The sequence below is a fragment of the Eulemur rufifrons genome, chromosome 16, assembly GCF_041146395.1.
Source record: "Eulemur rufifrons isolate Redbay chromosome 16, OSU_ERuf_1, whole genome shotgun sequence".
Classification (NCBI taxonomy): Eukaryota; Metazoa; Chordata; class Mammalia; order Primates; family Lemuridae; genus Eulemur; species Eulemur rufifrons.
In genome coordinates this window covers 62,574,184-63,727,616 of record NC_090998.1, presented here as the reverse complement: position 1 = coordinate 63,727,616, position 1,153,433 = coordinate 62,574,184, and the positions used below count along the sequence as shown (strand labels likewise).

The window sequence follows — 1,153,433 nt, the reverse complement described above, 5'->3', positions numbered from 1 at the left end:
GAGTCTCTTTACTGTGTCTTGGTTATTTCCAAAATGAAAGCACTAAGAGAAGGAATTTTTCCTAATGATTGGCCATGGTCTGGTTCTTATTTTCATCTTAGCTACGGATTCACTTATGGCTTTATCATTTTCCTATTTTTAGGTGAATTCTTCCTATGTGAATTTTATCACATACTAATTCAAGTATATGAGGTATGTATGTATACTAAGGTAATATCAGTGAGAACAGGAAAAAAAGAGACCTGTATGAAAAGCATTAAAAAAATCAGCAGTTAAAAAATCTAAGAGAAGATGGTCAGATATTTATATAAAAAAAGGAACAAGGTATATTGTGTTCTCTCTCAATATCTTTATTTAGAAATGTCAACAGGAATTTGCTGGTATTGTTCAGTCACCAGTAGTGGCTAACATTTATAAACCTGGCTGTATTAGGTTACTAGGGCTACCATAACAAAATGCCATAGATTAGATGGCTTAAACAACAGAATTTTTTTTTAAAAAGATACCTATTATGAAGACTGCTAAACTTTAAAAAAGAAAAAAGTTAAATGAATCAAATCAGTTGTAAAACTACCTTATTCAAAGCATAAAAACAATGAAAATTGATTTATTTCACCAATCTATAGGAAATTTCTAATGAGAAAAATAGCAAGAAAAATAGAATAAATTAACAAAAATGATGCAAATTCAAGGTAAATTGGCAGCAAACACACACACACACACACGCACACACACACAAACATAGCAGAAATTTATTTTTTCACAGTTCGAGAGCCTAGATGTCTGAGATCAAGTGCTGGTAGGGTTGGTTTCATTCTGAGATCTCTCTCCTTGGCTTGCAGATGGCTGTCTTCTCACTGTGTCCTCACTTGGTCATCCATCTGTCTGTGTTGTCTACATCCTAATTTTCCTTTCTTATAAGGATATCAGTCATATTGGATGAGAGTTCAACTGAAAGACCCCATTTAAACTTAATTATCATTTTAAAGGCCCTCTCTCTCTAAATACAGTCACATTCTGAGATTATAGGGGTTAGGACTTCACGATATGAATTTTGAAGGGACACAATTCCCTGATAACAGTAGGTAACATTTAATAAATGCTCTGAGTCTGCACTGTCCTGAGCATTTTTCAAGTGCTGACTTGTTTAATCTGTGAAACAAACCTATGAGTTAGATACTATTATAAATTCCATTTTACAGATGTGAAAACTGAGGCACAGAGAGGTGAAACAACTTTCTAAAAGTAACAAAGGTGGCAGAGTAGGGTACAAATGGAGATAGCCTGGTCCCAGACCTGCTTTCTTAGCCACCAGGGTGTTATGTTAGTTGAACAAATTGAAGGATATTAGCTGAACAAGTCAAAGGGTGAATATATTAAGAGTGGACTCTTAGTTTAGAAGGTGACTTCATGTTTTGGCTCCACCACTCTCTGCCTTTTGGAAAGCCGTCTGATCTCTTTGGGTCATTCATAGCTTTTTTTTTTTTTTTTTTTCATGTTAGGAAAAACTGACAAGATGATGTAAAGCTCTTATGTAAATAAGGGCAATATAAATGTCAATTGTTGTGGTAATTTAATCAGTAGGAGTATGTTTGTCACTTATATTTATGGCAACTTAGCTACTCAGCTGAGACAAGACTGTGTTGAGAAAATAGATCCTTGACAACACGGATGAAAGAAGATCATACTGTATGTGGCAGTAAACCTTTTTGGCTCCTTTAGTAGATTACACATGGTACCAAACAATCTCCAGCCTAGTCTGTGTGTACATTCTAATTTCACAATTTAGCAAAAGAGTTGTCATTCCAAAACCATTCAATGGTACAAAGAAAGAACCAGGAACTGGTGTGTCTCAGCACCAGGCTTCAGTGTCATTTGAAGCCAGCCTCGCATTCAGAGCTAGTTGTTTTCTTACTGGACATAAAAAATTTCAACGAAGACCAACATCAGATAAAGCCACTATGAAACTGTGACAGAGTGAGACAAAACAAGGCCACTTCGTTGTTTTTTTAAAAACAGACAAAAACAAGGTCACTATGCCTTCCACAAATAGCAAACACCCCCCTCTCCCCGCTAACATGAATGACCATTACTTTTTTACTAATTACAGATTGAGCCTCACTCTAGGCTACCTTCTGTGTAGGTAAGATTTATTGGGATATCCAAACAAAGAATTGTCCACTCTGCTCCAGTGTACCTAATCAAAGCCTAAATCTTGTAATAGATTCTTTATGACACCTTTTATATTAGTTTTCTAGAGTTGCATAACTACAGACTGGGTGATTTAAATGACAGAAATTTATTTTCTCACAATTCTAGAGGCTAGAAGTCCAAGAAAAAATCATCAGTGCATTTGGTTTCTTCTAAGACCTCTCTCCTTGGCTTGCAGATGGTTGCCTTCTTGTTGTGTTCACACATGGTCTTTTCTCTGTGCAAACACATCAGTTTTTCTGTGTGTCCAAATTTCTTCTTATAAAAAAACCAGTCAGATTGGAATAGGGCCCATCCTAATGGTCTCATTTTAACACAATAACCTCTTTAAGGGCTTATCTCTAAATACAGTCACATTCTGAGATACTGGGGGTCAAGGCTTCAACATATGAATTTTGGGAGGACATGATTTAGCCCATAAAACCCTCTTACTGAGATGGCCCACAGTTTCTCATGTATATTCTTCCTCAATGCAATGAATAATAAGCCCAACTTGTTCAACTGTATTTCTGGTGGTCTTTAGCTGGTGGGCATTGATAAAGATAATGCAATTAGCTCAACAGGATTTTAAGGATTTATGCTACTATTTTCATAAGTAATAAAGACTGAAAAAGACCTTTTTTTTCATAAAGCTTAGGGTGAAAGGCTACCCAAGATTGAAACAAATTCATTAACAGACGATTTGAACATTTCCATTTTGCCTTTGGCTTTACAGATCACATAGGCTGAGGTAATGCTCCATTCACATATATTTCTAGTGTATCCTTAATTTTTGCTTGCATAAAAGTGGAAAGTTCTAAATATCATGTATTTCATCTTGTCACAGTGTCACACATGGTTCAGTACAAAGCTCTAGTTCTATATATTCTTATGTTCGTCCTACCCACATGGAAGAAAAAAAACCAGTTTATACTGGTGTGAGCTGCCTGCCCAATTTAGTTACGAACTGTCCACCCACTGTTCTTTTCTTTGCACCTTATGCATATGCTGCAGTTTGAATGATCAAATTAAATGATAGACCTAATTAAGTATAAGAACTTTGTAAGCTTCCAACTAAACATTTCGCTTCTATTGACTCATTTTTTTTCCTCATAGAAAAACTGCTTTATGCTTAAAGCATATTACTGTCTGATAATTTATACAGAATTTGCCTACACACACATACACATTCAACTAATTTTATTCTAACACGTTAATTCATGTCCTCATATTCTGTGGCTTGAAATCTCCCTCTCTCTCTCAATATGGTTGCATAGCAACCTCTGCAAGTTGTGAACAACAAAAGCTCTTGTTATTGGGTACTGGGAGAGAGCTTTTCATGTAACATTGAGCCAGGAATTCCATAAGTAAATGTTTTTCTCTTACACTTTGATGGGAGTATATTTTAAGTGGTAGCATTGGAATCTGTGATTAATCAGAGAAAAATAGAATGATTAGACATCAAAGAGAAATGTTTGGACAGGTTGATAAATCGACTGGCTTGATTGGTTCAAATGTTTTTGTCCTTTGTTGAAAGGTGAATTTCAATCTTTGACTTGAATTTTAAATGGAGTAATTATGGTGGTTTATTTGTAACACAATTAGACTAATTCACTAATACATTGAAGCAACAATCCTACTACAAATGATGCTAGGTGCTTGAGGTAAGTATGTATCAGACAGGAACACTATTGCAAGTACAATTCATAAAATGATTAAACTTTATTTTCCATGACAGTCGACAATCTTCCCCAATTTTTGGCTTATGCCTTTGAACAGCTTGAGAATATAGAGGTCAAAACTCTCAGTGCCTGAGTACCCTCCTCTTTCATTGCAGGGACAGTTTATTCTTTCAAAATAAAATCTGTGGCCTTGCTCTGGGAGGTTCAAACTGGAGGAATCCAGATTGAAAAGATATATACTTTTCTCTTCTTATTTCAGCAGGTTGCTATTTGTAGAATTTATAGTGTTGACAGCCCCACCTTTTATACCCACTGTCTGCCTAATGCATCTAATTGAAGTATATGCACACAGAGAAAATTCCCCATTTCTGATTTAGCACACTAAGGAATGTTTTCTAATACTATATTTTTCATCTGATTGCCTATACTATGCCTTTTAAGGCCATTCTCTAGTATCTTATTCTTCCCATATTTTTTAAAGCACTTGTTTTCTGTCTGAGTTGCCTATTATTGTGTAAGTAGTTTCAGTGTGCCAAAAAGTAGTGGCCACAATAACTATTTTCATCCATTCTGAATTTAGGTCCTGTTAGGTAAAGATGTAATTCAGAAACTCATTTTAGTGGTAATGGACTATTACTGGTATTCTGAGACTGTACTCTTGATGAGATCTGCATTTTGCATTTCATACACAGAAAGATTCAAGAGTAATACTTTTGTTGACTCTGGATCTGATGTCTATAGTAAACTCTAAGATCAAGACCATACAAAATCAACCATTTAATGAAAGGGAAGCATAACAAATATTTATTGCACACCGACTATCTGTCAGCATCTATTTACATACTCTTCTCATTTAATACATGTAGCAATAAGGTGGATATTATCATATGACTCTTAACTAATGAGATAAACAAGTCTCAAAGAAGTTAAGAAAATTGACCCATGTCACATAGCTAAGCAATAACAGGGAGCATTCATTCAAACCTGTCTACCTGACCCCTAAACCCTTTCCTACCATCCCATGCTGAGGTTCAGGGAGCTAACATTTATTGACCCATACCATTTGTCAAGCACTGGTTGGAAGATTTATATATATTTTATGTATACTATATTCCATAAGGTGCTTTGGATACTACAAAGAATTCTAAGCCATGGCTTCTGAACTCAAAGACCTTGTAATATATTTAAGGAGATTAACTTTATGAGGCAACATTACAGTAGCAGAAAAGAAGCAGTGATAATTGCCATGGGAGCTGAGATGATGGACTGCACTAAACCTCAAGTTGCAGCTTGACATCCAGGAAACATATGTTCATTTTCTACTTTGCTGCTTTTGTCATAAATTGCAGAAGCTGCTTTCAAATTATTTTATGACTTGTTGAATCTTGAGTGACTGTGATACAAATGGGCATTTCCCAGCTCTACCATTTAACTATGGAGTGATTCTGGGCAAACTATTTACTTTTTTGTGTCTAAGTTTCTCCATCTATAAAATGTACACAATAATCACAGCTAGTTTATGGGATTGCTGTGATGATTAAAGGACAATTTGAAATGATGATTAAATAAGAACTTAGAACATTTTAATATTATTTGTTATATAAATGTAGTTTTAAAAATAGACTTTATGATTTTAAAAGAAGTTAAAGTTTAGGTTGGTTGGTTAATATGATTAGAACTCTAATAAAAGAATTTGTGCCTGCATGGGAAGTGTTTACAAATGTGCTCACAAAAATCAATGAAATTAACTTCAGTGAGTATTTATTATTTACTATGTATGGGCAATGATTCATGTTCTTGGGAAAAATGAATGAATAAAAAAGACAAAAATCCCTGTCATTGTGAAGATTATAGTCGGAGGGGATAAGACAAATAATTAGCAACAAACATATTGAATAGGTAAATATATATACCTCACATCAAAGTGAAAAGATTGCTCAATCTTAAAGACTTCTGAGCAGAAGGGAGTTATTGTATTAATACTTTAAAAAGTGGTTACAAAAGTAGTTAATAACCTCATGATTGTCCTAATTTTAAGCTATCTTTTCATAAGTGCTTACTCTAATGTTAATTACTGGTTAAGCACTTTTATACTTTGTTTTTAAATTCTTATAACAACTTTTTTAAAGAAGTATTTTTAGCTCTGCTTTGTAGATGAGAAAAAAGAGGCTCATGGAAGTTAAGAAACTTGCCTATGGTGAAATATCTGGAAATGGTAGAGTTTGGATATAAATACAGCTCCATCTGATTCTACAGGTATGTTCTTAACTACCAGGGAATCATGCCTACAATTATGTCTATTAACTCTCTGTGAGAGTCATTTTTTTTTTCCCTTGGCAGCAAAGTTAAGATTGTTAGCGTCAAGTTACTGGTATGTGATTTTATACAATACTCCTTTCTTTTTACCATTAATTATCATTAATTCTAGGCAGTGTTGAAACTGATGGCAAGAAATGTTAGTAAAGAAAATTAAAAGAGGACACATGATTCAGTCCATAATTTCATAAGCAGAGCCATATTAGAAAAGCCAATTGTAAAAAAGACTCCAGGAAATAGGGCATGGTTGGACATTATAATTAAGGAATCAAGAATCCAGAACCACGGAAATGGCCAAAAGTAATAGGAAATTAAAATGAAGAGAACAATATTTGGCTTGATCCAACAAATTCTGACAGACATATTTTTCAATAAGAGCCAGTTTTAACACGTGTTACATATGGTATTGCACATCAGAGTTTCGTCAGGCATGTACCATTTTCAATCCATTAATTATTGTAATCTTCTCATTCAATTGTGTGAAAAAAACCTGAAGAGGTGCAGACAGGGAATAAGCTGGGCCAGTAATAAAAAATTAAAATAATTTTTCTGTGTGTTTTCTTGGTAATAATTTTCATTATTTAAAAATATTTTTACATGCAAAAAGTGTAGCTAATCATAAAGTAAACATCCACACACCCACCATCTATCTTAAAAAGAAAACATTACAGATAACTTTGAAATCCCTGTGTTTTCTCCCCAAACCCATTTCCTTCCCTTCCTCTCTCTACGACGTCCCCCCTCCCCTGAGCTAACTCCTGTCTTCATGTGGGTGATCATCATCACCACGAATGTTTTTACATTTTACAATATATGTAGGTTTCCACAGACCAGGGGTGCAGAACATTTTCATGTTGGAAGGCCGCATTAATTTAGCTGTAACCAAATAAGGCCGCATTCAAGATATACATAAAAACATACATTATTTTGTAAAAATCTAACTACTATGTAATAATTTCAGAATGAAAACTGTTTGTTAATTTTAAAGTTAATTAAACTTTTAATGACTTTGTTGTGTCTGCTTTTTGTTAGAAAGCATTTGAATATTTGCCTGCATCTTGGAGGTCCACAGTTTCAGTTGATCCTATAGATGGGTATCAGTCATTTGTGACCTTAAGGGCATCTTGATTTGGGTTAGGTAGGAGAATGTAGATTCACAGCAATAAATGGTTGAAAAGCAAGAAAGCATCTTTTGGGCATGTTGCCAAAGGCATGGGTATTCTGTTGCATTGTTCCGTATTTCAATTAGATCTTTCTTAGCAGCAAACAATGACTAAGATGTCATCTACTGAGAGCTCAATCGATTCCATCTGTAGTTCTTTAGGTGACTTGGTGGTATTAACTAGGTGAGGCTGAAATGCTAATTTGAGTGTGATGCCATGATTCTCAAAGTCAGTGAACCTTTCATTGTATTCTCTAATTAATAGGCCCGTAACAGCTGTGTATTCTTCAGATGATTCATGTATGTCATCCTGCTCATCGGTGACCTTTCCTAACTGGGGAAAATGTTCATCTGAAATTTTCTTTTGAAGAAGAAATGTTTTGAAAAAAGATAGCTTTTTTTGAAATGCTTGGATTTTCTGCCACATATCCTATATAAACTTACTTTGTTTTACCTTGGGAAAAAATATTCAAGTCCTTTTGACTTGACATGATGTCAAACAGAAATGCTACATTCCCATAGAAATCTTCTTTCAATAATTCACTTTGCTGATTCTGTTCTTCATAAAACCTAACTATCTGTTCTCACAGAGATAAGATTTTGACTAACACCTGTCTCTGTGATAGTCAATGCATTTTGGAAAGACATAGCAAACTGATACCAAATACCTCATTGTTCAACTTTAGCAGGTCAGGCAACTGAGATGCCATGTTGCATTTGCACAAATATAGTTAACAATACTTATAATTTATTTCAATGTGTCACTTAAAATAGTAGCTTTAGTGCAGAGATTTTGCTGATGCAAGATACAATGAAATGAGAGCATCTGGATCTGTTAATACTTTCTTTTTTCTATCTGTACAATAAACCCTTCATGTTTTCCTGTCATGGAAGGTGCACCTTCTGTACATACACTCACTAAATTTACCCAATTCAGTCCAATTTGACAACATTTATCTTGAAAGTTGTTGAATATATCTATTCCCCATGTTCTCTTCACAAGAGTGCCCAAAGCTAGTAACTCTTCGTAGCAAAGAAAATCTTGTTATGACCTGAATGAAGTATAAAACCTGTGCTGAGTCAGTAGTATCAGTTGATTCATCCAATGCAATTAACTAATATATATTTTCCTTTTGAAGTATCGCATGAAGTTGTTCTGTTAAGTTGAAGGCTAATTCATGCTGGTGCTCTTTTATGGCTTTCCTTAAAAGAGGCAGTTGTTTGTACTTTGAAACGTTATCAGGGTCTAAGCATTCTCTGACTTCGACAATGCATTCTTTCACAATTTCTATATCGCTGAATGGCTTCCCTTTTTTCCTGAGAATATAAGCTACTTTATAAGTTGCTTCAGTGCCATTATTTCCAGGTCTTATTGCTCCTTGAAAGCATTGTCTTTGCTTTGCTTTTCATCTTTTAATTTCTGCAATACAACTTTGATGCCTCTCCCTCTAATTTAAAATATTTTCAGTCCTTACAAGTGTTATAATGCTGATAAGCATTGAATTTCTTTCATGTTGATATAGCAGTAAAACAAAGCAAGCAAATCATCTTATCTTTAGCAGAAACAGGATAATATTGCAATTCCCAATCCTCATTAAAAAATCTGTTTTCTTCCTTCAGCATTCTTTTGGTCTTCTTTGACATGATGGACTGTTAAGAAGACAGAATTAAAAAATACTGTTGAGCTGTGCAACTATTCACAAATTCCACTTCAAACAGAAACTCAGTGCACCATTGTCAAAAGCTGACAGCAGTCTGGCACACTCGACCCCCATAAACTCTCACCAAACAACCTTGTGCTGTAGTGGCACCAGTCAGGTGGGGGAAGTTAGAACTAAATCACGAGCGTAGCAGCCATCAATTTAGCCCTTAATGGCTTACTAATGTTCTAATTGTGCCAGTCAATCTGGGATGATTATTTCATTAAAACTTATTTTATTCTTTGGTATTTTAATCTGTTCATTTTAAAAATAAGATAAAAATATGAAACATGAACAAAAATGTATTAATAAAAATAAAAGGATTTGTTTTATAAAATTTGGATTCAGTCAAAAGGACACACTTAAGGACCTAGAAGGCCACATGTGGCTTTAAGGCCACAGGTTCTCCACCCCTGCCACAGACCAGAAATTAAGTTCCTATTTGGTCATATAGAGGAATTGGTATCCTGAACATTATCATAGTGAAATATCTGGAGAGGCTGATTAAAATATAAGAAATGTTTTACGAACACAAAGCTGAACTGCTGAGAAAGGAAATCAGTGGGACACAAAATGAAGAGGGAATTGAAGCCAAAAATGATAAGAGGCCCTGAAGTTGTAGCTCTCCTACTATTGCTTTATGTGTATTAAAGTTATATTATTAGGTACATGTACACTTTTAACTATAAAATCTTACTGGTGAATCTTTCCTTTAATCATTGAATAACTCTTTTTGCCTGATAATACTTTCATATATTTTTCTTTTGTTCATAAATTTTATTTTGTCTTATGTCAACTTTTTTGGGTAATATTTTCTGTTAGTATTTGACAGTATTTTCTGTCTTTTAAAAAATGTCCCTTAACCTGAAATTGTTTGGGGTCTATATGTTTTAGTTATTTAAAAACCATTTATTGTAATTATTGTTAATTTTAAATTATTTCCACCATTTTATGCTATGCTATTTTTCCTATGCTTGCTTTTTCCTTCTTATGTATTCTATTAGACTGATATAGTTTACTTTATATATTTTATTCTCTCTGCTCATTTGTCAATTATGTATTCTAATATTCCTTTGAGTGTTATCCTTAAAACTTCAAACATATATATTTAACAAAAGTTTAAAGAAATTAGAATTTCTGCTTTCTTCTGAAATAATATAATTGAATTAGAATGTTTTCTCTGTAATAACCCCCATCATGTTTTCCATGTTATTGTGATCAAATGTTTTCAGTTCCACCTTGATTTATCTACCCCAAATAATCATCATACTTGTTTATAGTCATTGCTTGTTTTCCTGGTAATTTTCTCAGCACTATCTAACAATTTACTAATCATCTTTTGAGCTTCATTTGATTTTCTGTTTTTACTCTCTATTAAATATTTATCTGCTAGAAATTATATTTGGTTTTTCTAAAACGTGCCTGGATTTTTTTTTTATTGAACTTGTTTTTATATTCAGAGTTTCCATTCCTCCCATTATATACTTGGTAATTTAAATATACTTAGTATTTTATATAAGATTTTTCTGTTATCTGAAGTCTTATGGGTCTTACCTGCTGATTATAGTATCTAGTGATTCTTGCTCTTGGCTAATGGTTTCCCTATGTGCTTTCTAATTTTGGACTGCTCATTTTCAGCAGGCAATCCTCTGTTGCCTGGATTTAGGGTGCATTTTTTAAGAATGATTTTTGCGTTTAATTCTACCAAGAATCTTAAAGATTTACCAGTCTGCAGGCAACATTTTATATTAATTTCTAAGCTTTGGAGATTTGAACCAAGCAGGTGGTGGGAGTTAAAAGACCAAAGCTGACTAAAATCAGGCCTGTTGGTCACATTCTTGGCAGATTTCTTTTCCCCTCTATCACAGAGCCAGATCACAAAGAACAGATAAGCTAGTTTTTAAAGAAGGTAACATTTGTTATAGCTCATCATTTCACGGGAAGGTGCCCCCTTGAGGGTCCTAGTTTCATGGGGGGTGGGGAATGGTAAAATTTTGTTATTTTCTTTTGACCTACTGTTTATTTCAAAAATGTTTCTTATGTTATCCAACGTGCTTAGGGATTTTGTAGTTTGAAGACTTTTAGATTTTGTAGTTTTCCCTATTGCACAAAATGGATCTACATTCATGGGCAACAGAAAGAGCATTCAAAAAGCAGTAGACTTTGTTAAGGTGGTGATAAGGAAAACCCTGTGGTCTTATGGTACGTTTTTCACACTATGTCCATGATATTCTTTCTAAATCACAAATCTAGTTATATCACTGCATACTCTTCAGTGATTTCCCATGCTCTTAGGGATAAATTCCAATTTTCTTAGCATATCTTTCACTGATTTTCATGTTCTTGCCTCTGCTTCCCATCCAGTTCTACCCTTCTCCCCATGTGATTTGTGTGTAGCTAGAGTAAATTTCCTTAAGTTCTCCAAGTTTATCATGTTTTTCACCACCAGTCTTTTTAATGCACTGATCCCTTTTCTTGGAACACAAATTGCTTCCTACTTCTCATCTTCACCATGACTCCTTTGATAACTGTCTACTTTTTAGGTTTCAATTTAAGTGTCACTTCCTTTAGAGAGTTTTTCTTGACATGATCCCTCTACCCACCAACTCATCCTTCTTCACATGCTCCTATAGCATCCCATACTTCCTATTTCTTCTATCATGTCACTAAAATCACATTTCTTTATCCTGCTAATTTATTGGTTGTTTTTACTCATCTCTAAATTCCATGAAAATAGACACTAAAATGATTCCCTCATGATGGATTCTCTGCATTCTGGCATGATGGCATATTATTAGGAAATCAGTAAATATTTGCTGAATATTTCAAATTATAATTCCTATGGTTGTTATTATTAATAATACCTATCTTTTAGGTGACTTAGTACCACTTAGAAATTACAGGTATTATGGTGTTATAGGGTTATCTTGGCTATTGTGAATAGTGCTGCAATAAACATGAGGGTTGCAGGTATCTCTTTAATATAATGATGCCCTCTCTTGTGGATAAACATCCAGCAGTGGAATTACTGGATCATATGACATTGCTATTTTTAGTTTTTTAAGGAACCTCCATACTGTTTTCCATAGTAGCTGCAGTAATTTACATTCTCACCAAAGGTGTACAAGTATGTTGCTACCTCTGCATCCTTGCCAGCATTTGTTATTTTCTGACTTTTTGATAATACCACTTAACCAGAGTGAAATAATATGTCATTGTGATTTTGATTTGCACTTCCCTGATGATTAGTGATGCTGAGCATTTTTTTTTATATACCTGTTGGTCATTTGAATTTTTTTTTTTCTGAGAAATGTCTATTCAGATCTTTTGCTCATTTTTAAATCAGATTATTTGCTTTTTAGCTAGAGTTGTTTGCATTGCTTATATATTATAGTTATTAATCCCTTGTCAGCTGGATAATTTACAAATATTTTGTCCCATTCTGTAGGTTGTCTCTTCATTTTGTTAATTGTTCTTTGCTGCATAAAAGCTTTTTAGCTTGATGTAATTCCATTTGTAAATTTTTGATTTAGTTACCTGTACTTTTGAGGTTTTATTAAAGAAATCTATGTCCACACCAATGTCATGAAGCATTACCCCAATGTTTTCTTCTAATATTTTCTGTTTCAGATCTTACATTTAATACTTTAGTCCACTTCCAGTTCATTTTTGTATCAGGTGAGATGTGGTGGGGTCTAGTTTTATTCTTTTGCATATGAATCTCCACTTTTCACAGCACCATTTTTGAAGAGGGTGTCCTTTCCCCAATGTATGTTCTTGGAGACTGTCAAGAATGAGTTGGCTGTAAATGCAGAGATTTATTTCTGGGTTCTCTATTCTATTGTCTATGTGTCTGTTTTTATGCCAGTGCCATGCTATTTTGGTTACCATAGCTTTGTAGGTGTTTTTTCTTTTTCTTTGTAGTTCCACAAGCATTTTAGGATTGTTTTTCCTATTTCTGTGAAGAATGTCATTAGTAATTTGATACATGTTGCATTGAATCTGTAGATCACTTTGGGTAGTATTGATATTGTAGCAATATTAATTCTTCCAATTCATGAACATGGGATATATTTTCATTTTTTGGTGTCCTCTTCAATGTCTTTCATCAGTGGTTATAGAGATTGTAGAGATCTCTCATTTCTTTGTAGAGATCTTTCATTTCTTTAGTTAAGTTTATTCCAGTTTTTTTGGTAGATATTATAAATGGTGTTATTTTCTTGTTTTCTTTTTCAGACTGTTTGCCATTGACATAGGGAAAAGTTTCTGATTTGTGTATGTTGATTTTATATCCTGCAACTTTATTGAATTCATTTATTAGTTATAACAGTTTTTTAGTGGAGTCTTTGGGTTTTTCTAAATAAAAGATCACATCATCTGGAAACAATGATAATTTGACTTCTTACTTTCCAGTTTGGATGCCCTTCATTTATCACTTGTATAATTTCTCTGGCTAGGACTTCTAGTACTATGCTGAATAAAAGTGGTGAAAGTGAACATCCTTGTCTTGTTTCAGATCTTAGAGGAATGCTTTTCAATTTTTTCTCATTTATTATGATTCTAGCTGTGGGTTTGTGATACATGGTCTCCAGTTTTTTGAGATATATTCCTTATATACCCAGCTTGTTGAAAGTTTTTATCATGAAAGAATGTTGAATTTTATTGAATGCTTTTTTGGCATCTATTAAAATTATCTTATGGTTCTTGTGCTTGATTCTACTAATGTAATGTGTTGGGAAATAGGGCTAAGAGGCATGGAAAGTTTCAGGAGTTTTGTAGGGCTTTGCCTTGAAGGAATCTGTGGGCATATTAGTTCACAGACCAGAAGCTGCTTAACAACAAGGGAATCATTCCACTGACCAGGGGCGACTGCAAGGCAGCACCTATCTCAAGGCCTGCAGGCCAGCACCTGGAGCTTGTGCAAGCAGAGCTCAGCATAAGGCCACAGGTTAAGAAAATGATCAAAGGATGTCAGCCCAGCAGACATCTGCAGCTAAAACAAATTAGCCTCTAGGACAGCTCCTCTTTCACTCCTGACTACATGTCTCAGTTAATGAGAAACTAGATAAAGAAATATATGGTCTCTATGTTTCTGTTTTAGTTTTACTGCTAATTGACAATTTTATCTTTAACTTGTATGCTCAGCTAAGTCTATTCTTAGGGCTTAAGAAGTTTATCTTACAAAAATTTGGTAACCATTTACTCATGTAGATAAAATTAATTAAGGGATCTCTTGAAACCTTTGGGGAGCCTTGAAACCTAAACAAATGATCTGTACGCATAAATCTATAACCGCTTACAACTAATTGCTGTTCCAATAAATACTGATACGGGATTTCACTTAGTGCCTCCTGGCTCACAGGAATGCTGGAGGACCCCTGAATTCCTCACCACTTTGAACTACAATTTGTCTGTGTCTCTATTATTTCCAAATCTCTTGTGATTATCCTGCTTGGGACCCATTTTGTTTGGAACATTGCAAACTCCCGGGTGTAATGTATCACATTGATTCATTTATGTATGTTGAACCATCCTTGCATCCTGCAATTAATCATATTTGATTATGGTGAATGAGCTTTTAAATTTGTTGTTGAATCATTTTTGCTAGAATTTTGTTGATAATTTTGCATTTATGTTCATCAGGGATATTGGCCTATAATTTTCTTTTTCTGTTGTCTTTGTCTGGTTTTGGTATCAGGTTAATATTAGCCTCATAGAATGAATTTGAAAGCATTCCCTCTGTCAATTTTTTTGCATAGTAAGTAAAATTGGTATTCTTTAAATTTTTTGTAGAATTCAGTAATGAAGCCATCAGATCCTGGGCTTTTCTTTGGTGGCAGAATTTTCATTACTGCCTCTATCTCATTACTTATGATAGGGGCTATCCAGGTTTTCTATTTATTCACGATTTAAACTTGGTAGATTGTATGTGTCTAGGAATTTGTCCATTTCTTTTAGGTTTTCCAATTTATTGGCATATAGTTACTCATAATAATTTCTAATGATCTTTTGAATTTCTGTGGTGCCAATTGTAATGTCTCCTTTTTCATTTTTGATTTTATTTATTTGAGTCTTCTCTCTTTTTTTCTTAGTCTTTCTAAAGGTTTGTTGATTTTGTTTATTTTTTCAAAAAACCAACTTTTCAGTTTGTTTTGATCTTTTGTATTTTTTTAGTCTCAATTTCATTTATTTCTGTGCTGATCTTTATTATGTTTTTCCTTCTACTAATTGTGGTTTTGGTTTCTTCTTGCTTTTCTGGTTTTTTTAAGGTACACAATTGGGTTGTTTTTTTGAAGCCTTTCTACTTTTATGATGTAGGTGTTTATTGCTACAAACGTCCACCTTAGTACTGATTTTACTGCATCCCATAGGTTTTCATATATTGTGTTTCGATTTTCACTTGTTTAAAATTTTTTAATTTCCCTCTTAACTTTCTCAGTGACTCATTTGTTGTTCAGGAACATGTTTAATTTTCATGTGTTTGTATAGTTTCCAAAGTTTCCTCTGTTACTGATTAATGGTTTTATTACATTGTGGTCAGAAAAGATGCTTAATATGATTTGGGATTTTTTTTAATTTGTTAAGACTTGTTTTGCGGCCTAATGTATGTTCTATCCTGGAGAATGTTCCATGTGCTGATGAGAACAATGTGTATTCTGTCACAGTTAAATGAATTGCTCTGTAAATGTCAGTTAGATTTATTAGGTCTAAAGTATAGTTTAACTCTAATGTTCCTTTATTGATTTTCTTTTATGGTGGCTACTTTCAAGCAAGAGATAAGATGGACCATTTATTGGAGAGAGTTCATGATGATAAGACTGGCAAAAAGGCAATTAAGGCCACTAGTATGTTTCCCTATGGTTGAGCCATGGATAGTAGCATGAAGAACAGAAAAGCCTTGTTGTTTTTCAGAGTAGTTTTTCTTCCAGGTGTGGACATCACACCTGAAACATATTGAGTTACCAGCTGACAAATATGGATGAAGAGAAGTCCAGACAGACATTGTGGAATGTGTTATAGCACCAGATAAGGCTGTGACACAGCCAGAATAAGTGTCCATGGGCCTTCAGGGACATACATACAGAAGTGCACATACAGACAAATCCTGATAATGGAATCTGTTTATGGGTACAAATAGGAGTTAATGTGAATATTAGCAAATCAGTTGGGCAAATAGACCAGTTCATGGTAGGTGAGTAAGATGAGATTCAAGGTAGGCTGAGTGATGGTAAATTCCTCATTTAAAAATAGGGCAGAGGCCATTTTTAGGCATTAACAGCTCCAGCACAGTTAGATATTCTTGCTTTTAGGTTAGATAGCTGTATCATAGTTCAGCCTTTCAGGCTTATTTATAATCTTGGAGTTGAGATATACAAAAGAACAGCAAGTACCATCCTTGTCACCACTAAATTTCACAATTATATGGAGTTGTTTTAAACTATGGTGATTTGTTGCCATTGTTACATTGTGACATATCTCCACCCTCCTAGTAAAGACATCCCATCTTAAATGTGGTTCTTGAGGTTTTATTATCCATATGGAATGAGTAGTTGTGTTTTGATGGACTCAGCTCCTTTAAGAATTGCACACAGGAACGGGAGCCAGAATTTTGATTCCTTCTGGGCCTCCATGGTAGCCATGATCTTTTCAATCTCAGTTGTAAGTGGCTGAGAAAGTTTTCAAAATGAATTTAAATGATAGATTCTGGAGAATATATTATGCTAACAGGAATCTCTGAAATGATGGATTCTTCTTTAGGAGGTATCTGAAAAAGACTGGATAGTGTCAAAGATTGGTAAATAGACCCAAGAGAAACCAGAGATTTTTGGAATCATTGTATGGCCTTATTGGTAGTGTATTACAGTAACACTAATTGTTTTTTTCTAGGAATATTTGGACTCTTTTAAAGGAGCAGATATGACACAACACTATGGCAATAAAATTCATCTTGTTTAAGTATTATATGCAAAGGGCACTAACACAAATGGCTCAGGATAGACAGGCTTAAATGGTCTTTTGAGTTGGGAGAGTATGTGAGTATTTTCAGTTGTCATTCAGGGACCAGAAAATTCCTTGGCCAGGAAGCCTGTGTGTGTGTGCATATGTGTGTGAGAGAGAGTGTGTGAGTGTGTCCGTGGTTGAGTGGGGACAATCCTTGGAAAATTGTGGGTACATTTTATAAACCAAAGTTCACCAATAGCCATTCAATTATTCCACTGCATTTTTGTAAGGTGTATTATTTTATTTGCATATAGTGAACCCCAATCCATACAAGCTTATGGAAAAAAAATACTGGAAGAATTCACAAAAGTCCAGCCTACTGCTGTGCTGTTATTTGAATACATGCTTATCTCACAGCCTTTCTCATCATGTGACTTCCTCATCCTGGAATGTTCTTCAACAGGATCTTCCTCCTCTAGGTCATTCAGTTCCCTGTTCAAATATTACCTCCTCAGATAGACATGCCCTGGCTAGTTTATTTATCATATTCCACTTAACATGCTTTTTCTTCAACTAGTTATCATTCTCTGACATTATATTCTATATTTATTTGTATGCTTACTGATTGTTGTCTCTTCATGAGAAAGAAAACTCTATGATGGCAGGACATTCTTTTAATCATCTTTTTAGTTCCCATTCCCAATATCTGATAGATGCTCAATAAATATTTGTTGAATTAATCAATAGTATTTAAAGATTTACTAATTCTCAAAATTCATTTAAATTGCTTTCTTATAGGGGAAATTATTCAAATTATTTTTCTTTATATGTCTCTTTATTTAAAATGCTTTTGTGTCCTTTTAAAATAATGCCTCTGAAAGGAATTTTATAATAAAAAGGCACTCATATGGCCTCATTCCAAATATATTTTCAAGCAGTATTAAATTGGAGCTTCAAACATATGTTTTTCTAGATTTATGAATTAGAATAAAATACTATCAAATACAGTATCAAACTTATAATGTTGGAATTACAATATTATCCAATACAATATTGGACAATAGTGTTAATCATGCATCTGTATTACTGTGCTTCATTTCCCTAGCAAGAACACATTTTGTTAAACGGAGGTGAGACACTTGAGCATAGCTCAGCAGTGGATATCCTTGGACAAATGGCACTGGCATCAATGGTTAAGTAAGACACATTTCTACTGATGGAATTTGAAAGGCAAGAGTCCTTTTCTTCTTCATCTCCATTCTCTTCCTTTCCCCTCCTCCTACTAGCCCCTCCCCTCCTCTTCCTCTTCCTCTTCCTTCTTCTCATCCCTTCCTCCTCTTCTTTCTTTAATGTTTTTGTGAAGAAACCCCACTGGGTGGAAGTATGGAGCTAGTTTTATCGAAAAGAACAATAAAAAACAACACTTAAAAATAGTGTTGCTGTTTCAAGATATCAATGCTACTATTCTTAGAAAACCTTTTTGTATTTTTAGAACTTCTACAAATTGAGAGGAGATATGACAAATGGCATCAGGGGGTGTAGATATGTGACAGATTGGCAAAGCTTGTCCAGACAGGACAGTTAGTACTTTATTTTACTTTAAGTGTCTTCAGCTTTCAGAAAGAGAACTGGTGAAAAAAGAGCTCTAGAATTAACTGTGTTTTGATGGCATATTTCCTTAGCTTCTTTACTAATTTCCTAGTCACATAAATTATAAAGTTTCAGCTTTTCCTTTATCAAGATTTGTGAAAAAAGTGATAACGGATTAGTGAAATGATATAGCTTAGAGGAGTTAGAAACTGGATAATGCTCATATTAAAATCATGATATATTGCTTTAAGTTTGTGCCTTAAGCAGGCAATCATGTTTATCTCAGGGAAAAGATCTTAAGTGTGTTATAGAGAATGTCATTTAGTCATTTCCTATTTTCACCTATTAAAACACATCTCTACAGTACAAATGACATAACAATAAAATAGAAAATTATTATACATATAAATGTCTGTCTATTGACTGAGCACTTGCATATAATTAAATGAAATAATCAGGAAGGTGTCAGAATGAATATATGGGTTTGCATTATTTTTTTAAGAAATAAAATGTAGATTTCATTTAATAAATTTTAGAGTCAGGTACCACCAAGAGAGCCTTGCCAGTTGAGATTAGTTACTGTGATGGTATGAAAGTAGACAAACCATCTCCATGGTAATTTAAACAGCTTTGGGCTTCAGAGGTGGGAATGAATACCTTAAATTCAATATAGACATGAAAAACAAGACACCATGTACTTTGATTTATTCAGTGTTAAGGAAGAGTAATTTTCTTTAATCCTTTGAAACAACAGCTCTAGGCTCCAAAAAGGGAGATGGGAACTCACAGATGAGAAGTATATAGAAAAGAGCTCCAAACTGCAGCCAAATGATCTTTGAAAATAAAAATTTGGTAATGCCACCATTTTGAATAAACCCTTTATCTCTTCCTATTGCTTTCAGGTTCAAGACTAAAGTTTTTACCATGATCTAGAAGGCTTCTTGGTCTCACCACCTCTCCCCTTTCCTTTCTAGGCTCTGTATTAATCACTCTCTTTGTTCCCTGCTCCAGTAATGCTGAACTGCTTTCATTTTCCCAATTGAGCTGTGTGTCTACCAGCTATAAACTCTTCCTGCTCCCCAAAACAAAGGAAGACCCCTGTTTACTTGTGCACTTAACACCTACTCATTCATCAGATATTAAGTCTCACTTCCTCAGGGAAGTCTTCTCTGCCTGGACTCTCAGGCCATTTCAGGTTCCCAGTTTCTCAAGGCATCATGTACGTTTTCTTTAATATATGATCATCTGGCCAGGCACAGTGGCTCATACCTGTAATCCTAACACTTTGGGAAACTGAGGTGGGAGGATTGCCGACGCCAGCCTGGGCAACATAACATGACACTGTCTCTACAAAATAAAAAAATGAGCTGGGCATGGTGGTGTGTGCCTGTACTCCTATCTACTTGGGAGGCTGAGCTGAGGGGATCACTTGAGCTCAGGAGTTTGACGCTGCAGTAGTGAGCTATGATGGCACCACTGAACTCCAGCCTGGGTGACAGAGCAAGACCCAGTCTCCCCCCCAAAAAAGGTATACATTATATATATATATATACACACACACACCCCACACACACATATGTATGATTACTTGATTAATGTGTTATTATCCACTTGACTGCAAGCTTCACAAGGGCAGGGACTGGGTCAGATCTTGATCACCATTATGTTCACAGCTCTAGTATTTTGTATGTGACACAGTTCCCTCCCTCACTCCTTCTCTATATTCTGCCTGTTTTTGGATAATGACATTTGAGGTTCTCTTTGTACTGTCAACCTCTAGCCACACCAGTTCCTCCCCTTTTACATGGAATCAGAGACCAAAAGTATGCATCAGATCCTAAGAGGTATTGTACCACTAAAAAAATTGAGATGGCATTTGAAAGGAACTTGGTAGCAATGCATGGAAAAGGCTGTAGTTTTTCATACACTTTCTTAGTTCAACTCATCAGAGAACAAGGAAATAAATGTAGGAGAAGATCCCACTCCAAATCAACAACACCAGAGCAGTTGAAAGCTTGCTGGACTGAATGTGTGACATTGACATCCATGCTGAATTTACTGTATATGTTGATTTTTAAATAAACGTTAAGACTGGTCCACAAAAAGAGAAAATATTTTCTCCATCATTAATATTTAGTATTTTTTTCTTGGTTTAATAATAAGACCACCATCTGAGATCAAAGTGACACCCATGATAGAGTAATTGCACCTTCATTGCGGGGGTGGGGGGGGCGAAGAGTGAGAAAAGGAAAATAAAACCTTATGGCTTGATTACTAGGGCCTTCAATTATTATTCCCTCAGATAAAATTACTTACTTTCCTCATCAATTTCCTCAAAGTCTCTAATAAAAAGATTTGATTACAAAATCTTCTTACTTCCAAATGTAGGTAACTTATGCAATGAGAAGTTATTTCCTTTTCCTTTTAATAGTTTGCCTGACTAGAGGTCATCTAATTCAAAATTCTTATTAGCAGGTCAGAAAATAATACTTGTATTGTGAGCTCATGGTATTAAGATACATAGGTGATTGGTTCCATTTGGGTTGCCTATTTGTGTGTGTGTGTATGTGTGTCTGTGTAGATACATATGTACATATGAGCATTTTTCCTAATGAGATGGTGCATAGCTTACCAGATTTCAAAGATGTCTGTAACATGATCTCCCTCTTTTCTACCATATTAAGAACCAGATGCCATAAAACTGGTACTAATTGATCAACACTAAGGTGCTCACAGGGTAGTAATACTCACTGGGTGCTGGTCAGGTAGAGAGGGTAGGGTAGTAGGGCATGTAGGGTGGGTAAACCCACAGATAATGGAGACAGGGGGCATGGTGTATGTGGGGGAAGGACACACTTGTGGCCCTGGCTTGAGCAAGGCAAATGCATTTCTTTGTAACCAAAATGTTTGTACCCCCACAATATCCTGAATTAAAAAAAAAAAAGAACCAGACGTGGCCTTATCAAAATAGTCAGGGACCAAAACTAAGGGGAAGATAAAGAGAGGGAGTAATTAGAAAAGTTGAGAATGCTGTGTGGTATATTCTATATCCTCTCCGAAAGGCATTTTCATTACTGCCTGTGAAATCTGAGGCTTAGTCTATATTTGCTAACATTGCTATATTTGGATATTGATACAGTACATTTTAGTAGGATGAACCAAGAAGCAGTTACATAAACTGAGAAAATAAAAAGGAAGTACAGCTGTGTACTGACATCAGGGGGGAATAGAAAAATGCTCTGGACTTAGAAAAAGCTACAGATGGAATGCCAGTGATGGCTTGGACATGTGATATAGCTCACTGACTACCAATTTATGATGAAAACCACAGCTGTACTGAAAAGTTACTATAATGATGCAATATATTATATATGGACAGCATTTTAAATTTTAGAAAAAAGTCATAGGATAATTTCACTTAATTGTTTAGGGCTATATTTATATTTCCTAAAATATTCGAATTCTATGAAAAAATGTGTTAATTTTACAGAAAATTTTATTTGTTGATATTAATTTTTTTTTCTTAAAGCCAGTAAAGATCTAGATTTTATTTAGGGAGAGGTAATTAAATAGTTCCTGTTTTGCATATAGATTTAAATATATGCTCTAAAAATAAGATTTAAAATGTTCACTTTGGTTCCTGTAATTTTATGGTTACTTGTAGTATAGTTATTTTAAGCCTTCAGACATATTTTGCTGACACTTGTCAGTATTTCTTGAAGTGAAGATTTTATAAATTATTTTTAAAATAATTTTATATTTTAAATATTTTAAAAATAAGTTCAAATAAACCTGTTTAGGATTAGGAAGCAGTGGGGGTAATATAAGTTAGAGCTCTAATGAAATATCAAGTAAGAAATTATGGCATTAATAAGAGCAAATGATACAAATAAAATATTGATTGAGAATTCATTTATCAATCTAAGTAAGATTGTGATGCTAAGCAGGTGCAAACAAAGTAAGCAAAAAATAATTCAACTTCATATGGTGGAAACCTGGTATGATCTTGATGATAATTCACACTAAAATTACCATATATTGATAATTCCTTAAAGGACTTGAGTTTAGCCAAAGGACTCAATAATATTACATTATTGCACAGTAGTTCAGAGTGTGGGCTCCTAATTCTAGATGCTTTTATTTTGGGCAAGAAACTTGTCTTCTCTGTGTTACACTTTCAAATTTACAGGGTTGCCAGGGTGATTAAATGATTTGATATATTTAAAGATCCAAACACAAAGCCTAGCACATAGTAAATTGCTGCAAAATAGTATTTGTACTTTTACTACTCCCACCATTATTAATATATATAATTTATGAGGAATTGTTGATAGGGTGTAGAAGGCTGGAGCTGAAGGAAATTATAATACTATTTGAAGAAATAAAGGAATTGGAATCCATAACGATAGCTTTGACATCTTGGTGCCTGATGTTGATTCTTGAGAAAAAAAAAAAAAAAAAGGAAGGAATTATTTAAATGGCAGTTTGTGAGCAGTTATAAAAGGAGAAAATGGCCATCAGGAGCCAAGACAGATTCATTTCAATCATTCATTCATTTCAATGTCAGTCTAAGGAAATACCTTTGGATAGAAGTACTAGACTGATAAAAAGCCTCATCCCCCAAACATCCTCAGGCATGGTGTTTCTGAACTTTGGTAAGTCAGTAGACAAGCTTTTTCCTCTAATATTTATGAAAAAGATAGAAAAAAAGATAGATGCTTGAATAGTTGATTAGAAAAATAATCGATCTAGTAACTCTACCTAAAGGGTCATGATTAATGAATAAATGTAAACATGTAAGAAAATTTCTAACTATACATTTCAGTGTCTAGATTTCACTGTGCCCTGTGGAATACATTTTATCAATTACCCAGTAAAAAAGAATACTGTAAACTTTAGAAGACACTATTTATTTCTACGTCATCAAATCCTCTCCTTCTCCTGCTAACAAAACATAAATTTTATTTAGCTATCAACTGTCGTTTGTGTAGCCATGTGTTCAAGGGGAAAACATCATCCCTAGGTCTGGAATCATGACCAATTTAAGACAATCATTATGCTCCTCTAACATTTTGCCAATGATTGATGTAGAAATGGGCATGAGAATGTTCAGACCTGTCAGGAGAGTTAGCTAGGATGGGAAAGTTTCTAAAAATCAGAAGAAAAAGTTTCTTAAGGTCTTTAGATTTTGCCATGAGGAAAAAAATGGTTGAAGATGCTAATGTCATCTAGAGACCACAAAGAAAACAACATCAACATGCTAAGTATACCAGGAAGTCACACAGAAAGAAAGAATCTGGAGCTTCCCTACCTTCAGAAGTATGTATAACGTAAAACTTCTTACTGTGACAGTTGAGGCAGGGTTTTCTTTAACTTGCAACCTAAAACATTTAACTAATGTGTCTTGAGTACTACATGTCTTATGCCCACTCTTCCGTTTAATTATCTCAATTATATTTATCTATACTTTACTGAGAAGTAAATTGAGGCTCAGTGATTTGCCCAAATTATACTGCTAGCAAACTGTAGAATTGAGGTATATGCATTTAGCATTTGCATTCTTAGCTATTATGATATGCAACCTTTCGAGTTAAAATATAAAAAGAATGATTATAAAGTTTTTAGAGAGACAGCAAATGTGTTTAATAGCAAATTAAAATGCCAAGAATTTGGAAAGGTAGGCTGAGACTGCAGGCATTTTGCTGAACAGACCAACTTGAGTTTCATATCTGATGGGCTGGTGACAAACTGTGTGTGGAAGTCAAAGCCTAGGAAACAATAAAAAGTGGGGATGGTGGCACTGATGCAGGAACTCTGATGTCCAGATATAAATCCGAGACCCCAAAGGGCTACCACCTTAGGATAAGTATGAAAAAAAAAGCTAAACCTGTCCCCATCCACCCCCTCATCCCTAGGATCTTACAAGAAAAGTTTCTCTGGACTTAGCAGAGCAGGAAAAAAGAAAAAACGTCCTTGAAAAATTATCACCATGTGTGGGATTTTGAATTGAATTGAAGTAAAAATTCTCATCACTTGGGTAGTAAAATCAACAGAACAACCCACAAGCCATAAATAGTTTACCATGAAAATACTAATGACAAACAACAACAACAAAACATATGCAGCTATATTACTGCCAGTCAAAACTGACTTTAGTATATAAAAGAACTATCAGAGATAGCGACAGTCACTTTACAGAGATGAAAGGTTCAATGTCTAAGAAAGATAGATAAGTTACACATATACGGATATCTACCAGTATAGCCTCAAAATATATGAAGGAAGAACATTTAGAATTACCAGAATAAATAATCTTCAGTCATGGTGGTAGATTTCAGCATACATATCTCATTTAGTTGATAGAACAAACAGACCAAAAAATAAGTATAATATGAACAATACAATTAGCACTCCTGACCTAGCGGACTCAAACTTTCAAGAAAAAAAAGTAGATGTATATAGACACACACACGCATATATGTAAAGCACATATGGAAAACTTCTTGATTATGTTCCACAAAGAAAGCTTCAAAAATTTTATGAACGGTGAAATTATATAAATCATATTCTGTTATTGAAGTGCATTTAAATTTGAGAAGTTAGAAAGCAACAAAAAAGTTAACTAGAAAATCTCCATAAGATGGAAACTCAGTAGACACAGGTTTTTTTTTTTTTTTTTTTGAGACAAGGTCTTATTCTGTTGCCTGGGCTAGAGTGTAGTGGCGTCTTCATAGCTCACTGCAACTTCAAACTCCTGGGCTCAAGCCATCCTCCTGCCTCAGACTCTCTAGTAGCTGAGACTACAGGTACATGCCACCACGCTTGGCTAATTTTTTCTATTTTTAGTAGAGATGGGTCTGACTCTTACTCTCCAACTCCTGAGCTCAAGTGATCCTCCAGCTTCAGCCTCCCAGAGTGCTAGAATTACAGGCGTGAGCCACTACACCTGGCCTGTAAACACAGTTTTATAAAAATCCATGGTTAAGGCCGGGCGCGGTGGCTCACGCCTGTAATCCTAGCACTCTGGGAGGCAGAGGCGGGTGGATCGCTCGAGGTCAGGAGTTCGAGACCAGCCTGAGCAAGAGCGACACCCCGTCTCTACTAAAAATAGAAAGAAATTATATGGACAACTAAAATATATATATAGAAAAAATTAGCCGGGCATGGTGGCACATGTCTGTAGTCCCAGCTACTTGGGAGGCTGAGGCAGTAGGATCGCTTAAGCCCAGGAGTTTGAGGTTGCTGTGAGCTAGGCTGACGCCACGGCACTCACTCTAGCCCGGGCAACAGAGTGAGACTCTGTCTCAAAAAAAAAAAAAAAAATCCATGGTTAAAAGAAGAAATCTTACTGGAAATTAGAAGATATTTTTAACTTCATAGTAGTGAAAAGACTAAATAGATTTTTCAGGGACATATACCTAAAGCAATGATTAGAAATTTGTGGCCTTAAAGACATTACAAAATAATGCTGAAAATCAATGCCAGCTATCTGTATTTATGCTCAAACTAAAGGGACACAATTTCCACTCTTTCTCCTCACCCATCTCTGTTTCCTTAGAAAAGAAATAAATCTTAAACGTCAATGGGAAAAATGTTTATCTTTGGAAGAAAAGAAATGCCTCAATATATGCTTCAGTGATCCTTCTAACTTAATTATTCTGGGAAAAAATAGTTTCAACTAAAGCCTCTGTGTTCTAGCTTTGTGAACTTCTGCAAGTCATTTAGCTCTTTAAATCTCAATTTTTTAATTAGTTAAATGGAGATAATGATAGTGCCAACTTCACTAGGTGTTTGGAAGAATTAAATGAGCTAATCCATGTAAACCATTTAGCAGTGTCTAGCATATGGTAAAGGCTCTGTAAATGTTTATTAAAAAGCCTAAACAAAAATATATGACTTCTTTTATCAGAATGGATAGCATTTAACCAAAGTTTTAGAAATGCAATGAAGATTTAGGAAAGAAAACTGGATTTAATCAGGAGAACTGTTATGAGATTTATTTATATTTTATCTCAGTATACTGCTTTCCTCCTTCAGTAGTACAACTTGTCCTCTGGCTAGGAGATATAGAGGATGGATTGGTAAGTGGGGACTTTTATTCCTACATAAACATGTCACCTCACACAACCCCTAGGGACCAGGATGCATTTGCTCAGTGGACGGGCAGAAGACAATAGGGAATCATATGCAATATATATTTATCAGAACATTTTACTGTCTTTCTATGGGCATATGTGGAAACTCTCAGGACATTTTATAGATTAAAGTCTTGATATAACTGATGGGATCTATCACTTCATTCTTGATGCTTAAAATACATTAAAGATAAATTCAACATAAAATAGTGAAAATTTCAGCTTCAATGCTGACACTAAAAATATAAAAGCATGACTAAGTCATATTTTGGGTACCTGTATACCTTAAATTTTATTTCAGATTTTTCCAACAGTTTTTTGCCTTGGGCTGATAGGGCAGTCACAATCTGAGTTTTGAATTTATAGTTTTGGTGAAGGTGTAATGTTTTATATTAAGATGTTAGATCAATAATACTTTCAATGATTTTAATTTGAAACAAAACTAAGAGTTTTAGAGACTAAGATAATGCTTACCTCACTACATAGTTGTGATATCTAAATGTTACTTTTCCATTTTCTAAAATTTTGACATATTTCTAAAAATGAGAACAGGACATAAAAGAATTCTAGAATAGCAATAAGTCTATTTCTTTCTGATTGTTTTATTTTGGCTTTCATTTCCCACTTCTTTGGGTGTTATAGATCTAGCTAATAAAAGAAACATTGAAATGCATTACATAATTTCAGTCTAGAAGAAACCACCAAGATTTATAAATGTCTGAATAGATCTCTTTTTTGTTATATCTTGGTGTAAAAGCATCTATCCTCTCCCACGATTAAAACTGAGTTGTGTGAAAGAAGGAAATTCCTATCTATGGAATTTTCTCTCTTCTTCTCAGTCTCCACATTCAATACTCAAGTTCAGGTTTTCCGAATTGCTCATCAGCTTCCTACTTGATTATTTGGATTCTCATTTTTTTCTTCTGTCTCCCATCCTTTAAGTTAATTAAAATCACTTTCCCCCAAGACTTCCCACCAATATATATACACCCATTCTCAGAATGGAATATATTTGGTAAAATTCTAATTCTGTAAGAAAAAGATGAGAGATAATTTTCTCATGGTTAATTTCTCTTACTACCAAAACCAAAATTAATTTATTTCTTATGTGTGTCCCTTAACACTAAAATACTTTCCTTAAATTTAGCATGCATCATGTGATCTTACCATTTTAGTGACACATGTTTTAGTCCATGTTGTTAAATTGAGAGGTCTTTGAGGATTGGAAATGCATTTTTTAAATATAGCCTCAAAACTTCCCATGATTCTGGTTCTTTGTAGATGATTTGAGGTGGAGGTAGTAGAGATAAAGAGAAGTAAACAATTTCAAATGATACCAAGGGCAAAATTGTTGGAAAGCGACAATGGATTAAATGTAACAGATGAGAAAAATAAGTCATCAAGGTAAATCCTGTGTATTTGGTGTGGACAACTGGAACTATTTAGTAAGATATGGAAGCACAAGGGATTCCTTGTGCATGTATATGTGGGGGTGGGGGTGTCGTGAATCAAGAGTTCTGTCCTGAGTATCTCAAGGGAGTACTTGATTGGGGATAAAACGTACATTTGGGAATCATTAAAAAACAGTTAATATTTAAAAGTCATTGGAATGGTTGAGATAAAGTAGTAAGAGAATAAACATAAAAGAAGAAAAGATTGCCAAGGAATAATCTTCAGAATCCTCCAACATTAAAAATGTGGAGGAGGAGGAACTAAAACAGGCAACCAAGAAGAAGGAGACGATGAAATGGGAACAAAACCAGAATGTGGTATCTCAGAAACTGTGGTAGATTATATTATTGTGTACAACTATCCATCCCTGTCTTGTAAGAGTATTCATCCCTGCCTGTTGCCAAGTAAGTCTCAGAGAAGGATATTTTCATGCCCCACAGGCTTTGGGTTCAGTCATGTGACTTGCATTGGCTAATGTAATATATGGAGACATAATATATGCCATGTCAGAGCAGGTTTAGAAGCATTGCAAGTTTCTACCAGGCTTTTTGATCTTAAGCACTCTGCCAAAAGAAGGATATGTCTCAAAGAGAAGCTTCTCCTTTTACCTGGATCCCAGAAGCTATGAACCCAATATATAACGTGGAGTACAGCTATGTCAGGCAAAGCATGAAAAATTAGGAAATAGCCATGAAGCACAGAAAACATGTAATTAGAGTCAGAAATTATTATTTGCTTTCTTAAGCCAATGAGATTTTGCAGTTATTTGTTATACAGCACAACCCAGCAAAAGTAGAACTAATACAGAAGCAAAGAGAGAAGAATTTCAAGGAGGGAAAGTGGTCAATTAATCCACTCACAGTTGTGTGTGACATAGGCATAGAAAAGTGTCCATGAGATTTATAACCCTGAGGTTGTTGTAACCTTGCAGTTTAAAGCTAAGGGGTTTAAGAGTGAATAGAAAGTGAGGAAGTTGGCACAGTAAATGTAAACATATTTTCAGACATTATTTTATGGCAGTGATTCTAGGAAATAAAGTGGTAGCTGGAGGTGGATATATGTCAAGAAATGTTTATTTGAAGACAGGAGATAATGCAGTATGTCTGCAGAAAGCAATGATTTATGTAGAGAGATACTGGCAACATAGGAGGAGGAGAGAAAATAATGTGTAAAGTGAAATCTTGACAAAGTTAGAGGTTATGTACTTCAAAGTCTAGGTTGAAGATTTAGCTTTGATAAAAAAAGATACCATTTTGATAAACGAAGGTAAATGAGGAAAGAAAGTCAAAGTAATGCTGCAGGTAGAAGTGTAGATTGGTGATAGGAAGATGGGGGAGTTCTTGTCTGAAGACTCTTTCTTCTGAAAGAGGTATGAAATGAGTTAGATGAGAGTAAAGGAATATAGAGGATCTGAGGAGACCAGGAAAATTTGCTGTTTCCAGAGTGAAGAAGCAAACCCACTAGGAAAAACAGTAGAATAGATTGGCAGCTTTGAAAGTTTATTTCAGGATTAGGTTCATGAGATTTAAGTGAAATCAGTCAGCCTAGGTATGTGTCATTTGCAAGCAACATTCAACTTCTTAAGTGTAGGCTTGGAGAAGGCAGATACCTGGCCTCAATCAGGCTTGGAGATTTGTTAGATATGTATGTCAGTGGGAAAGAAGGATGAGGAGTAGAGGATGTCTTCAAGGAGAAATTATAATCATGGAACACGAAATGTTAAGTTTAGTGAGGAATGAATGGAAGAGAGAATGAGACAATAGAAAACAGAATTGAAGAGAAGTGAATGCATTGAGGGTCTTGATGAATAATTAATGCCTGGGCATGTAGATCTATGCTGTTGTACATTAAAAGAATAATTAATAATGAAGGGGAGCTACTTCTACCACTGGAGGTTAATAATGTTAGGAAGTATCATAGGGCCAGATAATGTTTGGAGACTAAATAGGATGTGACTCACAGTGATAAAATATTATGTTTTTCTTTAAATCTCTCTTCCTTTGCCAAAATATGCAAAATGCTGGTAATAGCAGGGGGAATTCAACTTCCAGAAAATATGCAGGCACTGAATATTTCAGATTAAAGAATGAGTGTACCATAGCTTTACAAAAGAAGCCAGATGTGATTTTGGAGACCATAATGAAGGGAAACAAGACCTTTGTTTGAACTCAACTGAAAAAAGTTTTAGTACATAAAGTCTGTATTCTAAGCACATGTGTAATTATATTCTAAGGACAAATCTATAGAAGAGACATGACTGGTTTGCTACAACTTTATAAAGAGGGATACAGAGACCTTCAATAAAGGTACTTAGCTAAAATACTTAGCTCAAATTTTATGATTAATCAAAAATAAGAGAGTATGGATGAGAGAGTGAAATGTAGGGAAATACCTCACGAATAACTTGAACCATTATATATTAATTTTAAAAAGCCAATAGCCAGAAACCTGCTAAATCCACAAACACAAAAATGGACTTTTGGAATCTAATTTATATGATACTTTTCTCTGTTTCTCTCCTGTTAATATGATTAGCATGGCTTCCTCTTTTCATGCAATCTCAAGATCAAAGATGAGTAAAAAGCAATATCCCATGATGCATTAATTACAGTTATTTAACATTCCATTAATATTTTCTTAATTTATTTTTGTACTTTTTTGTTTTAGTAAATGTAAGATTAGTTCATGTCTTTTATAAGTTTAATTTTCCTTTTAACATTATTTTTCTTCATATGCCTCAGGTTCCTCAACCATGCTCTCTCCTATTAAACTTGAAAAATTAACACTAGTATGTTTTCAAAAGTAACTTGTCATTTGAACTACAGTTACAATTCATAACTGTGTAGGGGGTGAGAGTATGTTCCTAGGTAGAATACAGGACACTCGCTTAAATTTAAATTTCAGATGAAAAACAAATAATTTTTTGTTTAAGTATATTCCAGGCAATATCTGAAATTCAAATTTTACCTGAAATCCAAATTAAACTGGGTGTCTGTATTATGTACTAACTCTGGCAACCTTAAATGGGAGGGTTGTCCCCTCTTTGTCATTATCCCAGTGTTGCCTCAGATTACATGACAAATATATCCTAGGACATTCCAAAGCTACTAAATATCAAAATATGAGCATTGTGATCATTTTAGGACTAGACGGACATACCACTAAAATGCCAACAAAAGAAAAATTTCAGAGAGGAGACTAGCCCAATAGGTTGTAGCATGTGGTGAAGAGCCCAGATTCTGGAATCAATCAGATGTGGATTAGAATCACTGCTCAGAATCCTACTCTCTGTGCATCCTTAGGCATGTCCCTGTCCCTCTGAGATTCAGTTTCATCACCATGTAAAATGGGGATGATAATAATTACTTTTAGTTTTTTATTAGGATTAAATATAGTAATGTATTTAAAACACTTAGGACAGCACCCAGTGCAGTGTGTATCATTGGCTGTTTCCCAATGACTACAAGTCAAGTAACAACTTGAAATAAACTCCTTGTGAGACAAAGACTTAGAACAATATGGTCTCAGGAAACCAAAAAGTCTCAATGCTTCTTATATAGTAGATCTCTGCTTTATATATAGTATATTTCAAATTTACAATCACAGCTATATGTCATTGTTGTCTTTAATAATTTTCTCTCAGATACAAAGGACAGTGAATATGTATATATAATTTATATGTATATGTGTATCATATATTTATCACAGGTGTATCTAGATACTATACAGTCAAAAAGCTATATTTAGAAAATTAAATTCAGTGATTTGTAGAATTATCTATATTAATTTCTTATATTTATATTCTAATAGTATTTTTCTGACACTGATAAACTATAACTGATAGCTATTAACTTGATAAGAAACTATTAGTATATCTATATGATGTTAATTGGATATGGAAAGGCAATAAATCGGGCTCAACTTAATTTTTCCTTTAAGAGTTCATTATTGTTGATGTTTGTATAATTTCAAAAAAAGATTATAAAGACTTGATTATGTAAACCCTAAGCATAGACTGGGTTTATTCTGCTAAAATAACATAGAGGCTAGTGTATTTAATTAGATAAATGTCACATAAATGTCTACAATATTATTTTGCTCAATATTCTCTTTAAATTGTCAGGATTTGATTGACCTTTACATTTTCTTTTGTTGTCAAGGATACAAATGAATGGGCTAAAATGTATTATATTTTAAGCTATATCAATATTTTTTTAACATTGTTGGATTGAAGAATGATCTTGTTGTTGAAGCAATATTGATGGAAGAACTCCGAAACCAGCAGCTGCATTAGCATTTTTAATGAAAAATAATTATTTGGATTCCTAAAATAGTGTATAATATTAGAACCACCTAATTAATAAGGAAAGAATGTCACTTCTCTATCCTGTAATATTTTGGCTGCATCCCAAATAGTATTGGGCTTTTGCGTTGTCATTCAAAATGCTAATTCATGGCTAATTGTTCTCACTTCACCCTGAGTCCTATTTGGCATTGTCAGAGAAATTATTTAAAGTATTAAAATTCAAGATGGCTAGGGATTAAGTAAAGGAACTAATAATTTCAAGACTAAGTAGGATTCTGAAATTTCTGGCAGATGTTATTTCTAAAAGATGCATTGCTTTAATTGAAAATTTTTATTTTAACTGATTTTATAGCAGATTTTGCCCTGCACATTATAAATTCTTGAAAGAGAACAAAATCTTCTGTTTTCTTGGTGGAAAAAACCTAATTGAAATAATGAGCTGTGGGATTCATCAGGTTACTTTGTTGCCATGGTAACTTAAGTTTTTAAAAATAAAGAAAATAAGATATGTTGTATGTTTTGAGTTTACTTTTATTATTAGAATTTTATCTCCCACAGTGCTTAGGAATGAATGTGCTTGTCTTTAATATAACATCTAATTCCATAGTATTTCTGGTAGACACTTTGATGAGATTCTTGTTTGCAGACAAGAAACCAGAAAAAAAGAAGAATATTTGCCAAGACTTGACTAAAAATATCAAAGCAGTAGGAGACAAAAAATTGTTTTCTTATATTTCCCCAAAATTATAAGACTGTCCTAGTTGGTTCATGAACAGATCATCCTTTATTTCAATAATAATCACCAAATTTTGTCTGATGTTGAAAGCTACAGTTTTCTCAATCTCGGCATTTGCTTATCTAGGGTTCCTGCATAACTAATGGAACATCAGGACAGATTATTAAAAGATATTTGGTAAAGTTAACCTAAAAATTAATTTTGGTGACATCAAATTTTTATCAGGAATTCTTTCATCCCTTTCAATTGGAAATTTTAACTTTTTTTCTGAATTAACTAAAATGTCACTTCTTCATTAAGATACATCTCCAAAAATATTCTGCACAATGCCTAACACTTACAAAGCATTCCAAAATGTATAATTTATGAAAATCTCTTACATATCCAAAATTCTATAGTTCAAATATTTAGTGAGAATGAACAATAGGTCAAACTCTGGGTTAAATTTCTAGGAGCACATTGTTGAATAAATTAGCTTTTGTTCTCAAGAAGTTTTATGGCTTAAAGGGGAAATAAACAATTAAATGGGCCATTAAAACGCAGTGTAATTTGTGATACAGTTAGAATATATTCAGGACTCTGTAGAAATAAGCGGCACCTATCTTAACCTCAAGGGATCACGGAAGGTTTCCCAGAGGAGGCAGTTTATGGATTGAGTTCTAATATGTAATGAGGAGAAAGGCAAATGGTGTTGGTGGAGGGGTGTTGGAAAAGGAAAGAAAGCTCCTTTGTGACAAGCTCTCAAGATGCATTGGTACTTTATTTCCACATGTATTTGGAATTAATGTCAAGACTGTGTCTGTAGAGAAACAATTTTCCATGGGCCTTTCACATTTCTGCATTATCTTCTGAGCAGAAGCATTGACTACCATTTTCCAGACTATCTTTTCAAGAATGTATATATAATCAGCAGCTTTGCTGGATAGAGACAGTGTCTTCCTCTGGAGCAAAGGACAGGTTTATTTTCCTGTATAATCATGTCTCCCTCTGGAGAACAGTCAGACAGACGGCCCAATATAAAGAATTCAAGGTCTCTAAGCTTAGGGTTTCTTCTGCTAGTGATGTATAGGCATTGGCTAACCCTCTTCACATCAGTCTGTGGAAACTGGGTCTTAGAGAACTGGCTCAATAATTGTTACATTCACTTTTGACATTTCTGTGAGTAATAAAGTCCTTTGCCTCTGACCAGGAGTCTTGTGTCTTGTTTCAGCATCTATGAATCTGAGGGGCAAACTTGTTAGCTTGCAAATAGGATAAATCTCAGGCCCTTCGCAATCACAACCTCAGACTCTTTAAAATAATTAGAAAATAATTTCTCTTTATTGTTATATTCACAGATAGATGGAAAATAATAAAAAAGATTCTGTGACCCTGCCTGGAGGAGAATGTTTGCCAATTAATTATATGGTGATTTATTTTATTTTAAATTGACAAATAAAATATCATGTATTTATTATGAACATAATGTTTTGAAATATATATACATTGTAGAATGGCTAAATATAGCTAATTAATATATGCATTACCTAATAAAGTTATATTTGTGGTGAGAACACTTAAAATCTACTCTTTAACGTTTTTTAAGAATACAGTATTTTCTTATTAACTATAGTCACCATGTCATACAATAGATCTTTTGAACTTTTTCCTCCTAGTATCTAACTGAAATTTTCTATCCTTGACCAATACTTTCCTGACCACTGTCCCCTCAAACTACCCAGCAAACAGGAACAATTTAGCCTCCTTCCCAGTTTGGATGCTTTTTATTTCTTCTTTCCAGCTCTGGCTAGGGCTTCCAGTATGATGTCCAATAGAAGTGGCAAGAGTGAGCATTCTTGTCTTCTTCCTAATCTTAGAGGAAAAGCTTTCTCCTTTTCCCTGTTGAGTTTATATCAGCTGTAGATTTCTCATATACGGTCCTTATTGTGTTGAGGTACATTCCTTCTATACCTACATTGTTGAGAGTTTTTATCTTGAAATCATGTCGAATTTTGTCAAATGCTTTTTCTGCATCTTTTGAGATGATCATATAGTTTTTGTCCTTCATTTTGTTAATGCGTATCATATTAATATTTATGGGTCTGCATTTGTTGAACCATATTCCTGGGATAAATCCCTCGGATGAATCCCCCAGATCATGGTGAGTAACCTTTTTAATGTGCTGTAGGTTTGCTAATGTTTTGTTGAGGATTTTTGCATCAGTGTTCATCAGAGATATTGGCCTGTTTTCTTTTTTGTAATATTCTTGTCTGGCTTTGATATCAGGGTAAAACTGGCCTTGTAATATTAGTTTCAAAGTATTCTCTCCTCTTTAATTTTTTGGAAGCATTTGAGAAGGATTGGTATAAGTTCTTAAATGTTTGATAGAATTCAGTGGTGGGGTAATTAGGTCCCAGGCTTTTCTCTGATGGGAGATTTTTTATTGCTGATTCAATTTCCTTGCTTATTATTGGTCTATTCAGGTTTTGGATTTCTTTATGGTTTAACCTTGGTAGGTTGTATGTGTTTAAGAATTTATCTGTTTCTTCTAGGTTATCCAATTTATTGGCATATAGTTGCTAAAAATAGTGCTAAAAACAGAGAAAACCCAGAAATAAATCCACACATCTGTAGTGAACTTATCTTTGACAACAGTGCCAAGAACATACAGTAGGGAAAGGACAGTCTCTTTAATAAATGGTGCTGGGAAAACTGGATATACATATGCAAAAGAATGAAACTAGACCCTTATCTCTTGCCATATACAAAAATCAAATCAAAATGGATTAAAGACATAAATCTAAGACCTGAAACCATGAAACTACTAAAAGGAAACATTGAGGAAATGCTTCAGGATATTGGTTGGGACAAAAACTTCTTGAATTATATCCTGAAAGCATAGGCAACCAAAGCAAAATTGGACATTTTGTCTAGAATGTAATTTAAATTTGATGTTTCTCTATTGATTTTCTGTATGGATGATTTGTTAATTAATGAAAGTAGGGTATAGAAGTGCCCTACTCTTTTTGTATGGCAATCTATTTCTCCCTTCAGATCTATTAACATTTGCTTTGTCTATTTAGGTGCTTTGATATTAGGTGTACATATATTCGTAATTGTTATACCCTCTTGCTGAATCGACTCCTTTATCATATATAGTTATCTTCTTTGTCTAATTTTACAGTTTTTGACTCACAAAGTATATTTTTGCTTTGTGGATATCATGAAGCTTATAAAAATATTGTATAGTTGTAATAATTAATCTTAAGCTGATAACTATGCAAAAAATCAAAAACCTCTATACTTTACATATTTTAAATTTTTGAGGTCACAATTTATATCTTTTTATAATGTGTATCTGTTAACAAATTATTGCAGCTAGTATTATTTTGAATAGTTTTGTCTTTAACCTTCATGCTAATGATATAAGTGATTTACAAATCACCATTACTGTATTAAACTATTCTAAATTTGACTGTATTTACTTTTACCAGTAAGATATTTGTCTTTCAGATGTTTTCTTTTTACTCATTGGCATACTTTTCTTTCAGCCTGAAGGACTCTATTTAACATTTCTTTTAAGACAGGTCTGGTTATAATGAACAGCCTTAGCTATTATTTTGTCTGGAAAAGTATCTCTCCTTCATTTCTGAAAGACGTTTTTTTCTGAGAGTTTTTTTTTTTTCTTCATAACTTTACATATATCATCCTCTTTTCTCCTGTCCCTTAAGGTTTCTGCTGAGAAATCTGATACTAGTTATATTGGAACTTCCATATGTGTTATATTTTTTATTTTCTCTCATTGCTTTCAGAATGCTTTTTGTCTTTGATTTTTGATAGTTTGATTATAATATGTCTTGGGGTAGTCTTGTTTGGATTAAATCTGATTAGAGACCTTTGCTCTTCCTATATCTGAATATTTATTCCTTTTCCTGGTTTGGAAAATTTTATGCCATTATTTCTTTAAATAAGCCTCTTATCCCTTTATCTTTATCTTCTCCTTCTAAAACACCTATGATTAGTACAGTTACTCTTTTTTTGATATCTCATAAATCCTGTAAGCTTTCTTCAATTCCTTTTCATTCTTTTTTCTTTTTTCTCCTCTGACTCTATATTTTCAAATAACCTGTCTTCAAGTTCAGAGATTTTTTTCTTCTGCTTGATCTATTCTACTATTGAATCAGTACTCTCTATTGCATTTTTTATTTTTCTTATTGCATTTTTTACCTCCAGAATTTCTATTTATTATTATTTCAATATCTCTTTTAAATTTCTTCTTCTAGTCATTTATTGTTTCTCTCCTTTCATTGAATTGTTCTTTGTATTTTCTTGAAGTTCACTGAGCTTCCTTAAAGCAGTTATTTTGAATTGATTGTCAGGCATTTCATACCAGTCACTGGCACTTTATTTTGTCCCTTTGGTGATGTTATGTTTCCCTGTTTGTTCTTGATCCTTGTGGCTGTGTGTTGGTGTCCACACATTTGAAGAAGTAGGTACTTATTTAAGTCTTTGCAGAATGGCTTTGTCTAGAAAAGCCCTTAAACAATCAGCCCATCAAGAGATTCTGAGCAGGCTGTCTGTCATGGTCCATGGATGAGCTTGCTGCTGCAATTTTTGGGCTGGCTGACCTGGTCAGCAGTTGGATTAGGCTTTTTATTCCCCTCACAAATTCAGTAACAATCAAAGATGTGGTCTTGACTAAATTATCCTTATGGAATAACTCAATTTTATTGTATGGTTTCATCCCTATTCAGAAGTAGTTAACTGCTAGGTAGGGGACTATAAAGTGAAGACATTATTAAATAGATTAATGATTAGATCTAATAAAGAGTAAGATTTTTGATTTACATTGTAAGCCTTCCATGTAAGGTCTGAAAATGTGAGACAGGTAAAATATAAGCCATATATTTCCTGTTTTATTTATTTATTTATTTATTTTTTGTCTGACCCTTAACCGTGTGAAAGTTTGTTTATGTAGTCTATTTACTATTAATACAAATGGATCTTAGCTGCTATTTTGGTGGAAGCAGACACTTCCCTTTGTAGCTATTATAATAGGGGATTTTACATTTTTGGTTACCTGAACTATTATGTTATCTGCCAGATAAAAGTCTTATCATGATTGAGTCTAATCATTAGTGAAAAGAAATGCGTTTTTAAAGGAACTGATTGGAACTCAGAGGTAAATGTGTACAAATCTAATAGGTTGGTGCAAAAGTAATTGTAGTTTTAGTATTGTTGACATTTGCTGTTTGATATTGGAATACATTTTTAAATAAATATAATTATGTTATACATCATTTTAATGCACATTTCTCGCTTTGTTTTTTGCTAATTACTTTTACTTGCTATTTATTTTATATTTATTTTAAACTATGGAAATGATGTTAGACAAAAAGCAAATTCGAGCGATTTTCACATTAGAGTTCAAAATGGTTCGTAAAACAGTGGAGACAACTCACAACATCAACAACACATTTGGCCCAGGAACTACTGGAGAACATACAGTGCAGTGGTGGTTCAAGAAGTTTTGCAAAGGAGACAAGAGCCTTGAAGATGAGGATTGCAGTGGCTGGCCATTGAAAGCTGACAATGACCAATTGAGAGCAATCATCAAAGCTGATCCTCTTACAACTACAAGAGAAGTTGTCATTCGGCATTTGAAGCAAACTGGGAAGGTGAAAAAGCTTGATAAGTGGATGCCTCACAAGCTGATTGAAAATCACAAATTGTTTTAAAGTGTTGTTTTCTCTTCTTGTATGCAACAACAGCGAACCATTTCTCCATCGAATTGTGATATGTGATGAAAAGTAGATTGTATACAACAACTGGCAGTGACCAGCTCAGTGGTTGGACTAAGAAGAAGCTCCAAAGCACTTCCCCAAGCCAAACTTGCACCAAGAAAAGGTCAAGGTCACTGTTTGGTGGTCTGCTGCAGGTCTGATCCACTACAGCTTTCTGAATCCCAGTGAAACTTTTACATCTGAGAAGTGTGCTTAGCAAATCCATAAGATGCGCTGAAAACTGCAATGCCTGCAGCCAGCATTGGTCAACAGAAAGGGCCCAATTCTTCTCCATGACAATGCCTGACTGCACAATGCCATGTGCACAACTGATGCTTCAAAAGTTGAATGAATTGGGCTGCAAAATTTTGTCTCATCTGTCATATTCACCTGACCTCTCGCCAACCAAATACCACTTCTTCAAGCATCTTGACAACTTTTTGCAGGGAAAATGCTTCCACAACCAGCAGGATGCAGAAAATGCTTTCCGAGTTCGAAGCATGGCTTTTTACACTAAACGAATAAGCAAACTTACTTCTCATTGGCAAAAATGTGTTGATTGTAATGGTTCCTATTTTGATTAATAGAGATGCATTTAAGCCTAGTTATAATGATTTAAAATTCATGGTCCAAAACCGCAATTACTTTTGCACCAACGTTAATATAATTGAATAGTCAGTTTGATTATAAATTTGTCCAAATCATGAAGAATTTGCAGCTAGGGGTTGGACTTATAGCAAGGAGCAAATAAAGATGCAGAAAGCAATATTAAGTATAAAATTTTGTAAGTATTATATTTAAGAAAAACAAATGCTAAAAATCCAAAACTGTAAACCAGCAAAAAAGGAAAGAAAACACCTAGGAAAATAAAGAACAAAGGCATACAGGACAATCTGTATCCCCAATGAGCTGGATCTTGTTTTTTAGGTTTTAGGTGAATGCTGTCTACAACATGCAGTCATCTTCTTGATCTGAAGCTCTTGGTTTGAAGATACTTCCTGATGATGATCTGCTTCTGAAGGATTCTTAAGAGTCCTTTATTTTAAATCTTCCAGTGGAATGGTAGCCTAGGTGTTGGAGTGTGAAGCTTTGTGTTTTCTTTAGCCAGGACACATGAATCCAAGGGTTTACACCATGGAGTTATACTATTATGCTAGTGATTAGAAGTACGTGATGCAGTTGTTCCCAACATAGTTCCAAGACATTTTCCATCTTATTTCTTTCTCAGAAGATAAAAGTCTCTGGGTTTTGTCATGTAGAATTTGTTTATAAGGTTGTGAGGGAAAGGCAACTTGTGCATGTTGATGGTAAGACTAAGTATATCGCATGAGTTTTTAGAAGTGCTTTGCCATGTCTCAATGTCTGACTGAAGTAAGTTAGAATCCAAAATCAGGAGAGAAATACCCAACCTCATTTGGTAACATGATAATTTTATATAATGATAATTAATGGGTCTCAGAGGGTGAGGATCTTATGGTATGAGGACATTCTTAGCCAAAAAGCCAAAGAGTGGACACTTTTGCTCATTTGAATTTAAATATGATATTGCCTCTTCCTATTTTTCCAAGGATTGAAGATGATATAGATAAAAAGAACTTTTTTAAAGATTACATGGCAAAGATTTAAAGTTTTATAACAACAGACCCAGGAAAATGAATATATTTATCACTGGTGAGATAGTTTGGAATTCCCTGTGCTGGAAACATAAAATTCCCCGTGCTAGTGTCTGAGCCATAACTCTTTGCAAGGAACAGCTTCATTTCATCCCAAGAATAATCATTAATCTGGACATATTAAAAACTTGCAGCATGTATGAAATATGTCTGGAGGTGATCAAAGGGACTAGGAGACTTGGGTTCTTGACCTTGTCTCATGAAACCATGAGATAGACAGGCACCAGAGATGCACTATAAATGTTAGTAAAATTCTCCTCCTGCCCCCCAACCGAGCATTGACAGAGTACAAAGGCCAATCTGTTTTTGATGTTGTGGATAGTTTTGTTTAAAATTTTGCAAGGTTCCACTTGAAAGTCTCTGGTACCACTAAGGAGTAATCTTGAAAGCACTCAAAAGTATCCTCATGTACTTTGCAAACAGATTTGTTTCAATAATCCTTTGTCATTAAGCATATGATATCTAACTGTTTTTTTGTTTGGTGAGGAATTTTTACTTTGGAATAAATCTTACAAGCAGCAATGAACTAAAAAAGTGCATGTATAATGAAAACTTATGATTTGATGGTCTCTTTTTCAAAAAAAGTTGAGAAAGAATATTTAAACTATATAAAATATTTGCTGACATTTTTCATGGAGGCTATATTACATCTCTTACTACATGGAAACCAGAAAATCTAAATATGCTAAAAAACATAAATCATTACATGTTTCAAATTTTATCAGATACTTGAAGCTGCAGAATGCAAATTTAGATTAAAAAATTGTTCTTTTAAATTAATTTTGCTCATCTTTAATCCCAAGTTTTCTTTTTCATATACAGAAACGGAAACTTTAGATGTTAATGTATTGGATCCATTAACAGAAGAATTTTGCAAACAGTTAAACAGTGTTAGTTTCACATAAACCTCATTAGATGCTTAAAATAGAAAGTCAGTTAAATTAATTTCCATAAAGATTCATTTAAAGAAAAAACTTTATGGAATAAAAGTACATCATTTGGAAGCTCATTTTGTCAAAATTGATGTTTAACATTATTATATTTCTATTGTAAATTTAATTTAAAATCTGAAAACTAAATTTAAAATTGTTTTTGCAGTGATAGTATAACTAAAATCTTTTATTTAGAATACAGTATTATCATAGTAAGACTGCTATAATCAAATTAAAAAATCATCAAGTGTAAGTGTACTTGAGATTTGTTATAGTACAGATTAATTGGCCAAAATTTGGCGAGTATTTTTATATATACACACAGACTAAAAAATTACAAAATTTCTGTGAAAAAATTGATATTGAGTACAACTAGATACTTTAGCATGACAATGAGTTATTTTTTTCTCCTTGCTGTTCAGCATTGTTCAGACTTTAGAAATGTTTGAGTCTTTGAAAAACTACCTTGTCATTCAACCTAAGTATCCTATCATGGTATCAAATATTTAAATAAGTGACATTCCTAAACCTTAGTTGCATGTCAATGAAAAGACCTGAACCAAATATTCAACAAATGGAATGCCCAGAGTCTCTATCTTTTGGAGAATTGCAATTATTGAAAACAAAGCTTATAAGTAGGAAGGCTTAGAGATATATCAATATAAAAGTAAAAGACATTGGAAACTAAGAAGGGGGAGAGAGGGAGGGGAGTGAAGGATACAAATTTACCTTTCTGGTACAATGTGTACACTACTGGTGACAGATACACTAAAAGCCTTGACTTCAGCATTGTGCAATTCATCCATGTAACAAAAAATGCTTGTGCCAAATAAATCTATTGAAATAAAAAAAATTTTAAAGACAATAAAAAGCAAAAGAATAAGTGAACAGGTTAATTGGTAGAAGTTCAAACAGTATATAAAAATTAGTTTGAAATTCTAGAATTGCTTTTGGAATAAGTTGATTTTGATGGAACTCCCATTTTTCATTGATGAATTTAGATTCTGTACAAGAATAGAATGAAGTTTGAGAAGGCCTATAATTTTGCAAGATCTAAATTTGGCAAAACATCTAAAATAATTATAAATAGAGAAGACTTGATCAGGTTTTCATGTCAAATATTTGTCAAAGACAAATTCTCTGACTGTAGGTGAAAAGGTTGTGCTTGTGAGAATATTTATGATGAACTGTGTACTAATTAAAATACAAAATATTAGAAGAAGGAATACCCTCTATTTGGCAGAATTTTCAATGAGCTTATTAATTGCTCCAGCCCCGTAGAAGGAATATTTTCTTAATGAAAAGTATTGTGATTACAGAAAAGATTATATTGAAGATATCAACAATTTCCAATTTATTCATACTATATTTGGTTTTGAAGAAGACTGAAGACAATTTAATGAAAAAAGTTAAATAAGATAATTAAAATACAGTATTGAGAAAATGCCAGTGACTTCGTTTGGGGACAGATACAACTAAGAAATTGATTAAAAGTACATGTATATATACCAATATTATTACATTGATTGTGTTATCATTTAATATTCTGATAGTCAAGATAAAGAAGTTTTCCCTTGTATTATACACATGTATATGTTATCTTTACTCTCTAAATATCATTTTATTTTGAAAGTAGTTTTTAAAGAGAATATTTTGTAGGTCTACTAGTATAATAAAACCAAACTTTCAGCACATAAATATTATTTCAAATATTTATATTAGTTTAATTATTTTAGAGACCTATGTTTACTCTTAGACTTGTTTCTGTTTGGGTAATAAACCATGTGATCTCTCCAACAAATGGTGGCTAATAAGAGGGAAATGAAGTTAAAGAGAGAGGCAGGAGCCAAATTATGAAGGTCGATGAAGGAGTTTGGATTCTATGGGAGAGACAGACAAGGGAAGGGTTTCCTCTCTCATAATTTGAGGTGTAGGAAATTGAGCTAAAACTGAGATTACTTTATGCCCTAAATATTCTATTAACACAATAAGGTTCTATTTTGAACACGAAAATAACAACAATAATCATGATCTTCTAAATTCTTCTAATACTTTTAATTAATGAGAATTTTATTAAGAATAAACTTTATCTCAGGCAAAAACATACTCTGGGGACAAGAATTCCTATTCAATAAATGGTGCTGGGAAAATTGGATAGCCACATGTAGAAGACTGAAACAGGACCCACAGCTTTCACCTCTCACAAAAATCAAATCACGGTGGATAACAGACTTAAACCTTAGGTGTGAAACGATTAGAATTCTAGAAGAAAATGTAGGAAAGACTCTTACAGACATTGGCCTAGGCAAAGATTTATGAAGAAGACCCCTAAGGCAATCACAGCAACCACAAAAATAAATGAATGGGACCTGATTAAATTACAAAGCTTCTGCACAGCCAAGGAAATAGTCACGAGAATAAACAGACCACCTACAGAATGGGAAAAAATTTTCGCATACTACACATCAGTTAAAGGACTGATAACAAGAATCTATTTAGAACTTAGGAAAATCAGCAAGAAAAAATCAAACAACCCTATCAAAAAGTGGGTAAAGGACATGAATAGAAATTTCTCAAAAGAAGATATAAGAATGGCTAACAAACATATGAAAAAATGCTCAACATCCCTAATCATCAGAGAAATGCAAATCAAAACCACAATGAGATATCACTTAACTCCAATGAGAATGGCCTTTATCAAAAAGTCCCAAAACAACACATGTTGGCGTGGATGTGGAGAGACAGGAACACTCATACACTGCTGGTGGGACTGCAAACTAGTGCAACACCTGTGGAAAGCATTATGGAGGTATCTTAAACAGATTCAAGTAGACCTGCCATTCGATCCAGCAATCCCATTATTGGGCATATACCCAAAGGAACAAAGGTCAGTCTGTAACAAAGACACATGTACCCGAATGTTTATAGCAGCACAATTCACAATTGCAAAGATGTGGACACAACCCAAATGCCCATCAATTCATGAATGGATTAGTAAACTGTGGTATATGTATACCATGGAGTACTACTCAGCTATAAGAAATAACGGAGATACGACATCTCTATGGTTCTCCTGGAGAGAGTTGGAGCCCATTATATTAAGTGAAGTATCCCAAGAATGGAAAAACAAGCATCACATGTACTCACCAGAAAATTGGTTTCCCTGATCATCACCTAAATTCACATCTGGGAATGATACCAATCCGATATCAGACTGAGGTGGGGGGTGGGGGGAGGGGATGGGTATATACCTACATGATGAGTGCAATGCGCACTGTCTGGGGAACGAACACGCCTGGAGCTTTGACTTGGGGGGACAGGTGGTACATGGGCAACATATGTAACCTGAACTTTTGTATCCCCCATAATAAGCTGAAATAAAAAAAAAATTAATTAAAAAAAAAAGCTTTATCTGAAAGCTTACAGTGTATTATAATCTTAGTTCATCACAATGTTGAACTACCAGTACCTCATCAGTGAAGTAATTATAATCTTATACAATGGTTTTGCAGTCTGGCAAAAGAACTTTGATATGCTTACCCAAAGCGTATGAATTCAGTTCATCATTCTCCCTTCTTTCACTATTTGTTTCATTGGACTTAAAGTGTTTTGAAAATTCTTTTTCCTTGTACTTTCTTAGTATAATCCATCTTAGTCATGTGTTTATCTCTTCATCTCTATTCAGTTTTGGTATGTCCTGAACATACATGTGATGTTCATTCTTATCCAGTAATCATTCAGCCAGACTTTTGGCTTAATTTTGGCTTTATTGATTCATAAGAAATTATCAATTTTTGAGCTGCAAAACAGCAATTTAAAATAGGTGAATTTCAACCTATTGCTTCTTGTCCCACTTCTTACCTTCCTTGCCACTGATACCTGCATTGCCAATCTCTTTTCCCCTTCCTTATTCACCCAAATATAGGCAGTGCCATAGCATCCTTTAGAACAAACAATTCTTATGACTTTAATATACTATATTTTTCTTAATTGGCTTCATGTTATATTAAGTTATTAATGTATAATATTATTGAGCACCCTCTGTATGCCAGATTATTTTTCATGAGCTTTGCAGTTATTAACTCATTTACTCCTGTAAATAGCACTATGAAGTAGATGCTATTACTATCTTTATTTTACAGATGAGGAAACAATTACCAATTGTTTAACCAATTTCCCCATAGTCACAAAAATAGTAAAGTTCCAAGTCACAATTTGAGCCCATGCACTACTCATTCCTATGCCATGCTTCTTTTTTTAACAAAAGTAAAGAAAGGCTGAGACAAAAGGGAATGGGGATTAACACAATATGGGATAAAATAGACCAGAAACATCAATCCTATTAAAGGGGCTAATAAACAGTTATTTGATTTACATAGGGATGTGTCAAATTTAGAACACTTTCTGGCAAATACAGATGTCTAAGAAGGTTTCTAAATGGCGTAAAACTTTGGGGACCAAGTTTCTGAAGTATACTGTGCAGGTTTTTGAAGTATAATACTGGAAAGAACCCCAACCCGAGATAGATATTTTGAAAACTAGGAGGAGGGGATAATTGGGACAGGTCCAGTCCCTAACCAATAGGACTAAGAGAAAGAAGGAAAGAAAATATGTACCATTCAGTAATTTGACCTGCCTGTCAGGGGCCTCCTTGCTCAACGTACCCATGATCTGGGCAATAAGAGTTGGGGAAGCTCTGAAATAAAAAAAGGTTCATGCACAAGGGGCTCATAGATGGCCTGACTTCCTCACAAAGACATTCTTGAAAAAAACTGCTACTTATTACCTATGTTCAGTATTTGTTGGTAGAGCAGGCAATTTCTACACCATTGTTGCTGATTGTGTGCTCATCATAATCAGCTGGGATAAGGTTCTGATTGTGATAATTATGACAATACTAAGAAAGTTTTATCACACATCCAAAATGATCATATTCCAAACATCTCAAATTTATGCCATATTTTGTTAATATAAGATTGCAAAATTCTAAGAAAACAGCAAATGTCTCTAATAGATAATTTTGTATACATATATATACTCATATGAATATACACAATTATCTATGCTAGAAAACAGATTTGATACAAATGCTGACTCTTTGAATATAGAGATTTCAGTAGGGTAAATTGAATATGTATGGTAACTGTGTAAAAATTTCATTCCTGGCCTTATAGAATATAAATCAATTATAATCTCTTTGAATATATTTTCAGCTCATATATAATAGAATAAATGAAAGAAAAGTAAGATTAAAGGATCCTCAAAATAAAAAAATTCCTTATGATCCAATTACATAAAAAGGATTTGCTTTGCAACAGGAAATTCCACTTTTAACCTGTTAAGAGCTTAAAATCTTGGCAATAATAGCTGTGGTGCATCAAATAATACCAACCTAGGCATTTTTGCTATTTGAGCAAGATCAAGAGAGGGTGTATCAAGTTATGTAGGCTTCTAAGTTCTTTGGAAATTTTGGATGCTTTTATAGGCAAAGTTTATTCATGGATTTTAAGTCACATATTTTTCCATTGTCTAAGACAAGTAATATTCACAATATTTGTGTTAAAATGGGCTGCTTTGGTACTTTTATATATATTGTATATACGTATATATTATCTATTACAAAAAGATAGATATTTAATAGGAAGAATGCCCATTATTAGGTTATAAACATTATTAGTATCATTACAGCTTGTAAATACATATCATTAAAAATTAAGATCTTTTGAAAAACATTTTTTACTAATGATATGTTCTGGCCAGCTTTGGAACAAAGTATATGTAGACAGGAATATTTTCCTTCAGGTGAAATGAGCTAATAAAAAAATAAATCTCTGTCCTTGGAGATTAAAAGAATGTGAGATACCATTTTTCACCTATCTGATTGCAGACTAAAACTTTTAGTGATGTCCAGTATTGGATACCTGGGTGAAAATTCACTGATATAGTCTTGTTGTGGACAAAATTAGATTGGTGCAATTTGTTGAAGAGGCATTTGGCAATGGATTAATCATTTACAAATGTTTTGGCTGCAAGTAAGAGGGAATTTGACTCAGAGTGTTTTGAACACATAAAGTTTATTTTACTTACATTTCAAGCAATATGAAGTTAATTGCTGGCTCAGCAAATTGATAAGAATCACCACCAGATCTTCTGTGATTCCATTAGCCTGCTCCTCATGCATGTCACCTTATAGGCCCCAAATGACTGTTGTTGATTCTGACACCTTCTCTGTTGCCAAAGCAGATAAAAGGATAAAGGGAGAGGGCTATGCCAGCTTTGATGAAAACAAAGGGATCTCTAGATATTTTCCCCAGAAGACTTTTGCTTATGCTTTGAAGGCCTGTTAGGACTCTATAGCCATTCCTAAATCCAAGGGAGCTTGAGAAAGTATTTGATTTCCTTTTGCTTTAATGGAATTTGCCTGAGAGGAAGTAGGTTGAGGATGGCTTTGCAATGGCCAATTAACAATATCTATCAAATTATAAAGACTATTTTAAGATGCATATTTCCTTTGATGCAGCAATTTCATATTCATGAATGTATCCTTCAGATATATATTCCAAGGATATAGTACAAAATTTTCAATGAACATATTTCTCATGGTTTGGAATTTTATAAAGTTACAAATTTGAAGACAATAAGCAATAACTTCTTGAAGGACTACCATTCCTTCCCCAACAGACATACTCAACAGTGCTTAAAATGTTAAGTTGTTCCTTGGACCTTTCTGTAGACGCATTTTCCTTCCCATCCAAGGGAAGAGGACTCAAAAAGATCTGCTTGTAGTGATAGGGATGACAGTCAAATTATAGCCAATCAAGATCATACTTCACAGCAGGATGTTTGATGAACTGCAGAATTTGTGGACCCCTGCTAGTTCTTGTAGAAAAAATAATTGGGGGATTGGTAACTATTGACTTGTAGTGTTTGGGGCTAAGGGTGGTGGTGAACGTTGTCATAATAGAAACTACAGTCTCCCTTATGCATAGAGAATTCTGAAACCTGGAATTTGGCAGACTATATAGAGAGATTATAATCCTTTCTTCTTATGTTTCAATGTAGAAAGCATTAATCTAAATCTTCACTGTCCAATACAGTAGCCAGTAGACACATACCTCTAGCGAGCATTTGAAAAGTGGCCAGTCCTAACTGAAATGTGCTATACATATTTATGGTGCACACAATATGTAATGACCAAATCAGGACAATTGGGATATCCATCCCCTCAAGCATTTATCATTCCTTTGTATTAGGAACTTTTGGATCTCTCTTTCTTCTCTGAAATGCTAAGACCTAGAAGAGGAGTTGGGAAAAAGGAAAATCCATATCTTAGGTGATTTGTGCTGTTGTAATCCAGCCACCAGGGTCCTTTATGAGGCAGGCATCCACATGTGGATTGTTTGGAAGATGCCCACAGGCATCTCTAATTTGCACAGTTCAGTGACAGGGGTAGTTCACGCTCTGGCTGACCTTTTATGACTCCTCCCTCCCCACTGCCACCATCTCCTGGCTGTATAGCCTCTTCTCTTGGCAGTCCATTGCAAAGCTTCTTGTTACTGGAATCCTCTTGCCCCCAAAATTTATCCTTTTGATCAATATTAAGTTGAAATGGCTTAAACTGAGTTACCTTCCACAGCAATAAATTGACAGTAAACTCATGCATCTGTGACATGCTGATTGTGGAGAATGCAGACTGTTTCTCTGCTCTTATTCTTTGCTAGCTGTTAGGGTTTAAGAGTTCCTGATTTCCTTATCTGAAATCAAATCAAACGGAGATAGATATAGGAGTCAAAAAGATGAAGATGGAGATTAAGTATTAGTATTATTATTATTGAGAAAATCTTGTTTTCAGGAAATAGCTTAGAGCTGTGCCAATAGCACTTACAAACACAAGTGTATCACCTGCAAATTAGAAAGAATTACCTACCTACTCCTAGGCATAGCTGGAAAATTGTAGTACAACCATTGTGTAGCCATTAAAGTAAAGTAAAATAAATAAAATAAAATAAAAAGAAGGCCTTGAATAGATTGTGAAATTGAATTTTCTATTTAAACTCTATGTGATGTTTTAATGCAAGAAAGCAAGTAGTGAAATTGAATGAGACATGAAAGCTAAGGGATTTGCCTGAGGTATCCTCAAGGAGTAGGAATGAGAGGGGTGTTAGACCAATGATTATTAAACATAAGTATTCAGCAGAAGCACTTGGAAGGCTTGTTAAAACAAAGATTGCTGGTCCCACCCAGAGTTTCTGATTCAAGTCTTGGGGGAGGGTTTCTGGGGTCTAAGAATTTGAATTCCTAAATTTCAAGGTGATACTGATGTTGATGTTGCTAATCCAGGGACCATACTTTGGGAACCACTGTTAAAGGAAGTAGTAAAACAATGACAAAACAATCTTCAATTTGCATTCATTAAGTTCAGTTCATTCAATAAATCAGTTTCAAAGATAAAGATATGTGTATAAGAAATGTTTATTGTGGCTTTTTTTTGTAAAAGCAAAACATACCCATAAATATGGGATTGGATAAATTATGGTATACTCATAAAATACTATACAGTTATTATAATGATATAGAAATATATCTAATGCATATTTTCAAGTTATAAAAAGAAAGTAGCTAAGCAATGGTGCATAGTATGATCACATCTTTGTAAAAAACACACTTGTATGTGAATTAAAATAAAATAGAATACATAAAATTGGTTAACAGTAGTTACATCTTGGTCTGAAGTCAGATGATAGACAGTAGAGGGAGTTTGATTTTGAAATTTATATTATTCTTATATTTGATCAAATATTTATATCAAAGAAAAAGGAGTATTTTTAAGAACTCTGTGCCTTTGCATATGCTAGTCCATCCAAGCTTGATACTCTTCCACCTCTTCTTTGTTTGAAAAATAATGCCTGCTTAAGTATCTCATCTCCTTTTTGAAATGTTCTCCAAGTTATTCCTTACTCAGTAACCTCACAGTTACAAAGTGAATTGTGTCCTCTCCAATTCTTATGCTGAAGTCCTAGCCCCCAGTAACTCAGAATGTTGCTGTATTTGGAGATAGAGTCTTGAAAGAGGCAAATAAGGTAGAATGAGATTATATGGGTGGGCCCTAATCCTACATGACTGGTGTCCTTTCAAGAAGAGAAGATTAGGACACCGACATGTGTATGCTCAGAAGAAAGACCTTGTGAAGACACTGAAAAGGTGACCATCTGAAAGACAAAAAGAGAAACCAAGCCTGCTCACACCTTGATCTTGGACTTTGGACTTCTTGGACTTTATGTGGAAATAAATTTCTGTTATTTAAGCCATCCAGTTTGTGGTATTTTGTTATGGCAGCCCTAAGAAACTAAAAAGTACCCACAGTACTTTGCTCATATCCTCTTAAACACTTGACACATTACATTTTAATGTGTTTATATTTATTATTATCTACTAGAGTATAGCCCCATTGTATTAGTTTTCTATTGCTATAACAACAAATTACTACAAAGTTGGTGCCTTAAAACAACACTAATATATTATCTTGGAGGTGTTCTATAGATCAGAAGTCTGGTACTGGTCTCACTGAGCTAAAATTGAGGTGTTGGTATATATCTGGAGGCCCTAGGGGAGAATCCATTTCCTTGCTCATTCAGGTGCTGGCAGAATTCAGTTCTGTGTGGTTATAGGACTGAGGTCTCTCTTTCTTTGCTGGCTGTCAGCTGGAAGCTGCCCTTAGCTCCTAGAGACTCCTACATCTCAGAAAGGACACCAGAGCAGTGAATCCTTTTGCTGCCATTTTTCGGATCCTTTGTCATCACATTTCTCTCCAACTGCAGCCCAAAGGTTTTCCACATTTGAGAATTCACAAGATTAGACTGGGTCCACCAGATAATCTGGGATAACCTCTTCATCTCATGATTCCTTTCTTTAAATCACATTTGCAAGTCTCTTTTCCCAGGTATGATTATGTATTTACAGGCTACAAGTATTGGGACATGGGAACCCCTAAATTTAAGAACAAATTTTATTCATTTTTTGTATCCTTAACCTTTATTAGGGCCTGATGAATAGATTTTTAACCTTTAACCACATTTTTTAACTGAAACTTGTAGGTAAAAGCCAGTTTAAAGAAAGAGAGGATGGGAGTGGAGGGAGGGAAAAAGGAAGGAAAGAAAGAAAGCAAGGGAGGAGGAAGATAATAATAAATTCCCAATAAAATTTCACATTATCAGGTAGAACACCTCACAATGTCCAGTACATAAAAGTTGGCTACCTAAGTATTAGACAGACACATAAAAGGTACTGAATAAATTTTTTAATAGATTTGAATCATAATGGTTTTGAATTTAGCTATCAATCAGCTCACCAATGACTAGAGAGGTAATTATAATCAATTTCCATAAATTGTGTTCTTTAGCATAGTTGGAAATAAAATGCTTTGGCTAGTATTTTTTTTTTTTTTTTTTGGTTAGGTTATAGTCCCCATGAGCCTTCCTAATTTTTAATGCACTAGAATAAAATAGACTATATTTTGATGATTAAGAAAACCCTGACAATTTTGAAATCAGTCATATTATCGTTATATATATCTTACAGGATAATGTCACCAACTAGAGGGACTCTTTACACAATATGCCAGATAGATCAAACTCTACTGGATGCTTTCTGGAAAAACTGGCTGTCTATTCTACAAATGTCATTTGACCTTGAAGATACCGCAATCACTTCTAGATTTAGATATAATCTCCCTACCAAAAATTTTAGGGGTAAATGGAATTTGTTATGCATTACTTTCAGGACATATCAATAAGAAGATAATCTCTTTTAGCCATCTTCGGTTTTATGGGGATATCCTTGAATAAAATGCAAAAGACATACTCAGAAGCAGATAATTACCAGAGTGGGATAGTTCACAGAACATCACAGTACACATCATATCCTTGATGAAAACACTGCAAGATTTCTCAGCAAGTCAGGGATTATGGTCATAAAGTGGCTTTCTTGGCAGTTTTAGACTTTCTTCAACTATCTTAATGCTCGTAGATCTCTTAGCAGGGTTGTTGTAAGTGCATAGGTTTTTCTGTCAATTGTTTTTTTCATGACAGACAATCTAAAAACTTTCACTAAAGCTAAACTCTGGGGCTATATATTTATTGGTAAGCTCTTTTTTTTTTTCAATCTGAGAGAAACAGTGTTAGGTTCTTTCAGTTAATATTTCAATTCCAAACACACTGCATCAGTACACCTGAAGTGCTTTGCTGCTATGGTAACCCACAATTCTGAAGTGCATAGATGATATTTATCATGCTCTATTTCTCACTTTGTGTACAGGGGTGCGCTCTGTACAGCCTCCTAAGAGAAAAGGCAGTGGGGCTGGACCAGAGGTGACAACAGGAGGACTGGGGATACATTGTCCGATTTTCAATTTCTTTAGTTCTCACCCCTTCTACAAATTGTCTATGTCTGATTTGAAGTGTTTTTCTTAATACTATGAAGATGAATCTCAATTATCAATGATAATTGATTTCAGTGTAAGAAAAAATGAAATCCACTGGTAATAAAAAATACTAATTTAATTACATGTTCCAATTTCCCCTCCCAACAATATTTAACAAATTGGTTGCAAAGAAACTGAATGGAATTTTAATTTTAATCTCACTGTCACCCCTTCCCTTATTATGCTTTTTGATAAATGTGCCAAAAAATAATAAGAAAAAGGGAGGGACTTTCAGGATAATTTCCAAATTGGATAATCAGCTTCTGAACTGCCTAGATTGAGAGCAAGATAAATAAATTCTCCACAACAAAAGAAATATGCATCACATGGTAATTTATTTTAATAATATACCTTCCTGTCATAAACAGTGTTCTTTGTATTATGCATTTTGTTCTCATCAGTTTTGGGAGGAGGCAGGTGTGTGAGTCAGTGGGGCATTAATGGTGATTAGTACATAATATGACATGACATGGTGTGACTCTTCATGACTTAATACTCATACCATTTTGCTCTTAAATTTTTTATGTGGATGAAATACCTTGATGTTTTTATATTAACAAAGAATGAAAAGAATTGTGATTTTCCATTGTAGTTTTGTTGCTGATTTCATGTATCATGTTCTGTTATGGCTCCAATATTTAGTCTGGTTTCTCTGTGATTTGTGGGCCTAGCATTAAATTATTTTCTTCTGTATCTTTCTGATTCTATATTTAATACAAGATATAACAAACAGGCAATAAGCTCCATGTCATATATATATATGTTGGATGAGAAAATTTATTTTATTTTCTCAATTCTTTTTAAAACCATAAGAGATTTATTATCATTTCTAGAAGTGTCATTTTTATAATTGCAAAATAAAAGCAAATACATAAACTCTATATTTCTTAGAGAAATCTAGATAACCTGCTTATCAAAACATCTCTGGAGAGTTAAATTGTTACTTTAGAACTTATTTGTCCTTAGGAAGTAGTGTTTCATTTTTAAAGCTTTCCCTTATAACAATGGTCTGTCTGTACTTTGAAGAGAGTGTCACATGGGTGGAAAATTCTCCTCCTTGCAATGTTTTCAGTATGTACCAGAATTTGAAAACAAAACAAAACTTTGGTCATATTTTTCATATGCTCATTTTTTACAAGTATTTATTGATTGGTGTGAGAAAATTAATCATATATAAACCCTGTTCCAAAATAAATTATACATGAGGGCCATATGTGATGCACATAAATAACTAACATATTATCACATAGAAAGTGATAGAAACAGAAGAGGATGTAGACATACTGCCATGAAAATTTAGAGAAATAAGAACTTATTTCAACATAGAGATTAGAAGAGATTTTTAGGAAGCAGATTTGTTAATCAAATATTTGCTAAGCACCTACTGTGTCTCACAGAAGACAGATACAATTATTTTTCTTGCAATTTGATGGGAATTGCCAGTTGAGTTGGGCTTTGAATATAAAGTGGGATCCAGAAGTGTAAAGACAGAGAAAATAAGTTACTTGACCTGTGGTTCATTCTTATCTACCTATCACTTCTAAATTTTGGACTGCCTCCACTGGGAATTTCAGTTTAATTTTTTGAATATTTTAAAAAATACCAACTCAAATGACAAGTAGAAAAGTCCCTCGTGACTCTTCTTACACATATGGATTTGTGACTCATCTTTGCCAGAGTCATAGTGATGTCAGGAAATCCTTTTCCCACCAAGAATTTGTTGTTTAATTTCTAACCCCTGGGGGAAGGCTTGATCTGTAGGGTTTCCTTCTGTCCTGCATATGTGGAGAAGTCATATGTTTTGGAGCCCAGGACCATCTGCTTGCCACCTTGTCTTCCTTGACATTAACTACCGCTAGTATTTTAGTAGGGGAAAATATATTTCTGTCACCTGACCCTTAACCTGAATGTATGCTAACATAAAATAAAATATAAATGGGAGCTTCATGAAACTGAAGCAATGCTATCAGTGTTGCTTTAGCCACATTGTGGTGAAATCGACTTTTGTCAAGTAGACACAAACTTGAAGTATTACTTCTCTGGGAATTGAAATAAAGGGCATCCAAATTGAAAAGGAAGAAGTCAAATTGTCCTTGTTTGCAGATGATATGATTTTGTATTTAGAAAAACTTAATGATTTGGCCAAAAAACCCCCAAAAACTTTTACAACTGATAAATGAATTCAGTAAATTTGCAGGATACAAAGTCAGCATACAAAAATCAGTAGCCAACAATGAACAATCTGAAAAAGAAATCAAGAAATTAATCCTATTCACAATAGCTACAAAAATTAAGTACCTAGGAATAAACTTAATCAAATAAGTGAAATATCTCTACAGTGAAAACTATAAAACACTGATAAAAGAAATTGAAGAGGACACAAACAAATGGAAAAATATCTCATGTTCCTAGTTTGGAAGAATTAATATTGCTCAAATGACCATACTAATCAAAACAATCTATAGATTCAATGTGGTCCCTACCAAAATGCCAATGACATACTTCACAGAAATGAAAAAAAAAAAAATCCTAAAATTTATATGGAACCATAAAAGATCCCAGATAGCTACAGCAATACTAAGCAAAAAGAACAAAGCTGGAAGCATCATATTACCTGACTTCAAAATATAATACAAAGCTGTAGTAACCAAAACAACACGGTACTGGAAAAACAAACAAACAAACACAAAACCCAGATAGAGCAATGGATCTGAATAGAGAACCCAGAGATAAATCCATACACTTACAGTGCATTCATTTTTGTCAAGGCATCAAGAACATACATTGGGGAAAGACAGTCTCTTCAAAAATAGTGCTGGGAAAACTACATGTCCACATGCAGAAAAATGAAACTAGACCTCTATCTCTTACTATAAAATCAAATTCAAAATGGATTTAAGACTTAAATGTAAAAACTGAAACCATGAAACTGCTAGAAGAAAATACTGGAGAAATGCTTCAGGACATTGGTTTGGGCAAAGATTGCTTGAGTAAGACCTCAAAAGTACAAGCAACTACAGCAAATATTGACAAATGGGATTTCATCAAGTTAAAATGTTTCTGCTCAGCAAAGGAAACAAACAAAGTGAAGAGATAGCCTAGAGACTGGGACAAAATATTTGCAAACTATTTATCCCACAAGGGATTAAGAACCACAATATATAAGGAAGACAAAAATCTAAATAATCTGATTATAAAATGGGCAGATATCTGAATAGACTTTACTCAAAAGAGTAAAAGTCTTTTATACAAATGGCTGATACATTATGAAAAAACATGCTCAACATCACTAATCATAAGGGAAGTCCAGAGATATCATCTTACCCGAGTTAAGGGGTAAGCTATTACAAAGAAAAAACCTGATGAACAATAAAAAATGCTGGCAAGGATGTGGAGAAAAGGGAACATGCATACACTGTTTGTAGGACTGTAATTAGTACAGCCACTATGGAAAACAGTATGAAGCCTTCTCACAAAACTAAAAATAGAACTAGCATACAATCCAGCAATCCCACTGCTGCTTATATATCTAAAAGAAAGGAAATCAGTATATTAAATTGGTATCTGTATTCTCATGTTTATTGCAGCACCATTCACAATAGCCCAGTTATGGAATTAACCTAAGTGTCCATCATTGGATGAATGGATATAGAAAATGTGGTATATATACATAATAGAATATTATTCAGCCATAAGAGAAAATGAAATCCTCTTATTTGCAGCAACATGGATGGAACTGGAGGACATTATGTTAAGTGAAATAAGGCAGGCACAGAAAGACAAATATCACATGTTCTCACTCACATGTGGGAGCTAAAAAAATTGATCTCCTGGGGATATTGAATCGAATGGTGGCTACCAGTATTTAGGAAGGGTTTTGAGGTGGGATGAAGAGAGGTTGGTTAATGGGTACAAAATACAGTTCGACTGAAGAAATAACATCTAGTGTTTAATAGCACAAACAGTGACTGTAGTTAACAATAATTTACTGTATATTTCAAAATAACTAAAAAAGAAGATTTGGAATCCCAATACAGAGTAATGGGAAATGTTTGAGGTGATGGATGTCTCAATTACTCAGACTTGATAATTATACATTTTATGTTTATATCAAAATATCACATGTACTCCATAAATATATACAACTATTATATATTCATAAATTAAAATACATTTTAAAAAATAAAAAAATAAAATTCCAAATAATTATGCACAAACTTCTAGAAAATACTTATAGTAATAAATGTTGGGCTGCACATATTTGTCAAGAAAATATTATGCTTTGGTAAACTTACTTTATGGTATTTTGCTCAGAATAAAAACTAAACTTTGAACAACAGTAAAATGTCTAAATATAAACCATGAGCATCTTCTATCAGCCATGAAAAAGATTTATATTCAATAGGTAAGGAAGACAATGTCAGTTATTTGTTGTGATAGTTATTTTAGCAGCATCAAGGTTGATGTAGCAGTTTTTAAAATTCCTGCTATGTATGATTCAATATATTTCTATTTATTGAGGCTCACACAGAACTATAAAGAATGCATAATATGTGCAGAATGTGTTTATAATTTCTTCCTTTAGGATGATTATTTTCATCAATTATTAAAAGCTTATAATGAATGTTGAAAATGAACTAAGAAACCTAGGAACTTGGTAGATAAATATGCATTTTATGTATGGAGGGAGATTATTATAAATTAAGAAGGAATTTAAAAGATTTTAAAAAGTCTTTGAGGCTTACCTGTCTTCAAGTTTATAAATTCTTCTTTCTGCTTGATTTTAGTCTATTGTTGAAGCTCTCACTTATATTTTTTATCTCCTTCATTGAATTCTTCATTTCTAGAATTTCAGTTTGGGTCCCTTTTATGATATTTTTGTCTTTGTTGAATTTATCATTTAAATTATTGTTTTCCTGATTTCTTTGTATTTTTATATGTATTCCCTAGTATTTCACTGGGTTTCTTTAAATAATTATTTTGAATTATTTTTCAAGTATTTAATAAATTTTCTTTTTTATCATCTGTTATTGGAGAATTACTGTGTTCATTTGAAGGTATAATTTTTTTTTCCTTTTTCATATGTCATGTGTCCTTACTTTGATATTAATATCTGCACATCTGATATAATAGTCACTTCTTCCAATTTCATGGATTGGCTTTTGTAAGGAAGGTTTTTTCTATAGATGTATCTGTAGTGTTGGTTGTATGGGGTGCTTTGGTTTTTATTCTGTGTGGGCACAGTAGTGTAGTCCCCATATGATTTCTTCAGCTGTAATCAGTGGTATCACTGAAGTTCCTCAGTGGCTTACACTGCAGTTGTTAGTGGAGGCTGTGATGAGACTTTGCTGGAGATGGAGGCACCACGTGGGCAGGTCCTCAGGCACCAATGGTGACAGTGCCCCAAATGGTGTGTATTACGTATGGGTGCTGGCAGTGGTGGGGAGTGCAGACTGATCCCTGGCCCCCCGGTGGCACTCAGGCATTGGCAGTAGCGGGTGGGGCATCTGTTGCTCTCTTCTTAAGCTAATTCTTTTTATAGTTTCCAAAGTCTACTTTAAATAATGCTATATGTGTTGAGAATCACATTCTCTTAAAACAGATGTATTGAACCATTGATTGATTGATTCACTTATTCAGCATTTATTAAGTGTCTTTTAAGTGTCATTATAAAACTTGTCTCTGTCTGGACTTGTTTACAGAGAGGGTGACTCATAAACAAATAACTGACAGTATACTCTGAGAGCTATGGAAGCATGGAAGAAGCAACTAACCATCTTTTGAAGAGATATTGCACACATATATTGGAATTTGCCAGGTAAAGATCTTGGAGGAAGAACCTTCCAGAACACAAGAGGATTAGTTTACAAGAGAAACGGAGATATAAAAGAGTCTGATGTGCTTGAGGAAAAGGTAAGAAAAAAAATGGTGTGTTGGGAGCGCAGCCGCTGTGAAAACAAGATTCATTCATATCAGATGGTGAAGCCCCTGAGTGGTTATGCTAAGAAGTTTGGGTCAAATTCTTTACTATCTGTCAAACCAACAGATGTTTTGAAAGATAAAGGTGACTTGGTCTGAATTGTGCTCTAAAATGTTAACTTTAGCAGCAGCTAGAAGATGGATTGGTAGGAGGAAAGACTAGATATAGGCGGGAGAAAACAGTGATAGTTATTGCAATTTTCCAAGAATAAGTGCTTGAATGTACAGGCAATGAGGATGGAAAAGAGAAGCTAGATTCAAAGGTATTTCTTAAGTAAAATTGATGAAATTTTTTTGTCTGGTCAGACATGGGAGGTGAGGGAGAAGAGGTAATTGAGAATGGTTTGGAAATAGCTACTCTGAGAAACTAATTCAATGGTAATATAAACAAAGATTAAGCACAGAAGAGATTGCCCAAAGTGGGAGGGAAATAACACTCTGGATTGGCCATGTTAGGCCACTAATTAAGTAGAAAAACATTTTTATTCAGCTAGCATCCAAACGGGGATCAACATTCACAGGGTATTATTGCTTGGTAACACAGACTTAAACATAAAACAAAAATCACACATAAGAGATATGTTAAACTGCTTGTGCTTTGGCACCAGTGACAAGCAATTTTCTTATGCAGTGGTATGAGCAATGGCAGCATCTCTTGTTTCTACATTTTTTCTTTAATGTTTTCCCATGCATGGCAAGTTTTCCATATGCTATGCTGGTTAGATTCTTGTTGCCATATGGCAGCATATAATATGAGAAAAAAATCATGAAGAAAATGTTTCGAATTGCCTAAAGGAATTGCTCCTGGAAAATCATTATTCAATGCTGAATTGCAGAACTATTTATATTAGGCAGAATGTCTGGATTAAGAAGTTGGCCAATGCAGGAGCCACTAAGGTATGGATGCTGAGAATCTGGCAAGTTTCCTATTTTTCTTAAAAGACAGACAAATTGAAAACAATATCCAAACAAAATTGATCACCTTGATGCTCTTTGAGGGAATAATTTTACTCTTACCACAGAGGAAATGTAGTAAAGGAGGTAAAGTGGCTACTTTTGCTAACTTATCTCATGGAAAATTAAGTATCTGTCTACTCTAAATTCAATTCAGCAAACATTTTAATGAATATGTGGTTATCTGGAAATATTAAAAGAGGAATGGCCTTAGAACACTGTGTGAGTGGCACTGTAGTTATGGTGCCAGACAAGTCATTTTACTGAAGCCCTGGCTTAGTGGCTTTGTGTTATCAGGGAGATATCATTTCACGCTTTCTCCAGCTGCAGTATCTTAAATTCTAAAATGGAAATAATGTCTGCTCTGCAGAGCTTTTGAGAACATTAGAAATATACACAAAGAAGTATAGGGATACCTCAAGGAACTAAAAGTAGAACTACCATTTAATCTAGCAATGCTACTGCTGAGTATTTGAGTATTAACCGAAGGGGAAAAAAGACATTCTATAAAAAAGACACCTGCACTCGAATGTTTATAGCAGCACAATTCACAACTGCAAAGATGTGGAAACAACCCAAGTGACCATCAATACATGAGTGGATTAATAAAATGTGGTATATGTATACCATAGAGTGCTACTCAGCCATAAAAGATTGGTGATAGTATATATATTTAGATAGTATATATATTTCGTATTAACCTGGATGTAAATGGAGAGCATTCTTCTAAGTGAAGTATCACAGGAATAGAAAAATAAACACCACATGTACTCACCATTAAATTGGAATTAATTGATCAATACTTGTGTGGACATATGGAAATAACATTCATTGGAAATCAAGCAGGTGGGAGGGGAGAAGAGGAGATGGGTAAATTCACACCAAACAGGTACAATGCACACTACCTGGGGGAAGGACACACTTATAACTTTGACTCACACAGTACAAAAGCAATTTATGTAAACAAAACGTTTATACCCCCCATAAGATTCTGAAATTAAAAAAATAAATTCCAATGTTATAATATTTTTCATACTAAATAAAAAGAATACAACATAAAAAAGGAAATACATACAAATGTCTTGTGAATCTGCCTGTCACAGAAAATGGAAGCCACTGTTATTTAGCTTAAACTCTATACACACACCAAGCATGATAATTAACTTATATGATAAACAACTCCCATACTTTGATTTTATTCTTTTGTTTTGTATGTATTTAACAAATACATTTAATGTAAATTAAGAAAGTTCCAAGGTGCTGTTTTCATTATGTGATATTTATTTACTCACTGATGTTTACTATAAAACTAAGTAGTTTAAAATGTGAACATTCTGTGATCATTCAAAATATATTTCTTATCTTTCAAAATGATATTATTTGGAATAATTGTATAGTGGTAAATGAGTTTTATATATTGAAGGCAGAACAAATGAAGGGTTTATAAAGGAGACACTGACTTGCTTTTAAAAATTAATGTGCAGATTCCAAAAAAATATTAACACACCAAAATTAAAGATGACTGTTCAACTGTTTAATACTACTGATAGCATTGGCAGAAAGCATGAATATTTTAATTATTTTTAGTACTTTTAAAACATACATTGTCATTCCTCGTTTTTTTCTTCACTGAGATAATGCTGGTAATAAACCACCGCAAGCACTTCAATAGCTTCCAACAGTAAACATTTATTTTTCTCATTCGTCAGTCTCTGGGTCAACTGCTGTTTGACTCATGTTGGCTGTGTTCTTTTCTGCATTCAGGCTGAAGGGGAAATGGCTACATGGGGCATATTTTTCTCATGGGAAAGGCTGAAAATGCTGGGAGGCTAAGACAAATTAATAATCACCTTTGTAGTCAATCTTTCACAGCATGTGATATGTCTATGTACACTTATATCCCACTTGCCCAGGCAGGTCAAACAGCTGAGCCAAACTTTAGTGGGGGGGAACATACACATCACATCAAAGGGAGGTACTGCAAAATCACATTCTCAAAAATATGAACATAATTCTGTTAATACTACAAGGTAGTACTGAAGAATTGGGAACAATGACCCGATATACCACAATATTATACTGATTGAAAAGAAATAATGTTGACTTAAATATACATTAAATCAAATAAGCTTTATAGTATTCTGTATAGAAAAAAAGCTAGCATAAAAGTTTTAATAATTTCTGACATTTTATATGATGATCATGTTGTTTTTATTTAATTTAATAGATATTTACTGAAGACATACTCTTAGAACTGCTTCATATGTGGGTGCAAGTTGTGCTCTCAGTTGCTATGTGAATGGAACCCCCTGAGGTTATGCCACACAAATGCTCTGACTATGATGTTAGATAGAATACAAAGAATTAAATAAAAACACAACACAGAATCCTGTGGAGGTCCACATGGAACTAGCATTAGAATCCAGGTGTCACCAATCAAATGTCTGGAGACCACCTGATGGTAACATAAATGGAAAAGCAGATCGGGTATTATGCAATTGTTTATATTAAGATTAAGAACATTTACATCTGCCTAGTATTTGCCTTTTAAAGCATTGAATTTAGCCAAACATTCCTATCAAAGACCAGTTCATCAAACTTGTCCAAGAGGATAGAGACACATTAAAATAATTATGTGAATTACCATGTAATGAATTATGATATCTACTACCAAGTGAAAGTGAATAATGGATTCTCATCTAACCTGGAAAAACTTATTCAGGTAGAAGCAAAACAGAAGCAAAACTCATAAGGTGGAAAGGAATGTGGAGCTGTGATAGAACTGTGGCAAGAAAGAACAGTGGCAAGAGCATTTTCTTCTCATGGTGAACCATGATTTCAATGTTAAAAGCAATACCTATAGTTGTTGGCTAATTGTCATTACAAATTTTAATGTATTGATGGGATATAAAGCATTCTGTAAATGCAGTGCCTATAGGGAAATGAACTAGGTGGTAGAGACACAAAGTAGAAGGGAAAGTTATTTTTTAAATTAATAAGCTTTCTTTTATGGAGCAGTTTTGGTTTACAGAAAAATAGATTAGATAGTATACATGGATCCCACATGCCACTCATTGCCCAGTAGTTTCCCCTATTACTAACATCTTGCATTAGTGTGGTACATTTGTTACAATTGATGAGCCAATATTGGTAAATTATTATTAACTACAGTCCATAATTTACACAGTGTTCACTCTTAGTGTTATACATTCTATGGGTTTTGACAGATATATAATGACATGTATCTACTATTATTGCATCATACAGAATAATTATACTACTCTAAATATTCCCTGTTCATCTCTCCCTCCTTGTCCCCAAATATGAAGTTACTTTTTATCATATATTTTTTGGTCCATTTTAAACTTTGTAGCCTGGGCATATGAAACTTAATTAAAATAATAACTAAAAATTTTTATTACTAAGTCTTCTGATAATAATAGTGTAGAGATTTCACAAATGGGTACCAGAGAATTATACTTCAGATCAAGAGAGGTGCTGGAAAAGGTAAAGGGTCAGATATATGATATCATGAAAGAGCACACATAGGCCATTGATCAGACTTAGAGATGGTAGGTAAGAAGTCGGAATGCAAAAGCAGTGTATCAATTTTACAAAAGGATGGAAACTGGAGAGTTAAAAGTATGGGTCCAGAGTGTAGACATGAGCCAGTTAGGGCAATGACAAAGCTTGTTGAACACTGTGTGTCAGAGAAGCTGCATTTCATCTTATAGGATCCGTGATTCCTGCACTCAAGGAAAGAGTGAATTAAACCAATACTATCATGCCCTATGCAAGTGTGTGTTAGAGTTGTATCTGGGGTGCTATAGGACCACAGAAGAAGACATATGGTTAGCTAAAATAGGTCCCAGTAACAGAACATCATGAAGCATTGGACTCTTTTGACAATTAGAAATACCCAATGAACCAGGAGATGGTGAGTTCTGCAGCATTATAAATAGAAGACAATGAAAGAGCTTTCAACTATTAGAACATTTTATTCATTTTTACTTGATAGTATAAGTAATTTCTAATCTTCTATTATTAATATTTGGATTTTATTTTGTTTAGAGACACAAGTATCAACCAAACTGATTCTCAACCTTTCTATTTGTATAGCATGTCCATATTTTCTGGTACATTTGTAGCAAAAATTGATGTTTTTAGTTATTTTCCAAATGCATGAAAAAAGGGCTAAGTTATAAAGAGATAATATTATAAATTACCAAAGAAAGATGACATAAAATGAAGAGAAACTTAATCTATTCATTTTGGGATAATAGACCAGTAGAAATATAAGCATGTGTACTAACTATGTGCTTCCCCTCACTATATTTGGCTTAGTAGAACATATGCAAATTACACCAGCCAAAAAATGCATGTAGATTGAAATTACTCCATCTGTCATCCACTTTTGTGGAACAAGTAACAAGTTGTCGTGTAAGTAAAATGTTCTACTCTTACACATCTGACCCCTTGCCAAAGACTATTTATTGTACTTCACAGCATTTTGAAAATCCAGCTTTTGATCTCCATTTCGATGGTTTATTCTTTGTCTAACTCTAGTAATTTCAAGCATAGAGTATCCCATCATTGAGTGACCTTTAAAAATGCAAATATTCTTTTGAAACGTTTATGTTCATGTCTTTTGCCCACTTTTTAATGGGTTGTTTGATTTTATCTTGCTGATATTCCTAAGTTCTTTATAGATTCTAGTTATCAGCCCTTTATCAGATGTATAGCATGCAAATATTTTCTCCCATTATATAGGTTGTCTATTCACTGTAATGATAGTGTCTTTGTCTATGCAGAAGCTTTTTAATTTGATTAGGTTCCATTTATTTATTTTTGTTGATGCTGTGATTGCTTTTGGGGTCCTCTTCTTCATGAATTTTTCGCCTAGGCTAATGCCCATAAGAGTTTTTCCAACATTTTCTTATAGAATTATTATGGTTTAATACCTTAGGTCTGTTATCCATCATGAGTTTATTTTTGTGAGAGGTGAGAGGTACGGATCCTGTTTCAGTCTTCTACATGTGGCTATCCAATTTTCCCAGCACCATGTATTGAATAAGGATTCTTTTCCCCAGTGTGTGTTTTTGTCTGCTTTGTCAAAGATTAGATGGCTAGATGAGGATGGCTTTATATCTGGGTTCTCAGTTCTTTTCCATTGGTCTATGACTCTGTTCTTGTGCCAGTACCACACTGTTTTGATTACTATAGCCTAGTAGTATAGCTTGATATCTGGTAAATTGATGCCTCCCAATTTGTTCTTTTTGCTTAAGGTTGCTTTAGCTGTACCGGGTCTTCTCTGGTTCCATACAAAGCATAGAATTTTTTTTTTTTTTAGATCTGCAAAAAATGATGTTGGCATTTTAATAGGTATTGCATTGAATCTGTACTACCACTTTCGGTAGCATAGACATTTTAACAATGTTGATTCTGCTGATCCATGAGCATGGTATAGGTTTCCATTTGTTTATGTCCTCTGCTATTTCCTTCCTCAGTGTTTCATGGTTCTCCCTGTAGAGGTCATTCACCTCCTTAGTTAAATATATTCCTAGATATTTTATTTTCTTTGTTGCTATTGTGAAAGGTATTGAGTCATTGATTTGGTTCTCAGTTTGACTGTTGTTGTCATATGAATGCTACTGATTTGTGTACCTTGATTTTGAAACCTGAGACTTTACTGAACTTACTTATCAATTCCAGTAGTACTTGGAAGAATCTTTGGAGTTTTCTAGGTATAAGATTGTATTGTCAAAAAGGAGCGATAGTTTGACCTCTTCTACTATCCTTTGGATGCCCTTGATTTCCTTCTCTTGTCTGATTGCTCTGGCTAGGACTTCTAGCACTATGTTGAACAGAAGCAGTGATAGAAGGCAACCTTGTCTTGTCCCAGTTCTAAGCGGGAATGCTTTCAGTTTTTCCCTGTTGAGCATGATGTTGGCTATGAGTTCCTCATATATGGCTTTTATCATTTTGAGATAAGTCCTGTCTATGCCTATTTTGTTAAGCATTCTTATCATAAAAGGGTGGTGAGTTTTGTCAAATGCTTTTGCTGCATCTGCTGGTGGGACTGTAAAGTAGTACAACCTCTATGGAAAGTAGTATGGAGATACCTCAAAGAACTAAAAGTAGAACTGCCATTCAATCCAGCAATCCCACTACTGGGTATCTCCCCAAAGGAAAAAAAGACATTCTATAAAAAAGACTTCTGCACTAGAATGTTTTTTAGCAGCACAATTCACAATTTCAAGGATGCAGAAACAACCCAAGTGCCCATCAATACATTAGTGGATTAACAAAATTTGATATAATGCAGTACTACTTAGCCATAAAAAATGAACTACCTATTGTATCATCCTGATGGAGCTGGAGCCCATTCTTCTAAGTGAAGTATCACAAGAATGGAAAAACAAACATCATGTGTACTTACTATTAAATTGGTACTAATTGATCAACACTAGTGTGCACATATGGGAAGCAACATTCATAGGGTGGTCAGGCAGGTAGGAGTTAGGAGGCAGAGATGGGTAAATGCAATCCTAAATGGATGTGGTGCATGCTGTCTGGGAGATGGGTATGCTTGTTGGGTGGTACAAAGGCACTTTATGTAAAGCAAAGCATTTGTACTCCCTTAATACTCTGAAATAAAAATTAAAAATTAAAAAAATGCAAATGTTATCATGTCTTCTGCTTGCTTAAAATCCTTTACTGATTTCTCATTGCTCTTAGAATAAAGAATCCTTTCCATGGCCTCAAGTCCCCTTGTTCTCTGACCCCAGTCCACCTCACTTGATTCATCTGTCCTACTTTCTCTCTCACCTACCCAGGCTGCTCAAGCTGCAGTACACGCTCTTACCCCCATCAGAAATCTCCTGTCCCTCTTTCCTCCTCCTTTACCTGGTTGTAAACAACAAAGTCCAACTCTGACTAAGTTAAGGAGAAAAAAATATTTAAAGATTTTAGGAGGCTCATAGAATTATTAGATCTCTAGAGAACAAAGCTTGTGGCCGTAAGTCCAGGAATCATGTCCTCACTCACCCCAGACTTGGCGCAACACAGACAACATTGTCCTCAACACTGAGCCCTCTAGGTGACTGTTTATCCTGCCAAGCCTGTTGTTCAAGAAACTCATTATTGCCGTGTCAGCTAATGCTTATAGAAAACTTTCCAACCAGTCCCTATTCATTTTGTGGCACTTCCTCCCAATTCATTCTTTTATGGTTATACCTTGATGGCAGAGCCTCTGTAGATGTGGCCACATTCTAACTGTAAGAAATATTGGGGAAATGAGTATCTAGCATTTTTAGCTTCTGTTGTCTGGGATAGAATGTGACTGCTATAAAAATTTATCAAATAAATAAAAGGATTTAAATGATGTCTGGCCAAATGACAATATTAATTAATTCCTACTCACTCTTCAGGAGGGTGACTTAACTGAAATATAACTCTGTCAAGGATAACTCTATGAATCACCTCCTTCTTCCAGTTCAGGTCAGGTCTCTTTGTCATACATTTTCACAATACTCTCTACTTATCTTCCATAGCATTGACACTATTGTTGTGAAATGACTAATTTTGTAATTATTTGTTTAATATCTGCCTCTCACTGCTAGAATATAAGATTTATGAAGACAACTGTGTCTATCTTAGTCAAACCTTTATAGGTATACATTAGGTACATAATAGATGTCTAATAAATACATTTTCAATAAATAAATGATGTTTTAAATGCCACATCCTATATGTAATACTTTCCAAATAATATTTTCTACAATATAAGGGAATATCCTACTTGATGGCAACTTACAAGATGCCGATTTCTCTTGGTGAAAAGTTCAAGATGTGAGGAAAAATGCCGAATGTATTAAATTTGCACTGACAGTGTAGGTTAAGAAGATTCTAACTCAGCATGCATATAAAGGAACTTAATGCTTTCGTCAGGCTGGTTTCTTACTTCTACCTTTATTATTCTAAAGTTTTCAATCTAGACCTAATTTGTACAGCTTTCTCAACCCACATTTTCAAGCTATGTTACCCAAGTTTCATACCCCTTCCTTAAGTCCCCAAATTACCTTCCCTCCCTGTCCTTTTCCTGGTCATCCCTTTGTCTAGGCTTCTGAAGAGTTTTACACTACTTTATGGTTGATAACATGCATTCTTATCCATAGGCAAAGTCTTGAATTCTTCCCAGAGAATATATGGACGGACTGTGTTTTAATATAAATTATAGTTATCTAGATCACAGGTCATGATTTTTATAGAAGCAGTGTCATAATTGTAGGTTTCATTTGTGACCAAGGACTAAACAATATAGATAATAGGTAAACCTAATAATATATGGCACTTATAAACCTTTGTAATCATACAAGTAGAAAAATTATGCCCCAAGTCCTATAAAATAATTTGAATTAAATAAGGGGCTCCAGTATATAGTAAAAAGGGTAAAAGTTTTACTATTAAACTTTTTGAGATTTAAAACCATCTACTAGCCATTGGATTGACAGTTTTAAAAGTATGAATGGGTCAATGAATATGGTTTTATTGTTCATCCTGTTTGCTCTTATCTCTCTTTCACACCCCAATTCGTCTCTCAACTAGAGAACTATCCTTGGAGAAGGCTCAATTATTCAACAAGTATTTATTGATCCACTCTGTGCAAGGTGCTGAAATACAGTGTTAGGCAAAATATACCCTTCATTTTCCCTCATGGAGTTTACAGTCTAAAAAGCTCAGGACTATTAAACTATTGGCAGATCTTTATTAAAAAATAACACTGGCATACAATTATTACCTCCAGTCATACAATTATGTAATGACTATTTGCTATGGAAGACAAATATGTCCATATGATGAAAGCATTTATCAGGGGTTTTTTATCTAGTCTGGGGGGGTTAGGGAAGGCTCCCTTGGACAGTGTTAAAGCAGGCAAAAATGGACACAGCAATTGTGGTGTGATGGGGTACAGTGAATGTGACAAGATGGAGGTATTGGCACTTGCTGCCATTGAAAGGTGACTGAACTGAATGAATATGGCCTGGCATGTGTGTGTATGTGTATGTGTGAGTGTGTTTATGTACTTCCTTTTGCACCACTTCTCCAATTGTCTACCTTTTCTGTGGCTCATCTCCAATAGCTTATAACTGTGAGGCAAAAATTGCCAAACAGTGAGTAAAGTTGGCACTGTGTAAAAGATAGGCATGGCATAGAACATGAATAAGGGGACGAGTGAAATATGAAGTAGCTAACTGTACTCCAGAGCTGTACATCAGTGTTCTGGTGTCTCCCATTTGCCTGGTCATTATTTAGGTTTCTCTTAACAAGATAGGTGCAGGTTTTGAGTAAACTATGCTCCTCGATCTGTTAATCCCACATCTGCCTCTAATCCATTTCCCACACCATGTTCTGTGTGTAGAATGCCCTCCTGGCCTGATTATCAAGCTTTTTCCTTTCTACCAAATAGTATTTGAAATCTTTCAGATTCAGGTCTTTTTGCTTCAAAGCTCATAATTTTTCAACTTTAGCAGGAGGTTGAGTCTCCTGATTATTGTCTGATGTACTATACACTCTAAACTGCTTGTGCTCCTTTACATAAATTATAACCACTTACATTTCTATTTAAATTGTTTGGAGTCCACAATCCCTTTGTCATTGGTACTGTAAGCTCTTAGAGGAAACAACTGTTAATGATTTAATTTGCTTGTGTGGGTTTGCTTGCCTCAGGCTGCTGCCAAATGTGACCAGGAACATTAGCAATTTGCATCAAAATTAGAACAATCAATAGACATAGTGTTTCCCTCCATATTACATATTACATATAAAATAGCATGTTAGTGCACAGCTTTGTATTTTTATTATTCTTTATTTTCTGTTAACATAATCATGAGTTACGACAAAGTATGGTGAAGAGAGAACTGAGTAATGAATCTAGTCCTTGTTCTATATAAGTCCAGTGTTCTGACCTGGATCAAGACACCCACTTACTATGAATACCAGGTTTCCCAGATGTAAAACAGGATAATCATAGCTGCCCTGACAGAGTTATTAAGCAAATGTGAAAATTCTTTGGAAATACAAAATATAAGGTGTGATAATAGTTACTGATATCAGTACCATAGCCACAGACATGCATAGGAGAATATGTTTAAAATGGTTTTGATGTCACATACATTTCCAGCAAGTGGATGAAATCATCTTTACAAGAGGGAAAAAACTGAAGCTGGCTGTGTAGTTTTCTTTTTGGCAGGTGTTGTTATGTGATATGCATTGTTCCATTGGGAAAGCCTCAGAAAGTTGCACGTTCATTTTAGTTTTAGCTGTGTGAGATACAAGGGAAAAGATTAGCCTTCTGCAAGAAATACGGTGAACAAGACATCAAACCTGTGAATGTACTGAATCTATCAGATCTAATTTCCAGAACCTTTGATTTATAATTGCTAAAATTTACATGATATTGTAATAAAAACAAACATTTAAGTAAATATATTGTTTGTGGAAATTAGCATTGATTTCATTATGTTGAATTCAAGATTTCCTTTCAGAAGTTTTTTTTACCAATAAAAATAAAAGAAATTAAATAATTTTTTTACAACTATTTAAAAAACAACTGATTGTCAAAGATGGAAAGGCTGGTTCTTGTCAAAATTTCAAAATAACTTTTACAAAATGTATTATTATGGATGAATAAATTAATTTATCCTCTTACCACTCTAGTGAACTCAAAGTTATAAAATATATAATCCCAATTTTCTTCATAAGAATATTAAAGTAGAAAGGCTATTATATGCTGCAGGCCATTCTGAAAATCAATGTCTGAACAGGAAAAAAAATAACTTAGGCATTTTGGCTCCTGAAAATTAAATAGTCATTTATACTTATTTTTTTTCTACTTAGGTGGTCTAGTGATCTATCTTAGATTTACTTCAGGTGTTATCTGCATTCTCATCTTCTCAAACCACTTAATTTCCTCCCAGATAATATTTAACATAGGAAAACATCTTCATCTATATGTGGCATCATGCCCATAGGTTACTTAATACATAGTATTTGAATGAGTTACAAATAGTGTAATAAAAAAGAATAGGCAGATTCTTTCCTGCAAAATGAGGACGTTTTAAATTTGCTATTTCTCTTTACTTGGTAGGCCATCAGAATACTGACTTCCTAAAATATATCTGATGCCCATTTCTGTTTTGCTTGTTGAACACTATTTTCCTGACACAGGCAGCTATTTCATTCGGTTTTAGGCGATGATGTCTGTGTTTTAGTGCAGTGAGTAGGTGGAACTCATGTTGCATCTGTTAGATTATCACCTGGTGTGCCTGGTTTCAGAGTTGGCTTTATTCCCAAAAGGCAGTTGGGAAGTTGATCACACAGCTGCTCTACATGGATAACAATAGAGTCTGCTACATTCTATGCCATCTCGCTCAGCTTTTTCAGGATTATTACACGTTTTATATGCTGTTGTATGTTTCTATCAGAAAATGTGCTTCAGTGAAATGTGAAGATCTATTTATTCCATTTTTATATGACAATTGGTTCTTAATTGAACATAGTTTGTAATAGTGTTCCTCATCCTTACCCTGATTATGTATATATTTTATCATTCAAACATTTAATTTTATAAATTAAGCAATAACACATAACATTGGGTAAATGTTCCCTACTGGTTTAATTATCTGAAAACATAGGTTATGAGAGGGAATGGTTTATTTTCTTAACAGGATTGGACACACCAGCTAGTTTCTAGATTTATACTATTACAAGCAAGACAAAAAAGGCAATAAAAATAAGTGAAAGCTGAAAATGAAAGCTTACTTATAGGTCAAATGAGGTGAGAAGAAAAATTTTTATGTTTCAGTCCATTAAGTAAACAATCTCTCTATTAGTGCATGGTGAGCTGAATCTGGGCCATCAAAACTGGCTTTAGAGAGAAACAGATTGATTCATAAAGGAAGGATATAAGGGAATGTTCATGACCACACTCACCAGTTCATTTAGATCTCAAGAAACGGCATTTCATATATGAGAAGGGATGTGGAAGGAATAAAGAGGAGCAAGAAACTATTAAAAGGACTAAAAAATGAAAGCTTAGAGCAAATGGATTTAGACTTGAAAAAGAAAATGGAATGTAAACAGGGAATAACTTCGAGTTCTTCAAGAACTGTTGGGGAAGAATATTGTCAATAGCTGTTTGTGAACCTGAACCCAAACAATACATAATGGTACTAACTTCAGTAGGTGATTTTGATCATATAAAAGGGTTAACTTACACTTTGGACCCTTGAACATGTCTTAAGAAGACTCATTAAAAAGAGCTTAATCCTTTGATTTGGTTGATTATTGGTTATTATAGATGCTTAAGTAATGGTGCTATGATAATGAGGCCATATTGGTGTTGTTACATTTAGTCCTGAGGTGGACTAAGCATCTCTGTAGCATGTATTTTTTAAAAACAGTTTACAAAATTTTATTGTGCTTATTATACAAATTATGTTTATTGTTGAAAATTAGAATAAGCAGAGAAATAAAGAGAAAAATTTTTCTGGTTTCCATTCCATTCTGAGATATTCAATATTAATATTTTATTTATATATATTATATATATAAGTATATATATTATATACTTCTAAACTTTCATCTTTCATATGCAAATACGTATTCACACATATACTTTGGACAATATTATACATGATTTAATAGCAATTATTTTCAGTTACATTAAACATCTTTCAGCATCTGAACATATTTCTGTTCTAAGTATTCATCTTGAGGAATTAATTTAACCTCTCTCTAACTTAATTTTGTCAACCTCATTCATTGTGCAAAGTTTACTAGCACCTACTGTGCTCCAGGTAATAAATAACACGGACTAGGTCTCTGTTTCATAAAGGTTACATTGTATACAGACAGCAAACAAGTAAAAAACCATTTCCAACAAAAAGATAATATCAACTCAGAGATTTTGCTAAGAAGGAAATAAAAGAAGATAATATGGTAAAAAGTCACTAGTATAAGAGGGTAGTTGAAATAGTATTTATTAATATCTAGAGCTGTTATGGAAATTATGTATGTAAAATAATTAGTATGATGCCTCGTATATGGCAAGTACTCAATAAATATTTAAAATATTAATAATGATAGTAAGAGTGATACACTATGGTAGTACCTACAATGGAATATTATGTAGTTATTGTCTCAATCCATGCTTCAGCAACTTGCTGTCCCTGCCCCAGTTAGCCATATGCCAATTGATTCTTTCCCTTTTTATAGCCACTGTAGAGGCATCAGCAGGCAGCAGCAGTAGAGATTCCTGCAGTTTTGACAGTGAGAGGAGACATCACCACAGTATGTCAGAGCAGAAAGGGAGAAAAATATAAAATGCCTCAGGCTTGCTAAGAAGACTAGTCCATAAAACACAGCAGAGCTATCCTGTGAGGATTCCAAAATCTATTTGGGAAGCATATTAATGCTGGTGGTAATAGCAGTGTTGGTAGACATGGTAGGAGAGTTATTAGGCTCCAGAAGGTAGGTTTGGAAACACTGTGGTTTTTTGTGACTATTATTGTGGTCCATTCTTATTTTACTCCTAGGATGAGATGATTTGGTTATAAGGATTGTAATTAAAAAAGATAATTGCGATTTCAATGTTGAATATTAAATATATTTAAGGCAGGATTTGGAAGATATTTTTCATTTTGGTGTTCAACAATGTAATGGATTATACTGGCTTTTTTAGGCCTCATCACTAGAAAGAAAAACCTCTGGTGACATTTCACTTGTATAATTTGTCTAAAGCATTGTTAATACTTGAAGTCTCTTGGGGTGGGATTCTTTTACCTCATTTGCCTGATTATGATTTGAAAATCACCCCATGGTAGAGGGGTGCAGGAAAGTGTACCTTGTGTTATTTTGTCTAAGAGGTCCAGGACCTTGATTTCTGGCCCAGTAGATATCCCCACTTGGGGATATCTACCTTCCTGTAAATTGCTCTATTTGTATTAATACGTTCTTGCTGGCTGAAAAACAGCTGTATAGTCAGTATTTACTTTTTTTTCTTTAGTGAAATTGAATAGAACTATTTCATAAGAGAATTTTGATGATATAACATTGTCATAAAATCTAAGAGTCATCTTCAACTCTCACTTTTCCATCTCCTTCCATCTAACCACTTACTACCACTCACTATAAATTAGTTGTCTATTATTACTCATTCTAATTTTACAACAGAGTTCAATTTTCTTCCTGCTACCACAGTCTCTGCTGTAGGGTACAGTCCCTTGTCATCTCTTATTTGTGTTATTGCAATAAACTCCTAAACTATCTCTCAACTTCCAATGTCTCGTCTCTTCAGTTTATAACATAGAATCATCAAATTGTGTTCCTATGAAAAATATTTATAATTTATAATATTTAATATTTATAATTTATAATATTTAATATTTATAATTTCATGCAGGATATAGTCCAAATTCCTCAATGTGGTAGTTAAAACCTGTAATAATTGGACCCAATTAAAATTTTTAATATTATTTTTCACACTTTCCTTCCTTTCATTCCCCTCTAACCACTACAACTTTTTATAGTTACCTTTGTCTTCCCCACATACAGTGAAAATAATCTTCTCTTTTGAATTACAGGACTTTTGATACATATGTTAATGACCTATGTATCTTTTAAGGGCCAGCCTAAATGATCTGCCACATAGGAATTGCTCCCTCTGGTAGCTATTATTATCTTCTTTTATACCACAGGACACCTTGTTTTAGATGCTAAGGGTTAGAATTATGCAGACTGATTCTCCTGTCTGTCTCACTGGATGGTGACTCCCTAGAGGTAGAAACAATCTCTTATGTATTTCGTATACACCCACCATGCCTAAAATGGTTCTCAGTAAATACTTATGGAGTTAAATTAATTGTTTTGATTTAAATCACATTTCCATTTTAGGTTTCTCAAAAGACATGATAAAATTTTAAGTCTTTAAGTATTATAATCTGTAAAGGCAATTCACCCTTGTTTGAATTTCCACAGAGGAAGCTCTGCAAAACAAGATGCAATTCTAAAGTCATAGATTAGCCACTTAATAGGTTTAATAAATTTTTTTTTTTTTTGAGACAGAGTCTTTCTCTCTCACCCGGGCTAGAGTACATTGGCATCATCATAGCTCACTGCAACTTCAAACTCCTGGGCTCCAGTGATCCTCCTGCCTCATTCTTCTAGTTAGCTGGGACTACAGGCATGTGCCACCACGCCTGACCTAATTCAATAATTTTGCAATTTAAAAATTTGAAATGGTATAGACTTAATCATGCAACAAACATGTATTGAGAAACCCAATGTGTCAGACATTGGGACAGATGCCAGAGATTTGATAATGAATAATCTAATTCCTTTGCTCAATAGCTCACAATATAGTAGATGAGAGAGTTAAGTTTAGTCTAACAAAAATATGTTGAACACCTGCTGTTAGGTGACATAAAGATAGAAAGGTTTTTCTGCCCTCACAAAACAAAACAAAACAAAACAAAAATATATACTGCATGAGAAGAAGACAAATGCACAAATAAATGGCTACAGTACAGTACCTAAGTGTTATGAGGAAAGAATCCACAAAGGGGCTTTGAGAGACAAAAGGGGATTGATGGCTCAACCCAACTTGCAGTGTTAATGATGGCTTCTTATATAGATGTGTAAACTCATAAATGATTTAAATATCATCTTATTTATGGAAGACTCAGGTACAATATGCTATGTACAGAGTCAGGCTAAGTTTCAAAGAGTCAAGGCGGAAGTCAAGCTGGGAGCTCAAAATGAGTAGTATTCAGCAAGAGAAGGGAAAACGGCATCTAAGAAGAGGGAACAGAATGTACAAATGTATGGAGATATGAAAGTATACGATTTGTTTTAGAGAATAGTACTTAAAAGTCTGTGATGGTAAGGTGAGAGAAATGGCAGAATGTGAGGCTAGGAATAAAAATGGAGTGGGGTGATACTGAGTTTTGCCCTGTATGTCAAGCTAAATAATTTACATAATGTTTGAGGGGGGAACAGGAGGCTCCTAAAGAATTTTTTTTCACTTTTCATTAAAGTATGATATACCACAGTAAATAGCATATATGGTAAGTGCATCGCATGATGAATTTTTACAAACTCAATGTAAAACCAGCAACCAGATCAAAAGAGCATTCCAGCACCTCAGAAATCCCCCACTTCCCTCCTTCCAATCAGTACTCCAAGGAAACCACTATCAGAACTTCTAATAGCATTGATTAATTTGATTTGATTATATATTCTAGATATGGAATAATATAGTATTTTTTGTGTGTCTGGCTTCTTTTGCTGTGTTTGAAAGACTCCTTTATGTTTCTGTAGGTGGTTGCAGATTATTTTAATCTCTGTAGAGTATTCCATTGTTTGAAAATGTCACACTTTATTAATTCTTTTGGTGATGGACATTTGGAATGTTTGCAGTTTGGGGCTGTTTTGAATAGTGTTGCTCTGAGCATTCTGGTACATGTATTTCTGGTGAACATATGTGTGCATTTCTGTTGGGTATGTGCCTATGAGTGGAATGGTTGATGTTTGGAAATACTGTCACACAGTTTTTCAAAGTGGTTGTACTAATTTAGACTTGATGAGTGTTCTGAGTGTTCTTGTTTCTGCACTCCCTCAACAACACACAATAAAGATGTTTAAGGCAGCAAAAAATATATATATTTACTAATCAATTATTATAATCTTTTTACACCATGATTGGGATGCTAGGGTAGATGTCATTACATCTTTATTTTCATGTTACTAACAGGGAAACTAATGAAAATTATGAAAGTAGGCTAAAGTATCATAATGTAAATAATAATTAACATTTATTGGAACTTATTATGAGCTAGGGTCCTATGGTAGACTGAATAATGTCCCCCAAAGATGTTCATGCCTAATCCCTAGAACTTGTGACTATATCATATGGAAAATAATTTGGTAATGTAATTAATTTAAGGATCTTGAGATGGGTAGATTATCTTGGATCATTCAGAAAGAGAGGCGTTAAATGCAATCAATCACAAACGTTCTTGTAAGAAAGAGGCAGAGGGGGATTTCAGAGGAAAAAAAGGCTATATGACCCTGCAGGGAGAAATTGGAATGATGCAGGCACAAGCCAAGGAATGCAAGCAGCCGCCAGAAGCTGGAAGAAGGAAGGAATACATTCTCTCCTAGAGCCTCCAGAGGGAACGTGGTCCACCCGACAACTTGATTTTGGCCCAGAGTTTGGATTTCTGGCCTCCAGATTTGTGAGATAACAAAATTATGTTGTTTTAAGACACCAAGTCTGTGGTAATTTGTTACAGAAACCAAAGGTAACTCCAACAGGTGCTTAGCAATGAGCCCAGAACTTTTCATACTTTATGACACTTAATACTATGAGGTAGGTATGATTAGTGTCATTTTACAGAGAAGGGAAGTAAGCTTTAAATAACTTTCTTAAGGACACAGAGCTAGCAAGAATCAGGGACAGGATTTAGAAAACAGAGACTATATGACTCCAAAGAGAGCACTGATGACCAATACACTAATTAGAAGAATTAGCCCCTCTGATCTAGGTTTCTCTGATGTCCAAAGTGATAATTTCCCTATAACATGCCATGTAATAGATTTGTGGTTTAAAAAAAATCTTCAGGGAACACAATAAAGGATATATTAGAATGAGAGAGTCAGGAGACCAGGAGAACAGTGAGGAGACCAGTTGAATTATTTAGGCCAGAAATGTTGAAAACCTGGACCAAGTATACATGAAAACCTGAACCAGTGATGGAATGGAATAGTTTTTCAGCCATCAGTATTAAGGACTGAAGGTAGATTATTTTAAGTCCATAAATCAATGATTAAATAAGTGAATGAATGAATGCTTTCCCAGAACTATTGCTCTTTAAATTACATCAAACCATGTAGGAGAAGTTTTCTTGCCTGATAGTAGAATTGTATAAAAAATAGATTCAAAGCTTTGGAATTCAAGTGTTTTTAGTATGAGTTCAGAACTATGGTTGGGGGAAAGAAAATTCAATGCAAAATAGGTTGCTTACCCCATCCTATAAAATCTAATAGTTTCAACATATGTGTATATTGTGAAATGATCACTACAATCAAGCTAATTAACATATCTGTTAGCTCTACATAGTTACCACTGCGTGTGTGTGTGTGTGTGTGTTGGTGTGTATGCTGAGAAGATTAAATTTAAGATCTTTCCTCTAAGCAAATTTCAGGTGTATAACACAGTACTGATAACTGTTTTCCCCATACTGTATATTAGGTCTCCATTTTCAGCATTTATTCAACTTATGTGATTGAAACTTTGTACCCCTTACCAACATCACCCCATTTCCCCCTACCCTTAGCCTTGGCAACTATCATCCTGTGCTCTGCATATACGTATATCAAAATATCAAGTTTTATATATTTTATATATATATATATACACACACACACACACACAATTTTTGTATGTCAATATCTCAAAGCTGTTCTTTAAAAAATCGAGTGGTCTCCAGTTCCTTATGCAGAAAATGTGCTGAAAATCACTTTAGAATGGAAAATCCAAAATTCATAATATAAGTGATTCTAAGGAAACGACATATGTTTCTTGTGAGGTAATTTCTTTTTAACCCATATGGCTTGAAAAATTCTGGTTATAATTATGCTCATTTTCAAGATTTTGGAAATCAAAGTATAAAAGAGACAATACATAATATTCACCAACCCACCACTCAGAAATATTGCAGCTAACATTTTGAGTTTTTCTTTCTAAGTCTCTTCGGTATATATGTGTGTTAACATATTTGGGATCATAGAGTATCTCAATCCTGATTTTTTTCACCTATTATTTTCCTGAAAAAATTTTTCAATGTCTCTAAATATTTTTCAAATTTTTAAAAAACAATTAATTACTTTATGTTTTCAATGAACATTGATTGAACATCTATTACATGCCAAGTATTGTATGTTTGACGCTCAAGATTCACTGGAAAATAGTGCATGAGATCACTCCTCTCAAGATTATTCGTCTAGTGGAAGATATGGGAATTTAACAGCTAATTAATTCATGCTAAGTCTCTCACAGTTTTCGTGTATAGATATCTGGATCATAGACTGCCTGAATTTTACAGACTAAAATCTGGGAACCATTTTATAATTTTCTCCTGTAGTTCTTTCTGGGGGATTTTCTTTGAGTAGCTGAGAGGGCAATGCCTCAGGAATTATTTTATTCTTCAAATAGTGTCTTTTACTTAAATGCTCTAACTTCAAGAGAGATAAATTGAGGGAGAGAGAGAGAGAGAGAGAGAGATCTCTGCTTTATCATCATTCATCATATTTATTTTAAAAAACCCTTAATATGCCAGGTATGTAGTTGATCTTCAATAGATGTGACTGATTCAAATACAAAAGTGTTACTTCATCACTGTGGTTGTGCCCCATAATAAACAAGATTGCATTTCACTTTCTCTGTAATATATATGAGTAATCTTTAACTCACTGTGGATATGTATGGCCATGGGCCAGGCTGCTGCAATGCTGCTTCTCCTGCTTTTAGTTTTCTAAGGACTTCTGTGATCTAGATTTGTGTCATGTGTGCATGTACCTATATGCTTTGAATTAGCAATATTGTGAAATGTAATGTTTGTCTAAGACCCATAAAATGTATGCTTTAAAATTACAGAAAGTCAACTACTATCCCTAATGGAAAATTAAAATGTCAAACCAAATCCTAGTTGTCCATATTTAACTGAATGAAAAGAAAAACGTATGTTTTATTCTTTTACTACTGTAAACATTTTCCACTGTTGGGCTCCAATATCTTGCCATACTTTGCCATTATCACTCAAGAAATGATCCCAAAAAGAAGGAAATATGATTTCTTAAGTCTTCTGGCTCTGGCTCTGGCCTCCCTGCTTGTTCTTAAATGTGTAACAATCCAACAAGGACTTGCATAAGATAGTTTTGACATTTTGAAGACCAAGAGAAGGAAAATTTAAAACCCCGATCTTTATTGTATGCTTTTCTGGAGTACTCACTTTTTTGGCCCCAGCTAAGATCTCCTCTCTGGTCTCCTTTAGTGTTATATGAGATTCCTCTGTTTCAGCATTTTTCATTGATATATTAGTTTCTCATTGCTGCTCTAACAAATCACCACGCATTTAGTGGCTTGAACAATCCAAATTTATTGTGTTACAGTTGTGTAGGATAGAAGTCCAACCCTGATCTCAATGGGCTAAAATCAAGTTGTCAGCAGGGCTGTTTGGGATTCTGGAGGCTCTAAGGGAAAATCTGTTTCCTTGTCCTTTTCAGCTTCTAGAGGTCATCCAAACCCTTAGATTCAGGCCCCTTTCCTCCATCTTCGCATCTTTCCGTGCCTCACATCTTCCCCTGACCAATTCTTGTCTTTGGCCTCCTTCCCTCACTTTTAAGGGCCCCTGTGATTACATTGGGCCCACCTGTGTAATCCAGGCTACTCTTCCTATTTTAAAGTCAGTTTATCAGCAAACTTAATCCCATTTGCAACTTTAATTTTTCTTTGGCATGTAACTTAATATATTCACACATTCCAGATACTAAGATGTAGATGTCTTTGGGGAGCCTTTATTCTGCTTGCCACAGTTGGGTAATATAATCATCCTTTAACTTTTCTTTATCTTCTGTGAGAATATGAAGTCTTTGGAAGCAGGGCCTGTGTTCTCATTTTCTCATCTCAGCCCCAATCACTGTACTAGTATTTGTCAGTGAATGGTTGTTGAGTAACATGAATTGCTATCTCCTAAAGAAAAAAAAAGATGTTAATATGTAAAGGGCAGCACAGGATTTGACAATGGAGGTGTTAGATATATGTAATCTTGTAATAAGTGTGACATTATTCTAGTTTCATTTCAACTTTTTTTTATGTTTAGATTTATAAAATAGATGAGTGTAAATTAAATGTTACAAACTCTGGGAAATATTCCACAATATATCATTTCAGAAAGAAAATCAATATATGCTTAGCTTATTATAACTACTAAATAGGTAATCCAACAAAAGCAATTTCCTAACCTTTAAAGAGGAGAAAAAATGATTAAGGAAATAGATTTTATATTTAAAAGTTACTTGCTGTGGCCTTTAAGGTTATTCTCCTTTGTCACTCTGCCAGCTTCAGCAATCTTATCCCTGCAGATTTCAGGGAATGGGAAAAGATTTCCGCGTGTTTATATTAAGATTTCAAAATGTATGAGGTGGGAGAAATTAAAACAGTGACTCTAGCTCTTAGAATAGTTAAATCTTGAGTTTGTCAAATATATGAATGTACTCTAGAATATTCAAAAAGGAAAGGTGAAAAAGGAGAAAAAAAACTCTAAGAAATTCAAACAATGCAAACCTGGCTACACTTAAAATTATTTACAAGAAAAAGAAGGAGGTATTTTACATTTCAATCTCTGCTTCCCCCGTAATAGTAGTATTTATGGTATCCACAAATTTTAACATTTTTCTTCCCATTATAAACGGAGGAGCCAGCCATATTTGGATATCCAAAATGGGTTTCATCAAGTGCTATCCTCTGGGTTAGATCCTGTTTGCTCAGGCAGAGGAGGATTGAGAATGTGGCTCTAGAGAGAGACTACCTGTGATCTACTTTTTATTCTGCCATTTTTAATTTGTGTGACCTTGGGCAAGCCTATTTTAATTTCTTTGTCTGAACTTTCTTATCTATAAAACGAGAATAATAGCACCTTCCTGATGGTGTTATTTTGAGGACTAAATGTGCTAATACATGTAAAGCATAGAAGAATGCCTCATTCAAGACATGCTGTCTGTTATTATCTGAAAGATTAGCTAGTAGAGTCAAGGGACAAATATGAATGTGTCAACTCTGTACCCTGCATACAGACAAAATATCACTATACCTGAATACTATAGCTTAGGCTGCTTGCTAACCGTCCATAATCCTGTATTACACCATAGTAGGATCACTCAATCACTTATATTCTTCATGTAAAGGAGTTTAACAGACTAACACTTTATTTACCTTAGAAATATTTATTTTAATGATACAATTGATTTATACCAAATAATTCTAGGAATGCACATTCTAAACTCACTAATGGCAAATATGAACCTAAATTAAAATCCAATATGCTTGCCTTATTCAAAAATTTTCCTTAACATTAAAAGAGATGCAAAAAGACTTGCAATTTGTATGACATTTGAAATGGCACTTGGCCAGAAGATCCCAATGCAGCTTCTTCCTTCTTCTTAATAAAAACCTATAAAGAGAGAAATAAAAAATGAAAATCTGTAATACTGTAAACAAAAACTATAGCCAAGTGACAATCTACAGATATCCCGAGGTAGATGAAATTGGTTTAGCAAAAGCTATTAGTTTTATTTCTAGGCACACATAGGAAAAAGGGAAGAAAAGAATAATATGTACTTTGAATAAATATGTATGAATAAATATTTCAAGTATATATTTACTACATAGTGCACAAATACACACATACAGTAAGATGTATACAAGAGGTAGTTTTTTAAAGCATTTGAAAAGGCAGTACAATTGATTTTACCCTATTCCAAATAACATTGGAAAAATTCAATAGTGTGTTTGCCATTCATAGTTTTTCACCTACAACTTTTTTAGTTGCACTGGAGTGCAGTGACATCATCATAGTTCACTGCAACCTCAAACGCTTGGGCTCAAGAGATCCTCCTACCTCAGCCTTCCGAGTAGCTTGGACTATAGACGTGCACGATCACACCCAGCTAATTTTTCTATTTTTTGTAGAGATGGAGTCTTGCTATGTTGCTCAGCCTGGTTTCTGTTTAAGGTGAGGTTATGTCCTAATAGACCTACTAAAAGTTGAAGATATCTTAAGTTGAAAATGTATCTAATGCACCTAACTTACCAAACCTCATGGCTTAGTCTAGCCTACCTTAAACATGCTCAGAACATTTAATATTAGCTTACAGATAGGAAAAACCATTGAACACAAAGCCTAATAAAGTGTTGACTACTATACACAGATGAGTGTTTTGTAGACATGATGGAATGCAAAAACACAAAACACAATGTCCAAAAAATACTGGAAACACCACACACTATATATTGTCCATTAACCATCCTCATGATTGCATGGCTAACTGGAAGCTGTGCCTCATTGCTACTGCCCATCCCAGAAAAAGATCAAAATTCAAAATTTGGAGTATAGTTTTCTACTGAAGCTATCACTTTCGGACCATTGTAAAGTTGAAAAATCTCAAGTCAGGGACCATCTGTAGTTGGTTCCAGCTATTCAGTGTGCTTAAATCTTTAACAGCAAGCTCTCCAATAAATAAATATTAATAAATAGCCCTGATTTGTGAGGCTTGCTGATTTCCATACTCTCATCATGGTAAATTTCAAGTCACCAAAGTGACATCACTGAACTTTAACCACCATGATTTGGAGAATGAAGTCTTCAGATGTTTCAACTTCCAATCTTTGAGCCACCCCAGCTGATGTCAAGTGGAACCAGACTTTAGCAAATTCTTCCAAGTTTACAAATGTATGAGTCAAATAAATATCATTGTTTTGAGCCAGTAAGTTTTGCGGTACATTTGTTTTATAGCTTTGAGTAACCAGAATATTTGCTATCACCCTGCTTAAGTCTAAATGGTCATCGTGGGACCATTTCTTACTCATATTTGTAACCCCAGAACTTGGCATAAAGGTTGATATTTAATTAATATTTCTTGATATAATAGAAAGGAGAGACAAAGTTCTCCTAATTTATAAAGAAATAAATATAAAGGGTTTTATAATCTTATCTAAGAATTTCAATATATTTTGACTAAAAATGTAAGACACATCTCAGGAGTCAATAGTAGGAATATATATACTCAAAGCAAAAAGGAAGAAATAAATATAGAAAAATATTTTAGAAACAACTTTGTTAATCTTTATGTCATGATTGTGCTTTATCAGAGTTATGTACTTAGAATTAATAACATCCCAATGATATGGGGATGGAAAATCTGTTTTTGGTTTTTGTCTCTGGTGGCTAAGAAAGAAATTGATACAGCATTCCTTTCAGGGTCAGAACTTTTTAGTTGGTTGATGTTTCATGGTAATTTTTGGCCTCAATGAAAGAGTTTAAAGAAAAATGGGTAAATTAGGGTGAAAAGTATGTATCATTTTGAATTTTCGTAGATACTGCTGGATTTTCATCTACTAGATTTTTACACATATACACTGCTACCAGCAGTGCATCAATATATTGTGTTACCCAAATTTTTAGTATTTGCCAATCTGTTAAATTAAAAATGATATATCCAAGGAGATTTAATTTGCATTGACGTTACTGGGAGTAAAGTTGAATATGTTTTCATATGTTTAAGAGTAAATTATACTTTTTTTATGCACTATATGTTCACTTCCTTTGTCAATCTTTTCTATTGATATTTTAAGATTGATTTCTTGGTGCTCTTTAGCACTTTGTCTGTGACATTAGATGAAGTCTCTCCGCCACCAAGTAAGTTGTCATCATCTCCTTGCTCTGGTTACTGTGATTTTGACAGACAGAAGTATTTTATTTTCAATGCAGTCAAACGTTCCAATTTTAAATGACTTTTAGATTTTTAGTCATAATTAGAAACATTTTACGCAAACTAAGTCATTAAAGGAATCATCCCATATTTTCACTTATTGATCCATTTGGAATTTATTTTGATGTAGATTGTGAAGTCTTAATCAGTGCTATCTTCCACTTGTCCTATATCTAACATCATTCCTTTTACCCCCTTCTCAAATCTAGGAAACAGACTATGGGAACATCATTTGCTTCCTGGTTTCCACTTGGATTGGCCAATTGAGATCAGTGGCAGGGGATCAATCAGGAGAGAGGAGAGCTCTCTTGCTATGGGGTCTTTGTGGCCTGCCTGGTGTTTCTCAACCTAAGGTCACAGCTCTTGTCAGATGTACCTTTCCACCCTGCTCTCTCTGTCTCTCAGTGTTAACCACTCTCTCCCCATACATACGGTAAGAGGGTCCTGCTAACACTAGCTCAGTGAGATTTCTCAACACTATATCCAAACTTTTGTAAATAGTCCCTTTATTAAATTCCTCATATTATTGAATGTGAATGTGCTATCAGTCCTTCAGTAACAATGTCTGATAGATCCAGTATTATTTTCTTTCCAGATGGCTACTTAGTTGTCCCATTAGACTTTATGGAATAGTCCATCTTTCCTAACTGATTTGAAATACTAAATTTTATCATACACAAAATGTTTGTATGAATTTGCCTACTTCCAAAATTTCTACTTTTCCCACTGACATTTTTATCTCTGTGTGCCAGTACCAAACTACTTTTACTACTTATGTATTGCAGTGTGTTGTAGTATCTGGTAGGATGGTGCATCCTCATTGCTCTTTGTTCTCAGGCTGTTCAAGGTTCTTCATTTGCCTATGTGAAATGTAGGATCAGATTGTTTAGCTACTACCACAAAAAAAAGGAGGAAAGAAAGAGAATGAAAGAGACAAAAAAAAAAAAAAGGAGAAAAATAAAGAAAGAAGCAAAAAGAAGAGAGAAAAGAAAAAAAAGAAAAGAGAAAAAAGCTTGCTGGTGTTTTTATTGGGCTCATGTTGAATTCATATTCTTTTAACATTATACTTAAAGGTATATACTTTTGCTCATCAATCTCACTTCTAAGAATTTATTCTATAACTTCATTCACATATATGCAAAATGAATACTATCCAACAACTAAAATTGTACAAAATGAAAATAATATAATTTATGGAACATTATTCATTTGTACAATTTGAGGTAATTCTATATGTATTAATATGTAAATATTTCTAAACATTCACTATTAAGTAAAAAGCAGAGTGCAGATCAGTGTGAATGGAATGCTATCAAGAGCACATATTCATATTTACTTATAGATGAGGACATATATAATACTAATAGCAATGGGTATGTATGGCAGGGGTGGAAAAACCTGAGTTAAGGGAGGACTGGGATGTGAAAGGCATGTTTCCTCCAGACCTTCAATTTTATTTTTGACTTTTAAATGATGTGTATGTATTAATTATTTAAATAACTACTTTAAAATGCGTATTTGTTTCCCACTTATAAAACATGACCCTCTCCAGATTTGTGCCTGACTTTTAAAAGAAATAGCACAAATAAAGTTTGTAAAACAAAAATAAACATTGACCCCCTTTTTGTAGCATGGTTTTGTTTAGTTCCAAAAGGGAGGGTAAGGCATGAGTTACTTTTAGGATCTTCTTACTGACTTGTCTGTTAAAGTAACTCATCAAATTTCTTTCACCAGCCCTCTGATACGGGTGTTCTCATTTCCTGGCTTACAATGTGTTAAGCATTAGTTTTAGTTCTGTTAACTCAAATCACCTGATGACAAGTGACTCCCTTCTGGATTACATATTTATGGAATCTCCATAACTGTCTTTTGACCGTGGGCTTCTTGTCCTAGAGAACTGGTTCAGTTTCAGTTCAATGGGAAATTTTACTTGTTGCCCAGACTTGCCATCTTTAACGATGCCTCTGTACCCTGTGTACGTACAGCTATTTAAGTGCCTTCTGGGATCCACTGCACTTCCTCTGCCACTCTCTTGTGCTGTCATTTGGTGAAAACATTTGGGTGTCAGATCCCGTTTCTTAGTTTTTGGCAAAAATTTATGTTAACAAAGATTCATAAAAACCCCACATTTCAAATTTTTGAAATGATATCAGAACCAGTTTGTACAAGTTTGGTAAAATTTCTAAAAAATATCAAATGTAAATGTTAAGTTGAAATTTAGGAGTAATTTAAGAAAGTGCAATTGCCATGACGTACCGATGTGAATTCTGGCAACCTTGGGCTCCTCCTTCTTTCCTGTTCTTCGTGTATATAATCCATTATGTCTTATATAGCTTTTTGTTGTTTTCCAGCACCCTAATCCAGGCTCCTCAAGTGAATTGTAATATCATTTGATCAGCACTTCAAGATCACAATATTCCATCTTTTCCTACTTATAGATGACAAGTTAATCTTTATGTTATACTGTTTCTTCATATTTTTCTTGTAAAAAAAAATATTCTAGTGTCTCAATTGTTTGCAGAACAAAGTCCAAAGTCCTCAGTGAAACTTAAGACCCCTGTGATATGGAAAAATGGATCTTTAAATCTCATTTCTCACAATCTTCTACTCCATTGGGTTTGGTTTTCTCTCTAATAAACTAAATATGTCTTGCTTGTAGTATGTCTCTTGTTTTCTTCTTCTTTCTGTTTATCTGCATTTTCATTTTTCAATGAGACTCAAGTTAATAGCTAACTTCAACTTCAACTTTTAACTCCTCCATTTTATTAACATTTTTAGTAGACACCGTTGATGCCTTATCTATATCTCCTTTGCACTTATTATTCCAGTATATGCCTACTGCCTTTTAGTTCAAGTACCTTTGACTCTGTTCCTGAGGCCTCTCTGTCAGTCCTGGGGCAGGAAAGGAGTCTTGGGAGAGGTGATTAATATTCTCAGCACCCTTAGCCAATGACAGATGGAAGTTGGAGGGTAGACATTTCATCTTTTTTACCTTTCAGATGGAATAATTCCGAGTTATACTATAGCCCCTCTCAGAGCTCCCCAGTTGCTCACAGTGGTAACCTGCTATGGGAACATGGTAGACAACATACCCTATTGGCTTCCCTCTTTTCCCCATCTCATTTCTCTGCCGCCTTATCGGTGATTCTTGTGACCATTGCCCAAAGAAACTTGCACTCAAATCCTTCTCTATATTAGGAGAAAGCATAGAAGGATCTTCTTTTCTTCCAAACGGCTACATAATTTACTCTTGGTATCAATCTTTTAATTGTTTCCGTGAAGATTTATCAACTATGTGTCTGGTGCTGCTCTAAGCACTAGGGATACTTGCTCACTAGGGTGAGCAAGACTGGGAAAAATACTCTCTTTACATTTCTAGCAGTGGAAGATGGGGATATAAGCTAATAAACTACAATGAATATCAATATACACTGTCATACATAAGCATATTGCATCATGTGCTGCCTGGTACTGAGATGATTTGTTTTAACCCTAATCAAAGCACTGTGTGGCAGAGTAAACACTAGTCTTTCTGTTTTCTTCCTCATTGAGAGCCAATGTCTCATGTTATGCTTTCCACAGTTTGGCCCTTCTAATCCATTTGGTTTGTTTATTCTGCTATGTTCTTTCAAACAAGCTTTTAATTCAATACACATTTATGAAGCTAGTGTTCTAGGCCTAACTGATTCTATTATTAGAACAATTCTAAAACATACTGAAAAGATAAAGACATAAGCCAGTAAAACCCTTATATGTTGATTGGAGGATCAGTTACATTGCCAGGTATGTATCTCTATGAGGACAAGATAATAATCGCCCCATATAGAGCTGATTGAATTAATGCTCCCATTCCTGGAACACTTGAACCTTTTGCTGGTAGTTGTGTACTCTAGTGTTACTTAAATTTTAGATTGCTGTCTGTTCAACTAGATTTTAGTTTAAGGGATTACATAGTATCTTTATACTTTATTTTTCCACCACAATATCTGGCATAGTCTTTTTCACATAGGCCTGATGTAGGTACTCATTAAATATTTTAGGAAAAATGGATAGATGAGTAATATTTATATAAAGATGTGAGTTGTACAGTTGAATTACATTAGGAAAATTTTAATTGATAGATCACATTCTCTCTGTTTATGGAAAGATACAATGCTTAATATAGTTCCTTAAAAATGTGTATTGTTTATTTTTTATTTCAACTCATGTACTTTCAATTGATTTAGACATGGAAAGCACAGTTTTAAATGATGTTAAGTTCAATAACAGAATAACAAAAAGAAGAGACAAGCTTTGAAAAACATAAGGAGTTTATGTCACCAGATTTCTTATATGACCTCACTACTACTGCTGGGCATATAATTTGGCTTAGTTTTCTGGCAGCTAAGGCAAAAAAAAACCCATAACGAGCTAAGTAATATTCCCATCTAATATAAGAAGCATAAAAATTCCTGTGCAGGGGAAAATTATTTCTTAAAAATAAATTTTGTAAGACATATGTTGTGGAGATCTATGTATAAGGGGGCAGCCTGTACAGTTGATAATGTCTTCATTTTTGTTTGTACAAAGGAAAAAAACACTGTTCAAATAGAGAATTTTTTTGATCTCTTATAAAAGTTGTTGGCAGAGCATTGAATCTTAGCATTAAATTACACTCAATCAAAGCATTTCTGTGGGGCCTTGAATAATATGGGCTGTTGTGGATAACTTCCCATGACCCATGTTTAAATTATTATAAAAATAGAATTTACCAAATATAGATGAGTAGATACTTACTACCTCATGAAACTGTAATTTTCATATATCCATATTTAAGGTAGTCTTTGACAAGTGTCCTTAACAACTTTAGCCATCAGATGTGACAGTTATCATTCTTCTATAACTCTAAAACCTGACTTCTTATTCCTATTTGAACAAAGGGCCAACTTGCTTTGTCATGGATGTGGGTTGCAGGCATATCTATAAAGCCAATTTTCCTCTACAAAAGAACTTTGCACATTCTCATTGACTCTCAAGAGCTCTGAATCTTATAACATGAAAGAAAGAATGTAGGTTGTAAACATGTTGAGAGAGTATATTATTGACTGACTTCAATAGTTCCATGAACTTAAGGATGACTCCTATAGAACAATTTGATTTTCAAAACAGTTGCCTCTAGACTCAAATCTCCCAACTTTCTAGCAGGCAGCTAATAATAATGTACCTTTGGGTTATTGAATAAATTAATTTTTTCCTTTGCTCATTTAATCCTACACTGGTTTAAAATTTTCCTCGCTTATTTTTCATTTCATTTTTTTTGTCTAGATATATCTGACCAATAAAATAAATCCAACTAATTTGACAACTGTTTATTCATCAAATATTTACTGAGCTTCCAGTGTCTAGTGCTGAGTGTGTAGCAGTGAACCAGAGAGCCCAATTGCTGTGCTCATGGAGCTACAACCAAACAAGGAAAGTACAGACTTAATAGTAACTACACTTTCATTTCCAGCAAAATGATATATCAGATGCTTGGGGAAATCATCTTCATGCATAAGCTAAAATTTATGAATAAAATATTTTTAAAAATGTAAACCAGAGGGAGATTTACACTAAAGTTAATTAAAGCTTACGTTTCAGGGCCCCTTCTAAAGCCCTAGTAAATTTCTATTTATGATTTTATATTCTTTTTCTCAAAGAGTCTCCCTCAATGTACATAGATTTAGGTCCTACAAAGTGATTCTTCCTTGCATAAATTCATAAATCAATGAAGGAGAAAGTAAAAGAAAAAGTCTCAGAGATTATATATAAGGATAAGATGTGAAATTGGAAAGTAAGATATCACTTAAATAGAATTCATCCTGGAAACGTCTATCTTCTGTAGCCTGAGTGTGGAGAGAGACACAGGCAAGCCTTAGGAAGGAGTTAGACAGGAAGAGCCTTTCATAAAGCCAGGATACCCAAAGGTGAGCCTTTCCTTGGGTGAACCACAAAAAACAAAGAACGCACCACAAAAAGGTGCACCTACAATAGTTGCCTGTCTCGGATTTGTTCTGGTGGAGTCTAAAAAACTGCGTCTTAAGAATTCCTAACCACACACTTGGCATTAGGAGGATGTAGGGACAGAATTCATTCTATTTGTGTAGCTTTCAAAATCCCTTGCTTAAAATGTAGTTAAAACGGTACACTACATTCTGCTTGTACTATCAACCTAAGTCCTCAAGTTTATTAGGACCATTTTATGTATTAGAGTTATTGTAGGCAATGGTTTTGCCAATTGTTATGCTTGGTACTGCAGAATGCAGGTCACCATGCTTTCAGTCTCTAGCATTGGTTCCTTTTGCCTCTTTCAACTACCACAGTCATCTTCTTGACTTTGCAGTGTCTGCCCACTGCCCAGTCTCAAAACTAATGTCACATGTTCTAAGTTTTGTCCCCATTTCCAGTACCAAATTTTGTATCAGTAATCTATTGCTTCATACAAAAAAGTTCAAAACTTGGTGGCTTAAAATAGCAATTTAGCATTTTTGATTATCCTGTGGTTTGGTTGGATGGTTCTGCTGGCTTCTTGTTGACTCATTTCAATTTTTTAGAATCAAGTTGTAAAAATTCCGTTTTCTACTGTGGTTATGAAAGTTTTTTCAGACACTAGATTTTAAATACAGTCTTACATTTTCCTTTTAATACTTTTTATTATTTTTATATTTAAGTCTTTAATCCACCTGGGATTTTAAATTTTTTTTTACTTTTTAAATGCTATGATTTGGGTTTCCAGAGCAATAAACCAATTGTGCCAGCATCACTGATCAAATAACCTGTTGTTGTTTTCACTGAATTATGATACTATATATGCTGGTATAGTGTTTTGGGGTCTTTGTTTTGTTTCACTGATTTACTTGCATATTCTCATGAAAGTAGCACACAGTTTTGATTACATTTATTTTTAACATCTGTTCAGACATTTTAATCATTTTAAAATGGTCAGAATAAACTCCTTTTATTCTTACTATTTAATCATTCTTTGCTTTTTTAGCATTTATTATTCCATGTTATCTTTAAGCTGCTTTTGTCAAATTTTGGGGAAAAACTAGTTGAATGTTTTCTTTTATTAATTTTAGTTTTCATACTTATTATCTCTTCTTTTGTTTTGCTTTGCTTTCAATTTCTCAAATATATAAATATATAAATGTATAAATTTTTGCTTGAATATGATTTTTGATGTGTCCCATAGATTTTGATAGTGAGTTTTCTACATTCGCACGCTCTCTCTCCCTGCATATTTGTATATATGTACATAAACATAAAATGTGTACAGTAATATATAATATATACATGTAAATATATAGTATCATTAAAATATTAAAATAACATTATAAATAAGTCTATGATCAAATTTTAAAATATTCTACATGTATGCACACATTATGTCAAATTTTATTTATTGTATTATTTAATTTTCTATTCTTATATTTTTATCTACATCACATCTCTGAGTCCTAAAAATTTTGAACTCTTTAATTATTATTGCACTTGTCAAATAAACACGTTTTTGAAGCAAAACAGAAAGATGCACAAATAAAGTATGTGCAGCTTATTGAATATTCACACATGAATACACTCATTTCCTATCACTCAAGTCAAGAAATAGAACATTACCAGAATCCCAGAAGCCCATATGTTGTTCTTCCTCACTCAATAACTACATTTTTATCTAGAAATGAGACTACTATTCTGGCTTTTCAAATAATGAATTACTTCTACCTGTCCTTGAAATGTATGCAATTGTAATTGTTATAAACATATACAGTTATATTGTACAAGAATAGATAATATCATATACACTATACAATATATATGTAATTAGATATTTTAAATTCAATCATATATTATAAAGCATATTTCATTGTTTTTAAATTCTTTTAAAATTATTTTAAATAAATTTCTTCTCTTAGCTTAATTTTATTGCTCTCTGGTATTCCATTGAATACATTTATTAAACTTTATCCATTCTACTGTTGGTGACTATTTACACTGTTTTGAAATTGGGGCTGTTAAAAATAGTGCTATCATTAACATACTTATACATGTCTCTTGATGTACATAAATGTGAATTTCTTTTTGATATATATTTAGCAGTGGAATACCAGGATCAGAGGGTACGTCCATGTTCAACTTTAGTACATACTGCCAAATAGTTTTCCAACACGGTTGCACCAAAATATACCAGCAGGGTGCAAAAGTTCCTCTTGCTTTATGACTTTGCCAATACATGTTATTGTTAGTCTTTACAATTTTACTCTTACCAGCATTTGTGTAGTTGTATCTCATTTAGTTTTTGATTTACATGGACCTGATGACTACTTTATTGGTTTTTAAAAGTTCATTATGTATTTTAGATGCAAAACCTTTAGTCATTTGTGACACATATCTTTTTTTTTCATAGTTAATGCTCCCCCATTTAAAAAGACTTTTCCTACCTGTCTTTAAAGGTATTCATTTTTATTTTTTTCTTGAGAATTTATTGTTTGACCTTTCACAAGTACACTTCACTTGAAATTAATTTTTGTGTATCTGAGAGGTAGGGAAGGATTATTATCTTTTATTTATTCAATTGGACTGGCATGATTTTATAAATTTAATTTTTCAATAGAATTTATTTTTTAGAGCAGTTTTAGGTTCATAGAAACATTGAGCAGAAAGTACAGAGAGCGCCTATGTACCTCTTATCCCTACACAGGCAAAGCCTCTCCCACTATTAATGTTTCACCAGAGTGATACATTTGTTATAATCAATAAATCTACACTGACACATCATCACCCAAACTCCATAATTTACGTGAAGGTTCAATTTTGTTGTTGTACATTCTATGGGTATGTTTGATTTTTGATGCCTATGTAAGTAGTATTATTAAAAAAATTATTTTGCAAAGTTTGATGATGGCACAAAGAAACACAATTACTTCTTTAATGATCTTATTTCCTTCATCTTGCTTAATTTACCTACTAATTTAAAAATTCTTCTGTAGATTCTGATGGAATTTCCAAAACTGCAATCACATTATCTGTACACATTAGGTTCCTTTTTTCACTTTTCAGATTTCTTTTTTTCTTTTTGTTTTTTTCGTATTCCTTACATCTTGCATTTACTTTTCTTACCTTGGTGGACTGGCTATGTCTGCTCATATAATGTTGAATAAAAATCATCATATGTTTTGTTTTTCCAAAAATTATTTGTGAGTAAACTTTAATTTCTAAAAATTATTTTCTGAAGGGTGAAGGGAGAGGTCACTAAGATGGTATTCTTCCTCTAGCAATTTGATTTATTTAAGCAACAGTTTGTTTTGTCTCTCTGGATCCAGAGTCACTTTCTAGTTTCTTGGTCTTAGGTCAAATAACCACAGTACTTTCAACATCACTGATTGTTGTAATGAGAGGCATAGGGGTTTCTTCCTTCATGAGCTAGTGGTTCACTAGCAAGCAATTTATTTGTTTTCTGTCTGTTTCCTTATTTTCTCAAAAGCTAATACTCTCTCAGATTCAATAATAAAGAGAATTCAACATGTCTATCATGGTTATCCTCAGTTCTCTGGAAAAACAAGCTTGCCCTCCAAGGAACAAACATTGCCATGACTAGGTGAAGCCCTCTTCAGTCCAGACTCTCTTTGGATTCACGTGTTGGCTTTGACTCTCAGTTCATTCTCTCCTGCTCTGTACTTGGCTCTTGTCCTTACTTTCTCCTTCAGGATCCCATCAGTGTCCAAGGCTTTACTCACCTTCTCCAGGCCCTAGAATCTGCTGGGGTGAAGTAGAGTGTTTATAGTTGGTGGATAGGGCCTATAAAGATTTTAACAGACATCCTGTCTTTCATTTAGAAAGAACCATGACTATTTTCAGTTTCTTCGTGTAAATGGATAGTGAGTATTCTCTATTAAGCCGTCTACCTGCTTTATCTTACTTTCAGATGTTCTGAAAGAAAGGAAATTTTACACATTGTAATAGACGAGGGAAAAAAAAAAAACTATTTTAAGTAATGTCCTTTTCAGAAAGTTAAGTGTTGCAATTCTTTGAAAGAGGATATTAAAAACATCTCATTAGAATGCTGAATAGTGGACATGAATGATTATTTATAATGAAGGCCATGTCTAGTTACTTCCTTGAATTTTTTTGAAAGGCAATGTTGGTAGAATTCTTATTAGGAATGTGTTTTCTATGAGAGTTTAATAGTCATTCTATTTTTATCTGGAAAGAAATGAATCTCACAATACTAATTTTCTTGTTTTATGGGGTTTCTTCCCTTAAATAAGCCCAATTCTCTAATTTGGGATGGGTAGAAGCTTACTTTAGCCTGTGTAGGAAAGTGCATTATATATAGGAAAAAACTAAAGTAAGACATGATTTTAACCTCTCTTTAGGAATTGAGAAAATCTATTCCTAATTTTTTCAATGCCTCATTTTGAATGTTGTCTTTGCAAAATCAAGACTTTTAAATTATGCATGAAGTAGCTTCTAAGATCTGTAACTTGATGGGAAAGAACATAGATTTTAAAAAGCACATTAGAAAACACAAACAAGGGATATGTTTTCGTTGATTCAATAAGTACTTCCTCATATGCTTACTGTGTGCTAGACACTTGTCTAATCACCAGAAAAACTGTGGAGAGAAAGACAGATGAAGTACCAGCCTTCAGTCAGCTCAAATTTGCATATATGGGAAAACAATGAATACATTAATATATACATAGTTTAATATGAGATAATGACAATTATAATGAAGGAAAAAATGCAGGGAAAAGGGATAGAAATAAGTCCTATTTTATACAGGATCTTGTCATCTTGAGTAAAGATTTTATATATAGATATAGATAGTTTTTTACAAGGAAATCATCAATTTAAATTTGAAATTTCTTGTCATATATTTACATGAAGTATTGAGTCATAATTTTATCTCTTTATCTGTGATTGTGTGTTTCCTTTGTTATTCCTGTACTTGTCTATTTTTGCTCTCTCTCATTTTTTAATAATTGATCTATTTTATTGGACTTCTCAAAAACAAAAACAGGAAACTCTTCATTTTAACTTATCCTCTCTATATTTTTTTTTCTATTTTCTTAATTTCAGCCTTTATCCTCATTATCTCATATATTTTCTTTTACATTTCTTCAAATTTTTCAAAATGAATATTAAGTTTCTCTATTCTAGACTTTATTCTTGATAATTAGTTCACTGACGTCTGTACATTTCCCTTTGAACAGTGTGATGGACATACTCCCCTAGGCCCATTTCAGAAGTGGACATGGAAGATAATAAACAAGGAAGAACCCCCTGGTACTAGGCAAAATGCCACGGAGGACAATGTTGAGGAAATTTTTTTTCAAAGAGTAGAGCCAGGGAATGCCAAATTACCTTTCCAAGGAATTATTCCATAGCTAAGTGTGAAGTCTGCAATTTTTGAAGAGCAGGAGTTGATAACTACCATGGACCAAAAACTGTTGGTATTTTCCGTGCTCTCTTTTTCAAATGGGAGCTTGCATTATTGTTATCTTGTTCCAACTCCACTATTGTATATTAATTATCTAGAAGGGAAAGGTGGATAGATAACCTTGACAGATATAGTTCATTGGGCCATGCGTTGTGGTGTAGAAGACTAACCATGAAACAGACAGTGTGGACTTTGTGATAGGTCCACTAAATGTGTTTAATTTTAGGAGTTACCTTGCTTGGAATGAGCCAAGTGTGTTTGTTGTGTGCTGAAATCAGGATTCACAGACATTTTGCTTACTAAAGGAGTGGACTATTAAAGAGAGTACTCAATATTTTTTAATCACATAACTGCTGAGTAGTAGAATTTTCAGCTATACAAATCCTTCATCACCCCACGAGGAAGATTTTATTTGTTGACATTTTTGTGCTAAGTGTGCCATGTGACAAAGGGTTGGTCAATGATTGGATGTGAATATAAATAGTCTAATTATCATATCATGTGCTAAAATGGAAGTGTGTCTTCCCTATGTTCTTGTTTCCTTTCTGCTGGTAGAAGCATATATAATGGTTTGATCTAGAGCTCCACTTTGGGCAGGTAGATGGAAACTAAGAACAGCAGGGCAACACGAGAAAAGGCGCGTAGGTCCCTGTTGATATTGGAGAAATATACTAACCATGGACTCTCTACCTGGACATTTATGTGAAAGAGAATTTAAATACCTATTTTGCTTAAGACATTGTTAATTTGAGGTCTTTATTGCAGTAGTTGAAACTGTATCCTTAGTAAAACATTACTGGGGAGAAGCATTTCTAGGGAAAGGAACAAAAGTACTAAGGCGTTGGGACAGAAATATGCTTTGTGTTTTGAGGAAGAGTTATAAGTTCTGTTTGGTTGGAGCACATTGTTCCAGATGTCTCTGTCTAGAAGATAACACCCTGGCCACTCAAGAACTGACTGAATTCAAACCACCAATGTTACCCTTAGCACTGATGTTGCCATTCTCAGGTTAAATCTCAGACAATTTAGAAAGCTTTCAAGTTAGTACAGCTAGTAAATGGCAAAGTCTGGATCTGAAGTCTTGTCACTAGGATATAACTAATACTATGGCCAGAACCAATGGAGATAAGGTACAGTTATTATCTCAGTAATAGGAACATCTCTGATTGCCATCATTCAGTCCAGTGAATTTTAAAATTGACTGCACAACAGAATCAACCAGAAAACTTCCTAAACCCCAGCCTTTCAGATTCTGATTCAGAATATATGGAGTGGGTCTTTTGTCTGAATTTTAATTAAAATTTCCAGTTGATTCTTTTAAAGCAAGTTGGTAACAGGACTGTATCTAGGCCTTTGGGAACCATTAATTTAAATATCTACATTTAGAGGTGAGAAAATTGAGACCTCAAAAGATGAAGTGACTCAATGACCATTGACCATTTTGACTAGGGACAGTTATGCTGCCTTTTTAAAAATTTTAGGATTCTCGAAAATAATATGTTTTGATGTAGTGTAGCCTAAAATGGCTAATGCCCATGCAATATCTTATGTTTTAATAGAAAATATTGAAAGGATAGCTTGAAATTATGAGTATTATCTTTCATATTTTCACCTTGGAAAATACAAATAAAAGTAGATTTCTAACAAAATTAATAGTATTACTCTGTAGCTTAATAGGATTTTAATGTAGAACCTTGTTGGATTCTTAAAATTAGTGAAGAAAATTAAGACAACTAGTATTGAGTACTTTATATGTACTAGACATTATTATGAACATTTAAATCTATTATCTCATCTCATGACCATAGCAATTCTGTGAAGGAAGTACTATGATTCTTCTCATTTTATAGATGAAATAAATGAATCTCAGAGAAGGAAATAGCTTACCTTAGGCCCCATGGCTAATAGGTGGCAGATCTGGGATTGGAATTCCATGTCTTTCCTTCTAGTCTTTCTATTGTAGTTTACTTTCAATGAAGGTGATTCATAAGAATCTGTGAAAACATTATAAAGGCTTATTCTACCACCAAGTTTAACTTTTATGAATTTTTCCATAAGTTATGAGGCATTTACATTATATACAGGTAAACCTATGTTTATACTCTATATAGAATTTACCTGGAGGTTAATTATATCTAGTTAGCAAATATTTACTGAGCAGCTATGATTAAGTTAGTAGATTATTGTGCTAATGCTAAGTTAATAAGCTAAGGGAGGTGGGGAGAGAGAGAGAGAGAAATAAAAACTGCCAGATTTCTAGCCTTCCTTTAGACCCTAAACTCATTGCTTATGTGAATTCAATCTTTTCTAACATAATTGAGTTTGGTCCCAACATATTGTATATGTAGAGATAGACTAAATTTTTACCTTGCAGTAAATATGAAAACTAATTCTCTAAGATAGAGATTTAGAATTACTGAATGGTAGAGCTGTGAGAGAGGCCTTAAAACTCATTTAGTCCAGTAATTTTCAAACTTGACTGTACAATAGAATCAACCAGAAAACTTCCTAAACCCTAGCCTTTGAGATTCTGATTGAGCGTGTCTTGGAGGAGGTCTTTGAGTCTGAATTTTTAATCAAAATTTCCAGTTTGTTCTTTTAAAGCAAGTCAGTAACAGGCATGCATCTAAGCCTTTGGCAACCATCAACTTCAACATCTACATTTAAGGGTGAAAAAATTGAGACGCTGAGAGAAGTAACTCAACTAGGTGCAGCATATATTAATATTTCAGGCAGTTGGAAGTAACTTAATGTTTTGTCAAATATTCTGTGATGAGGCCTTCTCAAGTAACTGCATATAACTGTCAACTCTGTGGAATTTAAATGAAAGATGTAGCAATTTGTTTGATTTTTGCATCATTATAATGAGAAGAATGTAAAAACATTTCAAAATATTAGGTCCAATGCTTGATAGTTCTTAGCTAAGAGAAAGGTTATTTAATGTTCACATTTTATCAAACAGCACTGATCAATTTCAGATATATGCAAAGTTCGTAGACAAAAGGGTATCCTTTTACAGGAAATCTGAATTTATCTTGGAATAGTAACTTTTAAAAGATTGATAATTTTATTACTTTGATTAATTTCTATGTAAGCCATTGCATGTGATAAATCAGATATTCATACTATGATTCTAATATTTTATCACTAAATTTAAGGGCAATGAAATTAAAAAATATCAATGTTATTGTCTTCAAAGTATACTGTTTCACTTCAACCCTTTCCTGTTCTATTCTAAGATAAAAATATCATGTCATATTTAGTATTTTGATGTGTTTGTGTTTGTAGTGAATATTTACAGTGGTTAAAATCAATATTGATAGATAATTGTATATATATTCTAATGAGTATTATTTTTATTCTTTAACTATTATGATCCCTTACTGAAGTGTGTGTTTGTTTCATGGTAGAAGAGGCTTGTGCCTTTAGATTTAGTAAGGGCTAAGCAGGGGTTATTCTAAAAATGAATATCCCCAGAGAAAATTGTTACAGTTACTGCAATTCATATGCACACACATACACATGCATATGTATATGCACACACAGACACATTTCAAACCACTTGTTATTCTTTTTGGTCAGTGATGCTTATCAACTACAGTTATCAATATTGGTACTTCAGTATCCATCATTCACTTACTCATAAATTCACTCATTTAACAAATGTAGATTGAGTATATACTATGTGTGGGGCATTAAAGGTATTTACTGGAGCTTTTAGCAGCTTTATAGAGATATAAAGACAGATATTGGAGTCCCAGACATACTAACACACACATTAGAAATTCTTAGAGCTGCACTGTAGATGTAAGGATCAAGTAGAAGCAGAGAAGTCCTATCAGGGAACTTCAGCTTAGCTTTTAATTATCTTAATCTCTGAAGTTGGGTTAAAGTAATGCCCCTGGGCCAAAGTGTCCTGGAAGACAAGAAGTAGTACACTTAAATCCTCTCTGAAGAAAGGTAACATAATTTTAGGATCCAAATTATACTGGCAATTTTTAAAATACAATGTCAAGCACAACAAAACCTAAACAAGAGGAACCAATGTGTAAAAATAATACAGTAAGAACAATTATAATAGTCAGGCTGTGTAATATTAAGAGTACAGATATTGGGGAAAAAAATGTCCTGTTGAATCTATGGGAAGCCTCAGTTGGAGAATCCCAATATGGGTTCCTAGAGTTATGGAAGAAGGTCATGCAACCTGCATTTGATAATTATGTGCCTTTTTTAAGATAATTTCTGGAATATGTTTGAGCCCTGATAAGAGTAGTGTATCTGACCATAAGACATCAAGTAATCATTTATCTAGACCTGTCCAAGAGACATATGAGATATACTAAATCACAAAGTCAGGCAAGACCAGTCCCAAAATAGCAGAAGATGGAAAGGCCATATCCAGATTGAGCATGAGCAGGACCAGATGGCACAAGCAAGCTGCATGAGCAAGTAGCCGATACTTCCACATTATCCGCCATTCTTGTCTAATCCTCTTCCTCAGCTCACACCTATGGCTTTTGGGGGATACGTTACAAGCAGCTACTAGAGAAGAATAATTCCTGAGAATGGTTTAAATATGGTTTGGCTTGGTATCAGGGGGCAAGTAAAAATTAGATGGATATACAATAGTCTCATTCAGGGGTACATTTGATAGGCAGTGACAAGGGAAAATCCTCCTAACTGGTCAAGCTTTGCATGGCACACGTTTGTGGCCCAGGACAAAAATATCTATAAACTCATGAGAAGTGGCTAATGACCTGGCCAGCTGATCAGGGGCCTGAAAGGAGTCAGATAGGAAGATCAGGGACACAAAAGGACTGGATTAGAGGCATAACCATGGATATATGGGAGTTGTGGGAAAAAAGCACAAAGACATTTATATCACGTTATCCCTGTAAGAGAGCATCTGTTATGGATGAGACACTAAACAAGTAGGCCAAACCAAAGTAGACAAAATGACTTGGCCAGTTGGCATAAGCCAACCTCTGTTACTGGTTAACTCTGGTGTTGTACCATAGACACATTAATATAAAAGTATGAATGAGTATGATTTGCAGAGCCTTAACCAATATCTGAGGGTTTATTAAGCATTTGATTTCTGACATGGGATTCCACATAACATTGCATCAGACAACAGGCCATACTTCATTGCAAAAGAGGACCATAACCATGGGGCCCACTAGTTGTTTCATGTGCTGCACAAATAAGGACCTTTCAGAGCATGTGAATGGACTGAGGGAAACATACCTAAAACATTAGGTCAGAGTTGATACCTTTTGAGGATAGGATACTATCCTCTAGGGAGGTACATACCATGAATCAAAGATCTTTATGTGCCACTAACTTTACTTAACCCTAACTCCCAGTGGCCTATTTGGGAAATATGTGCTGCTTATATACACAACTATGAGCTCTGCATGAATCCTGCTCTCTAAGGAGGGGATAACTTCACTAGGGGCCATGGCAAGAGAGGCACTGAACTCTAAGCTAAGGTTACCATTTGGCACTGCAGGATTTTTGTGTCTAAGGACCAGTAGGCAAGAAGAGAAGCTATTAATACCATCTTTCATGGGTTATTGACTCTGACTACCAAAAAGAAATAGGGCTGCTGTTAGTAGTGGCAGAGAAGAACATGTTTGGCACCCAGGTAATCCAGTTGGGTGCCTCTTGTTACTCTCTTGCCTCTTATGATGGTAAATGAACAAGTTCAGCATCCCCAACCTGAGAAAGCCTTGATGATTAGGGGCCCAGACCTCTAACTATGACAGTCAGATCTGGATTGTGGCATCACATAAACCAATCAGACCTGCAGAGGTAGTAAATAAAGGTAAGGGGAATCTAGAATGGTTATTGGAGGCAGGTAAGTAGCAGGTGCTGTAATGAGACCAGCTTCAGTGGTGTAATCTGTAGTTCCTCTCGCTACCTTCCCCTTCTATAATCCCCTCAGGAAGAGAGCCTTCCCATAATCCTGGAAGATTTGCTCTCAAACGTTTATAAGTTGATACAAGAACACAAGAGTTTACTGTATCTAGGGTTTACAGTAGAAAACAGAATGCAGAAGCAACTCTTCATCCATTCAAGTCTTATCATGAGATTGCAGAAATTAAGTCACATCTTCAGCCTCCACTTCTAAGTCTAGTTTTCTTGTTATTTCTAACACATCTGCAGGTACTTCCTCCACCAAAATCTTGAATCCCCTCAAAGTCAACCATGGGGTTTGGAATCAACTTCTTCCAAACTTCTGTTAATGTTGATATTTTGACCTCCTCCTATGAATCACAAATGTTCTTAATAGCAACTAAAATGGTGAATCCTTTCCAAAAGGTTTTCAATTTATTTTGCCCAGACTCATCAGACAAATCAATATTTATGGCACCTACAGCTTTATGAAATATATTTCTTAAGTAAGAAGACCTGAAAGTTGAAATGACTCCTTGATCTATGGGCTACAGAATGGATGTTGTGTTAGCAGTCATGGAAACATTAATCTACGTGTTCATCTCCATCAGAGCTCTCAGGTGACCACGAGATCTGGTCAATGAACAGTAATATTTTGAAAGGAATCTTTTTTTCTGAGCAGTAGGTCTCAACAGTGGGCATAAAATATTCAGTAAACCATGCTGTAAATCATGTGCTGCCATCTAGGTTTTGTTGTTCCATTTATAGGAAACAGGTGGACATAATTCTTTGGGGCCCTAAGATTTTTGGATGGTAAATGAGCATTGGCTTGAACTTAAAGTCAACCACTGAATTTATCCCTAAAAAGAGAGTCAGCCTCTCTTTTGAACATTTGAAGTCAGATACTTACTTCTCCTCTCTATCTATGAAAGTCCTAAATGGCATCATCTGCCAATATAAGGCTGTTTCATCTACATTGAACATTTGTTGTTTAGTGTAGCTATCTTCAAAAATTATCTTAGCTGAATCTTTTGAATAATTTGCTGCAGCTTCTATATCACACTTGCTGCCTCACCTTGTATTTTTACATTATGGTTTCCTTAAATCTCATGAACTAATCTCTGACAGCTTCAAACTTTTCTTCTGAAGCTTCACCTCTCTCTCTTAGCCTTCATAGAATTGAAGAGAGTTAGGGCATTGCTCTGGATTAGGCTTTGGCTTAGGGGGTGTTGTGGCTGGTTTGATCTCAGACTGCATTATACCACTGGCTTTGCTGGTTTTCCAGCATGCAAATGGCAGATTGTGAGATTTGTCAGCTTCCATAATCATATGAGCCATTTCTTATGTTTCTCATATACATTAATATATGCGTACATTATATATTATACATATATTATATGTATGTATGGCCTATTGTTTCTGTTTATCTGGAAAAAGAGAAATTAATCAGGATTAATATACCATCTATGCCTGTAGGGCACAAGATCTACTCCTAGACCACTTAGTGGGCCAATTAATACTCTTGTCTCTCTTCCTTTCTTCTTCTCTTCTTTTCTCCCTCTCTGCCTGCATCGCTTCCTCTCTCACTTTCTTTCTTCCTTTTTTCTTACTTTCTTTTTGCTCTCTTCCTTTCTTTTATTTATGCTAGTTTGCATTGGTTTTCCATCACTTGCCATTTGACCAATATGCGGGCTTTCTCTAATGAAGTTAGAATAATAATGGTTTTAAGATAGATTTAAAAGATTTGAATGCAAAATAGTACAGACATAGCATTCAAATCTAAGGTAATTGTATTTTTTAAATGTGATATTGAGTCAGTCCTTTGAAACAGTAGCACATGTTGTATATATTTAACCTTAGTGCAAATTATTTAGAGGACAAAAATCACCCTAAAATTATCTGCTTATATAAAAAATTTATGTTGCTTCTTTAACTTATTTGTGTTTATTATGAAGGAAATCATTATGTAATGAACGTTTAGTCAAGCAGTTCACTTTTTTGTATAATACACATTGAAGTTTAATGTCATTAATTGAATTTCAGTACTTTATAGCTTCTTGCTTAGAAGAGAATCAATCACTACAGAAAAAAAAGTCATTGATTTTTTTTCTCCATACGTATCAGATTAATGTTTACAAAGATAAATGAATACGAACTTTGGAATCTTGTAGGCTTGGACTTGTAATTAAAAATACTTGGCATGCTTATAGACTTAAACAGCCAAATGGAGTGAGACAATTATTTGATAACAGTTTTCAGAGAAGAAACCTTGGCATTTACCAAGTTTCATGGAAAAACCTACTATAATGATCATTACTATGGCAGTGAATGCAGAACATGACATTCAAAGTAACTTCTGTTTTCTTTTTATACTTCCAAGTAAAGCTACTTAGAGGAAGAAGACTTACAGTGGATCAGATTATCTTAGAATGGTGTCAGTAAATAATGGCATGTTGGATTTCACTCAAGGCCTCTTCACTTTCACATTGTCCAGTGAAATATGTCTGTATTTGCATAAATCTGTCACTTAATCAACACAACGTATTTAAGCCACCATGAAAAGTAATGGTTTTGTATTACATGAAACCCAAGAAACTTACATTTGAGGAACTGCATTTCAAGACTCTGGATTAAATCATTGATGTTTCCATGTGTCTTTTGTCTTTGTTTCATTAATAAGGAATAGTTTCATGTAAATTATTTGTTGATTATTCTTAGGGGAATAGAGATACACTAAAAATAATTATAATTGTATTTAAAACTCTAAATTTCATTTATCTTTCAAATCGCAGGTTAAGACTTACCAAATATTTATATGAATGGCAGTAGTCTTACTTTGTTCTGAGATCCTGTATTGTCTCCATTAATCATATAAGTCACTGTTAATTATTTAGTACTCATTGTTGGAGTTAGTGCAGATGGCAAAAATTTACACACCAAATTAAAGCAATTAAAAAACAAGACAAATGAGGAAGACGGGGACAAAATAATATCATCTTCTTTACTCATAAACTTGATATAGGTAAATGTGGTTTACATGTTATGTGCAAGAGGGTTGCCTAATAGGGCTCACCAGAACATTATAAATACACTGTGGCAAAGATATCAGCTGCTCACCAAATCTCCATGTACTCTTCGTTATTTTCTAGCCCCCTTGGAGTTAAGCTGAACCATGTGACTAGTTCCAGCTAATGGGCAATGGCACATATAGTATGTCACTTCCAGTTCAAAGATTGAAAAGCTACAGTGCAGTTTTTCCTTCACCTTAGTAACATCATCAGAAAGCCACATATTCAAATGGTACAAGGCAAGGTGTAAGTTGACTGGATCCCTGAGTCATTGCTTGGAAAGGCGTAGTCCTGGAGAGCTACTGATCAAAAGCAGACTTTGCAGAAAAAAAAAAAAAAAAAAAGCAGACTTTGGCATGGAAAACCACTGAGACTTTGTTACCTCATTATCGCCTTACTTAACATAATTAAAACACATTCCCACCTAGTCCTTTGGTAGAGGAAGAGTCTCCTGTATACAATTTATAGAATAGGGCATCAGAGTGGGACGTTCTCTTTCAAGAATGTAGAGAAAATGGCTGAGCTAAATGTCTCCAACTACTTTTCACAGGTTCATAGAGAGATGCAATGATAGTGGAACTGCCACATATTAATAAGCATTAGGAAAGTAAAGAAGAGTCCTAACATTTTAGCTGTTCTTGTTCTCATAGCTGGCTGAGTTTAAGTAATGATCCATGGATTACAGATGTTGTGGTTGTACCCCACGAGGGAAAACAAGCAGCTACCAAGACAGTCCTGCTTCTACCTTTATGAGGCCATTACTCCTATACAAATCACTGTTCTCTTGGATATTTTTCTGGGACCACCAATGAACAGTATAATTTTGTTGCCATAAGTCTCTGAAATTGGGCAAAAAAAAATCCAATATTAAATTAACATTTAGGTCACCATTTGTACAAACACTGAAAATTCATTTCCATGTCTATTTACCTTTTCAGATTGTTTCCAGCCATGTTGTTACAACATAGTTTATCAGAAGCTCATGATAACATCAAATGACAAAATTAAAATATGCAAATAATGGAGTGTCAACATAGAGATGTCCCAAATTTCAACATAAACTCCTCTCACATTATCAATCACTGGGGAGAAATTGACATTCAAAGAAGTTAAATCCTCTTGCAGGTTAAAGTACCAAACATAAAAATATAAAGAAATTGTAGTCTACTGTCAAATACTCTTGTTTCTGGTTGTTCAATATCAAAGAATTAAAATCCAAAGTATATTCTTCTCTCTTTCTCTTTTGCCTCTCAGCTAGCGGGATTTCCCATGTTTGAAGTGATTTAGGATTTCTTCAGGAGCTGTAACATTGGGGGAACTGAGAAGTTGAACTGATTGAATGCCAAGCCTCTAATGTGACTACTTTTCAAAAGTCCAAATGTCTTTTGTAACATACGTAAGTGTAGCTGTGCTCCCAAGCCCACTGAATTTAGAAAACCAGCCATTCCCCATTAAACAGAAATTATTCCATGTAAAATTATATTGCCAAAACCATTAGGAACAACTCGGTTATTTGAGTGAAGGGGGGGTAGAATAGAGAATTCGTCTATCCTCAAGGTTTAGTCTCATTAGAATGCTAGTTAGTTTATACCCTTGGTCTGGAATTTATGACTGAATCTGAACACAATAAGGAGAATCCCCACATTAGAAAGTGAATTTTGACACAATATGATTATCATACTTGGGGAAATATACTCATGCTTTCTATTTATATATGATGAGAGACGTGTCAGACAGGGGGCCTATGCTGTATCAAACTACCCAACCATCTCAGTGGCTTAAAAAATTATTTCTCTCTCTCTCTTTTTTTTTTGAAAGCTGCTGGTCACTTTAGATCACTGATGGGTCTGTTCCATACTTCTTTATTCTAGGATCCAAGCTGAAGAATCTTTGCTTACTCAGGACATGCTGTTCTCATAGTGGAGGTGAAAGAGCAAGAAAACTGGCAAAAATAAGCAGTGGCTGTTAAACTTTCAGCATGGGCATAGTAAATGTCACATTTGCTCACATGCCGTTGGCTAAAGCAAGTGATATACCAAACCCAACATCAATGGGACAGATATGTATACTCCTCCACTGGAGGCACTGCACATTTTATGATAAGGAAGAGATACATAATTCACTTACAGGAAGTGGGAATAAATATTTTGGAACAGTAACACAAGCTGTTACTACTTTCTCAAAAAAAAAAAAAATCTAGATTTTATAAAATAGGTCACTCAACCACCAGGTCTTTCTCATCCATAATATTAAAAATACATTTAATATTAATTTCCATTTCTTCTTTGAGCCCTACACTTCAAGCTCCTTGGTAATCAGTAAAATTTGGCTTGGTCTAGCTTAATAGCATCCAAAATCTCTTGTAACAAGGCATTTTTACGCATTTTCAATTCCTCTTGCATGGATTTACTTAGGCCCCAAAGAAACTTGCCTCCTAGGATTTATGTTATAAATTCTCCTTTGAATCATGTAGTTTTAAAAGGCATATTTTTAATAATGCAAATGTATCTTTTTAATATTAACTTGAAATGTAATAGCATTGTATTCAGGTAATGCATAATTAAGAGAGTGATTTTTTGAAATTTATGGAGTGGTTTTATAACTTGGTATGTGGTGGATTGTGTAACTATACCATGTATGCTTTAGAAGAATATGTCTCTAATTTGTGGATGTAGAGCTCTGTACGTCTGTACCACATCAGACCAACCTGGTTCACTTTTATGAAATAAAATCATGAGTTATTTTTCAGTTGCCTTGGACCTCTAGGTTAAAAATCACCTAACCTGAGCGTGCCCAGATGAACAAAGTGTTCAATCATGAGTGGAACCAAAGTGCTCAGACTGAGGAGCAGAGACTGAATTAAGTAAGAAGAGGACACTGCATGGCAGGATCCGGGATCCAATCATGTGGAGCTCTGGCATCACCCCATGGCAGGATCCAGTCAGAGCATATCTCATTACCTTCTGACTATAAAACCTGCCCCAACCTCCAGCTCAGGGAGATTTGAGTCTGACTCCTGTCTCCTTGTTTTGGCCACCTGACAATAAACCTTTTTCACTGCAAAAACTCAGTGTGCTTCAGTGTTTGGTTTTCGATTGCACGTTGGCAAAGAAACTCAATTTGGTTCAGTTACAGATCCATTAAATAAAGATTGTTAGTTGTATTTTTCAAACTTACTATATATCTTTATTAACTTTTTTTCCTACATGACTCATCAACCAGTGAGAAAGGCATGTTGAAATATTTCATTGTAATACTCAATTTGTCAGATTCATCCTATGACTCTATATTTGCCTTATATATGTTGAAGCTATTTTATTGAGGGCTTTCAGTTTAATAATTGTTATATATTTCTGTTCAATAGGATTAGATAGCACACAGCCTCTTAGCTGAAGACTTCATTTCCTAACCTCCTTTGCAACCAGTTCAAACCTAACATCCTTCGCAACCAGTTGCAACCAGTTCTAACCAGTTGTAAGTTCTAACTAATGAGATGGGAGCAAAAATGAAATAACTTCAAGAAGAAAGACAATTGCCCTCTCTTTCCTTGTTTTCTCTTTCTGTTGGTGGAAACATAGACATGTTGGTGACCTACTTTATGCATAAAAATAAAAACACTCCAGCGGCAGTGGATCACAAGGTTGAAGGAATATGAATCTTTTAATGACCTTATGCCTTCCTTGCACTGCCCTGATCTTTTGCCGCTGGACTATCATATGATAGAACAGTTGTATTTGGGGTCTCACTTGTTACTGCAACTTAGGCTGTTCCCTAACCAACTTCACTGGCTTAAAGTAAACTTGGTCTGATAGTAAGGGAATCACTCCAGCCTTCTTTTTTTGTTAGTATTTACCTGGTATATCTTTTTCCAGTTTTTTCCATCAAACTTTACATTTCATTATATTTTAGGTGTGTCTATTATGAAGAGCATATAGGTAGATTTTTTTCCCCTTCAGCAAGTTTAGTCCATTTAATTTTATTGTTATTGTTGATGATTTTTAACTTGTTTCCACCATTTTATTTTTTGCTTTCTATTCTGCCACATTTGTGTGCTGCTTATTCTCATATCTGATCTTTTCTAAAGAGATTTTTTTTAAATTATTTCCCCCTTACCTTTTTCATTATTGTTGTAATATAGGTTTTAAAATGCTGTCTCGACCCAATTTTGAGGCTGTGACTGGTGATCAGTCCAGTTCTCTTTCTTGAGCAGCCAGTTAAGTCCAAACCCACAACCACTGTCCTTGTCAGGTCTTCACACTCTGAACCACTATACACACCACCCTAATCACCCGAGTACCAGATAACTGGGGAGAGCCCTGATGCCCCAGACATCAATAACATTATTCAAATTTCCCAATCCCAATCCTAATCCTTCTTCTCAGAACCGCAATGGAGGCACTTACCCACAGTTCTCCTTTCTTCCTCCACCTCATGACTGACCCTGATGGTACTTCTCCTGAATGGCCCCGTATGGTATAAAACTGTAAAATTCTTTTTAGTTTGTCTCCTTGTTCTGCATCTGGCTTCACCATACCTCACCCAAAGTAATATGATTAAAACTGTTAAATACTCTACTTCTATGCTTTTAGTTGTTGCACTTTGAAATTTTATTATGCATACATAACAGACTTTAAAGTGAGTCAATATATTAAGTCACCCACTCTCCTGCCCACAGAACCCCACCTCTACCAATATTACATAGGACTTAGAAAACATTAACACACCAATCTTTCCTTCTGGTATACATACTAATATCTAGTAAGTAAATTCTATTACTTTTCAGACTTCTAAGTTAGGCTAAAGAAAAAAAAGACCCTAAACTGTCTCTTTTTTTTTGGCTCAGAATTCCTTCTTATATCTCAGTTCTGTATTCTGAGGTCATTTTCTTTTTCCCCAGACTATGTATGTCCTTAGAAGTTATTTTAGTGGAAATTTGTTGGTGGCAAGCAGTCTCAGATTTATTTATGTGAAAATGTTTTATTTATTCTCATTCTTGGGAGATAATTTTACTGGATATGAATTTTCTGAATGGCAATTCTTGCTTCTTAAAACTTTAAAGCTACTTGTGTATAGGAATCTCTGTAAGTTATTCATGTCTATCTTCTAGTATACTAATTTCCTGTTTAGCTGTGTTTAATCTGCTGTTCTGTCTATACATTAAAGATTTTTAAAAATTTAATTGTTATAATTTTTATTTCTGGAAGTTCTGGTTCTTTTTGGTAGTATTACTTTATTCATTTTTTATAATACTATATTTTATTTTATTAATCTTTTCTTGCATATTTATTTTTATTCTTGTGGTAGACTACATTTTCCAAAGATGGCCACCACAATCAATATATTCCATTCTACATGCCCTTTGCAGTATGACCTTGCCACTTGCTCCCTGAGAATTGAGTCAGTCTCTCTATTCCTTAAATCTTGGTGGGCATTGTGGCTGCTTGACGGATATTCTACAGTAGAAATGACACTATTTCAAATGCGATCAATGACCTTACCTAGCCCAAAAGTGTTCAACTTGCTACATTTTTAAAGTACTGTTGCTAATAATTTTTTAGTGTAAGTCAGTCCTGTGCAATATTTGAAACATTTTATACTAAAAAAATTATTTATTTCCTGCAATTCAAATTTAAGTTAGTGTCCTGCATTTTTATTTGCTTACTCCAGCAACCCTACTTGAAAGCCAACTGATATAATAGAAGTGTGATTACCCTGAAACTGTCATGCTATCAGAAGCTCATGCTTAGTGGGATGGCCTTAGAGGGTGAGACACCATGTGAAGAAAGAGAAAAGCCAAGGAGTACTGAGGCACCAGCCACAGGGGTGAAAAAGTCATCTTGGAAGTAGCTCCTCCAGCCCAGCAGTACCCCTGGTCTCAAGTGGACCAGAGAGGAGCCAATTAGCTGACATTTTCCCAAATTCCTAAACCACAAAAGTTCTGAACAAATTAAAATGGTTTATTAATATTTTTAAGCCAACAAATTGTAGGGTGGTTTGTTATACAACAATTGATAATTAAAATAAATCTATATTTGAAAAAACAAAAACATCATTGATGTCTTATTAGGTCTAAATTTTCTTTCATAGTTTTTTTGTTGGTATTCCTGCTAATTTCTTCTGATTTTGGTCATCTTGGTTATAAGCTCATATCTGATGGATTTTAATGTTTGGGAATCTCAATTACCAGAACTGAAGATACTTTCCTTAGGAAAAAGAGAAATTGCATTTTGTTCTGCTGGAACCAGGTCACAGACTTAATGCAGGAATCTCAATTTCAGCTCCCTCATCTCACCAGAGACCCAAAGTACTCTGGCCTGGGTAATTACATAGGCAATCTCACCTTTCACCTTCACTTACCATCCATCACTCCCTAGTCAGGTTTCAGCTCATGAGTTGTTTTCATTTTGGACAGAGGAGCGGTGACTTGGAGATTTTTCTCAGTTTCTACAAATTTAACAATGTATTAAAAAGTATGTTTTATTTAAAAGTGTTTGTTTTTTACTGGAGAGCCTGTAACATATCTATCAGCCATACTGTACAATTTTCTTGTTATTTCTTTGGAAATTTTAAAGTGGGTTCATATAAGAGATAAAAGTTCTTGCTCTGAGGTCCTAAAGGAGCTACACTATTTCCTTTGAAGACCTCCAATCTGTGGCTGTGGAGGAACCCCAATTCCATAGAACCAAAGAATCCTCTCTAAGACCAAACATGATAAGATGTTTGGAAAAAATTATATTTCTTTAGGCCTTTTACTTACAAAAAGGACAAGAAAGTTTAATTTGAAGCATTAATTCATTTGGATCTTGAGGTCTTTAATTTGTAACAGGATTTAATCTTTGTATTTTAATTCCTTCCATGTAATGTAAAAATGAGAAGAAATTTATTTCAGATTTGAAAATCCTCTGCTGACATATTATTATTGGACTATCCTAATTTGATGTTTGATCTTACTTGCAGAATCTTAGATAGCTTATGTTGGACAACATTAGTGGATATAATTTGAGATGGGAAGTAGAAGTGAGAATGCCCTGTTGGCTTTAGGGACAGAAAGGCCTTGGAGTTATTTTCCATTGGACCAGGAAATGACCAAACCTTCATGGTAATTAGTTTGTAAATATAGAGAAAATAATCAGATGCAACTTGTGATGGTCCTTTGCCTTTAGTTTGGACAGTATACAGTTTTATACAGTTACGTAAACAACTCAAGGTTTTACAATTTCATTTGTCACATGAATTATTGGACTGTTAAAAGTATTTTGCAACATAGATCATTTTTCTCTGATTAAGTTAAAAAAAGAGTAGTTTAAGTAGCTCATGAGCTGAAATTCTGCAAGTATATCTTTTGAACTCTAACTTGATTTGGATGTTTGGCTATAGAACACTTAGAGAAATCCTCTAAGTTAAGTTTAAAAAAATTCTGGCACTAAGAATAAAGATTTTTTTCTTGTCATGAAAAGCAATTTGTAATAGCCCTGTATATTTTATAATTATTAATGTTAGCCCTAAACTTTTCCTTTTGGAAAGATCAGTCATAATTCTGAAAATTTTCTTAACCAATTTAATTACTTGGCAATCTAAAACTTTTTAGAAACTTAAAAAAACCCAAAATCTATGCTGTCCACCAATGGTCTCAGGAAGGTACTAAAACAAGGAAAGGTTGGTAAGGGGTGGGTGGCCTCGTGAAAGAGGGAACCAAACTGTCATGATTCTCTGGTAATTTACATCAAAGGGCACAGATGAACCCTTATTTAACCATAGACTTAATGTTTAAAGTCAATGGATTAATAGAATCAATAGTTAAAAAGATTACTAGAGAGATACTTCTTCCCTGTTCTTAATATTTCCTTTAATCTGGAGGAGGTTCCAATTGTGTAACCCTCCTAATTTCTCTCCTATTCTCCCTCCCTCACTTCTCCCTACAAATACGGAGTGAGTTATTTTATTGAGGAGTTTGAAAAGAGAAAATGTGCAGGCATAGTTTAGCTCCTTTTTCTCTCTCTCTCTCTCTTTCCCGGTGCACCTAAAAATGCAGGTGATTTTTAAACTTCAGTGTCAGTCCAAATTCCTTTGAGATACTCTTAAAACAGATTGCTAGGCCCCCTCCCCAGAGATTTGATTCAGTAGGTCTAGAGTAGGCCCATAAATTTGCATTGTTAACACATTCTTAGGTGATGCTGCTGCTGCTGCTGCTCAGATGTCACACTCTGAGAACCACTGCTGCAGTCCAATTCTGCCCAAAGAGAGCACAGTTCTGCTCTGCTTCCCCATACTCATAGCTCTGCAGTGGCAGCTTCTGCCCCTGTGGTGGGGCTGGCATGAAGGCTACCTTCAATGAGGTTCATAAGTCTGTCTAATTCCAGGTCAACATAAGGATGCCTAGTTGCTCACAAATAGCTTTTGTTTGAGCAAAACAAATTTGTTTTTGTTTTGGTTTTCTATCTGCCTTACATCTTGCATGTGTTTTAATTGATCAGAATTTGAGTGGGGAAGAGGGGTGCTAAAAACTCTTAAAACCTCTAAATGAACATATATGCTCTCATGTTGTCAATTAACATGTATGTCAGCTTACCTGCCTAGACTGTAGGGAATTTAGAGAGAAGGACCGTACGTTCACTAACACTATAAAGTCAGTATGCGGTCTAGTGCTGCGTTTTGTGCACTTGAACCCATTGCTGATTAAATTAAAAATAGCTTATATTAAGATATTATTGGTACCTCCTAGCCAATACGATATTTCGTTGTTAGCTAGAATTTTAGAAGTTACTTCAAATAAACAAAATTCCTGCTCTGTAGGGTTGGAGTATCAGCAGTCTGTTTTAAAGGGTTGATGCTGCTGAAATCGTTATGGGATTCTCAGGAATGATGTCCAGTGCTCAGTGAGTAAGCTGTCTGGATATATGCTATCCCAGGAAGTTAATGTTTCAAGTTTGATTAATCATCCACTTTATTCCTTCAAGGTTTTCTCTCTCATGCTGGGTGGATTACAGTCTGGTGACTACTAGCAGCTAGCCAGCTGGTGATAATTGCTGTTAATTTCCTGGTATTTGGCAACCAATTGTTCCTTGACAACTGGAGGGGATAACATAAAAAAGTGTCAGAAGGGAATTGCAAAAAGAACATTTACTGTTTTTGCTTGATTATGAAAAGTGATACATGTTTATTTTTGAAAATTTCAAAAATACAAAAAATATAAAGTTAAAAGTAAGAATTTAAACATAATCCTTTTATTCAGAGAAATCATTGCATAATTTTAGTGAATTTCAGATCATCTATCTATCCTTGTCTTAGTCCGTTTGTGGTGCTATAACAAAAGACTTGAGGGAAACTTATAAAGAAAAGAAATTTATTTTCTCACTGTTCTGGAGACAGGAAGTTCAAGATCAAGGTGCCAGCAGGTTTGATGTTTGGTGAGATCCTGGTCTCTCTGCTTCCAAGATAGTGCCTATGTTGCTGTGTCCTCCCAAGGTGGAAGGTGAAGAGGAACTTAGCTAGTTTCCTCTTGCCCTTTTATGAAAGCACTAATCCATTCATGAGGGCTCCGTCCTCATGACCTAATCACCTCCCAAAGGCCACACCTCTCAATACTTTTGTATTGTGATTAAATTTTAATATTTACATTGGAGGGGACATAAGGCATATCAGCCTTTATATGTCCTATATCCTGATACACACACACACACACACACACACACACACCATCACCACCACTACCACCACTTCCACTAACAAAAACTTGGTATCATTCTATTTATCTAGTTTTGTATTCTATTTTTTTCTATTTAAAAATCTGTTTTTGGCATTTCCCATCTTCAAATAGTTTTCAAAAGGATTATTTTTCATGACACTACAGTATTCTGTCACATGGTTGTGGAGTGTACTGGTTTAATAATTAAACAGGAACAAAAAGTCCACCAAATTGGAAATTTATCCTGAAATTCATTGTAGAATCTAGGAGGAGTGATTCTCAAGAGCAGTGAGATGATGTCATTTCACTTGATATCCCTAGCTCAATGAAGGCCTAGGTAGCCAAAAAAACAAGTCTAGTGTTGTAGGACATGAGCTATGTTTGTATTATATATATTAATGAGTCAAAAGTTCAGAAACGAGGAAATGAAGATTTCTATATTTTTTTATTTTTAATAACTAAATCTAAGTCTTACTCCTATCTTTCTGGGTTATGAATAAACTCTTTCCCAGTCATTACTGGGACATCCTCTTTTCCCAGGTATACAATGTTTTCATAGTCCACTGCAGCATCAAGCTTTGTCTACCTGTAAATGCTGATTAAGATGCAATGCTCATTGTTCCAGCCTACAAGGGCTCCTCTAATGCTTAAAAAGTAATCTTAAAGATTGGAATTCCTTGGTAATGCTGAAAGTTCATTGGTACCAAATTTTTGTAGGTTATTAAGTATGAAATATCTTATTTCCTTAAGTACTAAGTTTGAGAGTTGATATCTCTGACACTTTGAGATTTCTTTTATTTTTATTGCAAAGGTACATTCTCAGTCTTTCAAACACATGTTGTGGCTTGTGATTAGCTTTCAAAATTTTTTAGAACAATTTTTGTGAAACCATGGATAAGTCAAAAATTTGTGTTATTTTCGAATATGAGTTCCGTCATGGAACCAATGCAGTGAAGACAGCTTGATATCAACAAAGTGTTTGGAAGGATGTGGCTAATAAACGCACATTATGTCAATGGTTTGAGAAGTTCGGTTCTGGTGATTCTAGTCTTGAAAATGAGCCACGTGGGTGACTCAGGTGAGACCAAGGTGGATAATGATGAGGTGAAAGCTCTAATGGAAGCAAATCCATCTCAACCTACGTGTGAATTAGCAGCAAGTTTGACGTTACTATTCCAACAATATCAAACCATTTCAAACAAATCAGGAAGGTAAAGAAGCTGGATAGGTGCATTCCACATGAATTAAATGAGCATCAGAGCTGATATCATCTGGAAGCTTGCCTTTGTTTTCTGTCATGACATAAAGGCAAACCATTTTTATACCGTCTTGTTATGTGTGATGAAAATGAATTCTTTTTGACAAATGCAAGCATTCAGCACAATGGTTGGATAAAGATGAAGTGATGAAACACAGTCCAAAACCAAATATTCATCAAAAAAAGCTAATGGTGTCTGTTTGGTGGTCCAGCACTGGTATTATCCACTACAGCTTCATGAAACCTGGTTAGTTGATTACATCAGATGTGTACTGCAACCAGTTGGGCAAAATGACGAGGATGCTTGTGATTAAGTAGCCCAGATTAGTCAATAGAGACAGGCCAATCCTCTTGCAAGACAACGTTAGACTTCCACATATCACACAAACAGTGCTGCTCAAACTACAGAAGCTGGACTTGGAAACTCTCTGTCATCCACTGTATTCACCAGACCTTGCACCAAGTGACTACCACTTCTTCCAGGCTTTGGACCACTCCTTGCTAGGAAAAATATTCAATTCTCAACAAGCTGTGGAAACCACTTTTTGTGATTTCGTCACCACTTGCTCTCCAGGATTTTTCACTGCTGGCATAAACAAGCTACCATTAAGATGGCAAAATTGTATTGATAGTTTAGGTGCATATTTTGATTAAATCATGCTGCTTCTTGTTTGAGATAGAATAAACTATACTCTTGATTTGAAATTGGACATTTCCTATTTAATGACCTATAAGTATTTCTTCAGAGTTTTACCAACCTCCCCCGCCTCCTGCTCTGAGATACATAGGGTTAGAATTCACCCTCTGGTCTCCAATTTTATTTTAATCTGTGGGAAATACCTTCTGTTATTTTTATACTATTTCAGAACATAATAGTTTTAATGAAATGAGCTACCAAAATAAGAAAAACACTGTTTTCCAATAGTTTATGTTTCAATAAACAAAAATTTCTAAGAGAAGGAAGTATCAAGATCCTGAATACCTGCTTAGACTGGAGTGAAAAAAATTGTGTAAATTATATATATATATTTTGAATACATAAATGGATGAATGAATGAAGAATTACTAAATTATAAATACCAAGGATTTCTATAGTATCACATACATTGTCTTATTTCACCTCACAAAAACTCTGAGATACAGAAATCATTATTTCTATTTTATAGAGGAGAAATAGATGCTCAAAAATCAGTGTGACCTACCCAGGGCTACATTTATAGAAAATATCAGGTCTATGTATTTTTGATCCAAGGGTAAATGTTCATTCTGCCAAACATGACTGCTCTCATACAATGAGGTAACCACTAGAGAAAGAGGAGATAGTATAAGAGTCTAAGGGTATTTAATATATAAAAATCTGTATCAAGCATTCAGAGAATGGAGATGGATGACTCAGGAATGAAAAGGAGAAACACTGTAGCTTTTGCATATGAGGCTCATTGCATCAATGGTGTCATGCAAGGGAAATGATCAATGAAGTAAGGGTGAGAAATATTTGGAATTCAAAACAAACACACAGAGTTTAGAAAAGTGGTATGAGTAGAAAGTAGAGGGATATACTACTCTAACGAGCTCTGAAATCAATAAGCATGTCCTATTATAGAATTCTAGATTTCTGGGAAAAACAATGACATAGTGTAATAAATTCCCTGAATTCTAAAGCTTCCAGGAATCTAGTATTAGTCCTAAAAAGAAATGAAGGTTGGTTGCTGACTCCCTACTGAGGGCTGTAGACCTAATCCGATCCACTGGACGACATAGTCATTTAATATGGGATGTAACAATGTGCTGCTCTCCAATGTAGTCTGCTGGATGCTATTTGTTGCTGCCAATTTGTAAATAAATAACTGATATTTCTAGGAGAGGACTTCCCAAAATCTTAGAGAACTGTGCAATATAGTTTTGAACAAAAAACTAAAGTGCTGCAAGGGAACAGCAAGAGATCAAGTAAATTCAAGCATCCCAGGTGGCAATAAAAAAGGACATTTGGGATCTGAATCATACTATCATCAGCCCAAATATTTGACTAAGACATTAGCTCACCTTACAGGAACCAAGAAGAATGTGTTTGCTATTTGCCTGAAGACTTCATGACTTGTCCAAGAATACATTAAAATCAATATGGAGGAGATATCTAAATTCTGACAAAAAAATAACAAAATCGAATACTTGAGGAATTTCATGAAGAATAGAAATATTGACTATTAACAAACATTATTTAGGAGAGGCTAACAAATAAAACATATGGTCCCAGATGTCTATCATATACCAATTTTTCAGCATATGGGTAATAATCTAAACATGAGATTATTGCATAAGACGGTAAAACAACATCATTGATGTTCTGAAGTGTTGCTGGAATGAATTCAAAGTGTAAATAATAATCAGAATTAGTAAAAAAGTAGTAACCAACATCAGGAAAACATATGCTAACATATTCTGGATTCCTGAATACACAGAAGCTATAATTAATACATAGATGTGAGTACACCCTTCTCCTAATACCAGTATATTTTTTATATCCATTAATCTTCCATTAATCTTCATAGCGTTAAGAGCTTCTTGTGGAAAACAACATCAACAAAACAAAGACAAATCATAGCAAAATAAGTCCTGACTTGCTTAGTACTTAGTCTGTAGATTTGGCTAGACAGGTATCATAGGTAAATTGAGACAGTGGGAAGCATCAGAGGCCAAATTGTAATGGGACAGGGGATGGGGTGGACTGTTTGGCACTGGAAAATGAATCCTTTTAAAAGAAAGAAACATTCTGAGCTTCATAGGAAACTTTGACTGTAATTGGAAGCTGGAAGAAGAGTGAGTCTGTAACTCAGTTTCTCCTGTCTCCCACAGGGCAGGCAATTTTGAGTAGCACACAACTCCTTGTGACTATACTGATAGAATTTACCAGCTGGAAAGTAAATGAACATCTTCCCCAAGCTACTCTATACTGACAAGGTATTCTTTTATCAGAGAAATTCTATTTTGTTAGGAATTATAAATAAACCTACAATTTTATGGATTTATGAGATACAGCTGTGCTAGAGAATAGAAGAAGCTACATGATTAGTAAAGTATAAAACCTGATACAACCCCACACTAAATAGCTTCCCTATAAAATTTGTAACAGACATAGTGCTGGTCTCTCTAACTCAAAAGGCATTCAAGAGTGAAAGAGCTTTCAGAAAAATGAATCTGATCAGGTCAGTACATCCCAGATTTTGATTTCGTATTGATCGTGGTTCTTTTGTTGTGTCCTTTGTGAGTTAGTAGTAAAGCTTGGTGCTGAGTAAGACTTGCTTTGTGTGAGTCTGATTGAAAATTAAGGACTTCGGAAGAAGGCAGTAGCTATTACTTGAACTAAACTGACCTGTGCACTCTGGTTGGGACAGAGATGGTGTAGAAGTAATGACATTATCTCCTATATTAATTTTTCTGTTGCTGTGCAACAAATTACCACAAACTTAGTAGTTTAAAGCAACATCCATTTATTAATTCACAGTTCTGTGGGTCAGAAGTGCAGCATGTCCTGACCGGGTTTGCAGTTCTGGGTTTCACAGGCTGAAATCGGGTTGAGTTCTTGTCTGAAGGCTCTGGAAAAAAATGGGCTTTCAAGGTCATCCTTGTCTCAATTCTTTTCAATTCTTTGTGGTTAAAGGACTGAGGTTCCTATTTCTTGCTAGCTCTTAGCCAGGGGCCACTCTCAGTTCCATGAGACCTGCCCCACTGACTTCTTTGGCACATTGCCAAAGAACAAAATTTCTCTTGCATTGAATCCTTGTCTCTTGAAATTTCTTTGACTTTTTCTTCTCCAGTGAGCTAAAGGAAACTCTGCCTTTATAGGGTTCATGCAAGTAGGCCATGCCCACCTAGACCTAATCTGCTTCTTTTAAGATTAGAGTTCTTAATTATTTCTACAAAATCCCTTCTTAGTGGTACCTAAATTACTCCCTGAAGCAGTATGTCTTCTGTGGGTTAATGTCAATATCTTGAAATCTGTATTACCAGCTCACTCACTTTACTGAACTAGGTGAAGCATTTTCAAGTAGACAAAATTTAAACAAACATTTTGGAAAAGTGTGGACAAATAGAACAGGCAGAAATGGCACCAAGAACCCAGCTTCCCATTTCTCACTCTTGCTTCTTAGGTGGATGGGAGGCTATCACAAATCCAGGCATACTTCTCCTTTGGAATAAATGTAGCTCCAAGAACACGACATAAATGGCTCCTTCTAAATTGTAGCTCAGCTGATTGAGACCCCATTTTTTCTATTGTGAGGAGAGCCAGAGAAATATGGTTTGTTTTTGAGAAGGGATTTGAGTGGGATGGATACAATGCAGGATGTAGTTTCCCTATTCCATAACAAAGGCTTAGTCCTTTTTTGCATATTTCTCTACTCTTCCTCAGCAGAATGGATCCAAATTTTACCTGCCACATTCCCTGAAGCTGTTATATCAGGAGAGATATGGGAAGGGGTGTAGTGTTGGTAGGTACTACCATATTTTTTTCTAATACCTAGACAGAGGAAAGATCTAACTGCTATTGTCCAGCAATTATATTTTACTTAGTTTAATAAGTAAACAATTATATTTTACTTAGTTTCATTAAACAAAAGTTTAATGAAAAAGAATATTCTTGGCCAGATACTAATGAAAGTTGACTTTTGATTCATGATATATTTTGAGCTGGTGTATACTCACACTGTGAACACTGGTCATTAGTATGGCTTGATTTTTATATTTTCAGCAAGGATAAAAAACTATCTCTATAGAAGAATTCCCCCACATAGGCTAAAATCTTATTCTCTTTTTCAGTTGCAATACTTAAGGTTAGCAATCATAAGGAAATATATAAGCCCTTCTATACTCTCTAACCCGTGTAATCACTTTTTTTGTGGATTCCTGTAATGGAGCAGAATATAGAGGAGGAGGATATTTCTCTGTAGACTAATACTGTCCAACAGAACTCACTGCAATTAAATGGAAGTGCTCCTCTGTCCAATATGTTAACTACTGGCCATGTGTGAGGTGAGTAATTGAAATGTTGTTAGTACAACTGAGGAAGTGAATTTTTAATTTTAATTGAAAATTAATACTACAAGTGTCCATTGGCTACTATATTAGACTATAGACCATTCTATACTATATACTACTACGTTAGCTATAGATTTTGCAGAAAAGGTGGTCAAGCTGGGGAGAGCCTTGTGCAGTGCTCTGGGAAAAGTGGCCAGCAAGTGAGCAGAGTGGCAGAGAATCAGGTAGTCTGAATGTAGAGTCCATAGTGCTAATTGAAAGTAAAGTCCAAAGCATCATGATCAGTTGTAATTAGGACAGATTTCTGAATGGGTTAGAGATATCCTTGAAGGAAAACAAAGTTAGTCCTATAAGAGGAACTGAGGTTCTACAGCCATGCATGTGAGGTTAGCAAATGCTAAGACTCTATAACAAAATTAAAATACTTTGGATTCTCAAAATACTAGCAAACTGAATTTTACAGCACATTAAAAGGTTCATTCATCATGTTCCAGTAGGGTTTATCCTTGGGGTACAAGGATGGTTGTAACACACACAAATCAATAAATGCGATACGTCAAAAAAACAGAATGAAGGACAAACACCATATAATAATCTCAATAAATGCATAAGAAGCATGTAATAAAATTCAACATCCTTTCATGATAAAAATTTTCAAATAATTAGGCATGGAAGGAATATATCTTAATATAATAAAAGCCATATATGAAAATCCCATAGCTAACATCATACTCAAGGATGGAAAGTTTAAGAAAAATGAACAAGAAAGAAAGAAAGAAAAAAAATACCAGAATTACAGAAACCAGGTAATTTATAAATAAGAGAAATTTATTTCTCACAGTTCTGAAGGCTATAAAGTCCAAGATCAAGGGACCAGCAGGTTTGGTGTCTAGTAAGGACCTGGTCTCTGCTTCCAAGATAGTGCCTTGACAGCAGAAAGACAAAGGAGGCCTTTCTAATTACCCCAAGTCCTTTTATAAGGTTCTAATCCCATTTAATAGAATAGAGCCCTCATGCCCTAATCACTGCCCAAAGGCCTAATCTCTTAATACTGTTGTATTGGGGATATAAGTTTCAACATGAATTTTAGAGAGAATACAAACATTCAAACCATAGCAATGTACATATAAATATGAGTAGGGAATTTAAATGATGCATGAATCTCTAGAACTCCAGTGATTAAAATAGAGTTAAGCAGTTCCTGATAGAATAAAGCCCAACCATAGAAAATTATAAAGGCATTACCTGACAATCCTCATGAAAGAATCTGCCCTCCCCACACTAAACAATGCACAGCCAATGCATTGAAGTCTCTGAAAGAAGTTGCAGTCAAGGACTCTGGCCCCCTGTCACCCATGCTTTTATGCATATCTATATTCCTAGCCTAGGAGGCCTCATTCAAAGTTCTCTTTATTTGGAGACTTCTGCTGGCTGAGGCCTTCCTCAGGAGCCTCAGTGGAGACCTCCTTATTTGAAGAAAGATGTAACGTTGAAGACACTTTCCTCTGCACTAACTAGAAGCATGCCTTGTTTTTTTATTGTGCTTCACTTTATTACATTTTGCAGATAATTGTGTTTTTCAACAAATTGAAGCTTCGTGACAACCCTGCATGCTATTGACACAATTTTTTCAACAGCATCTGCTCTCTTCCATGTCTTTTTGTCAACAATTTTTAGCAATAAAATATTTTTTAATTACAGTATGTACATTTTTAGACATAATGCTATTGCACACTTAATATTTGACTACAGTATTGTGTAAATATAATTTTTACATGCACTGGGAAATAAAAAAAAAAGAAAGAAAAGTTTAAGGCTTTTTCTCTAAGATCAGAAGCAAGACAAGAATGTCCATTCTAGCCACTTCTATTTAACATATTACTGAAAGTCCTAGCAGAGCAATTAGGCAAGAGAAAGAAATAAAATACATCCAAATCAGAAAGGAAGCTAAATTGTCTCTGTTTGCAGACACAATCTTACATATAGAAAACTCTAAATACTCCACTAAAAAATTGTTAGAATAAACAAATTAGTAATATTACAGTATACAAAATCAACATACACAAATAAGTAGCATTTATATATAACAAAAATAAACTATCTGAAGAAGAAATCCAGAAAAGAATCTCATTTTCAATCACCACAAAAAAATACTTAGGAATAAATTTAACCAAGGAGGTGAAATATCTGTACATTTAAAACTACAAAACCTTGATAAAAAAATTGAAGAAAGCACAATGTTCAAGGATTAGAAGAATTAATATTTTCAAAATGTCCATACTACCCCAGGCAATCTGCAGATTCAGTACAATTCCTATAGAAATTCTAATGACATTTTTCTAGAAATAGAAAAAGTAATCCTAAAATTCATATGGAACAACAAAAAAACCCTGAATAGCATAGAAATCTTGAGCAAAAAGAACAAAGCTGAAGGTATACTACCTGATTTCAAAATCTACTGCAAAGCTATTATAATCAAAACAAACACATTGGCCAATGGAACAAATCCACACATTTAGTGTAAATTGATTTTCGAAGAAGGGGCCAAGAATATACAATGGGAAAAGAACAATTTCTTCAATAAAGGGTGTTGGGAAAACTGGATAGTTGCATGCTAAAGAATGTTTTAATCTCATATCATATACAAAAATCAACTCAAAATGGATTAAAAATTTAAATGTTAAACACGAAAATGTAAAATTACTCTAAGAAAACACATGGTAAAAAATTATAGATAATTTTTTTGAATGTGACTTCAAAAGCACAGCTAGCGAAAGCAAAAATAGACACATGGGAATATATCAAAGTATAAAGCTTCTGCACGGCAAAGGAAATAACAGTAAAGAGACAACATATGGAATGAGAGAAAATATTTACAAACCATACATCTGATAAGGGGTTAATATCCAAAATATCTGAAGAACTGGAATAAATCAATAGCAAGAAAACAAATAAAATCTGATTTAAAAATGGGCGAAGGACCTGAATAGACATTTCTCAAAAGAAAACATACAAATGACCAATAGGTTTATGAAAAAACGCTCAATATTCCTAATCATCAGGGAAATGTGAATTAAACCATAATGAGATATTAACACATACCTGTTAGAATGTCTATTATCAAAAAAATAATAATAAATGTTGGTAAGGATGTGGAGAAAAGGGAACCCTTGTACACTGTTGATCAGAATGTAAATTAGTACAGCCGTTATGGAAAACAGTATAAAGGTTGCTCAAACAACTAAAAATAGAGCTATAATATGATCCAGCAATCATCCTATTTCTGGATATACAGCCAAAGGAAATAAAGAGTATCTTAAAGAGATACCTGTACTCTGATGTCCAATGCAACATTATTCATAATAACCAAGATATGGAATCAAGCTAAGTGTCCATCCACAGATGAATGGATAAAGAAAATGTGGTATATATACATAATGGAATACTATTATATTTGCCCTTAAAGAAGAAGGAATCCTGTCATTTGCAACAACATGGATGAACCTGAGGGCGTTATGTTAAATGAAATAAGCCAGACACAGAAAGACAAATAGCATATTATGACATTTATATGTGGAATCTAAAAAAATTGAACTCATAAAACAGAGAGTAGAATGGTGGTTACCCCAGAAGCTGGGCAATGGTGGGACTGGGGAGATGTTGGTCAATGGTTGCAAAACTGTATTTAGACAGGAAGAATAATTTCAACAGATCTATTGTTCATCATGATGATTATAGTTAATAACAATGTCTAATATATATATGGTACTGAAAAATTGCTGAGAGTAGATTTTAAGTGTTCTTACCACAAAAAAAATAACTTTCTGAGGTGATACATATGTTAATTAGTTTGATTTAGCCATTCCACAATGCACACTTATATCAAAACATTATGTTGTACACCATAAACGAATATATATATTTAAAAATGACTTCAAAGGGAACATTTATGAGAGTGTAAAAAGAGGCACTGAAGTAACATTACTACCATCTCAGAGACAAATACATAAATGCTGCTTATTTATAATTTTTAAATTTGAAGGTGACAGACTAACAGATGGAGGGAATGGATGATGTGTTCCTGACACCAACTACAGAACTGGCACGGAGGCAAAACGAGAGGCTTTCTGGACATCTGCTAGAAGTCTCGGTTGGCTAAAATCAAGAGCATTCGACAAGTTCTGGACTTGCCTTGCTGATTACTTCATCCCACAAGAGACAGAAAGAACAAATACAGAAACTGCTGTTCTAATTTTGACCCTCTCTTCAAAGGAATTGGTATATAGAAGAGATGGAAAGCTTTGAAGAAAGGAAACAATGCCGTTTTGGAAGTCATAGTAGCTATGAGGCGTAGGCTGGGCAGGTTGGACATAAAATTTAGGTATTATGAAGGCCAACTTCATAAAAGTAAGAGAAAAGATAGACTCACTTCCATGAGATAGGGCTCTACAAGGGAAGACAGTTGTGAGTGTATTAATTTTATATCACTGCTATAACAAATTACTACATAATTGGTGGCTTAAAACAATTCCCATTGATTATCTCATAATTTTGTGGATCAGAATTCTGGGCACAGTGTGGTTAAGCTAGATTCTCTGCTCAAGGCCTCACAAGGCCAACATTAATGTTTTATCTGGGCTGAGATATTATCTGGTTCTCATTCAGGTTGTTGACCAAATTCATTTCCTTGAGGTTGTAGAACTAAGGCCCTGATTTTCTTTGCTGGCTGTGTGCCCGGGCAGGTCTTTGCTCCTAGATGTTGCCTTTGTTCTTTCTCATGCTTTCCATGTGGCTTCCTCCAGTAACAGCAGATCAAGTCCCTTTCCTAATTTGAAATCTGACTTCTTTTTCTGATGCTTCTCTGTCTGGGGGAAAGTCCTCTTCTTTTAAGGGTAGCACTCATGGATCATCCAGGGTAATTGCCTATTTTAGGTCTGTAACTTTAATTATGCCTATAAAGTCCCTTTTGCCATGTAAAAGGGCAGGGATTAGTGCATGAACATCTTTAGAGGACCATTCTGCAACCAAGTGAGGATTTTCTTGATAAGATTTGAACTATACAAAAAACCCAAGTAAGTCATGAAAGGACATATGAAATTTCTCTTGAGCTCAAATTTTTAAAGAATATGTATAAAAAGTTTTAACAACTTAAATTTTAAGAACAGCATCAGGAAAACTAACACCTTAAATGAGCTGATGCTTCCAAAAATGTTAAGAAAAACTGAAAGGGCCATTATATTTATATTTGTAGTAAGAAGATAAAGAGAATTTTAGGGCTGGGGCTGGCTGAGAAAAGAGTATGAATGAATATCACAGAGAAAAGGGAACTTTTCCCTTAAGATAACTGATCTTCAGGCCGGAAAAAAAATACAACCAGAAAATGTGAGAACTGATTCTTTTAGCTGCTCAAATGAATTGTGTCTTAGCCTTCACAAGCTGAATTTTATGTTAGGGCAATGAGAGGATTTAAGGAGGAAGGCACCAGATATGATCTTGGAGGAATCATGTTGAATAGGAAAGACTGAAGAAATAGAAAACATAAAGGCATCGACTCTGTGCTTATTGACTCTATGGTTTTTTTTTTTTGTAATTTAGACAATGAATTTGACAAAAAGTAGAAATTCATGCCCTAAACTTGTATGACAGTAGGTCTTTGAGAGTTTTTAGTGGGAGCCTTTATGTTGCTTTTATTAAGTTTCTAGCCTAGATACCTTTTTGTTAGGAATATAGGAATCTTTCAGTTGTAAATGTAAGAAGATGAGCTAGCTTATGCAGGAAAGTAGGGTTTAGTGATAGGATACAACATTGTTTCATTGAAAACAAGAAATATAGGTTACAGAAAAGCCATAGAATCAGATACTGGCAGAGAGTTATCACTTGGGCCATCTCTTTGTCTCTCCCCTAGCCCCTCTCTTTTTCATCCATTAAAAATTATTGGAAAAGAGTCATATTGGATCAATTTATTTAATCTAGGGTCTATTCACATTATACAAAATGGATTCTAAAAGATCTTCTGTTTAAGTTGGTAGAAAATTAAGGGAGAGTTAATTATAATTTTGAGAGATTTAGAATTAATTTTAGGTTCCATCTAAGCTGATTAACCAGTCTCAATTCCCAAGTGCTGGGCTTATTTAACAAGTCATATTTGGTTATAGATGTTGACAGACAGTAAACAGACCTACCCAGAGAACATAGAAGTTAGAAACTAGAAACATATTTTAAGTTATGAGGCATGAAACCTAAGAGAAGAATGGCTAATCTGAGATCATAAATTTCATTGTAAAAACCAGATACTATAAATCAATAATGCTATTTCATCCTATAGGTTATTGTGGTGGAGTGGTACCAGTATTTTCTATATTTAAAAAATTTACCTTGATGTTCAGGCTCCCTAAGGCTCTGCCTCCTAATACCATCACATTGGGGGGGTTAGGATTTTAATATATGAATTTGGGGGAGACACAAACATTCAGTCCATAAGAATGATTAAAAGGATTAAATGATTAATTTTATACTGGATGGGATTTTGGAGGAGAAAAAGGATATTAGGTAATAACCAAGAAAATCTGAATAAAGTATAGAATTTAGTTAATAATAATGTATCATTATTGGTTCATTAATTATAACAATTGTACCATACTGGATTCAGAGTATATGAGAACTCTCTGTACTACTTTTATAATTTTTTTGTAAATCTAAAACTATTCTAAGAAAAAGCACCATCTTCTTTAAAAATGGTGGATTCCAGAATACATTTTTTGTGCATACATATGCATATAAAACTAGATAATACTGTATTATATAGATTATATTATATATTATAATCTAAAGCTGGATAATGGAGAGTTTATTAATAGAAAGGAATTATCATATTACTTAGGATTCAACTTCTTAGGAAAAGTACCTGTAGTCTATCTTACTATGATGCTAGGATAGATCTTGGAAGCTTGGGGAAAATGATGGGGCATATGAGGTGGAAATGCTATATCTACCTTATTAGAGGATTAAGGAAAGCTCATAGAAGTGAGTACTATAAGATCTCAGTACCCACAAAATGATATACTTTTTAGGAAAGCTCAGAAGACACTTAACAATTGACTAAAGAATGAATGTGCCATAGAGGAGAACACCAGCAACATTGAGGAGCTCTGAGGAGGCTGTCCTGTGTTGCACAGGGTTGATTGTAGGAAATATCGTTGAAAAGTAGATTTCTCATGTCAGTAACATAGTATCATTCCAGAAGAACAGGAACCAGGGACAGCCTCTAAACATTAGAAACAAGGTAGATAATATTAACATAATGGACAGTAGACCAAATTAGCCCCAAGGAGACATAGACATGCAGGGATCTATGAGAATGGCTGAACCACCTGGTGTGCCTAGGGTCTAGATAGATTAAAAGCGGATGAGCAGGAGGCTAACATCACCCAATGCAATGGGAAGTTATAATCATTCATTCGATTTCCAAATATGAGCCATTTCTCACCCTGAGAGCCCATCAGCTAAAGAACATGCCAAGTCCTCCTAAAGAAGGACTTCACCACAAGACAAACGTGTATGGTTATGATTCCCTCAGTACTTCTCCCCTACCCCAAATTCTACTGTCATTTACTAGAGTAACTGAACACTAGAGAAAGATAATTTCCAAACCTTTTGGAAGCTAAAGTGTTCTAATTTACATTGATATCGGAAGTTCGAAATTACCATCATGAAGCCTTATTAGATTGGGGGCTTATGGCAGCCAGATCATAGCTTGAATATCTGTCTCTCTGGGGCTTTAAGGGGTCCCAGGCTCACTTGTGGTAGTTATTTCAAAATTTCCTGAGTGTATAATAAGAATATATTTAGCATCTGGAAGCACACTACTTCTGTATGAAGGAGAGCTAGGTGCCCTTAAAACTATACCACCCTGGCAAGGTAATAAATCAGAAGCCAATCTGCATCTGAGATCCAATAATGGCAGACTTTAATTCCATCCTCAAAGATCAGTGAGTATAGGAGGAGTGATCATCATTTTAAATTTTTATAACTTATTAAGCTGGCCCCTTCAAAGTTGGTAGATTGTGGGGAATACTGCAAACTTGCTCAAATGGTAATACCAATAGCAGCTGATGTGCCAGATGCGGTATCTTTGCTAGAATATATCAACAAAGACTTTGGTACTTGGTTTTGAGATATAACTTTGGCAAATGCATACTTTCCAATACTCTTTAATAAGAATAATTAAAAATAATTTGCTTTTATGAGGTGCTCCTATAATGATAAATATTGCTTATGAAAGAGTATTTTATATGTGGATGGTACAAAGGCATTCAAGAACCATGACGTTGGAGGAAGATGATCAAGACTGAAATTAGTAAATTTAGGCAAGCTCTGGGATCCAGAGGGTTCTGGTACTAAGGATTAATGTTAACTGTCTAGGCGTCCCTACTGCCATTAGAGTAGACCAGCAGTCCAATCCACTAACTTTTTCCGTAAAGGGCCAGAGAGGTAGAAATATGTTAGTCTTTACAGGCCACAGGTGGTCTCTGTCACATACTCTTCTTTGTTAAAAAGCAATATTTCTCATTATAGGAGCACCTCATAATGGGGAGAAGGGGAACCCCAACACCCTTCAAGGATCACTGCCACCATGTTCAACAGTTTAAAATATTTTAAATGTGAATTTGGAATCGTCCATGAACATTTCAATGATAAGGAACTTTCCCCCTCGGTTTTCAAGTTAAAAAGCAAACTAATCGTGTCCTTTAAAAATATTTGTCTTTGGCATGTTATCAATCAGTGTTAATGTTGGTACTAGAGGGACATATTATAACTCTGTCAGAAATGGTGAAATCTGGCCTTGGCCCGGTTATGCCTGCTGTTAAGTTTCTGAGTGAGATACATTAAATGAGCCAATGGTAAATGGAAAAAAAAAAAAAATAATTTGCTTTTACATGATCTGGACAACCCTGCAGGTTCTCAGTTAACCTAGTTCAGAGCTACTTTATCTCTCCTTCCCTCTTTCACAATGTAGTTTGAAAAGACCTTGGTCATCTAGATATTCCACAGTATATCATGAGCCCATTTGTCTACTATATTGATAACTTCTAGTTAATTGGACTTGTGAACAGGATGCCCCTGTAAGACATATGCTTTCCAAAGGTTGAGATATAAATATTACTAAAACTCAGGCACCTGCCAGGTGGGTGAAGTTTTTAGGAGTTCAGTGATTTGGGGAATGCATAGACATCCCCTTCAAAAATAAGGGCAACTTGCAACCTTGCATTTTTCACTACAAAAAAAAAAGAGGCTTTAAAAGATATTTTTGGATTTTAGGCACAGTATATGCCACACTTGGAAATATTGTTCTAATCCTGTTACTAAGTGACTCAGAAAGCCTACAGTTCTGAATGGGACCTAGAGCTAGAGAGGTCTCTGCAGTCAGCCTAGGCAAGTGGCCCTGCCATTTAGTTTATATGACTGTGGCATGAACGTGGAACCATTCAATGGCTCTGGTGGTCTATGTAGTACAGAAAGACACTGAGTAGAGTCTCTGGCAAGTCATATGGGAGAATAAAAGCACAGACCCCGGCTGGGCGCGGTGGCTCACACCTGTAATCCTAGCACTCTGGGAGGCCGAGGTGGGCAGATCGTTTGAGCTCAGGAGTTCGAGACCAGCCTGAGCAAGAGCGAGACCCCACCTCTACTAAAAATAGAAAGAAATTATATGGACAGCTAAAAATATATATAGAAAAAATTAGCCGGGCATGGTGGTGCATGCCTGTAGTCCCAGCTACTCGGGAGGCTGAGACAGGAGGATCGCTTGAGCTCAGGAGTTTGAGGTTGCTGTGAGCTAGGCTGACGTCACGGCACTCACTCTAGCCTGGGCAACAGAGTGAGACTCTGTCTCAAAAAAAAAAAAAAAAGCACAGACCCCTAGGAGCGAAACAGGGAGTAGAGAATTACACACCATCCAGATACCAGCTCATTGTATGTGTTTAGGCCTTGGTATTTACTGCTGTCTCTACTATCCTTCCCCAGATATTTGAAGAACTTTCATGCTCATTTTCTTTAGGTCTTATTTGATGCCACTTTCTTAGACCTTAACCTTGAGTCATACACTAACCCGTATGTCCTTTTCCTGTTTCATTAATTCTCCTTATCACTTGCCACTCTTTAACATATTGTATATTTAACTCATCACGTGTATCTGATCCCCCCCCATCTTAGTCTATGTTCTTTTGAAAAAGTTCTGTTTATATCTTTTGCCTACTTTTGTATGGGGCTGTTTGATTTTTCTTGCTAATTTGAGTTTTTTATAGATCCTGATTATTAGCTCTTTATCAGATGTATGGCATGCAAATATTTTCTCCCATTCTGTAGGTTGTCTAGAGAACCCAGATATAAAACCAAGCTCATATTGCCATCTGATCTTTGACAAAGCAGACAAAAATATACACTGGGGAAAAGAATCCCTATTCAATAAATGATGCTGGAAAAATGGGATAGCCACATACAGAAGACTGAAACAGGATCTGTACCTCTCACTAGTCACAAAAATTAATTCACCATTAATAACAGACTTAAGCCGAAGACATGAAATTATAAGAATTCTAGAAGAAAATGTTGGAAAAACTCTTCTAGATACTGGCCTACACAAAGAATTTATGATGAAGACTGTAAAGGCAATCAGAGCAATAACAAAAATTAACAAAATTAACAAATGGGACTTGATTCACCTAAAAAGCTTCTGTACATCCAAGGAAACACTTTAAACATACTTCCAAAATAGCATTTAAAATGGACAACAAACACATAAAAAAATACTCAACATCACTAATAATCAGGTAAATGCAAATTAAAACCACAATGGGATAGCACCTTACCCCTGTTAGAATGGCTTTTATTAAAAAAAAATCTAAAAATAATAGATACTGGGGTGGATGCACAGAGAAAGGAACACTTGTACACTGTTGGTGGGACTGAAAACTATAATAGTACAACCTCTATAGAAAATAGTATGGAGACTCCTCAAAGAAATAAATGTAGTCCCACCATTAAATGCAGCAATCCCACTACTAGGTATTTACCCAAAGGAAAAAAAAAGAAATTTTATCCAAAAGACACCTTCATTCTAATGTTTATTGTAGCACAATTCACAATTGCAAAGATGTGGAATCAACTCAAATGCTCATCAATTCATAAGTAGATTAACAAAATGTGGTTTATGTATACCGTGGAGTACTATCCAGCCATAAAAAATGATGAATTAAGTGCCTCTTGCAGCAATTTGGATGGGACTTAAGAGTATTATCTATCCTAAGTGAAGTATCACAAGAATGGAAAAACAAACACTACATGTACTCTCTAATGAATTAGAAGTAACTGAGGGGCACACAAGTGCACAGAGGGAAGCAAAAGTCTTTGGAAATCAAGAAGGGGAAATGAGAGTTAAGGGGAGGTGCAAAAATCTACCTAACAAGTACAATGAACACTATTCGAGTGATGGGCACACTTATAGCCCTGACTGAAGCATTACAAAAGCTATCCATGTAACAAAAATATTTGTACCCCCTTAATATTTTGAAATAAAAAATAATTAAAAAATAAAATAGTTTAGAACAACAGTTGGTTAATATGTCCATTGCCCCATTGATTGTGAAATTGTTAACGATAAGATTTGTCTCCTGCACATAGATGTGTGAAATTGTCTTTCAGTGAAAGACAATTCATTTTCAAGCCAGATATGCTAGGGTTTGGAATCCTACAGGGCCATATATACCGCTGCCCGTTTGATATCTTCATTTAGATATCTTAAAGCCCCTCAAATTTAAACTGCAGCATACTTAACTGATGATCTCCTCCTAAAAAACTGATCCTCCCCGTGTTCATATCTAAATGAATAATATCACAATCCAACCAAATACGCAAACCATAAATCTAGGAATTTCCCTAACACATTCCTTTCATCCCCATCTCCCACATAGTACATTAACAAATCTTGCCCAAATATATCTCAGTTCTATTCTTTTTCTCTCTATATCTATTATGACAGCTCTACTCTGAGCATCATTCATCTGTTACCTGAGTTACTGCCAATAGCCTTTTAATCATCCTCCCTGAAGACACTGTTTCCTGTGTACAATCTGCTTTGTAATCTGAAGACAGAGTAATCTTTTAAAAACACAAATCTGATCATGTCATTTCTTGCTGAAGTACCTCCAATGGCCTCCCATTGATCTCAGGATAAAGTCTCAACTATTTAATATGACCCCCAAGTCCTCGTCTGCCCTTGCCACTGTTCAGCTGCCAAAGTCACTCTCCCTCTCACCCATTGCCTTTGAAGCACACTGGCCTTTCCACTGCTGTTTCTTGGATATTACATATATGGTTTCCTTTTTTCTCCTCTTTCCTGAGTAAAGTCCAACTGTCTTGTTATCTTTCAGCTCAAATATCATTCAGGGACCCACACCCCAGCAGATATCAGAAAATTCTAATGCCTCGATTCTTTTCCTTCTTATCACATATAACAGGTTACAATTCTACTTTGAGGAGAATATATGTCTCCATCCAGACCATACCTGGATGTACAGATCTCTGGAGAAATGTTTTAGTTTGTAAGTCCTGTGTCTATATAAGGAATTTGGTTAAAAATGTGTTATAAAATTCTTGGGCATATTTGAGGTATAAAGATTTATCAGTGAAGATTAAGAATAATGGATGGAAAAAAGGTACTTATTCATTATCATCAAATCTCAGTACAAGTGGGGATTTCTCTGTGGTGGTTAGGCGGTATCTTTTCCTGTTCTTAATTTTTGCCATGTGAATAAGGTAGCAACACTGTCATAACTCACAATGCAATGGCTGGACAGAATCTGAAACAACATAGATCTCCTTGCCTCTGCAATTTCCTAATGCCATTTATTTAATGCTAGATACATCGTTACTTAACACTTTGTATGTATTGCACTCCCGTGAATATTGGCTTTCAATGACTCCTTCAGGAGTTGTTACTGCACTCTGTTAATGATTCTATAAACAGAAGTCTTACCTAGAGTGTGTACAAAAATGGAAATGATAATTTGTTCTCTGGTAACGTTAAATTAGGAATCTTAGACCGTAAAGGTATGACAACACATCTTCTAACCATGTCTTTTCTTAAACTCTTTAGGTTTCTTTTAAGACTGGAACATGATGTTCTTTCAGTGTTGAGTATAGTCCTGCCTTTCATAAGAAAGTGACATGATCAGATTTGTGTTTTTAAAAGATTACTCTGTCTTCAGATTATAAAGCAGATTGTACACAGGAAAGAGTGTGTTCAGTTGCCAAAAACAGGAAGACTAGAAGAGGGGCCAGAGACAGACTGAGAACGGTGGTCCCATTCAAGCAAAGAATGGCTTTGGCTGTCCTTTGTTCAGCATGGTTAAGACTGACCTGGGAGAGCATGACATCACCCATTACCACATGTGTTGGTGGCAAAAGAGGGTATTGATCAGAAGGGCTCTAAGGTTTTGTGGATCGATAGTCTAAAAAGCCTTTGGATGTTACAGGTACAAATACTCTACAGCACTCCCTCACACATGCCATTGAGCCTACATGGGTTGCTGGTACTAGGGGACTCACAGAGGAAAGCATGTCTGTCACCACCCTCAGATGCTACAGATTAGAGGCAGTACTGTGGTCAGAACATGGATATAGGAAAATCTGACATGATTTCAACACGAGAGCCAACACATGAGCTCCAGCCAGATGGTAGGCAGTGCACCAATGGTAGCCCCAAGCCCTGAACTCACCTTGCACCTGATGAGAGTGAGCGTCAAAAATGATCAGCTTGTCCTGCCTATTTTGGAAGCCGGATTTCAGGTAATTATGAAAGAAACAAGACACTGGCTTGAAGGGAGCAATTTTCTCTCCAGATCAGCCTCCAAGAAGCAAGGCCCAGCACAGAGGCCCTGGGATGACATCAGAGTCATGAATCTTGGATTTCTGTGGAGCCTCTGGACTCATGTCGATGACTGAAATTCAGAAAGTGCCTGAAAAGGAAACACAGAGAACAGGGGCCACAGGGTCCTAGTCTGGGCCTGAGACTTGTCCCCAGACAGTACTACTGGCTTCAGTTAAGCCCATGCAAAGGAGGGAGACTTGCACAATTTTGAGGCGGACTCTTCACTGCCTAGGGCACTTTGAAGAGCAGAGATTGCATGAATCTAAGGGAGTAACTGTTCTCCACTATGAGCTCCAAGAGGGCAGGAATGGGTCTGTTTTCCTCATTCTTTTCTCACTACCAAATGCTTAATAAATACTTGAAGCATGAATGGATTGGAACTTGACTGCCATGCACATAGAAAATTAGTTAATTAAGACCAAAACTTAACTTTTGGGGGTCCCTATTCCTTAAATGTAAAGTACACTGATGGTCCGCAACTTACAATGGTTCCACTTAAGGTTTTTAGACTTTACAAGAGCGCGAGAGGGATATACATTCAGTAGAAACCACACTTTGCATTTTGAATTTTGATCTTTTCCCAGGCTAGTGATATGTAGTACAACACTCTCACAATGTTGGCAACAGGGAGCTGCAGCTCCCAGTCAGCCATGCAACCCTGAGGGCTAGCAAACAATAACCTGCAGAGACGTGATTTTGCCAAGCTGCAGGCTCAGGTAAGTGTTCTGAGTATGTTAAAGGCAGGCTGGGGCTAAGCTATGATATGCCACAGGTTAGGTTCATTAAATGCATTTTTGACCTACAACATTTTCAACTAATTACTAATTATGATACTTTCCTCATAAGTCAAGGAGCATCTGTATACCATATTTTCTCATAAGATTTTTTAAAGCATTAATGTGATAAATTGTATTAAGTACTTAGAAGAGTGTCTGGCACAGAGATGCACTGAATATGTATTTATTGAGGAAGTGAATTAATAACTTAATGGACCCATGAGTGAAAAAATCTTTTTTAGTTTTTCCACTTGTACAACTTCAGTTTATTATTTAATTTCATGGTTTCTGACACTATCGTGACTTAAAAAGCTAATTTTAGAAATGTAGATCCTAGCCCTGATTTAGCCTACTTGATCTGCTGGAGAATATATAGATTTTTTTTCTTGCACTTTTTTCTTTTTTTCTTTCCTTCTTTCTTCCCGATAGAGTGGCACCCCTGGGCTTCCAGGCACCAGCACTTAGCTTAGTGTCTATACACAGTAGGTACTTAATAAACTTGTATAGAACTTGATTGGTTTTACTGAAATAGTAAAACTGATTGATTATATTGGTGGTACCCTGGCCTTAGAGCTTGCCAAGTTCTGCACAGGAGTTTTTAGGATTTTCTATGTGCCCTAAGTATGTAGAGGCCTTGAATTCTGACAAAAATCTGGGTTCTCACTAAAATACCTAAGCAGTTAATTTAGAAAGGTTAATTTCTTTGTAGTTGATTCTATTTCTTTCATTTACTTAAAAAATCACTCTCTCAGGCTCAAAGATTAAAGAAAGCATAACAAATGTTTTAAAACATGTAGATAAATGGATATTTTTATTTTATTCTGAAGTTATATACATTGTATAACAAGCAGAAAAATGTTAGATATTTAATTCATTTGTAGGACTCTAATTCATATTAATAAAAAATATGCTGAGACTCTTATTCATACTATAGCTTCCCTTGGAAAACCTTTGAGGGCTAAGATTATTCTTTTATACATACATAAAATTCTCAGTTTCTGGCATATTTTATCTCATAATAACCACTACTATTTGAGGGAAAAATATATAATTCCCTGGTAGCTAAAAGCTAGAAATATCTCTACAGAGGTTTGGCATATTCCAAAGGAGAATAAAAGCAAGCCCATATAGCCTTATTTTAACTTGAGGTTAAAATGATCAATATGTGTACTTTTAAATTTTCTTCTGGTTTTTTTTGGTATTTAAAATGTCATGCATATGTAAAAGCACACCACTGAGATCTCAAAACTCCGGATACATGCTTCTCATCTGGCATATGACTGCATTAGGATGGCAGCTGTCAGTATGATTTGAAATAAATTGAGGAGTCTCATCATCTCCACTGTAGTCCCAGCTACCCATGAAGATAGTGTCAACTTCAATAACATGTACAAAACTTCCTCTTTCCGGCTGAATGTCTTCTCCAGAGGAGGTCATGATTTTTTTTAATGTATCAACACGATTCAACCCGAAAATTAACATCATGCTAATGGACATAGTATGGTGGTTATTAGAACATCTATTTTGTTTCTTTCTCTAAGAAAAAAGGCAAAATAAATAGATGTGTTGTAGCATGAAGGATGCATAACTGGACAACAGCTATCATTTTCTTGATTGCTGATGACTAATAGTATAGCAATTCCTGATCTACTAATTTAAAACCACTATTTAAACAATAAAGTTTTTTAAAAAATAGAAGTCTCCTAAAGCTTTCATTACTTAGATATCTTGAAGCAGTTACAGTGCCCTGTATTGGCTGTTTGATCTTGGGCAAACAACTAACCTCATTATAATTCAGTTTTTTCATCTGTGCAAATGGGGATAATAATACTACCTGTGGAATTGTCCATGATGATTAAATAAGTTACTCTAAGCAAAGCTCTCGGAGTTTTGGTGGGTAAATGATTAGCACAGTGAAACATTGAGATAATGGATGCTGCAATAGTGCAAATTGGGAAAGAATGTGATTAGCAGTTGGCTCCCATCCTCTGCAGCAGCCTTACCCCAGTCCTTTAGTTAATGTCATATATCGTAACTTCACATACTACAGGTTATTCATCTATTTATTTTGGATCTAATATAACATTGTGGTGGAGTTTCACTGTATTTGCTGTATTTGAACTCTTTCTACTATTTCATTTCTCCTGCCACCAGGCTTCCAGCTTTTGTTTCTATACTTGCCTTTGAGGACATCTGTTCTTACCTCTTCTGTAGGCATCACCTGCCTGAATTGCCACCAAATTGTTACGGTTGGACTACTATACCAGCCGGACTATGCTTCCGACTGCTGCTTATAATAGGTTTGCCCTGCTCCACTGAATATTTCTAATTCCTTTCCTGGTTTTGGCATCTAAGTTCCTACATTCCATACCTGGAATAAAACATGAGTCCTTAAGAATCACCATCTGCTGCAAAGAATTTTAGACCATTATGTTCACTGGAGTGATAAAATTAGTTTACTCTAGTTACTCAGCAATGTATGTCTTCAAAGTCTGTGTGTCATTCAATGTCTAATCCAATAGTTAGCTGTCAATAAAACTCTTTGTTGCCATGTACAAGAAATTATAGGCATGGGTGTAGTAAATATGGAAAGTGTTACAGTACATTAGTTAAGTCTATTGCCTCTGGAGTCATATTGATGAGCCTGAATATCAACCCCACCATTTACCAGGTCTGTGATTTTGACCTCAGTTCTCTCATCTGTAAAATTGGAATAAGTAAATCTATGGGGAAAATTCAGTGAAATAATTTACTGAATAATTATGTGAGCCAAATGCTCTACAAACTTTCTTATTTGATACCTACAACAACCATGTATGTCAGGTATTATTATTCTCATTTTATAGAGATGTTATGTATCAACCAGAGTAGTCTCTGCCATTTTGCTATGCTTGCTTTCTATTTTATTTTAAAATATCTTGTATAATATGGACATTCAGATATTATTTATGAACCTTCTTGACAGGGAGAGTGTGTTATGTTTTGGCTCATGCTTAAAACTAGTTCTTACTCTTACTAATTTAGTAAAATAATACATGTTTTCTGAATAAGTAAATTAATATAGCTACCCAAAGTGATTTTATAATAAAGCTATATCATATGACAACCTGTCATGGCAATTAGACATAATTACATTTTCTCACTTTTCTAATAGAACAATCAAATTTGGGAAAGTGTAAGAATCCTATAAATGAGAAATATGATAGCAAAAGACACTGCCAAAGATCATTGTTTCCAATAGGTAATTTTGAGCTTTTTTGTTTTTTGGAAAGAAATTTGCATAGTTTTTTTAAAAAGGTCATTAGTGGGTTGGCACATCTAATATTGAATTTTGTCTTATTTTAAAAAATGATTTAATAGAAGTCCTTTATAAAAACACAACCATAGTACAAATGCTACACGTTAGAAAAAAGCAACAATCTAATTGGCATCAAAACCATAAGCTATTTGGACTGAGAAAAAACTTGAGAAATCATTCAGTCAAAACCCCTCAATGAATAGGTAAGGAAATCGAATTCTGGCTACATCATATGCCTTGCTCAAAGCATAGAGCATCAGGGCTAGGGTTAGAACCTTGGTCCCGTGTCTTTAAAAAATATGAACTATTGGTGGATGTTGAAAACAATGCTCTTAAAATTTATACATTTTGTATAGAAATATTCTGTTGTAACAATGATGTCACGATTGCTTCATCTAACTTCCCCCACCATAAACGTAACAACTTCCCCCACCATAAACGTAACTAAGTTCATCTACTAACTGTGTCACAGTCACTCTTAGGTCAGTTCTACACTGCAGCTGCTTCACTGAAATACTCATGCCATGAGAAGACTTTCAGTTTGCTATTGGTTGTATTCATTGAATGCATGAATGAATAATGTTATATAAAGATAATTTCACTTTGAATTTGTTTAGAATAAAACCTAATCCCAAGGGAACCTGCCATGACAAGTAGAAGCTGTAACTCCTGTCTATCTTTTCTCTTGAGACAATGATGTTACTCTATCTAAGAATTGGTAGTCAGGGTACATGTAGGGAAGACGGTATTTTCTATTAATACTTACTTTCTTTATTAATTTCAAAATATTAAGAGAGTACAAGTGTTTTCGTTACATGGATACCTTGTATAATGCTTAAGTCAGGCTTTTTGGTGTGCCTATTACCAGAATAGTGTTCATTGTATCCAACAGACAAGATTTTATCCTTCACTACCCTCCCAACCTCCCCCCCTTGTTGATATTTCACGTCCTGTATATCACTTTGTGCCTGTATGTATCCATTGTTTAGCTCCCACTTGTTAGTGAGAACATATGGTGTTTGATTTTCCACTTTTGAGATACCTTATATAGGATAATAGTCTCCAGTTCTATCCAAGTTGCTAAAATGACATTATTTCATTCCTTTGTATGACTGAGTAGTACTCCATGGTGTGTTTGTGTGTGTCTGTGTGTTTTTCTTTATCCACTTGTGAATTGATGGGCACTTAGGTTGATTCCAGATCTTTGTGATTGTGAATTGTGCTCTGATAAACATTTGAGTGCAGGTGTCTTTTGGATAAAATGATCTCTTTTCCTTTGGTAGATACCCCAAGGTGGTATTGCTGGATTGAATGAAAAGTCTACTTTAATTTCTTTGAGAAATCTCCATACTATTTTCCATAGAGGTTGTATTAATTTGCAGCACCAACAGTGTATAAGTGTTCCTTTCTCTCTGCATTCACACCAACTACTGTTTTCTGAATTTTTAATTATTAAAAATAATAAAATGGCCATTCTGGTAGGGGTAGGGTGGTATCTCATTGTAGTTTTAATTTGCATTTCCCTGATGATTAGTGACATTGAGCATTTTTTCATGTTTGTTGATCATTTGTCTGTCTTCTTTTGAAAAAAAAACTTCTGTTTATGTCTTTTGCCCACTTTTTGACAAAATTATTTGTTTTTTTCTTGCTGATTTGTTTGAGTTCTTTGTAGATTCTGTATGTTAGTCCTTTGTCAATATATAGTTTGTGAATATTTTATCCCATTCTGCCTGCTGGCAGAGGCCTGGGAGAAACTGTGGAATAGGGGAGGGTGTAAAGGAGCGAGGCCTACTCCAGACTTCAGGTCTCAGACAGCTCCACCCCCCCATACAGACTTTTTGGCTGAGTGGGGCCATTTCAGCCCCTCCCTGACAGCTTTGCCCAGAAGCAGAGAACAGACCTTTGACCCCTGCTAAGGGGTCACACATTCATTTTTCCTTTTCTCATTACTGGGAGTCCCTGGTAATGTTGGCTCTCATGGTTTCAAGGAAACTGATTCCACCTGGGCTGTAGGGGTTGAGCAGGAGACCAATCCCCTTCCTGGCTTTCATGTGATCTGAGTTGAGCCAATCAAAATAAATCTCAGTATTTTTGCTATAAATAGAAGTCATCTTCCGTTTTTTTTTATGCTGAATATGAAGGTGAAGGAAGTAAGTCTAGAAGCTTCTGACAGTTGCTTTGAGCCTACCAATGTGGAGATTGGGGTACCAGATATGAAATCAGCAGCAAGGAAATGGATCTGAGAAAAGGAAAAAATACACTGGGTCTGTCCTGGTCTGATGGTTTACAAAGCCAGCTCAGGATTTAGAGGTGATTTTTCTCTTACTTGGTACTGAAAGCATCTTCTGAAAACATCTTAACTAATACCCCTCACCTCATTTTTAATTCTGCAGTAGAATTATATAGAATTTCTTTCACGCCATTCTTTCTCTCATCCCTGGGCCTTTGCACTTAAAGTTTCCCTGATGTTGAACAGTTTCCACTCCTTTCTGCCCACCTCTAAAAAACTTGGCTAATCTCCAAACATCTTTCAGGTCTGAGTTTCAATTTCAGAAAACTTTCCTTCAATTCCAGAATTAGTCACAGCTGCTTTTTTCTTCCCTCTCACAGTATTTAGGATATTGGTCTTATAATTTTCTGTTTACCTGTCTATACCTTTAGTTAGCTATAGGCTCTATCATGATAGAGACCCATTCTATATTGTTCATTACTGCATCTTTAACACTTAGTTCATGGCACATGAAAACCATTCACTTATTCATTCAGGAAATATTTATAATGTACCTAGTATGGAACTGAGATTCTTCTAAGATCTGGGTATAAAACAGTGTATACTACAGAGAGAGAGAGTCCTCTTGTGGAGTTTATATTCTAGTGGGTGACTATAGACAATACACCAACAAAACATAAAATATGTAATAGGTTAGGTCCTGGTAACTGCTACGAAGATAAATAAATTGGGGGAAAGCAAAGTGAATGAATCAATTTCAAGAACTTGGGCTTTTGTTTTAGGTTTATACTACCATAAATGAGACTTAATTGTTCTGGTGATTTAAACTGTTTCTAGCACATTATTTTCTAAAGACACTGCTTTAGTTTTTTTAAAATAAATTGTCCGCAGTTGCAAGGGCTTTGTTTAACCATCACCTATGAATGTTTCTCTTAAATCTCCCTTTACTCTACTGTTTTTAATACAATAAGATCACAAAGTAATATTTCTGAAAATCAGTTAACCACCTTCTTAGCTTTCTATTCATTGTGTTTGAATAGTTCAGATTATTATTAAAGTGTAGGTTATTATAACTTAAAATAATAAAGCATGGAGAAAATTTATGAATATTTAAACTCCTCAATCATATCTTTGAACAATTGTCAGTTTGAAATTGCCTTTAAAATGATTTCTCAAAGTCACTTTCTCATTTTCTTGCCAGAATCATGAATTATAAATTATAGTATAGAAGTACCTATGAGACAAGACTGAAAAAGAGGTAGTTCATGACATATTTGAAGTGGTTTTAAATTACTCTAATTTCAGTTTTTGAGTCCCGATGTAATTTTCATTGAAACTAGATACATATACTATAATAAAAGCAAGAGGTTTTTGTTGTTATACATACTAACTGACCTTTAAAAAAGATGCAAAAACTCTCATTTCTTCTTCAAATTGTAGTTATTTGGAAATCCAAGTTTCCAGTCTGGCAGAAACATTTTACTTCTCTTGTATGTGCTTATTTTAAAATTATGTATATATTTATGGATTTTTAGTTTTCTTTAACATATGCTGACCTTTGAAATATTAACACAATATCTATTATATCACAGTATTTTCTCTTCTCCTTTTACATACAAAGTGGTAGAAAATAAGTATATTTAATCAGTAAATGTTTATAATACTATGTACCAATCACTGTATGGATATTACTTTCAATTATTTGAACCAGAATATAATATGATATTATGTGAAAATATCAACTAGAGTTACGTCAGATTGTGTCATTGAAATGAAATTCCATGAGTTGTTTTGGAAATCTCTCTGTACAACTGAGATGAATTCTGTAGCTCAGAGACATTAAAAGGTAGGGAGGGGAAAGATGTTTCTTCTAGAAGATAACTTTGACTAAACTGGAAAATCCCCAAGAATATCTAGACTTAAAAAGACTTGAGACAATATAAGGAGTTTGCCTATTTCAGATTATTAGGTGCCATCTTGGAGGCTGGCTACCAAACAAGTACAGGCATTTTACACCTTGTGAAACTGAACCCTGCTGGTCCCAGTGGCTCACACAAGGCATGCTGAGCAAGAAGGAAATTTTAGAGGCATAGATTTTATGCTAACCTAAGATTATAAAGCAAGAAATATTTGAAAACTTCACTGTTGCAAGGTTGAAAGAGTGGAACACCACAAAATGGCAATTTAGTACCAAGCTCCTCACATGTTACCAATTGAGTAAATATTTAAGCTAAATTCTTATACTGTGTCATGTCTGTCTGAGTCCAGATACTCTTGGGGGTTCCCCAGTTTGGTCATATTCATACCCTGGTGTAGTCCCCTCTCATGTTCTGCCAGGATTGCCTGTGTCATCCATGCCAAATGGCAGAAGTGATGGTATGTCACTTCTAAGAGTAGGTTGTAAAAGACTGCAGCTTCTGTGTTGGGATCTCTCTCTCTCTTGAATCACTTGCTTTAGTGAAAGTCATCATAGTGTGTGGGTAGCTCTGGAGAGAGGCCCAGGAGGTAAAGAATTGAAGCGTCCATCAGCAGTCACTTCAGTGAACTTGGAAGTGTATTCTCAGCCCCTTCAGACTACTGCAGCCCCGAAGGGCTTGACTGCAACTCATGTGAGATCTTGAGCTAGAATCACACAGCTAAGCCCCTCCTGAATGCTTGACCCTCATAAATTGTGTTGTGAGATAATGAATGTTTGTTAATTTAAGGTGCTAAATTTGGGGTTATTTTGCTATAAGCCACAGATAACTAAAACACCTACAAATGATTCAATTTTGTCCTTTGGTTTTGCAGACTAGGCCAGGGGTTCAGCACAATGAATTTTCAATAACTGACATCTATTCTTAGGGTGAACTCAGGCAAACTAACATTGACTTGCCATTTTTCCATGAAGTAGATGATACTTGTCATCGTGTTTCTTCAGCCTTGCCTTCTATTAAACCCATAGATATGTTTTTAAGGAAGAAAGGGAAGAAGAGAGGAAATGAAAGAAGAATTGTGAGGGAATGTATTGGATGTTTGCTATGTTACAGGCCTTGGACTAGGCAGTTTAAATATAGTGACTGACCCATTTAATCTTGTTAACAATGTCAACAAATCTTGGCAAACCCTTTTTTGCTTAGAGAAGTTAGGTGACATTATGCAACTAAAACATTTTACAGCCAGAATTCAAATTTGGGTCTGCTAGACTCCAATGACTGTGATATTATATTATACAAAGCTGCTAAATGAAAATATCAGACTTAAGTCCATAATGTAGGGACACTAATTTTTTCCAGTTCAATTGGAGCCTCTGATAAATGTTTGTGGAATCCATTCTAAATTGATAAAAATATCTGTATTGACAGATTTGATGTGAGAATAAAATGAGAAAGCAAGAGCAAACAAAGCTTTCCAACTGTAAAGCACCATGTAAATACAATACTTGATCTGATTTTTATAGATCTTGTGGTGGATGCTTAATACATATTTGTTCAAAAATAAGGCTGCTGAACAGCAGTGGAGTATGTACTTGTGTATGCAAAATGAGTTTTAAGAGTTTTAATACACATTTGTTTAATAGTCTGCATGCTTCTACAAGATAGCATGGATTTAAACACAATTCTACACAGTATATCTGATCATTGTGGACTGCATGTTTGTGTTCCTCTCAAATTCATATGTCAAAGCCCTAATTCCCAGTGGGATGATATTAGGAAGTGAGACCTTCGGGAGATAATATGATATTGTGTGTTGAGCTCCCCTGATGAAATTAGTGTCCACATAAAAAGAGGAAGAGAGCTAGCTCTTGATCTACTCTCCTCCATGTAAGTGTACAAGGAGAAGACAGCCATTTGCTGTATCTGCTGGGCTTCCCAGCCTCTAGAACTATGAGAAATATATGTTTGTTGTTTAATCCATTCAGGGTATGGTATATTTGTTACACCATCCCAAACTGACTAAGACACTGATACATACTTATTTTTTGTGTTGAGAATCTATTTTTGAAAAGATTTCTATATAAATTTTGTGAGAGAAAAATAACCAAGTCATATTGTGTTACCACTGTGCATCATTTGAAGTACAAAGAATGTGGGTGAAGTAGTTATTTTAAAATGTTGAAAACGTATGTGTTAATGTTAATTTTGATTATTTTATCTTATGTACCAACTTATTTTAAATGTGCATATCATTTTGTGAATGCTCAATGTTAGCTGAGGCATCACTAATGTGCATTTCTGTGAATGGTTTGCGTCAATTAATATTACAATTATTTTGCTTCAATTGATATCAGAGTGGATTTGTAATTGTTTCTTTTAACTGATTATGTTGGTGGTGGCATGTTTACACTTTTGCCCTACTGCTCTAAAATGTCAGCTCTAAAAGCAGCTAAATTTACTGACAAAATTTTGTAACTTATGTTTATAGTTAAGTGAGTGAACAACTGAATAATTCTACTTACAACCTATTGGTTACTCACAGGGAAATGGAGTCAAATAAAAAGCCTGAGAGTAGAGGTTTGGAGACTGGCCCTCAATACTAACATGTGAAATTTTAATCAGCCACAGATTAAATCTCAGTAACCTTATATGTAATAGAAATATTTACAAAACAAGAATAAATATTTTTGAAATTATTTTGAGTTACCTGATATAGCAGATAAGAAACATATTAATTTTTGTTGTTTTCTATGCATAATTTAAATTTTCTTTTTATTTCAAAATATTATGGGGGTACAAATGTTTAGGTTACATATATTGCCTTTGCCCCACTCAAGTCAGAGCTTCAAGCATGTCCATCCCCCAGACGGTGCGCACCGCACCCATTAGGTGTGCATATACTCATCCTGTACTCCCCCTCCCATCTGCCCAACACCTGATGAATGTTATTACTACTATATGTGCACTTAAGTGTTGATCAGTTAATACCAATTTGATGGTGAGTACATGTGGTGCTTGTTTTTCCATTCTTGTGATACTTCACTTAGTAAAATGGGGACCAGCTCTATCCAGGATAATATAAGATGTGCTAGATCACCATTGTTTTTGTGGCTGAGTAGAACTCCATGGTATACATATACCACATTTTGTTAATCCACTCACATATTGATGGGCACTTGGGTTGTTTCCACATTTTCGCAATTGTGAATTGTGCTGCTATAAACATTCGGGTGCAGATATCTTTGTTATAGAATGTCTTTTGTTCTTTTGGGTAGGTGCTCAATAATGGGATTGCTGGATCAAATGGTAGTTCTACTTATAGCTCTTTGAGATATCTCTATAGTACTTTCCACAGAGGTTGTACTGGTTTGCAGCCCTATCAACAGTGTATGAGTGTTCCTATCTCTCTGCATCCACGCCAGCGGGTTAGGATTAGAGCCTGATCAGGTGACTGCTTGAGGTTTCTAACATGGGATCAAGAGCAAGGTTCATACTTGTGGCCATTCAAAGAACGGAAAATTGTGATAAAAAGAAAACTACATAGAGACAGAATTATGCTGGCCCATATTTACCAAATCCTTAATAAATGTATAATGAATGAATAGATAATCTTTAAAATAATACATGAATTAATGAATCTAGAGAGACAATCACTGTGCTTATTATCCAGATCATAATAAAACTTTTGAACTTTATCATAACAGAATTGGGCAACCTCTGAAAGATTTTAAGGAGGACATGAATTGATGAGTTTCAAATTACAGAAAGATAGTCTGATGGCAAATGGATTAAACTGGAGGCAATAAGTGATCAGATAGCAATGCAGGCAAGAGATGTTGGTTTGTTATCAAGAATGGTTAGACTGGGATGCAATTCTGAACAGTTGGCATATTAATTAGGAAGGCATTTGGCTGCAAGTGGTAGAAAATCCAACTTGCAGTGGTAAATTAATAGAGTTTTTTTCTTTTTCACATAACAAAAATTCTGGAAGTAGATGGTAGCTGAAGTTGGTTCTACTAAGTTGTAAGGACTAGTGTCTTTGAAGTCCTTTGGGAAGTCTCTTGCTTGTTCCCTATTGATAAATGGCTGAAAGGAAAAGGATCGCTAGGTACTTATATCCTTTTTTCTTAGGAAAGCAAAATCTTTCCCAGAAACCCCTTCAGCAGACTTCCCCTTAAGTCTTTTTGGCCAGAGCCAGTTCCCATAGACACTGAAGCTTCAAAGGAATTTGGGTTATCAGGGAAAGGAATGGTCGTGATTGATTATCATAATCTATCAATAGGATGTCACATTGTTTCCCTAATTAAAACCCTGGTTCTGTTAGCATAGAACAAGGGGCGAGTGAATATTGGAAGGGAATTAACAGTATCTTCTAGTGTTGGCCATTTTAGCCCAAATGGCACAATGTAATAGGTTGCTATAACTCTCTGTACATAAGTATAAATATGCTGTCTCATTGCTTACTCGTGTCCATGATTATTTCTGATAATCTTAATTAATGAATATGTAACCTAAAGGGATGTGAAAGTTAAATTAAAAAATAAAATGGTTCAAGCAATTTAATTTTCTTTATCTTCCCTTTTTATATATTAATATCCACAGATGCAACCTGCAGCAACCAAATCATGTCTCCTCTTCAGCCTGGCTGCTATAGAGTTTTTTGTTCCATGACAATAAAATGCATGGAAAGGAATTGAAATAGAGGCTTTAGACTAGAATGTCAAGAAATATCATACCACTGAGGTACATTTAAAATTTTTCACTATCTAGATATTTTATAATAATAAACTTTTTTTAAATCAAGGCAGTTGATTGTTATTGTAGCAGTAGTTCCTCGATAGGAGTGAAATCATATGATTATACAGTCTTGCACAATCTGCTTCAGCTCTTTGGCAACAACTGCTGAAAGGACATTAACTCCAGGGAGCCTTCATCAGGTTTGAAGAGCTCTGGCATCTGGCACAATAATCAGGGATTTTTATAAAGTCAGTGAAAACAAAATATCTCCTATGTGGTTTTAATTAGTTTAAGAAAATTGAATACCATGGACCTTTAAATGTTATCAATTTAGCAATTTAATGACAGTAGTTAAGCTCTTTGTCTATAGAAATGAGTGTATTATCTATCCAATTCCCTAAAATCTATAGAAAAGACCTTGATTCCTGCTACTGTGCAATAAATGCCACTTAATTCATCTTTAAGGTAAAACTGAATACCTTGAGCAGTTTTGGTATGGAACAGTATTTTAGATAGAAACTATAAAATATACACCTAAAATATGTAATCAGAAAAAAAGGAAAATTATCTTAGTCGATGCAACTCAATTTATGGCATGTTTTCTACTATTTTCTACTATTGTATGTTCTACTTTTTATATTTACATATTTTATATTTTATTGTTATATGCCATAAATAAAACTAAAGTGCAAATAAATATGTCCTACTTCATAAAGTGCTTATATGTTGATTATAGGATAAATGAAAATATCCCACTCTTCTGAAAAAAAAAAAAATTCAACAATCTAATTCTTAAGAGTCACTGAAGTTTAGTTTACAGAGGTGGTCTGAGAGATCAATTTTCTAAACCTACTTATTTTGCAGATGGAGAAATATAAAACCCAGCTCATTGAGTTACCTGCTCAAGATTTCACAGCTTACTTGGGACAGTCAGTACTAGGATCATAATCCTCTACTATTCAGTGTTTTTTTTATCAATCCCAGATTCATTTTCCTTAAAATCTAGATATAGTCATTACTCAAAACAGGAAGTCCTTCGACTGTATCTAACAACAGATAGATGAGATTGGTCTAATAAGCACTAAAGAGCACCTTAAAGAGTTACTCTTTGAACCTCAATTTGTTGAAGGGTGGGATCTATGGAAAAGTGGGAGGTAGTCGACTAGACACCACTAGGGTTACATTTCATTCATTCATTCATATGATAGATATTTATGGAGTATTTTCCAAGTACAGTGTACTATTTGAGGAACTGAAGGTTCAATAGTGAACAAGGTAAATAAAATTCTTGTTCTCTTGACACACATTTAGCAAAGACATGTAGAGAGTAAGCAAAGGAATAAAGAAGAAATGTGTTTACTTGAAAATGTTCATTCTAAACAATCTGTTACAGTACAATTTTTCTACTTGGAGAGAATCTAAACAATATCTGAAGTAGATGAAAATTCTGTTATACTTTAGAATGTTTTAAATGTTTGTAGAAATTTTTTCAGTAAGGAGATTATTGAATCTTCTTCTACCATTACACACTAGAAAGTCATGGGCTTTGGAATAATACACACATGAACTCCAATCTGCATTCAAGCATATATTATCTCTGTTACTTAAACTTCCATGAGCCTGTTTCCTCACCTGTAAGATAGACATAATTCTATGCCTAGCACATATTAGATAATAAATGCTATTTTCCTTTACTCTCATTATTCTTAATATTAGAACTAAATTGAGGAATATAGCTTCTGTATCTGAATAAGTTTCCTATCTAAGGAGTCTCTATCCAGGATCTAATTCTATTAGAAGTATAGAGTGAGTAGTCACTAAGAGTTGGTACGAGCAGCACACTCTTGACATAGTCTTCTAGCTAGGGACATAATTGAGTCTTAACTAAGGACATAATTGAGTCTTTGCTAGGTCTTTCCACTGTTTTATGGGTAGTAAGATCAATAAATCTCATGGGCTTTAGCTCTTTGACTATGTTTTTGCCATTTTTTTGATAGAAGTAGTATTGTATGGGATAAAATATTGGTGAATTAGGCATTTAGTAGTCCACAGATGGTGGTTCTGATAGAAGCAGGATAAGTAAGGAAAGCAAATTCAAAAGCATAGCAAGTGTCTATATCCCTGAGGATGTTTTATTGCCTTCTTCATGATGAAAGGTGTCTAATGTAGTCAGTCTGCCATCATCTATCTGGCTGATTTCATTGAAGCACGATAGCATGTTGAGAGGCTGAAGTTACTCAACACTTCTGAAAAATCGGGTGACAGAGGTACTAGGCAAATCAGTCTTAATGAAGGCAAATCCATGGCATTATACCCACGCATATTCTCTGTCCATGCCACCACAGCTGCTCACCTTGCTTATGAACCCAGTGAGCAAGCACTAATTTCTGGGAAAAAGGCTAACCTACATCCAGAGTGGGTGCATGTATCCATCAGATTACTAATGATCTATTCCACTGTGGAAGTATTTTGTTGAGTATTTCTTCCCCAATGTTCTTAGTCACAAGCCTTTAATCTTACTTATTCTGAGTCCCTCTTCATTAATCATAGCCCAATCATTGGCATAGCTCCTTACCTCAGGCTGTCTATCTTTTTAGGCAAAGTGCACAATGAGATATAGAGTTACTATTCTGCCTGCTAAAGAATTTTCTTTAGTCCCTGACCTTCAGAGTCTTCCAGAATAGGGCTAAAATGTCCACTTTTGAATTTGTGTCTGGGTTTTAGACTATTCTATTTGTCTATATCATATGGTTTTGATTATATTTACTTCATGGCAAAGGCAAATTTAAATATCTGATTGTATATATCAACATTTTTCTTTTCAAAAAGTTACTGGTATTCCTTGCATATTTCTTCTTCCGTGTGATCTTTAAAGTAATTATCCTATTTCATGCAGAAATCTTGTTGGGTTCTGTTTAGAATTTCTTTAAATTTATATATTAAATTGGGAATATTTAATATTTTTATTTTGTAAATCACCCATATCTCAGGACCTATTTTTAGATTTTTAATAAAACTGCATATAAATATTTTGCCTGGTTTTAAAAGCCTTCCATAGTAAAACCTCACCCAAACTATTTAACTTTTCCTCAATTATTAGTCAGTTTTTTTCTTTAAAGTTACTCAGACAGATATTTAAATCTAATACCAACAAAACATTGTGGGCCTACTTAATGTGCTAGCTGCCAAGTAATTAGCAGAGTTGGTCAAAATGTGGTTCTTTTCTCCTAGAAATTTATAATGTAGTAGAGGGAATTTGTAATTCTCAAAGAACAATGTTGTAAGGTAGTCTGTAATAAATGTTCCATAATAAATGTGTGAACGAAGTATAAATTCAACCTGCTCATCCCATCTCTATCACTTTTCCAATGTTTACCCACCTTCAAAGCCCAGATAAAATACTACTTCCAACATGAGGCCTTTTCTCATGACCATAATTGAGAGTGATCCTGTCCATTCCACTATCTCACAATATTAATTACCATTCAATGAAATTTCCACTTTGTGACAGATATTGTATTATATGTTTAAAAATTATTCCTCAAATTTTCCATAAGAGAATGTGTTGCTATCATGTCCCTTTTCTTGATGAGAGAACAGAGTCAAAGAAGTTCCTTCCTCTAAAGTAATGCAGTCACTAACTGATAGAATTTGAATTTTATCCTAGATTTGTTTTGCTTCAATGTTCAAGCTTTTCCCAACATACTACCTCTTCACTCAGATGAACACTAATTTATATGCCACACTTTTTAGTGTTCCATTGAACCTTGTACATTATTTTATTTCCTCAATGTCCATTTGACACTAAAATTCTGTTAACATATTGGCTGCACTAACTCAGTATCATAAACAGTTCTTTCTATATTTAACAAACGTTGTGGCTCATTTTTCCCATAAAAGAAAGCCTCCCCTTTAACCTCAAGAAGTTTTCAATATATATCTTTTCATTTTATTATTAGGAAGTTATTAATAAATTTTCTAGTTTAAAATCTAATGAGGATCACATTTTTCACTAACTATACACATCACTTAATCTTGGCTAAAATATTTATTTCTTCACTTCCCTGTGTGTGTGTGTCTTTATCTATTTGTTAACTGCCTATTTTACTGTCTCTCCACCAGGCTGGGAATAAAGTGGCAGGTGGGGATGAGATGAGAGCTCACAGGCAGGAATCTATCCTAGTTTTCAGTATACCTGAAAAATGTGACACTTAAGCTGAGATCTGATGGGTAAGGAGTTAGACAAAATAGAGGAAGAGCATTTTAAACAATGGAAAAAGTATATGTAGAAGCTCAGGAGTTCAAAGAGCATGAATTACTGAAGAATAGAATATATGTATTGGTGTGGAGTGGGACTTTCAGAGTATGTGAGAGGAGATGGAAGAAGAAAAGAGGAGTGGGTACACAGCTTTAGAAAAAGTCTGAAGTCTGCTTTAAAGTCAGTGGGCATTTTTTCTTGATGATTTTCCTAAGTTCTATATAGATTCTAGTTATCAGCACTTTGTCAGATATATAGCATGTAAATGTTTCCTCTCATTCTGTAGGTTGTCTATTCACTCTAATGATAGTTTCTTAGGCTGTGCGGAAGTTTATTAATTTGACCAAGTCCCATTTATTTATTTTTATTGATGCTGTGATTGCTTTTGGGGTCCTCTTCATAAATTCTTTGCTTAGTCCGATGTCTATATGAGTTTTTCCAACATTTTCTTCTAGAATTCTTATGGTTTCATGCCTTGGGTTTAAGTCTGTTATTCATTGTGAGTTGATTTTTGTGAGATGCGAAAGGTGTGGATCCTGTTTCAGTCTTCCACCTGTGCCTATCCAATTTTCCTAGCACCATTTATTAATAGGGATTCTTTTCCCCAGTGTATGTTTTTGACTGCTTTGCCAAAGATCAAATGGCTTTATGAGGATGGCTTTATGTCTGGATTCTCAGTCCTGTTCCATTGATCTATGTCCCTATTCTTGTACCAGTACCATGCTATTTTGGTTATTATAACCTTGTAGTATAGCTTGAAGTCTGATAAAGTGATGCCTCCCAATTTATTCTTTTTGCTTCAGGTTGTTTTGTCTATACAGGGTCTTCTCTGGTTCCACATGAAGCATAGAATTATTTTTTCTAGATCTGTGAAAAATTGTGGTGGTATTTTAATAGAGATTGCATTGAATCTGTAGCTCATTTTGGGTAGTATAGACATTTTAACAATGTTGATTCTGCCAATCCATAAATGAGAATGGCTTTTATCAAAAAGTCCCCAAATAACAAATGTTGGTGTGGATGTGGAGAGATAGGAATCCTCATACACTGCTGGTGGGACTGCAAACTAGTACAACCTCTGTGGAAAGTAATATGGAGATACCTCAAATAAGTAAAAGTAGAACTACGATTGGATCCCGCAATCCCACTATTGGGCATCTACCCAAAGGAAAGACATTCTATAATAAAGACATCTGCACTTGGATGTTTATAGCAGCACAATTCACAATTGCAAAGACGTGGATACAACTCAAGTGCCCATCAGTACATGAGCAGACTAACAAAATGTGGTACATGTATACTGTGGAGTACCACTCAGACATAAGAAACAATAGTGAACTAGCACCTCCTGTATTATCCTGGATGGAGCTGGAGCCCATTCTTATAAGTGAAGTAACACAAGATAAGAAAAACAAGCACCACCTGTACTCATCATCAAATTGGTACTAATTCATCAACACTTATGTGCACATATCATTCATTGGGTGTCGAGCAGGCAGGAAGTGGGAGGAGGGAATGGGTATATTCACACCTAATGGGAGTGGTGTGCAGTGCCTGGATCATGGGCATGTTTGTAGCTCTGACTCAGGTGGTGCAAAGGCAATATATACAACCTAAACATTTGTACCCCTGTAATATTCTGAGAAAAAAATATAAAACAAAGTCAGTGGGCAGCTGCTAGGAAACTGTAATGTGGAATGAGATACTCAGATATGAGTAGCTGAAAGATTATTTTGCTCTAGCCATATTTTGGAGGATGCATTGGGTTGGGGGAGGTGATAAAATGAGAAGCAGAGAGCCCAGTTAAGTGGATGGACAGAAAAATACAGGAGGTGAAGCTAGCAAGACCTTGTGACTAAATGAATGCAGAGGTTCGGGAGTGCAGCATACTAAAAACAGGGGATCAGCCACATGGAATCTGAAGCTACATTTTTTTGAAGAAAATATTGAAGCATAATAAATGCAAAGATGATTATAATTATAGTTGTTATTTCCTAATGCTATATAGTGGAAATGAAATATTTTATAAACGGTATTTAAGGATAATTTCTAGACAACCACATCAAACATTAAGGTAGTCTTCAGATATGATCAACATGTAAAGGTTGTTTGAGAGTTTTGAAGTACCATAATTTGCTCCATGCTTTGTTTTATTTATAAGCAATATTTACTTAGGCAAAGATTCTCAGGAAAACAGCAGTCTTCCATGCCACACAGTGAGCTAGGCTAGTTCAAACCTAATTAAATGCTTATATTAATACTTACCTGAGTAGAATGTGATGCAATATTTTTAAAAATACGTATTTCATTGCTATTACGTGTTCTTACTGCTACAAGACATTAGTACTACCCGTAATCCCTTTGTCTTATTTTTCACTTCTTCATTGCTACCAAACCTTGGATTTTACCAAATTGTTGCACTAATGTTTTCTTTTTCTCTCAGATTCTTCTGCCATCCTCATAGGTAAAATGTATAAGAGCAACACAAGAATAAATTACACATAACATAATCAAAACATGATTTCACTGTAATGCTATACATACTCACTAATGAATGGAAATCTTTTATCTTGTATACACTAATTCCTAACAAATGAAAGTAAAGACAGAAGAATCTCCAATAAGAAAAAGGGGAAATGAATGAACTAATTGCAGTGAGTGGATGAATGACTAATTTAGGACTATTTCTGTTATTTAATTGTAGTACACTCTTGTGGCAACAATATTACTCAGTTATTTAAACTAAGTTGGGTTATTTGAAGTAATGCTTATCCCAGGGTACAATAGAAGGTAAACATCAGTGATACAGTACCATTAATTAGAATTTTTGTATCATCTTATTGGGTTAATATTTTGATGTTTTATTTCTATTTTACCTAGCTCCAAGAGTATCTGGATGTTGTATTTTATAAAAAACACCTTTATATTCTTTATCTTTTCTAATTATCCTAAAATTTTTCCTAGAAATACATTTTTATATTCCTTTTACATAAAAGAAAATTGAGACTTAGTGAGGTCAAGTGACTTTTCTGACAATATCATACTGATAAATATCAGATCTTGCACTCAAACTTGGACATTCTGACTCTAAGTCTCATCATTTTTCCTGTTTCATGATCTTGCTTAAAAAATGTAATAAGATGGGGTGTAGTTGATCAATTTCACTAACATTCATTGAATGCTACTTATGTGCAGCACTGCACACGGTGCTGAGGCTAAGAGAAGAATCTCATTGTCTCAGATATGGATAACTTCAATATATTATGGAATATGCTAACTAATATGTATTTTTGGAATTAATATATCCTTCCTTGAAAATTTTTCTCTTTATATTAAGTTTATAAAAGCAAAATAAATGTCATTTACTGTGAAAAGTGGGCAGAATCAAATTCCAATCCAGATTATTTCTCTGTATACCTCTGGTGGGATAGGAGATAACAGTCTAAATTGGTAAGTAGTCTGTACACACAGTTTCTCTACCCCACCCGTGGTACTGAACAGAAGAGTATAATTAATTTAAAAAGCATTAATACCCAATATAGCCTGCTACCATTTGTCTGATCTTGTCCAGATTTCTTTAGCCAAACAAACAACATGGTACATCTCATTGACATATACCACATGAACTAATGGGATATTACTACTATAGTAGTAACCTCTATTTAAATGAAGGCAACCTATCTTCTTGGGTGGTTTGAGAGATGAAATGCCAGTAGCAAATAAGAAAAAACAAATAAATATATTTATAACTGATTTCTGTATAGTTAGGGGATGAGGTGATTTCTTAACCAGGAGTGGCACTTACTTTTTCTGTCCTCCAAAAATAGTCCTAAAAGAAACAATGACTTTAAAACTACCTTTTGTATTTTTTTTATTGGGGATTAGCTTTATATTTAAATTTCTTACACATAAAAAATTTTGAGGCTGGGTGTGGTGGCTCACACCTCTAATCCTAGCACTTTGGGAGGCCAATGCAGGAGGATCACTTGAGCCCAGGAGTTCAAGACTAGTGTGGGCAACATAGTGAGACACCCTCTGCATAAAAAATTTAAAAATTGGCCAGGCATGCTGATGCACGCCTGTAGCCCTAGCTGAACAGGATACTGAGGCAGGAAGATTGCTTAAACCCAGGAGTTCAAGGCTGCAGTGAGCTATGATCTTGTCATTGTACTCCAGCCTGGGCAACAAAGTGAGACTCTTGTCTCTGTCAATCTATCAGTCAATCAATCAATAAAAATAATAAATAAATAAATAAATAAAATAAAAAAATAAAAGAGGAGGATTGGCATTAATTTTTCTTTAAATGTGTTTGGTAGAATTCACCACCTAAGTTATCTGGTTATCTGGTCCTGGGCTTTTCATTGTTGGGAAGTTTTTGATTACTGATTTAATCACTTTAGTCATTATTGGTTTGTTCCTATTTCTGTTTCTTCATGATACTGTCTTGATGAATGATACATTTCTAGAATTTATCCATTTCTCCTAGGTTATCAAATTTACTGATGAGTAAATGTTTATAGTATTTTTTATAAGCTTTGTAATTCTCTGGTATCAGTAGTAATGTCTCCTCTTTCATTTCTAATTTCATTTATTTGAAATTTCATTATTTGAATTTCATTTTCTAAAAAAAAGGTTGTCAATTTTGTTTATCTTTTCAAAAAAGCAACTTAGTTTTATTGATCTTTTCTGTTGCTTTTCTATTCTCTATTTCATTTATTTCTACTCCAATCTTTATTATTTCCTTCTTTTTTACCAACTTTGGACTTTGTTGTTCTTTTTCTATTTCCTTAAAGTATATAGTTAAATTGTTTATTTGAGATCTTTTCTTCTTTCTTAATATAGGCATTTATGGCTATAAAGTTCCCTACTAGTACGCTGTCACTGCATCCTATAAATGTTGTTATTTTGTGTTTTCATTTTAATTTGTCTCAAGATATTTTTTAAAATTTTCCTTTTGATTTCTTCTTGACTCCTTGGTTGCTCAGAAGTGTGTTAATTTCCACATATTTGTGAATTTTTAAATTTTCCTCCTGTTACTGATTTCTAGTTTCATACCATGTGGCCAGACCCAAAAAATTGAAATCAGGATATTAAAGAGATATCCACACCACCTTGTTCATTGGAGCAATATTCACAATAGCCATATTCATTTATGAATGTCCATTTACAGATGAATGGGCAAAAATGTGTTATATACTGACAATGGAATTTTATTCAGCTTTATAAAAGAAAAAAATTCTGTCATTTGTGACAGCATGAATGAATCTGGAGGATATTGTGCTAAGTAAAATAAGCCAGTCACGGAAGGACAAATACTGCATAACTCCACTTATAGGAGGCATCTAAAATAGTCAAATTCATAGAAGACTAGAATAGAATGGTGGTTGCTATGGGGAAGTAAAAGGAGAAAGGGAGAATTTTTTTCAATTAGTATACAGTTTATGTTATGCAAATGAATAAGTTCTAGAGATCTGGTAGACAGCATTGTGTATTTCAAAATATTTTTAATTTAATTTAATTTATTTATTTATTTATTTTTTTGAGACAGAGTTTCACTCTGTTGCCCTGGCTAGAGTGAGTGCCGTGGCATCAGCCTAGCTCACAGCAACCTCAAACTCCTGGGCTCAAGCGATCCTACTGCCTCAGCCTCCCGAGTAGCTGGGACTACAGGCATGCGCCACCATGCCCGGCTAATTTTTTCTGTATATATTTTTTAGTTGGCCAGATAATTTCTTTCTATTTTTAGTAGAGACGGGGTCTCACTCTTGCTCAGGCTGGTCTCGAACTCCTGACCTCGAGCGATCCACCCGCCTCAGCCTCCCAGAGTGCTAGGATTACAGATGTGAGCCACCGCGCCCGGCCTTTATTTTAAAATATTTTAAGAGTGTAGATCTCATGTTGTGTTCTTACCAAAAACAAAAACAAAAACGAAAAACGGAAAAGAACACAAGAAAATTTTTGGATGTGATGGATATTATGGTTTCATGGCTGCATATATAGGTCCAAATTCATCAATATGTATACATTAAATGTGTGCAATATTTATAGATCAATTATACCTCAATAGATAAAAGAAATATGAAAAAATTTTCCCATTTTATAAGCTTGAGTCTTGGGTGAGTTTAGATAATGTTTTCAGTTACAGAAAATGATTTATTAGGGATTTGTTAGTAATTAAATGATTGCCAATAACCTCAGCTTGCTGCAAGTTGATTATTAGATTAATAAGCTATAAGTAGAAATCCTCAGAGGTAGATGGTCAAATAAAAATTATAATTTCTAATGAAATTATCTTGGGAAAATGTGAATAATTTTATATGCTTATAATTTTTATTTATAGCATTTTTTAAGACTGCTTTTGTTCATAGCCAGAGAGAGAGAAAAAAAAATTGTGCTTGTTGATCTTTGGACCTTAGCTATTGCTGTCCTTTGCTGAGGTTCTGCTAGAACCAATTCAAAGCTTAAAGAATACTGAAGACCTTTACTTTTTGTGTGAGCATGAGTTTTTGAAGCATAAACAACCTTCAAGAAATGAATACATAAATTCCAAATTATTGTTCTAAAGCAGGAAACTGCCATTTTAATATCTTGAGTATATTGTCTGTATTTTTATAAGGAATTTTTAAAGAATCTAATCCTGCTAAGTTCCATCGTGTTTAGTTTTCTTTTAGATATCTACAAATGCCCTGTATTAGGCTGATGGAAGATTTGGAAGCTTTAACAAGTTGGGAACAACTTGCTATATGCTTGTAATTTTTATTCATAGCATTTTTTAGCCTACTTTTGTTCATAGCTAGAGGGAGAGAAAAAATGTGCTTGTTGATCTTTGGACCTTAGTTATTGCTGTCCTTTTTTGAGATTCTGCTAGAACCAATTCAAAGCTTAAAGAATACTGAAGACCTTTACTTCAATAAAAGAGATCTTGTGTTCCTGGTGATAACTGAGTGGAATGTGGTCACAAAGGAGACTATGTCTGAGAAAATATGAATACATGAATCATAATCATCTTTATTTTTCTGGTAAAAAAATACAAAAATAGAGTGACTATTGATCGAGGATTAATAGAGCAATTCTGTTATGACTATTGTGCAATTGTATAGTTCTGTAAAAAGAGGCCTCATGGAAGTACTTCATGAAATTGGCCAAAAAGTCTTTTCTTTTATAATTTATTAGTCATCTAATGCCTAAGTGACTGTGAGGAAAACTAAAGACTAGCAAAATTTTCCATGGAAATATGCTTTTAAATTTACATGGAATATATATTTTAGAAAAGTATTGTGTTCCACTCTTTCTTGCCTCAAATTTTTCTGTTGTCTTTGCATTTTGATATAAATAATAGGAAGTTATTATGCTTATCATTGGACCTGAAAATAAATTATCAATACATTTTATTTTTATTCTTATGGTAGGTAAAAGGATATCATTTGTATTGATTACTCTTTTGCTCTATAATAGTGTTCAAATGCAACCATTTTATTATGAATTATTTGAAGCTAGAAAAATATAACTACAATAATATAAAAGCATGTTTTTCAAATGAACAAAATTTATAAGATTATCAAAAGATTTAAGCATACCTAAAATTGACTTTAAATGGTTTATGGTGAGACAGGCATGAGTTTTAGGATTAGAAAATCCTGTGTTTGAATAATAAATCCCTTGCTTACAAACGGTGTTACGTTTTATAGGTAACAACTCCTCTCATTTCATTTTCCTTCCACATAACATTGGGTGATAACAGCAACTCCAAGGCAAGACATGTCAGAGGGTGAGAGACGCCAGAGTATCTTTGATTTTCTGAGGGTTCTAAGATATTATAAAGTGAACCAAAAAATCAATATATGATTACAAAAATTATAATGTATTTTAAATATTTATTTTTAAACCATGGATATTGGGGACCTTTCTGTATAAGCATAAGTTCTTTGGAGCATAAACAAACTGCAAGAAATGACATATGAGAGATATTATACTATTTATAATCTCATATGGAGGTACTATCAAAGTTTAAATTTTGAGACTCTTCATCAAAGCAAGTTCCTGGCTAAAGACGCATCCTGGTTCCTGCTGGCCATTCCAGGGCCTCAAATGCCCAAGTGATAGTAGAGTATATGTGAGGACTAAATACATATTTTGAAAAGTTCCCAGGAAATGTTTATTACATCCTTTCTTTTCCTTTCCCTGCCTCTGGAAAAAAAAAAAAAAAAAACACATGTAACTTTTGGATAAAATGCATTATGGAATCATGGATGCAATTTGGATTAGCCCTTCTCCTCTCTTTCAGAGCCTTCATTGTTCACATGTTAATATATACCTCTTCTGTTGATGCTTAATTAAAGATGACATTAGCAGGTTCTAAACTTTTTTGACAGTGACCAACACAGTCAAATACATACACACAAACAAACATACAGAGAGGCATCTGTTATTACTTGGATCTAGTCTGTTCTTGAAACATGCTTAAGATAAAAATTTTTATATAGCAGGGACTTAGTGTTAGACATATTAAAAAATTATAGTTATTTCTCAGTTCACAGAAAAATCCCCTCAAATTTTTCCAAATGTTCTTAAAACAACTCAAATATGTAAAAATCTACTGAGTTTCTATATAATATAAAGCATTTAAAACATCAATTAAGTCATTATTTAACATTTAATGAAGTCATATGTAGGTATATTTTGGGGAAAAATCAATGATACTCTATAGTAGTAGGTATAAATTACATTATCCTCTTTCACTGCAAGGGATATATAATGTGATATAAATAAAAATTAATGAAATAATACTTTAAAGATTCATAGTGAAGATAAATCCATTTAGCAAAATAAGATTTTTAGAAGACTAGTTAAAATTATAGCTAATTAATTGAGGAGAGGTATTAATTGATGGTGAGAGGATGGACATAGAGGTTACAGTCACTGCTGCTGGTGAGTGGTGGACAAGAATGAGCCAGTAAAGGAGCTAGTAGGTAGTAAATGCCTAAGGTTTACCCATGACTGAATTCAGAGATCTGGTGGACAGTCTTCTTCCTGGATCTCAAGATTCTATTAAGAGAATGTTTATGAATCAGCCATCATCTTAAGCCTTAGACAAAGCATGTAATGAAAACCAATTTAAGTGAAGTATCACAAGAATGGACAAACAAGCACCATATCTAGTCACCATCAAATTGGTATTGATTGATCAATTCATTGGGTGTCAGGCAGGTGGGAGGAGGGGGAGTTGGGTATATTCACACCAAATGGATGTGGTGCACACTGCCTGGCAGATGGACACACTTGTAGCTTGGACTCAGGCAGGGCAAAGGCAATATATGTAACCTAAACATTTGTACCCCCATAATATTCTGAAATGAAAAAAATAAACAAGATGAAATAAAATAAATGTCTTTTTTAAGACCTGTTAGATGCAGGTCCTGGTAAACAGAATATATTTATAATTGCATTTTCAAAAATAAACTTTCAGCTTATGTCATGATTGCATTTTAAATGATTTTGTCTTTATAATTTTTTCCCTTAAGGTTTGATGTCAAATATTCCTGGGTCTTCTTTAGATCAACAGTGAAAATTAAGATGACTGCATATCTTAGTAACAAGCATTAAAATTTGCTTTACCCTGTAACTACTTTATCAAAGGATTGTTGCAATCCCTCGGGGAAAATTGCTCCTGCCTCACTATCTGTGGAAGACATTTCACCTGTGGTATTCAAATTAAGCAGATTTGCACATTGATTGGGTCATTTGATAAATCCAGATTCAGTATTTCCTTTGAAACCTAACTCCTTCATCAACTCAACTCCCTTCCCCATTTCCTTGTTCGTCAGATTTTTAAAACATGTTCAACAAATTCTGTTGTATCAAAATGATGCTTACTGGCAGTCTTTGTTAATCGTAGCCATTAGTCTATGAGACAAAGTATTCTCCAGCTATTTAAAAAAGATTATCTTGTACCTTGGTAATATGGCAAAGCTTTCCAGAATCAGATGCACTTCCATTATTTTTGTTTATTGTCTTACACATGTATGTCCAGGCTTACACTTTCATGTGCTTATCTCTCTATATATGTTTATAGCTTCTAACTTTCCTTCTAGCACCAAGCTTTTCCAGGGCTTTTAGGTTCAATTACCTTCTTCAAAACATTTTACCCTTTTTGGAAGACATTTTTTACTTAATAATGTGAGGGAGATAATAACTACAACACACAATATACTTAAATGATATGAGCACAAACCATGACGCTGTTGAAAGAAAGGCTGATACATGACGACAAGTTAATTTTACATTTTCCTCCCAGAATCACAGGCATTTTAAATGGTTTCGTTTCCACACACGTATGGATTCATTGTCATGCTTTTTGATTGGGATACTGTCTTTTGAGTACACGATTGCATTCAAATGAAGTATATCTTCAGAGAGAAAGACTTTAGCTATGGAAGATATGGCAGACCACGTTATTATTCCAATTATTCACTCCCTGTCCAGTAATGGAATTATACATCCACACTCACTGCCAGGTATCTTTGCAGTATCCTCCTACTATTGGGAGGACTGTACCCCTCCATCCCTGGCTTTGGGTTTAAGTATCACCTTGCTTTGGCTAGATATTAGCAAGTGTAATATAAACAGAGGTTTGAAAAGCAATTGTGTGATTGGGCCTTCTTTCTTGTGCCTCAACATTGACATGAGAAGAACATAGCAGGGAAGCACTTTGGTCTGGTCCCAGGAGGAGGATAACAGATGTGTGGAGCAGACCCAACCTAGCAGGGTTGACTACAGATCAGCCAACTCTCCATCCAGTAAATAAGGCCAGTTGAGATCATCAGAGGCAAAAAGCCTAGGTGAGACTCAGCTAAGTGTAGAATACACAAATACTAGTCTATTCACCAATGCATGAGCTAATTAAAATCTTATCATGTTATGTTGCTGAGATTCAGTGTTTCATTGTTTTCTCTTTTCTTTTTTTTAAGGCAGCATTATTGTGGCTATACATACATATAAATACATATTGTGGCCATACATATATATACCCCTCTGATAACTGAAATGTTAATATGTTTCACAAAATAGATATTTTTGTGTTAGCTTTATTAAATATTATGAACTCTGATTTTTTTCTGTAATTATACTATTCTAATTTTCCCTCTTTTTGCTTTCCATTTCAATATTTAAGAGTGAGGGCCGGGCGCGGTGGCTCACGCCTATAATCCTAGCACTCTGGGAGGCCGAGGCGGGTGGATCGCTCGAGGTCAGGAGTTCGAGACCAGCCTGAGCAAGAGTGAGACCCCGTCTCTACTAAAAATAGAAAGAAATTATGTGGACAACTAAAATATATATATACAAAAAAATTAGCCGGGCATGGTGGCGCATGCCTGTAGTCCCAGCTACTCGGGAGGCTGAGGCAGGTGGATCGCTTAAGCCCAGGAGTTTGAGGTTGCTGTGAGCTAGGCTGACGCCATGGCACTCACTCTAGCCTGGGCAACAGAGTGAGACTCTGTCTCAAAAAAAAAAAAAAAAAAAAAAAAAGAGTGAGGATTGTAATCAATTGAAAGAGAGTACATAACCACTAAAGGATTTCCATACGACCCATCTTAATTTTTTTGTTTTTTTAGTTTTCCTGGACTCCTCCATGTGCTCCATGATATCTCAAGTAACATATTCAGTGTGCAGACCCTGTTACTGTCAAGCAAACATACAAGATAGACAAACTCAAACCCCAGGCCTGACTTACTTGGTAAAGATACAAGGAGTCACTTTCAAATTTGGATGGTTTGTTATTTATATAATCAGTGAAAAGAAGATTAAGACAATGGAACCAGTTCCTTGTCCCACACATTGAAGAGGATAATATTAAAACAGGAGCCACATGACTACAATGCAGTCTGTGAGATACAGCACTGCTAAGGAATCAAATATAGACCGCACCTAAGTGGTTTTATATTCTGACACTCTAAGGGGAGTGGAGCAGAAAGCTTCATAACTCCTCAAAACACAGAAATGGTGAGAAACCGTCTCCTGAGAGCCTCCCAAGAGAGAAAGGGAGATAAGTCTCATTTTAGCTCTTTTGGGGCATCCCATGTCCTCCCATTGGAAGATTATCATAAGATGTTCTGCCAAAACTCAAATGAGTTGTGATTTAAGCCTTTGCCTATAGGGATATGTGCAAGATAACCAGGGCATCATGGAGGAGCTATTTCCTACAGTTAGCACCTTCTCTGTGTTTGTTACATCAAATACTCAAAGTTCACAGACTTTATAGAAGTGTGACATGCCTCCAATAGTCTATGCAAAAATAGTAATTGCTTTACTTATCTCAAATGGCTGAGCAATACATCAGCATCTTTCTTATAAGAGCACTTAGTAACTATTTTTCCCCCTCTGACATAATTATTTTCTCCCCAGTGGTCAGCATTATGCAGACACTGATGATTAAAGGGCTATTTAAACCTTTTTTGGTAGGAAAAGTAATTTTCTGCTTGCAGTTGGAGCTAAATATGAACATATATTGCACAGTGCCATGAGATTTCTTGTGTAACACTAATAATTTTCATCTAGAAGCAATTGCTCAGAAACCTTAACATATAATCATTTTATGCTTCAAATCTTATAATCTACAAAAGAGCATATAACCTGCAAAATGCTATTATGATTTTAAAGATGCTTAATTCCTTTTCCTAGAAATAATGCATTGCAATAAGTAATACAAATTCCATAACTGGTATAAAGAAAATTTTGGTTTTTCTTTGGATTAAAAAAAAATTTAGGGATATTTATGGTCTTGTGTTATGCATCATAATTTTCAAACAATAATCAATATTTTGTCATCTGTAAGTACTATTGAAAAGTTATTACAATTCAAGTTCAAGAAGTTACACTGAGCAACATATTTAATTACATTAGATTTGAATGATTTTTTTAAGTATAAATAAGTCGACACCAACTTTCTCAGTGAAATTAGAAATTCTAGACAAAACTAAACAAGGAAATCTACTTTACCGATGTGGAAACAGAGACACAGACAAGTACACTGATTTAAAGACATTGGAGAGGAACTGAGGCATTTGACAACTCAAAATCAGAGGCTGAGATGCTTATCACTAAGCAGCAGCTAGGAGCATGAGAAACTATTAACAAGTGCAATATAGGGTTAGGTTATTAAGTATGAAATGTTCAATTTCCTTAAGTACTAAGTTTGACAGTTGATATCTCTGACACTTCACTTTGACACTTCTTGTTTTATTTTTATTGTGAAGGTACATTCTCAATCTTTCAAACACATGTTGTAGCTTGTGATTATCTTTCAAATTTTTTTTAGAGCAATTTTTGTGAAACCATGGGTAAGTAAAAATTCATGTTATTTTTTAAAATGTGTTCTGTCATGGAACAAATGAAGTGCAGACAGCTTGAAATATCAATGAAGCATTTGGGAAGGATGTGGCTAATGAACACATCATATGCTGATGGTTTGAGAAATTCCCATCTGGTGATTTTAATCTTAAAAATGAGCCATGTGGGCAACCTGAGACCAAGGTGGACAATGACGAGCTGAAAGCTCTGGTGGAATCAAATACATTTCAACCTACACAACAAGATTTGATGTTACTATTCCAACAATATTGGACCATTTGAAATAAATCGGCAAGGTAAAGAAGCTGGATAGATGGGTTCCACATGAATTAGAGTGTCAGCAGAGAAATCGTCTCGAAGCTTGGCTTTCTTTGCTGTCACAACATAAATGTGAACCATTTTGACACTGTATTGTTACATGTGATGAAAAATGAAATCTTTTTGGCAATCACAAGTGTTCAGCACAATGGTTGGATAAAGATGAAGTGCCAAAACACAGTCCAAAACTGAATATTCATCAAAAAAAGCTAATGGTGTCTGTTTGGTGGTCCAAGGTTCTTATTATCCACTACAGCCTCATAAAACCTGATTGGTGCATTACAGCGGATGTCTACTGCAGCCAGTTGGATGAAATGATAAGGATGCTTGCAATTAAGCAGCCGAGATTGGTCAGTAGAGACAAGCCAATCCTTTTGCAAGACAACACTAGATGACATGTTGCTCAAACAATGCTGCTCAAAATACAACAGCTGGACTTGGAAACTCTCTGTCATCCACCATATTCATCAGACCTTGCACCAACCGACTACTACTTCTTCCAGGCTTTGGACCACTCCTTGCAAGGAAAAATATTCAATTCTCAATAAGCTGTGGAAAACGCCTTTCGTGATTTCATTGCCACTCACTCTCCAAGCTGCTTCACTGCTGGCATAAACAAGATTTCATTAAGATGGCAAAACTCTGTTGATAGTTTAAGTGAAAACTTTGATTAATTGTTCTGCTTCTTGTTTGAGATATAATAAACTATGCTTTTGATTCAAAATCAGACATTTCATATTTAATGATCTAAAGTTTAGATTTTTTTTTTTTTTTGTCTTCCAAAGGCCTTCAGTCTAGGGGAAAATGTGAACTGGAAATTGACAAGCCCTGCAAAGATTAAAGTCTAATTTTAAATCTACTCAATTCATGATTGGTTTAGGATGATCCACCTTATCTTAGTCTAGTTATAAAAACAGAGATTGATACAAAAACTTAGATGCAAATAGCTTATTTGGGACATTATTCTGGAAGTAGAGAGAGAGAGAATGGGGAGAAAATATCAGAAGAGGAGGGAAAAATAAATGATCTGATTGCTACTAAAGGCAATGGGGTCTCAAACCAACAGTCACTGTTCTGAAGAACCATGCAGAAATTACTTTAGAATTATCTCCAACTATTGTTTTTGTGGCTGAGTAGTACTCCATGGTATGCATGTACCACATTTTATTAATCCACTCATGTATTGATGGGCACTTGGGTTGTTTCCACATCTTTGCAATTGTGAATTGTGCTGCTATAAATATTCAAGTGCAGATGTCTTTGTTACAGGATGTCTTTTGTTCTTTTGGGTAGATGCCCAGTAATGGGATTGCTGGATCAAATGGTAGGGCTACTTGTATCTGTTTAAGGTATCTCCATATTGCTTTCCACAGAGGTTGCACTAGTTTGCAGTTCCACCAGCAGTGTATGAGTGTTCCTGTCTCTCCTCATCCACGCCAACCTTTATTGTTTTGGGACTTTTTGATAAAGTCCATTCTCACTGGAGTTAAGTGATATCTCATTGTGGTTTTGATTTGCATTTTCCTGATGATTAGTTGTTGAGCTTTTTTCTTATATTTGTTGGCCATTAGTCTGTCTTCTTTGGAAAAGTTTCTGTTCATGTCCTTTGCTCACTTTTTAATGGGGTTGTTTAATTTTTTCTTGTTAATTTTCCTGAGTTCTATATGATCTAGCACCTCTTATATTATCCTGGATAGAGCTAGAGCCCATTCTACTAAGTGAAGTATCACAAAAATGGAAAAACAAGCACCACATGTACTCATCATCAAATTGTTATTAATTAATTAACACTTATGTGCACCTATAGTAGTAACATTCACTGGGTGTTGGGCAGTTGGTAGGGGGAGGAGGAGATGAGTATATTCATACCTAACGGGTATGGTGTGCACTGTCTGAGGGATGGACATGCTTTAAGCTCTGACTTGGGTGGGACAAGGGTAATATATGTAACCTAAACATTTGTACCCCCATGATATGCTGAAATAAAAAGAAAAATCACTATCCCCAACTGAAGGATATGCAAGCTGAGGATTTATTTACTACCTCCTATCCATTGTTGGTTGAATGTTGTTCCCAAAGCATTTACCTCCCCTACAATTCAAGACTAGGCCTCAGCATTGTTCTGGAACAGGTATCTAGGGTATTGGAGAAAGATTTTAGGCAAAGAGGCTCTGAAGTGCTAATGTTCATACTTGACGTGAATTCTGGCATCATATATGTAATTGTACACCTCAGTGGTGCTGAAATCAAGTGGTCCAAGGGAATGTGGCACAAGGCACCTCAAATATCTGCTATGCTAAGTGCCTGCCAAAACCAAAGATAAAACTTCTCTGAAAGAAGATAACATCATCAAGAATTTGAAATTATTTCTACAATTTTAATATCAGAATTTAGTCAAATATAACTTATTATAAGGCAATAAAATTTGAATGAAAATCAAGAGAAGAATAGGTAAAAAACAGATACAGAGAAGAATTAGATATTGGCTTTAACCAACATGGAGTTTAATATAACTATGTTTAGATGACAGTATGTCAATTTAATCAGATGAGGGAAAAATATATAAAAATTGTAGAAATAAAAATATAATAATTGAAATTTGGAAGTTAATGGATAGATTTAACAGAAGTTTAGACATAGCCGAAGAGTAAGTTAATGAACTGTAATGTATAAGAATATATTTAAAGCACCGACACAAAAAGATGTAAGTACAGAAGTTAAGATATCTAAGAAATATATAAAAAGTGCTTGAATGTAGAGTGCCAGAATGATAGAAGTGACAGAATGAAAGTAGATACAATATTTAAAGAGGCAATTAAAAAATGTTTCCAGACATTTGGGATCATTTGTTATCTTGATGAAAGATATCAAGCTGTAGATTCAAAAAACACTATTAACCAACCAGAAACACAGTATATAAAAATAAAACCACAACCAGGCATATTGTGGTAAAATTTCTGAAAAACATATACAAAGAAATAATTTTTAAATGAGCCAATGGAAAAGATTGCTTTTAACACATTGCCATGTAAGTTGTATTTAATTCAGGTTATTTTTGAGCCTTGTGACACAAAACCCTGCAGTTGGTTTGTGAAAATCTTACTTGTTAATGTTCTGGTTACAATTAATATTGACAATATAATTCTAAAAACATGGATTGCATTGCATAAAATTTACAGAAAATAATAAAAAATAACAAATTAGAGAGGATTGTTTTACTTTAATAAAACACCATGGCCCCAGGGAAAAATTTTTTTTTTTCTAGTGTGGCAGTCAATGTGTTAAATGAGAAACAAATAGAAATTCAGCTGATTTTTCAGCAGTAACATTGGAGGCCAAATGACATTTGGATCATATTTTTAAAGTGCTTAAAGCAAATAACCACCAACCTAGAATGGTATACCAGCAAGAATATCCTTACAAAAAAAGATGAAATAAAGATGTTACAAATAAATAAATCCTGAAGAAATTCACCAGTACCTTGCAAGTAATGTCTTTGAGATTAAAAACATGTAGAGAATTAAAATAGATGTCATGGAAAAATAGGAGGGGTAAGTGGAGTTAAGAAATTCTAAGGTTCTAATATTTCTTACCCAACCTCCCTATATCTGATTGATTATAATTTAGGCCACATGTTGGGAATTGTAGTCTGTATTCTGAGTGATCATGTGTTTAATTACCAATGAAGAAGAAAAGCTCTTGTTGCCATTGCAATTGTATTTACTTGAGTTTTAAAACTATGTACCTATATTAATTGATTTTTAAATTCTCTATTAAACTAAAAAGAATAATCAGCTGTTCTTACTTTGATTCCTTGAAAAGAGAATTCTTTAAAAATCTAGCTAAAATGAAAAGATATGAACTTTTCTCATTTTATATTATTTTACCATTACTATGCTAGAGAAAGATACTGTTTAAATAAATAAGAGTTTGGAAATTGTATTTCAAATAGTATTGTCAGATGTATTATTCATGACCAAACTTTTTAGAAGATGTAATAAAAATTACAGCTAAACCATTTTTTTATGTTCTACCTATTAGAAAACAGTTTGTTTCAATGTAAATTTCATTTCTTTACTAGTTTAGAAAAATATGAATTATATCATTCCATTTTCTTTATGATCAGAAGATAATATATTTTTCCAACATTGGCATAATTATAAAATTACTATTAATAAAATGATTTCATCAAGTTTTTCATGAGCATACATAGTTTGAATGTTCTGAGAGAGACAAAGCAATTAATTTTGCACACAGCTTTTGCAAAATGCTTATGCTATTTATCAAAATAGCAATTTATATCTAAGTTGCTTTTTATAGAACATAGGTGAAAGTGAAAATATCCCCCAATATTAGTGCTAACTCTAATGGTTTAAAATAGCTATCCTTGAAGAAACTTTGCATGACAAGGTTAAAATTAGGTTAATGGTTGATGCAAATATGTTAAAAATAAAAGACAAGGAAAAGTATGTTCTTTTTAATATACATATTCAACAGTTTTCACACTTTATAAAAAGAAGGCTATTTCACAACTTTCCTGGAAATTGCACTGGAAACCACTGCTATTTTTTTGTTTTGTTTCTCCTCTGAATAAAACTGTATTCTGCATCTGAGATCTCCTGCTGCCTTGAACCACAAACTTCCATTATAACCTTGTGATATGTCACTTGCATTTGTACTTAACATACTTTGACTCATTCATGTCACAGGAAAAAAAATGATATTGGGATCCTAATATAGCTTTCTGCTTTGGAAAACTATATACTTAAAAATAATCTAGAACAGAGAATACTCATTTTGGCAAAATGCACTAGTGCTAATCTTGTTCTGGCAGGTCATCAATGAACAGGGTGTTTTCCAGCCCTACCTCAGTACAAAGTGCTGCTAATGCCAAAATCAGAAAGTTCCCTTAACGTTCATACATAATTCAACACGTCTTCTGATTCCTGATTGTGCCTTCTGTAGCTAAAGAAAAAAATTTCATTGAAACAGAAAATACCCGTGATGAGCCAAAATAAATAGCTCTGTATGGGAAAAGAAATATTTTTGTATCCATCAATTTACTGAATTGCTATTAGAAGCTTGAATAAAAAATTCTAACATAAAGAATGATACAATAAAAATTAAGCCATTACATAACCACAACGTCCCCTTTCTCAGGTAATGATGAACAGATTTTTTTATCCTTCCTGAAATGTTCTATGTGTTTACAAGTGTGTGTGTGTGTGTGTGTGTATACACATATACACATATCTCTAAAGGAAAATATTTTAAAGTAAAGTATGGGTCTATTTTGAGATTTATTTATGTATGTATGTATGTATGCATGTATGTATATATGTGTGTATGTATTTATTTATTTTATTTTATTTTTTTATTTTTTGTTTGGTTTTCAGCTCATTATGGGGGTACAAAAGATCAGGCTATATACATTGCCCATGCCTCCCCATCCCCCTGAGTCTGAGCTTCAGTTGTGTCCATTCCCTAGACAGTGCACATCATACTCATCATGTAGGTGTGCACCCCTCCCCTCCCCCACTCCTCACCCCATCCCCCCCAGGCTTGAGTGTAGTGTACCTCACCACAGCCTTGAACCCCTGGGCTCAAGCAATTCTCACACTTCAGCCTCATGAGTAGCTGGGGCTACACGCACATGCCAATACATCCAGCAAATCTTTTTTTTTTTTTTTCCAGAGATGGAGCCTCACTATGTTGTTCAGGCTGGTCTCGAACTCCTGGTCTCAAATGACCCTCCCACTTTGGCCTCTGAAAGTGCTGGGATTATAGGCATGAGTCACAGGACCTAACTGAGAATTATTTTTAAAATAATATCCTATATATAGGTATTAATTTAAGTTGTACTAGTTGACATATTTCCTATGGATACATTTAAAATATTTTACTGTTATTAGCTAGTTTCTCCCTATAATCAATTTACTAAGAATAGTTTAACATTGACTGTAATTTATTTTAATATTTTACCAGATTCCTACAGGGGACATATTAGTCAAATAAAATATTCTTAATGTGAGTCATAACAATAATGAATAAAGTTAATTGAGTTCTTACTGTATACAATATACCCTCTTCTAAATGAATTGTATATATTAACTTATTTAATAATTACAAAAATTATAAAAGTTATAACCTCCTAATTTTATCCCGCTTTATAAAGAAACTAAAATTGCAGAAAGATAAGTAACCTGTGAAATTTCACAGAGCATATTAGTAGCAAAGGCTGGATTTGATTCCAGATAGTATGACTCTAGAGTTCATGCTCTTCATATTCTGCTATATTGGCTATCAAGATTTAATAAAAACTACTTTTATGCTATTAATTTGAAAATATTATCTTTAAATACATCATATAGTTTCTAAAGAAGGTTCATGTTGTGACATAATATTCCCTTTACTTTTTGTGTGTGTTCCAATCGCAATTGACAGAGAAGTCTCTTTTTTCCCCACATTATAATATACCCTATCAATTACTCTCCACATTCTACATTGCAGTCATTCCTAACTCTTCCAGGAGAACTCTCAGAAATATAGTTTCTATGGATCCATCTTGACAGCTGCAGAGTGCCGGATTCATCTTACACATCTAAGGTTATGGCATCAAGCTTCCTGCCTCATGCAGATCCTTATGGAAATTGACTTCCTGTCTCTCTTGGCATTGTGTGCCTCAGCTGTGTGACAGTTATTGGGCTCTTCTTCCTGGCTTCTCTCCTATCCTGCCTGTCACTTCCATCCAAACAAAAATCCTTTAGTAAGACGTTAATTCTTCTTGGACTAAACCTTCTTTTAAAGGAGTAATCATGTTTTTACAAAAATGTCTACATAAATGTTGTGGAAGTGTTGACCCACATTATCTTCCTCAATAACAACAGTCAACTAACCTTGTCTGAGTGCAGCTGTGCATGACTGAAATACTTCCATATACAGTTTTCATTTGTCCTTACATAGCAAAAGCTAAGCAGTGTTGCTGAAAGAAAAAATAACTAAGACTTTGAAAGTTTTGCAGGAAGATCGCAGCTTCTTCCTGAAATCAGCTCTTATCACTGTGACTAGACATTTCTTTTTAAGTCCTATATCTCAAATTATGAAGCCATTATATTATTTCTAATAAGGAATTTTAAGCATCATCTGAGAGCAAAAGAAAAAAAAATATGGGTGCTAGGTAAGGGAGAATGTTTCTAAAATTTTTCTAAGAAAAATATTTGCCTAAATACCTAATTTAGTCTTTCTCACCTGACTGGGAAGACCCTGTATATTGCATTTTACATTCAGCTTTATATAAGGATCAATATTCATCCTTTGAGAATAATGAGCTCTGGGGTAGGCCTATATGATACTAATTTCCAGATTTTTCATAGGTTTTAAGCCATGAGACAGTGTTATAGATTTTTAACTGCTTAGCTGAATTAAGCCTTTTCCATTCTCGAAGAGTTATATATATATGTATATTTATTTTTGAAATTTTTTTTCTTATTTAATTGGCTTATTTTATTGTCATTTTGTTGTGAGCATTAGGGCTATTCAGAAACATTTTTTTTTCTCCTTCAATGCTTTGGCTGACAAATTGTGAACAGATGTGTTATGCATTATATAAGTTCCAAGTGTTATCATGCAGAATGGAGACTCTACCAGCCTGGGTCCTTGAGTGACTTCAGTGAATACCCACTCTGATGACCTGCAATGGACATCTATTGTGAAGGACCACTGAAATTTGAAGACTGTTACCACAGCATAATCTAGCCAATCTTGACTGTCCTAACACACATTATTTCTCTCTTCAGAATGTATTTCTATGGACCTTGTCTTAGTCTGTTTAGGTTGTTATAATAGAATGAGACTGGGTGGTTTATACGCAACAGATATGTTCTGCAGCCTCATGGTTCTGGAGGCTGAGCAGTTCAAAATCAAAGCACCAGATTCTGTGTCTGGTGAGGGCCTGCTTCCTAGACAGCAATCCTTTCACTGTAAGCTCACATGGTGAAGAAGTGAGGGATCTCTCTGAGTTCTCTTTTATAAAGGCATTAATCCCATTTATGAGATTTCTGTCCTCATGACCTGATTACCTCTCAAAGGCCCCAACTCCTAATATCATAATACCATCACTTTTGGTGTTAGGGTTTCAACATATGGATATTGGGAGGACACAAACATTCAGGTGAGGCAACCCTGAATGATTTATAATTTATTAAAATTTCTATCAATATATATTATTGGAGCATATTAATTTTGTTATTGCAGTTGATATATATTGTTATATCAGTATATCAGCAGTAAATTACATCCTGACAATTCTCTTTTTCTGCTCCTAGGAGAAATCATACCTATACCTAATTCTTAATGCCACTATTTTCCTCTTTCAGATCACATTCAAGTCTTCTCTGACTTTATTGTGTTAGCTGTAACGCTCTCATACAACCTTATGAATTAACATTGAAGGGAACCTCCATATGTTGAAGACGCTTAAAATAATAAGCATCTTGCATATATCAGTGGATCTGATACCCAGTTATATCACTGCCTGTGATGCATGGATGTATCAGTCTTTTGAGAAGCTACTCTGATCTCACATCCTGGGAAAAAGAGTTTTTCCCTCTTAGTCTTTTTTGTGCTGCTATAACAGAATACCACAGACTGGATAATTTGTAAATAATGTAACATTTTTTTTCTTGTAGTTCTGGAGGCTGTGAAGTACAAGATCAAGGTGCTGATATCTGGCAAGGAACAAAGGCATCACATGGCAGAAGTGCAGAGGGAGAGAGAGAGAGCTAGCACAAGAGGGTGGGAAGCCACTGCCACAATATGAACACACTCCCTTAATAATGGCATTAGTCCATTCATCAAGGTAGAGCCCTCATGACCTAAACACCTCTTAAAGATCTCAACTTTTAATGTTGTTACAATGGCAATGAAATTTCAACATGAGTTTTGGAGTGGATAAACATTGAAACCACATCACCCTCTCTCCATATGTATGGAAGAAGACTTTCTATTTCATTTCAGTTGGCAACACTGACTAGAAATTTAATATATTATTTGGGGGCCGTGTTAAACCACAAAGTCACATAGAGTTTTAACACCACTTAAAAATAACGTCCAGAAATAATCTAACTGTGAGTTAGTTTTTAAGTCAACAATAAAGCTTTAAATTAAGATAAAATTGGGGAACACAACTTTTATGTCAATCATCTTCTTCATTAGAATCTATAATATTATAGATGGCATTCATTTCTCAAGAATTTTAACTCCCCTTTTCAGTCCCTCTCTTGTGACTTAATATTGAGCATTTTAAATACACATGTAGAACATGCTTCCAAACCCCTAGTGTCTCTAGCTTTGACTTTCTCTCCTCCATTGATCTTGCCCTCCATCCTACCGTAGCCACTCATTTCCATGGGAATACCCTAGAGATTATCATTACTGTGATTACAACCCCTCCAAATTTCAATGCAACATGTCTCACTTTAAATTCATGATTTTGAATACTTCATGGGAAATGTAATCATTAGCAAGCTTTCATAGAAAACCACTACTATATCTAACCATCTATCAATATTAGCACATTTATACCAAACTTTCTGTTTATTACCATATATGAATTATTAGTGTTTTTATTTAAAGTCAGCCTGTCTACTCAAGAACTAAATTCCATCTCCTGTCACTTATTCCATTTCATTTTTCTAGGAACCTCCTCTCTCCAACTTCATCCTTTTTTGTTTACTTGATACTGAATCAATATACAAATATTTTGTTATTTCTTCCATCAGAGAGCATTTCTTTTCCCATTAGCTCCCATGCCATGTTTTTCCTCCTTTGCAGGAAAACTCATCAAAGCATTTGTCTATATTTGCTGTTTCCAGTTTACTTGTTCTCTTTAAACCACTCCAGTCAAGTTGCCCCCAAACATTCCACTCTTTTCTAGTTGACTAATGACCACATTGAAAGTCCAGTAGTCTGTTCTCATTCCTTATTTTGTTTGGCCTATCATCAGCATTTAACACAATTTATTACTCTTTTCTCATTATACTTTCTTCTGTTGGCTTTCCAACAGCACACTTTATTGGTTTTCCTCTTATTCCACTAATCTCCTTCTCATCCCCTTTGCCATTTCTACTCTGCTTCAACTCTTCATATTGCAGAGTTCAGTTCTAATTCTCTTCTCTCTTCTATCTGCACACATTCCAATGTATATCACAGTCAGTCCCATGGCTTTAAATATCATCTTTCATTCAGGTTTTTCTCTTCATTTTCCTTCTATTGTATTTGATGTAGTCACTCTTCCCCCCCCCCACTTTTTTTAAAAATTTAAATAGATTTAGGGTGTTATGAGTGGTTTTTTCTTTTCTTTCCTTCTTTTTTTTTCTTTTCTTTTCTATTTTTTTTTATGTGGCTGGGTTGCATAGTAGAGAAGTCAAGTCTTTTAATATGCCCATCACCTAAAGAGAGTACATTGTACCCAGTAGGTAATTTTTCATCCTGCACCTTCATCCCACCTTCCCCCTTCTGAGTCTCAATGTCCATTAAGTCACTCTATATGACTATGCATACTCATTGCTTAACTCCCACTTATAAGTGAGAACATGTGGTTTTTGGTTCTTTGTTTCTGGGTTACTTTACTTAGAATAATGGCCTCCAGTTCCATCCAAGTTGCTGCAAAATACATTATTTCATTCTTTCAGATGGCTGAATAGTATTCTATGGTGTACATGCCACATTTTCTTTATCTACTTATTGGTTGGTGGGCACTTAGTTTGGTTCCATGTTTTAGCAATTGTGAATTGTGCTGCAATAAACATGAGTGCAAGTGTCTTTTTTATACAGTAGTTTCTTTTTCTTCAGGTAGGTCATCAGTAGTAGAATTGTTGGACTGAATGGTAGGTCTACTTTTAGTTCTTTGAGAAATCTCTGTACTGTTTTCCATAGAGGTTGTATTCATGTACATTCCCAGAAACAGTGTATAAGCATTCCCTGTTCACCGCATCCCATCTGCACCAGGATCTCCTTTTTTTTTTTTTTTGGCTTTGTAGCAATGGTCATTCTAAAAGGGGTAAGGTGTTATCTCTTTGTGATTTAATTTGCCTGATAATTAGTGATGTTGAGAAATTTTTCATATTTTATTTTTGGAAATTTCTTTATCTTCTTTTGAAGAATGTCTGTTCATGTCTTTTGTCAACTTTTTAGTGAGGTTATTTGTTTTTTACATGTTGACTTGTTTGAGTTCCGTATTAAACTCTGGATATTAGGCATTTTTCAGATATATAGTTTCAGAAAGTTTTCTCCCATTCTGTAAGTTGTCTATTTAGTCTGTTGATTATATCTTTTGCTGTGCAGAAGCTTTTTAGTTTAATTAAGTCCCATTTATTTATTTTTGTCATTGCTGTATTTGCTTGTGGGGTCTTAGTCATGAATCCTCTACTAGGCCAATGTTGAGGATAGTTTTCTCTAGGTTTTCTTCTAATATTTGTATGGTTTCAGGTCTGAAATTTAAGTCTCTAATCCATCCTGAGTTAATTTTTGTATAGAGGGAGAAATAGGGATCTAGTTTCATTGTTCTGTATGAGGCTAACCAGTTTCCCCAGCACCATTTATTGAATAGGGTATCCTTTTCCCCAGTGCATGCTTTTGCCTGCTTTGTTGAAGATCATTTGGTTGTCGGTATTTGGCTTTGTTTATGGGTTCTCTATTCGGTTCCTTTGGTCTATGTGTCTGCTTTTATATCAGTACCATGCTATTTTGATTACTATTGCATTGTAGTATAATTTGAAGTTGGGTAATGTAATGTCTCCAGATTTGCTCTTTTTACTTATGACTGTTTTGGCTATTCAAGCTCTTTTTTTTTTTTTTTTTTTTGGTTCCTTATGCATTTCAAGGTTGTTTTTTTCCTAAATCTGTGAAAAATGACTTTGGGATTGCATTGACTTTACAGATTACTTTGGGCAATATGGACATTTTAACAATATTGATTCTTCCAATCCATGAGCATGAGACACTTTTCCATTTGAGTGTCATGTACAATTTTTTTCATCAGCACTTTATAGTTCTCTTTATAGAGGTCTTTCACCTCCTTGGTTAAGTATATTCTGAATGTTTTTTTTTACTTTTACAGCTAGTGTAAATGGGATTGAGTTCTTGATTTGATTCATAGCTTGTTGTTATTAATATATAGAAACGCTACTAATTTTTTATGTTAATTTTGTAACCTGAGACTTTACTGAATTTATTTATCAATTCTAGGAGTCTTTTGGAAGAGTCTTCACAGTTTTTTAGATATATGATAATATCACTGGCAAACAGGGATAGTCTGACCTCCTCTTTCCTGATTTGGCTGCCCTTTATTTCTTTCTCTTGCCTGATTGCTCTGGCTAGTACGTCCAGTATGATAGTGAATAGAAGTGATGAAAGTGGGGATTTTTGTTTAGTTTCAGTTTTTAGGGAGAATGCTTTAGACTTTACACCATTCAGTGTGATGTTGGCTGTGTGTATTAGAAGTACTCATTCCATCTTTATTTTTTAGAATTTTTAACAGGCATCTTTATCTTCAAAAATTTTAATTTAATGAACATCGTTATCCTCCTTCCAAACAAGAAAATGATTTTAGAGTGCTTTAACTCTGACATGTCATTCTAAACTTATTATGCTATTTTTTATTTAATTTCATTTTAACTCTTAAAATTAGATATTATGATTATTATTTCTTGCAGAATGTCCAAATTGTATCTGCCACTATGCTTTACAAATGCTACTTACTCAGACTGTTTTCTTTCTTCCTGAAGTTTACTCTCTGCAAATTACTCAAGTGAAAGATTATTAGTGGTGATTTCTCTCAGTTTTGTTTTTTTGCTTGTCTAGAAGTATGTTTTGTTTTTTATATTATGTTACCTTGAAAAATGTGACATTAATATCAGAAGTGATATTTAGATCAGTTTAAGTCCTACAAAATGTCATGTACTCTACAGAATATTAGGTATGTGAGTAAAACCGACCTAGTTCCTGCTCTCATTAGGTTTAAAATAGCTTTATATTTACTATTTCAAATTAATTATTTTTATAATATAATATAATCTGTCCCAGAAATAGCAACAAAGAAAATAAAATATCTAAGTATATACATAACTAAAAAGGTAAAGGATCTCTATAAGGAAAACTATGAAACACTGAGAAAAGAAATATCAGAACTTGCCAATAGATGGAAAAATATACCATGCTTGTGGATCGGAAGAATCAACATTGTTAAAATGTCTATACTACCCAAAGTGATCTACAAATTCAATGCAATCCCTATTAAATTACCAACATCATTCTTCACAGACGTAGAGAAAATAATTATACACTTTGTATGGAACCAGAGAAGACCCCGTATAGCAAAAGCAATTTTAAGCAACAAAAACAAAATGGGAGGTATTAATTTGCCAGACCTCAAACTATGCTACAAGGCCGTGGTTCTTAAAACAGCCTGGTACTGGCACAAGTACAGGGACACAGACCAGTGGAACACAACAGAAAATCCAAATATAGAACCATCCTCATATAGTCACCTAATTTTCGACAAAGCAGGAAAGAATATACTCTGGGGACAAGAATCCCTATTCAATAAATGGTGCTGGGAGAATTGGTTAGCCACTTGTAGAAGACTGAAACAGGACCCACAGCTTTCACCTCTCACAAAAATCAAATCACGGTGGATAACAGACTTAAACCTTAGGCGTGATACAATCAGAATTCTAGAAGAAAATGTAGAAAAGACTCTTACAGACATTGGCCTAGGCAAAGAATTTATGAAGAAGACCCCCAAGGCAATCACAGCAGCAACAAAAATAAATGAATGGGACATGATTAAATTAAAAAGCTTCTGCACAGCCAAAGAAACAGTCACAAGAATAAACAGACCACCTACAGAATGGGAAAAAATATTTGCATGCTACACATCAGATAAAGGACTGATAACAAGAATCTATTTAGAACTCAGGAAAATCAGCAAGAAAAAATCAAACAACCCTATCAAAAAGTGGGCAAATGACATGAATAGAAACTTCTCAAAAGAAGATATAAGAATGGCTAACATACACTTACATATTTTTAATTTCTAGCTATTTTTTTAAAAGTTATATATAGTTTTCTTAAAAAATCCCTATTTTATACTTTAATTTCATATTGAAAAACTAATTACTATTTTGTAAGGTTTGGTACACCTGATGTTGCAAATGTACCTAGTAAAAAAAATTTTACTCTTCAAGGAGTACATTTGTTAAAACACCATAAATATATTTTATTCTAATTGTTATTTCTGTCCTCACATGTCCTTTTTTATATGCTATAATGTGCTCTAGATTCATCTGTATATTTGTTCAAGAATTTTGTTAAATACAAAAAAAGTTGATCTTAAAAAGTACTATAAATGGTACAGACTATTCTATAGAGAGGAAATATCTCATTTAAGTCACATGCCTGCTTATTCCATATATACTTCAAAGATATCTTTGCGCAGCTCAAAAATAGAGTCCTGCTAACTCACAAACTAAAAGTAGAAATGGTAAGAAAATAACAGAATGGGCAATTCCTGCAAAATGATAATGGTAGGTTATAGAAAAGTTTATTTGAAATTTTTGTCTGATTTTCTCTATGGATTACATTCTACATATGTTAGATGTGCTTTTTGCAACATTTAGTTTACAAAACTGATACCAGGATTATAGTTGCCCTTGCTTCTAATTATTAGAAATATATGTATTTACCAAGAAAATGCTCTAAGATGCTTTGGTTTTATTCAGTTATAATTTATAAAATTGTAAATTATGTTCTATGTATTTATGCAAGTGATGATAATTTAAAATATATTTGAGCACATTTTTAATAGTGTTTTTAGATTCTAGCTTATGAGCCATAAAATAATTAGCCTGATAAAACTGAACTATAATTCACTCCATTTCATTTCTTTCACAGTGTTTTGTAATTCTCCTTACAGTGATCTTTTACCTCCTTAGTTAAGTATATTCCTAGATAACCTACAGAATGGGAGAAAATATTCACAAACTATATATCCAACAAAGAACTAATATCCAGAATGTACAAAGAACTCAAATCAACAAAAAACAAAAACAAATAACTCCATTAAAACATGGACAAAAGACATGAACAAAGTTGTTTTCAAAAGAAGATAGAGAAATAGCCAATAAATATATAAAAAATTGCTCAACTTCACTAATCATCAGGGAAAAGCAAATTAAAAGTACAATGAGATAACACCTGACCCTGTCAGAATGGCCATTATTAAACAATAGATGTTGGCATGGCTATGGTGAAAAAGGAACACTTTATACACCATTAGTGGGACAATAAATTAGTATAATCTCTATGGAAAACAACATGGAGTTAACCTCAAAGATCTAAAAGTAGACCTACCATTAGATCCAGCAATCCCACTACTGGGTATCTACCCAAAGGGAAAGAAGTCATTATATCACAAAGATACCTGCATCTGAATGTTTATTTCAGCACAATTCACAATTGCAAGGATATGGAATCAACCTAATAGCTTATCATTTGATGATTGGATAATGAAAATGTTGTGCGTGTGAATATATATATATATACACACACACACATATATATACACACATACACACCATGGAGTACTACTCAGTCATAAAGGGATGAAATAATGTCTTTTGCAGCAACTTGGATGGAACTAGAGAACATTATCCTAAATGAAGTATCTCAACAATGAGTAAAAAGACACTACATGTTCTCACTAATAAGTCGGAGCTAAAGAATGGGTATGCACAGTCATATAGTGGTATAAAGGACATTGGAAACTAATAATGGGGAAGGTGGAAGAGGAGTGAGGGATAAAATCTTACCTATCGAGTACCATGTATACTATTCTGGTGATGGGCACACTAAAAGCCCTGACTTCAGCATTATACAATTCATCCATGTAACAAAAACATTTGTACTCCCTTAATATTTTGAAATAAAAAAATTTAGAACATCTTTTTGAAACTGTTTTTAATGGCTAAATTTATGCGTGATTAAAGAATTATCTTATTGTTAGACTTTATATATAATGAACATGTAATTCAAATGGTGACCACATTTTTAGAGTCAAAATAGCACTATGAAATATTAGTCTGGTGACTTTGGGCTGCATATCAACTTAAACTGAACAAAACTTCTAATACGAAAAATTAAAAAAGAAAAAGAAGAAAGAAAAAAGTTTCATTTCATGTATTACATTTCCCACAAATTTCTCCTAATTTGTGCCATACATTGCTTGGGGAAAACTTATTAGGGAACACTGTCACACATGTATAAATTACCTGACATAATATAAATAAAACCCAGATCAGAATCCACCAGTCATTTGTACCTTTGGTTTTTTACAATCAACCATAGGTCTGAAAGACATAAATTAGCTATAGGCATTATCTATTGATTTCCATTGTCTAGAAAGAAAGTAAAACATTTCAATGGAGCCATATCACCAATCCTGAAGCTTTTTTTTTTTTTTTTTGACAACTGGATGATATTCATTCTGATTTGTTTAGAAAACCAATTAAAGTAAGATATCAAATCAGTTGCTGATCTCTTTCTTTTATAGTACAGTCAATACCATAACATGCTCCCTTTTGTTTTTTTCTGATATTTTTATTTTGTTTCTGTGAGAGAGTACTATAGAATATACTGTTTTTTCTATATTTTATCTCCATCCTAGATTCACTAGATCTGGTAAACAGGAAATAAGGAGTGCCCAAATGATTAGTAAAACATATGAGTATCAGAGAATGAGAGAGAAACTCCTCCATGAAATTTAGAAGGCTGCCACATCTGTCTTGATCCAACGGGCTGAGAAATCTAGGGCATGCCAGGGTACAGATTACTATGTCGTGTACAACTCATTCATGAACAAAGAGGCACAACAACTGTTGAGCCTCTTTGGATTTTGGTTGTAATATAGGTCACATTTCAGGTTGCTGTTCTGACCTATTTGCTGAGTAATGCATAAGCTTTGAAGGGGCCCTGCAGGAGCAGGCTCTGTGGCAGGTGTATGCTGTGGTGCCCACTGTCTGGCCCCTCGGGCCTTATGACTCAAAAGATCCAATCATATAATTGAATATCTGTGGCAGATATTACCTCATTAATAAAATTTTTATATCTTGCATTTGCATAACTATGTGAGTTAAAGTAAAAATAAAAAACAAAAATGTTGATTGAGAACAGAATAAAAATAAGAAATTGAAACCCTTCTACACTGTTAATGGGAATGTAAAATAGTGCAACCACTATGGAAAATGGTACGAAGGTATGTATCTGAAAGAAACGAAATCAGGATCTTAAAGAAATATCTGCACTCCCTGGTTTATTATAGCATTAGTCACAATAACCAAGATATGAGGACAACCCAAATGTTCATCCACAGATTGAGTAAAGAAAATGTGATACACATACACACAAACACACACACACACACACACACACAATGGAATATTGTTCAGCCTTAAAAAAGAAGGAAATCTTACCATTTGCAACAACATGAATGAACCTGGAGAGCATTATGCTAAGTTCAATAAGCCAGAGAAGGATAGAGTCTGCATAATTCCACTTATAGTATGTATCTAAAATGTTCAAACTTAGAAGCAGAGAATAGACTGGTGGTTTTAGGAGCTGTGGGGAGGGTGAAATGGGGAGCTGTTGCTCAACGGGTATAAATATCAGTTATGCAAGATGAGTAAGTTCTGGAGATCTGCTGTATAACATAGTACTATTTTTGTGGACTTAAAGGTCTATTTAGAGGGTAGATCTCATATTAAGTATTCTTAGTCCCCCCAAAAGACCACACACAAAAATCCTCACAAAAGGATGCAGGGATACTCTTGTAGGTGTTAATACTTTGAAATGTTTAATACTTTGATTGTGGTGATGGTATCTCAGGTATATACATATGTCCAAATTCATGTGCAGTTTTTTTGAATATCAGTTGTGCCTCAATAAACCTGTTACAAGTTTTTATAAAATTAAAAAATAGACTAAAACTAGAAATGGATTTGCTTTTTTAAAATGAGACTATCATGAGGAATCAGAGACAGATCCATGAAGAATAAAATTCATAACTTCCGATTACAGTCATGCACTGCATAATGATTTCTCAGTCAATGACGGTGGTTCCATAAGATTATAAAGGAACTGAAAATTTCTATTGCATAGTGGTATCATAGCCATTGTAACATCATAGCGTAATTGCTTTATTTTTTATAATTTAATGTAGTGTAAATGTACAGTGTTTATAAAGTCTATAGTAGAGTATAGTGATGTCCTAGGCCTTCAAATTCACTCATCAATTACTCACTGACTCATCTAGAGCAACTTTTTGTCCTGCAAGCTTCATTCATGACAAGTACCATATACAAGTGTGCCAATTTTTAAATATTTCACAGCATATTTTCACTATACGTTTTCTCTGTTTAGGTATGTTTAGATATACAAATACTTACCATTGTGCTACAGTTGCTGACGGTATTCAGTACAATAACGTGCTGTACATGTTTGTAGCCTAGGAATAATAGGCTATACCATACAGCCTAGGTGTGTAGTAACCATCTAGGTTTGTGTAAGTACACTCTACATTCTCTAATGTTCTCATAGTGACAAAATCAACTAAAAGATACATTTCTCAGAATATATCCCTGTTGTTAAGTGATGCATGACTGTAGTTTTTTAGTTCATAGGATCACTAAACAAATGGTTTAATATTAGTCAATTTCAAGTAAAAACTCATTCATAAGTTGTTTCAGCAGCACATGTTAATGAAGATGAAAAATTCTTTGTGTCAGAGATTTCAAATATTGACATTTTTTATACTTTTTCTCATGCTAGTGAACTCTTTTTGTTGTAATTTTCATTGTGAGCTTTGAGGTATGGTATAACAGTTAAAAATTTAGGCTTTTTAGTTAAAGTATGTAAATTCAAATGCTAAGTGAACATTAATGTTAAAACTTGGCTAATGTTAAGTTTTGTAGCCTTTGGTAGGTTTCTTAAGTTCTCTGAACCTTGGTTTCCCTCAATGTAAAGTGGGGATAATAATGGCATTAGATCACAAGTTGGTGTGAAGCTTAAATGAGATAGAACATGTTACGTACTAGCCACAGAGAAAGCCTTCAGTAAATATTAAGTATTAATATTCAGAATATTACATGTCAGTATTCTCAATTGTAAAATCATAACTCCTTCCAACCTCATAACAGCAAATTTCTGTTATTGTAGGCCATATCTATATAAAGTGGAGATTTAATCAGTTATTTGGTTAACAGGGAAAGAGCCACTATATAATCAAGGTTTATGAACAAATCGTAAGAACTGGTTGTATATTAATAGCCCAATAAGTAAATACTTTTTAAATGCTATCTTAAAAGCATTTAATCATGCCACAGGTCTAGTTATATTGTGCTAAATTGTGCACAATTGTGTCTTAGCTACCAGCTACCTCATCCTTTTTTTCAAATTACATTTTTCATTTCATGTGTTTCCCTAACACTAAAAATTTTGCAGTTTAAACAAATAATTTATGCAATTAACAACTTAATTTAGGTTGAAATATTTTCATCTGTATATGATGAAAACATACAACATTTTCTTTTTAAAAACACCTTAATTTTCTCCTTATTAATGCTGTCAAAGTAAATATTTGTTAAATGTAGTAATACTAATGGAAGTATGGATTCACTTTCTCTTCCAACAGAAGAGAAAAAAGCAAAACAAAATAAAAACCAAAAAACGTTTTTGCCATTTGCAATTACAGATGATCTCACAGCAGAAAATGACTGGGTAATTGTTTTGTCAGCTTGGAGATCACACACAGAATTATAGTACTTGGTTCATTTCACTCTATGTCTTGAATTGATAGAATAAGCTATTTGGGGAAGATTTTGGTTTCAAAATACACTGCAAAATTCCATCAAAATCAATATTTTCAAAAAATCCATATCTCCAAAAATATGTGTATGATGAATGGAATTCTGTGCCTTTAATGATAACCTCCACAGTTCTCAACTATTTTTCACTGTGAAAGACAAAGTAGTTATCATAAAATAAACTTATATCAGGCTTTTCATTGTTTTCTTCAAATTGTGGATTGATTTCTCCCATTTAGATTTCACTGACTGCTTGACCTGAAATTGGCTCATTGATTATGATATATCTTTTTGTGCTTCTTTTAGTAATTGTTTGCCAGAGAATGTGACTTAAAAGTTAAGTGCTAAATAATTTGTTTGGTATCAGGAGACATCATAATAAGCCCAAGAATCAAATACATATTAATAGTATATAGTGAAATACTGATACGCTTCAAGAAATAAATAACACTGTGACTAGCAAAATCCATTAAAACCCTTATAATTAAAAAGGGCCTTATTGTCACAGAAATTCATAATTCTATTGTTTTTTTCAAAATTATTATCCAAACTATGGAGAACATGAATGTGCTTGTTAATGATGCAAAAAAGTATCCTAAATACTCTGTTGTTGAAAGATCAGCTTTAACTGAGACAACAAAAGGAAGACTTGTGACTTCTCTCCAACTTTTCTGCCACTCCTAAATTTAAATCTAAAGCTCACAAACTTAAATGCCTGAAAAAATTCTACTGTTATTACCATATATGGGTAAACAGAGAAGGCTATTAGGCAGTAAATATGTTAATGAATACCATGCATGACATCTGCCTACTTTCACTGTTGTTTATAACGAACAACCTAAACAGATCACAACTTGGCTTAGAATAGTTTGCACAACTTAGTTTAGACCAGATCTTCTTTTTGTCTAACATGTAGCATGTACAGTCTCTACCTTCCATTTCCAATAATGGCAGTACATACTGCATACCTCCATATTGATCTTTTAAATAATTAAACGGATTACATTATTTTTCCTGTTTAAAATGTTCTTTGTCTTCCCTTTGTTACTTGATGCAAACGCATCATTTTCCAACACCGTCTTCTATCTCTTGTTTCGCATCAACAGCCTGTGCTTTGTCCATGCTGAATGTCTCACTGTGACTTTTTCATGTATCAAAATTTCTCAAGACCCACATCTATCTTGTAATAGTCTTCACTCCCCCAAATTTACATAGTTTGTGAGTCCTTCCTTTAAAATTAGCTATTTTTCATGCAGGATTTTTTCTCTCTATACTCATACCACTTCTCATATTGTACTGCAATTTGCAACGTATGTGTGTTTCTGCTAATTGACTTTCAGGGCAAAGAAAAATGCTTATTTATCTCTGCATCAAAACCTAATAATATCTAGCACTCAATTGTGTGTATATGTGTGTTTTGTGCGTGTGTATATTTAATTGTAGAAATAAATGAATAAGCTAGCTATGTGGTAAAATTCTAACATGTGCATTTTAAAGCAGATAAATGTTTGCTACAATTTTTCACATAGTGAAAAGTTTTTCAACAAATGTGAAAATATAGATGAAAATAACAAATGCACTGGATATTTTCAAAAGAAATGTTTCCTCTAATTTTATACTTACTGAGATTATTCTGTACACAATCCATATATTTACCATTGTTTCTTAGCCTTGACATAAGTGCCTTCAATATCTGTGGTTCTCTTATGATTTGCTGTCTTTCTGTTTAGCTTTCGTCTGCTTTTCATTCAAACAACAGAGTAGCTGTCCTTGAAATTTGAATGTTTTTAAAGCAGCTGAGAGTGTTTAGCTGTCTGCTTCTGAGATAACATATTTTCTATGACATGGTGCACCTGGGTCTCAATTAGACCTCATAAGACAAAATGAAAAAATCATAGTATACTTACATTTGGTGTGTGCACATTTGTGTGTGTGCGTGCATGTGTGTGTGTGTGTGTTTAAATAGCAGGGGCTGCAGCTAGTGATTTGAAAATTCAAGATGTGTTCTATTCTAGAGCATATATTATTATTTGTGTCTCCATAAAAATCTGTATTTTTCTTTACTAGACTTAGAATATTGCTAGTGCCAGTGTTTGTGATGATTCTGTCCTATTCTATTAATATTCTTTTAATTAGGCTTCCATTAAAATTGATTTAAAAAAACTATTGAAAAAGCATATAGTCATTGCCTACTTTTTTGAATAAAGGTAATTATAGGTATGTAGGGTGTAGTTGAAGGCTTTATTTTTTATGGATTTTGGTATGTCTTGTTTCTTTAAAAGTGTTACCTGTACGTTTGTTAAACCACACTTTTTTACTAAGAAATATTTGCAATTCTTATTATTTAATTAGTTCAATATTTCTCTGTCCTCTTCCATTTTTTTTTTTTTTTTGGTATATTACAAAGTTCTAAAACTGTTCTCTTATTTCAGTGTTCATCTGAGAGTTCAGGTTATGAATTCAGGCCTTATTCAGATATAGTTTGAATAAGACTTCCGCCAATTATATCTATATTGATTAAGATACTTAACCTTTCTAAGCCACAGAGAAAATAGGAATAATACTAAGATCTGTGTAATAGAGTTGGAAAGTTGAAATAGGATAATGCATGTAAAACAAGTTACACATTTTCCAGAACATAATAAGCATTCAATAAATATTAGATGTGATGATGACGATGCTGCTATTTCTCGGTGTCCACTTACACTGTAATCTTTTCAATCTAGCTTCCCTCTTTGTTGTTTCACACTGTAACAATTGCTCTCTGTAATGATACTCATTCATTAATCCATTCAATAAGATCTTCTGGAATGTACCAGGCACTGTTCTAATGGATGGAGATACAGTAATGTATAAACAAAAATCCCAGTCCTTCTGAAGCCTACATTTGAATTTGGCGGGGAGGATAATACACAAAGAAATATGTGAATTATGTTGTACATTAGGTGATAATCAGTACCATGGAGAAAAATAAAGCAGACATGAAGTATAGATAACTGCGAAGCAATGGTGTTTTAAATAGAATGGCCAGGGAAGCTCTTACTAAGAAGGTGATATCTGATTAAAGACAAGAAGAGGTGATAAGACACTTATGCCAGTATCTTAGGAAAGAGATTTCAGGTTTAGGACAAATTCTTATTAAGTGTGGCAATTAGAATAAAGACGGCACATTGCGGGGGTTAGAGTGTGGCTAGAGATCAGTTCCACTATAATGATATAGGCCATTATCGTATTTTGCTTTTCCTAAAGTCAGTGGAGGTCTTGAGCCTTTCTATAATCATATTCTTTCCAGTTTAGAATTGCCGTGTATGTCTGTTCATAGTAACAATGGGACAAATGTGCAGCAGAAGACACCCAAGTGGAACACCTGACTTACACACATATTGCCTGTTCTCATTGTGTAAAAGCAGCTCTGCCTCCTGCTGATTGGAGTCATCACTCTTATCAGGATAGTGAACTCCTCTGCTTCCTGGTTGGTCCCTTGAGGGGTCTCCTAACAAGAATGTTTTCCCTTTGGGCATTAGAATCTCCAGCAATAAAGGGCCCAGAGTGATGAGGCCAGGAAGCACAGGATCCTCCAGTGGGCCTTTGGAAGGCTTGATAACTGGGGTCACTCCTGCTTTCACCCTTTAATGGAAGGGCCTGTGTATCTTTCCTACTGTGGATACAGCACTATACCATGGTCTCTGATTTAATGAAGACACTGTGTCCTGAAGGATAATACATAGTCTTTTCAGAGTGCTTCTTTCAGTTATACCTTTAAAAGACATACACATATGCTTTAAAAGACAGCACTGTATGACGCTAGCTGCTTCTGGATGGTGTGGTGTAAGATTTGACCAGTGGATCCTATGGACATGGGCTCATTCTCATACCTCCTTCACTGTAAAGTGAGCCCCTGTCCAGATGTTACGCTGTGTGGGATTCTATGCCCATGCGTTAGGCACTTCATAAGCCCTTCTGTGGTGGTGTTGGCTGATGCTCTGAAAAGAGGAAAGGAAAACCCACCCCATAAGAAGTATCTTTCCCTGTGAGGACAAACCACTGGCCCTTTCAAGACTGAAGGGGGCCAACCTGGAGCTCAGCGTTGCTCTGTTGTTCACAATTTGGACAATCAGAGGTATAAGTAAGTAGATATACCTTGGTAAGTAGAGTCCATAATCTTGGTGTTCCTATGTACTCTTTGTCTGCCACTGTGGCCCAGCCTGGACTTGATCTCAGATGTGTTATTTCCATCTTGTGATAGGCATGTCTAATAACTTTATGACCTGTCAGGTCTGAAAATAGCCAACTTATAATGAGTAGTTCTGGACATATATTCACTTGGAGCCACATTATTGAAACATTTCATTTCTATCAGTTCCCAATAGCATACCAAGAGTAGCTTCTCAATTGATCAAGACATATAATTATCTCCTTTAGATACTTGGCTTTGCTCCAGCACTCCAGTGACCTGCATCTGATTCTTATGAGCTTGCTATAAGCTCCACATTGCATCTTTCCCCATCACTGACATCTCTGATACCATAATATCTGCCAGATCATATAATGCAAGCTACAAGGCTGATTCCACCAAGACATGCACCTATTACAGCATTCTTTCCTGCTCCAGGCCTTACTCAGTGTTGGAAGCCTTATTTTCACCCAGTATATGTGGGCCAGACCAAAATTCCTAGCTGTGAATTATGTTGGCTCCAGAACCTAAAGAAACCTACCAGATACTATGCCTCATTCTTTGTGGTAAGGAATGCAATGTCTTTTTATTTGTGGGGAAACTCAGCATGCCTCTGACTGCTAGATTCCTGAAAATTTCACTGGAGTAAAGCTTCCCTGAAACTTCCTAGGGTTTTTTTTTTTTTCTTATACTCCAGAGTACATGTGTCTTGCGACAGCTTCTGTCATACTAGCCATCTCTTGCTCATCCTGTCCAATCACCATGATGTCCATCAATGTAATAGACGAGTGAGATATTTTGAAGAATGTTCAAGTGACATAGGTCTCTTCAGTCTATATTATGACAGAGAGTGGGAAAGTTAACATAGCCCTGAGGCAAAAGCATAAATGAAAATTGTTTTCCCTTCTATATGAATGTCAACTATTTCTTATCCTTTTTCCTAATTCAAATGATAAGAACATGTTTACCAAGTTAATGGCCACAAATCATATACCTGAGGCTTTAATAATTTGCTCTAGCAATGACACCATGTCCAGAACAGCAGCTGCTATCAGTGCTGTGACTTTATTAAATCTGATTTAGTCTGAAAGCATCCCATTCCTTCAGGGGCCAGACTGGCGAATTAAATAGAGATATAAGATATAACACAGAGCATCACCCTTGTATCCTTGTTCTCTAATAGTAACAGTAATTTCTGCCATAACATCCCTGTAATATGATGTTGGTTTTTATTTACTATCTTGGTTTAAGGTGAATGAGTGGAAAATAGACAGTTTCAGAGGTTTCCATTTGGTCTTTCCTGATATAGTAGCTCTTACTCTACAAACTAGAAAATCATATGACTCAAGTATACCAAATACAAATATTCCCTCAGGGACTGGGGAAGTTACCACTGGGTTAGGTTCTTGGTACCAGTAGCCACACTGTGAGTAGGAATTTAGCCAGGAGTCCATTCTTTACTTGCTTTACCATAGATTCCTACTCTAACAAGGGGGTGGTGATAAAACTCTGGGCTTTCAGGTATCAATATAAGTTCAGAACTTTTATCTAATAGTCATCAAAAAGTTTGGATATTTCATTTAACCAGGATACCTGAGCAAATGGTCATAGGTTGGTCCCTTTGGAGAGTTTATGGAAAATGCCTTTGTGACAGAAATGGACAGGATCTGGGGAAATCTGAGACATGTAAAGGAAGGTTGGAAGGAAAGATCACAGTTTGCCCTGAAATATCAGAGGGCTCAGCGAGATCATCAGGGAGTCCCGGAACCAAAGCTGGCTGCCAGAAGAGCCTTACATCCTTCAGGAATAAGCCCATTTCAGGATCCCTGTGTGCTCAGTCATGGGCTAAGAGCAGCCAGTGAGAATGACCGTGGTGAAGACATGGTAGATTCAGAGTACAGCAACTGATGCCTTTGGCCAGTTAAGATCCCTAGAGTTGGAGGTCTCTTAGGAACATCCCCATGTCTGCCACATTAGGTGAATAAAAATTAGCACATTGGTCCCAGGGTTGGAGAGGGCCAGGTTATAAACTCAAATAACTATAGGAGTGAGGCAGGTAATATCAATGAACAGAAGAGGAAGCCTGGCTAATGGAAAAAAGCACTGCTCAAGCTTGAAAATAACTTGGCCTCAGTGTTGGAAAAATAACAGGGCTTGGTGCTATGAGTGAATGATTTTACATAAAAAATCAAAGTCTAGCATTGCCAGATCTTCCGATTTTTTTAAGAAGCCACAAATGTAGATGTTTACATCATGTAAAATTTTAAATAATGAACTAATTTTTAAAAACCTACTGAATTAACACAATAGAATGCATCAAGTCAATTTGGACCTGAAGAATTGAGTTTGTACATCTCCATTTAACTATCTTGGTAGAAGATCCACTCTTCTCAGCTTTCTCTCTGCCTACATATCACAAGGAGAATGCTAGGACCCAGAAAATTCACTGTGTATTTCCGAATGTGAGATCTGACAACTCCATCCCCTATACTTTCTTGTCTGTGCCTCCTACTAGTTGAATTCTTAGCATTGCTGCACAAAGGCAAAGAATTAAGATAGCCAGTTGAGGAAAATTCTTTTTCCTTGTGCTGTTCCAATGTCATGGTCATTGCTAAGGATGCCTCAAACCCTTCTCTACTAGATGCCTTTGATACACTTTCCAATATCCTTACCAGACCTATTGCTGGGTGGCAAACTAAGAAAATAAAAGTTCCTGGAATTATTTTTTTCTTGCTATAGAACCTCAGCATCAACATTTTTCTAAAACCAGGGTGGGATGAGAGCTGAGGTTTGCTGCACTTTCCCAGTGAAAGGGTACATAGTTTTCATCTGAATCTGAAAGGAGTCCTTGACCCAGGATAACATATATTCAAATTTGTGTTCTTTTTTTTTTTTTTTGTCTGATTCAGAACCTCTTCTATGAAGGGAGTGTAGTTGGCTCCAAGCACCCTTAGAGCACTTTTCTATGCTATTTCTGAGCCGAAACTTTCCCATGCACTAATAATAGAAACTTAAGGAAGTACATTTTCTCTCCCACACACCCCATCCACACTGTGACCATTCCTCCCTTAGAATTAGTCCGGCTAAATATGTTATTACATCATCCCACCACTTTGCTAAAGTGTTCATCCTAGTAAAAAGCATTTCGAGATTGGGGCCCATTCATGGACATTATTTTCAACCTTTTGCATCCTCAATCTATACTATTTATTCATTCTTAATGCTAAAAGCAGTTTAAAGTAAGAAATAAGAAAAGTTATTTTTGCAGCATGTGTAGCTATGGAAGACTTATTCATTCATTTCCCTTTAAAACCAATGCCATGAAGCCTACACTTACCATAAGAATCTTATTGAGGATGTCATTCAGTGCATTAAAGAGGGTCTTTTATGAAGGTCACAAGATAAATTTTGCTCTGGTCTCAGAACCAAGAAGAATTATTGCTCCCTTTGAGAAAGTAGTTGTTTTTTATCATAAGATACCAAGAATTATGTAACTGAATAAATGCCATTCTTCTGGAAAGCCTGGAGTCGATCTATGAACCCTCTACAGAGGTTAATGGTATTTGTTTTGTGTTAAGCTCATACTGGCTCCATTTTACTTCCCCATCTTTATTTTCTCTTTACCTTTTTTTTTTCCTTCTTTTTAAGAAATCTAGTCTTACCTTGCTATATGGCATATGTCTTTTACTATATATCTTCTTAAAGGTCCTTTCTGGACCAAAGGAACATATAAACAAATTATACAAAAAGTCAGCACTCTTCCAACCAACAAGTTCCAAATTTCATGGAATGGCCACATCTGAGACTTAAATATTGTGTGAGATTTCATGGGCACCTTTAGTCTGTTTGACTCAAAGACATATAACCACAGGTGGGATTAATTTTCGAGTTGTTTCCTGAGTGTGCGGTGACATTTATTGAAAGCATATTGCAGAATGAATGTCTGATTGTGTCTATCAGCTGAAAACTTGGGAAGTGTGGCTGCAGGTGTTGATATTCTCAAACCCCTGTGTCTCAACCCCACCAACATAGCCCTGTGATATGTGACTTCCTAAAAAAAATAACTTGACCTTTTTCCAAATCTCGATATTTCTAAAGTAAACAATAATTTGCTGCTCTTCCATCCAGGGAGAGGTAAAGAGAAGAATGTCATGAGTAGGGAAAGACTGCATTTTACTGTGAGGCTTACAGCCTTTCTCGATCAGTAATTTCTCAAAAGTAAATCCAAAATCCTACTTTAGTTGATATTGTCTTTAAAATTTTTTATGTACAATATAATGATTATTGAATTCTTCATTCTATCTTCTGCAAACTCTATGCTACTTTATTTCAGTGATGTAGAAATTTATTGTTGCTGTTTGTGTACTGTAATTTTTTTTTTTTTTTTATTTCATCTTGTTATGGGGGATACAGAATTTCAGGTTACATACGTTGCTCCTGTTCTGCCTTTCCCCCCAAGCCAGAGCTCCAGACGTGTCTGTTCCCCAGGTCGTGCACATTGCACCCATCATGTAGGTATATATCCCTCCTTTCCCCACCCCCCTTCCCGAGTCAGCACCTTCAAGTGTTACCACTCCCCAAACGGTGCACAATGCACTCATTGTGTAGGCATACCCCTATCCCCTCCCCCGCCCCCCACCTCAGTCTGACATCCAATTGGTGTTGTTCCCAGATGTGTATTTAGGTGATGATCAGGGGAACCAATTTTCTGGTGAGTACATGTGATGCTTGTTTTTCCATTCTTGGGATACTTCACTTAATAGAATGGGTTCCAATTCTCTCCAGGAGAACCATAGAGATGTCGTATCTTCATCATTCCTTATAGCTGAGTAATATTCCATGGTATACATATACCACAGCTTACTAATCCAATCATGTATTGATGGGCATTTGGGTTGCTTCCACATCTTTGCTATTGTGAATTGTGCTGCTATAAACATTCGGGTACATGTGTCTTTGTTACAGAATGACCTTTTTTCCTTTGGGTATATGGCCAGTAATGGGATTGCTGGGTCAAATGGCAGGTCTACTTGAATCTGTTTAAGATACCTCCATAATGCTTTCCACAGGGGTTGCACTAGTTTGCAGTCCCACCAGCAGTGTATGAGTGTTCCTGTCTCTCCGCACCCACGCCAACATGTGTTGTTTTGGGTTTTTTTGATAAAGGTCATTCTCACTGGGGTTAAGTGATATCTCATTGTGGTTTTGATTTGCATTTCTCTGATGATTAGGGATGTTGAGCATTTTTTCATATGTTTGTTAGCCATTCTTATATCTTCTTTTGAGAAGTTTCTATTCATGTCATTTGCCCACTTTTTGATAGGGTTACTTGATTTTTTCTTGCTGATTTTCCTGAGTTCTAAATAGATTCTTGTTATCAGTCCTTTATCTGATGTGTAGTATGCAAAAATTTTTTCCCATTCTGTAGGTGGTCTGTTTATTCTCTGGACTGTTTCTTTGGCTGTGCAGAAGCTTTTTAATTTAATCATGTCCCATTCATTAATTTTTGTTGCTGCTGTGATTGCCTTGGGGGTCTTCTTCATAAATTCTTTGCCTAGGCCAATGTCTGTAAGAGTCTTTCCTACATTTTCTTCTAGAATTCTGATTGTATCACGCCTAAGGTTTAAGTCTGTTATCCACCGTGATTTGATTTTTGTGAGAGGTGAAAGCTGTGGGTCCTGTTTCAGTCTTCTACAAGTGGCTAACCAATTCTCCCAGCACCATTTATTGAATAGGGATTCTTGTCCCCAGAGTATATTCTTTCCTGCTTTAATTTAAAATACTGTTCATGTAACTTAAGTTTAGTCAGACTCCTAAAGGGTTAAACTGCCATGGGGAGATTCCCTCTTTCAAAATGGTGAATATATCATCTTCATTGCCTAGTACCTGCAATAGCTTCCCACTGAACTTAGAATAATTTCAAACTCTGTATCATGACTTGTAATTCTTCCCTAGTGTAATGCCTCTTATTCCTCTGACCTCACCTCTAACCACTCTCCCCTGGATTATCAAGGTCCAATAATATGGTTCTTCTTTCCATTGTTCTAATAATCAGTATTGGTTCCCTCTTAGACATTTGCTCTTATGCCTCCCTTTCATGGAACATTGCCCCTGAGTCTTCCAATGACTAGTTCCTTCTCTATTCAAGTTTGGCTTTAATACACCTCTTTAGAGGCCTCCCCTGGATATTTAGTCTGTACTAGACTACTTTCCTGTGCCCCTATCCAGTCACTCCCCATCACAGCATTCTTTTATTTATTTATATAGCTGATTACACTAACTAGTTTGTTTATTTCTTACTTCACTTACTGACTGTTTCCTCTGATTGAATGTAAGCTCCTTGAAGGAATGAATTAATTTGTCTTGCTAATTGCCTTCTATCCTATTTCTATGACAGATCTGGTACAGTGTAGGCTCCTAACACATTTTATTTTAACGAATGAAATAAGAAGCAAAGGGCACTGACTTATAGAAACAGTGTTGGATATTAACCTCAGTGGTGCTTTACCATGTTGGTGAGTGGCCACCCCAGGAAGGTCTTCTTCCTCTGCTCTCCAGCGGCTGGCACGAGAAGGCCTGAGAGCACCAAAGCTTCTTTCCTCAGTGACGGTGTTTTCTTCCACGGAAAATTTGGATCCTGGAAATATCTCTATTAGCTTAAGAAGGCTCAAATATGTAGCACAATAGAGCATTTTATAAGGTTTATTTTTCAATATGCCTAATCTCAGTGGTTACACTTGAAAATCCTGTGTACTTTCTACTTCAGTCTCTTACTTGAAAATTATACAGATTTTGGTTGTCTGCATTATTTTAATGTTAGTCTCAAAACCATCAAACCCTGAAACTTGGGTTAATGATGTTATTATATAAACTAGAAAATCATTAGAATGAAATTGTCTTCCAAGTTCAATATTATTCAGTCTTTTTTCCTTTTTTGCCACATATTTGATTGTTAAAACTGCCTCATGATTTAATCTCATATTTTATTCAAAATATGTGAGATATAGTTTGTGAAAAACCACGATGAGAAAAATAATAATGTGAATTGAGTACATATCATGTGTCAGACACTTTTCTAAGCACATGCATGCATTATCTGATTTAATCCTAAAATAAACTTCTATGGCAGTACTGTTATAGGTTCATTTTACAAATGAGGGGACTGATGCAAAGAGCTCAGAGACAGTGTGAAAGGAGGATTTGGGTCCAGGTAATACAATGAATGGCCTTTGTGGCTTTTAGAAGGGGGAAAGAAGAATGTTTTCTAATCTTTCAATAGAGGAACCATGTGGACACTGCTGTACCTGCTGTTTGCCTGGGTCACAGTCTGGAGTATGACCTCTTTTGCTCTGGGGGTGTCCTCTAAGATCTTCCTTCCCTTCACCTAAAATTCTCTTGCCTATACTGTCTTTGGACATGCCATTTAATCTTTCTCAAAACATTTCCATTTTGCATGAATAATTGTTTCTTTTCATCCAGTCTCTTATTATATCTTCCTTTTATAATTAGACACTTTGTGTTGACATTTCCTTATGTGTTTTTTCAGGTTTTCCTAGAAGCAGATGCCAAAATGGGATGAGATATGCAGGAGATTTATTGATGGTAATGTCTGTGCTGGGACAAGGGGAGAAAGCTAGAGGGAATACAGAGAATCTGGAGATCATGTGCAGGTCTGATTCCAGTAAAGGAGAGCAGGAAGGAAAAAGGATTGGATAGGAATAGTCTCAAGCTGTAAGGCAGTTCTAAAAGTTTCAGTGCAGTGAGGGATCAAGACACAGAAGCTGGGTCTAGCCATCAGTTATGCTCTGTGTGGCTTATTATCAAGGTCACCAAGATCCACTCATTGTGTAATACACATCTCTGTTTCTCCATGCACATCCCAGGAGCAGCTCTTCTGTAGTTCTTATAGACTTTTCGTCCTGAGGAGAAATTTAACAGAGGGAAATTAGTAGTATGAACTATATAGCCTGTGTTCCTGCTGTTGATCTAGAGGTGATGATTGGTCATCTTCTCCCCCTTCCACTGTCCATTCTTCATTCCCTTCACCCTCAGCTATCACCTGCTCAGGCCTTGGTAGCTTACTAGATTGTTTGTCTCAAACTTTCATTTCTGAGGGCTCTGAACCCTAGATAATTGTACCCTCTCCAGGAGGGGGCTGCTGCACATGTTGGTTCACAGTTTCAGTGGGGCTAGGGATTACCAGAGACGCCTAAATGGATAATCTAGGTTCCATACGTATTTCTCCCTGTCTCCACTGTGTAACAGCCAGCATCCCTACCTCCTCCTACTGAACACAGTAAATAGTCCTTGCCACAGCAACGCCTTTTCTTATTTGCTTGTTCCTGGACCAAGAAATTCAGAGTTCCTTGGTAGCAGGCATAAATTATAGTTCAATGAGACCCTTGCTGTGTCCTTTGGTAAGAATATGCCCCCTTTGTGGACCAGAACAGCCAACACTACAGATTTCAGAGTTGATTTGGATAGGAATAAAAATTATTCTCCAATGGGTCATTGGGAGTAATAGTTAAGAGTGATAGTAAGATGGGCCACTCATGTTTTTACCCTTTGGTTCCCATACCCATGCAATCTTCCTATTAGTGACACAGCATTATATAGAGTTCTCTGATTTTCTGCATATACTACATTATGAAGGATGGTCCCCTATCTTCTTCAAGTGTTGCCTGCATGCTAGATCTTCAGTCCTCTCATTGTTCTCTGAGGCTGGTTATTTCCAGATGATGAGGTATATGGTGTTATGACTAGTAAATCCCATGGGCATGGTCTCACTTCCATACCTCTTTGCTGTGAAGCTGTGAAGTGGGGCTGCTGGTTGGATGCTGTGTTGTAGGGGTTGCATGTCTGTGGGCCAGGCATTCTGGAGGCCTCAGGATTGTGGTGGCCACTGAGTTTCAGCAAGCAGAAAAGGCAAACCCATATCCTGAGTAGGTGTTTATCTCTATGAGGATGAACCACTGCCCCTCTCAGGATAGAAAGGACCCAATGTAGTTGATTTCCACCAAGTGGTCAGTTGGTCTCTCAAGAAATAGTGCCCCATTGGGGGTGTCTGGAACTGTTATAGATTTAATTTTTCCTTTCCAAAATTCATATATTGAAGCCCTAGCCCTCGACGTGACTGTATTTGGAGACAGAGCCTTTAAGGAGGTAATTAAGAAGTTCATAAGGGTGAGGCCCTAATATAAAAGGACTGGTGTCCTTATAAGCAGAGGAGGAGACACCAGAGTTCTCATTCATATTCCCTCTTCCTCTCTGCCCACCCCCCACCCCACATGTGCCACAGAGAAAAGGCCATGTGAGGACATGGTAAGAAGGTGCTGTCTGCAAATGGATGAGAGAGGCGTCACTAGAAACAAACCCTGCTGACCCCTTGATTCTGGACTTCCAAGCTCTAGAATTGTTAGAAAATAAATTTCTGCTGTTTAAACTACCCAGTCTGCTGTATGTTGTTATGGCAGCACAAGCAGACTAATATGGCTACTGAAAGGGTAGAAATTCAGAGACGCAGAAGCTAGGTGTGTGCATTAATCATACTCTCTGCAGCAGACGATTTGAGTAAGTGATACATTTTCAAAATGCCACACCTTACTCTATTATTCAATTGGTAGGCAATTTTGAGAGAGTTGTAATTGTTTTAAATATAAGAATTAACTATAAAATTTTAATAAAACACGTTCTCCATTCAAATTGTTATTGAGCACCTGAATATTTAAGACTGTTAGGGAAGTGATGACTAATACAATATTTCAGCCCTTAGAGCTTCCAGTAAACTGTGATAAATGCAAATAATATGGTATTTTTCAAGAAGATAATCTTTTGCCTTCCAAGGGGCATTTTATTGAGATTGCCAAAAATAGAACATAGACTTGTCTTGAATAGCCTTTTATGGTCCATTCATTAAATCTTTAGTATGAATAAATGTGAATCTGATTTTTTTAAATCTCAAAATAAATACATAAAAATATTTTCTACTTCTTTGGGGTTGACATCTCTGAACCAGTACATGCATTACATATGCTGCATTATTTAGCAATGTATGTACTGGTTCAGAGATGTCAACTCCAAAGAAGTAGAAAATAATTTTTTATGTATCAGAGCTTCACTTAAGATGTTAAGATCAAAGTTTTGTTACATCTTTTGATGCAGCTTTTGAGGCCTGTGTATCTCCCTTAACTCCATTACCATCTGTATGGTCAAGAAGTATAGCATAGTGAGAGAAAAACTGGGCAGAATATCTGTCATCTTATTCAGCTGATACACACTGTGATAATAAATGTTTCTAATACAGTAAACAAGAATGAGCATTGTCATGCAGTGTATAGCAGGCTGGAAGTAAAATTGTAAAAGCAAACAAAGGAAACCCAGTCCACATAACAAACCTGGTCCAAACCAAATTCATGCTCTGCAGAAATGGGACCTGGATAATTTTTCTAATTATTTTATATTATTATTGCTATTTTTTTAAGTTAATATGTTACAGACCATTTCTATGATATGTTTTAATGTTAGATATAATCTATAAAATAATAAATAATTCCCAGTGATGAAATTATTTCCTTCATTAGTTATCAAAGTTTTATTTTGTTTTGTTTTGTGTTAGAGGTGGGATCTCACTCCCAGGTTGGAGTGCAGCGGCACCATGATAGCTCACTGCAGCCTTGAACTCCTGCCCTCAAACAATCCTCCCACCTCAACTTTCTGAGTAGCTGAGACTACAAGATGTGATACCATGCCCAGCTAATTTTTTTCATTTATTTAGAGACAGGAGTCTCACTATGTTGCCTGGGTTGGTCTCGAATTCCTGGTCTCAAGCTATCTTCCATCTCAGCCTCAGATTTTTTTTTTTTTTTTTTTGGTAATCTTTTAAGGCATTGCTATTATTTTTGCACTCACCAAAATTCTTTTAGTGGAAAACTACCAATGTATTATGCATGTGTCTGTGTGTGTGTGTCTGCATGTGTATGTATCTATGTATGCACTGTTGGGTATAACCCTTATATTTCTCCCTATATAATTTAGTTCCTTTTTTAACACTATACACATTCTGGGGTTTATGTTAAATTATTATTCTATATTAAATTATGAATCCTCATGAGGAAATGTCTTTACATTCCCTAAATAAATTTAATATACTCATATTAAAGTTTGTTCTCAAGACTTTTAGCTATGTGTAATAAATATGTCCAAGTAAGAACATGAATTATTTTTCATATCATCAAAGTCAAGGACAATATCAACGGGGAAACTTTACAGCACTCTATAAAATTAAATGCATATAACTCTTTTGTTGCAGTTGCCTAGGAACACATTGTGTTTGAAAATGTTTCCAAGAAACACAGTAAGTTTGTAAGAGTAGAATTGAGCCAAGCAGAAGATTTTGCTTTATGAGTACAATTTATACTAGACTCCTTTCAAGAAATATACCCTGAGATATAGTGGTAAACTTGTGTTGGAGTTAAATAGAAAAAAGACTATCTCATAATTAGTCATATTTGCTAAAAATACTGAAAATTGTTAGATTTTTTTCTCACATGATTTGGTTGTTAGACTACATGGTTAATGGTGTGTAATTTATGAAGGTGTAACTACTCCCTTAGTAACCTGATGAGAACTTTCAGTCTCCTTATTCCTCCTTACAATTTAGCTTCAATTTTGAATGTGATTCCAGGACTAAAGGTTCATGCATAAAAGTAATCTTTTCTGTATCATTTTGCTTTCTGAGTGAGGAAATATTTGGGTCTAGAAACAGCAAAAGCAAAAGAATACCTAATGTTAGGGGATCCTATTAACTAGTATTCAGATTACTGGTATAAAAAGAAATCTGCATGTGATTCTTAACATAGTTAAAGAATTACATTATTATGTAATTAGAGTTCTTATTGGTTCTGTTTGATTTGAACAGGCAGTGATCCACATCTCAAAGATGTGGGAAGCAAAACTCATTCCTGCAGCAAACATATTATTGCCTGAGTTTTATATCTGTAATAGATAATACATGACAACTTATATTTGTTCTATATAATTATCTAAAGTGGCAGTTCAACAAATTCTGCAGATGAAATAACCCAAAACATCAATCTTATTTATATTACAAATTGAGCATTCTTAATCCACAAATCCAAAATCTGAAATGCTCCAAAATCCAAAACTGTTTGAACACTGACATGATACCATAAGTAGAAAATTCCACACCTGACCTCATGTGGTGGGTCACAGTTAAAGCTTTGTTTCATGTACAAAATTATTTAAAATATTGCATAATATCACTTTCAGGCTATGTATTATATATAAAATGTATATGAAATATAAATGAATTTTAAGTTTAGAGTTGGATCCCATCATCAAGATCTCTTATTATGTATATTCAAATATTCCAAATCTCAAAAAAATCTGAAATCCTAAACACTTCTCAAGCATTTTAGATAAAGCACATTCATCCTATATGTCAATAAGCCAGACATTTTCTTTTTCTAGGTAGAGTTTCTTGCTCCTTTGAAACTACTTAAGATAGGTACAAACCTCCAATTCCATGATCTGTGGAAACCTGTCCTTTCTCCAAGAGTTGCAGGAATTTACTGGGGTAACTGTGGTTGTGATTACTGTATGCCTTTGGACTCACGCTTTTGTACTTGCTGTGTTTCACCCCCTACAACTCAGAACTAAAACTTATCCCTGTTCACAAGATTTAGGGGAGAAATATCCTATAAGAAAACACTCACAACTGAGGTAGTTCCATGGAAGATTGATTGGTAAGGATATTATAATGAGGTGCTGGAGCTGGGAGAGATGAGTCTGTATATTGAAACAAATAACTAGAAAGGAGATGATTTCTACTGGCTGTGTAGTACAGGTATTTCTGTTGCACACTATCATTCTGGTTCTTCTGACTCTCACTATTCTTTCTTTGTGTCCACACGCTTCTCTCTCAAGAGTAGAACAAATTCCTGTTCTTGTCTGTCTGAGAAAAGTTTAGTCACAATTTTTTGTACCTTGATTTTTCCTGATTCTAATGTCCACAAGACTCAACTTCTCCAGGAAGTAGCTTAGCAGAATAATTACCCCAAGACATTTTCTTTTCTAAGATAATACTTATTCTGTCTTGTCCGTACGACTTTTGTGAAGGAAATTGTCCTATGTGAATGAAGCAGAAACGCAATCGCTGAATTTAACATCCTCGCCTTAGAACTGTAGGGGTGTCTTGAGGTTGGTAGGTTGACCTGGCTCCTCACAGGGTGATGGTCACATCAGTTGCCACGTTCACCTTGTGATACAGCTACGTCTGCAAGAGCAGAGCAGCATTTTCATAGGCAAATAATTGAAGAACCTTTGGTTTCAAAGGGCCAGACTTACTACTTACAATTCTCTATGGAAAGTGCGTCTTTTCCTTTGATTTAAGAAGTGATAAATACATTCCTGTCCTTTGCAGTATTAGCAAAAGCCTACTTTTATTATGTAATAAATTACTAGATTTTTAGTGCTGTACCTTCATAACAAAATTACATTAATGATGCAATAATTTCTAAATTGGAATATATGTTATCAAGTCCATTGATAGCTTCTTGTCATATTTTTCCAAAAATATTATCTGTAAAATACCCTATTTCTAGAGCAGAGTTATTGACCATAACATCTGAATTGTCATCTGTTTAGAAGTGCTTCAAGAGTTACAGCAAAGAAACCAAAAATATTTAGAAAAACTGTTATGTCTTGGCAGACTAACAGGGCTAGAGCAGAACTGAGAAATTAAAATTAACCCAGTGCTAGTTGAAATTTTGCTTTCTATTAAATATGCAATCATCCACTTTATCTGAAAACACTGGCTAGTATACATATATAATCATTTTTGAAAGAGAATATAGAAAATAATTATTTTGTAATTATATGGACTGAGTCAACAAAAATGCCAGACATATTACCATAGGCTTATACTTTAGACATGTCTCTATATATAAGAATTGTTTTACAGTGTTGCTTAGCAACAATCTGGTCATTTTCTTCAAAAGCTATTTCTGAACTACAAAGCCTTTTGTGAAAAATAAATCAAATAATCTGATATTTTTTCATGTACAGGAAAAAAGGCAGAGGTCTTCTGTTTTGCATAAAGGAACTATAGTATGAAAATCTGGAAAAATAACATTTTTATTACATTATTTGCTATAATATTTATTTCAAGTCTTTTTATTTAAGACAATAATAATGAAGTCAATTGTTCTTTACTCTGTTTATTCAGTTATTGGTTAACGTGGCATCCAATTTACATCCAAGAGCTTAAGTGCCTATGGAAAATGAATCTTTTGAGAAAAGCCAGATACAAATGTTATCCTTTGTTTTTGTTTTTATATTACCTTAAGAAGAAAGTATTAAACAGGGAGTTAATATTTTAAATATAAAAACATATATTATAACCATAGTACTTATAAGTCTGTTATAGAAACTTGATACGTTCTACCTGGCATTGGAGTTTTATACATATTTCATCCCTCATACTTCTTATAATCAAATATTTTTTCTTATTCCCCTTTTAGTTTCCTATAACCTGATAGTGACTTATATATAACAGATACTTCATAAATATGTGTCAGGTTGAATATATCAATAATAGTAATAACAATGACATTTTTGAGTATTGTTTATGTGTCATGTATTTTACCAAATACTCTATTTTAATAGTAGGAACCATTAAATCATAATTATGATTATTTTTTTCTGTTTCTATCAAGGACAGAGTAGAAGGAAATCTTAAATTACAGCAACTGTAAGAATTGAGAAACACTAAAATAGGCAACCAAGAATTTGCAGTCATTTACATTGGGATAAGCTAAAACTAAATGTTTATATTTTTAGGTATTGATGGGTTTAACAACTGTTTTTTTTCACAAACTTAGATATCATAGTATATTAAGAATAATTGGTTATATCTTAATGTAGTTGATATCTGTTGACTTGTGCAGCATCTATTGTCCATTCTGGTAACAACACTCTGTTTTTAGTGTGTGTTTGTGTATATGTGTGTGTGTGTGTTTACCTTGGAAATCGCCTCTCCTCTATTTTCAGTTCATGTGGCTACAGTGGCACATCCCCTTACTCCAAGGATGGGAATATAATCGAGCCCTGGTCTATGACAGTGGCCTTCCCATTGGCTATGGTAAGCAATATAGCAATAAATACGTTACCCAAGAAAAGGAAATAATTGGTAGCACAAAGTGTTTTACTGCAACTAGGGAAAGAGATATGCTCTTTTTATTGAGCTGGTTGAACTTAAGTCTAGAGCTACTTGTGGTCAGTATTTCTTCAGCAGTGTTTTTTGAAAATTAATCTAATGCAGAAAAAACTGTTGCCAACGCAAACATCATAGAATAATTGTAGTCAATATCCACCAATAGATGCTAAAATCACTGGGTGAAATTTTGAAGAGAAAAATATTATTAGCATAGTCTCAAAGTGTCTCCCCCAAGTTATTTGTCAATTACAAAGGAAAACGTGTTAACTTTACAATGGAGAACACCAGTAGGAAAACCTCAACCAAGTGATAAAGATTAACATCACCAGAAATAAGATATATTGGCATTATTTTCCCTCAATATTATATCCTTAGAAAGGAATAAAAAATCATTACATCTGTTATTCCTGCCCAAAGTGCAACACTTCAATATAACTATGAAGAAACTTCAAAATCAAATAGAGACATATCTACAAAATAAAAAATCAGTAGTTATCAAAACCATCAAGATAAGCAAAGGCAAGGAAAGACTATGGAATTGTTGCAAATAGAAAGTGACTGAAGAGACAAAATAACTAAATGTAAGGTGGCAGCCTGATTGGATCTTAGAAAAGAAAAAAAACTGGAGAAAAACAAAACCCTGGTAAAATTCTAATAAAATCTATAGTTTATTTAGTAGTATCATACCAATGTTAATTTCCTAGTTTAGAAAATTTTATTTTGGCTATCAATTGTTAATGTGAGGGAAAGCAGATTAGGGGATATATGTGAACTGTTTGTAATATTTTCCCAACATGTAAGTTTAAAATGATTTCAAAATAAAAAAGTTAAAAAAAAAAACAAGGAAGAAACTGATATTAACAAAAACAGATTCCTGGCAATTCTGTGTACTTCTGTCCAGCCATTTTGAACACAAACCTACTACTGGACTTTTTAGGTCCCTGAGTCAGAAAGTTCTTTAATCATTTTGGTTGGGTATCTCCTACTTATAAGCAAAACAGTTATGGCATATATATGTTTTTTTTCCCCAATGAATTTATTGCGGCCTATCTAGAATATGCCTCATTACCAATGAGGTGTTTCACATATGGGAATTTTCCAGATAACTTCTATATTCAAGGCAATACTTTTTTTCATTTTAATAATTTTGCTTGGAGGCTTTTCTATAATGTACTTTACACTTTCCTGTCTTTGCTGTGAAGTATATGGAAGATGATTTTTCATTCTCTCTATGACTTTAGTCATCACTCTGAACATAAATCATCTTATATAACAGCATGTGATGGCATCATAATCATTTGAGATATAGAAATGTATGATTTTACATTCATTGACCTCTGTTTAATAAGATTTATTTTTGTCTATTCTCATAGTTTTTATGAATCCCTCTTAGCTTGTATGGTTTTATATACATTTTCCACTGTTAGACTGTTTATAGCAGCTCCTCCCCTGTAGAACTTGCTATCTATATATCTGCTATTGGAGAACACAATCTTATTGAAATCACATCTAAAATAAAAGCCATACTCTGAATTAAGATCTCTCATATGATGAAAATTCCTGAATTTTATGATATTTATTTTGGCCAAATAGTGTTGATATTATTTTCTTCATTCTAATAAATATGAACTATGATCTATAATGGGTGAATTTATTGAATGTAATAAATTGGGATACGATAGCATGACTCTATTAGAAATTAAAGTTTTCAGCTTACATTTTTAGTAATATTTTCTAGCATTTCTTTTCTTAATAAGTTAGCAGTATCCTGTTCACTAGGATACTTTCCCAAAATGGCCTATGAAAAATGAACATCACATATGACAAGAACTAAGGATAACTCCCTTGGGCAGATTAAACGTTTCTCCATGTGCCAGGGCCTGTGATTACTTTGATTACTTCTTCCTGCTTATATAACTATTCATGACATTTCTCTCATGACAGGTCTTTTGTCCTTGTGTTGTGAATGTAAAGGCTTTTCTTTCTTCTTCTTCTTCTTCTTTTTTAAATTTTTTTTGTTTTGCTTAAATGTGTTGTCAATTCCCTCCAGCCACCTTAAATGCCAATCCCCTTTATCTTGGTCTCCTTCAAAATTTGTCGCTTGCACACATATTGGACTTATAATTAATCTTAGCTGATTGCACATTTCTTCACTGCCTATATGCATCTATTATTATCCATTCTTTTTTTTTTCTTTCTTTCTTCAAGTCAGTAGCAGCTATACTGTGCTGTCATTTCCTTGGCTTGGAATCAATTCTCTTTTCCTGCCAAGTGCCACAGATCCTATAAAGTGTTTCTGTTGCAGTAGTAATTTTGTTACCTAATATAAATGAACAGTACAGCTTCAAAGTCTTTACTATAAATAGCATGGAGCTTCTCAAAAGTCTCCCACTGATGGTTCAGCAGACTGATTTAATCTCTACTAATAGTCTTAATTCATAAATTGACATTTTAGCAGTCCTCTCTGAATTTTTTCCCACCACAGTGACAATTAATTTTTCTTATTATATATATATATAGAATTGGCTCTTATTTTTTTGTTCATTTTAGAACACTTATACGTAAATATGTCTAATCTTAGAGAAAGGGGGAAAAAAGAAATTAGTAAGGAGATTCAGAATTTTCCATTACTTCTTTCCATTGATTCTTGTAAACTATTTTTCCCTCAATCCTGTGAACAGAATATAATTTGGAGGGCCTCTTTGGGTACATTTTGTCAATTAGGATCATCAGTTGGTAAGCAAATATATCACTGCCCGACTGTGCTCAGAATATAGTGTTCAGTGAGAGGGAAATGATGTAATGATGTAATGGAGAAAACCCTGGGCAGAGAGCCAGAAGAGGGGGGTTTTAGTCCCAACTATGTCAATATACTTCTGTGTGATATTATGACTTTATTGTGACCTGTCTAGAAAATTCCATCTTCTGAAAATAATTAGGTATGAACACGTAAACTTAAATTGCTTTCATCTCTAACAGTTTGAGTCTAGAGTACTGTGTTCCTTTAGGAATTCACAATTTAACTGAGATGGAGAATAATAGTGTCATTGTCTGCATTCCTATGAGAGTTTTGAAGCTCAGGGACCATGTCTTATCCTCTCAACTGTCCCAACTCCACACATAGTCTGAAACAGAGGTTCCGGTTTTCTCCCACTAACACACAAATGACAGATGGCATTCACATTCACAACATATGCTCACAGGTCTACGTGATATTATGAGCTGTTCCATGACCAAATGGTATTATAACTTTTACCTTTTTTCTGTCATATTAAAATCCAGTGATACTATTGAATCTGCTTTTATTTGTTTATGTATTTAAAAATCTTTTTCTAGGTATACTGGATATACAATAAACTGCACACATTTAAAGTGTAGAATTTAATAAGTGTTAGCTTATGTATAATATATACATGTAAAATTATCACCACAATCAAAATAATTAATACATCTATCATTTCCTCCTGCTTTTTTATAATCCCTCTCATCTGCTCCTCCATCATCTTCCTCCATCCATAAGCAACTACTTATCTTATTTCTGTCACTAGAGATTATTTTGTGGTTTCTAGAATTTTAAACAAATTGAATCAGGGAACAATAAGATAGTATTAGAAGAGGAAGTCTGGCTTTTTGCACTAAATAATTATTTTGATTTTCATTCACCTTTGTGCAAATACCAAGGAGTGCAATTGCTGGATTATATGGTAAGACTACGTTTTGTAGAAAAACCACCAAACTCTCTTTTGTGAATATAAATAGTTTATTACATTTTTTAAAAAGTAGACTTTATTTTTTAGAGCAATTTTAGGTTCACAGCAGTATTGAGCAGAAGATACAATGATTTTTTTGTATCCCTTTGTCCCCATACATACATACCCTTGCCTGTTGTTAATATCCCCTACCAGAGTGGCACACCTGTTACAACGGATGAACCTACATTGATACATTATTATCACCCCGAGTTCATCGTCTACACTAGAGTTTACCTTTGGTGTTTTATGGTATCACTGGATGTTGTTGGATGGTATCAATAGTATCACTGGATTTTAATATGACAGAAAAGGGGTAAAAGTTACCATTTGGTCATGGAACAGCTCACAATATCATTAGACCTATGAGCATATGTTGTGAATGTGAATGCCATCTGCCATTTGTGTGTTAGTGGGAAAAAATAGGAAACTCTGTTTCATTCTATGGACTTGGACAAATGTGCAATGACAGGTATTCATCATTATGATACAGAGTAGTTTCACTGGCCTGAAAATCCTCTCTGCTCTGTCTATTCATCCAACCCTCCCCACCAACCCCTGGCAACCAATGTTCTTTTTTAAGGTCTCCATAGTTTTTCCTTTTCCAGAATATCAACTAGGTGGAATTACACAGTATGTAGCCTTTTCATATTCAATACTTTCATTTAGTTATATTCATTTAAGTTACACCATGTCTTTTCGTGACTTGGTAGCTCATTTCTTTGGAGCACTAAATAATATGCCATTATCTGGATATAGCAGTTTGCTTATCCATTCACCTACTAAAGAATATTTTGATTGCTTCCATGTGTTGGCAGCTATGAATAAAGTTGCTATAAACATTCGTGTGCAGGTTTTTGTATGGAAAAGTTTTCAATTCCTTTGGGAAAATACAAAGGAGTGCCATTGCTAGATCATATAGTAAGACTATGTTTAGTTCTGTAGGGAAACCACAAAACCATCTTCCAAAGTGGCTGTACCATTTTACATTCCACCAGCAATGAATGAGAGTTCCTATTGCTTACATCTTTGCCAGCATTTGGTGTTGTCAATGTTTTGGATTTGGGCCACTCTAATAGGTATATTGTGGTATTTCATTGTTGTTTTAATTTGCATTTTTCTGATGATGTGTGATGTAGAGCATCATTTCATGTGATTATTTGTCATGACATATCTTCTTCAGTGAGGTGCCTGTTAAGGTCTTTGGCCCATATTTTAATCTCATTGTTTGTTTTCTTACTGTTAAGTTTTAAGTTTATCATATATTTTGGATAAGAGTATTTTATCAGCTATGTCTTTTACAAATATGTTCTCCCAGTCTGTGGCTTGTCTTTTCATTCTCTTGAAATTATCTTTAGCAGAGCAGAAATTTTTAATTTTAATGAAATCCAGCTTATAAGTACTTTCTTTCACAGATTGTATCTTTGATGCCTTATCTAAAAAGTCATTGCCAAACCCAAGGTCATCTAGATTTTCTATGGTATCTTCTAGGAGTTTTTGCATTTTCCATTTAGCTCTTGATCCACTTGAGTTAATTTTGTGAAGAATATGAGGTCTATGTATAGATTCATTTTTTTTTGCCTACGTACGTCCAGTTGTTCCAACACCATTTGTTGAAAAGACTGTATTTTCTTCATCATAAAGCATTTGCTCCTTTGTCAAAGATCAGTTGACTATGTTTATGTGGGTCTGTTTCTGGGCTCTCTGTTGTGTTCCATTGATCTATGCTTTTGCCAATACCACACTGTCTTGATTACTATAGTTTTATAATAGGTCTTAATGTGAGGTAATGTCAGTCCTCCAACTTTGTTCTTTTCCTTCAATATTATGTGGGCTATTCTGGGTCTTTTGTCTTTCCATATGAACTTTAGAATTAGTTTGTTATTATCCACAAAATAATTTTCTGGGGATTTATTGGGGTGGCATTGAATCTATGTAGCAAATTGAGAAAAACAGACATCTTGAAAATATCAAGTCTTTTAATCCATGAATATGGAATATCTCTCCATTTATATAGTTCTTCTCTGATTTCTTTCATCAGAGTTTTGTGATTTTTCCTCAAATAGATCTTGTATATATTTTGTCAGATTTATACTTAAGCATTACATTTTTGGGGGGTGCCAATATAAATGATATTGTATTTTTAATTTCAAGTTCCACTTGTTCATTGCTAGTATAGTTGTCCCCCAGTATGCCTGGGGTATTGGTCCCACTACCCTTCACAGACAGCAAAGTTCTCAAATGCTTAAGTCCCTCATAAAAAATGCTATACTATTTGCATGTAATCTACACACACCCTTTTGTACACTTCACATCATCTCTAGTTTACTTATAATACCTAATATAATGAAAATGTTATATAAATAGTTGTTATATTATTTAGGAAATAATGATAAGGAAAAAAGTCTGTACATATTCAGTACAGACACAACCATTCATTTTTTTCCAAATATTTTTGATCTACGATTGGTTAAATCCATGGATGTGGAACCCACAAATATGAAAGGCCAACTGTATATAAGAAAGTGATTGACTTTTATATATTAATATTAACCTTGTACTTTTAACCTTGCTATAATCTATTATTGGTTCCAGTAGGGTTTTTTTTTTTTTTTAATTTTTGGGGGGTTTCTACATGTACTATCATGTCATCTGCAAACACAGAAAATTTTATTTCTTCCTTCCCAATACATATATGTTTTATTTCCTTTTATTGCCTTATTGTGTTAGCTAGGACTTACAGTACAATGTTGAAAAGCAGTGGCAAGAGGGAATATCCTTGTCTTGTTCCTGATTTTAGTGGGAAAGCTTTGAGTTTCTTAACATTAGATATGATGTAGGTCTTTTGTTGATATTCTTTATCAAGTTGACAAATAAAAATTGTGTATATTTATGTTCTACAAGGTGATGTTTTGATATGTATATACATTGTGAAGTAATTAAATCAAGCTAATTAATATAGCCATCGCCTCACCTAGTTATCAGTTTTTTGTGACAAGAATATTTAAGATCTATGTTCACTGTGGTGCATAATAGATCTCCAGAATTTATTGATCCTATTTCACTGAAACTTTATATACTTTTACTGACATCTCTGTATTCCCCTCTAATCTTCAGCTCTTGACAACCACCATTCTTCTCTCTGATTTTATGAGTTCAAGTTATTTAGACTTCACATACAAGTGAAATCATTTATCTTTCTGTATGTAGCTTATTTCACTTAGCATAATGTCCTCCATCCATGTGTCACAACCAACAGGATTTCCTTCTTTTCAAGGCTGAATGGTATTCCATCGTGTGTGTGTGTGTGTGTGTGTGTGTATACATATACATATATATACACACCACACTTTCTTCGTCCATTCATCCATCAATGGATACTTAGGTTGACTCTATGTATTGTCTATTGTGAACAATGCTACAATTAACATGAGAGTGCAGATAACTCTTTGACATACTCATTTCATTTCCTTTGAATATATACCCAAAAGTGGAATGGCTGGATCATCATATGGCCATTCTACTTTTAATTGATTGAGGATCATACTGTTTTCCATAATGGCTGTAGTAATTCACATCTCCACCAACAGTGTACAAGGGTTCCTTTTTCTCCATACCCTTGCCAACACTTGTTATCTTTTCTATATTTGATAACAGGAATTCTAACGGGTGTGGGGTGATATTTCATTGTGGTTTTAATTTCGATTTCTCTACTAATTAGTGATGTTGAGCATTGTTTCATATACCTATTGGCCATTTGTATGTCTTTTTTTGAGAAATGTCTATTTAGGTCCTTTGTCAATTTTTAAATCAGGTTTTATTTGTTATCTAACTATTGAATTGCTTGAGTTCCTTGTATATTTTGGATATCAACCACTTATCAGATGGATGGTTTTCAGATATTTTCTCCCATTCCATAGATTGTCTCTTCACTCTGTTGATTGTTTCCTTTGCTGTGCAGAAGCTTTTCAGTTTGATGAAATCCCATTTGTCTATTTTTGCTTTTGTTGTCTGTTCTTTTGAGGTCACAGCCAAAATAATTATTGCCCATACCAATGTCAAGAAGCTTTTCCTCTATTTTTTTCTATCATTTTTATAGTTTCCAGTTTGAATGTTTATGTCTTTAATCCATTTTGAGTTGATTTTTGCATATGGTATGAGATAAGGGTCTAATTTTATTCTTCTGTATAGGGATATCCAGTTTTTACAGATCCATTTATTGAAAAGACTATACTTTCTCCATTGTGTGTTCTTAGCACCTTTGCCAAAGATCAGTTAACTCTAAATACTTTTTGTAAAATGATTTCTATATAGCAATTATTATGTTCCCCACTTCTATCTTTATTATTCACAAAGGTTAGATGCTGGTTTCCAAGAGATGATTTATTCCACAATAACAGCCCATTCCAGACTGCAAAAGACAGAGATATAACAAGTTATGACATATAGATTCTTTTCATTCTATATACTTGTGAATCTAGGGATTCACAAGTAGAATCCCTAACTGTGTTAATGTGAAGCATGGATTTGGAAAATTAAATTAAATTCCTTTATGACTGATTTATATCTTTTTATCTATTCCCCCTCCTTTGGTCTTAGAATCCTCAGTATGCCCCAATAAAATAGGGTTTAAAATGAAAGTACCCTAGAAAATGTAATATGGTACGTAATCTTGGAATATGTAATATGAAATAACACCTTTACATTTTATAATTAAAGTTAATTCGATATAAATGTTTTCTAATACCTATATCAGAACTGACTATTAAGGTAATGGTAAGTTGGATTTGGTGTGAGAAAGGAAAGAAAAGTAATTTTGAAATATAACACATTGAAAATAAGAGGAGACAAGCACAATAGGTTATTATGTAGGAAGATATTGGAGAGATCTTGGAGAGATGACAAATACTAGAAGTCCAAAAACATCTGTCCTTTATCTCTGTGGTCCCCAACCCTGGGCCACATCAAAGCACTACTCCATGGCCTGTTAGGAACCGGGCATCACTGCCTGAGCCTCACCTCTGCCTCCTACCCCTCCCCAGCCCTCCGCACCCCCGTCTGTGGAAAAATTGTCTTCCATGAAACCAGTCCCTGGTGCCAAAAAGTTTAGAGACTGCTGCTTTATCTCATTCTTTAATATTAGAGCTTCCATGTTTTAGCTGGACATATGGTTATCATATATAGGCTACATTCCCAGCTTTCTTTGCAGTTGGTATAGCTATGTGACTAAGTTCTGGCCTATAATGCATAGTTAGAAATAAAAAGTGCCATTTGTAGTCACATCCATGAAAAGAAATGTACTTATACACCCCTTGCCTTTTTCTTATTCCCTGCTTGTGGGCTTGTACTGAAATAGCACCCTTAAACCCCAGGATGGAAGCCACATGTTCAGGACTGAGGAATTTCCTTCTAATCCCAGGCTTCTTACTTCTAAAGAGATATGGATTTATGGGAGAGATAATAAACACCTCTTTCTTTAAGTTTTTGGATTTTTGGATTTCTTTGTTATAGTAGTTTTAGCTTGTGCTTTAATTAATAAATTCAGGATTACTAAGGAAGAGAAGACATCACAAATCTCTAAAGAGATACAAAAGATAAGTGTAAATGTTTCTTATATTTTAATTTTTTCTGAGTTTCATATTGTATGGACAACTTTTTACTAAACAAATTTGGACCATTTCCTCAGAACAAACTGCATATATTTTGACATTACAGGAGTATTCAAAGGAGTCATCCACCACACGACTGTCTATATGTAAACTGTGTAAAGTTGGGTCTACCTGATCTGCCTTAGGACAGCACTTGATATGGTAACCCATCCAAAATAGATACATTAATTCCAAAAGCTTTGGAAAGTGAATTAAGTCTTCACTTACTTGTGTAGAAACAGGGTTAAAGTAGTCACTATACTAAATACCAGAAAAAAAAATTTCTAGGCATACCCCCATCCCCTCCCCCACCCCCCACCTCAGTCTGATATGCCTACACAATGAGTGCATTGCACACTGTTTGGGGAATGGTAACACTTGAAGGTGCTGACTCAGAAGGGGGGGTGGGGAAGGGAGGGATATATACCTACATGATGGGTGCAACGCGCACTACCTGGGGAACGGACACGCCTGGAGCTCTGACTTGGGGGGAAAGGCGGTACATGGGCAACGTATGTAACCTGCAATTCTGTATCCCCCATAACAATAAGATGAAATAAAAAAAAAAATTTCTAATAACTTTCTCACCCAACTGTTCCACCAAGTATCCCTTTTATGAGCACACTCAGACAACAGACCACTTCTCTCTTTTCTTATCTATTGCCTTCAGAAGCTTTCGTTTCTTACCTGAGTTAATCTGTGACCTATAAAATGTATACTATCTTACTGCTTTCTCTCAGTTACTTGGTTTCTAGGAGTCTATCCATTGTCCCAATCAGCACAACAAAAGCCTAAGTTTAAGTTTTGGAGTTTACAAAATAGGCAAATAAAAGGAAATTCCAGATAAAGAGACTAGTATGTGAAAGGTATAGAAGCGAGAAATGTCATAAGACATTTGGGGTACTTCCATGTTTGTGCCTTGAACTGGAAAGTGGAATATAGAGATGAGAGACTGGCAGGAGATGAAGGTAGAAAAAAGGTATGGTAAAATTATTCAGGACTCTAGATGGAGAAATAAATGAAGGAAGGAATTACCTAACATGGAGTTTCACAGTGTATAATATATTAAGGAGAATATTGAAAGGTTATTAGCAAGGAGGGTTAGAAATTGTATTTTCATATTAGAAAAATAATTCAGATTAAAGTATACAGGTTGGATAGAAAAATTGAAGGCTGGAGTATAGAAGAATAATTGGCATCCATCTGCAATAACTAAGGGGGGGAAGTATTAAAGGTTTTAAGTAACTAAGCAGCAAAAAGGAGAAGGAAATGGGATATATTCAAGAAATACATAGTGTGAAGATAAAATTAATAGAGTTTGATGATCAGTTAGACAAGGAGAATGAGGGAGAGAGAAAATAGAGGATGACATTTTTCTTTCTAACATGGATGAATGCAATTGTGGATATAAAAGAAAAGATGATTTGGTAAAATTGACAGATTTTTTAAAATTGTAATTTCAATTTGGGTATAGGCAGTCCCAAGGTTACAGATAACCTGACTTGTGACCTTCCGTACTTACGAATAGACTCCCACGGTTCCCATAAGGATAAGGATAATTTATAATTAGATAATTAAATTAATAATTCAGGAACTACTTTCTTTTGCATATGTAAACAAGCCTGCATGGCATAAGCGGTTAATTGGTGCAGCATCTTTACGCTAGCAGCTGATCTCATTGTTTATAGGGTTGCTTACTCACAGTATCACCTTCATCTTAACATTTTCATTCAATTTTGTGGGTCTATGTTTATCCTCATGACTAAACCTCCAAAGCAAAAGTCCACTGCAAGTCCAGGTGAGCCTGCATGGAAGACAAAAGTGATTACAATGGAAACAAAAGTAGAAATAATTAAGCATTTGGAGAAAGGTCAGGCACCATCATTCATTGGAAAAGCATTAAGTTTTAGTAGCTCAACTATTGGAAAAATTATAAAGGATAAAGTGAGAATAATGGATCATGCGAAAGGCAGTGCTCCAATGAAAGCATCAGTTATTACTAAGCAACATAGTGGGTTAATTATTGAAATGGAAAGGTTATTATTGATTTAGTTAGAAGATCAAAATAAGCATAACATTCCTACTAGCCTAGAAACATTAGGTGAGTGTTAGTTAACCTTTAATATAATTTTTTTAAATTTCTCCTACCTAAACTTTTTGTATGCAATTGTTTTTAATGTTCTGTTTGTTTGAATTAAAAGAAAGAGCACAATAGTTTCTGTAACTTATTATTACAGTAGAGGGGTATTATTATTGTTATAGTATTTCACTATATTATTGTTATTAGCACATATGAGCCATTATAGTATTGCTATTATTATAATTACTATATATGCACTGTTAATCAGGGATCCGAATTACATACAAATCCCACCCTAAAGACATTTTCAGAAATGTATTTCATCTATAATGTGGGGACTGCCTGTACTTTTATTTTATAAGAAAATGTCTGCTTAGTGTAAGCAGACAAATAAAGAATGTCTTAATTTAAATCACATTAATCTCTCCCTCTGTCTCTCTCTCTTTCTCTCTCTGTCCCTAAATATGGTAATTTCATAATGGTTCAAAATGGTATATGATTATTACTATTTTGGTAATAAGTGATTACATTTTATTGAGTGATTATAATTTTTTATAACCAATCTAATTATTTCATTTAATCCTTAATGCAAACTGTTGATCAAAAATAATTATATTTATTTTACCAAAAAGAATATCAAGGTAGAGAATTTAAGTAATGTAACTAAAAATACACAGCCAGTGTCTTAATCAGTTCAGGCTGATATAACAAATTACCATAGAGTCAAACAACAGAAATTTATTTCTCATAGTTCTGGAGGCTGAAAAGTCCAAGATCAAGGCACCAGCATATTCAGCCAACTGTGCAAACTGCATGTGTTTGGTTTCCAGGTGCCCATCTTTTCTTGTAGCCTCACATGGTGAAGAGCAGAAAGAGGAAGGGAACTCTGTGTCTCTTCTCACAAAGGCACCACCCTCAGGACCTAATTACCTCCCAAGGTCCCCACCTCCTGATACCATCACATTACGGGTTAGAATTTCAACATCCACATTTTAGGGGGACACAAGCATTCAGTACATGGCAGCCATAATTGGCAGAGCTTGGAAGTAATCCTATAAGATATGAATGCCTAAAATTACTATTCCTGAGCCCACCTTCCTCTTTAATTAATTTAGCAAACATTTATTAATTATCTAATTCATTCTACATACCTACTCAAGTCACAAGTTCACGGACGGGAATGTTTATAGCTCTAGTGGAAAGAGCAAATGAAGAATGTTTGGAAACAAAAGGGGATTTAGCTTTGTTCCAGCCACAGAGGTAAAATCTCTGGATTTTTTTTTTTTTTTTTTTAATCTGTGATGAGAAGACATTGCAGAACTTGAGCAAGGAAGTGTCATGGTCTGATTCATGTTTTTTAGGAATTGTTCAGAATGCCATGTAGAATAGATTCAAGAGGGGAGCAAGAGTAGAAGCATGTGAAACTATTAAAAGGCTACCGTAATAGGGCTGTTTAGAGATCATGATGGCTGCATTTGGGTGGTAAAGGTAGAGGTGGACAGTAGTGGTAAGATTTGTGATATATTTCAAGAAGAGTTTGGTAAAACCTTCTAATGGATTGAATTTAGGGTTTATTCAAAAGTGAAAACTGAGTATTACTCCTAGGTTTTTGACTCAACCAATTTAGTGAATGATGCCATCATTTACTGAGATGGGAAATACTGGGGCAGGTGCAGGATTCTATGGGGAATCAAGAGTGCTGTTTGAGATAAGTTACATTTGACATGCCTTGTGGGCACCCAAGTGGGGTTCTCCAGCAGGTATATAGATTTGTGCAAGAGATTGGGGCTACAGATTTAAATTTTGAAGTCATCAGCATTATAGATAGTATTTACTCCTATCTCATATACTTTCTCACCTCTGACCATTATTAAATATTTTCCTTTTTTGAGTAGGTTAACTCTTAGCTTGCTTTGTGCAATCCAACTGTGGTTGCCTATGTTGCTCTTATTAGTGGTCTATTTTGGTAACATACTTTGGTACGTCAGTCTTGCAATGTTGTGGTAACCCCAGCTGAGGTTCATGAGTTTGCAGTACTATTGTGTGTCACATAGTTCAAATACATTGTTTGTGAAGCAGAAGAGAATTTGTTGTGAAATCTCTTTATAAATACTGCACACAAGGTATATGGTTAGGCACTAGTTGGTTAGTAAATAGAGTATGCGCCCCTCTTATACTGGCTGATTGTAAGGACCATGAATTGAGAAATAGTGAAGTTCTTATCCTGGTTGCTCTGAAATTGTTGTAATTGTAGCAGCCTGCTTCTTAGATAGATTTTGCTGATGTTGAATTCCAATTGTGCCCAACAGGAGAAGGTAGTGGGAATAGAATTAGGAGTCAATACCGTTTAATTCCAGCACTCTTGCTTCCTCATTTTTGACCCTTCAATTATTCCTCTGTTTCTTCTCAAAGTGTTTTGGTTACATCTACCTTTGGCACCTAATTATTTTTTTATCTGTATAATAACTTGTGGAATATACTTTGTTTTTACTAGATTTTAAACTCTTTGTATAAGTTGGGTCATGATTTTATTTTTCTCTTTCAAATGTGGTTCTTTTCCAATGTTATTGGCAATGAGCTTTGGTACAGAGATGGGGAAAGGAGAAGGCAAGTGTGAAAAAAGGAAAAGAAAAAAAAACCCAGACAATTGCACAAAGCCTTTCCCTGCAAAAGCCTAGGTTCTAGTGTGGTCAGGACACATGGCTGCCCACCTCTCACCCTGGAGCTCCGGCTTTGACTCTCAAGGCACAGATAGGAAGATGTGAAAGAGCATCTGGGAGAGGAAGAATGGCTGCATGTGTGTGTATATATATGTATATGTATGCATATATATAAAAATAGACTATATTAGAAAATTCTTTCCATGTATAAATATAAAACACTGGTATCCAAACATGACACCAATCGCTAACTAACGTGCTTGATGGTAGTTGGGCCTGTGTGTATGCAGGTAAAATTATTCATCCTGAGTGCCCATATGGGGAGGGGTTCTGGGGAAACAAAACAATGGCATGGTGGGCCTCCTCGGGGGCAGTAGAGGAACATGTGCACTGGCCAAGCTGGGCCACCAAGGGCAGTCACACCACCTAGGTTTTCTTCGCCCATGGCTATTTGGTCACTGTTCCCATCAACACCATGCCCAATCATTACCCTACATTCTCCACTGCACTCTGTCTATGAGGAGCACAGTGTTGCAGAGCTGCACATTGGGAAAAGAGTTGTTCCCACAGTTTCCTCCATCCAGGGGCTGAGGGTAAGGGGAGGAGGGGAGGAGAGGAGGAAGGCTGTCATCATAATTATATGATCTTCTTTTTTAATTCAGTGTGTCTATAGCAATGGTTTATGTATAATGAACAGTAAAAGTAGATATTCCTCAAATAAATATCAGATGAATTGATTAATGATATTTGTTGTTATGTTCTTTGTTGTTATAGTCAATCTCAATCAAAATGATATAAATCTAAATAACATGCTATTGTCTTCTGCAAAGTGACATTCAGGATCAAATGAAGACATAAAATCTTGATATTAGTATAGGAAGAATTAATACTAATTTATAATACCATAATTTTAATGGATTTTAAAAATGAGTTCCAGAACAATTGAGGATATAATGTGTTTTAACTCCTTTAACATTACTGTAATTGCTTTCTAATTGGGTTGTCAATATTTTTTCCCTAAATTTAATTTATTTTTAGTTCCTTGGTATTGAATTCAAAATGAATATTTTAAAAATCCTTATTCCTGAAATAATAAATTCAATAATCAAATAACAAAATAATGATTCAAATAAAGATTTTTCTTTGTTTTACACAAGTTCTAGCCAAAGCTGCAAAAATTTGAGCACCAAAAATAAATAAAGTAGTATTAGATTATAATCCAAAGTATAAAATAAATATACATGAGTCTATATTGACATAAACAAATGATTAATAAATTTGTAAATGGGGAAGAAAAGATGTATCACACACGCAGAAGAATTCCAAGTTGATTATGTAAATACTTCAGTCTAAAGGTGGGGGAACATAACTCCCTACTCCTTAAATATAAACTGCACATAAATATTTAATTCCAAAAAGTAAGTTATGAAAAAAAGGGGGAAAAGACTAAATATATGGTGGAAAAACCTAACAAACATGACCTCAGCCATGTGATCAAGGTTAACATGAACAGTCATGAATCAAGTTGATAGTATATATTCTTGATATGATGTAATGAAAATGACACTTTACCACTGTGGTACTCCTCCTCAAAACCACATTTAACACCCGTATAATCATGAGAAAAACATCAAATTGTGATAGAACAGCTTCTTACAATATACCTGACCAATAATCTTCAAAACCATTAAGGTTGTCAAAAATCAGGAATGTCTGAGAAGCTGTCACAGCCAATAGTAGCTTCAAAAGACAAGACAATTAAAACTATTGTGATATCCTGGATAGAATTCTAGAACAGACAATATAAGGAGATCTGAAGGAGCTATGGACTTTGGTTAATAATGATATATCATTTTTTAACCATTCGTTGTAAAAAAATGGAGCATACTAATATAAGATGTTCACAATAAGGGAAACTGTGTCAGGGGATGTAGGGGCAGAACATATAGGAACTCTCTGTGCTATTTGTTCAATTTATCTATAATCTAAAATTAGCCTAAAAAATAAAGCTTATTAATAATGGTAACTTAAAACAGCAAAAGAGGAAGGCAGGGAGTGAGCCAAAGCAATAAGAGCATGAGAATGATTGATTCAATGTCCTGTTACTGGTATTAGGTTGTTGATGTCCATGTGCAAGGACCCAAGAGAGGCCTTTAGGAGCTAGAAGCAGTCCCCATCTGAAAGTCAGCAAGGAAATGGAAACTTCAGCCTTACAGTCATGTGGAACTGAATTCGCCAACATCTGAATGAAAAAGGAAATGGATTCACTGCAAGAGTCCACAGCAGAGCAAGGAATGCAGTTCTGCTGACACCTTGATTTTAGCCCAATAATACTTCTATCAGACTTCTGCCCTACAAAACTATTAGACAATAAGTTTGCGTTGTATTAATCTACAAGTCTGTGGTAATTTGTTACAGCAGTAGTGGTTCCAAATGAACAGAATCTTAATCATGAGTTTTTTAAATTGGTTCTTTAATCTAATTAGGCTTAAAACAATTGATGATCCAGCTTTCAGTGTTAAAGAGGACACCAGCATTCCATGGCATATTGTGGTAAAAGAGATATGCAATATGTTGCTATCCCTAATAAAATACTTACATAAGGTGAGGTTCTGCATGACCAAGTATTTATTTACTATCTTAGAACATTTTAGTCAAATAAATTCTGCCTATGCACATTAGTTTTAGCCCATATCCATGAGTTCTAGCCTGCCATTTCTGATAGCTTGGACAATGGATTTTGAACTAGTTTAGCTAACTTCTTCAATTGTGTAAACCAATCATTTGTAATACATCTATCTCTTGAACCCTGATTGAAGCAATAATGATTAGGATTCTTTTTCATTTGGTATTTACTTAAAAATGTCATAAAAATTTTAGAAATGAATTTAACAACCTGTACTATATCTATTTTCATTGAAAAGTTTATAGGTTTAAACATTGTTTCTAATTATTTTCAGGTTAAGCTAGATTAGAATTGGTTCACCTAAGAATAAGTATACTTTGGGAGGGGAGGTAAGGTGGTTGACTAGAGACATCAGTCACTAGATTGTCTCAGAAAGAAGAAAAAGTATTAGGTGAAGAAAACATAGCACAGGTGTAATTATGTGAGAAGAGTGCCAGAATGTACCAGAGATTCCATGGGAAGAGGCTGCAGAACAAAACAAGAAGGTGCAAGATTTAAGCAAAGACTGACTTGAGGAATTTGAGATCCTACTGACATTGAGCATTTTTTTCATGTTTATTGTCCATTTGTCTATCTTTTTTTTAGAAGCTTCTGTTGATGTCTTTTGCCTCCTTTTAATGGGGTTTTTTTATTTTTTCTTGCTGATTGTCTCTAGTTCTTCATAGATTCCCATTAAAACATCCAAAAACAATAGGTGCTGGCATGGATGCAGAGAGAAAGTAATGCTTATATACTGTTTGTGGGACTGTAAATTACTACAACCTCTATGGAAAACAGTGTGGAGATTCCTCAAAGAATTAAAAGTTAACCTACCATTCGATCCAGCAATCTCACTACTGGGTATTTACCCAAAGGAAAAGAAGTCATTTTATCAAAAAAAAAAAACAGCTGTATTTGAATGTTTACTATAGCACAATTAACAATTGCAAGGATGTGGAATCAACCCAAATGCCCATCAATTTATGAGTGGATTAATAAACTGTGGTATATGTATACCATGGAAGAATATTACTCAGCCATGAGGAAGGATGACTCAATGCCTTTTACAACAATCTTGAAGGAACTGGAGACCATATTAAGTGAAGTATCCAAAGAACGGAAAAACAAACACTACGTGTACTCACTATTAATTTGGAAATAGTTGATGAGCACACATGTGCATAGAGGGAAGTAAAACTCAATGGAAATCAAGCAGGGGGATGGTAAGGAGGGAAGACAGGATGGTAGAAAACTACCTAACGGGTACAAGGAACACTGTCAAGGTGACAGGCACACTTATAACCATGATTCAAGCATTATAAAAGTGATCCATATAACCAGAAAGATTTGTATTTCCATAATGCTGTGAAATAAAAAAAGAACATATCAGTTGTTTTCAGTCAATTTTCAGATATTATAAATAAAACTGCTGTGAATATTAAAAAATAGATAAATTTTTTGGAACACACAACCTCCCAAGTTTGAATCAGCAAGGAATAGAAATCCTGAACAGACCAACAATGAGTAGTGAGATTGAAACAATAATGCCAAATCACCCCCCATAAAAAGCCAGGGACCAAATGGATTCTTAGCTGAATTCTATGAGACACACAAAGAAGAACTTGCACCTATCCCAAGGAAACTGTTTCTTAATATTGAGAAGGAGGGAATCCTCCCTAACTCATTCTACAAAGCCAGTATAACTCTGATACCAAAGCCAGGGAAAGACACAACAAAAAAGAAAACTACAGTCCCTCATGAGCATAGATATAAAAATCATCAACAAAATGCTAGCAAACTAAATCCAATAGTGCATCAGAAAGATAATACACCACAATCAATTGGGTTTCATCCAGGGATTTAAGGATGGTTCAATGTACACAAATCAATATATATGATTTATCACATAAACCAATTTAAAACCAAAAACCATATGATAATCTTAACAAATGCAGAAAAAGCATTCAATATCCCTGCACCCCTGTATGATAAAAACCCTCAAAAAACTAGGTATAGAAGGAACATACCAAAAAATCATAAAAGCCATATATTACAAACTCACAGCCAACATCATACTGAATAGGAGAAAGTTGAAAGCATTTCCCCTAAGAACTGAACAAGACAACGATGCTCACTATCACCACTTCTATTCAACATAATATGAAAAGTCCTAGACAAAGCAATCAGGCAAGAGAAATTAATAAAGGAAATCCAAATTAGGAAAGAGAATATCAAACTATTCCTGTTTGCCAACGGTATGATCTTATATCTAAGAAACTGTAAACATTCTTCCAACAGATACCTAGAATTGATAAATGAATTCAGTAAAGTCTCACATTACAAAATTAATGTACATAAATCAGTAGCATTTTTATACACTAATAACAGTTGAGAGTCAAATCAAGAACTCAGTACCATTTACAATAGCTGTAAAGAAAAAATACCTAGGAATACACTTAATTAAGGAGGTGAAAGATCTTTATAAGGAGAACTACAAAACAATGCTTAAAGAAATCATAGATGATACAGACAAATGGAAAACCCTCTCATGCTCATGGATTGGAAGAATCAATATCTTAAAATGTCTATACTCCTTGAAGTGATTTACATATTCAATCCAATTCCCATCAAAATATCAATGTCATTTTTACAAAAATTAGAAAAAAGAATCCTAAATTTCATATGGAATCAAAAAGAGCCCAAATATCCTAAGAAATCTTAAGCAAAAAGAATAAACTTGGAGGCATCATGTTGACTGACTTCAAATTACACTACAAGGATATAGTAACCAAAATAGCATAAAAACAGACACATAGATCAATGGAACAAAAAAGAGAACAGAGGAAAAAATCCATATACCTACAGCCAACAGAACTTTGACAAAACAGACAGATACATACACAGGGGCATGAACAGTTTTTCAAAAGAAGATAGAGAAATATCCTACAAACATATGAAAAAATGCTCAACATCACTAAACATCAGGGAAATGCAAATTAAATTCACAGTGAGATACCACGCCACCCCTATCTGAATGGCCATTATTAAAAAGTCAAAATCAATAGATATTGGTGTGGATGCAGTCAAAAGGAAACACTTATACACTGTTGATGGGAATGTAAATTAGTAGTACAATCTCTATGGAAAACAGTTATGGAGATTCCTCAAAGAAGTAAAAGTAGATGTACCATTTGATTCAACAATCCCACTACTGCGTATCTACTCAAAGGAAAAGAAGTCATTATATTAAAAAGACACCTGTACCTGAATATTTATTGTAGCATAATTTACAATTGCAAAGATATGAAATCAACCTAAGTGCCCATCATCTGATGAGTGGATAAAGAAAATATGGCATAAATATACCATGGACTCCTACTCATCCATAAAAAGGAATGAAATAATGTTTTTTGCAGCAACTTGCATGGAATTGGAGACCATAATCCTAAGTGAAATATCTCAGGAATGTAAAAATAAATACCACATGTTCTCACTTTTAAATGGGAGCTAAACAGTGGGTATGTATGGTTATCCAAAGTGATATAATGGACACTGGAAGCTAAGAAGAGGGGAGGGTGGAAGAGGAGTGAGGGATCAAAATTACCTACTGGGTACAATGTACACTATTCAGGTGATGGATGCACTGAGGGCTCTGATTTTACCACTATATAATTCATCTATGTAATACTTGTACCCCCTAAATCTATTGGAATAAATTTTCAAAAATAAAAAATAATAGATCAATCATAAAAAGGTTCAAGTATAATTTAACTAAAGTAAGAAACACAAATTGAAGGTAACATGCAGCAGAAACCATATTTGGCAGTGGAGGAAATAATAATGTTATTTAGCCTAACAATGATTTTCTTTAGAAGTCAATTTAAAATCTAATGGATACTCTGCTGGAATGGTAAATAAGATACTTGGTCTTATGATTACAAACTATTGCCTAATTACATATATTGTGGTTACTCCCTTCCTAAAGAATTTGATGACACATCCTAATATACATATATGCGTGGACACACACAAACACACACACCACACACGTGTAAATGAAAATAGTTATGGTTAAAACTGAAACCTCAATCTTTAGGAATTTTATAAATCTCTCTTCTGATTATATTAATAGACCTAGGACTTTGTATGTTTCCCAAAGTCTGGGAATCTTCTGATTGGGCTCTGATGGCAAATTTAAGCCTTAAGGTATTAATAGCAAGTGGGAGCTGTGGTAGCTTTTGACATTGATGGTTTTCAGCAGCCTATGTATTTGCTGAAGTTAGAATTTCCTGTTTTGTAGTTCACTTTTTACCATGAAGCCTGGGGAGGTCATTTCAAACTTTGACTTTTATAAGGGTTAGCCAAATGGCTTATGAAATTGCCAGGTTACCACACTTTACGAAGGTTTTATTTACAGGCTTGTGGCAATTTTTATTTAGGTGAGTGAATTTTATGCAGGAAAGTGGCTATTTTTATTTGTGTAGAACTATAACAGCCACCTTAGCAAATGCAGGTGGACAATATTGCCCTTAGCAATCTGGCACCACAGAAGCCAGGAATCAATTATAGAGAAGAAGAGAGTGTATCAGTTTTATATTTTTGTGTAACACATTTCCACAACCTTAGTAGCTTAAAACAATATAAATTTACTGTCTTACAGTTTCCATGGGTCAATAGTCTGGGCATGGATTGGCTGGATTTTCTGCTCAGTTTTCACAAAGCTGAAATCAAAGTGTTAGCAATAAAAGTGTTAGCTGGGGCTGCATTCTAAACGAAATGAACCTCTTCCAATTCATTTAGTTTGTTGGCAGAATTCATTTCTTTTTAGCTTTACAACTCAGGACAGCATCCATTTTCTTCTAGGCTAACAGAAGAACACATCTCTCAGACTTTACCTTATTTGTTTTAAAATAAATTTTATTACGTATATTTGTTAACATGATATTATACAATACATATAGGTAGGAAGATGGTTACTGTAGTGAAATAGATTATCATATCTATCACCTCACATAGCTACATTTTAATGACAAGAGCAGCTAAAAATATATTTATTGAACAAAAATCCCTAATGCAATACAATTTTATTAATTTTAGTCTTCATATGGTTAGATCTCTAGATTTGTTCATCCTACATACTTCTATTTTATATCCTTTGATCTACATCTCCCCATTTCCTTCTCCATGCCCTGCCCATGGCAATCCCTACTCCATTTTCCGTTTCTGTATCCCTGTGTATTTGAGCTCTTTTTAAAAAAATATTCCAAATATAAGTGAGATCATACAATATTTTTCTTTCTGGACCTGGCTTATTTCATTTAGTGTAATATCCTCAAGTTCCACCCATTTTGTGGAAAATGATAGGATCTCCTTTTTTAAGGCTGAATAACATCCCACTTTGTGTGTGTGTGTGTGTGTGTATCACATTATCCATTCATCCATCAATGGGCATTTAGGTTATTTCCATATCTGGGCTATTGTGAGTAATGCTGCAATGAACATGGGAGTACAGATATCTTTTCAAGGCAGTAATTTCATCTCTTTTGGGGATATACCTAAAAAGAAGGGGGAATTGCTGGGTCATATATAGTTCTATTTTTAATTTCTTTAGGAATATCCATACTGTTGTACCTAATGACTGTACTTCACTTCACCTTATTTTATTGTATTTGTTTATGTTTTTATTTATTTAATTGTGGTAAGAACATTTAACATGAGATATACCCACATAAAACATGTTTAAGTGTACAATACAATATTATTAACTATAGGTACGATGTTTAACGGCAGATTTCCAGACTTTATGCATCTTTCATATCTTAAACTATATATTCATTGAATGGCAATTCCCTATTTCCCCCTTCCTTATCCCCTGGAAATTGCCATTCTACTCTCTGTCTCTATGAGTTTGACTATGTTAGGTACTTCATATAAGTGGAAACATACAGTATTTTTCATTCTGTGACTGACTTATTTCACTTAGGATGTTCTCCAAGTTTGTCCATGTTGTCACATGGTGTTGGAAAAACTGGATATGTACATGCAAAAGAATGAAATTGGACCCTTACCTTACACTATACCCCCAAATGAATTCAAAGTGGGTTAAAGACTTGAAACTATAAAACTCCTGACAAAAAACATATGGGAAATTTTCATGACGTTGATCTTGGCAATGAATTCTTGGATATAAACACAAAGGCACAACCAACAAAAGTAAAATTAGACAAGTGGAAATACATCAGACTAAAAACCTTCTGTACAATAAAGGACACAATAAATAGAGTAAAAAGAGAGCCTATGGAATAGGGAAAATATCTGCAAACTACATGTCTGGAAAGGGGTTAATATCCAAAATAGATAAGAAACTACTATAACTCAATTTCAAGAACAAAACAACCAACCAAATGAACAAACAAACCAAAAAAAAACCCCTCACTTAATTAAAAAAATAAACAAAGGACTTGAATAGACAGTTTATCAAAGAAGATATACAAATGGCAAATAGCTATATGACAAGATGCTCAACATAACTAATTATCAGGAATATACAAATAAAACCACAATGAAATATGACTTCATTTGTTAAAGTGGTTATTAGCAAAAAACAAGATAACAAGTGTTGGGGAGGATATGGAGAAGTTGGAAGCCTTATATACAGCATATATAAGAATGAATGCTTTCTCTCCAAGGTCAGGAACCAAAGATGTCCAACCTCATCACTTTGATTTAACACTGTACTAGAGGTTCCAGCCCAGACAATTAGGCAAGACAAAGGATTAAAAGGCATCTAACTTAGAAAGGAAGAAGTAAAACTATCTCTATTTGCAAATTACATTGATCCTGTATGTAGAAAATCCTAGGGATTACACTAAAAGTCTATTAAAACTAATAAACCAGTTGAGCAAAGTTGCAAGATACAAGATCAATTTATAAAATTCAATTTTTTTCTGTAAGTTAGCAATGCAAATATGCATATGAAATTAAAAAAACAGGCCGGGCACGGTGGCTCACGCCTGTAATCCTAGCACTCTGGGAGGCCGAGGCGGGTGGATCGCTCGAGGTCAGGAGTTCGAGACCAGCCTGAGCAAGAGCGAGACCCCGTCTCTACTAAAAATAGAAAGAAATTATATGGACAACTAAAATATATATATACAAAAAATTAGCTGGGCATGGTGGCGCATGCCTGTAGTCCCAGCTACTCGGGAGGCTGAGGCAGTAGGATCGCTTAAGCCCAGGAGTTTGAGGTTGCTGTGAGCTAGACTGACGCCATGGCACTCACTCTAGCCCGGGCAACAAAGCGACACTCTGTCTCAAAAAAAAAAAAAAAAAACATTTTCACTCATAATAGAATTAAAATAACAAAATAATTAAGTTTAAATTTAACAAAAAGGAGTGTAAGACTTGTGCCCTAACAATTATAAAATATTCCTGAAAGATATTTGAAAACACTTAAATAAGTAAATAGAAAAGCATCTCATTTTCATGATTGGAAGACCATATTGTCAAGATGACAATATTTCCTATATAGATCTAAAGATGCAATGCAATCCCTACCAAAATCCTTGCTGGCTTTTTGGAAGAAATTGACAAGTTTAAGTTAAAATTCATAAGGAAATGCAAAAAACCCAGAATAGCCAAATGCAGCTCATACCACATTTGAATCATCCCTGATTTCAACCCTTACTGCAAATCTACAGTAATCAAGACTGTGTGGTGCTGGCATAATTACAAACATATGGTCAATTTATTTTTGACAAATGTACCAAGAAAATTTAATGGTGAAAAAATAGTCATTTCAACAAATGCTGCTGGGGAAACTGAATGACCACATGCAAACGAATAAAGTTGGAACCTTACCTCAAATCATATGCAAATCATAAAACAAACAAATAAAAACAAGGAAACAAATAAAAAAATCAAAAACCCCCACAAAAATCCAAAATGGATCATAGACCTAAATATAAAGGCTAAAAGTCTAATATTCCTGGAAGAAAATATAGAAGTAAATCTTAATGGTCATGGGTTAGGAAATAGTTTCTTAGGTACTACATCAAAAGCACAAAAGAAACAAAAAAAGAAATAAACTGGACTACAACATTTAAAAACTTTTGTGCAGCAAATTATATCATCAAAACAACAAAAACACGGAATGAGAGAGAAAATATTTGTAAATCATATATCTGAAAAAGAACTTGTATCCAGATATTGATAGTCTTATCATTAAATAATAAAAAGATAATAACTCAATTTAAAAATGGTCAAAGGATTTGGATGGGCATTTTCTCTAAGATATACATGTGACCAATAAGCACATGAAAAGTTCGTCAACATTATTTGTGAAAATCAAAATCACAATGAGATGTCACTATGCACTTACTTCGATGGCTGTAATAAAAAGGGAAGACAATTATAAATTTAGCAAAGATATGGAGAAATTGAAACTCTCATACATTTCTGATAGGAATATAAAATGGCACAGCACTTTGGAATATAGCTTGGCAGTTCCTCCAAAGTTAAACATAGTGTTACCATATGACCCACAATTCCATTCCAATGTATATATCCAAATGAAATAAAAATATATGTCCATACAAAAACTTGTTTATGAACATTCATAACAGCATTATTCATAATAGCCCAAGAGTGGAAATAACCCAAATGTCTGTCAAATGATGACTGCATAAATAAAATTTAGTATATCCATACAATGGAATATTACCTGGCAATAAAAAGAAATGAAGTATTGATTCATGCTATTACACAGATGACCCCTGAAAACATTATGCTAAGTTAAAGAGGCCATCATAAAAGAACACATATTAGATTATTCCATCTATAGTAAATGACCAGAATAATAAAATGTAATGAGACAGAAAGTATTTTAGTAGTTGCCTACTACCAGAGTAAAATGCAGGCAAATAGAGATTGACTGTTAATAACAAGAGGGTTCTTTTACGGGAGTTGAAAACTTGATTGTGGTAATGCTTGTATAACTCAGTGAATAGAAAAGTGTTGAATTGTACACTTTAAATGGATGAATTGTATGGTATATGAATTATATCTTAAAACTATTTGAAACAAACAAAAACAGCAACAAAAAGGGAAGACCTGGGACTTTTAAAAGCTAAGCAAGACAATGTATTGAGATATATGTGATAAAAGTTGGTCCATTTTAGGGTTCCAGAATCACAAGTTAGAAAAAACCAAAGCAGTTTTACCTTAGAAATATGTTGAGGGTGATTCTCCAGTTGAAATAAATGAGAGAATTAGGGGGAATCTTTCCTATGCCAGAGATTTAAAAAATTTCTAATCTTACCCTTACTAAATGACTAAACTAAAGCAAGAACTAAAATGCTTGCTCACAAGAAAGTGTGAAAGCTCAGAGCTCAAAAGATAAATAAAATGAGGAAGGATTAAATTAAACTTAGAGGCTAAGTAGAGAGGGAGTAAAATAGCATATGGTGACTGGAGCTGCTAACAGTGTAAATTTCTAGACTTTGCAAGAAGGTAGCAATAGCTCAAATGGCAGCATAAGTGAATAGGTGATTTCCCCCCAAAATGAAGAGCACTTATTGAAAAATATTAAACCCTCCATGAGAACTTTCTCCCAGTTGTGTTTCACATAAGTGTTTAAAGGTATACTGTCATTGAATCCCTGACAAACCACTATGGCTAAACTAAATGTTTTCCCCAATTCTTTTTCCTTTAAATACCATTGAGTTTATGCTATGGCCTATGGTAGAGATTTTTAACTCTGCCTGGACATAAAAATACCCTGGGCCAGGATGCCCCTAAATAGGTGAATGGATAAACACACTGTGGTTCCTCCATACATTAGAATATTATTTAGTAGTAAAAAGAAATGAGGTCTCAAGCTATGAAAATACCTGGAGGAACCTGAAATGCATAGTGCTAAGTGAAAGAAGCCAATCTGAAAAGGATATACACTGTATGATTCCAACTAAGGAATTCATCTGGAAAAGGCAAAACTATGGACACCCCCCCCACACACACAAAATCAGTGGTTGCCAGGCATTCTAGTGGAGGGGAAAAAGGATGAATACTTGGAGCACAGAGGATTTTTAGATCAGTGAAACTCTTCTGTATAATTCTATAATAGTGGATACATGTCATTATACATTTAATGACCCATAAAATGGGTCATTAAAACCCATAGAATGTACAATACAAAGAGTCAACTCTAATGTAAACTATGGACTGTACTTAATAATTATGTATATCATATTATGAAAATCATGTCATCAGTGTAGCAGATGTGCCACACTAATGTATGATGTTAATAACAGGGAGAAATGGTGCATGTGAAAAGGGAGTGATGAGAAAGTACGTGGGAACTCCCAGTACTTTCCAGTCAATTGTTCCGTAAACTTAAAACACTCAAAAACAAAGTCTATATAAAAACAAAACAAGGGATGGGGGTGGGTGTATACCTACATGATGAGTGTGATGCGCACTGTCTGGGGAATGGACACGCTTGAAGCTCAGACTCAGGTGGATGGGGGGCATGGGCAATATATATAACCTGAACTTTTGTACCCCCATAATAAGCTGAAATTAAAAATAAAAAAAAACTCTTAGGAGCTTTTAAAAATGCATCGGCACAATTTCCTCATTTAGACATGCTAATTTAATTATTCCTGTGTGAGGTATTGTATTTTTTAAGACGTACACATGATAATTATAATATATATCCAGGAATGGGAACTACTGGTTAATGCCAACACTAAGCATGTTATTGTAACAAAATTTTATCAGGAAATGTCTAGATGTTGGTATTTGGATGATTATCTAAATTTGTCAGGAATGGTCCAGTGCTGTGATAATATGGTATGTCCTGTTAATTCTTTGATTTTTTTTTTACATTAAAGCCTTTGGCTGGATAACTTTCTTGGTGCTTTGAGATTTATAACTTTACAACAGACTAAAACTGATACTATATCTGCAAGTATCAAGACTTCATAAATGTGGTGGCTCACATCTGTAATCCCAACACTTTGCGGAGGCTGAGGTGGAATGATCTCTTGGCCAGGAGTTTGAGCATAGCCTAAGCAACATAGCAAGATCCCATCTCTACAAAAATGTTTTTGAAAAATTGGCCGGTGTGCTGGTGCACCACTGTAATCCACCACTGTAGTCCTAGTTACTCAAGAGGCTCAGACAGGAAGATCATAGCTCACCTGATCTTGGCCTAAGAGTTCTAGGTTACAGTGAGCTATGATCATGCATTGCACTCCAGTGCCCTGGTGACAGAGTGAAATCCTCTCTCTTAAAAAAAAAAAGAAAAAAAAATTGGGAAGAACTTAAAATTTGTTAGGCTTTAAATTCTTTTACTTGAATAAAATATTTTATTTTAAATGTAAAATTTCTTTGATCATTTTTATTATATCTTCTTGTAAAATTCATAAAGAATGGGGATTCATATTCAAATATAGAGCATAACTTAGATGTTATTTTATCATTGGTATATCGTAAAGTTATTTAATCTTATTGTAGAAACTTTGGTGAGCTATAATGAATATAGGTTGACATAATTTTAGCTGGGAAATAGTAAGGGGTAGAATCTGGATTGGGGAAACCTCGGAATTAATTTGTTTCTTTTGATGGGTTGTAGAGCTTTTTGTGGGGTATACCTAACCAATCACAGGATCACAGGTGGTCCAAAAGAAGACGTTGATACTTTGGTTGGGGACTCTTGAGTATGGAAGCAGGATAGTCCTGACAAAAATGCTGATATGCTTACTTGAGAGGGACAATCACAACCCAGGGTGACCATAAGTCAAATGATTAAGTCCAGTAGGCAAGAGTGCAAAAGGCTTGGAAGTTTGATGATAGCCACTCGGTTCTCTAGCAAGTCTTCCCTAGGGAGAAGATTCTCATGAATGACTGCACGTTAGAATTACTTTGGGAACTTTGAGAAGTCCCAATGCCCAGGTGACACCCCAACTGAGTAAATAAGAATGTCTGGGATGAGACCTAGCATCACAAAGGAGGCATAACTTACTGTTTGCTGATTTGGAAGAAGGCGCTGCATGTGTGTAGATCACCCATTCCTTTCTGCTCTCACTTTGAAATTTACCTGACTGCAGAGACATGCATTATCTTTGCCTCTATGCTGTGATTTTTATGGGGACAGGCCCTCATGGGTGAGAACTGCAGTATTCCTTCTGGGTTTGTGACTGGGTAGTTAAATCTGACAATGTTAAGGTGAGTTATTAGAAGCTTGCCCTTCTCCAACTTAGCTTTCATCGCAAATTAAAGCTGACAATTTGATCTATTTCATGCTTCCAAATATGTCTCTCAATTGGTTCCAAAATAAGGACCTAATTTACTAGCCATGTACAATCCTTAACAGATATTATGTCCGTGAAGTACTTACAAAGCAGAGAAATCTCAAGTCAGGTGTTGGAAATATAGCTGAATTCATGTGTATTGGAAGGTTAACAAGCAGCCTCTGTACTGTTCTCTTTATCCTTGTTCTTTCTTACTCTCTAGTTCTCTCTCACTCTAGCTCTTTCTCTGGGGTTGTATGTTGTACATTCAGCTTCATTCTCTTTTCCTTCAGATAGCCCTGTCTTGAGTCTCTTGATGATTCATAGTGACTCTAGGTTTCTATGAAACTGGTTCTAAGAGCAATTGAACAATACCTTGTAACTCTAAGAATCAATGCCAAGAAGCTTAGTCCCTCAATCTCAATACATACATTTTCAAGAGAGCAAAATAAGATTATCTTATCCTGAAATATATGTGCTCACTTCTATTCTCATCAACTGTGCTTGCAGGTAAGTCACAAGTTGCACAGAGGGCTGCCCACCCTCTTATCAGAGTCTGGGTCTGAGGATGCTTCTCAGAGAGGTGTTGGCTGGAAGGGCATCCCACAATGTATCTACTAAATCACCAGCTTTCTTCTGATTTTATATATATTCCATGTCTCCTATGTTACCATCAATAATCCCTCGAAACCTCTTATCCCTTAATTGTAAAGTCACCAAAACTACCATTGTGAGAATATAAGAAGTAATTGTATGCACCATTTCAAGAATTTTGGAAAAAGTTGAATTCATGGTATTTTTAGGTAGTTCAAATGTATTTATTAAAATTCAGGTGAAAGAAAAGCAGTTTACACTTCAAAAGTTGTTACTATTTTTTTAAACATAAAATGATTATTAGAGTTTATACTACCTTGGGAAAGAGAATAATTGCATTCATTTTATTTCTATAATGTTTCTCTTTTAGACACTAATTATGGGTCTACAACATTTGTTTTTTAAAGAAAAACCTCTTCAAAGTATTTTAAGCCTACTCTTGAATATTTAATTTTGTTTGAAAATAGTCTCAACTGAATTTTACGTCTTTAGTGAACTATCTAAAAATTGATTTTTGCTTTTTAAGAAAAGTGTTGAAAATGTAGCTTGTTAAGGAAATATTCTGTTTCATTTTGTTTTTTGCTTTATGTTCTCTTGTATTTTAGTTGTTTAGATTCCTTTTATTTATTTTTACTTTAATGTTGTAGGATTTGGAAATTTCCTAGGCAGACAGAAGTGCTCATTTTTGTTTCCCCTTCTATTAATCAATTATTCATTGGAGGTAGCACTATTTTTAAGATGGAATAACATGAGTCAGAGTTTTAGAAGACTTGTATTTGATTCCATCTCTCTAACTAATGAATTATATCATGTTGGGCTGGTGGCAATATTTCTGCACTTCAGTTTTCTTATCAGTGAAAGAAGGAAAATAGAATATTTTTTTAAAAATTCGCCTTCTAGCTCTGATGTATTATTCTATGATTGGCTTTGTGGCATGATTCTTGGTTCATGCTCATTATGGTAAACTATTACATCACCACACAATTATATTTAAAAATTTCTACAAAACACTATCAGATGGTCACTTCTTGCACCACAAGAACAAGGAATGCTAAAAAGGTGCTGATATAACTTGATTTATTCACATACATAGCATTTTCTCCTGTCCAAATGGTCACTCAGTTTGCCTGAAGAATGAGGGTGCCGTGACAAAGACGGGGAGTGATGTCTACCCAGAAATAAAGGATATGAGATTTGAAACTTGTGCCAACAGTAAGGCCTTTTCTGAGGAACCTGAAAATAAGTCCCACAAAATTTATGAAAGCTTCATGCTTGAAGACCATTCCAGGCTTTGTTTTTTGGTCTTGTTTGTTATCTCGTACACTTGCTTTGAGTGGTGGGGATACGGTAGAAGGAGGGCACACAAGACAGAGGCCTGGGGTCAAACTGGCAGGGTGTCATTCCACGTATGATCTATTGGTCAAAGTAAGCCACAAGACCAAGCCTTGTGAGGAAATAGCTTCTATTTCTAGATAGGAAGAGCTGCAAAGTGCTGAGGTCATTTTTGAAATCTATCACGTCCTCACCTGACAAATAATATACACATTACAGAGTTTTCATGAATATTGAGTAAAATTCAGTGTTTGTTTCAGTACCTGGTATAGAGTAGCCACTTAATAGGTGATATTTTTTTATTACCTGGATAGTTACTGTTATAAAATCATACCTGGGTTTAGGTCACCAGGTTGACTAAATCTTGTTACTTCAATTCCTATTTTAAAAAATGTATTCCTTCTTCTCTGCTTCCGCTGCTACTGCTTTAATTGTGACCTTCATGCACTTCATGTCATGATTATTGACATAGACTCCCAATTGGTTTCCTTAATTAATAAGCAATTGATTATCTCTCTTTATTGAGAAACTGTAAACTTCATGAGGGCAGGAACCCTGACTTTATTATTTATTGTTGCATTTTCATTTCCTGCACATTTCTTAAAGTAGAAGGTCCATAAGTATTTGTTCAATGTAGAAATAGATTAAACTCTGCATGTAAAGAAAATTTTAGAAAATGCAAATCTTTTTGCTCTACTTCCTTACATTCCTCCAGTGGCTTCCCATAATGTGAAAATTAAATGTAAACTTCTTAGTTTAATCTACAAGGCTCTCCATGATCTGCCCCCTGCCTCTGTAACTTCCTCTCTCACTCTTCCTGTACATGTAACCTATTTTCCAGCAGTTTCCTGAATCTATTATGCCTTACTTGAAGGTATCCTCTTCCCTAGAATGGCCTGAGCTCCCTTCTTCATCTGGCCTAACTCCTACATGTTTTAAGACTTTGGTCAATAATTTCCTCCTCTGAGATTATTATTATTATTCCTGGATTTGGCTAGATGTTATTCATCTTGTCTCTTTGTACTCTGTACATAACTTTGCCACAATTCTCAACCTTACAGAACAGGTGCTACATGTTTCATCTGCACATAACCAGCAAGCACCTGGCACATAGTAGATGCTTATTAATTATGTGAATGAATGGAGGCAGGATAGCAGGAGTGGAGAAAGGTAGCTTTAAAATTCATTGCCTGGAGTTTGATGGAGTACCCCACTTAAGCCTAAGGACATTTATTTCTTCCATTATTAAAGGCTCATTAGAGTGTTCTTACACTAAATGGTCTAAATTGCGTTTCTTTGTTCTTAAAATAATTCTCAGTAGTGAGCTTGGTGTTGCTCTATTTCCAAACGACTATTGTCCTAACCTTTATTTGCACTGAAGCTTGACTTCATTTCTCTTTGATTGCTTTTGTTGATTGAGCAGGTGGCTTATATTTTATTTCAGAACAATCTTGAAAGGCTCAGACTAGTCCTAGTAAAAGCTATGTTTTTAAAATGCTAAACTATTCATTTGATGGTGACTAAATTATTTTGGCATCTTGAGCACAGAACCAGTCTCAGCTCCTTCCACAATAATAATGATATTGTGCTAGTATAATTGCCTTCAGGAAAGAAGAGAAATCCAGCATCGATTTGACAAGAGTAATGTTTAAGTGGATCCTGCTGCATCTGCTTTTGAGTAGAAAAAGAAAAGTGATAGTGTTACAAAGCACCATGTGAATCCTGTGTATGCCATTGATGCATAAGCTAAAGTAGCCCCAGGTAACTTTTTTAGTTACCCTTCTTTGATTTACTATCTTTCTTAAAATAGAACACAAATGCATTCTAAACAATTTTAGGTCACCTAATGCTTTGCTTTATTTCCCAACTATAGCCCAATTCTCTAAATTCTTAACTATTTAGAGAAAAGTAACAAAAAGGCACATAATTTAGTAAAGGAAAATACAGCAGAAAGAACATCACAAGTTACAATCTATGAATAACCATAATTTCCTGTTTGTTAAGAATAAACTGGAGTAACCCTTCCATAAATATATAAGATAATTTTGGAGAATGAATAGACTTCTTTTTGGAAAAAAAATGAATCCTTCATTTTTCATCGTAATATTGCCTAAGGTTGGGCATGTTCTTTCATTATGTATCAAGTAATTCCTCTCCTGACTGCACTGAATAATAACTAACACTCTCAAAATGCAATTTAGGGTGAATTGGAGTTTGCTTAATGAAAGCCAACATCCTTTTTATACAGGTGAGAAAACTGAGGCCCAGGGAAGGCGGGTTACTAGGACAAGGTTATACAGCTATCTAATACAAAAACTAAACCAGGGACTAAGACTTTAGTTTCTTCCCTTTATACTCTTTCTATTGCATTTCTATAATTTTCATACTATTTGTTCTTTTGGTGTTATCCTTCTGAATGAATGCTTATTTGTAATAAATTGTTTTAAAGGTAGTTATACAAAACAACAGTTTCTCAAATAACATTGATTCACTGAATGCTGGTTTTTTATAACATTGATGAAAAAAAAAAATGATGGCGAGGGAGCCACTGTCTGTGTGGAGTTTGCATGTTCTACCCAGGTCTGTGTGGGTTTCCTCGTTATTCCTGTTTCCCCCACATCCCAAAGATGTGCACATTCAGTTAATTGGTGTGTCTAAATTGTCCCAGTCTGAGTAAGTGTGAGTGTGTGTGTGTGTGTGTGTGTGTGTGTGTGCGCGCGCGCGCCCTGCAATGGAACGGCATTCTGTCCAGGGTGGGTTCCTGCCTTGTACCCTGAGCTTCGGGGATAGGCTCCGTGACTAGAAATATGCCATGGGAATCTAACTCTTGTTTACATCAATTAACCTATGGAAAAATTGGTTTTGTTATATGGCTTTTCCCTTACAGTTGTGGTTTCCGAGAACCTATTGGCAATGTTAAATGAGGACTTACTGTACATTTAAAAAGGATTGAGATTTTTAGCTTAATGAAATTGGTTGTAAGAAAAATTTGTTTACAGATGGCAAGACAATTATTATTCTCCTCTAATTTCATAATGCTCTCTTTTTTCTATAGTGTTTTGCATAAACAAAAAAGAAATTCATATTTAATCAATATTGCTATGAAGATTGCAAGTCTTATCTAGGTTATTTTGGGATACATGCTAAAGGCAAGATATATGTAGAGGTAAAATGTATCATCTATATTTAATCTGTATTGAATTTTAATCTTTAATTGATGCCCTAGGAATTGCTTGTGGGTATTCTAAAACATTGTTCTGGACCTGCCTACATCTTATTGGAACCCATTCTATTAAGTGAAGTATCCCAAGAATGGAAAAATAAGCACCACGCGTACTCACCAGCAAATTGGTTTCCCTGATCATCACCTAAGTGCACATTTGGGAATAACACCAATTGGGTATCTGACATAGGTGGGGGGTGGGGGCAGGGGATGGGTGTATACCTACATGATGAGTGTGATGCGCACTGTCTGGGGAATGGACACGCTTGAAGCTCAGACTCGGGGGAATGGGGGGGCATGGGCAATATATATAACCTGAACTTTTGTACCCCCATAATAAGCTGAAATAAAAAAAGAAAAGAAAAAAAAGAAATATAGGTATATTTATGAGCAGTCCAACTTTATATTTCAGGCTAGATTAATACTTATGTACTCAAGATACAAATAATGTCTGGATAGTATTGAAGAAATGGGTAGGTTCATTTTTTCTTTAAACTAAATCTTTTGTACACATGTCAAGGTGCTATAATGTATATGAATTCCATGTAGTTTGCTCTGCTGGTAAGCATACAAAAAGAATTTGCAAAGTTTTATTTACAAACTTATGGTCTGTATGAACAAGAACACAAGTATTCCCATCTGTATATGCCAAGATAAAAATGGCATGTATGTATTTAAGATATTTCAGATCTTTTTCATTTAATATTGCCTAATTTTCCTTCACTTTATATCATGTATCTCTCTCTTCTAAAATCTTACTGTCAAAAAGCGGTTTCTCATTTTCAAAGTGCTTCACAGCTCTTACTAATTAGACTTCTGTAACAACACTATGAGGAACATATATCATAGTTTTTATTAAGGAAGAAATATAAAGACAGCAATATATATATATTTTAAAATGGGTTTTCCCGGATGGGTTTTTTTGTTTTTGTTTTTTTTTTTTCAGGTTTTTGGAGTTCTTGTTTTACTAGAGGTCATGCTGAAAGTTTGTCTTTCTCTAGTGAAAACAGAGGACTGTGTTTGGATTAACTCTGATAGCTACACACTCTAAAGTTAACAGTTCATTAAGATTGAAATGATTATTAACACTTTGCATTCATTTTGGGTGGGATGTGTATGTGTCAATTTTGGAAAGGAGGAGGATGACATGGGGATGATGAGAATTTCTTTGAAGGAGGATAAGAGTGTTTTGTGAGGTTAATATTAGACTGACTTTGGGAGAAAAGGCGAGAGGTGACCAAGAAAAGAATTGTGAACAAATGGGAAGAGAAAACACTGTGGAAGAAACCCACTTGAAAAAAAAAATCCCTTTATCAGTCAAACATGCTTTTGGTTGCAGGTCACAGAAATTCAGCTCAACCTGGCTCAAGCAAGAATTCTTATTACAAATCATCCCAAGCAAGAATCCTTACTACAAATCATCTCAGAGCAGATATAGTTTCAGGCCAGCTAAACCTAGGGCTTTGACACTTCTGATGTCATCAAGATTTTTTTCTCTCTCCATCTCTCAGCTCCCTTTTCTGTAGTATTTTACAAACCTACAACTTAGGAGTGAGATATGTAAAAGAGGTATAGATTTAGGAGCCATCATCAGCTAACCCTTAATTGTATATCTTAGGAAAGGGTGGAATCACCCAGGGAGGGTTCAAGGGTGAGAAGAGAAGAGGACCTGGAGGAGAATCTTGACAAACACTAGCAGTTAAGGTAAAGGAGGAAGAGCCCAAAAGAGACTGAGAAGGACCCACCTGAAAATGAAAAGTACCAGAAACACAGAGCACATGAGAAAGCTTGAGTGTACCAAAGATATACATTTGTCTGGCTATCTGATTTATAACAAATTCCTCTTTTCCAGAAATGGTCTCTATACTCAGGAGTAGCCACCTGGATCATAGGACTCCTGGCCATAGCCACGTGTTTCAGGTGGATCCAGTCAAGCCAAGCTGCCCACCTCCCCCATCATATTCTCATTTCTAAGAAATTGAAATTTAGAGCAGAGAGACACAGAAACCAGATATGGCAGTCAAAGAAAACAAATAAAATATGCCAAATAAAAAGTAGAGCCATGGACAAGTCAGGAAGTAGAGAAGTTTAAATATTCTCAGCAACAGAAGGAAGGGAATGACAGTATCTGTGGGGGAGTGGGAAGGAGAGGGACTGGGAATAATTTTGCTTTGTTTTGTTTTGTTTTTAACGTCTCAAAGATTTGAGTATTTGCCTCCCCATTGTCATCAGATGAGCTTGCTTTCTAATTCACACAGAAAATAGAACTCATTAGAGAGAAAATTTCTCAATTCCTTGCTACTAAAGCTACAAATTATCGGCATGTATGTTCATTCCTTTTCCTTCTTTGCATTGTGTCGCAATGGAAAAAGATGCCTGTCTGGTACAATGCCCTATTGTGATGTTATAAATAGGATGCAAAAATTAAATAACCTAATATGTGGGGTTACTTTATTGCAATGTTAATGAAATGAGGTGTGATCTTGCACAGGTACCCATCTTGAATTCTAGGGGTCTGTCTGCAATGTTTGACTCCAGCTCATTCTGGCTGCATTTTGGTACCATCTAATAGTGGCTCTCCATTCTGGTGTAAACATGTATAGAGATGATTCCAGGACTTAATGCTGGCTGTAACTTCCAGGACAGCATTTGTAATTCCAGGACTATTCCTGGTTATTTTGTCCTTCTGATACTGGGACTGGAACATATCCATAACACAAAAACTCTTCCAGTGCCTGCAGTTTTCCTGCCTGAATCCAGCTCTGACTCCAGCTCTCTTCTATATCGTCCATTCTCCCAGAAAATAAAAGCTTTAATCTGTTCCAGTTTGAGAATGGGAGCTAAAACAGAGGCCAGGGGACTATTGCCCTGAATGTTACACTGTATGCCAAGTTTCTCCTATCATCTCAAACATGTTCTCTCAGCAATGCCTAGCATATTGCTGAGTACATAGTAGGATCTCAATACAATTTCATAGACTGTGTAAATGGATAGATAAATAAATGAACAGATGGATAATTTGTACAAGTTGGAAGAGGCCAGGATCCAGAGTACAAGAGGAAGGATATATTTTAGGAAAGAGGAATTTATTTTTCTATTAATACCTCTCTATTCTTCAGGAAAGGGAACAATATGCATTAACATGTATTGGTGTATACTTCACATGCTACCATGAAAAGAGAAAATCAGATAATAGGTTCTTTAATGTTCTTTTTTTAAAAGTAGATTTTATTTTTTATGGCGTTTTAGGTACACAGCAATATTGAACGTAAGGTACAGAGATTTCCCACATACTCCTTCCCCTACATGTGCATCATCTCCATTATCAACATCCTCCACCAGTGTGATTTCTTTGTTACAACTGATCAAGTTACATTGTTGATGTTCTTTTGAATTTTCAGAATGGTGTCCTGTGTGAATAAAGAATTATAATAATTGAAAATATGTTTAAGTGTTTACTTCCAATTTTCATTTCCATGTGAATTAATTGAAGTAGTTTGATATAATTTTCTTATTTTGGAACAACCAACATTATTAAAGTAAGTTATCATGGATTGAACAGCTGCAAGTTTTAAACTAAGCATGACTATTAAAGCAATGTATCTTGGACTTAAAAACACAGTGCTATATTTACAGTGTTATTATTAAAAAATATAGTTCTGATTAAAACTTTTGGTTTTTCATTTTGTTGTTTTTGTTTGTTTGTTTGTTTGTTTAAGAGAAGGCATGTATATACATGCTTTTATAATGTCAGTCTTTGACTTTCTGCATCTTTCTTTTTTAAAACAGGCAGAGAACAATTCATATTCCTCAATTCTTTTGGAAACCCAGAAGCAACTATCCGGAATGGGCTTTTATTATATTGCATGCCTGGTAGGTCACCTTGGTCCTAAATTGTTTTATGCCGTCTGGTTTTCTTCCCTATCATTTAAAAAATGCCCTGGAATTCTGTTACTGTTTCATAGGTCCTTTATGAGAATGAAAAAAAATCATATCTCCTTGAAATTTATTTTCAGATTACAAAGGGTTGGAGATACTTTAATATATGGACAAGTTGATAAATATAAATATAGCTTTGTTACTTTAATTGCACTAGACCTCCATACTTCAAGCCCAAGCCAAAATTATCCTAGGTAACATAGTTTTTGTAGGGCATCTGTCATGGGTAGTTTATCTTTATCTTTCTTAGAGAAAAAAGATGGAGATAAGGAAAGAAGCTTGCAATAACAAATATTAATAGTATTTCATATGATTTTGTGGGTCTTTATTGTTCCAAAATGGGTTAGGATACTATGATGACATTTACCAATATTTATGGTTCACCTGTTTCTTGACACAGCATAGGGTTACATCTCTCAGCCTTTTTGAAGATAGGCATGGCCATGTACATTCTTTGGCAAAGAAAGTGTGAGCAGAAATGACATATGTCACCTGAGAGTGAAAGCCTTTGAGGGCTGATACGTAACTTTTCATGTTTTTTTATTCCTGTCGTGGCAAACCATACCATTTCAGGAGGTGGAATCTCTAACAGCCTACAACCCTAAAAGAGCATAAAGTAGAGAAAAATGCCCTGTTGACCCAAGATGGACATGTAACACAAGTGAAAAATAAACTTTTGCTTTAAATTACTCTGATATGGGCTTCATAAAAAAAAAGAAACTATCTCATTTTTACAAATAGAGGAATTGGTAAGCAGAAGCAGGGGGCTTCCACACGAACTAAAAAAGTAGTATGTGACATTCGCTTAGGAGCTGGTGGATGGATAGAAGGTAATCCACATTATGTGGTAACAGTCCATGTTACACTGCAGCAAAGTATTTGGCAAATCTGTCTCCAGTGGTAACAAGAGGCTCATCACATACGCGGTGACCTCTTAGCTTTAGGGGAAGAAGTTGGAAAACAGATTGCTAATGTGTATAATGTTTGTTGTTAGTTGCATTTGTCCAGAAATTACAGAAAGCAATGAAATCAGAAAAGAACCTACTAGGTTTGCAAGCAAGAATTAACAGGACTAGATACTCCAGACAGTCAGGGCCATGAAATGTTCGCAGAGACAACTAATTTTTGAACCTAAGCGGTGGAGATAACATTGAGAAACGTGCTCGCCTGGAGCTTTGACTTGGGGGGACAGGTGGTACATGGGCAACGTATGTAACCTGAACTTTTGTATCCCCCGTAATAAGCTGAAATAAAAAAAAAACTAATTAAGACTCAGTCTTACCATTACGTTTCTATTTGAATAGCTAAATTCCAACACCAAATGCTGGTGAGGTTGTGAAGCAATAGGAGCTCTTATTCATTGCTGGTGGAAAGCAAAATGTACAGCCACTTTGGAATACCGTTTGGCAGTTTTTTACAAAGCTAAATACAGTCTTACCATATGATTCAGCAATCCTGCTTCTATGTATTTACTCAAATGAGTTGAAAATTTACATCCACACGATAACCTGCACATGAATGTTTATGGCAGTTTTATTCATAATTGCCAAAGATTGGAAGCAATGAAGATATCCTCACTAGATAACTGGATAAACAAACTGTGGTACATCCATACTATTCAATATTATTCAGTCATGAAAATAAATGAATTATCAAGCCATGAAAAGACATGGAGAAACACTTAAATGTATTATTATCTTGCTAAGTGAAAGAAGCCAAGGTAAAATGGCTAAAATATAGTACATTTCAGTTACATGATATACTGGAAAATGTAAAACTATAGAGACAGTAAAAAGATCAGTGGTGGCCGGGGTTCAGCAAACACACACACACCTGAAAACATCTAGATACTGAGATTTTGAACCAGTATAAGCAATAAATTCAGTTTTGACTGGAATTTTCTGTTGCTATTTGAGTAGCCTTACAGAGGGGTAAGGCTCAGCAATTGGCTTATTCCTTATTCTCAGCAAGATAAAAAAAAAAAAAAACCTAGTTGAAATAAGAATGAGAATCTAAGACTGTTGTACAAATAATTTGTATAATTATGATTACTAATTCCATATAAACCTTGGGGATCTTTAGGTAAATATTTCCCTTCTTATTACTGTATTATTTTTGAAAACAAATATTTACCCTTTGGAGTGTTTGTGTGAGTATGTGAGTATATGTGTTGGGAGGTAGATATTTATGCATATTTGGTCCAGAGTGCACAATTGTAAAAACAAAGAGAAGTCTGTGCAAATCACACCAGAGGGAGACCTGGAAAAAAAACAGGCTTTGATTGCCTAAGTATAAGTAGACTTTGTACTATGGTGGAAAAAACCTGGGCTTTGAAATCAGGCAGACTTGGGTCTAATTCAAGTTTTGCTACTATGAACCCCTGAAGAAATTTTGTTAACCCCTATGAGTCTTGATTTACTCAACTGCAAAGTGGGATTAATAATTTATAATTTATAGGATTACTGCGATGATTAAATGAGATGATGTAGGCAAAGGTCAATAAATATAGGAAAGCTCAATAAGTATAGAAAAGCTCAATAAATGTTATCTAGTTTTATCCTGCTATTTAGCAACCATTGAAATTGCTGGAATAAACAGTGGGACAAGTAAGAAAGTAGACTGAGAGAAACACTACTTTGCTCAGGGTACCATATAGGTATTTGTCCAAGGTCCATATGAATTCTTAGGTATAAATAAATATCATTTTCTTTATATTTAGTCTTCATTGGTAAATATTTACTAAACAGATATTTAATGTTCAATACTAGACTATGGCACACACATTCAAAACTTACAATTTTTTTCTTTAAGATATTTAGAAGGGAATTAGAGTGATTATTCATATATCTAATAGATATATATGATATGTAACCAACAGTGCCAAAAAAGAGTACTAATTGGCAAGTGAGGCCAGATTGCTATGATGTGGGAATGTTGGCAAAATCCAAGTGGAAAATGAAATACTTGATCTAGGTTTTAAAAGAGGAAAATTACTTAGATAAATGAGAATGTGGAATCAGGACACAGCAGAGGAGTAGGTGAGTGATATTTGTTGAGTGACTGCCATGTTTCAGGCACTATCTGCAAATATTAACATACATAAATAAGGCCTGATATGGTGTTTGCATCCAAACAGATGGATGGGTGGATTGTATTGCTTTATCAAAAATAGAATCTGGAAATTTTTCATTTTAACAAGTTTAAATTTATTTAGATTATGAGAATTTTCTTTTTCTTCTGGATATCATATGTTGTATAACATTTACAATACAATTTTATCACTGTATAATGTATAATATTGAGGAATACCAGTTTGTATAGGAATCCTTAGTAATGAGCAATTTCTGTTTTTTCTGTCATATATCTATTGGAATATTACTAAGGTCAGGAAAAATATTCTTACAGTGCTTAATACACTGTATGGGACTTTCATTTCTGTATTCTTTAATGAGGCATCTTTGAAAGGTGAGTATATATAGATTAAGAAAATAGTTTTTGATGCTGTACATCATGAGTGAGTTATTTTGTTAATTTTATATGCATAGTTTGCTTCTACACAGTTATTTAACACTGCCTATAAACACTATCATAAAAAATACTGTTGGAATCTCCTTCATTCTCTTGAAGGTAGTTTTTTGCAACAGTCAAATTAATTTTCTGCAAGATGCTGTGTGACATATTCATTGTTTTTCACACAAGGCTAACACGAAATTTTCTTAGGTCATCAGTAGATTTTTCTCTAATTGGCATATTATTTTTTATGTGAGGTTATTTATTTGGTTAAGTTTGTAGTTAAAAAAATGTATCTGTTTATTATTAGATTTTCCTAGCAGTTGGCCAACAATCTGATGTCATATGTATTAAAATTTTAAACTAGTCACAATATTTACTGTCTGTTGGTGTTTTATGTGAAAATTATAAAACATCTCCACTGTATATATTTATAATATGGGAACATATAAAGAAGAAAATAAGTTACTCACAATTACACGACTCAGGGATAACAACCATTACTTTTTAGATGCATTTTGAGAAAGAGAAAGAGAGAGAAAAAATAGATTTATGGATGCAAAAATTATACTAAGAAGTTTAATTTTCTTGGCGAAGTTACATTCAGAAACTCTTACTGGAGTAGACATTAAAAGTTTAGCCTTGTAGTAGGATATACCATTGTCAACTGAAAAATGACATAACAGGCACTAGAAGAATCCAAATTGAAAAAAAAATTACTTAAATCTCAGTTTATCTCTAATATGGGAATAATAAAAAAACCCTATCATAGAGGTTTTTTTTTTTTTATATTGGGCAAAGAGATTTTTATTAAGGTTTTCTTTTATTATTTTTTTAATTTTCATTTTTTTAATTTCAGAAGATTATGAGGGTACAAATGTTTAGGTTAATATATTGCCTTTGCCTCACCTGAGTCACAGCTTCAAGTGTGTCCATCCCCCAGATAGTTCACACCGCACCCATTAGGTGTGAATATACCCATCCCCTCCCCCACTACCTGCCCAACACCCGATGAATGTTATTATTATATGTGCACATAAGTGTTGATCAATTAGTACCAATTTGATGACCAATTCTTGTGATACTTCACTTAATAGAATGGGCTCCAGTTCCATCCAGGATAATATAAGAGGTGCTAGTTCACCATTGTTTTTTTGTGGCTGAGTAGCATTCCATGGTATACATATACCATATTTTATTAATCCACTCATGTATTGATGGGCACTTCGGTTGTTTCCACATCTTTGCAATTGTGAATTATACCTAGGGACAGGGACAACTAGGACTGATTGCCTTTGGCTGTGGGCCAGGTTGGTGGGGAGCGAGCAGGGATTTCCTGGACCACACTGGGGGACTGCCCCATTTAACTCAGATTGTGCTTTTGTTATTATATCTGAAATCTTGCTGGGGGGCAAGATGGCAGAAGAGAAACATTCCATAGAGTTATGAGTGTAAAATGAGACGGTGTAATTAAATCACTTAGAAAATATCAGACATTTTAAAGTATACCCTAACTTATAATTGATTATAGTTAGACAAATCATAAGTACTTTTAAATATTAATCTCTATTATTTTTGTACTATAACAATTTTGATAAAGTATCACTTATAATTTTTTATCTCTATATCTCAATCTATCTTAATGTATAATAATTTCACTAAGCTTTGCCCCCAGGATGGCCCATAAAATGGTTAAATTTTCCAGATATTGAAAAACCAGTTTTTCTCTGGAAGACATTCATTGGATAACTCAACTCCCTAGGTAGACTGAGCACACTAAGTCTTCGAAACTACTATGTAACTGTGATTATTGTTTAGATAATGTCCCAAAAAAATCTATAATCAAGAAAATGATAAGGGACTCATATCCTCCCCCAGTAAACTTTTGGTCATTTTAGTCAAAATTTTGGTTTATTGATAAAAAATATTTAATGAATACCTACTGTGTTTCAGGAACTGTTCTACAGGCTGATTAGCAGTAAAAGGAAAGCAAATAAAATCCCTATTTTCATAGAGGCTGCATTCCATAAGGCCTTACAGGCCATTGTAAGGACTTTGGCTTCTCCACAGGAGGAGAGATGTGTGCGGAAGCAGAATTGACAGCGTGCCTTGCTTCCATAATGAATAAATGTGCACATCATGTATCTCTGTTATAAATAAAATAAACTGCACTCTGGGATAAACAGAGAAACAATGAAACAAAAATTGGGTCACGCTTTCTGGTTCTAATCCTCCAAATAAATGAAATATTGTGTTTTTCCCATAAGTTACAGACTCCTTAGCAAAAACAATTTTATCCCTGACTTGCATTGCTAATGTTCGAACATATGTGATCATTTTGTTATATAATCCCCACATGTTTAAAAACTGTTTTACTATCTTGAACAGATTAATATAAACTTGGTAAACTTAGTTAACTTTCATTTTTCATTAAATCCTTTTTGTTTGTTTGTTTCTATTTAATTAAAATTGGATGATGAAGAGAAATAAAAATTGATGTAACAACGTCCTTGAGTAAGTGGCAGAGTATTAGGATATGTGCTGGTACGTAAGAACAACCAGCTCTCTGAGGAAAAGCCGTGATTTGTAGCACTTGCCAATTTTTGTGGTGTAAATACTCCCTCCAAATTGGTACTATTGTGTTCAATTTAACAGTGATCACAGCTGGGAGATGTAAATGCATCTACATAAAAGTTGTCATTTACTCAGAATTAATTCTTTCTCAGCATTTTTTAGGAACATGTAAACATGTCTATCATCAAATTCCTGGAACAGTACACATGGAAGTAATACACATGCTCTGATTTTTTTTTAAAGTTACAGTAACTCTCTTCTTCCTCCATTCAAGTATGAATAATAGAAATAAAATAACAAAGCCATTTTATTCATAATAAAGGCACTAAGAGAATTGAATGAAATAGTGTCATTAAATTCAGACCAGCAGACCAGAATCTAAATTGATTGAAACAAAGCATCACAAGCTAATTTGGGAAATCTTGTCTATAAGATATTGGTCATTTCTAATGTGGTCAAAAATTCATTCAATAGTCTTCCCTCAGCTTAAAATGAACATCATGCTTAATGTTTTATAAAACAATAGTACAATTATAAATTTAGATGCTGATCAAAACAATTTCTGATTTCTATTGTATAAATAGAGATTTTAACTATTGGTGGTAACCAACTCTATTGCCTTACATTCATTTACTTATATTAATTTATTGAACACATTATATCCTTGATGCTTCTGTGTCCTTGAGATAAAATTGTAAACCACATAGATATAGTCTCAGCATTAGAATACACTGGGGAGTTAAAGTATTACTGTTTCATAATAGGTTTTAAAATAATACACATAAAGTATTGTTCATGTGTGCTTTAGGAAGATAAGTAAAGAGAATGTGGGGCACATCACAGCTCCGCAAAAGGGAGATTTGAGGAGGAGGGATCCACATGCAAAGTTTATTAAGGAGTATTTCCATACCTGTGGAAGGAAGACAAGAAAGGAGGATTGGTGAAAATAAGATTTGCAGTCTCAAGAAAGGCTTCAGCAAACCCCGGAAGAAATTCTAAAGTTGATAATCCTTCAGAATTTTCCTGAGTTGGAACAAGAGTGTCAGGCTTTACTAGACCCTCATGAACATTAAATGCACAGTGCTCTGAGAAGCGGCTGTGACCACAGGTTAGAGGATTCTCTTCATCTGTGGCAATTCTCAAAGAAGGCTATGTGATGGACAGTTTTATGTAGCAACTTGTCTATGTTACAGTCCCCAGTTATACAAACACTATAGAAAGGTTGCTGTGAAGGTAAATCCAGTTGTATTTAAGTGAGAGTGATTATCCTGGATAATCTGTTTGAGCCTAATTCAATAAGCTGAAAGGCCTTGAGAACAGAACTGAGGCTTTCCAGAAGACTAAGAAATTCCACCTGTGGATAGCAGCTTCAGCTTGTGCCCAGAATGTCTGGGCACTTCTTGGTGGCCTGCCCTACAGATTTCAGACTTGCCTTGTCATCCAACACCTTGCAATAAATCTCTTCATATACATCTCCTACTAATTCTGTTTCTCTGATTGAATCCTGACTGCTACTGAGAATTGTCAGTAGCAGACAGCTGAGAATTGTCTACTAACAGAATGCCCAGTGGCATCACAGTGCTCACTAAGGGGAGTTAAATGTTGTCTTGTTTTCTACCTTTTGAATTCAAATTTACACTTCCTACCACTTGCCATACAAAGATGGAGGAAGACTGGGAATAGCTATTATTTTAGATATGACTCTTGTATTCAGGTTGCAGAAACTCAATTCAAGCAGACTTTAACTCACATAAATTGAAAATCTGAGGGCAATTCAGGTGCTGCTGAACCTGAGGACTCAAAGAAAATGATGGGCTTTTAGATTCCCATCCTTTATCTTTCTTCTCTGCTTTCATCTGGGTTAACAATACGCTCACCATGTGTTGGCTCCTCCACTGCTCAGGCCTTCAACAGCCTCACACTAGCAAGTCTGATGCAGACAAAGAAAAAAAAAAAAAATCAGTATATCAGTTATCCTGATTTTGGAACTAGAATTAAGTTTTATTCCTCATGTCTAGAGGACAAGATTACTCTAAACCAATCACTATAAGCAAAGAAGACAGGCTGTACTGATTGGCTAACAAAGTCGGCCATTTGCCCACCATTGAAGATAGAGGTTTGAAATTTCACGTAAGGGAAGTAGCTGGAACCTCGATGGGCAGGTGATAGTAAGATACCTGTTGACAACTGGGAACAGTCATTACAAACTACAACATCCACTCCAGCAGAAGAAGCTGTCAGAGAAATTTTTCTGTCTCAGTCTGGATTCTGGGAAGAAAAATTATCTCTGCTGAGGTCCTCTATTTACAATAAGTATTATTCGAATTAAGCCTATTCAAATCATCCTGGGTGAAGCTAGGAAATTAATATTAAGAGTGGTCTCAGGGCACCCACGCAAAGCAAAAACAACATCTATCAATGGCATATTTCAAGTTGCTCAAGATTTCAAATATGAAGCCCAAAGGAATGAGAATTCACTATTCAAAATTACAAAACCCAAGAAGAAACAATTACATATGAGTGAAAGTCAGTCAACCCAACAAATAACAGAATTACATATGGGAAATTCAGAGAACAGAATTATCAGATATTTATTATTAAATAAGTATGTTTAAAATAAAGACAAAATTAAAGCCAAATGATAAGTTGTGATAATATTATACAAAAAATAGGTGGATTTTAAAAAGAACAAAACAAAACTGTAGAATTAAACTATATAGTCATTGAAATTAAAAGCCCAGTAGATGGGTTAGTCACAAAATAAGGTAGAATTAGTAAAATGAAAAATGGGTTGGAGGAAATTACCTAAAATATGGCACTGAGAATTAAAGAGAATATCTGAGAAATTAATATAGAGGGAGGTTTCAACACATATTGAGTAGAAATTACATAAATAGAAACTAAAAAGAATGAAAAGCCATACTATTTGGAAGGATAAAGGCTAATATGTCCTAGTATTTATAAAGGATATATTCAAGACTCAAAATGGGTTCCTGAGGAGGAAAAACAAAAAAAATGAGTCACACCTAGACACATTGTAGTAAAAATGAAGAGCACCAAAAACAAAGAGAAGAACTTAAAATCAGATAGAGGCAAGTTGGATCACTTATAAATGAATAGTAATTTCTGGATAATAGACTTTTCTTTTCAAAATCAAAAATCAAAAGAATGTCTAAAAATTAGCATTAATGTGCAGAAAAATATCTACGTAGAAGTCTGTTGAGTGGTGTGCTGGAGCCAGCTCCTACTGGCTTAAAAAGTTGTTAAATATCCAAGAATTTTACAAGTTAATTGTAAAACCAGCTTCAAATCTGAGCCACGAGATAGCAAAGGAAATTCCCAGGGGCAAAAAAAAAACCCCCAAATTTATTTCCTGTAGTATTATCTAAGAATTTTCCTAAATTGACAAAAGACTATTTCAGATTCCAGAAACTCAACATAACTTAAACAGGAAAAACAAAAATAAACATACTTGCAGACACATTTGAGTGAAAATTCAGAACATCAAAATCAAAGACAAGATCATAAACACAGCTAGAGAAAAAAATAGAAAAAGTAATGTTGCTCAGTTTAACAGACTGTTTAACATCACTAACAGAAGCTATGGGACAGTGAAATATCTTAAAAGCAATACAATTTAGAAGTGTATGGAAGTTATATATTTGTACTTCAGATAATATTTGAAAAATACTATGTTTTAATTTGAATTAAGAGCTAAGCATTGGGCTGGGCATGGTGGCTCATGCTTGTAATCCTAGTACTCTGGGAGGCTGAAGTGGGACGATCAATTGAGTTCAGGAGTTGGAGACCAGCCTGAGCAAGGGCGAGACTCAGTCTCTACTAAAAATAGAAAAAACTAGTTGGGCAACCAAAAATAGAAAAACAATCAGCCAGAGGTGGTGGCATGTGCCTGTAGTCCCCGCTACTCAAGAGGCTGAGGCAGGAGAATTGCTTGAGCCCAGGAGTTTGAGGTTGCTGTGAGCTAGGCTTACGCCAGGGCACTCTACTTACCCTGGGTGACAAAGTGAGACTCTGTCTTGGAAACAAAAACAAAAACAAAAAACAGCTAAGCATTTTATGCTTTTCTTTAAAAATAGGGATACATTATATATGATTATCTTTTGATGTTACAGTAAGCCTAGGGTGGAGCTTGCATTGCAAAAATAATTTCTCCCTTTATAAAATATGTTGTGGCTTATTTTTTCATTTCCCTTTAAATTTTATTTTATAAAAATATATAAAAGTATATATGGCATATATAAATATATATCATATTAATATAATGTATAAGCATATATTATATACGTATAATATATATATTTAAGAGTTTTACCTCTAAAAAAAATCATTGGGTAAGAAACCTGCAGTTATGTTCTCAGTTTTCTTTGTGTAAACTTTTTATATTTTGCCCTGATGTCATATAAATGACCACAATATAATTAGACTTTCAACAGAAGGAAGTAAAGGAGGTGCAAAGGGAATGATAAAAAGCTCAGTTCATCTTTTTTGTCAAATCCTTGGATCATCTGGAAAGACAAAAAAAAGCAATCTGAGGTTGCTGGTTAGAAAACATTTATTGTTCGAAGGAATTTGGCCTATTTGAATTCCTAACTCTTTCTGGAAGTCTTTCTATTTCTACAGCCTTTGATCAAACTTGGTCAACCTGGTAATTGGACTGATTCATTCCAAAGAGTAAATTCTGATGGGTATTAAAAACAACTTTGAGCTGTCTTCTCTCCATATCCCATTTCTTTCTTTGGTTCTAAACTTCACTTTTCATTATTAACTCCTTTTGTAAAGAGATTACTCATGTGTATTTTATGATTGGCTTCCACCAATCCTTTAGGTAAATTTTTATATAAAAGGAATTCCAATGAGCATAAGACCATTGTACTAGATTCATATTTCTATTCCTCTTACTTTGCAAAATCTAGAATATGAAATCTGTCTTTGGTGTTTATGTAACCTTAGTTATTTAAACATTTCAAAATCAGTTTTTATGAGGAAAGATAAGTTGAATTCTAGCTATTAAAACTTTAGGATTTTGTCCTACCCTAGGCTTAGCATAACATGAAAAATAATAATAGCATATAATTTATTGATATCTTTAAAGAAAATTATAAAATGCTTAATTTTTAATTAAATTTAAAACACTATTTGATAAATAGGCCCAGCTGAAATACAAACTTTGATTAGAAGCATTGACAAATGTCAATGAATATATAAAAGTTGTATTAGGATAAGGAACATTTCAGAGGCTTTATTTTACATGAAAAATGTTCAAAAGAAGTGAAGATATTTAGCCTAGAGAAGAAATAATTAAAAATAGACATAATAGCTGTCTTCAAAGATTTGAGAACTTTCATATGAAAAAGAAATTAGTATGGATTATGAGAAGACAAATTTTAAATTACTTTATGGAAGAATCTTTTTAATAACCAGTCATTCAACATTGGAATCGGCTACCTCAAAATGAATAGTTTACGTGATGGCTGGATGTTGAAGGCTTGATATAAAAAAGATTAGATGAGGTCTAGAATTAGAGTGTAGCAAGGATAGCAAGTGTTTACAGCTTTTGCTCTACCAGAGAAAAATAGAAATGATGAAGAAAGATAATGTGGAGTAAAAGAAATTTGTTTTTTAATATCTAAGAAAACAGCATGATTGTATGTTACGAAAGAAGATAATCTAGGAGAAAAGGGAAATAAATATGAGAGAGAGAGTATGTGTGTCTGAAAGAGAGAGAGAGGCTATGAAAAAGCAGATGGGATGCAGGGCACAGGTGGCAGATAAATCTTTAATAGAAGTGCAAGTAGTTCATTTTTTGTAATAGAAGGTAAGGCAGAGACTATGTTAGTGCAGTAGATGGGGAGGCATACCACAGTGAGAGAAGAAGGCTTTCTAATGGTACCCGTATATGCCTATCTACTTCCTCTTCCCTGAAAATTATGAATAAGTCTGATTTTTGAACTTTCTTTGTTTTATGAGAGAGGAATAAAAAAAGACCAGAAAGGATGTCAATATTTACAGAATGTGTATTATTTTCCAGGCACTCATAAGAAACTTTACTTATGTTATCACGTTTTATCCTCATAAAACCTCTGAAATAAAGGCAATATTGTATTGTCTATATACTAAACTAAGAATCATAGGGATTAAACTCTTTGCCTAAAATAATACACTGCCAGAAGCGACAAAGTAAGGATTTAAAATGAAGGTCTGGCTGACTTTAGATTCGATGTTCTTTCCACAACTCATCACTGCCTGGGTAAGTGAAAACCAGACGCAAGTAACATCATTCAAATTCATTTTAAGAAAAACCTAATACCAATATATTTTAAAATTTTTTCCTAGAGTATAAGTTTTATGATAATGGCTTGAAGAAATTATTATAAATTCTCCTTATTTTTAGTTTTCAAGAATTTTAGACCACATTGGCATTCTGGTAGTACGTAGCAGAAAATTCCTAAGAGAAGGAATATAGAAGTTAATGCGCAGTCCCCAATCTTTTTGGCACCAGGGACCATTTTCATGGAAGACAATATTTCCATGGACTGGGGAGGAGAGGGGATGGTGTGGGGATGATTCAAGCACATTACGTTTAATTGTGCCCTTTATTTCTATTATTATTACATTGTAATATATAATGAAATAATTATACTACTCACCATAGGTTCGGGACCCCTGAGTTAATGTGTATTTTTATAGTTCAAAATTTGTCTTAATTTAGTAACTCCATCATTTTGTTGGAAAATTTTGATGCTTAGTGTTTAATAGTTATTTATGATCTTTGAAATTGTCAATACATGTTTAATGTCAAATACTCAGCATTAACTCCACAAAATTTTTTTTTAAAAATTATTTTGGGTACATAATAGTTGCATGTCTTTATAGGATATATGTGATGTTTTGATACAAAGTTTTGAATTTCAGGTAAAATATCTTGCATTCTAAAACAGTGAAGTGTGAAGCCATTCCGTCCTGAGCTTTTCTTTAGTGGGAATATTTTTATTATTAATTCAATCTCTTTACTGCTTATTGGTGTGTTGAAATTTTTTATTTCTTCATGATTCAGTATTTTAAAGCTAACTCATTTCATGAATTGCAAGAGTTAAGATTGTTATGTTATCCATACTACCCAAAGCAATCCACAATTTCAACACAATCCCTGTTAAAATTCCAATGTCATTTTTCACAAACATAGAAAAAAAAAGCTCTAAAGTTCATATGCAACCAAAAAGCTCTCTGAACATCCAAGGTAATCAAGCAAAAAGAATAAAGATGTAGGCGTAATACCACCTGAGTTTAACTATATTACATAGGTATAGTACTTAAAAAAGCATAGTATTGGCATATAAAGAGACACATAGGCCAGTGGAAAAGAATAGACAATCTAGAAAAAAATCCAATCATTTGAAGCCAACTGATTTTTGACAAAGATACCATGAACACACAATGGGGAAAGGTCAGTCTCTTAAATAAATGGTGTTGGAGCAATTGACTATCCACATGAAAAAGGATAAAATTGGAGCCTTATCTCATACTATATACAAAATGTTGGCAAGGATATGGAGAAAAGTGAGCCCTTGTATGTTGTAGGTGGGGATGTAAATTAGTACAGCCATTAGGGCAAACAGTATGAAGCATCCTCAAAAAATTAAAAATAGAGCTATTACATGATCTAGAAATTCCACTTCTGGCTATATATCCAAAGGAAAAGTCATCAGTGTGTGGAAGAGATATCTGCATCCCCATGTTTACTGCAATATTATTCACAATAGCCAATGGAATCAACCTATGTGACCATCAATTGATAAATAAGAACAATGTTGTATATATGCACAATGGAATACTATGTAGCCTTATAAAAGAGGGAAATCCTGTCATCTGTGACAACATGGATGAATCTGGAGGACATTGCACTAAGTGAAATAAACCAGGCACAGAAAGACAAATATTGCATGTTCTCATTTATATATGGAATCTAAAATAATAAAACTCATAGAAGCAGAAAGCAGAATGGTGGTTATGGGAGGCCAGGGGTTAGAGGAAGATATTGGTCAAAGGGCATGATGTTTCAGTTAGACAGGAAGGAAAAATGATTAGTATATGAGGTGACAGATATGTTAATCAAATTGATTCAATCATTCCACATTGTACACACATATTATGGCAATACTTAGCACCTTATAAATATATACAACTATAATTTGTCAATATCCAATACAAAATTTAAAAAATACTACATATCCTTTTTATCTCTACCACCAATTTTTTTTTTTAAGTCAAGAAAAATAGATTGAAACAAGTACAGCAAAATATTGGTTATTGTTGAAGCTGAGTGATCGAGGTCATGGAATTTGTTTTACCCTGCTATTGTGTATGTTTGGAAATTTTATTAATGCAAATTTATAAAAAGACAATGAAGATACTGGTAAAGCTATATTTCACAATCTTTGAAGAGAAAAGATCAAAACAGGCCTTATTTTAAAATGTAATGTAAATTCCCCCAATTGTCCAAGACAGGAACTTGAACTCAGTTCATATGTAACATTGATATGACACATACTGTGCCAGGTAGGAAATAGATGGCATGCTTAAAACAGTTATCTGATGAAAGTTTAATGACTGGACTATTTACAGATGTGAGTGAAGGGTGAAGAAAACCAAGGATGGTGAAGCCTAAGGAGCTTGTGGGGGCCATTATCACCCCACCTGAAGGGACAAGGGCAGGAAATGGAACAGTGTTACTGGAACCTATGACAGCTAGAGCCCTGGGAATGGGCCACTGGTGAGGAGCCAGGGCTGTGGAGACAATGCACATGCAGGAGAGACATCATCTTTTCATTGCCTGCTGGGGTCCTCCATTAGTGTGGCCCACCTGGAAGTTAGAGTCAAAAGAGTCTGCAGTGTACAGACTCCAGTCTGCAGGAACATAAAGCTGAGCACAGGCAGGCAGAGAACAGAGAAATCGAGGGTGAAGAGGTGTGCAAGGGAGAAAATTATTAACCTAAATGTTTATTCCACTAAAAAATTTGGTTCTGATTTGGAAAAAATTCAGGTAAAATAAATGGAAATTTTATAAGGTTCCTAGGGGGTTCATAGTATGGACAATATCTATCAAGTTTCTGGTTTTGGAACTTAGAAATTGTCCATTGCATCAAGTGAAATTACTCATGTTATAACAATATTCAATCACAATCATCTTTGTATTTTAGGGAATATTAACATGTCTTTATGTTGTGCCTTCACTTTTATTTGTGAAAATTTTAATAGCATTTTTACATATGTTTTTCATAGTTGTAGTCACTTGAAAGACAAACTGCCTGAAGTTAAAATCATTTTTAAATTTTTAATTCGGTGGATAATTTATAGAATTCTGTGATCAAGGTATCCATAAAAAATTGCACCTAATTTTTAAAAATATTTCATGTATGCTTTGAGGGCTCTGTCTCAGGGTGAATAAGCAGCCAATCTGTTGTCACAGATGATGATGTACAATGAGCAGCCTAAACGTTGAAAAAAGTAACACACTTATCTATGGCCGAGAAAGGGACTCTATATATCAGGGATTCTTCGTGGGAGGGTTGGTATAGCCATAAATTATTGTAAACTAAGGCATAAGCAACGATTTCATGACAAAAACTTCTTTCAGGCAATTCAGTAAAGAAAATCTACCAGTAAAATTTTCTTTCTCTTCCTTCATTTCTGATTGATATGCAATTTACATTCCAAAAGACTCTAGCCTTTTTTTTTTTTTTTTTTGGCTTAAAACTTTATTCCTGCTGCTTCTTGAACTGACTAGTTTTTGATGCTGGGTGGGATACATGGGGGAATTTCTTGGTAGAATGCTTTGAAGAGAATTATGTCTGTAAAATCCCTTGGAAAAGATAAGCAGAGAAAAATGAGTGATATTTTTGAAGAACGAAAGGACAAAATCTAAAATGATCTTTTCTTGGATATGACCAAAATACTGGAATTGAAGACATTTGGCATAAATATGCTTTTATAAAACAAAAAAAAATGGCTATTTAGATATAGAAAGCATGTCTGCAAATGTCTGAGGAAAAAAAGAAGAAAATCAACAAAGGATTATGATGAAAAGTTGTGGAAATGGAAGAAAAAGCTATTTTCTGAAAATACTGAAAACATATTTACTGAAAATCCACATGTCATGGCCAGCCTTAAAATTTCACTTGATAAAATTAAAGAGCAAAATGTGACCTAAAATATACATCTCAATGAGGAGAAATGGGACTTTAATACTAGAAATAGTCTATAGGCATAGCCTCATATTATTTAGAGTTTTTGTAGCAATTCATGGTTATGATAATTAGAACATTAATTATAGTTTATTCTAGTATGAGTTCACAAATTTAAAAAAGTGTGTGTGTGTGCACACATGCATGCTCATATACATATGAACCTTTTCAAGCTCATTATTCTCTGTCTGCTACTAAATTTGAAGCTATTTAAAGCAAATGTCTTCAAAGCTTGATCCTATTCCACTCCTCTCTTCTCACTCCCAACCCAAATACACCTATGATTGTGGTCTATTTATCACACGAAGGAACATTACTACATGACCCACAGATTTATATATATGATCCAGGCCTGTTCTCTAAGCACCAAAGGAAATATCTACAGTGTTTACCTGGTTTCTTCTCCTGAGTGTCTGGAAAGCACCTCAACATATTAAAAGCTGAATAAAAGGCAAACACGACCCTTTGCTAGTGGCACCTCTGTATCCAGTGCTTTACCACAATATTCCTGTCACTTCTTGCTACAGCAAGAGTGATCTTTCTGGATGCAGATCACATTGACCTCCTCTTTCAACTTTTCAATGGTTTCCCTTTGCCTTTGAAATAAAACAGAATTCCTTCACTAGACCTGTAAGGCACTGCCTTGTCTGGCTCCCACCTGTCTCATCCCTTTCCAGGCTCCCCCTTATTCTATCTTAACAGTTCTATTGGCTTTCTTTACTCCTCACTGCCTCACTAACATACTATCGATCACGTTCCCACCTAGAGATTTATGATTGCTAGGTCTTCAGCTCAAAACATTTTTCTCCCTAGATTGTTATATAGCCTCCTCCAGTTCTTTGCTAACTGCTTCAGTGAGACCTTTCCTGATCACTCTATTTAAAACTATAGTCCCCCTTCTGTACTCCCTAGTCTCTCCCCTATTCTTTTGGTTTCTTAGTTTTTCTCCATAACCCTTAACATCTTCTTGCATGCTATGTGTCTTACTTATTTTGTTTATTTTCTTCACCGCCCTGTTAGAATGTAAACCTCCCGCCTGCAGGGAATTTTTCCCTGTTTACTGGTTAAAACTGCAGAGCCTAAAAAAGTACCAGGAACATAGTGTTAGATGTTCTTCCCTTGGTGTACCAGCTCTGCTCCAAGCTCTCTCCCTGCTGGCCCTGTGCTATGGCAGCTTGTGCCGATGGGGCATCTGAACTCTCCTGCACTCTGGCTTTCCACGTCCTGAAGTTTGCCAGTGGGAGGCACTTTCAGAGGATCAAGGAGAAAGGAAATTTGAGTTGGATATTGTTTCCCTTTGTACACCTCCATAGTGGCTGTGTTTGTCTATTTAGGGCCACAGCTGTCCCATAACACCTTTTCAAAAGTTGTGGGATCTCCAGGCTCTGGAACTGTTCCCTTGATTCCTGCTCTGGCGCTTTATGAGTAAGTCTTTCATTTTGATGCCTAGGCTCTCATCCTCTTGCTTTGATTCTTTCAATCCTTCCTATGCCCTTTATTTTGTTCTTCACAAAAATCTCCTCATTTACTCATTTGAGTATGTGATCGATTTCCTGCTGGGACCCCGATATAGTCCGTAATCAATAGTAAAACAAAAAAAATAGTGTTTATAATACTTTCTTCTAGGAAAATCTAGTATGTAAAACTCAGTATATTTTTGAGCACTTTGCAAGTGCTTGATAAATTCTACTAATTATTATTATTTAGCCAATATTTATTCTCAATATTGACATCTTAATAGAATTCCATATGGCATTTTATATATAGTATAGCATTTTGCCAAATAACCATAGCACATAATATGGCATTTTACTACAACCATCTGCTCTTTTCCAGGTTTAACTATTTCAGTAACTAGGAAGTAGCGTAGTAATAACTTTGTTAAGATGTGGTTCTTTATGATTAATTTATTGTCATTTCATAAAAATTCAAGTGCATCCTCAAAAACTGCTGCAGTAGCAGAAATACCTTTACTTCGTTTTATGTTAACTGGGTGACTCCTCTGTGTGCAATAGTGTAGTTCAAATACAGCTTAATTTATGATGCAAGCAAGAAGAAGATAAATCATAGAATAAGGATTCTAAAAATAGCCAGTAATTACTCATCAGCTCCTTGAGTTTCAGACTGCTAGAGTAAATGGCTCGCTTCTACTTAATGCCGACAATGTCCACAAAATCCAAATGGCCAAATAAAGGTATAGGGTGTTCAACAACTAATTTAAAGGTAGGCTTTAAACTCTGTGTTGTTCTAATTAATGCTTTTGAATATAGTTTTAGGAGGGTAAATATAAATGATGCTACTAATGACTTTTAAAAATTTCTCTGCTGGTAAAGAAACCAGCATTGCAGACTTCTGTTTGGGATTCCTCTTAAACTTACACCTGAGCATAATGTGGCCTTTATGATGAGCACATGGGATCTCAGCAGATCCTTAATGAGCTGAAGCAAAATTATTGGGAAAGAATTATGCTAATGTCTACAGGGAGTCTTACAAGGTCTTCATTGCCAAGAAGATAAAATTCAAAAGAGTAAAGAACATAGCCTTTGTACAAGACGTAAACTTGAAAAGAAAACTAAGAATTTTTATTTATTTATTTATTTTGTTTGTTTGTTTTTCAGCTCATTAAGGGGGTACAAAAGATCAGGCTATATACATTGCCCATGCTTCCTCATCCCCCCGAGTCTGAGCTTTAGTTGTGTCCATTCCCTAGACAGTGCACATCACTCTCATCATGTAGGTGTGCACTCCTCCCCTCCCCCCACCCCATCCCCCCCAGTCAGAACTTCAAGCGTGTCCATTCCCCAGGCAGTGCGCATTGCACTCATCAAGTAGGTATACACCCATCCCTTCCATCCAGCCCCGACCTCTGTCCGATACCCAATTGGTGTTATTCCCAAATGTGCACTCAGGGAAACCAGTTTGCTGGTGAGTACATGTGGTGCTTGTTTTTCCATTCTTAGGATACTTCACTTAATAGAATGGGTTCCAGCTCTCTCCAGGAGAACCAAAGAGATGCCATATCGCCATCATTTCTAATAGCTGAGTAATATTCCATGGTATACATATACCACATTTTGCTAATCCATTCATGAATCGATGGGCATTTGGGTTGTTTCCACATCTTTGCGATTGTGAATTGTGCTGCTATAAACATTAGGGTGCAGGTGTCTTTTTTATAGAATGACTTTTGTTCTTCTGGTCAGATGCCCAGTAATGGGATTGCTGAATCGAATGGTAGGTCTACTTGAATCTGTTTAAGGTATCTCCACATTGCTTTCACAGGGGCTGCACTAGTTTACAGTCCCACCAGCAGTGTATGAGTGTACCTATCTCTCCACACCCATGCCAACATGTATAGTTTTGGGATTTTTTGATAAAGGCCGTTCTCAGTGGAGTTAAGTGATATCTCATTGTGGTTTTGATTTGCATTTCCTGATGATTAGAGATGTTGAACACTTTTTCATATGTTTGTTAGCCATTTTTATATCTTCTTTTGAAAAATTTCTATTCATGTCCTTTGCCCACTTTTTGATAGGGTTGTTCAATTTTTTCTTACTAATTTTCCTGAGTTCTAAATAGATTCTTGTTATCAGTCCTTTATCTGATGTGTAGTATGCAAAAATTTTTTCCCATTCTGTAGGTTGTCTGTTTACTCTCGTGACTGTTTCTTTGGCTGTGCAGAAGGTTTTTAATTTAATCACGTCCCATTTATTTATTTTTGTTGCTGCTGTGATTGCCTTAGGGGTCTTCTTCATAAATTCTTTGCCTAGGCCACATTACTATTCAACATAGTATTGGAAGTCCTTGCAAGAGCTATCAGGCAAGAGAGCATAATCAAGGGAGTCCAAATAGGGACAGAAGAGATCAAACTCTCACTCTTTGCTGATGATATGATGTTATATCTAGAAAACCCCAAGGTTTCAACCAAGAGAATCCTGGAATTGATCAATGAATTCAGCAAAGTCTCAAGATACAAAATCAATACACACAAATCAGAGGCATTCATATACGCCAATAACAGTCAAACGGAGAACCAAATTAAGGACTCAACACCCTTCAAAATAGCAACAAAGAAAATAAAATACCTAGGAATATATTTAACTAAGGAGGTAAAGGACCTCTATAGGGAGAACTATGAAACTCTGAGGAAGGAAATCGCAGAACATGTAAATGGGTGGAAAACCATACCATGCTCATGGATCAGTAGAATCAACATTGTTAAAATGTCTATACTGCCCAAAGTTATCTACAGATTCAATGCAATCCCTATTAAATTACCAACATCTTTTTTCACAGACATAGAAAAAATAATTTTACGCTTTGTATGGAACCAGAGAAGACCCCGTTTAGCAAAAGCAATCTTAAACAACAGAAACAAAATGGGAGGTATTAATTTGCCAGACTTCAAACTTTACTACAAGGCTGTGGTTCTTAAAACAGCCTGGTACTGGCACAAGTGCAGGGACACAGACCAGTGGAACAGAACAGAAAATCCAAATATAAAACCTTCCTCATATAGCCATCTAATCTTTGACAAAGCAGACAAAAACATACTCTAGGGACAAGATTCCTTATTTAATAAATGGTGCTGGGAAAACTGGATATCCACATGTAGAAGACTAAAACAGGACATACAGCTCTCACCCCTCACAAAAATCAAATCACGGTGGTTAACAGACTTAAACCTTAGGTCAGAAACTATTAGAATTCTAGAAGAAAACGTAGGAAAGACTCTTAAAGAATTTTTATTTTTATAGGCACCTTATATAATTTACCTCATACCATAATTATAATTTTTATTACTATTTTTATTACTGTGTAATTAGTAAGTTTAATAGCTTAGTGTAGTCATTTGCTTTATTAGCAGTACAAAATACATGATACCAAATGAAGCTGATGTTGTTAAAGGCCAAATGTCATTTGGGACGTATCAAATAAATTCATGTAGAATCTATTTTCCTGTCATTCATACCCACCCACGACTATGAAAGGTGAAAAAGCTTACATATTGCATGAATTCCCTTAATTCAAATTTTTCTGGGTCAACTACCTATGATATCTGTCTTCCAGATTTATATTTAAATACTTTGTCAGACATCTCTTCACTGCTGGCATACAGTATCTAATCAGCTGTTTTCAGTTTTTGTACCTTCCAAGTTTTTTGGCTCAGTGACAATATCTGACCTCGAAAGATCTGTAAACCCATATCCACACTGCACAATACCAGGGCCTGTTTAATGTTCCCCTAGAATTGTGTAGTGCAGAAGTAGGATGTCCATGTGAACAGGAAAAAAACATAACTTTAAAACCCTACATAAAAGGTTTGCTAAGAACACGTCTGATGCCAATGTGAAATTAATATATCTTACAACTACAAAGATGACCAAATGGACATCCATAATATCACACCACAAAAGAACACTTCTGAGAATGAAAGCCTATTATAGTTCCCAGTCCAATGATAAAAATGACCAAAAGTACAATTTCTTTGCAGATCATTTAGGATAAGGAAATGCCTCATTATGCTTCAGTGAGTCCAATTAAGAACATTTTCCACTCTAAAGTAAAATAAAGAATGCTATACTATTGTATGTGTTCGTATTAATTTGTCTAATCTAGCTGCATTTTTAAAGACCTAAATATTATGTCTTTAAAATCTAAGTTCAATGAAAATCTATGGAAGATTTTAAATTGAAGTTATTTAAATTTGTTGATATTTAAAATAGTGGTTGTAAAAATGTAGTAAGCATTTCAATAAGAAAATATAACTTTTTTATTAATTCAATAACACTTTATTAATCAGATCATTTGTGGGTCTTTTTTTCCTTATAGAATTAAGATTCCCTACTTTTGCTATTCCTACCTTCCAAATGATAGATGAGTCCATGAGATGGCAGTTAGGCATATATCCTTTCTGTTGTGCTGTAACATCTTCATGCCTCTGCCTTTTTGTGCTCTAAAGGGAATGAAAGGGATTGGAAAGAGCAAATAAAAATGAATAAATGATCTCTACGGTGCGTTCCAGCTGAAAGAGTCCATGGCCTGAGATTACAAACTAAATTACTAATTTAAATCCATTTTTACCTAGGCAGTACTCATATATATATATATATATATCCATTATAAAATTAAGTGTTGGGATGATTGCTGCGTCAGGCATATTGTAACATTTCATTCCAGATATTTTTACTGGATTCATAAACTGTTCCATTTTTCTCTCTTGTAATTAGTCCATGCCCCCCATTTCTGCTTTTATATAAAAATATTTATCAAGGTCATATGGACACACAGTTTAAAAAATACATATTGAAAATCCCACTCTTAGGCCGGGCGCGGTGGCTCACGCCTGTAATCCTAGCACTCTGGGAGGCCGAGGCGGATGGATCGCTCGAGGTCAGGAGTTCGAGACCAGCCTGAGCAAGAGGGAGACCCTGTCTCTACTAAAAATAGAAAGAAATTATGTGACCAACTATAATATATACATATAGAAAAAATTACCCGGGCATGGTGGTGCATGCCTGTAATCCCAGCTACTTGGGAGGCTGAGGCAGTAGGATCGCTTAAGCCCAGGAGTTTGAGGTTGCTGTGAGCTAGGCTGACGCCACGGCACTCACTCTAGCCAGGGCAACAAAGCGACACTCTGTCTCAAAAAAAAAAAAAAAAAAAAAGAAATTCCCACTCTTTACTGCTAATTCCCTGTGTCAACAACTTCTTGCTCTTTCAGTTGTCTGTTATTATATTTACCTACATATTTTTATGTAATATGCTAATGTCATTATTTAATTTATAACTTTGTGTAATATGTTGTAACAGATAAGGACATTCCTATTCTTCTACTCAATGTGGAAATCATAATTGTTATTTACTAATCAGTGTTTAGATTATCATGGCTATGTAAATGTTATTTGTTGTTGAGTACAATATGATTTATATTTCTTTTTAAAACTATCTTTTCAAGAAGTTAACATTTTTTTATTTTTGCATACAAAATTTTTTGTTAACTTTGCTGGCAAAGTTTATACTTACCAAGATGATAGGGGACTAGGAAGAGAAACACTGAGGAAGACACACTCCTGGAAAATTTAAAATGTGGAAAGTCCATGATTTTATAAGGTACTAGTATTAGATTTAATCACATATCCCCACTCAATCAGATATTCTCCCAATATACGTAGCCTAGGAAAATTTTGAGAAGAAAAATTGGCTACTATCTATATTATTACTTATTTTAAATATAAATTCACTTTACAAACAAAGGTTTCTCTAAGTTAAATATTATTTTTTTATATCAAGGAATACAAGAGGTCAAATATAAAGAGAGTATGAACTTTCAATGACTGGAATGGAAGCAAAGGGAAAGAAATTAGTTGTAATTTTTTTATCCTTATCCTGCTGCCTCTCACTCATCAGAGTTCCCTTTGTAAAAATATTTCTACCTTATACATCCCTAGACCTGTGATGTGCAATGTGGGAGCCACTAGCTACTTATGGCTCTTTAAATTTAAATTAGTTAAAATAATATACAATTAAAAATTCAATTTCTTGGTTACACCGGCTATACTTCTAGTGCTCATTGAGCACATGTGGTTATTCTTTTGCACAGTACAAATATAGAACATTTGTATTGTCACAGAATGTTCAATTGAACACCACTGCCCTAGACAAATAATATAGAATTATTAGTCATGAACAAATATATTGCTCCTGTCTTGTGAGAAGATTAAAGCATGAGTTTGATTTACAAAGGCTGCCTGATTCTTTTCCATTAATAAAAGCTATTTGAGCTCTAAAACAAAACTTGAAAGAAAGCTTACCTTTAAAACACTTTATTAGGACTTCGTGGTTTTTATAACTTAACCTATGATTCAACCTATAATAAAGGCCAAGACATAAGAGAAACATAGAACATTAGAGAAAGAGCAATGTGTTTCACATTTGAGAATTTGACACATAAACAGAGAATGTTAACATATCAGGGGCAGATGGAGGATTAGGATCTGAAGGCATATATAAAACATGTTTAGAAATTAATATTAATCCCAAGGATAGTAGAAAAGACATTCAAAAATTTTAAACAGGGAGAGAGAATAAACATATTAGAAGCAGCTCTTGGTTTTATAAAGAAGGAAAGCTAGAAAGATGATAGACTTTAGAGTCACTCTTACCTATATTCGTGTTATATTCCATCTGTCACAGTCTGCATGGCATCGTGCAAGTCCCTTTAATTCTGTGTATCTCAGCTTTTATTTACAAAATGGAACTAATAATACTTCATAGAATTGCTAAGATAAATGGATGCTTGGCATTTAATAGGAATTTTGTAATTTGCTAGCCCATAGGCTTTTCCTTATTCATATATGTTTATATTGAAACTATCAAGAGACAGGAAATAGAAATTGTTCAAGTTTATGTTGCATTTGATCCCATAGTTCAAGATAACTTTTGCATGATTTAATTGTTGCGAAGTACAAGAAGTTTGAGATCTGGAAATAGCTTGTCAATCACCCAGTGACAGCTCTGAGTACAGCAACATCAGAATAGAAATGAATACCTAGTAATCAACAGGGAGCAGACATAGCACAGACGTATTGATCACCTAACTTATCAGCTACTCTGACACCCATCAATATAACATTAGGTGTGACCATAATAAATGCAATGGAGAAAGTTAGTTTTCATCAGATTGAAAACATTTTTCAGTTAGTGTCATGGGTCACTGGGATACCACAAATGTTCACAGTGGTGCTGCCCATCTTCAAGAGATGTGTATAATTTATATTTTCTACAACCGAGTATAGCTATTACAAAGACACTTATTTGAACACTTGTATGGCTGGAAACCTTTCCTCTCAGAGAGTCAGATAACTTGATTTTTTACTTTATTCAGGTATCTCCTCAAATGCCACCTCTTCCAACAGGGCCTCCTTGACCATGCCATTTAAATAGCTGTTTTCCAAAGTTCTCAGTTTTACTTGAAGGATGAAATTTAATCTTTGGCAGAAAATGCTGTCAGATGTTTTCTTGAAGTGACAGGCTCACTCCATTCATTTTTCAAGTAAATGTTTGCCAAGTACCTAAGTTGTATAATCATAGTTTATCTGCCAGTTGTTCCTTCAAGTGAAAATGTTGTTTTATGAAAAGGGCAACTAGTTCAGTTCTCAACTCAAATTAATCGTACAAGTTCTTTTCCTTGAGAAAAACATTGTACTTTAGGTATGTGGCAAAAAATACTTTATGCATACTTCCCATTACATCACGTAGACTATTAGGAAGATGGACACTCAGTGATTGAGATTTAATAAAAATCAATCATCTTTACTGCTTCATTAAATATATTCTTAAGTGAAACTCATTTTTTTTTTCTACAAGTACATGGCAATAAAAAATGCAGAGATTAGTAGTACAGTTTGGTGCCACTGCCTTGATTTCATACTAAGGCAGCAGTCCCCAACCTTTTTGGCACCAGGGACCGTTTTCATGGAAGACAATTTTCCATGGACCAGGGCAGGGGGGATCGTTTGGGGGTGATTCAAGCACATTACATTTATGGTGCACTTTATTTCTATTATATTACATTGTAATATATGATGAAATAATTATACAACTTGCCTTAATGCAGAGTCAGTGGGAGCCCTGAGCTTGTTTTCCTGCAAGTAGATGGTCCCATCTGGGCTGATGGGAGACAGTGATTGATCTAACAGGAGGTAGAACTCAGGTGGTTATGCAAGCAATGGGGAGTGGCTATAAATATAGATGAAGTTTTGCTCACCTGCATGCTGCTCACCTCCTGCTGTGTGGCCTTGTTCCTAACAGGCCACAGACAGGTACCAGTCCACATCCCGGGGGTTAGGGACCATAGTACTAGGGCACCAATAATTTTGCCTATCATTACTTTTTCACTATCTAAATTTCCCACAATATTTAATTAGCATACAAAATAATGTTAAAATAAATTATAAAATGAATAATTTCAATTGTAAGTCATAAAAGATGCTGGCGTAGATGCAGAGTGAAAGGAATGCTTATACACTGTTGGTGAGACTGCAAATTAGTACAACCTATATGGAAAACAGTATGAAGATGCCTCAAAGAAGTAAATGCAGACTTACCATTCAACCCAGCAATTCCACTACCGGGTAACTTCTCAAAGGAAAAGAAGTTATTTTATCAAAAAGACATCTGCACTCAAGTGTTTATTGCAGCACAATTGATAATCACAAAGAGGTGGAATCAACCTAAGTGCCCATCAATTCATGAATGGATTAAGAAAATGTGATATATGTCTTTTGCAGCAACTTGGATGGAACTGGAGACCATTACCCTAAATGAAATATCTCAGGAATGGATAAACAAACACCACATGTACTTTCTAATAACGGAGAGCTAATAGATGGGCACACACACAGCAAAAAAAGATGTAAATAAAAGTCACAGAAAATCAAGAAGAGGGGAGGGGAAAGTTGGGAAGGGGTAAAAACCTACCTATCAGGTACAATGAACACTATTAGGGTGATGGGAACACTAAAAGCCCCAACTTAAGCATTATAAAAGGTATTCATGCAACAAAAACATTTTTACTCCCTTAATACTTTGAAATTAAAACAATAAAAACAACATAAAAGAAATGATAAAATCTGAGCTTTCACTCTACTCTGAATATTAAATGAAAATATTTAATGAATAAAAATGCATATTAAAGAGAGAAAACACAGATGCATAGACTTTAGAATCAGAAGAAAATATAATCACTTAAGGTATTTTTAAGTTATAAGAGATTACCATGTCCAATAGAATTTTCATGAATTATAAATACTTTATGTAATGAATAATATTCTAGAAAAATGTGAGTTACCAACATGTTCTCAATACAAAATATGGAAAACTTGAAGAAATCACTAACCATGTAACTTAACACAATTATCTTTAATTTCTTCTGGATAAATAGAGGGGTAAGAAAAAGCAAAAAATGTAGGTTGATATTAACAGCAATTTTTGACTTCATTGGTCAGATATTAAACTGCACGTGAATAGAGAGATTAATGGAATGGAATATGTAGTGCAAAAATAGACATGTTTTTGATTATCATCACTATAGAGAGAGTAATGGAATGGAATATATAGTGTAGAAATAGACATGTCCCTTTGATTATCATCACCACAGCTGACATTTGTTGAGCACTTACTATGTGTCAGATACTGTCCAAAGCAGTTAACACGCTTTAACTCAAGAATCCTCACAACAATCCTGTAAGAGATTCTGCCAAAAAAGAATTGAGCCACAGTCATACAACATGGATATGTTTTGATCACTGTGTAAAGATATTTTCTATGACAAAGTATTTTAAAGAGTAGGAAGTGGATACATTCATTTATAATAATGACACAAAAATGATTATATGTTTAAAAATCACTTAAGTTCCAATTTGATAAAAATAATTTAATGTAAAATTAAAAAATTTAAATTAAAAAGCAAATGAAATTTATTAACAGAAAATTTAAATAATATATAAATTAAGTGTGCAAAAATATAAAGTTGCAACCATACCTCACAATTTCCAAGAAAATTAATTATAGAGAAACTAAATATTTAACTGCAAATATAATGAAAACCTTAATAGTGAATATATAGCCAAATAGTTTTCTATTTTAGGGATGGAAGAATCCTTTCTAATTATTCTACAAAGTCTATACTTAAATGATAAGTTTGATTCATTTGACTACACACGTATGACAAAAAAACCCCACATAGATAATAAAAAACAAATTATAATCTTAGGAAAATATTTGCAACGTATATGACGTATGCAGAATGAATAATCTAAATATATATAAAGAACTCCTATAAACCAATAAAAAGACAAACTAGGAAGACACAAAAATGAGAAGAGGAGATTTACAAAAGGTAAGAGAAAATGGACAATAGACATCAGGAAAAATTTTGGTGTTACAAAATAACAAACGTGCTCACTAAAACAACATTAAGATCTTATTTTTTAAACATCAAATACCAAATGATTAAAACTGCAAACTAGTACAACTTCTGTGGAAAGGAGTATGGAAATACTTCAAAGAACTAAAAGTAGAACTACCATTTGATTCAGCAATCTCAGTATTGGGTATTTACCTAAAGGAAAAAAAGACATTCTATAAAAAAGATACATGCACTCAAATGTTTATAGCAGTACAATTCACAATTTCAAAGATGTGGAAACAACCCAAGTGCCCATCAATACATTAGTAGATTAATGAAATGTGATATATATATATATATATATATACACACACACCATGGAGTACTACTCAGCCATAAAAAATGGTGAACTAATACCTCTTGTATTAACCTGGATGGAACTGGAAACTGTTCTTCTAATGAAGTACGACAAGAATGGAAAAACAAACACCACATGTACTCACCATTAAATGGGAACTAATTGATCAACACTTATGTGCACATATGGAAATAACATTCATCAGAAATCAAGCAGGAGGGAAGGAGGAGGAGGGGATGGGTAATCTCCCACCTAATGGGTAGAATGCACACTATCTGATGAATGGGCACACTTAAAACTTTGACTCAAATGGTACAAAAGTAATTTATGTAACCAAAATGTTTGTACCTCCATAACATTCTGAAATAAAAATAAAAACATAAAAAATAATAAATAAATAAATAAATAAATTTAAAACAATAAAAAGAGGAGTCAGGAACAAAAGACAAAAAAAAAAAAGAGAGAATAATGTCAACATGGGGAAATAAGTACTTCTAGTATACTACTGTTGGGGAATTTAAATTGGCAGAAATTTCCATACAGAAATTTTTTGTGTATCAAAAAGTTTTCAATATGCCCATACAAATGCCCAGAAATTCAGTTTACCATATTTTATCCTTAAGCAATAATGAAACACATTGTATAATACATACAAGTTTATATGTATTGAAGTACTATTCGTGATAATAAAATTTCAGAATGTCAATGTATATAAATTAGAAGCTTTGTTTAAAAATGTTACATCTAGATATTCTGCACTTTCCAAAAATAATGTATATTCTTATTTACTGACCTAAAACAATGTCAATATATGTGTGTATATCTCTAAGGATTAATCTGAAAGTTTCTACATATGAGGTATTCATCATTACCTTTAAAATTTTCTTCATTATTTCCGTATTTTTATCATGTGATTTTATTCATTTTTATACAGAAAAAATTAAATGGTATTTAAAAATGCTAAAAGAGAAAGGTTAATTTGTGAGGATTACACCTGTGTTTATTACTGACAAGAGACATTGTCAGTGATAATTAAACTGGTGTAGACTCATAAGAATATTACATAACACTTATTAAACATTTTTCATTTCCAATTAAAATATAGATATATAATTTGAGAACGGTGAACATAACCTATAACCATTCAAACAGGTGCTGGGAGAACTGATAATTCAGATCTTTGTCAAATGTGCCTCATTAAGCTTTTTTTTTAATGTTTCTCGCCTACTGTTTTAAAATTTCTGTAGCATAGCCTCCTTTCCTTAGTTTTTTCCATTTCAAACTAACTTTGAATATTTCTATTCTCCTTTAAGTTCTTATGGCAACTCAAATTTCTTATCCTAAAATAGCTACAAATAATTGGTTATGGTGCTAGATCAGGTTCCTAACTTGAGTGATTCAACTGACAATATTTTGAACCCCAAGACACATTGGATTAGGACTTAGAGCGTGTCCTCTCAGAAGCAAGATATGTTTGACACAATTTATGCCATAGAAGTAAAATGGATGCCCACTTGTAACATCCTCCCTGGAAGCATGTTTTCTTTGGCCCACACAAAGTTCCAAAAGTACTGAATTATTTACGAATGATTTAGAAATGTTTGAATTTGTACAAAACTCTGAAAGCTGGGATTCCAGGATTTATGCTTGCTATCCTGCATGGCACAATATTCAGGGATAGAGCAGCTGCAGGGTCCCCAAAATGAGGCCTTCACACTCAATTTTGCAACACAAGATCTGCATTGCTCACATAGATTACTTGCCCAACTCGTTTAAAAAATTTACTTGCCATCAAATTGGTAGTAACTGATCAACACTACGGGGCTCACATGGAAGTAATACTGATTGGGTGCTGGTCAGGTGGGAGGAAGGTGGTGGGGGTAGACAAACTCACAACTAATGGGGACGGAGCACACTTTATGGGGGAAGGGCATGCTTATAGCTCTGGCTTGGGTCAGGCAAAGGCATTCTATGTAACCAAAATGTTTGTACCCCCATAATATTCTGAAATTTAAAAAAATACAATAAAAAACAAAATTTAAAAAATTAAAAATTAAAAACTACAAATAGAACTACTATATAATCTATCAATCCCATTACTGGAAATTTATCTGAAGGAAAAGAAATCAGTATATTGAAAAGACATTTAGACATCTGCACTGCCATGTTTATTGCAGCACTATTCACAATAGACAAAATATAGAATCAACCTTGGCGTCTAATGACAGATGAATGGATAAAGAAAATGTGGTATTAATACACAATGGAATACTATTCAGCATTAAAAGAATGAAATCCTGTCAGTCACAGAAACATGGATGGAATTGGAGGACGTTATGTTACATGAAATAAGCCAGCCATAGAAAGTTACTACACTGCATATTCTCATTCATATGTAGAAGCTAAAAAAAATGTTGATCTCATTGAAAAGTACAACAGAGGATACTAGAGGCTGGGAAGGGCAAGGAGAAAGGAGGGATAGGCAGAGATTTGTTGAAGGATACAAGATTACAACTAGACAGGAGGAATAATTTCTAGTGTTCTATAGCACTGTAGGATGACTATTGCTAACAATAATGTATACAACAATTTCAAATAGCTGGAAGGAGGATATTGAATGTTTCCAACATAAACAAATGATAAATGTTTTAGATGATGGGATGCTAATTATATGTATCACTATATATTATATGTATCAAACATCACTATGTATTCCATGAATATGTACGATTATTATTTTCAATTTAAAAAAACAAATTAAAAATACTCTGGTGATTCACTAACTGGTTCACCTTAAAACATAAATCAATCTGAATTTGGAATCACTTTTTTAGGCTATGTCCAAAGTCTTACCTGACATGGAATGATTTCTCAATATGCCTGCTATATTATGAAATTCCTATAAATAAAAACTTTTTTTTGGTTTATAGAATTCTACAGTATTTCCAGGTAGAGAGCAGATGTATATCATGGGAGAGATTAATGATTTCATTCTCACATTAACAAAGATTGGGTAGGGAATAGGGTTCTGAGTAAAGGTGATACATGGGATATATAAGTGTTCATGGAGGATGCAATCAGAAGCAATGGGTACCAAACTTTTATGAAATGATGACGTTGTGGAGAGGAAAGTAAAAATGGACAGTCCATAGAAGCAACAGAGTCAATTTACTTCTGAAGTTAATGTGTAAAATTTCACCTGCCTGAAATAAACACATAACAGCAGTTTAAAGAGCTACTGACATTGGCTTTTGAACAATTCTCAGTCTGTTGTAGATTTTCAATATATACATAGATGTTGCCTCTGACATATCTTGGCCAAAAGGGGGGAATTGTGAACTATAATAAAATTTTAAGACTCACTCCCTCCACCAGCTGACTAAATGGAGCCCTCATGGCCAAAGGAATATCCTAAAACTAAATTGTCTGCCAGGAGGAAGGAGGTCAGACATGCCTTATCATGCCCCCCTCCCTTCTTGGGGACATCCTTTGTAACCCATTAACAGGCCTACGGCTATGCAAGACAAACCTACAGGTCCTCAATTTACACAACAAATATATATCTGGTGGCTTATCCCTGATAAACAGCTCCTATGTTAAAACATTCTAAGCCTTTAGACAAAGCTTCATATCTTTAACCAATTACAAGCCAAAGCGTCTTTAAACCCATCTATAATCTGTAAACTCCTGCTTCAAGATGGCCCACCTTTTCAGGCCAAACCAATGTATGCTTCCCATGTATTGATTTATGACTTTACCTGTAACCCCTGTCTCCTTGAAATGTATAAAACCAAACTATAACACAATCAAAGTGAGTCCACTTGCTCAAGGCTTCCTGGGTGTGGCTCCGGGTCATGGCCTCAAATTTGGCTCAGAGTAAATCTCTTTAAAATTAAAATATGTATATATATATATATATATATACACACACACACACACACACACACATACTTACATATGCATCTTCTTTTAAAGAAAGAGATAAACATGTACTATGTTTAATATTCTATCATAGCTTAATCTCAGAAATGCTTTTTAAGTCTCATGCTTTTCTTGCTTTTAATCAAAAATAATTTTGAAATCTGTTGTTATCACTTCAAGACACATGTAATTAGTCTATTTTTGGCATTGTTCCAAGGACAAACATGACTAAACTTGTAATGGAACCATTCATTCACCCTTTAACAAAATGTGAATTAAACCCATATTTTAAAACTCCACACAATCCTTTCTATAAATCTATTCAACTTCTTGAATTTTGTCTAGATTTTGGAGTTGAGATTTACCACAATCAGTACTTAGCTGAATGGTTTGCTGCCCAAAGGGATGACATTAAATAAAAACTGGGTCAGAGAATTTAGGACTCTTTTGGGGAAAGAGAATATATCTCCTTTTAGTTATCCAAAAACATTTATTATGATTGGCTTATATGTTATTTACACTAGTCATTGCTGGGGAAATACATTGGAGGAGACTTGATTAATGCTTATAAGGAGCTGGCAGCTTAGCCAGGCAGAAAGGCAGCTAACTAGTACAATGTCATATCTGTACAAGTGGTCTGAGGCAACTGCAAAGGGAACACAGTGGAAGGGTCAATTAATATTGCTGTGAGAATCAGACAGCTTTCAAAGAAAAAAAAAGAGGTAACAGTGAACTGGACTTTGAAAGATGAAAATAAATTTATCACGTAGCAAACAGATATACGAAAGCACGTGGCAGGTTCAGAGAGTTATAAAGAAACTCACAATATTGAAAAATAACTTTGATGAGAGATAAAGCTGCCAAAGGGTATTAGGACCAGATGGTGAAAGGTTTTACATGGAGACATTGTCCAAAGAAAGTCAAAGGCAGTTGAGAAATGTATACCAAGAGTCCTGGAAGTTACATACACTTTGAACAATCTCATGTCTAGGCCCTTTCTCTAAGAAAATAATGTTAACAGACAATATACTGTGGCAGCAAGGATGTTCCTCACAGCATCATCCAGAATACAAAAAATTGGAAACATCTGAAATGAGGAAGGATAAGGGACTGAAATAAAAGTACACAGATCTTTACAACTACCTACATTTTGATCTGTAAAGATAAGCTTTTATTGTTAAAAAAAAAATGATTTAGACAAAGACCAACTTCTAACATCTCTAATTCTCTCAAGACTAATGATATTTTTATATCCTCATCTATGATCTTCCAATCAACTTTAATGACTTGAGAAGAAATTAGTAGGTTCTGGGAGGGCCAGAGGATAATGGACAGTTGGCAAAGTGAGTCTTCCAGAGAGCCAAGTTTCAGCATTTGAATACATCTCTTCATCTTCATCCCTCGTACCCACTGTTCACATGCTTTGCTTATACTTCTAAAAGCCAAATTTATCACCTTTTTCTAAAGTGGAAGCAATCTCATCATGTCTAGTGCACACTGAATAAGACAACCTCCTATCAAAGGCAGTTCTTTTATTCACCCTAACCTCAAAATAACCTCAAAATACAGCACGGCATATGAAGTCAGACTGCCTGAATGCAAATTTTGACTCCATCACTTTCTATCTGGGTGAACTTGGGCAACTGATTTAGCCCTTTCCTTCCTTAGTTTATTCACATGTACAAATTGGGCTTAAAAATTATACTTACCTGTGTGGGTTGAATTATGTCCACTAAATATTTATAAATTGAAGTACTAAATCACAGTACCTCAGAATGCTCCCTTAATTGGAAATAGAGTCATTGCAGATGCAATTAGTTAAGGTAGGTCATACTGGAGTAGGGTGAACCCTTATCTAATATGACTGGTGTCCTCATAAAAAGGATAAATTGGGGCACAAGCATGAATACACGGAGAATGCCATGGGAAGGTAAAGGCAGAGATCCACAAGAAAAGGAACATAAAAGATTGCCAACAAACAAGATGTTAGTGAGGGAGGCACTGGACAGATTCTTCCTCACAGCCATGAGAAGGAATCAACTGTACCACCATCTTGATCTCAGACTTACAGCCTCAAGAACTGTGAGACAATAAATTTTTGTTGTTTAAGCTACCTGGAGTGTACTACTTTGATAACAGCAGCCCTAACAAACTGATACACTACTTCATTGGATAATTGAAAGAATCAAATGTAAGGCTTAAAGAATGATCCTTGTCACATAATAAACTAACATTTTCAGCCATCAACTAAAAAAGAAATATAGATGATTTGCTTAATGCACATTGTATGCCTATATCAAAATGTCACATGTTCCCTATAAATATATATAATTATGTACACATAATAATGAAAAATTTTAAAAAATATAAAAGAACTACAGGTGTGGGTAAAATGGGGTTTTCTTGATAATACTCCTAAGTTATGATACCTACCTAGGTTTATTCTGTTCTTTGTAAGTCACATAAATTCAAACTCAACACTTAATATAACCAACTCAACTTTTAAAAAAAAATAATTCTGATGTGAACTCTTTTTTTCCTAGACTACTTCCTGTACAGGAAATGCTAATCATAATGCCTTTCAGCAAAGTTTAAGATTTTTCTACTTTTTTTGATACATCCGTAGAGAGTCTTTCCCTATATAGTAACTTTTGTAAATAATATTTATAAATTATATTTTCTAATTGTTTATGGTTGGGAATGGATTTATTTATTTATATATTTGTTTATTTTTGAGATCTAAGTCAGAGATTGGCAAATGTTTTCTATAGAGCCAGATATTTTAGGTTCTGTAGACCAAAAAGAAAAATCCAGGCCGGCGCGGTGGCTCACGCCTGTAATCCTAGCACTCTGGGAGGCTGAGGTGGGTGGATCGCTAGAGGTCAGGAGTTCGAGACCAGCCTGAGCAAGAGCGAGACCCCGTCTCTACTAAAAACAGAAAGAAATTATCTGGCCAACTAAAATATATATAGAAAAAATTAGCCGGGCATGGTGGCGCATGCCTGTAATCCCAGCTACTTGGGAGGCTGAGGCAGTAGGATCGCTTAAGCCCAGGAGTTTGAGGTTGCTGTGAGCTAGGCTGATGCCACGGCACTCACTCTAGCCAGGACAACAAAGCGACACTCTGTCTCAAAAAAAAAAAAAAAAAAAAAAAAAACAGAGAAGAAAAGAAAAATCCAGCAATTGTTCTCAACAAAAGGCTAAGAACCTTTCTACATTTAAAATAATTTTTTAGCTCATAGATCTTAGAAAAACAGGCAGAAAATTGGATTTGGTCTGCAGGCCAGTTTGCTGATCACTAAATTATAGCAGTTTCCAAATTCTATTCTTAAGTGTAATTTATAGCTTTGTGTGAGTTTCCTAAGTAGGCAGTTTTATCATTTATGATATGGGACAGACATAATGTTATTTTTCTCATTTTACTGCATTTGGTTAAAATGCCAGAAAAATGTTGAATAAAAGTGTTGATCGTGGGCTGACTTGTTTTTTCTAATAAGGAGTAAATTTGATAGCTCACTATTGAGTATGATGTTTGCTATAGGCTTGTATTAAAACCTTTGACACTTAAGCAGTTGTCTCCTATTCCTAGTTTCTGAAGTTTATTATTTATTTACTTATTACTATAAATTCATATTTAATCATGTCTAATGGTTTTTCTTCATTTATTTATCAATATTATTATATTTTTCCTTTTACTGTGACTAAAATAAAGCATATGAAGAGATTTTTCTGATGTTGAACTATTTTGCATTACTTGTATTAATGGCTAATATTAATTAATTATTAAATAAGATTTGCTTCTGTTTTCTTGAGAAGTTTTCATATATGACCACATATAAGACTGATCTGTAAATTTTCCTTCTCATGCTGTTTTTTCTGGTTTTGGTTTAATGCTATATCAGCTTCTTAAAATGAGTTGAACTCACCCAATTTATCATTCTTTGAAAGAATTTGCATGTAATTGAAATGATCTGTTTCCTGAATATATTATAGGACTTGTCTTTAAAAATACCAAACGTCAGTAAGTTTAGATGTGTGTTTATATATGTAGATTTTTAACTATTCATTCAATTTGTAATGATTATATATCCATTAAGATTTTTATTTCTTAAAAATGAGGTCTGAGAAGATATGTTATAGAAAATTGTCCTTTTTGCCTAAAATTTTCAAGTTCATTGGCATATATTTGTACTACTTTGAATTGTAAAACATTTTATTATGGAAAATTTCCAAACATACATCACATAGAGTAATTTAAATAATCTCCATGAACCCATAACCCAAGTTCAATTATATAAACATTCTGCCATCTTATTTCATTTATCTTTCTGTTATATATTTTTTGACATAAACATTTTAAAGTACATACAATAAATCATATAATTTTACCTGTAGATAATTCACTATGTAGTAATTCACATATTGATAATAATCTATAAATGTATTCTAATGTCCCATCTACATTTAATTTTCTCCTATATTTTGGGAATGTATCCCTTTGAAGACAATATTAAGTTTCTAAGCTCAGTTTGATTTTCTTTATCGTTTCTCACTTAGAATTAATGAATTTGAATGCTCATATAACCTTGTTAGTCATTTCACGTTCTTGGTTAAAAACTATCATGCAATTACCAGATAATGTAACATAGAAAAAAATATTCAACTTGGATGTCTAGAACCTGAATTTCAGTTCCCACTTATTTATGTGAGATTTGGCAAGTTATTTAGGTCTTCTGTATCTCTGTTTTCTTAATTGGATAAACAGAGCAAAGAACCTTAGCTCCTACTGAGAATGAGAGAATTTAAGTATGTATTAACATACTTGTAAAGTTTTAAATGCTATAGATAATGTCATGTGCAAAAAATGATATGGAATGTTGTGATTAATCAGTGCAAATTTCTCTCCACTTCTGAAGAAATAACTCAATGTGCATGATTTATTAATTACATATAAGTAGCCTTATTTCTATATATGGGATCATGTTTTAAGTTTGGCCTGCGATATTCAACATCAGCAGATTTTTGCAAAAAACTAAATTAATAAAAATCTTACTGCTGCTATTGGAGTTGAGTAGGGAAGGTGATGTTATTTTCAGCTATTCTTTTAAAGGTGTGTGTTCTAACCAATAACAAAGTAAGAATTCCTTACCGTCCTTGTACTTGGATAATTATGACAGAGGTGCTAGGGGTGTATGTATCTATACATCTTCCATTTACAACTTATTATTTATTTCATTTATACTCATATTTTTCTTAACCATTATGATAAAATTTTATATTGGCTTTTAAGCTTAAATAACAGCCAATTCTTGGTTGCTAAGATATAAATGAGCAAGAAATGCAAACAGAAAATGTGTTATGTTGTCTTTTTCTACATGCTTGTTTAATCATGGAACTGGATACGTTTGTATGATGCTGGAGTTAATTTATCTTAACTAAGGGAAAAAATAGAATGAAGAGTAGCTTGGTATTTTAACTGAGGCTAAACTAGGATTTGAAATGCCGTCATATAAGCAACTTGTTCTTATTCTCTGCCTCTCTTCTAATCAATTTGTATTAAGTGATGTGCAGAAATGTTTAGTTCCCAAAGACTGTTTATGTACATTTGTATACACACACACACATATACACACAGACATCCTGATATTTACAATTTTGTCTTTGTAACAAGAGACATAGTTTTCAGTCCAAAGAGATGTGAGAAAATTGTTTTAGCAAAATATAAATGACATGGATGTATCATTCTTCTACTCTTCTTCTCTTTTGGGTGATATTTGAATCTTAAATGCATACTTCCCACAACTACTTGTAACACCACTCAATGTGACAATGGCAATAGCCCATGTCAGACTTTTCATGCCAGCTGATGTCGAGACAATATATAACTTTATCATTCTCCATGATTGCCAGTAATGGAAAAGTTACTTTATCATACATTGGACTGACAATAAGAGATCAGTGACCATTTTGAGTGTTGGCCTTTTGTTTCTGCAAAAAGCATAAAGTTATCAATTTGACCTAATTATAAAAGGCTTTCACTTCTGAAGATGCTATAAAACTGTAACTTTTTTTACTAGGATTATAAATCATTTTATCATCAAGGTATCAAAAAGTTCTGAGTTCTCATTTTTGATAGCACACTGGAGGATACATATTGAACTATCAACAATGGCAAGAAGAAAACTACGCAGAAGACATTCAGAACCTGATCTAGCCACCACAAGATGAAACCTAACTTTGTTAATACTGGCAGTATTGCTGTTTATGACTCAGCTGGTATACACCAGTAAAGAATATCACCTGGGTGTCCTGATTATCCAGGCATTTATTCTGATTGGTCAGTTCTCATGACACACCAATTACAAACACATTGAACATTATTATTTAAAATTACTGATAATTTTCTTGTTTTTCAGTGATATGTGGTTAAGAACCAGGGATGTGATGTAGGAGAGAAGGAGATTTTGTGAGAAGTGTGTGGAGGCAGTGAAAAATTGATGGGGAAGAGGAACACATGATGGTTTATGTTCAGACTTGCTTCCATTTACTAGTTTAGAAATCTCTAGAAAGAATACTGTAATTAAAAAATGAAGGTAAATGTTTTCAAAGGGACTTAAGAAAAACAGATAATAGATGGTGCTGCCTCAGGACTGAGAAGCCAAAGTGTGATCTTGAGTGGTAAAAAGTCTTATTTCAATTTCTGTGAGGAACACACTGGAACCCTGACACCCTGTGAATGGAAATATCTTTAGTGTCCAAGAAAGCTTCACATCAAGATAGAAATGAGCAAAACTTTAAAGGATGCTTTGAGGTCATATAAATACACATTGGTGACCTCCAGAAATAATTGGAGATTGTGGGAAGGATAGAGTGGTCGCTGTGGTCCTGAAGCCATTTTCCTAAGTCTAGAAGACAGCAAAATTTAGGTAATAATAGTAACTTAATTTTTGTAAATATGAGTTACATAAATATGAAAGGATGATGCCTCACGATTTGGTTTTAATAGCAGATTATGTAGAAGGAAAGAGTATTTTACATATTTCATCAGGTTAAGGAATTATCTCATATTCATAATTCACTCAGTACTAAAACAAAACAGTAAAAAACTACAGATAAGACCTAATCTCAATAGGGAATTTAACCAAGTTACATTCATCATAATAGGTAAAGTTTTTGTCTCTGGTCAGGTTATTTATTTTATGCTTAATACATTTTCTATTTTTAACTTTTGATTTATGTTTAAAATCACCCTGACTTCATACTTTTAAAGATAGTATTGCTGGTTATATATTCTATGTCAATAATATTTTACTCTGTATAGTTTGAAATTTCTTTTTTTCTCTGCCTTCTGGCTTTTATTCTTAATTATGTTGACAAAATTGCTTTGATTTGAGCTGTTGTTTCTTTGTAAGTCATATTTTCTTGGTTTTGGATAATATGTGCTTCCTAGATATGTATTTTGTTATGTTTTTAATCAGTTCAGGAAACTCACAACCATTATCTCCTGAAATATTGCCTTCTGATTAGTTTGTCTTGGATATATTCTTGGAATTTTTTTTTACTTTTCCTACTCCCCTTTTTAATTCTGTGCTTCTGAGATGCCAATTAGAAGCTCACTAGATCTCCCATTCTGCCCTCCATATTTGTTGATGCCTTTCAACACAGCCACCACTTTATCTGCATGATACATTTTAGTCATTTCTTGGGATATAATTCCAGTTTATTAATTCTCTTCTTTGCTTTTTCTAATCTACTATTTAAGCTATCCAATTGCTCTTTTTATTTTGAAAAATTATATATGGTTATTTCTAGAATTTCTTATTGTTTTATTGCAGACTAAAGTAAAAATTTTTCGTATATATTATAGGTGTTCTAATATATGCAATTTCATATCTTCAAATTTTGGTGTCTAAATCTTTTTTTTCATTATTTCATCAGACTATGACTTATCAGTAGGTTGATGTCGTTTGTTGAGCTTTGATATATTTTATGTTTTTCATCTTATCCATTGAGAATCTAGCACAACACACATTGGAAAATCCTTCCTCTAGAGAGGATTTGCTTTTTCATTTGCTGATATCCAAACTGAGGTCATTTCAGCCTCCTGAGAATCATAGTCAATGGGGAAATAACAGACTTTGTTATTCCATCTTCTACTTCTTTCTACCTAAAACTGAATACCCATACAGCAGTGTTAGCACTGGCAAATGTCCTCAGAGAAACCCATTTCACTGGGACTACAATACTCTTCCAGTGCCAGATCACACTCTTTGTTTTCACAGTGAGGAGAATAATTAGAGACGTCATGACCTCCACTAGGTCTGAGATCCACTAAGCCTTGCGGAAAGATTCTATTTAGGATATGCTATAGTTGAATTGTAGTGAGAGTAGTTCATCAACATACTTAGTCACTGATAATTGGGAAACAGAAGCCCACATTAATTGTATATAGACATTTGTCATTATTTTCTACTGGAATCTTTATGGTAGAATCTATAAAATCATTGGGAGTACTGGTGTTCTATGTTTCCTCCTTTACCAGACATTGAGCTTTGCCCTTTTTAAAAATCTTGGAAGTCACCAGTTAGAGAATTTTTAAATATGGTAAAGAATTTTATTTTCAGGGGTTTTTTTTTTGTTAATTTGAAAGATTATATTTTTCTCATTGTGAAAAGATTTCATGCTTCAGTAACTATTTGAAAATATACAAAAAAGGAAAATATAAAACTTATAATCCTTGAAGTTATATAGGGAAATACTACTATCATTTTTAATTATTCAATTCCATTAATTATATGAATATTTATGAATATATTTCCTTTTTTTTTCAAACTAACAATGTATCAGGCACAAGACTAGTGTAATGGAGAAATATTTTTGAACCATTAACTTATTTTATATATATATAATATGTATATATTTTATTTCAGCATATTATGGGGGTACAAACGTTTGCGTTACATATATTGCCTTTGCCCCACCCAATTCAGAGCTTCAAGTGTTTCCATCCCCCAGACGGTGCACAGCACACCCATTAGGTGTGAATATATTCATCTCCTCCCCCTCCCACATGCCCAACACCCGATGAATGTTACTACTATATGTGCACATAAGTGTTGATCAGTTAATACCAATTTGATGGTGAGTACATGTGGTGCTTGTTTTTCCATTCTTGTGACACTTCACTTAGTAGAAAGGGCTCCAGCTCTATCCAGGATAATACAAGAGGTGCTCTATCACCTTTGTTTTTTGTGGCTGAGTAGAACTCCATGGTATACATATACCACATTTTATTAATCCACCCATAAATATTTATATTTGCTAATATATTTTTATTTAGGAAATATATTTTTAAAAATAAATTTATATGGTCAACCTAGAAGTTAAAATAAATTTAAAAATTGGAAATAAGAATGGAAGAAACAAATGACATAAAATTTTAATATACCATGATCAAGTGGATTTTATTCCTGGGATGCAAAGATGGTTTGAATATGCAAATCAATAAATATTATTCATACCATAAACAGAATTAAGGACAAAAAACATATGATCATCTGATCATCTCAATAGGTGCAGAAAAAGCATTGCATATAATTCAGCATCCCTTCATGATAAAAAACCCTTAACAAACTAGGGAAAGAAGGAACATATCACAAAATAATAAAGACCATGTATGACAAACCCATATCCCACATCATACTAAATGGGGAAAAGTTTAAAGTATTCCCCATAAGAATTGCAATAGGACAAGAATGCACACATTCACTACTTGTATTCAACATAATACTGGAATTGCTAGCCAGAGCAATCAGGTAAGAGGAAGAGATAAATGGTATCCAAATTAAAAAAGCCGAAGTCAAATTATCTCTCTTTGCCAATGATATATTCCTATACCAAGAAATCCCTAAAGACTCCTCAAAAAAACTCTCACATTGGATAAATAAATTTAGTAAAGTTTCAGGATATAAAACCAAAGTACAAAAATCAGCAGCATTTCTTTACACCTATAATGATCAAACTGATAACCAAATCAAGAAGTCAGTCTCATTTACAATAGCTACAACAAAATAAAATAAAATACCTAGGAATATATTTAACCAAGGAGGTGAAAGATCCCTACAAGAAAAACTACAAAATGCTGATGAAAGAAATTGTAGATGACACAAATAAATGGAAAAACACCCATGCTCATGGATTGGAAGAATTAATATCATTAAAAAGACCATACTTCTCAAAGCTATCTAAAGATTCAATTTAAACCCTATCAAAACTCCAACATCATTTTTCACAGAATTAGAAAAAAACAATCCTACAATTCATATGGAATTAAAAAAATAGCCCAAATAGCTAAAGCAATCCTAAGCAAAAGAACAAAACTGGAGGCATCAAATTACTTGACCTCAAATTATACTACAAGGCTCTGGTAACCAAAACAACATGGTACTGGTATAAAAATAGACACACAGATCAATAGAACAGAATAGAGAACTCAGAAATAAAGATAAATATCTACAGATAATTGATCTTTGTTAAAGTTGATAAAGACATACAGGCCGGGCACGGTGGCTCACGCCTGTAATCCTAGCACTCTGGGAGGCCGAGGTGGGCGGATCCTTTGAGCTCAGGAGTTCAAGACCAGCCTGAGCAAGAGCGAGACCCCATCTCTACTAAAAATAGAAAGAAATTATATGGACAGCTAAAAATATATATAGAAAAAATTAGCCGGGCATGGTGGTGCATGCCTGTAGTTCCAGCTACTCGGGAGGCTGAGACAGGAGGATCGCTTGAGCTCAGGAGTTTGAGGTTGCTGTGAGCTAGGCTAACGCCACGGCACTCACTCTAGCCTGGGCAACAGAGTGAGACTCTGTCTCAAAAAAAAAAAAAAAAAAAAAAAGACATACATACACTGGGGAAAAGATACCTTTTCCAATAAATATCGCTGGGAAAATTGGATAGTAATATGCAGAAGATTGAAACTGGATCCCTCTCTTTCATCATATATAAAAATCAACCTAAGATGAACTGAAAGTTTAAATGCAGTAATTACAGAGATAACGGGACAGTTTTTTATACTGTTTGTGGGAATGTAAATTAGTACAACCACTGTGGAATACAGTATGGAAATTTCTCTGATAACTAAAAATAGAGCTACCATTCCCTCCAGCAGTCCTTCTACTGTTCCACTGGGTATTTACCCAAAGAACAATAAATCATTATATCAAAAAGATACCTACATCTGCATGTTTATCATAGCACTATTCACAATAGCAAAGATATGGAATCAACCTAAGTATCCACCAACAGATAGTTTGATTAAAAATGTGATATATACACAGACACAGGATTGCTATTCAGCAATAAAAAGAATTAAATCATGTCTGTTTTAGCAACATGGGTAGAACTGGAGGTCATTATCGTAAGTGAAATTTCAGAGGCAGTCAAATACTGCATGTTCTCTCTTATAAGTGGGAGCTAAGTAACATGTATACATGGACATAGAGTGTGGAATGATACACATTGGAGACTTGGAGTGATGAAAGGGTGGGAGAGGTGTGAGGGATGAGAAATTACTTAATGGATGCAATCTACATTATTTTGGTGATGGCTACTCTGAAAGCCCAGGCTTCAGAACTATGCAATATATCCATGGAACAGACCCACATGTGTACTCCTTAAATTTATTACAAGTAAAGAAAAAAATATGTAACACCCTGATGTAACCACTACTAATACTTTGGTGTACTTTGTTTAAGATCTCTAAGTGCATACAAATAGGCATACAACATACACTATTTTCACATAGTGTATATTGTGTAATATCATGTTACAACGTTGTTCTATAACTACCTTTTTCCACTCCAAAATGCATTATAAACTACAAAGCAAATAAGCTTTTTAAATAGTAGCTTAAAAATTGAAATAAAGATAAATCTCAAGAGAACAGGTAAGACAAAGTGAAAACTTAGATATACAAATAGAGAACGAATGTTCTCATCCTTTCATGAGCTCTTTCAAGTTTATGCCTTTATAAATTATTACTTTTCATTATTTGGTTCATTCTCATTTATTCTTGCTTACATGTATACATTAGGTATTAGCTCTGCTATTGAGAATCCATTATTTTGTGTGCTAGAACTAGATGCTGGCAAATAACTGCAGCCTTGCCCTGGAGGCATATCAACCCAGTTAAGGGGAAACAGAATTAAACATATCAGTGACCTATATAAAAAACGTCAGGGCTACAAAGAGGAGTGGGCAATTCTTCCTGAGAGGAAAACAGTCAAAATTCTTAAAGAAGAATATCTGAGTTAAGTCTCAATGATGGAAGATTTTCTTTTACTTACTAGACTTGTATTACTCAAGATGAGAAAGAAAAAATATGAAATAGAATCTGGTAGTGAAATAATAAGTTCTGTAAATTCAATAAATCAAGGATAGAAGAGTATTAAATCAGAGATAATGGTGGTAGAACTAAGTTAACCTAATTACTTAAACAGTTAAGCGGCTAAAAAAGACATTTTTCTAAATTCAATTCATTTTCAGTGATATGTACTCCTTATATTATCAGACATAGCTATATCATATGCCCTCCTGCTATGATGGTTAGATCAGATATTCATTTCAGTAAACACAAGTATGTTTTAATTAAAATGCCTTCTGAGAAAATGGAATGTCACATTTTTAAACAGAATTTCAGGTTGCTATAGTAACTAATAAAACTGTCACTTTATTTTAAATAACATAAGCATCTTTAAAGATGGTAAATCATTTTCAAAATAGCTTGATATCATTTAATATTATTAGTTACTGATATTAAATTGAATTACATTAACAATTAGATGAATGTTTCATGTGTAAGAAACTGCAGAAAATGTATTGGAAAAGAGAAAATAGTGATACCTTTAAAAAAAAGCTTGATGTGTTAGTTGGAGATACATGTTCAATACATCTTCTACAAAACAGGAGACAATTTCTCTTCACTGATAAGATCATCTGTTAAATTGAAATTTCCAATAGAAATCTCTTTTTTTTTTTGTTCCCATGAATGTGTGCAACCCACTCAAGCATAAGGATGGCTAAGTGAGGATAGCAGTGAGTACCAGAAGGGAGTAACACATCCTAGAACTATGGAGCTCTTAGGGTCAAATCCCTGCAGGAAATCTTGTCTCTGTTGCAGACCTTGTGACACTGGAAACAAAAGTTCAACTGTAAAATAGTGTAAATATTTAAAAAATGTTGTATACAACATAATTAATGCAATGTAGAATCTCAAAGGCTTCCTGATATCTTTTGAAACCTAGTATAGTAAAAACTGAAAAATATGTAATCATGTCCTACTTACCTGATAGAGGCAGAGACCCCTAAAAGATTAAAAGAAGCAATCAGTAGTTAATGATCAAGAACCCAAGTTTATTTTATTTTATTTTTCTTAATTTCATAATATTATGGGGCAACAAACATTTTGATTATATATAATGCCTTTGTGTCTCCCAAGCCAGGGCCACAAGTTTGCCTTTCCCCCACTCAATGTGCTCTGCATCCATTAGTTGTGGAATTTACCCACCCTCACCACCCCTCTCCCACCTGAATGGCACCCAGTGAATATTACTTCCATGTGAGCACCTTAGTGTTGATCAGATAGTACCAATTTGATGGTGAGTAAAGGTAATGCTTGTTTTTCCATTCTTGTGATATCTCACTTCGAAGGATGGGCTCAAGCTCTATCCAGGATAACATAAGAGGTGCTAGTTCACCATTGTTTTTTGTAGCTGAGTAGTATTCCATAGTATACATATACCACATTTTATTAATCCACTTATGTATTGATGGGCATTTGGCTTGTTTCCACGTCTTTGCAATTGTGAATTATGCTGCCCTAAACATTCGAGTGCAGATGTCTTTATTATAGAATGTCTTTTTTCCCTTTGGGTAGATGCCTGGTAGTGCTATTGCTGGATCAAACAGTATTTCTATTTTTAGCTCTTTGAGATATCTCCAAATTACTTTCCACAGGGGTTGTACTTATTTGCAGTCCCACCAGCAGTGTAAGAGTGTTCCTATCTCTCCACATCCACACCAGCATTTGTTGTTTTGGAACTTTTTGATAAAAGCCATTCTCACTGGAGTTAGGTGATATCTCATTGTGGATCAAAACCACAATGGGAATGAGATATCATTCCCTAATGATAGATATGTTGAGCACTTTTTTATATGTTCGCCGGCCATTATTCTGTCTTCTTTTGAAAAGTTCAAGTCCTTTGCCCACTTTTTGATGGGTTGTTTGATTTTTTTCTTGTTAATTTTCTTAAGTTGTATATAGACTCTTGTTATCAGCCCTTTATCAGGTATGTAGCACCCAAATATTTTCTCCTATTCTGTAGGTTGTGTAGTCACTCTAAAGATAGTTTCTTTGGCTGTGTAGAAACATTTTAATTTGATCAGGTCCCATTTATTTATTTTTGTTGCTGCTGTAATTGCTTTGGGGATCTTCTTCATAAATTCTTTGCCTAGGCCAATGTGTATGAGTTTTTCCAACATTTTCTTCTAGAATTATTAAGATTTCATGGCTTAGGTTGAAGTCTGTTATCCATGGTGAGTTGATTTTTGTGAGAGGTGAGGGGGGGGATCCAGTTTCAATCTTCTGCATGTGGTTATCCAGTTTTCCCAGCACCATTTATTGAATAGGGATTCTTTCCCCCAGGGTATATTTTTGTCTTCTTTGTCAAAGATTAGATTATAATATGAGGATGGAGAAACACACCACCTCCCTAGGCTCAATAAGGAAGAAATAGAATTCCTGAACATGCCAATATCAAGCACAGAAATTGGAGCAGCAATTAAAATTCTCCCAACAAAAAGAAGTCCTGGACCGGATGGGTTCACACCTGAATTTTACCAAATTTACAAAGAAGAACTCATACCTATACTGCAGAAATTATTCCACAACATTGAGAAGGATGGTATCCTCTCCAACTGATTCTGTCAAGCCATTATCACCTTGATACCAAAGCCAGGAAAGGACACAACAAAAAAAGAAAATTACAGACCAATATCCCTCATGGATATAGATGCAAAAATCCTCAACAAAATCTTAGCAAACCGAATCCAACAGCACATCAAAAAAATAATTCATTATGACCAAGTTGGCTTTCTCCCGGAGATGCAAGGATGGTTCAACATACACAAATCTATAAATGTAATTCACCACATAAATAAAAGCAAGACCAAAGACTCTCTGATTCTCTCAATAGATGCAGAGAAAGCATTTGACAAAATCCAGCACACTTTTTATGATAAAAACTCTTAACAAAATAGGCATAGATGGGACATTCCTTAAAATTATTAAAGCCATAGATGATAAACCCACAACCAATATCGTACTGAATGGGGATAAACTGAAAGCATTCCCACTTAGAACTGGAACCAGATAAGGTTGCTCACTATCTCCACTTGTATTCAACATAGTGCCAGAGCAATCAGACAAGAGAGAGAAATTAAAGTGTGTCCAAATGGGACTGAAGAGGTCAAACTCTCACTCTTTGCTGATGATGTAATATTATATCTAGAAAACCCCAAGGATCCAACCAAGAAACTCCTGGAATTGATAAATGAATTTGGTAAAGTCTCAGGATAAAAAATCAATGCACAAAAATCAGTGGCATTCCTATACACCAATAACAGTCAAGCCAAAAATCAAATCAAAGATACAACACCTTCCACAATAGCATCAAAGAAAATTAAATATTTAGAAATGTATTTAATGATGGAGGTGAGAGGGCTATATAGGGAGAACTATGAAACACTGAGAAAAGAAATTGTAGAAGATATAAACAGATGGAAAACCCTACCACACTCATGAATTGGTAGAATCAATATTGTTAAAATGTCCATACTACCTAAAGGGATCTACAGAAGTAATGCAATCCTTATCAAAATACCATCATCATTCTTTACAGATCTAGAAAAAAATAATTCTGTGCTTCGTAAGGAACCAGAGAAGACCTATAGCCAAAGCAACCTTAAGCAAAAAGAACAAATTGGGAGGCATCAGTCTTCCCGACTTTAAGCTTTACTACAAAGCTATAGTAACCAAAACAGCATGGTACTGGCAGAAGAACAGAGATATAGACCTTTGGAACAGGACCGGGAACCCAGATATAAGAACCCAAGTTTAAAGATTAAGAAGAATGATAGCTAAAGACTTCCAGGACAAATTCAAGGCCTAAAAGCAAATTCCAAAATTTAGAAGTATGTATATCACTAATGGACACCCTGGTGCTCTTTCTTCTTTTGAGGCAGCATCATACTTCCTATAGTATTCTGGTTAATCTTTCTCTGGCCTCATTTTCCTCACCTTTAGAACCGGAAAATAACATCTACTGCAAATGATTTTAAGGATTCTAACACAGTGCCTAATAAAGCTTGGTTCTCTTCTTTTTCTGTTTTCAAACTTAATAATTTAGCAAGTCCCACCCTGCCATAGAAATGTACAAAAGAGTATTTTCACTTAAGGTTAAAGTTCTGGAATAAAAGAAGAGTTAAAAAGTTCTACTCTGGTTGGGTGCAGTGGCTCATTCCTGTAAATTCAGGAAGTCCTAGGTGGGAGGGTCGCTTGAGGCCAGGTGTTCAAGATCAACCTGGGTGAATTAGAAAAACCCATCTCCACAAAAAATAATAAAAAAAAAATGTACCTGGATATCATGTCACCCACCTTTAGTCTTAGCTACTGGGGAGGCTGAGGTTGGAGGATAGCTTGAGCCCTGGAGTTCAAGGTTACAGTGAGCTATGATAATGCAACTGCACTCTAGCCTGGGCAACAGAATGAGACCATGTCTCTAAAATAAATTAAATAAATAAATGCCTCACTTTTTTTCTTTTCCCAAAGAAGAAGACCATCATGGCAAAGTAAAATAATTGGTTTCATCGGTAAAACAATGCAAAAAAGATTCTATGAGATCCTTGTCCTATTAGTGCTTGCATGATTCTTTATGTATATTTAAGAATTGCCATCCATATAGTTTTGTTTTATCTATTTTATATTTCTTAGAATAGTAAAAATTGTTAATTTTCTTTCTTTATTATGTTTTTTTGTAATACTTAAAGGATTTGAAAAATTTATCTGAAAATTCTTCTTACATCCTAATGTCTTTCAGGGTTAGTTATTTACCTGTGAAGATTCCTAGAATCTTTACAGCAAAATGGCATAGAGATATTTATTTCTTGTTAAATATATCTCTAAAAAATATTTTATATGATAACTTGGAATAGGAAGAAAAGTTTTAAATATAAATTTCCTGAATGATTTATTTTTCTCATTAATTCTGGAAATACATGCTGGATAACAAGTGTTTTCTTAGGGAAAATAAAGTTGGAAAGTGTGACCAAAACACAAACTTAACTTAAATCCAGCCAGACACTGGAAAGAATTGCTATGAATTAATATTAAAATTTTATTTTTAAACTAGGACTGGACATTTTATTAATATTATTTCATACTTCTACCTCGTTTGTAGGGTTAACTACTACTGATAGAGATAGAGGCAGAGATTACAATTTCCTTGAGTATTTTAGTTTTAAAAATATTTGTACATCCCGAGTGCACATATATTGAAGACAAGGCACTTTATATTTTTGTCATTAATGCTTCAAAGAGCATAGTAACTGATATTCAATGCTTTAAATATTAATATCAAAGGAAATTTCACCACACTATAGAGATATTTCTAAATACCATGTACAGATGGTCCCCAACTTACAACGGTTGGACTTACAATTTTTCTACTTTACAATGGTGCAAAGTGATAGGCATTTAGTACACTCCTAGACTTAAGAAGAGGTTATGTCCAGATATGCCCATGTATATTAAAAAATTGCAAGTTGAAAATGTACTTTCAATATAGGATATTTTTTATTTACGATGGGTTTATGAAGACGTAGCCGCATCATAAGTTGAACCACACCTATAATTTGCAATTAAATACTAACACCAAGTAAAATGAATAATTATATGCTTCTTCTCTAGAGTCATATAATAACCATTTTCTTCTATGCATTTATATGACCTAGCATATCAGAGGAAGTGCTTACAAGTAGTGTTTTAATTCCTGTTTTATAAATTATTTGGGAAAAGGCTTGATTAGAAATCACAGAAAACTTTTTTAGAAATGGTTTACTACATGCTGTTTACTGAATGTGATCTCTATCAGTACACATTCATCACAGAGGTCTACCTTTGTTTCTATGTAGTATTGTATATTTTTGAAACATTTTCAATTCTCAGAAGGAGTTTATGAGTTATCTTATTAAATTTGTAGATTTCTTTTCTCAAATCACATTATAAATTCCCAAAGGATAAAATTTATTTTCACCTAACTTTGAAAATTAGTATCTGATATTCATAGCTACTTGATTGGATTAAATTGAATTGTCTAAAAGACTCCTGGTGTCTGATTTCAGGAGGCTTAGATTAGCTCTATTATTAATGGTCTGTGGGACACTCAGCCAGTTGCAAATGTCCTAAGTCTCTGATTCCTCAGTTGTAAAGTAGGGATCATAATATGCTTTGCCCTGCTGACCTCAAATGTCTATTTAGTGCAGTAATATGAATTAAAGCATGTTGGTTGCCATAAATGCCTTGCTTCCTTTCTAATCACATACTCTCCACTTTAGGAGCTTTCTTTTACCAGATAATACTAAATTATAGGGCCCAGATTTTAGAAGGTCAATCTTCGGTACCAAAATAAACAGTAATTTTCCTACTACTTTTCTCATTAAAAAGAAAAGAAACTTATGTCCACAAATATCAACTTACATTCTTTTCTATAAAACTAATTATCTAGCAAAATTAGGGAGAGGAAAGGTTTCCAAGGACAGGAATATGTTCATTAGTGTTTTGAGCATAATTTATAGATACAAATAATTTTCTTAATTTTATTTTTCATTTCATATTGCACTGTGCTTTAGCAGGCCTGATCTCTTGCATTCAAATTGGATATTTATGCCTTGCCCTGAATTGGATTTGTGTCTCAATTGGGCAGTTTGTGTACATGTGTGTGTGTGTGTGTGTGTGTGTATGTGTTTAACATAAGAAATCTCATAAATGAACTACAAACTTTTATTAATATTTTTATGATACTGTTTTGAGCAATTATTATCCCGAATTATTTTTGTTGTACTATGATACCTAAAGAGCATTTGACACTTTTATTAAACTCTCTACAATTACCCAATGTGAGTGTACTATTTGTTTCCTGATGGACCCTGTCCAACACAGAATATTAGGGATAGTAGCTAAAAAGGAAGAGAAACTACTGATTGTGAAGTGTTTCCATTTTACCAAAGGAGTAGTGACTTTATTCTATAATCATGGAGGCCACTGAAGGCTTTTAAATAGGAAAATAGCCTTTTCAAATTTTTGTGCTTATCCTGGTAGTAATATTCCCAAGTATTGTGGCAACTTAATACAACAAGAGATTCTGAAATTTCAGAATTGAGCTTATTTGGGTCCAGTGATTTAGTTAAAAGAAAAATAGCTTGCCTATACTAGTTTATTGACTGCTTACAGCCTATATTAATCTCAATGGGGCATAATATATAAAAGAAACCTTATCAATCTTAGTCTTCTCTCAAAAACATCTTCAGATTTCTCAGACAAAGATTCATGAACCTCCATTCTTAGATCACTTTGTCATTATTATTATCCTTTCCTTGTCCTGCTGTCTCAAAAGTATTATCTGACATGCCTTAAACATCTTATCTTTGCCAAATGTGTAATATTGTTCTTTTTTCTGAGAAGTCTCAGGGAGCTTTCTATTCTCTCTAACGTGTTATGCAAATTTTCTTACTCCCATTTGTCAATATCAGAGACTTCTAGAACTTATTCTTAGAAAAGCTCTTGCTATCTATTCTTTTCAAGGCTGCTGGCAACTTTCCACAGAACCTAAGTCACTCAATTGTAAGCAAGTTCAATGAAAGGAGACAAAGAGGAGACAAGATTTCCATTTAAAATTGTCTGTCTGTGGTATGTGGAGGCTGAATAATATATTAAAACATCAGATTTGTTTTAGAAAAAGCACAAGTAGGTAAGTGGAGGAAAGGCAAGTAAAAGGGAGGCAGAAACAAGGAAATCTATGAAGGAGAATATTTCAATAGCATAAATAAGAGAAGTGAGTAAGGATGGTGTGTAGGAAAAAGATTTAAAATTGGTCACAAAGGAGGACTTGGATAGATACACACGATGACATCAATAGAAGAGTTGAGGGTAGTCTACACTTGAGTCAATGTGTGAGTGGTAATATTAACTAAGAGAAAATACTGAAAGTGGAGTAAATTTTGGGAAAATTGGTTTCAGTTTTCATTTTCAGTTTTCTTAATTTGATGTGACTGATAAATATCCGTGTAGAGTTGTTCAATAGACAGTTGGGAGTATTGATCTGGAGTTCAGGCGAGATATAAATCCTAGCATTATGAATCAGGTAGTTAGAGCCATTTGAATAGATGACATTGACCAGAAAGAAGACATTTAATGAAAACAGTGCTGAGAACAGAGCGCTGGGAATCAAAGTGGTTCTTTGCCTTAATTAATTTCAGTGAAGACTGAAAAGAACAATCAAAGAAATAAGAGAGGAACCAGAAGAATGTGCTGTAGTGGACAGAGACATTCTGTATAAGGTAGGTATGCCACCACACAGAGGTCAAGGAGAATGAGTTCTTTTGCAGGGTGAGTTCTTAGGAGGCAGACATTGCAATGGAATTTAGTATGGACCATATTTATTAAGGATTTCCTTTAGCTAAATAACCTATGGCATTATCCTGAATTGGATGAAATGGCCAGGTCTTATTCTTCCACATTGATCAGCCATTGCACACGCACAATCTTAGACTCATGGCTGATGAGATAGTCACTGAACAGGCTGATCACTGAAGGCTGTGTACAACCACACTCACAGAGTTGGAGTAGCAAGTCAAATCCTTCATTGAAGTGAGACTGGTAGTGTACAGTGTTACCACAGAGATAAAAATATGAAGCCACTGATATTGGTGATTATCCTTTGAATCATGGCATAAGAAATGAAGCTGCTGTTTGTCCACTCCCAAGATAAATGCAGAGAAAAAGTGAAGAGAACAATTGAGAGGATATATTTGAAGGAGTGAAAAGTCATGGGCATTAAGGATGGAAATAGAGAAATAAATCTTAGAGAAAACGAGGGATTTCTACTTTTCTGCAAACTGAGCTGATTTTAGGATTGTATAAAATTGTATTCATGTTAAAAGGCAAAGGTAGAGGAAAATGAGGATCAGAGACTAAATGAAGATCTATGAACCTGAGATCATAGAGTTAGTAAGAGAAATAACTAGGGTTTAAAACTTGGTTGTCTGTCCACTGCTGCCTTGCCAAAGGCACTGTTCCCATTATGATTTTTTTTCTGCCTGTTAGGACTTGCAATCTCTCCTGGTTCTCATGCAATACTTTCAAATTTCAATGACATATGTTGCAACTCCAAGAATCCTTTTGCCCATTTATATGTTTTTTTTTTTTCTGTTTTATTTTATTTTTTGTTTGTTTTTCAGCTCATTAAGGGAGTACAAAAGATCAGGCTATATACATTGCCCATGCCTCCCCATCCCCCCGAGTCTGAGCTTTAGTTGTGTCCATTCCCTAGACAGTGCACATCACTCTCATCATGTAGGTGTGCACTCCTCCCCTCCTCCCACCCCATCCCCCCCAGTCAGAACTTCAAGCGTGTCCATTCCCCAGGCAGTGCGCATTGCACTCATCAAGTAGGTATACACCCATCCCTTCCACCCAGCCCCGACCTCTGTCCAATACCCAATTGGTGTTAATCCCAAATGTGCACTCAGGGAAACCAGTTTGCTGGTGAGTACATGTGGTGCTTATTTTTCCATTCTTGGGATACTTCACTTAATAGAATGGGTTCCAGCTCTCTCCAGGAGAACCAAAGAGATGCCATATCGCCATCATTTCTAATAGCTGAGTAATATTCCATGGTATACATATACCACATTTTGCTAATCCATTCATGAATCGATGGGCATTTGGGTTGTTTCCACATCTTTGCGATTGTGAATTGTGCTGCTATAAACATTAGGGTGCAGGTGTCTTTTTTATAGAATGACTTTTATCCCAGTCCCCATTGCTCTAGCCCGTATTTCTACATGGTTGTGAACAACCATCCTGCTCATCTAGTTCCACATTCAGAATTTCAGTTTGAACATCAGCTCCCAGGCTTTGTCTTGTTTCACTCACACCTGCTCCCATCCCTTTCCCCACAGTATGATACGATATGGTTGGGGCTCTTCTAATTGTTCCTTGGAAAGGAAGAAAGAAAATAAATATTTATCAAACATCTACTTTGTGCCTACTAGAGTAGTGGAGGTTCTATATTAGTTTTGCCTTGCTATTTTTCTTTTTTATAATTCATAAAAACCATTAGAATTATTCATTATTCCCTATTTTACAGATGAGAAACCTGAGGTACCAAATACCAAGTAACTTGGCCCATACTATGAACTTCCTGTAACTGTCATATCTCAGATTAAAATAATGAATGGCATGACTATTTCCATTATACTCTGCACTGTATCTCGTAATTTCTTGGTAAAATTATAAACTGGTATTTCTTTGCTCCCATTCTTACTAGTACCATTCCAGTTAGGAGTTCATTTTCACTACTCAAGTAAAAGTGCTCTTGTCAAGGTCACCAATGACTTATATATTGCTAAACTCTAATGGTAAAAGCTCTGTCTGTAGCATTTCACAAAGTTAATCATTATGTGCTCCTTAATATACCTTTATTATTATTTTCTGGATACTACACTCGATTTTTTTCTTATCTCTTTGATAATTCTTTCTTTTTCTTTGTTACTCTCTTCTACTCCTTAACATTTTAATCTTTGAATGCCCCAAGTCCTTGATTCTATTTTCTTCTCTACCTACAATCACTGCTGTATGGTGTTATCCTAGATACTCATAATTCTTCCAGATTTATATTTCCAGCCAAGCACTCTCTCTTTCTCTCTCAAACTCAAGACATAAGTATAAATTGTATTCTTGTCATTTTTACTTGGATTCCAAATAGATATTTTAAACTTGGACAAACATGTCCAAAACTATGTTCTTCATCTTATTTCAACAGATTGTTTTCCTTATTAACTTGTCATTTCAGGTGATGGCAACTCAAATTTCTGTTGCTCAGTCCAGAAATCTTGGAGTTATCTTTTATTTTATTTTTTTTTTATTGTTGCACACCATATACATTCTCTCAGAAAATCCTTTTGTATCTATCTTTCAGATGTTCCAAAATACTACCATTTCCTACCAAGTCCAATGCTAAAACCTTGACCCAAACCACCATTAACTCTCACCTGAATTATTGCAAGAGCCTCCTTACATGTCTTCCGGCCTCTATCCTTTCCCCTCCATGGTATATTATCAACATAACATCAGGGGTGTTTTTTTAAAACATTAGTTGTATCATGTCTCTTATCTGCTCCAAACCTTATTTCATTTGCAGTAAGAACTCAAAGTCCTTATGATGACCTACATGTTTCTATATGATCTATGCCACTACAAACTTTGTTATTTTTCTGACTTCATCTCCTACATAATCAATCCCTCAGCTTCAGTGGCATTCTTTGCACAACCACACTTTGCACTGACTGTTCCTTCTACTCAAAAAGTTCTTCCACTAAATATCTACGTGGACAAGATTTTCATCTCCTTCTCAAATAAATTTTCAATGAAATTTTAATTATAACCTGCCCTGTTTAATAGTCCTCACAATCCTTCTAAACTTATTATACCTTTCCTTTCTCTCATAGTGCTTATCACCTTCTAACATACTACACAATTTACCTATTATGTGATTGTCTGTGTTCTTCACTAAAATGCAGACTCCAAGAAGGCAGTATTGTGTTTTCATTCATTGATGTATTCCAAGGGTATAAAATAATACTTGGTATAATATTTTAATACATAATTTCTGAATGAATAAATCATTTCACAAATCAATTTGGCCTTGTATTGTGGCATCACATTCCCATACTCACAAGTAATTCCATTTCAACGTACATATATCCAAAAGGAACATTGACACATTTGTACCAGGATACATGCACAATTCACAATATCTAGGGAACTACCACAATTCAATAGCAAAAAAACAAAACAAAACAAAACAAAACAAATTAAGCTAATTAAAAAATGGGTAAAGGAATCCAATAGACATTTCTCTAAGGAAAAAAAATACAAATGGCCAACAGATGCTCAACGTCATGGAAAGGTGCTCAACATCATTAATCATCAGGGAAATGAAAATCAAAATCACAATGAGATATCACCTCACACCTGTTAGGATGCCTATTATCTAAAAACAAAAGATGATAATCATTAGTAAGGATGTTGAGAAATTGGAAACCATGTACACTGTTGGTGGGAATATAAAATGGTGCAGCTGCTATGGAAAATAGTGTGGAGATTCCTCAAAAAATTAAAAATAGAACTACCATATGAGCCAGCAATCCCACAATAATTTTTATATCACTTTCAAATAAGCTCAGTTTATTCTCAGAGGATATTGTAAAAATAACACCAGATTCTCTGCTCTGAAATAATTTTGAAAAAGAAGAAACATGAGTAATCAACTACATGGATGAATTAAAATAAAAATAGCTAGCAACATGGTTGAATAATGCTTAAAATCAATTTCTTTGAAATATGATCAAATTTCAGTTGGCATATTTTGGCCACTAAGAGCTCTCACTTGGTTCTCCAAATGGAAATGTTCAGTTTCCTGCTTTTAAAATATTTATGTGAATTTTACATATCAGCAGTACCTTGGTTTATGAATCTTATTTTACCTTGTAGACATAATAAAATAAATGTGATGGTATTGATAATTTACTATTTTAGCTAGGAAAATAAGAATTTTTAAAAAATATTATCATGAAAGTGAGCACTAGAACACCAATGAAAAATAAAATCTGAATCAAATAATAGGCAGAGTCTAGAGTTAGGGTCTAGAGAATAGGAAAGAGTCCAGAGTTTATTATGAACGTTAGTAAATATACATCTAATATTCAAAAGAGTCTCAGGAGAGAGGTAGGAATTTTGCATTTACAAACATGTTAAGCAATACATGAATAATATGCTGTAAATTGTATAATAGCAATGATCATTATTTTGTAATCAAAGGGTGGATGATAAATGTGAAAAATCAAGTTTTTTGGCTAGGAAATATTTAGTATTTCCATAATGACATAGAAAGTTTACCCTATCAATTTCCTGGTTCTTTACCTTGTAAAAGGATTAGATAAAATGAAGAACATAAAACAATTGTCTCTACTGTAATGATATAAATGCCATTATCATAGACTTAGTAAAATTTCAAATAAGGATGTAGTAGAATTTTATTAAGTATATTAATTTTTTATGTGAGAATTTCCATCTTGATTTTAGACCATTAGTTAAGTAAAAATGGGCTTATATTTAAAATTTAAAAAAAATTAACAGTCTTACATTTCACATAGCCAATGCCAAAAATAAAACATATTCCTTTGTTCATTGTTCTTTCCTAGAGATGTTAGGCACAATTGACCTTGATGTTTATTATAATGTAATTAATTTAGATGACAGAAGTAAGCAAATGAGCATTAAAATCATGTATCATGTAAGAAAAGTACTATACTGTGTTTAAGTTAAATATACCAAACTCAAATTGTTATAATATACTATAAGTTCTGATTTTATTAGCTCAAAATCACCCATATCTTTTTAGAGTATGTAATCCACTTGTTATTGATAAACAATCTGCTGATTCTTTCCCATATGCCATTTTAGATCAATAAGAAGGCTGTGGTTCACTTGAATAGAGAGAAGAAAACCTAATCATACTGGGTTAACTGATTTGCATGCTCTGAGATGTTACCAGCTGCTGCTCTTAATAATAAATGAAGTCATCACTTTTAGCAATCTGGAAAATAAACTGAAATAATTATGTTTTCAATTTTGATTTAACTGAAAAACAGTTAATGGGAGGGGGACATTCTCCCAACTGAAACAAGCTACAATTCACTGACAATGAGGTCAAGTATGTATTTTTCACAGTGGCCTGATTTATTATATGTATGTCCACTGAAGTGAAGAAGACCTTAGAGGGCTTGAACACAGAGGCACAAGAATAAAACTCAAAAATCTCTATATTCAAAGCAACTAGATATCATGTAAAGGCACTGTTTTGAGATTACTACTGGTTTATAACCATATTTTATATTAATAACTAACATTTTATTGAACATTAATCTATAACTTGATGTCTTATATTAACTATCACATTTAATCTTCAAAATATACCTAAGATAAGGTTGATGCTATTATTATCCCTATTTTAAACATAAGGAAACTGAAATGTGTTCATTTGCCCAAGGCCACACAGTTAGTAAGGGACAGATCATGGATTTCTACAGTCTTTCTGATTCAAAACCCTAGTTTTTTTTCAGTCTCTGTGATCTTGACTTCCTATGTGGTTATTATTAAATTCGCTGTTTATATAGAGGAATTAATATTTACATTGCACATTTAGCTTAAGAAATATTATTTAAGAGAAAACATTTTTTGTATCTTCATATAGCATAGCATCTACATTCCAGGACTGTGCATATTTAAAATCTCAATATCTCACGAGATATCACTAAAAGTACATCCTAGATAAGCTAAAACATTTATTTTATCTGATCTCATAAGGTAGTGGTTGGATACAAAATTACAGTAACTCGGGACCACAGTACACAACTGTGGGATTGGACATGTCAAACCCTAGTTGTGCAAGATTCATGTTGCAGACTATGTAACTAATATGACACACTATTAAATGATAATTGACTCCTGCATACATGCTTTCAGAATTTGGTAGGGTTTAGATATCAAAAAGCTATAATTGGAACATATTTCTATTCTATACATTTTGCAAAGTAGAAAATGATGACAAAGTAGTGGTTTCCCTTTTCTAATCAAGGGACAGAAATGAAAATTAAGCACAATGGAATTCTGCATTGTCAGAGCATCAAATATCTACATTCAAAGATAGACCAAAAGCAATATATCAATTTTGAGGTGTTAGATCCAGGAATGCCAGTACTATGGATCTTATCAAATGATATAACCCCAATATAAAAACATGCACACAAATAGGCTCTAATAAAGGAATTCTTACATAAATAATAGTTTATTTATATAAGGATATTGTATACCATTAAAAGTAAACACTGAAGAATTTACATCAAAAGGAAAATTCATAGAGCTTTAAGTAAAAAAGGGGGTAGAATTCTAAGCATATAAAAAAAACCCAAAAAACTCCTAGATTGGGGGACATCACATCACAGCACTTGCATTAAATTAGCAGCACTTTAAGTAACTTTGTTTCTTATTCTTTCTCTATTCTGTATTGTTGTTATAATACTTTTATAATTTCAAAATTAGTTTAAAATACACATTATGCAATAAAAAATTATAATTATGTACATGGGTTTACATTGGAAAGTTACATTGGAAAACCACTATGGCAGACCAGAGAAGAAATACAATTAGAATTGTCTGAGAATTAATTCTTTAAGGCTCAAAAACAACCACGAATTAAAATCAGTGTTCTTATCCTATATTAGGTATAAATAGTTATAAACTAAAATTATTAAGAAGAATACAGGATCTTCACATGAGGTGAAAGTAGAGAAATTGGACAAGAACAGCAAGGCATATATATTAAGCATTTCATAGATGAACGATAAATAATGTAAAATAATATTTTATTGTTTAGGAACTCTGCAACTAAAAACAATAGCTACCTTCATCTAGAGTACAACACAAATCAGGCATTATGTTCCATAAAGGAGAAACAAATTTAAAAGGTTTAAAACAGAGAGAATCCTTTCAATAAGCTTTGGGGACATATAAGGGAAAAGTTAGCTCAGTTTTAAGTTTAAATGATACTTTTTGGAGGAGTTGCTATCTTAGTTAAATCTTGAAGGATGAGAAAAGTTTGCAAAACCAAAATGCATGTATAACATGAGTAGAGACATTGAAGAAAGAAATATCACGTTGTATCTAAATCGAGATGTTCAGTATTATTAAAACGTACATTACCAGGCAGGGGTAAAAAGAGAAGGCAGAGAAGATAACCAGGTCATGAGAGTGTATATATGAAATATCTAGAAAAATAAACTCAATAGTTCCTTCCTTGCTTTGGCCTTAGACCTCTCTGATCACCTGATGAAAGCAATTAACTCCCTTTCCCCAAAAATTGTATACACAGATAAATGCAATTACTGGCCTGGCACTGTGGTTCATGCCTGTAATCCTAGCACTCTGGGAGGCTGAGGTGGGAGGATCGCTTGAGGTCAGGAGTTGGAGACCAGCCTGAGCAAGAGTGAGACCCCGTCTTTGCTAAAAATAGAAAAAATGACTGGGCGTGGTGGTGTCTGCATGTAGTCCCAGCTACTCCAGAGTCTGGGGCAGGAGGATTGCTTTAACCCAGGAGTTTAAGATTGTTGTGAGCTAGGTTGATGTCACGGCACTCTATCCACAGCAACAGAGCAACACTGTGCCAAAAAAAAAAAAAAAAAAAAAAAAATCAATTATTTTTTCATATAACTGTGGAGAATTCACTGAGCACCTGAAATCTATGAATTTAGTCCCTGAAAAAAATTAAAAAAAAACTGACCTGATTAATAAGGCCAAAATTATGGTAGAAAAAAGGAGTTATGATTTCTTTACTAGAAAGACTATCAGTAAATCTTTCTTGTTCCAATTCCAAAATACATTCCAAACTAATCCACCACTTCTGACTTCCAGTTTCCCCACCCAAACAGAAGCCATTTTTGGCTACATAGAAGACTTCTCATTCTTACCTCTCTGTTTCCATTCTGCTCTTCTGTAATCTGTTATATTTATTAGAGCCAGGGTGATGCATTTAAAAAGGATATCAAATGATGTTACCCATGATTAAGACTTCAGTGGCATTTTTTTTTTTTTGCACTTAGATTAAACTCACAATTAGTACCAGAGTCCACAAGACTGTGGTGCTCTGGCCAAAGTCAACTCCCCCAACCTCACTCAGGACCATACTCTTGGTGTGTCTATGGTCTCAATTGGCTTCTTCCTCCCCTCTCCTCCACCTGCCCAAATTTGTTCCCAACTCAGGCTTTTGCACCTGCTCTTTCATCTGCGTCAAATACTGCCCCCAACAGTCTCATTATCAATTCCGCCCTATCATTAAAATATCAGCTCAAATGTTTACTCCTGTGATAGGAATTCCTTGACAACCCAGTCAAAACCCTGCTACCCTCCACTCACTATTTCAATATTTTATTTTTATAACAATTATAAATAGCTCGTATGTAGTGATTATTTGATTATTTACATTGTTATTATTTTGCTCTCTTTCTCTACACACACCCCCTTAAGTAGAATTTGACTATTCTCAACATTTCTAAATGCCTGGCACATAGTAGGTAGTCAATAAATGTCAGGTAAGTTGATTTCTCTGAATAATTGAGACTATATATTATGCAGTATTTAGATCTAAGTCTAAAATATTAGATTGCATAAGTGTCCTGAACAAATGTGTCAAATGATGAATATATTTTAATAATTGCTTTCTGTCGACATTTGTGAGAACAGTAAAATTTTGCAAATGGATGTAGGCTAATATACAGACAAGCAATTTTACCTCAGAGTTTATCATTTCTGTAAATCTAAAAGGAACGTAAAATTCTCTGTATTTTTCCTATCTGGCTCATCCGCCAAGTTGTTTTCCTGCTTATAAATATTGGTGAAAATTGTATCGACACTACTACTTAGGCCCCATACAGTAAGTCCAGAGTATTAGAAACTAGTAAAATAAAAATTCAAAATTGCACCAATTTTTAAGTGTCAAAAGAACAATGATGATTATATAGTATAAATTCTATTTTCTTAAAACCATTATGTAATATGGTTAGGATGACCGTATGTTTTGGGTTGTGTAGGACAGTCCTAGTTTATGCCTACTGTCCCAGCTTAATTATTCATATTGTCACTCTCAATGTGTTCCAAAATAGACAACAAATTTTATGCTCACTATAAATATGGACAATATTAACTTTGGTAACATTATCTGCTAAGGGTGAAAAAGGATACTAATAAAGTAGTATTTACTTCTACAGATTGATGCAAGGATTAAATAAATAGTGTATGTAATGTGCTTCGAAAGGTACCTGGCATATGATGTATGTGAAACAAATGTTAGCTATCATTATCTAGGTCAGATGGAAAGAACAGACCAGGAAAAACAGCCAAATTAAGAAGAAGAGCAAGCATTTAATGAATCCAGAATCACTGACCCATCAAAGGTATCTTTTCCTGTTTAGTTGCATTTGATTTTTACCTGTATTTTTATGTTTCCTGGTTTTCATCTGTAAATGGAAGCCAAATGATGAGCCAGAACACCTGTAGTCCTTTAAAATGATTGCTTCCTTGTATGTATACTTTTCTTGCATTTGACTTACCTAGCAACAGATTATGCTGAATAAAAAATATAGCAAAATGTACAGACATTATTTGGTTAGGAGCACAATTTTTTTTTTTTTTTTGGCCAGTATCCAAGACACATTTCTTTTTTTTTTTATTTCTGCATATTATGGGGGTACAAATGTTTAGGTTATGTCTGTTGCCCTTACCCCCTCTCTCTAACCCCAAGTCAGAGCTTCAAGCATGTCCATCCCCCATACGGTGTGCATCGGACTAATTAGGTGTGAATATATTCATCCCTTCCACCCCCCTCCCATCTGCCCGACGCCCAATAAATGTCATTCCTGTATGTGCACTTACGTGTTGATCAGTGAAACCAATTTGATGGTGAGTACATGTGGTGCTTATTTTTCCATTCTTGGGATACTTCACTTAGTAGAATGGGTTCCAGCTCTATCCAGGAAAGTACAAGAGGTGCTAAATTTTTTTTCATATTGACAAAGCATTGGATTTTGGATTAAGACGACTGAGATGATCTGATTGGTTAGAGGTATTGTGCTTTATCCCAACTCTTCTAGGCCTCTAGTTTTATAATAGAAAAGTTAGTTGCAGATGTAGTGGATTCACACTGAAACACCAAAAGACTATACTATTCATGCATTCATGAACATTGTCTTGTATTTTATGATAAGGAGTGTTTTGGGATTCCTTTCTTTGTAATCTTCAAGATATTAAGCAATATTCCAGAAATACAACTCTTTTGTTGTTGTTTAATGGAATCATGATTTTATCTCTTTGCAATTTATGTATTAAAATTTAAATCATATTAAATTTAAGCTGTTTACTTAAATTTCACAGAAAATATCTCTAGTAAAAACAAAATTGGTCAGGAGATCCTCAGTCACAAATACGTTTGTGTGGAAGTTCATATTTTATTCCGAATGTTAAATTACCACAGCATTTGTAATCATTTTTGATTTATAAATTAATTACAAAGGACTTTTGGAAACTATTTTGTCTTTTTATCAAGCTACCCTAATATTCATTAACCTTGGTTTATGTAGTCATGTATGTCTAAATATATTCTTAGACGAATGTCATTTTAAGAAATCTACAGAACCATTGTAATCATTAATAGAGAGCATAGTAATCTCCTCTACTCCCAAATTTTGTCTCAAGAAAAAGGATTTTAGGTGCTTATTTTTAGTCCATGTTTCCTCAGACTATTGTCTTCCATGATTATATTTGTGAGAAATGTTTTAATATTAATTTTTAACCATTATTAAGCGCCAAGGTGGAAAATACGGTTCACTTAAATTGTTCACTATTGTGCAAAAATAGATTCTTATTTAAGTTGTATTCACCATCAGTTTCACTTGCTTAGATTTGTAATACTTCCTGTAGAAAACAGAAAGTAATGATCATTTACCATTTAATTGGTTGTGAAATATTCTAAACCAGTGGAAAGATATCTGGTTTGTGGATGACAGAGATCCTATGTGATTGGAAGGAGCTGGAGGATGATGGCTTGTGGTAGGAGGGTGCTACTGTGTAAAACAAGAATATGATGACCAATATTGTGGAAATAACTAAGAAAATGATAGCCAAGGCAAAAAAGAATTCCTAAGAAATAACATTTCTGATACAGTCTGTCAAATAGTAATTTCTACATGAGATTGAATTTATACATCCAACAAAATTGAGAGCTTGTTGATTATTGAATGGATTCCTGAAGATTTGGTTAGACTCTATTAAAAAGGCAATCAGAAAAAAATGTAATATTATCACTCTACCAAATTCACCATTAGGTTATTTTAGATATTGACCCCCTTCAACATTAAAGGAGGCTGAAAAACAATTGCCAAGTCTCTATCCAGTCATTTTTAGTGCATTTTTTGCAGCCAATACATAGAATTGCTGTATATATTTTCTGTAAGTTGGTTTTAAAGAGGAATACTATTTTGGATCATTCATTTATTTATGCATCAAATAAATACTGTTATAAATATAAAAGACGCAGGCATTGTGCAAAAGTCTGGAAGTTCATTTTTAACAAAATAACAATTTTTTTAGACAATATAAAATACCTCATGAATCAAATGGCATACTTAATACTATGGGCTTAAAAAATTGGATTGTTTACACTCAAGTTAAAGTTGATTGACATTTCTTTCTGCTATCTTACAGAAATAACTGATTGTTAAAACTAAGCAAACATCAAGAAATAGTTCACAGAAAAAAACATTACTGATAAATTTTTGACATACACAAAACTTTTACTATGAGTGAGGCTATATGATAAATCGTTTCTCACAACAATCCTAGGTCAATTGTATTAGTTAGAGTAGGTTAAACTGCTGTAGGAAATGGCTCAAGCACAACAGCTCAGTTAAATAGTCAAAGAGGGCTTTAGTCTTGCTAGGTACACAGCTGTCCTTCATCCAGCAATTAGTCTGCCTCTGACCAGGGGAATGAGAAGGCATAGAGGGAAAACACCCTCTTCTTAACAGTCTTGGCTTAAAAAAGACAGGCATTACTTCTGTTCAGATTCTATCAACGTAAACTAGATGTAGGACTACACCTCACTGTAGTGGGAGCTGTAAAAGGGAGTCCATTGGTGGACAAACACTTCCTAATAAAACTTGATTAACATAGAATGGGAGAGCAGATTTTTGTCAAACAGCTAACTTGCCCTGTCTAATGTGTGTTAACATTATCCACATTTTACTGATGAGGAAACTGAGATATAGAATTGTTATGAAATTTGCTCAAGAGAACACAGCTAATAAGTGGCATCTTTGGGATTTTCACTGAGAATATATTTCCTTTTAATTTCCCCTCACTTAGTTCTCAACTGCTATTTTAATTGATTTATATTAAATTGCAAGTTGCTTGTTAAATTCCCTAAAGGTTTTCCCATATCTATATTTTGTGTTTCTTTACCATTTAAACTCTTAATGATAGAGAATCTGCCTCTTTCTGTTTTTGTAATAATTCCATATTTTTTGTGTGACTCTGAGACCACTTTAACTCGTGATTAATGTTCAATAAATTTTATCCAAATGTCTGGTTACAGGTTAATGTCCAACCCAATTTAGAAGCATAAGATATGATGTAGGAATTGATGTATGAAAGGAATGAGCTCAGTGTTTAGCAAATTTTCATAAATAAATTACAGTGCACTGTACCAAGTATTAAACTGTTAGCACAATCTCCATTCTAATCCTGCAAATGATGTACATGACATAAAATATAACTGAGCTTTTTTAAAAGTGTAATTTGAAAACATCCTTTATATGTAAGCTGTTGGTATTGTATGAAAAAGGGAAATTGTTGCTGCAGAATGGTTAAGCTTATTTTTGAATGCTTCAAGGTCTGAAGTACACGAATAATAGCTGTATATTTGTGTCTTTTTTTCACAAAACTATAGAAAATATTTTTCCAACTCAAAGAAATCAAATTTATTATGGCATGTATTAATAAAAACACACTATGTTTAAAAGTACCCTAATAGCTGGATATAGTTGTTAACTTACTGATTGTTCTCGAAAAGTATTATATACATTTCCTTCTAATTTCTGTAGCATATTTTAACAGTAAATCCAAATAGGAAAATGTGTAGAGTATGTTTTACACATTGGGATGTATCAAGAAAATATGCGGAATATTTGTTATGTTATGAAAAGCATCAGTGTTTCTTGGGGCATTTGGCTATATCTTGAGCTTTTGTATTACTGTCACAGAAAGCAAGAAAACTGGTTTATTGTTGACAGTATTATGGATTGTGAATTTTTCCTACATCCATTCTCTCTGCTTGAAGTGTCTTCACTTCCATTTCTTCCTGCTAAACACCTCTTCATCTCTAAGACCACCCATCCACCCATAATACTTAAAAATTAATAAAAAAGTGGAAGGTCAAAATATAGTGCTTCCTCTTCTAAGAATTATTTCATGATCTCAGCAAAACACACCTCTTCTTGATTTACGATTGTGGTCCTGGAATCTCATGTGATTTAGTGTATTATCTCAGAATTTTCTCTTTTTAATAAAATTTTATTACTAATAATTGTATTAGAATAAGCTGAAATGCAATTAGTTAACTGCACTCTTTCCATTTTGACCATATTTTCTAGTAGTATCTGAAATATGCATAAAGTATACACAGCTCTCACTTTAAAATTTGTATAAAACTGAAAGACAACCAGCAATTATCTACCTTTTTCTTCTACCCTTTCCAAGAGCAAGATAACAAATACCTTCCTTCTATGGGCATCATGAAATATGACAACTAAGAAATATTGCGAGACCTTTGGGGCCCCTGCTAGGCACTGATGTGACAGTTATGCCATGACCTATTCCACAGCCCATGAGATACTCTAAGCTGCATGGAAGCAGTTAGCAGCATCAGTAGGAAATTACAGGTTAGCTATACAAAATAGAGCAAAAATAGAGGCCAATCTCTGTTTTAGAGAGTATAGAGGTTCTGAATATTCTTGCTACAGTGATTTTGCATTTTTTTTGTTTGATGTAAGCACATAACTGTTAAAATATGCATTTATTTTATGTTTGTTAACATTTTAAAATTTTTTAATTATGAACATGGGTCAAAAATAGAATGGCTTATTTAATAAAATATTAAATGCTGAGGACCCATTTCTCAAGGAAATTGATGATGAATATGTAACTTGGCCAAAATGTTTATTTACATTTAACTTCTACCATGGGGCTTATGGTGGTATCAATGGCCTAAGAAAATCAAAAGTCTCAAATTTGCTGAAAAGGCATTAGCATGTACTTTAAATGTTAGTATTAATTTTAAGAAGATGGTGTCCCAGAAAATGAATAATTAACTCATGTTTATGGATCACTCTCTGAAGCATGACTTTTTATTTAGAGCAATAAACTCTTCATCTAAATTAATTACATTCATTTTTTTATTCCAAGTTTCTTTTATGTGTGTAAAAAATGAAATCCTCACTGTTAATGTGTTGGTTCATTAGTATAAGAATAATTTTGAAAATGGGTAAAGGACAATTGTTTTATATCAATGATATATGATTGCTGTATGTAAGTGACTGGCTGTAACAATGACTGCTTTATGTAAGTGTTATCAGATGCTTCAGAGTGAAAATCTATTTTCATCCATGTCATAAAATCAAAGTAAAGCCTTTGAAAGTTCATCCTGCACAAGGTGAAATAACTATTATTATTTAACATGAATGCTACTGTTAATTCAGTTTGAAAATCCAGTGTTGAACATAAAATTAGCTGTTTTGTGGTGAAAATTTAAACACAAATTTTGATACAGCATAATGTCATGAAAAACCTGTTTTACCAAATTTAGGAACTTTTATAGCAGTAATATACTTGGATTTGATTGTAGTGCACACAAAATTTATAATTGTGTACACATTGTGATATTCTACCAAGCAAAATAGAAGAATAATTGTCATTATTTGGAAGTAATTTTAATTATACATGGTTAACTAATGGAACTAAAACATTTTACAAGAAAGCCAACATTAAATACAAAAAGAACCCTTTAGCATGACTTTATGGCCTTTCTTTGGTGTCCATCATCAGTAGGATTGTAAGTCTTTGAGCCTTAGATAAATTGCTTCATAAATTAATTTGTGTCCCACAATAATATTGAATTTTGTGAGTGTGAATTATTGTTCTAAATTTGGTTGCATTTAGCTAAAATCAGTTGAAAACCTATAGGCAATAAACGTTATACTAAGTCTTCGGCTTTTGGAACTTCTAGCAAGTTTCAATGATTGACAATGACCTTGCAAACAGAAAATCATTTGCTTCCTACCAAAGCAGGAAAAGTGACCTGATTAAATAATGGGGAAACAAATAGTATATAAGATGTAGTTTTGAAATAGAGTAATTATACTTATATACTGCTTAATTATAAAACACTTTTGAAGGAGCTCACATATTTAATTAAATACATTAATAATCTATACCAAAATTGAATTAACTTGAGAAACTCTATGTTTTTACAGTATCTAAATTTATTGAAATTTTTTAAAATGCAGAGAGTTTATTTATTTTGTCTTGTAAAATATATAAAAAATTATCTGAATGAAGGCAAGACTACAGGTACATTTGAAAATATATGGATTGTAATAATTATTATAGGATAAAAATACAAGTGAGAATATCTTCTGTTTACAAGAATATTATCTAAGTTTCCTTCAGTGGCTGTGAAAAGATTATTTTCTCAAATAAGAATATTATGGTTGCTAGAAGAGGTTCAATTAAATATGTGAACCTTTTCAAATTTATTACTATAAATGCAATTTTGAAGATGATTGCAGACTTTATAGAAGTTAAAATAATGAGACCAGTTCTTTTAGAAAAAAGCAAATATGTCATTAGAATGATATGTCTACGAAACTCATTAAAATTTATGAATATATACTAAGAATAATTATTTTGTTTTTGAACTTATTAGCAATTTTTAAAAACTATAATTGAAGTATATGTATAAAAGTGCACAAATAATATGCACTAGTAAAACTTGCTAGAATTTTGGTAATTGAACTCACTGATGTACCAGGAACCACATCAAAAAACAGATCATTACCAGAACAAATAAGCTTTCCTTATGACACCTTCTATTCAATAGTCCCCTATTGATTCATTTTACCAAATTTTTTCTGTATTTGGACTCACTTATTTTTTAGAATCATTTATATGTGCAGCTGTGATTAATTTATTCTCCTTATTCTCTAGTATCTCATTGTGTGAATATACCAAAATTTATTTACCCATTTTAATTTTGATGGATGTCTTTATAGTTTTTAGCTTGTGCTATTAGAAATAGTGCTGTTATGAATATTTTAGTGCTTTTTGAGAACATATGTGTGCATTTTTGTTAGATACATTAAATTATCTGACGTGTTGAACCAATCCTATGTTTCTTAATCTCCCTTAGTCTAATAAATTTTGTTGATTTAGGCCTTTTTTGAGGTCCAAATCTCTGAATTTAGTATGTGGGCCATCAAATTAAAAAGGAGAAATGTTCTAGGATTCAGAGTGAAATTTGTTCATAGTGATGTGTATCTACATACCTTATACATGTGAATGTATGTGTTTATTGAGCCAAGCACTGAACAAATTCTATTCATTTACAATGTCTATAAAATTCTGGTTTATACGAAGTATACTTGTCATGATTTTATGGTCCATAGATCAGAAAGAATCACTATTTAGAATTCAAGTTAAAAGGAAGTTTCTAAAATTAACAAATAAAGCAGTCATTTGACAAATAGTATTTAACTCCTTTATTTTAGTTTTAATGAGTATTAATAAGTATCATAGAGAAAAAAATAAAATTCTAAACCATGTGTTTTAAAAACATTCATTCAAATACTTGGGATAAAAACAATCATCAGCCCGGTTTCCTCAAGGCAGCCTGAGCACACTCTGCCCTCCATTTCTGCGGGTTCTGTGTCCGAAGACTCACCCAAGTGTGGATTCAACCAACCACAGATTGAAAATATTGGGAGAAAAATCAATAAAAAACAGCAGCACAACAATAAAAATAAGACAAATAAAAAATAATACTGTGGAATAACCATTTATATAGCATTTACATTGTATTAGGTATTTAGTAATCTAGAGATGACTTAAAGTATATAGGAGGATGTGTGTAGGTCGTATGTAAATATTACACCATGTTATATTAGGAACTTGAGCATCTGTGGATTTTGGTATCCACGAGGGTCCTGAAACCAATCCCCTGTGTATACCAACGGATGAGTGAATATGCCTGCCATCCTGACCTAATTAATAAGATGCCTCTTTTATTATCAAAGGTAGCCTTATTAGGTCAACAACTTATATGGTCACCCTAGAGATAATGGAAATAAACCAATACCTAAAATAGAAATTGGTAAGTAATTATCATCAGGAAATAAGTACAAAGCAAGTACTATTGGAATTCATAATCGGATAAGTTCAAATTTCCCTGGTGATCATGACAAAAGTTTCTTCAGTATTGAGGCAATAATTCTTAGTGACTAAGAATCATAATAAGCTGATAATATTTTCAATTATAATGTAAAGCTATAGTGTGCATTTATTAATTTTCCCTAGAAAACAATTTAATGTATTATCATATTTCTGATTATGTACTCTAACGTTGCAGGATGAGGAGTTTGATGATGCAGGTCAGTTTGCATTATATTGAATTTTTGTTAAACAGTTTGCAATGAAGAATGCCTGGTATGTGTTTAATAAATGAGGAAATAAATTTATGTGACTCAGGATTATATGCAATTCATATAATTTCTATGGCAAAGTCTGAATGAAATACATCTTTTTCTGAGAAAATAAATATACCAAGCTAAGACTTATTATGGACAGTTTTGAGAAATTTTACCTAAATATACAGAAATTATTCATTCAGGAAATGTTTATAGAACATCTACTTGTGCGCAGTTCTAGGTGATGAGAATATGGTAGTAAACAAGAGAGATGTTAAAATGTTAACCATATTCTAAATAGTTAAGTCTAGAGAAGATGACATTGTTATGAACAGTTTAGTATAAAGGCCAATAACTAGGGGCCATTAGCTGCCATAATCTAGAATGCACAGCCTGGAGTGGTCAGTTCACATTATTTAAGAAGGCCTCTAACCTAGTGGTAGTTACAGTTAGGGTTCAGATGTCTGTGCTTTGATCAACTAATGCTTTCCTAATTGGCATACTGGACATCAGAAATGGATTTATGTCAATGAAAGGTAGTGTTAATTGACCATTATGATGAATATTACATTTGGACTCTGAGTGGAGAACCTAATGACAATCAAAAATATCTGCTAGTTTAAACGTTTTAAAGATACTCCCTGCCTTTGCATAATGGGGCATAGGAGTCTAGCAAATCTTGTGTCTTTTAACCTACAGTAAGCCTCTGGCAGGGTGATGACTGGTTGCCTGAAGATAACCATGGTAGATAACACAGTTAAACCTATGACATGAAACCATAAGAATTCTAGAAGAAAATGTTGGAAAAACTCTTTTGGACATCGGCCTAGGCAAAGACTTAATGAAGAAGACACCCCAAAACTCACAGCAAAAACAAAAATAAATAAATAGGACCTTATTAAATTAAAAAGCTTCTGCACAGTCAAGGATATAATCATTAGTGCAAACAGACAACCTATAGGATGGGAGAAAATATTTGCATGCTATACATCCAATAAAGGGCTGATAACTAGAATCTATAAAGAACTGAAGCAAATCAGCAAGAAAAAAAATCAAACAACCCCATTAAGACATGGGCAAAAAGACATGAACAGAAACTTTTGAAAAGAAAATAGATTAATGGCCAAAGAAAATACAAAAAAAAAAAAAAAAGCTCAGTGTTTCTAATCATCAGGGAAATGCAAATGAAAACCACAATCAGATAACACTTAACTGCAATGAGAATGGCTTTTATCAAAAAGTCCCAAAACAACAAATGTTGGTATGGATGGGGAGAGATAGGAACACTCATACACTGCTGCTGGGACTGCAAGCTAGTACAACCTCTATGGAAAATAGTGTGGAGATACCTCAAAAAACTAAAAGTAGAACTACCATTTGATCCAGCAAACACACTACTAGGTATTTACCCAGAGGAAAAAAAGGTAAATTTTCTTCTTCTTCTATTAAAAAGACACCTGCACTCGATTGTTTATAGCAGCACAATTCACAATTGCGAAGATGTGGAAACAACCCAAGTGCCCTTCTGTACATGAGTGGATTAATAAAATGTGGTTTATGTATACCATGGAGTTCTACTCAGCCATAAAAAAGAAAGGCGAACTAATACCTCTTGTATTATCCTGGATGGAGCTGGAGCCCATTCTTCTAAGCGAGGTATCACAAGAATAGAAAAGCAAACACCACATGTGCTCACCTTTAAATTGGTACTAATCCATCAACAACCGTGTACAAATATGGAAATAACAGTCATAGGAAATCAAGCAGGTGGGAGGGGGGAAGGGATAGGTAAACTCACACCTAACCTAACAGGTACAATGCACACTATGTGGGGGATGGACACACTTACAACTTTGACTCAAATGGTCCAAAAGCAGTTTATGTAATCAAGCGCTTGTACCTCTGTAATATTCTGAAATAATAAATAAACAAACAAATAAATAAGAGATAACCATAAGTAGAACATTGTTTTATCTGTCCGTTGGGCAAGGCATTGTTGGAGCCCCTACAAGGATAGGTAGCTGGGGCATTTTGATTTAAAGAATAGTTTGTGTGAACTCTTTTGTGCCTATTTGCTAATGATTGTGTATTTAATAATACCTGGAAGGTAACACAATTGGTCTGAACTAACTTTAATTCAGATCTAGCAGTAAAACAGTGGAGCAAAGGCAGACTGTGGAGGAAAGTCATACTACTTCAGACCTCTTTGGCAGCTGCTCTAACCTACAAACATAAAACTTTAAAAAGAATAAAAGCTTAAAAATGCTTCATGACCATATTAACCTAAGTCAGATTACCAAAAAAAAAAAAAAAAAAAAAATTCCCTACCCTATTGGAGTTTGCATTCTGGTAAGAGAGATGGACAATAGACAAATAAATAATGCCATATGTGAAACAACATTATTGCTTTTTTAGGGAATGGCCCTGAGTAGATGATGGTAGAACCAACACTTGAATAAAATGGACTGAAGCTAGTTAAAAAAAACTAGATCATATCAATGTAGGGTTTGTCAGGTATCATCAGGATTTGAGAGCCCCTACATCCTAAAGTGCATGTAAACCAAGCTCGTGGGAACTAAGTGGCTGCTAACAATGGGAAATGAGTGCACAGTGGGAAGGAATAGTCCTAGGTTGTAAAGAACAGTTTGATCGTCATGTTGTGTGACCTGGTGAGAGATAGTGACCTTTTTGTCCTTTGTGATGTATAAGCCAAGGCTGAAAAGAAAATATCTAATTTCCCTTTCAACTCTAAAATTTAAGTGGTTCCTATTCTATGCACCTAGGAATAGTTGCCCTTGTAGGCTTTGATGTAAATGAAAGTTAAGGTAAGCATTTTTATATGAGCTTTATTGAGATATAATCTACATGACTTACAATTCATCCATTTATAAGTGTACAATTCAATCATTTTTAGTATATTCACAAAGTTGTGCAACCATCACCACAATCAACTTTATAACATTTTAGTCACCCCTAAAAGAAACCCTATACCCATTAGCAGTCTTTTCCTACTTCTTCCCAACCCCTCCTCTACCAGCCCTAGGCAACCACTGATTAATCTTCTGTTTTTTATAGGTTTGTCTATTCTGGACATTTAAAGAAATGGAATCATACAATATGTGATACTTTGTGACTAGCTTCTTTCACTTAGCATAATGCTTTCAAGGTTTATCCATGTTGTAACATTTACCAGTACTTCATTTAATTTTAATGCCACTTAATATTTCATTGTATGGATATTCAACATTTTATTTAACTATTCATCAGTTGATTGACATTTGGCTTATTTTAACTCTTGTTTATTATGAATCAGATGTGCTATGAGTATTTGTGTGTATGTTTTTGGCTCTTTTATTTTATTTTTTATTTCAAAATATTAATTAAGGGCTACATGTGTTTTTATTACATGGATATCTTGTATAATGCTTAAGAAAAGGCTTTTGGTGTACTCATCACCAGAATAGTGTTAATTGTACCAAGAGGTAAGTTTTTATCCCACTCCCACCCTCCCATCCTCTCTCTCCCTTTCTTGGTTTCTCATGTCCTTTATATCATTTTGTGCCCATGTATATGCATCTATTAGCTCCCACTTATTAGTGAGAACATATGGTGTTTGGTTTTCCAACCCTGAGATACTTCACTTAGAATAATAGCCTCCATTTCCATCCACATTACTGCAAATTACATTATTTCATTCATTTTTATGGCTGAGTAGTACTCCATGGTATACATATACCACATTTTCTTTATCCACTCATGAATTGAAGGGCACTTAGGTTGATTTCACATCTTTGCAATTGTGAATTGTGCTGCGATAAACATTTGAGTGTGTCTTTTTTTAATTTATATATTTTTATTTCAGCATATTACAGGGGTCCAGTTGTTTAGGTTACATATATTGCCTCTGCCCCACCCAAGTCAGAGCTTCAAGCGTGTCCATCCTCCAGACAGTGCTCACCACACCATTAGGTGTGAATATACCCATCTCCTCCTCCGCCTCCCACCTGCCCAAAACCTGATGAATGTTACTACTGTATGTCTTTTTGATAAGTTTATTTCATTTCCTTTGGGCAGATACCCAGCAGTGGGATTGCAGGATCAAATGATAGATCTACATTTATTTCTCGGAGGAATCCCCATACTGTTTTCCATAGAGTTTGTACTAATTTACAATCCCACCAACAGTGTATAAGTGTTCCTTTCTCTCTGTATGCATGGCAACCTCTAATGTATTATGACTTTTTAATAATGGCCATTCTGATAGTATTAGGATGGTATCTCATTATAGTTTTAATTTACAATAATGTCAAGAAATTTTTTGTGTGTTTTGGCCATTTGTCTACCTTCTTTTGAAAAACTTCTGTTCATGTCTTTTGCCCACTTTTTGACAGGGTTGGTTTTTTTCTTGCTAATTTGTTTGAGTTCTTTGTAGATTCTGGGGATCAGTCCTTTCTCGGATGTATAGTTTGATAACTCTTGCCTGTTATAAATCAGGTGCTGCAGTGAGCTTTGTGTATATGTTTTTGTGTGGACATGTGTTTTGGTTTAGTTTCTCCTGAGCATATATCTAGAAGAAGAAGTACTGGGTCACATGGTAACTCTATGTTTAATCATTTGAGGAAATGTCAGGCTGCTTTTTAAAGCCGCTGTAACATTTTATAATCTACAAGCAGTGTCTGAGGTTCAAATTTTCCATAAAGTAAACATTTAAAGTTAAGCTTTTCAAATTCAGAAGGTAATCTTAAAGACAGTATAGAAGTTCATAGCTTTCAAAACTTCTCCTTAACCTTAAAACTCTGTTGTTTGTGACACTTTGAACTGACATAAGCAGTTTTATCACCCATTATAACTCTAAATAGTATGCATTATTCTGTCTCACATATTCTGAGTCATTTAGTTTATTCACTACCTGCTATTACAAAAGTAATCACATTTCTGAGATTTGGTAGGCTGGATAATGGTCCCCAAAGATAACCAAGTAATAATTCCCGGGAACTTTGTAACTTTGTGTGGCAAAATGAACTTTGCAGATGTAATTAAATTAAGGATCTTGAGGGGAAAGATTAACCTGGATTATCCAGATGGACCCTACATAAAATCCCAAATTGGGATACAGAGGGAGATGTGATACAGAAGAAGGCAAAGTGAATACTGAAGGAAGATGGTATAGTAATAGTTTTAAAAATGGAGGAAGGGGCCATGGGCCAAGAAATACAAAGAATATAGCTCTCAATGTTGGAAAAGGCAAAGAAAAGTTTTGTCTTCTATAGCCTCTGAAGGGAGCATGGCAATGCCAACACCTTGATTTTGACGCAGTGCAACTGATTTAAAACTTCTGACCTGCAGAACTGTAAGACAATAAAATGTGTGCAGTGTTAGGCCACTGAATGTGTGGTAATTTGTTACAGCATCAAAAGAAACTACTACATCAGGTAATATATTTGAATTTTAATAAAATTCTTGGGGAAACTGTATTGCCTCACCTCATAGGAATAATTCCAATGGTAATATCATATATGATATAGGTAATTGAAGGAGATATTTGTGAGTAAGCATGCTTTTTTATTAAATCACACATTCTATGTGGCAGTTCATTCTCAAAATTCTGCAATTAGGAAAGTACATAAAGATCTTTAACCTTTGTATGAATGATAGGAATTCAGGGGGAAAAAACCTGCATTCCGTGAACTCAATGTGTAGGTAAGTATGCTTATTTATCTTCAATTTTTTTTCTATACCAGAGGGTCTAAAGTCACTAGGGGTATGCTCTTGATCTTCTTTGTTCCAGTGGAAGTAAATATAGCCAAACGGTTTGTAAATTCAGACTTTGATATCAGGTAGTCATCCAATTATGCTAGAAAGTACAGGATGAACATTTCTAATTTGAAAATCTAAAATCTGAAATGCTCCAAAATCTGAAAGTTTTTGAGTGCTGACATGATGCCACAGTGGGAAATTCCACACCTGACCTAATGTGATGGGTTGCTGTCAAAATGTAGCTGTACAACACACAGTTTATTCAGCACACCCAAAGGAAAAAGGACCCTTTAGTTATGTCTTATCCAAGCATGCCAAGATTTCCTCCACTAAAGCACACCCACAAAGGGAAATAAAATTGCACATATGCAGGTCAGATGCACCAATGGAAGGTTTCTCATGATGCCTGTTATGAGAGCAGGACCTACATGTATTACTGTGGTGTTTTTTTTTTTTTTTTTTTGCTTATTCTCTGTTCTGTGCTATAAAGATATTATTAAAAACATCAAAAAGGCCTGCAGACACTGTGGGGATAACAAAAATAAGAAAAAGAGGAAACATTTATGTTTAGACAGTACAGAAAGTTAAGCTGTTGGAGAAACTGGGTAGCAATCTAAGTGCAAAACGTCTTACAAAAGAGCATAATGTTGGAATGACCACCATATATGACCTGAAGTAGCAAAAAAATAAACAGTTGAGGTCCTATGCTGAGAGTGACGAACAGAAGTTAATGAAAAATAGGAAAACACTTCACAAAGCCAAAAATGAAGCTCTCAATAGTATATTAAAGTATGGTTCATCAGCATTGCAGAGAAAGATGCATTTAACTATATGCTGATCATGAAACAAATAAAGATCTGTCACAATGAACTGAAAATTGAAGAAAACTTCAGAAATTCAGAAGCCTGCTTGCAGAAATTTAGAAAAGGGATAAAATTATTTTTTTAAAGATTTGTGGTGATAAAGGATCTGTTGTTAACAAAGCAGAGAAATTCATTGATGAGTTTGCCAAGGTTACTGCTGATGAAAATCTGACACCAGAACAAGTTTATAATGCTGATGAAACATCACGGATTTGGCGTTAGTGCTCCAGAAAGACAGTGACTGCAGCTAATGAGCTAGCCTCTACAGGAATTAAGGATGCCAATGACAGAATAACTGCTAGAAGGTGATAAAGTGTAAACTTGTTATGATAGGAAAAAGTTTGGATTCTCACTATTTTCAAGGATGGAATTTCTTATGTTTATTATTATGCTAACAAAAAGTCATGAATCACCAGGGATATCTTTTCCAATTAGTTTCACAAATACTTTGTAGCAGAAGCTCATGCTCAGTGTGGAGAAGCTGGACCAGATGATGTCTACAAGATTTTATCATTCCATAATTGTTTAACTATGTAACTGTTAACTTTGTTTAACTGTTCTACTTATCCTTCAGTTAAAATTATCATCAAAAATAATATTTATTCCATGTATTTTTCTCCAAATCTGACTTCATTAATTCAATCATGTTACCAGGGTGTCCTTGTATCAATGAACAGTAAATATAAAAACACTTTCTTGAACAGCATGGTAGCAGCAGAGAACAGAGGTGTGGGTGTGGAACGTTTTCAAAAGGAGTTTAGTGTGAAGGACATCACATATGCTGTTGCCAGTGTTTGGAACACAGTGACAAAAGACACAGCTGTCCATGCCTGACAATCTCTGGCCTGTGCTTAAGTTCAGTGATGATGATGAATAAAGTGGTGACTTTGAAAGATGATGTCTGACATTTTTATGTATGAAAAAAAGATACCTTCAGAGTCTATCAGTAAGCTTGAAGGAGTAGATATTGAAGAAGTTTTTAACATCAGTAATTGGGCTTCAGTTGTTCATTCATTGACCAATGGCGAAATAGCCAAATAGTTCTGCATCAGGGTAACTATGATAATAGTGATGATGAAGATGATGTTGTTAACACAGCAGATAAAGTGCTATAGACATGATGAAAATGTTTGATAGCTATTGAAGGATTAGAGCAGTGAACATTCACAACAGAAGAAGAAACCGTGTCAGTTTATGAAATCAAAGAAGAAATTCTAAGATAAAATCTGTTGTTAATGAGGCAGATGAATTTGAAGGAAATATTTTAAAAGCCATCCAGCAGAATGACATCTGATCCCTAGAAGACCCACTTTCTGGTCCCTCAACTGCCTCTAATGTTTCTTCTCACCTCAGAGAAACAAAATACAGTGTACAGTAAGTACCTTTTTAATCAAAACACCACGTCATACATGGCACTTAAAGCCTGTTGTTGATTGTTGTTGTTGTTGTTTAACACCTGATACAGGTACCCTGGTGATGCTACTGTGCTGCTTAGTTACCTTGAACACATTATTTTCTTCACTGTGTTAATAGTATGTCATATTTTTTTGTTAAGTGCTTATGTGTGAATAAATATAAAAAAAAAAATCATTGCTTGTCAGTAGCGGAAAAGTTCAGAATCAGGAATCATGGTGATGTCAAACAACCACAGATTATCCACATGGGTGGCTGAGATGGTGATACTTTTGCTTTCTGGTGGTTCAGTGTACACAAACTTTGTTTCACACACAAAATTATTTAAAATATTGCATATAATTACCTTCAGGCTATGTGTAGAAGGTGTATATGTAACGTACATGAATATCGTGTTTAAATATAGGTCCCCTCCCCAAGATATCTAACTAAGTATAAGCAAATATTCCCAAATTCCCCCCCCCCCAATAAAACTAAATCCAAAACACTTCCAGTCCTGATCATTTTGACTAAGGGATACTCAATCTGTACAATGTACATATATCAGAGTTTGGTATATGAGAATTGAAGAAGGTAAACTTTATAAAGGAATCAGTACAGGGCCTAGTGCATAGTAAACAGTCAAAAAGTGGCTACTAGGTATAGTTATTATTATTATCCATGAGGCCTTGACTCAGCCAAATGGTAGGTGTATGACCCTGGATAAGTCATTTATCATCTCTGTGTCTCAGTGTCCTCCTTTATAAAATGGTGTTAATGACAGAAGCAACTCATAGGAATGTTGTTAACTGCTTGATAAGTTATGAATGAAAGCTTGAAGAGTCATGCCTTGCACCTACAGGCTCCATAAACATTAATTCTTTATATTACTTATTGAAGAATTTCTTCCAATAGCCTACTTTACCACATTTGCAAGTCTCACGCTTTCAGTTTGTAGAATCTTGTTTGTTTATACGTGGGTAGAGAGAATTTGACTAAGTTGATGTGTTTCTGTGTCTTTCAGCTTGTCACGTCCCTTTTATCACAACACTATTCATACCAAGCTGTGATGCCTAGCTCCCATAAACCAAGGGAAAAACTCCCAATTAGATGGCCCATTCACTCAACCCACTCAAATAATGCTAAGTAATAAAGAGGCTTCTGTCATTTTCCATGCTTCCCAGGAGGCAAGGTACCCACTGCCACTTGTGTGCAAGTTTGTTTCCACATTTCAGAAAGTCGCTTTGTTTGTGATGACAACTTCCAGGCAAACACCTAATGGGGCTCAGCTTAGAGAATTCAGGTTCCAAATTCAGGTTAGATCCAGGGAAGGAACAAAGCACCCTGCAAAATCATGCAGAATCAAGACCAGAAGGAAACAAATAAAATATTCTGAACTTTATGTACAAATTTTTGTTGGAAATGTTCAGACCAATTCATAGAATTTGATTCACACAAACATTATTTTGATAACTTTTTTCTTATTTTTTGATAATTTTTCTTAAGCATATTTCAGTGTCCCATATGTACAGGGCACTTTAAAAGTATCGTCATATTTGCACTTGACAAAAATACCCTGGGATGGATGTTATTAACCCCATTGTGCATTTGAGGAAACAAAAACTAAGATAAGTTAAATAATTTAGAAAAAGAGACAAGAGAATCAGAACTTAAATCTATGCCTAATTTCAACTCCCGAACAGCCGGTTTGCATTTAATCACTTTCCAAATGTTATACATGTAAGTTTTTCTAATATCTTGTTATTAAAAGTAATGCCACGATGAATGTATCTGTGCATTAATCTCTGTCAGAACCTTTATTGCCTCTAGATAGAATAGGAGGAAGGAATACACTAGGTCAAAAGGGCATGAAATATTTTTAAAGATTTCTTTTTAATATATGAGATGAAATTGCTTCCCAGAAAGGTAGTTCTTCTGGACGTTATTCCCAGCAAGAGCAAGAGTGCCAAATTTGTGTTCATTCTAATTTTTGAGAATTTGATAGGTAGTATAAAATATTAATTTATACAATAAATATAACAGTGAAGTTGGTAATTATTGTTTTTAGCCATTCATATTTCCTCTATGAATTATCTACTAACATCTTTTTTTAAAAAACTAGAGATATTATTGGGCTTTTAGAAATTGATTTATGGGAACTCTTCATATATTAAAATGCCCTTTTGATTCTGCAGTATCATAATATTTCCCCTGGTTAATTTTTACTTTTAATATGGTTGATGGTGGTTGTATGTATTTTTTTACAGGGAATTATGTCCAATAATAATAAGCTAAAATTTACATTTTTCTATCATGAATTATTTCATGATTTTTAGCTTATCCCCTTCTCCTTGATCATGCACATACATGTTCACCTTTATGCCCATCTAGTCCTCTGGCAGTTATGTGCTTTACACATAATTCTTTAAGCTGCTTGGCATTATTATGGAATATTGTGTAAGGTTAGGATGCAACTTTATTTTTTCTTGAAAAGCTAAAAATTTTTAATTGTGTCACATATTGATCTTCTCTTTGTAGTTTTAGAGCTTTAAACCTATAATAGGTATCATCCTGTCTTTTTCTTTTCGTATTTTTGTACACTTTCTGAATATTTTAGCATCATTTTATTTTCATGTATTATCTATGAGGAAAGTGATGATTCCATAAAGCTAAACAATGAACTGAAATCATGGAGCTGACTATGCGGTCAGTGGAGCTTGGAACCCAGGTTTTCAAGCTCTAAATGCCATTTAGTTATCATAATGCTGGTCTGTCTCCATTTTATTTCTCCTCCTTTTTTTTGTCCTCTTTTTTCAAATAGGATTTTTTCTTATATTTTAATGATAGCACATAGTAAATGCTGTCTAACATTTCTTCACATTTCTTGTGGTACTACATTTCAATAGTAAACTTTTGGCTATATTTTTAAGGCAATGTTCTCATTATGTTTGTGCAGATTTTCCTTAGCCCAAGGCCACTTCCACTCCTCAATACTCCTGCCAGTTTTCTTATTCTGGAATAATGAGAACTCTATTCCAGTAGTTTGCTGTTCAGAACAGATAAGATATTTGGTTTCTTCCTGGAATCCTCAGAGTATACCTGGATGCAGCCAGCACAATCCTCTCAGATCTTCAGCTTGAGGATAGTTCAATGTGCAAAGCCGTTGCCAAATTTCCACTCTCTGGCAGCCTTTAGCCAGTGTGGTTCTGCAAGATTAAGGAATGATCTTGTCCTTCTCATTTTTCCTGTTCTTTAACTCTGAAAGGTGGAATGCTTTTTCTTTGAACACTTAGAAATGAATGGTAGTTCACTTGTCTGCCTCGGAATGACTGCCCCCAACTTACAGTGGCATTCACATCCCAGGGCTGGCTTTCCCATTTGGAAATGTTCTCACCTGGTCAAGCTATGTTACTGGGTGCTTAGTCTCCAGTTCAAATGCTTAAAGTGTAGAGGGGGACTGGTAATGACCTGGAACTGAAGAAAATGGGTTCACGGTTATGATGGACATCCTGTTTCTCTAAGGCAGTTGGGTATTGTGACTGTCCCTGAAACTCATGACTTTCCTATGTGTTCATGTTTGTTCCACTCATCAAAATATGGACCAGCTCTGAGTATTTGTAGAATCTGGTACATATATTGCGTAGCAGAGAGAATCACTCCCATAATGTGTCAAACAGAATCAGTACTCTTTCTTCTACAGCATGGAGACTCCAGCACTTGTGATTTCATGGGTAATTTGAGGAGAAAGCACTGGCGGCGGATGAGCGTATCGTTGAGAAATGTCAATCACCAATGTAAGACAAAAGCCATAAACTTGTTTAAGAATTCTAATATCACAAAAACTTTGAAGATTTGCACACTTGCAACACATCATATCCACCCATCTTCCTGAGAATGCCTGTCTTTTGTAGCACGTGATTTCAGGCATGCTAATGCAAAAGGTCTTTCCATTTCCTTGTCCTCATGCTTTGTCCTTGTGAGACACATTGTTAGTAGTTGTTAAGTTGATTCTAACTAGGTTTTCTTTTCTTACCGTTTTGCTCCATAGTTTCCATCCACTCCTACTTTGTTGCTATCCTTTTTTTCATGAAAATGCAAATAAAAAGTCCACTGGCTCGGGAAAACTTCTGAATCATTTTCCATTTCTTCTTCTATTTCATTTATCTTTAAGAACTACACATAATGAATTCCTGTTTCTCTTATCTTGGATCAACAGCTTTCTGTTCAAGAGTATCTTCTTCTACTTGTTTCTTCCTTCTCACTCAAATATTATTTTGCAATTACTACTTAAGAAAATTTCTCAAAATATACAGGACAAATTGTTACAGGGTGTTTCAAAAGCCTGCCCATATCTATATTCTCGATAAATCAGTGTAAGAGCCCAAAGTGGATATAAGGATACTAATCTTATGGGTTTACAGTTTAAAATTCTTTTTAATATGCTTATCATCTCATTGGGAGGTTATTATTCATTATAGATAATATTTACAAACTAATATGAAGTACATTTTTAATGAACTGTAACCCAATATGAATCTTTCATAAAGCTAATAAGATGTTACCTTGATTATATTCACTTTTATAACAATTGATTAAGAGGAGTAAATGAGACAATAAATATAAAGTGGTTAGCAGTGTTTGAAACATAGTAAGTGCTCAATAAGACTTCACTGCCATTATTTATTAAGTGTCTCATAGATGCCAAGTGAGCGGCTCTTCAGTTTATAGCTAAGGAAACCTTTACTTCAAATCATGTATCCAAACTTCTTTTTCAGCTTTGATATGTTACTTGGGTCTATTATATCTATCCACCATCATTTCATTTCTGGTATAGTTTAAATTTCAGTACATCATTAAGAAATTTAGAGTTTACATTGGTCAGGTCCAAGATTGTATTTGGTAGGGGAAAAAGAACTCACATAAGTCTGCCTGTGACTGTTTGCCATAGTTTCTTCTTGAAAAAAACTTAAAAACAAATAAAAATACTTTAAAAATGTTTTTATGCTCTAATATTTCTTACATAGTGAGTATGTAGACAGTAACCCTGTGATTAAAAATAAGCAATTCCAACTTCATAAACATGGCTTCAGTTAACATTAGATACACATTAAAACCATGTTGGGTAAGAGGACCTTCTAAATCCTCTAATGTTCATTTAATTATTTTTATATTTTTATTTTTTACAGGAAGAACAGGTTTGTTTAATGACACAGCTGCATTTGCTTACAAACATCAGAAACTATTAATACAATAGGAGACAGGCAGTTATGCAGATGATTGTAGGATGATGGGACAGAAGGGGAGACAGACACAGTAGCCACAGTAGCAAAATATCCTTGAGTCTGATACATGTGACCAAGAGGCACATAGGGGGTGTCTAATGTTTAAAATGAAAGACAGTAATGATCCATTTCATAGGTATAGTAAGGCTTTTTAATTCTTTTATGACGGATGCCTAACAAGTTCTCTGTAGAAAATTCTATTGGGCTGTCCCTCCTTCAGCAGCCTAGGGCAAAAGTGATCACCAGAGTGATGTCCTTTATACTTTGTCTTCACAGAAGTCATATTTATGGCTATTATTGGGATTACCAGGTGAAGATCATTCTCTTTTCATAATATTTAAAGTCAAGACTTTATTCTGCTTCTTGCTTACAGGATGGCAGCAGTAGCTAGTCCTCTCATTTGTCCAAAGTTAGCCCTCTGCTCCTTCTGAATGGTAGCCACATTGGTACCTATTCCTCCTCTGTTCCGTGTGAATGATCAGGAAACAAAAAGAAACTGAACATATGTCTATTACTTACCATCGTTCAGGGCTTTCTGCCCACTCATTATCCTCTTCTACCTCAATATAAAGCAAACCCCAAGTCAGAAGAGGTATCATATGTGCATAGGAAGTGAGAGAAATCAGAGCAGTATAACATGTAGGATATGACATGTCCCTTTAGGGGAAAAAGAGCCCCATTTTCTTTGAGAAGGAAAGGCTGCACTGGCCAGGAACACACACATTTCTGCATTGTTTGATTGCCTGCACTGTGAAATGCAGATGGAGAAGCTTAATTATGTTTAGAAAGAGGCAACTCTTCCCTAGGTACTGAAGCTTCACTGTGATATATATTTTTTTTTTATTTCGGCTTATTATGGGGGTACAAAAGTTCAGGTTGTATATATTGCCCATGTACCGCCCATCCCCCCGAGTCAGAACTTCAAGCGTGTCCATTCCCCAGACAGTGCGCATTGCACTCATCATGTAGTTATACCCCCCATCCCCTCCCCCCACCCCATCCCTCCGAGTCAGAACACTGTGGTAAATTAATCTCTCTTCAGTACTTCATGTTTCCGTTTTTTGGCTGCATCCTATGTCCCACTGTAAAAAGATTCTCAGTTATCTATAGGTCAATCCCCACTAAGGTGTGATCTCATAGTTTTTTTAAGGGAAAGGTTTACAGAGTGGGTGTGTGTGTGTGACAAGAGGTAAAGAGAGAACTTGAAGCCCTATATAAACATAGTGTTATATATTTAGATAGGAGTGCAATCAATTGCTTGTTAAAGAAACTTGCCTATATAGTTTAACCAAATATGGTATAAGTCTACTTGTGCTATCGAATATAGTGGCTGCTAAAATTTAAATTTTAAAATACATTAAATTAAAAATTTATTTCTCCATCCCACTAGCTGCATTTTAAGTGCTCTATATGTGGCTGGTGGCAACTGTATTGGGCAGCACAGAACACTGCAGGAAGTGGTATTGAACAGCACTGGAGAAGTAGGCAGTCACAGTGCTGGTGACAATCATGCTGCTTCTAGAATCTTACCAGGTTATTCATTATGCACAGCTGTCCATGTGTCCTCAGCTCAAAGTGACTGTGCCACCTCCAGGCCTCCCATCGGTGCTCTAGGCAGGAAAGAGGGAGAGAGCAAGAAAGAGCTTATTACAGTTCAGTCTATTCTCACTTTTTGTTTTTCAGGAAAATAACAGCTTATTCAGAATTCCCAACTATAAGATTCCTTCTCATAGTTCATAAAACTGAAATTGGTTGCATGGCCTCGCCTGATTGGGTAGTGAATATTTTAAATTGGAGCATTGCTACTACAAACAAAATCAGAGTTGTGTTGTAAGACAGAAGGGAAGAATCAAAATTGAGTAGGCAACATGAGAGTCTGAAACACATGGGGTAACTTTTTTATAGCATCAATTTTACTCAATTTAAAATATGTGCTTTGAATTTTGGGTAAGTAAATTTTAAGTAATTTAAAACATTAAAGTGCATATGTAAAGAAACATGGATATGTCATGCTGTGCAGTATAATATAAAAATATCGCAAATTTTTATATAAACCATGATAATACAAAGAAATTTTGTCTTTTGGCAGGACTACTTTAATACATACTTTCACATTTTGTTGGGGTACTTAATCTTTCTTTTCTGCCATTAGAGAGATTTTTGTTTTGTAGTATAAAAAAACATACATTAGGTGCTTCTTTTATTAGTATAATTTTTATTTTCACTGGAGACTCTAGACAACTTATAAGTTTTCAAGATCTCAAGAAGTGAGATACCTACCACATACAAAAATCAATTAATGATGGATAAAAGACTTAGATGTAAGGCATGAAACAATAAAAATTCCAAAAGAAAATGTAGGAAAAACTCTTTTAACCATTGGCCTAGGCAAAGAATTTGTGACTAAGACCCCAAAGGCAAATACAACAATAACAAAAATGAATAAATGAGGATTGATTAAATTAAAAAGCTTCACAGCAAAGGAAATAGTTAACAGAGTGAATAAACAGCCTACAGAATAGAAAAAAATATTAAAACACTATACATCTCACAAAGAAAAAATATCCAGAATCCACAAAGAAAAAATATCCAGGATCTACAAAGAATTCATAAGAAATCAGCAAGAAAAAAAACAAACAACCCCATCAAAAAGTGGACAAAAGGCATGAACACAAGTTTTTCAAAAGAAGATAGAGAAATGGTCTACAAACATGAAAAAATGCTCAACATTACTAATTATCAGTGAAATGCAAATTAAAACTGGAACGACTGCCCCTATCAGAATTACCATTATTAAAAAGTCAATAAACAATAGATGCTGGCATTGATGCAGATAGGAACGCTTATATACTGTTGGTGAGACTGTAAATTAGTACAACTTTTATGGAAAACAGTATGGAGATTCCTCCAAGGAGTAAATATAGACCTAAGATTCAATCCAGCAATCTCATTGCTTGGTAGCTACCCAAAGTTAAATAAGTCATTTTTATCAAAAAGACACTTACAACTAAATGTTTATTGCAGCACAATTCGTAACAACAAAGATGTGGAACCAACCTAAGTGCCTATCAATTCATGTATGAATAAAGAAAATGTGGCATAGAAATACCCTGGAGTACTTCTCAGCCATAAAAAGGAATGAAATAATGTCATTTGCAGCAACATGGATGGAACTGGGGACCATTATTCTAAGTGAAGTATCTTGGGAATGGAAAACCAAACACCATATGTTCTCACTAATACATGGGAGCTAAACAATGGATACACATGGACACCAAGAAATATGAAAGACAATAGAAACCAAGAAAGGGAGGGTGGGAATGGAGGTGTGTGATACCTACTGGGTACAATGAACACTATTTTGGTGATGGACACACCAAAAGCCCTGACTTCAGCATTATACAATGTATCTGTATATCAAAAACATTTGTACCCCCTTAATGTTTTGAAATAGAAAAGAAGTGTTTTAGTGGAGAGGAACTATGATTTTGTGCAAGTGACCAATAATAGTACATCAATTTTCCATAATTTTCCTGACCCCCTCTCCCACATCCTAGTATTTTCAGTAAAACAAAATAGGATTGTGATACATCTTCATCCTTGATGCCTGAATCCTAAAAGTTGCACATTAGCCACAAATATTGAAGACAAAAGTGGTCCCTCACTTATGGGTACATGGTTTTTCATCTTTAATTTAGTTATTTAAATTATATAATATTTAATGTTTCTCAAGAGTAGCTGGAATATATTCCTACATGTTATTATGCTTGGTACTCTTGTAAGCAAAAAAATAAATATGTTCTTTCTCTTACAATTACTTGCAATGTCAAATGAATATCAGTGTGCAGATAAAAGCAGCCAATAAATTTTCACATACTACTAATAGCAACAAGTGAATAAATTGGTGTATCTACATCTGTAACGTACAAAAATAAGGCAATAGAGTTTGTCTGCTTTTGTTGAAATGACAAGATTGGAAAGAAATTCAAAAGGTTATTAAATTCATTATTAAACTTTTCAAACCAAACAATATTATATACATATATATAAATACAAGTCATAACTGTACTTCCTGATTAACTATTAAAAAGCAAATACACTTACATAACCATTACCTTTATCAAAATATAATAAAGATTCAGCAACTTATCACCTTGAGGAGTCTCCCTCATCATGCTTCCTCCCTGTGATGCCTCCACAGATAATCACTATTCTTAATTGTGTGATCTTAAACCAGGTTAATCAATTTTTTTTGCATTGTGTAAGAATGGACTCATATAATGTACTGTGTGTGTGTGTGTGTGTGTGTGCGCGTGCCTGGATTCTTTTGATCAACATAGTGTATCTGAGATTTATTCAAGTTGTGGTGTGTAGCAGTGATTTGTTCTTTTTCATTGGTGTACAATATTCCATTTTAATAATGTAACACTATTTGGTTGTTATTTGGTTGGTTATTTGCGTTGTTTCCAGTTTGGAGTTATAAAGAACGCTGCCATGAATATGGAACATTAGGCTTATATTATACATTTCTGGTCACTTTTCTATTTTATATATACCTGGGAGTGGAACTAAAGAGATGCAGGGTATGAGTATAGTCAGCTGTGTTAGATCCTGCCAAACAGTTTTCCAAGGAGATTGTGCGAATTTATGCCCCACTGTCAGTGTTTGAGAGTTCAAGCTGCTCCTTGTCCTCACCAACACTTTGTATTGTTGGCTATTTTTGTTTTTTAGCTCATTCTTTTGGTTGTAAAATAGTATCTCATTGTTGGTCTTAAATTTGCTTTTCCCTGATGACTCATAATGTGCAACAGGTCTTCATATGCTTATAGACTATTTGGGATTTACTCTTCTGTAGAGAGCTTAAGTCATTTGCCTGTTTTTTTAAGGGTCACCTATCATTTTCCTATTGAAATTTTTTGAATTTTAAAATATTCTGAATGAAAATTCTCTTTTAGATATAAGTATTACAAGTATCATCTCTCTGAAGCTTGGCTTTGCACTCTTTAAATAATCTTTTTTGAGAAATAAATTGTATTAAACTTTTATTGAAAATGGGGACATTGCTACTATGCAGCAGAACTTAATAAAAATTTCTATAAGAGCTTTTTTGTCTCATTTGTCAGTATTTCGAGTTTTTTGTTCTGCTTTTGTTTTTACTTTTTTTTTTTTTGTGGCCTATTTAACCAATCTCTGCTCATAAATTTCTATAAATTCTTTTCACTTTCCTGTTCAAATCCTTAATCAGCTTTTGTTTTCAGATAATCATTTCATTTGTAAATAAAACCACTTTATTTGCAACAAGAAAAAATATTTACTATTTCAAGCCCCAACACCTTGTAAGGAATATGCTTTGCTTGCTGAACTGGGTGATAGCAATGAGGAAATGTGCAAGACTCAGAAGGTTGAGGGATAACTACATTATCCTGTATAAAAAAACCATGAAATAAGGAGACCTTGAGGGCAGATTTCAGAGGTTGAAAAGTTGTACCTTTGGATGCTGCAGATGCCTGTGTGAAAAGAGAAAGTTGGGGGAGAAGGATAAAACAGAAGGTGCTTAGAAAGATTTTTATTAATTTATGCTGTATGGTTGCAATAAATATCCATTTTCAGTAAAGTCTACATTATATGTTGTTGATTCCTAGAACTGTATCTACTCTAGGGGTGAATGTGCAAAAAGTTCTGGGAATGATTCCTGACGGGCACAAAAGTGAGATACTGATCACGAGTACCCCATCACACCTGTGTTATCTACAGTTCTAACTTATACCTGTACAGAGTAATTTACACTGTGTTTTTTAGTTGCATTTTTAGTTAATGATAGAAAAATCCTTTATTATTCTTTGTGATATTGTACTTCAGAAAGAAAAGTTATCCTAGTCCCTTTAACTGTTTCTTCTAACTTTGATAAAATTTTATCTAAATTTTCTATGTGCTTTTTAATTCATAAGTTGACATAGTCTTACAGTAATATATTTATTAGAATAACTAAAATTATATCACGTTTTAAATATGCCAGTTTTCTAAATTGTGGACATGTAAGAATTATACCAGAATATCCAAAATGGGCCAGTCTTATTTTTTATTTTTGCTGCAACATATTCATGTTGTTATTTAAATTTACATTGATAATATAGATGGTCACTTGCCATCTCATACTTACAAAGTAGGTTTTGTTTTATTTGACATATTTTTGCCATGCCCCTAGTTTTTCTTCTAAATAAAATAATTTTTTTGGTGGGGGAGAATGTAGTTTTTATTGTTTCCAGCAAAATGAATACTAGTAAGAATTAATAGTAATGATGCTAATTGTCTGTCTTTAATATTGACATTCCTTTAAAAAAAAAAAAAAGGAATACTTCATCCTCAGAGAGGTACTACTAGTGCTATTACTCACATTCAAAAACTATATTTATTACAGTCTACCACTAGGCTTTCTTCTCTTGAATGATTTTCTAATGTCCTTTTCTATAGTATCAGAAATTAATAAAATTCACTGAACTACTAGACCTGACAGAAGAATCCTGCCTTAATAAAAGAGCAAACTTAACATAAAATTTCTAACAAAAGATTTTCAAGACTTACACAACTTTGTATGCATGCAAAATTCATGCAACATGTACATTCACAAAGGCCTTCCATGATGTTAAAATTATCATAGGTGAGAACTGATCCAATGGGGAGGAATGCCAATACCCCTGCACTTAGAAATAGGGTAAGGTGATTTCCACACAGAACTTGAGTGTCTGAACTAGAGTCCTGATAGAATACTTTGTTTAGACTTTCAACAAAGGTTTGAAAGTCAAGAACTTTAGATGTTGTTAATCAGATATTTTATAAAATGACAGATAACTCATTTTGTGTGGGATCTTCTACCAAAAAAAATTAGTTTTTGTCTTTGGCTGGCTGTCAAGGTCTGATTAGGTAGCACAGAGCTGAATACTAAAAGAGTCCTTCTTAAAATAAAGGAATGTATGTCTTCCACCTTCCAGAATAATAATAATAATAATAATAATAAAAAACTTCTACTCTGTTACTAGTGAGATGAAGGAATTTTCTTCTAATGGATTACACAAGAAATCAGGCAAAATGCTCAATAAACATGTAAGAAATATTTACTGAGTGCTTTCATTGTACAATATGGACCTAAAACTTCAGGGAAATTCTTTCTACATGCTGCCTTATGCCTGTCTATGAAAAAAGACTACCTAAAATTCCCAAACAGAAAGTGGTACTTACTGGAAAAGCTATTCTGCATGAGTTTCAACACTGAAAGTAGGTGGCATGAAGATTTCATTCCTTCTTTCATTTGCCTGGAGAGAATGTCAATGACAAAGTTAGAATACTCTTTGTTCTTTTTTCTCCTCAATTACCTTATAAATTGGTGTCTAAATTCTGTGGGCTTTATTATTGCTATTATTATTATTATTTTTGTTTCTGTATATTTTACTGAATCAGATAAGAGCAATGTGCTTAGTTCTCCTGAATGTTTTTCCTGCTATCTACTTTATGATTCTTCTCTTTGCTTCTCCTACCTGGCTCTAATAAACAAACAAATCAAGCAAACAGAAAGCAGCAGCAATCACTGCCTCCTGTGATTTGAAGGCCATTGTGAAGGAAAACAATGCAGTGAAAGAAAGTTCTTCATATTAGGACAGTTATCATTGCATCACATTTATTTACCTTTCTGGATATTTTTATAGCCCTTAATAAAAAATTTAAAATAGCCTAAAAAATGAATAAATAAATAAAGCAGCAGCAAACACAGTAGTTTTTCTTTCATCGTCTTGTTGATAATTTTGTTTTCTAAGGCCAAATACCATCCAAACTAGTACAAGATACTAGGAGAGAGTTTGATGTAGTGTAGGGAGAGAGGTCTTGGGTCTTCCATTTGGAGCCTGGCTTTGTCACTTACTCAGGAATATGGACCTAGATAAGTCATACATCTCTCTGTGGCTTACTTTCCCTTACATAAGATGGTGCTAATGATATCTAGCATGAGGTGCTGTGTAATTACAGAAAGGAAATATATAACTGTTCTTAGAACATAGAAGGCATGATTTATGATAGTGAGAAATCAAACAAAAATCCAAGGTCTCTGCCCTTAAGCAGCTTGGAATATAATTGAAGATGTATGGAGCAGAGAAAAACATGTACTATCACAATGCAAAAAATGATTTTGCCAGAAAATTGATTGGGATAATCCATGTTAGAGAATTTTAGAAGACCTAAATGAAACCTAGAACAAAAGAACTATACAGAACATTAATGAAACGAAAATTTCTTTGAAAAGATAAAAGTGACAGGCCTATTGCTAGATTGACCTGAAGCAGAAAGGAAAGGACTTTAATAAGCTCAATTAGAAATGAAAAAGAAGAAGTCACAACTGATATCATGAAAATACAAAACATCATCTTTGAATATTATAAAAATCTCTGTGCCCCAAAACTTGAAAATGTACATAGAGGAAATGGACAAATTCTTAGAAACACACAAACTCCCTAGGCTCAATCAGAGAGAAATAGAATTCCTGAGCAGACCAATATCAAGCACCAAAATTGAAGAAGCAATAAAAAATCTTCCAATAAAACAGCCCTGGACCAGATAGGTTCACGCCCAAATTTTACCAAACCTACAAAGAAGAACTGGTACCTATACTGCAGAATTTATTCCACAATATTGAGAAACATGGGAATCCTCCCCCACTCATTCTAAAGGCCAATATCACCTTGATACCAAAGCCAGGAAAGGGTACAACAAAAAAAGAAAACTGCAGACCAATATCCCTCATGAATATAGATGCAAAAATTATCAGTAAAATCTTAGCAAACCTAATTCAACTGCACATCAAAAAAAAAAAATTCATCATCACCAGGTGGGCTTCATCCCAGAGAGGCAAGGATGGTTCAACATACACCAATCTATGAAAGGAATTCACCATATAGATAAAAGCAAAAACAAAGATCATACGATACTCTCAATTGATGCAGAAAAGGCATTTGACAAAATTCAGTACCTTTTTGTGATAACAACTCTTAACAAAACAGGCATAGATTGGACTGAGAACCCAGATATAAAACTATCCTCATATAGCTGTCTGATCTTCAACAAAGTAGGCAAAAACATACACTGGGGGTATAAATCCTTATTCAGTAAATGGAGCTGGGAAAATTGGATAGCCACATGTAGAAGATTGAAACAGGATTCACACCTTTCATCTCTCATAAAAATCAACTCATGGTGCATAACAGACTTAAACCTAAGGAATGAAACCATAAGAATTCTGAAAGAAAATGTTGGAAAAACTCTAATTGGCATCAGCCTAGGCAGAGAATTTATGAAGAAGATGCCAAGAGCAATCACAGCAACAACAAAAATAAATAAATGCGACCTGATCAAATTAAAAAGCTTCTACACAGCCAAGGAAACTATCACTAGAGCAAGCAGACAACCAACAGAATGGGAGAAAATATTTCCATGCTATACATTCAATAAAGGGCTGATAACTAGAATCTATATAGAACTCAGGAAAATTAACAAGAAAAATATCAAACAATGGGGAGGTGGGGGTGGGAGGAGGGGATGGGGTATAATTACATGATGAGTGTGATGCGCACTGTCTGGGGAATGGGCACGCTTGGAGCTCTGATTCGGGGGGATGGGCGGTACATGGGCAATGTATGTAACCTGAACTTTTGTACCACCATAATAAGCTGAAAAAAAAAGTGGGCAAAGAACATGAACAGAAACTTTCAAAAGAAGACAGACTAATGGCCAAAAAACATATGAAAAATTGCTCAACATCTCTAATCATCAAGGAAATGCAAATCAAAACCACAATGAGATATCACTTAACTCCAGTGAGAATGGCTTTTATCAAAAAGTCCCCAAACAACAAATGTTGGCGTGGATGCTGAGAGATAGGAACACTGCTGGTGGGACTGCAAATTAGTACATCCTCTATGGAAATTAATATGGAAATACTACAAAGAACTAAAAGTAGAACTACCATTTGATCCAACAATCCCACTACTGGCTATTTACCCAAAGGAAAAAAAGACATTCTATAATAAAGACATCTGCACTAGAATGCTTGTAGCAGCACAATTCACAATTGCAAAGATGTGAAAATAACCCAAGTGCCCATCAATACATGAGTGGATTAATAAAATGTGGTATATGTATACCATGGAGTACTACTCAGCCATAAAAACCATGGTGATCTAATACCCCTTGTATAATCCTGGATGGAGCTGGAGCCCATTCTTCAAAGTGAAGTATCACAAGAATGGAAAAACAAGCACCACATGTACTCACCATTAAATTGGCACTAACTGATCAACGCTTACATGTACATACGGAAGTAATACTCATCGGGTGTCAGGCAGGTGGGAGGGAAGAGTAGGGGATGGGTAAATTAACACCTATTGGGTGTAGTGCACAATTTCTAGGGGAAGGGCATGCTTGTAGCTCTGACTCAGGTGGTGCAAAGGCAATATATGTAACCAAAGTGTTTGCACTCCCGTAATATTCTGAAATAAAAAAAAAAGAAGCTCAAGTGAAAGATTCAATAACATTCATAAGCTAGTGACCTTTTCTGAGCACCACAGTGAAATCATTTTCTTAGGCAGGTCTTCTCTCAACAGCAGTTGCTGCAATACACTGGGAGTGGCTATTGGAGGTTAGAAAGCTATTGCAAAAATTTAACGTTAAAGGCTAGAATTGTACAGACAGATAATGCTGTTCACTTTGGAGTTAAAAGCATTTAAGGATTGAAGGGAGCAAGTAGCACAAATAGGTAATTTGCTCACCAAATGTTAAACAGAGATAAGCATAATTTTCTTCCATAGATAAATTGGTAGCATCATTGATTTGAAATGAATTAAATTGCATTGAGCTACTTATTAATCCAGAGAAAACCAATTGGGGCTATGAATAAGGATCTTTCCAAATTATTTCTCTAGCAACTGTACACCGTGGTGCTACTGCTGAATTTAATAAAACAAAACCAAAGAAGCTGTGGCAATTGAAGCATGTAGCTTAACTGCTGAGCTGAGGGAGGTAACACATGGCTTTATCCAGGCTGTTTCACAAGGATATGTAATAACCACAGAAAGCTCCTCAGGATTTGCTCCTTTCCAAAACCCTAGTGCTCCCCCCACTTTTGGCACATTCAAATATAGAAAAGATATAAATTCTAATGCTCAATAGAATAAAAATAATAACTGTATTATTCTATATTTGCTTAGTACTTTAGAGTTGCCAAGTACAATTATGTATGTATATTTGTAGTCATTTTATTAGCAATATTTTCTTAATTTCTAAATATATATGCAATTTTTATTTTCTAAAAAATTTAGAGTAGTCACATTATTCAGGAACACTTTGTGTATTACATTTTAAAAATCTTTTAAAATTTCCCTATTGTTGGATCACTTTAGAGACATTAGACGAATGGAAATATAAAGAGTTTGGTCAGAATAATTACATCTCTTGGTGATAGAAAAATGAAAGTGTTTAAAATCTGGATTTTGTTTATGGAACCAAAATGAAGTGTTTGAGATACAGCCTTAAAGATTCTGGGCAATAAAATAAAACAGATAAGTTTTCCTCTACATCCTAACCTAGACTTTTGAATGCATTGGTTTAACACTACTATATTTGTGTCTTTAAAGAAAGGGATTGGAGCTTCCAGAACCATAAACTCAAACATTGAGAATTGCAAACATTATCTGAGTATTAAAAGTGACTCTTACACATTGCTCAAGGACATATGCCCAAGTTGGCAAACTTGTACTGCTCATCATCAACTTTAATAAATACGAGCCCTGCAAATCACAATCTATTCACCATTGGTTCTGGCAAGGAAATGAATATTTGTAAAAAGTATGTGTGTAGGAAATCAGTGGCAAAGCATAATAAGCCAAAAAGAAGTTAAATAGTAGGAGAGCCGTGTGTGTGTGTGCCTGTGTGTGTGTGTGTGTGTGTGTATGTAAGAGAAAGAACAGCATCAAGCATCTAGTATAGATAGAAAACTCAGATTAAAAAAAGCTTTGGAAATGATTTTATAAGTCCTCTAAAAGCATGTATATGACAAAGCAATGTTTCTGAACATTCATTCAATATGAATTTATTATGTTTTCTGAGAGTTTAAACATCCTATTTGGGGAGGGCACAGGAATAATAATTAATTAGAGATTAGTCATACTATCTCCATCTTTTGCTCTGCTCAAATATATTGTGAGCATAAATTTAATCTAAAATCTCTATGAGACTATGTATAAGGATATATTAATATGACAATATCATAATAATGATAATATATTATTAAAATGAGAATTCTAATGTTTTTCACATGCCAGGCAAGATCATAGAAGAATCTAGAAACTTGAAAGTAGCAATTTACTAAATAAATCTTTCCATATTTAATGCAAGAGTTAAATAAATAATTATTTTATTTAAAAAAATGAGAAATCAGGGACAAATATAAAACTGGATGTGACATCACAACAATAAGTGTAATTCAAGACTCTGCTGAGCAAACCAAGAAGTCTAGTTATTCTGGTTGGGTGAAGCCAGAGAATATGGTTTCAGGAAAGCCACAGGAAGAGAGAGTTCTGAGAAACAGGGTTTGTCAACAGTGCCAAATGTGTCTGGGAGCTCAGGAAGCCTGTTAAGTGCCCATTTGGTTTAGCAACATGAAGTTCAAAGGTGACCTTAATGAGAGAATGTTGGTGTGAGTTACAGAATGAGTAGGAGCTAATGAAGTGGAGATATTACAGATAATATTTCAAGAAGATTGGCCATAAATGGGAAGAGATATAAAGTAGTAACTGGTAGGGTATAAGGATGCTAGAAGGGGTTTGAAAAGATGGATGAGACTTTAGCGGGTTTACACATTTGTAATAATGAGTCAAAAGAAATGGAAAGGTTGATAAAGAGGGAGAGAAAATCAACAGAACAAAACATAGAGGGAGATCCAGAGCACGGGCATATATTTGAAACCAACGTAATACTCAATTTTGAATCTTCTATAAAGAGTTCATTGATGCTTCTGTGAAGCAAACTAAAGTGAATTAGAAGCAACAGAAATAACAGGAAAAAACCTTAAATTTATTAAAAGGGGGATTCAATAATAAGTTGTGAAGACAAGCCTTCAGTAATTTGAAATGAATTTCATTATAAAATGCTTTAAATAAATGGAAAAATATTAAGAAGGTTGATCATGACAGCATGGGTTTTAAGTTTTATGAAATGCTGCTATAATTAGGTCAGAATTTTTAAGTAGAAATTGAATGATCATCCTTGGAAATACAAATTCATGGAATCTATTACCAGGATTTTATTAAAGTGTTCAGATAAATATAATTCTGGCACAAAATAATAAGCTTTCATTTATAATTCTGAATCTCTATAAAATTTTTACCCAAATGTTTTTATAGAAACTAAGAATCTTTTTTTTTTTTTTTTTTGGTAGGGAAAAAATGGTCTTTATTTAGATAATGTAAACCATTTTCTTTATTCATGTAAATCACTCTTTTCACCTGTGAATATAAGCCAAGCCATACAGATTTCCAATCAGAGAAAGAAGTACAAAATATGCTTCATCATATGATATTTTTTTATTTTCAGTTCATTTCTGCAGTCTATTCCATTGTTTACCATATTTGGCTGTCTCTCATTTGACCAGCCAGACATTGAAAGTAGCACAATTGCTTGCCTCACATATCTGAAGACTCAAAGCCAAACACAATCCAGGCATGTCTCTGATAACTGATAATTTAACATGATCTAGAATCTTTATAATAACTTTTATGGTTTCTGGATGAGAACTTCCAGAAGTCGGCTAGGCTTAATTTTTTTTTTAATGTTTGAAAACTCATGAAACTGCTGTATAGATTATAGATATAATTAAATAATTCATCTGTTTAAAAAGTTTGGTTCCCATCTATCATTACTTCATTTTTTACACAACAATATAACTGTGTAAAGGCTTAGTTTATTGCCTACATTTGGCTGTGTCATTCCATCCATCCCTTATGTAAACCACTACTGGAAGGAAATCGGTACCTGTTCATATACCATAGCTAATAATAATGTTCCTTCATTATTAAGGTACATGATATAGTGACTCCAGTGAAAACCTAAAAATGATAAACTTTATATTCTATTATAATAATGTGACTTTCTCATTGTGTAACAAAACAAACATCAGTCCATGTCTTTTTATATTCATTACTTCAAGTGAAACTGAATGAGATACAACTTTCAGCATACTCACAAGAGAACAAATTTCATAGACCTAGCCATCCCATTCTCTATAGCACTTTAGCAATACTATGACTATTGATGATATAGTCTATTTAATTTTACTATCTATCCAATATGTCCAAACATTTTTGTGAAACAGTTCATTTCCAAAAGATTGAGTAAAAGTAACTTAACTTATTTTTATGCTTATATAGATATAACTATAGTGAAAAACTTACAATGTGGCTCATTTTGTTGTTGTGATAAACTTATAAAGTGGAACAGAAGCTAATTTTTCTCATGTAGTGAAAGAATGGACCTGAAAAATACCGTATCTGCATACGTATTATTAAGAATAAGCAGGATTTCCAGAATTATGCGTATTTTTTAATTAAGCTCAAATACTTTTTATGTGTGATTTCAGTTTAATGACTAAAAATAATTTCAAGCAAATATACAATAATATAAACTAAAGGACCATAATTTTTCCTTGGTTTAGTCTTTCTTTTTTAAAATACTAATTATTCATATGTTTAAGCTCTTTGTAAACTTTAAAGCCCTATACAATTTTTTTAATATTTTCCTGTTCTAGTAGTTAGAGTGATTTATTTATCAAAATTTGTGATTGGGAAAGCAAACATATGAAATGTGTTTCACAAAACTGAAAAATTTTAGTTTGATTTGTCTTATTAAAGTTTGATAATGATGTGCCTACATATCCTGGGCCCAAATGATTTTTGTGACTAAATATTTCTTTAAAATTTATATAGCATGTTCTAATAAAAATTGTTAATGAACTAACTTGATGCTTTTATTATCCTTATTATAGACTAAGTGCTATATAAAATATGAATTGTAGCTCATCCCTTTTTAGTTCAAATGCATTTAATTTGGTTTTGAAAACCCTAATTAAAAAATGACTCAGTGACTTAGCATAGAATTAAATAAATGTTTGGTAATTTAATGAAACAAATTTTCTTATTAAAGCATCTTGTTTGTCATTGTTGGCTTGTCATACTATGTGATGGTAAAAGCAAACAAAATAACTTGAAAGACATTTCAGTATGACATATGATACAGAATAACTAATTCTGCCATTCTACATCATATTAAGAGAAATGTCCTGTCTCAGGTGAATTTCAGCATGAAGAATGCAGAGAAATTAATTGGTATAGAGAGGAGGCATCTATCCTAAAGTGAGGATGCAGAGTGAGAGTGATTGTGAACAGGAAGTGACTGGGAATAGTGATGACATCCAGAGGGCACAAACTTATCAATAGAACTCCTGGTCCATAGCAGTGCGACACGCCAGGCAAGAATCATTTTATAGCTCCCAGAATGATCTAGTTCCCTGCAGCACAAGAAGAGCAGCTGATGTCAGGGAGCAGGACACTCCTGGAGAGTGGAAATTGAAAATATTGGACAGAGTGTCTGGGCAGCAGCCATGTGGATAGAGTTTCAGGGGAGAATTCCATCTATAAAAGGAATTGGAGGGTGAACAAAAGAACTAGAGTAGAAATTTTCAGACTATGTCAGTATGACAGGATTGAGGAAGAAGGATGCAGCTCAGAGGCTCCACAGTATTCAGAAATCTCTTCAAAGCAGTAGCTCCAAAATATGTCTTGATAAGGCAGATTTCAGAATCCACACTGCTGATTTCCACCCATTTCACTGAAATAAGTAAAACATATAGTGCCTACAGCTCAGTCATGAAAAGTTCTCAAAAAAGTTCAAAAAACTAGGAATAATTGTACCAAGCCAAATTTTGTGACTAGATTGTGTGGTTTCATACATATTGCATATATCATAAAATATATAAAAGATTAATACAAATGTAATCATGTAAAGTAAGATATAAAAAATAACCAGCAACATGGGGAGTTGAGATCTGTTGGTTCACAGAGGAAATTAGCATCAAAATTGCTGAATGTCTAGAAAATAATGATAACCATAGTCAGAAATCTATGTATAGATTTCTGTTTCTGGTCAAGATGCAGTTACCACCTTAACCACTAAAAAATAAATGTACAGAATCTATAAAACAATGGATTCCAAACATTGGACATCAAACAAAGAAGGACAATGATTCCTAAGAGACATGAAATCCATGACATGAGTCTTTCCCCGCTTATTGCCTTGAGAGTGTTTTCATGCTGTGTGGCACAGGGAAGGCGGTACCAAGGTGGGGCCTGACGTGTTCCCCGAGTTGAAGAGTCAGAGTTGAGATCTGGGGAAACCCATGTGGATGGAGTCTTGCAGGTCAGGATATCAGAAAAGAGAGAGCTGTATAGAGAGTTCTACAGGGGATTTTCCTTGAGTATTCAAGAGAATACTTGTCAGTGCATGTCTATGAGAAAACTACCCAAAGCTGGGAAAAGAACCACGCTAAAGGATGAGGATGCTCTTGAAAAGCACGGCATAAAATACAGGATCCCTAAAGTAGTATCTACTTAGTTCTCTCAGATCTCTGTATTCTGGCAACGTCCCAGGTCTGGGGAAAGGGGAAGGAGTCCTTACATTCTTTATTAGTTCTCACAGTTACTGGCTTCATAATACAGTATTATCCTTTGTGGTTTTCCATCACCTGAACCATAACTTCATAAAGAGTCACTTTATCCTAGATTGCCAGCTGGCACCTTGGTTGATAAATATTACTTTGTTGCTTGGTATGACAAAAACAAGCTGATAAATGCTAAGTTGAGTATGGGAAGAAGTAATCATAGTGGCTGAACTTACAGAATAGCCTGGACTTGAGTCTCAGCTATACCACTAACTAGAGTGGCCTTGGGGAAATTACTTGATTTCTTTAAACCTCAATTTTCTCCTTTCTAAATAAGGAGGATAATATTTGCTCCATTGGGCTATCATGAGGATTAAATGGGATGAATGTGATATACCAGCCAAAGACTTGGATCATTCTTAATGTCCTCAGTGCTCACAATGTATCTAATAGTCTTAGCCCTCTACATGAACTGACTACCTTATTCTTTACAATTACTCTATGAATACAGACCACTAAATAAATTGATACATGTAAATTATTTAAGATAGTGTCTAAAACATAGAAAATTCTATATAAATGTTTCTATTATTGTCACCATTATTCTATTTTTAAAGATGTTAAAATTCTAGAATATGCCTTAAATGAAGGACATAACACAAATTAATAGAATCTCTGACTAATGCGTAAAGAACTTCTTCTAATGTAACCATGGTTTCATCATTGAACATTTCTATTGTTAGTTCCCTATTCTAGTGGGGAAAGGCAAAACAGCAGGACTTTTTGATACCGGAATAATTTGAATATAAAATGATACAATATAATACAAAAGGAAGATAGCTGAACTTTATGTGAGTATGGATTTAAATACACATTTTGATTTCAAAGGTAATATAGATTCCTATGCCAAAGCAATGCCTCTAATTCAAACTATGATTTATTATGAAGAATGAAGTGCTTGATGAAACATTAAGGAAAACTGTCAGTACGGATGCTTCAATGTTGTGATTACAACTATAATTGCTATTTTAAGGGCAGAGATCATTTTGCTTGAATTCCTTGCTAGTAATTTATTGTCCAAATAATGCGGTCCCTCAAATGTGTTATAAAATAGATACCTGCAATTGATAGACTTGTGATTTATAAATATGTTGTAGATATTTTCATTGTTAGGTTGCTGTGTACAAAGAAAATAAAGAAGGCAAACCAGTGGGGAAAATGTCAAAGATACAAATTCACTCACTAGCAGAGAAATTTTAAGACATTCACCAGCTTCACATGCAGTTGCCTTTCTTGTAGTTGGAAGAAAGTAAATGTTCTAAAAAGGCATAAAATAACAAGAAACACTGGCTTTATTGGTAAAAAAAAACATTAAACAATATTATGTGATGATGAAGTTAAATTTTACGTTATTTATGTTGATGAATATAAATGTGACATAATTAAGTTAATGGTTATAATATGAAGTCTAGATTGAAAATCTCCCGGAGTAAAACCTTCAAAGATAGTAAGTTAATCTTCCTTTAATCTGTCAACCAAACAGGGATGCACACAACAGAAGATACTCTTTGTTTCAATAATTTTGACCTTAGCCTCAAAATTATGTTCAAATAACCAAAAAAAAAAAAAAAAAAAATCTCACCTCACCCTCAAGACTGCTACATCAGGGCTCCCAGTTTGGTTTTGTTAGCTTTTTAAAAATATATATATTCTATAAGCTGAAATATCATAATGATGATCTAATAATCCATCCCAATAAATAACTTCTTAAAATAGATCCCAGAATGACATTTTTTTCAAATTCCATATTTTTTTTTTTTTTTTGAGACAGAGTCTCACTCTGTTGCCCGGGCTAGAGCACCGTGGCATCAACCTAGCTCACAGCAACCTCAAACTCCTGTACTCAAGTAATTCTCATGCCTCAGCCTCCCAAGTAGCTGGGACTGTAGGAGCACACCACCATGCCTGGCTAATTTTTTCTATTTTTAGTAGAGACAGGGCCTCTACTTGCTCAGGATGGTCTCCAACTCTTGACCTCAAGCTATCCTCCTGCTTTGGCCTCCCACTTAAGCCACCACGTGAAATGAAAAAAGTAATTTAGTACTATGGCCTTATTATTGATAAGGATTGACTTTTTGTTTTTAATTTCATAATGGCATTTTCAAATATTGTCATATATCATGGCCAGCAAGAATTGGTCTTACTATGGTAATCACATATTATTCCCATGCTCCTTACATGTGAGTAATTATTTACCCATGAAGGAACTGCAAACTTACAGCAGTATTTCTACCTCCACCCACCATAACTTCTATTACCATTTATCTGATCATTCTTGAAATTCTTTGAAGAAAGACAATATATTTAGTTTTATTTTCTTCCACAAAAACAGATATGCATATCTATATAAATATATATATATATTTTTTTCCATCTAAGATATAAGAATAAGCAAACGATTTTTAAACTTCTGTGGGGTTTTTGAATTTTTAAGTTAATATTTTTAAAAGTCACTTTATTCTTTACTTTCAAAGCTCTAAATGCAAGAATGTAGTGCTAGCACTCAGTTTAAAGGTGTCATTTAATATGACGATATTTTAATGCATTTTCCTTTTATGATAATTAAATTGTGAGATGCATGTCCAGAATGGCTCCTGATGTGAAAAATTTGCACTTCAGTGATATCATTTAAGAATTGATTTATCTTAGAAAACTGACAGCATAATGGATATAACGTCATTAACCTTGAAACCAAGACTTACAAACAGCCACAGTTGACTGTGGAACAAAGGTCACCATCTGAAGGTTAACCTCAATATCTTGATCCAATTTCTAAAGGACAAACTACTTCATCTAACACTCACTTTCTCATTATTACAAAATAATAATTGTAAATTAGTCCAAACTAAATCACCTTGTCCATCTGTAGAGCACTTTTGTCCTTTTATAGGTAAGTGACAAACAAAGAAAGAGAATATTGGATTGCTCTTGCTGATACATATCCACATGGTGTCTGACCCATAAGCATTTGCAGTGTATTAACCTAGTGGTATTTTGTTAATCTTAGCCAAATTGGCCAATGAGGTTAGTCCTTCCTAAAGTGTGCCCTTCCTTCACTAAATATAGGTTTTTATTAAGGTTTCTCAGGTAGATGACATCATTGCAACCCTAGAGCCTTGAAATAGTTTTCCCACTTGAAAAACTTAGTGTCTCCTGGTGACAGCAAAGTAATTAATTGAGTTCTTTGAAGGACTTTTAGGCAGAGGTACAGATTGCAATTTACATGACAAATACCTTATTCTAGTAAAACACAAGAAAATAAATAAGTGCAAATATTACTTGGGAAGCTTTTCTGGTAATATGAGTTTGTAAGATAATATATAGCAAGATTTAAACTTACCAAATATAAATGTACAGTTAGGAAATAACAACTCTTACTCATATAAATATAAGATAGAAGGATAGATAGGAAGATATTGTATTAAAACAGCAATTGTTTAAATATCAAGTGATTGAGTGTGAAACATTTTATGGAGATGGTAACTGACAAATAAGAGCTATCATTTTTAAGCTGTAATTTTACAATGTTATGAAAGTGCCCATTTTTTTAGTTATATATTCAATTATTTGGCCATTTTTTAAATTTGAATTCATATTTAAAGTATATTCATATAGAATATTATAATTTATTTGATAAAATTAGAACACTTGATATAATATCAGAACATTTGATTTGATTTCTTATATTCTAATTGGTGAAAAAATTAGAAACCAATTAGAACATATGATAGAATGTTTGCTATATGACATTTGCATTTTTGAAATGAATCTGAACATAAATTACACTTTTAAATTTTTTAAATACCTATAAACATTATAGGACATAATGATATTCTTAAATACTGACCGATAGGAGTATTGAGTTTATTCTTGAGGTAAGAAGGCTAAATTAAGTTTATTTTCCTATTAGAAAAAGAAACTTCTAGTTTGAATCCTAGTATAGTTTCAATATTCAATTTTTGATTATATGAGCCTTAATATTCAAATTATCTTAGAGAACTTAGCTTATCTTCCTGTAATATGCCTTCTATATAAAAATTTTGTTCACAGTTAATATAAAATAGTATTTTGTGAAGTAGTTGTTTTTAGTAGCCATTTTTTTATTATTTAAGATTCTGAAAATGGTCCTTCCATTGGTTTTTTTTTTTTTGAGACAAAGCCTCACTCTGTTGCCCACCCTGGCTAGAGTGCAGTAGTATCATCACAGCTCACTATAAGCTCAAACTCCTGGACTCAAGCAATCCTCCTGCCTCAGCCACCGAGTAGCTGGGATTACAGGCATGTGCCACTTATTTCCGGCTAATTTTTATTTTTTTAATTTTTTTTAGTAGAGAGGGGCTCTCACTCTTGCTCAGGCTGGTCTCAAACACCTGAGCTCAACCGATCCCCCCTCCTGGGCTTCCCAGAGTACGAGCATTACAGGTGTGAGCCACTGCGCCCAGCTGAAATGGTCCTTCTGAAGAAATTTAAAATCTCAGTACCAGGAGATGAAACCATTTTCTCATAACTGCTATCCTTGATGATCTCAGAAGTTGGCCTAAGGCTAGTTACAATACTCATCAAATGCATGACAGCTTGCTTGGCAAGGTAGGATAAACAAATAGTGCTTAGTTTGATGTAGACAAAAGTAGTAATGAAAAGTTATTCAAATGAACAATTTATCTTTGCATATATCTTTTTAATATCAAAAATATGTTAGTGCTTTTTTCTTTCCTTGAGTAAGTCCGTTTTGTCACTCTGTATGGCACTATTAGAGTGCTATTCCAGCACATACATGTTCTTCCTTTTTAAAGTAAAAATAATACTTTAGAACACTTTAAGTAGATATTGCTTTTTTTTGATAAATTGCTCATCTTAATTAAACAATTATTATGGTAACTGCTCAGAAAGAATATATGATACTCAGTGCTACATCTGCTATGGCTGGCACAATAAATTTTGTTGAATGAATTAATGTTTTAAATAGGATATTTTCCATAGATCTAAAATATACATATTCCTAAAATAATTATATTAGTAATATTTGCCATGTGTTTTATACTTTTTAAAAGAGTTATCATATAGCTTTGTGGGAGAATCAATACCTATTATCTGAGGAAATGATTTAAGCTAGTGCTGCCTTCTTACAAATTGTTTTAGCTTCATGCCATGAAGCTAGGAATCCAACGGGAAGTTCAAAAAGGATAATTCTAATGCATTTCCCCCCAAAATAAACATATAAAGCATTATCATGCTTTAATAGTCTACTCTAACCAAGCATTTATATCCTGATGAAGAAGCAGTGAAGGTAACTCTATTAGAAAGCATTTTATAAATTTATTAATGAACTAAATGATACCTTGGAAGCTTAAATGTTAACATAAATTCTATATAATTTAGTTATGTATTTTCTATTTAAAACTTCAGAATTGAGAGCATAGAGCAAGATATGTTTATCTAGCAAGACCATCCCTGACTTTCATCTGCTAATACAAATTAGCATTACAGTGACCTCTAATTTTTATCTCAACTGCAAATATGAGTTTTTGCCTGGTTTCTCAGGTCTGGAATTACTGATGCTAATAATAGTTGGCATTTATTGAGCCTTGTACATGAATGATCTCCTTTAATCCAATGATGTAGATATTATTTTAGCCCTATTTTACACATAACGGAAGGGGAGACACAAAAAGTTTAAATAATTTGCCCACAGTCAGCTATCCTGTGGCAGAGAGAGAGTTTGAAACCAGGCAGTCTGCTTTAATGATGTTTTCCGTACTACATTTTATTCTTTCAAGACCCTGTCCAGGACTTAGTAAGGCGGGTATCCTGCCTTGCTCTGGTGCTCTCTCATGGGATGTAATCCTGTTTCTGTCCATATGTCAGTAAACCTCACATGCTGCCAGGAAACGCTATCTACCTGCCTGCCTCTACTTGCCTGCTGGATTCTCACCCCTTACTTGTGATCATAAGGATTCAAATGCTCTGCCTGCAGACATATTTATGTACAATTTACCATTACACCTCACTGGTGCATCTTTCTACCTGTTTCCTGTCTCAGGTGCCTCTTTATATCTTGACTTTCTCCTACACTTGCTATACTCTTCGTGCTTAGTAAAGAAGGTTAAATGACTTTTACATTATGGCATGAGATATTGAATCACAGTAGAATAAAAAGGGAGATGAAAACTGAGAAATATTTTGAGTTAAAACTCAACAAATCTTACTATCGCACTAGTTACAGGGTCAAAATTTAGAATTAATTAAATGGGATTCTAAAATAATGAACCTTACTTACTGGGAGGGTGGATGTGTCATACTGAAGGGACACCTGAGAAGAGTTAGGGATAAAAGGAAAAGACATTGGCCTTGAGACAAAGGAGAAACACTCAAAGAGAGATATGCTGATAGCACTATGTCTATAGGTTTATTTGTTCATTATACATGATATTATAAATTTTTTGTTTTGAACATCTCATAGTGAGACAGTAGGAGTTCAGTAAATTGCATTAATAGGTAGATAATAGGTGTTCAGGAAGCTCATTGTAAATTGAATTATAGTGGTCAGACTAAGGCATAGATTGATATTCAATTTTGCTAATTTCAAGGCCAATTCATTTTGACTTGAACGTTTTATACTCAATTATTAATAAATTAAAAAAACTTAACTGTTGTCGCTAAGGCAAAATCTGCTTTGCAGATATATTCAATTAATCTCAAAACACATTCAGTACTAATTAAAAAAAGACTCTTAACAATTTTTATTTGTGCCCTTAATAACTTTGAAGTGAAATTAAAAATCAGTCCAAAAGTTTCTGATTGATGATGCTTAAGTTTTAATTGCAAGTCATTTTTAAGGTGTTTTAATGAGGTATCTTATCACAGAATTCTACTGTACAAGGAAACAGAGATTTGAAGAAAGAGATTAAGATATTTATTCCTGATAACTTGCTTAGGAAAATTTATATAATTAATACTTAAAACATTTAAAATATTTTATGAATTAATGCATTTATATTTTTAGAAAGCAAAGGATATTTTTCTCTTTTCTTCTCTTCCTGTATTTTTTGTCTCTTTTTAAAGTTATTTAATTAGAATGCTGAGATCCAATTGGACAGACATTAATCTTTAAAATTGACTACCTTCAGGTTCTGAAGAGGTTTAGAAATGACTGATAAAATTTTATGTGTTTTTAATTTCAAAATAATTATTCCAAATTGTTTTCTTGTTAACCATTAAAATGTAGTAGCATCTTAATATAAAAACCACACATGGTAATAAACAAATGCAATGAAAGCATAAAGAACAGTTTTGTAAAGAACATTTTGTATTTAAACTTCTCTGTGAATTAATCTGAACAGAGACAGAAGTGAAGTGAGTTTTAAAAGTAGAATATTTGTAACATGCTTCCAGAGTCAAAATTCTCTCTCTCGCTCTCTCTTCCCCCCTCCACGCACGCGCGCGCGCACACACACACACACACACACACAAACACACACACAGTCTGAGTCCATGGTTTTTAACTTATTATGTAATAACTGATATTTATTATATAAATGGTCACCTTTAATACTTATTATGGATTATCTGATGAAAAGAAGGTCTATAATAAATATTTCAGAATGAATGAACACTAGAATGTAAGCTTCTTGAGGACAGGAATTTTTTTTTAGTCTGTTATTCATCACTGCATCTTAAGCATCTATTATATTGCCTGGCACATCATAGATGCTTCATGAAGTATATAGGATGAAAGAAATGAAATTCATAGATAAGACACTAGTAAGATCAGGGAAGAATTGATCTGAGCAAAGAAATGTATTTCCAGTTACTTGGACATGACACTGCTCCTTAAAGCTCCATATGTCCAAATCCCAAGTATCATCTTGAATTTCTAATTTAATTCCATGTCCCTCCTCTACTCATTATTTATTTTCATATATAATTAACATAATGTTTTTGTTCCTTACTCCAAATGTGCTTTGATTTCTTTATTTCACTAAAAATTTTTTCTCATCTATTTGAGTAAGTTAATCATCTCATGTCTGATAATTTAGATGTTTTACTCCTTGGTACCCAGGACATCTCTCCTGTCAGATTATATTTCTCATCAATTAACCCTTTTGCCACTTCACCCATTCCTCAAATAAATTCTGTATATTTGCTCAAGCTATTTACTCGTACTTTTCCTCTTAATGTAATTCTTAAAGAACATTTCAAACCAAATTCATATCTACTTCTTTGAGAACATTGTTGGTTTGATTTGCACAAAATTTCACTGGGTTATATATACATTTACTTTTTATGTTGAAGTTCATTGTGATTTTGTTTTATTTCTTCCTTACAGCCCCAAGGAGTGCAGTCTCAGTTTTTTTAATATGGTTCATATTAATTAGTCTATTGTCATCATTCAATATACTTTGTGAAAAAAATAAAACTCTTGATACGTTCTTTCTTTACACTGCTTACATAGAATAGAAAAGAAACAAATTCCTGAAAACAGCATTTATACCCAAAGAACAGCAATGTGTGAACAGACTAGGCCAGGTATGCTTTGGAAGACTATATTCATGTTTTATTCAGGCTTCTGGAATAGCAACTATCTTGAATCTGTAGCATAGAGAAAGGAGACATAGGAAAACTGTGATGATGTTTCACATTTTTGCTAGGACATGGCATAGTCACTTCTGCTTACATTAAGTAGAGACAAATAACAAGACCAGGCCTATGTCAATATAGAAAGGAAGCATAATCTCCCCACAGAAGGCAGTACCATGAGCATGGCAACAGGTGGGGATTTATAATCTTTGGGGAGGATTGTGAATAATAGGAAATAGTAAAATATACCAAAATATACATTATAGTAAATTAACAAAATTTGTTTTCTTGTCCTAAACAAATCTAGTTACAATAATTCATTATCATTGTTTGTAAATTCAGATCTATACACGTTTTAACATTATAAATATAGTGTTTAATACTAATGAGTCTCTAGTGTGTTCTGTTATTAATTATTTTGATCTCTGATTACCTTAAAATCTCATACTATGTATATGCATCTCAAAGAAATGCACTTATTCACATACATGCACAAACTTGCATATAATTTCAGGGGACTCTGGAACTTTCTATAGCTTACCCTATAGGCCACTAACACTCTACTGACCTCCAAGACAAAAAAACCTATTATCTCTTTTCAGCTTGCCTCCATCTCTTTCACACCATTATCAGCCACATTTATGGGACAGCCACTAATTCCACTTGGATATTTCCTATAGTCTCCTCAAGCCATGATGATTTGTCTTCTGCAATCATCATTTCACTGAAACTTTCCTTGCTAAATATAATACGTTGTTACTAAATCCAAAGGATGATTCCCAATTTTTATCTTATTTGATTCCTTGGAAACATCTGCCACAGGTTACTATTCCCTTGTTCTTGCAATGATAACTCCCTTTCCTTGCTTCCTTCCTTTGTCTCTGCCTATTTTGTGTTAGAACCATTTCCTAAATATTACTGTTCATTGAGGTTCTGTCATTCTGCCCTCCTCTTGTCTAATTCTACATTCTTTTCATTATCAATGTTACTTCTATTGTTTCAAATGCCACTAATGATTTCCAAACGTTTATTATCAGCCCAGATTTCTCTTTGATAGATTGGCATTTTCAACTCCTTTTGAATATCTCTAATTGGATGGCCATAGTCAGTAATAAAATTCAACATGATCAAAGCTAAATTCGTTTTGCTTCAACCCAAATATACTTCTCCCTGTTTCATATCCCATTGAAGTGTAGTTCAATATTCACATCACCTACAGTTTTTCTTATCTCTCAAATTGCCTCTTCCAAAATATACTCTACATGCCCTTGATTTAAAACTTTAATAGGCTCCCTATGGCCCACAGGATAAAATTTAAAACTCTTTAACAATATTTGCATGTTCTTTCATGTATGATCCCTGCTTTTATTTTTACTTTCTTCTCTCTGTCTAAGCCTTCTTCACATATGTGCTATAGCCACCTTGGCATAGATGTTCCCTATGCAAGCTATAGTTTACCTGCCTCTGATAGTTTGTCCTTGCTGTTATTCTTTCATGCCATTCATCCGTAGATTTATGTGCTAACTTCTTTCTATCCTCATCTCTGATTTCCCACAAATATATTAAATGGTTCTATTCTATCACCTTTCTATTCTGTCACCCATATCACCTTTATCACAATGTATGACTCCTGACTTTCTACATAACTGGTTCCCACATTATGCATGGAAACCAAGAATTATGAATGAAAACCTTATTTATAAATGCATGATATTAAAAAATAAGTTTCAATGCCCAAAATTCATTTTATAACCCCAAAGCTCTAAAAATTTATTGGGATAGTAAATGAAAAGAAAATAAAACATAAATGTAAACTGTAACAAATATTTACAAGCTATAGTAAAATGATCACTAAAATCAATTTAATTAGATAAAATGTAGATTTCCATACTTTCAAGATTTTCAAAAGACCATAATGAGCTTTTATTGCCAGCTTGCCAGGAGTTTCAAGTTCTGGTCCCTCTGTCCAAATCTCTCCTGGACCCAGTTACAGTTAGATACTATTTTGTGATAGTTGTCTGCCACAACCTACTTATCTGTGAGATGATTTGGCGTTCTTTGGCTAAATCGGACTTCAGAGATTACAAGAAACATTCAATTGGCTGGCACTTAGTTGATGAGTACCTATCTTCCTTTTTTTATGTTTATTTGTTTAATTTTGTTTTTGGAGATCAAGGGAGATCACACTGAGAAAATATTTGAGGTTATAAGAACCCAAGCTTTGCCTTCCTGGTTCCCAAGATAAAGTGTCAAGTGGAACATTACCTTGATACCTTGATACTGTAACTTGATATAGTGAAAGCCTCCAAGTACATTACTGACAAGTATGCCCCAGACGTCACAGAATAGAAAAGTTCACAGAACAAGTTAAAATGTTCAAATCACACATTTTATTGAGTCTATTAAAAAACATAGAAGCAAGGGAAAAGAGATGGGGTAGGCAGGTTATCACGCATTGGATAAGGTACAAACAGTGTGAAAGAACCACAGTATCTGAATCCTGGGATCTGCAATGTGCATATTATCCCTCTCTCTGTCACTTTAACCTTCCACATCAGTGGTGTGGTTACAAGGGCCAGAGTTAAGGTTTAAGCTGAGATCAAAAGGGAAAAGATACCCTGGGTCCGTGACACACAGGGTACTGGAGAGACATAGGGACAAATACACCTGGCAATATAGAACTCTCTAATCAGCCTGATGAACAGTCATGGGTTTTATTTGTGTTAACTGAGCAGAGGATACATAGGGTCATAATTGTTGTCACCAATAGGTAGCCAAATAAAGATCTCATGAATATTAATTTTTCATGTATACCTATTGTATCATGAATACTTAGAGCTTCTTATGTATTTGTTCCCAGGTATATTTATAAATAGGTAGTTCCCAGGTATCTCATGAACATTACATATCTCTGTTCTTTTCATCCCATGCATGCTCTGCTTACTATTTGTCTTATACTTAACAATTTCTATGAATTCTGCCTATGTCTAATAAACATTTTGCTTAGTAGCTACTTATCCGCTTTTGAAATATTTTCAAATACAGCCATATTTTACAAACTATAAACCTATTCATCTAATATAGTTGAATATTTATTTCAACAGCAAATGCCCATTTCACAAAGGTAGCCTGCTGTGACTGATTGTATTTTCTAAAAATGACAGAAATAATACTCATTTTACAATGTGATTGGATGCTCCCCTCTCATTGATAGAAGGGGATCTATGTTTCTCCCCCTTGAAACCAGGTGGGTTGTGGCTGTTATCCAATATAGAATATTGCAAAAGTGACACTATGTGACTTCTTCAGCTAGATCATAAAAAATGAATCAGCTTCTGCCTTGTTCACTACTTGCTCTTGAAGACTCCTGGCATTCTAACTGCCTTTTGTCCACCATACTATGAGGAAGCCCAAACTATCCAATTTAACAACGCCACATGGAGAAGCTGTAAAACCACATACACACAGAGAAAGAGAGGAGAGATCCCCGGATAGCCTGAGCTGCTTTCACTTCCTCCTACCCCTACTCTTCCAAATCTGGCCACTGTCTGACTACAACTGCATGACAGATTCCAAGCCAAAACTGCCCAGGTGAACCCTGCCCCACTTATACCATGACAAATAAAAAATTGACTGTTTCAAATTACTACATTTTGGCATTATTTTTTACTCAGTAATAGTTATTAGAATGCCTGCCATTTTGCTACTTAATCTTAACCTACATTCTCTATGTCACTTCTCTGTATTCATGATATATGAACTTAAAACCACCCCATTTACGACTGAGCAGAAGACAAGAGCCAATTGCTCAACGAATTATATACAGCTGTTACTTTCAAAAAAATTTTCTATATTATTTCAACTATCTAGCACTGCTTAAAATTAATCTTATTAATTTGGAATTGAAGATGCTGACTTTTCTTCACAGTCTTATTAAAGCATACGCTTGCATCCTACATTGTTCTATGAGTCTTTAAACTATATCTAAAATGAGGATCACTCACATCAGTTATTTTCATGGTTTAATTTATTATCCATGGGTGCTCGCACATGTCTTTGACTGGTTAACACTAAGGAAAATGTCATTTTCATGTTAGTGATTTTCTTTCTGACTTCTCATCTATAGATCAGTAGTAATCACTGATCTCAACTTCATACAGTTTATTTGTGCTCTTAATTAGTTAATTAAAATGTTCAATTGGTACCAGTATATTCAATGATCAAAGTAACCAGATAATCATAAATATGTTTGAATCATATTCTGGGTGATTTGTATTTGATAGAACTTTAAAAGTAAGTTTTATAAGTCAGGCAGTACCTACTAGCTTCTTCAGGTACTCAAGCTGGAAAACTGATAAATTAATATTAATGAGTTTTGTTAATCTTTAAGATTAGAGTTAGACTAGGACTCTCAGTGTAAAATTTTATTACTCTTCAATTAAAAAGTCAGGGTCTGTAAATTGTAGCAGAGTGAAAAATGAAAATCCTTCCTATGAAGCTTCCTGTTAAAATAAATATCCTTTCTAGTTAAAAACAACTGTTATACACACACACACACACACACACACACACACACAGTTTCTCTTCTCTTAATATCAGACCCCTTAGTGGTCTAGAGGCGAACATGAAAGATACTTTCCTATGAAATATTATTTTCCATTAAAAGCAAGAAAAATATTTTAAAAACATCACTGTTCTTATTTATTTGTTTTAACTTTCCTCTTATTGCTCTTATATTTGATATCAGATAGTATTGAATGATGCAAAATAAAACTCTATGAAACTTGTCTTCTCTTATCATACTTTGACTTCAAAAAATAACTAACAGTTTTTGCTCTTCGAAAACACTAAGATATCCTTAGTTATGAGTTGAAATGTCAGTAAATAATTGTCTAATTACTATATATATATTACAGTAATCCCATAGAAATGCGTAGATAAAAGTTGATTAATGTAGCCTTTCACAACAGTTTATCTTGTGAGAATTGATGTTTACAAATTTGTATGGAGGCACAAGAGTCAGTAATGATGTTCTTAGAATAGCCTTAATATTCTGCAGTTTGTTTTTTTAGATATGTAGGAAGAGTACTATGTAGCATGAACATAACAAGAAACATTAAACCTACATAATGAAAAATGCTTACTATTTGTGATAAATAGAATTGGATATTTATTTTATTATCATTGGTTCCAGTTAATTGTATTTAATTTATTTTTTAAGTTTATGCATCACAGAAAGTTCAAACGTAACATTTTCTAACGTACCTTTTATTTTCATTATCATTTTCACAAACAATATATGGGAGAAATTGGCTAAGATTTTACCAGAAACCTACTCATTTTTTCCTGGCGTCAAGGCTAGACTATTTTCCCAGCCTTTCTTGTAATTAGATATTGCCATGTGAGTTGTTCTTACCAGTGAAATGCGAGAAAAGTGTGTGTCGCTTCTGCACCAAGGTTTTTAGGAAGTGAGGAAACTTCCTCCACCATCACTTTCCCCTCCCACTATCTGGATGCAAAACCCAAGGGGATGACAAGGAATAGACTAGAAAGGAGCTTGAATTACTATGTGGAAGAAAGTAGCCCACTGATCAATTATCACTTTGGGATATTTAGGAAATGAAAAATAAACTTAAATTGGGATTGATTTATTATATATTTGGGTTGTTTTGTTGCCTATTATAAGAATACAATGTGATGATATTGCATGACTTTATTTTTTAATGAAAATAAAATAAAAGTCATGTTCCCACAAGACTATAGGTAAAATATATAATGGGAATTTCTGCTATTTTCTGTACATAAATCCATCTTAAATTTTAAATTCAACTATAAGCGTAAGTGTGAAAAATGTTATTGAACTGTTTTTATTTATTTATTTTTTTTTTTGAGACAGAGTCTCACTCTATTGCCCAGGCTAGAGTGAGTGCTGTGGCGTTAGCCTAGCTCACAGCAACCTCAAACTCCTGAGCTCAAGCGATCCTCCTGTCTCAGCCTCCCGAGTAGCTGGGACTACAGGCATGCACCACCATGCCCGGCTAATTTTTTCTATATATATTTTTAGCTGTGCATATAATTTCTTTCTATTTTTAGTAGAGATGGGGTCTCACTCTTGCTCAGGCTGGTCTCGAACTCCTGAGCTCAAACGATCCGCCCACCTCGGCCCCCCAGAGTGCTAGGATTACAGGCGTGAGCCACCGCGCCCGGCCTGAACTGTTTTTAAAAATGTTAACATAATCTATTTTGAATATTGGCAAAATATTTTTATAAATAGGTAACTATATAATTGAAATAAGGTGATAGTAAGATACATATTTCTGTAACAACTAATATTACTGGCATTCTATTTGCATCAAAATTACCCAGGTATCTAAAAACCAAATTATGGCCATTTAATAAATCTTTGTTATTTTCATGGCCTATATTTACCCATTTTCTTCAGTACTTGATTTCACTAAATTTTGTCTTTACAGATAGATCCATCTTTGATTTAAATAAAACAAGTGCTTATTATTATATATTACTATTTTACAAACATACCATATGATTTTCAGATTATATAAAGAAATGGAAGGACTGGTTACCACAGTAAAAATGAGTCTTACAACACATTCCATTTAATGGAGCATATAGGCAAAAAGCTAATATCTGAAATAAAATGTTCAGAAGAAGCACTATTAAGTGTGGCCACTAATATTACACGCATCCATGGAGTAAATACATTCATTGATGTTATGCACTAAGCCTAATAATGAAAAGAGGTGGTTTCCACTACCTTCTCTAAATCTGGTCGACTATTTAGGAGATGGGCATATTTTGTCTTAATCATTGATTTATTGGTCATCAAAACCAATAAAATTAGATTTATATATGTATAAGAGACTTTTTTCTTTGAGTGCAAAATATATATCAGCTCTTTCTCTTGCACTGTGCTTCTTTTTCCCAAATTTCTCCAGATTTACCTAAGCAGTGGTTCTCGGAGTGGGATCCCTGATTTGGTAGTATGAGCATCACCTGGCAACTTATTAGAAATGGAACTCTTCGGGACACACGACAGACCTGACAGACCTAATGAATCTCTGGGGAAAGGCCTAGCAATCTGTACTGTAACATGCCTTTCTGGAGATTCTCTTGAATACTAAATTTGAGGGCCACTTAGTTAGAGAAACTAGGGTAGGTGGTGACTCTTCTTGTCTCATGTAAATTGTTTCACCTAATGCCCTCTGCAAAATTGCTTCTTAAAAATGACTTTTTCAGTTTTGATAGGAAATGTTATTTGCAACCATTGCAGTGGTGTTGGGGGTAAAAACCTATTGTTTCTAAGCTGAAAGTGACTATGAAGACAATATCTTCTCTCCAATTTTATTCCATTTTTTTTCTGCCTCCCATTATCAAAGTTTTTCTTCCTGTGATATCAACTATGGGGTAGCCTTTAACTATGTTGTGTCAGCTGTATGTGGGGATTATACTTACAGTTAAAACTTTAATTTAATATACGAATGAGAGTCAGGCAAATCAAAACTTTTCTTGGAAATGGCAAGAACATCTGAGCCAGTACTTGACAAATGTGGATTGCCAGAGATACTAGAACTAAGGTTTAACAAGGAAGGCATGCTTATACAGATAAGTATAATTGCTGTCTTTATAAGTAATAATGTCTCTCATGTATAAGGAACATTTTAAGACTTCTGTGGAATTCCAGAGAGTGAGAGTTATGAGTACTGACACCTGATTAATACGATGAAGCCATTACAATATCAGGTGGCCTAAAAATAGACTGGGCTGCCCTGTGAAATAAAGTTTCTGGTAGTTAAGGGTATTTAAGCCACCTCAAATGGTGGATTGGTTGGGTGGTCTAGACTCTTGCTATTCATAGTGTGGTACCATCTGGGAGTTGTTAGAAAGGCAGAATCTCAAGGTTCATCACCCCAGTCCTAGTAAATCATCATCTACAATTTAATACTCATGGGGATCCCTATGACATTATGTTTGACAAGTAATACTCCATTTAACATCTAATGAATTTTCATATGTTTATACTTAATTCTTCTAGGATTATGTTGTGATGCGGAATTTGAATAACAGTCTAAAAAAGAAGGGAGTAAACACACGACCTTGACCTCACATTCCAGGGTAAGGTCACTGTGTTAAATACCACCTCCAGAAAGATTCTGTTGCTCAAATATTGTACTTAATTTAAGTGAACTGGTATTTAAGTATTATTTCTTTGTTAACTTTGGACTCTACTTTACACAAAAGTAAATTACACTTTTTGGATTTCTTGCACTACACTAAGCATACCTGCGCTAACCCCTAAATTGTACTCAATATTTAATCCTCCTTCAATTCCCTCATGCATAGCCTCTTCATTTTTACTAAGCCCACGATTGGTGACTCTCCTTAGCTGAAACGTTCCCTTTCTGCTTAGGTTTTGTGTCCTGCTTCCTCCTTCATCCCTGATGGGTCTGCATGAATGGACAGCAGCATCAGAAAGAAAAGAGAATAGGTAAAGGGGTGTACAAGCATAGGGGGAACCGGAATGCGATGGAGAGACCAGACTCTGCTCAAGCTAAAATTTACTCGGGCAGGGGCAGGGAACACCTAACATACAATCCTTATCACCAAAACAATATGAATGGAGAAGAGCTGGAGAGGTAATGGGAAGTGACAGATGCCGCCACACCCTAGATTGGCTCAGGTCCCTACAACCATGACTACCGTGCCCTCGCCCAGTGGGAAGAAAGATGTTTAAAGAAAAGACCAGCACAGAAAACCAGGAAACTAAAAGGTGTCCAAGTGCATTCCTATGCTGAACAGCACGGGCCGACACAAGCAAAAGCTGTAGGACCATTGTACGGAGGAAGCCCAGGCAGGAGAGCGTGTACCCCCTTCCCACTTCTGCCCATCCCTGGCCTTTGCCTTCGCAGGGGGCACGGGGACCCGCGAGCGACTCGGCAGCCCCGGAGCGGCTTTGGGGGAGACAAGTGTATCCGCGAGCGTGTGTGCGTGAGGAGGAGAGCAAAGACGTGATTACTTCAGAATTTATTTAAGGGCCGGTGGAAACCACTGCAGCAGCTTCCAGGGGAAGCCCTTGTTCCAGAGGAAGAGGAGGTGGCAGCTGCCTAGGAGGAGGAGGGGTGGAGGAGACGGAGGAGGAGTAGGAGCAGCAACCGCACGAGGCAAGTGAGGAAAGAAGATGCTGTAGCATCCTCACCGGCTCCCAGCAGGTTGGTTCTCCCGGCCAACTGATGCAAGCAAGGAGGCTTGCAAACAGGCTGGGAGGAGAAAATGGGTGTGGGTTTGGGGGTTCGGGGTGGGGGCTGACTCCTTGCCTTTCCGGAGAAGAAGCGCCTCCTTTAAGTGAAATGAAATGCCCGAGCGCGGAAATAATCGGGGGCCAGGAGACCTGTCCTGTTTATTGCATCCCCGGGGATTCCTTTCCCTTTAGCTTTCCAACTCCCGGTGTTGCCTTAAACTCCAGAGGGGCTCCGGGCGGGGGACTGGGTGGAGAACTTCCCTTCCAGAGACTTCTCACGCCTTTTCCCAAAGCTCAGGTTTAAAAGGACACCTCCACATACCCCAGGTGGCCCGGGCGCGGAGGGGGAGCGGTGCCGCTCGGTTAAGTTTCTGAAAGTCAAACCTGGTCCCCTGTCCCCGGTTCTCCGCCCTGGGGGCTCCAGCGGCAAGCGGGGAGCTGTGGCTGCTCTGGCAAAGGGGTTGCTGCTGCTTTAAGAGCCGCCTCCCCCTCTCCTCCTTTGACAATGGTCTGAACCGAGCTCTGCTTCCCAAAGCAAAATTTGCAATATGCCATTTTTCCGATGGATGCTTCTCCTTTTGGCTGCTGACGGAGCCGTGGGAAGATGCGGAGTAGCTGCCTCGCCACCGAGCCGGGACACGTTCCGGGAGGGCGCCGGGGCACGCGGGTGTCTAAGCTGCCTTTCTCCTCCCGTTGCTAGGGAAATGGTCCAGGAGTACTGGGTGTGAGCCTCGCTTCTCGTCAAGCCGGAGACTGCGGTTGTCATTGATCAATTGAAGAAGCAGGACCCGATATTACAGACATTAGGTACAGAAACTGTATTTGAGTTACACGGTTTCCTTTCCGCTTTTTTTATTTTTTAAAACACCTCCTCGGCCCCACCCCGCCCCCAGGGAAGAAGAGATGCAAATTCCTCCTTGTTGATTACTGTTAGGTACCTTTTGCTTTCCACCTCGTCCTCTCCGTCTCCTGTTTCTTTGCCTCCCGCCTACTTGGCTCTCTCCTGTTGGGCAGGTTGAACAATTTTAGCGTGGAAATCATGAAGTCAACTTCTTCAGGGTGGTGGGGGGTGTGGCTGAGAGATAACTGTCCAGCACTGTAGGGTGAGCTGGCTCTTTGGCCATCTGTAAATGCACTAGGGTAAAGAAAGTGTAAATTGCTTCCATTGAAGGTTATAATAATATTTCCTGAGGACAGGGTATTTCAAAGAGTTAAATAGGAGGAGGAATATTCATGTAATGTAATCAGACAATGGCTAGGATTTCTCTCACCGAATTACTCCTTGTGGGTTAGCTGAGGTGGAACTGAGATGGTTAAGACTAAATCTTTTCGGAAGAAACTCACAATAGAGAATAACTGCATTCTTGCTTCTAGTAGGGCCTATGTCCTAGTAATATGATTAAATAAAGTTATTCATTGACAGAAAAAAAGCCTATTATAGCACTCTGATATCTAAATAGGTACTACTTCTATGGCATATATTGCTAAGGAACCCACTAGATCTTAGAAGCCCTTAAGTCATGACTCCAGTGAGCATTCAAAACTTTTATTTTGAAATCTGAGAGATTTAAAAGACATTCAAGGTTATGTGCTAAGAATATGGGACTTGGTTTTAGTGGTATAAAATTCTTTGAGCTAAATTTAAGCACTGGGATAATTAAAGCAATTAGGTTTATTATTATTTTTTCCATTCTCATCAAAATTAACAATGTCTCTAATGAGGCCTTGAAACCTTCAATAATTTACTGAGCAAGGCATCAACATCTAGATGAAGATAACAATTTATATATCCACTTGACTTTAAGGAGAGAGTGATTTTTGAAAAGGCAAGTATCAAAGTAAATTGTTAGTATGCTCTTTCTGATTTTTCAGAAATTATGTGAGGAATGGAGTTTCTAATATTAAAAATGACTTTAAAAGTTAAAAGTGGTATATCTGGGTGAAATATACTAGACATTGAATTACTATAGCTCTCTGGATCATGCAAGTTGCTTCAGATGTCATCCATTCTAGAAAAGGATGTTTAACTCTTACACTGAATGTAGACCTTTAATTGCTTTTGATACATAAAATGTGTATTTAAGAAATTTTATACTGTGTTTTAAGAATTATTCATATATTTTGTAATTTATATTAGACAGAATCTGAATTCTAATGAAAGAAACTAAGCTAACTCATAAAAGTGGCATTTTTTGTAGACATATTTTTTCTCCTAATTTTGATGAGAAGACTTTGGATCTACTCATTTGGGTTCACTGTGAAGAAAAAGCAGCATGTATTATTCACTCTTATTTCCTAAGAACTTTTACATAGTCTGATTTTTATAAATGGGATTTATAGAGTTCAAAGCATCTACTAGAATTAAACCTTTAGGCATAGAAACAGAATGAGTCATAAGGGTAAAATATTGTTTCTGCAAAGATGAATGTTGGTCACTTTATAATAGAAATGAATACTTGATTTAGTAATAGCGGTTTATATTTTTTACTGTGTGTTCTCAGTCAGGTAACCTATTGGATCCTTATAATAGGCTTTTAGATTATTATCCCTACTTCGTAGAAAAGAAAACTAAAGTTTTGACAGGTGAAGTGACTTGCCCTGGTTCACATGCCTCAAGAGTGGAATAGAATCAAGTTCTTTTGAGTTTAGATTTAATAGACTCTAAGTCCCAAAGCTGCTTCTCATTATAGCATCTTTTTGACTGATTAAATCAAAGACCACCTTTTATACCGACTTAAGAGACTAAAGTTTGTGAATGTCTAACATCCCATGGTGATGACAAGTGGAAATTGTGCATGGGGTAATTGCTACAGTTGCGCTTTTCCTTGGAATTTAAAGTTCTTCTAAGTAATTCAGAACAGAGAGGAACTAATAGCTTTCTTTCAAGAAGAATATGATTTAAAATACAGATTTAAGAATATTTAGGTAACACTAAAATTTAAACATTGTGAGTGTTTTGGCACAAATTGACACAGTGCTATTATTTCCTTTTCCAGTACTTTGTTTTAACCTTAAATGTCAAAAATAAACACATTGGCTCCTGGTAGTGATTTCTCAGAATGACACAGCTGTTCAGTGTGTGGATTTCATTCATGGCACACAAACTAATAGTTTCAAATAATCAAATGTGTTGGAACATTTTTTTTTGTTTTCCAATTCTTTTTCAATTAATGTAAAGAAAATGTACAGCAGGTAAAAAGGAGTCTGTTATTTTCCATCTATGTGATAGTCTTTGAATGAAAATCAAATTCAGAAAAATGCAAAAAATATGTTTATCCATAGTAATAGTACCAAGTGTGTATGGGGTATGTGTGTGTGCGTGTGTGTGTGTGTGTTTCAATAGTCTATATGTCTACTCCAGTATTTATCTTAGGGAGAATACAAAATTGAACAAGTTAAGTTCCTGCCTTCAGGTAGCTCAATGTTTTGAGTGATAACCAAAACTTCAAAGCAGTTTGAATTATCCTAAAATTCACTGATCTCTTAATTTTTTTTACAAAGGTTATCAGTCACAAATACTTTTTAAAAGTTTTTTTTTTTCAAGTTTCCCCTAGTTTCCAGTGGGCCTTGACCAAATCATTCATGGATAATTGAATTTCTCTCCTCAGTAACCCAATTTATATGAAGAATCACATAAAAAGTAATTAACTATTGAGCTGTTAAGTCTTGACATTTTATTTGAAAATATCATCAGAAATATTTTCCCCAAGGACAAGAATATGTAGGCAGACAAATTAATTGACCTTGCATTATAAAACCAAAGAATGCTCTAGGATCAACAGCCAAACCAGCCTTTCTTCACATCAGCCTTTTGCAAAACCAAGCCCTCTAATTAATAGCTCCTGGACATAGTACAACAACTGAAATTGATATGAGTTTGGTTTCAAACATAAAATAGAGAGTGAAATAGAAAATTAGATAATTTCTGATTTTTAAGGTGCCACATAATAGGTCAATCTTGCATCTCAATATCTGTGTTGTCTATTTTAAATCAAATTAATAAATGATTTAAAAATATTCTGAACAGTTCATTTATTTCATGACTGAAATCTTGTGATTAGCCCCTGAGATGTGAAGTTACAACATTAGCTAATATAATTTATGGCATCTGTTTTGTGGAATATTTGAAAGAGTGTTAGTTTGTATTGTTTGGATGAAAACCAGACAATGCAGCTAACAGGAAACAAAGGAATATTATGTATAATTAGGAACATAATAACCTAAACAAATTGATGTACCTTAGTCTATTTCATAAAGTTTATGTCTAATTCAGTCAGTATCACTTATCTACTCTGTGTAGACCACTGCAGGAATTCAGGAAGAGAGCATATTAAAGTAATAAAGTGTAATTTGCAATGTCAAAAAGCTTTAAACGAATTGGTGTGAAAAAAAAATCTGTTGATAAAATAAGAAAGTAAAAGCTAGTTATTATATAAAATGATACTCAATTATTTTCTAAATGAAAGTGTAAATACTAATTCATTCAATTCCCTAAGTCATTAAAAAAAGATACTTCCTACCCATTAAGTGCCAGACACTGTGCTTGCTGTTAACAGTGTAGTTATTACAAATGAGGGTGACATACAGGTATTAGCTGTAAGAGATTTGTAAACTTTCAGGGAAAAAAGGTTATGACATAAGAATTGAAATAACATGTGAAATGAATTAGATGGGATTTAAAAAACTTTGAGAAGCAGGTGAAACCAAGTTGCATCCGTTTTGTAGATGGGAGAAACGTGGATTGTCATGAAAAGAGAAAGCATGCAGGTTGAAGGAAGTGAATGGATCATATTTCATTAAGGTCAAAACATTTAGCTTGATTGGAGTTGGGGCAATGGGTAGGGAAAATAGGGACAATTAGGCTAATGAGCTGCAAAACATTTAGTGAGTTGATGACCAGGTGGCATTATTGGAGATCATTTCCTTACTAAGACTCCTCCTCCCTATTTTTTTCTATTTAAGCAATGATGTGTGAAGTGATGCCCACGATTAACGAGGACACCCCAATGAGCCAAAGGGGGTCCCAAAGCAGTGGCTCGGACTCAGACTCCCATTTTGAGCAACTGATGGTGAATATGCTAGATGAAAGGGATCGTCTTCTAGACACCCTTCGAGAGACCCAGGAAAGCCTCTCACTTGCCCAGCAAAGACTTCAGGATGTCATCTATGACAGAGATTCACTCCAGAGACAGCTCAATTCAGCCCTGCCACAGGTATGCTTTTGGGTAGCATTTGTCCTTCCTATTGTAATTGAAAATGTGATAATATTTAAATAAGATTCACATTATTTCCATTCTTAAAATTGCTTTTCCAGTTAACATATATGATAGGTATGTTTTGGTGTGAAAAATTGAAGAATAGAAAATTAGTTCACATGAAACCTTGCCTCAAACAAAATCATATATTAATATCTTGCTGGTGGGCAGGATTGCGTGTGTGTGAAGCATGAATACCCATCTGGTCTCTTTCTCAAAAGTTTACCTGTATGTTTTGGTGGGAGTAGAAACCACTTGTTGATCAGCTTTTAATCACCAGAATGTAGGGATAATCTTTTACTTTTAAACACAATTATGACATTTGGAAATATCTGTTTTCTATTTTCAGTTGTTTGGTCTATCTTTGGAAACCATAGGAATTTGGAAGTCTACTCTCTAAGCCTGCCGCCTAATATCTGCTTAAAAATTCTTGGAATTATTGATATATCACCCTCTCCCTTCAAAAAATACTTCAACTAGATTTTTTTTTTATTTTTTAAATATTTTGGAAATTTGAGAAGATTCAAAAGTTCAGCCTTATCCTCTCAAACTTAAAATTGTTAGTTATCTTAAAATACATTTCTGTGAATCTTCTCATTTTATAGAAAAAACTAGAAAATTCTAAGGATTTCCAGCCTATTTATATAGAAAATAATCTGAGAGTCAGTTTACTTAGGAATAGCATAATTGTGCTGCTTTTAGGTATGAGAAAAACCATAATATATGACTAAGATTTTTAATAATCACCCCCAATAAACCACAGTTTTCTTTTAAATAGGTTGTTGGCCCTTTTAAATAGGTTGATTGGCTTTACTTAGAAGACACTATAGCATGTGTTCAAGAGTTGAAGTCTCTTTATACTGTTATGGCTTATAGCAAATATATTTTCATAAATATTAAAAACTATATAATCAAAGTTGATAAAATTCTAAACCTAGCTATAATATTAACTCACAGAGACATTTATGACTCTCAAAATGGAAAGAATCACTGAGAACCCTCTGTTACATCCTCATTAGTTAATCCCATAACCCTATACGAATAACTTCTGTCCCAGTCCATTGTATTTTCAGTCAGTTTGCCTGGTGTTGGCATGAAATAATGTTTCCAATAACTCTCACCTGTTGCTATGATGGTTTGTTTAATCACACAAAATGTGTTGGCTCATTTCAAAGGCATCTATCATATTTTCACATGTTTTAAGGTAGATATTTCAGTCTTTGCAATTGCTCTCCATAAGGTGATCTCTAGAACTATCACCGTATGCTCATTCTCCTCTAGGATTATTTACATTGGTTAATTCTGTTAAAGCAGGGTCCCAGAACTAGTTACACTATTCTTCATCTCTGTGACAAGCATAAAACAGGGCAGTAATTTTTTTTCTGGATACAGTGTTTCATTAAAGAAGACTAGGATTGTATCATATTTGGGGACAAGTTCAACCGTACTTTCAGTATATACTGGGGCAGCAGTAAACTAAAGTGTCTAATTGAGTTGCATAAATGTTACATTGTGTTCTTATTTTCCCCACACTCTTTTTGGGAAGTTGACTCTTCGATCATACCTGTTAAGATTCTGCATGTATCCCTCCTAAATTTGTCTTTCTATATTCAAGTCTGGTATTTTCATTTTAAATCCTAACTTTATCAAAATTACTCTGAAAATAATTTGAGTTTTAAATGTTTTCTTCTTTAAAATACTAGGTTACTATTTCGTAAGAATGTTGTGAAAATAAAGTACTAGAATAAGATACTTTGGGGGAAAAGGGGAAAACTAGAAAATATTTTCAGAAATAACTATATTGGGCAGATAAATCTCTTTTCAAGGGTACAAGCATGAAAATGTTTTAATTCTAGCAACTCAATTGTATTGAGCATTTAGATTATGATGTCATATAAAATTTTAACTCTTAACTTTTAGTTATACTGCATAACCTCTTATCTAAATATTCTGGTTATATTTTAGCCAGTTGTGTTTTAGAGTTCAGAATTTTCTTCATTTTCTGTATGTATAGAATGCATATTAAGGAACACTCCTCTAGAAGGATTATGGGTAGCATCCCATAATTACATGCACATATTTAGAAGAGGGCCCTATGGATATTTCTACTGCATGGAAAAAATAGACTATAAATAGTCTCATGATAGTACAGGTCTTGTTTTAGACCCATCATGTCTGGTACCCATTTACAAATAAAATAAAATTTTCAGAGTGAATGGATTTTAGTATTATAGACTAGAGATTATGAGCCTGTACATTTAGATGGCTATAGGTCCAATCAGTTTTACAAATATTTTGACATCTTTTTATATTAATTTGTATGTTACTATTGTAAATATGTGAGTACCCCTAGAAATCCAAATGTCCTTAAGGACAGTGATGATCCTGTCATTTTTTTAAAGCAAGCATTTAATAACCTAATCTGTACCTTCAGGACTATGTGTTTTCTGCATGTAATAGAGGAGTATGCTTCATTAAGTGGTATCTTTGAATCTTTTTCAATGATTTGTAAGCAATGTACCTGCACTGTATGATGGCATCACATTTGACACTTAGCTGAAAGGAGAAAATTACTACCATAAATGTGAGTTTTAAATACCTGGGTGGGACTGAAATTCAGCCTATGCTCTACTTCCCAGGCTAGGCTCAGGGTCCCTACTTTGCATAAAGGAGACAGATGAGCTAGCAGCAGCCCTGTTTTTTGTTTCTTTGTTTTGTTTTTGAAGAATAAGTAGGAATTAAATATTTAGAATAGCCAAACAATATGTATGATGAAAGATTTTGGGGTAAGAATGAAGTTTTGTGTAGTGGCAGTGGAGTGTGGGCTATTAATATGTGTAGCAAAAGCTAAGAACAGGAGTTTGTATACAGGATAATCTGTAGGATTTTGAGTTAACTGCTGACCAGATAAGGTAGTCATGAATCAAAATTATTCTGCCATTTTGATTTTAAATGGATTACATTATATCCGTGCACCAGTTGACTGTGGCTTCCATAATGCTATGTAACAAGTAACACAAAACTTCAGTGGCATACAAAAATATAGGTTTGTGGGATTCAGCTGATCTGGACTTGGATTGGCTGATCTTGGCTGAGATAACTTATGCCACTGGTTAGCTGAAGGTTGGCTCAATCAGCTGTACATCAGCTGGCTATCGTCTGATACAGAATGGCATTGGTGAGGCCAACGGGGCCCACTCAGCTCTACGCCATGTGTCTAACCCTGCAGTAGATTGACCCTGGCAGGTTCTCATGGTCATGGCAGAGAAGTAGGAGAAAAGCAGAAATAAGCAAGTGCTTTTTAAACTTCTGCTTGAGTCATTTTTTGGTAATGTCCTTTGGCCAAACCGAGTTAGAGTGGAAAGCAGTACAAAATTACATGGCAAGGGGTGTAGGTGCAGGAAGGGGTGAAGCATTGGGACCATCTGTGCAATTGATTTACCACAAATGTAACTAAGAGTCATTTGGGCCATTGCCATGTTAGGGAAAGTTTACAGTGATAATGTTCCAGTGAAGTTCGGGGATTTGTAATAGGAATATGAACCAGAAAACTAGGAAAGAAAATAGAAATATCAAATATTTATATGAATAAAGAATATTGAAGATAAAGAACGGTATATACTGAATGGCCAAGGATTTGGACTTGAGTCAGATCTGAATTTGAATTGGGGCTTCTTTATTTGTTAGCTGAGGGATCATTGGAAAGTCACTTGAGTTTTCTGAAACTCTAATTCTTTAATTGGAAAGAGAAGATGATATCTGTCCTTTAGGAATGGTTAAAAGGAGGTATGCATATGTGCTTCAGAAACCCTGAGCATTATAAAATGACAGGTATTTTTCATAAATTGGGATAGGCTTAATTCCTTGATAAGAAATTAAGTTAAGGGAGGCTGCTTGAGAAAGAGAGAAATATGTTTATCTTTTGACATTCTAAAATGCAAACTATTTAGGTGAAACTTACTGAGAGTGACAGATTCTGCACTGAAGGCACTTTTATTCAGCAGGCAGACTGCCTAGGTATAATTGGATTTGCTACTTAACTAGCTCAATAACCTCAGTCAAAGTACTTAATTCAAATAATGATAGAAACTGCCTCACAGGATCATTATGAGAAACAAATGAGTTGGAACATGTCAAATGATCAAGTCAATGCCTCACAGATAGTACATGCTCAATAAATGTTAAATATGGCTATTGTTGCTGTTATTATTACTGTAGATATCATCATCATTATCTTTAGCCAACCTTAACTGCACAATTTTACTGAGTAATAATGAACACTAGCACAAATTGAGAGCGCTAAAAATCCTTACTCTCCTCAATCTTTATCAAATTTTAAAAGTCCTTTGACTTACCTTTTTTTTAAACAAAATTAACTCCATTTTCCTAAATAATTTTCCCAAATTCTTCACTTCCACAATGGCTAGTCTCACATGTCCCTTGATTACATTAAACAACATTCCTTCCTACTGTGCTGAGATTTTAATGTCTGGATTGAGCTCCTTCATTTTCGGTGAAACCTAATGCCAGCACACTAAGTGTTTTTTCCCTTGCTTTGTCAAAAGGAAAGATGCTATATCTTTTACCTCCTATTGTTGCCATCCTATTTTCTTAATTCATTTTTCTTTCTTCCAGTTATTTTTTTTTTCTGCTGGCCAAATGAAATGGTATGCACTTGCAGCTTTTATTTCTCATTACTTCTTTTTCTTTTTTAAACCCTTACAATCTGGCTTGTATCATCACAGTTTTCCTAAAAATACAGTATACTCACATATGCCACCAATGTATACGTGTTTTCCAAATCTAGTCTTCATCTTTCATTCTCCATGCCCCTTGAATTCTCTGTATCAAGCAATGCTATCAATTATTTCATTTTGAAATTCCCATCCCCTTAATTCTCCATAACCATTCCTTTTCTAGGTCAGTACGTATGTTGTCCTTTAATGTTCATTCTTTTCCTACATACCCGCATACATTTATCTAGACCCATACTTGTTTTTATTTACTTACATTATTCAATATTAAGCATTGTGCTTCCTGTTTAAGAATAATGCTTCCCTCTAAATCCTTGAACCCTCCTTTTCATCTCCTCTTTTGACTATTTTTTCCTCTGTCTCTAGTATCTTCAATTACTCTACCTCTCAATTTGCTACTTTTTAAGATATTGAAATACATTCCTTAAATTTAAAATGATTGCACATACAAGAACAAGAAAGCCTCTTAACTCTGTTTCCCCTTAACCTCTAATCTTTCCTTCCTTTTCCTGTAAACTTATCTCCCAACTTATCCTTTCTCACTGTCTCAATTTCTTCATCTTCTGTACAAAACTCTGTTTTTTTCCTTTAATTCCCTATTCAAAATATTCGCTGTCACCAATAACCAATTGATCATTGCAGTAGGTTTGTTTTATTTGACACTGTGATTACTCCTTTCGCAAAAAAAAAAAAAAAAAAAAAAAAAAATCCTACACTCTTAACTTTAATGATATCATAAAATCTTCGTTCTTAAAATCTTTTTGGCTTTTTCCTTTCAATTTCTTTTCTGTGGGCAACTCCTCATCTAGCTACTCCTTCAATGTTAAATAAGAAAGATAAGATTAATTGTAATAGCTAACATTTCTGAATGCTCCCACTATGCCAATCAATATTTTATTTAGATAAACATCCAGATATTAAAATGGTAGCATTTCTCTTTCTCTCTCCCTCTCTCCCTCTCTCTCTCTCTCTCTGAGGTAAAGTTAAATACGTGAGAGCCAAGATTTTATTTGCAGGAGATACTAAGATATAATCCAACCAGTAAGTTTAGCATTAGCTCAAACTCCATGTTCAGACTCTGCAAAGATTGAAGTAGAAAAGCTAGAAGAGAGAGAGAATTGTTTTGGAGAGTTGTTTGCTGTACATAATCTACCACTCCTTGTATGAGGGATGGGGTGATTCCTGTTCGACTTCACCAAGTAAGAGGGACTTCAGGGAAAACCTTCAGAGAGCTTAATGTGTTTCCTCCAGAGGCTGAAGGACATAGAGTCTGAAGTCTTAAAAGCTGCCATGGTGGCTGGAGATGTCCTTTCTCTATAGCAGATGGAAGAGTCACATGGCAGGCAAGCTTCAAGTCCTCCAAAGTCAAGACAAAGTTCGGTGATTTTTGAAAAGCGCAAGGGGAGCTTACTTAGGATTAGCCTAAACCCTAAACCCTATGTCAGAAGCCTGGGTTCCTAAGTGGTGAATCATGAGTGACAAATTGGAGGTTTGATTCCAGAGAAGAGACAGAACAAGTAAAAAAAACTGAGAAAGAATAGAAAGAAGTGTACTTTGAGATTGCCACAAAGGTACTCCAAGAGAAAAAGGGTCATTGATTGTACATTTGCCATCACAAAGCTCAGGTTGTGGGTGACAGGTGGGTCAGCTCATGCCCCTGTGGTCTTTCCCCAAGTTTCCCCTTCTCAGGCCCCAACTCTGGAGTGATCAGAAACAGCTGCTGAGAGAGGGGAGGTGTCAGAGTAGAAAGAGACCACCCTGCCCCCATCCTCCAATGCAGACTTCAAAGCTTGAAGCAAGCCTGCACTGCATGTAGGGGGAAACTTTAGGTTGGATAGGAGCTCAGGGCTTTGCATATTTTACAATTCTATATTGAACTAGAACTATGAAATCATTACTCTAAACTAAACATTTTAGTTCCAAAACAAAAGATAATAAATAATGCATTGTCCCTATCATAGCAGAAAAGCAAAAACATGTGCCTGGAATTACATTTGGTATTTATTTCTTCACCTGAGATAATCAAAGGAGATATAATGTTGGTTACTGAATCCAGCTCATTCATTAAACTGGCTAGATGTATCATCTCAATTAATACTCAAGACATTCCAATGAGGTCATTTTTATTATCATTCCCATTTTAAAGATAATAAAACCAAGACACAGAGAGGTTAAGTAACTTGTTCAATATCACACAGTTTGTAAGTGATATTCACTAGTATTCCATTAATGGCATACTTTTGTTTTTACTCTGAGCCACCTCTTTCATCTCATTATGTCCATTTAGGTTCAAAGAAGTATTAAAGTTCTCTGGAAAACTTCTTTAAGAGACATGGGCCATTAAAAGAATTTCTTTTGATTATTCCTAAGTTTTAATAAGGCAAGCATAATTATTAACAAAATGTGAAATGATTATTAGAGTTAGTCTAATACATTGAATATAATTATTCAAGGATTCCAAATCCTGATATTTATGACATGGCGAATTTGTCTTTTTTATGTACTGAGCATATTTTATAGTCCATTAGGTCCTTTATATAAGAAAGAGAGTATGGGTTGGATGAAAAAGTATTTAACTAGAAAGTAGAATATCTGGATTTTGTTTTCCCCTTTGCTAAACCCTGTGCCTCTGGAAAACCATTGAACTTCTGAGGTTTCTGTTTACTTACCATAAAAGAGGGAATTTTAGTTCCCTCTAATCTGTTGCTTATTTTAAATGATTGCAAAGGGCATACATTTTAGCTTTATTAGTTTATCATAATCCTTTAATAAACAATTACTATTTATTTATTCAACAAATATTTTAGGACCTACTCTGTGGCAGGTTCTGTGCTTGTGGCTGATATCTATGTTTTATTTTATCTTAAGGTTTTGGTCAGTTATGGTTCCTAGGAATACACAGTGGCAGTAAGAAAGCATTGTCTAAATTCTGCTGAATATCACATTTATTTGTAAATGCTTTGAAACTGGTATCATTTTGGGTGATGTCATTGCTTCTTATCTTCTATTGTGATGAACTGTCTATGTTTCTAGAAAGGTCAACTCTTTCCCTTGTGTTCTAGATCCCATCCCCTCCTGCTATTATAGGACAAAACTTTTGCCTTCTTTTTCCTATACTATATATGTTTCCACCTCGAATGAATTATAACCAACAGCATTAAAATATGTACTTATATTTCTCCTATCTATCTATCTATCTATAAACCAAGCTACCACCCATTTAAGTTTCCCTTTATAGCATAAGGTTTTTTTTTTTTTTTTCTTGGCAACGAGAGAGAGAAAGAGAGAGAGAATGCAATAAGTTTTTTTTTTTTTTTTTAAGTTGCCTTCATTTGTTCTTTCTAATTTCTCTGCCCTCATTTTCTCTAGAATCCACTCATGTCAGGCATTCACTCTGAATGGAGTGGATTCAAGAGAAAATGAAGGTAGATCAACTTCATCTAAACTGCTCTTGAGAACATTAGCAATTAACCTTTACACTGCTAAGTGCAATGGTCAATTCTCAGTCTTCATTCCTCCTTAATTATCAGCAGCATTAGGCACAGTGGATCTCTCTTTTTTTTGAAAGACTTTTTTCATTTGGCTCTAGGACAGCTCACTTGCCTGGTTTTCTTCTTACTTTAATGGTCACCCCTTAGTCTTTATTATTGTTCACTCCTCATCTTCCCGACCCATCAGTGCTTGAGCACTCCAGGGCCAAGTTCCTATACCTTTTATCTTTCTATCTCTACTGATACTATTGATAATCTCATACATCTACTGGATTTAAATATCATCTACATATTGATGAATCCAGAATTTTCATCTGCAATGCATACATTTCCTTTGAACTTCAGACTTTTATTGTCAAATGCAGAAACTTCACATTTAAAACTGAGTTCACGATCATCACTTAGTCTTCTGCTTCTCAATTAATATCAACGTTGATCTTCTACTGCATTAGGTCAAAAACCTCAGTGTTTTATTTCTTTCACATTCTGTATTCAACCTAGCAGCAAAATCTCTCAGTTTTATCTTCAAAGCATATGTAGTATCGAACTTCTATAAGCACTCCTACATGTCCATCCTAGTCGTAGTCACCATCTCTTACCTGAATTAGATGAGATTTTCCTATCTATTCTGCTTGCTTCTGTTTTTGTACCCCATCAGTATAATTCAGGGCAATAAGAAATATCCTGATTCTGATAAAAAGTAAGGCAGACTTTGTTTCATATCTGCTCAAATCTCTGAAATGACTTCCCTCTTCAGTGTAAAAGTCCAGGTCTTTAAATGAGCCTATGACGTTATTTGTCCCCTCCCCCTTACCTATTTGATATCATATCCTATTATTTTCCAAGTCTCTCATTCTATCCCACCATCCTTGTGTTCTCACTGTTCAACATGTCAGACTCTCAACTACCTTAGAGACGTTACACTGGCTCTTACCTAAGCTTAGAAAAGTTGTCCCCTAAATAACTACATGGCTTGATCTCTTAACTCCTTCAGGTCTTCAGTCAAGTATCAACTTCTCAGTGAGGCCATGCCTGATAACCCTATTTAAAATGATAAAAATGGTAACAGCCCCCTTCCTAATCCTGCTTCTCTACTTTTTCTCCAGAACACTTATAACCATCTAGTGCAGTGTCTATTTTATTTCCTTGCCTTCTCTTTCTCTCTCCACTGGACTCTGTGCTCTGTGAAGTCAGGGGATTATTTTCTATTTGGTTCACAGCTGTGTATTTTGCCCACAATATCTAGCATTTAGTTGATATTTGAAAAGTATTAAATAAATGAAAACAAAGAGCCTTCTTTTGCCTGAACACAATCTCCATGATACCTACCCTATGCTTATTTAGCGAGTCATAAAATCATAAAATAATCAGACAGCATATATTGAAGATCTTGATAAAACAAGAAAACAAATACAATTCATGGAGCTTTATGGTGTCTACAACTCTGAAGTCATTATACATATACACACATATATATATATACACACACACACACATATATATATGCACACATGTATATATATGAGACTGGCATTGACATTGCACCTCAAATCCCCTTCTAGAATGAAGTGGGTTTATATCAAGAGGTGGTGGTGGCATTTTGAATATTTTACAATCACAGCACTGAAGATCAGAATATAAATGACTCTCTCTGAAAGTATTAAGAAGCAATATTAACTCAATTTTTTTTACTTGAAATTCTATTTCTTTTCACATTTTTCATGTTATTTCCCTAAATTAAGCCAGTTTTCATAAAAGAAATGATATGCATAGTTACGTGACAGTATACTTCTACTACCACTATTTACCATCTTTATCTGACTTTCATTTTGTGGAAGGACAGAAAGAAAGGTAAAATGTTTTGATTAGTTTTTTTCTTTAAAACAGTTTATGTCTTAATTATTCATTTTGTTTTTTGCTGCTCTCATTTTCATTCTTTCAGAGGGAAAGGTATCCACAGAAACACAGCCATTAGTGTTATCAAGATGAATTTCTAACCTGTTTTTCCGCTAACATTCATAGTCTGGTGTGGTATACTTAATATCAGCTCGTGTGTGATTCATTTATTTTTGTTAATCTTTGAAGAGAAAATCTATATAACATAACATAAACATTGAAATTCACACTATTTGCTTTCCCTGGATTGTTGTCTTCAGAGCTTTTTGGCTCAAGGCCGGGCAGCAAGCAGTATGATGCCCCAGTTTGTGGAGAAGAGAGAGAGTTTAGAACTATGGTTGTAGAATTCTTCTCTTAAAATATGACTGTCACACTCTAATTAATTATATCACACATCTTTGGATTGATCTTAGAAATTTAATTAGTTTACAAAATAGCAGCCCTCTACTAGCTTATGCTGCATGGACCTTAGTAGACCCTTAATATTTGTTGTCTGATTACTTAATGGTCATTAAAATTAAGTTATTTAAGCCAAGGTAAGCAGGCCAAAGGTTCATAGGGTTTGAATTCTAAATTACAATTTGTATTGCAATGAGAGTTTTATTTGTGACACTGATGATTTTTTTTTTAAATAAAGATCTATTCAGTGGCTCACGCCTGTAATCCTAGCACTCTGGGAGGCCGAGGTGGGCGGATCGTTTGAGCTCAGGAGTTCGAGACCAGCCTGAGCAAGAGCGAGACCCCATCTCTCCTAAAAATAGAAAGAAATTATATGGACAACTAAAATATATATATAGAAAAAATTAGCCGGGCATGGTGGCACATGCCTGTAGTCCCAGCTACTCGGGAGGCTGAGACAGGAGGATCGCTTGAGCTCAGGAGTTTGAGGTTGCTGTGAGCTAGGCTGACGCCACGGCACTCATTCTAGCCTGGGCAACAGAGTGAGACTCTGTCTCAAAAAAAAAAAAAAAAAGATCTATTCATTTCCCTCAAATGTGACAGAATTTATTGAATACGATTCTGAACGACTGGTAATTTCTTCCCTGGGCCTTGAATTTGGATGGATTTCCCCAATAATGAACATTTTAAATCCTTTTGCCTGTCAAAAAGTAAGATTCTTGACCTTGGAACTTGGAATGTGTGCTGTGGCAAGAAGATAAATCTTACTCTTCTTGGCTGCTGGCTCCACCCATCCTCCCAGCTCAGGAGGCTTCAGGTTGCTTTGAAAAGCAGATATAAAGATGGGAAGTTAGTTATTCCTAAGTATTATTCCTAAATATTCAAACAGAAAATTTCTGTTTTGAAGAGTTCCTTTGCCTTATAAGCCCAGGTTAATCTCGATGTTAATTAGGGAAAAGTGTCCAGAATGAATGTGATTAGAATTTAACACTACATTGTTCTACAGTAAACTAATTTTCATGGATTATTCTTACCTATCATTTTCTCTTTTATGTCAACTTTTAGGATAATCTGCTTCAATTAAGATATGTAATATTGTGGCTTAAAGTTTTTTTGTCTGTATGTGTGAGAGTTTATAAGATGTATTTATATTTTGGCAACTTACAATCTATTACTAACTGAACATACTTTGAAAATATATATTGGTAATTAATTTAAAAGTTTTTCATGATAAAAATCTTAACTAATGATCTATTTCTAAGATAAAGGAGATTAAATTCTGAATAATAGCAAGGTTATTTTATTTTTGATAATTTTGTATATGGAAAACATTACTTAACAATACTTTAAAAAATACCATTTAAAAAATTATGTTAGCCAGTTATCTGATTCATCCTGCCATCAGATTAGAGTCCTATGAACTATATTCAATCTGGACTAATAATCTGTGGAGTTGACATAGCTTGAGTTAGAAAAACCTTATCTATTAGTATATTTTTATAGAAAAGATGTGATTTCTGAAATCTCATATTTAGTAAACTTGTTAAATAAATTTAATTTTTTAAAATGTAACTTAATTTTGCAGTTCCATGTCTAAATTTCTATGTTGGAATAATCACAAGTTTTAGTGTCTCCCATTATGATCATAGATTTTCTGTTTCTTCTTGAAATTATTTTATTTTTTGCATATATTTCAAGGCTACTTAGTTTTATTCAATTATATTGTTATAACTTCATGGCCAATTGAACCTTTTATCATCATGAAGTATCCACATTTATTTTTAGACAAGTATTATTCCTTAAACTCTACTTTGTCTGATTTTATTATTATATTTTATTATTAGCAGTATTAGTAATAGTATAGTAGATTTCTTCTTTGCTAGTATTTGCATTCTGTACCATTTCTATACTTTTACTTTCAATGTGTCTGTGTCTTTGTATATATTTTTCAAAAATAGCAAATAGTTTCTGGAATTTATCTTTATTTTTATGCAGTATGATAGTCTTTCTCTTTTAATTATGTTTTATATTTACTTTAATTACTTACAGATTTGTGTTTAATCTAATGTCTTACTAAGGGTTTTTTATTTTTCCTATCTGTTTTGTGTTCTATTTATTAACCTTTCATGCCTCATTTTGAATTACTTTTTTATTATTCAATTTTTCCCACTATTACTCTAAAGCTTTATACTCTTGTTGTTCCTTTAATAATTAACCTATGAATTGCAATGTGCATCCTCAACAAAGTATGATGTTAATGTATACTTTTCCTGCCTTATATTTGTATGTGTGTAATGTGAAATATACTTTTATTGTTGTTTGACACATGCAATATTCCTTTAGATTCATTCACACATTTAAATTTGTGTTACTATTCATTCTTTCTGGATCTCAAAGCTTCCATCTGGGATCACTTTTTCTTCTACTTGAATAACAACCTTCAATAATTCCTTTAGTGTAGGTTTGTAGATGAGTAATTTTCTCAGCTTAAGATTTTTGGAGGACATTTTTATTTTACCTTTATTCCTACGGGATATTTGTACTGGATATGGAATTTTAGATTAGCAGTTATTTTCTCTTGATATTCAACATATCTTTTAAATCTAACTTTCACTGTTGGTATTGAGAAGACAGTTACCAATTTAATTGTTGCCTCATCAGGGGTAAACTGTCTTTTTTGTTTTCTTTTTGGTTGCTTTAAAAAATATTTTAGAGGTTTTACTATGATGTGCTTAAAATGTATTTCTTTTTATATTCCCCACTTAGGATTCATAGGGATTATTGACATTGTTACTTAGTGCCTTTTATTAGTTTGGGAAAATGTTTACTCATTTCTTTAAATATTGCTTCTGTCACATTCTGTCTCTCCCCTTATTCTGGAATTCCACTTCCCACATGCTAGCTCTTCTCACTTTATTTTCCATGCCTCATACCCTTTTTTCTGCATTTTCTATCCCTTCATCTCTTTCTATATTTCATTTGGAATTTTATTTTCATACCTACTGTTTGGTTCATTAATTTTCTATATTTTATCTAATTTGCTGTTAAACCCGTTTATTTGGTTCTTTTTTGTGATTAGTGTCCTTTTAAATTCTACGATTCTCAGTTGTTTTATTTTATAATTTTGTTCAGCATTGTAAGCACAGTTATTTTAAGTCTTTCAGATAATTTCAATATCTGGAGCTCCTATAATCTGTTTTTTCTTTTTGTCTTTTGGTGAATTATTGTTCATTCTTACTAACTTGTCATTTCATGTGCATGGTTATTTTTTACTGTGTGGCAGTCATCTTATTTGAAAAATTGTTGGTAGAAGTCATTTTAGTTCTAAGACAATCATATCTTCCTCCAGAGGGAATATTTATTTGTTTTGGCCAGGTGCCTTGAAAAATAGAGATGCTATTCACCTCAATCTGGATAATCCCTGCGAACATCTATCATCTAGGCATTATTTTTTCTAGGGTACAGTTTTTAGGAATCTCAGCTCTACATGAGGAGGATTTACAAGGGCCACTGCATCTTATCAGAACTTGACATCAATTCCTATCCCTTTAGGCCCATGAAGCTATGCTGAGCTAGCTGCTCCAAAGCTAGGGGAAAAGCAGGCCTAAATGTTTGAGGGCTTACTTTTCCTTAGACCCCCAAACTCTCAGCTCTTCATATTTATTGCTATCTTTGTTCACAATTGAATTAAAATTTTTTTTTAAATTTCCAACCTTTCTATTTTTCCTTATAAACAGAGCTGGTCAAAGTTACACAGTCTGCCATTACTTGAAGCAGAAGTCCACAGCTTTAATAAGTACAACAAATGTAATTAATCAAAAAGACAAAACAATTTTTTAAAAATAAACATTCCCATTTATATGCAAAATATTAGCAATTATCTTTCTTAATTTTTTTCTGATGTACTCCTAGTCTTGTTATACAGACCTGCTAGCATTCTGGATATCAGAAACTGTATCAACAGTGTGGAAAAATAATCTCCTTTCCTCCAGCATTTCCTCTTTCAAATACATCCTTTTCACAGCTGCAGAATTGTCTATTTAAAATGCAAATCTGACTATGCTACTTCCTTTCTTAAGATGCTTCTATGTCTACAGAGAAACCCCATCAGAACTAATAAACAAATTCAGCAAGGTCACAGGATAAAAGATAGATATGCAAAAGTTTATTGTATGTCTATACAGTATCAAAGAATAATAAAAAAATGAAATTAAAGCAATTTCTTCCACAATAGCATCAAAATAATAAAATAGTTAAGAATAAATTTAATAAGATACATGCAAGGCTTGCATACTGAAAACTAAAAAACAATATTAAGAGAAATTAAGGAAGACCTAAACAAATAGAGAGACAGTTCATATTTATATTTTGAAAGACTCAATATTATTAAGATGTCACATATGCCCAAATTGATCTCTAAGTACAAAAAAATTCCATCAAAATATCAGCAGGCTTTTTGCAGACAAGGATAAGTTTATTCTAAAATATATACAGAAAGGCAAAATACCTAGGATAAACAAAACAATCTTGAAAAAGATTAACAAAGTTGGAGAATATACACTTTCTGATTTCACAACTTAATCTTAAAGTGTAGTAATCATGATAGCTTAAGGATACACATATAGTTCAATGGAGAACACAAAAATAAACTCTTAGATTTATGGTCAACTAATTTTCAACAAATATACCAAGACAGTTCATTGTGGAAAAGATAGTGTTTTCAACAAATTATGCTGGGATGATTGGATATTCACATGCAAAAAGATCCTTACCACATACCTTAAACAAAAATGAACTTGAAATGCTCCATGGACCTAAATGTAAGAGCAAAACTGTATACACATTAGAAGAAAAAAATGGGAAAAATCCTTGAGAATTTGAATTAGACAAAGATTTCTTAGACATGGACTTCATCAAAATGAAATATTTTATACTTCAAAAGATATTATTAAGAATATGAAAATGCCAGAACAACTAGGGTAAAATATTTTCAAATCATATGTTTGATACAGGACTTATATTCAGAATATATTAATATAAAGAACTCTCACAAGTCAATAAGAAGATAGCCCAATTAAAAAACGGGTAAACAATTTAAATAGATATTTCACCAACAATGGTAACTGGATGTCCAGAAACATGTGAAAATATGCTCAACACCTGTAGTCATTAGGAATTTCAAATTAAACCACGCTTCCCAACCACCAGAATGTTTTTAATCAAAAGACAATATCAAGCATTAGTGATGTTGTGGAGAACCTACAAGTTTCATACATTACTAATCAGTATGTAATATGGTACAATCACCATCAAAAACAATTTGGCAGTTTATTTTTAAAAAGACATAAATTCCACTTTTAGAAATCTAACCAAGGGAAATAAAAACATATGTTCCCATGCAACCTGTTCACAAATGTTTGTAGCAGCATTATTCATAATAGCCAACATATGGAAGCAGCACAAATATTCCTCAAGTGATAAATGAATAAAGAAAATATTGTATATCCATGTGATTAAATGCTATTCAGTGATAACAATTAACAAACTACTGGCCGGGCGTGGTGGCTCACGCCTGTAATCCTAGCACTCTGGGAGGCCGAGGTGGGCGGATCGTTTGAGCTCAGGAGTTCGAGACCAGCCTGAGCAAGAGCGAGACCCCATCTCTACTAAAAATAGAAAGAAATTATATGGACAGCTAAAAATATATATAGAAAAAATTAGCCGGGCATGGTGGCTCATGCCTGTAGTCCCAGCTACTCGGGAGGCTGAGACAGGAGGATCGCTTGAGCTCAGGAGTTTGAGGTTGCTGTGAGCTAGGCTGACGCCACGGCACTCACTCTAGCCTGGGCAACAGAGTGAGACTCTGTCTCAAAAAAAAAACAAACTACTAGTACTAGAACAGCAATGAAACTTAAAAGCATCATGCTAAGTAGATCACATGTCAATGATTCCATGTTCAAAGAATGTCTGGAAAAGACAGAGGTATAAATCAGAAAGTAGCTTAATGGTTGTCTGGGGCGGGAGTGGGCACATGAAGTGACTGCAAATGGGCATGAGGAATCTTTTGAGGAGTGATAGAAATGTTTTAAAATTGGATCGTGATGATGATTACACAGCTCTATAAATTTACTCAAATCATGATACCGTGTATTTGAAGCAGATGAATTTTATGGTATGCAAATTATTTCTCAAGCTATTAAAAATTACTTGTCCATGGCTCCCAATCACCTAGAGCAGTTTTCACAAACTTGACTGAAAATGATAATTACTCACAGTGCTTGTTGACAATGACATTATCTTCTCTGGAAATTATGATTTCATATTTTTAACAATCACCATGGATAACCATGTAATTATATTTGTAAAATACTAATACGGAAAATAAATTATAAAGCTTCTTTTTATGTCTTAAAGCTTGATATCTAATCTGCCTCTCTTCCCCTTTATATTCTTCTACTCTATGCCTGATAACTGAAATACAAATCTAAACTTCTTATGAATGCTGTCTTGTTCAGTGCCATTATATGTATGGTTTTTCTCTCCAAATGCAATGTAATTTCTCAGAGCATAGAAATTTTATCTTATATGTCCATATCTCCCCAACTATAAATACTCATGCAGTCCAGAGCATCAGTTAACACTTGTTAGCTGTATGAAGAGGTTCACATGAGGTTAAACAGGAAATCAAATCTTGAGTTTCACAGGCATAGGGAGCGCACCTATCACTTTCACCACAACATTCTCAGTGCATTGTGCATTCACAGTACACCCTGAAACAGGAAATAGTGGTGTGAGGAGACCGTGATTATTTGAGATATGTACTGATCTTCTACCTAGCAGATACTGTGTCCCTGAGCTCAATGACCTTACGTATTTCCAGAAGACACAGACCTCTAATCAGAATATTTTAATAAAATATGCATGTAATAACATGTATCTGATTTATGGGAACACAAATGATGGACATGTAGGTTATCCTGGTGGAAGTGTACTTGGCTTGCAGAAATGAAAAAGACAAATGAAAAAAATGCCTCTTCCTTCATGGAATGCTTAGCTTATTTGAAGTGATGGATGATTAAACCAATATTTACACTAATATTTGATGAAAATATCACAATGATAGAAGTGACAAATAATGAATAAGGGAAAAAGCTCAGTCTAGTAGAATAGGAAGAAGCATCTGTTGATTAATACATTAATTGCCATGTTCAAATATTTTATTTTATCTTAAGAGTAGTAAAAGCAATCCCTTTAATTCCATTTTATGTATAGTGAGATGACATCTCAGAAAAGTGTTTCCTATTCTCACATTACTGGTAAGTGTCAGAGGCAAAATTTAAATTCAGGTTTCCCTCATTTTATTTTATCTTATTTTATTTTTATTGTGGTAAGAAAACTTAACAGAAGATCTACCCTCTTAACAAAATTTTAAGTGCACAATACAGTGTTAACTATAGGCACAATGTTGTACAGCAGATACCTAGAACTTATTCATATTAGAGAACTGAAAATTTATATCCATGCACTTTTAAAATGCACCCTATCTTAAAGTATTTATAATTTTAGAGTCAAAGAACAAGTATTAAACACTTGATCCTTCATACCGTTTTATATTTTTGAAGGAATTATTTAACCTGAAACTTTATTAAAGTTAAAAAAAAGTATTTTTAACAATGAGGAATCACATTTTAAAACCAGAATTTTATGTACTTTTTTCACCATCACAAACTTAAACATAATATATAAAATTTTACTAATATATAGAGATCACAAGGGATTTCCATATTAATTTATAAAATCTTCTCAGGAAGAAATTTGTCAAAAACAGAAGACCAGACATAACAGGAGTTGTTTTTATTCTCTAGTCTGCTCTGAGTTGATTGTCACCACAGTTTATGACATATATTTTGCTGATTTTCTACTTTGAGCCACATACTGACCTTGTTCAATTTTGGATTTGTTCTTTTTGGTTTCTTGTATTGCTTTTTTTGGAGTTTGCAGAAAATGTTCACCTTTGTACATCTACAAATACTTTAAGTCTAAGTTAAGTAGATGGTCCTTATCATCCTTTACAATAGAAGAAAAATATTTTTCTCAAGACTAGAATCACATTATATGTAATTTTATATGCTGTTTTACTTAACATATTGCAAGCAATATTTATGCCATTAAATTTTTTTCTTCTTTTTCCTTCCTTGATGTTGCTTTGCTGGGTTTCATTGGCTTTTCACTTCTGCAATATATATAATAAATATATATTTTTATAACTAAACTAGTGGATTCTATTGTGGTTTTTAAAAAAATTATTGTCCATATTTCTTTATTTAGTAAAATCAGGAAAGTAATTGTACCATTTTTTTGGTCCTATCTATAAAGAAAATAATTCAACATTTCTCTATCCTTGTTCCTTACCCTACACTGAAATTCCCCATTTGCATTAACTTCCTTGGTATTTATTGTTAGAACGTTCTATACAGTATTTTTAATCTAAGATATATTTTCCATACTTGCATTCAGGTTTGGAATTAAGTTTTCAGCAATTGTTTAAATGCCGCTTGGTATTCAATTTGTTTGAATGGTTGTATTATTCCTGTATATCATGTTTGCCCCTTTTTATGTTTTTACTTTTGATTTCATTGCTTCATCTGTTGGAATGTAATTTTAAGTAGGTTTTTAAAGAAAGCTGTTTGAGTGGTTGTATATTTTCTGAGCCCTTACATATATGGCAGTTTCTATTGATTTTACAAATGGTCAAATTCCATGTTATATTCACCTGTGTTTCTCATATCATGTTGTGATATTGGCTTTAATAATTGACTTTCATCTTTTCATTATATTTTCTTTACTACAATTTTTTAAACCTACCCTGCATCACTAAATTCAGAATGGTGACTAGGCTCAGAACTAGAAGTGATGGCTCATGTTTGAGACGGTTTTGGACTCCAGGAGGCACAGCTCTAAGGACTTTACATGTATAACAAACCAATCTGAACCATCACCCTATAGACCAGAGGTACTATTATTATTCCCTTTTACAGGTGAGGACACTGACATGAAGAAGGATTAACTCACCTCCTCTTCTTGCAAAGATAGTATATGGCGGAGTTCCAAATCCAACTAGGGTAGTCTGATTTCTGAACTCTCACCACTCTAAATCGATATACTCGTATACTGATATGCAACTTTTAATACTATTTCAAACTTACTTATTTTTAATTAAATGTCTTTAAAAGCAAAGATTACAGGTTTTTTTCTGATAAAATATAAGCAAAATAGAGCCCTTTTGTGAAACTAGAGACATTGACGTCTGCAGACTCTAGACCTCGAGGTACAAAGGAAAAGCAATTCTTGTGATGTTTGAAGTTTAGATATCAAGTTGTGTCAGCCTACTGAACCTCTCTGTGCCTCAGATCTTCATTTTTGAAGAGTAAATGCTGTCTACATGCCTGACCAAGAAAAATCAGCAAAAAGCGCTGAACCTTCAGATCTCAGTCTTTCACAGTGTCATGTGGAGAAATGGAAAGACACACTAGAAATTTACAGTTCCTGTCTCAGTCCTCCCAGATATCCCAGAGGCAGCTTTCCTCAAACTTCTGGGTACAGACAAGAAAAGAAGAAAATGGAATGAAAGAGAAGAAAGCACATTTCAGCTGCCAGGATTAGGCCAACAGAACAGCATAGAAAACAGGTCTTCTGAAAGCAAAGGCTGAATTTAAACTGAACCTTATAGTAGTCAACGGTGGCAGTGACATCAGCGTGTGGAAGCGGTGGCAGTTGCCCACAGAGCAGCAGTACCAGGATGGCAGCACCACAGAGAGGCAATGGTTTAAGGCAAATGTTGACTCTTAGTTCATGATAAAGAGTATCACTCATGTGCCCATCAATTTCACTTGTGAAGACTCAGAAATTTTGGGGTTGTCTTATCACTAAAGGGAGTCATTTATACCTCCCTTTTTATACTTTCCAGACTAATTTCCCTGGAAAGAGCTGTTTTCTCATAGTTAGATTAACTCAGGCTTTGTGGTAATAACATTTACTCGAAACATTGTGACATTCACATAAAATATTGTCTATAAATCTCCTAATTTAGTATCTGTCATATCATGGACATATAAAGTTTAGTTATTTTTCCATTTGAGGGCATGAAATAAATTCTGGCCCAAGGGTATGCTTTGTGAAACCAGAAATAATATCCTTACTTGGATTTCAATAATTCTTAATATTCATTTAATTATCCAGATTCAAAGTGGAGAATGAGTATATTCAAAGAAGCATAATATATAAAACAATTTCCCTATGCAAAGGAGGAAATAAACATGTTGTTCCCTTTAGGTGCTGTAACAAATGATCATAAATTTAGTGGCTTAAAACAATGCTTATTTATTATCTCGCAATTCTGTGGGTCAGAAGTCCAGGTACAGCTTGAGTCAACTGGGTCCTCTGATCAGCGTCTCACAAAGCCTAAATCAAGGTGTCATCAGGGCTACATTTTTTTTTTTGACAGTTCTGGGGATCCATCCCCTTCCAAGCTCATTCAGGCTGGTTGAATTCAATCCTTGTAGTTTTAGGGCTGAGGTCCCTGTTTCCTTGCTGAATATGGGGGATGGGACCTGTCTCAGCTCCTTAAGTGGTCTACATTCTTCCACATGTTGCTCCATCTATCTTCAGCCAGCAGTGGTCTGTCGAGTCTTCCCCTTGCTTCTAATCTCCATGACTTTTCTTTCTGCTGCAGCTTTCTGACTCCGGCTGGAGAAATGCTGCTACTTTTATTGGCTCATGTGATTAGACCCATAATCCAGGATACTTTTTCATATTTTAAGGTCCATAAACTTAATTATATCTGCAAAGTCCCATTTGTCATGTGTGTAGCATATGCACAGGTTACATAGATTAAGATGTATATATCTTTGGAGGGGCTGTTCTATCTACCACACATGGGGATGTTTTTTAAAAACTATCTCCAATAATAAATGCTGTGATGCATATCTGAAACTATTCACAATATCAGTTCACTACAAAGTACAATGTAGGATACAGAAAGATAATTGTTTATGATATATCACCCATGTCACTAGTGCTTCACAGCTCCTCATTAAGCATGCCTTGATGCATTTAAAAAAACATCCACAGATCTTGTTTAAACGAATAAATCTGGATTTCTTGAATTTTTTATAATTTATGATATTTTCCTGTAAGACCACAGATAATATGCCTTCTACATGCTAATTATGTTAAAGGAGTCCATTTATTCAAGTTCAGTGATGAAACTGCTAATGTAGTCATTCTAAAAATGTAGATATAACACTATTTGGACTATGTGGTAAATAACTGATTCTGTAAAAGGTTATATTTTCTTTGTTTCTGTTTCTAATTATTTTATTATAATACATATTTAAATCAATATTATTATTATTAGACAGGGTCTTGCTCTGTCACCCTTAATAAAATTATTGATAGTGTTTTTGATTGAGTCAATTCATTCATTTCTAAAATAATTTTGATATTCTAACTAAGGTGTCTTTTGATGTTTACATATTTATAGTCCGTATTTGTATGTTCTTTTGGTATAAATACAGTGCGGTTTTATTAACTTGTCAGAGTTGAATAGAAATAGATGCACTTGAGAATCTAAAAAATGTCCTTTCTTCCTCCCTCCCATCTGTCCACCTATTTCTCTATATCATCTATCTCTAGCACACTGCTGATTTTTGTTAAATAGGTCAGAATGTTTTGAAATAAGTTTACTCTTACTCTGGTAATTACCTTAGGATTCTTTTGGGTTATCAAACCCAACCGTTCTACTAAAAAGCAGATTTAATGGCAAGGAAATTTATCCTCTGTGTTTGTTCAAACATTTTTTTTAGTTCTACAAAAAGTAATAATTATATAGCACTTTAAATGTTCTCTTTTTTCAATGTTAAATTTAATCTATAGGAAATGCAATAGAAGTTGAGATAAGGAGAGGAGGAGGACAGGTAGATGGAAGTACAGTTGCACTAATTTTCTCATCTTGCATTGTTTAAAATTATACTGTAGTAGAAAATAACAGAAGACCTGAAAACAAAAATGATTAAAACTGGGGAGTGGGACTGAGCCTATAGATGCTTGGGGAAAGAAGATTTTTACTTTTGATTTATACTGTATTCTTTTGTACCATTGAAATTTCTTATGTTTATCATGATTGAAAGCCATGATTATTTTAAATAGCCCTATAAGAAAAGATAATCTGAATTCATTCTTAGCCTTTTTGTTCTTGGACTTGTCGGGGGAAGGGAGGACAAAATACCAAAATATAAAATATAAACACCTAAAGTTAAGGCAGCAGTCCAATCCAACCAAGAGCTATGTTAGCCTTTAGCAATTTTTTTCCATTACCTGAAGTGATCCTTTTGTGCTATTTCTCCCTATTGCATTAGATTTGAATGGTATTCATTCACACATCCATCACATTATTAAACAACAAAGTTTTATTGAGCTTTTAATATGTTTCAGGCTTTGCATTTTTCAGTATGCTTTCCAATTAACAGTGAGATATTTTGTACACTCTCATACAACCCCATAAACCTGTCAAATAGGTTGTATCCTTATTGTGGATGGAGAAATTGAGGTTTGGAGTAGTTTTCACAGGGCCACACAACTAGTACTAAGTGGGAGAACTAGAGATTCAGACGCAATCAGCTAAACCTAAATTGCTTTTTCTCAAAGTGTGTCCTATAAATCTCTTATATCAGTATCACTTAAAAGGCTCATTTTGAAGACCAAAAAAAAGGATTCTGGCTCCAACTCCCCCAAATCTATCAAACAAAATGTATAGTAAAAAACCACAGCCTCTGAAGCTTCAGTGTGCATATGAATCATCTGGAGACCTTACTAAAATGAAGATTCTGATTCAGGCTGGGGTGAGGCCTCAGTCTTCATGTTTGAAGCTCCCGGACGCTTCCAATGAACTATTCTTTGAGTAGCAAAGGTAGAGATCACCAAAGCAGCAGCATAGAAACAAGGAGGGGAGGGAATGCTTGTTACATGTTTATAGGACTGAACTTCAATGAAATTAGATTACTCTTCTTTCATTCTAAGATTTCTTCTTTCTTGGTCAGTAAAAAAGTCTTTTGTACATTAAGTTTCAACACATCCAAGAGGTAGAAAATAGAAGAGCTAAATAAGCTTATAGAAAGTTAAATTGAGAAGATTTTGACTCTAGTACCATTAATTCAGTAGGTGCTCATGGGCCTTTGGTTATATAAACAAGGCTGTGTCAAGGAAAAATATCATTGCTTTTACTCAATATAACATAGACTAAAATGCATGGAAGAAACCCAGAATTCTTTGGCCTAATGCTTTTCAGGCTCCATCAAATTGGACTGCATCAATTAGCTTTTGCTAGCTTATGTGGCCATGACAACAACAAAAGCCAAATCTCAGTGGTTTGCAACAACAAAGATATGTTTTTCTTTTTTGTGCCATATTGACCACCTTGGCTGTTTCTCTGCTCCACATGCCTTCTTTATTCTAAGATTGAACTAAAATAGGACCTCCTATCAGAGACACACTATTCTTGAAGCAGTGGGAAGGAATAAGAACAATTGGCAATCATACAATGGTTCTGAAAGATTCTGTTGGATCACAGCAGTACTTTTACATTGTGTTGGCCAAAGCTAAGCTTAAAGGCAATGATGTGGGAACTTCACTGTGCCCACAAACAGATATTACAATTCACACAATAAGAGGCGGGCTATAAAATCCTTTTTGAGGAATAGCAATTTGTGGGCCATCTGCGGGTTGGTTTTTCTTGTTGGTGTTGTTTTTGTTTGTTTGTTTGTTGGTAGTTAGTGGTGATATCTTTATTTCTTCTTTGAATGTTTTGTAATCCTAGAGAAAGTGATGACATCTACATTAGAAATTTCTCAGAAGCAAGGCTTGTATCTAATTCAACTTCGAGTATTCCCAAGACTTCTACAATGTCTAGCATATCATAACTTCCCTGCAAATTTTCAGTGAAGCAGCATGGGAAAAATCTAAGTTTCAGTGAGTTTAAGAGAAAATGAATTGAGTAGAAGTAGAGATTTCAAGTATAAAGATTTGTTCCAAGGAATTCTGCTAAAAGTGGGAAGAGATAAAGAGGTTGTAGCTAATGAGTAAAATGGAGTCAAGGAAAGGAAAGCTTTTTGTTTTCCTCCAGGCAGAATAACAGGATGTTTTTAAAGTTGACAGATGGCTGATGGAAATGACTATCAGAGAGCCATAAATCTGTAATATATGAGAGAGGAACAAGACTTCCTGGAGTAATGTCTTCGAGTAGGTTAAGAGGGAAGGTATGGGAATGGCTTTAGTAGGAGAATGTATTGTTTTTTCTGTGATAGTTAATGAGTTGTTAAAGGATATCAGTAGAGGTGCCAGTAGGTGGGCAGAAGTGAATGGGGAGTTTGTGGAAGTTCTCTTCTGGTTGTTTCAGTTTCTTAGTAAAGTAGGTAGCAAGGCCATTAGTTGAGAGTGAATATGGGGGACGATTTGAAGGTTTGAAGATAGAGAGAAGATGTGAAATAGTTTTCTAAGAGAGTGAAAGAAAAAAAATGATTACAGTATAGAGTATCATTGTTGGAAAGCACTACGAGTCCTGTTAAGGTTTGTTACAGTATCTACTATCTAGAGTATAGTAGAGTACAGTAGTATAGTATAGTAGTATACTATATAGTATAGTATCTGCTACTATTGTTATAATAATCTACTATTATCCTATTATCATTTTTTTCTTTTTTCTTTTGTGCTCTCTTGCTTTCTCCTGCTCCCTTTTTTCTTGTTAGAATACTCAAAAGATTATCTGTGTTTGGTGTTCTCAACTTTTATTTGGCTTATCAGCTCTACAATGTGTTTTGTTATTCATCAATTTATGTTTTTATCATTTTACATGCTTTATTCTGTTTTCTCTAGGTCTATTTTTTATAACTTCATGAGTTAGATGTTTAATTAATTTATTTTAAATTTTTTCTCTTCATTAATAGAGGTTTTAAGGCTATTTTTTTATTCTGAGAACTATTTTATTTCTCTGCAGTAGAATCTGATTTAGAGTGTTTTAAATAGTCTGCAGTCTTTAAAAAATTAAACAATAGATTAAGTGTTTTTAATTTTCAGGAGATTGAAGTGTTTATGGTTTCTTTTCTAACTTTATTAGTATTTCCATCTTTAATGTACTGTAATCACACAATGTGGTCTTTATTAGTTCCAATTTTAAAATTATTGGTTTTTGGTGTGTGTTCTAATAGGGTAAAATTTTCTAAGGAAGTTTGGAAAAAAACTACTCAGGGTACAGAATTTTCAGGATATAGAATTTAATGTATAGATCATGTAGACCTATCTTATTAAGTTATGTTATTTTTTCTAAATTGTTATTTTATTTTTGTTCCCTTGATCTGACTCATACTGAGAAAAAGCTGAATTAATTTTGTAGGAAATTTAATAACATTTGTCATTGCTTATAATCATAGAGCTTTCAAGTTATCAATCAAGTATCACACAATGTTATTTTGAAACTTATACATTATAGAACAATTAATAATCACTATTAACAATGTCAAATCAACCTTTTTAAAGTAGATATCCTATAAATCTTTTAATATTGTTTTTAAGATTATTCAAATTTGGAGTTAAAGAGTTGTAGCCAAGCCAAAACATGATTGAGAATACTCTGATATGAAGCAATGCTATTTTCCCTCTTTTATTTTTCTTATATTTATAGATAGCTCCATTATTTAAATTGAGCAAATTAATATATTTTGAAATATCCCAAAATGTGCTTCAATCTTAGGCATTTTAGTTGATAATTTAGATAAGATTAACAGAAAATGTCATTTACAATTTATTTTTTTACAATCTTAAAGGAGAAATGTCTCTTAGTTTTACTATCTAATTTATGCTTTCAGATATAAAGCACCTTAAGTGAGGGAAATTATCCCATTGTAATATGCAGAATTTTCTCAGTGAGGTTGCTTTGTAGACAGAAGTTCTAGAGTATCTTTATATTTCATAATTTGCATTACAATGGATTTATTTGCAATAATTTAATAAGCTCAACTGGAAGCTTTTCAGCGTGTATGGAAAATTGTGTTCTATAAAGTGATGACATGGTTTTTTAGGAAAGAAGAGTAATTATTTTCTTGGACACCTGGGGAGTGTGTTAGAGTTAATATACCAATGACAAAATAGGTTACTACTATGATAGTTAAGATTGCATTTCATTAATTTCCCCAATACCTCAATATGGATAGCTTTCTACAGTGCAATACATTTGGTTATTGCTTTCATGAAACTTAGGAAAGTCTGTTAACTTTCTATTCATTAACATTCTTTCAACTTTCTATGTCTGAACTAATTGTATACATGTCATGTATCATTTCATTTAGTCCTCACCAGAAATTATATGGCAGCTTGTGTGGGCTTGGCTGTGCATTTTCTGTAGACTGGCAAAGCATGCCCTCTTTATCTTTATATTCAAATACAGGCAGAAAGAGTGCAGTGAACTAAACAGTATTTCGAGATGTTAATTACAGGTTTGAAAGAATTTGCAAGGGTTTAGTAGAGCAGCGAAATAGGAAGCAGCAAAGTCAACGGACAGCCTTTTCATAACACTGGGTTTCTGAACATGTTTGCCTATAAGCTTTAACAGGTGCACATGTGCCTCTAAACTTTTAATTGAACTTAGGTTCAGATAATAGAAGGTTATGCCCTCAGGCTAGGTCCTGTTGTTCATGTATTTGGGGAACCAGACAAGTTGAAGAGGCAATTAGTATCCTTTATACTTTGCACAATGCACCCTCATAAACCCTCAGAAGATAAATTTTGAAAATAAATCATATTGTGGAAAGGCAGTGCAACCAGTTTAGATAAGCATCAATTGAACAGATTTTTCAGAACAAGAATCTTTCTTAGAAGGGTTGAAATGAAGTGATCTGGAAAATAAACATTAAGACCTGAATTTTGATAATAAAAACCTTCTTTTGTAGGAGGTGGAACTCGCCTGAGGTATTTGCATTTGGGAAAGCAAGGGGGAGAAAATTCAGGAAGTACTCCTCAAGGGATTTTGCTGTGGGAAGCTGAAGCTTAATATACAATTGAGATAGGTTCCCTATCTCTAATGGAGTTCTATGACATTAGATAAACCTTTGTGGATTAATAAGAAATCATTTTGTAATTTCTAGAAAGAAACTAAAAAGGCATAACTACCTTTTATTTTAATACTATATTAGAAAGGTCAGTGTCAGATCTAGCCAATTTAGATTTGGCAATAACATAGGAGTGATATGTACCTTAAAATAACTCTCATAAATATTTGACTTGATGGACAGTGAATCTTGTTTAGAGATAAGTCTATGTCGGAAACAAGTTGATATATTTGACATCAAGTTCTTAGTGTTGATTGTCATGTGCTGTCTTCCAATATTGTGGCTAGGTTCGAGACTACTTGATTTTTTGTTAGGATTAATCTTGGCTGGTCAGAACATAGGACTTGAAAGAAAGAGTGAGGAATGTGGCCGGGCGCGGTGGCTCACGCCTGTAATCCTAGCACTCTGGGAGGCCGAGGTGGGCGGATCGTTTGAGCTCAGGAGTTCGAGACCAGCCTGAGCAAGAGCGAGACCCCACCTCTACTAAAAATAGAAAGAAATTATATGGACAGCTAAAAATATATATATAGAAAAAATTAGCCGGGCATGGTGGCGCATGCCTGTAGCCCCAGCTACTCGGGAGGCTGAGACAGGAGGATCGCTTGAGCTCAGGAGTCTGAGGTTGCTGTGAGCTAGGCTAATGCCATGGCACTCACTCTAGCCTGGGCAACAGAGTGAGACTCTGTCTCAAAAAAAAAAAAAAAAAAGAAAGAGTGAGGAATGAGTCACAGTGCAGAATCTAGTCTAAATGGTACCTATTTTATATGTTGCATCATATATATGAAGTTTTGCAAGAAAAAATATTATTTGAGATAAATACTGTGGAGAAATTTTCTCTGAAACACTAATGTGTTTTTTCTTCTGGATACTAGGAACAATTGGAAGTCAGAGATCTAAACTAGTGGCCTGCACTGCCACTGCAAATATATTTTGTTTTTGCAGCACATTGTTCTATATGGTAATGATAATTAATATTTACTATGTGCTTTTACTACATCAGACACTGTTATATCTCATTGAAATCCTCACAAAACTTCTGTGAGGTTGATGTATTATCATCTGGTTTTTCAGATGAGACATAAAGAGAATTCTTATCATGTCCAAGGTTATGATAAAAATGGTAAAGCCAAGATGTAAGCTAAGGTGGTTTGTTCTTAGACCTAATTACTTTTAATCTCCCAGTTATGAATTAATTTCTAAGTTTGAAATTTGGAAGATTTCCCAAAAAATCTGAAATTCTCTTTTCTTTTAAAATTTTGGTAATCTGATGACTCAGGTTTGCATTTCTTGATGGAAACAATGAGTTTGAGCTGAGTACTATATGGCCTTTAAGACACATTCTGTCAAGACTCTGCTAATTGTTTGTGGTCGTGGGAGTTGAGACCCTTAAAGGTCAAAGCGATCATGTTCTCTCCTTAATTTTGATCACTAGGCTACTCAGGATGACCTTTGTCACTGAGTAGTAATTTGTGAACAACAGAGCCCCAGTGGGCACCTGGGACCTAAATAATTTTTCCCTTCTGGCATTGATTTTTAATCTTCATAGTTCACTATTTTATTATGTGCTTTTCATCTCAGGTATGTTAAAGCCTTTGCAGGATCCTTTATTCAACTATTGTACTAAGCCCTCTTTTATAATTGTAAAATGACATCACATTTTAAATAGACATAAATTTTGTTATAAAGAATTTAAATAGCTTGCCATGAAAGACTATTACAGCTTCCATAGTTCAGGTTTTGTCCTGAAACATATAAAGTTTATGTAACTAAAAAATGTGTGGATGCTCTATCATGAGGTTATGAAGAAAGGGGTAGAATGGCTTCTATAAAAGGTTTGCAGTAAAATAATATTTTCCTAATCATAAAATTGTACTAACTGTCATGTTGGATTGGTATGTCTGTGAGATGGACCAGGTATAAGGGGGAATATGCTTTGTGAGATTCCCCAGTTCTTTTGAAATCATTTCCTAATAGCAGCCATGTAATCAGTAGGAGCAGCCTTAGAGACCAAATTGCCACTAGATGTGTGCATGTGTGTGTGTGTGTGTATTAAATGGAATGGAATCAACAAGTGTTAATGGAATACAAATTCTGAACAATCACTCAACCAGGTACAAAAAACATAGGAAGCACAAGCCCTGCTCAATTGGAGCTTACAAATGCATTGAAGAATGCAATCGAGCTTAGAACTCATGAAAAGCAAAATATACAGTTTTAGAAAGCAGAAATACTGTTGAACAGAACTGATCAGGAAATTTTTCTAGGAGAACCTCTGGGATCAACATGAAACACTCCAAGCTTGCCATCACCCCCAAACCTCTTTCTCCATTTCATTAGGGGCTTTAAACTTTTTCCTTTTACTGTAGTATTAATGTAATTTCTGATAGCTACAGCTAGGCAATAAAAACTGTCAATTTTTTGTATTGCTGGGATGTTAGAGTTGATCCATTTCATAATCACCTGCCTATCTGTTGCACTTTCCAAATTAAGATTTATTGTACATCTTCTGTGCCAATTCTAATTTATCTGGTATTAGAACCATTTCAAGCATATCAATTTATATGTTTTTGAATATGGAATATTTTATCATTTTTATGATTTTATTTTATTATTGGTCAGGAAACTTTGGTTGTAAGTAACACCAGTTGATTCTGGCTAACTAAAGCCAAAAAAAAAAAAAAAAAAGAAAGAAAAGAAAAGAATTTATTAAAAGTATACAAGGCTCAGTTTTAAAAAGGAAACTCAGTGGATAGATGTGAGACAAAATGGGGATCCAGGAAAATCCAGGGATGTGAGCAGAAACTAAGGGACAATTGATGAGGTGTTAGCACATAAGATGAGTCACCTCTAATTATTTTCCACCTTCATGGCGCTCTGTTAAAAAAATTAACATTCCCAGATCATAGACATGAGTCAGCCTAGATTTAGTCATAGGTCCACACCTCTGCCAGAAGGGCACAGTTCTTTCATTGGTGGTCCTACTGTAATGTAATGGAGAAGAGTAGTTTTCCAAAGAAGTTGAAGTCTCTTTAACAGAAAGGGTGGATAAATGCTGTGCAGGGAAGCCAACAGATGACACTCCTGCTGCAGTTTTATATTCTATCCATTTTAGGTCCACTTATACATGTATAGCTCTTGGCCATGCAAGAATGAAGTTAGTGTATGCATTTGACATACAGATCCAAATATATTTAGTGCTAGTAATTTTAAGGAATTTCTTCCAAAAATCATTTTACTGTATAATCAGTAAGAGCCTTTTCCAGAACCATTTCTTTTCCTAATTAAAAAATCCTGTGGAGAGCAAGTGTTTCTACACTAAACAGAGTAACAGTTAGGGATTTGATTCTATTTGAAATTTAAGACTTGGGCAGATATAGGCCATGCTTCCTCACTGGTTATATCACACATTATTTCACAAGAATCATACTTGACCCCTTAAGGTAGGGAATGCCAGACTATGTTTACATTATATTGCTTTTTTCTGAAATTTACTAACTATAAATACACTTAGAAAGGATACAATTTATTAATAAAAAAATCACTCTTTAAATGTAAACAAATGAAGTAAATGTTCTTTCACACCCAGATATTCTCTATATTGAAACAAGCATATTGAAATAAATTAAGTGAAGGATGCTGTGATGTTATTTATCAGAAATATTCTATTTTATTTTATTTATTTTATTTTTTTTCTTTTTTCTTTATTTTTTTAACCCCACCCCCCGAGAAATATTCTATTTTAAAGGTTAGTGAACACAACACTCTTTTGAAATATCTTTGTCCCACCTAGATATTAGGATATGTAATTTCAAGAAAGAACTAAATTTTTATTCTGTGATCTTTTTAATATGTGTGACTGAATGGTGTTTTAAATATATAAAGATGTTCAGTTAAAAACTTTTTCATTCTTCTGAATGCATCACTTTGGTTTAAATTTGTCTTTAATGTCATTGGTAGCTCAATATATTAAAGAAAAGGAAAAAGAAGAAGTAGGTGAAAATTAGGCTATTGTTTCAAGGACATCTCTTCCATAAGGGACGAGACGTGTGACGAGAAGTGTACCGAGAAGTTTCTAATGGCAAGGAATAAGGAAGCAGAATTAGGATCAGAAACTTACATATGGGAGAACTGACATCAGAATAAGATAAAGGCTATTTAAGGTAAAGCTGGAAATATAAGAAATTCTCTTTCAAGAAAACAATCAAGGCCGGGCGCGGTGGCTCACGCCTGTAATCCTAGCACTCTGGGAGGCCGAGGCGGGTGGATTGCTCAAGGTCAGGAGTTCGAGACCAGCCTGAGCGAGACCCCGTCTCTACTAAAAATGGAAAGACATTATATGGACAACTAAAAATCTATATAGAAAAAATTAGCCGGGCATAGTGGCGCATGCCTGTAGTCCCAGCTACTCGGGAGGCTGAGGCAGTAGGATCGCTTAAGCCGAGGAGTCTGAGGTTGCTGTGAGCTAAGCTGACGCCACGGCACTCACTCTAGCCTGGGCAACAAAGTGAGACTCTGTCTCAACAAAAAAAAAAAAAAAAAAAAAAAAAGAAAACAATCAAGTAATGGATTTGCATTAGAGACTATAAAAGGATTTTAAATTAATGGAAACATTTGGGATAGTTACTATACATTCAATAACAGAGAGCTGAAAACACTAATAAATATTTCTATGAAGTCCAATACTAATATGAAATCTAATATTTCTTTTAAACTAATAGAAGTCACAAGATATCAGTATTGTTATTGGGCATTCATGTGTGTGTTATTTTTTAACTACTTACTGATTATCCTTCAAAGATAGTCTGCTGGTCTTCATTTGTCAACTTAAACACAAAATATTTTGCATTGGACCTAGTAGTGTAAGTGATGATTTATGGAGCTATAGTCATCTTGGCAGTAGCTGACCATGGCATGTAAGGAAAATGTGGCTCACTTGCTTGAAACTATTATCACTATTTCCCTTCCCCAACATGCTGAAATTACAGCTAGAATAAATGCCAAGCTGGCGTTAGACTGTGAGCATGCATCCCCTGTGCATCAGCCAGCTATCTCCCATCCTCTCACAGTTTTGCGATTGATGGGATGACATTAAGATTCAGGACTTAAACAAATGAGCATAATATGTAGAAACTGTTCAAACATTTATAGCAGCATTTGCTTTAACTGTATTAAATGGGAAGTCACTTTCCCTTCATTGTAGAACTCTACCCATGTCTCTTATCTTCAATGAGATTCTCCACTGTACAAATCTCTAAAATTTGGAAGTTAGACCAGATGGTTTATGAGAGCCTGTCTGGTTCTAAAAGGACAATGCAGATACTTGTGGCACTTGGCACTTTTGTTTCCTGGTGTAAGCACTGAGCATGCTACAATGATCTGTAAGGCCGTATGTAATCTGTCACTACCCCATTCATCTCCAGAGTCAGTTCCTGCCTCTCTACCCATCCTTAGCAGTGCAGCCACATCCACCGATTTACTCTTCCTAGGACATTCCGAGGCTAGCTCTGTCTTGATTTAAAGCCTCTCTTTCCTCGGATATCTGCATGACTGAGACTCAGCTTCCTCAGGTCTGTTCTCAAATTTCACATTATCACAGGGGCCTTCTTTGACCACTCTAATCTAAAAGAGCAATCAATCCCTCTATCCATGTCTTTGTCTTCCTCCAGCCACAAAGCTATGCCACTACCTTGACATTGAATTTTTTAAATATGTGTGCTTGTTATTTGTCTCTGTCTTGTAGTAGATGACATCTGTTGCATGCCCGGATCTCTCTAATGACCACTCACGGATTCTCTCGCCTCCTTGTTTGGGGGAATTATCCTCAGGCCAAACAGGAGCTGCTTCTCCAGTGAGGCTAAGTCCCCCCAAGTGCAGGCAATTGTGGTATAATTCCTACTTCAAATTTTCCCCATGGGACCAATTTGAAGCCAGTCTCCACTTAAGACCATATTCTTGCTTAGTTTTTTCCTCTTCTGCCTCACCCTGTTTCCGCATTCACCTTCTCCTGAGAGCACTTTGCCATTGAATCACTTGCTCGAGAATCCACACCTCAGGCTGTGCTTCTATAGAACTTGCCCCAAGATACCACTCTGGAAAGTAAGCTCCCTGAGGTTAGATCATTTATGACCTTCATTTGCTACCTTACTCCCAGCACCCAGGACAGTGCCTGGCATATGCAGGTGCTCAATTAAGTGGTTTTTAATGACTGTCTTATTATTGAAGGCTTTAATTATTTTAGGTAGAGCAGCACACTAGTTTATTTTAGCTCTCAATATGCATTTGGGTAAATACAGACATACAAACAGATAAATGAAAATAAGTCCATCCACCAGTTTTACCTTCTTCACTTGTAAGCATCTTACAATTCAATTAAAAAGAGGCTCATGATCACTTCAGATGATGAAATGTCTTTAGTCCCATAAGGCCTATGACACCATGCTTTGCCATGTCACCATTTGCTGACCCTTTCCGTTTAGAACAAACTTTATTCTTCCTTGGTAAAAGCTTCATTCTTTTCCTGGTTACCAGCTGCTGTTTGTGTAATCGATAAGCTTTCTTATTTATTCAAAGCATTCACACCTCTTTCTGAGCACATTTGCTTCTTACCCTGGAAAACATTTCTAACATAGATCTTGTTAACAGAAACAATAATAAAAAAAATGGAATACATCAAAACATAACAGAAGCATCCAACTTGTGGCAATTTTCTTCTAAGAAGTCTTTTTTATTTAGGAGATATAAGTCCTATAATAAAACTACTTTTGGAACCTCCCTTCTAACTTGTATTTTTAGATATTAGTTTTTGTTTTTCCACAGACAGTATGGAGAGAAGAGAAAGCTCTGTGTGTGTGTGTGTGTGTGTGTGTGTGTGTGTGTTGGTACTTTCCAATTAAGAGCTAGTTTAGCTTCCAGTTGAATAACTTTTAGGTGAGAAATAGAATCTCAAACAATCACCATGAATTATACTTGACATTAAAAATGAATGTCATGGTAATTTTCTGGACTGCTTTGTGATTTAACTATCTCAGTTCATAGTTATGCCATGGTTCTAATGAGTTGAAAAGCATGAGCTTGTTTCTTATACAGGCTAATTAGCTTTATGCTCTTCTTTGGCAACACAGACTCCAATTCGTCCAAATGTTTGGCTGGTCCAACTTCTTGTTCACATAGGAATAAGGCAATACAGTGAATAAAATCAGTAAAATTAATTTTATAGCTTTTGTTCACATTCTAGAGCAAATTTTATTTTTTGTATTAATAAAATATTTAGATTACATTTTAATATTTATAAAAATTGTTATTCTAGACTATGTAGATAAATATAAACTCAATGGTAAAAAATAAACAATGAGACATTACTGTTAGTTAACTCCATGCCTATTAATACTAGAACTAAGTATTTTTGGAATTATATCAATGTTGATTTTATTACTTTATTTACTCAATAAATCAATTAAAGATTTATGAAATAAAATTTATTAAAGAAATTTACTCCAGCTCTACCTAAAATTTTAATTAAACTGAGTTAAAACTTTTAACATGTCTATATATCAAGGTCAGTCATATGTAAGGAATTACAATTGTGTTAATGATAACCTAAATTTTGATTTTAATTATTTATTTTTAAATAATGAAAAAGACAAGATAAAATGAAACAAAGGAGATATATCCCACTATCTACTCTAAATTTCATGTAAATTATATATTTTTATCAGTAATTGTACACTTGTTTTGTATAATTTAGATTTCCTTGCCCCAATTTACAAGACATTATGCTTAAATTATAAATGTGTTTCTCATTATTCACCCTAGCATTGAAGTTTATATTCATGGAAACTGAAAGCAAACATTGCATTCTTTTCATTAATGTCATGGACCTCACCTTAATGTAATGAAGGGAAAAAATCTGAGAAAACGCACATAAAACTTGACCATACCCTAATCTGTCCATATCCAATAACTTTTCTTTACCTGAGGCTTAAATATGATATCGCTGGAGAAATGTAATCTTATTCATAATCCTCTATTTAAAATATAAATAAAAAGTGTTGTCTAAACAAATTAATACAATTAAATTCTCTTAAGATTAAAAAGTGGGAAAAGAGGCTGGGCGCGGTGGCTCACGCCTGTAATCCTAGCTCTCTGGGAGGCCGAGGCGGGTGGATCGCTCGAGGTCAGGAGTTCGAGACCAGCCTGAGCAAGAGTGAGACCCCGTCTCTACTAAAAATAGAAAGACATTATATGGACAACTAAAAATCTATATAGAAAAAAATTAGCTGGGCATAGTGGCGCATGCCTGTAGTCCCAGCTACTCGGGAGGCTGAGGCAGTAGGATCGCTTAAGCTGAGGAGTCTGAGGTTGCTGTGAGCTAAGCTGACGCCACGGCACTCACTCTAGCCTGGGCAACAAAGTGAGACTCTGTCTCAACAAAAAAAAAAAAAAAAAAAAAGTGGGAAAAGAGGTGAATGAAAATAAATAATGCACAGTTTTAGCAAATATACAGTGTTTCCAGGATAGAGCCCTATGTCAAACTTTTGTTGTTTCTATTGCTTTCTGTGTATGTTAAGAAATTATCTGAATATGTATTCCAGGGTTCTTGTGCCATTTTATGAGATTAGGGCCAAGGAGCACAGTCATTTCTTTAACAATTTGACCTCCTCTTGCCTGCCAGATTAATATGAAGAAGAGTGACTCAGGAAATTTAGAAATAGACTTTCCACTTCATTAACATACATTAAGTATTTACAAATAATTATATAAAAAATTTTCTACCATTGCCTCTTGGAAATGGTAAGTATTGACATGTGTCCTTGGCCCAATTCCATGCCAAGAATTAACATACATGCCCTTACAGCCTTTATTTTAATAAAAGAATATCACCTTATATTCCTTTTGGTTCATTGTTAAATCCAAAGGTTCTTCCCTTACCTATAATAAAAAGTATTATACAATATCTCCCTGAACTCTACTGTGTATTTTTTATGAAATGTATTGTTGTAAAACATATTGTCATAGAATATTGTCTGAAGGATACTCAGAACCTCTATTCCTTCAGATTCTATATTCTAATTGTATTCCTAGTTTAAACAAGATAACCTCTTTCTCATTTTTCCAGGCTGAAAATATCAAAATATCAAGGTTGGTCCTCTGCCTTCTCTTTTGGCATCCACTCTGAGGATTATCTTATCCAGACCAGGGAATTATATAAAATTCATAATGTGACAACTCCAAGATGTTTTTACCATTTCTCAAGAAGAACTCACATCTGCAGCTGGTTGTCAATAGTTTCATTTGACATTAAATAGGAATCTCAAGCTTAACATATCTATAACTTGGATACCATCCACTTATTAAAATATTGCTGACCCCACTGCCCTCCATCTCTTTGTATAGATTCCCTTCTTTCAGCTGCTTAGGCCAAAAATTTGAATCATCCTAGATTCAATTTTCTTTCTCTCACAAAATATCTAAGCCAGCACTTAATCTTCTTGGTTCCACCTTCAGTACATAGAAATGTGTGCATGCAAATATATATGTATGTATACATGTATGTACATGTGTGCACACACATGTGATTATATATGTGCTTCCCATTTTGTCTGACCCCTCTCTTTCTAACCACATACTGCTCTCCTGTTTTCTTTCTTCCAATTACGCTGGACCTCTGATGGTCTTCAGAACTTTTTCTGGAATAGTCTTCTCCCAGAGATCTTCATGAATCGCTCTTTCACTTCGTTTAGGTCTTTGCTCAAAATCTCATCTTATTATTGAAGCCTACTCCCGCCAGCTACATTAAATAAAATCCCCTGTCTTTGACTTTTTCATCAACAGCATTTACTACTGATAGACATATTATTACTCTTCACTCTTCTCTAGAATATAAGCTTTATAAAAGCAGGAATTTTGTTTTATTCTCTGCTATTGGTTGGAACAGTCACAAACACCTAGTAGACATTCAATAAATTTTGATGAATAAATGAATCAGACTAACCCAAGAGTGAAGTTAGATAGCAGAAAACTTCATGGTAGTGACCTGAAAAATGTGCTATAGGGATAACAATATTGGCAAGCCTATGAGACAATACTAACACATTGGGACTTCCAAAACTTGTTAAGCTTGATTGAAATTAGGTTACTGTATAGATGTAGAAGTTGGTGTTACAGAGTCAAAGAAATTCTGTCTCTAGTATTTTCTTTTTTTAAATTTTTTTTATTTCAGCATATTATGAGGGTACAATTGTTTCAGTTACATATATTGCCTTTGCCCCACCTGAGTCAGAGCTTCAAGCGTGTCCATCCCCCAGATGGTGCGCACCACACTCATTAGGTGTGTATATACCCATCCCTTCCTCCCCTCTCCCAACTGCCTGACACCCAATGAATGTCTCTAGTATTTTCATTATGATTCTATCATAACTTCAGAATATGGGAGCTGTAGGAAAGTATTAGTTATATGAAAGATGTTATGTTACAGCATTTTTGTCCTATACAAAGACAATATTATTTGCAAGCTTCTCTCTGAGAGCTATCAATAGGAAGTATTAAACACTGTATCAGACTAAGAAGCATATTCTTCAAGAATGGACAGTAGAAGCAATCTGCCTAGCTTTGTGTCCCAATTCTGTTCCTCCTACCTGTTATGGCCTTGGGCAAGTCTCCTAATTTTCTGGTGTGTCAATTTTCTCAACCAACAAATAGGAATACAAATAGTAACAACTTCATAAGTAAAGCTTAAGTGAATTAACCCATTTAAAGCTCTTAGCATTCAGTTAGCTGTCAAAGAAGCTTTATTACTTATTATATTTTCTAATAAATTTGTACTAAAATACTAAAAGAAATCATAAAAGTTATTTTAAAAACACTAATCATGGCCATGTATCACACAGGTAAAAATTTGGCTTAATATTTAATTCGATTATAGGCAAAGAAGAGCAAGAAAATGAAAAAAAGCTAATCATGACATTTCAGACTTTGAGAAGTAAGCTCCAGCCCTTGCCTTTAGAATAATGAACTTAATAAAGGAAAGTGAGCTTTACTTATCCAGTGTGACTACAACCACACCATCATTTTTCTTGGAGATGTGGCTGAAAATATCAGAACATTTGAAGAGGGCTTGAGCGCTGACAGGATGGCAGCTCCGTGATCCAAGTTACAGACAGCATGATTGGAAGCATAACAGTCCTTTTTGTGGTTGATCTTAAAAAAGAGAGGAAAAAAAGTGATTTCACACTAAAAAACATTCCCTTTATGTTATTGTTGGAGCCAGAATGAAGGAGCTGAGTCATCCACCTGTTAAATCACGATCTTTTAAACTTTATCTGCTTTCGGAATGTATTTGAGAGTGGGCTTTTCATTAGTCATATCTGAAGACACTACGTGGTTCTGAAATGCAGCCTATAGACACATAGTGTCTATAACTGATACTTATTACAAAACTCTTTCTCCAATTTCTAAGTCTATTTAAGAGTTTAGGCAGCCCTACATTTCTTATACACCCTTCCAAACCTAAATTAAAGTCAGCTAGGAAAGACATATTTGCAATTAAGGGATTTTAGTGGTTTTGTCCCATACAAAAACATTATTTGTGAGATTCTCTGTGAAATCTATCATTAGAAAGTAGTAAGCACTTTGTATCAAACTGTTATAATGGCACATTGATAAAAGTTTCAACACATTCAAATTTATAAAGTGATTTCTCTGATATTATTTGTAGATTTTTGTTGAATATTATGGATGAAAGTGAGACCAACAATGTTATGTGATACTCAGATTTTGCTTTTTCCCCCACCAATGTACTATTTATTGAATTTATGCTTTATTTGAAAACAGTGGTAAATGATTTTACCCTAATCATATTAGTATAATATAATTGATACTAATTCTTGTTTAAAATAATAAAGCTTTAAAAATTAGTGTAAAATATATTAGAATGACTTCATAAAATACCCTAATACAGTCCCCCTTTTCCTTTGCAAAATATTAAATGAATTATTAAAGAATTTGATTTGTTTTTCATTGTATGAGAAGTATAGGAAATGGTTATTTGAGTACTTTTAGTAGGTTTTTCCTTTGTTTGAGTTGGAGCTTGCACTGGGACACTGATAAGGTACTGTATTGGCTTACTGAAGGAGATTTGAAAGTTTTTCTCCTAATTAAAAAAATAAACAAATAGAGCCCAACCCAAAAGTGAAGCTTCAACACAGATATGAGTGGATATACTTGTGTGCCTTTTAATGGAGTCAAGCTAACATTAAGCACTAATAGGCAAGTCTCAAACCAGAAAACTATTTGCAGCAATCCCCAACCTTTTGGGCACCAGGGACTGGTTTTATGGAAGACAATTTTTCCGTGGACAGGGGATCCGGGTGGTAGGGAGTGGAGCTCAGGCAGTGATGCACAGGCCTGGTTCTTAACAGGCCGTAGACCTAACAGGACTGGAGGTTGGGGACCTCAGCTTGTATTCATTAAGGGGAAAAAAAAAACTATGTGGAGAGGGAAAAATTCTGAGTTGTTGTAAGGTATACTTGCCCACCAGATATATAAGTGTTATTATAACAGCACAATAGTAATGATGGAATAGTGGAATAAACTGAAAAACATTAGAAAACAATAGAGAATCCAGAAATAATGGAAGCAATAAGAGAATTTATAATACATGAAAAAGTTGACATTTCTTTTCTATGGGAAAAGAGTGGATTAGTGTCTGTGTGTCTGTTCATGATAATCAACAGCCATTTGAGGGAGAAAATGGTTTTTATCTACAGGTCCCATAAAAATTAATTATATGTGTGTTGAAGATTTTAATTATAAGTAGTAAAAATTTAATAGTACAAGAAGAAAATTCAAGTGGATATATGTACAGATTGAGCATCACTAATCCAAAAATGCTAAACCAAAAATGCTCCAAAATCCAAAACTTTTTGAGTGCTACATGACACCACAAGTGGAAAATTCCATACCTGACCTCATGGGATGGGTCATAGTCAAAAATATGTTTCATGCAAAAAATTATTAAAAATATTGTATAATGTTACCTTTTGTGTGTATGTGTGCATGTGTGTGTGTGTGTATATAAATATATATATGGTATATGTGAAACATAAATGAATTGTATGTTTAGACTTGGGTGCTCTCCCCAAAATATCTCATTATGTATGTGCAAGTATTCCAAAATCAAAGAAAATACATAGTCAAAAACACTTCTGGTTTCAAACATTTCAGGTCAGGTATTCTAGATCTGTATATATACCTGCATATATTATACTATACATCATTTGCATATCAATGTAATTATTACATGATTAAACAAACTTAAAGATATATGGACTTAGATTTACATTTATTCATAAAAGCTCTTGAAAAGATAAAATGTTTTATAAATATATAGCATGTACATGTTATATGCATTATCGTATACGTATATTTGTATGTGTTTGTGTGAGTGCGGAATTTTCATAGTCTTAGTGGAAAGTGGGCCTTTTTAAACTTGATACTAAACTCAAAATTCCTGATGGGAAAATAGATTTGACTATCAAACAACTAAAGCTGTATACCAGAAAAAGTATTTTAATACATGTAAAAAACTGGAAAAAATATTTATAACTGAGAGTTATTTGACTATACATATTAAAATCTTAATATATAAGTAGAACTTAGAAATCTACAAAAATGATAAACTTTCCAGTAGAAAAATGGGCAAAGTCCATAAAGAATTCATTTAAAAAGAAATGATGTGTGCTCTCCTATTGAATTGGCAAATATTGGTAGTTTCAATATCACCAAGAGTATGGAGAAATAATCACCTTTATGTAATGTTGATATAAGTAGAACTAGTGAAATAATTTTGGAGAACAGCATGACAATATGAGTCAAAATTTTAAATTTGTGTATTTTTATTTACTTAGCAATTTTACTTATAGAGATTTATCCTGAGGAAATAATCGGGCAAGTGATTATATATCTATGCACAAAAATAGGAATCACACTGCTGTTCATATTAATAATAGTAAAAAATACTAATAATCCAAGCATCCAACAATAGGGAATTTGATATTTTAAAAATTTAGTGTCATCAAATAATAGAACACTCTGTGTCCATTAAAAATTTACTTCAGAGACATACTATGGACTTTGAAAGCTCTCATAACAGATTTTTCCTAGGAAAAAAACTGGCTATAAAATGGCAGGAAAAATATATTAATTTCATTAAATATATATTTAAACTTACATGTGTAAGTCTATATGTAAGTGTGTGGGATGCGTGTGTGTGTTTGTGTGTGTGTGTATGTGTGTGTGTGTACCATCAACTTGTTAATGGTAGTTTGTTAATGGTAGTGGTTCAACTAAATACGGTTTCTGCTCTCATGGAGCATATCTTCCACAGAGGAAAGTCCAACAGTATATAACTAAACACACAAATCTAAGATAAATTCAAATCTGATGATGAATCTCATAAAAAGAAAGGAAAATGCCTGCATTAGAGGAAGCAGTGAGCACTTATAAAGGGAACTCTGGAAGGATGTCTTTGAACTGGCACTTAAAAGAAGGAGCCAGTCATGAAAGGTCCAAGGAACAGAGCCTTCTAGGAAGAGGATTGTAAGGCTGGGATTCTAATCCTGGAACAGGCTTTCAGGGCCAGAGCAGAAGGCCTGTGTGGTGGTGGCGCCTGAGCAATAAGGAAGGGTGAGAGAGAAGGTCTGAGACGTTGGCAGTCTGATGGCTCCAGTGGGTCATGAGTATACAAAATTAAATAAAAGGGCCATTTTTAATCCAAGTGCAAATTATGAATGAAGCAGGATTTCATTTTATAGTTACCAAAAAAGAGAGGAACAATTTTATAGTTAAAACTGCCTTGCTTTGAAAAGTAAAAATTCAGATAGAATCTTTAGCATTGCCTTCCCAAAACAACACTGTTTTGCCTTCCCTAACAGTTTAATTTAACAGGGATTTGAGTTCATTGAATCACAGCTAATTGTAAAGCCTTCAAAATTAGCAGAATTCTTCCATTAAGGGCCCAGTGATTATGTTTATTACTATTTGTGGCCTGATTTGTTATTAGGTAAAGAATGCTATTACAGTGTAATCTCATGCATTTTAACAGCTGTGTTATTCCCAATCATTTGAAGAAGGCTGTAAACTGAGTCTCTTGTGTTAACAGAGATTGTCTAAACACAGTAGATGGTAGCAATCAATTTTATTTTAAGTCGCTTCACAGAGCTAGTGAAACTACATAATGATTTTAATGCAATTGCATGTCACTATTGTGTCATGTTAACTACATAAATCCTAGTTATAATTTTTCTACAAGTAATTTTTTTCAAAATAACTTTAGAAAACTTTTCATATGAGGTTCATGTACTTACAAGTAAACTCTACCTTAATTTTTCTTAATTTTACAGCAATTGGTAGAGGGTTTTTACAAATAGATGTTGAGCATCTTAAGCCATTTGCAATTTGATTTTATATCATATTGTCATTGTTTATATTTTAATATTTCTCAAAATTAAAAAGACTAAAGATAATCATAATGAATATAATTGCTATACATTTCCACCTGATGTTTATTTTCATTTTGTCTTGAGCTTTAACATATACAAAAGTGCTACTAGAAATCAACAGATTCAAAGTAAGGCTATTATACATAAATTAGAAAAATATAAGTATTTTTGTTTGATGATTTTTCTGGGATTACGGAAACAATAAAAATAACATAATACATAGCCTCATAAAAAATAAAAATGATTATGAAATTCTCCACTAGAGTAGGACAATACTGTAGAGGCTTTCCAGATGTAATTAAAATTATGAAATATACTTTCCTTTGATGAAACCACATTTCAAAAAGTGCTCAATGCCTTCCCACATGTATGAAACAATACTTATGAGCTACACAATGCCAAACTTTTATGCTTTTTATTTATACCACATATTGTTTTAGAGAGGATTTTATGGACTCAGTGTTGGACAATCTTTAATATTCTAAGTTGGTGCTGTCCCATTCCTGGAAAATAGTATTAACTTGTTTAAAAACTTTTTAGAGCAGCAATGTTTAACAGAAATGGAATATGAGGTACACATGTAGTTTTACATTTTCTAGAGGTCACATTTAAAAACAAAAAAATGTAAAGAGGTAAAATTAATTTTAATATTTTTATTTAAATCAATATATCCAAACTATCATTTCAATATGTGGCAGTAGCCACATTTCCAATGCTCAGTTGCCATCTGTGTCTAGCAGCTGCTGAATTGGACAGTGTAGTTTTAGAAAGTTCATTGGTCTATGACTGTAGACAGTCCCTACTGACTTTAGTTTCTTCAAAAGAAAAACAACTTTTCAGTTAGCAAAAATGGTTAATGCAGTGGAAAAAAGTCAACTGGCTGATAAGACAATTTTGCATCATAAAAAAGAAAGCAACTGAAACACTTTGCTTAGTTTGAGTTTTTTCATTTTTACCTTTCAGTAGGTTTCTCTGGCTCTGTGTGGACCAAGTCTTCTATGCCACAAGAAACTATTACATTAATTCACTGAGATATTTCCAACCCATAACTTGGACTACTTCCCATTCCATATTCCATAGATAATCCTATTTTTTCTGTATGACTGTTCAAAGACATAGGCCTGATAGAATATCCTCCTATCTGTTATATGCTTCTGTCTTTTTATTGACAGCCAAAACCCTACATATCAAGGCCTGTCTGAAATGGCATATCCTCTGCAAATCCATCTCAGACTCCACCAGGCACAATTAGTTGACTCCACAATAGTGGAGCTTTCACAGCATTCCTTTTGTGTCTTTTACATACCATTTGTTGCAGTGTATATTGATTTGGGATTTATATGATTATATTCCTTCCCTCTCCCTCCAACTATACTGTGGACACTCTACGAGGAAGTAGTATATCTTATACATTTTTGCCAGCCTGACACCAGGTAGACGCTAGACACAAGGTATGTTTTTAATAAATATTTCTATATTATATTTAAATTTCTTTCTTAAAGTGTTATGTCCCTTGACTTTTTTTAGACAACTTATAGGAAAAATTCAGAATTGAGGTTATCTGTGGCTATTCATATTCCCAAGGCACATGACCCTTGAATATGCACACGTATAAGTAATTTGATTTTGCTATTAGTGAGGTTTACTCTTGTACTTTATTTTGTCTTATCTCATCGCTTCTCACGTTTTGGAGGGCCGTGGATGTTCCAGGTCACTTTCATCAAAGAGATTCATTTTCTGTCATTAAGATTTATTAAATATTTTACAGCTATTTTTCTCATTATGAAGTCTTTTTTATATCTTTTCCATTTGTTTTGTGTATTTACCCCTTAAGTCTTCAAAAATATTGTAACCTTTTTAAAAGCAATATTTAAAGCAAACAGTATTCTGGTCATAGAATAGGTAGTGTGTTCCATAAATATTTGTTGATTAACCCATAATATGTCTGCATAACAATTATGTTTAATATTGAAAGTTTACTAAATAGAATACAATTAAATCTTTTTATATTTTATAATTTATGTAAGCTACTTAATTATTTAAATGTATGATAAATATCTCTTTCATTCTTCAGTTGACTCATTCAGCATGTTGAGTGCTACAAAATCCAGGACATGTACTAGATACTGAACATGTGTTAGTAAATACAAGAGACAATATCCTACCCTTATGCATTTTATAATGTAATGAGAAATACATACAATAAACAAATAAGAAATAGATATAAAACAAATTTTGTTCTTAATTCAATTTAGGAACAAATATCAATAGTTGAGAAACAGAATAAAAAGGGGAATCAATATAATTGAAGTGGACAAGGCCTCTGTGAGTAGGCTACACTTAAACTGAGATCTGAAGGATGAAGAAAGAAGTGCCAGAGAAAAGCAGGAGAAAGGGCCTTCCAAGGAGAGGGAATACCATGTGTAACACAGAGCTTGGTGCATAGTGGGCTTTAAAAGATGGCCAGTGTATCTGGGACTGAGTGAGCCAGTGGTGGGAGGGGTGTGAAATGAAGGTGGAGGTGTAGGCAAAGCAGAGGATTATGCTGGCATTTTTATTCCACAATAAGGAATTTGTATTTATTTAAAAGGTATTAAGTAATGAAGAACATGATCTATACTTAACAGAGAAGTCTGCAGAAGCAAGTGGAGGAGGAGAGCAAGACAGCACATGGAATAATAATGAGAGACACATTTTAGGAGTTTCTGCGATAGAAGATAGTGGTTTGGTCCAGAGTTGTAGCACTGGTGATGAAGAAAAGCTGCCATACTTTGGAGTGATTTGGGGAAGACATTGAGGGATAAGAAGTAGGGGTTGAGTTAGAATGAAGAATGACTAGCAGTTTTGCTGCTTTTGCAACTTGGCAAATGTTGAAATTTTTTCAGATGGGCAAGACTAAGAGAGAAACTAGATTAGGGGCTGTAAAGAGAATTAATTTTTAAACTTATGAAGTTTGAGGTGTGTGTGAGATCCCAGTGAGATGTCAGATAAAGAGAACGTTATAAAAATCTGGAGCTCTGAGGAGGATTTGTAAAAGTTCAAATATGAAACTTATTGGCAGTAAATAGCCTTTAATGTTATGGAACTGGATGAAAGCCCTTAGAGAAAAAGCACAAAGAAACAAGAGATGATGTCTTTGGACTGAACACTAAGAAATGCCAGTGTCTTAGTCTGCTTATGCTGCCATAACACGATACCACAGACATTTATTTCTCAAAGTCCTGGACACTGAGAAGTCCAAGATCAAGGTGCTGGCCAATTCTGTTTTTGGGGAGGGTCCTCTTCCTGGCTTGCAGATGGCTGCCTTCTTGCTGTTTCCTCACGTGGCAGAGAAAAAATCTATGGCCTCTCTTCCTTTTCTTAGAAGGGCACCAATCTCATCATAGGGGTTCCACCGCTATGACCTCATCTAAACCTAATTACCTTCCAAAAACCCCACCTCCTAATACCATCACATTGGGATTTAGGGCTTCAAAATATGAATTTGGGGGAAACACAAGTATTCAGTCTATAATAACCGACATTTAGAGTTTCATTTGAGGAGGAGAAACCAGAGAAGTGGCAGTTAAGCTCAGGAAGTGTAGTGTTATTGGATCCTTCGCCTCCCAAAAACCCTTCAGTGGCTTCCTATAGCATTTTAAATAAAAACTGGTATCCTTAGTGTGATCATAAGTCCTAGTGTTTTGAAAAAAAAAAAAAGAGTGTGGACAACTTTAGGAAATACTACTAACATCTAGTAAAATGGATTTACATAATTTGGTGATGTCAACAAGATTGATTTCCCTGGTGTGGTGGGATTTGAAGCCAGATCAGAGTGGACTGGTTAATATGGTGTTGGGAAGTGGTGAAGACATTAAAAATTTGGTTGTCAATGACAGTAGAAAAACTTAGTAGCTAGAGAAAGAAAATGGACTAAGAAATGACACGTTTAGAGTGGGAAATCTATGGCACATTTGCATGTTGTAGGGGTGTATGTACAGGACTACATCAGCTTGCAAAATTTCAGTTAGAATGTAGCACTAGATGGGAAGAGCAGCCACAGTTCTATTGGTGGCAGCGGTGGCTGGAAGAAAAGAACTTATGCCCCGGGTGTTTGCCAGCTGCTCTATATTTCTTACTCCTACCCAGCAGCCAGATGCTAGAAGCAGTGATAGGAAATGCCTGCTTACATCCCACGTTTTCTCTCACTTTCTCTAGTTACCAGTCTGCTCTTGTTTCTCCTTCTCTTTCCTCACTTACCCAACACTTGTAAATCTAAATTTCCAGCCACTTTCCTTTTTACTCTCTCTCTCTCTCTCTCTCTTTTACCTTCCTATAAAGTGTACAGCTTACTCTTATGGAGTTAATTGAAATGAGCAAAAGAGGCCAGTTCAGGATTTATCAGAACAGTTATGTGACTGATGCAATGAAGCATAAGTCATAGCCTCTGTTTGGATAGTTTTAGTAGAGAACCACATTACTGTTTTTACAACACACTGAAGGAGAGAATGGTAGAATATTAGGCAATGATTGATATTTATTTGTTGAACACTGACTATATTTCATAAACTATTCTGAGTGCTTTATGTGAAATGTGCCATTTGAATCTCACAAGAATGCATTTAGTCAGATATTATTTTTATCTTTCTTTTATAAGTAAATAGGTGGGTTAACTTTCTAATGCATTTAGAAAGTTTCAGAGCCAGGATTTGAACTCAAGTAGCCAGACATAAAGCCTAGGTTCTACCCCCTAAATTCTACTGTTTCAGGGACCAGAAAATGGTGTGTGGATGGATGTACTAATAGAGGTCAGCATTGTGTGGGTCCTTCAAGATAGTGCTCTCCTAACTCCCTCCAAATGCATGAATCCGTCGGATCCCAGCCCTGGTAAGAGGACACCAGGTCTGTACCTAACACCTCTAAAAAGTAGTAATAGCAGCAGCTATAGCAGCCGCACTTAGTAATAGATTACATTTATACAATGGTGACAAAATGTCAGGCACCGTGGCATTTCATTTGATTTTCCCAACAACTCTGTGTAGTGGGCACCGTGATGGCCCTCATCTCACAGATGAGAGAAATGTGATTCACCTAGCCTGTATGTGAAGACGGAAGCAATTTCACTCTGAAGCCCAAGTTTTCTGTCAGTCTCAAAATCTTGGACAACTTTACTAGTTCAAAGTTCTTACAGAGTTTAGTCACTTCACCATAGTCTCTCTTTGTTTTATCTTCTAAGCCTTTTTATCCCAATTTGGGAGGACCTTGTCAGTGACATTTTATTGATTTTTATAGTCTATAAATATAAGAAGTTTGAATGTTCTTGGTAAAGTTTATTTCCACACAAATTTTTTCTTTTCACTCAATCTTTATGTCCAACTTATCTATTTAGATTTTAGTTAGCTTGTTTTTTTTTTTTTCTTCTTCTTCTTCTTCTTTCTCCAGGGCCTTTTTTTGGTAATTGTTCTCTGAAGTATTTCTGTGGTAATTTTTTGTTATCATTTTACTTTTTATATCATTCTAAACACTGTATACAGTTGATGTATTAATTCAGACATGATGCATAATGCCAGAAGTGGAGCTAGTAATCTTTAAATAATGCTAGACATTTGTTTTGAAACATATATCCCAGAACCATATGCTTTGGAATTTGCCAGAGTAAATCAAACAAATAAAACCTACTCTGGGTAGAGAGGGTTTCCAAGTTCTATGTTTTTTTTCCTAATTCATCATTTCATTTTCCACATGCTATGATAAATTTTATACTAGTAGAAGGAAACATCTTAGTAAAGCATAAGAACAGGAATTTTAAGATTTTTTTTTTTAATTTGAAAATGATAGACACACAGTGTGTCTATCTTTGACTTCTTTGATTAGAGACTTTAATTTAAAAATATTTTCATTTACATATTCAGTGTCATCTTTGTTGTTACTTACAATTAGGTAGGTTATCTTTACTTTAAAAATGAGGAAACTGTAGTTCTCAGAGGCTAGCCTCAAAAAGCCAAATAATTTTACATTGCAATTTTGTGTAGCCAGAATTAGCATAGGTGACAAAGAAATAACATCCAATTTTTTTGTCATTCAGCCCTTACTTAGTCCACACTGCTAACAACAACAATATCACACTGTATGTCATTGCCTCTCTGGGGGTCAGGTTTCTCATATATAAAACAAAAATTAGCAAATCATCCAGTGTTTGTCTTAAGTGGGTAAGCTTCTATAGGAAGCAGAGTTCTTAACTATATATTATCATCTTACTTCATAGAGACAGAATTCATAAAATTGGGTTAAGGATAAAATTTTCTTTTCTACTGAAGTATAAGACATTAAAACTTTAGAAAAAGAAGCAAATAAAGACCCATAAGTAATGGGTGTGGAGCACACTGGATGGGGGGTGGGCATGCTTGTAGCAAAGGCAATATATGTAACCAAAATGATTGTACCCCCATAATATTCTGAAATTAAAAAAAGAAAAGAAAGAAAGAAATTAGGAAAAAAAAACATATTAAAATCTTGAGGAATTTATTAACATGCACATTCCCAGGCCTAACCATAGAGATACTGATTCAGCTGATTTGGGGTAGTTCCCACTGATCTGCATTTTTAATTAATCAGCCCAGGTAGTTTTGAAATAGATGGGTCATGAATCAAGCTTTGGAAAATAACAATCCACTGCTTTACTTGATAAATGAAGAATTTAAATCTAAAAAAAATAAAAAGACATTTTTCTGACTCATATAAGAAAAAACTAAGAAAGTAGTAGGTAGGGTGAAAATGATGGGATCTGTAACCTGGTGTATTCCTCCTTTCATTCCTTCCAAAGCACAGTGAATTACCAAAAGTTATAGGACCATTTTTACAACCAAGGGTATGCCTAAATGCCTAATGATATTTCCCCATTTTCTTCTTTAGTGACTATCCACATCCTATATACATCCTATAAACATGCTTGGATGTTGCCCATTATATAAAAACAACCTCTTTTTTTAGAAATGCAGATTTTTATCCACAGACCCACTGAGTCAGAAACTTTTGAATGAGATGTGGCATCTGCATTTTTATTAGCTTCCTGGGTTACTCTTATGTGTAGAGAAATTTAAAACTTATTTAAGAGCTAAATTTAGCAGGCCTGGGTGATTGATTAAATGTGATGGGAAAAGAAATCGTTCAGAGGTTCCCCGAAGTCTAGTCTGGGTAATAGTAGTAATATCAATTGAGGTATGTGGGGTAGTTGAGTAGTAAAGATGAGGACTTCAGTTTAAAGACATTATATGTGAGATGTTTCAATGACAATAAGCACTAGAACAGATAAATATTTGGAAATCACCAGTATATGTTATTGTTTGTTATTTGCAATGGGTGAGATCATCCTAGGGCATGAGAGGGTAAGAAGATAGATGGGTCAAGGATTAAACTCTTAGGAACACCAACATTTCAGGGGAGCTCAGGGGAGGAGGCATCCATGAAGTAGTTTGAAAATGAATTGTCACAGGGGTAGAAGAAAATCCAATATTTTCATGAAAGATGAAGACGAGTTTCATGGATTAAAATTTCAAAGAGTAAAGAGTCAACAATGTAATAGCAGTATGAACATCCAATAAGAATTTTATTTACCGGTATATTGAGGTAATTTTGCTCTTGGCAAGATAAGATTCACTAGAGTGATGGAAGCAGAAACAGGTTAGAAATTGAATGATAAGTAAAGATATGGAGAAAGAGAAATGTGTATCACTCCTTTAGTCCTAGATGAACTAAAGAGGGATGGAGAGACGAGATACCTGGAGGATGATTCAGGGTTAAGAAATGTATATTCAGAGACAAAATTGATACTATTTAATGTTATTACAGAAAAAGCATGGTGATGAAATCCACTAAAGGCAAACATTTCAGTTTATGGAATAATCTTAGAATCCAATAATTTATTTGTTTTTTTCTTTCATTTTGATTACACTTAACTAACCTACATCTTATCTAATAATCAAGGAAGAAGTTTATTTTTGTTTTAGAGAGTATATCATGATTTGAAGTTTTCATGTCCTCAACAATAGCTTACAATATTACTATTACTATGAATAAAGTAATTTTACCACTACATAATTTTGGTTACATAAATCTTCATGATGGATGAGGAAATAAATCTTTAAATCAAAGAAGAAACTATCTCTGCAAAAGATCATGTTTACACAATCTTAAAATTATTAAAACAAAATGTTAAAATAATTTTGATGTATTGACATGTTTATTAAAATAATTTTATATAATTTATACCATAGTCAAGTCTTTACTCAACCCTATCAAAATTTTAAACTGCTGTCAAAATAATCAATTTTAAGTCATTGTTCAAATGATCCCATTTTATCTTTCACTACTGTTTGAGGACATGGTTAGATCATTTGCTCATTTAGAAAGGTTTATATTCTATATACCACATTTAGTAACTTCTTACAATTTCTTGAATACTATAGTATTTAATTTCTGAAGTTTTTCTATGGTGTTATAATAGATCTATGGCCTGATTCTGCATATTCATTGATAGTAGAAAATCTGATCTAAGGCTTTTTTGAGTTAGAAGAAATAAGTCTGCTTTCAAAGCTACTCATGGATAGTAAATATTTATAATAAAATCTTTTGTACTTAAATGCATTTTATTATAATATATGGTAATTGTCATGGAACATGCAATGGGTAACTCACATCCAGGCCACTGAAAACCACCACTTTAAAGAAGAAAAGAAATGAAATGTTTTGTATTCATTAACAGTGTGTGTGTGTGTGTGTGTGTGTGTATGTGTGTGTATTATATATAGGAGTATGTGTGTGGATATGTACACACTAGGTAAGTCAAAATTAACAGCACCTCTAAATTGCACATCTTATACCCACCCTTCTACAGGCATGGGAAATGGTGAAAATTTATGCAAACTAATTTACAACAAAGAGTTTGCTTCAGATGGTAAACAAAATGTTCATTTCCTCAAACTTAATGTTCATTTCTTCATATTCTTTCCTCTGACCCTTTATTCACAGCCATCCTGTCTTATTCTGTTTTGTGCTACTATAATGGAATATCACAGCTAGGCTAATTTATGAAGAAAATAAATTTATTTTTTACAATTCTGGAGGCTAAAAAATTTAATGTCAAAGGGCCCTCATCTGCCCAGGCCTTTCTAGCTGTGTCATCCCATTGTGGAAGTCAGAAGGGTAAGAGAGCATTGCAAGAGAGAGAGAGAGGAAAAGGGGGCCAAAGTTGCTTTTATAGAGAACCCACTCCTGCAATAATACCATTATTCTATTCAAGAGGATAGAACCCCTACTCTCATGGTCTAATCACCTCATAGGGTCCCACCTCTTAATACCATTAAAATGACAATTAAATTTCAGTGTCAGCTTTGTAGGGGACATGTAAACAATAACAATCCTACATAAATGAATCTCCTTTCTTAGAGGTTTTCAATTCCTGGCCTATTAAGTCAGGAACTTTGAGAGTAAGGCTTGGAATCTTAATATTTCTCTTCTGGAATAGTTGTATCCATGGTGACATTCATATACCTATATTTTAAGTGGATTCTTTAAAAATATTGTTCAACAAATGTATCTGAATAGTATTATTTTTATTATACTGGTTATAGTATTTCTGTATTCAGGTCCCAAAGAGCATATTTAACTTGTTTTAAAAAATAATGTTGGATATGTCCTTGATTGATCATTCTAGCCTGACTTGAATTGAGAGATTATATTCATAGAGGCATTCAACTGTATTTATTGAGCGTCTATCATATGCAGACACTCATCGATCCAGGTGCCTGGAAATAGAGCAGAGAACAAAACAAAATCTTGGCCTAAGGGACATGTGCTGAATAGTGAGGGAGACAGACATGTGAGAGCATTTGTAACATTTTGGGAAAGTTTTTTGGCTGATTGATTTTCAATTTACTGAGGAAAACTATGCTGTCTTATAGTTTATGGGCTATGTTATTACTAAAAAGTATAAATTGCCATATTCTGAATGATATAATCTAAATCCAATAGTTTGATATATTCATGTATAGATTTTTTTCAGCTGAAGTGAGCTATAAAAGTCATTTATAATTTTAAATATGACTTAATTAATTTTGTTGGCTTTTCCTTGCCTTTCCTTCTCCAAACTAATTGAATATATCTTTCCAGTCTGAGATGAGAGTTGTTGCAAGAGAAAAGAATTATAAATAGAATAAATATTTTTATTTTGTAAATCAGTTTTTTAAATAATTTAGCATAATTTTCTGTAACCTATAGTACTGTATCACATTTAATAAATCAGGATAGCCTTAAGGACTTAAAAATGTCTACTGAGAAATATGTCACTTGAGGTATATACACTTTCTGATGAAACCTCTCAATTGAAAGAGGGGGGAAAGATGTTTTTACTTTTTATGTTTAATTCATTATACAACTAAAACATATTCATTAAATGAAATTTAGAAATTTAGGGGATCTACATTTTCTAAAAAGCCTGCCACTTCTCTTAGTAGGCATTGTCTATCTATGATTCATTTCAACCAAGCCAAAAAAGTTTCTAGATTCATAATAAACTTGAACTTAAGATTTAAATCTTTTACTTCCACATGCAAAAAAAAAAAAAATAATAATGAAGGTCAAAAGGTAGAACGTTATTTCTTTTGAAGTACCTGAGGTTTAAAGATAAAAGAATATCTTTTAATTTATTGGAGAAAAAACATAGCAGGAGATCATATAGGTCAGGACTAATTGGATTACATTTAAATAGGTTAACTTCTTTTTTCTATCTCCAAAAAAAATTGTCTAAAATCTTTTATTCCTTTACTGAGTGAAGAATTTATGGCATGGGTGAAGAAACTGCTCAATCAAAAAAAACAAATTTTAAACAAATGAAAACACAGTAATATGTTTTTTTAAGAAAAAATTTGCTGAGGCCATTATATACAGGAAGACTTCAAGAGACCTATTCACAAAAAAGAGCCAAAATAAACAAAGCAATCCTAGCAAAATGAACAAAACTGGGGGCATAATATTACCTGACTTCAAATTATACTACAAGGCTATAATAACCAAAAATGCATGGTACTGGTATAAAAATAGACACATAGATCAATGGAACAGAATAGAGAACCCAAAAATAAAACCATATAGCTATGACTAACTGATTTTTGAAAAAGCAGACAAAAACATACGCTGGGGAAATGACACCCTATTCAATAAATGATGATGAGAAAATTGCATAGCCATATGCAGAAGACTGAAAGAGATCCCTATCTCTCACCATGTACAAAAATTAACTCAAGATGGATTAAAGACTTAAATTTAAACCTGAAACTGTAACAATTCTAGAAGAAAACCTAGGAAAAACTGTTCTGGAAATTAGCCCAGGCAAAAAATTTATAACTAAGACCTCAAAAGCAAATGCAACAAAAACAAAAATAAGTAAGTAGGACTTAAGCTAAAAAGCTTCTACACAGCAAAGGAATACTCAGCAAACAGACAACCTACAGAATGGAAGAAAATATTTGGAAACAATCCATCTGACAAAGGACTAATATCCAGAATCTATAATAAACTCAAACAACTCAGCAGGAAAAAATAAATAAATAACCCCCTTAAAAAGTGGGCAAATGACATGAATAGGCATTTTTCAGAAGACGATATACAAATGACCAACAAACATATGAAAAAACACTCAACATCACTAAGCATCAGAGAAATGCAAATTAAAACCACAAGATATCATCTTGCTCCAGTCAGAAATTCCATTATCAAAAATTAAAGAAACAATAGATGTTGGCACAGATGTGGTGGAAAGGGAATGCTTATAAATGTTTGTACCTCCATAATATCCTGAAATAAATAAATAAATAAATAAGGGAATGCTTATACACTGTTGGTAGTAATGTAAAGTAGTTCAACCTCTATGGAAAACAGTATGGAGATTTCTCAAAGAACTAAAAATAGATCTACCATTTGATCCAACAATCCCACTACTGGATATCTACTCACAGGAAAAGAAGTCATTATATCAAAAAGATATCTGTACTCATATGTTTATTACAGCACTATTCACAATAGCAAAGATATGGAATCAACCTAAGTGTCCATCGATCGATGAGTGGATAAAGAAAATGGGGTGTGTATATATATGTAATACACACACACACACACACACACACACGTGTCATGAAATGCTACTCAGCAATAAGAAAAAAATGAAATAATGTCTTCCACAGCAACTTGGATGGAACCAACAGCCGTTGTCCTAAGTGAAGTAACTCAGGAACGAAAAATCAAATATCACATGTTCTCATTTATATGTGGGAGCTAAGCTATGGGTATACATGGTCATACAGAGTGGAATAATAGACATTGGAGACTCTAAAGTTGGGAAGATGGGAGAGGAGTGAGGGATGAAAAATTACCTATTGAGCACAATGTGCCCTATTTGAGTGATGAGTTTACTAAAACCCCAGACAGATTTCACCACTATACAATATATCCATGTAACAAAACTCCACTTGTACCACCTAAATCTACTGAAATTTTGAAAATCAGGAAAAAAGAAAATAGTTATGATGCATTTTAAGGAAAGCATACCCACATTGACCTTCTATTGCTGGATTTCTCTAGTTGGCCTATTAGGGCTCAATGGAGAAATAAACATGTCCTAATAACATAAAAAAAAAGATACCTTGTTTATTTAGGTCCCCATTAAACCTCCAAAAATATTGTGAGATCTGTTAAATCTTGTTTATGTCTCTGCTTCATAAACAAGATCAGTTTGCTTCATGGTTTTGTAAATCAAGTATGTAAGATTTAAATATGTAATATGTCAGTCTTTTTCCTTACCATTCACATAGTCCCAATGTCTCCTGATGAAATTATGCTACCACATCCTTCATAATTAGACGATGAGAGTGAAGAGCATGCAACCACAGACCTGATAAAGTAATTGACAGGCCCAGATTTTTCCTCCTACCAGTAGGGAAATTAAAATTTAAACAAAACATATCAAAACAATACTGCAATGGCTACTACTGCTGCTGCTATTGTTACTCATGCTATTACCAGCTAACCCTTATTTGCATTTGCTATGTGCACACATTTACCCTCTCAACAACCATCAGAGGCAAGTACTATTAACATATGTTTTGTATGTGGGAAATTACAGAACTCTTAAGTAGCCCAAGGTTACACATCTGGACAGTGGCAGAGCCAATATTCAAACATAGGCATTCTGGCTCCAAAGTTTTAACTAAGTTCCACATATTAATACCAACACTGAACTACACAACACAAAATCACAGTATGTTGATATTAAATTAGCTTCTTTGTTGATTTTCTGATTGCAAAATTTTGGATAAATTTGTCTCATTTTGAGGAACCCTGCTTGTTCACTTATACAACATAGCACTGGGAATTAAGGGATGAGGTCAGAGAGTTGCCAAAGGAAACTAGAGTTGGGAAATATAACATGCAAAACCATTCAGAAGAAGCAGAAACCAATTAGTGTGTAGTGGTGGATCATTTGAGCAGAAAGATGAGTTTGCTAAGAAAAATATATTTTCATTTTTGGGCTGGTATTTTTGTGTGCAGAGTAGGGCTGGATCATTTGCAAATGTTTATAAAGAGGAGAATCCTTCATTTAGCATTTTAAAAATACATACTTTATAGTGCTTCCTGAAGAGGAGACTTAACCTGCCTTATTTATTCTAAAATACTAAGTAGAACTATGAGTCATCTGATGTGATGGTATATTCAGTAGCTAAAAATTACAGTGCTTTTTAAGCATTCTTGTCACTTTGACCAAGGTATTTATAAATAATTGAAAAGTAATTGCTTTTTCTTTATAAAAATCCATATTCTAACTGATAGTTATATGGTGTTGAAGTTTCAAAACTCAGCCTAGAAATTATTACCCAGAAAAGGATTTTCTTAGAAATTTAATAATCCTTACATGTTCAAAGTTGGCCAATACAATGGAAATATGTGTGGAAGGAGATATAAGTTATGCATATTAGTTTTTTTGATTCATATTAATAATTATTAACAACAATGAAGATAATTGATTGATTAGTGTTTTTTTCTCCCAACATTGCTTTGCTTTTAGAGGTATAATTAGAATTATAATACCAGAGCATAAAACCCAGAGGAAGAAAAATGCTTATTCCTTTTACAGATTCATTGGCCCAAAAAGATTAATCCTATGAAATGTTTATATTTTATAATGAGTACTTATATAGTTAATATACAAAACTCAATGATAGTTTAGAAATTTATGAATGTTGACATTAGTATATTAGTTATCTATTTTTGTGTAAACAATTACCTCAATACTTACTGGCTTAAAACAACATTTATTATCTCAAAAGATTTATGGGTAAGAATTTGGCACAGTTTAGCTGGGTTCTCAGACTCAAGGTCTCTTACAAGGCTGCAATCATACAGGGCTGAACTCATCTCAGGCTCAATTGAGGGAGGAGCAGTTTCTAAATTCACTTAACCTGAGCTTGGCAAGCTTTAGTTGCTGGCCGGTTGTTGGCATGAGACATTAGTTTCTTGCCACACGGACCTCCCCCTAGGAAATACAATGTGGCATATACCCTGGGAGGGGTGTGTGCATGTGTGAGAGAGAGAAAGACAGACACACACACACACACACACACACACATATTTTTCTAACCTAATCTTGGAAGAGACGCCCATCACTTTTGCCATCTTTTCACTAGGTTCATTCTACACTGAGGGATTACCCGAGGGCACGAATATCAGGAGGCAAGGATCACTGGGAACCATTTTAGAGTTTTCCTAAGACAGTTTCCAAAGAAATTCTAAATGATAGTATAAAATGTGTCCTTTTCTTCTCTCTCCCTTTTTAGTAACTTCTTCCTTATGGAATGCTCTCTCTGGCTGTTACCCTTGGTTTGTTACTCATCTCCTTTCCAAAGCTGATGAAAGTGTACTTTTAGCTATTATCCATCAATAGGCCTTTGTTGAATGAATCTTATGTGCAAGACATTTAGGAAATGCAATCTGGACAGTAAAACAGTAATTTAATATACTTCCTCCCTTTGAGCTTGCAGTGGAGTTGCTTAACATCAGGCAGAATCTTTTGAAATGATTCACTTAATATTGGTGATTAATTCCAATAATGTGTTATCTTGTCATTGTGCCTGAGGTTTTAATGCCTTAGAAAAACAAAAAACAAACAAACAAACAACAACAACAACAACAAAAAAAACCCACCACAAACAATGTATAATGAGAGAACTTTAGGTCCTGAAAGGCAAACCTTTTTGGCAGAGACCTCAGGAAGTCCTTGCATCCCACATACAGGAAACTGCCTACTGCAACATCCTCCCATGGTCTGAGTTTTTATTTTTTATTTTTTTTGAATCAACATATTCATTGAGAATTTACAGAATACAAAGATGTGTGGATAAATCTGTGCTAAGAAAGTTAGAACTTATATGGAAAGAAAATACGTAGAATGATAATAGAAGGCAATATACACATGAAAATAAATACAATCGAAGTTCAGTGGACGGAGAGGTTTCTCCTGACTGGGCTGGTCAAGAGTTCATTTTGTTTTGAATCTGAGGTATTCCTACAGTTCTTGTGATTCAAGCCAAGCCTACTTTGGCTTATCTTTTTAATTTCCCCTTATAATAGGCTGAATAATGATCTCCCAAAGATTTCCGTGTCTTAACTTCCAAAACCTGTGACTGCATTACCTTACATGGTAAAAGGGCCTTCGTGGGTGTGCTTTGGTCACAACCTTGAAATGGAGAGATTCTTCTGAATTACCTGGGTGGATCCAATATAATCATAAGGGTCCTTATAAGAAGGAGGCAAGAGTGTTAGAGCTTGAAAAAGGAGATGTCAAGAGAGAACTAAGGTTGAAGTGATGTTCTTTGAAGATAGTGGAAGGGGCCATAAGCCAAGAAATGCAGGCAAACTTATTAACAGAAGCTGGGTAAGGCTGGAGGCTGAAATCTCCAGAAGGAACACAGCCCTGCCAACAACCTGATTTTTAGATTCTGACCTCCACAACTATAAAAGAATAAATTTGTGTTGTTCTAAGTAACTAATTTGTGGTAATTTGTTACAACAGTAATAGGAAATTAATATGCTCTTAACCTCCCTGGCATTCTAGTAATCTATCTGTGAGCTAGGTTGCTTAACACTTCCAGACAGTCCTCTCGAGTCAACTACTTTTCAGGATGCACTTCCTTCTTTGCAGCCCAAATCTGGTCCTCAGGAGTATATACCTGTGGCAGGGGGAAGTGAGAGAGGGGAACAGGCTTTGAGGTCCATATCTAGTGATGCCAAATATCCTGAAAGGCAAAGGTAGTGTACTGTACATGAAGAAGTTTCCTACCCAATATGCCAATAATGTTCCCATTTTTAAAAAGATGCTTATCAATTCTGGCAGAACATGTTTTACGGTATTTTTGCACGGCCTAGCATAGTTCCTACCTTAAGGATGTGTGATACTTGTCACCACAACATCATTATTGACCTTTTGACCAAAGGTAAAATTGAGAATGATTCCAATTTTAGCATTGTATTACATATCTACTGCATTATGGATTCAAGACTCACAATCTCATTTAGGGGGTGCTGGAGGAAAGGAATGAAGACTTATCTACCATTAAAATGTGACTACAGACAGTTCTCACTGTGAATGGTACTAAATTTCCTGAAACTAGTACCTGTCAGAACCAGAGGAGCCATGTCCTTACTTTACACAGTAACTGAGTTACCAGGGATAAACGCAAAGTGAAGACACAGCTTTTATATACACCAGTTTCATTTCATACCATACTGTGCAAAGGGAGGACTATCTCCATTTTCTGACTGGTTTATTTCAAGCAAAAGAAATACCTAAACTTCTTTGCCACTGCGCCAACCCCAAGGGACTTAGCATTCTGTATACTTTGGAATTCTTACCTGGCTGTGTGGTTCGGTTGAATGCTGTCAGTTACATTTGGGAGAAAGACTAAATAATGAAAAATACATTCCAGAAATATTAAGTAAAAGAGAGACATAAATATAAAATATTCTAAATTGAGCTCAGTAAATTAAAGAATATTATAAACTTTAAAGCTTGGTCTTGGTTGTTTTGTTGGGAACTTGATTGGATGAATGAAGATGGCCTGTAGAATATATACTAACTACAGAACGTTCCATCATTGACTCTGAATCTCCAGCATTATACTCTAAGATTCCTTCATTATGCTTTAGTCTCAGTTACTTTAACAGCATAACATCAGTGCATTTTATGCTCTGATTTCAGTTAGTTATGTTTCCATCTATTTAATAGGATTTTGAGAGTGTTATATTCATATTGCAAGCATTGATTCAGATTAGATTCCTGGTAGCATCAATTGACACAGAGTTGCCCAGAAGAAAAATAAAGAAATCATATGTTCTATTGCTATTTCTTGTTGCCATTTATAATCATCATTTACCATTTCAAAAACTGAGCTAAAAATTAGAAAATGAAATTGAAATTTACTTATGATTTAGAACTTGATGAATTTTTTCCCAAAGAAAATAGCAATGCAAAGGGAATTTTTCTGCATATCCCTTAATTCAAATTAGACTTCCTTCTGAAAAGTTTGCATATCTGATTTTGGATAGTGCTGCTAATTGCTGTTTTTTCAAACTTCCATCTTTTCCCCTAGCGATCTCATTCCTCCATGGTTATTACATCCAAAATTAAGTTATGAACATGAAATACTTCATATTCAGCTGAAAATCCTATCCCAAATTTTTCCAAAAGTGTGAACTTAATGAATTTGAAATTATATCATCTACTTTCTTACCACTTCTCATAATTTTACTTAAGTATTTATGTTAATTGGCCTAATACCTAAAATCTAGTAAAGAAGAGATATAGTTAAATAAATATTTTTAAGAAATATCTATTATTAGAAATATTTATGTTATAAATAGATAAATATGGATATTTCATAAACTACTTGCCCTGTTTTTGCTTTCAGTTCACAGAAAATTCTGCATTGTGGTTATATATTTATATATCAAAATGATAAATTGCTTTGAGGTACCGTCAGTAGAATCGCAGTTATTAACCCTTGGAAAAGGCAGAAGTATTTTTATTCTTTTCTCTTATAAAATTCACCCTGGATTGGCTTAATCTACAGGTTTCATTTTTTTTTTTAAACCCAGTAAACATTTTGGGCTATTATTTACTAAGTTGAAAATAAAATGTGATTTTTAAATAAAGTGTAGGGTATTGTATTTTTCCAAGTTATTTACTTGTATTTTATATCAGATGGGGTAGATCCAACTATCATGTAATTGGAAATTTAATTGTAAATTAAGATCACAGTAATTGAGTCTCTGACTCAACCAACACAGGATGATAGATAAATCTCCCATAAATTATGTGTACTTAGGATTATAACATTGATATCCTCTTTTACATGTTGATTCCTTCTTCTCTGCCTAAAGCACATTTCTAACATGCTTAAAGCTATCCACAATGGCATATAAATATGTGATGTCAAATAATATACATCAAAAGGGGAATAAATTTGTATGGGTTCATGGTAGGCATTTTACTCAATAAATAATCCTTACTCTACAGCAAAAACGTTGCTCTATTTTAGCAGGAAGAATGAAAATAATATATTTCAAAATGACATTGGTGAAAAATTTATAATAACCAAAACTATAAAATTCATAAAATTTATAAGGTTATCTGGGGAGATAAAATGAATCTTAAGATCTCTTCCTTTTCAGGGATAATACACTCTAGAAATCTAATGGAGATTCATACTTGAAATTAATCTATATCTGGGTCTTATTTATATGTATTCTAATGCATATCTGTTTCAACATATAATTGTATGTAATCTGTGTCTATAGCCTAACTTTATTTTACACATGTGTAGTCTAGTCTATTTATGTATTACTCTATGGATAATAATAGCTAATATTAATTGATAGTTTATTGTAAGTTAATGATATGTAACTTTCCATGAATTATCAAAATTAATATTAATATTAATATTCTAAGACCTTCCTAAGTTAGGTGCTATGACATAGATTGATTTTTTTTTAATATAAGGAACATAAAGCAATTTGCCCAAGTTCACATAGCTGGTAAGTAGTGAAGCCAGCCCTGAATCTGTTCTCTTGATCACTAAGCTATTTGTTCTTGTATGTGTGTTGCATTTTGTGGACTCAAAGTAGAATTGGAGGGCTGTTGGCTACTTCTCAGGCCAGAGTCTCTTAAGACAGTACTTTTGTTGTGTTAGCAAAAATACCTGATCGTAAGTTTAGCTGTCCAGAAATTCAGTTTTTTCAGTAAGCTCAAAGATAATCAGCTTCTCAATGGCTGGTTCCCACTAAGCAAACCAACATATAACCAGAATGCAAATCTATTAATATGTAACAATGCACATTGCAAAGTGGTTCCAAGTACTCATGTCAGCCAGTTAGCTCATTCTGTCCCTCTAGGAGAAGTTCATGGGTTGCTAAATTGAACGTTTAGCATGTATCAAATTCTTTTAACATTTATTGGTTGTGCTTTGTGTCTCTAATGATGCAGAGACATGAAGTATATCAGTGAAGTGATTTAGCCCTCAATTGAATGGCAAAGTGAGTAAAGTGACAATTAAAATATGATGTAGTAAGAGGTGTGATAGAATTCAAAGCAATGTGCTGTAGAAGCAACAGTAGAACCATTCCTTTAGCATCACAGATTGGGAAAGCCTCCTGAAAGGAGGTGATGCCTAGATTGAAGTGCAAAGGATAAATAATATCTACCCAGGGGGTGGGAATGGCTTTCTAGGCAGAAGAATCTTTGGCGCAGAAGCATAGAAGAAAACACTTGCCACAATAAAGAAGTGCCAGGTTTATTATGATAAGAGTGCAAAGTTTCTTTTGGAAAAGTGATAAAAGTAGTTCAGAAATGCATGAAAATGGAAAACCTCATATACATAGAGGTCTGAAATGCTTTCTTCCTGGGAATGAAGACCTTAAGAGATTTGAGTACAGAAGTAATCTATACATATTTGTATTCAAAATACATCACTCTGGAGCAATGGTTCTCAAACCTTAGCCTGCATCAGATTTCCTTGGAAGGCTTGTTAAACACAGGGTTTCTGATTTAGCAGAACTGGGATAGAGCCCAAAAAATTGCATTTAAAACCAGTTCCTAGGTGATGCTGATGCTTTTTGTTCCCAGGCCACACTTCAGGAATAACTGCTCTGGAGAAGAGGCTGTCTGAGAGTGAAAATGGAAAAAAGAACTCAGACACTATTTTGGAAAAAGCCTAAATGAGGGAAAAATAAAATGAGACTTTGAACTAAGGTAGTGCTTGGAGTAGTTAGTGAAAGAAGGGAATAGATTGAGCAGATATTTAGAAGGAAAATTTGACTAATTTGCTATATGGATACCAGAGTGAGGGAAGACTTTATTGACCTCCATAAATCTAGACTGAATGACTTACTGTTTATTGAAAGTATCAACAGGAATTAGATATCGGATGGGAGACAGTTGGCCATAGTAATGTCAGAAGAAAAGATATTATGTCTCATTTGCACATACTGAGTTTGAGAATAACAAGGATGCCTCAGTGTGTAAAAGGTGGCAAAGAGAATATGACTGAGACTGAGTTAGGAATTAGCAAGAAGTTCCCTTTATCATCTTAGCCATATTGAAGAGAATAGACAAGAAATAGCCACACAAAAAATTTATAAAGGAAGTGCCTTTCAAAAGAATGCACTCCATGGAAAAGGTAGACCTAAATCTCAGGTACTTTTTCTTCAGAAAACTCCGTTCTATGCACTGTTGACATGACAATTGTGTCTTTTGTACATATTATATTTCCCATTTAGGTTTGAGTTCAGAGAGAATATTTTGAAATTAGAAATCTATAGCCAAAATCTTGAGAATTTTTTTGCTGATTCTAATGCTAATTCTTATATCTGTAGGTCAATCAAGGATATTCTTTCTTTCATCAGAGCATCCACTTCACCTCAGAAATATTCTGCTTGCAATTTGTTTCAGTCTTTCTTCAAATATTGAATAAGTATATTTTCTCCCAAGTCACTATGTGGCATGCCAAGAAGCCCTTCCCACTTTTTTCTCATATGTCAATTTATTCAAGAGAGCCTCACTGTTAAAAATCATTGCTTCTGGAGTCAGCCTGTTTGGTTTTAACACTTATTAGCTGTGTGACCTTTGTCAAGTCATTTAAACTCTTAAAGACCCAGTTTCATCATCTTGAAAATGGTAGAAATAGTAAAAACTAAAAGAGCTGGGATGCTATTTAATGAGGCAATAGAGCTCTTAGCATGGTGTTTGGTACAGTAAATAATTTTATAAATGTAATAATGTAATAAATGTAATTATTATGTTACTCAAACAAGTTTCTGGACAAACTTACCCAGTATGGATTCAAAAACAAAATACAATTCTGGCAACATGAAATACTCAAAACGTATTATCACTCTATAAAACTACTGCCATACGCTCTGTCTGTTCAAATTTTAACACTTTATTTATCACAATTTTTCCTCATGTTGGTCTGCCGATTTACATGCTCTTAGACAGAAAAATCCTTGGAGTCAGAGAGCATGTCCTGACTCTGAATGCTATGAAGGCTGTGACCTTGACTTATCCATCACCATGTCCTCCTGTTAACAGCACATGCCTCAGTTGCAATGTATGATCAATCATTCTTTTTGAAGGCATTAATTGTATGGCTCAAGGAAAATTTGGATTTGGGTTGGACTATATGCAAAGAAAAAGAACAGATATTTTCCACTATTTTTTAATTTTAAAGAGTAATTAAATAGGGCAACTTTTAGCTTCCATAGAAATGATTTATAAAATTGGTCTGTGTGTTTCCTACTTATTCTTTGCCTCCCAGGAAATTTACCCTGTGAAATTGTCAAGGAAACACTAACTGCTTAAGTCTGGTAGGGAAGGAAGATACCTCATTAATAAACAGCTTCCTTATTTGGATGCTTGCCTCAAGGAGCTGGTATTCTGTGATGAAATATTGCTTCCAGTAAGCATTATGTGAAAAACCGAATGATTTTTTTAAAGAAATTTTGTCTTCTATTACTGATTTCTATTGCTGTGAATCTACACACTGAGATGTTACATAAAAATAAACATTACTGATATTTAGTTTAATGTATTTGAGCCATTTGTTAATATCAGGCACACATGGTAGGTAAATTTTTCAAGCATTGATTTATTGATTATACAATGATTAAGGTATCAGGCCTTTAATCTGAAGTATTGGCCATATTCATCAGAAGATAAACTGAATATATTGTTTATTGCCTATTAAATAATTTCAAATTTTTTCCTTCTTATAAACTAAAAATCATGAGATATATAGAAATGTAGAAATTTAGTGCCTCAGGATGAGATAATAGAGGGGTAGAGGGATTTTTCCTTTAGGAGATGTCTCATTAGTGATGTATGATGGAATAGAAAGTACACTGGGCTTAGGGTTATAACACTTGAGATTGCAAAGCTTCCTTCCAGCATTCACCAGCTGTATGATTTGGGACAAGTCATTCATTAGTTTGTTCATTCGGGCATTTTATAAAGATCTATGGTGCAAACATTATTGCTTTGAGCCATGCTTTCAAAGTGATACATTTATACAAAAATAAGAAATATTTCATCATATGTACTCTGAGCCTCAGCTTTTTTATGTATAAAAATGGTATGACAGGCTTTATTCATTCAGTCAGTCATTTATCCATTCAACAAGTATTTATTGAGTGCCCACTGTGTGGCAAGCTGTTCTAAATGCTGATAATAGGGATTTGCCTCTTGCTAGACTCTTGACAACATTGTTCTTATATCTTACTTCTTTAAGCTTAGGGGCGGTTACACCTTCTAGCCGCTGCTATTCCCTGTGTGTCACCATTCCTCTGGATCCATTAAGCTATCCAGACCTCTATAAATCACCCCTTTATTAAGTGCTCTTCTGTAAAGTCTTTGAGTTTGTCGATTTTCCCAGGTGGAACCTTGACTGATTTAGACAATTATTAGGGAAGGTTGTTCTGAAATTTTGGTATTTAAGATAATATCTGAATGAAGTGAGTGAGTTAAGTAGGAGGATATCTAGTACTATGGGTTGGAGGTTTGTCGCCTCCAACCTCATGTTGAAATTGGATCCCCAGTGTTGGAGATGGGGACTAATGGGAGGTGTTTAGGTCATGGGGGCAGATCCCTCATGAATAGATTAATGCCCTCCCTCAGGAGTGAGTTCTCACTCTATTAGTTCCCAAGAGCACCTCTGCCCTCTGCTCTCTTGTCTTTCACCACGTGATCTCTGCACATATCATCTCCCCTTCGCCTTCACCATAATTGGAAACAGTCTGAGGTCCTACCAGACACAGATGCCAAATCTTGAACTTTTCAGCCATCAGAATTGTGAGCCACATAAACTTTTTTTCTTTATAAATTACCCTACTTCAGGTCCCCCTTTATAGTAACACAAAATGAACTAAGACATCTAGGACTAAATATGCTAAGCAGCAAGAAAAGCATATACAAAAACCCTAAAACAGGAGCTATATTTGGACTATTTTTTTTTCTAGTGGTAACGAAGCCACTATGACCAGCAGGGTAAAAGAGAGAGGAAGAATAGTTGAAGACGGGATCAGAGAGATGGCCAAGGGCTGGATCACACAGGGTATGGCAAGGCATAGTAATAAGTTTGTGGGGTTTTTTAAATTTTTTTTATTTCAGGATATTATGGGGGTACAAACATTTTGGTTACATATTATGACTTTTCCACACCCAAACTATGATTTGAGGCATACCCTTCCCCCCTGCAATGCTCACCACATCCATTAGTTGTGAGTTTACCCACCCCCAACCCCCCAACCCCCAAAGAATATTACTACCGTGTGTGTACCCTAGTGTTGATCAGTTAGTGCCAATTTGATGGTGAGTACATGTGGTGCCTATTCTTCCATTCTTGTCATTCCTTACTTTGGAGGATGGTCTCAAGCTCTATCCAGGAATGTATAAGAGGTGCTAGATCACCATTGTTTTTTGTAATTGAGTAGTATTCCATTGTATACATATACCATATTTTATTAATCCACTCATGGATTGACAGGCATTGGGTTGTTTCCACACCCTTACAATAGTGAATTCTGCCTCCATAAATATTCAAATGCATATGTCTTTATTATAGAATGACTTTTGTTCTTTTGGGTAGATGCCTAATAGTGCTATTGATGGATCAAATGGTATTTGTATTTTTAGCTCTTTGAGGTATCTCCAAATTCTTTTCCACAGAGGTTGCACTAATTTGCAGTCCTACCAACAGTGTAAGAATGTTCCTATCTCTCCACATCCTCAGCAACATTTGTTGTTTGGGGATTTTTTGGTAAAGGCCAATCTCACTAGGGTTAGGTGATATCTCGTTGTGGTTTTGATTTGCATTTCCCTAAGATTAGAGATGTTCAGCATTTTTTTATATGTTTGCTGGATATTTTTCTGTCTTCTTTTGAAAAGCTTCTGTTCATGTCCTTTGCCCGCGTATTGATGGGGTTGTTTGATTTTTTCTTGTATATTTTTTTGAGTTCTAGATAGATTCTTGTTATCAGCTCTTTATCAGATGTGTAGAGAGCAAATATTTTCTCCCATTCTGTAGGTTGTCTATTGGCTCCAATGATAGTTTCCTTGACTGTGCAAAAGCTTTTTAATTTGATCAGGTCCCATTTATTTATTTTTGTTGCTGCTGTGATTGCTTTGGGGGTCTTCCTTATAAATTCTTTGCCTAGGCTGATGTCTCAAAGAGTTTTCCCTATATTTTCTTCTAGGATTCTTAAGATTTCATACCTTAGATTTAAATCTGTTATCCATTGTGAATTGATTTTTGTAAGAAGTGAGATGTGGGGATCCAGTTTCAATCTTCTGCATGTAGTTATCCAGTTTTCCCAGCATCATTTATTGAAAAGAGATTTTTTTCAGTAAATGTGTATTTTTTGTCTGCTTTGTCAAAGATTAGATGAAAATATGGGAATGGTTTCATCTCTGGATTCTCAGTACTGTTCCAAAGGTCTACATCTCTGTTCTTGTGCCAGTACCATGCTGTTTTAGTTACTATAGCCTTATAGTACAGCTTGAAGTCTGGTAGACTGATATTTCCCAGTTTGTTCTTTTTGCTTATGATTTCTTTGGCATATGAGGTCTTCTCTGGTTCTATGCAAAGCATAGAATTGTTTTTTCTAAATCTGTAAAGAATGATGATGGTACTTTGATAGGGATTGCATTAATTCTGTAGATCACTTTAGGTAGTATGGACATTTTAACAATGTTAATTCTGCCAATCCATGAGCAAGGTAGATTTTTCCATCTGTTTACATATTCTACAATTTCTTTTCTTAGTGTTTCATAGTTCTCCGTGTATATGTCTTTCACCTCTTTCATTAAATATATTCCTAGATATTTAATTTTCTTTGAGGCTATTGTAAAAGGTATGGCATTTTTTTAATTTGATTTTCAGCTTGACTGTTATTGGCATATATGAATGCCTCTGATTTGTGTGTATTGATTTTGTATCCTGAGACTTTACTGAATTCATTTATCAATTCCAGGAGTCTCTTGGTTGAATCCTTGGGATTTTCTAGATATAATATGATATCATCAGCAAAGAATGAGAGTTTGATCTCTTTTGCCCCCATTTGGATTCCCTTATTTCCCCTCTCTTGTCTAATTGCTCTAACAAGGACTTCCAGCACTATATTTAATAGAAGTGGAGATAGTGGGCAACATTGTCTGGTTCTGGTTCTAAGTGAGAATGGTTTCAATTTTTCCCCATTCATTATGATATTGGCTGTGGGTTTATCATATATGGCCTTGATAACTTTAAGGTATGTCCTGTCATGCCCATTTTGTTAAGAGTTTTTATCATAAAAGTGTGCTGGACTTTGTCAAATGCTTTTTCTGCATCCATTGAGAGAATCATATGGTCTTTGTTCTTGCTTTTATTTATGAGGTGAATTACATTTATAGCTTTGTGTATGTTGAACCAGCCTTGAACTTCTTTTTTTTTTTTTTTTTTTTTTTTGAGACAGAGTCTCACTCTGTTGCCCAGGCTAGAGTGAGTGCCGTGGCGTCAGCCTAGCTCACAGCAACCTCAAACTCCTGAGCTCAAGGGATCCTCCTGTCTCAGCCTCCCGAGTAGCTGGGACTACAGGCATGCACCACCATGCCCGGCTAATTTTTTCTATATATATTTTTAGCTGTCCATATAATTTCTTTCTATTTTTAGTAGAGGTGGGGTCTCGCTCTTGCTCAGGCTGGTCTCGAACTCCTGAGCTCAAACGATCCGCCCACCTCGGCCTCCCAGAGTGCTAGGATTACAGGCGTGAGCCACCACGCCCGGCCGCCTTGAACTTCTAGTATAAAGCCCACCTGGTCATGGTGAACTATTTTTTTGATATGTTATTGGATTCTATTTGCTAAAATTTTGTTGAGGATTTTTTGCATCTATATTCATGAGGGATATTGGTCTGTAGTTTTCTTTTTTTGTTGTATCCTTTCCTGGCTTTTGTATCAGGCTGATATTGGCTTCGTAGAATGAGTTAGGGAGGATACTATCTTTCTCAATGTTGTGGAATAATTTTTGTAGTATAGGTATGAGTTCTTGTTTGTATATTTGGTAAAACTCAGAAGTGAAGCCATCTTGTCCAGGACTTTTCCTTTTTGGAAGGATTTTAATTGCTGCTCCAATTTCTGTGCTTGATATTGGTCTGTTCAGGAATTCTATTTCCTCCTGGATGAACTTAGGGAGGTTGTATGTTCCCAGGCATTTGTCCATTTCCTCCACATTATGTAGTTTTGGGGCATATAGGTTTTTATAGTATTCAAAGATAGTGTTTTGTATTTCCGTGGTGTCTGGTATTTCCTGGTGATCTCTCCTTTTTCATTTCTAATTGAATTTATTAGAGTCCTTTCCCTTCTAGTTCTTGTCAATCTAGCAAGAGGGCTGTCAATTTTGTTTATCTTTTCGAAAAACCGGCTTTTGGTTTTGTTGATCTTCTATATAGTTCTTTTGTTCTCAATTTCATTTAGTTCTGCTCTGCTCTTCATTATTTCTTTTCTTCTGCTAGGTTTGGAATTGATTTGCTCTTCCTTTTCCAATTCCTTGAGACTGTTTATTAGTTTGTTGATTTTTGAGCTTTCTGTTTTTTTGGATGTGACCATTTAATACTATTAGTTTTCCTCTCAGGAATGCTTTTGCTGTATCCCACAGATTTTGATAACTTGTGTCCCTGTTATCATTTAGTTCGAAGAATCTTTTGAATTCCCTCTGTATTTCCTCCTTGACCCAACAGTTATTCAACAATAGATTGTTTAATTTCCATGACTTTGTGAGGTGGTATTTCTGTTGGAATTGAACTCTAATTTTATACCACTATGATCTGAGGAGATACACGGTATAATTTCCATGTTTTGAATTTGTTGAGGCCTGATTTGTGGCCTAGTATGTGATCAATTTTGGAGAAAGTTCCATGAGCTGATAAGAAGAATGTATATTTGGTTTTATTTGGGTGGAATGTTCTGTAGAGGTCTTTCAGACCCTTTTGTTCTAGAGCTCTGTTTAAGTCCCTTATTTCTTTATTTTCTGTTTGGAAGATTTGTCCAGTTCATTCAGTGGGGTGTTGAAGTCCCTGACTACTATGCTTCAGGCTTCCCCAAGTCTCACTCCAGTTAGTATTCTAGCACTGATTGCCTCACTTCTCCTAGAGCTCAACATTCCCAAGCTCCATGACTTCTGATTTATGGGTCAGCATTACCTTACCAGGTTTCCATGCCAAAAGCAGAGCTTTCCAATGTTAAAAGAGACTGACTTTATACAACTTGTGTTAAGGACTGGCTAACAACCTCACTTAAGTATTTCACACCTTGGAGAGAAAAGTGAAACTTTCGTTACCTGAATTTTTTTTTAAGAAATAAAGGTGATCATATAGTAGTGATTTATGATTAATGACTAATAATTTATAGATCCTGGTTTATCTTGTTCTGTATAGGTGATAGCAATTCATAGAATGAAGAGTATGCAATACTGGTGTCAAGCAGCACTCAGTCCCTGAACAACAACATGGGGTAGATTCTAGGTTGGCTTGCCACACTTCTACAGATTCAAGTGATAAGGAGACAATTAATCCAAATGCATTTATAGTTTATTATTTACACAGTCAGCATAAGGAAGGCCACCATGGCTTCAACTCCCCAGGTCCCTAGAAGGGCCAGGACTTGGATGAAACAAGTGATGTGCTTAGGGCGCAAAATTTAAGGTACTCAGTCTTGGAATCATGCAAGTTCAAGGTTAGCTCTTGTATGATTCTCAGAATGAGTGGCTCCTTAAATTTTGCACTTCATTTCCTCACTCTAATTCTGGCCCTGGTCCCCAGTGCTACTGGACAACATTGAACTGGATGGGCCCGATGACAAGGAAAAAGAGCAGTGGACTGCTCTGTAGGTGAGGACCCAATTCCATATTGCACCTGAGTGGTTTTGTAGCCTGAAGATGGACCTGGACTGGGAGGTGTGAAGTGGAAAGTCATATACCTCACTAGTGCCAGGGGATCAAATGAGAATAAAACCACGCGAAAGCTGCTCCTAAGACTACCTATCTGACCATGTTCTGGGAGGCTCACAGGATGTTCCACCAAGACAGCCTAGCCATGGCTGTTGTGAACATGTGCAAGGTCACCAGTGTATCAGGGTGAAGCTCTTCTCCTAGTACTGATATTAAAGAAACACAGGTTTGCATTCCTACTGTTTTCTAATCCCACTTCTTAATAGCTCTATGATATTGTGTAAGTTATATAAAGTATTTAAACTCTAAAAAAAAAAAAAACTAACATATAAGGATGTTATAGGGTTAATGTATATAAAGCATTTAAGGGGGGCCTGGTATATATTAAATGTTTGGTAAGTTATAGCTATTCTATTAGCTATTAGATCTAAATTATGACTTATACATGGTTACAATATAGTTAAATAAATGCTGTAGCCTAAAAGTTTGTTTTGAATGTTTTAATCAAACAAATAACATTATTACAATAGTAAGTTTAAAAACTTTCTGGGAAATCAGTATTTTTACTATTTGATGTCCCCTTTTGTAGGAATCTATATAAAAGATATTTATGTAACAAAATTAGACACATTTGTCAAAGATTTCACTTATATTTTATACATAAAATATTTAAACAACCATCAGAAACATTGACCCACTTTTAGTTATCCTTTAAGAGCTACATAATGCATATTTTCAGAGTTCCTCAATGGATTTATTTATTTTACTTATTAATATTACAACATAAATGCATTCATGCACACTTGTGTTCATTATTCACACCTGAAAAAATTCTTTTTGTGTCAAGTGATAAGCCATGTTTAAATTGGACCTCTGTCCAAGTAGGACACTCTTTTTCAACTTATACTCAAAATAGAACATGAGCTCTAAAAAATGTTTTACAATTGAATGAATAAAGGGGATAAGGAGGTACATCTGTACACTCTTTGGAGCCATGAATTCATAATTTGCTTTTAATTAACCATGCTCAAACCCACAAATATTAGTCCCTTTTCTCATTCATCTTCTAAATTCTATTTTGCATTATTTTTCTCAAGACCATGACTGTCATGAAAAGCTTAACATTTAAAAAATCTGAAAATTGACACAACTTATCTACGATAGCAGAAAATGTTAGATAAAACTTTTAAAAATATGAGAAAACTGCATGCACTAAATTTCTAAAATGCTTTTCATCCAAATCAGTTTCTCTATTATCTCTCTGATAGATCCATTAAAAATTGTATTTTTAATATAATTTATATGCCTTTCTATAAAGAAAGGCATGCATAACTCAAAATGTACTTAACATCATTTTCTTTCATTACAAATGTACTTGGAAATAACATTTCATATGAGTAGAACGTTGTTTTTGTTGTGGTCATAACAAAAGTATTATCAAACTGCAATGGGCTGTGTGTTTTATTTTCTATTGATCTATTTTAACCATTTGACTACCTGATATTGTCATTTCATTCCATGAGATTCTAAAACAATTTTTAAAATTATATTTTATCTTTGGATTCAATAGGGATATTAATTTTGTTTGCCAATTTACTCTTTGCTCTTATTATACAGGGACATCATTTACTTAGGTGACTTAATAGAAATGTTAAAGAACATGTAACATCAAATACTTTAGGTGATTTTCTTCTTTATGGTGTGCATGCTATTAGAATAAAGAATTTCAACAGGATGGAGAGGAAAGCCTTTTTACAGATAGACCTAAAAATTCACCTATATTGCTCAGGATATTTTGGCTTTTGAGAGCCAGAAACTTAAACTCAATTGCAGGCAGAGAGAACATCTGGTTTCAAAGATTCCTGAAATGATAGCATCAAGGGCTTAAACTTTGCTATTATATCTCCCAATTTTTATATTGCCGTAATTCTCTGATAGGCTCCTACAACTTTTGAAGAAATTTTTATAAGCCTCTTTTAGAGCTAGAATGGTGGAGGGAAAGAGGTAGTTTCTCAAAAGGATGCTGAATAGGGAAAAATTTTATATATAAAAATCTATCCATATATACATAAAATATCCATTACAAAGTAGCCAACTTAATACTTTATTTGGCAAGTATTTCTTGTGGTTGCCTTATCATTTAGAATCTTTAATAGAATATGCATGAGGAAATTCATCACCCATTGAGTTGCTCTTCAAAGTCAGCTTCTTCAGATGGAAACATTTATAACACCATCTCTTCCGCCCTCCTTCCTTTAATGTTTCCATCACATACTTATCTCAGCACCATATTGTATAGTTAAGATTACCCATTTTTGAAATACCAGGGTAAAAGAATGTGATTAAGTCCCAAGTCAATTAGTAGCATAAATCTCCTTAATGATATAATGGTATTGGCTGCTTCCCTAATCATAGACATTTAATTTTCTTTTATGTAAATCTCGACTCAATTATCTTTCTTTTTTGCTTTCTTACTGCAACTATATATCTTGATTCCTCATCCCTATTCCTTCAAGTAGATGCAAACAGATAAGAAGTGATCAGGGTCAGAAGAAGGAGCCTTTGTAGAAAAAAAGTGTAATTCTTTCATGTAGCACAAAACTCCTATCCAGCAGCCTTTTAACAGTTTTTTTTGGTTTGTTTGTTTTTTGTTTTTTTTTTCCATTTGGAAGGGATGGACAGTGGTTTATAAATTAAATTGGTTGCAAACATTAAAAACCTGGGTTGTTTTATTGTAAAACCTGGAATTCCAGCTTCTTTTGCAAAAGTCGTATGATTGGCAATCCTAGAACCAAAGCCCTAGAACTGATATGGCTGAGTTGTAATTGTGGGTGTAAACAGGTCACAGCCTCCCAGGTTACCACAGCATCACCCATTTCTCCATTTATGATGACTTCAACAATTATGATCATTACTCAGGCATGACCTTCTTTAGTTACTATTTCAAAGTTAGAAATTGATCTTTGTAAAAGAACAGCTAATATATCCATAACTCTCTATGTTTTTATCTTCTATGTATAGGAATAGAGTGGACCATAGATTTAAAAAAAAAATGGCAACAACATGGATGGAACTGGAGGACATTATATTAAGTGAAATAAGCCAGACACAGAAAGACAAATGTCACATGTCCTCGCTCATATGTGGGAGCTAAAAATCACTGGTTACATGGAGGTAGTGAATAGAATGGTGGTTACCAGAGGCTGGGAAAGGTAGTAGGGAGGGAGGATAAACAAGGGTTGGTTAATGGGCACAATAATATAGTTAGAAAGAATAAGATCTAGGCTGGGCACAGTATTTCATGCCTGTAACCCTAGCATTCTGGGAGGCCAAGGCAGGAAGATTGCTTGAGCTCAGGAGTCCAAGACCAGCCTGAACAACAGCGAGACCCCTTCTCTAACAAAAATAGAAAAAAATTAGCCCATCTAGGCTGGGCACAGTAGTTTATGCCTGCAACCCTAGCATTCTGGGAGGCCAAGGCAGGAAGATTGCTTGAGCTCAGGAGTTCAAGATCAGCCTGAACAACAGCGAGACCCCTTCTCTAACAAAAATAGAAAAAAATTAGCCACACGTGGTAGCACATTCCTGTAGTCCCAACTGCTTGGGAGGCTGAAGCAGGAGGATCACTTGAGCTCAGGAGTTTGAGGTTGCAGTGAACTGTGATAATGCCACCTGTTACCCAGAGTAACAGAGTGAGACTCTGTCTCTGGAAAAAAAAAAAACAATAAGTGTTCAATAGCACAATAGGGTGACTATAGTTAACAATTGTATATTTTGTATATTTTAAAATAGCTAGAAGAGGATTTGGAATGTTCTCAGCACAAATGAATAAGTTTTTGAGGTGATGGATATCCCAATTACCCTGATTTAATTATTACACATTGTACGCTTGTATCAAAATATCACATGTGCCCCATAAATATATATAACTATTATACATCCATAAAATTAAAATAATTTTTAATAATAAAACATTTTCCATGGGATTAATATTCTTGAAAATGATGTGTTAAATTGCAATTTTCTTACATTTGCTTTTTTGTGTTCTGCCCTCACTTCAGCTCTTTAAAGATGAAACATCTGCTTTCCTGTCTAGAGCTATTTTCTTTGCATAGTTCAAGAATAATTAGTCTGTTTGTATTTTTTTCTTTTTATATACTGTACAGAGTTGGAGAGAATATCTAGCTCTTTAGATATGGGGGCTATTTGTACAGTATTACATTGTGCAAGGTTGTAAAAAAAAAAAAAACATAAAGTAGCTAGTATGCCCTTAACTTTGCAGCTGAATAAGTTACTACACTGTGGGACTTGGGGATTCTCCATGCTGTTGAGTAGCATTTTACAATCAACACCTCTCCCCTTTTCAGGATATCGAATCCCTAACAGGAGGGCTGACTGGCTCTAAGGGGGCTGATCCACCGGTAAGTTAGATTCTTCATTAAGTTTAACTGTTGATGAATTGAATTGTGTACACACCAGATCATCAGACAGTTGCTTGCATATCATTTGTCATATACAGGTAGGTACTTTTTAGATTGCAGTAACTCATACAAAAGTGTGAAAGTGCTTTGAGGTGTGGTCTGGTGTTTATAAAAGTTTTAATAACTCATAAAATTCATCTCCATTTACTGGCACTAAAAATAGGAATAAAAGCTTCATTAGAGTAGCTCCATAATTTATGTTCTACTAATGGGCTACACTAACTTGAGAGTTTTTCATTCTAAATATGAGTGTGGGATTCAGGTCACAATATATTTTCTAGTTACTGTGAAAAATTATGTCCATGTTATAAATAGTATTGATTCTTGATATTGTTGTTTTTTTCCTGTCTAACCCAGGAAGCTTCTAGAAAATTAGAGACAGAGTTCTAAAGTTTTTAAGAATTATCATTTTTAAGCAGTTAGAAGAGCTTGATAGTCCATTATTGGAACATTTTAGTCCTTCTGTGATGTCCAATTTCAGAGAACATTGGCAAAGATGATGTTCCTATGACTTTATGCTTGATATACAAACATGGATTCAAAGAATATATATTAAGTAATAAGACAGATTCAATTTATATCAACAAATAATGCATAAATTTTATCATTACTTGCTTTTTGTTTAGCACAGCAAAATTTAATGAGGAACATAAAGAACTCAATGTTATCAATTTTTAGCTATACTTCATTTAGGCATCTAGGTGAAGAACATAATTCCATTAAAATGCTAGCGAGGTGTTAAAAAGAAAACTTTTCAATTGTAGCTCTTTCTCTCCTGTCTCTCATGTGTCTTATGATGCTGTCTAATCTTCACCAACTTGCTCCTAAAGTAGGCTAAACAACATATCGTAGTCCTTTCCTTTTACTTTTATCATCTGAATTTGTGTGGGAAAAAATATATTGACTTCAGATAGCTGCTTATATTTATCACCTGAACTTATTATATTACCACATAAGGCAAGATGAAATGTGAGTTAACCCAGAAAGTATATTGACAGGATTTATGGCTAGTCTTATTCTAAGTATTGTAGGTGACTGCTTATGTGATGTAATTTCATCCTGCTACCTTGCACAGTACTTGTAAATAGCGTTCAACTTCTATCTAAACAGTACATATATTTCCTTCAAAATACTTCCCTCACCTGTTCATTGATTTCTGAAAGAGTTCCACAGTTAGAGATTAGTTGGTTTTAAAAGGACTTGTCCCTTATTCAAAGCAAAACGAAACCCTCTCTTCTACAGGTAATAAAAATCTTATCCATTATTTACATGTTGAAATAAATTAGTTTATCATATCCTTTAAGAAAGCATGTTTCGAAACATGAAAGATTGAGTGGGCATGTGGTCTAGTTGTTGAAAGAAACTTTTTGCAGGGGAAAAAAGTCACAGAAAGGAAAAATGGTTGACGGCAAACTTTGTTAACTTCATTCTCAATAAATAAAAGTGAATAGGTATTAGGTATACAACTTTGTGTGTGAGTGTGTGTGCATGTGTGTAGATAGGTAGATAGATATCTCTATAAATTTCTATAATGCAGTATTAGTACGAAGATGAAATGACAATAGTATCTAGGATGACCTCAGTCATTTAAGAATAAAGCTTTGAATGAAACTATTGTTTTTGCCTCCAAGTTAGAAACCTGAAAGTCAGATTAAATTATACATAATCTAAATCTATTTGAAGTTTTGTACTATTTTTCCTTTCTTTAAAAAATGTCATTGTAATAGATCATCAAAAGACTATTGTCCAAATCTAAAGTTATATTTTTTGGTAGAAATGTTTATAGTGTACTGCAAACCCATTCCACAATGAAATTTTCATTGGTAAGAATGTCAAAGTCCTATAATTTGTCATTCATTGAACAGAATAAAGGAAGTGCTGAATAAATGATTTCTCACTAGGATGCATAGTTGTGGAGTAATTTCTTTACCAGTGTAATAATCTCAGAGATATCATCAAATATTAATGGTATGTTTAAAATTGCAAATTTTGCTGTGGGTACACATAAATGTTATTTCTGAAGAATTAGGAAAAAAGTGGTGTTTGTTATTTCAAATAGCAAGGCATATATAAAAGGTTGTGTCAAATTTGCAAATGTCATTTTAAACGGATTTGCATATCTGGTAAGAATAAATTTGAGGAACTCTAGAAATATTTTGCATTAAGATTTTTAAGAATAGATGTTGAGTAGTTTTTTTTAAAAAAATCAAGTATTCTCAATTTCAGGGCCAATAATGAAGGAAAATCGCTCATTCATGATTTTCAAGGACAATTCAAAAAGATTCACAATGGCTTTCTTCTGAAAAGGATTTTAATTCAGAAGCTGGAAATTAATTGCTGCAGCAATTAGAATTTGCAGATTTTTCTAAGTCATAGTTAACCTTGCAAAATAAACTCTTTCAATGAGAAAAAATAGTATCTGTTAAATATTAACTTAAATTTGTCTTTGAAAAATTATGTGAAAAGATATTCTACAGTTGGCTTATATTCCCATTCATAAAAATTGGATCATAGATTAACCTACAGTGTAAAAACTAGTGTGTGCGTGTGTGTATGTGTGTATATATATAAAGGGAAAGAAAATAGAGAATCAAAATCTAAAGGATAAAATATCATTATTAAATTAAATAGTGCTTTGTAATTATCCCACTGTTCCATTTAACATTAATAATATTAGAATGTGAAAAATTTGGAAACGGTCAGGAATCGAGGTGTCCCAAGTGATCAAATTGTCAGCCAACCCCTCAGGACAGGATAAACAATACGCATCTCTGCTTCAGAGGACTTTGAATACTATGCATGAACCCTGTTATATATCCGTAAAGCATGAACTTGGTGTCTGGAGAGCTGTGGATGTGCCGGTCAGTGTGGAACCATCAGTGTGAGCCATCACTGCCTGTGTTGAACGCATGAGCCAGTGGCAGAGAGGTATTGGGCAACCCCTGCCAGGATTCCTCCTAAGCTGTGGGTGGGTCTAAGCCAACAGGCGAGATTTAGTAAATCAGTTTAACTACTAAAGTTAAGTTTAGTGACACAGACTCAGACTAATATACACAATGAGAGATGTTTCACTTTGTAATTTGGGATAAGAAAACATTTTGATTATTAACTAGCTATTTATTTTCTTATCATTTGTGATGTGTTTTAAAGGTCAATATGGACAAGAAAGCTAATAAGTAATGTGAACCAAACCTTAGACTATAATGGAATATATTCCTGAGCATATTTCATTGTAACATACACAGGTCAAATGTGGAAAAGTTTTATTCTATTTCACAGCATGCCAATATCAGGGTTTAAATTGAATCTACCTTATTGCCTTACCCGGAAGTCATAGCAAGAATGCCACTGAGGCTATTCAGTTCCTTCCTTGTTTTTCTTTCTATTTGTTACCTTGGAATAATAAGATCTATAAATTTGCTCCCGATAGAACTTAGTACTTTTAATTGTCCTGTTTATTTGTTTCTTTATTTGTTCTAAATGCTAATGGTTCTCTTTACTTTCAGAGTGTGATAAGTAAATACCCATATAATTCATATTCTTGGGATTGATATGCACACTGTCCTAAATGTTCTTCAGCTCTACTAATATTTTTTCCCATTAAGGAACCAAAATTGTACTTTCTGTTCTCATTTTAATGGTCTTCCTGATGGTCCTTAGCAATGTGTATAGACACACTGAGAATTTAAAACAAATTCAATATTTGGAGTGTGCTATTTATACCAAGTTATATATTTTCCAAATTATAAACGGTCTTAAAATTTAAAAATTTCCAAAACTTATTTTGATTTGATTATTCAAAAGATGCCAATGTTCTACTTATTTATTTCAACAACTAAGGGAATAAAATAATGTGAATTTAAATTGTGATCTAATCTGAACCTGGTCAAGGCCACCATCTTAATCACCTGTCCTGTCTCAGTGAACCAAGCAGGATAGGTTCTATAAAACATTATGTCAGATCATGTTACATTTAGACTTAAGTCTTTGTTAGTTTCCATCAGAATAAGATCCCCAAATCCTGTGACATGATTTCTATGACCCTTTGTGACTTCCTTTCCTTACAGTGGTTTTAGGAACTCATCTCCCACGTTTTTCTTCATAGCTCAGTCTACTTAGGCTGCATTAGCCATTTTGCCATTCCTTTATGCAGGCAAGCTTATTACTAGTTAGGGACCTTACACTTGCTATTATTTCTTCTTCTTTCCATGCTTTCTGTTCAGATGTCCCCATGGCTTACTATCTTATTTTCTTTAGATCTTTGTTCAGATGTCACTTTAACAGAGAGCTCCTCCATAAACACTCAGTATTCTTTTCCCTGACCCTATGTGTTTATTGTTTGTTTTCTTCTACCAGAATATAAACTCCATGGTTAGTGGCTTTGTCTCTTTTGTTCACTATTATATTTCAAAGATCTTCAATACTTGACATATGAATTTCTCAATAAATATTTTTTGAATGAGTGAATGAGAACAAGTATTCATGAGCACATAATTTGTACGAACGTATTTGTGCTTAAAATGGTAACTCTAAGAGCATACTTCATGGGAACAGAGATTGAGGTTGTTATAATGATTCTGGAATAATATTACAAGCGTTAACTTCAAACTATGATATTTGTAGTAAGAATGAAAATAGCAAAGGAACAAAACCTTATGAAACCATTACTAATAGAATTTTATGACAGGGAAGGAAATCAGACTCAACTTCAAATGTTGTGCACTGGAAGAAATAACAGTAAATGAAATCAAAAGGATATTTTTAGAATACCGTGTATCTTCTATATGTTACTTAATATCGTTAGAATACAAACCCTTTGAGATCAGGAATTTCTGTCTGGTTTACTGCTGGAGCCCCATTGCTTTAAACAATGCCTGACACATAGTATACCTTCAGTAAGTATTTAATAAATAAATGAATTAACCAAGAATGATGATTATAATAGGTCTTCAGGAGATAATGCTGTAAACCAGGTATTGAGAACTTCAAAAAATGAGGGAGTAAAGAAATGTGAAATGGAATTTCCATTCTTGACTCAAAATTTTACTTAAAATCCCAAAGTGTAGTACTATGGAGGATAAGTGTTCCCACATTCTAGGGAGAAGTGTGAGACATATCCACCACAGACTTACTAAGTAATAATAGCAGCAGCAGTTCTGCCACTGTGAATCACCACCATTAGCTTCTCTAAGAGAAGACCAGAAATGACTCATTAGCAAAAAGTTGTCAGCTGGTAGGGAGTTCTGCAGGGTTTTCACTCTCTGAAGGAGAGAAGTGTGTGCTTCTCCCTAGCCAAATGAGGGTGGACCCAAAGCAATGACTCAGAGAAGGAGGCAGTGGTATTTTTGTATTTAGATATTTATTCAGCAGTAAGTCATCAGGTGATTTCATGGGACAGATATAAAATAAGGGAAGAAATAAATTATTATTTCTGTAATAATATTTCTATAATTACTTCTAAAATTATTTCTATAATAAACTCATCAGAGTTTAGCGACATGCATAACCATTGAATCAGATGTTTTCTTCCTATTCAGTGAATTTGGAAGGTGGAAGTCTGGTTGGAGCTATCCTAATTAGGGCAGTGAAAAGAGATAACAGTAAGAGTGATCTTTACAACCAGAATTTGGTATGTCAATGGTGCATGAGCTTCCTAGGCTGATGAAGTAGATGGAAAATAGAACCCTTAAAAGATAACTACTTGCTAGGGTAATGGGACCCAGTATTAAGAATTAAGAGGATGAGAGATACTCTGCCGATGATAGAAACTGAGTTGTGAGGGAAGCAAGTGGTTAGCCAGAGAGCAAATACAAATTACATATGTCAAAACAATCTGGGTAGCATGGGACATCCCCATAGGAGGACCTCCAAAAAAATCCTCTAATGAATTCCAATTTGGAAATCAAGTATTTAGGCACCTGGTACATAGAAGTCACCAGTCTTGTAAAATTTTGCCTTTTTCCTCATGATTCCCTCTCATATCCCTGCCTCAACCTAGAAGAAAGACCTATCAAGCAGACAGGAGACAGGTGAAAAAATGAATCCTTTTCCTCTTGCCCAGTACAAGTCCCTCAGTCCTGAGTTGGAGTAATCAAAGTAACTCTTTGTTGAGTAAGAGATTAAAGTTTTGATAGTGGATTGTTCTGGACTTCTTTAACCTGAAAATGATCTTAATATTCAAAATGAGATGTGATCTTATAAGTCTAAATAACCAGAAAGTTATACATCTGCTCAAGGTAAGTATATACATAGGGAGGGAATATATGGCAAAGCATGTTTAATGATGAGATGGATAAAAAATGAATATTACTTATTTGAGATCTGCTACTTGTTTGTAGTTGCTTGAATGAATCCATCTCATTCAATAAACTCATTTACATGGTGAAGAAAGATCATGCTATTTTTCATTTCTAATGATGAGGAGAAGTAAAAGAAGGAGTAACTAGGTGGTGTGAGCATCAGAGTAGAGATGGTTTTATTTTAGAGTGGAAGAGTAATGGACTTGGATTTCTAATGCCTTGCAAGAAAGGTGCCAACACTATCTTCCAAAGTCAGGGTAACTGAGTTGAGAAATTAGGAGAGGAATCATCTTGGTGCTGCCCATGAAGCTATTTAAATTCATTTTGGTTAAAGTAAAGTGATGGTGAGCTCCTTCAACAAAGTGATAGAATACACAGGAAAGATTGTTTACCATTCAGTAGGACTTTCAAAGGCACAGTGGAAAGTTTGATGGGAAGATACAGTGGAAAGTAGGATAGAGGAGAGCAAACACAGAAGATTACGTGTTAACATGCTAGAGAAGCTTGGCATTTTAGAAGGGTTAATATTTTGTATGCCCCTAAAAGATGATAAAGGGTAACTGCTAGGAAAGTTTCCCAATAATCTGTGCCAAGTGTACACATAGAGTCATCTCAGACTACTATTTTAAAAAGTAAATAAAATTATAGAAATGTATATAATTATATATATAAATTACATTTTATATAAATCTTTTATTTATATAAATGTATTTTATAAAATTATATAAATTATACAAAATATTTAATTGTCTTGTAATTTATAGGATATATCATAAGATGTAGTAGGTAAGTGTGGGCTCTGGAAAATTTGTCTCAGTGTGATTTTTGACTACCTCTCGATAGCTGTTGTAACCTTGAACAAATTAGGTTTCTCCTTTGTGCCTCCATTTCATAAACTGTGTGATGAGAGTAAAAATAAAATCTCTTTCACAAGGTGGTTAGATTTAATGAGTTACATGTAGAGTGCTCCAAACATGCCTGGCACATGCAAGTCCTCTGTAAGCATTGTAATTGTTATGATTTAGAACTAGTTAAGCGTCTATATTTCAACACAATCAATCTACTTATTTGGAAAGCATATCAGTATGCGGTTTCCTGTAATCCAAAGTTTAAATTATGTTAAATGTAGAAGTGAGCCAAAAGAAATGAATTATAGGCTAACATCTGAAAGTTGCGTTTAGGATAACACTGAATGTGGGAAGCATTTATGAGATCTCTTAGCATATTGTTTCACTGATGATTAATGTGATAGGAAGCATGTTAGAAATGATTTGCAGTATCTGTCAAATTATTTGAGAATCTGAATAATGAAACAACTCCTGGTTAGAAATAGTTTTCCTTTTAATTTACTATTAATTTCTAACTAATTTAAAAGAAAACAGGTATTTAAAGAAAAGTTTTTGAAAGAAAACCAATGTTAGTAGGGCACAATAGGCAAAATAAACTAGGAACCTCATTATTGCAAAGATATATTATTTTTGTTAATACTAACATTGAAATAAATATTAATGCATATTCAGTTTCCTCATTATATTATTTGAAGTACAATATGAATTATTTAAATTCAACTAGGCTTTTTCCACAAAATAACAATCAGAGTTTTGTCCGAAATAGAAATATCATTTTAACAACAGAAATTGTAAATATTTATATTTTCTTCTTTTGTTCCTCCATGCCTTTTTTTTATTTTACTATGTTTATTATACATACATTTGTTTATTTGTATATAAGGTTGTATGAATTTATGTATGACATAAACATATATGAAACGTATGTAACATTTTGTATATCTCGTGTGCGTGTGTGTGTTCTTCTACAGAAAATAGAACAGATTTCTTAGTCTTTTGAGTTCTTGACTAAACAAGTGGCTAGTTTCTAATTAGACTGTTCTCATCTAACACAATAAAGTGAAACTATTTTTACTGTTTTATCAAAGATGCTTATAATTTAGAATGTTTTTCTGAAAAAACAGATGGATGAATTGAGCTTTATACATATAATTACTCATTAAAATGTGCAAAATATGAAGTAAAAATAAAAGCTATTGAGAAAGTGTATTTGTAATGCCCATAATGTACTTAGTACTATTCTAGGCAGTTTAGAAAAAATATAAGACCTCGATTCAGTACTATAGAATTTTGCACTCTAATTGGTTAGCAATTGTTTCTTCTTATAACATGATTAATAAGTGTAAAAAAGAGCATATAAATGATTAGTTTTGTGTTATATGCAAATAATCATGGTAAGATTGTTTTGGAGGTTTTGATTTTTTTTATCTTTGGAAAGCTTGTTTTGAGAGGTAAATGTTGAACGAGGCCTTAAAGAGCTAATTAGCATTAAATTAAAATCTTTATTCTAGATGGAAGTAAATTATGGATCTTTCTTTCCTTGAGCTCTAAAAGTGTTTCAATTCTATGGACTGTAGCAACTAATAAAGCTAGCTGCTGTAACTTCTTTACTGTAACTCAGTTTTAATTTAATTGCCAAAGTCATTTTGAACATAAAATTATTGGTTTTTAGGTATCTTTTTTACAATTATTTATGAGTTACTTTTTCTAGGGAACCTCAGACACCCTCCATGTGACTGCGTAGCCTAAGCACTAAATACTTGTTCAGCCTCAACGAGATTAGGCTACTGGCCTGCGCTTGCCTGGCCATCCCAGACATAATCAAGATTGTACCCTGGAAGGTCTGAAGGCCATCTTCAAGATAGCCTGAGGCAAGTAGACATGTATAGATCCAGAGCTGCTGCTATTGCTTCTCCTGGGCTTCTAATAAGGTGATGCTGTACTCTATCTCTTTTGGCAAAATGAGAAAAGAGCTGGTTTTCTGAAGATTTTCACCTTTTCTGCCATTAGTATTCATTAAAATTTGACTTAGGAGGAAACTGCAAAATCTCTTTGGTTTGGGATTCTTCCCTTTCCCCTCCCTGATCTCCAGAAGCTAGGAGACAGCATTAACCTACCCCTGGGAGCTGTGTCTCTGTGTTAAGTAACACTCATCTGAAAGGAAAAGAACTTCTGCTAGTTACTCTTCTGTAACTAGATAGTCTTTTTCAAATGCTTGCAGTCAGGAAAATATAAATCAGCAAAACGTAAATGCTTGAAATTGCATGCATATTCTTTTTTTTTTTTTCACTTAACATTAATTATAACCACTACAGGCACTTTAAAAAGGAATCTGATTATATATTCATAATAAATTAAAGTTGAGATTCTGCAGAATTCTTACTCACAATTAAAATCTATGTTGATTCAAGAACACTGCATAATAGGAATATGCCCTAAAGATTTTATGATAGGCTATTAAATTATTTTTCAAAGAGATATTTGAAGCTATTGGAGTACATTTAGAAAATTATAAGTGTTATAGGAAGAATGAAAGAGTTAAAATATTAAAAACTTAATATTTTACCAAAAGGGTTCACCAAGGTTCTCTGAAAGTCACTAAATCATCTGCATAACAAATTCCTCAGATATTCTTACATTTTACTCATAGGAAAAATTTATATTTTGATTGGAACATGGTGAGAAATTTTGTGGAAAATCCTATTTATTTTTGCTATTTTTTCTTTTCCTTTATCACAGATTATAAGGAATAATCCACGAGTGACTATTTTTCTTCTACTGACAATTCTTTCTGCAAAAATTCTTTAAAAATGTCCCTATCCAGAAATACTGGGTTTTATTTAATTTAAATCACCATTCTTAAAAAAGCCAAGAATTTTAAATAAAAGTTGGTATTATAACCACTTCATTATCCTAACTTTTAAATAAAAGCATGTATGTAATTACATTAAATAAAAGTAGGAAAATAGTCAATTCAAGATTAAGTTTATCAGAATAAATTTTTTAAAAACTATGTTCTTATGAAAAAATCTAAAATATGAGAAAAAAGAAAGATAAACAAAAATGATATTAATAAAAAAGATATACTATAAAATACTAACTAAAAAAATCTTGTATAACTACATTAATATCAACAGTCTTCCAAAAATTAATAGATATAAAAAGAGACATATTTAAATATCAAAATTATAAATGTTTATGTAACCAATAACATATATTTAAAATATAAAAACAAAAATTAACAAATGTCAAAGAAGGGTGTATAAGCCTCAACCATAGCACATTTTATCATACTTCTCTCTGTACCTGACTGAACGAGATGATAAAATATTTGAAGATAATGATAATGTGAACAATGTAATAAACAAGCTTGATATTAGTGATATGCATGGAGCCTGTATGGAGCCCTGTGCTTTATTTCCAAAAACTGACCAAATGTGGACCATGCAGGATGACTCAATAATTTACAAAGAATTGAAATCATGCAGAATGTGTTTCCTTTCAACAGCAGAGTTCAGCTGGAAGTTTATACTAAAAAAAAAAAATTAAATTAAATAAAAAAATAATAACTAGAAAGTATTGAAATTTTTGGAAACTAAGACAAACATTTCTAATTAACCCATTGATCAAAGAATAATTCAAAATACAAAAAATTAAATTTTTTAAATTCAATCTTGAAATACTACATATTGACATATGAGGAAGGCAGTTAAAGCCCCACTTATAGCATTAAAATATATGTTGGAAAAAATAAAGGCTAAAAATCAATGATATAAGTATTTTTATCTCAAGAACCTAGGGAAACAAGAGCTACTAAAGCATATAGAAAAAAGGAAACAATGAAATTAGTTGCAGAAATTAATAAAACATAGTAGACATATTTAATACAGAACATAACCAAAGCAAAAGTTAATTTTTCTGTAAAATTATTAACATTGATAACTCTGGGGTGGGTTGGTCAAAAGAATAAGTGAGAACGTGTAAATAAACAAATAGCACAATTGAACAAGGTTATATTACTACAGATTCTACAGATAATCAAAGATAATAAAAGGATATTTGAACACAATTTGCCCTGATGGATTTTAAATTACAGAAAAAATGGACAAATTCCTAGAAAACACACTTCAACCAAGTTAACATAAAAAACTTAAGAAATTCAAATTTACATGAAAGAAATGAAATTTTCAGTTAAAAATTTTCTCACAGAGAATACTTCAGAACCAGATGGCTTTGCCAATGAATCTTACAATCATTTAAGGAAGGAATCATATCACCTATTAAAAGTTCTAAAAGACAATTTTAAAGAGGAAGCACTTCTCAAATTGTTTTATGAGATGTATTCATTTTCTGTGGCTCTGTTACAAATTACCACAATCTTAATGGCTTAAAACAACAATCTCAGTTTCTGTGAGTCAGGAGTCTAGGAATAGCTTAGCTGAGTGCCTGCATAGTGTTTAACTAACTGCAATTAAACTGTAGGCTAGACTGCTTTCTGATTCGGAGCTTGGGGTTCTTGTCTGAGCTCGTGTTTATTTTATAATTAGTTAATTAGATGAAGCAATACATAAGGATATGACCTCAGGACCTAGTTGGGTTTGTTCTAGAAATGCAAGATCTATGTAGCCATTATATAGACAGAAAAACATGCTAGGATAAAGATTTAAAAATTAAAATTCTTTTTGTTTTGCTACTCTGTGCAGAACTTTTAATTCTATAAACACATCAACAAAATATATATATCATTAATTATAGAGTTCTGTATTAGTATGCTTTTAGAATATTGATAAGTGTCTTAAACTTGTTACTTGTAATTATGATTTGTCTATTTTACATTTGTTAATATTGGGACTTAATATCTCTCAGTTTAAAATATATTTCCAGTATGACATAGATTTTACCTGGTATTCTTTTTAGAACAATTAACTGGTATTAAGCAAAAGAGGACAGTTAATATCCTGAATTATGTGGCAAAACTCCTTTCCTTCCTTCCTTCCTTCCTTCCTTCCTTTTAACCATCTTTAAATTTTTTACTTATGGATCAATTTGTTTTAGGGCACTTACTCTTTAAATTGGATTATATTGCAATCTTGAATTGCTTATCTAAACCAGATGATGTTGGATGCCATAAGGAACATATGAAGAATGCCATGTTGTTTCCCTTAAGAAGTTTAAATCTAAAATCCTCAAGACATTAACTTAAGCTCACATATTTTAATGTTATTCAAATAATTTTAAATATTTATTTGGATATGAAGGAATTTCATGTTCAAGATATTATTGTAAAAAATATTGCTGTATATACCCAAAAGGAAGTTTTGTTTATATTAATGTTGAAGATTTGTCAAGAATTCAAATGTGTTTCCAAATCATAACTATAAAAATGCAAGTTTCCTGAAGTGTATGAAGGTTTTATGCACTTATCAATACAAATCACATCAAGCAGGGTATCCACAGACACATATCTAACCCTCATATAATTTCCTGTCAAGGTTGGATTTTATAGGAATAACTCAGAAAAGTACTTTCCCTCATTTTCCCTTTGTAAGATGCTGTTGCCTTTGGTATGCTAGTTTCTTTGAAAGTCATCAAAATGGTCCTGTTTTGTGATCCTATCAAAAGACTCTATAATCCTTACACTGAGATTAATAAATTGATAACTTTTATATTTAATATTTGAGAACTTAAATGTTTTTCTCTCAACATTTTATATAATACAAAGTGTTATCACTCTCATATTCACTTTACCTTTCCATTATTTTCTTATATTTTACCACTGATGCTTTTTTTAGGTTTACAGCGTGTGTGCACTTACACATTCATATATTTATATGTTTACTTTTATATTTAGTATGCATTTTTAATACTATATACAAAATATGCCACTGAAATTATACATGTTTGGTTTGTATTGTGAAGGAAACAACGGAGAGCTATGATTAAGAATGGAAAGCAAGGTCAGAGAATTCAAGATGGCTGACCAGAGACACCAGTTTCCATAAGGTCTCAGTAAGGAGAAGTTTTAGATGACAGAGAAGAAGCAAGCAAACAAACAAACACAGATGGGGTGTAGTTCTGGGGGAAGGGTGCCTGAGCATGCAGGAGACTCCACAGGAAGAGGTTGCAGAGCAGAACAGGAAGGAGCAAAATATCAGCAGAGATCAACCCCCTGAGAGGCTTAGAGTGGAGCAAGGGGGCAAGTGGAGTGGTTTGTTTCTCCCTCCCTTTTATCTCTGACAGTCAGCAAATTCCTAGGCTGCTGGAAAGACTTTCTGCTACCACAGGCCCAAGGGCAGTTGCTGGTAGTGAGCTAGGAACTTCTTGGGGACAAAGTGCCAATTTGGATAGATCTGGACACCATTATCCTAAGTGAAGTATCTAAAGAATGGAAAAACAAACACCACATGTACTCACTATTAAATTGGAACTAACTGATGAGCACACATGTGCATAGAGGTAAGTAAATCGAAATGGAAATCAATCAAGGGGTGGGGGGAGGAGGGTATGGGAGAAAACCTACCTAACAGGTACAATGAGCACTAGCTGGGTGATGGGCACACTTTTAACCTTGATTCAAGCATTTCCAAAGTGATCCATGTCAACAAAAACATTTGTACCCCATTAGTACTCTGGGGAAAAAAAAAAAAAAAATCAAGGTCCAGGGAGGTCTCTGTGAGGAAGTGACTTTTGAAAAATGAACTCTCTGAAGAGTGGGTGAAAAATGATTGGGCAGTTATAATAACATGAGGAATGTGGTGAGTTAAATAGTGTGCCCGCCCAAATTTACATCTACCCAGAACTTCAGAATGTGACTTTTATTTGGTAATATGGTCTTTGTAGATGTAATTAGTTAAGGATCTTGAAATGAAATCATCCTGGATTTAGGATGGGCCCTAAATCCAGTGACTGGTGTTCTTAAAAGAAGAGGAGAGGACATAGACACAGAGGAGAATGCCACATGAAAATAGAGATAGAGGTTGAAGTGATATATCTACAAGCTAAGGAATGCCCAGGATTGCTAACAACTACCAGAAGCTGGGAGAGAGAAATGGAGAGATTCTCCGTTGGAGCTTCCAGAAGCAAACAAACCCACTGATAACTGGATTTTGTACTTCTAGTATCCAGAACTGGTATTTGGAGTAATTTATTATAGCACATCTAGGATGCTAAGATAAGGAGTGAGGGATCTATATATAGGGAACTGATTTGCTGAGCTAAGAGCAAAGCAGCATTCAATGTGATGGGTGTTTAGGAGTTTGGATTTTATTTTAAGTAATATGGAAAGGGATAGTAGAGTTTTGTATGAGGGATTTATATAACAAGATTTGCATTTTACAAATATAATGTTGGTTGCTCTTAAACATTAGTGAAATAGGACAAAAACTGAAGAAAGTAGCTTGGTGCTAGCAAAAGACAAGTGAACCAGGTTGAGATACATTTTGAAGTTAGAACTTCTGTCTTGCTGATGGATTGGATTTGCATGTTGACAAAAAATTAAAGATGCTTCCTAAGTTTTAGGCTGAAGTATTAGATAAATGTTCATGACATGACAGGGAGCACAAGAAAGAGAGAGATTTTGGTGGGGGCAGTGTGGGGAGAGAAGAGGAATGTTGTTTAGTTTGACACAGGTGAGTTCTTTATGTGAATTGAGATTTAAATTTCAGGTATGACAGTATATAAATAATATTTAAAAGTATGGGAATAGTGATACCATCTAAGAAGACAGTGTAGAAAGAGAGAAGTCCAAAACCAAGCCAACACTGAAGCAAATTAGAAGAAAAATGTACAATAAAGAACACTAAATAAGTATTGTAGCTATCAGAGGGAAATATACAAATGCTACATTATAGAAGGAAAGACAGGGAAGTGGGGAACCAAGGATCATTGCCCCACAGCAATGGATGTAACTGATTTATTTTTATATAAATGAGGATTGAGAAATCAAATGGTTGAGTTCAGGAATTTTCACTTAATATCTTGAAAGAAATTTTCCCCAGAAATACATTCAAAGTAACACTGGCATTTCTGTCTTTATTCTTTATGCTGTTTTTTTGTTTGTTTGTTTGGTTGGTTTTTTTTGCTATGTAAGATGATCTAGAAATGGAATTCTGAAGTAAATTGCCAATGGAATTTTTGTAAGGCCACAAATCTAGTTCACATTGCTTTCAATAGCTTAATGAGAAGAAAGCCTCAATGACATTCTGTTTCAAATGTTATAGCAAGTCATATGGCATCAGTTTGCAAAAATATTTACTTCAATAGGCAACCCCAGATTTGGTTTATCCACAAGGTGGGACTGGTCTTTCACAGTCATCCCACTTTTAGACTCATAGAAATACAGAACTAAAAAAGACCTTACAAACTGTATAACCATATCCCTTTCTTTACAAATAAAGAAATCAAGGTTCAGAAGGCAAATAACCTGCTTATGGTCATATCCTGTTAATGGCAGAATTGGAACTAAGATCACTAGTTTTCTTTTGGGCGGCCAAAATTGGAATTAATCACAAGGGGATGCTATCTTTGAAAGGCAATTAATAGGCTCTAGTTTCACTGAAGGACAAAACAAAACAGAGAATTTTGTGGGATAGGAATGAGGTCCTAAGAAATGACCCTAGGGTTTAATTTCAATTGTATCACTTATTAGCTCTTTGATTTTAGACAAGCCACTTATTCTCACAGAGCTTCAGTTTTCTCATCTATAAAATTAAACCTGCATTTCCCTGTTATGTGAGGATTTATAATAAACCTTTGGTAACTATAATTAAGACTCTGAGCCTCTTGTAGCCTTCAGTCATAACACCATTGATGTAGCACAATTTTGAATCACCTCAGAAGCTGGCCTTGAGAGGAAGAATCAAGTAGAAGAAAGAGGGAGAGAGTAATGAGAAAAGAGAGGAAAGAAAGTGTTTCCAAGTTCTGGTCGTTTCAGTACAATATGGATGCATTGACCTTCAACTATTTATTTAATAAAGTTTTTTGAAAAAAAAATTCTTTTCAATAGTTCTTCCTGCAGCAAGAGTAAATCTTCTCTGCTTTCCATCTTAATAGATTATTTTTTATTTTCATCTCTCTTGGTTTTTTACCCATGTTATTGGTCTCATTTCTCTCCCAGCTCCTCAGGAAACTTTACCCTTCAGAAATTCCTTTACCCTCCAGCAATCTCTTCCTTTCCATTAACTCCTTTTTCTCTGCTTTCAAATGTCCCCTGCACTGAAAACTCTTTTATGAAACTATTAATATATTATCCTTCTAGTTGGGGTCTACAGTTTTTCTACATAACCAGATTTCTCAAACTAGTGCATTATATCTCCTGCTAAAATTTCTCAGTTGTGATTCTCTCCTTCATTTTATGTGAAAAGGATTTTCACACACACACAGCCATCTAAAACAGTATGCTTGAAAATTATATTTGGATCTGCAGTAATTGAATCCAATGACCTAATTTCTTTCTTTATTTCTCTTGCCCTCTCAGTAGCATTTAGTACTGTTCTGCTTCTGCCTCAAGACTCCTCTTCTTTTTCCCACTGTGTTCAGTGAGCATGCACTAAAATTCAGTCCCTGGTTATATGCTTCTCTCTGTATATATGTACATTTTTATAGTGGCCAAGAAGTATCATAGCTTCTGCCACATGTAACTAAATATAAAATCTCTGGCTTTAGACCTAAACTCTTTTTTGATCTTTAAGCTTCTGCTTGCAGTTAAAAAGATAAAAAGTTGATTATTTAAGGAATATTGCAGAGATTTCTAAACTTGTAAACCTGCCCACCCCCCAACCTTAGCTACAAAAAATTATTTGTACTTTAGCATTTAAAAAAAATAAAAATCTAAGGAAAATAAATTTTAAGTAATAAATGCATTTTCACTGCTCATTTGGTCATTTGTAATATGCTGAAGCTGTATCATGCCATTGAGCCCTATTATGCAAATATAGAACAAAAACTGCTTCCTGATGGAATTTTTAAATAAAGAGCACCACCTTGTGGGAATATATGCTTAACCACATTACATAAAATGGAAGAACAATTAAAAAATAATAAATTTAAAAAATAGTTATAATTTATGCTACATTAAATTGGGTGTAGAAAAATGAATTGTACATTTTCCTAAGAAAAAAATGAAAAGATAGAAAAATAGAACTTGAAAATTTTGTCAATTTTTGTGATCAATAGAAGTTCTCTGCAAAATTATACTTGCTAGCAATTACTTTTACATAAATATTAATTTTCTTAGAACTAATATTTAATTTAAAATAACAAATAAGAAACTACTGATATGCCCAAATCCAGAAAAGCTTTACTTTAAAAATAAAGAGTCCAAAATTGAAGTAGCATATTTAGTGTGTTCATTGCCTTACATATAACTAGTGGTGGGCTAGGTATTGTCATGTAAATATCATTTTTGTTTGCCTGAGTGACTGTTTTTTTAATCAATTTTCTGACTGTAGAATCTAGTAATGTTTCATTGACCTGTACTGAGGAATAGATTATTTAACAAAAGTAAATTTTACTATAATAAAAAAAGTACAACATAACACATTGTCTACTTAAAAATAATATATTTCTACAATCTTTCTATGGTGTATTATCCTTTTTTTAACAGCAGATGTTTTATGTATCTAATATTGCATAGAATTTAATTTGAAAAAAAACCTTGACGTTTTTGTTGATCAAAGCATTGCTGATTCTTTTAAATGTTTCACAATTGACATTGTTTCATCTCAGTTTGCTTTAAGAGGTTGGAATAAAGTTTGTTGATATTCCTCTTATTATGGGGAGCCCAGAGTCGGAAAGCAGTCCTCTGCCCAAATGTAAAAAGAGCATAAATTTCATCATCTTTCAAAATCAATCATTGTAATTGTACTCTGGAATGTTCAATTACTTTACTACTTTTGATGCCACTTCATACCACTATTATATATTGAAATTGCAGAAGGATAAAATGTTTTCGTTTTTGTTACTGTTGTTGTTAAGTTATTTATTGTTTTAAACATGGGACTTTGTTGAGCCAGGTTTTTCCCATCCTCTTCTAACATGGTTGAGTTATTAAATCTTTGGGAAATTATTTCTACTGAGGTTGAGCAATTTGACTTAGATTCTTTCAGTTTGTTGGAATATTTATAAATTCTGATTCTGTTCTTTCTTTCTTATTTCTCCAACTTTGATCATATAATTTGCAAATCTGCTTTTGTTTCTTCATATACAGTAACAGTGACCTTTTAAGGATCAGTTATAAAAATTGAGTATTGTTTTTGGTAACCTACCTTCAGGTGACTCCAAATTCAGTTACCCAATCTGTTAAGAAAGCATCTTGTCATATCATCCAACCTGCACGTTCTTATTTTTGTCCAAGGGACTTCATTCAGATAATCATAGCCACTAAGATTGTAGGGTTATAGCAATATTTATCTCTTTATTCTTGTTACTGAATGTAATTCAAATAAATCCTCTACTTCTAGCTACTTTCATTCATAATTTATTGCATCTAACAAAACTATGTCAGAGTCTGAAGAACTAGAAACTGTAGACATATTGGATTTGATGATTTCTAGAAATCATGATACAGAGTAATTAATAGAAGCATTAGGGAATGTATATGTAAAAGTATTTTAGTTGTTGAGGGGTCTTTGGTGTTTATTTTTCAGTTTTTTCAGTGTACATTGGAAACCTATTCTTTAGAGGGATGATATTTAACAAGTTATTTTGAATAAATTTCAAATGATAATCCCTTTGTTTTTACAACCAACTGAATTGAGTGTTGAATCATAGTAAATTGTATTTTATAATGATATTTTAAACAATTTGGATATGTATGTTGTGAGAATGAAATGAGAATATATATACATATACATCCCTTAGTATAGTGTTTGGCAAATGGAACATATTTTTCGTTTTTATTCATGTTATCATTATAAGATCCCCAGAAAAATCTTGATGCAAATAAAATGATCAGAAGATGATAAATACTGTACAAATGTGAAAACTGAGCCCAAAAAGATAAAATAACTACATAAAATTTTATTTAATTCTTTATAAAAATTATTCTGTAACTAGAGCTTATCTATTTTTCTACCTTTTCTGTTGCACCTTTCTAACTTTTAGTTATATAACCTTTTGTTGTGTGTGTGTGTGTGTCTGTATGTATGTGTGTGTGTTATTATATCAAGATTTATTAAATGAAATATATATCACTAAAGTCACATATATATCACTGAAATAGCAATATATTTATCAATATGTATATCAATGATATATATCATTGACATCATCTCTAATATTTGATATTGCAAGCCTGGCATAACTGCAATAGTGTCATATTAGAGGATAAAATATTTCAGTGAGTTTAATCAATAAGACATCATTACAAGAAGATGATAGGAAAGTGTGAAATACAGTATGCAAGTATAAAAGTGGGAGAATAGTAAGTAGGGGAGTTTGACCAGAGCAGAGTTTTCATGAGTAAATGAGCTACGTTTTGATGCATAACTAGACATCCTGACACTTAGTGGTTTATTTAGCCAATGATTCTATGGGTGGCAATTTGGGGTGGGCTCTACAGGGCAATTCTGCTGTTGTGGGCTAGGCTCAGGTGGGCTTGGTTGGGCTTGTTCACATGACTGTGGTCAGTTATCAGGTCAAGGGAGCTGGCTGTTCTAAGAGGGCTCAGCTGAGGCCACTATCTCTTGCTGGCTCTCGTCCTCCAGCAGGCTGAGCCAGGTGTGATCAATAGGTAGCAGCGGCAGGTGTGTTACACTGAGAAGAGAAGCATGAAAGTCTCCTGAGGCTCAGATTCAGAACTCATACAACCTCACTTCTGGAGCATTCTTTGGGTCACAGTAAATCACAAGGCAGCCCAGATTCAAGGTGTGGGTAACTTGGTGATGGGCAGATCTGCAAAGAATTGTGTTCACTTTTGTAATCTAGCTCAACCAGTATTGTGACCATGGAAATGGAAATGGTACCCACTGTGAGATAATAACTCATGGGACTTGGAATCCATAAAATAAGTGAAGAGAGAGAAAAGTCTAGTTAAATTATTTGAACTAAGTGACTTAGTAAATGAGAAACAACATAATTTATGTGGTTAAAGATTTGCAGTGAAGTTGCTGTGAATTAAAATCTGTTTCAGACTATAGTTAACAATAACTTACTGTCTATTTCAAAATACCTAAAGAAGATTTGAAATGTTCCCAACACAAAGAAATGATAAATGTTTGAAGTTATAGATATCTAGGTACCCTGACTGGATCATTATGCATTATATGTATGTATCAAAATATCACACATACCTCATAATATGTACAATAATTATGTATCAAAAAATATCCACTCCATTTACCACTTCCCTTTCTTAAAAGCTTGCCTTAAGCAAGCCATTTAATTTCCTTAAGTTCCCATGTATTCATTTGCAAAAAACTGAAAATGACAATTGCTACCTCATTGAGTGATTGAGAGGATCAAATGAAATAATGCAAGTAAAGTGAATAACTGTATACTTGATATAGTAAGAGCTCAAAAAATGGCATGAGCTTATTATTTGTGGGGTTTATATTTTTCTTTGTAATATTATGAATAGTATCCTGGTTACAACAAAAACAATTCTCAGAAGAAAAACCCATTTGAACTTAATTCTGTTTTGGACAAGCTTTAATTACATTGTCAATGGAAATGGTTGCTGAGGCACTAGAAATTTAAAACCGGAGTTTTAGATGGAAATCAGAGGTAAAAATTCCCATATCATGATGATAACTGAAACCTTGGGAATAAAGGATATCTGGAGCAACAATACATGTGAGAAAAAGAGCAGGCAGCCCAAACTAAACATTTAGGAATTTAGAAGTTGAGATTATGATTAATTGGCAAGTTTGATCAGATATATAGGATAAGAAGGTGTTTTTGTTGTTGTTTGTTTTTCTGGCTCATATTGTTTCTAGTCATTCCCCTCATCACAACTGTTAGAATCATATTCCTCTGTAAGGACTTATTTCATGTATCTTCCACTTGATAATCTTATTCCAAGTACAGTATAGGTAAATAAGAACAATTCAACAGATATTTCAATTGAATAAAAAGATACAAGATTCATAGTGTAAATCACTTCAAAATTTTATGATAGCTCTTCACATAATACATGGACATTAAATTTATAAACATGAACATATATATATTTAAATATAATCATATTTATATTTGAGGGTCATCAAACACAGCTAAGCTTCCCCTAAACCCAAATATTTCAAAAAACTAACACTTCTTACTCATAGGTAAGTGTAAACTTAGCACTACTAGGTACAAATGATAATGATTGATTGCAGTTGATACAGGAAATATTGGCATCATCTGGTTCCTTCAAAAGCAAACTTAACATTTATTTTACTAAGGTGATGCATCCTGCTCTTTAAAAGGAGATGGTCTCCCAGATGGCTCACCAGGGGAAGAGAAGTTGTCCAGATTATCAACAACTTTGGCCTCATTTATTTAATTTAGTAATATAATATTAGTGTGAATTCTTCAGTGAAATACTATATCATTTCTCAGTTCTATTAAACAGAAATTTAGTTGGCACATGGTATGTGAGAGATGCTCTTGTTTATCAACGAAGAAAACACTTATAACCTTTTTGTGAAACACATATAGCCTTCTTAATTTAAACCCCAAAAAACTATTTCACCTGTTGTAATGGTATAATATATTTTATTGTGAATTTAGGAATACTAATTATTTTTTTCACTGAGTAAACATTCTTTGTAAGTGTGGTTAAATGGAATGTGTGTGTTTGAGTCATGCTGGAGGTGGGAAGGAATGTGGGTGGTTGTATTTTATTTTTCTAGGCTGTGGGTGGTATTTTGATATGTTGGGGATATTTCTAGGCTTGGGAGTGAATGTTCTATTGTAGTTTCTGTTTTCTTTTGTCAGAGATGTGCTGAGTGCTGTTTTTCCTACAGATGGTGTTTGGAAATTTGATCCAGAGCAACATGTTTTAAGAGAAAAAAAGTGGGGGGAAATTGATACTAGTCAAACATACTCCTACACTACTCATCTGGTAGTTGTTATTGCTTTTCTAGTCTTACTTTGTTTCTTCATGAGAAAGGTATCGAATGATGAACAAGACTGTTGGCTTTCCTACTTGACACACTAAGAACTTTCACAATTTCGTCTCAAAGGAGGAAAGAGAAAAGTGACAGGACAATAGAGAAGAAATATGGGGGGAAGTTCCAAAATATATTAAAATGGGAAGGAAAATTTATGACAAAAACAGAAAAATACTGAAATTGAAGTTTCCATTTTTACCATACTTGGGATGGAGCTTTAAGAAATCCTTGTATAGAAAATCCAAATATATAAAATGATCATCTTTCATACATCTTGTATAGATGAAATAAAATAAACATTTCTCCAAGATCCATCCTCATCTCTCTACTTGTCTTTCTTCATAAAAATCATCCAATTCATGGCTCCAAGTAAAGCTATAAAAATTATCTACAACTATAAAGATAAATTTATCTCTGAGTATATAGATATTTCTATTATTCATTACTTAGGTTTTTCCTGAGCTCTAGATCCTCTTGGATGTCACATAAGACCTCAAAGTAAAAATTCATTACTACCCTCATTTCTTCTCCTATATTCTATATTTTAGCAAATGGTTCTACTATCTAGTCAGATGGTACAGTTCAAAATTTGGATACCATTCTTGAATCGTACTTTTTCCTGAACTACCCTCCCATCACCAATTTCCATCAATTTAATCTTAGAAATACATCTCAAACTCAAATATTTCTCTTTCTTTTCACTGCCACAACCGTGGGCCCAGTCACGGCTGTGTCTCAACTGGACCTCTGCAATAGCTTCCTCGTTATTTTCCTTAAATATAGCATTTACCCCTCAAACTAGTCTCTAAATTCTATACTAAGTATTCTTTTAACATGTATGTCTAATCACAGCAGAGATGCAAAGGCATTCTAGAAAAAGTTAGTTGAAATCACAGGAGGTGGTAGCCAAAGAGTTGGGTTCCTGAAGCTAAGCTTTAGAAAATGAGGCTGTCATTTGTGATGACAAAGTCAAGATGTGGCCATGGGCATGGGTAGCAAAGATAACTTAATGGAGGTGAGGAGATTATAAAACTGAAAAAGCAGGTTGCTGAATGAATTTCCTGAGTAGATTTTCAAGTTATAAAGAGGAATGATAGAAATAGATGTTGAAATAAGAAAGTTATCCAGGAATTAAAGTCAATAACAAATGAGGATAAGTGACTAGAGAGGAAAGGGGAAAGGGTGGGAGGATAAGATAACAAGAAGGAAGAATAGTGGTGGATAAATACTAATGATACAAACTTCAAAGGAGAGAATATTGGAATCAAGAATTAGAAAAAATAGTTTGGCAATGGGAAAAAAGGAGGATATAACTTCTTTTATGAGTGAGCAAGACAGTATGGCTCATAGAAAGATAGAAAGTATTATATTAATATCTATATATCTCTTTCAAAATCTATATTTATATATATATTAAAGATGTATGTGTCCTTTTTCTTTGTATATCATAAAAATTAGATAATTTGGCCTCATTTATATAATTTGGTATTATAATATCAGTATGAATTCTTCAGAGAAATACTATCTGTGTTTCAGTGAAACTATCTGTGCCTTTTAGTGGGAGAGTAATCCATGGCACATGGTACATGTGCAGGACAAAGAAGAAATATGTCTACTACTGTTGTCTTTTTTCCCCATTAGCATTTAAGCTTTGAGCAAAATGGAACCAAGCTTGTCTCAGTTGGCATTGCTAAAAATCTTTAGCACTAAATACTCAATATAAATTGATAAAAAATATTATCATTTAATATTAATACTTGATTCCTACTCTTAGAAGGCTCACAATCTAACAGAGGAATCAGGCATGTAAGCAAATGTTAAAGTGACAATGTCGTAAGTTCCAAAAGGCTATTTGTATAATATAAAGTGATTCCACGTGATGGGAGCTGGAAATAGACATGGCCATACCTTGAGCTAGATATGGAAGAATACAAATATGTGCCAAGTAGAGAAAGGGAAGTAAAGCTTAGGAAAAGGAAAATCAGTCTAGGAGAAAGAAATAGCATGAGTAAAGGCATAGAGTAATTAGATTATAGGATGAGTTCCTAAAACGTAATGTATCTGCCGGTGAAGGTTTAGAGGGAGAGAATGCTTGAGAAAATAGAATAAAGGTTGAGGCATCTTATTAAATCTTATTCTAAGGATTTGGAACATTATCTTGTAAGCTGCCTCTTCTTTACTTTTTTTTTTTTTTTTAAATACCAGAAAGTTGTGACTGATATGATCAGATCTATGTTTGAGAACTATTAACTGGTGACAGTATAGAGATTAATTTTCTAGACAGAGAGAATAAAGGTATAACATAGGGTCAGAAGCATTATAACAGACCAGGTAAAAGATTATTTCATAATGTATTTGGGGATTCTTTTCACATTTAACAGTAAGTATCACTTTTGGCAGAATCAGGAATGAAGAGTAAAGGACGTAGACAGAAATCTGAGTAGCTGTGGAGACTAAAGGTAAAATGTTTTGCATAAGTAACTGCTAATACAAGATATCTTTATTTCTAAAATTCAAACATTGTGTGTGTGTGTGTGTGAGAGAGATTGCATTTTCCAAAAAATGACCACAGTAGTATCTCCTATTCCACATGCCATTCTTAGAGAGTGACATTGGTACTCCTCCCTGTAAGAGGTGAAGTCTATTTTTCTTCTTGAATCTAAGAGGGCTTGTGACTTTGGCAGAAATTATGCTGTAATACTTCTAAGGCTAGGTCATAGGCAATATAGCTTCCATTCGGCTCTATTCTATGAGAGAGCTCAAACTGGCACATACAAAGAGGCCGCATGGACAAGTCAGGTTTGGCTGTTCCAGCCAACCATCAGACATATGAATAAAGACACCTCCAGATGATTTCAGCTGCCAACTCTGAGATCATTTCACATCTTCCTAGCTGAGATTACTGATATCATTGAAAAAACATAAGCCATCTCCACTCTGACATTTCAAAATTTCCTGACCAAAAGAATCCATGAGCCTAATAAAATCACTTTTTTCTGCCACTAAAATTTTATACAATAATATTAACAGGAAGAGTGAATGTGTGTATATATTTCTTTATACAATATTTTGAGCATTGGTGAGTGGCAGCTCTTTCTCATTTATCTTTGAAATCATAACAAAGAATTTAATAAGTACACTGCCTATTATGCAAAGGGTTTTTATAAACAAATTCACAAAGATACAAAATCTCACCTTAAAGTGTGCCCATCTTGATTTACATTTGGAGGATGAGCAGTAGAGATTCTAGAAGAAAAGGGGGCATTTAAAGATATTTTCCATTCAAAATCTATTAGAATAAAATTCAAACATTTTGATAGTTGCTCTCCCTGTCTGGCATCAAATTATCTGATCTAATCATGCAATGAAATCCAAATGTATCACAGTCTGAGGATGTAAGCAAGATATTTTAAAATAATGTCTCATAGTATCTATTTTTATTTTTTTTTTATTTCAGAATATTACAGGGGTACAAAAGGGTTGGTTATAGGGATTGTTTTTGTACTGCTTGAGTCAAAATTATGTGTGCCCACCCAAATAGTGTGCATTGTACCCATTAGATATGATTTCACTCATCCCCTCCTCCCTGCTCCCACCTGCATGATTTCCATTGAGTTTTATTTCCTGCTGTGCATATGAGTGCTGATCGCTTAGTTCCAATTTAATAGTGAGTACGTGGTGTTTGTTTTTCCATTCTTGTGATATTTCAGTTACGAAGATGCATCCAGATTGTTGCAAAAGGTATTAATTCATTTTTATGGTTAAATATTAATAGTACTCCATGGTATACATATACCACATTTTATTAATCCACTCATGAATTGACGGGCACTTGGGTTTATTCCACATCTTTGTAATTGTGAATTGTGCTGTGATAAACATTTGAGAACAAATGTCTTTTTGATAAAATGACTTTTTTCTTTGGGTAAATACTCAGTAGTGGTATTGCTGGGTCAAATAATAGGTCTACTTTTAGTTCATTGAGGAATCTCCATACTATTTTACATAGAAGTTGTACTAGTTTGCAGTCCCACCAACACTGTATAAGTTGTTCCTTTCTCTCCACATCCATGCCAGCATCTGTTGTTTGGGACTTTTTGATAAAAGCCATTTTCACTGGGGTTAGGTGATATCTCATTGTGGTTTTCATTTGCATTTCTCTGATGATTAGTGGCATTGAGCATTTTTTCGTACGGTTATTAGCCATTAGTCTACCTTCTTTTGGAAAGCTTCTATTCATATCTTTTGCCCACTTTTTAATAGGGGTTTTGATGTTTTCTTGCTGATTTGCTTGAGTTCTTTGTAGATGCTGGTTATTAGCCCTTCATCAGATGTATATCATTCAAACATTTTCTCCCATTCTGCAAGTTGTCTGTTCACTCTATTGATTGTTTCCTTGGCTGTGCAGATGTTTTTTTTTAATTTAATCAAGTCCCATTTATTTATTTTTATTGTTGCTGTGATTGCCCTTGGGTTTTCTTCATAAATTCTTTGCCTAGGCCAATATTTAGAAGAGTTTTTCAAACATTTTCTTCTAGAATTTTTATGGTTTCATGTCTTAAGTTTAAGTCTGTTATCCATCTTAAACTAATTTTTCTAAGTGGTGAGAGATATGGATCCTGTTCCAGTCTTCCACATTTGGCTGTCCAATTTTCCCAGCACGATTTATTGAATAGGGATTCTTTTCCCCAGTATATCTTGCTGTCTACTTTGTCAGAGATCAGAGGGCAATATGTGGATGGTTTTATATTTGGGTTCTTTGTTCTGTTCCATTGGCCTATATCTCTATTTTTGTGCCGGTACCATGCTGTTTTGTATACTATAACCTTGTAGTATAGGTTAAAGTCTGGCAAAGTGATGGCTCTGGATTTATTTCTTTTGCTTAAGGTTGCTTTGGCTATTTGGGCTCTTTTCTGGTTCCAAACGTAGTGTAGAATTATTTTTTTCTAGATCTTCAAAAAATGATGTTGGTATTTTGATGGGGATTGCATTGAATCTGTAAATCACTTTTGGTAGTATAGACATTTTAACAATGTTGATTCTGCAGATCCATGAGAATGATGTTTTTCCATTTATTTACATCTTCTGCGATTTCCTTTACAGAGGATTCATTGTTCTCTTTATAGAGATCTTTCACGTCCTTGGTTAAATATATTCCTAGGTATTTTATTTTCTTTGTAGCTATTGTGAATGGTATTGAGTCTTTGATTTGATTCTCATCTTGACTGTTGTTGGTGTATAGGAATGCTACTGATGCATGTACATTGATTTTGTAGCTTCAGATTTTGCTGAATTTATTTATCGATAATATGACAAAGAAGATGTGTTGGAGGTTAAAGCTGTTATGTATTGTTCTTTGGTAAAGACAACATTTAGGACAAATTTTAAAAGGATACCTTACCAATAATATAGGGAATAATATTGGGAAATAACAAAAGAAAGAAAAACTTGGAACATCAAAAAGGAAGAAAAAACAAGGATGTGGGAAAATATTGCTTAATACCATAGACTTTTCTTCTCCTCTGGAGTTTTCTAAATTATGTTTAATGATCGAAGCAAAAATTATTACACTGTCCAATGTGGTTTTCCAAGCTAAGTATTATAAATCACGTAATGTCTCTCTAAAAATTGTATTAAACTTGCAGCATTGTTCTTTCAAGGAAAAATATTCCACTTTTCACCACAAGAGGTCAATACAGAAGCCTCTGGAGTAAGGAACTGATTTTAACCAGAGGGAGTTATAATAATATTTAAGACATGAAAACAGCTTAATTGTGGGAAGTTATTGACAAACTTTCCAGCTCTGCAGGATAGCAAAGTGACAACTGGATTGGGCTACTTCTTCAGTTTAACCAGAGGCCAGCAATGTGCTCTTTGATCTAAAGAATACAAAATAAAAAAGCTTAAGCATCTTTCTCATTCCATAAAATAAGCTTACAGAAATCATTCTGGTTTTATGAAAAATGGGATTAGTCACTTGCAGCAGGAACATTCAAATAAAGAATGGAGGAGACTTCTTGCCCTGTCCATAATTTTAAACCCTTAGCTCTAGAATTCATATTGCAAACTACAAAAAGATGTGAATCTTCAAACTAACCAATTATACAGAGCAGCCTGTAAGAACAAAATCTGTTATTGCTAATGTTACAGACATTTCTGGAAATGAAAGAAGCTCCAAATTTTATTTGTATCTATATTTAGGGCGGTCGGGCACAAAAACTGCATTACTGAAAAAACTAAATGTAACATTTTATTTATATTCCAAGCTATTACAAAGTGAACACCAGTTTAAGTCAAGAGAGGGATCTTAAATAGATGTTCATCTCCCAAGCATTGCCAAAGTGTCCGGCTGAATTTTAAGTACCTAGTACTTTAATTTTTAGCATTATTTTCCTGAGCTCGTAATAAAAATATAATAACCTCTCTACTACCCACACCTCCCCACACAAAACAAAAGCAAAATTACCTTAGATGCCATCCTAATGAGGAGAGTTTTATACTCTCCTATCTTGTCTAATATTCTCCATTTCATCTCATTATCTTCTTATATTTAATTATACAATTTTCATCTATAAAAATGTTGTGATCCTTAGTTTATTAAGATTTCTTTCCTTTGCTCTAAAATTCCTCCTGCCTGAAATGTTGCATTCCTACATCTACCATGGCATACCCTTCTCTGCCTGGCAAGCTCCTCTTTAGCTTTCAAAAACCAATTTAAAAGTCATCTCTTTGGATATTTTTCCTGTCCTGCCTAACCTAACCGTGATTATAGTGTCATTGTCTTGCCTGAGTTCCCATGTGATATCCAGAATATGCTATATCACATTGTGTTAGAATTGTTTGCATGTCTGCTTCCCCACCACATTGTCAGCAAATAACAGGTCAAGACAATAAGAAATTTATCACCAAATCTACAGTACCTCACCCAGTGCTTAGCACATGACTCTATTATCTGGTTCACTAAATATTTCCTAAGGGAAAATAAACATTTTTTTTTCTGTCTAATCACCCCTAAGCTTTTCTAGAGGCTGCTCTTGTATCTTTTGGATAAGAAAGAGAAATCTGAGCTATGTTGCTGGTGTATGAGACCAGAAAGTGTTTCCTTTTCGTGTAGCTCCATGAAGGTGTCAGGGCATTGTAATAAAAATAGCAACAGTTCCAGTTTTAGGAGTCAGACATAAACATGAGCACAGACATCATATTCATCACTTACTAGATATGTGATCATAATCAAGATTAACTCTGTAGGGCTCAATTATTCTTATTAATACAATAATACCTCAAAAGCGTGGGCATGAATATTAAATGTGATAAACCAAGTAAATATAGCACAATAATTCACATAATGTAAATAATCATTATTTTTTTCTAGTCAGGCAAAAACTAAGCTGATATTCTAGTTTGGGCTACAGCGCTACTGAAAATCAGAGTAACAAGAACTGCACTAGAGCCTTATCAGTTTGCCAGGGTCCACGTGGCTGGAAACAGAAAAGTAAAGCAGCTCAGAGCATCCATGACCATATAAATCCCTAGGGCACAGAAGATTGCCTTTGTCAGTAAAAACAGGTCCCCTCACACATATCCTAGTTTGGTTCTCTTTGCCTCAGAGACTAAAAGGGATTGCATTTGTAGCTTGCAGATTTCCTATCTTATCCCTGGCACAGGTGAGAATTTAAATGTATTGTGCTCTTGGTAAGCTCTGGTTCTCCAGGTGGGGCACCCAGTTGCCCCAAGTTTTAGGAGGGACCTTGTAGCTCCCAGGGGCTTGCTTGATCTCTACTAACACGGAGATGGGCAGAGAAGCAAGACACACTGCAGCTGGATTGCTAGGGCCTGAAAGGCTTGGCAAAGCCTCAGTGGAGCTCAGAGGTTGCTTTTCTGTCTGCTAGAGGGAGCCGCTGTTATGAGGTTTAGGGCAAGCTCTCCAAACTGGGAAGGCTGCAACTGAGGGAGGGCCAAAACACTTGAGTGCTAAGGCTCTGTGCTGGGCTCTTTCCCCTTGTCCGCTAGGGCAGTTTCTCTGTGGGGAGAGGTGAATGCCCTGCCAAGTTGTCACTCCATGGAACCCCACAGCACCTTCCCTTCAGATCAGTCCACGTGAGATGCCTCATGCCCGAAACCACCTCTCAAATTTCGCCGTGTCCATGTGTCTGACCCACTAGCGTTGGTCTCCACCAAAGGGAGCTGGAAATAGACAAGATTGCGCACTGTCATTATGTTTATTCAACATAGTTCTGGAAGTCCTCGCCAGGCAAGAGAAAGAAATCAAGGATATCCAAACAGGGAAAGAAGAAGTCAAACTATCACTCTGTGCTGACAATATGAATTTATGTCTAGAAAACCCCAAAAACTCTGCCAAGAGACTCCTGGAAGTGATAAATAAATTCGGTAAAGTCTAAAGTTACCAAATCAATGTACACAAATCAGTAGTGTTTCTATACACCAACAACAGTCAAGCTGGGAATCAAACTAAAATCTCAATACCTTTCACAATAGCTACAAAGAAAATAAAGTACCTAGGAATATATTTAACCAGGGAGTTGAAAGACCTCTACAAGGAGAAATAGCAGAGGATGTAAACAGGTGGAAAGCCATATCATGCTCATGGATCAGCCGAATCAACATTGTTAAAATGTCCATACTACCCAAAGTGATTTACAGACCCAATGCAATCCCCATCAAAATACAAACATCATTTTTTGCATATCTAGAAAAAAATAATTCTATGCTTCGAATAGTCAAAGGAACAAATCTGGAGGCATCACTTTACCAGACTTCAAGCTATACTGCAAGGCTATAGTAACCAAAACAACATGGTTCTGGTACAAAAACAGAGACATAGACCAGTGGTTCAGAACAGAGAACCCAAATGTGAAATCATCCTCATATTTCCATTTGATCTTTGACAAAGCAGACACCAAAGTACACTGGGGAAAAAAATCTTTATTCAATAAATCGTGTTGGGAAAACTGGATAGCCACATGTAAAAGATTGAAACAGGATCCATATCTCTCACCAGTCACAAAAATTAATTCAAAATGGATAACAGATTTAAGACATGAAACCATAAGAATTCTAGAAGAAAATATTGGAAAAAACTCTTCTACATATTGGCCTAGGCAGAGAATTTATGAAGAAGACCCCAAGGGCAATCACAGCAACAACAAAAATAAATAAATGGGACTTGATTAAATTAAAAAAACTTTTGCATATGCTGAAATAAAAACAAAGCTTTTACACAGCCAAGGAAACAATCAATAGAGTGAACAGACAACTTGCAGAATGGGAGAAAATGTTTGAAGATATACATCTGATGAAGGGCCAATAACCTGCATCTACAAAGAACTCAAGCAAATCACCAAGCAAACATCAAAAAACACCATTAAATGTGGGCAAAAGACATGAACAGAAGCTTTTCAAAAGAAAGTAGACTAATGGCCAATAAACATATTAAAAAAAATGCTCAAGGTCTCTATTCATTGGGGAAATGCAAATGAAAACCACAATGAGATATCTATCACCTAACCCCAGTGAGAAAGCTTTTATCAAAAAGTCCTAAAACTGCCGGGCACGGTGGCTCATGCCTGTAATCCTAGCACTCTGGGAGGCTGAGGCGGGTGGATCGCTCGAGATCAGGAGTTTGAGACCAGTCTGAGCAACAGCGAGACCCTGTCTCTACTAAAAATAGAAAGAAATTATCTGGCCAACTAAAAATATATATAGAAAAAATTAGCCGGGTATGGTGGCTCATGCCTGCAGTCCCAGCTACTCGGGAGGCTGAGGCAGAAGGATCACTTAAGCCCAGGAGTTTGAGGTTGCTGTGAGCTAGCCTGACACCACGGCACTCACTCTAGCCTGGCAACAGAGAGAGAATCTGTCTAAAAAAAAAAAAAAAAAAAAGTCCTAAAACAACAGATGCTGGCATAGATGTGCAGAGAAAAGAACACTTACACACTGTTGGTGGAACTGCAAACTAGTACAACCTCTATGTTAGTATAGAGATTCCTCAAGAAACTAAAAGTTTACCTACCATTTGATCTAGCAATCCCAGTACCGGGTATTTACTCAAAGTAAAAAAAAAAAAAAGAAAAAGAAAAAGTCATTTTATCAAAAAGACACTTGTTCTCAAATGTTTATCACAGCACAATTCACAGTTGCAAAGATGTGGAATCAACCCAAGTGCCCATCAGTTCATGAGTGGATTAATAAAATGTGATGTATGTTCACCATGGAGTACTACTCAGCTATAAAAATATAAATTAATACCTTTTGTAACAACCCAGATGGAACTAGAGACCATTCTACTAAGTGAAGTATCACAAGAATGGAAAAACAAACACCACATACACTCACTATTAAATTGGAACTAAGAGATCAGCATTCATGTGTACAGTTGGAAGTAAAACTCAACAGAAATCAAGCAGATCGTGAGGGGAGGAGAGGAATCGGTAAAAATCACACTGAATGGGTACAACATACACTATCTGGGCAATGGGCACACTTATAAGTTTTATTCAAACTATACAAAAGCAATTCATGTAGCCAAAATATTTGTACCTCTGTAATATTCTGAAATAAACAACAATAAATATATAAATAAATGTATAGTGTAATTCCTATCATCTGTTAAAGAAAACTAATGTTAAAACAAAGGAACTGGAAATGCACAGACAGCAAGAATACACTAGCAAAGAATTTCAGCTCAGCATAGAGTTTTTCCTTCCATTGAACTTTTACACTTTTTATTGCCTTTATCTCTTTAATTACTTTTGCTTTTTAAGAATTTTAATGCAGTGTACACTTGAACACTTCTGGATAGGAGATGATAATATATTTTATGTGTATGTATATATATAACCTCATATATATTTATACATATACATATATAGCAGGATTCATTATATGTTTTCAAAATATATAAGAATGATCTTTAAGAGAAAAAATGAGCAATTTCATCTGGTAAAATAACGAAGTTAGCATTGCTGAATATTTGTAGAACAATTTTGGGTGATATTTGTCATTACTGTAATGAAAAAAATAGACAACTACAGTTTATGAAGCAGTTGATTTCTTTCCTTTTATATTGAGAGCATTTCATGGTCTTCAAATTACTTGAAATTAGAAAACACAAACCAATTTCTCACTTCTGCATTTTCTATTAATGATTATTTTCCAGAGTTGTATTTTGATAGGAAATCTATTTTAAAATGCCTACCCTTTGTATATTTTAATATTTTATAATAGAAGCATATAGAATATGTGAACACAGTGTATAGCCCTAAGAATTGACACAAATGCTGTACGTTTAACATATATTGGACTTGTCCTCAACTTAACATTATTGATGTTAATAACTAAGATATACTGAATAGTTATAATATGCCAGATGCTGTGCCAAGTCACTTAAGGCATTATGCCACTATGTCACATTACTAACCTATGAGGTAAAAATACTATGATTACTGAAACTATGTACATGATGAGGCAGGGTGTTTTGGCCTCTGATCTATCTATAATACATCAGAGCCAAAACTGGAAATTAGATTTGTTGGGAAAAAAGGCCCTGCTCTTGGACATAATTCTACATTGCTTAAACATTTCAGAGCTGTTGTAAAGCAATATTTTGATGACTGTGTTTACAGAAGCATGAACACTGAATAGTAGACATTGTGGGAGTTATGCTACAACTTGGTTGTGATGGTATCTTCCAATTTTAAGGTTCTACAATTTATGAGTTAGATCTTATTTTTAAATTTAGCATCAGAAAATGTTAGAATAGGATAAAAACTTATATTTTGAATTTTCCCTCTTCCTCTGCATTTTTATATGACAATTTATTGTTTTATACAACTTGTACATTGTTTTCCCTTCATTTTAGCACATCATCAGACCTTTGTGTTAAGTAAGGCAGGAGATTAACAAAAAAGAACCAGGCTCAGAAAAAAATCATTTTCATGAAGCCATTCATCCATTCAATGGTCCAGAATTTAGATCCTGACTCTTAAGCAGCATTTTTTCCACCAGACAACACTAACAAATTCAATTCCATAATACAAATTTTATATTTGCCCCAATAACTGGACATTTGTTTTTAGTGTAATATTGCTAGAGGCATTAAAATTAATATCTAATGATAGGAATCAGGCTTAAAAGTTCTATAACCTTTCCAGAGAAATGTTTATATAAGAATGTGACAGGGCCTAGCAGTATGACTTAAAAAAAAATTGCACAATTATATAGAAAGGATTTATTTTTCTTTTTTTTTTTTTTTTTATTTTTTTTTTTTATTTTTTTTTTTTTACCCTTCAATTTATTTATTTATTTATTTATTTTTTTTATTTTACAGAATCAAAGAGTCTAACAGTATATCTTGTTAGATACAGTATGTCCTCATAATGTATACATTATTTCTTGTACAATGATATGAAATAATATGGGAAATATTCATGATAAATTATTAAGTGAACAGTGCAAGTTAAAAACAATAGTTTCATATTTTTTTCCCCACCCCCCCTTTCCCGAGTCAGCACCTTCAAATGTTACCACTCCCCAAACGGTGCGCAATGCACTCATTGTGTAGGCATACCCCCATCCCCTCCCCCACCCCCCACCTCAGTCTGATGTCCAATTGGTGTCGTTTCCAGATTTGTATTTAGGTGATGATCAAGGAAACCAATTTTCTGGTGAGTACATGTGATGCTTGTTTTTCCATTCTTGGGATACTTCACTTAATATAATGGGTTCCAACTCTCTCCAGGAGAACCATAGAGATGTTGTATCTTCATCATTCCTTATAGCTGAGTAGTATTCCATGGTATACATATACCACAGTTTACTAATCCAATCATGTATTGATGGGCATTTGGGTTGTTTCCACATCTTTGCTATTGTGAATTGTGCTGCTATAAACATTTGGGTACACGTGCCTTTGTTACAGAATGACCTTTTTTCCTTTGGGTATATGCCCAGTAATGGGATTGCTGGGTCAAATGGCAGGTCTACTTGAATCTGTTTAAGATACCTCCATAATGCTTTCCACAGAGGTTGCACTAGTTTGCAGTCCCACCAGCAGTGTATTAGTGTTCCTGTCTCTCCACACCCACGCCAACATGTGTTGTTTTGGGTTTTTTTGATAAAGGCCATTCTCACTGGGGTTAAGTGATATCTCATTGTGGTTTTGATTTGCATTTCCCTGATGATTAGAGATGTTGAACACTTTTTCATATGTTTGTTAGCCATTTTTATATCTTCTTTTGAAAAATTTCTATTCATGTCCTTTGCCCACTTTTTGATAGGGTTGCTTGATTTTTTCTTGCTGATTTTCCTGAGTTCTAAATAGATTCTTGTTATCAGTCCTTTATCTGATGTGTAGTATGCAAAAATTTTTTCCCATTCTGTAGGTGGTCTGTTTATTCTCTGGACTGTTTCTTTGGCTGTGCAGAAGCTTTTTAATTTAATCATGTCCCATTCATTTATTTTTGTTGCTGCTGTGATTGCCTTGGGGGTCTTCTTCATAAATTCTTTGCCTAGGCCAATGTCTGTAAGAGTCTTTCCTACATTTTCTTCTAGAATTCTGATTGTATCACGCCTAAGGTTTAAGTCTGTTATCCACCGTGATTTGATTTTTGTGAGAGGTGAAAGCTGTGGGTCCTGTTTCAGTCTTCTACAAGTGGCTAACCAATTCTCCCAGCACCATTTATTGAATAGGGATTCTTGTCCCCAGAGTATATTCTTTCCCGCTTTGTCGAAAATTAGGTGACTATATGAGGATGGTTCTATATTTGGATTTTCTGTTGTGTTCCACTGGTCTGTGTCCCTGCACTTGTGCCAATACCAGGCTGTTTTAAGAACTACGGCCTTGTAGTATAGTTTGAGGTCTGGCAAATTAATACCTCCCATTTTGTTTTTGTTGTTTAAAATTGCTTTTGCTATACGGGGTCTTCTTTGATTCCATACAAAGTGTATAATTATTTTCTCTATGTCTGTAAAGAATGATGTTGGTAATTTAATAGGGATTGCATTGAATCTGTAGATCACTTTGGGTAGTATAGACATTTTAACAATGTTGATTCTTCCGATCCACGAGCATGGTATATTTTTCCATCTATTTGCAAGTTCTGCTATTTCTTTTCTCAGTGTTTCATAGTTTTCCTTATAGAGGTCCTTTACCTCTTTAGTTAGGTATATACCTAGATATTTTATTTTCTTTGTTGCTATTTTGAAGGGTATTGAGTCTTTAATTTGGTTTTCCGATTGACTGTTATTGGCATATATAAATGCCTCTGATTTGTGTATATTAATTTTGTAGCCTGAGACTTTGCTGTATTCGTTAATCAATTCCAGGAGTCTCTTGGTTGAATCCTGGGGGTTTTCCAGATATAACATCATATCATCAGCAAAAAGTGAGAGTTTGATCTCTTCCTTCCCTATTTGGACTCCCTTGATTCTGCTCTCTTGCCTGATAGCTCTCGCAAGGACTTCCAATATTATGTTGAAAAGTAATGGAGACAATGGGCAGCCCTGTCTGGTTCCAGTTCTAAGTGGGAGTGCTTTCAGTTTTTCCCCATTCAGTATGATGTTGGCTGTGGGTTTGTCATATATGGCTTGTATCATTTTTAGGTAGGTTCCATCAATGCCTATTTTGTTAAGCGTTTTTATCATAAAAGGGTGTTGAATTTTGTCAAATGCTTTTTCTGCATCTAATGAGAGTATCATATGGTTTTTGTTTTTGCTTCTATTTATGTGGTGAATTACATTTATAGATTTACGTATGTTGAACCACCCCTGCATCTCGGGGATGAAGCCCACTTGGTCGTGGTGGATTACTTTTTTGATAAGTACTTGGATTCGATTTGCTAGTATTTTATTGAAAATTTTTGCATCTATATTCATGAGGGAAATTGGTCTGTAGTTCTCTATTTTTGTTGTGTCCTTTCCAGGTTTTGGTATTAATGTTATATTGGCTTGGTAGAACGTGTTGGGGAGAACTCCATCCTTCTCAATATTGGAGAATAGTTTATGTAGGATGGGCACCAGTTCTTCTTTGTATGTATGGTAAAATTCAGGTGTGAACCCATCTGGACCAGGGCTTTTCTTTTTGGGAAGGTTTTTTATTGCTGTTTCGATTTCAGTTCTTGATATTGGTCTGTTCAGGTACTCTATTTCTTCCTGGTTGAGCCTGGGAAGACTATGTGTTTCTAAAAATTTGTCCATTTCCTCCACGTTCTCCAGTTTGTGTGCATAAAGATTTTTGTAGAATTCATAGATGATATCTTGTATCTCTGTAGCATCGGTTGTGATTTCTCCTTTCATGTTCCTAATGGAGGTTATTAGAGATTTTACTTTTGTGCTCTTGGTTAGTCTAGCCAGAGGTGTGTCTATTTTGTTTATCTTTTCAAAGAACCAACTTTTTGTTTTATTAATTTCCCTTATAGTTTCTTTGTTGTCCTTTTCATTTAGTTCTGATTTGATCTTAGTAATTTCTCGCCTTCTGCTGGGTTTGGGATCGTTCTGTTCTTCTTTCTCCAGTTCTTTGAGTCTATTCGTTAGGTTGTCTATTTGCATGTTTTCTGTCTTTTTGATATAGGCATTTATGGATATGAATTTTCCTCTCAGGACTGCTTTAGCTGCATCCCATAGATTTTGATAAGTTGTATCTCCATTGTCATTTAATTCAAAGAAATTTTTGATTTCCATCTTGATTTCTTCTTTTATAGAATAATTATTCAGGAGAAGGTTATTTAGCTTCCATGACTTTGAGTAAGAGTGAGGGTTTCTGTTTGTGATCATTGTTACTTTTATTCCGCTGTGATCTGAGAAGATGCATGGTATAATTTCTATTTTTTTGAATTTTTGAAGACATGATTTATGTCCTAGGACATGGTCAATCTTAGAGAATGTCCCGTGAGCTGATGAGAAGAATGTATATTCTGTGGACTTTGGGTAGAATGTCCTATAGATGTCAGCCATGCCCATTTGTTCTAGCATTCTATTGAGGTCCATTATGTCTTTGTTTATTTTCTGTTTAGAGGATCTGTCCTGTACTGTCAGTGGGGTGTTAAAGTCTCCAGCTATTACAGTGTTGTTATCTATCATTTGGTTGAGATCTAGTAGGGTTTGCTTTATGAATCTAGGTGCACCTAGGTTGGGTGCATATATGTTGAGTATAGTCATGGCTTCTTGATGAATTGTGCCTTTAATCAGTATGTAGTAGCCATCTTTGTCTTTTATTATTTTTGTTGGTTTGAAAGCTAAGTTATTGGAAATTAAGATTGCCACACCAGCTTTCTTTTGGTTACCATTTGCTTGAAATATCGATTTCCATCCTTTTATTTTCAGTCTAAATGCATCTTTGCAGGTTAGGTGAGTTTCTTGAAGACAGCAGATACTTGGATTGTATTTTTTTATCCATTGGGCCAGTCTATGTCTCTTGAGCGGGGAGTTCAAGCCATTCACATTTATTGAGAAAACTGATAGGTGAGACAGTTTTTTGTTCAGCTTGTTGGGTAGAACTTCATTGTGATGTTTTCTCTCCTGGGCCATTGTGGTATCTGGAATTTCATCTTTAGCTCTTGAGTAGTTTTACATTCGTGGATCTTTCTTGTGCTGATCCGTGTATAATTCTCTTTTGAGTACTTCTTGGAGGGCTGGTCTTGTCTTGGTGAATTCCCTCAACCTTTGTTTATCTGAGAATGTCTTGATTTCTCCTTCGTATAGAAAACTTAGCTTAGCTGGGTACAAGATTCTAGGCTGGGCATTATTCTGTTTCAGAAGTGTGAAAATGGGGCCCCAACCTCTTCTTGCTTGTAAGGTTTCAGCTGAGAAGTCTGGCGTAATTCTGATGGGTTTTCCTTTGTAAGTTACTTGTTTCTTTCTCCTTACAGCTCGGAGAAGTGACTCTTTAGTGGATATTTTGGTCAGCCTGATGACTACGTGGCGTGGTGTTTTCCTATTTGCTATGAATCTCCCAGGGGTCCTTTGAGCTTCTTGAATCTGTATGTCTAGAGTATTGGCAAGGCCTGGAAAATTTTCCTCGATTATGTCTTCAAATAGCTTGTCCAACCCTTGCTTGTTATCTTCTTCACCCTCAGGAATGCCAATAACTCTCAAGTTAGGTTTCTTCACATAATCCCACATTTCTTGAAGTCTCAGATCATTTCTCTTACTTTTTCGATCTATATCTGTGACTGACTTATTTAGTTGGAAGGAGTTATCTTCAATTTCTGAGATTCTTTCCTCTGTTTGATCTACCCTGCTCTTGAGACTTTCCACAGTGTTTTGTAGCTCTCTGAGTGAATTCTTCACTTCTAGGAGTTCAGTTTGGTTTTTCTTCAATATTTCAATTTCTTTAGTGAATTTTTCCTCCAAATCCTGTATTTTTTGTGTGTTTTCCTTGTGTTGTTTATCCATTGATTCTTGTATATTATTCAGCTTGTTTATAATCCATAATTGGAATTCTTCCTGTGACATGTTGGTGTTTTGAGTCTGGTTTGTGTCAAATGGTTGAGAGCTGGTATTTCTCTTTGGGGATGAGCTTTCCATTTGATTCTTTTTGCTCTCCGTGTTTTTTCGCTGGGTCCTTCCCATCTAGATTTGTCGATGGATCTTTACTTATAGGTTTAGTGTGGTTAACAGGACTCTTTGTGCTCTATTCTTAGGCTGTGAAACAGTCTAGGTATGTTGCTTCTTTTGGCAAGAGGGGGAGACTGTTGTGTATTGTTCAGAGATTTTTCTGTTTCCGTTGGGGGACTGCTTCCGATGGGTCCAATCCTAGAGGATTGGAGTGATCCAGGACCGCTTTGGTGAGTTAGGACACTGTGTTGTGGTCTTTCAGAAGGCAGGCAGGGTCCACACTAATAGTAGACCGAAATTCTCTTTGTTTGTTTGTTTGTTTGTTTCCCTTTGGTTCTTCCTCTATAGGGGAGGTTTCTGACTCTATCTGCCGGCAAGATACTAGCTATGGGGAGAGGACGGTGACTTTGCTTGCTCAGCGCCCCAGTTGCTGTAGCTCCCACGGGCAAAAGTCTGTCTTGGCCCAATGTCCCCAGGGATCAGGTTCCACACTCTCGCTTCTGGAGAAGTATTCAGTGTTTACACTTGGGCAGGGATCCTATATAAGGTCCGTGGACCAGGGGAGAGGGCCGTCCGGGGAGCCTCTTGGTACCCTATTGCTCCGCAGTGACTTGGCTGTGGGCCCTAGAGTGGCAATTGCGTGCCCGCAGATCTCCGGCCCTGGGGGTGGCTACTCAGGATCCGGTATGTACCAGAGCCAGGGACCTGGCCCGTTCCGAAGCTCACCGTGGGTCCCCAGTTAGAAGGCGAAAAGAGAGGAGAAAGAGAAGAGAAAAAAAAGAAAAAAGAAAAGGAAAGAAAGAAAAGAAAGAGGAGAAAACGAAAGAGAAAAGAAAAAAAAGAAGAAAAAGAAAGAAAGAAAAAGAAAAAAAAGAAAAAAAAAGAAAAAAAAAAAAAAAAAGAAAAAAGAAAAGAAACGCAAAAAGCCAAACCAAAAAACACCAAAAACGCCAACAAAAATGAACAAAAACAAACTACATAGCACTTCACCACACCGCAAGGCAGAAAGATACACAAATCTGAAGTATATAATTCAGCGACTCAATGTTTTTTTGTTTGTTTGTTTGTTTTACGCCTTAGCACAGCTCCGCCCCTTCACTTCCGCTCGGCTGGGTCCGGAGCGGCCATTAGATGTTTTTGTTTTTACGCCTTAGCACAGCTCCGCCCCTTCACGCCCGCCCGGCTGGGTCCCGGGCGGTTTCGCAGTGGATTTCAAGATGACGTCTGCTTGCCCGCACAGCTCCGAGGGTGGTGGGGATCCAACCTCCGCGCTCAAAAAGGCGCGGCAGCCAGAGGCCCAGAGGGCAAAGGTGCCCGCCGAGGCTGTCCGCCGCCGGAAAAAAAAAAGAAAAAGAAAAGAAAAGGAAAGAAAAAAAAGAAAAAACCCAAAAAAAACCAAAAACAAACACAAACACAAACAAACAAAACCCAGAAGAAATTTACCAAGAATAAAATATACAGTTCGGCGAGCCTATTCTTCTTGTTCGTGTTGTTTTTTTTTTTTTGCCTTAGCGCAGCTCTGCCCCTTCACCCCGAGCGCGGCCCGGCATATCCCGCACTCCTGGCGTTGGTTCAGAGACCAGCGGACGGCGCCGGGCAGAGAGAGCCGCTCGGCACTTTATGGCTCCCGAGCGGTTTCGCCCTCGCTTTCAAGATGGCGCCCGCAGAGCTCCGGGGCTGGAGGAGACCGGCTCCTCGGCAGGCAGAGCCCACCACTGCCCGGGGGCTGGCGAGCAAGAACGTGCACCAGGGGGTCACCGGCTGGAGAACCGCCGAAAAAGGCAGCACGGGCAGAAAGAGCCGCTGGGCACTTTTTGGCTCCCGAGCGGTTTTGCCTTCGCTTTCAAGATGGCGCCTGCCGAGCTCCGGGCCGGAGGGGGCCGGCTCCCCGGCAGGCGGAGACCGCCACTGCCCGGGGGCTGGCGAGCAAGGACGCGCACCGGGGGGTCACCGGCTGGAGAACCGCCGAAAAAGGCAGCACGGGCAGAAAGAGCCGCTGGGCACTTTTTGGCTCCCGATCGGTTTTGCCTTCGCTTTCAAGATGGCGCCTGCCGAGCTCCGGGGCTGGAGGGGACCGGCTCCCCGGCAGGCAGAGACCGCCACTGCCCAGGGGCTGGCCAGCAAGGACACGCACCGGGGGTGACCGGCTGGAGAACCGCCGAAAAAGGCAGCACGGGCAGAAAGAGCCGCTGGGCACTTTTTGGCTCCCGAGCCGTTTCGCTCTCGCTTTCAAGATGGCGCCCGCCGTGCTCCGGGGCTGGAGGGGACCGGCTCCCCAGCAGGCAGAGACCGCCACTGCCCGGGGGCTGGCCAGCAAGGACACGCACCGGGGGTGACCGGCTGGAGAACTGCCGAAAAAGGCAGCACGGGGTACAACGCTATTCGCTGTCCGGGAGTCTCTTGTGCTCTCCTGCCCTGGGGCAGATCCGTCCCTCTTCGCCAAGCGCTGTCTCAGCCGAGATCCCCCAGGTTCTAAGGTAATTTCTCAAAAAAAGCCTCCTGTCTCCAATGCGCCACGTATCCCTCAGTGATTCTGTGCTGGCCTGGGTCAGGGCTCTGTTCAATTGGGAGCGGAGGGCTAGCCGCTTTCCCGAGAGGCTGCACCCGCCCCGGCTGGGGGCGGGTGTATCCGACCCGCGCTCCGCTGGCTAGTGTCTGTCCCGCGTTCCCAATTTTCGTTCACCTCAGACCTCACTCGCTCTGTTTGTCCCACGCCGATTCTCCGTGGATTCACACCGCTGTTCCTGTGTGGGAGCGGTCTTCTAGCGTTGTGGCAGGTCCGGATCGATGCCTTCCTTCCCGGGAGCGCAGATTCAGGCCGTCACCACCACTCCGCCATCTTTGATCTCAAGGATTTATTTTTCTATCTCACGATATGTTTAAAATAGCAACAGGTCGGGCTAAAGTAGGAATTTTCTTTTATCATTGAGAGCTAAATCAGAAGTCTTAGTTTTTGAAGTTTTATGATTTTGCTTTGAGCTATTGAAGGTATTGATCTAGGAAAGAATGAAAATAATTGATAAGAAAGTCATCAGGATTAGAATATCAGGCTTCCAAAAGTGTCTCCAAAAAGACGACAGTCTTAAGAATAATCATATCTAAGTATGATAATAGGAGATATTGTTTACAGTGATACCACCCTGAACACGCCTAATGTCATCCGATACTAGGAGATACTTATCCTTTTTTAGAGCTTCCCACCACCTGAAACCCTTGCCTATCCTTAGGGAATTCTTTATCATATACAATCAGGCATTTAAACTATTAAAAATTAATTGATCCTAAGCTACCAATTTAAACTTTCTAGACCTCAGTTTCCTCATTTGTGAAATGAGAAATTTGAGCCAGGTGATCTTGTCTAGCATACATTTTCAATGTGTCCTGATTAGCAAGAACTAACTAGCAATCAACAGCTCCTTTCTTATTACTACACAAAAATATTGGCTTTTTCAGGCTCACACGTTGTTGGGGAGTAGCTGCAATCCCTGGACCTGGCAGGTCTTATGTACCCGACCGGTATTAGAATTAATAGCTAGTGATCAAAGAAGTGTCTGCATGGGTGACTATCTAGTTTTCTACTGCAGCTGTAACAAATTACTATAATTTAGTAAGTTAAAAGTGCACAACTTTATTATCTTACTTTTCTAGAGGTCAGAAGTCTGTAATTGGTCTTACTGGGCTAAAATCATGGTATCAGCCAGGCTAATTTCCTTCTGGAGACTGACTATAAAAGAAAGTCTTTTTCTTTGCCTTTTCCAGTTGCTAGAATCCACCTGCATTCCTCAGTTTGTGGCCACCTTCTGCCATCTCCAAGCCAGCAATGTAGCATCTTCAAATAGCTCTTTCACCCTTGTACTTACACCTCTGTCTTATAAGGACCTTTATGATTGCTTGAGGGCACTGAACAAGTCAGAATAATCCTCCATCTCAAGATTCTTAATCACATCTCTAAACCTTTTTTTTTTGCCATGTTTCAGGGATTAGGTTGTGGACCTCTTTGGGAAGCCCACTGCAAAAGATTCTGCCTACTGCAAAAATCCTTCCTGGTAGCTCACCAGCAGTATCATCAGTCATTTCTTCAGGGCAACAATGATCTAGGCCCTAGTGGGACAATATAGAGCACAGTGGAAGCTGGAAATTCAGTGGCATTAGTGGTTTGTTACAAGTGTCCTCACCTGATAAATGAAAGTTTAGTGTTTACTGTGGACCCGGTTACTCCTATGCCTCCTTCGTTCTTTGTTTTCCAAGCCAGTTTTCTCAGGGTTTTTTGGTGGTTCTATGAGCTATTGTACCTTTTGTATAGGTTCCTTTTCTGACTAAGTTAATCAGAACCCTGATTTAGGGGAGAGAGGCCATTGAGCATAGAATGTACTAGATGAAAGAGACGATGTTTGATGATGTAAGATCCAGCACCCCCTCAAAAAAAATTAACAGAGTTTCTAGCTGTTGAAAACACTAATCATTGATTTAATGAATAAATGTAGTGGTGATTAATCAGTTATTTTTTTTTATCTTAAAGGCTTTTCATCTCAAAAAAAGTATTTTAAATGAGTCCTGGATTTTACGTTGCTATCAAGTTAAATCATATTATTGATGCTCATTCATTGGAATCTGTGTTATTAAGGTAATTCATTATATTATAATTCATATGTATAATTTATGTATAGATATATATATACACATTCACATACATTGAGATCTATGTTCCATAAACATTTATAAAGCTTGTATGGTCTAATTTATGTTCATTTCTTACTATGATGTGACCACAGAGCTTGTTTTACCTTTTCTTTTTGGCATCTATCCCTTCTAAAAGAGGTAGAAAGAGCAACTAATTTAGTGTACCCAGGGGAGTCTGCTCACATCTCTCTGCCTATGGTCTTTTCTCCCTGCTATTGGCACTGGGCCACTTTTTGCTATTGGAATACTGAAAATAGCAGGAGACTGTAGACATCATGTGCCACTGAATCCCTTTGCTGTAAAAAGAACTGCTTTTGAAGCCTGCAAATGTGACAAGGAGGCAGCAGCTTCAAAAAAAAAAAAAAAAAAAGAGGACTCAATAGATATTTTGGCTTATGTTCTAGAAATCAGGTGGAGAAAGTAAAAAAAAAAAATATAGTAATAAAAAAGGAGCTGTGGATTGCTAGTTTTTGCTAATCAGAGGGACACGTTGGAAATGAATTTGCTGATCAAAATCACCTTGGCTCAAACTTCTCATTTTACAAATAAGGAAAGTGGGGCCAAGCAAGCTTCCATAGGTAGCTTAGGATCCATTAAACTTTAATATTTTAAGTGCCTGATTGTGTTGGTTTTATTTATTAAACCATCTCTGACAATAGAGGTGCTCAGTTGATTAGATCACCAAAAAAAGAAATTCTTTGAATATTAGTATTTTATAAAATTTATCTTTCTCCTGAAATTGTATTAAATATATTGGAACTTTGTTTTATGAAATTAAAGAATTAAATTCACTTTATGGATTAATGAATCTTCATGGTTAAAAACTGATAAATAACCATAGTAAGCTCCCATTTATTTGTTACATTTATTGAATAATTTTGTTGTAGCCAATACTGAATTTTCTGAAATCAAGATTTTGCTTATAATTCACATTGAAGAATATTCATGGAAATTTTATCTTGACATATTATAAAGTGAATTTTAAGATAGTATGCGTTAACAGACCATCAAAGCATTTCCTAGATGGAAAAAGATGACACATTTTCATTTTGTTGTTAGTTGCATCACATATGGCCACAAGAGGGCAACCTATGAAAATAATTGAAATTCCAAGGAAAACCTCAGCAGCATTTAATATGTGGGTTTTGTTACGTATTTGATCATGAATTTAGCATTTTTGCCAGAATATTATATATAAAAGAATTCCATTTCAACTATTAGTATTTAATTTTTTTTCAAACTAGAAAATCAATTGAGACAAATTAATGTCTACATTTTCCTTTAGGTCACGGTATTGACAGATATGCAATGGATATATCCCATGTGTGACACCAGAATCACATGACAACTTTCTAGTAAATCTAGAAAAACAGTTGTAATGGACTGTCAATACTGTCCTAGGAGAGTGACAGTCTTTCTTTTTTTTTAATTTCTAATTTTATGGGTCCATATTATTTGCACATATTTATGGGATACATGTGATATTTTGTTACAAGCTTACAATGTGTAATAATCAAATCAAGGTAATTGGAATTAAACATTTATCATTTTGTTGTATTAGGAACATTCTAAATACACTCCTCAAGTTATTTTGAAATATGCAATAAATTACTAATTACAGTTGCTCTGTTGTGCTACTGAACACTAGATTTTATTCCTACAAACTATATTTTTGTACCCATTAACCAACCCCTCTTTATCCTCCCCACCCTACTACCTTTCCCAGCCTCTAGTAACCATCATTCTTCTTTCAATTATCAAAATGACTCTAGTTTTTTAAAGACTGTCATGGATTTTGATGACCCTTGATTAGTTACTGATAATGCCCTTACTTGCTTTTAAACACATCAATAAGATCTAAGGCAAAAAGGATCCCTTATGGATTAAAATAGTTTTGGTAGGCCAGGTGTGGTGGCTCATGCCTGTAATACCAGTGCTTTGGGAGGCCAAGATGGGAGGATCACTTGAGGCCAGGAGTTCAAAACCAGCCTGGTCAACATAGCGAGTCCTTGTCTCTATGAAAAAGAAAAATTTAAAAATATACTTTTGATATGTAAAAGTAGATTAATTACTAATTTCTGTATTTTTCTATGACTCAAGGTAATGTAGCATAAAACGATACATCAAAGAGGAAAAAAATGTTTAAAGGATAAAGAATGATTTGGCATACTTAGTACTTCAAAAATCCCTGCCCACACTAACCTCCCACCCCAACAATCCCCAAAATAATGCACATCGTATAAAATGTACTTTAACTTTTGTTCCTAGGGAAATAATGTAGTAGAGTCCTCAAATTGAATTTCTGGAAACAGGTGTCCTTTATAATAGCATCACCTTAATTCCTGCCAAGAACATAATGTGCAGCACACAATTCCAGTTTTATTAATTTCATTATTGTTAGCAGTACTTTGCCCATCCTACCAGATGCAGGGTGACTCAAACAGCTCAAGAGAGAAATTCTATTTATATCCCAACATTGTGTTTTATTTGGTTACATGCCTTAATTTTCAAGATGTGCCATTTTTAAATTTAATAAGGATTTAATAATAATATTGGAACAGATATTTCATAAAATTATATTTTGGATAGTGCCTCATATCATATAATTTGGTCTTAAAATTTGGTTTTTTATAAATTGGAATAAGCCACATTAGTAGAAAATAGCCCTTTGATGTATGATGGAAAAAGCTTGAAAATAGTTTCTTTTTCAACTCACTGAGAAGAAATTCTTTCAGGTATCTTTAAAGCCTTTTTTTTTACTTTTTAACCTAGGATGAGCCATCTGTTTCATTAATGTTCCTATAATTACAAAATATGTATAAAGTGAACTTACAATCTTGTTGTAAATAACAGCATCAGTTGATAACCTGAACACTTACAAATCGAACTCAGAAAAGGAGTGAAAAATACTAGCTTTGTATATTCTGTTCTGGAAACTAGATGTTTTTGTCAACTAAGTAACACCCTGTGGTTGGTTTTTTTAAGGAAAACTGTCAGTGATGGTTACTGAGAATTGTCCTTCCTTCTTTCTGTGACCTATGTATGCATGATTTTCCTCTCTATCACAGACACCTAAGACAGAGCACATAAAGTAATTATGGGGAGCAAAAACAGAAGAGAGGAAAACAAGAGGAAATGGTGATAATGCTTAGAAAAATGTTGGAGAATAGTAGAAATAATATATAAATGAAATCAACAAATATTTTACTATCTCTAATGCTAGTTATCCTCAAATAAGACATCCAAGTATAATCCTCTCAAGAACCCTCTCAGGTATGTGTTATTATAGCTAGTTAATAGCCTCAGAAACCATGACTTTAAAAGTTAATTATCTTGCCCAGGACACATAATAGACATTACACAAAGTAGCAGAGCCAGTATTCAACTCACACCATCTGATTCCAAGTCAGGTGATAACATGTATATTATACTATATATTATATATTTCATATATAATATATTTATTTGTTCTTGTGAAAATTCCTAATGGATATCACTAAACTACTGGAACTCTAGAGATCGACAAGTTTCCTGAATATTCAAAATGCCTAATAAAAAAGCGGTAGAGAGAGAAAAGATAGTAAAAGCAAGAAAGGGACATAATTTGCCAGAATTGGAGGTGGAAAATTTGGGTTCCATATATGAGAGGCACGAGAGCACAATCAGGAAGTAGAAGTCACTTCCCTACATGTATGTACTCACCCTAAACCCAGTTCTACACACAGATGCTGTCAGCTTTTGTTGTCTGTACATAATCTGTCCCTGACCTGTAATCTTATCCAGTCACCAAATATATTAAAGCTTGTTTTCAGGTGTTAGAGCTATGCCAGTAGATTTTGGTCCAATTTCTAAAGCTCTTTTAAGCTTCTTTGCAGGCATTTTTTGTTTGTTTTTCATTTTTTTAACTGAGAGATTTACAGCAATCCTTATTACAGAACCAAAGAAAATCATGTTACAGCACCACTATCTTGGAATTGGATGACACTGGCCTTTGGTTTCACACTTAGCCTTCAATTCTTTCCTATCACAATGAGTTTCCCCATCTTCTTGAGGTGCCATCCAAAGGGAGTTTAGATTTCAATCATTCTGAGCACTGTATCTGAAGTCAAGTATGATTTTTCTAGCTCAATCTTCTTGTTTTCAGGTATCAATATAGGCTTTAAATTCATTTATAGCTCTTTCCAAGTGCTTAGTACATGTCCATGCAAAGTGCACATATTACAGACAACCTTAAAATGTCAGAGTTACTGAGATTGATAAATTTAAATCCTGACCATGCCCCCAGGGTGTGTATGTGCACAATTTTAAGTGATGAGGCACTAACCTATTTGGGTCCAATTCTCTCTATAGGTTATTTATGTACAATTCTCATGAACTGATGGATACATTTCTGACATCCCAGAAGCCTTCTGTTCTTTATGTATAGCATACTTTTATGTAGTCCTACAGATATATATGCACACTTATGTATATTTTATATGTATTTATACAAACATTTCTATGAGCAACATCATTACCACTGTTTTAACTGAGTTGGAGTTATTCTACATGAAATTTGCCCAATTATTCACATTTAACAGACTGAGTTTTTAATTTTTAATAATATTGTTAATAGCAGTATTACCTAACCCCCTTCACTTTTGCCAATTGATATCATATTTAACATATTGAGTTTTTAATTTATATAACTTATAGCTTAGAAGTAGTTACTTCCATTATCAAAATTCTGAAAAAGGCCAAAACTGCTAAAGGAGTATATCCTTGTCTATATTCTAGTTGCTGTCTGTAGTAAAATTTGGAAGGCATAAATCTTTAAGACATTTTCTTATCATTATTATATATATATAAAATTGTGACCTGGGACAAATGCTAAAATAATTTATAGATTATAGGATTGGACTGGCCCAGAATCTAAGAAGTTAATAATTAAAGAATGGGGTAAGTAGAAATTAACAAGCACAAATCTACTGTACATTTTGCTGGATTTGCAGGTTGGTGTCTGGGTAATGTAAAGCAAGCACCTGAATTATATATACAAGGTTATACATGGTTGTCCACAACTCTAAGAAGAGCATATTTTGCTGTTAAGTGCTTGTAGATATGAAGATCTACTTTCCAAATCACCTGTTCCTTTCATTGCATCTGTGCTTTCCTATTCACCATTTCACATGGAATCTATTCCCTTGGTAAGGGAAAGACAGATTAAGTGCAACAATCTATTACTACAAAATAATATTACAGGTCACTCTCTATAAAGGATTTTTGGCATAATTTTCTGATCAAGAAAATAGTAAAAAAAAAAATGATTTTATATTGTAGGTTATTTGAAGTCTTTGTAGCTATTTGAGTAGTGCCCCAAATGTAGCTGCCTTGTTTGTAAGAGTTAAAAGAATACTAAGTAAAATTTACCTTCTTTAACCTCAATATCACGGTCTTACTTTCATCACATCTTAGGTGGAAAATGATGTGGTTAACACTTCTCTATTCAAAATAGACTCCAAACTCAAAAACATGATATTTTTAGCTAACACATAATAATTTTCGTTTAAAAAATGTTCTGGTGTCCTGATTTATCTAAGTTGAAATCTATTTAAGTATCCTTCTATAAGTTCCTTGAACCAATGTGCATCACTAAATCATACTCTATATAACCTAATGTCTATGGTTCTTAATAACAGTACAAAAATTAAAAATATTTATAATTAACTTCAATAAATATTGTCTCAACTCTTTCTAGGCATAGAAGATATAGTCACGAGGAAGAGTCCTTATTCTTGTGAAGCTTAGGGTCTCAGTTTACAGATATAGAGGCTAAAATATAGACTTGTCTGCCACGTCTTATTCAACTATCAGTGTCTTAGTGCTAAAGGTTAATAAGGCATTATCCGTGCTCTTTAAGAGAACTGACAGAGAATTGAGGGAGATGAATACACAAATAATTCTAATATAAGAAATACAATTGTAATCCTTCTAATTAAATTATAATCAGGATGATCTGGGAGTATGAGAATGAGATATTGCACTGTGTCTGAATGTTTCAATAAAAGAATTAATTATCATATGAACATTTATATTTTATACTGAATAATTATAATATATTAATGACATAAGGATTGATTGTAAGTATGATAAACTGACTTATCCTTTTCTCTCGCTCATTTTATGCACACATACACACAGAGTCGTTTTAAGAATTTGAAGTTGATATTAAAAAAAAGAATTTAAAGTTGAATATTCATTTCTTCTCTGGGCCACCTCCAAACTGAATTTTAACTACTCCATGGTTCTTATTGCTTGTACTGATTTTTTTTAACTTGCTTTGGATTACTTTTAATTTGAGTGGAAAAACCTAATGCTGCCCAACTATGTTTTAAGGGTTTCCCCTTCCCTAATCATCCCTACTGATTAATTACAAAAATCAGTTCCTTAACTTTTATTGTTTGTTTGGATCACCATATATTGTTATGTTTCTATTTTCTCAAAACAATAGTGTGTGGAGGATAACTAATGTTTTCTTCTAAAAAGTAAACATCCATTTTAGGGCAAGTCCATATTTCAACCATGCAAAATAGCTTATTTAAGGTGGACATCTTACTGACTAGTCAGGGAATGGTGTTGATGCTTTGGCTTGTGTATGCTAACGGGGGTTCATTCATTCAACAGATATTTATTGAGCTGCTATTTTATGTGAGGAATTGTTATAAGCTCTTAAGTTATAATGATTAGCAAAACAAAATTCTTCTATGTATAGAACCTCCATAATTCTAGTAGGAAGAGAAAAATGAGTTAATTCCATTCTATCTCAGGTTTTTTTTTTTTGCCTTGAATTTATATAAGAAAAGGCCCAGAGACCTATCTAGATCATTAGAATATTTGTTTATCTTTTGTGTGTCTGGTTTTAGGTACTGTACCCACACACCTGTAAGATACAATCATTGATATACTACAGATGCACTGTGAGGACATGATGTGGTGGGAGTCTTATACTATATGTGTAAGTTACTCTGACATATTTTGGAAATCATTTAACTGCTTACATTTATAAACTAATGATATTAGATTAATACCAGTTTGTATTTCTCATAACACTTATTCCTTTTTATCTACTTTTAATTCATTTTATACATTTTGAGCATTTCTATTTTCACTATTTTGAATGCCTCTTGACAATCTCACATCTCTAAATAAACTGAATTATTCCTCTTCAGGGATCCCATAAGATTGCTTTCCTATTCACACTTCCACTTAGAGCAGGCTGGAAGGCTAATCTCCCATTTGATTTAAATAGATAGATATTGGATGCAATGGTATATTTATTATCATGCCTGCTCTTTGTTGCAATTTCTTGTTTTCCTCAAAATAGTTATGGAAGAGTATAGTTGCTATCTTTTTTTTCCTTCTTAAAAATAAAAACAAAATCTTTCAATTGCATTTCCCCCCTTACCTTACTGTTAATGTTTTCCTAAAATGAGTAAACCTTGCTATATATGTATATTCTTATTTCATCAGTTTAATTTTCTTACATCAGTTTAATTTTCTTCTAAATTATAACTTGCTTACCTTTCTTTAAATAAAAAAAAAATACTTAAAATTTTTGCTAGGTGTCCTTGGTTATCTCCAATATGCTAATATCTGTAGTTTCAGAGGTTTTGCAGCCAAACTGTTGTAATCTGCGGGGGAAAAAAATCAAAGCTTTATAATGAACGGCAGGGCACATTCTATTCTATGGGGCCCATTTTTCCCTGACTACTGCATAGACCTTCCCTGACTACTTCAAATACCAGTTATTTTCACCTCTGAACAGCTTTCTTTTTAGATTTCTGCCAGTGTTTTAAAGCATGTTTATAGGGATTACCCAGGCTCTGGGGATATGTCAAGATGTCTCAGGCATAGCTCCAGCAGGGACTCCAAGCAGTCAGTCTTCTGATTTTTTTTTTTTTTTCTTCTGCCTCAAACAAACAAATTCTACTCTTATACATTGTATATCTTGGGCTTCCACATATAATTGCCCTTAAAATTTATTCTTCACCTTATAAAAAATTTTGAAAATTTCTGAGCACAGAATTATGTCGACATTTTACTCTAAAAAGCTACACTGTATTTCTTAACACTGACATCTAGCATTCTCAAATTATTTTGGGTATTGGTGTTGAGCTCTGTATCAAATTGCAAGCACATGTTGTTTATCATCATGTTCCCACTCTGACCTTCCCTTAAAATCAGAATATGAAAATTATCTTATTACTTTATTGGTCACCACAATTGATCTGGCTGATCTGTTTGGCCTGAAAAATATCATCTCCTTTCTCAGTTCACCTGGCTTGCTGTCCAACTTATCCAAGTAGACGAGAAATGTGTTTCAGTTGGGGGCTTAAAAGTGGGCTGCTTTGCAGTTGAAACACCCAATCCTAGTATAATGTTTAATGGCCTCTCCTTTTAGCCTCATTTGTTGGTATTTCCTCATTTCTCTGGACCCTTTAATATTGAGGTGCTCAATAGGTCTTCACTGTATCCATTGACATTATGTTTTTGGAACTGCAAGGAGACTAGTGTTGCCTGTGGATAGCGTGTTGGGCTATAATGGAATATAGTCAAGGACATGGAAAAGGTCAGGGTCAAATATTGTAGGGCTTGTAGCCTGTGGAGAGGAGTTTGTGTTGTCTCTGAAATATAACAGGAAACTATCTCAGGGTTGAGACTAGAAGAATGTAATGGTCTGATTTACGTGTTTACAGATCTCATAGGCTACTGTGAAGAATAAGCAGAAACAGTAAAGACACAATCCAAATTCTCCACAAGCTCCAGATTGAGGGGGCAGGAAAAACAACATGCTAATAACTTGACTAATACAAATCTTAATAAGGGATATGACTGACAAACAAACTAATGGTGGGAAAATAAAAAGATTCATAACTATGGACTGGGGAGATGGCCTAAGAGAGGGGACACTGGAGCTGGATCTTGAATAAGAGTGAAAAAAGAATTTGGGGGCTACAGAAAAACAATCGAGAAATGGATACATTCAATGCAATACACTGGGGGAAAAATTCAGAAAGTTGAAGATTTTGATTCTGACTAGGAGGATGACAATGATCTTAAGAACTGTTATCTCACTTAATTTTCACAGCACTGAGTAAGTTAAAACCTATTTTAATCCACACTCTTCGGAGGCTCAGAGAAGCTAAGTCAAATCTTTATTTATCTAGAAAGTAGAAGAGTGAGAATTTGAACTTGACTCTATTTGACACCATAGCCCATACTTTTAACCATTCTACTAGGATGATGATTTAATAATAATACAATCACAATTCAAAGAAATATCAGATTCTTTGTACCTAATCAGTTCAATCAAATTAATATTTATTTTGCATGACTGTGATGACCATTGTATGTAATGCCATCCAAAGCACTGTAATCATGTTACTGATTATGTGCCTTTTTGATATTAGAGGAAGGCATTTGTAATAAGAATTTCTACATTTATTATGAAATGTTAATATTTATGTTCCTTTCATGTATTAATGTGTGATGAATGTCAAGTACAAGGAAGATAAATTAAAGAAATTAATGTATGCCCATAATTTATCATGACATGATAACCACTTAATTCTGTTTGCCTGGCCTCCTAATCAGTAAGCTACAAAACTGTGACTTGATCATAGCATTTTAGCTGTCTACATATCCAGTTAAGAGGTTTTGATCCCAGATATTTTTAATAATTCAATGTCAATGTGTAAAAAATGAAGTTTTGTTGAGATTATACCCTCTGCAAGTGATGTTTAACCTTTTAATTCCTTATCTATTTATTGGACTTGATAATATACATATTAAACTTCACTAATAACACAAAACTGTTCACATAGCCTGGACTTAGAAGAGAGTATCACCATAAAGAAAACATAAAATTTGATGGGAAAAATGTGAAAAGACAGACTTCTCAAAAAGGATTTAATAGCTAGCAGATTTTGAGCAGAAAGTTATATGGCTTACTGTTTCTCAATTTTGTTCACTTCATGACATGAATAGAAAATCATGGTATTTCTACACCACAATGATGTAAACCAGAGGAGGATGCCCAAGTCTTGGATTGAGTCCTTTACTTAGACATCCAAAACTATCTCCCCTAACCTCACTCTCAGCTGATGTCCTTGCTTCTTAAGTTCCTAAGGACTTTCATAGATTCCCACCACCACAATTACTAGCATAGTGACCCATATAAGCTCTGCCTTCCCACTTGTTATTAAAGGTGGTGTCCTCCTTCACTCTAAAGCCAGTCTCTTGTCTTGTAGATTCCAATCTCCTCTCATCTACTCAATAACATTGCTCTGGAAATTCCCTTCTTTCCATCCTAAACCATCAATTTTTCATCCTTTACTAGAGCCTCTCCATCAACACATGTTCTTATTCCTCTCCCTTCTTTCCCAGCCAGATGCTGGCTGTCTCATTTCTTTGCTTCCCTTTAAAACAATATGTTAAAAATGTGTTTTAGAAACACACTGTTCCTAATTTCTTTCTTCTCATTTCTTTTTAAACTTGGTTCAATTAGGATTTTCTCTCAGAATTTGACTGAAGCCAAACTCTACATGGTTGAATCCAATGGCTGGTTCTCACTCCTCATTTTAATTGACTTCTCAGCAACATTTATGTTAATCACTGGACTTTTAGGACACACCATTCCCTTGATCTTCCTCCAATGTTATCAGTTGCTCCTGTGCATTCTTCTTTGCTTATCCCCAGGACTCTTATTGTTGGAACGCACCAGGGCTCTGGCATGGACCTCTTTTCTATTTGCATTCATTTCCTTGCTGACCTTATTCCAGTCTTTTGGATTTCAGTCTATATGTTAATATGTTCCCCAAATTTGTTTATCCACCTGCCTATGTGACATCTCTATTTAGATGACTAATAGAAACCTCAAAGTCAACAAGTGCAAAACTGAACACCTGAATTTTTCCCAAACCTATTTCTCCTGCAGCCTTCTCCATCTCATTTGGTGGCAATTTATTTTATCCTTTCATTGCTTAGGCAAAAGCTTGAGCAACTGCAGGTGTTTTTGATATCTTTCTGTCTTTCTCAACCTGCAGCTGATCCATCATGAAAATTTGAATGATTATATTAAATTAAAATAAATAATCATATAGCCACTCACCTAAAAAATATTTCATGTATGAAATCAAGTCATAAGTCAGCTACTAATCCTTTTTTCTTATTATGCATTGAATTAAATTCCATGTCAGATAAAGCAGTTCCAAGATATAATTTTGATTTATACTGTGGCTTTGTAATCAGGTAAACCTGCTTCCAAATGATGTGACTTTCTCACTTATTAGCTATGTGATCTTAGACAAGTTGCATAATTTCTCTAAGATTCTTTATACATAAATGAGGAATAAATAGAAGGTTTATTACTATTCTTATTGAGGGTTTATTAGAGGGTTTTATAAAGGTAACACTATGTTTGGCATATAATATCATTTAATAAATAGTAACTGTTGAGTCATTGTTACTGCTCTTGATAGAAAATAAAACAAGATAGTGATTGGCTTTGTCTTTTAAATAAAATTCTTGGAAAAAGTAAAATTTAGGAGAAAATTAATGTACTTGCTACCATAGCCACTATAGCAGTAGAGAACTTGAAGAGTAAGAAATAAGATGGCCTAAAGATTGCTTTATTCTACTCCATGGTTTTGCCTAATACTGCCCTTGTTCCTGTAAACTTTAATCTTTATAACCTTAAACATGGGCTCTGAATGTGATATCCATTCTTCTAAATTACTGGTGATTTTTTAAAAATTTGTTCTATTAGTCCATGCTACCCATGTTGATGTTATCCTAAAAGTCCTTATTTCATGGAATCGGTTACTATCCTGATTCTTCTATTTCGCTTATCCTATCATTTACATTACCACTTTGTGCAAAGTGTTTAGAATACAGTGAAGAGCATTAGAACATATGCTTTGCTTTCTTTGGAATGTATATATTTTTTTCTTTAATGTAATATTTCTCCCAGTGCTTTTTGGATGTGTGCAGGGACATGAACATATATCTGCATATGCATTATGGTGGGTGGATGCATATGGTTTTGTAAAGGCTGCCTCTATACTTAAAAACAATCTATGAAAACACTTTATAAAATAATCTAAACTACTAGGAAGTATTACTTAATAAAGAGGATATCGATTGGTAGGTAGAATATTTAGATTTGGTCATCATTTTGTTCATTCATTCACTAAAATCTTTCCCATTATGTACCAAGTAGTGCTTTAAGCCCAAGGTTTAAATGTTAGATGTACTTCATTGTAACTATAAAAATCTAAGAATAAGAGTTTTCTAATTCTCAGAACTATTCACAGATTCAAATTGAATAATTCATATAAAAATGCAACTCACAAAAAGAGTCAGGAAAGCAAAACTGCCAGAGACAGGTGTTTCAAACATTTCCTAAATATTTTTTCAATACTTGCTCTATGCCATGCATTGTGGAGGTCCTTGATAATAATATACTAGAGGTTTCATATAATCCATAACTTTTGCATAGCTGGGTAGCTTATTACATCTCAAACTTTAGCTAAGAATTATGCTTTTTGATTAAAAAATTCTAAATTCTGTATATGAGACTGAAAATTCTCTGTGCCTTGATTTAGTACAAAGTATCATAAAGCATATGTGGACACTGGAAAGTAAATAAAGTGCAGAATATAAACTTATCCACAAGAAATTTTTGTTTAGTCACAAATGCCTAAGGATTTTACCAATGAACAAAAAGTGATTGAAATTTATCATCAAAACTATACTATACAATAGAACATGCAAGGCACATCCAAATGTAAGTTCAGTGTATAACAATCTGTGTGTGGTTCTGAAGTCATAGTGCAGACCCAAAATTGCTCAACTAACTCGTTTTATGTTTATAAAATCACAGTTTAGAAACTCATTCAGGTTTTATTATAAAATCCTGAACTATGTAGGCATCGGGTATGCAGAGTGGTAGATGAAGAAATAGCATCCTGTTCTGGAGCTTTAATGTGATTTCTTTAAAACCTGGCTGATAACATATATTTCAAAACATGAGATAAAGTTAATAGAATATTAAAAAAGTATTAATTTATAAAATTATAGAGTTCTAATCAACTAGTGTTTGTCTGTTAAAGGACTAAAAAAAAACCCCACAGAGCTCTTAATCCAGAATTTTATATGATTTAATATTTATAATTTAGGCATAAAGGGCATAGTGGGCTATCATTCTAATACATGTAAACATTTGTGAAAAATGTGGTTCAAGGAAAGAGAAAACAAAGTTAAAAATAAGAAGGAATAAAAAATGAAGATACCAGATAAAAATTTATATGTGTGCACACATGTGCATATATGTATACATATGTGTATACGTGTGTATCATGTGCACACACACATATGCACATGTCCACACACATTCATATGTATATACTTATTAAATTATATAAGAAATAAAACATATTATCATCAAAATGTGAATTAAAGCCAGATTAAATATTTTTGTCTTATTATAAATAGAAGACTGTAAATTTCAATTTCAATGTGTTTTATTTTTTTTTCTCACTTGGCTACAAATCTTGAGTTATCCCACTGGATTCTAAAAAAAGTCTTGACTTGTTTGGGACACCCTCAATGAATGGTTATTTTGGTAAAAAAAATTCTTTATCTTGGAAGAAAGTCTCTAATATATTAAAAGTTTCTTTCTTTTGGGGGATCCTCTTAATTCAAGAACTCACTGATAAGATTGACCACATTTGTTGGGTGGAGTTGCTCACTTGTGAGACATAAAATGCAGTCTGTTCCCCAGTTCACCTGCCTAATCATTTCTGTTCTATCTGTGGCTGTTATCTGGCACATCATAGCTCCTCAGTAAGGATTTGTTGAATAAATTAGTGAGTAAATGAATGGATGAACCCTACAACCCTGTGCTCAGCCAGCTGTGATTGTTAGGAAGTAGAAGACCCAGAGCAGGGTGGAAGAGTAAACTCAGGGTTTTGGCTATCTGCACAGGGTCATCTTTGCTGCATCTTTTGGAACTCTTGATGTCAAATAAGTATACAGAAACAGCTAGAAGTGGATAAATATGAACATAGATAGATGATAATTTAGCTAGTGATACTTAACTAGCTTGAATATGCCATCCACATGAATTCACTAGGATATATAGTCCATCTGGGCTGCAAATTTCATTCCATATGGCATGACATAACTGAACACTTGCCTAGAAAATCTTTGTTATCTTTGTTATAGTGCTACAGTGCAAATTGTAATGTTGTCTCTCTCCTCTCCTCCCCTCCCCTCCCCTCTCCTTTCCTCTCTTTTCTTTCTTCTTTCTCTCTCTTCTTTAAGATCCTTTGCCTCCACTTCCTCCTCCTCTTCTCCTCTCTCTCTCTATTTCTCTCTCTTCCTTCCCCCTGTTTTGCTTCTTCTAGTATGGCCTTTTCCCTCTGAGAATTTATCAGAAACAAACAAAAAAATAAGCAGTCTTTTCAGTATATTCCTTGAACTCTCCAAATCCTTATCACTGTAGCAAATTTTTTTTAGCTTTTTACCAAATACCTATAAATAAATGAAAGAAAGGCTACAAAATTGCTTGTCTTAAAACAATGTATCTCACAACTATTTCTTAAAACAAAATTATTTTGAAAGAATGTAAAAATATTTGAGCTGAATCTTAATATGGGATATAAAACCATAGGCCTCTGAAGTATTTTTTGAACTTTTTATAACCCCAAGCCGATAACATGCATTTCAGAAGGCTTAGGAGCAATTATTCCCAGGGGCAGAAGGATTTATTAGATGACTTCTGGGAGTCTTCTCTCTAAGTCTATTAAAAACAAGTGTCTGACTTCAGGATTTTTATTTTACCGATTTTTAAGAAAGTATAATTTAGTCATCCTTTCTCTGTTTCATTTTTAATTCCTTTCTGTAAAAATTCAAGTGGCTGAAATAGGAAATATTAAACTTTCTAGAGCTTAAATTCTTAATTTACCTCTCTTAAAAAGGTACATCTTGAGAGATTTTTTGCAGTGGTCTGTCTGTAACAATTGAAATGGACATGTTATTTATCCCTCCATGTGGTAAACATTGCCTGGAAACCAATGATTGCTACCATGAGCACATGAAATTTTATTTCACATGTAGTATTATATTATGTATATATGTGTGTAGATATAAAAACTTTCAAGTTAATACCTAAAATAGTCATACGATAAATTGTAAGCAATCAAACTAAGAATTAAGTTTCTTGACAACTCAAAATAATCTTGGAAAGCTATGTGGCAAACTAAAGAAAGTTGTTAAAATATACTAACGAAAATTATGAAAATATGACTCTACATTTCATATCTTTTTTATTCCAGATAAGAATGCTTTAATTTTACTTGCTTTTATAGGAATGGGGTGTTGACCACTTAAGTGTCTTTACCAATTTCAGTTGAGAAATTGTTTATGTTTTCAAACACATACCTGGCGCAGTTACCTTTATGTCCTCAAATACTTTTAGCCATATTTTCCCAGCCATTTCATGCCATCTCTTATCTTTTCCAACATTGATTCCTTTTCTTTGGAAAGCCTTCAACCTCCTGCTTTTGCCAGGGTCACTCTGACATATGACTGAAGTTCAGTGCTTTCCAAATTAACCTACTTAGTATCGTCAGGCAAGTCAATCACTAGCATTTATCAAACTGCATTGTGGTTTTCTTGCTAGTTAACTACCTCTTGTTAGCTGATGTCTCTCTCATCAAATTCAAAGTTCCAGAAGGACTGGTATTGTATCTTTTATAATCCTGTTCCCAGGGTCTGGAAACAGTACCAGAAAAATTTAGGGTATTTGGTAATTAGTTTTTGATTAATGCATAATTGGATGAATAAAAAAATGAACTAGAAAATGTGGGGAAGAAAGGAAGACAGAAGGGGGCAGGTGTTGTCTATGGTAGTGAGCTACAGAAAACAAAAAGAAAAGGGCAGGTGTACTGGGAAGTACACCGTTTTCAATCAGAAGAATGATTCTGTCCTTGGGAAAATTATTCTACTTTCTTGACTGTCAATTTTCTCATATATAAAATTAATATATTAATTACCCAGGCCAAATGATGGTGTGTAGATCAAATTAAATGTAGATCAAATTAAATGTCATGTGTGTATGTCTGACATATAAATGCTTCATGATAGCTTTCCCTTCCTTTCTAGATTTTCAGGTAATTTACCTCCATGAAGTCTACACTAAGCAATAAGCCCAGGTGAATTTCCTCATGTGTTTAATTCATTTATAACTAATTTGACCTATGTAATTTTTGGAGTAGTTTTTCAAAATGTTTATTGTGTTTTCCCTTCAATAGATTTAAAGCTCCTCAAAGGTAACGTACTTTTGTGTTTACCATGGGTAGGAGGGCCACAAGTTCTGGTTTTCTGAAAATGATCTTTGTTTACATATATTGTCTGGCATAAAGATTGATTTTTCTCCTTTTCCCCTCAAATATGTGCCAGGTGAATTATGAATCTTCTACTATATATGATTACTAACCATAACACTTTAGGGCTAAGTGTACTGTTTTATTAATAAATATATATTAACAAAATGCACTTGGAATCAATTTTGCTAAGTTTAAAAATCAAAAACTATCCATTTTTATTTATGAATGAATGAAACAGTGCATCTGTAAATTACACATTTGAATTTGAATATTTTCATTTTTCTAAAGAAACTATTCCATTGTATGGTTTGAGTAAATCACAGTATCACAATATTTTTGGTCATATTGATTAGAAACAATGTTTAAGTCAATTACTTCAACCATATTGTGTAAGCAGCATATTCATTCAGTCCACATTTATCAAATACCTAAAATGTGTTTGATTGCAGTTTGATAATTATTTAAAATTAAGGAATGAAGAATCTCCAAGAAATATTAGGACATGGATATTGTAAGGGGTTCATTTTCTTCTTCTATTATGTATGTACCCTTTCCTAATATGTGTTATCCTGCAACAGTATTGCAGGTAAGGAGGCCTGTCTGCATTTAAATCAATCTTCCCTTTCAGGGAGGCACATTGCTCATGAATCTTACTGTGTTTCATTACCCTGGGGTCTCAAAATTTCAAGGGCCAAAGTAAGAACCCACTCAGAATATAGATTTAGGTGTTGAGAAAGTGAATGACCTTAATAGCTAGGTAACAAATCCTTTTTGCAAACCAAATGTTTTCTGGTTGTTTACTTTCAAAAAAAATTGAAGGGCGACTTAATGAAGGTATCTAATAATGGATTATAAAATATATTTTTAATTTCAATATATATGCTCTCAAAAAATATATCTATGAAACTTAAAAATTAGGACCCTGTCTTATTCTAATAATATTTTTAATTGATGCATAAGCTAGTTTTAAAAAGATAAAACTCCAATTGTATCATCAAAATATACATTTCTAATAACATTTTAATTTCTATGTTTATCAGCACTTTAATATATTTATTCTGATACATTGTATGCTAACAATATTTGTGAATGCTACCCATTCCAGAAGATAATTTTTAACACTTATAACCCATATTCATGGAAAATTTATAACCAAAAATATTTTATATCTTTATATATATTTTTTAATAACAAATTATAATATTACTGATAAAAGACTTTATAGCAAACAATATAGTAATATAGTATAATATAGTAAAATAGAGTAAAATAAAATTATGTGCATGAGCAGGAAGAAAATATAAGTTGAAGAAGTAAAAGGAATGGTATAAAATTTCCAATTTTTGAGAGCTTTGTATTTTTTTTCTAATGGAAGATGGTGGGTATTAAATTACTATGGCATTTTTATTTCATTTGATGCATTTAAATGAGTATCATTAGAGTTTTATCTTAATAAATCAATACTTAACAATATACGGTAAATTCCATAAAATATCTAAATTTTGAAGAAGAGGTACTTACATATTTTTTCAAACTATGCACATCTAAGAGTACAAACTAATAAAGTCTGGAAACTACAGTGCTAGATGAAGTGTTAGGCATGGGACTTAGGGCAGCATTGGGCCGGCTCCAAGACTGTTCAGTCCGTGACCATCAGGGCTTCTTGGGCCTGACTGAATAGTGCTTCTCTACAGATAATTTGTGTCTAATGCAGCTGACTAAGTTTACTACTTATTATTTCCTTTAGGCAATTAATACCAGTCAAAAGGATGTGTTTTTTTAGTGAGAAAGACCATGCCCCATCCTTTAGTAACTCCAACTCTTAATGGCATCCAGAATGATGATGATGGAACAGGCATTGATATATTAGCCTCAGCCTCTGCAGACACAGTGGACAAGGCAGGATTCTACATCTTGGCAATTTTCTGACATCACCTTTCCTGTTGCCACCAGGCAGAGAGAAGAAATTGAGATGTTTCCAAATAGATCTTCAGAATAATGAGATAACACCATTATCATCGTCTTCATAGAAAAAAAGGTTCAGAAAAGATTGTATACTTTGAAAATTTCAGTAACATTTAGAATAAAGCACTATCTTAAATAATCATGTATTAATACTTTTTCTCCATCCTGCCTGTTTCAGTATTAACCCATACCACTCTCCTCTCCTATCCACAAAAGTAATATGAAAGAGAAAGAAGTGTATTCTTATTGGCCAGTAAGCTTCAGAATCCCTAGCTAAAATAAAATGGTTTGCTGACTGATACAAATGTAGCAAATATATGAGATTATACCAAGAATATGAAATTTTACTCAAAATATTTTAGTTATCAGCTCCTCTATAATAATAAGAAATCTGGTGGATTTTCTGATTTAAGCCATGCCAGAACCAATTTAGAGGTAAGCATAAAAATACATGACAGTAAAAATCTATATGGCAAACATTTTTTTCCTTAAAACATGAGTTCCCAAGAAACTTCAGATTTGTGTTTGAAACGTATTTCTACTCATAACTCTTTGAGGAGCATGAATTACACGGCCTCACCAATATCAGAGGAAATATGATCCTAACATGTATCTGGAAGTGGAAGAATCAAATATTTTACACGAATCACTGATTGCCATAACTAGTATGTGTATGTAGTCATTTTTAAAATTTGACAATCATTTGAATGAATCCCATGTAGACTAAGGAATGAGAAGGGAAAAATATTAATTTGAAAAAATAGAATAACCTGGCTGTGTAAGTAATTATGGAAAAAGAAAACATAATTTTCCAAGTTTACCTGCAATGATAATTAGAATATAGTTAAGGAGATTAACAGTTTTAATATATTGTAGATGATTTGTGCAAGAGAAAAACATTGCATAAAAATAATCATTTGATTGCTCTAAAAATGAAAGGATGGGGGCCTAAGGGACACAGGAGCCAATCTGAAATGAAGGAGCTCCCGACAGCCAAAGTTGGGATAATTTGAACAACAAAATAAATTATGTAATATTAAATTATAACCCACAGTATAAAATATACATGAGTCTATACTGATTTAAATAAATAATTTAAAAAATAAATAATTGAAGAAATCCATTTAATATATGGAGATATTCTCTCCTTCGGGAGGCAGAGCTTAATTTCACCCACCCTTATGACCCCTGTTGAGAGTGTACTAGACTGAGGGACTAACTTCCAAAGAATAGAGTATGGAAAGGGAAAAATAGTAACTTGGCAGTAGAGAAACATGGCCAATTCTTCCATAGCCAAATGAAGAAGGTTGACATCATTATTAAATAGTAACATTATGTGGATGTCATGTACACCAATATGATGTCATGAGGACACTTCATCCCTGTGGTATTCTTCCCCCAAACCCATAGCCCCAGCTTAATCATGAGGAAAACATCAGACAAACATGACTGATACTACGAGATCAGGGGATATCCGTTCTACAGGATACTTGGCTAGTACTTCTCAAGATCATTAAGGTCATGAAAAACAAGGAAAAAAAGCTTAGAAACTGTCACAGACCAGAGGAAACTGGAGAGATATGACAACTAAATAAATGTGGTATCCTGGCTTGGAATCTAGAACAGAAAGGGGACATTAATGGAAAAACTAGTGAAATCCAAGCAAAGTCTAGAGTTTAGTTAATAATAATGTACCAACATTAGTTTTTTAGTTTTGACAACTGTAAAATATAAGATGTTAGCAGTTGGGAACTGAGTGAGGAGTATATGGGAACTCTCTCTATTATCCTTGCAAATTTTCTGTACGTTTATAATTATCCTCAGTTTAAAATTTTATTAAAAAATTCCCTTCTGGGCCGGGCGCGGTGGCTCACGCCTGTAATCCTAGCACTCTGGGAGGCCGAGGCGGGTGGATCGCTCAAGGTCAGGAGTTCGAGACCAGCCTGAGCAATGAGCGAGACCTCGTCTCTACTAAAAATAGAAAGAAATTATCTGGCCAACTAAAATATATATAGAAAAAAAAAAATTAGCCGGGCATGGTGGCGCATGCCTGTAGTCCCAGCTACTCGGGAGGCTGAGGCAGTAGGATTGCTTAAGCCCAGGCGTTTGAGGTTGCTGTGAGCTAGGCTGACGCCACGGCACTCACTCTAGCCTGGGCAACAAAGCGACACTCTGTCTCAAAAAAAAAAAAAAAAAAAAAAAAAAAATTCCCTTCTGGTTTATTTAGCAGTTTGCTAGTTAAATCATTACCTACACACATAATTTTTCAGAATGTAGAAATACCTCTAAGGAATTGAGAATCCCTTTTTCTGCCTCCTCCCCATTTATATTATAAATTTCATTCATAATTGGAGAATCAAAAGCACAAGCGAACAATAATTTAAGTTTCAAGAGCCCATCAACATCCTTTATAGCCTGCAGGTCCAAAGCAAGTGGTTCCTGGTTCTTGATAATGTATAACTATGCCATTTTAAATACATTCACAAACATACCACTTTGGGTTCATTCTGTTTTCTATCCTCGCGAAGTCTCCACCTTTGAACCATGTGTAAATGGAACATTTATTTTTACCTCTAAAAGTTGTCAAGTCATCTGAATATGATCTTTTATACAGATCGAATAATTTGTTAAAGACATAAAAATATTTTGCAGCACAACCTACCTGTTTGTAATCAATATTTTTGGATCTTGGGTTAAAAATCCTTGTGTATACAAAAGATATTTTATTAATTGTTTTGTATATATAAAATAAGGTTGTGATTATTTAAAACTAATGTGTGGTGCTTTTAAAGGCATTGATTGTCAGACATAATGATTTTTGAGTTAAGACAGGGGAAATGAAAGAATAATTTTCTTTAGGAGTTCAGAAATGTGGAAAATATTTGGTACATTTTATTCAATAATATTCTTAGTATTATAGAGCCTTACTGAATGGTATGCATTGCTTCTCAATGTTCTAGTCAGCTGTAATATACTTTGATCTATAAATTATTTTTAAAACCTATCTGCTTTAAAAAAAGGCTTTGTTAAAAAAATCTCATTGAAAAGACTGGGAGTGACTAAGAGATTTAGAGACATGCAGAAATAAGAGTGATAAAACAACAATTTGTTACTAAATAGAGCTTTAAACAGTATGTGAAACATGCTTCAGGTTAGTCAGAAGAGGTCCTCTGAATTACACTGTGCATGCTTCTCTGAAATGAAACTGTATGTTATTGGTTAACCAGGATATTTAGCATAATCACTCTGCTAGACTGTGGTGGAGGGAGGTGATTATCACTGAGAACAGATGGGCAGGTCCACAGCACTGCCAGATTCTGCTCAAGCTCCATTTATCGTTGGTTCTTGCTTTTTTCCTTCTGTGTTTTTAATTTTTTTAATGCATTGTATGTTCTAAAGAACTAGCTGCACAAAAAGTCAGTGGCTGATGCCCTTTCAGCTTAGATTTCCAATGTAGAAGAAAGATTGAAAATGCTATCAGTGTGTATCTAAGAAGGATGGGGCAGATTTCATTTTACCCTCTAGTCTCCCTCAATGCATGCACGGATTTATCTGTACGCTAAGCTCTCTGCTCTGCATCTGTAGCTTCTTGTGGATTATATTGTCTCTGTGATCAGAAATGATTTTCTCGGATATGAACACCGTTTCTGGCTCCCCTAAAGTGCATCCTCCTAATGGGACCCGGTTTTACACTTTTCAAGTAAGTGTGCTTTAAATGGCTTCACTACTTAGGAAGTTAATATATAGTCAAACTTTTAATAAAGGGTAATATAGAGAAAGGAAACCTGAAAAGTATGAAAGTATTGAAGAGAATGTATGGAATGGATAGTGTGCATGCCAGTTTAATCTGCTTTAAAATATGGAAATAGAATGGCATTAGGATTCTCTGTGAATTCAAGCAAAATAATAGTGAACACAATTTTCCACAGGAATTTTTTAATCTGCTATAGTATCATCCTTGAGGGTTTATGAGATGTGTTGTCTTCTGATATTTTTTATGGCTTTAATATTGTGAATGTTGTAGTTACTTCCCCTACATTGTACATCACAGAGAGAGCAGAATTAAAAGACATTTTATGAAACTTTGCAAACTAAGTCCTCTGGGCTTAGAACAATGTTTTGTATTTCATATACATAGCTTAACATAATCCCTATTATTTAATTTTCTTATGTGTGCAAGATACAAGCAATAATACAAGAGGCTTAAGTATCATGTTTAGTATGCTTTGCAATTTGAGATAGAGTAAAACTCATTAAGATGGAAGATTTTCTGTGTTATCAAAAAGTCAAAATGATTTATAATATAAATATAAATGTGAGTTATAAAGCTGTTACCTACTAAATGTATTTCAATTGCCTGTGAATAAATCAGTCATCAATCTAGAAAATGGTTAAGTCTGAACTAAATCAGGTTCTACCTCATTTTTGTCCTCAAATTGTACCTTTCAGTACTAAGGTTTACTTTGTCATTCAGTCATATCATCATTTCATGAAAAGGTAAAATGAACCTCTTCTCTCTATATATTTTACATGATGGAAATATAAACAGTCTGACATTTAATTATTTTGGCTATATATACTATATGGGAAAAAATAAAAATAAAGACCTGGAGAATTAATATAGCAAAGGTAGTTAGAATTTTTTTAAAGGTGGCTCTGAATAACTGCACATCTGATTTATAAAAGTCTCTTGCCTTTGCAAACTGTAGGCAGTAGATATAATTACTCTTTCTCTCTCCCCTTTCTATACTTCTATTTTTAATCCTGTCGCCTCTCCTGTTTTACACTGATTTCTACTGATAGTGCAAGTCTGTGTTGTTACAGAATATAGTCTCTTCCCAGTGGTGATCTGCTTATTGTGGCAGTGATTCAAAATGCAAGTACCCTGGAGCTGTTCTACAGAATTATTACTTTTTTTTCTTCGTACACGGAGATATAAACACCTTTTACAATATCCTGTAGCTGGCTCTTTGGGGTAGCTTTTGACATTATGTATTCTACTTCAGTCTCTTAAAGTTTAAGGGTCAGTAAATTCCATATGCTCCGTCATGACACAGGTTTTTACAATTCTTTCAGTAGAGATCTTACTGACACCTTTCTTGGCAGGTGACTTTCTTTAAAAACACACTGGAATAATTTTTAACCACTCCTTTTTTTGTTGCTATAATAACATTTATGTAAAAACCCTAGGATTTTGGATAAAATGTAAATGTTGCCAAATATAAGTTCTATTCTCCTACATTTTTAATTTTATGAAATGATAGTTGACCCTGAGGCTTATAATAACAGGCAATATGTGTTTAAGTTTGGATGTTTATCTTTTTGTTTGTTGTTGCTGTTGTTTGTTTTTGATTTTAGTGGAAAAAAGGAAAGAGAGAAATACAGTTTTTAAAGCATGAAGATAAAGGTTTATATTAGTTGACTCTATGCTTTTATTTTCAAAGGAAAAAATAAATGATTATTATTTTTCCTTATATACATTAACCTATCTTAAGGCAGTAGATTTTCTTTGGCTGAAATACCATAAAAAGAAATGAGATGCTGTAAAAGTAACAGACCATTTGTCAAAAAAATGTATCTTGTTTGTGAAAATGATTAGCTAAATTTTCAAAAATGGTTCTCATTATGGAATGGCATAATGTACTTCTGAAATGATTCTGCATCAAAGAGTTGAGATTTTAATGTGTATTTTCTTAAAATTATTCTAGTACAGGAGTTAACATATGGAAAAACATTTAAGATAGCTTAGCATGAATAATACTGAGTTTTAGTTGCATTTTTTCATTAACCATCCAAACTGTCCTGCCATTTTTTTTCTCACACTGTATGTTATCAAATTTTAAGAGTGAGATTTAGAATATATTTGACCTGAGTAGTTCAAAGGTGAAAAAGCAACAAATGAGAAGCTGAAGGGCTTCTAGAGACTTTCTTTTTCATTGCATTTTAATTTCAAATGCATTCATACTTCACACACACACACACACACACACACTTTTTCAAATAGAATATCTAACATTTAATTTAAATTAATTCCCATATGTGTGAATTGTCACTTCTGTGTTACTATGAATAGACTTGTGCTTTCATTTTTCTATTCAGAGGTGCCTGGACCCTGGATGATGCCAATGCCCAATTTGCACTGTATGTTTAATAAGTTACTTATCATCAAAAATCAAGTTCTGGAATATAATTGCTTAGAATGCCCTTTGATTACCAAAAAATTAAGATTAAATACTATTACAGGAAAAGCATACTTGCAATATTTAAGTGCATTATAATTGTCAATTAATGGGGCTCAAATATGTACAAAGGAAAAATCTACTTCAAAATGAAATTAAACATACATATATGTTTATATATATTTGAATTTGTTGTATGCTCCTTAGTTCCATGTCCGTTAAAAATGATGTCCCAACGTGATTCCACATTTGTATTCCATAGTTTCATTTTTTCAAATAAAACCATCTATCTGCTCACTAAACCTTCATATTGGCTAATCATGATTTGATGTGTTAGTCCTCCCAGAGGTATTGGTGACCAGCATGGATCCCCTCATTTCCTAGAAATTAAATATTAATACTTTCATTCAGTGGTTTTTAAACTGAGTCTATACAGCCCTAAGGTTTCATGGGAGTTTGTTATTAGTTGCTACAGACAGTAGGGAACAGAAACATTCCTTTGAAGCTCCTAATGTTTCCTTGTTCTACATTTACTTTTTTGTATTCATTGAAGCTCTATTCAAGCTTTCATGAACAACAACAGAGTGCTACTATCAAATACAAAACAAAACAAAGTTTGCAAACAATTTTTTTTCAAACCAAGGAATTAATTTCAGATAGGAGCGATTTTATCTGTTGAGCCTACAGAGAAATTATTTCTGTTTAAAATACATTTCTTTGCCTGGTAATCCTAGAATGAATAGCATTATCTGTCAGGACTGTGTATAAAGTGACTAACTCTTGCCCCCTAATACCCACTGAAAACAAGAGAAAGATGCTTTACCATAAAGTATGGAAACATAATAATCTGCCATTTCCATGCTTAAAATGCTTCATGTATCTCTTCTCCTTAAAGGATAGACTTTATCTCCCCAGCTTGGCATAAAGAAGCCCTTTGTAATCTGGGACATAGACAAAATACTGCTGTACTTGCTTTCCCAGAAAGTTGTTTGAATGCTTCTATGTGATTATCCTTGCCTTTTCACTGAACCTGCCCTTTAGATATTTTTTTCCCTTAAAGACTCACCTCAAATGCTACCTTCTTCTTGAAGCTTTCACTCATTTCTACATGCCATATTAAGTGCTTTTCCTTTGATCCCCTTTGCCTGTTCATACCAGTCTTGAAGCAATTTGTATGTTTTGTTATAATTCCCAAGAACATTTTATTAAGCTGTCTCCCTAACATATGGATACCACCGATATCTCTGTTTAATAAGCTGGGGGTACATATTTAAAAGGTAAATAATTGAAACATGAAATTTTAACACAATCGGCACTAAATAATTTTTCTTTTAACTCTCTAGGCAGTTGGTAAGATATAACTATATATTAATAGGGACAATATCTTAAGATATATAAAGGTAAGTTTGTTTAATGCTAAGACTATGTGTACCACACAAAGTTGGTTCTTCAAAATATGTAATAGTTTATGAGTGACCAATAAAACACTTTAGTTTTATTATTTTTAATATATTCCTATGAAAGCAGCCAGAATATTTTTGAGGATTTTTTTTTCTTTATACCTCTTTACTATTCTTTATTAGAGTTTTTTTTATTTTATCAAGTGAATTTTAAAATGTGATCTATATATTTTCACACGTGGCAGATAGGATTAGCACTTGAAATATATAGATAAACTGGAAATCTCAATTGCATGAAGAATTTCACTTACAATTAGTATGGAGCACCTTATCTTTGTAATCAAATGAGGTTGAGGTAATTTCGGCTTTTCAGCAAAGAACAGGATTTTCTATATTCTATCATTTTGGTGTTACCTAGGAGTCCACCATTATTTTCTATTATTTGGAGCACATTATAACTTCTTATTGTTGATAAATTTGAAATGAATCTGGAAATACCTATCAGAATGCTTGGCACATGCTATATGTTCAAAAACATTAATGAAAGCAAAGTAACCCTATACAAATGAAAAAAAAGATAGAACTCTTGGCTTTAGGATTACTTAGTAATATAGGCAGAGGCCCCAAGCTAAGTGAGAGAATCCAGGTTTTTCTCTATCACCCAAAAGTGTGCATTTATGATTATGAATGCCAGAAATATAACTGGAATATAACCTGGAGATAGGAAATGGCCAAAAATAAGTTGTGCCAACTATAGAATATAAAGATAGATTTGACTGTCATCCTCAAGATCTTGGACTTGCGATTTGAGAATTTTCAGCAAGGAACGGAATGAATGGCAGGCTTGGATTTGCTGTTTAGTTAGAATACTGGATGTTGCTTTGGCTGGGAATTGGACTGGAACAGAGAGAGCAATTCAGTAGCTTTCAAAAAAAAAAAAAAAAAGTCCAGATGAGTTGTCATGATTCCCTGTTTTACAGATGAAAAAGCAGATGTTCACAAAAAGTAGACAAATAATAATGCAGAGAGTAAGTAACATAGTTTCTGTTCAAATCCAGAAATACAAAAGTCCATGCTCTTTCTCCTATATTCTGCTGCCTAAAGTGTAGATGATTAAATACAGCAGCAAAAGTATTCTAAGATACATAATTTCTAATTCTGTTGATCTATTAGGACAGACATTTGTAGAAATTTGGCTCCATGACTTGAAAGTATTACACTACCACCCCACTGAATTTTTAAACTTAAAGCTTTTATTTGGTTACATCTCCTCATTTAATCTTTATGTACACAGTTTTCTCCTAGTTGGAGATACATTTTTATTATAATCAAAGTGCCAATAAACTTATATCCTTGAATTTCACTGAAAGACATAAAGGGAAATTCAAGGGAAAATCTGTCCTAAATACACACCTTTGTTAATTTAGGAATTCTCTGTATATCGGTGAGACCAACCATAGAAATCAATGAATAGTCCCTGAGGCTCCAGATAGGCAATCGTAACTCTTCCCTTTGCAGAAGTTCCTGCTTAAAAAAAGTATGCTAGGCTGTATGTTCCATGAGGACAGGCACTGTGTTCTTCTTTTCTTTGTTAATTCACTAGCACCAAGCAAAATACCCAGCATGAAGCCATGATTAGTGGATACGTGATGAATTGAATTACAAATAGAAAAGAAGAATGTCTTGCTTGGTGTCATATAGGCATTGCTGATACCCTGATTTATTTTTTTTTTATTTTTTATTTTTTTGAGACAGAGTCTCACTCTGTTGCCCAGGCTAGAGTGAGTGCCGTGGCGTCAGCCTAGCTCACAGCAACCTCAAATTCCTGAGCTCAAGCTATCCTCCTGCCTCAGCCTCCCGAGTAGCTTGATACCCTGATTTAGAATTACTTCTTCCTTAAAACCACATAAATGGCTTTAAGTTTCCCAGGCTGGATTGTACAAATGGATTTCATTTATACCTAGCTAAAATAGCTCTATGTTTCAGGTAACGTCTGAAGGGGAAGGAAATTGGAAGTAGGGAAATGATTTAAGAGGCCACAGATCACACTAGAGGTGGAAAGGATGTGAGCTAAGAAAAGTTAAGGACAAGGGAAAGGTCTTTGAAAGATACTTTAAAAAGAATTTATTAAGTTGCTGAATATCAAAGACAAAAAAATGAAAAGGCAAGATTACCTCCAGTTCCTAGTGAAAAAGAGAGGACTATGGAGGAGGAGCAGGTTTAGAAAACAATATATTGAGTTCAGTTTTGGACAGACTGAGTAGACAGTTGGAAATAAAGGTTTGGCTCTCAGGAAAAAGGTCTGCCTAAGTAGTACATGTAAATATGGGCAACATCTGCTTAGAGGATAGAGAATGCTATGGAAAGTAGATGGAACGACTTTGGCAAAGAATAAGGAACTTGGTGGTGAGGTGGGGAATGAAACCCTTAAACACATTGACTAACACAGAATTATCATTATTTTGAGTGTGTGTGCTTGGTTTACTTTGCAAACACATTTTGGAAGCTATTTTCCTTATCATTCCTCCCTGAATATCACCCCAAACCTAATTAAAGTTAGGTACTCCTGACTCTTGAATATGTATATTTGCTTTATTTTGTAAATACTTTTTGGAAGCTTACATTCCCTTTCAACTTCATCCTGGAATATCATGTCTCACCCTTAATTTAAGACAAACCCACCCGTTCTCATACTTCCATGAGGTAATTAATGTATGTTTATTGCATTATTATACTACATTTAGTTTTTCATTTATCTCTCTTCACCACTAAATTCTGAACTCCTAGAGAGCATATAATTTATTTTACTTAACTATTCATAATTGTTTATTGACACCTAGCCTAATGCCTGACATATAGAAAATGTGTATGATTTTGAATTAATTAATTAATTAATGGATAAATTGGAGACTGCCTCAAATTAGTTCTCTTCTATTAATTTGTTAAATCCTTGACATACATTCTTGAGAGTCTCCATTGTGACAGACTCTAACAATGTTAAGCAAAACACCTGGTTTCTGCACTCAAAAATCTTAGGGTCGCCTCAAGGAAAATTATCCAAAAGTCACAATAGCATGTTGTTCTGTTTTGTATACAGAAATACAAAAAATGCTTTTACTTTAAAGAAATTGGGTGATTTCAACTATATAATTCTACTTCCAAATTTACTTTTAATTCTAGTTCAGTTAATTTTCCCACTATTTTACTATTATTTTTGTATTTTCAAAATCTTTTACAAATAATAAGGATTATCCTCAATAAAAAAATTGCATGATAGTTAAAAGCAAAAGCGTGCCCTTTGGTATTAAACACGTGGTTTAAAACCAGGTTCCACCATTTACTAGAGTGTGGCTATGAACAAGTGGAATTATTTCTCTATTTTCATTTTCGTAAACTATTGAGAAAAAAATAAGTATTTAGGTCATGAGGTTATTGTGAATGCTCAATGGAATATTTATGAAATCTTGTATAAAGTATTTGCTTCAATAAAGATGGCACTCAAGATTAGCTATTGTTGTTTTAATGATTAATGTACTTTCTAAATAATACCATAATCTTTTTCTTGGCTTATGTTAAATTTAGAAAAAAAAATTTTTTTGAGACAGAGTTTCACTCTGTTGCCTAGGCTAGAGTGCAATGGCATCATCATAACTCACAGCAAGCTCAAACTCCTGGGCTCAAGCAATCCTTCCACCTCAGTCTCCTGAGTAGCTGGGACTACAGGCTCATGCCACCATGCCCAGCTAATTTTTCTATTTTTTCTAGTGATGCGGTTTCACTCTTGCTCAGCCTGGTTTCAAACTCCTGGCCTCAAGCAATCCTCTAGCCTCTGCCTCCCAAAGTGCTAGGATTACAGGCATGAGCCACAACGCCTGGCCTAATTTAGAAAATTTAATGCTAAGTGAGCACAAGCACCACTTTAAGTACTTTATATATAAGTTAAGGGAGCTTATTATTAAAAATATATATTAAATTAACTTGTCAAGGTCTCAAGTTTACATAAACTATTTTTGTGCTTATTGAATATAAGTTCTCAGAGCATAGATATTAAGTATCCTTTGGTATTCTCTTGGATATTTTTATAAATACATTTTTGTATTTTTAAATTGTATTTTGTAATTCACTATGAAGTTTATCATTTTGAATCTCTGTTATGACTTTTATTATAATCTTAAAGTTTTACACACATACAAATGCAAACTAAAAATTACCAGTTGATGAAATTGGCTAATTTTAAAATATTTACAAATTAAGAGAGACTAGCTTGTGTGCTGAGTTCTCCACATAACATGTAAACATTTAAGAAATTTGTATTACTGAGAGTCAACAAGAGTCAATACAATTATTGGTATTTTAAAAGAATATTACAAATTGATATTTTAAATTATATCACAAAGCACAAATTCATAAAGTTAAATGGCAAATTAGGCAATGACACTGGGAACAATGAACATAACCTATTTCTTGTATCTTAAATATTCTCAATTTTAATTATGTTGACCAAAAAAGATTCATAGAAAACTATTATCTTTATTGGTTGTTTCTACAAAATGGAATTAATGCAAAAGTAACAGTTCTGAACTATATGTTATGTGGTGATATAGAGAGCCACGCAACCACTTAAAACATTTTGGTCAATAAACCACATAAAAAATGGTGGTACCATAAGATTATAATGGAGCTGAAAAATTCCTATCTCCTAGTGATATCAAAACTGTCATAATGTCATAGCACAACACATTACTCATGTTTTTGTGGTAATGCTGGTGTAAAAAAATGAACATAATCGTATTGCTATACTTTTGACTGGAAGCGTATAAAAGCATAGCACATACAATTATGTATAGTACATAACCCTTGATAATGGAAATAAATGACTGTTAGTGGTGTATATATTAATATTTACTATGCTATATTTTTTATCATTATCTTAGAGTATACTCCTCTACTTATCAAAAAATACGTTAATTGTAGAACAGCCTCAGGTAGGGCCTTCAGGAAGTACCCCAGAAGAAGGCCTCGTTAGAAGATGACAGCTCCATGGATCTTATTGCCCCTGAAGACCTTCCAGTAAGACAAGATGTGGAGGTGGGAGACAATGATATTGATGATTCTGAACTTGTGTGGGCCTAGGCTAATGTATATATTTATATCTTAGTTTTCAACAATAAACATTTAAAAAGTAAAAAGACAATTTAATGGAAAAAGAGCTTATAGAATAAGGATATAAAGAAAGAAAATATCTTTGTCCAGCTGTACAATGTTTGTGTTTTAAGCTGTTATTACAAAAGAGTCAAAAAAGTTAAGAAAAATCAAGTGTATTAAGTAAAAAAGTTACAGTAAGCTAAGGTTAATTTATTATTGAAGAAAAAATATACTTTATAAATTTAGTGTAGCCTATGTGGACAGTGCTTATAAAGTCTACAGTAGTGTACAGTAATGTTCTAGGTTTTCACATTCACTTACTACTCACTCACTGACTCACCCAGAGCAACTTCCACTCCTTCAAGCTCCATTCATGGTAAGTGGCCTATAGAGGTGTACTATTTTTTATATTTTATATTTGTATTTTTACCATACCTTTTCTATGTTTCCATATGTTTAGATACACAAATACTTACCATTGTGTTACAGTTGCCTACAGTACTGAGTATAGTGATATGCTGTACAAGCTTGTAGCCTAGGAGAAATAGGCTATACTATACAGCCTAGGTGTGTTGTAGGCTATTTAGTTTTGTGTTAATACATTCTATGGTGTTCACACAAAATCACTAATTACGCATTTCTCAAAACGTATCCCTGTCCCTAAACGATGCATGACTGTAGCATACTCATTATGTCTTTTTACCCTGAATTTTTGTTCGTCTTATTTAGCACTTCCTTAATCTTTTCTAAGATGATCCAGTTCTGAAGTTACAATAGTCCCATAGGAAGCCATAGGTGTATTTTGATTGATGTTACAAAAAAAGAAGCCTTCTTTAAAATCCTAAAAGATATATGCTATCGTAAAGGAAATATAAATTTAATATTTTTCAAGAATTATACTTTATCATTGTCTACATTATTTGTTTTGATACCATTTTGTTTAATGTCAAAATATTTAATGCATTAAAAATCACATTTTAACAATGATATAATATAGTTCATATATTTGCATATACTTTTATTCAGGGAACTTATCAAAACCTTGCTTTATATGTGTTCTATATTTTCATGGAGCAACTGCTGTAATACATAACAGGTAAAAATAAATATTATAATAGACAATCATGCAAAATTCAGTGACACCACACTAAAAGAATTCCAAATGTGTTAATTGAGAAAGACTTTGAAGAAGAATATTACTTTTTTAAAAAACAGTATGGAATTTCAAAATAATTCTATCATATAAACATAAGTGAAAAAATGTTTTTTCGACACATGTAGCCAGTCATGGTCTATGACTAGCCATGAGGCCATGATCTGAGGGACCATTCTAGACAGAGCTTCTCCATGGCAGACTTTCCCTAGATTTTTAGAGTCCTGTATCTTCTTGCAGTTCCAAAACATGCTATGGACCCCAGGCCTTAGGATCTTTAGTTATGCTGTTTCCTGTGCCCATGTTGGATTATGCACAAGTAGACACACTCGTTCAACACAACCTTTTGGTGATGGTGATCATGAAGAGGAAATACTCCTTTAGCTCAGAGACTTACACAAACAAGCTGGTTCCTGGACTAGCATGTTATTCTGCAAAGAACAATGACTGATTTGTTTTAATAATCTTAAACATCCTATATTTACCCTTTTTCTTTAAAAATAAAAGGCACTCTGCTAGGTTATTTGTATAAGAAAGAAAACGTGTATTTTCTTTGATCCTGAACTTGTTAATTGATAGAAGGCAGAGAAAGCTAGAGAAATCAAGAAGGGTGAAATTAAAGGAAGAGTTGAAACATTAGCCTTGGAAGGAAGAATGTGTCATCCTCTTAGAAAAAGAAAGGAAAAGAGAAGATGGGTAAAGAGATCTAAAGAAACTGGAAAGGAAGAAAGTTGAGGCAGTTCTTCTCAAATGGTCTTATCCTAATGACTTTATTACAAGTGAGTGCGATATGATATGGCATGCTTTATGAGAGTGGGAAAGATTGAAAATAATGTGTATGTTGGGTATAATAGATATTAAGCAGCAATGAGATTAATGTCGAACTGATAGAATATGGGTCAGTCTTTAGATAAGGAACATAGTAAGTGATTATCTTAAGATTGAAATTATATTTTACTTCTTAAAAATAAAATAATGGAAAAGCTCATTGGAAAATTATGCTTTGCTTAATGCTGCTATAATACTGTTATAGACATAAATTCCAATAAAATGTATTTCATTTAACAATGGTTCCCAGAATATTCCCTCATGCATGGCACATAGCCCTCCAAAAATATATGTGGATGAATAGATGCCCTTTAGTAATACAAATTTGAAGATTGTTTAACGTCATAAAATATTAACTGTAACTGAAATAAAGTTAATATATTTTCTACTATTACGTAGTTCCCAAATTATTTTAATTTTTTACCTATATTTAATAATAAAGATTAAATGGCACTATCAAACATGTATTTATGGAAATATGAGCAAATCAAATATTATAGAATAATGAGGGGGACAGTCATAATGTATTATAATCTAAACAAAAGTTTGGAGAGTTTGTGCCTTTGTGGGGAAAGGTCACATACAATCATAAGTCTAGAAAATTATTCTTACTTTTCACATTGTATTCATCTAATTTCAGTTAGAGTACCACATTTTCAAAAAATATAGAGAAATATTTAATATGGAATTCTGCCAACATAACTAAGTTAAAAATAGATCATAAGAAGAAAGGATAGAGAAAATCATGCACATTATGTAGCCTGAAGAAAAGAACATGGAAAAGAGACCCAATCTTTTCAACTCTAAAGAAAGATTCTTTTGATTTGAATACATTATAATTGTTCATCATGTTTGATGAGAAACCTGCAAAAATCTCTAAGTATGAAAGGAAACAAGAGAGGTTTTTATTGGATATAGAAAATGAATCAATGACTACTGGAGTGATAAAACACTACTATGTAATCAGTAGAGATAAAATCTATATTGGGAATTTTCAAGATAAGGCATGATACAAAACACAAGGATCAGGACATGGAGATTTGGGCCTCATATCCATAACTTGAAGCGTGAATATGCAAATATTAAATTTCACAGAGTTTCAGTAATAAGAATAGTAAAGACATTTCTTAGTGTTGTTGAGAAAATATATTTAAAAGCATTTTATACACTTAAAAACACTTCAATTAAGCATCTTGATTGGAAGCAACAGAAACTTATTATGGATATGTTAAGCAAAAGGAAAAATATATTGGGATAGTAAGAAACACTGAAGGAAAACAAAAAAATTCAGGATTTCATTGACTCGGGTAGCTACGATGTGCAAGGTTCTTTCTGTTCTAGTCACTGGATAAATTGCAATGAGCAAGTGAAACATGGAGCTTATGTTCTAATAGGATGAATCAGATAATAAGCAAAATAAATAGGATAATATATAGTATGCTAGGCAGTGATAAACGCTAAGGAGAAATGTAGAGCATAGGAAGTAGAAAGGGGATGTTGAAGTGTGCAGTTTAAACCAAGTAGGCAGGGAAGGTCTCGCAGAGAAGAGGACGTGTCAGTAAAGACCAGGAGGCATCAGAGCAGCTTCTGGGATCTCTGTACGAGAATGAACTTCAGGGCAGTCTCTTCACAATGTCATCACAAGATAGTTTAACTCTACTTCCGCCCCTCTACTCAATATTTAAATTCAAGGCAGAGAAAGTCTGTTTGGCCACACCTGGACCTCAATTAATGATGCATGTGCTGTCATCTGCTGGCCTCTGCCTGGCTTGCCCAACCCCTGACTCAACACTTGCCCAACTGTTAGAATGAAGGACACCACAGACTGTGCGGTACCAGATTTTAGGCTTATTTTAAGACAAAAGAAAGTGTCCATTACACTTAAGTATTTCTCACTTCTAAAACTTTCTGTGCCTTCATTTCTTACTTCCTTGCCTTCAAATCTCATTCATTCTTTAGAGCCCAGTGCAATGTATGTCTATCATAAATGCATCCTCAGTTTAGGTTTAGCCCTGCCCTTGCTGAGATCCCATATAATATTGTGCTTATCTCGATCACAACAATTATCACAAATCTATTTTAAGTATGCATATCAGTTTCCTCATTATTAGGTGAATTCCTTAAAAACACAAAATATATTTGTTAGGTGAACAAATTGTGGATGTTTAATAAATGTTTAAATATTAATATATAAGGGATGTGTGTGATTATCCCAAAGGTCACAAAGTGTATTTTATATCAAATTTTATGTTAGGAATGTATCAATTAAACTTGACGTTGTATCTACAAAATATGAATTATCCAACAGAAGACATTAGAGTAAGCTCATTTTCTTGTGCATGTATCTGTGATTGTTGTTTATGTTGTTTTCTCTGCTTATTTGGGAGAAAGAAGTTATAAATGAGGCCGGGCGCGGTGGCTCACGCCTGTAATCCTAGCACTCTGGGAGGCCGAGGCGGGTGGATCGCTCAAGGTCAGGAGTTCGAGACCAGCCTGAGCGAGACCCCGTCTCTACTAAAAATAGAAAGACATTATATGGACAACTAAAAATCTATATAGAAAAAATTAGCCGGGCATGGTGGCGCATGCCTGTAGTCCCAGCTACTCGGGAGGCTGAGGCAGTAGGATCGCTTAAGCCGAGGAGTCTGAGGTTGCTGTGAGCTAAGCTGATGCCACGGCACTCACTCTAGCCTGGGCAACAAAGTGAGACTCTGTCTCAACAACAAAAAGAAAAAAAAAAAAAAAAAAAAAAAAGAAGTTATAAATGAAAGAACTTATTTTTGTAGGGATTTTAATATAAAAATTTTATAAATATTTCTAAATTTCAAATAAATATATTCATTCACATGTAATGTCCACTTAATATCAGGATCTCTGCACTTCATGTGAATTCTATGTAAAATTTAGATGTTTATATGGAATTTCAATCTATTTGATGCTCTGCAATACCATGCTGTTCAAATAAGCTTTAATTTTCTTCCAACATCCAACATATTTCCTAAAGTTATTAGTGTTGAGTACTGAATCCTTTTTAATCTATAATGATAGAGTATGGCATTTAAATTCAGACCTGAGTATTAATAATTCTCTGCCTTCTGGACAGGTGAAATGTCTGTGTAACTTAACTTTTTATATCTGTAAAATGGGGTAGATTTTAATACCAATTTCAAGAAATTGTCATAAAGGTCAAATGAAATAATGTACATCAAGTGCTCACCATGGGGCTCAACACGCACATATGAAAAGCAGGTGTTCCTACAGCACTACTTTTATTAACATTAGGATTAAAGTTTCAAATATTATAATGAAAGACCTTGTTTCTCAAGAATATAATTACTTCCTATTAACTGTCAATGCAAATTCTCCCTGGAAATTACAGTTGAGCTTCAAATTTTATGCTTTGGCAGAATTTATTTTATCCCTTCTCTCTCCCGGTCAGAGTAAAAGAACCTTGAAATTGTCACTGTAAGTTTCCTACTTTAGAATACATAAATATCCAAAATGCAGTCTACCAAGTGCTACCTCCAGAAATGATTCAGAAAATATGTAAGGACAAAGGAATTTGCATTTTTAATCTGAATCCCAGGTGATGCCTATACAGAATATCACAAATTGGAAAATAACATACAGGCAATGGAGTATTTTTAACGCTAAAAAAAAGTACTTTATATACTAAGAATAACTGGTGAGTAGAAGGTTAAATATCCATAAGGCCTTCCTCCAATTATAAATAATTATTGTATTTTAGAAAGATGTACTTTCATTTGTGGGATAAATTCATTTAGTTCTTTCTTTCATGGGCCAATTTGGAACTCCTATTGATGTATGAATTGTGAGGATTCCAAACTACTTTTATGCAATAAAGTAAGCTAATTAAATTGTGGACCGGACCAGCCCTCTGTAATGATGACCTTTAGCTTATAACTCCTTTAGGGCATATGTTTGTCAAGGAATTTCCAAACTCAGACTTAATATATTGCCATGTCAAGAATGATATTCATCTCTTCTTAATTAATGATTTATTTGTCATCCAGAAACTGTATAAAATGAAACAATAGCTTTAAATTATCTATCCACTATAGTAACCAGTTTCTGTGACCAGTTTCTATTTTAAATTCTGGTTTCAAATTAGAGCTTGATTAAAATAATAAGTATGCATTTGAAGAGGAGAGTTATGTGGATGCTATTCATGGACTATACAATTCTCAAATATCAACAATAATCCCTCCTTAAAGGTTTGGTCATTGTCTTTATGCCTTCAGCTAAATCACAATAAAAAGGCCTATGGAGTGTCACTTTTGCTTCCATAAAAGTTAAACATCACAAGAAGTACTATAAAAATTGTGATATTAAAACTGTCATGAAGCAAGCACTAGTTTGCGATTGGCTGAAGAGTCAATAATAATTTGTCTCAAGATTTTTTTTTTCCAATTTAGCTTCAACAAGAAGAATATGGGCAATTTTATTCTAATATTGTAAAATCAGCATTGTTTTTAAATGCATTTTACCTGTTATAGAAAAAATGCTTCAAGGTTTCTTGAAAGAAATTATCACATAGTCAATATGTATAAGCTGAGACTGATAAGCTTAAGTGGAACTTAAATTTCTCATGAAACACTTTGAACGAAGATGATTATCTGGGTGCATGCTTGTGCTGGTTGGCTGTGCAGCAGGCGTAATGGATTTGTAACTTTGTCGTAATCCCTAATTGGTGAGAGGAGAGGTATGAGAAATACTCTGTTTTGGTAGAATGATGAAATTCACTGTCTACAGTTTCCAGGTATCTTAAGAACATTTATCTTCACTTTCAAGAACTATTTTGATTCTAGAGAAGGGGACACTGAAAGTAATGATTAAGTGTATGTTTACAGATATATAGCAAGATATACATTTAATAATCTTATGTGATTTAAAAATCAGTGGTCTCACAAATATTTCATTTTTTATTTTAGAGAACATACTTTTAAAATGATTATTTTTCAATCTCACACATAATTTGAAAAAAGTAAATATATATACATCTAGGCTTTCTATAGAGTATTCTGCAAGTTTTCAGAACCAAAAGCAGCATCAATTTATTTAGCATTCAAATTATTCAAAGTAGTTTGAATACAATTCCATGAAAAGAAGGGAAACACCAAATCCTTTCAGTTACATGTCATCTAACCTTTGGTAACACAAAGCCATACCCAGCAAACAATTAAACTTGACATCTGTAAAAGTAGTATGAACCACAGAAGTATCAATTAAATTAGGACTTTGTTTCTATAAATGGACATGTGACTCATGAATGCAAGCCCTGTCAGGGGAGTGGAGGCTTTTTCCAAGAAAAACAAAACATCTATAGGGACACCATGGTAACGACAGGTAGAAATTTATTCACACATATTTTATACATGGGAACTGGAAAGTCAAAGGATATTCTGGAGGTCATATTACTAAAAAGGCAGTTGGTGGATTATGAAACTTATTATTGCATTCATTTAGTCTTAATAGAAGGATGCAATCTTTTATGCCTGAGAAAGTGAACACAGTGGCATAGAAATAAAGGTTACCTTTTCTAATTCTGACCATTTACTATTGAATAGGATTTTTATAAGCTTTTCTCAAAAACACAAGGAATTTCAAAACTCTGATGGGCCTTCTGAAACATCAAGAAGAGAGTCAATAATGGTTCATGTCGTTGTAGTTTTTAAGTATAATCTAATTCTTTAAAAACTGAACATGTCTTGCTATTAAATATTATAATTATCTAGAATTCTCCACTAATTTCCTGATTAAGGCAAAAATATATTAGCAAGCAATTCATCAACAGATGGTTAGGAGTGGCATGCAACCTTCTGGCTTCACAGAAGTAGATGATAAAAGAGGAAGTGTGAAAGTTATTTTTCCTGAGTATCTACAAAAAAAAAAATGAATATACAGCTCATGATAACTATTTTTGTATTGTGTGATATCAGAAAATGTAACATTAAATGTGCAACTGAGTACCATCTGTCTAGTTGTAAGCCAAAATTATGATCACAAATTTGGACATATTAAGTAAAACTCTAATAAGAGGGTGAAACTCAGTGGTACAATTCCTGCTTCGAATGTTTCCAACGTAAAACAATTTATGGATTGGATTTTTTTTTTTCAGTTAAGATATTAGGCTGACTTTAAGTTGGAAAGAAATATTGAGCACTGTAGGACCTTGGAGTCAATGAAAGCTTCTTTACCAGCAATAAAGATTTTAAACATAATTTAATATTATTAAGGACTATAAATAATTGCTATTCCAAGGAACATTTTAATTAAAAATGTTGACGCTTCTGACATCAATGATTAAAGCCACGTTACTTTTTTTTTGTATTCATTAAGAGGATTATACATTCTGGGAGAGGTAGAGGAAGACTTCATGATTGTGATGCTTAGACCAAACACAATATCAGAACCACCAGGTGAAAATACTGAAATCAGAGTGTGGGGATTCACCTCTACCAGAAAGAACCTAGAAATAGAACCCGCTCATGGAATCTAGGTACTGATTCTCCAGTTTCTACTTTGAGGATGCAGTCTTGCTAATGCCAAATGTGGTTTGAGAGCAAAAGAATGGATGTCTGTAACCATTTTTTAAATGGATGTACATAGATTGTTAGCATTCTGTAATGGTGATATTAGCTCTACATATAAAACACTTCTATGTTGTTATTAGTGAGGAATTGGCTAATTTCCCACCACTGCAGAGAATGTGAATGGCAGTTGTGTACCCACTCTTTAGGGTATTCATGGATAAGAAAAAGGGAGGACAAGATATGCTACTGCTTTGTGTAGTGCTCCCTCTTCCCTTAAGGTCTGTGGTCTTCACCATATATATTGAGAACTCACAGCAAGTACATGTGATGTTTCTTGCTATCAATCTGCAACACATTCTGAAACTCAGAAGAATGCCTTATTTGCCTTATTTGGGGCATGTCATTTAACTTAAACTTGGTATCATTTTCTTATGATACCAATCAAGCTATTTTAGCTACCATTATTTATCATATAAGTACTTTTTAATTTAGATTATGAATTTTTACTGATTTTTCCTCATATATTTTCATTGTTTATGATATGTGAATAATTCACTCTTGTTATTTAACAAAAAAGGCTTTTCTAGAAAAAGAAATTTGTTTTCCTTTCTTATATTCTAATTAAAATATTAGAATTCTAAGAAAACTCTTATTTTGATTCTATTTTATAAATTAACATACATTAAAATTGACTTAGTTGGTATATAGTCTTATGAACTCTTATATATGTACAGATTTATGTGTATAAATAGCATGTATGTAGGTTTATAGATTTATGGAATCACCATCACAATCCAGATACAGAATGCTTCCATCACCCCAAAATTCTCTTCTGCTATTGCTTTGTCATCATACACTCCCCCATCTCTATCCCTTACAACTTGAGCTGTTTTTATCACTATAGTTTTATCTTTTCAAGAATGTCATATAAATGGAATAATACAGAATTTAACCTCTTGAGAATACCTATATTCACTCAACCTAAAACATTCTGAGATCATCCAAGTTGTTGCATGTATTAATATTAGGGATACTTTTAAAGGCTTCTTATACACAGTTCTGATGGAAATTTTCTTGCTCCAAATGAATGCATCTTTTTTTCCTATGTAAGACATCATAGACAAAATTGCAATTTTTACATCTCTTATTAGAAACAGTAAATCTTAAGCTACCAGGCAAATATAAAATGAATCTCTATTAACAATAATAATGTGTGAAAATAAGATTTTATTTAAAAATATTTCATACAGCCTGTATCAGAAAAGTGTTTCTTAATTAAATTTTTAAAAATCCTTTTGTTATTGATTCTTTCAGTCATTTTTGTCCCCAAGTATCAGAATACAGACACACACTTCTGTGTAGGTTGTATAGGATGAGTTGGAGTTTAACAATGTCATTTATAATTAATTTTTATTCTCTAAACATCTGAAAAGTAGCAATTTGGGGGACTGGCAAAAGAAATCAATATGAAAGGAAGTGCTTCTCAAATAGAGGGGATTTCGCTCCCCCAGGGGACATGTGACAATGTTTGTAGACAGTTTTGTTTGGAGGGAGCAATACCCCTGACATCTGGAGAGTAGAAGTGAGGGATCTTGCTGAACAGTCTGTGGTGCACATGGTTGTCACCCACAACAAGAAATTATCCGAAATGTCAATAGTGCTGATATTGAGAACCCTTCGGTAAAGTGTTGTGTTCCGTAATTGTTACTAATTTTATCAGCATTTTCAAATTTATGTACAAAGATAATATTAATTATTATTATGCCAATTTCAGATTATCCAATTTTCACGACTGCTACTTCAACTTATTATTATGAAAAATTTCAAAAATTCAGTAAAATTTTAAAAATAGTACAATGAAGACTCGAATCACTACACTTTGATTCAAAAATGGTTAATATTTTACAATATTTATATTATCACTATTTTTTGAACAATTTCAAAGTTATACATCGTAGCTTTTCAGAGTGAAATCCAAAGAGTAAAACATTCTCTTCTATAACTGTAATCATATAACACATAAGAAAGTTAACAATTCCCAAGCAATTCTAGTAAACAGTCCATATTCACATTTTTACAGTTGTTTTAGAAATGTATTTTATGGCTTTATTTTTTCTTTTGAACAAGTATCCAATCAAAGTTTATATATTGCATTTATGTTTTGCCTCTTTAGTCTCTTTTACTCTAGAACAGTGCCCCAACTTCTTTTTAGCATCCATTGATGATGCTGGACTGAATCATTTTTCTCTGGAGGTTGCAAAACAGTAACTTGTAATTTTACCATCCCTTCTATTCATAAACTGGCATATTACTGTAAAGAGCTTTCTCTATCAGTTGTTGTAAGCTATAGCTCCACCTAAAATGAGAGTTACTCTGGATTACCAATAGTCAGATTAAAGAACTGATATGATAGAAACGTCCAATGTAGCAAATGACTCTCTCTCTCTCGTTCTCTCTCTCTCATTATTGTGGACTCATATATTTTTCTCTCTTTATTGCAGTAACATAAATTATAGTCATTTCTTTTTAATATTCAGTTTGCCCCAAATTTTGTCAGTAGGAGCTACTTCAAGCTTGTGTTTATATCTTTTTACATGCCTCCAATAGTCGTTGAGTGCTTCCTTATTTTCTGGTGCGCACGCAGACACACAGACACACATACACACATATGCAGACACACAATCTCAGACTCACTTTCTCTTCCTTTCTCTAGACCTGAAATCAACCAGTTCTTCAAAGGACCTCAGTTCCTATTAATGGGAAAAGGTGTTTAAAAAACCAGGATCTGAGCACCAGCATAGCTCACAGCTACTAGAGGACTACCACTAAGTTTTAGTGTTTATTGGGCACAACTCCAGATTGTTGCATGATCTATTTAGTTTGCACTCAAGAAAGCAAATAGCTCAAGATGCACACAAATAGAGAAAGTAACTTCTGTTTATTGAACACTTGGACATGTGCTATGTGGTAGGCACTGTTTTTAGCACTGAGGATAGAAGTGGAGTGACCGTTCTAGTGGAGCTTATACTCTATCAGAAGGAGATTGAAAATAATACATGAGCAAAGAAATATTTATTAGGTCATATGATGATAAGTGATATGGAGGGAGAAAAAGGCAGGACAAAGAAGCTGAGTAAATGGGAGGGATTGTTATTTTATAAAGTGTGGTCCAAGGAGGGCTTGCGAGAAGTTGACTTTTTTGAGGGACAGGGGAAGTATCTCACTCTGTCACCTGGGCTAGAAATCAATGGCACAATCATATCCCACTGCAATCTCAGACTCCTGGGGTCAAGCAATCCCCCTGGCTCAGCCTCCCAAGAAGCTAGGACTACAGGCACACACCACCATGCCTGACTTTTTTTTTTTTTTTTTTAATCTAGATGGGGTCTTGCTATGTTGCCCTATCTGCTGACCTAAAGCAATCCTCCCGCCTCCCAAAGTGCTAGGATTACGGGGGGGGGGGGGAGCCACTGCTCCTGGCCAGAAGTTGACTTTTGAGTTGAGACCTGAAGGAGATGAAGGCGTGATCAAGCAGGCTGTGCACTGGGAGTGAGGGTGGGGTACTGGGGAAAGGAGAGTGCTTTCGACAAAAGACAAAGAAGCATCAAATACAAATCTCCTGAGGTAGATTTCCTGATGTGTCTAATAAAGCAAGAAGACCAGTTTGGCTTTATTTGGCTTTATCAGGGATGATGAGACAGAGCTGCATATCTGGCATGTTCTAGGGGATACCCTAAAACTGGTCCTTTCTTCTGCTCTCCCTGGATGTTAAGACTACATATTCCCATATCGGATTTACCATTTTGGCTCAGGTACAGAATGAGATGACATTTTATCTGGAATGCTATTTTTATATATAAAAAGGAGTAGATGGAACACATTGGATTTCTTTTTGGTTAATTCCTTACTACTTATAATGTATCAACAAGTATTGTTTCTCGTCACCATAGACAAAGTTTTTTATGCCCCCAAAAGTGAGAAACAGCTATAATACTCTGTAAATATTTTCGGAATAAGTGAATCAGTAAATTATTAAATGGATATAATTGTTACAAGCATAGGTAATGAGAATATTTTATTTTAGAAACACATATAGAGAGAGAGTACACACTATGGGTTCTATCTTAAGTATTTTACCCACACATATTCCCTACTTGATATTTATAATAATCTAACTTGGTGGGTAGTGTAACTAACCTATTTTCAGATGAGTGACACCAGGTAAGTGAAGAGCCAGGATTTCAATCCAAGCAGTCTGCTTCCAAGTCCATGAACAAATATAATGGACTTCCTCAAGTAAACTATGCTCCTATGTCACTGGTACCAAGATAAAACAGGGCAGTGGGGAAACAGAATTGGTAGCATATATGAATTTTTTTTCTAATATTCTGCCTTTATGTGTTTACTAAATTACTGGGATTTTTTTTTTCCCTTCTTCTTTCTCCATTCCCAAGCCAAGTTCAATGCTCAGAGTGCAGTTTAGAAATGTTAAAAGCAGTATCTAATCACCACATAAAATTCCAAATCTGGAGTGATTTGGAAGAATATTTTATAGCTTTTTACTGAAGGAATTTTCAATCCTGGAATCATTTGCCACATAGGCCTGCTCTAATTAAGTTCTGCATATGCCAGTATCACAACTACTTCATGTAATCATAACACAGGAAAGTGGGAAAAAATAATCTCAATATGAAAAAAAAAAAACATCAAATGAATGTTAGTACTCCATGTTGAATAGAAAAAATGTTCTAAAAGAAATTTGTTACCAGGGGATGCAATTTAAACTTGGCTATATGATGAAAATACTTGGTGAATCTAGATTTGCAGGGCAGTCAAAATTTTGGAAGAATATAAACCAGTAAGAGAATTTATCTTCAGTGAGTTTCTGTCTTCCTATGATGAAATAGCTCCTGGTAGACATTCTGGGGCTATTTTTATAATCCACAGTACAGTTATCATATTGCAATTAATATATAAATTTGTACCTATAAATTATATTAATAGAGATAAACTTTTTTAAATGAATGAGACCAAAATTTCTCCCCTTTTTAAACAAAAGTGTCTATAATTGATGAATGTTAAAGAATGCATCAATTTTATAAAACAAAATAGCATAAAAGAGACACAAGAGATTATTTTTACTGAGTCATGTATATTAAACTCATCTTCTCAGAAATAGCAGCAGCTCTCTTTGCTCATAAACCAACTCCCATCACCTCGCCCAAACGCATTTCACGATTTGGCAACACGGCAGTTGTCTTTCTCTAAATTTAAGTTGGCTATAAGTGAAGGGGAAAAAAAAAAAAAGAAACTTTAGTATGGATTTTGCAAAGGAATAAATGGGGCCTGTGATTTTTGAAAAATTGTATCAACATTTGGGGAAAACATACAAATGCAATTATTAATATAAAGTTAAAAATAGCATCTGTCATCCTATTTTTACTGGGTTTAGTAAAAATAAACCCTTAGTCATGTCTTTTGATAAGTTATTTTTGGTTCTTGAGCTAATATAAGAGGTAAACCAGATGCAAAGTCATCGTGTATCTGAGAAATAGGAAGTGGTAAATGGGAATAGTTTGGAAAATAAGGTGAGGGGGAAGAGTGAACATTTGTTTTGCTGAGTTTTGAAATAATTTGGAATAATTGACTAACCTGTATCTGGATTTGGAAACTTGTAGAGAAAGTAGGTAAATATGGCTCATTCTCTGGGCATTAAACTTGGGGTTTAAATTGCAGAGAGTCTGAAGTTCAAATATCCTCACTATCTATTACCAGCTACATAAACTTGGGTAGTTGACTTAACCACTTTTAACCTACATATAAAAAAATTAATAAAAGGAATAGTGGTAGTGCCTATTTCATATGTATTGTGTATTAAATAAAATAGCATATATAAATCCCTTTGCACAATTCTTGTATTTATTGTAAGTAAGTGGAAGCTATTGGTATTATTAATTAATTCCTCCCTAATTCCACTATGAAAGTGTTCCAAATTTGTTAATATCCTAATTTTGTTTATTATTTAGTGTTAAAATATAAGACAATATTCCATGTATATTGTGATATTATTGTTATAAATGTTTTTGAATGAATGCATTTTAAAGATCTGCAAGTATACCCTGAAAGAGACTACAGCCATTTTTTATTCCTGAAGAGCAGTATTAAGTGATTTTACACATTGTAAAATATTAAAGGCTTTTTTTGTTGGAGTAGTAGAATTTTAGGTGATTTTACTTTGTTTTTGCTTATTTGCACATTCAAATTGTTATAGAGTAAATGTAAATTACTTTTTAAGAAAGAAAAGTTACATACAATTCTTATCTTAAAATAGCATTTTCATTTCTTGCTTATACAGCAGAGATAATATGATACAAAATTCTTTCAAATTGAAAGAAATCTAATGCTAGGTATTAGGCAGTTCTATCATCCAATACATTCTATTGGTCTAAGTAAAATTACCGTGAGCTTGTTTATCATTTGGCTCCAACTCAAATAAATCTGAAATACTGAAGCACAGAAAGATGATATGATTCACACAAACCATGTTACCATGTTGGCAAATTGTCAGCAATATCATTAAAAAGCATGATTCAGAATGAATGTATATTAACGACTAAATTAAGTAGTTTAAATATTGATTTGTCTTCAGCAATCCTATTTGAATACCATTAAGAAGAAAAGTAGATAAATTCCTAATTCAGTTTTAACAAAACAATGGTTTTCTATTTTGGCCATATACACATATTTTTTTATTTTAAATAAATAAATATAAATCTATATCATTTTTTAACAAAAGGTAATGGTTTGAAGAAAATTAAACTGATTTTTTTATTATTTCAGAATATTAGAAGGGTAACAATATTTTGGTTAGATGATTTGCCCTTGTGTGGTTTGAGTCAAAGTTATAAGAAGATAGACTAATGGCCAATAAACATATGAAAAAATGCTCAAAGCCTTTAATCATCAGGGAAATGCAAATGAAAACCACAATGAGATATCACCTAACTCCAGTAACAATGGCTTTTATCAAAAAGTTCCAAAACAACAGATGGTGGTGTGGATTTGGAGAGAAGGGAACCTTTATACACTGTTGGTGGGACTGCAAACTAGTACAACCTCCATGGAAAATAGTATGGAGATATCTCAAAGAACTAAACGTAGACCTACCGTATGATCCAGCAATCCCACTATTGGGTATTTATCCACAGGAAAAACTGATTTGTTTTAATTTCTGCATTAAATCATGGTTTCACCTGTAGCTTCAGACCTCTGACACTGAGTAATAATGTGGAGAATGGGGTAGAGAGCTTTCCTCTCTCTAGCAAGAGGGGAAATGGAAGAGAGGAGGGACAGGTGATTCCTTGCCATGAGTGTATCCCCCCAAGTGAATGTGAGGTGGGAGATCTCAGTAATTTCTGAAGTTGCTCCTGTGCTTCTCATGATGTGAGCACTTCATAATGCTGAATGTAATCCCAGTTTTTAAAGATGCTTTTCATACATTAAAAATACAGATTGTATTTTTCATACCAAAAAGCTCTTGTGGCAGGACATTTCATTCATCTTGTGCTCTTGCCTCGTAGGAGTGGTATGTTTCTAACTCAGGAGGAAAACTGCCTGGAGTGAACTTAATGGGACTTAGTATTTGATCTCCAATGTGGTGTCGCTATGAGGAATTGTCCATGGTGGTTTTGAATAAGTTAACTTTTTTGTCTTATGTGCTGTCTTGAATATCTAACCCTCCCCACTGAGAAGATGTGATTTCCCTATAAACATGCATGTGTGACAGGTTTCAGGACATCAAATTGTCATCTGCCTTTGGCAAGTAATTTTTTCAATGGGAAGTAAATAGCTGTAGATTTTTCCTAAAATGAAGTGATCAGATGACAGATAAAGAAAATATGTGTTGCATTATCCATGACATTTTGGGGGGAACAGCTTGTAATTTTTTATAAGATATGAAAACTGTTCCTAGGACTTTTATACCCTTCTTGTCATTTCTAAGGGCAATACAATCTCAGTTATGTTAAGTAACATCTATTCGAGGATTCCTGGGAGTTTAACACTGTGTTTAGGAGTTGGTTTATAATTTTATAATTGGAGAAAATTAGGGGGTGGAATAACATATAGTCCTCATGAAAATATTTTTCTCTGAGCTATCGTAAATACTTTCAGAAAGAGGTGTATGCCTTTCACTGTATAGACATAAGTGTGCTCTGTTTGCACATTTGTAGAAAGATCATTTGCAGAAGAGCATCCTGGATTCTAATTCATTAATGCCCAGAGAATCTGTGTGATTTGGAGCACATGTCTTCGAGAGCATCAATTCCTTCTTTGTATAATAATATAATGAGTTTGGATCAAATGGTCTCTAAGTTCCCTTCAGCTTTAAAAGTCTATACTTCTCTGTTTCCTCATTTCAAATCCACTGCCTTTGAAGTGCTATTTAAGTGGTTAATTTCATGAATGTTCAATGAAGATAAATGATTTCCATTTACAATGTTAATCGGAATTAACAATATAATTCAATTGTTTTTACACTTATATCTATTTTACAAAATAAATACATAATGTTTTATGTCATTCACACAGAAATCTTTAGAAGCCAATTTTGCTCATTCCCATTTAAAGAAAAAGTTGTGCAGAATAATTTTTTATTTTACATACTTGAATAGAAACAGTGATCTGTATTAAGATTTTAAAAATTAGCCTGATTCTTTGATACCATACCACAATGCAAATATCTCTATTATAGCATTTATCACATTTTTTACAATTATTTTTGTACTTTCTTCCCCCTCACAAATTCAGGGACCATGTGTTTCTCAGGTTTATACCTTAGAATCTGTAATGATATCTGCTACTTGATAATGGCTTAATATCCCTTAAGATAATAAATTAATTAATTTATTCATTAATAAATTAATGAATAGTGGCTGAATACCATCACTGGAGCCAAGGTTGGAGACATTCATGTTTATAATAAAGGAATTAGATTGATTGGTTTTAGTAGTTGGTCTTGATTTTCTCTGGCGAGGTGCAGTCAGTTTTTTCAGCAAACCTCCCTCCTGAGTGGAGAGTTGTTCTGGAGACATATTGTGTCATATATCAGACAGAGTAGATGTGAACTAAGAACTTGAATTCACCTCGTTAGAAAGGAAGACAGACTGCAATGGATAAAAGGTGAACGAATGAAAACCAAGTGGAAACTGTGAAGGTAGACTACTTGTTTAAAAAGTGTAATTATGAAAAGGAGAAATCTAAGCCAGTTGAGTAGAGGCTGTAACAATTAAAGACATTTGTTTTAAAATCTTTAAATGTGTCAGTAGTGTATGTTTGAAGGTCACATTGATGGACCCAGTGGAGATGTGGGAGGATGGGGCACCTAGGAAGTAGTGGAATAACACATCAGAAGAGGAGATAGAAGTTAAAATTGTCATGGACAAATTCATATCCTTGGAAGGGAATAAAGGGTGAAGTTTTTTGTCAAAAGTAATTTAAAAACAAAATGAATGTATGTATAGAAAAGAGATAAAGATGAAGAGGTTCAGTCCTAAACAAGAAAGACTAAAAATGGTGGGGGTTATGACTTCTCTGTGTAGACAAGGTTCATTGTCTATTGCTATTGGGAATGACTTGCAAGAAGGACTCTCCTTGCCCAATACCCTAAAGGAATATTCATATTATAATAGCATATTGGAACTATCCAGAGCAAGTAGTTATTTTACAGCCTACAAATGTCTCTCAAAAAATGGCTACAAGTTCTTGAAATAGTCCTCAGTGAACCTTACTCACCTTCAGTCCTAACTACATCAGAGTTTTCAGTGTTTTCCCCAGTAGTATTTTCCCTGTAATTATCTATAGAATAAAACAAATTATCACTTGGCAATAAAAACAATGGACTAACATTCTCCAAATTATTTCATTTTATGTGCTGGCTTAATTATTTTTTACTTAAATTATAATTTTATAATCAAAGACTAGCTATCTAGGCAATTAACCCTTGGTTTAAGGTAGCATAATTTACTCTTCTTATAACTTTTTACTTTTAGATTCATTTAATTTTTATATTTCTTTCAGTGGATTTTTATAATTTTCTCTTTGCACCCCCTAAGTTACATTTGTTTTTCTCCAATGCTTAGCAACAGACAATCTGTCATAAAACTAGGTCTGAAAAACATGCAGGCCTGTCCTCTTAAGAGATAATAAAACTTTAGAATGAAAGAAATTCTGTCCATATTAACTTATTAAATGATTTTTATCTTTGATATCTGTTTTCAGACACTAGCAAAAAATATGAACACGGAGTATTTGTTAAACTCAATAGAAAGTCTAGCCAGAATTTTCTTTGGCATGTCTTCATAAGAAAAACACTGCAGATAGATAAGCAAACAGATAAAGATACTATAACAAGTTAGTCAGTGCAAACAACACAAATCAACTCTTAACTTAAGCAGATAATTTTTTTGGAAGAACTGATGGGAAGGTTGGAACCAGACTCAGAACACAAGAACCAACTAAGCCTAGAAAGAATGTGGAGCTTTGAAAAGTGATGGTTTTTACATAAGAGACAGAAGTTGGTGGCTTGCATCTGTTTCTAATTCCATCAGAACTCTATGTTGTAATTAAGAGAAAGTGATTTGTGAAATTGCCCAAGGGAATGCTCCAGAGAATGCAAAATTTATTCATCCAAGGGAGGGCAGGGAAATTGGACGGTAACTGTATAAGCCCCTTGGACAGGAGATTTTCTAACATACCAACAGATTTGCTTAAGTATTTTTCTTGGTACTCCTATATTAGTCTATACACATCTCAGTCTCTACACTTATCTCATTAGTTTTTCTTTACTTATTTCTATTTGGTTCACCTGAGAGATTGTAGATTTTTTGAAGAATGAACTATGTCTAATTCTTACTTATATTAATACTATTGTAGTTGCCTATCACATAAAAGACCCCCAAAAATGTTTTTTTAATTATTAGCTATATGCTTATTGAAATGTTATGACTCAAACTAGTAAGATTAAATTAACTGCAATATCATAAGGGAAAAATGGGACATAGGAGACAGCATATTCTTTTAATGCATTTTGCTCTTTGCTGTCTCATATAATATGCACAGTCTGGGTCTATCTTTGTTTTTGTGTAAGCCACAATAGAAATACATGCTGCTGTCTTAAATGAATCATAGGAATAATTTGGGGATGTTATTACACTTTTAAACTTAGTAAATTATGTAAATCATTGCATTAAAAGAGCTAAGATATATACTGTATATATATGCATTTTATATATATGCAATTAGTTTTTCATTTAGGAACAAAGCTCATTGATTTAAAATTTGCGCAAAAAGTCTTTTATGTAAAGGTGATTTGTTGATGTCCATTATTTCCTGATCAGAAGTCTCAATAGATAAATTTATCAGCTATTTGCAGATAGATTTATTTTTCTAAATTTTCTAAATTTAAGCTTATGCATTCATTGAGAACTCATTCCCATGTTAATAGACTCTGAGGCACCTGTACTAGAGCTGAGATTTAGGTCTCTGTGATTCCAAATATAGCCTTTTCCTTCTATCCTGTGTTTTTCCCTTCTAAGTTTACATGACGTTGAAAAGCTGTACATGTTAAGCTCAATTAAAATATTTATAGCTATAAATTTAAGATCCGAAGAAGTCTTCTGTGAGAAAGAGCCCACTTTTCTGCCTGACATATAGTAGACTCTTGCTGGATGTTTGTTTAATAAGTCAGCACAGTTTTTATTTATGAAAGAAGGAAGTCATCCTGCTAAATCCTCCTATTCTCTGCTAATACTTTATAAATAATATCAAATGGCAAGATCATGTAAATATTTGTAACTAATGTATGATTACATACTGCCTTTCACATATAGTTCTACATCCGATGCTAAATTAGGATTCACTCTTTCTCTCTTATTCTCTCTCTCTCTCTCAGTCTCTCTCTCTCTCTCTCTCCCTCTCTCTCACACACACACACACACACACACACACAATGTTTTGGTTTTTTTTTTTAAAGAGATACCTGTACTTTTGGTAATATTTTAAGTAACTTTACTGCACTACCTCTAGTTTCTATACCACATTACCTCTCTCACATTCCAGTCTATGGTATCTGTGTTACTCAGGATCACAAGTATAGGTCAATTAAAACGTCAGTTAAAAGGACAAGAACAAGAAAGAAGGCTCACAGCTCTTCAGTGTCTGTCAGTGCAAAGGCTGATAACGTGTTATATTTTGAATGGAGGAGGTCACATGGGTTAGCCCACAAATTAGCATTTGAACTTTTTATTTAGGCCAAATGAGTCTACTGAGATAGGATGTTAATTTATTTGGGCAGATGAATGTCAAATTATTCTAGGGGGAAGAATAAGCCAGAAGACTGAAAAAAAAAAAAAACTGCTTCATATAAAAAGCACTGGGTAACAAAAATAACTAAAACGTAAAATCACTCAATAAGTATCTTGACTTTGCAATTTTAAAGAGTTTTACAACATCCCACCAAAATATAAGATGTTTTTCTTTTGATGTTTTTGTGAAATCCTTGATACAGTAGCACTGAACTCATTCTTAAGTCTAGAATGGCCAATCCCTAAAGAAAAAGCCTTCTAATGGTATGTTGGGTATACTTTTTAATATGTTTATAAAATCCTCTTAGGTTAAAGTCATAATTTTGATCATGCAACATGCAAGCATAAACTTAGGTTTGGAACAAAAAGTACTTTCCTTCCAAAGGAATAAAATAAAATAAAATATGGATCCTTTGAAGGACCCACAACACACAACTTTTTGGAATTAAAATCTTGCATCATCTTTTCTCACTGCCTAATATCCTCACAAACCAAAATATGTGTACATGCATGGACATGCACACACTCATGCACACACACACACTGCTGCCATCATACCCATATTGCTTTTTAATAACAAGTAGCAAGAGTCTTTAACACTTATTTTTGAAATGTGGCTAGTTGCTATTACCCATATTTTATATCATTTAGAGTACCTGAAGCAATTCTTAACTCCTTTAGTAAAGTGAAGGATAGTGTTTTCTCTATGTGTTTTAAAATTGTTTCAACTGTAGCACAAAATATGTCCTTTTTAAAAGGTTCAAAGATTTCTTAATTTTCAGAGCTATTAACTCTGAGATGAATTTAAGAAAAGAGATTAAGCTAGCCAAATAACCCGACATTGTAATTTAAGAAGTTATCAAAGCCAGTTTTATGCTTTTCTAGTTCAGAAAGGACTCCTATTTTGGCCTTCTTCATATACAGCACAGTCCTCTAGAAAGGGTACTAGCATCATTGTGTGATTTAGAATGGAAACACAAGCATGTTCGTAATGTATTATAGTGTGTGTGCCCCCTGGCCACTTCAGCTAGAATGTAAACTGGAAAGTAGTAATTCATTTTTCACTAATTCTGCCCACACTTGCTGTTACAGGACCACAAATTTTTAGCAAACTCTTTAAGTGTTTGACAAGTCCCCAAAGATCTTAGAAGTCCTTCTAAACAAATTCTTTGAGCTACTGTTATCTTCTTTTTCTGTCCTGGCTTCTTTGATGTGCATTTTTCTACAGCTCTATAATCACATTGGGATGGGCTCTGTCTCCACTACTGCCAATATGCCAGGGCCATCCTATATTCCATACAGATGTGTCGGAATGCTCTCTCTGGATAGTGCAGTTAACAATGATTGATTTGTATTTTGATTATCTGAATTTTCTAATTATATTTTATCAAATTATAATGTTTATGAAAATGTATTTGCCCTAGGATAAAGAAATGTAGATCATAGTGACGACTCATCAGTGCACCATTCATTTTAAGTACTGGTTTACGGTCCAAGCTCCACAACTTGAGAAGTATAGAGAAAATTTGGAAAACCATGAATATGATTCTCTATATATTTCTACTTAGTTGCTAGAAGCATTAGGCATTACCTAATAAAATTATTTAAATATAAGCCAGAATGAGTTATCTGCATCTCCTTAGAGAAATGAGCTACAATCTGGGAATCCCAGAAAGTTATATTTGATGAACCTGATAGAATGTTATCTTTTTAAGGTGATTTGAGAATAAATGGGATATTTTTAGAATAACAAGATAGTGACTCAAAAACTTTTTAAACATTACTAACCCTATTATAATGGCAGATTTCAGGCAGGACCATCAGTTCCAGGGAGAAACCCCAATAGTTGTGCTACCCTGTGGCTCTAATATCAGAAGTTTTTAGTTTACCAAAATACATCCTTTTTTTTTCCGCAAAAGTGAATTAACTTCAATAACTTTTTCTCCATTTTACAGTGTATATCTATGACATATACACATTTATACTTTATAAAACATTCTGTTCTGATGTTTTCAAAAATACAATGTGGATTTTGTATTAAAATGTTATTTATTTGCTTAATATTTAAAATGTCAATAGTGTCAATGAAATGTGCAACATAATTTTTATTATAATACTGATATTTTCAAATCTAGATAAATGTAGATGTGTCAGATATCTAAATAGGGGTATTTTTTACTCCAATAAAGACAATATATTTTATTATTCATCAAACTAAATAAAAAATGTTATGCTTCTACATATTAGTATTTTAACAAAATTAAATTATAAACACATCAATATAACAATTTATTTGCTTAAAGAATAGCTATGTTAATGGCTGCCATGAAATTTGACTGAGGTACAATTCCATATTCCTACCTTTCAGGTTTTAGAGAACAAAAGCAGAAAAATTTATGCCGTCTGTTGACTAATAAGAAAGTAAAACAAGACATACATTATATTTTGTTTCTATTAACTATATAGAATTCTAAAAAACACCCATAAAACATTTGAGCATATTTTGAAGAATATTACTTCAAAATGTTTTATCTCTGATGAAGTAAAAGAAAATACCAGATCAAACACCAGACCATATCAAAAAAACCAAATAATTGAAATTTGAAAGTAGCTATGATATAATTAAAAAATTATCAACCAGGGCCACTGATTAGCAATCACATGACTTATAACTGGAAACCCACCATGTCTTCTAGGAGCTTGTTGATCCCTTTTCCTAGGATAATACATTTGGCTCTTGAGAAACATAGTACTCTAGTCAAGTCTCTATAAGACATAGTGCATTTATAAATTTTTCATAGAAACATTCATACAAATTAGGCCATGGCATTCCCTGAGACACCTTTCTCGAGTCTCAGATGATATTAGAGAAATAATTTATAGTCAGAGAATTTGTAATTACATTTGAGCATAAGCATTAATTCTCTCAAGACCATTAATACTTTTAAGTAAATTGCACTTTTAGTGAGCTAAGTGCTATTTAATTTGAGAAGGCTCAGTTATCATCTGAAAGTATTTAACTCTGAGTAATGGCCTAGCTTAGTGTATTTTCATGAATTAGCTTAAATCATAGAGAAAGGAAATTACTAGGCTATTCACCTGTGCAAAGACTAGCTTTAATGATAGCTGGTGATAATTGCTAAAATAATGCTGCTTCCCAGCACAATTGATAGGCTTTATGGTGAGATCTTTGAATAAGAAAGCATCAACTCCAATAATTAAATAACTTCCTAGGGTTGAACAATTTTAAAGATCCTTTTCTACTTTGGCCAGCAGAAAAGAAAATATGCAAGGATTCTAACCAAAGAGAGTTTGACATTATATGCCTCTAGTAGAAAGGATCTTAAATGTTCCCATGGGTTTGGGGATTTGGGGATTTGGGAAGTCTGTACTATGTCAGAAACTGTGATCTGGGGATATCATGATGAATGAAAGGATATCTTCTCTCTCCACCCATGGAGCTCAGTCCAGTGGACAAACATATTAATCCAGAAATCACTCTCTCTGTATATAATATATATGTGTACATATATAATTGATCTATAGCTCTACTCTCTAATGTAAAACTGTAGATCAGAGAGAGAAATACAGTTCTGTAATAGCATATAAGAATGACTTCCTTCAAATCGGGGAGGAAACAGAGAAGGCTTTCATGGATGAACATAATTATATTCCTCTTGATCGATATTCCAGTATCCTATAATTCTGTAGCTGTCTGTGTGGTGACAATTTAGTGGTAAATTGAGTTAATTTTACCAATAATTCAATTCTAAATCTGAATAGGGGTGGGAACTTCATCAATGAAAGTAACCAGATTGCACGGATGCTTGGCAGCATTTAAACTGAGTTGGTTAGACAATTTTCACTTCATTTGTGAAAAACTGCTATCTTATGTGTGTGCAATTTTGCAAAGGGACCTAATAAATCACTTTTTGTTTAATTCTTCCTTTCTATTCTGATGGTTTCATTGAGGGGAAAAAATGCCAGGGGTTTATCAAGATAACTTAGGTTATTTGTACAAATATTTTTAAAATGTTTTCAGCAGTTTAAGAAATTAAGAGCTTAGCTTATATTGAAACCAAACTTACATTGAAACATATTGAACGTTTATTGAAACCAAAAATTAAATAATCTGCCACATTCTTGCTAATAAACAACAAATGCAGATAAATGCAGTAAATGACAGATGTACAGTCCTAATGTACTGCTCACATTTTAGCTTCTCTTAGATCTATCATGAATTTCAGTAATAAGGATCCCAACAATGGGTAGCCCCCAGGTTTTATGCTATATGTGAAATGTCTCTCTTAAATTAATTGATTGTCATTGATAAGGTTTTGCTTGATTTCTTGCACTGCACCAGCCATAGATGTGAGTATAGAGGGCAAATAAATTGAACAAAAATAACCTTACAAAGCATTCATCAAAAACTTGCACAAATTTGTTTACCCATGTTTGATGTCCAATGTCACTTTACAACCTACCTAATCTCAGTTTCAGCAACCAGCTTTAACTTGTAGGACAACCTATAAGTCCTATTAATACATTTTATATTTGGTTAGTGGATAACAATTGAGAACTTTGCATCTTTTAATGCACATGAAAAAATATAAGAAATAGTCTGTAGGTGATCACAAAAGCAAAATATATCATGCTTGGCAAGGATATAGTTTAAAATGTTAGGATCAATTGATAGCCATACACTTGTTTATTCATTTTTTTAATTTTGGTAAAGTGACCACCACATATTTATCAATGAATATTATTAGGCTATGATCACCTCAAAATATTGGCCTAATTAGTAACTTTTCATTATGGTGAATAAGTAATGATAACTAGGAGTATGAAAACTTAACATATTATTTAGAGCATTTAGAAATAGTTAGGGGAGGAGACCAGACCAGACGAGGAAGAGGAGACCAGACTGGAGGAGGAAGACAGTGCTAAATTCTTGATATACAATACTTCATTCAGACCTCATGAACCATCCTATAAGACAGGTATTGTTTTCTACCTTGTTTACAGATGAGGAATTTAAGGCTTACAAAAGTTATATAATCTGCCCAAGGGAACACCTTAACTCATGAAACTGAGAATCAAAACCAGGCCTGACTCCAGAGTCTCTGTTCTTAGCCATTATCCAAGTCAGATACCTTCTTTCTGCCTAGATGGCTGTTCCCACAGCTTCCTCCAAAGGTGTCCTCAGGCTGGCCCTGGGGCTGAGCCACAGCTGCCGTTCTGGTGATTTCCAACCCCAGATTTTATTTTTACTGTGGATGGGGGGAGGGGCACAGTCCTGGGCTGGAGGGCAGAAATTGGGCTTCTTGTGCTGTTCTGTCTCTGGACACAAGAGGGTGAACTCTCAGCAGGCATCTCTTGCACTAGGCCTCACTTGCCCCACTGGTAACATGGGAAGAATAATCCTGCCAAAATTGCTCTTTTTTGAGATCATATGTGGAAGAAATCTGCATAAAGGATTAGCATGTATTAGACTATATATAGATCTAGTCCCCAACCAAAGTACCAGACTTAATTCCCAAAAGTTCCCAGTAAACTTGGAAAGTCTCCAAGGGATCCTTACCTCCCTGCCTTTGTTCATGCCTTTTCACGTATCTGAAAGGCCTCCTCATCTTCATCTACCATAATCTCACCTATCCAAAAGGCCTAGTTCATAGGCTTCCTCCTAGAAGGTGTTTGTGGACAGCTGGCCTTGACGTGATCCATTTCTCCTATCTAATCTTTGGCTGTAAGCACTTAAGACGGGCATCACTCCTAGCCTTACTATATAATTCCTGATGTATAGGACATCTTCTCTATGGAGGACATGTGTTGGTTTTTGCTTGCCTAATATCTTCTCCCCCTTTTAGTAACAGCAACTTGATTTTCCTCTGGTGAACAACCTTCCCTCACATTTAATCCATATGATTTGGATGGGGTCAACCCCACTTCCAAATCCAGAGGTACGTGTGTGAGGTAGGCCTATTCAGAGTTACTATAATGGGTTCAGTGAAGGGCAGGTGACTCAATTAAAAGCATTGAGAATTATTCCTAGGACTTTTGCTAGGACCATTGGCATAAAAAGCTCTATTTTTGCTACAAGTGGATGTATGTAAACATGGAGCTGTGAGGGGCTTTTACATGGGGGAAAAAAAAAATTCCTGAGGATGAAGCCACTCAAGAGCAGGTTATAGAAAGAGACCTAATCTGGAGGATAACATTGTTGGAAACCCTTGGATCTTAGATTCAGCTATTCCTGAAACTATTAGTAGAAGTAACTTACCTAGGACAAATAAATTCTGTCCCCTGCCCACATTCTTTTTTTCCTTTACAAAAAATAGAAATAGTTAGCAAGTGATCAAGGAACACCCAAGTCAGTGCTCCGCACGTGTCATGGTTTGTCACAGATCAGTGCTACCCAAATTACCAAGGATGCTTTTAAAACAAACATTTCTTGAGTCCATCTCAACTAATTCTTATTAGTTGGTGTTAAACTCCAGGTATCTCTATTTTTTTTTTATTTCATCTTATTGTTATGGGGGATACAGAATTGCAGGTTACATACGTTGCCCATGTACCGCCTTTCCCCCCAAGTCAGAGCTCCAGGAGTGTCTGTTCCCCAGATAGTGCGTGTTGCACCCATCATGTAGGTATATATCCCAAATTATCCTGATGAGCAGCAAGGTTCAGAACCACTGAAAGTTTTGCCAGAGCCATATTTAAATATCCAGAAAAAGCATAATTGTAATATATACTGAGACTATACTTTTTTATTGATCTTCAGACATGAGCTGGGATTCTGAATATTTTCTTCTCCTCATTTTCAATTAAAATGCTAGACTATTTTTGAAAAACATCTCAACTCTATCAATTCACTTATTTACCTGTTTGTACTCTAGTCTTATGCTTTATGAAATTAATTGTAAAGTTTTGTTTTATGTTTTGTCATCCAAAATAGAGAACAAATTAAATAACAGAAACTCTTGGCAATTTATTTGCTGCTAATGAAAGTTGGTCACCATTTGAAAAGTATGCCTATTAAGATTGAGTCGATATTTTAATGTGGATAAGGAGAACTTCAGAATTTCATTCGTCATTCATTTCTTCATTCAGTTATCTACAAACTTTTGATGAACATCTGTTACATGCAAAGTGAATCCTGTTTTCTGGCCTTGATGTGTTGACATCGCCACCAAATTCTGAGTGTATATTTCTAGTCTGATCATTTCCTACTCACTGTAATCTGTGTTCATCCCAGTCATGCCAATAAAGTTGCTTTCTCCATATTTTTTGTCCTTCTACTTGTCAAATCCAAGGAATATTTTTCAATCTGTTTCTTATTTGATCTGACTGCATCATTTATCACTGTTAAAAACCCCCTTTTTCTTGAATTCTGTTATTACGATTCTAAGACAACTCTATCACCTAAGTCTTCTAATTTTCTTCTGAGACCTCTTCCTACCTCAGACACTTCCTCTCCTTAGCCATTAGAAGTAGATTTTCCCAGGGTTCAATCCTTATTCTGCTGGTCTTCTCTTTTGTTATGTTATTCTTTTGTATTTTTGTTGACATATTTGCCTTCACTCCCTCTCATGTACTAATGACACAGCAAAGGCACCTTGACTTTATTTCTGTTAGTTCTAATAAAGAACTAACCTTTATATTGCATTATGCACATCAATATCATCACAACTCAAATGCAAAGCTAAAAGCCACCATTAGATACTATAATACTACTCTTCATAGATACCTCAATCAGAAACCTTAGAATTCATTGAAACTAAATTCTCTTCTTTCCTTAAATCTATTTGAAATCCTCTACTGTTTACTTCCACAGCCTGCCTTACTTAGATCTTAAAATACATCACTTTAATTCCCTACCTTCTGTCTAATTGGATCACATCACTCTGTATATACCCTGTCAAAGCTATCCCATTACTATTTTCCCAAATAAATTACCTCCATGCCTTTGCAAATGCTCTTGCCTATGTCTGAAATGCTTTAACCTCCAGAGAATGCCTAACAAATTCTTATCTATCCTCAAAGACTTAGCTCAGATGTTTTCTTCTGTGTGAATCTTCCCCCGATCCCTAAGGGCTGTAATTCCTGTATTTCCCCTGCTCCTTAAATACTCCATATATATCTATTATAACACTTAGTGCACTGTCTATAACGTTTCACTTGTCTATCATCCCAGCTAGACTGAATTTTGAAAGGGTAGAGATTTTGTTCTTTAGATCTCTAGTGTCTAATGCTAAGTAATTGATCTATTTACTTGAGATTAAAAACAAACTTTTAGACTAAATTATTTTTATACCAGTAAGTTAAAGAATCTTTTTCAGGAAGAAAACCACCTTTGCTTTGGAATATACCTTAATAATCTTAGTTTTTATTAAGATAAAATTATCTGGGGATGGTTTAGACAAACTGAAAGAGACAGAGATAAGTAAATAGTTTTATATAGTAGTTAGTAGGGATATCTGGGTGTGAAGAAAGAAGAACAGAAACCCTGGCAGGAAAATGGCCAGCCAGACAGCAATAAATTGCCAGTATGTAGAAAAAGTGGCTAAAAACATTTCAGGATAAGAATGCTTTATACTCAGATTACTAATCTATTCTGCTGTTATTTATGCGTGCCATTTGTACTAAGATTACTATTAATTAATAACTATTGAACACACAAATGACTTAAGTGAATGATGTTTTACAATATCTAAGGCAAAGGCCCGTATTCAATAATCCAGCAAGATAAGAACACTGGTGTGACCACATTGTCGTGAGAATGAAAACTCCTATATATTTGAAAATATCAAGGAGGAATGCATTAGACTTGCCATAGGACATGATATGGGGATAGCAGCCAATATTATTTAATTCTCAAAATGAAAAAGAACCCAGTTGACATGTAGGTCACATTTTTATAGAAACTAGAAGTTCTGTCAGTCTCTATGTTTTCCTAATGTGCACCATTAAATATCACAAACATAGATTTTTTAAGAATATACATTAATAATTTACTAGTCAATTCAAAGATTTTGTTTCCAACTATGAATGGTAGTGACTGGTGTCTTTCCAATAAAGCATATAACTCTTACTCAACGTCATAGAAGGACAGAAGGTGGCCCTCAGAAGATAGAGGCGAAGTTAGAACTGTATGTAAATGAAAGCAATAACAGATATGCCAGTGCTCTTCCCAGAGAGGCAGATATCTCTAAAGGATATATTTGGTTGGGACAGATGGGAGAATATGATTCACCACTTATGCGGAGGCAAGCTATGGCTCAAAGACATTAATTTCTAGTATTTATTTCTCTTGTGGGAAACTAAGCTTTCTTATGTTTTTGCTAATAAAAAGCTTACCAAATAAAGCTTTAAAATAACACAAATATTTTCTTTGCAAATTTGGTGGTATAGCTCCCTAATAGTCACCTGTAGTTTCTTTTTGTAAAATTGGAGAATCTATTCCAATTGGGCAGATGTATACTTTTTTTAAAGGACAAAATAGAGTGCATTCAACATTTATTCAACATATTTATTTTGTTGCATTCTTTTGGGTTTTTTCATCATCTGGCATTACATTGAATTTGGGGAATATGTTAAATTTTAAATGTTATATACATTTTAACATACACATTTTAAATGTTACAAATGAAGTTTTTGAAAATTCGCTTGTAGATGAACCATTGATTAACATTAGTACATTACAGTTCATTATTCTCCAGCTTTGGACAAACTTAAAAATCAGAATCTTTATGTGAAAATCCAGAAATTGAGATATGCAGGCCATTAAGAAATGGCCAGTTTTGAAATAGTAGTTAAAACAGGAAATCGCTCACTCTTGCTTTCTGTTAAAAAAAAAAAAAAGGTTATAGGAAGGCCTAAGATAATCCAGCTCTTCCTATATATTTCCCTATATATATTCCAATGCTGTTGCCAACCACCTCTTACTGTAGGCTGTAGATAGAACTTAGAGGCCTAAAAAATAGCCTTGGAATTAACCAAAACCGAGTTCTATGTCCTGCTCTGCCATTTCTTGACTATATATACTTTGGAAAAATTACTGACTTTTCCAGGTTTTGGTTTAGAAATGAGGATATATAATAATAATAATAACTTCATACCATTATTTGGAAAGTTAAGTGAGATAAAATAAAGCACTTGGTATATTACCTGGCATATGTTCAATGATTGTTAGTTTAATGACTACACTCCTAAGTCCTAACTGCAACTATAGAAGTCATAAATTGATATTGTCATTACTTAAAGGAAAATAAATATTCTAATACTGTTCTCATTATTTTTAAGTATAAATAGGTTTTTTTTTTTTTTTGCCAGAAAACTGGTCTATTTTCTTATTTTTATATTTTTTCTAGGTACTAGTTATGGCAACTATAATTAGAGATCAGTTATTACTCCTACTTTTCTGATTAAAATATTAGTCATGTAGAATTTTTGGAGATTGTCAAGAACCATGCAACAAATCATGGTGGAATTGAGTTCAACTCCATTCTCTTTGTTCTTTCTCTAATTCTCTGTTGCCTCTTCAATTAAATATAGCACTGATCCAATAAGTTAATAGTTACCCTACAGTGAAGAGTGTAAGATTTTTTTTAGACTGAGGCCCAGGGGTGGACTTTTGATAACTGAATTTGATATCATTTAAAATATATAATTAATCAATAGGGTTTTCTGGAAATAAGAATGCAAATGAAACCTACACAGTATAACAGGTTTCTAGTTAATTTAAAGTGAGTATAATTCTATAAAGTGAGCACAATTTTCATAAAAGATAAATGCAATTTGTCATGGACAAATAATTTCCCTGCCGACACCAAAATCTAGGTGCTGGAAAATATTATTCCTTGTTCCCTTCCAGCACACCCACCCCCAGCATCTGCCATTCTTCTCACTGCCAGGCTTAGGGCATGATTAGGCACTGGAAAGCCATAGCCTGCTAGCTCTTTCCATTCTAGAGAAAACAATCAGATAATCAGAAGCTCCCTGGACAAGTGGTCCTCACAAGTTTTCTAAAGTAAAATCTTTAGAAAAGGGAGGTCAGGGGCTTAAATTCAGGAAAAAGCCTGCTTAAAGTTTAGTCAAGCTGAGGGGAACTTTAAGACCTTTTTCGTCAGCATCCTCTTTGTTACTGGGTCTCATACTTCCAGGCTCACTCAACAAACACAGCAAATAAATATATGTGAATCCTAACCCCTTTATACATACATATCTATAAATATTTCTGTGTATACATGTATTAGTTTCCTGTGTATGCTCTAACAAATTACCATAAACTCCATAGGTTAAAACAACAGAAATTTCCTACCTGACAGTCTGGGAGCCAGAAGTCCTAAGCTGAGGTTTTAGCAGAGCCATGCTCCTTCTTCAAGGCTCTAGGAGAGAATACAACCCTTGCCTCTTCCAGCCTCTGGTGGCTCCAAGTGTTCCTTGCCTTCTGGCCACATCACTCCAGTCTCTACTAGCCTGGTCACACTGTCCCATCTTCTGTCTCAGTACTCTCTCTACCCCTCTGTTAATGGATGCGTGAGATTGCACTTCAGGCCCACCCAAGAAAATCAAAATAAATGCCTCTCACGATTCTTAACATAATCACATCTTTTCCATATAGGTTCCAGGGTTTAGAACAGGTAATATTCCTAGGTTCCAGGAATTAGAACAGATACATTTTTCTGTAGGTCACCAATCAGCCTACCACAGTATCCATCTATATCTATATTAAACTAAACAAGTTCATACTGATCTTTCTAACCCTACTCCAAAAACACATTGATCATTCTAGTCTTCAACCCTTGCTTGTCTGTAACTTCCAACTCCAACAGTGAGAAACCAGGCTCCCATCATCAGCCACCATTACTTAATTGTTCAGTTTCATGTATAGTGGTTTCAGAATTGTTAACTTATAGCCTGGAGCAAGTAAACTCAAGAAAAATAGTCTTTTTAACAGCCTGATCACAAACATGCTAAACAGTCAAGAAACTATTAGCAGTTTTGTTTATTGATTGCTTTAAAGACATTTAAAGACATAAATCTATCTGATTCATACAAAGAAAGAGAAGTATCTGTTGAGTAGTAACAATTTCTTTCTACAAGTCTGTTTTATTTTTCAACAACGAGAAAAAAAGAAAGCCTTTTTCAGATTGGCCTAGATACTATAAAGATCACATGGGAAGTAACCAAAACTGATTTACTTTGTTACATATTTCTTCTTGGAGTTCATGATTTTCCTTTGGTGCCTGATTTCCCACCACAGAGGACAACTTTTCTCATGAGACCTTCTTACAGAAACATTAATTTTACATAAACTTGTCTTGCATTAGTATGGACAGCTGTTGGGGAGGGGCTCATGGACAAAACTGTCAGATTTGAATGTGCCATGAACAATTTCCCACAGCTGAATTCATTTGAATAGCACTCATTAAAAAAAGAAAATGCCTGCCAATGAACTATTTCTAATATGAGGAAAGAAAGTGGAAACAACCTAACTGATTCTGTGTGAAAGCATAGGCAGTTTTATTCTTATAATAGAAAACTGAGCAACATGGATCAATACTGATACATTTTGAAATAATGTTAAGTTAAAAATGTTATTTATGCAAAAAAATTTTTCATCACAGAATGACACTATGGGTTGTTTATGAGTACATACATATGTGCATAATGTGCAAGAATGTGTATGGGAGTAATACACTCCAACCTTAAGAAAGTGGGTATCCTTTTGAAAAGACATAAAGGGAGACGACATAAGGAAGCCCAAACTTGAATTGCTTTTGTGACATTTGTTTGTTTTCCTAAAGAGAGATATAAATATAATATACCAATATGAAAACATCACTTAAATCTTAATAATAGGTGCTGGATGTATGTCATTTTATTTCTGTAATCTTCTATATGTTATTTTCATTCAAAATACCTTATATTTCTAAACTGTAATAATATTTGAATATGAATAATTATTTGGGTATGGGAATTTTTGTTTTGAATATGCCCTATATTATCACTGATAACACAAAGGAATATATAGAATATATCGACATGCAATCAGCCCTTAATGTATTTTAAAAATCCTAGTTGATGAGCTGTATTTATCTAAAAGTTAGTGATTGATACATTCTTCCTGTTCTAAAGTTCTTTCCTGTAATGAGTGGTACATTTTTTATATTTATTTTAACATCTACTTAACTTTGCTTAATTCTTGGTTTGACAAAGCATTTTCATATATAAGAGACCAATCCCAATCCTCACGATGAGTTTGCAGGAAAGGTTTACTAGTGGTATACATTTTATTGTTAAACATGCAGAAATTCTGAGAAGTTAAATCACTTTCCCCAAATTAGTTGTTGAGCTGATATTGCTCTTAATTGCTAAATCTTATGATAAATCTTTCTACTTAAATATTAAAGAAGTCTTCAAAAGGTTGATCTATTGATTCCATGGTTTGATATTTTTATTCCCATGTTAACTCTCATTTTATTTGTTTTGTTTGCTTTGATGAGGCAGAAGTGGCAAGAGTGAGGTTGGTGAGAAGTATAGAAGCTGCCTGAAATGGGCAATTAACACAAAGCTTTATTGATTCTCTCTCTCTCCCTCCCCCCTACACACACACATCTCCCCCCACATTGTGGTAGTTCATTTGGGTAAACAAGCTCCTCTTCTGGAATGCTAATTATCCCCGGATGCTTAAAACCTTAGTTCAATTTGGGTTATTTTAATCAGATTTAATGGAAAGGAACTGCAGTTAGTGCAATCAACTTAGGGGAATAAAACTTATTTTAAGCAATCATGTCTAACAGCAATAGAAATGAGAATATAAGAAATATGAAAGTATATGAACTGGGAATGGTGGCTCACACCTGTATTCCTAACACTCCGGGAGGCTGAGGTGGGAGGATTGCTTGGGGCCAGGAGTTGGAGATCAGCCTGAGCAAGAGCAAGACTCAACTCTACAAAAACAGAAAAATTAGCCAGGCACGATGGCACATGCCTATACTCCCAGCTACTCAGGAAGCTGAGGCAGGAGAATTGCTTGGAGCCCCAGAGTTTGAGGTTGCAGTGAGTTATGATGACATCACTGCAGTCTAGCCTGGGTAACAGAGTGAAACTCTGTCTCAAAAAAAAAAAAAAAAAAAAAAAATGGGTTTATAACTACATGATGAGTGCAATGCGCACTGTCTGGGGAATGGACACGCTTTAAGTTCTGACTTGGGGGGGGTGGGGGGGATGGGCAGGACATGGACAGTGTATGTGGCCTGAACTATTGTACCCCCACGATGATAAGCTGAAATAAAAAAAATATAATAAAAAAACAAAACAAAATTTATAAAGGCATAAATCTAAGTGTGGCAGCATCTTGCAGTGCTAGAGAGTGAGATCCCTGAGTGACCACTTAGTTCTGTATCTAGTACAGTGGTTCTTCAAAGAAGCTCAATGATAGTTTATTAACATTTAAGAGAATTAATGCAAGTTTGTATATTTTTACCCCAAATTCTACCGTCCCTGTATAGCAGTGGTTCCTAAACTTTAGAATGCATAAGAGTCTCTGAAGAGTTGTTAAAACACAAATTGCTGGGCCCCCCCACGTAGCCACTGATTCACTAGGGCATGGGTGGGATAAAAGAATTGCATTTCTAACAAGGTCCCTTGTGATATTGTTGATGCCAGTTGTGGGAAAACCACGCCAAGTGTTACTCCTATCTCACTGGCTGCTCCTCAATTTTCTTTGCTTGTTCCTTTTCTTCTCCGGACTTCCTAATACTGGAATACCACAAAGCCAGACCTTGGTCACTTGGTGGATCTGATCAGATATCACTCAGTCTCATGGCTTTAAATACCATTGATAGGCCAAGCCCCTCAAATGTATATTTCCTACCCAGATATCTTCCCTGAACTCCAGACACATACACCTGAACGTCTACCTGACCACTCCATTTCTATTTCTGATAGGAATCTCATGCTTGTTATGTCTTAAATTAGAAGTCTTTGACGTCCCTTTTAAATTGCTCCCCCCCAGAGTCTTCTCCATCATAGTTGATGACAATTCAGTTCTAATGGACTAACGTAAAAATGGGTAATCTGCAGTGGCCAATTTGTCATTTATATCTTTTTGTTATTCCTTAGGAAAATTGAATAAATTGGTTTTGTTCAATATAAAATTTAAAATTTTGAAACTTTAAGAGAAAGTTTATATTTTTTTATTTTTTCTATAAAAGGAATTTGAGGGAACAAGATTTCAGTTTATCTAAAATAAAGATCTTTTTAGTATGGCACTTGAGTCATTTGGAAAGTATAATTTAAAGCTATTTTGTAAAGCATTATAAGAGTTTTAGATAAAAAATACAGGTTATATGTAATATTAAGTATTCATGAGTATGTTAGAGTAAAATTTGTAAATTATTCTGAGCCGGAGAGGATTACTGTGTGGATAGTTCAGAAGTGATGATACATTTATCTTGTTTCATGTTCATCTTCAACTAATATGATATGAAAGTAAATAATATGTGTCAGCTTTGTTGTGATTGTTGATGAATTATAAGTGCTGTGATAATTAATTCTTATGGTGTATACTTTGCATGCTGAGATGCTGACTATATTTATAACACTCATATATTCACTGAAGACTTAAATTTGATGATGTGTGAAAATGAATTTGAGGAACAAATTTGAAATCTGGCTTTGCTTGTCTTTTATGACCTGCTTGATTTAGTAAAGTGGTCTATAGCAGTTTTCCCTAGATGTTCCCTAGATGCTTTTTCCCTAGATGTTCCCATGTATTGTTTTCTAGTTTTTAGACAAGGTAGATTTATACACAGTTACAAAAAAAGAAGGACGAATGAAGGAGTTTTTCAAATTATAATTCTTTTTTTCTCTTTTTTATTTTTAATTATTATGGGTACATAATATATCTTAATAGGGTGCATGTGATGTTTTGATACAGGCATACAATGTGAATTGATCAAATCAGAGTAATTGGGGTATCCATCTCCTCAAGCATTTATCATTGCTTTGTATTAAGAATATACCAATTCCACTCTTTTAGTTATTTTAAAATATATTTTAACATATTGTTGATTATAGTCACTTTGTTGTGCTATCAAATATTGTTCATCCTATCTATCTAACTATATTTTTGCATCCATTAACTATACTCACTTTATCCCCTCTTCCCCACTACCTTTCCCAGCCTCTGGTAAATATCATTCTATACTCTGTCTCCATGAGATCAATTGTTTTTAATATTTAGCTCCCACATATGAGTGAGAACATGTGAGATTTGTCTTTCTGTGTTTGACTTATTTCACTAAACATAATGTTCTCCAGTTCTATCCATGATGTTGCAAATGGCAAGATTTCATCCTTCTGTGGCTATGTAATATTCCATTGTGTATATGTACCACTATTCCTTTGTCCATTCATCCATTAATGGATGAATGGATAAAGAATCAACTTAGTTTGATTACAAATCTTGGCTATTGTGACTAGTGCTACAGTAAACATGGGAGTTCAGGTATCATTTTGATATACTGAATTCTCCTCCTTTGGATTTATACCCAGCAGTGGGATTTCTGGGTCATATGGTAGTTCTATTTTTAGTTTTTAAGGAACCTCCATACTGTTTTCCATAGTGGTTGCACTAATTTACATTCCCACAAGCAGTGTAGGAGGGTCCCCCTTTCTCCACATCCTTGTCAGCGTTCGTTATTGCCTGTCTTTTTGATAAAAGCCATTTTAACTTGGGTAAGATAATATCTCTTTGTAGTTTTGATTTGCATTTCTCTAATTACTAATAATGTTGAGCATTTTTTCATATACCTGTTGGCCAAATGTATGTCTTCTTTTGAGAAATGTCTGTTCAGATCTTTTCCTTTTTTAAAATCAGATTATTTGATTTTTTCATGTTGAATTACTGGAGCTCCTTATATATTCTAGTTATTAATTCCTTGTCATATGGGTAGTTTGTAAATATTTTCTCCCATTCCATAGGTTGTATCTTTACTTTGTTTATTGTTTGCTTTGCTATGCAGAAGCTTTTTAGCTTGATCTGATCCTGTTTGTCCAATTTTGCTTTGGTTGCCGGTACTTTAAGGGGTATTACTCAAGATGTCCTTCCCCAGACCAACACCCTGAGGCATTTCCCCAAAGTTTTCTTTTAGTAGTTTCATAGTTTCAGGGCTTATATTTAAGTCTTTAATCCATTTTGGTTTGATTTTTATATATGGTGAGAGATAAGTATGTATTTTCATTCTTCCACATATGGATATTCAGTTTTCCTGGCACCGTTTATTAAAGAGGCTGTCCTTTCTCCATCGTATGTTCCTGGCACCTTTGTCAAAGATAAGTTCACTTTAGATTTGTGGATTTATGTCTGCGTTCTCCACTCTGTTCCATTGGTCTATGTGTCTATTTTTATGCCAGTACCATACTGTTTTGATTACTATAGCTCTGTAGTATAATTAGAAGTCAGGTAATGTGATTTCTCCAGTTTTGTTCTTTTTGCTCAGGATAGTTCTGACTATTCTGGGTCTTTTGTGGTACCATAAAAATTTTAGGATTATTTTTTTCATTTCCATGAAGAATGTCATTGATATTTTGATAGGGATTTTATTAGATCTGTAGATTGATTTGAGTAATATGAACATTTTAACAATATTGATTCTTTCAACCCCTTGAGCCTGCAATATCTTTCCATTTTCTTGTGTCCTCTTCAATTCTTTCATTAGTGTTTTATAGTTTCAGTTACACAAATCTTTCACTCCTTTGGTTAAGTTTATTCATAGATATTTTATTTCAATTGTAGCTATTGTAAATCAGATTACTTTCTTGGTTTCTTTTTCAGATTGCTTACTGTTGATGTATAGAAATGTATTTTTGTATATTAATTTTGTTCCTGTAAGTTTACTGAATTTGCTTATTAGTTTTAATAAGTCTATTTTGTGCGTGTGTAGTCTTTAGGTTTCTCTAGACATAAAATCATATCTTCCACAAACAATGATTATTTGACTTCTTCCTTTCCAATTTGGATGCCCTTTATATCTGTCTCTTGTCTGATTGTTGTAGCTAGAACTTCCAGAACTATGTTGAATAACAGTGGTGAAGGGAGAAATCTTTGTCTTGTATCAGATCTTAGAGAAAAGGCTTTCAGTTTTTCCCAATTCAGTATGACACTAGCAGTGTGTCTGTCATATATGGCTATTACTGCGTTAAGGTAAGTTCCTTCTATACCCAGTTTTTTGAGAGTTTTTATCATGAAGAGATGTTGAATTTTATCAAATGCTTTTTCAGCATCAAGTGGAATGATCATATGTTTTTTGTCCTTCATTCTGTTGCTATGATGTATCACATTGATTGATTTGTGTATGTTAAACCATCCTTGCATCCATGGGATGAATCCCACTTGATCATGATGAGTAATCTTTTTAATGTGTTGTTGAATTCACTTTGCTAATATTTTGTTGAGAATTTTTGTATCTATGTTCATCAGAGATATTGGCCTATGGTTTTCTTTTATTGCTGTGTCTTGTCTGGTTTTGGTATCGTGATGATACAGGCCTCGTCTAATGTGTGTGGTAGTCTTCCTTCCTCCTCGGATTTTTGCAGTAATTTAAGTAGGATTGATATTAGCTCTTCTTTAAATACTTAGCAGAATTCAGCAGTGAAGCCATCAGGTCCTAGGCTTTTCTTTGACGGGAGACTTTTAATTACTGTTTCTATCTGATTACTTGCTATTGGTTTATTCAGTTTTTGGATTTCTTCCTGGTTCAATCTTGGTAGTTTGTATGTGTCTAGCAATTTATCCATTTCTTTTAGATTTTCCAATTTATTGGCATATAGTTGCTCATAGTAGACTCTAATGATCCTTTGGATTTCCACAGTATAAGTCGTATTGTCCCCTTTTTTATCTCTGATTTCATTTATTTGAGTCTTCTCTCTTTTTTCTTAGCTAGTCTGACTAAAGGTATGTCAATTTTGTTTATCTTTTCAAAAAAACAACTTTTCATTTTGTTGATCTTTTTTGTTTATTTCAATGTTTCATTTTCCTTTCTTTTCTGATCTTTACTTCTTTTTTTCCACAAATTTTGGGTTTATTTTGCTCTTGTTTTTCTAGTTCTTTGAGATGCATCATTAAGTTGTTTATTTGAATTTTTTCTACTTTTTAAAATTTTTTTATATTTCAGAATATTATGGAGGTACAAATGTTTAGGTTATATATATATATATATATATATATATTGCCTTTGCCCCCCCCAAGTCAGAGCTACCAGCATGTCCATCCCCCAGAGAGTGTGCACTACACCCATTAGGTGTGAATATACCCATCCTTTCCTCCCCACTCCCACCTGCCTGACACCTGATGAATGTTGCTACTATATGTACACATAAGTGTTAATCAGTTAATACTAATTTGATGGTGATTACATGGTGCTTGTTTTTCCATTCTTTTGATACTACATTTTGTTAAATTTCTCCAATAGGCTTCTGATTTCCTTCTCTGTTTTGTCTTGAAATTCATTGATATTCTTCAGGAGAGCTGTTTTAAATACTCTGTCAGAAAGATCACATATCTCTATCACTCCAGGATTGGTCACTGGTACCTTATTTAGTTCATTTGGTGATGTCATATTTTCCTGGATGGTCTTGATGGGATGTTGGTCAATGTCTGGGCATTGAAGAGTTAGGTATTTACTTTAATCTGCACAGTCCAGACTTGTTTGAACCCATCCTTTTTGAGAAGACTTTCCACATATTCAAAGAGAATTGAGTGCTGTGATCTAAGTCTTTGGTTGCTGCTGCCATATCAGCACTGAAAGTGTCCCAAGCCCAGTAATGATGTGACTCTTTCAGACGCCTGATGGTATTACCTTGGTGGACTTGGATAAGATACAGGAGAATTCCTTGGATTACCAGGCAAAGTCTCTCAGTCTCTCCCTCACTCTCTGTGCTGGGCTGCTGGAGTTGAGGGAGGAGTGATGTGGGTACTCCTTTGTGGCCACCAGGCCAGATCACACCTGAAGCCAGACCACTCTCACCCAAAGCCCATGATGACTGTTGCCTGGCTACCTCTGATGTTTATTCAAAGTCTAAGGGCTCTTTATTCATTAGGTGGTGAATCCTGCCAGGACTGGGTCCTTCCTTCAGGACAGCGTGTTTCTTTCTGGCCCAGGGTGGGTCCAGAAATGTCATATAGGAACTAAGTATCTGGTTGGTACTTTATTTTACTGTGACACAGACTTGGCTGCAGCTGCCAGTGTCTCACTTGGGTCATGTGCACCCCTAGTCCACTGGCTTTGGGCCAGCACAGCCATAGGAGTTGCCCAAGGACTACAGCCTTTGCAGCCCAAATGCCTTACAGATTTAGTCAAAGCCCCTGGCTGTGGCTTGGGGGACCTGGGAGAGGGGTGGTGTAGGCAATGCAAGATTGTCTTTTTGCCCTCTCCAGTGCCTCTTTCCTTGATATAATGTTAAAACCACATAGTATGATCAGTGACCTGATTTTTGGTTCTTCTGAAGATACTTGTTTGTGTGGGAGTTGAATTTGCTGTTTATGCGGAGAGACAATAAATGGGAGGTTTCTATTTGGCCATCTTGCTCTACCCTTCAAATTCTTATAACATAATTGAAATTTTCACACAATTCCTAAATATAAAGGAAAATAAAATTCCTGTAAATTTCCTTTTTTTCTGCAATAGATCTTTTTTTGCTCCTGAATCTTCATTTCCTCATATAAAGCAATATGTAAGTGTCATAAAAGGGAACTAAGTCTCTTTTAGTTTGAAACAACCTCACTAATTGTGGGTTTTTGGCAGGGGGTTGGGGAGTTATTGGTAGGGTGGGGTACTATCCTACTTAATGTTTTTCCTACCCTCTTTGCCAAGATAGTTCCTGGAAGGAGAGGGAAATTTATGTATTTTTGTGGTATTGAGTTAGATGTTCTTCATTTTAGATGTCTCACCTTGATCTCATAGCATCTGCTGCAGTGAAACTTTACCTTTCAGGATAGTAAGCATCATGACCTGGTGTTCAGTGAGGTATGGCAGGTACCACCTGGTCTTTCAAGTGTTGTTCTAGCATGAAGTGCTAGACCTGGGCTTTGCCAATAATCAAGAGTTCCCAAATTCTGGCATCCTGTTTTCCTAAATCCAGTCCTAAAATCCAACAGCATTCTCAGAACTTCTTCCACATACCCTTTGCTGTCCATTGCCCTGAGAATTTCAACTATATATTTCATACTCCTGGCTGGCCAGACCCCCTGAGGTTACTCTCATGTCCACTCACCTAGACAGCTTCTTCAGCCATTACCCTCTTATACCATGGTGGTCCTAGTACCTTCTAAAATTGGAACTTGGAAGACATTGGTTGCAAGCAACAGACCCATGTGAACTAGATCAAGAATGGGAAGTAATTACAAAGCTTTGAAGGGCCTCACAAAACCCAAGGACAGTAGTGAAAATACTACTTGAGCTCTGGCAACTAGCAAGCCTCTGGGAGCTGAGCTGCTCTGATAGTCTCCCAGAGATTGTATGATTTTAATCTCACTTTCCTTTTTACTGTTTGCTCTATTCTCCTTTTTCTACAAATTGACTAAGTTATCAGCTTGTACAAGACTGAAAATATTCACCTAAAACCCAAGGGTACATAATCTTCCAGCTATAAAGTCTATAGCTCACCAGTAACAGTCTCTAAATGTCTAATTTGATTGAATTAGCTCACCTGTTAAAGCCAGCCACCCAAGTCAAACGTCCCTGTCCAGCAAATGTCATGACTGCTTTTATTTCAGAAGACTATTTTTGATCCAAGTAACTGTGGCCAAGGTTGTGGATGGGGAGAAATGATTACATTGGAGATAATGTTGCCCTTTTAGGAACTGTGAAAGGTGTCCATTACACTTATTTCCTAATTAATGTCCACTTAAGTAATTCTTAGTTATTTCAAGAAGTGATTTAATAAATTTAGGAGTTGATCTTATAGTTTCTTTTTAATTTTCAGATTCTACTGTCCTCATTATTTCTTAGTAGTACCATTATTATTACAGTCTTTGAATTCATTTCTTTGTCTTCAGTCTTACCCTGTTCCAGGGTATCTACCTGTGTTACTTTCCCGTTTGAAGAAAAAAGAAATCATTTAAAATTTGCTCATTACTCTTAGGAGAAATTCTTCTTTCCTTCATATATCATACAAAGTTCCTGGGAAAGTAGACCCTGTCTTTCTTTCTATTTCATAACTTGCTGTATCCTCACATGCCAATATCTCAATCATCCTTATTACTTGCTAGTTGCCAATTATTGTCGCTTTTTCCTCCTCATGATAAGTTTGTGTTGTTTTGTTTTGTTGCAATTTGAGTAAAAGTGATCCATTTATAGCCTAGGGAATTATTCATTTTTATTCAATATTCCACCCAAGCTTTAACTCACCTGGAAAGTCCTCTCTAGTCTTGGGATGTTAGGTTTTGTTTCCCTTTTCTGTGATTTCATGGTATACTCTATTTATACTATTATCACATTTCTACTCTATGTTGTGATTTAATTATCTCTCTCTACCACTATTCTATAGTTTTCTGGAGGGCAGGGACATTATCTCTTGTTTCCACTCTTTAGGGCCAAGTTGAATTCCAAATACATTTTAACTAACTCCTGAACAGGTATTTTTGGATGAATAAATTCTATACTATTTACACCAAGTTGATTTACTGGCATGACTTCTATCCACTGGGTATAAGAAAACCGAAAAAAGTTCCCTTGTGATGCTGATATAGTAGCAAAATTATTCTAGTTATTACTTTAAAATTATGTTTGTATCTCTGACCGAAGAATTGTAACTTTCTATATTTTAATTTCTCCTGTAAAATGAAGAGCAAGGAAACCTTCAACACTAAATACTATTCAACACTAAAACCTTCAACACTAAAATACTATTGTTTTAGAAAAACCTTGATTTATTTTTAGTGTTAGTAACATCAGAAATATTCATCACAAATATCCCTATAGTAAATCAAAATTATATATTGAGGCCGGGCGCGGTGGCTCACGCCTGTAATCCTAGCAGTCTGGGAGGCTGAGGTGGGTGGATCGCTCAAGGTCAGCAGTTCGAGACCAGCCTGAGCAAGAGCGAGACCCCGTCTCTACTAAAAATAGAAAGAAATTATCTGGCCAACTAAAATATATATAGAAAATTTATTAGCCGGGCATGGTGGCGCATGCCTGTAGTCCCAGCTACTCGGGAGGCTGAGGCAGTAGGAGCACTTAAAGCCCAGGAGTTTGAGGTTGCTGTGAGCTAGGCTGATGCCACGGCACTCACTCTAGCCCAGGCAAGACTCTGTCTCAAAAAAAAAAAAAAAAAAATTATATATTGATAATTGCACTATAGGCTTAGCACCTAATTGATATAGACTAATTTAAAGTATATTGAAACTAAACAAGAAACCAGATGAACAGTATAGTAAGTCTCAAATGTATCTCTCGTACTTTGACATCCAAGGAGGCTTAACATATGTATTCAGCTGGTACTTTATAGCTGCACTGTAATGTCTAATAGGCACCTCAGACATCCTCAAAGAGAAGTCTTGACTTTTCATCCTCAAAAGTTGTTACTTCCCAGTCTCCTCACTCTCCATAAATGACACCATTATCTAGGATACACTCTTGATCTCTCCCTTTTCTTTATGCACCTCCCAACCGCCAACTCCTAATGGAATTCAGCAAATTCTATCATTTACCTGATGTCATACATTCAAATAACCTAATCTCCTTGCAGTGGAAGGCACTATCAACTCTTCAATGAAATATAAAAATAGCTTTTTAAAGGATCCCTCTGCTTTCATTTTTGTTCCCCGTCATAGCAACCAAACCAATCATTGAAAAACGCATATCAGATCTTCTGTTTTTGTTGCTTAAAACCCTCCAAGGCCCTCCATTGTACTTAGAAAAAAATTTTTTTAAAACCTTCAAATCTTCACTCTCACCTTCGTGGCCCTCCCCAACTATTCTCCCACCTGCCCAGAGTATTTTGACCCCAGATCTTTAAATCACTGATTAAATGTCACCTCCTATTGAAGCTCTCCCTGATCAACATTTCAATTCATGTTTCTTTTCCATACATGACTCACTTACCATGTATATATTTTCACATTAGATGTAAAATTACTATGTGTATTCATATGTTTATTTTTTTTTTGGTCTCCATTTCTATTCTTCACATACATCCATGAGATGTATTTTAACATATACAACATATTTATTAGATGACTATTTTCATTTAAAAAATGAATATTCAATGGTTTAAAGTTATAAGTCTAAAACTTGCAATAAGCCCAATAAGAGGTGATTATTTTGGTAGTATTTTCTTTATTTAATTCTCTTATTTATGAACTTTAAATTTCAAATTACAAATTATATTTTCAAGTCATAATTCTAACAAATGTTAACAGAGCTTTTGTTAAATGTATATGTTGCCAATTAAAAAATTAATACCTTTTTATGCTTTGGTCTGTATTTCTATAGTTAATATATTTGATTTCCCTTTTAATGGTCTAAATTATTTGATAGCATCATACTAAATTCCTTAATTTACCCTTAAACTTTTATAAATCTAATATATTGAAGTCTAAGTTCTCTTAAATATTTTAATACTGTATACAAACATAGTAGGTGTTCTACTTAAAGTCACAATTCTAAATAAATTACTCAATTATACATTCTACATTAGAATCACAAGTCTGATTTTTATTTCTAATAAGGGCACAATGCCTAAAACATTGTAAGTACATAATATTCCAAATCTGCAGAGATTCCTTTTGAACAAATATATTGATACCATCTGGTTCTTTTTTGATCTGTTCTGTCCTTAATTCTCATTTTTCCCTGGGTTTGTTATTCAGGCTTACTATCTTAGTGTTTGCCACTAGGTGACTGTATCCTTTTCAGCTGACTGAGCTGGCTTATCAATCGGAGATTGTGGCTTGCAGGAGATTCCATTCCTAGTGTTTTCTCTGCACATTACAGTTGCCATACTTAGTTCCCTTTTAAAATTATAATCTTGTGGGGGCAGTGGGGAAGATGAAGAGAAATGGGTTAAAGAATATGACTATACAGTTAGATAGAAAGAATAAATTCATGTTTTATAGCAGCACAGAGTGACTATAGTTAACAAAAATGTATTGTGCTTTGGGTGATGAGCACCCTAAATACACTGACTTGATCACTGCACATTGTATACAAGTAACAAAGTTTCACATGTACCCTATAAATTTGTACAAATAAAAATCAAATCAAATCAAATTCCAAATGCTAAGAATTATTAAAAACTTGATCTTCTAGCTCTCATAGCCCACAAGTTCCATATACCTGGTCTATTCACAAAGCCCACATCCCTCACCCAGGCTGTTACATCACTTGATTGGATTTTGCGTTTCTTAGGCTCTTAAGATACTGTATTTGGGGTCTATATACCTTCTGATGTGACAGATTTCTGCCTTCTTTTTTTATTTTCTTTTTACCTTGAAGCACCAAATCTTCGGGATACCAAAATTGCATTTATTTGAATTCTGAATATCTACCTGTCAAAGCTTTGCTTAACTCTATCTATAGTGGTTAGCAATATTTTCTGTAAAGAGCCAGATAGTTAATATTTGGGGCCTTCAGAGATTATAGGGTCCATGTTACAACTACTCACCTTTGCTCTTACGGCTCAAAGGCAGTGACACACAACTCACGAAGGAATGTGTGGCTGTTGCTCTGCTCCAATAAAACTGTGTTTATAGACACTGGAAATTGAATTTTATATAATTTTCACAAGTCATGAAATATTCTTTTAAAATTCTTTTTTACGCATTTAAAAGTGTAAAGCTCTTTTTAGTACCTGGACCATGAAAAAACAAGTGGCCTGCTGAATTTGACCAAGGGAGCTGTAGTTGGCCAATCCCCTACTGGAGAGTCACAGTTTCTAGGGGCATTCAGCTGACACAGAACAGAAAATAGTCTTGCTCACCATTGTATTCTTAGTGCCTAGTCTTGATATATTAAATATAGTCTTTTGCTTGCTTTCTCTCTGTCTTTCTGGGATGACTATAAAGCTTATATTCTTTCTGGAAGGTTATTTCTTCGTGGTGGACAATTTCTTCATGGTGGACAATTTGATTAGGTTGAAAATAGCAGGAAAATATAAATTCAAGAAAACTTAGATATTGCTTCATCACTTGGTGATCAAAAAGTAAATCAAATATTAGCAAATAGTCTCAGATATCTTTTTGAATAGCCAGAGGAATCTATGATGACTTCATTTTGATATGTTGTGACTTAAATCTTTGTTGAACATTGAGAAGTTCTTATTTTGGTAGTATTTTCTTTGTTTAATGTGGTCTACAAAAATAAAGATGATTTTCATTTGAGTTGTCAATTTGATCTTTTCTTCTGGCACATTGACTCTGATAGTCTGTGTTCTTCCTCATTCCAGAGGAGTTCTTGCTACTGTTGAGATGAAAATAGTTTCATTAATGAGATACAAATTAAGATGTTTGATTTGGGCTTGCATTTTTTCTTCTAAAATTGAGATTCTAGCTGAAGTGTGTTAATTTTAGAAAAATAATCCAAAATTAGAATAGGATACATTTTACTAACACTAAAAAATATCACAATTGTCTCTTTTCATAACTGTTAATGTAAAATATATTTTTTGTACTTATTGGTTTATGTATAATTGTGGAGAACTCAATGACTATTTTATACATAAAATATAATTTTCTGTTGTTCATGCTGCTAATTCTGTTGTGTGGGTGAGCGCTGCATCCCATGATTCTGAGAAAAATAAAGCTTGGCTTTAGCACATTTCCTGTACTGCTGTTTATAGCGATAATTATTCTGATGTTGCTATGGAAATGCTTTAATGACAATTTTTGCAGATTGTTTCTATTACTGGTGTTATTTTTCTGTTTATTTATTTACTTATTTATAAATTGGTGAACTTCAATTGTATTTTGTGGTGATAGATGATTATAAAGCACTGTTGCTTAGGGCTGAACACATGTACTCAGTAGTTGAATGGAATGCAGATTCCCTTCCATTGTCTGGAACTCCTTTTTTTTTAGAGAGAGATAGACAGGGTCTTGCTATGTTGCCCAGGGTGGTGGCTGGTCTTGAATTCCTAGCCTCAAGTGATCTTCCCACCTCATTCTCCTGAGTAGCTGGATTACAGGCACAGGCCACTGTGCCTGGCCAGGAATTCCTTTTATTTCACCACTTTCCTAGTAGCTGTCTTTGCCTAATTCCACTAATCATACCAGTTCAAAACAAATTTTATCTCTAGGATATACAAAGTATGTATGGATATTATCTTTAGTAGAAAGCTGATACTTTATCTAATTCTTTTCTGGAAGGTGGAAACCTATGCCTTTTACCTACTCATTTTCTTGAACCTCTGAATTCCTGTTACCCATATCACTCTCTAGGTTCTTGATTCATTTCAATTGAGCTGCCTGCTTCAAGATGTACCTTAGCATCCTCTGTCTACTGATTATGACTACCCTAATTTTTTCTCATTTGATCAATGGTGCTCTCATTCATTCAACAAAATTTATTGAGTATCTACTAAGAGCCAGGTAGTATTCAAGAAACTAGGATAATGAAGTGAATAAAATAAATAAAAGACCCTCTTTTATGGAGCTTACATTCTAATAGGGGAATTGATGATGATAAGTATTCTTAGTCCTTTCTGGATGCTACAAAAAAATACTATAAACTAGATACATTATAAACAACAGAAATTTATTTCTCACAGTTCTGGAAGCTGGGAAGTCCAAGATCAAAGTGCTAGGTTTTCTTGGAATTTGAGATATTGCTCTTTGACTTGATTTATGTTCAAATTTTGTAGCTATTTCATGAGTGTTGGGAAATAATGTGCATGCTCTCTTTTTTTGAAGGTGAGTAAATATATATTAGATCAAAAAAAAATAAGTGCCAGATTTAATGTCTAGTAAAGGCCTAGCAGAATCTCACTCACAGATGGTGCCTTCTGATCGTGTCCTCACATGGTAGAAGCAGGAAGCAAGCTCTCTCAGACTCTTATAAGGACACTAATCCCATTCATGAGGGCTCTACCCTCATGACTTCATCTAATTTTAATTACCTCCCAAAGACCTCACCTACTAAAAATATTTAGGGCTGGGGTTCCAACATATGAATTTGGGGGGAACATAAGCCTTTAGTCCAACAGAAATATATAATAAATATATAGTATATCAAATGATTATTAAGCACTAAAGAGAAAAATAAAGCAGAGAACAGGAGGTGTGATAAAAGGCTTACCTAATGAGGTTCCATTTGGACAGAAACTCAAAAGACGGAAGTGAAGAAGAAACTATGCATATATGAGTTAGGGAATGAGTTTGTTCTTTGTGAACCTTGCCACAATGAGTTTTAGTCAGGAGTGTTTGAAAGAGAGTAGGAAGAGTGGAAGTAAATACAATGATTAGAGAACTTTTTAAAATAATATTATTCTGATGTGAAGCAGAAAAATGGATGGTAGCAAGTGGAAGATAAGAAGATTAATACTATGTTTTTTAGGATAGTTGAAATTGCAGCATGACGGGAAGGTCCAGTAGAAAGAGAAAAGTAATGATGCATCAGATATCCAACACTGTTTTTTTGGTCTGTTCCCATGCCTTACTTACAAAGTGCTGACATCTATTAAAATAATACATTGATTAGCCCAATTCTTCCAGACAAAGAAAATGTCATGATTCAAAAAATAAATTAAGATAAAAATATTTTGATCATATAATTGACATAGATTTTCTAAAATTAATCTTCCTTTCCATTACTAATCTATAGAATTGACTGAATTTTCCACCAGTTTTGGTATTATGCCATAGCCTTGGTTGTGATCAAAGGCTAATTTAAATTCTCCTTGAGAATAATTCCTTATTTTAACCTTTGAGTTATACCCTCATCTGGAAGCATAGGTACAAATCTGTTAGGGGAAGTCTAAAATATGAGTAGGTCTAAAAATTAAAATATATATCAATAAATGTAGACTAAACCCAGTTCTGAGGAGCGAGGGCAGAGGTCCTGCCTTCTGAACACAGTGAGGTAGAGGTCCTATTTCCCCAGCTTTTCTGGGCAATGGTTTCATCCCCAAAGCTCTGAGCATCCCCACCCACATGGTTTTCCTTGATGCAGCTCTCCAGGGCTGGAATCACACTCTACCAGTCTGAGGTCTTAGAGGTTGCACGACCCCAAGGCTCCCCTGGACATTGACCCACTGGGGACACTCTGCAATGGCCCCACTCCCTGAGAATTTCTCTACTGGGCATTGAAGGTTTCCAGGGCTTTCTTTGAAATCAAGGTGGAGTCATTCACATACCCACAGCTTTGCTGCAGACAGCATAAGACTTAATGCAATGGATAAATGTGAGTTTGGTAATAAAAAATAAATGATGTTTTGTTTTGTTTTTTAAGGAAGATAAAGGAGAGAAGGACATCTAGGTAACTAGATGGTTCACAGTTCTAAAGGTCTGCCAAGGTTCAGTTTTGTTTTGAGAATTGTCCATTTTTCACATTTTTGAAAGGTATAGGGAAACCGATATTATGTTAACCATGGGAATGTATATAGAGAGAGCAGGACCATGGCCAAGGTTTAGCACAATTGGTGGGTTAATGAGTTTAGCAAGAGGTATGGTGTGGAAGAATTCAGACTGAGGTCTTGCTCAAGTTAGTGGAAAATTTTCATTTTTTTAGCAGCCTTCACATTATAGAGTTAAGCTCTGGGTTCTTTGGCAACACAGATTATAGATACCACCCCCAGTCTTGGGAAGAGAAGGCCAGAAAAGACTTTATTATATAGTTCTGCCCAAGAAAGTAGCATTTTGGAAAGGCATGCAGATGAGAGAAAGAATGCAGTATCAAAAATGTAAAATAATTCAAATGACAATAAAATGTGAAGCACAGCTCATGTGTCCATGAATATGAGTAGCAGAAGAAGTAAATGGTAAAGAGAATTTATGTTGACATAAATTTTTTTAAAAAAATCTAGAACCTAAAAATAGGTTTTGGAATGAGCAGATCACATGAAGACAATAACTTCTCACATGGATGAGGATATAGAAAGTTGTCAATTCCAAGAAAAGTATGGTTTCTCTAACAGTGCTAAGGAATAAGGGACTATTTGCTAACCAGAATAATGCTAATGAACTCTTATGCCTATCGTACATGAACCATGTGGGATTATGAGAAACTGGTTAGTTATTTAGCAAAACTATTTTTCCTTCCTACAGGGTATATGGCTATAATGTATGTCTCATCCTCCCTTTCTGTTGGGATCAGCCATGTGACAGATTTATGGCTAATGAAATAATGGCAAAAATTGCATACACCAGTTTTGGGCCTGGCCTAAAAAAATGTCATGTAATTCTCTGACACATGAGTATTGACTCTCTGAGCAAATGTTAAGCAACGTGTGTTAAAGACAACAGAACCTCCCTCAGCCTGGGTCCTTGAATGAGTGTGTGGAGCAAATTCCCCAAGCCCACTGATTAGAAAAACCACTACTGAGATTTCAAGATTTATCTGTTACAGTACCTACCATTACCTTAACTAATACAGAGTATTGTCTCCATGACTGAGAGCCATAGGAAAATGATGGATTCTGAATAAAGCTGGGTTTCAGTTAAAGCAAGCAGTTGGAAAAGCATTCTGTGAAGAATCAAAGTAAATACGAAAGCTATTTGAGCAGTCTTAGATGTAAGTTAGTTTCATAATATAAGCAAATTGACTTTTACATTACAGTGTATGATAATTTTAACAAAAGTCTATAAACATTTCAAACTCTGTCCAATTGAATGGCATTACTATCCCAAATTGTTTCTCGGTTAAAAAATAATAATATTAAGCACTTACTGCATATATACACTGCACTTATCACTGTAGATGATACATTGCAGATGCCTGTGATATACTGGATCTTTTACAAACAATTAGTGTTCAATAAAGATCAGAATAAACCTCTATTCACTCAATCAGATGATACATATGTCAAGTTACCCCTCACCACAGTTACTCCACTAAGCTGCATTTATGAGGTGCTGTTATCTGGAGTACCCAGAAGGCTTGAAACTCACTTTGATCTCTTGTTAGTGATCATTAGAGCACACTTTCTTTCTTGTGACTCCTTAAATTCCTAAAGTGTCAAGAATTCATTGTTTCCCATGAACTCTAATCATTGAGATATAATCTAGTAATTCTTTTTTGAATATTTAGCACCTCTCTTTTTAAAAAACATACTGTAATTTTTGACTTTATGTGATTCTCTAGCATTATATACAAAACAGGGCAACATGAATAGAAAGAAGTTTCTGCTATTATCTTTTACAATACTTAGATCATGTGACACTGCCACCTCCCTTCTCCCCACCTGAAAAAAACCCAATAGAATTGCATCCCATTTTGCAGTTCCAGTAGAATCCAAACTCCCTCCCTGGGCTAGCAGGCACTGCATGGTATGAACCTTGCCTATCTACTCTCTCTCTTCTCTTGACACATGTACCATCTCCCATTCTGTGCCCAGCACACTGGCTCGTAGAATATACCATGTTTTTCCCACCAGAAGAAATGTGTATGGGTGCTCTCCGGAAAGCTGGTCCTGCCTCCCGAATCCTTTCTTTTCACTTATTCTATTGACTGCTGCCTATCCTTCAGATCTCAGTCACCTTGCCTGCCTTGTTATTTACTATCCTGACAAACCTGTCAAAGTGCATGGCACATAGTAGGTGACAAATATATATTTGTTGAAGAATAGAAGAAGAGAAGGAAAGAACAATTATCTTTTGCCTTGTTTATTGCATACCCTGTAGAGTTACAGTATACTATAGTTCCCCCTTATCCACAGTTTCACGTTCTACAGTTTTAGTTACCTGAGGTTAACTGAGGTTCAAAAATATTAAATGGAAAGTTCCAGAAATAAACAGTTCATAATTTTTAAATTGCTGCTATTCAGAGTAGCTTGATGAAATCTTGCATGGACCCACTCTGTCCTGTCTGGGCCTTGAATCACCCCTTTGTCCAGAGTATCCACGATGTATATGCTACCTGCCCATTAGTCATTGACATCATCTACTACTGGACATCCAAACATCAACATTGTCATGGTGTGATGATCCGGGATCACCTAAAGCAGATGATCTTCCTTCTGACACACAATCAGAAGGTCAATAGTAACCCAACGCTATGTCACAATTTCTATATCCTTCACCTCACTTCATCTTATCATAGAGGCATTTTATCATCTCATATCATCACAAGAAAGGTGAGTACAATATAATAAAATATTTTTTGAGAGAGAGACCATATTTACATTATTTTGATTTTACTATGTTGTTGTAATTGTTCTATTTTATTATTAGTTATTGTTAATCTCTTACTGTACATAATTTATAAATTAAATTTCATTATAGATATGTTATAAGAAAAAACATAGTTTATATACGATTTGGTACTATCTGCGGTTTCAGGAATCCACTGAGGGTCTTGAAATGTATCCCCTATGGATAAGGAAACTACTGTATATAAACTAAAAAATTCCATTTTAAAACTAATCCATCATCAATATTATTATGCTAAGCTCTAAATAGCATTTTTTGATGGTATGCTTGTACTGCTAAAGGTTTTAGGAGCATGTTAGGTAATACAAGGATTTTAGCATTTCTTTAAGTATACAATTTCATGCCATTTGATATATCATAGATCCCTAGATGATTCATTATAGTAATGAAAACAACATCACTGTAAACAAAGTTACATGCATGTAAGTGTACCTCTATAGACTCTCTACTGCATGCTTATGTAATGTGGGTCTCTCTATAATTAGCTAATCAGTTAAAATAGACTTTATTAATTTAATTTTCTCTTCCATTTCCTATTAATAGATTGTCATGGTTGATTTACCTGATGCAATTAATAATTTGGGAACTACATTGTTATTGCTGAAAAGGACCATTAAAATGAATCAAGTATTTTTGAGTCATTTAATATCCTCCTTTAAAGACAGATTGAAGAAAATAGAATTAATTTGAAGGTAATCAGTTTCAGCACATTAATATAACCTAGTTATTTTAATTGACCAATGTAAGAATTTATTCAATTAGTTATCTCATATATTTTTTTATCCTTGAGAATTACATTGCCACTTTAATTAAAGTAATTTCCATTTAAAAAGTAGGAATTTTTGTGAGGAAAAGTTAAAAAATAGAAGAAAATTTTCAAAGTATGATAAAAAAGAATAGAATACCTTTGCATTTCTTGTATATCATTGACTTTGCAAAATTGATTTTTCCATTTACCATTAATGAGTAGATCAAATAGAATTTTAGGTATTTTCTTTATTTTAGGATTGCTTCTTTAATATGACTCATTTATTCAATAAAATATTGGAGCAGCTCAAATGTGACAGCAGTGTTCTAGTTAAACTAAAGAATTTTTACAAGATATTTATGTCTTTAATTTACTCAGTAAATATTTATTGAGCTCTTACTTCTATTAGACACTATTCCAGTCTGAAGCAACAGCAATGAACAAAAGTGTCTTTGTTCTTGTGGAAATTATAGCCAAGTAGGAAAAGAGGTAACTAGATAGATAGATGATATATAGATATATAATAGACAGATGATAGACAATATTAAAAATTATAAGGCCGGGAAAGTGGTTTAGGAAATGCTAGGGAAGAGGAGATGCTTAGAAAGGTAAAGGTATCTGCACGAAAGTGATTATGATGATAGGTCCTAGGATCCAATACAGATAGCTAGGGATGTAAGGACATAAGAAAGAATGAAGGGATGGTCCGCAGTGAATGTGAGTACTAGATTTGGCATATTACTGAATCTTGGCTATTTGAGGAAATAGTTATAAATATAGAAGCTGACAGAATAAGACTGACATATTTAAAATTGAGATTATGGGAATTGGGGTGTACTTATTGTTAGTAGCAGGGCCTTGAAAGTAGATGGCTGAGATATGATTGAGGATCAAATCATTGAAAAAGAGATGGTCGAGATGCTTCTGTGGTGATGCTGAATCATCGAGAATTTTGACTAGAAAAGTGAAATTGGTGATTATCTAGGTGTTAAGATATTTAAGGAAGTAAATTTGGAGCATCTGTAAGTTACCGCAACAAGGAAAGTTATCAGGCAGTGTACTCTGAGAGCAGGAGTTTCAAAACTGGAGAGTTTCAGGAAGGAAGAAGACTTATAGTCTGGGCGTGGCAATGAAGACTAAGGATTCCTAAACTAAAGGCTGTATCAGGTACCTAAGGTATTTGTATAATGAGCCAACATTACCAGGTTATCTAGTGAGTATGGTGGCTTGGTGCTCAACACCATTCCACCCCCCTTCTAATGGGCCCTGATGAATAGCAGAGTATGGAAAGCTACAACCCCCATTTTCAAGCTTCTCCTGTAGCCAGGGTTCTCAATATGATTTAGGTTCAATCTCATGCCTTCTCAGAAAGCTCTCTTTCTGTGGCTTCTGCTTTATCTGCCAAAAAGCACAAAAATGTGTGGCAGTGTTACCAGAGGTCTCAGCATCTCATTAGCAGCTTTGTGGATGCCGAGAGCCAAAGAGGTGGCACGGATTTCACTGGTGCAGGCTGTAGCAGGTACGCTGCGGTTCTGGAGCTGCCATTGTTCTCCTCATTGATGGTAGGGTGACGGGGAACTGGAGCTGGTAACTTCCTGATTAGAGGACCAGCAATTCTCCTGGATCCTTATACTGTGGGGTAGTTTTATTTAGGATTTGTTATTAAGTGTTTGACATAAAGTCTATTTCTTCAGCCCTACCAATGTTTCAGTAAGCCATTTAATATGCTGTGACAAATCCCTCCTTGGCTTGAGTGGATTCTACTAGGACTCTGACCAGTTCAGAACAGTCATAAAAAGCTACATTGAGTTGTATGGTACATGTGAAGTGTAGGATCAAGGAAAAATAATGCATAAACTATTCCATTTTTTGTTTTGGGGGGGTTTATTGTATAATTACATTTATATGAAGTATCCATAATAGGGAAATTCATACAGACAGAAAGCAGCTTAGTAGTTGTCAGGAGCTGGGGGAAGAGGGGTGGAAGATGAGACCGCTTAATGGGTATGAGGTTTCCTTTTAGGGTGATGAAAATGTTTTAGAACTAGATAGAGGTGGTAGTTTCACAGCATTGTGAATATACTATATGCCCGGAATTGTATACTTTAAAGTGGTTAATTTTAGGTTACATGAATTTATTTTTTTTATTTCTAAGTATTACAGGAGTACAAATGTTTTTGGTCACAGGGATCACTCTTGTAATGCTTGAGTCAGAGCCATAAGTGTGCCCGCCACCCAGATAGTGTTCACTGCACCTGCTGGGTAGGCCTTCGCCTGTCCCCTCCTCTCCCTTCCCCCAATCTATCCCCACTGAATTATACTTCCTTCTATGCACATGTGTGCCCATCAGCCAGCCCCAGTTTTGCTTCTCTTTGCATTATGAAACCTTCCTTATGGTTTTGTAGAATGTAAGGACAACTCATTTAACATGTTTTCCTCTGGATCTGGTAAGATTTCATGTCTGGCATTATTAACATCTTTCATTAATTATCTAGTTACTTGTGGCACTTTACTAAGTGATATGACAAGTTATATATTTCAGGTTCATGTTGTTCCTTAATTAACCTAAAACAGTTAACATAAGAATGGACACATTTATATAAAACACAATAAAAGAGTTTGCAGAGGCTGCTGTAAGATATTACCATAAACTGGGTGGCTTAAACAACATAAATTTGTAATTTCACAATTGTGGATGCACAAAGTCTGAAATCAAGGTGTTGGCTGAGCTAGTTCCTTCTGAAGACTGTGAGTGAGAATCTGTTCCATTCCTTTCTCCAACTTTTGGTTGCCTTGGGGAGTCCTTGGCTTGTAGATGAAATCTTCCTGTGTCTTCACATTGTCTTCCTGTGTATGTGTCTGTCCTTTTTCAAATTCCCCCTGTTTGTAAGGACATGGTCATATTGGATTAGGACCCAACAAAATGATTTCATCTTAACTTGATCATTTAGAAAGACCCTATTTCCAAATAAGCTCACATCCACAATTACTGGGATTAGGACTTAAACATATTTGGTGTTATGTGGAGGGGCACAATTCAACTCATAGCAACAACAAAATCAAATCATATTTTATATATCAAATTATAATTATAAATGTCTGGTAACTGAAAGCTAAGTATATACTAGAGTTGATAAGTAGAGCCAAGAAAATTGTATATTGCATCTGATTTAATCTCGATAAGAGCTTTATCAGGAAATATCTTCCTTTTACAAATAAGTAGACTGTATCTTTTGGTAGTTACATAACTTGGCCGAGTTTTTTTTTTTTTTTTCTTTAGCATTTAAGATGATGCTCCTATTGGCCAAGTTTAAACTAGCATAAAGATAGTATTTGAATGTTGAAACTAATCTAGTTTTCTAAAACTAATCTATCTGAAACAAATCCAATACACTTTTCTCCTTGTCTACACTGTTTTCCCAAAATAGAAAAGCTATACGAAAATTACATCTCTGATTATAAAAGTCAAGGCCTTCATTCTAAATGTTGCATATGTTACTTAAATTAGTTTTCTCCTGGAGTAAAAGAAAGGTAAAGTATTTCAAATGATAGCATCAGTAGGTTTGTATGTGTGGGTAGGGTTAACAGGAGGGAAGAAATTTTCTAAGCAGTTTTGCTCACTGCACTGACCCTATGTGCTGTGTTTGTTTAGGGGAAAGATCTGGGTTGGGACAGAGAAGGGCCAAACCAATTAAGTAAAATTTTTCTTAAATTCTTCTAGTTCTATCGAGGCAGACTTAAAATATTTGCTATCATCACAATTCTAAATTAATATGTTCCTGTAGTATTGACTCAAGATGTCTTTAAGAAATGATCATATGAGTAAATAATGATAAGAAAAACAAATACTTGAATATCACTTTGTTGTTTGCTTGTTTGTGTGTGTAGAGCAATGGGGCTTAATTCTGGCACTGAGAGAAAAATCAAATATAAAGTGGCTAATTGATTGCCACTTAAATGTCACAGATGACAAGTAAATCTAGATTCATTTGATAATTTGCTAATGGCAAATGTAGTGAAAACATTCTTGCAACACTGATCTTAAGAGATAAATCACCTGCCTATGTGTGCATGATTATTTTACATTTATTATATGTTATTGATCTAATTCAAATGGCATCGATTTTTTTAAATGCATAAAATCATTTTAAAAATAAAAGTAAACTGCTGTACAAATGTTAATTTCTTAATTTTGTAAATATACCATAAGATGTCAACATGAGAGGAAACAAGATGAAAGGTCTATGTGAAGCTTCTGGGCTATCTTTAGAGCTCGTCTGTAAAATCTAAAATGATTTCAAAATAAAAAGTTAAGAAAGTAAACATCTTTTTTTATTTCACAGTATTATGGAGTACAAACACTTTGGTTACATAAATTGCCTTTGCACCACCCGACAAGCATGCCCATCCCCCAGACAGCACACACCGCATCTGTTAGATGTGGATTTACCCATCCTCTCCTCCCTACTCCCACCTGCCCGACACCTATGAACGTTACTTCCCACATGTGCACATTAGTGTTGACCAATTAATACCAATTTAACGGTGAGTACATGTGGTATCTGTTTTTCCATTCTTGTGATACTTCACTTAGAAGAATGGGCTAAGTTTTGAAGAAAGCTAAAATTATATGTTACAAAGAAATTCAATAAAAATGAGTAGATTGGAAAGTAGAAGTCATATCAAAGGAAAATTGTATTCCAAGCTAGGGCATAGCATCACAAAGTCTAAAAGGTAGAGAGTTCAGAGAATATAATTTTTTTTTTTTTTTTTTTTTGCTGTGGGTACATAAGAGATAGCAGTGGAAGATGGGAAGGGAGAGGTGGAGACAGGCCAAGCCATCAAATGTCTTCTGTGTCTGTATGAGGTGAAGACACTGGGGAGTCACTAAGGGATTTTAAGTGAGGGGTGTTAAGACAGTATCTTTTAGGTATTAGACAGATTGTTAGACAACATGCTGACATTGATAGACACTATAGAAAAAATAATTAAAAGCATGCAGAAAAGAAATTACAAGTGCTTCTCAATAGGCCTTGAGGTATTCAGTTTACTATAGCAACTATAGCTCTTACTTATTTAGTTCTATATGTTTGTATGCTAAGTGCTTTTCATTCCTTGTGTCATTCAAGCTGCTCAAGAACGCTACGAAGTTGCTGTTGTCTTTGCTTCTTTCAAATGAACAAATAGAAATACTTTACTGACTAATATTGCAAAACTAAGAGGAGAAACAAACACCTCTTCCTTTGAATAGAAACTGCTTCTTGTAGCAGTGCTTGGTCTATTCAATTAAACAATCAGCTCAGGACTTGGAAATGTTGGGTACTAAGGGACTCATTACCAGGCATCCCACTATATATATTTATTGATTTTTCAATTTTCTTTTTTGCATTGAGCATTGATTATGTTCCTGATATTGAACTATGTGCTGGAGATATGAAAGTAAACAGAGTTTTTTTTTTCCCCTCAAAGGATCTACAGTATAGAGAGCTTTATGTAGCTTTGAGTGTATTTTTATGTATTTAAAATCAAATGGTATATATAATCTTTTACTGCGCTTTATGAAACTTAATGTTATTCAGGAATACTTTCCTGTGTTATGCAAATTTGCATGATTATAAATTGCATTTTAATCAATCTTAACTATGGATATCATTGTATATAAATCTTGATCTTTATTTATGATTATTTTCTTATAATGTTTTCCTGGAGGATGAATTTCTTGCTTAACAAATAACTTTGAATGAGTTTGTACCAGTTGACACTCCCACCACACTCCTTGATAGCAGCGGTGAGAGAATTTGTTCTAAATGCTTTTTCAAATGCAAATGGTATCTCTACACATATTGTTGGAAAATGTTCAGATATGGGTCAAAAATGGTCACAAAGTTGACCCAATATTTTTCAGAATCTTCTCTGTATGCCAGGGAGTTTGCAACTTTCATTGTTTTGTTTGAAAATTATCAGAATGTTTTTATCTGTCATGTATTTTGCAATAAAAATCTTACAGAATGTGGCTTTTCCTTTTCCTAGTAAATTATTGTGTGGATGTAATAACACACCTATCCTACTGCTATCTGAAGGTTAAGGAAGGGGTGAAGATGAAAAACAAGGAAAACAATAAAAGACAGCTTCCCTGGCTGAATATGAATTTAATATTTTGTGTGGGTGGACATGTTTTCAAACATGACCTTCTTTTTATTCTTCCTAGTCATGAATATTTTGTTTGTAATAGCAATTTCTTTGAAGCTTTTTTTCTTTTATGTTGACTGTACAAAATTAGCACATTATAATATTAATTTTAAAAGAACAAAAATAGTCAAGAGTAAGAATTCTTATCTTCTGTGTTTAACTCCCTATTATGCCACACACATTTATGACTTTTTGTACCTCCTTTTTGTGTATCTCAAGAAACCAAAATATAAGGCATAGACAATTAAGTGATTAGAGTGGTCAGGTTGCTTTTATCCTTAGTATGTGTGCTTTTCTTTTCTCCTTTTCTAATTTCCTGTCTCCCTTAACATCTAAGGGATAGCAGATAATGGTTCTGAACTTTTAAAAATGTTCACTTTTTACAACTGATGAAGAAAGACAAGATTGAGTTCTCACAGAAACGATGTTGAGTCCTTTGTAATAAGGGAAGAGGGAGAATATTTTCTTTAAAGATGGCATCTGACTTCCTCTCTTGTTAAAGCTAAGTTCCCAGAAGTCCAGCCTGTCCTGGGTCTGCAGAAGCCATATCTGATTATGGACATGAGCAGAGGTGACTCACAGCTTTGAGCTTGGGACACAGAGAAACCACAGACTGAACTGTTCATAATTTCTAGTCCACAGGGAAAGTCAGGAATCAAGAGCTAAAATGGAAACTAAGGATTTTCAAAAAAAGGTAAGTGGAGTGAGCACGTTCAGAAAGCAAGTACTCCTGCTCTCTGAAGCAAGAGGTTATGCATGAAGAGGAAGGAGCTATCAAGGGCACCAAGGCTCCTAAGCTCCTTGGGACAGAGAGAAGACTTTATATAAAACTTTGCAACTAAAATCTTGTTCACTTGGGCTCTACACCTGGTATTTGTTCCTGATATATGTTCTCAGACTCTTAAACCAAAAGCTGGAGAAAAGGAAGAGGAAATAGGCACCCTTCGATAATGTAATCTGAAGGTCTTCCCTCATCAAGAAGAAGACTAGAGTGGAAAACTTTTCTCTTACCATTTTCTAATTTCTGTGAAATATCTGAAGTCTATGAGACACTGAGGAGGGGCACAACCCAGCTTTGCACCATCTACACATCAAACATCTCCCTGAGAATTAATGGACAAAAAATTCTGCTTTGGTTTGGACCCCAATGAGGTTGTCTTTTTTCTTTTTCTCTATTCTTTAAAATGCCTATAAAAATATGCTCCTACTATTTGTAATATTTGTAATTCTTAAGTTTTAAAATGCTCCTGCCATAAACATTTTCTCATTTGATCCTTTGTAGATAATACATGAGGGACATAGGATTTGTATTATCAACTTTATTTCAGAGATGAATATGTGTGATGCACACACATATATGATAAAGTTAATGCCATACTCTAAAGTTTAATACAATGTGACTGATAGAATACAGATCTAAGGGACTTAGGACTAATTTATATCAGAAGTAGGAGTAGAGGCTCATTGATATTATTTTCAAAATCTCTAACACTAAGAAAACAATCAGCGTATGGATATAAATTTAGGAACCTCTGGTTGTGTGATTGGGATTCAGATTCAATGCCAGATGTTCTGTGCTCTAGATCCCAGATCTTTCATAGTCTGTATGAGGTTGGGCAGGTCCCTCCAATTTCCCATAGATTGTTCTTTAACTAAAACTGATTACACTTTGGGTTTTGAACAAAGAAGAGACATATGAGTCTTATGTTTTAAAATGACCTCTCTAGCTACTCTGCTGAGAATAAATTGCAGTAACTCAGAGGAAAGATAAGGAAGACATGGACTAGCAAGGTTGCTGGAAAGGAGGTAAGGAGTGGTTATATTCTGAATACATTTGAAAAATAGAGCCAACATAGTTTCCTGGTAAACTGAATGAAATGAAATAGAGGAGTCAAGAGGGATTTCAAGTTATTTGGCCTTATAATATCTATAGAACTTAGATGGAGTATTGAATACCAAAAAGTCACTTCAGAGGTACATGTAAAATTCAATTAAAAACTACCTCCAGGCATTTAAATAAGAATTTTAGTTTGGGTTTTAGCTGTATGTATTTAGTTTCAAGTTCATAAGATATAGAGTGAGGAAAATACTACTTTCTAACAATCTATATTAAAAAATGGGAGTTTTTCTGATAAAACCTGCAAGGAAGTAATTAACAATTATAAAAGTGCATTTTCCAGTTTGGATACAGTAAAATAACTGAAGTGGAAAAGACTTATGGGGATTTATTTGTAAAGAAAATCAATATAAACCAATGATAACATGCACTAAAAATATAATATAGTCTTAGGCTTATCCATAGAGAGAAGTCTAGTGTCTAGATAACCTCTTCTGTCAACCAGGATTGCTCATCTGAGCCACAGTAAAAAGAAGACTATTGGATAAATATTTTCTCCATTCTCCTAAGATGATACACAACTATCATAATTGTAGATGTGTATGAGAGAAGTTAATTCAGGATATAATTGAATGCCTTAGGGCATGAGGACTTATTCTCTTGTGTAACCATATTTAAGAAAGTCTGGTATAGATCAGGGCCACATCTGGCCTGTCACCTGCTTTTGTTAGTAAACTTTTACTGGAATACACCCATGACCATTTGTTCACATATAATTTGTGCTGCTTTTGTGCAACAACAGCAGAATTGAGTGGTGGGAAAGAGAAGATATAGCCAGAAAAACCTAAATTATTTGCTATCTGGTCCTTTAACAGAAAAAATGTTGCCAAATGATGGTCTGGATGAATAAAGATAATATAGATATAATATAATATAATATAATAGTCTGGTTATATAATACCTAGAATATTATGTCACATTTTTTACCAAAAACTTGGTAAAATTGGTTTCAAGAAAGCGAATTAGAGAACAATATAAGGATAGAAAACCTAATATATGTTTAATTCAATTCATCAAAAATTGGTTGTATCCTTAGTGTATACCAAATACTGTATTTGGTTTGAAGTAAAGAAAGAATGAGTAGCAGTCCATGTGCCCAATGAATTTATATTTTAATAGAGAACATATACATTAATAAATATAATGTTATGTGGCAATATTAAGTTAGAGTTATGTGCCAAGTGCTCTCTAAACATAAGTTAATTCTGATGATGGTGGACTGGATAAAGTTTCATGCAGAGTAGACATTTGACCCGGGCTTTTGAAGAAACTTTGGAAAAATTTCAGGAAGACAAGAAAGAAAAAAAGTATTCTAAGAGAAGGATATGTATAAGCAAAGAATAAAAGTTGTATATGAAGTCTTTGTTGAAAAGTGAGTACAAAGAATATTTTATAAGCCCAGTGTAACTGTGCATATAACTTCAGACATCCTTGACCTGGTTTCTTCTGCCAGCCTGGGAAAATTTTCATGATACTAGCAGCTGCTGAATGACTTATTGGTACTCCATCCTTATTTTACAACAGGAACCTGAGAACATGGGGACAGCACTGTCCTGTGCTCTGTGCTTTAGCAAGCTCTGCCCTGGTTCTGCGTTGATCTCACTCCTGCCCACAGAACAGATGTTCCTGAGGCTAAGAGGTTATCCACAGTTAGGTACTCCATTACCCTTTCTACAGCATCTCCATGAGCCAGGAACCCTGAAAATCCCTTACTCAATGGCCTGAGCTTGCTTCCAACGACTGAATGGGCCTCTTCCTTTGTCTGCAGACTTCCCCTCTGAAGTCTGCATACATCCCTAGGACCACAGAGCCAAAGGAGGCTGCTTGTAGTAGGGCACTTGTGTATGTGGGCCAGGATGTACACACATACACATGTACCTGAGGGGCCTACTGTGTGGAACAGAGCTGCTGGGGGTGGGAAAAGAAGGAGGACAACACGGAACCTCCGTTGGAACTCTTACCATAGGCCCTCCAAATGTTATGGGCAAGCCTACAGCCAGATGCCAGAAAATAAGTACCAGCTGCTGGACATCACTGCAGATCAGGCCCATTTGCAGAGGGAGCAAGAGCTAAATAAAGCACCAAATGGAAACCACTGTGAAGAAAAGACTTGACTAAAGGAAATAAATAGAATGCCGGATTCTAGCCTTTTGATTAATCACCAAGACGTCCTAACTCTTTACAAAGATGAGGTGTAACAGCCACCCCACCATTACTCTCAACACATTCAGGTAAAGCTCTTTTTTGAGCATTCTTTTGAGTAGTTTGGCTCTTCCTTCCCTTTTCTTTCCATAGTCCGCTGCTCTCTGAGCTTCAGGAATTTATGAGAAAGAGGATTCTGCATTGGTGAAGACTTTTAAATACTTGGGAAATACCTAATTTATTTATAATTAGTTTATAATGGAATTATTTCTTACGAACTACACATAAAAGTATCTCACAACAAATAATGTGCCTCCAAGGTAATTGCTGTTTAATCATCTTACTTTAAATATATTATTTTGCTCAAATTGCTTTCAGTGTATCTTTTTCATACTTCATAACAACCCAAAACATTTTGTTATTAATGAGTTTTGAGACTAATCATTTCTTAGCATTAATAGTTTGCCCCAGTTTCCTATACATTGTAGATTCTGCGTAAAATAACTATGTCTTATTTATGCACAGACATTTGCATGACTATTTAGGCTTTGAGGTCAATCAAAAGATGTAAGATTTATGAGTAGGAAAAAATTAACAATTTACCCAACTTATCAGGGACCCAGGAAAATTAATTTCAGTACAGACTGTAGATTTGAATTCATATTTCAATTATAATGTCAAAAAATTACATAAATGACTAAAAATGTCCCCATATTTTTTGCTTTACTTCTTCATTCAATAAAATTTATTTTTATTAACAGGATAACACAAGAGTTATAGTCCTATATATCTAGACGGGGCACTGGAGAATTTGACCTGAGTCAAGTTCTGGAAAACTCTGTGTGCCATGGTAAACCACTTGGTCTTCACCATGTGGACAATGGGAATTTGGTTCTTTGTTGTTGTTTTGTTTTGTTTTGTTTTGTTTTTGACAGTATGATGAGCAGTTCTAGGTTTTAGAGAGATTTCTTGGAACTGTGAAGGACTATTTGGAGAGTGTCGATTCTAAAAGACAAGAAACGGGTTAGAAGATTGTTACCACAGTCCTCATCAAAGAAATTGGCCTGGACCAGGGCGGTGGCAGTGGGTGGGAGAGAAAGACAGAAAAGGACTAATCAGAGAGAAATGTTGGTTATGGGAAGCAGGAATGTTTAGTCTGGAGAATAGAAACCACACACCGGGTTTCAAAATAATTGAAGAACTCCTATTTGGTCTTGAAATGAACTTGAATTCTTTCCCTCTCTCTCTCTCTCTCTGTCTCTCTCTTAAAATGTCCATAGACATATAGCTCTTGAAGGAGGCTGTGCTTTCTCCTAGAGGAGGTATGCTGAGTAGAGAGAACAGTAGAGTGGTATAAGTTACATTAGGTTATAGATGGCAGTCCAGGTTTACTAGGTCTTAGATGTCATTTAGATAAATGATGAAAAATAAATTTAAATTAACTTGAGCTCAGATGCTCTAAGAGTCAAAGTAAAAAGGAAAGAAATTAGCAACAATGTTACTGAGATGAATATAGCAGTGCTGTAAACACAGTATTAACATCTGAGTAACACTTTCTGTTTTGATGCCTAATATTTATTTTTTCTCAACTAAAGTGTAAAGCCCATGAAGCTGTTCTTTTAGCACAGTTATCACATAGTGGGTACTTGATAAAATTTAGAATGAATGAATGAATCAATGCAAAGTATTAGGCAGAAAGATCTTAGGTATTTTTCTCCCATTATGCATGTTTGTCTTAAAATTAGTCGCACATTAAATCATTTGGGGAAACTTGTCAAAAATATAGATCACTAAGTTTCACCAAGACCAAATAAATCAGTATCTCTTTGGAAGTGGGAAAAGTGTGGACATAAAATGCCAGACATTTGTATTTTCAAATGTTCCCAGGTGATTCTAATGTACAGCCAGAATTAAAAACTTCTCTTCCATTGCACAAATATTTTCTTTCCTAATCTATTACCAATTGCTACTTGTCCTTGTTTTAGGGAAAAGGCTCACTCTTAAAGAGCAAGTTAGCAGTTCCACATCATCTTTATGTAAGCAGCAACTTCTGGTAAATTTTCTTTCAGGTTCTCTCAGGATCAATATTAAAATTGTCAGTGGTGAAATGCATGTGATGACAGGAGTGTTATCTCATAATGAGAAAAGGTCATTTGATCTATTTTCTTAAAATTATAAGTCAGATCAGGGCATGGTTTCCATGAAAATATGGTATTCCACTGGAAAACAAAGAAATGCTCCAAAATGCACATCCCTTTTTCAGAGAGAAAATGTTCCCACTTATATAACTTCCTCTCAGTGCCAGGGCTCAGATATATTCCTCTTCAAAGCCACACTAATGTCTCTAGCTCTATGAATCCTTGGCTTTCAGTTTCTTCTTTGATCTTCTTTAGCAGCAAATTGACAATAGCAGTGTTAGGAGCATTGCATATACCTAAGGGCCAATCTTCACCTTGAAAATAACACTGCCTTTAGCATATTCTTTTTTCTTTAACTTTTATTTTTTTAATTTTTTTAAATTATTTTTTTAAGGTTTTTTTTTAAATTTCAGAATATTACAGGGGTACAAATGTTTTGGTTACATAAATTGTTTTTGTATAGCATATTCTTTTTAAAATTTTATTTAAAAATATTCATGATAAGTTTCTGACAAAAAATGTACAGATTTAGTAAAACATGACCACATAATATTCACTTCTATATGCTGGCTAGTATTAGTAATAGTAATCCATGCCTCAAATATTTTTGCAAAAGTCAATAGTGATATATTTATTCATTTATTTATTCAGTCATTTGATAAATATGTTGAGAACCCAGTAGGTGACAGGTACTTTTTAGGATCTGTAGTATAACAGTGTTTAAAATAGGGGGAAAAAAGTGCCTGTATCTTGGAGCTTATATAGTATTTAGCAGAAATAGACAATAAACAAAACAGTTTAAGCAAATATATAATATGCTACATAGTGATAAATGGTCTGCTTGAAAATAAAGCAAACAAGGGGTGTAACAAATTTAAATAAGGAGATCAGAAAATGCCTTGATGAGAAGGGAATATTTGAGGGGACGGAGCAACTATCTGGGAAAAGGCAAGAGGAATATCAAGGTCCTGAAGTAAAAATATTCCTGGCATGTTTAAACAAAGGGGACAATTCTGCTACAAGGGAATAGATTAAGATAGAAATAATCAGTGGAGGGGAGTGTCAATAGTGTAAGACACTAGGAAACAGGGTAACTTTGGCTTTTACTGTGAGTGAGGTTGGACTCACTGGATCGTGAGCAGGGGCAGCGGTGGGGCTGACTGGACTTTCGTGTGAACGGGGATCTCCTCGCTACTGTGTTGAAAACAGACTGAAGTAGGGCAACTGCTATTATTGGCAATGATTTTGACCTCTTCCCTGAAGCAGCTTTATCTGAGTTAATCTGATTATGAGGAGCAGAGGTCAGAAGCAGAAGAGTCAAGTCTATTTACAAACAGAAGCTGCAGTTGAGAAATCAGGGTCAAATAGACACATAAAATTCAGAAAAGCCCATAGTTCAAATATATCAGGTTGCATGGCAGGTCAGGATACGAAAATAATTAGCACAAATGAATGAATGAATTTTTCACACCAAAACTCTGTGTCCCTGGGATAAATGTGTTTTGACATACTATAGCACCCAAGTAAGACAAAACTCTGATTGTATTGATTTAAATTACATTTTAAAAACAAATAATTTGTTTTAGTTTTTAGAATTAGAAACTGAACAGTTCCCATTGTCTATCATTGGAAACACGTTGTTACATTGACAAGACATTGGATGCTGTTTACCCAAAGTAGTGTTATGTGTGGAATGTGTGTTCTTTGTTTTAGAAGCTCCCAAAATAAAGTGGCTAGAATTTAAGGTCCAATGTGCCAATGAACTCAAAATCAATAAAAAAACTCATGGAAATTATTTAATTCAACAAAATTTATGAAATGTTTCTTGTGTTTCAAGCGCTTTACTATATGTGGAGGCTGAAGAGGGGGGTAGTGTGTCCCAAGGGGTCCATAGGATAGGGAGGGTGTAGATGGCAGAGGTTATGAGGTCAGGGTTTGGCCCAGGTTTGGCCTAGAGAGACTAGAATTCTAGCCCAGATACTTGCTAGGTTTCTAACCTTGAGTAAGTTATTTAACCTTGCTAAGCCTCAGTTTCCTCAGATAGTGATTACACTATGTGTTTCATAGGACTGATGAAGAGTAAATGAAATAGCTGTATAAAGTGCTTAGCAGGAAGTCAGACACATGACAATGACCCAGTTAATGATGGTAGTTGCTCTATGGCTGCTTTTACAGTCTGAATTTAAGAGTTGAGAGCTTAAAATAGCATACTCTAAATTCTACAATGTTAGGTGTTATAAAATGAGATCAATAGATGATAGAGAAGTAGGTAGATATGTCTGGTCAGTAATCTTGTCTGTTCTTGTAGTAATAATAAGGAGAATGGGTTTGCAGTAATGAGAGAAGGAAGTTTTTTTTTTTAATTTTTTTTTAAATTTATGCAAATATCTATTCTAGGTGCTTTTACACAGTCACTTAACCCTTATAACAACCCTCTGAAATCAGTGTTTTCCTCATTCAACAGATGAGGAAACTTAGGTTAATAGCTAGGTTAAATAGTTAATAAAAAAGAGGAGTTTATAAACTTAACTATCTTGTCCGGGTCATATAACTATCAAGGGCAGGATTAGGGCTTGAATATGGCCACGCCTGATTTCAAAGGAGGAAGGGAAATGCATGTTGTCACTGTTCCTGAAAGGCAAGGAGACTTGGGATATTTGTTAGGAGCGCTAATAACCACAGATGGCTCCCTCCTTTGAGGGACTGATCAGAGTTGAGTTGGCTGAAGTAGTCAGTGCAGGAGAATCATCTCTGGTTTAAGGGTTCCTGGAGAGAACTGAAAATAGCAGTGCAGAGTGTTGGAAGAGGGATGTTCTGGAGAGATTATCAAGTAGGTACTTAAGCGTGGGAATCTCACATGAAAAAAAAAGTTCTTAGGAAGTGCAGGAAAATGCCTTTTAACTACAGACTCAGGGAGTATGTATGATTTATACCTCCAGGTAAGGGAGAGAGAAAAGTGCTATGAACTATGGTCTTTCCCCCTTACTATCTGGCTGACCTTGAAGAAATTTTTAATCCAACTGAACTCTACTCTCCTCATATGTCAAATAGGGAAAATAATACTTACCTACTTCTTAGATTTAAATGGGATCTGATGGAAAGAGTTCAGCACAGTACATTATCCTAGTAGGCCATCATAAGTGGCGACTCGTCTCCCCATTGCCCTCTTTCTCTGTTCCTCCACAATATAATTATTATTAACAGAACCTCTACCTTCATGGTGAGAATTAATTTAGAAAAGAGTGTGGACTTCCCTAAGGCATTGCTTTTGACTGTGCCTCTCTGCTCAGATGTAGGTTAAAAGAGAGGAGAAAAAAAAAATGAAAGAAAATGAGAGTTAATAGCCCTTTTTTTGAGATTATCGGCAATTTTCTTAACTGGAACAAAAGAAAAAAAAAACAGTCAGTGACTCCCTCTGGATTTTATTGAATCAAGTGCACCCTTCGAAGTGGCAATACAGGGGCACGATGCAGAGGCAGGAGGTACGTCCTGGCAGAGGATGCTCTGAGTTAGCTGCAGGGTGGCAGAGGTTGCAAAGATTAATGTGGAAGAAGCACTGATGTTCTTGCAGCACCCTGCCTGCTAGTTTACAGTAGTGGGTTATGGCCAGAGGGCCAAAAGTGCCAGCAGAGACAGAATATTACAGCAACATTGTTTTTCTTCCATTGCTTGATGCACAGTGCTTTCCTTTACCTCACTTTCCCAAAAAGAAACATTCATTTTTAAATCCCTATGACTGTACTCCCTGAGAAAACACAATAAGAAGGTCAAATCACCTCTGTGGTCTCTTCCAAAAAATTCATAATGTCTGTATAAACATGAGAAAATATCAGAAAAAAACAAATTCTACAAAATATGTGACCAGTACTCTTCAAAAATGTCAAGATCATGAAAGACAAGGAAAGACTGAGCAGTTGTCTCTGATTAAATGAGACTGAGAAGATGTGATGAAATACGACATGGTGTGGTGGACTGGATCTTGGGACAGAATAAGAATATTAGTAGGAAACGTAAGAAATCTGAAGATAGTTTAATTCACTGTTTTTCACCAATGTGAATTTCTTTGATAAATTCATCATGATTATGTAAGATGATAACAGTAAGTGAAGCTGAGAACTCTCTGTATTACCTTTGCAACTCTTTTATAAATCTAAAATGATTTCAAACTAAATTTTAGAGAAAAACTCTATGACACTTACTACACATACTACAGCTCTTGAGCCATGCCAACTCTGTAAATTTGTAGAACATTGGCCATTAGGCTTTTGTCCTTTTTTAAAAATCAACATTTGGGAGTAGTGGCCTCTTCCTTATCTGTGTCTTTTTCAAACCAGTTTAACTGAACAGCCTGGGAAAGGGAAAATTTTAGAAAAGATAATTGAGCACTGCCCATGGAAGGTGAAGGAAACTTTTTAGAACTAGAACTTTCAGTCCTGTTCAGAGCATCAGCAAAAGACCTATCAATGAGATGTGGCAACAGTGAGATGCAGGACTAACATGAGGCAAGGAGGGAGATCCTTTTTGTAATTTATTCCCCTATTATGGTTTCTTATGTAACTCACATGCCAAGAGCATATAAGAAAACTTGTATAAAGGGTATTAGTACATCATTTTTCTTTTTTATGGCCAAGCCCATTCTTTTCAGTGAAGTATCATAAGAATGGAAAAACAAGCACCACATGTACTCACCGTTAAGTTGGTACTAATTGATCAACACACATACACATATGGAAGTAACATTCACAGGGCGTCAGGCAGGTGGGAGTGGGGAGGAGGGAATGAGTAAATTCACACCTAATGGGGATGGTGCATGATGTCTGGGGTCGGGCACACTTGTAGCTCCTACTTGGGTGGTGCAAAGGTAATATAAGTAACCAAAGCATTTGTACCCCCATAAGATTCTGAAATAAAATAAAAAAATAAATAAAAATAAGAAAAAAAAAAAAAAGAAAACATGTGCCCCAATGAAGAGAAAATTAATACAAAGAAGATTAATTTACAAATAATCTTGGGAAGAAATAAAAGGAAGACACTAGCCTCATTTAAAAATTTGAAAGTATCTGATTATTTTAATCCTTAATTTTCAATATTTTTGAGATAAAAGCAATCATGCGATGACCTGAAAAAGTGGTCTTGGTGCAATCGCTTCTGTTGTCATTTTTATTATCACAAAGAACGATCTGTAAGAGGATTATTTCTGTAGTCATAACTGCCATTGGTGGATAAAGCATTTGGTTGTCTCTAGGGAGGTGGAACTGCTGCCAAACAGTTCATATGCATGAAGAACTAAGCATGGGTTAGGACATATATTTTGACCTTTATGATTTGGGAATTTAATTATGACAAATTTTTATTACTGATTGTAGACATTTTTTTTTTTTTTTAACTCTTCTTTTCCTGCCCTTGGACTGATTTTTAACTTAAAAAAAAAAAATGTGACGGCATTCTCCAGGTAGATGGACTGTCACTTGGGCTAAAGCCCTTTTAAAGTCTCTCAGGTTTGTTTTATTTGCCCTGGGGCATGTCATAGTCAAGAAGAGCAAGGTGTGGTATGTGCCATAAGATACCCAACTTCTCAGACTTATTTTTATGCTTCAATGCTAGCTCCCTTTTTTTGTTATATTGAACAGATCCTTCTGGGCTTGCTCATAGGAACATAACATCATCAACTTCCCCTGAGACACTTTAACTTGGTGTGAAACAAGGGTCTGTTTTATTCCTATATATTGAATTTTCCCATTCTATCCCAGAGGGTTGGAGACTAGAAACACTGAGCTCTGATCGTGTTTACTAAAGGTGACAAAGTGTACAGAGCCTTTATTGTTATCAATGTTTCACATTCACCTATATTACTAATTGTTTTGCCACATTTGCTTCATCTATTTCTTTCTTTGACACATTTTCTGAAACATTTGAAAGTAAGTTGCAGATGGCATGATGCATCACCCCTAAAGACTTCAGCATGTCTCTTGTAACAATGAAGACTTTCTCTGACATTGACTACAATACCATTATCACATCCAAGAAATTTCATATAATAGTATTATCTAACATACAATCAATTTTTTCCAATTCTTTCCAAAAATATTCTTATTCTTTATAGTTCTATCTTATTCAGACCAGAATTTAATCAAGGATCACACATTGCATGTGGATAATTTAAAACTTCCATGAGCTTCCTTTCTAAAACTGAATTGCCTATTGAAGAATCAAGCTATTTCTCCTTTTAGATATTCCATTTTAATATGTCTATCTTCTATATGAGAGAGAGAGAGAGAGAGACCCACTACTACCCTTGCAAGGATGAAAGCTCCCTAAGGGCAAGGATTTTTGTCTGTTTTGACTAAATATGGTCTGTTACTATAATCCCATTTCCTGGCAGAATGCCTGATCCTCTTCAAGGAAGCCTATAAATGTCTCAGAGTTGAATAAATGCATGAATGAATGTGACGAACTTTTGGGAAGAAAAGATAATTGAGAGAATTTGTGAATTTTTTTGTGCAGATTTTATTATATCAAACATGAGCAGCATAGCACTTGCATAATGCTTTTTTGTTAAAACAATTTTAAATAACTCTACAGAGTTAGGCAAAAAAGAACCTCTGTTTAGATATTAGCAATTATGAAGAAAAGTTGAAAGGTCATTAAATTCTGGGTCAGTGGGAGAAGTATTCATTGAAGTGCTGGGACTTGAACCAGACCTTAAATAAAGGATATAAGATTTAGAAATGTAGAAGAGTGAAAAAGAGAATGATCCAGAAATGATGTGAAAGTGAACAGCAGGAATATTGTAAACATACTTTTTTCCCTGATGCAGAGTGATCCTTTTAAGGAAATAATAGAAGTTATAGTTTAGGGCTGTAGATAGAGGCAAGTATATGGTGAACTTGACAAAGGATTGAAAGGTTGTCTTGGTCAGTTTGGGATGCTAGAACAAAAATACTATGGACTGGTTGCCTTAAACAACAAGCATTTATTTCTCACAGTTCTGCAGGCTGAGATGTCGAAGATCAAGGAACTACGAGGGAGGGAGAGAAAGAGCTATAGCTCATGTCCCTTCGTCTTTTAATAAGGATTAATCCCATCATGAGGGCTCCACCTTCATGGCTTAATCTAACCTTAGTTACCTTCCAAAGGCCCTACCTCAAAATCCCATGAAGTGGGTGTTTCAACACATGCATTGTTGGGGACACATTCAGTCCATAGCAGGGACTGAGGACTTTTCATTTTATTCTCTAGGCATGAAGGATTTATTAAATGTTGGGATGACTTATTTTTGTGGGATGATGGCAGGATGAAATGGCCAAAGAAGGCTTTAATGTGAGTGGTATTTTAGCTGTAAAATAAATTAACTGTAAGAAAGGTTAAAGGTAAGAAATGTGGATCAGCAATTATTTTACTAGAGTGGGGACGAAGCAAAAAAAGTAACGCTGAATCCAGGGAAAATATCAGAAGGTAATTTTCCTAAAGCATAAGAGGATATAGAGAAATAGTAACTGGTAAGAAGGTGTTGCAGAAAGCTATTTTATACTGGTTGAAAAGGGAGGCCCTTTCTCAGAAGATGACAGTGAAAAGGGGAGAGAGCTTTGCAGGCAGAATGCAAAAAATTGCAAAGTCTTCCCAGAGAGAGTCTGGTGTGATAAAGTAGCATTATGCTCAAGAGGGAAATGGCAGAAGTTGAGGCCAGATAAAGTCAGAAGCCTTGAAGAAATGAAGTACGATAATGCCTTACGGTTAACAAATTAGGATGTCATTTCCTTTCATCAAAAGATAATTAGAGGAATTATACTTCCAAAAAAGTTGCGTCGATTGCAAATGTTAAACATGAGGAAAATCTAAGGAACTGTCTAAATGAATGCTTAAGTGGCACCATTAGCAGTAAAAAAAAAAAAAAAAAAAAAAAAATGAGAACAAAGCAGAAAAGACTGACAACACCAAGGGGAAAATGGCATGTTGGAAAGGTAGAGGGGAGCCCTATACAAGGAGGATAGACTGTTTGGAAGTCTTAGAAGTCTGAAAAAAATTTTGCTGTTGCTTTTCCCTCTGCACAGGCAAACCTTAAAAACATTTACTTAAACCTGATGAATGTGAATCTGACATCCAGAGAGCCTACAGGATCTAAATATACAAACTTTAGCAAATCTCATTGCATTTGGTGCTCTTACTTTTGCATTTTTGCAATCATAAAAATACAATTGAGAAGCAATAGTATGTTGATCATTTAGAAACATTAGCAAAATGGTAAGAGAGACATCCATGGAAAAGAATGATGCTGATAGCCCGAATGCATTTCTCTCTGTCTGGCAATTATGGGCTTCCATTGAGGCAAATCTTTATGTTTATGCTGAGTTTCTAATGCTTAGATTTGCAATTTTCAATGGTTTGCATTTATGGAAATATCCTACAAAGCAATATACTGAGGAAAGTATTAACAAAAAAACTAACTCAGAATTTTCTGAAGGATGACCTTATAGCTCCTAAAATTCCATGAGCAGACCTATGTGTGGATTAGCAGACACAGTAAGTTTGAGTTTTACATTTCCAACTACTTAATTAGTTTAACATGAATTTATTAAGCACCTACCACATGCCAATACTGTTGTGGTATTTATTCTTGCTAAGAAGATGAATACTAGATCTTATAATGGGGAATTATGCTTCCAAAAAAGTTGCATCAATTGCAAATGTTAAACATGAGGAAAATCTAAGGAGCAGTAAAATGAATGCCCAAGTGTCATAATCAGCAGTAAAAAAAATGGGAACAAAGCAAGAAAGACTGCTCAGCATGGGGAAACTGGACACATACAAAAGAAAGATTGTAATAACAACTAAGAACAAATGACATAAAAGATAGATAGATAGATAGACTATTTATAATAACTGAGGGGATATCTAAGTAGCATTCGCTATAGTGTTGGAATACAAAACAGATCTTGAAATATAAGTGGTATATTATTAATAGAAAGTTGTGCAGTAAGAGTTAAAAGGACTTTCTTAACCTCCACTCATAAATGTTTTGAAATTGTCAAATGTGCCACAAGTTTTAAATATCAAATACAGTACTTTTGCTGTTCATATATAGCTAACACACTATAAGGTCCTTTAAGTAAGATTATACTTGATATAAATTTTTCACACAAAAATCTATATATGGAGTAATAACTAATAGTTGCATTATTTCAAGTGAAAATTAAGCATTTATCAAAGATAAGTTTGGGGGTTATTTTTTCAGGATTGTGTGGTAATATAACTGTTTAAGAGAAAAGTAGAAAAAAGGCTAACTTTTACAACTGTTTTTCCTCCCCATCTACAATCAAAGCTGTCTAATAATTTTTACCTGTGTTTTTTTATTTGCCTTAAGCTGGTTGATTGACATATGTACACATGCAAACATTCAAAAAAGCAGAAAGCTGAAAATAATGTCCTTAATCATGGGGAATGTATCTTAAACTTTCCTGTCCTTCCCAAAATATTTTGTATAATACTTTTAAAAAATAATGATATATTATGAATGTTTTTATCTATTGATAATTTCTATGTATATAGTATTATATAAGGATACTGAGTAACTAGAGAATCAATTTTTAAACTGTCTCTAATGCTTTAAGGACCCTTTGAAAATTCATGAACTACCTGAGTAATTAATAATACCCATTACTATAGTTTATTACTTTTTTAACTCTTAATATTACCAAATTATTAATATAATATATCGAGAATATGGTAAATAATATATCCAAGACAAGTTCGGCATTGATGGCATAAGTAATTTATTCAAATAGAACAAGGACTTGTTTATGTGGCTGCCCTCTGCAATCATAAAATCACTGTACTGTGAACAATTATATACCTCTATTCCATTAGGTAGCTTGTTCATTCAAACACATTAAAATCCTGCTCTGCTCAGACACTTTGTGAGAAGGATAAAAAATTAAAAGGCCACCATTCCTGCCCTTCAGAGTAATGTGGTCTTGTGTGGGAGCTTGATAACTCCACAGTTAATTACAGCACCATGAATAGACACTCTCATCAATGGGAAACCTGAGGAAAGTTTTCCAAATCTTTCCTCTTGCAAGATGGCAGACTTCCTAAAAAAGGTGATATGCCATTAAAGTACTAAAGAATGTAGAGGAGTTTTCCAGAAAGACTAGGCAAGCAAGAGTAACTCAAGCAGAAGAAAGGGTGTAAAATCATAGTGTTTATATGTGGGCTGTAAGGCCATGGGCTTTTGAGGGAGTGACAGAATTCACTCAAATGCTATCAGGAGCCATGATAATCAGCTGGATATTGTGGCACAAAGGCAAGGAGAAATTTTTGCATTTTTTCTATCTCTCTTTCTCTGTATATTTGTGTGTGTGTTAGTGGTAACTTCAGTAACTTCCCTATTATGATGGAGCAGGGGAGCATGGTATGGAATCTTCAAGAACCCGTCCTAAAATGGCAAAATGGCAGATAATGAGAATTGTAGTGGTGCGGGGAAGAAACAGATGAGAAAGTAGCGCATTTCACTCATTTGCCAATAAAAATTGGAGTGGATTTCAGATTTATTATGTCATGCTCTGTGTGTGACAAATGCTTCACATTTGTCTGATCCTAGTCTCCAAATGCAAACATAAAAAGAAACTGGAATAATAAGATAACAGGAAAAGACAGTGAAAGGTAGACCATCAAACCTCCCTAATTTGTTCTGTATAGTAATGTTGCATAAGAAAACTTTACTTCTTTGGTTTAAAGGGAGGAATTTTTAGCAATGACTAATGTAGTCACTAAGTAACATATTACGTGTTTTTTAAGACAATAATTTAAAAATGATACTGAATAAAAAATTAAATGAAAATGGAAATATTAATCATAAAGTTGGATAAAATTGGAGTATAAGACTCATTGCCCTCATATACATTTCAAATAATTTATGAGTATGATATATTTCTTTTGCCTTCTATGGCCATTTATATTAATTACTCTTTCTTTTTCATCTGTCCACCTTTTTAAAACATTAGGCTGACCATTAAACATTTTTCATTATCATGACATTAGGCCCAAATGCCACTGTTTTTTTCTTGCCATACAGAAATAACTGGAATTTACTATGATAGAATTCTAAGGGCGGGCCTTAGAGCCTGGAGGTGAGATGCCAGCCATGGAAGCTCATGATTAATGCTAATGTACAATATCTGTACCTATGGATTGGTGGGGATTGGGGATATACAGCTTATTCTCAGAATCACCAGTGACAAGATACTCTGATCCATAAAAATGTAAGCTTTGAGTTTGTTCCAATAATAATGCATAGTTAATATTTAGCAAGTGCTTACACTTGTCTGAGCACTTTACCTAAATAACTTAGTTAAATCTCATAACAACCCAACAAGACTGTGTTTGGTTCTGTGGATCAAACCTATTTTATAGACGAATAAGGTGAAACACAATTACATACATTTCCCAAGGACACACAGCTACTAAAGGATAGAGCTGGATTCAAATACAAGCAGTTGCCTCCAGAGCTGGAGATTTTAATCGCCTTGCTGCTTTGCCTTCCCAGGGGCCCCTTTCTCTCTCATGTTAAAAGACCAATGACAGGCTCACCTTAATGGACTTTCTAGATCAGCCCAGTCATGGGCAGTTGAGATCCCAGATGCTCCAAAGCTTAACACACTTGTGCTGTGTATGATTACATGTTCGTTTTCCCTAAGGAAAGCTCCCTAAGAACAGAGAACACACCATGTTTTGCAAAATATAAATATGCATTGAACAAAAAACGGAATTCATTAATGTGTATATATTTTTTAAAAGAAATCTGGTTCCAGGTTTTACATGGTTAATTACTTGACTATAGGAAGGCGATGAAGTTGACTGGCATATGTTTTTAGGTTTACTTAAAAATAAAAATTAATATTTAGATAAAAGATATTATATTTCTCTTTTAGTTTTATTTGCATTTCCTCATCAACAAATTGGAGTTCACAGTTATGTAAAAATAATTTACTGAGGTGGACTAAAAAATGTTTCTATTATTATTATAATGATTACTATTAGCCAAGAGTAGACATGAGTGCTACTCTTATAAGCTAAAGTAATGTAGCTAATTTCCTATTGTTGCTAGTATGAGTTATTTGAGTAAAACATGGCATACCTATTAGTTTTAGGGTGTAATAACAAGCTGATTTAAATATCTAGCATCCAAATTGAAAATATTTGTGTAAATTTATTGAATAGAGTTATTACTATATGCAGTTGGCATATATTTGTAGTAAATTTTTTTCCTAAGGCAGTTTGCACCTGAAAATTATATTGGTAATATATTTTCTAGAAATATCATGTTTATAAATTTTTTATAATAGCTTATATCATGAGGGTTCTCTGCTTTGTATATTAGTTTATGTTGCAATACTCATGATATAATAATTGACAGTGACAGTATAGTGTTAGTGCTCAAACTGAATTTTGGCACCAGATGACTGGGTTTAAGTACTAATTCTGCAATATAAGACATTAAGACATATAAGACATTGGGCAAATTACTTAAACTCTCTGTGCCTCCATTTTTCACATGTCAAATGTGATAATCATTGTAGCAAAACCATATGATTATTATGAATATTCAATAAATTAATGCATATAAAGTGCCTAGAACAGTGTTTGAAATATACTGAAAATTTTATATATTATTATTGATCCTTTGAGTTGTATCACATTTAATAACTAATTTAATTTCCAACATGGGAAATTTATGATTATATAGCAGAGATTATATGCAATGAATTAAATTGTGAAGTTAAAATAGGAATTTTCTTTCAGAATGCCCTCATATATGCGAGAATTTATGTTACAACTTAGTGAATTTAATTGTAGATGGATACTGAGTCTATTTTAATCTAAACTGCCAAGTTACTTAGTCCAAAAAATTATAATATGGAGTTTTTATTATTATTATTGTACATTTAGTAATTAGTGATCCTTAGATCACAGGTATCAAATTCTTTGCATTGTCAGGCTTTCATATTTTGACATTGGTAATGATAAGTAAAAATTTACATTTTATGATATCATAGTGCCTTGTATTTTAAGTGACCTGCTCAATATTTTGTGACTTGAGTTACACCTTTCTTACACAAAATTTAAAAAATTTTCTCGTGGGCTTGTGATTCATTTGTATTCTAGCACACAATCATTTAGATCTAGCCATGAAGTTTATAGAGCACAGAGTTTTAAAATAAATATTTTCATTCACAAGAAAGGTAATAAATTTCAGGTGAGAGTTGTAAATCTGAATTATTTGGGGAGATATTCTTTCATGTCTTAGCATTAGGGGGAAAAATGTTGGAAGTGACACAGGTAGAACCAGCTTATAATTAAATAAAGGATTTTCTTAAAAAGTATTTATTGAATATGTCATATGTGAAAAGAATATGTAAAGTATATCAAGAAGTAAAACAAATAAACAACACTAAATGATGATCAAAAGCAATACATAAACTGTGCAAAAACAATTGATATAAATAGAAGATTAATTAAAATATAATACAATGTCTTTTTAGAAGTAAAAATACATATATTGACTAGATAATGTATTGGGTTCAAATTTATAGAAGTCTCACTTTGAATTAAAACTCGAAGGCAACTAAAAACTCTGTATTCCCTAAAATCATTTACTTGGCTGTCTTTTTGAAATATCGTTCAAACTGAATATTTCTCTCTGGCCTTAAAAATAACTGAGATAATCAATTTTTAAGGTAGTTTTTTTAGCCTATAATTTTCACCTATCTTATAAAATGAGAATTTTCTTATGTCTCTAAATAGCCTTAAAAAATAATATTGTAGCTATATAATACTGTATATTGTTAATGCTTTTATCATATCATTCACTGAAAATTCCCTAAAACATTTTTAGGTTAAATCTATAATAGAATTACTGATTTAAAGAAAGTAAGCATTTTTAAACATTTTGAATATGTAGCTAAATTTCACTCCCAAAATTAGTTATATGAAAATTGATTATTAAAGTTTATCCCTTTAATAGAAATATTGGCATTTTAAATTAGCAATTTTATTTTTATTTTAATTGAAGATATTTAGCAGAGGAAAACATTAAATTATGCCAAAATGAAAACAAAGTGGAGATTTAAAAGCTGAGAGATTAAATATTATCAAACGCTTTTCTTTCTATTAATAGAATATGAGTGTGGCCTATTATGTGTAATCTCAATTTTAACAGTTATTTATTTTCATGGTACTGTAATGAATATTGCTATTACCTAATTTGTGTTTATATACTTAAATTATAGAATGTGAATTTTAATAATATGGTAGGATGGCAAATAAAGCCTAGCAAATTTTTGAATATTGTTGAGCAACATGAAAATATTAATATCTTGAAGAACATTATTGGGCTCCCACTGTCATCATTAATCCCATTTCCTCCAGAGCGTTCCAATAGTACCTTGCATGTCTTTATCACTAGGCCCTATCCCATTGTATATAACTATTCATCTTCCTTTTTCCTACTAGTTAATCAGCACTACTGTGGTTGAAAGTACCCCTTATTCCAAAGTGTCTAGTGCAGTGCCGGCCTCAAAACAGTGTGGACTAATTTTTAAATTTTTCCATTATTATCTCTACCTCAAAAGCTTTTGACTTTTTACTCTAATGGCATTTTAGGCTTTTTATTTGTTCTTATGTAGGGCAATGAAATGAAACTCTAAAATTACTAGGATATTGTGAAATTATTAATAAGGAAATGACCTTCACCCAGGTAATACCACATTACTTTTTTTTTTTCTCAGTGTGCTTTAAGAATACAGCACCATGAATGAAATAGTAGGGCATTTTTAAAGTGTTTCCTGCCCCCAGAGACACTTAAAATTTCTGCACAAGGGCAAGAACTAATTTACTTTTATATGTCACCAAACCAAGAAGGGCGGGGGCACAGAAGTGATTCTATAAAGTGCTGAAATGATTACATTTATAATGCTATAAGTTCCCTAGTGTGCAGCAGGAATTTAATTATACTTCAAATATACATTCTATAGAATTGAAAATATTAGATTTCAGAAATAGAATTTTTTATTAAAGCTTTTTCCATTTTTATTTTTAAATACTTTATATAGCTTTTTTCTTATAGTTTTTAATAACAGCTATATTAAGAAATAATTTACATACCATAAAATTTGCCCTTTTAGGGGTAAACACTTCAGTGTGTTTTTTAGTGTATTCACAGAGTTGCACAACTTTCACCACTATCTAATTTTAGAACATTTTCAACATTTCCTTCCCCCCAAAAAACAGGTACCCATTAGCAATTATTCCCTATTCCCCCATCTGTAAGCCCTTGGCAACTACTGATATACTTTCTTGCTCTAGGGATTTGCCTATTCCGGACATTTCACATACTTTAACTGAAATCATACAATATGTGGTCTTTTGTTACTGGCTTCTTTCACTTAGAATATTCTTTTCAAGATGCACCTATATTTTAGTGTATCAATACTTTATTTCTTGTTATTGCCAGATAATTATTCCATTATATGGATGTACCAATTTTGTTTATGCATTCATCAGTTGATAGATATTTGGGTCATTTCTATTTATTGGCTATTATGAATAATGCTGCTATGAAAATGTGTATTCAAGTTTTTCTGTGGACATGTGTTTTAACTTCTCTTGGATGTATAACTAGGAGTGGAATTGCTAGGTTATGTGGTAACTCTATATTTAACATTTTGAGGAAATGCCAAACTGTTTTCCAAAGTGACTACACCATTTTCCAATCCCATCAGCAATAATGATAATTTTTTAAGATGCATAGTTGAGTTGCAGAAGTATCATTTCTATCTCCACTTTTACAAAATAAATTTCAATTTTTTATCACAATAAAATATATATCACAGTGTATCTGGAACATGTCTTTCTTCTTAGACTGTAAGCACAACTTCAGAGCTGGACCCCATTTTATTCATCTTTGTGATTCCAGCACAATTTTTGACACATGACACTTTCAAAATGTTCTATAATAATGGTGGTATGAATTTATCATTTAGTAAAAATATGTTTTCATGATTTTCTCATAATCATTTTCTGTGAAGCAATTCTTTCTAGCTGAAAGCTTTTCAAATAATTGAAGGTAGTTCTCATCCCCTTCTTTCTTCTCAATTCTGAGGTTTTGTTTTTCTTCTTCAGATCAAATTTAACAAACAGTCCTTTCACTATTGAAACATGAATTTTTTTTTAGTTGACTGAATTATTTTAAATACAGTTTATATGTGATATATAAGCCTAGATTTCTTGTGGTTTTCTTTATAAATGCATTAATGTTTTTATGTCACATTTAATCGTGTGTCTGACAAACTAGGTAACTGGCAGAGAAAAAAAAAGTTCCTGGGATAATTCTCCAACAGCTTGAGTTGTGTTTAGTGTTAATGCAATATAGAAACTCAACATCTATAAATATTTCATTATGTTCAACTTCTGCCTTTGTCAATGTGGAAATTGGAAAGTCCAAAAGACCTTCCCACCACAAAAACTGGAGATAAAGTGCAACACAAATGCTTTGATATGAGTAACATAGCGTTCATAAAAAATAAAAAACTGTTAAATAACCAGCACAGTGTATTCTGAAAGCTGGAGCACCCTGAAGAAATTGGCGGATCCCATAAACTAAAAACTTGGAGTTTAGTGGCCAAAGGTATGTTGGAAGCAGGGGAGCAGACAAGGCCTTGAACCTAGCTTCACCCTGAGAAACAGTAGTGTAGAAGAAACCTATTACTAGCATAAGATGTCAGGAATACCATTGTATACCCCTGAGCTAAAGTGGAAGAGAAAAAAAGATAACCACAATACTACCCTTAAAAAGGATTGGGGTTCAAATTTTTTAGCATTTCAACTTAAGGTAGTCCTTGATTCATAGTGCCTAGCAGAAGGAAAATATATGATACTCTCTGAAGAAAGTGCTTTCGGCCACTCTATACAGAATTTTCAACAGATTAAGATAACCAAATATGAGTTTACAATCCAATATTTGGAATCACAGGAAGATTTAGCTGCCTTGTGCTGGAATCAAAAGAAACCATAAATAGCAAATTATATTGTTAAGGATATTAAATATTAGAATTATAATATATATTTATACAATGAATTGAAAAGTTATAAATTTATGAAATAACTCTTTTAAAAGAATGAAACAGTTTTGCCATATTTTAAGACTCATTCCTCAATAGCTTTATAAGGAACAAACTTTTAGTTCTGTTCTTCTTAAATAAAAATGCTTACTAATCTGCATAAAACTTTAATTAGTAAATGTGAACATTTTAATTTTGTGCTATGTAACAAATGTAGAGTCTCTGTATCAGGCCCAGTTCCAGTGTGAGGAGCTGCAATATAATGAATGCAAGAAAGCCTTAGTTCTGGCCCTCCCAGAGTTTACCATCTAGATACAAAGGTTTTTATGATAGAATAGAATTAAAGCTTTTAGTCTCCTGTTTTCATAGGATCTGAAGATTGACTATCCAAGATTATTAACAAAAATCAAAGAAAATTTTGATTTTTAAATGAATATTTAAAATTAGAGATAACTCACCTTAAAAAAACTCCTTAATTTTAAAAGACCATTTTATTTTTATGTTTTATGTATCATTTTAATCTAAAAATGTCACAGTTTCAACACTATCTAGAGTCTTTAATCAACCAGGGTTACTCTTTTGTATCTACCATTTACTTTATTACCTAAATGATTCTAAGCATGATTTATGCAAAGCAATAAGGTAAAATTGGCAAACATGGTTAATTAGAAGAAGTCTAAACTTTTAATACATTTAAAGCAGAGATTTAGAAATACTAATTTGATTTTTGCTTATTTATGAAGTGTGCATATAGAGTTTTTAGAGAATATAATGAATCAAAAGGCAATAATTATATTTCAGAGTAAGTTATAACAAAATGGTACTGGTTGCTAATCTATATTTACAAATTTGAGGTTGCTTAAAAGAATTTGAAAACTCAACATGAAGGAATGTTGAAAATGTTTTCTTCCTTTGGTGTTACAACCTCCTTTATCTGTTTTTTTTTTGTTTTTTTCCTGATTGGAGTTCTTATTCATGTAATATGTTCTTCCTCTTGAAGTATATCATTAAGAAAACTATTTTATCACAAAAAAAACTTCTTAGAAAGTGGTTTTTGCTGTTCCCTTGGTCTGAAAGTATTCTCATTCAACACATATTAGGTTGGTCCAAAAGAAATCGCGGTTTTGGACCGTGAATTTTAAATCATTATAACTAAGTTCAAACACATTTTTATCAATCAAAGTAGAAGCCATTACAATCAACAAATTGTTGCCAACGAGAAATAAGTTTGTTTATTCCGTAGCTTAAAAATCCATGCTTCAGGATTCAGTGAACTCTTGGAAACCATTTTCTGCATCCTGCTGGTTGTGGAAGCGTTTTCTCTTTTTTTTTTTCTTTTTTGTGGCTATATAATATTCCATTGTGTATCTGTGCCACAATTTTTTTTTATTTCAAATTATGGGGGTACAAAAGTTCAGGTTATATATATTGCCCATGTACCGCCCATCCCCTCGAGTCAGAGCTTCAAGCCTGTCCATTCCCCAGACAGTGCGCATTGCACTCATCATGTAGTTATACCCCATCCCCTCCCCCCACCCCATCCCCCCAAGTCAGCACATTCAAGCGTGACCATTCCCCAGACGGTGCACAACGCACTCATCATGTAGGTATACACCCATCCCCCTCCCCCCAGCCCCCACCTTAGTCTGATACCCAATTGGTGTCATTCCCAAATGTGCATTTAGGTGATGATCAGGGAAACCAATTTGCTGGTGAGTACATGTGGTGCTTGTTTTTCCATTCTTGGGATACTTCACTTAATAGAATGGGTTCCAACTCTCTCCAGGAGAACAAAAGGGATTCTATATCACCGTTATTTCTTATAGCTGAGTAATACTCCATGGTATCAGGCAAGAGAGCAGAATCAAGGGAGTCAAAATAGGGAAAGAAGAGACCAAATTCTCACTCTTTGCTGATATATGATGTTATATCTGGAAAACCCCAAGGATTCAACCAAGAGACTCCTGGAATTGATCAATGAATTCAATAAAGTCTCAGGTTACAAAATCAATACACACAAATCAGAGGCATTCATATATGCCAATAACAGTCAATCAGAGAACCAAATTAAGGATTCAATACCCTTCAAAATAGCAACAAAGAAAATAAAATACCTAGGAATATATTTAACTAAAGAGGTAAAGGACCTCTATAGGGAGAACTATGAAACAATGAGGAAGAAAATTGCAGAGCATGTAAATAGGTGGAAAACCATACCGTACTCGTGGATTGGAAGAATCAACATTGTTAAAATGTCTATACCCAAAGTGATCTACAGATTCAATGCAATCCCTATTAAATTGCCAACATCATTTTTCACAGATATAGAAAAAATAATTATACACTTTGTATGGAATCAGAGAAGACCCTGTATAGCAAAAGCAATTTTAAGCAATAAAAACAAAATGGGAGGTATTAATTTGCCAGACTTCAAACTATACTACAAGGCTGTGGTTCTTAAAACTGCTTGGTATTGGCACAAGTGCAGGGACACAGACCAGTGGAACACAACAGAAAATCCAAATATAAAACCATCCTCATATAGCCATCTAATCTTTGACAAAGCAGACAAAAACATACTCTGGGGACAAGAATCCTTATTCAATAAATGGTGCTGGGAAAATTGGATAGCCACATGTAGAAGACTGAAACAGGACCTACAGCTTTCACCTCTCACAAAAATCAAATCACGGTGGATAACAGATTAAACCTTAGGTGTGAAATGATTAGAATTCTAGAAGAGAATGTAGGAAAGACTCTTTCAGACATTGGCCTAGGCAAAGAATTTATGGAAGCATTTTCCCTGCAAAAAGTTGTCGAGATGCTTGAAGTGGTAGTTGATTGGCGAGAGGTCAAGTGAATATGGATGATGAGGAAAAACTTCATAGCCCAATTTGTTCAACTTTTGAAACATTGATTGTCCAACATGTGGTAGGGCGTTGTTGTGGAGAAGAATTGGGCCTTTTCTGTTGAACCAGTGGTGGCTGCAGGCATTGTGGTTTTCAGTGCATCTCATTGATTTGCTGAGCATAGTTCTCAGATGGAATGGTTTCACCAGGATTCAGAAAGCTGTAAGATGTAGCTTCATCACAGTATTTATCACATTCTATTGTAATTATTGTTTAGTTACTTTATTTCTGTCTTTTTCACCACTGTACACATTATAATGTCTGAAAAATTCACAGAATCTCTTACATATTAGGTATTTGATAATATTTAGTGAGTCAATAGAGGAATAATCAAATGTCAATTTTTAAATTTATAGTGAGTAATATAATTATCACACAGAGCTAGTATCTGACCTGGGTAAGTCCCTTCTCTGCAGTAAACCACAGAAAATTCAATTATTATATGAATATTTCTTGGTATCCATGGAATCAGAACATGTTACATTATTTGAACCTCTGATGGTCCCATGTCATGTTAGTGTGTCCTAACAATTCCAGAACATGTATACACTCTTGTCTACCCCTAATCCAAAATAATTATAATCCTTGGACAGGGATGCCCTTTCAGAGAGTGAATGTTTAGAAGAGCCCTGCCAGCTTTCTTTTCTGTGGTTTGTTTTTCTCTATTTGGTGCCATCATCTCCCTCTTCCCACTGACAAATTCTGCTTTAGCTTTATATTAATATAACATATTATAACACAAGTTGTTATTCACTGAGCCATGGTCCTCTTCTAAATGCTTCACACAGTAAAATTCTCTAAGGCAGGACAATATGTTTTATTGTATTTTACAACTTCTTGTAGTACCCACTACAACATCGTAGCTCAGTGAATAGCAAACAATGTCGTAGCCCAAATATTTTTGGTTATATAAGTCTAACTGTTGATTGCTATAGAGTCATGATTTTGTTTTGTTTTGCTTAGAGTTAGAGCTTTGTTGGGCTGTGTTGGGAAATTTAAATATTCAGCTTGAATGCTATTTTTTTGTGCCTGGGAGTATTTGCCACAGCAGGTGTTACCTAACCAGATGCTAAAGCCTTTTAAATTAATACGCAGCATCTTGTCAAACATGCCTCCTGCTTTACACTGTCGGAGCTGTTGAAAATTGGCTTTTTCTGCCAAGAGTTTTTAGTTGGCTCTGACTCAGCCCTCACATGCTTTAGCTACAATGTTTACTGGGCCAGGTGATTTTACTAATGTACTGGGAATGCAGAGTTTTAATAAATTTTCAAATCCTTCAAGCATCAAATAAGCAAAAATATATATACTAGACATTGGTCGAGACAAAAGATTCTTTTCCTCTCCTTTCATAAAGATGAGTCAGGATGAAGGACAAGATCACTCATTGGACTACAGAACTAGAAGGCTTGGTCCCTCCATTAGATTTTCTTCCTGATGATCTCCCTCTCTTCTTTCACATACTTGATACAACAAGACTAGGCCTGTTTTTTTTTTTTTTTTCCTCCTATTTGGGGAAAAGTGAAGGGAAGATGGGACAGGTCAAAGGGAAAGGAAACTTGGAATGAGTAACTTCAGTCTTGGTGCTAAGCCATTTGGTTTGTCTGTCTTCCTTGTTTTGGTAATACTATGCAGAAAGACAGGATTTGGGAGTAAGGTAGCTACTTAAACATAGAGCCAGAGCCCAAGGAGGGTCTTCATTCAATAAAGTCCATCCTACTCACCTGAGTTAGGAAATCTATATAAAGCATTAGACTGTAACCCTGGATTGTGGCTAGAATTGTAGGCTGCTGTATCCCTTGCAAACAGCATCTCATAGCAACCAACGCAAGGGTTCACTGAAAACTCCTCTAATATGTTTTATGCTATCATTTTATTTCAGACACTGGACAACACCTTGAGAGTTGTATAAGCCCTAAGGTAGTGGTAACAGATGCAATCAGAGAGATATAGAGGAAATAATAGGAGATAAATCAGAGATGTGTTCAAGGGGGCTTTAAGAACAGTTTTATGACATCCAAAGAATTTCCTCGTAGTTTCTATCTTTGTAGACATTAATATTATAGAGTGTGACTTAATATGTCTTAGGTAATAATAACTTAATTCTTTGATCAGCAAGAATTTACTAAGTGACAAGGAACAAAAAGGTACAATAAGATATTTTATCTTATAACAATGTGCCAAGTATTTTATTGCTAAATGTCAATCATTTTATGTTAATGTCAATCACTTCTACCATGCTTGTCCACTAATAATTCAGTAGAACTCTCTCTTTATTGTTACTCTTGAGGTTAATCCTGCTGTGCCTGATTTATAATTAGGATCAATGTTAGGGTTTTCCAAAGAAAAAGAGAAATGAGTGACAATGGGATTTATATCAGTGGGCCTCAGGTGGGCAATTATTGAGTTATATTTCAGTTACTATTAATGAAAAACTACATGTGTTTTGTATGCCCTGAAGGATCTAATGAAATATAATATCTTATATGGAAGATTGGGTCCTAAAAGAAATAAAAATTATATGTGGAATAATCATGTATGGCTTAAAAATAACTGAGTATATATCATTTATTGGACATCAACTATAGCCAGGACCTGTGCTAGTCATGATTATACTAAGGATTTCATTTTATCCACAATGATTCTGTAAAAAGGTACTGCTACCCACATTACCCAGTTAGACAACTGAGGCTTAAAAAGTTCACTGCTATTGGCCAAGATATAAACCTAGCTCTGTTTCACTCTGAATCTCATGCCACACATGACTTCCACAAATATACAGAGCATAAGGCCAATTTACCCATTAATCATAGAGAATACAAGGCCTAGGGCTCACAATGCTTTTTGGGACCCATGTAAATGTTTTAATTTCTTTAAAAAATATATATATATATATGTTATAATAGTTTTTATAGATGAGCGGGCCCATGAATGCAAAAGTGCCTAGGGCCCACAGAAGACATGGTGCTGTGCCACCAGAGAAGCTGATATAGGGGTACTGAAAAACTCTGCCTTGCCTTCAGATTGCTTCCCAACCAATCTATGGTGACACTGCCTGCCCTTCAGGATTCAATAACAAGCTGAATCATCTCTAACAGGCTGCTGTTAAGGAGCACCTAATACCTGGGGCAGCTCTATATATATATTGCCAAATTGGAGTCTGCAAAGCAGAGTAGGGATAATGTATAAGACAGGCTCATTTCACTGGGAGCATAGTGAGTGATTCATGGAAGGAACACGGCTTGATGGTCAGACAACTTGTGGCTACTTGAAAGTACCTATGTTTGATTTCAGCAAACATCCACTTTTTGGAAGATTCTAGTTATTTCTATTGGAAAATTTTGAAAAGGAAAGTTACCAAGGACCCATGTACACATCTACCATAAAAATGGCTTTTGTAACATGTTGGATTTTAAACAGACTTGCATTCCCCAGATCACCATGATACATTAACATAATCTATTATGCAGTTTTAGGAAAAAAGACAAAAAAGTTCTCTAATTAGAAAATGCCTACATAAAAAAAAATCAAACGGGCACAAAATATAATTTGCATAGTGTTTAAATCTCATTTTCCTTTTAACTTGGGTAGCTTTACTCAACAATTTCTGTGAGAATTCTGAGTCCAGTTGTGCCTGTCAAATTGTATTAGTTATGCAAGCGATTCTACCTTCAAGCTGTCTAGCCCAGGGCTGACCATGAGACATGGCTGTTTTACACAGTAATTTTGGATGACAGTTTTCCCTGGGCTCATGTGAGACTGGAAGGCAATTATAAGAGCAGAGGTCATTAACACTGCAGTTGATTACATAATAAAGCAAAAAACATATATATAATGATATAATGAAGTATTAATTTCTATGAAAAAGAACTTTTTTCCCCAAACTAAATGATTTCCAAACTAAATTTCTAAAGACTGTCATAAATTTTTAACAGCTAATATACTGAGATATGTATGGATATTGAGAAATAAATTGATTGAGAAATAAATTTGAGAAATAAATTGCCTTTTTGTTGCTTTGTTTTTATCTCTCAGATTCATATTTCTATTATTAATCTGTTGTAGAAAATATGTTCTGTAGTTTGGGAAAGGAGATATGTATTTTTATATATGTAAATTTATGTGCAATTATGTCCAAAGAAATATGGATTTAAAATCTAATGCTTCCCACTGAATAATACAGACAGAATTGCTAGAAGAATTTTCAAAGTTCAAAAGAGGAAATACCAAAATACAGTAAATGGGGAGCATAGCCTAAGGAAGTCATTATAAAAAAACATTTTGAAGTAGTTAATTTTGTCTAATTTAAATGCTAGATGGTCAAATCAGCATGCTTCCATGCCATATGCTTTCCTGAGAGCTATTTTTAATTTGCACAAATGTTTGGAGAATAAACTTAAAAGATGCTTTTTTGTGGTTGGTGAGGGTGTTGGCCGTATTCAGTGAATCTGAGTTCCAACTCGCCCTTTCTTTTTTCTCTTCTCTCTCAGGCTGGTTTGCACTCATGATTCTTCAGTCAGTACTTATTCAGATATGTGGCTGCAGAAATAAGGCCATTGTCAGTTCATTAAGTTAGTGGCCCACAAGATTAGAGAATGCAGGTTTAACTGAAAGGTAAAGAGTGTTAAAATTGTAATCAAAATGAATGAATTGTCAGAGATTTCTCTGGAGGCTGCCTGGTGTCATTGACTTGAAATTGAAAGGTTGAATTTTCCTCTTATCATTCAGCTTTTCTTGACTTGCTTCCCTTAGGTGAGGACTTACATATTAAATCAAAGCCCTTCAAACATTTAGTAAATGAGAAAATACGTTCCCCCCGCCCCCGATTAAAACCCCTCACGTAAACACACCGTCTGAAATGAGTCAGGGAAGTCAGCAGGGTTTTTTCAGTTCTTCTGTGTTTAATATTAAATATCAGAAAATGAATTTAGAGATGAACATGTGTAAAAATAGAATGTTCTGCATCTATCTGAAGATGGGCAGTCTGGTAGGCTATGGTGATTTACCAGGTAGAAAAAGGCATGAGTTGAAGAGAAAAGGAAAGATGCCAGAGGAAGTTCTGAATCTGCATTCTCTTTCATCTCCTGCCCAGGTTACTCTTATAGAATGTAAGTAGGCACAAGAATTGAGTGAATCTATACTTTGCCCCTGTATTTTTCACTTTGGAGATAACACATGTAGGAATCAAAAGAAGAGAAGCTTCTTTGCATTAAACTGATTGAGAATAACCCATTGACTTAAGGCCTATCTTTGAGATTATTAGCAGCTCAGATACCTGAATTACTCAAGCTCATTCTCAGCTCAGATGCCAGCACACAAGAGTGAAACCACAGTCAGGAAACAAAGGCAGGTTACTTTTGCTCAGGGATCTGTAGGGGATGTTGGTACCAGCTCTGACAGTGCCATATACTAGAATGGGCCCTGCTAGAATTACTTAAGCTCTTTTATCCAAGCTTTCTCATCTATGTTCTGGCAATAATAAGGCTGCCATAATGAATTAATGAAATAATAGATGTAAAATTCCTAACAATTGTCCCTAACATATTATTATTATTCAAGAAAGTATAGTTTAAGAAAAGGATTGGGGCAAGCTGGCGGTGGGGGGAAGAAAAAAAAGTAACAATTGGGAACTTAGCTAAAATTGAGGAACTTTAAATTTTATGTAATTTAAGAGACCTGTAACTTAAAAAATTAGAAGTGCACAGAAATTAGATGACTTGTATTAGTGTATAAGAAATGATAACTTCAAAATGCTAGCAGAAAAAAAGTTATTTTATTTCCTTCTTTTTTTAAAAAAGGAACTAATGCTCTATATTATGAGTTGAACTAGTATTGAGAGGGATTGATGTAGTGAGAAAAGATTCACTTCAGAGCAAAAGTAGTTTGAGTGGTAAATGCTTGAATGCATATAAACATATCAAGAGGAGGGACTTCAACTTGTTTCTTTACAGTCATTTTCCCAGCCCTTAGAACAGTGTCCCCTAAATAGAAAGTGTTCATATGAATGTGTGTGTGATGTGCATGAGGACAAGCTAAGAAAGAACAAGGAACCACTCCCTTTGGTCTGAGGGTACTTTTATGGCGCTGTGTGTTCTAGATCCTGACCACTCTTTAAAATTCCAGGAAAAAAAATACAGAGTGGGGAAAGTCATTTTGCTCCTTGGGAAAAGTAAGAATTGGCAGACTATGTTTGGGGAACAAAATAACTGGTCTGAAAAGTTGTTAAATATGCTTGGTGGCTGGGAACTGATCTGTTCCTCCTGTCTCAGTGATTCAAAGCAAACTTAGCTTTTTCTATAGACTCCTTTTAATTCGGATATGGTGAAGTGTGAGTGAAGTTTTCTTCTAATAGTCATCCTTCACTGCTTTCAGTGTCTGATAATACTCTTGTTATACATTGTGTTCTATTTCTTACTTTTTTCAATCAAAATTATATTTTTGAAATCTTTGCCTGTTGTTACACCAAGATCTAACCTATTTATTCTGCCCTTTGTACAATATTCTGTCACATGCATTTACTATATTTAATTCATCCAGTTTCCTATAGATGGGAATGTAGGTTGTTCCCAATGGATTTTTTTTTCTGGGAATCTTGTGGAAAAAAAACTCCTCTATGAACATAGTGTGAGCAATGATAGACTAGAGAAATAACATATTGGTTAAATATATATTTTAACTTTGAGAATGAATAAGACCAATTTGATGTATCCAATGAGCAGATGATAAATCTGAATGCATGAATTATTCACAGCAATAGGCCCTAAGCACTAAGGAATAGAAAATATTTTCATTATGCCTTCCTCTTCATTCCTTTTTTCTCAGGTACACACGCTCCCATTCATTCAACCTCTTTGCATCCAGTACAAATATTTATATCACAACAGTATGCTTTCATGATAATGAGCTTTAGTGCTAGAGCTGGCCTATTCCTAACTTGGAGACATTCTGCAAACCTCTTTGCAGAAACTACCAGGATAATAGAAGTTTTTCTGAATACTTTGTTGAAATTAGCAGTTTTCAGATAATCACTGTATCACTTTATATACATGCAATAAAACATGGCAGACAATAATGCCATTGTTATGTAGAATATAGACAATATTTTCAAAAATAGACAAAAACAACAGCCACAAAGTAAAAAAAAATCAAATCTGTTATATATTAAGCAAATTATAATCATCTCACTCAAGAAGAGAAAGAACTCTGATAATACCTTTTCAAAATAATTTTTTTATTAAAGTCAAAAGTTTAGGGAAAGCAAGCCATTTATTTTTCTTTACAGCAAGGATTTATTGAGTGCTACTCAATTTTCCTGACTGTACTAAGACCTGAGGATATAAAAATAAATAAGATAACAACTTTTCCTTAAATGATCATAGTGTTTATTTGAAAGAGATAAACATGTAATCCGATCGTTATAAAAACAATACAATTAGGTATCACAGAGAGTTAACAAGGCAAACTGGTGCTTTAAAAAAGGAACTAGGCAGGGAAGATGGGCCAGAGTATTCCAGGCATAAGGGATAGTACATGAAAAAAACAGAAAAAAAGAGGAATGATAAAACAGAAAAGTGGAAATGGAAACAGAAAAGAGAAATCTGTGGCAGTAGGTGCAGAAGACAGACCTTCTAAGAACGAGGAGCAGAGTCATCTCTAAATCAACAGTATTTCCAAGGGTGGAAGCTAGTATTACTCTGTGCGTGGCACTTTGGTGATGGGTTTTGAGTGCTTGATAATGATGAAAATTTCTGATGAGCCTCAAATGTGAATTCTGAAAGTTCTGAGTCAAGTGTAACTGTATCTAAGCTCTTTATACCTTCAGAACCTAGCAGAGGGTCTAATATACAGTAGGTGCTCAATAAATGTTGTATGGATGGATACATAGTTAGAGGGATGATAAATTTAGTATAGTCGAGAAATTTGCTGAGAGATTTTTCATTTTCATGCAGAAGAAAGCAGTGCTGAGAAATTTAAAAGTTTAGAAATCAGGACGGGTCATTTTTTACTGTGTGACCTTGAGCAAGTCATTCATCCTGATGGGTTTCAGTCTCCTCATCTGAAAAATAGGGAATAGATGAAATAATTCATGTAAAATGCTTAGCTTAGGGCATAGAAAAACAAAGTACCACCTGCTCAATGTGGTAGCTGCTAATATTCTTTAAGTAATAAAGCTGAATAATAGTGAAAGGGCCATGTTTTGGATGATTTGAATTTTAAAAGTTAAAGTTGGTTTAAATTTGATGTGTTTGGGAGTAGGAATCTCTGAAAGTTTCATTAGCTTGGGAAAGATGTAATTTTTACAAAGATTGATGGACAAATTAGAAGGAGAAAGCTTGTGGTCAGGAGGAAAAGAACAACCCGTTTGTAATCACCCCGTATGAGATTGATTGCCTGGCTTCTCAAAGCCCGGCTCCACCATTGGACTAAGTGTGTAGCTTTGGGCAAATTACTTAACTTCTTTAGGCCTCAGTGAGATTTTAGTAGTTCCTTACAGTGTGTTTACTGGAATTATTGATATAATCAATATGAATTTCTTAGCAGAGTACCTGGTAGGTTGTAAGGGCTCAATCAATGTTGACTATCTTTGCTGTTATTGTTATAAGATGATGGAAGACTCAGTTCATGATGACCGTAAGAATGGAGAAGTAGATACAAAAAAGAGAACTCTCAGAGGAAAATTGTGATAATGTTTGGTGAATAACTCCATGTGGAGTATCTGCATCTATTGCAGTCCCAGATACGTAGGACACACTTGTCTAATACTTGTTGACTTGTATGAAAGGAATACCCTTGGGCCTACTAATTCCCTACTCTCTCATTGGACTAATCAAGCGGGGTCATGCAAAATGATTATAGTATAGTTATTTGATGCTTCAGATGAGGGGGCACTGCAAAATGTACTCCAAATCTAAAGCACATAAACCCAATGAACAACTAGGTCCAAAATGATACAGTAGAAAGCACTAGACTTTCAGTCTGGAGAATGATGCTCAGTGTAACTCATGCCCTGGCTTTTGAGCTTTATGAACTCAAACCCACAGTTTGTCAGTTTCCTCAGCCATAAGATAGGAATGACATTCCCCCCCTAGGTATTTAAAGAGCTAAGTGAAATAATAAATGTAAAAATAGTGCCTTATATCTGTTGGGAGGTTGATAAATGTAAGACTCATCCTAATACATGGAGCCACTAACCAGCCTGCTCAGAATCAGTGCCATGATGACAAAAAAGGCCAAGTCATCTGTCGCCAGTAGCATCTTCACTAATTTCTGCCCTCTCCTTTTAAATATGTGATTGTGTCAAAGCACTTATAGATTTATATTTTCTCTTATTCTCTAAGCACAAAAGCACATTCTCCATTATAGAGAGTTTTGATGGTAGAAATACATGGGAAGAAGCCACACACTAAAAATAAATCATAATTTCACCACGTGGAGATATCTAATGTTAAAATTCTGAAATCTTTCTAGTCTTTTTTTTTCCCTATAGATAGCAAGCTAAGTCTCCAGAAAGATAGACACAGATAAATGTTTTTTGTAATTAGTATGACGTTAAATGTACAGATTTGATTTATGCTTTGTCTTAGTCAATACTATGAAATATATGAATATAAGGTTATTTTTAAATGCCTGTATTTTAATAATACATAATACAGAAACTTTATGTCACTTCTTTTCTCCATCAAAACTATGCAGTATATGAAGAAAGTTTCATTTTTCAGAGAAAAACATTATTGTTTTCTACTTGTTGCTTATTTCTATTCTCCACCTAAATAATATGCTCAGAGTATCAACAACATTTAAGAAGGCAGCAATCAGAGGAGAAAACATTTATCTGTAATGTCAGACAAAATGTAACAATGAACTCTTTCATCTAGAGTCTAAGTCCTAAAGTCTACTCTGAGGTCTTTGAAGTACCCACTTGGGCTGAAGACTTTTAAAGAAACTAAGCAAAATAAATGGCTTGAAGCAAACAAGAATATAAACCCCAAACCTTTCTCAGCTTTGCATAATCATCATATTCATGTACTTTCCACTAAATTTGTCTTTGTAGAGGTTAGGTTAACCAAACCTGTCTCCCCCATTCTTTTTTCTTTTTGATCTGAGTGCCCTCTCAGCCTGGAGCTAAGTTTTCCCAAGTATTTAAATATTTGATAAGCATCAATTTTACTACTAAGAATCACTATAAAAAATTTAATAATAATATGGATCTGTTTATTATTGTTTAAAAATTAAATATTTGTAAGTTAGAGTAGCAGAATAGTTTCATTAGGTTTTGTTTTTTGTCACTTCATTCAGCATTTTTTAAATTTTGATCTTCTAATTAAATAATCTTTTCTGTGTCTAAACTATTCAACTATTGGTTAAAAAAAAAAAAAATCCTATGAGCCCTGATCTCATTTTGGAGAAGAAAGCCATTGAAGATTCCTCCAGTATCATTAACCACTTGAGAACAGGTTTACTCCAGAACCCTCAATTTTTTGTTAACAATATGACCCATTTTCATTTATTAAAAATAAATACTATTTCAGCACACACTATGTCTTAGACATTGAACATATCAAAGTCTCTACCCACATGGAGCTTACCTTTCAGAAAGACTAATACATAAATTAATAAGAAAATCTTAGGTAATGTTATCAAATTTTAGACATGTTTATTATCTTGTAAAAGATAGGTAGATTCTCTTTCTTCATCTTATTAACAAATAAATAAACTTCTTAATCTCTAAATAGCACTTTTAGCAGGGTTTTGTGTTATTGGTTTGATGATATACTGTACTCTGAACATTACAGTATATGAATAAAAGTGTAAGATTTTTGGAGTTGTTCACAAATTAGCCAAACTTAAATCATTCTAGCAATAATTTATCATACTAATGTTAAGATCAGGGTGATGTATATGATATATCTTGAAATGTATTTTATATACCCATCTAATCAGCATATTATAATAAAATACATATGATAAAAATTATGAATTAGCATTTGTTAACAATGGAATCAAGATCCTCAAACACAGCAATAAATATTGACCAACCAACTAGGCCATTTTTTTCCTATTTTCATTCAGAAATTTATATTTTGATTTTATTCTTGCTTTTATATATTGTATAAATCTTCAAATATTTTTATTACTTTTCCAGGAATTTGCTGCATTGACAAAAGAATTAAATGCCTGCAGGGAACAACTTCTTGAAAAGGAAGAAGAAATATCTGAACTTAAAGCTGAAAGAAATAACACAAGAGTAAGTACAAAGCAGCCTCCTTTTGGAATTAATTCCATATGTAGTTCAGTGCCTTATATCTACTATATATAAAAAAAGAAAATATAAGCATTTTAAAACTTTTGGAACATTTTAAGCAGATATGAACTCATAGTCAGTTACTTAAAATAAGGAGGGTATACTACAAAACTCAAAACAAAAAGACAGGAAACCTAAATTATAGTCTACTAAATCACCATGTTGCTTTAGAGAATGTTCTTATTCCTTCTGGCCTTTACTTTATGTGACTTTAAAAAGGAGGGCTGGATTTCAATAATGGGTTTCAAACTTTCAAAAGGTTGTATTGGGGAGAGGAGGAATTCCTCAGAGGCTGGAAACAGGCAAGGGAGAAGAGGTGAGAGAGGGGAGGAAGAATTTAAATTATGGGGTGCTATGACAGAGTGGCCTGGGTTTGGTCCTCACCTCATCCCAGCAAAAGATTTATTTGAAAAAGAAAAAAAAGTGTTAAAAATGGAAAACTGCTGATGCAGATCTCTGCCAACTAAAAGAGGCATACCTTTATAGTTTAGAAAATCTCCCAGGGAACTTCTAGTTCTGATATGCTAATTTCATGAAACTCATGAAATTTGTTGCTACATTCTCCTCTTAGAAACTCATGCATTTTATCAATCACATGACATGCCATGTAACATTAAAGTTCAGAATTTGATTGAAGATGCTATGTTTTCTAGTTCAAAAACAAAATCACTAAATTTCACAAAATATGTAAAATGCCATGTTACCCATAAATGATTGTAGTTTCTCTACTAAAAGAAAGTAGAGAAAAACCACTTTTGTGTGGATATAAGTCCAATTTAATTATTAAGTAGGTGAAAAATATTCTAAGTGTTATAGCTTTAACAGATTAATGCTGGAAAAATAAGGTATAGTTACTGGCCTATTCACTTTATGCTTGGTCTTAGAGAGTAATACAGAAATAACAGCTCCACAAACTGTGAGCTTGTGACACTAATGAGAAATAGAATTGCATGCATAATGGTTATATGATCAAACTCAGTTTATGTCCTCATTCATCAGGGTCTTATTTTATGGTAAAGAGAATTCACATATGTGCATACAATGCATTGGTTTTCTTTGAGATTTTGATAAACCAGTCACATGGATTGCCTCAAATTAGGCATAACAAGGACAGTTTAGATCACATTATCTGGTGTCAGATGAATTTTTTCTGTTTCTCTCTCCCTCTATATATTTTTCCCACCCTTGATTTTTTAACTTAACACTGTATTTCCTTGCAACTTTAAAATATATTTCTGCCATGAGATTTATTCTTCTCTATTTCACTATTTTATATTTTGATACTTTAGACTACATTCCCAGATGTAATGCCATACAGCCAAATGTAAAAGTAGGAGCAGGAAGCTGAGAATGGAGGGAAATAAAAAGCTCTGGATAGATTTCCAACTAATCCTCACATTTAAAATGCACTGGACACTCCTTTATTAGCTGTGTATGTATTTCTCCTTTACATAGCCTTTTTTTTTCTTATAGCCCCTTTACTGCTTTCTATACCTCTATGAAGGAGATATTATAATTATTTTCATTTTACAGACAGAAAAGGTCAGATATGTTTCCTGAAGTTAGACAGTAAACAGCAGGGAAGGTGTTTGAAAGACAAGATAATGTAGTCTAAATCTAGAGCCCGTGCCCCCAGCCCTGAGGCTATCAGCATGCTTACTCAAGTCACACCCATGAAGGAACTCAAGGATTTACTAGAGCTTAGAGGAAACATTGCTTAAGAGTCAGACCCCTGCAGTATGAAGTGTGTTACTCCTTCTTAATTGTGACTAATTTTGGAGAACTAGATTTGGCAACAGCATCCAAACCAGATGTACCTGTGGATAATGCACCTGTAAAGGAGCCTTGAGTTGTGAAGGAAGCAAGGCAAACTAGACTTGAAATACAAGGATCCTGAAATCTCAGGATTTCAAAGTGAGAATGATAAAAAATTTCTTTGGGATAACAGAAATTGAAGCCATCGACTTTAAACATGAATAATAGTTATTTTTTGAAAATGTGAATAAGGCTGGGAAATATTTTTCTACCTTCCTTAAAGTAGTGATGTGGAGGATTTTTTTGTTGATTATATCAAGAAAAACAGATTTATGAAACTCCCTTGTGCAAAGTATTGATTATATAACAACTTCTTAAGTTACATAATCACCTTTCACCCTCCTCCACCCACTACCCCCCAAAATATCTAGGGCTGAAAATCAGATATATCTTCTCTCCTCCCCCCAAATGCCTCAATAAATGTTGCTAAACCTAACAGTTTTCATAAATTTATATAGTTGTTTCTCTTCCTACATGTTGTTTTCTTCTTGCTATAAACACCTACTTATTGGTCATGGGGAGGAAACAACAAACTAGTATTTCTTTCTCACACCTAAAGAAAATTTGACTGGTATTATTTGTGAGCAAATTTAAAGTAGAATTGAGCACTCCAATTTCCAGTGTTCTGATAAACTTGTGGCTGTCTCTATATTGAGTAGTTAGCATATGTGCATAAATTGAGATAACACAAAAAGACAGTTCATAAAGAGAAATCATGATTGAGTAGGGTCACTTGCATTAATTTTGAGTAACATCAAAAACAACAGATCAGAAAAAGTTCTTCTGCATAATGATATTTGAATGAATTATACCTTCTCCCAAAACAGAAAATAAAAGATTTGGTGGGACTTGAATGAAATTTATCTAATACATAGAGTAATAATAATGGTAATATATAGCTAACATTATTTAAGTTCTATTTTTCTAAATGTTTTAGATGTTTAACTCACTTTATCCTCACAGCAATCTCATTATCCCCAATTAATTCATGAGAATCTGAGGAAGTAACTTCCCACAGGCCACATGGCTTATGAGTGACACCCAGGGAGTCTGCTCTTCAACTTAACCACAGACTATGTATTTAAGAAATTGTATTTCTATATCACCCACAGAACACAAGTGATACAGATGGATTATATTTAAGAAAGAGCAGAGTTTGTCCAAATTTTTGTAATTCACTCCTAGTTTACCTTATTTCTATTGTGTGGAAAGTAATGTGCTAGGTCGTATTCTGATGTCAGAGCTGACAGTTAGCCAGGTATCACTTTGTCACTACAGAAACACCTGATTCCCAGCCCCAAAATATGAGTGAATGAAAGAAACTGAAGTCATCACTAGACTTGCTCTTAAATCCAGCTGGCTTGAGTAATTAGATTGAGGGTATCCAAAGAAAATCATCATAATATTATTAAATATTTGTGACTATATGCAAATAAAAATTTCAAAAATTACAGTATACAAACAGGCTTTCTGTTTAATATTTTCATATTGATAAAAATATAGGAAAATGTTGAAACAAAATTTTTTTTCCTGAAACTCCTTTGACTATGCTTAGCCAAGTTTTATTTGTAGAAAATAACTCATTTCTGATGCTATTTCAATTCAAATTGATCAATAAAACTTATGTTTTGGAAAAATTATCTGAATTAAAAAGGTAGAGAAAAGCTGGTAATTTTAATGTATTTACTACCTGTTCATGTCAGAGTGGAGAACGTTGTTGTTAGAATTGTTTCAACTGTTTTTACTGCTGAAGATCCCAAAGAATAGTTTATATTGTTGATAATGTTTTAGAATGTAACTACTGTATGACTTTGAAAAAGAAGTTATGGTTTTGAGAGCCAGTGTTAATTTCAGTTATAAATAATAATGCTGTAATTTAATCTCATGGGTCATAAACTAAAAGAGAAAGACTTAATTGCATTTGAAACATTCCTTATCATGCACTTACTTTTGAGCCAAACGAATTTTCTTGATAGATGTTGAGGTATAATAAGACACCTGCCATTACTAAAGAAAAATTTCCCATTCTTGATCTCTGCCTCCACAAGTTCATAATATCCTTCAAACATATTTCCTCAATGAGTAGAAAATACTATTCAGTTGAGAAAAGACTCTCGCAGTTGAAAGCAGATGAAGATGGTACATATATGTGCATGTATACTTATTTATGAAAGTGCTATGATAGGACTTGATAAATGCAATACAAGAGTGAGTAAGATAGGACGTGTGTCCTCCAAACAGCTATTTCAATGTCATAATCAAACATGTACATAAAAAATATAGAGGATTTAAACTATATTTGAAAGTAAAGGATATTGAGTGGGCTGAGCATGAAAGCAACCAATTTATAGGTTTTCATTTCCAGATGTTAATGTTGTGCTATGTGACCATATTATAACAGCCAAATCAGTCTATGGGGCAGAATATATTTCCACTTGAATGCCATTTCTAATTGAAAATAATTGCACACAAAATTATGTTGAATTCAGTTCTAATAGGAAGGTAAATAGTTTTAGAAACCCTTGCAATATCATAGTAAAATAAAGGATTTAGATTACATAAGCCATCTTGTCTTTCAAGGCAAAAATTTAGTCCAAAAAATTCCCAGCGATGTATGCTGTGTGTGAAAGTGTGTGTGTTTATATATGTATGTATATTATATATGTGTATATACCTATACAGGCTGTGGTCTTTTAAAGTAAATTCTAATATAGGATTCATGGCCATTCACATAGTCCCTGCAATCCTTTGAGTATACCAAAGACAGTGCCATCTACACCTTCTGTAATAATTATTAAATATTAGAGTAACGTTGTAGCTTTGTGTATGTATAACCAGTTGATTATTAGTAGTATCTTAGATAAGTTCTTCCTTTTGTGTTTTTATTTACCTTCATTTGTAACCTTAAATTAGGCCATAGATAAATGCTAGATGAGAACATTTTGGGCCACATTCTCCAGTCTAAATAATTTATAATTATCATTAATTCAAGTATTAACTATATATTATGTAGAATGTTTTCCTGGGTATTGAGGATAAGTGAAATTGTTCAGCCCTTAGGGGGTTTGTTTATGCTAATAAAAACACATTTTGTTTTTATTATTATGTAGATGACAGTTTGTAATTGCACAAAATAGAGTACAGCTTGGCTGTTTTAATCAAGAAGAGATTAATTGAGACATAGAAGAAATCTCTAAACTGAGTTTCCAGGCAGTTTCTAGAACCACATTTCATAGCTTTCTAAGTTTTTCTTACACCCCCAGTCCCCAAAACGTGCAGCCTCTGCCCCTACATGGGTCAAAATGGATCCCCTGCCCAGCCTTTTTCCTCCTCCAACCTCCCTGGACTCAATCCCATGTGGGTGGTTCTGGTTGACTGATTAAATCACATGTCTGCCACCTAGTGGTAAATATGCCCAAGAAATGTTTCTTGGATACTATACTGGGAAGGTAGGATTCAGAATGTAGGGAACTATCAAATAAAGGAGGATATGTTCAAAATATTTTGAGCAGTCACAAATGTCAAATCTCCACTACAATACAATTTAAAATATGGTAAGAGTTTAAAAAAAACAAAAAATGGAGAATAATTTATTCATATTCATATATATATGAATGAATATGATACAACAAAAAAAAGAAAGATCTTCTTTCCCCACTAGTCACAAGGTCCTACGTGGCAATTATAAATTCCAATTCTAAATCTTAATTCCTGGACCTACAGATATGGACCTCTATGAATTATAGGAAAGAAACTGTACCTTACTTCCATCACTAATTCTGAGCATATCCTAATTCTAGGATAATAGCATCCAAACTAGCAACGTGTGACCTCCCAGCTTAAATTAAAGCAGTCTTTCTTAAGTCATTTACCCGTCTTACAGAATCAGCTATTTCTGAATAATGTGATAGTGTGATAATACCAGGGACTCCTAGCAGCATCTATCAAATTGCATTACTCTCTCACTGCTAAGTGAGTTTTTTGGCTAGAAGTAATATTGTGTATGATAACATTACTGTAAGCAAATAAGATAGTGTGGCTAGCAGAAGTATGGCTATTAGAGAAGGAAAATTCACATCCAGAAGAGGTGTTTATTAAAGTGAGAGTAAGACAGCTACCTTCTCCTTTATAAAAGGGATTTGATGTCATAGTCTTGTTTCAAGGTGAATATAGCTGATCTCCATGTGTTCTGTGTCATGTCAAGGGCTGAAGTTTGATGGCTGTAGCTAGCAACTTGGCTGTTCAGTAGCAGTGGCAATCCTATCAACCTTAATCACGAGAAGTCCATTTTGTCAGGTCAATGAATAACTCCTACCCCTGAAACCACGGTCACTCTTTTTGCCCATTGAGAAAATGCTGTGGTGGCCAGGGAAATAGGCTGATATCAACAAGGTAAATCATTTTGTCCACCAGATTATTGAAAGCCTCTTCTATAGTGGGTACCCAAGACTTAGTCCTAGCTAAGAGCTAATATTCAGGAAATTTTGGTATTCTCTTTTCCTCAGTATTGTTACCCTGCTAAATAGTTGCAGGTCCTTTTAAGGAAGGTTTTCTGATTACCTACTGCATCATAACAAACCACTCAAAAATTTAATGGCACAAAACAACATTTTACTATGCTTATAGACTTCTGTGGGCCAGGAATTAAGAAAGGGAACAGTGGGGATGGACCTTCTCTGCTCCATAATACTTGAGGTCTCAGCTGGGATGACTTGATGGCTAGCAACAATGATGTACTGGTAAATGATTTCTTTTATCAGAAAAATAAAATAAAAAGCACCAGTCTATAGTGCTTTTTACTTGCTAATTTCCCTGGTGTAAATACTGTACTCCCATCATGGCTGATTTCAAGCTACCAATATGACGTCACTGAATGCAGAGTTGGGAAAAGATTCACAGTAATGAACTGTTACATGGTATTTCTACCTTCCGGATACACTACAAGTAAACAAACTGAGGAGCGTAGATAATAGATACAGTAAAACAATTAAGAATTAATGCATTTAGAATGTTTATTATCTTTTAAAAATATTTTATTTAATTATAAGCTTATATAGTTTTAGTTTTAATGACTATGTTCAATAATCAGATCAGAAAATTCTTGAAAATTAACAATCAGCTCTCAAAGCATGAGTAGACCAGCCCTAGCACACCATTTGCAGGGGGTGACTCAAGTATCTGGGAGCAGAAAGATTTGCCTGGCACTGGGGTTGGAATAGCTGAAGGACAGACAGGCTCAACTGGGACTTTCCACAAGAGAACCTATTTATGGCCTCTCCAGCACAGTGTTCTCATAGTAGTCAGACTTCTTAGATGATAGCTCAGGGATTTAAGAACAAATGTTCCAGTCACCCCCAGGTGGAGGCTGCCCATCCTGTTAGGACTTAGATTCAGAAGTCACAAAATGTGACTTCTACTATAACATGTTGGTCAAAACAGTCACAGTCCACCTAAATTCAAGGGGAAGGAGCATAGACCCACCACCTATCAATGGCAGGAGAATCAAAACATTTGAGGTATTTATTAAAACCACTACAGATGGGTGGAAGAAAGAGTTACAGCAGCTACTTGTAGTATTAGCGCAAGAACGTGTTATTTTTTTCTCAAGAATACCCAGCTTCACCTTAATTTAAAGAAGTCTCTAACTGTAAAGTGACTCAGGTACAAGATTTTGAGAAGGCCAAGACACTTTACCAGGTGACTCGAGTCAGGATTTTGTCCTTCAGATACAGAAATTCTATTATTATTAATTTTAATATTTTATTAATACAATATACTTCTTACTGTCTTGTTAAAGACTCTATAATCAATTAGCTATTAACAAAGATCCCAATGGATCAAACCATTCTGCCTGTTACAGTAAGCGCACAGCCCTTAGTGTAGGTGGTTAGGTACTATTACTTAGCCTCTGCCACTGCAAGATTCCATCATGCCCAGGGAAATCAAAGAGTCCATTTTAGGACCAGCATCTCTCGATTTTCATCCTTTGTCTATAAAGAACTGCTGTTATGGAGATTTTGCAGGTTCTGGTTCTCTTCCTACCAACCTATTTCCTAATACCTTAGTAAAGACAATGTCATTTTGATCATCTCAAAGGAAAGAGCTAGTGGGTAAATTCAGCTCACCATTTTTAACTTCATAAATCATCAGTGTCCGTCTTTCACCTTATACTCAAAGAATTTCTGGCATTTATTCACTTATTCTAGTCCACCACTGAGTTTATGTTTTATTTAACCACTGGAGCAAACAATTACAACCACTCCCTGCTGCTTGATATCAGTATCAAATCTAGATTATTTGATAGTCATCTTGGTTAATTTAATCACATCAAAAGTTTTATTCCTCTCTTTCTGTTCCAGCACTATTAGTATCTACATATATTCCCAGATTTCAGGTATTACAAATCAGAAAAAAATCATGCTACTCTTTTGATTTTGAAGCCTTCTCTTTTAGGTTAGACTTTGTTATCTATCACTTCATGTTTTCATTACAAGTCTGGAGGCAAGGAGAAGTGTTTGGGTTGGGACATGAAGAGCAGAAGCTTCCTCTTGTAAGAGGAACCTTTAACTGAAGTCCTTACCAGGTCATTAAGACACATGGGACTGGCCTCATCAGAGAAGCAGGGAGATTCACTGGGATTTGGTCTATCAGAGTGACTCAGATACATCCGAATCTTTCCAAATGTCCCCTTTATAGCTCTTAAGGTGCCTCTTGTTTTCCAGAGTGACATCAAGATTTCCGCTTAAGATTGCTGGTAAGGTTTGTAATTCAGTGACCTCCTTTACCGCAGGTTTTCAATCTTCTTTCTGATTGCCTGCATCCTGAGAGGTCATTGCTTTGGATCTGGTATCATGAAGTTAGCTTTCGTTTTTCTCTTCGTTGCTCTGACTTTGTTTGGGTATGGAGCACCAGCAGCCTTTGAGGTGTACTGTACTGTCGACTGGTTTCATGTCAAAATTAGAGCACTGACAGTTGACAACTGGTATGTGCTTCCTGATGGGGTATTTCTGGGACATGGATCCCGTAACCAACGTGTGGCAAGACTTTTATATGTTTTTGTACTCTACAAGTGACTGTGGCACCCAATCTCAGGTTTTAAAAGGGAAGGTTATTTTTAGAACTATGCTAACATTTGTCTCAAGAACATTACCAAGGCGAGGATTCATGCTTATTTCATGTGTTGTTGAGTGAGACAAACCTTCATCGAAACCTGCAACTTCATATATCAATGCAAGGCAGTCCAGATGGCTGGCTTCTCCAGTTTACAAAGAGTACTGCCTAAACACTGTCAAGTGCTTGAAATCTCATTCCAAATCTTAAAACACACTTTTCTTCTCTATTCATCAAGATTGATGAAGTCAAGGAAGTGCCTAACATTAGATCACTGTACATTCTATGCCTCATTTTCTCTTTGATGGGAAATAGAAGTGGGCTATATAATGTGATATATGGAGCAACTGAAGCTGCCTAAGGACTGAGAAACAATATTCCCTAAGCTATAACTATCTTCTGAAGATTTCAGAGTTCTTAGCGATACCATGTGTTTTTAGATGTTTTTATTAATCTGTAATTTTAACAAAGTAGATATTTCCCTTATGACTCATATTGATTTTTAATTATACTGGAATCAAATTCAATACTTTTTCCTCAGCTAAAAAAATGTCTTCTTTCTGTTATGCATTAGGACTTCACTAAGAGGCTATAATGAGCAGCCGTAGCAACTCTTGGGTTATCTGACTGAGCCTTGACCTAGAATTTAAAACCTTAAGCTTGTCATTTTCTCTCTTTAAATGCCTCAGTGCAGTTCAAAGTATCCAGCTCACTTCATTGTCCTTATATTCCTCATGCCCTTCAAAATGGTCTGTTGTAGCTATGACTCAGTCCATCAAAGTCTTCCTTTCACAGACATCCCCCTTGAAGAGAGCTCAGCTAATTATTTAAGTAACCATCTCAACTCCACTTACCATGGAAGACAATCTTCTTTCTTTTGATATTAATCTAACCATGACTTCTGTCAAATAGATCCAGGTCATATATCCCTGATGCCCATTTCTCTGAAGAGTTTTTGCCTATAAACTCTTGCTTTAATCAGGGTTCACTTATTTATTCAATAAATATATCTGAGCATCTACTATGTGCAATCTTCTAGGCACTGAAGATACAGCAACAGACAAAATAGATAAAATCTTCCTTCCCCATGGACCTTACATTAATTTTTCAGAGATAGACACTACACAAGTTAAATATATACAATAAGTAGTACATTAGATAGGGACAAAGGCTAAGAAGAAAAATAAAGCTAGGAAGGGGATATTAAGTCCTGGAAGTAAACACGGAAAGCCTTATTGAAAGGTAACATTTAAATAAAAACATGAAAGAAATGGTGGAGTGATATGGTCATTCAGATATCTGACAGAGAATGTTTTAGGTAGAGAAAACAAGTACAAAGACCCTGATTTGTGGACATGGATATTAAAAGCAAAACTAAATAAAACTAAACAAACAAAAAACTGCAAGGAAGGCAATGTAGCTATACTGAAATGACCAAGAAGAAGAAGAATAGGAAATGAGTTCAGAGAATATAGATACCTTTGGAACATATAAGGATTTGGGCTTTTACTTGATCAAGATGAGAAGACATTAAAGATTTGAGATATAAATGACTTAATTTACATTTTAACTTAAATAGTGTTTTGAGAATAGTCTGACAGATGAAAGGATGAAAGCAGGAAGACCAGTTAAAGAGCTATGATAATAATTCAAGGGGAAATTATGGATCTTGGACCCAAGCAGTAGCAGTGGATGTAGTGGCAATTGATTCATTCTAGAAGTTGATGAAACGTGAAAAAGAATGCTATTGTAATAAAGACTGAAATGTTATTTTTAAGCTGGATAAGGAGACAGTATGGGAATGAGTATGGTGAGAGGCAATAGCAAATTCCTATGTAGAAAGATTGTGAGTGAAAGCATTTTGAGAGTTTGAGAACTTAAATAGGTGAGCTAAAATACAGTGATTTGTGAGTTAGATGATAAAAACAATTGAAATTATGAAAAATTTGCACTTATTGGTAATAGTAGGGGCTGTGGTGAAATCCTGGGTTACTGAAATGTAAGATAGAAATTGAAACCATTGGAGTACCTGAGGTCTGGAAATTTAAAGACCAATATGTTGGAGGAGTCATATAAATGAATAATAAAGATAAGCAAGAATTATGACTGGAGTAGTGCTGGGAAAAGTGACAATAATTGGAAAGCTAACATATTTAATGAAGAAGAAGAAGTAACCCAGGCCATGACAGATGACTATTATAAGGAAAGGTAGCAGTAGGTAAAACCTAATAACTGAAGTGTCACACATTATTAGTTACAGACAACAGAATTCACTCTAGTTATTTTAAGCAAGCAATTATTATTAATAGATACTAAGACATTCTTAGCAAAATCAGTCCACAGCTTGAGCTTTCAGGACCAAATTTCCAGAACCTCACTGAAAAGCTGGTAACATGATTATTTCTCTTTTTCTGTATAAAATCATGATTCCTTTGCCACTGTCATCAAACAAAATGGATGCCTTCACCCTAGTTATCTCCTCATAAGGCTCACTTCTTGCATAGGTGTATAATTAGTAGAAATTGTGTAGCACAGACAACTGAGACTTGTAGTTTTCTGTACTCTATGTTGGGAAGGTAGAGTTCACAATGTGAGGAACCTGCCAAATGTAAAAAGAGTGTGACCAAAAGATTAGTCTCTAATAACAGATGTCCTTCATAGCTTCGTTATAATGCTCATTGTGTTTCTTTTCCTAGAGGGTATTATTTATTATGTATTTCTATATCCTATGCTGTGCCATGCAACATTAAATCCTCAAATATTTTTTGAATTACTGTATAAACCAGGATACCTCTAATTTACAGTTAAACCAGTTTTCCTTGTGTGTCATCTAACTGAAGCATATATGTAGGTAACAATAATGTTGATTAGCTTTTAGGAACTGATGCCAATTAACTGTGTCCACGGGTTTAGCTTGATATTAGCTGAACCTAAATGAGGTATATAAATTTATCTCATTTATTAATTTTTAAAATTCATTCAACTAATATTTATCACATACCTATAAATGTCAGGAATTGAGGCAACACCCAAATAGAGGATTCAAAGGATCAAGAAAAATATTACTATGTCTACCTTCATGGAGCTTATAGTCCAATGAAAAAATATAATAAATTTAGTAAAACTATTTTTAATTGCAAATCATGAAGTATTATGAAAAAAAGAAGCAAAGGGTTGATATAGAGAATTATAGAGGCAGGGATGAGGAGAGACCTACTTTACAAAGTAGTGAGCAAATGACTCATTGAGAGGCTGATATTTAAGCTGAGACTTAAAGAACAAGAAAGAGCAGGAAATGAGGAGCCAAAGGAAGAGAACTCCAGGCAGAGGGCACAGCATAAGCAAAGGCTTGGCATATAAAGGAACGGAAAGGAGGCTGGTGTGGTGTGGAGGAAACATAGCTGTCAGGAAAAGACTGACATCAGATGATATTGGAAAAATAGGTTTGGTTAAGTTCAGGCAAATTCCTATCATCCATGTAAAACAGCTTGGATTTAACCAGTGTACACATGTATCTGGAGAATTCAAGAGAATAGAATACCATAAATATAATCAGAGATTGGTAAATGAAAGGAAAGGTGTTTGAAAACATTATGTCACCTTCATACTGAAAAACTATTAATATTATTTTAGTCCTTAAATATGAATTTTATCTACTGATATAAATATTTAGGGTCTCAGATATTGGTGTTATTTGTTCCAATAACAGCAAAGTTTTCTGACACTTTGAATCGTAATTAGTGGCAGTGAGTGTAAAGAAATTAACTTATGAAATGCTAAGAAATGTGATACTAATATGTGACACTGTGGTATAGTGAAAACCAAGATTTTTCATTACAATGTAAGCTTTAGAAAAAAATCCTGAGACAAGAAAATTGTTTCTTTATTTCTTTCCACCTCCACTATCATATCTGCTATTTTTTTCTTTTGTTTAGGTAATTTCTGTTTTATTTTCTCCTTTATTTTACATAAATAGACACTACTTGTTAGCCTATGCTTTTCACTGTCCTCCTGAAGATCTCCCCTATAAAACTTAGCAGTTGTGTCTGGTTCTTCACTAGGCACTGGTGAAATTGTACTAACTGATAATAACCCAGCAATGTCTGTTTTTCTTCTCATGTATCTTTGTTTTTAGCAGCAGAACTAACTTTTACGGTAAAAACAAATGTGAAATCCCAATTGAGAAAACATTTAAAATCAGAGCATCACTGGAAAAAGTTAGAGTGTAAAGACTGGAATAGCTTTGGAGACTGTTCACAGGGCTTTTGCCTCATCTTCATCATGGACCCAGAGGCTACCCTGGGGAAATATAGGTTCCAATATAGATAGTTTAAATATTATACCCTTCCTTTCTCAAATGACTATTGGGAATTGAGATACTGAGTTACTATGTTTCAGTTTGCATATATTTTTCTATAATGTAATCTAAAGATTAATTGCAAATAAAATCATGTGATTATTTAATTTAAAGCAACATTATGATGATTATGTTCATTTTCTTCAATTCAAAAAAAATTTTTTGCAGATAAATAGGAATTTATTGAAATCATTACTTCCAACAATACAAAAACTAAATAATAAGGCATCTTTTACTCCCTTCCTGGTGTATCCACCAAAGAGAAATTTAAATAAGAGCCAGCACTCCTTAAACAGATGCTTTCTAAAGTATTTGGCAGATTTGTCTTTATATTCTCGTATTCCACATACCATTGAAAGCTCTTATGATCAAATACCTTGACCCAAATCAAGAGAAAAGTATAAATAGATATTAATTTAATAAAGGGAAGCAGTTCACTCTTGAAAAATAAAAAGGAACTATAAAAAGTATCATGTATAAAGTTCAAATGCTGGTATTTAAAATTCTCTGAAGCAATTTATGTGTCAGTAATTAAGCAAAAAAAGAGATGAAGACTTTATTTAAGATGAGAGGCCTATCAAATGGATCATGCTGTGTAATAACTGTTCAGTCAATATTCTACTCCATTGGGATGACAGTTTGAAATGGGCTTCATACTCCTTTAAAAAAAATCATATCCACTAGAATAAGATCATATAAATTAACACTGATTATTTTTCCCCATATTTGTGCATTTATAAAGCTCAACAGGCTTCATAAAGTATACTAAACAGTAACATTTTCACCTTTTATTAAGGAAAGTTTGTGAAAATAATTTAATACAACCAGATCTCTTCGTGAACTTTCAGCTCACATTTTTAATGTAAGAAACATACAAAAAATTGTTTTATAAAAACCCACCTCAATATCATAAAATAGTAATGAAAGATTGTGAACCCAGTTTACTTTTTAAAGAATCTTCTTTCCTTATCTCAAATTCCAAGCACTATTCATCATCTTTAGAGCCAGTTTTGCTTAAATAGTCATGCTATACCATAGTTATAACTTCTGCAGGTTTTCCATTATTTAAAAAAAAGAAAAAGAAACCTTCAGAGCATCAACCCAGTTACAACCTCTCAAGAAAGTTCCCCTTTGTGATCTAGTTTATCTGCCAGCTTACATTTCTGGGCTTTTCAAAGTTGTTCTTTTTGTCTTTTTTCTTATTCGATGAGGCTGTAGTAGGCATTTCAACTGAGATTATACTCCTCATTGATGTTGCAGAATTAATGGGATGGTGATACTCCATGAACCACTCTTTATTGTCCTTGGTATATTCAAACAATATATAGGTCATAGCGGTTCCAAGATTAATTTTACGCTTACTGTAACTTGGCTAATATACTCTGCTTTAAAACTGATGATATGGTGTTGCTAAAAAAAGCATTCATAGATATAATTGGAGGTGTGTGAGGATATGTTTCTGTCCATCTCCTGGTCCTGGTTGGCACTCACCGCGCTGGTCACAGGTCGCCTCCCTGGCAGACTGCAGAGACAATGCAGAGAAAGCGAGGACAGTGGCCCTAGGCCTGGAGGTCCTCCTTCCCGCGCCTCATTCCGGGCGGCACCCACAGACCGAGTCCCGGGTTCCCAGGCCCTCGGCAGCGCCCAGCAGTCAGCGGTGGGCTGCGGACCCGGAACCTGAGGCCACGGACCAATTCAAAAAATTTTAACGGCCAAATGTAAAGGCAATAAATTTTGACTTTCAATATCATCCTCTTAAAAATCATTATGCATCATGCAATGTTCTTTAATAATTATCATATTGGATCATACATATTTTGTCAAGTGTTCTATTTCTGAATCCATACTGAAATTATTAAACTTGCTAAAGCAATGCATAAAATTTGCATTTTTAAAATTCAGCAACTTGTTATATGATTGAAATGCAATTTATCTTTAATGTAGTTTATGAACCCTGGTTTAAACAGGTTTGTGCTTCTTTGATGCTACCTATAGCATAACCTGAGGTTATCATTAAATACTATGTAAACCTGTAATATTTTAAGGGAGAAATCATTTATAAATATCGGCGACTTGTATCCATAAGATAATTGCACTTTCTCTTAAACCCCATAGCTATTACTGGAGCATTTGGAGTGCCTTGTGTCACGACATGAAAGATCACTGAGGATGACGGTGGTAAAACGGCAAGCCCAGTCTCCCTCAGGAGTATCCAGTGAGGTTGAAGTTCTCAAAGCACTGAAATCTTTGTTTGAGCACCACAAGGCCTTGGATGAAAAGGTACAGTATGGACAAAAGATTTCAAGCTTAACCATGCTGTTGTCATCAGCATCAAGTTCTTTGTCTTCATCCATTGACTCATCTGACGCCTGAAGTAAGACAGTTCAGAGGAACACATTTGAGTTATGTGAAAAATCATTTTTTAAAAAGTGAAAAATGGATTACTGTGTGTATATTAATAATATTCATAATCATCTTCTTTTTCTATAACACTGAATCTATGGCTTATCAGAACTAGACTTCTATTACGGTACATTATAGCCCTAGTTCAGATGGCCATTTGAAATTTAATATTGTTTAATATTATCATTCAGTCTCTCTCTCTCTCTTCTTCCTTCTCTCTCCTCTCTCTCCCTCCCTGAAATGCATGTCTATAGATGCCATGTTAAGAGACCACTAACTGAAAATTACACATATTTGGAAGTGCAAATTAGGTGTACCTTAACTTTTAGACATTTATGTTAGAAGCATCCAATTCTTTTAGGACTCTAATATCATAGTTTTAAATACATATTTGAAGAGTCTCTGCATGAAGCAGCATAAGGTATTAGAAAAACCTGCTTTTTAGATCTTTTTAAAAGTAGCTGTAAGCTTCTCTTAGCTATTACTCAAATTAGTCTACTCACACATATAAACTAATATTATGATAATATCCTTTTGGAGATTAGGAAGACTTATGACATGATTTCAATTTTGTGAAATTTCAAAGACTGAACTTTTGAAAATTAACAAAGCTTTAGGGCTTAGTGAGTAGAAACTAGGTCACTTCATTGTAAAGTATCTGCCAAGTTCTGAGCATTAAAATCCAAACTAGGGATTATTGCTCAGCTATATCTAGTTTTTGAGCATGCAGACATTTTTGTTCTATTTAATATTTATATACATATATATTTTTATCATCAGTCTTTCAGATGTTCTTCAGACAGGGGATTATGTGGAGAGCGTACATAGGATAACTAAAATTTTATCTTCTAGATTATTAAGAAGAAATTATATCTCATTTTTCATTTTAGCAATGAGAGGCAACTAGTTTATAAATAATTTTGAATAAAACAGAAATGAATATTATATAAACATCCATGCTAAATACAATATCAAATAATCATTTAATATATTTAATGTTTAGTTTCATATTATATTCCCTCTCTTATTACAAACTGCATAGTTAATAATTTGCAAGACTTTGTATTCGTAGGATATTGCCAAACTCCCTGGCAGATATTTGAAACACAAAGATAAATAAGACATTCTCCTTAGGATTGAGGAGTTCATAGTTAGTGCTTGAGATTCACGTATCAATAACAGGCAATGCTAAAAAGAAATGTATACAACATAATATGTAGCCACAGAAAAAGCTGTGATTAATTCTGAGTGATGTGAAATTCAAGAATTACTTCAAAAGGGGGTGGCATTTGATCTTGGATCTAGGTATTAAAAAATGAGTAAGGGTTTGTTAAGCGGAGAAAGATATTCCAAACAGGAGGGCCAACATGTAAAATAACCCAGAACTAAGAAGAAAATAGCCCATTCAACAAAAATGTAGCAGTTTTGAGTGATTTAAATAAAGATACTAGAGAATATGTGAATGTATGCTCTGAGATATTCACTCCATATCACTTAAGTGAAGGATATTTTTATAAAAGAAAGATTCTTTATCAGAATAGAAGGTAATAAACAGTATTTGATAACCTGACAGACTGAGTACGGTTAAGAAGAAAATGGTTGTTACACAACTTAATCTAGAAATAATTTATTATGTAGAGGTTTAGTGAGCTTAGCATAACTAAATGCAGTATTCTATAATGTGACCCTAGGAGCTATAATAATATTTATGAACTCACCAGAAGTGCCTGGGACATTGGCAAGTTTAGGGTCAACTGAACTGATTATCAACCAAGTAATGCTCAACAGCCTAAAGGAAAAATGTTATGAACGTTAGCTGTGGAGTCGGACAGATGTGGACAAGTGACCTAACTTCTCTAAGTATCTATTTCCTCTTCCTTTGAATTAAGATAATAATAATACCTACTTAGAGTTGTCATGAGAATTAGATGTGATCTGATATGCAAAGCTTTCAGCCAGTCCTTAGCATATGACAAGTCCTCAGGGAATGTTTATGAATATTATTATTAACATGAGTAAATTTCAAAATTTGATAAAACTTTCAAACCAAGTAAAGATGTTGGTATCACTGTTAAGATGTTTGCTTTAAATACTATTTAATGTAGTTATGAGAAACTAATATGTGTATATGTGCCTTCATAGATAACTTCCCTAACTAAAAATAACACAGCTTCTCATGGCAATGGGGAGGGATGTGGATACAGACATATAAAACAGGAATTTACAATATATTTAGAAGGTCAGAAGAAGATGCAATTAATCAGACTTTGGGGTCAAGAAACTACCAACTTTACCATAGAGAGTTTAGAATACATGAAGAACTAAATAAACAATAAAAGATTGAGCATAGCTGTAGTCAGTTGCAATGACTGGAGATCTCCATTGTAGATATCTACTTATTTATATACCCATCGAGTTGTAAGGTAGAATTTTTATAATTAGTTAAGACCAACAGTAATTTTGTCATCACCCTATAATATGTTTACCAATTCCAAGAACTGGAGAAAATGGGAAATATCCATGCATTTTTCAATTACTCAGAAATCATTGACTATTGAAAAAAATATATTGGACATGCATAGAAAATATGAACCAAAACAAATTAAATATATATGCTTCCCATATATATTTCCATGATCAAATATCACATTGTCAAAGCTGGACTAAAACTTCTGATCTAAGGAATTTTCCTCACAAATATCTTCTGTTACAAGATTGATAATTCCAAAAATGAAGTCCTACCATACCTTAATTTCAGTTTGGAATGTGTGCTTCTTCCATCAAAGTCTCTTCATCCTGCAACACGTTTGTCTTTTTTAGGAAGTTATTTTATTTTATTCCTCAGGGATACAATTTCGGTGGCCTTGAAACATCTTTTGGGAGAAAAAACATTCTTTAAGTACTTTTCATACCATTATGAAGAAAATAGATGTAACATATGAAAATCAGAAATAAAAAATTCTAGATATGTATAGACAATATATCTGTGAGTTACACTATAGATCTATAAATAAGCACTCAGTATATCTTTAGCTTAAAAACTACACAGACAATAGATTAATTGAAACTGGTTCAGTCATAAAAAATCAGAAAAAGTTAAGTATAGAAATAATTCTATCAACTGTGTACTTATAGTTAGGGAAAAAAATTAAAACTATAACTTTTCATGGCATATCAACATGTCTAGGTAGCTTCACAAGAACATAAAATCCAACAAGAAAAATAATTATGGCATTCTGCTGGTGCAATGCTCAGAGCAGAGAAAAAAGCTAAAAGGCTTGTCAGAGATGCTATTTCTTTCCTATCAGTGCAGTTCAAGCCAAGTAGACAAGTTAAAATGTTAAGATTCTTTTACCCTGGAAAGGTTACTCCTTTGAATCCCTCCATCTTTCTTTCTTACTAAATTTAGCAGAGATAAGTGCAAGATGAAGTTAACATGTTTCATTTATCTGGGTCTTAGCCCCCAAAATTAAAAAACAGTGAACAATTTATCCTCATATACATGTGGGTAAAGCATTCACATCATAATGTATTGGTATTTGCAGTATCAACTTTTTACATTTATAACATTTAGTTAAAATATATTCAAATTGTTTTCATTTCCTTATAAAGAGTTTTAGAGTCATTATTTTGTGAGTAATATAATCTCCATTTGTAAAACACTATTCTAAATTTATTGAGGGGTGAATACTCTTTTCATATTGTTTGATAAACTCGATAATTTTTACTCCCTGAAGGTTCAATATAATGAGAATACAAATAAATGCTTAACTTATATTAAATAGAAAACAATTTGGAACAGTTTCTAAGATTTTCAGTTTAGAAAAGGAAGTTTAGGAAGATATTTTAACCAACACGATAGCCTACATCAGCCATTTCTTATATGACTTGAATGACTCTTTTAGAAACATCATGAAGCATCAATATGTGTTTTAAAATACGGTAACTTCTTCACAGGACTCTAAGTGTGATCTCATCAATGTTGTGTATGACGAGATCATTAACTTATACTGAGATCGTTTTACATTGCTTTTCTCATTAACCAGGTTTCGTAGACCTTTTTCAGAACAACCATATTTTATAATTGGTATTTTAGAAAATGGAAATAAAACTTTACAATCATCCCTGTTAAATATCACACATATATTAAAAACTTTGTTGTTATCTGCATTCCACATATTAACTATCCTATTCATTTTGATGGTTTCTGGATATTTGCTTCTTTTTCATCTGTCTAAGCCATTCATAAAAAAGTATCACCAAAGTCAAATCATCAGAGTTCCTTCAATGTAGCTACTGCTTATTGATCATAATTAATTTATGCATTTTTATAAACAACTGGATATTTATCTAACAGGATTGGTACTTGGCAGTTGATCTGGTACCACTGCATCTCTTGAAAGATCCTGTACAACTGTTTTTTATATTAAATGTTAAATGTCCATTTATGTGTGTATTACTACTTTTCAGAGAATTTGAACATAACTAAATACAATTATTATTAAAATCCCTCTTGGTTATTTTTCTTGCTTATTCAAAATGTATTTTAGAAGTTAAGTCACCTGAATATACATGTTATTATAACACAGTACTAAAATACGATTGAGATTTTTAAAAATTCCTAATTATATTCTAGGTAAATGGGACATTACTGACTTTTTGTTTGTTTGCCAATTAGAAAATAATGTTATAACTTCAACTTTAAATTTTTTATGTGTCTGGGCATTCATGTATTTCATATATTTAACCTATATTCCCAGTTAAATCTTATTAGAAGAGAAAAATAACATTCACTTAAATACACTGTCAATGAATTAACAAAATTAAAGTTTATAGGAATATAATTATATACTAAAATACATATTCACTGCACAAATACTATAGCAATTCCATGAAAAATTGTTAATTTACAAATAATCAAAACCTCACCATCAGTTGCATCTTAAATTTAAGCTATAAAGTTAGTTGAAGTTTTTAAGGACAATTAAACTGCCATAGTCATTCATTTTAATTCAGCAAAATTTCTTTCTGTAGATTTTAAAATTTTGATAAATGTAATACAGAGCTGTGGTCCCAAACCCCCCAGAGCCATGGACCATACTGTCTGTGACCTGTTAGAAACAGGGCCACACAGCAGGAGGTGAGCAGCGGGCTAGGGAGTGAAGCTTCATCTGTATTTACAGCTGCTCCCCATCCTGGCATCACCACATAAGATTTGCCTCCCATCAGATCAGCAGAGGCATTAGATGCTCATAGGAGCACGAATCCTACTGTAAACTGCGCATGCAAGGGATCTAGATTGTGTGCTCCTTCTGAGAATCTAATGCCTGGTGATCTGAAGTGTAGCTGAGACACTGATGCTAGTGCTAGGGAGTGGCTGCAAATATAGATCATCATTAGCAGAGAAGTGTGGCTATACAGAAGATGTAATGCACTTTAATCATCCCAAAATCATCCTCCCAGTCTCCCCCACCCCCATCTGTGTAAAAATTATCTCCATGAAGCCAGTCCCTGGTGCCAAAAATGTCGGGGACCACTGATATAGGACATATCTATAGATCTAAACATATAAAAACTAAAACAATTTTAGAAACTCTAAGAAAGCAAGAATCAAAGAAATACATCAGTGAGTTTCACTTCTGTATGAAATGTGTAAGTCATAATTACTTTTTAACTAAAATGTGCAGTTCTTAGTTCTACATAATATAATGGTTTAACCATTAGTATTGGGAAGGTAGTTGAGAATTCCAGAATAATTAAATACTTTGCAATCCCTCAAAAACAACACAGACCTCTAATTAATATAACACAGGAGCAATGAAGATTTTTCAGGTTCTAAGAATCCTTTGCTTTTGGATAAATCACTTTTGAAGTTAGGTACTAAATGCCAGCTGAAAATTCGCTTATTATATTAAAGAAATAGAAAGGGTATTTTTCCTTGCCTATTTTTCATACTTAACCAGTAACTATTTTCCAGATGAACTCATAATATACTTTTGAAATTTGTCTCCATTTACTATGAATCAGAATTCAGAACAAGACAAATCAATCCTCAACCCCACCCAAAGTTGTATCAGTGAGCCTCCAAAAGAATTTGCTTACAAGGAAATCCCTTGATGCAGTGATAACATGAGGTGACAATGTATTCATAGTATTCTTGCCAAGTTTGTTATTCTGAGCACTTAGGGCTATAAATACCTTAATAATTTGCCAAGTTAACTGTCTCTGATGATGTTAATGATGGACTCAGCACAGTTTAATATGTATGGGATGAATATTACTGCACATATTTTGATTTTTCTTCTAGGTAAGGGAGCGACTGAGGGTTTCTTTAGAAAGAGTCTCTGCACTGGAAGAAGAACTAGCTGCTGCTAATCAGGAGGTAACATACCACACTTTCTCCTCTTTCGAGGTGCAACATTGCTAACATTCTGTCCCTCGTGTTTCACATCACTTTTCTTAAAACTGTCACAAAAAATAAATCACATTCTGTATATGCCACTGAACAAGGCCTGTTGAAACTAGTTGTCAGAGTCCTGTTTTCTGATTTTTGGTTATTCATATCTGATACTAGGTGACCAAAGGAAAATAGTCAAGAGCTAGTGACAGGTGAGCTAGTGTGATGGGGATTTAGAAAGACTGCAGTCAGAATGCCAGTCCTTTAGAGAATGAAAACTCAACTCCAAAAATTGGAAAACATGTCAAATATCTGTTAAACTTAGAAAATGTTACAAATAAAAGGTAGCACTTTGGAGATATATATGTGCATATTTCCCCTCAGGTTCTGCCTGTTCTTATCGCCTAAAAACATTGTGCCCATGATTAATGGCATCATTGGATCCACTTCTTTTGCTGTCATTCATGACACTAAGAAAGTACTTTAAATCACCTCTTTAAGATTTAAAAAGTTATTTTCTCTTTAGAAGATTTTACTTCTCTTAGTTTTTAGTGCACAAATGAACTTGGATAGTTAGACCTGATACACACACAAACACACACACACACACACACACACACACAAAAGAAATTAAATCTGTGTTAGCCACTAAAATAACCCTAGCCCCATCTTCTCTCTCTCTGACACTTATAGGGCTATTTTTCCCAGAAGTTTATTCCAGTACTGTAATATTGGTATTATTATTAATAATACTGCATATACTAAAATAATTCAGAAAAATCTTCCTACTTTTAAGTAATCAAGAGAGGCAAAAGAGGGGATGATGAGAGGTTGATTAATGGCCATAAATACACAGGTAGATAGAAGAAATAAGACCGAATGTTCAATAGATCAGTAGAGTGGCTATAGTTAACATTAATCTATTGTACATGTCAAAATAGCTACAAGTGAATAATTTTAATGTTCTTGGCATAAATTAAAGATAAATATTTAAGGTGATGGCTATCCCAATTACCCTGATTTGATCTTTATATATCATATGAATGTATAAATTATCACATATACCCCAAAACTATGTATATTATGCATCAATAAAAATAAATAAATAAATAAAAATAATTTTTAAAAGATGTGGGAGGCTAATGTCAATAATGATAAGTCTTATAAAGGGATTTCTAACAAGATAATATTTACACACACATTATACATACAAATACACATCTTTAAACCACTCAAAAAGTCTTGTCAGTACAAACTCCTTTGTCTTTAAAATAAGCTAAGTTAATTAAATGAGTTTATATATGCTTTTATTTGATCCAGCCTTAACAATTTAAACTTAGAAATAATGGATTTTCAATACCTGGATGGCTAAGTTCCATGTGAATTAAAAGCTAGCAGTGTTAAAAGCATAAATGGTGACATAGCCATTTCAAAAAAAGAAAGAAAGCTTTTTGGTGACTACATATAGTGTAGCAAACTGGATTTTTTTTTTTTTGTTTATTTGTTGTTTTTTGAGACAGAGTCTAGCTCTGTTGCCAGGCTAGAGTGCTGTGGCATCAGCCTAGCTCACAGCAACCTCAAACTCCTGGGCTCATGAGATCCTCCTGCCTCAGCCTCCAGAGTAGCTGAGACTACAGATGAGCACCACCATGCCCAAGCTAATTTTTTCTATTTTTAGTCACCTGGATAGCTTTTTCTATTTTTTTTTAGTAGAGATGGGGTCTCATGCTTGCTCGGGCTGGGCTCAAACTCCTGACCTCAAGCAGTCCTCCCACCTCAGCTTCCCAGAGTGCTAGGATTACAGGCATCAGCCACAGCGGCTGGACACAAATGGATGCTTTGAAAAAAAATAAGAAAAAAAGAAGAGATACCTCTGAGATACCTCTCAGTCATCACAGAAGAAAAGAACCTTTGGGATAATGGGTAATGAGAAGAAGAAGTAGATCAATTATCTACAGCCTGAGGTTTACTCATTCCTGGAACGATCAGAAAGAAAATGTTAAATGAGTATTCATTTCGTATTTTATCATTGTTAATTTTGATTTTAGTGTATGTTAAAATATACATTTATTTTGGATACATCCTTCAAAATATTTTATTGATAAGGGTAAACACATAAAACGGTTGATGACTACTAATATAAAAGCATTGTTTAATATGGTAGTGATAGATTTCTATTTGTCATCAAAAAAAGGTGTGATGAGATCACTTTGCTAAAATATTTATGCTGAAATAAAAATGTCCAATAAATTCAAATGAGGCTCCAAAAATTTTCTCCAGAAATAGCAACTAAATGGTTCAATTATACATAATACAAGACAACACTGAAGAATAAAAGTAGAGGAAAGATTTATGACAGCTTTCTGTTATATGATTTTAGCCCTCAAATAATATTGTAGTTTCTTATATGCAGTATGGTGAATTTGATTGCTTTTACATAAAGAAAATAAATTTTAAATTATTAACTTTCCTCTATATCTACTGCAGGCTTTTTGAATGTTTTGAGTTTTGTTTAAATTATTTGTATAAGCAAAAATCATTTGTATAAGTAATTGTTGTGCTCATTATTAACTTTAATATATTTTATTTTTGTGGTTGATTATAATTTATGTCCATACAGCTTAACTAGAATTCCTATTTAGAAATTCACAAGCCCAGCAAAAAAAGTTACCTTCATATTCTAATAATAAATTGTTTGTAAATAATTAGTGATCCTTTTAAGAGAGTAAGTAGAAAAAAGGTCAACTTTTTCTTTACCTTTATAACAAAATTGGTACTTCAAAGTAAAAGGTAAAAAAAAATCAGAAGAAACAGTTTGAGTTCTTGATTCTCTGTTGTAATAGCAATCGGTACAAGAAATCTCTATAAGTAAAGCATCACATATTGATAACAAGATATATCTAGAAACCTCACAAAAAAGTTTAGAAAAATTCATACTGTCAGCAGATTTAGAAAGAAGAGCTAGCTGAAGTTTGAATATTAAAGTAAATAATTGAAGGAAGTATTTTATAAAAGAAAAAGCAAACTTTCAGAAGTTTAGATTGTGAGTGATAGCTTGATATATTCATACATATACATGCATATGTAGAGTCTGAAAAGATGATAGAGTTTATTCTGTCATCATTATATCATTTTAATAGAGTTTATTCTATCATTTCTATATCATTATTTTCTTTCTGTATCTCTGTTTCTCTCTTCCCTAGTCCCATTCTCACTGATGTGTTTGGAGTTATCACTCTTTAATCTTTTCTTTATATAATCTCTTCCATGGAGCTCTCATTCATTCCTTATCTAATCTTAGTCATCCAGGACTTCAACCGTGACACCTGTGGAAAAGAAACCAAAATCTATAGCTTGAAGTTTATACTCTCTTTTGAGCTCCACAAAAGATTTCAAATATCCCTTAATGACTGTATAGATTATTCTTTACCACAAGTGTCCAGCAGGGGGCAAAGTGGCAGGAGAGGATGTGTGTACGGAAATTGAAATTTTCATCTCAGGGTTTGTTAATCTAGATAAACACCAGCGGGTTATAACCACCTATAAGGGAGAACGTTTTCTTATTTACACAAAAGCACCATATGCTGTGGTGGGCCTGAATCTCCACCTAGTTTTCCTTATGTCCCCTTAGATTTTATATGGCATATTAATATAATAAATTAAGTAGCCTCATTGAAAAGAGCATGAAATTACTGTAACACATCTTCTTTTCTAGAAAAATCTCCAAAATATCCTTCTATATAAAAAGGGTGAAGTTGCATAGAATTATCTCCATTTTTTACAAATATAAATAATAATAATACATTATTGCAGGAATGGAAAAAAGGTTTTACATAAAAGTACTGAAGTTGTTATTGTCTCTGCTGTTCGCCAGTCTATACACTATATATTTCTGTAATGTTTGAATTTTTTACAACTTTTCATTATTCTTACAAACTAAAATATTAAAGATATTTTAGAATCAAATATCATTTCCCATATGATATTAGTACTAGATCATTTTATTGGCCACTTAATAACAGTTAATATTTACTGAGTGCTTTAAATCTCTAGACACTGTGTTAAATGTGTATATGTCAGCACAATAATACTGGAAATTAGGTACTACTATTACTTTACAGATGAAACCAGACAGATTATTTTTCCTAACATACCACTATTCTCTCCTGCTTGAATAGGTGCCCATCTTTCAATTTGTCTTAACACTTTGCTTTCGGGCGGTTTCAGCTCATACATTTAACTGCGTCTACAATGTTCCCCACATCCGTTTGCTCTCATCTTTTCCCATATGTATTAAAATTGCAGTAGTTCAGATCTTCATTAATTATCACCTAGAATATTACAATAGGCTTTTATCTGTTTTTATCTCCTATCTCTTTCTGGTCTATAATCCTGCAAGATTAAACTTGCTAAGCAAAGCCTCAATTATATTGATTATTTTTGTAATATTTTATATTTAGGTCATTAAATATGAATTGTCCGATTTCGAATCAAAACTGTAGTTTATTATATCTCAAACAAGAAGCAGAGCATGTAATCAAAAAGTATACACCTCAACTATCAACACAGTTTTGCCATCTTAACAGTAGCTTATTTATGCCAGCAGTAAAGAAGCCTGGAGAGTGAGTGCCAATGTAACACAAAAGGCGTTATCCACAGCTTGTAGAGAATTGAATATTTTTCCTTGCGAGACGTAGTCCAAAGCCTAGAAGAAGTGGTAGTCAGTTGGTGCAAGGTCTGGTGAATATGGTAAATGACAGAGAGTTTCCATGTCCAGCTGCTGTAGTTTGAGCAACGTTGTTTGTGTGACATATGGTCGAGCATTGTCTTTCAGAAGGATTGGCCTGTCTCTATTGACCAATCTTGGCTGCCTCATCACAAGCATCCTCATCATTTCATCCAGTTGGTTGCAGTGCACATCTGCTGTAATTGATTGACCAGGTTTCATGAAGCTGTGGTGGATAATACCAATGCTGCACCACCAAACAGACGCCATTAGCTTTTTTTGATAAATATTCACTTTTGGACTGTCTTTTGGCCCTTTGTCTTTATGCAACCATTGTGCCCTACACTTGCAATTGTCAAAAGAATCCATTTTTGATCACACATAACAATATGGTATAGAAATGGTTTGCTTTTCTGTCGTCACAGCAAAGGCAAGCTTTGAGATGATTTCTCCTCTGATGCTTGTTTAATTTATGCAGAACCCATCTATCCAGCTTCTTTACCGTGCTGATTTGTTTCAAATGGTCCAATATTGCTGGAATAGTAACTTCAAACCTTGCTGCTAATTCACGCGTAGGTTGAGATGGATTCACTTCCACTACAGCTTTCAGCTCATCATTCTCCACCTTGGTCTCGAGTCGCCCACGTGGCTCATTTTCAAGATTAAATCACCAGAACAGAACTTCTCAAACCATTCACGTACTGTGCATTCATTAGTCACATCCTTCCCAAACACTTCGTTGGTATTTCGAGATGTATGTGCTGCATTGGTTGCACAACGGAACTCATATTCAAAAATAACACAAATTTTTGACTTACCCATGGTTTCACAAAAATTGCTCTAAAAAGTATTTGAAAGATAATCACAAGCCAAAATGTGTGTTGGAAAGGCTGAGGATGTACATTCACAATAAACCTAAAACAACAGATGTCAAAGTGAAATGTCAGAGATATCAACTGTCAATACTTAAGGAAACCGGACATTTCATACTTAACCTAATCGTCTACTCTTAAATATATACTTATATGTAATATATATCATATTCATATATAAATAGCATAATGTAATATTTCCTATTAATGTGTGTTAATAATATAATCACATATATCACACAAACCTGTAACATACCATCAAAAACTTCTTCAAGGGTCCTAACCTACAAATTCAACTTTAACTCCCAATACCCCTACATCCCTGACTGAGTCTTATTATAATAATATTATAGCATGCATTGTTTTTTAAAGCAGCTAAAGTTTTTCCTGACTCTAAATCTTATGATAAAAATTCTCCTGTGATGTCCCCGCAACACCAACCCACCCATTGAAATCATACTTCCCCATTTTTAAACTCAAGCTCAGACGTCACCTCTTTAATGAAATTATTTATGATTCTTTGCCAGTAGTCACTGCTCCCTAGTTTAAATTGCTAAAGCTCTTTGCTTCGACATGTGAGGGCTATTCAACAAGTATTAGGATTAATTATATACTTGTCTAAGCCTAGGTCATTAGTTAGACCTGAGAAAATAGACTATATCTTTCTCATTTGTGTATATTTCACTCAGTACAATGATATGAACCTTATGATCAATATATATTTGTCAAACTGCATTATATACAGTTCATTCTGACCAGTGTTTTCACATCATTCCTTGACTCTTCCCTTAATGGATAGTTTGTACAATCTTAAGAATGCTCAGTAAACAGCAATATGTTGATCATATGTATTAAATGAACAAGGTGTTTGTCCTTTTGATGTGTAACTATTGAGCACCTTCCATGTGCAGGAAATTTTGAAAGTCTCTAAAAGGGAAAAAATGGAAAGAAAAAAAATAAATGAGGCATTATGTACATTTTCATGGAAACTTTTTCCTAGTGGAGACAGACATGTAAACATATAACTAAGATATAATTTAGTACAAAACTAAACAAATGCAAATTAGAAGCACAAAGTGCAGAATGGAAGAGAGAAGAAAGATGTTTATTCTGAACCAAAGGATCAGAAAAGGCTTCACCTTAAAAAGAGACAGCCTTTGAGCATACCCTTGAAAAAAGACTATGATTTTCCAAAAAATATAAGTCAGTGGAAAAAAAGAAAAAAGAGAAAAAAAAAGACGATGATTGGACTTCAGAACTGTGGGAAAACATTTCAGGCTGAACAGAGAGTATGATAAAGAAGACCTGGAACTGCTTGTTTCAAGAATAATGAATGAGGTTGTGTTGGTAAGAGTCAGGATGTGAAAAGATAAAGAAGATAAAAGTGAAGAGGTTGATAGGACTCAGACGCTGGAGGGCCCTGAATGCCATGCTAAAATTTTGGATTTTATAATTGTGAGATGAGAAAGCACTAAAAGTAATATTTTGTTTTTGTGCGTATTTTTTTTTATTTTTGTTTTTTGGTAAAGTGAAAACCACTGAAAGTATGCTTTTAGTATTTTTGTTCTGTTTTGTTTTGTTTTGTTTTCAGTAAAGTGTGGGGTTGAGGTGGCATAGAGCTAGAAAGTTGACATAATTTGATTTGGCTAACATACTGATTTGATATGTGATTTTGGTCATCATACTTCTTCAACAAACGTTTATTGGGCATCTTCTGTTTGCCAGGCATTGCATTAAGTACTGGGTATAAATATATTCATAAAACTCATATAATAAAGATATAGTTCGTTCTCAATCTGGTATGGGAGATAGACGTGTTAAAAAGTAATAAAAAGGTGAGCACACTGGTGTGCCCCTGAAGTCCCAGCTACTTGGGAGGCTAAGGTGGGAGGGATCACTTGAACTCAAAAGTTTAAGAACAGCTTGGGCAACATGTCAACCCCATCTCTGAAAAAGTCTGGGAAGATGAATAAAGTCCTAGAGATGGATGGGAGTAATAGTTACATAATAATGTGAATGTATTTAATGCCACTTAATGGTGCTTGAATAGTACACTTAAAAATGCTTAAAATGATAAATTTTATGTTATGTATGTTTTACTACAATAGGTGCATTTTCACATTAGTCACATTGTATTATATTGTTATATATATTATATTTACAATTACGGTGGGTACAAGATTTAGTAGTATTACAAAAGGGTGTAATTAATTGTTTGGGTATGAACTAGAACGAACAAATGGTGTTACAAAAGCCTCCCTAGAGAAAACAAAAACCTAGAATTTGAAGGGTGACTATAAAGAGCTTACGAAATAGATCTGGAGCAAGAAAAGGGAGGAACCACAGTTAGGGATAGGGACCAGGCTACAGAGAGAGGCAGATCTGAGTGAGGGGTGGCTAGTCATCTTATAGACACTGTGAGCCCACAAAGAGGTTTTAGGGAGGAAAGATATGAAGAAACTTTAATTTTGAGGACAAATTGTACCTATAAAGTTAAAGGTAAAAAATGTATAGTTTGGGCTGGAAATGGTGGCTCATCCCTGTAACCCCGGCTTCTCAGGAGGCTGAGGCAGGAAGCTTGATTGAGAACAGGAGTTTGAGGTTGCAGTGAGCTATGATGACAGTACTGCATTCTAACCCAGGCAACAGAGTCTGACCCTGTCTCAATAAAGAAAAAAAGTGTATATTATGATAAAGGTAATGTGTTTAAAGCTTAGATTTAAAAGAATCACTATGATTCCTTGAAAGAATCAAGGGACCAGTGTTAGAAAAAAATATAACTGTGTAGAACACAGGTTATTACTCAGTCTGTCATTTCTTATGTTCTTGTAGTAGTGGCAAATACAAATAAACATGTAAGAATCAAACAAAATATTGTAAATATATACATAATGAACATTTATTGAAATTTTAGGCCTCTTTGAATGGCCCCACATAGGCAGATTGTATTGTTAACACTGAATACATTTTCCAAGCCATTGTCCTAAAAAAGTGAGGCCAGATTATTTAGACACAGAAAACACAATAAAGTCTTTATTTGTTGCAGGGTATTTTTGTTAGTGCTTAAAATTGGAAAACCACAAAAAAATGTACATTAAAGTAAAGTACAAAGAGGAATAAATAGATTACGTCCTAACAATGTGTTCTCCTTTGGCCCGTATACTTTTAAAATTATTTAATTAAAGCAGACAAAATGGATTATTCAGAAGCTCCTGTAAAAATTCAATTGACAGACTAATTTGCAGTGAATATACAGGCGTGCTTATTTTAAAAGCTTTTCTACATGATTGCATTATACATAAAAAGAACTGGCAAGTTTAGTTGTAGGCTGAACTATAACTTTTATATTGCTTTTACTCTACGTACGCTTATTCCAACCACTGAATTTACCAACGTTCAGTTAGAATTTTCTTAAGGAAATAAACATTTCATTTCACCTCATCTACCTTATCTCTGAAGAATATTTTTCTAGGGAAAAATCAAGTACCATTCACATTCCAAAGAATATTGGATTAAGATGATAAGCAGAGCTGGTGACAGAACTCACATCTTAGGAGTTTATAGACCCATGGATCATGGACATTGCTTCCCCTACATTATTCCGTGTAATTATCACAACACTCCTTTGAGTTGGGTGAAGAACCAATACTATGTTGAATGCATGGGAATGAAAGGAAAAGTGCAAAAATTGAATAGATACAGGCAAAGGTAGAAGCTACCTTAAAAAAAGCAAAGAAGAGGCTGGGTAGAAGGAAGAAGAGATGTGAGACCCTGAGATTTAAGCAAGTCAGAGTTGATGAACCAAAAGAGAGCTAGAGATATCAACATAGCAAGAGAACAAAAAGGAGAGAGGAAGAAGGGCAGGGCAGGGGGAGAGAGAGAGAGTGAGTATGTTTTAAGCACAGAGGTTGAAGTTGGTCAACAGTGTCAAATGTTTTATGCAGGCATGGAGGATTATGAGATGATTATTATGAGATGATTAAATTTACAATTAATAAAAGGTCACTGGAAATGTTTGCAAAGACAGTTTCAATAAACTATAATGGAAAGAGACTAACTGTGATGAATAGAATGTATGAGTCAATTATATATTTAAAAATGGGAGAAAGTGAGTAATACTTTTCTGAGAGGCTTAGTGACAAAGGAGAGGGGAGGCTATAAGCTGAATAAGTCAGAGCAATTTTAAGAAATAACCTTTTTAGAATTGGGGAGAATTGAAAATGCTTATAGCCAATGGAAAGAAAGAAAGAAGCAAAGGAAAAAAGAGTATTGATGGCAGCAGAGTGGAGGATAAGCATGGTTTCGAGATCAGTTGCAAGTAGTAGTATTCCTTCCTCTGAGAAACAAAAGAAGGAAAATACAACATACAGTGATGAATGAAGATTTTGATTTGGAGAGGAAGGAGGACTTGGAATTTTATCAGTGATTCTACCCAAAGAAACAGGGTTATCTGCAAGAGAAGTGAGAACAGAGTTACTTTCTACGAGCTAAGGAGACTGCAAACAAGATGATATGGAATATAGCAAGAAGCCAATAAGACTAAGCAAAAAAAATTTTAGTAGGGAATGGTAGACTCAACCAAGGTTCTCATTAAGTTGTCCCAGCAAATTAAATACAAACCAGTTTTCCACAGCTCTTACCTACTGAAACAACATGTATTCTCCCATGATATTTTCTTTTCTAAATCTATGAAGTTATTTTATTTATCATAATTCAAAAGGAAGAGATACAATTATGAAACTAAACTTGTCTCTGATGATTTTGGCCACTTAGAATAAAATCAGAGGCAAAATGTTTCCCTAAAACTTGACAGGGGTAAAGATCAGGAAACTTCTGAAATCCGTGAGAAACTCAGCTATATTTGAATAGTTTAAAGGAAACTTAAATAGTTGAAAATGATCCAGAAAAACATGGAGAAAAGTGGGAGATTTGTTGAGCAATACTTACTAAGAAATTTATCTTAGGACAAATAATAGAAATACTTATCTGAATTTATAGGATCATTTACTTGCAAAATTAAAGAAATGACTAAGTCAGTTTTCTCTTCAAATTAAAACTTCCATATTTATGAGTAGAAAACTCCAGAGGTAGAAAAAGAGACCACTGTAAAAGTTCTTAAGTTAAATTATTTCAGACTCCTAAAACTGAGAATCCTTTCTCTTGATAGACCCTTTGCAAATTATTTGCTTTTGTGTCTTTTAATTCTATCTCTTTCCCATTTCTGTGAGATAAAAAGCAGATTTAATTATGTATGTCTATCACTGCTTTATAAAAATAAGTCTCATAATGACTTTCCAATTTCCTGCATGTTCATGCGTACCACATATCCTAATTCAACTGATTAGCTTATTTTCACTATCAGTAGTCATATTAGTAAGTTCCATGACCAACTCTGAATTAACATTCTAACAGACAGTCAGATAAAAAGGTTTTGTTTCATGAACAAATGAAGCAAGTCATCGTGGCTAAACTTGCCAGAAAATAGTATTTGTTTAATGACAACAGTGTTTGCATAGGGCAATGACATTTTTGCAGGTCTGAACTTAAATCCCTTGAAGATGAAGTAAAACTCTGATATTATGTTTTTAGCTTGCCTGTGCATTGTTACGAGTTTCCAATAGACCCACTTATGGGGAACCTATTCTTTCTATTAAAATCGGCCATTTTGGCTTAAAAAACTGTATAGTTCTTCATTGATTTTATTTCATAGAAAAGTTGAATGATGGTTGAACAATGTCCTTCTTAAATTTATATAGTTAAATTCAAAGTTTCAGCATTATCAAACCAATAGTTATTTACAAAGACCTATGATTTCTTATTATGCTTCTACATTATCCCTAATGATGATATTGTATTGTAAAGGTAAGTGTAGAAACTCCCCTAAATTACCCAACTTATTATCATCAATAGAAAACGTCTCCCTTGGCGTTGATAATTGTGTTGTTACAGTACAGAGAATCTTTCCCAAATAAAAGGAAGTCAAGGTGTCTTATGACAACATATATTAAACCCCAACAAGGAAAAGAGAGAGAACAAAATTTCTTTTTGCTACTTCCATTATTTTTACTATTCCCAAGACATGTGTGAAGCAATTATCTAAAATAGAAGTTAAAAGTGTCGCCTGTTAGATATGAGACATTTGAATTCTGTTTGCAAATCTTTTCAGACTCTCTCCTGTTTTGATTAAAATCTTTTCTTTGATGAAAGCGTAAGATTTGTTTTCCTTGTGGTAGCAGACATGGTTGTTTCGTCTTTGCACAGGGAGGTTTTGAACTGCGTATTTTTTCTGTCACTACTAATAGCAATGTCATGTTTGATATTAATTCTTTGATCATAAGCATCCTAAGTTGACCCATTTTATTTTACCTGTCTGTATTCTTGGTAATTTTATAGGTAATAATTTGAGAAAGATTTCTGATTTTTTAAAGGAATTTAAATGAAATATTGAAATTTAGTGAGAGACAAGGTACAAAGTGAAGGAAAACAAACAAACAAACAAACAAAAAACCTCAAGTCAGAAGATTCGAGTTTGAGTCCTGGATCTATCATTTACTAATTCTGTAACACCTGGCAATTTATTTAACTTTCCTGTGCCTCAGTTTTCTCATCTGTGAAACAGAGTATATATTGATAAATTTTGGACCTGCTTATCTTTCCAAGAAGTCATGATATTTGAATGAGATAAGCACTTTCTAAACTTGACTAAAGTCGGATTGCTATTACAATTAAGGCAGATTAATAAGAGAGAGAGGTTTATTTACCCTGTTCATGGAAAGAATCACAGAGTGATTACTCAATATCCCAGTGGGATCCAGATATTTTTATATCTGTCTTTTAGATGGGTCAGGGAGATGAGGAGTATAGCTAATTCTATTTGGGGACAATAAATGGTTGCTAGGGAGGATGAATAGATACTGGAGACAATGAATGGATGGGGGAAATGGATTGGCTTGTAGATTAACCTGAGAGACAGGTATTATATTTAAAATTATTTGGGCCAGGCCTGCTTGCATTCTTGATTTTCTTTCCTGCAATATAGTGAGATAACAGGGAGGGGAAAGGAAGTCATTTGTTCTTTTGATAGGTCCATCTGGTTATTTGCAGATAGAGGGAAAGCCTCTTCCAAAAATCTGTTAATCTCTAAGGGCCTTTAATTCAAAATACCAAGGAGTCATACTTTGAGGTGAAATTTTCCTGAGCTCCTTCACTAGCTTTGTAACTATAGGCAATTTCTTAATCCTCTTAGCCTCAATTAGGTCACCCATGATAATAATATCTCATAAGGTTGTTGTGAGGTTTAAATGAGTTAATATATGCAAAGAACTTAAAACTGTGCCTGACATAAATAATTTTTCAGTAAATATTATTGTTGATATTGATAATGTCAATGCTATTTTGTTAGACATGACATAGTCCAATTCCTTTCAAAGAAAGTGAACTGAGATCCAGAGAGGTAGAGTGTTTTGCCCACAATGGGGTTGACTAGGTAGCAATTTGTCAGGGATAGGAAGAGATTTATGACAATCTCTGTAAACTTCATTTTCTTTACCCATAAAAATAAAAGTATAGACCACAGAAGTTTTGCTCTCTTCTCATACTGACATATTTTGATATGTATACATTTAAAAATCACATAAAAATAAAATTGAAACACATGCAGATGAATATAACACATGATAATTACCATTAGAACTCAAGTAAATGGATTATTTTAAAGGAAATTATTCAGAATAATAGGTTTAGTATGCTGCTGTTATTTCTAAGGAAGAAACTAAATGGATAAATTCTTTGTATTGCCCTGGCTTGCTTTTTTATGTGCAAGAATGACTAATGGATATTGTTTCTGCCTTCTACATTTTCTCAAGTACTTATCAAGCACTTTGAAATGCTTTTCTTTTCCTTAAGGCTCTCTCCCTTACCATAATAGAACTAAAAGAATAGTTCCAGGACACAGCCTATAATTTTGTCACTTCTGCCCTGATAGGGAAAATAAAACCCAGAAAAGAAAAAACACATGTATACTTAACAGGGATAACGCTGCCTGGCTGAGGAGGTCAAATTTCATGATGTTAGAAGAGGAATATAGAAATCAATAAATCCATCTTAGAGAGATTAATTTTAATGTGACATTTTAAAAGATTCAAATACTTGTTGATGGAATTATAGTGTGTTTAGATTAAAGCAGAATATTCATTCTAAGCTATTCAAATATTCCTGACAGCAAATGGAGCACACTTGAATAAACAGAAAACAAAGACACAATTTAAGTTTGTGTATATCTATCTTTTTAAATTTAATATTGTAACCAGTATTTGCTCAAAGTATTTCAATATTTCTTAGCATACATAAAGTAAATAAAATAGAAACTTTTATTCATATCTTAACAAATTTCATTTATTAATAAAAATGAATTTACTGAGACTTTTAAAGACAGCAGACTTCCTGCTTTGTAAAGTGATCATACATGGACCCATTGCATTATTTAGTTTGCTTTGACTCTCTTCTCAGCATAACTCTGTCTCTTCGTTTTTGGTTTCCTTTTTGACTGGAGTAGGGGAGAGTTCATTATTGCAGTTGGTAGTCCTTTCTGCCTTTTGCTGAGAGCCAAGCCAAATTAGCCTATTTTGATACCCTTGACTTTGGAAGGCAGGGCACCTAGTGGGATAGATTATGGGGAGTAAGCATGATTATGAGTAAGATACAGAAATCATCCATTCTGGACCAAGAAGTACTTTATAATAATCAATAATTTCAATAAATTCTATTTGCTGTTTTCATTGTAAGTTACCTATTTCCTTTTTAAAATAGGATTCTGCTGTCTTCTTCAGGGAGATGAGAAGTTCTTAGCAATGGCATCTTCCTGGGTTACGGAGAGTATAGCATATCTTATTCATGAAATTTAAAACTTTCAACGAATTTACTGCCAACATTCTGAGCACTCAACACTGAATTAAATTGCAGTTGTTTTACACTTGATGTTGCACTTCTCAGTGTCATCTGTTTACCTTAATGGATACTCTTCACCCTTCCTCATTGATTTGCTTGTATATATTTTAAATTGAGAGTTGCTTTCCTGCAGTGATAAATATAAGTTGTTAAGAATGTGTTTTCCTACCACTGACACTTTTGAAAACTGCTTAGGACTTTGTTTTGCCTTTATTATTTGAATTAATTCTAGTACTTTACCACATTAACAGCTTCCTTGGTCATTTTTATTCTTACTGTTCCATCTTATGGCACTCTCAGCTGGTAACCTACTACGATAGTAGTCTTGCACCTTAAAAATGTCCACTAAGTCTTCTGACCACTTTAAATTGTTTTATATTTCTGTAGCATTTTACATGACTTTAAAGAAAATGCCAGCATTTTATATTATAATCCTTTTAAATATTGGGGAGCTGTTAGTTCCAGAGCCGAGAGAGAGAGAGAGAGAGAGAGAGAGAGAGAGATATCCGTGAAGACTCATTTGTAGCAAAATGCTGTTTATTTTGAGCATCTGGGTGCAGAGATGGGTGGAGGCCAAAAAAGGTGTCCACAAGAGAAAAGGGGAGAGCCTTTGATTTTATAAAGAGTTTTTCTGGGAGGAGTAAATAAGTTCTTTTCAAACAACCAGGAGGGATAAGGAAAGTAAGTTCCCCTTTTGCATTTCATTCTTTTATCTCCCCAGGGGTCAAGCAAAGGCTATGTGCCTAATACACCCCTAGGAAGGGGAGTGTGGCGGGTTTTATAGGAGGTTTAGATGGAAGTTTGGGGGTGAATTCTTTGAGCCTAACAGGAAGTATATGAATGGTGAAAATGAATGTATATAAAGAGTAATGAAGTATCAGAAAAAGTAATGACTAAAATACTGATTAGTAGAACATGATAGAGATGGATTAGTACAAAGTTATAATTTTTATTAGAATTACATATCAATAACAGTGTTAAACATATAGCTATTGTTGAAATTACTATATACTACTATATAATTAGAAAATTATAGTTCTAAGTTAAAATGGGTATCATAAGCATCCCCTGCACAAAAATAAGTCTACCTAAGAATACATTGGAAATGTTATTGCTATTGGAACCATTTTGTCTTAAACATAAAACTAAAAATAACAGTTTTGCATTTCAGTTCTTGTTTTAGGAATTTTTTTAAATCTTTAATATTATTTTTAATAGTTTTTTTTTTTTTTTTACCATTAGAAACTTAGCTTGAATTCCATGATTATACAAAGTAGCCTTGTGTATTTAGATATAAGCAAAATCAGTCCAGATATAAAATTTGGAAATAGCCAAATTCATGTGCTTTTCGTATAATGTATTTCCCATTAAAGGGTCACCAGAAACTTACTGGTGATTTTCATTTAAATGTTAGCACTTAGGCAATTCATTCACATAGAAATTGAGAGGACTAGTACATCAAAATTGGAGTGGGGAATTTAAAAATAAAGGAATGTAGAATGTTCTCATTCATTCAGTAAATATTTATTGACTAAGTTGAAGTAGTATAAGTGGTAAAAATTTTTTTCTTCTTTTTTTATAACATAAAATAGTTGGAAAAAGTGACAAACATTCTAAACAATCACCAAATGAAACTGTTCTTCTTACCTCAAAGCTATTTGTTCATTCATTAGGATAAGTGAATTTATTCATTAAATTGTTAACTAAATAACTATTTTTTAATCTGTCTCCAGGTAAATTCTCACAATGCAAACCTCTGATTCTCATGTCAAAGCGATTTGATCATTCACTGGAACAGTTCAGTTTCACAAGTTTTCAAAATCTGTCGGTGCTCAATGAAAAACGTTTGAAATAAATGTTACATGCAAGCTGATCAAACTACACGAACTACAGGGAGTTGCATTACATTAGTTTTAATGTCTTTCAGTGATGCTTATAAATCTTACTTCCAAAGGCAGAGGTAGAAAGTGAGATAGTTACTGGCTTAAAGTCCTTAACTGAGTTTGACTAAGGTGTCTCAATCTTATGGTTTCCCAATTAATAAAGAACAACACAAATTCAAACTGTTGTGGCTAGAGAGTTGCTTAAATGTAAATTATAAATCCCTACTGTTCTATTCAGTTACTTTGTTGTTGTTGCTGTTGTTTGTGTGTGTGTTGCAACCTCAGTAGAATTTAAACATAGAATTCAACTAGAATTAGAATAAGCATCTGTGTAGAAGCAAATTACACGTTGGTGTAGTGAGACTTCTGTAAGTCTCATTCTTGGAATTGCTAATTGAATCTGAGATAAAAATAGATGAAAAGAACCTTTGTTAATTAGATGTGGGCACTGTCTGGGAGTTGTTGTTAAACAGGTAAAGGCAAATATTAATTTTAAAACATAAGAATAAAATGAGGATCCCAGTAGAATTAGCATGAGAGATTTTATGTGAATATAATTTGTTTTAAAAAGTAGTCAGGAAATTTTCAGGGTAAGTTTAAATGCCTATGCCACATAAAAGTTATAAATAAAAATAATAAACAATGTAAACAGCATGATTTTTATTCCTGGGAATAATTGAAGATATCTTCTAACTGTTTTTGAAGACATTTTGTAAACTGTTTGCCAAGATGGGGCAGGTAAATTCCCTTGCTATCAGACCACAGACTTATAGTCCTGACTTAGATAAATGTTTGGATCATGTATGCAGTGAATCATTTCATTGATTACCAAAAGACATTATAGTATAATACTTAAAAAACATAAATTTTAAAGGAATCAGACCTGGATTGGAAACATGTCTGTGTCATATTACTTATTCCCTTTATGCTAGCTTTCTCATTTATTAAATAGAAATAGTAATACCCAATTTAAAAGGTTACTGGAAAGATTCAATGAGATAATACATGTAAATTCCTTTATACCATATGGGACATATAATACATGTTCAACACACAACAGCTATGATTATTGCTAGTAGATCTTCATTAGGAATTTAATTTCTAAACTCCTATTTCTAATTTGTCTTTGTTATATAACTTCATGAAAATGTCTTATATATTAATATTTTTAAAAAGATGAAAAAGAGGAAAATCAAGTGAAAATTAAATTAATTTATATTGCTTTTCTTTTTCTACCTTAAGAATTCTATTGGCAGAAATTAATTCTTAGATACTCTTAGAATTCCATTTTTCCATCTAACACCAATTCATTCTAAGTCTAAAGCATATAAACACAGTGTGTTTCAATGCATAAGAAACATATTGCCTAAGCTGCAATATACTTGCAAATATTTGTCTTAATACATTTTTAAGACACGATGAAATTTCCCATAACTTTATATTTATATAACATCTCTTAATGACTTTTATTAAACTGCCTTTCCATGATTCTGCTGCTAGTCTCCTTTATTGTTGCCTATGTCTTCTACTCTATGTGCCTCCTTACTTCAGGGCTGTGACTATCCTACAAAGCTATGTCAGTATTTCCTATTCTTTATTTCCCCAGTGACCTCCTCCAGGGTTCCTTTTTAACCTTGAAGCATGTAATATGAGCATCTGAAAAGCCTTCACATTCATATAGTCTTCTACGTGGATAACTAATTTTCTTCTCTATGTTAAAATTCTGTATACTTTTCCATCCAATATTTGCAACACCATGTAGGTTTTTCCACTCACACGGTCTTCCATCATTTGGCATTTCACAAATATTTCTGGAGTGCCTCCTGTTTGTCAGCTAGAGTTCTAAGATCTGGGAATAAATAATGAATTACATATCATTTCTGGTCTCAAGGTACTCAGTATCAAAATGGGCAGTCAGAAAACTAACAAACAATTGTGATAGAAATTGTATGGAGTGAGTTATTGCAGAATGCTAAGGAATTACATAACTTAACTCCCTGGGAGGATATGATCCCTTGAATTCATCCCAAAGACCTAAAAGATGACTAAGAGACAGTCAAAGAGAAAGAAAGGCAACCCAGGTGATTATAAAAACTTACAGCCAAATGGCACTTTGTGTGTAATGCAAGCCCTTCAGTAAACTAGAGCACAAAATATAAACAAGAAGATAAAACTGAAGAGGTGAGTGGAGGTCAATTCATTGGTCATTGTCATTACATAATGAGTATTTAATGCAACTCATATTTAAGTAAATATTTTACAGAACAAGTACACTATAGGGTAGGTATTACTATCTTCCCATTTAATAGAAGAGGAACATGAACTTGAGATTAAATAGCATGTACAAAACCATATAACCAGCAACAAATCCAGGACTCATCCTCAGCCTTTCAGGCATATTTAAGGAATGCTATGCTTCCAGGAATCACCTCCTAAATAAACTACTTGTACAGAATTACTTGTCTCTATAATATAGATGAACAATTGATGAAAACAAGTACATTTATATAATGTGCTTAGCACAGTTTCTGGCATGTTGTAAGAGCTCAATGTATTACTGTTATTTATTATTGTTATTTTGTTGTAGTCTTCTGCTTTCTTTCTTTTTTCTTTTTTTTTTTTTTGGTCTATTACTAGAATGTAATCTCCATAAGAGAAGGAACTTGCCTGCATTTTCCCCAGCAGTGTCTGATATTTAGTAACAGTGATCAATGAATATTGAATAAATGAAATAATACATCTTAAACCCTTGATAAATCCTAAAATTTGGGAATATAAAGATATTAAAAAATCTTTGTTTTTTTCTCCCAATAACACTTTTTCTCAATGATCACATGCTTTTCTTAAGTTTCCAGGGCATCAACTTGAACTGATTTTTTAGCTCTCTTTTAGGGAGGACATTTTCTGTCATTTGAAGAACTCACTGGAATGTTTTCATTCATCTCAAATATTTGTCTTTAATAATTATTTACATTTTCTGCACCCTCGACCTGGAAGGTTCTCCCAGATATTGTTGTCACCCAACCAGATTCATTTGCCCGCTGCCCAAGACGCCAATGTGCTTAGTCAACAGGTTTTATGGCAGAGAAAGAGTTTCTTCTGCGTAGCGCTGGACAGGGAGAGGAGAGAAATTTCTCAAATCTGCCTCCCCGAGAATTTGGAAGACAGGGTTTTTAAGAATAGTTTGGTAGGCAAGGGATTAGGCAATTAGGTTTGTTAACTGGGGTAAAATTATAGGGATATAGAAATCATCTTCCTGTCCCTTCCTCCAGTCCCTGGGGTCACAATTCCGGTTGTGTCAGTTTCTTGGTATGGGCCACTGGTCTGGGTGGACCAATCAATCCACTAGAATGTGGAGCCTGGAAGATAGTTTAAAAACTACCTTTGAGTTTCAAAAAGGTGATGTTATATATGGAGAAAGTTAAAAATCTTTATGGACACCAGCTATAGGAAAAAAGTTAAGAATCTTTATGGACACCAGTTAATGTGGCTCTGGAGTGGCAATTACAGTAACGCAAACAGGGGGACAGCAACTAATTATTAGCATTATTTTTAGCTAGGCCTTTACCCTAGTTCTCGCCTCATACTCCGTTATTGAAGTGTGGTTTCAATATCCACATTGCTTGTCCCTTCTTGTCTTTAGGTCCGTACCCAGAAATCACCCAATTCATAATTAAATTTTACCTCACAGCATCCTTCCATTGCTTTATTTTTCTCATTGCAATTATCACCCTTTAAAATGTGCTCTATTTATTTTTTAATAATTTTTCCCCATGAGAATGAAATTTCCACTAGGGCAAAGATTTCTGCCTTTTCCCCTGATGCATTTCCCTAATGCCTGGTAAGTCATCAGTGCTCAACAAATATTTGTGAAAAGAATGAATCTCTCCACTACGTCAAAGGAAAACAGTGGTTGAAAGTAAAGGAGCTAGGAGAGGGTCTATTTCAAGCCATAGTAGCATTCCAGATAGAGTCCGGCAGAAAAAGGAATGAAGGCTAGGAATTCTGCAGACTGGAAGAAGGGTCACCAAGACCATGAGTAGTCCACAGTTTGGGGTCAGAACTTGTCAGACTTACGAGAGCCAAAAAACAACCTGACAGAGGCCAGGGCAAGAATGAAACATGGAAGAATGGATTGCAAATAGAGTGGGTTTGAGAGTGCCTAAAAGCAATGGGTCAGCTTCTCAGAAACTTGATGAGCAATCAGGAAACACAAATAAGAATCAAAGCAGGCCGGGCATGGTGGCTCACGCCTGTAATCCTAGCACTCTGGGAGGCCGAGGTGGGCGGATCGTTTGAGCTCCGGAGTTCGAGACCAGCCTGAGCAAGAGCGAGACCCCATCTCTACTAAAAATAGAAAGAAATTATATGGACAGCTAAAAATATATATAGAAAAAATTAGCCGGGCATGGTGGCTCATGCCTGTAGTCCCAGCTACTCGGGAGGCTGAGACAGGAGGATCGCTTGAGCTCAGGAGTTTGAGGTTGCTGTGAGCTAGGCTGACGCCACGGCACTCACTCTAGCCTGGGCAACAGAGTGAGACTCTGTCTCAAAAAAAAAAAAAAAAAAAAAAGAATCAAAGCAAAGCAATAAGTCAGAAAGAAGCACACAGATATCTGATTTTTAGTTGAAGAATTTTAGCTTTGCTAGTCCTATCATGTCTTCATTTTCTTCCAGATGCTCTTGGCCACAGGAATATTAAACAACCTATAGTACTAGGAACACAAAGTACTCAAAAACAAAATGCCTATGATCTTCTATCTACCTAAAAGGTCTTCTGTCATTGTCTCCCCGGTAAATTCTTGTCATTCTTCAAAATCGCACTTAGATATATGCATGCTTGGTGTTGCCTTCTGTGATCCTTGCTGCATTTGCAAGCACACTTTTAGTTGCAAGTGACAAAAAACCAACCTAAACTAGTTTGGGCACAAAAGAAAAATTTTAGACTTATATTACTAAAATGCCAGGGATATGAATGATTTAAGAATAACTAGAATCAGGACCAGAAGCAGTTCATCAGGGCTCCCTCTCTTCCACCTGCTTCTCCCATGAGTGGGAGCTAAAGGCAAACAGCATCACGATCATATCCTTCCAGGCTACCTTTCATAGTAGAAAGAGAATCTTTCCCCATAACTCAGCCAGAAACATCTCAAGGAATATTCTGACTGCCTTGGCTTGGATCATGAGCCCACCCATTTGTCATGGGAACCTTGGCTCCTTGATTGACAGTCCCTCGGGGATGAGAATAAGAAAGAAAACCTCCCCAGTGAAAATGTAAGTGTTATCAAAGAAAATGTGAAAGAATTCTGAATACCTAAAAACAAATGTCAGCAGACACTTGACAAATGATGGTTTATCACTTAAAATGGTTGTGAAAACTTTCTCTTGTCCACTGTTCCATGGGCCTTCAATTGGTTGATAACCCCCTGAAAATATATGCAAATTTTGTCTATATGCAAATTTGTCTAGGGAGGGGTCCAGCCTTAATGATGTACAAAGGATTCCAGAGATACAAGGATATCAGTACTTGGGGAAAAAAATGCTTCACTTTCTTTTTCAACTCTCTGTTTACTTCCCCTAATTTAATAGAGCTCAAATGTAAATGCAATGCCATGTGAGGCAATGTTACAGAGTAGAAAGTGTAAGGATATGGAATCAGCTTTTATTTGATTTCTACTTAGTTCTTGTCTTAGTCTGTTTATGCTATTACAAAATACTTGAGACTCTGAGACTAGGTAATTTACAAACAATAGAAAATTTATTTCTCATAGCTTTGAAAGCAAGGAAGTCCAAGATCAAACTGCCAGCCAATTTGGTGTCTGGTGAGGACTGCTCTCTACTTCCAAGATGGCACCCTGAACATTGTGTCTTCACATGGCAGAAGGGGAAAGGGCAAAAGGGTAGTTCCCTCAAGACCTTTTATGTGGGTACCAATTCCATTCATTAGGACAGAGTCCTCATAATTTAATCATCCCCAAAGACCCACCTCTCAATACCATCACATTGGATCTTAGGCTACAACATATAAGTTTTGGGGGAACACATATATTCCATATGCAGTTCTCCCCATTAATCTATCTTTATCTCAGTTTAATCATATGTTAAACATGAATCATATTTCTTTCACAGATAAAAATAGTTTAAAAATAGTTTAGCACAGTGCTTGTATGTAGTGGGTTTTTTAGTACAGTTATGTAAGAACAGCTTAAGCATCAGGGCTAGTATATAAGTGGTTCCTCCCACTTGTAATGATATCATATTTGGAGTAGTATCTTAGTCTGTTTTGTTTTGCCATAACAGAATATCACAGACTGGGTAATTTTTAAAGAAAAGAAATTTACTTCTTACAGTTTTGTAGACTGAGATATCTCAGAGCATGGTACTGGCATCTGGCATGGGCCTTCTTGCTGCCATATCCCATAGCAGAAGGGCAGAAGAGCACAAGAGCATGTGAGACAGAGAGAATGGGGCCGAACTTCTCTTTTATCAAGAACTGACTCCAGTGATAACTAGCCACTCCCATGATAATGGCATTAATCCATTCATGAGGGCCCCTAATCACCACTTAAAGATCCCTCCTCTTAATACCATCACAATGGCAATTATATATCAACATGAGTTTTGGAGGGGACATTCAAACCATAGTAAGAAAGCCATGTTGTTTAACAGTGAGGAATACAGGTCTACCTCAGTATTTTTCTAGAGAGGTTGCTTGGCCCCTCCCTCTGACAGCATTCCCTATCAGCAAGAGCCACGAAAATATTTTGAGATCATCAGCTGCATTTCTTTCTACTTGCTTTCTGAAGCTGGTTCTCCAGCCATCTCCTGTGTTCACTTCTCAAGCCAGCTGGGAGACTTTCCTAAAGAGGTCTGTGCTACCTTTAGCTCTAGTGATTTCTAGGTGACCCTCTCACTCCTTAGAACACATTGAACAAAGGGCTCGACCCCCAGTGGTGAATTTTTAAAAGAGAACCCCTCATTTTCCCACTTTCTCCCTGTTAAAAAAGAATCAGCTTATTAACTAACACCTACAATTAAATCAGGTGCTGAACCTTACTTGCATAACTACCCAGGATAATTGGGGAAAGATAGAACAAAATAAGAGCATATTAGAGAATATAAAGTATTGTACATCCATTTTTCTGTTTCTAAAGACTAATATTTTGAACTTCATTTATTTAAAAAAACCACATTAGTGGTTGAAAATTATGTCTTTCTTGGGACTAATTGTCATGTATATACTTTGTGACGAAGTTGGAGTTTATAATTTTTTTAACATTGTGTCACAATTGTGCATGGTGTTTTCTGAATGAATCTGATTTTTTCTTAATAAGGGCATTAATTTATCCTTTCATTGATTCTTCCAGTAAACTTTTATAGATGGCCTGCTTTATTTTAGGCTCTAGGACATGTTTGAAATGTATATAATTTACTAAACAAATAGAAGTTAGTCTGTAAGATGAGAGTTAAACTTGGTGTTTAAGTATTTTTTAAAAATGTCTCCCTTCACTTCTAAGTAGATCAAATAATAGAAGAAAATCCATAGAATTTTTTAATGTCTTGATGCCTTTGTCTTAGCATGTATGTTAAGTCATGGATGTTGTCTTAGCTGAATGTCAGCATATAATACTTGAATTTTTAAAAATTCATAATAAATTCATATAAAATCTCATAATGTATCAATTTTAATATAACATTATTTTATGCAAAAGAAAGCACGTTAAGGATATAATTTAAAAATTATATTTCTGGGAGCTATTTCATTCTTTTTGTCATTGCTTCGAGGTAATCCATTTCTGTGTTAACAAATGTGAATGGAATGTCTCTGAAGTTTCTCATGCACTCCAAATCCTTATCTTTTGTTATTTCTGAATTAATTAGGTTTACATTCTTTGTTTTTCCATATCCATTCATTATTTAATTCAACACATTTTTATTGAATACCTTGCACATAATAATTTGATGCACTGCTTCATAAGAAAATGTTGTTTTCAATAAAGCATTCCTTTAAAAATTATTTTCCCGTGAGATATTATTAGCACTTCTGTTAGCAAGCAAAGTGAGGAAGTAGAGGAATGAAATATTAGATTTTAATGAATGCCACACACACAAAAATAAACAGGGATATAGTGTAAGAAATGCTTGATGACAAGGTACGTTCTCTCTGAGGAATGGTATTTCAGCTGAGCCTTCAAAACTGAGATTGTGTCAACTGTGGTAGCTCGGAAGGAATGTTTCAGGCAAGATCATCATCAAATTCCTCAGTTCTGGGTAAGAAAGAGCCAGGTGTGTTTGAGGGATGCAAAGGAAATCAGTGTGGACAAAGCCAAAAGATTATGTAGGACATAATAGACCTTGTTAAGAAGTTCACATTTATGCTAAATAAGTCGGGAAAACAAAGGTTTTTAGAAAGCTGAGGGGTGACACAATATGATTTAAATTAAAAACATGAATCTGGCAGCTTTTTGAGTAATAGATTGTGTATGGACAAGAGTGGGAGTGAGGAAATTAATTATTTGGTGATTGCAGTTCCGTAAGAGAGAGAAGAACATTTACATAGTTATTCTTATGTGGTGATCTGCCCTTTCTAAACGATATGCCATATGTTCAAATGCCAGAGATTATATATGCAAGATCACCTGATCTCACGAACACATCGTGATAGATCTAGCATTGAAGTAGGGGCAGGCTGCAGGACAAATACCCAATCCCTTGATTTTTTTTTTAATTTAATGATTATTGGTCTGTGTGACACATTGGTCTCATGATTTCAACATGTAAGTTTTATATGATTCAAATCTTACTGTATATTAAGTACTATGGACATTGATTTCTCCTAGAACAAATACGGACTAATATTCAAGGTGATAATTTAATAAAATTTGCCATGAAATAAGATATGACATTAATATAATGTAAAATATTTTTAAATTTATATAGCAAATATATTTCAAAACACCATTTTAAAAAGTCTGGAATGCTATTTTCCACTCTACATATTACTTAGATCACTTTTACTATTATATAACTATCTGAGAACCTGTTTCTTAGATGAAATAATCATGTCTATAAAATTAAGCTGAAAATTTGTAAGAATTTATTGCTTTCTGAATATTTTTTTGCAGATTAACTAAATTCGGACTATAAATGTTAAATAATGGCCATAAAATTATGACAATGAGACAAATTTAAGTCTAAGTGCTCATGATAGCATTAAAAATTTATTTAACTCCAGCATAATAATCTGTTTTAAAATTGCAAATGTGCTATCACTATAGGCTAAATGATTGTGCTCATAATTATTCCTTAATCTTCAATCTTTTCAGTTACATTTCTTGTATACTTTAAAAATACAGACTAATAATAATTTTATTATATTTCACAAATTAATTTAAAAAGAATTTCTGAATTAAGAACATGTGGATTCATATATATGTGTGTATGTATATGTATATCTATGTCTCATTGATTTAGGTACATTTCCAACTGGATACATTTTCCAACTAGAAATATTTTTTTGGGTAAATTTCATAGTGCTTTAACCTCTTCTTAGGAGAAATATTATGAATTCTTATACATATTATACAAAATGCTGGCCTAAATTTTAAAAATATGTTTGAAATAATAATTGGGTAAAATTTAATGTTTATTTTCTGACCATTTGTTAATATTCATTAGTTCTTAACCACATCCAAGTAAAATCAATTTTTTTTTTTGCTTTATGCTCTATTTAGACTTTAAAAGCATAGTGCTTTTATTTTGCAGATTGTTGCCTTGCGTGAACAAAATGTTCATATACAAAGAAAAATGGCATCAAGTGAGGGATCCACAGAGTCAGAACATCTCGAAGGGATGGAACCGGGTCAGAAAGTACATGAAAAGGTATGACACACACACATGCTCTTACATGGAAATAGAAATGTTTGCTTGCTATATATCATTTGATAGGAAAAGGAAATATAAAAACCATGTAATGAACATTCTTTAATATTTATTGATTTATTGGTCAAAGGTTCCTGATGATTTTCCCTCTCATTTATTGCTCTTAATTTGATTCTCTTACAAATAATACATATATGTATGTGTTGTGTGTATTTATGTATATAAAAATACTTGAATTTTTTCATTATTTGCTCTTAGTTGAGTCTCTTAAAAATAATTTAGTTATATATAATTGAATTTGCATATATTTTGTATATATAAAGTATACAATTTAAAGGATATATAAAGTGAATGGAGTATATATATAAAGTGTTTATATATCCAGGACTATTATAAGTACAAAAACAATACTTTTGAATTACAAGTAATATTATATGCAATTGGTAACTAATTTGTTGTTTATCACCGCAAAAATTTTTTGGCAATCTCATATTTGACTTAGTATTTTTCTTGCTGTGTTCAAGAAGTCCTTAGCAGTACTCCTGTTAATGAGAGATTACAGAAACTATCTGAAGTCATGGGACGTTTACCATTTTTTAGAAGGCAATGATTCTCCTTTTGGGTGGGGTTTAAATCCAGGCAAAAAACAAAAAACAGTAGTCTGGCCACTAGCAAAAGACCTTTTTTGTGCTGAACCACTTCTTTCCAGCTCAGGAAGAAGAAGGTAAATTACCAGTAGGCTCAGAATCAGATGAAAATTACATAGGCATTCATACACCATGTGCTTGAAATTTCAGAGAATCTCCTGGGTTTTTATATATAGGAGTTATATCTTTGGATTGTAAGCTCCTTAATCATTAAGACCACAGGAATCAGGTAGCTAAACTGGTGTAACTGAGAAGGTCAAGAGTTTCTAAACCCTAGAGAAAAAGAAGACAACAAAACAAATAGCACTAGAATTCTCACCAGAAAATAAATTAAGCACTTCCTCACTTACGCAGTTGAAACAAATGAAGGAGCTTCAAGTGCAAAAGCAAAGGAAACCAAGGTGACCAGACTAATTTCCAGAGACAAACTTCAATTCTGGGGGCTGGGAAACAAACAGATCTTCCACTATTTTAGCTTTGATCCACATATTTTATAGAAATCCTAGAATAAATATTAAACATAAACTACATTTTGACAGATTTCATGAGCTGTATCTGAGATTAGAATAAAATTATTTATTTCTGTCAGCTAAATAAACTGATATTACTTCAATGGATATACCACCAAGCTCTTTAACAAGACATTTACACTCAGAATTCAGTTTAGGAAACCAAAATGTAATTTTCTATGGCTGTTTTATTTTAATTATGTCATCTGTAGTAGATTGCTGTACCTCTCCTCATAGAATTATAGAATCACACGGAATTGGGTATGAAAATGGACTTCATGGTCATCTAGTCTTTTTCATAGAAGTCTATATTTGTTTTCTATGATAATGCTGTGTTTATGCTAATCCAGTCAGTATTGAAGAAATACGCTTTTCTCAGACATAAAGAGCTTGAGATCTTGTCTATCCTCTAAAAAATTATTTCATTCTCAAAGCCTTCTTCTGGTGGGCAGGAAGGCTGCTCATACATATTTTTTTCAAATATTGTTTCTTCAAGATATAAACCCCAAATATCCTAATATCAAGAAATTACATAATATAAGACAGCTCATGCCAGATTATTTTTCAGAAACTGGTTACAGAATTAGGATGAGGGTTTATGCATAGTTGATATTTGTTTTCATTGGAGTTCACAGATATAAGTGTACATGTCAAAGATTTTGAGTCATTGGTAACCTAAAGCGTTTGTCTTTAACTGTCTTTGCCTTCTAAGTCTTGGTAAAAGCATTTCAGCCAGTGTGGAAGAAAAATTCTGTGCCATTACTAACTCACGCCTGGTGTGAGTATAACTAAAGATTTTTAAATATTGTGATTATTGGTATCCTTTTTTTTCAGCTTCCTAGAATTACAGGAAAAGTGATTTCCAAATGCTTGAAATAATGATAAATTACAATTAGTTAAAATATTATGCCCATCTCATTCAGTGTAAACCTACAATATATGTAAAATATGTCATATATATTTACTTTAATTTTAAAGATAAGTAAACTGTGTTTCAATTTATATTACTCCTGTGATTGATTTCTTGGGATAATTCAATAAACTGTTATAAAAGTTTTATTTATACCACATTTCATTACCTGACATTTCTTGATAAAATATAAAATAATTATCTGGATTTTTATTTTAATTATAATTTTATGACTACTCCTAAATTGCACACATATAGCATTGTAAAGCATCTTTTCTTTCCAAATTATCCTCTATAACATGATTATTTGAGATATATTAATACTATTGAATAATAAATTGTCATAGGACTATAATTTAAAGCCTAACAGTTAATTTTTTATTAAGAACTTTAAAGAAGTATATTCAAAGAAAAGAAAAGAAAATCTTATTTTTGGAAGTGTCTATGTAATAAAAGTTATCAGCTCAGGATAACCATAGTGTTAGTGTGTAATTGAAAAGTGGTCATTCAGGTTAAAAAACATAAAAATATTTTTAGATACTAATAGAACTGTCGGAAAGTGAGTTGTAAATCCTAGTCTCAAGGATTACTCTTTGTTTAGGGCAGTTAAGTTACTTAAATTACATAGTCAGAGTAGGCTATTAGCCAATATAAGATGTTTTGTATCAGTGGTTTGAGAACTCTGTTGACAAAATAGTTCACAAAAATAGTCTCATAAAAATACATTCTGAAACAGTCCTTATTACTCATGGAAAAGTCCTATAATTATTGTCAACATTTTTAAAAGAAAAAGAAAAAAAAGTTTTACGGAAACAAATTTAAATGTTTCCGTGTGACCTTCAATTTAATTGATTGTTTTAGAAGAACATAAATATTCACAGATAATAAAAATTTTCAGAACACACAATTTTACCTTATTCAGAACTAGGCTCAATAACTTTTTTCATGTTGCTTCCTAGATGGGAGTTAATTTGTGAATTTTTAAAAGTAAACATGCTGCTCTTATAAAGGAGATAATAATGCTCTTGGCTTGTATAATATATTCTGTACTTACAATTACTTTTTCCAGGTGCAAATATTTGCTAAGTGATATGGATCAGTAGAATGTTAGACAGTGGTGGAGCTTCAGAAGACATAGGCCTTGTAGTAAATTTGGTAAGAATCTATAGTGAAAAATAAACATACTCAAATTAATATAGCAAAACATGATCAATAACATAGTATCCAAAATAATATTAGGGTTTAAAGAAAAGGTAAATCAATCCTCGTTGAGGGGTGTCAGAGAGGCAGTGTGGAATCGTGATTTGTTTGAAGTTAATAGACATGGATTCAAATCTCATCTCTACCAATTACTAGCTATGTGGCCTTATCCTTTAATCCCCCTGGGTCTCAGTTCCACATATGCCATTATTTTAATGATATCTGCTGAGTTCTAACTAATAGGCATCAACCATATGCATGTCTCTGGGGTACTGACTGTATTTTGTCGATTTTTATAAGTGTTCCTCAGTACGTGTCAACTATTAAATACTACCAACAACTGTTCTGTCAAAGATTCAGTCTTGTTTACTGTAGCTGATTTTATGAATTATTACTTCCCTCTCTCAAAAATTATTTGGGTTTATTTACATCTGGATAGCACTAACAGAATATTTTATTTTATGCATTAATTCTATATATTGTACTCTAATTCAAAATAAAACATGATAACAGAATGTCTGTTTCTCTTTTACCCTCCAATTGAATTTTCAGGCAATAAAACCAAACAGGAGAATGGGGTTTATGAATTTGCCATCTTGGAAAAAGAAGGTCTAACTATAGCCCTGGATAGATTGACTAGACTGGCCCAAATTTCAATAATTGGCTAGGAAAAGGTTCAGAAGAGGAAAGGTTAGGCTGTTCCATAGTTTATTCATATGGTGATGAAGTTATCTTGTACAAATTTTCCAGAAGCTGAGTTGGAGAGGAAGGCCATGACCAAAAGTCAGGTGTCTTCTATATGCAATGGCAAAAGTAAAATATCATCTTCTAATGTTATGAGGAAAATCATTACATTCAAAACAAATCTCTCTGAGTGCAGTTACTAGGTTATTGTATGTTAACTATGACCTTATTAGATGGAAAGTGAAAGTGGAATTGACTCTTCTGTCTTTAATAATAGATTAAATATCATTTATTTTAGCCCAGATTTGAGGGATGCAAAGTAAATACATCTTTGGTGAAGTAGGATATTTTCAAAGACTTTAAAAGACTGACTGGTTTAGAAGAGTTTGAGAAAAAATTGTGCATCTATCTTTATTCTATTGGCATAATTTGAGGGTACATTTTGTGCCACAGAATCTGCCCTTTTCTGGGCATATAGAGAAGAAATTATTTTCCCTGTGTATCATTTTGTATGATCTATTAAGCCAGTCCAGGAAAATTTTTATGTTTGTCATTCAGAAGTTCCTCAAAAAACTTAATTTTATTTTTCACTTTGGTAGCATTTATCTGTCTCAACAGTTCTTATGAAACATGAGTTCCCCAAGAATTTAATGTTTCATAGAACCTATTTCCCCAAAAAAGAGAATTCCCAGGACAAGGGAATTAGGCAATATTGTTTTATACCATTTTAAACTGGTATAATTACTATAATAGTTCTATTTTAATTTTTAATATCATCAAGTTCTAAGAAAGAAACACAGTATGCAGTGTTTCTAGTTGTTTCTAGGGATGCTCTTTATCCACAGGGAAATAGCACCTGCCAGGATGAGTATTTTTCAGGATATGCCTTAATGTGGAATTAAGGAATGCTGTCTCTCACCCTTTAAAGATAGGCAAATCATTCCTCAAACTTGTCTTGAAACCTCATTAACAAAGGGACTACAAGTCAATAAGAGCAAGATAAACAACTAGTATAAAGTCCTTTACAGTTCCTCCAAAAGTGCTTTTGCATAAGTTGCTTTATTGACCCCTATAACAACCCTGTGAGGTTTGTAGAGCAAGAATTACTGGCTCAAATTTATATAGCTTGTGATCAGGAGAAGCAGCTGAGATAAATACCTAACAAGTGTACAAAGATTAAAAGTGAACCGTGGTTGAAGAAAGGCATCATAAGAACTACCTGATATAATGGATTTCAAAATTTGAGTATTTAAGCACAGTCTTAAACTTGACCATGTGTCTAAGAGGATGAAAGAGTTTATTCACCTGAGCATGAGACTGAAAAAAAATACAATAAAATAAACCTAGACAAAGAGAAATTTGTTATACCTGTGCGGATGCCTTCAGTAATCCATTGGTCAAGTATTTCTCTAGCAATTTGTATGGCTCTCTACTTGCTCATCAATTTTTTCTTTATCTACTCTATTCCTATAACATACAAAGTTTTTCCAATTTAAAAACACTATCTGTTGGCCCCACATCCACCAACAGCTATTACTCTTCTTTCTGCTTCTTTTTGGAGCAAAACTCTTTCAAAAAGTTTGTCTACTCACTATCCCCGTTTTCTTTTTATCCATTCGTTTATAAACCCATTCCAATAAAGTTTTTGCCCCACCACTCCAAAGAAACCACTCCTGTTACAGTCATCACTAAACTTGTATTGATAAATACAATTAATTCTCAGCCCCTGTGTAGCTGATGTCTCAGCAGCATTTGACATCGTTGATCACTCTTTCCCCCTTCATACATTTTCTTTGCTTGCACTACAGGAAACCACATTATGTTGTTCTCTTACATTGTGGTTGGCTCTGTCTCAGTCTCTTTTCTTGGATCATATACTCTTCCCTTGGACTTCCTAATGTTGAAGTGCCCCAGGGCCCAGTCCTTCCCCATTCATACTCTTTCAGTGATTTCAGTCAATCTCATACCTTTAAATACTATCCACATGCTAATGACTTATGAATCTTCACCTCTAGTTCAGACCCTACAACCGAATGCATATATCCAAGTCCTCGTGAACATCTCCACTAGCATATGTAAAAGACATTGCACACTGAAGATGTCAAGAACTTAGCTCTTGCTATCCGCCACAAACCTTTCTTCATCTTCTCCATCTCACATGATGGAAACTTTGCCTTTCCAGATTCTCAAGCTAAAGAATGTGGAGTTACTTTTACCTCTTCCCTCTCTCACATCCCACGGCAAACTATAAAGAAATTCTATATTTGCTTTACCTTCAAAATATTTAATATGCCCAGAATCGGGCCACTTCTCAGCACTTCCACTGGCAACTCTAGTCTGAACCACTATCATCTGTCACCTGGATTGTTATTATCACCTCCTACCAGGTCTCTCTGCTTCTCTCCCGGCCCTCTACAGTCTATTTTCAACACAGCATGAATCAGAGTGATTTTGCTCTGCTTTGTTTTTTTTTAAGTTTTATGGATACATAATAACTGTACATATTTATGGGATATATGTGATATTTTGATACAAGAGTGATATTTTAAAACATATAACAGAACATGTCAATCGTCTGCTCAAAACTTTGCAAATGCTTTCCGCTTACACAAGGCTTTATATAATCTGGCTTGTCTTATCTTCTGAATTCATCAGCAAATCCTCCACAGCCACATCGGCCTCCTGGTGACTTTTGACTTGGTCTTCCCTCTGCCTGAAAGGCCCTTCTTCCAGATATCTCCATGCCTGACTCCCTCACTTCCATCAAGCCTTTGGTGAAATATCATAATGTATTTTAACACAGTAATGTAATGTAGTATGTAATTTATTTATAATGGCTGTAACTTATTGTCTGCCACCTCAGCTAAACAATAAGCTCTATGAAGGTTAGGATCTTCATTTCATTCCTGATGAGGCTCAGGTACCCAGAATAGTTCCTAGAATATGATAAGCACTTAATAAATACATGCTCAATGAATAAATAAATGCATATCACACCATTTTAATGTTGTAACTTTATAAATCTTGATTCTTAGAACTTAATTATATCAGCTTTTCAAATTCCATTTTTAAACTCTCTTAAGATTGTAGAGGCCAAAAGAAAGCTTTCCTTCCACCCCCTAAAGAGTAACTGAAAATGAACTGACAAAAGGCAGATCATAGGTGAAAAAGGCATAAAAATATTTATTTTAACAGCAAATGAACATGGGAGTCATATGCAATGTATGAGACTGGAAGAGAGGCCAGTTGGTTGAGGACAAGTGCTCTCTTCATAGGGGAGAAGTATGTGGGCTCAGGAGGCAGGCATTATTTTGTAATTCATTCTTTTTGGAAGCTGGGTGGTGCTAACAAGTTAACGGAAAGTAAGCGGCAAACCTACATGGGAATAAAGGTTGTGTTATTATGCAAATAGTCTCCCAGAAAATCTCTCAGAGCTACTCACAGAAGAATAGATGAAAAATCTATCTGGGCTGGTGACTTCCAGTCTCTTCTTTTCTCTGGCAATTAATCTTTCCTAGTTATTTAATGAGATTTCTAAAAAGGGGGGCCCTTAAGACAATTGCATTTCTTTTGGAAAGAAGTTTTCTTAGTCAGATAAGGAAATTCCAGACAGAATTTCTCCTGGTTTTTCAGGAAAGAGTTATCAGAAAGAAAGGGAAGAGGAAGGTCAGAACCTGGGTTCTGAGGCTTCTTTCTAAGGACTTTCAATTTTCAAAGCACTAGATGCACCAAAGCGTGACATTTTGGGGAATCATTTTCTGTGCTCTCAACAAAATTTTCATTGGAATTACTTAAATTAATTTGGGGAGAACAGTTACCTCTATTGGTAGACAGTTTTATTATATATATATGGCTTCTGTCTCCATTTGTTTGTATATTATGTTCTTTAATAATATTGTTTAATTTTTGCCATAGAAGTTTTACAGATTATTAGATATATTTCTAGGCATTTTACAGTTGCATTGCTATTCTGATTGATATCTTCTTTTCATATTTTTCCTAATAAATTAATCCCAGCATATGAAGATGCTATTGAATTTTTAAATATTGATACAGCATCCAGCAAATTTGCTATAACCTATCCGTTCTAAGAGTTTATTGTGCTCTTGGACTTTTCTAAGTAATTAAGCAAATTTGGAGGGTTTTATTCTCTCTTTTTTTCCTTCCCAATTTCCATTTCTTTACTTCCTATATATTGGCTAACACTTTAACACAATGTTAAATAGTATGGGTCAGAATGGCATTCTGGCATTCAGCTTTATAAGTCTGGCTTTATAAACCTTCTTCTAAAAATCTAGATTTTAGTAATAATGCTAGTCAAGTTTTGCCATTAATTGTGATGCTTATCATAGTAACTGGTAGATACTTTTTATCAGAAGTAGAATTTTCCTTCTTTTACAAGTTTGCTAAGAGTCATTATCAGAATAAGATATACTCATCTCTTAAAAATAGTGAATTTTAATGGTAACTATTTTTCTTTTCCTAGAAATAAACAATTTGATTCTTGCCTTTGAACCATATGTATGATTCTCTGATAGAAATGAAATTTTATAAATTTATATCAGAAAAGAGATAAAGCTTTCTGTTGCTAGATTCATATTTATTACTATTTCTATGTTTACCACTAATCCTTTACATATATAGTTGTTATGTGATTGGGATACAGATAAGTTGAGCTCTTTTTTAACTATTTAAAATAAAAAAGTAAACGTCTATCAGTTTGATATTTTAATTAAACAGCAATACCAGGAATTTGCTGCATCATACTGACTGCCAATCTCAATGTTGAATAATAAAATTATTAATGGAGAAGTAACCATAAAAAATCATCTGGTAGAAAAATTTTCTAAGCAGGTCAATCTTTGGTGCGTACTCTATTATAGAGGTTTATTTTTTGTCATCTTTTAGAAATGAGATAAAATCACACCTTTCCATTTAAAACATTTTAAAATGATTGATAGTAGGATAAAAAATACTAATTCCTTGGGTCTATTATAATATGTTATATTTTTTAATTCATTTTTTGTGATGTAAGGTTTTGTTTTCATTTTTTAATTTATTTTTTATTTCATATATTAAATGGGTACAAATGTTTTTGTTACATAGATACCTTGTACAATGGTAAGTCAGGGTTTTTTGTGTGTTCATCACCAGAATAGTGTTCCTTACACATAATAGGTAAGTTTTTATACCACCTCTCCCCTACCACCCTTCCTCCTTCTTGGTTTCCAATGCCCTTTATATCTCTGTGCCTGTATGTACCCATTGTTTAGCTCCCATTTATTAATGAGAACATATGGTGTTTGCTTTTCCATTCCTGAGATACTTCACTTAGGATAATGATCTCCAATTCCATTCAACTTGCTGCAAACAACATTATTTCATTTCTTTTTATGGCTGTAGTACTTCATGGTATATGTATACCACATTTTCTCATGAATTGATGGGTACTTATGTTGGGTCCACATCTTTGCAATTGTGAATTGTGCTGTAATAGACATTTGGGTGTAGGTATGTTTTTTATAGAATGACTTCTTTTCCTTTGGGTAGATATCCAGCAATGGGATGGCTGGATCGAATGGTAGGTCTACATTTATTTCTTTGAGGAATCTCCACACTGTTTTCCATAGAGGTTGTACTAATTAACAGTCCCATCAACAGCCTATAAATGTTTCTATCTCTGTATTGCATCCATGTCAGTATCTATCATTTTTTGACTTTTAATAATGGCCATTCTGATAGGGGTAAGGTGGTATCTCATTGTAGTTTTAACTGGCATTTTGTTGGTGATTAATGATGTTGAGCATTGTTTCATATATTAATAATATGAAATATGTCAGTATCTATTTCATTAATAATATGAAATAATATGAACGTCAGTATCTATTTCATATGTTTCTTGGACATTTCTCTCTCTTCTTTTAAAAAACTTCTGTTCATGTCTTTGCTGACTTTTGATGGTGTTGTTTGTTTTTTTCTGATTTGTTTGAGTTCGTTGTAGATTCTGGATATCAGTGCTTTGTTGGATGTAGAGTTTACGAATATTTTCTCCCATTCTATAAGTTGAAACATTTGAAATACTTAAACATAGTTGATAGTAGGATAAAAAATGCTATTTTCTTGGGTTGATTTTATATTTTTATTACATTAATTTTACCAATAATTTATTATTTTATTACTTTAAACTCTTTCCCTTTTGATACCAGTTTTTCAGATTTGATGACTAAATTAGATGTAGTAATCATTAAAGTACCTGCATAATATAGATCTTTGGTTCTTAACTCCAACTGAATTAAAAACAATTACATGCCTGGACCCCACCCTTGATATGATCAGGAATGTGATCCATTCAATATTTTTCATTCAACTTTCCCAAGGATTCTAATGGCAGTCATGGTTGAATATATTACTTCTGCTTTGTCTAGGCTCTAGATTTACAGGAATTGTAAATAGATGGTTTATGTGATATAAAACAGATTTAAAGAGTCAATGTAGAATTAAAAATAACAGCTATGAATTCTATGCCGGGAAATTTTGAATCAAAGACAAAATGTGGTTATTTGTAGGACAAGATTTGAAATTGAAAGTCAGGTCTGATTTTTTTTTTTAATTTTATTTCAGAACATCATGGGTGTACAAAAGTTTTGGTTACATAAATTGCTTTTGCACCACTTGAATCAAAGTTATAAGTGTGCCCATCCCCCAGATAGTGTGCATTGTACCGTTTGGTGTGAATTTATCCATTTTCTCCTCCCCCTCCCGCCTGCCTGAATCACCAGGATTATGATGAGGGATAAACTCCTAAGAATCTATCTAAGAGAAATGAAGACATTTGTTCGCACAAAGACTTACATGCAGATGTTGATGATAGTGTTACTTATAGTAGTCAAAAGGTAGAAACAATCTTAATGTCTATCAACTGGAGAATACATAAGTAACATGTACTATATCCACAAGATGGAATACTATTTAGCAAAATAGAAATGAAGTATTGATAATATGCTACAACATGTATGAAACTCAACATTATGCTCAGTGAATAAAACCTTTAAGAGCACATATTTTGTGATTCCATTTATGTGAAAGGTGCAGAATAGGAAATAGATATGACAAAAAGTAGTTAGTGGTTGTCTAGGACTAGGGATGGGGATCAGCTATGAGTGACTATTAGTAAGCATGAGGATTCTATTCGGGGTAATAAAAATGTTGTCAGATTCAATCATGTTAATAGTTGTACCACTCTATAAGTATACTAAACACTATTGAAGTTTACACTTTAAAAGGGTGAATTTTACAGTATATAAATTATATATCAGTAAAACTGCTTAAAATAAGCATTGACTTTTTTAAAATTCAGCCATTTACCATTTAAGCGCCACAGTTTATTTTAAAGGTAAGTCAGGATAACAATGATTTGAAACAAAATCAAGATATTGTGTTTTCTTACATATAAATCACATTATTAATAGGACTTTTCTGCTCTGAAATTATGAAAACAAAATAAGCTCATCATAAAATACATTTAAGATGATTTGAATAGATAAAAGATTATATATTTTCATATACATAAAACGATTCTTAAATACTTGAGAGAAAAATTGAGAGTTTGAAAATATTCCCATGGATAGTCCCAAAAAGTAGCATAAAGACAATGCAGGGCACATCTGCTGCTTAAACAAATTAAAGAAGTTAACATTTTAAAAGTGTTTTATTTTACTTGCCTGATTACTATTTATATTTAGATACTTACCTCGAGCCCATTTAAACTTATGTAATTTTTAAACAAGATTTTAATGGACCTCAGGTGCACAGAATTAGAATAATCATTTTCTCATTACAAAATAAATATCATTTAGTTGCACCAAAAATATTTTTCAAATAAATACACACACACATATATATTGTGTGTGCATTTAGTATGTATATTTATATACACACACATACCCCTCATATATATGTGTGTATACATACATGCGTACACACACACACACACACACACACACATATGAGTGGCTTATATAATTACCTGTCCATACCATGCAGCATGTATAATTTTCTGCTGTTGCTTTATAGGTTCTGATTAGAAGCATTATGGTAAAGGATACATGAACTGAACTCTGAATTAAAAATTCTGCATTTTAATTCACATCACTTCTATATGATTACCTGAGTCTCAATTTCTCCAACATTCATTAGGGCACTAGAATCCTAAATGTAATTTTTCAAGTATCTAAAACACTTTTCAAAACAAAAATTTATTTTTGTGTTTTTTTGTAGGGTTTTTTTTTTCCAAAGCCAATTTATTAATGTATAGTTTGCATATAATTTAAGTGCATAATTCCATGATTTTGATAAATATGTATGTATCGATGTAAACACTACCACAATCAAGATAGAGAACATTCTCAACACTCTTAAAAGTGCCCCTGTGCCACTTTGCAGACAATACCACTCCCCACTGCTCATGCCCAGAAAACAGCCAGTCTGCTTTTCTGACACTATAGATTATAATGGTCTTTTCTAGAATTTAATTAAAATGGAATCACATAGTAAGCATTATTTTTATAGCTTCTTTTTTTCAGCATGTTTCTGAGATTCATTCTTGTTATTGGAGATCCCAGTAGCTTGTTCTTTTTCATTGTTTGAATATATCAAGTTACATTTGTTTACCTCAGGAACAAAGATATTTTCTCCTATTTTTAAGAAGTGTTTTTTAATTTAATCATTTAGTACAATTGTATTACAGTTTTAGTAACGGTTTCCAAATTTTATTCACAAGAAGTCCCTGCTGGTTACTGGTTTAACTCTTAAGATAAAATTTGGATCCACAGACCTAATGCTTTGAAAATATCACTCATTATTTGATCACAGAACTCCTGTAATATGAATACAGAACTCTATCCAATAAAAGGGGTGAGCAATGTTACAAATGCATAGGAATGTTGGAGCGCATGCTGCAGTCCGTTGGCAACATCCTCCTTAGATGAGAGTCTCTGTTCTCCTTGCTGCTAAGAGGGCTGCTTGCTGAAAAATCAGAGCTGAGCAAGTCTTTATGAATTGTTCTCAAAGGAAGAAAACTGTGAACTTTAATATTGCACAACTATCTGCACACTGACGTCAGAAAAGCCATTTTATATAATCGTTAGGCAGCAATTGAGAACTGGATTAGGAAAGAAGGCTAAAATCAATTGCAACTCAGTTATGTCCAAATTTGACATAACTGAGGAGTGATTTGGAGAGTTTTTGATGTAATTTCAAATATTTTCAAACTTTATACACAATCTACAAGTAACTGGTCAAGTTTAAGATTTAATAGAATTTCTACCTCCTCATGATGAGAAATTACTCCAGTCAACTGAAAAAAAGGCAATTGACTCTGTCTCCATCTTTCCCTGCCTTTTTAACTTAGATTTGCCCATGTTTTTCCATGCTCTCACATTGTATTAGGTTATTGGACTTAGCAATAATTTTAGCCTTTGTCTGCTTTCCCTTTCACTGTGTTTTATCTTTCTCACTGCGTTATGATGCTCTCTGTTCTTTCCCAGTTCTCCTACAGTCAATTCTGCTCTATGCGACATTTGCATTTCTGAAAATCATGAGAATGCAAAATTGTGCAATAAAAAACACAGAGCTTGGGGGGTAAATGGGTTTTGTGACATAACAGTAAAAAGTTTACTGATATTACATTAAAATAAAGGTAGAAAGCTAATAAAAATGGTAGCATAGTTTTACACATGTTAAAAGGTTAACAATTGCATAAATGCAATGATCAATAAGGCTCTTTCCCCTGAATATAACCTGAAGTTTGCTTGTGGATATGGGTGTTAGAAGGGTTAAAGGCTTTCATTTATTGTAAAGTCGTGGAAGGAGAGGTATCTGAAATCAGACAGAAAATTGTAATACAGGTGCAGGGAAAAATTTGTAACACACATGCAGAACTGAGGTCAGTATTAGATATTTGAGGAATGTGCATGTGTGCACATCGTGTATTCCTGTATGGCCTGGTTCAGCTAGGTGTGGTTTCCTACATTTAGCCAGTGCTTCTCAGGAACAAAATTGCACAAAAGAAAACAAAAAATTTACTTTATGTTCAAAATTGTTTTCTAATATATCTATCATCTTGGAATAAGCTCATGTTGTTAAATAAGCATTACAGCAGAACTGACTGTACTTTCTTTGCTTTTTTCCATACTTTTTCTTTCTACTTGGATGTGCTCTTTTTCTTAGTAGTTATTTCTCCCAAATTGCTGCACTGTTCTCACCACAAAGCTTCTCCACACAGCTAGGCTGTGGAACATAGTTTCTTTCCTTAATTTTTTATTGACAAATAATAATTGTATATATTTGTGGGGTACAATGTGATGTTTTGATATATGTATACATTGTGGAATGATTAAATCAAGCTAATTAATGTATCCGTAATCTAACCTCATTATTTTTTGTGATGGGAACATTTAAAATCTACTCTTTTAGCAATTTTGAAATATAGAATACATTATTACTGGGGTCACCATGCTGTGCAGTAGATCACTGAAACTTATTTTTTCTGTCCAATTGAAACTTTTTACTCTTTGATCAACATCTCCCTTTTCCTCATCACCACCACCGCCTTCCCTTAGCCTTAGTAACCACCATTCTATCTTCCACTTCTATGAGTTTGACTTTTTTAGATTCCACATAAAAGCAAGATCATGTAGTACTTGTCCATGTGAGCCTGGCTTATTTTACTTCACACAACATCCTCCAGATTCATCCATGTTGTTGCAAATGACAGTATTCCCTTTGCTTTTAAGGCCAAATAATATTCCACTGTGTATATATATCACATTTTCATTATGCATTTATCCATTGCTGGATATTTAGGTTGATTCCATATCTTAGCTGTTGTGAATAATGCCATATTGAACATGAGATTATAGATACCTCTTCAACATACTGGTTTCAATTCCTTTGGTTTTATATCGAGTATTGAAATTGTTGGATCATATGGTACTCCTATTTTTAATTTTTTGAGGAATTTCCATACTGTTTTCCATCATGGATGTACTAATTTACATTCCCACAAACAATGTACAAGGGTTCCCTTTTTTCCCACATTCTTGGCAACACTTGTTCTCTTTCAACTTTTAGTAATAACTATTCTAACAGGTATGAGGTGATATTTCATTGTAGTTTTAATTTGTATTTCCTTGATGATCTGTGATATTGAGCTTTTATTTTTTTTAATGTGTCTGCTGGACATTTGTTTTCTTTTGAGAAATGTCTGCTCAGGTCTGTTGCCCATTTCTAATCTAGTTATTTGTTTTCTTTCTATTACGTTGTTTGAGTTCCTTGTATATTTTGGATTTTAGCCTGTGAGGCATACTTCTGAAGATTTACTTCTAAAAACCCCTGGCTTCTAGGCATCTCTTTCATAAAGTGGAAAAATAAACCTCAAAATATTTAACTCCTTTCAACCTACTTCCTGTGGGTTGTGTGCACATGTGATTTTTATGTTGACAGCAATATAGAAATCAATACTTTTCTATGCTACGCCTTTGTTCCAGCTAGATCAGATTAACAGCGGAAATAATCTTCTTTAATCAAAAATATTGTGTAAGTTCTTTTTCTGAATGTTATTGAAAATAAAGCTTGCAAATTCAAAAAGTATCTTGAATAAAAAATTAAAAACATTACACAGTTTCTATGTTCTTACCTATTAATTAAAAATAGGTACCTAATTAAAAATAAAATACTGTGATAAATCAATATACTATTGTATATTTATAATAAATGCATCTGTTAACCTGTTTGAATATTACTGATCTACCTTCATATTTTAATGACAATATACAGTTTTATCAGTAACTTTGTTTTCCTGAAAAACTACTTCTTTTCAGAAGTTCTTATTTCTCAGTGTGAAAGCTATATCAGTTTCATTTCTTTAAGTTCATGAATTTTAAATTAAAGATGAAGAAAATCCTAAGTGCCTTTTCTTTTTCTATTCCTGCAGCGTTTGTCCAATGGTTCTATAGACTCAACTGATGAAACTAGTCAAATAGTCGAACTACAAGAATTACTTGAAAAGCAAAATTATGAAATGGCCCAAATGAAAGAACGTTTAGCAGCCCTTTCTTCCCGAGTGGGAGAGGTGGAACAGGAAGCAGAGACAGCAAGAAAGGACCTCATTAAAACAGAAGAAATGAACACCAAATATCAAAGGGACATTAGGGAGGTAAGTGATTCATACCACTTTCAGTCTTTGATTCCTGAATGCTGCTTCTTAGATGCTCGTTCCATAATTTCCCCTAATGGTCTATACTTTTTACTTCTTCCCAAAAGACCATAGTTTGAGATGCATTATATTGGTAATGAAACTTGTTCAGTAAGGCAAAATAGTTTACTTCATGAACTCTTTAAAAGTGTATGAAAAGAAATTTGTGGAATCAAGTGTCAGATATAACAAAGACATTCTGATGTTTTTCATAATTTTTAAAAAATTTAAGCATTTAATTGTAAATAACCCTGGATATAAGTATGAATCATGAATTGCTATACTGTTAGCATATGAGAATGCTCAAAACATTACTTTAAATTTTCCCATCTCTTATTTTGGTTTTGTATCAATAAATGTAAACATATATGTGTGAATATACATATATACACATATATAACATAACCTTTCTTTTTCTATATATTCAATTCTTGTTAGACCTAACATTGTTTCATCTACTTAAAAGAGAGAGTACTTTAAAGTTACTACAAGAGATACAAGCAGATATTTTATTTGTAACATTGCCAAATCATCTTACTTGCTAAGGTGCAAGTTTAGAATCTTTTTACTTTCTCGCTCCCAATTAAAAGGAAAATTATTTATATTTATAAAATTTTATTTTGTCACTTTTCAACTTTTCCATTTTTGCATAATTCTTTTAAATCATATATTTTTATCTTTTTTGTATCTTTTTTATTTTCTTCTCATTCTCTCTTGAGCCTGTTTTATCATACGTTTGCCCCCACTGACCCAATAAAACTGTTCTCATAAAAGTCATTATTAGCCTCCATGTTACTGAATCCAGGGGCCAATTCTCAGTCCTTAGAATCACTTGATCCACTTACCACTCTTCCCTTCCTGGAGCACTTACTTCTTCACTGGGCAAACAGCACACTACACTTCCCGGATTTTCCTCCAAATTTACTTGCTAACCTCGTCCCAGGCTCCTTTACTGGGTCTACTTTCCCTCCCCAACTGTGGCGTGTGTTCTCTCCTCAACTGACCATTACCTCCCTGGTAAGGTCGTGCAGTCTTATGGCTTCAAAAGCCCCCTATGGCCTTATGACTCCCAACTTATATCTCTAGCTTTTCTGTCTTTTTTGATTTCCAGGTGCTTACATCTAAATCACTAAGAGGTATCTCAAAATTAGCATCTACAAGACACTTTTTTTGATATTTCCTCAACAAGCCAGAATCTCCTGCAGTCTTCCATATCCATTATTATTAGCGCTCAGGCCAAAAAATGTGGAGCTGTCCTTGGTATCTCTCTGTCACTCACACACTGCATTTGATTCTGCAGTAAATCCTGTTATCTTACAAAAAAATATATCCATAATGGGACCTCTTCTCACAATCTTCATGGTTTTTCCTTGTTCTACACAACTACTATCTCTCACTGGATCATTATAATAGTGTCCTCACTGGTCTTCCTGCTTCTGCCTTCAGCTTGCCTTAGTTTATATTCAATACAGCAGCCTGAGTAGCCTGCCTGTAAGTCAGCTCATGTCACTTTTCTGCTTAAAATTTTTAATGGCTACCTATTCTACTTACAGTAATATCAAAGCCCTTGCAGTGGTCTATAAGCCACATACAATCTCTACTACCACCCTCCTGACCTTTCAGAGATCATCTCCTACTCTCCCATCCTAGCCCACTCTGTTCAATTTAGGTTGCCTTTTAAGCAAGCTGGACCTACTCTGTTGCATTTTCTTTTCCCACTGCCTTTTCCTCAAATGTCTTCTCAGTAAAGTGTTCCCTGACCTTGCTTTTAACACATATACACTCTCCTTCTTCATTTACTTATCCCACAGCACATATTGTCATCTGACACAGCATATATTTTACTGATTTACTTTTTTCTTATATGCTTCCATCCCTAACTATACACAAAGATTCATAAGGGCTGGGATTTTTTGTTGTTTTGTTTTATTCACTGCTCTCTTCTAATCACCTAAACAGCTATTAAGTGTAAAATAGGCACTCGAAACAATCTTTTTTGAAAGAATGTATATTTGTAAGTGTTTACAATAAGCACATATCAGAAGGCATTATTGTTATCAGAATATGTACTAAAACAAGGTCTACTATCTCAAAAAAAAAAAAAAAATAGATGATCCAGGAAGTGGTGGACTCTTCCACTTCAGCACAGATAATGAAACAATGGTTTATGAATTAATAGTTCATGGATACATCTTTCCTCTTCATTCCTCCTCACAGCCCAAACTCAGAGAATTTACAAAGTAGATGAAGTTTAACCCCTCTTGTATATCACTGTTAAGGAATCACTAGGATTTCTGGCTATCAAATCACTACATCCATTTCTTGATCTTTTGCTCATTCTGTATTTCATCATCCTTTTGGTTCTGGAGAGTCAGCAGTTAATTTTAGCACTCAGCTACTCTATGCATGCTTATCTAAACCATTGTTACTTAAAGACAGAGCCCGGTATCTCCAGCTCCCCCTTCCTTGTTGCCCATTTAAAAATGACTCCTTGATACTAACAGTGTCTGGATGTAGGTGACAAAAAGCTCAGTCAGATGGAAAATGTCAGTCCTCTGATGCCGGTGCTCTTTATTAGGAATCCATTCTAATGGGTAAGGCATTGTCCTTTCACAAAGAATTCTTTTAAAATACAGCTATTCTTATCAGCTCCATAATTTCTATGTAATTAAATTTTAGAAGAGTTTCATGAGAAAGGAATATGCTTTATCATCCACCTTTGAAGGGAAGTTGCAAGCACAAATGTTTTCAGAGCCAGGCAGGCAATATAAATGTGCGAAGTGCCAGGTGCAAGACAGTAGGAAGTGACAGAGATGATAAGACCTGTGAAAGAAGCCTATACTCAGACTACCTTTCTGGAAGCATCACATTTTTTTACACACACACACACACACACACAGAGAGAGACATGCACACACAACACTGGGAGGGTGAATAAAATATCACTGAAAGATTTACATCTCAAGCTACAGGTCTCTGGTTTGCTAAGGATTTTTAAAGGAACAATAACGTGAAAACTATTACAGTTGCATTATGTTAAATTTCTCTAATTCCTGCCCTAGAGGGAAAGTACTTATTATTATCTCTATTTTTCTCAAATGAGAACCCAAAGGCTTAATGAGGTACAGTGACGTGCCCAAGGCCTATGTACTGCCCTGTCCCCAAGCACCAACAAGAAACAAGATTGGCTTGCCGTAAAACTTGTGCTTCTTACACTATGAACTGCTTCACAAATCAGCACAATACAATAGCAACTATCATAAAAATTCAGCTACAATATAACTGCCCCCTAAATAATCAATCTTTTGTTTATTCTTTCCAATAAGCAAGAAGATGTGAAAAATCATCTTACAAAAGAAGAACTTATAAAAGAAATTACTCATACTCAAAGCCCTATATTTTGCTTTTATTTTCCTGAAAAATATATTACTGGGTTGTGGTCACACAAAGTCTACTTTAAAGTTTCTTAGTAGGAAAAAAAAGTTAATTTTTCTTGGTACTCCTATAGTATTGCTAGCACAGTATGATTTATATATTGGGCAGGTAATAAATGTTTGTTGAATCAATGAAGGAAAAATTAGGCAATAGGAAAAAACAAGTATATAATTAAAAAAAAACAAAATGTATTTGTCTTTGCGTGTGAGGATAATCTAATATATCTAAAATGATTTTTATAATTTTGTTCCATTAGTGGTTTCAGAATATATTCCTGTAATTTTTCTTTGTCAAAAAAGAAACCTATCCAAAATTTACTTTCATTTAAAGTTTTGTCTTGAAAAAAAAAATCCTTAAATTGATTTTGACCTGTTAGAGTAGGTAAGCTGGACTAAAGCTAGACAAAATACACATAAAAATAATCTCATAAAAGTGGCTTAGCACTCTACTTTTTTATTATATATATATATATATATATATTATTTCAGCATATTAGTGGGTACGAATGTTTAGGTTACATATATTGCCTTTGCCCCACCCGAGTCAGAGATTCAAGCATGTCCATACCCCAGTGTGCACCACACCCATTAGGTGTGAATATACCCATCCCCTCCGCCCTCCTCCCACCTGCCTGACACCCAATGAATGTTACTACCATATGTACACAGAAATGTTGATCAGTTAATACCAATTTGATGGTGAGTACATGTGGTGCTTATTTTTCCATTCTTGTGATACTTCACTTAGTAGAACGGGCTCCAGCTCTTCACTTTTTAATCTAAAAATTTATAAATTATGTATAGGTAATAATATCTGTTAAATACATGGCTGTGAAAAATACTAAAATTTTCACTAAGTATTTTAATTGTATTTTGTTTTGTGCATAAAACCAGCTTATCTTTCCAGCTTCCTAATAAAAGTTCTTCAAAAGTTCACTGTGTGATTAAATGAATTAATACTATTGATTTTGTCTCTTCTATTATCTGAAAGATGTAGTTATATTTTTCCCTCTCTTAGATCTAAGTTGCTATAGAGTTATATTTATCAGATATAATAAAACCCAATTTATGCATAAACTTTAGGTCAACAGATCATTATTTATTTTTTTCCATCATTTTTTTAGGTTGCAGTTTTTAGGGACTTGAAAATGTTCCTCTTTTAGAATTAAATAACACAGAGGGAAAAGCTATTTCTCTGACTTGTAAATTCAAAATTTATTTCTGGCAACACAGCCTGCAGTTAAAAACTGAATCTCCCACATACCCTAAATCAAAAATGCAGTAAAAATTGTATATAATGATTCCTGCATATAATGTATGCCATAGAATTAGATCTGCTAATTGTGGACATAATAGTGATTAATAATTTAAAAAAACATCTATTATTTATTGAGGGTATGTTCTACATGAGGCACCATACAAAGCACTTAAAATATTATGTTACCTATTTCTTAACAACAATGTTATATGGCAAATATTATTAATAGTATCCTAACCAAACAAAATATACGAAGAAGGTGAAGCATAGTAAAGGTAAACAACATTTACCCATGACAACAGTTAATAATTATTGCAAACTAGGATTTGGAGAAAGTATATACTATGTCAATACTCATGTTTTTGAAGAGTTTCACAGTAGATATATTACTTTTTAATTAATTTTAATTTTTTTATATATATAATTTTTCAAAGTCAAATAATGTCAAGGGAGTACACAAATAAACACAAGAACACGCACATTCCCTGCCTACTTCTCACCTCATGTTTTCACTTCATTTCCCTGAGATTGTTAATTTCAACCCTTTCATCCATTAGTTCTGGTATTTTTTCTCTTATTTAAACCTAGTATCTGTCTTGCTAGTATATTAGATGAAGACTACCTATTTTATTCCTACCCTTACTTTCTCTTTCACTCATCCATCCATTATAGTTATCTCAAAATCACATTCAGTGTTACCATTTTTATGACTGTGAATAATTTTCACAATTGATCCAAGTAGTAGTTTCCTATGGTAATATCTCTCTTGTGGTAAAAATTTCTGTTTTTCCAGGATCTTATGAATTACCTGAGATGTTAACTTGCTTATTTATTTTTTAAACTATGATAAATCTACCCATATTCTCTAACAGTTTGTTAAAATTTCTTTCAACTCAATTATGTTCAAAGGTCAGGCAAAAAGATAACTTACCATTGTCATTTTTATGTTTTTGGAATCCTTCTTTTTTTCTTCTGCTTTCACCCCTTTGATTTGTACCACTTTCTTTGTAAGCCAATTTCACTGTTTCAGCTGTTCTTATGGAATTTACCCCTATTATCACGTTAAAAATCCAGGAGAAAAAAGTGATTGAGATCCCTAAAGGAGAAAAAGCATAGAACCCAGAGGACAGATAATGACTAACCTCTAGGAAAAGGTGGAACATTTGTTCTATACTGAAAGCTAGAAGTTATGGATTCGTGTGCATGTGGTTAAAATTCCAGGTGGTGGTGAGAGAAGGACTGTCCATTAGGGCTTCTATTTATTTTGGATGATTGGAAGAAAGGTTATCTGCACTGTAACTGAAGCAGGACTGGCTCTGGACCCAGGAGGAGAGTGATAGAGACTGATTAGAAATAAATGATCAAATTAATCTGGTTAATATATGAAAACTACCACCATTCCCTTGATTCTAGGCTCCTTATATAAAGACACTACCAACATTCTCCAGAAACCATTCCAGACCCATGAGACACACTTCTACAGCTAATTTTCCCCCAAAATCTTGTCAATAAGGTAGATTATCAATCTACTAATTAATTTTCATGCAAACTGTTAGTAAGGTAAATTCATCTGTAAATTATTACCTATAAATTAAGTTGTTTAAAATATCAATGCCTTTGGGTCTTGTTCATATATTCTTTCCCTAGGCCAATATCTATAAGAGTTTTTCAACATTTTCTTTGAGAATTCTTATAGTTTCCTGCCTTAGGTTTAAGTCTGTTATCCACTGTGAGTTAATTTTTGTGAGAGGTGAGAGGTCGATCCTGTCTCAGTCTTCTATATGTGGCTATCCAATTTTCCCAGCACTATTTATTGAATAAGGATTCTTTTCCCTAATGTAGGTTTTTGTCTGCTTCATCAAAGATTAGATGGCTATATGAGGATGGTTTTATATCTGGGTTCTCAGTTCTTTTCCATTGGTCTATGTGTCTGTTCTTGTGCCAATACCATGCTGTTTTAGTTACTATAGCCTTATAGTATAGCTTGAAGTCTGGAAAATTGATGCCTCCCAATTTTTTCTTTTTGCTTAAGATTCCTTTTGCCATACGGGGTCTTCTCTGGTTTTATACAAAGCGTAGAATTATTTTTTTCTAGAGCTGTGAAAAATGACATTGGTATTTTAATAGGGATTGCATTGAATCTGTAGATCACTCTGGGTAGTATAGACATTTTAACAATATTGATTCTACTGACCCATGAGCATGGTATGACTTTTCGACCCAAAGGCAATCACAGCAACAACAAAAATAAATACATGGGGTCTGATCAAATTAAAAAGTTTCTGCACAGCCAAGGAAACTATCAACAGAGAGCAAACAGACCACCTACAGAATGGGAGAAAATATTCGCATGCTACACATCTGATAAAGGGCTGATAACTAGAACCTATATAAAACTCAGGAAAATCAGCAAGAAAAAATCAAACAACCCTATCAAAAAGTGGGCAAAGGACATGAACAGAAACTTTTCAAAAGACAGACTAATGGCTAACAAATGTATGAAAAATGCTCAACATCTCTAATCATTAGGGAAATGAAAATCAAAATAACAATGAGATATCACTCAACTCCAATGAGAATGGCTTTTATCAAAAAGTCCCAAAAAATAAATGTTGGCATGGATACGGAGAGATAGATTACCATTGTTTTCTGTGGAGAGATAGGAACACTCATACACTGCTGGTGGGACTGCAAACTAGTACAACCTCTGTGGAAAGTAATATGGAGATACCTCAAAGAGCTACAAGTAGAACTAACATTTGATCCAGCAATCCCATTACTGGGCATCTACCCAAAGGAAAAAAAGACATTCTATAAAAAAGCATCTGCACCAGAATGTTTATAGCACCACAATTCACATTGCAAAGATGTGAAAACAACCCAAGTGCCTATCAATACAAGAGTGGATTAATAAAATGTGGCATATGTATACTATGAAGTTCTACTCAGCCAGAAAAGACGATGGTGATCTAGCACCTCTTGTATTATCCTGGATAGCACTGGAGCCCATTCTACTAAGTGAAGTATCACAAGAATGGAAAAATAAGCACCATATATACTCACCATCAAATTGGTATTAACTGATCAACACTTACGTGCACATATAGTAGTAACATTCATCTCACTGGGTGTCAGGCAGGTGGGAGGGGGGAGGAGGGGATGGGTATATTCACACCTAATGGGTGTGGTGCGCACCATCTGGGGGATGGATATGCTTGAAGCTCTGACTCAGGTGGGGCAAAGGCAATATATGTAACCTAAACATTTGTACCTCTACAATATGCTGAAATAAAAAGAATAAAATAAAATAAAATATCAATGCCATGGTTTTCTCCATTTGCACTAATTGTTATTTTCCTGTAGTTACGTGTTCATTGACTTCTCTAAATTTATATTTAATCAAAATGTATACAGCAAGGGAAATTGTCAAGTTCCTAAGTCAATTGATTAAATTCATTGTGAATATGATTCAAATATATCATTTTTTTAGCTTACTCTTTTAACTGCTGAGTCACTCTTTCTTATGTTGAAGGTGAGAATAAGGATGGTATTTGTTATCCATTATTTGAAGATTGATTGGCAAGTTAGAACTGTAGCCACCATTTTAACAATAATGATTTGCAACTCTACCTGCAATTGTACTTGTTTCTACTGCTCGTTATGCACTTCTTTTCTAAAGATGTCAATTCTACAGTAGACAGTTTCAAAATGTACTCCATTGCATTTTCAGGGAGCAGCAAGTTTTGGGTTAACCCATGATGCAAGAAGAATTTAGACTGATCAGTCAGGAAAACTCACATGAAATCTTGCATTCCTTCCATGAAAAGGAAGGAATGAGTATTCGCTTAAAAAAAGCAATAGTTTTTATGTCTTACTATTTTACTTAAATAGCAAAACAATGCATTAAATTATCTGAGAATCTAATTTGACTTTTTATTTTAATTGTAGGCCATGGCACAGAAGGAAGATATGGAAGAAAGAATCACGACCCTTGAGAAACGTTACCTCAGTGCTCAGAGAGAATCTACCTCCATACATGACATGAATGATAAACTAGAAAATGAGCTGGCAAATAAAGAGGCCATCCTACGGCAGGTTTAGTATCACTGTCTTGCTTTTGTTCTGGTCCGTGCATGCGTTCCCACCATTCTCATAAAACATGGGGTAAATAGAGTCTTTCTTGGCTTATGAGTGGTTAAACATTCTCTCAAATTTAGAATTCTCTAAACAAATATGATTTTCAGTATGAAATTTGCTTTCTAGAAAATTAAAGAAATTATTTATCTTGATAGTAATAAAAATGGCTATTTATTTTGATCTAGACATAAATCAGAAATTGTACTAAACAGTTTACATGCATTACCTCACTTAGTTCTAACTACCATCTATGAAGTTGGTGCAGTTATTATACTCAGAACACTAAGGTTGAGACACATTAACACTTTCCCCAGGTCACACGTCTGGTAAATGACAGAGCCAATAATGAAAAGGTAAGTTTATTGGTCTCTATAGCAAGAGTGGGCAAACTATGGCCCATGGTTGGCTACCTGCTCTTGTAAATAAAGTCTTGTTGGAGCATAGCCATGCCCAGTCACTTCCTCATTGTCTATGGCTGCTTTTGTGCTACCACAATAGAGTTGAGTAATTTGGACAGAGGCCGTATGATACACAAGGCCTAAAATATTTACTATCGGTCCCTTACAGAAAAAGTTTTCCAAACTTATCTCCAGAGACTGGACTCTCAGTCATCATGTTACATTCCTTCTCTCACTCCTGTATAATACTATGATTTTCAATATTTTGCTATTATGGTACATCTGAAGTCTTAGTACTGAACTATATTCCATTTATTCAAGTTTATACTCAGGAGTAATTTCCTTTCTGTTTTGCTGCCAATGGGAAGAGCTTTTCTGATTTTTAATGTGCTGAATTTTATTAAGGAAAATGGATGAGTAATATATGAAAACATGACTACAGTCATTACTTTGCACATTTAGGTGTGGCAGTGGCTGCTTTTAAATCTAGATTAATGGCTGAATGCAAAGCCCCGAGTGGTCTTTACTATCCTAAATCTGACTTTTTAAGCGTCTCTACTATCATTCCTATTTCAGATGGAAGAGAAAAACAGACAGTTACAAGAACGTCTTGAGCTAGCTGAGCAAAAGTTGCAGCAGACTATGAGAAAGGCTGAAACCCTACCTGAAGTAGAGGCTGAACTGGCTCAGAGAATTGCTGCCCTAACAAAGGTACTGCACTATAACAACTGGTCTACCTAAATATGCTTGTAGAAACAGTGGCAATCAAAATGGAATCTATAAAGATTTTCTTTAAGCTTTGTGAAAATTAAGTTTATTTAATCTTTACTATTTGGTCTGTTATTTAATGAATTTTTCTTATTACACATATTTATGCTAACATGAATAATTGATATACAAATGTGATGATCCCTTCGCCTATTTAAACATTACCAAAACAACCAAAATTTCATGTCATTGTTATAGTTAGTTTTCCATGGTAATAGTTGCACATGATAATCATGGAGATAAACACACAATGATAATGTTATATGTACATATGGGACATAACAATTTAATAGACTTCAAACCAATTGTTTGCTATGAAAAGTGTAGGAAATATCATACCCTGTTGATTCCTTTCTTAGTATGATAAAACTTGTTAGAAGTTTGAAGTTAGAATTACAAAAGTCTGAAATCTAAAGCCATTAGTCAGAAAGTGGTTTTTATAGTTGTAATTTCTTCTGAAAAATTAAAATCAATAATCCTCTGAAGAATGTTCAAAATTTTCTGCTGCAGTATGACCTTTAGCTTCCACAACTATCTGCATATTTTAGAATATTGCAACCATTATAATGTTAAAAAGGATGATTCTGACTTCTTATAGTCAAATGGAAATGAGATTTATTCAAAGTGTATATACACATCAGTAGTATATATAAACGTCTATTTTGTCACTGAAAGCATTATTGACTTTTGATATCAATTCAAAAATAATCATATATTTTAGATATTACACAATCATTACTATTTGCTAAGTTTTCCAGGCCACTGCAATAAATGGGTATGATAGACATATGAACTTCAAGTTGAAAATTTTGGCCTTAAGGATTAGCCCAAACAATTGATGCAGCAATGGAGAAGTAGGCACATACAGATCCACTTTCCTAAAAAAATAAATAATTAAATATGAACAATAGACTTATCTGCTCATTGGTTAAAATAGGGGAGTTAATCAAGTAATGAAAAAACAACATTGGACAAAGTAGAGCAGGATTAGAAAGGATTGGAATAGTTGGTTGTCTATTAAACAGTGTTGGAGTAAATAGTTGAATAAAATTTTAGTCTGATTAGGGTAAGACTATAATTTGGGGCTAGGTACAGTGGCTCATCCCTGTAATCCCAGCACTTTTGAAGGCCGAGGAAGATCGCTTGAGGCCCAGAGTTTGAGACCAACCTGGGCAACATAGTGAGACCCCCATTTCAACAGAAACATTTTTTAAAATGTTAGCCATGTGTGGAGGCACACACCTGTAGTCCCAGCTGCTTGGGAGGCTGAGGTGGAAGGATCACATGAGCCTAGGAGTTCGAGGTTATAATGAGCTATGATCACACTCCAGCCCGGGCAACAGAGTAAGAGTCCATCTCCTAAAAAATAAAAATAAAAAAATAAAAAAGTAAAAGATTACAATTTAAATCCTTCTGTAGTCACAGACCATGCCAATAAACCCCTTTGACAATTTCAAAAATGTTTGTTTTCTAAAATAAAGATAAATTTATCATTTAATTTGAAAAATGTTCCCTAAACTATATAAAAGTATTTAAACATATCAGTATTAATTTTTTTTTTTGCAAACAGATTTTAAATGATTATAATAACATAAACTAAGCTATCTATGTTTAGGCTTTTCATATGGGGAATATAAAGAACTTTCATAAAGAGATATCTTACTGTGTTGCATTATTTTGAGGGGAATTAGATGAGTGACTAAATAAGAAAAATAATTTTCGTAAAATTTTAGCATAAAATAGTCATCAGTATTATCTGACTAAAATACCAGAAAGAAACACAATTTAAAGTTCAGTGAATCATTGCTCCAGATTAATCTTTGATAGACTGAGAATGATAATATAATATTTGACTTATAAGGCTTTAATATTCTTAAGAATTTTTAATTTAGAATATAAAAAAATCACTAGAATAGGTGTCTTATCTTTTTTGTCCTTCTTCTATTTATTGTCTTGAACTTTTTTTTTACTGTATTATCTTTGGCACACAAAATAATTTCCTCAGTGAACTCCTACCTAATATCTTGCCAAACTTCCACTGTTTCTGGACCTTTTTGATTTCCTCATTTTCAGAAAATTTTTATTCTTCTTATAGAATAAATGAGAAGAATAATCGTGTGGTTTTGGCATTGGGTGAATTTTCAATAGGTAAGAGAGGAAAAGGTAGAACTATTAAAGACCTTTAAAAACTTGTATTTGGGGGCCAGATGCAGTAGCTCATGCATGTAATCCTGCAGTGCCAGCTACTCGGGAGGCTGAGGCAGGAGGATCGCTTGAGCCCAGGAGTTTGAGGTTGCTGTGAGCGAGGCTGACACCACAGCACTCTAGCCTGGCAACAGGGTTAAGCTCTGTCTCAAAAAAAAAACAAAAAAACATAATAATAAATAAATAAATACTTGTGTTTTTGAAAAATTCATGTATTGACTATCTGGAATCAGTCACTTAAGTCTTCAAATGCTATAATTCACTCTTTCTTTTTACCATTTTCTCTTCTGACTGGTTCTATATCAACAATATATATCAGGTACACATAACATTTGAGGATTGCTTTCTCCCTTGTTCTCCCACAGTTTTTGTTTTCAACAATCTTGAACTTTTTTGTCTTTTGTTCTTAACAACTTTAGGGACTATTTTTATAACCTGCTTTTTTTTTATTTCAATTTGTTTTCAAGATTTCACTATTCTTGGTCATCATGGTATTTTTCTACTTCTTAACATTTTTGACTATTCACTAAAATAAAAAGATTTCTGCTTAGCTTAGGCCCCGCCTCCTATATTTTCAATGGTATTTTTAACACTTCAAACATTTTATTTGGCCTATATATACTTTTTTCTACTTTTACTATCTGCTGCTTTTATTTTTCTTCTTTTTATGCCCTCCTCTTTATAACTTTAATTTTTTTCTCCATTTCTGAGCAAATTCATGCTCTTCTCAAAACCACTTATGCTTATAGTTTATTCTAAAATTCTAGCTCATTTGAAATTTTCCTATATCATATCAAAGAGTAAAATCAAGATAAACTTAGTTTCTCATTCAGGAGTACAAAATACAGCAAACTGTTTCTGTGTGGTGTTTGTTTTTACACCATTGATGAAAATGTAGTCTTTACATAGATCATATAAACATGAATCAGTAGTGTTGGTTGAAAATTGGTTCCAGTATTTATTGTTTAGAAATTCTGTCTGAATTTACTCTTTGGTTGATAAGGCTATCTTTTCTTCTTTTTGTGTGTGTGTTGGGGGGGGGGGTTCAGGGGGGGTAGGTGAAGTTTATTTAAAGCTTTTAGAAAGTCAGAATTATTGATTATTGATTAATGGCTATGGATAAAACTAAAAATTTTGCTTTTGCAAGTTTATACACAATTAACTAATAAAGATTATTTTGGGCTCCTAATCTTTTGATTTAGTATGTCTACTTCTTTAATTAAAATGCATATTCCCTCATCAAGGACATAATTCATCTTGAATTCCATGAAGTATTTTATTCACTTTTAGTATCAATAAGATGTATCAGCAATAATATAGTAATTTAGACAAAACAGAATTCATATCTCATCTCTGAAGTGAATTGTCACAGTTTTGGCATGTTTTGTGTGTTTTTGGTGTTGGGTGTATTTTTAATCAGTAAGACAGAAACGAGTAGAAGTTTTAAAGACATTTGAAAACTTGTATTTTTGAAATATTCATGTCTTGACTATCTTGAATCAGTTGTGTCATTAATTTTGATATCACTAACTGCCTGTGAAAATGTACTTTGAAGGATTGCTGATACCTTTATGAATGTATATAATTTCAACAGCATTTTGACCTATTTACTGCATTCTTAATAGAACTCTAAATTTTAGATGATATTATAAAACCATTTTATGGCATTTGGGGACCATGTTCACTTTCTGTGATGTATGCTTTGGAAATTTGAGGAAGACATGGGGGAAAGAAATTGGTTATTTGTTATTTCGTTATTATTTTACACATTTATGAAATAAGACTGTCAGAAGGAAAATCTTGCAAAATGTACAAATATTGAGTATAATTTGCATAAGCACACAAGATTTGAAATATTAAATGTTTATTTCATAGAATAAATTGGAATTTATTGCATAAAATAGTACCATTGCTTCTGAATTGATACATGAATAGGTTACTTTCTTTTCAGTTACTGCATGACATATTTATATATAACTCTATATTGGCATAAAGTAAGTTTGACTGTTTTAGAATGAACTTATATAAAATGTGATAGAATATGCTCTGGAGTTAAAATTTGTAGTCTTCACATAGGGTTGTTTTGATGTTATAATTACTTAACTTGCAATTATAATTTAAATGTTGATGTAACTTTGTATGTAATCCTTGCATAACATACTAATACAATTCAGCTATCAGCAATGTCACATGTGTTGAACACTCTGCACCTGTGGTAAACTGACAGTCACCTCCAAGACATGTAACTAACCTTGGCACTGGGCAAACATAAGCTCACAAAGGCACTGTGCTGCCTGTTCACTTTAGGGCACTATTTTGTTTCCACAGCAACAAGTCAATGCAGAAACAGTTTTGGAGGGGTACCTAGTATCATTTAGGAGAGTTCACAAACAAGTTTTCTTGTCCTCACAGCATTATTGTCGCCTTGATAATCTGAGGACTTTTAATCATTTTCATTTAAAATTTCAGATTAAACCTATATCTGAGACTAGGCCATTTGGTCCTATTGGACCAGTGACCATACATAAATGGGCATTCAAAGACCAGATGTCATTTCGTAAGTTTTCCAGTGTTGCTGAGGAAACTCAATCTTGCTTAAATTGGGGAACACTCATAATAGTTAACCCTGTGGCTTAGTTTGTTCTCTGACTTCTATAGAGTAGGGCTTATAATAAATTTTGTTCCAAATTTATTACACCTGAGTCATTGCCTAGCACACTCCTCAACATTAAGATACATTGTTTCCATTATTTTAAGCAATACAAACAAACAAACCAAAATACAAACTTTTAACAATCTATCAGAGACATATTCTAGTGTTTGGTTTCCCATAATTCTAACTATCACATGACTCTTTCAGAATTGCTTTAATTCATTCTGTAGTAGTCTTTCATCGCCAACCATCACTAATCTTTCATACCTTAGGTTGATAGCTTTTTATTTTAGCATAATATTGTTTTTCATTTATAACCATCTACTGCATCATGTTCACCAGATATCAGTGTAGTTCTTTCCACATAAAATTCTGTCTATTAAAATATTATATTTGCTGTCACACTTTTCTTTTAAGCATTCTGTGCTATGTTCTGTTCAGTGTCGGTGTCTTTAGTTCTGATTTTTCAATTTGTCCCTCTCCTTTTCCTTGACTTGTTAGTCTGATCCAACCTCTTCTACCTCATCTGATGATTATCAATATGTTATGGAAGCTAAACTACAAGAAATGATCTCCATACGTAGGAAGGTAGTCCTACTGGACTTTACTTTCTATTGCTAAATAGAATCCATCTAAGTTTTTCTTTTCATTTATAAAAATTATGTTACTTTTATTTATTGATAATCGACCATCTGTGCAGTTCAGTGCTTCAGGAGCTTAAGATTGGACAATGGCAGGTTTGTGTTCAAACCATGCACAGTCTGCATGTTACATTTGGCTGAATTCATTGCTCATAAATAACTCCAATGTTTTGCTGATGCTTGGATGTAACAGGCCTTTGTAGCTGACACATTTCAAGCAATGCTGTTCAGCTGCCTGTTTAAAGAAAGTTTATTTTTTGAAAACTATGTTTGCAGTTGGTAGTAGCTTGCTTTACATTTTATTTCAATTTATTTAGAGGAAAAGAGTTAGCCAAATCTTACATGTCAGGTGCATTCTTCATATTTCTTAACAGGCTGAAGAGAGACATGGAAATATTGAAGAACGTATGAGACATCTAGAAGGTCAACTTGAAGAGAAGAATCAGGAACTTCAAAGAGTATGTATATGAAGAATCACTCCCCTCAGTCACCACTTGAATTTATGTTCTACGTATATGAAGAAAGTCTATTGATTAGGGGCTATATTTCAAATCTATGGGTATGGATTTTAAAGGAAAAAAAAAGTTTCTACTAATTTAATCAGAACATACATAAAATTAAATCATATTTATTAATAAAGCTAGAAAAACTATAAAAAATATCAGTTTTTAAATGGTTTTCCATACCAAATTTATTTTGTTTTCTTGAATGTAAGGCTAGGCAAAGAGAGAAAATGAATGAGGAGCATAATAAGAGGTTATCCGATACTGTTGATAGACTTCTGACTGAATCCAATGAACGCCTACAGCTACACTTAAAGGAAAGAATGGCTGCTCTAGAAGAGAAGGTAAAATGATACAAGGGTAAAATTGTATGAATGTTTAGCAATGCTCTTATGATCATGTTTCTTTTATATACTGCTACAGTCATTGTATTGGTCAGATGATCCATTTACTTAACTAAGTTTTTAAAAATGCTTTATGTATTTTTAAAAGAGAATGAATAATTTCTATAAAACATATGAGATCAATATTTAAATGAAAAAATACTGCATGATGTATAAATCTTTCATATTAGTATGTTCATATGAGGCAAACATATTAAAATGTGCTGTGCTTTTATGATGAAAATATTTTATTTATCCTTCACCTGGTATGCAAAAGAAAGGAGAGCTAAGATAAAAATAAATATTTGGGGGGGTGGTGGGAGCTTGATTTGAACTATTCCTATGTCTCAAGTGACTGAGACATAGGAATTACTGGTCTAAAACTCAAAATGTGAGTCAGTTTATAACATCAGTAGAATAAGTATCAATCCCAATAGGGGGGTTAGGAACCCAGTATTTTCAGCTGCATTATTTCAGAAATGGTTCTTCTGTACAGTCTTCAATTTGATTCACAATTACATATGTCTCATTGATAGTTGAAAACTACCAGACCAGCAAGAGTTATGTGAGCTGGTTGCCAATTCGTGAACATAAACAAAGGTAGGGGATAAAACTCAGGCGGACACATCTGAATTTTGGAAATTTAGATTGAATGCCAATCACTACTTTAGCTAGACATTTTTTACTGTTACATAAAATAAACCAAAATAGGGAAAATGTTTCAGTGAAATGTTAAAATAATTTATTAATTTACCTATTAAAAAGTCATAAGGCATGCCTTCTTCCCATACAAATCCAAATGCATGGCCAATAAGAAATTATTACACCCTTTGTTTAATTTTACTTTATAAATTTTAAAAGACCATGCTATTTTATATCATGCTTTGTAATACTGTAAGAAAAGTAAAAAAGTTTCAATAACAATACTTTTCTTTTTATTGTTTATGATGCAACTTATTTCTACATGCTTTTGTGACATGTAACAGTTTTTTGAATAGCTAGAATGCAATTTTTATTTTTCCAATAATTTAACTATGATTAGAAATTGTTAATTCTATATTTGAAATGGATGTACAAAAAGAAAACTTTTAAAAATATGATTTGATGATTTCGTCTTTATTTATGTAATAAAAATGAGTTCATCTGAATTATATATAATACCTCTGGCTAAGATTTAGTTTGTTACTCACTTTTTCTTATTTGAAGAATAATCTAATTTTTTTCTAATATAAAAAATAGTTGGAGAAGAGGCAACCAGAAATAGCTTGAAAGGTGATATTTATTTCATTTGTTCATCCAAGTACTACAAAACAACATTTCCTATTGAAATTACATATGTCTCTAAATGTTAAGGTGTCATGTTTAAAGATTCAATTAAAACTTGGTTTCTATGGAAACCAAGAAATAGAAGTACCACAAAAAGAATCAAAGAAGATTCTTGAGTGATAGAATATCAATGTGAATATTTAAATGTTTTCTGTTTAATTTATTAATTATTTCTTTTATTTTTTTTTCTGTAGAATGTTTTAATTCAAGAATCAGAAACTTTCAGAAAGAATCTTGAAGAATCTTTACATGATAAGGTATTATGGAAACTTACATTTTTGCCCATTTTTCTGTTTCACACTGATGAATGTTTTGTTGTAAAATAAATTTGCTAAAAATACTTTTAGTATGTTATCTTTTTAAAACAATTTTAACTTTTTTATTATACCTACAGAAAAATATACATATATATATGTATATTTTTGCAACCCAAACACACTAAAAATCAGCATTCTGGAAGCTCTTCCCACATGACTTTACAGTCACTACTCTACCTTTAAAGCACAATCACTATCTTGACTTACAATATTTTAAAAAAATGCTTTCTCTTTCTTTGTGTCTTATATAAATGGAATAAAAATGTATGCACTAAGTTTTGTCTAGTTTGAGATTATTTCAGCAGAAATATATTAAATACCTATTATATGTGAGAATTGTGCTAAGTTATATATTTGCAAACATGAGCTTAAGTTCTAAAGTAGCTAAGAAATCTGAGTAAAGAGAACACACCTTTGACAAATCAATAGGATGCAAATAGCAGATGCTGAATGCCAAATGAGTAAAGTAAACAATAAGAGCTATAAATAGGAAAGATCACCATTCATCATTGCTGTGAAGAAGGCTTCAGGGAGGTGGAACTTATAGTAAAGATTTAAGAAGTAAGACTCTTCTGTAAACCTTTCAAACACAGTGCATGCAGTATGATCATAGTGCTTGGTGGAGGGAGGGTGTGAGTGGTGAGTGTGATATCTTAATTAATAGGCACAATAGTTTGGCTGGAATCAATTATTCTTGTTGTAGGATTATGTGGTAGAAGAGGCAGCTAAGGACCAGACTGTGAAATCTTAAAGCTGTAATTGCTAATATGTATTTTACTTCTTCATTAGTCTGTAAAATTCTTGTTAGCAACTTTATCTTATTCCATTAAATAAGATAGCATTGCTAACTTAAGAAGTGATCTATAACTGTGTGTTGACAAAAGATAGAAGGCATGGAGAGAGAGAAGGGAAGGAGAGAGAGAGTAAAGGAAAGGAGAGAGAGAGGAGGACAGGGGGAGGAAGGAAGGGAGGAAAGATCTAGCAACAGTATGGCATACAGAAGTTACTGGAAACCAAAATTAAAGGAAAGAGAGAACAATTATACATTTGACCCTATTGGATGCTATATATTATGATGCCTTACATTATGATGTAGCATCCAATAGGGTCAAATGTATAATTTATATAGAGAGTAATTCACCCACAGTCAGGGTGTCCACATCTCCTGACAGGTCTATTAGAACAATATAATATGGCACCTAGAAGATAATAGCTGACTCTTTTCAAGGTAGTTCACAAAGCCTACACAGAGGAAATGACATTTTAGTAGGCTCATAAAGACAAATATGATCTTAACAAATAGAGAAGGGCAGGAAGTTCTAGGTAGAGAATGAATCCTATGCAACAGCACAGGGAAAGCAAAGATGGTTGACTTCATGAATCATCAGAAGTTTGCTGTAGTTGGTATGTATTTAAAGAACTAGGTTTTGAGCAGATTGTGAATTTTGGACTTGATCTTGTTACGCAGTGTTATGTTATCCAAAGCTCTGTGTGCTCCTGGCAAGATCCCCAGAACCCACTCCCCCACCACCTACCCAAACCTCGTAGCTTTCAACAATCTGCCTAAGCAACCAAGAGTTCTAATCATTTCATGCTTTGTATCCTTGTTTATGTCAATCTCTAGAGAAAGTAAATCCCAGGTCATACCTCATTTCTAAGCTATCATCCCTCATAGCTGAGCACATTGACTAATCTGACTACATCTTCTGTAACTCCTTAAATTTCTATTCAACTAATTATTCTTACAGTCCATTATCAGCAAAATTCTCTGTATGCTAAACCTCTTCTCTCATTATTTCTCCTTATTGCCTTTATCTCTAAAATTTTAAGTTTCTAGAGCTATCCTTGGATTTATTTGCTCTGTTCAGTCCTGGTGACTTCATCTGATTTCATGTAGTTAAACACCATCTATAAATTGAGTATTTCCATATTTAGATTACCTACTGATTCCTCTTCCCTCAGACAGTGCATATATTTCAGTGCCAACTCAGTATCTTCATTTGGACACCTAGGTATCTCATATTTAACATGTCAACCTCCCCCATCCCACAGTCACACACCAAACACCACCACCACCTAATCTAACCACCACTAGAAGTCTTCTCAGTAAATCACAATCACAATGTTTTTCAATTACTATGGTTAAAAAACTTGGAGTTATTCTCAACCCCTGTATTTATCTCATACTCCACGTCTGGTCTAGTAGCAAATCCTGTCAGTTCTACTACCAAAATCTCACCAAATCTAGCCGTTCTCTCCCTGACGTCATTCTTGTCCAAGTCATTACTCTTTTGCCTATAATTTTAAAAGGCCCCTAATAACTTTTTTTCTTTGCTGCCTCCCAAACCCAGTTGACAGTCCATTTCACAGCCATCAGAATGATCATTTCACTTCTCCACTCATAAATCCTCCAGTCACTTCCTCTCTCACCAAGAGTAAAAGTCAGGACATTTAAAATGGTTTACAGCACCTTTCAGGAATACCTTTACTGAGTTCTGCAATCATACTTTTTAAAATCTATCCTCTCCCTGTCTTTCTTATTAACCTCTCCAATCCAGCTACACCAAATATACCTCTACTAAGAGGCATTTGCACATGCTGTTTCTTCTATCTGCCATGCCTTTTCCTAAGATATTCCCACTTTTATTCACTCTCTTTATTTAGTTCTTTCCTTGAATATTACTTTTTTAGAGAGCCCTTTCATGATTATCCTATTTTATCCTTGCTAATAACATTCTGCACTCCTATACCCCTATTTGTTTATTGTTTATCTTTTCTACAAGATTCTAAATTACATAGGCGCAAAAAATTTGTCTGTTCATTATTGTTTCTTAGGTCCCTGCCACTCAAGAGGTACCTAATGCATATTTGTGGAAATAACGAACAAATGAATTAATAAATTCAATAAGAAACTATTTTTAAGCAAAGGATTTATTTGAATATATCTGTATATTTAAATTATATATTTAGCAGGGGAATGTGAGACTGAAGCTAGTAAAAATCATTCAGGAAAAAGGTAAAAGGGCTCAGAGTAGAATGATGGTAATGAAAAGGAAAAAAACAGATATGAGAAACATCACAAAGTCCACAGCGACAAAAAAGTGTGGTGAGAAAAAAAGTATGAATCAAGTAAAATATTAAGCCTTGGCCACTAAGAGGAAAACAGCAATAGACAATCTAGAAGGACACTTTCAGACATTTATAACAGTATAAAGTTACACTCCTCAAAACAAAATTAAATGCTTACATGAGCATTTAATTAAAGGCTATAAGACAACCCTATCTTCATAAATTTGCAAGGAAAAACTTATAATGCCAATCTGAGAAAATTATCAGAAGTACCAGTAATTGTGCCAATATCAAACTGATAATTGGGTTTTTAACTCTTCTTTCTAAGGTGATATTTTGCTGGTCCTTTTAATCCAATCTTCTTTCTCTTTCATCTATGTATCCTTCAACCCTCTTAGAATAATGGAAATTCTTTACTTGCTGCATAAATAAGACATTTTTCTTATTTTTAAAATAAGATACAATTTCTACTTTGCATTTTGAAGTGATGTGTACATAGCTAGTATGATTTTAATATTCTCATATATTTGAAAAGATTGAGGATTAATGAATACAAGGAATGCAGATTTTTATTGATTTCTGCTGTTCACATTTTCATTACAAGGGAAAAATTTAGGCATATTTTGTTAAATGTCTTATTATCTTTTGTAAAAATACATCCACCAATTTTTCTTTTTAAAAAATCCATTAAGCTTGATTTATCATAATTGTATCTTGGTATTATTGGCATATGCCTATCATCTGAGTAATACTTTTTTGATTTTTAGGAAAGATTAGCAGAAGAAATTGAAAAGCTGAGATCTGAACTTGACCAATTGAAAATGAGAACTGGTTCTATAATTGAACCCACAATATCAAGGTAACATTAAATTGAAACTTATCTATAGTTCACTAGAAATCAGTACGAATTGCCTTATGCTTTCATATGTCAACTAAAGTCAATCAGTATCTCTTGTTGCTCAGTAGTCATTACTGTATTTTCACTCTTTATTGACTTATAGTTCCTACATTCAAAAATAACTTCCTAATTTAGAAATAGTTTCTGAATATCTTCAATAAAAATTTAAATTACTACCTTTTTACCCTGCATTTAATTATATAGATAGAGGCATATAAGAAGACTATTAAATGAAGAAATTGAATTATATATAAGAAGATTGCATCTCATTCCAAAAGAGGCATCAGCCCTTTTCTATACCTGTGTTCAATGCAGAAATTGAACTCTACATAAAATTTTCTTTAAATGTGATCAATTCAGAAGCATGCAGAAATATGTCCAATGCTTAATGTGACTGTAAAACTATTGTTAATTATAGTCACTTAGCACCTACCCATTAAAGTAATTGCAAGTAAAAATGGAAAGAGAAATTACATATGTAAAATAAAATTCAAACAAATTTAGACATATTCACCTATTTTGGCTCACTACCTCCTCTTAAAAGAAAGAAGCCAGGGATGGCTGTTTACTTGGCAGATAGATAGATCTGTATGTTAATAATTCATGTAAATTTGTTTTGTGCTTAAGGGCTTTTATCTAAAGTTGTTTAGAAACTCTAGAATTCACTAATTTAATCACATATTCACTAGACAACACAGAATCATGGCAGCTGTTTGAAAATTTTGACTACCACAGGCTTTTAGAAGTCTATTGTTCTTGGTCTTTATGTTCATCTTAAAAATGTTAACTCCACAAGAGCAAGAATTTGTGTTCGTTTTGATAACTACTGTAACCTCAGCACCTAAAAACTACCTGGCATATAGTATGGTCTCAATAAATATTTTTAAATGAAAGAATGAATATATGATAAAACATTTTTCAGATGCTCATGTAAAAAGTCAAATAAAAAATTTGAAATATTTATACTCTTCAATATAAATATAAGTAAAAACAATATTCAATATTTTGAGTATTTTTATATTCAGTTAAGTGTGAGAAACAGTTCTGTAGACATGAAAACACTCAAATAATTTTTAAATATGTAAGTCATTAATTCAGAAAATCATGCTTATTTTTCAAATACTAAAAATTCTGATTTGTGTGTCTGAGCTGAAATTATTATTTCAGTGATATGTACTCACATGATGATGATAATGATGATGATGATGGAGAAGGACAAGATTTAATAAAATATCAGAGGAGTAAATACATAGAATAAGCATTATCTAAGAAACAAATTAAATATATCCTGATAGAACCAAATAGCCATTTTCTTGTCTTTTTGAGCTTAGGTATCAAAATAGAGTTATAGAAATGTTGTCTAAAAATCCATGACTTTAGTGAGTCATCATGGACAGCCTCTTAATGTGACATTTAATCACAGTGCAGGGTCTTTGGACCCATACATACAGAACAATTATTCTTTGACACAACCGTGGAAATAACTGGACCAAGAATAACACAACCCACATTCCTAAGTGTCAGAGACATAAATATTAGCTGTTTGATTTCAGAAAATCCATTTTTCATTAATAGGATTCTAATTTTATGTATACTTTATATGAATATATAAAAATAATATTTTTCTGATTATCTCATAAGCTTGCTTTGCAGATAAAATGAGGCAAGTAAACAAAGGGGATTTTGTAAACAGCAAATCATGTTACAAGTATAAAAAATTATATAAATATTAGATAATATAGAAATAATATAGAAAATATTATTAAGATAACTAAACTGATGGAATTTATAAGTTACAGGATCACTGAATGTCAATTAAATAGCAATTTTTTATTGAACATCCATGCTTCTGAGGGCACACAATTTTAAAAACAGGAAAACAGAAGGTGCATGAGAACTCAATCTACTAATTTTTGATCTAACAGGTGGGGAGGTGAGAAGAGATAAGCTAAGGTTAGTGAATACCAGTAACTAACATTCTCTCCTACTAATCTCATCTGAGAAGAAAATAAAATGAGTTCCAGAATGACTAGAGAAGGCTTTATTTGGCTCAACTCCGAAGAAAGGTAGGATTTGAGTAATTGGAAAGGACAACAAAGAACATTTTAGGAAGCAGAGGGATGTGCAATCAGGTTTTCTCTAAAAAAATTTATACCTGATTTATCTATGAAAGTTCTTTAATAACACTATATGCAAGAATCACAGGAGATTCAAGAGGAAAAACTACATGGTTCGTTGCTTAAAGTGACCAATGATTGCTTTTTTAACTTACTTAGATCTTCCAAAAGCCTCTCAAAAAATATATTGTGCACCTAAAATAATTTTCGGTTAGAGAACTAGCTCAGAGGGCTGAACAAAAAGGAAAGAGGTGATCAGTAACTTCTTTGGGTGAAGTTTAAGCGATGGGCTCTTTTAGGATTGGTATCGGCTCAGCCCATTTAAGCACTTTCTACTTGCCAGACATGGTTACATTGGAGATATACTGGTGACTAAGAGTATGTGTTCCACATGGAAAAATACAGAAATACTAGTTTGAGGACTGTTACAACAGAGGAAATACTTGGAGCTAGGATAGTAGATGGCAATAGCACTTTAAAGCTAAGACCTTAAAACTGTTACCCATGTAAATATATTAAGAGGCTGTTTTCAGCAGAAAGAAGAGCATATTCAAAGGCTCAAAAGTAACAGTAATTGTGAGTTATTGAAGAACTGAGAGTAAGTCAGTATAGTTGGATGGAAGGAAAGTCAGGCAGAAAGTAGCTAAAAGTAAAGCTGGAAAGTAGGAAAGGCTCAAATTATAGAGGGCCTTTTAAGCAGGGCACTGATATGGTCAGATCTGTGTTTTGTTTCATATTTTTATAAATGATCTGGAGTTGATAGATAAAACAACAAGAAAACAATACTCCTAGGATGATGAGTTATAATGTTAGAAACTCCACTCTGATGCCCAAAGGGATATCAATGTAAGCAGCCTCATGCAAAAGGAACCTAGGCTGTTCTGAGCTAGATAGTTTGGGACTGTTTTATAATTGATTTCATTCATTCACTATCTTACCAGATATTTATGAAGTGCTTACTATGTGCCTCGCACACTTCCTTGGGCATAAAATGGTGACTAAAATCTGATCTTTGTCTTCAGGAAACTTAGAACTTCTTCCCAATAGATAAAGACTGAGAGTTATGCCATTTATGAGTATGGCCTGGTTGGTTAATTTTTATACATGATTTATCCACAGTAAAACCAGTTTACTTGATTAAGTCTCAAGTTTATTTTCATAAAAGCAATAGCTGTCATCTAGTTGGGGGATGATTTCTTAGTTCATTTGTTCTAACGTTCCACTTGGCAAAACGAGGTCCTTCCTAAGTTAGGTCAGTGTCTTCCACTGTTGCAAACACTGTCACCTAACCGTTTCAATCTTGCTGAATATTTGGAAATGCTTGTCTTTATGTACAAAGAGAACTAAAGGAGGGAATATAGTCAATCAGCAGGAGCACCAAGTTCAAAAGAAAACACAGCTTCAAGTATATCTCCTACTGATGATGGATCTGTTATTTCATTTTATAGGACAGCATGGTGTCGCCGTTATTATCATCATCATTATTGTAGCAATAAAATGAATTTGCTGCCAATCCATATATAAATAATATGCTTGGAGAAACCTTTTCTGCACTTTGATTATAGTGTACTTTATTATCATGTTTATTGAAAACTTGTGTAATAATATTTTCCGATTGGAATTTTCTAACTGTTTTGTCTTTAAGCAGATTTCAGAATCAAACGTCCTTTTCAAAAGATTTTTCTTCATCCTTTTAGAGCAATGTCTTATCAATCTGATTTTAAGCATTTTGTTGATTCTCTAAATGGAAATATAGAATGTTAAAAATATATGATATGTGAATAAATTTCCCCCCAAATTTTAAAATTAGAAAGTTCTGGGACCCCAAAAGTTCACACAATTAGATTTATAAGAAATATGTAAAACAAATGCAGCAATAAATAGCAAATATTGAGATACCCACTAAAGAGTTCAGACTGAATAGAATTGTCAGGATTTAATCTAATGGATTTTGAATGTCAATCTTAACATATTTTATTATAAAAGTGCATTTGAAAGTGATTATGATGAACAGAAAGGTTGAAAGTACTGCATTTTCTAAAGGAGAAAATGCACTTGACTTTCGGGAATGGATCCAAGGCTGTAACTTATGACATAAATCTCTGAAGAGGCCTCAAAGAATCATGATGTTTCATCAGTTAGTTTTCTTCCTTGAGGTTTATTTCCTTGAGGATTTATGCTTTATTGCCAATTAAGCAGTAGATAGTGATTTGCTGGTAAGTTTAATTTTTGAGATTGGATACATTTCATATTTTTCCTTTTTTTCAGAACTCATCTAGACACCTCAGCTGAGTTGCGATATTCGGTGGGGTCCCTAGTGGACAGCCAGTCCGATTACAGAACAACTAAAGTAATAAGAAGACCAAGGAGAGGCCGCATGGGTGTGAGAAGAGATGAGCCAAAGGTTAATCTTCTAATTTCAACTTTTCTAGTTTTATTTAAATACATTATTCCATTTTGGATAGAATGCTAACACTGAGAGAATTCAAAATGCTAGCATTTTTATTAGTTTGAAGGATGGACTATGGCGTTTCAAAAATCGTAACTAATATAAAGCCACTACTATGTGCCAAAAGTTGAATAAGCATTTCCCATGTATTTATCCATATAACATTATGAAGTGGGTACTGTTTTTGTACTAATTTCAAACATAAAAACCTTGAGGCTCAGAAAGATTCAGTGTTCAACGTCACATAGCTAACAAAGTGATGGAGTCAAAACTTGGGCTTATATTTGTGTGGTTTCAAATACTATGCCTTAATCATTATCCTATATTGCCAAGCACATGGACTTTTGGGTTGCTTGGGCAGTTAAGCAATGCTATTCATATTGTTAATTCAAATTAATTAAATATTTTAATTAAATTTGCTATTTTAAAAACACTTTGAGCAAAATATACATTCCATCAATAACTTAAAATTTATAATCTACACTTGTTGACTAAGTAATGTATTAATAGTTGTATTTTATAGAGAAGTAATATAGTTCCTTTGTACCCTAAGTATAGTTTTTTTTTTCTCCCCAACTACTTTTATTTACCCAAAATACTATATAACCCATTTTTCCTTATTTGTACAAAGGCACTTGATGCCTTTTGGGTTTTAACTGCACTAGTATGTCACGTATACATTAATCCCTCAGAGTAGGCATTTAATATCTCTTGAATGCATGAATAAATAAATGAACAAATGAAGACCAAATTAAGTTCATCTCAGTTCTTTTCTCATTATTATGGAACAAATAATTTAGTGCTACTTGGTACTAAAACAAATTATAACACAGATGCTAATTCAGGTACTCAGTTCTTAAGTCAATGCTCAGAGATATATCATGGGATCCTCCATAAATCATTGTACATGATCACAAAAATGAAAAACAATTTCTTAAAAAGCAGAAAACTCTAGGACCTCTGTTTTATGCTCAACCCCTTCATTCCTCCAGATCACAGCATAAAAAACACTAGTCTGTTGGTTACTCAAAATTGTCATTCAAATGGAGGATTTCTTATATCAATTTAAAAAACACAGCCATGTAAATTAGCATACTGTGGGCTTAAAAAAAATCTTAAAAAATTGAATCAATGAACTATTCAATTTACCAGAGCAGTGGAGATGAAATTACAGGCATACCTCATTTTATTGTGCTTTGCTTTATTTTATAAATTGAATGTTAGTGACAACTCTGCACTGCACAGAGCAAGTCTATGGGTGTCATTTTTCAACAGTATGCGCTCATTTTGTGTCTCTGTGTCACATTTTAGCAATTTTCACAATGTTTCAAACTTTTTCTTCATTATTAAATCTGTTACGGTGACCTGTGATCAGTGAGTTTTGGTGTTCCTATTGTAATCATTTTGGGGCACAGTGAACTGCACTCATATATGATGGTGAACTTAATCCATAAATGTTGTGTATGTTGTTATTGCTTCACTGAGAGCCATTTCCCTTCTCTCTCTCTTTCCTTCAACCTCCCTATTGCCAGAGACACACTGTTGAAATTAAGTCAATTAATAACCCTACAATGGCCTCTAAGTGTTCAAGTGAAAGGAAAAGTTGTATGTCTCTTACTTTAAATCAAAAGCCAGAAATAATCAAGATTAGTAAAGGAAGGTATGTTGAAAGCTGAAAGAGGCCAAAAGCTAGGCCTCTGCCATCAGTTAGCCAAGTTGTGAATGCAATGGAAAAGTTCTAGAAGGAAATTAAAAATGCTACTCCAGTGAACACACAAATGGTAAGAAAGCAAAATAGCCTTCTTGCTGATATGGAGAATGTTTCAGTGGTCTGGATAGAAGATCAAACCAGCCACAACTTTCCCTTAAACCAAAGCTGAATCCAAAGGAAGGCCCTAACACTCTTCAATTCTATCAAAGGTTGAGAGGGGAGAGGAAGCTGCAGAAGAAAAGTTTGAAGCTGGCAGAGGTTGGTTCATGAGGTTTAACAAAAGAGGGTGTCTCCATAACATTAAAATGCAAGGTGAAACAGCAAATGCTTATGTAGAAGCTGCAACAAGTGATCCAGAAGACCTAGCTAATTGATGAAGGTGACTACACTAAATAACAGATTTTCAATGTAGACAAAACAGCCTTATATTGGAAGAAGATACCATATAGGACTTTTTACACCTAGAGAGAAGTCAATGCCTGGCCTCAAAGCTCCAAACGACAGTCTAACTCTCTTGTTAGGGGCTAATGCAGCTGGTGACTTTTAAGTTGAATCCAATACTCTTTACTATTCTGAAAATCCCACGGCCCTTAATAATTATGCTAAATTTACACTGCCTGTGCTCTATAAATGGAATAACGAAACTTAGATGAAAGCACATTTGTTTACAGCATGGCTTACTGAATATTTAAAACCCATTGTTGAGACTTAATGTTCAGAAAAAGATTCCTTTCAAAATACTACGGCTCATTGACAATGCACTTGATAACCCAAGAGCTCTGATGGAAATGGGAAATATACAAGGAGATTAATGTTGTTTACATGCCTGATAATACAGTATCCATTCTGTAGCCCATGGATCAAGGAGTAGTTTTGACTTTCAAGTCTTGTTATTTTGTCCATGCTATAATGACATAGATAGTGATTCCTTTAGTGGATCTGGAGAAAGTCAATTGAAAACTTTCTGGAAAGGATGAACAAAGTGGTTTCTTGAGATGTAATCTACTTCTGATGAAGATGCTGTGAACATTGTTGAAATGACAAAAAGGATTTAGAATACTATATAAACTTAGTTGATAAAGCAGTGGCAGGTTTTGAGAGGATTGGCTACAATTTTGAATGAATACTGTGAGTAAAATGCTATCAAATGGCATTGCATATTACAGACAAATCTTTCATGAAAGAAAGAGTCAATCAGTGCAGCAAACTTCACAGTTGTCTTATTTAAAGACATCCTCACAGTCACCACAACCTTCATCAACCACCACCCTTATCAGCTTGCATCCATCAACGTCAAGGCAAGATCCTCCACCAGCAAAAAGAACAAACTCACTGAAGACTCAAAGGGCCCTTGACACTATTTTTAGCAATAAAGTATATTTTAATTATGGTACGTTCATTATTTTAGACATAATGCTATTGCACACTTAGACTGCAGTATACTGTAAACATAGCCTTTATATGCATTGGGAAACCAATAAACTCATGTGACTCAGTTTATTGTGATATTCACTTTGTTGTGGTGGTCTAGAACCAAACCTGCAATATCTCTGAGTTATGCTTGTAAATCACTTTGCAATATTTTAAATAATATTTTGTTAGAATCTATGTAAACGAATGTTGGGAAGATAATTTTTATGTATTTTCATGTGTGATAATATTTGTGGTCTGAGTTTATAATAAGAAAAATATCAGTAAGACTGGCATAAGAAATGTGAATGCTTAAGTACAGGTAAAGAGAGTTTGTTATATTTGGAAAAAAGTGTTTCAGATGTAGATGTTTTAATGTAATTGTTACCTTGAAATGTGATCAAACTATAAATCACATGGAAGTTTATCATCCTTATGTCTATTAAAATCTTGATGTTTATGTTGACAATTAATACCTGACATTACTTAAGATGTCAAGGAACTATTTTATTGAACCAATAAATTAAAATGTTAATAACTGATTCTACTTTTGCAAGGTCATCTATGAAAGCATGCTGTTTTTGTTGTTGTCTTTAAGATAGGTGTTTTGAAAATGAGCAATATGATAAATTTCCACATTTTTCATTTACCATTCAGGTGAAATCACTTGGGGATCATGAGTGGAATAGAACTCAACAAATTGGAGTACTAAGCAGCCACCCTTTTGAAAGTGACACTGAAATGTCTGATATTGATGACGATGACAGAGAAACAATTTTTAGCTCAATGGATCTTCTCTCTCCAAGTGGTCATTCTGATGCCCAGACTCTAGCCATGATGCTTCAGGAACAATTGGATGCCATCAACAAAGAAATCAGGTGACTTCAATGGTTTCAAGGGATTAGAAGACCTTGATATTGTACTAAAAATGTAATTATCAGATCAGAAGCATTAGTATTAACCTGGGAACTTGTTAGGCCTGCAGAATCTCAGACCTCACTACATACCCACTGAATCAAAATGTGCATTTTAATAAGATTCCTAGGATATCTGTATATCTCCTGTATAAAATTAGCACAGCCTTTGCAAGGAACATACATGAAGCATATACAGACTAGTAACATTAGGGAGAATAGAAAAGAATGAATAAAGACTAAATTTTTCTGCAATGAAGTTTAAAACACTTTTAAAATTAAAATTTAACATTTAAAGGGAAAGAAGGTAATAAAGTACATTCTTCAGATACATTTCATATGGCAGTGGAGGTGCCAAATAGCATGCAAAATAATGTGCATTCAGCTCCCTTAAAAGTATTTAAACACTGGAGTGAAATTAATTTCATGTTCTTTTTGTCCATTTTAAGGCCATTATATCAGAGACAGAGTATTTCATTGAACAACTATGGAGCATGTATTAGTCTCCTTGGGCTGCTATAACAAAATACCATAGACCAGTGGCTTAAACAAAAAATTGATTTCTCACAGTTTTGTAGGCTGGAAAGTTTAAGATCAAGGTTGCAGCAGGGTTGTTTCTGGTGAAGGCTCTCTTCCTGGCTCCAGGGAAAGGGAGGGATATTAATTCCAATTCTGTGAGATTAAGGCTCCACTCCTATCACCTCATTTAGCCTCAGTTATCTCCTAAAAGTCCTGCCTCCAAATACAGTCACACTGGGAGTTAACGCTTCAACATATGAATTGAAGAGAAGTGGCACAATTTAGTTCATAGCAGAGCATAATGTGAAAGCAAGATAGGGTGCTCTTCTCTACCAGTAATACTTAGATTAAAAAAAAAAAAGTAATGCCTTTAAATAATGGGATAAACTACTACTATTAATAACAAAAGTTAAATTTATATAGTAATATAGTAAATGGAAAATGCAGATTGCTAATCTTAACGCTTTTGGTTGGTTAACTATTCATTACCAGCCTCCGAGTGGAGGTATTTTCAGGCTCTTGGTACTCTTGGGAGAAAAGAATTTCAGGACCCAACACTAAAGCCAAAAAGAAGCAGCTATTATTGAAAGCAAAAGTGAAAGCTCTCTCAAGAGAGAGGGAGTGGGCAGGCTAATAAAGAGAGCTGTACCAAAAGGAAGTGGTTTTTGGTCTTAGGAAGTTTCACTAATTGAAGGGAGAAATATTCAAAACTAAGGGGTTGGTTTTTACTAAGAATTTGGGTAGTAATTACAAGAATTGGGTTCTCTGCCATTTTCATACTATATATTAATAGTTGTTTCAAAACTGACATGATGATTTCAAGGGTGGAAAATTTTAAAACCACAATGCAAATGATATTTTAATTAGCCAAAGTTCATGTAAGGTGACCTAGATAGCTGACAAGCTGGTTGAAGCTGGTTCTTGTCTGTGGCTATCAGCCCCCCTTAGTTAGACTTTAACACCTGCACCACCTTGCAAGCCCCTGCACCTGGCTCCTAGCCTAGTAGCCTAGTTAGCCTCTGCCTGAGGTTCCTTTATTTCAGTACCTGCATTCACTCTGCAAGCCCCTGCATCCACTCTCAGCCCCATCTCCTAGTCTCCCTACTGTAACTATTCACTGGTGCCTAAAACTTGCTTTTCAAGTTTGCCTGCTACAGTATTTTAAACTGAGACCCAATTCTTCTATAGATTTCTTTTCATGATTAATTAATATTCTTATATCAGTGAAGATAAACTTTTCACATATTAGTATTGAAGTTTATGGCAAATCAGACTGATCAATAAAAATCCTCTGCCATTTGGGCGAAATATGTGTGCAAATTTTCTAAGTAAGCAAAGAGGACCAAATTCATTTGCATTCTTTAAACATAAAAGGCTTAATACATCTGCAAAATATAATTTAATATTATAGCCTAACAAGTCTTTTTATTATATTTTCATTTCAAAGGCAATAAAACATGGGTGATGCGTTTGATGAATTATTTCATACTCGATATAAAAAAAATGTACTATCACCACATAGTATCCTGATAATGGATGGTTTCCATTATACAATTGAAATTGTACAAATTGACATTTCAAATAGTGAGAAATGTTGGCATTATGATTATTTCAATTTTAATTTAATATATAGTTTTTTGAATCTCAATGACAGCCAGTTTTTCTGTTATTACCTTGACTGACCCCAGTGGAAAACCCACTGTGTCAGGTGGATGTGGTTTTTTTCTAGCATCAGGGAACTATTCTTGTGTTTTCAACTGATGAACAGGACTTGACTATTTTGAACAATGCCTTTATCTGGCTTTATCTAAATCTGTTGGCCTCCTTCTAAAATGATTCAAATCTACCTAATTTCCTACTCTCATCACCCTACTGCACATTAAAATAGTTACTCATCTGGATGACAATAACAATTTCTGTCTGGTTTCTTTGTAGTATTTGAGCTCTCAACATGATCCAACCTAACACTGCACCCAGAGCAGACTTTTGTAAGGATAAATGTGCTTATGTATTCTCCCCTTTTCAAACCCTTCAGTTGCTCTTATGATAAAGATCAAAATTCTTAATATAGTCTATAATGTCCCACCTATCTCAATATTCTGTGACCATTCACCTCTCCTACACTTTTGACCCATTACACATGACTTCCAGGTCTTTGAACATTCCTTGCTCTTTCCTTTGTTGTTGCTTTTACTTTCTTCTGGAACATACTTCCCATTCCACACTCTTCCGACATTTCACCCATTTTACCCTTACTCACCAGGAACAGTTCCACCATCACTTCCCCCAGGAAAGTTGTACCATCCTTCTGTCCTTTACCATCACTAGATTGTAACTTATATAAAAGCAAGAAATGTATCTGGTTTTGCTCACTTTTATTTCTAGGTCTTAGCACTTGCTTGATATGTAAACAGTGCTCCATAGATATTTGATTACTATATATAGAAAAAATAAAGTAGAACATGAATTCTGACTGAATAACACATTTTGATGCTGTTCAGCTAGTGCTTGAATTCACTGAATAGGTTTGAAATCAAGTCTATATTCTTATGATATTTATTTTCACTAAAGATATGAACTCACCCTCCATAACAATCTGTTTCTCTTCAGAGACTCTTAGCTCTGTTACATTAGGGTAGTAATTCCCCAGTAACAATCTTAACCTAGATTAATTAAGAATGTAGATTAATATAGTAGCTGATTTGTGAAATTTTGAAATTAAATAAAATTTGATTCCATAGCAATATTCAAAAGAAATAGTCACCTTAAAAGCCATGGCAATCTGCTAACACCAACCAAAATTTATCTCTGGTTAAGATTTTTCTTCTTTCACAAACTAATTTAACCACTAAAAAGTGCATCTCTTCTGGCTTATTCACAGCTCTCTCCTTCCTTTAAACCAAGGAATCAAATTATCTCAGGCTCATTTACCACAACAATGTTCATTGAACTGTTCTTTTATAGTTAGCTACATTTTGCCTGCCTTACTTTTGTAGTCTTCATCCTTTCTTCCTTCTGTATGATTCCTGTGGGAGTCCTTGCTTGACACACTGGGAGATTCTAAACTGAATCAGTTTGGATTTTTTTTTCTCTTGCTCTCCATATTTATATTCTAAAGACCAAAGGATTTTCATTTATTCTTCCAAATAAACCTAACTTCTAGGTAGCATTTAATTTCCTGTCAGATTAAACTTCAATCTACCTCTTACCTAACTTGTTCTTCTATGTTTGGCTCTCTTTTACAATTAGTACAGTACCTATAGTTAATAACTAAAATATTTGTGTACAACAGAACTATTTTTTCTCTTACCAGAAGATTTTTCTGGAGGAGTCATTTTTTTTCCACCAAGTATTTTAAAAGTAAAAATAAAAAAATGCCTTTTTTTTTTTTAGGGGAAGATAGTTTTTCCTTTCAAATGTGTTTTAAGCATTAATGATGTTGTGCTATGTTATTGATTGAGCCTTCCTTTGGGATTCTGACTTTGGGGTAAAGTTAAAATGCATCTGTGAAAATAAAGAATCCTTATTCTTCATGTAAATGAAAGATTATAATTAAATGTGAATGTGCCACATAATGTTTTAACCAAAATGAATCTTTGTGAACACATATTGGATTAGATTTAAAGTGCATATTTTGTATTTTTTTTAATTAGAAACACAACTATCATTTATTCCAAGGACCTGTAAGGAGACTAGCTAAATACTTTTTATCTGGCCAGTGAATACATGCTACTTAAAAACTGAGAGTTACAGAGTAAAGACAGAAAAGACACAGTAGTGAGTTAATCATCAAAAAGCTGGTGAACATATAGGTGAGAAAATGTGGCTCAACTTCCGACAGCAAACAAAGACCAACAACTATCTCCTATTGCATAAATGTAGCAAATAAATGATATTCTATATAGTAAATACAGAAAAAAAAAAAACTTTGAAGTGACCACAAACTTCAAATACCATAGATCACAATAAATCTACTTAAAAACAAAATAGCCAAGCTATATCGATACACAGTTTCATTATAACAACATACAAAATGTATACAAGATTCAACTTAAATATGATCTTTATGCAACCTAGTTAAAGCTCTTTATTCTTTGTGCCTTTGTAATAATAGTTATAAATAATCACGAAGCTACTTTCTTATTTAAGGGAAAAGGATAACAGCTAGCTTTTGCCTTCTCAAAAACATCTATATCAACAGTTTTGTTTTAAAATTTTTGTTTCATTGTCTGTCATTTCTCTAGGTAGCTATACCTCCACGTTATTAAGTTGCCTGATACTCCTTAAAGGAGGCTTAGCTAAGTATATATTAATGTTAAATAAGACTCAGGGTTTTGTTTGGCTATATGAAAAGTGTGAATGACCATTTATTGAGGATCCTATCATTTAAACATTTTCATTAGGTGAGAGGGAAGATTCAATGATTTCATTGAGGTCTGGGTTTCTGAATGTCTCTTTTATTGGTACCTGAGTTCAAATGTAAGATTAGCATTAGTAGCAGAAATTAACTAGACTGCAAGGTTTTAAAAGAGTTTTAGCAAATGGCAGTCTAAGAAGAAGGTCAGGCTAAAAGTGGGCAAGGAATTATATATCATTTGAGAAAAATAATTTCCTAAATTACAACCAGAAAAATCCCTAGAATTTGCTGAAAATTATATTGCCTAGAGAAAAAAAAAAAAAAGATGAAGATATTGACATAAAATGTTCACAGCTTAGTTTTTATTGATTTATGTCAATTTTTTTTAATTACCATTACAACGGTATACAATGGATCCATATTAAATTAAATATAATGGATAAAAATTAAACTTTGTATTTCAGGCTGATTCAGGAAGAAAAAGAATCTACAGAGTTGCGTGCTGAAGAAATTGAGAATAGAGTGGCTAGCGTGAGCTTGGAAGGCCTGAATTTGGCGAGGGTCCACCCAGGTACCTCCATCACTGCCTCTGTTACAGCTTCATCATTGGCCAGTTCATCTCCCCCCAGTGGACACTCAACGCCAAAGCTCACCCCACGGAGCCCTGCCCGGGAAATGGATCGGATGGGAGTCATGACCCTGGTATGGTGATGTGTCCAGAGAATCTTCACCCCGTTAAAGTTAATGATACATTAGCTAAACTCGCTAGGTGTTTGTTCTAGTCTAAGTATTTTCTGTATATTGCACTCTCTCTTTCTTTCTTTCTTTCTTTCTTTCTTTCTTTCTTTCTTTCTTTCTTTCCTTTTTCACAACAATTCTATGGGGTAGATACAATTATGAATCCAGTTAGGAGATGAGGAAATGGTAGCCCATACAGGTGTTTTAACTTTCTCAAGGTCGCATAGGAAGTCAATGGATGAGCAGGGAACCTAACTATTACATACATTGATTCGAATATTGAGGAAATAAACTTGGACTCTGTGGGTTTTTTAACATAATAAATAACAAAATTATGTATTATCATTGCTTCAATACACCAAGACATAAATTTATAATTTTGCAATATTATATATAATTTTCATAAGAGCCATGAAAAGCAACAGCAACTAATTCCTAATTTCGTTTTAAACTTCATGCTAACATTTTCACATTTAGTCTTTAATTCTTTATTTCATTTATCTTTATATTTGAGATTAAAAGTTGGAAGCCTAAATTAGGAAGTCCCCTGAATACAACTGAGAGAAAATCAGTGCCTCATGCAAAAAATAATATAATAAAACCTCTGGAAAATATGGTTGTGATAACTACTGAATGCCACAATGTTTATTCATTTAATTCTCATGACAAAACTGAAGGTAGGAGGGCATTATCTCAATAGAGAATGGAGGTTTTGAGAGTTTGAATAGAGTGCCCATGTTCAACACAGCTAATAAGTGGAGCTGGATTTTTGCTCAAATTTGCCTAACTCAAAAGCATGCACTGTCTTTTTTTTTCTGTCATTACCTGGAAATATGTTGAAATGACAGCAGTGATGAAGATTAAAGTATTCTAAACCGTTTATGGAGGTAAAATTCTATGTTTTTGTAATGAATACACATTGTATATGTACAATTATGGGACTTCCAAGCAATTAAGCTTATATAAAGAAAAATGGTGAAATTGTTTAAAAAGGAAATAGTCTAAGGCATTGAGTCCACTGTTTTATGCTCGTTTCCAACACTTCACATTAAAAATATTTTTAAAACAGACAGAACAATGTCCAATTAGAACAATGACCAGCTAATCAGAAGTGACCCCACCTGGATACAACACAAACTTTTACCCAACGTATTAACGTATATTAATCAAATATACTGAGCTACATTGTGATCTGCGTATTTTAGAAATGTAGGAACAATCCGTCTGATTTTATCAAATAAAAATGTTATTGTTTCTGGCTCAGTTTCTGAGTATATAATATATGCTATATAATATTCATGACCAACTTACTTCCAAAGCTATAGTAAGAACTTTGGACCACAGAAAATAATTTAGTCAACATTCAAAGCAGATACTTTATTTCTATACTGCGTTTATTTCTTATATTTTTACAATATAGTATTTTGCCCTTTTAAGTATTTTTATAGACATTAGCATCATAACCTTTGATAGTACTGTTATTTTTATAATAATAAAATAATATACTTATAATTATTTAGATGTGATTTTGTGTGTGTGAAAAAGATGCCAGTGTCATGCATTTTCTTGAGCAGAAATAAATCAATGGTAAATGAACATTAATATTATTATACCATATTAGAGTAATGAAAAATATTTAGAGAATTTTTGAAAGGTAAAGAAATATTTAAATTGTTCAATATCTAAATCAGAAAAGCAAGAAATGAAATCCAGGATGTCTTTACTACCTAATATAACTCTGTCACCAAATTCATTATTTTTATAGTGCAATGGGTAGATTTTCTTTTACCTATAGAAAATACTGAAGGAAAAATAATTTTGTTGGATATAATTTATATTTGATATTCAGAGGAAGATTACAATTTTTAAGAACAGAAAATTAGAGATCAAAAAGACATTGTATTAGTTGAATTGTTTAACAATTCACAAACATTGTTTTTTTGTCCTGATAATAAAGCCTACTTGTATTTACTTTTGCCTCACAGCAAATCCATAAGCATAAGTAACATGCTATGAATAGCAATATCTAATTATTAATAGAATATTGAATGGGGTAACATCAACACTATCCCCATTAACAAAAATATAAAGCATAATGGAATAGCTTAACAACATTGTTTTACTTACATAAGAAAAATGAACAAAGATATTAAGTGAACTAGACTCATCTGGAATCATAAAAAAAATTGACTATTTTGAAAACTTCTGTAAAATAGCATTGACGAGAAAGCAGCAGCCCCAGAAACACGCTATGCTAAGGCAAGAGCTTTCGGCATTTGTGGGAGTCAGGAAGGATGTTAGGATGCCAGGAAGTTTGAGATCTCTCATGAACAGCATACTTGCCCAAAGAGGGCTGTATGGATGGGGCAAAAGGGAGAGTTTATAACTCTGCATATGTGTATTGGATCTTCATTCCCATCTATATTTTCTTGGGAGGATATAGTCCCATATTTATTTCTGTCTAACTCTGGCTTCTGGCTATGCTCACTCACTCCGTCCGTGCTTTCTATTGCCCAGGCTCCATGCCTCATAGCCAATGTGTATACTCATGGTCCATCAAGGAGACATACCCCTGAGAGGTTCTCTCTAAAGTAACTACCAGCAGGAGTGCTTCTATTATGATTAAAAGACATTTGTTTAGAAAAGGATGGAATGAGGGAAAATATTGATGGCCAAGTTGTAGATACTATTTAAACTTGTAACATGGTCCAATGGTAATCATTAATTAGTTCTGTTTTATGTTGTTTTTGTTACTGCCAATCACAGCCAAGTGATCTAAGGAAACATCGGAGAAAGGTACTGTAAATAACTTTTACATTATTACTAATTGAATATTGTTTTATTTTATGAATCCTTTGAAATAATGTTCCCTCTAGTTGAAGTATTTTATTAACATAAAAAAGAAATATTGAGATTATGTTAATGTTACTAAATTGTTTAAATACTATCAAAAGAACAAATACTTAAAAAATAAAATTATTTATGCTTTCTAGGGCAATGATTTGATTATGAGAACTAAGTATCCTGATTTTCCACTGAATATTTAAGCCACAGATGGTAGAAGTAGATATTTTAATATAAATACTTATATTTATTAATACAAAATACAAATATTATAGTATTTAATATAACTCTAAAATAAATAGAACAATGCTGATTGTTTTTAAATGTTTGCATTATTATTATTATTTAGATATGGTGAGGCCAACAAATCAGGAAAGAACCATCAAAGAAAAGACACTTTCTTCCTCACAGTTCCCTAGAGGACAGGGCACTCCAGGCCTCAGGAAAGCGCCAGGGTCAGTCAGGAGCAGAAAGAATAAGGGGAAAGCCTGGGCAGAAGCCTTGTGAAGTCTCTTGAGGAAGGGCAAGGCAAGGCAGGGTAATTACTAATAGGTTTAGGATTGATTGAATACTTTCAGCTGACTCTGGAGTATAAGGACTGTCTCTAGTTGTTTCAGCCTGGCCCTGAGGTGATTAGGGCAGGAGGATATTGCCTTCCGAAGTACAAGAGCCAGTTGGAGAAGGTGATTCAGAGTATGGGCTCTTAAGTGGTTGGTCTACATATGAAAAGTGTGTTTACAAGGGAGAGTTTGCTATCTCCAGGAATTAATTATCGCTAGAACAAGCCTCTCCAGATGCCAGAGCATCAAGAATATGGAATGAAATCTAGAGAATAGGATATAGGAAACAAAATGGACTCCCATTCTGATTCACAAAATGACATTTTATTAGATAATTGAGAACAGCAGAGCTTGCACTCATGGGATCTCAGATGGGAAAGATTTCAAAGATTTGACCTACTATACAGTGCATAAATCTATTCTTCAGCATCTTCGAGATATGGTAGTCAGCCTATATGTACATGGCTTAGATTGATGGGATTTTCTTCCTTTCCTGAGCTATTATCTATCTTCCTTAAGGTATCTTCTCCTTAACATTACCAGTTGGTTCTCAACTATCAAATCTACCAAGTATAGTGTCCTGATTTTCTTTGACTTCCTCCACTACCAGGACTATACTGGGAATCTAGAATGTAATCTGCGTAGGTGTTGTAAAAGAAGTTTGGTGGGTGTAAGAAATAAAAGGGCAAAGCAGGGCACAGTGGCTCACTCCTGTAATCCCAGCTACTCCGGAGGCTGAGGTGTGAGGATTGCTAGAGTCCTGGAGTTCAAGGGTAGCCTGGGCAACAAAGCAAGACTCCTCTCATCTCTAAAAAAAATAAAATAAAGAAATAAAAAGGTCCTATACAGAAGTGTAGCTTTAAAGACTTCAGAGACTGAAGAGGTAACTTGTAAGAAAGGTCATGGAAAGAACCACAAACTAAAAGTAGTCATGTATCAGGGTAAGGACTTACATACATGACTTTCATTTACACTTCAAAAGAACACATTAAAATAAGTATTACACTTCTATTTTATTGATGAGTGTGTTAGTTCATTTTGCATTGCTGTAGAGGAATACCTGAGACTGGGTAATTTATAAAGAAAAGAGGTTTATTTGGCTCACTGTTCTGCAGACTGTACGAGCATGGCCTCAGCATCTCTTCTGGTGAGGGCTTCAGGGGAACTTGCGATCAAGGCAGAAGGCAAAGGGGAAGCAGTCATGTCACATGGCGAGAGAGAAAGAGCGAGAGACAGGAGTAGGGACCATTCTCTTTTAAACAACCAGCTGTCCAGTGAATAGGGAGAACTCACTTATTACAGCCTGGAGGTTGGAGACGGGATAACAAATCCATTCATCAGGGATCTGCCCCCGTGATCCAAACACCTCCAACCAGGCCCCACATCCAATACAGGGGATCAAATTTCAACATGAGATTCGGAGGGGCCAAACATCCAAACCATATCAGTGAGGAAATTTAATATTAGAGCAGGTAGGTAACTAGCCTATTCATGCAATACTCCAGAGAAACCAGGATTCAAATCCACTTCCTTTCTTCCTCTTGTTTTCTTGGGGTTTTTTTTTTTTTTTTTTTTTTTTTTTTTTGTGGGAGAGATTGTTTATTTGTTTTTGTTTTGAGACAGGATCTCCTCTATTGCCTACCACCATAGCTCACTGCAACTTCAAACTCCTGGGCTCAAGTGATCCTCCTGCTTCAGCCTCTAGAGTATCTAGGACTACAGGCTCCTGTCACTATGCCTGGCTAATTTTTTATTTTTATTTCTGCAGCGATGAGGTCTTGCTTTTGCCCAGGCTTTCCATTTTGTTTATATAGTGTGTCATTCAGAGAAAACGTTTGTACATGCTGTTTTTAAGAGCTGTTATTGGCAAACAGTATAGGTTGGCTGCAGGGAGAACAGAAGGAGGTATTTTATAAGACGGTGTTTCAGGAGCAAAGTTCTGGAAGCAAAAATGGCCATGTTTATCATGGTCAGGCTTAGATCACAGAACTGTGAAAACACCAACATATATTAGAAGAGTTCAGAAAATGCTTAAGAATTTAGATGGAATGTAGGTTTAGGAAGGGTTTTCCATAGAATTGGAATAAATATGAAAGCAGTTCTTAAAAATCATTCTCCTGGTGGCTATGCTAGTTAATGGACAAAAGGAATCATATTAAAATGCCTACCTAAACTGTTAACAGTAATCTAGGCTTAGGTAACAAAAAGCCCTGACAAGCAATTTCGTTAACTTTCCTCCAATGCATAAGATCTTTTTATAGATAAACACCTTTATGCATGATAGCTTTACATACAAACATTTCCCCAGAATACAACTTTAAAATTTTTGTTGCTTTAGCCATACTAAGCACTTTCTTAATCAGAACTTTCCAAACCATGTCTTTTAGCTGTATTTTCCATGATCTTGATCTCTCTCTATATTATAATACACAATTGACATTAAAATTATGTAGCACTATTGTAAAGATTTTTCTTTTCTTACAACTCTATGTCTCTTTCTATCTCTGACAAAATTTATGGTATCCTGAGTTTTTCAGGATTCTGAACTAAATTATTCTTTAAAGAAATCACTCCCATTCCATCTTCTTCTGCTTTTCTGTGTATCTTTGCCAATTTTCCCATCAGAGTAGTGAAATGAAACAATTTGCAAAGATTCTGTTCTTACCTTTTATTATTCTCACTTTAAAAAGAAAGTTTTTTTCTTATAAAATGCAACTCATTTTTAAACACCATATAATACATTTCATTAGGCTGCTGTTTTACAACACTTTATCTAGAAAAATTATATTTTGTCAACTTCTCTTCTTATTTCCAAAATCCTGACTTAGAAGATGTCTTTGTCCTATAACCTGACTAGCTATAATGCTTTATTTTTTAGTGAGTTTGCTGAAATATGTGTTCAACATCTTTTTGTAAAGAATTTACATTCTAATATAATGAAATATATACCAGACTAGCTTTCTCATAGTTACTGAATATTGATCTTTGGTGCTTATTACTCAAACAATATTTTTGTGTAGTTGGTCCTTGATTTTTTAATTGTAGTGTCTTCACTTTTAAATGGCTGTGACAAGCACACTCCTTAGTAATGAGGATTTATATATGTAAGACTTATATGCTTCAAGTTTTGTTGCTTTTGTTCTATTTTGTACTAAAATTACTCAAATAGCCTTGCTTTAATGATGCTTCATTTATATCGATTTTAGCTGAAATTCTGAAGCAGTTCATTTGAATGTATTGTTTTTGCTTCTAGATTGCAGTGGTGGAAGAAGATGGTCGGGAGGATAAAGCAACAATTAAATGTGAAACTTCTCCTCCTCCTACCCCTAGAGCCGTCAGAATGACTCACACCCTCCCTTCTTCCTACCACAATGATGCCAGAAGGTGAGACTCTCCAGGCACACTGCACATTGAATGCTCTCTTTCCAAAAATTTTCCACTTCCTTTAATGTCGTCAAATAGACTACTTAAAAATGTATATGAAAAATTTGATTTGCACCATAACCCTCCATCAGGTATTGTCCTGCTTCCTTTCCCCTCATATCACTTGTGAAAGCACCCAATTTCCATTTGAGATCAAATTTTTATTTATTTTTTTTAAATTTGAGACAGAGTCTTGCTCTGTAACCCCAGGTAGAGTGCAGTGGCGTCACTATAGCTTACTGCACCCTCAAACTCCTGGGCTCAAGCAATCCTCCTGCCTCAGCCTCCCTAGTAGCTGGGACTACAGGCACAGACCACCACTCCCTGCTAATTTTTCTATTTTTAGTAGAGACAGGGTCTCACTGTTGCTCAGGCTGGTCCCGAAGTCCTGACCTCAAGGATCCTCCCACCTTGGCGTCCCTGAGTACTAGGATTATAGGTGTGAGCCACCACCCCTGGCCCAAATTTTTTATTTTAAAATTAACCATCTTTGTGGTCTTGTTATTAGTCAATATATATAAGGATAACTCTTCTACTTTTAGTAGATATTTCCCTCTTATACAGGGTCAGGCTAACAGAAAGACATTAGGCATAGTAACTAAAACCTACAGGGATTCTAGGGCAAGATTACAAATTTGGATTGTAGTGTAAGAGTAATTAAGGTCTGCAAAGTTCATAATTGTGCCTCATTTATCTTTAGCAGCCAGGTATGTGCACCCTATGGGTGCTGCTGCTGCCAGCAATAACTCTTCAGGCAGACAGTTCTTAGAAATGGAAAAAAAAAAAAATAGCACATTGGCCAAAACATTAAAGGAAAAGATAAATCCATATGGGGAAATATGTCATTTGTCCTAGCAACTGTTTTATCCACATCCCTAAAAGAACTGTAAATAGATTTCTATATTAATTAATGATATAAATAAATCTCATCATACAGCTTACATCATAAACTTATGTTCTCCTACTGTATTATCAATTGCAGCATTTCTAGACACATAATTGATATAACCAAATGTAATGACTTAAGGATTAATACTGTGTTTAAGAAAGAATATTTCATCTAAATAGTATGTTTTACAATAAATGCTTTTGAAAATAGAGCTTTCTTTGTTGGCAGGCATTTTTTTCTTTTTGATTATTTTTAATTATCAGTGTGGAAAAAAGGTCACTCCAACTTTAGAATATGCTCTTTCACTCTCCAAAAAAAGAGTGAATTATATAAACATACTTTATATAAATTGTGAATTATATAAACATACTTTAACATACAAAACATATAAAACACTACTGCTTTGAAGTTTAGGGTATGTGAGGTATTTAATTAGGATAAGTAAAGTGAAGTAATTCATCATAGTATTATCAATTTAATAACTGTAAAAACTGTTAGCAATATCTATTGAACTTCTCCTATTAATACAGGGTCAAATATATTGACCAGAAATTGAAGCTACACCAACTGCTTAGAAATTATTTTAGCTTATCATATATCTAAAAGAATACTTGAGAACTATAATTAAGAAATAATATATAGTGATCATTAAGGTGTATGATTTTTTTTGCTTCTAGATCCCACTCAGATGGGATCTACAATTTAATTTATATTAAATTAATTAGGCTTCAAAATTAAGAGAAGTAAAGAGGGCTAGAAGAAAATGAAGTACAACTGTAGGTTAGAATAGCAGCTTTAATTCATAGTTATATTTAATTTTTTTTACCATAGGTCATTATGTTTAAGATTAGAGTGGAATTGGAATGTTCCTAACATAAAGAAATGATAAATGCCTGAGGTAATGGATGCCCCAGTTACCCTGATTTGATTAATTCATATTGTATGTCTGCATCAAAACATCACATATACCTTATAAAGATATACAGTATATGTACCCATAATAATTAAAAAGAAAAAGAAAAAAGATTAGAAAAACAAACTCTGATAAAAAAATAGATAATGGGTCAAGTGCTAAATAACAGAAGATCATTTAACATGCAGTTAATAAACCAGTCTCTATTCATTGATTAGTCTGAGATTTTACTGAAAATAAAGGGAAAAATACCTTTTGGAACAAAAATAAATTTTTCTAGTCAAAATTTGGAGGTTCAGGCCACTGAGGCTGAAGAAACTACACTTCAATATCTTAAGAGGCAAAGTGGGAAGAAAAGAAAAAAATAACATTCAAAGTCTATTTGTTCCTCCTTTAGTACATTTATAAAGGAAAAAGTCTTGTGTACCTTGTGGATGGTGCATCAGAATGAACAGTCTGCCCTCTTTTGTGTTTTGCAGTAGTTTATCTTCCTCTCTTGAGCCAGAAAGCCTTGGGCTTGGCAGTACCAATAGTAGCCAAGACTCTCTTCACAAAGCTCCCAAGAAGAAAGGAATCAAGTCTTCAATAGGACGTTTGTTTGGTAAAAAAGAAAAAGCTCGACTTGGGCAGCTCCGTAAGTATACGTGTGTCAGACTTTCCCCTGCTACTCATTTTAGTCAATTTGAAGTGTCCATCTATCCTTCATTTCACTCCATTTCTCTTTTATTTTTTTCCTCTTACTACCTAAGAAACTTTCTATCTTAATCAGATTTGTAAGTCCAATTTAGCTGAATAATGCTTAATAAAAGTTACAGTGAAAGAATATTATACAAATTTCAGTCCTTTTATTTCTCTGTTAATAAAAATAGGTAGAATTTACTTAATGCTAACTCTTGTGATAGGCACAATTGCCCTATGAGGCAAATGTTCTTACTGTCCTTCTTATTTTATTGATGAGTAAACAATGTCTTAGTAATGTCACAGAACTAGGATATTCATCCTGGTGCCAATATTTCAAAATCAGCTTAAAACCATTGAGTACGCTACCACTTGGAGAGTGGATGTATATAAAAGCTAAGCTATGTAACTTTAAAAGCTTTTCTGTTGAAAAAATGGAAGCCTACAAAAAAACCTCAAAGGATTTTTTCAAGTTAGAATATTAATAAAACCTTTTAATATGTATGGCATAAAATGTAAAGGACGGGTTTTCTTTGTTTAAAGCTATTACAGCTTCCGCTAATAAACTCTATGGCATGTAGGTGAGGTGGGGGGAGAATAGAACAATAGGCATTGTGCTAGAATTAGTTATTGTTAGTGACTAATTGAATAAAAACGTAGAACAGCACGTTTGAAATGATCTATAACATGTTAATATTAATATTTATAAATAGATGGAGAATAGGTACATACATACTTATATAATTGAAACAAAAAGAATATATGATATTCCTGGAATGATATATACACTTGGCTTTTAGGGAGTGTCTTTCTGTTAATATATATTTATTTTTAGAGTTAAATTATTAGGAAAGGACTAAACGCTTACCTCCAATAGTTAAGTGCTGAACAGAGTGATACAAACTTCTTAGTACTTTCTTTAGTTTCTCAAATAAAGGAATAATTATTTGCAAGGAAAGCTTAACTCCAAGACTCAGTTTCCTGCCCTACCACCAAAAAAATTTCCGAGTATGATATTCATGTTTGCAAATTTATTACCACAGTATTAAAAAATGCCTTTCCTGCCTAGGCTGCCGTACAGTGGCTCCATCATACCTCGCTGCAGCCTCAAACTCCTGGGCTCAAACGATCCTCCCACCTCAGCCTCACAAAGTGTTGGGATTACAGGCGTGAGCCACTATGCCTGGCCATGCAATTCATTTTCTTTATGGTCATCTGCCAGATGGTGTTATAATTGTCTGAACTCATGACCTGCTATAATAAGCGTAATAAAAAACTAATTCCATAGTGACAAAATCAGCATCAACATTGCACCAGAATTATTTAGCAAGTACAGTTATGTATTGTTGAATGATGAGGATATGTTCTGAAAAATGCATCCTTTAGGCAATTTTGTTGTTGAGTGAACATCATAGGGCATATCTATGCAAACCTACATTGTATAGCCTACTACACACCTAGGCTATATAGTATAGCTTATTGGTCCTAGGCTACAAACCTGTATAGCATGTCACTGTACTGAATACTGTAGGCAATTATAAAACAATGGTAAGTATTTGTGTATCTAAACATAGAAAAAGTACAGTAAAAATACAGTATTATAATTTCATGGGACCACTGTCATATATGCAGTTCATCATTGATTGAAACATTGTTATGCAGCACATGACCGTTCATTTCTACTTATACAATTTGGGTGACTTTGCTGGCCTTTACCCCAAATTCTAGATTATTCCTTAATGCTCTGGAACCAATAGATACAATATAAATTCCACAAAGTATCAATTAGAAATGACTCATCTTCTGCATGGTGAAAGGATCTTGCTTTGAGTAAAGCAGTAGTTAACTTCAATTAGGAATATAATTATTACATACCATTTATGAGCCAGGCACCATGCCTAGATGCATCTTCCAGATAAGTAACAAACTAACAGACATGGAACAATTTAGTCACAATTTATGAATTCAAGTGTGTTTAAATACAAACGAAGTGGTATTGATTCATGCTGAAGGTCGAATGAAAGAAAGATGAAGCTACCGATTAAGTAGCAGATTGTAATCTTAATTTCGCTAGTTAAAACTCTCTTTTTCATACAATGACAGAGACCTCTGCTGGACAAACGGAGTAATAGAGGCCTTGCCATGTGGGTTTTGGCAAGAAATTCCTACAAACTTGTATCTCAAAGGCCAGTATAAAACAAATTATTTTGAATGAAATGTAAGACCTGGGCTAAGTGGAGATATTTGCCTTTTCAACCTAAATAACAGAGAGAGGCTATCTAAAAGAAAATATGTTTATTTGAGAACAGGACATTTTTATTAGAATACGCGTAAACTATGTGCATATTCAGGGAGGTAAAGGAAGGTTTTTAAAGGAAAAAAATGAGAACTATATAATTGTTTTGAAATAACTATCCTTGGCTATAAGATCAGTAACAAGGGTGACATGAGCCTGAGGCTGCACAGACAGTTATCAGGCAGATGTCCCTGCAGAAATATTTTTTGCGTAAATTTGTGATGGCCCTAATGCCAGGTCATGGCTTTTGTGGAGTTTTTTTTGTTTGTTTGTTATCAGGCATACAAGTATGAGACCCCTCTCTTCATGACCTTTGCCGACTCTATTTGCCAGGGTTTTCATAATATTAGCGACTCTATTTTGATTCTGACAACTTTCACACCTTCACAATCCAAATGAATAGATACCTCCAACTAGTACCATCCATAAATCTGGGCATGTGAGAATCTTTTCTTGAGTCCTGCAGCCCTGGGCCTTAGGAGGCCCCACACTTTGCAGCACCTTCCTTAAAAAATTCTAAGACCCCCCCCTCTGTTGTCTGGGAAAGCCTGGGGCTTGCTGTGCCATCTGCACAAGTCACCCCTAGCCAAGACCTGGACCCGGGGTCCAATCGCTATAAGCATTGAAATTTTCTTTGTTCTGGTTCAGACACTGGGACCAGCCCAGGAGGCAGTGCTATCTGAGCAGGTGCCTGATTCAACCAAACCACACCATGTAGGCCTGGGTCCTTGTTTCTCCCCTTCCAGGTTTTGCCTGACACTCAACCCCATGCATGCACTTGACCAGATGCCCCAGGGAATCTGGCAACTTCCATCTGTGGGGTCATTCTGGGCCAGTGGCCTGACCCTGGTTCCAAGAGGGCTGTTTGGCAAGCGGATCACTCACTCTCACTGGCTGGAATGGTCTTGTATGAAATTGGATCACTAGATTGTTGTCCCATTAATTTGGGGTGAATTGAATGTTTATACAAAAAGGGAGCTGGCAAAAAATACTTGACTGGGCCCCTCATGCCTAGGAGCTACCCTACCTCCACTCTTCCAAATCCTCAAAGACATCATAGAAGTGAGTATTCCTGAGTGATAGCCCAGAAAACTCCATGAAGGGCAAGGATGCTGGCTTGCACATGCGTTAACTACTGACAAGGTGATCACTTATTATGAAAGCAGTCTACTGAATCCTGGAACTCAAGCTCTGCAAGCCTGAGCACCTCAGGGCACCAGAAGGGTGGAGTTAATTTTGCTCTTTCTACATGGTTCCTTAATGGACCTCCTGAAGAATGAGTTACCTCTGGCTTCCAGTGTTTCTCATGTGAGGCACTCTTGCCATTTTGAGAAACACAAGCTACAGAATTCTCTACTTATTGGAGGACATTGTGAATCCTTGTCCCTGTCCAATATATACTAGTTGTACTTTGCAGTCATTATAATATCCAAAAACATGCACTCTCCCTAACACATACAAGTATTTACATTCCCCCTAGGGATTGATTGGTACCATCTCCAGTTAAAACCACTGGTGTATAGCACTGTCCAACATTAATATAATGCAGGCCACAAATATTAGCCACATATGTAGATTTTCTAGTAGCTTAGAAAAGTAAGAAAAGTAAAAAGGGACAGGCGGGATTAATTTTAATAATATATTTTATTCAACTGACTATATGAATAATATTGTCTTTTCAACAGACAATATATTAGTAAACATTATTGACATTACATAATTATTATATAATTAATAATAATGTATTACAGATCTTACTTTTTGTACTAAATTTTCAAAATCTGCTGTGTATTTCACACTTACCGCACATAAATCAGACAAGCCACATTTCAAATGGTTAATAGTCACATGTGGCTGGTGAATAAAACATCAGTATAGGGAAGCAGATATTCCTGAAGTCCACACAGCCATATTAGCCCACTAACACCTGAATAAGAACGAGAAGGACTCTCACCAGATTTATATAATCATCCATAGAGTAAAAGGTAGAGTCCATAAGCTGGTTTGGCTGAGGTCACCCTTGCCAGTTAGTTGGTCAGGTATGCGGGAAAATCAATCTGAGATAAGTGAGGCAACTGGGTCAATTCTGTGAAAAAAATGTCCTCTCAGAAATGTTTTAATGGGGCTGAAAACTGTACTTGCTGGGACTTTTGTTCCTGTTTAAGGGTTCTGTCCTGCATGTGGTGCTTAAAAATAATTTTACCTACTACGGCCTTAAATGCCATTTTCTATTTGGCATTTTCAAACAGGATGTGTTTCTAATTATCCATTAAATCCTTTGAGAATAAAAGATTAGCTTTTTAAAGCACTCAAAATATTTCTAAGCTCTTCATGCTTTTTAATTTTATTTATGAGAAAAAATTCAAATTTCTAGTTTTATTTAACTCAAAAAATACTCCTAGAGTTTTCTTTATTTTTATTCCAAGCTTTCATTACTTAAAGATGTTCTTTTTCTACTAAAATGTTGTGGTCTTGAAAAAATTTAAATCATAATTTAAATGCTCTTCTTTTATTGCTCAGAAGAATAAAAAGCCTGATTCATCCAACCACCTGGTGGTTGAAAATGTTTCATTGTTTATTGAGTAGGTCTGCCTCATCAATCTCTATGTCCCCATATGGACTGTTCAAAGAATTTTATGACTTTTAAGTGAATCATTCATTTCCATTTTCATTTCAAGAGAACATTTCTATTGTTAATTGCAGATCCTGAATAATTATTTATGAATGTGCAGTAATGCAAATATACAGATGAGAGAAATAAAATGAAAATATTCACTCACTGTACATAATGGAAAAATTCCACATTTAAAAATGTTTCCCAAGAGTACTTAAGTTGGACAGTGGATGGCTTTCCTAATATAAACAATGAAAATATTTCATAACAAAAATTACCTAAGTACCTATATTAATAAACATGTACATAATGAATAAAATAAATTTTTATCCTCAAACTCCACACCCCTGAATTAGACCTAGACAGCAATCAATGTGTTTCAATTAAAAGAGTCTTTCTTATAATTATGCAGTTTAGTAAAAGGATTTTCAGCTATGAGATTAACTTATTTGTATCAATGTTCCAGAGTTAGTAGTGTCCAGTGGTATAAATTATTTGTTAAAATAAATTATGAAAAATAGTAACACCAAAATTTGTCTCCAGTGCTTTGGTAAGATAATTTTTTCTGCTAAAGAGAAACCAACCATACCTTGGTCACATCCTGCAGATGTTAAGTAAGAAAATGTCTGTTATAATGGGAAAAGAGTAAAAGTTGTCTTCAATAGTCTTATTTATTGATAAACTGGTGAATTTTTTTGTATGTAGTCTTTGTAAAAGTTTGTATTAGCTTAAATATTCTATCTAATCTTGAACTTAGAGTTTAAATTCCTTTCATTTTATATATATATAGATAGATAGATAGATTGACTTTATATTTTTTACATATAGTAAATACCAAAGAAAAAGCAGAACACAGGGTTAAGTCCTCATTTTGCAATTACAATAGATAATTTATGAGTTAATTATGTGTTTAGGAATCCTGAATGAAATAATTGCATTGTGAAATGTGTTTGATCTACATCATATTTTTCCAAGTTTATATAAGGTATACATATTCTATATTCCAAAACCAATTAATACTGACAGTAAAGCAAGTAATTTGTGATTTGTTGGGTAAAAACTATTTTAATGAGTGTTTTTGAAAGAAAGATATAGGAGGTTTTTCAGGAATTATTATAAAGTTTAAAAAACAAAACAAGAACCTTCCCAGAACACACATCAAGGTCTGGAAGTGAGGTTTATAGTGAAGAACACAGGAGTCAGCCAGTTGAGCAGAACAAGGTTCCAGGAGCAGGATGTGAAGAGGTCTTAGAAGTCAGCAAATGCTCTCTATTTCTATGGAATAGAAAACATACACCTAGGTTTCTACTCAATGGGCTATAATTTATCCCATTATACATGAGATATTACAAATTGTTCAAGTGTTGAGCATATAAATCTCACATATCACATAGATATTCACTCTTATTTTCCATGAGAAAAGTAGGAAAATGGAGTTGAGGCTTGGGCACTGTATTTTCAAGTGTTCTCCAGTGTACAGGCTGCATTTATTATGTTGCCACTAGATACAACTGAATGGTATCCCAACAGGTACTTTTCCCTTTTTGTTTTCTCAGTTTATACTCATGCAATTTTAGGCATGTTGGGTTAGAAATATAAGGACAGTAAAAGCAAATTTGATATTAAATGGTCACTCAAAATTTTAAGAAGCTACTTTCAGAATTGTCATATGCAACATAATCTGAATAGTGACTTCTTCACAGGAGGCTTTATGGAGACTGAAGCTGCAGCTCAGGAGTCCCTGGGGTTGGGCAAACTGGGAACTCAAGCTGAGAAGGACAGAAGACTGAAGAAAAAGTAGGTTTGGAGATTTTTTTTTCCCCTTCTTTTCTAACTTGTATTTATTATTTATCACTGTTTGTAGGGAATTAAAAAGAGCACAGTTGGAAGCAAAACAATTATACTGAGGCCAGTATTTTCCTGGCATTACCTAAAACAACGTAGTTAGTGCTCATGTTTCCTGGTTAATAATGAGTTTGAAAGTGTATAAAAAATCTTCAGCCTGTAGTAGAAACAAAAAGTTTGTTCTAAGTAATCTAAGCATTTACTTAAAAACTCAAGTATATTTAAAATACTTAAATGTAGCCTCAAAAAAATGTAATCCCTTATTTGATGTTAAAATCAGTACTGAATTGGAATGATAAAAAAATGAGAGAGTATACCATCTAACCTTGTATTTCTTCTCATGACAATTATAAGTATCTACTCTTTAAAATGGAGTAAAGGAGAAACATTTCCCTGACTGATTGAATATAAGTTTATTTTAGACTCTCAACAGATTGTTTTGCATCTGTCAGGAAACTGATAGTGTATCCTTTCATTCACATATAATACGGGACATTTAAATGACTTGCAAAATTGGCAAATTTTGAGTCTAAGCAGCTGTTGGAAAGCAAGTAGGTACATAAATAACATATTTTAAAAATACATAGTAACATTTTCATTGACAAAATAGCACCCTTAGAACATGTTCTTTAAAAGCAAAATACTTCTCTTTATTTGAGAATCTATTGGTTGGTTATTCTTTTTCTTCCCTCTCAAATAGGTATTACATTGTGTTCATGATATTCACGTTTTCCTTCTTTCCTATGAAAGAATATTCATTGCTCTAGTCATCATTTTGTAACAGATATGCTCTTATGGTTATAGTACACAGGCTAATCAATTTACTTCGTTTTTGCCTTCTCACTTGCTTTGCAGATGTTTACTAAAAATGAAATAAGTACATTTTGTTGCAGAACAGCTCACCGATCTAATTGTTCATTAGTTTGTTAGTTATTAAAATTACATATATATCCAAATTCAGTAGAAATACTGTCCAGAAAAATGACCTTGAGAATATTATCTCTTGAATACAATTAGATGCTCAGTCATATTCAATAATAAATATTTTTTCTTTAGTTACTCATCACTCAAAAATATATTTAAATATTATCATAATCTGTTTGAAATATCTTGATTTTGTTTGTCTCTATCAAGGTATTCTGTGTTCAATTTTGTGACTATTTATTGAAAAAACATTCTTCTAAAAATATTCTCCTTTGATAAATTATTTAAAAATTTGTTTTGTCTATTTCAACTCTAAAGAAATATGAATAATCAAAACCCAACCTGGCTAATGGATATGGTTTGTTTCCCTTAAAACTTAATTCTCATTTCTTCTACAAAGAAATATTTACAAAGAATGGCAATCTGATCGGCTTTTGCAATTGTATATAAGGCTGGTAATTGAGGCAGAACACCACATAGTTCATTAGTTGTTTCTGGGACAAAGTTAAATATACTTTTTAACAGCTACTAAATTTAAACATTCCAATTACACAATGATTTAAAATAATATTTTTAAAGATAAGCTATTATTATCTTTATACAGTTGGATTGATTTGATATTAATTTTAAAGAATTATTTCTCAACTTCTAAGTACCCTCACAGTGAAAAACAGATTTTAGTTCTGTACTTAGTTTGACATCTGACCATGCTTGACTTTATGTTTTATTTTGCAATATTTTGGCAAGATATACTTGTAAAATGTATTAAATGGAATCTTTTATTTAATATTAGGAAGAATATTAAGAATACCTTATAGGATAATAATGACTAACATTTTCCAGTACAATTATTTCCTAGAGAATAATAGTATTTGAGTTCAAATGGATCCAACAAAACAAGTCAGAGTTCATTAATGAAAGTACAAAAGTGTTTCTCATATTATTAGTTATCCCATAGCAAGAACCCTTTGAGCATAAATATGCAACCAGGGTTCATGACACTTTTATGAATAATTGCTAACATTTTTTCAGGATTTGCATGACACTCTCATCAGAGTGTCTTCATGCAATGAATTTTATTAGATAGACAAGATAAATTACTTTTAAATTGCATGGTTTCACAATTTATTTATATCAAATTTTATGTTGCTGGTAATTATCTTTAAACATTGTCAGCTTGTTCTTGAATTTTCTCAAGTGTTTTAAAATTTCTTTTAAACAATACCAATTTTCTTTTTTTAAGAGATACCATATACTCTTTAGTGCACTTCAATGAATTACACTCTTCTGTGTTCAAATTTCATGTTTACCAGTCTTCTTTCAATATTAAAAAGTTTTAAGTACATTTTATTTAAAAAAACAAAAACCAAAAATGGAGCAGCCTCTTTCAAAATATTGAATACTATACGTTGTACATGCAAAGTTGTAATTACTGTGGTTTCCTATCAGTTGTTTCTACATTCTATCCACTGACTCAGCAAAATGATATTTCTAGGACATAGTGTTTAACTTAGACTTATGTTTACTATCCCAAAGTGCACAGCAGAGATTTATTAGTCTCTGTGGGAATAAGCACAGCTAGAGAAAATCTTATTTTCAATTTTGCTAGTATAGCAGCAATTTAGAATTGACAGTCTATGACTTTAAATTTAATTGGGAGAAATCTCTAGAGAAGTTAATTATGGTACATTTTTAAAAAGCCATATGGGGGAGATACTTTCAGAGAGCTTCATTTGAGAAATTCCAAATTCTTGCAAAGTTCAGAAATTTGTAATGTTGGCAGTCCCAAACAAAGGTCTAAATTGAGATATATTTATCATCCAACAAACTTAACATACATAGGTTGGAACAGCTTATAGGATCTGTGCCCCTACCTTAATTCTATGTTTTCTTTGCTTCCTGGGGTAGTCATTTGTTTTGCTTATATTTCTAACTATTGTCTCATGAGGATAAATAGGAAATCAACAATACTGGATCTGCAAAGCACTCACTAGTCAAGAAAATCCTGCCCATCTTTACCTTGGGGGACATTAACACACAGGAGCTGTTCTTTCGTCAGAACCACATCTAACAAAGGCCTAATGTCAATCTGTTATTGTTCTACCTGATTTGCCTTCACTATGCTGCATCTTTGCTTTAGTTTCCTTTAAAGCATCAATTCCATGTTTCTCCAGTAAGTTTATATAGAGTACAGTCAATACCTACAGCAACTGTATCAAACTAAAACTCATCTAGTAATTCTCTGAATACTTCACATTGATTTCTTTGCTCTTCCCCTTAAACTTTAACCAGTTTTTCTATACCCTCCTGGTATAGCTCTCCTAATCTTTAAAAGTTGAATCACTTATTCTCAACGAAAGTTTCCATGTTATTATTGTATTTCTTCATAGTTTTCTCAATCTGGGCTCCCTCTGGGGGTGCCATGATTTTCTGAGATTTTATTCATCATCTTCTGTTTGATTTCACTGGACTCCAGGCACCTTTTCTTATTTAACAAAAATAAACATCTTCCCCTTTTCTGATACTCATGTTAAGAGCAACTAGATCTGAGAATTTCACCTCTTTTCTTTCATACCTGCCATACTTATCTTTAAGAACATTATTTCCCATTCTTGGCCCTCCAGCCTATGTTTTAAGCTAAGACCTAAAAGCTACTTGCCCAGGATGGCCAATTAAAGCTAACCACAGAAATAAACAATTTAAAAAGCCCTGCATGGAATAATAGAAGTTACTGAAAGACCAAAATCCTACATGGGCTGGACCAACAAAAACTTCATTTTCAAATGAGGTTCAACTCCCCAAATTTTACTTAGAGTCTATATTTGAGTATTTGAGTCCCAATAAATAGAACCTCTCTGCTCTCTTCCTTGCCTAAGTTTAGAATTTATTTGTTTACAAAGGAGTCAGGCAATTAGAAATCTAAATGTCAGCCTTAATGCCAAGAAAGCTAGTTAAACATGGCTTAGGTATTTGGGAAAAAAAAAACCCTGAACCTGCAAATAAATTTGCCAGAGGCAGGAAGAGTTAGGTAGTCACAGATTTTCAAGATGTGCAGGTATAAGCCCCACATCTCTTGAAAAATAGCATTTACACTGTTATAATTTGATATAATATGTTACTATAGAATTAAGAGCTATAAACTCATAAGAAAAGAAATAAAATTTTATATCATTACAATTCTTGCCTGAAGAAGAATTTTTGACACATCAGTGTTAATAGTATTTTTATTAATATCTCATTAGATTTCTTACTTTTTTCCCTCTGGAATATATTTACCTTCCAGTTTTTCCTATCTCTAGAAATGTGATGATAGGGTAAGTGGCAAACTCACTGAGTCATTAGCGACCAGAAAACATATTTTAAACCTAAAATTAGTTGATAAATGCCCAAAGCATGGAACTATTGGTTTAAAATAATTTTCCCTCAGCACTTTGAAATTATTTCTCTTCTTGTTTCTATTTACATCTAATATACAGTGATTGTTATTCCTTTGTATATAACATGTAGTAACATGTAGGATTTCTTTTTCCTCTCTATTTCGGAAAGTTTTAAGATTTTTTTTTTTATCTTTGGGGTTCAGAAATGCCATAATGAGTCCATTCAAAATTTTTTTGTGTTTCATTTTTTTTTACCGTATACTTTCAGTCTGAAGACTTGTTAGAATGAACTAACATGTGTTACCCTAAAGGATTCACATTTCTAGACTCAACTTTGATTCCAAGAAGCCTATTTTTACAGAGATTTCTAGGATTAAAGATGAGGCTGTCTGTTTCAACAGCAATTCATCTGTATAGCTCTCAAGACAGTCCTGAATACACAATGAACATATCAAAATTGATAAAATATTCATTGAATGGTTATTTACCTCCAGAAATATAAATGATGAAATCTTTAGCTTAATTGTTTATCTGGTAATGTTTTTCTCCTGTCTTTTTAACACTCTATAATTTTTTAGTAAAACATATATACATGCTGAAATCTTCTGTATCTTGTAACTTAAATTGAAAGATATCATACAAATATTAATACACTGACAAATTTATCATTTTCAACTGTTACAGTATAGATAATATATTACTATATAGTAGAATTTTCTTTTCTTTTTTTTTTTTTTTTTTTTTTGAGACAGAGTGTCGCTTTGTTGCCCAGGCTAGAGTGAGTGCCGTGGCGTCAGCCTAGCTCACAGCAACCTCAAACGCCTGGGCTTAAGCAATCCTACTGCCTCAGCCTCCCGAGTAGCTGGGACTACAGGCATGCGCCACCATGCCCGGCTAATTTTTTTTTTTTCTATATATATTTTAGTTGGCCAGATAATTTCTTTCTATTTTTAGTAGAGACGAGGTCTCGCTTATTGCTCAGGCTGGTCTTGAACTCCTGACCTCGAGCGATCCACCCGCCTCGGCCTCCCAGAGTGCTAGGATTACAGGCGTGAGCCACCACGCCCGGCCTATAGTAGAATTTTCTATGTGTCCTGAATAGATAACACTGCTAAATGAACATGGATTTCATATTTGAATTAATTTTTCAATATCATTAAAATGAAATTAACATCCCAACTCAGCTATCAGCAGCATCCTCTTCAGAGAAGCAATTTTATCCTTGGAGCATGGCAGTCACAGTTAATCACTACCAATAAATCTTTATGTTAGAACTTCAAAGACATAAAAGTGAAACTCTATAGATTTAGTTAATTTATTTCTGTCACAATCCTAAGGGTCTCCTTCAGTGCATAATCTTTAATGTGTTTTGAGACTCTGCACTTTTAATCTTTGGCATTTGGAAGGTTCAGGGTATGTATATCTCTAAGAGAGATAAATGTCATGAAAAATATTCACATTTAAAAGTATCACAAACATTCTTTCACTTAATACATATTTATTAAGTGCATATATGCCAAGTTAAACTTATAAATGAGTTGTATTTCAAAAGTTAATTTGCAAGACGTGTTAGAAGCTCTGAATACATTTTCCCATCTAAGTATTCTGTACACATTGAAAGTAAACATCTGTGCTTCCCTGCGAAAATCTATTTTGTAGGCATACTGTAGGAACTGTCTCTGGGTAGATAAAGCAAAAAGAAGGATTCACTTGTAGGATATTAGATCATCTCATAGATTCCAGAAATAATTTTAACAATAAAAGGTCATGAAACATTTCTCCAGAGTGTCATCAAGAACACATATATTCTCCTTCATCCCATTCCAAAATTGAAGTTCTTAGGTGAAATCATCTGATTGGCCTAGTGTGAAACAGATATTTGTATTGGATCAATTTTTTCTAGTTAAAAATTCATTTAGTATAGATACAGCTACTGGGGAACACCCCTGGGCAACTAACACAAGGAATATAATAAAGTAGAATATTTTAGAACCTAACCCCAGTGCTCTCAATATTTCTTTGGGAAAATGTTTTTACTTGGAACCCCAGAAGCATGCCTTCTCTACTTGTGATAAAACGGAGTTATTTTTGCTTTGCCAACTGATCATGCATAGTCCTGCCTAGCTTCAACCAAGGACAATTGTAAGAATTCCCTGAACCTAAATAATAATAATATACAAAGGCAAAAGGCCAAAATGCGCTGTAATTCCTTAGGAAAAATAAAGCTAAAAAATCCAAAAATGATCTTTTTAAATTTATATTTATATTTATTTGATCTATTTGGAGGAAGAAAAAGAACATGGAAAGAATAGGGTTGCTATTTAGTTAATTGCACTGTTTTAGCCAACAGTGCAATGTTAATACATTACGGTGTAAGTAGAGGAGAAATCCTATGCTGTCTCCATAATTTATACCCAGGAGAAATATTTTTGACCTGAAAAGATTAAAATAAGAATTAGTAAATGGAAATTAAACTCAAGGTAGTTACATATACTAGGAGAATAACCTCCTTTTTAAAATAAATCCATTTCATTTATCTTGATTGAAGTAAATCCTGAATTAATGAAACATGAAAATGATAATTTTTCACCCATTTGCTTAGTATCTGTTATGTCCCAAGAATTGATTTTAAACTACTGATATTTGAATTGTAGTTCTATTCTTCAAAGAGCTTGTAGAGAGACAGACAAGAAAACAAATGATTGCACTTAAGTATTTCATACTTCACGATCACTTCTTTAATTTCTTGGTCTTTGAAGAGAATGAGACAAGGGCCACAAGCATAAATGCAACCTAATGTTCTTATTTAAAGATATTCTCCAAGCTAAAGACAAATAACCACAGGGGTTTAACAAATGAATTGATGATGACTGAGCAAAACAGAAGGTGGCATACCCAGCCTCTTCACAAATGATTTAAACAGGACATCTGATTTTGTCAAAGTATGAAGCTAGAAAGCATAGTTGAGCTTTTAAATAAAGAATTTTGTTTAAGGAAGTCCTTTACAAAGACATGCAAATCTAACAAGGTGAAATTTAATAGGAGCATTTATATAATCCTGCAGCCAATTTCAGTACTATACTTATTAATTGTGTACATGGGTGAATATATATGTATATACACACAATATATATATGTGTATATTATGTATACATCTGTAAAACACATATGAAATTTAACTGAAGCTCCTAAGAAATAAGTTTCTGCAAGGTAGTAAAATGACCAATGCCTGACAAAGAATGTAATGTTTTTAATATCCATAAAAGTGTTAATAAGGTGAGATTTTATATACTGACCAGATCGTAGCTGGCTATTTTATTCAGTTCTGGGAAATATACTTGAAATGGATGGATTAAAACCAGCACACATTTAGAGGAACATGACCAGAATAGTGAGATGACACAAAGCTATATCTTCAAGGACTGTTAGAAATAATTAGAAATATGTGCAGTGTGGAGAACAAAGAGACAGAATAATATGATATTAGAAATATTAGAAATATGTGGAATGTGACTGCCAAGAGAAAGAACAATCAAACATATTGTTTGTGGCCTCCTGATAAAACATTGGGCAAAACGTCAGAACTTATTACAGATAAATTTAAGCTAATCCTAAGTGAGAACTATTAGCAATCACAGATGTGGGAAGAGAGATCTGACCACCTGGAAAGGAAGTTGTTCCTCATGTTCATGTCCAATGTAGACCTGCCAAGGATATATACATGACAGGACTACTATCTGGGGAATTCAACTTCCAGCTGAGAGATTGTACTTCACGCTCTTTAAATTGTCTCTGCCCTGAGATTCTAGGATTCTCTGTCTAATTCAGAAGAGAATTGGACTCAGGAGAATCTTTGAATTTTGACACACTGACCCTGGCATGTTGTAAGTATTCAAAATACATTTTTTGAATAATTGAATGCATGAATAGAAGCTGGGTATGGAAAGAACTGGAATGAAGAAACCCTGAAAAAAATGGAATAGGAATTAGGGCAGTGATTTTTACCCCAGTGATCGAACCTGAAACCTGGGCTTCCTCTTTGCCCTGTTTCTCCTTCTCCTAATTCTTCCTCTATACACAGCCATATACTATCACCAAGTCCAGTCAGTTACATGTTTTTTTAAAATCTCTCAAATATGTTGATTTTCTTCTTTCCAGCTCAAGCCATTATACTACAGCAGTCTCTACTTCTAGTCTTGCCTTCCTGTAATTTATTCTTCATGCTTTAGCTAAAGAGAGCTATCTAAATCTTATTTCTGAACCTGCCTAAAACCCCTCAATCATTTTCCAGCAGCCCTAGGATAAATTTCAAGTGCCTTTCTATCGCCCATAAATCCCTTTATTATCTGGTTCCCATTTATCTCATCAGCTTTATCTCTCTCTACTTTCCATCTTGCACTTCATGGTCTTAATATACCTAGTATCGATTTCATGTTTATGATTACTTGTATCTCCTTACGTTCCATTTTCCTCATCTTTTGTGTAGCAATGATAATGGTATCAATTTTATGTGTAATACGTGTATAATAATCATATTGATCAGTGGCAATGTGCTAGACAAGGCACAGTTCTATGCATTATATATACATTATCTGTTTTATTTTTCACAAATCCTTTGCAGTAGAAATTGCTATTTCCTTCGATACATGAGGAAGCATAGATTTCCAGGCACTGTGGTATACAAAATGTATACAAAAATGTAGACCTCCAGAGCACAGTTTTCCAGTGAATTATTTAGGATCTCAGAGTAGGGCCCATGATTTAGAGTATGTAGTCCATTCTCAACTAGACCTTGAATACCGTGTGTAATTTTCAATGATCTGTATAGGGAGTAAATAAAGAATCCCTCGCTCTCTTTATAGAGTAGCATATTTTTTCCCCTATAGAGTAATTAGTTTCTTATCTACTCGTACCCTATCCTTCAAAATGAGCACAAGTATATTTAAGTCAAACATCTTTTTAAAGAGTGGGTCAGGGTGGAAGTGGATAGGTAATTTCAAAACATAAGATACAGCTGTGTTATAAAATTGCCTTTTCCTGATATAATTAGTTATACATAATATTCCAAGTTCTGACACAACAGTAGTAATGTTCATTAATAAATAAGCCATATAAGAAATTTAAATAGGTGTTTGAATCAATCTAAATTATTAATTTCAGTAAAACTTACAAGTTTTACTAATAGCAAGAATAGTTAAGTTTCTTCTTAAAAGAAAAAAATCACTAATTAAGATGTATTTAAATATAATGCTGGCATCTTAATCTAGAAGAATTCTACACATTTGTTCTCAAGAATATAGAATCTTATATAAGCTCTGTGTAGTATTTTCCATAAGGTCTTTGAAGATACAGTTTCTTCCCATAATTACTTCAAATTAGCCTTTTGTGAAGCCAATTTCTTCTCCTTGTTTCCACATTTCTAAGAAGGGCAGTAATTATCTATATCACCTTACTAGGATTTTACAGAAAAAAAAAGAAAAAGTCTGATACAAAGACTTTTTAATTTAAAGAAGTATATATGTATGTGTGTGTGTAGTATGTATATTTTGTGCACACAGACACACAAACATAAAATTAAATGTCTTTAGTTCAAATTCTATGTAATCAAATTTTTAATTTGGGGCTTGACTGTGTTAGGTTTGCTAGGCAAATGAATAACCAAATTCTTAGAGGAATAAAGATTTCTTAACCACTTTTAAGGAGTCTCAAGTACTTTAGTTATTAGAAATCAATATTAATTTAAAGAAAATTATTTGTAGTGTGATGATGAACCACACTTAAAACTTGGAACCATTTTCTTTCATTTATAAGGATCACTAAAAATGTGCTTGGCTATTTATTTCTATATATATATATATATATATATATGTATATATATATATATATATCCCATCATCTGTCTTTAAGCAGAAATTTTCAGCAATTCCTGTCATCACCCTATTATACCCGCATAGATCACTCATTCACAAACTAACCTTTTAGTTTTATGGCTTCATCACTTCCAATGTCATCCTTTACCCCAAGTCAGACACTCCCATAGTCATATTCTAAATCGTGTCATCACTCTAAATCATTCTTCTTCCAAATTTACTAACCAAAACATCTCATACCTTTCTAACCACAGTCTTCTCTTCCTTTAGCATGCATTATTGACTTTTCCCGTTATCATCTTTGTTTTAACCACTATCCTTTCTGCCCTCTCTTCCTTATTTAGCTTAGATTCTATGTCGGTAATTTCAACACATTCAAAAACTCCTAAATTTCTTTACTCCACTTTTATTAGGTCACATCTACATGTTATAACCACAGTCACCAGTGAATTTTCTTTCTCCATGTGTACACTTGGGCATATCTGCATTGATGGCAAAAATTACAGCAGGTAAATTTAAACTGATTTCATTCAGAAATTCAGCACTGCCCAGTAATCCTAATATATTTCTCTCACCAGTGTTATTTCTACTCTCTACAACTCTTGTTAGAGCCCTCCACTGCCCTCAAACCTGTATCTTCTGCTGATGAGCTTATATTCATCTTTGGATGGAGAAGAAAGAAACCATCCAAGTGCCCTGAATTATTTGATGCCCAAAACACTCTAACACTTGTCCATCCTGTCTTATTACAAAAAACTAAACTACTCTGTTTTTACTCAAGATCATGCCTTCTCATTTCCTTAGTCATTTTGTGCTGATATCTCCTTGCTCTTATATTTTTCAACTTCTGCTCTCATCGTATTTTTTCCCCAACAGAATTCTCAAGTTTCACCTATTAAAAGAAATCCTTTCTTTATTTCACCTTTTTATTCAGTTACCACCCACTCAGCACTCAACATGGTGTTAATATTTGATTTAAAAATATTTTTTAGTCACCAACTTGAACCTTAAAAAGCAGGAGGCAATTATATTCTACATAGGAAGCTCATTTAGTGAATTGTTTCTCATTTGAAGTTTTAAATCCAAAATTGACTACTTTATAAACAGGAGAAGGTCTGTTCATTTGGCAGGAGATCTGGCAGAATAAAGGGAAACAACTGAAAAGCTTAAGGCCTTCATTTTAAGCTATAAGACGGATACTACCTGGTAATTTCTTCTTTTCATGTCTGGATGTATGCTGATGTTCCCAAGGAAAACATTATGCCAATAGTTGGATTTGATTTTATTCATTACATGGTAACAAAACCTGTTCTTTTCCATGTCGATTAAAACTTGTTTGATTCTTATTTACAGTGGTCTTTAACTGAAGAGCATTTATTCCTGACAGAATCTATTATCATAGCCTTGACACTTTGGAATGGAGAGAAAAAGAATAATGAGGTTATGTTACTATAAATTAATATCTGTAGAAAAGAATGTATTTGTTTCTAAAGAAGAAAAATTAAATACTTTGTCCAGGAAAAAAAAAAAACGTTCTCTACAAACATAGATATTACTTCCTATATGAAGTTTATAGTATATTACCACAAAATCTGAGTCATTTGTGACTATAGATTTTTGTCCTTTGAAGAACATATTTGTTTGAAAGTCATGAGCTGACATTCTTAATATTCTAAAGTGAAATAGCTGCTCAATATTGCTCTTACATTTGTTGACCATGGTAGATAAGAAAGTTCATAAAAACTACAAGAAAACAGACAACTTATACAAACTGATAATACAAAAGTTATTAGAACGTTGAGATATGCTTTTTGAGCAATATCTTTTAAATTTGTTCTTCCTGTTTATTTTTATAATTTCTCTTACATTTTATATTTTATGGCATTTTTGTTGGTTTAAGTATTTATTTTAAAAAACTTAGACTGAAAATCTGAGGAATGCTAATATTTTGCTGTGTGCAAATTTAATCAAATTGTTTTATAGAAAAATGATTCCCAAACAGCTGGTAGGTTAAGAAAGATTATTTTGCCTATGGTAATAACTGGTCCCAAAAGCTTTTGGCAATTTTCCTGGAAACCTCAGAAATTGCCCTTTTATTCAGAGCTCATCATAGAGTTCACAGGTATGTTGATAAGAAAATCATTTTAAAAAGCTAAAAATGATCTATTTTGCTTTTAATTTTATTTCTGTTGCATGTATAATGTGAAAAATATGCCTTAAATTTCTTAGAACATTGTGATGCCAATTTTTATGAACATTTATGTTGTTGTTTATATGAAAATTTAAAGAGCTTGTCACAGCTGTTCTGGAGTTAAGGCCAAAAAATCTGCATCTTTCCAGAGTGCCAATTTAATAAAAAATAACACAGTTTCTCTGAATGAATGCCTTTAGAGGAGGCACGTGCAGGGTGTTCCATTACATCTCAATCTTTTCTTTATAATAATTGTGCAATAAAAAAATACACTCTAACTTGCCTAATTTCTGAAATAGGAATTTCTGCTTCATATTTTGTTACATTGAATATGTTTTATTAGTTGTTTTAATAACAGTTTTGTTTTTCTAATAATTATTATGCTTGTATAGAAATTTAAAAACAATATTCCCATAAAATTTTTGTCGAATTATTTAACTTCCATGTTTTTTCAATGCCTCTACTACATCCAGGAAGCAAGTGGGTACTTATAAAGCTACATCTGATTCCATGTTTTTGTGATGACATCTGTAATATTGGTGAAACAATGTGGTTTTTTTCTTAAAATCAACATTTATAAACGCCTGTTCAAATTAATGTTTCCATCAATAAAAATACAATTTGCACAAACTTAACATTTATTTTGCCAGTTCAAATAGAGGAGGAAGTAATGTGGCAAGGGGAGAAGAGTAATAGAATTCTTTTACACTTTCTCATGTTCTGATTACTGGCACATTCATATTTATGAAAATTATTATTAATATTGTAGTGTGTGTTAGAATAATAAATTATGAACCTAGAACAGACTTTACAAATTTCTTCTTGCCAGGGATTATGTTGAAGAAATTGAAGATCAGAACCTGCTAGTAATTTTGACCAAATAGTTTATGAGAACTAGAATCCAGGTTTTCTGACCCTCAAACTAGTACTTTCTCCACTTCAAGTTGCTGCCTCTGCAGGGCTCTGCTGTTCCTTTTACGGAGCCCTAGCAGGAGGGTTATAAGGCTATAAGAAAATCTGAGTGCCATTTAATAAGTATTGTTTCTATTTGTAAAATAACACGGAAGTGGCCTAAGGTAAAGAACGTTCTTTACCAAGGTGCCTTAATTTCTTCCTGGAATGTACTAGAGGCTGGGAAAATGTGGCCATGCATGTTTCAGAGTGGCTCAAACTCAAGACACAGACTTATTGGTCAACTATTAGAACTGCCCTCAGCCTGACTATGCTTTTGGACGCAGTGAGTATGTGTGCCATGGTGAAATTTTTTTAAAAAGGCACCATGTCTTTCTCCTATCTGAGCTTTCTCACATCTGAAATAATGCTTTTGTTTTATTCCATGGCTTTCTTTGGATTGAAATGTATCCATTAACATTTGTGTGCTTTTCTTTTCCATCCGTCCTTCTCCATCTCATGAAAAGCACATCTGGGTAAGTTGAATCACAATGGCTGCTGAACGTGTTTATTTTCAGCACCATCCTCTTTTTTCTTTCTTTCTTTTTTTTTTTTTTGATCTTTAGTATTTCTCTTTTCAGTTATAACACAAGCTGCACTGCCTCTGACCTGAAGTGAAAATCATGAAGTGTATTCATTTCCACACAGTAAATGGAATCATTGGTTCAGAGAAATGTTCACATTCAAATTAATTATGTTGGCCTTTCAGGCACTTCAGTTTCGTTGGTTCTATTAGACACTTGTCAAAAGAGATTCTGGACTTCATTTCCCCTTGTTTTCACGTCATTCCTTAGGGGTTGACGTGGCACTCAGTGAGACTCAGCTAATACTTTCAGGCCACTTGGGTACTACTGATTGTGCTGCATGTCTGAATCTGCCTGTCCGTTCCCTAGTGCTTGTGATTTTCCACAAGCACTTTATTCAAGAGAAAAACTTTTTTGTCGACTGCTAGAACTGCACTTATCTGGCAAGGGTTAAGTGCTGGGTCTTCTCATCAGAACTTATTCACTTATCCCATCAGAGAGTCCAAAGTAATCCTTAGTTTTGATTGAATGTGTGGTGTTTCCATTGTTTCCTGTACTACTTTTGATTTTTAAAGCTTTACAAATCAGTATTACTCAGATAACAATTTTAAATGCTAAATTATGCTCTTTGAGCTAAAATTAGAGTATTTATTCCTAAAACAAATTGGGCTTCAAAGTAAAAAAGTAAAACAAAATATGCACAATATCTACAAAATATTTACATTGATAAAATGGCTAGCTCATTAAAACACTTTGGGTTGAGGGGGAGGTATTGCTTTGAAATTTATAGCAACTTTTCTTTTTCATAAATAAAATGACTCCAGTGAGATGCAATTATCCAGGAAGCAATGGAATGTGTTATTAGTTGGCTATATAAATATTTTATATACCAGTATAAGGTTGTATATTTTATGATATTAAATTGCTTATTAGTATGTTTATATTATTTTTACTATTCCAATTTTAAGGTATAGTTTCCATTGCCAAGATTATTTAACAATACTTCACTGAGGATAATTTATTATATTAAGGAACTATCTAGTAAGATGTTTTTAAAAATACAAGGCAAGCTGTGGTTAAAGTATTGTGTCAACAGTGTTGACCAAATGAATGTAGTTAACTCTTACTATTTTAAAATACTAAATATTCTGGACATTGGATTATAAAGCATAGTTTTTATTTCATCATTTAAATTTAGTCTTCTGTTTTCTAATGATTTTTAAGTTTTACAAGGAAAATAATTCTAAGGAATAAAACTTAATTTACCCTTATGTTATTGAATGAAATATTGAAAAACAATGAATAAATTCTGCATTCTCATTAATGGACTTTAAGAAACTGATAAATTTCATTCATTCTAAAACTCAATTTCTTATCTTATACATGCTCCAGGAATTTAAATGTTTTAGGACCTCAAAATCATTTCCCTAGTACAATTACTAAAAGAGAGCTTAGGAGGCTATAATGTCAGGGGAAGATAATCCAAACATAGTGAAGATGACTTGGAAAGATTTGGGGAGCAAAGAACACAGAATTAGAAATCAGAAGACAGAGGTTAAGTCCCATCTTCTTCACTTGTTTGCTACATACCTGTGGATGACTGACATAGTCTCCAAATTCACTAATATTATTAATACTATCAACCTCCTGCCCCCACAAGAGTATAAGAAAATATGTATAATCTCAGAAGCATGAAAATTATGAGCTTTCAAACTAAATAAAAGAGGACTGAATATTAGATAAAGAACTAAAGCAATCCAGTCTAAATGGTATCCACATAACCTGAAAAATCACCATTGTTCTCCAGTAAGTCCCCAATTACTATCAGGAATTGACTGGAGAGTATAGATTACAGTGTCTTGCAAAAGTGAAATTGTTTAACAGAAAGTAATACAAGCCCCTCCAGTTTTCAGTAACAACGTGAGTAATTGAATTGCTCAATCACATTTGTATGTATGTGTTTGTGTGTGTGTGTGTTTATACCTTTTTAATGGTTTTGAAAACTATTAAATTCAAAATAAAGTAAGAAAGGAAATTATGTTAATCCTAGCTCAAATTCACATATAAATTAAATTTCCTTCCTGAGACTATGCCCTATATTTCAGAGCAGCTTAAAAAAAACAAGGTTTAAATATGAATGAATTTTTGTTTTAATGCAATCAAATTGTTTTAAATATAAACAACCTAGCATGTGTTACTGGAATCTAAATAAAACACTACTTAGATGTGTCATGGATTTTTATGCATTTTCACTGCATGTGAAAATATGCAGTAATAGGATACACATAGACACACACTTGCATTTGCACAGTCACTGAATCACAGTATGCTGTGCTTTCAAATCAAGACAACCTTAATGTTGAATTTGAAAGTCTTAATTTTATGAAGCTAAATACATATATTTAGCTAATCAATGTTCTGAAGCAGCTGATTGGGATTTGTGACATATTTCTCTTTAGAATAATTATGTTAACTAAGAAATAAATTTTCAGCTTGCAGATGTTAACAAAAAAACTGGGTGGCACCACACTTTGTTCACATTTGCTGACCAGAATTTTGACTAGTCTTTCAAATATGTAATTTTGATTTTCACAGAATTTATCAACAAGTACGAGTTCCTGAATGGTGGAGTTATAATGAGCACATTGCTTAGTTTAAATTTGAGGAGATTGCATCCAATTTACCCTCTTGAATGTTGAATTTTAATGGAACAAGATACATTTTACAATTAATAATAGCATGAATATTTCTATGTACATTTCCTGCTAGTATTGTGTAAGGAAGATTTATTCTCTTTGCTATAATGTTAAGAAGTATATTAAATTGTCACATTATTTGACTTATATTTTATTCCTCATTCTTATCAAGCCACATATTTATTTCTTCTCGTTTTATCAATAACTAAGTACTTGTCACGTGCCATAGTAAATCAGTCATCCCTAAAGATAAATTTTTCAACCAGAGAATTACTTTGTATGGCAATTGCACAAAATCAATTGAACTGAAACAAAATGCAACAAATTCAACTTTTCCATCTCAATTATATAAACTAGGCTAACCTTCCTCTGGCCAAGATGTAGAACCTGATATTAGTAGAGAGTAACAAGAAAAGAAAAGCCATGCCTCCTTTGTTCTCTCAATGCTGAGGATTGAAATGTGTGACAGTAAGAGGGTTAAGACCTTATGTATTAACCAGCAAGTCAAATAAATGTACGTCACTTCTAAAAGCAAATGAATTATAGGAAAAGAAAGAAAGATGGGAGACTATCATTTTATTTTATACTCACAATGAGGAAATTATCCTCCTTTTTCAGTTATGAAAAATTTCCGAGAGGTTAGTTAGCTAAAATGTAGTCTGAGAGTTAAGAGAGCTGACTCTGTGGCCCAGTTTTGGGAGTTCAAATTCTGGCTCTGCCACTCTATGGCTCTATGACTCCAAGTGACCTCTATTCTTCAGTGTCATCACCTGCTAATATGTATCAATATGTATCTTACTGGATTATTGTGAAGATTAAATGAGTTAAGGCGTATAAAGAACTTAGGATAGTGCTTCACACACAGTAAGTGATAAATACACATTAGCTATTATTTTGTGGAATCTAAGGCCTAATTTTGCTACATCTGGAAACTTTACTCTTTCAAACCTCTATATTATTTGTCATAAGAATATGAAGTGGTTCAGATGAACAAAAGAGCATATGAGATAAATCTCCATTATAGCACTTACTGTATTAAATTGTAATACAATTCATTTAATTATATTTAAATGAAATTTTAAATTTTAAATGAATAACCAGGGTATATATGATTGTAGTGTTTGCACAGAAGAGAAAATTAATTCTGCCGGGGAGATGTCTTGGAAGCTTTATCGGAAGAATAAAGCATGAATTATGTCTGAAGGATAAGTTTGAGTTGTTATGATTATAATGCCAAAAAAAATTGTTCCTGGCAGAAGAAAAAGGCGTATAGAAAGTAATGGAGGGAGAAAATAGAATGAGATATTTGAGGAATGGCAAATATTTCAGTGTTGATTGACCAGAAGATTCCGGGAGACAGATGGGAGCCTGATCACTAAGGATATTTTTAGGAGATATTTGACCTTTATTTTGAAGATAATGGGGAGGCTTTTAAGCAGGGAAATCTTGCAAAAAGATTTGTGAGGAAAGTCTCACTGGAGGTTGGGTAGAAGATGGGAAATGAGAAGGTGTCAAACAAGAGACAGAGTGACTGTGACAGCTCATCGCCATTAACTACAAATGATGAGAGTTTGGACAAAAGCTTTGGCAATACTCAATCAGTTTGCAAAATATATTTCTGCATGTTAGAAATGGCATTTTATCTCTGGTAGATAACCTGGGTAACTGATATGCAGAATTCTTATTCCTTTTTAAGACGCAATAGGCAATTGGAGGTTAACAAAAACAGAATCCTTAATAACCACTCTATAATCAAGGGTCCTAGGTGGTTGTCAACATTGTGAGACTTTGGATTACAGTAAGCAATAATTCGAAAGATATTCTTGGCTAGAACACTCAAAGAAAAATTGCATGGTATGGTAGAAGAGCAAACTCTGGGTAAAATCTCTAGGACTTTACTGTCTTGGGTAGAAGATGAGGCCTCAGTTACATGGTGCTAACTACTGATTTCTATGAGTGATGCTGACAGTATAGGCTTCCAGATTTTAAAGGAGAAAAGAATCATTGAGGACTAGGATGATCACAAAATATTTCCTATAAAAGGGTAGTCAGAATTAAAGCAAACAGTAAGATTTTGATAGTTGAAAAATAAGGAATAAAACTTACCAGCTTTGGAAAATGGTATTTGCAAAGGTGAAATTTGTATTAAATAATACACAAACTATTTATGGAAGTATATTTTCAATTCCAGTTAGAAGTAAGGGAAGATAATTAGATAGGTAAATCAATGCCATACTGAAAAATCTTTGTAATGCAGGTTGAGGATGATTCTTAAGACATTTGAGGAACCCTTGAAAGGGTTTTAGAGGACAGTGCTATGATTATTGATAGTAAAAGTTCACATTTATTAACTGTCTCCTTTGTGCGGGGCACAGTTATAATCACATTGCCCATATTTTCTTATAAAACCCCACAAGGAGAATACTGTTACCAGCTTCATTTTACACACGAGGAACCTGAAGCACAGCAAGATAAAGTGATTGTCTATGGATACACAGCTAAAAAGGAGACGCAAAGGAATCACGACCAAGCAATTTGACTTTAGGAGCCACTCTCTCACCTGCTCTGCCATGAATTCTATCTTCCCAACAGATTTTTTTTTTTTTTTTTTGGTTGGCAGTGTAAGAAACCTGGAGAGATGGACCAATTAAAGGTTGAGAAAAAAGTTTAGTGGCAGTGAAAATAGAAAGTAAAGGAAGATGCATTAGGAAAGTATGAAGGGGAAAATTGACAGGTGTTGAATGGAAGGTGAGTGAAATGGCCATTCTGAGTGACAGAGGGAACAGCGCTATATGGTATTTAGACAGACATATCACAAATTGGCAGTCCCAAAACAGCATCCTAGGCTAATTGGTCTGAGAATGAAGTCTCTTTTCACTAACAGCAATGAACCACCCACACTGGTAAGAATGTGGGGAGGAGACATACTGCTCCCCATTGTGACTTTTTTGAGTAACTAATGGATTTCATTTCTCAGAGTTGCAAATACAACAAATACTAACAAATTTAAGTTTTGCTGCTCTAATATAGTTGCCAAAAGGATAGCTATTTCTGGGAAGGATTATATAATCAATAATTTAATATACTCTTAAAATCATGATAGTGTTGAGTCTTTTATCTGTTGGGTAACCAAAGTAAGTGAAGAATGATAGAATCAATCAAATATTTTCTCAAAAAAAAAAAAAGATTATGGCATAACAAAGGGAAGTAATTGTAGAAGAAGATTCCTTTTTCCCCCCCTTAGGAGGGAGTATTCAAGCTGCTCTACTGTGCAAATTTCCCATAAAATTCGGGGAGAAAGAGCACCTCAAAATGCAAATAAACTCATGCCAACTAAATACTTTCTGTAAGACATTGCTCAGTACGTTGTTAGATTGTTGCTGATTTTGTCTTTCATTTATTCAAAATTTTAGATAAAGTTACTCACTATATACTTAGCACGATGGGAAATACAAAATCCAGTGAGACATCACTCATGCCGTCAGGAGATTATAATGTAAAGGAAATAAGGCTTGTTTACATACAGTGAACTGCCTAACAGAGTCTTATACATAATATGGGTGGTAACATTCAAGGGATAGAGAAGGTTTGGATGCTAAGAATTGAGGAAGGCCATTCCCAATGGAAAGGAAGGTGGTAGACCAGAGGAAATGAAGTGTAAATAAAGAATGAGTATCCAATTCAGCTAGAGAGAAGACAGCTAATAGGGAAATCTGGAAATATAATTTAGGAATCAGGAATGTTCTTCAAGGCCATTCTTTCAATAGTTAATAAAAAGTAGATGAGGTAGTGAGCCATGTGGAGATAGAGGAAAAGAGCATTTCAGGTAGAGGAAACATGAGGTGCAAAGGTCCTGAGGCAGAGAAGAGGCCTCACTGTTTTCAAGGAAGAGCAGGAGGCTAGTGTTGCTGGGGAAGATGGGAATTGAATCATAGAGATGCGGAGGGTAGGGTGGATCCTAACAGCTGCTTTGGTTTTTATTCTCAGCAAGACAGGACGTGATTGGAGAGTTATGAGCAGAGTAGTTACATGATCACACTTAGGTTTTAACAGGATCACGCTGGCTTTTCTGGTGCAATTTTTATTAAGGAACTAATCAGAAGTTTCAAAGTTAAAGTATTCTAATGTTTAAAAATGGCTTTTGTACAACTCATATAATTCACTTGTGAAAATGCTATGTGTTTCTTAGGTTCTTAGTGCATATTTACTTGCTTTTTCACTAAATGAAGCAAAATCCAATTATAAATGTATATTTGTTTCTTCCCATTAATGCCACTCAGTTATTACATAACTGGAAGTGTCCCTTTCCCTATTGGATTTAATATTTCAACTCTTACCATCGCCTTTGGCTCTGTGAAGGCCTGCTCTAAATTTCCTTCTACATATTCCATGGCGTTAAGTCCTAGCTCTATACCTCCTCCATTACTGCCTATCCTGCTTGGATCACCATCCCCATCTCTTTCCTACCTGCCCTTCAAAGCCAGCTTGGTGGCCACAAAGGGTTCAGCAATTGTTTTTATTTCTACTAACCACTTTTTCCAAAATCTCACACTCAGGATGTGCATCCCCCAGTTTTAGCAGCTGTTTGTGTATTGTATTGTATTGTATTTTTGGAAGTTTCATGTGTTTTGTCTATCTAACAAGGGATCTCCTGAGAACCTGGATCTGTGTCTATTTTCCACACCAAGCCCAAGTCCCAGCTCACAATAGATGTCTAATAAGTACCTGATAATTTATTTTTTCATCATTCAATACATTTCTATAAATATATCTGTCACAGTGAGACTAAGCTATTCGAAACTTGTTTCCAGTGAAGAAATATCACTGGGAAGCCTTAGGGAATGGGTGACAGTAGAGAAAGCCAGGTGAGGAAGCGCCTCTACTTCTCACTTTGGATTTAAGGCACCTTGTCGCTGTCCCCATTCCCAGGTGCTGAATAACTTACATGCGGAACTCACTGATGCTATCCCTCAAATGAAACAGCAGTTGATTTATGTGTTTCTTCAGCCACCATAACTTCAATTTTTATTTTGCCCCCTTGCTTCCTGTTTTTGATGCATTTTTGGTAGCATCTTGCAAACACAGAAAACTGTGTTGAAAGTCATTTCTGATTATATATCTCAATGTATTAATGTAGTCTACCACAATGAATAACTAATTAATTAATAGTATGAAATAATCACATGCTTCATTTGGAGTTCATATATAATGTTCAAGATATATTCCTAAGCATGAAATATACACATTCAAAATAAAGCAATTATTATACCATGTTTTTATCATTTGTATGTAAGATCAAGGTACAGAAAATATATTTTTCAATATAGTCCTGACCAAGTATATAGCAGTTTGAGTTTCAATGAAAACACATATCTGCTATCCCAGTAATGAATGATCTCAAATTGGTTTTATAAGTGGATAGCAGTTCTAAAGACTCAGTATTAGGAACAATAAAATTATATTTTCATTTGTCAGGGCTCTTTATATCTTTTGTTATCCAAAACAACCATTTATTGCTACTGAAGTAATTTGCTTTCATTAAAACAGTCATGATTATAAATGAAAATAATTGTATTGTTGAATTTCACACCCTACATTGCTTTCTAGTGTTAAAAATCATTCTATCTTGGAGTTATCTTCAAATGAGAAGTGGTTTTATAGTCTAAACAATGAACTAACTTCTAAGATAGACTCCTGGACCTATAGGACATACTAAAATCCATCACCTCACTAGAAAGGGGCTAAAATGACCAAATTTATCTTCTGCTTCTATATACAAGCATTTTCACCACCACTGAGATAGTAAGAGGAAAAGAGCAGGGCAGATAGGAGAAGTCACTTTTATATCCCATTACATATGCTTGAATATGAAAATGCAGGCCATTCTCTTGTTAAAGGGATAAAATATTTGCTGATAATATAATTCAGTTTTCTTAGTCCATTAGCACTTAATGTTCTAATTTCAGTGAGTAAATGTTGGGGAAAATTATTTTTAGATGTTAATGTTTCACTCCTAATAAAATCAATGGATGATTTGTACACATTACTCAAAGGAAGAAGGAATTCTGTTCTATATTTTCTCATATTAAGTATGTAAAGGATAATTGATTATTTTTAAAAGATTGTCATCAAAAATAATCATAGCCCTATTTTCCATATTACCTCACTAATAATCTTTGCTATATACTTCAGGCATGAACTTCTTGAAGAAGCTCGGAGAAAGGGATTACCTTTTGCCCAGTGGGATGGGCCCACTGTGGTCGCATGGCTAGAGGTAAGAGAATTAAACCAGAAGGCACTTAAGTCAGTCACTACTAATTTGATAGTTGTTGGAGGCAGGCAAAGACAGGTTTATGAAATTATAGCTTCCCAGCAGCCTAGAATTGCTTGTAAAGGTAATATTTGCTTTACTGGAGTCCTGTGAGCATTGTGATTTTACTCTGACATTTTTTGTGACTGTATCAGAGGAAAGCATGTGGTAGTGTAAAAGGAAGTGTCTCTAAATTCCACCCTCTTTATGTCTAGAGCAGGAGAAGAAACAATTATCGAGCCACCTTTGGTTGTTGCAGGAAAACACCTGTTCCCATCTATTAGTTCAGGGTCCTTCCTCATCAAAAGATTACAGAGAAAAGCCATCTCCATATTCAACACTTCTGTTATCCAAGACATCAAGGTCTCTTAATTGTACAGACAGCCATTCATTTGCTTGTAATTTAATTCCTGAACCTAATTCTCTAAAGCCTAGGGACCAGCTAGGTTTAGATTCTTGGGATAAAGTAGAAGACTTATCCCCTCGTTCCCTTCTGTGTCCACACTGATTATGATGAAACAAGAACTACATTCAGTATTTCCTGAACAACATAGTGTTCTAGAAAAATAAGGCAATATCTGTATAGGGTGGCAGCAGCACAAACAGACTTTGACAGTGAGAGAAATACATATTTGTCCACAAAGGTCTCTTTATTATGTGTCACTTGTCAATAGTACTCATTGCCACTTCTGTTCTGTTCTCCTATGTGGGCTGCTTAGTAGCTGCTAGGATATGTCCATGTCAGGGCAAAGAAGAATGTAGGCTTTTCTTGGCTGAGAGAGGTAATTATACACGTTGTTTTAAATTGTCTGGGGTTATAAAATCACCTACCTTCATTATCATATCATATCCAGAGCTAAGTAATCAATAAAAAAATTAAAGCAAAGCCCATTTTAGTTTAAAAGTAGACATACATAAATAGATATAAAAACATGCTTTTCATTTTTCTTGGACTGACTGAAGAAAACCTGTGTCTTGCTTTTATTTTATTCTTTCACATCAATCAGGGGAATTTAAGCATATCAGAGATCAGAGCTGTTTCTTCCAACCATGTCTTTAAAATTACTATATTTTAAAAATCAATCACAAGACAAAATGCTTAAGAAATTACACCTCAGAAATCGTAGCAGTTCTTTGTTCAGTTTTCACTCCAGTAAAATGAGCTGCAGCTTGACAGAGAGTTAGCTGCTATTTTGGCAAATGATGAACAAATCCTTCAGATAAAAATACAGATTTACTGACATTAAGGTGCGAGGAAATGACAGGCAGTGAAGTCTGTGCTAATTAAACCTATCCTGAGCACACAGAAATTGCTCATAATGTGATTCCAATGTGACTCAAGTTATAAAATGGAAGAAACAAAATGAATGAGGCTGGTGATACAGTAAGTGAGAGCTTTCACTTCACCTTCTTTAGTACCTCCTTGAACGTACAGCCTATTAAGAATGTTGTGTAGGAGGGAGTCTGATGCTTCACACACCATTTATCCACATCAAAAACTCTTTAAAGTGTAATCATGGATGACACATAACAATGTGTTGGCAGGCATTTGGGTAATGTTAACCCATGTGGAAATCCAAATATGTTAGAAGACAGAGATGGAAAATCATTAGGGTCCAGTGAAGATATATTTAGATGTTTAGTTTTTTGAACAGTTTGAGTTTATAAACTAAAAAGTCATGGCCCATCTTTGGTCATATCTAATGTGCCTGTCGAGGTAGGGTCAATTCTTGGTGTCCAACCTGCTGGAAGAAAGCACGAACCGTGCAGTCACGCACTGTACTTGGATCTCCTCTCTGCTTCCTCCTATCTCAGTCGCAGCCCAGGCCACAATGACTCAAAGATGTGGTTTTTTGTTTGTTTGCATGTTTCTTCTATAAAAGACAAGTAGTCATTTAGTATTGCGGAATTTAAACTAAAAGCATGTCTGTATTAGTTATCTATTGTTGTGTAACAAATTACCTCAGCACTTGGCATTTATTATATCCTAGCTTCTATGGTTCAGGAATCTGGGCATGGGCTATCTTAGCAATGGCTTCTGTTCAAAGTCTCTCACCGGGCTATAATCAAGGTGTTGGCAAGGGAAACAGTCATCTCAAGGCTTGACTTGGGGAGAATCTACCTCTGTGCTCATTTCTGTGGTCACAGTCATGATTCAGGTTTTTTGCTGTTGTTTTTTTTTTTTTTTTTTTTTTTTTTTTTGCTACTGTTGGCCAGAAACATTAATTCCTTGTCATATGGGGCTCACCATGGAACTACTCACAATATGGTAGCTGGTTTCCCTCAGAGCAAGAGCTCAGAGAGGAGAGAGTGGGAGAGGACTGGCAAGAATGAAGCCACAGTCTTTTTTGTAGCCTACTCTGGAAAGTGACATCCAATCACTTTTAACATCAGCTATTCATTAGAAATAAGTCACAGGGTCCAGTCTACCCTCAAAGAAAGGAGATTATGCAAGGGCATGGCTGTCAGGAGATGAAGATCATTGGGAGCTATCTGAGTAGCAGTCTAACATGATGCTTTAGAAATAATAAAGCTTGATCCTTCCACTTTATAAATGAGGAAAATAAAGCTGAGGTTTAGATGAGAAACATGATTCACCAATGACAGGGAAGAAATTAGAGCCCACACCATCTGATTCATGGTCCAAAGCTAGTGGCTTTATATTTTGCTGATTTATAGTTTTTCATCTTTATCTCACTTACTTTTTCTCATTCTCACACATTGTCTCCTTTGCTCAATCTCTCTCTCTCTTTTTTTTTTTTTTTTTTTTTGAGACAGAGTCTCACTTTGTTGCCCAGGCTACAGTGGGTGCCGTGGCATCAGCCTAGCTCACAGCAACCTCAAACTCCTGGACTTAAGCCATCCTACTGCCTCAGCCTCCCGGGTAGCTGGGACTACAGGCATGCGCCACCATGCCCAGCTAATTTTTCTATATATATTTTAGTTTGCCAGATAATTTCTTTCTATTTTTAGTAGAGATGGGGTCTCGCTGTTGCTCAGGCTGGTCTCGAACTCCTGACCTTGAGCAATCCACCCGCCTCGGCCTCCCAGAGTGCTAGGATTACAGGCGTGAGCCACTGCCCAGCCCTGCTCAATCTCTTTATTTTAGCAAATAATATAGCAAAAAAAAAAAAAAATCAATATTTTGAATATTTAAAAACAAAGATTTAAATTGCTAATTTTTACGTTTCCTGCTTCTTACTCATAGCTAATGATGGGGGGAAATGGGGAGAATATTCCTGTTTTAGGTATATGTAATTTAGATGCTACAATACAAGACATGTGAGTTGGCATTTACTCTGGGCTTAAGATGTGCACCAGACACCATGCCATGTGCATGGCACTGCTGATTCAATTGTCTTCCAAGAGTCTAACAGCAGGGCCGGGTGCAGTGGCTCACGCCTATAATCCTAGCACTCTGGGAGGCCCAGGCGGGAGGATCACTCGAGGTCATGAGTTTGAGACCAGCCTGAGCAAGAGCGAGACCCTGTCTCTACTAAAAATAGAAATAAATTAGCCAGACTACTAAAAATCTATATAGAAAAAATTAGCCAGGCATGGTGGCACATGCCTGTAGTCCCAGCTACTGGGGAGGCTGAGGCAGAAGGATTGCTTGAGCCCAGGAGTTTGAGGTTGCTGTGAGCTGGGCTGACACCAGGGCACTCTAGCCTGGGCAACAGAGCAAGACTCTGTCTAAAAAAAAAAAAAAAAAAGAGTCTAACAGCAAAGTTGAAATATCAGAATCTCTAATTCATGGTGCATTATTAATTTCCCTTTAGCTACAGTTTTCTAGATGATTCTAACTTTAGCCTCTTTCATTATTACATCATTCATTTTCCAAAAAGTATTTTCATACATAGCATCTAATTAAGTTCACACAAGAAAGTAGGTGGAAATGAGGCTTAGCTACACAGTATGCTTTGATCAAAATCACATGGTTGGAGATGGTATAGCTGTCTCTTTCTGTGACAGAATTTCTCTGCACTCAGAATTCCAAAGGAGAATTATAAATTGAAAGCATTCAATAAACAAATATTGATTGAGCCTCTTAACAAATAGGGCTTGTAGCTGTTCTTGTCCTTATATACAAGGGGGACCTTGGTGCTGTGCCGCTATTACTTTTATCCCTTATTAATATAAATTAGTGCTAAAATGGTGTCTCTGGAGCCAGAATGTTTCCATTTCAAATCTTGATTCCATCACTGCCTAGCTCGTGTTTTTGAACATATTACTTAACATATTACTTAATGTCTCTGTGCATCTCCCGCCTCTGGGGAAAATAATGACAGCATATATCTTATGGGGCTGTGAGCAATAAATGAGTTCATGTATATAAGGTACTTACAATAATTCACAGCCTGTGAGACACTAAAATGTTAACTCTTATTATAATCCACGAACGTATTATTTTCCCATCCAACAGCTCTGGTTGGGAATGCCTGCTTGGTACGTGGCAGCCTGCCGGGCCAACGTGAAGAGTGGCGCCATCATGTCTGCTTTATCTGACACCGAGATCCAGAGAGAGATTGGAATCAGCAATCCACTGCATCGCTTAAAACTCCGATTAGCAATCCAGGAGATGGTTTCCCTGACAAGTCCTTCAGCTCCTCCGACATCCCGAACTGTGAGTCAATTTGTGCTCTTTCCCTTCCCCAAAACTGGGCAAGTAGCAGCATGTCTAAGTCCGCAGAGCAACATTGTGGCAGTACACATTTCAGTGTCAGCATGAATTATTCTGAAGAGATTTAGATTGCTCTTCATTAACCTTGCTGCTACTTTTAATCTGTTTTCAGCTGAGGAGCTGTGATTCCCATCAACTTTAAGGCTGGCATAGCAGACTTTTGAGCTAGCATCTAGACTAGAAGTTAGATTTTTCTCCCAAGCAGAAAGAACCCAAGTTTATTCTTTTCTAGCATACTCTTTTCTTTTTTCTTTTTAAAATGCAGTCCAGTTATTTCTCAGGAGATGAGCTGTAAGCATTTAAATTACAGAATACTGAGGGTAAGAGTACACTCAGTTGTTTAAAGAACAGGCATAAGTAAAGAGAACTCATTGGACACTTCATGATATAGCCTCAGTTCACCTCAGAGGCTTTATCTCCCCAGGTCAGGATCCAAACAATATAGAACTACTTTTAATTTTCTAAACTTCTTTGTCCTTGGTTGATTATGAACTTTTGTAATTGCTCTTCCTTTTGCCTGGCATATTCTTTCCTCTCTAGGTTCACCATGTATTTCCAATTCAACCTTCATTTACTGATTCCTCCATCTCTTTCCTCTGAAAAGCTCTTGTGAAGCCCCCAAAGTCTGAGTCTGTTTCGCTTCTTGAGTTACCACTCCATGTACTTGCAAAAAAACATTTTATAATTCTCTCTTTTCTTGACTTATCTCACACTAGACCAGACAAGAATAGTATCAGGATTCCACAGGCCCCAGGCCTTAACTCAGTGCCTGGCAATTTGTAGATATTCTGTGAACATTCACCCTAAAAATAATCATTGCAGAAGTGATTCTACCCACCATTGCACAGGATATGAAATTTGTATGGCCTTAAGTTTAGATAGAGAAATTACACTAAGGAAAATAAGGCGTGTTGACCAGTAGGTTTAGTACCAGATGATATAATTTAACTCCTAAATGTGAAATAGAATCAAAAGGCTATGGAGTTTTAAGAAAAAAGAAACTAGCTAACTGAAAAAAAAAAAAAGGTCCATATACCCTGTCTTTTTCTCCTGAAGACATGAGTCATTGATCAAGATACACCTGGCTGAGGAACCCAAACTGAAAACTTAATGTATAAAAAAGGTTTGTATGATCAGAACAAATTGCAGTGTTCTATGAAGCATAGCATTTCTTGAAAAAAAAAAAAAAGCATAAAAATTTGTCTCTGTATTTTAAGTATGAATCCTAATGTATAATATTGGGCTATGACTAACATATGGTTGGATAAGTCATCAAAAAGAAATTAACATCTGAAGGACAGAAAATACATTGTTTGTAGCATTTAAGTTTTCTATTTGTTTACTAAATTAATATATGATCCTGTATAACATTTTTTAAGTAGAGAAAAATACAAATACAACAATAAAAAAAATTTAAAACAATAAAAATGATTCACAGAAATAATCAACGTTAATTTTTTTCACTATTAACCTTTTGATAGAGACCTTTCCAGTCTTTTTTCTTTACCTTTTTATAAACATAGATTATTTAGTATAATATATTATTGTGTACATCTTTTGAAACTTATTAATATAGCATGAGCATTTTTCTCATTTTATTAAATATGTGATTACAACATCACTTTTAATTGCTGCACATCTCATTTTTGGAAGTGTCATAATTTATTTAACCAAATCCCTACTATTAGACATATTGCTTATTTAACAATTTTTATTGTGTGTTAAATATGTGTATGTAGTTATATTGTTGCATAAACTGGTTATTTCCATTGTAATATTTGTATAGAGGGCATTCACATTCTTAATACTTTTAAACCTTAATTGCCAAATTGCATTGTGTTGCTCCTCTCTGTCAACAGTGGTTATCTCATTGGTTAAATGTACATTTTTAAAATTACTAGTAATGTTAAAAATTTTTATAGTCTTATTGATCCAGTATTTATATTAATTACCTATTCATAACCTTTTCAGTTTTTCTGTAGGATTATGGAAATATTTATCTTTTTACCGATGTGTAAAAGCTCTTTATTTGCAGAGGATATATACCTTTTGCAAAATACTGATGCAAGTTACGTAAGAGAGAAGTTAAGTTGTATCTCTATTTCTTTAAAAATGATCTGCTAAAGGCCAGGCGTGGTGGCTCACGCCTGTAATCCTAGCACTCTGGGAGGCCGAGGCGGGTGGATCGCTCGAGGTCAGGAGTTCGAGACCAGCCTGAGCAAGAGCGAGACCCCGTCTCTACTAAAAATAGAAAGAAATCATCTGGCCAACTAAAATATATATATAGAAAAAGTTAGCCGGGCATGGTGGCGCATGCCTGTAGTCCCAGCTACTCAGGAAGCTGAGGCAGTAGGATCGTTTAAGCTCAGGAGTTTGAGGTTGCTGTGAGCTAGGCTGACGCCACGGCACTCACTCTAGCCCGGACAACAAAGCAAGACTCTGTCTCAAAAAAAAAAAAAAAATGATCTGCTAAATGTTCCTTTTTCCTTTTACTTCATCTACATGGAAACATTTAATCATTTCTAATATATTTCTAATATGGATTTGCTTTATAAAACAAATATTTCATAAAAATTTATATTAATGAATCCATTGCATAAAGTGAAGATCTTAAATTCATAACTTAACATTATATATTAGGGTTATTTTGGAAGAGAGGGTCTCCCTCTGTCACCTGGAGTAGAGCACAGTGGTGTCATCATAGCTCACTGCAACCTCAAACTCCTGGTGCTCAAGCGATCCTCCTACCTCAGCCTCCTGAGTAGCTGGAACTATAGGCATACACCACCATGCCTGGCTATTGTTTCTATTTTTTTATAGAGAGAGGGTGGAAACTCACTCTTGCTCAGGCTTGTCTTGAACTCCTGACCACAAGCAATCCTCCTACCTTGGCCTCCCAAAGTGCTAGGATTATAGGAATGAGCCACCACACATGGCCCAAAGCAAATTTTTTATGCTTCTTTTAAAAGAAATGTTATGTCTCCTAGAACACTGCACTTTGTTCAGATCATACAAATTTTTTGTACATTAAGGTTTGAGTTTGGGTTCCTCAGCCAGGTATATTTTTTCATTGACTCAAGTACTCAGGAGAAAAACACAGGGTACCTGGGCTGTTTTTTGTTTGTTTGTTTGTTTGTTTGTTTGTTTCTTTGTTTAAACTTACTAGAACTTCTGTCTGATTCTACCTCCTTTCCTGTGTAAATAAAATGTACTAGACCAGCAAAAGGAAAATCTAAAGGTCACATTTATTGTTTCCTTAGGCCAGCCCTAATCTTCCAGCTTTCTGTTTCTTTTTCCCAAACTGCTATTACTATAGAAAGCCTCTTGTGCAGTAGGATAGAAATGGAGATGTCCATTAATTGATATTTGGTTGAAGAAGGATGTCATTAAGTACATTCTTAAAATATTTTATCTTAAGTAAAAATGTGTAAATATTCAGGCATTTGCAAAATTTAAATGAAGCACCTAGAGCTTTGCTTTGAGTATGTTTCCAACGTATGGAGTTCCACATTATTTTTCTTTGATAACATCATCCATAAAACATCTTTAATTTTTCTAGTTTGGATTCTTTTTAAAGTGATGACTTCAAGATCTCTTAAAAAGCTATGTAAGTGAAGATTATTTCTGGACATTTACAATTTCTTCTCCAGACTGACAAAATTATGTTTCATTGACAGCATGTTTTATGATTTGCTTTTATCTGGTTTTTCCAGATAATTCAACTTAGTGTTCATATATGAGCCAAATTTCTTTTATTTTTTGCTTTGTGTAATATTTATTTAAATTGCCTCATCAAATTTTAACAAAGCTAAACAATGGAAATAAGTAGGTTTGAAACAAAATCTTGGGTAGCCATATAATTCAACAAGTTTGAGCAGAAATGTGAGATATACGATAGGCATCAGTCAGCACAGTGTACAGGGGAAATCAAGAGTGTTTATTAAATTAAAGATGTTCTTGAGTGGAGGTGACTTAACAGAATGTCTAATAAAATCACAGTAGTAGCTAACATTGGCGGATGCTTACTGTCAGGCACTGTTCTAGGTGCTTTGCATGTGATAAATCACTTAAGCCTCACAACCATGCCATTAAGTATTTTTATTCTATCTGGTTCACAGATGGAGAAAACCAGAGTAGAGAAGTAAAGTGATACATCTAAGGTCACATCCCATGTAGTTTGACCAGAGTCTCTGCTCCCAACAAGAACATTCTCCTGCTTCTGCTTCCTGCACTCTATCAGTTTCCCTTCTTTTTTTCTAGCATTATTTTAGTCTGTTTTGGTTCCTCTTTTCATTGTTACTTACCTCATAAGCCTCAACTTTTAGTGCAAATAAGGTGAGGTATAATTGTATTAATGCCAGTCTTACTATAATGAGAATTATTTCTCTTATAATAAGAAACAAAAATTCAGGTAGGGGAGAAATATAGATCCAGACCATTTGAATGTGAAAGTAAATTTCAAGTTGCTATTTTGTATTAATACTTTAATTATAAAGAAAAAAATACTTCACAATGATCTAGGTAGCAGCAAAAGTTACTTTGATCTAGGTAAAATTTAGGATTATTCTGGCTGCTTTAGGTATCCCTGTCTCTCTGACAGCAAGAGAACTAATTATTTTCCCCTGATTAATTTTCATGTTATTTATTATGTTCATTTTAATATTTATTTTTCTGTCATAACTCTTTCCAAAGTGATTTAATTAGGTAAGTGCTTTAATTATTAACATCCTTTAGAAATTTTCTTCTCAGTTCTCAGCTGATTATATTTTTTAAATATTGTATTCCACCTGAATCAAGAGGAGGCTAACAAGGCATCACAAGCACAAAGTTTAAGGAGGAGCGTATTGCCAGGTATTGAGCCTGTACTGGAAGGACCCTGAAAGCCAGTGCTTCCTTAAATGCAGCCTTCTGGGACTACGCTTGCCTCGTCCTGGTCCCAGCCATGCCTTAGAACATGTTATATCATGATATAAACTTTTCAGTATTTTTTTCTAATATGAAGCATGTACTCTTATTCCCACTTAAGAGGTGTAGAATCTGAAATTTAAGAGAGGTTTAAGAAATGTCCTAGGGTATTTACTGGAAAGTGGCACTGCTATAATTCAAGCCTCCTGATTATAATTTGGTAATTATTATCTGTCACCTGTTACCTGTTAGACTCAGACAATATTAGCCACAAAAATAGCTACCGGTTTGTATTTTCCAGCTCAGACATTTTGGGGAGGTTGCAATACAGACTGCCAAGGGCAGTAAGGAGATTTTAAGGGGCTCTTACAGTACCACAGCCAGGTTATGTGATGTTTGTCCTTCATGCTTTTCCAACCTACTTTTTGCACTCTCTTCATCCTTGGTCCCAAGGCACCAGTGTCCTTATGTCCTTTGATTGATTGCTCAGAGCCTCCCAGCTCTAGTGATTCTCTTAGGGTTGCCCTTCTCCGAAATGCTCATGCTTTCATTTCTTCCTTCATGGCTTACCCAGATGAAGTTCCATCCCCTAAACTGGTAGTGGAAAGAAAGCAATCTGACTGAATAATTGACTTACTACACATGGGCTTGCTTATAAAATAAACTTGTTAAAATCTCAACCAACGTCTACTTGATTGGGTTGTGTGGAAGCTATTTTGTGGGTTACTTTACTAGTTTATAGGGCCAGCAATTGCTCTTCCCAAGTAAAACTGCACATCAAAGATAAGAGACCAACATACAACTTCTGAAAGTTTGCCAACCATAGTATGGAAAATTGTCCTGGATATATGCTTATTTTGCAAGTAAAGATACAGATAAAACCGTAGCTTGCAGCATCTTCCCCATCCCAGAACCTGCTGACAGACCGGCAAACAGATTCAAAAATAACCTGCGAAAGATATTATGCGTGTATCTATTCCCACATGAGATAATACTGGTGGTTTCTTATGGATGGAGTTAGATATTCATTATTTGGATTCAGAATCAAAGTAAAAGCTACAGAAATTATTGTAAAGTTGATTTTATACTGTTCTGCAAACTTGTCATTTAATACTGTCTTAGATGAATTTCCTCTCAGGTAATCATCATAGCAACTCATTTTGAGCAAATAGTATAGCTGCCTAGGCAAAGCACTGTGATACTGGATGTAAAGTAAATGGGACAGATGAGCTGAGCGTAAGGTGCTTTTTAGCATAGCACATTCCTCACAAAGTCAATAAAAACAATTTCCTCCAAGTGATTTAATGTTTTATGTATTCATTTGCAACTTTCTGTTTATAATAGCTCCATTCTTAGAAGCTGGGAGTAGAGGAGAGGGGCTTTCAATGACATAGATGGCTTTTGTATTCTATATTAATTTAAGGGCGTGCACAGATTTATCATATAGGAAAAAATTTGGCTATACTCTGAGTTCCAAAATGGTAGAAATATTAGAATTGTATACAAATACTTGATGCCTAACCTTTGGAACTTTCATGTCTATGTAATTTATTTATAATTATTAATCTTTACTACCCAACTCCCTTTGTTACTCAAATATATATATAGTCATGTGTTGCTTAACAAGGGGGATATGTCCTGAGAAATGAGTTGTGGAATGATGTGTTGTGAGAATATTGTAGAGTGCACTTCCACAAACCTACATGCTATATCCTACTACACAGTTAGGCTATATAGTAGAGCCTATTGCTCCTAGACTACAAACCTATACAGCATGTTTCTGTACCAAATACTATAGAAAATTGTAACCTAATGGCATTTGTATATCTAAACATAGAAAAGGTACAGTAAAAAATATAGTATAAAAATAAAAATGGTACCCCTGTATGAATGGAGCTTGCAGGACTGGAAGTTGCTCTGGGTGAATCAGTAAGTGAATGGTAAGTGAATGTGAAGGCCTAGGACGTTACCATATATCACGGTAGATTTTATAGACACTATACATTTAGGCTACACTAAATTTATAAAAAATATTTTTTCTTCAAAAATAAATTAGCCTTAGCTTACTGTAACTATTTTACTATATAAACTTTTAATTTTTTAAATTTTGACTCTTTTGTAATAACACTTAGCTTAAAACACAAACCCATTATACAGCTGCACAAAAATATTTTCTTTATTTATATCCTTATTCTATAAGCTTTTTTTCCTGTTTTTTTTTTTTTTAATTTTTCAACTTTTTTGTTAACAACTAAGATACAAACACATTCATTGTGGGGCTAGGCCTACACAGGGACAGGGTCATTGATATCACTGTCTTCTACTTCCACACCTTGTCCCACTGAAAGGTCTTCAGGGGAAATAACACACATGGAGCTGTCGTCTCCAATGATAACAATGCCTTCTTCTGTGATACCTCCTGAAGGACTTGCCTGAGGCTATTTTACAGTTAACATTTTTTTTATAGGTAGAAGGAGTACACTATAAAATAATGAGAAAAAGTATAGTATAGTATAGTAAATATATAAACCAGTAGCAGAGTCATTTACTATCATTATCAAGTATTATGGGCTGTACATAATTGTATGTACTATACTTTTATATAACTTGTAGTGCAGTAGGTTTGTTTACACCAACATCACCAGAAACAAGTGAGTAATACATTGCACTACAGTGGTACTATGGCTAACTACATCACTAGGTGATAGGAAGTTTTCAGCTCCATTATGATCTTATGGGACCATTGTTGTATATGCAGCCTATCACTGACCAAAAACAACATAATGTGGTGTGTGACTGTGTATACACACACACACACACACACACACACATATATATACACACAATTTCATTTATATAAATCATCAATTTAGTTTATATGTACTTATATTTTAAATTATGTTGACTTACATTACCTATAATACAGAGAAAGTCAATCATGATATTAAGTGAATGGTGGACAAAGGTCAAAGTGAATTATGGTGATGTTTTATGATGTTTGGGTAACAATTTCACTACTTTCAATTCTTTAAAACTAAACCCTTCCCCAAACAAGTAACAAGTAATACTTTGTAAATTACATTGATGTGCTTGGACAACCTTATAATATATAAGTTTTGTAATTTGACAGTATTTAATGAGGATGAAAAACGCTTTTGATAAATAAAAATTAGCATTTCACTTCTTTTTGGTTTGTAAGAATATAGGAGCACAACATAGTTACTGAATTGCGAAAGGAAGAAATTATGTGGGAAAAGCTGATGCTGGTTTCCAGACAGGTTATGATAGTGCTTACAGCTTTGTATTGATAACCAATTTTCTCCATCCAAGGACATTGAAGAATCAAAATTATGTGAAGGAAATTTTGGTAATAATGCAAAAAAATACATGTGTCATCCTTTTCTGAAGAAAATAATAAAATTACATTCTTCTACCCATCAACTAGAATCAATTCTCCATTTTTACAAAAATGGATCTGATAGCCATATACCTTTCGAAATGCAAATTTTGATCATGACCTTTTTCTGACTAATAATCACAGAAGTATCATTTTGAATCTACCCCCCCACGAGCTTCACAGAATGCCTCTTTCTGTTTAATCTTTTTGAGTAGAAGGGAAAAAAGAAACTCTGAGCAAACCAGCCATGCTGTCTGTCTCATGCACGCTGTAGAGGTAGGGCAGTGTGGTGTTGCCGTGATGCTGTTAACTAACTTACAGAGGTGCTGCCTTTCTTCTTTGCCACTGCTTACCTCCCATGGATCCCACTGCTTCCCTCTGGGCCTCCTCACTAGCCTTCAGGCAACGTTTGGGTGACCCACGAAGAAATGGAAAATCTTGCAGCTCCAGCAAAAACGGTTAGTCTTTATGGCTTTGTTGAACTTGAAGAAAAGTTACTTTGCTGGTACTTGGATGAAACAATTAATTGGTTTATTACAGACCGGAGTAATAAGGTGTGTTTATATAGTTACATGCAAAAATAACTAACTTTTTATTCAGTTTTAATTTAGTGAACTCACTTGACATTTTTAAATGAAACAGTGCTAGATTATCATAATGTGGTTAATATCATAAGAGTTTATAATATGCAGATATTAAGCAAGAATTCAATGAAACTTATCCATTTTGCAACATTGGAAATCTTTTGTAACATTTATTACTTGGTGTTGGGCATAAGCAACACTGGTTTCTAAGCCAAATTAAATCTGTATTAGAAAAGCTTAGATTGAATACTCATTTTTAATATAATCATGTAATTTCTTGTGCTTTACCCTCTGAAATACAGAGCTTAACAGAAAAAAAAAAAAGAAATGCTATGTTTCTTTGGTATTCTAAAGCACTGTGCTCAAGAACTTCTTGGGGACTCCAATTGTCAGCTTTTAAAAATATAGTGTTATATCTAGCCATTTTTCCTGTAAAGTGAAAAAGTTGAGAATATCATGTATTTTATCTTTAGCAACTTCTTTTTAATTTAATGTCCTTTCAGTTTTATCCCTATTAGAAAATTGATTATCTACAAGTTTATGATGCATAAAAATGCCAATGCTGTGTGCTAATTTCTTTTTTAGTTTAGGTTTGTTGTACTTGGTTATTGTATTGTTTTGTTTTGTAGGCTGTTGTTGAAATCTATTTGATTACCACAAGCTTTCTTGGAGGGATTTCACTTAATTAATTTAATTTATATAAGATTTCCATAGCATATATATTTATGTATATATAATCAGAATTTTTTATTATAACACATTACATTTGGAAAATTACACACTTTTAAGAATTAAAAAAGTTTTGGAGTGACCAGATCAAATGTTCACAAAACCATGAATTTAAAATTTACAGTAGAATTAATTAAAAACTATGTAGTTATCCCATAGTTGCCCTCGAGCTGCAAAATTGATCACTGTGGATCTGAGTAAGAATCTGTGTATTTATCTGCCTATATCATAACAATTAACATTTTGTATAATAATTTTGCTTCTGCTAGAAAAATTTTACTCTAATCATTTGAAATTAATTTGTATTTACCCGCTTTATTAATCATTTCTTGCTGCTAACACAGAAAGAATCTGAGGAAGGAAGCTGGGCTCAGGTAGGAAATCCAATTCTTTAAGATGATATCATTTAGTAGGCTAGGAGGATATAAATTAAGAAGCTATTATAAATCATAATATAAATCTTCACTTAGCTCAATATTAGCCTGATATGTATATGTAAATCTACATTATATTTAATACTGTATGTCTTTTTAATTGCTATATTTTGTAAATAAGATGATTATCATTTCATACTTGGCTTCTTTTAAAATGATAATTTTCTTTCTTCTCACAAAAGAATGATCTGTAAGTTAAATTTATCTGAATATATTGAATCAGGAATCATTCAAGTTGGATCTAAGGGGGAATAAAAAGAAAGAAAAGACTTATTTGGAGTTCCATGTGCTTTAAGGTATAATGAAAAGTGGAAGAGGAGGGGGTTGAAACACCAGTGTCAGTGTTGCAAGACACCAGTTAGATTGTTCCCATTTATTAAGATGACCATATAAGACAAGCATCTGTACTTTGAAGAAATAAATGTTTTCTAGAAAGCTGTTTATTTTTTCGACATTTCCACATGTTGGATAACTTAAAAATAAACGCATGGTATATTCAATGTGCTTCAAACTTTCAATGTAAGAATAATTTTGGTAGTTATATTAGGACCTGTTTTTAAACTTGCAGTAATATGGGATTGCATTAGGTTTTGATTTTGGTAAAAATTTCATCATTCTTAAGAATACACACAAAAAAGGGGAACACCTAGATTTTAACTAGAAATGCATGTTATAATTAGAATTTTCAATTTAGGGCATGATAAGGAACTAAATAGGAAACTAAGATTAAGAGAGAGTAATAATGTTTTTAAAAAATGATTTCCTGGTGATGGTTGATTTTGACCTTCATTTTAGCTGTTTTGAACAGTATGTAGTAAGATCAGTTCATATTGTTATGTTAAATAATTAGATTATCTGTTAGTTTTTGATCATGCCCTGCTTCTTTAAGGACAGAGTCTATATTGATTGATTTCTAGAAAAGATTTTGATTCTTTCCAACGTTCTTTATGGAATGCTGACTGCATGCTTCTCTAGATAACAACAATGTCCATATAGATGTTCAGTATTCTGTCTCTTGAACTTAATTGCTTTTTTCTTTATTTGTTTACTGAGGTTTCTATTTCGCATCAAGTCTTGCCATTAAACTGTAGCAATGGCAATAGTGGCATTGATAAGATTAAAATGGAGGATTAGCTGATAGATATAAATAAAATAAACCTATCAATATAAAAAATCTTAAAGCTCAGAATTTTTATTATAACTCTGAATTCTAATTTCTTTATTAACAAAATACATATTTGGACAAAATATAATTCCTTTGGGGAATACAAAGTGAACAATCATTTTCAGTAGGCAAGTACTTTGATAAGTGTATATAAAGTTCCATTTTGTACCAAAGAAAATTAAATACAGGCTAAATATTATTTCTGCTTTATTTCCATACATCATAGTAATGAAATATTAGTTTATATTTATATAATATATATAACTAAATACATACTATGTTTATATATATTTAGTTTAGATAATAATAGATTATATTCTCCAATTACCATCTCATTTTATTGGTTAAAAAACTTGACTGCTATAAAACAATTCTAGTGTCCGGTTTTTCTACAGACCCTGGCTTATGGAGATATGAACCACGAGTGGATCGGAAATGAATGGCTTCCCAGCCTGGGGTTACCTCAATACAGAAGTTACTTTATGGAATGCTTGGTAGATGCAAGAATGTTAGATCACCTAACAAAAAAAGATCTCCGTGTCCATTTAAAAATGGTGGATAGTTTCCATCGGTAGGTTTTTTTTTTGCCAAAGAATAATTAAAATAAAACAATGTGTAACATATATTTTATTAAAACAAAAATTGATGTTTATGTGATAGAAAATGTGTGCTATTTCAAAAATCTGTGTACATCTACTTGGAAAAATATTTTCATGCAGCAAATTGCAAGGACTATCTAATGTAGAGCTGTGTGCAATGCATATTATGTGCCCAAAGTCTATGAAGATATATGTGCACAACAAATTGCAATAAAATGCAATCTCCTTTTTCAAGTTTTTTACCATCTAGTACTTAAAAAAGGGCCTGCTTTAATATTATATCATAAATGCTATGCTTATATTAGCTAAAAAAATGTCAGCTGGATTTTGATTATTTGTTTCATATAGTTGATTCTGGTGATAAATTAAATAATAATAAATCTAAATCTAGATAATTTTGGCTTAGGAGACTGTTTGGTGCTATACAGTCCAACATTTAATCAGTGATTAAAATGAAAGTGGTATAAAAATTAGATATGTTGGTTACATAAAATTAGGATAAATAGATAATAATTTTGGCTTTTCACTCCAATTTATGGAGATATTTTGAATTTTAATGTAGTTGTTGACACTGTTGGATTAAATTTAGTAGAGATAAATATAACAGTTTTAAAAAACTATTAAAATTGCTGGATGACAAATTCATGATTTAATATAATAGTAGCTTATGTGAAAAGGATATAGGATTTATAGTTGACACAAAAATCTCAGTATTGGTTAATACCTTGACAAGGCATAATTAGATTGTGTTTATTCATAGGTACAACAAAAGTGTCATGGTGTAAAATAACTATAAAGTTCTATTCATTTATCCACCCTAAATTATTATTGATAAAGTGGTAAAAATCTGGTGGAAACGTTAAGGAAATTAAAGAGTTTTTACTCAGATGAAGGAAAACTTAGATAAGTTTTCTTATGTTTTAAGATCATTACTATGTGGTAAAAAAATAACTTTTTTTTGTTGGGCATGTACTTTTCTAGTTCATATAGATAGAGAAACTAGGGTGAGTGATTTCTGTTCACTAGAGAGAACACCTTTGTACCAATCTCAATTGCCATATATTGTATACATTGGGAGGTAGTGAGTGAGTTTCCTATAACTGAAAGTTTAGGCCTTCAAATTTTATGTGGTTGCATTAGACTTGTATTTAGAGTTTTTGACAACACACTTGAGTCCATTTTTCTCATTCTTCACTAGATTGATTGCTTTATTATTTTAGTAAAAATGACTTTTATAATCACATTTAAAAAAATAAAAATGACTCAAATATCAAGGGTGCTTGCTTGTTCTGGGAAGTATGCAAGCTTCATGTTTATGTTATGCTAATGTCTGACTTGAAACAGGTAATACGTGACTGCACATGACATCCCATTTTCAGCCCAGTTTTCCATCTGAAAGATATTGTCACAATATTATCCTCTTTTTGTACGATTTTGTATTACATATAACAACTTGGAAGAAACTAGCCAAGAACCGTTAGTTTAATCTCAAGTTGCCTAATATCTATGATGGTTGTTATACAAGTATTATTTAGTATTTCGTCAAATTAGTTTGCTAGGAATGCCATAACAAAATGCCACGGACTGGGTGGCTTAAATAATAGAAATTTATTTTCTTGTAGTTCTGGAGGCTGGGTGTTAGAGACCAAGGCATTGACAGGTCTGGTTTCTTCTGAGGCCTCTCTCCTTGGCTTGCCCAAGACCTCCCTCTCTCCGTGTCCTCAAATGATCTTTCTTCTGTGAGTGCACATTCCTGATGTCTCAGGGTGCCCAAATTTGCTCTTGTAAGGACACCAGTCAGTTTACATCAGGGCCTAGTCTAATGGCCTCATTTAACTTAATTACCTCTCTAAAGGCCCTGTCTCCAAAACAGTCACATTTTGAGGTACTGAGGGTTAGAGCTTCAACATATGAATTTTAGAGAAACAGAATTCAGCCCACAACACCTACCTAATGCAGTTTTGTTTCCATTTTTCTCTGATTCTGAAAAATTTGACTCAACATTGTTTTTATTAAAATGTAGGGCTTAGAAATGCATCCATCACCTAAGTGTAGTCTGGTTAATGTAAATAAATTTGCATATATTCCTAAAGACTTGAGATATCACATAGTATCTACACCCTAAGTGATATCAGTGATGATATCAGCAACTATCATCACTGATAATCATTGATCTTTATTCTTGAAACCTAGAGATCATTAATATTTTTTCCTATCATACTCTTCCACATCCTTTATGTCTAATATCACTACATCTTTTCATTTCTTCTCTTTGAACATCTCTGTTCTCTGGATTTTCTTTTCGTGCTCATGGCTGTTGTCCTTATTTTGGCAGCACTGACCCCTTAAGTGGTTTCTCTGTCTCCTGGGATTACTTATTTTCCATCTCTTATTTTGCTACCAGATTATTCTTCCTTAAACAAAAAAAAAAAACTTTTATTGTCATGTCTTCCCCCTCTGAAAATTGTCCAGTAATTCTCTATCACCTGGATGTATTTCACATTTACACAAAATACAAGGCTTTCCTTAATATACCTCTACTTTCCAAATGTAGTTGTATTCCTCCTTCCTTCTTATCATGGCTTTTCAACGTTGGACAGTGTGTCTCACTGTCACCACACCTTTAAAATTTCATCTGCAATCCTGTTCATGATGCTCCATTTTCTTTCATAGTCCTTTCTCTGCTACCTGATTGCTTTGGGAGCAATTTTCTGCTCTTCCACAATATCCTTTTCCTGCACAATTGCAGTGTCTGCTGACTTGTTCTTTTTAGATACTTCTGTATCATTTAGGGTTGTGGGCTATTCATTTTAATATTCAGTTCTCTATTTTATTACTTAACTAATTCATTATTTATGTTATTTTTCTCAATGGCTTAAGAAGAGAGTATCCATTTCTTATAATTTCCTTGCTGTCTCCATAATGGGGATTTTAAATTCTTTTCAAATGAATAAAATATTAATTTGTCTGCACATAATATAGGAATAGCTACATGAAAGACATATATAGAGAAACAACAACATAAAGGATTATTTTCAAAACTGTTTTCCTTATTTTGAAAATATTTTTTTTTTTATTTTTTTGGAAACATTGTGTGCTTAACATAATTATAAATTTGTTTCCTTTCAATCCTGAAGGATATAATTGTAAATGTAATTTTTTAGCCTGTTGTCCTATAAAGCAGTGCCTAGTGTTGGCTCTGCCTAATCAAAGAACTTTCTTTACCTCCTGAGTAAATTCTGTGTATTTTCCTTTTTTTAAAAAAATAATAGAACAAGTTTGCAGTATGGAATTATGTGCTTAAAGAGGTTGAATTATGACAGAAAAGAACTAGAAAGAAGACGGGAAGCAAGCCAACATGAAATAAAAGGTAATGTGCCTTTCTTTTACATGAAATGCCTTTTCTCTAGCGTTTTTAGCTTCCACTTTTATGAACTTGAAATGCTATATGTGTTACAATGGTCATTAAGTAGCATCAGAATTTAGCTTATCATGATTTTTTTCATTACTTTTCTAATTAAAATACAGAAAATTGAAACATAACATTCTAGGGTAAATATCCCATTTGAGGCATATTTTTGATTTTTTGAATACAGATTTATCCTTCAGAACCTATTAATTATGCATTCTGCTTACACTAAAGATGTCTCCATGTAGATATTTTTGTCAAACTTTTAATGGAACATTCTCATTATAATTCAGAGAAACATGGTATATCATTTTTATGGCAGTTCATTTTTCAGTTTATATCATTTGAATTTTATTTCAGTGCCCAGATATTTTATTTTTGTGATACTGTAAAATTAAAGAAATTATATAGGAATTTTATACAGAAATTATGTAAGGACTTACTGCTATAAACTAGTCTAGTCTTTTAATAATTTTAGCTGGGAATTAGTTTAGGAGCATTAATTGCTGCAACTTCTATATCCACAAAAATGTTTGATTGGACTAACAAGAAAAGACACTATATTGCAGGTTTAATGGAAAAGTACTGTATTTAGTAATTAACCATCTAAATGTTGAGGTGTACCTTAATATACAGGGGAAAAATAGTTTCAAAGAGGAATACAGGTGCTATACTTAGGTGCTATACTTGCTAAAGACCATTGTATTTTTTTTTATTGCTGTTGCTGAAGAAAAAAATAAATTTTTGGATATAAGAAAGATATAAGTATCTGTAGGCCTTTTTGATAAAAATAATCAATCCACTTTTGTTGCTTAAAGAAAAAAAAAAGACCTATTAAGAAAAATATAACCAAAAATTTTAAGGAAAAATTTGGATATTGAACTACTTACCAGTTATATTTCCAGTTCCTGTTACCCATGGAATGGGTATGTGCAAACACTTTGTCACAATTCAGTGGATATATTACATTGATTGTTCAAAGTTAGGCATGAGTCTCTGTTTTCATCTTCATTTCTTTTAGGCCTTACTTTATATAAGAAAAGAGTACATATTACATGTTACCTCCCTCTTCCTCAATATTAAAATTTAGCACTGTTTTATTCTTTATTTAAGGTTATCTATCTTAGGCTTTTATAATTTTCATTTGTGGTAATGTCAGAAATTACTCTTACTTTTGGCAGTTCTTGGACAGTACATTAGTTCTAATAGAATGGGCTTGAATGCATTTGAAATTGATTGGTTAAAATGTTTTTCTATATACGGTTCACTGGAAAGTAGACAGACACACAATGGATTTCTTGTAACACTTCATTTGACTCATTCCTTAGGAGCAAGAAAGTGTTTTTCCGTTATCAAAATCAAGTTGTTTGATTTCACTTTATTTTGGGGCTCCAGGAAATTGCAGGTTGTTTTCAGTTCATTGCTATTCAGTTGAATTGAAATTTGGGAACTAATGGATCCAAGATAGACCCCAGAAGGAAGTTTGCATTTGACCAAAGAAAGGATGTTTTAGTACACAAATAGATTTTACCCACGGGATACCACTTTCTAGTTTTCTTTCTCAAGTACTTTTTCCAATTACATTTTATTATGCTGAGGCTCACCACATGAAAACTTTCACACACTGATAGATCTAAAGGGGATAAATTACCCATTCAGCCCTATCCCAAATGCTATATTAGTATTTGGCAATTGCTGGTTAGAGTGTAGCCCTGAGAAAAAATTGCTGTGATTCACTATGATTATACACAAACAACTCCATATGATAAGTAGCTGTGAGTGAGATCATAAACAGACCGTTTCCTATAACTGATCTGATGACATTTACAGGAATAGCTATCAACTATGACTAGGGGTCTCTGTTATTATCTGAAGTGTTAATTAACCTTGACCTTAATAAACAGTTTTCTGAGGTGAGAAGACCATGTGAATATCAAGAATATGCTAATATTTAATTTGTTGCTAGGAAACAGTCTTCACTGATTTCTAGGCCTTTATTGCTAGGTCAAGAGGATTCCTACAAAGCTTTAAAGTCAGGGCATCCATTTTGCTTGCAAACAGATTTACAGAAAGGGATATAATTTACAAAATTTAAAAAAGGGTATGGTGTTCTAAGGAGGAAAAGTTTGGATTTGTGTTTCACTTTCCTTCACCCCATAAATGGATTGCTTTATGTATTTGATCACTCTTAACTACAGGTGTAACAATGGAATTTTTGATGGACATATATTTGCAGAAATATGATGACTATATAATATGCCTTAGACTATGAAAATATAAGCCCAGCTCTAGAAAAAACAAACACTTCCTATTCAGAAATCCATCTAGTGCAAAGAAAACTGGACAATTTTGTTGTTGTTTTTTTTTTTTTTTTGATGTGCCATTGATTTAAAAAATGTTTTTAGTAAAATCAAATGGAGAACCGTTGCTGTCACCCATACATACCTCCCCAGCTTTTGAAGTTCAAGTATAGGGTAACTAGTGGTTATAAAGAATCAGTTACTATCCACAGCATCTGATAATATAGCCAAAAGATAATACCAAGTAACTCACATCTCATTTTCTGAGGTCAAAAACCTCAATGGGTCTGTGTGTTTGTCTATGTAGGCTCTGATGATAGCTTGGACTTTAGTTTACATCACATAAACACACACATGTGTATTTAAATGTACAGTGCATATTATGTGTAATGTCTGAATCTTTCAATGAGCATTCATTATTACTGCAATTCCTAGAGCAAATACATGTTTCAGTTAGCATCAGTGATTAAAAAAAAAAAAAAAAACAACACCTCATTGGAATAAGCTAATGAAAATGCAGAGGAAAATCTATCTATACTTCAATACTGACCCAGAGTGACAGTGAATATGTCTAATATAAAATTTCCCTATATAGCAAAGATCATTAAGTAAGTCCTTTGTTCTGCAGAAGACATGGGGAAAGAAAGAGGCAAAAACCTGAGGGGATAATAAATGTCCTACTTCCTGCAGAAATTCACCCTGCTTTGGATAGAGCAGGTAATGGTAGTAAGACTGTAGGAAGTGGATATTACTCACATGTTCCTCATTACCTAAATCCAAAGAAAGACATAGGACCTTTCTTTTGAAATGAGATTGTTCAAGCCACAGCGGGAGTTAAGTAGTGAAATGTGAGGCAAATATACCTATAGCTTCCAGATTCATATACAAATGCTTTATTAGCCCTGTAGATTGGAAGAATCAGAAAGAGCAAAAACTAATTTGAAGAGCTTCTACTTCTGACTATAATGGAATACATTGAATCAGACCAATCTTCAACTGAGAGCAGATACAAAGGCTGGATAAATCAATAAGTAGCCCTTTGAAGATAATAGAAGCCAACTAAGACAGCCAAAGCTTGAGAGGCTATGATCTTGAAAAAGAGAGAAATGCATCGAGGTCAATGGTAAACCTGTCATTCTCTACTGCTTTTCCCTGTCTCACAGAGCAGTAGGGAATGGGGTGTGGGGGGAATGGAATTTAGAGGCACCAAAGCTGCCATGGCTTGAGGAGCCGAGATCCTGGAGAAAAGGAAAACAAGTAAGCCTGACGTTTTATACCACTTTCCTCTTGAGAGGTTTGTGGACTCCTAAGAAGGATGGACATAGAAGCTAAAAATTGAACAGAAGGCAGAAACCAAAGGTTAAGACATCTAGAAAGAGAGCTTTTGGCAATCTCATGATGATAGAGTCAAATATCGCAGTCAAAACCACCAAATATACTTTAATTTGAGGTCTCTAAAGAAATACACCATAGGACTAAGGACAAACTTAAATAGACCAGGCTTTATTTTTACTTACTTATTTATTTTTTTAAATAGATATTATTGTGTTAATATCTGAGATTTACAACTAGATGTTATAAGATACATATAGTTAGTAAAATGATTACTATGGTGAAGGAGATTACCAGGCTTTATTTTGAAAGGTTAAAATGGAAATCCAGCACAGACTTATCTAAATCCTTAATAAGATCAAGTTGACCTGCCCTTATTGTAGCTGTCTAACAACATAAAAGTAAAATTCCCTCAAGAAGAAGCAAACATCATCCAGAGCCTCTACAACTTTTTAATCATATTGTCTGAAATTCATTTAAAAAATCAGATATGAAGACAATGTGCAAAATGAAGAAAACCAAGACAATAAAATCAGAAAATAGAAACATAGTCACAGTTGACTCTGACACTGATTTTTTTTGTGGGTATTATGAAAATAAGTGACAAAATGGAAAATTTAATATAGCTGGAATCAATACGTTAAGAAAATAATTAAATGGAAATTTGAAAATGTGGAAAGTATAAAAAATTAAGAACTCAATAGGTGGTTTAATCATAGAAGAGAAGTTTTATGAAATAAAAGATAGATCACTTGGAAATATCTGGCCTGAAATATGAAAATAAACACAAGGATGAAGGATATTAAACAGATCATTAGGGACATATTGAACTTGATAAGGTAAGCAAAAATGAAAAAGAACCAATATTTGAAAAGATACTGGTGGAGACTTAATAATTTAAAAAAAACTAAAGGAAATAATAAGCCACAGATTCAAGATACTCAATGAACCCCAGATGAGATTAAAAAGGGAAAAACAAAACAAATCAGACACAGTGTAGTAAAACTGCTGAAAGATATGGCCTACACTCCCTAAAAATCTAAGAATCTGCCAGACTAAATTCCACAATAGTTTTAAAAGAGCAATATAAGATACCTGATGTCGTTCAACTAAAATAATGTTATAAGAAAATGGAACGATATCCTTAAAATTTTAAATCAAACTAACTTCTAAATTAGAAGTATGTCCATCGATATTAAAGACACAATTAATACACTTTCAAAATCTGAGAGAATGCTTCCCCAGAAAAGCTAAATAGAAAGGAAATAATAGGATGAGTTATTTAGGCAAAAGGTAAATGATCATAAAGACAATAAAAAATGCAGACAGGATGGAGGAGGAACTGAAAAAATGTGTGAGTAAATTTCATAATAATAAAAATGATAATAATGTCTGCAGGCCTTATATTTTATGTAGAATTAAAATACATAAAAACTATAATGCAAAAGGCAGGAAGGGAGTTAATGAAACTAAATTGAAGGTCTTTGCATTATCTAGGAAATTATAAAAAGACTAATTTATAGTAGACTCTAATAGTTAAGGATACATATTATAAGCTTTAAGTTGACTACTAAAATAAGAATGTAAAGTAAAAATAAAAAGCTAATAGAGTGGTAGAATAAAATAAGAAAACACATAATAAAAAGGCAAGAAAGAGAAAAGGAACAAAGGACAGGTAGGACAAATATAAAGATGGTAGATTTAAACTCAAATATAGGAGTAATAATATTAAGTGGGAGTGGACTAATACAATTAAAAGATATGAGAAAAATAAAAACAATGATATAGTGAATACAACGGACACACTTTAAATATAAGAACATAGAAAAGGTAAAAGTAAAGGAGATACACATGCAAATACTAAACAAAGCTGCTGTGATTCTTCTAATAGCATATAGACTTTAAGGCAAGAAACATACTAGAAGTAAGCTGGGGATTTTATAATAATAAAAGGGGAGATATAGCAAATTTGTATGCATCTAATACATAGACTTAAAATATGAAAAGCAAAACTGACAGCAATCCCATTACTAGGCATCCACCCAAAGGAAAAAAAGACATTCTATAAAAAAGACATCCGCACTAGAATGTTTACAGAAGCACAATTCACAATTGCAAAGATGTAAAAACAACCCAAATGCCCACCACTACATGAGTGGATTAAGAAAATGTGGTATATGTATACCATGGAGTACTACTCAGCCACAAAACATAATGGTGATCTAGCACCTCTTGTATTATCCTGGGTAGAGCTGGAGCCCATTTCTAGTAAGTGCAGTATCACAAGAATGGAAAAACAAGTACCACATGTTCTTACTATCAAATTGGTATTAATTGATCAACATTTATGTACACATATAGTAGTAGTATTCATCGGGTGTTGGGCAGGTGGGAGGGGAGAGGAGGGGATGGGTATGTTCACACCTAATGGATGTGATGCTCACCATCTGGGGGATGGACACACTTGTAGCTCTGACTCGGGTGGGGCAAAGGCAATATATGTAAGGTAAACATTTGTACCCTCATGATATGCTGAAATAAAAAAAAAAAAAACCTGACCGATCTAAAAGTAGTAGATATTTTCATAATCATAATGGGAGTTACTGATCAAACTACAATGGAATACCAATTGTATTAGTTTGGGCTGCTGTAACAAAGTACCACAAACTGTGTGGCTTAACAACGACAAATCACTGTCTCACAGTTGTAGAGGCTAGAAGTTTGAGGTCAAGGTGTTAGCAGGGTTGGTTCCTTCTGAGAGCTGTGAGGAAGAATCTGTTTCTTGCCTCTCCCCTAGCTTCTGGTGGTTGGCTGGCAATCTTTGGTGTTTTTTGGCTTATAAGGACATCACCCTGATCACTGCCTTCATCTTCACATAGTGTTTTCCATGTGTACATGTCTGTTTCCAAATTTCTCCTTTTAAGAAGGATACCAGTTATATTGAATTAGGGCCCACCCTAATAATATCATTTAAATTGATCATTGCTATAAAAACCCTATATCCAAACAAGGTTACATTCTGAGGTTCTGGAAATTAGGGCTTCATCATGAATTTAGGGGGAACACAATTTAACCTATAACATCACACATTTACCATAATGGCTAAAAAAACCAAAAAACAAAACTCAAAATGAAAAATACTAAGTATTGGTGAAGGTATGGATTTTCATCCATTACTAGTATAGAGTTAAATTGTGAGAGTGGAATTTGTTTAGCAATATCTGCTAACATTGATTATATGTATACTACATAACGATTCTATTCTTTGTTATTTACTCAACTGCAGTAGGTAAATATGTAACAAAATACATGTATAACAATATTCAAAGCAGCACTATCCTTAAAAAGCCAAAGTGGAATCCACCTGAATATCCATCATTGTGGCATATTCTTATAATGGAATACTAAATAAATAGCAATGAAAATATATAAGCCACTGCTATTTGCCAAATCACAGATGAATTCCATATTGAGCGAAATACAGACACAATAGTGCATATTATATGATTTCATTTATAAGCAGCTAAAAAAAGTCAGGCAAAACTAATCTGTAATGAAAGTAGTCAGAATATTGGTTACTGCTGGGGTGAGGGCAATGACTAAGGAGATACATGAGAGGACTTCTGTGGGACTGTATGACTTTATTGCTTTACTGTTCTGTACAAGAAAACCTAAGTTGCTTATAAATGAATACATCAGGACAAATTAATTGTGCTTTTGAAAAACTTAAACAATATAAAAATACATTGCTTCCCAACCCCCAAATACTTCTCTGATTTTGCAGATAATTTAAATAAGAGAAAATAAACCTTTGAAGTCGAAGAATATTTCACAAAATACTTTTTATGCTTTTTCTGAATAAAGGTATAATTTTCATTCAGAAAGAAAAAAATTAACAGGAAAACTTACTTTTACCTTAGTGATTATATTTTTCTTTCTCTTTCTATAGGTAGGAAAAAAATTTTTCCTATGTCCCTTTAAGTTCCTTAATATTATTTCTTTTCTATGGAATATTTTGGTCCTTCTGATTATTTTACTGCTTTTTATATAGCATTCTGCCAGTCCATAATGGGAAGAAATGGAAGAAAATAAATGATAAAATATATTTTGATACGTTTTTGTCTAAAAAAGGGACAGGAAAAAGCCTTTATCTAATGGTTTTATTTTTAGAAAATAAAAATCAAAGTGTTTTGTACCTCAATAAAAAACTACTTTCAACAAAGCAAAAACAACTTGTGACTTTTGACTGAGTGCCTGAATTGTGTGTTAGTATGTGATTGGAAAATAATGAATTGACAATAGTAAGGTATCAATTTATTGGGTCTCTTTATTATCTTACTGTTCTGTTTTTATATATTAATTCAAGTGAAAAAAGTATCTTCTAGTCTATATGCAATATTTAAGTAGAGGTTAATAAACACTTCTGATGAAGGACAATGTTAGTATTTTATTAGAATCTTATTTTACTGTTTATCAGTGTGTTACTAAGACACCAACAAGAAATGTCTCCATCTGGTGGTAAAAACATTAAACTTCAGATGACCTATAGGGCTCAAGTATGAAAACAAGAAACACATTGAGACATTGTGTTCCATGTGATGGAAGTGCTGTCATTTTAATTATAACAAACACTCTGAGCATGTCAAACTTTTTTCTAGACTTAGAATAGAAAAGATTAGTAGTTATTAGAGCAGTAATCACATGCAACAGAATGGAGCCAGGTCATTAGAGAGTGGATCAATCACCGTAAATGCAGCCTGGCCAAATACCTATGGTTCATTTCAGCCAGTGGTTCTATTATGGAAAATACTGCAGCCTAAAATGACACAACTCTTTTTCTAGATGTGTTGGTGTGGAGCAATGATCGAGTTATTCGCTGGATACAAGCAATTGGACTTCGAGAATATGCAAATAATATTCTTGAGAGTGGTGTGCATGGCTCACTGATAGCCCTGGATGAGAACTTTGACTACAGCAGCTTAGCTTTATTATTACAGATTCCAACACAGAACACCCAGGCAAGTTTCTTTGTTTTGCTGTAGTCTCATTGTGTCCTGGTTTATATAATGGCAAACTAAACTTTCAGAAAAAAAAAAAAAAGGCTGTGTATTCATGATTATTAATGAAATTAGTTCAACCTTTGAAATATGTCACTGGAGTTTTAATTTCAAGCTACTGGATTTCTAGCCAAAACGAAATCATAAAATTAAACAGAAAAAAATTTAGAGGTTATGTGGCCCAACCTCCCAAAACAAATTATGCCAGATTCCCTGAAACAAAATCCCTGACAGATGGCCTTCAGTCTCTGCCTCGCTGAGGGGCAGTCATTTCAATTTATTTGTCTGAATTATGCAGGCACTTGCATTTGCGTGCCAATAATTCCTAAATCCGGATAATTATTTGAATCAATACAGTTCCTTACAAGTTAAAAATAAAACTTTCAACTTACATCATAGTCCTAAGAAATCAGACATCAAGAGTCAGGGCACAGAAATCCTTATCTGAAGTTTCCCCAAATGATGATCATTGTCAGGTTTGAGAGCCACCTGCATACACTAGATAAAAATTTGGCAGTCCAACTTCACTTTTTATTTTGTTTTCACATATTTCAAAGTTTTCAAAGCCTCTTGGCCTCAGACATTTATGCAAGGCTATCCCTCCACTGTCCACAGACAAAAGAAAATTGCCCTACGTAGTCTTTGTAGCTAAAATTTACAATGACTTGTATAGAGGACTAAAAATCTTAACGCATCATTACAACATACTTTTTAATGCATTCTCAGATAAATATAATCTGCATGATTTTTTAAAATAAAATGTGATTTCAGTGAGGGTAACTGTAATTTGATGTCAACAGGCAAGGCAGATTCTTGAAAGGGAATACAATAACCTCTTGGCCCTGGGAACTGAACGGCGACTAGACGAAGTAAGTCCCTACCTGTCATTCAAAAGGGATCTAACAGAGTATAAGAAAAATGTGGTAACCTTCTTGTTTTTAAGAAATAGTGCTTGGAAATTAATCACATGCTTGCTCTATGCATTGAATCTAGAATTTTTCTCAGGATGGTTCTTAAATATCAAATTACATTACTAACAACTTTGGAAAGAACTTTATGAGTTCATAAATATTATTTCAGCAGGTAGAAATACTAAAAGTAATTCAAAAAGAAACTTTTTTATGATCTGCGACTGAAAAATATTAAGCAACATATTTTTAAAAATTATAAGCAATTAATACACAAATATTGATAAATTCAGCATTTTAATAAGGAATCTGCTTAGCTCTTAAATTTCAGTATATCTTCCTAGGAAATTTTAGTATATTAAAATGAAAAGACAACTTACTTTCAATAAATGGAAAGCTTTTCATTATTTTAGATATTAATACTAAGCTTTCCTTGAAAACAGATGTATAACATTTTAATAGTCATAGGATTTGAAAGTTATATTGAGCATAAGAATCCCTAGACATAATATATGCATGTTTAAATTATTTGAAAAATAATAAATATATAAGTAGCCTCCTGAGATGAATGAATATAAGGGATATCTGCAAACCTTGTGGACTGATAGACAATTTAATAGGCCTTCCGAGTTTCTTACAAGGTCTTTCTGGAAGAAGTGGGAAGGAAGTGTGAAGTGGAAAATACAACAATGTATAATTCTGTTTTGCAAAGTACAGTTGTTTCTTCACTATAAAGACAAGCTGGTAAAATAATTTCGTGAATGAATTTAGCAAATCCTAAAATGAGGCAATCATTCCATATTCCAATGGGCAGAGCAGAAAATCTTGGTATTATAAAAATCCATGTTGTCCTTTATGGAGGAGATTATAGAGAAATAAGCTTTACAGTCTTGACCTTAGCTAACTTCTAATAAATTCATACTCTTGTCCGATCAGGATAATGATTAACATTTTAAAAATCCTAGTTAATACTTAACTGATATTAGTCTTACAAGTTGTTTGACAATATCTTAAATTCTTATTCTGAGTTGTTGATTCAAAAAGATAGTCTTATAAACTCATACATGGTAAAATACAATTATTATTAAAAGTTAAAATTTTAATAAAAATTAAAGATCTGTCATATTGTTACACTCTAAAATGTGGATTGAACTTAAGGAGCTGTCCAGGTAAAGACACTAGCCTATGGGGGTTATAGTGTTGCTTCCCGATAGTAATGAATAAGCAGAAAGGTCTATTGAACCAATTAAATGGGATGTGGCTATCTACCTTCAAAATATGCTCTTTTTTTATTTTTAAAAGCACAACACACAATTTTATTATTCAACCTTCTATTCTCTTTCATTCTTTTTTTTTTTTTTTTCAGTATGAGCAAAAACAGCCAAACAACTTTCCTAGGCCTGTAGTGAACTTATTTCTGGGGCTTTACTGATCACATTCCATTAAGATAATGTGAGAAGGTTGATGTGCTTCCTTTTACTCCAACTAATAGGATATCTTTTAACCCTGTCTCATGAAAAATTTTCCCCCATGATGATGTTGCTTATAGTTTCTGTTAAGTTTCTGCAGTAACAATATGTAGAAAGAGTAGAAGTAAGGAATCATAATTCAAATTCTTGACTTCTTGGCTTGTTTTTAAGCCCTTAGCTCATATATTATAGCAGTGGTAAAGCTCCATTAATGTAATGCAGTGTTTGTAATGTAGAACTGAAAAATATTTATGCTTAATGCAATCACTTTCCCAAGAATCAAGACGTCAGATAGGCCACAGCTGTGAAATTCTGTTTCTTTTCCACCTTTACAAACATTTGGAGGTCTAGGGTAATGTACAACACAGCAGTTGAGAAGAATAGTAACAGACATTTCTTAACCTATAAAATGGGCACCAAATCTAAGCAAAATTTAGATATTGATGATAGGGATTCCAGCAGTGGCTGTATGTAATTATATATGTGATTTTTTTTTTCCCTGATTGACTTTAAATGTCACTTAATGAATTTTAGCAGTCTACAGATAAGGACACCATCTAGTGTTATTCATTTACAGCAATGATAATTTGAGCTGAATATAGACCTATTATTCTCTATGCCAAATGAAGTCAAATGAAGTAGTAGAGTAAATACCACATACTTGGCATTAACTTCAGAGAGTAGTCCTTCCCTACGTGGGAAATATAGTGACATAAGAAGACAAGATCTATTTGGAATGATTAATATTTTCCCTACAATTAGTCACAAAGAATAATATTAGTTAACTGCTAAATTACATATTACTGCTTACCAATTTAGAGGAAAATAATGTGTCTATACAAGTCCTTTGTGTATATACAGACAAGGAAAAGATTATTTTGTTAAGATATAACAGCATCAGCAACCAGAATTATATTATTAAAATGTAATTAGAGTTACATTATGCTTTTAGAGGCACCCAAAGAGCACGTGTATTTATTAAAAGGATGGTGTCCAGGCCACACAGGTTTTTCAACAAATTACAAGTTAATGCTGCATCACTTGAAATCTCACAAACCACAAATTTAGAGTTTCTTATACAGATTATAGGCTATAGTATCAAATGTTAACCAGGCCTTCTCAAATATAGGTTTCCCCACAACATATATCTCTTGTGTACATAACAGTGATATCATTGAAGTGTCTGAGTCAAATGTAGTCTACTCAACAACTGATTCAATGAAGTATATCATCTCATACTATAAATCCAGTCAGCAGAAAGCATAACAAAGCATATCCGATATTTCTTTTGGAAAGACTTTGGGGTTTTATTTTAGGTTTCCAAAGATGTTTACTGTAAAGATATCAAATCTTAGATCTGAAATAATTTGAAAAATTTTATAAAAACACTTCTGCATCAAATCTATTACATTCTCATTTTGGAATCACAGAACTCTCAAGATAAAGTGTAAGATTCCATATGTATACTTGACAGATTGAATGTAAATCATCTGTGATGTACGTTTCTAAGCTTACAGCTTTAAACACCTGGACTAGTTTACTTGTTTTCATTATGTCAAATTATAACTCTGTACTGGCAGAGTGATGATAAGAATTTCCGACGTGGATCGACTTGGAGAAGGCAGTTTCCTCCTCGTGAAGTACATGGAATCAGCATGATGCCCGGGTCTTCAGAAACATTACCAGCTGGATTTAGGTTAACCACAACGTCTGGGCAATCAAGGAAAATGACATCGGATGGTACAGTAGTTTTGCATTGCTGCTTATAAAGTAAAAAGCTTATTTAGCAAAAGCTAGTATAATTCTCTGACCTTGCCTAACTTTCTGGAATTATTTTCTTGAGTTGGTTTGCTCTGCTTGAAATTTACTTTGCTTTCATCAAAAATCAAACTTTTTTGTTTAAACTGCTAATGCATGTACTCATGGCATTTTACTCATTTTTTCAAAATAATTTATTACGTTCTAAAAAGAACAATTTTGGCTAATGTCCACATTGAGGAAGAACAGTAAACATTTGCATGATTTGTGTTTCTTTAGTCTTCTATTCTCAAGGTAAATAAATTGTTTAAGTTAGAGGTTGGCTTTGGACTAAAGGTCCATAGTAAATGGAAATTATATCCACTGTCATTCTACATGCTTAAATACTGCAAGTTTTAAATCTCATCTTAGAAATTCAAACTCATAGCTATCTTTACCTCTGACCAAGACAGAAGGCCTTAAATAAACAAGCACAACCATGAAAAGAGAAACAAACACAAAAAACCTACAATAATTTCCCAATTAGTATTTCCTTCTGTGGACATTAGACTTGTGTTATATACTTTGTAAAAGAAAGCAGTCATTCTGGAGGAGAGACAGCTTTGGAATAGTAGTCACAAAATTATTTCTGTTCGTGGGGCAGTAAAGAAAAATAGTCCCACTCTCTTTATTAAGATAACCACCTAGAGTCATGATTTCTTTTCAAAGTCCTAGCTATTATGGCTCTTAAAATTAGTTCCAACGTAAACTGTGATCTTTGATCTACATTTCTTATAACTTGTTAATATTGTGGAATATGTAAGCATAATTCATGGGGAATTTAACATAATTAAAATTAGTGTAGAAGTTCTTCAATACTTGGAGGAAAAAAAAGTCCACCATAATGAGTTCTGTAAGAGCTATCTTTGAAAAAACAAAAGCACCCTGGGGAGCTGCTCCTGTTACAGACTTCATCTGAGGAGGAATACATAACAACCCTAAAGCTCAGCTGAATTCCATTGGGATGAATTTTCATTAGTAACTTGATCTAGAGAAGAGGATTGTGAGTGGCTTACATCTGAGAGAAAGAAGGTCTACTAATATGTTCAGGACCCCTTTATATAGGGAAAATAAATCTTTCTCATCTGAAATCTTGTACTCATCATCCAAGTCCCTCTAAAGCCCTTTTCTCCATTTGCAGTTGCTTCATCAAGATTGCAGAGGTTAGACAACTCCACTGTTCGTACATACTCATGTTGACAAGCCACTCAAAGGAGGCAGCACTGACCTGCTGTGAGTAGTTTTCCTTTGGCTGACAAAAAACAAGAACACACACACATATTAAAAAACAAAACAAAACAAAACAACGGAACCTGCATAGGCTAGTAAATATACACTATACTTGTTGGTATGGCCTAGCAGTACAGAGGTGAGAAAACCTTTTTGAATGGCTACGGGGGGAAAGGAATCTTTATATTGTAACTCTTAATCCAGTGTTTACTATCACCACCTGTCTGCTGTCTGCTGGAAACCTATTGCTCTATGAGCACGCATCATTGGGTTGCTACCACGCTGTTTTCTACTTTTAGTGGCATTTCACGTTGATTCTCATAGCATTTTATTGATAAGAACTTGGCACTTAAAATCATCTATTTTTAAGTGAATATTTTATGTAAGGAAGCTGAAGTCAGCAGGCAGTGATTTAAGCAAGTTCACAGAGTCAACTAGTGGCAGAAATAGGAAAATGATTTGGAGGTGGTTTCATATTAAAAACAAAGTAGAAACTGAAAGTTTTGAACTTTTAGTGTATTGTTTTTCAGCAACGTGATTTGTTAAAAACAAACATGGATTTTAATTATCTGGAGCTTATTACATAGGAACAAAGTAAAATTACTTACAAGAATGGAAGAAAGGACCAGCACAAAACCTTATGCAACCATTTGTATTTAGAGAAATATTAATTAATGAAAGTTACTTCCAAATCCATATAAAAATGGGGTTATTGAAAGATAGTCTTATTAGTAAAATTGTGGTTTCCTAGATTTATAAATATCAAATGTTCTTATTTTTTTTAACATAAAACTGTTCTTTACCAAAATATCCTACCATTTTAAATGAATTAATATTTTGGAAAAATACTTTAAGGAGTGATACTTAGAACCAAATATGTGCATAGGGATGGGAAGAGGAAGTAGTTATAGACAGAGAAACAGCTCACCTTGTGCTGTTTATTCATTGCCTTGAACTAAAAGCTCCATACAGTTTATTGTTAGTCTTTTGGGCCTAATACAGGAGCTGATATGCTGCCTTATTTGGGTCACTATTTAAAGGTGATAAAGCAAAAAGTAGCCAGATAAGAGATATAATTTCAGAGTGTACAACTGTAACATTAAAAATTTTAACTATGGTATACAAGTTGCCAACTAATTAGGCATCATTTAAAATATATAATAATTTGGCAATATAAGAGGCTTTCCAAAATACTGTTTATGATAGATCATACATATAATATGATAATTTCCCCAGGAACTGAACACTTCACTAATTTACAAATGACTACTTAATATGTTCAGTAGTGCTTGCTTCTTAGCTCTGGATTGATGGGTAGGGTTACTTTAACTATTTGCAATCTGTTTTTTGTGCATGGCATTCTAGTTTATACTTCCTAGTTTTTATCATTAAATGAGATAATATTTATTTACAACAAATAAATCTAGGATAACCAATTTTTATTTTGATGAGACATCAGCACTTTTGTCATTGAAATAATTTGGAGCATACTATTTACTCTTTCTTTGTGTCAGCAATAGTAATTGTGAGCTTTTCCTAATTATGGCTTCAAAGAATCATTGATAACATACCACTGACATAGATCCTTTAAAATATATGATTTACTATTATGTTTTTATCATAATTAAACAAAGGTATCTTTTTAAGAGCTCTAGAATATATGAATTGGAATATAAATCTAGTCCATGAAATAGGTCAACTCAACCCAAGTTATTGATTAGCAAATTGTAAATTTTTCAGAAGGCATGCCAACATTAAGTGTGACTACCTTTGTTTATATTACTGCCATACTTTCCACAAAGTTGAGCAAATCCTATTATTTTTAAGCTCCCCTGCACAAAATTGGAGAAGAGCAAATGTTAATGACATCCAGCTATTGGTTAGATCCTAAGTGATATCCTTTTCATTATTATTTAGGACAAGAGTAGGCAGGCAGGATGGAGATACACCACAGAATAGTGGAAAGGGATTTACCAGTCTGGGACCTTTCAGTGAAATAATCCTGTCCATTATATATTTTAGATGTCGTCTTTTCAGTCTACTCTACCTAAAGTGCACTACCATCTAAGAAGAGCAGTGAAAATCTTTGTGAAGACTGAATCCTAAGGAAGTAACAACCAAGTGACGATTTATTAAAAGCTGAAAAATGTGATTTTGGGGGAGTCAGATATTAAGTTTGATTAGTTTACTACAATTGTAATAAAATGCTTAAGTCATTTGAATAATAAACATTACCCACATCATAAATTCTGTACAACAGATGCTTTTATGAAATGAAGCCACTTGTTTTTTCATGTTTTATTGTAATATACTAGACATTTATGTATTACTGTGTATTTCTTTTTAAATGTGTCTTATGTAAATGGATATAAATATGATTTTTTAAAAAATAAAATATATGGTTCATGGAGTCTCAAGTGCAAACATTTGACAATTCCAAGTACTGTTTGTATTTTACCATTCCACCATTTTTACAGTTTTTGAATTGTAACAGTCAAATCAATATGTTTCCTTGGAGCATGTTTCATGCTTCAACATGTTTCTCCTTCAATCTGTCAATACTTAAAGCTGAACACCTGCCTCTGATCATGTAAAAAAGAATGATTTAACCTGGAACTGGAGCCAAAAATAGACCTTTAAAGGCAATCAGGGATGTCCTATATCTTTAGAAATAGCACTGTGATGGCTCGATCTCCTTTTCAATACAAAACAAAGCCAAACTGTTTACAAGAGTCAAAAGCAATTATTTAAAAATTTATATAAAAAAACCATTATCTTCTCTTGTTACCTGTGGACCAAGGGGGGAAAACACTTCTTTACTAAGAACCATGTGTTCATTCAAATACCTTGAACCGCCAGCCAGCACTGGACAGTGAATGTCAACCACTTCAGAGTCTGAGGCTTATTTCCAATGGAAAACACAAAACCCCAGAAACCCTTTCCTTTTGTCAATATAACAGGGCATTAGCCAGACTCATGTCTAATGTTATAAGCTTTTAGCCGAGATGGCCTTGTTGCGACTTCCCTGAAGTCAGTTTTATCAGAGGAAATAAATGAAAGACAGAATGATTAACATATATAGTGTATAAAAGTATAGAAGAGTAATCTCTTCCCTGTGACTTTATTTGGTGGTGTTACTGTTGTTTATTCTTTGTTTATATGGGAGATTTCAAAGTAAAACCTATTTAATAATACCATTTATCTAACCGCTGATTTTCTGCTGCTTGATCTTACTAAGCGCAAGAACTGTCATTAGTAATTTCTCTTTTGTATTTTAATTTGCTATGTTTGCACGTACATTACATTTGTTTTGATGTCTATTTTTGTTTAACAGATTCAGTCAAAAGTTAATGGTAACATAAACCCTCTCCATTGTCAATAAAAAAAATACTTCCAGTTCTCTGTTGAAGCTCTGTTTTCTAGTCACATAAGGTTTGGCAATTTACATGAACCACAAGGAAAAGCATTTCTTTAGTGACCCTCATTCTAATAGTTAGCGTCAAAATTGAGTCTGCCACAAGAGGGAGTACTAAACTTGCTTATGGGAGTGATTCTAAAGTTTCTAAAAATGTGTCCTGAGGAGAAACAATGGAAAAGAGCTTTCTACACTTACCTGAATATGGGGATCTTTATTCACAGAAATTAAATATAATATAGGAACTATGATATTATAATGCCATAACTAAAGTTGTATCTACTCTTATATACCACTCAATCACTAAAGACAATGTCTTCCTTTTAAAGATCAAGTAAGAAATAAATATTAATCATCTATAATAAACCTCAACATATATTGATACAAAAGATCCAGCTACTTCCTTCAAAAAAGCATAAAATATGCACTAATTTATAAGGTAATTATTACGAGATTCTAAAATTCACTTAAGAGATTAAGAATCTCAATGTTCTTCCTTTTGACCATCAACATTATGAATCCTCACATTTTTAAAGAGCAGGGCCTTTCAAATACAATTTTATATATAGTAAACTGCTTTTTCATTGACAGGCAGATCTCATTTGAATACATTTAACATATTTTAATGAGAAAAATAATAGGAAAACACTTATCTATAAATTTTGAAAGTATATTTTCATTTTCCCAATGTCTTACAGTAAAAATTCCATAAAAATACCAAAAAAAGATAACACATAATTTATTTTAGCAAATTTAAGTATATTGCATTTTCTAGTAGCATTATATTTTTGTTTTTAAAGACATATTTAATTCAGAATATTTTAGGTACTATATAGGGAAAGTGATTCATAGTTAGTATTAAAATAGAAAATTCCTTTTTTTCCCTAAATTTTAAGCAGTCTGATGACTCAACTGTATCCTTTTTGCCTCATTTTTAGTTACATGAAAATAACAGTACTTTTCTGACAGTACAAATGGGATAAATTTTCTCAATGAGACACAAGAAACAGTCAGTTCCCTAGTTGCATGCACTGTTCTCCAGGCCTGTTCAATTCGAAAATAACCTACTTGCTGAAGTGCTTCTTTGGATTTGATCACCAGGAAAAATGTACAACAGGACCAAAGATGTAACTTTTACACAATTCTTGGATCTACCTGAGTTTATACTTTGTGAATGAACAATGATACACATTCAGCTGAAGAACACGCCATTTCAAATTAACTGAATCTTTTGTGGAAAAAATAAGGAAATACATTTTTACTGCTAAGACATTAAAAATGGATTATTAATAAAGACTACAGTTGTGACAATGCATAAAATGTACACAATAGGAGACACAGTTCAAGGAACTCAACAGCTTCAAATTGTAGGGTGTCTATCTAGTTGGCTTAATTCAGGCTACTAAAATAAAGGGAATAAGTAGATGAATATATTTTTCAGGTATAACAATAAAAAAGGCAACTTAAGCAAATAGGAATTTACTTTGAGAAAGCCATTTATTTTGTACCCTTCAGTTCAAAAAATGTTCACATTTTCAGAACATTTTTATACAGGTTGTAAGTTATTTTATGAAACAAACAAGTAAACAAACTCTTATCTATTATCTCTCACATATATTTTTACGTACCCAGACTATTATGTCAAGACAACCTGCTCTTGAAAATAATGTTCCTGATGGACTAAAAGACTTAGAAATACTTGGAGAATCATCTAAGCTTCAATGAGCATGATATACTTTTGTGTTAAAAATGCATTATTGGATAACTGACGACATGTAGAACACTCAGTAAACGAAATAGTTAATTACTTACATCTATCTGCTCTAGTTAACTGGCACATTACCATAAGCTTATTAACAAAGATTCACTTTTCAATTATTTTTTAAAAATACTTGAATTTTATAGAAGTGAAACAGAAAGACACGTTTGGACATTACAATATTTTTAAATGAGTTATTATTTAAACATTAGAGATTTTACATAAAAATCTGGATTTTTGGTTTCTCTAAAAAACCAGAGGCTCTTGCAGCAGGGGACCTGTCTCCCTCCTGGGCCGTATTCTGCTGGGACTGAGTAGAGGCTGCCCCCTTAGGTGGAGCAGACATTCTCCAGTGTTCACTATTCCCGAGTGTCCTTTTGATACTCAAACCAAGGGGCTCATGCTTACTTGAAAAGCTTCTTGACATTAAACTACCTGCCTGCAAGGCCCCGTGGTCTTTAGTGTAAAAACCTTCACATTTTTTCTTTAAGACTTTTCCTACCACCCTACCTCATTTGTGCATCATTGTTTGTTTGTTTATTTGTTTCCACAGGAAGCTGGAATCATTAGGAAGTACAATCAGCTAAGAGCCTGAGACAAGTGGAGGGGCTCCCAAGAGTCCTCATGTCTACGAAGAGATTGGACTAAATGACCTCCAGGTTCTCAGCCAGGCATGTGATTTCCCTTGCCGAAGTAACAAATGATCTGAAGGCAGAGCTTTAACCCTGGTGTCCCGCCTCCCTCCAAAAACAAATGGCTAGACAGGCCCTCCTACCTAGATAACAATTTCATCTGTTTAGATCATTACCTAAACTTCCCATTTCATCTATTTTATTCAGAATAGTGTGAGCAGCTAGAGAATATTAGAATATATTTAAAATTTCTACAAGAAAAATTTTAATTATTATCTGACTTGGACTTTGAGTGTTAGATTTTGGATCAAAAGCTGTAGATTTTTAATTTCAGGAAGTGGCTCTATATTAGTGTCATTTTAAATTAAAATGTTTTTGCAGGAGTACAAATTTTAAAATTCACACACTAGATACATTTTTCTTAAGTTAAAGCAGTAGACAACATATAATGAACCATGTTACAGGCAACTGACAACAATGCTAACAGCGTCAAGTGAAACAGAAGGCACAAGGTCTTCCACTAGTTTTCATTAGATTTGCTTAGACCAAGTTTTGTAATTCACATTTCTGTTTGCAAGTAATTTCTATTTAAATATTTATTTCTGGGAAATAAATAACTTAATTTCAGTTTAGAAATTAACCCAAATTGACTCAAAATAGGAAAAAAAAGTCACGGGGCCTGCTTCAGTACTTCTTCTATGTGGCCAAAAATGCTGGGGTCTTCAATCGTCGAAGTTATCTGGAAAGAAATTTAGTGTCCAATGAATGCTCTTCCTTAAACCTCTTCTACTCTCCCTATACTTAAACAATTACATGCAATGCTGTTTTCCCCATTATCTTATAATATTCATATGGAAATTTTCAAAAATAGGGAATTTTGAACCTAATATTTTAAAATTCATCTATAGTCAGTCTTCCAGAGTAATAAAATAAATGATTCATTAGCATTGGTCCTGGAGGATACGTTCTCTAGAGTTCCTCTAAAGGGGAACTATTTGTTTCTATAGAAAGAAAATTGGGGGGGTGGGATTTGCTTATACAACTACTCCTTACTGTTGCATTGCCTTTCATTAGATCTCAATGATAAAAATATGTACATCTATGCACACATAATGTGCACACAAATTAAAAGAATACATATGCTTGATTCAGCCTAACGTTTCCTAAAATAATTACAAAAATAATTAAACAGAACAGGATAAGTAATTAGCATGTATCAATTAAAATATTTCAAACATCCACTGCTAGTCTCAATTGTTTTACTTTCTCATTCACTAATAGCCATTAATGACTGTAATGAAGGAAAATGTACCTTTAATTCAATTGGATTGAGTTTCCACAAATAAGTTTAAATTTAACTGACAATTACTAATAGTAAAAATATTTTCCCACCCTGGTTCTCATAATCAAAATATGTGGTCTTAACTAATCTGAATTTCTTTCTAAAACCCTCATTCCTACAGAGAGAATGGCTATGAAATTTCCCCCTTAACATTAAAAAGTAGTACATTATATGTTTTCTAGGGATGCAATTCTTGTTTGAGAATCAATTTTAAGAACTTTGCTAATGTCAAAAAAGTAGATAAAAGCAATTCAGAACCCAGCGTTAAACATCCTTGATAATTTACCTTGTACGGCTTGCCATTGACAAGGGCAGAGAGAGCTGATCGGGGAATTTTGCCAGATCTGGTTTTAGGTAACTGTTTGACAAACACAGCGTTTCGAAAAGCAGCCACGGGGCCAATGCTCTGTCTAACGTGTTTCACAATTTCCTCCAAAACTTTTTCCTCTGTTACCTTTATATCTAGGAAGAAAGTTCAGATGGTAAGCACTATAATAACCTTAGTTAATCATTCAGGCCCCAAACAATTGGAGGATACAAAGATCTCTCACCTTTTTTCAACACACAGAGTGCTAAGGGAATGTGACCTTTCAAAGGATCTTCCTTGCCAACAACAGCACAGTCTGCCACGGTACCATGGGAAAGGACTGACTGGAATAAGAAAAGGCATCCATTTAGAATATATATACATATGTATATAATTTCAGCTGGGAAAAAATACATGTCAGAGAACCCAAAAATCCATAGCTGCCTGCCCGAAAATTTACCAGTAATTCACATCATTACTACGGAGGTGAATGGTTAGAATCTCCACGATAGTCGCTGAAGGTGGACAGTAATTAAGATAAATTGCTCAGCTTATCTAGAAAGTAAGGAGGTTATTTCTTTATCTCAATTGTTTATTAATGAAGTCAGAGGAACTGGGTAGTGGATACCATATGTAAACAAAGTGCAACAGGTCTCTGCAAACAGGTAGCTTCAAGATGATTTACCCTTCATACTAGCTACCATAAGCACACCTTCCAGAGGAATCCAAGGCTAAGCCGTGATTTTATTGTTGAGTCTGTTAGTAAACAATGAACAGACCATTCCATTCCTTTAGTGGCCACCCATCCAGAGGTGACTTTCCAGGACTTGAAAGAAGCAGCTGCGCATAGAGAGAAGCCCCAACATCAGATAATCACCACTGTTGAGGAGCCATTTCCAATTGCTCACCCTAAATGCCTTAAAGAGCAAAGTGGATAGCTACTAGAATCACAAGAACCCACAAAGTTGAGTAACTCCATGAAATACAGATACTTTGAGTTAAAAAAAAATTCTGCTTTGATGGAACTTTTAAAAATGCCTGCTCAAAAAGTCCTTTTTTGAGAGATGAATATTAATTTCAGTGACTCCAAACTTCAATGGCTGGAGAAAACAAGAGCAAACTTGTGACAATATCACATTTGGTAGTGTTTCTTCCTTCTTTTATTCATTGATTCGCTCAACAAATATTTACTAAATGCCTCCTGTGTTGCAAGCACTGCTTTAGGTTCAGTGGTAATCAAAAATAGAGTATTGTCTCAAGATACTTACAATCTAGTAAGGCAGACAAATATTAACAAACAACCATGAATATTCAATTATTATAAATGTCTAAATACAAGAGTGGTAAGGAAGAAAATAACTCGGGCTATTTATATGAGAGATATAGCCAAAGCAACCAACTTGACAGAAGGATATGATTCTCAGAGAAATATTTCCTTAAAAAATGACAATGAGCAGATTTGAAGAATAAGTAGACACTGATCACGCAAGGAAGAGGGGGTGAGGTAAAAGCTCTGTGGAAGAACTGCAGAGGTGGCATTCATCCCTGAAAGAAACAAGTATAGCTGGAAAATTGAGAGTAGAAAAGAGTTAGAATGGTACAAGAGGGAATGGAGCTACAGAGGTAGATGGGGGCTGTGCTAGGAAGTTCCAACCATTATTTTAGCATCATTGGGAAAGCAATAAAGCATTTGCAGGAGTTGAGGAGGAGATGCACGATCAGAGTGGATTTTTTAAACAGACTTTTTTTTAAAAGTAGTTCTAGATGCACAGTAAAATTGAGCAGAAAATAGAGTTTCCACATACCCCCTGCCTTCACAGACACACAGCCTCCCCCATTATCAAAATCTTGCACCAGAGTGGTATATTTGCTATAATTGATGAACCAACATTAACACATTATTACCACCCTAGTCTATTGTTTACATGACAGTTCACACATTTTGTACATTCTATGGGGTTTGACAAATGTGTAAGACATGTATCCACCGTTACAGTATCACACAGAATAGTTTCACTGCCCTAAATACCCACTGTGCTCAGCTCATTCATCCCTCCCGTTCTCCTAATCCACGGCAACCACTGATCTTTATACTGTTTTCAAAGTCCTTTTCCAGAATGTCATATAAGTGGAATCATTCTGCATGTAGCCTTTTCAAATTGGCTTCTTTCATTTCAGAGCGGACTCTGAAAATCACAACCTTACTTTAGTTTCATCGTGGAGAATAATTAAAGGATTGTTGAGGGTGGGTGTCACTTTATGCAGGGAAACCACCTGAAAGGCTACTATTATAATAGACTAAGGTCATATTAGTGGGTATAAAGATTTAGAGTTTCTTTAGAGTTAAAACAGACAAAATTTGATGATAAATGGGATATAGGGCATGAATAAGGCAGAGGGGTTAAGGATAATTCTGGGGGTTTTGGCTCAAGCAGCTCGTTGGTGGCGGTGCCATTTTCTAACCTAGAAAATGCTAATGAGGACCAGGCTTAGGAGGAAAGATCACGTACTAAGTCATTGAGGTGCCTTTGAGACAACTGAGTAGAGGCAGTTGGATCTGAGGAGTGACTTAATCTGCAAATGCACATTTGGATATCATTAATGTATAGATAGTAATGGAAGCTATAGACTTTGATGAGGTTATTTAGGGAGAAAACAGGGAGAAGGAAAGAGTGAAGGCCTAAAGGAACTCCAACATCTAATGACCAAATGAAAAAGGAGAAGCTGGCAAGCTAGAATAAAAAGGCATAGCCAGAGAGGTAGGAAACACACACAGACACACACTCAACATAATCTGGGGCCGGGCGCGGTGGCTCACGCCTGTAATCCTAGCACTCTGGGAGGCCGAGGTGGGTGGATCGTTTGGGCTCAGGAGTTCGAGACCAGCCTGAGCAAGAGCCAGACCCCGTCTCTACTAAGAATAGAAGGAAATTATATGGACAGCTAAAAATATATATAGAAAAAATTAGCCGGGCATGGTGGTGCATGCCTGTAGTCCCAGCTACTCGGGAGGCTGAGACAGGAGGATCGCTTGAGCTCAGGAGTTTGAGGTTGCTGTGAGCTAGGCTGACGCCACGGCACTCACTCTAGCCTGGGCAACAGAGTGAGACTCTGTCTCAAAAAAAAAACAAAAAAAACAAAACAAAAAAAAAAAAACATAATCTGGTACATGCCACTCTCAAGTCTCAAACTTTCCATGAAGATTTTTTTTTTTAATTAAGCCTAGTTGACAACGATCTTTCTCTTCTCTGAATTCCTGAAAGACTCAATGGACTTCTAGAATGTTTGGTACAAATGCAGTATAATACCTCACACTGCCCCTAATTAAACATACAAACCAACATTTCTCCTAATGATAAGCATCCACGGGCCAGGCGCGGTGGCTCACGCCTGTAATCCTAGCACTCTGGGAGGCCGAGGTGGGCGGATCGTTTGAGCTCAGGAGTTCGAGACCAGCCTGAGCAAGAGCGAGACCCCATCTCTACTAAAAATAGAAAGAAATTAGCTGGACAATAAAAAATATATATAGAAAAAATTAGCTGGGCATGGTGGCGCATGCCTGTAGTCCCAGCTACTCAGGAGGCTGAGGCAGGAGGATTGCTTGAGCCCAGGAGTTTGAGGTTGAGGTTGCTGTGAGCTCAGCTAACACCATGGCACTCTAGCCTGGGCAACAGAGTGAGATTCTGTCTCAAAAAAAAAAAAAAAAAAAAAAAAAAGAATCCAATTTGAAGTATTGGGTTGTCAAGGTTAAAATCCGGCCGGGCGCGGTGGCTCACGCCTGTAATCCTAGCACTCTGGGAGGCCGAGGCGGGTGGATTGCTCAAGGTCGGGAGTTCGAGACCAGCCTGAGCGAGACCCCGTCTCTACTAAAAATAGAACGACATTATATGGACAACTAAAAATCTATATAGAAAAAATTAGCCGGGCATAGTGGCGCATGCCTGTAGTCCCAGCTACTCGGGAGGCTGAGGCAGTAGGATCGCTTAAGCCGAGGAGTCTGAGGTTGCTGTGAGCTAAGCTGACGCCACGGCACTCACTCTAGCCTGGGCAACAAAGTGAGACTCTGTCTCAACAAAAAAAAAAAAAAAAACAAGGTTAAAATCCATATAGTTTTTGACTCCTGCATTGCTGAAGGTAGTATATGTTGAAGAAATGATTTTTGTATTACACGTTTTATCAAATTATTTGCTGAGGTAAAGATGTTCACTTCCTTTTTTCCATTAGTTGAGTCTAACTAAAAAGCTTCTGCTAGATACATACTGTACATACTATACAACACCCTAGTCTCCCACTGCTTCTATTTGAACTCTCAAAATGTTCCCAACAGCTTTCTCATTTTTGACAGTCTTGTTTACTTTTAAGGCCCATATGTCGAGAGTAGAGAGACAAATTTTATTGCCATATATTTGTTTTGGCAGTTACTGTAGTCAGTCAGCAGTCACAGAAAAGAATACTTTGTCTGTAGAAGAGGAGATAGGATACAGACTTGGAAGGCTAGAACCTATAATTCTGACTTGGCATTTCCTTAATTAATAAAGAGCAACTCTTCTACCTGGCTAACCAGAGTTTTAATTATTAAAAAAATATTAAACTATTCATTTATGTCATGAGTTTCTATACCTGCGTTTCTACAATACCAAGTTATCTGTTCAAACCACTGTAAAAAAAGATCAATCATCCATACCTTTGGTCATCAAATCAGTATGACCATAATTTTAACTAAATTTAATGTCAAAACTTCTAGTTTTTCCAATCTTTCATTTTGTTATTTTAATTTTACCATGTTTCTACCCTTAGTTTTAGTGCTTTTAGAAGTAAATGGGCACTTTGGCTTTTTGGGCAAAAGGTATGATCCTCACTTTGAGAGCCAGAAGTGGATGGGAAAATATTGATTCTTTTTCTATAAGGACAGGGAGTATCTTAAAATCAGAAGTAATATATAACCCAATTCCCTGTAATATAATATCAAAGTTTCCCATTTTTTTCCTACCGCAGATATATTTTTAAAAATCTGTGAGAAACTAAAATCATTTTCAAGAACTCTGTGTCATCTCTAAATGAGGTTCATTATGATAGTGGATTAAATATATTAATCTATCAGTTAAAAAGATGCCATAGAGGAAGGGAGGCAGCTTTGTATGTTGGTCCCACAAATAATATTTGCATGCCAAATGATGATTTCAACAACTGAATCATTAAACGGAAAGCATCAAAATATATCTTGCAACATTTAAGGGACAGAAGCCAACCAAATGTCCTGTGGGGGAAAAAATATCAAAAGCCACATTCATGCATTCTCTCCAAATAAAATCTATGAAGCATCTGTGATTAACTGGCATTTAGGTACCTAAAAAAGTCATACAACTTAAAAGGCAATTGTCTCACCACAAGAGAGCATATATTAATAAATGTTATGATAATATGCCTGGTAACTGCCTGACATTTGTTGTTTCTAGGGTAGTGCCATTTTTGTATAGATTTTAATGAATTCAAAAGTTTTCAAGGCTTCAGTGGGCTAACCTACACGGATTTCTCAATTATGTTTTTAAGAATTTTAATTTAAGAAAAATTAGTTTAAATCAAACACCCTCACAAGACAGGAGGAGCCAGTCTGCCGTGGGAGATTGTCTCTTCAGTGGGAGAAGAGGGACGTTTTTCATTTCCTCTGACACTGGAGTAGTCTAGGAAACTGTCAGAGAGAGTCCACATCCTCATCAATATTCATATCAGTACTCAGGAAATATTCAGCAACTTTGCAATTATTTAAATTCATTTAATGCTGGGTAAAACTGAAATTGTAAGGCGTGTTAGTTGGGTACACAGTCACCTCATAGAAATACATTCAATCTTGAAGAAATCATTCCTAAAATAGCAAACAAAACAGCTAGCTTGAAAACAAACAGTGACATTTTGGTCAGAAAAACCTTTAACAGGGCAAATTATAAGAATAACACTGCCCTAGTCTTTAAATGCAATAGTTTAACTTTAGATTTCCAAGTTCCCAAGGATATTATTAGCAGGATTATTTAACAAACTGAAACTTCAGTTGCAAGTGAAATAATGAAATCAAGGAGCCCAACTTGTTTCCTGCAAACATCTTTGCATGAAAAGCCCTTTTTTGTTCTCATCATAAGAAAATGGATCCCTACAGTAGCTTTTATAAATTTAAGAGGACATTATCCTTGCAGATCCCAAAACAAATGAGGGCCTTCTGTAATTATTAAGTCTATTTTAACTGTTGATTAATCTTTGAAAGCCTAACATCCAGCTAGAAATTTAGGAAATTTTGGTGGAAGTTCATAAGAAAATTGTATCTGAAATCTGCTACTTTAAGACTTCTGAGTCAAAATTAAAAGGCACTGATGTGGTTCTTGCTCAGTGTCAAATATTGGAACTTATTCTTTCTATCTAACAGTATGTTTTTACCCATTGCCCAAACTCTTCATCTCCCCCAACCCCAATCCTTTCCAGCCTCTGGTCACTGTCATTCTACTCCATGGGATCAAACTTTTTAGCTCCCACTTATTAGTAAGAATGTGAGATATTTGTCTTTCTCTGCCTGGCTTATTTCACGTAATATAATGACCTCCCTTTCAATTCATATTGCTGCAAATGATAGAATTTCATTGTCACGTGGTATTCCATTGTGTATATATGCCACATTTTCTTTATCGATTCTTCTTTATCCATGAACACTTAGGTTAATTCCATACCTTTGCTATTGTGGATAGTGTTGCAATAAACGTGGAGATGCAGATATCCCTTTGAGGTATTGACCTCCTTTCCTTTGGATAAATACCCGGGAGTGCGACTGCTAGATCTTCTGTAGTTCTATTTTCAGTTTTTTGAGAAATTTCCATACTGTCTTCTACAATGGCTATACTAATTTACATTCCCAACAACAGTGCGTATGAGTTTTCTATTCTCTGCATTCTTGCCAGCAACCATTATTTTTTGTTCTTTCATAGCCACTCATAAAATTTTTACTTGAGGAAACTAGAAGAATATAGGTATTTTCATTCCATATAAAAACAACATTCAGTCTATTTTTTTTCTGCAAATGAAACTTTCAATAGACTAAGACCTCAATTCTTATTTAAAAAGTCACAATGGAATTTACAAAACTTACAAAAGTATTCACCATTGAGAACTCTGGAAAAGCATTTAAGTGGTAAGTTTGGGCACTTCAATAAAAGCTGGTTATGTTATCAGTATGGAAATTTCAAGCACATATTAAATATCTGTTTGCTAAGCAATTTTTCTAGAAGCTAGTAAAAGCCAGCAAAGGATGTCAATTCACAGCTCTCAAAAAGATTCCAAATACAGAGAAGACAAACCTGATATTGAGATTTTTCTTATTAAAAATAAATATTCAATAAAAATTAATCATTTAATTCATATAAAGGGAGACGTTAACTTACAGAGTTAAGGCCTGAGAAGTGTCCTATTATACACCATAAATATTTCAAGATGTAGTGACAAATTTCTGTTAGATGCCAATAATTCTAAAATATTTTTCTATTTTTCCATTTTAATTGCCTATCTTCTGTCAATATATAAAAACAATAATTAATTGCAACCAAGTAAGGTTTATTTCAGGAATGCAACATTGGTTCAACAGTTGAATTAATTAATGTAATTTACATAAAGGCTTAAAAAACCACATGATCCTATCAATAGAGACAGAAAAAACACTTGATAAATTAAACATTTATTCCTAACTAAAAAAAAAAAAAACCTCAGCAAATTAGTAACAGAAGGAAGCTTCCTCAGTTTGATAAAGGATATCTACAGAAACTCTCGCAGTTAACATCATTTTAATCATAAGATACTGAATGCTTTTACCCTAAGATCAGGAACAAGACAAGGGTATCTACTCTCACCAGTCTGATTCAATATCCTACCCAAAGTTCTAGCCTGTTCAAAAGGCAAGAAAAAGACATAAAGGACATTCAGATTAAAAAGGAAGCAATAAAACTGTCACTATTCACAGACAACATGATTGTTTACACAGAAAAATCTCAAAAATCTACCAAAAAACTGCTAGAACTAAAAAGCAAGTTTAACAAGATCACAGATTACATATCAGTATACAACAGTCAATAGTATCTCTATCCACTAGCAATGAATAGTTGGAAACCCAAACTTCAAAAAATGCTATTTACAATAGCTAAAAATTAAATACTTAGGTGTAAATCTAACAAAAGTTATTCAAAATCTGTACGCTAAAGCACAAAAAATTGATGAAATATATCAAAGAAGACTTACATAAATGAAGAAATACACAAAATTCATTAATTGGAAGACTCAATGTGGTTGACATATCAATTTTTCCTAATCAATCTCTAGGTATAACACAATCTCAATCAAAATTTATGTATGGATTTATTATAGCCATAGGCAAGCTTATTCTAAAATATATATGGAACTCATAAAGGAAACTATAGCCAAAACAATACTGAAAAAGAAAAGCAGATGTGGAGGACTCCCACTATTTGACTTTAAAGCTATGGTATCAAAACAGTATAGTATTGGCGAAAAGATGATCATATAGATCAATGAAACAGACAGCATACTCTAAAAACAGACCCACTTCAATATTATCAGCTGATTTTTGACAAAGATGAAAGCCAATTCAATGGAAGAAGGGCAATCTTTTTGACAAATGATGCTGGAACAATCGGAAACCATTTTTTAAAAATAATTCCTTAACCTACATCTTGCACTATATTAAAAAAATTAATCCAAATGTAAATTTAAAATTACATAAAATGCAAAACAATAAAACTAAATGTAAACATAAAACTATAAAACTCTTAGATGAAAATAAAAGAGAAAGTCTTTGTGACCTTGGGTTAGGAAAGAGTTCTTAGATATAGGCCCGGCGCGGTGGCTCAAGCCTGTAATACTAGCACTCTGGGAGGCCGAGGCGAGTGGATCGTTTGAGCTCAGGAGTTCGAGACCAGCCTGAGCAAGAGCAAGACCCCGTCTCTACTAAAAAAATAGAAAGAAATTATCTGGCCAACTAAAAATATATAGAAAAAATTAGCTGGGCATGGTGGCGCATGCCTGTAGTCCCAGCTACTCGGGAGGCTGAGGCAGGAGGATTGCTTGAGCCCAGGAGTTTGAGGTTGCTGTGAGCTAGGCTGACGCCATGGCACTTTAGCCCAGGCAACAGAGTGAGACTCTATCTCAAGAAAAAAAAAAAAAAAAGGAGTTGTTAGATACAACACCAAAATCATGATCTGTAAAAGAAAAAAACATGGTGAATTAGAATTCAACAAAATGAAAAACTTTTTTGCTCTGTTAAGGGCAATTTTAACCAAATAAAAAGACCAGCCACAGTCTAGAAGAAAATATTTGCAAATTGCACATCAAATAAAGGACTTGTATCCAGAAAATATAAAGAACTCTTAAAACTGAACAATAAAAAAAAAAACCAATTTTTAAAAAATAGACAAAAAATTTTAACAGATATATCACCAAAGAAGATGTATGGATGGCAAATAAACATTTGAAAAGTTGCTTGACATCATCTATTATGGAAATCCAAATTAAAAGTACAATGAGATATAATTACACACCTATTAAAATGGCTTAAATAAAGAGTAAAGACAGTACCAAGTTCTGGAAAGGATGGGAAAAATAGGAACCCTCAATCATTATTGGTGGGTATATAAAATAGTATAGTCACACTGTAAAAAAGTTTGGTAGATTTTTATAACCTTAAACATACACTTGCCATATAACCCAGCAACTCCACTATAGGTATTTATCCTAGAGAAATGAAAACAATGTTTTACACAAAAACTTGTACTTGAATGTGTATAATATCAATTTTTATAATTGCCCAAAACTAGAAACAACACATAAGTCCTTCAATGGATGAATAGATACATAAGTTCGTTAGTATATCCGCACAATGGAATACTGCACAGCAATATAAAATAACAAACTATACACGCTATAATGTGGATGGATCTCAAATGCATTTTCCTAAATGAAGTAACTCAGTCTCAAAGGTTACATACTGCATAATGACAAAAACATGAGAACAAAGGAAAATCAGCAGTTACCAGGGTCAGAAGACAAAAGTGACATTATGAGAAAATTCTTTGACAGTGTGGAAATTGTTCTGTATCCTTTCTGTGGTGATGGTTACAATAATCTATACAAGCATAAAACTCATAATATTGTACAACAATAAAGTAGATTTTACTCTATGTAAGTTTTAAAATTTAAAACATTAAAAAAATTTCTGGGGACTTTATGTGATTTACATTGGAAGAAAATTCTCAGGATTTAAGAGTATAAAGCAATGTTTAATGCTCATACCACTTAAAGACCATACGCAAATCTGATTGCCAAGCAGGAGTAAATCAAGAAGCTAGAAGCAATCAAGTAGCAAGTAGGAAGCAGGAAATGTATACAGGCTCTTCTGTAAGAACAAATATATGTAAGTGGTTAAAACTCCTTACTACGACCTGAGCAGGAATGAGGGGAATGTGGAGAATATGAAAATCTACACAAGAGGAAGTGAGGTAAGAGAGCTATAAGAGCAACCTAACTTCTGCTAAACCTGGTAACTTTCCAGGTGGAATGACTTAACTTCAATATCGTCTTCAGTTTATCTCTGTTCCTAAACACTACTTGGAACAGAATGCCAATATTTATCAATACCTCTTCAATGGCACCTGCAGAAATCCTGTGACCTGCAACGTTTATTACATCATCAACTCGAGACATAACATATAAATAGCCTTCTTCATCCATGTAACCAGCATCCATGGTATCATAGTATCCCTGAAAACAAGAATAAATAATGGTTCATCAGCATTTTGGGTTATGTAATTATTTTTAAAATTGGTAAAGTATAAAATGTGATAGCAACAGATTTACTGTGTGCATTTGACATTTTTCATAATTAGACTATGAAATTAAATTAGTTTTTATTTTGAAAATTTACTAGAATCTCTTTGCTCCTCTAACAGCCAAGAATAAGTTAAAGTGTTTTTATATATGTTCAAGTTAAGTGTTTGAACTTAGAGTTGTAAAGTTTATGAACCCAATTCCTTTTTTTAAATGGAGAAGTAATAGCTCAATATTTTTAATACACTTTGGTATTGCAAAATAATTCTTTGATAGATTTCTTCTTTAATTGTATTAATTTTAAAGGCTTTAAAGCGCTCTGTGAATAATTTCCAAATAGAGCACTAGTTTAGTAACATGGATTAGCATTGGATTCAATCTTCAGTGAAATTTAGTAGTAAGTATGAAATTTAACTTTTACTCAACTCAAAGTAGCACATTCTTGCTGGTCCAGAAATCACAACAGAATGAAGAATCAAAAAGAATATGAAATAGAAGCAAAGAACTATTACTTTCTTTAGTGCTTCTGAGTTATCTTGATGCCAATGCTTAGTATAAATCCTGGAAAGTCACTCTTTGTATTTCTTAAACTTTCTGAGACCCATGATGCTCATCTGTTAAGTAGGATAATGAGCTCTGCCCCTTCTGTGAATTAGACATGAAACAGTGTATAAAGTCTAGAGGACAGAATCTGGCACATCATGAGCCCTCAATAATTGGCAGCTTTTACTACACTGACTACTGTTATTACTATTAGACAGGCAACCTAGAGTAATTAGTACTTAAGAGCATGAACTTCAGAGCCTTACTATTTCCATTCAAATCTAAGCTCCATCAGTTCTATGTGAATTCTGGGCAAATTACTCAGTTCTTCTGTTCTGTTAAACTCTCAGATGAGAGGTTTCAGATAAGGTCACAAGGCAGAATATAGAGTCACTTCATATAGTTTAACCATAAACTGGGGTTTTCAGGGAGCTTTCCATGATAAAGGTGATCATGTTAAAACCACGTGCAAATCACCTGCTATTGTAAGGTTATAATTAATTATATCAGTATCTATCCTCGAATGTTTTAACCATGGCCCATCAGGCAGATAGATTGGGCTACCTGGAGTCAACCACACTGACAAATCTCCCCTGCCACAGTTTATCAGAGGTATGTTTAATCTTGGCTACTGAGGTCATTCAACTCTGAGATCTCTTTCTAAAGAATGCTATTTTAATTCTTATCATTTGTCTAGTTGATTAGTTGTGTCCTTCACTCACAAATAATAAAGATGGAATGCTAAATACTTAGACAAACTTTTCCTATAAAATTCTGGTCATTCCTTTTTACTTAGTGCATAATGAGGAGCAGGTATCACTCTTGGGGAAAGAAGAAGCAGTGAAAGGACAATAGAAAGACGATGGTGGGACCCTGACATGTATCATCAAGGCGGTGCTATTACACGAACGCAACCTACATCACTCTGGCATGGAGCAACAAGCCAACGATGAAACATGAAACAGGAAGACTTTGTTATCGGGGCACTGGAGATTGGGCTTTGAAAGCACTGTTTCTATCCTGTATCTGTATTTTTAAAATGGAATTTTTTTTTTTTTTTTTTTTTGAGACAGAGTCTCACTCTGTTGCCCAGTGAGTGCCATGGGTCAGCCTAGCTCACAGCAACTTCAAACTCCTGGGCTCAAGCAATCCTCCTGCCTCAGCCTCCCGAGTAGCTGGGACTACAGGCATGCGCCACCATGCCCGGGTAATTTTTTCTATATATATTTTTAGCTGTCCAGATAATTTCTTTCTATTTTTAGTAGAGACGAGGTCTTGCTCTTGCTCAGGCTGGTCTCGAACTCCTGAGCCCAAACGATCCACCTGCCTCAGCCTCCCAGGGTGCTAGGATTACAAGCGTAAGCCACCGCACCCGGCCTAAAATGGAATTTTAAAGACAAAGTTCAGAGAATATTCAGGGAAAAAAATGTCAAAAATAGATAAAGAGATGGAAAAATACAACTTCTGGGCAGGCAGAATGAATTTTGCTCACATAACCAGGAAAAGAGGAGGTTAAGGGGTCTTCATGACATTGTATAATTCTGATCAGTTGCTGTCAGTTGGCACAGAGGAATCCAACGAAGTAAATAATATAGAAAATCCTCCCCAAAAATTTATTTAACAAAAAATGTCCTGGCACTGAGGACTGTTAAATTTTAGGAAAGCTGCTAAGAAAAACTAAGAAATTTCTATGTCCAGAGACTCATTATAAATATAAAAATGGTTTATCTAGATAATTGTGATGTAGGATTCTTATCCCTGAGAGCTGGGAACTGGTCCAGACAACTTTTAAAAGTTTCTTTTTCATCTATGATTCTAGAAACAAGTTTTTCAATTTAATAGGCAAGAGTTATAGAAAAATACATAAGAAGATGAAAAGGCATACTAAAGTTCTTACTGGAAATTTTTCAAAGTATAAATGCTTGAACGCTTCCTGATTCTTCCAGAGTCCTGAAAAAGCCCCAGGTGGTAACGGCAACCTTATGTAAAAACAGAGCAGTTAAAAGTGTCATGAGCGTGGAAATAAAAACAGATTGATTAGAACTATTATTGTTCCACTGTGATGGATAGTTACAATTCAAATCTCACATTGAAATGTAACCCCTAAATCTGACGGACAGATCATGTCTAATTGAGGACTAAATAGTTGACCATTGCACAGCAGAATTATTAAAGAATGACTGTAGTTTCTGGAAAGTACAGGCACACACATTTGATATTTAAATAGTTATTAGCAATAATCATTTCAATAAGAAGCAAAATATCTGCAAAAAGAGCAAAAATGCATCATTGAATTACTTTTTAAGAAAAATATCCTTTCACTATAGAAAAATAAATTCATTTTTTGAAATGCCAAGGTAACAGCCATCACCTTTGCCTGTCTCTTTGTGGAATGAAATGTTTTAATTAAACATACTGTGTACAATCTTATCGTCACAATCAATGACTGTTCCCTCTTCTATTCTTTCTGTTCATGACCATCCAGACATGATTTCTCACTCCTATGAACACTCAGAAATACTTGAGCATATAAAATATAAGGAATAATACATCTTCTCTTTTCAGCCAACTTCCTCTTATACTTTCCTCTTTCCTTCATAGTGTCAAGCAGGTGTCACATACATGGGAAGGGCTTAATCTTTATCACTCTGTCTACTACCATCCATCTATGTATGTTTACATTAATAAATGAAATTGTCATTTTGGTTCCTTATAGAAAGTGCCTACTAACAAAGATAACCACTCAAATTGTTTTTTGAGCACAGAAAACTTTTAGATACTTTATAGTTTGGAAATTTAGATAGTAAAACTTGAGGATGTTTAAAAACCTACCCTCTTGTACGTACTTAGTAACCTTCTCAGTTATATTTCTCATACTGGTTCTGTTTCTCTAGAGAACCCAGACTAGTACAATAGGCATGTGGTAATGGCTGAGTTATCAAGGTTGTTTTTTTTTTTTTAGAAGAAAGGATTTAATCATACCTTTGTTCTAGGAACAATGCAGAGGCTAGTGTGAACCAGGTAAATAGAAGCCACAGTAAGAGGATGGAATTTAAATGTGAGGGATGAAGAAGAGACAAAAATCGAAGCTAACTCTGAAGTTCTATTCCAGATCAATAGTGATGCCAACACAAAGAACAGAATGTCATAAAAGCAATATTTTCAGGACAAGTGGCATATTGGGGATTGTAGAAGTAAAGAGGAGACAGAAAATTTGGCTTAGATATTGAATTGTAGGAACCGGTGTTGTCATAGGTGGAGCTATCAAATAAGATGTCAATAAATACGTGCCTGAAAATCAGAAGGAAGATGAGGCTGGGTGGATATAGCGATATGCCCACCATGTGTAGCTAGGTAATTAGAGAAATCTTAGAAATTGGTGAGATGATTCAGGGAGAGAGTATAAAAGAGGAAGGAAAAATATAAAGCCAAACAGTGTTAAAGAAATATCAAAGGAAACAGATCATTGAACTAAAAGAAAAAGAAAGTCAAAACTGCATCAGAACCAGAAGAAAGCAGTATCTTGGGAGCCACTGGAGTACAGTTTTAATAATGACGGAGTGTTCAACAAGGTCAAATGAAATGCAAATTTTGTTTGAAAGTGGATTTGACACCGGTCCTGGAACTTAGTAATCAAGATGTTTTGAGTATTCTCAGGATTGTCATTTCAACGAGGTGGTGCAAGCAATAGTTGGAGTGATTAATGAATAAACAGAAAGTAAGTAAGTGGAGGTGGTAAGGTTAGACTACACTTTTTAAAATTTTGTGGGTGACTGAAAGGAGGGATATTTGTCAGTGGTTTAATGCAAAAATGTAGGCTGATTTAGGATGGAGAAGATTTGAGTGGAAGTAGCCAGTGAAGAAAGGATGTAGGTGTGAAAGAGAAGAAAACATCAGAATTATTTGATAGCTTTATTTATTCATTTATTTATGTATGTATTAACACATACATTAATTTTCTTCATTCAATCAATATTTGTTAGGTGCTTGGTAATCCTCAGTCACTGTGCTAGGTATTTATGGTACAAAGATATACACTATGGTCACAGACACATGGAGATCCTGGTACCTTTGTGATCTACATGACATTTAGTATTTTTAGAATACAGATAGGGAGGAAGACTTAGTGAATGATATCTACTCCATTAAATTAATGAAATAACATCAAGTGTAAGCATTCAAGATGCTCATTGGGCAAATTTTATAGCAGGTGGTTAAATTCTGCAGTGCTAAGAGCTCTTGGAAGAGAAGTTTTTTCACTACTCAAGGTTGTGGACCTGTTAGAAATGGCATGTGTGTTTATCCCAAGTTATTTTTGAGATGCTCTTAGAAAACTACTTCATTATTCACAGGTCTAACTGAAGAAAACAAGATATGAAATCGCAATCAGTAATTGACAGGATAAAACAAGGGAATACTTTTTGTTCTACATTAACAAGGTGTGGGATCTTTAAAACTTCAAATGCTGTAATTTGGATATTGAAAAGGGTCTTTAAAGAGGGACCCCTAGAAGAAGCCACATAAGGTTCCTACAGAAAAGCAAAAAAGAAAAAAGGATTTCAGAATTGGGAGCATTTATGGTTAGATACACACACACACACACACACACACACACACCCCACATGCAGAAGTTCCCCCTTGTTCATGGGGAATATGTTCCAAGGCCCCCAGTTCCAAGATGCCTGAAACTATGGATAGTACTGAACCCTACATATATTATGTGTTTCCTTATACATACATAGCTTTCTTAAAGTTTAATTTATAAATTAAGCACAGTAAGAGTTTAACAGTAGTAACTAATAACAAAAGAGAACAATTATAACAATATGCTAGAATTACTACTCTTGTGCTTTGAGGCTACTATTAAACAACATAAGGGTTACCTGAACAGAAGCACTATGATGCCACAACAGTCGATCTGATAACCAAGGCTACCAAGTGACTAAGGGATGGATAGTGTCTAGGTGTGGATATACTGGACAAAGGGAAGATTCATGTTCTGAGAGAAACAGTGCAAGATTTTCTCACACTACTCAGAATAGTGAGCAATTTAAAGCTTATGGATTATCTATTTCTGGAAATTTCTATGGAATAATTTTGGACTATGGTTGACCACAGGCAACTGAAACTATGAAAAGTAAAACTGCAGATAACAAGGGACTACTCGTGTGTGTGTGTGTGTGTGTGTTTCTGTGCGTGTGCGTGTGTGTGTGTGCGCGCGCGCGAGAAGAAAATGTGATCAATGTAGGAAAACGTTAAAAGAGAAGCAATAAGATAAAGACAGAAGTTAGGTGTATATGAACTAGAGCAGATTTTATTTTGCAGCATTCCAAATCAAAACCTTTCTCCTTATTGTTACCCTAAGGATCATTCCACATTAAGTGCAGGTCTTCCTTCTGGAATAGTGGGTGCACTGGGGCCCATTTTCTAAAGAATACTTTTTTCCTGTAGTTTCAATAATATAAAAATGTCTTGGACTGGCAGAAGGAGGGGAAAGGTACAAAAATACTAAGAAATGTACTGGTTAATGCCTATACTCATCCTTCATGTTTGAAATCAAATGCTACCACCCTGTGATACCTTCACCCACTCTTCCGAGCAGAGTAAAAATGGGGGTTTTGTTATAACTCCTCCAACGTGAGTCAGGAGTTCCCCCTAGCGAATATCCTTTCCAAAGAGACCATTCTGAAGTGGGAAGAGGATAACTGAGGCAGCAGTGATACCTATGTAGGAGGGAGGCATCAGAGTACTGAGAAATCCTTAAATAGCTAGGGCAGGAAGAGAATGCCCATCATCCTAGAAGGTAACACATTCCTGACCAATCTCAAATATAGAACTCTTAGATGCCTTCTATTCCTACTCTATCAGGAAATTCCACAACAACAGAAATAAACTAGGCCATAATTCCTGTTTCCTTTAGAATTCTGGAGTTAATTTCCAACCTTGCACCCCCTATGGGGTCCTTTTCTATGGGGTTCTTAGGCTTTACTTGAGATTTTCATATGAAGTTACTTTTTATCTCCCAGAAGATACCAGCCAGGCCATTATTTCTTTACTCTGGGGCAGACAAAAGACTGAGCAATAACATGAATTCTAGCTGTGTAACTAAGTACTAATGATGTTTAGTTTCTCTTGTCTAAAATAAGGATAATATCTGTCTCATGCCTACCTTACAGTGTTGTAATATGGCTAATAAGAGGTCATACTAAAATCTGTATATGAGATGTAGAAAGGAACAGGATTATATTATAATTATGTGATATCTTGGTTTTACTCAAAGCATACCCTGATGAAAATAAAGCTGCCCTGGTCCTTCCCAAAGATGATAGCACAGTGACTGAATCACTTCTGTGAAGCTATAAAGACGTGAACAAACATCATTAAGGGCCAAGAGTTCTACATCTGAAGAATGAGAAACTGGCAGGCACTAAAGAAGAAGCCACTGGGACAATTACACACAGCTCTCTCGTACCCCACCACGGCCTGCAGGGCACAGGTCAGGAAACAGCGCAGGGTAGACAAGCCACACTTGCAATAGCAACAAAGGATCTGGTCAGAGAAAAATGTATGCCCAGCAGAAGGAAAGAGCCAGAGAACTATGGCTTTAATAACAATGAGCACTGTGGTATGGAGGAAAGCAATTGCAGTTAAAATTTTCTTTCATGCCCTGCTCTCTGTTGCCTGGAAATTACTGACTCATAGTTTTATTTCTGCACTTTGGAGCTCTGGATGCAATTATAGGAACACTTTCTAAAATTCATGAGCATTTTGAATTCATAGCAATTCAGATACCATAACTTTCTCACTGAATTAACTGCTTTGGAGTAGGTTTCAAAATCAGAAGAATTTTCTAACATCCATATGAATGTGAAGCTATTTCTTCTACTGGAAAAGTAAATTCTATGAATACAAGTAATCTAGTAAAATACTAAAACTGCAGGACTCCTTTTTATTATATCTTAGGGACTATAGTAGTTTAGGAACTACTAAAATGTGTACCTTTTCGTAACAGGGTTCCCAGGAGAGTAAAGCAGTGATTTCCAGAATGCAGTAACAAACAAGGTAGAAAAATCAAAGTGGATAAAGAGGATGTTTTGGTTTTTGTTTGTTTGTTTCCATATATCACTATTTCTATATAGGAACCTACACAAACAAGTCTTGCTGATGGATGTTAAATATGAAAACATCCTACACATACTGCAGGCAGCAGTTGGGATGCATGAATGCTGTTCAGGCTGATGAGTTAGAGTGGAATGGCTGCTGGCAATGTGGGTTTCAAAATGCAATTCTTGCTCACATGGATAAAAATCAGTTCCGCCAAAAAGGTTGAGAAGAGAGAGAGATGACTTGGTGGTTACCTTTTTTCATTCTGATTATTTCTACCTCACGTTTCTATTAATAATACAATAACATATATAATATTTTCAAATATCTAGTTTCACCATTAACCTAAGAGAGGAATCAACTTCTACTGTTTGTCATAATATATTGCCTCCTCAAGTAATTTATAATGAAATCTCAGAATGCTGGAGATCTGTCCCGTAAAATTCCCTGCTTGGGAATACAGAGGGAAAAAAAATCATTCTGAGTTGATGACAATCTAAACCATAGAATGCTTAAGGCAATAGGTGTGTTACTGTCAACTAGTTGACATAACACTAATGGCTACAAGAAAAAATTATAGTTTATGTGGGGCACTGCTATATTTTATTATCTCTGAATGGATGTGGGGCAAAGCCACCTATAATTAGAGTGACAGGACCTACGAGAGGTTTAAAATTGGGCTGGCATCAAATGCCACCTCTGGGGTCTACACCAAGAATTGTTTTATGAAATGGATGACTCATATAGTTAGGAAATTATATGAAAATATATGCTGCTAGAGTGCTTTGAAAAGCTCTTGAAAACCATGTGATTCCCTAAGCAAGCTAAACATCCACCCACAATCATGTTCATACTATTAATTTCTTTAGCAAGCCCTCCCCCCTCCCCTACTGTTTTTACCCCAAACAGGTCAAATTTAAACCAGCTCTATGTTAATATGGATTATGATTCAGAGAAATATAAATGCAACTGGTATATTCAATATTTAATTTTCCTTTCTTGTTGGATATATTGTCTTAAAATGGAAACTTTAAAAAAATTAATACAGTACTTACATGTTTACTGATAACATAAGAACATGAGAAGAATTGTATCATGTGTATCTCTTCTATTAGCTTTTTGTAAAGTTAAAATATCTTTACCTGAAGAAATATGTTATTTTCTAACTACTGCTTTTCATGTAATTTTCATAGAATTTAAAGTATTTTATTAAGAGGAGGAAATCTTATACCAATCCGAGAATGCCAAGTAATATGCATTCTTTTGACTTCAAAGAGAAATAAATGAAAAAAAAATCTTTTAAAAAATCTGACATAAAATGTTTTTTATTCATAGTAGCTCATTTGGGCAAATCTACTACTTAAACCCTATCAGGAAAGATGCCAATATCATTCTAATCACAGGCACTAAATCAAGGTCTATCAGTTATTAAAATGTCACATATTTTTGTCTCCCAACTAAATCAACTTCCACTTCAGCTTCTACTAGCATAACAATTTTAAAGTATATGTACTGATTTAATCAAAGTAAATTTAAATATTTTCACTTCAAATTTTAGCACCTTAGCCTACAAAATGAACAATGATAAAAAATGTTAACAAGGAATGGTGGTATTTGGTGAGTCAGGAACTATCTAATATGCTACTGTTTGACCCAGTAATTATGGTTTTAGAAATATATTTAATATTGTAGTAGTTTTCAGAAAAGAGGAAAAGATAAAACCCAAATGATGTTCAATACAGTATTATTTATGATCATAAAAATTCAAAAAATACTAAGAAGCCTACAATGGGGGATAACATTTTTTAAGGGACAGAGGAAAAATTAAACATGCTTCTGAGACAGGGTTAAGGGAAATCTGCAATACAGAAAAGTAACTAAACTGATTTAACAATGTAAAATACTTGGTAAAAAAAGTAGAAAGAAGTCATATATATTACCATATTAACAGTGTATTGCTGAGGGGTGGGAGTACAGTAGCTTTATTTAGTTGTTTATATTTTTTGTGTACAATTTACTTTCACCATCTATGCATTACTTGTATCATCAGAAAAAAAGTTATTTAAAAAGATGCAAGCTTTACCTTTTAAAAAATTTTGTCTAAATTTTTTGTATTTCGTGAGACTTCCATGTTTAAATGACCATAGAGTTGACACAATTCTTAAATAACACACAAGCTCATTCTGTAGCCTCCTCACTAGTAATAACACTGCAATCACTGCATTTTTTTCTTAAAATTTTTTCTAATTTTTGCCCTTTTAAATAGTAGTATTGAATATTTTGCTTACTTTACCACAATATTTCCTAAGCACCGAGCCTTCAGTTTTTGCATGTTGTCATCCAAAATCATAACTATAGAGTAAAATACAAATAAATAAATAGTTGAATAAAAATGCATAGCCTTAAAGCTTAAACATTTTTTCATATTTTCTATATTGAACTCCAAAAACTCTAGCTTAAAAAGGTAATCTTTTATTTGCCGTGAGACCCTGAACCTATATAAATAAGTTAAAATATTTTACCAAAAAATATAAAGAGTACATGCATTTGATTCCTAACACGATCATAAGTTTTCCTTCAAAATCTCCCTTAAATGAAGACATTATATTTCAAACATGCTGGTAATATCATAATCTATGTTTATGTCCATTATATATATCCTTCTATTTTATTAGAAACATTGAAGAAGACAAAGTTTTAAAATATACCAAAAATATTGTAATCAACAAAAATAAAGCTTTTAAAACCATGAAAAACCCCTTATTCTGATTTAAAGCTTAATATTCACTTAGGAGCTTTAAATTAGGTCCATTTACTCTTCCCAAATGTTATCCCCAATAAGTTCTGTGCTATTCTGATAAAATCCTGAAAGAGTTTAGAAGATCAAAGCTTATATCCACATTCCATAACCCTTAGTGCAAACTGAATATGAAAATAAATCATCATCTTATGATCTTTAATAGATTCTTTATGTGGCTTCATTCAACCAGGTAATTCTAATTTAAGCAGCTAGGAGAAGAGAAGGACACTGCCCCCACCCCCCAAAAAAATTAATCATTCCCTGACTACATTGTGATTTTACTAAGAGTAGGGGCCATGCCTAATTTTTCTATGTTTCCCCAAATACTAGTACAGTGTCCAAATTACTACGTGCCCCTGGGCACATTCAATAACCTCTTCAGTTTTCCTATCTCTAAAATGGGAGATATTTCTTTCTCATAATATATCTATACAAAAATTACTTTAAAAAAGTAATATATAAAGTGATAAGCTTGCATAAGGCACTCAATGAATGTGAAAATAAGTGTTATACTGGATATTTTTTATACAAAGAGGATTTTTTTTTCTTTTCCCAAAAGGATCCTGATTTTTTCTTATAATATTAAATATCACATTATGCTTTTAATCTCTAAATAACCACAAAACATGAAAAACATCAGTCAAAAGTCACTGGTTTCCTGGTTATATATGTTTAACCTATGCGGTCTGCAAGCCAATGGCTTTTAGACAATGAGAAACTTCTGTACCGGAGTTCCATGAGACATCAAAACTTTACTCTTTCTTACAACTAGATATAAGAATGGTACTGAATAGTACTGAATGATACTGAAATACTAAAAGAGAAATGTGTTTCACATTTCCCACAATCAATAACCCCTAAAAATGTCTCAACACAGAAGCAATTTTTCTCATAAAAGGAACAGGGATAGCAGAACTTTTCAAATGGAGGATTTCACTAAATCTAGGTTCACCTTTCCATGGCTGGAGAAGTCATTGACTTCACAGAGTATCTATTTCTGCCCTGATTTAAAAAAAATCTAAAGTGTGTTTTATAAATATATCTGCTAGGTTAAACCAAATGATCCATATTTTCTTAACTAGTTGTTGTCATAAAAGGCAAACACAATATTTTTATGTTGGAGAAGCAAAAGACAAATCTCTAAACTTTGTGATTTATATGCAAATAGGAAACATATGTTAAGAATCATATTCTTTCCCCCAAAGCTAGGTTTGTTTTGTAAATCTATTAAGCCAAATTGTGTGACCTTATGCAAATTACATAACTTCTCTACCTCATTTTCCTTGTCTGTAAAATGAATGTGTGAGTCTAAATCAAGTCAGTCCCTCTGGCTTCTCTGAAATATTGGTAGCACTGCTAGCTAAAACTTAATTCAGTCTTTCTATTGGTAGGCACTGTTAGTACTTTGTTGTGTAACATCATAAAACAGCAGCCTTATAAAGTGTATAAAATTATTCCTATTTAGAAATAAGGAAATTTAGTGTTTGAAAATTTAGATGATTTTGTATAGGTTATACCATCAGGCAGTGGAGTCCAAAGAAAATTATTTGACCATTATGATCACTACCATAAATTTAACAACAATATTGAAAGGTTATTATATCTCTTTGTCACATAAGGCCAGCATTGAGGAGTTGTTTTCTTTTAGAACCTTTACTCTTTGTATTTATTTTTAGACAACAAGGTTCAAATGGCTTGTCTTCACTCCTAAATTAAAAAGTAGCATATGTAACAGAAGAAACTATAGCTTTTGTAATGAAAGTGAGCAAATAAAATAAAACATGATGGTTTGCATTGTCCTCAGGATCTAAGCAGTTGCATTACCTTAGGAAAATCATTAATATTTAGTCTCTCTGTTACCTTATCAGTTAACTTATCTCTAAAAGAGCAATACTATCTCTGAATCAAATATATTTCAGCATTAAATGAAGGGATGTACATAAAGCGCTGGGCACCTAGCACGGTGTTCCACATGTAGTAATTTTACACCCATATTCTTACTTATAACTGATATTATTTTCTTGGTTTTTACAGCCAATTAGAACATATTCCTGTAAATGTACAATTTTACTTTTGATTGCAAAAATTAACGGATTCATTTTTAATACAAGACATTTATTCCACCAAATACTAAACACCTAATACGTTTCATGCAATATAATGCACACTAGAAACAAGAAAATACCAAATTTATTAACATTAGATATTTCAAATTATCAGAGTCATTTCTTACCATTGTATCCTGGAACACTTTTTCCTGCTTGCCCTGGTGGAGGTGTTTTAGAATTACCTAATCCGATGCATGACGCTGTGATTGGGGATCCAGTCTCTGGAGAAAGAAATGTTATTTATCACTTAATGTTTCAACTTGGGATCATGATGCTTCTTCAGTGCATGTACACTCTATACCGCCTGGTTTGTCACATAATTTAATCGCATTAGGGATAGATGAATAGTGCAAATGTATTACCTAAAAATTTTTTTAAAATCTACTAATTTATAATATATCCCAAGTTTTAAAATTTAAGGATACATATTTAGCATAATGTATGCATTAGTATTTCTTCTAAAGAAAAGAAAAGCTGCTCTAGTGCTCTCAATTGTGGATCAGCAGGCGTGAAGAATGGAGAATTACGTGACCATGAAGGTTTTACAACACACATTCAAAGCTGATCACTAGAAAAGATGCCTTCTCTTGACTCACTTAAAGTTAGTTTATCATTGTAAATTACAGCTGTGTCAAAATATTTCTGCTACTCCTAGTTTATTCTGTGGAATAAGTCACCCAAAGACTTTTGTAAATACATGAATAATATCATGCTCTAATTTTCTAAGAACTACACTTGCCTAGAGACCCTGCACCTAAAGGCTGAATTGAGCAATGCCTTATTAAGTTCTTCCCAATCTGTTGTTGCTGCACTTCTAGAAGTCTGAAAACATAGAAAGGAAGATGCTTATGCTCTGCTGACTATTTCTTCAAGACCATAAGCTTATTCACAATCAGCCTGCATTGACTAACAAAAATGTTAAATTTGTTTTCTCTGTCTCAAGTTGTAGCAACCATAATAATAGCAGCTATTATCTGATAGCTGTAAGTTCTGAGAATGATTATTTTTATGTGAAGGAATATAGTTGTTATTATTAATAAATACAAGTTTGGAGTTAACAGAATCTTTTACATATGAGATGTATATGAGTGAAAGGGCAGGATAAGAGGATATTAATAGTAAAAAGTTTGGGACTTACTGGCTTAATATTACACAAATAACACACACAACACACACATACATACACCCAACGAATTAATTGCCAGACCAATCATATTCAAAGTAATCCAAAAATCAAAGACATCCATCGTCTAAAGTACTCACTATGTATTCCTTCCATCGTGGTCTGTACCATCATTTATCATACATTTATATCACTTTAGAATGATGGGAAGAATTTATTGCTGTTCTTTACCTTCCAGAGTAGTTCAGGTTATTATTCACATTTTATGGATGGTGGCTCAGCTGGCATCAATAACAGAAGATGGACTCTTGAACATTAAGACACAGCTCCTAAGTCACAGTCTGGCGCTTAAGATGCTGAGCCATATGGTCACTGCTGAGGGTGGTCAGCAAGTAACCGGAGCAGACATTTCTGATAGTTAACAAAGGGTTCTCAAGTATTTTGCCAGCATGACAAAAGATGGGAAGGTATTTTATGAAATGACATTCCATAGCCATGCAGTACTCCTGCCCATTTCCCCCACAGCATGATCAAAGCAAGGGAGGAAATCCACATGGTTGGAAGGGGTAACAGCAGTTTCCCTTTTGCCTTTTTAAAAACGTCCAGGTGCCCACTTCTGCGATGTGAGAGACAAGAGCATGGGTGACGGCAGGAAGCAACCTTGGTAGAGTGAAGTGCTCAAAGAAAGGTACATAGAACGAATAAGATGGTAACAGGAACAGAAGTTACTAGGATACATTCGCAAAGGAGATACCCCTTTCAAGATACTTCTGTTACCCCTCCCACCCTGGTGGAAGGAAGCTGCTAAAGTCAATCTATTTTAAAGTATTTCTTATCAAGCTCAGTTTATCAACAGGGGCACTTCAACCCTCTGGAGTTGAAACTCTCAACAGTTCTTAACATCATAAGGCTTCCACAACTTGTCTACAGATAGCTCCAGAGCCTACAAATGTGCCTACCAACGGCTTTAGTATCTCCTGCCTAAAAGAAAAGCAAACAAAAAACCACCACAACAAAACTCTAACTGCACCATACTTTGGCCCATCTTAGTGTGAATTCCTGAAAGATGCTGGCATTCTGCTCTTCCTTTGCCACTGGGAGAAGGGCAGTGTAGGAAGAGGAAGTGAGACTAAAACCTGTCTTATGTAAAGGTGCATGGAAGGATTAGCAAAGCACGGTCAGTGTTCACTGCCTGTCAGCTGACGTACATCCTTCCCAAGATTCGTTAGCATCTTTGTATTGTGATTATTTATTTACAATTTTTTAACCTTCGTCTGTTTTGTTATAGATTATAATTATAAGACAACTATGTAAATCATATTTTGCTATTTTTTTAAAATTTCTTTTAATCCCCTAACTGTTCTCCAGGATGAAAACCATATTTTTCTATATGACTAATTTGACTTTGAATTTTAAGGGCATTGAAAGGATTATCCATTAAGGTTACCTATAATAGAAAACATAAATTTATGCTTTGAACATTTGTAAATAAAGTATCCTGTTGACCTTACTTTGATATTCATTTAGGGGGTTAGAAAAAGAACTATTGCTAGTGACATGCAAAAGATACAATCAGACAAAATGGTAAGTCCTCAGACTCAGCGTAATAAGGAGTAATACTGTATACAAAAGTGGGCTGAAAAGGACTATAATATTAATAGCTGTTATAGTGTATAGACATATTAGTTCTCTTTCTTTGTACCTCTGAAGACCCTGGGACCCAAGGACTGATCCATCTGCAATGCAATCATAAACACCTGTAGTCCCACATTTGTGCACACAGACCAGGGAAACACCCTGGCTCTCAAGCTGGTCCCTGTGCAGAATAGGCTTCTGGTTAGTGAAAGTCCCTAGGCATGCTGCAGTCCTTAACTAAATTCCTGAGGACTTTCAAAGCCTCATTTCAAAGGTGTTCTAAAAACATCTGCTTCATATTACCGATGCTATAATTAAATGGCTAGCAGTTATCTAGAGAGACAGGAAATCTAGATGTCATGTTGTGATTGGGAAATAGCTACAATAAACAAACCAGAACATTCTCTTTGAATTGGATAGTTTATTTGGAGAAATCTTTATAAAGGTACTAACTTTAGAAACACAAAATGCTCAGCAGATCACTGGCATAATTTCCTTAGGTAAGAGGCAACCAGGAATTGAAGGGTGTGAAGAATGTTACTAAGGCACATTAATACTCACACTACATTAGAAGCCAATAGAGAAATTTCACCTTTTTTTAAAGGACAAACCTCACAGTATCTTTACTGCCTCATGCCACTTTATTGCATAGTAAGTTGTTACCTGAATGAATTTTCCTTAAAATTTCTAAATCTAAAGGGAAATAAAGGAGGAGAACTAATATACATAATTTTTCAAGTATGAATTATGCTTTGTACAGTGCTAAGTGGTTTTTATTTATATTATTGCATTTAATCCAACTACAAGACGATAGGGAAAAAAGGGAATATTCTTTTTACAGATGAAAACTCCTGAGGCCTATAGTCAAGAAAATATAAACAATTTGTCCTAGTTTGCATAGTTCTTTCAAAGAAGATGAATGGAACAGGCAAGTTTATCACTCCTGAGGTTCTCTTGCAGAAGACAAAGGATAAGAAGGGGGAAAATCACCCATACTGTGTCTCAGGAGAGGGAAAAACAATCTTTGTGACAGGGAGTGACATTCTGTCATGCTTGAAAATGGCAGTAGTGGTACAAATCACTTATTAGCAAACAGTTACTGAGCAGCTATTGTGTGCTAGGTGCTTAGAACTAGGGATACAGCAATAAACAAAAGTGACCCAAATTTCAAGCCTCATGGTGCTCACATTCTCGTTAGGGAGAAAAACAAAGAACAACGTACAAAAGTAAAACATACGGTATGCTAAAGTGGCATAAGTGCTGAAGGAAAAAAGAAAGCACAGACAGGGTATGAAATTTCATGGGGAGGGATTGCAAATTTATATTGGTTGAGCAGGAAAAACCTGAGTGGGAAAAACCCGAGAAGGTGACATTTAAGCAAACCCCAGAAAGAAGTGAGCACGTGTGACACACAGGTGTTTAGGGAGAAAGAATCTAAGAGACCTGAAGTGCAAAGGTCCTGAAGTAGCTTTATTTCTACAGTGTTTGAGAACAGGCAGGCAGCCAACGTGATTGAGACAGAATGAATGAGGAAAGTATTAATACAAAATAAGGTCAGAGAGAGTGAGGAGCCAGATCATGCAAGACTACTTCAAAGTCATCGTAAGATCTTACTCTGAGTGATGTCATAAGCTAAGGAAAGCTTTTGAACAAAAAGTTAATGAATCAGGAAATGTTTGCTGACAAGTAAATACATACTTCTGACATGATTTTAGGCTCTAGCTCCCATTGTTAAGATCAGGGCTCTTAAAAACTGAGTATAGCAAATTGCAGAAAACACTCCCAAAATAACCAGAGAGAAGGAGAAATAGAGGACTCTGGGAAGAGAAAAACTGCATGTTATGGCTATAATTCCTTTATAATCTTTTCTTATTCCAAGAATGATATTCAAAGGTCAGCCCTTCAATAAGTATTGAATATATTCTACTCCCGGAAAGGTATTTCTTTTTGTGAGAAGGGAGTGTCAAGGGTGGAAAGACATGCCAAATAGAAATAGCAGCATGTACAAAGGTTCAGAAGTTAGATCATCAAAAGACTGCAAGTTATTCGGCAGAGCAAAGCTTGGGGGTGGCGGGTGTACTGAGAGAGATGATGAAAGGCAAAGTGAAAGAGGTGAGCAGAGGTACATCATGAAGTGCCTTTCATGCCGTGTTAAGAAATTTGGATATTATTCCAGGAACGATGGGAGACACAGGGGGGTTAGCAGAGGCGATTTGCTCAGAATTGCATTACAGAAAAAATCTCTTCAGTTACGAACTGGAGCACTAAACTGATGATCCCAACCCAGAGCAATAAATCAGTTAGATGTTGGTGGCCTGGTGCAGGTGAGCAGCAGTGGGAGCTAAGACCAAATTGGAGTTGTCCTCAGAATCAAAAGGTCTTGGTGATTGTTTGAATATGGGAAATGTCCAAGTTAACCCCCTAGGGTCTGGGTGCACAAATTAAAGATAACACAGAAAGAAGATTAGATGTGAGAGAAGGTTAAGAGGAAGAACATGGTAGCAAATCCCCAAGTCCAGTTCTGTAAATGAAAGTTCCTGCTGCATCTGGCAATCTGTCATTCTGCCCCTACTGTGGTTCTAGAAACACTACATTTAAGCAATATAGATTAGAAGCTGGTGGCCCTGCTGGGAGCAGAAGTCCTGGAAATAAATCAATTCAGCAGCCTAGTACTGCTGAGTCATATTAATCACAGCATCATCATAGGCATAGAGGCAATTTGTAAAGAAACCATTCTCTCCATCTCTGAATCTATACAGTGAGCTATAAATAACTTGAATGGTGGTAGCACAAAGAAAGCAGAAACAGTGAGACGTAACCCAGTGAAGGAAAATCAATTTAATCTTTGTGTTCAGGAGATGGTAGGATTTCAGTTTAAAATGCGTAATTCAAAGCAACCTAACGTTTTGCACTAGAAGCAGACCATTAATTCAAGCTATGAGACACTGGTCTTATCCTATTCTATTACCAGTACACTGCCTCTAACTGTGGATGATTAAATGGAGAAGCCAATAAATGACCTGTAGTTCAATTAGACAAGAAATGCTGAATTAATGAAGCCATGAGATAAAAGGTCGGAAGAGAGGAAGGACCCTGCACAGCACAGAACAATGAGAGTTCTGGTGCTAATGTTAACTAGCAAGTTGACTCTAGGTAATTGAACTCTCTGTGGTCACTTTTTCTCATGTATAAATTGAGCTCTTACATTCTAAGTTTTCTTGAATCTGAATCATCTCTAGGCCAGGATGTTAAAGATGGCCTTTGCGCTCATGAAGGGTTATTCATGGGAAAGGAAAAGGAAAATAATATATTTTGAGTGCTGACTGTAAACCAGGAACTCTGCTAAATTGTTTGCACATATTTCAATCCCTTTAAAGCTTTTAATAAGCTCACAAGGAAACCTGAGATGAAGAACTGGCTCACGGTTATAAAGTGGCTGAACTAGGATTTAAAGGCAGTCCTATTGGATTCGGCATCACTTTTCATTACCCACATTGTTTTTTCAAGGAAAATAATCACCTGCTGTTTTCCAAATTAAAACTCACAATGAAAGGGGAATTGGGAATTGTATTGTGGGGCCAATGGGCCACAGTGCAGAGGCTTACATGAAATGGGGAATCAAATTTCCACACAGTAAAGTTTATCAAGGGAAAGCTTAGAAACTTGTTCTTAGGAAGATCTATAAAAGCTTGACATATTTTCACCTTTCTACGGTGAATTATTTGTGATTCTTGCCAAGGGCAAAAGAATTAGAATATATGATATAGCAACATCTAAAACCAACTTTATATTGTTAATCAATTTCCCAGGTTATAGTCTCTTGCCAAAACATTATCATTAATATAATAATGAGCACAAATAGTAATTCTATATCTCTGAACTAGTTCATGTAATCATATTTGGAAAGAACTTGATGTTCTTTCTACATTATAATGCTATAAAGATGAAAATGTCTGATTCAAAGACTGCTGTTTGGTTTGGGAATTTATTTTCAGATGGATTAACAATTTGTAAACAGTTATTCACTTTCAAAAAGAAAAAACCTTATCAAGCATGCCTTACATTTGACAAAAGATTAGTCTTTCCACAAGCCAAATTCATGTAGCTTACCTCTAAGCTCCTGCTTTTCAAATTATCAGTAAAAATCACCTAGTTTAAACTAATGAAGACTGCTCTAAATGAGAAAAAAGTGCTGTTGCTAGGCAACGATGATGACATAGGGCTCTTTTTTCTCTCTCACCAGATGGATACTGTCACAGCATCTCTCTCTAGCTGCACATTGCTGAGATGACACTGTGTCTATATAACTGTTTTCCCCCCAATCACAACTTCTCATGCTAAACTTATCTAAAATATCTTTTCTATGAATGAAAGACATGAATTTATTTCTGGTCATTAAATTGTGAAAAACAAAAATATATCAGATAGTAGTGATTCATTCATGTTACTGAAAGACTCTTTGCACTCTACTCTTTGAGAGCAGCAGGCGGTATCTCCTGGACAACCCAATGGCATCTCCAGTCCAGTCAAACCCAGCCCTTTGAGTTCCACAGTGTGCATTTTGTACTATCCGATCCATTGTCTCTGAAAATAAATACAGGCATATACTTTAAAGAAATCCTACCAGCATAGTCCAAATTTGACAGACTCAGAAATGATTGAGTAAAATCCAAAAGCAGGAATAACAAAGAGTAAAAGAGCAAAACCTAGAAGGAGCATTTGATTGTACATGGAAATATTTTGCCCCCAGATCTGCAGTCAAAAGAATATTTACTAGTGGCTATTGGTATCCAAACCACAGAGAACAGGTTTTTAAATAATTAAAAATAGAGTCCTGAAGGTAAAGTCACCAAAAGTTACTTTTCTCACTGTCACGTCAACCATATGGACCCTTCTATGCCTTGGCCCTAGGAAGGCACTTTTGCAGTAAAATACGTATGATTTTGCATGGGGCGTAATCTAAGTATGTTTAAATTGGAAGAAAGTCACACATCTAGCACTTAGTTGTAAAATGTTAAGAAAAAAGGGAAATGAAAGAAATAAGTCATAAAGTTTCCAATGATGATTCCAAGGATGAAAAATATTTCCTATTGCAGACTAAACTTAGAAGTACAGGCTGACAGATTAAAATCCCTCTGCAATAAGTATATCAACACGGACACATAAAAGCAGAATGTCTGAGAATCCAAGGGTAAAAAAGTAAGATGATGATTGAGAAAAACAAAGTGATTTAGACTTTGATATTCTACCTATCAAATCTTCAAATGCTAGTTAAGAATTTTATAATTAGTTTACTTAGGAGGAATGAGACTGTGCTATATCTGTGTCTTTAACATTCCCTCCCCATAGAGATCTCTGCCTAGGATAATTGTTACCAAACTGTTATTATAATAATTATTCTATTTGGTGGCTTTGATTTTTGTAAATAAAATGTATTGCTGTCTTAAAACAAACCTCGGGCTAATGAATCTTCTCCAGATATTCCTAAGAATAAGGACTGAATTTGGTTAGCCTAACCGGCGTCTGGGGTTAAAAGTCTTGTTTCAGTTGTCCACCACTCTCAGGAAGTATATTCTACCAAATTGTGCAAAGATAAGTATTCTCATATCAAGTAGCCTTGACACATTTTAATAATATTGTATTAGGATACATGTGCCCATAGGATTGATGGTTTTGATTTAAGAGCTGATGATTGAAGTTTGCTGCAGCCTTTGGGTCCACTTTAATAAAATCAAAAATTATCAGATTCCTCCCTAAAGGAGAAAGATTTAGGCTGTATATAGACTATAGTTACTTCAGAACTACAATTGCAATTAAAACTGCAGCAGTTCAATCAAATAGGAAGAGAAATACTCTGATTACTCAAAGATATAAGAACTCAACAAAGATGGCTCAAGGTAGATAAAGTAAGATCAATAACTTCAATCATCACCAATGTCATTAGATGACTACTGTTTTTTCATTGAAATCCCTCCTTAGGATTTTCAAAATTCTAAATGAATTTTCCAAGAATTTTGTTCCTCCATTAAAATGATAGAAACAAAATAAATAACAAAATCACCTAGCATTGCTCAAGTTGGTGTTCATTACCTCATTTCAATTATGTTATCACTACCTGGACATAAGGACACTTGAAACACTTTCAACATAAGCTCTGAATCTTCTGGTGGGAACTACACAGATAGTATCCTGTCAGGTGGAAAGAATCATGAATTCTGTTGAACTGAACAAAATTGTTCCTTATAAAACCATTATGGAACTTGAGTAGTCTAGCCTTGTAGTCATCTTCAATTAACTTACTGATAGTAAGTGAAAGAATAAAGTGTTTCTACCTAGGATTAAATAACATTAAAAACTGGGGCTCCACAATGAGTTGTTACAATAATTTCTAAACCAATACCCTATCTTAAAGCAAATAGGAAGGAAGGAAGACAGGCTCAAAAAGAAATAGGTCTCCTGCCTATGAGTTTTAATAGTCTCTGAGATGTAAAGAACCTCTTTTTGGTAGTAGATTATTTACTTATAAGAAAAAGAATGCCCTTATAGCCATCTTAAGTCAGGAAAAAAAAATCCTTCAAAGGCCACCATGCACTGCACGGACAATTCTATCCTTCTAAAATTGTGCTTTCTGTCTGATTTCTGGGAAATCTCCTCTATAACAATACAATGTTTTATTTGGGGATTACACAACTAAGGATAATGAAGTTCTAGCTGTTCATTTTTTTGCACACAAGTTACCATATTTTAATGGAACAATTATCTATCCTCTTAATTTTTTCCTTTTTAAATTATGATTGTAATACCTTTGTTTCTCCATGTAAAAAAGAAAATATAAAATTCAGTCAATACTCCAGATGTTTCCAATCTTCTTACGGATGAGTTACTGTGAAGATAAAACATCTGGGTGACTAACAATTCAGCTGTTAAACAGATTTATAAATCAAATAGATACAGCCCTCCTCTCTAAACTTAGCAAGACCAATTTCCTTCATGAGAGCATTAAATGTTTATATTATTACAATCCAGAGCAAGAGCTTAATGCCTCAGTGGTGTTGAACAGCAATAATTCTTTATTAAAATGCTCCTAAGAGGGGTGGAGGGGGCTGATCTGTTCTTCAGTTTTCCACAGATTAGTTCTCACTTTGGAATATTAGATATTATTTAAATCAGGTATCAAAGAGTGTGAATATTAATGGAACAAAAGAGGATGTTGCTAATGCAAATTATACTTGGGTAACAAAAATGATGTGTGATGGATCATTTTAGGTGTCAACTTGACTGGATTAAGAAACCTGGTAAAGCATTATTCTTGGGTGCATCTGTGAGGTTTCCAGAGGAGATTAGCATGTGAGTTTGAGTGGACAAGGTGGTGAAAATCTTCCCTTGATGTGGGGAGGCACCGTTCAATCAGCCAGGCTCAGAGAGAACAGAAGCAGAGGAAAGGCTAAGTATGGATCTATCTGCCAAAGCTTGAATACACTCTTCCTCTTCCCTCCTTGGGTGACAATTCCAGGTTCCCTGGCCTTTGCACTCTACAACTTATACCAGTGGCCCCCTGGGTTCTCAGGCCTTTGGCCTCAGTCTAAGAGTTACACCATTGTCATCCTTGCTTCTGAGGCCTTCAGACTCGGACTGAGCCACGCTGTCAGCATCCCACGGTCTCCAGCTTGCAGATGGCCTGTTGCAGGACTTCTCAGCCTCCACCACCATGTGAGCCAATCCCCCTAATAAATCCTCTCTCATTTATCTGTCTCTCTGTATATATTAATAATATATCTTATTCTGTCTCTTGAGAGAACTTTGGCTAATAAAATGTAGTAATATAAATAGATTGGCTGCAGAGTGCCTTCTTAAAAGTCAAGTCACATGAACTAATTCATTTTTATTCATACATTTAAGTTACTTAACATATCCCTTGCTAATTTCAAATTATACATCACAGTTTCTAAACAGTTCATTTACACACATATATCAATGTAATCAGAGGGCAAATTCATGAATTATTTATATATATATGAAAAGCTCATAAAAGTGTACAAGTGTACAAAAATATCGACTTTTAAGTCAATAACAAGAAAAAGGGACCCTATAGAAAACCTGAAATTTGAAATAAAGAAAAATATTCTTTGATCAAAGCTAACCTTGCCTTAAACATTATCGCATGTTTATTAGCATACCTCTCAAGGAGTGCACCATCCTCTGTTTGCTATGTAAAACATTAGGGAATGCGTGAAAGCACTAGAAATATCAGATGTCTTTCTGTTTTCTAAGAATTAGTAATAACTCATAAAGTACATGCCCTTTTTCCTTGATGATTTAACATTAATTTGATGGCACTTTAAGAAAGGAGAATGGTTGTAAATGCTGAACTTCAGTATCATTTTATAATTACTTACCACAACATACAACTTTGAAAATGATAAATTGATTTCTTATATGTAAATGAATAGAGAGCCTAACTAGATTTTCTATTAGTAGCTGAAATACGCATCACCTAGGATGAAATTTTTTTATAAAATATAAAACTATCCATCTATCGATCTATCATCTATTTATCTACCTTGGACAGAATACTAAATGCTATAAAATCGAATGGTTGGAAGGAAAGAAAAGAATTGGTCATTTTATTAGTAAAAATCCACTGTCTTCCACAGTCATGAGGAACCATTTCAACCTAATTACAGTGACAGTATACTGACACCATGTGATTATTAGTTCCCTCTGAACAATACATTAAAGAAAAAGTGTAAATTCACCTGAAACCCAGTATCTCCTACCAGAGACCTCATATGCTTGTTTCATATGAGCTTTTTTTGTAAACTTGAATGTATTAACTACATATATCTATACAAGCTAATATGTAAAAAAGTACCTATAAGAAAAAGTAAAATAATTAAAATTTTATTTTTGAATGTGTTGGTTTTCTTCAATAAGCATTGGCATAGTCATCTATAATGAGAAAGACAAAACTCTTCTGCAAGCATTTGTGTAAGGTCATTTGTGTGTAAGAAGCAACCCCTCTGTTTTGACCACATAAGGAAAATTATCTTAAAGGTGATGAGATATTTTCCAGATCATGTCCAGGAAAATAACTGCTAAAACTTTCCTGGATAATAATAGGGGTTATGTCAATACTATAAACAGTCTTCTCGCAGAGGTAATAATTCTTCACTTGTTTTTATATATTTATATACATAACATTGGTGTTTCTCTAAATTCAGTCTTATATTTTATATTTTCTAAATAAGTTACAAATCTGAATTTAGATGAATAATAAACAATTTTTCCCATAGTAACTAAAACTATAGAGAATAAAATCCTTCTCTCTGATTTTCATCTTATGTAAGGAACATGTCTTCTGCTCTGATCATTCATTTTATGTGTCATATTACAAAGGATACAGAAAACATTGTTTAAAGTATAATATCCAAGGAGATAATATAAAATATAATTTCTCAATCAAAGCAGTTTTAAAATATCAAAAAAGTTCTAAAATATCAAACACTGAACTTCAGGTTCAGTCATTTACTTGATCTCCTAGATGAAAATCATTGTCAAAATCAGCTTTAATATTTGCAAAGTGACTTTATTAATTTGATACTCTTCCCTAGATGCTCAGAAGGTGGAACTACTGAAAACACTTATATAAAACAATTGCTATAATTCATTGAACTCGGGGAGATTGAACTGAAATATGTACATACAAAGGCTATAAGGCTCCCATAGCTCATAGCTACTTTCAGTTGGTCAAATGAAAAGAAAAATCCCTAATTCGGTGAGGTGGAAAACACATTCCAGATAATCTTCCCACTCTCACATGTGTACACAGACATCCCTCAAAAGAAAAAGCAGAAAGGATTTTTTCTTTCTGTTTGCTCATTCCAAAGTTTATAGTCTATCCGCTTAACTAGAAAAATTTGTTTTCCAAGGATCACTTAGTGGGAGGAAAATAAAGAATAAACAAAATAAGTAAATAAATAAATTAAATATATAATGGTAATCATTTTGGAAAAAAATAAATTTCTCTGATTCAAATGCTAGACAGAAGAGATTAGATTTTGTAAACACAAGAAGATTGCCAGAGAATCCCACGAGAGGAGCAGTGCTTTAAAAAAAGGACTCGGGAAGCAGTGTGCAGGGTATATAAAAAAGCAGAGAGAACAGAGACAAGCGATGAGGGCACTTGAAATTCAGTCAGATGATAATGCTGCTGCCACAGCTCAACAGCAATCAATGTGAGTACTGAAGGTGGGATGAATCCAACAGACAATTCAAAGGAAAGTCTGAGATTTAGTAACTTACCAGATATAGGAAACAAAGAAGAGAAGATAAAGAGGGCTTTAATGTTTTATACCTAGGGACCAAGAAAATGGTAGCATCAATGTCACTTATGAAGACATTATTAATAATACAACAATCAAAGAATTGCTTATTTTCACTGAAACCTGAACCAACTGAATCTTGAGTTTGTGTCTGATGGTCAAAGCTCAGGACTTCCTCCAATCTCTACAGTGTTTTTTAGCATTTCTGCATTATTTATGCACATGCGTGGAAAATGCTCACCAGTTTGCCACCAATGGTCTAGGACAGGTACTCTGAAGACCTTTTTGGACCATTCCAGGGTCTCCACATCACATCGTTCTCCAGCCACAAATAATGTTTTGAATCTGAATATAAGAGAGATAGTAAATTCAAATTATTCCTTGAAAATAAATCTAAAAAATTTCATCTTCATTTTCAAATCTTGTTGAATCTAACCATATCAATCATGTCAGAGGAAAGCAGCCATGTCACCAGTATATCATACTGTAGAATGATAAAAGGCATTACTTGTTTGGGCCCAAATGTAACCACATACACATCACAGCGTTTGAATTAGTTGCCTCAGAAATAGAATTCACAGCTACAGCTTCTCAGTTTTGAAAAGAACAATTGAGTTGCTCTTTGCAATATACTTGTCACATTTGTCTAATAATCAAAGGTTAAAAATCTTTTGCCCCTTGATATTATCTCTGCTAATTTTAGCTCTAAGTTTGATTGCTGTGTTATACCTAAGGATATACACAAAAATACACTAAGTGTATCAGCTAAGGCAGCAAATATCCTTTAAATATGAAACACTTGTTCCTTCTAGTGAGTTCTTCTGATAAAAAGTACTCTAATTTCAAGCATTTTCCCTAGTCCAAAGACATATATAGGAAAGACAGCTGATGAAAAAGTAAGTGCAAATGTGGCTTTCTATGTCAAAATGGTTCTTATCAAATGGAATACAAGGTTACTAAGAGATAATGAGAATTAGCATCTTTGGCAGGAGCACCATGCCACAGAATTAAAAAAAATGAAATAGAACAAAATAAATTTAGGTTGACCCTAGTAGAGGCTCATTGAGAACATGGTTATTACTGCTCCATTTTCAATGCCTTCATGGACTGTCTGTAAAAATATAAATAAATGAATAAAGAGTATGTGTATGAGAAATTAATTCATTATCATCAAAGTAAAACACAAATAACCAACAAACAAAACTAGCTTACTCATCCTGAACAATGTAATATATTTTACCATTTCCTTAATTTATCATATCATTTCATAAAGATTCATGGAGATTCAAATAGTTCTGCCTCTATGATGAAAATGACGTTGAGTTATTATGTCTGCTATAAACATGTATCTCATTCTATAATTATTTTGTTTCTTGTGCATTTATGAGCTATGAGCTCCTTAGGAGCATTTGTCTTTGTGATCCTAACACCAATCAAAACACATGGAATTTTTAGGTATTTAAAAGTTTCCAGATGCTCAGAATGAGGAAGTACAGAAGTGGGGATTTGGCAATATTTGTGCCAATCTGACTCATTCTTTTAAGTGAAAGAGGAGGCATGTTGGTTCCTATGAGTGTGGAAATTGACAAAGGAACAGTGACTTGAGGAGAGAAATGTTCTGGGATAACTATTTTAGGACATTTTAAGTACACACTATAAAAGCGAAAAGACCAAAGAGCAGTCAGTTGGCTTTTATGAACTCAGTCTGTAGCCCGGGGGGGAAGCAGGGATAGCCTAGGTTGGGGTGTGATACAGAAATGCAGCAAATCAATCCTAGAAAGTCTGCCTGGGGGCCCTAGACAAGGCAAGAGGTATGTGGATGTGACATAGGAATAACTAGAATGGAAGAAAAATACCAAGCAAAATAGTGAGGTAAGAAACTAGAAGTGACAGAAGAAATTTTAAAAATGGTGAAAATGAAGGCAGTCAGTAAAACAAGGTGCAGTTGTGAGAGAGGGCAGTTTCAGACTTACAGATCCTGCAAATGTGTCTGTTCTGAGGGCTGATAGTGTTTATGGGGTGGCAGCGTTCATGGGGTGACAGTGTTTATGGTAGCTGAGAGAATCCAACATTGAAAGACACTGGGGGAAAGAAGACTGTGTTACAGAAAGATTATCATCAAGATAGTATTAAAAATCACTCAAGGACAACAGCAGCGCAGAGTAAAGGGAAAGTCCACAAAGGGAGCTCTGAAGAGGACGAAAAGGTGTTACAAATAGATAGCATGAACTTCAGGAGAAGATGGGCCATTAGATGTACAAAATGTTCAAGTTCTCATTACCCCAACTTTAACATCCTTCCTAACTTTTATATATAATCTTGGCCCAAAAGGTGCATTTGGCCTCAATAGTGGGGAAGAAGTTTGCGTTTAATTATTATATTCTACAGAAGATCTGGGTTGCAAACAAGCTATTGAAAACACATTGATTTTTAAGCATAAATGAATCACTGATAAATGACATCTACACCTGACATGCCACCACCTGAAATTATTCATGGTAATTTTTGTCTATAGCTGAAGCTATCTGTACATAAGTGTATCAAAAGAGGTTTTAGTTACATTGTGTAAAATAATATGCTGCTACTGTTCCCACATTTTCTGAGAATAAAGAATCTCTGTCCGCTAATATATTCAGGCAATAAAATTATCATAACGTGCTATCTTATTTTTTCAGAATTTAATCCATTTATATTAGAGGTTATTATTGATAGGTAAAGTCTTACTACTGACATTTTGTTATTTCTTCCCTGGATTTTTTGTTGTTGTTGTTGTTGTTGGTTTGTTTGTTTATTTCCAACTGCTTAGCCTTTGCAATCCCCCAGATGTTTTGCAGCTGTTTCTTCCTCTCTTGTTGTCTATCTTTGTGATTTGATAATTTCATGTAATGCTAAGCTTTGATTCTTTTCTTTTTATCAATCTGCTGTAGATTTTTGTTTTGTGGTTTCTATGAAGCTTACATAAAACATCTTTTAGATATAATCCACTATTTTGAGCTGATAAAAACTTAACTTCTGTTGCACACAAAAACTTGAAACTTTTACCCTCTCGTCCACATACAATTTATGTTTTTAATGTTACAATTTGTATCTTTTTATATTGTATATTCCTTAATACTTATTGTAGCATTAGTTACTTTTGACTGTTTTGACTTTTAACCTCCATACTAGAGATATGTATAATTTAGACATCACCATTACAGTATTGGGATATTCTGAATTTGACTATGTGTTTACCTCTACAAGAGAGTTTTCTAATTTCCTATTTATTCCTGATCATAATTATCATCCTTTGTTTCCACTTGAGTTACTCTCTTAAGCATTTCTTATAAGGCAAGTATAACGGCAATGGATTCCACCAGCTTTTGTTTGTCTGTGCAAGACTTTACTTCTCTTTCATTTCTGAAGGACAGATTTGCTGGGCATAGGATTGCTGTCTAACAAGGTTTTGTTTTTTGTTTTTTCTTTTCTTTCAGCATCAACTCATTCTCTCCTGAGCTGCAAGGTTTTGCCTGGGAAATAATAGTCTAATGGACATTCCCATATAGGTGACTTGATGGTTTTCTCTTGCTGCTTTTAATTTTCTCTCTGTCTTTGACTTTTGTCAATTTGATTATAATGTGCTTCAGAGTGCACGTATTTGGGTTAAATATATGTAAGGACTTTTGAGATTTTGGATCTGGATGTCCATATCTCTCCCAAAACTCAGAAAGTTTTCCACAATTATTGCATTACATAAGCCTTTGGTACTTTTCTTTGTCTCTTCTCCTTCTTATATAACATAACGTGAATATTTGTTCACTTAATGGTGTACCATAAGTCCCATAGGCTGTCTTCACTCTGTTGTTTTTTTCTTTTTTTCCTCTGAACTGCATCATTTCAAAAGACCTATTTTCAAGTTCAGAGAGTCTCTCTTCTGCTTTATCTAGTCTGCAGTTGAAGCTCTCAATTGTATTTTTATTATTTAATTGACTGAATTATTCAGCTCCAAGATTTCTGTTTAGTTCTTTTTTATATCTATTTCTTTGTTAAATTTCTCATTCAGATCATACATTTTTTATTGCATTAAATCATCTATCTGTATCATCATCATGTATCTCTCTGCATTTCCTTACAATCATTATTTTAAATTCCTTTTTAGGCAATTCATAAATGTCTGTTTCTTTGTGGGCAGGTATAATAGAATTATTGTGTTCCTTTGGTGGTGCTACATTTTCTGGCTTTTTTTGTATTCCCTGTGTTCCTATGTTGATGTCTGTGTGTCTAGTTGTACAGTCACCTCTTGCAAACGATACAGAATGGCTTTCATAGGAGAAAATGTTCACCTGCTGATGGGCCTGATTGTTTGGAAAGGGTGCAGTGTCTCTGGTTTTGTATGAGTGTAGTAGTGTAGTCTCTACGTAGCTTCTTTAGTTGTGATCAATGGTAATGATGACTGCAGGTGGCTCAGTGATTTAGGCTGCAGAAATCTGTGACAGTGACATTGGCTGTGTAGGTTATTAGGCTTGGGCTTTAGAGATCATACTGTCCTTATCTCAGAGGGTGTTAGATATATAGGTCTCTTTGGTGTTGGGTCTGACACAGCTCACAGGCAGCCAAAGTGACACTGGGACCCAGGACATGATATCTATATTAATTTCTTTGGAACAAAGAAACATAAAATTCAAATAGTCTGGCATTTAACTTAAAAAAATTAAACGACTTTAATTCAAGCCCACTTTTTGACTTGAAGAAACTACAAAATCTCTCATTTTAGTTTATGATAGCAGTGACCTATTTCAAAGAGGTTCAATGAGAATTGATGTTGGAAACTATCTTGAAGATACAAATTGATATAATTATTTTTGAATATGCACAGCATTAAACAAAAATGGATGTCAATAAACCACCACAAAATACCTAAACTACTCAAAACTCATTATTATAAAACAAGAGCAAAATATTTTCCTTTACTTTTTCAGCAAATCTAATTTGGACTATCATTTTCATATTTTATCTATATACATAAATTCAAACAATATTTCCCCTCCCTTCAAGCCATTTTCTATTTACAAAAGACAGTAAGATGCTAATATCTATATCTACGTAACCATATGCATTGTAAGTCGAAATGAGCATTTTACTTTTTAAGGAAAATATAAGCAAGTAATTTTGAAAGAAGAATATTTTAGTAATATTTGAACTGAAATAAATATAGTATTTAAAAACATCTCAGTAAATTAAAATTTTAACTATTTCAAGGTTATATTTAGAGCAGCCATTTTAATAATATTCAGTCTTTTGGCTCTTTTCATAGAGATATCACAGTACCGGAAAAAATACAATGTTCAGTTATTCATGCTGATTGCAGTTTCTAATGTAATTTGCACTGTTCATCCCAACTTCACCTTGTCAGAGAGTACTGTTTCCCCAAGGCTGCCCCAGGGTCCTGTTGACGAATTGCTCTAATTGCAGTTGGCGCTGTAAACAAGGCAGCTACTCCATGCTCCGCAAGCACACGGAAATAAGCGCCAGCATCTGGTGTTCCCACAGGCTTCCCCTACAATGAGATTCATTTAAAATGTCACTGGGTAAAATGTCTCCTATTTCAATGGCAGTTCAAAATGTATACGTTTAACACCACAATCTTAACAAAATGAGATTCTCAATAAATCTTAGTTTTAAAATATTTCCATGTTCTGTCACAAATAAAACAAACCAAATGCCCAGGCCTCAGAGAAGCTGTTTACTCCATCTTAAAAGCATAGAGTTACAGCATCTTAAAAGCTTTCAAATTCCAAATTTTTCTTACTCAAGTTTTCAAAGATAAAGGACCTGAAACACATATCATATCCAAATTAACACAAAACAGTCTTGTATTTGCCAAAATATTAAATATATTATTTTGCGTCACAGGTTAAATGTGAAATATGGCTGTTATGAATTCCAAACATAACACACTTTTTCATGATCACCATTAAAAGTGATGATAGCAAATCTCAAAACATTTGAGAAAAGGAAAAAATCTGAGACCATAGTGATTCCTGAGCAATGACCTTTTCAGTTAAATGTCTCTCTCCAAGAAAAATAATTTCTACAAATCAAAAATAATCCCACAAGATATTCCAAAATGCATGTTTTCCACAGGCTCAAAATAACATTATACATGTTCAGTTGCAAAATCATGCATAAAAGTCTAACAATTTTAGCAAACTATGCAATTCAATAAAACAAAAAGAATTTTTTAATTGATGTTTCTGCAAAGTGGAAAATGAGCAAGTCATTGAAATAAATCAGTAACTCTGCAAAAATTCTCAATGAACCATAACATTTATCTTGGCCCAGGGACATCCCCTCATTCCATTCTCTATCCATTCTCATCCCTGCTCCTTCTTCTTGTGTTTCTAAAGCAAGGTACCTAGAATGTTAACATGTGTAATGTAAAACTATATATATTTCACAGTCAAACTCTTTTGGTAGAAGTTGGAATAAACAAAGGAAAATGGGTTTCTTATCTTAGACCATTTCTTGAACCCTTAAAAGTATTAGAGTACATCAGGAATTTCCAAGAGATGCGTTAACTGTAGGTAATATTTCCTAGACTTCTCTGACCAAATTCTCTATCTGAGCTTCCCAGGCATTTTACACTCTGGAAAATACACATGGGAACCACTGGACTAAAGAAAAAGAGGAAAAGATTTGCTATGAGCAAACTCAGAGATCTCCCCAAATAGAGAATAATAAAATAATGGAGGATAAATAATTTTGATTCAATATCCACTGATTTGATCTTTGATAGGTCACTGTTTAGTTTTTATTTTAAAATGGTTATCTTTAATATCCTTTAGTGTAATTGTGTTGCTCTTTTTAAAAAATAACCTCTATAGATTTTTTATATTGCTTTCTCTCTTGCTGTTATAATACCAAAAAACATATTTATTCCAACTAGAAATTCATTTTTATTATCACAACTCTCCCAATGCACTTGACTTCAATTTATTTCATTATTGCTTCAAACAGGTCGACACATTCAAATAATATAAAAATCTGCTGGCTACAATGTGGCAGCACGTGCACACAATTTGACTCAAAAATTTTGAAGGCTTGAACACCTCAGTACAAAATGAATCTGCAACTTTATTCTTTCTAACAAAGCAAGGTAAACATTTGACTTTTACTTCTTTGATATGTCTTAGGCACTGATCAGTCCCTTGAGTACTAACTGTGGCTCAAGAAACTTGATCTCACACACATAAAAATGATCTGTGTACTGACCTTATGCAATTGACTTGCCCTGTCTATGGTTCCATTATCTTGCCTGCTAAATAAGAATAAATCATTTTGCCAATATTTCCTCAATAAGCTAAAAGCACTGAGATAATATTGTAAAATAGTTTGACCTTCACTGAAGAAAGATATTTTATAGCCAATTGAAATTAAATTCCACTACAGTGCCAGTGTCATGGGATAATGATAATATACTCACTAAAGGGTGATATTAGTGTCAATGAAAATGCTATACTGTGTATGACTACCTACATAAAGGACACAACTTGATGTATTTTACAATGCCTCTAATCATTTATGCTTGATAATAGCACTTATTGTTATCATTAAGTAGATTAAGTGTTAGAAATACAATCATGCACCATATAACATTTTGGACAATGAACTACATATATGACAATGGTCCTATAAGATTATAATACTGTATTTTTATTGTACCTTTTATATGTTTAGATATATTTAGGTATACAAACATTTACCATTATGTTACAATTGCCTGCAGTATTCAGTGCAATAAGATGCTGTACAGGTTTGTAGCCCAGGATCAATAGGCTATACCATATAGCCTTGGTGTGTGGTAGACTGTATCATCTAGGTTTGTGTAAGTATACTCTAAGACGTTCACACAATGATGAAACTGCCTAAGGAAACATTTGTCAGAACACATCCCTATTGTTAAGCAATGCATAACTGTGTTAATAAAAAACAATAACATACTTTTTATAAATAAGATTGTAACTACTGTTGCAATTCTGACCCTGTGCCAAACAAATTTCCATCAATATTATAATTATTGAGCATAAAATCATGACACATTACTATTAGACCCCACTAAGGATGCGATGCATAAAATCTTGCAATGTTCCTTTGTAAGTTAGTTGAACTCAGAAAGGTCCCACTGTTTTGCATTTTATTGTACATTCCCCAGAAGACAATTCAATGTTATAAATAAAATGTTTCCCTATTTTAAAATTACTTTAATATTTATATACTTTACTTTTTTATTTTCTTAAAAACTTCTATTTGATCTGAAATTTAATTGAAATAAAATTATATCAAAGACATTAAGTTTTCTAAAGAGAATCTGTTGATCAACATAAATATTAAGTCCTGAATGATGTAAACACTTGAGGTAATATAATCCAGCACAGAACAAGATTTTTCATCAGAAATTACAGTTCATGTGCAAATAAATAATAAGCTAGGTAGTGCTAGTATATGTATTCATTTCATATTCTGGGAATAATTTTGTGAATAAGCCAGGTAAGGTCCTACTCTAATGGAACTTATATCTCTTAAGTATGAATGTGTATGTGTGTTTATGTGATACTATTATTAAAAATTACACAGCGCATGCTGTAAGCTATTTGTATCTAATTAAGGAAAGGAATACAGTAATAAACATAGGATTTGTATGTTCTCAGAACCTATCAACTGAGTACAGTCACAGTCTACTTCTCAGCTGAAGTAGGAGGTTCAGAAAACTGAAGGAAAGCCTGTAAGCATCTTTCATTATTAACACTAAATAAAAGTGACTCAATGCCTTACTGATTTTATTCAAAACTCTTCTGTCCCACCCTCATGGACATGCACACACACAGAGACAAGCATGCACACATAAGCAGTATAAGTAGCCAGAAACACACTAAGCATGCTGAGCTGCCTAAAGAAAATGACACTGATTCAAGAACTTACATTTTCAGCAAGGAGCAATAGCCCAAACAATATTCAATTCAAAAATAAGATTCTAAGACTGTAGAGATTTTAAACAAACAAATGCACACCAAAAGCAGTAATACAGCTAAAATTTGTCAACTTTAAAACTCCTCAAACTCAAATCAATGCTGTTACCATTTTTTTCATTCTCTTACCCCAAATTAAAGTCTACATTATTGGTTGCTGCTAAGATAACAGAGGCAGAAAGTGATGCTACAATGGTAAAACAGATTCTAAACTTTTAGCTGTTATAAATCATGAATTCTAACAGCAGAGATTTATAAAATATCAACTGCTATTAATAATAGCTATAATCATAATGTGACTAGCAATGATACAAAGCACAGCAACCAAAACAGTTACCAAAATCCCCTAAAATTAACTTCCATATACAATTTTCTACCAGTAATGATTCAATGTGTTAGTATTCACGGACTGCAAATGATATGTCTCCAGTTAGAAGACCAGGTAATGTTTCAACATCTCACATATTTCCTACTGAGGTTAAGATTCCAATACAGGAAAGTATAATGCAATCACCCAGCAAACAAAGATACACTTAGAGTTAAGTCTCTGATCAAAAAATTATTTAATTGCTTGATAATTGATCCTATGATTCAGCTCATCCAAGCCTTGCGATCAAGGCTACTTGTGATTTCATGTTTTGACATAAAAATTTTTGAGTCAACTGCAGTTTTTGCCTCCTTTGTGTGGCAGGATTAGAAATATATCTGATCGCTCCTTGAATACTACTTTTGAGAAATGTCACCCCAGGCGTGTTTCCACTGCAGTTCTGAGGTGAAGACAAGAGCATCCCTCATTGACTAGTACCAAATTTCATTTCAGCAGACAGGAGCTGCAGAGCATTGTTTTGTTTATTTCAGGAGAGTGATGAAACTGGCAATAGCATTTGTTGAGTTCCGATTATATGTCGTGTGCCTTTATCAAGACATGAGTGTTTGGGACTGTAACATTTAAACTTGAAACTTGTTAAAACATGAACAATTCTCCAGGATATACTATTTAGTGGGAAAAAAAAAAAACCCAGAATAGCATGCATAACATTTGTACAATTCCATTTGCATTAAAAAGAGTAAAAGATACTGCTTATACGTGAATTAACTACCATACATATAAGATTGGCTTCAAGGGAGAGAAACTGGAAAGCTGGAAACAGAAGACATTGAGGTTTTTACTGTTTATCCTTTTGTAAGTGTTAAAATATGAACCCAGAGAGTGTATAATCTCTTCAAAAAAATAGGCTTTTTATTTCACAAAGTCCCTCTCTTTATAACTCACATTATTTTGTTCCAGTATTCAAAACATTACTTCTGCTTTAAAGCCAGATGGCATAATTGCCCTATGCCTCAAGAACCTCAGACCTAGGACTTTGTGTTTTTACAGAAGACTCCTTTTTAAGAAATGAAAACTCATAATTTGATTCAGATAGGACTTCCTTGATTGCTTACTTGCTAGAGATTTTTTCACCCTTCCATTGGCCTCACTGTAAGGACTGATGCCATCTTAACTTCCTTCATCTTATTCATGCCACCATCTAATATTGCTCTAACTCAATGGCTGCTAACCCTAAATGTACAGTATAACTTCTTGGGATGCTTTTGAATGAGCCAAATGTCTGGTCCCACTCCCACAGATTCTGATTCAATTAGCCTTGATTTGGGCCTGAACATGGTTATGTTTTATGCATTACTTAAGTGATTCTAATCTGTAGCCAGGGTTTAGAACCACTGCATAGTACTTAGACACTACCTGAGACAAGACAGTTTTTCAATACCCACCTGCCTGGTTGCCCTAGTGGATGTGCCTAGAATTTAACACTAGCTATTACTGATTTTCTCCATCTGTGATAAATAAATGAGCCAACTCCAAGTATTAACAAATGAATAAACCCATAATTGAAATATGATTACAGGAGAGCACCTATAGAGGAAATTATTGGAGAGAAGTATCTCATTGTCCCAAGTTCTTTATGCCTTGCCCTATAAACTAGATTCTAGACTAGAGACATAAATATCATGATTTATAAGACATAGCACCCTAAATACAACTGCCCTCTCTCCAAAGATGGAAGGATTAGCTATGGCCCAGTAGCTCTTTCTGTGTTGCCCAGAGACCTGTGAAGACTATTACTTCCATCTGGGGTTTTAGTTGGTTTTATCACTACCTGAGAAGATTATATCTTAATTCCTTAAATGAGGAGTTCCCGACCTGAACTTCAGGGGAACTCATCAATATTCTGAAATTTAATTAAAAGTGCATACATGTGTTCATTTCCTTAGGGAGAGGAGTCAGCAGCTTTTATTAGATTCTGAAAAATAGTCCATAAATAAAAGTTTTTGAGCTATATGAAAGCCCTCCCAAACACAGAAGTCTCTTCAAAGATTTTCTGTTTGACTCTGAGAAACAGCTTGAATGAAGCAAGAATGCAGATGGACACGGACAAACCTTAATATCTGTTCATTTGCTTTTCCAAAGGATAGACAATTTGCCTTAAAACTACCTTTTAATCTACCTCTGTCAAAAAGCCACAAATATCCTCAAAGAACCAAAAAATTAGTGGCCAACCAACCTGTCTTCTTCCTCCCCCTTTACTCTGATCATATGAAATCACCATTTTTGTAAGTCAAACCTGTCAAATATTAGTAATTTCACATGGTTCAAAGCAATACTATCTATCAGCTTGCTATCTGGAAAATCCCTCTTCAGTATCTCCTTGTGGTAGGTCCCACCTAATTGTAATTCCTCAGGATTGAGTCCTTCCCTTTCTTCAGTTAAGGACATACTCTAGCTTCCAGGACTGAGAAGGTAAGACTTCTGCATGGCTACAGCTCCAAGATCTTTTCATGTATGTCTATATGTATTTTTCAAGATATGTGTGGGCTATGGTCTGAATGTGTCTCCCAAAATCCATGTGTTGAAAATGCAATCCCCACCACAACAATGTTGCAAGATGGTGTCTCTGGAGATGATTAGATTATTAGGGCTCCACCCTCATGGATAGATAACCGCTGCTATATAGAGGGCTTGTGGGAGTTGATTTGTTCTCTCTTGCCCTTCTTCTCTTCTGCCACGTGAGAGCACAGTGTCCCTCCTCTCTGGAGTATGCAGCAGTAAGGAGACATCTTGGAACCAGAGAGAGAACCGGCCAGCACCTTGGATGTCCCAACCTTCAGAACTGTGAGAAATAAATTTCTGTTCTATATGAATTACCCAATCTGTGGTATTCTGTTATAGCAGCACAAATGAACTAAGACACTGTGTATCTATAACTCTGTCTAGATTTGTCTCTTGAGTTCTTCCCTTGCCTTTTCCTACCTGTGAAAGTGGATCATTTTGGGCCTTGTGATGAAGTCAACCCAAAAAGAAGAAGCCACTGCTTCCATCTAGCCGATAAGAGTCTAACTGCTCCACTGAAAAGAAACTTACCTTTGTAAGTATTAATGTCAAGTAATTGAAGTAGAACACTGAAACCGCTAATTCTGCAGACCCAGTGCTAAACTAATTAGGGACTCTGACATATTCCACAATCTCAGTAGTTACAGACAGAATTTATCGCTAGTACAGCTATAATTTTATGGCTTCTAGCAGGATTGTTTTCACCTCCGAATGCTTTCATGCTAATGCACAGTCTCCCTGGTATCTTGTACTAGAGGAACAAATTAAAGTTTTCCTTATTCATAGGGATTAGTGAGATTTTGCCGTGAGCAGAGAAAATAAATGGCTTCTTGCTTAATCACAACACCAGACTTCTGCTCAAGAAGTAAACTATGGCTATCCCATATGTATACTGCAATTCAACCTAAGGTTACACAAAGCCTGGTTCCTCCATCCTATCCAATACTTTGCCCAAAACAACCTTCAAACATACTAATATTTACCCATGTCCAAAAAAAAAAAAAAAAAAACCTTCCTAAGAAATTGCCCTCATAGAGGTGACTAATGACACCCTAATCACCAAAGCACTCTTCAGTTGTCCTGTTAAACTTTTCTCTGTATCACTTGGCAATGTTGACTCCCCATCTTCTGGAAAACCTCCTCTCTACTCTTCTTCAGTACATTTTGCTTTTCTGATTTTCCAATTGCCTCTTCATTTCTCTCAGTTTATAGAACCTATATTCTCAGCCTTGAAGATTTCCCAAATTTCTGTTCTTAATCTTCACCTCTCTGAGTACCTCGATCTCCTTCAAGACTTACATTATTAGGCCGGGCGCGGTGGCTCACGCCTATAATCCTAGCACTCTGGGAGGCCGAGGCGGGTGGATCGCTGGAGGTCAGGAGTTCGAGACCAGCCTGAGCAAGAGCGAGACCCCGTCTTTACTAAAAATAGAAAGAAATTATATGGACAACTAAAAATATATATAGAAAAAATGAGCCGGGCATGGTGGCGCATGCCTGTAGTCCCAGCTACTTGGGAGGCTGAGGCAGTAGGATCGCTTAAGCCCAGGAGTTTGAGGTTGCTGTGAGCTAGGCTGATGCCACGGCACTCACTGTAGCCCGGGCAACAGAGCGAGACTCTGTCTCAAAAAAAAAAAAAAAAGACTTACATTATTAACTCTTGAAAGCTCTAATTCTGAAAGTTTTTCTAGCTTCAAACCAGACTTTCCAATATCTTACAGATGTCTAGGTAGCACCTTTAAACTCAACATTACCAAAACCAAAAGCACTGGTTCCCTCTTTACCAGTTGTTCCTACTACTTATTAATTCAGTTGATAACTGCCATTATATTGATTGTCCTATCTGAAGACATCAGAGCTATTTTCAACTCACTTCCATCTCTCTTACGATATCCACCTGACACCCTAACATCCTGCATTCTCCTTAACGTTATGGGCACTGGTACCCTAGTCCTAGTCATGTATCTTCAACTACTCAACAGTTTTCCAATTGTCCTCTACATTATGACAAGCAAACTATGCCTTTAAAGCCAGAGAACTTTGTTTCAAATCTCAGTGTTCCATCACCCTTGTGCCACTGGCAAAGTTATTTGATGTTCCTGATTCTTAGTTTCTACAGCTGTAAACAGGGGACTAAAATACCTACCTCATGGGCTTATAGGTAAAATTAAGACCATATATATAAAGTGCTTAGAAGAGTTCCAATCATCCAACACTCAATCAATAATATTATTATTATTTTTACTGTCTCATCCAAAAAGTTCTCCCTACCTGCTAGTCCTAAACTTCCCTTAAAGGACTAGTGAACGGATTTTTGAGCCAGGATGCAAGAATTAAATGTAGAGTATTTCTCATAGGTAATGATTCCTTGTAGTTTATAAGAAACTGTCATACATTTTACACAGTGTAAGAAGCTTCTTACTTAGTATATCTTGATTTGTTTGCTTTCTGTTCTTTGTACTAATCTTAATCCTTTGACTATACTGTCAGCTCTTTCTGTGTAAGGGCTGTATCTGATACTTCTCTGTTTCCCCATCAGTCTCTAGCATGATGTTGAGCTGACAACAGACATTAATGAATTTTGTTGATGGGACTATGACAATAGCTGCAATTACGTGCTTCAACATAAAACACAGGCACACATAGAGAAAAATAAACTGAAAAATAAATATCTTTGAAATCTGAGAAATCTGAAAGATGCTGGCATCAGCTTTATAATCTTTTCCAATTGAGAAGATAAAATTCTATATCCTGAATCAGAGTAATAACTGAGTCATAATTTTTCTCATTCCACACACACACACAGCAAAGTAGATTGCTGTATACATATTAAAAATGAAAAAAGTGATTTTCCATCACATGAGACAAAAAATAATGTGCCTTTTGAGTATACTGGTTGGCAACATCATGACTATTTGTCTTAAAAATAAGTAACATCTCCCTGTCCTTGAAAGAATAAATCCCTATCCTTAAAAAAGGATAATTCTAAACCAATTAAAGAAAACTGGTTAACATAAGTAAAAATGCAACATTCTTAAAGAGAAGATGACAACATGTATTCAGGTAACACTCCATTAAAATGAGGCTGGGAGGAGCAAAGAATTCAAAAGGTTGACACGTAGAAAATACAGCACAGGATGACTTAATGAAGATTATAAATCCAAGGCAACAGAAGTAGATGGCATGTTCATTTAAGATACTTTGGGGATGATTTAGCAAGAGTTTTAAATGTAAAAAATAACTTGGAAGTGGTTCTCATCCTCAATATTCTCAAACATGACACTTTCATACTTGGAAATGGCTTAAAATTTTAGTCCATGCATATAAAGTGATATTAATTACCCTTATTTACACATGTGTAAAATATACAGTCATGTGTCATTTAATGATAGGGATACATTGTGAGAAATGTGTTAGGAGATTTTAGCATTATGTGGACTTCACAAAGTTAGATCATATGGCCTACTATACACCTAGGCTATATGGTAGAGCCTATTGCTCCTTGTCTACAAACCTGTAAAGCATGTTACTACACTAAATACTGTAGGCAATTGCAACACAATAGTAAGTATTTTGTGTATCTGAACAATTCTAAACATAGAAAAGGTACTGTAAAAATGCAGTATAAAAGATTTTTTAAAAACGGTACACCTGTATAGGGCACTTACCATGAATGGAGCAGGACTGTAAGTTGCTCTGGGTAAGTTGGTAAGTGGTGAATATATATGAAGTCCTAAGACATTACTATAAACTACTGTAAATTTTATAAATATTATACACTTAGGCTACATTAAATTTATAAAGAAATAATTTTCTTTCTTAAATAGTAAATTAACCTTAGCTTACTGTTTTGCTCATTTTCTTATTTTTTTATTTTTTTACTTTTTGACTCTTTTGTAATAACACTTACCTTAAAACACAAACATCATGCACATTTGGACAAAACTATTTTCTTTCTTTATATCCTCATTCTATAAGCTTTTTTCTATTTTTAAAATTTTTGATTTTTTTGTCTTACTTTTTAAACTTTCTGGTTAAAAACTAAGTTACAAACACATCCATTTGCCTAAGCCTACACGGGTTAGGATCATCAGTATCACTGTCTTCCACTCCCACATATTGTCCTACTGGAAAGTCTTCAGGGGCAGTAACACACACGGACCTGTCATCTCCCGTGACAACAATGTCTTATTCTGGAACACTTCCTGAAAGACCTGCCTGAGGCTGTTTTACAGTTAACAGAAGGAGTACACTCTAACAATAAAAGTATAGTGTAGCAAATACATAAAGCAGTAGCAGTCATTTATTGTGAAGTATTATGTACTGCACATCATTGTGTATTACTATACTTTTACACTACTGGCAGTGTGGTAGGTTTGTTTATACCAGCATCATCACAAACATGTGAGTAATGTGTTACACTACGCTGTTATTAAGACTACATCATCATTAGGTGGTAGGAATTTTTCATATCCATTATAATCTTATGAGACCACCATTGTATGCAGTCCATTATTGGCTGAAATGTCATTATGCAATGCATAACTGTATATAAAATGGTATTTCTTTGAAGCTTTCAAACTGCTTTTACATACACTATCCCATTTCATTCCTATAAAGATAGGAGAGTACAGAGCTCACCTTCAGACTAATCATTCTATAAAGAACAAAAAGATAGAGTTTTATAAACTCTCCCTTCTATGAATTCAGGGAAGGAACATTCAATAAGAGATTACTAAGCTGAGTATTCTGAAATGTTCAAAGATATACGTGCAGTTTAAAAACTAGAAATGATAAAGCCCAACCAAAAATAGAAGTGAAATGTTAAAAATGTTTGGATAATGGTGAACCATAACATGTCCTATATTATTCACAGAAAAAAGCCTTCAAGGTCACTCTTATTTCACTCACAAGTTCTACTCTTAAAAGACAGATCCATAAGGGGAGAGACCACTGGATTATTTTCTACATCTACTGCTCACTCTTCACAGTTGGTAGTAGTAGAATCAACACATTCCTGTGTTCTAACGTTTTTTGTCTGGTGCTTAGAAGAGAATTAATGGGCTCCAAAAGGAGCTGCCTCCAGCACTCTGACGACTGCTTCAGTGTTGTCAGGACAGACTTGGAAAGAAGAAATGTGGAACATCTAAAAATTCAAGCATTATAATGGCTGGATTGCAGGGGAATAAATGGTTAGTGTTTATATGCTAGAATTCTATTCTGGGAAAGATTAAATTTGTATTTTCAAATAATAATTCTAGCTTATAATATCCGCAATTGATTGTACTATTATATCCTGGGAACCATTCTAAAGATTTTTCATGGCTTAATCATTTGAATGCCATATAAGAAAGGTATTATTACTACAGATATTTATAGATGAGGCAGAAAGTAGTGAAGTAGCTTGTTTGAGGCTGAACAACTAATATGCAGAAGTGTCAGAAATCATACCATGTCAGCCTAAACTGCTATACTTCCTCTCAAAAATTAAAAGTTTTTGCTAAGTTAAAATGGTAATTCTCTTCAGTAAAAGCATTTGAAAATAATAGTTATTGGAGACTTGGAAGGGTGAGGGGGGTTGAGGTATAAGAAATTACTTAATGGGTACAATGTACCCATACTATGCAGGTGACGGTTACACTAGAAGCCCAGCCTTCACCACCGGGCAATGTATCTATGTAACAAAACTGCACTTGTACTCCTTAAATTTATATAAATGAAAATAAACAAAAAATAAATGAATAAATACATTTGACAAATCATTATCACTAACTATGAAGAAATTAGAATGAATTCCAGAGTCAAAAATTGAAACAAGTTACCAAATAATATATTTATTCTAGAAAAAGAAAAATGATTAAAGTGGAGAATATTCACAGAAGTGAAAATTGAAAGAACATGTGTCAACTTACTTATTTTGATGATTAAAAGAAATGGAGTCCCGAGGAGGTTGAATTAATTTGCTTAAGGTCATATAGGTAAATAATGACAAAACAAGTTAAATAACACAGATGTTAATATTTGCTCCAGTGACCATGCTCCCATACCGCAGTTCAGAATTTTAAATTCCCTACAATACATTCTCTAACGAATTGATTGCCTGAGAAGGCAGATTGTAGTATATACCTTTAAAGTTAATTGTTGAATTATTAACAAACGGCCATCTACTCTGGTTAATCTAGTGAGCATGCCAAAGATTTTATTGAAATGTCTTATTGCTATGATGTATACAATTTGTGAAATGCAAAAAGAAAAAAAAATAAAGTGGAATGAGAGCAAGCTTTCATTCTTTGACTTTAAAAAACACTGTTATTGCATAAAAATGACAACTGCTACATCAAGGCCAAGTATACCAATCAGTGTAAGTGAAACAGTAACTATTAACATTCCATTCTAGACTTAGGTAATAACTTAGCCAAGGAACAGTAAGCTAATTTCTTGCTTAACCACACCACTGCCATTGTGGAAGCCTGGACTCACTGTATTATGAAATTGAAATATGTGTATAAGACACACATTTGTACATTGGTACACAGTAAAGATAAGGAAAAAGGAAGAAGGATCCAAGAAGAATTGTTTGCCCTTCAGAAGCAGTGTTGGGTTTTCACTCTACAGATGATAGACTGGTAAAGGGTGCAAACACTGAATAGAAGAGAGAGGCCAGGAATCATATCTGTGTGTAACCACCATTTGCCAACACACACACACACACATGCATGCACATACACAGAAGGTTACTAAATTCGTTTATACGTTAAAGTTCCTATATAAAAAGATTGCTGTGTTTCATGCCTCTTATTTGGCAAAATCATTGCATCAGATATCTCTTCTTGTCCATATGTTGTTGGGGGTAGGCTTGTTGGGATCCATTAGTAAAGTAGATTTCTGAAGATGTACCAGTCATTTTTTCCTCTCAAAATAAGAACTAAGTTATTCAGAATTGGTTTCTATATTTTAACTGGTCAATCCGATTTGGCTTCTAGAATTGCATACTTTAAGAGTCTCATGCTCTGCTGACTGAGCTAGCCAGATGCTCTGTACTTTAAATATGTCTAATTCCATTAATAAAAGTAAATCTTTGTCTATAAAAAATATAGCCTGTCTTACATAATTGTTCATGAAGTTCTCCGGTAAAAGAGAAAATTAAGAGTACTTTTAGCCACTGAGAGAAAAAAAATCTTTATCTATAAATCAAGTTGTTGTAGTTTTTCTGATATCTTCATGCAGATGTCTATTTAACAAATATTTATTGAGAAACAAATGTGTGTCAACAAGGCTAGGAGCTGAGAACTGATGGTGAGAAAAACCTGAGATGATTCCTCTCTTAGCAGAGTTTAGAGGACAGAGGAGCAAACAAACATATCAAAGGAACCTACAAACTAATATGAAACTGCAACAGTTGTTACACAAACCAACAAGGAAAAATGCAAGGTGCTGAGAGACTGTGAGAAGGGGATTTGACCACGTCAGAGAAGGCAAGGAGGGGCTTCCCTGAAGAAGTGACATTTGAGCAAAGACATAAAGGCTAAGAGGTATATATTTCAGGTTAAAGAGAGAAATGGGCAAAGCTCCTGTGGTGGGAATGAGCATAAGATTAACTGCAGGGGAACAGGAACATGTTGGGTCTTAGAAGGAAAAAGAGTGTGATTAAGATGGAACAAATATTCAACACTTTCAAATGTTGAGAAGACAAGTACAATGACTGAAAATGTCCATTGGCTTTGGAAAAATGGAGATGACTGGGGATACTAGGAAACGCTGTTCTTATGGAATGATGGAGATAGAGGTCAATTCGAGAAGATTGTAGAGTATGTTTCAGGTTAGAAGATGGAGGTGTTGAGTACAGACAAGCCTTTAAAGATGAAGAGAGAATGTTGTACCCACAAGGGGATAAGGGTTCAAGGATTTTTGTCATTGTTTTTTGTTAGTTTTAATGAAAAAACTGAATAAAAATTTTTTTTAAATGTGTTAAAGGAAGATAAAGAAAGCAAAGGGAGGTAAGTCAAAGCAAAAAAACCACTCCCCAAAACCAGGAGTTCTGGTATGTTTTCACCCTGTAGGTAAAGAGCTATATATCTTCTTAGGGCAGGGAAAAAAAATCTTGTTTAAACATCCTTTGTATATTGTCATGTTAAAACATAAATTGTTTTGAGAGGGTAACTCATGTATCTACAAACTGAATATCCAATTTAGTTATAACCATTTTTGAGGGTTTTTTTTCCCAGCGGATATAGTTATCAATTTCTATTAAATTTCAGGATATAAAAAAAATTATCTGTGCTGAGAAAAAAAGAATTGATTCATTATTTATTTGTAAAATACCATGAGCCATTTGCATTCAATAAAGGGGATTTGGTTTATGAACTGGCTGCTGTACTCTACATGATTTAGAACATAATTAGCTGAAAATCTCCTATCCCTTCAGGACATAGATTTTCATCTAAATCAGAATTCATCATTAAGGGAAAATGTTGTTCCAGGTACAAATTTAGTATCTACTTTATCTTACAACTTTAAAATGCATTCATTAAAAATGAAAATAAAAATTTGATCATACTGAGCTGTACACAATTTTATGTATCCTTAGAAAAGGCAATGTTACAAGAATTACATAAATATGTTATTTTGTTCACCATATAAAGAATGTATTTTTTACTATTTTGATGGAAGAATTTGGCTTCCTAAATAAAATATTAGTAATAATGCGAAAATAAAATAATGCTAATTTGGCAATTAGCCTAAAATAGGAGCAGAAGTGAAACAATTATTTTGTGGAGGTTAGTATATATTTTTTTTTTCACTAGCTGGCCTAGTGACAAGTCAGGACTCTTTTAATCTGGTGTGGCTTTGTTTTAATTAATCAATCAGGCAAAATGTTGTTCCTGCATTTTACATGCTCAAATTGTCAATTAATCCTCTTAAAAATGGTTCATTCACTTGAAAGAGTTAATGTTCCTCCTGAAAGGCACCGTGCCAGGCAGTGGGGATACAGAAATGACAAACATCCCCTGCCCTCAAAGAGTTTACAGTATCACAACACTGTATTTGCAAGATTATAAGATCAAAGAAATCTAGACGGTATAATGGAAGTACAGAGTAAAAAACACTTCAATCAGTCCGAGGAAAGCAATATATATACACACATATACATATATACACGCATATAAAATACATGTGTATACACAAACATATATGTCAGAGAAGAGGTGATATTTAACTTTAATATTTGATATCTAATAGTTAAGATTTAATTCCTCAAAAATAGGGCCACTATACTATATGTTTAAAATAAAGTTGAGTTTTAATAGAGGGAACAACTAAATTATTAGCAGAATTCTGTTCATGCCAGTATGATAGGAGTGCTAGGCGGGAAGGACGGTCAGAGGCCCAGAAGCAGAGAGAAGACTATAAATACAGGCAGGGGCAAATGATTATGAGTCATTTGTATAATGAAAATGTATTTGAATTATACTCTTCAAGAAAAAGAAGTTCTTTGAAGGCTTGTTATTTTTATTTTTTAATTAAACTTTTTATATGAAGAAATTGTGGATTCACATGCAGTTATCAGACATAATGCAGAGATATATACCATGTATCCTTTATCCAGTTTTCCCCAGTGGTAACATCCTGCAAAACTATAGTATGATAGCACAATCAGGATATTGATACAGTCAAAATACGAAAGAGTTCATCTACTCAGGGATCCCTCATGTTGCTCTTTTTGGGCCACACGTGTTCCTTGGTAATATATAGAAACACAATGGATATTTGTATGTTTATCTTGCATCCTGATACTGGATTGAATTTACTTACTAGTTATGAGATTTTTTTCTGTGTGTCTTCTACATTTTTCTACCTAAATAATAATACCATCTGCAAATAAAGACAATTTTATTTCTTCCTTTTTAATATGTATGCATTTTGTTTCCCTATGTGGCCTTAATTAACTGGCTAGAACTTCCACAACTATGTTGAATAGAGTGGTGCGTGCGGACATCCTTGCCTTGTTCCTGAACATAGCTGGAAAACATTCAGGCTTTTATCATTAGATGTGATGGTAGCAATAGGTTCTTAGATATGAATGGATGTTGAATTTATCAGATGATTTTCTGCATCAATTAATATGATAATTTTTCTTCTTTAGCCTGTTAATATGTTACTTTGAATGATTTTAAAATATTGAACCAGCCTTGCATTCCTTAAATAAATTGCACTTGGTCAAGGTATAATTGTTTTCATATATTGGTTAATTCTACTTGCCAATATTTTGTCAAAGATTTTTGTATCTCTACTTATGAAGGATATTGCTTGTAGTATTTTATTTTTTGTGTCTTTGTCTGGTTTTGTTGTTGGAGTAATATTAACTTCATAGAATGAATAGGAAAGGGTTCCCTCTCTTCTACTTTCTGGAAGAGATTGTGCAGAAATGGTGTTGATTCTTCTTTAAACATTTGGTAGAATTTTCTAGTAAAGACATCTGTATCTAGAGATGTCTTATTGTAAGTCCTTAATTACAGATTTGATTTCCTTAAATGTAATAAGGCTATTCAAGTAATCTATTTCTTATTTGTTGAGTTGTGGTAGTTTGTGTTTTTTGAAAATTTCACCAAATTGTCAAATTTATGTGTGTTGAGTTGTTCACAGTATTTCTTATTATCCTTTTGATGTCTGCAGAGTCTTTAGTGATATCTCCTGTTTCATATGTGGTATTGGTAATTTGTGTCTTCTTTCTCTTTTCCTTTGTTAGAATTGTAGAGATTTGTTGATTTTGTTTATCTGTTCAAAGAACCAGCCCTTTGTTTTATTAATTTTCTGTATGTTTTCTTGTTTGTAATGTCATTGATTTCTGCTCTTATCTTTATTATTTCCTTCCTTCTGGTTGTTTTGGGTTTATTTTGCTCCTCTTTTCTTAGGTCCTTGAGATGGGAGCCTAGACTCTTTCTTAATGTATCCATTTAGTGCTATAAATTTCCTTGAGATGTGAGACTTTTCCTCTTTCCTAATGTATCCATTTAGTGCTATAAATTTCCCTCTCAACAGGCTTTGGCTGTGTCCCACAAATTTTGATATGATGTACTTTCTTTTTCATTCAGTTTGATACATATGTGTGTGTGTGCATGCATGTGAATGTGTGTGTGTGTGTGTGTATAAATAAAATATATATAATATTTTCCTGGAGACTTCCTCTTTGACCTATAGGATATTTAGAAGTATACTGATTGGATTCCAACTGTTTGGATATTTTCCTGTTATCCTTCTGATATTGATTTCTAGTTTGAATCCTCTGTGATCAAAGAATAGACTATGATTTCAATTATTTTAAATTGGTTGAAGTTTATTTTATGATCTAGGGTTTGCTCTATCTTGGTATTTGTTTCATGGGTACTTAAAAAGAATGTGTATTTTGCTGCTGGTGGGGGTAGTGTTCTATAAATATCTATTAAATCTTTTTGGTTGATGATGTCAAGTTTTTCTACCTCTTTCCTGATTTTCTGTCTGATTTTCTATCAATTATTGAGAGAGTGGTGTTGAATTGAAATTGGAGGTAGAGATGGCATGGAAGAGAGGAGCATCAGTTGGAAAGTCCTCTGTACTATCTAATGATAATCTGCAATATGCAACTGGAATGCACAGGCACAAATCAGATCAAAAGCCCAAACCTATACTCTTCATTAGTCAACAAGACATATTTGTGCATATGAGCTCAATTATCAGCCTTGAATTTATGGCAGGAGATATGGAAAAGAGGGGACACTTTTGATAGGTAATAGGAAAGTAGACTTCATAGAATGTAATGACCAATAGAGTGTGAGATGTAAAGGTAATGAAATCAGAATCACCCACAGATTTTTAGTTTGGATTACTATGTGGATGGGAGTTAACATTAACAGAAATGTAGAGTGCACAGGAGGAAACATGTTTTGCAAGGAGTGGAGATATTGAGTTCAGCTGATGTCATGTTGAGCATAAGTTGTGTACAGACCATCCACAGATGTCTAATAAATAATAAGCAGGTGCTCAGCAGGAAGGTCAGATATATAAAGGGGATTTAAGAGCCTTAATTCAATTAGTAATCCTCAAATATAACTGCATGGAGATTATCTAGGAAATATAAACAGAGTAAGAAAAAAGGGTTAAGAACATGATCCTACTAAATCTCAATGTTTATGGCCAAAATAAGAGAAATAAAGCGAGGAAAAGGAGAACAAGCTGTCAGAGAGGAAGGAAAAGAATGGAAAATAGAGTTTAATTTAGTTCCATGAGTACTCATTGAGTTCTTAGTATGCATTGTGCACTGTGTTGGGAGACCAGCTATTGCGGCTCGTACATTCTTCTAACTGTAAACAGATCATTTCAGTACAGTGCGGCCAGCTCAGTGATAGACATGTGCTCTGGGGTCAATGTGCCCACAGAAAGGGGCGCTGAACACAGCCTAAAACTCTGAGAGGAAACTTCTGAGAGATGACAACATCTAAGCAGAGTCTTCAAGGATAGTAGGTATTAACCAAGTAAGGAAAGAAAGAGGGAAAGTCACACCAGACAAAAGAAACAGCATGAACAATAGCAAAAGAGCCTGGAGCTAAACAAAGAAGAGAGAATTATCTAAAAGAAATAGCCAGCAAGGCTGAATGCCACTAAGAGAGAAAATGAAAACAGATGGAAAAAGGCCCTTGGACTTTTTCACTTATGAAGCCTCTGGTTACCTCTGCTGCAACAGCTTTTATGAAGTGATATGAACAGAAATCAGACTGCAATGAGATGAAGAGTAACTGAAAGAATATGAAGTTCAGACAATGTGTTGGGGGGTGTTTTATCAAGCAGCTTAGTGGAGAGGAAAATAATGATGAGATAGCTAGAAATGTGCAAAGGTCTAAAAGATTTTGTTTTGTGATCAGAAAGAATTAAGGACATTTACAAATTATAGAAAAGAAACCAGAGTTCAGAGAAAAGACTTGAAAATGTAGCTTACTTCATTCAGTCATTTACACAACAAATATTTATAGAGCATCTACACTGTCCTTGAATATAGTCTATAAAGACAAACAACCAAGTCATGGGGTTAACATCATGTTTTAAATAAACTTGAGAAACAGTAAAAAGTTATGGTAAATAGCACAAAAATCGTGTTTATCTCAATTACAAAGGCAGCTTAATACTTATAAACATAAGTACTTAAAATTATACAGCCATCTTTGGCTTTTTTTGCATTTCTGTAAGCCATGTCATAATTCAATATAAATATTCATTGTTGAAGTTTATTTTGTTTACTTCAAGGAAGTGATTATTTTAATAAAAACATTTATTCTATTGCAAGGATTTTGGTAAAAAACAGATTTGCCAAGATTATTTCATGTTTTAATTACTAAAAACAACCAAATACATATCAAATCTCCAAGGTACAAAAACACAATACAAAAGATGTAGAATAGTACATGATGGTTTAATTTTTGTGTCAAAGACTGCTTTAATATATCTCAGGATTCAGACACAGAAAACCAGCCAGTTAATAAGGAACACAAATGGCCTTTAAATAGTGATGAGGACTAGAGAATTTCAGAAAGAGAATAGTCTCACATTTTTTCAGAATTATTGAGGTGAAGAATTTTAAGATTGTAAAAAACTATGACATCATCTAATTCTGTTCTCCACATCCTATATATAAAATTATTTTCTTTACATTCCTTATCTGATATTAAGAGACAACTTTATGTGAAAGAGAGCCTTATATTTGAAAAGTTGTCTATTTATTCAACTACCAGACATTTAAATTTGTCTCTTATTATTTTCAAAATATAACTTTCTATAACTGCATTATAAGACTACTTTCATTTTATGTAGCAGATCTCTCAATATCAAAAGACACTTATATGCACATTAAATATATTATTTCTAATACTAACCATTCCCAATTCCTTCATTTTTTTCTTGTATGACATGATTTTCATCTAAGCCCCCCTTTTTTTGAAATGCTTTCTAGTAAGTTAATGGTTTTTTTATCCTCTCCATTAAAATGAACACAGATTTTCAAATGTGGAAGAGTAAAGTAAGATTATACCATTGCATATGGTGAGTATTTTTTTTAAAAGCAATCTTACCAACTGCTTATTTTTGAGCTATGGACAAATATAACATCCAGAGATTTAACCACACAATCTGTGATCAATCCAAGTTTCCCCTATTTTATTTCTGCCTTATTTTTAATCTAAGTGTAAGACTATAAAGATTTATATATTTTTCTCTCTTGTTAGTTTTGTCCCAAATTTCCAAGATCATTTTGAATGACAATTTAGCAAACTACCATATTTTCTATCCCTATAAGAATTTGATCTCCTACAAATCTCATAGATATGTTTTCTAAGTCTTCATATAAGACATTGATAAAATTAAATAGAATAGGCATGAGGGAAATTTTCTAGTATACATACAGAAACCTTATTCCTAAGTGACATTAACGCATGTGTTAGAATTTTCAAGCAGTTATTTTATTTAGCTATGAATCTGGTCAGTCTGTATTTCTCTCCCTTATACACAAAGCTGTTATCAGAGATTATGGAAAATATTTAGCTAAAATTGAGACACTATACCTCTGTAAATCCATTAATACTATAAATACACAAAAAGGTGAATCTATGTTGCTTGTTTCATGATAACTATTTTCTCTTCTAGGTCTCTAAAATCAGTATCAGTTTGATAATACTTTCTAGAAATCTGCTAGGGATAGACATAAAGTTTGTTATTTTATGTTCTTCAGAACGTAATTTCTACTGACTTTGTTCTTCAATACAATGGAAATAGCTGGCTATTGTTTTCTACATGTCCCTTTTCCTTCTGAAATCATACTTTTAACTGGAAGAAGATATAAAAATATCCCCTGTCCCCATCCAAATTTTTCTGTTCCTACTCAAGACTACTTCTCAAAAAGTTTCAATAAAATAAATATTATCTATATGTGGTAATTTTATTACCTCATATAAAACTGTTGGGTTTCCATGTATAAGAGGTCCGTAACAGATATAGGAATGTCCAACAACCCAGCCCAAGTCCGAAGCTGCCCACCACACCTGAAAAATAAAAGAATAATAAAAATGAATATATCTTAATCAGAGAAATGTCATGTAATATAAATTGAAAGTCATTATTACCTCTCCAGGTTTAAGTCCATATATAGAGGACATTGTCCAGTTTAGCATCACGGCATACCCCCCAGTGGGCCTAACCACACCCTAAAGGAGAGAAAAAGTGAAGTTAAAAGCAATAAACAATGTGTGAAAAGATTCTCTATCTTCATGCTATCCACTTTAAAAGTTCCTTGTTTAATGCATTTTATATTCTATAAGCTACAAATTACTTTGACTTTTATACGGTTGTCTTTGAATCATTATTTCTTTGGCTCCTCCAATAGTCAACACAAAGAATTTGTCCCCGTCAATACCATGTGTAGAATCTATTCTCACATACAATTCTTGACCTTCTAAAGAAAACTTGTGAGTTCACAAAATCACATGCAATAAACATTTTTCCAGTTATAACACACATTATAATCCTACATTTTCAGATAAATTTCCAGAACAAAAATAGAAACTATCAAAATTAAATGCACAGAAGGATAGAAGGTAGTTATGTGCCTAAAATACATACTCACCTAAGGATATATATTCTTTAATGTGATTAAATAATAATAGGCTATTCAATGGAAAGAAAGTCATATTCTAAGTGGAGTCTGATTACAATGCTTCACTTGGTATCATGCAAGCACAATATTAGAGCTGAGCAATTCTTTAATGATGAATTTGGGAACTCTTTGGAATGAATATCAGCAAGTTAAATCTACAGCTAACTGATTTGCCCTATACTGCATTTTGGGCAAAAGTGGGGATTGTTACATCATCGTAGTACAGCTTTTACAAATCAGTTTCAAGTAGCTATTTTCAACATTGGAAACATATGCAACTTCAATACAAGATTAATATATAAACACAAGAGTCACCATAATTAAGAACTGATGGTAAATTTAAGTTCATTCATTTATTGCTTCATTATAAACATTAATCATTATTGGCTCAATAAGACATAACCATGTGAATATTCAGAATGCGCGGGTGAATGCCTGCTAAGAAATACAAGGTATATTCCACTCATGTGTATTTCGAAGCATCTTTTAGTATAGCAGTTATAACTCTTCTATGCAAAAAATAATTGTTTTACATAAAAGGACAAACATGGATCTAATTAATAACTGTGCTATTGGTTGTACTTTTTCAGCATAACTCTGCAGCTTTAACAGGCATACATCAATCAGGGGAATGAAAAAGAAACTGATTTCCTGTTAGTTACTAAACTTGCTGCTCTCCTTAGGTACCACTAATAAAACCTAGGTATCAAGCTGTGGAACATATTTTATCTACTAGCGACAACACTATGTCTCTTAGCAAATATCAGATGCAGCTTTGTTGGCATCTGAGAGCTGTTTTCCAGGTTGTATGACATGGTTAGCATGCAGCTGGCTGTCTTGATCACTTTGGGAATATTAGCAATCCTAAGCCAACTGCCAGTAGGCTTCACACATGCACTTTTCTGCATAAACTGAGCAGATATTTTCCCAATATTTTATATCTTATCTTCCATGCACTTTGTCCTATTGAGGTCTTTTCCTATGTCTCAGTAGCTTGATGAATTTGATGTTAATTTTCAAGCACTCTTTTTAAAAACTCGTACTCATCTTTGCAAAGTAGAAAAAATACACTTTTTAATAGACAATATGCTTTCTATATGTTATAGTGGACAGTGATGCTTAATGTCAGTAATGATTTCATTTAAGATGTTTTAAAATTTTCTCTTCATCCTACATGTCCCTGAATTTGGACATTTTCATCCATAACTCTAAATATTATTATAACTGAGTAAATTTATAGATTATATGATACAGAGGGTAAGATGCATTGACTGGAAATGATGGCAAGAAATAAAAGGCTAGGGGAGACATAACGTAGTAGTAATTCAATAGTAAAACCTAGAAGATAAATTCAAAGGCTATATTATCAAATTTCTATGTATCACTCAGATGGACACTTCTTCAAAGGTCATTTACCAATGTGACTTTGTCTGATAAATTAGTGACCAAAAAAAGTAAAACTTAAAAATGAGACTCTGCATGAAAAAGCATTTAACATTATAAAGGTTAAAATTTAATATCTTGTTAACACTATTATTTCCTTAGTTCTCGCAATTATTGCCTTTTATTTTACTCTCTGCTGATATTGCCCAAAAAGCATAAATGTCAAAATAATTAGAGGTTACCATCAAAGATTCTCATTAAAAACAATTAAAATGAAGCTGAAAGATAGTGAAAAGCCATAATTTTTGTCTTTTATTGGTCTTTGATACCTACTTTTATTTTCTAAAGATGTGTATAAAAATTTTAGTCAAGTGTCATTTTAACATTTATTAATCTAGACTCTAGGTCTAAAATTTGGTCTTCCCTCTGAGAATGTTCAGATGATACAGTTTTCAAATTTCTGAGTATTTGATATAGCGTAGAAAAAAGAACTGCAGTTTCACATATTCCAATGCTTGTCCCTAAAATACAAGCATGGTATACTTTTGTATTTTGAATGTCTATCATTACTTTCTACATGTACGTTACCTACTTTAAAAGTAAAGACATTAGGTGATCTAATATATTCTCTGAAAATCCCTGCTACCTGCCAATATATATTCTGGGTTTTGTGTAGGATCAGTCATAATTCTTAAATTCTTCTGAAGACCTTGAAAAACTTCTAGGTGGGAATAGCACTGTGTGCTCCAAATAAAGACATGAAAGTGAATCCTATCTCAGAAATTGGAAAAGAGACAATCCGAAAGTGCTTTTATTTTTGACCACATATACTGAATATGGTATTTTAAAAATTCAATCAGTATAAGTAAAAGAAAGGCTGTTTATAAGTTACTCAGGAATGTGACCACAAAGTTATCTCCATGGTTCTTTATGATTTTCACCTTAATGAGCTGCTTTTGAAGACAAGGAATGTCACAAAGTGCCATGAATGGGACCATTAAAGTAAAACAGAAAACATGTTGGTATTAAGTGTTGTGTGCAGTTTTGGCTGCCACAACTTGTAAAAGAAAAATACAATTGTGACGATAGGTGTTGCAGAGGAAGAGGAGGGAAGACTGAGGTGTGCGGTAAGATTAAAAGCTTGGGATTCTTCATTGTAAAAATGTGTTTTGGTTATCTTTCAATTGATCTGTAAAAATCTGACAGACAAATCTCAACACACTGTGACAAGAAAAGTTTGGAGTAAATGACAACACTTCATACTTTCTAAGCTGAGCCCCTCTAAGATTTACTTTGTCATAAAAGCTAATATAAGGCAAATATACATATTTGCATACATAAAATATATATTCATTCACATATACATGTGTAAATACATGGGTGTAGGTATATACATGCATGTGCATATATGTATATTCATACGTTTCTATATATGTATGTGTGCATGTGTGTGTGCATATGTAGACGTGTGTGTATATATTTCATTTCAGCCTGACAAGAAAAAAAAAAGGGGGGAAATAAACATTATACTTGAAGAAAAGAAGAGAAATCTATCACCAAATGATTGGCATCAGAGTTGAGAAATACAAGGAATAATTCTGATTATTTGAAAAATCCAACAGATCAGCAATAACCTTGTTTAAGTACTGGCTTTACAGATGGCATTCCCTATTTCAAGAATAAGTCTCCACCCATTTTCTAAACTTAATTATTTCCAACTTCTCAGGAGTATTTAAAGACCTTGTTTTGGTACTGGCTTTACAGATGGCATTCCCTATTTTGAGAATAAGCCTCCACCCCTTTTCTAAACTTAATTAATTCCAACTTCCTCTCAGGAGTACTTAAAGACCTTGCAAAAGTGTCACCTCTCCTGGGAAGCTGTCCTCCATCCTGTGGTTTGTGTTCAGTGTCTCTCAGGTCTTCTTTCATGGCCCTCAAGTCCTACAAACCTCATCAGAACACTGACATCCCCACATAGTGGTGTCTGCCTGCTCCACCACCTTGAATGCATATGAGCAGAATGTCTTTGTATCTTCAGTACAGTGTGTGACATAGAATAGGCGTTTAATACCTTTGTTGACTGACTAAATGAGCGAATAGGTGGGTGAAAAAGCACACATGTGAACAATACAATTCTTTTAAAAAATACTCCATGGATGGGCACGGTGGCTCACGCCTGTAATCCTAGCACTCTGGGAGGCCGAGGTGGGAGGATCGCTCAAGGTCAGGAATTCAAGACCAGCCTGAGCAAGAGTGAGAACCCGTCTCTACTAAAAATAGAAAGAAATTAGCTGGACAACTAAAAATATATATAGAAAAAATTAGCCAGGCATGGTGGTACATGCCTGTAGTCCCAGCTACTTGGGAGGCTGAGGCAGGAGGATTGCTTGAGCCCAGGAGTTTGAGGTTGCTGTGAGCTAGGCTGATGCCACGGCACTCTAGCCCAGGCAACAGAGTGAGACTATGTCTCAAAAAAAAAAAAAAAAAATACTCCTTCTCTTCAGAAGAAACCCTTGAAATTTGTAGAACTTAGTGACTCTTCTTAGAAGACGTGGAATGTTTCCATTTGGAATATTTCATCAAACATAAAATCCCTTGCTACAGGCTTTTGGATAATGCTGAAACTACATCTATGGAGGATACTTTAGCAGCTGTATAATTTGTATTGATCTGAACAACTATGAGATAAGGGGCAAAGGTGTACAAAGTTCAGCATTTTAACCGCAAGAATTGTACCACAGAATAAAAAAAGAACAGTTCACTACTTTTTTTCTGTTTGAATTTCTCTCATTTTCCCCACTAGGACAGGGAATATGAATAAGTCACCTACCAAGTAGGAATAAAAGTTACATAAGTTGTGTAAATGCACATCAGGACAAAAGTCCTATCCACCACCTTCTTGTCATGTTTTTCTTTCAATCCCTTCCTTTTGGTTTCTTTCACCCTGTTCTCCTTTGACACTGAACTTTTTTCTTTGCTTTTCTGTCTTTGTTGTTGTTATCATTGTCCCTCCATGGTATCAAACTGGAGAAGATAAATATTAGCATCACTAAATCTCCCGCTCCCAAAAGGACACCTCATCCAGAGGAAGGATTCTATCATTGTGCAGTGCTTCGAGCTATCTTAAATACAGGCACCCAAACTAAATAAGGTAGAAGCCCACAACAAAACAGAAATGTATGCACAGCCGCTCAGCTGTGGTTGATGGCATATTTGCTGCAGCTAACAGATTAACCTGTCATACAGCAGCCTGACAACTCCAGGGTTGGCAAACGCAGAAACAAAAATATGCCTGAAATATATCTCTAAATTCCAACCAAACCAAAGAACAGACTGCCTTCATTTTTAAGTAGAATATTTTTATGGGCTTACAACATTATTTTTCCTTATAAAGATCAAAAATCAAGAAAACAAACTATATGAGGACAAGGAATTTATATCTAAAGCCTTCATTAATGCATGTGTCTCATCTTTCCTGTGCTTCTATTCTGGGGATCCCAACATTAAGATTTCAGATACTATTAATCCTGATTATATCTACCGAAAATGAAATGAGGATGTATGAAGAAAGAGAGGTCTAAGGAGCTGACTAATAGAAGTAAGAGATCATTCAACAAATATTCTGAGGATCTACCGTGCTCAAATTTTAAGATTAGTGCTGTAGTGGATTCAAGAAAGTATGTGACATATTCTAGGAATATTTAATATTATAAAAATAAGTAAATAAAAACTAATATGTATAAAGTAGATTTAAATAAGCAGCATAAAGGTTTGTTGGCAATGTGTAATTTCAAAGCAATTGAAATTCTAAAGCCCATTGCAGGGAAGAGGAACCTTGAGAGACGACGACCTCATCTTGCCATTCTGCATGTCTTACTTTGCGAAACCCACTCACTCCCACGATTTAATCACCAGCCCTCTAAACCAATGATCTGCAAGGGTCTATCTCCAACCCAAGAATATCCAAAAGACATAGCATACTCAGTATGCTCAAAAATGTCCACCTTCCCTAGCCTCAAACCATCCTCCTGTATTTCTGTTTCAGTGAGTATTCAAAACCACCCTCCTGTGTTCTCAGGTTCAAAGTCTTAGATACCTTCTCTATCTCACTCCTAACCTTGAACCAAATCTGATTCCTTCATATTAAGTGTACTGTCCTAAGTAAAGTACTAAACTAATTAAACAGCTTGAAAACTAACTTCCTTGCCTCCATTGTGACCTATCTTTCCAGTAAAAGGATGACAGTCTATCTTGTATTACCTGTGTTTATACATATTTCAACCCCATTAGACCAGAGGGACTGAGGTTTACTCACAGTTTATCTGTCCTAGCTCATAATGAGCACTCAATATATGCCTTGAATTGAGTCAAATTCAATGTGAATACAGAAACCTTCAATTAAAGCCCTCTCCAATTTATTGTCATATTAGTAGATTGTCTTCAAAATGGTACATTAGGAGGAAAATGAGGATAGCAGAAACATCAAAGGATCTTCCATTTGGACACTGAAAGGAATCTACAACAGAAACTTTTGGATCCAGGGAAAACCTGGAGTAGCTAGAATCATTCCTTATTTGGAACCATCACTTTTCAAATGTAATGCTTTGTGTATTACTTTTATTTAATTTCTCCTAGACTGGCTGAGTCAGCTTTGAATTTCCAACAAGCTTTTCTTCTGCCCCTCCCATACAGCTCCTAATCCAGGCCACAGTGAATTTCAAAGTGATTTAAGACTTGAGATGGCAAAAATACTTTTAAAAGATTCCTTCAGGCTTCTCAGAAGCTAAAGTGGTTTGGGCTTTTCTTTTTTTTTATTAGGTTATATAATATTTTCAGGGTCAGAAGTTTTGTCTCATGTTGAAACTTTTATATTAGATTATAAGTTTGCTGAATCCCCTTATATTTTACAGCCAAATGTTCAGTTGGACTTCATGTGGCTGCTGTATGATGCAGAATTGTAAAGCGTTGAGGGTGAGAATTTTGCTCAGCAGATCATTTGGACTACTTAAATAAAGAAATCTTAAAGTCTTCAATATGAAGGACTATTTATTTTTTTAAATGACTACTGTAAAAAAAATCATAAGGCTTTAATTCTACAATGACACAAATATCTTCATCTATATGCATCTATGTATGTATTTAATAAAAACTTACTGAGTACCAACTACACAAAGAACAATGGTAAACCAAAATGTAATAAGACATGATCACTGACCTCAAAGAGAATATATTCCCCTATCAAATGTTTTCCTTTTCATAAGAGAGTTTTATATATACCATCTTATATTTTTTAAAAAATCTAATAGATTAGATCTGGAGATTATGTTTTCAGAACTCCAATGCTATAGAGAATGCTTATATTAATAAACAGACTATGGCTCTCAAGGGTGAGAGTGATTGAGAAAGTCCCTTTCCCTACTAAATTCTGATCCAATGAATATTGAACCTCCTAACAAAGAGGAGTAAGGAATATCATACTATAAGCCTTTATAAACTTGTATGAAGAAATAGGTTATTTGGAGATATCAGGCAAAAGTTGTGATTTTTGATATTAAATGATAACAAATTGAATTTAAAAATCAATTCCACACTATATGGAAACTATAACTCATTTTTTATTTTTAATTATTATGAGTACACAATAATTGTATATCTTTATAGGGTATATAAGTGAAGTTTTGATACAGGCATACAATGTGATTAATCAAATCAGGACAATTGGGGTATCCCTCGCCTCAGGCATTTATCATTTGTTTGTGTTAGGAATATATCAATTCCACTCTTTTAGTTATTTGAAAGTATACCCTAACTTATGCTATCAAATATTGTTCATTCTAACAATCTAACTATATTTTTGCACTGATTAACCATCCCCATTTTATCTCTTCCTTCCCCATAATTTAAAAGAATATTTCATTTAAAATATATTTTTATAATATTTTATTAAACCAACCAATCAATCAAATATCTATTAATTTTAGTAGCTTACTAAAGCAATTGTATATTGCTGGCATTTGAGAAGAGTTTGGAAGGAATAGAGGCAAAGCATTTGACATTAAACAAAATGTGTTTTTTATATTTAGATTTGAGCTCAAAATTTCTCTAAGATAAAAAGTAACTATGTCTAAACCTCAAAGTATAGTCTGTAAACATTTTCAGTCAGTGATTAAATATTCTTAATGCAAAAGAAATCTGCTGCTATAAATAGTTATCCCTAAGAGAGCAAATACCTTAGGCAAGCCCGTAGTTCCAGATGTGTAAAGAATATACAGCGGATGTTCGGAAAGAACAGGAACACAGTCATGTGATTGGGCTTTTGCCATCTCTTCATCCCAATCGAGGTCACGATCTGGAGCCAAAGGAACCGTCTCCTACACAGCAAAAATATAGGAATATGCACTGTAAAAAGGCCATTAAATCAAAAGAACATAAAGTACCTAAGTCTAAATAAGTCTGGGCATCTACTTGAAAATCTAGGTTATATGGCAGTCATCAGATTTATGTCAAAAAAAATCTCAAGGTCTCGAGTTAAGATAAATTTTTATAAGAAACAAACAGTTTGATGTTGGCTTCAACTAAACTGACAAAATGAACATGCTTATTCAAATCTAAGGATACCCTTAACATTTCAATCTGATGCAGTTATGTTTTCATCACTATTCAGAGTGTAACTAACAGAGGTTTATGCTACCATACATTTATGTACACTAATAACTTTATAAAGTAATTTCTATTTTTCATAACATATTTCTTTTACTTTAGAAGTGTCAACTTCACAATGAAATGTCAAATACCCATTAAAATGTATCTTTCTACAAGGACATTTAACAGTAATACCACAGCTACCTTTCCAAGTGAGGAAATATTACCTCTTCTTTGAGATAGGAAAGAATTTTATTTTTGCTTTTGAAAAACCAAAAACCAGTTTTGAAATTTAGTCAGAATATGTGATATATCTAAAATGCTATCCAACTTTTCCTCCTAAGTCATTGATTAATGTGGTAGAAATGTTCTGTTTGTTTTCTATTTTTTGTTCTCAGAACCAGGCTCTGTGTTGTAAACTTTGTGATCATAGAATCACTATTTAAACAGACACACCTTTAAAGAAATTAAGCAGACCTCTTTAAAAACAATAGCAATGAAATGGCCAGGCTGGTGAAGAGTAGGCAAGTGGTTTATAGAAAAGTTATTCTAATGTAGAGTTAAACCTACTTAAGTAGAGTTAATATCCATTAAATGTTTGGTTATTTTCCAAAATGTTAAGCGAGTTCAAAATTACATATTAGGAGGTTTATAATTGGTGAACATGCTAGAGAGGCACAAGCAAGTATCTGCGTTCCTCAGTGAAAGTTAATGAGCTCCATCATCTAGAGAGGATGCAACCACTCATTTCATCAAGGTGATCATTGAGCAAAATCCAAAGACCCTGAGAGGTTTAGAAAAGACAAGCCACTTCCATTTTCCAGGCTGTTAATAAGGGTTGTACAAACTGGTCATATATTTAAATAGGTACATTTTAAAATTAATCCTTCAATCTAATATTACAAATATGATGCCTGTATGAATAAATACATTTATGGATAACAATCAGAATCAAAGACCCTTTAGGAAGGTAAAGTTTCAGGCCCAACTGGCTTCTCCAGCCTCCTTCAGATAGGTACTGGCTGTGTCATTTAGATAAATAAAATAGTTAATAATGACAAATCATATGTTCCATTTATTTTTATGCATCAGATAAAAGCAACTAATTTTAAATTATCAACTTTTGACATCACAATTAGAGACCTACAAAAACTAATCACACTGCATAATGAAAAATGTCCACTGAATGATCATAAAAATAATTACAGATTGATAATTTTTATTGGCCTCCAGTGAAATCAGGGCTTGAATAAATAGCTATTCTGCAGGCTAAGAAATTTAGGAGATTTGACAAGATGAAGAGAGAAAAAAATAAACACGCAGCTTATGAATATATGCATTTACTTCTATAGACAGGTATTTCCTAGTCGTTATAATTCCTAAAAGGCTGTACTGAAAGAGCACCAGGGATGACTGATGCGATATTCGTTTGATTCTGTCAATGCATGACTGAAGCTTAGGAGTGGTAGCCAAGTTTTTATCTCCTCTGGCAAAAGTGCAATCCTGGTTACTGAGACACTAAGCATCATAATTCGTAACTCTCTAAACTCAAAGTAAAGCCAGTCCACTGGGCTTAATTACTGCCTAAACAGCAGGTCTAATGTAAAGGACAAGAGACTTCTAAAGCCCTCATCTATGTCACTGCAAAGGAAAGGGTCAGGAGAAAAAGGGAGAAGTTGAGAAACTGAGGTAGTCATTGGGAGATGAAGGAAGTGTATCTCTATTAAGGGGAAAGAGCAGAGAACTGCATTAGAAAAATCTGAATAGGGAACATTAACATTCATATCCAATGTGTTTATAGTGAAAGGAATAGCGTATATTTTGTTGGTTAAAAGTCATTAAAACAGAGTTCAAATCCTGACTCCACCACTTATTAGCTATGACTTTGGGCTATGATCTCTCCATTACTCAGTTTCTTCATCTATAAAATAGGGCCAGTGATAGCATCTATTTCATTGGTTTTTGAGGATAAGAATTAAATAGGAAAAATTATTTGGAAGTAGTTAGTATTGGGTGTAGTACATCATAAGTTCTTTACAAATTCTATATGAATTTATATGTGTGTGAATAGCACACATATACTCACACAAACACACTTTTTGTGTGTGTGTTCCTGCCCTTCCTCTAACCTTCTCCTATCCAAAGCCTTCTTTATTGCTGATTTTGCATTTCCTGATTTGAACAGCAATAAATCCTTTTTTAAAAATATGATTGAGGTCATATGAAAGAAACTTGAAATTCTTCTTCAAGACAATATGAACATTAGAATCACTGAGTACAGCAGAACCACAGGCTACTAAAACTTTACACAGGAATTTAATGTGGTAATGGAATTGCCAGGTGGTAATCAAAATGACATACTTTTAACACTCTCTGTTCTCATATCTTGTCATTTAAGCATTTTCTGAAGATAATCTCAAGAGTGTCACAAATTGTACATGATCCTTTGCACTCTTGTAATTTCTCTTCTGCAAAAAAAATTTCTATCTACTAGAAATACAAGTTGGTCTCATCATAAATAGCTGGAGACTTGCATGGGTGTAGAAATCAGGTCAGAGTTACTAGGAAAAGTATTATAAAATGTATTCGTTGATATGTTATACTGCTTTTTCTTCCTTCAGGGATCACAGAATAATTTATCTGTTTAGAATTTTTATGTTTTGTTTTCCTAAACATAGTTTTATTTTTGGTCCAAATACTTTCATAAAATCTTAAAAAGACTTTTTGCATGCAAATTAATCACACCTCTCCAAGAGGCAAGATAGCCACGGGATTAAGTATGCATGCAGCCAGAGTGCATGTGTTCAAATCATGCCTGTCACATCCCAACTGGGTAAGTTACTTTATCTCTATGTTCATTGGCTTTCTATTTTTAAAAATAGGAATAATAGTATCATCTAGCTCATAGAGTTACTGGGAAGATTTAAGAAAATATTCATTAGTAGAGTATCTTAAAAATCATATGGTATGTAATCAATTACTGTTTGTTAGTGTTATTATTCTTGTTAGAATCTAAACCAAAGGTGGAGACCCTGTGGCCTTTTTGGTCCTGAAGTGCAGCCTTTTGACTGAATCCAAATTTTACAGAACAAATCCTTTTACTTTTATTAATACAGTTTTTCATCCTTTATATTTTTAGTTTTAAAATGAACGTATTTAAAATACCCACAGAATAAAATATGTTTCAATGAAATAATTCTCCCAGATTGACCATCACAATTAGAACATTAGTAAGCCATAAGGACTAAACTTATGGCTGCTATACTCATCATTTAATTCTAACTTCCCCCGCCCGACTAGCACCAATACTGCACGAGGCTGGTTGGCGAGAGTTTATGGGGGTCAACTATATCAGTCTGTTATCAGCTTTTGACAACAGTGCACCGTGTTTCTGTCTGAAGTGGGATTTCTGAATATTTGCACAGCCTGACAGTATTTTTCAATTCTATCCGCTTAACAGCCCATCATGTCAAAGAAGACTGAGAGAATGTGAAGGAAGAAAACAGATTTTTTAATGAGGATTGGAAATTGCAATATTATCTTGTTTCTGCTAAAGAAAAGATGTGTTTGCTTTGTGATACTGCAATATCAACATTAAAGAAATTCAATCCTCATCAGCATTACAACACTCATAAGGACCACAAATATTTTAAATTAGAGGGAAAGACAGGAAAGGTTGTATTGCAGAAATTAAAAAATAAAAAGCAAAAGACAATTCTTTCAAGCAGCAATAAGACCTGAAAATAATGTCAGTAAAGCAATGTATAAAGTAGCTTGTATACTCAGGAGAAGAGGGAAGCCATTCAGTGGTGCACAAATTGTGAAAGAATGCATTGTGGAAGTTGTAGGATGCTTAGACCCCAATAATGTTTCAAAGTACGAACAACTGCCTCTTTCAAAGAGAACTATAATTGATTGGCAGCATGAGTTAGCCTTCAACTTAACAGAACAACTTCATGCAATACGTCAAAAGGAAAGTATATATTATTCAACCTCTTTGGATGAAGCAATCATTACTACTGACTCAGCACTGATTTTATACTTCATTCAGGTCACAATAGGAGATTTTCTTGGCTACGAAGTGTCACTTGCTTTGGGCACTCTTGTGAACAGAATATGGGGAATAGATATCTTCAGCAACTTTCAAGATAAATGTAGTGAGTGTATGATAGGAAAACATGAAAGGTTTATCACACAGATAAAAAAAAGTATTAACAGATCCAGATGCTCTCATTTCTTTTCCTTGTATCTTGCATCAGCAAAATCTCTGTGCTAAAGCTACTATTTTAAGTGACATTTTGTGACAAGTTATAAGTATTGTTAACTATATCCGTGCAAATGCAACATGGCATAGTCAGTTTTGTAACATGCTAAAGTTGAATGATGAGGTATGCAGTGTGGATTTGCTGTATCATTCTAAAGTGGGTTTGCTACTACAGGGACAGGTGTTAGTCAAAATTTTCTCTCTGCAAGAACAGTTAGTTAAATTTTATGAACAGAATGAGCAATGGGAATTATTGAAAGAAGATTTCTATAGGAATACAGCATTTCTGTGTGATATCACATCAAATCAAAATGACTTGAATATTTCTTTGCAAGGCTAAACTAAGTCTATATATGAAACGTGGTGAAAAATCCAAGCATTTTGAAGAAAACTATCTTTTTCAAATCACTTCTGTTTCAAAAGGGAATTTTAGATGAACATTTTCCCCAGTTAGCAAAGGTCACTGAAAAGAGGATGATATATGCGAATCATTTGAAGAACACCCAGATATTATAGACTTAATTATAGAATACAATGAAAGGTTCATTGACTTTGAGAATCATGACATCACACTCTAATTAGCATTTCAGCCTCCGCTAGTTGATATCATCAAGAAATTGAGCTCTCAGTAGATGACATTTTAAAGTCATTAACTGTTTGATTCTAAGAAAGATCCAGTTGAAATATGGAAAAATGCAGTAGAATACTCATGCCTTTAGCAACATGCCCAAAAAATGCTTTCTTGCTTTTCAATCATTTATTGTTGCATTCTGATACCTAACCCAAATCAAGATGCCCTTAATGTCACAAATGACTAATACCCATCTGGAGGATCAACTGAAACTGCAGGCCCCCATACTGCAACCAAATATTCAAATTCTTTCCAACAAAAAGGAGACATAACAAAGTCATTAAAAGGTTAGTTAATTTTAAAAATAACAAATAGTTTTCATTTTTTGAAATTATTAAGTACATAGCAGCTAGATTTTTACAAAATAGCATACATTTTGAAGTATATCTAATTGAAGTGTCTTGAATGCAGCCTTATTTGATTGCAGCTAAATTAATGTAGCCTTCCAACATGAAAAGTTTTCCCGCCTCCTGAAAACTAACAAATAGCACCACAGTAGCACTATACATGGAAACAAATTAATTAATATCACATGTGTTTCTGTATTTCATTCTTTCGGTTTTATGCTAGTTTTTTATAAAGTCAGTAAGTATTATTCATAACTTTTTTGTAGAAATAGGATGACATTCAGCAGTGTATTTAATAGCTTATAAATCAAGTGTCTCTTTCAAATGGTCAAAACTAAAATCACCCTTAGACATTACCATAAGCAAGAACCAAATTCAATACCCAACTCACCATATTTGGACGATTATAAATGAGAACTTTGCGCGGTTTGTGCTGTCCTATTCTTAGCGCTTCTTCTATAAGGGGTATGTATTCTACCCTCCTTCCAGGTTCAATGCCAAATGATGCTGTAACAACCAACTTGGGCTACAATTAAAAGACAATTGTGAAAGTTTTAACAATCCTAATTAAGGTAACAACAATATTTCAGGTGCAGACTGGCAATTTAACATTTCTAAGGAAATGTTTGAATGATTCTATTCTCTATTGAATGAGCAGCCTAAAAACCAATAAACCTTTTTTAACTGCAGTAGACCTAACAGCTTTCTAGTAAGTCTCATTTACCTATTCAAAACTGCAGTCAATGATGCTTTGGGCTCGTGAGTATGAGTTTTACAAAATGCCTTCCAAAAAATTCATTAAGCCAAGTGGATTTGCCATGAACCAGTAAAATGCACACCTGGCCCCGCCCCCCACATGCAGAGGCTCCCATAAGCTGCTGAGCTTGTATTAATAGCATTTCTTAGGTGGAGAGGGTTAGCCCAGTTCCAGTTGGGAAACATTTCTAATGTTTTCTATGGGAGCATCTCTTCTACATGCCTGAAGAGACTGCAGGAGGAAGGGACCAAATTGTCTAATAATTTTTATGATTGTATTCTCATTATAAATATATATTCATGTTCACCAATTATTATATTATAATTTTAGATGATTTTCTTAAAAGGAACCCCAAATGATTTAAGTTTCAAGCCCCACAAAGCCTGGACCTGCCCCTGTCATTAAGATATACTTGGCACTCTTTACCTAATAACTTGCTAGTCATTCTTCAAGACATACATAGGTGCAGCCAAAATGTATCCCAAGGGGGAAACCATAGTTTGGGTTAATCTCTCTTCCTCAGTACATCTGGGCATGCCTCCAATGTCCAACTACAGTCGAAGCGTTTGTTCATCTCCCCCACTGCGTAGTAAGTTGTCCAAGGCCAAGTGTGGATGCCATTTATCTTTGTGTTTCCTATGCCTGGTTCAGTGCTTACCATCTCATAAGCTTGCAATAAACATTTGTGGAATTGAGCCAAAATTATCATTAATTTGCAAAAAAAAAAAGTCTTCATTTTATAAAGTACATTGTTTCTTCACCAAGAAATCCAAAGCAAAAGGAAACCGATAATTACTCAGAAGACAGATAAGCAATCCAAGGTATTGCATGCATTCCTGAATTCTAATTTCTAGTTGCAATACCTTTCATCCAGGGAGGATCGTACAATGTTAGACATATGCATACAGTTCTGTCTGCTTTTCGAATATCATTTATTATTCATCAAGCTGAGGCTCAGTGTAGTTACACAGCTTGCCCCAGGTAGCAAGTGCGGGAGGCAGAAAGGGGGCCGGGTGTGTCTGGATGCAGAACCTTTCTCTTTCCACTATACTAAGCTGCCCTTACAAAAAAGGAAAAGATAAAGCAAAAAGTCTTGTTTTCTTTGATTATCTTTTTAAAGGTCAGACATTTGAATACAATTCACATTTTAATATCGGTAACACTTGCAAAAATAGCTCTAGATAATATTCCCTAAAATTAGAATTCTGAATAAATGGAAGTAAGCTACATTTCAAATAAGAATGTATATAGAATATATCCGAACTTGAATAATTTAATAAAGTCAAAATTAGATTCTTCCTCTGGAAAAATAATCCTTTTCACATTTCTATCAACACCCTTTTATTGGAGACTGCATTGAGTCTAGACTGACTTGTTAGTGTACATCTTTTCCTTCTTCATCTGTTAAAATAAAACTTTCCTTTAGCCAATTGATTTGAAAATAATGACATCAAAGTCATTCCTGATTTCAACTATGTGTTAATTTTATCCAAAATCTCAGATCTATATCTTTATCTCCATCTTCTCTCCTTAAATTTGACCTGACCAATGGCTTTGCCAATTTATTGCCTAAACTCCGTAACAAGATTATGTGTTTGTGTGTGTGTTATGAATGAATGCTCCTTAAGTGATATAGCATAAATTTTTAAATCCTTATTTGTGTATATATAAATATATATATATTTCCCCATATCTTATGAAACTTTTGAAAAGGAAATAATACATCCAATACCTTTGTCTAAATGGTATTTTTTCTGTAGCTAAGAAACTGTAGTTCGTTACTTCCTCATAGAAGTCTCTCAGTTTCCACTGATAGGCAGTTTAGTGACTGATTGATATTTTCCCTAGATTTTCTTCAGAAGCACTACCTCAACATGTTTAAAAAGAAAAAAAAGGAAAAAGAAAAAAAAAGGGACCCAGGCAGTTAATACACAAATCAGCTACTTAGTTCCAATAACTGATCTATTACAAGACGAAATAAGATATACAAAGCCTCACTCTATGCCTAGCACTCAGGGAGCCCTCAATGTGTATTAGTTTTCTTCCCTGTTAAGAATGTCTTAAAAAAAAAAAAAAAAAAAAAAAGAATGTCTCATCTTGGACTTGTAAAACCAAAGGTCAAACATCTCTTACTCAGATAATGATCTTCCTTCATTAATCTTCCCACTGTCATTATTCTCTTTCATATTGCACATTGCTTCACAAACAGACCAGCTACCTAAGGTTTTATTACAGCTTTCAGCTTCTCTTCTACCCACATCATATTGCAAGACTTGTTCCCTCTTAACATTGCTTAAAACATAATACTTACCTGTACAAAAACTTTTACTGGCCAAGGTCTACAGAATCCAGTTCAGACAAAACCTGCCTTTGCACACTCATCTTCTCTCCCTCCTTAGTCACATCAGTCTACTTGTTGTTCTCCCAAATGAATTTAACCCTTTCATCGACATAATACCTGACTCAGATTATTTTTCTCCCTCTTTGGATCCCACTGCCTTATTTTCTTCAACTAGCTGAATCCTAGCCAAGCTCTAATTCAAATGTTATCTTCTTCAGGAAGCTTTCTTTGGTCACCCAGATAAAAGAAAATACTCCTTCCTCTAAATCAGGGGTGTGCAAACTATGGTTGTGAGCCAAACCCAGCCCACAGCTTAGTTCTAGAAAGTTTTATTGAAAAACAAACATGCCTGTTTGTTTATGTATTGCCTAAGGTTGCTTTTGTGTTATAACAGCAGAGCTGAGTAGTTGCAATAAAGATCATGTAATCTGCAATGCCTAAAATATTTACTATCTGGCCACTTACAGAAAAAAGTGTGTGACCTCTGCTCCAAATTCATAGATAATAATAGTTAACATTTTAAAAGCAAATACTATATGCCAGGCATTGTGCCAAGTGTTTTAAAGTCAATATCTCAATATTTCACAACAGAATTATGAAGTTTGTTATTTTAGTACCCCATTCGAACTTGAGACTTCACCCCTCCTTGACACCCTCTCTTAACCACTGTGCTATACTTTCCTTCCTAGAAGCATACAGATTGTGAAATTAGTTATCTGTCCCATACATTTGGTAAGGATTATTTATTATCCATTTCCAAGGACAGTGTCAGGCACATAGTGGAAGCTTAAGAGATATATGTTGAATGAATAAATTAGTTATTTTTATTATATTATATACCCAAATATATGACAAGCTAACTGGAAAGGTACGCTCTTTATCTTATATTTGATATTCCTCAAAGCACGTAGCAAGCTGTCTTTCACATGGGACTGACTTAAAAAATGCTTGATTAATAGATATATGCCAAAGAAAAAGTATATTTTAAGTATCCCATTTGAAAGCAAGATCTAACAAGTACAGATCATTCTCAGACAATTCATCCACAGATAAAAAGGTAGTAGTAGCTACCTACAGATGTCCTCAAATAAAGCACATACCTTTACATGGTCGATGCGACTACTTAGTTCTTTGGATGCAAATCCCCCAAATATGAGACTGTGGATGGCCCCTATTCTTGCACATGCCAGCATGGTATACATTGCCTGTGGGATCATGGGCATGTAGATGACCACAGTGTCACCTTTCTTGATGCCATGCTTGACCAAAACACCAGCCAGCTTAGAGACCTGTAACAAAACCATTAGATCAGCCAAGTGTTTTCTGTATTACTTCACTGAACTTCTAAGTTAAGGTAGTAATGCTAGAAGATGATCACCCTCTTGGTAGTAGATTAAAGAAAACTGAGTAACACATGTTTAATGATGATGATAATGTTTAGATGGTGACAAGAATAACAGGAAACTCTATTATAATCATTGGTTGCAAACCAACTTACTACTATTATGTCAGGTACACGTCATGACTTAAATTTGCTTATACATTCATTCTCTTATACAACATGTTTATGGAGCAACTATTATGTGCCAGACATGATAGAGTTGGGGCACAACACTGAAAAAGAAAGACACAGGCTTGCCCTTGTGAAGCATGTATTGTAAAGGATGAATCTGTCAAGTGAACAGAAAAATAAAATATTTACAAATTTAGATATATGTTGGGTTAACAGTTGAAGGAAACAAGTATGTATTATGAAATAAAATATATTGTTTTACACTTATAAGACAAATAAGATAGATTCTACCGTATTACTGTTCACATTTTACAGATAAGCTCAACTAAAGCTCAGAGCCAGTAAATAGCTAACCAAGGCCAGAGAACTAGTAAATACTGCAGCAGAATACTATCACAGGTCTTCTGCCTTCGTATACTTGGCTCTTTTTACTGCCTCAAGCCAATTATTTTTTCTTTATTTTTTTAATACTAATGATTTACAAAAAGTGATTTCCCTCTACATTTGGATCAACATACAAAATTCATTTTACTTTAATATGTGTTTTGGGGATCAAACATTGAAATGTCTTTTTCCTCTTAACATGTGCTTTTGTAATTTCTAGTAGTAAAGGCAAAATAGATAAGTCCACACATGTATAATTTGTTGCAAGAAACCTTTCCATGGGCAATTATAGCAGACTGTGGGCAGTATGCCCAGATCTAAGTAAACAAGTAGTTCAACATTTTTTCACTTAAAAAATATATATTAGGTATTTATTATACGCCAGGCACTGTTTTCTGATACATCAGACAAGTCAACAAAACAAAATAATAATCTCTACCCTCTGGGTACTTATATTTTAGTAGAAGGAATACTTACAATAAGCAATAAACATAAAAAACTAAGTAAATATGTATTACAGTAAGCAGTCATCCATCCTAGGGGGAGGGCAGTAGAGCAGAGTAAAGCAGATTGGGAGTGCAGGGGAAGGCATGGATGTGATTCTCAATGGGACAGTCAGGGTAGACCTCACAGAGAAAGCAAAATTTTATGAAAAACACGCAGAAGGTTGAGAGTAAGTGGATATCTGCAAATATGCTTCTTTTAGGCAGAGAGAACAGCAGTACAAATGGGTAAGAGATAAAGGGTATCATATGATACAATTAAAGAACAGCAAGGAGACCAGAGGGTTGGAGGAGAAACCAGTAAAGAAGGCAGTGGCAGATCAGGTCAGGAGCTGAAGAGCCTTTCGGGGCCTGGTGGGCAACTGGAGGGACTACGGCTTATCTTTGAATGTGACTGTTAAGCATAATGAACAGAGGACGCTTGAGAAGAAATTAGGTCACACGGTTATTTGTGGTTCCTTTCTTTTTCCTCTATCTCTCCTACTTTCTGAACAAGTTCAAAAAATCTGAATCCTGCCGGGCGCGGTGGCTCACGCCTGTAATCCTAGCACTCTGGGAGGCCGAGGCGGGCGGAACGTTCGAGGTCAGGAGTTCGAGACCAGCCTGAGCAAGAGCAAGACCCCATCTCTACTAAAAATAGAAAGAAATTATCTGGCCAACTAAAATATATATATAGAAAAAACTAGCCGGGCATGGTGGCACATGCCTGTAGTCCCAGCTACTCGGGAGGTTGAGGCAGTTGGGTCGCTTGAGCCCAGGAGTTTGAGGTTGCTGTGAGCTAGGCTGACGCCACGGCACTCACTCTAGCCGGGGCAACAGAGTGAGATTCTGTCTCAAAAAAAAAAAAAAAAAAAAATCTGAATCCTGACCATTTTTTCTGTTTTCTCTTTATTCACTTCCTTTGTGTAGATGGGAAAATATGTGGTCAAGGTTAAGAGCTCTGGTAAAAGAGAAAAAGTAAAAAACTATCTTAGTGTTTTATTCTCCTTTATGTTGCAAAGTCTATAACTGAGTGCTATGTTTTAAGAACCCCAAAGGTGCCCAGCATAAAGTTATGAGAAAGTTACACTAAAGTAATATAAATCATGAATTTAAATTCTACATGGGGCTCAAGAATCAAGACAAAAACTGAAAAGTTTATCCGAACAAATCTGTGTGCACTCCCTGCCCAAAGTGAACAGGCTCCATGATCGTGTTACTGGGTACCTCATTTAAGGTACAGCACTGAGAGAGACCAAGAAGGAGAGTTTGTCTTGTTCACAGCTGTAACCTCAGCATCTTTAATAGTGCCTGCTGTTGAATAAAAATAATCTTCAACCAAGACTCACACTAGCAATGATTCCGTAACTTTACATTTCAGTGTTACTTCACAACGCTGCTGGAAGATGCCCACAACTTTTCTATCCTCCTCTGAAAGCATGAGATCAAAAAACTCAAGACATTTGTGAAACAAAGATCTCAAAATGGTAGAACATAGGCCAAATGTGGCCCCAAGATGTATGTAAATTGGAGCCATATCACATCTTAAGAAAATGAACCAACATATTAAATTTAGTAGGTTTCATATACAAAGCTAGATTTCCAGGTTCTCTAGAAAAATTGGAAGATCTAGTAACAGCAGGCCTGTGTTCTTGAATGATAACAATCAATTGCACCCGGTGGTCAGTTGAGCAGGGGGCATTTATCATAAATCTTGCATCTTTCTTTTCATTCTGAGTTTAAAACATATTCTTCTACATTCTGTTTATTTTGTTATGTGCTTACACCATAGATCTATAACCACAGACAAAATGTAATATATACCAACTATTGATTTTTCTCACAACTACCCACTTCTCTCATTTATATAATCTATTTGGCTCCTGGAGCCATCTGAGTTGTCAACCATTGTCCTGAAAACAACTTTCAGTCCAATTAGGCTGCACCAGGCCTGTATAACCACTAGAGGGAGACCATTTGGTCTTGCTTGTTGCAACTATCCTTGAGACAGTGATAACCACAACCATGTTGGTCTAAGGACTAAAGTTTTACAATCAAAAACACAAATTTCTTTTTCAGTAGTTTTCAGGACTAAATGTCACTCTGGTAAAATTTCCCATTGTAACCTATAAATTTAAATATGTATGTATGAGAAAATTTATGGGAAAATGTATGAGTTCATAATCACTCAATGTGCTATTGAAACTTCAACACAAAGTATATTTGATACCACTATTTCAGGGTTCCTCTTGTTAACAACTTCAGATGGAAAATTATCAGAGAGAAAAAAGATATTTTTATTCAATGATATATCTTAACCTACCATAGATGTCTGAGTGTAGATTTATATTAATAATTTCTATTATTATCAAGAGGGAAAATATTTTAACATATATTGTTTATAATCTTTAATTTTTCAACTGAAGAAAAAGTTAAATAATGTACCATTAACCCAATTCATGTTCATCTTTGTACAGTCTTAATTTTTTAAAAAATTTACCAAGAATTTGATGGTTTTATACAGGCACAGCCCACTAAAATTGATTTTCAATCTGAAATCAAGGGCTATACAAATCCCACATAATCATGGTCAGCTAGCATGAGAATACTACTCTGGTAACATGAGGATAACTGAGCTATAAAGGAAGCCTACAGAAACAAAATGAATGTATATATTAGTTTAGATGTAACAATGTTTGATTATTCCCACTAGAACTTATACGAATTATTTTGGTACTAATTTAAAGCCATTTTAATATATAAGTATCCTGTAATTGATTCAATTTATGCAGATCAAGTGCACAGATACAAAAATGAGAACATAGTTGGTCCTTAAACCAAAGAACTTTGAGGTCTCAGAAAAAAAATCGTATGTATGAATAATAATGTTAAAATAAGAAAATGCAACAACAGAAATGTATATAATGTAAAATGATATAAACATATTTGGTTTATGTATAACATATATACTACATATTGCATTTGATAGAAGTAAAAACTTTAAATTTCAGAGTTACAAAATGAAAACATATTGATATTATATAAATAATGAAAAATAAAATAATAAAAATTTCTTGTATTGATTCTGGAAAATCATCATTCAAAAGCAATCTTTGGTTTAGTATAATTTTATGATCAGATGCCCAAGGAACAAATATAAAAATTAGTCAAAATTGACCAAAGGCCGTGTTCTATGGATCAAATTAGCACTTGCTTCACAAATAGTAAATAACTTATTCTTTTAGCCATTTATTAACTGTGCATCCAGGTAAATATCTGTGAAAACAACCAGTTATTCTAAAACTGCATAAGATCTGATACTAAAACTATGTTTTTTGAAAGACAATCTTTCAAGAATATAAATATTTTCATGTAACATAAGAAACTTCTAGGATATAACTTTTTAAGACAGTTATAATTTATTAGATACAGCATAGAAATAATTTTCATGTAAGTATGATTCTATACTAAGTGAATTTAATTATGAGATAAGCCTCTTAAAAGCAGGAGAGTAGAGGAGATGTAATTAAAAGAAGAAAGATCTTTCCTCAAAAGATAAAAACATATAATTTATGTTCACTGGTAAAATTTATTATTATTTACCTAATACACAGAGGAATATTTATTTTATATTTAAGAATAGCATTCTATTAAGTTCTGGAAGAAGAATTATAAAATGTTTTCTTATGTTCAAAATATTTATCTGACAGTGGTCTAGAAAACATTGACTAGCATATTTCTTGTCAAATTATTTTCTCCAAATGAAGGCATAAATACCATTACTTAGAATAATCATTTTTCTCATTACCAGTTTCTTCACATGTGGATTTCAATCAATATTTGGTCATTTTCAGACCATGTATTCACAAGCAAAGTGGAATGGAGAATTATTTAATCCTTTTGGTTCAAGCTCAAAATAACCACAATTTCAATAATCATTTTGCTTTCAAGACTAATGTGATTTTCAGACTATATTTCACAGAAAATTAGTTCAATCCTATATTTTCTATTTATATGTGCTCATAGTATTGATAAAGAATATTCTCTCCCATTTCCCTAATATTCATATGTTGACATTTATAAGTTTATCATCAGAATTTATTACATGGTGTAAAGAATATCTTGTTAATTTTCAAACAGTACTTCTATATAACAGGTAATGGTTGATAGAGAAAATAATTCTACATCAAGAAGTCCAGAGTCTATTCCAAAGAATGGAAAAGGTAATTGGTGTCTATCATTAGCACACGACATGACTACAGTGCATGTAATGAAAAGGAAAGAAAGTATATAGACAAATAGTAATTGATGGATTACCTCTACTTTTTATCATTTTAACAGCTTTCCACTCTAGGCATTTATAATCAGGTAATTATGACTTCCTTCTGCTTCTCCTTACTTGACAGTTTCTGACAAAATCTCTAATCTTCATTACATGTGCCATTTGGCTGAGAAAGCAAAGGCAGTTCAGAATGAAAACAGCAAAAATTCAAGGTGAAGAGCATTGTGAGATGGGCCACGTAGGTATGAAGAGACTCAATATCAGATATCATGCAGAACCTGGTAAATTTAGGGTTATCCTAAGAACAGAGTATAATAATTGAAAAGTGTGAAGTCTTCCTTAAAGTAGGCACTTTCCATATTCTTAAAATGTAACAATTATTGCATGAACTAGGGTTGTGACAATTGGGATAAAAATAATGAATTGATTTGAGAAACATTTAGTGTGGAATGCATAGAGATTGATGACTACTGATGGATGCAGAAAAGTAGGAGGAAGGAAAGTTTAAGAATGGGTCCACATTTTTGGTTTTAGCAACCAGTTTGAACATGATGCCATTCACAAAGTTGGAAAACACAGGAGGAAAAGTGGGTTTGGACATGTTTAACACATTAATTGCCATGTGAGTTGTATTTAACTCACACTAGTTTTGAGTCCAGGGCCTTGTGAAGCATATGTAACTCACATGTTTCTTTAGCTTGGGAGCCACCTGAACTGTTTTTCAAGTTGCGTATAACTCACAGAAAACAATAAAAAATAACAAATTTTTCATTAAATTATAATAGAAAGGATCATTTTGTTTTTGAAGTTTTTATTTTCTTTTCATAATAAAACATCATGGCCCCAAGGAAAAACATTTTCTAGTGTGGCAGTCAATGTGTTAAATTTGAGATGCTAGTGAGACAACCACGTATAGATATACACTCGGCAGTCCTGTTCATGATCTTGATGTCAGGAGAAATATGTAAGGTAGTGACAGAGAATTGGGAATAGTCAGTGTTCTCACTGGGAGTACCCATCACACACGTGTCAATCAAAGCCCATCGGAGCAGATGTAATCACCAAGGAAGGATATACAAAGTAAAAAGAGAAGGTTGTCTAGAGGAGGTAGCTAGTGAAGAGAGGTAGGCAAAGAAAGCAGCACTTAAGAAGAATTAGACAAAATGAGCAATGGGGAAAAAAGAAAACGAGGGCAGTATGGTATAGCAGAAGTGAGTGCCAACTGTCAAAGAATATTAGATGTGATAAAAAGATGAAGTAAAATATTGAACACCTGTTATAATTAATAATAAAAGCACATTGACTACCTTAGCCAAAGCAATTTCAGAGACACTAGCATATTTTAGAGGGTTTTGGAGAAGTATGTGTTAAGTAAGAAAAGGCAAATTATTTCAAAAGTTAATCAGTGGAGGAAAATAGGCAACTAGCTAGTAGCAGAAAGGTTTAAACATGGTTTTAAGAGAAAGAGGCAGCAATGATACAGTTATAAAAGATGCTAACACAATAAGAGCCCTAAAGAGAGTTGAGGAAATAGCTTTATGATACCAAAGAAAGATTAGCTTCCATTGTAAAAGGAGAGGAAGAAAAAACAATGGATGTGAACACAGGCAAGTCTGCAGGTCTGGTGCTAGAATGTTTTCATCATGATTCTTGCATTTGAATCAGCATTCCCTGTTAAGTTTGAAGCATAGAGGTAAGAAAAGATCAAAAGTTTAAAATAGCCTTTGAAGGGCAGAAGAGAAACTTATTATTAGAGTTCTAAATGCTAAAGAAAAAGTAGTTAAATGTAGCACTGAGGTTTCAATGGACACCGGACACCATGAATTTATATCAGACCCATATTTGTAGTCACGTGATTTTTCTCTAATAGGATTCAACACATTGAGTACAGAAATGAAGATGGTAAAGAATTGGATTAATCCAGGTCTAGAGCTTTGTCATGGAGGTGAGACGGAACACTGTGCAAAAGTGGTGAGGATATTGGTGAGAGAAGAGCTGTGTGGTTATATTTAAAAAATCTAACCAGGAAAACAGAAAGGTGAAGACAGAAGGAATCCTTAGGTAGTAACTACACAGCATCAAAACCATTTAATCCTGTGGTATTTAAATGGGTATTGTATCTAAAAATGCAATTGTCTGAAAATGTGGGGTTTTGGGGTTGTATAAGAATATAAGAGGTTTAAAAAGGACACCCTAAAAGTTATGAACCTGAATTTACATATATTTTCTATCCTTTCTCCACCTTCTTCCACCCCCAAAAGCCAAACCTGAGGGTTCCCTCATACATCTGTTTCCAGTTTATACTCACGAAGTCCCCCTTTTGTCCTCGGGAAATATTATCTACTATGCCCCCTTTCCCTCCACTGCTCACCCCAGCACTGTTTACCCCACCTGGAGCAATCTCCAATTGAATCTGCTTTTCTCTAGCACCATTTCCAATAATTTTTAATTTGTACCCATTTTATTTATTTCCCTTAACTATAAGCAATGCAACAATATTGATTTTATTATTTTTCACTGCTCATGGACTATATTTCAGCTACATTATATGTTGAGCAGTGTGGTGGCTAGATTGGAACCCAAGCACCACTCAGAAAAGCACCATTCATAGATATATGGAAAAATATAGCACAAATTGCAATTAAAGAATTCTCAAATGAATTTTTAAAACAGCACAATTCAAAGTTGATTACTTTCTATATGCTTCCTAGAGTGTTTCTATAAAGAAATTTCCAAGTCCTGAAGCAAGCCTTATTATAATTTTTAAAATATAATCCACCTGGACTAAAATGAAACAGAAAATTCAACTATTAGAGAAGTCATTTTCACAATTATTCATTCACATACCTTTACATAGGTATTCTAAAAAATCTAGAACTTGTGGCTAATCTACAAACCTTTCTACATTTATGCTTGAAAAGGTACAGAAACTACTATACTCTATTAATAAAGAATATTCAATTCAACACAAATTTATGTAGGTAATCTAGATAAGGCTATATTCCTTCAATGAACATAAAGGCTATTCTATGATAGTAATAACCACCCTACATATTTGTTTATACAATAATAAACATGCAAAATGTGAAACAGTTATTTTAAAACAATAACTGGCTGGATGGAGTGGCTCACATTTGTAATCCTAGCACTTTAGGAGGCCAAGGCTGGAGGATCTCTTGGAGTTTGAGACCAGCCCGAACAACTTTGTGAGAGCCCCGTCTCTATAAAAAAATAGAAAAATTAGCAGGCCATGGTAAAATGCACCTGTAGTCCCAGCTGTTTGAGAGGCTGAGGCAGGCAGATTGCTTGAACCCAGGAATTCAGGTTGCAGTGAACTATGATGATGCCACTGTACTCTAGCTAGCCCAGGCAACATGGTAAGCCGCTGTCTCTCAAAAACATCAACATAAACAATAACAGTTGGCTGTTATATACACTGCATTAAACGGATAATGGAGAATATTTTAAAAGTTATATTAATTTACCCTGGCAATTAAGGCCATATTTTTTTCTCTTGATCTAATAAATTGTTTAATGTGGTGTTTCTCAAACTGGAGTCTGGAGATATTCTCAGGGTTCATGAGTTCTCTATGAGAATTTTTTAACTTTGTGTTTTCATTTTGATGACAAATTTTGAAAATTAATATAGCCTATTCTGGATTATCTGAGCATTCATCAAATTTTACTGTGTTTATTTGTGTTTATTTTTATAATCTCATGCATGTTAAGCAAAGGCCAGATAATGTCATGGTACATTGTATAATTAAAGGCTTTATGGAAGTTCAATCACTAATGTATGATAAGAGAATTGAGGCATCACAGGGAGCATGTCGCCAAGCTCAAAGTGTCAGGGTCACAACATCATACACATTTTGTAATCAGTCACTCAGTTAACATCATTCACTATATAAATTAATATTGTCAGTTTGAGCTTGCTTTGCTTTGTGGGTTTGATTTTATCCTGTTATAACTTAGATTTGACCTTATATATGTGCTGACCTTTAAAGGAGGATATTAAGGCCTAGATTTAATTATACATTAAAATAAAAACAATTTAAGTCAATATCAAAAGTGTGTAAGAATGTTTCTTCTTTTTAAAGTGTTGTTTTTGAAGTGTTTGAATGCCCCACAATTTGGGGAAAAAAATAGTAAGTTGCTTTCTTAGATTTTTTTTGCTCTTAAGGAAAGGCAAATATAAAAGAAGCAAAAGACGCCAACAGAAACCCTGCATCATTTAGATCAATTCTACATTGATTATTTAATCACAGCTCTAATTAAACAAATACCCCTAGCATTTCTACAGACAGTACATAAAACGTGACAACACCCTGGGTACACCAACCACACATCCCAGCATTGGGCTACGTTTCTGTTAACCTTTATGGTTTTGTTGGTCAATACATCCTGAAAGCCAATCAGTATATGTGAAGGTCTCATAAAGAACTCGCTAAGTATCCCAAGAATGGAATAATGACATGATATCACTGCAATTGTTGGGTATTTTCCAATAACACCTATATCACTCGACCAAAGAAGCTGTACACATTGAAAAAGAAGAAAAATTCACAAATATAAAGTATACGCTAGTAACTAATAAACAAAGCAAACATAGATGATCACATATACCAGGAATTTATCATAAATATTCATAAGTATATCAAATTTAAAAACTGCACATGATAAACATTATTCAGCTTTTTAATGGAAATGAAATGCTTTTAAATCAAGTGTGGCATGAAAAAATAAATAATCAATTTCCCCAAGATCCTTAATCTTGACAATAATTCTACTGAATGCAGCCTTTCATTGATTTATTCAAGTTTATTTTACTTAACCCTTACATATCTCTACACAGTGCACAAATATGAGCATAAAACTTTCCAGTTAATTAAAATATTTTCGCAGCATGGTTTTCCGTAGCTATATATTTATCTATTTCAAAAAGCTTTACATGAAAAATATTTTGTTTCATGTACTCAAATTATGATTCTATCCTTATATTTTTATTTGCATCACCGTAGCCACTCAGTGTCTTCAATTTATGTTAATTAGCTTTACCCTCTACTTGCTATGAAAATTATGCTAGGTCAAATGATTTTATAGATTCATATGTTAATTACTAAAAGTCAGAAACTGAAAGTTGTCGATGCATTCAGCTGTCCTTACACTGCTGACTGTGACTATGTAAGAGGTGCAGGTGTTAATCAACAGAGAAAAGAATAATTGCTACCAACTCTCCTCACTGCCACTTGTAGGGACATTTTTTTTTCTTTTTCTATTCTGTTCCTCCTTAACTTTCACTGCCTGTCTTCCTCCTTTATTCTTCAACAATCTTTCTATTTTGTTTCCCACTTAATTAATCTTATTAGCCTAGAACTTAGGCCTAGAACAAGGGCAGTCAGTTTTGTCCCCAGGATGCATAGCTTCATTATTAACTATGTCAAATCCAACTCTTGGATGTATCTTCTGCAGACCTTCAGGAGACACTTGTGGAGGGGCCACCTATGTATGGTGCACATATTTCTATTGTTTTTACATGACCCAGCTTATGCGTCATTTCCACAGTGAAGCCTTCTCTGAACTGCTGGGGCCAGGTTGGTCCCTTCTCTGTGATACAAATGCACAAAGTTTTGTTGTTACATTACACACTACATCCAATTGCTTTTGTGTTTTTCTTACAAAGTAAACTAAAAACCCCTTAAATGCAGGAACCCGTATGACCCCACTGCCTAATGCAATAAATGATACACAATAAGGATTCAACATATGTCTCTGTTCCTTATCTCCAGCATTGCACTTATAACACATTATATTCAGCTATTATTTGTTTTGCTGGACTCATTACTTACTGACTTTAACAGGTTGCAATTATTTACATATAATATCTAGCATTTATTTTGCCTATGAAATGAAAGAGTGTTTGTGGCAGGAACTCCAAATTGCCCATCAAGATCCATCCTCGTACACTACATTTCCCAGCATTCTTTGCAGCTGATGGCCAAAGGAGATGTGCATGGAGGTCATGTATGATATGTCTGGGTATGGGCATTAAAACATAGCATGTGTGTTTCTCTATATCCTCCTCCACCTTCCCAAGAGGTGGAACTTAAGTGCCTTTGCCTCAGCTTCAATGATGCAGATGGAGGCAATTAACTAGAGGATTAAGGTAAAATAAGATTTAACAAACCTGGGTCATGCCAAATTGAACCTCATTGTCTTTGAATTATTGTGTAAGAGAAATGCATTTTTAAATTTTAAGCCACTATATTATTGCATATCTTTATTTTAGGTTAGCCTTAGACCTAACATTTTAAGAGATGGGGGGAGTAATAGTGTATCAATTATTAGGTAAACTTTTAATGGTGAAAATCATTCAAATAGTTTATATATAACTATATACAAAAATATATACCATATACAAAAATATATACTATATATGTATACAATATAACTGAAAGAAAGAGAACTAAAGCACTTACAACAAATATCTATTTTTTCCTGAGATTCTACTTGAAAATTATACAGGAATAATTCTTAGAGTACTATACAAAAAGACCTGGAAAGATGGGGCACAGGCAGGGCATTTACAGGGGGCTGCTGTATAATAGGCTCAATCATATGTTTTTCAAACCCACTGGGTATAGGCAAAGATCCAAGATAAGACATACATGTGGAGTAGCTTTTATTACTAGAATTCCATGGCACAGACTATCAAGCCTGTCTCATCCTTACCCACATGCAGGCAAATGCTGCTATTCTAAGGGGACTTAAGCTAAGCGGCGCCTATTCATTTATCATCTCTGTGTTTTCAGTCATGCCCACTACAGTCTCTTCTTCAGAAAAGCCAAAGTGATTTCATTAACAACATGGAGCTTCCCATTATACTTAGAATACAATGCAATCTGCTTGCAAAGTGCTACCTAATCTGACTCCTGGATACTCCCCTAACCTTACGTTCTATGGCTCTCCTCTCGTCATTAACCTTTTGCCTCTCCCAGTGATCCACAACTACTCTTGCTCCAGGGCCTCTTCCTAATACAATTTTCTCTTAAATATTCATATAGTTGTGTCCCACTCTTTATTTGGGTCTATGCTCAAATGTCATTTCTTCAGTGATTTCTGTTTTCCCTAACAAACCTGTCTAAAATGGCTGTCCAAGTCCCTCTCTAGTCTTTTATTTTTCTTCACTTATTATGAAATTACATTGTACTATCTTTTTACTCATAATATATCTTCCCGACTAGAATTCAGGTTTTCTGTGGGCAAAGACTGTATCATTCACTTCTGGAACCATAGTCTCTCCAGTAGTGCCAAATATATATTAGGTGTCCTATAAGTATGTTTTAGACAAATAAATAAATTTGACTCCATCATCATTTCAGTTCAAGAAAATAAATTAAAAGCAGATCGTCTACTGATTTTGTTGAGTTAGCTTTCTAAATGATCCCAGTTTAGCCACCCTGAAGATAATGCAAATTTCATAAGGACCTATCAATGAATGATACAAATAATTTCATTAAGCAAATGTAAAAATAAAAGCCTCAGACCAGATTACCAGGTTTCCAAGATGGCAAAGTAAGGAAAATGTTTTAAGTAGGGCTTCAAATGAGATAGAATATAGACCTTCAAATTAAGAAAATGCACTAAAACAAGGAAGATTCTCACCTTATTAAAAAATAAAAATTCCTAATGTAAAAAAGAAAAATCCCAGTGTGGACAGGACAAGTGATATTTTTGGAAATAATTATTTCTCTTTGACCAGGATTAGATTTTACTTTTATATAAATGAATTACTGAATGTTCTATTCATGAACTCATTCAGCACATAATATAATTCTATGCTCTATAAGTTCCGTATTAGCTGTTATGTAAGTAAAAAAGTGAATAAAATATTCACTCAGGAAGCCTTTCCTCAGGTAAGATCTCATAAGTACACTAATAAGTAGATTAAAAAGGAAAAATGAACCAGTTTATTAGGAAAAGGTATGACCAAAGTGCTCTGGACTTCAAAGTGTAGTGAAATAGCTTCTGGCACAGGAGGAAGTGAAAAGAAGTGAGTTTACATTTCCAACAGTAATCTTGATTTCATGGACAATATCTGGCTGAGAAAATTCAAAGGGGTTGGCTGTGTTGTTGCTATTTTGGATTGATGTAAAATAATCTTTAGCCAGTTTTAATTTTGCATAAGTGGCTCTTAACCTGAAAAAGGGAAAGCTAGAAAATACTAAATTGCTATTTCCTCATTTAATTCATTTCTTCCTGTATTATCTGTTAAAATTTGTCTAGTATTTATTTTGTTCCTCTAAGAATTTAACCTAAATTTTAGTAATTGTAAACTTGTTCAAAATGAAGTTTCAATTACAATTTCACAATTTTGATTAAAATTTAAGTCAGTATTTAGTGTACACTCATCTATTTAAAATGAAATACAAGCATTTCTGCTAAAATATCTTATACAACTTTGCATTATTAAAAATAGCTCACAAAAATAATGCGGCATATGGAAAAATATGGTTGGGTTAGACCACTCTAAATCCATGTAACTAGAGCCTTTTAACATTAATAAAAGCTCTAACACAGCATTGTCTTCCATAGATGCTTTATATACTTAAACACTGGGGCTCATGCTTCCTGTTTCTTAATATTTTAGAGGAGAGCAATTCACTTCAAAATTTACCTTCAAAAGTGGCTAGGAGAGACTAGTAGAGTGTAGACTTTATTGTGAGTTCTTTTTATAACAGGGAAGAATGTCTTCTCAGCTTTAGGTTCTTAAAACTATTTAACTTGGGATCAAGATGGCCAAAGAGTAACCTGCAGCAATTGTTCCAGCTCATGAACACCAAACTGAACAACTATCCATGTAGGCACGCACCTTCAGAAGAACCAAAAATCAGGTGAACGGTCATACTAACTGGTTTTAACATTATATCAAGGAAAGAAGCACTAAAAAGGGCAGAAAAGACCATCTTGCATTACCTACACCAATTGATAAAGTCTTCTCTTTAACTGCAAAAATGTCTCTCTCCAAAACTTCCAAACACGGCACACTAATAATCCAATACAAAAATGAATGGGCAAAAGTTGCAATTGGGCACTTCAGAAAAGAGGATCAACAAATGATCAATAAACACAGGATTAGTTCAGTTTCATTGGTCATTAGGGAAAGGAAAATTAAAACCACAATACCATATCACTATACATTCACCAGAAAGGCCAAAATTAAAAAGATTGGGAATTGTCACCACCAAGCACTAACAACTGGCATTCTCATACACTGCAGGTGGGAATGTAAATGGGTGCAACTGCTGTAGAAAATTGTTTGGCACTGTCTACTCAAGCCCAACATATGCATACCCTATGAACCATACATACCATCCATTTCACTCCTATGTACATCCTCAACACAAATGCTTTAATATCATCAGCAAAATTTATGCACAAGATTATTCATAGGAGCATTATTTGTAATAGCCCAAAACTAGATGTTATCCAAATAACTAAATTGCAACCTCCTGCAACAAAACGAACGACTCTCATCAATAGAAACTTGAGTGAAAAAATCCAGACACAAAAAAGTACATTGTCTTAGTCAATTTATATAAAGCTCAAAAGCAAGTAAACCATTAGATGTTCGAATAGCAATCATGTGGGTGCTGAGTGAGAAATGACTAAACAGAGGCATAGCAAGGGCTTCTGGGGGCCTGTAAATAGTCTATTTTCTTATCTGGTTACATGGGTGTATTCTGTTGGTGAAAATCTAACAAAATCTATACTTATAATCTTTTCCCTTATCTGAATGTATACCATATTTCAATAAAACCTCAAAAAACTGCATCCTGGGGAAAAAAATGCATGAATTACTATTACTTCTATCTCATACTAACATCATTCACCTATTCACCAAGCATGGAAAATGTAATTTACCTTACAGAGATATGCTGTTTAGTGGAGCTGACTATAATATGAGTGAAATTTTTATTTTTTATTTAGGAAACTTTAGGAAAGAAAACAGACAATATGCACTGCTGTATTCTTTCCCCTTAAGAGAACCACTGACAGGGCTGAACTTCTGCATGTTCTGGTTTTTATGTTTTAAATCTTTGCTTAGGGAAAGATCTCTTTATCTGTCATATCAATCAGATATGACAGATAAAGAGATATCAGATTATCTTACCCCTGACCTGTTTCTGAGTAGATGGAATGCATACTTTAAAGAGAGTATCTTAAATGGGAAAGATTGCAAGGAGGATTTCTTATGGGGCATAGCCCTTGATTTCAGAGTAATTTTCTCTTCTAAACTATTCAACCTTCATAATTATAATTATATTTCAAAAAAATTACCTTTAGTAGAGATAATAGACAACTTTTGTTTGAATGAAATCAGGAAAATTTAGCACACACTGGGTTTTATCAATTTTTCCAGTATGCATATATGCATGAAAATTTCTCAAAGGCTCTTCAGGGGTCACAATTTAATTTAGTGAATAAATGCATAAAAATTAATAATTGCTGAAGTACAAAAAAAAAATCACACCTGCCACACACAGAGATAAATTCAAAATAAAATTAGTGATGCAGAAAATAAATTTAATATAGGAATAATTAAAATGAGTAATATTATAAATAATGTATAAGTACATATACAAACACACATGCACTCCTCTTTTTATTTCACATAGGTTTAATATAACTACTAACTTGAAAAGAGCTAACAAGAGGAGGGACACAATAAACACACACGTCTCCTAGAATGCAGATTTAAGTGTGGTAAATTCAAGAAGGAAATCTTGAACTACCAAGCTGAATGTAAATAAGTTAAAATTCTTCACAAAAGTTGGAATGTACTTGGAATGATGATCCAGTTCTATTACTGATAAAATTCAGAGATAAGAACTTCCTGCAATAAAAGAAGTTAGAGTCACTTAGAAATTTCAAAAGGTATCTCATTCATTCATTCCTCATTCAACAAATATTTACTAAGTGCCAGGCACTGTTCTGTGAACAAATCAAAAATCCTTGCCCTCATGGAACTTACGTTCTAGAAGAGGAAACAATATTAAAGAAGACAGATAAATAAAATACAAGGAATGATCCTGGGTAATAAATACTAAGTTCTAAAGGACATAGGAAGCGGTGTAGACAGGAACATTTCCATTTAGTATGGTCAGGAGAGATCTCACTGAGCACATAATACACATGAACCATGAGATATCTTGAAAAAATGTATCAGAGGGTATGCAATTAGGGTAATTTTATTAATAGGTATTGACTCTTCCAGAAAGCCTCCCTAGACTCTGTTTACCCCCAGCTGAGTTGGGTGCCTCACATGTGCTTCCACAGAATTTAACACTAACCCCTATCATAATCTTTATTTTGTTACATTGAAATTGACTGTTCATATGTTTTCTTAGCTCCTGGACAATAGAGGATGAGTCCATTTACCTTATATCCTTTGTTCCTATCAGGATTTGGCACACAAAATAAGTATTTGTTGAATGAATGATAAATCTTGAACTAGGTTCAAATCTCTGTAGAAAAACTTTAATAAAAGGTTATTTAAAATACTCAGATCTACAGAAAGATGACAGTTTTGGACAGGCTATGCTTCTGAATCATTTTGTAAAATTTTCAGATCTTTCATGTCACTAAGACAATTTAGCCTAAAATTGGTTGGCCCACTAATTAAATAAGAAATACTAACTAAGTTAATAAAGTTTTACCTAGCCAGGAACTCCCAGTAGAAATGAAACATTGGACACTGAAACAAGTAAGGTACAAAGGCACTTCTTTATGTTTGTTCTCAATGGCATTACCCATTAAATCTTTCTTTCTCTGTCCTCTCTACTTAATAAAATAAAGGCCACAGGGAACCAGGAGCAGGTAATCAAAGTAGCACACAATGCTTCTCTCTCTTTCCTAACAATTCTTCTTTTAGTACTTTAGAGAAGAAAAGCCTGGGGAATCAGAGGCTGTCAGCAGGTGAGAGAAACAATCCTTTTAAGTACTTTGATGTCAGGCTAAACTGAAATGGATGAACCAGTACAAATGTTAAAAGGGTCTAAGAGTCTAGACTCAATATTAGAAAATCAAGATGAGTTAGCAGAAAAGCTTCTAAGTAAAACGTATGTGTATAAGTATTTGTACATACTTATGTAATTAATAAATTTAAAAAGAAAACAACAGAAAATGAGAATGGTAACAATTCTTATTTTAGGATTCTCTAAAGCTTTTTCTTTGACTCTAATGTTTGGTTATGTATCAAATTCCATATGTTGATACAGATAACATTTTTACAATATATAAATAAACTTCCCAATTTATATACCAGTATCTTAGGCTTCCACATTCATCAAATGAGACTGTGGCTATATGCCCAAATCACAGGAACGAGATTTTCATCACAGACTAAACCTCTTCTAAAAGCTGAAAATTCAAACCTAAAATAAAACATGAAGTACAGTAGGTTTTCAGGAAATTTACATTATCTCCTACAATAAAACACAGCTTCATATGAATAAAAAGCCCATTTGGTAATGAAGTACCTTCCCTACTCAGCCCCAACGTAAGCTCTGGCTCTATATTTCATTCTCAAAATACACAGTTCCCACCTACAGACCAATTAAAAAAAAAAAAAAAAACGAACAATATACCTACAGCATTCTTTTCTTTCTTTTTTTTTTTTTTCTTGGACTGCCTAGCATTTGAACTCTACTCTTATTAGATTGGAATTTCTCTTGAATGTATCCTATAGGGAGGCAGGGCCCTAATTCCTACTATAAAATCAAAAGAGGACAAGATATTTCCTCCTCGTTGCCTGGTATTTTAGGCAAGTGACCTAAGTTTGGCCAACGAGATGACCCTACTACTCTGTCCTTCAGTCTAGGAGATTGACTCAAGGCAGCAAGTGTAGTTATTATGAACAGACAATTTTTGGATTTTTCTTAATTCATCACTGCTACCCTTTCTCCCTCAGTACGTGCCACTTTTCTGAGCCTGGCTCTTAAATCTTCCCTTTTCATACATTCTATGTTTAAATCAGTTAAAGTTGAACTTTGTTGCTATAACTATTCTAATAGCCAGCCTGAGCAAGAGGCTTAACTTTTCTCTCTTGTTTGCAACAACTCAGGATTGGGAAGCTAATTGTTTTGTCTGAGTTGGCTTTCTTGAAATATCTTACAAGGCTAACCAAGAATTTGCTGATGCAAAAAGAATGTAACTTCATCAAGTCAGGCAAAGTTGACCAAACTTTCCAAAAATCGAGCAGAACCCTTAAATGGGTTCAAAAAGCAAAAGGAGAGAATGCAATTCAAAAAGGCTTCATTTAAAAGCAAATACTTCTAAACCCTAGCATGACAGACTCTGCTCAACTACTGCTTGTCAACCAGTAGAAATTTTGCTACCAAGAGGATATTAGTAATGTTTGGAGACATCACAACTCAGGGAGAGAGGTGCTACTGGCCTCTAGTAGGTAGAAGTCAGGAGTGATGCTAAACATTCTGCAACGTACATGGCATCCCCTACAACAAAGTATTATCTGATCCAAAATGTCAACAATGTCAAGGTTGAGAAACCCTGCCCTGCACTATTATTTCCCTTGAAATCATATAGAAATGAATGTTCCAAAGAGTTTAAATAACTTTCCCATAGTTCACAACACCCACATACTTTTATAATTACTTTTGAAATCTTATTTCTACCCTAATGTTAAAAGAGACAAATCTCATAACTCATCTGTTAATATCATGATTTACCTAAGAACTACACAGATGAGAAAGAACTAAAAAGAGAAAATAAGGCAAAGGAATGAGCATATGCAAACAGCTGCAAAGGGCCAGGAATGCCTGAGGGAAAGACAGAACATCCAGGGTGAAAAAGAATTGTATGCATAGCCAAGACTGTTGGGAAATGCAGCTTAGAAGGAATGCTGTGATCAGAATCCAAAGTGTCTTAGACACCACAGTATATTTTACTCTCTGAATAACATAAATTTTTAAGAAAAAGATTTTTAAGTGGGGTAGAGAAGTATGTTGTTTCTTAGGAAGAAAACTCTGGAGGCACTTGAGGTGCTAATCTATAATAACATGAGCATAGCCTGGTAATAGGAAAGGCAGATAGGAGACTACTTCAAAAGTACAAGAGCCAAGGGGCAGATGGACTAAAGTGATGGCAACATGGATAGAGAGCAAAGGCCAGAGAAGATTTAAATGTATTGTTAAGATTTTTTTCTCTTCTCCCTATAAAATGAGCATCTTTCAGTAGTACTCTGAAATGTAAATGAAAGGAATAAAAACAGTCTAAATGAGTTAACACACCTATATTCATTTCCAACGTACATAGAAAGAAAAACATGGTAACATATGTCAATGCATTAAGAGAATTAAAGGCTATCCAGCAGGAATATACGCTATTTAAATAATTTCTAAATGACTTCCAATGTACATAGTTTATGATATTACCTGCTCCAGAACTTCTTTATAGGTAATAGTTGCTTTAGTATTTGTAACAGGGCTGTCATAGATGATAGCAGTCTTATCCCCTTTACCATTTTCAATATGACGATCGATGGCATTGTAACAAATGTTAAGCACTCCTTCCACAAACCTGAAAAATAATTGAAAAGTAAGAGTGAATGATTCTCTTCAAAATATATTATTAACTAAGTTACTATATTTCTATTTATACTTTGGCAGAGCTAGCCTTAAAACAGTGTTTCCTAGTGCATGTTATGCCAGGTAATGACAGTTGTAAACGAGATATTTAAGACGGTAGAGAGTATACATTTTTATTTTAATAAATATGTATTTATTTTGATGTGCACTAGAAAAAGTATACCTCACAGTTCAAACTGACAGTTTCATGGGTTTTATTGCTTTGGCTAAAACTAGAGTATAGAACACCAAAGTAATCTATTTTACATAGACGGAATAAATCACATAGAAGTGCAGTGCGGAGGCCTTGGAGATCGTGCAAAGGAAAATGGCAGATGTATGACTAAAGTGTTGGTATCTGCTACAAATAGTGAAACTCACTGGAAAATCCCATTCTTCTTTGAATGTATTTTGTATTTTTTGTTCCAATGAAATGTGATAGTTTCAACTGCATAAAGAATAGTTATGTTTTGTTCTGTGTGCTCGAGATACTTCATAATTGAATAAAGAATGGATATGCACATAAAATATTAACTTTTAAAAATCTATGCAATTCAGTGTTCTTCATCTCTCAATTGAGCAATGCTGGCTGCCCTTTGAAAACACAAATTATGTAGATACATGGAGAAACTTTTGAAGGAAATATAACTCATTTTCCAAAAGAAAAAGCTTTATATTTGCCACTTTTTAAGAGAAGGGGATTCGAATAAAATATGCAAGTATAGTAATGAGCCCTTTCTTCCAATGTCAGACTATCAAATATTATGGCAATGCAAAATAATAGGAAAATGTATTAAAGCAAGAAGAAAAAGTGCTGTTAACAAGCTGAGTATCACCTTCAGGTCTTTACTCAGAGAGCCCCGTGTGCAATGAAGCAGCGGCTTAAAAGCAGCTGTATATACAGTGGCAGCATTAACAAATTACAGCTACAGAAAGCAGCAGGAGGAGGGATCATTTAACCAGGGACAAATTACTGTATGTATTTCAATAATAGTGAATATGACTACCTAAAGCATAGCACAAGAAGTAATTAATATCATAGTCCTGAATTTCAAAGTGTGATAGATCTAATGTTTGCTCAAAAATATTACCTATTTCCCTTGCCCTAATTCCATAAAAACATTTTGTCTCTTCCCCTTGGCCTTTCGTCCACGAGTAGAAAATACATCTCTTGATTTTGGGCTCATCCATGTACTTCCTTTGACTAATGCAATGTCAGTAGACATGATACAAGCAGAGACTTGCTCTCCCACATGTCTTCCTTCTCCAGGAGAACAGTCTCCCAGTTATAACAGCTCCCTCGTTAGCACGGCACTCAATATGAATATTTGTAGGTAGGAACAGAGCCCAAAAGAAGCAGAAAGCCCACCCAGACAGATATATGTCTTAGAGCAATGCTCCCAGCTATGCCCAACCACGATCAGCTGACACCATGACAACCTGCAAATATATGGAAATAAATGATGAATGTTTTATGTTGCAAACATTTTTGTGGTGACTGGTTATACAGTATAATGGTACCATAAATATCTAATATACCAAGAAAAGGTAAAGTTTGCTCAGCATTCTGTGCCAGAAATAAAGAAAGATGTTTTGTAGAATTTCCCACAAAAATCTTTATTTATTTATATTTTTGTTTCTGAAAAGAACACATTTTAGACACAGAGATTATTTACTTGCTAGAACACTTCTTGATTATATCATTATTCTCTTTCACTTTATCTATGACTTCTACTCTACCACTTTTTGTGCTCATATTTAATAATGTTAATTATGTTTTTTACCAAGAAAAAAGGGCTTCCTCAATTTCAAAGTTTCATGGAGAATTCACTTTGCCATTTGCCTTACTGTTCTCCTACCTCTTATCTTGCTCCTTCTCAATAACTTCTGTGGAATCTTCTTTCTCTGCTTCATTGTTAATTGGCTCTGATTAATAACTCCCATTCCATATACATCCCTTTGCTCATGCTACATTTTTCTCCCTGGGTAATCTCTATACTCCTATGGTTTCAACTTCCATCTTTACCTCCAGCTCTGATCTCCTTTTGAGCTCCATACCTTTGCAGCCAACAGTCTGCTGAACATCTCTACTTGGAAAAAATAACACATCCAAAACTATAATCACTTCACCCCACCTCCACCCCACAGTCCCACTCCAACTGCAAACCTGCTTCTCCTCCTGCTTTCTATATTTCAAGGAGCCACGTTGCACCCAGTGGCCTCAATTAGAAACCCAAAGTCCGTTTTGGACCTTCATCCTCTAAATCCAATCAGTTATATGTAATGCCACGTCTGTTTTTATTGTCTCTGTAATTGTTTGGTTCTCTCATTCATCATCTAATTTACAGTGACTGCTTCCTAATTAATCTGCTTGCCTCAAAACTGACTCCATCCTCTCAAGCCATCTCTCTAAGCTATCAGAATGTCATTTCTCAATGTAAATATTATATAAATATGTCAACTGTTTTTCAATTATTTGCAACTTTTGGGTAGTTTAGTACTGAAGTTATTAACACCCTAGGGTTTTCTTTTCTAATAGTACCGTTAAAGAAATTTTTTAAGAATTTAAGAATACACTTTGAGGCCAGCCAGAAGGAGATCCAAACAAAGGGAAAGGTTTGCAAACAATGTTATGCAGCACTGCTGCAGGAGATAACAAACTGGTATCATCCAGAGGTGGTTACAGGCAATGAATATACCAATATAAATTGGCTAAACTCAGAGATTGGTTTACTGTGGATGACTAGACCAAGTGACCCACAAGGGGCCTCCCAACTCAAAGATTTGATTATTCTACTATGACAAGATTCTTGTTTCATTTTAAACCAAATCATTTCAGCAAAGGTCACTTGAATGTCTTCTGTGTGCTGTTCCTTCTAAATTTGTGAGCAGGTTTTAAATGGTTTGTCTCCCTAGATTACAAAAATAACTAATGCTAACTGTAGAAAACTGAGAAAATATTCTTTAGAGTATTTTCTTTTATTCTTTCTATATGCAAATATTACTTATTGTACCGATAGTTTAATATTTTGCCTCTATGTTTAGGATTGCATTATGAGTTTTTTCCAAGGGCCTGAGAAATTCTCAAAAATCATGTTTAATGTGGAATAATTATTCATTTCAATGGCTGTTCAATAATAAAATTAATCCTGTGTTGCTGAAAATTGCCTTTCACAACATTTGTCATTTTTTTAAATGATCTCCCTTGAAATGATGTTTCCCATAGAGAAATATTGGTCACATTGTTTTTTTATTACATTTGCAGGCTAGATTCCTACAATAAAAAATACACACAAACACATACACACAAATCAAATAATCAAATTGCTTCCTGGAAATATTGAATCAATTCATACCATCACCAGTATTACCTGAATCTAACATCAGCATATAATTGTTCTAAACACAGATTATTCTCAATCTTCTCCAACTTGAAAAGTGAAAAATAATTTTAATTTTTATTTCTTTGGTTACCAGTATTGATTAATTATAATGTCTTATCAATTTTTAAAAGCTCTTTATGTAGGATATTAAACTTATGTATGACATTGTTACAAATAATTTTTTTAGTTTATTCACTAAGTTTAGTTCATGACATTTCCTGACATTAAAATATTTATTAATAAAATTTGTATATAGTCAAATTCATCATCTTCCTCTGTAATTTTTTCCCCTAAGATAATTTATACTCCTCTTAGTTTCTTTTTTTATATTGATCATAAATGTTGCAATAATTTATTCATATTTATATGTATGCAATCTGTATAGAATGTTATTTATTATATATTATACATACACATTATTTTATATATCTGTGTATATATATATTATGATGTGCAAGTACAATTATATTTGCTTATTTATCAATAGTCAAATTTTCAAGCATCATTTTTTAACTAATCCTTACTGTCCTCATTTGTTTGTGGTACTTCATTCTTCCCATATATATTAGCATTTAACATATACCAGTGTCTTTTTCAGGGCTATATAGTTTCTACATGTAACTACTGGAATGTTCTGTCAGTAGAGCCTTATGAATAGTACTGTCTTTAAGCTCAGTCAGCTTTTAGTCTGTGGAAGAAAGAAAGGAAAAGTATTCATGTTCTTTATCTTACCCATCTCCCACCAGAATTCCCTCCGTAGAAAATTGCAAGCCATCTGAATATACCCCACAGCCCATTCAAATAACAGAAAAAAACGTAAAACAAACTACATTGATAACAATAGTGAAACAACTGGGAATGGTGCCGCCATCAGTTCACAACAGTGGTGAATTTCTGGATATATAAAGTAGACAGGAGCAGAATGATTGCTAAATCCAGATGTCATGAGAGACATGGTCGATTCAAGTGTACTGATAAGGAGAAGATTTTCATAATATTTTATATATTGTTAAGTTTTAAAAAAGAAAGAAAAGAAAAATGTACAAAAATCTGTACAGCCATAACATTGAATTATCTACCTATCTAGTTTCATGAGGAAACTAAAAACTTTAAGCAAGTAATAAAAAGGCTTACAAAAAAGCTCGCTCTCTCTCAAGAAAACTCTGAAGTAACTCCATCAGAGGCAAGTAGGAATAAAGAATGAGCCATGGTGTTTGGAAGAATCACTATGACATTAATTAAGATATAAGCCACACACACACCTCCCCCACATATGTCCAGAAGATTTAAGACTTATAAAATAGGAACAAGGCTCTATATGACTTCTAGGAGACCTAGAAACTCTATGAATCATTGCCTCTTCTCCCTCAAACAACCATAGGAAGAAGGACTCTAGTAATCAAAATCTGCATTCATTGACAAGTGAAGAAGGATTCTTATTCAGATTCTGAAGTGTACTCTACTCAGTTATCTGTATTTTGTCAGATGTGTGTGTATGTGTGTATATATGTGTATATATGTATATATGTGTATGTGTGTGTATCAAATAAAGAACAATATAAAACTGGGGTATAAGGAGAGCATATTGTCTACATACATATCCAGGGGAAAAATACATTTGCAACTTTAATATTTAAAGTGATTTTATGAATCAATAAGAAAAAAAATTAAAAATCCAATAGGCAAAGGATTTCAGCATGATACTCATTGAGGAAAAATAATGAAAATGACAAATAAACATAAGAAATTGTGCTTAGCCTTGCAGTTAGGAAAATGATTATTAAAATAATAATAAGATGCCATTTATCCCTCTGGATTGATATAAAGATATCATATACAATGTTGGTGAGAGTAAAGAGAAACCAATATTTTGGTGAGCAAACAAATTAGTTCAGTAAGTTAGGAGGGTTCATGGTCAATATCTATTAAAATTTTGAATACATAACATTCAGTCTTAAAAGGAATATAATATATATGTGATATGTAAGTATGTTAATATGAAACAATGTCCAAAATGAACTTTTAACTTAGCTGAAGCAAGTTACTTGTGTTTATCTATGTATTGTATAAATATACAAGAAGGAGTATGGAAAAATGCACAAGAAAATATTAATAGTGGAAAACTCACAAGAAAACAATGGGTGGCAGTAATAGAGAAGGGATAGTCTATATTTTTAAACAATAAAACTTGTGTGTCATTTGAGTTTTATGAGCATGTATTTACATATTGAATAGGTGGTTTAAATATTTTTAAATAAAAATATAAATTTTAGCTTGCTTGGCTTTTGGTCCAACTGAATCATCAACTCCATCACCAGTATAACTACCATCAAATAAAAATATTTAATTAAGTAAAAACATCATTTTGGGATTTTCTTCTGGTAAAAAGAAGCATTTCTTCTACTTATAACAACATCTAAACTCAGTCTTAGGAAACTAAAATTCAGGCGATAAAAATTTTGCTGCTTCTTTTTCTTTAGTTTTCACACCAGACTCAACCTCAAGCAGCTGAAGGGTCAATAATAAATGGCTACACAGAACCTTCAAATCACAAAGAAAGATATGCCATAAATCATCATTCCTGCTGTCCACCATGATTTTGGTTGCTTTTCTTTTAGGCATTCGTAAGATTGCACTTTCATACCCACTTGAAATGAGGCATGACCATGTGGCTTGCTGTGGCCCACGGCATGACAACACAAGTAATGCAAGCAAAGCAGTCCCCAAGAGCCAGTGGGCACTTACCACATTTCCTTCTCCCCCAACAAGGACCAGTGACGTTCCAAATGTTGACTGCTCTGTCAGCCTATATCCCTGGGTGAGGAGAAATGACATGGAGCAAATCTTCCTAATAGCCCAAATTAAACTTGCAGGATAAGTGAAAAATACCTGGGCTATTCTGTACCAGAAAGATTTGGGGGTTGTTTTCTTCTATAGCACAACCTACTCTATTCTAACATAAAATGCTTAGGATCTATCAATTCTGGCAAATTCAAATGAACTTTAAAATTGTCACCTTTCATAATTGAAGCGGCAGAGGGATACATTCCAAGGCAAATGAAATGGGAGGAATCTCAGCTACTGTAAATATACTGTCACTACAGAAACGTTAGATGTCCTTGAAAAGGAATCAGAGAGGCTCCATCATCAAGGTCGGAGCTCTCAGTGGAGGGAATGAAGGCCCTCCAAAGGGGCTCTGTAGAAGAAAGCTTTTAAAATTCCTTCTGGACATCTTATTATATATAATTTCCTATTTTCCCTTACCTTTTGCTCATTAACCCCTGCTGGCTTACACTCAGCATAAAAGGTTGGACTAAGCCCTTTGGAGAGACTCTTGCTTGAATTTGATTTCTTCTATTCTTCACCTTAGTTCACCCTGAACCTTCTCTGTCTTTCGTAATATTGACTTTGACCCATTCTGTATTTGACTTTGGCCTTGTTCATCAAATAAGTTGGACTGGCGTGTGTATTTGGCCCCCAAGCTGGGCTAAGTCAGTGAATGTGGGTGGGTGTCTGAAGGGTTGTTAATAGATAGGGAGACTGACCTCCGTGGTTTTGATATCTGGGTGCCAGATGAAACTAATGTAGCAAATGTTCACATGATTCTTCTCTTTCCATCAATTTCCCATCACCACTAATTTTCAACCTTCCCTTTCCTGAGAGCTAAACTTTTGCTATGTAAGTATGTACTTATTATTCAAACATTATAAAAAGCAATAAACTCTGACACTAAGAACATGGCTTTTTTTCAGAGGGGGAAACTAACAACGTTTAATCTATATATTTGACTACCCAGCTAAAGAAAGTTGAATTGATAAACTCTAAAATATTTCTCTCAATTCTACTACTCTCTCCCCTTTCAAAAACAAAACTTACTATACAATACTTTTAACAGTGTGGCCTATAATGTGAAACTATCAAAAACAGCCATATTCCACTTTGCATGAAATAACTGCTGAAAGCTTCCACCAACACAACCGTAGTTAGCAGTTATAATGTTGCAGCCCTCTGTGTATGCTCAGCTACTGATTTCTGTACTTTGCATATATTTATTATCAAATAACTGGAAATTCCAAGTTTATAATTTACCTTCTGATATGAGCTTCTTTCCTAGAATAACATTACAACATCTTTCCTTGATAACCCTATTTAGGTCTTTATTTCATCACAATTTAAGAACAAATAAACAAAAATAAGAACAACAAAAAAACCCCTTTAGGCTCTTTTTCAAAAGTTAAATAAACTTAAGGCCAACATAATGGAAACAATTCAAAGATGAAAGCTACATTTGATTATCTACATACTAAGATAGTGACAAATATATTACCTTTATATGAAATAACTCATTATCTCATGAGAAAACTTCAACAGATTACAACCCCAATATTAACTATCAATGATGGATTTTTCCATGCAAAAGTGTTTCCATTCAAAAAATTTAATAACAACTTGCTGTTGATTAAACCTAGGATCATGAAGTGAGGAGGAAAAATATACCTGGAAATATGTTTTCCACTCTCAAAAGCAAGACTGGTTTGGAATAACTATAAGAAGAAGAAAAATGTGGCAAATTTCCTGACAGAGGTATAAACTAAGAAGCATGGTAAAAGACCAGAATTAAGAAGAGATTAAGTTTAAGTTAGGGAACATGGAGCTGGTGGTTGTTAAAAGAAATGTAGTATGGTGTAAAGGTATGGGTTTTGAGGCCAAAAGACTAGAGTACAAACCTCAGCCATGTCATTTGCTGGCATTTATATGACTACAGGCAAATTAACATGTGTAAGGGTTACTTCTCCAGGGGAGAAAATAAAAACTGTACAAAACAATGCTATGAACATTTAACACAAATTAACTCATTTAATTCATAAGGACTCTGTGAGGTAAGTATATTAAGTCCTCTTTAACGTTGTCGATAGGTTCTTAGAAACTGCAACTTTAAACAAACGACATGTAACAAAGTCAATTTTGTCACAGGCTAATTGATCTAAACGAGAGTTAAATACCTACGGCATATTCCAATCACAAAAACATCACCAAACTTCTAAATAAAGACCCCAAACACTTCTAATATTAAACATTGAAATAAAAGTGAGTTATACACACAGTTAAGAAAGATTAATAAAAACAAGTAAGATAATTATTTACCCATTATTCCAGTTCAGGGTTGTGGATGACCACAGCCTATCCCACCAGCTCAGGGCACAAGACAGGATCCCACTCTGGACAGGATGCTGTTCCATCGCAGGGTGCACTCACACTCACACTCACACTCACTCACACTGGGACCATTCCAACATGCCATTTCCCCTAATATGCACATCTCTGGGATGTGGGAGGAAACCCACGCAGACGTGGGGAGAATACACAAACTCCACATGAACAGTGGTCCTGGCCAGGAATCAGTTTTTTGTTTTTTGTTTTATTTCCTCATCAAAGTTATAATGAAAAGAAGTTGAACAAAACGATGTTATTAGAAAACCTGCTGTATACTAATATCATTTTGATTTACAGGTGAGGAAACTGAGGTAGAGACAAGTGAAGTGGGCTCGCTGAGGTCCACACATGGTGAGTGGCAAGCTGGGATTGGATGCCAAGCAGTCAATCTTTGAGTTTCAACTACTTTTCTATGCTGATGGGCTACTGTGAGAGTACTCTATGCCTTCCATGAGCATGATTTTGTACACATTTATTTGACTCCTTTCAATAACTCCATCAGGAACAACGATTATTACACACATTTAAAGATGAGCAAACTGTCTAAGGTAAGTTACAAAGTCAAAGCTGTGTGGTAACAGGCAGGCTGGGGAGGAGCAGGATCTAAGTGGAGGATGAAGGCTTAGAGAGATGTCGTGACAAGGATGGAAAGAGGGAGGGATTTGAGAAATGTGAAAAACTGAAAGAAGAAAATTCTAAAGGCAAACAAAGAGTAAAATGAACAGATATCAAAGAAACCAAGATTTTAGAGCTGAGGTCAGCACACTACAGTCCACATAGCAAATCTGGTCCACTATCAGTCCGTGCAAATAAAATATTATTGGCACACAGCAAGACTCAATGGTGTGTGTGGCTGCATATGTATGTATATATATATATATTTTTTTTTTTTTTTCTCTGTGGCTGTTTTTGTTCTACAATAGCAGAATTGAGTGGTTGCAATGGAATTGGTCTAGCCCAGGAAAGCCAAAAATATTAACTATTTGTCCTTTAAAGAAAAGCTTTCCCAACCCTTTCTCTGGAGCAGCTATGTCCAATAGAAATTTCTGTGGCAATAGAAATGTTCTGTATCTGCAGCTCAAGAGGGTACCAACATATGGCTAGAGAAATTTAAATTTAAATTAATTAAAACTAAATAAAATGTAAAATTTAGCTCATCAGGCACACTAGCCGCCTTGTCAGTGCTCAATAGCTACATTTGGCTAATGAAACTGAGGAACTGAATTTAAAATTTTATTTAATTTTAATTAAATTAAACAAGTTAAAATAGTCACATGCAGCTACTGGCTACCATATTAGACAGGAAAGTTGCAAAGAATTTCAAGGAAGTAGAGGTGGTCCCCAGAGTCAAATACTAAAGAGAGATCAAATGAAGTAAGGACTTAATCCATTGAATTAAGCAACAAATAGGTACTGATGATCTTTGGGAGAGCAATTCAGGTAGAGTGATGAAGACTGATGCCAGTTTATGGTGGATGGAGGAGTACAAGGGAAGGGAGGAACTGGTGTACAGACACATGGCTGAGAAGTTAGGATACAAAGGGGGGTGTTCTGTGCAAATCTTTCAACTGGCTTTTATTAAAAGAGAAGAGTGAAAAGTGAAAGTAGCTGAGAGGAGAGGGATTGAAAATTAATGGAAGAAGTTTTTTGTTTGCTTTTAATGGCATAGGCAAGTGGGCCAAGTTCACATTCTATTTTGGAAGTGCAAGTGCATTAGTGCTCCTGAAACAAGAGATATGTGTTTGGAGTGGGAACATAACATGAGCTAAGGCAAGAAAGACAAGTGCGAGCCTTGTCTTAAAAGACCTGAAAGCCCTGCTAAGGAAGAGGAGACCATTAAATGGTTTGGAGCAGGGTAATGACCTGCTCTGAAATGGAATTCAGGAAGAAGCCCTGGAGAGCAGTGTGAAAGTGAGACTTGAGAGATAAACAAGGAAATAGAATTAGTTAGGATCTTTTGAGCAACCTAGGAAGTTACGCTGAGGAATAAAAACGTGGGAAAGGAGGGACTATTATAGAAACAAATCAAAAGGAAGGAATGATAAATTCTTGAGGTGATAGATACCCCAATTACCCTTACTTATTACACATTGTGTGCCTGCACCAAAACATCACATGTACCCCGTAAGTGTATACAACTATTATATATGTTCCCATAATTAAAAATTTTTTTTAAATTAAAAAGGAATGAAAAATAGGAGGAAGGGTGGCATCAAAGAAAACTGAGTTTTTTTATGATCTGTGGACGTCAAGTTTATATTCGCTTTAAGGGAAACCTGGGCCAGGAATAAAAAGAAACAGTTTTAAAGTAAAGGAGGGAACTAATGCTTTGCTATTCACCAATATTGTGTCAGGTTCTGAGTTTGCCTATTTATATACGTGAAATCATTTAATCCATCCAATATCCATTAAGGAAGACAATGTCATCACCACTGTAAAGATGAGAAATGAGGCTCAGTGAAGTCAAATAACTTCTCAGAATTATAAAGCTAACGTGGCAGACTGGAACTCAGTGCTTTCTGACTCTGAGGAAAGGGTTATGAGTGTATTCCAATGCTAAGTGTCTGTGTTCTTACTTGAGTAATTCTTGTGCCCTCCTAGACTGCCTGCTTCCTGTAGGCAGAGGCCTCATGTTAGCTTATTAATGGCACATAGCAAATGCTCAATAATTATTGTTAAATAAAAGCTTGTAAGTGTGAATGAATGTTCATTGAAGGAGTATTCTTCCGACATGTTAACGAAAATAAGAGCGTGACCATTGATAAATGGTCAACCCTCAACAAAAACAATGACTAGCTCAAAAGACTACCATTGCACAGAAATAGAGAAGGCTTTAAGCATTTTTAAGAGGGCATCATTTCGCTTTATTCACACAGTGACATTCCATCCAAATTACAGATACTTGGCCTTGGGAAGTATCAACTGACTGTTCCAGGAAACCCTCCAAATTGGGTAATTGCTTACTTGAAGCAGCATAATAGCTGTATGTTAATTTAACCACTAGGGGTATTGTTTTTATAAAAGTACTTGGAAAGCACATCTCTCTGTAGGAGAGATAATTATTTTAACAGAGCATCCTAATGCAAAGAGAGAGCCCTTCTTTAGTCCTACGGATCCTTCCTACGTGAGCAAGTTTACTCATAATATGGCTGCATGACACCATCTCTAGCCACAGATTGCCTAGTCTCGACATAAAAGGACAACACAGACATCTGCAGCCATGCCAGATCATCTCGAATTAAAACTAAGTGTATTGCCAATGGTGAGAAATTCAGCCAACAGGAAAAAGAATAGAAAGAAAGGCTTTCAGGAAATCAATACCTGTTATCTGAACTGAATCCACCCTCAATGAAAAGAAAAGGCAAGAATGAATGATCTTAAAGATTCCCAGGTTGTGAGTCATGCCTGACAGTAAATTCAAAAAAGGCAAGGACACCATTTTATCTTGTTTTATTCATATTCTAGAAGAAAATGCAGGAAAAACTGAGAACTGAAGTGAAAGGAAATAGGATTTCGTTTAATACGAGAAGGAAATATTAACTTATAATTAATCAAATTAATATTAAGGGTCCAAAGTAAAATAAAAGATCAAAACACATTTAGATTCCAAAGAATAAGTTTATTAAAATCAATACAATGCTAAATAAATATAAATGGAAAAGCACTTTTTTTTTTTTTAAAGAAAAGCAAACTTTATCCATTGGCCTTTTTCATAATACTTAGGACACTCTTAGGAACGATGGTCCCCAATCAACCAATACAAAAATAAGTCACGGTGAGCTCATAAGGAACCAAACTCCAAACCAGCACAGGTTCCTAGAAAACCAGACTTACAATCTAGGATGGCCCAAGAGCCACAAGCAGGTAACTTTGAAGAAACCTCAGAATTATCCAAAGAAACAGAAGAGGGTACGAGGGAGGGTGTGCTCTCCTTTCCTCTCTGATGTCAACTATTAACAGTATTTGTTGGAAAAAGCAGAAGCGGCCTCTCGGCATTTAATCCTGATGATAAGAATGATGAAGTGATGAAGGAAGAAGGAAAGTGGGAGGTGGAGAACGGAGCAGAAGCAGCAATGGCAGCATAACACAGGGGAGGAGGAACCCAGCTTGTTTACATGGTGTTATTTTACTCTGGGTAAGGAAAAAAAACGAGAGGAAGAAAGGGGAGTAATAAATAAGAACTGACAACCGTTCTGTAATCCTGAGAACTGCAGGACTGTATATATTTTTTCTTTTTTCATATTACATCTTCGTCTTAGCTATCCATTTCTTTCTCTTTCTGGTTATAACTCATGCAGAATGGCTTACTGCAAGGTTCTGATGAAACGCTCCTCCTCTACAGCTGAGGCTCCCAGAAGGCAGACAGCATATTCATTAACTCATTCTGCCCAACAGGTAGCTCATGTCCACAGAGAGATGTTGGATACAAGCTCTCATTAAAGAGGAATACAATCAATCATTTTGAACGTCCAAGAAGAACTTTTTCTTTCCATTGAGCCTTATAAATTATTCCAAGATTATTTCTATAAAGACTGTGTCATTGGGAGATATACACAGGGAGCACCGATTATGTCTGTAATGTTTCATTGCTTACAGTAAAAAGATCTGAAGCAAATGTGACAGAATGATGACATTTTACAGATCTCAGTGTTGAGTGTCCTCGAAGTTATTATCTTTATTTATTCTTTAAACATTTCATATGTAAAAAGGCTGCGGGACCTTATTCACAACATTTATTAGTTTTTTTGGAGAACAACTTGACAATACACATCAAAAAGTATACAATTATCTTTTGACTCAGAAATCTTCTAAGAATTTATCAGAAAGAAAGAAATAAAGAAACAGAGAGAGAGGGAGAGAGAGAGAGAGAGAAATCTTTGGAATGCTGTGTCCAAAGATACAAATATATCTGCCTATTTATAATAGCAAATAAAGAGAAACCATCTAAATGCCAATATGAAGGGATTGTGAAATAAAACTTTTATATTCACCCAATATGTTAAAATATTCTGTAAACCTTAAAAATCATGGAATAGAAAACAGAAAAGTGGAAAAAATCACAACTTATTACAAATGGAAAAATCAACTATCAAATAATTACAGTATAAATTACATTTTTCTGTAAGGGGGAAAATAAAGACCTTGAAAGTCAAATAGACTGACAAACAGACATAGATTCTAGATTTCCAAAAGGCATAACAATAACACCTACACACACTGAAAATTAGTGAATGCAAAAACTAGTGAATTTGAATAAGGTCAATAGCTGAATTAGTTAATTTTATTGTGCCAATGTCAGTTTTGGTTTTAATAATATACCATAGTTATGTAAGATGTACAATTGGGTGATCAGTACAAGTGAACTCTCTGTACTATTTTTGCAACTTCTTATAAGTCTATAATTATTTCAAAATAAAAAGTTAGAAAGAAAAAATGGCTGAATGGAATGATACCAAATATACCAAGACAGTTTGGCTTTCATGTGTTTACCTAATTAAAACATAAAGTAATACTACTTTTATAGTAGGAACAAAGGCATAAACCTGCATTTTAACCAGAATTGTTTCTAAATAAAAAAGTTACACTTAAAAATAATTTAAATGTAAGGGTCAAACCTAGGCTTTATGTTTATAAAGCCTCTCTTCTTTAAATTAAATAGCACTGCATCTCCATCTAACATCCCACCGATATCTCTCATCAATAAAACTTTACACAGAGACACAAACATAAAATAGATATATTCACAAAGACAAGTCCAACTATACTAAATAGACACCATTGGACATAACTTAAAATGCTAACCAAAACAGATAAAATTTTTGTTATGCCTTTTTTTCCTAGCTTTATCCTCAAATAATGAGAACAATGTTACAAACTGCATCTTTGGTACATCTTTGTCAATTCTCCCACTACCTACCTACACACCACATTCATAGATGAAACATTTTCTCTTAAGGTTACGATAATTTGAAACTGGAATACAGTACATCCCGTTCAATTATCCGAGAGTTCATTATCTAGCTGGTGCTAACCAAGCCCATTATTTCCCTTTATTCTCTCTTTTGTTACTTGTCTTTTCCTTGCGTTCCTGCTTATTAGCACCTCTAGGAGAAAGAGGCTGCACAGAGTGATAAAATTAAAATCAGTTGATTTTTTTAATCTATTAAAGGATTCATTAGTTAACAAATGGCTGCTGTGCACCAGAATAGGAGGCTGTGTGTCCTAGTTATTCACACCTCAACAGTCAAGGCAATTCAGAGTAGAACTGATTGTAAAATACAATGGATTTTATTGCCTATGTTTTCAGAAAATAATAACTAGATAGTCCATATCATTTGTGATTACTCTTCCTTTATTGAACAGGAAAATGAAGGCTATCTTATTATAAGCAAAAACATCATTTTCCCCTGTGATGTATGACATTGTTTTGCAAAGTTAATACTCTTTCTGGACTCTTATCCAGTACCTGGAATAGTGCCTAGCTCATAGAAGTCATTCAGTGAATGTTTGCTAAATGAACAAGATTAAGAAGGAACAAATGCATTAATGAATAAATAATCCCAGATCTAAAAAAAATTAAAACACACAGTTTTGTATAGCATTCTAATAAAGACACAAGTGTGTACATGTATGTATGTATGCATGCACCTGGCTTGTTTTTAAATCTGTAACACCAAAAGCATGAGGAAAAAATAGGATTAATGGGGGAGGAAATAGGACACAAAGAGAAACGCTAAAGCCTGCTTTTTAATCCTAGATCTGCCATTTATATACCAAGTGAACATTAGCAAGTTACTTAACTTTCAGTTCTTCTTTGAGAAAGTATGCTCTTAAGAAGTTAAATAACTATGGTAAGAGGTATTGTTATTATTACTGTAATAATATGTTTTGTATCCTGTAATGCTGTAACACACACAAACACACACGTACACACACATGCCACACACATACACACAAATACACTCTATAGAGTAAAATCATCTTTTAGAATTTAAGAGATTTTGATTTTAGAGTAATACTATATCCAGCAAATACAGTCTTTGAAATACCTAGGTATTTAATAAAAAAGAATGTCTTCCTTATTAAAGGTATTATTAGTAGTTATAAATTTGAAAATTAATCCTTTTATAAATTAGGAAACCAAGACAAGAGAAAATTTCATCAAATTAGATCTATTAAACCTGTAACTACAAATTACATTTCAGATAGCTCTTGAAATATTCATGTAAGATAATAAGATGTTTGTAGTAGACATATGTAGGAGATGTTGTCAGGATCTAGTATTTTAAATAATAATAAAAATAATAAAATCACTTTTATATTTTTCCAAAATTCAAGCTTTTTACAGACTAATATAAGCTTTTACTCTAAATGACATAACATTAAAATTTTATCATAATTTGTGATAACATAAATGTACTCTAAGAGGAAATAACTTTTCATGTTATCTCATTGCTATCACTTTTAAGCTCTGATTTTTGTTTGTTTAACATATTTACTTAAAAATGACAATCCAATAACATGATATCAAGCCAACTCTTAAAATCTGAAATCTTTGGAATCTGATATCTGCCAGAGAGGCAACTTTTCCAGTTCACACACATATTAATTCAGTCAGTCCTCCATCTCCACAGGTTCCACATGCATAGATTCAACCAAACTTGGATCAAAAATATTCGAGAAAAAAAATAACAATATAAAGATAAAAGATAATACAAATTTAAAAAATACAATATTATGACTATTTATATACTGCTTACATTATATTAGGTATTAAAAGTAATCTAGAGATGACTTAAAGTATATAGAAGGATATGCATAGGTTGTTTGCAAAAACTGCACTATTTAATAAAAGGGACTTAAGCAGCTGCAGATTTTGGTATCTGCAGGGGGAGGGGGGTGTCCTGGAACCCATCAATCCACAGATACCAAGAGATGACTATACTTGGTCTGTACGACATAAATGAGGTGTTTTCTACTTGCGAAACGTATGTCTTTATCTTGATGAATAGAAACTCATAGATTGCAAAATACTCACTACTACAGATTAAAAATCAATGAAAGAGCTAAAGAGGAACAAAGAAAGTCAGCTGCCTCAGCTGCCTCAAAATAAAGCTTACACACATGAAGACAAAAGAACTTCAAATTCTTTCATGCCTTGACAGAAGATTCATGGATCATTTTGGGTTCTGATTGAATGGATGATTCAGGTAATATCTACCTGCAATTTATATAGGAACCCAGATTTAGGAGATGGATTAAGAAGGTTAATCTGCAAATGTGAAGATTTAAAATCAGTTCACCCGTTATAAACAAGGCCTTGTGCATTCCACTGTGGTGATAACAACTGTGATTTAGACTTGAACCAGGCTTTCCTATTATTAAGTGGGTATTTATTACATTACTGGTAAGAGAAAAGTATCAATGGCATGTGAGCTTATATGCTGGATGTGTAGTGACAAAATGGAGATGAGTAGTAAGAATTCTTTGCCAAACTATTAGGTTGGTGCAAAAGTAATTGTGGTTTTGGACCATGAATTTTAAATCATTATAACTAGGCTCAAACACATCCTTATTAATCAAAATAGGAACCATTACAATCAACACATTTTTGCCAATGAGACATAATTTTGTTTATTCCTGGAGTGTAGATATCTGTGCTTCGGGATTCGAAGAACTCTCAGAAAGCATTTTCTACACCCTGCTCGTTGTGGAAGTGTTTTCCCTGCAAAAAGTTGTCGAGATGCTTGAAGAAGTGGTAATCAGTTGGTGAGAGGTCAGTTGAATATGGCAGATGAGGCAAAACTTCGTAGCCCAATTTGTTCAACTTTTGAAGCATTGGGTGTGTGACCTGTGGTCGGGCATTGTTGTGGAGAAGAATTGGGCCCTTTCTATTGAACAATGCCGGCTGCAGGCATTGCAGTTTTCCATGCATGTCATTGATCTGCTGAGCACACTTCTCAGCTGTAATGGTTTCACTGGGATTCAGAAAGCTATAGTGGAACAGCCCAGCAACAGACTACCAAACAGTGGCTATAACCTGTTGTTGGTCCAAGTTTGGCTTTGGGAAGTGCTTTGGAGCTGCTTCTGGGTCCAACCACTGAGCTGGTTAACACAGGTTGTCCCATAAAATCTACTTTTCATCACACATTATAATCTGATCAAGAAATGATTCATTGTTGTTGCATACAGTAAGACTACACTTCAAAACAACGATTTTATTTTTATTTTTGGTCAGCTCATGAGGCACCCACTTACTGAGGTTTTTCACCTTTGCAATTTGCTTCAAATGCCAAACGACACGTAGAATGATCCACGTTGAGTTCTTCAGCAACTTCTCATGCAGTTGTAAGAGGATCAGCTTTGAAGCTTGCTCTCAGTTGGTTGTCGTCAACTTCAGATGGCCGGCCACTGCACTCCTCATCTTCAAGACTCTCATCTCCTTTGCAAAACTTCTTGAACCACCACTGCACTGTAGTTAGCAGTTCCTGGGCCAAATGCCTTATTGATGTTGCAAATTGTCTCCGCTGCTTTACGACCCATTTTGAACTCTAATAAGAAAATCGTTTGAATCTGCTTTTTATCTAACATCATTTCCATAGTCTAAAATAAATATAAAATAAACAGCAAGTAATAAGTCATTAGCAAAAAAACATAAAGCAAAAAATGTGCATTAAAACAATGTATAACATAACCACATTTATTTAAGAATGTATTCCAACATCAAATGGCAAATTTCAACAATGCTAAAACCACAATTACTTTTCCACCAACCGAAGAGCTTAAAGCGAAACAAGATTGATGTGCTTTTTAGAAAAGAACCACTAAAGATTTTAAGGTAAAATCCTTACAGGCACTGGAAGGAGATGAAATCAAGAAGACATGTGCAAGTTGGCTCTGGGAAAACAGTGAAGACTTAAACCCCTCTAAGATGAGAGAGGAACGTGGAAGACACATAGAAACACAGAGCACAAGTAAAGAGAAAGGAAGTTTAAATTTTTTAGAGTTCTACATTGCTGCCATTCTTTTTCATTCTTTCTGGGTCATCTAAACAGTCATTTAACAACCAGACAGAAGTTAAAAAGTATAGTTACAATTTATAACTGAAATTAGGCTCTACAATGTGACCCAACTCTGTTGAAAAGGTTAATTCTACCACTGTGTGACTTTGGACAAGCCACTTATCACTCTATACATTTGTTTACACAGTTATAAAAATGCATTATAACCATAACTATTTCTTAAGGTTTGGGGAGGATTCGAAGAGACAATGCATAGATATTGCTTAGTGTGAGGCCCAACTCAGAGTTAGTGTTCAATAATTAGTAGTTCTGTTGTTGCTATTGTTGTTTTGTTATTACTATTTTTATTATCATTATTGAAAGATAGTATACCAGGATTAAAGAAAGGAATGGCTCATTCACAAGTTAGAGTAATAATCATAGGTGAGTTTCCTTCTCATTCTAATACAGACTCTCCAAATATCTCACGTCTTATTTTGGGTCACCCCCTAAACACTCAAAGGAAACATTTAACATTTTTAGATCATTTGTTCTCCAAAGTTTGCCAACACCCATGGAGTAACACAGATAAGTGAGAGAAACAACTCATTGTCTTTGTATTAGATTCCTAAAAGTGAGATATTCTCATTAGAACTAAGAGAGCTGGATGCAATGTGACTCCTGAGGAATACATTTCTGCATTGAACATATGCCATTTACCAAGGTTTGCCCACCTGAGTAGCTCCCTTTTGCACGTGCAGAAGGAAACTAGGATCAAGACGACGGGCAATGAAAGAAAAATAAGAAGGAATACTAGACATGAATACATTAAAAAATAAATAAAATCAACAACTTTCATAGTTACAAACATAGAGTGAATCCTAGCATTTTCTTTTACTGAGAGGTTGGAGAAAAGAAAAATTTTCAAATATTCATAATTGGATAAATTAATTAGGCTATTTATCACCATGCTCTTGTAAAAATAACATTAGAACATACTGCAAGCAATGAATAATGTGGTCATTAAAGGTTTTCCTTAAGCCAGAAAACCAACAGAGCATTCTTAAGGAAGAGATTAATATTGCTTCCTACCGTCCAGAAAACATGTCTAAAGTAGTTTTCAACTAATTTGAAGCTCCCCTCCTCCCACCTTTGTGACTGTGGTACACAATTTGAAAAAAAAGTTTAATTTTCAAAGAGCATTTATTATTCCATATCTAAAATGTTTCCGAGATATAGATCCACATTTTTAAAACTCTTCTTACACCACTAGTTTTTTAAAAAATGTAAATTACTTTAAATGCCTCAAACCATTTATGTACATTAGCACACTTAATCATTCCAACAGTCCCATAAAGTTATTATTTCCCTCTCCATAAGAATAGGATGGATTATGCTATGCAGTAACAACTGTAAAATCTCAGTAATGTGCAAAAATAACTGTTTATTTCTCGAGTGAGAAATAAACCCATGCCACTCTGCTATGGGTCCAGATGAACTCCTCAAAGCATTGTCATTCTGCACAGCAATCCAAACTGCTTCTATTCTACATGTGCTTCTACAATGGCTCTGGCAGATGAGAGAGGACTAAGGAGTGAAGTTCTAGCAATTAACTGCTTTTAACTGCTTCACCCTGAAGTGACAAGCCTTACTCCTCTTATTGCATTAGCCAAAGCTAATCACAAATGTGGGGAAGACCAAAACTTTTGAGTTGTTCACAGTAGAATAGAACAGATGAGAGGAAACTGAAAGACACAGAACGGTAATACCCACCAGTGTGCATTTTATAGTTCCCCCATTTTATAATTATTTGGAGCAAGGTATTGTTCAAAGAATAGAGCCAAGATTCTAAGCCAGAAATCAGTTTGTTTTTTTCACTAACTGATCCTCAACTTTTTTTTCTCTTACACACCAAAATTAGGGTATCCAACAAGTTCCCATTGCTAGCCGTGGCAAACTTCATTTGGATTTAAGGAGGGAGAGTTGGGAGAAAGGCACAGTCAGGGCATTTGTGTTTTAGACACATACTTAGCTCTCAACTGAGAATCAATGAATGTCTATGAAAATAAGAAAAAGAGTGTGGAGAGAAAACAAACAAAGTTAGATTAATGCAAAAGTAGACTTTTCTAAGCTCCCATGCATTCATTAGCTTAAAGTTATTTAGCAAATGGTCGATAATACTGATTTTATGTCCCTTCAGTTACTAAAATTTATCATCATTTTATCTTACTAAATTTTTTTTTACCAACATCTATATTGGTCAAGTTTACAGTAGAGACTGAGGATTCTTTTTTTCTTCCTCTTCCTCTTTTTCTTCCTGCCCATCTCCTTCTTCTTCCTCTTCCTCTACCACCTCTTCCTCCTTCTCCTCCACTTTTTCTTCTTCTTTTTCATCTTCTTCTTCATCTTCCCAAATTTCTTTTATTAATACTTAACTGATGCATTTACTTAGGGGGGACATCCTGAAAGATTATACTTGGGAAGTGTTGTTTGCTAACATCAAAACCTTAGAAGAAGGTATTCCTATTGTCCAGAGTCAGCTCATAAGTCAAAGCCCTGCAAACTTCAGTTGCTTTTCTTCTATTAATACCTAGAGCAATTAATATTTTAAATTAGTAAAGTCATATAACTAAACTCTATCCCTCTCTAACTTAGTATCTGAAAGAGCCTCTGCTTTTTGTTATTCTAATACTTCCAACGGGACTCTTTCAAACTCGAAATTCTTAAACTTTAATTTTCCTAGATATTATAAGAATAGTACCTCTCTCCATGCACTCTTACTTCATTTAGCCATAATACTGGCAAAAGCAAATATAATTAATATCTTTTATATAATTTATTCTCTATTCACATAGCTTAGATAAAGGATTTGAGTTTCACATTCACATATACTTCTTACGACTGTAATTTAGAGAGGTTATTACATTCACATGTAATTGCGAAGATTCATTAGCCTCCCACACATTTCTCCTGCAAATGTCACACCACAATGGAAAGCAATGATCTCCCTCGTGGAGTTGCTGCTTGTTGCTTATGAAAGTAGAAATTCTTTTTTAAAAAGACCAAATAACTTCAACCACTGGATTTTTTTTTTTCTAAACTAACAGTATATGGCACGAATAAAGGAAAAGTAAGCCACCTACCAGGTGCTAAGAGTTTGGATTTTCCCCCAATACCTGGTAGTTGATCAGTCACAGCTGATTGAATTTCCATTGTTCATTGATTGTGCTATTTGTCAGGCAATCCATCCTTGCTTATGTAATTGCAGCATTCCTGTAGTTCATTCTGTTCTGTCCTGAAGGTTCAGCAGCATGACAGCTGAGAAAATTAGATACTGCACAGCACCAAGCTGCTGACCTTCAGAATATAAAATAAGGCTCATCTTTTAAAATTGTTCCTTCTTGATGAGGTTATTTTGAGGGATCTTACATTTCTAACAGGCAATTTTTCATGCCAACCACATAGCTTCTTAAAATATTTTATATTTTAAAAATAATGATTATTTTAAATTTTAAACATATCTGTACTATGCACAATGCTATGAATAAATTGATTTAATTTGCACAGTTTGTCCAAAGGGCACAAATTTTTCATCTTTAGATAAAACTCTCACCTTCAAACCAAAATTAAATATAACTTTAAAAACATCTGATAAATATGAAGAAAAGTGCACAGAATCTTAATAATAATAAAAATGACTGAATTTCTCAGTATAATGTGGCTGAGTATTTATTTGTTTGCCAAAGAACCAACCAATCAGTAGGGGGATTAAATTGTGTTCTGGTTACATAAAATCCACATTATGTTTTTCTTATTTCTTTTCCTTTGAAACAATCTCTAACTCACAGAAAAGTTGTAATTACAAGATAAAGTATTTTTCCCTCTGAATCATTTACTGACATAAAACCCAATAACCCCAGAATAATTTAATACGTAATTGCTGCATATAAGGACATTCTTCTAGAGAACCACATTATAACTATCAAATTCAGAAAATTAACACTGACACATTACTACCATCCAATCCACAAACCCCTTCCTTGTTCCTTACCCGTCCTCAAAATGTCAATTACAGCAAAAGTATCCAATTCAGAATTATCTGTTACATTTAGTTCTCATCTCTTTGGTCTCCTTCAATTTAGAACAGTTCCTCAGTCAAAAATCTACCAAGATTTGGCAACGGGGCTTCTGGAACAGTTCCTCAGTCAAAAATCTACCAAGATTTGGCAACGGGGCTTCTGGAACAGTTCTAGATATTTGTAGGAAAGCATTATAAGCTTAGAACCAGGATCCCTGGAGTTATTATTACTAGCTCCGGTCTATCCCCTAATAACTAGCTTTGTAGACTTAAGCTTCAGTTTCCTATTAGAAAGGGCATGATGATACTAACTTTGCAGCATTCAGGGGAGGACTAAATGGAAATACATTAGAAACTCCGTTGTACACTTCATGGCTTAGAGAAAGCACTCAACAAATATTATTAATTCTCTCATCCCTTTTCAACTATTTTCTTACCTTCCCTGCCAGACTCACAATCAAATGTTAAGATATCTAGCTCACAAGAATCATTATGGTATACCACAAGAACCATTGTGGCATGTAATATATATCTACTGAGTCCATTTTTTAGACTTTTCCATCCTGTTTTTTCCAACTTCTAGAATCTAAAGGGGGGAAAAAACCCCTAAGAAACCACACAAAGTTCAACTTGCAAAAACAGGGAATCCTGTTGAGCAATAGATTTCAAACTAAGCAAAATTCCCTTTAATTGTATTTCACAGATTTCTTCACTTCTGCATTTAAATATAAATTTTCCCTAAATGTGGGGAGGGGACAGGAGGGATGAGGAGGAAACTATCTTTTACATGTCCCAGGTACCTGCACACACTGTTATCCTGCCTCTTCCACTTTCTCCCAGTGTTTTTTTAATTTCAGAATATTATGGGAGTACACAAGTTCTGGTTATGTAATATTTGCTTTTGTACAGTTTGAGCCAAAGTTATAAGTATGCCCTTCACCCAGATATTTTGCATTGTACCCAACGTTAGCTGTGAATTTACCCATCGCTTCATCCCCCCACCTGTTTGATTTCTGCTGAGTATTACTTCCGTATGTGCACAAAAGTGTAGATCGATGAGTTCCAGTTTAGTATTGAGTACATGTGGTATTTGTTTTCCCATTCTTGCAATACTTCACTTAAAAGCATGGTCTCCAGTTCATTCCAGGTTATTATAAAAGATACCCGATCTCCCAGTTTTAAACCCAGTATCTTTAATTGCCCAATCAATTCCTCCACTTGGACATTTGACTCAATTTCTTGTAGTTACCATGACTTCCTTCCTTCCCAGTACTCCACTGCTAGTTAGTGACTATGTCTAATTTAATCTTGATTCCTGAAGTGTTCTTCTCTTTCTCTTTTTTTTTTTCTTTTCCTTTTTTTCTTTTTTTTTTTTTTTAGACAGGGTCTTGCTATATTGTCCATGCTGGACTTGAACTCCTGGTCTCAAGCAATCCTCCTGCCTCAGCCTTCCAAGTAGGTAGGACTACAGGCACATACCACAATGCCTGGCTTCTGAAGTTCCTCTCTTTCTGTATCTCCTACTCTTCCCCTGGTTTATTAGACACATTGTTCATGTTAGCATTACTCTGATCTTTTAAATCTCTCATCCCCCAATCTCCCAAGAAATCTTGAAATCTGAGGTCAAACTTGGTCTCTAATACCATTACCTTCATTACAAAAAGCTTCCACGGATCATCACTGCCTTTGTAGGCACTGCAAACAAAACGCTCAGGATGGCAAAGTTAATGACAGGGACAGGCAGAGTATATGCAATAGTGGAGGGGACAGTGGATAACAAATAAATATATACACCATTTAAAGGTCTAGCAACTGCTAAATTCCAGCCAGTGTCACTGTGCTATAATACCAACCTATTACTGACAGATACTATTTGTTTTGTTTTCATGAGAAGTCCAAAGGCTGAATTTTTATAGGAAATTTAGAGTTTAGATAAAATCTCACAATGTTTAAATATTGACAACTAATTAAACAAACAAACAAAAACATCTGAGTCAAACAAAGCCAATCGGCAGGCTTTCTGCCAGTTTGTGATCTGTGGCCAAAGAAGTTAATGCAAATGCTTTACCTTGCAATCCCAAGCCCTCTGCAACCATCCTGAAACAATCTTCTGGTATCAAGTACCAGTAACTTAGAAAAACCACTACAAGCCAACTAGTCTATTATAACTATCTTCCAATGACACTTGGGTCTTATCTCTATGCTTTTGTCATGTTGTTCTGCTCATAAAAATGCTTTTCCTCCTCTCTAAGTCCTAAGATCCAGTCTAAATGCTACCATTTCCCCAAAAAATTTCTTGGACCACACTAGCTCATGGGACTGTCTGTTTCATGTTCCAGAGATATTCATACTTAGTTCAATGTATCAGTCCTAGACATTTTACAAGCTTCACTCACCTAATTTAATCCTTAGAAACTGATATTGTCCTTATTAAAATTTTATTATGAAGTTATTGAAGCTTTCTCAAAGTAAGTGGCAGAACTGAGGTTGGACTCAAGCCTGTATTGCTCCAGTACAGAGGGAAGAATAGAAAATTCATATTGTGCCATCCATTATATGACAGGTGCTATGTGCCAGGAAAAAATAAAAAATCTTTAACATCATTCACAAAACCATTCACAATATGGCTGTCTCCTTCCATCTCTTGATAATTTCCCTGTCATTTCTTAAACTCCAACAACCTAAGCCTTCTTTCAGTTTCTAGAACTTACTGAACACATCACACTTCATGGCCTCTGCACATACTATTTTCTTTGCCTGGAAGGGTTCCTCTCCCATTCTCAAATGTCTAACCCTTACTTATTCTGATCTTGGTTTAAACAACATTTCCTTACGACCCCTTTTGTGCTCCTTCTAGACACTATGTTATAACCCCCATTAACTGTTGCATTCCTAGCATCTCCTACAACTCTAAATAAATTTTGTAATAATTTTTTAATGTATGTCTCCCCTGCCCTGTGTGGTAAGTTTTTTCATTATCTCTTTCATCATTTTCTCTGTACTATACACACAATGAGTGAATGATTGATATCCTTCAATTCTTATGAGCCATTTTAAGACTTGGCAGGATTAAACAACCTTAATCTCATAGCTGGTAAGTAACTGAGATCTTCCATATTGAAAAACCTATACTATTTCCACTATAGAACTGCTAAACAAAATTAAATCATTTTCTAATAAACTATGTTTAGAGTCTCTTCCTTTTCCATGTATAGTCACTGTTAATAAATATTAAATTCAAAATCAAATGGCATGTAAAGATCCTATCACTGAATGTTGTTGAAATAAAAATAAACTAAAATTGGATTGCAATGATTCCATAGAAAGAGATAAACTGATTAAACAGAGAGTCAACCACAATGCATAATGGAAAAGTGAACTGCCTTATCCTTCAGGGAGTGGGAGCTGTATTTCAATTTCAGGATAGATTGCAGGATGTCTATCACGAAAAAATAACCAAAAACATTCATTCTGTTGCTCCAGAATTAAAGAAATTACTAAGATGTCTAACTGCTTTGCCTTTGATTACAGTTCTCCACTGCAGTCTCTCTAACAGAGACTTTATTGCCCAGAAATCTAGGTGTCAGCAATACGAAGTAGACACCAAACTGTGTGGAGAGGCAATTCTTTGCAAGTTCCCAAAGCACCTATATATAATTGGGATTTGTTTTTTGAGGATCTCAGAGATTATAGTATGGGAAATGTATTTTATAGGGTTATTCACTACAATCTAAAGTCCCTTCCATATAACACCCTTAAAGATTTCTAGTCCATGTTCATATTACTGTATGTGTAAAATACTGGGTGGCTTGCTGGCCAGGCGCGGTGGCTCACGCCTGTAATCCTAGCTCTCTGGGAGGCCGAGGTGGGCGGATCGTTTGAGCTCAGGAGTTCGAGACCAGCCTGAGCAAGAGCAAGACCCCATCTCTACTAAAAATAGAAAGAATTATATGGACAGCTAAAAATATATATAGAAAAAATTAGCCAGGCATGGTGGTGCATGCCTGTAGTCCCAGCTACTCAGGAGGCTGAGACAGGAGGATCGCTAGAGCCCAGGAGTTTGAGGTTGCTGTGAGCTAGGCTGACGCCACGGCACTCACTCTAGCCCGGGCAACAGAGTGAGACTCTGTCTCAAAAAAAAAAAAAAAATACTGGGTGGCTTATTCCACTGTGAAAGCCAATATGCAATACTATTTACCTGGCAGGGCTTTTGATAAGCCTGTGGATTCTGAAGGGAGTTTACTTTCATGAGCAACAAACAGCAAAGCTTACAAGAAAGAAGGAGAATCCCTCTTGCCTCTGGCTACCCAAAGGGCATCAGAGACCATGGCTACATGCATGCCAGCTCCGTCTAGGAGAGAACAATTAGCTGTAACAATCCCTCCTTATTTTGCTTAAGGACCTAACTGCCAATATCTCCTCTCCCAGATTCCAGCTTCAAAGAAAATAAGCTAATTTCCTTCACACCAAATTGTGGCTGTACTCACTTACCACCTCCCAAAGACACATAAAACAAAAATATTCAAATCTATGTATCCTGTTATTTGGCTATCATTTTTAAAACTTATGTCAGGTCTGCCCTCGATCTTGGGGCTACAGAAACAAAACCAAAAAACAACAACAAAAAGTACATTCACTCTGCCTTTGAGGTTGGCTTTGTAGAAAATTGCTAACCAGGAATGTCTGCAATTAGGTATCCAACATAGTAATAGGTTCACATTGAAAACACTGACTAAATGATGTTGAAGATAGGTCTCCTACCGCTACTTCCCTCTCCAACTCTGCTCTGCCAACCAAAATTCTGAATAAGATTGCCCCACACTGATAAAATAAATAGGTCAAAGTTTCATTACTCACTCACTTTGATCATCTGGGCTATTTTAGTACAAGTGTGGCTGCATGATTCCAAGACTGCAAAGCTGAAGAACTCAAATACAGTGTCATCAAATGTTGGTGATCTATAATGTGCTGATTTTTTTTGTTTGTTTTTACCAATCATACTGGATAATGTGCTGAATTTTTAAAAATACAATGATCTTTTCACAAAAATTCTCAGTAAAGACATTTTATGAGCACAATTTTAGAAAATTTAAGCAAGCAACTGGAGATTACTAATAAAAAGCAAGTTATTATTATAGAAAGGAAATCTCCAGGCCTTATGTGTCTATTTGCTGGACACTTTGACTCTCACTTACTGCAGCCTTCTGGGCCTTTGCTGACCCCTATTAACCCTCTTAAATCACTCCAATCTGTCCTTTTTTCTCTATTGCTACTGTCACTGCCTTAGGTCTGGCCCTCATTGGTGTTTATTTAGAATATTCCAGTGGCTTCTTAAGTGAATTATCTGCACACTAGTTTTCTGGTAGGGATGGCCACATAAAATAATTCTAGTCCCATATTTTATGATAGATATTTGTACACAGAGCTTTAAGAAAAGGAGAGAAAGTCACACATTCTTAGGAGAGGCAATAATCTCTGTGCTTTGATTTGAGGAATGCTAGGAGAGTTTCCTATTCCTAAAATAATTGCAGTATAAGAGAACAAAGATAACTCTTCTTCCTCTAACATTTATAGGGCCTACTCTATACAAGACATAGCCTTAATCCTTTACTCAGTTAATCCTCAAGCTTTTTCCACATTTGCATTTGAGGAAAGTAAGGCACAGAGAGATTAAGTAACTTGCCTATGAACACACAGTCAGTAACTGAGAGGCAGAACTCAAACCCAGGCAGTGTGGCTCCAGAGTCCATGTTCTTGGACTTTTTGACTTCCAGAAAGCAGGGGCTATGTTTTACTCACTGTTGTATATCTAATGCCAGGTTCACTGTCTGACTCATAAAAGAGGACCAATCGAATAATACTGGAAAAAAAATTGAAGTGGAGGTGCAAGATGGTCAGATTCTAAAGGGAACACCATGTTTTGTCCCTAAACACTTAGGAGAAGACAGGGCATGGTGAGGACACAGGGCAAGCTGTTGCCAATTCCGTGCCACGTTCCCTACTCTGACCATGCAGGCATTGGTCAAATGCAAACCTGATGATGATGTCAATTCCCCTGACCTCACTGCTGAGCAGTATTTTTCAAACTTTTACAGGAAACATCCCTCTGTAATGGCTGGCAGATGTTACCAGCCTTTACAGATAAGGCACACAGGAGCCACATGCTGAGTTTCTCATGGACTGTGTACCTCACCTTCAATATCCCAGCAAGTTTGGCATTTATTCTACAATGTATCTCTGTCTGTTGTAAAATAATGCTTATAACTACTTATCATTATAATTACTTATCATTGCAACTCCAGGAAGAAAACTTTATTCCTACCGTTGTGACTGCTAACACCACTTGGCCTATATCTATCTGCATTCTTTCTGAGTTCCCCAAACTGCAGTTTAATATACACAACAGAACTATCGATCTAGTCCAAGCTACTTGGCCCATACATAAATCCCTTCCCAAGGGAGCTCCCAACTTACCAACCCCTTCTCTCACCTCTCCAGCCAATACAATTATTTGCAACCACAGTCTCAGTCAGATTTCAAGCTGTTTTCCACCTCCTGGACTTTGACAATTAGGCACTTGTAGACTTTGAGAAAACATAGCCATTCTTCCAGACCCTATTTGGGTGTGATTTTATTGAAGTTGTTTCTCAACCCTCTTTCTCCCTACAGTGTGTGGCTACATAGTAATACTTTCCTGACTTACTATAGTGTTTGCATTTGTTTACGTGGTATCTCTCCTACCAGACTAGTGCTGTCCCTGAAGATAGGCCATTGTTTTAGCTCCCTTAAAATTCCAAGTGCCAAGTGGAGCCCCCCGCCATTCAGATAAATCTCTGATTTATGGGAAACTGGGATCACAATACGTAACGGAGTCCCTCAGTAGGAGAAAGCAAGAGAGCTAACTATGAAATTAACATTAAACACGAATTGAAAAGTCTGAGCACGTCTCCGATTTCGATTTTCTTTTGTGATACAAGAACTCCAGATTCCAGGTCCCAGGGACTTCCTGGCGCCCAAGAAGTTAGGAGGGATCTGGGCTGGCGAAGAAGTCACTCACCAACTGGTGGAAGGAGGGTGTCTGTTCTCTAGCGTTTTGGTCCAGGGCTTGTACCAGCTGATCTGCTCCGCAGCTTTGCCCCAGAATCTCTCCGGGTCGGCCACCGAGGCCGCGAAGTGCGTCTTGTACTCGCCGATGCTGCCCGAGGTCAGCGCCCTGCAGCCCCGGCCCCCGAGACCGCCCCACGGGCCCGGGGCCACGAAAGCCCTGCGGGCCGCACTGGCTCCCCGGGCTGGAGAGGACCCGGGCAGGGGCCCCCCAAGGCCCCCGGCGCCGGTGACTTTGCGACATTGTAGCCAAGACGGTTTCATCGACCCCCGCTGCGCTCCGGGCAAGCTGCTCTGCCCGCGGTCCCCAAGTGCACTTGTTAGGCGATGACTGGGTGCTCTGGATCTCCTGAGGCCCGAGGGGAGCAAGCGGGAGGCGGGGGCAAATTCCGAAGTGAGCCTGGAGCCCAGAAGTTTGGAAGTCACACCACGAGTTGCCGGGAAAAACCGACCTGGATTGACCGGGGAAACAACAAGCTGGAGTGGGCCCCCCCCCCCCCCCGCCCCCGGCAGGGGATGTCACAAGAGTCCTTGCGGGAGGTGAGTTGTGCAGCTGCAAGAAATCCAACCCTTGCGCGCAATTTCCGCCCCGAGGCTTTCCCAGAAAAGTTTCCCTGAAACTAAAGAACGTCCTCCCGATTTCGACACACAAATACTCGTAGGACGAGGCCAAAGGACCCAACTCACTCTCAATTTTCACACAAGCAAGTTGTGTGTGGTTTCTCTGGTTTAATCTTTGGGGAGGGCCTTGGCGGAGACAGTATCGCCTTTGGCCTACAGCGGAAACCACCAACCCTGGTCATTGTCACAAAGCATCTGAATTATGATTATTTCTATTTATTTGTTAATTTATTTAACTCAGCTCAATCCCTGGTTATTAAAAACACAAGCGGCTCCAGGTTAAGGATTGCTCCAGGATTTCCTGACAACTGAAGGGTAGGAGGAGTAGAAGGAGGTTGTGCCAACCAAATTGGGAAGTGCTTCTTGGGGTGATTGACAGGCCAGGAGGGAAGGCAACCCAACTGGGATGGAGATTCACCTGCTGACTGGACTCCGCACAGGATCTAGAGGCAGCGAACAGAAAAGACTTGTTGCATTTCCTCCCTTCCAATTTGCCTCTTGGGAGTTGATGTAACTTTTTTTTTTTTTTCCTAATGAGTAAACAAAGCAAAACAGAAAGAGCTAAGTGAAGATGAAATGAATCAAAATAAAAAAAGGAAGCTGGGAAAATTAAAAGAGAAACGTAGTGTACATTACTAGCTGGGATTAACATCCTTCAGGCTCTGCTGTTTTTCACGCGTTAGTGAAATTCAGATACCATCTTTTGCTTTAATATTATGCCAAACACATTCTGTCTGGTCTGACAGTATTTGCAGTTTTAAACGTAAAGATGTATAATCCTAAATGAGGTAAGAAATATTGGATTCCCCTGACCAGGGTAGGATCATAATTTGAAAAGCTGTAAACAAATGATTCTGCAGGAAGAGAATAATATAGAGATAAAGGTTACATAGAATAGAGATAAATCTAATGCAGAATAGAGAAAGTTTCCTTAAACAATCGCCTTAGATATCCCCTCTTAACTGAGAAACAAGGCAGTAGACTTTACCCTGACAGCTGCAGTCTAAGTTATTCCTTCCAAAAGTGTCAAATCAAATGGGGTCTCACGGCAAAAGACACTGTCCGCACTTGAATCCAGAGAAAGTTACAAAGCCATTTAACCTCTTGGTCCACGCCAAACCCACACAGTTAATTATTGGCACTCAGTATACATTCACACTGTGCTGGGCACTTAAAAAATGTTAGCTCCTGTGATTCTCATAAAAGTACTAAGAAGTGGGAACTGTAATTCCCATGTTTAAAAATGGAGCTAGTTTGGAGACAGGTTAACTTTCCCAAGGCCATGAAGCTACCAAGTAAAACAGTCAGGATTCAAACCTTGTTGATGCTCAGAGCTTCAGACCCAGGATACCTTAAATTGCAGGTGTGCCATGATACTACTGATTACTTCTATTTCAAGGTGGGGGGGCTGAAGGACAATCCACTCCAATACTGTCACTTATCCCAGCGTACTATACAAATATGATCTTTTTATTTCTGTGCCAGGGCTTGAATATGGTGGGCAATCTGACTCCAAAGTCCACAATTTTCACACTGGGCTTATTATCTTCCTATTTAAAATAAAAAATTTTAGACTTCCAGTAAAACCTGACAAATTGAATACCCACATCCATTCCTCTCCTTCTCCTTTGAGAAACCGCACTGAAAGACAATGGAAGAGGGCGGTGGTGGTGGTAAAAACTGACAAGGACAAAGAGAACAGGAGAGAAGAAACCAAATGAGAGAATGAAAGGAAGATGGATCCCTGGTCTATGACTTAAAAGAGGAGGGCAGGGTGAGCTGAATTCAACTGCCAGTGGAGGATAAAATGGATTTCCTTCTTAGAAAGCTGAAATATCTCAGGATTTGGAAGCTCTGGATTCTTCTGAAGGTTCCTAATAAGGATTAGGGTTTAAAAACAAAAGGCGTGATTAAAAGATTGTATGATTCCAAGTTAGACCCCCACCTTGCAAGATGAAAGCACTTTCCCTGGACCATCAGTACATGATCTTGTTTTATTAAAGCAATTGTACAAAACAGATTAAGCTCCATTTCATGCCAAGGGGAGAGCATGAGTGAGGACACAGTCTGGGTTGGAAAGAGTGTATTGTGTAAGTAGAACAAGAGAAAGCAGTAGGACTAGAAAATTTTATCAGAGCCAGCCAGATGAGAGGCGTAAAATGGTGTCAAATGCAGGTCAGAGCCCAAGGATAAACCCCTGGCCTTTCAGTTAAGACACAAAAGGCCTGTTGATTGATCACTAAGAATATGAAAGCGTAAAATCATTAGCTATTGAATCTCAGTTTGAATCTTAATACTGGTACTCATTACGTGGGAAAACATAGAAAGTTTACTAACTTTTCCACATGGCAATTTCTGCATCTGTCATCTGAGGCTGATAATCTTACTTCACAGGATTGTTGCAAGGCTTAAATATGTGCCAACTGCTTATCATTTGCCAACTGCAAAGCTAATATAGAACATCAGCCAAGCCTTGTGAACTGCCAAAAAATTCAACCAAAAAAAACCTTCAGCTCCATTAACATACCTAAAATTTTATCATCAGAGCATTCCAAAAAAAAAAAAAAAAAACTATTTTAAGAAAGAATGTAAGTGTGCTTTTTTAAAAAATTAAATTATACTTTTAATGAATTTGAGAAATTCAGTAATCACAATCTTTTCAATATTTAAGGCCGCTAAAACAGCAGCTTTTTAATGTGTAATATTTATTTCATAGTATGTCAGTAATGGTATAGTTAATATGCTATTCAAGCTGATATTTTAAACACTTTAAGTAAAGATGCCTTGATGAGATTATCTAAAAGAAGCTTTCTAGTAAATGGAAAAGTAAAATGATAAAGAGGGTGCAGAGAAAGGAGAGCAAAGGAAATAAAAAGGTGTTCAAGAATGCATGATGGGCGGGGAAGAAACTGGAGTCAGAATACTTACTGCCTAAGGAAAAGATGGTGACAATTGGGGGAGCAGAATGGAATTATAATTAAAAGAGAAAAAATTATAATTAAAAGAGAAAAAAAATATTGGGATGCTAGAACTCAATTGTTCTTTAAAATTTTTGCCTAGAATCAGCCATTGCTAATACAGGCTTATCTTTTTACCACAGAGAAGGAGAATAAAAGTAATTAGTATACAATTTTATAATAATTATAGATTACTCTGGTAATATATTCTGCTGACCACTCAATTCATGTTTTCACCTAAATTTGTTAAGAGCCAAATATCTAACTATGAATAAGTATTAATATTAGAGCTACTGAAATTTTGCTTTTGACTTCCATGTTTCTAGTTTCTTGGATATTATGAAAACTTGGCAAGTATACATGGAAGTGTTTGCATAAAGCATTTCATCTCTGCAATAGGTACATGTGAGCTGAAATTTGACTCCACAGAAAAACTACACATTTGTTCTGATTTAACAGAACAAATTTCTGGAAAATATACTGATTTTCTGGGCTTAAAAATAGTTTTAAAACTTCTAAAATAAAATTGTACATAGTACTAAAATTATAAATCCCTCTTTTGAATGTTTCTTCTTTTTCCCAAATAGTAATTGCAATAGTGACAGGGAGAAAAAGTCAGATAAAAGAATTATTCTAGAAAAAATAACATTCCAATAGATGGGATGACAACTACAACTCCAGTTTATTCTAGCAGCCAAATAAAATAACATGAAATTCATCCACCAACCTTATTTTTGAAAAAAGAAATCTAAAAGTTATTTCTAGTTAAGAAAAATATTTAATTGCCTGTATTTGAGAAAAACTTGAAGCAAAAACCTATGTAAATATTTCCAGTCACTTTTTTCCAGTTCTTGTTTTGTTTTTGTTTTTTCCCCTCTGCATAAAAATTTACCAATGAGAAAAAATATCTCATCAGTGTAGCTGTGATGAAAAGTCAATAAAATTACTAATATAAATCAATTAAATTAATCAAATCAACTTAATTAATGATTAATTAAATCACCAAAATCCTTGAGAAGTAATTTTAATTCTTCTGCAGAGATAATTCCTAAGAATTATCTTGCTTCTATTTTATATTCCTAAACTAAAATCACTGCATGGTACTCAAATATTTGTAATAATACTTTAAATATATAAGAAATAATTTCATTATCATGGTGATAAATGATGAAAAAGAAAAGAAATATCCTTTGTCATAACATTTTTCAGAAAATGTAGTTGACTGCCTAACATTAATTTAGGCTGCCAAATTTTATGTCTGTGTCTGTGTACATTGTGGGTGGGATGGGTGGGCATGAAATTAAACTAAAAAATGAAACTTAAGTCCAGTTTATCAAAACAACAGCTGCTCTTATGTAACAAGGAAGTGGGCAATAATTTGGGGGTTCCAAAAACAATGCAAAGATTTCAACTGAAGTATTGTTTTCAAACTGAAGAAAATATAGGGAGAAAGAAATTACTTCGTTTAGATAGATCATGAAACCAGATGTCTTATTTATTAATTGGAAGCACTGTGGAAAAGAAAATAAAAATATGGATACATGTTAGGTATTGGGATGGTTTTAATACAATCTGGCCAATATTTAGCTCTGTAGAATCTCTCTTGTCCTATTTCCACACCTACAAACTTACTACTACACCACATCCTGGATCACTAGAGAGTGGCACGATGAAAACAATTAAAAAGTACAGTGAGCTTTGTGGACACATTTCTCTAACCCTTATTCTGAATGATGATCCACTTAGATGACTCTTGTGGTAGTTTTATCTTCTGCCTGTTGACACAATTTCCTACATGTTCTTAGAGTTCAGCAACTAAATATTTACAGTTTACTTAGGATATGTGTTTTATTAAGAGCTGTTTATAAATTTTATCAAGAGAGCTAAAGTCTATTCAGAATTTATGGTAAAGATATTTTGTTTAAAAATAAATTTCAGTTGACATCCCTTTGTTATTTGCTTGCACTTGCCTTTTTTCAAATACAGATACTCCTAAACCTTGGTGTGAACAGAAAGTTTCTTTCTTTATATCTATATACTTATAACTCTATGTGGATGTAGAGTTTGTCTATAGCATTATGCCGTTTACTCCCATCAAAACTGATATCAGCCTATTGTAAACTAACTCATCACATCTGAAAGAGCAAGAAAATGATGGGTTTTTTTTTAATTTTTTTTCATTTTTTGTATTATTGTTTTATAACTATAAACTTCAAGTACTATTACGGGGCTCTGCCAGAATATTCCAGCTACTAGAGTCTCTTCCTTGTATCTCTGTCACAACACAAGGAAGCAGTGCAAAGGTTTAGGTTTTTTGATAGATGATTGTAATAGTTACATCGTCAAAACTAACTGTAAATGTTCATGTTTGTGTGTGTGTAAAATGACTAAATTCTACTTCTTTTCTTCTTTAGTATCTCTAAAGGTTGCTCTTGCCTCACTTCTCTGGTAAGGTTAAATAATAGCCTGCTAACCCAGCTCCTTGTCTGCAGGCTTACTTACATCCCTTCACTGGACTAATCAGCAGGTATTTACTGAGTACAACTATTTACTGAGTGCTTTCCATTATGCTCAGCAGAATTCTAGGAACACAAAGAATTATGTTAAAATGACTGCAAATCCATCTTTGTTCTTAGGTAGATCACGTTATAATCATGAGGAAAATAGGTACACAAGTGACATACAATTTGGTAAGCCTTTTACAGGTAGATGAAGAAATAATAGTGGGAGACCAAAGAAGGGAATGGAAAAATCTGTGTTCAATGCAAAAGTAATCATCAATTGTATCACTCCCTTGCCTACAATCTGGCTCCCCACTGCGTATGGTGAAAAGTCCAAAGCCTTTAGCATAGACCTGTGGTTTCACTTGGTCTCTATATTCCTCCCCTAGGAGGCATTTGGAAATGAGTAGTGTATTCTTTCCTATTGTTGTCTAATAAATTATCCCATAATTTAGCAGCTTAAAACAATAAATGCTTATTAACTCATATTAGCTTCTGTGGATCAGAAATCTGGGATTGCTTATTTGAGTGGGCTCTGGTTCCAATGAGATGGCAGTCAGGCTGTTGGTGACATGGCAGCTGGCTTTCCCCAGCATGAGAGGAGTGATGATGCATGATCATGTTGTGTGTGTGTGTGTGTGTGTGTGTGTGCGCGCGTGTGCATGAGAGAGAGAGTAAGAGAAGAGAGAGAAGAAAAAAAAAAAAACAAGAGAGCCTCCACAATCTCTTATAACCTCTGCTTTACCCTACTGGTCACACAAACTAACCTGGGTACAAAGTGGGAGGAGACTATACAAGTGTGTGAATATCAAGAGTCTGGATGATCAGGAACCATCTTGGAGCCTAGCTACCAAAAGTAAAGACACCTTTGGTTTGTCATAATGACTGGCAATTGCTATAGGCATGACCAGTGTTACAAGAAAAAATCATAGCCCACCACCAAAATGTCAACAAATAGCTGTTCATTATGTCCTCTTCTGCACTTTGTGTACACTGTCTTTTCCCACATCCATATACTTGGGCTCAACCTGTGCATAGCTTTTTACAATTCTTGCAATTCCATTTACAATCCTATTCCTCCTAATCTCCACAAATCTTCCCTCTGGCTGCAGTGCCTTCTTTATCTTGGCAACCTTTCAAAATCACCCTTCAGGATTTAGTTCAAATATCTTCTCCTGGATTCATTTCCTGATCTTATTAATCAAACTGAGCCTTTGCTTTTCTCTGCCCTATTCACATCTTTGTTATAGTGTTTATTACGCTGATAGAGTTAGTCTTTTACCAATCCGTTTCAGAAGACTGTGAGCCTCTGCAGGCTATATTGTAGAATTTTAGCTTAATCTCAGTGTTCTCATAACTTACACAGTCTCAGCCCATAGGAAACAGTTAAATGAATGACCAGATTAGCAGTGTATTGTCTGTACATGTGTATGCATTAAGAATGGTGCCATTTCAAAGGAGGAACTATTAATCTCCATAGTGAGATTAAATGGTTAACATATGGGTTATACCATATGAAGTTTCTCAGTTCAACCATTTTGACCAGTTAAGACAGTAATTTCCTATGGTTTAACTTAATAAAGAAATTTCTTGCAAAAATGCCTATTACATGGTGAAGACTATATTGTACAAATCTTAGCTATTTTTCAGTTAAATTAGATGATATTAGTGAAAGAATAATACTTACAGATAATTGTCATTTGAGTCTTAACACCTGTTCAGAATATTTACCAGATTTGAAGAAAATAAATGACTTTGATTGCTATGTAACAAACACTTTCAAAAACTATTGGTTTTCAAATTCTTCACTTTTGACAAAATTGAAGGAGGATCTAATTTAGTTATTAATTAATAGATTTATTAATAATTTTATTATAAATTACTATGCTATTTCTACTTATATAAGAAATTCAAATAATTGAGTGATATTTATATTAAAAAATACTCTGAATCCTATCAACATATTTATGAAAGCATATTTTTTGGCCTGTATAACTATAAAAATTAAAAATAGAAATAGAACTGATGCTAAACTTGTTGCATGCTAGCATTTAATTAATATGCATCTCTGCATACCTGAACTAATTGTTTGGGGTATTTTGATCCCATTAAGAACAGTTATTTCTAATAAATTATTATTTATTTCTAAGAAAATTATACATTTACAGTTATTTTTAATAACATTTACAAAACATTTACATTGCTTTTATAAATTGTACTATCAGTGAAATGAAAACTAGGTTCAGAACAAGTAAATATTAAACCTATAATTATGGGAAAATTTTAACAGGTCAAATTCAATTTACATTCATAATTTCTCTAATTCTTTTACCTCTGCACAGATAGACAAATATATATACACATACACATACATGTGTATGTGTGTATAAAGTATCAATATATTCAGCTCAAGAAATATCAAGAAAAATAAAATCTGCTGGGTGCAGTGGCTCACGCCTGTAATCCTAGCACTTTGGTAGGCCGAGTTGATAGGATGGCTGGAGGTCAGGAGTTCAAGACCAGCCTGAGCAACAGCAAGACCCCATCTCTACTAAAAATAGAAAAAATTAGATGGGCGTGGTGGTATGCACCTATAGTCCCAGCTACTCGGGAGGCTGAGGCAGGAGAACTGCATGAGCCCAGGAGACTGCGGTTGCCGTGAGTTAGACTGTGCCACGGCACACTGATGCCAGGGCAACAAAGTGAGACTCTGTCTCTCTCAAAACAATAAATAAATAAATAAACAAACAAACAAAAAGAAAATAAGAACAAAATCATAGAAAACAGTTGGTAATATATAAAGAAACCTAGAGAGTTCCCAACAGAACGCTTACTAATCTTTCAGTTTTTAATATACATGACATTACCCTTTCAGGGTCCTATTATTTAGAATAGATTCTAGCCTCACTTGTGGAAAGACAGCAGATCTTCATTTTTATGTGTGACTTTTTGTCTATATCTAACAATGACTAAATATAGTAACTATTCAAAACAGTGCCTGTACAGGTTGGGCATCGCTAATCTGAAAATCTGAAATCCAAAATGCTTCAAAATCTTAAACTTTTTGAGTGCAAAGATGGCACCGTACGTGGAAAATCTCAGACCTTACCTCATGTGATGGTCTCAGTCAAAATACAGGTGCAAACATATAGTTTATTCAGCAACCCTATGTGAAAAACCCTCCCATCCCTCCTCAGCTGCCATAGCTCTTTTCCACACATACGCAGTTTCCCCCACACAAGCACACCCAAAAAGGGTAATAAAATGGCACTGTGTAGGACAGATATGGCAATAGTAGGCTCCTCATGATGCTCCAGATGGAGATAGGACCTATGTGCATTACTCACTGTCTTTTTTTGATTATTCTCTGCTCTGTGATGCAAAGATATTGTTGAAAATGTCAAAAAGGCCTCAGATACCCCTGTGGACAACAGTAAATAAGATAAAAATAAAGTATTTATGTTTATCTATAGCACAAAAAGTCAAGCTGTTCGAGAAATTGAACAGTGGTGTAAATGTGAAACATTTAACAAAAGAGTATAGTATTGGAATGAACAACATACATGACCTGAAGAAACAGAAGGATAAACTGTTGAAGTCCTATGCTGAAAATGATGAACAGAAGTTAATGAAAAATAGACAAACTCTGCATAAAGCTAAAAATGAAGATCTCAATTGTGTACTGAAAAAGTAGATCCCTCAGAATCACAGTCAACACCTGCCACTTAGTGGTACCTGATCATAAAACAAGTGAAGATCCATCATAATGAACTGAAAATCGAAGGGAATTGTGAATAGTCAACAGGCTGGCTGCCAAAATTTAAGAAAAGATGCAGCATTAAATTTTTAAAGATTTGTGATGATAAAGCACCTACTGATTATGAAGCAGTAGAGAAATTCATTGACAAGTTTGCCATAGTCATTGCTGATGAAAATCTGACATAGGAACAAGTGTATAATGCTGATGAATGCCTTTATTTGGGTCTTCCTGTCCCAAAATGACACTGACTTTAGCTGATGAGACCACCGCTACAGGAATTAAGGATGCCAAGAACATAATAACTGTGCTGCCATGTGCTAATGCAGCAGACACTCGTAAACTTGCTGTGATATGCAAAAGCTGTGTTTTATCTGTTTTCAAGCAGTGAATTTCTTACCAGTCCATTATTATGCTAACAAAAAGGTATGAATCACCAAGGACACCTTTTCCCATTGATTTCACCCTTTGAATCAGCAGCTCATGCTCACTGAAGGGAAGGTGGACTGGATAATGACTGCAAAATTTTGTTTGATTTGACAACTGTCCTACTCATCCTCCAGCTGAAATTCTCATCAAAAATTATATTTGTGCCATGTAATTCCCCCAAATATGATGTCATTAATTCAGCCATATGACCAAGCTATCCTTAGATTAATTAAGGGCAAATATAAAAACCCTTTCTTGAATAGTGTAGTAGCAGCAGTGAACAGGGGTGTAGATGTAGAAGGTTTTCAAAAGGAGTTTAGCATGAAGATTGCTGTATGTGCTGTTGCCAATGCTTAAAACACAGTGACTAAAGATACAGTTATGCATGCCTGGTACAACCTCTGGCCTGTGACTATCCTCAGTGATCATGATGAATAAGGTGGTGACTGGAAGATTCTGTATGCCAAGTGAGAAAAAAATGATGTCTGACCTTTTTACAAATGCAAAAAAGATACCTTCAGAGTCCATCAGAAAGCTGAAAGAAGGGGATATTGAAGATGTTTTTAACATCAATAATGAGCCTTCAGTTGTTTATTCATTGACCAATGGTGAAATAGCTGAAATCATTCTGAATCAAGGTGTTTGGGATAATAGTGACAATGAAAATGACATTGTTAACACTGCAGAAAAAGTGCTCATAGACAACATAGTGAAACTATGTGATGGGCTTATTGAAGCACTAGAGTAGCATCCATTCATAACAGTACAAGAAATAATGTCAGTTTATAAAATCAAAGACAAACTTCCAAGACAAAAACCATTGTTAATAAAGCAGATGACTCTGAGGAAACATTTAAAAAAGCCATCTAGCAAGGCTGGGTGTGGTGGCTCACACCCGTATTCTTAGCACTCCGGGAGGCCGAGGCAGGAGGATCACTTGAGCCCAGGAGTTTGACGTTGCTGTGAGCTAGGCTGATGCCACAGGGCACTCTAGTCAGGGCAACGGGGTGAGACTCTGTCTCTCAAAAAAAAGAAAAAAAAAAAAAACATCTAGCAGAATTCCTTTACATCCCTAGAGAACTTGTTTCATGGTTTCTCAACTGCTTCTGGTATTTCTTCTCGCCTACATACATAAAACAGTGGACAGTAACCTTTTAATCAAAACAGCATTGCAGGCCGGGCGCGGTGGCTCACGCCTGTAATCCTAGCACTCTGGGAGGCCGAGGCGGGTGGATTGCTCAAGGTCAGGAGTTCGAGACCAGCCTGAGCGAGACCCCGTCTCTACTAAAAATAGAAAGACATTATATGGACACCTAAAAATCTATATATAGAAAAAATTAGCCGGGCATAGTGGCGCATGCCTGTAGTCCCAGCTACTCGGGAGGCTGAGGCAGTAGGATCGCTTGAGCCCAGGAGTCTGAGGTTGCTGTGAGCTAAGCTGACGCCACGGCACTCACTCTAGCCTGGGCAACAAAGTGAGACTCTGTCTCAACAAAAAAAAAAAAAAAAAAAAAAAAAAAAAAAAAAACAGCATTGCAGGTAAAAACTGAAAGCCTACTGTTTTTGTTGTTGCAATTAGTTAACAGCTGATGCAAATATTCTGGTGAGGCTACTCTGCTGCTTAGTTACCTTTAACGCATTATTTTTTTCACTGTATTAATGATATGTCTCATTTTTTACTACTAAGTACTTATGTTTGAATAAGTGTAAGAAAATGATTGTTTATATCAGTAGCATATAAATTCTGAGTTAGGAATGATGGTGATGCCAAACAACCACAGATTGTCTACAGGAATGATGAGATAGTGTCACCTCTGCTTTCTGATGGTGCAATGTACACAAACTTTGTTTCATGCATAAAATTGTTAAAAAAATATTGTGTAGAATTACCTTAAGGTTATGTACATAAGGTGTATATGAAACATGAATGAATTTAATGTTTAGACTTTGGTCCCACCCAAAAGATATCTCATTATGCATATGCAAATTTTCCAAAATCTGAAAAAAATATTAAATCTAAAACATTTCTAGTCCTAAGCATTTTGGATAACGGATACTCAACCTGCTAACATATTGATTAGTATTTTCCAGGAGCACAATGCATTATTTTTCACATGTCATTTTCTTATTCGTAATACTAATAGAATCTAATTTATTCAGTAACCAACCTTTTGGCAACTTTAATACCTGTAACAAATCTAGGAACCTGATAGCAAATGAAATACTTGGTATTTCAAGACTTCAGCAAGCTTGGTTGTGTTATTTTGCTGATCACATCAATTTAAAAAGAATAATTGAAAGCTTCATTTGACAATGCATGCACTCATTCCATAAAATTTATTTTAAAACTTCCTATGTGCTCAACAATGCACTGACAAACTAAAATGTTATATAACTCAGTCACAGTAAAGGAGGAGATAAAACACAATGATATTGACACAAAGCCTAAAATTGATGGTCATGAAAATGGCTCTAAGTTATTAAGAACTAAATTAAACTTGATATTTTATGAAAGCAAGTAGGTAACTATTTTAGTAAAATGTTTATTTTCATTTCATTAGAACTATAATTTACTATACATATTATTAAAAATGTTATCTTTAATACTTAAAGAAACAGCTAGTTACCTGTGAAATTCTCTTATTGAAAACAATGTATTTCACACTAGCAGGGACCTCGTTGTTTCTTTAGAAACTGAGGATTTTCTTTCATAAAAAAATAGTTATCTATAAGGCCAGAACAACAATTTAATAAGCCCAAGATTAATTATGATTACATTATGTCTCAGAAAATGGACATTATGTAATAAGGCGCAGCTAGACGCCCTGGGGAAACCATGGTGGTTATTTTCAATTGGCTATTTCTATTAGATACAGGAATAGCACTGAGAAGCTTTTAAAATTTAATAGTCTCTGTCCTCCCTAGAGGACTAAGTCAGTAGATTGAAATAAAATGTTATGCTGGATTTCAAAATAGAATATTCTGAACTACATACACAAATTAATATTATTGGTCATTCAGAAAAACAATCAAATGTTGTGCATATTAAACCAGCCATGTAGAATGGCATGGGTTCATAAGTTCAAGGTCTTCATGAAATACTGCTCTAGGCAAGTAAACATTTGAATCAAACTTAAAATATAACCCTCAGGTCTATAGCTGAATGTATTTTCCAGCCTGAGTTACATATGCATTGTCACATTTTGTAATGATACAAAATGTGCAGGTTCCAAAAATAAACACAAATGTTCATCTCCTGGTCAAGTTATTAACAACCCAGTGGAAATCAATCTGGCTAAAAACCAAAACTGGCAGTGTCTGTCTGATCTCCTACAGATGTTCTATCTTCTCTATAACAATATATCCAATGTTATAACCTATCGTCATACATCAATACTAATCATTACCAAACACATCTATTCATGACCATGCATACATTTTGAAACATGAAGTTGACCCATTTTTCTAAGCAAATGTTTCATATTTTACTTGCCACTTACTGATTTCTGGGCCTTCCCAAGGAATAGCAGTTTTGAATCAATAATCTTACATTGTTATTGTTATGTTTCTATAAAGGTATTCTGTTAAGTGTTCTTAGCACTCTATTATATGTAATTAGAGTTACAAATGCAAATTAAATAAAAACAAAAATTTCACCGGATGTTTGATTCACTCATTTATATAGCAATTGCCTAAAATGAAAACCTACCATCTGTTCTGCGTATTCAAAATCCACATGTTTGTAATATGGTCCTTTTCAACTTTTTGATAGTTATTATGATTTCCAGAAGAAAAATACTAATGTTAATTTTTGAGGGTGTTCTCAAAATATTTTGGACTCTCAGCAACTTCATGGATTTATGATTCTTAATATGTACCAGTTTTTTTTCTTTCCATTCCTTACTTTCTTATCACAAATTTGTGGGAGTGTTTTAAATAATGAAAATTGTCTTTAGACTATTTTTCTTAAATGCTAAAAGGAAATTAAAGAAAAATCTGTTTTCCTGGATACAATCACTGAAATGTCAAAAGAATGGGTCTTTAGATACATTACAATTGGGAAAAATAGAGCATCTTTTATAGTAATCGTGTATAAAACCACCAGATGGCATCTCCTAGTTCCTGTAGAAAATTTCTGTTTTCTTGGTAGATGAAACATTTAAAAGAACAAATAAATTATGCTGTCTCAAAAAGAGGTGTTTCCAACCACTGACTGCTTAATTTTTTGTATTCTATTGTACTTTTTTTTCACATGTTAGTCTCTTGCTTCTATTTTTACTTATATAATAAAATAAATATTGTATTGCCTATGTAACACTATAAGGGTTATGACCAAAAAAATAAAATTCTCTTCTTAAAATTTTTCTCCACAGACTTAAAGCCCACAGTCTATGTCAAATATCTGGCCAATGCTTATAATACAATAATGGTACTTCTGAATCAAAACTGCAGTTTTGCCACCAGTTTCACCAAAAGGCAAAATTAAATGTGTGACGTCTAAATGGACTCACTGATCATTCTTGTTTTCCTCTGAGAACTTCAAGCTGTGGCTTACAAACAGTTTTCTTGTAGAATGTGCTGTGAAATAACAAACTGGTTTTAATTTATCTGTTACCTTGGGGCTTTTTTTACTTCCTCAGTAGAGAAGCAGCAAGATATAAAGAAAGAATTCTGGAAAAATACACCATCTAGAATGTTTCCAAAGCCCTCTTCTGATAACAAATATTGTTATGGTCAAACTTGTTGGAGAAATAACTGATTAAACAAAGATAAATGTTTTTATTTATCTGTTTGTTTTGTTTCCTATTCTAATGTGTTTGATGAATCTGTCAGAGGAAAATATGGATAAAAGTTACCTTGATTGAATCATTCCACAATGTATAAATATATCAAAATATCACATGGCAACCCACAAATATATACAATTATTATATTTCAACTTTAAAAAGGTGGTATAAGCAATTCTTTTACCCCAGTATGCATACTTTGTTCATTTCTTATCAAGATTTGTATTCCAAAAAACACACTTTGGGAAATGTTGACCTGATGGATGTTAATGTTAACCATGAGTCTTAAAGAATCAACTATAAAAATTTCAACATCATCAGTAATGATTTAATTTTTGATTGTAAGTGTGACATTAATGAATGAATAAAATTAGAATATTTTTTCTATTCTAATTCCTACAAAAATATATTCCATTTTAAGTTTAATGAATATCATCACATATTTTTTCAAAGAGAAATATTTATTTGAAAGCACCTGAATAAATGACCAAATTTTCACATTTTATGTAAGATGTGTTGGTGCAGTCTGTGACATGGCACAACTATTCAAATATATTTTTAAAATATATTTTACAAATTCTCTGCTGAAGCATTTAGGATGCTGAAGTACAAAGCTATTATTTGAACTATCTAAATACATTTGCCTCCCTCATTTTAAGGCTATTCCAGCTCAAGGAGGTAAATTAATCTGTGAACATATTACTGAAGGTCGAGTAATAGGAAAAAAAAGCAAAATTAATGAGAAAACAATAACAATAAATACACAGAATAACTGCGACATAAACAAGAGAAAGTTTTTTTCTCCCTCCCGTACAGATGATACACAAAGGTTTCCAGCCCCAGCTCCTCAGCCTTGCTGTTGTGCTATAAAGGGCTTCCACTCCAAAGGCCACCTCATGGTCCCCAAGGTTTCAAAATCTAGGTGCTCATTCTAACCAGCAAAAAGGAGAGAGAGATGAACATGGCTCCATGTAAGAGCATTTCCTGGAAGTTGTACACCCTGCTCCCCTTACATCCATTAGCTAGAATTTTGACATATGGTCAAACCTAAAGGGAAGGAAACTATGTGTCCAACTAAAAACTAAAAATAAAATGAGAATAGTGATTGGGAGATAATAAGCAGCTCCTGACACTCAGGAAGCTAGTAAAGGCAGAACTTGAGAGTTAATTTGAGCTCTTTAGGATTCCTGTCCTTTTATTCACTACCTCATTTACCCTTTTTATGTGAATATACTCAGGTTCTCCACTGTTAAATTCTTCAAGCCCTGTTTTAAGTCTCCTCTACCTCACAAAGCCTTTCCTAACTACCACACCCCAGAACAATGACTTATCTATTGGAGTTTTGCAGTATTCAATATGTACCACAAATTCTGGGCTGAATTGTCTTGAAGGCACTTCTGTTTGTATGCAGCCTTTCTCCAAATGGATTGCAAATTTCAAGAGAACAGGGAGCATTACTTTACTACAGGGTTGTGGCTGGTCTCGGCTTTTGATTTGTGGTGTCTAATGACATTTGAGTTCTCATTCTACTTTACTGGATGTGACCTTGTTGACCATGGCTATATACAAAATCTCACCCCACGCTTTGGCTTCTGTGGCACTACTTGCCAACTCTTCTTATGAGTAACAACTAGCATGTTAGTGTTAGAAAGCTGTGTACCTGCAGTCCACAAGAGAAGAGATCTTGAACTTTGTACCCCCTCAATGTTCACCATTAGGATATTTTTAATACAGTCAAAATTTGCAGACTACTGCCATGCAGACTAGACCTATTATATAGACATATTTTGTTTGGCTCATACAAGGTCGTTAAAAGAGTGACTTAGTTGTCAACATTTAAAAATCAGGACTTGTCACATTAAAAAAGAAAACCAAATTTCACTACCCCTTGAAAATTCAAAGATTTGAGACACTGGGCCAACATTCCCACATGCTTTAATAGTTTTGACCTGGGTAGCTGTCATCCTCTGTAGCAGAGGCAAGGGTATGTGTTCACTAAATCTCATTTCTTTTTCTTTCTGAATACAGAACTATTAGTTTATTAAGTATGAAATGTCTGATTTCCTTAAGTGCTAAGTTTGATGATTGATACCTCTGACATTTCACTTTGACACTTCTTGTTTTATATTTATTGTAAAGGTACATCCTCAGTCTTTAAAATGCACATTTTGGCTTCTGATTATCTTTCACGTTTTTTAGAGCAATTTTGTGAAACCACAAATAAGTCAAAAATCTGTGTTATTTTAGAATATGAGTTCCATCATGGAACCAATGCAGCCCACAAACTCGAAACATCAATGAAGTGTTTGGGAAGGACGTGGCTAATGAACACACAGTACATCGATGGTTTGAGAAGTTCCATTGCAGTGATTTGAATCTTGAAAATGAGCCACGTGGGTGACCTGAGACCAAGATGGATAATGATGAGAAGAGCACTGTAGTGGAAGCGAATCCATCTCAACCTAGGTGCGAATTAGCAGCAAGGTTTGATGTTACTATTAAAAAGATATTGGACCATTTGAAACAAATCAGCAAGGTAAAGAATTCATGCGTACCACATGAATTAAACCAGCATTAGAAGAGAAATCATCTCAAAGCTTGCCTTTTTTTTTTTCTGCAATGACATAAAGGCAAACCATTTCTATACCATATTGTTAAATGAGATGAAAAATTGATTCTTTTTGACAATTGCAAGCATTTGGCACAATGGTTGGATAAAGATGAAGTGCTGAAACACAGTCCAAAACCAAATGTTTATCAAAAGAGCTAATGGTATCTGTTTGGTGGTCCAGCGCTGGTATTATGCACTACAGCTTCGTGAAACCTAGTCAATCCATTACAGTGGATGTCTACTGCAACCAAAAGGATGACTTGATGAGAATGCTTGCAATTAAACAATGTAGATTGGCCAATAGAGATAGGCCAATCCTCTTGCAAGACAACACTAGACCACATGTTGCACAAACAATACTGCCCAAACTACAGAAGCTGGACTTGGAAACTCTCTTGTCATCCACCATATTCACCAGACCTTGCACCAACTGACTACCACTTCTTCCAGGCTTTGGACCACTTCTTGCAAGGAAAAATATTCAATTCTCAATAAGCTGTGGAAAACTCCTTTTGCAATTTCATTGCCACTCGCTCTCCAGGCTTCTTCACTGCTGGCATAAACAAGCTACCATTAAGGTGGCAAAACTGTGTCAATAGTTTAGGCACATACTTTGATTAATTGTACTTCTTCTTGTTTGAGATAAAATAAACTTTTGATTTAAAGTTGGACATTTCATATTTAATGGCATAATAAATTACCTTTCCCAATAAATTAGGTATGGCTGTTTGAGTTCAGCCAATCAAATATAATTAAAAGTATATATGTCACTTTGAGGAATGGCCACTGAAAAAATTGTCTATACAATGAATAGTAATCACTTTCTTATCCTGTAAGATGGACTGATGTAAAAAATACACTGGGAAGACTTCAAGACTATGATAGATAAAGAAGGAGACTGGATCTCTGAACTATTACATGGAGCAGAGTTCTCATGCTAATCCTCTCTGTTACATAAACAATAAATAAATATTTATTGTGTTAAACCATTGGGATTTGGGGATTGCTTGTTACAGCAGTTAACCTAACCTCTTTAAATAATGGTAGGCAGTCTAAGTCACAATCATCTCCACCAAGACTGATTTATCTTTCTAGTATCTCTAAGCAGTTGATTTATTGACTTTTATGGCAGTCACAGAGTAATTTTTGAGGACCAAATTTAAAAGAAATTTGACAAACTGATGCTCTTTACAAAATATTAATAATTTACAAAGGTCCAGACTACTTGTCATAAAATGAATAAAGGATTATATGTGTACAGGTTTGAAATGGAGGATTTAGAAGGTACTTTAAACAGTCTCCAAATATTTGAAAGGGTTTATACAATGAAGAATTGAACATGTTCTGCATAGCGTGGATGGCATATTTAAGACTGAATGGGTAGAAATAGAAACTGAAAAACAATTTTTAAAGGGAATAATAGAAAATATTCTAACATTGGGTTAATAGGTTGAACAAGAAGACCCCTGAATTCCAGAAACATATAATACCTAGATTTTATTAAGTTGGTGCTATAAAAATTACTAATACTCAAGTCTGTATACTTATTATTGGTTCTGCTTTGCTTAAAATATTACAATGTTTTGTTTTGTCTGTCGTGGCTTGGTTTGCTTTAGTTTTTATTACTATAGTGACCTTACAATACTTTGTTTTTACAAAGTAAGCTTCCTCTATATCACAGATTGATTTGCTTATTAAGAACATAAAATGAAACTGCCTTGGTAAAGTAATTAGCAATCAATGAGTCCTAATCATGCTCGCATTTTTAGTTTCATAGTTTCTAATATTGAAGATAGATAGATGAGGTTTTATGTTTCTTTGTACGAATAGGCCTAATGACTATTCAATTTACAGCCATCTTTAAATTTCATAAATTAATAGAATCCTAATTAATGTTAACATAATTAAAATATATAAAAGACCTTCCTAAAATAATTTCTTATCTGAAATCACCAAGTCTTTCCATGTGTTTGTCCTTCTTTAAACTTTTTTCAATCTATTATATATACAACCTAATTTGAAATAAAAATGTAAAAGATACAGTTGAAATCCCCTAGGTCCCCTTCTCCAATCCTATTCATCTCTTTCTTTTTCCAGAAATAAGTGTGAGCCTAACTTTGGAATTTATCATTCCCATATATCCTTTTAAATTATTACTACATGAGTGAATATCAATAAATTGTACATTATTGATTTGCCTGCTATTAAAACATATATATGCACCATACAGAATGCAATTGGCTTTTTCTTGTTCAACATTATGTTTTGTTTTTTAAAAAGTAAATGTATTTTTGTTATATATTTTACTTATTTTTCCCTTTAAACATTTAAACAATTAGCTAATTTGTGGAATAGTTAATCCATCCACATGGTTTCCAAGTCAATAAGCATAAAATGCTATAGAATTAACAGTCTTCCTCCCACCTCTATTCTTTAACCACCCACTCTCCACCCGCGTTAGTCCCCCAAAATAGGTACCCATGGTTACTATGTTTCTTGTCTATCCTTCCAGAAATATTTGAAGTGTGTAGACAAATAGTAGTGTGCTATACATGCCATTCTGTACATTGCTTTTTTATAATATGTTATCTTTTCTTATCAGTGTATAAAGGACATCTTTATCCTTTCTTAGTGTAGCATAATTTCATTTTATGAATGAACTCTAACATATTTAAGTATTGTTCCATTGATAGACATTAAGGTTGTTTCTGTGTTTTAGCAAATACAAATCATGTAGCAACATATAACACACACACATACATAATTTTGCACATATGAGTGATATTAGTTAACTAACACAGTGTAATAAATTTGGTGGGCTAAGAATTCAGGCTCAGTTTAGCTAGATTCTTCATCTCAATAACTTTTACAAGGCTATCATTAGATGTTGGCCAGGTTTTATGTACTCATTTGAAGGCTTGACTGGGGGAGGATCTGTTTTCAAGCTCATTCACACAGTTGTTGGCAAAATTCAGCTCCTTAGAGGTTAATGGAGTTAGGACCTGAGTCCCCACTGGCCGTTGGATGGAGGCCATTATTACTTCTGTGCCAGATGGATGTCTTCATAGGACAGCTCACAATATAGAAGCTTGCTTCTTTCAAAGCAAGGATTCTGACAGGGGTGGGAAGTGACAGATAAATAGATGATTAATAGATGATAGATAAATAGACAGATAGATATCAAAAGAGGGTGCCCAAGAAGAAAGCTAAAAAAGTATTCCCATAATTCCATGTTATAATGTTTTCTCCTACCACTTATTTGACTTTTAATTTTAAAATAGAAATAGATAAGAAGAGACGCGTAAAGTAGAACTACTTCAAGTAACACAAAGACCTGCAGTGAGAAGCAAAGCTGCCTTGGTCACCACAGCCTGAAGCAGAGTTGCACAGATGAGCCCAGCCAACCTGCAGATGCGGTAATAATAACAAATGATTGTTGTTTTGAGCCACTGAATTTCATATTTGTTATGCAGCTAATGAATTCATATATGTTAATCAGCATTTTTCTTTTTGCTTTTAAATTATTCCTAGATGTGATCGGAAAAATGATTAGCCCAGTCATATTGATATTAAAAGACTAGTATTTTAAAATTTCTCATATTGATTTAGGCATATTTAGTTAATTTATTTTATTGCAATATTTTATTGTATATTAAAATTTATCCAACTTCTCTTTGCTGAACATTTACATTGTTAGCATTTTTTAAATTATTCTTTAAAACATCTCTGAGAACATGGAGGCTGCAGTGACAGCTCAGTTTTTGAATCTTTCTAAATTGTCACATAAAATCTGAAAAAGCAACTAGTTAACAAAACCAAATTTGCCTGCTATCACCTGCCCCCATGGCACCACTGCCACCTGGTACTTCACCTACAGTGCAGCACTGTGCCACAGACTTGCTAGCCACCAGCTACCCTCTGCCATATGCTGCCATTACACCTCAACAGGGGTGGAGTGAATGCCCACAACCCTGACACCCATGGCCAACCCCTAGATAGCCTTGCCTAGCAGCTACTGCCACTGCTAGGCAAGGCTATCTAGGCAGAGCAATCTCCTACAATTTGCTTAAGGTAGATTTTACAATTACTTGTTCAAAGTGAATAGTCCATTTTCTGAGTTTGCATGAATTTGGGAATCCCAGCTTCTTTTTTCAGATTGATGTCCAAATATTTAATATGTCCAAAACATATTAAATAATGATCTCTTCCCCCATTGTTACCTTATATGTAAAACACTATTTTGAAAGTGATCAAGAAAAAGCAATTTACAATTATTTATTTGAATTTTCTTATCCTCATGCTTTAAATATTCATAATATTAATAATAGCTTACATCTGTATGAGCACTTTACAATTTTAAAGAATTCTAACATGCATTTCAACAGGCATTTCAAACTCAGATTAGAATTCCCCATAACTATACGTAATAAAATAGTGCAATGTTCTTTTTTGTACCTACGAGTCTCTCAGTTTCTTAGTTACCTATTATGTTATGTTTCATCAAAAACACTTGCATATTTATACCAACATTCTGTTTACCCCTTAGATTATTCATGCCTGAGTGGAGTTTCAGCTGCAGAAATAGGAGGTTTAATGAGTTTCACGGGGATACCTCATTCCAAGAACAAAAACTGGAAAAGGTATAAACACAAATGCCTGCATACTAATATGGTCCCTTGTTAGAACTAATCTCAGGAGCACAAGATGATAGATAGTCCCTACACAATATACATCTCCTTTAAGGGAGCCTTTACTTTCAATTCAGTTTTCTTTGTACAAGTCAATCTCCATAGACACTGCACTAATGCTAAGTATATAAACCACAAAAGCCCAAAGGGAAAGGTTACCATTACTCTACCCTGAATATTGCATTGCTCTGCACCTGCTCAGGTTTTCTTTTAGACTATTGCTTTGTTCTGCTGATCTTTTTTTAAAAAATATAATTATTGTTGTTTGTAATAGAAATAGGGCACCTTAAAAATAAACACTTAACTTATTAGCATTCTAAACATACCGTCTTTTTCTTTAAAAAAGAAATTTAATTTACTTTGGTTAAGATAATGAATTATAAAGTACCCTTTTTAGCATATTTAATATATGCTACATAGTGCTAGTCTATTGGGACAGCAAGCAAAGTCAATTTAAAAGAATGAAAGTTAAGGTTGATTGAAGCACATGAAAAATGGAGAACTAAGGCAATTATTCATGCTTTTAAGATTAAAAATTTCAATATATGTATAAATAAAAAGATTTTGAATCTGTATAATTTAGATACATTATCTTATTTTTTTTTCCCTGAGACAGAGTCTCACTCTCTTGTCCATGCTAGAGTGCTGTGGTGTCAGCCCAGATCTCAGCAACCTCAGATTCCTGGGCTCAAGCGCTCCTCCTGCCTCAGCCTCCCGAGTAGCTGGGACTACTAGCATGCACCACCACTCCCAGCTAATTTTTTTCTATTTCTATTAGAAATGGGGTCTCACTCTTGCTCAGGCTGGTCTTGAACTCCTGACTTCAAGCAATCCTCCTGCCTTGGCCTTCCAGAGTGCTAGGATTACAGGTGTGAGCCACCACACCCAGACCAGATACATTATTTTGTATATGGTTTCTGTGTGTGTGTGTGCGTGCAAGCATGAATGTGCAGCAAAATTACATGGAATTATAACCTTTATTTCTAATGTTCATAAAAAGTTTGGTTTTAAATTTTACAGAGCAAATTAAGCAAAGACTTCCAAAGGGCCCCAAATTTCTTAGGTGAGGTTTTTGAAGCAATGTGTTCCAATGATATTTAAGGAATTTTATTAATTTATCTGAAACACAGGAGGAAATACTGTTTGGTTCAGTTTTAAACCTTACTTTGAACTATATTCAGCACTTTCTGATGGACATTCTCTACATTTTCTGATTTTCTTGGATTTCAAAGAGAATAAATTTTAGTCATTAAAAGGTGCTGATTTTCCACACATAAAAGAATACTCTGCTGTGATACTCCTGTGGCAATGAGAAAGGAGATAGTCAAGAGGGACACATGGAAATGAGCATCAAAGGAACAACTAATTTATGTAAGGCACTGTACATATATTATTTATGTTATTATTGTGGTTGAAGTTATCTCCTGTAATTCCCTCATTTATTCCACACACAGAAAAAATTCTTCTTCCTGCTGGCAAATGATGTGAAGGAAGGTAGCAACTTGCCCAATCTGTAGGGTTAGTGAGTGCCAGAGACAAGATTTGAACTTTATAGGTTTTATGACTATAAACTCAATATCCTTTTTCATACACCATGAAACTAGGGGAAATAAACAGGGAATTTTAATTAAGGGTGTTAAAATGTCATCACCTAAATACACATCTAGGAACGACACCAATCGGATATCAGACTGAGGTGGGGGGTGGGAGGGGGATGGGGGTATGCCTACACAATGAGTGCATTGTGCACCGTTTGGGGAATGGTAACACTTGAAGGTGCTGACTCGGGAAGGGGGGGTGGGAGGGGAGGGACATATACCTACCTGATGAGTGCAATGCACACTACCTGGGGAACGGACACGCCTGGAGCTCTGACTTGGGGGGAAAGGCGGTACATGGGCAACGTATGTAACCTGCAATTCTGTATCCCCCATAACAATAAGATGAAATAAAAAAAAAATGAAAAAAAAAAGAGTGTTAAAATGTGAAAATGTTTCTAATAAAACCATCAGTTTGCTCTTAGTGTTCTTTTATGTTGTTGAAAAGAATGAATATATTGCCGACATCATTTATCTAAGAAACACAAGTGCTCAGAGAAGTTAAAAACATTAGGCACTACAGGCTCTAAATGTATAGAACTTACAAATATTTTATGTGCTTTAAATATCATTTATTGCATGATTATTTTATGCCAGTCATAGTTCCATTATCACATTTAATCTGTTCAACAAGCAGATGAGAAAAGTATTATTAACTAATTTTTATAGAAGATACTGAGGTTCAAAATTGATAAATATCACAGAGACCTTCAGGGATTTATCAGAATTCAGTGAAAGTTCTCCCAACATCTAATCCTCTATATTTATATTCTTCTGACTTCTTCAAGCTGACTGGTCAATACATCAAAGATAGAGGACATTCAAGAGCCCAAACATGATTCCAAGTTAGAGAAATGGAATAATTGTGATTATTCATGTTTTCAAACTTCCTTTTTTCACAGAGTAACTCAAGTATTTGGCTTTCAAAATATCCAAGTAATAATCTCAATCCTTTCTTTTCACTTTACCCAATGAAATTAATTTTTTTTTAAAAACTTGACCATCAAAATATTTTCAACCACATAAAAAAATAATAAGAAGCACTTCTTTTTTTTTTTTTTTTTTTTGAGACAGAGTCTCTCTCTGTTGCCCAGGCTAGTGTGAGTGCCATGGCGTCAGCCTAGCTCACAGCAACCTCAAACTCCTGAGCTCAAGCGATCTTCCTGTCTCAGCCTCCCAAGTAGCTGGGACTACAGGCATGCGCCACTATGCCCGGCTAATTTTTTCTATATATATTTTTAGCTGTCCATATAATTTCTTTCTATTTTTAGTAGAGATGGGGTCTCCCTCTTGCTCAGGCTGGTCTCGAACTCCTGAGCTCAAACGATCCGCCCACCTCGGCCTCCCAGAGTGCTAGGATTACAGGCGTGAGCCACCGTGCCCGGCCTAAGAAGCACTTCTTTAGAATTTCTCAAATATGCTGATAGTAAATGTTATAATATTTCCAATCATGATTCAGAAAGGCCATCTATCTCATCAGTTAAACACTGTGGCTCTGCAGTTCAGATTTCCAGAATCCAAATCCTAGTTCCAGAACTTATTTTCTTACATGATGACATAACATTTCTGAATCTCACTTTCTCCATGTGCATGATGAAGATAATCATATGCTTATGATTCATTTAGGACACTTGGTTATAAGTTTCACAAAATTCTACTCAACCCAAACTTAATCAAAATGCATTGGGTTTTAAATAGAGTTTAGAAGTTTCAAGAGTGCTTTGATCATGGCTCTGGTTCCATTTTTTTAAGGTTTTGTGCCAATGCTGACTCATTTCAGGGTAGCCAAATGGCTACAGTAGTGTGAGCCTCACATTTCACACTCTTGCTTCCAGAGTAAAAGAAACTTACGCTTCCCACAACCATCAAATACAAGCTGTCAGCTTTCAATCAGATTTAACTACTCAGAAGCTCATGCCCATCTTTGCAAAACATTTCTATGGCAGAAAGAATGGGAGGGAGTATTTTTAATGGTTCTTTGGACCAACGTATGGATCTGGAAGTAGGTTCAGACTTAAACCACACAGTGAGGAAAAGGACAGGAACACTAGCTATGTATGCCAAAATCAATGTCCTCTGCAGGCTGCCACGAGTGGTTGTAGAATTGAAAGAAATAATACATGTAATGTACCTAGCAGAGACTCTGACATTATAAAATATACATAAATATTAGATAATATTCTCCTAATATTTTTACTTTATTTGCATTTCATTTGATGATTTTATTAGCAATCTAAAACATAGAAGGCAAGATCATATGCTATATCTTAGAAATTATTTTTCTAGGATATTTGTTCTATATAACTGAATTAGACTGTTGTTATTTTATGTCCTGAATGTGGCTTATACAGAAAGCCAAATCACATATCTTGGTTCAAACAACTTTGGTCTCATCCTCCTTTATTTTTTTCATGAAAAATACTCATAAATTGAATTAATTATTCAGCAAAAGTTGATTTGGCAATATAAATTGCCACAGAGTAATTTCACGAACTAGTCAGTTGAATGAACTGAATGAACACATGCAATACTCAAACTTCATGTGCTCATGATACACTTTCAAATGTAACAATTTTTGGCTGAATACTTAAAAAGATTTAAAGAAAATAGGTGATTTTTTTAAAAAGCACATTTCAGAAAATTGAAGGGAAGAAATCTTCCTTTTTCAGTTATTCAACTATGCACTTAAGAGCTGAGCCCCTGTGTAGTTTTATTTTCTACTCTAATGACACTCTCACGAATTGACAAAACAAACTTTTCACATGTTCTGATGAACATGTCATTTCTCTTCTTTCCACCTTCCCTTTTTACCTTATCTCTTTCATTATTATAAGAGGTTCTGTGTCACTGCACCCAACCCAGTTTACCATAATGATAATAATAGTTAATATTTATTGAGTGTTTATTATTTGTCAGAGACTGCTTTAAGTCTTTTATATGTATTAACTCTTTTAATCCTCAAAAGTGATGACATTTCTTGTAAAATATTTTTATGGTCCTTTATGTAGTAGCATATATTATCATGAACATTTAAGTAAACCTATCTTTCATAGCAGACTTCAAGGAGTCATGTTTATAGTTTAAATAAATCACTACAAGAAGGAATGTTTATATTATCATTTCCCAACACACACACACAGACACACACACACACACATCCCTGCTATGCTATATATCTAGACATACAGCTTTCCAACTAGCATGAATCGCCATGCACAAGAGCTTCACAGTTGCTGAGCTTACAGCTTTGGATTCATTTACATACAAATACTGCCTACCTGCCTCTGAATCATAGTTTCAAGTTCCTGGAAAACAGGATCTAATTGTAACATCTAAGTTTAAATGTCCATGAATGATTCACTTCGCTATATCCAACAGGAAGAGTCTTATATTATAGTTTAAAAAAAGAGAAAGGATAAAATGTACCATAGACTGATCAATCTGGCCATTAGCAATAAGATCCCTGATAAAATGAAGCAATATTACATTAGAACTTAATGGGATTGGAAGGAAACAGAACATAAGAGATCAGTAGAGGCTGGACAAGGGAAAATGTAGATACTATACAATTTCCTAGCTTTATGTCTAAGGACCTGAGCAAGTGTTTTAGTAATGAACATGGCAAATCAATGAATTATGTATAATTGGTTATTTAATTATGCTTAACTGCACAGCAAACTTGTTTTTTTCTGTAATGTCAGTCGAATTATTGTCTTTAATTTCTCATAATTTAAATAAAAGAAACCTTCCTAGTGTTATTATAAAGTTATATCAGGATAAGGACTTCCACCAGAAATTCTAGTTAATTTGCATTTCTCTGATCATCAAAGAAATGCAAATCAAAACCACAATGAGATATCACCTAACCCCAGTAAGAATGCTTTTATGAAAAATTCCCAAACATTAGATGCTGGTGTGGATGTGGAGAGAAAGGAACACTTATACACTGTTAGTGGGACTTCAAACTAGCCCAACTTCTATGGAAAACAGTATGGAGATTCCTCAAAGAACTAAAAATAGACCTACCATTTGATCCAGCAATCCCACTACTGGGTATTTGCCCATAGGAAAAAAAGTCATTTTATCAAAAAGACTTATACTTGAATGTTTATTGCAGCACAATCACAATCACGAAGATGTGGAATTACCCCAAGTGCCCACAAATTCATGATTGAATTAACACAATGTGGTATATGTATATATGGAATACTATTCAGCCACGAAGGATGACTTAATGCTATTTGCAACAATATGAATGGAAATGGAAACTATTATCTTAAGTGAAGTATCTAAAGAATGGAAAGACAAACACCACGTGTACTCACTATTAAATTGGAATTAATCAATTGGCACACATAGAGGAAAGTATAACTCAGTAGAAATCAATCAGGAAATGGTGGGGGATGGGCAAAAACCTACCCAACAGATACAGTGAACACTATCTGGGTGACAGGCACACTTACAACCCTGACTCAAGCATTACAAAAGTGATCCTTGTAACCAAAAATATTCGTACCCCCATAACACTCTGAAATAAAAAAAAAAAATCTACTGGCACCTTTTTAAAAAAACTTTTTTTATTTCAGCATATTACAGGGGTACAAATGTTTAGGTTATGTATATTGCCTTTGCCCCACCCGAATAAGAGCTTCAGGCGTGTCCATTCCCCAGACGGTGTACACTGCACCCATTAAGTGTGTATATACCCATCCCTCCTTCCCCCTCCCATCTGCCCCACACCCCATGAATGTTAGACTGTGAGCTCCCTATCCACCAGCCCTCCCAGGTGCTGCTTGCCTGTTGACTCCAGGAGAGCCGGGCAAATCCTGAGTCAGAGAGACATTGATCCAGCATGGGTACCCCACGGGTGACTTGAGACCAGCACTCTTCTCCCTGGCAGGGTCAGGAATTGATCTCCGGGGCCCAGGGGACAGGCCTGCAGACCAGATCCCATACACCCAGGTCTGGATCGCATTGCCCCAGGCCACAGAAGGGATACTGTGAAGGAGCCTACTGAGGTGTGTGTGCCTTCAGGGGCAGATCAGAGTACTTGAGGGGCAACCCTCCTCCCACCGGAGGGCTGTGTTCCCAGCTCAGGCTGCCATCCTGGGCAGGGAACCTCCTGGTCCGCATCACAGCAGACCAGATCCACTGGTTTGAGGTCCTGCCTGCTGGCAGAGGCCCAGAAGAAACTGCGCAATAGGCGGGGGTGGGAAAGGAGTGAGGCCTGCTCCAGACTGCAGGTCTCAGACAGCCCCACCCCCGACATGCAGACTTTTTGGCTGAGTGGGGCCATTTCAGCCCCTCCCTGGCAGCTTTGCCTAGAAGCAGAGAACAGACCTTTGACCCCTGCTAACAGCATTTGTGGAGCTTGAGGGCAGGCTCACCCAACCCAGCTCCATCCAGCCTCACTCCACCATCTACCCTTACTGAGGTGGAGAATAAGGACACATCTGAAAGTCCTAGGGCCCCACCCACCACCTGAGGCACTACAGGTGCCTCTCCAGGGGAAGGAGAGCTGGTTACAGGACCCAGAAACAACACTGCAGCTGCTCCTCCCGGCAAGCGCCACCTACTCACAGGGAGGTCATTCTGCACACCTTTTACTGCTGCTACTGGCTCATCATACAGGGTGTGGTCGAATCTGCTGGCATCTTTAACTGAAGAATTATTAGGAACAAAAACTTTACTGTTTGACATGATCAAATTACAAATATTATGTACTCATAATAATTAAAATAAAATAAATATTTACTTTAAAAAAGTTAAGAAATGATAAATGTTGGTGAGGGTATGGAGGAAAGGGGACCCTAGAACATTGTTGGGGGGAATGTATAATAGATTAGCACAGCCATTATGAAAAACAGTATGAAGTTTTTTAAAAGAAATTAAAAATAGAACTACCATATGACTCACCAATCCCTCTTCTGGGTATATACTCAAAGGAGATAAAATTACCACTTTATAAAGATATCTGCATTCTCAATTTCACTGGAGCATTATTCACAATAGCCAGTATGTGGAAACAACCTACAATGTCTGCTGATGGATGAACAGATAAAGAAAATATGGCACATGTATACATTGGAATATTATTTGGTCTTAAAAAGGATATCTTGCCATTTGCCACAACATAGATGGACCAGGAGGACACTAAGCTAAGCGAAATAAGCTAAGTACACAAAGAAAAATATTACACAATCGTACTTTTATGTGTAAAATATATTTTAAAAAGATGTCAAATACACAGAGATAGAGAATGAAACATTACATACTAAGGGCAGGGTGTGGGGAGGAGAGGAAATAGGAAGATGTAGATCAAAGAATACAAAGTCACAGACATGTATATTGAACAAGTTTAGAAATCTAATGTACAATATGAGGAATAAAATTAAAATTGTATTATATTAGAGGTTTTTGTTAATTAAGATTTTAGCTGCTCTTGTCACAAAAAAGCAACTATGTGAGATGATAGATATTAATCTGCTTTACTATAGCAATCCATTTACTGTCTATATGTATTCTATAACATCATGTTGTAAACCTCAAATACACACAATAAAATTCATTTTAAAAACTGAGTAGCTATTTTGCTGATTTTAATATGTACAGATACAGAAATAACATTAACAATATTAAAGATAAAGAAATTAATATGAAATCTCATAAAAATGTTCTTAGCTAAATGATTGTCATAAATAAAACACATCATTTGAAATTTTCATTTTAAAAAGCATAAACCCAGGTCTTCATGTAACAAATATCAATAAACAGTGTATTTTTAATTAGAATTCAAATTGCTTGTATTTTAAAGCATGAAACTTTACTGAAAATCATTCTTTTAAATTCACATAGTGTTTTTAATTTCATGCAGTGCTTTAAGTATTGAGTAGCCTGTAGCTCCGGTATCTTCCTATTTATTAAATGAATTTTGAATAAAGAACTGATACTGAAATGCATGTTGTTATATTTCATTGAATGAATTGTCAGCTGGGCGCCGTGGCTCACACCTGTAATCCTAGCACTCTGGAAGGCCGAGGCAGGAGGATCGCTCAAGTTCAGGAGTTCGAGACCAGCCTGAGCAAGAGCGAGACCCAGTCTCTACTAAAAAATAGAAAGAAATTAACCAGACAACTAAAAATATATAGAAAAAATTAGCCGGGCATGGTGGCGCATGCCTCTAGTCCCAGCTATTCAGGAGGCTGAAGCAGTAGGATTACTTGAGCCCAAGAGTTTGAGGTTGCTGTCAGCTAGGCTGACCCCACGGCACTCTAGCCAGGGCAACAGAGTGAGATTCTGTCTCAAAAAAAAAAAGAAAGAAAGAATTGTCTACATAGATCAAAAAAAGTAAATTTTGATTTTTCTGACTTAATAGAGAATATTTTAGTACTGTACAACCAGCCTAGTCACTTGAACTTTTAGAAGTCGTGTTACATAAAAATTTCCTGAGGGAAATATTATAACATAGAACACAGATTTAGATGCTTAAAATTACTATTAAATCTATAAAATTTAACCAATTATAAGAATGATTACTTCAATAGTTGAAGATACTCTGCCTTCAGCTATCGTCTCCTTTTTTCCCCACAACTTCAGAGAGTTGGATACTATGGGGGAAATTAAGTACAGAATGAAATCATGATTTTTTAAAAATACTTGACCACTATTTTCTCAGATTAGCTGTTTTCTGGTCATTACTTCCTATGCATATGTGAAAGCACATTTGGAGAATCCCCGCTTTGAACCACTTTCCCCTCCTTCACTATTTTTTTCAGATCTATCCTAATTGCCTCCTTTGCTAAAGTCTTATTTGATCATCCTGGTTGAAAGCTTTTCCCTCTTTCAAATTGACATACTATTCTGACACATGGAATATATATTTTCACTATTTGTTATTATTTTGCCTCATAGAAATTGTCATTTGAATAGTCAAAATGTTGGTAATTTTATTTTATTCAAATTAGCATATGCAAAAGTAGTTTGTGTATGCTTTCAAATGTGATTCATTTCATTCTTTCACGTATACATTGTATATTAGATTTTATTACATATAATTAGATATATATCACTTTCCCATCTAGCTTGTAAAATCCTGATTGTCACTTTTCTTTTTGTTTTTAATGGGAAGAGCACAAAAAAATTTGTGTTGAAAGAATGAATGAGCAAGTGAACATGGCAGTAGAGAAGGGGTAAACTTAGTTATCACATTAACAAATGATATTAACGCGATTCTGTCATTTTCTATTTGTAACGTTTCCTAACAAGAGCTTCTTATATAAAAGATAATTAGAAAAGAGAAGCAATGAAAAATTTTGATCTACAGTATTTATTTTTAATTTAGAAGCATAGACAATCATCCATTCATTCAGCAGTATGCAGTCATTGCCTACTATGTATTATACCTTATAATAGGTATGAGAGAGAAAAAAATCATAAATCAAATATTTATTGAGTTTTTATATCTCAAGTACCATTATAAATGTTTTACTTATTTTATCTTCACAACAAACCTACTTCACAGTTAGCAAGTGGTGAAAATGAAACACAGAGAACTTAAGTAACTTACTCAAGGATACACACTTCATGAATGGTAGAGAGAGGCTTCAAAGAAGGCAATCTAGTTTCATAGTCCATTCCCTTAACCATTACCTAGTACTGCTTCTCAAGATAAGATGTGCATACAACACTCAGTAGACCAGAAACTATTTTTATTGTTTTCATCACTGCATCCTGAACACCCACACCAATGCCTGGCACACTGCACATAAACAGTAGTTGTTGCTGAATTAATAAATTAATGCTCAAGAAGAATTCCTCTAAAGAAGTGAAATGGTGAGATAAAATCTATAATAGAACCATAAAAATATTGTGGAAGGTCTCAGGATACAAGATTTAACTTTGATAGAATTGAGACTGGTTTTATGAAGGAGTAACATCTGGGCAGTGTATAAAAGATACTAGTTACAAGAGTATCCCTAGGTATAGAAAATAGCATTTGCAAAAGCTCTGAGTCTTGTAATGAGTTAGGTTCTAGTGTTGGGTGTTAGTAGAAAATAATAGGGATGAGAAAACTGTAAAGTTCCTCTGGGATGGGACTATGAGGGGTAATGTATTTCAATCTCAGGAGATTATCTTTAATTTTATATGCAATGGAAAGACAGCAGGCTTGCTTTCTTTCTTCCCTTCTCTCTCTCTATGAATGTACATTTTTTAAGTGCTTCAATTCATAAGTGTTTTTTTTCTTGTAGGTGCTCCCAACTATATCTCAGCTAGATCCAGTAAAATATCAGTCATTAAAACAATATTTCAGTTGTTTAAACCATATAAAAAATTATTAAACCAAACTTCCACAAGGTCAAGGAGTATAACTAGTAATTTAACTGTCTATTAGGAAAAAATAAATAAATACTTTCAGAGGAAGATAATGCACAGTTTCTACAACTTTCCTCCACAATGTCTAACATGCAATCAAAAGTACTAGACTTCTAAGATGCAATAAAATGTGAACTATTGTTAATAAATTTTAAAACTCAATAGAAAAACCCCTGAGATGGCAAAGGTATTGAAAGTAGCAGACAAGCGCTTTAAAATAGCTCTTGTAAATATATTCAGTAAGCTTAACAGTGGATTGGAGGCAACTGAAGAATCAGTGAACTTGAACATAGATCAATTGTAGTTATCTAATCTGAAGATAGAGAAAAAGATTATAAAAGCATGAAACATGAACATGGCCTCAAGAAGTGTCATAAATACTAATTGGTCCGGTATACATGTGAATGGGGTTCTACAAAGGGAAGAGGAATAATAGGGCAGAAAATAATATTTAGAGAAATTTTTTCACAAATTTGGGGAAATTCAGCTAAACCTACACAGGGTAAATACAAAGACAGTATACTTAGGGACATCATAATCAAGTTGCCAATGAATATCAAAGATAAAGTGAGCGTCCTAAGTAGCAAGAGGGAAAAATACTTATTACATTGAGGGGAACAGAAATATGAATCGTGTGGACTTGTTTCTTATCAGAACAAAAATGGAGAAGAAAACGAAATAACATCTTTAATATGTTAAAAGAAATCATAATTCTATGCCCAGAGAAAATATTTTTTAACAATAAAGATAACATAAAGTTACTCTCTTAGATAAGTCAAAGCTGAGATAATTCATCCTAGAAATCCACACTTCAAGAAATGCAGAAGATTATAACATGTGATTGGGTAGACTGTTCTTACTCATTTATGTATTTCTCCCACTTTATCTCACCAGACCCTACACTAGGTACTCAATAAGTATTTTTTTTTCAAAATCCATATTTGTAATTAATTGACAAATAAAAAATAGTTTTTGTACCAATTGTCTGAACTATTAATACTTCATTCTCTAACTTTACTTTTGCAATTTTTATTTTCCTAGCCCAGTTTTGTTGTTTGAAGAGATTGATTTTGAAGATTTTGATTTACTTGTACTCTTCAAAAATTTTGCTAAAATTACATCAATATTTAGAGAAGAAATAAGACTTGTAATATCCAAACAGAAATTCTGAATAACCAACAATTTTCCTTGAAAGATTTACAGTTTCATTTTACGACTGCCTGAAGCACTCAAATAATTGCCTTCTGTTTAGAGACATTACACATTGCCATGATATAACATATTTTAATATCCCTACCTTTATTTTCTAGACACAATACAATTTAAAAAGCATTAGTGTGCATTTCTCTGAAATAAGCTTTAAACTATGGTCCGCAAGAAAGAATTATGGGAAATATTCTGCTCTTGTGTGTTTTTAAGTCAAAACAAAAAAACTATTACAGCTCTAAACCCTAATTCTGTATTTTAATTATCTTAGTTTCTAAAACTAGAATACAAACTCTTCAAAAATATAATGGAAATTAGTGTTTCTTGGAATCCTTTGGTACAATGCGTTCCACCTAGCAACTGGTCAGCCTCTGGTAAATGAAAGAAAGAATGAATGAATTTTATAAGTAATAGAATCACTAGATAGGTACACAATCTTTAAAATTCTAGTTATTGCAAAGTGGATATTAAAGAAATTGAATTATTTTCCATACAATATAATTATTTATATGTTTTTGACCTCATAGTCAAACACCATAAGATTATCTCTACTTTGAGTCCTTACTCTTTATTCTCTCTCTCTCTCTTCTCCCCATATTCCACTGAAACTCCATTCATCAAAGTCACAATGACATCCATCCTATGAAATGCAATGGCTTTCTTTCTATTTTCATATTCCTACTCGTAGTTCGAACAATACTCAACTTGATATTGGAACTCTTTTTTAGGTTTCTATGATACCACATTTGCCTCATTTTTCCTAGTTCAAGAGGTTCTAGGAATTTAATTTTATTAATATACTTTTTGTGTTTTTTTGTTGAAATGGTTTTATTTTTCTATAATATATTGATGATATGATATTAATATATTTTCTGATATCAACATGTTCTTTAATTATTGTAAATAACTTTAAGTACCTGTATGATTCTGGAGAGTTATTAGTTTGTTGAGATTTTTAATCAATTTCATAGGCTTTTTTATTCTATGTATTCATAAGCAGGTTTGCATAAATGACAGAAATATTTATTATGCTTTGATCTCAGAAGTATTTTAACTTTGAAAATAACGGAAAATAACTACATTTTTTCAGTTCTGTGGTAGTTTAAATAACATCAGATGTATCTGCAACAAACCATTAAGGGAAGACATTTTTAATAAATTTAATAAATTATTTAATAAATTTAATAACATATTTTCATTTTCTCCATGGTTATTAGCTTATTCAGAATTTCTTACCTTTTACTCCTGGAATCAATATTGGTAATTTTTCAGAAAATTATTTATTTCAATAATATTTTCAAATTTATTAGTAGGTCTATAAAAAGTAGCCTTTTAAATAAAGTCTCTTATTTGTATCTTCTGTTTTATGTCTAAAGTTAAATTTATCTTTTTTTTTTTTTTTGAGACAGGGTCTTGCTCTATTGTCCAGGCTAGAGTGCAGTGATATCATCATAGCTCACTGTAACCTCAAACTCCTGGGCTTGAGCTATCCTCCTGCCTCAGTCTCCCAAGTAGCTGGGACTACAGGCATACCCCACCACACCCGGCTATATTTTTTTCATTTATTACAATTGTCAGAGAGTTTATACTCTATTTTACTATACTCTTTCCAATGCCCATCCTCTACACACATGCAAAAACAAAAACAAACAAACAAAAAGAAATTTTTGGAATTCTTTGTAAATTATGTTTCTCTACTAAAATTTTATGTATGATCAATTTTCCACTTTGATCCTATTTATTTCCATTCTCATACTTTCTGTAAACTGTTTTTATCTTTCTGTCTTCTTTTTATGAATTATTTATTAATTTCTTATTTTTCTGTCCTTTTAAAATAATGCCCTCTTTGAATTATATTTACTTCTGATTGTACATTTGATCACTTCTCAGCCTTTTGGCTAAGATCAACTGTATGTTTGACTATATCCTGCAAGTTCTCAGTTATCTTTATATCTAAGAATTTTATTAAAGCAGATTCTATCTTCTATTTGAACAAATGGCTACTTTGGAATTTTTTTTAAATTAAGTTTTCAAATTTCTACTCTGTGTAGGGCTCTTTCCTTCTGAGAGAGATTATTCCCCATTAATGTCTGATACTTGCAGTCAGAACTCCCATTCTTCCCCGACACACTGCACCTCGCAGCTCCTCCTTCAGGCACCACAAGCATCATGTGCTTTTGTTGTCTGCACATATGGCTTCCAGAATTTCCATGCTTCCTAGTTTTGTAGAAGATATAGTTTATGAACTCTCTGTTCCCCTCCCCCATTTTCCTTGATGCTTTATGTGGTTTTTAGGAGAGAAATGAGAAGATAAGTAATTAAGCCATTGCTACTTTTTGGAAGCTGAAATTGTAAAATATTTACATGACCAAAATCTGCTATGGCAGAAAGGATATTTTCTCGCTGCTAAGGTCTCTGCTCATTGAAATATATGAATATACTTTTTATAGCATCTCCTCATTACTAAAGTTAATGTTAAATTAAACTTTTTAATCAACCAATCTATTTTTAAGTTAATTAAGTTTCAGGCATCCTGTATCTATTCAATGTGTGATTAAAATTTTAAAAGTTAAATTGAGTTTATGCCTAGGGAATTGTACTAACAGTGGTAACTGGATTACAAGACATTTTGTAACATAATGATTAAACTAAAATAAATCCAAAGAAAAACACAGTAAGCCATCTATTTGAATGTCTTCAATATTTAGAAAAGTAAGTAAATCACTAGAATAGTCTCTTTTTTAAAACCAAGGACTCATTGGTTATTTAAATGGCCTCCTGAAGTCACTATTCAGTGACTTCTTTTACAAGTTTGAGTAAATTAATTTGTATCTACGATGTGATCAAATCAAAAGTTGAGTTTTGGACTCCTTTAGTTTTCAAATATAAAATAAAAGACTTCCAAATCAAAAAGTGAGAAAGAAAATTTATAGTAATATCTAAATCTATATTAATACCTATTAATATAAGTTTTTAAATATCTCGACAAAAAAGTATTATCAAGTTCCAATTCTCCTTAGGTAATAGGTTTGTGGTAATAGGCTCTACCTAAATAATCATCAGTATACATGATCTACTCTTTTCCAATCTGTGGCCTTCTACATAACACCTTACTCTTCATCATAGTTGCATAGTCTCTCCTCCAGCTAACAAAATCATCTCTAAAAATTTGAATGGTACATTTATATTAATGATAACCTGTCTCTTAAAATTATACTGCATGCATATTTCAAACAATTATATTTTATTACCTTTAAGAGTTGCTACTTTCTTCTTGGTTAAGTTCCAACACTATATTTTGGTTACAATTTTGAACACACCATATTGTGTGTTCATTTACACTCTTATTTCACAGTTTTTATTCTAACCTCCCATTGTATTTGATTAATAGTTTACAGGCACTATGTGGAATTTGCTTCTAAGAGTAAACTGAGTATTTCTCTCAAAAGTACTATATATAATAGTTTTGTGGATATTGTATTAATAATTTCTATGATGCCTATATTAATGCATTTTTATGTACTTCACCTACAGTCACATAAACCCAGTCATCCATTTCCTTATTAATAACTTAATTGTGTATCTACAAAGTTTGAGCTTCTCTTCTTTCAGGTCTTTACTCAAATTTCAGTTCTTGGCAAGGACTTCCTTGGCCATCCTGTTTAGAAGTATACCTCCAATGTCCCCTACCCCCTAACATGATTTATTTTGCTCCATAGCACTTATCACTCTCTGATTATTATATAGGGATATTGCATATCTTTGTTCATGCTCTAGAAGAGTTCTTGGAATGCAGTAGGTTCTCAGTCAATATTTGCTGAATAAATAAAAAATAAACCCCAGAATAATATGGGCATCGTTGGAGAAGGTATGTAAAAAGATTCAGGAGGGTTTCAAGAAGCACTTAACATGATTTGCCAAGGGAAGGTTTATATGAGTTTTCATACTCCCTCCTAATATGCACACAGTTGTATAGAGCCATACTATGTGGCAGAATCTTGAAACAGAAAATAATATAGCTCTTAGCACTCAGGATTCATGTTCACAATGCAGATATTAAATTATTAGTGAAATGAGAAGGTGAGCATGTGCTATGAGGAATGTGAATATGCTAGGAGCTAGAAAACAGATTCAGATTTGCTAATAATAAGTTGCTTCTCCGTTTTCCCTCAGCTCTGTGTCTCATTCAGTCATCCTCACTGTGACTTCTCACTGCCCAGAATACTGTGCATGAAAAATATAAGACAGTTTTGTCTCTATTGATTTTTTCCCCTATTTTCTGGCATGCATAGTACTCTGGGCAATAAAGACCTCAAATACAGTTGGTGGCTCTACTATTTAAGGTGCTCCTCGGAGTCTAATGAAGCAAAGTGCTCTATAACTGAGCAGGTAGGGGCATCATTACTAAAGCAGCTGGAGTTATAGCTCATTTTGGCACTAGTGACTGATGCGAGGTGAAGAAAGTAGCAATATGCCAGGTGGAGATAAGTCACTTAGCTGGCTGATTACATCAAATTGCTTCCAATATAATCAGCCGGGACACATTTGCCAAATTGGCATTTCAAATCATTATACGGAAGTTGAATTAATCACCTAGGTATATGGCTTAATATTATGTGTTCAGTATGTGATCACAGTAGGCACTTAATAAAAACGTTAATTATAATATATGGAGGAGAAAAATAGAACAAATAAAATCATACCTGATTTTTCTAAAGTTAGACTTATCTTTACATTATGACTTTAGATATTGTCCTAATCAGAAACTCTGTTAGTTATCAATAAATGTTTTTGATTAGCCTAAAATCTTTACTGAGGCATCAAATGAGAAAACTTGTAAAAATAGACTACAACCTATAACAGTCAGCACCTGATTTTCTTTGTGTTATTCTCCATTTAGAGTCAATCAAGATTAGAGTACAACTCATTTTTAAATTCCCCTAGTTCTCTGTTGCTATGTGTCTGCCTGCTTCCAGATCAAAATTCAGCTGCGTTGTGTCCTGCATACATTCCTCTTGATTAAGAGGCTCTATTGGTTGTTCGTGATGAGGTTTTACACAGTCCCTTGATCCCATAGAGTTCATTTAAACTGTCTTGCCATTTTCACATTTCATTACATAGAGAAAATGAAACATAGGAAAGATTGAAGCATAGTAGACATCATTTTTCTAAGCTTTGAAGCTGATGACAAGACAAACGGCAATATGTGTTTTAAATCCTAGTAGAGTAACATTGAAATGAACGTACATGTTAACTTACAGTTCTGTAACTGTCTTCCTCTTCTATTTAAAAAATAACGTTGAATACCACTGCCTTGATACTATAAGACAGTGGTATTCTGTCTGTTTAAGCTGTTCTAAGAACTAAATGATTCCTTTTTTTAGGGACTTTAAGACTCTGACAAATCAAAATTATAGAGTTTCTGTACATCATTGTATCTGTAATTAAGGATACTGTATTGCACACTTAAAAATTTTTTACAATGGTAGATTTTATGTTAAGTGTTCTTACTACAATAAGAAAAACAAACAAAAAAGGTTGACTTCTTTATCTCAGTCACTGTCATTAAATTTATAGTATCATTATATTTCTATAGACTCTTCTGAGATAAAAAATAATATCAATTAAAAATAATTGATAGAGGTTTTCCTTTACCATTTCAAAATAATTTGGCTGGAGAAGCTTCTAAAATATCACTCCTGGCATAGGAAAATAGAGGGAAAAAATGCATATCAAACTATTGACTCTGGCTACCTTGGAAAGGATTATGATTTTACTTTTATTTATTTGACTTACTAAAATCATAAATGCTATGTTTTGAAATTTTTTAACAATATAAATTTAATCACAAAAGGAATCAACTCTCACTTCAAAGAAATTAATAAGCCTTTAGTTTTTATTAAGTACACTAATGACGGTTCATAAATTCATTTGCCTTAAACAATAAAATGAACTTACTCCACTGTTTTGATTTCATGAGTGTTTTATAATGGAGAGTTGGCTTATTTTTCTACCCTGTATCTGACACCCATCTTATTTGGGAAGAATTCCCCTGATCTAAGTGATGAGAGAATTCTATCTCCTGCTGCAGAAACTGAAGCATCCAAATAGCTCCTCTCTCTGACTCCCTAAAGTGCCAGGTCATGATACTTGACCAGTGAAATGCTTCAGCTTCAACCTTGAAGCTTGAGATAGTGATGCAAAGATGTAGGTCCACTTGACTTTAGTGTACCAGTATGGAGAGTCTTGCAGAGGTGCCAAAAGTGGCATTTTTTTAGCTTGACCTTGGCTATGTTCTTTGATGCCAAACCTTTTGGCATGCTTATTTTCTGAGACTAATTCTCCAGCTTTCCTATGAATTTTTGAACTAATCATTCATCCAGAAAAATAATTGCTAATTAACTTTACCAGAGTCAGTGTTGTTGCTTACCACAAAAACTGTGGTGAAGAAATTAGTATTTGGGAACACATTGTAGGCAGTAGATACTTAGAGAGATGAGGGTTCTGGCCTAAAGAATGCTAAAGAGAAATAAAAATCTACGGTAATTATCAATAGGTGGAAATACAGCAACTAAGGCACACAAGACATGAAAAATTCAAGACTACAGGATAGAGAGCTACTGAAAATCATACTGCAAAGCTTAGAGAGAAAGAGAATGAAATCTATGCTGTCCATTACAGTAGCCACTAGTCCCATATGGCTAAATACACCTGAAATAGTGAAGATTTAGTGCTTAAGACAATGTTGTAAAATATGTCAATAATAATTTTATATTGCTTATATGTTGAAATAACATTTTGGGTACATTGGGTTAAATAAAATACAACAATTAACTGTATCTGTTATATTTACTTTTTAAAATGTATCTACTAGAAAATTTAAAATTATACTTGATGGTCACATTTGCAGTTCACATTGTATTTTTATTTCTATTAACAGCACTTCCCTAAACCATCAACATGTGGTTCAGTCTGAAACCTTGGTATTTTCTAATACTGTACTTAAGAAAATTAAGTATTTAAAAAATAACCCATAAAACAAAATGCCTCTCATACAGCATTGATTCTGAAATAGCAAAATATAAAAATTTGATTGTCAAATTATAATGTCATTGAAGTCATGGTCTTGCTAACTCTCTTACATGAAATTTTTGGCATTGGCTGAGAAAGAGAGAGGTCAACAGGAATGGGTATATGGGGGAGATTCTGGAGGACTTGAAATGCCCATAGTCCTTATTCCCACTAGCTTTTCTTGCCAAAGAAACCCCTTCCATTTGCATAAAATACATCTTCAACTTCTTTACATAAGTATTACCTAGGAAATTAAGCCAATATCCTTCATATCCAACGGTGGTTCATGCTTCATTGTCCACAGACTTCCAACTGAAGTCAATATCAACATGGTTCACAAAAGAAAAGGTCTATAGGCTCAAAGAATTTCAGAACTTTGATATTTATGCATGCAAAAGTGTGGGCATAGGAATGAAAATAGATTCTAAGGGTACTTAACAAAGAAGGGAGTAATATAATTTGAAATTGGGCTGAAGATATCAATATGAACATACCTTCCAGAGACTCATGATTCAGTGTGTTAACTCAAACACTGGGTCTAATTTTTTGCTCCCTTAAAGTGACTCGTGGCTGATTACCTACATAACTGTGCCTTGAAGAAAGGGATTTGCTCAGATCTTTCAGGGAATTGGTACACTGAGCCAAGGTTAATTCCCAGTATCCTACACTGCCATTGCAATCAGCCAATAAGAGCGAGAACTTACTGCAGTTGGGAAGCTGGCGGAGTTTTGACCCAAGTCTGTCTCTTGGTGGACCCAATTAAAACCTAATTCATAGTGATTTTATTTCACAAGTTCCTAAAATGATTCTCTAAATTTTATTTCTCCTAAAGAAAACTGGCCCAATTCTATTGCTTATAACAGAGGGCACTTGGCAGACATGAATTTATGAAACTTAGTAATGTCCTCCATTTATTGGAAAGGGTGTTGATGTTGATAATATGTCTGCCTTTAATTTCAGCTTCAAAGTGAATAACTGTAACTTTGAGCACCTGTCTTCTTCACCTGTAAAATCAGGATATTTGACTATCATTTAAGTTGTTTCCAAGCTTAAAATTGTTGATTCTTTATACTACAACTGAATCGACATCTAGCAAGTGACTCTAAATTAAGTTTGTGTTTTAACCCAATGGTTTGACAGCTCCCACCACAAATGTTCATGCATCAACAGAATTAGAATTATTGACAAAGCCTTCTATAAACCTGAAGCTTTTTTTACATTTCTGGTCATAAATGTAACCAGCAAATTTCTAAAGCATAAAGCTTCATTTACTAGTTTTTCTCCTGAAAAAAAAAAAAGCCCCACTCCCTTTTTTAAACCATGTAGCTTATAGTTTTGATTGTTAATTTATAACAACTATAGCTAAGCCAACTTCTCTAGTTTACAATATAACATTATCTCCAGGCCAGAGAGGAAGACAAATATAAAATGAATAATTTTACAAATATATAGCAATGACTGTGGTAAGTGCCATAAAGTTTAATAGGGTATTATGAGAACACATAATGAAGCACCTGGCAGATAACTGCCTCAGAAAGAAGCAATGGATTTTTTGGAGGTGCACTAAAGATGGAATCTGGTTTACATTAAGACTGGCAGCTGATGGGTACAGCGCTGTTCTCCAGCTGATGTGTTTAATGTAGATCAAATCGCAGCACACGGTAGTGTGCGGTGTCAATCTGCTGACATAAGGATGCTTCATTAATTCTCATTTCCTCTCTGAGTTCTGGAACCTGAAACCTCACAGGGCTTGGATCTAGGTTTTCTCCCTTCATCAGCCCCAGATGGGTGCTCACATCGCTTGAGAAAGTAACGAAAAGGCACATAAATGCCTTCAGATTACTTCAAACATCAAGATTTCTGCAAAACTCTATCTTACATGTATGTAGCCTCTCCTTCTCCTGGTTAGTTCCATCTCCTTTTAAACTAAGAGAATAAAAGTTTCCACCTGCAGGAAATAAATCCAGAGCTCTCCTTGAGAAGAACAGAGTCCCATAAAAACCTACAATCCACAAAGCAGAATGTAGATTTTCTTTAGGCTACTGTCCTCGTTTCCTTTGCCACTTCAGTTTAATTTAGGTCCTGAGCATGAGCTTATTTTCGCAGAGGTATTTATAGAGAGAAGAAAAAGAGAGAAAAGCTTAAATTTGAATCTCTCCAAAGCCTTCGAGAGATCAGGGCTTTTTCCAAGGAACATTTCCAAGAATACATTTTCTTCACAGTGATAGCTTCCCAAACACAATAACCTGGTGAGTAAGAGCCAGGCCTCTACCAAGTAGGTTGGGTTATTCTTTTATACTGTCACCAATCACCTAGGCCTCAACTTTCCATCTGCAAAATGTGGGCAAGAATAAGATTATAATGAGGATTGGGCGAAATACATATGGGAAGTGTTTAGTACAGTGCCTGGCTAATATCTGCTCAATAAATGTTAGTTACTGACATAGTCGTCATCCTTATTTTTAACAGACAAAACCAGAATAGTAATTGAACACAAAAAGAGAGAAAAAGGAGCATATTCACATCACACAGCTGCTGAAAACATTTTAATTTATACAAAACCTATCCTGATCTGCATTGTTCATTTTAATCACTTTCATTGATTGTGCATCTATGACCTTTTAAAAATTGTATTACAAGTTGCACTTAGTGCTTAATGTTTAAGAGTAAGGTCTCTGGAGTGAGAATGCCTGGGTATGAATGTAGTCTCCGCCATTTTCAAGTTGTCCTATGTCAGACAAGTTACCTTTCTAAATATGTTTCTACCTCCTAAACATGGGAGTAATAATAGTGCCTCCCTCATAGGTTTTCTGTGAAGATTAAATGGGATAATGCATGCAAAGTTCTAGAACAGAGCCTAGCACAAGATAAGCACTCATGAAATGTTATTTCAATATACTGTCGTATGTCCTTTAAGAACGGGCCAGTTAGGGGTGGGGTTGGGGGGGCTGGGTGTAAACTCACAACTAATGGAAACGGAACACACTGCATGGAGGAGGGACAGGCTTGTAGCCCTGGCTTGGATGGAGCAAACAGCATTACATGCAACCAAAATGTTGTACCCCCCATAATATCCTGAATAAAAAAAAAAAAAAAGAACAGGGATACATCTGAGAAATGTGTTCTTAGGTGATTTTGTCATCGTGCAAACATCATAGATTATACTTACACAAACCTAGGTGGTACATCACCCACTACATCACCTACGCTATAAGGTATAGCCTATTGCTCCTAGGCTATAAACCTATAAAGCATGTGATTTTACTAAATACTGTAAGCAATTGTAACACAGTAGTATTTATGTATTTAAACATATGTAAACATAGAAAAAAATGCCTTGTGCTGTAACATTGCCACCGTTACAGCATCACTAGGCAATAGGAATATTTTAGCTCCATTATAATCTTATGAGAATGCTGTCATATATATGTGGTCTGTCAGTGACTGAAATGCGGTTATGTGGTGCATGACTGTAATTATGTTATAGAGTGTCATGGGTTTTTCATCCTCTTCCCCAAGAATCAATCATGTTCTCTCCTTTTTCATCCTGTAAAGTCTGTTGAAGGATTTCGCTCAATGTGGTAAGAGTGAGTCGACCTATCAAATTTTCACTGAAAAAGTTTAGGCTAAATCAAGTAATGTTGCCAAATCTCAAAATTTCAGGATTGCCTTAAGCAATGGCAGGGTATCAGTCAGGGTTTGATCGGGAAAAAAAATCCTCTGGCATTTCAAGCAAGAAGAAATTTAAATGTAGTAAACTTGGTGATTTAAAAATACATAGAAAGGGCTGGAGGAACAGCGATCATAATGAACACTCTTCATCACCAGTGATGAGAGGATTAGGAAGTCTCAGGAATCATAAGAAACCTCCACCAATGATCTCAGCTCGCCATAGCACCAAATGAGCAATTTCCAGGGGATCTGGAAGGGCTACAAAGCATCACATCTGTCGACGCCCATGAGGTCTCCTTGCTGCATGAAGAATAATTGTTTCTGCTTCTATCTCACTTTTTGTTGTTTGTTTATTTGTTTGTTTTTAATACAGTGTCTTGCTCTGTGGCTCAGGCTGGAGTGCAGCAGTGGTATGATCATAGCTCACTGTAACCTTGAACCTTTGAACTCTTGGGCTCAAGTGATCCTCCTACCTAAGCCTCCCAAGTAGCTGGGACTACAGGTGCCCACCACCCTGCCCAGCCAATTTTTAATTTTTTTTGTAGAGCCAGGGTCTTGCTATGTTGCCCAGGTTGGTCTCAAACTCCTGGCCTCAAGCAATCCTCCCACCTTGGCCTCCCAAAATGCTAGGGTTACAGGCGTGAGCCACTAATGCTCCTGGCCTCTTCTGCTTCTCTTTCACCTTTCAAACTTTGTAGCCTCTGCTTGGCAGACTCTAACCCAGAAACCTGCTGACCAGGGATTCTGGGAAATGTATTTCCTAGGCTTCCAGTCAGTGTGATTTGAGGACAGCCAGAAAAAGAAATAAGGATGTATGCTGGTTGCTCTCAAAAAAATAATATGCAGCAAGTCACTCCTTTGGCCATTCAGCATCTATATATTACACATCTATCTATATTTAAATTTATAAACACCAATAAAAATAAAATTCTCAGATTTACCATTTTACAATTATTTCTTATTCAAGTAAAGATATGTTTATTCTCTCCCTACAAAGAAAAGATCCCAAATTTCATCAGTTTACTCATATCAGTGTGATATTATATATCCTTCCAGTTTAGTATAATCACAATTGTTTTTTGATAAACTAACCTAAACATTAAAATATAAGGTTGTCCACTACTAAAATATTTTATATAAAAATTACGTAGGTTAATATACCCAAATACATTCATAGAAAATCAAGCAAGAAAGTATGCCTGAGTACTATAGTGATTTCTGCACCTGGATATAAAGCAATAGTTGATATTAATAATTTCCTTTTCTGGTAACTGTTCTACATCCTCAGCTTGCACCTAAGGTGCTTGTGTTTCATTACTCAGTGGGGTGCCCTAATCTTTATTGATCCCACCTGAATTTAGTTGCTAGCGTTGTTCCTTAACTTCTCCCGCTGTTGATGGAATCAGTAAGAGTTTCCCGGAGAATCCCTTCTATTTTACACTCCACCCCACTGTGTAGCAGTGACCTTATTTTCCCTTAATAATCAGTCATTTACACCAAACTGTTCAGTAAACCTCTTATTTGCCTGTTACTTCATTTATATGAATCATTAAGGTGGCAATCTCAACTTCTAATTTCATAGAAATTTTATTTTATTCCATGGTAGAAGCGTTCCTCCCTTAGGAACCAGGAAGCCCAAAGATGTTAGGACAGGAGTTGGGATATTAGTAACAAGATGGACCATTCGCATTTATTCCTTTGGGTTCAGACCCATGTGTTCTCACCATGCTTCTAGGTGATGGGGCACCTGGTAAGACTAGTGAATCTCATGGGTGTTAGTTTATCCCCTCACATACCTTACAGTAAATGAATTCCTTGGTCAGAAACAATATTTGGGATCCTATGACAGTGAATAAATAAGGCATTTAGTGAGTCTAAGGATGCCACTGCTGGCAGAAGATCATAGGACGAGGAAGAAAAATCCATATACACAGTGTCTATTCCAAGAATATCAAATTGATACCCTTAATATGATGTAAAAATCCAATGTAATCAATTTGCCACCAGGTGACAGGCTGGTCCTGGGGAACTGTGACATATCAGAGACTCTGATTTTATCTCAGCTCTTTGCAAACTCATTACTCAGCAACTTCCCTGGCCAGATTTACCTTGGAGAGGGTTATACTCACATGGCTTAACTCTTGCATAACTTTTATTTGAACTGCCTTGGACATTTTGTTCTTGAATTTATTGACAAATACTGCATTGGCTATTGAAAGAGACCGACATCCACAGAGAAGGTCACCTTGTTTATCTGAGACTCCTCTGCCGTGTGTGCCCTTTTGTGAGGCATTATATAAATGGGTCAAAAACGGGCTCACACTAAGTAATGACCTAAGAAGTCCTCTACTGCTGATCTCCCACTAACCTCTTCCTCTGACTTCCTTGTCACTAGTCTCCCAGTCGTGTTCCCTCCATGTTCATGACTATTCAGGAAATCTATTGAGACCATCCATCAAGTGACATACATCCATATATCTAGTCATCCCCACTACCATCAAAGTGAGACCCTGAATGCACTGATCAAGGTCTGCCCGCTAGGAAGATTTCCCTAGGGTTTTCCAAGACCTCAGTGGGAGAAGTTGTATAGTTGTGTGATTCTTACTTGTCGCAAATCTATTTTCAATGTGTAAAGCAGCCCTAAAATGTTTTCTTTCTCATACAGTTGGTTATAGAAAATTCCCCACGAGACCGCAGGTACAGGCTCAGGCAGAGGTGGGAATGCATGTTGCCTGCCAAATCTAAAGGAGGCTTTTTCTCAATACTAGAAGGGGTGTAAAGTTTAGGAACTTATCTTTCACTTTGGAAGGGAATATGTTAATATGACACAGGCTGCTAGCACCTTAGAAACTTCACCAAGACAGCATGCTCCTGAGTTTTGTGGGAAGTACCTCACACCACCTGGCACCTTGTGTCCTACCAAGGACTCTAAGATATTTGTTGATTCTTTCCAACCAGATTCAAAGAGGATGTATTGGTATAGTGAACTCAAACCTTCTGCGTTGGAGAGATGATTTACAGAATTCCTGTGGATAGGTAGAAAATTTAAAAAAACCTGGTAGGTGAAAGAAAACTGCTACTATTGATCTTTTCTAATTGGTTTAACTTCAAACACAGGCTGCATGCAGGCTTTTCATTTGTATGAATTAGTGTTTTAGTGAAGATTTAAAGTTTGGTAAGAAAGAAAAATAATTTTCAGATCTAATAGGCATATTTATGAAACAAAGCAGATTAATAAAAATAGATAATAGGAGTACTATGGGAAAAGAATAAATAATCACATGAAATGGTAAAAGGTAGGAAGATAAAATCATAGGATAGAGGAAGTAAGATGAATTACTAAAAATAAAGATGAATTTTGGAGAGATATAATGAAAACAAGGCATATGTATTGCTAAAGCAAAGAAAAATAATCAACATTATATAGAATGCTATGGTAATCTTTTCACAGGTTATTCTATGTCATTACTTTTCTTTGCAAATTAACAACTAGGAAAGGGAAAATATCCACAATATTTAGAGAATTTATTACTGGTTATAAGAAAAATAACATTTTGCTACAGTGCTAATGCCAAGAAAATCATAGATTTTATTTGAAATTTAAATGTTCCCAAAGTTCATCTTTAGATATTTAAAGCTCAAATATGCTGATTCTTTATTTTTATGTTTTCTTAGTTCTATTGTTCTGAAAAAAATGAAGTATTTCTGTTGAATAATTCAATATAATTCTGTCATAGTAAAGTTAGTAACCTCATGCTACTGTTATAAATTACAGATATATTTCTGGCTCTAGAAATACCTTTATAAACAGTCTAGTGCAGATGTCTTTCTACTCCCTGAGAAGTTACAACCCACACCATTTTCTTCTTGCTTCACTAGATGTCTATCATCTCAGGGACAATATGTGGGACCTTCTCTGATTTCTTATGGGAGGTCTGGCTCTTTGTGGAAGTGCACAGAGGGAGAAAGTCTTAGTGTCTATTTTCTGCCTTGTAAAAAGAGTTCATGGAGGATTATTTTCTGTTCTTTTTCTTCCTGGTTAGTTGTCTAATTTCTTCTCTACAATGTATTCTGTACTGCAACTGAGGTATGTAGATAAGTAGGTTGATAAAGATATCTGTACAAAGGCCGCAGTTTCCTGAGAACAAACTCTGTGGCAGACACTGTAGGAGGCATTTTCATAATAATGATGGCTGGTCATTTTGAGTGTATAGTATGTTCAAGACACTATGCTAAGTATGTTATCATCCTTACAATATAAAATCATTGAACAATTCTATGACATAGATGTTGTTATCATTTCTACTTTACTGATGGAAAAAAAAGCAGTCTTAGAAAGGGTTTAAAATATTCTCACAGTCACCTAGTTACTATGTAGTAGAACTAGGTTTCAAATGCAGATCTGTGTGGCCCTAAAGCCCATATTTTTTATACCAGTTGATTCTGTAACCTATATTTGTGTAATATATTTTAAAAGTTTCTAGTTCCTTCCTGTATTATTCCAATCTACCTTCCATTGTTACAGGGGGTTGTTTTGTTTTTCCATAAGCAAATATTACAAAACCACCTCTTGTGCATAATTCTTCATTGATTCCCTATAAACTACACTATGCAATCTATATACTCCTAAGCTTGACTCAAAAGGCACTTTGTATTAAATCATTTTATCCCTTTAACGTATTGAGTTTTCATTTCCTCTATTTCCTTTAAACTTTATATTATTCTAACATGTTTTTCTCTAGGTCTGGAATGCCATAGGACTGGCAAATTCTTAATGGTTCTCAAGTTTTGCCTCAAAGTATCACCTTCCCTGTAAAGGCTGATTTCTTCAGGAAGACTTAGGAAAAAAAACGTCACCTCTACTCTCATTATTTCTTGTTCATTTGTATTAGCAAAGTATCGTGATGAAGATCAAAGAGTATACTCCTGTCTCCAACTCTTAGTAATGTTACTTAATTTCTTGGTTCCTCACTTGTCACTTTGGGGATAATAACAGAACTTCTGTCACAGGTTTGTTGGGAAGATTAAATGAGACTGCCTCTGTAAAAGACTCAACAGAATGCCTAGCACACAGGAAATGCTCATCGAAATGTGAGTTATTACTTTTGTATTTTATTACTAAGCCTTGCCCAAATATATAAAATCAGCACATGGTAATTTTATTTATTTTTATGCTAACCTTTCTTTTTTTTTTTATCATTCTACCTTTTCTACTGTAAATTCTTTTAGATAGGCTTTATGCTTATGATCAGAGAAAATTCTGGGAATATTCTAGAGACGGCTTATAGACTAATATTTGCCTTCTGTGGAGATTTTTATTTTATTTATTTATTTATTTTTTTTTTTTGAGACAGAGTTTCGCTTTGTTGCCTGGGCTAGAGTGAGTGCCGTGGCGTCAGCCTACCTCACAGCAACCTCAAACTCCTGGGCTTAAACGATCCTACTGCCTCAGCCTCCCGAGTAACTGGGACTACAGGCATGTGCCACCATGCCCAGCTAATTTTTTCTATATATATATTTTAGTTGGCCAGATGATTTCTTTCTATTTTTAGTAGAGACGGGGTCTTGCTCTTGCTCAGGCTGGTCTCGAACTCCTAAGCTCAAACAATCCACCCGCCTCGGCCTCCCAGAGTGCTAGGATTACAGGCGTGAGCCACCGCACCCGGCCTGTGGAGATTTTTAGATGGTCACCAAACCAAACTTGAAAAAGCTTCTAGGCTCCCTAATTAAAACAATTTATTATGATGATATACATTTGAGTGTGATTGGAAAGAAGTGACGTGAACCAGCTGAGTCTCTCTGATGATAATAGAGAATATTTTCAATTACCCTGTTGCTTAAGAGGTGAAGGCATTAGACCCCCTTTAGGGGATGGCTTGATGAAACCACACACACCCTTTGTCAGATCTGTTGGCTGTCGCACTGTGTGGCTTCATCCATCACTTCATACCATCTCTTCACTGACAGAAAGAAGATGATAGAATGGGGACTCACAGACTGTGAGATAAACTTCTAATTCCTATTCCCTCTGTTAGGAGAGCTCACACTGTGCGCCCTCAGAGAAAGCCAACAATATAGTGGCTTCATGGTCTTAACCTGAAAGTGAGTATATGTGAATATGCCTTGTCATTATCACCCCAAAACACAAAAGACCCCAAGACAGATGTGGAGCCAGGTCTATGACATGAGTGACATCATCAGGTAGTACTCATACATTATCTTTTTACTTTTAACCTCAAAGTTCTTAGCAATATTCTTTTCCCACACAAGGCACTGGGTGAGTCAAAAAAGGAAAAGAGAGGGAGAGAAAGAGAGGAAAGGAAGAAAAAGAGAGGGCAGGTGGGGAAAGGAAAAGAAGAAAAATGAAGGATAAGGAAGGGAGGTTAGGAGATGACACTTCTCCATTTTATTGACTACACCATATTCATTTTTTCACTTTTCTACTGCTAATATCTCTAGATTGTTTTCTTCTAAAAATCTTTTTTCTGCACCCCTTTTTGCATTATGCTACCCAGCTGCCCCCAGTTTCTATTGTAACGCTTCTTTCACACTCAGAGCTGTTGCGGCAGATGTGACGAAGCTTTCCTGGATGGATGAGAAGAAACTACACTCTTTTGAAGTTAGGAATGACTATGTAACTTGCTCATGTCCACTTAATGGGAGGAGCAATGATGAACATCTCTTTGTCTCTTTCAGATAGGAGGATTCAGTGTAGAGAACAAATGCTCATCCTCTCCTTCTCTGCCAAGGCAAATGTGGAAGCATGATGTTGAGATAGTGCCTTACTGGTAAACTAGGGGAACTTCTTGCAGTTTAGATCCTTGAGTCACCATGATATGAAGAACTGCCAGGCTAACCCATGTTGACATACAAAGTATGTGAGAAGTAAACATTATTTTAAATGACTAAGATGTTGGCATTTACTTCTGCAAATAAACTCCTGAATAATAGTGGATATGAATATTCTGAATAATAAAAATATACTTTTTCTTTAGACACATGGTCCCATTATATCAACTTGACTGCAGAGAAAAAGAACTTCCTGGATATGCATTTCTCACCAGGTTGATTGCTTTGGCTATACAGGTCATTGGCTACACAAAATTTTAGTCTGACCTCACAGCATTATTGGTCAGTCTCTCTTTCATTATTTTAGCAGAAATTCTTTATCAACATCTATACTTGTGAATTACAAGAAAGGGCTTCTAGGCTAAGTGCTCCATATGAAGTAATAGTCTAAACAATTAGCTTACAGTGGATGGCTACCACAGTCGAATAGCCTCTATTTCTACCTATTTAACCCTCTCTTGAAAAAAGTTAGATTTTGATGACTCAAATACTTTTTCCTTAGTCTAGCACCCTTTTAACAGATAATTCTACCTCCCCTAAATAATTGCTATTAATTGAATTTTGTTTGGTTTACTGTATTCCTAACATGACTCAGTTCCAGCCAAACTCCTAAAATCTAATGCAGTCCAGAGTTCCTTTGGCTTGTGCTTCATGGTAGTAAAGATTAGCTGGATCTGCTCCTATTTTTTTAGGAGGCTGGGTTGTTCAGTTTTCCCTTTTCTTGTTTCAACGGAATCAAGGATGTGATAGGAGAGGGGCTGTTTCATTATTTCTCAGGGATGTGTCTGTAGTTCAAAACTAAATTAAGCATGCTAACCTGACAGCGGTAATTGCTTTCCTAAAGAGAAAACCCTTAGCTTTTTTCACTTATTTATTCATTCAACAAATATTTATTTTATATTATTTTATGGCTATAGCAGCTCATAGTTTTTCTATGTGTTGAGGGCCCTATCTTCATGGGGACACAATAACAGGACACCAAATGAACTAGAAAATGTCAGAAAGTAATAAGGGCAACAAACAAAGTAAAAGAGTGATGGGCTATGTCATGCACTGGGGTGGTGTCACTTTAGATTGAGTGTGCAGAGGAGACTCCTTACCTTATCACTGTGATTTAGAAATATTAGTACACTCCTTCAGGTGAACTCATACTGCAGTAGGTGCTATACAAAACAAAAACAAAAGGAACAAAAGACAAAAAAACTGCCCTCAAACATGTTAGTGAATTTGTGAAGGATCAAATAGTAAACCAAATTGATTCCAGGCAAAAAACCTGATCGGCTCCCTCCATTATGCCACCCACCCCAATCTTCCACCTCCGATATTCAGGTCTGGTCCTAATCCAATCAAAACGGTCTACATCAGAGCAAGACAGGTTAAGAAATATGGTGAATCGCACGACCATCTGATTCTCTGCTTTTGGCTCGGAGTGACACTCCAGGCATGGAGACATGTAAAGCCTATTCACTTCAGATCTGAAAATGTCAACAGAATCATATTCACTAAACATCCTCATTTTTATCACAGTGCTTTTATTGACAGACATGAAAAGGAGAATTATTCTTATCAAAACCATATTTTACAAAGAGTCAATGAGAAGAAACTCACGTGCCTTATAATGTCAAAGACACTTTGTTCTGTGTTGACAGCAAATGAAACTGCCATTTAGAAAAACTAACACTGTGCAGTTTAAATGGTCAACAAGCCTTAACACACAGTGGGTTCGAACTTCTCATTGTCATCCAGGAGGGCAATTGTTGAGCCTTAGTGCACAGGAAGCTAAAAATTCTCCGTCTGTGCTTCTCACACATGCTAATATAGACCATAATAATCCACATGCTGGACAGTGGCTCAGCTGAGACCTATAATCTGAAGGAGGCACAGAAAAGGTAACCAGGTTTTATTAAGTGCCACTCAGGAAATATGCTGGATACTTTGTACGTATTTCCTCATTCCAGGTACCCTTCAATTTCCAGTTGGAATACCAGGGCATCAAACTCTGCCCTTGATATACAATCTTCAGTTGTGTTCAAGTAATTCTGCAGCATTTACTGAGATAAAGACTCGATGGCTCCATGGCTGCAGATATAGTTTATCAGTACAGTAATGCAGTGTGGATATTCTCATAAGGGAAGTAAACAAATGATCCTCAAAGGCTAAAGGTAGATATTTACAGAGTCCCTTCCTAGAAACTATATTCAGGAAATGGAGAACCCCATATTTTCATCATATTTATATTATATATACATAACCTCTCTCTTTAAAAACAAAAGAAAGAAGAAAGAACAAAAACGATTCTATTATCTTGCCTCTGATTTATTTTAAAAAGCTTTTTAAATGTTAAGATCAGCAAAGAAAAGCTAATGTCAATGTTGGGAGGAGATGAAGGGAAGATCCAAATATTGGAACATAGGTGAGAGTCTCCATGGTGTACCCCCTTAGGCCAGGACATAAATTAAACCATCCCCCAAGGCTTGCCTACAAGAGCAGACAGTTTATCAAGGTAAGGTTTAGAGCCTGTTTTATTTACTGTCTGGGTTTTTATTGTTTCTTTTGGTAACTAAAACATATTGGACTTTCCCCCCATATATTTTCATTTGAACCAAGGTTATAAAAGTAATCTGAATTGTATATTAGCCATTTTACATCCTCATGAAATCTCTCAATATGACACATTTGAAAGTGAATGATTTTGTGAGGTATGTTTAGAATAGTAAAGCTGTACCAGGAGATGTGAATTGCATTTTTGATATTTATTCATAAATTAATTACTCAAGGATTCATGCATATGTAGAAATTGTTGAATTTTCTCTATCAGTTAATTATTGACCAAAATTCTATTAACATTTACATACACATTATTCAGGCATTATTTTCTTATGCGGATTATATCTCTAGAAATAAAATATGAGCCTCTAGGGTAATTGAAAAACCGCTACATTTCACAATTATCAGATAAAGTCTAAGATGATAAATACTGCCTTTAAAACACTAGGAAACCATTATTTCTAAAAATAAATTGTAACCTAAGCATGATTTTATTTTGCAGGACTTCAAAGCTATAAATCAATTTATGGTTGCCTCTATTGAATTAACCTACTGTTCCCTCACATTCCCTGTTTCCAAGGAGGTGATAATAATAACCCCTTTGTATCTCATAGGGAATATTAAGAAGATAAATGGGATAATATATGTGAACATCCTCTGAGCTACTTGAGAGAGAGTGTGTGTGTGTGTGTGTGTGTGTGCATGTATATACAAAAATTAGGCCAACATTGTTTTTTGAAGAACTATAGAATGAACATTTAATTAGATTTTTGATCTTACAACAAATAATATTTCATAAATATTTTCAATAAAGGAAAGAGTAATTTACTATATCTTCTGATTTAGGCAATTCACAATAAATACTATTGATATTTTCCTCTTTTTTGTTTATTTTTTATTTTTTCAGAATATTACCGGGGTACAAATGTTTAGGTTACATATATTACCTTTGTCCCACCTGACTCAGAGCTACAAGCTTGCCTATCCCCTAGACAGTACACACCGCACCCATTAGGTGTGACTATACCTATCCCCTCCTCCCCCACACCTGCCCGATACCTGATGATTGTTACTACCATATGTGCACATAAGTGTTGATCAATTAGTACCAATTTGATGGTGCTTGTTTTTACATTGACTTTCCTCTTCATTATTTTTGATCATTCTAGTAAGTCCTCATGGGCCAGGATTTACTGGCATATTTTCTAAGCTGTTAAGCCCAAACTCAGAAACATAGCCACATCTTCCTACCATGTGCTACAATTATAAGCAGGTAAGTCAATGTCCATATGGAGTTAACAAATTGTATCTTAACATTAATTTCTAAAAGCTATTGTGTTATTACCTTCAATATTAATTATGCTACTTTCAATCTACCATTTCACCCATAAATGGAGAAAAGTGATGATGAAAGTTATCAGAAACAACAGATAACCCATTGATATCTCCATTAGAACAAGCAATTGTATGCAGGGGAGACAGTTAGGGGGATTATAAGAATGTGGATGTAATTCGGTTGAATTTATTTATTTTTTCTTATGGCTTTAGTATATTATTGGAGGAGAGTCACAGCTGGGTCTAACCCCTTAGTTGATTTGTGGCTATTCATGGTTTCAAGTTGGTCAGTAGTCAGAAAATGAATGCAAATTAATATGGGGAATTGAATTTAACTGTCATTACCCTGGAGAAATAGCACTGGGAATAGATGTTGTGCCTACTTGCCTAATAGATCCTTCTTCTGTGCTCCAAAGGCACCTTGTCTACAGAAATATTTTCACTTAGACAAATGAACGATCCAGATAATGACATGTATCCTTTTAAACAACTAAAAATATGGATTGTGCACTTTTACCTCCAGCAACTAGAATAGCAGCTGAAATGAACAGATGTAGTATAAAATATGTTTATAGGAATGTATGATTTTGAAAAATATTCATCAATCATTTTAGATCTCAATTTTGAAAAATATCAGTCTTATATTCCGAGATAAAATTAGAAAAAGAGGCTTGGAAAGGAACTTGGGAGAAAATGGTTGAATTCAAATAAACCTTTAAGGCATAGATGTTTTTGCTGGGGAGAAGGGAGCACCTTCCTAGGCTATTTAGTTACACATTAATGAAGCAGGTGCTCTACTTTCTGTTCTTTGTTCTTGAGGAAAACTGGGGTAATTATTTTGGTTCTTTTTAATCAGAGCTCTATTTCTGAATACCTGTTCTTTCTTTTCTTTGTCAAATCTCTCTCTCTCTCTCTCTCTCTCTCTGAAAATGGATACAGCAAGATGCTCTGCAGGAGCAAAGTATCTGCTTTTGTAAACATTGTGTCTTCTTCTCCAGACAATTTTATAACCAGCTCCATAAGCAAGAAAACTTTTTTATATGGTTTTTCTGTAGTTCCCTTATGTTTCAAATTCCCAAGATTTGCTGACCAAAATTTTGTAAATTCTGTTGCACTAATACGTTTCCTTTTGAATTTCTTTCCCAGAAAAAGTGGAGCCTTATTGTAGCCATGAGATAACTGCAAAGCCTTACACCACCTATTTGTCCAGAGAAGACAAGTTAAGTGACACCCCACCACATATTGTGCCCAAGGACCCGCTGAGCAACCTACTCCCCACATACTGCCTGTGCACAAGGCTAAAAGAATGATCAATATTAACACCTAGCTCATTATACTACTGAAATCCCCACCCTGGGAGGGACTCATGCACCATTTTTTGATCATGAGATGTATGTACTAGCATGATTTCTCACTGTGCTTGCATCCCCTGCATTCCACCCCAACACGTAATGATGCTCACTCCCTTCATACGTTATTCATTTCACCTCCAAAAAATCCCCTGACTCTGTTGGTCAGAGAAGCAGATTTGAGGCAATCCATTCCTCCCACCTCCTGGTTTAAGCATCCTCCATAACAAATCCTTTCTTCCTTGACAATCCTCATTGTCTCTCAGTAATTGTCTTTCTGTGCTGCAGATAACCCAGAGAATCCCTCTTGCCAGTTTGTTAATAGTTACTCATAAAATAAAAAGAGCTCAGTCTTAGACACTGGGGGTCATGATTATCTGAACTTTAGCCAGAAGTACATGGTGGGTGCAGCATTTTAGAGGGCCCTGCATATTACAAACCCCTCAAGCCCCAAGAAGGGCTCTTTCATACCTCTTGTCAAAGCAAAGGCAACTGCTCTTAGTAAGTATGGAGGTGTACGTACTATGCTGTTGCTAAAGTTTGAGACAGACCGTACGTATTTCCAATGGTAGAGATGATTTGAGTGGTGAGGAGTGGTGAAGGGTAAGGAAAAAGACAAATTAACTAACTTGCCAAGCTGCTTTTCTTACATATACATACAACAGTCCTGCCTAACAAAGTACCATTTCCCAGTAGTGTTGAGTATACATACTTTTGCTTCCTATTTGCAGCGTCAGTGGTACTTTCAAAACGGGTAGCATTTGTGAGAGTCACTAATGAAGGCTGAAAAACATTTTACAATATAAAAAAATTATATTTCTCTCAAATTTCAATATAGGTTGGTCTATATTTATACTCTCCAATATGGTAACTATTAGTCAGTATAGCCATTGAACACTTGAACTGAGGCTGGTCCAAAGTGCCATGTGTACAAAATAAACACTGACCTCTAAATATTTAGTATGAGAAAAAAAGAATGTAATATATCTTAATAATGTTTATATTGGCAGTCCCCAACCTTTTTGGCAACAGGAACTGGTTTCATGGAAGACAATTTTTCCATGGACTGGGGCCAGGTGGGGAGATGGTTTGGGGATGATTCAAGCACATTACATTTATTGTGTACTTTATTTCTATTATTATTGCATTGTAATATATTAAAAATAATTATACAACTTGCCATAATGCAGAATCAGCGGGAGTCCTGAACTTGTTTTCCTGCAACTAGACAGTCCCATCTGGGGGTGACGGGAAACAGTGACACCTGAAGTGTGTTGCTTATGTCCTGTCTACTCCATAATCTCGTTGTGGTTGCTGTCACAGCAGAAAACTCTGCTTCACAAAGATAAGATGTTGGAAATGGAAGCTGCCTTTTCAGTGCTTTTGTGGCAACCTCAGGATATTCTGCCTTGACTTTAATCCAGAACATGTGGAGATTTGAAGCTGTCTCAAACATACTTTTAAGGCCACCATCATTTGTGATCTCAAGCAGTTGATCCTCTTCTAGCACGGACAATGTTGATTCACCTGGCTTGTTCACAAATGGGTTGGTTAGCAACAAAAGTGCACATAGCATACCCTCATGCATACCTTCCTGAAAAATATATCGCACAAAAACAAGCATTGTTGCCTTGTCCACACTGGTAGACTCATCAACCTAGACTGCACACCATGGTGGCTCATTAATCCTCTCAATATTATGCCTCAATATCCTCTGCTATTTCATCAATTTGTCTAGTTATGGTGCCAGCCGAAAGAGGAACATATGCCACCTTTTGAACTTCAGCGTCTCCTAAAAGTTCCTTGGCAAATGTTCTTAGCCACAGGCAGGATCAACTCTTCACCAATAGAAAAGGGCTTCGTAGCTTTAGCAATGCAGTTAAACACTAGGAGTGATGCTCTCAGTGCAGACTTTGATGAAGTGGTGGCCTTCAATAATTGCTTCTGTCCTTCATGTTCATGTTTTTTCTTTTGAAAAACTCCAAAGGCTTATCTTTTATGCACAGTGCTTGGTCTCCATGTAATGAAGCAGTTTTGAAGGTTTCATGGCTTTGTTGTATAGCCAGTCACCACACATTATACAAAGCAGGCTTGGAGAATGTGAACCACTGGTTGCAATGAACTCGTAATTTAAGTAGAACTCTTGATATTGTCTTTTAAATGCAGCTTTCATTTTCTTGGCAGTCTTACAGTCTTCTGCTGTCTCATCATTTGGTCTTCCCCTCTTTACAAAGTAACTCTCCGGTGACTTTTATTTTTCCCTTCTAATTCTTGCTAGGGTTAGCTCATGAAATTATCAAAACTGTGACTGAGACAAGTGTACACTGTGGGAAAGAGGTACTGATGGAAATGGTAAATAAAATAATGGGCAGGCCACACATGGACTCACGCACTAAAATAAATGTTGCTTCTGACTTAAAGCCTGCCACCAGATGCAGCATAATTATCACTTGCCATTCACTGATAGGGTTTTGATATGAGTTGGCAAGCAATTGATTTATTACGGTCTCTGTGCAATCAAACCTCTCTGCTAAGGATAATCTATATTTACAGCTGCTCCCCAGCACTAGCATCACTGCCTGAGCTCCACCTCAGATCATCAGGCATTAGATTCTCATAAGGAACATGCAACCCAGATCCCTCCCATGTGCAGTTTACAGTAGGGTTCATACTCCTATGAGAATCTAATGCCACTGCTGATCTGACAGGAGGCAGAGCTCAGGCAGTGATGCAAGCAATGGGAACGGCTGTAAATACAGATGAAGCTTGGCTTCCTCTCCTCTCACCTCCTGCTGTACAGCCCAGTTCCTACAGACTGGAACTGGTCTGTGACTTGCGGGTTGGGGACTGAAGTTTTATATCGATTACAAGCTGAAATAACATTTTTGGATATGTTGGATAAAATAAAACACATTATTAAAATTAATTTTGACTTTTATTTTTACTTGTTTCATTATAGAAACTAAAAAATTCAAAATGACTCATATGACTCGCCTTATATTTCTGTTGGACAGCCCTTGTGCAGACCTAGTGTGGGCGGAGTATGATACCAAATCTTCACAGAGGCACCAAGCTGAACACTGAACATCAGAAAGCAGGATAGTTGTATTTTATAAAAATGGTTAATAAGATTTAATTGAAATTTAAAAAATGGTTGATTTTTTTTCATTTTTTTCTTGATAGTTTTTTAGGTGTCAGGAAAAAGCTCATTGAATAGCACTAAATGTGTTGCTAAAGAAGAAATGTATAGTCTAGAATTGTGGAAAAAAAGCTAGAAACATTCTTTGTGCTATGTATGAGCCTACATAGTCACATGTTACAAAGAAACGTGGCTTCAACTACACAATAGTAAAAAAATTTTTTGAAATATTTTGTGAAATAAATACAAAAATCTCACCTCACTCAGACATGCTATGAAATGTCAATATACACTAGAGGAATTAAGGAAAATAACAGAAGGTACTTAAGTGAGGAATAAATGGGAAAATCACACCCTAAACTCAAGAAGTGCTGAGAAAACGGGATTCTTAAAGATCTTGATCTGTTTTTGGAAGCATTTGTGAAATTTCTGTATTTCATATTATAGAAATATTACACCAAACCATTATCTTGTTAAATGAAGTTAATTAATTCATGCCTTGATCCAGAAAGCTAAAATTATTAATATAAAGAATCTGTCTTAAACATAGTATTCTTCCTTGACCAATTCAATAAAAGATCTGAGAATCTCATGCAATTTATATAAGTATGGAATTGTACCTTTGAAATAATATAAAAAATGTATATTATTGTGACAAAAATTTCAGGTTTTAATGTTTATCAATTTTTTAACCTGCCTGTAATTTTATGCAGAAGATGTTCAAAATTGTGTATGTGCTGCACAAAATCAATTGTAGAAAATGTTTATAATGTATCGAAATCTGCACTGAGCTCAATGTAAATAATTGGATACGGTATTAAATGTATTAAACCAATCTTTCACATGCCAATAACAACAAAAAAATTCTGAACTATTATCTTTGAAAGAGAATGAAATCAGTCTTGAATTTGTGCTATCTGCAGTAGTTTGGTATGAACTGTCACTTATCATCGATAATATTAGCAAACACTTAAAAGGTAAATAAATCTAAGGTTGGCTACTTCGATCTTTGACAGCTTAAAGTACACTATTTCAAAATTTAGAGAAAATGACATTTCTAAGTTTAAAAAAGCACATGAAAATTGCAACAAAACTGACTTGTTACTAAAATATGAAGAGATTAAAGAAATGAAAATATTTGCATGACTACAAAGGAGAAGATTTACATATAAAATAATTCCAAAACTAATTTCTATAAAGACTGTTACCTGATTATTATAAATTTAAGATATGGTCTTGATAAGGAAGAGTTGAGCAAATTGAGGCAAGTGCTTCTTTATAATATTCTAACATTGAAAAATTAGGGAGAAATCAAGAAGCACATATAATTCTAGATGCTGCATTATAAGGTGGTGAAATACCTTGATACAAGAAACATGAAATTATATAATTGCATTAAATATTGTTGTGATAGTCTATGTAAAGTGCTAATTTTTAAAATATTACCCTTATTACAGAGTTTGAACAGACATTTTTATACAGTAATTATGACCATATATATATTGCTTTATGGTTGTATTAATAATTTTAGACAAATTTTTCCAAAATGAAGTTATTAAAACAAATCCTGTCTAAGAATTATTATGATTCAGAAAAGGTTGTCTAATTTGGCCTTACTGTCAATAAAATACATACAATGTGAAAACCCTGATTATGAGTAATTTTGTTGACATAAATACAAGAAAAATAAATAAAATAAACTCATAATGATTTATAATATATGTATGTTTTGTTTTATTAACCATTCAAGTACTTTCCTATTTTCAATAAAACAACCAAGCATGTGTTTTAATCATTTAAATTGGTCATTTTTGTTATTTTGTTGGCCTTTAGTAATAAAATGTTACAGAAGCTTAATGCATATTTTTCAATGTATTCATTAGAAAGGGATACTTGTCAAGGTACAAGGGTAGAATATACTTCATTTAATAACCTGTACCCTTGACTTATAACATGTAAATATTTAATCATATTGCATGTGGATGTACATTTGTAATGTTTCACAGGTCCCACAAATATCAGACTTAAACCTGGTGGTAAGATTTGCTCTTGAAGAAAGTGAGAATTTCTATTTTTATTAATCATGTTGAAAAGCCAATAAGAGTGTCAAAGTATAATTTTCTAAAAGTTAAAAATATAACTCATAAAGACATAAAATAAGCCACGTCAAAAACCTTAAGGAGGGATTAAGCCAAAGGTTAAACTGGGTCAGTGGGGTATTGGAAAGACCAAAGTGTGTGTAGTCACAGAAAGGGAAAAAAATGCTGAAATGACATTGCTAAATTAAATGCAAAACCATTTAATGTCTTCTAAGACCATAAAAAATAACCTTTAGAGTTATTTTTTTCTATCAGACAAAAATCATTTGCATCTCAACTTGACAAAATTCATTTGCAATTTAACAGTCTTCTAAAGGTTAGTATCTAACTGCACAGTGTCTGGTACTTTATCAATAGCAACTAGTAAATCAAATAAAACTGAATCATCTTAGAAAATTAGATAAACCTGGAGCAGACCTGTTAGAGCTCTTATATGCCTCAAAAAGGACATACAGTCATTCTTTTGCATCCCAAGTATTGGACACTTTTTCTTAGTAAGAGAAAAGAAATAAAGTCTTAAGTTGGAGTGAGGGACTCCTTGTCTAACTGAAGCTTGGGTAGCAGGCCACGACTCTGATAAATAGATAGACCCCAAAACAGTCTATGTGGTATGAGTAACATGGCCCCAGACATGTAGAGGTAGACCAGAGACCCGGCCAGGAGGTACCCTGTGACTGGGACTCTTCGAGGATGGCCCTGGACTGTTACATCCCAAAAGCAGCCTTATTTCATTATAATTGTAATTTATTCTGTGTTTTGATAGCCTTCTTTTATCTCCAGCTGTCAGTAGAACACTGCCAAGTGTTTATAGCCTTATCTTCAACTGTGTTGTGGGAAACTAAAATAAGGGTCTGATCCATGTTTGGGTGAGGTATTCATGTTAGGCATGGAGAGAAAGAGGAGAAACAGTATTTGTCCTCCAACTAAGGCCAGTGTGGTGGTAACAGCACTGGCTTATGGAAAAGTGACCAAGGAAATAAATCTGTATGAAATTACTTACTGACATTGTTGGGCACACAAAGAATAGGAGCTACACAGGTCCCGCTTGGCTGATAGCAGTGGCAAGTGAAGATAGGTCATGTAAAATACCTGGGCAGGTGTATAGCAGAAATACTTGGAAGGGGGTCCTGGAAAAGACTGGCCTTTCCCTTTGGACAAATGAATGAGGACCCAGCATACCTATGCTTGTTAAACTATAGTACAATGATTACAGGCATGAACTCTACATTATCTGGGTTCAAATCCTAATTCAACCTCTTAATATCTATGTAAATTTGACCATATTACTTAACTTCTTTATTCCTCAGTTTCCCTATCAGTAAAATAGAGGTAAAGCATACCTACCATACAGGGTTGCAATGAAAATTAAGTGAGTATCTATCTATCTATCTATCATCTATCTTAAAATACTTAAAATAGTGCCTATAATACTGTGCCTTTAGGTTATTTTTCTTTTGGCATAAGTGCTATTCCTGCCCTCCTATGTTCACCTTTTAATTGTAGGAGTGATAGCCTGCAAACTGTATTTTTCTTTCCAGTTGGGTACAGAGATTGGAAAGTAAGAGGAAGAGAGATACCATTTCCCTCTACCTCTTGAGATGCCTTCAGCAGAAAGAGTAGCAGCAGTGTCAGATGGGCTTCCCCATGGGGGTGTGGCTCCCAGGTGCTCAGTCGTATGCAATAACATCAGGGGCAGAACCTCCAACCAAGAAGTGGCAAGGCGGGCTACCAACTAGGAGGAATGCCACCTCTGGATGAATGAATAACTCCCTATACTCCTTGGTTCACCTAGCCCTTCCAACAATTTTGTAACTAATTCCGTGCATTAAATCCCTCTGCAGCTGAAATATCTAGAATGGTTTCTGTTTTCCTGACTGATGGACACAGCTATTGCTCTTATTAGTATCAGTTATAGTAATATTGCTTTACTATCCTCTGGAGCATTATCCAGGCACCAAAACGTCTAACAATGTAACCTTCCTACTCAACTTTTCCAATCCACTACTCTAATTCTTTTTCCAAGATTGTCCTTGGACCAGAAGTATATTTAATGAATGATCAGTAGTTATATGAACTGATGTGTCATCTAACTACTCTATGATGGGTTTATCTCCTTCACTGATCAATGGTCTAATGGGAGGAGAGACTTAGTTAATTCAAAACCAGTCTAAGAAAGATCACAGGTATTTTGGAGAACATATTTTGAACAATTCAAAAAATGTATAATCAATAATAGGAGAATTGTTATGCCCTACATAAGGCAACTGTGTCTAGAAACATTGTGTGATTTACTTTTAATACATTATTTTTTCCAGCTCTCTATTGATTATCCATGACTTATAGCAGTTTGAAGGAGGAAATATATACTACACATGTAACCTTGTTTCATAGCTGAAGCAAAGTTCATTTCAATAGACATTCTGCCTTGGTACAAGGAAATTTGATCAATGAATTTAGTATCTAGAACTATAAATTCACAGAAGAATCTGTGAATGTGAGGGCTTAAAACTGAAAAATAATTTTTAAAAATGGTCCTTAAAATACAGGACTTATATAGAGGGAAATTATCTGGCTCAGCAACATACTTTAATGATCTAAGATATTAGTAGCCAAGTAGCCACCACACCCAGCTAATATTTCTATTTGTTATAGAGACAGGTTCTCACTCTTGCTAAGGCTGGTCTCAAACTCCTGGCCTCAAGCAATCCTCTCACCTCGGCCTCTCAAAGTGATAGGATTACAGGTGTGAGCCACCGCACCTGGCCTTAATTCTATCTTTGAATTATCATATTCTTCTTTCCTCATTTTGTTCCTCTTTTAGACTCTGGAAAAGACTATTATTGAATTTGTCATCTCCATATACTGGCTTTCCTGGCAAACAAAAGGCTCCTTATTACATGGTCACACAAATATATCACTAGTCACAAACAACATTAGCTGCAAAAATGACTTTACGTTGGGTGACTCTTTCCAACAGTTTTCTTGGTTAGTCAGAATTTTTTAATAATCACCTTTAGGATATAACTCTATAATATGTGACTAAAAATAAATAAGAATGATATGAATATATGACATGTAGAACCAACATCATTGTTATAGTCCTACCACTTGAAATACTTGATTTATGTGTACATGAGTTAGTCTACTTTCTGAAAGCAGGAAAAAGAAAATGCAATGAACTGCTGTAATATAATATGAAGAGTCGTTGATTGGAAGACAGTAGAACAAAATAAAAATAACACTGGTTTAATAATCAGACTACTTGAGATCAATCCCTAACTCTTTCTCTCTAAGGATTATTCTCTCTCTTTCTCTTTCTCTCTCTCTCTCTCTTCTTTCTTGCCCTCCTTTCCTGTCTCTTTCTCTTTCCTCCTCCCTTACAATTGCTCTCATTCTTGTTTTCACTCTCCTTCACTTACATGCGCATAAGACACACATACACCTCATATCAAATACAGCAAAGTAGAGACATGAGCCAAATTCAGCCTCTCACCTATTTTTGAAAATAAAATTTTGTTGGAACATGGCCACACCCATTTGTTTACATATTGTCTATGGCTGCTTTTTCTCTCCAAAAGCAGTTTAGTAGTCAAGTGACTATCTGGTTGCAAAAGTCTAAGATGTTTACGATCTGGCCCTTTACAGAAAAGTTTTGCTAATCTCTAGTTTATAGTAAAAGCTCAAGAAATGTTAGTCCCCCCTTTTTTTAGTTTGAGAAACTATGGCAGATCACCTGGTATCCTAATCTTGGTTTAAGGCCATTCTTTGTAAGAGAAACCGGGGCTCCTTGGAGAAATGGTTGATTCTGGAACTGGGGCAAAAAATATACACTATGAACCTGGAGCATTTTGTAGTGCCAGAAAGTAAAGAAGTGCTTACAAACAAAAACAAAACAAGTAATGGAGGTAGGTCATTTGGGTACAGGAGAAAATGAAAGTACTCCCAATGGCTAAAGCTGGGGCAAGTTGAGTAAATAAATAAAAATTATATAACTCAGAGTTTAAATTAATCTCCATGAATCCATACTGATATAAATAACTGATTGGATAAAGAAATAAGGGAGATAACAGACAAATTTCCAGTGCAGAATTCCAAATAATTTATGTAGACACTGCCCTCAAAGAGGTGGAACATAACTAACTGTCCACATTTCAAGCCTGGGCTATGCATAGTCATTTCCTTCCAAAGAGTACAGTATGGAAAAGAAGAAAAACAAGTAACTTTACAATGGAAAAAGCTGACAAACAATATTTCAAACAGGTGATCAAGGTTAACATCGATAGTAATAAATCAGGTTGATAATACATACCCTTGATATTATGTGATAAGAATGGTACTGTGCCTCTGTAGTCTTCCTCCACAAAATATACATTCCAGGTCTGATCATTAGAAAAATATCAGATAAATCCCAGTTGAGAGACATTCTGCAAAATATCTGACCAGTACTCCTCAAAACTGTCAAGGTCATCAAAAACTAGGAAAGTTGGAGGAACTGTCACAGCCTAGAAGAGGCTAAGAAAACATAACTGCTAAATGTAATGTGTTTTCCTTGGATAAAATCCTGGCACAGAAAAAGGTAATTAGGTAAAAACTAAAGAAATCTGAATAATTATAAACTTCAGTTAAATTAGATAATAATTTAGATTATTATGGTTAGCTAATGTACCAATATTGTTGTCATATTAATTATAACAAATTTATCATACTAATGTAAGACCAATAACAGGGGAACTAGATGTGGGGTATATGTGAACTCTCTGTATTATTTTTGCAATTTTTCTGTAAACGTGAAACTATTTGAAGTTAATAGTTTATTTTACAGTTTGGCAGAAAACATCCATAATGTTATTGCACTTGACACATTTAGATGTAGGAATTATTTCATCATGGGTCTAACAAAGCAAGATAAAATGAACAAAAGAGTTCCAAATATGTTTATTCTCTTACAGTAATATGCTGTACTAAAATGTTTTACTTGAAAACTTTTGCAGCTTTCACATTTATAACTAATGGGCTCCTATCCTAAAAATGCTAGAGAAATACAAAACTCTATTTCAAGTAGAAAAGACAAAAATAGCAGGAAATAGCAGCCATGCTCTGAATATAATAAAGTCATTTAGAGGTTCTATATAAAAGCAGTACAAAAAAGAAAGAAGGCTATAGTCAAAGGGTAAAATCTGCTGGGGACATATTTAATTCAAGTATTGTATTTTGGAAACTACCCCAAAACAGTAAGAAAGTTAGCACCATGTCTGAGAAATTATAGTGAGCAATAAAAAGAATGGCAGTTCATTTTTATATTTGGAGGGAAAAATCAGCATAAGAAAGAGAATGAATTTTTCCTACATCTGAAGAAAAAAAATACTCTAAACCACAAATATATTTCCTAAGAAATAACTACCTCCAGGTAGAAAATGTGCAACAAGGACAATTCTATGCCCAGAATAAATCTAAAATTAACACAGTTCATCCTAGGCATTACTGAAACTTGAATGCTTTAAAAAGTTAAGCAAAGAAATCCAAAGCTGTCATCTGAAGTGTTTTAAGTCCATGACAACCTACTTGGTTACAAAATGACAGTTTTAAGCCAAATTAAGCCATGCTGGCAATCTTTCTGAAGGGAAAACTGATACTCCACAAGGACCGTGTCAGGTCATGTCAGAATAGGGTATCATTGGCACCCTGGGCCTCTGATACCAGAAGCAAAGTGATAGATCCTAATTCAATCCTCAGGAAATCTTTTTTTCAATATATACAAATATAAGGAAACAATTCAATCATTAGAAGACTGATGATATTTCCACTAAAAGGTACATTATTGTGAATGTTAGCCACAGATCAATGTTTTCAAAGGCTTTCTCCAATGTAATAAGATAACATTTGAATCGCCCTGCCTTTGCCTTGAAAATACTTTTTTAAAACACTGATAGTTCTCAAACAACTCAAGATAGTAAATTAATTTCACCTATGTATTCCCTCATGCTAGATCAAAAAATGTCTGTTAAATGGGAAATATTTATTAGCTTATTAGTGCTGTATATTAATACTTAAATATAGAAAAGCAATATAATATGCAATTAGAAACTAAATTGCCTAAATAATTTTCAAAATGTAATTATGCTGATTAGCTCTAAATTGAGTACACAAATTCATCACATATTTGCTTTGGCCTATTATCATTGCTTGGATCTTTGAAAAGAAGACAACTGATATTTCTATCCATAAAGAGTAAAAGAGTGAGGGAGAACCAAACTTAAGACTAATCCCTTTGCCTGTTTGATAGTTATGCTGTTTAACTTCTTGGGTAAAGGGAAGGATTAATTTTACTTGAACCATTATAGCTTTAGCACAGATCACTTACCAACATTCATTTATTTAACAAATGTTTATTGACTACCAAATTTGCATCAGTCATTATGTCAAATCTCTGGGAATACAACTGTAAATAAAACAGAAAGAGTCTCTGTCTTCAAGGAGCTTGTAGTCTGATATAAGAGACTGGTATTAATTAAATAATCACAATGATAAATGTGGAATTTCTCTTGCAATAATTGCTAGGGAAAGACAGATGAATGGTGCTATATGATTTAGTCAAAGAGATCACAAAAGCTTCTCTAAGGGTATCATACTTGAGATGAGATATAAAGAGTAAGTAAAAGTTTACTAGACTGAAGGAAGAGGAAAAATTTTCCAGGTAGAGGGAAGAACGTATTCTAAAACTTTATAGTAGAAGGTAGTTTGGACCATAGACGAGCTTTGAAAATCATAGTAAGAAAGTTTACCTTTCCCTTAAGAGAGTAGGAAGGCATTTAACTTCTAACCAAAAGTGACATGACCATTTTTGCATTTAAGAAATTTCATGTAGTCTCTACAATGTGGATAAATGGTGAGATGGGGCTGGCCTGGATGCAAGTAGATTAGCTAAAGGGGTATTATAGTATCTGGAGTCATATAATGAGAAGTTAAGCCATGCTGTTTTCCCTGGAGCTAAAAGGTGGATAGGTTTGAGAATCATTTAGGAAATAATATGCACTGGACTTCATGATGGATTGCATATGAGATGGAAAAATAAAAGAGAGAAAGAGAAACAGGTGCAAAAATTAGCCCCTAGGGTTCTGACTAGCAAAACCTGATGGATATTGGGGCTATTCACTGAGATAGATTACAAAAAAAAATCATTAAAATGTGGGGAAGATGATGTGGAGTAAAATGAGTTCATTTTGGGATGATAAGTTAAGATACCACTGAAATATATAAGATTTGGCACTTCCACAATGGCAGAATAAGAACTTCTGAAAATCTGCTACTCATAAAAACAACAAGAAAACTGGCAATAATGGAAAAAATCAACTACTTAAAAACTCTGGAAATGAACTAAAATCTTATAACATGACAGAAGCTTTTATGCAAGAAAAAATGGCTGAAGCTCAATAACAGCAGTGATCTTTGGGGCATTTTAACTTGTGCTACTCCCATCACCCTCTTCCTGGTTTCACAATAGCACTAAAAACCAACAGGCTCACAACTATATAGCTGTGACAACCAGCAGACTAGCAGCCACTGGAGGGAGCAAAGCAGATTTGGAGCTTCCTATATATCTGATACCTAGAGAAACTATTTGACCTTTCTAGCAGCTCCTATATAAAGCTCCATTCTCAGGGCTTGCATTTATTTGACCTAACTTAGAACTCTCTCTCTCTGTTTGAGTCTTATCTCCAGGTTATTTGTTCAAAAAAATTGGCAATTTTTTTTTTTAACATTGCAGCTGGCTGAGGCAGTGATACCAATTATAACTAACAAGAGGTTAACTAAAAATCTTAAAAGGGACAACAGGGGAATAAGATACCCACTGGGGCATTTGTAAAGGTCCAACATATTTCTGGAAATCCTGAAGGCCATGCTCATATGAAAAGCTATGCATATATCCAGGAATGAGAAGGCCCTAATCTCTCATGTTTGTCTAATATTGATGCTTTGCTCAAGCAGGAAGTAAAGACTAAGGATGAGTTTTAACTGTGTGTTAGAACATTGAAGGGATACATCACCATAAAAACAGTACCCTTTGGCAAAGACTTGGTGACTTATTGGTTCAAGGTCTTTAAGGAAATCTCAGCCTAATCATTATCTGATTACTAAGTTAACTGAAAAGAAATTTCATTGGCTGCACAGAGCAAAGAACACAGACTTTATAAAATTAGTCCAAAAAGTCACTAAACAAGCAAAACTCTTTGCTTTGCTCAGCACCAGCAACAACAAAAACAATGACAATAAATCATAACAATAACAAACCCTGGGTAACAAGGAGTTGATTTCCAAAATTACCACAATATGTTATTATAAATGATCAAATTTTCAACAGAAAATTATAAAACACACTCATACACACACACACACACACACCAAAAAAACAGAAAAGTAGGTCCTATACATATGAAAAAAGAAGTCAGTATAAATTGTGGCTAACAAAGTCAGATGTTGGACTTACTAGACAAAGACTTTAAATCAGCTATTATGATTATGTTTAAAGAAATAAAAGAAACCATGTCTGAAAAGTTAAAGGAAAGTATGAGAAAGTTGTCTCACCAAATAGAATATTGAAGAAGTAGAAATTATTTAAAAATCACCAAATAAAAATTCTGAAGTTGAAAAAGACAATAACTTCAATAACCAGCTTTAAATAATGAATAGAACAGCTAGGAAGAAGAACTAGAAAACAGAAGACCTGAAAAACACTATAGACAAACTGGACCTAGATATCTACACAACACTTCACCCAATAAAAGAAAAATACACATTTTTCTCAAGTGCGAAGTGAACATTCTCCAGTATAGACCATATGTTAGGCCATAAAATAATTGTCAATATAGTTAAAAGAATTGAAATTATACAAAGTCTGTTTGCCAACTATAATGAAATGGAATAGCAGAAGGAAGGAAACAGTAGAAGATGGAAAATTGACAAATAGGAGGACCTTAACCAACACACTCCCAAGGGGCCAACTTCTCAAAAAGAAATCCCAAGGGAAATAACTTTGAGCTTAGTGAGAACAAAAGCACAACATACTGTAACTTATAGGATGCAGCTAACACAGTGTTTAGAGGTAAATTTATATCTTTAAATGCCTTTATTTAAGAAGAAGAAAGATTTCAAACCAATAATCTATCTTTCCACTTTAAGAAACTAGAAAAAAAAGTTAAACCCAAAGCAAGAAGAAGGAAGGAAATAAAAGATATTACAGTAGAAATTAGTGAAAGGGAGAATAGGAAAACAATAGTCAATATCAGCAAAATCAAAAGTTGGTTCTTTGAAAAAAAATCAACAAAATTGCTAAAACTTTTGCTAGATTTACTAAGGAAAAATGGAAGAAGATTCAAGTTACTATTAAGAAAATCTGGAATAAGCAAGAGACACCACACTACCTACCTCACAGAAATAAAAAATATTACAAGGGAATATTATGAGCAATGGAATGCTAACTAATTAGATAACATAGATGAAATGGACAAATCCTAGAAATATAAAACTATTTAAATTGGCTCAAGAAAAAATAGAAAATCTGAACAGACCTATAACAATCAAAAAGATCAAATTAGCAAACAAAATATTTCTCACAAGGAAAAGTCCAGGCCCAAGTGACTTCACTTGTGAACTACAAATAGAAATAGATCCACCTTTAGAAATTGCAACACCTAATATTCTTACATGACTATATTCCCAAAATTGATCTACAGAGCCAGTACAATCCCTACCAAAATCTCATCTGCCATATTTGCATAAATTAACAAAATGATGCTAACATTCATATTGAAATGCAAGAGATCCAAAGTAGATTAAAGTAGTCTTGAAAAAGAATAATAAAGTTAGAGAACACACATTTTCTGATTTCAAAATTTACTACAAAGCTACCATAATCAAAATAATGTGGTACTGGCATAAGGGTAGAAATATAGATAAGTCAAATAGAATTGAGAGTCCAGAAATAATCCTTTGCATTTATGGTTAATTGATTTACCACAAGGGTGCTAGGATAGTTCAATGGAAAATAATAATTTGTCAACAAATTGTGCTAGAAAAACTGGATATCCATGTTTTTGCATGTGAAACAAATAGACAACTACATTAACAAGTGTTGGCTAGGATGTGCAGAAGTTGGAATCCTCATATGTTTCTGGTGATGTGATAAAGTGCAGCCACTTTGAAAGAACATTTGGCAGTTCCTCAATATATTAAACATAGAGTTGACATAATGAATTACGACAGATCCCCTACTTCACATCACATACAAATATTATAGGTATATGGATCACTGACCTAAATGCAAAAGCTAAACCTTTAAATCTCTTAGAGGAAAATATAGGAGTGAATCTTGTTGTCCTTGGATTAAGCAATGGTTTCTTAGATGTGATGCCAAAAGCACAAACAACAAAAGAAAAAACAGATAAATTGAATCTCATCAAAATTTTAAAAAACTTCTGTGTTTTGAAGAACATCATGAAGTAAGTCAAAAGAGAAAACACAGAATAAGAAAAAATATTTGCACACAATATATGTGATAAGGAAATTATATCCAGATATATGAAGAACTCTTACAACTCAACAATAGAAGATAAAAATCCAATTTGAAAAATGTAAAGTATTTGAATAGAAATTTATCCAAAGAAGCTAAACAATAGGCAATAAGCACATGAAAAGATGCTCACCATCATTAGTTATTAGGGAAATGTGAATTAAAGCCATAATTAGATACCACATCACACCCACCTGGATGGCTAAGATAAATAGACAATTATAAAAACAAGTGTTGGCTATAAGGTGCAGAGATTGGTACATTCATATGTTGCTAGTGAGATTGTAAAGTCGTACCCCTACATGGGAAAGAAGTGTGGCAGCTCCTCAAGTTGTACCATAAGATTCAGCAATTCTACTCCTAGGTATACGCCTAAGAGACGTGAACACCTATGTCCACACAAAAATTCATACACGAATGTTCATAGCAGCATTATTTATATTAGCAAAAAAAAGTAGAAATACCCCGAATATCCATCAACTCATCAATGGATTTTTTTTTTTTTTTTTTTTTTGAGACAGAGTCTCACTCTGTTGCCCAGTCTAGAGTGCCATGGCATCGGCCTAGCTCACAGCAACCTCAAACTCCTGGGCTCAAGCAATCCTTCTGCCTCAGCCTCATGAGTAGCTGGGACCACAGGCATGCATCACCATGTCTGGATAATTTTTTCTATATATATTTTTAATTGTCCAGCTAATTTCTTTCTATTTTTAGTAGAGATGGGGGTGTCGCTTTTGCTCAGACTGGTCTCAAACTCCTGAGCTCAAACGATCCATCTGCCTCGGCATCCCAGTGTGCTAGGATTACAGGCATGAGCCACCATGCCTGGCCTCATCAATGGATTTTTAAAAATACCATATATCTATGCAAAGACATGTTGTTTGGCTATAAAAAGGAATGAAGTACTGATACATGCTACTGAAACATGTTTTACCTTGAAAACATGGTAAGGAACAAAGCCAGACATAAAAGATCACATATTGTATGATTCCATTTATATTAAATGTCCAGAAAAGGTAAATCTAGAGAAATAGAAGATTAGTGCTTTCTAGGAGTTAGGGGAAGTGGGAATAGAGAGTGACTGATCATAGGCATGGGGTTTCTTTTTGGGGAGATGAAAATATTCTAAAATTAGATACCAGTGATAGCTGTATGACTTTGTTAATACACTTAAAACCGTTCAATTGCACATTTTATTTTTGCTCAGTTTAGACACTTTATTACTTATATAGACAGAAAAAATAAGAATAAGCCAAAAATGCCAGCTCCCTATGATCCTTTTCTCACACATCAAAAAGGGTGACACTGAAACAAAAAGGGCCATTGACTGAAACATGAGTTGTGGGATACCCTTTGCTGAGGAGCTAATTTTAGACTGCAGCTAAGCAGTTTTATATTCTTCAGCTCCATTCTGAGGTATACAACACTTTAAATGGGTGACTTTTATGGCCTGTGAATTATATTTCAATAAAATTGTTAGGAAAAATTTTTAAAGGATAGAATAATAATGTTTAGTGTTTGCAGGAAAGATAATTTTGAGTGCAAGTCAGAAAGTTTTCTGTTAATATGTTGATAAATAGAATGGTTTATAATGAAGTTACAAAGTACAATTTCTTTAAAAGAATACAAAAAATAAAGTAAGGGAGATATGGAGCCCAGGGATTATATGAGTAAATGGTTACAGACAACATCTTAGAGATATTACATATATGTTCCTTGTTTACACTGACTTAAAGCTATCATTTCAGAAAACAAAAATATGTCAAAAGTTACTTTGAAACCAGGCAAGAAATATTAAGATAAAAGGAGCCAGCTAAGATTAAAGCATATGGTCTTTTCCTATTTCCCAAACTTCTTAAACTTTTCAAAGGCATTTGTATAACAGAACAAAGCAAAAAGACAGTGAAATCTAAAGGAAGCCATTCACAGTAACTGAAATAGCCAAATGCAAATAGTTTTTAAGGCATTAGTTCTGTGCTTTGAGAATGCGTGAAGGTTTCTCAAGAGAAGCTTAAGATAGGCACCGTTTATATGGTTAGAGAAGAGAGATATGTGGAAAGTAATATAGAGATACCTCAAACAGCTACAAGTAGAACTATCATTTGATCCAGCAATCCCATTACTGGGCATCTACCCAAAGGAAAAAAAGACATTCTATAAAAAATACATCTGCACTGGAATGTTTATAGAAGCACAATTCACAATTGCAAAGATGTGGAAACAACCCAAGTGCCCATCAATACATGAGTGGATTAATAAAATGTGGTATATGTATACCATGGAGTACTACTCAGCTATAAGAAACAATGGTGATCTAGCACCTCTTATATTATCCTGAATAGAGCTGGAGCCCATTCTACTAAATGTATTATCACAAGAATGGAAAAACAAGCACCGCATATAGTCACCATCAAATTGCTATCAACTGATCAACACTACTATGTGCACATATAGTAGTAACGTTCACTGGGTGTCAGGCAGATGGGAGGGAGAAGGAGGAAATGGGTATATTCACACCTAATGGGTGTGGTGCGTACTGTCTGGAGGATGGACACACTTGAAGCTCTGGGTCGGGTGGGACAAAGGTAATATATGTAACCTAAACATTTGTACTCCTGTAATATGCTGAAATTAAAAAAAAAAGAGATTTCAATGAAAAAGAAACATTCTTTTCCATATATGTGGTACATTCAAACCTCTTCAGAGGTCTTAGAGTCAATCATATACATCTGTGAGAAAAGCTAAAAAACCCACTTTGAGTGTGTGAGTTTGTACAAGAAATACATTGTAACATCAAACAAATCAGTCTTTAGCCTCATTGTCTTAATTATGTGTCTCTATAGTTTGGTCCATATTAGAATCTTATTCAAAGATGTAGTCATAGCAATTCAAATTTACATGGTGAGGTAACTTGCTGGCATTTAAACAATGGTCAACCTTGAATATTAATGTCAGAACTATCAACAAGGAACAGACTGGGACGTTGAAATTTCATATTAGCTTTTTAAAATGTTTTTATTTTTAATGATTGTGGGTATGTAATAGTTGTATATCTTTATAGGGTACATTTGGTGTTTTGATACAGGCATACAATGTGGATTAATCAAACCAGAATAATTGGGGTATCCATAACCTCAGGCATTTGTCATTTCTTTGGGTTAGGAACATTCCAAATCCATTCTTTTAGTTATTGAACAGTGATATGATCCATGCTGGGTTTTTAAATGTAGTTTTTTGAAAAGTTGGGGGTTGGGCAGAGTGGAAGAAAGATAAGCTTTGGAGTATGGCTCACTGGGGAAAGTGGTTACCTTCCTTAGCCTCTGTGTGCACTTATTTGCTCCCCTAAGAATAATATCTGCTTCATAGAGATACAGGAATGATGAAATAAAATAATATTAATAAATATTCTGTGTGTATCTGGCACATACAGTAGGCCCTCAATCACTGTACCTATAATTATTTCTGTAATCATCAAATACTATTTTACATTATAGCAATGAAAAGCATCAGATAAAAGCAACTTGTTGTGACATTATAAAATGTTAAGTAAGTCATACATCACTATGATAACCTTTGACCAATACAATTTCATGTCATAGGAACTTGACTTCCGTTGTCATGAGGAAGGTGATGAAAAAATAATAATCCCTACTTAAATATGGCACACAGGTACAGTGTCTTTAAAACAGTGTTTTCTTCATTTTTCAGTTTAAAATAAAAAGGAAAGATTCCCCTCAAAGAGATCATAGAACAACTGGTAGAATGAGACGAATGAAAAATGTCAAACTCTTGTTGATTCTCTTTCCTTCGTAGATGAAAAGAAAAACTGGGGAAAATGGTTATTTTTCAAATGACTATACTTGTCACTGAGAATAGACATATATTTGAGTCCTCACAAATATATCATATTTATATAGGATATACTCTGTGCTTACCAATCTATTAAGACCAAGAAAATTTAGCTACAGAGTTGCATTGGTGGTATACAGTACAGCAAATTTTTGATATAATTTTCATTCTTCCCTGCCAGCTCGTGTCATGAAATCAGTGTATCTTGTTCACCTATTAGTATCTTCAGTACACCACACAATCTCTAGTGGGATATTAATGCAATATTGAATACATTTTGGTTGAACAAAGGGATATCCAGACCAGGTTTGTTTAGAATACACCTTTCAGTAGGAAAGAATACACCTGCTACCACTGTATACAACTTGCCTTTATACAAGCAGAGGCAGGGACTCCCTCAGTGTCTAATGGCTCTACCAGAGAAAAGCTCAATGGAGGTGATGGTGACAAAGGGGTAGACATTTAAGTAACTGGCAGTACAAAAAGTGTGTGTGTGTTGTGTGTGTGTAGGGGTGCGTGCGTGTGTGTGTGTGTGTGTGTGTAGGGATGGAAATGTAAGTGGCGGCTTCAGGACAGAGCACCTAGAGGAACCATTCCTTTGTGGATTCTAGCTGGGTTTGTCTATGATATTGAAGTGTTGCCAGGTAGAAGGCTCTTTTGGCCAAGGAACCAAAAATATTTATGCAGGAGGAGTGAACTGGTAGGTCTTAGTGCAGTAGAGCTACACTGTACATACGTTCAATTTTTGAGCTGGATTTAGAACCTAATCCTCACTTAACCTGCATTTAATGCCTAAGAACAGAAGACTGATTCCTGTTCAGTAGGGCCTCCAAAGGTACTGGTGAACTGGAAAGATAAGGTGCAGGCAGCCAAGGTCATCTCCATATCTTTTCCAAGAATAACGTACACATCAATCTGCTCAAGTATGATTTAGATTAAAATCCAGTAAGCGTTACCTACTGTGTGCCAGGTGACATTTATCTCCCTACCTCTTCCTAGGAAACAATGTATTCATGTTAATTAAGTTTACAGAGGCTGACTTATTAAAACAGAAAGTAGTAAATCCTTCAGGCAAACAGAAACATTTTAGAATTCTCATCCATCATTTGTTGTTTATTAGGAATTTTATAGTTATCATAAAGTCAGGGGAAATAGCAAACATACTTACTGCACACCAGCCACTGTTTCAGACCGTTTACACAGATTATCTCATTTGAGTCTCACAACCACCTATTCCATAGGTCCAATTATAATCCACTTTTACAGATGTGGATATGGAGCAACAGATATTAAGTTATTTGCCAAGGTCACACAGCTTCTGAGTGGTGGATCTGGGGTTCAAAGTCAGCAAGCTCGTTTCAAAGCAGGGACTCAACCTCTAAGCTATACTGTCACTGAGCAGGAGGTCCCTCACTACCGAGGATTTGAATTTGTTTTGCCTCAAATTTAGCTCCGTATTTCTTAAATTTTAGTGCATTTATGAATTACTATGTAAAAGTATAGACACCAAAATTAAATTTTATGAGTAATAGGAGGAATTTCAAGGGTGATTTTTGCCTTAGCAGCTGACTTTAGAACTTAATCCTAGTAAGAAGCAATCCTGCTATGATTTACAAAATCTCAGACAACCTGTAAAGCAAATGCAATGTAAGTAGATGCTACCCCTCTCTAACAGGGTGCTTGGATATGTTACTTATAGATAAATTATCAATTCATTAGGACCCAGACTTTTTAGGTAATACTAGTCAGGCTGTTGTATTGCAGTTGGTATATAAAATTTAAGAAAAACATAAGTACTTAGAAATATGTTTTATTAGGATTATCACCTAATCAGACAAGCCTTAATCACTATTCATTTATTTATTGATTCATTTGTCCCTTTCCTCATTCCCTTCCTTTTTCCATCTACTTATTATTCATTCACTACTATGTGTTAGATTTGCAGACAAAACCAAACAAAATAAAGCAAAATCCAAACATGGTCTTATTCATGTGCAGCTTATATCTTTTAATGAGTAAGGAGCTTCTACATGTCTCAGTATTAGTTCAACTTTTAGAAACACGCTGAATATTAATCAATAGAACTAAATCATTTGCCTAAAACCATAGAAAAATTTGAGATGTATAGAATTATATCTTGATGTTTATGTTTTAGAACTCTACTGGATAAAATTCTGGTACAAGATGAGGATTATAAGAATATAGTTTGAACGTGGTAAATGCATTTGTTTTTCATCATGATATTTTCCTTTTACAGCTAGATAATAGAAAGAATGTGTTCAGCTCTATAAATTTCCATCTGTTATCAAGCTGGGGATCAATTGCAGTTGTCTATATTCTATCTTTATATTTCCATATTTAAAATCTTCTTAATAAGAATTCCTGGATTTTTAACTCCTAAAAGTTCTAAATAGAATTAGACAATAGTTTGATACTCGATTGCTATTGTATCCAAATGAAAACTTCTAAGTCATGAGTAATACCAGAATATTATTCAATAAATCCTTTGGTAAATAATGAGTTTCTGGACAGGAGGAAGAAAAAGGTTAACCTATATCTCATTCTGAAAAAATAGGGTAAAGCCCGGATGAGAGGCTCTATCTCATCTGATAGAATAAGAATGTTGCCAAGTTTCAGAAAAACATCTTAACATATTTTGATTTGTTTACATTTTAAAATGAACTTGGATTTTGTATACCTAAGAAAATTAATGAATGACTCCTGGTTTCCATACAGATAAAATAAAAAGTCCTCAAAATCACCAAAAAAGCCTATGAACAAATACAATTTTATAAGTCTTTCTACCATAGAATGCGCTCAGGTTTGTAAAAGTTAAATGACAATTTAAAAAAATTTTTTTAATCAAAATGGGATTTTTTCATCAAAATACTTAAATTGTGAGATAAACAAAGTAATGAAAAATTTAAACACATACATGATATCAAAAGCTTACTAATTTAATTTGAGTGTTTATTTCACTAAAATATTTAATAAAATTTGTAACCTAATGGAAATTTGTTTTCTAGAGCTCTTTCTGGAAGGTCAAGCCACAAAGGAAAAGTAAGTTTTGTTTATTCCTCTTTAAAAAGTATTTTTTGCATTTAATAAACATGACAATTTACAGTTCACAAAAGGTTCTTTTATATATATATATATGTGTGTATATATATATATATATATATAGCTACCTTCAATTCCCTCTGGATTTGTGTAAATTCTTTCCAAATTTAGCAATGAATGTCTCAGAAAGGAAAAATTTGGAAAGACAATATTAATATTGATACAAGTAATAAAATAAATGGAAACATAGAAGTGAAAAATTTGAAGAATAAGAGCATGAAGAAAAGAATCATAAGTCCATGAGAAGTAAAATGGAGATGCTCTTTAATTTACATAAATATTAACTTTCTGAATTAACAAAAAAGTGAAAAAAAAACCAGTTAATAGTAATTTGAAGTCTCCAATTTAAAGAGAATTTCAACCTAGAGTTGATGATATGTTAGGTCCTTGACACATGATTACACTATAACTCAGCTGTAAATCACATTGTAAAGATGAGGATTCATAGAGAATATGAGAACCAAATTCTTGGAGCTACACATTTGAAGTCAAAAGTTCTTTCATTACATGGAAGAAACATCTATAGTCATTGAGAAGAGTGAATCCCAACGGGTCAGAAAACTACTAAAGAAGAAAAATGACCTGTCAGATGATAATTAAAATTACCTGGAGGCTTAGCATTGTTGCTATGCTACAATCCCTAGCATGCTATAGAGACATCTAGGAAAATACCTCTTTCCTCACAAAATCTATTTTCAATCATATTACTTGGTAATATTTTCCATGGAATTGTATTTCCAACTCTATATTGAAAATGAATAGATGAATGGCATTTTCTTTATTTTTAAAATGCCTTGAAAGTCAATTTTATGGAATATATCTCTTCAATAAACCAAGGAGACAGGAGAGGAAAAAAATAAAACTTGGGATATAAATAATAATAAGGGAAGAAAATATAATAAGTACAGAGATGAAGGAAAATTGAAAGGCAGAGATGTAAATGCTGCAATTTTATCTCCACTTTTTCTGCTGAATGATGTTGAATGCAACAATTAACCTGGCATTAACCTCCACCCACATTTTCCATTGACTCAGTGGGAGCTCTTCACAGAGCTACAATTATGAGCTGCACATAACACAAAATTGTTAACCTGCTCATTTACCATCTCTCTTATTCCCTAAATATTTTATCTCATCTATTAATGTGAAAGTTCCACTGACATCAAATGTAGGTGCTCTTTCTCAAGAGCTATAACAATTATATATGTCCCATATGAAAATGGAAGATAAATACCAAGTATATGTTTAAAATATGTCTTACACATATCTTTGTCTTAAATGTATGGTAGTCTGAATAAAAATGCCAGTCACTAAAACATGATGCTGAAAATCTATGGTGGGAATGTTGTCTGTATAAAGGTTTGGAGTAAGCAGAGGAAGATTCTTCCTACCTGATAATAAACTGTAATTTCTACAGGCTCAGTGGTATTTTCATTTTCCCCAGGCTTGTCTCTAGCTGTAAAATTGATGTTAATAGTAATTATAACAGAACTGACATAATTGACTCAGTGTATGCTCCACCATTTAAATCTCCACAACCACTTTCTCTCCTCTTCTAGCTCATTGTCTTCAAAACATTTCAACTGAATAAACATATCATCATCATTTCAAAACTCATCTTGTAGTAAAGAAGTCTCCTCAATAACTCCCTAAATCTTCCCCTAATGAATATCCTATCCCGGATGTAGTACCGGTATTTTGCTTATATCCTATCCATGCCAAAATCTCTCACTTCTTTTTTGTTGTTTCCTTGTTATTCTTTATTTACAAGCCTGTAATATTTAATCCACCTTAAGACTTAATTGCTACCATATTTTTATATTACTTGGAGATTAGATAAGCTACCACAATTAGAGGAAGTCCACAAAAGAGTACAGTTATTTGGAGGTATATACAGGGACATTTTAGGAAAGGTGTGGGGTGTTAAGAAATCTTAATGTCTCAGAATTTTGCACTTAGACCATTATTTACTTTTTATTTGTACACTATCAAGTCTTCTACAGCCAAACTTAAAGGCCCTCAAGAAAGTAATTTTCCATGATTATTAATAACGTTGAAGAAAATGGCACTGAGTGACCTTCCAACCAATGAACCAAGCTGTAGCCCCCTCCCATGTCCTGAGAATGGATCTATTGTCTTCATATATGACTAGAGTATCATCAGTTGATATGGATAATTTTGACTTTCTGTTATACGCTTTAGAATTATATAATAATTTTTCTATAATGCATTTTAATATACTAGTCAAGAAAGACCTCATATCAACTTCCTGCTCAGAAAGCTTTAAAAGCCTTCTGAGTGAATTCTAAACTCCTTACAGTGACTCTCAAAGCCCCCTACAATACCTGACATATTCTCTCTTTTCTATTTGCTACTAGCTTCTTTCTACTCTTAATATTTTGTTATTTTTCTTCATGTCTCCTATGTTCCAGACAAGTAGACTGTTTTAATAATAAAATATATTCTATTGTTTCCTGACTCTGTATATTTATACATTCTGTTCAGTTCAAATAAAATGTCTTTAATACTACCTCCACATAAAAACCCTCTTGTTTTTAAAGACCCAGCATAAATGCCACCTCTTTTATGAACCTTTTCATGTTTCATGTAATGCTTTGTTCATATGTCTTGTATATTATGGCACTTACCATGTCTTATACTGTTTTACAGATAAATAAGTTCCTACAGGGCAAGGGTCACAGTTTATTTATCCTTTTCTTTGTAAATCTTTATAGAACATAGTAAATGTCTTGTACAAAGTAAGCAGTAAATAAATGTAGTTGAACTAATTTTCCATTGTAAAATGTATTTAAAATGAAGATTATCTGGTAGGCAGTACGGTACTTTTACTCATTCTTTTGTTCACAAATATTTATTGAGCACCAATTATATGACAAACAATGAACATACAGTGGCAAACCAACCATTGTCCCTCTACTCGTGGAATTTACAATCTACCATAATAACATGGTGTAATACAAAAGGCACTGGATTAGTTGACACTTGAGTTCCAGTGTGAGCTCTTTTCCTCACTAGCACAAGCTGAGAAGTTGATACAATCTCTCTGCGTCTCATTTTCCACTCTTGGTTAAATTTAATGTTCTTTACCATTCTTTATGGCTCAAAATGTTTTTGTATTTTATCTTGACTCTGGAGCAACATGATCAGGTGGATGCAACTCGTTCAATAATATATATGTCAATAACAATGCTGACTTTTTTTGGAGTTAATTTGCTTTCTCTCTGTGTCCATCAAACACAGAGAGAGCCAGCACATGTGGGTGTTTTTAGATAATATCAACTAAATAAACAGAAATCAGCTTCAGATATTTTAGTAGGCCTAGCATAATTTACTAAATGCTAATAACAAAAAATATGGATTGGTAGTGTATTGTTTTAGACAAATTATGGCCATATTAGAAAATCCTGGCCAGGAAATTTCCCAGAATTGTGAGTATTCCTTCAATCCATGTTTATTCAGTCAGGTAGTCATGATGGGAAAGATAACTTGCAACAAATCATTTCAGTTAGATTGTTGAACTGATCAATGACTCTCACTCACCCAAACAGAGGGTTATGTTTTACTCTTAGTAATAATAAAAGGAATAACTCATAAAGCTACCGGTAGAGTCTATATTTTGGCATTTAAGGGGACTGGGAGCAGAAGCACCTATGTGACCAAGACATTATCAATCAATCAGGTGAAGAGAATCCCTCAAAGACTGACTAAACCTGAATCTCTATGCACTTTTATAAACCCTATGTAATGTTTATTTCAATACTTTCTACTCTTCTCAGACCCACTTTGGTCTCAGCACAAGGCCTTGCTTTCTACTTCGTTGAGATCATAGAAGCCTTCCAACAGAAACTCCCTCAATCTCTTCACAGTCCTACAATTCTACCTGCAATGGTGTCTATTCTTTCATCTTCTGGTTCCAAAAGAGGATATTAAGGCCTATCTTGACACTTATGTCTTGGTTTCCTCTTACCTGCTCCTGTCTTCCTGATAACCATATGCCATCTATGATTATTTCTCCTGTGTCTTCAACCCACCATCTCTGCTAGCTGCTTCTCTCCGTTATTTAAACATACTCAAATCTCTCCTTACATATACACATACACATTCTCTCTCTCTAACACACACACACCATTAACCCATCTCCTTCTCTGTTTCCTTCACAATCTTATTGTCTTCTCGTAAGATATCATTGACTGCCACTAAGCAACCCATTTTAAACTGCCTTTCCCCTCTACCTCTAAGCCAAAACTGCTTTCAGTAAAAATCTTGATGACCTTCTACATCACTAAATACAGTGGACTTTGTTCAAGCTGGCTCTTATTCCCTCAGCAGCACTTGTGACAGAATTGCCCATTTCTTGTGCATTTCCTTGATGTGTATCCTATCAGTCTTTCTTAGTTTTTCCTTCTACCTCTTGTTTCTCCTTTTCTGGATCCCCTTCCTTTATATAAACTTCAAATGTAGAATTTCCTCATTTAAAGAAGTGTCCTCCTATGAGATACTTTTCTTATTCCTCTAATCTAGTGATTTAAATTATAATTCAGCTGGTTCCCAAGTTAATACCTCTAGCTCAGAACTCTCTTCTTAGCTATAGACTTCTACAACATCAGTTATGTCATAACCATCTTGATATTTCAAAGCCACATCAAACTTCATAGGTTCAAGCTAAAGACACGCTCTTTTCTCCCCAAACAATTCCTTCTTTAATGGCCCTCATCACCATTTATGCATTCATTAATGTCAGATATCTAGGAGGCATTTTTAATGTCTAGTCTCCTTTATCATTTGCATTCAACCTATCACCAAGGTCTGTTGATGTTATCTTCCAAACATTTCTGGAGTCCATCCATTTCACTGAATTTCAATTCTGTCTTCCTAGACCATGCCACTATATTCTCTCACCTGGATTACTGAATAGACTCTTCATTGGTCTCCTCTAACTTATACCTGCTTCATGCACCCCAATCACTGCCCACATTGCATGCAGAGAATTAAAAAAAACACAAAGTTGTTCATTGCAATTATTCTTCCATTTAGGACTACTTGATAACCTTCCATTTATCTTGGGATGAAATCCAAAACCCCTAATGTGGCATTTTCACCTTAACTGGGAAGACTGTCTTGCTCTGTTTCTGTTAGCCACATTGACCCTTCTTTCTGCTTCTTGAAAAGCGCCTTCATGCCCAAGGGGGCTCCCCCATTGGGTACTTGATCTTGGAATGCTATCTACAGCCCTCACCTTGGCTGGGGTAATGTTTAAGACTCATTATTCACATCATACCATAAATGTTACTTCTTTGGAGAAGTTTTTTCTGAATTCCCATATTGGTTTACATACCAATTACAGGCTCTCATTGCACCGTGTACTTTCCTTAATAGCATGTATAACTATTTTAATTGAGGAACAATTCTTACAAATACCATTAATTCTAGTAGAGTTTTGATTATTTTGAATGCTGCTTTATCTTAAATGTTTAGCACAGTGCATGGCACTTAGGAACCACTCAAAATGAAATTATCAAGTGAATGAGGAATGCATCTCTCTCTTTCTCCTCTCTCTCTCTCTCACACACACACACACAAACACACACATATACACACACATACAAACTCACTCTCTCTCTCTCTCTCTCTCTCTCCCCTAAAGCAAATAGCTTTCATAACCACTGGTCATAAAATTTTCTTCTAAGCTTTCAAAAAGCACCAGTGAGATTTTTTGAGTGTTAGGGGGATGGTGAAGGAAGGAAGAAGTGTTAGAGAGACGAAAGAAAGGACAGAGCCCATGACGGTGGTCACTGTTTGCTGTGAACTTCTGAATATACACAGCCTCCCATTCTGCTCCTGAGAGGACTTCACTTGTCTTCTCCAGAGACAGGGAAAGCAAGTATGTTAGCTGATTCCATGGTTTATTAACTGAACTGAAAAATAGTATACTTTCAATTCATGCTCTACACCCATCTTTTTGTATTTTCTCTTTATTACATGATTATTTGTGATGATGCCAACAACTCATTTGCAGAGTTCACAATTGACTTCAGTGTAGAATTTCAAGAATGAACATTTATGCATGCACATACAAACACACACACTTCTAAAGTAGAAAACAAACAGAAATTATTATTAAAATAGTAATACTATTGGTCTTTTGAGATAGGTGATTTTCATGACAGTGTGTAACTATACATTTGATACAGATTGTAGTTGCAATAAAGATAAGGCCAGTAGAGAGCACTACATGCACTAGCTTTTAAAATATTCTTCGGATTGCTGTCAGTAAAATTTAGTGAAAGAATAGTATTTTAAATTTTATCTAGATTTTTATCCAATTAATTCACGAATGTATCATTTCATTTGAAAATTAAGGTACCTAAGCATCGCTTTGTATTTTCATTGTGTTCCTATATCATTTCATTTGGTGGAAATAAAATATTCAACAAAATGAGTATTTAACAATGGATCTATTATACAATATAGTAACTACAGTTAATAATACACTGTATTCTTGAAACATGCTAAGAGAATGATGTAAAGTGTTCTGACCACTAAAATGATAACTGTGAGGTAACGCATATATTAATTAGCTAGATTTAGTCATTCCATAATCTGTATGCTTGAAAAAATCATGTTGTACAGAGTAAATACATACAGTTTTATGTGTCAATTAAAAAATATTTTTAAAAATTTTTAAATAAATAAAGTTAAATTTAAATAAAGTAAAATTAAGGTGGATTTTCAGGCTTTTAATTTTTATCTTGCTTTAGAAATATATACTGTTAGCTTCTTAGTGGAAAACTATGGTAGTCACTGTTGACTTACTGAATTGCTGGGTAACACATGACATGACACTACATCTTTTAAACTAAAAAATGGTCATTAGTCTATGGCAACTCACTTTTTTTTTTTAAATCACTTATGGTTTTAGAAATTCAATTAAATATGACATTTGTATAGATAAGTGGTATCAACTGGTATAGGCAGAATGCATACAATGAAGCAGGAATAAAACAGTCACAGATATTATAATCTGGAAGCATATCATTGAAAATGGCCATGTTAGCACTGGATTATATAAAAATACAAGGCCATAACTGAATGGAATTTATGCCTATAAAGATGACGTACACAAGAAAAATTTTCATTTGTAACCCTGATTGAGATAGCAGAAACCTAGAAACAACCTGAACTGACCAATATGAAATTATTAATATTTTGATAGAATTTTATGAACTAATTAAGGATTATATGGATCTATATATACTGATACGAAGATATCACTAAAATAATATCATGATGCAAAATATAATGCATATAATTCTATTTGAGTTTTTTAAAAAATATATGTGCACACACACACATATATAACCAAAAATGTCCTTGTTGACATCAATTACTTATAGTGAGTGAGTGGGTTTTGCAATACCCTTTGGATTGTTTTCCATGTACATTGTCTTATGCTTAAAATTCCACAACAAAAACCCTTGTTTACCCACAAAAGAATAGATGAAAGATTTAATAGACTAGTTTATTTGCTTATCCCACCTAGATAAAGATGGCAGAGATTTGCTTACTCTCTCCACTTTTGGGGGATTGTTTTTATTTAAGGCTTAGATAAAAGTATTTATTCACCTTGACTAGTCACAATTGATCTATGCAATATCCAAGTAACAGGAACCTTGAGATAATTCATTCAGAATTAAGAACATCTTCATTTGCCTCATTTTCCCCCCATTCTAGTTAAAACCTTAAGAAGGTATAATAAAGTCATAATTGCATTTATTATGTGAGTAAATGCTTTAAGCACAAAGCAAAATTGAGAAACCTTGGAAAGAGAACACTTCTCAGAGACACTGCATTTCAGAAAGTGGATCTACCTTGCATAACTGCACAGACACAGGATGGCGTGAGGAGATTGCAAGTAGCAGAAAAGTCCACCTGCGGGGCAAAGGTGTAAGAGCTCATCTGGGTCTAGAAAAGCCAGGAAATCAGAGAAGGTAAGAGTGAGAAACTCAGTTTTAGAGGAGCATAATCTGATCCCCCTAATTACTTTTAAGAAAAAGGTACTTTGTGTTTTAGGCTGGGCCCAGAAAGATCATATTTAAATGTAAACAAATTAAAACTGTAGCAATTTTTGCTTTAAATTAAAGCATTGGAGGATAAAAACTAGTGAGAGTTTGGAACTCTCATCTTTATATGCTGTCCATGCTAATGGTGCGTTTAGCACTTAAACTTGTTAATTACTGACATGTATGTTTCCCAGAATGACTAGAGTAAATTCTTTTATTAGCCTCAATTACTGTACTGTGTAAGAATCTGGGAAGAATTCAAAGATGGCCTTTTCATCTGTTTCTCCGTAATATCCTTAATTAATTCCATAGTATGAAAGTTGGAGAGAAATTATACTGCTGAATGGAGTAAGTTAAGCTGGATTTAAAGAAATAAAAGTCAGAAATTGAGGTGCTTTTCAAGAGAAAGCCATTTAAACTATATTTTAAATGAAGCTAGAGTGTAAACAAACAAGCCCTAGATATCATTAGCATCCTTTTCAAGGATTTAAGTGATGGGTGTTGCCCCTTCCCCATTCGAGGATTAGAAGATTTGCCAGCAATACAGACACCCCATTATAATCATCATGTCCCTCTTTTTTCTGTGAAATTCCTTAGAAGCAGGCACAGAACAGTGCCTGACATACAATAGGTACTTAATTTGTTGGATAAAAGCATAACTTTTCACTCAATGTTGAATATATTAAAAATGTAAAGATGACAATAGTAATAAAAAATTGTTTAATTGATAAAGGTTGTACATTCTGATAGTTTAGAAATACCTCCTGAGCAAATTGAGAAGAGATGACTCATACATCTCATTTAAAAATTCATTTGCCTTGTATTTCTTGTATCTCTTAGACTTTGCTAAGAAATGTAAATATGAGTTTGGGAGGCAATGGTATGAATATGAGGTTGAGATACATAACGAAGAAGAAAAAAACTGTAAGCTTTGAATTTAAATTTCATTATTAAAAGATCAATCATAACTGAAAATAGAAAAATTCTCATTTTGAAATGAAACAAAAACATCATTTTACATTCTATGAGTCAATAGGCATAAATAAAATGCTGTAGAACCAGAAATACTTTGCACTTATGAATTATATGTGTTATTGCCTACGGCAGAATCAGAATAAAAGTTAATTATTAAACTTATGATTTGCATGATAACTGGTAATGTAAGACAATGCAAATAAGACAATACGACTGAGGAATAATTATTCAGATTTCAAATTTCCTCCTCTCAAAGTTCTTTTTTATTCCTTTTGAAGGAAATTAAAAATAATTAGAATTGACTTTTAAAATTTTCATTTCATCTTTAATTTTCTAACATCCAACTCTGAATTAATAATTTTTCATTTCACTCTGATGTTAGTAATTTTTATTGTAGATGCTATGATACAAATTTTTGTCTTAGCATAGAGTGTATTTGTACCTTTTATTCTATCATGGGCACAAAGAAATTAATGAAGGGTTCATTATGTTTCTGTTAATATTACCTTCCACCATCTGACTCTTCATGGCCCTCTGTGGGCTTGTTTTTCTTATTCTCCAAATTGAACTGCTGATTTTACCCAAACACACACAGCGTCTGCTCTCTCATTCCTGGCTCTGCTCTCCTGCTCCTTAGAAGGCCCTTCTGCCTATCTGTGTCTTTTGTAATTCTAATTTGTCAGTTTATTCATTTTTTGTACAGTACTTAGTAACTAATTACCCTCTTTCTTGTTTATTTGTTTATTGTCTCTGTCTTCCTTGTAGAATACAAGCTAAGTGAGAACAGGGACTTTTTCTTGTTCACTACAATATCCTGGTGTCTAAAAAAAGTGCCTGACATATTATATTATTTGTTGAATGAACAAATAAGTAATTGTCAAAATAAATATAAGGATAAAATAAATATTGTAAGATACTCTAATTATGATGATGATTAAAAATAAACATTTATATTCCAAGGTATTGGTTGGCACCGCATCTTAATCTAGTGCTATTTTGATAAAGCTGTGTGAATTATAAAAGATACTGTGATATCTTGAACCAGTCAAAAATAATTTCTAACACCCAGGCTGAAAGAATTCCAGTTTGAAGGTGCTATTTTCTCATATAAAACTATGCTCATTATATTCCATTTATAATCTAACTAAACACATTTTCTTGGTATGCTAATGGCTTTATGCAATCCTTCTCTTGATTTTGTCATATAGTTTAAAAAGATTCAATTATGTGAAACAGACCTTAACATAGTTTTTAATGAATTTTTAAAAAAGAACAGATTTTGTGTGTCAAAGTAGGCAGTTGTTGTAATATTAACCTATATTTATATAGAATGGAAACAGTATCATAGTTCTTTTGTCCTTTGACCTAACTTACCTTCATGCATTCCTCTCTTTTGAGTATATCTCAAGGACACCAAAAAAAAAAAAAAAAAAAAAAACAAGAGACAGCAAGAGAAAGTATATATATATACATATCTGGAACTCAGAAATAAAAGGCTGAAATCACTATATCTTCAATAATATTGACTGAAGTGTGATGTTTCTTAATGGAAAGCACAGAAGCTCTTGAATCCAGATGCTACTATTCTTAAGCAAACTGCTTAACCTCCCTGAGCCCCAGTTTACTTATCTCCAAAATGAGATAAGAATATCTATTTATCTGGGCTGGAAAGAGAGAAAGAGAGAGACCAATCTAGCACCAAGTCTGGCTCATATAAAGTGCTCAATAAGTGTTTATTGAATTAATTAATCCCATTGAAAATATAGTTATCGCTGGACTAAATTACTATATATCATTTAATGGAAGAGTATAGTGATTTTGTAACCAAATAGCTAAGATAAAAGTATAATTAAAGATGTTTTAACAATTCTCTGATTAATACAGAACAAAACAACTAGCATATGAGTAGGTCAAATGTATTGACCTTGACGAAACACTGATTGGTACAGAAGTGACCAATTATTCATGAGACCTAAGCATGGGCACACCGACCTAAGCAAAGGTAAAAGAGGTCAGAAAATTTTTCTTATAGGATCTCTGCATGTCTTAAAAAGAAATTCACAAATATTATTGGAGAGACCATAATTCTTCATACTTCATAAAAACAAATTCTAACAGATAATGAATTATTATTCATTTTCTATACCTGGGTAAATATACACTAAAGGCATTCAACTTTCCACTACTAGAAATAATAACATGAATATACGGCAATTTATACTTCCCATTACTTACTCTTTTAATCCTTAAAAAACAACACACAGAGAGACAACACAGAGAAAGAATGACAGAGCAAATTTTCAATTAGGAAGCTCAAGGCGGCCTGGTGCGGTGGCTCACGCCTGTAATCCTAGCACTCTGGGAGGCCGAGGCGGGTGGATTGCTCAAGGTCAGGAGTTCGAGACCAGCCTGAGCGAGACCCCGTCTCTACTAAAAATAGAAAGACATTATATGGACACCTAAAAATCTATATAGAAAAAATTAGCCGGGCATAGTGGCGCATGCCTGTAGTCCCAGCTACTCGGGAGGCTGAGGCAGTAGGATCGCTTAAGCCCAGGAGTTTGAGGTTGCTGTGAGCTAAGCTGACGCCACGGCACTCACTCTAGCCTGGGCAACAAAGTGAGACTCTGTCTCAACAAAAAAAAAAAAAAAAAAAAAAAAAGGAAGCTCAAGGCCTAAGTCCAGAAACAGTCTATGAAATGTTTGGTTCTGGAGATACATTAGCAAATAAAAAGATAAAAAAAAAAAAAAAACATGCCTTCATAGATCATATAAATCTGGGATTTTTGTTGAAATAGGTACAATTATGGCTTTTAAACTTATGAATCAAGCCGCTTAAGTACATATTACTAATAAATGATGTTGTTAAAAGAACTACATTGGAATACAAGGGATTTATACATTCTTTTCAGTCTCAATTATTGAATTACTTTTGAAAATTTTATGTGCAAAACCTTGGAACACACTCTGACATCATTGTGCACAACTCAACTTCTTTCTGTTGCTTAATTCAGGAGATGTGAATAAGGATAATCAACCAGAGTTGTTGCTTCCTCCTCTGGCATCCCGCAGCACAGCCCTTGCTTCCTGTGGTGCTTAGAGTACTTACTGCATGGCATTTCATGGTTTGATCACCATTCATCTCCCAAATGGAACTGAGCAGTGTCCAGAGAGAGGGCCATGTGTCATTAATCTTTGCATGGCCAGACCTAGCACAGTGCTTTCCACATGGTTCAGGTGGCATGTAGGCATGTATAAATAAACTTGTATATTCTTTACTGTTTTCAGAGCACATTCATGTGTATGATTCTAGCAGACCCTCACAAATTTCAGTGAGATTGCTGTGTAGAACTAGAACCCTCATATGCAGAATTTCTGTGAGATTGAAGGATAATATTTCTCTTGTACGACAGATGAGGAAACTAAGGATCAGTGAAAGGTTATGTGACTTCTGAAGAGCACATAACCAAGACTTGAATTTCAAGATCAGGGTTCTTTCTAAAATACTAAATTAAAAGATAAGCATTTGAACAACTATTTTAGATGTGTCTTTAGGGTCTGTTAAATGTATGTGTGGCCAATCATCTTTGGCTTTCCCAGTCATTGGTGAAATGTCGCTTAATTTTTCAGCTGTAAAATAGAAAAGACCTTCGGAAATCATCCATACTGTAAACACAAGAAAATGGCATCGACTATATGCAAATATTTTGCTACAGAACAGTGTCTGCCTTTAAGAGTTTATTGCTAGCCAAAACAATTCAGCTTTATCAAAGGGAAGGGGATGGAGGCAGCTCTCTCATTTCCAATCCTGCAGCCAGAGGTGCCCCCATTCTGCTTACAGCAGGTTTCTCTGTACTTCTTAATTTCTTAGTCAGGAAGTACCAACCCTGACTGGCATAAGACAGTGAAAGTAGTCTGTTTGTGGGGATGAAACGGTCACAGTGAATGTTTAAAGACTAGTAATTGAATCCTGATCAACTGACAGTAAAGTCAGCCTTTTAATAACATGGTTTTCCACTAAATCACACGCCACAGGAAGTCAGGGACTATACTGAACCCCCAAGTTAGGGGCATGACACATGGCATGGAACACCCTAGCTCAATTCTTGGCACATTAACTAATACATATTAACTCATCCGTTAAGTGGTATCATTGAGTAACCTCTGGTTATATATCATAAAAAGTTCCAGGTACATGTTTTTCAAACTTAGTGATAGACAATCAAAATCAGTTTGGAAAATAGGAGCAAAACTCGGGGGAGGAACACCTTTACTAGAAGTGATCTGTAAAAAAATTGAGAAAAAGTCTGAAAATCCTACTTATTTCTGAGGTGCATCTATTGAATTGGTAAAGTAATATCAGTGGCTTAAAAAAAAAAAAAAACAAAAAACCCAACTTAGTGATAGAAATTCATCTTCATGTTTTTTATTTTAAAATATTTTTAAAAGTTTGTTACTACGGGTAATTTATTTTCTAGGCAATAAATTCAGGTCCTAAATGGACACCTACTGATGGAACCCTGGCCTTAGGTCGGTTATCTTATATACTGTTACAAGTCAACATTCCAAAAAACTTCAACAGAAATTAACAGCAATTGTAATTAAATCTCAAACATTTCTTACACTAGGAGCATTTTCTCCCTAAAGGGGATGCGATTACAGGGTTGACAATTTCTTTTAATCGGAAAAAAAACCTCATCTTTCCACTCCCGCCCTCATATCCTCTTTCCATTCCCTCTCTTCTTCTGACACACACACACACACACACACACACACACATATTCTGATCATTTTATTACAGTGGAAAGTTGAAAGAGCAACACGCCAGCTACACCCACTCGGCGCTCCCGGAGGTAGAGCAGCAAAGTTCTAGGGCAGAGCCTTCCCTCCCAGAGCCTGGCGATGCCGCCGCTCTCCGGTACCTGCTCCGCTTCGCGCTGCATCTGAAGATCTGCCGCCGAGGAACAGTTGCGTCTCCATCTGGCCGCCAACCCACCCGAGCTTTCTTCTCCTCCATCACCACCACCTTCCTTCCTTCCCCCTCCTCCCCCTCCTTTCCGTCTTCCCTCTCCACCCCCGCCCCCAATCTCCTCCTCTTTTTCTCACTACAAGCGGTTGCTGATGCTGAAGCCGAGCGTCACTTCGGCTCCCACGGCAGACATGGCGACATTGACAGTGGTCCAGCCGCTTACTCTGGACAGAGGTAAGGGAGCAGCTCGCCGGCCAGGCCACTGCGTCCCCTCTGTCTCCCCCTCCGTCTATGCCAACTCCCACCGGGACAGCGGGACGCGCTGGGGCAGGGGGACGGGGGAGCGAGGAAGAGCCAAGAAGGCGTTCGCGCCGAGAGCCGGATACTTTCTTCCCCTTTTTCTCCCCGCCACGTCCCCGCTGCCCCTTCACGCTGTACTCGCCCAGCCCAGGGGTGCCTTCTTCGGGCTCTGCCGCCCCCGCCACCACTCCCAGCCCCTCGCCAGGGCGCCTCCGGGCCGCCGGCTTTGTTGGAACGGATGCGCGGGGACCGCTAGGCGCCCGGGGCTCGGGGTTGGAGAGGCGCAGAGAGAAAGCTCGCCCGGCCGGAGACCGGAGAAGACTGGTGAGGGCGCCGCCTGCCAGCCTGCATGGCCGGGGACCCAGGAGGAAGTTTGTCCAGGCGCCGGAGGGCGAGGGTCGGTACGGCTGCCTGTGCCCTGGCGCCCGCCCGGGGGCGGGCAGGGTGCACCCCCGGGGTGGCGAGGCGCAGGCGGCTGGGCTGCGGCGGCGGGGAGCTGCCCTCTGCCGAAAGGGCAACGCGGAGCGCGGGCAGCCGTCCCCGGGCCGGGGGCGCCGCGTCGCGGCAGCGGAGCCCGGCTCTCCCCGGCTTCCCGTTCCTAATGCGGCGGGGGTCGCGTCTGCTCCCCCTGGGCTGTAGCAACTCTCAGCTTCTCCCGCCCCAGCCAGTCTTGCTCTCTCCTAGCTCGGTGCCACCTTGGTGCTTGGGCTGCAGAAGGCGCCAGGACAAAGCGCAGGTTGGGTTGAAATTCAGCTTCTGACCTGCGACCCTGTGAGCCCTGCTCTCTGACTTGAATGGGGAAACAGTTGTGCTTCCGCCCTGGGACCTCCCCAAGCTCAAGGATAGAGTCACCCGCTGCGATTGGGGGCCTTTCTGGTGCGGGCTTATACCTGTCTCTGAGTGTTCATGTTTCCTTTCTGGATTTCAGCGTCCAGTTATGAAGGCGCTTGAGTCCCAGGGCTCTGCAGAGGAGGACACCCGCTAGTCCCTCTCCGCAGCGTCAGGATTTAGGACCCTGGGCGGCCATTTGGAAATGGTGTGCTCATACGAAAATCATTTCGTCCGATGTACCTCTAAACATTTTCTTTCTAGAGGATTAAATTGAAAGGTGGGGCAAGGCAAAAGAGCATCCTTCTGCGAGTGCAGTGACAAAGCCAGAGAACTCAGTTTGAGGTTTTTAATTTGGAGAGACTGTGGGTGACTTTAACGCGATCTGTTGGCGCCAGAACAGATGTTATGTGGTGCCCATAGCAACCTTACCTGGGATAAGAGTTGAAAAAGAAAACATAATTGATTTATGTTGGAAAATGTTGATTTGCAAGCTAGCAAATTAATAACAGTCGTTAAAGTGCTCAGAAATCCATTGTATAATCCTTGATTTCACCCCCGATATCATCATCTGCACTAAGCAGGATAAATCCATTGCGAGTAAGAGCCAAACAGATGGCGAGCTATTAGAAACTATGGACTTCCCAAGTATTTCTGTTTTAATGTGATGAGCTCTTATATTGTCCCATTACTAAATCACAGTCATTAAACATCCCAAGTAAAACGACTACAGTAAGGGCAAAAACTCCAAGTAGATTGCCCTGAGCAATGTTATATACTACTAATAATACTAATAAAAATATTTCACTGTTTGGGTTTTACCTTAGCCCTTTGTTGCCTCAGTCAGTTGTTCAGAGGAGGTGCTAATCAGATCAAGATTTATGTCTTAAAGTTTGTTCTTGTTCACAGCCAAACTGTACCTGTCTTCTCAGTGTGATTAGGTCCATGCAGAAGCTCAGGAGGGAAGACGGGTTAGAGTGTGGATGGATCTAAATAAATTCACCAGCAGCTCACAAAAACTATGTAACGTAGGGATTATGGGTTATTGACATCACCACTGTGCATGAAGTCAATATATATAAATATTTTTCTGTTTACCTTATTAAAATATGATTAATCAGTTAATTTCATCATGAAAAGGATGAAAGAAAAGGTTCTAAAACTTCTCCTTCAAAAATAAGTGCCTTTTAGTAGAAGCAGCCCAATAATACTGGTCTGGATCCTAGTTGCAACTCTACTACTCACTTTGGGTGTGTCATTTAACCTCTTTGGACATCAGTTCCCTCTCTGCCGTACCCAGAGTTTGGATTAGAAGATTCTGACTCTGTGTAGGTTTAGCAGTCTGTAATTCAATTAATTAAAGTTAGGACTCAGTTTTTGGTCACCTACTGGGAGATTTTCCAGATGACCCCTCTGGCAGGCTGCTTTGGTATCCTTTGATGGGTTCTAAATTTATGCACGGCTTTTGTCCCATCAGAGCATTTATCACACTGTTGCATTTGTCTCCCCATTGGATGGTGCTCCTTGAGGAAAGGGAATATTTCTAAATTCTTCTTTGAATTCTCAGTGTCTGCATAGTCCCTGACTCTCAGTACAATAAAAAATTAATGTAAGTTAGTGTAAGTAAACTAAGGGCAACAGTAACTTAAGCAATGTTAAAATAGAGATATTTAGTAATGGACTGAGGTTCACTTCATAGATTCACAGCATTTTAGCCCTGGAAAGGATGTTAAAGGAAGCATAGGTCGGTGATTTTTAAGCTTTCTTTCCCTTGTACACTCATCAGTAACAGTAGCTTTCAGGGGTGTGATTTTTAACCAAAAGGAATTGTGGCCGGTGGGCAAAGGAGAGGAAGGAAGGAAGGTGCTTGACAAAGCCTCCCAAGGGCATCCCAGAGAATCTGAATGCACCGTGCATAATTTTAAAGCTGCTAGTTCTTCTTTAGTATCTTCATTTTACAAATGAAAAACATGAAAGAAGTGATGAAATGTTTTCAAGGTTACTCTACTACCTAGTGGAGATTTTATACTAAAATCTAATTCTTTTTGTTTGGTGCCCTTTGGCATCATAAACGGATACATCTGGAGTCTTCAGGGCAAACATTTTAAGCAAACAGATCAATGCTGTGGATTGAAATTAGGAGTTACTGCTCCCCAAATTCAAAAGATCTGTTTGAAAGTAAGGAGCTCAGAAGTCTGCATCTAGCTTCTTGGGTCTTGTTTGGGAAGCAAGCTTTTCCAAGGCCCAGCTGGTGCCCAAAAGGATGAACAGGGTGACTCAAGACTTTCATGCCTCTGTGCGTGCCCAAAACTTTGCCATTAAGACCTGAGATTAACCTCACAAAGGCTTCTGGGTGGCTGTGGCCAGCGTAAGCTCCTGTTCACTCTCATCCCAGTTCTTGATATTATTCACTATTGAGTCCCTACTATAAGCCAGACCCTATTGTGGGATTGGTGTACACTGGTGTGCTAAACAGATGTAATTCTATTTCATGTGATAATTAATATCTACTGGGACAGGGAAATTAAAACACACATACAGGCAAACCATTCATTCATTCAATATTCATTTATCACCTACTACATACAGGATGCTGCAGAAATACCAGAAAAAAAGTTTTTGCTTTTATGGTCCTTAAGAGTCTAATGAGGGAGACAGATAATAAGTAAGGGATTAATTAATTTAACAAACAAGTATTGTTAAATATTGTTAAATATAAACGAGTACCAGCTTGATACCAAGCATTGTTTTATGCACTGTAGCAGTGGTAGTGAACAAAATAAATAAAATCTAATGGCATTTACATGCTAATGAGTGTCACCCAATGGACATATACATACACAACTACAAGTGCTAAGGAGAAGAAATAAAACTAGATAAAGGAGAATGCTATCGATGGGGGCTGCTGTTTTAAGTATGTTAATCAAGGAAAGCCCTCCTGAGCTGATGGTATTTGAGAAGAGCACTGTGGAAAGTGAGAAAGCAAATATTGTAGATGTCTTGGGGCATGTGCTCAGGAGGAGGAACTCTTGTGCATCCTGGGAACATCAAGGAAGTCGGCGTGAGAAAGTAAGCAGAGGAATGAATGGTAGAAAATGGGATGTGTAAAGTTGGTAGTCAGGGGTCAGATGATGTAACTCATAATTGGGATTTTAGATTAGTTGAAAATATGAAGTGCTCTAAAGAAAGTAAATATGTCATTGGATAGAGAATAATGGAGAAAGACCTATTGAGTTAGCTTTGGGCAAGGAAGGCTCCCTGAGAAAAGGGAGCATCCTGGGGTAGAAATTTGTTTATATGCCAAGAAAACCTATAGATCAGCTTATTGCTTCCTTTTATTGCTAGGCTAAAATATCATAAATTATAATTAGGTTTTCAGAAATATACTGAGCCCTGTAATTTACATGTCCCTATGCATAAATCTACATGTTGAATGGAAGTGGTCATTACAGGATATATATTCATTTTCAGTCTAATATTTTGTGTTAGACAGTGATGGTATAGGGGGTAGCGCATGTAATTTACCCTTGTGGCAAAGAGAAAATGCTGATAAAGAGATTAGTGTGAAATTCCCTTCCAGACTTTAAAATGTTCACAGCCACTCTCCCCTACACTAGAGATTCATTTGCCCAGATTGTAATCTTTAAAACCAGGAATGACCTTCAGTTAAACTCAAGGGAACAAAGCAGAGTGCAATCCTTGATACTTAACACCTTCATATTAAACATTCCTTCATAGGAATGTTTCACTATGTTAAAAACTGCATGGATTTAGGAACTTCCTTAAGTACAGTAGTTTCAAGTCTCCTTCACTTTCCATCTCAAGGTCAAAGAAGATAATACAAAAGAATTCTTCAAAATTTCACTTTTGCTTACCTTTTCTCCCTAATTTTAAGATGAATGGCTTTTAAATAATCATGGCATGTAAAGGAATAATACAAAACCAACTCTTAGAGAAAAATGAATAATTAAAACATTTCTAGGAGTTAATTAAAATTAAGTAATTTAAAATATTTGATACTTTCCTTATGACATGATTAGTAGTTTACAATCGGCATTTATGTGCTTACATAAGATAAAATGTTGATAATACTGGCACCTAACATTTTCTGTGAGTTAAATTCAAGTTGGACAGGTTGCAAAAATGTAAATGGAAATCTTTATTTCTTGGCTTCTAAAATGAGTTGTAATTTAAAATATTGACTAAACAAATCTTAGTGTGCTTTCCCTTTTTTAAAAATCAAACTTTCGTCCTTTAAACATTCTAATATAAAATCACATACTTTTATTTTGCAGATTTCAACCTTATGAAAAAAACACAAGAACAAAAATTGAATGCAAATGAGAATCCCATGGGTGCCACACTTCTCATAGTATTTGTGATACATTAAATTTTTTCTCTTTTCCCTTTTCACTTTTCAAGGCATGCAGAGCTTATTACTTCATGTATCTTCCAATCCAAGCCTTGAGCAGCCTATAGCTTTTCTAATCAGCTCTATTCACTAGTTTTTATAAAATCTGTATTTGCCTGAAAATTGCTTTTGCTCACAGTCCAAACGGACCTGCCTCTTCTTTCTTGCTCCTAGGTTTTTTTGTTTTTTTTTTTTTTAATTTGACATGAATAGAGATTAAGAAATAAGAAAAATAAAAATTAAGTTAGTTTTTATGTTGTTTTAAAGATGTATGCCCTGGTGGCTTTGATCAGGAAAGGATAGAGAGGAGCTGAGCTGAGTATATTTTGTCTCTTGTCTTAAAGCCTTCCCACATTGGCATCCAGATATGTTCTAGTCTACAAATATTAAGTGTTTGCTTGCTTTCTCATCTTTTCTGTAGTCTCCAATAGACATTTTTAAGTTATTTTTAATGAACTTTTTTGTTTTTTGGATATCAATGAGAGTATTTCCTGTTGCACTATACAGTTACAGAACACTCTAGGAGTGGGTTTCAATCCCAGCTTTTCTACCTGGTGATAGCTCTGGCAACTTGCCTCAAAGTTACGTAACTGATGTAAGTCTTAGTTTTATTATCTGTAAAATAGCAAATGGTAATTAATAATAGCACTGACCTCACAGAGTTGTTGGTTTTAAATCAGTTAACATGTATAAAATACATAGAACAGGGCTGATACATAGTAACCACTCAACAATGGTAACTATTTCTTCCCTGAGTCCTGGATGTTGCCTGCTCCCACCCTACTGCCAGGAGGCTAGGACAGAGAATGTTTGCTGCCTTTAGGGTATCCTAAGAAGCAGGGCCCTGTTTATTTCGGTATTCTCCAGAAACAGGAAGCATTTGGAGATGTCTGGAGGTCCAAACAAAAATTATCCTGTATATGCACCCAATTTGCCAACTCCTTCCTTGACTCACTATTTCTTGATGCTTCAAATAACAATTTTTGAAATAATTCTATTAGAAGACTTACCATATGAGGTTGAGATTGTTCCTCTACCTAGCTGTCCCATAAAAACATAAGTTTTTTATATGTGTTTGTGCATTCACAGAGCTTGAAAAATAAGTGCTCAAATGTTTGCTGAATAAATTAGTGGTTTGTCTTCAAATATTGCATAGGTTTGGGGGAGTTAAAACTAGGTAAATGAGCAGACATTTACATATAACTTGAAAGATTTTTACTCCAGAAAAAATTTACTATATTTATTCTGCTTAAACTTAAGAACAGTGCCTTCTAGGAATTAGTGAACATCCTATTAATATTAGTAGAAATGTATAGGCAAAAGTTGAATAACAAATTGTAAAAGTCAGTACAGATGGCCTTTAAGATTCAGTAATAGTTCAGGGCAGAAATTAGAGTTCACTAGCCTTTTTATATTTTTCTAAGATAAGCTAATTATATACAGATCTCAAATGTATACTGAATAGTTGACTGGGTAAAAGTCACCCTGACTTTGGACTTTTTTTTAGTGTTGTTTAATTGTAAAGCATCTCATGATGCTGAGAGAGGCAAACTGGCAGTTAAAGGTGTGAGCTCTGGATCCATAAGGCTAGGTCTCAATCCTATCTAACTCTGCCTCATCCTAGCCATATAATCTTGACTTGTTATTATCTATGTAACCTTGATCTGTTATTATCCTCCTTGAACTTTAGTTTTGTCTGTAAAATTGAAAATAATCATAGTCTCTAACTTGTAAGGCTGCTGTAAAAATTATCTGAGAAAATACATTCAAGTGCTTAGAACACTACCAAATCCACAGTAAGTGCTCAATAATGAATGATTATTCCCCACTTCTTCCCCCCAGGGGTATACATTTTCCCCAGTGTGATAAATGAAAAGTGCATGGGCTTCAGATTTAGACAAATAAGGATTTGAGTTGCAATTCTGCCATTTACTATCTATGGAAGCTTAGACTATTGCTACTTTCTCCACATTATATTTCTCTTATCCTTAATATAGGCATAATGATGCCCACTTTGCATGGTGATACATTCCTTTGATTCTTCTTTCCTTTGCTTGGTCATTCAAGGAAAATCAGATGAGAGCCTACCATGTGCCAAGTGACCAAGTCACAGGCGAGGCATAGAGCTAACAGTCTAGGGAAGACAGATATTAAGCAGATAATTTCAAACATATTTTGAACATGATAACAACAGCTCACATACATTGAGTATTTATTACATGCTGGGCAAAGTGCTTAGCACTTTCCATGCTTCATTTCAATTAATTCTCCCAACAAACTTATAAGGCAGGCACTATTTTTATTTTGAAGAGTTAAAATTGAAGTATAGAAAGGCTAAATGAAGAGGAATGGAGCTTAGGCCAGTTGATTCTTGAGACCTTGAACTTAGTCACTACACTACATTGTCAAGAGCAGTGCATAGGTCTGTAACAAAGTTTTTAACAAGCCCTGAGGAACATGAACTTGTAAGGAACAATGGAGGCAGAGGTGTTTGCAAAGACTTCGAAGAACTGACAGACAGATGGGAGGCACAACAGGAGAGCATGTTGCCCCAGACCAAAAGGACAGAACCCTGTCCAATGCTTGTAAGAGGAATGTATACTAATGTTGGTAAAGATTAATGTAAGTGATATATTTTGAAAGTCTAGCACAATTATTTGAAAACAGATGTTTAATAAATGGTTTTGCTTAGTATTAATGGTTATTAATTTTTTATTACTAAGGGTGAAAAAACTCACAGATAGTGTATTAGTTGGAATTTTCCAGAGAGACAGAACCAGATACACAGATACAGATACATGAGAGGGGATTTATTACAGGAATGAGCTCACATGATTATGGAGCCTGAGAAGTCCCACTCACAGTAGGACATCTGCAAGCTGGAGAACCCAGGAAGCCAGCAGTGTGTCCCAGTCCAAGTCTGAAGGCCTAAGAGCCAGAGGAGGTGATGGTACAACTCTAGTTGGAGGATGAAGACCTGAGGGCCCAGTGGGGGCTGGGGCGATGCTGGTACAAATCTCAGAACCCAAAAGCCAGAGAACTTGGAGTTCGGATGTCCAAGGACAGGAGAAGAATGGTTTTCCAGCTCTAGAAGAGAAAGTGCATGTTTGCCTTTCTTCTGCCTTTTTGTTTTATCCAGGCTTTCAGCCAACTGGATGGTGCCTGCCCACATTAGGTGGGGGCGGATCTTCCTTAGTCCACTGATTCAAATGTCAGTCTCTTCCAGAAACATTCTCATAGACATATTCAGAAATAATGCTTTAACAGCTATGGTAGTCCCCCCTTGGTCAAGGGGTACACATTACAAGCCCCCCCCCCCCCAGTGGATGCCTGAAACCATGAATAATATCAAACTATAGGTCCTATGTTTTTCTATACACTATTGGGTGGGTAGCATATACAGGACAAAGCGATGATTCACAACCTGAATGGAGCAGGTAGGCGAGAGATTTCATCATGCTACTCAGAGGGAGGCACAATTCAAAACGTATGAATTGTTTATTTCTGGAATTTTCCATGTAATATTTTTGTACTAAAATTGACTGTGGGTAACCAAAACCACAGAGAGTGGAACAGTGGATAAGGGGGGATGACTGTATCTAGGTATCTTTTAATCCAGTCAAACTGACATCTAAAATTGACTACCACACATAGAATTATAAGAAAGTACCAGCAATGTTCTCTTCCTTCTTCCTAGCCTGTGTCAGCGAACCAAGAGATAATGACTATGACAGTCATATTACCTTTTACTGATCCCTAATGCATAGACAAAACTTCTTTAGGGACTGGAATTTTGACAGGCTCACATAAGGGAGAGAAAAGTGGTCATAGCATCCTTGGTCTTCTTTCCTTACAGTCTTTACCTCCAAGTGGGAAAAGGGAAAGGGATTTGGGAATGTGTCAGAACCTGGATTTCAGGCATGAGGAGAAAATTGTGATACCTTTTTTCCATCAATGTCCTGAAGGACCTAAACACTCTGCATACCCATCATTATTAAAATACATGCCTTGAGGTTTTAATATATATTTCAGTGGCCCAAATAATGCCATATTTGTCTGGCATTAAATGGGAAAGAAATGTAAACTTACAAATAACCAAAGCTTACTTCTTTAGGCCAAAATTTTTATTTTTAACCACTTTTAACCTAAACATATAGGATTTATTTCCTTTCCTTTTTCAGTATAGCATATGTTCTCCAGAAAATGGGTTTTTTTTGTAAAGGAATAGTGGAGATAAAACAAATAAGGCAGTAAAGCTTAACATGCATGACTGAAGGAATGCTGAGATACTTATTTTGATAACTCAAAGGGAAATTTTGTATTACTATCATGCCAGCTTTTCTCAGGCATATTTTAGTTAGCTAAATTTGACAGAAACATGCCTCTGGATAAATGATATGTTTTGTGACCAGGCAGACTTTAATTTCTTCTGATGTCACACATTTTCCAAATATTGCCAGTTTGGCATCCAAATGAAAACCACCAATGAGAAAATATTAAGATGGGTGTATGCTATAGACAATGTTTTTGTCCCCCCAAAATGCATTTGTTAAGCCCTAACCCCTAATGTGATGGTACCTGAGGTGGGACCTTTAGGAGATAATTAGGTTTCCATAAGGTCAGGAGGGTGGGGCCTTCATGGTGGTAGGATTACTGTCCTTATGGGAATAGAAAGAGCCCAGAGTTGTTTGCTTTCTTGCTTTCCCTTTTCTAATCTCTCTCTCTCTCTCTCTCTTTCTCTTTCTTTCTCTGTCTCTCTGCCCTGAAAGGATGCACAGATCCAGAAGGCTGCTATCTATAACCCAAGGGGGCTCTCTCACCAGGCTGAAACTGCTAGCACCTTGTTCTTGAAAGTCCCAGGCTTCAGAATTGTGAGAAATACATGCCAGTTGTTTAACCCACTTAGTCTATGGTATTTTGTCCCAGCAGTCTGCCTTAGTCTGTTTGTGCTGCTATAACAAAATACCATCGACTGAGTAACTTATAAACAGCAGACATTTATTTCTCACAATTCTGGAGGCTGAGAATTCCAAGATCAAGTTACCATCAGATTCAGTGTCTGGTTAGAGCCTGTTTCCTGGTTCACAGATGGCTCCTTCTTGCCGTGTTCTCACGTGGTGAAAGGGGCAAGACAGCTCTCTGGGCCCTTTTTTATAAGGGCACTAATCACCTTCCAAAGACTCTACCTCCTAATACTTCACACTGGTGATTAGGTTTCAACATATGAATTTAGGAGGAACACAAACATTCAGACCACAGCGCAGCCAGAGCTGACTAAGAGTGTAGCAATCATCACATGGTCTTGGCCTTAACAATCCTCTATCCTAAGTAGCTTAACAGATTAGCCATAGGCAAGATAGCTGTACATGGATACACATTAAGGTATACCTGTTTTTCTATTTAGTTCCCCCCCACTCCTCAGTCTAGGTTTAGAAATCTCTGTCATCATGTACTAACAAGTTTTCAAAGCTTCTTCTCTTAGCTCGTTCTCCATTATTTTCAGAGCTTTAAAAGAAAAATGAAGGGCAAGCCTCTAAACCTCACTTGGGTGAGGCAAAGGTACTTGATTTGTGTTTTATCATCCATTCATCTAGCCTGTGTCTTTTGAGAAGAGCATTCACACCGTTAACATTAAGAGGTAGAATTGATATGTGGAATGTTGATCTGTTCTTCTTGTTGGGTAGAACCTTATTGCTTTGTTTTCCCTCTTGTGCTATTGTTTTATGAGAGTTGCGAGTTTTGGGGTGTTTGGGGTGATTTTACACTGGGGGGAATCTGTTGTGCATAATGCCGTTCAGAGTATTTCCTGCAAGGCAGGTCTGGTTGTGGCAAATCCCCTCAGTGTTTGCTTGTCTGGAAGAGACTTAATTTCTCCATCCATTGTGAAACTTAATTTTGCGGGATATAAAATTATAGGCTGGCAGTTGTTCTGTTTACGAAGATTGAAGATGGGGCCCCCATTCTCTTCTGGCTTATAAGGGTTCTGTGAGAGTAAATATATTTTTCTTCAGCAATGTAGAGTTTGATTCACGTTTGGGGAGCTTCAGAAACCATTAGAAGAGATTGCCCATAGTATGATAGTTGTATGTGAAAAGTTAAGTCATTGCTAAGTGATGGCACACATTTATTCAAGGAAACAGATTTATTTGATATGAGGGTGGGCAGTTGTTGTACAATAGATGCTAAGCTTGACATTTGGGGGAGCTACAGAAATTAAGGAAGTCATGAAAGATAAGGTGAAACATATAGCTTACAGATAAATAGAGGTGTCTAGATTTCTTTGATGGGAAATTGAGAGAGCCTGAAAATATTGAGCAAGAAAGTGAAATAATCTTCATTGTATATTTATTAACTAATGTGAAAATTGGCTGTAGAATTGAATGTATGGGGAGGATCAATGCTTTACAAACATTACTTTGGGAGATTTTATTGGATGCTCCTTTGAGAAAAGTTCCATGGTAAAATGAATTAGGAAATATTGGGTTTCCCAAACACTGGGCTAAGCAAATTTAAAGATGTTTCCTTACTTGTAGACTATATTTTGTGACTCTCCAAGCAATCTGGAATATGCATGTGGAACTCTTTGTTCAAGGAACCTTGTCATTCTTTGGAACAGTTTGAGGATTTTGGACTATATTACTGTAGTAATCTGGATGATCTGACCCAAACTTGAAGAGGAGCTTTGGGAATGGAAGGAAAGAAAGAGATACTAAGGACATGTCTTATTGACTAATAGATAATGAAAATAAAGAAAGGAGAAAAATCACAGGGGAAACATAGTGGTCCATGAAGTTAATGAGTTTAGCTTAACAATGAGCTTTAAGATGCCTGGGGGGACAGGCAAGTATAAATTGAGGTTCTGATGTGGGAAAAGTATGCAAGGCTGGAAAAAGTTTTCAGAAGCATAGACACCATACAATATATAGTGACAGAGAATAATCTCAGAATGATTAAAGCATGAATTAGGGACATTGCAGGTGTAATATTAATAGGTATAGGTTTTTTTAAGAAAAAAACTGCAAGATCGATCAAAAGACTATTTAAAGAAAAGATATAGCAACAAGTCCTTGAAAGGAAGTACTTTTTGTGATTAGCATCATTTTCAGTATTCATACTGAAATATAAAAAGAAAACCAAGTAGATGTTTTTCTGCTCAGCATATTCATTCATGACGGCAGTGAAGTGTGATGCTGTCTTTCAGAAATTCTGATAGACCCAGGATATTTGGGCAATCAGTGATTTTTGACAAGCCAGGAATTCCTCACTATTTTAGCTTTCTCTTTTTTCCTGTGGGCGTTACTTCACTATCCATTATGTCCACATCAGGATTATAATCTTGGGTTCACATCTCCTCTCCATCACATTCTCAGAGGTTTACCCTCTGTACTTTCTTGTGAACCACCTTTCTTAAAGGAGCATTTGTTTCCTAGAACTGTTCTTGTTAGCACTTGCAGGTGTTTCACGGAAAGTGTAGGAATTTATAGAATGGTCAAAAGGCTGAAAAGCGTCATCACCAGAAACAAAACCTTTTTAAAAAGTCAGAAAACTAGATTAAACAAAGATAACACAATATGTCCTTTGTTTTATTTATATCTTTTGCATAATTAGGTCTACCTGCCTTTATGTGTAGAAGGAAATGCATATAGCAAAATATGTAGATGCATTTTCAAGGTCAGAATGTGGAGTTTGGAAGAGAAATATGGAACAGACGGTAAGCTCATAGGAAAATTAAGTCAGCCAGCTTTCCCCAGATGGTCACCTTTATACTATTTTTTTGTAGCTTGTGAATTAGGCACCTGTGTTTTCTTCCACTCACTCCCTGCCATGTGAATTTCTGCATTGACATTCTAATTGCAAATAAAAACAATAAATCCTGATTTTTTTTCACCAAGAAACCCATGTGTTTTATTCTTAGTTTGGCTTGGAGTGAAATTAAATTTTAGAATTTCTAAAATGCTTACTTGAATTTTATAGTTTTTTAGCTGGTATGTTTATAGAAATGCAAGAATATGGTTGAACTCAAAGGATTTTCTTTTGGTACTTTTCTGGAGACTGGCTTTGATAACCTTTAACATCATTTCAATTTTAAAACAAGTATAGTATATATTTTCTATAGAATGTGTTGTAAAAGGAGACCTATACTGATAAAAATATCCATATTGATTTCATATTTAATTGAGTTAAAAATGTTTCTTGAATGGGATCCTTACATTAAGTATATCCCCCTCCAACCTCACTCACACGTATAAAAAGACTGTAATGCCTTTTATATAAACAATGATTTTCAGGTAAACAATATGCTTTTCTCAGTGACTGCTTCCAAACTTCTTTGGCATTTGAACTGGCATTCTATTATGGAAATGTCAGATAAAGATAGTAAGACTGCTTCCGCATCAGTGCTTAATAAACCAGCATAATAATTTCCTCTTTCTTTTGCATTGCTTATGTGCATTAATTAGTGTTGACCCTGAGATACATGTAAGAGAGAAGGGATTCCTAAGAGAGACAGGTTAATTTTTTTTCCTTATTTGTTAGAGATATCCTTAATAAATGTTATAGAAAAATAAATACTTTTAAAGCATTAATAAAATGTGATGAAGTACTTGAACCTGAGTTAAGGTATTCTGTGTATGCATTCCTAAAGATGAGATAAAAATAATCAGTAAATTATGGCAAGAATGGTTTATGTTAATACCACTTGCAAAGTAATACCTTCTAAATTAAATTGCTTAAGGATGAATAATTTGCCCTGCATTAAAAAAATGTGCATTGAGTACCGAGATCTTACTTATCTTGTTCAAAAGATAAAACCAAAGCTAAACCTATTTTATTTAATCTTCTCTCAAATGGAACAAAACCAAGCTATTTACTATAAATTCAAAACCTTGTTGAACAAACCATTTCAAGTTTATTGCATCTGCATGTTTATTTTGAGTCAATTAGTGCCTAATGACTCACCAACTAGAAAAGGTAGAAGTATAATTTTAAGGACATCTAGTAGTCTGTGGTATTAAATTTAAAATTTTTTTTCATTTGATTATAAAATATTAAATTATTTTAATAAAATATAAGATTGCTGCATCTGTTTTTACACAATTAAATGTTTTATTTGTAAAGTTTAAAATTAACTCCTCATGCTTAGGGTCTACAACCAAACCTCCAAATTTGCATCTCCTAGAACCTCCTTAAAATTACATTTTAAAAAAAAGTTTCTGATACATTTTATGTACACAAAGATTGAATTGTGATTATAGAGTCAGTGAACAATTTTTTGAGTAATGTGTGTTTAATAGAATTGAGTAAGACAAACTTGCCCCAGAATATTTCCTCCATCTTCTAGACAGTTATTTTCTTTGGGCTCATTTCTTTATTTAATATATATTTAATGAGTACCTCCCTTATACTATGGGCCTTAAGCTGGGCATCAAGAGAGAACACAAAACAATCTTTGTTCTTCTTCTCATGAAGCTTATAATCTAGAGGAAAGAGATATTAATCAAACGGTGACAGGGATAAATGTAAAATTACAACAAGTACTAGGAAGCAAAGATAGATGGTACTATGAAAGAACCATGGCACATATTAGGCATTTAATAGTAGATACTTAATATTCGTTGGCTGGATTTCTGCAAAAAAAATAACTGGATGAAAGGGATAACACAGAGAATTAAAGTATCCCAGAGAAAGCTTCCCTGAGGGAGTGATGTTTAACCGGAGATCTGAAGCATGAATAAGCATTCAGTGGTAAAGAGTGTAGGAAAGAATGTCTCACACAAAAGGGAAATACAAGATAGATCATGCCAGATAGAAAAGAGTGATCTTGTAATAAGAAATAAGAATCCAGAGGGGAACATGGTTTCCTAATATGCTGGAGTAGTTGATAAAGTCTAGAAAGGCCTTATCTTCTATGTAAAGAAATTCAGTTTCATCCTAAGACCAATGGAAAGTCATTGAAATGTTTTAAATAGAGAAATAATATCCATCAGAACAGTGTTTTGGGAAAAAAATAGTGCTTTGGGGTTGAAAATTGATTCTAAGATGAGCCAAAATGGAATCAGATTAGTTGGAAAATGATTGCAATAGTCCAGGCAAGTGATAGTGACCTCCTAGGGAGGAAGAATAGGTCAGGATAGACAGGCACAGATAGAGCTTCTCAAGACATTCTATAAAATGGTAAAATGAACAGGAATGCAAATGAATTACTTATGGGTAATAGACAGGGAGGGGGGATACATCAAAAATATCTACTATATTTCTGTCTTACGTATCTAGATGGAAGGTGGTATTCTTTAAGAGTTTAAACAGAAAGTAGAAAAATTAGAGAGAAAGATGATAAGTTCAGTCTTGAACAAGTTGACTTTAAGGTGCTCTCAGTAGTCTAGGAAGAGAGCTAGGCAGACCATTGTGTGTATGGATCTGGCAATCAAAAAATAAATTTGAGCTTGATTATACTCCAGTATTCCTGAGGTACAAAGCACAAACATATTAGATGTAACCACTTTTCCCATAAAAATTGATCAGGTAATAAGTGATGGACTTTGGACAAAAGACAGAGAGATAGTTCCTGAGAGAATGGGCTTTGTGGAAACAGAGAAAACTCTAGCAAGCATCACAATAATGGGATGCCAAGTGAAACAACTCAGTATAATTAGAGAGAACAGCAAGAAAAGGTAGAAGAGAGTAGAAGGGTACATATACAGGAGATAGAAGAAAACGGTGTAGGATTTACCGGACTCACAGTTTTACCTAGACTGTTCATATATAAATATATCACAACTAAACTTAAATCAGTCAAAAAGATTATCATAAAAATAATTTATATTTTCTGATAAACTCTGCATCAAAAAAATGGAAAGATCAGGAAAATACAAATTACTAATATTAGGAATGAGTTTATCAGAAAATATAAATTATTTTTATGATAATCTTTCAAGAATCCCTATTCAATAAATGGTGCTGGGAGATTTGGTTAGCCATTTGCAGAAGATTGAAACAGGACCCACAGCTTTCACCTCTCACAAAAATCAAATCACGGTGGATAACAGACTTAAACCTTAGGCGTGATACAATCAGAATTCTAGAAGAAAATGTAGGAAAGACTCTTACAGACATTGGCCTAGGCAAAGAATTTATGAAGAAGACCCCCAAGGCAATCACAGCAGCAACAAAAATAAATGAATGGGACATGATTAAATTAAAAAGCTTCTGCACAGCCAAAGAAACAGTCACGAGAATAAACAGACCACCTACAGAATGGGAAAAAATTTTTGCGTACTACACATCAGATAAAGGACTGATAACAAGAATCTATTTAGAACTCAGGAAAATCAGCAAGAAAAAATCAAGCAACCCTATCAAAAAGTGGGCAAATGACATGAATAGAAACTTCTCAAAAGAAGATATAAGAATGGCTAACAAACATATGAAAAAATGCTCAACATCCCTAATCATCAGAGAAATGCAAATCAAAACCACAATGAGATATCACTTAACCCCAATGAGAATGGCCTTTATCAAAAAAACCCAAAACAACACATGTTGGCGTGGGTGTGGAGAGACAGGAACACTCATACACTGCTGGTGGGACTGCAAACTAGTGCAACCCCTGTGGAAAGCATTATGGAGGTATCTTAAACAGATTCAAGTAGACCTGCCATTTGACCCAGCAATCCCATTACTGGGCATATACCCAAAGGAAAAAAGGTCATTCTGTAACAAAGACACATGTACCCAAATGTTTATAGCAGCACAATTCACAATAGCAAAGATGTGGAAACAACCCAAATGCCCATCAATACATGATTGGATTAGTAAGCTGTGGTATATGTATACCATGGAATAATACTCAGCTATAAGGAATAATGAAGATACGACATCTCTATGGTTCTCCTGGAGAGAGTTGGAACCCATTCTATTAAGTGAAGTATCCCAAGAATGGAAAAACGAGCATCACATGTACTCACCAGAAAATTGGCTTCCCTGAACATCACCTAAATACACATCTGGGAACGACACCAATCGGATATCAGACTGAGGTGGGGGGTGGGGGAGGGGATGGGGGTATGCCTACACAATGAGTGCATTGCGCACCGTTTGGGGAATGGTAATGCTTGAAGGTGCTGACTCGGGATGCGGGGGGGAGGGAGGGATATATACCTACATGATGGGTGCAACTCACACTACCTGGGGAACAGACACGCCTGAAGCTCTGACTTGGGGGGAAAGGTGGTACATAGGCAACATATGTAACTTGCAATTCTGTATCCCCCATAACAATAAGATGATATAAAATAATAAAAAAAAATATTCTTGAAACAAACCTGTGAACACAGTTTGAGAAACAAAACAAAAAAAAAAATTGACATATTCTTTAATAGATGCAAACAATGAAATATCACCCAAAAAGGAATAGATAACATCTATTTTTAAAAACTGATTAAGTTATATTTAAAAATATTCCCACAGAGAATAATTCCTGCCTTGATGGTTTTATTGGTGAATTCTACAAAACATATAAGGAAGAAATATTACCAATTCAACACAAACCCTTCCAAAAAATACTAGAAAAGGGAACACTTCCCTCATATTAGTAATACAAAATTGCCCTTACATCCAAACCAAACACAATATAAGAAAAAAAATCTAAAATAAATATTTCTCATGGATATAAATGTACAAGTGCCTAACAAAATTTTAACATATCAAATTTAGCAAAAGATACATAGAAAGGTTATATAGAAAGGATATCTATACGTATACGTATACAAAAGATAATTTATTATGATCAAGTAGAGTTCATCCTAGGAAGGCAAAAATGGTTCAACATTTGAAAATAAATCCAAATAATCCACCAGAACATCATATGATAATCTCAATAGATGCTGAAAAAGCATTTGACTAAATTCCATGTCCATTCATGATAGAAATACCTAACAAAGTAAGAGTAAAAGAAAACTCCCTCAACTTAATAGAGGGCCTCTACAAAGACCTACAGCAGATGTTATACTTAACGGTAAAAGGCTGAATTCTTTCCCTTAAGATTGAGAACAAGGCAGAGATGTCTGCTCCCATCACTTTTATGTGACATTTCATGAGAGGTCCTAGTCAGTGCAATATGGCAAACGAAATAAATAATATACAGATCTGAATGGAAGAAGTAAACTGTTTATTCACAGACAACATGATTGTCTATGTAGAAAATCCTGCAGAATCTACCAATAAAGCTACTAAAACTAATAAATGACTTCAGTAAGGGGAGGAGATATAAGGTTAACTTAAAAATATCAAATGTATTTCTATATAATAGCAGTGAACTATTGGAAACTAAACTAAAACAAGAAATATTTACAATAACATCAAAATAATGAAATATTTAGAGTTGAATTTAACAAAAATGCACAAGAATTATATACTAAAAACTATAAAACATTGGTGAGAGAAATTAAGTATTTGAACAAATGGAATGATATACCGTGTTTATGGGGTTGGAAAACTCAATACTGTAAACATGTCAGTTTTTCCCAAATTATTACATAGATTCAACAGAAATCTCAATTAAAATGCCAGAAGGCTGTTTTTAAAACATAAAAATTGGCAAGTTAGATGTAAAATTTATGAAAAACCAGAGGACACAAAATAGCAAAATTGAAAAACAAGAACAAAGTTAGAGGGTTTAAGGGTGAGAATGTTTGTGTCCCCTTAAAATTGATGTGTTGAAATCCTAATCCCAAAGGTGATAGTATTAGGAGGTAGGGCCTTTGGGAGGTGATTAGGTCATGAAGGCGGAGCCCTCATGAATGGTGTTAGTGTCCTACTAAAAGAAGCCCCAGAGAGCTACCTTGCCCCTTCTACCACGTGAGGACATACAGCAAGAAGGTGCCATCTGTGAGAAAGTGTGCCGTCACCAGACACTGAATTTGCCAGCACCTTGATCTTGGACTTCCCAGCCTCCAAGTGAGAAATAAATTTCTGTTGTTTATAAGCTACCAAGTCTATGGTATTTTGTTATAGTAGCCTGAATGGACTAAGACAGAGGTTTTACACTAATACTTTATTTCAAAATTTTCTATAGAAATACAGTAATCGAAATAGAGTGATATTGGTGTAGGTATAATGGATGAAATAGAATAGAGGCCAGAAATAGGTCCACAATTATGTGGTCAATTGATATTCAGTAACTGTGCCAGGGAAACTCAATGGGGAAAGGCAGCCCTTTCAAGAATGGTATTGTAAAAATTGGATTTCCTTATGTAAAAAATTAAACCTCAATCCTTCAAACCATGCTCAAAAATCAACTCCAAGTGGGCCACCCAAAAATCTAAATATAAGACCTAAAATTATATTATTTTAGAATAAAATATACAATAAAATCTTTGAGACCTTGGATTAGTCCAAGATTCCTTAAGTTTAATATAAAAGGCATGTATCAAATAGAAAATTATGATAAATTAAAAATTACTGGTCTTCAAAAAATGCCATTAAAACATTAAAAGACGAGCCAAAGACTAGGAAAAGATATTTGCCAAACATATCTCAGAAAGGATTTGTATTCAGAATATATAAAGAACTCTTAAAATTCAACAATAAAAGAAAATAACTCATTTTTTAAAAAATTGAACAAAAGATTTGAATAGATATTCTCTAAAGAAGAGACGCAGATGGCAAATAAGGAAATTTGAAAATATATTTAATATCATTAGTATTTAGAAAGAAACAAATTAAAACCACATTGAGATGGCCCTCTTAGAATTTTTTTTAAAGGCCCGATTTCTGTGTATGAGCTTTAAAAAGATAAACATCCCTGCATCATTGTCTCGAGGACAGAATACTATAGAAATGGCTCTTCTCTCATAAATAAGCTATCTTACTAGTCTCAATGCCTTAAGGCTTCTCTCTTTAGTAATTTTTTAATAAACTCTCATCTTCTCAAAATTATCCTTGCGATCAAAACCTCAGGCAAATTACATTATGTGGTTTGACACAATTTCTTTATACGTAAAATGTAGGGCGTGGAACATAAAGTCACTTCCAACTGGGTGTAACTAGTTCACTCTCCTAAAATTTATAAATTTTTGATAAAAATCAAGAAGGATTAGCATTTTTAATTTATGTTTGGTATAAATAGATACATATAGGTATCTAATTCTGGTAAGACATACTCCTCATATAATTGTGCATATTAAAACAGCAATTATTTAAATTATTTTCATTACTTTTTCCCCAGCTCAAATTTTTATTAAAACTCTTATTACTAATATATCTGCATGTCATAAAAAATTAACATTGATGTAGTGGATCAATGTTCAGTGAGTACAGATTTAGAAAATATTGGAATCGTTCTTATGATTGGTACGCAGCAAATTTTTGTATACAGCAAGTTATTTTTAATTAGGACTAAATGACAAAAGCAAGTCTGGACAATTTTAGTTAAATATTAAGTAGTATAGTGGGAAAAGATCTGCCCTGGAATTTAGAGTATCTTAGTTCTACTTCTGACTTCCCCACTGACATCTCAGACTAAGTACTTAGAAATGCTCAATTTTTAGATCATGGGCAATAAATTTCATCTTACTTTGTTTTGGTTTCCTCATCTACAGATTTATGGGGACCGACTTGATGAGTATTTGGGTAGCTTCAATTTGAATAGTCTATTACTTTTGTACAGCTTTATTACTTTCAGGCATATACAATGATTGTAATTAGGCTGTCTGCCTGGAACACTTTTAAATAACTCATTTTCTATCATCTTATATTTATTGTTAGTTTATCTTGCAAGAGGGTTTCTTTTTATCCTCCTACTCTTTAAGCATTCTTCCTTTTCCCCTGTCCTCTAAAAAGCCACATTGCTGTAATTCTGGATTGAATCCATTCTTCCTGGCACTCAAATTGCCCTACCCCCATCACTTTTTTAGTGTCCTGTTAATTAATAGCACTGTTGATAAATGGACCATCCCTGTAGGTAGAGCATTTATTCTTTAAGGCCAGAAAAGATTAGTCCAAACTCTCATTTTATAGAGAAAGATGTTGAAGCTGAGAGAAATTAAGCAAGTTTCTAAAATTTAAGTTACAATTTTAGGACTAAAAACTAGGACTCCTTGATTTCTAAGTCCATTGTTCTTTTCATAATATTATAATGCATTTCAAGAGTAACTGGAATGTTTCAAGAGTAACAATGAAAAGAGGATTTGGATCAAGATAGTAGGTTAAGCATGTATGTCTTTATCCCCTTCCACCCAAAATCTCATAGATGTCAAAAAAATATAAAGCAAACAATAAATTTTGGAAGGTGCTAGGGAAAAGGAGGATGTTGTTAAAGCCAAAACATTTTGAAGAATCCCTGGAAGACGGCACACAGAGAGAATCAGATTGATGAGTGCAAAGGATAGTAATAATCATCATTAGTAATATTTATTAAGCATTTACTATGTACCAGGCACAGGGCTAAGTATTTTCATTTTTATCTTATTTAATCCTCAAAACACATACACACACCCCACACAGACACTCTGAGGTATGTTTTATTAGGATCTTTGTTTTACTGAAAATGAAACTCAGGTTGGCTGAATTGCCTGAAATGACATAACTGGAAAGTGCTGAATTGAGATCTGACTCAAGCTGACATTGGAGATTCCCTCCTGATACCCTGTCCTCAAACCCTTAACTTTCTTGCCTCTCTAGTTCCTATCACCTTTCCATCTGTTATGGAAAACAGTATGGAGGATCCTCAAAAATTAAAAATAGCTATACTATATGATTGATTAAAAATAACTATACCATATGATTGATCATTCTCACTACTGAGTATATGTCCAAAGGAATTGAAATCAGTATGTCAAAGAGGTATCTGCACTCCCACGTTCATTGCAGCATTACGCACAATAGCCAGGATATGGAATCAACCTAAGTGTTCACTGATGGATGAATGGATAAAGAAAATGTGGTATGTACACCCAATGGAATACAGGTTGATTATCCTTTATTCAAAATGCTTGAGACCAGAAGCATTTCAAATATTGGATTTTTTTTTTTTTTTTGCATTTTGGAATATTTACATATACATAATGAGATATCTTGGGGAATAGGACTCACGTCTAAACACAGAATTTATTTATGCTTCATATATACCTTATACACATAGCCTGAAGGTAATTTTATACAGTATTTTTAATAATTTTGTACTGAATGCAAAGTTTGCATACATGAGGCCACATGTGGAATTTCCCACTTGTGGCATCATATTACACTCAAAAAGTTTTGGATTTTTTTTGGATTTCAGATTTTCCCATTAGGAGTGCTCAACCTGTGTTATTCAGCCTTAAAAAAGGAGAAATTCCTGTCATCTGCAACGACATGGATGAACTTGGGGAACATGATGTTAAGTAAAATAGCCAGACACAGGAAGACAAATACCGCATGATCTCAACTTATATGTAGACTTTAAAAAAGTTTAACTGATAGAATCAGAGAGTAGAATGGTAGTTACCACAGACTGGGCAGGGGGTTGGGGATGGGGGTGGGAGTTAGGGAGAAGATGTTAGTTAAGTGATACAAAATTTCAGACAGGAAAAATGAATTCAAGAAATCTATTGTACAACATGGTGACTATAATTAATAATGATGTATTGCATTCTTGAAAACATTAGGAGAATAGATTTTGTGTTCTCACCACCAAAAGTGATAAGTGAGGTGAGGCACGCTGCTTGTATTGGTTTGGCCATTCCAGGGAGTGTGCATGTTTCAGAGCATCATGTTGTACATGATAAATATGTATAATTTTTGTCAATTAAAAATAAATAAATAAAATTTAAAAATAGGTACTTTAAGTCTTTAAGTTAAAATTTTTCATTTAGTTAAATTATTTTGAGATATCTTTGTAAGTTTTATTTTAATTTTAGGAAAAAATGCCTAGTAATAGTCTTGACAACATAGACTAAAATTTTAAAAGTTTTTTATGAGCATAGAAAAATATCTAAAGCATAGGACTAGGATTCATACTTCCCCTATAAACCCCCAGATGTTAATTTATTTTGTAATTAGAAAATAAAGTACTCCATTGGTTTTTACATTGTTTAAAATTTATTCAATATTTCATATAACTGGACTTATGACTAAATACCACTTTGTTAGTTACTATTAGTTTTCTATACAAATGCAATAGGTTACCAGACAGTTATTTTTCTCCTTTTATGTTCCCAAGATTTGGTTTATAAAAGAAACATCAATAGAAAGTCTGGGAAAGCAGCCCAGGAAATCTAATATAATGAGGAGAAACTCACTATTTTAAGATATTTACTTGAATGTTTAGATCATCTTTGATATTGCCCAATAGTAATCATCATGTTCTCTACAAAGTACATACACTATTCCCCATAACAATTTCTGCAAACACCAAGCTTTACTCTCTAATCATCTCTTAAAGACGTAGATAGTACCACGCTACCCTCACCATACAATTCCCAAAGTAACTAAGAAATTGGATGACAGTATGATATGGTAGTGATAAGGTAAAAGAGGAAACATTATTAAGTAGTTTGACAGCAGAATAATATATCAAAGTGTCAGTTTAGATAAAAATATTCGTCCATTGTGTGTTTCTAGTATAGGATGTATTTGAGGACAGGAAAAGTTAAATTTGTAGTTTCTTTATAATAAGCTCTCTGAAATCATCCAACTTGATTGGGTGTCTCTGCAGCAATTTCCTGATATCTTTCTCTTTCAATTTCCTGAGCACCTTGAAAAGTGGAATTGGGATTTACTGATAATAATTACAAGGAAAAACTCCCAACTTTTGCAATATTCACAGGTGGAATCACTACCAATATAAAAACTAGATTGTTTTTTATGTACTAAGCTAGAGAAATATTACAACTAGCATCTTTTTGTGCCTGGTATTTTAAGTTGTCAGGCAATAATTATTTAATTAACTTTTATGGAGAGATCATTAGACAGATAAGAAGCTCTATGGAAGGAAAGGTAAAATACATAAAGTTTGGGTTAAAGTTAAATGTAAAGCTCTGTGAAAGTTGTTCTGTTCTTTCATCTAGCTGCATCTAGAATCCATTGAGATCACAGATGAAATATAAATATGGAATGGTATAGATGGACAGTCTGGGAAGTTAGTGGTACACTATTGAGGTATATCATATTGCTAATTTGTTACATGGTAGTTTTATTCTATTCCTACAGCTGTACTTACTGTGTACTTAACTGGCTAGTGAGTAAGTGCTTGTTACATTAATTTTCTAAAAAAAACTTAAGAAAAAATTTGTCTGCATACAAACTATTGTAGTTGGGACAATGTACTTTAAAATACCTCTCCCAGATAGCTTAAAAAAATGACTTTCCTAAAAATTTTCATGTGTGCTAAAATGAACTCTGATCTACTTTCTAGGCATACCCATTGGTTCTTACTGCTCTCACTTGTAGAAGATTAAATTTGATCATTATAGAAAGATGGAATTAGTCCCTTAAATCCTCATTTTCTCAGAATTCACATTTGTAAGGAATCTAAATCTTGTCAAATAGGGTTTGGCACGGTTATCATTGTTAACTAGTGACTATAGATACTTACATAAATATAAGAAAGTTTCATTCGATATAATAAATTCTTTTCAAAAAAATTTGTTAAGTGTCTGCAATTGTCATGATTCTATATTGGACACAAAAATTAGTAGGAAATATGTGCTCTATATTTGGCATAAGAGGGCAGTAGATTTCTCGACTTCTTTCTGACATACAAAAACAGATTATACTTTAGAAACAAGAAAAAATGAAATAAGCTAATTTCACTGTGATTAGGAATAAGGCTATAGTTGTCTGTAATGATATAAAGACATGGGTGCAAGATTGAATAGAAAAGTGAGGTGAAAATACAGAAGAAAAGGAAAGACATCAAATATAATAAAGAGAAAGAAAAGAAAGCTCATATAGAAAGGAAAGTGAAACTTTTGATTTCATGAGGTCTTAGGTAGTGGTAGTAGGCAAATCAACCTTCAATTTTAGCTGCTTGGGGAAGAAAATTAGATGAATTAAAAAAAAAAAAAAAAAAAAGAAGGAAGAAAAAGAACAAAACACTGAATATAGTTCCCAGAGAAACTATGAACTCATTACTCATTGCTACCACATAACAGCAATTGTTTAACAAAGAAAGCCCTATCTTAAGCTTTGTGTACTTAAAGATTTGTTTATTGGGTAAATCACTTTCAAATGAAATAAGTACCTTTCATTTCAGAGAATCTCTTAGCAACTATAGCTTTCATTTTGTAGCATAAATTGTTCTCTTGGCTGCAATAAGATTGGCAAACACTTTGAGCAATCCAGACCAGGATTTTGCCATTATATAAATTCATGTTTTAAAAATTCTAATATAGTCAAACTTTATTTTGTGATACACTTCAATGTTTTCCCAAATCCCATGAAGAAAAGCTCATTTAGTTTTTAAATAATAATAGTGTTTAATATTTATTATTAAATTTTTATTATTAAAACTAATAATCGTTTTTAATAATTTAGTTTTGAACAACATAAGTCAATTTTAAAAATTTGAGCACATTTAAATTGAGCCAGTTCTTTTTAGAGTTTACCAATTAGTCTGCATTTAAGGAACATGGTAAGTTGTTGTCAGATCAAAACAGGAATGAGTGTCAAATGACTAGGACACACTGATTGTCATGTCTCATTAGCAACTTGTAAATTGACAGAATTTCCTGTCATCACAGCAATGGAAGTACAACGCATTATTGACTATTTATGTTGTTGGTACACAAACTCTGTTGTATAGTATTAGACTTTTAAACTGAGCATTTTTGGCATAATTTTAAGACACATCGAAAAGCTAGCAATCAGTCACTATTTCATGCACATTATTTAAAATGTGCTCTTAATAGTTAATTCTACAATACAATGCAGGAAATGCTGACCTACAGCTAGACAAGTTGTTTATAGCTGCTCTACTTAAACTTTATGTGCTCCAGTGTAAGAGTATATGTCTTTAAAAAGAGGACATCTAGTCTCTTTATCAAAGGAAGTTTGAGTTACATAATTCTCTTCCTATAATTTTATATTTCCTCTTCAAACATTACCACTAATAGAACAAGAAGTGAGGACTCACGGGAATAAAGGGTTAGGAGAAAAGAGGGTATATATCTCATTATAGATCATAAGACAGGTACTTTATATTAAAATCTATTTATACTTATATTCTCATTTAGACTTCACAATAACCATATAAAGTTGATATCACCACATTTTATAGTCCCCAGTTCTCTTTAACTTTCAGGTCTATACCTATATTCTCTAACTGCTTGGTGCAGTGATGTAACATTTTACATAATCTTTTATTGACCCCAAATTGAGGGATCTTATATAGACAGGAAGATCACAGAATCAGATGCTATTCTCTTATTATTTCCTTTTAAAATAATTTTTGTCTTCAGGGTTCTTCTATCTTGTTACTCTTGGTACTTATTAAATGTATTTTCACCATTTGCTTATAGATCAGGCAATAGCCACAACTCCTTATGAAGTGCTGCTAAGGCACGTGACTGTATTCATTAATATATCCTTTTCCGCCTAACAAATATTCCGTGGACACCCTCATCATACAACTGTGCACTACCTTAGGGTACTGATTCTTCTTCTACACACCTGCACTTCCAACCTGTCCATCCACGTCTTGCCATCCCCACTGCCCCCATCCCAGCCTAAGATTCTGCCATCTTTTGCCAAAGCCACTAGAATAGCCTTTTTTCCTAACTAGTTTCCTACGTACATACATCCTGGGTTGACAATCATTAATATTCTAAACAATATTCATAGTGATGTTTATAAAATGTGAATCAGATCATATCATTCCTCTGCTGAATACTTTCTAAATGCTTTTTTCATAATTGTACTAAAATCTGAACCTCTTATAAAATCTTTTTATAAAACCTGGCCCCTGTTTACTTCTCAAGCTTTGTCTCCTATCCAGCAGGGTGCTGGGGTTGGTGCACTGTGGCTTGTGAGAGCTGATTGCTATATATTCCAGAGTTTTGCAAGCTGCTGACACCATGTTAGTAGCTTGAAACTGGCAATGGTAAGAATATTTATACCACAAAAATAAGTAAATGCTACAAATCAGGGCTTTTGTTGTTGTTGTTTTTCTTGTCTTTGTCTATTTGCTTTGGAGAGCTAGTTTTTAATCACTTACGAGCACACCACTGTAATTGCTTTTTGCCTTAGTTACGTTGTTCCACTGACACTGATTTTGACTAAGCTTCTAACATGTAGGCTTGCTCACCTTACTTTAGCATCTTTGCCCTTGCTATTCTCCTTGTCCACATGTTCGTCCTTTGGATTTTCATATGGGTGGCTCCTTCTCAACATTCAAGCCTCAGGCCAAATGTCACCTTCCCAGAGAGGCTTTTCATGACTACCTTAATCAAAAGACCACCACACGTTACTCCAGTTTCTCTATAACATCAGCCTTATCCATGAAACCTAGAAAAGTGCCTTTAAAGTCATGGGCTCTTGTATCAGCTAGCTCTCATTTGGTTGAAAGCCACAGAAAACAAATCAGTAAAGCATACATTTTCTCACAGACAAGAATCACAGGGTTGGACAGTTCAGGGTTAATACAGCAGCTGAGTGACAACGGTAGAAGCTGGATCCTTTCCTTCTTCCTGTTCCACCCTCCTTAGCACATGACATTCATCCTCATGAGCACAAAACAGCTGTTTTGCCGAGAGGCACTTCAAGCCATGATAGCTGTCAAATCAAAAGGAAAAGAGGAAGCGTGCAAAGACCAAAAGGCTGAAGGCATGTGCCAGCAGTTTGTCCACTTCAAAGGCCTTCCAGGAAGCCATACCCAGTGATGTTACTCTTACAACAATTTGGTGAAATTACAAAAAAGTTTGGAAAGAGAAATATGTTCGTAACAGAGAAAGCAGCTGGAAAAGGGCAAAAATGTTTTCTATCTCTTCAAAACGCCCTCACCCTTTTTGAAAACTAAAACCTGTATCCCCGCCTCAGGCCAGCGAGCAGGAGAGTGTCTTTTGTTCTTTGTGCCACAGGAGATGGCTCAAGGGAACCATCCAGGCGGAGGTCATGAGATTGTCTTAGCTGGAGATGGGATGAATCAGAACCCTTAAAAGCTCTGCACTTCTGCTCCGAAGCAGGACATTGGTACTTTAGAATGGGAGTCTGCCAAACTCCTCATTTGCTGACAAATTAATAAACTTCTCTTTCCTTCTCCTCAAGCTACTTGTCCTCATTCTTCTGAAGTGGCCTCAGCCTCAGGGACAAGTGCCAAACTTTTGGTAATGTGTTCCCTTTTCAGCTCTTGTAGTAGAAAAAGGCAAAGGATAAGAGAGATGTGGATGGCTCTGGGGTACATAATTCATATTGTTAGCTATAGTGCTCAATGTGTTTTGTGGAATTAGTTGACAATAGCTAGTACTCAATGTGTTTTGTGGAATTAATAGACAATAGCTTTAAAGGACTCAGTTCTATCTTCACCAAGTTCTAGCTTCAGATGAACCATGAGTCAAATTCCACAGTCTAAATGTCAATTGAGTTCATCAAAACTCATCATTAAAGAATGAGAAGATGATAATTGAATTATTCCAGATCACCATAAACTTATTCCTCTCAAATTCCAAAATTTTTAAGTTCCAAGATTTTGTTCTTGTTTTGCTTATAACATTTCATCTATATTAAAGGAAGTCTTTTCAAAATGTGTCATTTTACTATCATTAAGTAATTGATGATTTGATCATTTTTCAGTAATCCAGTGTTATCACTGTGAATACACTGATTGTACTATAATACAGTCTGAGACTTTGGGCAGTGTATGACTGTTTTCCCAAGCTCACAATGGTCCATGTTGCTATATTTAAAAAAATAAGCTTGCCATACCTTTATTGTTTTATTTCTATTCCCTTTTCTGTGGCACAGCAGAGCAATAAATAAGAGCATGGGCACTGGAATCTAACACAGCTAGTTTTGAATTCTGGTCTCATCATTTATTAGCTGTATAGCTTTGGGCCAGATGATTGATTTTTCTGAGCATTAGGGTTTATTATTATTATTTTTCCTTAACTGTGCAGTAGAAATAATAGTATTCCTTTTATATACTAGTGAGGATTTTACAAGGTGACATAAATAAGGAAAGTAAGCATTGAATAAATGATGGCCATTAATTCACTTTGTTCTGGATCATATAGTAAACACTCAGTAACCTGTAGAATGCATTTTTCAACTGCTTCCTGCATCAGAACCATCTGACGAGACTACTAAAAGGGCAGATTTTGAGGCTTCTCTTTGGCTTCTTTTGTTTTACATTTCAATTCTTAATACCCCCTTATCTGTGGTTTTGCTTTCTGCAGTTTCACTTTCCCCAGTTTCAGTCACCCAAAGTCAACCTCAGGCTGAAAATATTGAATGGAAAATTTCAGAAATAAACCATTTATAAGTTTTAAATTGCGTGCCATTCTGAGTAGTGGGATGAAATCTCTCACTATCCTGCTCCATCTTGCCTAAGATGTCAGTCATCCTTTTGTCCAATGCATCCGTGTTGTATACGCTACCCACCCATTAGTCACTTTAATAGCCCTCTCATTTATCAGATCGACTGTCCCAGTATCACAGTGCTTGTGTTCAAGTAACCCTTATTTTACTTAGCAATGGCCCTAAAGCTCAAAAGTAGTGATGCTGGCAGTTCGGCTATGCCCAAGAGAAGCTGTAAATTGCTTCCTTTAAGTGAAAAGGTGAAAGTTCTTGATTTAATAAGAAAAGTAAAATTGTATGCTGAGATTGCTAAGATCTACAGTAAGGATGAATCGTCTATCTGTGAAATTGTGAAGGAAAAAGAAATTGGTGCTTGTTTTGCTGTCGCACCTCAAATTGCAAAAGTTACAGCCATAGTGCATAGTAAGTGCTTGGTTAAGATGGAAAAGGCATTAAATTTGTGGGTGGAAGACATGAATAGAAATACGTTCTGGTTGACAGAGCTTGGCTTAAGTACTACGGGTGGTTTCAGGCAAGATTACTGAGGGTCTTGGAACATATCCCCCAAAGATAAAGGGGAACTACTGTAAATGGTCCAGGGATAAATTTTTATGTTGACTAAAATTTGAGAACCTCATGCCAGGACTTGTTGATCAGATTAGCTCTGTTAACAACCTTGGAGAAAGAGAAGTTCCAGGAATGATTTTAAGTATATGGATTCCTGAGCCACATCTCAAATATAGCCTGGACTTTAGAGCCAGATTAACTAGATTCAAATTCTACAACTTACTAGCTCTTTCCTCAGGGAAGTACTTTTACCTCTATGGGTCTCAGTTTTCTCTTCTATAAAACAGGGATAATAATAGTTCTAGTAAGAGAAGTAAAATGTTTAGAACAGTGACATAAAAAACACTATATGTATGAGTAATTAGAGTATTAGAAGTAGCATTGTTATTAGAATCTCTAGGATGTTCCTCAAGACTCCATGTCAGTGATTCTCAACATGAGTATACATTATAGTCACTGGGAGCTCTGAAGATCCTAATGCCCAGGTCATACCTCAGGCCAATGAAATTAGAAATACAGGTACATGTGGGCAGGTAGGATCCAGGCATCTGTGTTTTTAGTGATCCATGTAATTCCAATGGGCTCTCAAGGTTGAGAACCATGCCACGCTATCATTTAAAAGCTCTCCAGGTGAATCCGATGACCAGTGAGTCTTACCTGAGGGAGGTATACTAGTAAATAGAATGAGGGTTAATCTTTATTGAGGAAGGAAAGATTAAGAGCTCAGCCTCTGACCAAGAAAGCCTGCAGAGTGCAGAGTTATTATAAAAGTACTGAATGTCAAAGAAAAAGCTGCTAAAAGTAAAGCTGTGATTGAAATAAAAATAATAGGCACAGGGTTTAGAATCTCTCAAATTTCCTACTTGTTAGTGAATTACATAAACTCTTTGTAAGCCTCAATTTTTTCATTTGCAAAATGTGGATATTTGCTATGTCATAAGGACTGCTGTAAGGATACAATGGGTTAAAAGATGTGAAACTGTTAGCATACAAATGACCTCCACCTTACAGATGTTCAGCAAAAGTTTATTGTTGTTATTGCTTTTAGGAGTAGGGATCAATGGAACAGGGGTGTGAGGGTGAGTGAGCGGGTAAGTGCAATACCCAAGTGTTTTTCTTATGTAATGGGAGAGAGGTATTAATCAGAGTTGGCAGACAATAGGAGGAGCAGGTTTCAGTAAAAAACTTCTTACATCTTGCTTTCATTGTGCTTGTCTAGCAGCCTCCCCCATTCTTACCTAATGTTCCTCCTAATCTGAGCTATATTAGTAAACCCAAACTTCTACATTAGTAATCAAACAGGGTAGAATAGTCTGATAGAATAAGCCTAAGGACGTTCTGAACAAGGACCTTAAGAGGACTCATAAATAAACCACCACACCTTATTGCAATAGATGTAAGAGTATTTTGCTGACTCAGAGTCTTCTTTTGCTTCCTTCTAGATCCTATCCTTACAGGTTTCTGGTATTTTTACAGAGCTAAAGGGAATCAGAATTCTGTTTAAAACTCCAGTCTCATATCCATTTATCACTCACTACCTCTTTGTTTCTAGCAACAGCCAGGCCTGGGCTGGAGGGACTTGATCTCCCCACTTTTGGTTTTTAGACTTCCTTTGGCTTTGGCCACCTGCTGTGACTACCTGACCTCATACTGCTGGACTCCCTTGGGTGGGTAGCAGCCAGATGGTTCAGGCTCCAGTGGACACTGCTTTTCAGTTCTCTCTCTGCTCATACAGGCATGGAGGGCAGGCAGATCGCCAAGTCCATTACCTCTGCAACCAGGAAAAAGGGGCTAGTCTCCGTTCTTTCAGGCACTCCCAGTTGCTACAATTGTTTCTGTCGGAACCTTCCTCATTTAGTTGATGGAATGGACACAAAAGACCCATGACCCTGTCCCACATTAATAACTTAACAATTTTTGGATTTTCTCTCCTCTCCCAGCTACCTCTTACAAGAACTAGAAAAGGCCTATGGTATAATGCAACAGGGTCGTCAGCCCAGCTTTTATAAGTCTCAATGGAGGTGTGTCTGGTTGCCTTGACGGCTCTTTTTTGAACAATATTTTTCTCAGCTTTGAATGATCTTGGGAATCATCTGGAAACAAACAAACAAAAAACTTGATGAGTGGATCCCAGTCTTAGAGATTTCAATTTAATTGGTCTGGGATAGTAGGCCAGTATAAAAACTTCACAGTTTATGCTAATGAGCAACCTTTGGTAGGGACCACCATTTTTAGAATGGGGTTGGGACTTAACCCTAATTACTGTCATCTGTGGGCTTTTATCAATGATTCTGAGACTCCTGGAAGAATCCTATTCAGTATCCTGTTACATACTGTATCAAAGAATAATAGAGAATACAAGCATTCCTGGAATTCTGGAGATGAAAGAAACCTAAAAGATCATTTTGTTCACTTTTCTCTGTCTGGGATCTGTGAACCAACAGCTGCAGAGCATTTGTTTAAAAGGCAGATTCCTGGGCCTTATCCTCACACCCTTTGAATCAACATCTTTCAAATGAGGGTGAGAATTAGGGCCTGCATTTCAACAGCTCTGTCGGGTGATTCTTGTGCACATTCACATTTTAGAACCAATAATCTGTAGCAGGGCTTCTCAACCCTGGCTGCACGCTGGAATCAGATAGGGGCTTTATAAACACCCATGCCAACTACAGCGATGGTCTCAACCTTGGCTGCACTTCAGCATTACCTGAAGCGCTTTAATAAGCCCCAGGCCCAGCCCCTACCCTATGCCAATAACCCAATAACGTCTGAAATGCTGGGGTGGGACCGACCCAGGCATTTGTGTTTTTTTCAAACTCCTCAAATGATTCCATTATGCAGCCAAGGTTGAGAACTACTGTTCTGGAGATTCTGGTTTAATTCCTTTGGGGTGGGTCTCAGGCAGTAATAATTTTTAAATGCACCCCAGATAATTTCAGTGCACAGCCCAGATTGAGAACTATTAAATATTCAGGTTAGTGTCATTTTGAATTTTTCTAACCTTCCTCCAGTGTTGTCACTAATGCCCTTCAGCCTATAGATTCAGTCTTGCCTCCTTCCCTGACTCCAGACCCAAGCAAGTCTTGACAAAGGCTGATCGTATTCTAGAGATCTAGATTCATGCGAAGTTATAGGTCTATCCAGACGTAGACTTCTAACACCTGCCTTCCTGAGCTAGAATCATTAACTAATCTATTATTCATTCAACAAATGTGCATTAAACACTTAAAATTTGCTAGGTACTTACCAATGAACTATGGATACAATAACAAATAAGATATCGTTCCTGATACCTTGAGATGCTTAGACATGTGTGTGGATAAAGGAGAGAGATGTGTATAAAAACAGAGGGTAACAATTATTACAGTGAATGAGTGAACAAAAAACTGCAAGAACACAGACATGATAGCAATTAAAGTTGCCTGGCAGAGTCAGGGATAACATGTTTGAGGAGATGCTATTTAAGCCCAGTCTTCCCTACATGGTCTTTGATGGACTCTCTTAACAAGCCTTTGATCTTACTTTATTCCCTTTGTTTGGAACATTCTTCCCCTTTCCCAACTCACACCCCCTACCTAGGACTCTCCTTAGATGTTACGTCCACAAATAGGTCCTCCCTGACCTCCTGGATGATGGCAAATGTCGTTGTTATACATTTAAGGACCAGCCTGTAATGCTTCGTTTATAACACACACCTACTTTGTTGCATGTCTCTAACCCATCACATCTGTAATTTCCATGAAAACAGGAGTAAAAAAGCCAGGGTAGGTTTTATGTGCAGGAGAATAATAACTAGATTTATCATTCAGGACGATTTCTTTGGAAGCAATGTGGCAGATAGACTGAAAAAGAAAAGACAAATTTAAAGGAGATCAGTTAGGAGATGTCCCAGTTCTAGAGGTGAGAAATGATGAAGGCTTCCCTGAAATAATGAAGTGAAGGGGTTGCATTCAAAAGGCATTTCTGAGATAGAATCTACAGCACTTTCTGACTAACTGCTTGTGGGGGTGAGTGTGACAGACATCGTGGTCAACTTGGGAGACTGGCTGGGTGGGGATGCTATTAATGGAAATAAGGAATACAGGAAAAGAAGAACTAGTTTTAGGAAAAAAATAATAATCAGCTCAATTTTAGTATGTTGAGAGTCCCATGCATCCATGAACACCTAGGTAGAGTATTTTTTAATGCATAAAATCTCAGCATGGTGCCTTACTGATTGTGGATGTGATCAGTATTGTTGGATTGACTTTGCTGACTTTCAGTTATGTACTGAAAGATAGACTTTGGAAACCAGCAGTGTGATATTGATTTAATGATTTGTGCTACTTTGGGCCATAATTGCCCATCAAAATAACTACTTCAGGGAGTCTCCATTCAAGTCACTTTCTGGGATTTTATTCAGTTAGATACATACACCTACACTAAGCCCACCTGAATTCTGAAGTGGTGACTATTTTATTACAGATGGCTGTGCTATCATATTTCTTTCTCACTGGATTACAAGTTTGGAAAGAAGTGTGTATTATTTTTATTAAGCTGGTGCCAAGTATATACAACAGAAACTCTCTCTCTCTCTCAAATTAGTAGATGGTGGGTGGATGGATAGATGACTGAATAAATTTATAACTTGATGGCAGAGATGCAGGATACATTCTGGAGCTAGGCATCTAGGAATTGAAAACCTCATATCCTACAACACAAATGCCTAAGTGGCTTCCCAGTGAGTTAGTAACTACAGCAACAGGCCTAGAAGAGATCACCCGTAAGTATTTTTTAAATAGCCTTTCATTGTATCCTTTTTTCTTGGAAATGTGAAATAATCCAGAGAATTTTAAGGTTTATGGCTCTAAAAGACTGTATGTTTCTTGATATGTTAACCTTTGATATTGTCAAGTGAAAGAGAGGCATTTAAGTTAATTGCTATTGAAAACTATTCTGTGTGGTACTGCTCTAGAAGCTAAGCTAGTAGGTGGGAAGATGACCAGATTTTTGTTTTGGGATGAAAACTTTGTGGATCATATGAAGACGCTGGAGGAGACGGAATAATGACAGTTAGATAGAGGAGAGATGGTGAGGGCCTGAAATAATGCAATGAAAGTGAAATGGAGTGAGTCTGTTAATTAATTAATTAATTAATCACATATTTGTTCATTGTATTATACCAGCCCCTGGGGATGCAATGGTGACCAAACTGGACAAGCTCCTACCTTCAAGAAATTTATAGACAAGTGGAAGAGATGCACATCAATCAAATCATTATACTAATAAATGCATCATTGCAGCTGTGATAAATATGATATGGGAAAGGAAAGGTCAAACTGAAAAAAAGTATCTCAGAGATAAAATTTCCAATACTAATTTGGTTATTGGGGTATCAAAATAAATAATAGGCATGTTTCCTTCTCTTCATTCCTGGAAGAATATTCAAACTGATTTGTATGGCAGAAAAAAACGTACATGAAATACCATCAAAGAAGATGTGTTAAACAGATTAAAATGACCTTTTACCAAAAGATAAGATCAGTAAGCTATGAATCATAAACTCTGAGTTTGCAATGAATTCCACTTGTTTTTCAATATTACCATTCAACTGGAATAGTAGTACTTTGCTGATGAGATACAATTTATTCTAGGTTTCTCCATTTTGATTTTTTTTCATTCAGATGTTGCAAGAGCAATTGAATTGCTGGAAAAACTACAAGAATCTGGAGAAGTACCAGTGCACAAGCTACAATCCCTCAAAAAAGTGCTTCAGAGTGAGTTTTGCACAGCTATTCGAGAGGTACGACACCAAGATTTTAATAGCTAACTTCTGCCATATGTCTTCTGAATAGAAAACATGTCTTTTTTACACAAACATTTGAAATAGTTAAGATTGGAACTACATTTTAATTTTCTGTTTTTATCTCCTTGGACAGATGATAAAATATAATTTAGTCTGCTAAATTCTTAAATTAGATCCTGCCAGGATTTATACATTCACATAAAACCAAATGTTGATCTTCTGGTACCAATGAAGGGACTGCGTCAATAGGTGACTGTTGCATGTAGTCTAAACAGTTTAGTGGTTACACGAAGCCATGTGTGAATTCAAGGAGAAACAGTTATAATTAGTGGGAGCTCAGCTTGTCTTAGAATAACATTCAAGTAAGTCTTTCCCAGGTAAATCTGAAAGAGTAAGCTCCTACTGAGTAAAGTAATAGTCATTCAAACATTACTGTCTAGTGCAATAATGGGAAATCACCAGTCTGGTATGGCTGTCTAGTAAAATCTTTGTAATGTTTTCTTAACTAATGGTTTTAAGAAGACCAAGTTGAAACAAGTGTGTTGAAATGACTATTTGAATTTTGCATTGACATATGATAGAATTCACTGTTCAACTAATGAATTTAATTGGTTACAAAATAATCCACTTGAGATATATGGGCTATATTATTTTATTCATTAACCCATTACCACTTTCCCATCAGGTACCAGGTGATAATTCATTGGTTAGAACCTAGAGTTCATAAATCCAGTATATTTGCCTTCTTTGAAGTCCCCAGTGGTGAATTCACTACTGTCATCCTCTCCAAAGCCAGTGGAACCCTATGACTGCCTGGAGAGTTTGTTGTAGCATAGAGCATATACCTCTCAAGGAATCCCGTGTTACCCTCCCTTTCTCTTTGCAACTCTACTTGTGGCTAATGCACACTCTTTTGCCTCAACAATGCTAGTTTACAAGTAGTCACTAGGTAGAAAAGACTCAAGTAGAGACATACAAAACCTTTCTCACTACAGATTTAAACTGGTACCTGTGCAATGCAGTTAAAATTTGGCCTTTGTGAGGATTTGACCTATACTGTTGTCTGCTAAATATTTCTCAAATGAAATTGTTCATTTAATCTTGTTAATATTGAACACAGTTTAAGTAAATAACTATAATAGCGTCCCTAGGTTTTAACCTATGAATTTGATCAAAGGCTGAAAGCAAATGTCTCAAAGTATATGAATTCTCTGCTACTGGCTTCCCCTCAGTGGGAAAGGTATAACGTATCTAGAAACCCCAAGAGCATTCTCTTGGTTACTGTTGTCACTAAGATAGTCATTCTGTAGACCAAGGCTAAATTTCCTATGCACTCTTTTATTTCTTCATAGAGTACTATTCCCTTGAGATTTGGTGGCCAATTTTTGCTGTTTAGAGATTCTATCATCTCTTCTGTGTCTTAGCATTCTGCTTTCCACAGAACTAACTAAAGGATAGGACACATCAAATATATATCTCTGCTCACTGGGCATATGTCTTGTGATCAATTCAAAGTCTCTACCTTCATGTAAATTACAGCCCAGTGGGAAAACATTAGGATAAATAAGTATGTAATACAATATCAGAAGGTGGCAAGACTATGGAAAGAAGTACAGCAGGATGAGAAGGGTCAGCGTAAGCCTCTATTAAGTTGAAAGTAATCAGAAAAAAAACCCAATTGAAGTCACACAAATATCAGGGGCTATAGTGTTCTAGGTAGAGGAAACCACAAGCGCAAAAAACACAGAGGCACGAATGGACACCCCTAAAACTAGTATGTCTGCAGTGAAATTAGCAAGGTAGGCTCCTTAGAGGAAGCTAAAGAGTAGGTAACATGAGGCTTTGCAGGCCATAGTAAGAACATTATATTTCATTCTAAGCATGATAGGAAGCCCTTGGAGAGTTTTGACCTGATCTTACTTGCTTTTTTAAAAAGTCTCTCTAGCAATTGTGAAAATACAGTGTCAGTATAAGAGTAGAAACAAACAAGACCAGTAATAAAGTAACGAGTAGATCAAGTGAGAGGAGATGATGGCAGCTTGGACCAAGATGGCAGCAGTACAAGTAGTGGGAAGTTGTTAGATTCCAGATATATTTTTTGAGAGTAAGGTCAGCAGGAATTTTTGATGTGTTGGATGGATATATGGAGTATGAGAGAGAATTGAATCTTAGGTTTGGGTTTGAACAATTGGATGAACAATAATATAATAAGATGAGGGGTGGACCAGTTTTGGAAAAGACTATCCAAGAGCTCTTTTCCGGACACAGTAAGTTGATGATGCTTTTCAGACATCCAAGCAGAGATATCTAGCAGGCATCTAAATCTGAAGCTTGGGTCTGGAGATGTAAAGGTGGTATAGATATCTGTTCAAATAAACATTTGATATGGAAAAAAAGAATGAAAGTAAAAAAGAAAATAAATATGGGGACTTTATATAGGTATTAATATATCTTACAAACTGTCTGTGGTAAAGTGGGTCTGTAATGTCATCTTAAGTCCATGGAAGTCTATAACTGATCTGTAGGCAATCCAATAATTTAAAAAAATGATGATATAAGTTATCTACCTTACATTTTATAATGTGAACGAGAATTAATTTTATGTTCACAGTAATGGCCTTAGTATTAATTTTATGTTCACAGTAGTGTCCTTAGTAATAATTTGTTCTTAAAGGCAATCCATCTTATACAGAAATTATAAAAGGTCACCTCATCTTGGCCAACATTTCACACCATTTGTATGATATTGTTTATATTTGTTAAGTTTGGAATTTTCTTTATTATTCTTATTGTGTTGATTTGCATTTGCTATGGGAAGTAATGATAAGAATAGTAATGTCTATACAACAATTCTGAATAATATTGTGAATCTGTCTAGTGAAGAGTTTTTCAATAAAAACATAAAATATTAACACATGATGCCAGACTGGTGAATCCAAAAGCTAGTAAAGAAACGTTCAACTAGAAAGTATGACAGTAAATATCTGAAAATTAAATTTTATTGAGACTAGAACACTTTCAGTCCTGGTGTCTTTATCACTGACTGCAATGCTGGCTAGATACCTTTGAAGTTTTCAATTCAAATAATGCTCAGAATCTTTCTGGATTGAATTATCTCAGTTTTTCAGAAATATTTTCTATTAATAGTTATAAATTTTGTCAAAAAAAACTGGAGAAGATAACAAAAACCACAGTGTCATCTTTCTTACTTGCACTCACCAGAAAAAAAAACAGATACAGGTCATACTAGTGCCAACAAGATTGTAAAACACAAATTATGCTTAAGAAAGAAAGCAGGACAAGCTTTTGCCAATTTTTTTTAGTGCCTTACATAAGTATAATAGCAGTTATTATTATATGTTGAGGTAATCTCATATTTTGCCTTACACTTGGATGAAACCACTGAATCAGCTCTTGGCATACATATAGCACATGAGAACAACTTGATGACATTTTGTGTTTTTTTTTAAACTGAAAATGGATGGGCTTAAAGGAGATTAGCAGTTTTCTTTACTTAGCTATTTTTCTGTAATCTGTAATATGACTGAAAAAAGCATGTTAAGATCAGTACTGAAGGAAGACTATCTATGTATACAACTAAGAAAGGCATTGTTCTATTAATAAATAAGTTGCACTTGAATTCCATTCCACACACACAACTTTATTCACAGAATACGGAGAGTGGTCACTAATACTGTTTTTGACTGTATTTGATTGCTGAAGCATCTGGAAAAAACCCTGATCAATAGTTAAATTGTGCCTAATCTGTGCAAGTAATTTCAGAGAACATGGCAGAGAATGGGTTAACACATAATACTACTTTTCTATAATGAGATGTGTTGGCTGATAAGAGAACATTGACACAAGTTTTTGAATGAGAAATGAAATAAAAATTTTATGGTACTTATAGTCCCAACAAACACCATTTCTGTGATTTCAAGTCACTTCCTCAAGTTTTAGATCCACAATGTATTAATTATCTTCAATGGCCTAAACTTATAAATGTAGAGTTGAAAAATAATGTTTATGAAATGTTGATTTTTGAATAAGAGAATTCCATAAGAGAACTGAGTTGTGGTACAAATAGTTCAATTGCCAAAAGACGAAATTTTTCCTGACACTTTATATTCTTTGTGCCTCAGAGAAAGAAATTAATACATGTATAAATTATCATATTTTAAAAGGACATCTAATTTCTGAAACAGAATATGAAGAAATTCTTTCCACAACTAGAGAAATCAAAAAATATAATTACTGATCTAAATATTGTTTACTACCATCATCTTCCATGTTCTAAAACACTCAAGCTCCTCCTTTCCAGGATTGTGTATGTGTTCAGTGGCCTGAAGTATGATGTGCTGCAGACACTGGTCTATTTTAAGGATTTACTCCCACAATTATAACTGCCATACACATGTTTTTTTTTAAGTTCAGAATATTATTGGGGTACAAATGTTTTGGTTACATGGGTTGCTTTTGTGTTGCTTAAGTGAAAGTTATAAGTGTGCCCATCACCCAGATAGTGTACATTGTACCCGTTAGGTAGGATTTCACCCATCGCCGTCTCCCCCTCCCACCTGCATGATTTCTGTTGAGTTTTACTTCCACCTAGGCACATGAGTGCTGATTGGTTAGTTCCAATTTAATAGTATGTACGTGAGATGTTTGTTTTTACATTTTTGTGATACTTCACTTAGGAGAATGGTCTCCAGTTACATCTAGATTGTTGCAAAAGGTATTAATTCATTTTTTATGGCTGAGTAGTATTCCATGGTATATATATATATATACATATATATATACCACATTTCATTAATCCATTCATGTACTAATGGGCACTTGAGTTGTTTCCACATCTTTGCAATTGTGAATTGTGCTGCTATAAACATTTGGGTGCAGGAGTCTTTGGTATAAAATGTCCTTTTTTTCTGCTTCTAGATTTCCTCCCCTTTTTTCCTATTCTCATTCTTTTCTTCCTAATGATGGAGCTCATTAGCCCTCCAGCACCATCTCAACCCTATCTAAATCTTACACCACTTCTTTATAAAGTGATCTTTTTGTCTTATAAACTTTTAAGACAAGATACAAGAAATACTTGGAGTGCATCGGTCTATTGTTCAAGCGCTCTTGATCCCCAATGAGAATTGTCTTTTGAAATGATCCATAGATTGGGAATTTTCACCACAATGCCTCCCACCAGGGATGTGGGAAAGGTCACTGTGAGACGTTCTTTCAGATCAGAGAAAGCAGCAAAGTTATTAGTGTAGTGTTGCAGTCAAACTGAGCAAGGTTTGAATTCCAACTTGGCTACTTATTTTATACTTCTCTGAAAACTTTTTTTATAGTTTAAAACAATGGCATAACACCACCAGTCTTATAGCAGTCCTGATAATTCAAGATCATATATGTAAAGACACCTATAGACAATAATTACACAATCAGTGGAGGCTATTATTATCAAAGAGTGGGGTTCCAAATCATTTCTAGGTATAGTACTTTGGTAAGTCCGGAAATGGATAAAAGATAGAGAAATGGCAGTTTCTATAAGCTGGATCTAAGAAAACAGACAGACTAATATATTTATATTTGTCACCCCACCATCAATCATTAAAACAAAATAAATTGAGCCATTGCACCCTAATTCCTACAACCATATGAGAAATAGCATTGTGACACAAGTTTTTATTCTTAATGCTATTCTGTAAAATGCCTTGATCTATTGTGTGCATGAAAACATAGAAGGCAAGCTTAAGCTTTATGACAGAACTAAAGATTGGCTGCATGATAAAACCTAGATTCCAATTTACTCTAAGAAAACATACACTTGGATCAATAGTGACAAGATGAGATGAAACAAGGATGAGAGGAGAAAGGAGTTGGAGGAAGAGAGAGTGGGAAGGAGTGAAGGAAGAAAAGACGAGAGGGAAGGAAGACGAAAAGGAAAGGAGGAAAAGAAAGAGAGCTAAAGAGAGGCACACCGTTTGGGGAGTGGTAACACTTGAAGGTGCTGACTCGGGAAAGGGGGGGTGGGGAAAAAAATATGAAACTATTGTTTTTAACTTGCACTGTTCACTTAATAATTTATCATGAATATTTCCCATATTATTTCATATCATTGTACAAGAAATAATGTATACATTATGAGGACATACTGTATCTAACAAGATATACTGTTAGACTCTTTGATTCTGTAAAACTAAATTGAAAAAAAAATAAAATAAAATAAAATAAAAATAAAATAAAATAAAATAAAAGTAAATTTCAATTAACAGAAAAAAAAAAAAAGAGAGGAATGAAAGAAGGGAGGGAGGGAGAGAAGGCTGATGCTGAATCATGGCTTAACGTAGCGTATTGGAAAAGTACAGGAGTACTGACAATGAATTCTAGCAAACCTGGATTCACACCCTTGCTTGACCACTTACTTATGTAATCTTTTGCCAAGATGCTTAACTTCTGTGACCTTGTTTTGTCTTATCTTTTTTTTAAGATAAGACAATAATAACTTCATGAGATTGTTGGGAAGATTAAATCAAGTGAGATAACATATTAAATACTCTGACTAATACAGTGCCTAGCTTAAAGAGTTGGTTGTTAAGAAATGGTAGCTACTCTGGTGAAAAGTTTGGTGGATTTATTGACAATAAGCTAAAGTTTTAGTATGTTCTAATAGAAATATTAGTTAAGGATAAGAAGAATAAGAATCCTGTAGTTTTTCAATCATTCAAAAATGCAAAATTTTTTAATAGGAGGCTTCAAATTTTAAGAAAGATGTTGACACATTGTAGTGCTTGTAGAAAAAAGACTTAGGGATATTTAGCCACATAAAGAGAAAAATCATTTGTAATATAAGATATGTCATCCAATATTTGAAGGGATAAGGAGAAAGGGAATTATCCATGCCAGACCACTGGATTAAAAATGGAAGAATGCAAATAACTAAAAATAACTAGAAATACCCAGCAGTGGACTCACTTGTAAGAAGCTTCCTATAACAAGAGCAGAGATTAGATGGTATATTTCAGATTACTTTAGAACAGGGATTTTCTAAACTGAAGGTCATGTATAGATTTCATGTTGTAAGTTAAGTAAGAGCAAACATAAATATACACATATATATAACTTTTTATTTAGCTTTGTTTCCTTCACTCTGTGCAAAAAAAAATTGTTTATGACAAAATATGTTTTTTGCTTTTTAAATGTTTTTAATGTTTTCTTTTAAACATGAATAGTGTAGCATGGATTTCTTATGTAAAATTATCATCCTTATACAATGGCATCTAGAATAGCATTGCATTCATCAGAATTAATGAAAGTGCATCTGACATTGTGTTTGTGCGTATCTCTTCCTGTTCACATTAAACTTAGCTTAAGTTGGCAAATGTCAAAAAAAGAAAGCTGATGGATCTTACACTTTCTTTGATTTTATTTGCATTGCTAAATGTGATGGGACACAAAAGCCAGACTGTTTCTTGTGTGATAAATTTCCTGCCAATGAGAGAAGGAAGTCAAGGAAGCTTATTTCTGAGCATCCTGAAAAAAAAATTACACAATGTAAATTTTTTCTCCTAGAGAAAATTTCAATTTTAAAAGGGTGGAAATTTACCAAAATTTATATTTGCCCCAACATGAAAGTCTTGATACATTTCAAATCAAAAGAAACAATAAATAACTGGGGAAAGCTTTATCAAGTACTCTAGAAATGCCTGAACTGGTGGGCTGCTTAGAAGAACAACAACAAAAAAATTTAAACAGTGCCTCTGTTCACTTGATATAACCTACTCCTGAACTCTGGCATTTTGCTAATATTTAATATTTTGAAGCCAGTTATGATGAAAATAACAGCTGGACATTCCTTTTTGGCATACAACTGGATGAAAACTATTGTTGTCTCATTAAAACTCAGATTTTATCTATCATGTGAATGCTGATGTGTGTGTGTGTGTAGGTGATGCCTCATGGATGCCTTAAAGGCCAAGTCCTTTCAACAGTATAAAAAAGTTTCTTTGTCAAATAAAACTCCTAATGGAAGAAAAAATATTGATACTGTATGTATTATATATATGGAGTAAATATGTAGTTTCTGGATCTAAGATCCAGCTTGATGAGTCTGGTGAAGATTCAGGTTCCACTTGTCATATAGACTTGTTGCTTTCACCATCAGCATGCATTAGTGTCAAAAACTCTAACAATTATCCTAAAAGGTGCTTTTCCTGCTCTGTTAAAGGGGACCTAATAATTTCACAGCCATAGGCTTAAATCTAGGTTTTCAAAAATTTTTATTTAGAAACAGAACAAAATAAGTTACTTTTACTGTCAAAAGTTTCCTGGCTTTCCAGAAGATAAGTGTTAATGCACTTGGCTGAACTTGAGACAGAAATTTCACTTTATTTATTTTTTACGTAGAGGAGAGCTGAATCTTAGTACAGTTTGACTAAAGAGGTTCTTTGTAGATGTTAAACCAAAGGCATGAGGCCAGTATTTTAATTCCAGATTCTCTGGTCTAGTGGGGTGGCTCTAAAAACACTTGCCATTTTGAAAGAAGAGATCAAAGATGAAAACCTGTGATCATTCCAGTGCTAAAAGAAAGACTTCAATTAAGACAAGGGAGTTGAAAGTGAAAAAGTCTTGTCAGCTTATCCATGCGGAAGATCTACAAACACCTGGCAAGACTAGAAAACTCTTTTAAAGATTCCTTCTACTTATACTACTTAAAACTGAACAAAGGATTTAAGCATCTTCCCTTGCTGACAAAGGCTACATTGTTGACGCCAGCCTCTCCAAAAATGATTTCATTTGACTTGAGGACAAAGGATAGAACCTGAATTCAACTTTAAAAATCTCAGAAAAAGCTCAGGTGTCTTGACAAAAGTGCACTGTGCTTTGATAGGGAATTTAATTCTATTTGATATTAAAAGCTATGGGAGCTGCAACTTTGAGCACTCACTGCTATTAGACTCAAAAGTGATTGGATACTAAAAATGACTTCAATATTTCCATGTAAAAGATCACTCCAGATTTTAACTTTTTACTAAGCCATATAAAACACCCTGCTCATTGAAAAATATTTAAGGAGAAACAAAGTTTTCTTTTTTAACATATTATTTGGTTAGTTTGCATTTATTATTTTGGGGGAAAGCAGTGGATTTTTCTTTGGATAACTGCAGTTTCATCAGAGTCTCAAAAGGGTCCATGATATTTCCTCCCATTCCCTAGCCCCCCTAAACTGAAGACTACTTTCCAGTAAGGGACTATAGTATTAGTTGAGAAATATTAGTTAGTCTATACCCTTCCTTCCAATTCTGTGAATCTACAGTTATGTAGCAAGTAATCTGTGTTTTCCTTCATGTAGATTACTGAGCATCTGTGGACGGTAGGAATATGTGACTATGTGAGACTGTGAATAACATAAGACAGACAGGTATTGAGAAGGTTTTTAAACTGATAAAAAACTGAAAAAATTAAATGTACTCATTTTATTGAGTTTTTTTGGAGAATATAACTTATAATTTTATATAGGAATTGCAAAAACAGAAGGACTTCACTCACTGGGAGCAGAATTTTTAAAGTAGAGTTATAGTTTTATTTCTGTGGCTTTCTTTGAATGAAGACACAGAGTTTTTAATGATGTGCAGAGTGTTTGTAACATCAACATGTCACGTTCTGATAGCAAGAACAGGGTCCATGTGGCAGGAACCATCTTAGACTATAATTGCACTAATGGGTCATTGATTTTAAAGATATCTAAACAGACCTTTACAAATAGTCTATAATGACTCTGAAGGCTGTTAGCATCACCATTGGGTAAATACTTAGCCCAAGCCTTTCTCTTTGCTATTACAAATGATAAAATAAATAGTACATATTTCCAGAAGCTTGTAATTACATGTACTTACATAGTAGTTCAAAATAATAGACTCTTTGGAGGAGTTATATTTTATATCAGTCAGATAAAGTGAACATTCTGTCTTCTGGTGAGATCACAAGACTGGAAATCAAACTTCTATTTTTGGTACCATGGATGACAATTGTTTTTTCTTTCAGTGAACAAGTCATTTAACCTATTCTTGCTTTAGTGTTACCAACATAGATGGAGAAAAATTCATTTGTACAAGCCATCTAAAATGAATGAGTTACAAATTGACATTTTTAAGCCAGTTTGCTGTTATCTCTGAGGGTGGTTTGCATGTAAAAAAGAAATTATTATTTATAATTCAAGTACTTGCAAGGCAATTAATATTAACTTACTCCCTTCCTTTCTTTCTCCCTCCTTCCTCCCTCCCTTCCTTCATTTTTTCTTTCTTTTCTCTCATAGGAAAATACAGGAGATTTAGGGCTGAAAACTGACCACTATATCTTGTGTATATCATTTACTTGCTTTTCTTTTCATATAGTCTGGCTGCATGTATTTTTCTACAGTATATTTAATTTTTTTTTTGTTTAAAAAGTTTAAAAACATACTGTACTCATTAAATATTGGGGGGATGTCCTTTTTCACTTTGTATCATATTGTCAAGATGAAATCACATTTTTTTGTATTGCTGTAGTTCATCTGCTTTAGCTGCTATATGATATTCCATTGTGTGAATATATCACAGTTTATTAAATTACTCTCCCATTGATGGGCATTTGAATTGTTTCCAATTTTTCACTATTATAATCAGGACTACTGTTAACATACATTGTATCTTTTGTTAGATGAACAGGACATCTCTTGGGTGTATATATGGATGTGGAATTTCTGGGTCATCAGGTATAAGAATGTTTTACTTTAAGAAACAATGTCAAACTTGGTTACTCCAATTTACACACAACCAAGCGATATATAAGTTGTGTATCCACATTACCTCCAACACTTGGTATATGAGACATTTAAATTTTCACCAATTGAATGTACTAAAATGGTATCTCATTGCAGTCATCATTTCTGTTTTATTTGATCATTAAATTGTTGAATCCTTTCTTACACTTATTGGCCATACATGTTTCTTTTTCTTTGAAACATCTGTTCATATGTTTTTCCACTAATTTGTGCTTTTTGTATATTTTTATATATTCTTATTAGTAGTTCTTTACTGGTGGTGAATATAATGAATGTATTCTCCTACTTTGTAACTTGTCTTTAAGGTATCTTTCATACCTTTAAAATTCTTAATTTTAAAAATTCACACTGATCTTTTAAAAAATAATCAATGCTTTTTTTTTTTTTTTTTTTTTTGGTGTTATACTTAGGAAATCTTCCCCTACTCCATTGTCTGAAAGATATTTACCTATATTTTCTACTGAAGTGAAAATTTTATTTTGAAATGATGAGTGCCCATAATGCATCCAGAGTTTACTTTTTGTATATGTTGTGAAATAGAGATCCAATTTTATCTTTTATCTATAAGGATAACTATTTACTTCCAGCTCCATTTATTGAATCATCCCTAATTTCTTTCCTGATCTGTCACATCACTATACATCATAGTCCACACACATAAATCTGTTTCCAGGTTCTCTGATTAATTGGCTAGTTTATCGAGCCCTTCATTAATGCTCTATTTAACTCATTTGGGAGAGCCCAGGCAATGACTATAGGGAAGAGGGGGGCAAATAGTTTTAATCCTAGCTAGTTGTGATGCCAGCTCTTGTCTCAGTGGGAGGTTTTGTGTATGTGTGTAAAAGTAAATTAATAAAAGCAAGGCATTCTTTGATCAATGAGCAATGATGAGTATGTGCCATAAACTAAAGAGTATGATGATTCCAGTTCTGTTCTTTGCACCTGAATTCCAGTGGGACAGGAAAAAAAAAAAGGTGAAGAACTGTGTAATGTTCTCAAAAAGAGTTAGAACAGTTTTAAGTCCATGATTTGTGGGTCTCTTTCTATTTCTTTTGTTGTTGTTAGGAACATTCCAATTCTAATTATTTCTATTTGTTTTATTAAGGTTAATAAAGGTTTTAAGTAAGAATCATCTACATTACTAAACTAATGTAGAGAATGTCTATTTTAAACATAACAGAAAATTAGCACCTAGTATGGTATGTGCCAAATAACGAGCATTTAATAAATACTTGTTGAGTGCCTCAAGGAATTCATTAAGATAACTCATTTTCATTACTAGACAAACATATTTGATTTTCATAAATCTTGAATTTTTGAATGGCACTCTGAGCTCATGCAAATCCCAGATAAAACATGTTAACATTTCTAGTTCAGTATAAGATCTCACTTACATTAATATGGCTTCCACACTAGAAAAGTGATCCCTAACTAGAACCAAAAACTTCAAGGTTCTTTATGTATTTGCATAGATATATACATTGGTATGAATGTGCAGATATGTAACACATGGGTGTTCATGTAATAAAATGTATAAATCTTGTATTTGCTATAAAAGTTAGTAATGTGTACAGGGTTAAAAGGAACCTTAGTTCTGTGGTTCTCAGAGTTTTGGGGCAATCATGAACTTTCTCTGTGAATCTGGTGAAATTATGGGTTGTTTTTCCAGGAAAATGTACATATGCAAATATTTTTATGAAAAATGCAGAATGTTGGTAAATCTTCTGAAACTGATCTATTTGGCACCTTAATCTACTATAACCTCTTAATTTTAGAGATGAGAAAATAATATGCAGAAAGATTCAGTGGTCTTTCAGTCTACTTAGTGCCTGAGTTAGCACCAGAACCAAAGTTTCCTGGATCCCAATCCAGTTCTAACTCTACTTGCTATGGATAGTTGCAAAAACAGAACATTCTGAAATGTGGAAACAATGAAACATTATTTCACTGCTTGTCAGTAATGAGTTAAAATAACTTAACTAGAAACTTATACCATGCTTCTCATTTCCATAATCCCTGTTTGTATCAGTGTTCTATTTGTGTAATAATAATCATCATTATTATCATAATAATGATTTTTAAAAAAATTTTTGTCTTCTTGTCCTTTCTTTGCCTCAGTTAACACAAGACAATATATTGTGTTTTAGTACTATATTCTCTTATATATTTTTTATCCAGTTTTCTAGAAGGCAATGTAAAAAATTTAGTTACTAATCATTGTATATTTGGCATTATTTCACCAAAACAGTTAAGACATTTTCAGAAAATTTCAGCCCTTTCTGGAATAATTTTGTATTTTTAAGACCAAACTTTAGCAAATATATTTCAGGATCTACCACAAATATGCATGTCTATTCAAATGTGTTCATAGTTCTTTTCTTAGTAAGTTAGCAGTAAAGCCAGGGAAACCATTTCAACCATTAGCCACAATGTTAGAGAGAAAGCCTGTTTTCCTAAGTAAAGAGAAAAGAAATCTGTTACATGTAATCTTGTCATCCAAAGCTTCCTTATTTTTTTTTTCCATTGCAACCTGTTGACTGTATAATAACAGACCCCCAATATTTATTAAGCCTGATACTTGGAAACTTTTGAGCTACATTTTCTCCATGCCGCTGTTTCCCATAGATCAGCAGAGATCCGAGACTTGTCCCCACTGCCTGAAGTCTAGCCCAGAAGTACTTTGCTGCCCGTTCGTTCCCTATGTGGTGCAGTCACAGAACCCAGCCCTACCAGTTGACAGACAAGAGACAGAAGTAATTTCAAAAGGCATCTTTCCAAGTGTTTCAGGGACTACGCAAATCATAATAATAATAGGCAAACAAAAATCAAATAAACAGATAACCAACCAAACAACAACAAAATAGCAAGAAACCATTTACCTTAGAGTTGCCCAGGTAAGGGATTGGGGGCCCACAATAATACAACCTCTTCCCCTCCTCAGTCTTGCTTCTGAAAAGATAACCAGTGACCAGTAGCATCAGTGGCAGAGAAATCATGGATGTCTGGATAGCCGACAGAGGATAACATTGATAACAATGGACAAATGTGTATTTTCCATGTTAAATGCAATATGCTCTTCTGTCTTTAAGGTCAAGAAAGGAGAGAGGAATTAGCCCTTCTGGAACACCTACTAGAATAGATTGTTTCACTAATTTCTCTGACATCATTTTCTGCATATATCTTCTTACACAACGTTTAGGTTTTACCATCCTGGGGATATCAACAGGCACGCAGTCATACAATGAAAATCATGTCAACCACATCTTTCTAAAGAACACTCAGGGCTAACTATTCTGAGGGATATAAACCATATGGAGACAATGTAGGGAAGTTTACTGGCAGTCTTGCAAAATTAAAGAATCCTACCTTGCAGGGCTTCTGATCGAAAGGATATTCTGTTAATTTTCCTCTGTGACCACCTGCGTGACTGTCAGTTATTATTAACTCCTTATTTCAGAAAGTGAATTGCAACTGGATTCTATTAAAATTTCTTTGAGAATTATTCGATTTTCTCACATATGGGCCAGTAATTACTTCTGTGTCCAGGATGGAGACTAATCAACTACCACTGCACATTGAGAGAATTGGGATTGCTAGATATTAACTGAGTAAATTAAACTTTATTAAACAAGCTATACAATTGCCCTTTCTCCAAATATGATGAAGATTTTTGTCAATTATATTTCAATGAAAACTAAAAATTAAAACAGACAAATAATAAGGTTGGAAGAAATTCAAGGTCTTTGAAAGTTATGAATGCATGATAATAGCTCAACAGAACTTCTCAATAATAAATATTTTAAATGTTTGAGGATAGTCCCATGAGAGGACAGTAATTTATTAATTACTGTGGTTGAAGAGTTTGTAATTATGAGTGTGATCCAAATCACATTGTTGATATTTCATGCAAAGTACCTTGTCAAGCATAGGCAATTATTCAAACAATAGTTAAGAGGAAGAGATTCATTTAGAATGTTCATTTGCCTTAATTAATTTTGGTAAATTATTATAGATGAGGGAGGAATTTTTAAAAATCCCTATGACTTAAGGACTGCAAGCAATAGAATCACTGAATCATGTTTGATATTCAAATTTTCACCTTAGAAAAGATAAACTTGAGTAATAAAGTGTCTACTTTAAATACTGACATAATTCATTATTAAAAAAATGGAATTGACTATTGTTCTCATTGTGGCTTTATAGTACTTCCATTGCCAGGTACAGTGACCAAAACTGAAGTGTCTACTCTTTGAAAATATAACTATACAAATGGTTTTCCCCTAACTTTAATTTTATGTAATTAAAATTGGACCCTCTCAAGCTACAACTTTAAAAAAATCTCAGAACATTTATCTTTAGTTTAGTTAGCTAAATTGTCACAATGATCTAACAGTGAGAAAAATAATTTAAATATCAACTAATGTGCTTATATTTCATAAAATATTTTCATTTTGTAGAAGATAAAAAATATTTTCATCATTGAATTCCCAGTGATAAAGAGGTTTACATTTGTTTATTATAAAATTCTAGAAATATTTTGACTATCAAATATTAAGTTTAATTTTGAAACTTGCCTTACAATGGATGCTTAATTAAACATGAGTTTTACAGGGAACATATTCATAAGTTAATGTGGCTATTTTGTTTATTCAGTGCCAAATGTTCAGATGTTTATGAATATTGATTTTTTTGGAAGGAAAGCAATATTTATAATGGTTAGAATAACATATGTTTGTTGACATTAATGTACATATTGGCAACTGAAAAAAAAAAAGTAAGATGAGATTTCCTCAATGCAATGGCTAATGTGAATATATAAAACTATTTAATTAGATTTAAAAGCAGTTGCATTGCTTGTTGACTTGCTTTCCCAATAGAGAATAGAGAAATCCTTTTTAGAAATACTGTTTCAGACATTGCAATTCAATATACATAATTTCATTTTCATGTAAAAAATTATTTAGGAAATAAATTTATTACATGTTGTGTGTTAACTCCAAGGGACATTTTCTATTTCCCACTCTTCTCCATTACTTCCCCTTTGACTTGGTCTTCAAAAGCAAAAGAACCACTGATATGATCTCTTTTCCAATTCTCATCCCACTCTCTTTTTCCTCTTATGTGACTGAAAGAGGGAAAGAAGCTGAATTAGGTGGATATATTCTGTTTTCAGCCTAAGATTTCTTAATTTTGTCTGTTGATATTGGTTCCTTCAAAAATGTAGCAATTACTAGTTTATGACCTCAGGGCTTAGATCCTTTCTATGTGAATGCTTTTTCCATTTATAAAATAATTTTACATTTACCTTTCCTAAGGTTTAAATAAAATCTTTAGAATCCTTGTTTGCTGTTAAAATAATACAAAGATACTACATTTACAGTTTTCATGTATAAAGGTAAATTTGGCCTAAAATTTGTGAATGTGAATGTAACTAGGATAGTGCAACAAAATATTTTCAGTATGTAAAAAAATATTAACTTTCAGTTTGTAGCTAGCACCTGAAGGAGCATGCTGTGATGTACATGATTCTGCTATACATAATCTGGCCATAATCTTGGCTGAACAAGCTTTCTCCTGCTCATAATTTCTGCTCTCAAGAGACTTCATTTTCCTTTGTGGTCTCCCAGTAATCCATAGGTGATGGTGCCAAACACATAGTAGGTGTTTGTGATGATAGTTATAATTTAGTGTGTCTCTGGACATTTCTTCAATCCTCCATGCTTGCTGTGCTCCCCAACTCTGTTCATTTTGCAGCAGCTTCTTGTCCTCCACCCTCTGCCCAGGACATGCCTAGTACTTGTGTGTAGCATCAGTTCTGATCATGTCAACTGGCACAATTCACCTTTCTTCTTATCGAAAGAGAGAGTATTCTTACACTATTGACGACTCTGGAAATTCTCAAGGGTACCAAGTAAGATTATCCAATGCACACTTCATCAGAACCATTCATTTTCTTAATCATCCTAGATTTAAATATTGATTATTACAACATCCTGGCAAATGGCAGTGTCTCAATGAAGGGTCAGCTTTTTCTAATATGCACAGAGGCACCAATTGTACTAAGTATGGGACTGGATTTTCTCTAACATATCCTGTGTCATTTTGTACATTTATCATAGAGGAGACCTATCATGTGCATTGAGATCCTCAGAGAGATCCCAAATCTGTTAGGAATTAGAGAATTTCCCAGAGCCTTGCAACAAGCAAGTTTTTTCTCCCTAAGTTAAAAATTCTCATATCTTTTAATACTATTGTATAGCCATCTACTTTTTAAAATCTTCAAAAATGCATGTTATTCTGTGAAATGATTCCTAACAGTTTTTAAATTAAGGATGTGTCTATTCTAAGGTCTCCTGAGATGTGATAAAAATCAGAGAGTGCCAGTGGACATGGTTTTCTGCCCAAACCTCCGGAGATCTTTGCCAAGCTTCCCCCATGGTGCTCAGATGGAGTGCAATGCCTTCCTTCTGAAGATGGATCCACCCACAGCCAACTAAACAATCCAACTAAGCAGTTTGAGTTGGTGAGAAGTGATAGAGCATATTCATATGTGCATAGATTTCCCCCTCACTACAAGAATCCTCTAAGTTAGATTAAAACGCTCTGTTTATTTTTATGTGACCAGAAAACATATGCATCGTCAACTATCAGTTAGTTTTTACAAAGCCTTCATTGAGTTGCCTCAAATTCTGCCCATTTGTCTCATGAACTATATGACTTAAAAAAAAAAATACATTGAGATACTTTGGTTTAAATTGCTGGATGCCAATGCCTTTTCTCCACCTAGGCAAAACTCAAGCCACCTTAATTTCACCTTCTGCTTCACTTGCAGCTTTTTTTTTTTTTTTTTAAGTATCACATTCTTACCCATCTTTTTTACACGTCAAGTACAGAGCAGTTGCGATGGGGTCGGTCTGGCGTTTGACACTGGAGAAAGGTCTCTGCTGTAGGATTTCCCAATGGGTGAGCCTGTCCTGCTACCTGATAGTAGCCCTTTCGGATGGGAACCCCTAGCGAAACTAGCCCAGAGGCAAGCAGGGGCCTCTGGCGATCTTATCTGAGAGGTTGCATATCTTCAGTTAATTTAAGCTAAACAACAGGCCCTGCTGAGCAGCCGGGCAGGTAGAATCCCTGATCTATCTTGTCAGGGGGCAGTTAAATGAGGTCCTAGCCACTTCCTGGTTACTGAATTAATTAGTGCCTAGGAACTTTGACCTAAATTATATCCAAAGACAAATAACACATGGCTGGGAAGAAAGACAGGAGCCCTGCAGTTTCTTTTCTCTCTTACCGGCAGGACAGATGTCTCTTTATCCTTGGGTATGCGAACACTGACATATCAGAAGAATTTTGTGAATGATCACCTTGGCGCTAGGCAGATGGACTCTCATAATTACTATTACACTCTTGTGGCAGGCAACTTACACATTATTGGAGAAAAGAAATGCTACCAAGGTGCCGGCAAGTTGCTAACCATCCATTATTTCACTGTAGGAAGCTGAAAATAGCTGCTTTCCATTTGCTCTGCTGTCAGCATAGTAACACTTCCGGGATAAGTATCTTCAGGGGGACTGTAAACCTGAAGTATACTTAAGTGAAAATTGAAATACCAATATGTTAAATTGACAATATAAAACACACACAGCAGGAAAAATGCTTTTACACATTTCTGGATATGAAGGAAATTGGGTGCTCATGCTAGCAAAGCATAAATTGAGAAGAATTGGTGTTTAGTGATATTGAGCTCTTACCACAATAAAATTTCTAAAAAGAGGGAAAAAACAACCTAAAAAGTAAACAATTGAAATTTACCGTAACACATTACTACGTATAAAAGGACACTTTGGGAATGGGGTTCTTTGCAGGTGCTGTTCCTCTGAACCCTGACATCTTCATGATTTTTCATTATTAAGGAGCATAACGTTCATATACAGAAAGTAGCGTCAAAAGAAAATTCATAGAAGTCTTGCATAAGTGGACACTTACCCAAGTAGATTGAAGGTATCTGGTAGAATGTGGAAAAAAGGAAAAAGGCAGGTACTCCTGGTTTCCTGCCAACAGTCTCCTTTACTTCTAACTGTCCGAAATACGATTTTATCCAGGTTTCTACACCCCTCCCTCTTAACCCCTGCCCCCAGCCTGACTCAGGGAAGGGCAAAGCTAGCCTTGGTTAAGAGCGTAAATCTGATTGGTGTGATCTAAGGCAGGTGTCATGGTCTCAGTCTCCCTGTTAGGGGTGGGCAGGTGATCCTGATCCAGCCAATGAGACACGAGTGGAAGTCTAGGGGTGGATTTCTGAGAGATGTATCATAGCTATTAAAAGAGACATAGGAACAGATAATGCCCTCTTTCCCTCCAGATGTTGTGCTATCTGGATGTGGTTTCCGGAACTATGACAGCCTTTGGAGGATTATGAGGAGAACAAGCCTCTAAAGACAAAGATGATATTCTGAGAATTCCAGAGAAGTAAAAACCTGGGGTCCTTGATGACAAGATTAAATATCTGAACTAATTGTCTCGGTTCGTTTTACTTTGAACTTTCTTGTTATTAGCTTTTCTTGGTGTTTGAGCCAGGGGTTCCCAAACTTTGCTGTACACAAGAAGCACCTGAACAGCTTTAAAAAAAATCTTGATGCCCGGCTCTCACCCCTTTGCAACTCGATCAGAATGTTGGGGTGGGAGCCAGGCATCACTATATTTTAAGGATCCCCAGGTGATTCTATTATGCAGCAACATTTGGAAACCATATGGTTTGAGCCATTTTGAATTATATCTTTCAATTTCTAACTGAGTTCTTCCTAACTGAAACAACCAACTTTTAGGAAGAAAATCGAGACTGAAAACATTATTTATGTGAGTGGCTACATGGATAATAAAATAGAAACAATATTAAGATTATAATAAAGTCAGAAAAATGCTTTAGTAGTTTTCAAAACGAACTCAGCATCAGTGACTTAGGAATCAAAGCGAACCATATTCAAATGTAATCAAATACCTACTACTCTTGATAGAGTAGTCTCACTGATTATTTCCTTTTATAAAGCTTTGTATCTATTACATAACCTGTAGTATAATTTATGTAAAATAATTAAAAGTGAGAGACTCGTTTCACTTTATTAAATTTGGTCTTTGAAGAATATGTGGAAGGTTAGTTATCTTTGTCCCCTGTTACAAGTCTGCCCCACCAAACACAACACACACATTTATATCCTTTTTAAAAAATGTATTTTTGAAACAGGATCTCGATATATTGCCCAGGGGGAGGCCTCGAACTTTTGGCCTCAAGCAATGCTCCCCTCTCAGCCTCCACTGGGATTGTAGGCACGATCCACCACACCCAGGATACACACCCTTTTATTAAACCACTTGTGAATCCTAGATTAAGGCCCTCTCACATCTTACCTCCTTGCATGATCCATGAATTGTAATTTAGGAAACCATCTAAGAAATGGTCCATAGCAACTTACACTCCACATGGGGAGACACAGGCAACAAACCTAACAGCTTACTGTGACTCTTGGCAACAATTCTGTGGCCCAACCAATTTACAGAAGAAATAGTTTCTACTTTCTGGAAGGCTATGCTCCCTCTTATTTTGAGGATGGGGACTTACCATCATCTACCTCTCTAGGAAGATCACAGAGCAACAAGTCTTAAGTCCTTTCCTTTATCTGAAATCCAGAGGGCAGATGCCTGTTCCTCCTCTCACACTTTGAATAAAACATTAAGCATCGGACCTAGGATCTTGCTAAGAATCTCAGTGGCACCGATTAGTAGAAGAGTGGATATTTTTGGTAACATAAATTCTGACCATGTTTGTGATCATAGTGAATCATGATTCAGTATGACAGCTGCTAGAGAAAACCTCCAGTCTCCCATTTTTTATATCTCACAGCTACTGTTGATCCCATCCCTCTTATCTATTTCTCAATAATTGGCCTCAGGTCTTGATTTAGTACTTCATCTTCAGGGAGATTATAAAAACTGGATAGGTACTATATAAATAGGCATCCTTATTCTCATCAGACAGCAAGATAGATATGCCACTCAGTTTATAAAACAAACCTGGTATACTGACAGATAAATGGGCTTTGCATTTCACAGGTCATATCAATGTAGAATTTTCTTTTCTTTTTTTTTCCCTAGAGACAGGGTCTTATTCTGTCACCCAGGCTGAAATGCAGTAGTGCAATCATGGCTCACTGCAACCTTGCAACCTTGAACTCCTGGGCTCAGGCAATCCTCCCACCTCAACCTCCCAAGTAGCTAGGATTACAGGTGTGCACCACCATGCCTGGCTAATTATTTTATTTTTATTTTTGTAGAGATGGGGAGTGGGTCTCACTATGTTGCCCAGGTTGGTCTTGAACTACTAGCCTCAGGTGATCCTCCCACTTCAGCCTCCCAAAGTGCTGGGATGACAGGCATGAGCCACTATGCTCAGCCCGTGTAGCATTTCTTTAATTTTTTAATACAGAGAGATAACTTGCTTAACAGATGAGAAATGTGACTACCCAATCTTATTCTCCAAATAAAAGACTTTTTTAATTTATAAAATAAAAAAATAAATAAAAGACTTTTAAAAATATGCTTTTAGATTGGCAGTAAGAACACGAGGACACTATAAACTTTGAAACAGGCATGGAATCAGAAGGTTGTTTTTATTTAATGCTGAGTTATGCTGACAATTATCTCTAATGAAAATGAATGGGCAATGTGAGAGGAATACACAGTGTCTGAGAGATTCTTTGCATCAATCTGAATTGATAGCATTTACCAAATTGAGGGAAGGTACTAATGAAGCTCTTCAACCTAATTAAAGCTTTTTGAGCTTTTCTTTCCCCCTTTCTAAACTAACTTAGATTTTTATAGGATTTAATTTGAAAGATATGGAAATACAAAGACAGATTTTTGTCATCCCCAAGGACAGGTTAATAATGCATTCAAATTCAAATCATCGTTCACTTTGATAAAACTGACCTACTTTTTCTTTCAGAGAGAAAATGTCTCATGAAATATTTTTCACATAAAAATGTTGCGTTTCGGTGCCTTTCTTTTTACATACTATAATTAAACCTGGCATATCACTTCCAAAAGTTAAATGAAGTTTAGTTCATTTTCAGGTCTGGGCTTTTTAATGAGTTAGCATCTCTGCTGCTGGAGACAAGCTGCATTCAGTGCTTTGCATGCCAGGGAATTTTTCTGACAGTAGTGATAATGATGCAGATGTTTTTCTTTGTGGGGATTTTCCAACAATGTCCCTAATGAAAACACATGTCTACTTCCTGGCAAATAAAAAAAAAAATCATTTTTCAAAACAAAAAATTTAAATGCATTCATCCTAAAATGGCAAATGTAAACAGCCATTATTTTCTCCACATCACTTTTGTTGTGTACTGTTGTAACAATAAGGTGATTCATTTCTTTTCTTTTCTTTCCTGGTCTTGATGTGAAAACAACTTTAACAAAATCTTATGCAGATCCCAAGTGGAGTGGGGATAATTAGAGCAGTGGGGTCAAGCCTAGCAGATTGACTCTTGGAATTGATTTACTTTGTCGCCTTAAGCCCTATGTCTAGGTCAGCTGATTCCATTTCAACACAGAAATAAACATAGTTGCTACAGCGTTATGTCCTTAAACTTATGAATGTAACTGTATCTTTTGAGACTTCCATAGAGAGAAATAATGAAAAAAATATCTGTGTAAATAATGTTTTAACAAACCTTTTTATTTTTGTAAAAAAAACCATGAAATTTTGCAAAATTCAGCTGAAGTTTTTGCAAAAATAAAACTCGAGATACATCTTGAGGGGTAAGTGAATGTTTTCTGTTGCCCGTTCTCAAAGGAACATTTTAATATTCAAAAAAACAAACCTTTCATCAGTTAGCTTTTAAAAAATAATTTCCAGCTGATATGCTCAGGAGATGTGTTTTTCCTATTCTTGAGCATCATAACCCACACCACCAGATGAGGTCCAGGGTAGCGTGAGAACCAGAGATGTCTGTTGTATCTATTGTTTCATCATAAAAAGAATAATATTTTAAATATACTGTTCCATGTTAAGAGAACTATGTCAAAATGCCACATCAGATAGACCACATCAAAATACAGGGTGTCCCAAAAGTCTCCATACAAAGGAAAATTTTCATAAAATTTTATAATGAATATTTTGTAAATAAAGGTACATTTAGCTACAATTTCCCATTTTCCCTTATGTATGGCAACTTTTGGGACACCCTGTATTTTTTCTACCAAGGGAATTATTATAAACCTCCTTTTTCTTCTTCTTGGATGACTGAGCCATTGTGATCATTAGGACATATATAATTAAACAACTCTTTAGAAAAGAAGATCGAGCCTGGGAAATTTAGATAATTCAAGCCAAATAAAATCTTTGCTTAGTAGCAGGTTGGTTAAGTTTATATGTACCTTTGGGTAGGTGATTATGTGCTCTCTTTCTCTTATCTTTAAGAGGACACATTGCCCTTTTGTAGAACAAACCTTAGAACTTTTTTAGGCTCTACCTTTACAAACAAAGCATGTTTAATTATGCTTGATTACTTGCTCTATATCAATTACCTATTTTAAATTAAAAGAAAGTGGAGAACTAAATCATTATTTGTGAGAGTCTGTTTAGCCCTTGAATGAATGAGCTTGAAATTCAAGTCTAATAGAAGCCAGCCTTAAGTCAGCATCCTTAAAATTCCCTTCCTTTTCTCTCTCTTTCTTTTTATCAAAGCTATATAAGTTTAAGAGCTAGAGGGCGTCTTTGGTTTCAAATCAGAACCTAATGATTGTTTTACAGTCTTAACATCCATCTTATAAAATTAATTATGCAGAGCCAAATATGGTGCCTTGAACATAACTTGAATATAACGGAACACATGAGAAAAGATGTAATGGAAAACTCCTCTCTGTAAAGAGTGTAGTCTGGTGTTCCGGGAATGATGTTGGTGCTGGTAAAGGCAAACCCAATCTGGAATTCTTAATTCTGTACCTTCTTTTACTGGAGAAAAATTTGAGTCACCCAATGATGCAGTCCCCAACCCCGAGGCCTCAGAACAGTACTGGTCAATGGCCTGTTGGGAACTGGGCTGCACAGCAGGAGGTGAGTGGCCTGGAGTGAGGGAAGCCTCATCTGTATTTATAGCCACTCACTTGCATCACCACATAAACTCCACCTCCTGTCAGATTAGTGGCCGCATTAGATTCTCATAGGAGTGCAAACTCTACTGTAAACTGTGCATGCGAGGGATCTAGGTTGCGTGCTTTTTATGAGAATCTAATGCCTGATGATCTGAGGTGGAGCTGAGGTGGTGATGCCATTTGCTGGGGAGCGGCTGCAAATACAGATCATTAGCAGAGAGGTTTAACTGCACAATAAACGTAATGCACTTGAATCATCCCGAAACCATCCCCCCACCCCAAGTCTGTGGAAAAATGGTCTTCCATGAAACCAGTCCCTGGTGCCAAAAACACTGGGGACCGCTGACCCCAAGGAACACACACACTCAAATTCCCAGCTGAGGATGAACAAGGAAAAGCTCTGCCTTCTCGTAACAACTTGTTGTAAACAAATGAGCTTTTTGCCATCTCTGTCGTGCCACATCCATCATATTTTTGTGCTTTCTCTTGGTGGTTTTGCTGTTTAAAATGCCCCTCCCCATAGTGCTGAAGTGCTGGTTAGTGTTTCCAAGTACGAGAAATCTGTATTACAGGGAAAATACATGTGTTAGATAAGCTTCATTCAGGCATGCATTATAGTGCTGTTGGACTTGAGTCCAATGTTAATGAATCAAAAATATATATTAAATAAGATGTCTTTAAACAAAAGCACACATAAAACATTTATGAATTGATTTGTTGGTGAAATGTTGTAACCAGAGGCTCACAGGAACCTGACCCTGTACTTTGTCTATTAATAGAAGCAATGATTCCAAATTTGTTAATTCAGTGTCTGCAGATAAAACATGACTGCAAACAACAAGAATCAACACTAGTCTTCATTTTCAATATAATCAATTTGAGAAGAGAGAATCCTAGATATATAGTTGTATGATATTAAAAGATTATAATTCATAATTTTACAGGGTGTCTGGAAATTGTGAAATATGATGAAACTATTTTTGCAGGCTTCACAGTTTACCAAATGGTGCCTGACTCACTGTAGAGTTAGTATAAACTGAAGGACTTGGTCATAGTTGAGATAGTTCTAACCTTAGCCATCTGGTAACTTCTTTGAAAAAGAACCAAATCTTCTATTTTTCTATTTTGAGATCTCTTTTGAAGACCACACAACCATAATCTAAAACATCTTTAAATGATCCTAATACCATCACATTGTTGATTATATTTCAATATATGAATTTGGAGAGGATACAAACATTCAGACCATAGCAATACGTACATAGAGTACTTTTCATTTTTCAATTATCTTTTCACAAATAAATTGTGGTATTTTTATAATATTAAGCATGTTGGCACCTTTACAATAATGTAAAAGAGTATTTAATTCATGGGGAAAATGTTCACAATATTTTAAGTGAAAAATCAGATTACATACAATCCAATGCAAGACTGGCTTTAGAGATAACTGTCAAAGACCTGCCTCACAGACCCACCACAGGGCTGCCTGCTCTGGGAACTAACAGGGATCTTGGAGTCATGTCTGCTTTCTAGCCAAGAGAATTGCTTAGATTAACTTTATATCCTCTGGGCTGCCAGGGGCAGCTAGCTGCCCAACTAATGAGCGATTAGCTGCAGGTTCTGAGCAGAGCTCCTCTGGGCACCTCCGTCTGCAACTGGGGACCAGTGGCCTCCGGGGACATCAAAGCTAACTAACTAAGAAAAAGAGACAGCCAGCACAGTAAGGGCAGTGATATCAGAGGGTGTGTCTGCTTCTCACTGCAGAGTACCTGCAGAGCTAACCCTTTCCGGAGAAAACCCACCTTGGTCCAGACATTCGTTCACAGCTCAGGGGCAGTTGTGGCAGTCTTGGCAGAACTCCAGGCAGATGCCAGCTGCCAGAACCATTTGGATTAGTTGAGTGACCCTATCACCATCAAGTGTGAGAACAACTTTGGTCCCTCCTTCACCCAGCAGTCCTGGGCAGATGTATAGGACGGGTTCTCTTGCCTGTTTGGTGTCACCAGTGCCAAGAGGGACACTTCAGGAACAACACCCTGCTGGGAAGAATGACTGAAATTGCCAAGCTATGCCACATTACCAGGGGCAAGAAGAAGAGGCAGGAACCAATGTGCTTGTGTGAGAAACACAATCAGATCCTGACCCTTTCTTTGACAAAACCCAGAGGTGTGATCTCTCCTGTGTGCTCAGCCCCCTGACGATTAGGGTCAGTCACCACATGAGGCCCAGAGAGGAAGGAGGCTGCCCCTCATCACAGGAAAAGGCTCAGCAGTTCCATCAAGCCTCTCAAAAAGAAAGTTGCAGACAATCAAAAATTAATAGGCATTCGAGACAGAAAGCCTTTAGAACTGAGAAATAGGGTGGAAAATCAGATACAGAAATTGTTCCGTGAATGTGAGTACCTGAACCAGTTTGTAGAACATGAGCAAGAGGCAGTTCTCCAAAGGTTAGCTGGTGAAAAGAGGAGCATTCAACAGAAACTCAATGCAAATGAAACAGCATTTTCAAGCTACATTTCCACACTCAAAGATCTGCTAAAGGATATGGCAGAAAAGAGTATGATATCAGAAGTGAATCGCTGATGGGCATCAAGACTATCTGCAACAGGCATGAAACCCTAAAACCTTCGGCGTTCTATTCATTCCAGCGAAGGAAAGAAGGATTGCTGTCTTCCTCCACGGCATTCACTCTAGAGGAATTACACAGGAATTTAAAGAAGCTGTAACTCAGGACCCCCAAACAGCACATCTCAATCTGCTTGTCTCTGAGGATTATTTAATTTAAAAAGTGTGCCATTTGTGAAGAAAAAGCAAATAGTTCATCCAGATCCAAAGAGATTTATAATTTATCCAGTTGTTCTGGGTTAGGAAGGCTTTGATTCCTGCTGACATTACTGGGAGGTTGAAGTGGTCCACTCACAATTTTGAATGAACTGGGGGGTTTGTGAAGACTCCCTTGTCAGTAGAGGAAAGTGATCTCCATTAGGACAGACAGATGCTGGACAATGAGTGTGACACTGTTTCAGTCACTCTTCTGCTAAAGGAAAAGCCAAGAGGGATTCGCACTTATGTGGACTATGAGTTGGGCAAGATTCTGTTTTGAAATCTGAATGACATGTCTCAGATTTATTTTTTCATTGATAAATTTTCTGAAATACTAGGCCTTATTTCACTATTACACATGATTCCAAACTTCTTTCAATCTTTCTAGTAACAGATTATGAGTGATGAGCTGCGACATTGCTTTATTTTCTTTTTGTAATTTGTGGACAGTAGGTAGAATATTGTACAACTAATGCAGTGCTGCAGTGAAGTTTTGTAAAATTTTTCTACAACAAACACATACATAAAATTGTGTAGTCTATGCTCTTTTTTGTCTGGTTTCACTCAAAAGAATTGTCTGGAGATCATCCATGTTGTTGTATGAATCAATAGATCATTTGTTTTTATTGCTGAGTAGTGGTCCATAATACAGATATACCACAATTTGTTTATTCATTCACTCATTGATAGGCCTTGGGGCCACAAATTGTCTCTCCATGGGGGATGTAGATTGTTGCTTCTTAGCTCATCTCTTGCCCTTGTTGCTGGCATGCACTGGGCTTCATTTGGTCTGCCATCTGTAGTTTGCCAAAATCCTACTAAAGAGGCAACATACCAATATCTATCAACATTGGAAATAATATACTTTTGACTCAGTAATCCACTTCAATGAATTTGTAATAAAAAGATGTTCTCATACCTGTAAAAGAGATATCCAAGGTCATTTGCTGCAGTACAGATTGTGAGAATTAAAGTGAAACCCCTCATTAGAGGATTGATTAAATGAATTATGATATATCCACACTGGAGTAATATTAATATAAAGCTTTAAGCAGAGTGAGTATTAATATGTACTGAGATTTCATAACTTCCAAATATTGTAAAAAATAAAGAAAAAACAAAAAAATAGATTACAAAAAGTAATGACTGATTTGCTATATATTTTTAAAAATCAATAAATAAAACAGACTAGAAATAAATACCATAGAATGTTACCAGTGGTTGTTCCTTGGTATGGGATTATAAATGAGTTTAATGTCTTGCTTGTGTAGTTCTATATTGTACATACTTTCTATAGTGTATATGAATTATTTCTATTTGAAAATCACTTCTTAAAAGTTATTTTCTTTGTATTCCCTTTCTCTTGAATATAATTCACTTGAAAAGGAGTACATATGAGTTATATAAATTTAAAAAGATGTTTTTGTTGAATACGTTCAATGTAAGACTGAGGCTGGGCCTCTTAATTACATATGCAGATATTGAATCTCCTAAAAATCCTCTCATCTTCTCATTCTAAATTTCTCCTAGAAGATAACAGATATGCAAAGGGCTTCATTTCCAATTAAAGAGGTAACTCACAAATTATATCTTAAAGCCTATATTTTTCCTCTGAGCTTTAGACCTGTGTATCCAGCTGTCTAATGAACATCTCCTCTAAGAGATCACAAGACACTAAAACAACATTGTCCAAGATCAAATTCATCATCCCACACTCTTTACCATGCCACCAAACTGGACCTCTTCCCATGCTTTCTCACCTAGAGTCTCTCACCATCACCAAATTATGTTTGGTTTACGCCTTAATTCTGTTCAATATTGTCTGCATCTCTTGCCTGCCAAACCGTAATAGTCTCCTTTTTAACCTTACTTTATCTATGATGAAGTATTATTAACTAACTATGTCTCAAATATTATATGGGACATACTTAAATCAGAAATTTATTCATTATTTATCTGAAACTTTAATTTAATTGTGCATCCTGTATTTTTATTGCTATGTCTGGCAACCTTATCATTAGCTATAATAACTTTAATTCAATCAACTGAATAATCAGGTTAGTTCTTAATAACTGAGTTATTTTTTTTCCTTCAATGTTCATTTGATTAGCTGACATGAGTCCTATGACAATGACAGTATACACCTAATTGTTCCAAAATGATTGATTCATTTCCCTGATAAAGACAGGGAACTATTTTTTGTTTTACAACCCTTGGAAACTTTTAAGTACACTGTTAAATTTCAACCCTGATGAGCCAGTATCCTAGCACTTTGGAATCCTTCATGAAATTTTACACCATCATAATCCAAACAGAAAAAATAAGATTCTTAAGCCCCAAATCTTGTTTGAATCTTCCCCTAAATTAGCAAATAGGGATAATCCAGTCACTTTGGTGCTATGTTAATTGAAAATGACATCTTCTCAAAATTTTGCTCAGGCATTTCCTGTCATAGCAGCCTCTGGCTGTGTAACAAGGGCTGGATAGGGAACAGCTGCCATAAGGGAATTCTTTTTGGACAGCTATGAGGAAAGAGATTTCTCCTGGGTGGCTTGGCCACCTGCCATGTGGACCCAGTAGAAATGCCCTGTTGTGATCTCATTTTTTTTTCTTGAAGTTATGTAATGATTTGTACAAGTTATTTAATGTGCACTACCTTATAAAAGTTATATGTGTTAAGAACCCACTAGGAAATATCAACCAATTATAAAAATAAGTAGTGAAGTTAAAGGTTAATGGCACAGTTTTAAAAATTATAGTCATTCTTCAATTTTATTGTTTCACAACTAATTATTCAGAACAATATTCAGTATTATTAAGAATAATTAGTTATGAAGATGTAAAACTGAGCAAAGTATTTCTATTCCCTTCAGAAAATTAAGTGAATGGCATAGTCATTTTAATTCACTTAAAACAAGTGATATAAATAACTTTTGGAAATTTCAAAATTGATAGAGATTTTTGAGAACTGTGTTATGTAACATACCAATAGTCCTAATGCTTCCCTACTGTATTCCCCCCAAACCAAAAACAAATGAAAGGATGTGCCATTTACTGTCAGGGACAAGAAAATGTTTAATCCTCTTTGTTAAGTCTTTCTAGAATACTGAGGGTTCTCCCATCCCCCCATTCACTTAGGAGGTGGAGTGCTGGAGAAGTTTCTTAATGTGCCCTTCTCATTAAACTTAATCTATAAATAGCATTTCATAAAAAGTCCCAGTTCCTTTGTAACTTGTCTAGGCAAATGGTTAGATATTTAAGGGCATCATTTTGTCTGAAATGTGCCTCATCTTCATCTAAATCTGAGCAATGGTGATCACTTGCAACTTGAGACTACATTTTCCTTCAATCTAGTAATACCATTTTCACATAAATTTACTTTAGGACATGAAATGGTTCATAAATTATGAACCATTTCAACTTTTCTATATCTGTAGTCTAGTTAATGTCCTTTAAAGCAAATCATAAATGGCATGTACCACATTGCAGCAAAATGTTTGAGTCATATAGCTGAGCTCAGAAATACACATGTGGGCTATAAGAAGTAGACTTGAGGTTTCAGTGCAATTAAGACAGTATCATAACCAGGGGTCCATATCCTTTTCTACATTCCATCCTTCCCTCTCAGAGATTACTATGAAGGAAGCTAGGTAATAGGACCATAACCAAATGGGAATCAAAATACCACTTTGTCGTCAACATGTAAAGTACTCAAATCTTCTCTAGCGAAGCTCTTCCTGGTAAAATATAGATTAGAGAATAGAGCTTTGGGCCAGATACCTAAATCAACCCTCTCTTTCCCTCTAGTCTGAGTCTAAGATGTCTGGTTTGGCCTAGACTATGAAATATAAAATAAAAAAACCAGCTACATCTGCCTCAACCTGGAACCCCCTACCTAAGCTGTTGTGACATGGATGCAGAAAGAGAAGGAGGTGTATCTCATGGCTGCTAACCTTTTAGAGATACTATCAAACCACTAGTAAAGCAAAACTATATATAGTTCCTGGATGCTGATCAATCACATGAGGTCTTCCTTCCTTAAGAGTATTGTGCAACAATAAGAAGGTGTGCAGAGGCTAAATGGATGAGAGTAGACCATCAATTTTTAGTTCCAAAGCATCACATTTGCATCACATTTATTTTCAATCTTCAAATTCAGTGTTTTTTTTTTTATTTTTGTTTTTAACTATAAGTAATGCCATCCTATTCGTGACTGTGTTGTGTGATGCATCCTGTCAGGATACAATTGGAGTAAGAGACTCTGTAGTAAGGCTGATTTTGTTTCTTGAAGACAATAGTGGTTATCTATGAGTGTTAACTAAGGTTTCTTCTTCAGTGCTGAAAGGAAGCACTGTCCAGCCAAAGGCATTTATTTTACTCTACACTACATCAGCATGGTTTAAAATACTAATGAAGTAATGGAGCTAATTGCCTAAAGAAGGTCTTTTGTGTCCTTTGTGACTGAAAACTGGAGAGCCCATTTGTTTTCCTCTTCATTATTTGAATATAAAGAGTATTTCACATGGCAGTTTTCACTGAATCAAGGGGGATTCTTCCTCTCCAAGTCCTGGCTCCTTCCTGAAGGAATTGTCAGTAGCCATATTGATTTCACCCAGTAATACCATCAAATGTCTGCTTTGTTGGCTGAACCTTCTTTTGTATATCATTTCAACCCAATAGAGATGTTGTCCTTTGCTTCTTTATACCTGTCAATATTTTTTCTTGTCCAGTGGATGACATGTTTTCATCAAAGTTGATGGCCGTAGAGAAATGTGGAAAGACATTACTCTGGATATTGTATTCTTCTCCAATTTTTATTGGATTGATTTGAGCCTTGATGGTCTTACTGTAGTAAACAGGACTTGTAAACAGTGAGTGCTATTTAATTTTACTCTTTTTTTTTTTTTTTTTACCAAAAACACTGGCTCTAGACAGTGAATTTTATACCCCAAAATCCTTAGTTTATAGGAATTCTAACATTGCAATTTTAAACAATGTTTTCCACTGTTACAAAAGCATATGGAAAATATATATAAAAGATAAAAAGATACAGGGATAGCTATAGCTTTAAATACATAAAATTTGTATGTGGCTGCCAGTTTTTCAAAATGGAAGAAGAAACTTAAGACAAAAAATAGATATTTTTAGGAATATCTCTTCCTTAGCAGATGAATCAACTCAATTGATTCATCAATTGTTTCTATAAAACACCCTAAAATAAGTAGAACAAGTTTTTGGTGATGTAAGCTCTATTTCTATGATATTTTATTATAGTCATATCCATGTGCACGGTATGCACATTCACATCAGAGAACTTAATTTTGCTGGCATGGACTCCATTCCACTGAATACAATTAAGTTTAGAGCCACAAATGAGCCACAAAGTCATTTTAGATACCTCCTCTGGCCTAAAATCTGCTTTCAAAAAACCTGCAGTGTTTTTATTGTATTATGATAAATACGTCATGGCTTAATATTATGAATGTTGTCCAACTACCCAGTTGCCCTATAATTATAAAAGAATATGGAGACCTTAATCTTTATTTTTAATGTTCTGAGGATATTTAAATATTTTAAAGTCAGATACCACATCAAATATTTGTTTCTTTATTCAACTCGTATCTGAGTTTCTAAATCTGAAAAATCAGGAAATCCATTAAAAAATGTATAGATAGGTATAGATATCAGATTTGCTTCTTTTTTCCAGTCACTCATATAGAGGGGTTTATATGATCCTAATTGTAATTCTGTTGACATTTTGGTATCCAGCCCATCCATAACGAGGCACTACAAAATCTCTGGAGCATCTCATGTGTTAAAGACATGTTCTTATCCATTAAAGTATGTCTGTTGCTTTCCACACTTACAAACTTTCAGGAGTGAGGGTTAATGTCATCTTTTTATTATATTAAATATTTTCTTAGATATATATGTCTATATGTCTTTGTGTTTCAAAACCTTTACTTTAACTTCTAAAATCATGATTAAGCTTCTGAATATTGTCATCTCTTCAAAAATCTTTTCTGATTTTTAAAAGTCAGTTTATTAAAGTATAACTTACATATGGTAATATTTCCCCTTTTCAGTATACCATTCTAAGAGTTTTAATAATCACATTCAGTTGTGTAACCATCACCATTATCAAGATATAGAACGATGGTTCCGACACCACCAAAAATTTCATCATACTGTCCCTACTCCCTGCCTCTGGCAATCTTTGATCTGCTTTCTGTCCCTATTGTTTTGCCTTCTCCAAAGTGTCACATAAACAAAATCATTACAGAGTCTGGCTTTTTTCACTTAGCAGCATGCATTTGAGATTCATCCACATTACTGTATGTATGAGTAGTTTATTCCTTTTTATTGCTGAGTAGTATTCTGTTGTATTGATATACCTCCAGTAGATTATTCATTCACAACTGAAGGCTATTTGGGTTGTTTCTAGTTTGTGCCAATTCTGAATAAAGCTGCTATAAGTATTTGCATCTTGTTTTTGTGTGACTATAACTTTTTACTTATCTTGCATAAGTAGCTAGGCTTAGATGAATGAATCTTACAGTAAATGTGAATTTAATTTTATAGAAAACTGTTATCCTGCTTTCTAAAGTGGCTGTACTATTTTATATATCCACCATCAATGTATGAGAGTTATAGATGTTCAACATTCTTGCCCATACTAGATATCATCAGTATGATTTTTTTAACGTACATATTCTAATCAGAGTGTAGATGTATCTAAGTATGGTTTCAGTTTGAATTTCCCTAAGTGACTAATGATGTTGAGGATCTTTTCATATTTGCCACCCATACATCTTCGATGATAATGTGCCTGTTTAAATACTTTACCCATATTTTAATTGTGTTGTTTAATTTTTATTGACTTCTCAAAGTTCCTTATAAATACTGGACATGGGGCCTTTATCAGGTATATGTTTTGTAAACATTTTTCCCAGTTAGTTTGTCTTTTCATTTTCTTAACAGTGTCCTTCAAAGAGTTAGTTTCTGCTAAAAAAAAAAAAAAAAAAAAAAAACACCCATGATTTTAGTCTTGCCTCTCAGTTTTTAGGCCCTCATATTAACAAATTTGCACTAATTTCTAATGGACAAAATTATAACTTTCAGAATTGGAAGAAGTAGAAGAAAAGAGACACTAAAGACAACATAGATCTATATGACATTTACTTGGGTAATACAGCAATCAGAAATTCTTTTGGCTGAAAGTAGCAGAAAATCCAACTTCAGTGGATTCAGTTTGCTTAAGCAACAAACAAGACTATTTTTTTTTTCCACTACAGGAAGTTGAGGGATAGGCAGCTGTTTGCATGCATTCAGGGGCTCCGTGTCTTTAGAACTGATATCTGTATGGTTCCCTGGCCTTTCTCTTGAAGTTGAAGGTTGCAACTACGGCTGCTAATATCCACACTCATGGCAAGAAGTAAAATATGGGAAAGGACAGCACTTGCACCAACACAGCAACACTTTCTCAGAGGCTTCTCACCTACCTCCAGCTGGATTCTCACTGGAGAGAACTAGGTCAGATGCCCAGACAACATTGGGAGGAGGGGGTTGAAAATGGGGATTGTATGAGGTGAGTCTACCTAGAGCCTGCCACACACAGAAATTTTCAAATAACATCCAAATACAAAGGGTAATAAAACTATACTATAAAAGTAAAAGAACATTCAAAATCTAATTTTAAACTTAAGATTTTTTTTTCTTTGAACTTGCTGCTGGCTAAGCAACTAAATTCCAAGGGTATCATTCCAATTGCTTCTTGGGTGTACATATAATGGTAATAATAGAAATAATAGCAGCTATTATAAGAAGAGCATAAAATAAGAATAGTGGATTATGGTTTACAAAACCACATACTTTACCTTCTTTGACTGCCTCTTTGAAGATACGGTTTTACATAATAGACAACTAATGTACACAGGTGGTAGGTTACTTAAAGTCACATAGAAAAGGGACCCAGAATAAGAACTCACAATATAGATTTGTCATCCCTTACCTACCTCTCTGTACTAATTGGGGTTTTCAAGATCAAGAAGAAATTTGCAATAGAAAAATTAGCTGGGCATGGTGGCATGCATCTGTAGTCCCAGCTACTCAGGATGCTGAGGCAGGAGAATTGCTTGAGCCCGTGAGTTTGAGGTTTCAGTGAGCTATGCTGACACCACTGCACTCTAGCTAGGGTGATAGAGTGAGATTCTGTCTTAAAAAATAAAATAAAATAAAATAAATAAATAAATAAAAATAAGAAGCTTGCATATCCCACATGTTTAACAATATAAAATTTATATTGTGATACTGTCTGCATGGCCTGTGTATGTAAACTTGGTATATAAATTGAAGTGACAGTAAAACTTTCACTTCATTTGTACTTGTTATTCTTTCAGTGATAAAATTTCCATCTAGAAAAAGTAGTCTATTTGCTTTTCAATATAAAGAAAGTAAAATGTAAATTATTCATTTAAAAAATTTAAACCAGCCCTTCTGTAGTGAAAATTAATGTTATGTCAGAGTTTTAGAAAGAGCCTTTTTTTCCTCTCTTAATTTAGCCCAAGTGCCTAACACGTTGACTAGAATAGCTCCTAAATAGAATTAGCCGAATGAATAAATGAACTTTTGAACCAACTCACTACAATTTCATTGCTTTAATTGAATTGATCTATATTTTTAAATTTTCAACAGCTTGGAATATGTTCTAAACACGCACAATGCTACTGAATCTGTGAGATTTATTCAAGGTTAGAAAATTACTGATGCTGAAATCCAAGGTAAAACTGTATGAGGGTATCTATCAATTATTTGCCTTACACTAGGAATTAAACCCATCTTACCAAATGGAACGTGCTTAGAATGCTGTAGCTTTAAGTTTATCAAACATTTTGGAACCCAAAGGATTCAGCCCCACTTAAAAGCCCCTTGTCGAAGCACATACAATTATTTTCTCTTTTCCCTTTAAGAACTCTCTCAGGGTATCTGGTAAAATAGTTTAGCTTTCCATGGTAACTTTCTTCAAAATTTTACAAATACTTTTATAGTTGTCCTTGAAGAGTAAGGTAGGCATGGATACATTTTGTCCCTTAGGAAATGAGAGGTTAAGGAAATTCATAAAGTGACATAGCTAATGGAAATAGAATTAATATATCCAGGCTTTGACCTTACTCTCTAACCAGATCATGTTCTCTTCAGCTCACTTTTGAAAACCAACTAATTAGAATCTATTGTGTTTTTTGGAGGGGGTGGGGAAAGACTGGCAATAATGTTGGATTCAGTTCACTAAATCTTAGCATATTATCATAAAGGGAGATTAAAATGATATTTCACTCTCATTTGAGGTAAGCAATTTGTTGGTTGCATAATTCTTGAATTGTACATTTACAGCCATCATTTGTTTAATGGTAGCTACTATATAAAACTTAGATACATTTATTCAAAATATAAAAAATGCTTGTGGCATCTGCAAATTTTTGTTTACATGCATGCTGTCAAAATAGTAGTAGTTTGATGCTGTCTTAATATAAGAAAACTTGATATGATTTAAAGAGGAAAGATTTTGGAGGCAGTACTGATGAATTTGTATAACAAATCTGTGACTATTTAGCTTTATGATCATAGTCATGTTACCATCTCTGCAACTCCATTCCATTGTGTGTAGAGTGCCCAAATCATAAATTGTGAGAATTAAATGAGCTCATGTATACAAAATGTTTAGCATTACATTTGACCCAGAGTAAGTCCTCATTAAATGCACACCAGAATTATGACAATTTACTCCAACAAATATTTATTAAACATTTATAAGATCTTCTATTCTATTATAGATCTGCTATAAAAGTGGGATTTTATGGCTTACTAATTATTGCATATAAGAAGAAAAGATATATCTGGACTCTTTAGATCAGAATTTGTCAGCCTCAGCACTATTGACATTTTCGCAGATAATTCTTTGTTGTGGGATGCTTCCCTGCACTGTAGGATATTTAGCATCATCCCTGGCCACCATGTATTAGAAGCCGTAGCACCCCTCTCCTGCCTGTTTGTAACAACCAAAAATGTCTCCAGACATTGCCAAATGTCTCCTGGAGGGCAAAATTGCTCCCAGTTGAGAACTACAGCCTTTGATCAATTCTTTGTAAAGAGTGTTCATGGACTGATAGTCCTAGGAGATTCTCTCCAAAGATCCTGAGGTCAAATAAGATGAGAAACATTAATTAACAGCAACAGCAATAAGGATAATATCTAACTTTTGGTAAACTTACTACCTATAGCAAACTGTTCCTATCTTGTTTAATCCTCATAACAGACCTAGAAGTTATTTACTATTTGAATGCACATTTTTCAAATGAGGAAATTTAGCACCAGAGAAATCAAGTAACTGACCAACATCATACAGTTAGTAAGCGGCAGAGCCAGGGTTTGTTTCCAAGTTATCTTCAGAGTCTGTGCAATTATCTGCTACACAGTACTTCCCCTTGCATGTCCCACTTTTTAATTCAAAATTCAAATTGGGATGTTAAGGATAATTATTCTTAATTTGTGTTATTTGTTAGGTACATGCTATTTACCATATCTGAAGCACTTACAAAATTACCTTTTGTTTTAACCAATTGATGACAGTGTCCAAATTATTTACTGAATGATTATCTTCATAAACATCTTTAGTTGCAAGGAAAGAAGTCACTTTCCCTGGAAATGTTAACTAAAATAACCCCAGACAAGTTCAGATGGCCAGGAACTAAGGAGGGTGAGACTTAGTCTGCTTGAGGGAGGCAGAGAACATTTAATAGAGGAGATAATATTTGAATTGGGCCTTTATTCATCATGTTAAACTTGGATAAAAAAAGAGTCTGCCAGGTGGAAGGGCATTCCCAGCAGAGTAAATAGCATGTACAAAGGCCTGGGTAACTGGGAGGGTTTGATATGTTTAAGGAGTGGTGGGGATGGAGGAAAGGAAATAGGAAAATAGGACTAGACTGGAGAAGGCTGGGTTCTGCATTATTATTTCTGGCTTGACTTCTGTAGGCATTTGACTTTATCACCTTACTGTAAGGGCAGCAGACAGCCAAGAGCACAGTAGTGACATGGTCAGGTAGGTACTTGATGATAATAACTGAAGTGAATAGTGTTTGGTGGTAGGAAGACCCAATTAAGGCACTAATGCAATGCTTTCAGAAAGAGATAATGAGTTAGGGTTGAGCAAAGGGTCAGATTTGAGAGAATTTATTAACAAGAGAATCAGGGCAGGGAAAATCTTCTTAAATGGGCTGTAAGAGCAAATAAGTAGAATCTAGTGGAAGGGCTGTCTCTATGAAACAAAATGATGCACTCTCAAAGAAATAACATGGAATTATATTTAACGGCTATTCTGGTGGCCTGGAGAATTTGCAGTAACATATCTCAAATTCCACAAATGCTCTTCTAGAAACCTGTTCTCATTCCCATTCAGATTTCCCACAGAAATTGAATATCTCAATTATTCAGTGGCAATTCAAAGCTGAAAGGTAGAATCTGAATTGTACTTCTACCTTTTTAGTCCAGACCACTTTGTCTATTTTCTTCTAACCATGTCACCCAGGAAAGATGAGTAAGCATTAGTGGAGATTCAACCAAATATATTAGAGAAATGATGAGTCAGTCAAAAATGTGAGGAAGAGATTAGTCCCAGCCACTCAATAAATGGTTGTTGAATGCAAGAATTAGTCAAATTTTGGATTCACTTTAATAACTTTTGACTTAAGCAAGTAAAATAAGATTAATAGAAAGGAAAAACCCTTCAAGCCTTCAATTGTAATTTTCCTATTTCATTTTTTTACTGAAATAGCTAATGAGTCTCTCCAAAAAATTACTCCAGCATAATACCAAATGGATTTTTACTTTTCTTCATTATGCAATAGATGTTTACACCTTTATTATTTAAATCCAAAATGAGCATGTAGTCCAATATATTTAACCTTGATATTTTTTTCCAAATATCATCTTCAAACTATTCTTTAAGGTTCTTTCTCCATATATCAGTTTATTTAAGATGAAGCAATTATTTTACCATTGATATAAAGATTTTATGATTCCATTTCTGGCAGTTTAAAAGGAAAATATTTTTTTCTACCATGTTTTAATGATTTCTAGAGTTGTGTAGTTGTATCTAAAATCATTATTCGAAAGAATATCTGCTGTTTAAGGAGTGCTATTAGGTACCAGAAGCCTTGAAAGTATTGTTTCAAATAACAATGGCCCTACTAAATAGATATTCCTTACCCATTTTTCAGATGGGCAGAAAGAGGGTCAGAGTAGTGAAACAAGGCCTCATAGTTTCTCAATTATATTGTAAGACTCAAAATTAGGTGCATTAGTCATCAAAACCTGTGCTCTTTCTAAGACATCATTCTGGATCCAGATTTTACCCCCATCCTTTCTATTTTACCTAAATGTTAACATGAATACATAGCTGATATGTTGCTTTGTGTTACCAGTTCTAACATTCTCTTACTTTACTTGTTTTTGCTCTGGAATACTTTTTTTTGTTCTGTGCTTAAAGGACTCATTGACTACCCTATCCACTCATATTGAAGTCAAACAGATTCACAGAGTAGATTATGTTATAAATGTTCAAAGTTATGAATGTGTATCATTAACAGTAACATACTTTCCAACGTGATGGAGTTTGGGCCAAAGAAAAGATACCGTTATCCCAGCTTTGTGGAATATTAATTTAGAAAACTCTTTTAAAGTGTTACCAAGATTTAAGAGGTAACTTTATGTATAATTTTTATCACATTTTTGAGATCTAGGGCTATATATAAATTTATATATAAAGTTTTTAATGACAGAGTTTTTATAAAACCAAACATAAAATAGTTTTTGTATTTGATAAACATAGACAATCAAATTAAAAACTTCTGAATAAAAGTGATTGCCTTCCCTGCCCCAGTAGAAGGTATTTTTTGGTCCAAATCATCAGGATAATTGATTCAGACCTATTTTATTTGGTAATAGAGTACTTCTATCTTATAATGGCAATGTATTGTCCTGTCTGCAATGAAAGAATTGAAACTCTTAATGTTCTTACACATTTCTTTTTTATGTGAACATTTTAGGTGTATCAATATATGCATGAAACGATAACTGTTAACGGCTGTCCTGAATTCCGTGCGAGGGCCACAGCAAAGGTAAGGCTTGAGTAATTTTAAAAATATAATTGACCCCAGTTATCTAGTAATTGATTGTGCGCGTGTGTGTTTCAGGTATTCTCGTGTGTACACTGTAAGAAAATTTAGACATCAGTGGCAGCCCAGAGTCTAGAACCAGTACTACTTCCCAGGTAAAAATCCTAATGGAAAATTGAACGTTTCTGCTGCTTCTGTAGCTTAAGAAAGGAGAATGATTTCATTAAACTCACTAAATGTCCATTTGGCACAAGCAAATCTACTGGTTCATTATATGAAATACTATATGGTGTTCTGATACAGTCCTCTGATCCAAAAGAACCTGTATCCTATTCAGTGCATGAAGATTTATCTGAACAGATCTAAAGACTTTATTTAAATTAGACAGGAAAAAAATTCACCCGACACACGCTGATCTAGGATTTTTCCACGTACTCAGCTGAGTAGTGGGTAACTTGCTGAAAGAATGTGGTGTTATGAGACCCCATCTCTAAATTAAAAAAAAAAAAAAAAATTAGCCTGGTGTGGTGGCTCAGGCCTATAGTCCCAGTACTCGGAAGGCTGAGGCGGGAGGATCCCTTGAGCCCTGAAGTTCAAGGCTGCAGTGAGCTGTGATCATATCACTGCATTCCAGCTGGGCCACGGAACAAGACCCCGTCTCTATAATAAATAAATAAATAAATAAATGAAAAGTTTTTTTAATTAATTTTTTTTTTTTTTTTAAAGAAGAATGTGTGGTTTTGACCTAAAGGAAAGGCCTGTCACCTTTTGTGGTAGTGGCCACATTTGCTCTTTAAAAACTCAAATCCAGAGATTGCAGAGACTCTACTAATGGAAATCTTACAGTAAGATCATGAAATTATTAAATATCTAGAAAACAGACCATTAAGACATTAGTTTTAAACTAAAATCACTGACACAGTTCTTATTTTACAAACACACAAATGTTATAATAGAAACAGGACTTGCTTTTAAAAATCTGTTATCTTCTAATAACATATAAGAAATAAGAACCATTAAAAATAATTAGAATTTTCCATTTAAGTGTTTTATGTTACAACATCTCTTGTTGGGTTTCTCTCCAGATTTTTTAGTTTTCATTTTGTAACCCAACACTGTAGATTTATAAATTTCTTTTTAACTCAGGAAAAAAGAGAGTATTATTATCATTACATCATGCTTTGCTTGTACTGAAGTGGAACACATACAGAAAAATGATCCCTACATGGTTTAATTAAGGGGAAAGTGAATTATGTAGTGTTTTACCATTCTCATTTCTTATTCATGTAGAACAGCAGGATAGCAGCATAATGTTGCAATAGCACAATATTTTCTGGTTGTTTCTGGGCTGTCTGCATTGCATCCATGTCAGCCATTAAAACTTATGCATGACGACAAGGTTTGCATGAGCAAATGCATGCAGCTAAAAACAAGCCATTGTTTTCATATCATTCCCTATCTTTCACTAAATGCAGACAGTAGCATAATGCTAAATTGATGTGATAATGCTGTGTGTGGAAAAGAATGTACAGTAGTTGGAATCAATATTTTCACAGTGTTGGATAAATCACTTTATAGTAGGCATCTAATCAACTGTGGTTACAGTGGGATAATGGAGGTGAAAAAATAAGAAGCAGGCAGAGAATCTTGGTAGAAACTACTTAAATGTTGTTATTTTATTTCTATGGGGGGGTGGGAACTAATGGTAAGTTGTTTTCTTGAACTTCTTTTAAGAAATTAATATATTAATTTTAAAATAAAATTATGTCCATATTAAATGATGTGTTAGATATCTAGCTATAAAATCATGGACTGTTCTTTTTGACTATTTCACTATAATACTTGAAATATTAATGTAAAATATAGAGGAAAAAATACTGTGCCAGATAAGATCTCCCACAACAAATGGAATGTAGGTATGAAATAACAATAATCTGTTTGAATCTATTATTGTATCTTAGTTTTTATTTTCTTTTGGGCCTCCTCAATAAAAAATAAAAACTTATATTTGCGAAGCCTGTGGTTCAGTGATATGAGGGTTATATACGTATTCACCAGTATATACACGTGTAAGTGCTCTTCCATCTGTTGAATAAATATTTATGAACTTTTATGTGCAAGCACCAAACTAGACTGTGTGTCATAGGAAAAAGTGCAAGACACACTCTCTGCCCTTAAAGTGCTCATAGTCAATGCATGTACAAAATAATTATAATAGTAGGTAGTATATGTAACAAAACTATTTGGAGTCCAGGAAGAGGAGGAATTGCATCTAACTGAGGGAACTGGAAAGATGTTTACAAAGGGAAATTTTTATCACAGTGGATAAGCTCCAGAAAGCTGGAAATAGATGGGTGGGGCTTTACCAAAGAAAGGAATCACCAATGGCATCTAAATGAAAAAAGGCCCCTCCCTTTTGTGTTCTTTCTTTCACAGGAGAATGCTATAATAAAACTATGAGAAGTTGCCTGAGCTACCCACTGCAAAGCATATGATTAGGCTCATTTCCCTCACTTTATTACCAAAAGACCATCTTTTCTTTCAGGCAACAGTTGCAGCTTTTGCAGCTAGTGAAGGCCACTCCCACCCTCGGGTAGTCGAACTGCCAAAGACTGATGAAGGCCTTGGTTTTAACGTGATGGGAGGAAAGGAGCAAAATTCCCCCATTTATATCTCACGCATCATCCCTGGAGGGGTGGCTGAAAGACACGGAGGCCTCAAAAGAGGAGACCAGCTGCTGTCAGTGAACGGAGTGGTATGTTTATAAAAACAACCAGAGATGTTTCTCCTTGAGCACATTCTTTTTTTTTTTTCCTACTGTTACCAAAGTCAGTGTTGAGATCCTAGAACAAATCATAATTTTGTGTTCAAACAGCTTCCTAAGTATTGATGGATACTAAACCTATAAAAGCTGTAATTTTATATTTTTATGTCTCATTTCATCTTGTTCAGTTATCATAAATATCAGCTCGTTGGAAAATCATTCCAAGAAATTATCCCAACTAGTAGAATTTCTCCCCATAATACTCTAATTGAATTAACACGTAGAAGGACAGAATAATTTCAAGACGCTTTTTATTCTAAGTTACCATAAGCAAATAGACACATTTAAAAAATAAAGGTAAAACTCCTCACTTTATAATGTGTGTGGGTTTTTCATTTTAATTATATAAGAAGGGTAATTTTAATGTTTATATAGTAATAACACATATGATAAAGGCTAATGCATTCATAATTCTTTTAGCCAGGTCTACAACCATAGTCTAATAGTATTCCTGTATCAAAACATCACATGTATCTCATAAACATATACATCTATTATGTACCCATAATTAAAAATTAAAAATATATGTATTACTGTAATCCTAGCACTCTGGGAGGCTGAAGTGGGAGGATCGCTCCAGGTCAGGAGTTCGAGACCAGCCTGAGCAAGAGAGAGACCCTGTCTCTACTAAAAATAGAAAGAAATTAGCCAGACAACTAAAAATATAGATAGAAAAATTAGCCGGGCATGGTGGCACATGCCTGTCGTCTCAGCTACTCAGGAGGCTAAGACAGGAGGATTGCTTGAGCCCAGGAGTTTGAGGTTGCTGTGAGCTAGGCTGATGCCACAGCACTCTAGCCTGGGCAACAGAGTGAGATTCCATCTCAAAAAAAAAAAAATATATATATATATATATATATGTATTAGTATATTAGCCTCTCCTAAAAAAAGTTTGATTACATTACCAATTCATCATATATATTTTAGTTTTCAAATGAAATTTAAAGTAAATAAAATTATATAACATTTAAAGTATGAATGTATATTTTTTCATAACCTCGTATTTTTTGGATGCCACTACCTTTATGTGTTATAATTAGTTGCTAAAGAAATAGCTTCATGTGAAATGAATAATTTTCTCCTCATAACTTTCATTTATATCAAACATAAATCACCTAAAAGTATAAATTTCAGAAATATAAACAAGAACATATCAATGTTTACCTTTCTATTAACCTAAGATTTTTTTTCTAAAAACTTAAAGATTTTAATGTATAAACTACTGCCTAGATTTGGGTTATTTGCAGTCATATTGATTTATGCTTAGAACACAATATCCAAAATAAAATGCTTTTGGAATGTGATATTTTACTGGTAACTATCAAATGAAATTCTTCTGTATTTGTATCTTGAATTTTGTTCATTTGTTTTTTTATTTTTAGCCTGAGTAGTAGTTTTATAAAATCCAAAACTATTCATTCAACTCTGCTCTTCCCTAATGCATATCAAATTTATCATCCCATGAATATTTCATATAGCTTCAGCATTCCAATTACTATTTACTTTTTTCTATGTAATAATGCTTTGAGATAAGCTTTTTTATTGACCTTTAGATAACTATGACTTTTTCAAAGCATATTTCAACTGATAATTTCAGAGTTGAACTTTCTGGTCTAGAGGGCTTTAGAGCTAGGCCACACCATCGTCACATAGTAATCTATGCCTCAGAGTGTGAATTTATGATTTCTCTGAATATATTGGGTAGATCAAAAGAAGATATAAATTTAAAAATAGTATGAAAAGTATAAAAAAATCCAAAATTATTAATAGTAACTATAATTGCATAAAGCAACAATAAATATATATATATTAATTCAATAGGTGGTTGACTTTGAACTTTCTGCTCAAGGAGCTAAAAGCCTTTGTTAACCCACACGTTTGCAGGGAACACACTGTGGGCATTTCATAGTCACTCATCCATTTATTGCAGTGACCTCCCGATGTACCTGGGAGGCAGCAGGGAGAATTGAAGTCAAACAGATAAGGTTCTGCCACTCAATATCCATATGATTATGAATTCATATCCCTTGAACCTGGATTTTCTTATCTGTAGAAAAAGGAATACTAATAATTTGAAGGGCTCTGGTGAAAATTAAATTGAGGCAAAGTGTCTGTTGAAAACTGTCCTGTGATAATTTGGTCACACATACTTTTAACAGGTAAGTGTGGCTACAGGTGAGGGTTAAAAACCCCCAGTGATACTGCTTTTGCTAGTTATGTTAAAAGTAAGTCCTAAAGAAAATTCTGCTCTCTATATAGGCATATATTTGCAAACATTTGTTAGCAAGAAGGCAGTAATCAACTCATACAGCTCTTCCATAATTTTGATGAAATCCTGGATCTCTGTCCATTCAGGTGTTCTAATCATAACCTTGGGGAAAAGGTTCACTTGAGGCAGGTGAGACAACATTCCCAGGGCCAGGATTTTGTTATCCTTATATTCAGTATCAGACATCCAGAAATCCTATTAAACTCACAGTTGAAAATAGTATGATTCAGTAGTCAAACTTTTACCACCAATCTTATGGTACAGGCTTTGGGCCTCCATAAGATTTTCATGCTCTCTTCATGCAAAGATGAAGAATGTCTCTAAAAGACTTTCATATTCCACATATATTTAAAACCTTTCATGTTACCGTTAAGTTCAATTTATAACATTTATTGTGCTAGTTAATGGCCCACTAATTTCACCAAATAGAATCTATTTCTGACACATTTTTGCTAATAAGTGAAGCATCATTTGTTCATCAACATAGGTGTCACGAATGCTCTTATAGTGGCTACCTCTTGAGTGTTGCCTTTCTGAGATAACGCTAGCTAATAACCACTCTAAACTGGTTTACTTTACTAAGCTCCTAAAGCTGGAGCTTAAAATACCGCACATCCGTATAATCAAACTATATATTACAAACTACCTATTTTAAAGTGTTTAAAAGTAAGTTAGGTACATTTTAACAGTGCCTGATATGTCCGGGTGTTCTGTAAATGAGAAACTTCATGACCCCGTGACTCGTTCGTAGTCATATAAAGAGTAGTTAATCCAATTCCTAAACCCTGGGCTTCTAACGCTGAGTCCAGAGGTCTTTTCAGTATGAATAATTCCAGGCAGGTAGCAGCATTTAATGGAAAAAAAAATTATTCTGTAATGAAAGGGCCAAAAAAAGAAAAGATTAGCAAATGATTGAATGATTTCTATTTCTACTTTGAAATAAGGTACCATTTGGGGAGATTAAATATGGAAGATTTTCAGAACATGCCATTATAAACTGAGAACAAATTTTTGAAGGAAGTGAGTTAGAGGACTGAAGTGAACCTTAACTACTTTAGCATAAGTTCTTTGGGGAAAATTTCCAAGTATCCTACTTATAAAGTAAAAAAAAAAAAATATTCCATGGACCTTTAAACATCTGAAAAGACACCTGAAATGACCTGATTGTCTTTGTTTACTTGTATGTTTTCATATCCTGCCTGCGTTTAGAAAGGATATGTCATGATGTCTGATAAAAAGTAAAATATGTTAATACAAAACTGTTAACATGGAATGTTAGGTAATAATTTGGGATATAAAGGGGGAATCAATAAATAGAAATTAAAAAGAGGTATAGCAGTTGAGTAATTGATTTTTTATCTTTGCTTCTTAGAAGTCAAAACAGAAGGAAACTTATACCAGCTCAGCTATCACTGGGAAAGAACATTTTTTTTCTATCACTAGGTTCCAAGAGAAATTTTTCTTGGAATTTTTGCAAATGATACATTAAATCACCTAATACAATTTTACAGAAAATTAAGAGGCCTTTTGTGTATGGCTACTTCTTATGTCAACTCTCAGTGAAAACTTACAGCTGAGTGCTGAATTAAAATTTAGCATCAATAGGAGGTCAAAATGTTACAGTTATAATTTATAGCTTTCTAATATCCCCTTTTCACCCTTTTATGCTCAAGTGTTTTCTCAGCAATTTTGAGGAAGGACTAAAGGAGTATTTATAAAGGTTGAAGCCAATGTGGAGCCAACAGGGATGGTAAATATATTTAGTGATAGAGTCAGGATATGAAAAATCTCAATAGAATGATACAGTAGGCCTAATTTAATAAGAATCTACATGAAATCCTGCTCCTATGCCCAGAAAACTAGCTACACATGTGCAGAATCAGGGAAGAATGGCCAAATACCAGAGCCTGGGGAAAAAATCCTGGGGAATTTCAGTTGCTTTCAAGAGAAATATAAGGCAAGTTGAGGGAGAGGGGCGAAAAATAAGGCTAATGTGATTAGAGAAGCACTGATACAAATATCTTGTACAGAATATGGAAAAAGGTTGGTCCAACTCGAGTGTGCTATTTAGCTCACACTCTGTCGTGCTCTGATCCTGGTTCCATCTTTGTAAAGAACAATAAACTCATGCAGAGATGAGCAATCTTTATGCAAGGAACATGTTGAGTTGTTTAAGGTGGAGAAGAGAATATTTAGGGGAATGATGACCGTCTTCAGCTGTCCTCCGTTGTGCAATGACAGAACCAAGGCCAATGGGCTAAAGTCACAGGGAAGGCAGATTCCAGCTTACTGTAATAAAGAGTTTCTAAACTCATAAAGCTCTCTAAATGGAGAAAGACTAAGTCATAAGGCAGTGTCTGACCATCATTTGAAGTTTTAAGCAGAGATTAGAAGACCACCTGAGAATTTCAAAGTATGTGTACCATGTAGAGGGTTGAACAGTTGGCCCCAAGGTCCATTTTAAGTCCATGACTAAGTGATTCTATGTCTTCAAATGGAATTTTGCTGAGACCACTATAGAACCCTCCATACAAATACACACCACCTTATACTGTGAGGCAGGTAAGTAGGCTCTGCCTATACTCTGTGTACCCTGTTCATGAGACATTTTTTTCCTAAATGGAAAGATTAGAAATCTACTACAGTATACTTTTTATTTATTTAGCACTTTACAGTTTATTATCAGTGTTTACACAGTATTCTCCTATTTGTTTTTCAAAAAAAAAAAAAAAAAAACAGTCTCATGAAATGGGTAGGGCCAGAGTGTTCCCTCTCTCTCCCTCTTTCTCTCTGTCTTACACACACAAATGCACACACAGTTTCACACCCAAATAGACACACATAAATTAAATTTCAACTTTTACTGCAATCATAGCTGATGATTACCAAGTGTAATAACTGGTGATTTTAAAAAACAATCCCAGTGAAATCTGAATAAGCTCTGTGGATTGTACCAATGCCAATTTACTGGTTTTAATGTTATGCTTTAGTTTAACAAGATGTTAATATTGGGGGAAGCTGAGTAAAGGGTGCAAGGGACATCCTTGTACATTCTTTCAACATCCTTTAAATCTACAATTATTTCATATTTTTTTAAAAGGCAGAAAGTCCAAAAGAATTAACCCCAATTATGGTATCCTACTGGTACTGATGGGAGAGAAGACAGAGGACAGAAAGTTATTATAAAATACAAGCATTAGAACTTTAAAAATATGCTATGTGGAAAAGAGGCCTTCATTGGCTTCTGAAATCTAAACATTGTTTTAGAGCAACATTGGTGGGAAAATTGCAATTAAATTTGCCTAGCTCTGTAGTTAAAACTAAATAAAGCTGTCGATACAGTGTGTGCACATTGCTAATTAATTTTTAAGCATAACAGTGAATGAATAAAAGTTTAGGTATGGAACAGAATAAATTGTTTTCCTGGAATCTGGCTTTTTTTTTTTTCTGATTTTATAAATACCGAGTTAAGGGTGAGTACTCACAGCCCAGATTATTTATGCAAAAGGGCTGTCAGGTGTAGGATGAAGAGGAAACAAAAACTAGAATTCCAGATCTGAGCTGTGCAAAGCTATAGCATCCCAGAGGGGAAATCAGTATTAAGATCTTATTTATCTATTGTCTGAACAAAGAGGAAACACAAACAAAAGCATTTTTAATTGCTATGAAATACACTGCAAGATTTCTGTGAAAATTTAAGTACCACAATAAAATGTGTGCTCCATTGATGGCAGTAATTTTTGTTCATTGCCTTATCTCCAGTCTTAGAATAGTTCCTGCATATAGTCAAAGCTCCATAAATATTTGCTGAATGCCAGGCAATGCTGTAAGCACTCTACATAATGAATTTCTTATTTCTCCATTATATTCTGTGGTAGGTACTATAATTATCACTCTCATTTTTTTGCAAATGAGGAAACTGAGGAAGAGAAAGATGAAGTAACTTGCCTCAGCTCACACAGCTACTAAATGGCAGAGCTGGATATCCTAACTCAGGCAGTGTGACCTTATTAATCTTAATTTAAGGTCAATAAATATAATATCTTAGCCATTAATAAATGAGTACTTTCATGTATGATGTAGAAAAAGTCAAGTTTTCTTAATCTTTATGGATTTGCATAAGTGAATTTTTGGGGGAGAGAGAGTTGTTTTTCTCAGCTGCTCATAAGGGACTTGGACCTTTAAAAAAATTAAGAACAATTCTGAAGATAGCAATGTTTTGAAAAGGAGTTTGCTTTAATTCAAATGGCCCAGAATACTGAGGAAGTATAAAGACTTTGGTTCCAATGTGTTTGAATTGTTCCATACATGCCTAACCCATCGTTCCACTTTGCACCAGCACCAGAGAATGGCCTGAACAGCCACTCTCCCTGGGCCAGCTGAACAGCCCTGGCCCACAGGCACTCTCTAAAACCACTTGGCCCTCAGAGGAGAAAGGCAGAACCTCTGCCTTCAGTTCCCCTGTAGGCCTGACATGAGGATCCCCAACTTAATTCTAAGCTAAGAGGCCTCTATGCTAAGTAAAGCTATTCTCACATCTTCTCTGTGCCTAGAAGTCGTTAGCAGATTCTTTACCTTTCTTAGCAGCCGAGTAGGAGGTTGTTTGGGTTATAATTAAATAGGAGTGCAAGCTGGAATTTCAGCTAAGTGCTGAAAATTTTTGTTCTCGAGATGACATCATGTGACACTTCACTCATTTGTGAAGGAGCCAAGAGAAGTACAATTATGTTGTTTTATCCCAGTCACTTTCAGAAGGGCACAAACAACGCAGCATGATCATTTTGCAACGCTGAGCAGACAGTGCTCTAGTCCCCTTCATTCTGAGTTGGCTCATGGTAAGAGATCTTTTAATTTCTGAAGCAGAACAGAGAAATACTCTGCTATCCCAACAGAACAGGTAACAATAGCTCACAGGCTCAAACTGCTATATTCCCACCCTGTGATTTCAGCACCAGGTGTATTGGCTCTCGCTCCTTAATAGACCAACTTGAACTTTGAGCATACACCAGGATCGTGCTGCTAAAACTGACTGAAAATGTATCAATGCCAGAACACACACAGTTGATCAGAACACACTCACACTTAGTTGATGCAGAAGTACAAGTCTCTAGATGAGGGAAACTTCGCCATACATGGAATCAGACTGACCTAAACCTTTATTTAGATTGCTGATAATGGGGCATTTGACTATTTAATTTAGTTACTAGTGCAGTCTCTCCAATAGTTATTTTTACCATTTGTTGTTTCATTTGACTATTCAATTTAGTTACTGAGTACAGTCTTTTTCATAGTTATTTTTTGTTGTGTTTTCCTCATTTTTGTGCTGTTATTTTAGCAAAGGTTTTAATTCATTCAACAATTATTTGTAGAGCAATTATTATGTGCCCACTATTGAGCTAAGCCCTGGATATAGAGTGAACAAAACAGAAAGGTTCTAACACAAGGAAATGGTGAATGCCTGAGGTGGTGGACACCCCAATTACCCTGATTTGATTGATTAATTCACATTGTATGCCTGTATCAAAACATCACATGTACCTTATAAAGAGATACAACTATAATGTACCCATAATAATTAAAACATTTAAAAAATCCAGAAATGTTCATAACCTTCATGGAACTTTCTGCCTGGTAGAGAGTAAGAATATGATGATGATGATGATGATGATGCTAACAATAAATATATACATACAAATGTTTATGTAACAGTGATGATCTATCCACCAGTTATCCCAGCCTAAGAGAAATGCCTCCGATGATTCTGTTCTGTTACACATTGGTCAGAATAATGAGATTATTCACTCCATGTATTAGCTGCCTATGGCTGCTATAACAAATTGCCACAAACTTGATGATGTAAAATAGAAATTTATTATCTCACATTCCTGAAGGCCATAAGTACCAAATTAGTTTTACTGGCCCCAAATCAAGGTGTCAGCCAGGCCATGTTCCCTCTCAAGGCACTAGGGGAAAATCAGCTTCTTGCTTCTTCCAGCTCCTTGTGGCTGCTGACATTCTTTGATTTGTGGCCATGTCACCCCAATCTCTATCTGCATGGTAATATTACCTTCTTCTCTTCCATGCTCAATCTCCCTTCCCTCTTATAAGGATATTTGTGATTACATTTAGGACCCACTGAGATAATGCAGGATAATCTCCCCAACTCAAGATTCTTACCCTAATCATATCTGAAAAGACCTTTTTTCTATATATGGTAACATCTACAGGTTCCAGGGAATAGGACCTGGTATCTTTAGGAGCTTATCCAGCTTTCTACAATGTGTAAACATCATAAATCCACAGTGCTTACAAGTGTCCAGGGCTGTGGAATGAGACCAGTTCACAGACTATGGGCATGTTGGTTTTACACTCAGAACTGCATATGCTGAGTATTTTCCACTTTACTTCTGGTTCTGACAATGCAAGTTCCTTTTTCCCCTTACACTTTGGCACTTCGCTCATTTTACTTCTCCCTATCTAGTCAGTACAGCCCTTCAGACTCTTCCTCCTTTCCCCAGCCCCAATTTTATCTAGTCTTAGATGAGAAAAAAAAAAAAAAAAAAAACTGATGTGAAAACATGCAACTCTCTCTTTCTGCTTATAGTCAAAGGCTTTCAGCCTTGAGTCCTTTTTTGCTCCCAAGGTGTAGGCTAAAAGAAGCAGAGGGGGAGTGAAAATATACAAAGAGTAAAAATGTATACTTCAGGATATAATACTGCCTCATGATTAAACACTGTGACGAGTGTTACAGAGAAAAAAGAATAAGAAAACAAAAAGCCATAGAATGGAACAAGAGGAGTAACTTTTAATAGTATTAGGAATGTCCTCTTTGAAGGGTGACATTTAAACTAAGATTAAGGATAAGAAAGAGTCCATTGACATCAAAAGAAAGAGCTTGTGTGACATTCCCAAGATAGGAAAGTCCATGACTTGCCATGTAGGAGGGGTTGAAAGAAGACCAGGGCAACTAGGGCATAGACAGTGGGAAAAGATGAGGCTCAAGAGTTGGCTGGGAGTCAACCAACAGGGGTTTATAGGTGGTACCCAAAAGTTTTCATTTTATTTTAAGTGCAATAGGAATCTCACTCAATGTTGTGCATCAGTTCTGAAATCTGGTGATATGCCAATGGTTTCCTATACTTCCTGAGGCTATTCACTAAGAAATGAAATATACTTTTTTGTCTATTTTAGTTTATTATTTTTTCTAAATCACTGGGCTAAGATCTGACATGATTACAACATTAGGGACAATTTTCCTTCTTTCTATTGTTACCTTTAAATAGAAATTAGAAACTTTTACTTTATTGTCAATTTATATTTCCAGCATATTAAAAGGGACTTATTAAATTTCAAGTTCTGTTTTCTCAGGAGTTAAGGGTACTCTGACCATAATGTGGTCATTTACTCTCTGAGACTCTATGTTATCATATGTAAAGCAGAAATAGCAATGCCTTTGTCACGGGACTAACCTGAAGGATAAGTAAAAGAAAGTATGTAAGAGTGTCTGCCATTATGCTGCATACCTTTTAAATACCCAATCCCTGTTAATTCCTTTCCTTTAAGTCGGGTAATAGTCTTCTCCTACCTTACAATTTTGCCTGCATATACAGTTAAATTCTCAGCCCTGTTTAAGTCAGTCCCTCTGTTTTCTGTTTACTTAAAGAAACAATAAAAGTCCCCTAGTGAATACTCTAATTGCAGAGGCAGTTGGATCCCTGTCATTAACTGGTTGATTATGGGCAAGTCATTGGAATTTTTGATGTCTTTACATCTGCAAAACTGATGGAACAACACCTGTCCTAACTATCTTTGCTAATAGTAATTAGGATAAAGAAGAGAAAGGATAAACACAGCATCAGCAAAAATAGGACTTGTTTTTACAATAACACAGCATTATTGCTACGTATTAGTATTAAACAGCCTTGTCATCAAGCCCCCAGGTGCGTCTCTCCATATTTCCCTTTGCAACATGTTTCCATGTTTCCTGTTGAAAAATCTTAATTTATAAAAGCAGGAAATATAAACCAAGTAAAGATCCTTCTTCTGTTCTAGCTGGAAAATGTGTGGTTCATCTCAAATGAATAAAGTGTTGTCTTCAAATTTTATGCTGGTTCAAGTTCTGGCATCATTTATGCTTTGTGGAACTCATCAAACCCAATTACCAGTTATTGCTTTAACCATTAGTGAAGAAGCCAATGATTCAATTTAAGCCCCCAACTTGCTTGGGAGAACATTCTTCCAACTTATTAATGTTGGTCTAAAGACTGCTGGCATCAGCCTAAGCAAGGTTGGAATGTTATTAATATACTGCAACTACATGAGTCTACCTAATGAAATGCAAGCTAAGGGTTTGCACAATTTTCTATAATCAATTTTGATCTTGTTCTGTTTTTAATTATATTCTCAAAAACAGAAGACACTAATACAGATGGAAATCAGATAACACGTCATAAGCTACAAGTGCTTGCTGAGACGTTCGTGTGATACAGTGAAACGCTAACTCAAATATTAGTTGCTGAGTCTCAGATATGGAAAATACAGTTAAGTCTTGGCAGTTGTGAGGCTAGAACCACACCTTTCTAAGTTTGGCCGTGAGGTGTGGCCTATTTTAATAAAGTTGCAGAGTGTGTCACATTGGGCCATAGGCCCTCCCTCCTTGGTGTCCTTTCTCTTCTCTCATAGATACAGAATCATCAGTAGCTTATTTTATCACTGCCAACCTTACTCTGAAATGTAAATTACTGACCTAGCCCATCAGTGTCACTAAAACACTCCTCGAGAGAAGTCATGTTTGCTATTCATAGATGTGCCTATTATTACCAACAACTGTGTAAATATGTAGCATAGTTTAAGACTTAAGAAAATAACTTTGAATATGAACCAAAGCATGAGACTTTAGATTCTAGAGTCAAAGTCTGTATATGTAGTAATTGTGTTTCTGATGGGACATGAATTTAAATCATTGCAAGGCTAGAGTACAAGAGTTGATCTCCTCGCATCAGCCTGAGCGTAGCTGATCACCCAGCACTTGCATCTCAACTCAGCTTTTTCATTCTGAACTCATCACCACATATGCAGTGGTCACTACATATTCAGAAATCTAGTAAAATAGAGAAGTTGAGGATTCTGGGCAGTCTGTGGACTTCTACCTCTGAAAGACAAGGGAACATGACACTGTACTAAATTTGGTTTTGCAAAGGGCTCTCCCTGAGTTAGGAATGATAAATTTGACTAGTACAGGGTCCAGGGGGAGATTAGATAAGTAAGTAGAGGTAACCAAGTAGGAACTGTGACCATCGGTAGAAGAAATGCCACATAACAGTTCCAGCTAGTTCTTGTCACTGGGGAATGTAGATGGTTTGGCAGATAATTCAGAATTTAAAAGCAAACACACAACACCACCTTCTGCCTTTGTAAAGGTGTTGATATATAAATAGGATCTTAAAGAATAAATTGTTATCTATGGAACTGTTAGAGTGAATAGGTTGATGGATGGTACTCTAGGCAGAGGGAACAACATATAGATAAACATATAAGAAACATGTTTGGGCCGGGCGCAGTGGCTCACGCCTGTAATCCTAGCACTCTGGGAGGCCGAGACGGGTGGATCGCTGGAGGTCAGGAGTTCGAGACCAGCCTGAGCAAGAGCGAGACCCCGTCTCTACTAAAAATAGAAAGAAATCATATGGACAACTAAAATATATATATACAAAAAATTAGCCGGGCATGGTGGCGCATGCCTGTAGTCCCAGCTACTCGGGAGGCTGAGGCAGTAGGATCGCTTAAGCCCAGCAGTTTGAGGTTGCTGTGAGCTAGGCTGACGCCACGGCACTCACTCTAGCCCGGGCAACAGAGTGAGACTCTGTCTCAAAAAAAATTTAAAAAAAAAAAAAAAAAAAAAGAAACATGTTTGTAGCTAAAGACTAGGGTTGGGGGAATGGGCAGGAGCTGTGTCATGGAAGGTCCCGTAAACCATCATAAGGAGCCTGGACTTACCATGTGAAGGTGGTAGGAAACGGCCAAAACAACATGGTTTTATTTACATTTAAATAAGTTATTCTGGCAACTGCCAGCGTGTGGGCATGGGGTGTGTGAAGGCATGGAGGAAAAACCGGAAGAGGGGAGATAACCAGGAAATGCTTAGGAGTTCAGGAGAGATGTGATGAAGATCTTAACTGGAAGAAGACCAATTAGGATGGAGAGAAAGAAAGAGATTTGAAAACTGCTTTGGTGGTAACAATACCACAAGCAAAAACTGGAGGTTGATTGGATATGGGAGGTGAAGGATAGGGAATTACCAAGGAAGTCTCAGGTTTCTGATACAGGTCTTGCCTCTTGTTGATAAAGGAGAAAAGAGGGTTCAGGTGAGAGAGTGAGGAGCCCGATACTCAGCACTTTGTGGTGTCTGTGGATCTTCTGTGTGAAGGAGCATAAGGGCAAAGGTTTTAATTTAGTTTTGTTTTTTGCGAGATGTAAATTTAATCTTAGTTAACTGAGATCTATTAATCTGATAGCATTTTAAAGTAGAAAAGTTTTTATTTTTTTAATTCTACTATGTAAACTTTTCACTTAATTACATTTCTCAACCAGGATTTCTCACCCTTGGAACTATCAATATTTTGAATGGGATAATTCTTTGTTGGGGAGGCTGCTCTGTGTATTGTAGAATGTTTACCCTGACCAGTAACACCCCCCCACTCCAGTTGTGACAATCAAAAAAATGTCTCCAGACATTGGCAAAAGTCCCTTTAGAGGCAAAATCATCCTTGGTTGAAAACCATTATCGTACACTAAATTAGTACATTTTCATAAAAACTGTTGCAAACCAAATAGCAGATGTACTATTAAAATCTAAAAAATGCACACATTGTACAGCGTACAGTGTATGTGAACAGAATGAACTTCTACCAAATCATAGCACATAATGAATTCCACAAATGTGGACCATTCTGGAAGAGAGAATTCATCCAAGGCTTGTCCCTGAATCGAGGGCTCTGTGAGGAGGAACACCACAGTTGATCCTAATTCCCATATATGACAAAGGCAAAGTGATTGACAGTTCACCATTATGACATTTGTCATCAAATCTGTCTCTGTAGTCAAACAGTATTGTCAGAATATCACTTTAAAGTCTTCAATCAGGCTGCCAATAAGATTTATTAACCAGGGGCCATGCCTGGCACAGGAAAAGGAACAATTTAAAGAAAACATACATCATACCCTAAAGGAGCTTACTTTTATCTAATTCTCCTGGAAACATCAAGTTAAGTTTTTCATATGTAGAAATGGTTGCATTACTCATAAATGGCCTTAGCTTTAGCTTTGGGGAATTTGTGGAAATATTGTGCAAATATGTCATAAATAGAAATATGCCTCTTCTGCCTATGTTTAGAAGGCACAGTCTCTATTTAACTACTCACCAAAGTCTGTAATCAAGGTCCACAGGGGCCCTGAATGCACACACGCGCGTGCTCGCTCTCGCTCGCGCGCTCTCTCTCTCTCTCTCTCTGTCTCTGTTTTACAATGGATCTGAAATTAATTCGGCCACCAGGCTAGAGGGTGGACAGCTGCTCTTCTTGAAATTCCCCCTATTTCTGTATCCATGATCTGTTTAATTTTTTAATCTAAATTAAATTATAATTATTATGTTGCCATTCACTCGTAAGCAATGTAAGAGAAACTTTAAATATCACTGTCCATGCTGTAGCAACTTAGATGCACCTAAGTGCCACAGGAACACAGTGCGCACACCATGTCACTGGAGTCCTCTTTCATTACATGAAATTGGCAGGGAGGATAATGCAAAGCTGTATGATGTGGGTTATCAGATCACACATCCTTTTATGGGGACAGTATTTGTAGTTGTTTAAAATGTTTTCCTCCAGGCCGGGCGCGGTGGCTCACGCCTGTAATCCTAGCACTCTGGGAGGCCGAGGTGGGCGGATCGTTTGAGCTCAGGAGTTCGAGACCAGCCTGAGCAAGAGCGAGACCCCATCTCTACTAAAAATAGAAAGAAATTATATGGACAGCTAAAAATATATATAGAAAAAAATTAGCCGGGCATGGTGGCGCATGCCTGTAGTCCCAGCTACTCGGGAGGCTGAGACAGGAGGATCGCTTGAGCTCAGGAGTTTGAGGTTGCTGTGAGCTAGGCTGACGCCACGGCACTCACTCTAGCCTGGGCAACAGAGTGAGACTCTGTCTCAAAAAAAAAAAAAAAAAAAAATGTTTTCCTCCAGTTATATTGACCATAATTTTGCACATATTTGGGATGTTTCACAAAGAAACCCAATCACTTTTAATTTGCTTGGCCTCTATTTATTCATTTTTCTAGAAAAGGATCAAGAATTTAACTATGTGCAACTTTTAATATGTATGTTTACTTTGCAAATAAGACAAATCAAATATTGTCATAAAACTTTCCTGATACACTTTCAATTATTTGTAGGAATGTGAGGCCTTGAATCAAATTTTTAACTTTAGCTGTGTTTGCTGTGTTACTGCACATAGATCCAAGCACAGTCATCTGCTTTCTCCAATAGAGTAGCTGCTCAGTTACTCCACCAAAGCCTTAATTTGAGAGATTTTAGATAGAGCAATAAGTTGACAAAATATACATAAATACCTTTTATCTGGAGCACCTGTGTGGCCAAACAAGGTTGTATAACACCATCTGGGCATAGTTTTAATAGTCATTCATTCAGTCACTCGGCGATTTTTTATTAAGCATCTACATTGTACTATTTCAGGCAGTCAGGATTCTTTGGTGAAACAACAAAAAAAAAGGAGGATCAAAAAAGAATCCTTGTGTTTGTGGAGTTTAGTAGGGCAGATAAGCAGTAGCAAAATAAATAAGTAAACACATATAATAATGTTAGATGATGACAAGTGCCAAGGAAGAAAAAGTAATCAGTACAGTGTAAGGAGAGTAGGGAATGCCACAGCAGGGAACGGGGACAGTGTGCGGTGCTGGTCTAAGTAGCCTCAGTGACAAGGTGATTTTGGGGAGAGGATCAAAGGCGGTAAGGGAGTTGAGCCACCTGGTGTCTAGGGAAGAACATTGCATCCAGAGGAAGGAGTCTGCCCAGAGGTGGAAGAGCACTGGCATTGGAGAAGCCACAGGGAGGCCAGTGAAACTGAGTGGAGTGAGGTAGAGGGAAGGAGAAGAGTTCAGTGGTAGCAGCTCATATATTTTCTTTTCTTTTTAATTTTTTTTGCTAATTAAAAAAAAAATCAGCTTTTAAAAAACATATCTCCTACTTGATCTATATGCCACTGCATTGGATGGTAATTTTAGAATCTTCAGACATTAGGTTTAGAAATAAGGCAGGCACCCACAAGTGCAGTAACAATAAGGGTAACAAAAGTAACAGAAAAGGCTTCTTTCCAGGAATTCCAGGCCAGGCATTTGCTAAACACTCCAAATGTACTGGGCCATTTAATTCTCACTAAATCCCTATAAGGCAGACTAACTCAATGTAATTTGTGGAGTTTGGTGAGTAATTTGCTAACTTCTCTGAACCTTAGTTTCCTCATTGCTAAAAGGTGACAATAATAGTGGATACCTAGTTTTTGTACTTTAGTGTTTAAATGACATAATACAGTTCCTGAACACATAGTATGTACTAAACAAGTGTTAGTGGTTATAATTGTTACTAGTTCATAATCAAGGCAGCAACCATGGGTTTAAATACGAAATCATTGTTTTTTTTAAGAAAAGTGACAACATATTGAAGTTACAAAATCGTTGATGAGCATTCACCAATCCATAAAGCATAGATATTTATTCACACCTTCATTTGGCAAAATGTTATTGGACCTGGCATTGTCTTAGTCGCTTGTGAAATAAAAAATAAAGACAATATCTCCAACTTCACTTATATTTATGGGGAAGAAATAGGTAGGCAAGCAGGTCATCTCTGCAACACAGGTTATTGAAGAAGACCATAGAAGTAGCATCTAACCCAAGCAGAGGTGGGTAGGGAGGGGCTGAGAAGAGATGGGTTCCCCATAGGCAAGTAGGTGTTGGGCAGGTGAATGGAGGCAGTAGGAAGGTGAAAAAGCCACCCAGACAGAACAACACCTGGAAGGGTCCAGGCACTAGAAAAAAATTCGAGTTCTGTTTGGACTCTTGTGGGTTAGCAAATGAAGGTGAAAACACAAGTAGGGGCCAGATCATAAAAGGTGAGGTCCACTAGCCTGCAGACTTTGGGCTGTATCTAAGCAATACATAGACACAGAATTATTTTAAACAAGAGAGTTACTTGATTGAATTTGTGTTTTCAAATAATCACTGTGATTGCAATGTGAAGAGTGGTTTAGAAGGGGCCAGAATTAGAGGCAGCGCAACCAGGTGTGCATATAACTTACTGTTTAGTGAGAGAAGACACAGATGTCATTATGAATCTGTTATGTAGGGAATAGCAATGTTTGTTTGTTACAACAAATTACTTGGGGTGGGTGTGGCGGGGAGAAGATTAACCATAATTGTACCAAAGAAGTTCAAAGCCAGCTCATTTCAGTTTCAAAAAAAAATTCCTAGGATGACTGATTTGTAACTCTCTGTGGAATCGCACATCCATCAAGATTGAAATCACCTGTAGTTTTTCATCTCTGGAGCCATTAGATGAAAAGCAAAATTTTAAACATGAAGTATTTCATAATCCTTCCTCACCATTTCTCAAACATTATTCCTTGAAGATATGGATTTATAGCATATACACTGAAATGCGAATGATCTACCAGGCCGTATAACTGATATTCTGGCACTGACAAATAAGCTGAGAGGAAACGTAGGAAAGGAGAACTCAGATTTCAGCAAATTAACGAGACCAGGAGAAAAACCACTCAATCATGATTGTTCAAACAGAATCTCTGTGGCATTCGTTATAATTGGAGTGTGGAGGCTCCTACATACTATACTTGTACATACATAATTTTTGAGGTAATTTAGCTAAAATCCCTTCATTTCACCTGAATTAGCCAGGCAATTACAGTCTTAATTTTTAATTTGCCCAAATTATTTGAAAGCTATACTTCCAAATACTATTTAAACAAAAGTATCCTTTGTCCCACCTTCTTCAGTTTGTTCTAGAATGACCTTCCTCATTTTCCTCCTGATAATACTGGGCTTATATATTTCAAAATATTAAAAAAATACGTGAATGCATCCTTAATAAAATTTTTAAATAATTCAGTGTGAAAAGACTACAATAAGATTTTAAGACAGTCCCTTTAACCATTTCCCTCCCTCCATTCCAGCTCCTTCCTCTCTCCCCATGCAGAAACACTATCACAGTGAGCGTTCATCTAAACATTATTTTTGTATTCAAGTACACTCACCCACATGCTTATTTACTTATTTATGTTTAGGTACAAACTTATGAGAAAACATAGAGCTGTGATTATAAGAGGTCAGGCTCCAGAGACAGATTTGTTCCCCATCAATAGTGTGGCCATGGGAAGTTACTTAATTTTTTGTGTCTCAGTTTCCTCATAATATAAAATTGGGATGATAATATTACATATCTCATGGTATTGTTATGAGGAGTAACAAATTCAGTCATTTAAGGCACTTAGAACAGTACCTGATAGTAAATACTCAGGGTATATTAGCTATTATTATTGTTCTAAGTTTTTATAATGCACTGATATTTTCATATATGTTTATTATTCTATGACTTCCTTTTTCATATTAGTAATATGTCTTGGACATCTTGCCTCGTGAGTACATAAGCTTTTTAAAATCTTCTGTATAATGGGGACCTTGGTTAATTTAAAAATTCCCCTGCTGGACATTTAGCTTCTTACCCAATTAGTTTAGTTTAGTTTTGTTTTGTTTTGCTATTGTAAGCACTGCTTGAATAAAAATCTTTATATAATAATATATGAATAACTATTTTTAGGGTGGATACTGATAATGTGACAAGCCATATTAGGAGGATATGGACATACTTTATTTTAATAGATATTGCCAAATTGACTTTCATGAATTTCACCAAATATTTGGCAATACATTATGTTTTTCTTAACAGGTGAATAATTTTTATCCTATTCTGGATTTAATCTGTATCTCCTTAACTATAGAAAAGTTGAGCATCTTTTAGCTGAATACTTAATGAAAGGGAGCTAGTCATACAAAATTCTGGCAGGAATGAACTAGCCATGATCAATACAGAAAAAGAACCGCATGATGATTTTGAGTATGAATGATGAAGAGGGTCTTAGAAATGAGGTCGTAGAGGCCAGCTGGGAGTGATGAGTGAAGGTTTTGTAGGCCACTGGAAAGTGTTTGCATTTTATTTTGAGCAAGAAAGTGATACAATAGAGAATAAGTACTATTGAGATGAACTTTGAATGATGGATGGGGTTTACTAAGACAGAGGAGTGAAGGAAGGACATTGTAGGCTGAGAGAATAAAACTGAGCAATTATATTAATAGAAAATGCAAATACATGGTAAAATCAAAAGCATGCTGTTGCTTATATATTAAAGATTAATATTAGGAAATAGAGTTGGACTTGCCTGTTCATGGAAAGTACTTTGGCATGCTATTAATCTGACATTTTCATTTTCATTTCTAGAAAATTGGAAACTATTCATGGGATAATGGAATCTGCATTTGTTGAGTACATTCTGTGTTCCAGGTTTAGTCCTTGGCACTTTACATGAGTAGTTCATTAAATTCTTGAAGGAGATGTTATTAACACCATTTTGCATATGTGGACACTGAGGCTCAGGGAAATGATGTGACTTTCTTATAGCAGTAATCTTTGGGCCTAAGCTTCAAAGCCAGCTCTCTTCAGATTAGTTAAGCACACACTGGGTGAATACTGTGCACTGTACTAGGTATTGGAGAGAAAAAAATCAGTGTAGCAAGATCCCTTCCCTCAAGGACAGTATCTACTAGCTCTTCCTACTCTTCACTAGATTTTAACCAAAGGCATGCAAACATCAAGTGACTCAGACTGGAATAAGGAGAAGAGTTTAGACAAGAGAGAACCTGGAGGATATATTTAAATCCAGGCAAGAAATCATAAGAAATGAGAGAGAGGAGAGGATGAGGTGTGATAGTAACTGACCAATGAATATCAACCAGTGCTGGCAGTCAATTGGATGTGGGCTGAGGAAAGCATTCAAGATGCCCGCAGGAGGCCTAGTTTGCATGGCTGCATGACTAGTGATAGCAGGAACTAGAGAGGAGGGTTGAAAAGAATCTTTGAAGGTTGGAGCCAATTAGAACATTTAAAATAAGCCAAAAAAAATCTTAGTATAAATCAGTGGTGACTAATGCAAAGAATATTCTGTGGTATGTGTTTAATTGGAAAAGACATTTATGTGCAGACCCAGAAAGATGTTGGACAGTAAACCTGAAATAGCCTTTAAATTATTACTTCTGCAAGAAGGCATATGCAATGTTGAGACTCTGCAATTAAATTAAACATTATGGCTATTATTAATGTTTTATTATTCATGATATACATCAACATAAATATCTGTGCCATTTTACACTTCTTAAGAAACATATTTGACAGCTCCAGGCTTAGACAATGTCTGCTGAGATTTGCTGTGTTTCCCCCATTTATGCTTTATATTAATTGCCTGGGCTTCTAGGATTCTAAAACAGGTTAGATATTAAAGTGTATTTTTTGAAGGGCCTTGTTGAATAAGTTCAGCAATCTATTGTTGTCCCTATGACACCCCTTAGAAAACTATGATCTCTGTGAAATCATTAGAGTAAAATACTCAAGGGGGAAAAAAACTATTCTGATTGACAGAATCCTAGAAGATGTTATTGCCACATAATACTTGCTGTCATCTTGGGAGAAGAGATAGGATGATGTATTCCCTGCATAGGAGATTAAGATTTCCCGAAAACGTCCTATAGGTTAAGCCTTTTTCTAGATTGCAGAATCTTTCATAGAACCCTCGGGTTCTAGCCCTGTCCCCATCACAGCAACATCCCACATGTCATTAAAATCAGTGGAAACTATTGGAAGGGTAGACCTTGGTATTTGTCTTCAGGGATGTCAGCCAGCATCCAAGTATGTGACACTGAATCATAAATATTTTAAAGTCCTCACCTGATTGTGCCTACTCCTTCTAAACTAGCTTTGCCATTTTCAGCCAGGGTGGATCATCTCTGGGATTCTTCAGTGGCAGAAGGAGATAATTCTCCATGGTACTAAGTCTGCCCTTAGGGTCTTGGCAGAATTGCACAGTGAGCAAAAATGACATAGGTGCCCCCAAACTTACTCTTTCAAACGTTTCTCATAACTCAGATCTCTCCTTCCCCTTCGTCATGCTACCAGTGACCCTCTCCTCTTTTATAATGTCACTTCCCCTCATGTACACTGAAAAATCAAATTCCATGAGGGCTGTTGATTAAAAAAATAATTTATCAAATAAATATCATGTACCAGGCTCTGCTATGAACTCTTTGATCTTTGCAATATTGTCCTGTGTCTTGGGTGACCAATTGTCTTAGTTTGCCCAGGCCTAAGACATTTTCTGGGATGCTAAAACTGGGACAGTCCCCACCTGGGAACTGAGGCATAAAGAGGAGATGTCATTTCCAAAGGTCATACTGTTAATCAGTGGTTTGTCTAAGATTCAAACCCTGATCCTTCCGACCCCAGTCCCTGTCCTTTTTGCTCTGTCACTCCCAATCTGCTAAGGGTCTGGTGGTTTGATTAAGGAGTCACACTACATTTTAGTGCCAAAGATGTATTTGCATTTTTAAAATGGAGCTGCAATGGAGGTGAATATGGTAGAGGTGGATCTTGGGGGACACGCAGGGGATGGTGGTTATCTCCACCTCAACAACCCCTCCCCTATGCTAAAGCAGACTTAGAAACAAACATGGAGAATCGGTGATCATGACACTCCACTCAGTTACATTTACAAGGAAGGGGCTTTGCTCTTTGAGGGTGTAGTGTCACAGAGTATCACGGGTTGGGGAGAACGCAGGTGGACACAGCATGCATTTTCGAAACAAATCAGTGTGAATCATGGTGGGAAAGGATTCCCTGTAGTCACCACTGCCTGGGTGAAACCTACCACTCAAAAGTTAACAGACTGATTTAAAGATCTCATTTTCTAGGAATATTTTTCCAGGCAGCTTTGTTCTGCTTTCAGACCTCTAGAGCTCACATTTGTACTTGTGAAGTAGGTTGTGTGTGCCTGTGTGTGTATGTGTGTGTGTGTGTGTGTGTGTTTAATATTCGTCCCAGCAACTATCAGGAATTTTTTTTGGTGCCAGAATGTCAAGGATTGAGCAGAGTTACTAAAAAGCATTACAGCTGGGATGTAGTAGCTACATTTGTTTCTAATTTTAGTCTCCAGATCTGAAAGGTGGGCTGAGATCAACCAAATGTTAGATTTGTGAATATCTGATTTCTGGCACTGATCTTTTTCTAAAGCTTTTTTGCTCACTTTAGGTTTTCTGCCCCCTGGGCCTACTGCTAATGCTGTGCCTTCTCCACTTTCATGGTTCAGAAATTTTTGTATTTATAACTACTCTCACAGGATAAAAATATGTGTAATTATATCCACTTTTTTTTTCCATTAACCTCTTTGCTCTTTTGTAGTGTTTGGTTATTTGATGATTTTCCTCTCTCGAGTTCCCTCACATTATGCATGCTCCTATCAAGTGATTCTCCTACACACTCCTTCTTTCCTCCACAAAGTGGGATAGATACTGTGAGGGGACTGAGAGGAACAGGTTTTCATGAATAACTAATGATCAGTTGGTTTGTAATTAGCATATCAATTGTAGGTATGAAAATGATGTTGCTACATTACTTGAGGATGATTAAAAGCAGTGATACACCTAAGTAGTTTTAAACATTCTTCCAAGAAACTCCATACACCTTTAATTTATTTAGTAAACTTTTGCTTCCTAGATTATATACAGGAAACTTATCCCCATCCCAAAGGCAAAATCATATTTTGTTGCTGCTGTTGTCGTCCTTAAGCACCTGAAGCCCTATTCAAGATTATCAGAGAGGAAATAGTTCAACAAATAGCTAACATTTGTTGAAACTTTGTTACTCCCAGGTGCACTTCTGAGTGCTTTGTGTATCTTAAATTTAATGCTCATAATGATCCTATGAAGTAGGTATGCTATGATGCCCATTTTAAAGATAAGGAAATTGAGGCTTGGAAACACTAAGCAGCTTGTCTGAGTTCACAAACCTGGTAAGGGAAGAAGCTAAAATTCAAACCCAAGTAGCACTGGCTCCTTAGCCTAGTAGAAAATTTTGATGTTGTATTGATTATTTATTGACCACATGATAAATTCTGGGCACAGAGATAGATGAATAAGACTATTCTTGACTTTGAATAGTCTAGTAACAACAGAATGATTATGAACTGATAAATTATAGTGCACTGAGATAGATATTAGCATTAGGCAGGAATAGAGTACTATGGGAGAGCATTAGCATAGTGTCTCCAAGGCATAAATGTGATACTTTTTATATACTTTTCTTAAGCAAAAAGAGCCTACACTTAGAACAGGAAAATTAACATATTTGAAAAAAGGCAAGGTTCAAAAATCATAAATGTCTTTTCTGAATAGTATATACTGTTTTTTCCTATACTGTACCTAGATACCTATGATATTTTAATTTATAAATTTGGCACAGTAAGAGATTAACAATAACTTATAATAAAATAGAACAGTTATAACAATATGGTGTAGCAAAAGTTATTTGAATGTGGTCTCTCCTTCTCTCTTTCAAAATGTCTTATTATACTGTACTCACCTATTTTTGGACCTTGATTGGCCCTGGGTAACTGGAAACAAGGAAAGCAAAACCTTGGAATGCAAAACTGTGGATAAGGAGGCATAGCTTGTATATATTTGTAGCTTACTCAGTGATACTCTTTTCTTAATTAACTACCCAATCAACATAGTTTTTTTTAATGACCAAAAATGCTGAGTATAGAGCAACACCAAGGCAAAATCATAAGATTTCCCTCATCTAAGCAATCCTTTTTCCTGCAGTAATGTAGTAAAGAAATCCTTTAGATGGCATTTACTATCTGGGTTGGTTATAGTCTAGAGCAATGTGTCCAAACACAAATCTGCATGTTAATGACTGGCTGACTGGATCAGAGTCTTATAGTCACATATTCCTAGGTCATATTGCTGTGGATTTAGATATAGCAAGTCTAGGAACAGCCTAGGTCTCTATATTTTAAAATTCCTCAGTTAATTTACATATACATCAAGGTTTAAGAACCACTGGTCTAAAAATATCCATAAATAAGGAAAGCCACTTATATAATCTTTACTTTTGCTTTATTATTTTGTTTAAGGGCATGGATTGGTAGGTAAGAGCCTAATCTCTGGCAACATAATAAATCTCAGTTCTGGTTGATCTGTTTTACCTACTACCTGGGGACCTAGGACAAATTTCTTAGCCTTCCCATTACCTCTGTAACAGATTTATTGTGAGGATTAGATATAATGCCCAGAAAACAGCTAGCAGGGCCTTGTACTTAATAAGTGCTCAATTAATGTTAGAGTATATATGTATACACACACACACACATGCATGTCCACACACATTTATATGTATAAACACACATACTCTTAAAATGATATGAAAACACCATAGTGGAAAATAAGCAGAACTATCACAAAAACAAAACAATCAGTCACTGTTACCTTTGCAGGAAAGAAGTAGGTCTTTGTCTGGCTATACTGGGCCTTTTCAAAGGTGAGAATCCTAACCCCCGAGTAGTGAGTCCTTCAGGTAGCCTCAGGCTGCTCCTTCACTCCAACTCACACCTTTTAGCTAGGAGTTGACAGATCTTTTCCTTGCCATTAGTTCCTATCCTTTCACATCATGCAAAAACCGACCTGCCACGTGTTTCATTTCTGGATTAGCTAAGCTACAAAAGTAGCATGGGATTGTTGAAAGAGCAGTCATCAAGAATAATGATCACTAATCCAACCTTGCAACTAACAAATTTATAAAATGGAATAAGTCACAGCTACTGTTGGTGTCTGTTTCCTTATGAATTAAGACACAAGGAGATAAATGAGATTGTAAGCACCTTTCCAGGTATAATGTTCTCAGTTTCTGAGCTACTGAAGTTTTATAACCTAATACCCTTGATATCCTTTACTCCCTGATAATGACATTTGGCCCTTAAGCCAGAGGAATGACTAATGTCATTTAGAAGTCTATGCATAAACTTGGCTGAAGGTATGTCCAGAATAACCACAAGATATAGCCAACTCTTAGCTGTCCAACAAAGTGTCTAAACTACTTACCTATCAACAAAGTGGGTCAGGATGATGTCCATGTAATCCCCATAGAGAAAAACCTCCCTAAAAACCTGGGCATGGACCATTGGGCAACTGATGGTGCACAGATAGCAAGATACCTACCCAGGGCAGGAATCTCTTTCATTCTAGGTCTAGCCAAGGTCAAAATTTAACACTATCGAAGGAGGGGAAAGAGCACATGTCATGAGCAAATTCATGTAGGCGGTGCAATCCAAATCCTCACTTATTAGAGAGGATTCTTAATCAACTAGAATACTGAGCATACCAGAAATAGCAGCCATTTGGATATCTCACAATATGTAGAAACAGAAAACCTATTGAATGATCAGAATGCACCCATGTTTAAAGATTGGTTCATTTACCAGCCACTCCACCAATTAGCTAAATTTCCATCAAATTAACTAACTTTAAAACTTACTAGAGCTCACTATTGAGTGAGATGCTGATGAAACAAGGATGCATCTGGTTAGTTACTGAGCTCTTTTTCCCAGCTTCCCGAATGAAAATATATTTCTTTATGCATTAACATTATTGGAGATCCAGTTCTTATGGTTTTATATTAGTTTAGTATTTTATTATCTTGTATTTATGAATTTTGGAAGTGGCAATAAAACTATATGAACTCTCCTTCCCATATTGATTTTTATGTTTATTTTCTCCATCCCATATTGACTTTTATGTGTATTTTTAAAAGATTCAACAGCAGAAAGATAGAAATATCTTCAGGATGGGAATGCCCATTCTTCCTAGTGCATTTTAATTCACTTCAGTGAATGCTCATGGCTAGCTTAGGCACAATTGCAGCATAGGTTAAGTTTCTCTTTAAGGGTTTTCCTCTTTCAGGACCACACTTCTCTTTGGTCAAAATATTTCCTGGGCACCTAGTACATCCTCATGCTTTCTTCACTGCTCCTCACCTTAATACAATACAACTTTTAGCAGCTGTCCGTTGGAAAACCTTGTTAAATTAAATTATGCTAATACAACACGTACAATAAAACTCTTAAGGGAATGAAAGCTAAAATTATAGTATTTTAGGTTTTGATTGGAGGAGGGGGTTTCACTTTAAAATAGGAAGGCTTTTTAGGTCTCCTCGAATCACATAAGAATCACATTCTCAGCCTTTGTGGAAAACTGGTGCTACAAGTTTTCAGTGATTGCTCAAACTTGAGCTAATTGTTACAAGGGACAATTCCTGAATCGGGAGGGCTTATATATACAGCTTTGATAAAAATATCTTAATTGTTTACAAATAACCTATCACATTTCAAAATATGTCTTAAATATTTAGCTAGAAATAAGGCATACTTCATTAAGAGTGAGAAATAGACTAAGTCAAAAGCATGAATAGGTGATAAACCTTCAGAGCTCAAGGAATACCTCTGAAGTGTTTGCACATCAACATTTATACCATAACTGAGCAGATCTTTTGGCTTCTTTTTATTCATGGAACAAGAATTCTGTGGGAAAGTGGTCTGCTTTTTTTGTTCTTACCGTAAAAGGAAAAGAAAGAAGAAGAAAAAAATTGCCTTATTCTTACTAAAAAATTATACTGAGGGGTTAAATCACTCCAGAGATAAGCAATACGTTAAGGAGACAAGCAGAAGCACTCAAAGGCATTTATAAAGTAGGCAAAGCCAGTGGAAAAAGAGGGTCACCAGAACACTGCTAAAGACAAAAGTTAAGATATTTTTCTGAAAATCAGAAGCAAAGTCGAGGCGTGTTTGAAATAACAAATTCTACAAGCACACTTAAATTTCTGCAAATCTCTCAAACTAACTTCTCAGCTGCTTAGTTATGTAAATTTGTATTATTTTAATCAAGCATTTTCAGCAGTAGATATGAAGAACTATGATACTGCCCAGATCTGAACATGTTAATTCTGTGCCTTGGTAGGAAAGACAAAGAGGGTAGAAAGTCAAACCAAGGGACCAGTTGAGCCTGGAAGAGAACCTGAGTCATTGTCTAAACCGGAGATAAAGCATCAAGGCAAAATTTCTGGCTTTGAAGACCATGGAGTCTGCTTTTGATAAATTGCTAACAGTGTGGGAGAGAGCTGAGCTGGGAGTGGAAGCGGGTAACCGTAAAGGTTTTGCGGGGCGGGGTGTGTGGCGTGCCAGCCAGCCATACTTCTCTCAACTACTCACCCTGCTGTGGGCACCTGATGGCCCCGTGCATCAGTACCACAGCCCTCAGATGGCAACTCTGAGTGGCAGACACAGTGCCAAAATGGAGGTCATGGGCCTCGAAAGGTCTGGCCTAGGTCTGCAGTCCTATGAAATGAAAGCAAATGGGACAAAAGCCAAAGTAGTCTGGAGAGTAATCATCTGGCCTAGAAAATGGGGGGACCATTTTTATTAAAACATATAACACGTAAGTTTTGAGATTAAAAAAGAAATTAGAGAAGGATATAGACAACCAAATCACCAAGTTTCTCTTTCAGAGGAAAATTCCACACATTAACAAATCATCATGGGGCAAATTGCAAAGAAATTATAAGCATACTAAAAATAGGGTTTATATTATACAATGCTGTCAAAGTTTTCCCCTGTCATTCATGTTCTTCCAGAGAATGCAGCGAACTGTAACTAGTAGAATAAATGCTTAATAAACATCTCAGTGACTAAGTCAGTGATCAGATGAATAATTAAAAGAATGAATTAATCAACGAAAAAGCCTATTTTCCTAAGCTTCAGCCACAGATAAAAATTGATTCTACTCAAAGTCTATTTATAAACTCTGGCTTTTTATTTAACCCAGATTTGATATAGGAGTGGTTATATAAATTGCTCACCCCAGCCATTTCTTAAACCCTTAGTGTCTGCCCAGTACTCAGACAAAAGAAAGTGGGGCTCTTACAGGTCAGCCGTGACCACTTCATTGCTAAATTCAAGATCTTTTTTTATTCTCAGTTCACACCTACCTTTCCATTCTTGACTAGTTCATTTACTCTTCCGGATGGCACTTAGAAATCCCATTTTAAATGTTAGCATTGTAATTTAGGTCTTCATTGTTTCTTATCCCTCCAACTTGAATCCCCAGCCAATCCATTCCATGCTCTAGTGCAGCCTAACATGCTTACAGTTTAGCCACAAACATAATAAATAATGATGATGATGTTAAAATAGCCTATTTGCCATGCCCTCTTGAAATTTTAAACTTCAGGTTTTTAGTATGATGCTAATTTCAGATTTGTCTATCAGGGACAAGACTCTCGAAGCTCTCTCTTTTAAGAAATGTCACTGTCTTTTCAGAGTGTGGAAGGAGAACACCATGAGAAAGCTGTGGAACTACTCAAGGCTGCTAAGGACAGTGTCAAGCTGGTGGTCCGATACACCCCAAAAGTCCTAGAAGAAATGGAGGCTCGCTTTGAAAAGCTACGAACAGCCCGGCGTCGGCAGCAGCAGCAATTGCTAATTCAGCAGCAGCAACAGCAGCAGCAGCAACAAACACAACAAAACCACATGTCATAGGTGAGAATTGACTTATTCTATACAAGGAGAGTCATATATATATACACACACGTATACATACGGTCAGGGAAGACCTTTAAAATGAGGAGGTAACATTTAAGATGAGACTGAATGACAAGTAGCAGCCAGGAAAAAAGAATAAAAAGAGGAAGAAATAGCCAGTGCAGCAGCTCTGTGACAGGCATGAGCTATGTGATGTTTCAGGAACAGAAAGAAAGCCTGGGTAGTCAGAGAGTAGTAAGTGAGGACAGTGGTGGATAATGGTATCAATGAGAGAGGTGGAGGCCAGGTCACTCTAGAGGGCTCTGTAAGCCACTGAAGGAAGTTACATTTTATTGCAGTGGAAGCCACTGAAGGTTTTTAAGCAAGGGAGTGATTGTTTTCTCTTACATGGGAAATTGTAGAGTTCTATTTAAGTGAACACGAGACTTGTATTTGTGCCTGCCATGGTAGCACTTGCAATACACATGATCATGGCCCCTTGAGATGAAACTGTAGTGACCAATTCAGGTACAAATAAAATAACCCAAGTCACATCATCCATGAATTTTATGGTGAATTCAGTCAAAGGGACCTAGATTAGCTCTTAATTACATTTTAATTAATTTGATTTTTAAAGATTAAAAGAGATTTGTTACACTTGCTAACTCATGCAATGGTTGCTTCTGAGAAAATATTTGAAGCTAATTTGACGTATTTAATTTGAAATAGATCTCAGATTTTGTTCAAGTTTAATCAGTCAAGCAAAGACCAGGTAAAGAAAAATACTTGCCCGATATTATCTTACTGTTTATCAAATGAAATGCAATTTCTATTCTCTAAATTAGAAATAATATTTCTTTCATCTGAGGTGGTAAAAGTTATGAGTACCTAGCAATGGTAAATGGTGGATACAAACACAAATGGAAAATAGGTCGAATGCAAGAACTGTGTGGGGAGTTTCTCTCTTTTGCCTAATTTTATTTTTTAGAAACAGGGTCTCACTCTGTTGCTCTGTTGCCCAGGCTGGACTGCAGTTGTACAATCATTGATCACTACAGCCTCAAATTCCTGGGCTCAAGTCATCCTCCTGGCTTAGCCTCCCTAGGAGCTGGGACCACAGGCACATGCCAGCACACCCAACTAATTTTTTTTTTTATTTATTTTAGAGATGGAGTCTTGCTATGTTTCCTAGGATGGTCTCAAACCCCTGACCTCAAGCAATTCACCCACCTCAGACTCTCAGAGTGCTGGGATTAGAGGAATGAGCCACTCTGCCCAGCTCTTGTGCCTACTTTTAATTTTAAACTCTCCTGAAGTAAAAATCAATTGTCTTTTCCCCTAACTTCTATATTTGATAATCAGGATGAATAGATTACATTTCCTAGAATGCAAAATATATGATTACTGTTCAATAGTATGCTAGAAACCTAAACAGAGAATGTGAATGTGAGATTTCTTTTGCTATACCCACTTTTTTTGAGAAAGTGTTAGATTTATTCAGCTTTAAGCACCTCAGCTTTAAACTGTGACTTCATGTATATTCATATTTCACCCAGATTCCCAAAGAATAAAAGTAAGAAGAAGCAGGAATACCTCTTGAGATATCAAAACTCTGAAGAAGTCAAGACCAAAATCTTGTCCTTGACTTCTATTGCTAGATATAAAATGAAGAATTTATTGCAGTCGAACTTAGGCTGTATCTTAACAGATTTACAAAGTAGCTGGCATTTGCCAGTGGCTTCACTGACTCTCTTTTTCTTCCTTCTCTTAAGGGCCCCATTTTGTTTATTTTGTCCACTACTGAAACTCCTCTGTACCTTCTCCTACCACTATCCATGGTCCTGACGATCTGATCCAGGGAATCACTGCCAAAACTATCAGCCCAGTCACGAAGAGAATCAGGTCCCAGAGGATGACTCTGATAAAATTGCATCCAAGGAACTCAGAATTTCCAAGCAGAAAACTGAACCAGAAATAGTTTTAATGCTGGCTAACATTTTATTAAACAATTAGTGTGGGCCAAGAGCTCTTCTAAGTATTTCCATATATTAAATTACTTAATCTTCACAATAGCCTTATGAGGATGAGGTACTATTTTTAGTCTTGTTGTAAAGTAGGAAACTGAGACATACAGGAGTTTAAAAAAATGTATACAGCATTTCATAGCAGGCAAGTGATAGGGCCAGGACTCAAACCCAGAAACATGGGTTTCAAGGCTTCCTGCTCTTACCCACTCTGCCACATTGCCTCTTTGTTCAATGGAACCTGCCCTTACATTCTCTGCTCCCACCTCAAAGACACACTTGTGAACTCTCTGGGGATTCAATATTAAGGAGTTACCCAAATTACCCTTACCACCTACCTCCAAAGCAGTACCCCATACTTCAAAGTATTAATACTTCATCGTCACAGTTGCATTAGTTTTCTATTGCTACCATAAAAAATTACCACAAATGTAGTGGCTTAAAATAACCCAAATTTATTATCTTGTAATTCTGTTGAACCTATTGTAATTCCTATCAAAATTCCAATGTTATTTTTCATGGAAGTAGGAAAATTCTAAAATTTGTGTGGAACCACAAAAGACTTCAAAATCCAAAGCACTCTTGGGTGTGAAGAACACAGCTGTCTTTATATCAGTACCATGCCATTTTGATCGCTATAACTTTGTATTAGATTCTAAAGTCCGGTAGTGTGATGTCTCCAGACCCATAGACCAATGGAACACAATAGAGAGCCCAGAAATAAATTCATATGTTTACAGTCAATTGATTTTTGACAAAAGTTCCATGAACACACAATGGGGAAAGGGCAGTTTCTTTAATAAATGGTGTTGGGAAAACTGGATCTCCACAAGCAAAAGAATGAAATTGGATTCTTATCTCACAGTATATACAAACCAACACAAAAAGGGATTAAATACTTAAATATAAGACCTGAAACTGTAAAACTATTAGAAAAAAAACATAAAAGAAATGCTCTACAATATTGGCTGGGGCAAAGACTTCTTGAGTATGTCTCCAAAAGCATGGGCAACAAAAGCAAAAATAAACAAATAGGATTGCATCAAATTAAAAAGCTTCTGCACAGCAAAGAAAACAATTAATAGAGTGAATGAACAACCCACAAATTAGGATAAAATATTTATAAACTATACATCTGATAAGGAGCTAATATCCAAAATGTATAAGGAACTCAAACTCAATAACAAAAAACAATCCAATTGAAAGATGAGCAAAGGATCGGAAAAGACACTTCTCAGAAGAACACTAACAGATGGCCAACAGATGTATGAAAAAAAGCTCATCATCACTAATCATCAGAGAAATGCATATTAAAACCACAATGTAATATCACCTCACACTTGTTAGAATAGCTATTATCCAAAAGACAAACTATAGGAAGTTTGGGCCAGGGTATGGAGAAAAGGGAACCCCTAGGCACTACTGGTGGAAATGTAAATTAATACAACCATTTTGGAAAATAGTATGGAGGCTCCTCAGAAAACTAAAAAGAGAATTATCGTATGATCCAGCAATCACACTTCTGGGTGTATATCCAAAGGAACTGAAATCAGTATGCCGAAGAGATATCTGTACTCCCATGTTGATTGCAGCACTACTCACAATAGCCAAGATATGGAAGCAACCTAGGCATCCAACATCAGATGAATGTATAAAGCAAATGTGGTATATATACACAGTGGATCTTATTCAGCCTTTAAAAGGGGAAAAATCCTGTCATTTGCAATGAACCCGGAAGACATTTTGCTAAGTGTAATAAGTAAGCCAGGCCTTTCTTCTGCTTACTTTGTATTTAAATTGCTCTTCTTTTTCTAATGTCCTAAGATGGAAGCTCAGGTGATTGATTTTTAATCTTTCTTCTTTTCTAAAATACACATTCAATGCTGTAAATTTCCCTCTCATCACTCCTCTCACTACATCCCACAAATTTTGATAAGTTGTGTTTTAATTTTCATTAAGATCAAAGTATTTTTTAATTTCTCTGTTTGACCCATTCCTCTCCCACTTTTATTTTATTTCATTTCATTTTATTTTATTTTATTGTGGCAGGGTCTTGCTCTGTCCCACCCAGGCTAGAGTGCAGTGGCCTCATCAAAGTTCACTGCAACCTCAAACTCCTAGGCTCAAGCGATCCTCCTGCCTCGGCCTCCCGAGTAGCTGTGACCACGGCATGCACCACCACACCCGGTTAATTTTTCTATTTTCTATAGAGAACGGGGTCTCACTCAGATTCCTCTCCCACTTTTAATTACATTGGGATCAACTGGATAATCCAGGATGATTTCTCTACTTTAACATCAGTTAATTAGCAACCTTAATTCCATTTACAACCTTAATTTCCCTTTGCCATGTAACCTGTCATATTCATAGGTTCTGGAGATCACAACATGGACATATTTGGGAGTGGGAGGCACTATTCTGCCTACCACAATGGCTCATGTAAGAGTTAGCAAGGCAACTTCACCAACAAAAGTCACACTGATAATGGAAAAGAGGCTTTTGTTTAAAAAATAAATCCCTAATCTGCTGAATTATAAATCACAGGAGTGAGGTAAATATTGAGAACATTTGATACAGATGGTACTTCCCAAAAGGTATTTCAGTGACCCACATTTTGAATGACCAGTGCTCTCAGCTGCTGGCATATGTGTCAGGCCTACCCCCGCTTCTGGACAGATGGAGAGATCCAAGACTCTTACCAGAATTCACCTGTTCTGAGCACCATTCCCTCAGGGCATGTGACTATAAGATAATTTAATCCATTAAAAACTCAGTCTCTAGATCTTTGTCACTCTGTAGCTAAGAGACCTTTAGGAAGTTATTCAGTCTAAGACTCAGTAAAATGGTCTGCGTTGGAGATCAAATAAGAAAAAATTATGTAAAACTCTTGGCAAAAATATGTGACAATTAGTGAGCGCTCAATAAATTTTAATTAGTAATAGTGGCAGTGTTAATGTTGTAATAGTTAAAATGTTAATGGCTCACAGTGCTCTTATATGAAATATTGTTAGGTGTCTCCTGACAACATTCTTGGTTTTCCATCCACTCAGTAGGCCTCTGGGGGTAGGGGTCGGGGGGTGGTTGGCACATCTCTAGAAGGTATGACCGCTGGAGAGGGTTGATGCAGAGCAGGCAGAAGGATTTTGTTACAATCTGTTTTGTATTTGGTGCTCAGCATTCACTGAAATAAAAATAGCAGCAGCTTTAAGAACAAACATTGAAAACCGCCATTCTCTCTGAAAGAACTGACTCCGTGGAGTGGAAGAGTGGCAGGTATGGGGGAGGTGTCTGGGGAGGCTGCTTTTCCCAGTCTGACCATATGGGCACCTACCTACTCTGTTCCACATGGTGTCAGGCTGACCTCACGGGAGGAGAGACAGGTTGAATGTCTGCTTCAGAGAAGAAATATTGCTGCTTCTAGCCTATCAGAGAGAGGCTTTGCCAGCTTGTACCTCGAGAAAAGCACAACCAAGTGCTCTGAGAGTCATAATATAAATGTATTCTTTGCCTTCATGAGGAAAAATAGAATCATCTGGAAATAGGAGGAAGAAATGTTTTACATTTGAAATGTTTCCAAACTGGTGTTCTTTATTTCATTTTAGGGAATAACTGTGGCTTTCCCATCCTCATTCGGTAATTACTTCCTTTGCAAACATCAAAAGATTTTTTTTTTCATGTGTGGAAGATGGTGCATGAATGATAACGCCCAAAATAATCCTTGCTGTTCTCACATAACACATGCTCTTTTGGTATTTTTAGCATATTGTAGTTGACAAATGAATACTAATCACTGATTTCTCTTTACTCTTTTCCCCCTTTCAGGCCCTTGAGGGAAAGCTACTTGATCAAACATCTGATAGTCACAAATTTGAAACCGTGCTTCAGAATCCCAGCACACAGTAAAAGGAAAAGACAACACTGATAATTATACCTGTCAAGAAGCTGTGAACACGTGGTACATAAATTCTTTACCAAGGCAACTCGACACCGTCTTTCTCTGGGCTTGAACCCCCACTGCTCACGTCGTGCTCGTTACACACATAGACCTTCCATTCACTGTAGTGGGAATTCTCAGTGTGTAGAGGGAGTGTTTTTCCAGTCTGCAGACTGAAACAGTATAAGAAGAATAAAGTCTGTGACTTTTGAATAAATCACCAGGGCCAGGATTAAGTGAATCTTTGGTCCATAGCTTTTCCAGAGATTAGCAAACCCCTCATTAGGCTGTAATTCAAACTGCATCAGTTCAAGGTTTTTGTCACTTGAAAGAAACCTACACATTGCCCCTAACCCTGACCTGTTCCACAATCCATGTTGCTGAGTTGTCTGAATTGGAATTCCAGTTCATTGCAAATTCAACCTCTATTCTCCTCTTGAAAATGGCAAGTTATTATACAATATTTATACTCTCTTCAGGTTCTACAGGCAATTGGCTTTTTATTTTGTTCCCATGAATTTTATTATGCATTAATAGAGTGGGGCGATTTTAGCTCAACTTTTAGTTTGCTAGAAGCAAGAATAGGAACTCTAGTATTGTATTTTTTTTAATTTAAGTATTGCTTGTATCTATTATTAATTATAACTGAATATAATATATATTTATTCCACAAAATACATATTATCAGAGTGCATTGGTTACAATTTAGGTTCTTTTCTTACCAAGTGTTTTGAACCTGGTAAGAGAATACTACCAAAGGACCTAGCTTCATGAACTGATCCTCATATGATATCTATAAGCCCACTTTCAATAGTTTGTTGTTAAGTTTTATATTTTTTGATTGACAAACTCTGGAGAAATCTAAACTACCAACACTGATGTGCTACCATAGAAATCTATTTGATATTTTAAAGCTTAGGGCTTTATAAAACTAAATTATAATATATGTGCATATATATTCAAATATATATGTCACACAACGTTTAGGTCACTTTCCCAAATATAAACTGGATTTGGGGGGTATTATTCCTCTTAAAATTGGCCATATGGAAACCAGTAATATCAGTATTATGAATAACTGATGCTGCTTCCTCTAGAGAGAGAAGACACCTACTTTGTTAACATATATTCCTTTAGGTAAATAGACAATGCATATCATCTTTTGGAAAGTACCATTCACTGAAAAATGATTTGTTAGGGCCACCTAAACAGATCATAATTTTTGACTTATGGTAAATCTAGACACCTAAGTTTGATTTTACTTTACGGAATGAACAGGAAGCAATAATTATTTGGTTACTTAATACTGTAAGCACAAAAATGTACCTGAAGAAAAGAAAAATTGCTCAGTTGAAATGTTCTAAACAGATCATGAAAACTGAGGCAAATATTTGAATATCCCCTTTTCTTAAATATGGAAATTGATTCCTCAAAATGTTCCCCAAGAATAAATTTGATATTTCAGATAGTCCCCCGAAACAGAAATTTATGAAGCTCAGTTTAAAAACTGTCTTCTTGAAAATAAAACCAAACCGATCACAACTACCCCACATGTTTTATGTTGCCCTGTTGGGTGGTATTACTGTCAATACCAAGTTCTCCCTGCTCTTCATCACTCACCAGAGGACAAACAGCAAAGAGAGCAGACGGCATGCTAATTTCAACCATGTCCTGCCGTGTAACAGATTCCCATCCTTGAATACATATCATTTTTTACCAGAGAGAACTGGGGTGGGAAGTAGGGGCAGTGAGGACCCTGAATGTTATGTAAAATAGATTTACAAAAGAGACAAGCAGGATGAAAGGGAATGAATGGAGACTGTGAGTATTATTCAGTTTGAAAGAGTTCACATTTTTATAAGAAAAATTTAATAAAACATATATTTTAGTTATCACTTAACAAAGAAATAATAAAGCTATTCAGACAATGCCACAAGACCCTCTTAAAGGGAAATCATTGCACGCTTGTAATGAGAAACTGGTCATTTCAACACATTTCAATACATTGTATAAATTTGGAGCTTAAGGTGAGTATGTTTTCACTTAGCCATAAGTGTTCGGTTAATATTAAAGTTATATGGTTTCATTTCAATACAAATATTGTCATGATGTTATAAAAGCAACTGTCAAATGAGCAGATAGTTTACATTTGTGTTTTCTAGAAGTCTTTGTATTTTATGCTGCATTTGCACAGCGTTAAATACTGATAAATGTATGCCAGGTTGTTTGTCAAAATGAAGGTGCAATCCATCACACCTACTGCATTTAAGGACAGATTATATGTCACAGTGGTCCTACACACAAATGGCCAATTTCCTTCAGTAAAATCTAGTTGGTTGAAATTTAAGCCTTTCTCCAAAGTGTTAATCAAAAATAGCCATCCCTCAGGCTTAGAGAGGAAGCTTGTGGTTCTCTTAAGTTTCACTGAAGCCAGAAGGAAAGGGGAAAAAATTTAGCACAACCTGTACTAATGCTTTTTATTATTGATGATCATATTAGAGCCACTGACATGTCCCAAGTCATATTGAAATAAATACATATCAGGTTGCTTTTACATGAAGCTCAATCTTCGATTTAATAAGCCAATTAGGTATTAAAAGGGGAAAAAAGTGTTACAATCTTTGCCAGCAATCCTGGTGACTTTTAGTTCTTTCCCTTGGTCAGGTAAGTGGCCAGTGGCACAGATTTTTCTAAACTTTTTCCTGCTGTGATTTTGAAGACAAATACACAGAGCATAGTTCAGGAAAAGATTTCCAAACCTTTTCACTGGAGCATTTACATTTTGATTCTGTTGCCATTTGAAATAGAACATCTGCAGGGAGATAATGAGTTTAAATTACAATTGACTTTGGAAAGAATAACAGACTTTTGTGCTTCCTCAATCGTATAATCAATAGGGAATTCTCTAGTTATGCGAACAACTACAATCTTTTAAGACAATGCTAAGATCTAAATGCAAAATTCAGCATTTAAAAGCATTAAAAAGCATGCAGGGGCTTTTTAAGGATTTGGAGCTGTCTCCGGAAGAACTTGGCTAGGGATGGATTACACCGATTTACAAAGGTAGTCTTCAACTGTGACATCAAACTGATCTTATCTCGTTTCCTTTTACTTAGCTGTGCCTGTAGGACTCCAAGATGTGGAGTATTTTATGTACATTATTTCATACATCTGTAGATATTTGTGAATGTGTGAATAATGTCTGAATTTCTCATCTTTTAGTTAGTTTCTGTTTATCATACAGACAGAGCCTGTTAGTAAGATCAGCTTTAGACAACAACCTGAAATAGAAATCAATACCCTGAAGATTCAGGGAGGCCAACACAGAACAAGACTTTCCAAAACATGGGGTGATCTGAACCATCTCATCCCTGTCTAGACTGCAAACTCCATGAGAGAAAGGGTTGTGAATGCCTTGATGACTGCCTGGCACAGTGTAGGTACTCAATTAACATTTGTTGAGTGAATAAATCATTGACTCAGTGAAGAGACAAATAAATGGATTTTGCCTTCTGAAAATTTCACAAATTTTACCAGCTTATATCATACTGATTGACACTATAATTTCTAAAATTCATAGTTAAAACCAAAATCGACTTCATAAGAACTTTTTAGATGTATCAACTTGAAATCTAATGACTTTCAAGGCATCAAAGATTTGAGGACATTTGAACAGTGGATAAGCAACAATGTTTGGGGATTCAGAGTTTTTACAATGAATGAAACCCAACCTTTCTAGTTCTTTGTGAAAGTTCCTGGAATTATTTGGCAGGAATGATTCAAACATAGAACTCCATTTTTAAATTTTATAAAAGATTAGGTTTTAGTTTTTAGAAAAGAAGAAAAGTCCCATCATCAAGCATATTATTAATATCCCCTTCAGTATTAACAACTTTTTTCTCAGGAGCTCATAGTAATTAAAGCCACCATCCCTAAATCTCCTACTTTTAAAAGATCATTTCTTTTTTCACATTTGATTCCTAGAATGTACTGACCTAAAATTTAATCACATACCTATTCAGAATTTTCCATGTGTTTATTTATTTAACAAATATTTATTGTATACCTAGTGCGTGCTAGGTTCTGGAAATGCAACAGCAAACAAGACAGACATAGTCCCTTCCTGAAGCTTACTGTGAGGAACTCCTGAATGCTTACTCCAACAATAACAAGAGTTTATGATCCATTGGGTCCGCACCTGACAGAAGAAACAAAATCCCTTGCCCTATGGAAATCAGGAAATACTCCCTGCACAGATTATGTGAGCTTGATTTTCTAAACACACCACTCACAAGCACTGCTTAGTTTATTTATAAACCACAGCTGTACCCCAGTGAGGTAGGTAAGTAATCATTTATGCATAACCAACATTTATTCAGCTCTTACTATTTTCTAGCTACTGTGCTCAGTGCTTTCATGGACTATCTCATTAAATCCTTTCAACAACTCTAATCATTAGGTTCCATTTTATAGACAAGAAAACTGAAGCACAGATCTATTATGTGACTTGTCCAAAGTCACACAGCTGGCAGGTGGAACTGGGATTTGAACCCATGCAGTCTGACACAAGAGCTCATGTGTCTAATCATCATCTGTGGTAGGGGGGGACACCATTACATTAAAATGAATGAGTCATTAAATGAGTCACTGTATATAAAAGTACTTTGAAATTGTAAAGTAGTATACAAAAAAGATGTTAGTAAAGTATTACTCATGCTCAACAAATCATATCAGTGGCAAAAACAGGGTGAGAACTCAATCTTATGTTGTAGTATACTCTCATGCAGAATAAGCCAGAGACACGGATAAAAAGTACAGACCAGAAAATGTCTGACGTGTGATAAATATTTCGGTGACTTTTCAGAATTACTTCTTATTAGCCACTGTGTCTATTTGGTGCTACAAAACCTGAAAGAAACAAAAATCCCTGCTGTAAGGGCTTATAATAAATACACAGTGCGGAGATGAACCAAGGATGTTTCACATTTATGGAGAAGGATTGGGAAATAGTACCATTTTTTCACCATTTGCATGTACATTATGTCTTTCCAATTGTTTTCATTATTTTTCTGAAAGAGCTGCAAAATTGTGCAGTGGTTCAACCTGACCAAAGTGGTATTACGCTGCTGGGAAGTAAAAGTATTAGACACCAGACTGGAAGTATTGTTTTCATTATCAGATGACTTTAAGTTCTTTTAAAGCATGGATATGAAGCGATTTTTAGATGCTAAAGACGCCTGAATGTTTGGATTCTAAATTGTTTGTATTTCTCCATTCCCGACAACACAAACTGTTTTCTCCTTTCTGTTCTCAAACTCAATACAGAACACTCTGTGACCAAACGTGAGAGTTTTTTTCCCAAGCAATTCTCCAAGCAGACACCAACTGGGTATCCAATATTCAATTCAATTCTGAAGCTGTCTACCTAGAGATAGTGTCAGATCCCACAGGTTGAGGGCTCAGTCTCACAATATGTGACCCAATTGCAAGTAGTAGGTTGTCACCCATTCTTCTGACCAACTGCCTACAAACTGGGGCTCCCACAGCCCCCTCCTTGGATTCAGTTAATGTGCTGGGACAGCTGACAAAACTCAGGAAAACGCCTACTTAGTTCACTGGTTTATTATTCATATAAAGGATATTATAAAGGAGACAAATGAACGGATGAAGAGATGGACAGGACAAGTATGAAGGGTGAGGATTTCATGCCCTCTCTGGGTGAGCCACTTTCCCAGCACTTCCACAGTTCAGCAACCCAGAAGCTCATCAAATCTCCTTGTCCAAGAGTTTTTATAGAGCTTGATCTCCAGCCCTTCCCCACCCCCATCCCCACACTTTCCTGGAGGTTGGTGGTGGGGCTAAAAATTGCAACCCTCTAATCCTCTAATCACTTTGCCTTTCAGCTGGTGAAAGCTATCTAGGGCCCCACCCTAATCACCTCATTTGTATAAACTCAGGTGTTATCAAAGAGGCTCATTATGATTAACAATAGACACACAGCTATCACTCAGGAAATTCCAAGGGTTTTTGGAGCACTGTGACCAGAACCAGGGACAAGGACCAAACATATTTCATATTATACCACAGGTTGTAAAATCTATATGAAAGGCAAAAAATGATATTGGTCTAATTTTATGACCACAGTTAGGTAGGTAGGTTAAGTGTACACACTCACACAGGCTAACAAGAACTGACACCTTCTGGGGGAACAGTAAACTCACAGTTTCTGTTTCATACACTCATAGAGGGATTATACCCATCATGAAAAGTTTTTCTCTCTGCCCCTCCCTCCTTCAGTGAAATGGTCATGTGATACTGTTACGGTTTGAGATGTGAGAAATGACTACCTAAAGACTGAATTGAGTCAAATTAGGAGTCTTTATCAGTTGGCTAGTGACTATTCCAAGAGTAGTATTGAGTTTTTGAAGTAGAAAGTTTTTATCGTGAATGAGAAATTATTGGGGTAGTGTAAGTATGATTATAGGGGCAAAAAGCAGTATTATATTATTTTTATGTCCTGGTGTAATAGGATCTGGGCAGTTTAGGGCTTGGTCATGTAGAATATGGGTGTTGTATTTTTTATATTTGGGGCATTGTTTTCAGTAAGTAGTTTTATAGAAGTGAGATAGTAGGTTAATGATTTTTTGGTATGAAATTTATAGTATGACATTATAGAAATAGTTTTGATAGTGTTAAAATTTTAGTCTTTAATATTATATGGCCAAAAGTTATAAAGTTAGTAGTCTTGAAGTTTTTGGCCCTTAGTATTTCTTATTGGTTTTTAGGGGGAATTAAATTGTTGATTTTTTTGTTATAAGTTTTAAGTTTTGGAAAGAGAGTTGAACTATTGTGTATTTTATTAAGATTTTGAAATATTTTTTAAATTTATAATTTAGAATATTTTTTAAAATAGTTTTTTATTTTTTTGGCTTTAGTGGGCACACTATTTTGTAATTTAAAAATATTTGTTTTTTATATTTTTTAGTGCCCACAGTGCTGTCAAATATATTAATATATATTGTTAAAAATGATTTTATAAATAATTTATTTTAATTTTTTTTTGGCTATTTGTATTATTCTGTCTTCTACATAAATGTTTTAAGTAAATAAGGTGTTTAGTTTATGTTTAAAGATTTATTTTTTAAGTATGGAGTGGAATTTTGTGTTATGACAGTGTCATTTATTGTCTTTGTAAGTACCTAAGTGTAGTTTATAGGCTGATGGGGGTGTCTTTGGTAAGTTTAAAGTAAGTAATTAGGAGGAATTAGAGGAGTCTTTGGAAAGTTTTGTCTTTAGCAGGTCTTTGGTTGGCTGCATAATTTATTTTTGGGGGAGTTGATTTGAAGATGTCTTTTTAATTTGGGTGTGATGGATCTAGTGGCGCTTTTTGGCAATTTTTATGGCCGTTGGCGTGGTGAGGGTTATTGGCAGGGGTCTAGTCTATCTTGTCTTTAAGGTAGTGGGGTGGAGTTTTTTATTTAGACGAGATCTCTGGGCTGTATTTGAAATGAAGTCTTTTTCGGGGGGAAGATTAATTGGTCTAGGATGAGTGGCCTTTATAATAAGGTCTCGGGTTTGTTGGACACTAGACTCTAAGGCCTGTAATGACTTAAGAAGGGAATGGTTATTTAATTTTGTTATTTTGTCCTCTCCCAGTTTGGGGATAAGTGGGGGCAGTCGGCCAAATATGATTTTATATGGGGTTAAGTTTTTAATACAAGGAGTGTATCTAGTCTTTAGTAGAGTAAAGGGGAGGAGGCTTATTTAGTCTGTGTCGGTCTCAAGTTTTAATTTATTTAATGTTTTTTAAAGTCTTATTTATTTTTTTATCTGTCCTGAACTTGAGGTTTATAAATATAGTGTAATTTTTAATGTCTTAGTTAACAATTGAGTCGTTTGGGCGATGAACATTGGGCCATTGTTGGACCCCAGTGTAAGTGGGAGGCCAAATTGGAGAACAATTTTAGTAACTAGTTTTTTTATAGTTATTTGTGTCTTCTATAAGGACCGGTATGGGCTTGGTTTTTTCATGTTTTTTGTGGGGACACTCATTTTTTTAGTGACCATGTTTTTCGTATACTGGTCACGGCCTAAGTTGGCCTTTTTTCCTTTTTATATCTTGATCTGTTTTTTTAGGCCTTTTGTCTCTCTTAGTTTTATATTTTTTTTTGCTCCACCATAGTAGATATGAGAATTTTGGCCATTTCTTTAGACTGTGCAGTCCTAGGGTCCTCTCTGTTGTTGTTGATCTTTTGGGCAATTTTTATTAACTCAGACAGTATTTTATTCTCAAATCTCTCTAATCTCTGCAGCTTTTTTTTCAATATTTGGGGCCGACTGGGTAGCAAATGTAATGTTAATGGCATGTCTATTTTTTGGTGTCTCTGGGTCTATGGGAGTACATAGGTGGTAAGTTTTAAAGAGGCATTTTAAGAATGCCGCCGGGGGCTCATTAGGTCCCTGTATGGTTTTGTTTAACTTAGACAAATTAGTCGGCCTTTTAGTCGCAGCCCGTATGTCTTCTAGTAGAGTCTGGCGATATCGTTGGAGAGCCTCCTTTCTCATCCGTTTGTGCTCTTCAGAAGTGAAGAGGGTTGGAGGAGCTGCTGGCAGTCCTCCCAAGTGGGCTGGTGAGTATAAAAGACAGTCTCCAGGAGAGAAATTAGTCCTTGAGGCTTCTCAGAAAAAGAGGAGTTTTGGTTTTTTTTAGTTATATGAGTCACTAGTTGAGAAGGGGACATAAACCACGAACGGAGGGCGGTCAGGTCAAGTAACTTGGACACTGCCCTCCGGGGGCCATCTAACACCAAGTGTGGGCCACTCTCGTTATAAAATTTCTGTCAGTCAAAGGTGTTAACTGAAAAGCCGTAGGGCCCGGCCCGACGCTGAAAGTCCTGGAAATTTTGTAAGAAGTATTTAAGAGGAGAGCAAGTAACACAGGACTGAGATTGGTCCATGATGAAAGCCTAAATATCACAAAATTTAGGCAATAGTCAGAATGGGGAGCAACACCACAACTAGAAAAGGAAACCTACTGTAGTCTCGTATATAATCACTAATAACAGCCTTTCCCAGGCCCCCAGTCCTCCGGGGCCACTGAGTAAAGTCTGATACCCAGTAATAGAGTCAACCCAAACAGGTCAATGGCAATGTAAGACGTTGACTCAGTCATTTAGTTTAGGGGGACCTAAGTAGTCTGTCTTAAAGACAATTTTTTTATATATAGTCTACATTTATTAAACACCTATGTCGGCAATGAAATACAGAGACACAGACTTGTTTTATAGGGTAGGCTTCTTAAAGTTTTGTGGCCTTTTAGCCGTGGAGCTGTGACACTCTCACTCACTCACATCATACGTGGACATAAAGGACAGAGGACAGGACAATTAGCCAATGAGGACAGCGCGCATAAATCGGACTCCCTACTGTCGTTGTTGCCGGAGGGACCCAAGATGCTGGTGGTGGCATAGGTTTACCCCTCTCGTGATGTTGATGATAAGGGCCTCGGACCTGCCGACACCAAGGGCAGTCAGGGAGCTGCCAGTTTGGCTTGACCGGTGCAGTTGGATTAATTTGGCGCCTTGATTTTATAGTTGACTTTTTAAATCTCATTTAAAAAGAAAACCAGAAAACCAGAAATTTCAGTCGCCTGAAAAGATCTGAAGACCATGCACAGAGAAAGGCACGGACAGAGAGAGAGGGGGAGAGGGAGAGAGGGAGACAGCGGCCAGCGGCTGGGCGGAGGCGGAGGGAGGGCGAGGCCCGGTTCTACCACCCCCAGGGCCTCAGGAGAAAGACAGATAGGAAACTGACAATCACGGATCCCAGTGATAAACGCTCACCGTTCTTTAAAGTTCGAAACTATAACCTAGGACCCAAATGACAGGTGAAACCAAAATGGAATCGAAGCCGAGAAAAATGAAAGTAGAAGAAGAGTAATTTAAAAGGAAATATTTAGGAATCTGACCAGGACTCGCAAGTCCTAGGTGACGTCTCACGTCCCAGGACTCCCCCGAGGGAAAGGGGAAACAGAGTCAGATCCTGACAGTAAGTTCCAGGTGACGTCTCACCTCTTGGAACCCGCTAGAGGAGTGAAGCTGCGTCCAGCCAATCTCCTGAGGCGCCAGACAATTCCGGAGCCAGAAACAGACCAGAAAAGAACTCACCAGTGAACAGAAACAGAAGACTCATCTAGAAGAATTTGCGGTTTTGAAGGTGTCGGGGGCCAGTGTATTGTCAAGCCTCTCCCCGGGTCTCAGGAACGTCTCTCAGAGGCCTTCCCCAAGGCAAGACACTCGACTCTGTGCCGGTCTCCAGGCACCGGTGGTCGCCAGGTGCCCTATATTAGGGCAGGATCTCGATGAGGCCTCCAGATGTTATGGTCTGAGACGCGAGAAATGACTACTTAAAGTCGGAATTGAGCCAAATTAGGAGTCTTTATTAGTTGGCACAAGACTCCTAATTTGGCTCAATTCGGTCTTCAAGTAGTCATATCTCACGTCTCAGACCATAACAATACAACTTAAATTTTGGTTCATATTGGGGAAAGCAAGAGTCTTCTTAAGAAAACCTTTTCATTACCTCAATATTCTTTTCTACTACCTATACTAATTAGCCCCTTCCAAATAGTTACCACTTTGTAAAGTTTACCTTCACAGATAATACACCAATGAAGAAGTTCAAATTCCTTATATCCACAATCATATTTGTTAATTTCCCTCAACCTTTTTGACACCTTTATTGCTGTTAATAATACCACTCTCTGCACAAAATGTTGCCATCTTTCTCACTTGCTGCTCACATCAATTCTTAGATTTAGGTTTAGAGTTTACCTTGACAAAGTCTTCTGAAACTATCTTCTATCCACTTCCACTATTCCCACCTGTGTATAAGACCTTAGTACTTTTTCCTGGGACTTTTGTGGGCTTTTAACTGTTCTCCCAATCATAAAGTCTCTCCAATTTTCCCTATATATTGCTGCTATGTAATGCCCCTTGAAGTTATTCCATTGCTTAAAATTCTCTTAAGGAGTCCCCCATCACAAAAAAATTTAAAAATTAAGTACATTCTTCTTCATGGCTGAGTAGTATTCCATGATATACATATACCACATTTTGTTAATCCACTCATGAATTGATGAGCTGGAGACCATTATCCTAAGTGAAGTATCTAAGGAATGGAAAAAGAAACATCACAGGTACTTGGTATTAAATTGGAACTAACCAATGAGCACACTTATGCATAAGGGAAGTAAAACTCAATGGAAATCGAGCAGGGGTTTGGGGGAGGAGGGAATGGGCAATAATCTACATAAAGGGTAAATTGAACACTATCTGGGTCATGGGCACATAATAACTATGACTCAAACATTACAAAAGTGATCCATTAACCAAAAATATTTGTACCCTATAATACTTTGAAATAAAAAGATAAAAAATAAGTAAAAAATGAAATACAAATTCTCATATTCCTAATCAAGACTCTCTGAACTAGAACATTAATATGATATTATATTAATATGGACATTACAATGCCCTTCCATCTATAAGTGCAAAAGATTATAGAATACAAAATGTGCTGATATTGAAATCTGATACATGCACTGTGAAATAGAAGTCATGGGGTTTCATGACACTGAAAAATATCTGAAGTTTTTCTTCTAGTTGAAATTAAATACAAAAATAAACTAGCAGTGCTCTATGTTGAAGATACCTACCAAGACTACATCAGATACAACCCACCAATTCCAAAGTCCTTGTTTGGAATGTGGGGGGGGCGGGAGGATGTGTGTGTGAGATGGTGGTGGATGGGCAAGGTATGGGCATAGGCTAACTTGCTAACTAACGTTAGGAAGAGGTATGGTTTCAGATGGTATTTCCTCTCATATAGCACTGCTTTTATAGCCTTCTTGCTTTATCTGGCAGTCCAAGTTGACAGCTACCTACCTATTCCTGGAAACTGTCCCAAACTTTCCTTCCTCTGACCTTTTTATTATTCTGAAATGCCATTATTCTTCCTCCAGAAAAAAAATCCTCAATTTTTTAAGGCCCATTTCAAATGGTACCCCTTCCAAGAAAATTTTTCTGGGCCCGTTGTTACCTACTCCATCATCAGATCCCATTGTGATATTTGTACCCCTCTTTAGCTCTTTTCTTAGCTTTTCTTATAGTAGATCCATTTGTGTCTTTTTTTTTTTTTTTTTTTTTTTTTTTTTGAGACAGAATCTCACTCTGTTGCCCAGGCTAGAGTGCCATGGCATCAGCCTAGCTCACAGCAACCTCAAACTCCTGGGCTCAAGCTATCCTCCTGCCTCAGCCTCCTGAGTAGCTGGGACTACAGGCATGTGCCACCATGCCTGGCTAATTTTTTCTACATATATTTTTAGTTGTCCATTTAATTTCTTTTTATTTTTAGTAGAGACAGGGTCTCGCTCTTGCTCAGGCTGGTCTTGAACTCCTGAGCTCAAATGATCCGCCTGCCTCAGCCTCCCAGAGTGCTAAAATTATAGGCGTGAGCCATGGCGCCCAGCCCCATTTGTGTCTTTATCATTTTAAATTCCCCTACAGTTAGGAATTACCTACAGAGTTGGTGCCCAATATTTCTTAAGAGGACTCACCTTTCACTTGTCAACTTTGTAGATTGGCTGCTGGATTCTTTGGGATCTATCTAAGTTCTCTGCAGCTCACCCACGAACTTCATCTGAATAAGAACTCAACACTAGACACCTTTAAAAAAGAGAAAAAACCCTAATTACTGAGCATCTTGATTTTTAAAAAACATAAACATAAAAAGAACACAAAGATAAAAGTGGCAATCCTTATCTCTTATTCCCTAGGTTTTTCTGAGCTGATTCTTATCCTCAGGATGAATGTAGAGGTTGATGTAAATATTTTAGATGAACACTACCCACACACAATGACTTTACTGCAGATATACATATTTGGTTTCTTATTTCGTAGGACAAATGCTGAAGAGTAAAAGTTGGTATGACAAAGTCAAACGTATTGACTCACTGAATATGGAAAGTTGAACCATCCATATTCAAATTGGACATTGAAGCTACATAAAATTATGAGAATTCACTACATGAGTGCTTACTATATGTCAAGCATTGTTCTAAGAGCTTTGCATAAATTAACATATTTTAAATCTTGCAACATCCTTCAAACAGACTACCTGTGTATGGAAGTCTAGATGGGGCTTATTAATAGCAAAGGAAACATAGCTGAGTTCAAGGTCAGGAATTCCCTGTGCCCTGGATGGTAGTTCCTCATCAGAAGTTAAGCTACCCTGCCTAGTCAGCTCCCAAAGTATAACAGAATGTGACAACTAATAGGATGGTTTCAATTTTTTTTTTTTCCAAACCAAATGCAATTTACTGAAGCAGACATAATAGGATATTGAGAGAAAAAATATTTTTATTGGCCCAGAATTATGGATAAGACTCAAAGCTGAAATCAAAATTTACCATATAATCCCATACTCTAAAAAAAGCCTTATATTTTCTAAAAGCAGTAGGATTGGCCCAACTCATTTCAACCCCTCCCTCTCCACCAAACATCCTATCAACAGACAGAAAGATATGTGGGGAATAAAGTTTTTTGGAAAGAAGGTTTTCCATCTCCACATCCACTCCCATCCAGCCCACGCCACGTGAGTGAGAAGAGCTTCAAGATAAACTCTTATAAGGATGCAGGGTTGCCTTGGTTTGAATATTTGTCCCCTCCAAAACTCATGTTAAAACTTAATCTCTAACGTAACAACATTAAGAGGTGAGGCCTTTACAAGGTGATTATGTCATGAGAGCTCTGCCCTCGTGAATAGATGAGTCAATTTATAGATTAATGGACTCATGGGTTAATGGATTAATGGCTTATTATGGAAGTGGGTCTGTTATCAAAGCCAGTTGGGCTTTCCCTCAAGTGCCCCTTGCCATGTGACGTCCTGTGCTGCCGTGGGACCCTGCAGAGAGGCCCTACCAGCAAGAAGGCCCTCACCAGATGTAGCCCCTCAATCTTGGACTTCCCCACCTCCACAACTGTAAAAAATACATTTATTTTCTTTATACATTACTCACTCTCAGGTATTCAGTTATAGCAACAGAAAATAAATTAAGACAAGAGGTGACTTTAAAAAATTCCCTGGAAATTCGCTCCCTATCTAGATAATGCTGAGCTGCAGAAATCCATAGTTCCCCAAAAGTGCCATTGCTTCTGTAACTGAAAGCCATGAGAAGGTTTTAGGAGAGCTTTGAGGGGGGCCCTCTGAGGTGTGAGGGTATATGAACAAAGATACTAAGACAAGGAAGCCTCCTGCAGGCCTGTAACATCAGAGCTTGAAGGGAACGAGGTGCCAGGGAAGATGATGGGGACAAATCTCCACTTCCTTCCAATGCCCTGTGCTTCTCCGGGTTTACAGAAGAGGACTCAGCAGTGCCATTGGGTCCATACGATGGATCCTAGGAGATAGAGAAGGGGCATGGATGGACCTGGATGCTACATAAAGGTCAAATTACTACACGAATTTCTAAATACTTAATTGCCTCTGACCAGTAACAAACCATTCATGGACCAAAAACAGTCTATAGGCCATGCTTTGAGCAGGACTGCTTAAGTACTCTACGGGTAAGAAGAACTTTGGATTAAATACAACACTTTTGCAGTTTTAAATAAATAGAACTAGCTTTAATTTCAATAAGCACAAGCAACCAGGATGTTGTACAATATGACCATGATACTGTTTAAAAGACTTGCAAGGAGGAGTTCAACAAAACACTGCTGAAAATAGCACCCAGAAAAAACAAAAAAACATTGTTTACACCCCAAAATATAGAGATTCTTCAGTAAACTCATTACATACAATAATTTTATTATACTCCCATTTTATGTTACCCTTTTTGCAAGTGCTTATATTTAAATAAATTCAAATCATAGTAATGGACCTGCTTTAAAATTTAACCAATTAGAGTAACAGGCCCAATTATTGTGTTCTTTGGCAGCTACACAACAGAATATTAGAAAAATATATTTCCCCCACAAAGTACAGGCAGTTTTTCTATTAGCAGACTTACTGGACTTTTTTTATTGCATAATTTTTATTCAAAAATCTATTCAATGGAATTCAGAATCCTGCCAAAATAGTTAATCATCCCAGACCTCTAGGTTTCCTCTGGAAAACCCATGGAGAGAAAAAAAAAATTAAAAAAATAGTAATCAAATCATTCCTGTTAGAAGGAAGGCTGTCTTGGACTGGCGTGTTGAGGTCAGATGGAAAAGAGAAGGCTAACCTGGGGCAAGACACAACTGGGCAGTAAAAAGACACACTAGAGAAAAGCAGTTTCCATTCTGCTCTTCCTTGCTTCAGGGCTCCCTCCTATGCAGAGATCTACGAGAATACTCAGGTCCCTGGTGCAGGTATCCACAGGAGTGAGAGTAAGGTGAGCTGGAGCCAGGCTCAACTATCAGCCCAGCCTCAGGCACTCACACCTCCATCCTTTCCTTTCCTAACCCCCAGGGCTGGTGGATTCCAGTGAGTGCTAAGTACGCCCTCCTAATGTTAACTGTCTCTGGGAGTTAAAGGAAAATCCAGAATAGTGAAACTGCTTGGTGGGGAGATTCAGTTGGGAGTGATTATGTAAACTGTGGTTTAATAGTGCCTGGAGCTCTTCTCTTTTCCTCTTCCTTGATATCTTGGGCTCTAACTTAAACTACTGGCTGGTTTTCAGCCTTCCTGATATGGGCATTAAGAATGCAACAGTTTAACCTAGTTAGAGAAGAAAAATAGAATTTATAATTGTAACACAGGGGTATTTCTCAGGCCCCCATGCCTTTGGAAAAGAGCAGCACGTCCTCTCCACCCACATAGGCCATTCCCATCCTTCCCTGTTTATCTGCTTCATTCATTTCTTTGCCTACACTGGCTTTTTTCATGTTTCTGTGCTGTGCATGGAGGATGCCCACGCTGCAGCACCTCTAAGGAAGCTTACAGTTTCTCTCAGTGACAATTGCAAGTTGCTGGGAAGTAACTCTAATTGGCATTGTGACCAGGAATGCAGGGCCATGTGGTACACTGCAGCTGCTGCGAGTGGGAAGTGCTGGTGGGAGGGGTGGAATACCAAAATCAATGGATTCATGTGACCCTAAC

The 1,153,433-nt window shown here is 34.5% G+C and overlaps 3 protein-coding genes and 1 pseudogene across 12 annotated transcripts; 2 read left to right on the top strand and 2 right to left on the bottom strand.

Moving 5' to 3' along the window:
• The first annotated feature begins 362,417 nt into the window (after window positions 1–362,417).
• On the top strand, window positions 362,418–794,700 carry PPFIA2 (PTPRF interacting protein alpha 2). Of its 10 annotated transcripts, XM_069491029.1 has the most exons (33): window positions 362,418–362,491; window positions 363,221–363,327; window positions 367,483–367,733; window positions 443,889–443,942; window positions 617,157–617,258; window positions 632,713–632,877; window positions 639,308–639,382; window positions 665,590–665,706; window positions 681,649–681,870; window positions 690,550–690,696; window positions 691,713–691,847; window positions 697,778–697,861; window positions 698,119–698,250; window positions 699,810–699,872; window positions 703,769–703,860; window positions 708,285–708,420; window positions 712,244–712,464; window positions 717,841–718,078; window positions 720,881–720,910; window positions 724,772–724,902; window positions 727,223–727,377; window positions 734,035–734,128; window positions 756,902–756,983; window positions 761,443–761,643; window positions 770,398–770,460; window positions 771,660–771,689; window positions 773,292–773,485; window positions 776,786–776,883; window positions 785,397–785,572; window positions 786,412–786,480; window positions 789,569–789,728; window positions 790,927–791,018; window positions 793,038–794,700. In XM_069491029.1, the coding sequence occupies exons 3-32, from the start codon at window positions 367,485–367,487 to the stop codon at window positions 790,983–790,985; spliced, it is 3,774 nt and encodes a 1,257-aa protein (XP_069347130.1). In that variant the 5' UTR covers window positions 362,418–362,491; window positions 363,221–363,327; window positions 367,483–367,484; the 3' UTR covers window positions 790,986–791,018; window positions 793,038–794,700. The 10 variants fall into 10 exon arrangements, with proteins under 10 accessions (XP_069347130.1, XP_069347134.1, XP_069347132.1 ...); XM_069491030.1 differs by lacking the exon at window positions 362,418–362,491 and having other exon boundaries at window positions 773,310–773,485; XM_069491033.1 differs by lacking the exons at window positions 362,418–362,491; window positions 443,889–443,942; window positions 790,927–791,018 and adding an exon at window positions 747,957–747,965 and having other exon boundaries at window positions 363,073–363,327.
• Window positions 631,583–632,024, bottom strand: LOC138397196 (RWD domain-containing protein 4-like; annotated as a pseudogene).
• A 2,014-nt stretch (window positions 794,701–796,714) lies between the features above and the next one.
• On the bottom strand, window positions 796,715–930,413 carry ACSS3 (acyl-CoA synthetase short chain family member 3). The gene is made up of 16 exons (XM_069489977.1): window positions 929,950–930,413; window positions 900,025–900,169; window positions 880,008–880,196; window positions 876,201–876,335; window positions 870,156–870,296; window positions 862,013–862,093; window positions 861,836–861,931; window positions 840,359–840,510; window positions 835,216–835,319; window positions 822,020–822,115; window positions 819,275–819,338; window positions 811,780–811,861; window positions 809,151–809,273; window positions 798,715–798,814; window positions 798,450–798,625; window positions 796,715–797,560 (listed from the first exon to the last, which is right to left on the bottom strand). Exons 1-16 carry the CDS (start codon window positions 930,258–930,260, stop codon window positions 797,492–797,494), a joined length of 2,064 nt encoding a protein of 687 aa, XP_069346078.1. The 5' UTR covers window positions 930,261–930,413; the 3' UTR covers window positions 796,715–797,491.
• A 93,672-nt stretch (window positions 930,414–1,024,085) lies between these two features.
• On the top strand, window positions 1,024,086–1,142,442 carry LIN7A (lin-7 homolog A, crumbs cell polarity complex component). Its single transcript, XM_069490607.1, has 6 exons — window positions 1,024,086–1,024,379; window positions 1,060,401–1,060,519; window positions 1,100,413–1,100,484; window positions 1,103,027–1,103,236; window positions 1,131,132–1,131,350; window positions 1,137,179–1,142,442. Exons 1-5 carry the CDS (start codon window positions 1,024,298–1,024,300, stop codon window positions 1,131,348–1,131,350), a joined length of 702 nt encoding a protein of 233 aa, XP_069346708.1. The 5' UTR covers window positions 1,024,086–1,024,297; the 3' UTR covers window positions 1,137,179–1,142,442.
• The last annotated feature ends 10,991 nt before the right edge of the window (window positions 1,142,443–1,153,433 follow it).

Bases quoted from the DNA above. Each gene is read 5' to 3' on its own strand.
- LIN7A (XM_069490607.1), top strand. From the start codon at position 1,024,298: ATGCTGAAGCCGAGCGTCACTTCGGCTCCCACGGCAGACATGGCGACA. The intron at 1,024,380-1,060,400 runs GTAAGGGAGCAG...TTTTTCATTCAG, and splicing joins GCCGCTTACTCTGGACAGAG to ATGTTGCAAGAGCAATTGAA. The intron at 1,103,237-1,131,131 runs GTATGTTTATAA...CTGTCTTTTCAG, and splicing joins TGCTGTCAGTGAACGGAGTG to AGTGTGGAAGGAGAACACCA.
- PPFIA2 (XM_069491029.1), top strand. From the start codon at position 367,485: ATGATGTGTGAAGTGATGCCCACGATTAACGAGGACACCCCAATGAGC. The intron at 697,862-698,118 runs GTATGTATATGA...CTTGAATGTAAG, and splicing joins AGAATCAGGAACTTCAAAGA to GCTAGGCAAAGAGAGAAAAT. The intron at 756,984-761,442 runs GTAAGAGAATTA...CCCATCCAACAG, and splicing joins CTGTGGTCGCATGGCTAGAG to CTCTGGTTGGGAATGCCTGC.
- ACSS3 (XM_069489977.1), bottom strand. From the start codon at position 930,260: ATGAAACCGTCTTGGCTACAATGTCGCAAAGTCACCGGCGCCGGGGGC. The intron at 900,170-929,949 runs GTGAGTGACTTC...ATTATTTTTCAG, and splicing joins CACCCTCCTTCCACCAGTTG to GTTTGTGGAAGGAGTGCTTA. The intron at 862,094-870,155 runs GTATTTGCTCTC...TCTCTCCTTTAG, and splicing joins GAACTACGGGCTTGCCTAAG to GGTGTGGTTAGGCCCACTGG.